The sequence below is a fragment of the Heterodontus francisci genome, chromosome 17, assembly GCF_036365525.1.
Source record: "Heterodontus francisci isolate sHetFra1 chromosome 17, sHetFra1.hap1, whole genome shotgun sequence".
NCBI lineage: Eukaryota > Metazoa > Chordata > Chondrichthyes > Heterodontiformes > Heterodontidae > Heterodontus > Heterodontus francisci.
The window spans coordinates 28,909,239-29,774,098 of record NC_090387.1 but is presented as its reverse complement, the minus strand read 5'-3'; the positions used below and the strand labels follow the sequence as shown (position 1 = coordinate 29,774,098).

Here is an 864,860-nt window from a genome sequence, read left to right as displayed (position 1 = left end):
CAGGAGTGGTTGGTCATAACAATATGACAAAATTAATATGCCTCATTCTTGGCAGTTGGGGGTCTGCATGACACTACACTGTCTCTAAATTGTCCGACTGCCTATTTGACATGCAGTACTGGATGAGCAGGAATTTCCTCCAACTAAACATTAGGAAGATGGAAGCCATTGTCTTCAGCTCCCACCACAAACTCAGTTTGCTAGCTTCCAACTCCATCCCTCTCCTGGCAACTGTCTGATACTGAACCAAACAGTTTGCCATCTTGGTGTCGTACTTGTCCTTGAGATGAGCTTCTGATCACATATTAGTGCCATCACTAAGATCACCTATTTTCACTCTGTAACATCACAGGCTCTGCCCTTGCTTCAGCTCATCTGCTGCTGAAACCCTCATCCATGCCATTTTTATCCCTGAACTTGACTATCCCAATGCACTTCTGGTTGGCCTCCCATCTTCCACCTTCTAAACTTGAGGTCATACTCTGCTGCCCATGTCCTAACCCACACCAGGTCACATTCTTTCATCATCCTGTGCTCGCTGACCTACATTGGCTCCTGGTGAAGCAACACCTTGATTTTAAAATTCTCATCCTTGTTTTCAAATCCCTTCATAGCCTCACCCCTCCCTATCTCTGTAACTGCCGACAGCCCTATGAGATGTCTGCACTCCGTCAATTCAGGCGCCTTGAGCATCGTCGACTTTAATTGTTTCACTGTTTGCAGCCATGCCTTCAGCTTCCAAATCCCTAAGCTCTGGAGTTCCCTTCCTAAACCGTTCTATGCATCTACCCCTCTTTCCTCCTTGAAGACGCTCCTTAAAGCCTACCTCTGACCAAGCTTTTGGTCATCTGCCCCAATATCTCCTTATCTGGCTCAGTGTCAAATTTTTTTGATAACGTTCTGTGAAGCACCTTAGGATGTTTTACTACGTTACAGGCATTATATAAATACAAGTTATTGTTGTTTAGTTGATAGCACCACTGACCAAAAGTTTGTTCAGATAAATAGGTTTTAAGGAGCATCTCAAATTAAGGGATTTTCCCCAAAAGGTCTAATGCTACGATTGGGAGGATTGGGAGGAGCGCAGTTTCTGGGTTCGGTAATGGCAGATTGCAAACTGTGTGTTCTAAGATTGAACTTCTGATCCCATATTCTTTTGATCACCCAAACCACCTACCTCTACCTTCATAACATTACCCCCTCTACCAGAGCTCATCTACTGCTGAAACCTTCATCAATATCTTTGTTACGTCTAGACTCAAGTTTGCCAATGCTTTTCCAACCACCTCTCATTTTCCACCGTCTGTAAAACCGAGCTTATCCAAAACTCTGCTGCCCATATCCTAATTTGAACCAAGCCCCGTTCACCCATCACCCTCGTGCTTGCTGATATACATTGGCTCCCGGTTAAGCAACGCCTCAATTTGAAAATCCCTCCAGAGCCTAACCCCTTCCTATCTCTGTAACCATCTCCAGCCCTACAACCTTCTGAGGTATCTACACTCCTATCATTCTGTCCTCTTGTACATCCCCGATTTTCAACACTCCACCATTGCCGGCCATGCCTTCGGCTGCCTAGGTCCTGAGCTCTGGAATTCCTTCCCTAAACTTCTCCGTTTCTCTACCTCTGTTTCCTCCTCTAAGACACTCCTTAAAAACCTACTTATTTGACCAAGCTTTTGGTCACTAGTCCTAATATTTCCTTCTGTGATTCAGTGTCAAACTTTGTTTGAAAACGCTCCAGTGAGGTAACATGGGATGCTTTAGTACAGCTAGTTGCAGTAAAGGGTACAATTTTAGATATCCCATTATATAAAAGGGATAGACAATGTAGTATACACCAGGATGATGCCATAGATGGTAAACTGTCAGTTTGAGGGTAAAACTTGAGATACTGGGACTACATACATTGCAGCACAGACGGCTAAGAGGAGATTTAATCAAGGTATTTTTAAAATTATGAAGGGTTTTGATAGCATAGTGCAAAACTATTTCCTGCAGTTGGGAAATCAGTGAGGAGGAATCATGGGCTGAATTTTTGCCATGGAGGCAGGAAACAGGAGCCAGGTTCCGTTTTGGGTGAGAAACCCACCTCCAGTGGAAAACTGATTAAAGTTCAGATTTTCACAGGGGTGGACCCTTAATTGATATGGAGACGGGTTTCTTGTCCACTTAGAGCCAATGAGGCTGGGGATGGAGGTGGGTCAGATGCAGTGTGAAACTCATTTAGATACCCCATCGCAGCCATCTGAGGCTGCTGGTTGTCCTGAGGGAAGAGATCTGCAGTTTGTGCTAAAGCCTTCCACTTCACCAGAAGGAAGCAAGATGTCACAGGGGAGCCAGAGGCCTGGCACCCAGGGCACCCTTGCTTCATTGATGCCAACTTGGATCTAATTCTGGAGACCGTGAGGGAGAGGGGGGAGGTCCTCTTCCCTGAGGATGGTAGGAGGAGGCCTCGTCATGCAGCAGGGGCACCTTTCTGTTGAACGTCATCTCTCTCCACCTCCTCTTCTTACGTCTCTCTCACCTCCTGCTGCTCCCCCAATGAGCTGTCTCCTTCCAGGATTGCACTGTCCTCAAGGTCCACACCACTCTGGAGTGCCATGTTATGCAGACCGCAGTAATCTACCACAATTCCCAAGACCCTTGCAGGAGGGAATGAGAGGGCACCACCCAACTGATCCAGGCACCAGAATTGCATCATCAGAAGCCTGATGGCCTACTCAATGGTTTTCCTGCTGACCAAGTGGCATTGGTTGTATCACCTCTGTACCTCTGTCTGGGGCTCCCTTACCGCGTTCAGTAGCCACCTCTTCAAGGGATTTCCCTTGTCCCCTAGGATCCATTCATGCATTTTAGGGGTTGGAGTGAAGATCGGAGGCAGCCCGGACTGGTGGAGGATGAAGGATTCATGTCAGCTGCCAGGAAAATAATGGCACACATGGAGGATGCTCTTGTTGTGGCAGTAGACCAGTTGGACGTTGAGGGAGTGGAAACTTTTCCTGTTGATGGCTCTCACTAGCCAGTCACTGGTTGCCATGATGGCCACATGGGTGCAATTGATGATGCCCTGTACCTGGGTGAATCGAAAGTTGGAGGCGAAACTCAATGCCCTCTGTCCCTGCGAGGCCACGTCTGTTGTTCAATGAATGTGTAGTCCAGCTCTGGCAAAAAGGCATCAGTGACCAGCGAGATGCAGTGGTGTTCAGCTGTTGAGATGCTACTAAGGTCCACAACTGTTTCTTTGAAGGAGCGAGAGCAAAGAAGTTCAAGACCACAGTAACTTTGGTGGCCACTGGCAGGGCATGGTGACCAGTGCAGCGAGGTGCGAGGTCTTTGGCAGCAAGGGCACAGATATCTGTGACCATCTGCCTGGATAGTCGCAATTTTCTATGGCACTGTTTCTTGGTCGTCTCCAGGGAACTCCATCTTCAGCAGTAGATCCTGTGTTGAGGGTTTGACCTCCGTTGCCTTCCTGATCTTCCTTCCTCTCCCGTGCCCTCCTGGTGCCTGGGATTCTGCCCCTCTTGCAAAGGGTGTTGCCCCGCATCGCCACTGGGCCAAAATCTGACAGTCATGTCCCCAGTGCCAGGTGGAGCCCTACTTCTGAGCAGCTGGCTGCCCAATTGTCCTTGGCAGCCTTGTCCCTGCTCTTCTCCCCTGTGATGCCAGTGGGGTGGCGACCCCATTCAAAGCCCGACTGTTGAATGCCCACTTTCCCTACTGGCTGCGCAACACCAAGGGCACCCCCGTACCAAGTGTCCAGTCCCCCTTTGCACTGCTGAACCTCTTATGGGACTGGGATGATGCCCTGGGGCAGCCATGACTGGCTCACCACTCTTTACCGTTCTGTCTTCAGCTGGTCAGTTTCTGAAGGCACGGGTTACCTGTCCCTTTTAAAAATTTTAAGTCACCCCTTGGCAGTCTCTTAAAGAGCCTTTTAACAGTTTTAATTGGTCTCAACTAGGAGAAGAGTGGGAATCCTGTCCCTCCCTCCCCGCCCTAGTGATTGCCAGCACAAGGATTGGTGCCTTGGAATTAACACGCTGCCTGGGACTGCTATTTTTGGGCTGCCTTCCCACACCCGCCCTTCCGTTCTTGACTTTGGGAGGCACCATTCCCTCTTCTAAGACAAAATTGGATAAATTGGAACCAGAAGAATAAACAGAGCTATGGCAAGAGTGCAGGGCAGTAGGATTAGTTTTGGATTGCTTTAACAAAGAACTGGCACGGAATGATGTGTCTCCAGACGTGATGCTGAATGGCCTTCTCTTAAGCTACAAACAGAATTATAGAATCGTAGTGTTATGGCCAGGTGAGGAGGGGGTCCCAGGCTCCCCTCTTGTCCTTCCTCTTATTTGACCACAACAGGGTTTATTCCTTTTTTTAAACAGTGGTACTGCTTACCACCTCAGTGAATCTTTTACCTTTAATGTGATCATGAAAGAACCAATTGGACAGGTTTTCTTGAGTTTAAACAAGAAAGAGGTGAGTTTATTATACTTAACAATCTAAAACCGATATACAAAAAATAATAAATTTATGCTACACATTCGCACGAGACTCACACACACAAATAGATTTCAGAGGGAAAAGTAGATTTTGTGGTTGGATTAGAGTCCAGAATAAATGGAAATTAACTACACAGTCTGTGACGTTGGATGATTTGGGGGTCTTCCGGCTGAAGTTATATTCTTGAAGTCCTTGGCTGGTCAAAGTGCACTTTGTGGCTGGCCTGCTTGGCTCAAGGCTTTCTTAGAGGCAGACTTGTAGGTGGCTCTCTTCCTCAGTCTCTGTCTGTAGAAATCTGTAGGTTTGGAGGGTCCACAGTCACAGACGGAGTTCAAACTTGTGTTATGTGGAGAGAGAGGGAGAGGGCACACAGCCTTTCTCCTGATGCACAGTCCGAGTTACTGCCCGTCTGTCTTTCAGCTTTCACAGAGATGGACAGACGGTCACATTACGGCCTCAGTAGATTCACTGGAATCTTCTAATGATATTCAAGGTTTGGAATTTGCTCCTCAGACCTCAGGATGCCAATGTTTACACTTGGAAGGGGTTTGCTCTTTCAAAGTCAAGATGTTAGGATTGCCTTGCATGTCGTGCTAATGAAGCAATCTTAGGTAATTCAATCACTGAGAGCAAGCCGTTGTTCTGGGTCCATGCTGTTCAGACCTCTGTCTCCAGGTGGGGCTTTGGAATGTGAAAAGGTGTTTCAGATGCAAATTGTGGTGGTCATCTTGGCTGCTAGCTTTTTAAAAGTTAACTGCAAGATTTTTTCCATTAAAAGTTTAATGTAAGTTTCCAACTGATGAATTAATCATCCCTCATTTGGGTCCTCAGTACCTAGCTCTATGGCAGCGAGGCCTGGACAACGTATGTCAGCCAAGAGCGACGTCTCAATTCATTCCATCTTCGCTGCCTCCGGAGAATACTTGGCATCAGGTGGCAGGACCGTATCTCCAACACAGAAGTCCTCGAGGCGGCCAACATCCCCAGCTTGTACACACTACTGAGTCAGCGGCGCTTGAGATGGCTTGGCCATGTGAGCCACATGGAAGATGGCAGGATCCCCAAAGACACATTGTACAGCGAGCTCGCCACTGGTATCAGACCCACCGGCCGTCCATGTCTCCGCTTTAAAGACGTCTGCAAACGCGACATGAAATCCTGTGACATTGAACACAAGTCGTGGGAGTCAGTTGCCAGCGTTCGCCAGAGCTGGCAGGCAGCCATAAAGACGGGGCTAAAATGTGGCGAGTCGAAGAGACTTAGTAGTTGGCAGGAAAAAAGACAGAGGCGCAAGGGGAGAGCCAACTGTGCAACAGCCCCGACAAACAAATTTCTCTGCAGCACCTGTGGAAGAGCCTGTCACTCTAGAATTGGCCTTTATAGCCACTCCAGGCGCTGCTTCACAAACTACTGACCACCTCCAGGCACGTATCCATTGTCTCTTGAGATAAGGAGGCCAAAGAAGAAGAATTTGGCATATCATGTTTTCTTGACAATAGAATGATACAGCACTGAAGGAAGCTAGTTGGCCTTTCCTGCCTTTGCCAACTCTTTGAAGGAGATGTCCAATTAATCCCACCAATGTTCCCTCTAAACTACACAGCCACGCTGCAAACTGGAAGTACCGACACAGGCCAAACTCAAGTCCGCATGTGCAGCTGTGCAAAAATATTTAAAGATCGCACGTATTTAAATTAATAGGTCGCGTACATGAAGAAAACTTAGAGGGGACGTTGAGTCTCACTCCCCAACTCTTTCCACATCGCCTGAAATTATTTTCCCTGGAAGTATTTATCGAATTCCCTTTTGAAGGTCACCACTGATTCTGCTTCCACCACCCTTTCAGGCAATGCATTTCAGATCATCATAACTCCCTGCACAAACACTTTTTCCTCATGTCGCCCCTGGTTCTTTTGCCAATTACCTTAAATCTGTGTCCTCTGGTTACTGACCCTTCTGCCAATGAAAACTTTCTTCTCATTCATCATATCATATTCATGATTTTGAACAGTTCTATCAAATCTCCCCTTAGCTTTCTCTGCTCTAATAAGTACAATTTCACCTTCTCGAGTCTCTCCACGTAAGTGAAATCCCACATCCCTGGTACTATACTATAGTATCTTCTCTGCACCTTCTCAGAGACCTTGACATCCTTCCTGAAGTGCGATGCCGAGAAAGGACAATACTTCAGCTGATGCCTAACCATTGTTTTATAAAGGTTTAGCATACCTTCCTTGCTTTTGTGCTCTATGCCTCTTTTTATAAAACCAAAGATCCGGAGTGCCATTTTAACAGCCTTTTCAACTTATCCTGTCACATTCAAAGATTTATGTACGTACACCCCCCAGGTCTCTCTGTTCCTGCATCTCCTTCAAAATTGTGCTATCTAGTTTATATTATCTCTCCTCATTCTCCCTACCAAAATGAATCACGTCACACTCCTCTGCATTAAATTTAATCTGCCATGTGTCTGCCCATTTCACTAGCTTTCCATGTCCTCCTGAAGTCTGTTACTATCCTCCTCACTGTTTACTACAGTTAAAAGTTTTATGTCATCTGCAAACTTTAAAATTATGCCTGCACACCCAAGTACAGGCCATTTATATATATCAAAAATAGCAGGGGTCCTAATGCCAAACCCTAGGGACACCACTGTATACTTCCCTCCTATCTGAAAAACAGTTGTTCACCACGACCCTCTGCTTTCTGTCCCTTAAACAAATTTTTATCCATGCAGCCACTGCACCTTTAATCCCGTGGACTTCAATTTTGATTAAAAGTCCATTATGTGATACTTTATCAAATGTCTTCTGAAAATCCATATACACAACATCATCCACACTACCCTCATCAACCCTTTCCATTTCTTCATCAAAGAACTCAATCAAGTTAACTTAGATATTCTAATAAAATCGAGAGTTCCGACTTAGAACATTGTAAGTGAGTGCAACCTAAGGCCTTAAAGAGATAGGACAGTTGAATAAAGCTCCATCTTTGCAGTAGGCACCTGTCATCAGAGCAATCACTTTATGTCTATTAAGAAAGGTCGATAAAGGTGGAAACACTTCCATTGTTATATAATATACTGTGTGTAAGAAAACCACACTGATTTATCATGAACAATGGCATAGGAGATCTGCTCTAAAAATGGTGCATATATTTCAGAAACCTTTGTACACAATACAGTAAAGGTCGAAAAAAAGATCTTTACTTCTAAAAGTTGCAAGTGGAATTCCCATTATTTCAAGCCATTTGGGTAAAATTATTTCCTTTATGCACACTTAGCACTCCATAAGTCATAGAGTCATACAGCACAGAAACAGGCCCTTTGGCCCATTGTGTCCATGCCGGCCATCAAACACCTATCTATTCTAATCCCATTTTCCAGCACTTGGCCCGTGGCCTTGTATGCTTTGGTGTTTCAAGTGCTCTTCTAAATACTTCTTAAATGTTGTGAGGGTTCCTGCCTCTACCACCTCTTCAGGCAGTGTGTTCCAGATTCCAACCACCCTCTGGGTGAAAAAATCTTCCTTAAAATCCCCTCTAAATCTCCTGCCCCTTACCTTAAATCTATGTCCCCTGGATATTGACACCTCCGTGAAGGGAAAATGTTTCTTCCTATCTACCCTATTTATGCCCCTCATAATTTTGTATACCTCAATTAGGTCCACCCTCAGCCTTCTCTGAACTAAGGAAAACAACCCTAGCCTATCCAGGCTCTCTTCATAGCTGAAATGGTCCAGCCCAGGCAACATCCTGGTGAATCTCCTCTGCACCCTCTGCAGTGCAATCACATCCTTCCTATAGTGTGGCAACCAGAACTGTACACAGTACTCCAGCTTATGGCCTAACTAACATTTTATACAGCTCCATCATAATGTCCCTGCTCTTATACTCTATGCCTCGGCTAATAAAGGCAAGTATCCCATATGCCTTCCTAACCACCTTATCTACCTGTGCTGCTGCCTTCAGTGATCTATGGTCAAGTACACCAAGGTCCCTCTGCCCCTCTGTACTTCCTAGAGGCCTACCATCCATTGTATATTCCCTTGCCTTGTTAGTCCTCCCAAAATACATCACCTCACACTTCTCAGGATTAAATTCCATTTGCCACGGCTCTGTCCATCCTACCAGCCCATCTATATCATTCTGTAATCTAAGGCTTTCCTCCTCACTATTTATGACACCACCAATTTTCGTGTCATCTGTGAATTTACTTGTCATACCTCCTCCATTCACGTTGAAATCATTAATGTACACTACAAACAGCAAGGGTCCCAGTACCGATCCCTGCGGTACACCACTGGTCACAGACTTCCAATCACAAAAACAACCTTTGACCGTCACCCTCTGCCTCCTGCCACTAAGCCAATTTTAGATTCAATTTGTCAAATTGCCCTGGTTTGCATGGGCTCTTACCTTCTTGACCAATCTCTCATGCAGGACCTTATCAAAAGCCTTACTGAAGTCCATGTAGACTACATCAACTGCTTTACCCTTATCTACACATCTAGTCACCTCCTCGAAAATTCAACCAAATTTGTTAGACATGATCTCCCCCTGACAAAGCCATGCTGACTATCCTTGATTAATCCCTGCCTCTCCAAGTGGAGATTAATCCTGTCCCTTAGAATTTTTTCCAATAGTTTCCCTACCACTGATGTTAGACTTACTGGCCTGTACTTACCTGGTTTATCCCTGCTACCCTTTTTGAATAATAGTACCACATTCGCTGTCCTCCAGTCCTCTGGCACCTCTCCTGTGGCCAGAGAGGTTCTGAAATTTGTGTCAGAGCTCTTACAGTCTCCTCCCTTGCCTACATAACAGCCTGGGATACATCTCATCTGGGCCTGGGATTGATCCAATTTTAAGCCTTCTAAAACTGCTAATACTTCCTCCCTTTCAATGCTAATTTGTTCAAGTATATCACAATTGCCCTCCCTGATCTCTACACCTACATTGTCCTTCTCCATAGTGAACACAGATGCAAAGTAATCATTTAAAACCTTCACCTATGTCCTCTGGCTCCACACACAGATTGCCACTTTGGTCTGTAATGGGCCAATATTCTTTCCCTGGTTATCCTCTTGCTCTTAATATACTTATAAAATACCTTGGGATTTTCCTTTATCTTGCATGCCAGTGTTTTTTCATGCCCCCCCCTTCGCTCTCCTAATGACTTTTTTAAGTACCCCCCCCCCCCCCACTACACTTTCTATACTCCTGTAGGGCCTCCATTATTTTCAGCCCTCTGAATCTGCCATAAGCCTCCTTTTTTTCCTTATTCAAACCTCTATATCCCTTTACATCCAGGGTTCCCTGGACTTCTTGGTCCTACCCTTCACCTTAACGGGAACATATTGGCGCTGTACGCTCACTATTTCCTTTTTGAATGACTCCCACTGGTCTGATGTAACTGCTCCCAGTCCACTTTGGCCAGATCCTGTTTTATCATATTGAAATCGGCCTTCCCCCAATTCGGTACCTTTATTTCCGGTCCCTCTATGTTTTTTTCCATAACCTTAAATCTTACAGAGTTCTGGTCACTATCACCGACATGCTCCCCCACTGACCGTTTTACCACTTGTTCAGCTTCATTCCCTAGGATTAGGTCCAGTACTGCTCCTTCTCTTGTTGGACTCTCTACGTGCTGGCTCAAAAAGCTCTCCTGGATGCACTTTAAGAATTCTGCCCCCTTTAAGCCTTTTGCACTAAGACTATCCCAGTTAATATAGGGGAAGTTGAAATCCCCTACTATTATTACCCTGTTATTTTTACACCTCTATGAGATTTGCCTGCATGTCTGCTCTTCTATCTCTCCCTGACTGTTTGGAGGCCTGTAGTACTCTCGCAGCAAAATGATGGCTCCCTTTTTGTTTGTAAGTTCCCCCCATATGGCCTCATTTGAGGAACCTTCTAAGATATCATCTCTCCTTACTGCAGTAATTGACTCCTTGATCAATAGTGCACCTCCACTTTTACACCTCCCCCCCACCCCCCCCACCGTCATGCCTGAAGATTCTATACCCTGGAATATTGAGCTGCCAGTCCTGCCCTTCCCTCAACCATGTCTCTGTGATAGTAATAATATCATATTCCCATCTATTAATCAACGTCATCAATTCATCTTCCTTACTTGTAAGACTCCTTGTGTTAAAATAGATGCAATCCAGGCTTGCATTATTTGCTTGTGCCTTAATAGGTCTATATTTGCTCTGTCTTCCAGACTGACTTAGTTTCTCTTCTATATTTGGCTGTGCATCACCCCCTACTGTACCTCCACTCTGTATCCCATCCCCCTGCCAAATTAGTTTAAACACCCCCCAACAGCACTAGCAAACCTCCCTGCAAGGATGTTGGTCTCGTTCTGGTTCAGGTGCAAACCATCCAACTTGTACAGGTCCCACCTTCGGCAGAAACAGACCCAGTGATTCAGGAAACTAAAGCCCTCCCTCCTGCACCATCTCTTCAGCCATGCATTCATCTGCTCTATCCTCCTATTCCTAGACTCATTAGCACATGGCACCAGGAGTAATCCAGAGATTACAACCTTTGAGGTCCTGCTTTTTAATCTGCTACCTAGCTCCCTAAATTCTTGTTGTAGGACCTCATCCCTTTTTCTACCTATGTCGTTGGTACCAATGTGAACCACGACCTCTGGCTGTTCAACCTCCCCCTTCAGAATGTCGTGCAGCTGCTCCGTGACATACTTGACCATAGCACCAGGGAGGCAACATACCATCCTGGCATCACGGTTGCGGCCACAGAAACACCTATCTGTACCCCTTACGATAGAATCCCCTATCACTATAGCTCTCCCATTCTTTTTCCTTCCCTCCTGTGCAGCTGAGCCACCTATGGTGCCACAGACTTGGCTCTTGCTGCATTCCCCTGAGAAGCTATCTCCCCCAATGGTATCCAAAGCAGAAAATCTGTTAGAGAGGGAGATAGACCCAGGGGACTCCTGCACTACCTGCCTAGTTCTTCTCCCCTGCCTGGCAGTCACCCATTCTCTTTCTGCCTGAGCAGTCCTTACCTGCAGTGTGACCACCTGCCTGTACATGCTATCCACAATGATCTCAGCCACATGGATGCTTTGCAGTGTCCCCAGCCGCTGCTCCAGATCCGAAACGCAGATTTCAAGTAGCTGCAGCTGGAGACACTTCCTGCACACGTGTTCGCCCTGGACAGTGGAAGTGTCCCTGACTTCCGACATTTCACAGGAGGAGCACTCCATGCTGCCGAGCTGCCCTGCCATGACTTACCATTAATTTACTCCCTTAAATAATCAAAAATTAGAGATTATTTACACTAGGGACCTTGATTTCCTAAAAAAACTACTTACTATTTAAAAAACTGTAGACCTTACCTTTCTCTTTATTTTAGTTACTAACCCAGTTATTTACTGATACTCCCTAACAGCAGTTACTCACCAACCAATCACCATGCAGCTTTCCTGTGACATCACTGTTCACTTTGTTTTCAAATTCCGGCGCACCTGGACTCCTCTCCGCTGCTGTACCGGAAGTAAGTGCTCTAGGCTGTGATCCTTGGGCTCTGTTCGCTCCTCGCTCCGTGTTCTTCCCGCAGGTCTGCTCCTCTTCACTGCTCTCCCAGAAGATCAACTATATAACTTTCTACAAGATTTGGCATATCATTTTCATAAATCAAAATTCTGTGGAGGGTATGTACCAGAATAACAAAGTACACAAAATAAAATGCACTACAGAAAGTAAAATAAATGGTATGCCTACAGTGGTAATAAAATGGAACCTTACAAGTTGCAGTTATTCACAATAAAGGATCGGAACACTAACTAAAACATTTTGTAAACTAGTGAAATGTATTATCATTCTTATTCAAGAAGTCTTGTAGATAAGAAGAACATGAGGCAGTTTCTTGCAATTATCTCAAAAGTGAACATCATGTAAGCTGCAAAACCAGAAGTTTGTTTATTTTGAAGGTTAAGAGCAGTCTGTAAAATCCTTACTGATGTATCATGGAATCAAACACATTGATTCCTGGAGCTGACCCTGGACTATGTGATAGTGACCGAGCTCGGGCCGTGTTGGATGTCATAGTGTTTGATCCTGGCTGTGTGATGTATGATACTGACTGACCCTGGGCCATGTGTACAAGGGTGTTGGAAGTGGAGTCAATCAATGATTTCAGAAGGAAATTGGATCGGATGGAGCAGGAGAGTGGGACTGACTGGATTGCTCTGTGGAAAGCTGGCATGGACTCGATGGGCTGAATGGCCTCTTTTTGTGCTGTAAATATCTCTATGATTCTATGACTGTAATTGCACTTTTAGTGTTACTTACAAAAGACTTAACAATTTTTAAAAATCAATATTTAATGTTATCCTGTCTACTTTCATAAATTATACAAAATGTTTTCTTTCTTACTTACCACTTGTGTTTATCTTCTTGATTATATTTCCTTTGATGAACTGCAGGGCTTGTGTTTGCTTTCCTGAAGGGTGCTCACACAGTATCGTTTTGGATAATTTGATACAAACTATCAGTTGTCTGGACTGCAAAGTTGTTTTCAGTTATTTAATCAGTCAAAACAAATTCCTCTTGAATAAAAATTCTGCAAGACCGGAAATAGCAAGAAAAAACATGAAACTAATGTATTCACATTACATTTCTTTTGTGCTAATTTAAGAAAAGTTAATTTTAATTATTTTTATTTATTTGTTTATTTTAATGGGTTAATGTCTTAATTGAAATATCAGGCAAAGGAATTTTATACAAATACATTGAAGTGGATGTGGAATTGCTTTATCTCTGCAAGTGATTGATAGAATTTTTTCTTTTGAGTGCAGCACAGAGAAACATCTGTATTGTTCGAAGTGCTGGAGGAAAAGTTGGACTCTGTAGCACCAATATATGAGGCCTAATTGTGGAAAATGGCATATGAAATGAGTGTCCACTTTCGAAGGGAAGTGTGCTGGGCACCATCTTGGTGAAGGGGGTTCCACATGCAAACCTAACGGCCGCCAGCAACTTGCAGAGCAGGCAGATTATGCTGTCAATCAGTGTGCAACACTGACTTTGATGCCATGCTGCCAGTTTTGAATGCCATGTTCCAGCCTATGCTATGTCTTAACCTTACTCAGCTGAACATGACGTTAAACAGCAGGATCTCCCACCAGCGCTACTTATATGTTAGTTGCAGGATTATTTCTTCTGACTCCTGGTGCAGTTGCATGTGTTTTCAGAGCTTTCCTGCACTTGCCTAAAGTTTGAATAGTCTACAGGGAGTGGTCGGGCTGGTGCTGAAGTGCTGTTCTGTTCATTTAAAAGCTTATGCTGAAACAAGTTGCTTCCAGACATGGGTGGCCTGGCGGGTCTTCCTCTTATAGTTGATCATGACTGGGAGAATGAATAGAGGCCACATAGATCAGGACAAGCTACTAGAAGAATGAGGAGAAGGAAGGGAGAAAGGCTCTCAGCAGGAGGCTATATCTGCCAAGGGTCTTTTGGGAGCAATTTTCTTACTTCAACTACAGCAAAAGCCAGTGCTTGAGATGTGGTTGCTTCACTAAAGTGGCTATAACTGAAATTTGCCAATTGCTGCAGCCGCAACTGCAACCTCAAAACAGGTAAAGGACAGCATTATAGCTTACATTTAAGACCATGTCAAATAGGGAGACAAATGTGATTTCACATCATTAGGGTAAAATCTGAGTTAAAAATGACTTCAGCTAGCTGTGTATCAGGAAGTACCCCATTGTTCTGTAACATTGATGACTATAAATGATTGTGTGCAATAAAATCTACTCATTGTATTTCAATGGGAAATGTTTAGCTTGAATGCATTTGCTTGGTTGCTTCAAGTCTTTGCTCAGAAACCAGTTAACCAATGCAAAAGGAAATTACAGTTCTTCAGGGAGACTGGTAGTTATCTTCAATATAGCACTGAAAGGTTGCTCTGTTTGATAGTGGTTTGGTATATGCTTCATAACTTTGCTGTGCAAATGGAAAAACACATGGGAGGAAGGGGGGAGAATTTTATGCTCTCCCCCATGTCGGGTTTGAAGGCTGGGACAGCATATAATCGGGCAGGATGGTGATGTGGGGGAAGAGCCCTGCCAACTTCCCACCTCCACCCATGAAGGGCCTTCCCGCCACACCTTCAATTGAGAACCTGCCCTTGCTGCCGACCTCACTACACCACCCCCAACCCCACAACCCCCACCCCGCGAAACCCCTCCTTCCCTGACTTACCTGTGGCTTGGGTCCAGGGCCTTGGGTGAGACCAGTATAGGCAGCAGCCTCTGGGGTGGCACTGCTCAGTTAAAGAGCTGCTAGCATCTAATTGACCAACAGCTCTCAGCAGGCGGGGCTTCCGCCACAGGGGTCCTTCATCCTGGGGAAGGCCCACCACTGTCCACTTAAGTGCCTAATTGGTACTTTATCCGGCCTTCCGCGGAGGACGTTTTTGCTGGTGGTTGAGACCCCTGTCGCCCAGAGAAAATCCCGGCCATAGAGCCACCATTGGGTGAGGAACTTCAGTAAGATGAGGGAGAGACACTGATGGCTTTGAGGATGGCAAAAATGAGAAGTCTCCCTCAGCAACCTGCATCTCTTTAACAGTAGCTCAAGGAACAGTGCTTCAGCTGAACAATTCCTGCTGTTCCCTGCACTAACATCTGCCACTGTCCTTCAACGATTCAATAACCAATATTGCCCAAAGTCCAACATTGATATTCATGTCACTTGACATTGCAAGGTCACCAGCTACTATAAGAACACTCTCCACACTCCAGATTTTAAAAAACGTCTTTCATCCTACTGGCTTATACACTTGCCTACCCACTAACTATCGCCCAGGTGTGACTTCGTAGTGCCTTTCTTAAATAATCTCTTAGCTATCTAGTGCTTCTACAGGACACTCCCCCAATGACTTCAGCATGGGAGGTGAAAGGCTTCTGTTACTCAAACAAGGGATCTTGAGGTGCTCATAGTTGCCCAACTCTAGGAACTTGGGCCTGAGAGGGCCTCGCAGCTGACTACGGTAACATGGCAGCTGCAAGGACTATCTGGTCCAGCTAGCTTTCAAGCACCAAGGCGGGCAATGTTGAGGTGGCAATGAGAATGCAAACATATCATACTGAGAGAGGGAAACACATTCCATTTCCATTGTCTTAATCCCCCTGATATAGGGCTGCGGCTCAGCACTCCAACTAATCTGTAGTAGGGTGGGTTATAGGAGATCTTTGATATGATTGAAGAATCTATCCATTAGGCCTCCAAATCTATCCAAGGCAGGGGAGATGGTGCAGTCCAGAGCCTGCATGATGACAATTTGATTCTTCAGAGATACTATTACTGGTGCCACAGACTCCTGCAAGGAAGGCCCAGCAATAGTAGCATCTATTGTTCTATGTTCTATGTCCACATGCTTTATGGTCACACATGTTGTTAGCTCCCTGGCAGGTTGTCCAATGTATTCACCTGGTGCACAGAAAATGCTGGTGCACAGAAAATAATTTATTTTTATGGACGAGCTCTGATTGTCTGTCTGTCTTTCTTTTTCAACAGAGATAGTACATCAGCTTGCCCTTTGGTATGCACTTCCTGCGGTTTCCACTCGAACATTCTCCTGCAAACGTATGCCCCATGTATCATCATGTGTAAGCCCCTCTAACTCATCATAACACCTTGACTGTCAGTTTCTATGCTGGTACTTGAAAGAGTAAGACTGATTTATGGGTAGATTAGCCGTCTCTGTCTATATGGTTACAGAACCAGAGTCATATGAAACACCTTAAAAAAGGGTAGAAGAACAAGGATAACTAATTGCAGTTGAGTGACAATGCAATGCAGCTCCAGACTCCATAATGTGCATGAGAGTCTGAGCTAAAGAGATAAGTCCAAAAAGAAAAGGAAGGTAAAATACCTAAATACCCTGCTGTATGTGGCCTCCAGCGTCATCATTTCCAACTGTGTGTGTCTTCATTCTGCCAATGATAGCGATGGTGACAATATTGTGGGACCACCTCCTATTCCAGATCTCTTGCTGCAGTTGTGTGCCAGTTTCTCCCACAAGAAAAGTGGAGTTGTGTTAGGTAGGGGTTTGTCATTGTGAGGGCAGCAACAGCTGTTGAGTGTATGCACGTGAGCAGAAAGAAGTGTACCTAAGTCTCCCATTCTGATAGGATGAGAGGCTTATTAAGCAGGAGTGGGAAGAATTGCTAGTGCTACAGCTGAAATCTGGTTTTACAGGGCTCTATATAACAGAATCTTACTGACATTTGTTAAATTACAGAAAGCTTGTTGTGAAAGGATAATGCTGGAGCCTATCTTTACTCAGTTTCACATTTATTGTACGGAGTGAAAAGATTACAAACATGTAGCTCCTCACTCACCCTCCACCAGTCTCAGTAAGAGTCTCCTTATAAGTGCTCAAGTAAGACCCCAGTTAACACCGCCCACCTGCATATAATTATACAATTAAGACACAATTAACAGATTCCCTTATTCTATTTTAAAAATACTTAGATTATTATGCTCAAACAACATTTCAAAATAAATTCCATATGAGGTACATTGTATTCCATTGTGAGACGCCCCTCCTCTAGCACCCTAACAATTTCTTTGTACCAGCATTTCTTTTTGTGAAATATTGAACAGCTGATGACTTGCATCTACCCATTTAAGTTTGGAGATCTCTTTTCTCTCCAGTATGGTCAATATGTAATATGTTTTCATTCACACTTTTTGTAGAGTGTACATTATCTCACAGAGAACAATTATCCAAATAACATTCGCTGAGTATCCTATCTTCAGTATGTCCCTTAAGAATTTCACCTAAAATATTTGACAAATAGAACCCCTTATCCACTGCTTCCACAAGACCTAGTGTTTCCACAGCTAAAGTGCTTTTAACAACCTTTTTTATTTTCTTAGCTTCCCAAGCTAAAGGACAACATTTCCCATTTTCACCAATCATAAATATGATGAAACCAACTGTACTTGAATACCCATCAGGAAGATTAGCATCTGAAGCATCACTAAAAATGACTAGCTTCATGTTCTTTGGGTCACCTAAGGATAGGAACATTTCTCCAGATTTAAATTTTTTATTTTTTTATTTGCCCTAAAAAAATTCTCAACTTTTGGATGTTTCATCATTGTACTTAGCTCCAGCACATCAAAACTAGCATCAGGTCTTGTCTGAGTGCACAACCAATTTAATTGACCAATCAAGCTTCATAATTGCTCAGTCTCTGCTTTAGATATATCATCTTTCTGCGATGACTTAGTGATTAACCGGGATGGGGGTAACAGTCTCTAAAGAGGATTGTTGATTTAAAGTTATTCTATATTTAGTCTGCTTAATCTCTAAATCAATATATCTAAGGGCCTGAGAAGTCTGCCTCCCAATCTTAAATTCTGTCCTAATTTTATTAGTTTTAGTTTTTTAGTTTTAGAGATACAGCACTGAAACAGGCCCTTCGGCCCACCGAGTCTGTGCCGACCATCAACCACCCATTTATACTAATCCTACACTAATCCCATATTCCTACCACATCCCCACCTGTCCCTATATTTTCCCTACCACCTACCTATACTAGGGGCAATTTCTAATGGCCAATTTACCTATCAACCTGCAAGTCTTTGGCATGTGGGAGGAAACCAGAGCACCCGGAGGAAACCCACGTAGACACAGGGAGAACTTGCAAACTCCACACAGGCAGTACCCGGAATTGAACCCGGGTCGCTGGAGCTGTGAGGCTGTGGTGCTAACCACTGCGCCACTGTGCCGCCCACATACTTCTCAAAATCCACAATACCACCCCATAAGAAATCATCAACATCATGAAGATACCTGAAATTTTCACTTTATGATACCAATAAAACATTGCAGGATCTGCTTTTAGTTGAGCACAACCAATTTTCAACAACACAGATCTCACCAAGGAATACCACAGCCTGGAAGCATGATTAAGACCATGGACGCATTTGTTCAGTTTCCATAGTTTTCCTTCTCCATATGCTGCCTTTTTAGGTGGTTTCAGAAACACCTCTCTGAAAAGTATAACCCTGCAGAAATGCTGCTTTTATGTCAGTAGATCTACACTCCCATTGTTATGACCAAGGCAGGAGGAGTGCACTGTTAATTCAGTCCTACTTCTCCACAGGTCACAACATATTATTTTAAACCTTCCCTCTTATCGATACGGTCAATCATATACGCTATTTTTCCCAGAATAGAACACACTAACCAGATTTCTTTACTGAACAACAAAATTAGCAGTTTATTACAAAACAAGTCTTAACTAGTAATGATGGAAAACATAAACACAGATTGAATTTTTAAGGTTCCAACGTTACATTTTTTTTTAAAGTCCCCTTTTTACCTCAACCAAATTTTAAAGTCCCTTTTTAGCTTAGCATCTCACACTCATGCACACACACATATAACCGAAAAAATAAAAAGGGATTTTTGGATCAGAGCTCTGTTACAGACAAAAAGCATTTGGGTTAACTACTTGCTCGTTTTTGAAGGAAACAGCAGATGAGATATGTTGTTCCAAACTAGCGTACAGTCTAACTTTCAAGTACATGTAAACAGGTCACTAAAATCTTCCAGAACAGTTCTTTTCAGGCAGCATTGAGAATTTTTTTAGCAGGCTTTCTTCAAATACAGAAAACAAGATGAATCGACACAATGGACTTCACAGGTTCTTTTCTTGGGAGTTTTTGGAAAGTGAGCTGGGTTGTGGTCTTCTGTCCTTCCTTAGAATTCTCTCCTCCTTCTGCAGCAGACTTGGCCTTTTATCTCCTTCCAGAAGGTAAAACCACACACATTGACCAACAACCAAAAAGCTTGTCAGTTTTCAGCCCATCCCAGATGCTCTGCTATTACTGGGCTTGGCCAATCAAAGGAATGCTTGTCACTTTTCTGCCCCTGTTACTAGGGTTTCTGTTTCAATCCTAACCCGAACCATGTGACAACTGGCAATACAGTTGCCAAATTAGTTCTTTCAGTGCCCTTTTGATTAAAAAACATTTATTCGGTTTAACCATAAATTTCTTTAAAAATATTTATCCAAAACCAGAATCACTTTCATAACACCATGAATATGTAGCCAAAAGAGCTAAAAAGATTTTCAAGATTACTTTTCCAGCTGTGGTATCACCCAGTCGCTCTTCAAAACCCTTCGCAACTAGCCTCGCTTTAGCCTTATAAATTCCATCGGGAAGGACTTTTTCAGTTCAAATCCATCTATGTGACAAAGCTGGCTGTCCCCTATCTGGTACCTCAGAATAAGTACCAAACTCTCCCACTCTCTAATTCCTTATGTTTTGCTTCTATTAGTTTATCCTCAAGTTTATTGGCAACCAGTAAAACTTCACGGTCATGAGGACTTCTGCTTCTAGTTCTATTCCAAGATTGCTCTCTAGCCTTCGTTTCATGGTTCAAACTGTGGCCTCTATTAGCACTATGTTGTCTTTCGGGGCTACTGTTATCTCCCCTGTGCACTATTAGAGGCTCTTTCTCCAGTACGGGATCGTTTCCTGACACAAGGGTAACTTCCAGACCCACTATTCGAACTTGCACTGCACTTTCTTACTCTCCACTCTTTCACCCCATTCTGCCAGTCCATGGACCTTGCTTATTGGCCATCATCTTAAACATTCAACCAATATTTAAACTTGCCAGTGGATTTTCTTAACGTCCCACAACTGTTGCATCCCTACATCTATTAGACCCCTGGGAATATATGTTACCCGAGTACCTACTTGGGACAATTGTCCTTTGGATGCAATAGCTCTTTCTTGAGCGTCATGATTGCTCACATTACTATCCAACCCTTGATCTACCTCATTCTGTTCCTCATGAACTTCATCACAAAACACATGATCATTTGAGGTACAAGGTGCCTCATTTCCCTCTATCAGCTGCTCAGATTCTGAGATTTTGTAATCAACCCCGATTAATCATGAGGAATGAACTTTAACAGTTTGATTTCCATGCTTGATAACTACTGTCTTACCATCATGACCTATTACCTTATCAGGACCCTTTCATTCCCTATGATCCTCTCTTTTATAATACACCAAATCTCCTGAATTAAATTCCACCTCAGATGGCCTTATACAATGCCTCAGAGCTCTCCAGATTTTCTCAGAGACCTCAGCCTTGACGAAAGCTCATCTCCCTGCATGTACAGCATTCAAATGTGCAGAGAAAAATTTAACTAATCATAGTACCTTCTAGAGCAGGACTGTCGCACAGTACAGAAGGCAATTTGGGATTCTGCCCATAGACCAATTGATAGGAACTATATGCCCCAACCATCTGAAGCAAATTCTTTGCATGAACCACCCATGCCGGGACTGTTGTCAACTTGCAGTTTGGTTGGTTAACTAAGATTTTATGCAGCATTTCATCAATCACTACATGATTCCTTTCACAGAGTCCATTGCTGAAAGGACTTTCAGCTGCAGTATTCATAACCAGAATGTTCATGTTTTCACATGTCTCTGAACTCATCATTGGAAAATTCTCCTCTATTATCAGTCAGAAACTTAGCTGGTGCCCCAGGTCCAGTCCCTAACCATTTCTTCATGATTTTATCTATAATCACCTTTTTGTCCTTGCTATTTATTATTGTAGAAAGACTAAATCTAGTTGTTAGGTCTGCAAAAAGGAAAATGAAAATATTCTTGTTTTTGTCCCATACCTTTAAATCTATGGCAACTACCTCATTAAAGTCACATGCCAATGATAGTCTTACAATAGGACGTGATAGCGTCCAATACGTTTTGCAGATTTCATTCATCTCTATTATCCTCGTATACTCTTCATCAATCACACTCGCATCCTTTAGCAGGGTTTTTAATCTTTGACAAGAAGGGTGAGCAAATTGTCTGTGTCACTTTAAGTTGCTTTTTATCTGATTCTTATCACCTGATGCCATTCATACTTCTTTAACACTGACTTGAAACACCAGGTTTTGTTGACAGGATACAATAGTGCCCTGACTGGGTAAACTGCAAATTCACTGGCTTTCCAAAAACAATTGCATTATCATGCTGCATATCAGGTTTCATTTGTGCCTTTTTCATTGAAGGTTTATTCAACATTAAAGGTATCTCACTGAAGACTACATCAGCACTGATAAAGTGGCCTACCCCAGCTATTTTACATGGAATTATTACTCTCTTCAGTGACTTCAATGTGTTGTCATCACCAAATCTAAAGCTGGTAGTACTTTTATACTCCTTAACCTTGCATCGATCCTCACTACTGAGTGAATGCAGATAACACTGGCTGGAATTTTACATCCGCCCTCTCCCCGCCACCCGCCCCACCCCTACTGCAATTTTACAAGGGGCGATGGCGGCAAGAAGTGGCCAGCCCGCCCAGGTCAATCAAGGCTCTTAAGAAGCCAATTCACTGCCACTTAAGGGATTCCTCCCACCACCGCTGGTATTTTACCAGCGGCGGGAAGGTGGCTGAGGCTGCCAACTAAAACCTGGTGGCCTCCTTGTGGGCTGGGGATGGGGGTGGCCTCCTGATCGGGCACCCTGTGCCCAACCACCCCCACTACACAACACTACCCCACAACTGACACCCCTTGCCTCGCCGGGGCCCGGCTGATTGTGGCCTTGCCGGGGACAGACACTTACCTTTTTTCCGGGGCCGGCATCCCTCTTGCTCCTTTCCATGGGTCCAGTCCCAGCAGTGGCCACCGCTCCCGGTGGCACTGCTGAGACTGAGACCTGCTGGCCTGCTGATTGGCCGGCAGCTCTTGGAGGTGGGACCTTCTGCCTCAGAGGGGCAAAGGTCCTGCCCAAGGCCGATTAAGACCCTGGGGAGTGTAAAATCCTGGCATAGCTCCCCAGGTCTGGCATAGGCGGGCCCGTCCCCGACTTTTTGGCCAGTGGGCTGGGCCTCCTGCCCAAGGTAAAATTCCGGCCATTGTAACCAAGCTGTTCCACATAGTGGTGATGTGCAAGCACTATCTAATACAGCACAGTTGAATGAATCTGCAACTAACAATTTCATCACAGGACTAAAACTCCTTGTGACTGGTACAATCCATTCAGATTCATCAGTACCTTCCTCTTCTGCTGCAGACTTCTGTGTCGTCTGTTATTAAGGACTCTGCCCCTCCACTTTGAGCAGTTCATTGCATAATGATGCTTTAAGTCACACCTGAAACTGTTTCTTGGGCATTCCTGGGATTCATTCACCTATAAGTGCTGTCCCAATTCTGTCTTCCATCTAATAGTCAGACCTGCTGAAGATGCTTTCATCCTCATTCCTCCTGTCTTTAACTCTTCCTTTGTATTTATGCCTGCATTTAGTATCTTGACCGTTTCGAAATCGAGTAAACACTGAGTCCTCCATTCTTTGTGTCACCGCAGAATGCCCTGTTTGTTCTACCAGGGCTGCAGGAAATTACTGGTTCCCCAGGAATTTCTTTAAGGCATTAGAAGTCTGATCTTACAATGAGTCTTTATCCAAGAACCAAACCCCAGTTAGGGCCAGGAGCCTGTCCATATGTGACACCCTAGCACAATCTAGTAAGTTAAATGCTAGCACTGAACCAGGGATCTCCAAATTGAATTTCCTCTATCTTCTATACTGTTAAAGTCCATGATTTATTTCTGCATTGAATAACCATCTGTTTTCCGAAATCTATCAAAGTCTGACCATGCCTCATACACATTCAATAGATCATCATTCTTGTAAATTTCATCCAAGAATTCTAATAGAAGATCCAAACCTTCATCAGTATCCAACTGACAAGCATCCAGTTCACAAAACACTTTACTTCTGATTTTACTTTTGGTAGGAAGTGACAATGCCAATGCCATATCTTGTTTCCTCGTTGGTTAGGACATAACGCGTGTCCACATATCCATTTAATTTGTCCACTGGTCATATGGTTCAGACTCAGAACATCGGATGGTAATCATACCCTGACAATTTAAACTTGCTTTCTGCCATACTTTCCTCAATAGACAGTGATATTTCAGTTTTCTACGTAAAAAAAAAACCTAGTTTGCAGCCTTTAGCTTTAGGCAACTATCCTCTACCATGTTACATTCCAGAAAGCTTGTTGTGGAAGGATAATACTCGAGCCTATCTTTACTCAGTTTCACATTTATTATACAGAGTAAAAGGATTACAAACATATAGCTCCTTATAAGTGCTCAAGTAAAACCCCAGTTAACACTTTCCACCTGCATATAATTAAACAATTGATAAACAATTAACAACATTGTTTATAGTCACCGGTCAGGACCAGTTTTGGGTCCCAATCCCACATGGGTCAGAAGTGCGTCAGAATCACAGGAGGTGGTCAATTAAGAAACCACCTCTGTGTTCGCTAACCAATTAAAGATGGTGGATGGGTTGCTGAGGATAGGGGCCCAATAGGAGGGCTCACAGTACTGGACAGCCAGCAGCCGCACCTGAAGATGGGCGCTGCTAAAGCAGGTAGGGGAGCACGAGAGCACCTCAAAAATGGAGGTGCTCTTTGACACCTGCTTAAATGCTAAAAACAAGCAAGGCTCACAACTCTTAGAGTCATCAGTGTGGAGGGGAAACTCCACAGGAAGGGTTACGGCCAATGTTGCAGCCTTTATATTCCTACAGCTCATTGAGAGGGCCAGTGAGAGGAGGCATCGATGGCCCCCCCGACCTGCCAGCAGTAGGCCACCTCCAAGGTGATGCCGGCCTCCAGACATAGCAGAGGGCCAGTCTGATGTCAGAAAGATTCCATCAGCATCTGAAACTTGCTCCTCAGTGAGGCCTTATTTGGCTACACATTGCCGCTGTATTGGTAACGATTGCCACTGTAAGCCAACCTTCAGCAAAAGCGCACGAAGGCGGGAATGCATCTTAGAGCCGGTCGGTCATGCACCTTTCCAAATTTCCCTTCCCCCACCGCCTCTGAAGTTGCCTCTGTGGGGCTGATAAGATTCCGCCATCGAGAACAAGAGAGATGTGAAAAAGACTCTCACCTCAACAATCCTGTTAAGGTCATTACATTTCTTCCTGCATAACAGCAAGCTCTTAGGGTATAGTTCCACTGGTGTCAGTCATAGTTGGGTCCAGAATTGCTATTTTTTTGCTGTAGTGGCTGGACAACTTGTAGGAGATTAAGGGGGCACTGCCACTGCCCTATTTGGATTCCTTTTTGTCATTCTATTTTGGCTAGAGGAAGTGGAGCAGTATCAGGTTAAAGATCAAATGAAACTGCAGCTTTGGGCAGAATACAGAGAAGGGAAGAGCTCACAGAAATCCTTAACCTGCCAACCAATTATATAGGCTCAGAATTATACACCTGCTTAAGTAGGTTGTGCTTCTCCAAGGAAGCTGGCACCTCCTGCAACAAGAGCTGCAACCCACTGTCGCAGAGGGGACTGCATTAGCCTTTGCAGTTAAGGTTACTAATGCCCCAACTTTGCCTCTGGGTCCTTTATGGTTGCACCAGGGGATATCAGCAAGATCAGTCAGTCTGCAGTTCAAGCTTGCATTAAGCAGGTGACTAATGCTAACAGTAACATATTCATCACATTTGGCAAGGACAGCTGGAAACAGTGGGATAGGGCTTTGTGGGGGGGGGGGGGGGGGGTGGGGGGGGGAGCGGTGGGGGGGAATGGTGGTGTAGCACATTTTGCAGGCTTCAGCCAAGTCCAGGCCTCATTGAGTGCACTGACATCACCCTGCTAGCTTCAAGTTGAGCTTGCTGCTTTCATGAATCGCAAGGGCTTCCATTCCATCCCCAGCTTTATGTAGACCACATATGACCTAATTGATTCCACAAGCATCCGCAGCAGTCCAACAATCAAAGTTGTCATATTGTTTGTGTAAGTCCAGAAATTGGAGGGCCAATTTTCGGTTGGGGCAGGAGTTGGGGTTGAAGTGAATGGTGAATCATATGACTTTGAGAATGTGAGGCCAATAAGATTTCAAACTCTTGCAACTCACTTGCATGCCCCAACCCTGACTTCTACCCAAGGCTGGCAGGAATGGCATCACCAGTGGTTGTGAGTCAAAATTGTTGAGGCTTGAAGCTGCCAATGTGAACCAGTGGAAATGGTCTCTGGCAAGATAAGTATGGATTGGGTGGCAGTGAGGGACAGCGGTGTGCGTGGAGTGAAATCTCAGCCCAAGGTATCTCTTGATATCTCCTGGTCCTGGATTCTTCTGTCCTAGCAGTTTAAGCTTGAGTACTTGGGCCCACAGTTAAAAAGACATATGCATTCTGATGACATCATTGGAACATGGCACTGCCATATAAATTTAGGCCCCTGCTCCCCGGCATATGTGGCCTGCTCATGCTCGATTACAAGCAAGTGAGAATGGTCTGTGGCAGGAATAAATTGGGAATGTGTCACAAAACCAAACATCTGAACACCCTGCCTGCTGTTATAGAAACCTCCAAGCCCATTAGTGCAGAAGACACTGAGACGAGGATGTCGTTGTGGAGAATGTTTATTGCTTGCACACAAAGCTTACTTCTTCACTCCTAACACCATCCAACTAGTGCTGGCTGGCTCTTTATATATATACATTTGAATACAATTAACTAATCAACACCCAACACCTGTTCACCCTATTGCCTTCAACTACAACAAGGTATTTAAACATCCATGAACAGAACTTTGTCTTTGCCTTTACCCATGACCTCCTTGTCTGTTATTCTCTGTGACACCCAGTCCTATCAACACCTTCCCATTTGTTCTCTTTGCCCCACCCCCACTTTATTTGCTTAAAACCTATTACATTTCTAACCTGTGCCAGTTCTGATGAAAGATCACTGATCTGAAACGTTAACTTTGCTTCTCTCTCCACAGATGCTGCCAGACTTGCTGAGTATTTCCAGCACTTTTTGGTTTTATTTCAGATTTTCAGCAAGTGCAGTATGTTGCTTTTATTTTAGTCCTCAAATGAGTTACACCATTATTTCCCCTTATATAAAATAGTGCCTCTGGTGGCCTATGGGAAGAATTACATGTGGTTTTCTGAATTTGGTGGTACACAGGAGTTGGCTCAGAAAATCTCCCAAAATAAATGCAGAGAGAGAACAGCTGGGAAGAGGGAAGAAGCAAGGGACTCTGCGACTTTTCTTTGTCTTTTAATTAATCTCCATTTTCAGTGAAAAGCTTCTGTAAATTATGCACTTGTTAGTTTGGAATTGCCTGTGGGACTCTGTCAATAGGGAATATGCACGCGCTTCACATAGGCAATTGGGTTTACTAAACTGAGTGAATATGCATTGGAGATGTTTTCAGATCCAATATGACAAAATAGGCAATTAGATTTGTTTTCCAACTTGATAGGCCTCTGGTTTACAAAGGAAAACAATGAATATGGTATTTATTTAACCATATTTAAAAATTAATACATTTCCTAGTTCTACTTTCCTAGTTTATGTTGTCGCTATGTGGAAGACAATATTATGCATAATATCCTGTGGGCTTTAATTCAATTTCAAATGAATGCAAATACAGGAGGTTCACTTTCTCTCTTGTGGAAATCATGGTGCTACAATGATATTAATATTTTTAATTAAAACATTTAATTAGCTTTCTTAATATTTTATAACATTTTCTAAAGCTAAGGTAACTTTTCCAAAATTAAACTTAATCAAAGAGCTTCCACACTGGTACACAGAGCCAAAATAACATTGTTTTCCACATTCCAGAATGTAATGACCTGGATGCAATTCTGTTTAAGTCGATTAGCATATGTAAAATATTTATAATAAAGTATTTGGAATTTGTCCAAAATCTCTTATTGGTTAAACATTTCATAATTGTTTGTCTGTTTCTTACTCATTGAAAAGATAGACACACTATTCTTAAATGGAAAGTTTTTCTGGAGCAGGCATGATGAGTATCATTTCAAATCATTGGTAGGGGATTATATTGCATCTGTTCCCCCATCCCCAGCGAGGAAGCTGAGAAAGCCAACTATGTCTAGTGAGGATAGCTACCTCTCCTTTATACTTTAGACTTGCAACCTCATACGAACTGGATTCAATGTAGACCACAGCAACGTGAACTCAGTACCATTCCCCAGGGTTCATATTTAGGGCTGACCCAATTGAGTTCATGCATGGGGAAGTGTTAAATTACCTGCCTGAGGCATGTACTGATTTTTTTTTAATTGGCAGAAACAATAGGAGATCACATCAGCCATTTAGACAGTTGAATACAAATTACCTGTTTTGTAGCCCAAACAACTGAAGAGTTAGAATTAGAATTAGAATTAGAACATTACAGCGCAGTACAGGCCCTTCGGCCCTCGATGTTGCGCCGACCTGTGAAACCATCTGACCTACACTATTCCATTTTCATCCATATGTCTATCCAGTGACCACTTAAATGCCCTTAAAGTTGGCGAGTCTACTACTGTTGCAGGCAGGGCGTTCCACGCCCCTACTACTCTCTGAGTAAAGAAGCTACCTCTGACATCTTTCCTATATCTATCACCCCTCAACTTAAAGCTATGTCCCCTCGTGTTTGCCATCACCATCCGAGGAAAAAGACTCTCACCATCCACCCTATCTAACCCTCTGATTATCTTATATGTCTCTATTAAGTCACCTCTCCTCCTCCTTCTCTCCAACGAAAACAACCTCAAGTCCCTCAGCCTTTCCTCGTAAGACCTTCCCTCCATACCAGGCAACATCCTAGTAAATCTCCTCTGCACCCTTTCCATAGCTTCCACATCCTTCCTATAATGCGGTGACCAGAACTGCACGCAATACTCCAGGTGCGGTCTCACCAGAGTTTTGTACAGCTGCAGCATGACCTCGTGGCTCCGAAACTCGATCCCCCTACTAATAAAAGCTAACACACCATATGCCTTCTTAACAACCCTATTAACCTGGGTAGCAACCTTCAGGGATTTATGCACCTGGACACCAAGATCTCTCTGTTCATCTACACTACCAAGAATCTTCCCATTAGCCCAGTACTCTGCATTCCTGTTACTCCTTCCAAAGTGAATCACCTCACACTTTTCCGCATTAAACTCCATTTGCCATCTCTCAGCCCAGCTCTGCAGCCTATCTATGTCCCTCTGTACCCTACAACATCCTTCGGCACTATCCACAACTCCACCGACCTTAGTGTCATTCGCAAATTTACTAACCCACCCTTCTACACCCTCTTCCAGGTCATTTATAAAAATGACAAACAGCAGTGGCCCCAAAACAGATCCTTGCGGTACACCACTAGTAACTAAACTCCAGGATGAACATTTGCCATCAATCACCACCCTCTGTCTTCTTTCAGCTAGCCAATTTCTGATCCAAAGCTCTAAATCACCTTCAACCCCATACTCCCGTATTTTCTGCAATAGCCTACCATGGGGAACCTTATCAAACGCCTTACTGAAATCCATATACACCACATCCACTGCTTTACCCTCATCCACCTGTTTGGTCACCTTCTCGAAAAACTCAATAATGTTTGTGAGGCACGACCTACCCATCACAAAACCGTGCTGACTATCGCTAATGAACTTATTCTTTTCAAGATGATTATAAATCCTGTCTCTTATAACCTTTTCCAACATTTTACCCACAACCGAAGTAAGACTCACAGGTCTATAATTACCAGGGCTGTCTCTACTCCCCTTCTTGAACAAGGGGACAACATTTGCTATCCTCCAGTCTTCCGGCACTATTCCTGTCGACAATGACGACATAAAGATCAAGGACAAAGGCTCTGCAATCTCCTCCCTGGCTTCCCAGAGAATCCTAGGATAAATCCCATCTGGCCCAGGGGACTTATCTATTTTCACACTTTCCAAAATTGCTAACACCTCCTCCTTGTGAACCTCAATCCCATCTAGCCTAGTAGTCTGAATCTCAGTATTCTCCTCGACAACATTTTCTTTCTCTACTGTAAATACTGACGCAAAATATTCATTTAACACTTCCCCTATCTCCTCTGATTCCACACACAACTTCCCACTACTATCCTTGATTGGCCCTAATCTAACTCTAGTCATTCTTTTATTCCTGATATACCTATAGAAAGCCTTAGGGTTTTCCCTGATCCTATCCACCAATGACTTCTCGTGTCCTCTCCTTGCTCTTCTTAGCTCTCCCTTTAGATCCTTCCTGGCTAGCTTGTAACTCTCAAGCGCCCTAACTGAGCCTTCACGTCTCATCCTAACATAAGCCTTCTTCTTCCTCTTGACAAGCGCTTCAACTTCTTTAGTAAACCACGGCTCCCTCGCTCGACAACTTCCTCCCTGCCTCACAGGTACATACCTTTCAAGGACACACAGTAGCTGCTCCTTGAATAAGCTCCACATTTCAATTGTTCCCATCCCCTGCAGTTTCCTTCCCCATCCTACGCATCCTAAATCTTGCCTAATCGCATCATAATTTCCTTTCCCCCAGCTATAATTTTTGCCCTGCAGTATATACCTGTCCCTGCCCATCGCTAAGGTAAACCTAACCGAATTGTGATCACTATCACCAAAGTGCTCACCTACATCTAAATCTAACACCTGGCCGGGTTCATTACCCAGTACCAAATCCAATGTGGCATCGCCCCTGGTTGGCCTGTCTACATACTGTGTCAGAAAACCCTCCTGCACACACTGGACAAAAACTGACCCATCTAAAGTACTCGAACTATAGTATTTCCAGTCGATATTTGGAAAGTTAAAGTCCCCCATAACAACTACCCTGTTACTCTCGCCCCTGTCGAGAATCATCTTCGCTATCCTTTCCTCTACATCTCTGGAACTATTTGGAGGTCTATAAAAGACTCCCAACAGGGTGATCTCACCTCTCCTGTTTCTGACCTCGGCCCATACTACTTCAGTAGACGAGTCCTCAAACGTCCTTTCTGTCGCTGTAATACTCTCCTTGATTAACAATGCCACACCCCCCCCTCTTTTACCATCTTCTCTGTTCTTACTGAAACATCTAAATCCCGGAAACTGCAACATCCATTCCTGCCCCTGCTCTACCCATGTCTCCGAAATGGCCACTACATCGAGATCCCAGGTACCAACCCATGCTGCAAGCTCACCCACCTTATTCCGGATGCTCCTGGCGTTGAAGTAGACACACTTTAAACCAGGTTCTTGCTTGCCAGTGCCCTCTTGCGTCCTTGTAACCTTATCCCTGACCTCACTACTCTCAACATCCTGTACACTGGCACTACATTTTAGGTTCCCATTCCCCTGCTGAATTAGTTTAAACCCCCCCGAAGAGCACTAGCAAATCTCCCCCCCCAGGATATTGGTACCCCTCTGGTTCAGGTGAAGACCATCCTGTTTGTAGAGGTCCCACCTACCCCAGAAAGAGCCCCAATTATCCAGGAAACCAAAACCCTCCCTCCTGCACCATCCCTGCAGCCACGTGTTCAACTCCTCTCTCTCCCTATTCCTCACTTCGCTATCACGTGGCACGGGCAACAACCCAGAGATAACAACTCTGTTTGTTCTCGCTCTAAGCTTCCACCCTAGCTCCCTGAATTTCTGTCTTAAATCCCCATCTCTCTTCCTACCTATGTCGTTGGTGCCTATGTGGACCACGACTTGGGGCTGCTCCCCCTCCCCCTTAAGGATCCCAAAAACACGATCCGAGACATCACGAACCCTGGCACCTGGGAGGCAACATACCAACCGTGAGTCTCTCTCGTTCCCACAGAACCTCCTATCTGTTCCCCTAACTATGGAGTCCCCAATGACTAATGCTCTGCTCCTCTTCCCCCTTCCCTTCTGAGCAACAGGGACAGACTCTGTGCCAGATACCTGTACCCCATTGCTTACCCCTGGTAAGTCGTCCCCCGCAACAGTATCCAAAACGGTATACCTGTTGTTGAGGGAAACGGCCACAGGGGATCCCTGCACTGCCTGCTGGTTCCCTCTCCTTCCCCTGACGGTAACCCATCTACCTACTTCTTTTACCTGAGGTGTGACTACCTCCCCATAACTCCTCTCAATAACCCCCTCCGCCTCCCGAATGATCCGAAGTTCATCCAGCTCCAGCTCCAGTTCCCTAACGCGGTTCTCGAGGAGCTGGAGTTGGGTGCACTTCCCGCAGATGCAGTCAGCAGGGACACTCTTGGCGACCCTTACCTCCCACATTCTGCAGGAGGAACATACAACTGCCTTAACTTCCATTCCCTCTATTCTAAATTCCCAACAAATCTACTGAAAAACCAAAAAAAATGTCAAAACTTGTTAGGTTAGCAATCCAACGGACTGAACTTCTTAAATAAAAAGCTTACCTTATCAACACAACAGAGTCCTTTTTTTTTGATCGTGAGAGTTCCGTTCAGCCCATTTTAAGATCTATTTTCCTTCTCTACTCCTGTCCCTGATTAGGTTGCATTCATGACCTAGTGGAGTGCGCAGGCAAATAATCTGCTTGGAGGTGGGAGGCTGGACCATTGCTAGTATGTCTCTTGAGTCAACCGCTAGGAGGTATGGAAAGCGGATTCAAGTGATTCATCCATTGATTTTCTATCTTTCCTTCTGGAAAAGTGCCTAAACTATGCTTTGTTCAACACTCCAGTGAATTAGCCAAGCCTAGAAGCTCATTGTACAGGAACCTGTTTCTTACCATTCCATAGCAAACTGTGATGGGAGTTTTCAACAACGAAATTAAATTGGACCAAATACTTCTGTATTTATAAGTGGTTGGTTAATGGGATTCAGCTGGAGATCCACAACTCCAGTCAGGCTTTGTCTTGACTCAACAAAAACGTGCATAACAATATGGAGAGCTTTAAATGTATGTGCGAGGGAATATCATGTCTTGCTCTAGGCTTTGCAACAGCTTGCCTGCATGCTGTCTTGGAATGCAGCTACAGAAACAATGTAGTTTTCCCATGTTTTTCCAGAAGTAAGACCCTAATTATGCACCACCAACTGTGCTACGCTGCTGTTTCAGGCTCTTGTCAATAGCAGGGCATGGCAGCATCTGAGTGCACCTGCCAGCAATGCTATATTTTCAGCCTATAAGCTAGAGTATTAGGTAATGAGACTGTTTTCACCCAAACTATCAGCTTCTGAATGTGATTTTTGTATATGATACAAAAAAACAGGCATTACTTTGGGTGCAGAACCCAATGATGTATTGTCAAATGTGCCTGGATCAACAACATTTGGAAATTTTTTAATACACAGTTTGTGTTGGTGGTCTGATAGGTTGGGATGAGAATCAAGTGTTACCGAAAACAAATACATGTTCGCAATAACAGTCATGTGTGTCTCATTACTGTAAGTTCTGTTTGTACATCACTATGGTTATTACAGAGAAATGAATAGCATGAATTTACTAAACATTTACTATACAAACCAAACCCCGACGGTTCATGAGCATGAGTCAAAGTATGGGCTGTTTAATTGGAATCATGCCTTAAAATGGATGTCTGAATTAATACTATCATTGGTTTTAGTCAAGCACTCATTTTCTATTTAGGTCACTGAATCTAGGCACCAAAAAGAAGGAAAATAATAAGGAAACAAAAATGACTTTCATAGAAGGAGAGTGAATTAAAAATACTGGTGGTACAGTAGGTTGAACACTTTAGGAGCTGAGATTCAATAGAGCCCATACTGATGAAATGAAAAGTGTCCTCACTCTGTTAGATATGGGGGTTACTACTTCAAATGTTTTTGTAATTCCTTCCCACCTTCTAGTGGGTGTATAACTATGAACACAATTTAGCATACTCAATCAGACAGCCCATGAGTTAGTTAGTTAGTAGAGGAAATCGAAACATTTTTTTTTAATGTAGTAGAGGATGCATTTTTTAGATCGGGGGTTAAAGCACACTGCTGGGAAAGAATAGGAAGCATTTACTCTGTTGGGCTGCTAATATGACAGATACAATGAGGCACAGGCAACTACCTGCAGACTATTGGTTTTATTGAAACAAAGGTTGAACAACTTTTACCCATCAGGGAGATTCTTGCTAGACAGTCTGGCTGATTATTGTCGTGCCTCATGCCATAATCATTGACTTTGTATTACGGAGAAGAGATGCGGGTCCTACCAATGGTAGAAGCGCACTCCACCAAGGAACCAGAAGAGATATCTGCACAACAGGCTGCAATTTACTTTAGTCCTTATATCATCCAATGCTCAACAGTCATTTGCACATATGCCCAATACCCTGAGAAAAAACAGGATCTCTGCTTTTGCCCTGGACTTTACTCAAGACCTGTGAATATCACTGCAGTTCTTCACAACAATCTTATTCTGCGCCATCTCAAATCAACTCTCACAACACATTATGGTACTAGTTATGCTAAGTTTTATCCATTCCTAGCAGTACCTATGTTCATTAGAACATAAGAAATAGGAACAGGAGTAGGCCATATGACCCCCACCACCACCACCATCTGCATGTTGGTAGATTGATCTTCCATACCACAGAGATTGAACAGCATGATATCAACTATGTTTATGCAGCTTTTTTGCAACTGGACCTTGCATCTTCAGTGCTATAACTCCAATTTTCCCAATCCAGCACTCGATTGTTGGGTTGTCCACTGTGTACTATTTTTCCACAGAGTCTGTTGTTGCAGATGCTTTTAATTGGCCACCATAGTGCTCATGATTGTGCCAATGAAGCTGCTGCTATAGGCATATAAATAGTAAAAGCATGGGAAAAGGAGGACTGAGGCCGATTAGGGACCAAAAAGGGGATTAACACATAGAGGCAGAGGGCATAGCTGAGGTATTAGATGAATAATTTGCATCTGTCTTTACCAAGGAAGAAGATGCAACCCAGGCAATGTTGAAAGTGGAGGTAAGTCAAACACTAAAGGGATTTAAAATTGATAAAGAGGAAGTATTAGTTAAGCTGTCCGTACTTAAAGTGGATAAGGCACCAGGACCAGATGAGATGCATCCAAGGATACTGAGGGAAGTGAGGGTGGCAATTGCAGAGGCACTGGCCATAATTTTTCAGTCTTCCTTAAACTTGGGAGTGGTGCCAGAGGACTGGAGAATTGCAAACGTTACACCCTTGTTCAAAAAATGGTGTAAAGATAAGCCCAGCAACTATGGGCAAGTCAGTTTAACTTCGATGGTGGGAAAACTTCTAGAAAAAATAATTTGGAACAAAATCAATAGCCATATGGACAAATGCGACTTAATTAAGGAAAGTCAGCATGGATTTCTTAAGGGAAAATCATGTTTTATTAACTTGCTGGAGTTTTTTGAGGAGGTAACAGAGAGGGTTGATGTGGGCAATGCTGTTGATGTGGTGTACATGGACTTTCAAAAGGCATTTGATACAGTGCCACACAACAGACTTGTTAGCAAACTTGTAGCTCATGGAATAAAAGGAACGGTAACAACATGGATACGAAATTGGCTGGGCGACAGGAAACAAAGAGTAGTGGTTAATGGATGTTTTTCGGGTTGGAGGAAGATTTGTAGTGGAGTTCCCTAGGGGGTCAGTGTTGGGACCCTTGCTTTTCCTGATATATATTAATAACCTAGACCTTGGCCTACAGGGCACAATTTCAAAGTTTGCAGATGATACGAAACTTGGAAGCATTGTGAACTGTTAGGAGGACAGTGTAGAACCTCAAAAGGACACAGACAAGTTGGTGGAATGAAATTCAATGCAGAGAAATGTGAAGTGATTCAATTTGGTAGGAAGAACATGGAGAGACAATATAAAATAAAGGTGTTACAACCAGGCGAGAAAGGGGTCTAGGGTACCCTCTCAGCCTTCACCTGGTCTTACCGTAACAGGGTTTTAATTTTAAACACATTGTGTTTTTAGTTCCCCATTGGTGAATCCTTGTTCACTACTTTCCAATTATAAGGCAAAGAAACCAGCACAAACAGGTTTTCTTAGGTTTAAAGAAGAAAGGTTGAAATTTATTAAACTTAAACTTAAACTCTAATTCGGTTAACGCCTACGGATACACGACGTGCCCACGCTAGCATGCATATGCAATACACACATGCAGACAGAGACAGAACAGAGCAGAAGAAATCAAGCGGAAATGTTTGAGACAATCTCTGAAGAGGGTTTGTCGAGCATATGATTGCATGTACACATTGGTGCATCTAGAGGTCAATCCATCTGACAAAAAAGCAATGCTCTTTACATAGCAGGTATCAGCAGCTTAGTATGATAATGTCTTTTCAAAGTCACAGAATTGTTACAATGCAGAAGGAGGCCATTCGACCCAACCTGTCCACACTGGCTCTCTGAAAGACCAATTCCCTCAGTTTCATTTCCCTGCCTTCTCCCCATAGCCCTGCACATTCTTCCTTTTCATATACCTGTCTAATTCCCCTTTGAATGCTTCAATTGAACCTGCCTCCACCACATTCTCAGGTAGCGCTTTCCAGACCTGAACCACTCGCTGCGTGAAAAAGTTTTTTCTCATGTCACTTTTGCTTCTTTTACCAAATACTTTAAACCTGTGCCCTCTCATTCTCAATCCTTTCATGGGTGGGTACAGTTTCTCTCTATCTACTCTGTCCAGACCCCTCATGGTTTTGAATACCTCTATCAAATCACCTCTGAGCCTTCTCTTCTCCAAGGAAAACAGTCCTAACTACTCCAATCTATCTTCATAACTGAAATTCCTCATCCCTGGAACCATTCTCGTGAAATTTTTCTGTACTGTCTCCAATGCCATCATGTCTTTCCTCAAGTGCGGCGCCCAGAACTAGACGCAATACTCCAGCTGAGGCCAAACTAGTGCCTTATACGAGTTCAACATAACTTCCTTGCTCTTGTACTCTATGCCCCGATTAATAAAGCCCAGGATACTGTGTGCTTTACTAACCACTCTCTCAATCTGTCCTGCCACCTTCAATGACTTATGCACATATAGACCTAGGTCCCTCTGCTCTTGCACACCCTTTAGAATTGTATCCTTTATTTTATATTGTCTCTCCATGTTCTTCCTACCAAAATGAATGACTTCACATTTCTCTGCATTGAACTTCATCTGCCACCTGTGTGCCCATTCCACCAACTTGTCTATGTCCTTTTGAAGTTCTACACTATCCTCCTCACACTTCACAAAGCTTCCAAGTTTCGTATCATCTGCAAACTTTGAAATTGTGCCCTGTACACCATTATTAATATATATCAGGAAAAACAAGGGTCCCAACACTGACCCCCTAGGGAACTCCACTACAAACCTTCCTCCAAACCGAAAAACATCTATTAACCACGACTCTTTGTTTCCTGTCGTCCAGCCAATTTCGTATCCATGTTGTTACCGTTCCTTTTATTCCATGAGCTATAAGTTTGCACAGAAGTCTGTTGTGTGGCACTGTATCAAATGCCTTTTGAAAGTCCATGTACACCACATCAACAGCATTGTCCTCATCAACATCTCTGTTACCTCCTCAAAAAACTCCAACAAGTTAGTTAAACATGATTTTGGTTAAGAAATCCATGCTAGCTTTCCTTAATTAACTCACATTTGTCCATGTGACTATTGATTTTGTTCCGAATTATTTTTTCTAGAAGTTTTCCCACCACCGAAGTTAAACCTGTCTGGCCTGTAGTTGCTGGGCTTATCTTTACACCCTTTTTTGAACAAGGGTGTAACATTTGCAATTCTCCAGTCCTCTTGAGGTGCCCTCTCATTCCCTTACCTATATCAGCAGCTCCCACCTTTGACGGTGGGGCTGCCGATCTTTCAGTGCCACAGGGGCTCCTATTGGCCCTCCAGCCTTGGGACTCCACCCTCTATCCTTAGTTGGGTGGGGATCCCTGAGCTGTCCACTTAATTGGCTGCCTCCTTGAAAATCACCCTCTGGGATCTGGTGCCAGCAATTATGGGTTCGCAACCCACATCCACTCGATGAGGGTATTGGGACATGGGAACTCTGCCCATGGAAACTGTGACATTTGGATTTGAAAGAGGAGAGGAAGAAATTAAGATTTGATTTCTCCCATTTGAAAGATACTTGTCAAAGGTTTTTGATTAGTTTCTGTTTCGATTAATTTTCATGATAGACAGGTTGTGTAATCTCTAAATTAAATTATCAGCACATTCTGTATTTTTACATAATTTCTTCACAGCAGAATTACTTGTTTTCTTATGAAGAGTGAAGAAATCTAGATGACCCAGTAGTCCAAGCAGTCAAGTACTGAATTTTTAACCAGAAATTCTGAATTGAATCTCAGCTTCAGAAATCATTCAAACTTTATAACCAGGCTTGAATGAGTTTCTCAAGTTCTCATTTTGCTCGATGAACTGTTTTACAATGGCAAAATGATCTAACTGAGGGAAAGAAAATTGGATGCACAGTCCTGCCTTGCCTGTCGTTTTACCTGATAGCAAAATGATATTGCTGACAGCAGACTTGATGAAAGTATGACGACGGATGACATCAAAGTGAGAATACGAAAAGTGGGAAATATACAAATGTAAAAGAATCTGTTTGAAAAATAATACAAAGCAGTATTTTCATTTTACTAATTTGTGGTAAAGTACTTGTAAAATTATAATTATCTGTACTTACCGTGCAAATGATGATATGTGATTTAGCATGTTTACCACTGTAAATTTACTTCAGTAGTAAATTAAGCTAAATAATTAGCATTAGATGGGAATATTTGAACTGAATAGCCTAACAACTGAAATGAACCACTTTCAATTTCTTAATAAAGTTATTTTATGCTTGCAAATGTTTAAAAAAATCCATGCTTGATCCTGTTCACAAATTATAATAATGTTATAAATCAATGTAGTTTCACATGTTGCCGAATATATTCGGCTAATTTGTTACTAAGTACTTCTCTTACAGAGGGGAAATCTTAAACCATTGCTTCAAGTGTTCCTTATCTCACACACAACTGTCGCACTAAAAGTCTTACAAATTGTTGGTTGGCTTGAGTTAGTCAGGTCTGCTACTCAGCAATCAATTTAAATGAGGATTTATTCTTTGAGGTAGTGCAAAGTGAGAGCTTGCACTAATTGAACCAGAACTGGGTCAAATGCTAAAATAACAATTCTATTTTGTGTTCAATGTATAGCTTCATTACTGCAGTCAAAGATTCCACCCATTTGAACCAATGAATGTGTTTCTTCTTTCTTTCTTCTCACCTCCATGCCTTCCAAAATGGGTTACTAGCTCAATATGAGAGGGAATTCCTTGCTCTAATTATTTACCTTTGTTCAACAATACAAGAGATAGTAAGAGGGGAAACATTTATTAGTAACGGTTCTTGACATCTTTATGCTGCACCTTTCATTTCAACAGTGTGGCAGCCTTTTTGGCATGTTATTGCAAAAGGCCCAATGTAAAGCTTCTGATGTAAATCAATGCAGGAGGGAACAAGAGCATCACCATGAGCTCACTTTGTAACTTGTTATTTGAAAAGAAAACAGTCAATTAAAGCATTAAATTACAGCAAGCAACTTTGAATTTCTACCAATTTTTGTCAACTGGAAGAAACTAATTTCAGTTAAATGTTAGAAAGGCAAAACCTGTGCATGTGTTTCAATAAATATTCATGAGACTGTGCCTTCCCTCATTCTATAGTGATGCAAGTAAACAGTGTACTCAGGACTCCCTGAAACACTGAAAAGCTGAAAGAAACACATCAGCCTACATCTAATATTATTATTTTAATATGGTAGTGGAATGCTGAAACATTTGGCTTCTCGGTATTTCTATACCAACTAAATATTAACACAGTAACTATCTACACAACAAGGCAATTGTTAGTAACCATTACAGTTGCACAGTGTGGAAAACAAATTCCCACATCACAGCAAGTAGCAAAATGTAACAAATGCAAAGCTCTCCATGATCACATCTTGAAGCTTGTCTCTGACGAACATCCTCAGTAGGGTGATTTTCCTTTCTATCCTTGTAAACTATCAAAGTGAGATTGCCAAATTTATTTCAATCAGAGTTTAGGGTGATGTAGCTTCGTATTAAACAAGTGATGGATCTGTCATTCCTTTGTCCAAGACAGTTGTACTGAAGATTAAATGAAAAACAGATCGTACTGTTATTCTGAAATAATTCATTGCAAAACTACTTTAGAAATTATTGGAAAATGACAGTGTTGAAGTACAAAAAAATGTTAAATTTTGCACTAATGTTATCATTTGAAGGTGGTGTATCTATCGCATGTGCTGTCATTTTTAAAGCCGCTGTGAGTAAGACTTCTTTGTAGTAATGAAAAAAGCACTGAATGATTACAAAGTGAATTTGTACTGGCATTATCACACATTTCAAACTGCAGTTACACTGATGTCATGCACTGTCATGATTCCTAAAATAGAAGGAAGAAAAATAGTTACAGAGGAAGAGGCAAAACAAATTCCAATTCTATTGCAGAATACACAACATTGGAATATTACATATGCCAAAACCTGTATATTCACCCTTCTATTTATTCCCCCTTCTGTATGTAAAAACGTAAGAAAGCTTAGAAGTGGAAGTGGAGGCCATTTTATATTTACTGCTACTGGAGATGGGGTGGTTCCCCTCTTGACCCCTATTTTCCACTGTATTTGACCACTTCCTTTCTTGCCATGAGTGTCACTTTGGCTCAGTAGTAGCACTCATGCCTCTGCAGTTCAAGGTCTACTGCAAGAGTTGACAGTGCGGTACTGAAAGGTTGTTGCATTGTTGGAGATGCTACCTTTTTCAGATAAGTTAATAAACCAAAGTTCTGTCTGACTGTTCAAGTGAGGTATGAAAGATCCACAGCATTTTTCAAAATCAGGAGTTTATCTTGGCCAACATTTATCCCTCAACCAACACCACTCTTCATTTATCTCATTGCTGTTTGTGGAGCATTGCTGTGCACAAATTAGTTCTTGCATTTGCCTACATAGCAATAGTGACTATACTTCAAAAGTAATTTATTGGCTGTAATGTTCTGAGGATGTGACAAGGTGTTATATAAGTACAAGTTCTTTCATAATCCATTCATTACGATTGTAAATGAAAACCAACATGAATGAGACACACATATGAGAGAGAGAAAATTTGGCTATATTTTGGTTGATTCCACAAAGAAACAGATTGGAAAATACACCAATGCACCACCTAAGTGTTAATGAGGAGCACAATGTCAGGGACACCTAAAAGTGCAAATACATAAGCCTAGAAATTGGATTATGATAAATCAGGGCACGATCTGGGTGCAACCAACAAACCAATTTTCCATAGTCCTGTTGATGGTCTCATTAGACAGCCAGAGGCAACTTGCCAGTCACAAGATGCAGCAAAACTGGTCGGCTAGAATGCTTGCCGTGGACTTGAGGTGAGTCCAAATTGAAGGGAAGCAATCAGGAGGGGGTGAATAGTGGCCAGCCTCAACTCTGGAGAAGCGGGTGATTTATTTAATTGCATCATATCGCATCTGTTGAAAATTATCCTGGAGTTAAAATCAGGCTGTAGGTCTTACCATTCTATGGTGAAGTATACCCAGCATGCAAAACTAACCTACCTTGATGTAGTGTATTGCATATTATCATGGTGGGTTTTATTTGGGTGGGATTTATTCACAAGATTGTTAGTAAATTCTAATTTGTATTTATTATTGATTTCTTACTTAAATTGGGAGTTTCATACTGCTTCAAATAGAAGGGTAACCTGAACAGTGTAATATAACATGTTATGGATTCCTTTCGCTATATGCATTGGAGCTCATAAATTATATCTATAAAAATAAATTAAACAAATATAAAAATACCATTAACTAAAATGCAAAAAGTTTAACTTCTTATATGTTATAACACATAAAGCTTAAAGATTGAATGATTTTAAAGGGTCACAGATACTGAGAATGCCATTGCAAACACTAAGACGAAAATAATCAAAATTTTTATGCCTTTTAAACCTGACCGGGCATTGTAAAAATAGATAAATTAGATTTCATAAATTATTCATGATCAAAAGTCAAAAGGGCATTTTAATAGGTTGGCTGAGATAAGGCAGATGTTGGAATCTGCAATATTTTAATTAGAAGATTCCAAATTAAATGATCATAAATAGTCATCAATACATATTTATCTTTATAAACAGACAGGTCAACAGACGAAGGGATAGATGCACTTCATCAGCGAATAGTAAAATTTAAAGATTAAAAAATAGCTTTGATGCATTTAAGCACAGTAAAAATAATGAAAAATATGGACCTTGTCTTTATTTGAACATTAAAGAAAGTATGGGCTTCCTGAACCTACAGTTTAATTAAGGACTAATAGCCCTTCGATAGAACAAATGTCAGCTTTTATTAAATGCAGCTATATTTTAATGTAGGTTTGATTGAAAGAAAAGAGCTTCTCATTACAATGGAAACTTTGAAGAGTTATACTATGTAAGATCAGACAGTTATATCTGCCAATCTTGCGACTTCTATCTACATTTCTAACTCAGGTGAAACTTTGGAAAAGGAACAGCCATCTGAATTTTCACTGCTATGATTAAAAGAGGGTTGCAACATCACTCACCAAACAGCCTAAGACAAATTACTTTGCAGCTTTATCAAGCTGGGGGGGGAAAAAACACCTGCTTGCAAGCCAAATCAGCTTAGATAGGCAGCATTACAAAGAGAACCTATCTTGAAAATGGATGGTAACCAAATATTAATGCTAACTCCATAAAAGATTGTTCATAGAGTTTGGCGTAGAAAAGTACCTTGCACATGCTGAATGGAAAAGACGTATAACTGGAAATGGAAGCAACTGGCTGCATGGAGAAGTATGTTATGGAATATGCTTGCACACCCTTTTCAACAGGACAGGACACTGGCTGTTTGGGAGATGGTGGCATAGTGGTAATGTCAGTGGACTAGTAATCTAGAGGCCCAGGCTAATGCCCCAGAGATGTGGGTTTAAATCCTACCAGAGCAGCTAGTGGAATTTAAATTCAATTAATTAATAAAAACCTGGAATTGAAAGCTAGTCTCAGTAATGGTGCCATGAAACTATCATCGATTGTCATAAAAACCCATCTGGTTCACTAATGTCCTTTAGGGAAGGAAAACTGCCGTCCTTACCTAGTCTGGATTACATGTGATTCCAGAGCCACAGCAATATGATTGACTCTTAACTGCCCTCTGAAATGGCCGAACAAGTCACTCACTCAGCTGTCAAGGGCGATTAGAGATGGGTAAAAAATGCTGGCCTTGCCAGTGACGGCCAAATCCCCCAAAGGATAAAAAGATGGACAGGATTTAATTAATTCATATGTTACACAGGCCGGAATTTTACGGTGGGTGGGTGGGAGCTGGCCTCCGATGTAAAAGTCGGTGGTGAACCCGCTTCCGCCTTGCCTGGGCATCCGTTCCGTATTTTATGGGTCCCCAGGTTTTAATTGTGCCGAGGCAGGACTTCTACCCACTTCAGGCAGGAGGTCCAGCCTCATGGAGCTGCCAGCCAATCAACGGGCCAGCAGCTCTTAGTCCCAGCAGTGCCTCCGGGAGCAGTGGCCACTGCTGGGACTACAGCCCAGCCGAAGATAGAAGAAGACGTGGAGCCGTGAGGAAAGGTAAGTTTCGGTTGCCTCGTCGGGGGTAATCGGTTTGGACCCCAGCAAGGCAAGGGTGGTCGGTTGGGGGGAAGGGGGGGTGTGTTGGGAGCTGGGGGTGGTTAGGGTCACGGGGACAACCCTCCATCGGCCACCTTGTGCCCAATGAGCAGGGCCCCCCTCCCCGGGCTGATTGGCAGCCACCTGTTTTCCCAGGTGGCTTTTCTCAGCTCCAGGACGCCCGCTTGCCACGTGTAAAATCCGCGTGGAGGCGGGCCTTGATTGGCCTGGGGTGGGTGGGCCGTTTTTCGCCCCGCCCACCCTACGTAAAAGGCGGAGGAGGGGGCAGAAGGTTAGAAAAACCTCCCGGAGCCTCCCACTCCATTTTACGCCACCCCCCACCCCTCCGCCACCATCCCGCTCTTTGGGGTGGCATAGAATTCTGGCCACTATTGCTAGAAATATCTCGCAGGTTGAAAATGTTTTTGTACATTTTAGTTAATCCACTTTATTTATACACAACAAAACTATTATATGAGTTGACATTTAGGAAGGTCAGGAAAAAAGGAAAAGGAGGTGGTGTTGCCCTGATAATGAGGGATGGGACCAATACATTAGTAAGGGAGGATCTCAGATCGGAAGAACAAAACGTGGAATCTGTTTGGGTGGAGCTGAGAAACAACAAGGGGCAGCAAACATTGGTAGGAGTTGTTTATAGACCACCAAACAGTAGTAGTAGTGTGGGGCAAGGTATTAATCAGGAGATTAGAGAAGCACGTAGCATGGGTAATACAGTAATCATGGGTGACTTCAATCTGAATATAGACTAGGTAAACCTAATAAGCACTAATGCTGTGGAGGACGAGTTTCTGGAGTGTGTTAGGGATGGTTTTCTAGAGCAGTATGTCGGGGAACTGACCAGAGAACAAGATATTTTAGATCTAGTATTAATTAGTGAGAAAGGGCTAATTAATAATTTTCTTGTAAAAGAACCTCTCGGGATGAGTGATCATAATATGATAGAATTTTACATTATGTTTGAAAGTGATGTAGTACAATCTGAAGCCAGGGTGTAAAATTTGAACAAAGAAAATTATGAAGATATGAGGGGCAAATTGGCTGAGGTGGATTGGGAAAATACATTAAAAAGTATGACGGTACACAGGCAATGGATAGTCTTTAAAGAAATATTACATAGTTTACAGTGACTATATATTCCTTCAAGGTGCAAAAACCCCAAAAGTAAAGGCAGTCAACTGTGGATAACAAAGGAAGTTAAGGATTGTATAAGATTAAAAGAAAAGGCCTATAAAGTTGCCAGAAATAGTAGTAAACCTGAGGATCGGGAGGATTTTAGAATACAGCAAAGGAGAAAGAAAAAACTGATAAAGAAATGGAGAATAGAATATGAATGTAAGTTAGCAAAAAACATAAAAATGGACTGTAAAAGCTTCTATAGCTACGTATAAAGGAAAAATTTGGCCAAGACAAATGTGGGTCCATTACAGGCAGAATCAGGAGAATTAAAAATGGGGAATAGAGAAATAGCAGTGAAGCTAAATTATTACTTTGTGGCTGTCTTCACTGAGGAAGATACAAGAAGTCTCCCAGAATTAGAGATCCAAGGGATTAGGGAGAATGAGGAATTGAAGGAAATTAGTATTAGTAAGAAGGTTGTACTGGAGAAATTAATGGGGCTGAAGGTTAATTAGTCCCCAGGCCCTGATATTCTATATCTCAGAGTGTTGGAAGAGGTAGCCATGGAGATAATGGATGCATTGGTGATCATCTTCCGAAATTCTATATATTCTGGAACGGGGGTTCCTGCAGATTGAAAGGTAGCAAATGTCACCTCATTATTTAAGAAGGGAGGAAGAGAGAACACATTATCCCTACATCAGTCGTTGGGAAAATGCTCGAATCTATTCCAAAGGATGTGATAAATGGGCACTTGGATAATAATGATCTGATTGGGCATAGTCCACATGGATTTATGAATGGAAAATCATGTTTGATGAACCTGTTGGAGTTTTTTGAGGATGTTACTAACAGAATTGATAAAGGGGAGTCAGTGGACATGGATTACTTGCATTTTCAGAAGGCTTTTGATAAAGTCCCCCACAGGAGGTTGGTTATAAAAATTAAAGCACATGGGATAGGATGTAATATACTGGCATGGATTAAGGATTGGTTAATAGACAGGAAGCAGAGAGTAGGAATAAATGGGTCATTCTCGCTTTGGCTGTGGGGTACCTCAGGGATCAGTGCTTGGGCCCTAGCAGTTCACAATATATATCAATGATTTGGATGGGGACCAAATCTAATATTTCCAAGTTCATGGATGACACGAAACTAGGTGGGAATGTATGTTGTGAGGAAGATGCAAAGCGGCTTCAAGGGGATTTGGAAAGATTTAGTGAGTGGGCAAAAACGTGGCAGATGGAATATAATGTGGAAAAATGTGACGTTATCCACTTTGGTAGGAGGAATAGATGTGCAGAGTATTTCTTAAATGGTAAGAGATTAGGAAGTGTAGCTGTCCAAAGGGACCTGGGTGTCCTTGTCCATAAGTCACTGAAAGTTAACATGCAGGTGCAGCAAGCATTAAGAAGGCTAATGGTATGTTAGCCTTTATTGCAAGAGGATTTGAGTACAGGAGTAGTGAAATATTGCTTCAATTGTATAGAACCTTGGTTAGACTGCACCTGGAATACTGTGTGCAGTTTTGATCCTCTTACCTTAGGAAGGATATTATTCCCATAAAGGCAGTGCAACAAAGGTTCACCAGACTTGTTCCCGGGATGGCAGGACTGTACTATGAAGAGATTGGGGAAACTGGGCCTGTTTTCTCTAGAGTTTCAAAGAATGAGAGGTGATCTCTTTGAAACCTACAAAATACTTAAAGGGAAAGACAGGATAGATGCAGGCAAGATGCTTCCCCTGGTTGGGGAGTCTAGAACCAGGGGACACAATTTCAAAATAAGGGCAATGCCACTTAGGACATAGATGAGGAGAAATTTCTTTACTCAGAGAGTTGTGAATCTTTGGAATTCTCTACCCCAGAGGGCTGTGGAAGCTCAGTCATTGAGGATGTTTAAAGCAGAGATTGACAGATTTCTAAATACCAATGAAATAAGGGGATATGGGGTTAGTGTGGGAAAAAGGCATTGAAGTGGATGATCAGCCATGATCGTATTGAATGGCGGGGCAGGCTCGATGGGCTGAACAGCCTACTCCTGTTCCTATGTTCCTATGATTTTAAGAAAGCAGTTATATCCATATCTAATGCAGTTATGATGCCAGCTTGAGAAATTATTGGGCTGATTTTATCCTCCCAATCCAGTGGGAATGCCTCCTCTCAGCCATAGTGGTCAGACTCCTTGGCACACTTTTCAATACCTTGCACGACTATCTGCATGAGGCCTGCAGTTTTCTTCATATATCTGGACCCTGGAAGTCTTCATCTCAGTGGTCCTCAGTAGAGCTTGGAGAGGGCCATGACCTCCTCCAAGGTCTGTTCTTCTGTAGGAACCTCTTGGTGTTGAGAATGTCCAAAGAGAGAGAGAGAGAAGGAGAAAAGTTAGAATGTCAGAGAGAAGCTCAATGTGATCAGGTAACAGTCTGAAGAATGCAGGTTGAAGTTGTTAAATTTGCTGTATCTATGTTGAGTTGAATGTCCTGATGCTCAAGATGCTGTCTTGGTTTGTAACGTCCAGGGCTTCCTGCTCTGTCTGTGTGAGGATGATGATTCTGGGGACTCCTCCATCCATTCTGTTCCTCTCCTTGCAGTCTTGTCCTGCAAAAAGAGAGGCCGAGACTAAGCGTGTGTTGAATAGTTGAGTGGAGATGTGTCGGGCCTGTGCATATAGTAGATGTGCTGAGAGCTGTAGAACAAGCAAGGTGGAATGAGGATGGAGAGGTGATGAATATAAAGGAAAGTGTGTGTGACGTGAAGTGAGTAAGAAGTGGTGGGAGCTGCTGGTAGTTGTTCAAATATTGGGACGTGAAAACAGAATGCTGCTTAGTGTGTGGTATGAGTAGAGGAAAGGAAGAGGTGACTATGTTTGGAATGATCAATGTCTTGGTGTCCCTTTACAATTGAAGATGAGATGGAGGAGAAATAATAGTTGAGAGTGGTGGGGGAGGGGTTGAGAGGTGTATTGTCAGGTAGCATTGGGAGAGGTGGAGAGATGAAGAGGTCTATTCACCTTTGCAGCTTTTGAAGTAATTGGACCTCATTCTACGTTGAACCCAGGTACTGAGGGTGATGCTGCTGACACTGAACCTTTCGGCCACCTCTGTCCAGGCCTGTTTGACAATGGCACTAGCAAACAATACTTCCTTTCTGGCCCTCACTCTCTCCACTAGGGCATATAGGGATACATTAGGTAAATTAGTAGCAACCTTTTGACTCATGGCTGCAGCCAGCAAGTCTTCCTGAGCTTCTTAACGAAAAATGCAAGTAGGGGTTGTAATGTAAGGGGGCTTGCCACCTAAATGCATGATACCTGCTCCAAGTTAAAACTGGTCCTAAAAATTCATTGCAAAAACATTAGATGCAAGGCATTCTTCTTTCATGGTAAAGGAAGAAAAGTAGGTGGTGAATTACTGATGAAACCACAGAGCATGCAACTTTGAATGTGTGATTTTTGAGAATATCCATTTGATAATGACAATGAAAAAATAGAAGCCAAACACACTGCACTTGCAACAGTGATCCCTTAATACTTTTCAAGCAGCTAATGAGTCACTTACCAATACAAATGTTAAAAAGTTTGTTAATCCAGCTGTGAAGTGTGAAATTTTTGGTGACAATAACTGAATGGCAATTGAAGAAAGCTAATTTAATGTTAAACCCCTGCAAATGCTGGGAAACTCATGAATGAAGAAAAATGTGGGAAGTATTGCAAACGTCACTGTCAAATTGAAACGTTCACTGTCAGAAAACCTAGCTGGTGATCCAGAAGAAACTGAATACCATATAGAAGAGCAGAAAGGTAGATTTTAGAAGCACAGGACATATATGGAAATTGTAACAGTAAGTGCTGGAAATACTCAGCAGGTCTGGCAGCATCTGTGGAGAGAGAAACAGAGTTAACGTTTCAGATCTGCAACCCTTCATCAGAACTGGCAAAAGTTAGAAATGTAACAGTCTTTTGAGCAAGTGAGGTGGGGAAGGGGGAAGAAGAATAAGAAGGAAGGACTGTGAAAGGACAAAGGGGAGAGAGGGTAAATGACAGATGTCATGGAACAGAATGCCAAATGGAGTGCTAAATAGTTGCAGCAAAAGACAAAGCATAAGTCCAGAGAAAGTGCTAATGGCAGAATAATGAACAGGTCTGTATGAAAGCAAAAACATGAAAAATAAGTTTAAGACGAGCACATGGTTTAAAAAATAAATAAATAACATTTTAAAAGAATATATTAAAAAATAAATAATAATGGGGCTCATGGCCAGAAATTATTGAACTCAATATTGAGTCCCAAAGGCTGTAGAAGTTCTTATATGGAAATGATGGTTGTTAAGTATTTATACAGTCTTCTCTTTGGCCTCCTTATCTCGAGAGACAATGGGTAAGCGCCTGGAGGTGGTCAGTGGTGTGTGGAGCAGCGCCTGGAGTGGCTGTAAAGGCTAATTCTAGAGTGACAGGCTCTTCCACAGGTGCTGCAGAAAAATTTGATTGTCGGGGCTGTTACACAGTTGGCTCTTCCCTTGCACCTCTGTCTTTTTTCCTGCCAACTGCTAAGTCTCTTCGACTCGCCACACTTTAGCCCCGCCTTTATGGGTGTCCACCAGCTCTGGCGAACGCTGGCAACTGACTCCCACAACTTGTGATCAATGTCACAGGATTTCATGTCGCGTTTGCAGACATCTTTAAAGCGGAGACATGGACGGCCGATGGGTCTGATACCAGTGGCAAGCTCGCTGTACAATGTGTCTTTGGGGATCCTGCCATCTTCCATGCAGCTCACATGGCCAAACCATCTCAAGCGCTGCTGACTCAGTAGTGTGTATAAGCTGGGGATGTTGGCCGCCTCGAGGACTTCTGTGTTGGAGATACGGTCCTGCCACCTGATGCCAAGTATTCTCCGGAGGCAGCGAAGATGGAATGAATTGAGACGTCGCTCTTGGCTGACATACGTTGTCCAGGCCTCGCTGCCAGAGAGCAAGGTACTGAGGACACAGGCTTGATACACTCGAATTTTGTGTTCCGTGTCAGTGCGCCATTTTCCCACACTCTCTTGGCCAGTCTGGACATAGCAGTGGAAGCCTTTCCCATGCGCTTGTTGATTTCTGCATCTAGAGACAGGTTACTGGTGATAGTTGAGCCTAGGTAGGTGAACTCTTGAACCACTTCCAGAGCGTGGTCGCCAATATTGATGGATGGAGCATTTCTGACGTCCTGCCCCATGATGTTTGTTTTCTTCAGGCTGATGATTAGGCCAAATTCATTGCAGGCAGCCGCAAACCTGTCGATGAGACTCTGCAGGCACTCTTCAGTGTGAGATGTTAAAGCAGCATCGTCAGCAAAGAGGAGTTCCCTGAGTACTTTGGACTTCGCTCTTAGATGGGCAAGGTTGAACAACCTGCCCCCTGATCTTGTGTGGAGGAAAATTCCTTCTTCCGAGGACTTGAACGCATGTGAAAGCAGTAGGGAGAAGAAAATCCCAAAAAGTGTGGGTGCGAGAACACAGCCCTGTTTCACGCCACTCAGGATAGGAAAGGGCTCTGATGAGGAGCCACCATGTTGAATTGTGCCTTTCATATTGTCATGGAATGAGGTGATGATACTTAGTAGCTTTGGTGGGCATCCAATCTTTTCTAGTAGTCTGAAGAGACCACATCTGCTGACGAGGTCAAAGGCTTTGGTGAGATCAATGAAAGCAATGTAGAGGGGCATCTGTTGTTCGCGGCATTTCTCCTGTATCTGACGAACGGAGAACAGCATGTCAACGGTCGATCTCTCTGCACGAAAGCCACACTGTGCCTCAGGGTAGACGCGCTCGGCCAGCTTCTGGAGCCTGTTTAGAGTGACTCGAGCAAAGACTTTCCCCACTATGCTGAGCAGGGAGATTCCACGGTAGTTGTTGCTGTCACCTCGGTCACATTTGTTTTTATAGAGGGTGATGATATTGGCATCGCGCATGTCCTGAGGTACTGCTCCCTCGTCCCAGCACAGGCATAGCAGTTCATGTAGTGCTGAGAGTATAGAAGGCGTGGCACTCTTGATTATTTCAGGGGTAATGCTGTCCTTCCCAGGGGCTTTTCCGCTGGCTAGAGAATCAATGGCATCACTGAGTTCCGATTTGGTTGGCTGTATGTCCAGCTCATCCATGACTGGTAGAGGCTGGGCTGCATTGAGGGCAGTCTCAGTGACAACATTCTCCCTGGAGTACAGTTCTCGGTAGTGCTCAACCCAGTGGTCCATTTGTTTGCGTTGGTCAGTGATTATGTCCCCTGATTTAGATTTAGATTTAGATTTAGATACAGTCTACTGACTTACAAATGTTAGCAAGGACTCACTGGCAGTTGAGGCGGTGAGAGACCTGGGTGCAGACTGAGTGCAGCGACCAAGGAGTTAAACGGTGGAGAGAGAGGCAGCCCAGAGTCTCGCTGGCATCTACAGCAGCAGTGGACTTTGGTGAAGACTGAGCACAGTGACCGAAGAGTTAAAGCGGGGGATAGAGCCTCCAGCCAAGTCACTGATAAAAGAAATACATCTGCAAGAATCTGTAGTGATGTCACAATGCAGGAAGGAGCTGATTGATGAGTAGCTGGTTAGTGCTTCGAGTGAATAGTCGAGAGAGTAAAGGGATGGCAGGGCACCTCAACCCCTTGGAATGCATATCCTGTGGGATGTGGGACATCCTGGATACTTCTTGTGGCCTGGATGACCGCATGTGTTGCCAGCTAAAGCAGCTCATGGTCTGGGTGTTGGAGCTTGAGTGGCGGCTGGAGTCAAAATTGTGCATCTGCGAGGCTGGGCGATTTGTGGATACCATATTTCTGGAGGTTGTCACCCTGCAGCTTAAAACTGTGTGCGCAGAAAGGGAATGGGTGACAGCCAGAAGGACAAGGAGGACCAGGCAGATAGGGCAGAGATCACCTGAATGCAAGACAGGGTACAGTTCTGGACATAGTTTTAAGGACTGAAGCTGGGCAGGTGGAAGGGGTATCAGTTGGGGGGCACTTTGGTGGAAGTAATCATAATTCAGTTAGATTTAGTGTAGTTATGGAAAAGGACAAAGATAGACCAGGAATAAAAGCTCTCAATTGGGGAAAACCTAATTTAACTAAGCTGAGATTTGATTTAGCTAAAGTGGACTGGAAACAGCTACTTGAAGGTAAATCAGTGCCAGATCAGTGGGAGGCATTCAAAGAAGAGCTAGTGAGGGTTCAGAATAAGTATGTAACTGAAAGAGAAAGGGTGGGACTAACAAGTCCAGAGCCCACTGGATGTCAAGGGGCTTAAAGGAGAGAATAAACTCAAAAAAGGAAGCTTATGACAGATACTGAGAGCTCAATACAGTAGAAAACCCAGAGGAGTGCAAAGAGTGTCGGGGTGAAATTCAAAAGGAAATTAGGAAAGCATAAAGAGGGCATGAAAAAGTATTGGCAAGTAAAATCAAGGAAAACCCAGGGATTTTTATAAATCTATAAAGAACAAGAGGATAACTAAAGAAAGAGTAGGGCCCATTAGGGACCATAAGGGTAACCTGTGTGTGGAGGCGGAGGACATTGGTATGGTTCTTCATGAATACTTTGCATCTGTTTCACAGAAGAGAGGGACAAAACAGTCATTGCAATCAGGAAGGAGGAATGCGAAACATTAGGTGAAATTAACATAGTGAGAGAGGTAGTATTAAGGGGTTTGACATCATTGAAAATGGATAAAACACCAGGCTTTTGAAAGGGTCCCACCTGGTAGACTGTTCACAAAAGTAATAGCCCATAGGATCCAAGGCAAAGTGGCAAGTTAGATCCAAAATTGCTCAGAAGTTGGAAGCAAAGGATAATGGTCAATGGGTATTTTTATAACTGGAAGGCTATTTCCAGTGCAGTTCCACAATGCTCAGTATGAGATCCCTTGATTTTTGTGGATATATCAATGATTTGGACTTGAATGTCGGGGTTGTGATTAAGAAGTTCATAGATGATACAAAAATTGACTGTGTGGTTGATAATGAAGAAGAAAGCCGTAGACTGCAGAAAGTTATCAATGGATTATTCAGTGGCAAATGGAGTTCAGTCCGGAGAAGTGTAGGGTATTGAATCTGGGGAAGACGAACAAAGCAGGGGAATACACAATAAATGGTAGGATATTGAGAAGTGTAGAGGAACAGAAGGACCTTGGAATGCATGTACACAGATACCTAGAGGTGGCTGGACAGGTAGATAAAGTGGCCAAGAAGGCATACTGGCATTATGCCTTTATTAGCCAAGGCATAGAATATAAGAGCTGGGAGGTTATGCTGGAACTGTATAAAATACCAATTAGGCCACAGCTGGAGTACTGCATGCAGTTCTGGTCACCACACTATAGGAAAGATGTTATTGCACTACAGAGGATTGGCTGGATTTTACAGACCCCCCTCGTCAGGTTTTGTGGCGGGGGTCACTGGAAAATGCCTCCAGGAGAGGACCGCCATGCACCTCGAGGCTGGGAGAGCCGGGCCCGATATTGCTGGCAGCGGCGAGGCCTTGTGGTGGTCCCCCTGCCACTTGGTGACGGGATTCCCATTTGCATATTTAAATAAATTAAAATTAATGAATTAATTATACTCACGCCACTGCCTTCCGTCCAGCTGCGATATTCCTGCCATTGGCCTGCACTCCCGCGCCTTCAGATCCTTGTCTGGGGAAACAAGGTGGAACACTTGTGGGGAGTGGGGAGGAGGTAAGTTTCTCAGTGTGGGAAGTGAGGGAACAGGGTCAAAGTAACATCATTGGTGTCGGGGATGGTGGGAAGGGCTTGAGGTTAAAGTTTATGCACTTTGAGGAAGGTGAAGGTCAGGTGGACAAAGTAAGTAGTTTGGGAGGGAGAGGACAAGTAATTAATTTTATTGTTATTGGTGGGGTGGGAGAGGGGCACAATAAACGTATTTAACTTTTTTTATTTACTGTAACTTTAAATATTTAAATTAAATGGTAGGGCTTAAAGCCCTTTAAAAATGGCATCAGCACCTGCACACAGGCAGCTGACCCCATTGGTGGGGACGGACAACCTGTCCGGGCTGTTTAAATGAGCCGCGCTTAGGATCGTGGCGACTCCGCGACGTGCAGCCATTCCCATTGTTTTTGCCCACTGCCAAAATTGGCGGGGGGCTTGTAAAATTCAGCCTAATACAGAGAAGATTTATGAGGATGTTGTCTGAACTGGAGAATTTTAGTTATGAGGAAAGATTGGATAAGCTAGGGTTGTTTTCTTTGGAACAGAGAGACTGATGGGAGAACAAAGAACAAAGAACAAAGAAAATTACAGCACAGGAACAGGCCCTTCGGCCCTCCAAGCCTACGCCGATCCAAATCCTCTAACTAAACCTGTCGCCTATTTTCTAAGGGTCTGTATCTCTTTACTTCCTGCCCATTCATGTATCTGTCTAGATACATCTTAAAAGACGCTATCGTGCCCGCGTCTACCACCTCCGCTGGCAATGCGTTCCATGCACCCACCACCCTCTGCGTAAAGAACTTTCCACGCATATCCCCCCTAAACTTTTCCCCTTTCACTTTGAACTCGTGTCCCCTTGTAATTGAATCCCCCACTCTGGGAAAAAGCTTCTTGCTATCCACCCTGTCTATACCTCTCATGATTTTGTACACCTCAATCAGGTCCCCCCTCAACCTCCGTCTTTCTAATGAAAATAATCCTAATCTACTCAACCTCTCTTCATAGCTAGCGCCCTCCATACCAGGCAACATCCTGGTGAACCTCCTCTGCACCCTCTCCAAAGCATCCACATCCTTTTGGTAATGTGGCGAACAGAACTGCACGCAGTATTCCAAATGTGGCCGAACCAAAGTCCTATACAACTGTAACATGACCTGCCAACTCTTGTACTCAATACCCCGTCCGATGAAGGAAAGCATGCCGTATGCCTTCTTGACCACTCTATTGACCTGCGTTGCCACCTTCAGGGAACAATGGACCTGAACACCCAAATCTCTCTGTACATCAATTTTCCCCAGGACTTTTCCATTTACTGTATAGTTCACTCTTGAATTGGATCTTCCAAAATGCATCACCTCGCATTTGCCCTGATTGAACTCCATCTGCCATTTCTCTGCCCAACTCTCCAGTCTATCTATATTCTGCTGTATTCTCTGACAGTCCCCTTCACTATCTGCTACTCCACCAATCTTAGTGTCGTCTGCAAACTTGCTAATCAGACCACCTATACTTTCCTCCAAATCATTTATGTATATCACAAACAACAGTGGTCCCAGCACGGATCCCTGTGGAACACCACTGGTCACACGTCTCCATTTTGAGAAACTCCCTTCCACTGCTACTCTCTGTCTCCTGTTGCCCAGCCAGTTCTTTATCCATCTAGCTAGTACACCTTGGACCCCATGCGCCTTCACTTTCTCCATCAGCCTACCATGGGGAACCTTATCAAACGCCTTACTGAAGTCCATGTATACGACATCTACAGCCCTTCCCTCATCAATCAACTTTGTCACTTCCTCAAAGAATTCTATTAAGTTGGTAAGACATGACCTTCCCTGCACAAAACCATGTTGCCTATCACTGATAAGCCCATTTTCTTCCAGATGGGAATAGATCCTATCCCTCAGTATCTTCTCCAGCTGCTTCCCTACCACTGACGTCAGGCTCACCGGTCTATAATTACCTGGATTATCCCTGCTACCCTTCTTAAACAAGGGGACAACATTAGCAATTCTCCAGTCCTCCGGGACCTCACCTGTGTTTAAGGATGTTGCAAAGATATCTGTTAAGGCCCCAACTATTTCCTCTCTCGCTTCCCTCAGTAACCTGGGATAGATCCCATCCGGACCTGGGGACTTGTCCACCTTAATGCCTTTTAGAATACCCAACACTTCCTCCCTCCTTATGCCAACTTGACCTAGAGTAATCAAACATCTGTCCCTAACCTCAACATCCGTCATGTCCCTCTCCTCGGTGAATACCGATGCAAAGTACTAATTTCGAATCTCACCCATTTTCTCTGACTCCACGCATAACTTTCCTCCTTTGTCCTTGAGTGGGCCAATCCTTTCTCTAGTTACCCTCTTGCTCCTTATATATGAATAAAAGGCTTTGGGATTTTCCTTAACCCTGTTTGCTAAAGATATTTCATGACCCCTTTTAGCCCTCTTAATTCCTCGTTTCAGATTGCGCCTACAATCCCGATATTCTTTCAAAGCTTCATCTTTCTTCAGCCACCGAGACCTTATGTATGCTTCCTTTTTCCTCTGAGCTAGTCTCACAATTTCACCTGTCATCCATGGTTCCCTAATCTTGCCATTTCGATCCCTCATTTTCACAGGAACATGTCTCTCCTGCACGCTAATCAACCTCTCTTTAAAAGACTCCCACATATCAAATGTGGATTTACCTTCAAACAGCTGCTCCCAATTTACATTCCCCAGCTCCTACCGAATTTTGGTATAGTTGGCTTTCCCCCAATTTAGCACTCTTCCTTTAGGACCACTCTCGTCTTTGTCCATGAGTATTCTAAAACTTACGGAATTGTGATCACTATTCCCAAAGTAGTCCCCTACTGAAACGTCAACCACCTGGCCCGGCTCATTCCCCAACACCAGGTCCAGTATGGCCCCTTCCCGAGTTGGAATATTTACATACTGCTCTAGAAAATCCTCCTGGATGCTCCTTACAAATTCTGCTCCATCTAGACCTCTAACACTAAGTGAATCCCAGTCAATGTTGGGAAAATTAAAATCTCCTATCACCACCACCCTGTTGCTCCTACAGCTTTCCATAATCTGTTCACATATTTGTACCTCTATCTCACGCTCGCTGTTGGGAGGCCTGAAGTACAGCCCCAACATTGTTACCGCACCCTTCCTATTTCTGAGTTCTGCCCATATTGCCTCACAGCTCGAGTCCTCCATAGTGCATTCCTTCAGCACAGCTGTGATATCCTCTTTGACCAGTAATGCAACTCCTCCACCCCTTTTTCCTCCCTCTCTACCCCTCCTGAAGCATCGGTATCCTGGGATATTTAGTTGCCAATCATGCCCTTCCCTTAACCAAGTCTCAGTAATAGCAATAACATCATACTCCCAGGTACTAATCCAAGCCCTAAGTTCATCTGCCTTACCTATTACACTTCTTGCATTAAAACAAATACACCTCAGACCACCAGTCCCTTTGCTTTCATCATCTGCTCCCTGCCTATTCTTTCCCTTAGTCATGCTGACTTCATTATCTAGTTCCTTACTGGCTTTAGTTACTACATCCTTACTCTCCACTGACCTCATTTGGTTCCCATCCCCCTGCCACATTAGTTTAAACCCTCCCCAACAGCGTTAGCAAAAGCACCCCCAAGGACATTGGTTCCAGTCCGGCCCAGGTGTAGACCGTCCAATTTGTAATAGTCCCACCTCCCCCAGAACCGGTCCCAATGTCCCAAAAATCTGAACCCCTCCCTCCTGCACCATCTCTCAAGCCACGCATTCATCCTGACTATTCTTTCATTTCTACTCTGACTATCACGTGGCACTGGTAGCAATCCTGAGATTACTACCTCTGAGGTCCTACTTTTTAACTTGGCTCCTAACTCCCTAAATTCTGCTTGTCGGACCTCATCCCGTTTTTTACCTATATCATTGGTGCCTATGTGCACAATGACAACTGGCTGTTCACCCTCCCCCTTCAGAATGTTCTGCAGCCGATCTGAGACATCCCTGACCCGTGCACCTGGGAGGCAACATACCATTCGGGAGTCTCGTTTTCGACCACAGAACCGCCTATCTACTCCCCTTACAATCGAATCCCCTATGACTATAGCCCTTCCACTCTTTTTCCCGCCCTTCTGAACAGCAGAGCCAGCCACGGTGCCATGAACCTGGCTACTGCTGCCTTCCCCTGGTGAGCCATCTCCCTCAACAGTATCCAAAACGGTATACCTGTTGTGGAGGGAGATGACCGCAGGGGACACCTGCGCTGCCTTCCTGCTCTTTCTCTGCCTTTTGGTCACCCATTCCCTTTCTCCCTCAGCAATCCTAATCTGCGGTGTGACCAATTCGCTAAACGTGCTATCCACGACCTCCTCAGCATCGCGGATGCTCCAAAGTGAGTCCATCCGTAGCTCGAGAGCCGTCATGCGGTCTAACAAGAGCTGCAGCTGGACACACTTCCTGCACGTGAAGGAGTCAGGGACATCTGCCATGTCCCTGAGCTCCCACATTGAGCAAGAGGAGCATGTCACGGGTCTGAGATCTCCTGCCATTTTTAATCTTAAACTTAAACGTAGTTAAATGAAAAAGGAACGAAAAGTTTTTAACCAATCACACTATAAATCAAAAAAGAGAAATAGAAAAAGCCTTACCTTATCTACACACCAGCGAGTCCTTTTTTTTTTGGTTAGAGGAGGAATGCGGGTGGGAGACACTACAGGTGTAGTGTCTCGGGTTCAGAAATGGCCCAAATATATAGGGTTTTACTTACCCAGCAGCCCCCTGGTCTCCGCCAAAAACAAAAGGAAATTAAGTTTACTTTAAACTGACCTTCCCAGCTGCTCACTCGCTCGCACTCTCTGCTCCCGAAAAAACTGCTGCAATGAAAGGCAAGTTATTTTAAACGGCCCAAATATATAGGGTTTTACTTACCCAGCAGCCCCCTGGTCTCCGCCGAAAACAAAAGGAAATTAAGTTTACTTTAAACTGACCTTCCAAGCTGCTCACTCGCTCACACTCTCTGCTCCCGAAAAAGTTGCTGCAATGAAAGGCAAGTTATTTTAAACGGCCCAAATATATAGGGTTTTACTTACCCAGCAGCCCCCTGGTCTCCGCCAAAAACAAAAGGAAATTAAGTTTACTTTAAACTGACCTTCCCAGCTGCTCACTCGCTTGCACTCTCTGCTCCCGAAAAAGCTGCTGCAATGAAAGGGAGACCGAATTGAAATGAATAAAATTATGAGGGGTCTAGATGGACTGGGATAGGAAGGCCCTATTCCCCTTGGTTGAGGGGTCCATAACCAGGGGGCATAGATTTAGGACAAGATGTAGGTGGTTTAGAGGGGATTCGTGGGGAAATTATTCACCCAGAGGGTGGTGGGGATCTGGAACTCACGGCCTGAAAAGGTGGCAGAGGCAGAAACCATCATAACACATAAAGTATTTGGATATGCACTTGAAGCACTGTAACCTACAAGGCTACAGAACAAGAGCTGGAAAGTGGGCTTAGGCTGAATGGCCCCTTGTCAGCCAGCATGGACACGATGGGCTGAATGGCCTCCTTTCTTGTAAATTTCTATGATTCATCTCGCTCTCCAACCGGTATTCAGTTCTGGATACCGGTGAGAGCGATGGTTCCTTTGGGGAGTGCAACCTAAGGCAGGTCCACAGCACCATGAGTGGCTGGACTGCACAGGGGATGGATGAAGAAAAGTGGAAGAGCAATAGCTGTAGGGGATTCAATAGTGAGGGGAACAGACAGGTGCTTCTGTGGCCGTTAACATGATTCTCGGATGGTTTGTAGCCTCCCAGGTGCCAGGGTCAAGGATGCCACTGATAGGCTATAGGACATTCTGGGGGGGTCGGGGAGGGGTGGATGAACAGTCAGAGGTCATGGTTCATATCGGCACCAATGAACTAGGCAGAAAGAGGGATGAGATCCTGCAGGCAGAAATGATCAAGCTAGGACAGAGGTTGAAAAGCAATTCCTTAAAGATGGTAATCTCTGGATTACTCCTGGTGCCAGGTGCTAGTGAGTACAGACATTGGAAGATAGAGCTGATGATTATATGGCTGGAGGGATGGTACAGGAGGGAGGGTTTTAGATGCCTGAGGCATTGGGACTGCTTTTGGGGGAGCTGAGACCTGTATAAGCCAGACAGGTTGCACTTCAACTGGGCTAGGACCAATAACCTCACAGGGGGTTTTGCTAGTGTTGTTGTGGAGGGTTTAAACTAGTTTAAATCAGGGGATGGGAACCTGAGAGTAGATTCAGAAGGGAGAAAAGAAAAGTTGGAAATGGAAAGCAGAAAATTAGTAAGCGTGCTTGGAAAACAGGGGCTAGAAAATAGACAACAAGGGAGTTTGGTAGTGCTGAATGGTATATACTGTAATGCAAGAAGTCTAGGGAAAAAGGTAGATAAGTTGAGAGCACAGATTGACATGTGGGAATATGATATTATAGCTATTACTGAGACATGGCTGAAATAAGGGCAGGAGTAGCCGCTCAGCATTCCTGGTTACAGGGTTTTCAGACAAGATAGGGAGGGGGCTAAAAAAGGTGTGGTGGCAATATTGATTAAAGAAACAATGGTCCATATGGGTTGAAAGGAAGAACGATAAAGGGGCAATCACACTACTGCGTGTAAATAGACCTCCAAACTGTCAGAGGGAGATAAAAGGACAAATATGTAGGCAAATCTCTGAGGTGCAAAAACAATAGGACAGTAATAGTGATGGATATTAACTGGGATAGAATTAGTGTGAAAGGCACAGAGGGAGCAGAGTTCTTAAAATGCATTTAGGATAACTTTTTTTAGCCAGTAGCAATCCCAACAAGAGAGGACAGTTCTGGATTTAGATTTAGGGAACGAAGCTGGGCAGGTGGAAGGAGTATCAGTCAGGGAGCACTTTGGTGGAAGTGATCAGAATTCAGCTAGATTTAGCAAAGCAATGGAAAAGGACAAAGATAGACCAGGAATAAAAGCTCTCAATTGGGGAAAACCTAATTTAACTAAGCTGAGATCTGATTTAGCTAAAGTGGACTGGAAACAGCTACTAGAAGGTAAATCAGTGCCAGGTCAGTGGGAGCCATTCAAGGAAGAGCTAGTGAGGGTTCAGAGCAAGTACGTAACTGAAAGAAAAAGGGTGGGACTAACAAATCCAGAGCCCACTGGATGTCAAGGGGCTTAAAGGAGAGAATAAACTCAAAAAGGGAAGCTTATGACAGATACTGAGAGCTCAATACAGCAAAAAACCCAGCGGAGTGTAAAAAGTGTAGGGGTGAAGTTAAAAAGGAAATTAGGAAAGCAAAGAGAGGGCATGAAAAAGTATTGGCAAGTAAAATCAAGGAAAACCCAGGGATTTTTATAAATCTCTAAAGAACAAGAGGATTACTTAAGAAAGAGTAGTGCATATTAGGGACCACAAGGGTAACCTGTGTGTGGAGGCGGAGGATATTGGTATGGTTCTTCGTGAATACTTTGTGTCTGTTTACACAAAAGAGAGGGACGGTACAGACATTGCAATGAGGGAGGTGGATGTGAAACATTAGATACAATTAATATTGTGAGAGAGGTAGTATTAAGAGATTTCAGATCTTTGAAAATCGATATATTCCCAGGCCCAAATGAAATGTATCCTAGGCTGTTAAGGGAAGCCAGAGAAGAAATAGTGGAGGCTCTGACCATCATTTTCCAATCCTCTCTGGCTACAGGTGTTGTGCCAGAGGACTGGAGGACAGCTAACATTGTACCATTGTTTAAAAAGGGAGAGAGGAGTAGACTGAGTAATTACAGGCAAATCAGCTGAACCTCCGTCGTGGGAAAAATATTGGAAAGAATTCTGTGGGACTGAAGAAATCTTCATTTAGAAAAACATGGATTAATCAGACAGTCAGCACAGGGGCAGATTGTGCCTGACTAACATGATTGAGTTATTTGAGGAGGTAACAAGGAGGGTCTATGTGGGTAGTGCACTTTATGTAGACAACATGGATTTTAGCAAGGCTTTTGATAAGGTCCCACCTGGCAAACCGATCACAAAAGTAAAAACCCATGGGATCCAAGGTAAAGTGGCAAATTAGATCCAAAATTGGCTCAGAGGTTGGAAGCAAAGGGTAATGATTGATGGGCGTTTTTGTGACTGGAAGGCTGATCCAGTGGGGTTCTGCATGTCTCAGCACTAGGTTTCTTGCATTTTGTGGTATATATCAATGATTTGGACTTTAATGTTGCGGTATGATTAAGAAGTTTGCAGACGATACAAAAATTGGTTGTGTGGTTGATAAAGAAGAAAGCTGTAGACTGCAGGAAGATATTAATGGACTAGTCAGGTCTGTGGAACAATGGAAAATGGAGTTCAATCTGGAGAAGTGTGAGGTAATGCATTTGGGAAAAGTGAACAAGGCAAGGGAATACACAACAAATGGTAGGATACTAAGAAGTGTAGAGGAACAGAGGGATGTTGGAGTGCATGTCCACAGATCTCTGAAGCTGGTTGGACAGGTAAATAAGGTGGTCAAGAAGGCCTACAGGATACTTGCTGTTATCAGCCAAGGCACAGAATATAGGAGCTGGAAAGTTATGCTGGAACAGTATAAAACACTAGTTAGGCCATAGCTGGAGTATAGCATGCAGTTCTGGTCACTGCACTATAGGAAAGATGTGATTGCACAAAGCAGAGTGTTGTGTCAGCTGTTTGTCAGTTGGTAGCACTCTTTGTCTCTGAGTTACAAGGTTCTGGCTTCAAGTCCTGCTCCAGGGCTTGAGCACAAAAATCAAGGCTCATACACCAGTGAAGTACTGAGGAAGTGCTGCACTGTCTGAAGTGCTGTCTTTCAGATGCGACCTTAAAGCAAGGCCCCATCTGCCTGCTTGGGCGGATGTAAAAAATGCCATGGCACTCTTTTGAAAAAGACCAGGAGAGTTATTCCAGTTCTCCTGGCCAATAATCGTAGATTATCTGGTCATTATCACATTGTTGTTGGAGTTTTATGTGTGCAAATTGGCTGCCGTGTTTCTGACATTACAACAGTAACTACACTGCAAAAGTACTTAATTGGATGTAAAGCACTTTAAGATGTCCGGTGGTTGTGAAACGTGCTGTATAAAGGCAAGTCTTTCTTCTTTTTATAGAGGAGATTTACGAGGATGTTGCCTGGACTGGAGAATTTTAGTTATGGGTAAAGATTGGATTGGCTAAGGTAGTTTTCTTTCTAACAGAGGCTGAGAGAAGACTTAGTTGAAGTGTGTGGTGTCTAGAAGGAGTAGATTGGAAGGCCCTATTCCCCTTGTTTGAAGGGCCTATAACCATATGGGCACAGATTTAGGAAAACAGGTAGGAGGTTTAGAGAGGATTCACGGGGATATTCTTCACCTAGGTGGTGGCAGGGATCTGGAACTCATTGCCTTAAAGGGTGGTAGAAGAGGGAACCTTCACAACATTTAAAAAGTGCTTGAATATGCACTTGAAGTGCTATAACCTACTATGCTATGGACAAAGAGCTGGAAAGTGGGCTTAGGCTGGATGGTCCCTTGTCGGCCAGTGTGGACACGATGGGCCGAATGGCCTCCTTTCATGCTGTAAATTTCTATAAATCTGTGCAGCAAGTAAGGTACTAGAACTGAAACGTTTTGCAAATTACATTATACACACCAAAATGATCAACAGGATAAACTGCAGGAAAGATTTCTCATATCCTAAATCGCTGTTTTTCAATTTCTACTTCTCCTGTACTCAAAGATAAAAGTACTGCATAACTGAGCAGTATGGTACTGGTAAAGGTGCCCCAGACATTAAGAGGGGACCCTATTCTGAAGGAGCATGTGCATTTGGGTATGGGTGAAGGCTTTAAAACTGGTGATCGCGTCAGAAAGCTGGGTCCAAGCCAGTGACATATGTGTTTAACTCGAGCTGATGAAGCTGCTTGCGTGCAACCCCTCGGGAGAGATGGGTTGCCTATTAACATATGTTAATCATTCAATTGGAATGATATTTCAACTCACATGCAAATTTAACGGCACATTCATGGGTTTCCCAGGCTTCCTGAAACTTGCCAATGAAAGCAAGGCGAGAACACAAAGGCAATTGAGGGGGTTGAATCAAACTCACGCAAATACTGAAATAAATTCTCAGTGCTCACACCTGCTTTCTTGCCCGATAGTGGGAAACAATTTGTTAATAGTATTTTTGCTGAGAGTTTACTATCTCCGCTTCGGAGGATTTCAGGGTCACAGCAGGATGGGTGGCGCTTTTGTTGCCTTAGATTGGACCTTGGATAAGGACATATATGAACAGAGCCAGTACCAGCAACAGCACCAGCAACAGCAACCTGTTCTTGAGAGACCTGTAGCTGGACAGCAGAAAGGGAAACACCGGAGAGGGGAGCAACAGAGAGAGGATCAGCAGCAAGGGAAGCAGCAAAGAGGGCAGTAACAGAAGGCAGGAGCAGAGGGTTGCCACTTGAAGGAGCACATCCATGACGCAGGATGTATAGGCAGAGACTGAGTTTTCTTGACATGTCTGAACAGCAGTGCTTCAGGAGGCTCAGATTGTTATATCAGGTGGCACCTGCTGGACCTGGTGGCCACGCAATATCAGTGGTTGTCAAAGGCACGACTGTCCTCAACCTTTTAGCCTCAGGATCCTTCCAGGGCTCTACTGCAGTCATCTCTGGGATCTTCCAGTTGGCAGCCCACAAATGCATAATACAGGAGACCGATGGATAATGTGAAATTCACCTGCGATGTATCCAGTTAGAATGAGCAGGTGCTTGGGTTTGTGTTGCTAGCTTCCCCCAGGTGCAGGGTGTCATTGACTGCAGACATGTGACAATCCAGACACTCCCAGATCAACCAGGAGTATTCATCAACCACAAGGGCTTCCAATCCATCAATTGCCACCTGCTTAGCAACCATGACAAGATATTTCTGCAGATGTGTGCAAGATTTCTGGGCAGCTGCCATAATGCTTTTGGCTTGAGGCAGTCCAAGTTCCCTGATGGTGTTTCAAACTGCAATCGCACCTAAGGGGTGGCTGCTAGGAGACAAGGGATGCTCAGTTCAAACTTGGCTGATGACATCTGTCAGAAACCTGACCAATGAAGCCAAACAGTGTTACAAAAAAGATGGTTGCGAGGACCTCAGCCTTATCTTTTGAACTCACAAGCTGGGTTCCACCCTCATTGATGATGGAATGTTCATGAAGTCACTTCCTCTCATTAGTTGTTTAGTTATCCACCACCATTCATGATGGCTGTGGCAGGATTGCAGAGCTTTGATCGGATCTATTTGTTGTAGGATTGCTTAGCTCTGTCTATAATATGCTGTTTCTGCTATTTAGCATGCATGTAGTCCTGTGCAGTAATTTCACGAGGTTATTCATTTTTAGGTATGGCTGGTGCTGCTCCTGGTTTGTTCTTCGACACTCCTCAGTGAACTGGGGTTGGAGTCTGGTTTGATGGTAATAGTAGACTGAGGGATATGCTAGGCCATATGCTTACAGATATTTAATTGTGTCACTAGGTCACTGGGAAATCCCTGCCTCTCCATCTCTGATGGCCAGAGGCGCCGAAATTCTAGTGATTTCTAGCACTGCCTCTTCTGAATTTGCTAGCTGTAGGATCTGTGGAGAACCACCTCATGTTCCCTTGCTCTCCCTTGTGTTCTGTGCTCGCTTCTGCAACATGGGAAAGCACAGACCTATGAGTGACTGCAATGGCATGTAGTGCAGTGTATTTGGTGACAATGACTCTCAGGGAGCAGCATTAAATTGCATAAAGATGAGGACGAATGGATGAATTGATGAGGATTTGAGGGAGCGCCTAGAAAGAAAAGGATGGGTATGGGTGCAAGGTAAGTGGGTGTGAGGAGTGACCTGATTGGAGTGACAGGGTGGGTTGATGCATACAGTAGGGTGTAGGTGAATGTGCAGCTGTACTTACCTTTCCTCACCTTGTTAAGTCATTAAAGCACTTACTGCACTGAATCCATGAGGTGGCACAATGCTCCTGCTGCTGACCTGCTCGGCCACCTTCTATTGTCAGAAGTAAGTTTAATCCTTCCATTGCTGGGTAAGAGTATCTCTCTCCAGCACTCACTGATCCCAGCAGCACATCAAGCGAGGTGTCCTTAAACTACAGCACAGTCTTTGCTCATCTGGAATCCATTTTGAGACCTTTTCTTCTTTTGCTACCAACTCCAACTTATCCAAATTCCATGTTTGGATTGGCCTTGTAAACCGTGGCGTGGAGTCAACTCCCCCTTGTCCCCTTTATTCCCTATACACAGTTGATCCTTGCCGTCACGTGGGACTGAAGTTCTCTTAATTCAGGCTCAGACTGAGTGTTTGGGATATCGGATTTCAAGGGAGCCACCCTCCAGCTTAATCCACAGCTACAGTTACTGACTTAGTACAAAGAGGAGGAGCTCAGTCCTTTCTTTAACTATCAGTTTACTTTATTCACCTTGTTGTACAATGTAAGAATAAGGCTTATACACTTAGTTAGACAAAAGCATACAACTCCCACTGAGTTATACCGTTAATAACAAAGCTAGCTAGAATTCATAAGCATACCCACTAGGTTCCTCTGACCTTTCCCTGACCTAGTAACAGAATACAAAGGATATTACCTGAAAAAGGGAGAGTTAACGCTGGCCAGGCGTTCCGTTCTCTCTCTCTCTTCTACGTCGTCGCCGCGTTGCTCAAGCAGGGTCTTCCGCTTCCACGATGGTTGATCTCCGGAGTTTTCGCTGGCTCTATGCCCAGAAAGCTCTATTCTTATCCTGTTGCTTATCTCTGCAAATCTGAGCTGTGTCTTTCCGGTTGGTTTAAGCTTGCTCACCTCGTTCACAGCTTCTCTTAATTGGCCCAGGCCCAAAGACCCCGGTATCACACCGTGTCCAAATAAGGCCCTTTTCCTGTGTCCTGTTCTTTGTCTTGTCCCATAAAGTAATTAGTTCAAACTGGTTTTCACCAGCACAGGCCAGTGTCCGAGCTCCAGGTTACTACAGGTCAAACAATCCCACAGTTTGTAACTGATTCAGTGTTTCTTACAGCCCCTGGCCAACATCTCCCCCCTCATGATCCAAAGATACTTATCTTAGGATCATGAGGGGGGAGATGTTGGCCAGGGGCTGTAAGAAACACTGAATCAGTTATAAACTGATACTTATCTTAGGATCATTAAGTTTCCCTTCTCCGTGAACCATTCCTGAGAATGTCATTGTCCCCCAATGAGTGTGCAATACTGTTACACATATAAAAAATACGTTATAAAACTTAATATATACAGTTGTTTCTTCCAGTTTTTGTTTATATTGATAACCATTCCTTCTGTTTCATTATAGTCCCATCATCCATTCTTCGCAAAAGTTCATTTTTCCACATTCTAAGCTGATATACATTGAATATAACAATTATTAGCACACATAGAATCACTATGACAGCAATATGTGATATAATTCTGACCCATGGATGTATTTAAACATTAGATCCCCAATTCCAAAACTTACTCCAAAACCCTGGGTCATGCAACAGTTCATTTGCCTTGTCGGCATGAGTTCTAATTGTTTTAGTGTGTTTATTCCATTGATGAATTATCTCTTTTGCCTCTTCTGCTATTTGTGCCCAATCTGCTGTCAGGTGTGAGATGGGTGGTAATTCGGTGGCAATATATTCCCGTACCTCTTGATCTGTATCAGTACGTTGGACCGTGAGATTTTCCTTTATCACTACCCCCTTTATTGGCTTAGGCAGTACTTGTCCACCAACAACCAAGTCCGAGGTAACATTGTGAATGGCTACATTGTGTCCCTCCAGAGGGCACTGTTTCCATCCCTTCTTGTAATTCATAGCAGCCGTGGCTATGTAATACATTTGCCCCACAAGGGCATATTGTAAGAAGGTCTGGTTATTAACAGGCAAAATGGACAATGAACAATTTTCATAGGTGCTGAGCCCGCAATTTGTAAGTTTCTGTCTCGTTGTCTCTTCCGGACAGGCCCAGTGGTTCCCCCCTTGATGACATTTTGACAAATCTACCCCTTTCTCAACACCATCCATTACAATGGCATGAGATGGTGGGTTACTTAACGATATCCAAATACCCTCCTGGTACTTGCCCACAATATGGACTCTCTTTAAAGGGTAGGCCAAATTACTCCCGTGTCAGAGAATGTGAAACGCTGCCCCAACATAATATCTTCCTCTATCCTCTTCACAGGTACCTAACACTCTATTAGTTAATGTCAAACATCTGTTCCCTTCGATATACCCAATGTTTTTCCCACGCACACCAACCCATCTACTCCCGCATAATACAAATTTAAATCTTCTTGCTGTCCTTTGTTGGTTCGAACTATCTTGATCTGTCGAGCAAAGTTGTTTCTGGCCACGGGATAGTCTTCCCGTGTCGACACTGCTTCAGGCGCGTTCATTCGTCGTGATAGCTCCAATGCGGATTCACCCATAGTCCCAAATATGGTCGATCCGATTGCAATGTATCACCCTCTTCATTGTGGGTTGGACCTGTAATATACAAGTGTAATTTCTGCTCTTATTTACAGTTTCTTTCTTAACCTATTTCAAGTCCAGTCTCTCCATACACTGAGCCAGACTGTCTATATCTTGTTCCCTATTTGTTACTGATTCTAACCGTCCATTTCTCCTAGCCCACTTACTTCCCCTGTTTTCTTTATTTTTCTTTCGTTTTTTCCCACGATTTCCCTCTGTATGTGGATGTACAACTTCAGGTTGTCTTTCAAACACTTCCGCTTGGATCCGCAGTTGATCCTGCTCTTGATCTCCCTGACCTTCGATCGGAACATCGGTAGCATCAAGCACCACATGCCAACTGTGATTATCTTGTTTTTCTCCAATTAACCTCAACTGATTAATGTGATACCAGCCACTCTTATCTGGTGCCGTCAATACTTTGTATACAGATGGACTAACTTTATCTACTATCTCATAGGGACCGGCGAACTTTGGACTCAAAAATGAGATGGGCTGGTATATTCTGATCATTACCCTTTGTCCGGGGCTCAAGTCTATCGGGCTGGCTTTCGCATCAAAATAAGCCTTACTTTGCTGTCTCTTCTTTCCATGTTGGTGAGCTGCCACGTAATTTGCTTCCCTCACTGTTTCTACTAATTGTTGTACCCATTTTTCTGATATAATACTGTCCACCTCGGGTTCGGACAAGTCCAAACCTACCAACTCCTCCATTCCTCTCATGTCCCTTCCCGTCATGAGTTTATAGGGAGTATAACCTGTTGATGAAGCTACGGTATTCCTGATTACCATCAACACATAGGGCAAAACAATCTGCCAGGTCGCCTTGTGCTGCTGTACCATTTTAGCTATCATGTTCTTCAATGTCCAATTCATCCTTTCCACAATTCCACTAGACTGTGGTCTATAGTGTATGTGGAATTTCTGTTTAACCCCAAAGAGGGTCATGACATTTTGCATTACTTGGGCTGATTCTATGCTTCGGGGTAAACCCCATCGAGTGAATACCCTTTCTAACAGAATGTTCGCGGTGATTTTGGCTGTATTTGTTCTGGTTGGGAAAGCTTCCACCCATTTGGTAAACGTATCTACTATTACTAGAATGTATTTAAACCCTCCTGGAGTGGGGGGTAAGGGTCCTACATAGTCTATCTATAAATTAGTCCAAGGCCCTTCTACTGGTCTAGTATGTCGGAGGGCCCCTTTCTTGACATTCCTATCGGGGTTGTGTTGTGCACAGATCAAACAATTCTTGACGTAGTGTTCCACGTCACCTTTCATTCCAGGCCACCAGCACACCTCCTTTATCCTTTCCAGGGTACTTTCTGTCCCTTTATGTCCCCATAAGTGATGGTACCAGTGGATTATTTGGTTTCGTCCCCCCTCTTGCACTACAAATTTTCCTTCACATAAAATCACTCCGTCCTGAATATATATCCCCTTGTACTCTTTGTATGTATCTGACTCTACTCCTTCTATCAGTTTTTTCAATTCTCCATCTTTCTTCTGCTCCTCTGTTAAATCCATTACCTTAACCTGTTTTCCTTTCTGTTCCCCAATGTCCTCAATCGGTGGCTGCCATTCCTGCCCACTAACAGCACCTTGTTTGGCTAGCTCATCCGCTTTCCTGTTCCCTTCCTGAGTAAGCTTTGAATGAGCTTTTACCTTCGTGATCCCATATCCTTTCCCCTGTGCTCCTTCAAAGATGTATCTTAATAATGGAGCAGATGGAAGGGGCTTCCCATCCGCTGAGACAAAACCCCTCGCCTCCCATAGGGCAAATGTTCCGTGAGGCTATTACAGACATACATGCTATCAGAATAAATAACTGATCCAGGCGGGAAGTATTCTGGGCGGCCAACCACATATGCGACGGCTGCTAATTCTGCTGCCTGCGTGCTCATGGTTTTAGGCAATTTTAAGGCTGCGCTAAATTTTTCCTGACCGTGTTAGTCTTCTACATATATCCCGCACCCAGTCTTCCTCTCGCCATCCTGTACTGATGAGGAACCATCCACAAAATTTTTAAAGTGGGGTTCTTCTTGTTCCTTTGCATCTTTACTTTCTGTCCCTGTTGCTTTCTCCAATCCACTCCTACCCCCTCCTTTTTGTTTTGATACAAATGGTCCCTTGGAATCATTTGCTATCATGACTTGACACTCATGTTTCTCTCCTTGATACACGAGGTTGTCTGCCAACATAGTGGTAGTTTTTACTCCTTTCATGCTTATGTTTCTTCCTTGCAACAATAGTGTCCACCTAGCAATTCGGTTCTGACTTACTGACCCGTCTTTGATCCTACCGTCTAATAGTAACTGTAAGGGAGTATGTTCTGTCAGTATTGTAAGTGGATTCAGTCCCACTGTGTAAGTAAAATACTGTACTGCCCAAAAAACTGCTAACAAATGTTTCTCGCATGTCATATACCCTTGCTCTACCGGTGAAAGCATACGCGAGGCATACGCTACTGGTCTCAATTTCCCATGTGCCTACTGTAACAGAACTGCTGAGAGGGTGGTGTATGTGGTAGCTACCTCCAATGAAAACGGCTCAGTTGGATTTGGGGTTTTCAGAGCAGGCGCAGCAGCTGGTGCTTGCTTTAAATCTGAAATGGCCTGTGTGTGTTCAGTTTTCCACTCCCACGCCACATTCTTTTTCAATAGCTCCATTAATGGGGCCGCTTTTGTAGCGAATCCATCAATGTGGTCCCTGCAATATTCCACCAAACCCAGGAAAGATCTCAACCCTTTTACATGCCTCGGGACAGGGAGTCTGCCAACTGCTACTACCCTTCGTTGGTCAATTTCTCTCTTTCCCGGTGTCAAGATCATTCCCAAGTAAGTAACCTTCTGTTTCATAACTTGCGCTTTTTTAGGGTTTACTTTTAGTCCCAATTCGTGTAACAATTGTAGTAATTCACTTAGTAATTGATAATGTTCCTGTTCCGTTTCAGTTTGTAGCAGTAAATCGTCTACATACTGCACCAGACATTCAGGCTTTGAGAACCTTTTTAACCCTTCCCTTAAACGTTGGTGAAATACAGACGGGGAATTATGAAATCCCTGTGGCAGGGCAGTCCATGTATATTGTTGTCCTTGAAAGGTAAACGCAAATTTATATTGGCATTCTTTCTCCAGTGGAATAGACCAAAAACCGTTACTTATATCTAAAACAGTGAACCACTGTGCATCCTCATTTTGTTTAACTACCGTCTCTGGGCTAGTTGCTACGGTAGGGGCCGTTAACGGGGTTACCTTATTTAATTCTCGATAGTCTATCATTAGTCACCAGCTACCGTCCGGTTTCCTCACCGGCCAAATAGGCGAGTTGTTAGTGGAGGCTACCGGTCTTAGTATCCCTTGTAGCAACAAACTCTGTATCACCTTTCCCACCTCCTCTTCTGCCTGTTTCGGAAAACCATACTGCTTCTGTGGTTTGGGGTCTGTGCCCTGTATACACACACTCCCGGTCATTTTCCCACAATCATGTTTATGTCGAGCAAATACTACTGAATTCCGTGAGATAATTTGTTGTACTTCACTATCGCTACTCATTTCTTCTGGTCTTGTCCACAGTTCCCCGAACGTGCATATCCTATCCTGGTATTCCCCCACCGGGACGGATGTGTGATCTATACTACCCATGCCCAAGGGCATTTGCCAAATCGAGCAATTAACAGGGTCAAAACAGAGTCCTGCTTTAGCCATGTAATCACACCCTAATATATGTTCTTGTTCTCTGGGTAACTCAATGAGAACCACTGAGTGTTCTATTGCTACATCCATTACACTAACTTCCAACGGTACACTCACATATCACACTTGTGAATGTCCTGTGAATCCACATAAAACAAGTTTACTTTGAATTTCCCAATCTACTTTACTAACATTGGTGGTGTTTACGGTGGTTTGGGATCCTCCAGTGTCCCAAAGGAACCTGACAGGGCGGCCTCCAAGCCTACCATTCACTAGGGGTCTCCCTGTGTTATCCCACCGCATGTCACACACCCATAACGGAAAGGCCTGCAACCGTCATTGTAGTTCAGGGTACAACCCCGAAGACGGTGCTATCTCTAGTATATCACATTGAGGATTTGACCTATTCGGTCCTTCCACGGGTAGGCTCTGGCGTTTGTTCTGGCCTTCTCCCCGGCCTACATTTTCTCGTCTCAGGTTTGGGCATTCTCTTTTGAAATGTCCCTCCTGGCCACAATTATAGCAGTGGGTCGGCCCACCCGGAATTCTCCCTGTTCCTAGGATGTATCCTCTCCCAATGCCTCTATCCCTTCCTCCTGTCTGAAAGGCTGGGTGGGGTGCCCCTTGTGCAGTTCCCCTCCCTTCATTTCTCCAGGTTATCGTTTGATCTTTGACAGGCATCGCCTTTCCCCCAGGGGCCTTGGAGAATTTTGTTGTTTCCTTCTCCCATGCTCTAACCATCCTCCTGAGTACCCAAGCCTCTGTGTGTGTGTCATCAGAGGGATCAAATTGATCTAGTGCCCTTCTTGACTCCTCAGTGCCATGCGACACCGGCGTTCTCAGCCATCGATTTCTAATCTCTGCCGTTGGATTTGCTCTATCTAGGTTCGCGCCATATACCCCTTGAAGCACCGCCCAGATGCGAGCTGCAAATGCGACAGGGTGTTCACCTTTTCTTTGATAACATTTCGTTAGCGCCTCCACTGGGTCCCCTCTATTAACACCCATGACATTTAATACTTGTTCTTTTAAATCCTCATTTGTGCCTCTACCGAGTTTTTGCTCCTCCGGTAGGGCGGAGTGTATGTGTGGGTGTAGGCACATTATAATTAATTTTCTTTCTTCAGCATCATCTAAGCTGTGTATTCCTCTCTGTTGACTGACCGCTTGGAACAGCTCCCTTGGATCATCCCCGGGTGCGCATGTCCCAATATCTTTCGCAATATCCCTCAATTGCTGTACCCCCATTGAAGTGGAATATGTCATACGCGGGCCAGCTGCCACCTGGCCATCTGCCCCTATCGCTGCCCTAGTAGTCACAAGGGGGGCCATGGGGACTGACGACTCCTTTGGCTCTGGCTCATATGCTGGCGGAGGATCCTCGAGTAGAGAGTCTCCATCATCATAAGCATATCTAACCGCTTCGTCTGCAAACTCATTCCAATCTATGCCCCCTTCACCATTCTCCTCATTTCCTTTAGGTGCAAAAGCACAGATTATACCTCTTTGCGTGGCTAACTGCTCTTGCAATCTCGCTATGTATTTTTGACACTTTGTGTGATCACCTGAATTACTTCTCTTTTCCTGAGCTGCTCTCTGAATCACATTCATGGCAGTTTTTAAATCACTACATTGCTTCTTCCATCCTTCCACCTCAGCTTTAGCTGCTTGGGCTTCTCCCTCTCGCCTACTTTTTTCCCTAACTAGTTTTTCACACTGTAACTGATATTGGTTCATATGCATCAAATCCTCACTTCTCTGTCCCTGCAAATCAGTTACTTTTTCACTAAGGCGGGCTGCCTCCTCACGGAGTTTTTTATTCTCTTCCTCTAGTCTTTTCTGCTCATTTTTAGCCTGCTGTTGGCATTCTATCCATTCCTCAAGTAAGCAGCTGATGGCTACTGACTTCTGTATCTTTTTACATTTCCTAGCTGACATTTTTGCCTGTGCAATCTTCCAAAGGGCTTCCCCTACAGGTTTTCCCTTATCACTAGTGTGACCAGCATACGCTCCGTATTGCAGCCACTTCGCTATTACGTATTTTTGGAGGAATCCTTTCCAATCAAAACAATCTGAGTCTGCACGGTTTGGAGATTCCCTTTGTTTTGTCATCTTATGTTAGTAGCTACAAATTAATCCCTAAGTTCCTGTTCTCTCTGTACTTTGCCAATTCGTTTCAGCTCGAGTCTCCCGCTGATTCAATGGAGAGATTTATCCTCGAGCCCACCCAGGGACGGCAATTATGTAAACCGTGGCACGGAGTCAACTCCCCCTTGTCCCCTTTATTCCCTATACACAGTTGATCCTTGCCATCATGTTCGACTGAAGTTCTCTTAATTCAGGCTCAGACTGAGTGTTTGGGATATCGGATTTCAAGGGAGCCACCCTCCAGCTTTATCCACAGCTACAGTTACTGGCTTAGTACAAAGAGGAGGAACTCAGTCCTTTCTTTAACTATCAATTTACTTTATTTACCTTGTTGTACAATGTAAGAATAAGGCTTATACACTTAGACAAAAGCATACAACTCCCACTGAGTTATACCGTTAATAACAAAACTAGCAAGAATTCATAAGCACACCCACTAGGTTCCTCTGACCTTTCCCTGACCTAGTAACAGAATACAAAGGATATTACCTGAAAAAGGGAGAGTTAACGCTGGCCAGGTGTTCCGTTCTCTCTCTCTCTTCTACGTCGTCGCCGCGTTGCTCACACAGGGTCTTCCGCTTCCACGATGGTTGATCTCCGGAGTTTTCGCTGGCTCTATGCCCAGAAAGCTCTATTCTTATCCTGTTGCTTATCTCTGCAAATCTGAGCTGTGTCTTTCCGGTTGGTTTCAGCTTGCTCACCTCGTTCACAGCTTCTCTTAATTGGCCCAGGCCCAAAGACCCCGGTATCACACCGTGTCCAAATAAGGCCCTTTTCCTGTGTCCTGTTCTTTGTCTTGTCCCATAAAGTAATTAGTTCAAACTGGTTTTCACCAGCACAGGCCAGTGTCCGAGCTCCAGGTTACTACAGGTCAAACAATCCCACAGTTTGTAACTGATTCTGTGTTTCTTACAGCCCCTGGCCAACAACCTTTTAAATACTGGAGTTGAAATTACATCATGTGGGTCAACATTGTGCTACCTGCTTTGCATTGGAGGCCAAACCTGGAAATAAAATGCCAATTATCTGGCTGTGTCAAAAAGTCACTGACAGACGTGCTGAACTTTCTTCCGGATTGCCCACGTGATATCCAACACCCTGCATTCACCCATCCACCCACAATGCATCTTTGAGTTAATATTGGGACCTAAGTAACTTATTTCAAATGTGGAAGCTTTAATGACTTAACCAGGTCAGGAAAGGTAAGTACAGCTGTACATTCACCTACACCCTACTGTGTGCAATAAAGACTCACTTGTTTGGGAATGAGGATTTAGAAAGTATTGATACTATGGAGACTGTATGGGGAGTGTAGAACTAGTGATAGGTAGCAAATTAATCAAATATTGTATAAGTTAGAGGATATGTTACATCAATGTTTCCATATGTGCAGATTGTACTCAAATGCAAAATAATAATGCATAATAACGTAAAGAAAGGTGCAGGACCTAAATGGATACTTATCTATTCGTGATACATTATCTGCTTTCTTCACAGATCAAGGAAAGCTGGATTACATCCATAATGTACTAATATCAAATGCAAGCAATACACCTGGTTTCTTTGGACGCCCCTCTGGCTAGCATCCAATAATGAGGCAGATGAAGCAGGAAGCTGCAAACATCCCTTCCTACATCATTTAAATCATTATACAAGGTCAGTATCTACCACAGGTACATCTAAGAAACCTCATGATATCCTAGCATAGTGTATGAGAGTAAAGACCTGATGGAACGAATCTCCTCCCATTTTCCTCCATGCTCTATCTGAAAATTGAACATTCCCCAGGAACTGCATTGATGAACATCTACCCTGTACACTATATTTTGGGCAAACAGAAACTTTACTAGTATGGATTTCTCAGGAACTTGGCTTAGAGATTCCTATGTGTGTGTGGGGGAGGGGGTGGGGGTTGGGGGTGGGGGGTGGGGGGGTGGTGGGGGGTGGGTGGGGGGGCGGCAGGGTTCCTAGAAGATCAGATAATTGGCTAACCAATAGGTAAATTTTACTTATGCTGGAACATCAGGACCTTAAAGACTCTGTTCAGGTCAAAGTTACTCAATACAAAATGTAATTTTATATTTTAAAAAGAAAACATTTCTTACAGCTATTTTTAATTTGCTATTTACATCCTCCCCCACAATTATCTGTGAGGTTGAAGAAGCAACCTCCCTCCTTTTTTTATTCATTCTTGGGATGTGGGCATCACTGGCAAGGCCAACATTTATTGCCCACCCTAATTACCCTTGAGAAGGTGTGGGTGAGCTGCCTTCTTGAACCTCTGCAGTCCATGTGGGGTAGGTACATCCACGGTGCTGTTAGGGATGGAGTTCCAGGATTTTGACCCAGTGACCATGAAGAAATGGCGATACAGTTCCAAGTCAGAATGTTGAGTGACTTAGAGGGAAACCTGCAGGTGGTGTTGTTCCCATGCGTCTGCTGCCCTTGTCCTTCTAGGTGGTAGAGGTCGTGAGTTTGGAAGTTTAAGGAGTCTTGCTGCACTGCTGCAGTGCATTTTGTAGATGGTACACACTGCTGCCACTATGTGCCAGTGGTGGGGGAGTGAATGCTTAAGGTGGTGGATGGGATGCCGATCAAGCACCTGCTTTGTCCTGGATAGTGTCAAGCTTCTTGAGTGTGGTTGGAGCTGCACTCATCCAGGCAAGTGGAGAGTATTCCATCACACTCCTGACTTGTGCCTTGTAGATGGTGGACAGGCTTTGGGGAGTCAGGAGGTGAGCTACTCGCCACAGAATTCCCATCCTTTGACCTGCTCTTGTAACCACAGTATTTATGTAGCTGGCACAGTTTAGTTTCTGGTCAATGCTAACCCACAGGATGTTGCTGGTGGGGGAATTCAGCAAAGGTAATGTCATTGAACGTCAAGGGGAGATGGTTAGATTCTCTCTTGTTGGGGGTGATCATTGCCTGGCACTTGAATAGTACTAATGTCACTTGCCACTTATCAACCAAAGCTTGAATGTTTATCAGATCTTGCTGCATGCGGGCAAGAACTGTGTCAGTATCTGAGGAGTTGTGAATGGTACTGAACATTGCAATCATCCGTGAACATCCTCACTTCTGACCTTATATTGGAGGGAAGGTCATTGATGAAGCAGATGAAGATGGTTGGGCCTCGGAGACTACCCTGAGGAAATTCTGCAGTGATGTTTTGGGACTGAGATGATTGGCCTCCAACAACCACAATCATCTTCCTTGTGCTGGGTTTGACTCCAACCAGTGAAGAGTTTTCCCCTGATTCTCATTGACTCCAGTTTTGCTAGGGCTCCTTGATGCCATACTCAGTCAAATGCTGCCTTGATGTCAAGGGCAGTCACTCTCACCTCACCTCTGGAATTCAGCTGTTTTGTTCAAGCTTGGACCAATACTGTAACAAGGTCTTGAACTAAGTGGCCTTGGCAGAACTCAAACTGAGCACTGGTGAGCAGCTTGTTGCTGAGTAAGTGCTAATTGATAGCACTGTCACCGACACCTTCCATCACTTTGCTGATGATTGAGAGTAGATTGATGGAATGGTAATTGGCCAGATTGGATTTGTCCTGCTTTTTAAGGATACCACATACCTGGGCAATTTTCCTTATAATCTGGTAAATGCCTGTGTTGTAACTGTACTGGAACAGCTTAGTTTAGAGTGCAGCCTGTACTGGAAGACAAGTCATCAGTACTAAAGCTGGGTTGTCATCAGGGGCCAAAGCCTTTGCTGTATCCAGCACCTTCAGCTGTTTCTTGTGTCACGACCAGCTGAGAAAGAGGTTTAGGGTTCCCTTTCAGCCTTCACCTGGTCTTACAGGGTTTAATTTTAGACACACTGTGTTTTCAGCTCCCTCTTGGTGAGTCCTTGTTCATCGCTTTCCAATTATAAGGCAAAGAAACCAGCACAAACAGGCTTTCTTAGGTTTAAAGAAGAAATTGAAATTTATTAAACTTAAACTCTAATTCAGTTGACACTAATGGATACAGGACGTGCCCACGCTAGCATGCATACATGATACACATGTGCAAATAGAGACAGAAAAGAGCAGAAGAAAAATAAAGTGGAAAGGTTTGAGGCAATACCTGAAGAACTTTTGTTATGGTTCTTCGAGCTCACTGCAGACTCCTTGATTGTAAGTAGATCTTGCTTTTCATTGGGGCTCAGTATTTTTCTTAAATTTTATTTGTTGTACAAGACGCTTCTCTCTTGGGATTCATGTGTCTTTAGTACATTCAGAGGCCTGTGAGAGAGAGATGGGAGCAGACAGGAGAGATCTTCTCAATCCAGGAGCAAACAGTCTTTTTTAGTTCAAACTGTTTGTACAATTCAGAAAAACCCAGGTTGCCAAGCAGGTTAGTCTTGTGACTAACTGGTCTGACCACGCCTTGGATTGTATCACCTTAGCAGTCTCTGGAATGCTCCTCTTATACACAATACCTGGTGATCAAGGTCCATTGTGGGTTGAATGTGTCAGGGAATGGTCCTTTGTCCTTCCAAGCACCATCTGTGAAAATGCAAATGTCTTTTCCAGCCACGGCTGATCTGTTTAACAAGTCCTTTCTTCACTCCAGCAACAGTTTAAAATCAATGTTCATGACAAAATTAATGTGTCTCATGCTTGGAATGACACCTCTAGCATGACACCTCCGCATCCTGTGGAATGAAATGCGATTTGAGAAAAGGCGCATTTCATTAAAAAGGTCGAGAGAAAATGTAGGATACAGAAAAAAAACATGCATTTCTCTCATTCATTCACAAATCCTAAAACTTATTAAAATCGCCCCTTTTTTGGCATGCCAATAAACATGTAGTTTTGTTTTAGGGAAGTTTCTCTTCTGTTTGCCCATTTCCATGGCTGCCTAGTGTCTTTGTTCCTTATAAGCTAATTTTTTTTCCCAGGAGAGTCAGTAGTGGGCGGATCTATCCTGATATTCTCCTTCAGTGCTTTGCTGAGCCATGCAAAGGCTTTTGACTTTAGGGGAATGGGTGGTTTTCTTTTTTCTGACTGTGGGGGAGGATTCTTTGCTACTCTCCCCTTTGTCCTAGAGGACACTCCTGCCTGCAGGTATTTGTGCAGACTCTACTGCACCCCCCCCTGTGGCAGTTCGACTAGGTGAGGCCTCACCCTCACAGTTTCTCTGCCTCTGGAGGTCTTTATTTGTCTCTGCAGGTTCCTGTAAATGTAGTTAGCAACTCTGGTGGGGTGCTTCCAGTGTCTGCATTTACATCGGAGGATGTGGGAGTCTAACCTTTCATATTTTTCGGGGTTGACTGATCAGACAGTAGGGGTTTTCATCCGGGATTCCTCCCGGACTTCCTTTAACCTGCCTTCTTGGTCACTTTTCCCCTTCCCTTTCTAAACCTTTGCCAGCCTTGTGTCTGCCTGTCCCCTTTTGTTCTTGGTGGGGGTCCCTTACAGTTCACCAGCCCCCTGCTAACACCGGTACAGGACTTAGGGGTGCAGGTTTCACTGTAGGTTGGGGTTTTCCCTCGACCTGGCACATGTGGCAACTCCTGCAGTACTCCACCACATCTTTGTGGAGTTTTGGCCAGTCAGACTGCTGTCTTATGCAGGCTTTGGTCTCTCGCATGTACAGCTGCTGTAGTCTCGTGAGTCCTTCTTAATATTTCTCTCCAGTACATCTGCGGCACTACTAACTGGTGAACTACTGTCCACTCCTCGCTCTCAGGTCTGTGAGGAGAACTCAATTTCCTCATCAGTACCTCATTCTTTAAATAGTAGCAATCAGCGGCTCCCTCTGCTTCACTTTCAGACTGGGCATCCTGTGCTAACTCTCGCAACACTGGGTCGGCTCGCTGAGCCTCACTGAGGGAAAATCCATTAAATACATTCCCTGGGTCTTCTAACTTTCCAAAGAAAGTCTCAGACAGGCAGACCTCATGGGCATCTGCCTGTAATGCCAATGCAGTCTCCTCTGGGGGAGCTGGTTTGATCATGGCCTGATTAACTACACATTCAAGGAAACTGCAGGGGTCCATCTCCTGCCACTGCCCTGTCTCTCTGACCTCCTGCTGTCTTCTTTTCAATACTGCGAAGGCTACCACCTTCACCCCCACCAGATCATTACCAAAGAGCAGGTCAACCCCGTCCACAGGCAAATTAGGGCAATCCCTATGGTCGTCGGTCCCGAAACTAGGTCACACTCTAGATGCACCTAGGTACAGATATACACTGCCCTCCAATACCATTCACCACCATTCTGGTGCTCACTGCACTCTCAGGGGAAAGGTCAGGCCTTTTCCCAGTAAAAGGGATCTAGTGGCCCCTGTGACCCTGAGAATTACTATGGGCTTGCTTGCCCCACTCGAGGGGTATGGGGTTATTCTCCCTTCAGACACAAAACCCTGATAACCTTCAGGAATCTTATTAAATTTTCCTGCACTTGCAGCGGTAAGCTTCCTGGGTCTCACTCTTACTGCAGTTAAAGTCATAGCTTGTTCTGCTGTGCTTTTCATCAGGTTCCCTGCTTCACTGACCGGGTGTGCCCTGATTAACCCTACCGGTTTTCAATTAAGTTTCCAGCAGTCAGCTTTTAAATGCCCTGCTTTGTTACAATAAAAGCACATAGGTTTCCAAGTCTCGCTCCTGCTCATAGCACCTTCCTTTTTGTCTAGAGGAGGACCCCTGTGTCTCCTGCTTTTCTTTCTCTCCCAGAACTGCTTGGGCTCCTGTCATCTTCCGTATTTTTGTATTTGTGGGGGTGAATAGGAATGGTTTTCTCCTGAGGAACCGACTTATAAATTAAAGCAAACTCATCAGCTAGAACGGCCACTTGCCAGGCTCTCTGAACCCGCTGCTCCTCTACATGAGTCTTTATGGAGAGTGAGAAAGAGTGTTTAAATTCCTCTAACAGAATTACTTCTCTGAGATTCTCACAGCTGAGCTGTACTTTAAGATCCCTCAGCCATTGGTCAAAAGCAAGCTGCTTATTTCTTTCAAATTCCAGATAAGTTTGATTAGCTTGCTTTTTGAGGGTTCTAAACTTTTGGTGATAGGCTTCAGGTACTAATGCATATGCCCTGAGGATAGCATTTTTTGTTTGTTCATAATTTGATGAACTCTCATCTGGCAACAGGGAATAAACCTCATGGGCTTTTCCAGTTAGCTTGCTTTGCTGTAGAAGAGGCCAGTTGGCCATTTTAGCTGCCTTGCCAGTTTCTCAAAGGATACAAAAACCTTCTACATCTTCCTCATTGAATTTTGGAATTAGTTTGGCTAGTTTTTACAATCTTGCACCAAGCCCTGAATTCCGCTCCGCCATATAGGCCAAACTTTCACTGGGGTTACTCTGTCGCCCCTTAGTTAACTCAAGTTACTTCAGCTCTCTTTCTTCACATTCCTTCCAGAATATTCTTTCTCTCTTCCTCTCCTCTCTTTCTCATTCCTTCTCCTGTCTTAATCTCTCTCTCTCTCCCCTTTTTCTTTCTCTTCACGTTACTTCTGGAAGGCTCTCTCTTTCTTCATCTCTTTTTCCTCAAATTCAAGTTTTGTCTGTTCCAATTGTATCTTTGCTAACACTACCCTGTTGGAGTCTGCTTCTAACCCTGTTTCTGCTTGTTCAGATTCAAGGGAAACGTTGTTGACCACTAGTCTTAGGAGTTCAGACTTCCTAGCCTTGCCACATACAGTGATCCCACACTACTCAGTCATTTTCCTCAACTTCTCCATAGACAGTGCCTTTAACTTATCCCAAGTTACTTCACCTTGGCTTGGAGAGCTATTAGCTTCAGTCGCAGACATGTTAGTATTTAAGCACACACAACCACAAGAAAACCTATATTAAAGTCTTGCTCTTTTTTGATTGGGAATAATTTGACTTCCCACTTCCAATTTCTCTCGTTTGTCTATGGGTCAATTCTGGATGCTAACACCCAAATTTATGTTAGGACCAGGTGAGAAAGAGGTCTAAGGTTCCCTCTCAGCCTTCAGCTGGTCTTACTGTAACAGGGCTTAATGGCCTGCTTCCCGACCTGAACCCGACGGGACCCAAAGACATGTGTCGGGTTCAACTCAGGTCGGGCCAATCTTCCGGGTCCGGCTTTCAGGCTCAGTTTGGGTCGGGCTGGGTCCGGGTCGGGTCGGGTCCAGGTTGGACACACAAAGCAGGTAAGTGTTAATCGTAAAAAACTTACCTGAGCTGGGAGTCCGGGACGTTAAGAAGGGAATCACTGAGTTTGCGCAGTGAGCGTCTCTATGATGTCATCACACTCATGCTGCAGCTTCTGGCAGCTTGGGAGTTGCAAGGTAAGTAAAGGGAACATTCTGGTGGTTGGGCCAGGCTCGGGTCGGGCTGGGTGTGGGTCGGGGTCAGGCTCGGGCTCAGGTCGGGTCGGGCGCAGGAAAAATTGGAGGGGCTCGGGCCGGGTCGGCCTCGGGTCCGATGTGGTCCTGTCGAATTTGGGTCGGGTTTTTTTTCCCAGACCTGAGCAGGCCTTTAACGGGGTTTAATTTTATACACACCGTTGGTTTACAGCACCCCCGTTGGTGAATCCTTTTTCACTGCTTTCCAATTATAAGGCAAAGAAACCAGCAGAACAGGTTTTCTTAGGTTTAAAGAAGAAAAGTGAAATTTTATTAAACTTAACATGTTGACGCCTACGGATATATACCATGCTCCACACTAGCATGTCAACACAATACACATATGCAAATAGAGACAGAAATGAGCAGAAGAAAAATAAAGTGGAAATATTTGAGGCAATATCTAAAGAGTTTTTGTTGCGGTCTTTGAGCTCACTGTAGAGCCCTTGATTGTAGATAGATCTTGCTTTTCATTGGGGCCCAGTATTCTTTTAAACCTTGTTCGCTGTCGGAGACTTTTCTCTCTTGGGGTTCAAGTTTCATCAATGGATTCAGAGGCTTGTGAGAGAGAGATGGGAGCAGATAGGAGAGATCTTCTCAATCCAGGAGCAAACAGTCTTTTTTATTCCAAACTGTTTGTACAATTCAGAAAAACCCAGGTTGCCAAGCAGGTTAGTCTTGTGACTAACTGGTCTGACCACGTCCTGGATTGTATCACCTTAGCAGTCTCTGGAATGCTTCTCTTACACACAATACCTGGTGATCAAGGTCCATTGTGGGTTGAATGTGTCAGAGAATGGTCCTTTGTCCTTCCAAGCACCATCTGTTAATGCGCAAATGTCTTTTCCAGCCACGGCTGATTTGTTTAACAAGTCCTTTCTTCATTCCAGTAATAGTTTAAAATAAACATTCATGACAAAATTAATGTGCCACATTCTTGGCAGGTGGGGACCTAGCATGACACTTGATAACACGCAAAGTGAATCAAAATGTCTGAACAAAGGCATCTATGATGGTGGGGACCTCAGGAGGAAGCTGAGATGGATCATCCGCTCCACACTTCTGGCTGAAGATGGTTGTAAGTGCTTCAGCTTCATCTTTTGTGCTGACATGTTGGGCTCCTCCGTCATTGAGGATGGGGAAGTTTAGTTGTTTAATTGTCCACCACCATTTAAGACTGGATCTGGCAGAACTGCAGAGTTTTGACCTGACGCATTGGTTGTGGGATCACTTGTCTCTGTCTATAGCAGGGATGTCGAACATACGGCCCGTGGGCCAGGATACGGCCTGCCAAAGGTTTCCATCTGACCCTCAAAGATGAAAAATCTTCCAATGTCCTCTTCTTTCCGACCGGCTTTTTAAAAAAAAATTACAATTTAGTTTCACAGCTGACAGGTGCTGATATCGGGAAAGCGGTTGCTGAACTTTGGACAAATCCGGGGTTTTCCGGCGGTTTCCGACTTCTTTTTAAAAGGTCACTGGAAAACCCCAAATCTGTCCGAAGTTGGGAAACTGTTGTTCCCGATATCAGCACCTGTCGGCTGTGCAACTGAATTGCAATTTTATTTTTAAAAAACTGACCAACCACTAAACTGCTATGCTGAGTGCTCCCACTCCCTGCAACTGTCGGGTGGGGGGTGGGGGGGGGGCGGCGGCAGGGAGAGAAAGTGGGGGGACAGGGAGAAAAAGAGGGGGGGACACAGAGCAACGACGACATGGGGGGAACAACACAGAGAGAGAAAGAGACACACACAGTGGGAGAGAGAGAGTGACAGACAGAGAGAGAGGCAGAGAGACAGACAGACAGAGAGAGGGAGGGAGAGTGGTCAAGATCACTCCCTACAACAAGTATGTGAGCAAACATTGGCTGTTTGTGCAAGCAAAAAAATGCCAGACATCTCACTAAATCAGTGTTCAACATAGTGATGAGAAAGTAAGTCAATAAATTAATATTCTCATTTAAAGCTTCTTCACAAAAATGCACATTTGTTGTTTTGATCAATATTAAGATAAATCTTTACTGCCTTTATCTTTCTGAAACTGTCTTACTGGCCCCCTATGTAAGAGAAAAATTATAATGTGGCCCCCCCATGCAAAAGGTTGGACAACCCTGGTCTATAGCATGCTGCTTACACTAGAGTTCCGGCAACCGACTGGAATATCGCAGTGGGACGGCCATCGCGACAAGATGAGTATTTATTCATTAATTTAAATAGATTTAAATATTTTAACGAAGTTCCAGTTGCCAAGCAGCAGGGAGGGCCATCACGAGGCCTCGTCACCACCGGTAAAATGGGGTTGGGCCTTCCCGGCGTTAAGGCCCGTGGTAGGCCTCTCCTGGAAGTATTTTTCTGGGGCCCCCTGCCACGACCCCCGAGAAGGCTGTTAAAAGAGCAGATAGCTTTATAATAGAGGAATAGAGTCGAAAAACAAGGAAGTTATGTTAAACCTTTATAAAACCCTGACAAGACCCCAGATGGAATACTGTGTTCAATTCTGGACCCCACACTTTAGGAAGGACATTAAAGCGTTAGAGAAGATGCAGAAGAGATTTACTGGAGTGATGCCAGAGATTAAGGACTTCAGTTGTGTGGAAAGACTGGAGAAGCTGGAGTTGTTCTTCTTAGAGCAAAGAAAGGAAAGAGATTTGGTAGAGGTATTCAAAATCATGAATGGTTTTGATAGAACAAATAGGGAGAAAATTTTGGTAACCAGACAACACAGATTTAAGATGATTGGTAAAAGAGCCAGGGGCAACAGGTCGGATCCTGTGCTCGTCCCGACGGCAGGTTCCGTTGTGCTGGGTGGGACTGGAGAATCGGAGTGGTAGAGGACGCCACGGAACCCACTCTGGGATTGCGGACCCGATTTTCCTAGCGGCGGGGAAGCTCCGTGGTGGCACCACCGCCACTCTGCAATGCGACCCTAGTTTAAATATGTTAAATACCTCTTTGCGTACATCTCAACATAATCCGCCGCGATCTTCCCACCCGTTCCCGATCTTGAGCTTGATGTGCGTCACTCACGCGCCTTCACTTTCCTGTCCATTAGAAGCTGGTGCCACCGAGGCAAGGAACAAGGCACTCCTGAATTATTTAATAATTGGTGGGGGGAAGGGGTCAACTCTGCATTGTATGTATGGATCGGGGGAGAAGGGGTCAACACTGCATTATTTTATGGATGGAGGGGATGGGGGCAACTCTGCATTTTGTTTGCAGGGCTGGCAGCCTTTTAGAAATGGTTTCAGCACCTGCTCCCACATCAGGTGACACTGTTCACAGAGTCGCCGATGCCACCCCTGCCACGTGATTGGGTGGGTCGGTCGGCATCAATATGTTAAGTGGCTTCCCACCGCGGAATCGCAGCAGTGCGGTTGCGTGGGTCACGTGCGGAGTGGCCGCCATTTTCCCCACCCGCCGCCGTTCCCGGTGGCCAGACAACAAGACCCGGCCCAGCTTGTGGCAGCACTTTATTACAGAGTGAGTTATTGTGGTCTGGAATGCACCACCTGAAAGAATGGTAGAAGCAGATTCAATAGTAACATTCAAAGAGAATTGGATAATTCTTGACAAGAAAAATAATTACAGGGCTATGGGGTAGAGCAGGGGCATGTGACTAATTGAATAGCTCTACTAAAGTGCTGTCATAGGCAAGATAGGCTGAATGGCCTCCTTCTGTGCTGTATCATTCTGTGATTCATGTACCAACATATTGCACTGTCCTTGAAATTAATCTTTTGATCAAGAAATGCATGCCTTTTTGTGGTTAAATATTTCAGTTATATTTAGAAATCAGCATTGCTTGAATTCCTGTTTAGCCTTTCATTGTTCTAAAATAAAAATGTCAATTAAAATGCTAAATAATGCACAATGCCATGTGAATTTTCTCTTTTCATCTTTTCAGAGAAGAGTAAGTGTCAAAAAGAAAGTTGTGGATGCCGATATATGTCTGTTAGACACTTCCAGCATAATTTCAAATGTCCAAATTTCATTCGTTCAAAATTAAAGCAACCATTTTCAGCATCATTTCAAATAACTGAAACCCTGACTTCCACACTCCTTGAAGTTTTTTGAAGCCCCTCTTTTTGCTCTGTAGCTTGATATCACAAATGTATTACCAAAAAAAAAACTGCTAAGTCAAAATGAAGACATGGAAAAAATAAGCTACTAAATTTAGATCAATATCAACTTTGGGAAAACTACTTTAGTTACTAAGTGGCACTTAGAGCCCCAAATTATTTCCTTTGGACCTTCTATGTCCTCTTTATCTTTAAATACTATTGTCATGAAAGAGTTCTCCACATGACAGTGAGTCAATAACAGCAGAAAGTCTTCTAACTGCACTGCCAATTGATCTGCCAAATCATAATAGTTGAGGAATCCTCCTTTTTAATAATAGCACTAAATGATGTAATGAGAAAAATAATAGCTCAAGGAACGATACTTGAAAAGGGAGGAAAATTCAAAAGACTACTGATTCTACTTCCGAATGACACAAAAGGTCCCATTCAATTTTTTTTACATTGATTTTTGTGCTCATTAATGTGAAGGTTGTTAACACTGAGGGGTAGAACACATGCTTGTTCCAGCCACTCAGTTCCACCTCTGTAGACAGTTGCTGAATAAAGCTCTCAACAATATGCTTCAGCTCAACCACAAAAGAGTGTTCCTATTGCTGCATTTCCATTCCATCTCTATGGCGTCTTTGAGTGAATGTACCAATTTAGGCCAACTAGTGCCATATTGTGGTTGCAGACTTCGACCAAAGGTTGTGCTTGTCCAATAGGAACTGTATTGAGACTGCCTAAATTAATTTCCTTAGGGACCAACAGCCAAAGAGATTTTGATCTTGAGCTAGTTTCAAATCAAATCACAAAGGCAGTATGCTAACCTACCACAAATGTTGCTCCAAGCTTTGATCTCCAAAAGTATCCCATCCTGTGCTCCATGGCATGGCATCTATTTTTCCAACCAAGATGCAATATTGATATTATGTTGGAGCTGGGTAAAGGAAAAGTGTTGATTCAAAAGTCGCCCCAAAGGTGATTGGGCAATCAAGCTCAATATGGCACTCATCACTCTGGCTGTCTTTTGTTAAAATTCCTAATTAATATAATGCATTTGTAAAGAAATACCTATCAATATCACTCTACTAACTTCCTATTCTTGAATGTTTGACCCTTAGAAATACACCATTGTATCTTTATGCAAACTGACACTTTAATGCAGTACAAAGGTAGTGTTGCATTGGTGGAAGTGCCATCTTTCAAGGAAAAAAATACAATATCCTTATACCAAGGTATGTTTGCCTCTTCAACTGCACATAACAGATCTCATGTCATTGTTTGAAGAAGATGGATATTCTCTTACTGCCTTGGCCAACATTCTTCTGTAAATCAACACCACCAAAAACATATAAACGGTTCATTCATCTCATTGCTGTTTGGATCTTGCTGCACAAATTGGCTGCCGTGCTTGCCTTAAAATAGAAGTGACTATATTTGAAAGATGATTCTTTGACTACAAAGTGTTTTTCAATGTCATAAAGATGAGAAAGATGCTATTTAATTACATTTATTTTTTTCTCATTTTAGTGCACTTAGAGGGCTGAATTTTCCGGGCCCCCTAAGGTGTGAATGGAGGCGGGGAGCCCCAAAAATACCGACATGGTGGCATGTCAGTTACAGGACGCTGTTCCTGGTGCTGGCAATATTCAGCAGGATGGGGGTGGGGTGGGGGGGGGGGGGGGTTGGTGGGGTGGCGGGGAGAACGGGACCGGGATTCCGTTCTCCTCCCAGTTGAGGGCTAATTAAATAAAAACAAAATACTGCAGATGCTGGAAATCTGAAATAAAAACAGAGAGTGCTGGAAATATTCATCAGGTCAGGCAGCATCTGTGGAGAGAGAAGCAGAGTTAACATTTCAGGTCTGTGACCTTTCACCAGAACACTAATTGAAGCTGTTTAAAAGCTCATTAAGAGCTTATCAAGGTTGGATGTCGAAATTTTTGAAGGGACGCACAGGTTAACGACACCTTCATAAACAGAGCAGCTGAAGGGAGGCGGGTAAAGAGTGGGGAGCCAGTCATGGCTGCCCCAGGGCATCACCGCGGCCCCATAAGAGGGTCAGCCGGGAAAAGGGGGACTTGGCACTTGGTAATGGGGTGCCCTTGGCGCCATGCACATGGCAGGGAGACTGAGTACTCAGTGCCTGGACATTGAACGGGGTCGGCACCTCCCCCCCCCCCCTCAGTATCATGGGGGCAGAGGAGCAGGGGGCAAGGCTGCCAAGTACATTTGCCCCCAGTGGGGGCACAACTGTCAGAGTTTGGGCCCTGTGACAATGAGGGAGTAACACCCTCCATGGGAAAGACAGAACCCCGAGCAGCAGGAGGGCATGGGAGAAGAAAAGGAGCAGGAAGGGAATGGAGACCTCAACACAGGAACTACTGCCGAAGACTGAGTTATCTGGAGATGACTGAGACCCAGTGCTGCAGGAGACTGCATCTCTCCAGGCAGATTTTTTTCCCCAAAAATATACTTTAATCATAAAAATCTGTAAAAATATATTACAAAACAGTTCCAAGTTGACATTCCAGAAAGTGCAAAAAAAATCAGTTTCCTTTGATACAAAATGTGAGTTGCCTCACAACCCTTGCCATTCCATTTTACATGCAATGTACATTTGCATTGTACAGCAAAACCATATTTTGGTGCATACAGCCTGAGGGATTTTACATGGGTTCCAGCCCCTCAGTTCACTATGGCAGGAGGACCTTACACAGTGGTCTTTCGCCATTGAGCCTTTGCAGCAGCTGCCCCAAGCTTTAGTGCATCCCACAGCACATAGTCCTGGACCTTGGAATGTGCCAGTCTGCAACACTCGTTCGTGGTCAATTCTTTGCTCTGGAAGACCAGCAATTTTTGGGCAGACCAAGGTGCATCCCTCACCGAGTTGATGGTCCCCCAGCAGCAGTTCATGGTTATCTCGGTGTGCGTTCCTGGGAACAGACCGTAGAGCACAGAGTCCTGTGTTACCGAGCTGCTCGGGATGAACCTCGACAAAAATCACTGCATCTCTTTCCACATCTGCTTTGCAAAGGCACATTCCAGAAGGAGGTGGGCAACAGTCTCTTCCCCACCACAGCCACCTCAAGAGCAGCGTGTGGAGGCAGTGAGATTCCGGGCTTGCAGGAAGGATGTGACGGGGAGGGTCCTTCTCACCACCAGCCTAGCTATGTCTTGGTGCTTGTTTGAAAGTTCAGGTGATGAGGCGTTCTGGGCAGATGGTCACAGACATCGGTGACCTTGTCGAAGAAGACCTCGTATGCCCTACCAGTAGCCTCAAAGTCACTGTGGCCTTGAACTTCTTCGTCTCTGGCTCCTTCTAAGGATCAGCTATGGAACTTGGCAGCATCGTGCAAGCGGCTGCACAACACTGCATCTCAAAGGTCACTGATGCCCCCTTTGCCAGGGGTGGACAATACATTAATTTCACCACAGACGCGGCCTCACAGGGACAGAGGGCACTGGGTATCACTGCCATCACTGGATTGTCCCATGTGCAGGGCATCATCAATTGCACCTATGTGGCCAGCAAGGCACCCAGTGAATGCCCACTCAGATTTATCAACAGGAAGGGATGTCACTCCCACAATATTCAGCTGGTCTGCGACCACAAAAGAGCTTCCTTCATGTGTGCACTTGCTTTCCTGGCAGCTGCCATGACTCTTTCATCCTCTGCCAGTCCAGGTTAGCACAGATCTTCACTCCAACCCCCAAAGTGCATGGATGGATCCAAGGGGACAAGAGAAATCCCTTGAAGGTATGGCTACTCACCTCTCCAAGGGAGCCCCAGACAGAAGTACAGAGGTGATACAACCAATGCCACCTGCTCAGTAGAACAACCATTGAGCAGGCCATCGAGCTTTTGAAGATGCAATTCCAGTGCCTGGACTGGTCGGGTGGTGCCCTCCAATACCCTCCTGCAAGGGTTTTGGTCATTGTCGTGGCCTGCTGCGTTCTCCATAACATAGCCCTCCAGAGAGGTGTGGATCTTGAGGACGGTGAGGCCCTAGAAGGAGACACTTCATCCAGGTATGAACAGGAGGTAAGAGAGGAGGAGGAATTGTAAACAGAGGGAGACGATGCTGAACAGAGAGATGCCCCTGCTGCATGATGAGGTAGCCTCCTCCTGCCATCCTCTGGGACCTCCCTCCTCTCTCTCATGGCTTCTGGCATTAGATACAGGTCAACATTGATGAAGCGAGGGGCAGCCTGCCCGTGTGCCAGGCCTCCGGCTCCCGTGACATCTCACTTCCCTCTGGTGCTGTGCAAGGCGTTGGCACAATTAGCAGATTTCTCCCTTAGGACAACCAGCAGCCTCAGTGATAGCTGCTGGGGGATCTAAATGAGTCCCACACTCAGGGCTGAATTTTATTCACCCGGCGCTGTGAAAAAAAGGCAGCACATATGTGCGATCTAGTGAGCGGTGGCTCATCTGCATACGTTGGGTGGTCCGCCCCCAATCACACAGCAGGGGCGGTGTCTGTGACGCCTGCAACGGTGTCAGCTACCTCTGCGCAGACAGGTCACCCATTCCCCCCCTCCCCGACACTATACATGCAGATTTGACCCCGCTCCCCTCCCCACTACACTAAAACTCCTAAGTTACCCCCTTCCCACCTCAGTAGTGCCAGCTTTCCCTGAACGGGAAAGTGAAAGCGCGTGAGTGCCGGCTACCGCTCGGAAGATCGCGGACAGTCGGCAAGATCGCAGTGAAGGGACTGTTAATTTATTTATGTCCTTTATTTAAATATTTAAAGTTGGGTGCCCTCGCTGAGCAGTGGAGGGCCCGCCATGAAGCCTCGCTGCCGCTGGATAGATCGGGCCCAGCATCCCGGCGTCGGGCTCCGTGGCAGGCTGCTGCCATTGCAAACCTCCGGTTCTCCCGCCACAGAGCCCAACATCAGGAGCTGAACAAAATTCAGCTCTTAATCTGACCTACCTCTGTACCCGCACCCACTGGTTCTAAGTGGACAGGAAATCGTCTCCATACCAATTAACGGCTTCACCATGCGAAACTCTTAACCTTAATCCATTTCTGACCCAACAACATACCCGGCTCCTGTGTCCCGCCTCCTTGGTGAAAATTCAGCCTGTACAATGTGTTTAATTAACAGGCATATTTTGCAAAAGGCACTCAGAGATAAAGTTGCAGTAAAGTGTTAGCCTGTAGTACTCCTTTAAGTTCGTTATGCTATTTTCAAAAAGTAAATTGCTCTCTGCTTTAACTTTTTTATAAGCCCTAAGCATCAAGAATACTTACATTTTATCAATTGCTCCAGTCAGATGCAATTGTTCCTAACTCCAATAAACTTAATGCTGTAATGCAAATCTCCATAAAAATAAGACGAGGATACATGTTGAAAAAGGATTGATTCAGCTTGGAGTTATTGTGGAATGCATCGCCTTAGATGTTTATTGGAAGAAAATACATTAAAATACACCCAGTTATCATCACTTCCTGCTTGTTGCCATGGTTTAGACTGGATATCTGCAGATAACAATAAAGAAAAGCACACACTCGATTACATTCAAGCTTTCATTTAGCTTCCTGCATTTCCTAGGAACCTGTTTCAAGGGGTAGGCAAAAAGCAGCAATTGATTTTAGTAGTAATCAACAAATCTGTAATTCTAATTGAAATTCACTTTATAAACAACATACCAAGAGAGAGTACTCAACAATTCCCTATCATTTTAAAGTGAATAATTATCAATAGCCATGATTATAATTTCTGTAAGAATGCTGGATATATAGTTTGGTAAATTTATCAATGTTGTGCTTAAAGAAATATGAAAATATATTCTGTAGTCTTTACTATATAGTTTGGCTAATTACATTTTTCTAATCCTCTAACGGTAATTTCCTTTTAATGTCATTTTTATAGCATAGCTGGTGTGCTGTGAGGACAGGCTGATTTGTTGATCATTATGACATTATACATTATGAAATTTTTCTTTATCAAGCATAAACTCAACAATTATTTAATTAGCCATTAATCAACTACACAAGTATTCCATTATTTTTAGTAATTTATGCTATTAAATGAAAAGGGGGCACCTGAATGTAATTTCCTACCAGTATTTTCAAGGACTTATATAAATCAAATCCAAATCCCACTGAGTATAAATTGTGTGTGACCTACATTTAGAGACATGGTAAAGAATCAACTCATTGTGTTTCTGATGTACTAGAAATTGTAGAATTTTGCTCTCACAACTTTTAGGAGCTTCCTATTTTTCTTATTTTTTCCACCAGAAAAATATATTTTACTTAATTTTGTCCCTTTCCCCCAAACTTAACCAACTGTGAAGCTTCAGACAATTTGTTCTGATGTCTTTGCCAATGTAGTTCTGTAACTGGCCACTTGGAGGTGTGTGAGATTGGCCTGAGGTGACTCACCTTCTCAAATTCCTTCCCTCCCTTAGCTTGACCACTGCTTCTCTCTATGGAAAGCTGAGATTGGGAACCTGCCACATGAGGGTTGCAACATCTTTGAATTTTGGCTTTGGGTTTTGCTTAGTATTTGATGCACAGTTTCATATTATGTGATCATTCATGCTGCCTCCTTGTTTTTTTCTCTGAAACTTCTTTACCTTTACCTATAACCATTGATGACTAATAAATCCAAGTAAATATTTTCTTCCCTTCAGTACTAGATTTTTGACACTGGCTTTTCAGGTTTCATTTTTCTGAACATTATTCTTTCTAGCTGTCTTCTGAATGTCGGTGTGTGTGCAAACGTTAGAAGTCAGAAGACTGAAGAAAGAGTTGGTGGGAAATTACAGGAAAGTGGATCCAAACTTCTGCACATTTTGCTTTAATGTATAAATGATTACACATTTATATTAGACGTTTTCTGCTGACATCACCTCAAAATTTGTGCGTAAATTACCAAAGTATATATCCGGATGGATTGCATCCACACATTTTAACCGAATCTAGGACAGTGCCAGGTGAACCCCATCTGCCAAGACTGAGGCACACATAATTTTGCTACATGAACATTAAAACTTGAAAAATCTCTGACTGGAAGGACATTTGCATAGTACCAGACAATGTGGAAACAATGGAAACAAAGGGAGCCAATCCCTGTTCCTCCAAAACACAGAAGTGGTCAGACCAGTTTTGGTCACATGGCTGACTGACTGTGACAGAGAAATTTGAACCCCAACCAAGGATGTTGAAGAGACTGTTCCATATAAGGAGCTAGTCACATGACTCACCTGCTGGGCACCTGAGGAGCTTTTTGAATTTGAACTCCCAAACAAAGGAGTTCTCAGGCAGAACGCCGTGTGCTCCTGGAACTGAAGCAAGAACATCACTACCTGCCTGTCTGTCTGTCGCTTATCTTTCAGAGAACTGAAGCCATTGAAGACACGTGAAACTCAAAGAGAGAAAGGTTTGCCACATGAACAAAGTTTTAAGAAGATTACTGGGCCCCAACAAAATGCAATACTATAACTTCAATCAAGGACTACAGCGAGCTCAAGAAACAGTAACAAGATATTGCCTCACACTGTTCGACTTATCTTTTCTGCCCCTATTTTGCATGTTTAAATCACGTGTGCATGCTAGTGTGAGCAAGGCGTATATCCATAGGCATGAACCGTATTAGAGTTAAGTTTAAGGTTTAATAAATTTCATCTTTCTGCTTTAAACCACAGAAAACCTGTTTTTGCTCATTCATTTGCCTTATAATTGGAAAGCTGTGAGCGGTCAATTTCAGTGTAAGTTACAAGTTAATCCCCTTTTGTTTCGGAGGACTAGGGGACTGCTGGGTAAGGGAAAACTATTTATTTGGGCAGTTTTAAAATCATTTTCTTTTTGCGAGGAGCAGCTTTGACAGAACGAGGTGCGGAGCGAACTTACAGCTGAGCGGTCAATTTCAGTGTAAGTTACAAGTTAATTCCCTTTTGTTTCGGAGGACCAGGGGACTGCTGGGTAAGGGAAAACTATTTATTTGGGCAGTGGCAGTACCCGAGACACTACACGTGTAGTGTCTCCCACCCACCCTCCTCCTCTAACCAAAAAAAAGGACTCTGGTGTGTTGATAAGGTAAGCTTTTTATTTAAAAAGTTCAGTCCGTCGGATTGCTAAGCGAACAAGTTTTGACTTTTATTTTGTTTGGTTTTTCAGTAGATTTGTTGGGAATCTAGAATAGTGGGAATGGAGGTAAAGGCAGTTGTATGTTCCTCCTGCAGAATGTGGGAGGTAGGGGTCGCCAAGAGTGTCCCTGCTGACTGCATCTGCGGGAAGTGCACCCAACTCCAGCTCCTCGCAGACCGCGTTAGGGAACTGGAGCTGGAGCTGGATGAACTTCGGATCATTCGGGAGGCGGAGGGGATTATTGACAGGAGTTATAGGGAGGCAGTCACACCTCAGGTAAAAGAAGTAGGTAGATGGGTTACCGTCAGGGGAAGGAGAGGGAACCAGCAGGCATTGCAGGGATCCCCTGTGGCCGTTTCCCTCAACAACAGGTATACCGTTTTGGATACTGTTGCGGGGGACGACTTACCAGGGGGAAGCAATGGGGTGCAGGTCTCTGGCACAGAGTCTGTCCCTGTTGCTCAGAAGGGAAAGGGGAAGAGGAGCAGAGCATTAGTCATTGGGGACTCCATAGTTAGGGGAACAGAGAGGAGGTTCTGTGGGAACGAGAGAGACTCACGGTTGGTGTGTTGCCTCCCAGGTGCCAGGGTACGTGATGTCTCTGATCGTGTTTTTTGGGATCCTTAAGGGGGAGGGGGAGCACCCCCAAGTCGTGGTCCACATAGGCACCAACGACATAGGTAGGAAGAGAGATGGGGATTTAAGGCAGAAATTCAGGGAGCTAGGGTGGAAGCTTAGAGCGAGAACAACCAGAGTTGTTATCTCTGGGTTGTTGCCCGTGCCACGTGCTAGCGAAGAGAGGAATAGGGAGAGAGAGGAGTTGAACACGTGGCTGCAGGGATGGTGTAGGAGGGAGAGTTGGTTTCCTGGATAATTGGGGCTCTTTCTGGGGTAGGTGGGACCTCTACAAACAGGATGGTCTTCACCTGAACCAGAGGGGTACCAATATCCTGGGGGGGAGATTTGTTAGTGCTCTTCGGGGGGGTTTAAACTAAATTAGCAGGGGAATGGGAACCTAAATTGTAGTTCCAGTGTACAGGCTGTTGAGAGTAGTGAGGTAGGGGATAAGGTTACAGGGACGCAAGAGGGCACTGGCAAGCAAGAACTTGATTGAAAGTGTGTCTACTTCAATGCCAGGAGCATCCGGAATAAGGTGGGTGAGCTTGCAGCATGGGTTGGTACCTGGGATCCTGATGTTGTGGCCACTTCGGAGACATGGGTAGAGCAGGGGCAGGAATGGATGTTGCAGGTTCCGGGATTTAGATGTTTCAGTAAGAACAGAGAAGAGGGTAAAAGAGTGGGGGGGTGTGGCATTGTTAATCAAGGAAAGTATTACAGCGACAGAAAGGACGTTTGAGGACTCGTCTACTGAGGTAGTATGGGCCGAGTTAGAAACAGGAGAGGAGAGGTCACCCTGTTGGGAGTTTTCTATAGACCTCCGAATAGTTCCAGAGATGTAGAGGAAAGGATAGCGAAGATGATTCTCGACAGGAGCGAGAGTAACAGGGTAGTGGTTATGGGGGACTTTAACTTTCCAAATATTGACTGGAAATACTATAGTTCGAGTACTTTAGATGGGTCTGTTTTTGTCCAGTGTGTGCAGGAGGGTTTTCTGACACAGTATGTGGACAGGCCAACCAGGGGCGATGCCACATTGGATTTGGTACTGGGTAATGAACCCGGCCAGGTGTTCGATTTAGATGTAGGTGAGCACTTTGGCGATAGTGATCACAATTCGGTTAGGTTTACCTTAGCGATGGGCAGGGACAGGTATATACCGCAGGGCAAGAATTATAGCTGGGGGAAAGGAAATTATGACGCGATTAGGCAAGATTTAGGATGTGTAGGATGGGGAAGGAAACTGCAGGGGATGGGCACAAACGAAATGTGGAGCTTATTCAAGGAGCAGCTAATGCGTGTCCTTGATAAGTATGTACCTGTCAGGCAGGGAGGAAGTTGTCGAGCGAGGGAGCCGTGGTTTACTCAAGAAGTTGAAGCGCTTGTCAAGAGGAAGAGGGCGGCTTATGTTAGGATGAGACGTGAAGGCTCAGTTAGGGCGCTTGAGAGTTACAAGCTAGCCAGGAAGGATCTAAAGGGAGGGCTAAGAAGAGCAAGGAGAGGACACGAGAAGTCATTGGCGGATAGGATCAAAGAAAACCCTAAGGCTTTCTATAGGTATATCAGGAATAAAAGAATAATAAGAGTTAGAACAGGGCCAATCAAGGATAGTAGTGGGAAGTTGTGTGTGGAATCAGAGGAGATAGGGGAAGCGTTAAATGAATATTTTTCGTCAGTATTTACAGCAGAGAAAGAAAATGTTGTCGAGGAGATTACTGAGATACAGCCTACTAGGCTAGATGGGATTGAGATTCACAAGGAGGAGGTGTTAGCAATTTTGGAAAGTGTGAAAATAGATAAGTCCCCTGGGCCAGATGGGATTTATCCTAGGATTCTCTGGGAAGCCAGGGAGGAGATTGCAGAGCCGTTGTTGTTGATCTTTATGTCGTCATTGTCGACAGGAGTAGTGCCGGAAGACTGGAGGATAGCAAATGTTGTCCCCTTGTTCAAGAAGGGGAGTAGAGACAGCCCTGGTAATTATAGACCTGTGAGCCTTACTTCGGTTGTGGGTAAAATGTTGGAAAAGGTTATAAGAGATAGGATTTATAATCATCTTGAAAAGAATAAGTTCATTAGCGATAGTCAGCACGGTTTTGTGAAGGGTAGGTCGTGCCTCACAAACCTTATTGAGTTTTTTGAGAAGGTGACCAAACAGATGGATGAGGGTAAAGCCGTGGATATGGTGTATATGGATTTCAGTAAGTCATTTGATAAGGTTCCCCACAGTAGGCTATTGCAGAAAATACGGAAGTATGGGGTTGAAGGTGATTTAGAGCTTTGGATCAGAAATTGGCTGGCTGAAAGAAGACAGAGGGTGGTGGTTGATGGCAAATGTTCATCCTGGAGTTTAGTTACTAGTGGTGTACCGCAAGGATCTGTTTTGGGGCCACTGCTGTTTGTCATTTTTATAAATGACCTGGATGAGGGTGTAGAAGGGTGGGTTAGTAAATTTGCGGATGACACGAAGGTCGGTGGAGTTGTGGATAGTGTCGAAGGGTGTTGTAGGGTACAGAGGGACATAGATAGGCTGCAGAGCTGGGCTGAGAGATGGCAAATGGAGTTTAATGCGGAGAAGTGTGAGGTGATTCACTTTGGAAGGAGTAACAGGAATGCAGAGTACTGGGCTAATGGGAAGATTCTTGGTAGTGTAGATGAACAGAGAGATCTTGGTGTCCAGGTACATAAATCCCTGAAGGTTGCTACCCAGGTTAATAGGGCTGTTAAGAAGGCTGTTAAGTGTTAGCTTTTATTAGTAGGGGGATCGAGTTTCGGAGCCACGAGGTCATGATGCAGCTGTACAAAACTCTGGTGAGGCCGCACCTTGAGTATTGCGTGCAGTTCTGGTCACCGCATTATAGGAAGGATGTGGAAGCTTTGGAAAGGGTGCAGAGGAGATTTACTAGGATGTTGCCTGGTATGGAGGGAAGGTCTTACGAGGAAAGGCTGAGGGACTTGGGGTTGTTTTCGTTAGAGAGAAGGAGGAGGAGAGGTGACTTAATAGAGACATACAAGATAATCAGAGGGTTAGATAGGGTGGATAGTGAGAGTCTTTTTCCTCGGATGATGATGGCAAACACGAGGGGACATAGCTTTAAGTTGAGGGGTGAAAGATATAGGACAGATGTCAGAGGTAGTTTCTTTACGCAGAGAGTTGTAGGGGCGTGGAACGCCCTGCCTGCAACAGTAGTAGACTCGCCAACTTTAAGGGCATTTAAGTGGTCATTGGATAGACATATGGATGAAAATGGAATAGTGTAGGTCAGATGGTTTCACAGGTCGGCGCAACATCGAGGGCCAAAGGGCCTGTACTGCGCTGTAATGTTCTAAAAAAAAAAGACAGCAAGAGACCCCTAGACACATTGCTCACCTGGTTGTAACAAAAGAGATAGCAGAGGCATTACTACCCAGATTTAATAATTTGTTAGAAAAAGGTGTAGTGCCATAGCTAATGTAATTCCTATATGTAAGAAGGGGGACAGAACATACCCAGGGAATTGTAGGCCAGTCAGCTTAGCATCGGTGGTAGGAAAAATAATGGCATCCCTACTAAAGGAGAGAATAGAAGAACATCTAGAAAAGAAAAATATAATAATAAATAATTAGCATGGATTTCAATAAGGGAAAATCTTGCTTGATCAACCTTATTGAATTTTTTGAGGAGGTAACAGAGAGAGTAGACAATGGTAATGCAGTAGATGTAATTTACCTGGATTTTCAAAAGGCCTTCGATAAGGTGCCCCATAATTGACTAATGAATAAGGTCAGAGAATGTGGAATTGGGGGACAAGTGGCAGAATGGATTGCTAGCTGGCTTCAAGACAGAAAGCAGAGTGTGGGAGTATACAGTAGTTATGGCAGAAGGTGGGAAATGGTGTTCCTCAAGGATCAGCGCTGGGACCACTGCTGCTTATATTTTACGTCAATCATTTGGACTTTGGAATCAAAATACAATTTCTAAATTTGCAAATGATACATACAGACTTGTGGGGGTTAGTCAAAACTGAGGCGGACTGCACCAAATTACGGGAGGACATGAGTAAACTTGCAGAACGGGTAAATAATGAGCAAATGAAGTTCAACGCAGATAAATGTGAGGTAGTACATAAAGGTAGAATGAATAGGGAGGACAGTTATTACTTGGAAGGTGCAAGTCTAGGTAGGGTAGAAAAACAAAGGGATCTCGGAGTACAACGGGGAGGTGGCGGCATAATGGTATTGTCACTGGACCAGAGACTCAGGGTATTGCTCTGGGGACATGGGTTTGACTCCCACCATAGCAGATGGTGGAATTTGAATTCAATTAATAAATCTGGAATTAAAAGCGAGACTAATGAAGACCATACAAACGATTGTCATAAAACCCATCTAATTCACTAATGTCGTTTAGGAAAGGAACTCTGCTGTCCTTACTGGTCTGGCCTCCAAATGACTCCAGACCCACAGCAATGTGATTGACTCTTAAATGCCCTCTTAAATGGCCTAGCAAGCCACTCAGTTATATCAATCCACTACAAAGTCAATAAGGAATGAAACCGGATGGGCCACCCAGCATCGACCTAGGCACCGACAATGGCAAACCTAGCCCTGTCGACCCTGCAAAGTCCTCCTTACTGACATCTAGGGGCGTGCGCCAAAGTTGGGAGAGCTGTCCCACAGACTAGCCAAGCAGTAGCCTGACATAGTCATACTCATGGAATCATACCTTACAGACAACAGGCTCAACTTTAAAGACTCCCTCCCCCCAATGTCGGGGGTCATGGCGCGGGGTGGCGGGGACTGGAAAATGCCTCTGGGAGAGGGCTACCTCGGACCCTGACGCCATAAGGGCCTGATTTTGCTGTATTTGATTCCAAAACAGCTATTTTGTTAATTATGAAACAGAAAAATAAGTATTTTCTAGAGGTTACATTAAAATAAATTAGCGCAAAATGAAATAATTTTGAAGAATCTATTTTTTCATTCTTTCATCGTGCCAAAAATAGTTTAAATAAAAAATAATTGTTCGGTAGGCCTGCAACAGCCATTCAGCATCTGTTTTGAAGGGCTTCAGCTCCTGCCGTCGCATTTGATTGAAAAACAGCAAGAATATCACAGACCTTGGGCCATTTTTATCATGCATTTACCCCTTGGACAAAAGCAGGTTCATGTTAAATGTTGAACAACAACGGCAAGTATCGTTCTAGATGTTTAATTTTTTAGGTTATTCAATAGAACATCTGTTAGAAAACCCTCACAGTCTAACACAATTAAATAAAATGCTTTGTTATATTTCCCTGCTTCATAACCATGGACTATAGGCTGCAATTTAAGAGGAGATCAAAGGTCATCCACAGGAACTATTTTTCATTCCATGACTGCTGATGACATTGCTCTCCATGACAAAAGGAGCCACTGTGGTAGGCAAAGGTTGGTTTGGAACTATATTCTAAAATTAAAAATATTTGCTTTGTGCATATACTAAAAATACATATATTCCACAGAAAAAGAAATGATTTGCTAACACAAATATTTTATCATCCTTTAGTACTTATTGAAACTTAGAGGACAAGAATGAATGCATAATATAATTTATATGTGAATGCAATGAATAATTTAGAAAAATAACTTTGCAATCGATCAGTATCCTCTTCTAAATAACAAAAAAAAAAAATCAAAATAGAGTTGTTGCAAAGGAATAACGGTTTATAGTTATTTTATAAAAATACTGTTCAGAGGAGCCTGTGGTCCACTGTTGTCTCCAAAACACCCACCCCAACCCCTGCTGACAAGAAAAAATTAACTGGAGCTGAATGAAAAAAGCCTAAGAGCTAAATCTGTACGCATTATATACTGTAATGGGTTGAAATCTGTTTCAAGGACTTGGGGTTCAGGTGACAAAGAAAAACTGCTTCAGCTTCATTCTCACAGCTTAAACATTATCTGAACCTCCAGCCATGCTACTGCTATCTAATGTGCTCTAGTCTATGTGTATTACACATAAATTAAACAAACAACTTTTGAAGATAAAACTACTGTGCTTTATTCAGTTATGGCAATTCAACTTTAACAAATTAATTCAAGATGTATATGACATTGGAATTTGGTGAGGTTTATAGATTCAAGGTTAGAACAAAAATGAAATAAAGCAGGATAGTAGTCTCCAGGGATTTCAAGTATGCCCCTCAGTTGTGCGCCAAGCAATATTATACTGGAACCTTGTTATATACAATAGGTTGAGATGGACAAAGCAGTTACTTATATAACTATACCTTCACAAGTTTTTAATCCTAATAACAAGCTTCCCTGTATATTTTGTACCAACTCCAGATAAGAATTACAATTTACTGTTAAAAAATATTTCTAGCACTGTCCACTTAATAATGAATTCAACAATTCAATCTAAACAATAACGGTACTGTGACTGAAGAGAAACTTTGCTGGGTAATTTTATCCTAACCCGCCTGGTGGGAAACTGATGGGATGGGATAGGCTGATTGTTTTACACCCTGCTCGATTTTACTTTCCAATAAGGTCAAGGGAAATATGGTACTATCTGTGGGTTAGATTTGGTAACAAATTGACAATATTTAGTGTGCTGAGCATTTAAAGATGAATAATCAAATAAGTTTTAGGTTTGAAAAAGTTTTATATTTGCATCGAGAATTCCATATGATAGAATAAAGATGTCGTTTGACATATTTTGATACTGTACAGTTGAAGACACTATGTTTTCCTCTGGAGTTTATCCTAAAAAGAATTAGAAGCTGCACCAAGTTATTATTTAGAGATCAGACTATTTTGGAGTGAGTGAAGGTTGAGGAACCCTTATCAAATATCAAAAGGATTTGTCATGCAGGCCCCCACCTGCCAAGCATGAGGCATATTAATTTCGCCACATGCACATTAAATTTCAAACTGTTGTTGAAGTGAAGAAAGGACTTGCTTTAAAAAATTGCAAGATCTTGGCTGGAAAAACATTTGTATATTAACAGACAGTGTTTGGAAGGACAAAGCAGCCATTCCCTGACACATTCAACCCACAATAGACCCTTGGCTGGAAAGACATTTGTATATTAACAGACAGTGCTTGGAAAGGACAAAGGACCATTCCCTGACACATTCAACCCACAGTGGCCTTTTGATCGCCAGACGTTGAAGGTGGGGGAGTTCGCATTCCAGGTTGACTGCTAAGATGGCCGAATACACAAACGGACATGGTCAAACCAGCTAGTCACATGTCTAACTGGCTGGGCAACCTGAGTTTTTTGAATTTATACAAACTGTTTGGGCAGAAGAAGTCTGTTTGCTCCTGGACTGAGAAGATCTCTTCTGGCTGGCTTGCCACAGCCTCTCCTGTCTGCCTGCTCCCATCTCTTTCTCACAAGCCTCCAAATCCACTGAAGACACATGAACCCCAAGAAAGAAAAGTCTCCTACAGCAAACAGGGTTCAAGAAGAATACTGGACCCCAACGAAAAGCAAGATCTACCTACAATCAAGGTTTCTACAGTGAGCTCAAAGAACCGTAACAACAACTCTTCAGATATTTCCTCAAACTTTTCCACTCTATTTTTCTTCTGCTTTTTTCTGTCTCTATTTGTATGTGTGTATCGCTTACGCATGCTCGCGGGGCACAACATGCATCCATAGGCATTAACCGAATTAGAGTTTAAGTTGAATTAATTTCAACTTTTCTTCCTGAAACCTAAGAAAGCTTGTTTGTGCTGGGTTTTTTCCCAAAAATATACTTTATTCATAAAAATCTGTAAAAAAAAACATTACAAAACAACACCAAGTTGACATTCCAGAGAGTGCAAAGGAAATCAGCTTTCTTCAATACAGGAGTTAGTTTATTTATTTAATTTAGAGATACAGCACTGAAACAGGCCCTTCGGCCCACCAAGTCTGTGCAGACCAAGAACCACCCATTTATACTAACCCTACAGTAATCCCATATTCCCCACCAACACTAGGGGCAACTTACAATGGCCAATTTACCTATCAACCTGCAAGCTTTTTGCGGTGGGAGGAAACCGGAGCACCTGGCGAAAACCCACACAGTCACAGGGAGAACTTGCAAACTCCACGCAGGCAGTACCCAGAATTGAACCCGGATCCCTGGAGTTGTGAGGCTGCGGTGCTAACCACTGCGCCACTGTGCCACCTCACAAACCTTGCCATTCCATTTTACATGCAATGTACATTTTACAGCAGACCCATATTTGGTGTATACAGCCCAAGGGGTTTCCCACGGGTCCAGCCCCTCAGTTCACTATGGCAGGAGGATGTTACACAGTTGTCTTTCTTCATTGAGTCTTTGCGGCCCCAAGCTTTAGTGCGTCCGTCAGTACGTAGTCCTGGACCTTGGAATGTGCCAGTCTGCAACACTCAGTCGTGGACAACTCTTTGCACTGGAAGACCAGCAAGTTTCGGGCAGACCAAAGTGTGTCTTTCACCGATTTGACGGTCCTCCAGCAGCAGTTGATGTTTATTTCGGTGTGTGTCCCTGGGAACAGCCCATAGAGCACAGACTCCTGTGTTACAGAGCTGTTTGGGATGAACCTCGTCAAAAACCACTGCATCTCTTTCCACACCTGCTTTGCAAAGGCACATTCCAGAAGGAGGTGGGCAACAGTCTCTTCCCTCTCACAGCCAACTCAGAGGCAGCATGCGGAGGGGGTGAGCTTCCGGGCAGGAAGAATCTGACGGGGAGGGCCTTCCCCACCACCATCCAAGCTATGTCTTGGTGCTTGTTTGAAAGTTCTGGTGATGAGGCATTCTGCCAAATGATTTTGGCAGTCTGCTTGGGGAACTATCCGAGAGGATCCACCATCTCCTTTTGCCATAGGGCCTTGAGGACATTCCGTGCAGACCACTGTCTGATGGATTGGTGGTCAAAGGTGTTTCTGTGCACAAACCTTTCCACAAAGGATAGGTGGTACAGCACGGTCCACCTGGATAGAGCATTCCACGGCAATCTGGCCAGACCCATCCTTTGTAACACTGGGGACAAATAGCACCTCAGCACGTAGTGACACTTGGTGTTTGCGTACTGGGGCTCTACGCACAGCTTGATATTGCTGCACACGAAGGTGGTCATCGGGATGAGGGCAACGTTGGGTACGTTTTTTCCGCCTTTATCCAAAGGTTTGAACATTGTGTCACTCCGGACACGGTCCATTTTGCATCTCCAGATAAAGTGGAAAATGGCTCGGGTGACCACCATGGCGCAGGAGTGGGGTATGGGCCAGACCTGCGCCACATATAGCAACAACGTGATCACCGCACACCTGATAACTAGGTTCTTACCCACAATGGAGAGAGAACACTGCTCCCACATGCTCAGTTTATGGTGTACCATGGCTACTCACTCCTTCCAGGTTTTGGTACACGCCCCAGCCCTTCCGAACCATATCCCTAGCACCTTCACGTAGTCTGACCTGATGGTAAAGGGGACAAGGGATCGGTCAGCCCAGTTCCCAAAGAACATGGCCCTGCTCTTGCAGCAATTTACTTTGGCTCTTGAGGCCAGTTCAAACTGGTCGCAGATGCTCATCAGTCTGCGAACGGACAGCAGATCCAAGCAGAAGACGATGCCATCGTCCATGTACAGGGAGGCTTTGACCTGAGTGCCTCCACTGCCTGGGATTGTCACTCCTCTAATGCCCGCATCCTTCCTAATGGACTCAACAAAAGGTTTGACACAGTAGACAAACAAAGCAGGGGAGAAAGGGCAACCCTGTCTGACTCCCGATTTGATTGGGAAACTTTCTTATTCCCACCCATTGACTGAGACTACGCTACTGATGTTTGTGTAGAGCAGTTTGATCCAATTGCAGATTCCCTCCCCAACCCCCATTTTGGAGAACACATCCATCATTTATGTGTACAATGTCCTGTCAAAAGCCTTCTCCTGGTCTTTGCCTGATAATTGAAAAGTAGTGAACAAGGATTCAGCAAAATGTCTATAAAAACACAGTGTGTTTAAAATTAAACCCTGTTACGGTAAGACCAGGTGAAGGCTGAGAGGGAACCCTGGACACCTTTCTCACCGGGTCGTAACAGATCTCATTTCGTAAAGGTTTTGCAAAAATAAAGTCTGGGATTTGCAATAATATGGAAATTTGGATAATAATAGTTGTGTTAATGATATTCAAATGAAGGTTGTAAGTGAATTTAAACAGACATGCTGCAGGAATACTGAGTCACAGGGAAGACAGGGCCTGCCAAAATAAGGCATTGAAGTGCTAAAAATCTTAATTTCTGAGATCACTAGTGTTACGACTAGGTGAGAAAGGTGTCCAGGGTTCCCTCTCAGCCTTCACCTGGTCTTACCGTAACAGGGTTTAAGTTTCAAACACACCAGTTCTGTAGAAGGGTCACTGACCTGAAACGTTAACTCTGCTTCTCTCTCCACAGATGCTGCCAGAACTGCTGAGTTTTTACAGCACTTTCTGTTTTTATTTCAGATTTCCAGCATCTGAAGTATTTTGCTTTTATGTTTGTAGCTCCCCCTTGGTGAAACCTTTTTCGCTGTAGGAGACTTTTCTCTCTTGGGGTTCATGTGTCTTCAGTGGATTTGGAGTTCCGTGAGAAAGAGATGGGAGCACCAGACAGGAGAGGTCTTCTTCAGTCCAGGAGCATTCTGCAGTCTCTCTATTCAAAAGCTCTTTGTGCATTTCAGGGAAACCAGGTTGCCAAGCAGGCTAGTCATGTGGCCAGCTGGTATGACCAGGTCTGTTTGTGGATTCAGCCATCCCAGCAGTCATCCTGAAATCTGAGCTCCCTGCTCAAAGTCCATTGTGGGTTAAATTGGATAAGGGAAGTAACCCCTTTGTCTCGCCAAGTACTGTCTGTTATTATGCAAATATCTTCCCAGCCTGGGGCCTGGTGAATTTTATAAACCAACTTCTTTCTTCACTTCAGCAACAGTTTTCAAATCAATGTTCATATGACAAAATTAATGTGCCTCATTCTTGGCAGGTAGTTGGGGGGTGGTGGTGGTGTGGGGTAGGGTGGGTGTGCATGACACATCCACACCCAGTGGAGTGAAATGTGATTCGAGAAAAGTGCATTTCATTAAACGTGACAGAAAAAAACATGCATTTCTCTCATACATTCCCATTCATTCATAAATCCTAAATTTATTACAGTCTGTCTTTTCTTAGTGACAATGCTGCTTTAATTACCCCATTTTTGGCATCCCAATAAACATGTGGTTTTTGGGGGAAGCTTTTTCAGTTTGCACATTCCCAGGACGCCTACGGTCTTTCTTCATGTTGAGGTCTGCAAAGTGGGTGGGAGTGGGGGGGGTTGGATTTAATTAGCCCTAAATTGGAATTATTTTTCTCAGGAGAGTCAGAAGTGGACGGGGGCTATCTTGAATGCTCCTTCAGTGCTTTGCTGAGTCATGCAAAGGCTTTTCACTTCAGGGGATGGGTAGTTTGCTTTTTTCTGACTGTGGGGGAGGATTCTTTGCTAATCTCCCCTTTGTCATCTGGGACACTCCTGCCTGCAGATATTTGTGCATGAGTCTACTGCATGCCCCTTTGGCACTTCGACTAGTTGAGGCATTACCCTCACAGTTTTTCTACCCCCTAGAGGACTTTCTTTGTCTCTGCAGGTTCCTGTAAATGCTGTTAGCAACTCTGGTGGTGTACCTCTAGTGTCTGCATTTACACAGGAGGATGTGCAGTCTAACTTTTCAAATTTCTTGGGGTTGGCTGACCGGACAGTAAGGGTTTTCATCCAGGATTCCTCCTGGGCTTCCTTTAACCTGCCCTCTTGGTTGCTTTTTCCCCTTCCCTTTCTAAACTTTTTTCAGCCTTGTGCCTGCCTGTCCCCTTTTGTTCTCGGCTGGGGTCCCTTACAGTTCACCAGCCCTCTGCTGGAGGGTCCTTCTAACACTGGTAGAGGACTTAGGGGTGCAGGTTTCACTGTAGGTTGGGGTTTTCCCTTAACCTGGCACATGTGAAAACTCCTGTAGTTCTCCACAACATCTTTGTGGAGTTTTGGCCAATCAAACTGCTGCCTTATGTGGGCTTTGGTCGTCTGTATACCAGCATGTACAGCCACTGTGGTCTTGTGGGCCCTTCTTAATATTTCTCTCCAGTACCTCTGTGGCACCACCAACTGGTGAACTACTGTCCAGTCCTTGCTCTCAGGTCTGTGAGGAGAACTCGATTTCCTCATCAGTACCTCAATCTTTAAATAGTAGCAATCAGGGACTCCCTCTGCTTCCCTTTCAGACTGGGCAGCCTCTGCTAACTCTTGCAATACTGGGTTGGCTCGCTGAGCCTCACCAAGGGAAAATCCATTTAATTCATTCCCTGGGTCTCCTAACTTTCCAAAGAAAGTCTCAGACAGACAGATCTCATGGTCATCTGCCTGCAGTGCCAATGCAGTTTCCTCTGGGGTAGCTGGTTTGATCATGATCCACGACACATTCAAGGAAACTGCAGGGGTCCATCTCCTGCCACTGCCCTGTCTCTCGGACCTCCTGCAGTCTTTCTTTCACTACTGGGGGGGGGCTACCACTTTTACCCCTGCCAGATCATTACGAAGGAGCAGGTCAGCCCGTCCACAGGCAAACTAGGGACAATCCCTACAGTCACCAGTCCCAAAACGTGGTCGACTCTAGGTGCACCCGGTGTACAGGTACAGGCAAACACTGCCCTCCAATACCATTCACCACCATTCAGGTGTTCACTGCATTCTCTGGGGGAAAGGTCAGGCCTTTTCCCAGTAAAAGCGATCTAGTGACCCCTGTGTCCCTGAGAATTATTATGGGCTTGCTTGCCCCACTCGAGGGGTATTGGGTTACTTTCCCTTCAAACACAAAACCTTGATAACCTTCAGGAATCCTATTAAATTTTCCTGCACTTGCAGCCATAAGCTTCCTGGGTCTCACTCTTACTGCAGTTAAAGCCACAGCTTGTTCTGCTCTGTTTTCCATCAGGTTCCCTGCTTCACTGAGCAGGTGTTCCCTGATTAATCCTACCGGTTTTCCCTTTAGTTTACAGCATTCAGCTTTTAAATGCCCTGCTTCAATACAATGAAAGCACACAGGTTTCTGGGTCTCACTCCAGCTCACAGCACCTTCCTTTTTCGCGAGAGGAGGGCCCTCTGTGTCTCCTGCTTTTCTTTCTCTCCCAGGACTGCTTGGGCTCCTATCACCTTCCCACCCTTTGTCCTTTTCAGATTTGTGGGGGTGATTAGGAAAGATTCTCCCCTGGGGAACCGACTTATAAATTAAAGCAAACTCATTGGCCAGAATGCAGCTTGCCGGGCTCTCTGAACCCACTGCTCCTCTACATGAGTCTTTATGTTGAGTGGGAGAGAGTGTTTAAATTCCTCTAACAGAATTACTTCTGTGAGATTCTCATAGTTGTGCTGTACTTTAAGAGCCCTCAGCCACTGGTCAAAAGCCAGCTGCTTACTTCTTTCAAAGTCCAGATAAGTTTGATTAGCTTGCTTCTTGAGGGTTCTAAACTTTTGGTGATAGGCTTCAGGTACTAATTCATATGCCCTGAGGATAGCATTTTTTGTTCATTCATAATTTGATGAACTCCCATCTGGCAACAGGGAATAAACCTCATGGGCTTTTCCAGTTAGCTTGCTTTGCAGTAAAAGAGGCCAGGTCTCAGTTGGCCATTTTAGCTGCCTTGCCAGTTTCTCAAAGGATACAAAAACCTTCTACATCTTCCTCATTGAAGTTTGGAATTAGTTTGGCTAGTTTTTACAATCTTGCACCCAGCCCTGAATTCCGCTCCTCCATATTGGCCACGCTTTCACTGGGGTTACTCTGTTGCCCCCTAGTTAACTCAAGCTGCTTCAGCTCTCTCTCTTCGCATTCCTTCCGGAATATTCTTTCTTTTTCTCTCTACTGTTCTTTCTCCTGTCTTTCTTTTTCTTCATGTTCCTCTGGAAGGCCCTCTCTTTCTCCATCTCCTGCCTCTCTCTTTCCTTGTCTTCTAATTCAAGTTTCCTTTGTTCCAATTGTATCTTTGCTAACAATAGCCTGTCAGAGTCTGCTTCTAACCCTGTTTCTGCTTCTTCAGATTCAAGGGAAAAATGGTTGGCCACTAGTCTTAGGAGTTCAGGCTTCCTAGCCTTGCCATGTACAGTGATCCCATACTACTCAGCCATTTTCCTCAACTCCTCCATAGAGAATGCTTTTAACTTATTCCAAGTTACTGCACCCTGGCTTGAGCAGCTACTAACTTCAATCGCAGACATGTTAGTATTCAATCACACACAACCACAAGAAAACCTGTACTGAAATCTTGCTCTTTTTTGATTTGGCTACCCACTTCCAATTTCTCTCATTTGTCTGTGGGTCAATTCTGGAGGCTAGCATCCAAATTTCTGTTATGACCAGATGAGAAAGGTATCTAGGGTTCCCTCTCAGTCTTCAGCTGGTCTTACCGTAACAGGGTTTAATTTTTTAACACACCGTGTTTGTACCTTCCCCTTGGTGAATCCTTGTTCACTGCTTTCCAATTATAAGGCAAAGAAACTAGCACAAACAGGTCTGCATGACGCTAGCCAGAGGGACAAATGTTTAGCCGTATATGCATTAGTATATGCCAGGGAGGCCACAGCATGTTTGCAACAAGATCTGGCAGGATTCAACTGCCATGGTCAACATGGTCTCCAGGGCTAAAAGGCCTGTAATAGACATCAGAACCTGTTGGATGACATCTTATAGTGCAGCACAGTAAAGAGTAGGTGGCACATTTAGAATTTGAAAAACTAGGGGAAACTACTTGGCAGAGAATTTCACTCCAGGCATAACGGAGTATGCCTGGAGTAAATCTGCTACTTTAGAACTGCTTTGTTACAGATTTGTTTTCAATAAAATGTAGCTGCCATTTATTTATAACGCTAATCCCAATCCTTTTGTTTTTATTACTGGTTTCAAAGAAGTTGGTTTTATCTAGTCCTCAATAGATACCCACTGATGGCTCTGTGGGTAAAGCACTGTGTGTTGTAGCACTGAATCATGTAGTGCAAGAAAGTACCAGGTTCAATCATCAGTCTATGCTGGGTTAGCTAACCTCAGTTGTGGTGGTGATGGAGTATTAGCTTTCAGAATCCCTGGACTGAGAAGAATCAGCCAAGGTTTACACCCCAGGTCACCATCAAGTGACTCCTTCTGAAAAGTAGATGTGCATCAAGAGCATCTCCCAAGCCAAGACATACACAACCCAGAAGTAAAAAGGCAGCAGGTACATGGAAAAACCCCCTCCAAGATCCCCTCTGAGTCACACACTATCCTGACTTGGGCATATATTGCTGTTTCTTCATCATCGCTGGGTCAAAATCCTGGAACTCCCTACCTAGCAGTACTGTGAGAGTACCTTCTCCATAGGGATGGCAGCAATTCATGAGGAAGAGTCAACACCACCTTCTCAAGAGCAACTAGAGATGGGCGATAAATGTTTGTCGTGCCAGCAATGCCCATATCTTGAGAGTGAATAATAAAAAGAAAAGTGAGGATAAGCCTGGGCATAGTTGTGATGCCCCGACAATGATTACTCACACCTAGGGAATGGCTTTTTGGTGGGAGCTACTGGATGACCCTCAGTGTCTATAAAAGTGTACCCCAGTGACAATTATCACCTTCTGTAGAAAATGGAAAATATTTTCCGCACAAAATCCTGCATTTGTTTACTTGCACTACAGAGTAATGTGGACGATCTAACACATAAATTATCACCCAGGAATACAACACACAGAGGCTCCATTGCCCCTTTCTATGTTACCCAAAGTGCCAGAAACACTAGAAATACCACAATATGACATAAAAATTGGCCGTGTTGTTGATAGTGAAGAGGATAGCCGTAGACTCCAGAATTATATCAATGGTTTGGTTGAGTGGGTGGAAAAGTGGCAAATGGAATTCAATCCAGAGAAGTGTGAGGTAATGCATTTGGGGAGGACAAATAAAGCAAGGGAATACACAATAAATGGGAGGATATTGAGAGGGGTAGAAGAAGTGAGAGACCTTGGAGTGCATGTTCACAGGTCCCTGAAGGTGGCAGGACGGGTAGATAGTGTGGTGAAGGAGGCATATGGAATGCTTTCCTTTATTGGCCGAGGTGTAGAATACAAAGCAGGGATGTGATGCTGGAACTGTATAAAATGCTGGTTAGGCCACAGCTGGAGTATTGCGTACAGTTCTGGTCACGACATTACAGAAAGGACATAATTGCTCTGGAGAGAGTACGGAGGAGATTTACAAGAATGTTTTCAGGGCTTGAAAGCAGCAACTATGAGGAAAGATTGGATAGGCTAGGGTCGTTTTCCTTACAACTGAGGAGATTGAGGGGTGACTTAATTGAGGTGTACAAAATTATGAGGGGCCTAAATAGAGTAGACAGGAAGGACCTGCTTCCCCTAGTGGAGAGGGCAATTAGCAGGGGGCACAGATTTAAGGTGATTGGTAGAAGGATTAGAGGGGACATGAGGAAAACTTTTTAACCAGAGGGTGGTGTGTGTCTGGAATTCACTGCCAGGAATGGTGGTGGAGGCAGAAACCCTCAATTCTTTTAAAAAGTACCAGGACATGCACCTGAAGTGCTGTAACCTGCGAGGCTATGGACCAGGTGCTGGAAGGTAGGATTAGATTGGGTGGCTAGTTTTTTCAGCCGGCACAGACACGACGGGCTGAATGGCCTCCTTCTGTGCTGTAATCTTTCTATGGTTCTATGGTTCTAATTACAGCCTTCTATATAGAATTAAAGTGACAAACAAAAGTTTTATTTTTGCAGCAGACAATGGCAAATCTCAGCAGATTGTTTTACACATGCACTTACATTGTGTCAGAGAAAAAAATATATTGGCTTTGTGATTTACTGCAAAAACAAGCCGTATTTGTGGCCATCACTCAAAGGTTTCATTTATTAAAGCTGCCAGGAGACTGGAGATGTCAGGCTTTAGTTGTAGGGATTCTGGGACTAGTACAAAAGTTATCCCATTGCCAGTAGTTAACTATCTCAGGTTTTGAGATGAATTTGCCTCAGGTTCTTTTCAAACCCTTGGGATACTTTTGCAACAGTTTCACTTCACTATCTCAGGTCAATATAACTGATGATAAATTTCAACAGATATTTTGGTTGTGTGTGTTTATATTGAGCTCTGGAGCTAAACATTCATATGAGCCCTGTGACTCTCTAGTAAATCACATTGTATTTAATGCTAAAATGACACCAGAAATTGAAGATTTAATTCCCTGTTGGAGTATTATTAAGTAGTTGGCTAGCTACCTCTATAGACAGGTAGGGGACAGCTTGCAAGATATAATGGCAAGTAATAAGGTGTCCTCTGCCTTCATAATGGTCCATTTCAAAAATGTGTTCAAGCAATACAATAAAAAATCTAGTTTTTAAGAAGCAATTTAAAACGACTAAAGATCATACTAAAGACAGTATGCGCTGAACATACTATTATTTAGATCAGAAACTTGTAAACACACCATTCATGAATAAAATGTATGTATAAAAATTCATCGAAGTGCAATTCACAGAAAATATTCAGAAATGTGGTTTGTATTCTCTGATCTACAAATGTTTCTCTTCCAAGTAAGGAACAAACTGAAATTTGGTTAAAAATGTGCTTCTATCAAGAATTTCTTGTTACGCTCTGGAGGTAACTGTAACAAAGATCGATGTCTCATGACATTAATCTCAGTGATTATTGAGAGCACACAAAGATCTCATAAATTTGTACTGGCTATCAGCAGGCAACCCAGATCTTTCCCATAGCTCATTCATGTGCTCACAAACTTGGCTCAGCAAGTGAAGGTTAAATCTACATAGTAGGGATGGAATACCAGTTGATGACATTCTCTCAGAAAGAGCTCCACAGGCAAGAGGAGGCAAGGCTATTTTGTACAGATTTTTTGATCAGCTCATGTGTCTCTTCACTGATGCTGGTCTGTTCATGATCCTCTAGAGGCTGACAATCTAGGCACATCTCTTAACTGCTGTAGGGTGTTCTATGCTCCTCCAGTCCACTGATTTTAATGCCTTTTGGATATACCAGTTCAAGAGCAATAAATGTATTTTCCTTATCTTGGCAAAAGTATAAAAATACTCAATTCCTGAGCAGATATAGGTGTCCTATAACACTGATGATGGCTACTTTGGCACTTAGGATCAACCTTTTCTTGAGGGTTCCCACATTCCTTCTACCGGTTCCAATTGTCTTCATCCCTTGGATAACTTGGATCAACTGCTGCATTAATGCTGTGCTAACGAAAGAATGATTAAAAGCTGTGAAAATATACCAAACAAATCCCATTTGAATAATCACAGATAGTTTGTCTTTGGAAATCCAAGTTCCACCCCAACTCTGGGGAAAAGGACTTTTTTTTTTGCCCTAATAATTGCTGAATGCCACAGAAAACTAATTGTTTAATTTTGGTTTTCATATATATTAGCATTATATGCTTTAAATTCAAGGCGTCTTGTGGAAGCCAATAGCCAGGCAGAGGTACTTGAGTACTATCCTACTCTCCCTGGAAAATGTTGGTAGATTGTGTCTCTTATGGCACCTGCACAGATGGTTGTGTGTTCTCATCTTTCCTCTTGTATCTGTTCTCTTTGCAATAATACATAGGGGGGTTAGTAAATGGATCTTGTAGGGGCCCACATAAATGAATTTACATTGCTTAACACTCCCATTAACTAATTCTTTGTAAATAGTGCAGGGAAGAATTTTTGCCCTTTAGTATCAGTCACTACCTAATTTTGGGAGTTTTTGGTGCTGTGGACCTTCAGTTGGAATTGCCCAAATTATTTACATAAGACTGTTCTAGCTTTAAGAAGGAAAAGACTTTCACTCCTTAAATCTAGTTTTGATTTCTATCCGAATTCTGCAGGTAAAAGGATTGAGTGCTCTCCATTGTGCTGAATATGGAAGTGGGGAGTTGTGGGGGTGCATTTTTATTACAGAGTTAGCATCAGTTCTGTTTCGTACTCTTGCAGTATAAAACTGAAGTTATGCTTGTAACCTGAAAGTTGAATCAGACTTCCTCTGATGCAAGATTTTAGTCTAAGTACACTTTGAGTTTAAAAGATTCTAAATATATACCACCTGACAGGGAACAAAGAGCACAAACAAGAAAGAGTAGGAAGCAAAAAAGGAGCTTTGGGGTGACAAAAGCATGGCTGAAGAGTAGCATCATAAGGAGGTTTTTGTAAGCTGGGAGGTTGGTGACAAAGCAGACATACTGACATGTAAAGATCCAGAAGATGGGGGAATAGTAGCTAAAGATGGAGCAGAGGCATCAGGGAAGAAAGGAGCATGATCAGTGTTGGAGGAGTTGCAGATGCATGCCCGGATATATGGCTAGAGAATTCACTGAATACTTGGTGAGATGAAGCAATAGAGTAATTTCAAGGTGAGTTTCACATATTAGAGTCAATTTTCTGGGCACATGGAGCCAGTCAGACTGGTGAAGATAGAGATAATGGGGGTATGAGTGTTACCCAGGACTGTGGCCAATTGGATAAGATTAACCTTTGGAGGGTGGAGATGACCCTCAGGGTAATAAAGATTTGGATAAGAGTTTCAGTTGCAGAGGGGACCAATAGCACTGGCGATGCCCATTATTATTGAGTTGAAAGAAAGCAGTCTTGGTGACTGACTGGGGAAAGACACCTTCAATTTGAGGTCAAGCAGTACACCAACGTTTGACACTAAAAGGCTTAGCCTGAGGTTGCACCCAAGTTGATTGGTAGAGCATAGCTCCTGAAACATGTACTTACTGACATTATTCCATGCCAGTCAGCAACAACTCTCAATGGTGGTAAATTGCTATTGGTTTACAATGTTTATGAATCAAAAATGAACCCAGGTATTATGCTCATTTTTAAAAACTGAGAAGTAGATGGGAGCTAAAGTTAGTGATACAATCTCATGCTTTTACTATCTTGCACAAGGTGCTCATTCCATACTTTTGCTGTTTATAATGGCATCTGAACTGCTTAGTTATGTTCCTCCCTCGCAACTCCCTCATTATTCCTCATGGTTGCCTTTAAGGACCTTTATCATTTTACCACAGATCATGTTTTTGCCAGAAAATGTTGATTTTATTAGGGTTCCACTATAATCTTTTATGCTTCAACCCTTTTCCCTACATAATCTGATGGAAAAATTTAACAGAACTATGCGAGTCAAAATTATTGACAGAAAAGACACAACCTCATTTGTTCAAACCTTTTTTAACCAAAATTTGAAACATTCACAAAAAATTGTGTGTTAGAAACAGATATAATGTTTTAAGTATGATTAGTTCATCTCGAGGGCACCTTGCATTCATTCTGAAAGGCCAGTAAATTACCTTTCAGCCTTTGAATTATTTCTGCAGATCCTATTACACAAGAAAAGAAGAAGCAGAACAAATTTTATGAATTCCTGTATCCAGCTGTCCAGGAATCTGCCGAAAAGTACAGGCAATAAAAGATGCATTTGTTTGCCATTCATCATGTTGTCATCCTCCGATGCAGATATTGGATAAATGATCTGCAATGGGGCAGCTGGCTGCTGATTACACACATTCACATATTCCCCAACAAAAAAAGGCAATTCTTCCCCTAAATCATCAACCACTGGATTTATTTTCATATCACATCCATCACTGTGACTGGCAGATTTTCAGCTACAGGAAGGATGCGTAAAGATCTATTAACAGTGGTTTCAGGCTGAAATAATCCATGCTACATCATTTTTAATGTCAATTATTGCAAAATATCTACATAGAAGAAAAGTGCAGAAATATAGCTGAATTGTGCAAGTGTATCTTGGTGTTAAACTGGGAATCCTGCAATGAATGCAACCAGTGAGTTATTAGTTAACATTAACCTTCAGCTATAAGGTTTTGGATTAATTTTGCTTTTTGATTCTTAGCCTGCATGTTTTATTCAAATATATGTTTCACCGCTTCAGTCTATAATCACCTTTGATTATATAGCTTCAAACAACAATATTATTTGATGTAAATCTGCTTATAGATAAAACCCAGGTTTCAATTCTATGCTCATTGTCTACAGGCTGGTGAATGAAATGAAGTGTCGAGGCTGTTTCCCACATTCATGAACCAAAGCACTGAAGTTTTGATTGCATCAGGCACTTTTTGTGAGTGCCCAGAGATTTACAGCAGAATGATTTGTGATACTGGTGGCTAATATTCCTCAAAAATGGAGCTGTGAGGCCTGTTAATCTGTTTGCTGTAAACAGGTACTTGTTATAATGATGTTTATCCTTTCAGAGGTCAAACTCCATAGACTTTAACACTTTCCGTGCCATAAGACGCTTTACATGCTGGTAAAAAAACAAGTCAATTTGACTCATTGCCAAGGAGGGGTTAATGGAGCTTCAGATAGAATGAAAGTTGAATTTAATGCTTAAAGGGTACTGCTTACACTGCAGAGAGAATGAAAAACTGGAACGGCCATGCACCATTTTCACTGAGCTGGATCACATGCTAATAGTATGAGTTTTTTTTTGATTCAACTGACTGCATTTTAAGACTCCGCCACCGACGTAGGTGGCGGATGTAAAAAATGCAGCCCACGCGCTCAGGGACCACATAGAGCCGCGCGATTTCAAACATGGCAGCTCATTTGCATGACCACGGTGCCCGCCCCCCGCGATGACGTGGAGGGGATGGGCGAGCCGCCACCGGCAACGGCATCCGGTGCCAATGCACAAGTGCCGGTGCCATTTTTAAAGGGCTTATAGCCCTAAATGTACATTTAAAATTTAAAGGGCCAGTTAATGGAAAGTTTTGGAAAAATGAATAAAATGACATTTCAATACATTCACCCACCACCCTCCCCCCCCCCCCACCGCCCACCACCACCGCCCAATGTCATATCACAACATTCCTGGCCTTCCCCCCCACCCCCCCCCCCCCAGAATTTCTATATTGAAAATCCGACCTCCCCCCACTCCCCATGTTCGGCACCTTTGTCCTTTACCCCTTCCAATCACCAACTGCACCCCCCCACCCCCCCGACCAATCTGGGGTATCCGAACACAGCTCCTCCGCTCCCGCACAGAGAAAATCAATTCCTCCCCTCTCCCCACAGGTGTCACACCATGTTTCCTCGCATGGGGCTTTGAAGGTGCGGCATTGTCAGCTGCCTGAATAAAGATTGGAACGTGGTGGCTGAATCCCTGTGGCCTGCATGGTAAGTAGGCATTAACATATTTTAATGCAGGTCCCGTTGGCGAGTGGCAGGGCAGCCACCACGAGGCCTCGCTGCCGCTGCTGAGATCAGTACGTGGCTTGCTGCCATCGGGGTCGGTGGCGTGCCTCCACTGTACCGATCTTCATTGCCCCCCCATCACTGTTCCTGGCGGCGGAGGGCCTTTAAAATCCATCACAATGTTTTGATGCAAATTGCTGCAAATCATATTAAATTCTTGGTAAATGAACAAAATCAAATGTTCCTTTTTAAGTGACTTATTAATTTTTATTACAGTGTCGTGAATTGACTATGAAAGAGTTCATGTGATAACTTGTTTCTCCTGTCGAAAACGATTGGGTGCTCTCTCACATATGGCAGATATACCGCTCTAAGCAGAGCATTGCTTAACTGCTCTTTTATGTTTTCATTATTTTCAATGAGAGCGCATTCCTGGCTGTGTCATGAGAATGGGTACTTTGCAACTCAGGTAGCAACTGTTTATGTACCTGTTTGGGGAAATCAATAATGGATTGCTGTGACTAGATATTTAGCATTGTCAAAGAATGTGTTGCAATAGAATCCTGGAGGGCACAATAGAGAGTGCCTCTGTTAAAGCAGAAAACTAGAAGCATGAGTTTGACATTTTTGTTAAAATTAGTCTTTTATGTACACATTATACTTTTATGACTACTTTTCCCATGACAAATAAATGGTAAAATATAAAACCTCTAAAGAATTTGTTATAATGTAATAATATCAATGTATATATTCACAAAATGCTCAGGAGAGCTAGTTCCTTCACATTTCTGTGTGCTTCCATATCTTTCAAGGAGGCACTCCCCTTGAAAGAGACAGCATTTTCTTTTGTTTGCCCTACAGAGACAGTTTTTCAAATCTAAAAACAAAGCAAATTTACAGAAGAATCCTTTTAATGCACTTATGCCTTTCTCAAAATCTTCCACATAGTCTCTACAAAAATTAAACAGATTAAATGATTCCACACACATCAGTAAATAAAGATGCCCTGACTATATTTACACTAATACCGTTATCATCCACTTTGATCATATTTTAAAATACCAAGAAATTTATGATGAAACTACAGCAAATGCACTTATTTGTGACAGCTGTTAAGATATCACAGCTCACGCAATGAAAATAATCCAACAATCTTAACAATAAGTATTTTACTGGCAATAACTAGCTGCATGATCAGCGTGACTAATCTCTAGGAGGAAATTCTGTCTGTATACAAGAATGAATCTGTCGAACTGGCTATTTCTTTTAATAAGCACTCAGAATTTCCCGGCAATCAACAGCAAATTATTTCTCGATAAACCTGCAGTATTGGCGTCACAATCATTAATCCTCGTGTGTGAATGTCATCATTCATCAAGGACACAGAGCATAGTGACAGTAAATGTGAGCACAAAAACTGACCATGACACAAAATAAAGCCTCTGTATAAAAATGAAACAGAATATATATTCTGAATAAAAACAGATACCAGGGAGCGCTTGCAGTGCCCTAATCCAATTTTAGGGTTCACAATTTGGAACAAGCTAGTCAAGCTTGGCTGTCTTTGCTTATGATGTCACCTGAATCCCTAGCTTAGAATCTTGCCTTGTAATTGTTCCCAAGTAATCATTATTCTCTATTTAAGCAAACCGAGTATACATTGTTTTCCGTGGTGTGCAAGATTATAACTAAACCTTTCTTGTCAGTCTTTCTCTTCAAAATATTATATTTTATTGCGGTTATTAATACAAAATTATGAATGACAAAAGTTATCATTGACATTTTAAATGGCAATTGCAATTACGTTAAAGAGTGATCCTCGTCAATAGCACCTTTAAAACATATTAATCATTCCCCAAAAAAATGCAGATTATGTAATGGGGAGCAGTGGGATGCAGCTATTCAGGAGTTAGTATACCTGACAATCTGAAGTAGTTGATTATAAAAAAAACAAGGACTCAAGGTGCTTGTCCACCTCTCCACCACTCTCCTCAGCCCCAAGTGTACCTCTCAGAATTGCTTGTCTGATATCAATCCGTGTATGAATTAAAATTCTCTTGAATGAACATTGGGAAGAGCAAAGTCAAATTGTTTTTGGCCCCTGTAATAAACTATGTCTTTGACTCCATCTGCTTCCCCAACCATTCACTCAAACTGACTGGGCTTTGCAAAACCTCGATGTCCTTCTTGACCCACAGCCAAGCTTCAAATTCCTCATCCTATCTGTCTGTAAACTGTTTACTCCCATCTCCAGAATATCCCCTGTCTCACTCCCTATATCACTCTCTCATCCATTACAAAATACATATTTTAAACCAATCTTTTCATCATCCCTCCTACTGCTCCCACCATGGCTTGGCATCCATTCCTTTACTCCTTTTATTTGATATATTTTGGTTTTTTTCCCCTTCCTTCTGTCTTGGAACATTTTCGACATGAAAGTTGCCGTACAAATCTCAGTTGTCGTTATCTTCATTGTACGTATGTTAACCGTAAGGGAGCACTAGTCAGATTGCACCTTGAGTACCATCTCCAATTTTGGTCCTGAGACATATGGGCAACATTCAAGCAATGCAAAGAAGACGTATGAGGCAAGCAGGATTGGGGAAACTTGTTTAATTTATTGAACCTATTCTTAATCTTTACTGGTGTTGATTTATTTAGTCTCTCTGGGTTTTCTTTGCTTTCAGACCTCTCTGCAACCTTTGACATGGCTGACTACACCTCTCGTCCATTGGGTAGCTCAGCAGATCTGGCAATGCTTGGTTTCACTCTTACTTATATGATCATAGCCAGACCTACCAATGTCTTCTCTTCCTGCCCCGTACTATCATTTTGGGAGTTCCCCAAGGATCCACCCATAACCGCTGCTCTTCCTAATATAGATGCTGCTGCTTGCTGGTAACATCCATAGACATTGGGTCAGTTTCCAAATTCATTTTATAGTTCATAAGTTCATATTGCATGAGCATGACAGCTGTCACTATGTCGAACACCGCTGCTAACATGTTAGTCACAGAGTCATAGTTATACAGCACAGAAACAGGCCCTTCGGCCCAATGCGTCTGTGCTGGCCATCAAGCACCTAACTATTCTAATCCCATTTTCCAGCACTTGGCCCGTAGCCTTGTATGCTATGGTATTTCAAGTGTTCATCTAAATACTTCTTAAATGTTGTGAGGGTTCCTGCCTCTACCACCTCTTCAGGCAATGTGTTCCTGATTCCAACCACCCTCAGGATTAAATTTTTTTCCTCAAATCCCCTCTAAACCTCCTGCACCTTACCTTAAAACTATGCCCCCTGGGTATTGACCCCTCCGCTAAGGGAAAATGTTTCTTCCTATCTAACCTATCAATGCCCTTCATAATTTTGTATAGCTTAATCATATTTCCCCTAAGCCTTCTCTGCTCTAAGGAAAACAACCCTAACCTTTTCAGTCTCTCTTCATAGCTGAAATGCTCCAGCCCAGGCAACATCCTGGTGAATCTCCTCTGCACCCTATCCAGTGCAATCACATCCTTCTTATAGTGTGGTGCCCAGAACTGTACACAGTACTCCAGCTGTGGCCTAACTAGCGTTTTATATAGCTCCATCATAACCTCCCTGCTCTTATATTCTATGCCTCGGCTAATAAATGCGTATCCCATATGCCTTCCTAACCACCTTATCTACCTGTGCTGCTGCCTTCTGTGATCTATGGACAAGTACACCAAGGTCCCTCTGACTCTCTGTACTTCCTAGGGTCCTACCATCCATTGTATATTCCCTTGCCTTGTTAGTCCTCCCAAAATGCATCGCCTCACACTTCTCAGGATTAAATTCCATTTGCTACAGCTCCGCCCATCTTACCAGCCCATCTATATCGTCCTGTAAGCTAAGGCTTTCCTCCTCACTATTTACGATACCACCAATTTTCGTGTCATCTGCAAACTTAAAGATCATACCTCCTATATTCACGTCTATCATTAATATACACTACAAGCAACAAGGGTCCCAGCACCGATCCCTGTGGTACACCACTGGTCACAGGCTTCCACTCGCAAAAAAAGCCCTCGACCATTACCCTCTGTCTCCTGCCACGAAGCCACTTTTGGATCCAATTTGCCAAATTGCCCTGGATCCCATGGGCTCTTACCTTCTTAACCAATCTCCCATGCGGGACATTATCAAAAGCCTTACTGAAGTCCATGTAGACTACATCAACTGCTTTACCCTCATCTACACATCTCATCACCGCCTCGAAAAATTCAATCAAGTCAGTTAGACACGATCTCCCCCTGACAAAGCCATGCTGACTATCCCTGATTAATCCCTGCCTCTCCAAGTGGAGATTAATCCTGTCCCTCAGAATTTTTTCCAATAGTTTCCCAACCACTGATGTTAGACCCACCGACCTGTAATTACCTGGTTTATCTCTACTACCCTTCTTGAATAATGGTACCACATTCGCTGTCCTCCAATCCTCTGGTACCTTTCCTGTGGCCAGCGAGGATTTGAAAATTTGCATCAGAGCCCCTGCAATCTTCTCCCTTGCCTCACATAGCAGCCTGGGATAAATCTCATCCGGGCCTGGGGATTTATCCACTTTTAAGCCCACTAAAACAGCTAATACTTCCTCCCTTTCAATGCTAATATGTTCAAGTATATCACAATCCCCCTCCCTGATCTCTATACCTACATTGTCCTACTCCATAGTGAACACAGATGAAAAGTAATCATTTAAAACCTCACCTATGTCCTCCGGCTCCACACACAGGTTGCCACTTTGGTCCCTAATAGGCCATGCTCTTTCACTGGTTATCCTCTTGCCCTTAATATACTTATAAAACGCCTTAGGAGTTTCCTTTATCTTGCCTGCCTGTGTTTTTTCATGTCCCCTCTTTGCTCTCCTAATTACTTTTTTAAGTACCCCCCTACACTTTCTATACTCCTCTAGTGCCTCCACTGTTTTCAGCCCTCTGAATCTGCCATAAACTTCCTTTTTTTCCTGATCCAATCCTCTATATCCCTTGACATCCAGGATTCCCTGGACTTGTTGGTCCTACCCTTCACCTTAATGGGTACATGTTGGCTCTGAACGCTCACTATTTCCTCTTTGAATGACTCCCACTGATCTGATGTCGACTTTCCTACAAGTGGCTGCTTCCAGTCCACTTTGGCCAGATCCGGTTATATCATCTTAAAATCGGCCTTCCCCAATTCAGTACCTTTATTTCCAGTCCATCTTTGTCCTTTTCCATAACTACCTTAAATCTTAAGAGTTATGGCTACTATCCCCGAAATGCTCCCCCACTGACACTTCTACCACTTGTCTGGCTTCATTCCCTAGGATTAGGTCCAGTACTGCCCCTTCTCTTGTAGGACTATCTACGTACTGGCTCAAAAATCTCTCCTGTATGCATTTTAAAAATTCTGCCCCCTTTAAGCCTTTTGCGCTAAGACTATCCCAGTTAATATTGGGGAAGTTGAAATCCCCTACTATTATTACCCTATTATTTTTACACCTCTCTGAGATCTGCCTACATATCTGCCCCTCTATCTCTCCCTGACTGTTTGGAGGCCTGTAGTACACCCCCAGCCAAGTGATTGCCCCCTTTTTGTTTTTAAGTTATACCCGTATGGCCTCATTTGAGGAATCTTCTAAGATATGATGGAGTTCGATCAGGGCAAATGCGAGGTGATGCATTTTGGAAGATCCAATTCAAGAGTGAACTACACAATAAATGGAAAAGTCCTGGGGAAAATTGATGTACAGAGAGATTTGGGTGTTCAGGTCCATTGTTCCCTGAAGGTGGCAACGCAGGTCAATAGAGTGGTCAAGAAGGCATACGGCATGCTTTCCTTCATCGGACGGGGTATTGAGTACAAGGGTTGGCAGGTCATGTTACAGTTGTATAAGACTTTGGTTCGGCCACATTTGGAATACTGCGTGCAGTTCTGGTCGCCACATTACCAAAAGGATGTAGATGCTTTGGAGAGGGTGCAGAGGAGGTTCACCAGGATGTTGCCTGGTATGGCGGGCGCTAGCTATGAAGAGAGGTTGAGTAGATTAGGATTATTTTCATTAGAAAGACGGAGGTTGAGGGGGGACCTGATTGAGGTGTACAAAATCATGAGAGGTATAGACAGGGTGGATAGCAAGAAGCTTTTTCCCAGAGTGGGGGATTCAATTACTAGGGGTCACGAGTTCAAAGTGAGAGGGGAAATGTTTAGGGGGAATATGCGTGGAAAGTTCTTTACGCAGAGGCTGGTGGGTGCCTGGAACACGTTGCCAGCGGAGGTGGTAGACGCGGGCACGATAGCGTCTTTTAAGATGTATCTAGACAGATACATGAATGGGCAGGAAGCAAAGAGATACAGACCCTTAGAAAATAGGCGACATGTTTAGATAGAGGATCTGGATCGGCGCAGGCTTGGAGGGCCGAAGGGCCTGTTCCTGTGCTGTAATTTTCTTTGTTCTTTTGTTCGATATTATCTCTCCTTCCTGCAGTAATTGACTCCTTGATCAACGGTGCAATACCACCTCTTTTACCTCCTCCCCTGTCATGCCTGAAGATTCTATACCCTGGAATATTGAGCTGCCAGTCCTGCCCCTCCCTCAACCATGTCTCTGTGATAGCAATAATATCATAATGCCATGTGCTAATCAATGCCCTCAATTCATCTGCCTTACTAGTAAGACTCCTTGCATTAAAATAGATGCAATCCAGGCTTGCATTTTTCACTTGTGCCTTAACAGGTCTATATTTGCTCTGCATTCCAGATTGACTTAGTTTCTCTTCTATACTTGACTGAGCATCACCCCCTACTGTAACTCCACTCTGTATCCCATCCCCCTGCCAAATTAGTTTAACCCTCCCCCCTCCCCCACCAACAGCCCTAGCAAAACTCCCAGCAAGGATGTTGGTCCCATTCCGGTTCAGGTGCAACTCGTCCAACTTGTACAGGTCCCACCTTTGTTAGAAACAGACCCAGTGATCCAGGAAACTAAAGCCCTCCCTCCTGCACCACCTCCTCAGCCACACATTCATCTGCTCTATCCTCCTATTCCTATACTCACTAGCATGTGGCACCAATTCTTGTTGCAGGACCTCATCCCTCTTTCTACCTATGTCGTTGGTACCAATGTGTACCACGACCTCTGACTGTTCACCCTCTCCCTTCAGAATGTTGTGCACATCTGCATCGCTGCCACCAAATTGTGTTATTGGCTCTTAACACAAACGTACCATACACTATAACAATGATTGGTAAACTAAACTAAGGGTTCTTTATTGAAGAATAACAGGATTCGAGGGAGGTCTTCAATACACATGCTACCTGCTGACTAATACAGCTCCAAATATTGTATCACATGTTAACTTGCATCACTTCCTGTGATGATGTATACTATACTAGTTACATATTTATTTATTTATTTAGAGATACACCACCAAGTCTGTGCCGACCAACAACCACCCATTTATACTAATCCTACATTTACCACATCCCCACCATTCTCATACCACCTACCTACACTCGGGGCAATTTACAATGGCCAATTTACCTATCAACCTGCAAATCTTTGGCTGTGGGAGGAAACCAGAGCACCCGGCAGAAACCCACACAGACACAGGGAGAACTTGCAAACTCCGCACAGGCAGTACCCAGAACTGAACCCGGGTCGCTGGAGCTGTGAGGCTGCGGTGCTAACCACTGCACCACTGTGCCACCCGTTTAGTAGTATGTAAATCAGTATTAAAGCAATTAAAGCAATATCACAGCATACAGGGCACAATTTTAAGATTTGCGGATGACACAAAACTTAGAAGTATTGTGAACTGTGAGGAGGATAGTGATAAACTTCAAGAGGACATAGACAGACTGGTGGAATGGGCGGACAAGAGGCAGATGAAACTTAATGCAGAAAAGTGTGAAGAGATTCATTTTGGTCGGACAAATGAGGAGAGGCAATATAAATTAGACCGTACAGTTCTAAAGGGGGTTCAGAAGCAAAGGGGCCTGGGGGTATATGTGCACAAATCATTGAAGGGTGCAGGGCAGGTTGAGAAAGTGGTCAATAAAGCATATGGGATCCTGTGCTTTATAAATAGGGGCATAGAGTACAAAAACAAGGAAGTTATGATATAAAACACTGGTTCAACTTCAACTGGAGTATTGTCTCCAGTTCTGGGCACCACACTTGAGGAAGGATGTTGTCATGGATTTGTATTATTTTTTCTCGTCGGATTAAAAAAACTGTGTGTGTGCCTTTAAGACTGTTAAAAAATCAGTGCACCTTTAAGGGAGGAGAACATTCTGGAGACACAGTTTACCACAGATGCATTTTTGGTTACCCTGAGCAACAGCAGGTCACATGGTATGACGTGTCCATTTTGACTGTGTGTGGAACTGGCAGAAACCAGTTTGAAGCAGTTGGTTCTGAGAGACTTGCCAGCAAGGAACTGAAGAAAAAAGGAGCTGTTTTATTCTCTCTCAAGAAAAATTCTACAAAGCTACAAGCTAAGTTAATTCCCTGTGTTTGGAATCATATTAATTATTCATCTCTGGGATAATACATAAATTGGGGTCTTGCGTCTGGCATCATATTAATTGCTGTCGCGTCTGGGATCATATTAATTGGAAATCGATTGTTGGGATCCAAATCTAACGCCAATTACATAAAATAAAAGGAACCAGGTTTCTTGTATAATAAGGTACAGTCTATATCATTATAATGGCATTAGTAGTGGCAGCAGAGTTTCTGGGAAAGGCGAATGTATCCCTCAGTGACTTGATAACTTTAACTAAGAATAAACTAAAAGAATTGGCAGCAAAATTGGGGATAGAATTGCAATCAGGTGCCAAAAAAAGCAGTGATAATTGACCTAATAGCCCAACATCTGGAATTAGCAGAAGAAGATGACGAGGAACAAGAAGGTAGTAAGTCAAAGAGTGATGCAATGGAATTGGCTAAAATTCAATTACAGTTGAGGCAACTGGAGCTTCAAAGGGAAACAGAAAAAGAAATAGCAATAAGAAAACTTGAGGCTGAAAAAGAATTAAGAAAACTTGAACTTGAAAAAGAGGAAAGGCAGAAAGAAAGGGAATTTAGGCTAAAAGAGATGGAACTAAGACAAAGGGGTGGTTTTGCCTCCAGGGAAAATTCAGGGCAGGAAGAAGCTGCATTTAGCTCAGGACCCAGCTCTTCCTAAGTTTGAGGAAAGGGACATAGAGGCATTTTTCATATCTTTTGAAAAAATAGCCAAAGAGATGAAACGGCCGAAGGAAAGCTGGACACTGCTTATGCAAAGCAGGTTGGTAGGCAGAGCTCATAAGGTTTATGCCATGTTTCCTGAATAGACTTCTGCAGGTTATGAGATGGCAAAAAAGACTACTCCCACTCCGTATGAGTTAGTCAGTGAAGCTTACCATCAAAGGTTTTGGAACTTACTGCGAATGGCTGGGCAGACATATGTAGAATTTGAGAGGGTGAAGCAAATTAATTTTGACCATTGGATATGGGCATTAAAGTTGGAAACCACATATGAGAACCTTTGGGAGTTGATTCTCTTGGAGGAATTGAAAACCTCCATTCCATCAGTAGTGAGAACTCATGTAGATAACCTGAAAGTCTTGAAAGTTAGGCAAGCAGTGGAAATTGCTGATGATTTCAAACTTGTGAATAAGCCAAAACCTTTTGTCCATCACCCCCATAAACCCGAGAAGGATAGAAAGTGGGAGAGTGAAAGGAAGATAAGTAGCGGGGACAAGAAGGAACAGCTGGGAACGCCCCAGGATCGTCTACTCAGGTCAGAAAGGAAGGTGCTGAGAGTAGAGATGAGGTTCGCAAGCCGAAGTGTTATCATTGCTACAAAATGGGTCATCTTCGGTCAGAATGCTGGAAATTGGGAGGTAAACCCATAGGACTTATTGGGGTACGTGAAGCTAGTGCGGAGGAAAAGACTCTGACTGAGAGTATAGCAGACCAGGCTATAGCTTTAACGGCAGTTGTAAAACCAGATCCAAAAACTAAAGAGAGTGTAGAGGTTAAGAATAAGATACCCGAAAGCTATAATGAATTTCTGTCAAAAGGGAAAGTAACTCCATATCCTGTAAGTGAGGCAGGAAAACCTATCATTATACTCAGGGATACAAGAGCAACCCAAACACGCTTGCTGGGGAAAGATATAACATTTCCACTAGAGAGTGCCTTGAATGCTAAACTTTTAGTTAATTGAATTGGCAGGGAGTATATAACCGTACCTTTATATAAAGTATGCTGAGAGAGTGACTTAATATCTGGGATAGTAACTGTAGGAATTATCCACGGTATACCAGTAAAGGGAATTGATCTACTCCTAGGAAATGATTTGGTTGGATCAAAAGTATCAGTTTCTCCTATAATTACAGAGGAACCAAGTGAAATTAAGGAAACAAAGCAATTACAGGAACAAGTTCCAGGGATATTTCCTGCGTGTGTAGTCATCCAAGCAATGGCTAAACAGGATCCGTTGTCGGAGGTAAAAGTGGCACCACAAACAGATAGCCAAGTATCTGAAACCTTATTTGGGGATTTAGATAATCCAAATGAGATGTTTAACAGATATTCTACCATTGCAGCACAGCAAGCTGATCCAGAGATATACCGAATGGCATAGATGGCTCTGACAGAAGTTGAGGCAAAAGGAGTTCCGGAAGGCTATTATATGGCAAATGGGATTTTGATGAGGAAATGGAGACCGCCTCATAGACCTGCGGACGAAGACTGGACAGTTGCTGAACAAATAGCGGTACTACCTAAATACCGCCAGGGATTATTAAGGTTAGCACAGGACATTCCTTTTGCAGCACATAGGGGAATTTTGAAGACCAAATCACGCATAAGCCAACATTATTACTGGCCAGGTCATACAAAGGATGTGAAACAATTTTGTAGGACATGCCGTACATGCCAAATGGTGGGAAAACGGCAACCTACTATAAAACCGGCACCACTAGTTCCATGCCAGTAACTGAGGAACCATTTAGCAGGGTATTGATAGACCGTGTAGGACCCTTGCCAAAAACAAAAGCGGGACATCAAATACGTACTTACCATCATGGATATGGCTTCTCGATTTCCAGAGGCCATTCCTTTGAGGACAATTACTACTAGAATAGTAGTAGAAAACATAACCCAATTCTTTATGAGATATGGATTACCACTTAAAGTTCAATCAGATCAAGGTTCTAATTTCATGTCGAAGATATTTCAAGATGTCATGGGCAGTTTGGGGATTAGACAGTTGAAATCTTCAGCATATCACCTACAGTCACAGAGAGCTTTAGAGAGATACCACAAAACTCTCAAAACAATGATTAGAACATACTGTCACGAATATTCGCATGACTGGGATAAAGAATGAGACTTTATTTTGTTTGCCACCAGAGACTCACCGAATGAGTCTACAGGCTTCAGTCCTTTTGAAGTGGTTTAAGGACATGAAGTAAGAGGCCCTTTAAAACTCATAAGAGACAGATTCTTAGAACAAAAGAATGAAACTTTGATACTGGACTATGTATCTGTGTTCTTGGAAAGGCTCACAAAAGCTTGCAGTATGCCTCAGGAACACCTTAAAGCATCCCAAACCAATATGAAAAGATAGATAGACAAGAATACAAAAGCCTGCGATTTTCAACCAGGGGATGAAGTATTGGTGTTGTTACTGTTACTGGGAGAACCATTAAAAGCACAGTTCGGTGGCCTATATAGAGTAATCAAGAGAGTGGGTAAGGTAGATTACTTGATTGACACCCCTGATCGCTGGAAGAAGAACTGGTTATGTCACATCAATATGTTAAAGCAATATTATCACAGGGAGGAGGATAAGCCAGTACAGATATGTTAGGTAATTGGGACTATTGAGAAGGAAAAGGATAGTGAGGATGAGGCAGAAGCAGGCCGATACAATTCTCAGATTGAACCTCCAACTATCAGATTAGCGAATACAGAATGGCTAGGAAAATTCGACAACATGATTTTGCACTTCGAGGCAAAATGTGAAGACCTAACCAGGCTTTTCACAAGCTTTAAAAGAATTTGTAGAGATAAGAAGGAATGTGCAATCTTAGTCACACATGATGTGGATATAGAGGGAACCATTCCTTTAAAACAACATCCTTACTGCTTTAAGCCTGGACAAACAGGTCCAAGTGAAAGCAGAGATCCAGTACATGCTGGAAAACAATTTGATTGAACCTAGTCAAAGTGGCTGGAGTTGATCAATAATTCTAGTACCTAAACCTGACAGGTCAACCAGGTTTTGTATAGACTATAGAAAAGCCAATGCGGTAACGAAGGCAGACTCCTACCTAATTCTGCGTTTCGAAGACTGTATCGACAGAGTGGGCAGTGCTAGGTTTCTTACCAAGATTGACTTGTTAAAGGGATACTGGCAAGTTCCTTTGACTCCTCGAGCCAAAGAGATATCAGCTTTTGTAACACCTGACGGTCTCTATCAGTGCCGGGTGATGCCATTTGGGCTAAAAACTGCTGCAGCCACTTTTCAAAGATTAATGAATCAGGTGGCAGCCAGTGTTCCCAACTGTGTAGTATATCTGGATGATGTACTCATATACAGTAACACTTGACAAGAACATTGAAACCAGCTAAGAATTATGTTTAAAAAGTTACAAGCCGTGGACTTAGTAATAAATCTGGCAAAAAACGAATTCGGAAAAGCAAGAGTAATTTACCTTGGACACATAGTTGGGCACGGGCAGGAATTGCCAAAAATGGCAAAGGTACAAGCTTTACTGGAGTTCCCTATCCCTAAATCTAAATGGGAAATAATGAGGTTTTCAGGGATATGTGGTTTTTGCAGGAAATTTGTATGGAATTTTAGTACTGTTATGACCAGGTGAGAAAGGTGTCTAGGGGTCCCTCTCAGCCTTCACCTGATCTTACCATCAGAGGGTTTTATTTTTAAACACACCGTGGATTTAGCTTACCCTTGGTGAATCCTTGTTCACTGCTTTCCAATTATAAGGCAAATAAACCAGCACAAACAGGATTTCTTAGGTTTAAAGAAGAAAAGTTGAAATTTATTAAAATTGAACTTAAACTCTAATTTGGTTGAAGCCTAGGGAGACATGAAACACCCACGCTAGCATGCAAACGCAATACACACATGCAAATAGAGACAGAAAAGAGAAGAAAAATAAAGTGGAAAAGTTTGAGGCAATATCTGACGAGTTTTTGTTATGGTTCTTCAAACTGTAGAGTCCTTGAGTGTCGGTAGTTCTTGCTTTTCATTGGAGCCCAGTATTCTTCTTAAACCTTGTAGGAGACTTTTCTCTCTTGGTGTTCATGTGTCTTCAGTGGATTCAGAGGCCTGTGAGAAAGAGATGGGAGCAGACAGGAGAGATCTTCTCAATCCAGAAGCAAACAGTCTTTTTTAGTTCAAACTGTCTGTACAATTCAGAAAAACCCAGGTTGCCAAGCAAGTTAGTCATGTGACTAACTGGTCTGACCATGTCTTGGATTGTATCACCTTAGCAGTCTCTGGAATGCTTCTCTTACACACAATACCTGGTGATCAAGGTCCATTGTGGTTTGAATGTGTCAGGGAATGGTCCTTTCTCCTTCCAAGCACCATCTGTTAATATGCAAATGTCTTTTCCAGCCACGACTGATCTGTTTAACAAGTCCTTTCTTCACTCCAGTCACAGTTTAAAATCAATCTACCTCATTCTTGGCAAGTGGGGCCTAGCATGACAGTACTGTGGCTGCTCCGTTAACCGATTTGCTACAAAAAAAGAAAAACAAAGTGGTATGGTCAGATGAATGCCAGGCAGCTTTTGAAAAGCTAAAGGCAATCTTAACTACTGAACCAGTGTTGGCTGCTCCAAATTTCGCTAAACCCTTTAAAATAGTGATCGATGCTAGCGACCTGGGGGGTTGGTGCAGTCCTATTGCAGGATGACGAATTGGGCATAGAGAAGCCAGTATGGTACTTTTCAAGAAAACTAACTTGCCATCAAAAAAAGTATTCCACTATAGAAAAAGAAACTTTAGGACTTTTGCTGGCTCTCAAGTATTTTGAGGTATACGTCCGACAAGACTATAAATAAATATTAATATACTCTGACCATAACCCATTAACGTTTAAAAACCAAAATGCTTGGATCTTTAGATGGAGTTTGTTGTTACAGCCTTATCATCTAAAAGTTGTACATATTTTGGGGAAAAATAATATTATTGCCGACGCTTTGCCACAGATTTAACTATGTTACTCATATAGATCTCGATGGTATAAAGAAAATGCTGTAAATTATTAGCAGAGTGAATGGTGCATGAATGCAAAGAAAAAGTTAGTGTTTTTCCAATTTTTTTTTTTGCACTGTATTGAAACGCATTTCCGGAATGGCATTTCATGCCACCAAGGGTGGCGGTGTCACAGACTTGTATTATTTTTTCTCCTCGGATGCCTTTAAGACTGTTAAAAAAAAAAAGTACACCTTTAAGGGAGGAGAACACAGTGTACTAGAGCTGCATTTTGGTTACCCTGAACAACAGCAGGTCACATGGTATGATGTGTCCATTTTGACCACGTGTGGAACTGGCAGAAACTGGTTTGAAGCAGTTGGTTCTGAGAGACTTGCCAATGAGGAACTGAAGTAAAAAGGAGTTGTTTTATTCTCTGAAGAAAAATTCTACAAAGCTACAAGCTAAGTTAATTCTCTGAGTAAGGAAGAAAAACTTTCTTTTTCAACAAATTATTTGTATTGCTGTGCTCATCATTGAAAGAACTGTTTAATGCTACTGCAGCTGAACTATTTGCCTATCAAGAACAGAGTATTTTCATCAAAACCAGATAAAGACTTCAAGTGAACTTTGATTATCTTCGCCTTAGAAGACCTCAATTCACCAGGAATGTAAAACACAAAGACTTTCTCATTTTTATTTATTCTGAACATACAGCTAATCTTAAAAACTCCCTTTTTTTAAAAACAATTAATTTTTTTTTTGAATGTATGTGCGTGAATGCAGGAGTTAGATTAAATTAAGAAGTTATAAGATCTTTAGACATGGGTTAATCTTAATAGTGTTTAAGATTTAGTTTTTTTAATAAATAGTTAATTTGCTGTTGTCTGAAGATACCTGGTTTGGTCGGTTTCATTCTGGGGATACTAGAGTGTTTTAATTTGGCTGTTTTCCTGGTTTTTTGGTAAAAATTAATAAATATGTTGCCACCTGTGGAGTCATGGGACTGAATTAACAGTGCATTGCTCCTGTCACGGTCATAACAATGTTAAGGCATTAGAAAGGGTGCAGAAAAGATTCATGAGAATGGTTCCGCGCCTGATAGGTTGGAGAAGCTGAATCTGTTCCTCTTGGAGAAGAGAAGATTAAGAGGCGATTTGATAGAGGTGTTCAAAATCATGATGGGTCTGGACAGAGTAGATAGGGAGAAACTGTTCCCATTGGTCGAAGGATGCAGAACCAGAGGATACCAATTTAAGGTGGTTGGCAAAAGAAGCAACAACGACATGAGGAAAAGCTTTTTTATGCAGCAAGTGGTTAGGATCTGGAATGCGCTGTCTGAGAGTGGAAGCAGATTCAATCAAGGCCTTCATAAGAGAACTGGATAATTATTTGAGGAGAAGCGTTTGCAGTGCTATGGGGAAGAGGCAGGGGAGTGGGATTAGGTGAGTTGCTCTTGCAGAGAGCCAGCATGGACACGAAGGGCCAAATGGCCTCCATCTGTGCTGTAATCATACAATGATTCTATGATTCTATATTCAAATCTGAACTCAATTTCTACCCCATATCTTCTGCATCACAAAGACTATGTTATGGAGAGGTGATAAGTGGTGTTGGTAACTTCCACTCCTCACTTCCCAACAGACTGCAATTGTGTTTTGTTAAAAATGGTGTGTTAGTTCCCTGAGTGTTTTAAAGTCAAGTAAACAGACAAATGGCAGGTTTTCTCATAGGTTTTTAAAAAAGAAAATTAAATTTATTTAAACAGCAAAAACCTGAATTTTGCAACTTTCACTCACTCACGCATTCACACACACATGCATGCACAAGATTAGATAGATAAAGAGAGAAAGGGTAGGATGCAATTTAAGTTCAAAGGGAGGTAAAAGTTCATGGTTCACAGAAAACCTTTTGTATCTTCTCGGGAGGAAAAGTATTTTCAAAGGTGCAGGCCTGGATATCTGTCGTCATGAACTTACTGAGATGTTGAAGATTTCTGGTGGTTAAAACTTCAGATTGGAGGTGGTGGTTACTTTAAGTTCTCTGCCACACTCAACTGCACACTCTACACTTTCTGTGGTTCTGAAGGTGACCACGGCATTCGACTTTGCTGACACAGGTTTTCCCAAGATCTGGAGTGAAATTGATGACACCCTGATTGCTTTGCAATCTCCCAAAGCACAGCTCCTCAGCTGTGTCAACTGGAAAGTTTTCCACTCCCTCAGCGTACAAATTGTGTTTGAAACATGTAAAGGATCCTATGCGTCAACACTGGATATGCTAAAAGCAATCACAAAACTGGGCTCTCCCTGACCTCCACAGGGAAGAAAATCAGCTAAATGGATAGCTTCTGGGTACAAAAGCTACCTCTGCTCCCATGGATAATGATCCCACTGAGTGGCCCAAAGAGCAACAAAGGAGCACAACAGTGAGCCACATGGTTCTGCAAGATTGGTCATCAAGAGGACCTTTGGGGTCTTAAAAGCATGTTTTCATTGCCTCGATAAATCAAGAGTAGCTCTGCAATATGCTGCAGATTATATTACACCATAGCTATATCCTACTGTGCCCTTCACAACTTTGCCATACAAAAAGAGCTGGACTTTGACATTGCTAGTGAGGGGCTCTTAGCTTCATTTAAGCCAGATCTACAAAGAGGAAAGTTTTACAATGGCCCGAAATCTGGGGCCTCCTCAATGACTGTAGCAAGGGGCATCAGAACACATCTCATCACTGAATTCTTTGCTAAGTATCAGTCTACCATTGAGTAGAGGTATGCAAAGGAAACTTGACGCGAGCCCGAATGCTGAACCTGGAAGTCCGACCCAACCCGAACCCGATACATGTCGTCGGGACCTGTCGGGGTCGGGTCGGGGGGCATGCCTTTATATCATCAGTACATGGGTAAAGCCCTGCTACCTAACCTGACACTGACGGGATGCGCCGGCATGTGTCAGGTCGGGCTTCCGGGTCCAGCATTCGGATTTGGGTCGGGTTTCCTTTGCACACCTCTACCATTGAGACCAAAGTCGTACCACCTTCTCCTCCACTTTTGAAGTCTATCTTCTGCTACCGCCCAAGACAAATTTGTAACTCGTTGTGTACAATCTGAAGCCAGTTCATAGCTTTGTAAGAAATGGCACCTGAGGATCTAAGAAGGCTAAATTTGATCGCCCCCGACAAAAGGCATATGGATCACAACGTGGGATTAACCTGCCATTGTTGATTCCAATGTAGGCTGCCTACTAATTAATATGATAGCATCATGCAGCCAGCGTTAATGGTGCATGACTCAGCAGTGGTCTCAAAACCACAAGAGGACAGTACCAGTTAAGGGAGCCTGCACTACTTACAGCCAGCTTCCACCTCATAAAGGGGAGACGCATTGTGGCTGCAGCAGGTGCTAAAAGTTGGTCAACAACTGATTCTGATCTGGGAATGGCAGAAGAATGGCACAACATGGCAGAGAGATTTTCTGATGCTGCACTGGAGGCCTGGATGAGAAGATACAGAGGAAGATAGATGGCAGCTATCCACAAAAGGCCAGGAGGACCTCCAGGCAAACACTCAGAAGGCAGTGGGCAAGATAACAGTGGAGGTCAATGCCGGGAGTCAAGCCCTGAGGATTTGGATGGAGTGTCACAAAGTACGATACCCTCACACAAATGGTCAAGGTCTGTGAATGCATTCGCAATTGCCATTTCCTATCAACTGCATCATAGTCTCAGGCACTGCTCAATGTACCACATCCCCATCATTCAGCTACCAATAATCTCTATCAAGCATGATTCATACGTAACATTCAAGGTTTTACCCTCACCATCATGCAATTCAGGCTGCTGCAAGCCTCACACCCAGATCTCACAGCTTGCCCACGCTGTCAGTTATTCAGCTATGACAGCCACATCAGCCAAACAGATTGCACCACATTCACTGACACACTGTCCTCTCTCTTGTAGGACAAGTTGGCACACAAGCCAACACAGCAAGTGCTAAACTGGCAGGATACAGTCACGCCTGCATTTCCTTACACCCATGGAGCAGCTCACCATTATTGGAGTGGCTATTGCTGAGGCTGTGATCATGCTGAAACAATAGAAGCTGATAGTTTCTTCAAACCTAATCCTACTTCTCACATCAAACTTCCCCCTCATCCCACAGTCTCCTCTGATTTATGAGCTGCAGATGGTGTAAGAGCATGAACCTTTTACATTCCCCCTCCACTCACCATAACCTTACCCTTATGTCTTTCTCCTTTCAGATACCCAAGAACTGCAACCTGGCCAGGCAGTGGTGGAAGAGCAATAGGCAGAAGAGCAAGATGACAGTGATGATGAAGGAACAGTGGGCTGGATTTTAAGGAGCCCTCGACATCAGGATCCGTGGCGGGGGGTTGTGGGGGTGGGGGGCGCCTGAAGGTGGCCCCAGATGAGGCCCGCCACGGACCTTGAAGCCAGGCAGGACAGGGCAGGGCCTGGCCCGATCCTCCTGGCGGGGCCACAATCTGAATATTTAAATCAATTAAAACAATTAATTTAAATAAACTTACATCACCTCCTTCAGTCCGGCGGCCGGCACTACCATGCCTTTGGATCCCCGTCTGGGGAAACGAGGTGCAACACGGTGCCGAGGTGGGGGGTAAGTTTATCTGTGCGGTGGGAATGGGGAACGGGGTCAAATTAACGTCATGGGTGTAGGGGATGGTGGGAAGAGTTGTAGTTTAAAGTTTGTGCAGTTTGGGGGTGGGGGAAAGTCAGATGGTAAAGGTAAGTGTTTTTGGGGGGGAAAGGGAAAATAATTAATTTAACTGTTGTTGGGGTGGGAGAGGGGCAAAAGAAATGAATTTTTATGTAATTAAATCTATCTTTAAATATTTAAATACGCTGGTAGGGCTAACAGCCCTTTAAAAAATGGTGCCTGTGCACAGGCAGCTGACGTCATTGTTGGGGACGGACAGCCTGCCCTCTCCACGTGATCCGGTTGGGGTGGGGGCGGCGTACTCTGGCTATTTAAATGAAGTGTAGTGGCTCTTTGGCGTGCATCCTTTGCAGTGTTTTTGATCTCACACTCCTCCCTCTTCTAGCAGCTTGCACTGTCTGTGTCGCCTCTGCTCTTTTGCCCAGTAAGGCTGTATTCCAAGGTGAATGCCTACTATTGCTCTTGCAGGGAGCTGGCACGAACACGACAGACCGAATGGTCTCCTTCTTTGTTGTAACCATTCTATGATACTGCACTCATGTCTGGGGGCAACTGGTTTGTGCAGAAGTCTTGAAATCAGGACCAATTCCTTCAGCATGTGCCACACCCTGTAGGCTTTAGCAACTTTAAAGAACTCTAGAAGTGGCCAAGCACTTGTACAATCATAGCAACAGCCTGTAGGAATCAATTAGTAACTAATCAGTAAGTAGCTGATGATAACTTCAAATAGCATTGGTAGGATAGCCTTCCTGCTGCTGAATGAGTGTTCAGCTGCATGTGATTAAGAGACGGCATTAGCTGGATTTCCAGCATCCACAGTATTTTGCTTTTATGCTTTTGTGAGAAATTAGTCTTCCCTCTCTAAGATCTAATGGGACAGGTGTATTCCAGTAATAAGTTGTCATCAACACTTTAAAAGGCCTGAACAAGTTAGCTTTGGACATCTTAGCGAGGGAAGCGAGTATGGGCTGGATTTTACCTTGAACTTCGGGACCTCAACATTGGGATCTAATGCGCATCCCAAGCTCGCATTTGCCAGCAGCAGGAACAACTCAGCGGTTTTATTGCAGGCGGCCTTCTATTTGGCTACCTGCAGGCCACCGTCCAATTATGGATGGCGGTGAGGGGGGCTCCTGATGCTGCTGGCCCAATCAGAGGGTTGGCAGCTCTGAAGCCTCAGCAGAGACCCTGGGAGAGGTGGGCATTTCTGAGGCAGGTCGGAGACATCAGGGGTGGCTCAAGATGGAGGCATCCTCATAGAGGTAAGTTTAATTAACATTCGGGATGGTCAATGGGGAAGGCTTGCCAATTGCAGGACAAACGCCTCGGGGGAGATTGTTGGGACTGAGGGGGCTGCCTTTCCTGCCCTTGGCCCCCTCTGTGGGGCATGGAGCCTCAGGCTCCAATGGCCAGCTGGGCAAAATGCCTTTAATAAGTCCTTTAATTATGCAAATCGACTGCCCGCTTATTGGAGTGGGAAGCTAATTTCTTTTGTATTCGCACTGGGAAACTTCCCCAGCAGTGGGACTGCATCGGGGAGCTGTCCTGATGCGCCTCCCTGCTATTTTATCAGCCCCTCCCCCCGGCCTCCATTCCTGCCACCTGGGAGAGGGGTGGGGGGTGGGGGGGGTGGTTGTGGGTGCTGGCAAAATTCTGCCCTATATGTTTATGGAGCTAGTAAGTTGAGTCTATTATTTTACATCACCGAGAAGCATAGAAAAATTGATTGCTCTCCTCATGAAAACTGGACACTGTTCATTCATGTAGTTCATAGAAAATAAAAAAAATTACTTTGAATTACCTTCCGTTTTTTCAACCTACCTAGGTAAAGAGGGGAAAACACATGTGGTAGTATGTACAGTATTCCCATAACTGGCATAGGACTGTTGTGATCCCTGGGTCAATTAACCAGATATTGAACATTAAAAGGTGCACTCCAGATTATAGAGGACAAAAAGCCCACTTTAAGGACTGATGTTGCTGAACTCAAGAGAATATCTAGCAAAAACCTAAAAGCTGCGACAACTGCATATGTTGTATTGAAAGGATATTTGCAGCAAGATGAGCAAACTATTCTAGTTTACAGTGCTGTCAGAATGCTCATTGCATTTTAAATAAGTTAACTAAAAAGAACAAGAATTAATGGGGGTGGGTTGTGATACTTTTTAATTACCATTCAGAGGGCTTAAATGCAAATCACAGGCTTAACTGATATTCCTCTCTTTCATCAGTTTTTGTTGGGTATTGGCTGCAACACAAGATGATGGACTGTTTCATCGGAGGGAAGAAGCAATCAGTAATGAGACTCACTCTACACAGCAAACCATTTCTTTTGTCAGCCAAAAGAGTGCCATTGAAAATGACTATGGGAAAATTAATGGCCTAGATTACCGTGTAATCTGCTCCCTCAAACAAGGCCAGCTTGGGACAGGACAACATCTCAAAATGGAGAAGCTCAAATCTTTTTTTAAATTTGGTTAATTTTGAATTACATCCAATGTCAATCATGATTAATTTTTTTCAGCTTTTTTTGCTTTTATTGATGGCTTAGCATTGATCTTGTTGTGCTTTATCGTTTCCTAACTTTAAAAGTGTTTGAGGAATACATAGGAGGATAACCAAAAAAATAACAATCATGGGCCTAGAGATTCATTGCCGCTGCAGTTATTTTACAGGTGTAAAATGGGTGCTGAAACGGAAAGGAACAGCTCATATTGAATCGCTGCCTCCATAGGCATCCAGGGTGTAGACTGGAACAATTCAGGAAGCTCAATACAGGGCAGGGTAACGTAGCAGTTATGTTACAGAACTAGTAATCCTGAGATGAGCTCAAATCCCACCACAGCAGCTGGCGGAACTTAAAATCAGTTAATTAAATAAATCTGGATAAAAGCTAATAATGTGGTTGACATTTAACTGCCCTCTGAAATGACCGAGCAAGCCACTCAGTTGCATCAAACCTTCATGAAAAATTATACTTAGAATAAAACCAGACAGACGACTCAGCATCAACCTAGCCAATGCACACAACACAAATGCACTCAGCCCAGTCAATCTGCAAAGTCCTTCTCACTAACATCTGAGGACTTGTGCCAAAATTGAGAGAGCTGTTCCACAGATTAGACAAGCAACAGCTTAACATAGTCATACTCACAAAGACATGCCTTTTAGGCAATGGGCGGAATCTTCTGTTCCCCCCACCGATGTCGGCTGCAGGCAAAGAGAAATGCAGCCCCCCTGCGCGGGGCACGGCTGCATGTCGCGGAGCCACCGCATTCTTCCGTGCGGTGGCTCATTATAATAGCCAGGGCGGGCCGCCTCCCTGATCACATGGAGGGGACGGGCTGTCTGTTCCCAGCAATGGCGCCTGTGCGCAGGTGCTGAAGTCATTTTTAAAGGGCTTTAAGCCCTATTGTTAAATTTAAATATTTAAAGCGCAAGTAAATAAAAAAAACATTTCTTCTGCCCCTCTCCCACCCCCCAATAACAATTTAATTAATTATTTGCCCTCTCCCCCCAAAGCACTTAACTTGTCCACCTGACCTTACCCCACCCAAACTGCCTAAACTTTAAACTATAACACTTCCCACTATCCCTTACACCAATGATGTAACTTTGGCTCCATTTCCCCCCACCCCCCCCCCCCATCGCACTGAGGAACTTACCTCCTCCCCCCTCCCCACCGGTGTGGCGCCTTGTTTCCCCAGACGGGGATCCGAAGGTGTGGGAGTGCTCACCACTGGGCCGAAGATCGGAGCAGTAACTCAGACTGTGACGTAAGTATCATTAATGCATTCATTGTAATTTATTTAAATATGCAAATGTGAATCCCGTCACCGATTGGCGGTGTGGGCCGCCACAAGGCCTCGCCACCGCCAGTAATATCGGGCTGGGCCCTCCCGGTGTCAGGGTGAGTGGCAGCCCTCTCTTGGATGCATCTTCAGGCCGACACCCCCCACCACCACGGACCCCGACGCCTGGGGGAGAACTAAATCCAGCCCAATGTCTAAGACTCCTCCATCACCATCCCTGGTTATGTCCTATCCCACCGGCACAGACCCACCAGATGTGGCAGCATATACAGTCGGGAGGGAGACAACATTGACCCATAACCTCATGAAGTCTCATGGCATCAGGTCAAACATGGGCAAGGCAAAACTAACTGCTTATTTCCACCTACTGCCCTCCTTCAGCTGATGAATCAGTACTCCTCCATGTTGGACATCACTTGGAAGAAGCAGCAATGGTGCAGAATCTTCTCTGGGTAGGACACTTCAATGTTCATCACGAGTGGCTCGGTTGACAAATCCTGAATGACATAGCTGCTAGACTGGGTCTCCACAGGTGGTGAGAGAACCAACAAGAGGGAAAAACCTACATGACCTCATCCTCACCAATCTGCCTGTCGCAGACGTACCTGTCCAGGACAGTTTTGCTAGGAATGACCACCGCACAGTCCTTGTGGAGACAAAGTCCTGTCTTCACACTGAGAACATCCTCCAGCATGTCATGTGGCACTACCACCATACAAAATGGGATACATTCAGAATAGATCTAGTAGCTCAAAACTGGACATTCATGAGATGCTATGGGCTATCGGCAGCAGAAGAATAGCATTCCACTGCAACCTGTAACCTCATGGTCCAGCATATCCCTCACTCTACTATTACTAAGCCAAGGGATCAATCCTGGTTCAATGAGGAGTGTGAGAGAGCATGCCAGGAGCAGCAGCAAGCATACATAAAAATGAGAACCAACCTGGTGATGTTACAAAACAGGACTACATGCATGCTAAACAGCAGAGGCAGCATGCAATAGACAGAGCTATTTGATCCCATAACCAACAGATCAGATCAAAGCTCTGCAGTCCTGACCCATCCAGCTGTGAAAGGTGGTGGACAATTAAACAACTGACCGGAGAATGAGGCTCCACGAATATCCCCATCTTCAATGATGGGGAGACCAGCATGTCAGTGCAAACAACAAAGCTGAAACATTTGCAACCTCCTACAGTCAGAAGTGCCGAGTGGATGATTCATCTCAGCCTCCTCCTGAGGTCCCCAGCAATACAGATGCCAGCTTTCAGCAAATTCGACTCGCTCCATGTGATATCAAGGAACAGCTGAAGACATTGGATACAGTAAAGGCCCTTACAATATTCTGGCTGTGGTACTGAAGACATTTGCTCTAGAACTAGCTGCACCCCTAGACAAACTGTTCCAGTTCCTGCTACAACACTGGTATCTACCTGACAATGTGGACAATTGCCCAGGGGTGTCCTCTGCACAAAAAGGACAATTCAATCCAGCCAATTACCGCCCCATGAGTCTACTCTCAATCATCATTGACAGAACTATCAAACAGCACTAGCACAGCAATAACCTGCTCACCGATGCTCGATTTTGGGTTCCGCAGGGCCACTTGGCTCCAGACCTCATTACAACATTGGTCCAAACATGGACAAAAGAGATGAATTCCAGAGGTGAGGTGAGGGTGCCCTTGATGTCAAATTAGCATTTGACTGAGTGTGGCATCAAGGAGCCCCAGCAAAACTGAAGTCAATGGGAATCAGTGGGAAAACTCTCCACTGGTTGGAGTCATACCTAGCACAAAGGAAGGTGCTTGTGGTTGTTGGAGGCCAATCATCTCAGGCCCAGGATATCACTGCAGAAATTCCTCACAGTATTGTCCGAGGCCCAACCATTTCAGCTGCTTCATCAATGACCTTCCCCCCATCATAAGGCCAGAAGTGGAGATGTTCGCTGATGATGGCACAGTGTTCAGGACCATTTGCAACTCCTCAGATACTGAAGCAGTCCATGATCACATGCAGCAAGACCTGGAGAACATTCAGACTTGGAATGATAAGTGGCAAGTAACATTCACGCCACACAAGTACCAGGCAATAACCATCTCCAACAAGAGAGAATCTAACCATCTCTCCTTGACATTCAATGGCATTACCATCGCTGAATCCCCCACTATCAACATCCTGGGGTCACCATCACCATCCTAACTTGGAACTATATCGCTGTTACTTCACTGTCACTGGGTCAAAAACCTGGAATGCTCTTTCTGACAGCACTGTGGATGTATCTATACCACATGGACTGTATCGGTTCAAGAAGGTGGCTCATCACCACCTTCTCAAGGGCAAGTAGAGATGTCAACAAATGCTGGCCTTGCCAGTGACAGGTCCAATGAATTAATTTTTAAAAAATCAACACAGGACTAAATGCATGCTAAACAGCTGAAGCAGCATGCTGTAGAATGAGCTAAGCAATCCTACAATCAACAGATCAGATAAAAATTCTACAATTCTGCCACATCCATTCAGGAAAGGTGGTGGACAATTAAACAAGAAACGGGTGGAGGAGGAGGCTCTGTGAACATCTCCATCTTCAATGATGGCAGAGCCAGCGTATGGTGCAAAAGACACGGCTGAAACATTTGCAACCATTTCCAGCCAGAAGTGCCGAGTGAATGATTCATCTTGGCCTCTGCCTGAGGTCTCGAGCATCACAGAAGCCAGGCTTAAAATAATTCAATTCACTCCTTGTGATATCAAGAAACAGTTGAATGCCTTGGATACAGCAACTGCTTTGGACCTTGACCAAATCCCAGCTGCAATGCTGAAGATTTGCATTCCAGAACAAGTCGCACTCCTAGCCAAGCTGTTCCAATATAGCTACAACACAGGTATCTACCCAAAAAAGTGGAAAATTGTCCAAGTATATCCTGTCCACAAAGGCCGGACACATCCTAGGGATAATGAAGTAGTCCGTGCCCACATGCAGCAAAACCTGGACAACTTTCAGGCTTGGGCTGATGAGTGCCAGCTAATATTCACACCACACGAGTGCCAGGCAATGACTATCTCTAACAAGAGAGTCTAACCACCTCCCCTGACTTTCAATGGCATTATCATCACTGAATCCCTGACAATTAATGTCCTGGGGGTCACCAATGACTAGAAACTTAATTGGATCAGCCATATAAATACTGTGGCTATGAGAGCAGGTCAGAGGCTGGGGATTCTTCAACGAGTAACTCACACCCTTACTTCCCAAAGGCTTTCCACCATCTACAAGGCACAAGTAAGGAATGTGATGGAATACACTCCATTTGCCTGGATGATTACAGCTCCAACAACACTCAAAATGCTGGATACCAGTCAGGACAAAGCAGCCCACTTAATTGGCACCTGATCCATCACCTTAAACATTCACTCCCTCCAACACCAGCTCACCATGGCTGCGGTGTATACTATCTACAAGATGCACTGCAGAAACTTGCCAAGGCTTTTTCGACAGCATCTCCCAAATCTGTGACTTCTACCATCTGGAAGGACAAAGACAGGAGGTGCATGGGAACCTGTTCCAAGTTGCACACCATCCTGACTTGGAAATATATTGTTATTCCTTATTGTCACTGTGTCAAAATCCTGGAACTCCCTACTGTTACAACTTCAGTGAGACCATTAATGTTAAAACATGAGATATGAACTCCCTAGACCAATTGAAAGAATTACACGACAAGATTTCATGTTTTGAGACTTTTACTATAACAACTAAACTAAAAATCAACATTATCCAAACAGTACTTTGTAAGTAGCTAATACACTAAATTACAGATTTCCCTTTAACCTATTAAAACACTTGAAATGCTCACACCACATTTATACGTTACACAGTGTCTTCTCAAAGTCAATGTCCTCCTCTCTCACTTCTTCTGAGCACTTTTGACCTGGACTTCCGTGAATAAGGTGATCTCTGATGATCCCGTTGGTCTTTTTTTCTCTGCAAACCTGAGCTTTCGAATTGGTTTCAAGTCTTAGCAACCTTTCACTGTATCAGTGTTCTGAGAGCAGATGTTTTCTCTCTTTCTCTTTGCATAGGCTGCCACTCCTGGTCTTTGTGTCTTCTGGTCTTCCTTACAGCCTCAGGCCTTCTGAAAGCCTGTTGAATTTATCCAGAATCAAAAGTCAATAGTCATTTGCCTTTTTCAATTGGCAGAGTTCCCAAGTTTAGCCACAGCAGAAGCACCCAGGCCTTCTTTTGTTTCCAGGTGTTAAAAAATTCAACTCAAGTTTGCACCTTCAGAGCCCCTGGCTCTCTTTTTGATCTGGAAGTCTGGGAGAGTGAAGCCCATTGTTTTTCAGGTGTTACAACCTTGCATTCTGCTTTCAAAAGGGTCTTTGATCTGGATTCCTTGTTTGCATGGTAACCAGGATCCCTGTCTAACCTCCAGGTAGAGTTGGTGTGAGGTCACATGACTCCTCCGAATCCTTCTTACACTACATTAAAAATCACAGTTTTTAAAAACATGATCATACTACAAAGTCCAGCGTTCATAACACAACTTAACAGCATTGCAGGTGTAACTTCACCATATGGACTACAGCAGTTCAGGAAGGTATTTAATCTGAAAGAATATTGGAGATGGGCAATAAATGCAGGCCTTGCCAGCATGCCCATACACTGGTTGGAGCACCCTTTTTTTTTTGGTTTCAATGGTTTATTTTAGGCTGGTTTCAAATTTTAGAAAAAGAATCCTAGGATTTTTCCTCCTGTGTGTTTTCGCTTGGCCTCTTCATGGTCCATGATGCCAGCTGAGGTTGTTAGAACGAGGTACCTTGGAGCACCCTTTTGTGAAATTGGTCTGCCCCAGCACCTGACTTGCCATATGATTAAACAGCAACTCTGCAGGCAACAAGAACCCTCCAGCGGAACTATTTATTGAGCTCCTCAACTACATAAATGTAAGTTGCTAATTGTCCTTTTAGGCTGCTGGTTAACTTCTGCAGTGGTCTTCTGAAACAACAGCCACACTGCCACCAGAAGCATCATCAAGCAGTCGGCACGTTCAAGCAGCACTTCCACTGCTTGGACCATTCATGAGAAGCTTTTCAGCACAGCCCTGACAGTGTATCAAGATTTGTGGTTATCTGCTGCATAATATCGCCATTATACAGGTTGAGCCCTTACCACCATTTGGGCAGTGTTGTGCACCAGAAGGAGGAAGAGGAGCAGGAACTGGAGGAGGAAGAAGAGCATTAGCAACATCACCAGTGTCCTTAACTGCCAGAGCTGTTAGACAGCAACTCATTCAACAGCTCTTTGTATGAACCATGCCTTCCATTTCCAATACATCAACAGTTCCACAATCCTTATCACTATCATCCTTAATATCACCATTGAATGTCTTCTTCCAGTCCAGTGTTATGGGTCTTGCTCTCACTTCACTACAAATATTAACACCAACACCAAATCCAGGAAAATTCAACAACTCAATTCTGTCTTGTCTAATATTTATAAAGAGTAATTAAGAATGACTCTTGTGCAATTCCTCAGTGCTTGTCTTGTGCACTTGTTAACCTATCGCAGGGTTCCTACAAATTGTATCCTAGGATTTACTGCTTGGCAGGTGGAAAGCTGCTGAACTTCCACTGAGGATACTTCAAATGGATATGGTGGCTGAGGAACTGCTATGGGCTTCGAGTACCCAGCTGCAGACTGTACCATCTTGACATGGCTAGCACTTACAGAGCAGGTGCTGGGGGAGCAGGTGTGCTGTCTTCCTGAGAAAAGATAGCAGGTGCATCTCCCATGGAGTCATGGACATTGTCTTCGAACTGTGCCTTAACATTCCTACAGCTCTGTATGAGAACAAAGTGCAGGAATGATGTGATGCTTTGAATGTCCCTGTCAACACTGGGCTCCCAGAGCCAAACTGGCAGCCATCTGAGCTTCCACTGCAGTGGTGTGAGCTGTCATAGAGCTGTCACCAAAGACTCCATCCTGGTGGTGCCACTGTTGTGTTTAACAAGCTAACTATTCATACATGATGGACAGAATGGTCTCCATGTTTTGCAAGAAGCCTGACCCAAGTTGGATCTAGCCTCCTCCAGGCTCTGAGCCACTGCACGCAAACTGTCTAGCCAGCTTCCAGTGTACCTAGCATTCCCTGATGTATGTCCATTAGCCTTTCTGATATATGCCCATTAGTCTTCTTGGGTATCCTGAGCTCTTGAAGTCTGCAGCTGAGTCCTCTGCAGCAGAGCTATAATGTGATCTCGTCCTCCAATGCTGCTGTCCTAGATCCTGCATACTTGTGCCAAGTGATTCACCATGTGAAGCCCCACCCTCTAACCTCGCCTCGAAAGTAGATGCAGTGCCAATCTCTTGGCTAGCGCTTGCTAGGGTCAGATGGAATGACACTGCACCTTCAAGAAAGCTAGCCTCCTCTTCTTGAAATTCCAGCATGGCTTTGGGATTTTAAGCATCTAAAATGAAAGAGAGATACCACTGTTAGCTTTTGGTGTGCAGGGACAGCTGTCATGCACACAAAAAGTGTGATGATATAAAAATTATTGACAACATCTGAAGACTTATAAAAACTGATACTGTCTTTTTAAAAATGGACCTTTCTTTTAAAAAGTGAACAATACTCCAGTATGGACACCGAAGAACAAGGCACTTGGCCTTTGTATATTCAAACTGTCCAACAAAGAGAAAGGAAAATTTTCAAAGCTAAGAGGTGTCAATTGTACCCATCCTACACCATCCTAAAATATTTCAGAATTGAATGGGTTCTTCTGAAACAAAGAAGCTGTGAACGAGCCACGTCCTGGGCCATTGTGCGATCACCATGGGGGAGAGACCAAAGCATCTCCTATCAGGAGGTGAGAAGTCATACAGCTTTACTTTAAAAAAGTAGCCTAGAAACAGGGACACTCAGAAAGCAGCACCCAAGAAATTTATTTCCAGCAAAGCAGAAGGCACATGCTCTGCTGTAGAATTCCGCATCTACACCATATAGCAATGAAGTAGGTGATCCACTGACTTCAACTGAACTTTCAACCAAGAGAGAAATCTACAATCACTTCAGGCCTGCAACAAGCAAGAACTTGATTTCCAAGAGAATTCAACAAGTTTACTGCGACATCACAGAAACTTAACCCCCCCTCCCACTTATAATTGCTTACCCCTTTTTCCTCTCTATCTATCTTTGCTCGTGCGTGTGTGTGTGAGAGCAAATACGTGAGTAGATGTAGTTGTGATAATTTCAGGATAAGGCGTATTGATCAATAAACAATTGATTTTCTGCTTTAAACCTACAAGAAAACCTATTGCTGTCTGTTTATTTGACAAATATAGTACCAATGGGTTGAAGAACAAAATACACTTGCTTCGGTCAGGTGGGGAGTTGAACAGTGGGAACCACCCACATCTCACCACACGGCTGTAACACAGCAAAAAAAAGTAGTGGCTGTTGAACATAAAGGGCTGAATTTTATTAGTGTGCCGCACATCGCGGTGGCGTGCTTTGAACTCGGCGCCCCCGCGATATTTCGTGCAGGGACTCATTTAAATGGAAGGGGCGGAGCAACCATCCACGATGACGTAGAGGGGGCGACCACTGCGTCTCCGGCAAGGGCGTCTGGCGCCACTGTGCAGGCGCTGGTGCCATTTTTAAAGGGCTGAAAGCCCTTAGGGGAAATTTTAATATTTAAAGTTATATTGTGCAGCATTATGTATAAAAAATTAAATAAATACTGGAGGCCCTTTCCCACCCTTCCCCTCCCAATGTTTGTTTCCGGGGCATTATCAGCAAAAGGAACTTTATTCCCAACCTGCATTTTCCGCCCCACCCTCTTAACATTTGCCTTTCAACCCCTTCCCACCATCCCCGCAGCCAATAAGATGTGTTATGCCCGCTGCCCCCCCCGCCACCCTGCCCTGATAATTTCACACCTCCCCCTCCCCACCAGAGTCTCGCCTCGGAATTCTGAATGGAGTTTTGAAGGTGCGCGAGTTGCGGCCGGCGCCCATAATATCTGCAGGTAGGTTCATCTGCATGTTTATTTATCTAATTTTAATATTTAAATGAAGGCCCTGCCGCCAAGCGGCAGTGGGGCCGCACCGAGGCCTCGCCGCCACTGGTAAAATGCGGCGGGGCCTTCTCAGCGTCGGGGGTTGTTGCGGGCCGCTCCCGCAGGTATTTTACGGCCCCCCACCCCCCCACCCCTTGCCACGACCCCCGACAAGGGGCCAATCGAATTCAGCCCAGAATGTCTAGGATGAGATTGAAATAATAAGGGTGAAATAAGATAAAGTGTGAAGAAACAATGCATGACATCTCCTCCAGTGTCACCATTTGTCACGTCCATGACTCTCTCCCTATTTGGGATGGCCAATATGTTTTCTTCCACCAGAGAGAGATTGTGCAGTGAGGTGCGGCTCCTGTCACAAGTAGTATGTGATCTTCGCCTGCAAGAATGAAAGATTTAAGTTAGTGACATTCCCGTGAGGTGTTTACAGAATATGCATGTCATGCAGAATAGTTCAAATGCAAAGTGTAAGATGTGAGGAATTGAGCTTTGCCGTAGTGGTGAGTATGTGAATATAAGGAGAAGAAAGTGGAGTGAAGTGTGATGCAGTGATTGTAGGAGAACGAAGGAAAATGGGATAGGCCATTCTCTGCAATCTCTTCCTATTGGCAGCAGGTGTGTTACCTGGAGGACTTTCTGCCTCCAGGGGGAAAAGGATTCCTCTCTTCCTGTCCACTGCCTGGACCAGAGCCTCTAATGCAACAACAGAGAACCTGGGTGACCTCTTCCAGCCATTACTTTCAATCTCGGATGTTTCCCTTTGTCTGCAGACAGAGTGTACCTCCCCTTTAAGAGGTGTTAGCTGGCTTTAAGTAGAGTTAGAGATGAACAATTTCATGTTCACTGTAATAGGCATGTAGCCAATGAATAATAATGGGTAGTGCTGGCTGCATGCCTGATTCATTATAAAGAACAAAACACGAATTTCATGTGGTCCCTGGCAGCATCCATTTGGGGGCAATTGGTTTTCTAGGCTCTGATGTTTTAGCTGAGTTCAATCGCAGAAATTGAGTGAATTGTAGCATTTCTTTGCAACAATTGGATAGATTGCTCAGTCCATGGAGGCAGGCAGCCAATTAAGATGTATAAGGCCCCAATTAGGGGCTCTACTGTGAGCTCGCTGGCATTTTGTTGCCAGCAGAGTGACTCGCGCCACCCCCCCCACCCCCCGCCAATCGACCCTCCAGCTGCGTACAGAGACTCCCAGCTCAATGGAGGCAGATGGAGGCTCCAAGCCCCAAAGAAGGGGCCACGGGCAGGAAAGGCTGCACTCGCAATCTAAACGATTCACTCAGAGGGGTTTCCCCTCCATACCAAAGAGCCTAATGGCTTCCCCCCTCATAACTTTTGTTTTAGATTCACGCCTGCCTTCATGTTGAGGCGCCATCATGGTCACCAACCTGTCTCAGCGTACTTCTCCCAATGGGGCTGCCGAGGCTTCAGAGCTGCCAGCCCTCTGATTGGGCCACAGCATCAGGAGCCTGGCCACTGTCCTTAATAGGATGGTGAGTGCGGAGGCGCCTCTGGGAAGATTTCTGAGTTGGTCTTGCTGCCAGCAGGTGTTGGTTTGGGACCCCCATTTGGTCCTGATGTCAGGGTTCAGAAACCAGCAATAAAATCCAGTCCTAAGTCTTACTATTCTAGTGGAGAATTGATATAATTTGTCACTCTATGTGCAAGTCTGTGCTTTTTTTCTTACCATCACCCTTTTATCCCCCTAATTTTTTCCCTTACACCACACCTCTTGAAGGCAGTGTGTGGTGCTAAGGAATGGCTCGCTGGTGCCAGAAGCCCGTCAGTATTTCACCTAGGTGGCCATTCTTCATATGTGACTCTGGTGCAGGAATGTTGGTTGATATTCCACTATGGGCTGTGCTTAAAGGAATAAATTAAATCAGTGCTAAAGGCTGAGGATTGTCAGTCTGATAACACTCACAAAAAAGTAGATTTTGCAGTCTTACAAACAATTGAGAAGGAGCTGGCCATTAAACACTTCTCAGAAACATTTTGCTTCAGGCACAAAACAAACATGTTATCAATAGGTGTCCATTGGGGAGTACAGTCAGATTTCAGCCTAAGATCATATAAAAACTGTAGAGGAGTTGGAGAAATAATGTATTTTGAAAATAAAACTTGCATATTATAAATTCAAGGACACAACTTTTTTCTTCTTGTTCATAGCTTTACAAATGGCCACTAATTTGAATGTAATGGCTTTAATTTGTACTGTAGAATGGATGCTAGCAGAGATACACTGAAAACTTTGAAGCCATTTTTTCTGCTGTGAATGGAAAGAAAGGAAATATCTTATGGAGAGACTTGAGCACAAAATCTAGGCTGACACTCCAGCACAGTACTGAGGGAGAACAACACTGTCAGAAGTGTGGCAAAGTGGCGCAGTGGTTAGCACCGCATCCTCACAGCTCCAGCGACCCGGGTTCAGTTCTGGGTACTGCCTGTGCGGAGTTTGCAAGTTCTCCCTGTGTCTGCGTGGGTTTCCGCCGGGTGCTCCGGTTTCCTCCCACCTCCAAAGACTTGCAGGTTGATAGGTAAATTGGCCATTGTAAATTGCCCCTAGTGTAGGTAGGTGGTAGGAGAATGGTGGGGATGTGGTAGAGAATATGGGGTTAATGTAGGATTAGTATAAATGGGTGGTTGTTGGTCAGCACAGACTCGGTGGGCCGAAGGGCCTGTTTCAGTGCTGTATCTCTAAATAAATAAAATAAAGGTGCCATCTTGCAGATGAGTTGTTAAACCGAAGCCCTGTCTGCTGATTTTCTGAATTAAAGCTATAGTTCATAGAACCATAGTATCATAGAAAGTTTAAGGCACAGAAAAAGGCCACTTGGCCCATCGTGTCTGTGCTAGCCAAAAAACGATCCACCTATTCTATTCCCACCTTCCAGCATTTGGTCCATAGCCCTGCAGATTATGGCGTTTGAGGTGCATATCCAGACCCCTTTTGAATGAGTTGAGGGTCTCTGCCTCAACTACCCTTTCAGGCAGTGAGTTCCAGACCATCACCATCCTCTGGGTGAAAAAGTTTTTCTTCATCTCCCCTTTTTTTTAACCAATCTCTTTAAATCCATGCCCCCTCGTCACTGACCTCTCTGCTAAGGCCCCTCAAAATTTTGTACATCTCAATCAGCTCTCCCTTCAGCCTTCTCTGTTCCAAGGAGAACAACCCCAGCCTATCCAATCTTACCTCATAGCTGCATTTTTCCAGTGCTGCCAACATTCTCGTAAATCTCCTCTGTACCCTCTCTCTATTGCAATTACATCCTTTCGGTAATGAGGTGACCAGAACTGCACTCAAGTACTCAAGTTGTGGCCTAACCAATGAGTTATACAGTTTCAGCATAACCTCCCTGCTCTTATATTCTATATCTCAGCTAATAAAGGAAAGGATTCCATATGCTTTCTTAACAACCTTATCGACGTGTTCTGATACCTTCGGGGATCTGTGCACATTGACTCCAAGGTCCCTTACTTCCTCTACATTTCTCAGTATTTTCCCATTAATCATGCATTCCTTTGCCTTGTTTAACCTTCCCAAATGCATCACCTCACACTTCTCCAAGTTGAATTCCATGTGTCACTTTTCTGCCCATCTGACCAGACCATCAGTATCTTCCTGCAGTCTACAGTTATCTTCCTCGCTATCTACCACATGGCCAATCTTTGTGTCGTCCACAAACTTTTTGATCATGTCCCCTACACTTATGTCCAAATCGTTAATATAAACCACAAAAAGCAGGAACACTGAGCCAATTTTGTATCCACCTTGCTGCATTTCCCTGGATCCCAAGGGATTTTATTTTTTAACCAGTCTGCCATGTGGGACCTTGTCAAAAGCCTTGCTAAAATCGTCCCCTTCTAATACCCTGTAAAAGGAGATTACATAGAATGACATAGAATACACAGTACACAAACAGGCCATTCAGTCCAACTAGTCTGTGCTGCTGCTTATACACCTCATGGATCTGCTCCCATTCCATCTACCTCGTTTCAGCCTTTCAGCAGACCTTTTTATTCCCTTTTCTCTCATGTTTTCATCCAGTTTCCTTTTGAAAGCATCTCAACTATTTGCCTCAACCACTTCTACATTCTACCTAATCTCTGAGTGAAGAAATCTCTCCTTATTTCCCTGTTGAATTTATTAGTAACTGTATTCATGGCCTCTAGATTTGGATTCACTCAAAAGTGGAAACATTCTTTCTATGTCTACACTGTCCATCCCATTGATAATTTTAAAAAGCTCTATCATGTTCCTGTGCAAACCTATTTGCATATTGCCAAACGTAAAATCTTCTATGAACTAATAATAGAACACAATCTTTTTTCTGCATTAAAAAAATTCTTTGATATACTTAAGGGTGGTAACCTAGTGCAGTTGTATCAATACAGCTAAAAATGGGTTTAATCGCAAAAAATAATCTTTAATTAGTGCCTTCTACACCATCTGTGAGTAACCTAATATTAAATTATTGAAAATGACTTTTAAAAACTATACATAGCCATTAGTTTCATTGGTGTGCACTAGGCAGTTACTCAGCAAATTAATTATTTTGTACTTAGCCTAAATAAAGCTTAATTTTGTTTAAGGGCCGCAAATGGATACAATTGACTAAAATGTGTCAATTCGAGCATGACTAGCTTTGTGGGCATAGCCAGCTTCCAGCACGATGTTTCTCAAACTAGTGTAAAAGATTTCCGAGACTTAATTTATGCCTCGATACAACTTGAAAATTTCTCAATCTTTTATGCTGATTTGGCCAAATTCAGTCAAATTGTGCTGGTAAAAGAGCATAAGGTCGTGGAAACTCCAGGCCCATAAGGGATTGGAGGAATCATGGCAAACATTTTTCTTTGTCTGTTTTTCAAGATTGTCACAGCTTCCTGAGTTGTGGTTTGCTTGTGGTTTAAAGTCATTACTCGAATACTGGAAAATTGTCATGTGGTGAGAGAAACCTTGCGCCTTTACGAATATAGCTCTTGCCAAACCTTTGATAAATAGTATTTCATTGTAGGTGGAGAATATATCATTACATATAGTTTTAACAAATGTTGTTGATTTATTTAGGTAAATTACAAATTGTAATAACAAAAATGCCCTCCACTGTACACAGCTAACAATATGTAGGCATGGATACGACAAAACATCTGAAGGTCGTGACACCAAAGGTTTCTGTCTGAGCACACATCAATGAATCAGAATATGACATGGCATATTTTTGTCTTATTCAACATTTCTTGGTTATTCATAGCAATACATTTTATCAAACTGTTAATTATTTATAGGTGTAGTATCACAGCTTTATTAAACATTAATTCACACAGAGTATTTAAAATGAACTCTTTCCAAGCATGTGAGACAAAGGAAATAAGAGACATAAATATTAAGCAAAATATGGAATAAGGGTAAAACGAGACAAAAATAAAGTACTAATCTGTTCAAGAAAATATATTCCCCTTTGAGATGTAATTCAAGAATGAGGCTCAATTAATGCAATTTCAAGTAACCTGAATTAGAATTCTGACAATGAGCTGCTTCATTTCAGTCTGTAGGATGCACAATTTGATTGATAAATAATGAAGTTCAGAAAAATAAAATTCTAAATGACAACATTCCTCTATTCCTTTACAGTTTTCTGCTTAGACATGTCTAATTTCAGTTAATCTAGTTCCTGCTTCAATAATAGTCCTGAAGAGACTCCAAACACAAGGAAGAAATAGTAATAATACAGAGCAGCACCTCTCTGTAATTCCATGTTACTGCAGTCTTTTATTCTCATGTGTCACATCCCTATGCATGTGACTTCAATCATGCTGTGCTTCTCCTGTCTATGTGCTGAAAATGAACAATCTGTCTGATATAGAATCAGATTATCCAAGCAGATTAAGTCAATTACTACAGCCATTGTGATGTCACAAAAGTTGCTGCATTGCCATTTAAATAGAATTAAAATTTCACTTTTAACTACAGCTAAATTCACTTCTGCAAGAACTGATGCACAAATTGCACCTTAATCCAGGTTCTATGAACATTCTTTAAATGAATTGTGTAGGAATCAGTTCAAGAAAGGTGCAACAGTAAAATGGGGAAGTGATTTGTGTGGAGGTGTGATGTGCTTCAGATTTTACAAAAATGCTGTTTGGAGATATGCCAGTTCACCAAGATTCAAGTTCTCACCATCAGATTTACCAACATCCTTTCCAAAAGGATGACAAAGTAATGCTTTGTACAATTGTCACTGATATAAAAACTAAGACTAGTATGTGATCGTTGGGTGATGTTGATTTATGTGCAAGGCAAATGCTTTGAGTGACATGTTAAAATCAGGTTCAGGATGCAGCTTTCAATGTAACAGTAACAAATCATAGAATTCTGACTTGACTTTCAATGTTTCAAAGTTGAAAGTAAAGCCATATAGACAAAACAGCTACTTCAGATTGATACAATCACAGTTTTAAAAAATTATTTCTATCATTTTTATGCATACACCTTCTTCCTCTGTTCATGTATAAATTTAAAAATATGTAAGTTATTATTCTGGTCCAAGGACATTATATATGAAATTATTTCACAGTCTATTGGAAATAAATAAAAACACCCAAATAAATGTTGGACATTTGTTTTGAATTCTAACAATGAGCTATGTTTTCCAGCCTATTATTTAAAACCCATTAGTTTACATGCATCATTATCTTCTGGCTTCAGTGAAATTTGCTTCCTCATTCTTGCCCAATCAGACCTAACTTTCTAACATGGCTGGACAGTATGGATTTAAAGAATCATGGCGAACAACTTACATCTCAACTATTGGCTCAGTTTAGAGCATTGTCGATTTTCAAGTGCTGTGTTGTGAATATATCTGGTTTGTGTGAGACCAAACTATGCATTTTGTCTGTTTTAAACATCTCTGGATGCTTTCCCTACCCCCAACCCACATATATTTAGTTTGGATGAGAAACCGAAAGTGACTGAAGCTTCATTTTTCTTTTTCAGTACTCTTCCCATCCCATTATTATTGTATTACTTTACTGTTCATAATAAAGCTATATAAATCAAATCCAAATACACAAAGCAAACCATTAAAATACCATTTAAGTTTAAATTCATACAGTTTTAAAACTGACAGTTATGTACATCTCGTTTAGTCTGAAACATGTCATAATGTAATATATATCTATGTTTGGGTGCATCAAGCATATGACAACTTCTCAGCATTATCTTCACTGAGGGATACCTTTTACAGCTCATATTTTCCTCGAAGTAAGTTTCCTACATATGTTGTGACTGTCATCACCTATCATATCGGCCAGAATTTTACGGGTCCATATTTTACGGGTCCCCAGGCTTTAATTGTTCTGAGGTGGGACTTCCACCGGCTTGAGGGAGGAAGTCCCACCTCATTGAGCTGCCGGCCAATCAGCAGGCTGGCAGCTCTTAGTCCCAGCAGCACCACCAGGAGCAGTGGCCACTGCTGGGACTGCGGCCCAACCGAAGATAGAAGATGACGTGGAGCCAGGAGGAAAGGTAAGTTTTGGTTGCCTCGCTGGGGGTAATCGGACGGGCCCCGGTGAGGAAAGGGTGGTCGGTTGGGGCGAAGGAGGCACGTTGGGTTCTGGGGGTGGTTGGGGTAGCGAGGGTGGCTCTCCATCGGGCACTCTGTGCCCGATTAGCAGAGCCCCCCCCCCCCACCCCCAGGTTGATCAGCAGCCATCTGGTTTTCCCAGGCAGCTTTTCCTGGCTCCAGGACGCCCGCTTGCAACGCGTAAAATCCGCGTGGAGGTGGGCAAGGCCCTAAAGTGGCTGTTAAGTGGCCACTTGAAGGCCTTGATTGGCCTGGGGTGGGCAGGCCTTCCCTCCACCACCCTACGTAAAGGGTGGTGGAGGTGGAAGCGGGTCAGGAAAGCCTCCTGGAGCCTCTTGTTCCATTTTACGCCAACCCCCGCCATCATCGCGCTCATTGGGGTGGCACAAAATTCCGGCCATCACTTTTTGTTTGGTAATAGGGTGAATTTCCAAATAGTTAGGGAAGTTGTGAAACATTACTTGAATTCTGAGAATGTCATGATATTAACTTGGGTCAAGACTTAATTTTCTTCAAGTGAAATTTATCCAAGTTAAATCTACCAGGTTGGCTGTGGACTTCCATGGTCAAGGGTGTTAAGAGAGGGCTCCTTTTTGATGTTCTACCATTGGGAATACCCTAGATTAGAGATGGCATGAGTCAAATAGAAATCTTTCTATCCTGCCCAATTCTAGGACACCTTCTAATCCTTCATTGAAGAACAACATTTAATTTTTGTCAATCATTACTTAATTATGGGTAATTTTGTAATTTCACTTATCCTAAATTGGCTTAGCTGTAGGAGACAGAGAGTGATGACAGATGGCTGTTTTAGTGACTGGAAGCCAGTGTCCAGTGGCGTATCACAGGGATCTGTGCTGGGTCCCCTATGGTTTGTCATTTATATAAATGACATAGATGACTATGTGGGGGGTAGGATCAGTAAGTTCGCGGATGACACAAAGATTGGCTGAGTGGTTAACAGTGAGGTGGAGTGTCTTGGGTTACAGGAAGATATAGACGGGATGGTCAAATGGGCAGAAAAGCGGCAGATGGAATTTAACCCTGAAAAGTGTGAGATGATACACTTTGGAAGGAGTAATATGACATGGAAGTATTCAATGAATGGCCTGACACTGGGAAGTTCCGAAGAACAAAGGGACCTTGGCGTGTTTGTCCATAGATCTCTGAAGGCAGAAGGGCAGGTTAATAGGGTGGTGAAAAAGGCATATGGGACACTTGCCTTTATCAATCGAGGCATAGATTACAAAAGCAGGGAGGTCATGTTGGAGTTGTACAGAACTTTGGTAAGACCACAGCTGGAGTACTGTGTGCAATTCTGGTCGCCACATTATAGGAAGGATGTGATTGCACTGGAGGGGATGCAGAGGCAATTCACCAGGATGTTGCCTGGGATGGAACATTTAAGCTATGAAGAGAGGTTGGATAGGCTTGGGTTGTTTTCACTGGAGCAGAGAAGACTGAGGGGTGACCTGATCGAGGTGTACAAGATTATGAGGGGCATGGACAGGGTGGATAGGGAGAAGCTGTTCCCCTTAGTTGAAGGGTCAGTTACGAGGGGTCACAAGTTTAAGGTGAGGGGCGGGAGGTTTAAGGGGGATTTGAGGAAGAACTTTTTTACCCAGTGGGTGGTGATGGTCTGGAATGCCCTGCCTGGGAGGGTGGTAGAGGCGGGTTGCCTAACATCCTTTAAAAAGTACCTGAATGAGCACCTGGCACATCATAACATTCAAGGCTATGGGCCAAGTGCTGGCAAATGGGATTAGGTAGACAGGTCAGGTGTCTTTCATGCATCGGGCAGACTCGATGGGCCGAAGGGCCTCTTCTGCACTGTATTATTCTGTGATTCTATGATTCTTAAGTCTTAGGAACTGGAGTAGGGAGAAGAAATTCTGCCAAAAATATGTTGTTTTCCTTAATAAAAACAGAAAATGCTGGAAATGCTTAGCTGGTCTGGCAACGTCTGTGGAAAGGGAAACAGCGTTAACATTTCAGGTTGGTGGCCTTTCGTTGGAACTGGGACACAGACCTGGAATGTTAACTCTGTTTCTCTCTCCATAGATGCTCCCAGACCCGCTCTGTATTTCCAGCATTTTATGTTTAATTTAAAATTTCCAGTATCTGGAGTATTTTGCTTTTGGTTTTCCTTATTTAGACTCATATAAGACAAGTCTTAGGCTAATCTATTGTGTCTTAAACATTATTTGAAGAAGACTGTGGGATTGAGGCCAATATTCCCTCTGAGCTGTGCGGCTGCACAGCAACCTGGAAGTTCCAGCACAAGCTGTGCGGAAGTCGGTCTCTTTAAATTACCATGCGTGTGTATCCGCATCCATGCAAAATAATTTAAAGGGCCCACACATTTAAATTAGTCGTGCACGACAAAAAAAATTAGAACATAAGTTGGTTGAGGCAATGTGTTGATGTTCAATGAGGTGTGAACCAGAGAAAAATTATGGCACAGAAGGAAGTCATTCAGACCGTCGTGTCTGTGCCGGTCGCAAAAACTAGCCGCCCAATCTAATCCCACCTTCCTGCACCTGGTCCATAACCTTGCAGGTTACAGCTCTTCAGGTGCATGTCCAGAAACCTTTTAAAAGAATTGAGGGTTTCTGCCTCCACCACCATTCCTGGCAGTAAATTCCAGACACCCACTGCCCTCTGGGTGAAAAAGTTTGTCCTCAGGTCCCCTCTAATCCTTCTACCAATCACCATAAATCTGTGTCCCCTAGTAACTGACCTCTCCACCAGGGAAAACAGGTCCTTCCTGTCCACTCTATCTAGGCCCCTCATAATTTTGTACACCTCAATTAAGTCACCCCTCAGCCTCCTCTGTTCTAAGGAAAACAATTCTAGCCTATCCAATCTTTCCTCGTAGCCGCAATTTTCAAGCCCTGGAAACATTCTTGTAAATCTCCTCCGTACTCTCTCCAGAGCAATTATGTCCTTTCTGTAATGTGGTGACCAGAACTGTACGCAATACTTCAGCTGTGGCCTAACCAGTGTTTTATACAGTTCCAGCATTACATCCCTGCTTTTGTATTCCATACCTCAGCCAATAAAGGAAAGCATTCCATATGCCTGCTTCACCACTCTATCTACCTGACCTGCCACCTTCAGGAACCTGTGGTCATGCACTCCAAGGTCTTCTTCTACCCCTCTCAATATCCTCCCATTTATTATGTATTCCCTCGCTTTATTTGCCCTCCCCAAATGCAATACCTCACACTTCTCTGGACTGAATTCCATTTGCCACTTTTCCACCCACTCAACCAAACCATTGATATCATTCTGGAGTCTACAGCTATCCTCTTTACTATCAACAATACGGCCAATTTTTGTGTCATCAGCAAATTTCCCAATCATGCCTCCCACATTTAAGTCCAAATCATTAATACATACCACAAACAGCAAGGGACCCAACACTGAGCCCTGTGGAACGCCACTGGAAACCGCTTTCCATTCACAAAAACATCCATCGACCACTACCCTTTGTTTCCTGTCAAAGAGCCAATTTTGGATCCAACCTGCCACATTCCCCTGTATTTCTTTTTACTGACCAGGCTGCCATGCGGGACCTTGTCAAATGCCTTATTAAAATCCATGTAGATCACATCCACTGCACTGCTCTCATCAATCCTCCTTGTTACTGCCTCAAAAAACTCAATTAAGTTATAAGACATGACTTTTCCCTAACAAATCCGTATTGACTATCCCTGATTAATACATGCCTTTCTAAGTGGTAGTTTATCTTGTCCCTCAGAATTGATTCTAACAATTTATCCACCACCGAGGTCAGACTGACCAGCCTATAATTATTTGGCTTATCTCTCGCACCCTTTTTAAACAATGGTACAATGTTTGCAGACCTCCAATCATCTGGTACCTCTCCTGTATATAATGAGGGTTTGAAGATGATCCTCAGCGCATCCGCTATTTCCTCCCTGGCTTCCTTTAACAAACTGGGATGCAATCCAACCGGCCCTGCTGATTTATCCACTTTCAAGGATGTCAGACCCTCTAGTACTCCCTCTCTCATTATGCTTATCATATCTAATATTTCACACTCCTTTTTAACCACAATGTCGGCATCAACCCTCTCCTTTGTGAAGACAGAGACAAAAAACTCATTAAGAACCCTGCCCACATCTTCTGCATCCACACATAAGTTCCCTTGTACATCTGTGATAGGCCCTACCCTTTCCTTAGTTATCCACTTGCTCTTAATGTACTGATAAAACATCTTCAGTTTTTCCTTGATTTTACCTGCCAATAATTTTTCATGTCTTCTCTTTGCTTTTCTAATTTCTTTTTTTACTTCACCCTATACTCCTCTAGGCTTTCTAATGTATTAAGATTTTTGTGATCGTCATAAGCTGTCTTTTTCTGTTTTAGCTTCTAGATAACCAGTGTGTTCTAGATTTGGCAGTACCACCTTTATCTTTGTGGGGACATGTCTACACTGTGCCTGCAGTAACTCGCTTTTGAATGTCTCCCACTGGTTTACCACTGATTTTCCTTCAAGTAGCTGTATCCAGTCCACTTTCGCCAGGTCACCTCAGTTTTCTAAAATTTGCCTTCCGCCAATTTAGAACTTTTACTCCTATTTTATCTTTGTCCTTTTCCATGATTATGCTAAAACTAACTGTATTATGGTCACTATCTCCAAAATGGTCACCCACTGTTAATTCATCCACTTGCCCAGCTTAATTACCGAAGACTAAATCTAGAATTGCGTCCCCTCTCATTGGGCTTGTTATGTGCTGGCTAAAAAAGTTCTCTTGAATGCAGTTCAAGAATTTTGTCCCCTCTGTGCCCTTCATACTGTTTGTATCCCAGTTGATATTGGGGTAGTTGAGATCCCCAACTATTATTGCCCTATAGTTTGCATTCATAAATTTGCCTACACATTTGTTCTTCTATCTCGCTTTCACAATTTGAGGGTCTACATTCCTAGTACTGTGGCTGTCCCTTTTTTATTTCTGAACTCCACCCATATGGCCACGTTTGATGACTCATTTAGCATATCATCCTTCCTCAAAGCTGTTATTGATTCCTTATTTAATAATGCTACACCCGCTCCTTTTGTATCCCCCTCTCTATCCCGCCTGAATACTCTATATCCAGGGATGCTGAGCTGTCATTTTTGCCCCTCTTTAAGCCAAGTTTACATTATAGCAATGATATTGTGTTGCCATATGTCTATCTGTGCCCTCAGCTCATCGGCTTTATTTACTATACTATGTGCAATGGAATAATTGAACACAGGTTTATGCCTGCAATATCCCAAATGCCACATGACAAATTTCCGATTGTGACTGAGCCAACAGACGTTGTTGTGACTGAAACATCCCCTCAGGCAGAAAGGGAAAGATCAGCGTGCAATTCATCCTGATTTGCCTTTTTTTGTCTATTTGGTGACAACTGGAGACAACCGTAGCAAGGGCAAATTTTGCTGCATTTGACCCTAATCATTACTGAGAGCAAAGAAAGACTCAGAGAAAGTATGACAAGGGTAATAAGTCACAGATTCCCATCGTGATGTATTCTCCAGTAATTCTGTTTTAACTAGTCAAGTTTTCCTTTGCATTTCACCTCCTGTGTATGAGGGACTAAGTTTCAGGCAATAATGCAGTCGGAGAAAGAGTTGCACAGGCTTAAGAAATGTGTAAGGGTCTGCTTCTGGCACTGTGGCTTTAATTCTTGGTGGCAAAATCAAAAACAGCATTGGGAAAGATCAGAGGGCAAGTTGTCTAAAAGCAAAATACTGCGGATGCTGGAAATAATAAATAAAAGAGAAACCGTTGGAAAAACTCAGCAGGCCTGGCAGCATCTGTGGAGAGAGAAACAAAGTTAACGTCTCAGGTCGATGACCTTTGATCAGAACTTCAGAGTAAGTTGTTTAACTGTCTTTCACAGAATCACAGAATTGTTACAGCACAGAAGGAGACCATTCAGTCCATCGTGTCTGCAACAGCTCTCTAAATGAGCAATTCACCTAATGCCATTCCCCAGAGTTCACCCCACAACCCTGCACATTCTTCCTTTTCAGATAAATGTCTAATTCCCTTTTGAATGTCTCGATTGAACCGCCTCTACTGCACTCTCAGGCAGTGCATTCCAGATCTTAAGCACTCGCTGCATGTAGAGGTTTATCCTCATGTCACTTTTGCTTCTTTTGCCAATCACTTTAAAGCTGTGCCCTTTCGTTCTTGATCCTTTCATGAGTGGGAATAGTCATTCCCTATCCACTCTGTCCAGACCCCTCACGATTTTGAATACCTCTGTCAAATTTCCTCTCAGCCTTCTCTTCTCTAAGGAAAACAGTCCCAGCTTCTCCAATCTGTCTTCAGACCTGAAGTTCCTCACCCCAGAACCATTCATGTGAATCTGTTCTGTAATCTCTCCAATGCCTTCACATCTTTCCTAAAGTGTGGCGCCCAGAACTGAATGCAATTCTCCAGCTGAGGCTGATCTAGTGTCTTATACAAGTGTTATGACTGATGTGGGAGGAGTGCACTGTCTTTTCTAGCTCCACATCTCCACAGGTCACAACATATATTTAAATGTTTACCCAGTTACCGATACGGTCAGTCATATACTCTACTATTTATCCCGGAATAAAATACACCAACCCAGGTTTCTTTAATAAACAACAAAATTATCAGTTTATTACAAAACAAGACTTATCCAGTAACGAAGCAAAGCATGAACACACAGATTGAAATATTGAAGTTCTCTTTTTACCTTAGCCTCACACACACACACACACAATGGTTAACTTAAAAAAAAGAAATTTTCTCTGCAAAGCTCTTTTACAAAAACAAAGCAAAAAAAGAATGCTTTGGCCAAATACTTGTTAATTCTTGAAGAAAATGGATGAGATATGTTGTGTCCCAAAATGGCATACAGTCTGGCACCAGAGTACACATAGACGGGTCACTGTGATCTTTTCTGCAGCAGTTCTTTTCAGGCAGCGCAAGAATTAATCTGGCAAGCTTTCCAGGAGCTGCTCAGGAGAAATGTGGCATTTCACAGAGACAAGAGGAAGCAGGCAAGCTGGGTGTTTCTTGGCAGGTTGATCTCCAACTGCTTTTAAACACAGTCCACACCACAAATGGACCAAAACAATATCTCAGAAATGAAACCAAACAGCAAGTCAGAACCTTCTCACTCTCATAAACCATGTCACTTCTCTGTAAACATCTTCCCCAAGTCACCAAGGTTTCTATTGTTTATTGAGCTTAAGGCATGTGACTTCCAATAAAGGTTGTTTTCAAACAAGACGTTGTGTCCTTCCGGTGACCTCTTTTAAAAAAGAAAGTTCAACATCTATGAACTTCAGTTCTCCAATAAATCCATCTCCAGAATTCCAAAACACAAATCCTCAAAAAAAAAAATTAAAACAATAGAGGCACCTTCATAACATCTCCATCCTTGGAGGAATGAAACACCACTTTTAAATGCATTTCATTACAAAGTATGGAAAAACAGAAGATGAAAAAAATATTCAAACACATTTACACACTCATTCTCATTCACTCTACCTGCAGCTAATACAGTTCTACTTTGTACCACCTTTGCACTCAGATAACTCAAAGAAGATTTAAATCCCAGACAAAGCATCCAACAATTACATTATGTTTCCCCGCAATGTGCTTTAAGTGATAAGGTTGCAATAGTAAACTCTATCGGAATAGTCTGGCATTCTGGTTTTTGAATTTTTCCACAAAAGCTGGGGGTATGATCAGTCTATACCAGTGTTTCTCATAGTTGTGGCGGACATATACTTCGGAATGTTTAAGAGCTAGTAATAAGCCAAGGGTTTCTTTTTCCGCTGTTGAGTATTTCTTTTGGTGTTGATTTAGCTTTTTGGAAAAGTATTCCACTGGCCTATTCTATTTCATCGTCTCGTAACAGGACTGCACTGACCCCCAGGTCACTAGCATCAATTGCTACCTTGAAGGACTTAGTGAAATTTGGGGCAGCTAACACTGGTTCATTAGTCAAAATGGTTTTCAGCCTCTCAAAAGATATTTGGCACTCTTCTAAACATACAACTTGCTTTTCTTTTTTTGGAGCAAATCTGTCAGTGGAGCAGCTATAGTACTAAAATTTAGTACAAACTTATGGTAGAAACCACACATACCAAAAAACCTCATGATTTATCGCTTATTCTTAGGGGTAGGGAACTCCACCAATGCTTGTACTTTTGCAGTTCTTGGCAACACTAGTCCTAGCCCTACTATATGCCCGAGGTAGGTTACTCTCACTTCTGCAAATTCACTTTTGGCAAGTTTATCAGTAAATCAGCCAATTGTAATTTTCTAAACAGAGCTTCTAGTTGTTCCTAGTGGTTCTTCCAAGTGTCACTGTATACCAGCACATCATCAAGTTGAACCACACAGTTAGGAACATTGGCTACCACTTGATTCATTCATCTCTGAAATGTGGCTGGGGCATTTTTTAGCCCGAATGGACTTGGCAAAGACCATCTGGTGTGACAAGGGTTGATATTTCTTTAGCTCGGGGTGTTAAAGAAACCTGCCAGTATCCCTTTAACAAATCCATTTTTGTAAGAAACGTGGCACTGCCCACTCTGTCGATACAGTCTTCCAAGTGAGGAATTGGGTAGGAGTCTGCCTTTGTTACTGCATTAACCTTTCTGTAGTCTATGCAGAATCTAGTTGGACCATCAGGTTTAGGCAATAACATTACTGGGGAACTCTAGTTGCTTTGACCGGGTTCAGTTAGGTGGTTTTCCAGCATGTATTGGATTTCTGGTTTTACCTGGGCCTGTTTTTTCTGGACTTAAGCGATAAGGATGCTGTTTTATAGGAAAGGATTCCCCTATATCCACATAATGTATGGCGAAGGTTGTACATCCTGGCTTGTCCCTACAGACTTCTTTAAATGCTGTGAGTAGCCTTGTTAGGTCTTCTTGTTGTTTTGCATCTAAATATGAAAACATAGTGTCCAATCACCCTAACAATTCAGTATTAGCTAACCGGAAAGTAGGAGGTGCAATTTGAAAATGGTCTAGGCCTCCTTCTGCCTCATCCTCACTATCCCTTTCATCCTTCACTGTCCATAATACCTGACATACCTGTGCTTTCTTACCCTTCTCCTGGCGATGCTATTGTTTCAACATATTGAAATGATACAGCCACTTCTTTTTCCGGTGATATGGGGTGTCAATCCCCTGGTTGAAATGCTCGGGTGTTAGCAAGCTTGTCTGCCCATATCTTCAGGATTGTTTGGAAAGTTTTCAGGTGTTCCTGAGCCAATCTGCAGGCTCTCATGAGCTCCTCCTAGAACACGGATACATAATCTAGTACAGAAGATTTGTCCCTCTGTTCTAAAAATCTTTCTTTAATTAGTTTTAGAGGAGTCTTATCTCATGTCCATAAACTAATTCAAAAGGACTAAAACCAATAGACTCATTAGGTGAATCCCTAGTGGCAAACAAAAGAAATTTAGCCCTTTATCCCAATCATGGGGATATTCATGACAGTATGCCCTGATCATTGTTTTGAGGACTAATGGGACCGTTCCAAAGTCCCTTGTGTCTGTGGGTGGTATGCTGAAGACTTTAACTGTGTTATACCCAAATTACCCATAACTTGCTGAAAAATTTTAGACATAAAATTGGAGCTTTGATCCAACTGAATCTCAAACAGTAATCCATAATCTAGTGAAAAATTGGGTTAACTTCTCTACCACTACCTTAGCAGAAATTGTTCTCAAGGCAATGGCCTCTTGGAACTGACTAGCCATATCCATGATATTGAGTATATATTGGTGTCCTGATTTTGTTTTCGGTAAAGGTTCTACACAGTCCACCAACACCCTACTAAATGGTTCCCCAAAAACTGGTATGGGAATTAGAGGTGCCGGTTTTATGGCAGATTGTGGTTTTCCCACAATCTGGCACGTATGGCACATTTTACAAAACTACCCCATGTCATTGGAAAGACCTGGCCAGTAAAAATATTGACCTATATGTGATTTGGTCTTCCGGTTCCCCACATGTCCCGCTATAGGAATTTCATGGGCTATCCTTAATATTTCTCGACGATACTTGGGCAGTACCACTATTTGGTGAACAACCGTCCAGTCTTCGTCTGCAGGTCTGTGAGGGGTCTCCACTTTCTCATCAGAATCCCATTTAATATAGTAGCCTTCTGGAAATTCCTTTGCCTCAGCTTCCGTTAGAGCCGATTGTGCCACTTTATTTAACTCTGGATCCACTTGCTGAGCCTTGATCAGGGAAGACTTGCTGAACATTTCCTTTGGATTATCCAATTCCCCAAAGAAAGTTTCAGATATTCTGTTATCTGTCTGTGGTGCCAATTGGACCTCTGACAATGGAACTTGTTTAGCCATTGCTTGGGTCTCTACACATGAAGGAAAAATTCCTGAAAACTTTTCCTGCAACTGTTTTGTCTCTTTGACTTCACTTGGTCTTTCCATGACTAGTGGTGAAGCTACTACCTTCGCTCCGGCCAAATCATTCCCCAGGAGTAGGTCAACTTTGTCTTTAGGCAAACTATGGACAACTCCTACAGTTATCATTCCAGACATTTGGTCACACTCCCCAGGTGCATCCGATACAAAGGTACGGGTATATACTCCCCGCCGATACCATTCACTAGAACCTGGCATTCAGTGCACTCTCTGGTGGAAAAGTTATGCCTTTCCCCAGCAAAAGAGTTTGGGTGTCTCCTATATCCCTAAGTATAACTTAGGTTTATATAATAATATAGGTTTACCTGCCTCACTTGAGGGATAAGGAGTTACTTTTCCTTTTGACAAGAATTCCCAATAACTCTCAGGTATTCTGTTCATGTCCCCTGCACTCACAGCTGCAGTCAGAGCTATAGCCTGATCTGGCATATTCTCGGTCAGGGCCCCTTTCTCTGCATTGGCCTTGTGCACCCCAATGAGTCCCATGGGTTTACCCCGCAACTTCCAGCATTCTATATGAAGGTGTCCCACCTTGTGACAATGATAACACTGAGGCTTTCAGACCTCACTTCCACCCTCAGCACCTTCCTTTCTGGGCTGAGGAGGCGATCCCGGTATGTTCCCAGCTGTCCCTTCTTGTCCCTGGCTACTTGCCTTCCTTTCAGCCTCCCAACTTCCATCTTTCTCAGGTTGGTGGGGGTGGTGGACAAAGGGTTTGGGCTTGTAAACAAGCTCGTAATCATCAGCAATCTCAACTGCCTGTCTGGCTGTTGAAACCTGCTGGTTCTCTACGTGGGTTCCTACCAACAGAGGGGTGAATTTTTAAATTCTTTCAGGAGAATTATTTCCCTAAGGGTCTCATATGTGGCCTCTACCTTCAGTGCCCATAGCAACGATCAAAGTTAATTTGCTTTACCCTCTCAAATTCTATATAGGTCTGCCCAGGCTGTCTCCGGAGCTGTCTCCTATTAGTAAAGCCCAGGATACTGTATGCTTTATTAACCACTCTCTCAACCTGTCCTGCCACCTTCAATGACTTATGCACATATACCTTCATGTCCCTTTGCTCCTACATCCTTTTTAGAGTTGTACCCTTTATGTTATATTGTCTCTCCATGTACTTAAAATGTACCAAAATGAATGACTTCACATTTCTCTGCATTAAACTTCATCTGCCACTTGTCTGCCCATTTCACAAACTTGTCTATGTCCTTTTGAAGTTCTACACTATCCTCCTCACAGTTCACAACTGTTCCAAGTTTCATATCATATGCAAATTTTGAAATTGTGTCCTGTACACCAAGGTCCAGGTCATTAATCTATATCAGGAAGAATAAGCGTCCCAATACTGACCCTTGGGGAACTCCATTACAAACCTTCCTCCAGCCTGAAGAACATCCATTAACCAGTACTCTGTTTTCTGTCACTCAGCCAATTTCGTATCCATGTTGCTACTGTCCCTTTTATTCCATGAGCGATAATTTTGCACGCAGGTCTGTTGCGTGGCACTGTATCAAATGCCTTTAGGAAGTCCATGTACAACACATCAACAGCATTGCTCTCATCAACCCTCTCTGTTACCTCTTCAATAGCTCCAGCAAATTAGTTAAACATGATTTTCCCTTAACAAATCTATGCTGGCTTTCCTTAATTAACCTGCATTTGTCCATGTGACTATTAATTTGGTCCCGAATTATTGTTTCTAGAAGTTTCCCCACCACCGACATTAAACAGACCAGCCTGTAGTTGCTGGGATTATCTTTACATCCCTTTTTGAACAAGGGTGTAACATTTGCGATTCTCCAGTCCTCTGGCACCACCCCTGAGTTTCAAGAAGACTGAAAAATTTTGGCCAGTGCCTCCTCAATTTCCACTCTCACTTCCTCAATATTCTTGGACGCATCTCATCCGGCCCTGGTACTTTATCAACTTTAAGTATAGACAGCCTATCTAATACCACCTCCTTATCAATTTTAAATCCTTCCAGTGTATTAATTATCTCCTCATTCACTGTAGCCTGGGTTGCATCTTCTTCCTTGGTAAAGACAGATGCAAAGTATTCATTTAATACCTCAGCTAGTCCCCCTGCCTCCATGTGTAAATCCCCCTTTTGGTCTCTAATTGGCCCTTTTACCACCCTTTTACAATTTATATACCTATAGAAGACTTTGGGATTCCCTTTTATGTTAGCTGCCAGTCTCTTTCTCATACTCTTTCTTTGCTTCTCTTATTTGCTTTTTCACTTCCCCTCTGAACCTTCTATTTTCAGCCTGGTTCTCCATTGTATTATCTACCTCACATCTGTCATAAGCACACATTTTCTTCTTCATCTTCATCTCTTTCTCTTTTATCATCCAGGAAGCTATGGATTTATTTGCCCTACCTTTCCCTTTTGAGGGAATATACCTTGACTGTGCCCGAACTAGCTCTTCCTTGAAGGTAGCCCATTGTTCAGCTATTTTTCCTTCTAACCTTTGATTCCAATTTATTCAGCCTAGAACCATTCCTACCCCATTGAAGTTGACTTTGCCCCAGTTAATTATTCTTACTCTAGATTGTTCGTTGTCCTTTTCCATAACCAACCTAAACCTTGTGGCACAATGATCACTGTCCCCGAAAGGTTCTCCTCTTGATCTTTGATCCACTTGGCCCACCTCATTCCCAAGAACCAGGTCCAGCAGTGCCTCCCCTCTCATTGGACTGGAAACATACTGCTGTAGAAAATATTCCTGAATACATTCTAGGAATTCATGCTGCTCTTTACATGACTACAATCCCAGTCTATATTTGGATAATTAAAGTCCCCCATTATAACTACTCTGTAATTCTTGCACCTCTCTGTAATTTCCTTGCAAATTTGTTCCTCTACATCCTTTCCACTAGTTGGTGCCTACACCGAGCAATATAATTACACCATTTTTGTTCCTTAACTCTAGCCAAATAGATACCGTCCTTGACCCTTCAGGGATACCCTCTCTCTCCAGCACTGCAATGCTGTCCGTAATCAATACTGCCACTCCTCCCACTTTTCTTCCTTTTCTATCTTTCTTGAACACCTTGTATCCAGGAATATTTAACACCCAGTCCTGCCCTTCTTTGAGCCAGTCTCTGTTATAGCCATAACATCATATTTCCATTGGCAATCTGTGCCTGTAACTCAGGAAATCTTATGAACAACACTCCATGCATTCACATACATGCACATTAACCCAGATTTAGACTTTATTACTATCTACCTTCCTCTGACCCCATCTATTAACTTACTATTCCCCATTGTAGTGCTTTCTATCTCTCCAAGTATTCTGTGCACCTTGGTATTCCTCTCTGATATTTGTTCCTGGTTCCCACACCCCTACCAAGTTAGTCTAAATTCTCCCCAATAGTACTAGCAAATCGCCCGGCAAGGAAATTTGTTGCAGCTCTGTTCAGGTGCAACCCGTTCAGCCTGTACAGGCCCCACCTTCTGCAGAACTAGTCTCAGTGTCCCAGGAATCTAAAGCTTTCCTTCCTGCACCATCTTTCCAGGCACGGATTCATCTGCATTATCCTCCTATTGCCACACTCATTTGCGCTTGAGTAATCCAGAGATTACTACTTTTGAGGTCCTGCATGCTAATTTCTTAACAATCTCACTAAACTCTTTCTGCAGGACCACATCCCTCTTCCTACCTAAGTTGCTGGTACCAATGTAGACCATGACTGCTGGTTGTTCACCCTCCCCATTCAGGATGCTCTCCAGCCACTCAGTGACATCCTTGACCTTGACACCAGGAAGGCAACACACCATTCTGGATTCATGTCTGTGGCCACCTGTCTGTTCCCTTGACTATTGAATCTCCAATCACTACCACTGTTCCAGTATTCTTTGTGTCCTCCTGTGAGCTGAGCCAGCCATGGTGCCATGGCCTTGCCTCTGGATGCATTCCCCAGATGAACCATCACTTACCTTAGTATGCAGAACTGAATACCATGTGGACACTGAGACACACTCGGGGGTCTCCTGCACTACCTGCCTGTTTCTTCTTGACAGTTTGGCGGTCACGCATTCCCTCTCTCCCTGCATACTCTTATGGTGCTTTGAACTGGAAAATAAAGTATCTAAAAAAGGGAGGGCAAAAAGTCTGCGAAGAAGACTTTTGTAGGCGAATGACACAATATTATTTAATCTCATCAATTCATAATTAACCTCCTGCCTCTGTCATATGAGTTGGTTTCCTCCCTACTTTAGCTGGTAATGAGGGCTGTGGGATATGTGACTTCCCAGAATAAAATGTTTTTATGCTTCAACCAAGAGGAAGGGGAAAGGGAAGTCAACAGGCAGTTGACAAGGCTAGATTGCATTAGATTGAGATATCCCACCAAGCACCCAGCAGAGAAGTAGCAAAACTCACTACATATTGTGAACAAATTCCAGTGTCAGAAACTACTATGACCAATCACAGCTGCAGGAGCAAACACCTTAACCACAGAGTAATTCAACATTAGTGTCACAGTTCACTGTCTCTATAAAATAATTGTAATTTGTTCACCCAAAAAGTGTGTTCAGTTTGTGAAGTAAACATATTAGGCAATGTCTGTCATTGTTATTAAGTTTTAAAATTTTGGCAACTGGAAATATATCTCTGCCCAAGGTTTTAAATTCAGTGATTATCGCCACACAAAAAAAAACACAGTTGGGACTATTCAATTTTTGCTAACAGCATCTGCACTTTCGAGTAGAAAATTTTGCTATTGAAAAATATCACACCAATTATAACACATAATTACCTTTGTTAAAAAAAAGCTCCTTATGTGTTTGGGAAGAGAGTAATGATGGTTCTTAGCTTGGATAATGCAGCCAGCCATTGGGAGAATTGCTGTCTTTGTATCAAAAGATGACTCTTGTTTCTCCTTCTATTCTGGCTCACCAGGAAACTCATCTCTATCACTCACAATCACACTCCTCTAATCACAAGACACAAAAAAACAAGACAGTCATTTATATAATGTATTTCCCTGCTGAGTGGAAAATGGTAGGTGGCTTTGTTCAGAAGTCGCTGGCTACTTCTGATGGTCTTATAACTGTGCTGTGCCTTTGTTTTCTCATCTTACAGTGTAATTCAGAACTATCAAAAATCAAATATGCACATACTTTTTACACCCATAAAGCTACTTACGAAGCTCAATGTAATGTTTCTCCACTTAAATTCTGAAGTTGAAATTGTGCACAAGTGGTTTCTACATTGCATCCCATGGATCATGCAAAATGATTCTTAAACAATAAAAATGCATAACTGTAGTTAGGTTATAACCACCCCCCACCTTCCACCCCTCACCCTTATCCATCATGTCTCCCTCATAGCATGCATAACTGGACAAATAACTGATTGAAGAAAAGAACTTACATTTATACAGAGCCTCAGAATGGCTTCAGAATGGCTGAAAGCAATGTGTAGCTGATACAGTACTTTTAAAGTGTAGTCATTGTTGTCGGGAATTGTGGCAACCAATTTGCGCATGTTGGGCAGTAGACACAGGTTTGTGATGATGGGACTGGAACCTGCAAGCACAATAATACGAAGACAATATTTTAACTGCGCATTATCAGATTCCTCAATGACATTATCATTTATTCATCCTCAAGTCCATTCCTTCTTCCTGAAGGTGCTGACTCTTACTCGGTTACAATTCTATAGATATTGGCAACTTTTGGCACCCTCACCAACATTACCATTCTTCATCCATGCGCCAACGTTGTCGTCAGTGTCTGTCCCTCGATTCGAGGATGACGTCTACCCAAGGTCACGAGTTTTGGTCATGGGTCTTCAGGTGGCTGAACAGGCCAATTCCCGACCTGCAGATCTTTGGGCACATGGGACAGGATGTCCCACAAGGTAGTGGGATCTGGAGTGCAGGATTTGCTTCCTTTTCTTCTGCTGCTCTGCCTATCATTAAGGCATTTAGAGTCAAAGCATGTTGCAGCTTGTCCTTTGTACTAATGTCCTTTAGGGGAGGAAATCTGCCCTCCTTACCTGGTCTGGCTTTCATGCAACTCCAGACCCACAACAATATGGTTGACTATTAACTGCTCTCTGAAATGGTTTAGCAGGCCATTCAGGTGTCAAGGGCAATTAGGGATTGGCAACAAATGCTGGCCTTGCCAGCAATGCCTACATCCCATGAAAGAATTTTTAAAAAGCTTTGTGGACAAGTTGTCACCATTTTAACGATTGGTAGCAAGATCCTCCCAGTTATCAATGTCAATGCTGCCACGCTTCAAAGAGAGCTTCTGAGTGTCTTTGAAGCATTTTCTTTGTCCTCCCCTGGAACGCTGGCCATTTGAAAGTTGAGAAAACAGGTCCTGGTGAGGGAGACAGTTTTCAGACATCCCGACACAGTGTCCAGTCCATCCAAGTTGGTTTTGCAGGAGTTTTGCCTACATGCTTGTGGAGATGGCTTCAAGAAAGACACTAGTGTTTGTTCGATGGTCCTCCCATTGAATCAGGAGGATGTTGCTAGAGAAACTTCCAAGCCTGTTTGTGAAGAAGATACTGAGACTAGGATGCTTTGATGGAGACCGTTTATTGCTTGCTGCAGAGCTTACTTCTCCACTCCTAACAACACCCAGCCAGTACTGGCTGCCTCTTCTTTATATATACATCTGAGTACAATGAACTAATCAACACCCAACACCTGTTCACCTATTACCTTCAACTACTAGATATTTAACATCCATCAACAGAACTTATTAGACACTAACAGATGCAACGGAGGCATTGCTGATGGAATTTCTCTAGTGCTCTTATGTGTCACAGATACACTATCCAGATCTCACTGCAGTGCAAGAGTGTGGTGGCAACAACTGCTCTGTACACTAGGACTTTTGTTGACTTGCAGAGGTCTTTGTTGTCAAACACTCGCTGCCATAGTTTGTCAAAGGGTGAGCTGGTGCTGAGCTGGTGTTGTATTTCCTTGTCAATGGTAGCCTTTTGAGAGAGGTGGCTGCAAAGCTATGGGAAGCGCTCAACATATTCCAAAGTCTCTCCTTCAACATATTAGGTTGACCAGGCATTGGTTGATGTATGAGTTTTGTTTTGGCAACATTCAAGGACAGGTCGAGTCTCGTGTATGCAGCTTGCAAATCTGGTGCAGAATGGGCAATGACACTGCAGTCATCCGCAAATTGTAGATCATCTATGTCTATGGTGGTCAGTTTAGTTTTGGCACGGAGGCGACTGTTAAAGAGTTTTCCATCTAGGTGGTATTTAATACTTACAACAGAGGGCAGCTAATCTTTCATGAGGTGAACAGTCACTGTCAGGTAGATTGTAAATGGTATGGGGGCTATCTCACAGTCTTGCTTGACCCCAGTCCGAATTTTGATGGTGATTGTTTCAGATCTCCCATTCAAGATAATTGCAGTCATATCATCATGGAGCAATTGCAGATTGTGATGAAGTTTTTTGGAGTTTCTTCCAAATCTTTGGAGCACAATCCACAGAGCCTCATGATTTACTGAGTCAAATGCTTTGGTCAGACGATGAACGCAATGAAGAGTTTCCTGGTGTTGTTCTCCATATTTTTCCTGGCTTTGTTGGGCAACAAAGACCATGTCAGAGGTTCCTCTGGACTGTCTAAAGCCACACTGTCTCTCCGAGAGGATTTCCTCAGCCACAGGAAGAAGGTGATTCAGGAGAATGTGTGTCACGATTTTCCCTGCTATGGACAAGAGGGAAATACTTCGATAGTTTCCACAGCATGATTTATCTCCCTTCTTGAAGATAGTTACAATTGTCGCATTCCTGAAGTCGGGGGTGGGGGATGGGGGGATTGGGGGAGTACTTTTTCATCCCAAATCCATATGATGAGTGCATGGAGTCTTGATGTGAGCAAAAGTCCATCAGCTTTGAAGCCCTCAACTGGAATATCATCGGGGCTGCAGTCTTTGTTGCTTTTCATCCATTTGATTGCTTGTTGCAGCTCTCCCATCAATGGTGGTTCACCCATGGATTCTATCACAGAGTACTGGGAGATAGCCTGAAGAGTATCAGCTGCCACTGTGGATTCATGGTTGAGGAGTTGTTGAAAATGTTGATGGATGGCATTGTCATCATCAAGAAGAAAGACACCATCCTGTGAGCGAAGGGGATTTTGTCCATTTGACCTTGGTCTACAGATGGCCCTGGTGGCTTCAAAAAAACCTTTGCATGTGATAGTGGTCAGCATATTGTTGAATCTCTCGGGCCTTCTCTTCCCACCACTTGTGTTTTATCTTACCGACTTGTCGCTGGATGTTGGAATGAGCTGTTGGAATGCTGCCTTCTTGACTCGCGACCTTGGGTTGTTCTGCCAGGCAATGAAGACTACTCGTTTTTGTTCCAGTAGGTCACATATTTCAGGACGTTTTCATCGAACCAGTCCTGGTGACGAACATGCCTGAACTCAATGGTCTGGACACAGGAGTCTAGTACAGATGACTTTATTTGTTCCCACTGTTCTGGATGCATAAAGATTTTCCAGACTGGTTGTGAGCTGCACTTGGAATTCCTCTCTTTGGTTGGGCTGCTTTAGGTCTGAGACATTGATCTTCTTCCTCTTGGACTTTTGGGTCTTGCAATGTCTTGGCGCTAGGTGGATGTTCATCACCGAACGAACAAGTCGATGATCTGTCCAGCAGGCATCAGTTCCCCGCATGGATCGAGTGGTACAAGCATCAATTAGATCTTTGACTCGAACAATGACACACTTCTGGCTTTGCCTAGGATGACTCCATGTGGTTTTGTATTTGTCCTTCTGGCAGACGAAACTGCTTGTTATAATGAGGCCATGCTGAGCAAACTTTGTCAGCAGGAGGACAGCATTTACATTGGCATACGAACATACGAATTAGGCACAGAAGGAGGTCACTCGGCTCCTCGAGCCAGCTCCGCCATTCAATAAGATCATGGCTGATCTGATGGTATCCTCAACTCCACATTCCTGCCTACTCCCAATAACCTTTCACCCCCTTGTTTATCAAGAACCTATCTGCCTCTGCCTTAAAAATATTTGAATACTCTGCTTCCACTGCCTTCTGAGGAAGAAAGTTCCAAAGACTCATGACCCTCTGAGAGAAAATATTTCTCCTCATCTTTGTCTTAAATGGAAAACACCTTATTTTTAAATAATGATCCCTAGTTCTAGATTCTCCCACAAGGGGAAACATCCTTTCCACATCTACCCTGTCAAGACCCCTCAGGATCTTATATGTTTCAATCAAGTCACCTCTTACTCTTCTAAACTCCAGAAGATACAAGCCTAGCCTGTCCAACCTTTCCTCATAAGACAACCTGTGCATTCCAGGTATTAGTCTAGCAAATAAAAACAAGAAATGCTGGAAATACTCAGTAGGTCTGGCAGCATCTGTGGAGAGAGAAGCAGAGTTAACGTTTCAGGTCAGTGATCCTTCATCTGAAGTGGCAGAGGCTAGAAATGTAATAGGCTTTAAGCAAGTTAAGCGGGGGTGGGGCAAGAGATAACAAAAGAGAAGGTGTTGATAGGACATGGTCATAGAGAATAACTGACCAGGAGGTCATGGAGCAAAGGCAAACGGTATGTTAATGATGTGGTGAAAGACAAAGCATTAGTACAGAGAGGGTGTTAATTGACAGAAAACTGAACAGCCAAGGCCCCAAGAACAAACACGAAAAAAACAGTGGGTAGGCACAGTCGGAACAAACTAAACAAACATTAGTCTAGCAAACCTTCTCTGAACCGATTCCAATGCATTTACATCCTTCCTTAAACAAGGAGACCAATGCTGTACACAGTACTCCAGATGTGGTCTCACCAATGTCCTGTATTTTTATTTTATTTATTATTTAGAGATACAGCACTGAAACAGGCCCTTCGGCCCACCGAGTCTGTGCCGACCAACAACCACCCATTTATACTAATCCTACATTAATCCCATATTACCTACCACATCCCCACCATTCTCTTGCCACCTACCTACACTAGGGACAATTTACAATGGTCAATTTACCTATCATCCTACAAGTCTTTGGCTGTGGGAGGAAACCGGAGCACCCGACGGAAACCCACACAGTCACAGGGAGAACCCAGAACTGAACCCAGGTCGCTGGAGCTGTAAGGCTGCAGTGCTAACCACTGTGCCGCCCTGTATAACTGAAGCATAATCTCCCTACTTTTGTATTCAATTCCCTTCGCAATACCACCCTGTTTTTCCCAATGGTTCCTCTCCTGAAATTGGAGTCACGATCAATCCTGGCATTAAAGTCTCCCAGAAGGATGACCTTCTCTTCTTTTGGGATGGGAGTGAGGACTTCATCAAGGTAAGAATAGAAATTTTCTTTAATATCTTCATTGGAGTCAAGGGTCAGGTAATAAGCGTGATGACGTTGGCATATTGATTACGGCTGAGCTGCAGGTGAAGTGTCATGAGTCTTTCTGGCACTTCTGGCACTCTCACCAACAATGCCATTCTTCATCTGTGAGCCTACACAATGAGTTTTGTTAGGCTATTTGACCTTGGGGAGCCATAGCAGCTGAGACCTTACCTGACATCCACAGATGTGCAATTCCAGCAGGACTCTCTTGAGAACAGCCACCAGTGGTGCCCTGCCTGATTTTATCCTTCCTTCATGCTGGGAGGCGAAGACTAATCATAGAATCTCAACTTTTGCCTTGGCTCAGATCAGCAAACAGCCCAAATCTGTGACCTTTCTTGTTGAATGGATCGGTGCAGGTGGCACATATATACATTGGTAAGGTGATTGACATTTTACTCACCACATTTTCTCACTTCCATTATCTGGCCTTTTATCGACTATTCCAATGTCCATGTGTCTCTGGACAGGTGCATGTGCATATCTATTACTGAGTTTGATGAGAATCATGAGTGACTGTCAACATATCCTTAGATCGTTATCAGAAGTAATCTCAGGTCAATACAGTTCCAAAACCCTCTAGTTCCCAATAATAATAATAACTGAACTGCTGAATTATTGTAGATATTTCTTTGTGGTAACTGCTGAAAAATGCAGTCTGTTTTGCGACCAATGTAGGCATTGCACATTTCAGCTCTGGCTGAAGTTTATACCTTACTGTCACATAATTCTATCCAGAATATTCTCTGCACAGTACTATTTTCCTTTCAGTAGTACGTGGGTGTTCCTTTAGGTTTGTCTTGACTTCAAGGCAATATATCTGAAGATGGAAGATTGGAACCAGATCGCTTCTCTACGGCAGATTCAGTGGTCCATTACCCAAACAAGGCAGGTTTGCAGTACTCCAAGGTGCTATTGATGAATAATTATTCAGCTTGACCCATCAAAGGGTCTTGGGGTAGATTTATCATTCTAGGCATCTTCTAAATAGGAGTGTGTCTGGTTTATAGCATTGTCAATGCTTTTCCTCACCATTCCAGGTTCAGCTGGGGTGAGGGAATGGCACTGAGTGAATTGCTCATTTAGCGAGCTGGTGCAGACATGATGGGCCGAATGGCCTCTTTCTGTGATGTAACAATTCTCTGATTCTGTGATGAGGATACTTGCTGCAGGCCAAAATGGGCCAGCTTCTTCAAGAGTTGACATGATGTGAGCCATAGCTCAGTGGTAGCACTCTATCCTTTGAGTCAGAAGGTCGTGGATTCACATTCCACTCCAGAGACTTGAGCACAAAATCTGAGGGATTAACAGGGTGCTCCACTGGCAGAGGTGCCATCTTTTGGGTAAAACGTAAATCACCTGTTCTTTCAGAAGGATGCAAAAGATCAGGTGACAATATTTGGAAGAAAAGCAGGATAATTCTCCCAGCTAATACTCATCACTCAATCAACATCACTAAAACAAATTATCTGGCAATTTTCCCACTATTTGTGGGACCTTGCTGTTTGCAAATTGTTGATATATTTCCTACGTTACGACAGTGACTAAAATGCAAAAGTACTTCATTGACTGTAAAGTGATTTAGGATGTCCTGAGGTCTTTCTTTCTGATTCTGGAAGGTGTTCCAGAAGTCTATGATCAGTGAAGTATAGATGCAACCCCATCTTCAATCAAGTCTTCTCTACTGCAGGCCAACTCTAAATGATCATTGATCAGTATTCCTTTCTCCTATTCAATTACAAAAGTGAGAACATGGCTGAGCTCCAGTTTCTATTTCACAATTAACTCTAACAGGAGTTGAGAGGACCAATTATTACAATATTGTGTGCATATGTATATTTGTATAGTTCTGAATCTGAATACAGCCATAATATGCTCTAAACTTCTGCTGGCCAAGTTTAGATAAGATTAAATTTCAGGTTCAGGGAGTTTCATAATCACAATGTCACTAGATTTTTGCTAATAACAAGGACCTTTTTGTAATGCTCCAAACCATTTAATCATGTTTGATCGTCTATGTTGGGCATCCAATTTATTAATTGTGGATGATTCATCAAAAGACATTTTAATTTTCTGCATGTAAGAATGAATGCACGTCCACCTACATGGGGCATTTTTGATTTTTTTTTAGTGATAAGCTGGGTGTCCAACAGGGGGAAACAATTATCATATTTTAGGGCTTCCCAGTTAAGAAACTGAGAAATCTACACCTACCCATAGGGCTTCTGTTTGCCTAATATGGAGTGCACATACTCTTCCTATTGGTACACATCCCATTACTGAAGTCAAGAAAACATAGTTCCAGGTTGGCAGAACCATGTTTTAAGGATCCCCAAAGATTTGTGAAGGAATTTAGAAAGAGGCATGCCCAACATATTGGACTGGAGAAAGCCCTTCCATTTTATACCTAAGAATTCAGAACTGTGAAAGAAAGCTACTTGGCCACAGCTTTAGCACACTAGATAATCTGCATTAGGGTTTTACTGTCATTGAAGAAAGACTAAAGAAAAGAAAGACTAAGCTCAGGTTACCATCCTTTAAGAACCTCAATTACGAATATGAATTAACAATTAGAACTGATGTTCCTTGTATTTTCCAATCGATAACTTTGAGGTTTCCTTTTGAGCTGTGCAAGGCCAGAATGCTGATTTCGGAAGCACTTCACTAGTATATCCTACTAATATGCAATTAGCTATTTTTCCATGCACACAGTTTTCATGTAAACATTAATTAATTATTTTTTATTTGTTCTTGGGATTTGAGCATCATTGGCAAGGCCAGCATTTGTTGCCCATCCCTAATTGCCCTTGAGAAGGTGGTGATGAACTGCCTCTTGAACTGCTGCAGTCCACGTAGTGTAGGCATACCCACAGTGCTGTTAGGGAGGGAATTCCAGGTTTTTGACCCAGCGACAGTGCAGGAATAGTGATATATTTCCAAGTCAGGCTGGTGTGTGGCTTGGAGGGGTGAACTTGCAGGTGGTCCTGCCCTTGTCCATCTAGGTCATAGAGATCACAGGTTTGGAAGGTGCTGTTGAAGGAGCTTTTGCGAGTTGCTGCAGTGCATCTTATAGATGGTACACACTGCTGCCACTGTGCACTGGTGGTGGAACGACGAGATGTTTAAGGTGGTAAATGGAGCGCTGATCAAGTGGGCTGCTTTGTCTTGGATAGTGTCGAGCATCATGAGTGTTGTTGGAGCTGCATTCATTCAGGCAAGTGGAGAGTATTCCATCACACTCCTGATTTGTGCTTTGTAGATGCTGGACAGGCTTTGGGGAGTCAGTAAGTGAGTTACTCACAGCAGAATTTCCAGCCTCTGACCTGCTCTTGTAGCCACAGTATTTATATGGCTGGCCCAGTTACGTTTCTGGTCAATGGTAACCCCCAGAATGTTGATGGTGGGGAATTCAGCGATGGTAGCACCATCGAACATCAAGGGGAGATTTTTAGATTCTCTCTTGGTGGAGATGGTCATTGTCTGGCACTTGATTGGTGCGAATGTTACAAAATATTATGTGAAATAAGCTTTCAGTTTAATGTCCATTTTGCTATTCATGAAGATAAGACAAATAGAACATGCATCAATTCATTCTATTTTATCAACAATTGTGAAAAAATACTACTTGTGTAAAATAAACATTGGTGCCGTTAACTTGACTGGAACAATCCCAATGTATTTTTGTTTTTTTGCCTGTAGTAAGTTGCAATTTGAGGAACAACAATGACAAAGAAATAAATGCCATTGCATATGCTTAAAATGTGAATGCTTACATTCACACAGTTGTAAACTCTGGCTGATTTCAATACTAAGGTCTAGATAATTTGTGAGCACTTATATAATTTCCATAAAGGCTCCTGGCTATTACTAATCCAGTACAAGATCAAAGGCAGAATGAGGTCATTTATAAGAAAACACAGGACAAAACAATGGAATAAATACAATTCTGTTTATATATAAATCAGAAAATTACTTAAGAGCATGCAGGATTGATCAAAACAGAAAAGTTGTGCAGAATGAATAGCAACTTGCTGTAAACTGTGCATTGCACAGAACGATAATAGGAACTGAACAATGTTCAGGAGATGTCTATGGATTAAAGAACTGAGGAACATCTCTGAGCTAAATAACTAAAAACTATGGGACAGTCATGAAAATATTAAGCGTTTTCAAAGAGTGTTGTATAGGTGTCGTTTTTCTATGATTTAAAATACAGCCTAAGTAAGAACCCAAAAATGATTAGCATTTAGATTGTCTGCTTCCTGAGATGCTGGTGTGCAGAGCAGGGCTGTGAGGATAACTGTGATGCACCTAGATTTGTTGTTTCAGAAACTTTAACTTGAGTATCAATGAGCTAGTGTGCTGTTCATCATAGACAATTTCACTTCAAAAGCACAGCAGAGCCTTATTCAACTAAACCCCTTGGGATAGAGACTATTCCAGATATGTGAATGTTTCAGATCTGTTGAGATCAGATAGTTTGGGGAGAAAAATCACAAAAACAATCCAAAATTGGAGAGGACAAAAGGAATTAAAATTCAAAGACACATGTGCATCAGCAAAATTTCAATAAACTCAATTCCAAACAAACACGCAATACCCATGAGTTATGAGTCTTTTACATTCATGAAAGAACTACCATGCACATTGAGTACTGATGAGCTTGTCATTGTATCCCAGTACTAAGACATGTCACATTTCGCTAAAAACTGCTTTAGATACCACACTTCATCTCATGAGCCCAAAAGCTGAACTTATTTTTAAAAAAGAGATGAATGTCTATTTTAACTTGACCCACCTAGCAGGAATGGACAGTAAGAGCCTCAAAATCAGAGTGCTGCACTTATCACCCTGCTCCTGCTTCAATCCCATCCGTCTCCATTTTGTACAGGGTTTACACAAGGGTGGCCCAGATGCCCATCTGATATAAATTGGAGCTTAATTAACGTATGTAAATTGAGGTCCTATGATGTCATTAGGACCCTGACCCCATTTTTGTGTGAAAGTGAAAATAGCACATCACACTAACTCCGCCCAGTACTGCAGGCATGAAACAACAACTTGGCCACATTTAAAGGGGCACTCACCTGTAAGTACCCAGAACATTGGCATGCATGTGGAATTGACCTGGTTGGATTTCTTCAGAAGTCTTTGCATTCATTAGTATTTTGCTTTCAGCCTTTCGCAAAGCCCAAGCTGCACATCATCCAAGTGGAAGCAATGGGAGGAGGGGGTGTATTGGGAACATGAGGAGCAACAACTGCAGCAGACGGGACCTCAAGAAGCTGCAGTTGTGCCTCTCAGGAGATCACACATAAGGAAAGCTGCTCGTAAACATCTTTACCAAGCCCATGGGGTCTATAGGCCCTACTTGCATCCAGTTTTCTGAGGAGCAATGAACCAGGTAGAAGCACTTCTACAGACCTGTGAAGTCTCTTACAAAATGACCTGCAACTCATTCTCCCAGCTGCCCCTGTATTGTCTATGGCAGTCAAAGTGACAACAGCCCTTAATTTCTTTGCCTCGGGCTTATTCCAGGCTACAGCTGGAGACATTAGTCACATAAGTCAGTCTTATGACCATTAAGCAGGTGACTGATGTCCTCTTTGCCAGGGCCATTACATTACATTCCCATGGATGCCAGCAGTCAGCAGGAAAGTGCAGTCTGTTATTACTGTATTATTATAGCCATGAGGGCACCTCCCAATCAGCCAGCAGCCTTCATGAATAGGAAAGGCTATCACTCCATCAATGTTCAGCTGGTGAGTGATCACCACCAACTCATACAGTTCTCTGTCTAGTTTCCTGGCGGCTGTCACAATGCCTTTGCATTGTGCCAATCCACCATCCTTATACTATTTGACTCTGTTCAGCATGTCAAAGGATGCTCCTAGAGGACAAGGAATTCTTCTTTGGAATTCTCTACCCCAGAGAGCTGTGGATGCTCAGTTGTTGAGCATATTCAAGTCAAAGATTGATGGACATTTGGATACTAACGGAATATAGGGATATGGAGATAGTGTGGGAAGGTATAGCTGAGGTGCAAGATCAACAATAACCTTATCGAATGGTAAAGCAGGCTCATGGGACCAAATAGCCTACTTCTGCTCCTATTTCTTACTTTCATGTGCTCAATCCTTTACACATATTGCCTGTGTTGCCTGTATATAGCCTACACATGCACAGAAGGGAGATATAACCAAATCCATGAGACCACTTGAGCCATCATAACTTTTCTGTCTGGAGAGGTCTGAGAGCTCTCTGCAAAACCGTCCACAGAAAGCATCGAAAACAGCTGGGGTTTGACACTTAAAATTAAATGGTTTACTTACCCCACACCTTTCTCACCCCGACCTGACCCAACCCAGTGAGCTCCTCTTTAAATACGCAGACTGGGCACCAATGCCACCATGAAGCCTGATCTGCTATTTTAACCTGAGGCCTGAGGAGGTAAACAGGAGTGGCTTCCAGCAAGGTAAGTGCCTTTACAAAAAAAATTAAATTTCCTTGCAGGAGTATTCCTCCGGGCTCCACAAGAAAACTTTGGACCTTCCAGTGGCCTCCTGTCGCCTGATTTTAACGACTGGGCAGCCGCTTCCCACCCAGCTCTTTTGGCCAGAAAGTCATCAAGCGCATGCTCATGTGACCTGGCTGTGAAAATCAGGACCATACATTCACATCCTCTTTTATTTTCTTTTTGAGTCATAGGGCTGAAAATTTCCAGCTCACCGCTGATCTCAGCGAACTTCAAAAATGGTGCGGCACACGTGCGAGATGTGTGCCGCACAGCCGCCATGCTATTTAGCGTGGCGACTCATTTAAATGGACAGGGCAGACCACCCACCCAGTAACATGGAGGGGCAGGCAGTCCGTCCCTGGCAACGGCGTCCAGCGCCACTGTGCTGGTGCCGGTGCCGTTTTTAAAGGGCTGAGAGCCCTTGCTGACAGTTTCAATTATTAAAGGTACAGTGCCTGTGACCCTATTAAAAATAATTGCAGAAATATTCCCAGCCCCTCTCCCACCCTCCCCCCCCCCCAATAGCATTACACATCATTCCTGGCCTCTGCCCCTCCACTCCGAAATACTTATCTGGAGTATATGACCCTTGCCCCCACCACCAAAGTTCAGAACCTTTTACCTTTACCCCTTCCCATCACCCCTTGACCAATCAGGTAAGTTTTTTCCCTCTCCCCCACTCACATCCTGAAAACGTACCTGCTCCCCCCCCTCCCAACCAGTGTTCCGCCTCGGATCTCCGAATGGAGGTCCGAAGGTGCAGGAGTTCTGGCAACCGGCCGGAATATCGCAGCGGGGTGGCCTTCGCATCGAGGTAAGTATTAAGTCATTTATTACATAAATTAAAATATTTTAATGAGGATCCCATTGCCAAGCGGCGGGTAGGGCTGCCACGAGGCCTCACTGCTGCCAGTAAAATGGGATGAGGCCTTCCCGGCGGCGAGGCCTATGGTGGGCCTCTTCTGGAGGTATTTTCTGGAGCTGGTGAGAGAATGGCAGTTAAGAAGACCATAATGAAGTTTGTGACCCAACCCAATCTACTCTACTGGGTACAAGTAATAGGTGACGGGGGTGGGCGGGAGACATGGAATCCAAAAGGGGGTTGATAAAAGTGAATGTGGAGTACAACAAAAATATAAAGATAATATAGCCTACTGTGATCACACAAAAATATATATTTGTAACCACCGACGGAACTTAAATTGAATAAGCTACCTTGGATGAGAAGAGGCCCTCTTTATGGCTCTCCATCTGCCGTTCTACTTGTGCTCGTGGCTTATGCAGAAGCAGCTGACAGATTTCAGGAAGTCTTCCTGCCAATCAGCCTTAACAAGTCTAGCAAACTTACTTTCAGATTGCCACTGGCTGAGCACGACCCACATGTTGCGAGCTCAGCAACACTAGCAGGGCACAAAATCAATATAACATCAGCTACATACACCGAAGATTTGTGCGTGCAGAGGATAATGGGCTTGTAGGGGAATCTGTTACTCAGTGGAACTCTTTTATATTGATCACCATTTGTAATGATCAGTTGCATATAATGATTAAAATCTGTTTCCAAAATGACAAATCTGATATCCTGTTACTTCAGCTTTTATAGTGATCAGTACAGTTCAGTTGTAGTGATTACTTTGGTTGTAGTCATCATCCTAGTGGCAATTCCCCACTATTGAAAACAATTGCCTTTGTTGCCTCAGTTAATTTATATGATACAGTTTATGAATGGGTGACAATATTCTTGATGGCTGCTAATAATTTTTAACAGGAAAGGGTCTTATGGGTGACTCAATATGGTCAACTTTACAAGTTGTGAGCCACGTACTTTGCTTGTAGTCAACGCATATTAGTAACAGGAGATTCACTTTGGATTCACATTGCAACCAAGGTTGTGGGTTCATTCCCCATATGGGCCAATCTTTCTTGCTACAATTGTACAGGATTTTGGTGAGATCACATCTGGAATACTGTGTGCAGTTTTGGTCTCCACATTTAAGAAATGATATACTTGCATTGGAGGTGGTGCTGCGAAGGTTCACTAAATTGGTCCCTGGGATGAGTAGGTTGTCCTATAATGAGAGGCTGAGTAAATTGGGCCTATACTCTCTGGAGTTTAGAAGAATGAGAGGCGATCTCATTGAAACATACAAGATTCTGAAGGGGCTGGAAAGGGTCCACACTGAGAGATTGTTTCCGCTGATTGGGGAATCTAAAACACAGGGACACAGTCTCAGGATAAGGGGGCAATCATTCAGTACTGAGATGAGGAGAAATTACTTCACTCAAAGGGTTGTGAATCTTTGGAATTCTCTATCCCAGAGGGTTCTGGATGCTCCATCATTGAATACATTTAAGGCTGAGATAGACAGATTTTTCAGGGAATCAGGGATATGGACAGCAGGCAGGAAAGTGGAGTTGAAGCCTCAGATCGCAGTGAATGGCGGAGCAGGCTTGATGGGCCATATGGTCTACTTCTGCTCCTATTTCTTGTGCTCTTGTGTTCTTGCAATTGAATTCACTCCAAATAGCAGCTGCAAAGTTGTCTACAGAAATCTTCTGGGCACATGTACATACAGGCTGATTTTGTTTTCCCACCACTGCATAAAAAATGGTGGCCGGCACGCACGGGCCGCGCGCCACCATGCTGCCGCAATCTTGAGCCTGCGGCTCATTAGAATATGCAGGGTGGCCATGCACCGCCCCCCCCCCCCCCCCATCACATGGTGGGGCTGCCTTGGCAACGCCATGAACAGCATCAACTGTCTCTGCGCAGGCTATGGCACCATTTTTAATACAAAGTTGCCCCCATCCCCCCCACAACTTCACTAAAAATAAATGTTTGCCCCATTCCCACCCCCACAATACTAAAATTGCTGAGTTGGCCACTTCGCCCCACAACTGCATTAAATGCAGAGTTTACCCCTTCCTCCGCAATTGCACAAAATGCAGAGTTCACCCCCTAAACTAAAATTGCAGAGTTCACCCTATTCCCTCCCACCCTCACTACACTTCAAATGATAAGTGCCCCAATTCCCCACCTCGGTGGCGCCAGCTTTCCCTGGACGGGAAAGTGAAGGCGCGTGAGTGCTGCCCGTCGCGCTGATGATTCAGAACTACAGGTAAGATCGCGGGTAACTCAATGTAATGTACGCAAACAGGTAATTTCAATATTTAAAGCATAGTCCCGCCGCAGAGCAGCAGAGGGCCCGCCACAGAGCTTCCCCGCCTCCGGGCAGATTGGGTCCAGCAATACCGGCGTTGAGTTCTGTGGCAGGCCGCTACTGCTCTGATCTTCCAGCCACCCACCCCCCCCCCACCAACCAGGGAGCCCGATGTCAGGTGATCAAAATCCAGCCCATAATTTCTGTTTTTCCATTCATATGTGCAAACAATTGGCCTACTTTTGTGCATACATGTCTCACCCGTGTTATTGCATAACAATAAATGTTTCCTCGGTGACCAGGTAGTTTATAAGTGTAAACTATTAGGCTCTTAGCTGGGAAAACCAAGTCTGAACTACAGTCTCAATTGCTATACTCAAATTTCTGAATCTGTTGGGCCAGTATCATTATATTATTTTTTGTAAATCAGTTCAGAGAATCTTAGAACAGCTTTTGAACACATGTACTCCAGACATCTCTCCTCATGGCTTCTGGTTGTGCTCTTTCTCTCCATAATGTTTTACCATTTTCTGTTGGATTGCCTGACAGGGGTGTGAAGACCGGCTGGAGAGGGCCCCTTTTCCATGCCACTGAAGTCTACCTGTTGCTGGGCTGTAAATGGATATGTCCACAGGCTGACTCTTCCCTTCTCTTCATTAAGGAGAATAGCATGGATGTAGGAATCTGTGAAGAACATGTAAAGACATAAAAATAAAGTTGGAAAAAAATTAAGTTGCACAGGGGTTATAGCTTTCACTTTTTGAGTGTGTGATATTGTAGACACTAAATCAGGCTAAGTGGATGATAATCACTCCACTCCCCAGATCAGATCTGTAACCCCTTCTCCAGTGTTCCATTTTATTTCATGATATCTGCCTGTTATTGATGTGAACTGTTAAAAACATTCCACAATCCCAATGTTAAATTACGAGTGGCTTTTATAACTGCTTGTACAAAGGTTATATTTGAAATACAGATCTTTTTAAGAAATCCTTGTTTTCTTATTTCATTAGCTGACCTGTAACACTGTTTCTAAAACTCTCCTGCAGCCATCACAGAAAAATTGTTAAAACCTTTTGTTCTGTTAAATTGATAACTCCTGTCCGACTACCTCTGTGTGCAGTTTCCGCCTTACATCTATAATTTACCCGCAATACACCTCACCAGTCAAGGCTGTCATTTTTTTCCACAGAAGAATATGAAATCCAGTTTCAGCTCACAGTGGGATCGACAACTGAATCCTATAGGAGTAAATTGGTATCAGAAGTCTTCAGATTTAAAATCTCCATATACCATTATTTTCATACTACATTATCTCCCTGTATCCTGGAGCCATCAGTTACCTGACCACCATTTAATTCACCCTGTCATGATGAAAGCCTGCTCAAAGAGAAACCTTCTTCATTTTATTCCTTACAGTAAATCTGCACAGACCATTTTTTCAAGAGCCTTATGCTAGGGTTTCATGGTTAAGGCAGATTGCAGTAGAGTGCAGTCAACAGATGATTGTGGAGGGATCTTTCTAGATTTTAAGAGGCAAATTAAAATACTATGTCTATCTTACATGAAAAAATAGCAAGTACAATTTCCTATCTCTAACTTACAATTATTTTGTAGCATGCCCTGTTTAAAAAAAAAAAAGATTTTTAGGAATTTGTTTTTATTGTTGACAATATTTTATTTGATCACTTATGCTAGTGGCTATGATACCCAATGATGATTCAAATATATTTTTAATTCCAATTCTTTGTCATTTGTTCCCTTCTTCTTCAGTTTGCCATGTGATGCACCATTTCTTAACTTCAGAAGTGAAAAAGTGACGTGCTCCCAGGTCTCAGTCTACCCTGTTTTGTGGCAGGTCACTAGGCGATGCACAAGAACAATGTGGGATAACCTAACCTCCAATTTTCCTTTCCTGTTGGCAAATGACCAGCTTCTCTTTGAAGTTTCCTGCCAGTCTATTAAGTACCAGAAACTGCCCACCAGGATTCACCAGTACATACCTGTATTTTATGTTATAGCATGGTATTACATAAATATGCTGCACAAATTAATTGAGGCACTTAACTACAAATATGTCTATATGGTTACAGATATGATCAAGTGCCTTGCTTCTGACATTCATCCCTGTGCTTGGAAACAATCAACTTGGGTACTACAAGTGAGTCAATGTTTTCTGATTGTGATGTTTGTTTTTAAACGTAAAAAAACTTAGCCCCTTTTCTAGAGACTCATGTCTCTTCATTGACATAAGGCCATTTGACTACCTGCACTTTATTTTTGGTGAGGGATGGAAGGAGAGGGAGGTTGAGGTAAGCAGTGTTGGGAGAGCTATCAAAGTAACTTTCCCCCTGCATTCTTAGTGGAATTAAATGCCTATACTTGAAAAATATTAAGTACCTCCTTAAGTAGCAAAATGTAAATTATGTTCCTACTTAGCAAAAAAACAGCATTCGGTTTATTTACCATTTTTACAATATACCAAATGAGAAAACAGCCACTGCTGGCAGAACATTCAGAATCAGAAACATTCTTCACTATGGAGCACTGCAAACTGAAGTGAAGGTACAAATTTCTTATTTCCCTATCAAAATATTCCATTGGATCGCTCATTGAAAAACCCTACATAGTTCCTCTGATACTGGAACAATTGCAATAGGATCTTGAAGGATAAATTGTAAGTCAAATAGGATTTTTACAGTCTTATGGGATCTACTAGGACTTTGCAAGATGCAAAAGATTTGACTTAATATTTTCCTATGTGCTGGTTCTGTCTGTGTGTAGACTATTGGGCCAGTCCACTGTAAGAACCATGTCTTAATAATATGAGAATGCATCATGTGTGCACAGGATTTGAGCAAAACATCAAAGGGATGGTGCTTATTTACCGGAAAACACATTTATTTGTGCTGATATTCAGGGCAAAACATAATTTACCCAGAGGAAATTTTTCAAATATTCAGTTTGGCCCAATATATTTTATTTAAATGGCTTTGTTAGTACATTAATAAAAGTCATATTTTTACCATCTTTTGAAACCAAAAACAGCTGTAATTTCCACTTAGAACATAAATTAGTAAATCAGCTGCCTCTTCTGAGTTAAAGAAAAGGAGAAAGAAGGTCTGTGTTTGGCACAGCTTTGATCTTTCCACCTTACTACAATGGTAAATCATAAAGTATCAGATCCAAATAGGAATCCTAAGCAAGGTGCACTTTACAATTGAAAATTACAGCTCATTATTTAGCCATTGCGTTTTCTGCTTTGAAAATAAAAAAGGAAGATGAAAGAAAGAAACGACTGAACAGATGTGACCACCGTATCTTCTCTGAGAGGAAAGTTAAAACATCCACCATCTATCTACTCTTCACCCATAAAATGCATTATTCTACAACATAACATACCTTCCCTTTTCTAGGTGCAATTTCCAGTTATTCACAAAAAGCCTGTGCTTCAACATGGGCTATATTGCTTTTTGTGGAATTAAGTGTTCAAATGCAATTACAGCATGTTTCTGATCCTAAGTATTCAGAAACCCCTTGTTCTTATTTGCAAACAAAATGGGACTTTTTAGTGGTTGTGATGTGTCTGCATGCAATTAACTATGGGCCAGCATTGCCTTATTTCTCTATGATGACTGGAATGACATTATGTGCCAGGACTTGTTTGCACTGTAATGACAAGTAACAGGGGACCCAGGTCTCCTAGGCAACCGTCTCAGCTCAATATATCATACCTCGTTACAGCAGTCAAGCGGGGGACATTTGGCCAAAAATTAATATATCAAAAAAAATTGTCCTGTATTTGTTATAGAGCACTGATAACCGACCAAAATGCTAGCATTCTTAATTTAACACAGAAGCTGGCTGGCAGTGTAAATTACTGCTCTGTGACCCAGGTTCCAGTGTGTCTGCATACCAGTGTTAGCCTGATTTAAGGACTAATAAAAACCACAATCGGAGCACTTTAATTTTGATATTTTTGTAGATTTGATAAATTTATATTTTCAGGTTGATGTTAAATAAGCCTGTTAAATAACCTCTTGTATGTTTTCTTTTAAGTTATTACAGTCTTTACTGCGTTCCTCAGAAGTGTTTTGCAACCAGAGGATAGGATTAGTTAGAAACTGTAGAAAAACCCAAATCTCAACACATAGCTTTCTTAAAGCATTTATTAAAACAATGTATAAATGAGGCAATAAGTAAAATTTAATGGCAATTATGAATTTAATAACTGTAAACATTTCTTGGAGATTTTGTTAAAGGGGAATATTGATTATATATAAACTACAGGTGAGAATCCCATGTGTCATCTGTATCCATCTTAGCATTGAACTTCAAATCATGCTAAACAAAGCACTCATTAAGAGAAACCAATACTAAACATTCACAGTCTAAAAGAAAACATTCTATTTGCCAGTTACTTTTCAGTATAATCCTTCATTGAGTTCACGTTATAATTAGCAGTCAATAACATGTTCATGAAATTAGTAGACTGTACTTGATTTATAGTTTGAAAGTTTAATTTATGTTGTGAATTGTAATAATAGCTTTTTATGGGTCTCAGCAAATGAAAAAGGTTTGATTTAACATCAAAGATCATTCAAAATGTGCAATATTTTCAAATTGAACAGAGTTATGTTACATGTGTCACATACATTGCTATATTGATACATATGGAGCAAGAAAAAACTGTGGGTTCACTGTTGCTTTATTTATATTGTATGCACGTCTCTAACAAAAGTTAACTAAAATTCTTTGTTTTCACTTCAAGAAATTCTTTACCTTGCTGAATACATTAGTACTGTTATAGCATAGGGACAAGAAACACTACAAAGTGAGATTCCAGGGTTAATGGTTGGATCTGGCAAATGTATCTGTTTTTAACCCGAAACCATATACAATATCTTGTCTACACTTAAGATTAATGTTCACACAGAGCTTAGGGATCACAAAGTCTGGATATTCTGGTTTCTTCTTTTATTACTGTCAATATAATAACAGTTTGGATTAGAAGTTTACCACAGAGAACCTGACATTTACAGCTTATGATTGTTTTTTGTAACTCATCAAGGACAATAACTAATTCTTACTTTTACACATCATTGGTATTTTCTTTTAAAATGGTAATTCTCAAAGAACTTGAGTAAACTGCCATTTCATGGGTCCTCTGCACTTTGAGCACACTGCTTATCCATCCCTTGTCTTCTTCCCATTCTTTTTCTGTCTTTTAAAAGATGAGTTTTATGTTAAAATCTCTGTTGTTTTAACATTTTGCTCCTCAATTTTGCTTTTGCCTATAATTCCTCCATATGTTCTCTATTAAATTGTATGGATTTTCCAGATAATATGAATTGCCTGTCTTCCATAAATTTTCTTATATTCCCTATAGGAACTGTGGAATACAACATATAAACATCAGCCGGTTAGGGAATTTTTCTATGTGAAGTATTTTTTTTCCCTTTGCTTTTAAGATGATTTTGACCTGGTGCAGATGTGCTCTTGGTCTACTGGGGTCTGAGACTGACAAAACCTAACCCACATATAGCTCCATTAGAACGTTAGAACAGTTTCTGCCGAAAGTTAAAAAGTACCTTTTATCATATTATAAAATGGAGCTCAAAGGTTGATGTTTTGGGACAACATTTATTTGACTTCTCTTGATATTTTTTCTCTCATTTGCATTGTACGATTCTTTAGGAGAAGGAATATTTTTTATTTGATTCTTTAAAATTTTACAGTGTGTAAAAAAGATGGGACCATTGAGCTATATTGAAATGTTTCCTTGAGGAAAAAAATCAGTTTTCCATTATGCATTTGGCTATAAAGGCTTCTTGAATTTCTATAACAGATTACTATCCATCATACAATAGTTAAATCTTCAATCATTCACTTTATCCTTTAAAAAGCTTTTAATTCAAGGTCATTCTGTTCGGCAATACATACCTGCAATGCTTTCCATTTTAACCAGTTTTATACAGTAAAAGTGTTGCACTGTCTTGTCTTTACAATGTGAGGGGAAATGTAGCAAGCAACAACAAAAACTCTCAAACAGAGTCACTTAGTCATTGGCAAGCACATGCAGGTGCCATCTATTGAGTGGAAAATATTCATGTCTAATCCACTTACTTTTTTAAGGTTAATCTTTAACACTAAATGCTGATACAAACTGAAAAGTAGCAGGTGCCATTGGTTGAATTACCTCTGTCATTTGTACAAAATATGTACTTTAAAAATAATTATAGATAAACAGCAGAGATTGTTGTGTTTGTGCTAGGAGGTCTAAAATATTAATTTCTAATATGTACTCCAGCCTTAAAGCTCTAACCAGTTATTAAATCACTCACTCTCCCATCCCCTGGGGTGGGGGGTCGGGGGAAGAAACAGGGAAAAAAGCATGGTCTGCCCTTTTTTTATCCATTTTACCAGGAGGTAGCACTATTTGCTTGAATGTACAAGAAATGGATACAGTGTCATAAGAAGCAGGGCTTGTTAGTTAACCTCATTTCTAGTTCAAGAGTCATGCATTTTTTTACGCTCTATCTAATGTAGAAAATCAGAATCCTGCTAGTGTTTTGATCAATCATCCCCTTCCGTTATTGCACAACAAAAACAACAACTTAAAATCCTTTAAAATTTGCATTGAAGTCTGCTCTGTATACATTTTCCAAATTAAAGAGATTTTACAAAGCCTTGGTGACTTATTCAAAATTAGTGGAAATGTGTTATTAATAAAATATGTAACTAAGTAAGAAAGCAGGAGTACTTCTTTAACAGCATTTTCAAAGGTTACATGACACTGCAGAATCTATATACAGCAGTTGCCTCTCACAACGTTTAAAAATGATTCCAGACTTTTCAAAAATCAAACCCATTTTTGACTCAGTATCGTCTGATAGTGGTGTCAAAAATTTAAACTGGGAGTAACTAGCATAACACAAAAATATAGCATATTCATTTATCTATAGAATTAAAATTCCCCTTCATTGATTTATTTTGCAGGAATATTTCTCATAAGCAAAAAAAAAACTGCTTATGGTTTGCTCCAATGGTCATTTTTTTGATCTGTGTTTGGAAGACCAGTCAGCCCCATTGCAGTTTCCTGTATATTTGAGAGTTAGGATTTAGCCTTTTGGGTAAGATAGCACATCATAAAATCTGATTGCTAAGTGCCCCTTTATTTGTAATGTTCTTTTCCACTAATTACTATTCTCTAATCTTTCCTCTGCATTTTTGTCTCTATTACCGATAACCATTTCTTAGATGACTCAACAAGAGATGCTCCGGAGTAGTGAAGGACTCTGTTTGGGCAGCTATCTTTCTCTGGTGAGGCAACTCAGTAATTCTGGAAAACTCACCCCCTAGGAGAAATCTCAAAACAAATATTATGTTAGACTTGGAATGTAACTCAGGTCTTCGAGTTCATATTACTATTATTGCTTGCTATCATAGGAAAAGAACCTTCCCGCACTTTGCCGTGAACAGTCATTTCAGCGAAGTCTGGTTTCAGTCTTTTTTTTAACTCATCTTTTGAGATCCTATGTACGAACACATGTGTTCTGATGAACCTGATAAAATAATGCCTGACGTGTGTACAATTCAGGTCTCCGATGATCCTAATTAATGGAGAATAAGTTGCTGTTTTTGGAGTTTTAAATGCCGTCAAATATATAAAAGGGTGAAAAGAACTTTTTGAGAATTTAACTACTGCACTAACAAAACCTAATCTTACCTGAATATGCTGAACTAAATAAATGTATAGAATAGTAGATTCTCAGTGTTACAAGGTTGTAACCTAATTGAGGGATTTAGATGACATCATAACCTGCGAGAGTGAAGCTCAAGTGGTTTATTAATGTCAGTTGAAACTCAAAAATTAGATTACTGCCTTTAACTCACTCCCTGGTACCTGCGATTTGATAAAATATATTTTATGTATGTTTTTTTAAACTTTCTTTTGTTTTTTTTGTGAGTTCCATGTGCAGAAACATTTCAGTATCTCGATGCAGTGCCAAATAATATTCACAGGAAGATATTAGATACCTCTGTGATGTAATTACTGCCAATTTACCACAAAGTAAGCTGCAGTCGATTGTGAGGAAATTCCACACACAGTAATGTATTATAAACAGGCACCTTACAGTAAACGTGTGCGGTTTATTAAAATCAGAAATGCAATTGTCTACCTAAAGGTCACCTATATATTATTGGCACTTGAAATCACTCTGCCACTGCAGATAGATTAGACAGTATATTTAATAACCAATGTGACAGACTTGAATACTTTTATCACTTGTTTCCTTCATTAATGATTTGAACTGTGCTGTTGTTCAGGTCTGCTGGGAAAAAGCATTCTTGTGATTTTGCGAGGGAGGAGAAAAACCTACATTCTATATCTTGGAAGTGAGCACTCATCTTTCCATCCTACACATTGGATAATTGGCAATAGAAACTAATTTTCTGCATATATTACATTCACAACAGTATAATTTTTCTACAATCGTTTATTCACCATACTTTTTTCACCCAATCTTATGTTTCAAAGTTGATAGGCTGTTTTGAATATGTTTGATAATGCATATTAGGTACAAGACATTATGAGAAACAACATTCTTCTCATTTTTGGAAAAGTGCAATTACCATACAGTAGCTGTTACAAAATACATTATCAACTTAGTTTTGCATAAACAAGCAATTTTTTGGGGGAGGTGATGACAAAGATCTTTATCTTTGCTGCCTCCTGGGTCCTCGGCGATTGCTCATAATGATGATTTTTGAACTTTTTTTTTATTCTTTCATGGATGTGGGCATCACTGGCTAGGTCAGCATTTATTGCTCATCCCTAATTGTCCTTGAGAAGTTGATGGTGAGCCGCCTTCGTGAACTGCTGCAGTCCATGTGGTGCAGGTACACCTACAGTGCCGTTTGGAAGGGAGTTACAGGTTTTTGACCCAGTGACAGTGAAGCAACAGCGATATAGTTCCAAGTCAGGATGGTGGGGAACTTGCAGTTGGTGGTGCTCCCATGTGTCTGCTGCCACTGTGCGCCGGTGGTGGAGGGAGTGAATGTTTAAGTTGGTGAATGGGCTGCTAATCAAACAGGCTGCTTTGTCCTGGATGATGTCAAGCTTCTTGAGTGTTGTTGGAGCTGCTCCCATCCAAGCAAGTGGATAATATTCCATCACACTCCTGACTTGTGCCTTGTAGATGGAGAGGTTTTGGGGAGTCAGGAGGTCAGTTACTCACCACAGAATAACCTTTTCTTGTAGGCACAATATTTATGTGGCTTGTACAGTTATGTTTCTGGTCAATGGTAACCCCCAGGATGCTGATGGTAGGGAATTCAGCGATGGTAATGCCATTGACTGTCAAGGGGAGATGGTTAGGCTCTTGGAGATATTTATTGCCTGGCACTTGTGTGGCACAAATGTTACTTGCCACTTATGAGCCCAAGCCTGAATGTTCTCCAGGTCTTGCTGCATGTGGACATGAGCTGCTTCAGCATCTGAGGAATTGCAAATAGTGCTGAACGTTGTGCAATCATCAGCGGATATCCCCACTTCTGACCTGATGATTGAAGGAAGGTCATTGATGAAGCAGCTGAAGATGGCTGGGCCTAGGACACTACCCTGAGGAACTCCTGCAGCGATGTCCTGGGTCTTAGATATTTTCCCTCCAACAACCACAACCATCATCCTTTGTACTCGGTATGACTCCAACCAGTGGAGAGTTTTCCCTCCGATTCCCATTGACTCCAATTTTGTCAATTTTGACTCCTTGATGCCACACTCAGTCAAATGCTGCCTTGATGTCAAGGGCAGTCACTCTCACCTCACATCTTGAATTCAGCTATTTTGTCCATATTTGAACCAAGACTGTAATTTGTCTACAATGGGAACCTCCGCCTTACACATATCTTTCTCATGCTAAAATCATCAACCATATTCTCAGACAAGTTGACAGCTTTTCTCCAGGTGAAGGCATATATAGTATGGTAACCATTGACGAATACTAAGGGCAGAATTATATCACACTTCCAGTAGCATTTAACAGTTTCAGGTTATTTTTATGCCAGGGACACAAGTATGCAGCATGAAGACATTGGAAGAATATTTCCTCTGGTTGTTATGTGTCAGTCAAACTGTAAGCAAAACAGGAAGTGTCCTTTTTGTTCTTTCTAACAAAAGGATAGAGGTACTCCAAAATAATTTGGCTAATAGTGTGCAGAGGTCTTCTCCAATATGCTTTCTTGCAGAGCACATCTTCATGTGTCATCACAACTGTTTTGGGTGGGATGGAGAGAATGAACTTGAAGGTACACTGGCCTCAGCAAGCATATTACTCTGCTCCTACTCTCAATCCAAGACATTTGTGGCATATGAAATCCAAAGAATAGAAGGAAAACAAAAGAAGATGCCATAAAATGTTTAAATAAGAGTTCAAACCTATCAATACATTGTGTTGCTCAGTTGCACTTGGTTCCAGTGTCTGCAATCGCCAACTCTCTACTGTTTTGAGATAATGAGGGTGATTTATAATTGTTGGCTTCCCTTTCCTTGCCTGAAAAATAGTGAAGCGGTAAAGGAAATTTGAGGGGAGGAAACATTGGCTCACCTCATTGACACTCAAGAACCACCTGATGTAATTTCCAGTTGGGCCTGTACATGGGTGAACAGCATTCCAGCTCATTTTGGGTGGGAGGCTATTTAAATATGGTGTGTGCAGGCCATGCATGCTTCACTCATTTGTACCACATGGTGAGTAGTCTAACCAGTGGTCCTTTAAAGAACCACAGGTGGTCGCTCAAGAAAAGGGAATTAAACCTCTTTTATCTTACTTTTGTGGGCTAGGAGAAGTAGGTGTACTGTTCCTGGCTCTGCAGAAATACTGCGGCCCCTGTCGGCCTGTGCATCCCTCTTCTCAGGAACCAATCTGTTGGGCAGAGCAGATACTGGTTTTGAGATTCCTTAGCTCATGACCCTGGCGGTCATGCCAAACTGTTGCCTTCCAGCATTGAGCTTCCTGACACTTGCAGATTAGTAGGAGGGTATCTCATTAATTTGGAGATGCAAGCATCAGTATGAGCATATCTCTGTCACTCATTTTTCCCATATCTATGGAAACTTGTCCTTCTGAGAGGATTGTCTGAACTTTGCCCCCAACCTGAACCACAATATCTTTAGCCTCCAAAGAAAGGAGGGCCAATTCGGACAAATGTTATTTTGTTTCTGAGATCATTGGTGGTGCAGGGTGCACGCTGCTTGCCTGGCCTGAATCACCCAGTATGTTTCACATACACCCTTTTGGAGGCCAATGTGCTTCCACTCATTTGTTGTGCAACTATGTTGGGTTTTGACAAGCGGGAACAGCCAGCTTAAGGAGTCCCTGCCTCTGGTGCAACCCTACAGGCCACCATTGCCTTGCAAGGGCTGGATGGAAATTCCAGCAGAATCCCTGAGGAATTTCAGGCCATAGAGTTTGCTAAAACTAACTTCCATTTACAAATGTAAATGCAGTAAATGTTATGTTCTGTTTAGCCCACCATGATAGATTTCATGCTCGAAGAGGAAGCCACGTGTTGAAAAGGCCAAGTGCTCCTTTAGTTTTATTTTGTCACCTACTACTTGTCACAAAGGACACTGCCATCATGAACATTCATCAGAGGACAACAATAATCCCTTGGAGGGAATTTTATTACATTTGCGGCACCGCACAACTGTGAAACACATTATGCAGAGGGATGTTAATGCTGGGAATAATATAGACTGCAGCAGTCCCCAAACCAAGGCAGCAATGGAGGCTGAAGAAGGTAATTGGGGTCAGGGTTTGCCAGGGCCAATCAGCCAGGCCCCTGTGAGAGGGTGGGGGCCAATCAGAAGGGCAGGCGCGACTCTTCCAGTGGGGGTGGCCCGTGCCACAGGGGTGGGGGGGGGCGGTGTGTTCCATGGGGCACAGGGTACCTAATCAGGAGGGACCCCCCCAACCCAGACCGCAAAAATCCCGCCAAGTTTTACTGGGTGGTCTCCCCAGGTGGCAAAGTGCCCATCGTCTGCTGGTAAAAATACTAGCAGTGGCAGGTGGGTGGCACGCACAGCAGCACCCCCCCCACTCCCATCCCACCAAATTTTAGACCCCTCCACCATCTCCCAGCCCGCTTCTGGGGGGGATGGGCGAGTTGGGTAAAATTCCGGCCATTAACTTAGTCAGTACTGTGTATTTCCAGCATCTTTTGTGAATGAGTAGGTATAGCATAGATTGGATTGAATTTTTTTTATCTATTCATTTGAGCGTCGCTAGCAATGTATTGCCCATCCCTAACCGCCCTTGAGAAGATGGTGGAAAGCTGCCTTCCTCAACCACTGCAATCCTTGTGGTACAAATATAGGTACATCCACAGTGCTGTTAAGTAAGGACTTCCAGAATTTTGACCCAGCAATAATAGAGCAATGGCAATATATTTCCAAGTCAGGATGCTAAGTGACTTGAAGGGAACTTTCAGATGGCAGTAGAGGCCTCAGGTTTAGGATATGCTGTTGAAAAAGCCTTGGTGAGTTGCTGCAGTGCATCTTGTAGATGATACACACTGCATCAATGGTGCACTGGTGTTGAAGGGAGTGCATGTTTAAGGTGTGGGATGGGGTGCTAATCAAGCAGACTGCATTGTTCTGAATGCTGTTGAGCTTTCTAAGTATTGTTAGCACTGCACGCATCCAAGAAAGTAGACAGAATTCTATTAGCTTGTGCCTTGGAGGTGGTGGCAAGTCTTTCTGGAATCAGGAAGTGAGTCACTCTCGGCAAAATCCTCAGTCTGTGGAGCTGAAATTAGTGGCCTTCAACAACCACAACCATCTTCCTTTGTGCTAGATATGAAGACAACCAATGGAGAGTTCTCCACCTGATTCCTACTAACTTCAATTTTAGTTGGATTCTTAAATGTCAAGGGCAGGAACTCTCACCTCACCTCTGGAATTCAGCTCTTTCACCTATGCTTGAACCAAGGCTATAATGAGGTCTGGAGCCGAGTGGTCCTGGCAGAGCCCAAACTGAGTATTGGTGAGCGAGCTATTGGTAAGTGTAGCTTGATAGCACTTTCAACTACCCCTTGCATCACTTTGCTGATGATCTGAGAGTAGGCTGATGGGGCATTAATTGGCCTGATTGAAGTTGTCCATATTTTTGTGGGCAAGATATACCGGGACAATTTTCCACTTTGTTCGGTAGGTGCCAGTGTTATAGCTGTACTGGAATAGTGGGCTAGAGATTTGACTAGTTCTGGAGCACAAGTCTTCAGCACTGCAGCCGGGATGTTGTCAGGCCCATAGCCTTTGCTGTATCCAGTGTGCTCAACCATTTCTTGATATCACGTGAAGTGAATCGAATTGGCTGAAGACTGGCTTCTGTGATGGTGGAGACCTCAGAAGTAGTACAAGATGGATCATCCACTTGGCACTTCTAGGTGAAGATGGTTGCAAGTGCTTCAGCCTTGTCTTTTGCACTCACGTGCTGGGCTCCACCCTCATTGAGGATGGGGATATTGATGGAGACTCCTCTTCTGGTTAGTTGTTTAATTGTCCACAACCATAAATAAAAACAATGTTTGTGAATCTAATTGTGGAGTGCACGACATCTGAAATACCTGAATGGCAGGGTTACAGTGATAAGTAACGAAGGATGTTAAATCAATGTCCATCTTCAGAGGATCTCATGAAGATTTCAAAATATTAAGGGAATCAAATAGGATAGATTGGGAGAAACTATTTCCGTTAGTTGGGGAGTCCAGGACTTATTCTAACCACTAGAGGCTGACCTTTCAGGAGTGAAATAAAGAAACACTTCCTCACCCAAAGAGTGGTAGATATTTGGAACTCTCTTCTGCAAATGGGAATTGATGCATGATCAATTGTTAATTTTAAATCTGAGATTGATAATTTTTTGGTAGCCAAAGGTATTCAGAGATATGGGGCAAAAGCAGGTATATGGAATTAGATCATAGATCAGCCATGATCTCATTGAATGACGTAACAGGTTCGAGGGGCTAAATGGTCTACTCCTGTTCCAATGGCTCTATGAATGGAAAAGGCTACATAACTAGAGAAAGAACACAAAGATAAGTCAATAATAAATAGCAATACCCAATATATAGAATATTCCCTTTTACAGAGATATGCAATAAAAATGTATAACACAAAGACATGTTAACAAGGAAGTGTTTCTTTATTTCACTCCTGAAAGGTCAGCCTCTAGTGGTTAGAATAAGTCCTGGACTCCCCAACTAACGGAAATAGTTTCTCCCAATCTATCCTATTTGATTCCCTTAATATTTTGAAATCTTCATGAGATCCTCTGAAGATGGACATTGATTTAACATCCTTCGTTACTTATCACTGTAACCCTGCCATTCAGGTATTTCAGATGTCGTGCACTCCGCAAGTAGATTCACAAACATTGTTTTTATTTATGGTTGTGGACAATTAAACAACTAACCAGAAGAGGAGTCTCCATCAATATCCCCATCCTCAATGAGGGTGGAGCCCAGCACGTGAGTGCAAAAGACAAGGCTGAAGCACTTGCAACCATCTTCACCTAGAAGTGCCAAGGAAGAGTGTATGCTGAAGATTACAAGCTTATGTAAATTACATTACATGCAACATAATTGCAAAAACAATATTTTGTATAAAAGAATTTCCATGAAGAAAGAACTCGCATTTATATCGTGGCTTTCATATCTTGAAGTTATCCCAAAGTACTTCACCATCATTAAATTTGTAGTCACTGTTGTTTTATAGGCAAACGCTGCAGCTAATCTGAGCACAGCAAGATCCCGATACAGCAATAAGATAAATGACTAGGTAATCTGTTTTGATGGTGCTGGGTGAGGTATAACCTCCCATGTTCTTCTTCAAATAGTGCCAATGAATTTTTGCATCAACTTGAAAAGACAGACAAGACTTCCAAAAGACTGCACCTCTGACAATGCAGAACTCCACCAATTGCATTGTAGGGTCAGTCGTTACGACCAGGGGAGGAAGGGGTCTCAGGCTCCCTTTATGCCCTTTCTCTGGTTTGACTGCAACACAGTGATTTAGCTTACCACCTCAGTGAGCACTTGCTCACTGTTCCTCTAATTATAATTGTAAATGAACCAGACAGGTTTTCCTGAGTTTAAACAAGAAAGATGTAAGTTTATTAACCTTATCACTCTAAACCAGTTAAAGTTACTAAAATACGCGACGCATCCATGCTCACATTCATACGAGAGGCACATACACACACAAATAGACACAGAGGGGAAAAAAAAGAGTTGGGAGGTTGAAGTAAAGTCTATAATCAATGGAATTCAAATACTGAGTTTCAGTGTCCTCAGTTGAAATTGAAGTCTTGAAGTCCTTGCTGGGCCATATGCACAATTCGGGCTTGCTTCTCTGGTTCGGGAAGGCAGGAGAGAGACTTTGTCCGCCCTCCTTGCTAATGACTGTCAGCATCTGTAGGTGTAGCTGAGGCAGATCAACCATGATCTTTTTGAATGGTGGAGCAGGTTCAAGGGGTCAAATGGCCTACTTCTTCTCCAATTTCTTCTATTCTTATGCTTCTCACTGCAGAGTCTGTCTATCCTTTCATACTTCCCTGTCAGGTGAAACAGCCAGCCCCCTCTGAACTGCACACATGGTGGCTACTCTCCACTCCTGCCTTGCATTTCAAATTATTTTGTGGATCCCCTGCAAAGTCCACAGACACTCAGTGGTCCACAGACCCTAGTTTGAGAACCACTGATCTGCTGTGTTGAGACTACCAAAACTCATATGAAATTGTTAGCGGGAGCAGAGTGAGGAATCTTTATTCCATCAGGTTTGGCTGAATTCAAAATTAGGTCTCAGAAGAAAAAAAGAGAATAGCCTGTTCATCTACTATACCACCAAGTCCACAATATGGGTGGATATTTATTGATTCTGAATTTTCCCTGTATGGAGCTGAGCCTAAGAGATGTTTTATTCTAGATGTATTTTCTTTGTTCTAACTTCACACATTATGGACACAGATAGGATTTTAGCAATTCACCCTGCCACCCAAGCTGAAAACATCGATCTATTGAATAATATCTTTTGAGACAATGTTTTTGCTTTGGAAGGTGTAAATATATTTGGACCTGGACTTTTTTTTATTCATTCATGGGATGTGGGCGTCACTGGCTATGCCAGCATTTATTGCCCATCCCTAATTGCCCTTGAGAAGGTGGTGGTGAGCTGCCTTCTTGAACCGCTGCAGTCCATTTGGGGTAGGTAGACCCACAGTGCTGTTAGGAAGGGAGTTCCAGGATTTTGACCCAGCGACAGTGAAGGAACGGCGATATAGTTCCAAGTCAGGCTGGTATGTGACTTGGAGGGGAACTTGCAGGTGGTGGTGTTCCCATGTATTTGCTGCCCTTGTCCTTCTAGTTGGTAGAGGTCGCGGGTTTGGAAGGTGCTGTCTAAGGATCCTTGGTGCATTGCTGCAGTGCATCTTGTAGATAGTACACACTGCTGCCACTGTGCGTCGGTGGTGCAGGAAGTGAATGTTTGTAGATGGGGTGCCAATCAAGCGGACTGCTTTGTCCTGGATGGTGTCGAGCTTCTTGAGTGTTGTTGGGGCTGCACCCATCCAGGCAAGTGGAGAGTATTCCATCACACTCCTGACTTGTGCCTTGTAGATGGTGGACAGGCTTTGGGGAGCCAGGAGGTGAGTTACTCGCCTCAGGATTAGTAGCCTCTGACCTGCTCTTGTAGCCACGGTATTTATATGGCTACTCCAGTTCAGTTTCTGGTCAATGGTAGCCCCTAGGATGTTGATAGTGGAGGGTTCAGCAATGGTAATGCCATTGAATGTCAAGGGGAGATGGTTAGATTCTCTCTTGTTGGAGATGGTCATTGCCTGGCACTTGTGTGGCGCGAATGTTACTTGCCACTTATCAGCCAAAGCCTGGATATTGTCCAGGTCATGCTGCATTTCTACACGGACTGCTTCAGTATCTGAGGAGTCACGAATGGTGATGAACATTGTGCAATCTTCAGCGAACAACCCCACTTCTAACCTTATGATTGAAGGAAGGTCATTGATGAAGCAGCTGAAGATGGTTGGGCCTAGGACACTACCCTGAGGAACTCCTGCAGTGATGTCCTGGAGCTCAGATGATTGACCTCCAACAACCACAACCATCTTCCTTTGCGCTAGGTATGACTCCAGCCAGTGGAGGGTTTTCCCCCTGATTCCTATTGACCTCAGTTTTGCTAGGGCTCCTTGATGCCATACCCGGTCAAATGCTGCCTTGATGTCAAGGGCAGTCACTCTCACCTCACCTCTTGAGTTCAGCTCTTTTGTCCATGTTTGAACCAAGGCTGTAATGAGGTCAGGAGCTGAGTGGCCCTGGCGGAACCCAAACTGAGCAGGTTATTGCTAAGCAAGTGCCGCTTGATGGCACTGTTGATGACACCTTCCATCACTTTACTGATGATTGAGTGTAGGCTGATGGGGCGGTAATTGGCCGGTTTGGACTTGTCCTGCTTTTTGTGTACAGGACATACCTGGGCAATTTTCCATATTACAGGGTAGATGCCAGTGTTGTAACTTATTTTTCTCGATAAAATTTCAAAAAAAAAAACTTCCATTAAACCCTTGCATTGTCTGGTAGAGATTACATGTAAAGGTTGGCTTCAGATGTTTATATTTAGCATCAGACCAGCACTTAGTAGAAATTATGAAATTTGAGAAATGCATTCAGAAGGGCATTAATGTTAGCTGTCTACATAATCGTTTGTGATGCTATTGTACAACTGTACATTTCTGCTTAGATATTGAAACCAAGAGCTTGAAAGCAAGCGTTGTATCTCCAAATGCAGTAACATTACACATTGTATAATTTAAGTAACATTGTGATTTTAATGCCCTTACAATCTTCCACTTCTTCCTAACATTGATGAAAAACAGTTTATGATATTTACATGTATTGTATCCATGATAACATGCATCTGAAATTTATACAAGATACAATAATTATAGGAAATATTATAGTGAAACCCACTTCGGTAAATTCCCAATAAATATTGTCAGGCAAACCCCGCTCCCCCCCCCCACCCCACCACCTGCCAAGATTGAGGCACACAGTGTTTCGCCACATGAACAAAAACTTAAAATTGCAAGCCCTGACTGGAAAGACATTTGCATAGTACCAGACAATGTTGATACAATGGGGACACAGCAGTTGCTTCCCCAATACTCAGAAGTGGTCAAACCAGTGTTAGTTATACGACTAACTGGATGTTGAAGAGAATTCTCCTCTCCTGTCTGCCTGCCTCCATCTCTTTCCCGCAGAACTGAGTCTTGTGAAGACACGTAAATTCAAAGAGAGAACAGTCTCCTATGTGAACAAGGTTTAAGATGAATACTGGGCCCCAATGAAACGCAAGACCATATCTTCAATCAAGGATAACAGCGAGTTCGAGAAACAGTAACAAGATGTTGCCTCAAACTGTTCCACTTATCTTTTCTTCTGCTCTTTTCTGTCCCTATTTGCATGTGTGTATCATGTGTGCATGCGTCGTATATCTGTAGGCGTTAACTGTATTAGAGTTTAAGTTTAAGGTTTAATAAATTTCATCTTTCTTCTTTAAACCACAGAAAGCCTGTTTGTGCTCATTTCTTTGCCTTATAATTGGAAACTGTGAACAAGGATTCACAAAAAGGGGAGTTCAAAACACAGTGTGTTTAAAATTAAACCTTGTTACAATATCTTTTGGGCCTCCTTATCTCGAGAGACAATGGATACGCGCCTGGAGGTGGTCAGTGGTTTGTGAAGCAGCGCCTGGAGTGGCTATAAAGGCCAATTCTGGAGTGACAGGCTCTTCCACAGGTGCTACAGAGAAATTTGTTTGTTGGGGCTGTTGCACAGTTGGCTCTCCCCTTGCGCCTCTGTCTTTTTTCCTGCCAACTACTAAGTCTCTTCGGCTCGCCACAATTTAGCCCTGTCTTTATGGCTGCCCGCCAGCTCTGGCGAATGCTGGCAACTGACTCCCACGACTTGTGATCAATGTCACACGATTTCATGTCGCGTTTGCAGACGTCTTTATAACGGAGACATGGACGGCCGGTGGGTCTGATACCAGTGGCGAGCTCGCTGTACAATGTGTCTTTGGGGATCCTGCCATCTTCCATGCGGCTCACGTGGCCAAGCCACGTCCCTATTCTGTCCCTATTTGCATGTGTGTATCATGTGTGCATGCGTCGTATATCTGTAGGCGTTAACTGTATTAGAGTTTAAGTTTAAGGTTTAATAAATTTCATCTTTCTTCTTTAAACCACAGAAAGCCTGTTTGTGCTCATTTCTTTGCCTTATAATTGGAAACTGTGAACAAGGATTCACAAAAAGGGGAGTTCAAAACACAGTGTGTTTAAAATTAAACCTTGTTACAATAAGACTAGGTAAAAGACCCCTAGATACCTTTTGTACTTGGTCGTTACAACATGCATTTCTGTTATGGAAAAAGAAACAGAAAATGATAAATTACAGCTAATTAAAAGTAACAGCATGCTAAAATCATGCATATTTTGGAAAAAAATTCCACTTCAATTATAGAATGGAACAGAAAATTTTCATCTAAACTGTACCAGCAATGTTTAATAAATAAAACCCAAGATGTGAAAAGAATTGTGAGAAACAATTTGTTTGTTGAGCAGAAGCAAAATGCTCACATGTAATTATTATTATCAAATGAGAATGTGAACTTCTGCCCAGCTTCATTCAGATTGAATGCTCTTGGCCCTTCAAGATAACTGGAGTAAGCATGTGCAGATGGATGAAAATTTGCATCTTTGATGGGTATGGCGGAGTCTGAGAGATGATTACCAGTAACTTGGTGCTTATTTTAAATATAGTTTTTGAATTTGCTGGTAGTCCAGTGACTACAGGGAGGATTTTATCTCCCTCTGCCCAGCAGAAACTGGCTGGATCAGTAGTCAAAATTGAATCCCTCTATTCACTGCTCCATTCCTCCCCCACAGCAGGATAAACACTGCTGTTTTGGCAGGTGGATGAGGCACCCACCTAACTCAGGCAGGAACCTCATTAATATAGGTTAATTGGGGGTTCTATGGCATATGATATGGGATTTTGCTGTACACAATGTAGTTGCCACATTTGCTTACATAATAACCATCACTGCACTTCACTGAAGTGCTTTAGGAGGGGTGATAAGGCATCTTTATGGTTTTGACCTCATCAATCTAATGTTATACAATGAGTTCAAACCAAAATGTTTAGTCTCCTGATTGCATAAATGATATACTTTGGAAAAAGGTTTTTAGATAATGAGGAACCAATGTTCCTTATGTAGTCACAGGTTGATAAGGAACAGCAGGAGCTGGAGGCTGAAAAATCTTACTCCCTTGAAAGAGGCAGGCATTTTCTGCTGGGGCCCCGAGTAATCCTAGTTAATTAGTAAAATTACTGTGCAAGAGGAAATCTCCAAGTGGTACCCAGATCTGCTTAATAACAAGAGGATAACTACAAAATGATTGCCCTGCTTTATCTATGGATTTGTGCCCTTGCCTTATAGGAAAGATGTGGACTGATCATAAACCATTGCTTAAAGCTATATGTACTTGATGAGCATATGGTCTCAGATACAAATGGAGCCGAGGGCAACACTCTGATTATTGACCAGCACCTGCTTGTGTGTACATTGGGAGCTGCTGGATGAACTTTGCCTGGGTAAAGATGCACTTTAAGGGATTTTGACTTTGGCTGTGGGACCCATCTACATTCCTCAGAAGCTGCATGGTGTTGAGCTGTAGAGCACCCTCAGGCTCCAAGTATAATTCTAAATAGCTTTCAAAATGTTTTCTGGACTATGCAATGCTGATTGAAATACGTCAGCCATGGAACATTGAAGGTCAGACAAACCCCTCTGTCAGTGATGCTTTCTCTCCCTTCTAAGGTTCAACAATTACATGACATCGGCATGGGGTTCAGACAGCAAAACAATTGATTGACTTGGTGCATCCTTCACTTTCTAATTGGAGTGTTTGACATTGCTGGGAGATTTCAGGCCACTGACCGCTACATTCTTTATCAAGAATATAGCTCTTAGCCGTCTTGGACAAGAAATTGGCCCTGTAATGAAAGTTGATTGCCAAGTAAGTGTGGTTGACGGCCTCTGTGCTATGAGTGATTAGGCCAAGGTGCGTAATACAAGAAGAACGTAGCTACAGAAGCCATGAAGTCTAGGACATGGCTTCTGTGACAACAAATGGAGTAGACTCCTTGGCAGTTGACACAGCTAATAATTTCCTTGCGTTTAAAGCTGAAGCCATAATCAAACCTATTTATCCACCAAGCAGCACTGTTAAAATAATTGCAAAAGGAAAGAGAGAAAACAAAGGCTGTTTAAATTGGTGCTTGAAGCTTCTTTGGAGCAATCCATAACTCCGAGATCGATTACGATGCAATGCATTGTAAGGCCAGGAGAGTCATTAGGAAGATGAAGTAGAATCATTGAATTTCATTCATCTGCAAGGGTGTGCAATTACAAAAATAAATCCTAGATTTCATTTTTTGTTGGCTAAAGTCTACTGTCGAGGGTAGCAAAGTGTTCCATACCATCTGCTGTGGACTCTGCCCTATGGGCTACTACTACCAACGAGAGATAAAAAATGCACCGAACCTCTCTATCTTGAAAGAGCAGTGAGGTAAAGTTGTCCACTATCATCCATCCTATTCACTGTCTTCAGCTATGATTTGTTGGATGCTATTGTAAAAAACAGACTTAGAATGTCTCTGCCAGGCATTTCTGAAAGTATTGTGATATTGTGATGCTGCTTTTCACAGATGATATTTATCTATTGGCAAATTCACCTGATGATCTAGTTTGCTCTATCCATCATCTTGAACAAGACACAAACCAGTGGATAATGATGGCTGGTGTACCCAAATACAATATTATGGTTTTGCACAGTCCAAGAGAAGATCTGGAAGCTACTGATTAGAGGACACTTGTGGGGGACTCGGTGCCATCAACTTTAGTCTAGCAAAACTCCTTCAAAATTTTGCTGACAAAGGATTTTTCTCATCAATGACAACAAGACCCCAATGTAGCTCAGTTTGTGGTGTGCAGAACAGTTTCCCTTCATCATTCAGAACTCTGAGGCATTCATGGCAGGGCTGCCCCTGGTCTATATTAGCTGTGAAGTGGCAAAAAAATAAATTAACTGTAAGGAGGGGGATTCCTACACAACTTGTCACTGAATCTCCACCACAACTAAAGTCAAATTATAGAGCTCAGGAAGAAATTCGGAAACTTGAAATAAAAACTACTGGAAGGCATTACCCGGAGGTTGGGTATGAGAAACTTAACTGGACTAGCCATATAACTGCTGTGGCTACTAGAGCAACCAGAGGCTGGGAATTCTGCAGCGAGTAACTCACCTCCTGACTCCGCAAAGCCTGTCCCATCATCTACGCGGCACAATTCAGGAGTGTGATGGAATAGTCTCCGCTTGCCTGAATGCGTACAGCTGCAACAACATTCAAGAAGCTCGACATCATCCAGGACAAAGCAGCCCGCTTGATTGGAACCCCATCCACCACTTTAAACATTCACTCCCTCCACCACTGGCACATGGTGGTTACAGTGCAAGTAGTTACATCTACAAGATGCACTGTAGAAACTTGCCATGGCTCTTTTTAAGCACCTTGGCAGCAGATGCATGGGAACACCACCATCTGCAAGTTCCCTTCCAAGCCTCATACCATCCTGACTTGGAACTATATTGTCATTCTTTTACTTTCGCTGGGTCAAAAACCTGAAACTCCCTTCCTCACAGTACTGTGGGTGTACCTACACTACAGGGACTGCAGCGGCTCAAGGAGGCAGCTCACCACCACCTTCTCAAGGGCAATTAGGGATGGGCAACAAATCTGGCCTTGCCAGCAATGCTCACATCCCATGAACAAATTAAAACAAAACACTCTGTAGTAGCAATAAAATAGGAAGACCATCACCTACAAATTACTATTGAGACTTGGACAAATTGTCAATCCTTCATTGTAGCCTGGAATTTCCTACCTAACACCAGGAGTGCATTACCACAAGGACTGCATCCATCGAAAAGGAAGACCCACTACTGCCTCCTCAGGGCAAGGATGGATGGGCAGCATATAGCCTTGACAACCTCATCCACATCCTGAACAAATTTTTTTTAAAATTGATTCAGGGTGCTGTGCCTACCATAATTGGGTTGCAAAGAATTAATCAGCTGTTGCTGCAGCTTTACAATTATAACTGATGGAATCAAGGTATGTGATACTCTGGCAACGCTCTCAAACATCTTATGGTGAGTCTGAATTAGGCATCTAAAACATCGCTTACCTGAAATGCTATAACCCGTCCTTTCTCTTTACAGGTACTAAATTACCAGCTGTATATTTTTAGCATTTTCTGTGTTTTTATATAGATTTTCAACATTTGTGGATTTCGCATTTTATCTTATAGTGAGATTTGCTCGAGCTCCTATATATGTTGATCATTTCGTAAAGGCTTAAACATAACTTTGTCAGTTATCTAACAACTAACTGGTGACCATCTTTTTGCAGGGTGGGGGAGAAGTAAGTGATCTGTTTGGGGTTGAGATTACTACAAGTGATATGCCTACTTGACAGAACGTCACAAGCAGACATAGCAATCTAATATCTGAGCATGGTAGGTCCACAGTACTCCAGAACACTTTTGATGAATGGTTTATGAATCAAACCTACTGCAGATATTACTGGCAGTTGGGATGCTTCCCATTTGGCCCCAGAAAGTCCTGCAAGCCAATGCCCTAACATGTTGCTTGGCCATTGTTGCATGAGCAACAGAACATTTACCAGCAATCTGTACTCTGAAAAGTTTTAGTTGGTTTTACACCAACAGTGCCCTTAGACATATTTGGGAACTTTGCCAACTTGTACCTTAGCTCTCCGAACTTGAGTAAGTGGGGAGTGTGCCCCTATTGGGTGAGAATATGAATTCTATAGTAGGGAAACAAAATATTTAAGAGCAGAATTTTCTCTCAGCCCAGTGGATGCAGGTTCCAGTGTGTGCAGGGTGGCAAAGTGCCTGAAATTGACATGGCTTAGCGACCCCGACGTGATCAGGCCGTCTTTCGGCTTTCCTGGGTGGTATTGAAAAAGAGCAGGGAACCCCCTTGAATCTGTTAGGTAAGTAATTAAGAAGTGGTTGAGGTTGTTATGAAGCCAATTATGAGGTGTTTTAACCCCGAATCCTGGATTTCCCAGCCACGGAACCTGTTTCCCGACCTGTCAGCAACTTTCCAGGGTCGCTGAGGGGAGTGATGTGAAAACTTTGATCAATTATATTGAAAAGTTCCAGCCATGACCATTGTTATGAAGACTGGTCTTTGTAACATGATTATGTTTTAAAAACTGTGATTTTTAAAAGTTTAAGATGGAGTCTGAGAAGTCAGGTGACCTCACATCTACTCTGCCTAAGGACAAGACAGAAATCTTGATTACCAGGACAACAGAGAACATAGATCAAAGAACTTTTTTTGAAAAACAGACTGCAGGGAGAACACATGAAGAACAATGGGTTTCACCCTCCCAGACTTTTGGATCGTAAACAAGGAGTCAGTGATTCTGAGGATGCAAATATACCAGGCAGTTGTTAACACCTGAAAACAATGGTAGGCCCCAGTGGCTCTGTGAAACCAGACTTCTGGACTTTGCATATTGGAAAAAGAAAATAAGCTATTGACATTTGATTACAGATCAATTTAACAGATTTTCTGAAGGCAGACAGACTGTACAGAAGACCAGCCTCAGAGCAGGCTGAATGGAAGGAAGACAACCAGCAGTGGTAGCCTCAAGAGAGAGAGAGGGAACTGCTCTCAGAGAATACTGATACAGTGAAAGGCTGTGAACCTGTTTTGAAAGTTGAAGCTTGCAGAGATGTTAAAGACCAGCAGGATCACCAGGAATTGCCTTATTCACCGACGTACAAGTTGAAAATGCTTGGAGAAGTGAGAAAAGAGGACATTGACTTTGAGAAAGGTCTGGGAGATCCAACCCATTGCAACTGGGAGGAGTGTGGGACTTTTAACCATAAAGATTTCAACATCAAAGAGGACTGCGCAACATATAAGTGTAGTGTGAAGTTTTCAAGTGTTTTAATAAGTAAAGAAAATACCTTTCTTTGTAATTTGAGGAAATCAGCTGCTTACAAAGTACTAAAATAACAGCAAAATACTGCGGATGCTGGAAATCTGAAATAAAAACAAGAAATGCTGGGAATACTCAGCAGGTCTGGCAGCAGAAGTGGAGAGAGAAGCAGAGTTAACGTTTCAGAGCAGAGTTAACGTTTCAGGTCAGTGACCCTTCTTCAGAACTAGTTCTGACGTGAAACGTTAACTCTGCTTCTCTCTCCACAGATGCTGCCAGACCTGCTGAGTATTTCCAGCATTTCTTGTGCTTACAAAGTACTATTTAGTTACTGGCAATTATTTTTAGTTTAGTTGTTATAATAAGTCTTAAAACTTGAAATCTTTTTGTGTAACTCTTTAAATTGGTCTGGGGGTTCATATCTTGCATTTTTAACGTTAACGGTCTCACTGAAATTGTAACACCATTGAGAGGCTGCTGTTCAAAGCACTTCCTCTCAGAGAGTGGTATCGCTGCTTGACAGGTGATTGCCAACTTCTTGGAGGGCACTTCACCTGTCCAGCACTTCACTCACCTTGAGCTGCACTTACCTGCTGCCAACCTTCAACAATGGCATGGGAGTAGCTTATGCAGCTCCACCTTCCACTTCTGCTGAGGGGCAACAGCAGAGCCCACACCACTGCAACTGCTCCAGCAGCAGCAGGAACCACACTAGCAGCAGCAGCACCATCTGCCTTCTCCTCAGCTGCATGCCCCTCCACAGGGCAGATGGGATGGACACTGAGATCCAGCTAGAAGGAGGAGAGACCCCCAACACAGGTTCGACAAGCAGAGGATCAGCTCTATCAACATGTCTGAGCACCAGTGCCTCAGCAGGCTCAGGCTTTCATGGCAGGTCACTGCTGATGTCTGCAGCCTCCTGGAACAAGACTTCCTTCTCAATGGAACAAGTGGGCACACATTGCCAATGGCCAACAAGGTGCTTGTCACTGGAAGGCCACTGCTCCTCCACCATCCCCCATCAAGGGTCTCTGCCTCTCACCAAGATGTGCTCTCTCTTCTGCAAGGTGAGAAAGCAGAGAATTGTGTGCGTTTGTAATGGTTTGCATGGAGAGGAGGGAAGAACACCATTTGTAGAGGGGTACTGTGAGGCATGGGTGCGAGCGCAATAGCCTGAGGCTGAGTGTGACTGTTGGCTGCTCAGATGGGGATGTGAGGTGCCTACAGAGAGAGGAATGAGTGAAGCTGGAAGGTGTGTTGGTCTGAGGGGTGCTGTGCAGGAGAATGCTGTGCAAGTCAGAGTGCGAGGCCCTGCGCCTGAAAGTGTTATGCCACTCACCTGTCATGCCCTCCTGAGGTCCTAGATCCTCATGGTGCATTGTCTTCAGGTGGAGACAGCACACTCCTGCTGCCGATTTCTTCATTTCTAATTAAAGGGATCCCAGCATGGGTTACAAGGTGTCACCAGCACTTGGATTTTTGAGGCTGCAGCAACCACAGAAATGGATAGATGATCAGGGAATGCTGCTCCCTGGGTCTCTCACTGTCACCTGGAGGCCCTGCTGGGGGTTCTGAGGGGCTGCAGTGAGGTGAGCTCTTTCAAGGGCAGGAGGAAGAGGACAGCATCTCAAACCAAGTAGGTCTGCATGGGAGAGGACAAGGAAGTCAGCAGCGGTGGGGGAGAGTCCCTCCAACCTGGAGACAATGCATTGACTATCCTGGACCTTGGTGGATGGGGTGTGGGAGAAAGGTGAATGGTAAAACAACACTTTCAGGTGCCAAGCCCCACACTCTGATTTTCCCAGCATTCTGCTCCACAACATTCCTTGGACAAACACATCTTGCAGTTCCACTCATTCTTCTCTCTCCAGGCACCTCCTCACATTCTCATCTGAACAGCCAACACGGACACTCATCCTATTACCCTCTTGCACCTATGCCTCACAGTTTCCCTTCCCTCCTAGCCACATGAGCCATTTCTAACACTCACAACTCTCTGTTTTCCCTCGTTGCAAGAGAAAAGAGCACACAACCTCGGGGAGAGGCAGAAGGTTCCTCAGTGACAGGCACCTGATGGGCACTAGCAATGCATGACCATTTGGCCCACTGGGAAGGAGGCTTTGTTCCAGGAGGCTGCAGACGTCAGCAACAACCTACTCACACATGTCGGGAGAACTGATCCTCTGCCTCTAGACACTGTGTTGAGGGTCTTGCCTCCTTCCAACTGGATCTCTGTGTCCATCCTTTCTGCCCTATGTGGCTAAAGAGAAGGCAGCTGGTGCTGCTTCTGGTGTTGCTGCTCCTTTTGTTCTTCATCAGAGGTGCAAGGTAGAATTGCATAAGCTGCTTCCATGCCAAAGTGAAGGAAGACAGCAGGGAGGTGCAGCTGAAGGTGAGTGAAGTACAAGACAGATGAACTGACCCAATAAGTTGGCGATTACTTGCCAAGTAGTGAAAGAACTCTCTCAGAAGAAGCAGTGTGAGAACCAGCCTCTCACCTGGCCATGACTGCAGTTCTTCAGTTTCACTGTTCAAAGGCTTCCCAGCCTGTCAGTTTCACTGTAAGAAGCATTTCCTGCGGTGCATTCACGTAGCTGACCCTGATAGCTCAGGAAATAGGTGTGCTGGCTGTTAAAGACAGAATGATCGGTTTAAGCAGCAGTTAATGACTTATTTGAATATTTTATTACTTACCTGACAGCTACATGGGGGCTCTCCACCCACTTGCAAACTCGCCTGGGTGAAACCCAGACGAGAGCAGGATGACATCGGGATCCCAACCCGACATCACTTAATCATAGGGCTGGATTTTGTGCTGGAGGCGGGGATCCTGGTGCCGAGCGTAAAGGCAGGGGGAACCCCGCCTCAGCCTTTTCATGCCCCACCGGAGGGAACCTCGGGTTTTTTTAAATCAAAGTTTCAGGAGGCGGGATCCCTGTCCCTTTAAAGATGGGGATCCCGCCTTCAAGAGATGCCAGCCAATCAGAGGGCAGGCAGCTCAACAGTATTGGCAGCGCCACCGGGAGCAGTGACCACTGTCGGTACTGCAGAGCCTCGGACCCAGGACCAGCGCTGGAACTCCAGACCAGAGGTAGGTGAGGCAGGATCGCTGGCACCAGTCTGGAAGGCCCCAGCGAGGAGGGGTGGAAGGGTGGTCGTGCAGTCCAGGGGGAGAAGGGTCCCGGAGGGTAAAGTTGTTCCCGGTGGAGGTCCTCCATAGGCCACAAATTGACCACGACAGAGGGCCCCCCCAAGGCCGCAAGGAGGGCGCCTCATTTTACAGCGTCTTACCCCGCACAGTGGAGGCCCCCCCCCCCCACCCACCGTCATCACTGGTGAGATCCCAGCGATGGCGGGTAGAGGCCCTTAATTGGTCGTTAATAGGCCACTTAAGGGCCTCAAATGATCTCTGGGCGGGAAAGCCATTATTGGCTTGATCACTGGGCGATGGGCCCTCCGCTCCACCGTCACCCCACCACCCATCGCGATACCCTGTGCCCCCCCCCGCCCACCTCAGGGGGCACCACAAACTCCCAGCCATAGAGTCTGTTACGGCACAGAAGGAGGCCTTTTGGCCGATAGAGTCCATGCCACGGAGCTATTCAGCCACTTCCCCGCTTGATCCCCGTGGCACTGCAAGTCTATTTCCTTCAAGTGGCCATCCAATTTCCATTTAAAGTCACTGATTGGCTCTGCTTCCACCACCTTTGTGGGCAGCGAGTTCCAGGTGTGACAGAAACATATGGAACATTGTTTGAATGCTTACTGGACATTGAACATAACTTGTTTTAAAAAGATCACAGAACAGTGGCTGCAAATTTGCATTCTAAAAGACACTAGCATGGAGAGACAATGGCAGTACTCCCTGATCCAATTAACCAGATGGGTTTTGTCAATAGTGATGATCAAAAGACATTGAGAGTCATTGTCTAAGAGCCAACATTCCATCGCCCCCACCCCTGAGAGTTCTGGTAAGCTTGGAGGAATCCACAAACATTGCAGGAGATGCTGTTTCAAACAGGGAGTTGGTCACATGACGAACCTGCTGGCCACCCTGGGGCTTTTTGAATTGTGCCTGACACAGAAAGGAAGAGATTGCAATTGAACTTCAAGAGAGCACTTCCTCTCTCTGTCGCTCTCTCTCACACACACAAAGTTCTAGGGACCCACGGAAGTAACTTAAGCCTCAAGACAGAAGGCCAGCGAAACAAATTTGAAAGTGTGCAATGGGCCCCAACGAGAACTGCAAGACTTAACTTCAATCAAAGACTTTACAATCAACCCAACACCAGTAACTGAACTCCAACTATTACTTCAAACCTTTCTCCTTTAATTCTTTCTCCTCCTCTGTCTCTATTTGTATGTGTGTTTATCGCATATGCATGCTAGTATGGACGCGTCGTGTATTGTTTAGTAGTTTTAACTGAATTAGAGTTTAAGGTAAATAAACTTACACCTTTCTTGTTTAAATCTGAGAAAACCTGTCTGGTTGATTTCTTTGCAATTACAATTAGAGAACAGTAAGCAAGGACTCACTAAGGGGAAGCTAAAAACACTGTATTTTAAAAGTTAAACCCTGTTACAGCCAAACCAGGAAAAGGCTGAGAGGGGAGTCCTAGACCCCTGCCTCACTTGGTCGTAACACCGGTCATTACCACCCACTGCATAAAAAAATTCTTCCTCATATTCCCCCTGCATCTTTTACCCAAAGCCTTCAATCTGTGTCTATTAATCCTTGTACTATTAGTTAATAGGAACTGTTTTTCCTTGTCTAACTTATCTAAGCCTGTCATAATCTTGTACACTTCTATTAAATATCCCCTCAATCTCCTTTGTTCTAAGGAAACTGTTGGGGGATTTAATTCCCCGCACGCACTCCAACCAGTCCCCTCTTACCTGTTAAGATTCTGCCATTTCACTCACAGAATCATATACAAAAAAAGTGTTTTTGTGTGTTTGTGGTAATTTATTTTACAATGTTTTATTGTGATCCTGAAAAAGTGATGGGGGGATGGGGGGGGGGGGGGGGGGGGGGTGGTGATGGAGAGACTAGAGCTCTCAGTGTTCACATTGCAAACAATTGCCCTATTATCACTGTATTCTGTGAGATACTATTCTCACAACGTGATTGTATCTGTGTTGATGGTTATCTCTAGCAAGATAAGGATTGGATTTTCAATACTGGATGCCATTTCCTGGGGCAACCATCGGTAAACTATGCTTAGCTTGGGTCAGGAATGCTTTCTAAAATGATAATTGTTCAGGATAGTCATCCAGAACTAAGAACATTTGAATTTGGGTCCGCTTGAGTTCTGGCAAGTCAGAGTTTGCTCAGGTGCGTAAACGACAGAAATTCTACTCTCAGAGATAGGCTTTTGGATTTTGGTCAGTTAAATGCAGATTATTTTCATGCTGGGTTATTTCAATTAAGTACCCACTATGTGTAATTAAACAGCTTATACAATTAACACCTTTAGACAACTAGGTTTGGGAATTCATTGCAGGTAGAAAATTGCATTCTATGCAAGGACATCATTGAGCTCAGTTGGCTGTTTTATGCTAACCCCTGAACAATAAGAAGAAAATGACATTGATATTTAGGAACATAGGACATAGGAACACAGGAACAGGAGTAGGCCATCCAGCCCATCGAACCTGCTCCGCCATTCAATACGATCATGGCTGATCATCCACATCAATGCCTTTTTCCCACACTATCCCCATATCCCTTTATGTCATTTAGAAATCTGTCACTCTCTACTTTAAACATACTCAATCACTGAGCTTCCACAGCCATCTGGGGTAGAGAATTCCAAAGATTCACAACCCTTTGAGTAAAGAAATTTCTCCTCATCTCGGTCCTAAGTGGCTTCCCCTCATTTTGAAATTGTGTCACCTGGTTCTAGACTCCCCAACCAGGGGAAACATCTTACTTGCATTTACCCCATCTATCCCTTTAAATATTTGGTAGGTTTCAATGAGATTACCTCTCATTCTTCAAAACGCTCGAGAATACAAGCCCAACTTCCACAATCTCTCTTCATAGAACAGTCCTGCCATCCCAGGAACAAGTCTGGTGAACCTTCTATAATATCCTTCCTAAGATAAGGGGACCAAAACTGCACACAGTACTCCAGTTGCAGTCTAACCAAGACTGTATACAATTGAAGCAAGACTTCACTACTCCTGTGCTCAAATCCTCTTGCGATAAAGGCTAACATACCATTAGCCTTCCTAATTACTTGCTGTACCTGCATGCTAGCTTTCAGTGACTTATTGACTAGGACACCCAGGTCCTTTTGTACATCGACACTTTCTAATATCTTACCATTTAAGAAATACTCTGCACATCTGTTCCTCCTACCAAAGTGGATAACCTTACATTTTTCCACATTATATTCCATCTGCTATGTTCTTGCCCACTCACTAAGTCTGTCCAAATCCCCTTGAAGCCACTTTGCATCTTCCTCACAACACACATTCCCACCTAGTTTTGTGTCATTACATTTTATAACATTTTATATTACATTTGGTCCCCACATCCAAGTCATTGATATAGATTGTGAACAGTTGGGGCCCAAGCACTGATCCTTGCGGTATCCCACTAGTCACGGCCTGCCAACGCGAGAATGACCCATTTATTCCTACTCTGTTTTCTGTCTGTTACCCAATCGTTAATCCATGCCAGTATATTACCTCATATCCCATGTGGTTTGATTTTGATAACCAACCTCCTGTGGGGAGGATTCATTTTAAAAAGCATTCCTGACCCAATGATTTAAAACATTTGGAGCAGTGCTCCTGGCAGAATCCTCAGAAGGTTAATTGATTGTTTCAGTGATACTGTTGAGTTTTATCAGACTTATTCTTAATTTTAAAAACAGTGAGCGCTGATGACCTGAGTAAGAAATGAACTTCCCGGTGTTTCTGAGCCTGACAGTAGAAGGAGCTCAATTAATATCGGAAAAGACACGATTATTCAGGTAAGATGTTTCAGTGGCTGCATAATTCAGTTGCACGTGCGAATTCATCTCCCTTGTATTGTTGTTCTCAGTAAACTCCTTGTTGTGTAATCACTTTTTATTTACACTTCCCCAACAGAGAGGGCAGCAAAGAGGCAGTATAACAGTATACAAATGCTGAGCTATCACAATACACTAGCCCAGCCAGTTCAATCCAATACACTACACTCCCTCTCCACTTAAAAAAAGTCTTATACAGTAAATGTAAAATGATACTTGAGCATAACTTCCCAGCATACAATAACAATACCCTGAAATTTAATAGGTTGGGCTGCATTCTTGTTTTTGTAACCACAACTAAAACAAATATGACCAATATTTCCAGAGTAATTTACATGTAAAAAGAAAGTTTTTCCTTAACACACTATGTCTTTAACAAAAATATAATTGTCTGGAAAAAGTAATGAAAATAACAACATATTTCTTCTTCCGTCCTACATACTTTCGATTAACCTATTTGGCTGCTTTCTCTTTCTGTCTGGGTATCTTCTTCCATTTCCATTCGCTTGACTCTGCTCTCCCAGCATATTAGACTATGTCAACCCTGAACTTTGACTTTGACTATCAACTCCACTTTATAATTGGGACTGTGAAATTGATTGATCAGTCTTAGTCAAACACCCTGACTCCCTTTGCTCTACTGGTGGATTCTGTGATTTCCCCTCCAAGCCACACACCATCCTGACTTGGAATTATATCGCCGTTCCTTCACTGTCGCTGGGTCAAAATCCTGGAACTCCCTTCCTAACACCACTGTGGGTGTACCTACCCCACATAGACTGCAACTGTTCAAGAAAGCAGCTCACCACCACCTTCTCAAGGGCAATTAGGGATGGGCAATAAATGCTGGCCTAGCCAGCAATGCCCACACCCATGAAGGAATAAAAAAAATGTGCTGTTCTTCCTGCTCTCTGACTGCGTACAACACTTGATTTTCCTGCTCGATAATATCAACTTCGATTTCCATATCTATCATGTGCGCATTCGAGGACTTGCAGGCGCCTGAACTAGCTTTAGGTCTACCACGACCATGATCTGGTGCATTGCTGTGACCTGGAGCTTTACAGCTACCTAGAACATTACTGTTCCCTCTACTCCTGCATGCTGTCTGGATATGATTGACTTTCCCACAGGCATAGCACTTTGACTGGAAATGGGGGCATTTAGATGGTTGGTGGCTACCATGGCAATGGTAGCATTTAAATCTCTGACTCTGAGTCTGTGAACTTGGCTGCTGTGGCCTGGTTCCTGCTGAAATCCAGTGGACCTCCCCTGCTGGCTCAGGAAAAGAACTTCCTTGCAATCTGCCACTATCTCTTCCTGCCATTTCCATGGCTGTGCCCTCATCGTAGGCCTCCTTCCACGTCAGCTTATTTCCTTTAACTCAAAAGCTTGGCCTGGATCTTACTGTTCTTGAGACATCCAACGAATGTGTCTCTAAGCTTGACTTCTAAGTTTGCGCCATAACCAGTGATGAGAGTTTCTTTAATTCAAGAATATAATCTGCAATTGACTCATTTGGCAACTGCTTCCTTTCATGGAATGCAACTTGGAGTGCAATTTCATTCTTGGTTGTGCCATAATATGAGCCCAGAATCTCATTAATTTCAGAATAGTCCAAAGTACTGGGGTCTTGCGGGCAACATTGGTTAAACACCACCTCAAAACCATCTGGCCTCACCATGGTGAGGAAAACATTCACTTTATCCTCATGCACTATTTTATTAGTTTGCAAGCCAAATGCATAACCTTCGTTCATAATTACCCCAGTCCTCTTTGTTAGGGTTGAATTCCCCCATTGTCCCAAAATATGTCTTGAGTGCCATTTTTTTCCAATTGCGTACCGTGCTGCAGACACAACTAGAGCCATCTTTCAAATTTCTCAAAATCGATTTTGGGAGTTCCAAAAAGTGTCACAATGTTCTTCAGACTGTAATCTCTTGAATGAATGTAAAAAAACAAATTCAATCCCATCCTTGTCACCATTTTTCTGTTGTGTATTCACTGAGTAAGTCTAAAATGAGGTCTTACTGTAAGCAGCCAATGTGGAACTTTTTATTTACAATAGAGAGGGCAGCAGAGAGGCAGTATAGCAGTGTACAAATGCTTAGCTATTACAGTTCACTCGCTCAGCCAATTCAATACAATACACTACACTTATGCTTCCCTGATGTCATCAACCTTCAGTAGTTAAATACAAATATTCTTTAAGTCAACAGGAATATACATAAAAACACTTAAAAGGATATTGAAATACATTAAAACTACATTGTTGGTGAAACTCTCACTGTTAGGTTGAATTAGTGGATTAACACCACTTAATTAAAGCCTGTTAGACTCATTTTATGAAAATTGAAAGCATAGACACTTTTGGTCATTCTTACAAAGCAATGACATTTATTAAAATGTGCCTTATATTGGAGTGGGACTTTGAGACCCTACAGCAAACCAGAATCATATTTGATCTAGGAGTCCTTGGCACGTAAAGGAATGTTTGATTCTTTAATATTGGCCGGGAATTTGCAGTTGTGATGAAAGGAAACCTGTTAGTGTTCGCTGTCATTACTTTGTGAAACTGACAGCAACCTCTGCTGTCTGCACGTATGCAGTTAAAGACAGAAATCCTACACAGGGTGCGCTGTTGAAGTCCTTGCAGATGGAAATCAATTAAAAATCACTGAATTGACGTGAACTGCCACTTTTTACACTATTTGATTCTCGCTGCTGACCACACAATCTGGGCCATTACAGTTGTGTCATTCCTCACTGTAATAAGTACATATGCTATGCACAAAAATGAGAATTTGTGAACTTACAGTTTGTATCAGCTGTAAAGGAAGACACCAAGTATTGTTTTCTATTACAGGTGATCTAAACAAGTATTTTCTCTATTACTCCTAATCTGTTCTAAATGGCACCAATGTACTTTATTACCAGCAACATTTTATGCAACAAAATGGATAACGGACTACTTCACTCAAAATCTCATTAACACATATTGCATGTGGTCACATTTTTTAAACAGCTATTTCAAATATGTTTTTCAAAATCAATTCATCTGAAACACAACAATCGACTATAAGGACTACTGCTAATGATATTTCATAGGCAACAATGATATGGTCATAGTTATAGCAGTTTTCTGTAAGGCTGGGCATTTGTTTGTGACAATGATAACTACAGTATTAAAACAGTATGACTTCTTTGTCTTTTGATTTGATTTTTTTTTTGATTTAGAGATACAGCACTGAAACAGGCCCTTCAGCCCGAGTCTGTGCCGACCAACAACCACCCATTTATACTAACCCTACACTAATCCCATATGCCGTACCACCTACCTACACTAGGGGCAATTTTATAACAGCCAATTTACCTATCACCTGCAAGTCTTTTGGCGGTGGGAGGAAACCGGAGCACCCGGAGGAAACCCACGCAGACACAGGGAGAACGTGCAAACTCCACACAGACAGTACCCAGAATTGAACCCGGGTCCCTGGAGCTGTGAGGCTGTGGTGCTAACCACTGCACCACTGTGCTGCCCTGAATAGCCTCCATGGTACAGTTAAAGATGCCTTTGTATAGACAAAGGCTGGAGTCGGTCACAACACTTGGCATCATCTGTTGTGCAGGTTGAAACCTGGGTAAAGGTTCTGGAAACACCAGTGGTGTCACTGACAATTTTTTTCTCAAACCTGGGAAGAAGGATAAATATGCTCCAGGTCATGACAAACAAGAACCCAGGTTTATAGCTTTATCGAGTTGAAACTCTTTCATTAGTGTGTTCTGGTGAAATCTTTATCTTGAAGATTGACATTTTACAGCTAAATAATCTGTTAACTGATGCTAACTGATCAACATTATTTTTGCATGGTTAATCGAAACTGACAGTAGACGTGGACTCTGGCTAAACTGGGGACTTTGGTTAATGGCTGTGCTAGCATTGTTAACTTATGAGAGTGACTGATCAGTTTCATTCATCTTCTATCCAGTTTCTACTAATTACAAACTATAAGTTACCTGAAGATATATACTGGTCTATTATAAATGAATGTTTTTAGATGGTCCACTCTATTAACTTAAATTTGGTCTGATCTGTAACAAAAATCCTTTTCCTCTTAAATATAAATTTAGTTTGGCAAAACTGAATTGATCTTATCAGAATTGGACTATGTTCAAATTTTTGCAGTAGTTCTGTTTTTGAAGGATAGGCCTTGACAGACCACAACTACTGTATATGCAGTGACACATGTTATACAACTGGGCTTTACAATTTAGTTTTCACTGCCAAAACCTAAAGAACAACGATATAAGAAAGATAAAGCAAATGGTTTTACTCTACAGTGCTTCAGTTGCCAAATTTATTCTATTCTGGTTAAGAAAGGATTTGGACAATCCTGGAGGATTATATTTATGTGGCACAGCCAGATCTGAAGCAAGAGGAACATATGAGTAAGCTGAACGCAGGCTCCTGTTTCAAACACCTGGTCTCCATTAATTTCACATCCCCATATCCATGCATCCTGTATCGGACTGGTATGTAAATTAAGCCACAGGCGCTTTAATCTTTATATCATTAAACCGGTAAAAGGTCAACATGGAGTTACAACACATTTTTTCTCTGAATTCTTAACAGCAGACTGACTCGAGTGGAAATAAAGGTCTGCCAGTATTTAAAAAGAGAACAATTATAGTATTAAGAACCCACTTTTCTCCTGGCCCTTTTCCCAGTGCTAAATGAAACTGTACCTTTGTGCCTCATGTTGAAGTTATTTATTCTCCTAAGCTTAGCTGATCAAAGGGACTGCTAAAACAAGAACAGATAGACAGAGCTAATAGGTACTGAAAAGGCATTAAAATCTCATTGTTGCCAAAACATATTCCCTATTCATTTGAAAAAAAAAATGAAGCATTCCTTACACATATTATCCTAATTATTCAGGGAAAAATGATCAGCTCTTGTGTGCGTAGCTAATGTATTTCTGTCAAGGTCTATTTCTCCTCAGTTTTTCTCAAAGTCTTTCTGATGTTCTTCATTTAGGAATAAATGAAAACAGAAGTTGTTGTGAAAACTATGAGAACTGCTATATGTTTCATGGTGTAAAAAAAACTTCTGCTGTCTGCCAAGTACAAAGCCCCAAAATTTAATTCCACTCCTCGGAGGCCTATAACTGGGTTTTGGATTAAAACCACCAAATCTACAGAGAACTTGCAGTAATATACAAACTCCCTAAAGTTCTGTCTAAAGGTCAACATGCTTCAGAGGCCAGAGTTCACAGGGGAGCAGATCCAAACCACTATATATAAAGAAGTAATGAACAAGAAGGTACACTGATCAAGTCCACTGATAATATTCTGATTTCAATGTGGATAGCAGAAATTTGGAGCTGCAAAGGTTCCTGCATTGCTTCTCTGGCACTAAATGCATCTGTGCATTTTTGTGTCAAAGAAACACAATTCTAACATGAATAACATCTGACTCGTGCTTGAGTCACCCAATACAACGCTAAATCTGAATAAATCCAATTTTGGATTGATTTTGATTTTTACTTCTTCTAAACACTAACATCATATTCACCTCCATTAAATGAAACATTACTCAAGATGCACAGGATAGTTTGGAATGAGATACACCTACTACTTACATCATCCATGCTTATCCTGAGCAGCCACCTATATCAGTCAAATGGTACTAATCATTTGCCATTATAATTGAATCCAATTACAAAGGCGCCGCTTATGATACATTAAGTGAGCCGGCTATTTCGGGCAATTAAATAAGGTTTCTGCTCCTTGTTACTGTTAACTATTTATCCGAGGAGCTCAGTGCCACGAAGCGCTGTCCACTTCTTTTATCTGTTTTTAATAACCCAGGAACAGCTGATTGAAGCTGCCAAAGTCTCCGCTTTCTCCCACTCCAGTGGTTGTTAATAGTACGAACTGCTGATGGATAATTCAGCTTGCTTCTATCAGCTGTTCGTTAAATATAGCTGATCTGTTGGCTTCCATTTAAGTAAATCATTATCCGATTTTGGATCTATTTATCATGTAATACAGTCACCACCACTTTTTGACTAGTCAAAGAGTCATATGATTTGATTGAAAATCTAGATCTTTGCTTCTTCAAAATCTTAGGCAGTAGCGAGTCTGATGGATTTCGTGTCCACTGCCAATTACAGGCAAATTGCATAAGCGTGAATGTGCCTGCTTTATTGGGTGGGGAATGTACAACACCTGAAAGTCAGGATTTGTTGTTATTCAATGGGTTTAAAGTGAGGAGTTGATGGAATAATCTCATTGTAACCCAAAAGATAATATGTTAACAGTTTGAACAAGTAAGTTAAAGTTTACATACAAAAATGAATTTCCCTTCTTCAAAGATTTAATTTCCATCCTGTTTTCCTCAGTGAGGGATATTGGAGAGTGGGCCATGGATATCTTTTCTAACCATGACGATTGCTGTGATTAGTTAGTGTAAATCATTACTCAAACCATCAACAATACTTATGAAGAATATCAGCCAGCATTGTTTTGGGCTTTCAGGTAACCATGTAGTAACTGCACTGCTGTTGGACCACCTGTTAATATATTTTTGATTCCAGCGAAGCTCACTTAAGGGCAATGGTGTTAGTATTGGTCATATCAAAGGCACCATTTTCATGGAAACATATTTGACCAACTGCATCTGTTTATTAAAAAATGAGAGGATGGAAGGAGTGAGGCCCCTTATAGTAATTTGATTTTTTTCCGCCACTTTGAACATTTGTGGTTGTCTCTGAATAAAGAGATGGAACACTGCCACTGCAGAAAATGTATGATTTAAAACGTATGGCTGGGTTTCACACTCATTGACACTGTAAATGTTACAAAACATTTTTCATTAATTTTTTTTTAATGTTTTTGCTCCAATTTTGTGTTCTCGATGTTTCTGCAGCCTGTCAGGAGCCACTTTCTTTTTGAAATACAATAACTTTTCAGGGTGTAAAAGTTTCCAGAACTTGACAACTAATTCAATATTCCCTGGTGGCACAAGAAATTCAAACACATCACACACATGTAATGACATTCAAGACATTGCATATTAACGATAATTGAATAATTCTGAAAAGATGTGCAAAATGTAAAAAACAAATGTATTACTATTGAAAAATAATCAATGCAAGTAAGTGTTCATGTTTTTTGTGAATTCATTTAAAACCTCATTTATTCGAACATTAGCAATTGTCATTTGTATTGTTATTTTGCTGATCTTAAAGGAGGTTGGTAAATCTTGAAGTATTGGAAATTTCTATTTGCAATGCATTTGCTCATATTCTAAAGCGCCTTTCTGAACTTTTTCAGTAAATTGTGATTTGCAGTATTGTTCCTGAAAAGAATACCGACAATTGTAGAAATTTATATTTTGGTAGATATTTTTGACGGTATGGCTTTCTTTATAATCAACAAAATCCCAGTTATAAGACTGACACTGGTTCTTTACAGCATATTTCTAGAATCTCTAAACATCTTTGGCATCAAATAAAAGACAATTCATCTAATATAAACTTATTTATGTACTGAAACCATTAGAATGGGAGACTGAAAGACTGAGTGAGTGAACAGTATGTAGATTTGTATATACAAATGGCTGTAATTAACTCTGATAACAGTTGTAACATCTCATTCTGATTCAAAAGGATTCAAAATAACAATTTACATTTGTCATCACTGACTTGTGCTACCATGCTGCTTATTGAGTTTTTTCAATTTTATATATTGTGATATTTCAAAAAAACTCTTACCAAAAATCTACAAGAGCTCTGTCTTTAAGGAATAAAGCTTTAAAATTAGGTTATTCAAATATTAGCATGAGAACACATCATATTTGTGTGAAATCCCTTTCTCCACTGTTTTATTGTGTGGTTTAAACTGTATAAAATATTTGCTAATTCTTCTAAGAGCCTAATTTAAAAAACAGGTTAAAACTTCTATTTTTTTTAAATGTAAGAACAATGTTAAAAGCAATCAAACTAGAAAAAAAATCTGCTTTTCACATTTACATGCACTGTGGCCATTTCTCTTTTATGTAAGTTAGAAAAGGAAGATTTTATTATTAGTAGCTTAGCAACAGGCAATAGGCTATTATTATATGGTTGGCATAGCAATGTGGAATGAACTACGATGACATCATGATCTTAGTAACCATATAGGCCTCACTAACAAAGCTTGTTTCCTTATTATTTTGTAATTAGAAGCCAAAGCACAATTTCTTTAAATGTGGTTTAAGCCTTTTTTTTAAACTTGAAGAAATCACTGGATTTTGTTTTCAGCATTATATAGCAGCAAGCTTAAGGACCTGAAATTGCTTGTTCATTCCAGCAGACTCCCACTGTAATTCTAGAGGAACTCTGGCAGAAAAGGGCTGCAAATTCTATTAGGACTTAGAAATGCCAGGACTTCATATGCTGGGAGAACCTGCTACCTCAGCTTCAAAGGGACTTAGAATAATTTTGGAGGTTGATTTTCCCATTGAGAAGGAGGCATACCAGTGTCCTTGAAGGGTGCAAGTAGGCCCCAGTGTTGGGGGGTGGGGGGGAGGTATATATTACTTACCTTGTCTTCAGTGGTTTCCAGGCCAAGGGAATGGTGGCTTGGAATCCTGAAGACAAGGTAAGTAATATATACCGACATTACAAAAGGGACTGAAAGGGGCACGATCATCTTTCGGTGGGGAGAGGAATCTGGACAACCTCACAATCCTGGAACAGCTGGAAGTCCTGGCATTTCCATCACTGGAGTGCATAAGATGAGGCCTTAGTGGCATCTGCATCTGCCGGTCCCTTTACCATTAGGTGCCCTTCCCCCGAGCAGGCATATTCAGCACACATTGGCCATGACCCTGACATAACTGTCAGGAATGTGCCCTTAGCATTTTCAGGACCTAACATTTCAATTAAGTATAAATTATTTTAGTGCTACACAAAATGCATGGTGGGATAGTTTAGATGTTTGGAATCCTAATCCAAAAATGGTAGTTTCAGCAATGTTAGGAATAGATCAGACCCCCCCAAAAAAATTACCTTTTCATTTAAGTGCTAAAGTAAATAAAAATTTGTTGTTCAGCACAGACTGTTTGCCAGGGTCTTCACATTAAATAACTAAAGTATTAGTGATTTTAATTATGAGATTTGAATCATTTTTCCTCTAACGAACTGCAACAGATCTTAACCATGCCATATGGCCTTTGGCTGTAAACAGCAGTCTTCCCAATGCAGTGGAATCAAATTATGACACCACTGAGAGGGCAGTAGTTTCCTGTACAGTTGTCCTTTGATGCCATTCCTCAAGGCTATGAACCAAATTCAGGTTTTCGACTGGTGCTAGTGCTTCATTCACCACTAGTGTCAAATCAGGTTTAATTAGCCTTGACCTGTGCCAATTTGTGATTGCACTGTTGTTTTTGGAACGGTACAAAACCACAAGAAAATTATATATGACAGCATTTCAAGCATATCTGAATTGCCTACAGCACTATTTTCAAAAGTACATGATGGAGTAAAGGCCTCAATGCATATAGATGAATAAAGGGAATTGAATTGAACCATAGAATGGTTACAGCACAGAAGGAGGCCATTCCACCCGTCATGTCCGTGCCGGCTCTCTGCAAGAACAACTCACCTAGTCCCACTGCCCTGCCTTTTCCTAGTAGCCCTACAAATATGTTTTCTTCAGCTAATTATCTGATTCCCTTTTGAAAACCACAATTGCATTTGCCTTCATCACACTCTCAGATAGTGCATTCCAGACTCAAACCACTCACTGCATAAAAATGTTTTTCCTTATGTTGCCGTGCTTCTTTTGCCAATCAACTTAAATTGGTGCCATCTGTTTCTTGATCTTTCCGCCAACGGGAACAGTTTCTCCCTATCTATTCTGTCCAGACTCCTCATGATTTTGAACACCTCTATCGAAACTCCTCTTAATCTTCTCTTCTCCACGGAGCTTTTCCAATCTATCCACGTAACTTCACTTCTGTTTGTATAGTTTAACTTCTTATATCAAAATATACAGAGTTACTCCATGTTTTGATTCTTAACCTTTGGAGACAGGACTCCATTCCATGTTGTACAAATATCTAGGGAGAGGGACCATAATTACACTTTTTTTATTCATTAGTGGGATGTGGGTGTCGCTGTCTAGGCCAGTATTTATTTCCCATCCCTAATTGCCCTTGAGAAGGTCATGGTGAGCTGCATTCTTGAACTGCTGCAGTCCTTGGGGTGCAGGCACACTCGCAGTTCTGTTTGGAATTGAGTTCCAGGATTTTGACCCAGCAACAGTGAAGAAACGGCAATATAGTTCCAAGTCAGGATGGTGTGTGGCTTGGAGGGGAACTTGCGGGTGGTAGTGTTGTGATGAAATATAGGTATAAAAGACTTAATTAGGTAGAATTTATATATAATTAATACATTATACCTTGGCCATGTGAGCTGCATGGAAGATGGCAGGATCCCCAAGGACACATTGTACAGCGAGCTCGTCACTGGTACCAGACCCACTGGCCGTCCATGTCTCCGCTTTAAAGACGTCTGCAAATGCGACATGAAGTCCTGTGACATTGATCACAAGTTGTGGGAGTCAGTTGCCAGCGATCGCCAGAGCTGGCGGGCAACCATAAAGGCGGGGCTAAAACGTGGCGAGTCAAAGAGACTTAGCAGCTGGCAGGAAAAAAGACAGAAGCGCAAGGAGAGCCAACTGTGTAACAGCCCCGACAACCAATTTTATCTGCAGCACCTGTGGAAGAGTCTGTCACTCTAGAATTGGCCTTTATAGCCACTCCAGGCGCTGCTGCACAAACCACTGACCACCTCCAGGCGCTTACCCATTGTCTCTCGAGGCAAGGAGGCCGAAGAAGAAGAAGAAGATACCTTTTAGAATTAAAGATTGAATAAATGGTCAGTTTTCAAGATTCACTAAAATTCCCTTTAAGGGCAGAGTTAAAAATCCACAAACATCCGTGTTACAATGGAATGTGTACCTGAAACGCCTTTTAAGTTAAATGAGACAGGCTATACATGGTCTGTATTGATGAATATAATCCTAATTAGTTGATAATGTTAATGATATAGGCAGACTGACTTAAGGAGATAGTACAAGGTACCATCAAAGAACTATCACAGATGATCAATTACAAAATGGAATGTTACCTACAAAAACAGGTACTGCACAAATTTAATTTAAAATCTTTTAAGTAGAAAACACATTTATAAAATTAAGTCTTAGCGTTACTATAAAACACTACAAATATTTTGACCAGATAAAAGCTCCCAACTTCATGAAAAGGGAATTCTCAGCAGATAATTAATTATGAATAAGTAGCTAATGATATTACCATCTATGGATAACGAAAGCAGGAAAAACCCGCACAGAAAGGTAACACCTACATTCCAAAAGGTGAGTTAATAGAATAGAAACAGTATAACCATGAGAATTTTGAATAGAAAAATCAGGGATATTGAAATTCCTCATCAATGCTTCTCAACCTATGGTAAGAACGGCTGGCTGCATGACAAGAGAATTCTGCTCTTAACCAAGAGTGTTTTGTCTTGTTAAGCTGGAGGCTTACTCAGGGAATTTAAGGTAACAGTTTACTTTGAATTTTGATGGATATTCTAAGATATTTTGCTGTAACATTGTCAAAGTTGAACTTTTGGATTCTATTTTAGAAATAAGATTAAGTTTTACATCTCTTGGTAATCTTTGATATTGTAGTATACTTATCCACTTAAAAGTGTATTGCATGTTAAATTCTTTCATAAATATATAAAAGTTAATACATCATCTCATGTAACATTCTGTATACAACTACAAGAACCCCCTCTCTGTGTCTCTTTAGGTGGAGAAATATGTATTTAAGAGAGTTTCCCAGATCCTTATAATATCTGGGATATTTATAACTTAGCCATAATTATTTAAAAATAGGCCATCCAAAAGATGGTAATATTCTCAGTTTGTCTTTCTTTGAGGGAAAACTAGTTCAATTCTTTGGACCCAAACAAGTGTCTATGAGAGTTTGTCTGGTTTGAACTTAATTAAAGGAGATTCATAGGGATGTACTCCTGATTTGGTTTAGTCCCTATAAGGGGTTAAAGTCATAAATCACTTCAGTGTTCCCATGCATCTGCTGCCTTTGTCCTTCTTGATGGTAGAGGTCACGGGTTTGGAAGATGCTGTCAAAGGAGCCTTGGTGAGTTGCTGCAGTGCATCTTGTAGATGGTACGCACTGCTGTCACTGTGCGTCAGTGGTGAAGGGAGTGAATGTTGAAGGTGGTGGAAGAGGTTCCAATCAAGCAGGCTGTTTTGTCCTGGATGGTGTTGAGCTACCAGCTGGGAAAAAGATTCAAAAAGTTAAAAGAGGTCCTGCCATTAAATTTGTTAGGACCTCTGGGAAACCAGTACTTCCTGGTTTCCCGGCCACTATACATACTCCCCCTCCTTCTGCCCACCTCCTAGAAAAGATTGGAGCCAATTTGTGCCAATGGGAAAACGTGTGAAATATGTACCCATAATTCTTGGTGAAAAAGGTGAAAATTATTTTGTGTTGAGTAACTCTATTTTAGTCAATTATGCTTGATACTCTGAAGTTACTGGTTATTAAAAATGTATTGCTCTTGAAAGCCAAAAGATTACAGCAGGGCCAATAGGTCTATTCCTTTATCTCTTAAAAAAACTTTGCATTTTAATTGAGTCAACACAGAATAGATACAAATTATACTTAATACTTTATTTTATAATTAATCAATTACAGAGAAACAAGATTACTTCCCAATTTAAATCCTGTGCAGCTGTAGCAGAAGACTTTATAAGGGATTATGTTCTTGTTACAATGTATAATATAGAACACCAAGAGCATTATTGTACACTAGAGGTCAGTCTTATAACCTAAAAGTAAAAAATGTTGGAATTGTTTCCAGGTATATTATATCTGGTAGCCGTTTTGCCACTAACATGCTGCTACTTACTTACGTACTTGTATCAGTTATCATAACCAGCCTAAAATCTTGTACAAAAATGTTAGTGCTGTGCTCTCAAGTTCTTTGATATAACTCTCAGAAAATTCTCTGCAAGTAAAAGTTTACCCAAAGGCAAAATAATATTCATGATGATAATACCTGAATTTACTGGTGTCTTTTAGAAGTATTAAGTTCCCCCCAAAAAACTATGCTACAAAACATCAAAGGTCAGAATGCAATGGTGTTGCTTCTCATCTATAGAACCACTGTTTCAAAGTCTTAGAAGATAGCAGTTCTCCAACTTGCTAACTGTAAATATGATGGCTTCACTTAGTTGGTTGCTAGCAGGACTCCTGGCTTTCTAATCTGGCAAATAGCTGAAGGGGGTATTGCTCACTTAAATTTAAACGAAACTGAAGCAACATACAGGTCAGCACAGGTACTGGTGACAGAAGAGCATTCTCGCCCCCTTTCCCTTGTGTGCCTTCCATTGAAGTAAAAATGATGTCTCGTGTTGAAATTAGAGATACAAAAGATAAAGCCTGCCTGTAGGTTTCTTTTAATTGTTACAAATCCTTTTCCCACCCTGTTTCTTCCCCCTTGTGATCACTTGCAAGTTCTTTCAGATAAAAGGACAGGTGAAAAGTTATATAGTCCTTCGTGACATTTGTTGCAAAGACTGCCTGACATCCTGTTGGTAGTTCAAATAAAATGATTTAAATCAGTTTATGGTGACTTACAACTTTTCTGGGGCAGAGCAGAAAATCTTTTCCCCCCAATATATTTCTAACACTATATTGTTTCCATCGTGCCAATTTTCAAAGAATATTTAGATAGAAACTATCCAACTTTCATAAACAGTGTAATGGTCATAATAAGATTTGTTTTGATGTTTAACAAATAAAGACATTTTAAAGTTTTTGCTTGTGTTGATTTGGTCTTTCAAACCTGGATATTCTGTGGATTTGCCAAGAGTGCGAAGAACAAATGGTACAAATATAATTTCAGTTGATTATGCTAATGATTTATCTTATTCATAAGAGCACAAACATTTGAGGAGCAATAGCAATTCAACTATTATGCCTGGCATACTGGTGCTTTAGACAGTCAGGATCCATATGAACAAATTTAATGAGACTTTAGTTTGTATAATTACTTCATTGCTTTAACAATCTGAATTGTTTTATTTTTGTTTTGTTAAAAAGAACAATATTATTTACTCTTAACTAGTCCTGAATTAGAAAAGGGCATTCATCCCATCCAGATTCCCCTTAAAATGCACCGTGTATAATGTACACTGTCATCAATCTTTCCCGATTTATTTTGCTTTGTGAGGAAAGTGATTAACAATAGGTTCCATGAAGAGAAATTCTGTGGAATATGTAGCCGACTCCAAAAGTCTATTATGCAAAGATTCCAAGATATAAATCTATCATTACAGTGGACAAATATACACCCCTGATTTTGAAGTTGCAACTCTCTATTTTGCTTCTGAAACATCAATTTTAATTTGGAAGTCTAAGCCTAGTAACTACTGTTGGCAATCATCGTGGACAAATGCTTAATGCACTTGTGTGACATTCCTTTGTTCGCTAGTTTATTGAAGCATTACCCATTTAAACTAAATGGGTTAACTCCTGCAGTAAAACAATAAACAGAGGAATGCCATAGGAACATATTAAGCATTTGTCTCCTGATATTGGAAACAGTAACTTTTGGGCTATAACGATATGCAACAGATTTTATAGCATTAATGCCAATTCCTTGGACTTAGTCCATGTTCTTCTTGCATTGCATACTCACATTTTGTTTGTCTTAATAAAGGCTATTTCAAATTGCAGAGACATTTTGAACACCAGTTCATAACCACTATGATCTTCTAAGTCCAGTCCATTTTGTAAACAGTGTTAATGCTATCTGCATCTATCATAGAATCATAGAGAGATACAGCACTGAAACAGGTCCTTCAGCCCACCGAGTCCGAGCCGACCATCAACCACCCATTTATATATACTAATCCTACATTAATCCCATTTCCCTCTCACATCCCCACCTGCCCTCAATTCTCCTACCACCTACCTACACTAGGGGCAATTTACAATGGCCAATTTACCTATCAACCCGCATGTCTTTGGCATGTGGGAGGAAACCAAAGCACCCGGAGGAAACCCACGCGGTCACAGGGAGAACTTGCAAACTCCACACAGGCAGTACCCAAAACCGAACCCGGGTCGCTGGAGCTGTGAGGCTGCAGTGCTAACCACTGCGCTGCCCCTTTGTTCGCTGTAAAGCACTTGGGGGTGCTCTGAGGTCATGAATAGTGTTATACAAATGCAAGTTCTTCTTTACATAAGCAGGATTAGTTCATGGTTTCAGTTCTTACCAACCTGAGCTCCTTCAGGTGGTGGAAGCCTACAGCCTGGCACTGGAGGAATAGGTGAGCCACATTCCTGACAGAAACGTGTAAAAGGATCTGATGGACGAGGAGCAAGGCAACAGGCACACCTAAAAAATTAAGTTACATAGGACACATGTAGGAACAAACATGTACCCTCCCCACTGCCAACGACCATCAACTAAGAAATCATAGCAAACTGAATATTCTACACAGTACAGGAGTCTGTTTCCAGTAGTGCTTTATGGATAACACAGGCCTATCTTCACTACCTTTCATTTATCCATGCTAAATACGAACTGCAAATAATAAGCTCGTTTGCAAAGCCTCTCCAGATCCTTTCATAATAATGACCTTTGCTAAGAAATGTTTTGGCAACCCATACAATTGATTTCATCAGAAGACATGAAATTCTGCTTAAAAAAGGTTTGTCTGCATTGTTCACACAAAGTGTGAAAGTAAAGGTAAGGAGAGTGAAGGAGGGAAGGAGGAGGATAGAGGGAGGAAGGAGATGAGGGAATCAGCCATGGTTCTCACTCCTGAGTTCCATCCAATGCCCCTTGCTGGGAGTGTATGTGTATGAATGTTGTGTGAAGAGTGCTTGGGCAAGGTTGCGATAGTCCCCCTTGTGAGATAGCCTGCCCACACTCAATGTCAAGGAATACCCTTTGTAAATGAGTGAGCAACCAGTGCCTGTGAAACAACATTCCAACCAAAAGGGTCAATGCCCAGAAGAGGCACGAGAAAATAGTCTGAGAAAATTGACAAAAAATATACTTTTTCCTTCAATTAACATCTATCTTCTTGTGATATCCTACCATCTTAATTGTGGGAACAGAATTGATCTGTGATGGCTCCTTCATGAGCACGGCAAGGAAGATTTTGTTTTCATATTCAGCCATACACTGATCCACTGTGACTAATCTGCTAGCTTAACCCTTAACTAGGGGCCTAACTTATTATCTAATCCTCTGCCAGCACAAACATTTGATATAAACTGGTTTATAAGCTCCACATTGAATTTTAAGTGGTGTAGTTAACTGCCTGGAGCCAAATGTGGACTGGTGCTGTCTTTGTCTTACCTGTCCATCTGCCTGGATTCATGGATTCACATACTTTTGCTCTCATTTAAATATTCTATGACTCTCTTGAATTCACTGCTATCATGGTACTAAAGTAAAAACAAAGTAATTGTGTATTTGGTCCCCTCTATTAGTCACTGAAACGGCATATGGTTTCTTTTCACATCTGGTTGCTTTATCTTGGCTGCACATTTTTAAAATTTGTGTATCTCCATTATCTGGTCCTCTTTATTACCAGGCTCCAGCAAATCAGTCAGTCATCTCTTTTTGTCTCCTTTCAATAATAACGAAATAAATGCACATACATATAAATAAAAGAAAAATAAGGATAAAACAAAAAAGAATAGATTTCTTTTAAAATGAGAGAATTGAAACTAATAACAAGAACCGAAATGAAAAAATCAAAGTCAAAAATAAACTAGATTAAAGAGAGAGATTGCATGTTAAGTAAAACCTAACAAATTGAACATGAGAAAAGATAACAAACAAAAATAATACATAATGCTGCCTCCACTCTCCATATTTATATATGACAAGTCTTGCATATGCATGCACTTCTTTCAAGTCACTTTCTGAAACACTGGGCTGAATTTTATGACGGCGTGCTATAAAAATTCAGCCCACTATCTTGTCAAGTCTATTTCTGCCATACCTTTTCTGCTATGATTAAACCTACCTATCCACTTTATTTACTTTTGATATAGTTCTCCAAGGTGGATAAGTGGTATTATTGCATACTTAATGCAGATATTCCTCAGTTACATCTACAAGATAGTGTTAGTGATACCTCTTGGAATTCTTAAAATCAGGCCACGTGTTTGGCGCTTCCTCCCTCTTCCCTCTGCGATTTTGGTGTCCAGTAATGGCAGGGTTGTTGGGTCACAGTGGAGAAAAGGCAGCAACTGGAGAGGGTGGGGGAGTCATAGAAAGGTAGGATTTGTTGACAGGGTTTCACCAGAACCTGTTGTTACGCCAATGTGTTTTGTTGAATGATAATTTTCTTTAATTCATTGACTGGAGTTCTGAATTTATATATTTTTTAAAAAGACAAGCTGACAACAAAGTCATCCTTTCAGGTTATGATGATAACCTAGTTAGCGATACTATATCCTATATTGCAAAGGACTGTGAGGAGAGACACAAAATTTCTGTGCATTTCCCAGCAAGAACCAAGGCCCAGGAAGTTTAAAGGAACTACCTGTTCTCTCAGCAAGAAGAAGAAATACTACTAACTGCTATGTTTGAATCACTGAGTGACTGTCGTGTGACAAGCCCATCCCCATCTGTGGTTTTAAGCTGGCATTTTCTCTACAGCAAAGGAGAAGCTTTTGGACTCTGACATGAGCAGACCCAAAGTGGGGGTTCCTCTCTCCCTCTCCATTCCAGATTGAAAGCTTTCAATTCCTGCCTGTTGACTAACCATCTTTGCATACTCTGGCTACAATCAGAAACCCCTTTTGGAGGAAATCATCTGCATCACTGTCTTCAAAGAGTGCTACTGAACCAGTCATCTATCTCTTCAAACTGAAAGCCTCTACCAAATTCAGCGACAAGCCAGCTGAATCACCAAATGCCACAGATTGTATATCTTTTTTATGGACTCTAACTCAACCAATTTACCTTTCCCCACTCTGTAACCCATTTGTGTATGAGTAAACCTCCAGAGAGTGTGAGTGTGTGTGTGTGTGTGAGAAAGTTGGCACGTTGTTCATTATTTTTAGTAGTTTGGTTTATCTGCAATAAAGTTAACCTCTTTCTTTGTACTCAAGAAAACCTGTCCAATTGGTTCTTGTTATGATCATAGCAAGAAAGTAATTAAACACCTACTGAATTGACCAGTGCATCCACTTTAAGAAATAATTAAACTTGTTGTGGTCAAACAAGGAGAGGGAAAAGAGGGAAGCCCTTCAACCCTCCTCACTTGACCGTAACACTGTATTATTAAATACTCAGCAGCATTTATTTTAAACAATATAGCTTCTTTATTTACTCCTGCAGAGACTATTTCAAAAAGATCTCACCGCACCCCCCTCCCACCCACCGCCACTGCAACCAGACTCAAAATCCTGATATCTGACTGAGACACAGCTTGGGTTCTGATCATGGCAAGGGGAAGGAAAACATAAGAACAGGAGTAGGCCATTCAGCCCATCGAGCCTGCCCTGCCAATCAATATGATCATAGCTGATAATCCACTTCAATGCCTTTTTCCCACACTATCCTCATATCCCCTTATGTCATTGGTATTTAGAAATCTGTAAATCTCTGGTTTAAACATACTCAATGACTGAGCTTCTACAGCCTTCTGGCGTAGAGAATTCCAAAAAAAATTCTCCTCATCTCTGTCCTAAGTGGTTTCCCTCTTACTTTGAAATTGTGCCCCCTGGTTCTAGACTCCCCAACCAGGGGAAACATCTTACCTGCATTTACCCTATCTATCTCTTAAAGTATTTTGTAGGTTTCAATGAGATCACCTCTCATTCTTCAAAACGCTAGAGAATACAGGCCCATTTTTCCCAATCTCTCTTCATAGGACAGTCCTGCCATCCCGGGAACAAGTCTGGTGAACCTTCGTTGCACTCTCTCTATGGCAATAATACCCTTCCTAAGGTAAGGGGACCAAAACTGCACACAGTACTCCAGGTGTGGTCTAACCAAAGTTCTATACAATTGAAGCAAGACTTCACTACTCCTGTACTCAAATCCTTTTGTGATAAAAGCTAACCTACCATTAGCCTTCTTAATTGCTTGCTGCACCTGCATGTTAGCTTTCAGTGACTTATTGACAAGGACACCCAGGTCCCTTTGTACATCTACACTTTCTAATCTCTTACTATTTAAGAAATACTCTGCACATCTATTCCTCCTACCCAAATGGATAACCTCACATTTTTCCACATTAGATTCCATTTGCCATGTTCTTTCCCACTCACTAGGTCTGTCCAAATCCCCTTGAAGCCGCTTTGCATCTTCCTCACAACACACCTTCCCACCTAGTTTTGTGTTGTCCGTAAACTTGTGTTTTTTTAAAAATTCATTTACAGGATGCGAGCATCACTGGCAAGGTCAGCATTTATTGCCCATCCCTAATTGCCTTTGAGAAGGTGGTGGCGGGCCGCCTTTTTGAATTGCTGCAGGACGTATGGCATAAATTGTAGGTGCACCCAAAGTACTGTTAGGTAGGGAGTTGCAGAATTTTGACCCAGTGATAATGAAGGAACGGTGATATATTGCCAGGTCAGGATGCTATCTGAATTGGAAAGGAAATTGAAGGTGGTGATGTTCCCATGCACCTGCTACCCTTGTCCTTCTAGGTGGTAGAGGTCACAGTTTTGGGAGGTGCTGTTGAAGAAACCTTGGCGAGTTGCTGCAGTGCATCTTGTAGATCATATACACTGCAGCCATGTTGCACCAGTGGCAGGGGTATTTGTTGAAAGGCTTGCCCTGCAGTGACATTTGTTATTTGAAATAAATATTAGCCACATTCTTAGCTCAAGAAACCCCTTTAAGAAATCACTGCTGCTTCAATCCCCTCCTAAGAACTTGGACTTTTTGTCTGCTCCCACCCTCCACACCTGCTTCTAGGAAATAAGCTGCCCTTGTTTTTTTGTCATATACATCCCACAACTCATTTGCTGATAATTTGCCATGCAAAAATATCCCTCCCAGTGCTCCCTCTCCTACAATGCAAGATTACCCAATGCTGTCATCTACCCTATCATTTCTCTCCCATTCGTACCAATCCCTGCTTCCCCTTTCTGAATGCTCCCAAATGCTGGGACACCCCTCCTACTGCTCTCCCATCCCATAACCCCTGTTCAGATTCTCAAAAAATCCCTTCCTCTAGCCCCAGTGACCCACGCACCCAAACCCTATAGCCTTCATCTGCATTCGGAGTTTCAGAAGGAGTACGATATAGATCTGAAAACATAGTTAAATTAATCTTTAACAGTAATCAAGGTTATGGATTCACAGTATGGCAAAGGTACATAGTACCATAATTTAATCGCCATAAACCTGTGGCCAACTATATCGTATGTTACATAACATAAAGCAGCATATCCTTCAACTCAATAAAGAAAATTCTGATATAGGCTTCATACCTGAAAAGTTAATTTTTATTTTCAAGCCTTTTAAGTTGCAGGTTAAAATTTTTTTTTAAATGAACAGGATCAATGCTCATTTTCATTTGTTAAAGGTATAGTACTCCAGAGAAGAAATAAGACTGGCACACAGTGGTACTTTATCCAGGATTTTATATATTTATCTCTTGATTGTTCTTTCATTTCCCTCAATCTATCTGTTTGTCACCATAGTTCCAGGCACTTCTTGCTGTCTTATCTGCTGTCCTGGATCTGTTCCTTCCATGATTCCCATTCCTTTTGTCTATGTCTGCCTCTGTCACACTCATGAAAGGCAGTTTACTGAATGCACACCATTGGAGGAGAGACTTGCCCACTATATTGGGAAAGGAAATCATGGGCATGATTCTGCATAATGTTCATCTATGAGGGGGAAAGATTCCACAGGGGTTCTCATGATCTCCTGCCACAACTTCAGTAGCAGTCTGCATATTTTTAGCCATTTGCAATATTCTTGGCAGGTTATGGTGAGGGTGGCGACTGGGAGAACACCTGTGGAAATTTCAGGTGATGGTCTTTTCACCCAATCTATTTTTCTGGAGCCCCCCAGAGTTGGTCTATTGCAGTCCAATTAGAATTTTAACATGGTCCCCATTTTGTTCAATTACGAACAGACCATGATTGCAGAACGCGTGTTACAAAGTAAAATGGCAGCTGCCAAGGTGGTCTGTAAAGAAGCCAACTGCATGTAAATCAGTGAAGCTAACAGATGTGCACCATGAGGATCCTTTTACCCAACATCATAAGAGCATGATGGGCCCCCATTTTTATTTTCAGCTGTTTTTTCTTTTTTTTTGTTTATTTTCTTTTCTTTCATCGTTCATTTTTTTTACCATATGCCTACCCACTGCTTTTTTGTTGTCATGTTTGTGCTTTTGGCCAGGTTGTTCCATTTTTCTGACAATTAACACCCTCTCTGCACTAACACTTTGTCTTTCACCACACCATTAACATACCGTTTGCCTTTGCTCCATGACCTTCTGGTCAGTTATTGTCTGTGACCTTGTCCTATCAACATCTTCTCTTTGGTTATCTCTTGCCCCACCCATGCTTTATTTGCTTAAAACTTATTACATTTCTAGCCCTCTGCCAGTTCTGATGAAGGGTCACTGACCTGAAACATTAACTCTGCTTCTCTCTCCACAGATGCTGCCAGACCTGCTGAGTATTTCCAGCATTTCTTGTTTTATTTCAGATTTCCAACATCTGCAGTATTTTGCTTTTATCATAAGAGCGTGTCCACTTCACATCTGCTTCATTGAAATGTCTGTGTTTTGGGCTTTGCGGGGGAGATATTCAGCTTAGGAGTTCAATGCAAAGAAATTAGTGACATGGAACACATAAGGAAGTAAGTACTTTATATGGAAAGCGCTTCCCTATTGATACCTTCTGCTCTAAGTATTTTGTTATGTCTCACCCAATTCCTCCTCTCCTACTTAATGCTTGACACGCATAAGTACTGTATTATTAGATCTGACATGTACAGTTTGGTTTGTTTAGCTGCCTCATGTATCTTTCACTCCTGAAAAAAACATGCTTATGCTAGCACATGCATGAGTGTAACACAGGATCTCACTTGCTCTACATGGGCATAAATGTACAAATTTGACTAAAATTCTTCCCAGACAAATGTGTATGCATGCACAGCAGTAACAGTGATCCTGTTTCAGAGAAGTATCCCCAAGTAAAACAGCCAAAATAAACAGGTTGTCAAGGTTGGAAAAGCTCTTTGCTAAAAACTCCAAACATGCAGCTGGTTTGTATTACCATTTTCATAAGGCAACAGTAATACAGTCAGCTGGATTGTAAACATGATAAAACAGCATACTCAGGATCGAATTATAATAATGGCTAAAATTCAGTTCTCAAAAGTTGTCTAAATAAACATAAAATATCAATCAAGTTAGCCCTTCCACTTCCTGCGTTACCTTACCAGAAATATTTCCAATTCGCCTCAATTGTATTAAAAACAACATTCAGATGTTATAGTCAGGGTGTGGTTCTGTGAGGAAATGTTAAGAATGTGTAATTATGGCTTATATTATATGGCAAGTAATAGAAACCTTATATGTTACAGTCTGCTACCAGAAGTGATGCTGGTTTGCTTCACGTGGAACATTTAGAAGAATGGATAGGTTCACGTTCCGCAATATACCGTATAACCTGATCAATATTTAATGCAACGACTAATGAGTAATGAGTATTAGAGCGGTGGAGGACGGGTCATTGAATGTTTTTAAGGCAGAGTTAGACAGATTCATGACAAACAAGACAGTCAAAAGGTATTGGGGGTAGGCAGGAGAGTGGAGTTGTGTCCACAAACAGATCAGCCATGATCCTATGGAATGGCAAAGCAGGCTCGACGCGCCAAATGGCCTACTCCTGCTCCTAGTTTGTATGTTCGGCTTATATTATAATTTACATCAACAGACAAGAACACAACCCCTATAAGTAAGGATCATTTCTTTGGCACCAGAAAAACTGTAAATGATGTGAATTTTTAACTTGCAAAAGATTACAAAAAAAAAGCTAAAGTGCGCTCCTCCTCACTTCACAATGTTATCCTGGCTAATGGTATATTTTTCCTACAATTTAAATATTTTTGCAAGCCACTCATCAGGGGAAACAAAGAAAAAGATAAAGTCCTCCATTTTTAACAGAAGCAACTAAATGAACAACCATTGATATGGAGACTGCATTATCTTTCATTTGTCGCATGTGCTGATTTGAATACAGATTTCTGCAATATGAAACTTCTATCAGCTACTGCTCCTGATTAATTCAGAGTAATTGAAGGTCATAACTTTCAATATGCAGAACTCAGCACAGAAATGGTCACAAATGTAAGCCAGAAAGCTCAGTTGATTCCACGATTGGCTCAGTATGTAAATTCATCAACTGCTGTGGTGCTAAGCTATACAGAGCATGGGGGTGAGGGGAGGGGGCACAGAAATAACAGGTTCAATCTCTGGTTTATGCTGAGTTCATTTATGAAAACTAGGGCGGTGGAGGGTGGAGTGGGGTTGGGGGAAGGGATAGGGGGTGCTTTAATAGACTTCAGTGTCTCTGGGTAAGAAGGAGGAAATCAATATTCTAATCATTATGTAGTGATGCCTGTTTAAATATGTATGGAAAAGCAAAATACTGCAAATGTTTGAAATCTGAAATGAAACAGAATATGCTGGAAATACTCAGCAGGACAGGCTGCATCCGTGGAGAGAGAAACAGAGTTAATGTTTCAGATTGATTAATCTTCGAACTGGAAAGTTAGAGATGTAACAGGTTTTAAGCAAGTACAGAAGCAGGGAAAGTGGAGGGTAGAAAGGAACAGAAGTGAGTCTGTGATAGGGTGGAAGGCAGGAGAGATTAACTGACAAAAGGGTTGGTGATTCATTAAGTAAAGAAACAAAAGATGGGTTCAGGGGAGGTGTAAATGGAAATAGCAGAATCATGACCAATAGCTGCTTTCCAAAAAAATAGGGGCAGAGGTTATGTGAAATTGTTGAACTCAATGTTGTGTCTGGAAGACTGTAAAGTGCCTAAATGCAACTTCCCCTTCCCTCTCCTTTCAGCATTCCAAAGGGACGGTTTCTTCCATGCCACTGTAGTCCACTCTTCAATCACGCCCAACAACCTCTTCCCTTCCCAAGTCACCTTCCCATGCAAATACAGGAGATACAACATCTACTCTTTTACCACCTCCTTTCCCAAGGTCCAGGGCCCCAAAAACTCCTTCAAGATGAAACAGCGATTTATTTGTAGTTCTTTGAATTAGGATACTGAATTTGCTGCTCATGATGCAGTCACCACTACAGTGGAGGGAGACAGTGGTGTAGTGGTAATGTCATTGAACTAGTAATCCAGAGACCCAGGCTAATGCCCTGGGGACACAGGTTCAAATCCCATCATGGCAGCTGGTGGAACTTAAATTTAATTACTGAATAAAAATCTGGAACTGAAAGCTAGTCTTAGTAATGGTGCCATGAAACTATCATGAATTGTCATAAAAACCAATCTGGTTCACTGATGTCCTTTAGGAAAGGAAATCTGCCATCCTTACCTGGTCAGGCCTGCATGTGACTCTCAGCAATGTGATTGACTCTTAACTGCCTTTTGAAATGGCCTAGCAAGCCACTCAGTTGTCAAGGGCAATTAGGGATGGGCAACAAATACTGGCCTTGCCATCGAGACCCACATTCCATGAAAGAATTAACAAAGAATTGGGGAGACCAATGTAAATTGGACGGCTGCTTTGCGGAACAGCTCCATTCAGTCTGTAAGCCTGACCTGCAGCTTCCAGTCACCTGTTATTTCCATTCCCCACTTCACTCCCATGCTGACCTCCACAGCCTCCTACACTGTTCCAATGAAGCTAAACAAAGCTCGAGAACAGCACTTCATCTTTCAATTAGGTACTTTACAGCCTTTCAAATTCAACATTGAGTTCAACAATTTCAGATTTTAACCAATGTCCTAATTTTTTTGAATGGCAGCTGTTCATTATAATTCCCATTTACACTTCATCTGGACCCATTACCATCTCTTTTTGTCTTATACCATCATCCATTTTGTCGTTTAATCTTTCCTGCCTTCCACCCGATCACAGACCTTCCCTTTTGTTCTTTCCTCCCCGCTCCCTTTCCCTGCCTCTGTACTTGCTTTAAACTTGTTACATCTTTATCTTTATCCAGTTCTGACAAAAGGCCATCAACCCATTATCTCTCTTTCTTTCTTCACAGATGCCACCAGACTTACTGACTATTTTCAGCATTTTCTGTTTACATGTCTGTGGACACTGGGAGAAAACAGAATTGGACATTAGATGTGACTTCCAATGGGTCAGGAACACTAGCAGTAAGTGTTCAGAAATTCTGCTCCATTCAGGGTGGGTTCAAGCTCCAGCTTAGGAAATGAGCACATAATTTAGGTTAATACTGCAGTACGATACTGAAGGAGTGCCCCTGTATCAAAGGTACTGTCTTTTGGATGAGATGTTAAACCGAGTCCTTGGCTGCCTTACCACATGGAGGTAAAAGATTCCATGGCACCAGTTGAAGAAAAGCGGGGGCTTTCTCTCAGTGTGCAGGTCAACACTTATCCCTCAACCACCAGCTCTGAAATCAAATGAACTCATTCATCTCATCACAGTTTGTGGGATTTTGTGTTTACAAAACATCACTCTAAAACAAGAGTGGCTGCACTTTAAAGCAATTAATTATGTGTAAAGTGATCTGGAACTTCTTGAGGATGCAAAATGCACTATATAAATGCATTTCTTCCTGACGAAATTTGAAATCAAATGAACTTCTTTGAAATGGTAGCAAATTGTGCCTTTTTGAGAGAAATATGCTGTCAGTGGAAAAGGCTGTGAAACTCTATAAAAATGACCACATGAGGTGGGTAATTGACCCACATGAGGCTTGTTTGTGTAGATTATGACCTTATGTGACTGGAAAATTTAGTGATTCAGAATTGAGGCTTGTTTGTAGGAATTTTTTTTCCTGTTTTAAAATCTCATCGACGTGATTTTTCATTAAGAGAACTGAACCATCTCAGAGTAAAATGTGAGGCCTTTCAGTTTGTGGTGCTTCAGTTTGATTTTTTTTTATCCATTTCTTTTTTTACTTGCACTAAATTGGGGTTTTATTGAAGCTTTCTATTTCTCTTCCTTTAAAAATAAGTAAAATCAAATTATAATCTGGTGCAAGAAAAATAATCTTCTATTATAAATAAAAAATAAATAAATATTGTTTCTCCTGTAATCTAATCTGTGCTCATTAATGCCATTTTCCTGAAGGTGTTGCCTTTGCTGCCATTGCTTGGTCAAATTTACTATTCCCAATCTCTCCCCTACTCTTTCTGATGCTGTTTCTCCTGAATTTACTGTTCCCATTGTGCCTAAGGTGACTGAGGGGAAGCTAGATAAGTACATGAGGGAGAAAGGAGTAGAAGGATATGATACTAGGATGAGATGAAATAAGGTGGGAGGAGGCTTGTGTGGAGTATAAATATTGGCGTAGACCTGTTGGGCTGAATGGCCTTTTCCTGTGCTGTAAATTCAATGTACTTCTATCCTTGCCTCCCTCATGCCTACATATGAAAGTAGAAAAGTCAACCTGTACTGCTACCACCATCACTTCCAGCATTGTTGCACCTCACCTCAGTAATTAAATGTTTTTATCTTACTGCAAAATGGTACAGTAATGACTGATTATGAACAGGAATGAAAGTGAGACCTTAATTGAAACATGAAACAAATGGCATGTGTCAGTGGACAGGACATCAAAGGTGACATTTCTTATATTGATGGAAGAAGCAGTGAGAATATAAATATTTTGTATTTTTCCTGTTTTCTTTCCCTGCTAACAAAAGAGGTAGGAAAGGTACCATTTCCTTGACCATTGACAAAATAACTAGTTCTTCACTGAATGGGCACCTGTCCCAAAAGGACGAATGGGTCACATTCTATGTGCAGTCCACTTGATACTCCATTGATTCTCAGGGATTTTCTTGGGCTTAAATGTTACCATTTCATAGTGATCAAGACAGCAGTTGCTGCCTTTGTACTTTGTTTGATCTGTCACAAATAACTTGATGGTAAGGTCGATTTCTGAAGACATTTATGTACACTTTGAAAGCCATGTTCTGCAATACTGCCCAATCCTTTACACAGATGCTCGATCAACCACCTTTTGGACAACCACAAAAAAGAAACCGATATTATGACTTCTGATCAATTTGGGCATTTTCATTCATCTTTTATTTTTAAAGTGTAATTCAAACAATTCCAAAATGAACACAAACGACCAGTTTAGTAAATACAGGATATTGCAAGTAAAAAGGAGATTGAATGCCACTTTTTAAAGTTGGAGCATCTGGTGGATTGCACAAAATAAAGGGAGATGAAGAGAAGTTGTGGGGCATGATTTATATCGCATAAGTCTGTGAACCCAATGGCTCAAAAGCAGCAGTTATGAGTGAGTTATGGCCACAGTACAACAATTCAGATCATACCTCCTAGCTCTGCATCATAATATTTTGTTTAAGCTAAACATTAGGCAAATAAGATCATAAAAGTTAGATTGAAGGTTTGATTTAAAATGGGACCTAAATTGATGCATTTACATTTTCTATCCTCTCCCCCCAGAGTTCTCTCTTATATGTGATGCCAACATATATGACTATTTCATGGAAATAGCATCTTATATTGCATAAAGCCATCTATTTTATGACAGTGAGATATGAATTTAGAAATAAAGGAGATAAAGAAGCAGAAACACTTACATTTATATATCACCTTTCATGACCTCAGGACATCCCAAAGCATTTTACAGCCAATGAAGTGTGTTTAAAGGGTAGTCACAGCTGTGGTACACCTTTAAGAAGGTGTTATGTTTCAGTCCACAACAGTGCAAGGGAAATTATCTAATGTACCATGTGACTTATTGGTGGGAGCCTGCAGAGATTAGACGTCCTGACCAGGCCTGTGTAAGATTGCTCCTAGTTGTACATCTACTTCTTCTTCTTCTTCTTTGGCCTCCTTGTTTCGGGAGACAATGGGTAAGCGCCTGGAGGTGGTCAGTGGTTTGTGGAGCAGCGCCTGGAGTGGCTATAAAGGCCAATACTAGAGTGACAGACTCTTCCACAGATGCTGCAGAAAAAATTGGTTGTTGGGGCTGTTACACAGTTGGCTCTCCCCTTGTGCTTCTGTCTTTTTTCCTGCCAACTGCTAAGTCTCTTCAACTCGCCACACTTTAGCCCCGCTTTTATGGCTGTCCGCCAGCTCTGGCGATCGCTGGCAACTGACTCCCACAACTTGTGATCAATGTCACAGGACTTCATGTCGCGTTTGCAGACGTCTTTAAAGCGGAGACATGGACGGCCAGTAGGTCTGATACCAGTGGCAAGCTCGCTGTACAATGTGTCCTTGGGGATACACCTACAGTAGAGTTATAAATAACGAACCTATGTTACATTTTAACTGATCTTTGGTTTTTGTGCATAGTCAACACGAAAGAAAAGCAAACAGAACAGTCACTGTTGTAATGTAGGAAATGCGGCAGCCAATTTGTACACAGCAAGTTCCCACAAACAGCAATGTGATAATGAATCTGCTTTTTTGTGATGCTGATTGAGGGATAAATATTAGCCAGGACACTAGGAATAACTCCCCTGCTCTTCTTCAAAATAATGCCATAGGATCTTTTACACCTACCTGAGAACACAAATGGAGCCTTGGTTTAACATCTCCTCTGAAAGATGGCACCTTTGACAGTACAGTGCCAGCATGGATTTTTGTGCTCATGTCTCTGGAGTGGGATATGAATTTATAACCTTCTGTTTCAGAGGTAAGAGTGTTACAAACTGAGCCACAGCTGACAATGTAAAATCAGTGAAAAGACTATTTATCAGTGAAATGACTATGCATCGTCCTATTGGACCATGGTTAAAGAAAGTGGCCAGCATTTTAGCATTGTCAGTGCAAATGGCTCTCCCCTCTACTGATTATCGACAAATATTTCTTTAAAACTTGTCCACCTTTCAGAAGAGGTTTGATTTTTAATCATCATTTCACAACTGCACTCAGACTTGCTTTTTAACATCAATGTACCTCACTGCTGCTGATATTTCAAATTGTTGGTGCCTGCAGATTGGCACTCAGTACAGAAAAGGATGCAGATTGCTGCTGATGTATGGAGCCACTTTCTGACAAAGCCCATAGATCATGTCAGCTGAGTGGATCTCAGAAAAGGCATAACGCAGCAGGTGTTGATGACGTTGAAAGGGGATAGGGTCATTAAAAGTTAAATTATCTCAGTTACCTTTTTCTTTTTTTTTTTTAAAAGGTGCTTGTAAATCTTCTCAAGCTTATGAAGAACAAAATAACAACTCATGAGATTAGTCATAGCCAAACCTCCCACAAATAAAAGCATCCCAATTGTACACATATTGTGGTGTATGATAATCACAGAAATTGTTCAGATCAGATTGATTGTTAATTGCAATTGTTATTAAACCTTTACCTCCCAGAACAAAAGTTCTATACAGGTAACAACAAATACTCTAAGGAACATTTTAAGGATTAATTCCACCCTCTGCTAACATAGTCATGTTTCAGTCACATTATTCGACATTCTCTTTAAGATATGTGCTCAAAGTAGGGACGCATGAGCCAATTCAGGAACTCTTGTGTGCAACAGATGCAAAGGACTAAGTCTGGTCATGATTCTTAACTTCTGTAAATTTGGTCTTACTTGAGTCATGTTAGTCAGCTATGGAAGCAAATGGTTACATCGACTGATCGCACCTGAACTGAGGGTATGAAATTCGTTTGTACATTGGAACTAGTATTAATATGTCGCAATTAATATTTAACAATAAAACATTAATGGTCTTTTGTCCATTCAGCCAGAAAAGTAATTTGGTTTAATGTACATTAATGCAGATCTGGCATTATATATATTTTTTGGCTTGTTCAGAACTTGTTAAGCTCCATTTGAAGACAAGCATAAACATTTGCTCACTCTTGACTTTCAGCCCACATTATATTAATGGTACTCACTATGATGTGTTGAAGAGAGTCAGCAGAGTTTCGGACATTCAATGGAACAATTCAACTTTTTCACACCACACAGCAGTAGGAAGACCTCAGGAATTCAAACTATACTGAATATTTTGGCTTCTATTTGGCAAAATCCAAACTTTCTTCAGCCCCCACCTCTATCTTTCATCACTGATGCTTATTTACCTTTTATTTATACATGCATGGAATGTGGGTGTTGCTGGCAAGACCAGCATTTATTGCCCATCCCTTGTTGCCCTTGAGAAAGTAGTGGTGAGCTGCCTTCTTGAATCACTGCAGTCCATGTGGTGAAGGTATTCTCATGATGCTGTTCGGTAGGGAACTCCAGAAATTTGACCCAGCGACAATAAAGAATTAGCACTAAAGGTCCAGTCAGGATGGTGTATGACTTGAAGATAGCTTGGAGCTGGTGGTGTTCCCATGCACCTGTGGCCCTTGTCCTTCTAGATGGCAAAGGTCACAGGTTTGGGAGATGCTGTTGAAGAAGCCTGACGAGTTGCTGCAGTGCATCTTGTAGATGGTACTCATTGAAGCTACGGTGTACTGGTGTTGGAGGAAGTGAATGTTAAAGGTGGTGGATGGGAAGCCAATCAAGCCAACTGCTTTGTGGTGAATAGTGTTCAGTGTTATAGCAGCCCATGTCATCCAGGCAAGTGGAGAGTTTTCCATCACACGCCTAACTGGTGTTTTGTAAGCAGTGTGAAGGATTTGGGGGGTGGGGAGGTAGGTGGCGAGTCACTCACTGCAGAATACCCAGACCCAGAGTGACCTGCTCTTGTAGACACAGTATTCATGTGGCTGGTCTATTTCAGTTTCCGGTCCATGGTGAACTCCAAGATGTTAGTAGCGAGGGATTCAACAATGGTAATGCCATTGACTGCTGAGGGGAGGTGGTTAAACTCTGTCTTGTTGGAAATAGTCATTGCCAGCACTTGTGTGGCATGACTGTTACTTGCCATTTATCAGTCCTGGATGTTGTCCAGGTGTTGTTACATGCAAGCACAGTCTGCTTCAGTATCTGAAAAGTTGCAAATCAAACTGAACACCGTACAATCATCAGCAAAAATCCCCACTTCTAACATAATGATGGAAGAAAGGTAAAGCAGCTGATGTTGATTGAGCCAAGGATATTGCACTGAGGAACTCCTGTAGAATATCCTGGGATTCAGATGATTGACCTCCAACAATCACAACCATCTTCCTTTGTGTTAGGTAGCCAGTAGAGAGTTTTCCCCCGACTCCCATTGACTTCAGTTTTACTTGAACTCCTCAGTGCCACACTCAGTCAAATGCTGCCCCAATGCCACCCTCACCTCACCTCTGCAATTCAGCTATTTTGTTTATGTTTGGAGCAAGACTATTTTGCGATATGGAGCCAAATGGTCTTCGTGGAACCCAAACCGAGCAGCCGTGATCAGATTATAAGTGGCATTTGATAGAACTGTGGACAATACTTTCCTTCACTTTACTGATGATTGAGAATTAGGCTGATGGGGTGGTAATTGGCCAGATTGGATTTGTCCTGCTTTTTGTGGAGAGGACATAACTGGAAAATGTTCTACTTTGGCAGGTAGATTCCAGTGTTGTAGCTTTACTGGAACAGTTTCGTGAGAGGAGCAGCTAGTTCTGGAGTATAAGTCTTCAGCTCTACAACAGAGATGTTTTCAGGGCCCACAGCCTTTCCTGTATCCAATGCACTCAGGTCAGTTCTTGATATCATGTGGGGGTGAATTGAATTGGCTGAGGACCAATATTTATGATGGTGGGGACCTCAGGAGGAGGCAGAGATGAATCATCCACACGCATTTCAGGTTGAAGACGGTTGTGAACTCTTCAGCCTTGTGTTTTGCAATCACATACTGGCCTCCCCCATCGTTGAGGATGACGATGTTTGTGGAGCCTCCTCCTCTCATTAATTAAATTGTCCACCAGCATTCATGACTAGATGTGGCAGGATAGCAGGACTTTGAGCTGATCCTTTGGTTGTGGGATAGCTTAGCTCTGTCTATTTAGCATGCAAGTAGTCCTGTGTTGTAGCTTCACCAGATGTGAAGTGACTCAACTTCTTCTTCTTCTTCCAATTCTGTAATACACTCCAGATGATTTGTCTTTGGGCTGATAACTGCTTCAAGTGGTGATGATACTGATTGCTGTGGTGAGGCTTGTTGCCAAGAGGGCCTCCTAGATTGCTTTTGCTGTGGTTCTGGCTATTTGTAACAAGAATTGAAGACTACATGATTTGTACATGTTGCTGTTACACAGACAATACATGACATATGTCATGATACAGCACATTCATTGGACAGGATTTTATCCTGCCCTTGGAGACAGGAACAAAGGCAGGGGGTAGGGTAGGGCACACAAAATGGCAAGGGGTGGTGTCGGGAGGCATGCCTAATTTTGTCCTGGCCCCTACCAATTTGTCCTCACCAAACACCACCCCCCCCCCCAACCACCCCCTCACCGGGGGCTGCCTGACTTGCCCTGGCACCCCCTGTTATGAATGCTGGACTTTATTACAAGATTATGTTTTAAAAACTGCAAATTTTTAAAAGTTTAAGATGGAATCTGAGAAGTCAGGTGACCTCACATTCACTCTACCTCAGGACAAGACAGAAATCTTGGGTACCAGGACAACAGCGAACACAGATCCAGGACATTTTATTTGAAAAACAGAGACTGCAGGGTTATAACACCTGAAGAACAATGGGTTTCACCCTTCCAGACTTTCAGATCATAAACAAGGAGTCAGTGATTCTGAGGATGCAAATGCAACACCTGAAAACAATGGAAGGCCCAGATGGCTCTGTGAAACCAGACTTCTGGACTTTGCATATTGGAAAGAAAGGAAGAGAGCTAGCAATGGCAGCCTCAAGGGAGACAGAGGGAACACCTGCTCTCAGAGAACACTGCTAAAGTGAAAGGCTGCGATGACTTGAGCCTGTTTTGAAAGTTGAGGTTTGCGTAGAAGTAAAAGCCCATCAGGGACCCCAAGAATTGCCTTATTCATGGATGTCCAGGTTGAAAGTGCACAGAAGAAGTGGGCGAAGAGGACATTCAGTTTGAGAAAGGTCTGGGAGATCCAACTCATTGCAACTGGGAGGAATGTGGGACTTTTAACTGCAAAGATCTTGCATCTAAAAGGACTGTGCAACCTATAAGTGTGGTGTTTGCTTTTCAAGTGTTTTAACAAGTAAAATTTGGTACATCAGTGACTTACGAAGTACTACCTAGTTAATGGGGATTTCTCTTAGCTTAATTGTTATAATAAATTTTAAAACGTGAAATCTTGTGTAGTTCCTTAAATTGGTCTGGGGGTTTATATCTCATATTTTAGCATTACTGGTCTCACTGAGGTCATTTCTTTTTCTTTTCTTCTTCTTTTGGGCCTCCTTATCTCGAGAGACAATGGATACGCGCCTGGAGGTGGTCAGTGGTTTGTGAAGCAGCGCCTGGAGTGGCTATAAAGGCCAATTCTGGAGTAACAGGCTCTTCCACAGGTGCTGCAGAGAAATTTGTTTGTTGGGGCTGTTGCACAGTTGGCTCTCCCCTTGCGCCTCTGTCTTTTTTCCTGCCAACTACTAAGTCTCTTCGACTCGCCACAATTTAGCCCTGTCTTTATGGCTGCCCGCCAGCTCTGGCGAATGCTGGCAACTGACTCCCACGACTTGTGATCAATGTCACACGATTTCATGTCGCGTTTGCAGACGTCTTTATAACGGAGACATGGACGGCCGGTGGGTCTGATACCAGTGGCGAGCTCGCTGTACAATGTGTCTTTGGGGATCCTGCCATCTTCCATGCGGCTCACATGGCCAAGCCATCTCAAGCGCCGCTGACTCAGTAGTGTGTATAAGCTGGGGATGTTGGCCGCTTCAAGGACTTCTGTGTTGGAGATATAGTCCTGCCACCTGATGCCAAGTATTCTCCGAAGGCAGCGAAGATGGAATGAATTGAGACGTCGCTCTTGGCTGGCATACGTTGTCCAGGCCTCGCTGCCGTAGAGCAAAGTGCTGAGGACACAGGCCTGATACACTCGGACTTTTGTGTTCCGTGTCAGTGCGCCATTTTCCCACACTCTCTTGGCCAGTCTGAACATAGCAGTGGAAGCCTTACCCATGCGCTTGTTGATTTCTGCATCTAGAGACAGGTTACTGGTGATAGTTGAGCCTAGGTAGGTGAACTCTTGAACCACTTCCAGAGCGTGGTCGCCAATATTGATGGATGGAGCATTTCTGACATCCTGCCCCATGATGTTCGTTTTCTTGAGGCTGATGGTTAGGCCAAATTCATTGCAGGCAGACGCAAACCTGCCGATGAGACTCTGCAGGCATTCTTCAGTGTGAGATGTTAAAGCAGCATCGTCAGCAAAGAGGAGTTCTCTGATGAGGACTTTCCGTACTTTGGACTTCGCTCTTAGACGGGCAAGGTTGAACAACCTGCCCCCTGATCTTGTGTGGAGGAAAATTCCTTCTTCAGAGGATTTGAACGCATGTGAAAGCAGCAGGGAGAAGAAAATCCCAAAAAGTGTGGGTGCGAGAACACAGCCCTGTTTCACACCACTCAGGATAGGAAAGGGCTCTGATGAGGAGCCACCATGTTGAATTGTGCCTTTCATATTGTCATGGAATGAGGTGATGATACTTAGTAGCTTTGGTGGACATCCGATCTTTTCTAGTAGTCTGAAGAGACCACGTCTGCTGACGAGGTCAAAGGCTTTGGTGAGATCAATGAAAGCAATGTAGAGGGGCATCTGTTGTTCACGGCATTTCTCCTGTATCTGACGAAGGGAGAACAGCATGTCAATAGTCGATCTCTCTGCACGAAAGCCACACTGTGCCTCAGGGTAGACGCGCTCGGCCAGCTTCTGGAGCCTGTTCAGAGCGACTCGAGCAAAGACTTTCCCCACTATGCTGAGCAGGGAGATTCCACGGTAGTTGTTACAGTCACCGCGGTCACCTTTGTTTTTATAGAGGGTGATGATGTTGGCATCGCGCATGTCCTGGGGTACTGCTCCCTCGTCCCAGCACAGGCATAGCAGTTCATGTAGTGCTGAGAGTATAGCAGGCTTGGCACTCTTGATTATTTCAGGGGTAATGCTGTCCTTCCCAGGGGCTTTTCCGCTGGCTAGGGAATCAATGGCATCACTGAGTTCCGATTTGGTTGGCTGTATGTCCAGCTCATCCATGACTGGTAGAGGCTGGGCTGCATTGAGGGCAGTCTCAGTGACAGCATTCTCCCTGGAGTACAGTTCTAGGTAGTGCTCAACCCAGCGGTCCATCTGTTTGCGTTGGTCAGTGATTATGTCCCCCGATTTAGATTTGAGGGGGGTGATCTTCTTGATGGTTGGCCCAAGAGCTCTCTTCATGCCATCATACATTCCTCTGATGTTTCCGGTGTCTGAGGCCAGCTGAATATGACTGCATAGGTGTTGCCAGTAGTCGTTTGCGCAACGCCTAGCTGTTACCTGCGTCCCGGGGTCTCCAACATCTTGTCCTCTGTGGACCTCCTGCAATACCAGCTGTGGCCACCATACCCAGTGGCACTGCTGGTACTGCAGAGCTGCCGGCCCTCTGATGAGCCAGTAACTCTGCAGGCGGGAGCTTATCTCTTAAAGGGACAGCATCCTCGACAGTGGGCAGTTAATTGGCTACCCGCCATGAAATTGCAATGGGGGCCCAAAACAGGGCCGAGGCAGGGTCTCCCCCGCCTTCCGGCTTGCTGCTGGGACCCCCATTGCTGGGATAAAATCCTGGCTATTGTTTCAAATCCATTGGAATAAAATTGCATAGATAAGGATTAGTGATTTCAGTTGTACAAACGAGGAGTGAGTTCCTCTACTAACACTTGTGTATCATCCGTTCTGTGTTTTGCCTTCCACCTGATGACCGCTAATACTTCCTTTTTGAAGACACTGAGGTATTTGGCCTGCAGTTACCCTTTGCCAATTTTGTTCAGGATTTGTGAGGAGAAAAATGTAAGTTGTATGACCAGATATTCTGCACGGAAAATTTTAGGTCGCAGCACAGATTCATGGCCTCATGCATAGCCTACTGTAAATTACCTTTCCTGAAGCATGCTTGAATAAATATTGGCATTGACTGTTTGCAATGTGTCTGCTGTAGGGGTGAATTATGATAGTCAGCTATCAGTCTTTCTGAATTGTATAATTCCAGGTTCGCCTGGCTTGATCTTTCTGTACGAGTTCTCAAACTGCCCTTTGCATTGCAATTGCAACAGGTTACTGAATGTTTTATGTTGAGCATCATATCAAATTTGCTCTACACCTGTAAATTATTTTGACTGGCATGAATGGCTACCTAACATATATTTGTGGCAGGCCGTATATCTTGGCACTTCTCTTCAAGTCAGACATTTGACTCCAGATATCTCTGCAGCTACTGTGGTACATGATCCTGTCCTTAAGGCCAGGGTAATGCTGGCTGTTTTGGCTTGATCCACTAATTCTACATGAGTGTCTTTCCATATCACACTGAGTAGTTCTCCTTGCCACTTTGCCGTTTAACTCTGACCTGCAAATTTTTATCTGTATATCAACATTTCTGCTATCTGTATTGCTCTTCCATTTCTCCAAGAAATTGTACATTGCACAGTTGTATTGGACCATCAAGTATTATACATCTTTGGTTACCTAATTATCAGGCAATATTCTTGCCAGTACATCTGGATTGACCACTCAATTGTGCATTACTTTGAGCACGCTCTAATGCACCCAACCTTCCACAGAGGGTGCTTTTGCATTCCTGCGCATGCACTAAAAGAAATGGCTAGAGCTGTACTCCAATTTAACAGATGGCCTGTGCTCTAAGAGGAACATAACCCTCTTGGACTTAGTTTACTCCATTCTGAAGGCCTAATCCAGATTTTGCAATTATCATAACACTTAAAATGTAGCATTTTCTAAATTGCACAGTGGGTTAAAAATTGTTTTTCATTAAAGTTGCCACTGGCTTCATATGGTTAGGCAAAGGAATATTTAAACTCCCTAATTGAAAAAAAATTGCTTTACAAAATGAACAATCAATTTCAAGGAGCAATACAATGTGCCATGGAACAGTAAGGTGAAGATTCATAACCATATCTGTCCGAACACCAATTTTCCAGTCACAGCTTTGCTATTATGCAAAGCAATAAGCAGGGTCCAGATACTTTTCCACTGGGGAAAGAGAGCAATCTGGAGGTAGGGTCCCCTTAACACACTTTGGACTTTCCCGTGATTCGGAATAGCAAATGATGCATGGAGACCATTAGAAAGGCCAATCAGAGAAAATATAATTTTTTTAATGTATTAGAAGCAATAATGTTTATCATTTAGAGAGCAAATCATTTATATTTTGAAATCTGAAATCAGCACTTGACCTTGAATGGCACTGTGTTATTAGTGTGTCATTTTTGATTGCTGTTGTGTAAAATTGTACAAAACCAAATAAGCTGAAAATTGCATTCTTGTGCTTCAAGGGTTGGGGGAGGCTACAAATCCAACATTAACTTCATTTGTTTTCAAACGAAGCAAACAAAAAATGATCTGCTTCAGTTTTTCTAGTCGAATCCTGCATTATATTGTTAATAAATAACATGACCACTCCACTTAAGGTTTCGTACAGTGACACCTCGTTTGTCCAACTTTAGCTAATAGACATACACATGATCCCAACACAACTTGAAGTCCCAATGGGCGAAATGTACACGACACGTGTGCATCTCATTGATAGTAAGTGTGGAGCAGCCTACCCAACAATCCTTAAAGGGACCACTGCAGGCTGCTAAAAAACTCAAAAAAATTTTAATGGTGGGGAAATGATGCTTCAGTTGTACAGAGCAGTGGCGAGAGCCCATCTTAAATACTGCATTTTCAATTTTGGGCACCAAACCTCAGCAAAGATAAATTGGCCTTAGGCAGGTACAGCACAGATTCACCAGAATGATGGTGAGACTGAAAGGGTTAAGAGGACAGCTGTAATAAACTTAGCTTTTATTCCCTTGAGTTTAGAAGGTAATTGGGGAGTTTATAATAATAAAGGAATTCAATAGTTACATAGGAGTAGCATAGCAAAAATGGCACAGAAACAGGCCATTCGGCTGAACCAGTCCATGCTGTCATTTATGCTCCCCTCAAGCCTTCTCCCATCTTTCCTCATCTAAATGCATCATAACCCGCTATTCCCTTCTCCCTCTTATGCTTGTCCAACGTCCCTTTAAATGCATCTACACTATTCGTTTCAACCACTCCCTGTGATAGCGAGTTTCACATTCTCACCACTCTTTGAGTAAAGAAGTTTCTTCTAAATTCCTTATTGGATTTCTTGGTGACTACCTTTTACTGATGGCCTCTAGTTATGCTCTTCCCCACAAGGGCAAACATTCTCTCCTTATCCACTCTGTCAAAACCTTTCATAACCTTAAAGACCTCTATTAGGTCACCCCTCAGCCTTTTTTCTGAGAGAAAAGAGACCCAGCCTGTCAATCCTTTATTGATATGTTTACACAAGCATATCAGGTATAATCCTTGTAAATCTTCTCTGCACCCTCTCTAGTGTCTCTACATCCCTTCTATAATACGGAGACCAGAATTGCAAGCAGTACCCTATGTGTGGTCTAACAAAGATTCAATACAGGTTCAGCATAACTTCCCTACTTTTCAATTCGATCCCTCTAGAAATAAAGCCTAGTGCTTGCTTTGCCTTTTTTATGGCCTTGCTAAACTGTGGCACAACTTTTAGTAATTGGTGTATTTATACTCCAAGATACCTTTGTTCCTCCAACCCACCTCGGCTAGTGCCTTCCAAGTAATATGTGACCTTCCTATTGCTCCTACCAAAATGTACTACCTCACATTTATCCATGTTGTTACAGTGATTCTCTCTCTGGTGGGGGAATCCAGAATGAGAGGACATAATCATAAAATTAGAGCGAGGCCATTCAGGAGTGAAATCAGGAAGCACTTTTTCAGGCAAAGCTCAGTGGATATCTCAAACTCTATCTGCCAAAAGGCTGTGGCTGCTCAATCAATTGAGATAGATAGATTTTTATTTGGGAAAGGCATTTGCATGGAGCCGAGATACAGATGAAACATAATTATGGAGAAATATGCTCAAGGGGCTGAATGGCCTAATCCTGTTCTTATGTTCTAATACTTTACGGCACAGTGCACTCAAAGTATGCCCCTGTGCTAACATCTGGGTAGTATTACTGAATAAATAGTATAAGGAAAGGTTTCCTCAGTATGCTATGTCTAGCATGTTCATTATAAACAGGATTCACAAAATTTGTTACATGTAATTTGCAGAGGAAAACTATTCCCAATAAATGCTGGTGGAAGTTCATAGCATATCAATAAGCTTATCAGCACTTTGTTGTGATCAGGTGAGGAGGGATCACAAGGCCTTGTCCTTCTCCTTGATTGACTGCAACAGGGTTTATTCCTTTTAAAATAGTGATGTGCTTATCACTTCAGTGAATGTTTTACCTTTGTTGTGATCACAAAAGCTGGCGGGCAGCCATAAAGACAGGGCTAAATTGTGGCGAGTCGAAGAGACTTAGTAGTTGGCAGGAAAAAAGACAGAGGCGCAAGGGGAGAGCCAAATGTGCAACAGCCCCAACAAACAAATTTCTCTGCAGCACCTGTGGAAGAGCCTGTCACTCCAGAATTGGCCTTTATAGCCACTCCAGGCGCTGCTTCACAAACCACTGACCACCTCCAGGCGCGTATCCATTGTCTCTCGAGATAAGGAGGCCCAAAAAGAAAAGATCACAAAAGAACCAATCCAAAAGGGTTTCTTGAATTTAACAAAAAAGAGGCAAGTTTATTGTACTTAAAAAAAACTAAACCCAATCTAAATAAAATAATAAAACTACACTACACTTTTACTCACAGATGCACACAAGACTCACTCACACACACACACAAATAGAGTACAGAGAGATAAGAATTTGTCTGGTTTGGATTAGAGTCCAGAACAAGTAAAAATTAATATACAGTCCGCAGGGTCGGGTAATTCTGTTGTCTTCCGGTTGAAGTTGTGATCTTGAAGTCTTTGGTTGGTAGAAGTGCACTTTGTGGCTGGCCCACTTAGTTCAGGGTTTTTCTTGGAGACAGAGTTGTTGGTGGTCTCTGTCTGTGGCAATGGTAGACTTGGGTGTTGCACAGTCGCAGACAGGTTTCAAACTTGCAATGTTATCTGGGGAGAGAGAGAGAGAGAGACAGTCCCATTGGGGTCTTGTCTGGTTAGCACTCAAAGCTTGTCTGCTTCAAAGTCTCAAGAGCTTGTCCTTTTGCAAAAGACTGCTAGTTATCTCCCTCGAGGCTTATTGTTTCAATGTTCAGCCCGGATGTATGACTCCACTGTTAATGTTCCAAGATGGCTTTGAATGTTTTGCCATTAGAAGCAAAATTCATGAGGCATTGTCCTGGATGCAACCTCATTAGACATGCATCTCCAAATTCGATATCCTGGAATCTGAGGTATTTCAATTCAAATTGTGGTGGCCATCTTAGCTGCCAGCTTTTTATAAAAAAGTTAACTGTAGGATCCCAGCTCCTTTTTTCAAAGTTTAATGTAGGTTTCCAACCGATGAATTAAAAATCTGCATTTGGTATAGCATGTTTTCTTGGCAGCTTCAACAATGAAGATGTAGGTACATTTTAGGTACATAGGACATATTGTGAATACATTTCATTTTCTTTGGTACTTAGACCACAGTTCAACATCAGGCCTTGAATTGCACACATTTCAAGAACCTATTATTACAGGAATCTTTTTCCATCAAGCAAAAAAGTTTACATACAGACCCAAATCAGGACAGATTAATTCACTCCTTCTGCTCTCAATGCTACATTTTTACTGCCAGAGACAACTGACAAATATTAAAACCACAAGATTTCTTCAAAGAGATGAGGCACTGATCTTAGAATAGATACTCCACAAAGAATAATTGGATACCAAATCATCTCTGATTGTACAGTACATCGATTTGTAAGGTTAACCTGAAAATATGATTTGCAACTTCTCAATTCAGAAGGAATAATGAACCAAAGGAAGCATGGAGCCATGAAAGGAAGATCACAGCCAAAAAAATCTGTTAGAAATTTGTGAAGGAATTATTTCATTGATGTTTGAAGAAAATGTGACTGATATTGGAATATTTTAACTTTCAGATGCATTTAACAAAGTCAGTTATGAAAACATTAAGAAGGAAGTCTAGATAGCAACTTGGACAGAAAATTAGCTCCACAACACAAAGAAGAAGGGAGCTGTGATTGGGAACAATTTAAATGAACAGTGGTGACAAGTGAAGATCAGTCCTTTGATTTCTCTTAGTCATAATATTTATTAACAATGTCAACTATTGTCAGCAGCATGTCTGAATTTGATGATTTTAAACTATGTGAGAAAGTGATATGTGCCAACGATGTGAATATGATACAAAAGGATTTCCAGAGACTGGGCATCTGAATTGAAAACTGCATTCAATATTGATGAATGTAATATATATGGATGTAAAAATAGGAGAAACCTAAGGAATCAAATGGAAAAAAATACCAATTCTTTTTCCTTGATGAATTCAGAAACCATGAATCTATTAAGTTATTCTTGATTAATATGGAATCGAAGGACACAATGTTGGCACTGAGGGAAGATTGAGGTCTGACAACCTTGGTGTTGTTTTTGACCCCGGGATGAGCTACCAACCATATATCCATGCCATCACTAAGATCGCCTATTTCAACCTTTGTAACGTCGCCCAACTCCACCCCTGCCTCACTTCATTTACTGCTGAAACCCTCATCCATGTCTTGATTATCTCTAGACTTGACTATTCCAAAACATCCTAGCTGGCCTCCCATCTTCCACCCTTCACAAACATAAGTTTATCCAAAACTGTGCCACCTATGCCCTAACTCACTCGCTAACCTATATTGGCTCCCGGTTAAGCAACACCTCGACGTTAAAATTCTCATTCTTGAATTCAAATTCCTCCACAGCCTCGCCCCTCCCTATCTCTGTAACCTCCTCCAGTCCTACAACCCTCTGAGATATCTGTGCTCTGCCAATTCTGACCTCTTGTACATCCTCGATTTTAATCACTCCACCATTGGCAGCCATGCCTTCAACTGTTGAAGCCCTAAGATCTGGAATTCCTTCCCTAAACCTCTCCGCCCTCCCTCCTCCTTTAAGCCACTGCTTAAAACTTTAAAAGATAACTTTTGGTCATCTGCTTGATATCCTCTACGTAACTAGGTGTCAAATTTTATTTGATAACATTCTTGTGAAGTGCTTTGGGACATTTTACTACATTAAAAGCACTATATAAATGCAAGCTTTTGTTGTTGTTGTTGAGAAACAGCAGTTAACCTGGAACACAGGAAAAAGACCTTTAATTAGAGTCTGCTGGGCTGGCGAGGTGTCTTTCCATTTTTCTCCAACACCAAGGTGAGGGTGTTGGTGCTGAGGAAATGTAACACTTTACAGTTGAGGCACCCAGTAATAGCTCTAAGCACTCCCACCTCAGACATAACACAGCCAAATGCAATGTAAAGCTCCATCTACTCTTCTCCAACAAGGCACTTCAGTCCTACCTCAGAAGCAGCCTCCTACTGCACCCTATGACATTTGTTCATTTCGTACAGTCATCATGCAGCTCCTCTGGATGCACTGTCAGATAGTGCTAGATAGGGACAGTTTTGTGTTGTGCCCCATGCTCAGTAGGAACTTTATTGAGACATTTCACATCAGACCCTAATAGACAGCTTTCTTCAGTCTGGGTTGGATTTGGATGCAGAGCACAGAGGTGAAAGGCCAGTATCTACCTCACTATGCCACCCAGTCCCCTCTGTCTTTTCTTGTTTTTATTCTTCCTATGTTCTAAAAGTAAGCAATTGCTAAGTTATATAAACAATTCAGCTTCGGCCAGTGCTGTTACCGGGTGTCAAAATTAGCAGAGACAGCCATGCAAAGTCACATCTGTGCAAGTGTAAAAGCTTACTAGTGATACCATTTTCAGTTGAGGTACTTGCCTCATTTATGGCAACGGTAATTGCAGCTCTGGTACTTCACACCAAAGAAAGGATTGTAATAAAGTTACAGTGAGAGTAATCTATCTAATAATCTCTTCTGCGCATATCATTTGGTGCTCTAAATGCACTAAACAAAAAGTCAAATAAGACCCAAACTCCATGTGAGAGCCAGTTTGATCCATGCAATTTTTGTGTATATTTTTTCGGGTGCTCATATTCTGTGAAGATAAGCTGCAGTACAGGCCAGTGATTTAGTGTGACCTTACACCCTTTCATCCTGTAGCCTGTACCGTTAATCATCTACAATAACTTATAACCACATAATAAAGCCTCAGCATGTGCCATTAGTCTTTTTGTACAAGATGAGACTATGATGAAGCATAATCTGAATGAAAGTACAGACTGTTATTTTTCAAATGAGCTGTCTGATTGGCAACTATCAAATAAAGTCTGCTGTTCTATTCAGAAATTCTTATTTACTACCCTACAGTACTCTGCTAAATCCACAGCACCCCATTTTTAATATTGAGAATGAAATCACAAGCTTCATAAAAATAATGAAGGAACTGGGGCTGGATTTTCATTTTGGGGTTGGGACCCTGAAGCCCAGATAATTTCCAGATCCAGATCTCGTGCCGCATGAATTGACGTGACGTTATCTTCAAATGTAATGATCTAACTGGGCTGGGGACAAGTGTGGTGCATAATCAGCGGCGCCAGGACCAGCATGGAGGTGGGAGGTGGGAAGCATCCAGACAAATGGCAGCCATGAAATAGGACCCGCTGTTGCCTTGCAGAATGGTGCAGGCAGCAGCTCAGAGGGTCAGTAACATTAGTGCAAACAAGTGGCCAAACGATGAACAGGAAGGCAGGTGAAGTGCTATGTTTCAATCACACTTTTTTTTTGATTTCTTTCTATAATTATCCATATCAAACAATGTCCAACAGCAATGCATTGCTCCCGCCAGCTAATCACTCGTGCACCAGAACATTCGCTCGTCCCACATTCCTCTTTGAAAATTCCCTTCTGGCCCTCCCCAGCCTGTTAACAAGCTCCTCAAGGAGCTTAACAGGCAGTTAATTGGAGACAAGCGGGTTTCCACCTCTGTCCTCTCTTTGAAAATCGCAGTCCATTCCAGAGGCGTCAAGATCCAGAGAGGCCTTCTGGGAACGCAATCTTCAATTCGTGCCCGCACCCAAAGCACTTTGAAAATCCAGTCCTTCATGTCTGTTGAATCTTTGAATTCTATAAAACCATCACAGGGCTTCTCATTTGAAGGTTGGCACGTCAACGCTTGGATAGTTTGCCTCCTTCATCAGCGTTGGATCTTTGTGATAGGTTGTTAAACTTTTTGACCTTGATTTTCTGTTTTGTTGTAATGTTAGCGGAGTTCTGTCCACTGCAATGACACACATTGACCCTGGACGATTTTCTGAAGTAGGTAGCAACTAAAGAAGAACAGCAGCAACTCATCAAGCTTACTTCAACAGCACCTTTCAGCCCATGACCTTTACCATTGAGAAGGTCAAGATCAGTAATATAACAGATACCTCATCACATACAAGTTCTTCTCCAAGTTATACATATCCTAACTTGGGCATATTTTGCTGCTCCATCATTGGGGCAGTATCCTGCAATTCCTTACCTTACAACATCATGACATGGGCTGAGGCAGTTCAAGGAGAAAGTATACCTTCTCAGGGTAACTAGGATGGGTAATAAATGTGGCCTTGCCAGTATTACCCACAACCCAAAAATAAACAAAACTATAATTGTGATTGAATGACTTCTGTGCACTCTGATCCAATTATCGCCTGCCCTCTTACCTGGCTTCACCTGAAGACTGCACTTGCTGTTGAGTTTTGAGTGCAACACCTTAGGTGATTGATTAGCATATCTGGTAACATTTTCTAAACAGACCTATTTTTACAATTACTATAAGAGTTCAGTACAATTTATGTTGGTCTGTTACATCTGTATAACATGCAAGTAATAAAAGTTTAAACAGAGTTCTCCCTCTCATTACCTTTCAGAGCAGTAACATTTGATGTACTTCTAATTATTGTTTTTATGCCATATACCCAGCTTTGTGTTCAGCTGCTATTACAAAGATCAAGTAGAGGCCAGGAGCAGCAAAAGAAAAGAGAATAATTGAACAGAGATGAGGAAGAGCTTTTATGTAACACAATACAATTTCTAATGATTTGCTACTCTGAAGTGAAGAGAGTGATCCGATAATAAAGAAAGAAACCTCTGTAAAGTAATTGTATCCAAGAAAAACAATTAGATGCAAGGCATATATTATTAGGAAAGATTTTGTGCCCAAAATACTCAATACCTCACAATTGTGGTGCTTCACAATTTCAGGTCACTGAGTTGTTGACCTTTGATGCACCATTGAGGCACTGAACAGAGTCGCTGACTCAGGGCAACAGCAGTAGAGATCTGTGAGGGGAATGTCCATTCACTCTTTCATTTGTGAGTGGTACAGGATCTGGACAGACAAGGGAAAATGACATTAAATTGGAGGAATCTCATATTGTCTAAAAACACAATTAGATATAAGACAAAAGAAAATGTACAAACCTATATGAAACAGAGATTAAATAATCTGTTATGAAAGTAGATAGGGTTTATTCAGAATTTCTAATTTCTGAATAAGAGATTAAAATGGTCAACTTGTTAGCATCACAATGAAGCAGCACATTGGTTGCTTGAATTTTCATCTGCAAATTCCCTTACTTGGGGTGGGTTCCATCTCATTGCTCAAGACGCACTATGTCAAAGCTGGGTGCTTTCTCACATGGTTAGTCACCATTCTCAATCTTGTAGCTCTATGGAACATTAGAGGGTGAAGTCAATTAATCATGAGGCATGTGTCTGTATCCTGAAGAGACCTAAAGAAAACAGGTAAGTATATAGTTAAAATGTTGAAATCTTTTCAATGGTCAATTCGTGCAATAAAGTGACTGTTGCTTGTTAACAAACATCAGTCACATAGCACAGTACATAAATGCTGCTTACCTGACACCAGGTTCACATTTCTTTTTACATTTCAATGAATTAACAGTTGGAAAAACTTGGAAGACTTTCTGTTGCTGACATGGAATTCAGCTATTTAAGCCTAGTGACATTTGACATTTAAACATTCTGATCTGCAGGTGGTATGATCTCTGAAATTCGTCCAGCGTCAACAGAGTACAGCCCTTTTATCAGATACTTGCCTCTACCTCGGGAGACTGGCTTACAAAGAGCACATCAAATTAAAAGCAGACGTGTTCATGTTACAAAGTGCCCATTATGCAGCAACTTTTCATTTTTGCAAATGAGAAAGAATGTAGCTTGCATAAGGCTCACATGAACATTTTGGTTAGGAACTATGCAACATTCTTCAACTTAACGAAAACAAAAAATGAAAATGGGGAAACAAACTTCTTTATAGCTTGAGTGCATTATAGTTGTACAACAGCACAAAGTTTTAACACTGTGGGATTGGACACATGCCTATTTTAGTCTTCTAAGTTCTAAGGGTCCTCACTTGTTCCACATTTGTCAAGCTCATTATCGACATTTTTTTAGGAATAGCCAGGCACCTGCTGTCAGTTTTGAAGTTCTTAGTCTCTATTCCATTGGGACTGAGGTTTCCTCCTTCAAATTTCTAACAGGACTATACAGTGCTGCAGCAGCACAAACACATGCACGAAGTCCTAGGGACCATAAACATAGCAGGACTGTTGTGATATGCTTCTGAATGAGGTGTACTTGCTTATGACAGGTTCATTGTCTTCACGGAAGCTACAGTATATCTTAATAATGTTAAATTTTGTTTGTTATTGATATCTGTACCAGAATAATGAAAGTGTAATGCATTCCTGCTTGAATCCTATACTTGTTTCACCTTGATTTTTGTTCTTTTAAAAGTTCTTTGAATCTTATTGCAATAATCAATACTTTCCTCATCTCTTGGGCATCAGTTTGTTGGTGAATGACACATAAAATTGACATGAACATAATTGGAAAAAAGATCTTTCGATTTTTACAAAACTGCAGAGCAGCTGTGAGTTGCAGATTTTTGCAGTCAACAGCCAGAGCTCTATAAAATCACTTCAGGTAACAAAATCTAGAAGGATCTGGAATGAGCCTAAGTAAAACATAACTGATTGGGATAGCTAAAAAAAAGCGCTATTTTAAAACATGCCAATTGTAACGTCACTACAGCTCCCACCCACTTTTGCACAGGCGCAATAGCTTTGCCATTTGGTGTCTTCCCAAGACTAAGACTTGCAACGGGAAAGACGCCAAATGGCATTTGTACTAGTAAATGAGTTAAAAATAAACGGAGCTTATCAGAAGTGATCTTCAAAGAGTTCCACTGTAATTAGGAACTATATTTGATTAGTGGTCAACCATGTGGGCATGACCAGGACCACAGACTCCAGTCTGACAGCAGCCTATAGTCCCAGTCACACCCAAATGATTGATGAACAGCTTGTCGGTAAACAACTACATCAGAATTTCCATTGTTGTAGCTCAGTAATTCAATTGAAATTAGGGCTATTGTAGGAAGTACTTTTGGGAAAAAAAATCTTTTACATGAGTGTCAGTGATGTTAAAGCGATCTTGTTCTCTTGGAAGGTAGTCTACCAAGTTAGTAATTGGACAACCAGACAATAACATCCCTGGCGCTGCCAGTGTCACTAAATAAAAATCACATCAAAGGCATACTGTAAGACTGAACACTGCAGAAACTAGCAACTCTGCGAGGTACAAAGTTTTTCAGCAGCTAACACGTTGCTGTTGAGCAAATGTGTATGACTGGTCTGATGTTGCCTATTCAAGAAACTGAGTCGGTCAGTACTGCCCCTACCCTCGTCTGGGTCTCCAGTAGTGGCTACAGCTGGTGACACAGCTCGGTGACAGCCTCCTTGATGAAGTGAAGGCACCTTACGCATTGCTCCTCAATGAGATTGAGGAAAAAGATGTGTGCCCTGAAGACCCACTGTGCATATGGCCTCCTGCGCCATGTCCTCTTCCTCCCTCTTATTCCAGAAGCTCCTGCTCTCCACTGACTTCTTAGCTCCTCCTCCAGCCACAAAGGCAAACTGACCAGACCACACTTGACTGGAATAAACTCATTCTAAAGCAGTCAAACGTTTGTTCCCAAAACTCAGAATTCACTTGAGGAATGCAGAAATAGTGAAAGAAAGGCAAAGTAGTTAACTAGTAGCCTGAGGGCAAGCTAGCAACTAACCTACTAACAGATATGGAAGGGATGAGTCCTGCAGTTTCCTTCCTTTCTGTTAGCCCAAATGGGGCTGGATTTTATGGGCCCGCCAGAAACGGAGTCAGAGGCGGGAAGGCCCATAGAATTACGACTGGAGGCCTCTCCCTGCTGCAACTGCGATTTAACTAGCGGCAGGGGTGCTTCCACCATGCAGGGAGGTCGCCCAGTAATACAACGGGCCTTAGGAGGAGGGTGCCTCCTCCGTGGGTAACCTGTGAAGGACCCCTGCTGGGAAAAACTCCACCTTCCTGGACGCCCCCTCCCCCTGCACTTCACGGCAACTCCTGCCGGGACTTTCTGAATTGGCCCTGGCGATCGCACCTCACCTACGTCTTCTCCAGGATTGCAGTGCTGGGCCTGGGTCCAAGACCTCTGCAGTACCGGCAGTGGCCACTGTTCCCGATGGCGCTGCTGATACTGTTGGCCCTGTGGTTGGCTGGTAGCTCTTGGAGGCGTGATCCCCATCTTTAAAGGGATGGGTATCCCGGGGCCCGGCACCTAAGTGCCAGAACAATGTAAGATCATGCCAGGGGGGCTCGGAAAGGCCATGGTGGGGTATCCCTTCCCTTTTTGGTGCCACAAAATAGGCACTGGAGACTAACTAATTTTACAAAAGGGTCCTACAACAAGTGTAAGGCCCTGATTTAAATATGTTAATAACATTTTTGAATGCCCTGGACACCCACCAGGTACTTGATCCAATATGGCCAACAGCACTCTTCTGGCATGAATGGAAATCCTACAGTACCCTTAGGTGCCATCTTCTCACCTGAAAAATGGAAGTGATGATATCCAATTACTAAACCAATAACTCCAATGTGGAAGTACCACCATACAGGCACAGTGGCCCAAAGGCTTCCTTTTCTGCTGAAGCTCCAATGATTCTATGATTTATACATACCAGCAAGTTTATTAAAATAATAAATAGCAACACAACTGAGTGAACAGCAACATACTAGGTATTACCTAGGTATATGTATTTTTCATCTTCTGCACAGGGACATTAAATGCAAGATTACAAAATACATTGAGCACCAGAGCAAATGGGAATATAAATGGAATTAAATAATGATGTGGAACCTGTGCCAAGAGCACAAAATGAAACAGATGCAAATAGTACAATGTCTGAAGGCAGGCCAGCTCACAGCAGCTTTTCTTTTTGCTAGGATTTGTGACCTAAAGGCAACAGAAATCCTGATGACAGAGCAGATGGGCTTCAAAGCTGAACGGAAATGGTTGTAGGTTCTCACACATCCAAGAGGTGGATCATCACAAGGTCACGAGAAGCAATGTGGTGCTGTTTGGGGGTGCGCAATTTGGGCTCTGGACCGAAGAACTTGTTTTGGTTAACAGAACCATTAATGTCCATTGCTGTGATGGCAGCCTGAGGGTAGTACGGGATGAAGCCTCAAGCCTGCAAAACAATAAAACAATTTATTTATTTCGAGAACACGGCTGAAGCTGTTTCAGATTGGAAAGTTGCAGAACAATTTATCAGATGAGTGCAAAGCCCAAATATGATTGACTGACAACTGTTAAGTGGTATACTTATGATTTTTGTGTTAGGAGCACATAGCATTATGGGTACCTGAAATGGCACTGTAATTATCTATAAGGGTACTTCATAGTAAGGGAAAAATGTTAGTGCTCCACTGGGGACATCTTGTGGGGAACAGTCATGCTGGTAGAGATTAATACATCTTGGTCCTGTATAATGATGTACCTAAAATGAAAAGGAAATTAAAAAAAAAATTGTTCCTGCAAATGTCACATCGTGTTATCATTAGAATGTAGTCCATTATCCCTGGAAGTAACTAAATGGTCTCAGTACGGTAATGGCAGAGTAGGTATTGACTGCAGCAAGTGGCTTCACAGTAATATTGTGCATAGAATGATTCAAGCAAACCAGAAAGGGCCAAGAATGTAATCAAAAAGCTTGCCAGGAGATTTCAGTGTGAGAAGCAGAAATGATTGTCATCTGTCGGGTTCAATTACTGGAAGGCATGACAAAGTAATAATCAGCGGCAACACAAAGCAGTACTATTCTCTGTATTACAAACAGAGGCTCTAAATATAACAAATATGTATGAACATTTGTAAAAAGTTATAACCTTCGAGTGCTTACACCTTGCATTTACAAAATCACAAAATATGGGAGAAGTATCAAGGGACCGGAGAGAGGCAAATATGATGCCAATTTATAAAAAGGGACAGAAAGATATCACAAGGAACTGCAGTCTTATGAGCTTGTCATCAATATGGAGAAAATAACAGAAAGCATAGAACCATAGAAAAAATATGGCACAAAAGGAGGCCATTCAGCTCATCGTGTCCGAGCCAGCCGAAAAAACTAGCCGCCCAAACTAATCCCACCTTCTAGCACCTGGTCCATAGCCCTGCAGGTTACAGCACTTCAGGTGCATGTCCAGGTACCTTTTAAAAGAATTGAGGGTCTCTGCCTCCACCACCATTCCTGGCAGCGAATTCCAGACACCCACCACTCTCTGGGTGAAAAAGTTTCTCCTCATGTCCCCTCTAATCCTTCTACCAATTACTTTAAATCTGTGTCCCCCTGGTAATTGACCTCCCCGCCAGGGGAATCAGGTCTTCCTGTCCACTCTATCTAGACCCCTCATAATTTTGTACACCTCAATTAAGTCACCCCTCAGCCTCCTCAGTTCCAGGGAAAACATCCCTAGCCTCTCCAATCTTTCTTCATAGCTGCAACATTCAAGCCCTGGCAACATTCTTGTAAATCTCCTCTGTACTCTCTCGAGAGCAATTATGTCCTTTCTGTAATGTGGTGACCAGAACTGTGAGCAAAACTCCAACTGTGGCCTAACCAGCATTTTATACAGTTCCAGCATCACATCCCTGCTTTTGTACTCTATACCTCGGCCAATAAAGGAAAGCAATCCATATGCTTTCTTTGCCACTGTATCTCCCTGTCCAGCCACCTTCAGGGACCTGTGGACATGCACTCCTAGGTCTCTCACTTTTACCCCTCAGTGGCGCAGTGGTTAGCACCGCAGCCTCACAGCTCCAGGGACCCGGGTTCGATTCCGGGTACTGCCTGTGTGGAGTTTGCAAGTTCTCCCTGTGTCTGCGTGGGTTTTCTCCGGGTGCTCCGGTTTCCTCCCACAAGCCAAAAGACTTGCAGGTTGATAGGTAAATTGGCCATTATGAATTGTCACTAGTATAGGTGGGTGGTAGGGAAATATAGGGACAGGTGGGGATGTTTGGTAGGAATATGGGATTAGTGTAGGATTAGTATAAATGGGTGGTTGATGTTCGGCACAGACTCGGTGGGCCGAACTGCCTGTTTCAGTGCTGTATCGCTAATCAATATCGTCCTGTTTATTGTGTATTCCCTTGCTTTATTTGCCCTCCCAAATGCAATATCTCACACTTCTCTGGATTGAATTCCATTTGCCACTTTTCCGCCCACTCAACCAAACCATTGATACCATTCTGGAGTCCACTGCTTTCCTCCTCACTATTAATTACACGTCCAATTTTGTGTCATCAGCAAATTTACCAATCATGCCTCCTACATTTAAGTCCAACTCATTAATATATACACAAAACAGCAAGGGGCCCAACACTGAGCCCTGTGGAATGCCACTGGAAACAGCTTTCCATTCACAAAAACATCTGTCGACTACTACCCTTTGTTTCCCGTCACTGAGCCAATTCTGGATCCAACCTGCCACCGTCCCCTGTATCCCATGGGCTTTCATTTTACTGACCAGGCTGCCATGTGGGACCTTGCCAAATGCCTTACTAAAATCCATGTAAACCACATCCACTGCACGACCCTCATCAATTTTCCTTGTTACTTCCTCAAAAAACTCAATTAAGTTAGTAGGACATGACCTGCCCCTAACAAATCCATGCTGATTATCCCTGATTAATCCGTGCCTTTCTAAGTGACAGTTTATCATATCCCTCAGAATTGATTCTAACAATTTACCCACCACCAAGGTTAGACTGACTGGCCTATAATTATTTGGCTTATCCTTCGCACCCTTTTTAAACAATGGTGCAATGTTTCAGTATCCTGAAGGAGAGTAGTGCAACACCAGGAGAAACATATGGGCTGACCTTGCCTTTAGGCAGCATGGACAGTAACAAATCGGGTGCCTGTTACACAAACTTTCCATACGGTGTGCAAAACAGTGTGCAGATTGCAAGCTGAATGTGGAGATTTTAAGTGTTGTTATCTTTATAAAAGTCTGGTCTGCAGTTTGCATTTAACTGGGATTTACCCTCCAGTTAAAGGAGGGTTAAAAAAGTAAAGTAGGGTTAAGAAAGTAAAGTAAGTTTCTTACAGTCTTAGGCAGGGATTAACAGGCTGTACTGCAGAGTAGCTGATTAGTTAAGTAGCTGACCAGTTGAATCTGGTTGCTGCAGTTTAAGCCTCAAAAGGTATAAATACAGAGGTCTGGGTGCAGCCTACAAACAGTATGCAGATTGCAAGCTGAGTGCGGAGATTCGAGTTTGGTGAGTGGTGAGTTACTTTTTTTACTTTGGGTTCTACATTTTTAACCCTCTAGTATTTGATTCTTGCTTCGGTGCAGTGGAAGGAACTGTTTGGTGAGAATCTGGTAAGCTACTCTACTTATAATAAATAGTCTCGAAAGTTCAGGTATGGAAAGTATCATGCAGACCCCCACCTGCCAAGCATGAGGCATATTAATTTCACCACATGGACATTACATTTCAAATTGTTGCTGGGAAGAAGAGAAGGCCTGCTACAAGGACTGCCAGACCTTGGCTGGAAAAAAATTTTACATACTAACAGACATTGAAGGCAGAGAAGCACATTCTATTCCCTGCTAAGATGATACAGTACACAGCCAAAATGTGGTCAGACCAGTTAGTCACATGACTAACCTGTTTGGCAACCTGTGGGTTTCTGAATTGTACAGTTTGAACTGAGAGCCTGCAGAAAGCAGAATGCTTCTGAAACATAGAAACATAGAAAATAGGAGGAGTAGACCATTCGGCCCTTCAAGCCTGCTCCACCATTCATTATGATCATGGCTGAACATCCAACTCAGTAACCTGTTCCTGCTTTCGCCCCATACCCTTTGATCCTTTTAGACCCAACAGCTACATTTAACTCCTTCTTGAAAACATACAATGTTTTGGCCTCAACTGCTTTCTGTGGTAGCGAATTCCACAGGTGCACCACTCTCTGGGTGAAGAAATTTCTCCTCATCTCTGTTCTGAAAGGCTTACCCCTTATCCTTAGACTATGACCACTGGTTCTGGACTCCCCCACCATTGGGAACATCCTTCCTGCATCTACCCTGTCAAGTCCTGCTAGAATTTTCCAGGTTTCTATGAGATCCCCCCTCACTCTTCTGAACTCCAGCGAATATAATCCTAACTGACTCAATCTCTCCTCATATGTCAGTCCTACCATCCCAGGAATCAGTCTGATAAACCTTTGCTGCACTCCCTCTATAGCAAGATCATCCTTCCTCAGATAAGGAGACCAAAACTGCACACAATATTCCAGGTGTGGCCTCACCAAGGCCCTGTATAATTGCAGCAAGACATTCCTGCTCCTGTACTCGAATCCTCTCGCTATGAAGGCCAACATACCATTTGCCTTTTTTACCGCCTGTTGCACCTGCATGCTTACCTTCAGCGACTTGTGTACGAGAACACCCAGGTCTCGCTGCATATTCCCCTCTCTCAGTTTATAGCTGTTCAGATAATAACCTGCCTTCCTGTTTTTGCTACCAAAGTGGATAACCTCACATTTATCCACATTATACTGCATCTGCCATGCATTTGCCCACTCACTCAACGTGTCCAAATCACCCTGAAGCCTCTCTGCATCCTCCTCACAACTCACCCTCCCACCCAGTTTTGTGTCATCTGCAAATTTGGAGATATTACATTTAGTTCCCTCATCTAAATCATTAATATATATTGTGAATAGCTGGGGTCCTAGCACCGATCCCTGCGGTACCCCACTAGTCACTGCCTGCCATTCGGAAAAAGACCCATTTATCCCTACTCTTTGTTTCCTGTCTGCCAACCAATCTTCTATCCATTGCAATACACTACCCACAATCCCGTGCGCTTTAATTTTACACGCTAATCTCTTATGTGGGACTTTGTCGAAAGCCTTTTGAAAGTCCGAATAAACCACATCCATGGGCTCCCCTTCAGCAACTCTACTAGTTACATCCTCGAAAAATTCTAGTAGATTTGTCAAGTATGATTTCCCTTTCATAAATCCATGCTGACTCTGTCCGATTCTACCACTGTTCTCTAAGTGCTCTGCTATAAAATCTTTGATAATGGACTGTAGAATTTTCCCCACTACCGACGTCAGGCTGACTGATCTATAATTCCCTGTTTTCTCTCTACCTCCCTTTTTAAATAGTGGGGTTACATTTGAACAATGGAAAGTATGAAGGAATGAGGGGTAAATTGGCTGAGATGGATTGGGAAAATACATTAAAAGGTATGACAGTACAGAGGCAATGGATAGTCTTTAAAGAAATATTACATAGTTTACAGCAACTATACATTCCTTCAAGGCACAAAAACCCCAAAAGTAAAGGCAGTCAACTGTGGATAACAAAGGAAGTTAAGGATTGTATAAGATTAAAAGAAAAGGCCTATAAAGTTGCCAGAAATAGTAGTAAACCTGAGGATTGGGAGGATTTTACAATATAGCAAAGGAGGACAAAGAAACTGATAAAGAAAGGGAGAATAGACTATGAATGCAAGCTAGCACAAAATATAAAAACGGACTGTAAAAGCTTCTACAAGTACGTAAAAAGCAAACGCTTGGCGAAGACAAATAAGGGTCCATTACAGGCAGAGTCAGGAGAATTTATAATGGGGAATAGAGAAATGGCAGAGATTCTAAATGATTACTTTGTGTCTGTCTTCACTGAGGAAGATACAAGAAATCTCCCAGAACATACGAATTAGGAGCAAGAGTAAGCCTTCGATAAGCTCGTGGCTGAACTGATTACTCCACATGTCCACCTACCCCCAATAACCTTCCACCCCCTTGCTCATCAAGAATCTATCTACCTCTAGCTTAAAAATATTCAAAGACTCTGCTTCCACTGCCTTTTGAGAAAGAGAATTCCAAAGACTCACGACCATCTGAGAGAAATAATTACTGTTCCCACTGGTGAAAGGATCGAGAACAAGAGGGCACAGATTTAAAGTATTTGGTAAGAGAAGCAAAAGTGACATGAGGAAAACTTTTTCACGCAACGAGTGGTTAAGGTCTGGAATGCGTTGCCTGAGAACGTGGTGGAGGCAGGTTCAATTGAAGCATTCTAAAGGGAATTAGACAGTTATATGAAAAGGAAGAATGTGCAGGGTTATGGGGGGAATAGGTGGGGGGATGGAACTGAGGGAATTGCTCTTTCGGAGAGCCAGTGCAGACTCGCTGGGCCAAATGGCCTCCTTCTGCACTGTAACGATTCTGTGATTCAATGAAGAGGAAGATTAGCCATGGTGCATAAAGGGAAGGCTAAGATCCATGGCTGCCCATTTTCTCACACTACCAAAATGCAAAATCAGCCCCATACAATGATAAAGCAGAGTTAACATGTTTAAAGGGGTAGATCTTGCTTTGCAACTCAACCAAGAATAATGAAATAAATTATTGGCAGTACAAAAATGTAGACTCCCTAGTAAAACTGACTAATGCATACAGCAAAATGCAACACAGTGTAATTAAAAATGAAGAAATATTTTTACCGTGGACTGAAACTGTAATATCTCTTTAAGAAGTCTGCTTGAGCAGTCCGGGTCCTGGGATTCCTATACTATGGATGAGATGCATGCTCTAAGCATAGCTTCATCAAAAATTGGAAGATTTAGCATTGGGATTGTTTAAAATAAACAACCATATCACATTTCATGTCTTCCTCAGATACAATATTTTAACCTGCAAAACTATGGGTATTGATGCATGAGGTGGGTTAAAACATTTAAAAAATGCGGGCTGTTAGAAACCTGACATGATCCCGCTGACTTCTGTACTTAACTGGAGCATATTTCGAGGCACATGGCAAACCCCTGTGGGATAGGCAAGTCAGCAATTATATGCACAGCAGCCATTGATTAACCATTTAACCCTGCATTAACAGCCAGTGTACAGATTTCCCGAGCTCTCTGAAACTCACCAGGTGACAGCATAGTGAGGATTGACAGGGATGTGAAAGTAACAGGATAGAAAGCCTTTAAATACTGAACTATGACAGCTGCTTCCATACCTGAGTGAAAGGATTTTGCTCACGGGGACTTGTTCTGAGAGAGTGCTTTCATTGCTTTGGAGATAACTTCCAATGCTTTGGAGATAATTTCTGATACCTTGGACTTTTTTGACTTTGATCTGCACCTCCCTGCTGTCAGTTGTCTCAGAAATATGGGAGCAGCTTGTGTAGCTCTACCTTGGACCTCCAATGGGAACAGTACCAGCAACATCAACATTCCAGGACATCGAATCGGAGACGCATGTCTAACAAGGTTGCATCCAGGACAATGCCTCATGAATTTCACTTCTAATGGCAAAAACATTCAAAGCCATCTTGGAACATTAACAATGGAGTCATACCTCCAGGAGGTGAACATTGAAACAATGAGACTCAAGAGAGAGGTTGAAAATACATAGACCCGGATATAATTAACTTGCAAACAAGAACACTGCACAATCACGTGACCCCTCCCCCCACCCCCCAACATCTGTGGAAAAACTAACAGTCTTTTGCAAAAGAACAAGCTCCTGAGACTTTAAAGCAGACAAGTTTTGAGTACTAACCAGACCAGACCCCAGTGGGGCTGTCTCTCTCTCTAGAACACATTGATAGTTTGAAACCTGTTTGTGACTGTGGAACGCCCAAGTCTACCACTGCTGCACACAGAGACCCTGGGCAGGAAAGCCACCTGCAACTCAGTCTCCAAGAAAAAACTAAACCAGGTGGGCCAGCCACAAAGTGCACTTCTACCAGCCAAAGACTTCAAGATCATAACTTCAGCTGGAAGACAACAGAATTACCTGATCCCACAGACTGTATATTAATTTTTATTGTTATGGACTCTAATTCAAACCAAACTATATTTCATCACTCTGTACTCTATTTGTGTGTGTGATTCTCGTGTGCGTGTGTGTGAAAGTGTAGCATAGTTTTATTATTTTATTTAGATCGGGTTTTATTAAAGTACAATAAGCTCACCTCTTTCTTGTCTAAAGTCAAGAAAACCTGTCCAATTGCTTCTTTTATGATCACAACAAAGGTAACTCACTGAAGTGATAAGCACATCTATGGTTTTATAAAGGAATAAACCCTGTTGCAGTCAAACAAGGAGAAGGACAAGAGGGGAGCCTTGTGACCCCTCCTCACCTGATCATAACATATCTAATTCCGTAATCAGATATCTGGGAGATACCCCATCTCCAGTGCCATGCACTCTGCCGCTCTGTTGATCTCCATCGCCTCTTCATCCGCAGCGGTCAAGGTGACTATTAGTGGAGGGTCACGCCTGGTTCCCTGCCTCTCCCTGGTGCTCTGTGCTCTCTTTTCCTGCAAGGAGGGAAAGGAGAGAGTTATGAGTATGAGAAATGGAATGTTTTGAAAGGATGGAAGGACAACACCTGTGGAGGGTGACTGTGAGGGATCAGTAAGAGATGTCAATAAGATGTGACTAAGTGTTAGTGTTGGCTGTGCAGATGGGAATGTGAGGAGATGCCTTGAGCAAGAGGAATGAGTGGAGCTGCATGGTGTCTTGGTTTGAGGAGCACTGTTTAGGTGGAGTCAGATTGAGGGGGTTGGCACTTGAATGTGGCATGTCACTAAACTTCTTGTGGCACTGTACCCATGGGAGAGACACCATACTCCTGCTGCTCACCTTCTGAGCCACTTCCAACCATGTCTGCTTAGTTTCAGAGGCAGGTCTCTTCCTCTTGTCTGCTGAGAAGTTTGGATATCTGTGGGCCCTTATAGCCTACAGGATGATCTCTAGGGATGTCTCAGGGAACCCAAAGGCAGCTTTCCCACGTTGCGACCCCATCATTGCACTTGCTTTCTCTGTCCAGACAGTTCTATAATGGATCCATTCTGATGCCTGCCTGGGACCCTTTAAATAGAGTGCCTTTCATTGTCAGTTGTGAGGCATCATCACACCCGCCTGCTCTGATTAGAAACCCGGAAGCGAGATGCTGATGCCTTGGCTGAGTTAAAAAGCCCAAGCAAAGCCTACTCCAGTAACTTATGGGTTCCCGATCTGCTGCCAGCCTGCCCTGCTATGAGTGGGTCTAAATGTTAAAATTCTGTCCAATGTTATAAGGACATACGAAATAAGCAGGAGTAAGCCCCTCAAGTCTGCTCTGCCTTCAATAAGATCATTGCTGATCTAATCTTGGCCTCAACTCCACTTTCCTGCCTGCTCGCCATAACCCTTGATTCCCATATAGTTCAAGAATCTGTCTATCTCAGCCTTGAATATATTCAATGACTCAGCCTCCAGAGCACTCCTGGGTAAAGAATTCCAAAGATTCATGATCCTCTGAGGGAAGAACTTCCTCCTCATCTCTGTCTTAAATGGGAGACCCCTTATTTGAAACTGTGCCCCCTAGCTCTAGATTCCCCCAATGAGAGGTAACATCCTTTCAGGTCTGGCTCCCTCAGAATCTTATATGTTTCAATAAGATCATCTCTTGTTCTTCTAAACTTCAATAAATATAGGCGTCACTTGCTCAACCTTTCCTCATGAGACAAACCCCTTCATCTCAGGAATCTACCTCGTGAACCTTCTCTGAACTGCTTCCAATGCAAGTATACCCCTCCTTAAATAAGGAGACCAAAACTGTGTACGCAGTACTCCATGTGTGGTCTCACCAATGCCCTGTACAGTTGTAGCAAGACTTCCCTATTTTTATACTCCATCCCTGCTTGCAATAAAGGCCAGAATTCCATTTATATTCCTAATTACTTGCATGATAACTTTTTTGTGTTTCAAGTACAAGGACACCCAGATCCCTCTGTACTGCAGCATTCAGTAATTTCTCTCCATTTAAATAATACTTTGATTTTCCATTCTTCGTAGCAAAGTGGATAACCACACATTTTCCCAAAATTTTTCCCACTCACTTAACCTATCTATATCCTGTTATGATCCACGTGGACCGCCAACAAATCAAAAGAATCGAATCCACCGACTGACCCTAATTTAGGAAACCAAAAAAACCAAACTGATAAGATTTCACTTTTTTAGATTTTACTTTAACATTCAAACTAAAACCAACATAAATTAAAAATTATGCATTAAATTAAACATTAAGCTAGACCCGGGAGAGAATAAATACAGCGCCAGGCTGGGGGCCTTCACTTACCTTCAGTAGAGGGCTGGAACCGCATCTGCGAGGGAGCAGCTAGACCTGGGAGAGAAGAAATACAGCACCAGGCTTGGGGCCTTCATTTGCCTTCGGGAGCTGAAAGGGCTGGAATTGGACCTGCGAAGGAGCAGTTAGACCAGGAAGAGAATAAATACAACACCAGGCTAGGGGTCTGCATGTACCTTCGGGAGCTGAGAGGGCTGGAATTGAACCTGCGAGAGAGCAGCTCTTCAGGAGTCAGCGTATGCTGACTGAGTTTCAAAACAAAATTCAAACATTGACATCACAGGAAAGCTGTAAGTTTAGTGAGTAACTGCTGTTAAGAGTCTCTGTAAATGGCTAGGTTAGTATACTACTATTAGGGTGCATGTGTAAATAGCTACAAATTTAAAAAAAAAATTAAAATTAAAAGTTATGTAACTACCTTATAATTAATTAAGGCATACAAGCAGAAGGGAAAAGCTGGTGAGTCTACTGTTCTGTTCTATTTTAAAGCAATAAGATTTATTACTAAGGTTATTATTACTATTGTTAACATTTTAGTATTGGTAGGGTATGTTAACAGTGATAAGGTAAGATAGTTTTAGTAAAGTTTAGTATTAGCAGTAGTAAGGCTGTTATTACTATTGGTAAGGTTTATTACTATTTGGTTAGGTTATTAGTATTGGTAGTAGCAGGGTTTATTAGTACCAGGATTTAGTTGTAGTACCAAGGTTACTATCTAATAGATAAAGGAATGGCAAGAATGCTCCAACTTCTGCAGTGCACATCCTGTGCTATGTGGGAACTCCAGGATGCTTCTTAGGTCCTGGATAACCATATGTGCAGGAAGTGTCATCAGTTGGAGCAGCTTGAGCTCCGGGTTTCGGAACTTGAGCAGTAGCTGACGTCACTGCAGTGCATTCGTGAGGTTGAGAGTTTTGTGGATAGCACATTTATATATGTGGTTACCCCGCAGCTTAAGAGCATGCAGGGAGAGAGGAAATGGTTGACCGCCAGACAGTTAAGAAGAAACAGGCAGATGGTGCAGAAGCCTCTGAGTGCGTCTCACTCTCCAACAGTTTTTCAGTACTGAATATTGAGGAAGGTGATGGTTCATCTGGAGTGTGCGGCCAGAGCCAAGGCACCATGGGTGGCTCAGCTGCACAGGGGAGCACAAGGAAGACTGGAAGAGCAATAGGGATAGGAGATTCGATAGTCAGGGGAACAGACAGGCGTTTCTGTGGCCGCAGACGTGAATCCAGGATGGTGTGTTGCCTCCCTGATGCCAGGGCCAAGGATGTCACTGAACTGCTGCTGAGCACCCTGAGGGGAGAAGGTGAACACCCAGCAGTCGTGTTCCACATTGGTACCAATGACATAGCTAGGGAGAGGGATGTGATCCTGAAGAAAGTGTTTAGTGAGTGAGGTAAGAAATTAGCAAGCAAGACCTCAAAAGTAGGAGTCTCTGGATTACACCCTGTGCTACACGCAAGCGACTCTAGGAACAGAAGGATAAGACAGATGAATGCGTGGCTGGAAAGTTGGTGCAGGAGGAAGGGCTTTAGATTCTTGGCACATTGGGACCAGCTCTGGGGGCGATGGGACCTGTACAGGCCGAATGGGTCGCACCTGAACAGAGCTGGGATTGAGTTTCTTGCAGGATGTTTTGCTAGTGGTGTTGGGAAGGATTTAAACTAGTTTGGCAGGGGGTTGGGGACCTGAAGGTAGACTCAGTAGGGACAAAATCAGAAATGAAAATGGAAGGCAGCAAATTAGTGGACAAGTCTGGAAGACAGAGGAAACAAAGATTAGAAAATAAAATAAAGAGTTTGGCAGTGCTCAAGGGTATCTACTTAAATGCAAGGAGTATAGCAAATAAAGGAGATGAGCTGAGGGCACAGATAGATACATGGCAGTATGATAGCATAGCTATTACAGAAACATGGATTAAGGAGGGACAGGAATGGCAGCTCAACATTCCTGGTTGCAGGGATTTCAGATGCAATAGGGAAGGGGATAGGAAAGGAGGGGGAATGACAATTTTGGTCAAAGAAACAATTACAGCCGTGGGGAAGAATGATATGTTGGAAGGTTCATCAAATGAGGCCATATGGATCGAGCTAAGGAACAAAAAATGGGCAATCACACTGCTGGGAGTGTACTATAGACCCCCAAACAGTCAGAGGGAGATAGAAGAGCGAATATGTAGGCAAATCTCTGACAGCTGCAAAAACAATAGGGCAATAATAGGATTTTAACTACCCCAATATTAACTGGGATAGTTTTAGTGTGAAAGGAATTGAGGGAGCAGATTTCTTGAGGTGCGTTGGTGTTAATTTTTCAAAATTGGCTGGATTCTGGAAAAGTTCAATCAGACTGGAAAGTAGCAAATATAACCCCTCTATTCAAGAAGCGGGGCAGGCAGAAAACAGGTAACTATCGGCCAGTTAGCTTGACATCTGTTGTGAGGAAGATGTTAGAATCAATCGTTAAGGAGGTTATAGCTGAGCACTTAGAAAAACTCAAGGTAATTGGGAATAGTTAGCATGGTTTTGTGAAAGGGAAGTCATGTTTAACCAATTTGTAAGAGTTCTTTGAAGGAGTGACATGTGCTGTGGATGGAGGGGAGCCTGTTGACGTACTGTACTTGGATTTCTAAAAGGCATTTGACAAGGTGCCACATGAAAGGTTATTGCACAAAGTAGGAGCTCATGGTATAGGGGGTAACATATTAGCATGTTTAGAAGATTGGCTGGCTGGCAGAAAACAAAGAGTATGCATAAATGGGTCCTTTTCTGATTGGCAGGATGTGACGAGTGGCGCCCCATAGGGGTCTGTGCTGAGGCCTCAACTTTTTACACTTTATATCAATGACTTAGATGAGGGGAGCGATGGCATGGTAGCTAAATTTTCAGATGACACAAAGGTAGGAAGGAAAGTATGTTGTGAAGAGGACATGAGGTTGCAGATAGACATAGGTTGAGTGAGTGGACAAAAATCTGGCAGATGGAGTAGAATGTGGGAAAATATGAAATTGTTCACTTTGGTAGGAAGAATAAAAAAGCAGAGTATGACTTAAACAGAGAAGGACTACAGAATTCTGAAATGCAGAGGGATCTAGGTGTTCTAGTGCATGAGTCACAAAAGATTAGTATGCAGGTACAGCAAATAATAAAGAAGGTTAATGGAATGCTATCCTTTATTACGAGAGGAATTGAAAATAAAAGTAAGGATGTTATGCTTCAGTTATACAGGGAATTGGTGAGACCACATCTTGAATACTGTGTGCCGTTTTGGTCTCCTTATTTAAGGAAGAATGTAAATGCATTGGAGGAGGTTCAGAGGAGGTTTAGCAGATTGATATCTGGAATGACTGGGTTGTCTTATGAGGAAAGGTTGGACAAACTGGGCTTGTTTTCACTGGAGTTTAGAAGAGTAAGGGGAGACTTGATTGAAGTTTACAAGATCCTGAACGGTCTTGACAAGGTGGATGTGGAGAGAATGTTTCCTCTTGTGGGTGAATCCAGAACTAGGTGGCAATGTTATAAAATTAGGGGTCGCCCTTTTAGGACAGAGATGAGGAGAATTTTTTTCTCTCAGAGGGTTGTGCGACTTTGGGACTCTCTGCCTCAGAAGGTGGTGGAGGCGGGGTCATTGAATATTTTTCAGGCGGTGGTAGATAGATTCTTGTTTGGCAAGGGAATCAAGGGTTACTGGGGGTAGATAGGAGTGTGGAATTTGAAACACAAACACATCAGCCATGAGCTTATTGAATGGCAGAGCAGGCTCGAGGGGCCGAATGGCCTACTTCTGCTCCTAATTCATATGTTCGTATGTATGTTCATTCAGGAGAACTTTTTTGGCAAGTATGTAGCAAGTCCAACAAGAGAGGGTGCAGTTTTAGTCTTAGTTTTAGGAAATGAAGCTGGGCAGGTGGAAGGAGTGGCAGTGGGAGAGCATTTTGGTGGTAGTGATCATAATTCAGTCCGTTTTAACATAAATATGAAAAAGGACAAGGATAGAACTGGAGTTAGAGTTCTCAGTTGGGGCAAAGCCAATTTCACTAAGCTGAGGAGTGATTTAGCCAAGTGGACTGGAAACAGCTACTTGAAGGTAAATCAGTGTCAAAGCAGTGGGAAGCATTCAAAGGGGAGATTCAAGGGGTTCGGAGGAAAAATGATCGCACAAAGAAAAAGGGTGGGATGGCCAAATTTAGAGCGCCATGGATGTCAAGCAGTTTACAGAGTAAGATAAGGCAGAAAAGGAAAGCTTATGTCTGACACAGAGAACTCAATACTGCAGATAGCCGAGAGGAGTATAGAAAGTGGGTGAAATCAAAAAGGAAATTAGGAAAGCTAAAGGAGGGCATAAAAGAATATTGGCAAGCAAAGTCAAGGTGAATCCAAAGATGTTTTATCAATACGTTAAGAGTAAGAGGATAACGAAGGAAAGAGCGGGGCCGATAAAAGACCAAAAGATAACCGATGTGTAGGGGTGGAAGATGTTGGTATGGTTCTTAATGAATACTTTGCGTCTGTCTTCACAAAAGAGGGGGACAATGCAGGTATTGCAGTTAAGGAAGAAGGGTGTGAAGTTTTGGATGTGATAAACATATGGAGAGAGGAAGTATTAATGAGATTAGCATCCTTGAAAGTTGATGAACACCAGGGCCAGATGAAATGTACCCCAGGCTGTTAAAAGAAGCAAGAGAGGAAATAGCAGAAGGTCTGTCCATCATTTTCGAGTCCTCACTGGATACAGGTCTGGTGCCGGAGGATTGGAGGACTGCTAATGTTGTACCGCTGTTTAAAAAGGGAGAGAGGAATAGACCGAATAATTACAGGCCAGTCAGTCTAACCTCAGTAGTGGGCAAATTATTGGAATCAATTCTGAGAGACAGGATAAACTGTCATTTAGAAGGGCACAGGATAGTCAGCATGGATTTGTTAAGGGAAGATCTTGTCTGACTAAGTTGATTGAATTTTTTGAAGAAGTAACAAGGAAGATCGATGAGGGTAGTGCATTTGATGTGGTCTACATGGATTTTAGCAAGGCTTTTGGCAAGGTCCCACATGGCAGACTGGTTAAAAAAAATAAAAGCCCATGGGATCCAGGGAAATGTATTAAGGTGGATATAAAATTGGCTCTGTGGTAGGAAACAAAGGGTAATTGTTGATGGTTGTTTTTGTGACTGGAGGGCTGTTTCCAGCGGCATTCTGTATGGCTCAGTACTGGGTCCCTTGCTTTTTGTGGTATTTATTAACAATTTAGATATAAATGTAGGGGGCACGATCAAGAGGTTTGCAAATGATACAAAGATTGGCTGTGTGGAAGATAGCAATGAGGATAGCTGTAGGCTACGGGAAGATATCGATGGATTGGTCAGGTGGGCAGGAAAGTGGCAAATGGAATTCAAACAGGAGAACTGTGAGGTGATGCATTTGGGGAGGTCAAACAAGAGAAAGAAATACACGATTAATGGGAAAATACTGAGAAGTGTAGAGGAAGTGAGGTACTTTGGAGTGAATGTCCACAGATCCTTGAAGGTAGCAGGACAGGTGGTTAAGAAAGCACATGGAATTTGTTTTTTTAATTCATTCATGGGATGTGGGCGTCGCAGGCCAGCATTTATTGCCCATCCCTAATTGCCCTTGAACGGAGTGGCTTGCTAGGCCATTTCGAGGGCATGTAAGAGTCAACCACATTGCTGTGGATCTGGAGTCACCTGTGGGCCAGACCAGGTAAGGACAGCAGATTTCCTTCCCTAAAGGACATTAGTTAACCAGATGGGTTTTTACAACAATCGACAATGGTTTCATGGCCATCATTAGACTAGCTTTTAATTCCAGATTTATTAATGGAATTCAAATGCCACCTTCTGCTGTGGTAGGATTCGAACCCATGTCCCCAGAGCAAAACCTGGGTCTCTGGGTTACTAGTCCAGTGACAATACCAGTATGCCACCACCTCCCCTTTCTTTTATTAGCCGACGTATAGAATATAATAGCAAGGAGGTTATGCTAGAACTGTATAAATCATTTGTTAGGCCACAACTTGAGTACTGTGTGCAGTTCTGATCACTTCATTACAGGAAGGATGTAATTGCACTAGAGAGGGTACAGAGGAGATTTACGAGGATGTCGCCGGGACTGAAAAAATGCAGCTATGAGGAAAGATTGGATAGGCTGGAGTTGTTCTCCCTGGAACAGTGAAGGCTGAGGGGAGATTTGATTGAAATGTACATAATTGTGAGGGGCCTAGACACAGTGGATGTGAAGGGCCTATTTATCTTAGCAGAGAGGTCTGTGACGAGGGGCCATAGATTTAAAGTGATTGGTAGAAAGATTAGAGGGGAGATGAGGAAAAAGTTTTTCACCCAGAGGGTGGTGGGGTCTGGAACTCACTGCCTGAAAGGGTAGTAGAAGCAGAAACCCTCAACTCATTTAAAAGGCGTCTGGACATGCAACTCATGTGCCGTAACCTGCAGGGCTATGGATGAAATGTTGAAAGGTGAGATTCGACTCGATGGCTTGTTTTTTGCCCGACACAGACACGATGGGCCAAGTGACCTCTTTCTGTACCATAAACTTTCTATGATTCTATTATTCTAAATATGAAGTAACAATTAAATCAACAACGATGTATATAGCTTAACGGTCACATGTTAATTAGCAGATGCAACTAAGGTTGTCCTTGCGGTCCGTTGAACAATTTTATCAGCAAAATGGCATTGAATGGTTCCACAGTACAAGATGATCAGGATCTTATTCTGGTAGATTTCAAAGTCTGATTCTCAAGGTTGCAGATATGGAAGTAACGATGTCCCGTCAAGAGCGAACGATGCAATCTTCCCTTTCATGGTTCGGTCTTGTTGCCCGTTGAACCACCTTGGCCCTCACACCACCATCCTAATGACGCGGCACCACAGACAACCAATGGTCAGCCCTCAGTCCAAGTTTCTTTTCCAGCAGCCAAACTGTTACTTTGTGGTCTGCTTCCACTCCAAGCAGAATCTCACAATTTTGAAAGCCTCCTTTTAAAAAAACACACCCAGCTCCTTTTGCTGGCCTAACCGTCTCTGGTGTTTTCTTGACAAATGAAACAAAAAAATTCCAGTCACATGCCCTTGATTAAAAAAAAGTTTGTTTTCAATGACAGGACTGTTGGTTTGTCTAACCTGGGTTTGCATTCCAACCTGGAAACCCCAGCCCAAAATCAGGGACCATCTCAAAAACACAAACACAGCTGTACAGAACTCAATTTCCACAAGAAGGCTTCATAATAATGCCTTTGCAGACTTTTTGTGTTCTCCTCACAACTTGCTTTCCCACCTATCTTTCTATTATCAGCAAATTTGGCTACAATACACTCAGTCCCTTCATCCAAGTCATTAATATAGATTGTAAATAGTTGAGTCCCCATTACTGCTCCCTGTGGCACCCCACTAGTTATAGTTTGACAACCTGAAAATGACCCATTTATCCCAATTCTTTTCTGTTAGTTAGCCAATCCTCTATCCATGCGAATATATTACACCCAACACCATGAGCTTTTACCATGTGCAGTAACCTTTTTTGCGGTACCTTATTGAATGCCTTTTGGAAATGCAAATACACTACATCTTTCTGTCTCCCTCCTTTCTTTAATAGGGGCATTCCAGTTGTGGTTTTCCAATCTGCTGGGACCTTTCCAAAATAGAGAGAATTTTGCAAGATTACAACCAATGCACCCACTATCTCTGCAGCCAGTTCTTTTCACGCCATAGGATGCAGGCTATTTGGTCCAGGGGACTTTGCAGCCTTTAGTCCCATTAGTTTGCTTAGTACTTTTTTCTCCAGTGATAATGATTGTTTTAAGTTTCTTCCTCCCTGCTTTTCTATTATTGCTTTTAGTGGCTTCTACCATGAAGACAGATACAAAACACTTGTTCAAAGTCTCTGCCATTTCTTTGTTTCCCATTATTACTTCCCTAGTCTCATCCTCCAAGGGACAAACCTTTACTTTAGCTACTCTCTTCTTTTTCATATATTTGTAGAAGTTCTTACTGTCTGTTTTTACATCTCTTGCTAGTTTTCTGTCAATCTATTTTCTGTTTTTCTAAGTCATCCTTTGCTGATTTCTAAAAGTTTCCCAATCTGCTGACCAACCATTAATCTTTGCAACATTATATGCCTTTTCTTTCAATTTGTTACCACCTTAAACTTCCTTAGTTAGCCATAGATAGTTCATCTTTCTGATAGGGTTTTTCCTTCTCAGTGGAATACAGTTTTGTTGAGAATTATGAAACATCTCCACAACTCCATGACACTGTTAATCTACTGTCTTACTTTTTAATTTATTTTCCCCATCCACTTTAGCCAACTCTGTCTTCATACCTTTGTAATTGCCTTTATTCAAATTTAAGAAATTAGTTTCAGACCCATATTTCTCAAACTGAATGTGAAATTCTATAATGTTATGATCAGTCTTCCCAAGAGGATCCTTTACTATGAGATCATTAATTAATCCTGTCTCATTAAACATTACCATATCAAAACTAGCCTGTTACCTGGTTGGTTCCACAATGTATTGTTATAAGAAATACATTCTATGAACTTGTCCTCAAGCTACCTTTGCCAATTTGACTTGTCCAATCTATAAGAAGAATAAAAAGTGGCCCACAATTATTGCAGTAACTTTCTTACATACCTCCAATATTTCTTGATTTATACTCTGTCTTGCAGTGTAGCTACTGTTCAGGGGTGGGGCTATAGGGTACTCCCACCAGTGACTTCTTTCCTTTGCTGTTTCCTACCTCCACCAAACTGATTCTACATCTTGATCTTCCGAACCAAGATCATTTCTCACTATTGTACTGATCCCATCCTTAATTAGCAGAGATACCCCACCCCCTTTTCCTTTCTGCCTATCCTTCCAAATGTCAAGTCCCCCAAATATTCAGTTCCCAGCCTTGGTCATCTTGCAACCATGTCTGCAATGTCCATCAGATCATACCCATTTATTTCTATTTGTGCCATCAACTCATTTATCTTATTGCAAATTCTGCATGCATTCAGATAAAGAGTCTTTAATTTTGTCTTTTTACTATTTCCCCTACTCTGACCTTAATTGCTGGTGCACTCTTATGTCTATATTCACTGCCCCTTTCTGTCACACTCTGGTTATCAATACCCATATCACTACCCTGCATTATTTCCTTGTCCATTCCCTTTAACTTTCTGAATTTCTCCTCACCTGAACCCTGCCCCATCCCCATCCCACTGTTTCGATTAAAGCCTTATTTACAGCCCTAGTTATTTGATTTGCCAGAACACTGGTCCCAGCACTGTTCAAGTGAAGACATCCCAACAGAACAGCTCCCTCTTTCCCCAATACTGGTGGCCAGTCTCCATGAATTGAAACCCATTTCTCCCACACCAATCTTTGAGTCACACATTCAACTCTCTGATCTTATTGTCCCTGTGCTAATTTACTCATGGCTCAGGTAGTAATCCAGAGGTTATTATCTTTGTCGTTCTGCTTTTTAATTTGGCCCCTAGCTGCTCAAACTCCCTCAGCAGAGCCTCTTTCTTAGTCCTACCTAGGTCATTGGTACCTATGTGGACCATGACAACTGGGGTGTGCAGCCAGAGTCTAGACCACAGCACCACGGCTAGCTCAGCTGCACAGGGGAGCAAGAGAAAGATTAGAAAAGCAATTGTGATAGGGGATTCTATCATTAGAGGAAGAGACAGGCAGTTTCTGTGCCCGCAGACGTGAATCCAGCATGGTATGTTGCCTCCCTGGTGCCAGAATCAAAGATGTCACGGAGCAGCTGCACAGCCATCTGAGGTGGGAGGGTGAGCAGCCATCAATCATGGTCCATTTTGGTACTAACAACATAGGTAGAAAGAGGGATGAGGTCCTGCAGGCAGAGTTTAGTGAGCTAGGAATGAAACTAGCAAGCAGGATCTCAAAGGTAGCAATCTCTGGATTGCTCACAGTACTACGCGTGAGTATAGAAATAGGAGAATAGAGCACATGAATGTGTGGCTGGAGAGATGTTGCAGGATGGAGGGCTTCAGATTCCTGGGACATTGAGATTGGTTCTGGGGGAGATGGGATCTGTACAAGACGGATGGGTTCCATCTGAATAGAGTCAGTACCAATGTCCTTTGCTAATTCTATTGGGGAGGGTATAAACTAACTTGGCAGTGGTGTGGGAACCAGGAGGTAAACTTAAAGAGGAAAACCAAGTTACACAGAGAATCAAGAGAGACAGACAGCACTAGAGTAGAAAATAGGAAGGCATTAGGTGGGGTTATTGTGCGGGGGAATGTAATAAGGGCTAAATTAGGTTTACTGTGCATGTACATGAATGCATGGAGTATTGTAAATAAGGTTGGTGAGCTGCAGGTGCAGATAGCCATGTGGAAATATGATGTTGTGCGATAATGGAAACCTGGCTCAAAAAAGGGCAGGACTGCATCCTAAATATTCCTGGATACAAGGAGTTCAGGAACAATAGGAAAGGATGAGTTGCAGCTATAGATTAAGGAGAACATTACTGTGCTGGAGAGAGAGGATATCCTCTAGGGATCAAGGACAGAATCTATTTAGTTAGAGCTAAGAAACAATAGCTGGGGACATTCTATAGGCCACCAACTAGTGGGAAGGACACAGAGGAAAACATTTTCAAGGAAATTACAGAGCATTGCAATAATTATGGAGTAGTTATAATGGGGGACTTTCATTATCCCAATATAGACTGGATAGTAATAGTGTAAAAGGCAGAGAGGGGCAAGAGTTTCCAAAGTGTGTTCAGGAGACTTTTCTACATCAGTGTGTTTCCAGTCCAACGAGAAAGGAGGCATTGCTGGATCTGGTTCTGGGGAATGAAGTGGGTCATGTGGATCAGTCGTCAGTAGGAGAGCATGTAGGGAAGTGATCATAGCATCATAAGATTTAGGTTAGCTACGGAAAAGGACAAGGAGCAATCCAGAGTAAAGGTAATTGATTTGGGGGAGGGCCGATTTCAATGGAACGAGAATGGATCTGGCCCAAGTAAACTGGAATCAAAGAGGAGATAGCTCAGGTACAGTCAAGGTACATTTCCATGAGGGGGAAAGGTAGAACAAACAGATCCAGAGCTCCCTGGATGACGATAGAGAGTAAGATGAAGCAGAAAAAGGGTGCATATGACAGATGTCAGGTGGATAATACAATTGAGAACCATGCTGAATATAGAAGGTTCAGAGGGCAAGTGAATAAACAAAAAAAGAGAAACAAAGAGAGTATCGGGCGGCACAGTGGCGCAGTCTCACAGCTCCAGCGACCTGGGTTCGGTTCTGGGTACTGCCTGTACAGAGTTTGCAAGTTCTCCCTGTAACCGCATGGGTTTCTGCTGGGTGCTCCGGTTTCCTCCCACAGCCAAAGACTTGCAGGCTGATGGGTAAATTGGCCATTGTAAATTGCCCCTAGTGCTGGTAGGTGGTAGGCGAATGGTGGGGATGTGGTAGGGAATATGGGATTAATATAGGATTAGTATAAATGGGTGGTTGTTGGTTGGCACAGACTTGGTGGGCCAAAGGGCCTATTTCAGTGCTGTATGACACTCTCTATGACGATGAGAAGGGACTTGTGGCTAACATGAAGGGGAATCTAAAAGTCTTCCATGGGTACATAAATAGTAAAAGGGTGGTAAAAGGAGGAGTGGAGCTGATTAGGGACCCAAAAGGAGATTTACTCATGAATGTAGAGGGCATGGCTGAGGTACTAACTGAGTATTTTGCATCTGTCCTTATCAAGGAAGAGATGCTGCCCAAGTCATGGTGGCACAGAAGGAAGCCATTCAGCCCATTGTGTCCATGCCAGAAATAAAGGTGGAAATTGCAGAGTCACTGGCCATAATCTTCCAATCCTCCTTTGATACAGAGGTGGTGCCAGAGGACTGGAGAATTGCAAATGTTACACCCTTGTTCAAAAAAGTATGCAAGGACAAGCCCAGCAACCACAGGCCAATCAGTTTAACCTCGGTGGCGGGAAAGCCTTTAGAAACGATAATTCTGGACAAAATTAATAGTCACTTGGACAAATGTGGATTAATTAAGGAAAGTCAGAATGGAATTGTTAAGGGCAAATCGTGTTTAACTAACTTGTTTGAGTATTTTGATGAGGTAACAGAAATAGTTGATGAAAGTAATGTGGTTGATGTGGTGTATGTAGACTTTCAAAAGGCATTTGATAAAGTGCCACATAACAGGCTTGTCAGCAAAGTTAGCGCCCATGGAATAACACAGACAGTAGCAGCATGGATACAAAATTGGCTGAGTGACAGGAAACAGAGAGTAATTGTGAACGGTTGTTTTACAGACTAAAGGAAGGTATATAGTGGAGTACCCGAGGGGTCAATGTTGGGACCCTTGCATTTCTTGATATATATTAATGACCTAGACTTGGGTGTACAGGGCACAATTTCAAAATTTGTGGATGACACAAAGCTTGGAAGTATTGTAAACTGTAGGGAGGATAGTGATAAAATTCAAGAGGACATAGACAGGGCAGCAAATAGTGGAGGAAATTTAATTCAAAAAAGTGTGAAGTGATTCATTTTTGTAGGAAGAATGAAGAGACGCAATATAAATTAAAAGGTACATTTCGAAAGGGCTGCAGGAGAAGGACCTGGGGGTATAAGTGCACAAATCATTGAAGGTTGTAGGGCAGGTTGAGAAAGCGGTTAATAAAACATATGGGATCCCTGGCTTTATAAACAGGGAAATAGAGTACAAAAATAAGGAAGTTATGATAAACCTGCATTAAACTCTGGTTCAGCCTCAACTGAAGTATTGTGTCCAGTTCTGGGCACCACACTTTAGGAAGGATGCTAAGGCATTAGAGAGGGTGCAGAAAAGATTCATGAGAATGGTTCCAGGGATGAGAAACTTCAATTATGTGAATTGGTAGGAGAAGCTGGGTCTGTTCTCCTTGGAGAAGAGAAGATTGAGAGGAGGTTTGATAGAGGTGTTCAAAATCATGATGGGTCTAGACAGAGTAGATAGGGAGAAACTGTTCCCATTGGCCAAAGGATCCAGAACCAGAGGACACTAATTTAAGGTGATTGGCAAAAGAAGCAACTGCGACATAAGAAAAAGCTTTTTATGCAGCCAGTGGTTAGGATCTGGACTGCACTATCTGAAAGTGTGGTGGAGGCAGTTTCAATCGAGGTCTTCAAAAGAGAATAGAATAATTATCTGAAGAGAAAAAATTTGCAGGGCTATGGGGAATGACAGACTGAATGGCCTCCTTCTGTGCTGGAACCATTCTATGATTCTAACTGGATCTTTTCCCTCCAACTCCAAAGTTACTCCCCAACCACTGGGGTAAGGCAACACAGCCTTCAGGACTCAGGCTGTCGGGTGCTGAGAACAGGATCTATCCCCCTAACTATACTGCCCCGTATCACTACTACACTCCGTTTCACTCCCCCAACTTGAATGGCCCCCTGCACCACAGTGCTGTCGTCAGTTTGCTCATACTCCCTGCAGTCCCTGCTCTCGTCCACACAGGCTGGAAGAACCTTGCACCTGTTGACAAGTGCAAGGGCTGAGGCTCCTCCAATGCTACATTTGGATCCCCATACCTGCCTCACTCTTGATCGCACCCTCCTGTCCCCGGCCATGGACCAAATCTGAAGTACTTAACCTAAGGGGTGTGACTGCTTTCTGGAACAAAGTATCCAGGTAACTTTTTGCTCCCTGACGCATCTGTGTTCGAAGCTTGGACTCCAGCTCATCAACACTGAGCCAAAGTTCCTCGAGCTGCAGGTACTTATTGCAGATGTCGTTGTTGTGGATCACACTGCTGTCCAATAGCTTCCACATGCTACAGCTCCAACATGTCACTTGCCCTGTCATCTCTATTGTATTTTATTAACCAGTTAGGTTTTCAAGTTTTGAAATATCACTCAATTGTCTATTTATAGTTGTTAATCTAGGTAATAACCTTGTTTATTCAATTAAGTTTTGTTATGCTTTATGTCGTTACCGTAACTTAGCTCACTCCTAATTTAACCCTATTCGTTTATTTTATTTTTCATAAATCAAACAGCGCCTCTTATCTCCACCTCACTGAATTCCCACACTCACCAAATTCCCTTGAACCCTGGTAAAATCTGCACTCAGGTGAAGCTGCTCTGTGCTCATACTATTATTAATTCAATTATGTTTTACTTAACCCAATTGAAATTTTTAATTTCCTGGCTCTTAGTTTAAACCAATGCCCTAGGTTAAAGGGAAAAAAAGAGAATTAAAATGTGAAATACTTACCAACCAATCACTTGTCTGCTTTCTTGTGATCTCACACTTTGATTTCTTCACTTTTTTTAAAATCTTGATTCAAAAGTGCATCCATTCCCACTGTTGCTCCTAACTAACTCGCTGTGAGCTTCAAGCCTCGGGCTATATTGGTGCACTCCATTGCCACTGGTTCCCTCACAGGTCTGTCTGTTCCTGCTGCTGCTCCCAAGTTTAGCTCTACAAGTTTATCTTGGACCACTTCTTCATCTCCTTGTTTCTCTCCAATCCTTCTGTTCTCCTCCAATCCCAAGGATTACCCAAGGAAAAAACACCTGCCAAGCTCCCTCACAAATTTAGTTTGATACAGTCAACTCCTGCTCTGCTGACCCTCCATTGATCACAACACCTCTGCTGTTGTCAACCTCCTAAACTCCTCCTTCGCCTCCATTTTTGATGCCCCCGTTACCAGAAAAATCAGTCACCGCCTGCTACCCCCGCCACCCCCTCAGTGCAATCCCGTCTGTGCTTCCTCAAGATAGGGGATGCAAACTCAAGCATACTCGGTGTTTCATTGGACTAGTCATCAAGCATTATTTTTGAGTCGAGCACATTAAGCATTATCGTGCCTCACATACCGCAAATAAAATCACTTGCTGCTCCAAGATCATCCTGAAGGATAAGATTTTCAAATGTAAGAAATAGGAGCAGGAATAGGCCATTTGGCCCTTCGAGTCTGCTCTGCCATTTAATAAGATCTTCTACCTCAACTCCACCTTCTCGCACTATCCCCATATCCCTTAATTCTTTTAGTATACCAACATCTATCAATCTCTGTCTTGAATATACTCAACGACTGAGCATCCACAGCTCTCTGGGGTAGAGAATACCAAAGATTTACAACCTCTGAGTGAAGAAATTTCTCCTCATCTCGGTTCATACCAGAAATGTTGGTGATCACAGGGCAGAGAGAGAGGAACTGAAAGAAATCAGTATTAGTAGAGAAATGGTGTTGGGGAAATTGATGGGATTGAAGGCTGATAAATCCCCAGGCCTGATGGTATGCATCCCAGAATACTTAAGGAAGTGGCCCTAGAAATAGTGGATGCATTGGTGGTCATCTTCCAAGATTCTATAGACTCTGGAACAGTTTCTACAGATTGGACGGTAGCTAGTGCAACCCCGCTATTTAAAAAGGGAGGTAGAGAGAAAGCAGGGAATTATAGACCAGTCAGCCTGACATCAGTAGTGGGAAAAATTCCAGAGTCCATTATCAAAGATTTTATAACAGAGCACTTAGAGAACAGTGGTAGAATCGGGCAGAGTCAGCATGGATTTACGAAAGGGAAATCATGCTCGACAAATCTACTAGAATTCTTCGAGGATTTAACTAATAGAGTTGATGAGGGGAAACCGTGGATGTGGTTTATTTGGACTTCCAGAAGGCTTTCGACAAAGTCCCACATAAGAGATTAGCATGTAAAATTAAAGCGCATGGGATTGGGGGTAGTGCATTGCAATGGATAGAAAATTGGTTGGCGGACAGGAAAGAAAGAGTAGGGATAAATGGGTCTTTTTCCGAATGGCAGGCAGTGACTAGTGGGGTACCGCAGGGATTGGTGCTAGGACCCCAGTTATTCACAATATACATTAATGATTTATTTATTTATTTTTTATTTACTTAGAGATACAGCACTGAAACAGGCCCTTCGGCCCACCGAATCTGTGCCGACCATCAACCACCCATTTTATACTAACCCTACACTAATCCCATATTCCTACCACATCCCCACCTGTCCCTATATTTTCCTACCACCTACCTATACTAGGGGCAATTTATAATGGCCAATATACCTACCAACCTGCAGGTCTTTAGATTGAGGGAACTAAATGTAATATCTCCAAATTTGCAGATGACACAAAACTGGGTGGGAGGGTGAGTTGTGAGGAGCATGCAGAGAGGCTTCAGGTGATTTGGACAAGTTGAGTGAGTGGGCTAATGCATGGCAGATACAGTATAATGTGGATAAATGTGAGGTTATCCACTTTGGTAGCAAACAGGAAGGCAGGTTATTATCTGAACGGCTACAAACTGTGAGAGGGGAATATGCAGTGAGACCTGGGTGTTCTCGTACACCAGTCACTGAAGGTAAGCATGCAGGTGCAACAGGCGGTATCAAGGGCAAATTGTATGTTGGCCTTCATAGCGAGAGGATTCGAGTACAGGAGCAGGGATGTCTTGCTGCAATTATACAGGGCCTTGGTGAGGCCACACCTGGAATATTGTGTGCAGTTTTGGTCTCCTTATCTCAGGAAGGATGTTCTTGCTATAGAGGGAGTGCAGCGAAGGTTTACCAGACCGATTCCTGGGATGGTGGGACTGACGTATGAGGAGAGAGTGTGTCAGTTCGGCCTATATTTGCTGGAGTTCAGAAGAGTGAGGGGGGATCTCATAGAAATCTATAAAATTCTAACAGGACTTGACAGGGTAGATGCAGGAAGGATGTTCCCGATGGTGGGGGAGTCCAGAACCAGGGGTCATAGTCTAAGGATACGGGGTAAACCTTTCAGGACTGAGGTGAGGAGAAATTTCTTCACCCAAAGAGTGGTGAGCCTGTGGAATTCGCTACCACAGAAAGCAGTTGAGGCCAAAACATTGTATGTTTTCAAGAAGGAGTTAGATATAGCTCTCGGTTCTAAAGAGATCATAGGGTATGGGGCAAAAGCGGGAACAGGCTACTGAGTTGGATGATCAGCCATGATTATAATGAATGGCGGAGCAGATGCGAAGGGCCGAATGGCCTACTCCTACTTTCTATGTTTCTAAATAGCCGACCTCTTATTCTGAGATGTGACCCCGTGATCTAGATTCCCCAGCCAGGGGAAACAGCCTCCCAGCATCTACTCTGTCAAGCCTTTTAAGAAGCTTATATGTTTCAATTGGATCACCTCTCATTCTTATAAACTCCAGGGAATATTGGCTTAGTCTACTCAATCTTCCCCCATAGAACAATCCCCTCATACCAGGAATCAGTCCAGTGTACATTTGTTGTAACTCCAGGTGTGGCCTAACCAATATCCGATATAATTGTAGTCAGATTTCTTTACGCTTATACTCCAATCTCTTTGCAACAAAAGCGAGCATACCATTTGCCTACTTAATTGCTTGCTGTACCTACATGTTAACTTTGTGATTCACATACTCATAATAAGACCAAGTAAGAACGATCCTAGGCAAGTTCTCTCCAGAGTTTCCTGCCTGCTTAATCCCTGATCCTTGTGGTTACTCTCAAACACCAAGTGCAAGGAGTTCATTTATTCTTTATTGTTTCTATGGTCAAAAACATCCCCGAGATTGCCTCCAGTGCTTCTTCTCTCTCAGTATACCCCTCAACCCCTCTAGTGCCCTTCCTAGGCCAGAATACTCACCATTTTGCATTTTCTAACACCTCCCCCACCCCCAGCCCTCCTTGAGGTTACAAGAGCCACGCTCTTGCCCCCTTGATTCCTCCCCCCACCCCCGCAATTCAACTTAATTCCTTGGTACTAACTGCCATCATTCTTTTCCTCAAGCAGAATCTGTATTGCTTTCAAAACTCTGGCTTGAAAAAAGCCAAATCTTGCCCCATCTATTCTCTCTAGTTACCAACACATTTTCTTAGATGGCAGCACCCTTCACATTTCAAATTGGACCCTTGCAACTGTAATCGGAATGCTACTCTATTTGGAATGAGCTTGGCCACTGTCACTAGTGCGATGGCAATGTTAGGAATTCCACCAACAAGAATGGAAATTAAGGAATACTCCCGTTGTAAGGGAATTTTAAGTATTATTGAAAAGCAAAGTTTGAATAAAGAAATAGGAGAATGGTTGGAACTGTAAAAGTAGTTATTGAAGAGGTTGGGTAGAAATCGTACCTAAAACAAGTGTAGTGACAGCCAATTTCAGGGACCACAGTCCTGTGCCCAAAGAATACCCGAAAGAAGTCCAACCTGATAATGGGTTGAGCCATCTTTCAGGTTTCCAAGGTGGCTGCTTAAAACAGTCATTAGGGCCCTTGCATATGTTAATGGGGGAGGGGGGGGGGGGTAACATCTGTTTTAGGGCATTCCTAGGAAATCAGGCTGCCTTAAGCAGAGTAAGTGATGGGCCACTCATGTTTTCCTCCTGTGAATATGGCCTAGCAGACAGTTTCACTAAAAAAGGTTGCAAATTTTTTACTTGGATGTGGAGCCAGGAGGAGCAGGAGCGTTGCTCCCTGTTGCATAACACTCCTAACTGCTGACCGACGATCACGCAACCCCCACCTCCCCATTATCATTGATTCTTTTCCCGGGACTTACCTGAGGACATCTGCTGGCAAGGCCAGCTGCCCAAAATAGATATGTTGGCATAGGCCAAGTTGCCTTTTAGAGGCATAATAGGTGCTGGCAGCTTGCCCAAATTATTGAAATTAGAATTAAGATCCAATTTCAGATGAGTCTCAGACTTCCTGGTTCGGGTGGCATCGGTTATGAAGCCGAAAACAGGCCATAACTGATTTCTAGCCCATGAAATGTAACTAGTATATTCAGGGGAACCATGGTAACTGTGCCATAAAGAACTTTCTTCCAAACACTGTTGTGCACAGAAGTTGAAACACAAATTTAACCATCACCTGCCAAACTAGGGTTAGTGAAGAATCCAGTTGGTCACAGGGATCCTCTGGGCTTTCTAATTAACATTGCAACACAAATTCTCTGTATGTTTTGGCACTCAGGAACCATTTGGATCAATTTCAAATATCTGCTTTGTCCACCATTGCTGCCTGCCTATGTTCAGTTGTTGCACCAACAAATAAATTTAAAAAAACTTCTTGAAGAATTATTCCATGCTTTTAGTCTGAAGAATACTGACACAGAAGTGTTACGATTGGAATGTACACATTGACAGAAATCAGCCATTTTTGAAGAAACTACAGCACATACATGTGGTGACACCATAAAAGAGTCATGTGGCCAATCCTACAAGTTACTTTCATAGCGATCTTTGAGAAATTAATGCATAGATCTCCTGTAGAATGGAAAAATCCCAAAAAGTTTCTAAAATTTTCAGGCTTTTTTAATAACATTTTTAATATATTGCAGCATTACTTGTGATTAGAATACCTCTCCACACAAAAAGGTGACTTGTTAATGAAGCTGATTCAACTTATTTCTGAACTTTCTTTGGGGTTTTTTCCACCGTTGTTTCTGGTAGGTCATTCCAGCTAAACTTCTCTCTGCATTAAAATACTTCTAATTTGTCCTGTCATTCTTCTGGTAAGGATATTAAATTGATGCCTTCCAGTCACCAATTCAACAACCAGTGAAAATAGTTGTTCCCTATTTACTGCATTAAAACCCTTCATATTTTTGAGTCCCCCAAACTGGAAGGAATCCGGCTTTAACAAGGGGTTATAAGGTTAAAATTAAAAGCAGAGTTCATCTGCCTGAAATGTTAGAAAAAATTCATAGGCGTGCCTGGACATGCATCTGGGGTGAAGGGCGTGCCTCATCCTATTCATAACGGCCTCATCGTGGACCATAAAGGCACCTTCTGATAAGAGGTACTCACATATAAAAGTCATGTAACGTCATCACACTGTAGGACATTGATAACACAGGTTTTTTAAGCAATCATGTAAACTACCACAGAGTAACAATTGTTAACAAGGTTTTCTGTGGATGGACCTAAATCACAGTAAACTGAATCCGGGAAATTGAGTTATAATCTTAAAACACAGTTAGGTGACTAGGAAACTGACCAGCATCTTCGAGCCTCTTGTTAGCTCTAGAGAAATTGACCAGAGTATGTGCACTCCCAGCTTCCTGCTGGCTCAGCCTTTCTTAGAAATTAAAAGGAGGTGGATCTTAATTAGAAATTAAGAGTTATACAGCCTTATTTGTTAAATAAGGGGGACTTGCAAAAGAGTTAACATCCCCATACGTAAAAAAATTACTTATGCAGCTTAGCAACATTATAAATAGTGGACCTACACAGTGGATCTTTAGATTCGTTGGAGTCTCTCCAGCATTTCTCACAGTCAAGGTACAGCTATTAGGATGCGGTAACAATAGTTCTCCCTTTAATTGGGATAAAGGTATCTTGCTGAACTCTGTAGCTTTCTACTTGGGGATTTAAGGTAAATGTTAATGGATATCTTAAATATTTTACTGTAACAATATTTAGATTTAAAAATTGGTTTATCTACTCGAAACAAGATTATACTTTCTTTTCCTACAACTATCAATGCGGCGATTGATTTTCCTACAAACTGTGAATTGCACGTTTGGTTCTTCAATTAACTTTTATATAATTTTGAAATTATATTGTCTCATATAGTCTTCTGTATCTCAAACTCAAGAACCCATCTCCATACACTTTTTGGTGGGGAGATACATTATTGAGGACCCTTAAAATATCCAGGTTGTTATAATCTGGCTAAAACTTGTTTAAAAGGCTCTCTGGAGGACAGTAATATTCTCGGCTGCTTCCTTTCCTTTGGTGGGAGTTAGATGATCTTTTCAGACCCATTCGAGTCTCTGTGAGATCTGTCTTTCTCAACCTTAAGTGAGAGTGATCATCTAAGGAGTACGGCTGATCCAGGATAGTCCCAAAACTGGACTAGGATTATAATCCACTTCAAGACTGCCCTTTGATGGGCTGGAATTTTACACCCCCCCCAAATTAATGTGCCAGTGGTGAGGTGGGGAGCGTAAAATTGAATGAGAGGGGGGCTGTTCCCGACCCTCTCCCACCCCCATTGCCAATTTTCATGGGGTGGTGGCGCCAAGAAACAGCCCGCCCACCCCAAGCCAATCAAGGATCTTCAGTGGCCCTTGGCTGGTGGGTGGCTGACTCCTCAAAAAGCCCGCCTGATGATAGCAGGCGGTCTTCTTGCGGGTTGGGGGCCGTCCTGATTGGGCACCTATGCTCGATGGAGGGTTACCCCCAAAAGCCCCAACCACTCCCAACGCATAACACTCCCTCTGCCCCCTAAATGACCCCCCTTGCCTTGTTGGGGCCTGACCAATTGTCCCCGGCGAGGCGCTAAAAATTCACCTTTTTCCAGGGCTATGCTTCATTTTCTTCCGATGGCTGAGTGCAGACCCAGCAGTGGCCACAGCTCCAATTAGGGCTGGGGGAGTATAAAATCCGATCTGGCTCCCCAGGACCAGTGGAGCTGGGTTCGCCCCTGACTTTTCGACCGGTGGACAAGGACCGCACCCCGCCCCCACCCCACTGAATGAAAAATTCCAGCCATGGTCTCTGTCCTTGTGAAAAGAGCTACAGTCTTTCCTCATAACTAGATCATCTTATCCTTGGTATAACCTGCGTACATCTCACTGTACCTTGGCTGTGGCTCAGTTGATAGCACTCTCACCTCTGAGTCAGTAGGCTATAGGGTCAAATTCCACTCCAAACTGTAGCACAATCAAGGCTGACACTCCAGTACAGTACTGAGGGAGTGTTGCACTTTCAGAGGTGCTGCCTTTCAGGATGTTAAACAGAGGCCCCTCCTGCCCTCTCAGGTGGACATACAAGAACCCATGGAACTATTTTGAAGAAGACCAGGGGAGTCATCCCTAGTGTAATGAAAACAAGAAATGCTGGAAATACTCAGCAGGTCTGGCAGCATCTGTGGAGAGAGAAGCAGAGTTAACGTTTCAGGTCAGTGACCCTTGTTTTTATTTCAGATTTCCAGCATCTGCAGTATTTTGCTTTCATTTTAGAGTCATCCCTGGTGTCCTGGTCAATATTTATCCCTTAATCAACATCACAAGTACAGATTATCTGGTCATTATCACAGGGCTGTGTGTGGGAGCTTGCTGTGAGAGAATTGGCTACACTTCATAAGTACTTTATTGGCTCTAAAGGAATTTGGGATGTCCTGTGGTCATGAAAGCTGCTAGATAAATACAAGTGTGATGAAAACCACACCTGCCAGAACGAGACATATTAATTTTGTTATATAGAACATTATTTTTGAACTAAAAACAAGAAATTCTGGAAATACTCAGCAGGTCTAGCAGCATCTGTGGAGAGAGAAGTAGCGTTAACGTTTCAGGTCAGTGACACTTCATCAGAACTGGCAGAGGCTAGAAATGTAATAGGTTTTAAGCAGGTAAAGCGGGGGTGGGGCAAGAGATATAAAAGAGGTGTTGATAGGACAAGGTCACAGAGAATAATTGACCAGAATGTCATGGAGCAAAGGCAAACGGTATGTTAATGGTGTGCTGAAAGACAAAGCATTAGTGGAGAGAGGGTGCTAATTAGCAGAAAACTGAACAGCTTGGCCCCACACAAACATGAAAAGAGGTGGGTAGGCACAGTAGAAACAAACTATAATAAAACAAACACATAAAAAATAAAAAAATAGCTAAAAATAAAAAGGGGGGCCTGCCACGCTCTGAAATTATTGAACTCAATGTTCAGTCCGGCAGGCTGTAGCATGCCTAATTGGTAAATGAGTGCTGTTCCTCGAGCTTGCGTTGATGTTCACTGGAACACTGCAGCATCTGAGGAGGATGAAGTATCTGTTTGCTAACAAAACAATACGCAATGCAGAAAATGTGAACAATGAAGATTATACACATGTTCCTTATAATCATTTACAAAGATAAAATCCATAGTGTCAATAGCTTAGAACACAACAAATGACGATGTTGAAAAAAACAGAATCACAATCAGAGGATAAAACTATCTTTTGAGTCATGGTTCCATTTTTTGTCACTGGTTTACAACCATTTTCTAGGGGATGCCCGTCCTGCTGCAACCAGTTTTAGATCAGGAAGTTTTTTTGTGTTGGTCTTCTGCATTCTTCTTGTCATGTAAAATATTATTTGTTTTCATGGCAATTTATAGCCAGGCAATTCAACACCCACGTTGATTTAAGAATTTGGCACCTGGGGCCTTTGATTCCTGCTTTACCTTCATTATTCTTTAATTCCAGTACACTTGGTGCTTTTATATCTTAGTGGGTTTTGTACACCATTTTGCTTTAGTTACTACCAGCAGAAGCTCTCAACAAAGATCAATTATTTCATTTCATGTTACCTTTTTAATTTGCACAGTTGCAGCTAGCATTCATAGAAAAAATAGGAGCAAGAGTAGGCCATTCGACCCTTTGAGCTGGCTCCGCCGTTCATTATGATCATGGCTGATCATCCAACTAGTAGCCTGTTTCCGCTTTCGCCCCATACCCTATAGAAACATAGAAAATAGGAGAAAGAGTAGGCCATTAGATATCATTATGACCAGGGGGGAAAAGGTGTCTAGGGGTCCCTTTTAACCTTCACTTTGTCTTATTATAACAGGATTTAATTTTAAACACACTGTGTTTTGAGCTCCCCCTTGGTGAATCCTTGTTCACCACTTTCCAATTATAAAACAAAGAAATTAGCACAAACAGGCTCCCTTAGGTTTAAAGAAGAAAAGTGAAATTTATTAAAACTTAAACTCTAATCCGGGTAACGTCTATGGATACACGCCACGCCGCATGCTAGAATGCATACGGGATATACACATTCAGTTAGAGAAAGAAAAGAGCAGAAGAAAAATAAAGTGGAGAGATTTGAGGCAATATCAGAAGAGTTTCTTGTTATTGTGCTTTGAGTTCCCTGTAGTCCTTTTGTAGGTAGTTCTTGCTTGTAAGTAATTCTTGCTTTTCATTGGGCCCAGTATTCTTCTTAAACCTTGTTCACTGTAGGAGACTTTTCTCTCTTGGGGTTCCTGTATCTTCAATGGATTTCAAAGCTGGTGAGAAAGAGATGAGCAGCAGGAGAGAGGTCTTTTCAGACCAGGAGCAAATAGCTTTCTGAGTTCAAGTTCCTCTGTGGCAAGTTCAAATTCAAAAATCTCCAACAGCCAGATATTCATGTGAATAAACTGGTCTGACCACGTCTTTTGTGTATTGGGGAAGCAGGGACTGGTTGCTTTGCTCCAATACCAGTATCTGCTAGTATGCAAAAAAGGTCTTTCCGGCGAGGGGCCTGGCAATTCCTTGTGATAGGCCCTCTTTTCTTCCCAGCAACAATTTTAAGTTTTAATGTTCATGTGGCGAAATTAATGTCTCATTCTTGGCAGGTGGGGGCCTGCATGACACCTCCACACCCAGGGGAGTGAAATGCGATTTGAAAAAAAAGACGCTTTTCATTAAAAGGTTTGAGAGAAATATAAGATACAGAAAGATAAACCGTGCATTTCCCTCATTCATTTCCATTCATTCATCAATCTTAAAGCCTATTAAAATTGTCCTTTATGGGTGCCAATGCTGCTTTAATTTTCCCTTTTATGGCATCCTAGTAGCCATGTGGTTCTTTGGGGAAGCTTTTCTTCAGTTTGCCCATTGCCATGACTGCCTAGGGTTTTGTTCCTGTTGAGGTCACTTTTTTTTCGAGAGAGAGTGTAAGTAGTGGGTGGGTCTATCCTGAACACAGTCAGTGCTTTGCTGAGTCATGCAAAGGCTTTTGCCTTCAGGGCATCAGGTTCCCTTTTCCTCTGACTGTGGGGGAGAATTCTTTGTTAATCTCCCCTTTGTTCTCTGGGACATTCCTACCTGCAGGTATGTGTGCAGATCTGATTGCACTCTCCTGTGGCACTTTGACGAGGTAAGGCATCACCCTCACGGTTTCTCTGCCTCCTAGAGATCTCTCTTTGTCTCTGCAGGTTCCTGTAAATGCTGTTAGCAACTCTGGTGGGGTGCTTCTAGAGTCTGCATTTACTTAGGAGGATGTGGGGTCTAATTTTTCAAATTCTTCAGGGTTGGTTGACTCGACAGTCGGGGGTTTTCATCCGGGATTCCTCCCTTCCTTTAACCTGCCCTCGTGGTCACTTTTTCCCCTTCTCTTTCTAAACTTTTGCCAGCCATGTGCCTGCCTGTCCCATTTTGTTCTCAGCAGGGGTCCCTTACAGTTCACAAGCCCTCGGCTGGAGGGTCCTCCGAACACTGTTACAGGACTTAGGGGTGCAGGTTTCACTGTAGGTTGGGGTTTCCCCTCAATCTGGCACATGTGGCGACTTGTGCAGTACTCCAACACATCTTTGTGGAGTTTTGGCCGGTCAAACTCCTGTCTTTTGGAGGCTTAGGTTTTTCGTATACCGGCATGTATAGCCACTGTAGTCTCATGGGCCCTTGTTAATATTTCTCCCCGGTACCTCTGCGACACCACTAACTAGTGAACTACTGTCCACTCCTTGCCCTCAGGTCTGTGAGGAGAACTCCATTTCCTCATCAGTACCTCATTCTTTAAATAGTAGCAATCAGGGACTCCCTCTGCTTCACTTTCAGACTGGGCAGCCTGTGCCAACTCTTGCAATACTGGGTCGGCTCGCTGAGCCTCACCTAGGGAAAATCCAGTTAATTTATTCCCTGGGTCTCCTAACTTTCCAAAGAAAGTCTTGGACAGGCAGACCTCATGATCATCTGTCTGCAGTGCAAATGCAATCTCCTCTGGGGGAGCTGGTTTGATCATGGCCTGATCCACTACACATTCAGGGAAACTGCAGGAGACCATCTCCTGCCACCGCCCTGTCTCTCTGACCTCCTGCAGTCTTTCTTTCACTACTGGGGGTGCCTACCACCTTCACCCCTGCCAGATCATTACCTCGGAGATCAACCCCGTCCACAGGCAAACTAGGGATAATCCCTACAGTCACCAGTTTCAAAACTAGGTCGCACTCCAGGTGCACCTGGTGTACAGGTACAGGCGTACACTGCCCTCCAATACCATTCACCACAATTTTGGTGTTCACTGCACTCTCTGGGGAAAATGTCAAGCCTTTTCCTATTAAAAGGGATCTAGTGGCCCTGTGTCCCTGAGAATCACTGTGGGCTTGCTTGCCCCACCTGAGGGGTATAGGGTTACTTTCCCTTCAGACACAAAACCCTGATAACTTTCAGGAATCCTATTAACTTTTCCTGCACAGACCGCAAGCTTCCTGGGTTGCACTCTTACTGCAGTTAGAGCCACAGCTTGTTCTGCTGGGTTTTCCATCAGGGTTCTGTCTTCACCGAGGGGATGTGTCCTGATTAACCCTATCAGTTTTCCCTTTAGTTTTCAGCAATCAGCTTTTAAATGCCCTGCCTTATTACAATGGAAGCACACAGGTCTCCAGGTCTCACTCGCTCACAGCACCTTCCTTTTTGGTTGGAAGAGGGCCCCCTGTGTCTCCTGCTTTCCTTTCTCTCCCAGGACTGCCTGGGCTCCTATCATCTTCCCACCTTTTGTCCTTTTCGGATTTGTGGGGGTGATTAGGAAAGGTCCTCCCCGGGAAACAGACATATAAATTAAAGCAAACTCATCAGCCAGAACGGCCGCTTGCCGGGCTCCCTGAACCTGCTGCTCCTCTACATGGGTCTTTATGGAAAGTCGGAGAGAGTTTTTAAATTTCTCGAACAGAATTACTTCTCTGAGAACCTCATAGCTGAGTTGTATTTTAAGAGCCCTCTGCCACTGTTCAAAAGCCAGCTGCTTACTTCTTTCAAAGTCCAGATATGTTTGATTAGCTTGCTTTTTGAGGGTTCTAAACTTTTGGCAGTTGGCTTCGGGTATTAATTCATATGTCCAGAGGATAGCATTTTTGGTCAGTTCATAACTTGATGAACTCTCATCTGGCAACAGGGAATAAACCTCATGGGTTTTTCCAGTTAGCTTGCTTTGAATTAAAAGAGGCCAGGTCTCAGCAGGCCATTTTAGCTGCCTTGCCAGTTTCTCAAAAGACACAAAAAACACTTCCACATCTTCCTCATTGAATTTTGGGATTAGTTAGGTGAGTTTTAGCAATTTTGCACCCAGCCCTGAATTATGCTCCTCCATACTGGCCATGCTTTCACTGGTGTTACTCTGTCGTTCCCTTCGAATTTTCCCCACTGCCAATTGAGGTCCTTAAGTGGGCAATTAATGCCCAATTAAAGGCCACATCCCACTGCACAGGGAGCACAACAAGCAAACCCATGTGGGTTGCTTGTTAGCTCCAGGAAAAAAGGGGTCCCTTGTTAAAAGGCACTTAGTGCCTGAACGAGGGACCCAGAATAAGAACATAAGAACACAAGAAATAGGAGCAGGATTAGGCCATTCAGCTGCTCAAGCCTGCCCCGCCATTCAATAAGATCATGGCTGATCTGTCCCAGGCCTCAACTCCTCTTTCGGGCCTGCTCTGCATAAGCCCTCAACACCCCGAGATTTCAAAAATCTATCTACCTCCTCCTTAAATACATTTAGTGATCCAGCCTCCACAACTCTCTGAGGTAGAGAATTCCAGAGATTCACCACCTTCTGAGAGAAGAAATTCCTTCGCATCTCAGTTTTAAATGTGTGACCCCTTATTCTGTAACTATATCCCCTAGTTTGAGATTCCCATACCAGTGGAAACATATTCTCAAATTCTACCCTGTCAAGTCCCCTTAGAATCTTATATGTTTCAATAAGATCACCTCTCATTCTTCTAAACTCCAATGAGTAAAGGCCTAACCTGTTTAGCCGTTCTTGATAAGACAACCCCTTCATCCCAGGAATCAGCCTAGTGAACCTTTTCTGAACTGCTTCCAATGCTAGTATATCCTTCCTTAAACACGAGGACCAAAACTGTACGCAGTACTCCAGGTGTGGCCTCACCAACACCCTGTACAGTTGTAACAAGACTTCCCTATTTTTAAACTCTAACCTCCTAGCAATAAAGGCCAAAATTCCATTTGCCTTCCTAATTACTTGTACACCTGCATGCTAACTTTTTGTGTTTCATGTATAAGAACACCCAGATCCCTCTAGTCTGCAGTATTTTGTAGTCTTTCTCCATCTGAATAATAATCTACCTTTTTATTCTTCCTACCAAAGTGGATGACCTCACACTTTCCCACATTGAACTCCATCTGCCAAGTTTTTGCCCACTTATTTAACCTATCTATATCCCTTTGCAGATTCTTTGTGTCCTCATCACAAAATGCCTAGTTTTTGTATCGTCTGCCAATTTGGATACACTACACTCTGTCCCTTCCTCCAAGTCATTAATATAGAGAGTAAATAGTTGAGACCCTAGGACCAATCCTTGTGACACCCCACTAGTTATGGCTTTCCAACCTGAAAAAGACCCATTAATCCCAACTCTCTGCCTCCTGTGTGTTAGCCAATCCTCAATCCATGCCAACACATTACCCCTGATACCCTGAGCTCTTTTGTACAATAACCTTTTATGTGGCACCTTATCGAAAGCCTTCTGAAAATCCAAATATACTACATCTACCAGTTCCCCTTCATCCATTCTGCTTGTTATATCCTCAAAGAACTCTTAACAAATTTGGCAAACATGATTTCCCCTTCATAAAACCATGTTGACTCTGTCTGCATTATGTTTTTCTAAATGTCCTGCTACTTCTTCCTTAATAATGGACTCTAGCATTTTCCAAATGACAGATGTTAAGCTAACTGGTCTATAGTTTCCTGCTTTCTGTCTGCCTCTTTCTTGAATAGGGCGTCACATTAGCAGTTTTCCAATCCGCTGGTACCCTACCGGAATCCAGTGAGTTTTGATACATTACAACCAATGCCTCCACTACCTCTGCAGCCGCTTCTTTTAAAATCCTTGGATGCAGACCATCGGGTCCTGGCAACTTGTCTGGCTTTAGTCCCAACAGTTTGTCAAGAACCTTTTCCCTCATGATAGAGATAGTTACAAGTTCCTCCCTCCCATTTACACTTTGCTCATCTAATGTCTTTGGGATGTTTATAGTGTCCTCTACCGTGAAGACCGATACAATATATTGGTTTGAATTATCTGCCATTTCCCTGTTATTAATTCCCCAATCTCATCCTCTAAGGGTCCTACACTTACTTTAGCTACTCTCTTTCTTTTTATATACCCGTAGAAGCTCTTACTGTTTGTTTTTATATTTCTTGTCAATTTACTCTCAATCAATTTTCTCCCTCTTTATTAGTTTTTTAGTCATCTGTTGCTGGTTCCTAAAAAAATTCCCAATCCTCTGGCCTCCCACTAACTTTTGCCGCTTTGTGCGCCTTTGTTTTTGATTTGATACTCTCCTTAACTTCCTTTGTTATCCACGGGTGGTTCATCGTTCTCATCAAGTCCTTCCTTCTGACTGGAATAAATGTTTGCTGAGTGTTATGAAATATCTGCTTAAAAGTCTGCCACTGCTCCTCTACTGACTTTCCCTTTAATCTATTTTCCCAGCCCGCTTTAGACAACTCTTTCTTCATACCTCTGTAATTGCCCTTGTTTAAGTTGAAGACACTGGTTTGAGACCCAAGTTGCTCACCCTCAAACTGAATTTGAAATTCTACCATGTTATGATCCCTTCCCCCTAGAGGATCCTGAAGTACGAGATTGCTTATTAATCCTATCTCCTTACACATTACCAAGTTTAAAATAGCCTGTTCCCGGCTAGGTTCTGCAACGTATTGTTCTAAGAAACAATCCCTGATGCACTCTCCAAATTCATCTTCCATTTTACCCTTGCCAATTTGATTTGCCTGGTCTATATGCAGATTAAAATCACCCATGATAATTGCGTGCCCTTCTTGCACACCTTCATTATTTCCTGATTAACATGGAAGGGGGGGCTCACTGAGAGTCACCCCCCTGCCCTTGCTGCCAACCTCTATACCCCCTCCCCTGTGACCCCCACCCCGTGAAACCCGTCCTGTCCTGACTTACCTGTGGCCTGGTTCCAGCTCCTCAGGTCATCGCTCTATTGGCAACAGCCACTGCCTCTGTAGTGGCACTGCTCAATTAAAGAGCTGCCAGCCTCTGATTGGCCGATAGCTCTCAGCAAGTGGGGCTTCCATTGCTGGGGTCCTTGATCCCATGGAAAGCATGCCACTGTCCACTTAAGTGCTTAATTGGCACTTGATCTGATGGGTCTTCCCCAGATGAGGTGATATGGAGCTCTCGCCGGTGTTTTTGCCAGTGGTTGAGATTCCCAGTGATTCCAAGGATGCACATATGCGTGGCAGCTGGAAACAATGGAAGGCCCAGGCGGCTCCGTGGACTTTGCATATTGATAAAGGACAATGAACTATTGACCTGTATTTCCAGAAAAATCTAACAGATTTTCTGAAGCAGACAGGCTGTACAGAAGACCAACGGTTGCAGCCTCAGAGCAGACCGTAAGAATGGAAACCAGATGTGGCAGCCTCAGAGCGGGTGGTGAGAAAGGAAGATGACCAGTGTTGGCAGCCTCAAGGGAGAGGGAATACCTGCTCTCAGAGAATACGGGTACAGTGAAAAGCTGCGAAGACTTGAACCTGTTTTGAAAGTTGAGATTGGTAGAGAAGTAAAAACCCAACAGGATCAACAGGAATCACCTTATTCATGAATATCCAGGTTGAAAGTGCTAGGAAAAGTGAGCAAAGAGGACACTGATTTTGAAAAGGTCTGGGAGATCCAAACCATTGCAACTGGGCGGAGTTTGGGATTTTTAAACACAAAGATTTTGCCATCAAAGAGGACTGTGTAACGTATAGGTGTGATGTGAGATTTTCAAGTATTTTAATAAGTAAAGAAAATACCTTTCTTTATAATTTGGTGTATCAGCTACTTACAAAGTGCTATTTAGTTAATGGGGATTTCTTTTAGCGTAGTTGTTATAAGTCTTAAAACATGAAATCTTGTTGTGCAATTCTTTAAATTGGTCTGGGGGTTCATATCTCATTTTTAATGTTAACAGTCTCACTGAGGTCGTAACACTAGTTATGTGAGGATTTTTCTTATCCCAACCTAATTGATTCATGCTATTCCCACTTAATTGCACAACCTGCTTCCACTCAAATACATCTATCTGCAAATATCACCTATTTACATTGGATTCTTCTTCTCAGATTGGTTCTTGTCTTTTAGGTTGGACATTTCATCCCAGCAAGCTCTCCCAACTTAACAAGCACCAGCCAAAGACAGATGCAGAACCTGACATTCTGCAATTTGAGATGCACCAATAAAATTAACTGGAAATTGAAGTTTTTCACTTTTTTAATGCTTTGTACTAAATATCACTTTTCTGACATTCTATTTAAAATAGATACCCATGTATATTAATTCCTTTGTAAGGGTAGATTGTTAAATTGCATAAACCATTTAAGTGCAAAGAAATCATTGAACCCAATACATGCAATTAAGGGGGAGGTTCTGTGATGGAATTCTACTGTCATTTTAAGATGTTTTCAGGTAATAATAACAGGTTACACTGGGCTATAGTTAGGAACCTACAAAAAAAAATCACCAAGTTCAACAGATGTTGTTAGAGATGAAAGCAGGGAACTGAATGTTGAAAGAGAAGTAGTCCTGGGTCAATGAAAAGATGATTTGAGCAGCTTTTGAACATAGACAGTGGAAATAACAGGTTTGGCATCTGGACTTCACAGACAATACTGTACAGGAATCAGTTTGAAGTTTTATCTATCCCACGAACGATTCTAAGTCATGAGAGACAAAGTCACAAGTAAATTAAGCAGACCAGCCTCACATAAGGAACAAATCATGCGCTTCCAACATGAACTCTTATTGAAGATGAGTTAGTTAAAATAACTTTTAAGTTTTACTTACAGTTTTCCATTTTGTTTGCAGGTTCGATGAAGGATAACACACGATGGCTTCCAATGATCTACAATATCTGCTAGATGTTTTTATGTGGGGTTGTCGTCCTGTATTATCAAGTATCTTTTAACAGATATAGCAGACTATATGTAAAAATATCTAAAAAGTTATATGAATGTGGAGACTGCCAAAGCAAATTGTGAGCAAAGTAAAAGCAAAAGAATGAGTATGAGGTTCTGAACTATGTGCAGCTGTGTGTTGTATAATCCAGCTTGAAACGTTACATACTTCCAGTGCATGGAGAATACGATTTTGCTTTCTTGACCCTTGCAGGCTGTTTTCATTGTAGACAGGTTTCCAAGTAAAAAATAGTTCTTGGCGAAAAATATTCTTTGAAGTACTTGAATTTTGCAACCCAGTAGCCAACCGGTGTAGTATGAAAAGTCTCTGTTATAGCAACATAAATGGCAGTCTGTAATAATGTCTATTTAGAAACCAGATACATACCAAGACTGAATTTAGGCAGGGATGTTCATTACTACTGTTGCAATTGTAAATGAGTAGGACATTGGGTAGGGAACAATTCAAATGTGAGCTACTCTGATTTACTGAATATTATTGATACATTTTGGCAAATGGTCATAAGCAGATTAAATAAAACCTAATGTAACACTGAATATAGGACCAAAGTAAACAAAGAAAGCAATATTAAAATAATGTACATCACAAAAATGGCAGGAAGATTCATATGAACAAAAAGCCTGAGCAAGCAAATTGTGTCTATCTCTTAGGAACTACATTGTCAAAAGATGGAATGCACAATAGGGGAAAGAATACCTCTGCTGGCATAAGAATTATGGAATCTGTTCACACCAGCTGAGAAAGACTTAAATGAGCACCTATTTTAGTTTTTTTTCCTTTATTAAAACCTTGATTTATGCACTGGTCTCAATTTGTGCCTAAATTACTACAATGTAAATAGCTCCATCCTTGTATTTTGCACAGCAATTGGGGCAGTGAGATGTAAAAACTACATGAACAGGCTGGACTGGTTGATAAAACTGCTGTGGAGGACTGACCATTCTGGTCCTGCCGGCCCACATTTTAACCACATGGTTATGAGTCGGCCACGGAACCCAACTGAGACAGATTGATATATGCAAATTGGTGATCTATGTGTAGCTCATCTACAATCACAGAAACAGTGTAATGCAGCTTGTGCAAACTATGCAGGTAGCCCTCACAATTTCCAGGCACTATAGCGTGTATTGGTTGAGATGGTGGCGAAGGAGCAGACATGTTACCCTCTCTTAAGTGCTGCTTCCATATAGTCACTGTCACAGATCTCCAGGAGAGCAGATTACAGAAAATGGACAACTCCTCGAAAACTCCTATCTACCCTTTCTGATAGGGGTATAGTCGCATAGCGATTATATTACTGGACTAGTAATCCTGAGGTCTGGACTAATCATCCAGAAACATGAGTTCAAATCCCAGCACAGCAACTGAGGAATTTAAATTCAATTGATTGAACAAAAAGCCAGTATTAGTAATGATGACCATGAAACTACTGGATTGCCAGAAAACCCATCTGGTTCATTAAAGTCCTTTAGGGAAGGAAATCTGCCATCCTTATCAACATTCTCTCGAAGATGCATGCATGTGTGGCAATCTTAAAGAGTCTATAGAACTATAGAATGCAGGAAACTGGCCGCGCACAGCAAAGGGAAATGAAAGTGAACATTGGTCCTTAACCAATTTGGCCGATATGTGACTCCAGACCCACAGCAATGTTGTTGATTCCTAACTGCTGTACGAAATAGCCTGGTGAACAACTCAAGTTGCATTCAAGAAGGCGACTCACCACTACTTTCTCAAGGGCAATTAGGGATGAGCAATAAATGCTGGCTTTGCCAGCAATGCCCACATCCCATGAACAAACGTTAAAAAAATGCTGAAGGATGTGATATAGGGTAGAGAATTGTTGAATGTGCTGGTGGAGGGTGTAAAAGTCCTGCTGTCAAGTGTTGTTGAGACAGATAGAGATCAAGAGCTGTACTCCCCCTGGCTGCTCTTGTGTGTTCATTGAAACTCATTTTATATTGGTCACAAATCCTAGTGGTGACATGCCTGATACTGACCCTCTCAGCCACCTCGCGCCAGGCCTGTTGGATAGTTGCCCTGGGGAGTCTCCTGTACATGCTGGTGAATAGTACTTTACTCCTGTCATAGCCCTGTGACTCATTAAAATGACAAGAATTCTGGTATTTTATTGGTATCCTCAAAAACTCTACAATATGTGCACAAAGTCTTTTGCATGACCTTTGACATCACATTCCTTCATGACTTGTGCAGTCACATCAGCTTCCACATTGGGCATTTTGAAGCTCACATTAAAAAGATGTGGCCATGACGGTCACTATTCCAAGATGAATTTAAAACAGGAAATAAATGGAGGTGAGGGATGAATGTACATTGCAACATATTAAACATTTTTCAGAAAATTGTAAACAATATGGAACATGAGTGCCAACTGGCATTTTTAAACATTTGCTGGAAATTATCTAAGCAGTGAAATGAGATGCTAATGCACGTGTTTGTGTGTGTATGTGTGCGTGCGTGGAGAGACAATCAAATTCCCATCAAATCCAGTTTCAAATACCACGGCTTGTACAAAGGCACAGCTGGGCACCTGCCTGAAATCAACCTGTGTTTATTTAGTACTCTGTGATAAATCCTCTGGAGTCTTAAATCAGAGTAAATCAATCAGCAAAACTTCTTGTTTTCTTAGCAGCCTCTGCTTTATTGTTTGATAAAGACAAATACCATAAAAAAGAGTCTCTGTAGTTTTCTTGTCCTGCCTGCAGACATCATTATATTTTAAGGTATTTTCCAACTTTCTAACCCTCGATTATTCCAACTGTCATATCTTAGATCACTGTTACAGGTGAATCCCAACTGCTCAAACCTTCAAGAGTGTCTATTCTTGCCTTGATATCTAGGTAATGGTTTGGAATTGCAATCATGATATTGAACAGAAAACTTTAGGTGCTGGACAAACTTAAGCCTTCATAAGCTCTCAATTCTGTCTTTTCAAGCAGCAGAACACATTAGACCTTGTTTAAATTTTACAATATCAATAAATTTATTAAACAAACAAGAATGAATGAATAATCTAGCAGATGATAGTTAAATATTTACAGTATAATGTCTTTCATCTAATTTGGTGAGTAGACATGAACAATAAAAAATTTGGCTCTAAAAGTTAAACTAATCCTTTATAAATAATATTTAAATACACACATATTACGTAGAAATTGCTAAGTGTGTTGCACATTTTCTAGGTCCAAAACAGGCACCAGAAAGACAAAAACTACAGCACAATGCTACATGCCGGAAGTGCCCCCAACACCATATTAGTTCTGGTGTTTGATAGGCGTCTGCCTGAAACAAACGGTATGCACCATTTAAATACGTTAAAAAGGAATCCTACATCTAAATAAGGAAATTAGCACTTTTGCCCTCTTATTGCAGCTTGTGCAGGTCTTTCCTGCCTTCCTGCCTGTGGCAGTGTTGGTCACCATGGTTCCAAACTTTTATGCCTCTGGGTCCTTCCAAACCACTTCTGATGATATCAGTAACATCAGTTTACTGTACTCTCCTCAGGCATACCAAACCCCAGCCTAGATCATGCTCACCTATAACCTTTGTCCTAGATGTCTACATTGATTTCATCCTCATTTATAAACACCTCCATGAGCTTGCTCCACCTATGTCTGCAAACTCATCCAACTCTTACATCCCAACTTGCATCCCAACTCTTCTGAATCTGAGCTATTGTGCATTCCATCATTGTCAGCTCCTTAAGCCACTATATACTGAATTTTGGAATGCTATACATTATCCCACCTTGTTATTTCTCTCATCAAAAGTTTTCATAAGCTGACTTTTTTGATCATGTTTTTAGCCACCTTCATTAACTCTTTTCCAAACTCCTGTTCAGTGTCCACTCCAGCTGTGAAATGCCTTGGGACAGAAGCCCAGGGAATTCAACATCCCCATTGAATGAATTGATTCTTTTTTTTTGTAATAAATTGGGCTAAATTCTCTCATCATCTGCTGAAAATTGACACGTGTTCAGTTCCAAGACAAGCTCCCCAAAAATAGTCACACCATTTACACACACTATGCTTACTGCCTGGTAGCTTGTGACAGTAATAGCTGAATTAGCAAAGGAAGCCTCAGTCAAAATTAAATGAGGCTTAAAGGAGAAGTTTATAATAACAGGATTATAGCGTGTAGAAGGAATGGTAAAATAAGATTAGTACTAAGGACATTAACAAAGAATTCATGGTTAGGGTGGTTGAGAGACACGAGAAAAAGAAAACAGCTTCTGTTGTTTTCAGCCTTGAAGCATTTTCCCAATTATTAGTTACCAAAAGGATTTTTTCTACTAATGTGAGAAGACATAGATCATGAGGAAGATCACAAGATTATCACAAATAGCATCATGTAAAGATACAAAAAATAGGGACAAACAACAGACAAAGCAGAAAATATTTAAGTAATGATACAAGTCTACAAGTCTGCAGTGAGAAAATGAGGGAAGTTAACCAGCTGTGCGGGTCAACATCATTCTTTTTTTCCAGTTGATTCAATTTTCAACTCATTACTACTAAACACATGAAAGTATGCAATCAACATCATCAAGTTTTGATTATATTTTATTTAAATCCTTGCCACAGATGCCATCAGCCATCACACACACTTGGTGGAATTTTCAACTGATCAGCCCTGCTGAAATAATGGGACCATTCGTGGGTGGGGAACCTGTTGGAATCTGCAGTAGGCTTCGATGAGGCTCTTTAACTGAGTCACAGCATTAGCATCCCGCCTCCGGGTTCCCCGGCCAATCAGAGACGGCGGGCGAGATGATGCACTGGATCTGTCAAAGGATGCCTTTCTAATTAACGGGACCCCGGCACAGGTCAGAATGGCTCAACTACACAGGGATTTTTGAGGCTGCAGCAACCACAGGAATGTAGAGGAGACCTCGGAACGCTACTCCCGGGTGTCTCACTCTTATCTGGGGTCCTGCTGCAGGATTTGAAGGTCTGAGGTAATTGTTCTCAAGAACAGGAGTAAAGGACCAGCTTTTCCAATCAAGCAGGTGTGGATGGAAGCAGCCGAGGACGTGAGCAGCAGAATTGTTGTCCCTCCAACCAGAAAACAGTGTACCAAGAGGATCCAATACCTCAGGAGGGCAGGAAAGATGAGTGGAAAAACACTTTCAGATGCCAAGTCCCACATTCTGACTTTCCCAGCATTCTCCTGCACAGTTCTCCTCAGAACAACACACTTTGTAGCTCCACTCTCTCTCATATCCCAATCTGAAAAGCCAACACTCACCCTCATCCTATTGTCCTCTCACAACCATGCCTTACAGTCACCCTCCACAAATGTTGTCCTTCCCTACTATCCACACAAGCAATTGTTAACATTTATAACTTTCTGCTTTCTCTCCTTCTAGGAAAAGAGAGCTCACAACCTTGGAAGGAGGCAGAGACCGGGGAGAAGGTTGTCTCTCCAGTGACAGGCACCTTGACGACCACTGACAATGTGTGCCCACCTGCTCCACTGGGCAGGTGGTCTTGATCCAGGAAGCTGCAGACGTCAACAACGACCTGCCATGAAAAACTGAGCCTCCTGAGGCACTAGCGCTCAGACATGTTGGGAGAGATGATCCTCTGCCTCTAGGCATGTTGGGGGTCTCGCCTCCTTTGAGCTGGATCTCAGTGTCCATCCCCTCCACCCTGTGGAACAGCATGTGGCTAAGGTGAAGGCAGCTGGTGTTGCTCCTGCACCTCTTGTTCATCATCAGGGGTGCAAGGTAGTGTTACCTAAGCTGCTTCTGTGCCTTGGTGAAGGCTGGCAGCAGGGAACTGCAGCTGAAGGTAAGTGAAGTGCAAGACAGCTGAATTGACTTCGATGAATTTGGCAATCCCCTATAAAGCAGTGAAAGTACTCTTTGAGAAGGAGTGCTGCAAATACCAGCCTTTCATCTGGCCATGGCTGCAGCTCTTCAGTTGCATTGTCCAAAGGCTTCCCAGCCTGTCAGTTTAACTAAAGAAGCTCTCCCCACTGTGCAGTCGCCTCTGTGACCCTGGTGTGTTGCTGACAGCTTGGGAAATAGGTCATAGGCTGTTAAAACCAGATGCTGAGTTAAAGAAACACTTAATTGCCTGTTTACATGACCTAATTACCTTGCCAACAGCTGCATGGGTTCCTCGCTTGCTTTGAAACCCACCTAGCAGAAAGCCGAAAGAGGGCCAGATGATGTCAGGATCCTGACCCGTCACTTTAAGAGGATTTAACTCCCCACACGCACCCAAACCCACCTCCCCCTGCCTGTCAAAAGTCTCCCTTCTATATTTACTCCACTACCTTCTTATTTCCAATTGTCTATCCAGGACACACCGAGTTTTGTTCAGGTATGGTTCAATTACAGCTAGTAGGCCTTCAGTACCATGCCAAAGTGTCTGTTCTTCACCTATCCAACCTCTCTTCATAGCTTAAATGTTCCATCCCAGGCAACATCCTGGTGAATCACCTCTGCACCCCCTCCAATGCAATCATATCCTTCCTATAATGTGGTGACCAGAATTGCACACAGTACTCCAGCTGTGGCCTTACCAAATTTCTGTACAACTCCAACATGACCTCCCTGCTTTTGTAATCTATGCCTCAATTGATAAAGGCAAGTGTCCCATATGCCTTTTTCACCACCCTATTAACCTGCCCTTCTGCCTTCAGAGATCTATGGACAAACACGCCAAGGTCCCTTTGTTCCTTGGAACTTCTCAGTGTCAGGCCATTCATTGAATACTTCTGTGTCACATTACTCCGTCCAAAGTGTATCACCTCACACTTTTCAGCGTTAAATTCCATCTGCCACTTTTATGCCCATTTGACCATCCCGTCTATACCTTCCTGTAACCTAAGACACTCCACCTCACTGTTAACCACTCGGCCAATCTTTGTGTCATCCGCGAACTTACTGATCCAACCCCCCACATAGTCATCTATGTCGTTTATATAAATGACAAACAATAGGGGACCCAGCACAGATCCCTGTGGTATGCCACTGGACACTGGCTTCCAGTCACTAAAACAGCCGTATGTCATCACTCTCTGTTTCCTACAGCCAAGCCAATTTTGAATCCACCTTATCAAGTTACCTTGTATCCCATGTGCATTTGCTTTCTTGATAAGTCTCCCATGTGGGACCTTGTCAAAGGCTTTGCTGAAATCCATGTAAGCTACATCAACTGCACTACCCTCATCTACACACCTGGTCACATGCTCAAAAAATTCAATCAAATTTGTTAGGCACGACCTCCCTCTGACAAAGTTATGCTGACTATTACTAATCAAATTTTGCCTCTCCAAGTGGTGATAGATTCTCTCCTTCAGAATTTTCTCCAATAGTTTCCCTACCACTGACATGAGACTCACTGGTCTGTAGTTCCCTGGCTTATCTCTACAACCTTTCTTAAATAGTGGGACCACATTAGCTGTTCTCCAGTCCTCTGGCACCTCCCCCGTGGCCAGAGAGGAATTAAAAATTTGGGTCAGAGCCCCTGCAATCTCCACCCTCGCCTCCCACAGCATCCTGGGACACAAATCATCCGGACCTGGAGATTTGTCCACTTTTAAGCCTTCCAAAACCTCGAATACCTTGTCACTCCCTGTGACAATTTGCTCAAGAACCTCACAGTCTCTCTCTCTAAGTTCCATATCTACATCCTCTTTCTCTTGGGTGAAGACAGATGTGAAGTATTCGTTCAACACCCTACCAATGTCCTCTGGCTCCACCCACAAATTTCCCCCTTGGTCCCTAATGGGTCCTACTCTTTCCCTGGTTATCCTCTTCCCATTGATATACTTATAGAATATCTTGGGATCTTCCCTACTTTTACCAGCCAGAGCTTTCTCATATCCCCTCTTTGCTCTCCTAATTGCTTTCTTAAGCTCCATCCGACACTTTCTGTACTCCACTAATGCTTCCGTTGATTTGCTCTCCTTGTATTTGCTAAAAGCCTCTCTTTTCCTTCTCATCGTACCCTGAATGTTTCTGGTCATCCATGGTTCTCTGGGCTCGTTGCTCCTACCTATTACCCTAGAGGGAACATGTTGGGCCTGTACCCTCCCCATTTCCTTTTTGAATGCCCCCCACTGCTCTTCTGTAGATTTCCCGACAAATAACTCTTTCCAGTCTACCTTAGCCAGATCCTGCCTTATTTTAGTAAAATTCGCTCTCCCCCATTCCAAAACCTTTTTTTGCAACTTTTCTATTTCTTTCTCCATAACAAGCTTAAATTGTACCATGTTGTGGTCGCTATCACCAAAATGCTCCCCCACCAACACATCAACCATCTGTCCGGCTTCATTCCCCAGAATTAGGTCCAGCACTGCAGCCTCCCTTGTTGGATCCTCTACATATTGAGCTAAAAAGTTCTCCTGTGTACATTTTAAGAACTCCACTCCATCTAAGCCCTTAACACGATGACTATCCCAATTAATGTTGGGAAAGTTGAAATCACCTAATATAATTACCCTATTATTTTTATACACCTCTGCAAATTGCGCACATATTTGCTCCTCAATTTCCCGCTGACTATCTGGGGGTCTATAATAAACACCTAGCAATGTGGCTGTCCCTTTTTTATTCCTAAACTCTACCCATTAAGCTTCATTTGATGTCCCCTCCAAGAAATCATCTCTCCTTACTGACTCCTTAACTAATATTGCAATGCCCCCTCCTCTTTTACCCCCTCCTCTGTCTCGCCTGAAGATTCTATATCCTGGGATATTGAGCTGCCAATCCTGCCCCTCCCTCAACCATGTCTCCGTGGTGACTACTATATCACAATTCCACGTGTCAATCATTGCCCTTAACTCATCCGTTTTACCTGCAATACTCCTGGCATTAAAGTAGAGGCCTTCCATCCTGGTCTTACTCCCTTGAAACTTACTTCCGCTGTATTCCCTCTGACTTGTTCGCTTTCCTGTGTTTAGCTGTGTCCCTATTCTGCTAGGAGTCTGCATCCCCTCCCCCTGCCAAATTAGATTAAACTCCTCCCAACAGCACAAGCAAACCCGCCAGCAAGGATGTTAGTCCCCCTCTGGTTCAGATGTAGACCGCCCCGCTTGTACAGGTCCCACCTTCCCCAGAAACGATCCCAGTGGTCCAGGAATCTAAAACTCTCCCTCCTGCACCAACTCTGAAACTACGCATTCATCTGTGCTATTCTCCTATTTCTATACTGACTGAATATTTTTCACTGTTTCCATGGAAATCATCATCTGAGGTTGTCCACATACTCAATCTCCTTAGTTACTTTCAAAAACCAAGAATTAGCCATTCACAATGCAGTGTTCTTCATGGGTATCCACAAATGATGCTTGCAGAGCACTGCACAATATTTTCTACTTTATCGCATATGCCAATGCAGGTAGAATTCCTGCACTTGTAAATTAAAGGGCTTTAGAGGATTAGAAGTGGCATAATCATAAAATTCACCCCCCCACTTACTAAAATGTTACCAAGCTCGGGATAAACAATACACTTGAATGAGCAACTGATGCCAGGGTACAACAGGTTGCCATTAATTAACCTTTTTAGAATTTGTAGTCCTTTTCAAAAAAGTGCTTGCATTATTCACCCAACTAAGCTGACTGTTATAGTTCAGAATGATCTCCAGCTACACTTCTATGAACGAGATTTTTTTTAAATTTCCAGTGAAGAGTTATAATTGGCATCTTGTTTAAAATGTGTGGTATCTATGATGATCCACACAGTGAACTTGAATTGCACTCAGGCCAGTTGTGGGAAAGGAATGGGGGGTGGAAATCAAAGGAAAAGTCAATCTTTGTTGCTTGTGTAGCCCTCCTGCTGACTGGTACCAAAGGACTATATTTTCATCATAAAAATATACTGAGGGAAATACCCACGTTCCTTCATTATTTATAGCCTACTCACAAAATCATGAGATGTGTACTCCCTGAGATTTTGTTGGTAGGAAACTAAAGAGCAGCCAATCCTGAAATACCCTAATAATTCTTTAGCACTTCTCAAACTGCTAACGAGCCACTTAATCGTGAGAAATGTGGAAACATTTGCTCACCCAGTCACAGAATGCACAATATTTCTGTTACATGGCTCAGTGACAATTTATCCATGAGGCCTTATATGTCGAACACAGCTTAGCATTAACGCCACATTTACAATTTTAGGAACATAGGAAATAGAAGCAACAATAGGCCATTCGGCCCCTCGAGCCTGCTCTGCCATTCAACTAGATTATGGCTGATCTTCTAACTCAACACCATTTCCCCACATTATCCCCATATCACTTGATATTGTTAATATCGAAAAATCTATCAATCTCTGTCTTGAATACACTCAGTGACAGAGCCTCCACAACATTCTGGGGTAGAGAATTCCAAAGATTGTGCATAAAGAAATTCCTCTTCATCTCAGTCCTAAAAGGCCTACCTCTTATTCTGAGACTGTGTCCCCTGGTTCTAGAACTTCCAGCCAAGGGAAACATCCTTCCTGCATCTACCCTGTCGAGCCCAGTAAGAATTTTGGTACGCATTAATGAGATCACCTCTCATTCTTCGAAACTCTGCAGAATATAGGCCCAGTCTCCTCAATCTGTCCTCATAGGACAATCCCACCAGCCCAGGAATCAGTCTGGTGAACCTTCGTTGCACTCCCTCTATGGCAAGTATATCCTTCCTTAGGTAAGGAGACCAAAACTGTACACAATACTCCAGGTGTGGTCTCACCAAGGCGCTATACAATTGTAGCAAGACTTTTTTACTCCTGCACTCAATCCTGTTGCAATAAAGGTCAACACACTATTTGCCTTCCAAATTGCTTGCTGCACCTGCATGTTAGCTTTCAGTGACTTATGAACAAGAACACCCAGGTCCCTTTGGACAGCAACACTTCCTAATCTCTCACCATTTAAGAAATACTCTGCATTTGTTTTTCCTACCAAAGTGGATAACTTCACATTTTTCCACATTATATTCCATTTGCCATGTTCTTGCCCACTTGCTTAGCCTTCCTAAATCCCCTTGAAGCCTCTTTGCACCCTCCTCACAACTTTTAGTCCCACCTAGTTTTGTGTCATCAGCAAGCTTGGAAATATTACATTTGGTCTCCACATCCAAATCATTGATATAAAATTTTAGAACAGGGGACACAACTGCCACCAGTTCAGTGACAACTGGATAATTTATGGGCACTGATAAGAAAACCAGGAACAAATGTATATGAATAACTGTGTTTTTGCTATTACTCTACTAATACTACCATATCCCAAAATGCACTGAAATCTTATCAATTGGTCATACAAAGATCTTTGCTGTGATTTAATAGAAATGAAAGTATAAATGTTTTTTTATCTATTAGGTATGATAATTCTTTTATGTATCAACATGATCAATTTAGCAATGCCTCCATCTGTCAACTATTGGTTGACATTGTAAATGCAATTGGATATTAGGCATATGGAGTAAAGCTTGTCAGAAAAACATTGTTAGGAATTAGACTGCTGCGATTAGGTGAGGATTTAAGAGATAATGGCCTAGAAATTTGGGCATGGCTGATACTGGGCCTCAGGCCTCATTATACTGGAGCCCGTGGGGCACTACAATCGGCAGGCAAAGAGGAGTGCAAGACCTAATGCAGCAGCAGCCCTCAGATAAGTGGATTCAGGGATTGGAGTTGGAGATCAGAGCCAAGGTCCCTCAGAGCTTGGAGTCTGGATTGTGCTGTGGGGGGCATGGAGCCAGGAATTGGGAGAGGAGGGCAGGAGTTGAGATTGGAGGCCAAAGAGTAGGATCGAGGATCTGGGATCCGGAGAGGAGGCTGAAGGTCAAGAATGGCAGTGATCGAGGAGAGGGCTGGGAGCAGTGGCAAACTTTCATTAAATGTGGGGTCAGGACGAGCACTCCTGCTCCTCCAGGCTCTATATTCAAGTAAATAAATGTGCATAATTTACCTTGTAGGATGCAGGTGATCCCTAGGTCTGTTTAGGCCCCTTATTTTCAGACACAAATGGCCTAAGGCCTGCCAATAGAGTGAGTGTTGCATTTTTGTCTGGAAATGAGTAGGCATTTCCTCCGCAGCATATTTGAGGCTTAGTTGGCCAGTTAGTACACCTAGAGGACAAATTTATAGGTCAATGACTTCCATCTGCTTCACATAGCAAAACCTGACACTGATACAACGATGCGATAAAGTTTGTTGAGGTGACGTGTTCAAACAGGAAGGTGTTATGAAGGTTTTTGAAGGAAAGGAAAGAAGTAGAAAGATGAAAGGGTTTAGGGAGAGAATTTTGGATGGTGGGGCCAAAAAGGCTACCATTGAAGGTGCAGCAGAATGAAAGGGGATGCAAGCATACCGAAGTTGGATGAATGAAGGATACAAGCTAGTGTATTAGATTGGACAAGCTTGCAGAGACAATAAGACCACTGAGGAATTTGTAAATGAGGACAACCATCTTTAATTCAACACATTAGGGTGAGGAGCCAATGGAGATTTATGAAGACAGGGCGATAGTTGAAGAGTATGTAATGCATGATTGGCCACGTGTAGACAAGGTGTTGTTATGTATGGTGGAATTTTGGAGACGAGGACAGCAGTAGAAAAGTTGAACCTGGATGTGGCAAAGATGTGGATAAAGGTTTATCAGATGTGGGTGTGAAGTACTTATTAATCTTTGTTATAGACAATGCATTTGATTGAGTTGAGAGATTGGATTTTCTGAAATGGGTGCAAACCTTGCTGGAAGTAAGATGAGCTCTTTTGACCATATTTTTCATGTTCAGCTTGTGATCATAATTATGTGTTGCTACAGATGTAGATTTGCATGCATGGAGTACACTGATGGTGAGAGAAGAAAATTGTATGTGGGTGAAATTTAAAGGGCTGCCAACAATTAATGGTAAAAGTCAGAATGGGGTTTAAGAAAGGCTAAAAGACATTACAAATTATCAGAAGCCTTTGTTGGAATGAAACTAAGGAACGGACTGGAAAGGAAATGAAAGGTAATGCAATGTGTTGGCAAGTGCAGTGCAATACCAAACTCTCAGTTTGATGGGCTGCTGAAGTGGAGCTGGTTCTGCGTAAGGTGACTATAAGGAATTTGACCCTATTTGCCACTTCATGTCACTACCCTCAAAGTCAGCATTACAATATGCTTCTAAAGAGGTGACAATGGGTTGAAGGGCACAGCTGGCTGGCTACAGTGGCTTTGAAGTGGGTGGCACATCTTTTCAACTGGCTGTCTGCTGACCCAGACCCCGCAGAGACAGCTTCCCATAGATGTTTCCTGATTGGTATGACAATTATACAGCACGTTTGAAGCAATGTGGTTGATTTTGCTTGTGCTGGGTCTCTAAAAGAGCTATCCACTTAGCTCCAGTCCCCTGTCCTTTCATTACACCCTTTAAAAATGTTCTTTTTCAAATATTTATCTGCTTCTCTTTCAAAGGCTTTATGGATTCTGTTTCCATCACCATTTCTGGTAGGACATTCTACGTCCTAACAATCTTCCTTGTACAAAAAAATTTCCCCTTGTATTCTTACCAAAATTAGAAATGGTTGGCAGCCCTACCTTCACAAGTAGACTGCACGAGCTGTTAATTACTCTGGTGTGCCCTTCTTTTACACAGTAACTCTTAAAGCATGAAATATATAACTGAGATGCATCCAGCTTAATAGTTAATCAGGCATTCACATATCATACCTGTGCAATCAGCTCTATTGTCACAGCGTACCTTGGGAATAGGAGTCTCCAAAGTGAGGTGTATCTCTTACTGACATTGTGGATGTGTGAAGAATACCTCTGCTAGAACCTGACTTGCCATTTGTTCTTCTCTTCTTAGTCCAAAGAATGGAGATAGAGGATTCCCATTGGTGCAAGAGGAAATAAAAACACAATTCAATTGGCACAAAGGCTCAAAATAAGCTGAACAGCAACAGAGATGGCTAGAATACTTACCTTACCCCTGGTGTCCTCCAGGGATCTTTCCTTGCCCGTCCTATTTCTCATCTATATGCTGCCCCTCAGCAACATCATCTGAAGAAGTGTCAGTTTCCACATATACGCTGACAACTCCCAGCTCTACTTCACCACCAACTCTCACAACCCCTTCACTGTCTCTAAATTGTCAGACTGTTTGTCTGACATCCAGTTCTGGATGAGCAGAAATTTCCTCCGACTAAATATTGGGAAGATTGAAGCCTTTGCCTTTGGTCCCCTCCACAGCATCTATTCCCAATTATCTGAGACCAAACCAGACTGTTCGCAGCCTTGGTGTCATATTTGACCCCGACATGAGCTTCCAACCACATATGCACATCATCACTAACATTGTTTATTTCCACCTCCATAACATCATCTGATTCTGTCTCAGGTCATCCGCTGCTGAAACCCTCATTCCTGTCTTCACTACCTCTGGACTTGATTATTCTAATGAACTCCTGGCTGGTCTCCCACATTCTACCCTCTGTAAACTTGAGGCCATCCAAAACATTGCTGCCCATGGCCTAACTCACACCAAGTCCTGTTTACCCATCTGTGCTCACTGAACTACATTGGCTCCCGGTTAAGCAACAGCTTGATTTAAAAATTCTCATCCTTGTTTTCAAATCTCTCCTTGGCCTCGCCCCCTCCTTATCTCTGTAATCTCTATCAGCCCTACAACCTTTCAAGATATTGGCGCTCCTTCAATTCTGGCCTCTTGAGCATCTCCGATTTTAATCACTCCACCAGTGACTTCAGTTGTTAAGGCCCTAAACTCTGGAATTCCCTCCCTAAACCTCTCTGCCTCCCTTCTTCTCTTTCCTCCATTATAATGCTTCTTAGAACCTATCTCTTTGACCAAGCTTTTGGTTATCAGCCCTAAAACTTTCTATGCAGCCTGCATTGAATTTTGTTTGATGACCCTCCTATGAAGTCACTTCGGACCTTTTACTAAGTTGAAGGCACTATATAAGTACAAGTTGCAGTTGTTGTTATATCACTATGGTGCTTACATGAACTTCCTTATACTACATAGCCATAGCAACCCTGAGAACCTACACAAAAAGGGATGAAATTGCACAAGAATGTTCCACCCACATTTTAACTGAAAATCTCAGCCCTTTACAAGTGGGCATTTCCCATCCTCAATATTCCTGCTGCTGGATCAAAATCCTGGAACTCCCTCCCTAACAGCACTGTAGATGGACTGCAGCACTTCAAGAAGGAAGCTCATCAATACCTTCTCAAGGGCAATTAGGGATGGACAACAAATGCTGGCCTTGCCAGTGATGCCCACACGCCATGAAATGAATTCAAAAAAAGAATGTACAAGATGCATAAATTGGATGAAGGTCTCGCACAATGGATCTCCACCTACTTTTCCAATCAGATTTGCTCAATTTGTGCCAATAAATCAGCTGAACTGCATTGGAAAATAACCCTGCAAAATGTGTTCAAACCTCATTGCAGTCGTGATTTCAACTGGACAGACAATGAACATGACAACAGCACTACAAATCATTTCACTTTCCTTTCTAAAATTAAGAAAACTATCCAGGCAATTATTGAATGCTGCAGAAACTTTGTCTGATGCAAATATTTACCTATGTCATTCTTTTTGATGGCTTTCGTGAAGTCTGAAATTTACTTCATCTTGGAGCCCTTGTTATAAAATGTTAAATATTTGAGCAAACTTGGCATTTTGGTGTGGGCGGGGAGAGGGGGATTGGGTGGGTGCACCATTTAATAATGATATACAAATATATAGAGACTGTACCTGGTCTGCATGCTGGAGCCACAGAATAATCTGGAACAAATTTGCAGGGCAGGGGTGAATGGGGAGTCAGATCTCTCTGTCATGCACTTATGGTGATATTTTACAACCTTTGCCCTCATTAAAATGGCTGATCTGGAGTAAAATACTCTCAATTTAACCATGCAACAATGAAACTCATGAGTTCACCATTAAGGTCTTAGCAAGCATACAGCAAACTTCTGACTTTTAAAAAAATAATATCCACTCATACAATTTAAGAGGGATAGGAATCCCCAAATCAGTGCTGGAAGCACTTTCGACTGACATTGCATCAAGTTCCATATTTTACTCACATCTATAATTTTATTAAAATTATCCGAGTCACTTGAAGCGGGATATCAGTTCACTGTGGGGATTGGTAATGATGTGAGATGCAAGAGAAACTGAGGTGAAACACTTTCCACAAAGGAAAAAAAAGACATTTTAAAAAGACAGTTACTGAGGAATTTCTTAGCAAGAAAATTCAAATCTGTCCTGCAAATACTTTGAGATATGAAATCTATAAGGCTGGACGACCTTGTACTCCCAGATTATTAACTGCCTTGCTTCTACCTGATAATCTGAGGGTATTAACTAATCTGTTACCCACAGATGATATGAAGGTGGATTCCCATAGTATGCACTTTGTGGAGTGGGGGGCGGGGTGGTGATGTCTGTCTTAAAGAATGACACATGTAGATTCTTGTGAGAGATTTTCATTCTAAATCACATCCTGCTTTTATTAATATTGGAGACTTAACTATGCAAGCATATAGATTACCTATTAAAATATCCCACAACGGTAAAGGACCTATTGTTCTACCTTATCAGGGTATGCAGCTTGGATCAGCAAATCAGCCGTGGCTCAATTTAAATCAGTCAAGCATCACACCAATGTCTTTCATGACTGGGCATTTCTAAACAGCATCCTATAACCATTCATTGCCTTGACAGCTTTCCCATCTGAGTATATGTTTATTATCCGTTTTCATCAGATGCATTTTACCTAAGACGTCTCCTACTTCTATTCTGGAAAATGCTTTATCGCTGAAATAATGCACCAACTCTTCTGGACAACTAATTCACTGCCTGGCATCAGGATATTTGCTTTCCTTTCACCATGGCACTTTTCAAACAACCCTAACCAGCTGAGCTCCCCTATCAGTCGACTGACCTTGCTCCTAGCTTACTGTTAAGACCAGTGTTACTTCCTTGTGGAATTCCAGGATGCAAATGCTGCAGAAATGCTGCCCAAATTGCACTAGCTATCACTACTCTTTTTAAGCCTTAGAACCTTTCCAATGCGATCTTAAGGCATCAGAACAGAAATTTTAAGAATGCATTTACATTGCAAAGTGATTACTTGATTAGTTGTGTAGAGGTTTCTGTTTCTCGCTGACAATAGACCGGCAGTGCTGCTCGTGAAAAAGACTCCAATATGATGTGGCGTGAGATTTCCTGGAAATGGTAATGGCACATCATTTTGGTTTGACACCATATAGAGTGTAAATCCAGTGTGGCATCAAACCTGGTGTATAATGTGCTCAGGGGTCCATGTTTGAAACAGCAGAGGTTCTTCCTTCTGTACTCTAAACCTCTCAATTTCTAACTTTTAGGAGACACCTCTCCATTTACATGTGTGTGCACAGAGCTTGCTCCTAAACAGATGGATTAAAGTTCCAGCCAGACAGGAGCCAACAGTGTAAACAGGATTCTGGCTGGCTAGAACCCAAAGTGCAGCTTCTGGTGTAAATGCACCCTAAAAGTTAGTTGAAGCCAGGTCTCACCAGAGTGGTTGTTTTCTGATGAAGAGCACTGATTACCACTTGTTCCTAGTGTATACGTCATGACCATGTTGCATTGTGGACTGTAGCTGATCTGTTTTATATCTTTAAATGCTAACTATCCATAAGAATACAATGTTCTATAAACTAAAAAATTCACTTCAAACAGCATTGAAACAATTTGGCAGCCTTACTGGATTTTGCTCCAAGATCTGCCAACAAATCACCCTACCATACCCTTCTCATTTCTGATGCATCTGTCCGATAACAGATTGACTTTCAGCCTTTACTGTACACAGCAATTTACAACATCAATAGTTAAACTCTACATTAAATTGTTTTGTAATCCAAACAAAATTGAAATGTTCTATATTCTGCATTTGAGGCTATCAGAGCAATGCAATTCAAGTGCTTAAAAACATGATGGCAAAACAATTACTTGAGGCCACACCTGTTTTAAAACAGGTACCTGAGTATGGCACATTCTGTGTTGAAATTGTGCTGCCCACCATATTGGTAAAGGCTCCAGTGCAGGCAACCAGGCCCTGATACAGGTGTTAGACCGTTTGTGCAAACAGGTAGCCTGACACCTGTTTGAGGCACCCTTCCTGAAAGTGGACTGCCTCATGCAGTCAGAGCCGGGCCTGCTGCATTCAGGATAATTATGTTTGCATATGACCTAATCAGCAGTCCTTAAAGGGACTGCTGGAGGCTGCCAACAAAAGGCCAGCTTTAAAAAATAGTTAAGAGCCAGGTGGAGCAGCAGTGGATTCAGTGAACTAATTCAGTCAGGTTTTTGGGGGGAACTTAACCGTAACCCGGAAGAAAATCATAGTCTGATCATTAAATAATTTTCAAATAGGAATACATTTAGTTGACCTCTTATATAATTTTACAAAGAAAGTAGAACACGAGGAAGTGGGAATATGCCTATGTTTAACTGCTTAAGATGCTGTTCTGTCTGTTTTATTTTAAGCACAGTGATACTTTTCAGGCTGTATTGTGCCATGAATTCTGAAAACTAGAGCTTCAGGAATGACTAAAAGGGTTGTGAGCCCCTTGTTGTATTTCAAATGTTAATATTTACAGGGCTTTGTTTCCTTTGGTAGTGTACTTTTTAATATGCTTGCATAAAATTTGTTTGTCCACTGTTTTAACAGTTGTTGACCCAATAATTGCAAAAAAAGATTCTTACACGAATGCAGTTGAGCATTATGCTATCAGAGAAAATTAAACTCCTTAATGTCTTAGAATTGTGGGTCTTTTAATAAAACAACTAATAGCACAAAAGATTTACACTTGTGTAATGATCAGGATGCATAATATGTTTTACTGCACCTCATTACAATACCATTATTATGGTGTTTAACTCTTTTGAACAAAGATTTTCATTATTAAGTAATTTTCTTTCCTGTAGATTGCTCATGAATATGGTTAATTCAATTACTGACTCCCCTCAACACAATGGCCAGCATATACACGCAGTATATATGTTGAGACTAAATAGCCTGAAGTACTGTGCTTGGCTCTCATTCTGTGATATGTAAATATGGTAATTAGTACCTGGATATAGTGGAGAAGAAATTCAACGTTTGGCCCCCCAGTTTGGCGTAAAATTGACGTAAAACCTCCAAATTGTACAGTCTCAATCTCCTGTGACAAAGTCCATCAGGATTGCTCCAGTCAAGATACAGGGTGGGGTGATTTTTAGTAGTCTTGCCTGGCAGCAGGGGCCTCATGAATATATTATTAAGGTCTGGTGTCTCGTTAAGACCCCTTTTGGGCCAAACTGAACTGAGAGCACACAGTGCTGGAAATGTTCATTCTTGAAACTGCCCACGATCCAGTAAGGAAGGAGGCTGCAGTAGCATTATTTAAAGCGATTGTCAGCTGCATTCATGCAAGTCTCTGCTAAGTCTTATTCGACTAATGGTGGATATTTTTGTCTGTGTTGGTAGCCCTAAGTTAAAATATTTGAAATAATGACTTTTTGAAGCTGAAGGATAATCCGTGCGTGGGAAATTCTTCCCAAACATATACTCTACCAATATGTGTGTGTTGCTCGGTCTGTCATTGCGGCTGAAGGATGAGGAGGAGGAAGGACAGCAAATCAGAGTGAAGAGCCCTATAATTATTGGGAGATAAGGGAAAGAGGAAATGACACAGGAGGCCTTACATCATGCATTTTTGCAGGATCAAAACATGTTACCTGCACTTAACTGAACAGCAGTGCATCCAATGGCTCCGCTTCACCAACAAAGCTGTGACAAGACTAACTGCAGCCCAGCAGCAGGTGACGACACTTCATTGCCTGTGGTTCCAGGGCATTCTGGCACTAAGACAGCAAGGAGAGTAAGCAGCTGTCGTCTGAAGAAAGGATAGCATCTGCCTCTCCCATGCAGCCAGGACCACTCTTATGGGGGCTGCACCTCAGCACTCCCACTGTTCTAGATGAAAACAGTGCAAAAGTGATATACTACTTTGAAAGATCCTATCCATGCTTTGAAAGCCAGATATGTTGGGACCTAGAGACAAATGGCAGCAGTCCGAGCTTACATCGAAGCTGTCACTAGAGGCTCGCAACCTGGCCCTGCTTCAGCATTCATTGAGCTGACCATGACTGACTGTATTGTTTCCATGTCCAGGGCAAAAACCCCCCTAACAAGTTGGAGCTGCACTCCACCATACTCTCTGACATCGTGTGCAGGCTTCCTGGCAGGCAGACCAATAGAGCGATGGGATCTTCTACCATAAGCTGAGCCCTGGAGGTCAGCATCTATGCCCTCTGCAGCAGTGCCAGGTTGCAAGCCCACCTTCTGGTAAGCTGGTTCCTCTTATCTGTGCTCCTGCACACTTGAGCTCAGTGAATCTCCCAGTGCAGATCTCGCTAACTGACCGACTCTGCAGGGCGTTGATTTCAGAGCTGGTGCTTGCATGATTAGAATGGAGTGATGATTGGGCTTAGGAGGGTTGTACTCCTTTTACTCTGCTGCATCTGGGCCCTTTACTTCTGATGGACCTGGAAAGGGAAGAGAGGGACAAGGGTTACATGTTAGTGGCAAGGGTTAGCATAGACAGATGAATGGCAGCTCATAGCAGCACCACTTTGTCCCGCAGAGTGTGTGAGGGACAGATTTCAGTGGAAAGGGAAGAAAAGGTTAAGATGGCCAAACGCCCTGTGGAGAGTATCCTGTAGTCACCCCAGTCTCCTCCTACCCACAACTGCCACACCTGCCTCTTTCAATGGGAACAGCATGTGCAAACTTGGTGGCCTTCCCACTGTCCAATGCCCTGCAAGAAGAACAAGTGTGTGTTAGTTTGTGGCTTGGAGAAAAGTTGCAAGGATGTGTTTATCGGGTTGGAACAGTGCTGATAGTGTGTGAAAGATGGTGGGGAAGTGAGGGGAATAATTGTGAGGACAGTAGCAAGTGAAGAGTGTGAAGTAGCAGCAGTGAAAGGTCCAGTCATATGTAAAACTGCCATTGGAGGAGAGTGATAGAAAGCAGGGTAGGGAAGGCTTGTGAGTGCTGGGGCTACAGGGCTAAAGTAACAGAAATGGGAGTTGGGTGCCTTACCTCAACAGCCCTGCTCATTAAACTTTTTCTGGCATTGCAGCCAGGTCCTGGGCACAATTCTTCTCACATTGACCTGCTTTGACATCTCTGTCGACTGATGCTGGGCAACTTGCCTTGACACCCTTCTGCCATCTTTAGGAATAGCTCCTTCCTTCTTCGCACCTCTTCAAACAGAACCTCCAGAGGAGCATCTGAGAATCAGGTTTGAATTGGGGTGGTCTTGCTGCACTTGTTCTACCTGCCATTTATACTGTACAGCAATGATTCCTTTCAGTAAAATCAAAGTGCACCTGCCCTTTAAGAGGTGCAGGCAGCCTTTGGTGTCACTGACAACAGATTTTTTTGCCCCCAGTTGGAGAGTTGTCAATAAAAAGGATAAGGAAATGACGGCAGGTTGCCAATCTAAATGCATTAATTTCATTGGGTCTCTCTCGCTGACATCAATGGGTAATACACCTATTTTCCACTTGTTTTTGGCACAAACTGAATTTTTCCCCCAGTGAGTCTCGTAAAACACTGTGCACTCTTGTCAAGTTTCATTTTATTACAATTTTGCCAACAAAAAATGCTCAATTGCAGTAGTCAAAGCTAATTTGAAATCCAGAGGAATCATTAGAACCTTAGGTCAGCATAGTATAAGAAACTATTTTCTAGTTGCTGTGTTTAACATTGCTATTATAGTACTGCTTTTATGGAACATGATTTTAAATGTGCAGCATGATAGCAGTAGTGTAACTAGGGAGTCAGACTGGCAATCTGACAGCATACCATAACCAAATGGTGTGAGATTTCTACTGGCTCAACTCACACTGCTTGGACTTTGCACCAGATGGAGCATCAGTCCAGCCTATTGCAAAACCATGCTCCATTGGACAGCCTGGGAACTTTATCAACTTGTTTTTGAATCACTTTAGTGTTCAGGGTCCACTCCATCGGCTGTGCTTTCTTGATGTTAGCATTTCATTGATTTGGACAGCGGACCAGTACACACAGTACTACTTTGCTGCTAAGTTCAACGCGATGTGTACTGAGCTAAAGCTAACTGTGCAATTCTGGTCTGCCAGCTGCACATCACATTTTACAGATACCGGTCTGAGATTGGAATCTATCATATTATTATCTTAAAAGTTACCCAGACTTTGTTTTTTTTAAATATTTGCCATGTGCATGTTATTAATGGTGAGGGAACAGAGTCTGTGCCAGACACCAATTTTGAGAATTTACATTCTGATTGAACTATTACATTAACTAGAAAATCTGTTTGCAAAATTGCACGAATACAAATATATGATCTGGCACTTTTTTGATATGTAACTTTATTGACTGTACAGTCCATTCTGGGAAAGATGTCCACAAATCAGACACATAAATCAATATTTCTCAGGAGATCTACTCATTAAAATTGCTAGTTTACCAACTTTGCCAGTACCTTCTGTCACTAGGTCATGATTCTCATTCAGCCCTGTTTGCCCTAGCTGCAATCCTTAAGCTAATAATGATCTCCACATGGTAAACACATGTTGCATTGCAACATATTATTACCACATGGAGATCAAAGAATTATTAGTATGACAAAAGAGGTCGGGTTTGGTGCCCACTGGTAAAAACTGAAATATTTCTGCATATTTTTGACTTGTGAAGATTGGAGCCGACGTTCACTATACTACCTTAATGATCACCATATGGTCAGAACAAGCAACTACGTTTGTAATGTCAGAGGCTTAGTAGCTCGCTTAGTATGTTAGTAGTCTGGGCAACTGTGAATGTAAAAGGGAGAATTGGTTTGTGCAAATCTAATGCTGCAGTTATAAAAATGGCATGTTGGATATTACTGTGGAGCTTTTGCAACACACTGATGTCAAGTGTGCCATGCAATGCTGCTAATTTTATTATGAAGTGAAAGGTGGCACCAGCAGCATGACTACCTAGAAGTGGAGACTTAATATTGATGCCACTGAGCACCAGCTTCACTTACAGCAGACTAGAATTTCAGCCCAAATTGCAATGTGCAGTGCACACTAACATGACATGGTTAATACATGTACACTCACACATGTATGAAACCTCTATGCCTGTGGTCTTCAGGCCTTCCTGCTAACAGGTGGAAGTGGACCATGTAACCTACCACCATCTGCTTGTAAATGGCATCAGTATCTCACCTCTATAGTAGTATTATGGCGAGGTTGGATATCTTAAGCTTTTTTCAATAGGATCAAGTATCATTTCTTAAATGAGCGAATAATATAACCAAACACATAAAGTTTTGCTCATACTGGGTTTTTTAATGTATCACAATGAGCAAGAAACATACTTGATGAAGTATTTTCAAAGGAGTATATTCAATTACCATCTACAATCAACTTAACTATGACAACAAGGTTTGTGACAAAATTTTTAAAGTTTGAAATCCACGTGGTTGTTAGTTTCCATGATTTTGGTACAGTTGAATTTTTTTTCATTATTGTTACAGTAACAAAAAAACTAACAAGACTACATTATAGAAAAACATCAAGAACATCATTTTTGGTTTAACTTGCTCTTTTTTGTACATTGCAAGGCTGGAGATACCTCTTTCACCTCAGGGTAATGTTTCCAAAGTTGCCCAAGATGTAAAAGTCAATGCTGTTCACAGTGGGCAGTTTCTCCACAAGAACGACAATAATCTTCTTTATTGTCCAAGAACTTAGATACATCAAGTATGCTGACTTGTGTTAATGCTTCTCTTGTCTTATTCTTTTTCCCCATGCCACAAAAAATGGACACTTTTAATGTGGCACCATTCTCATTGCTTAAAGCTTTGGCCACATTCATATATAGTTAAATAATTTTTTTTTCAAAAAACTGCTCAGTGCTTTTTTCCAGCTCCGTGTTTCAGTACTGGTGGTGCCTTTAGATGCAAATATGTCTTGTCCACTTTTCACCTGTACGTCTTGCTACGTTTAACTGTAAAACTTGGGGTAGCCTGACCCACACAATTATTAGTCTTTGTAAATGGTAGAGTACAAGTGCTACTGAACAGACTTTGGAAACAAAGGTCAGAGTTCCAAGAAAATACAAACCAGAAAATTGCACCTTAAGAGGCCATGTCATAGTATATAAAGATAAAAAACATAAAACAAACCAGTATTTAAAATATAATGCTAGTGTTAAAATGTTAACAGTTAATATGAGGAAAATTATATATGATACAGAAACATACTAACATACAAATTAACAGTTAAATGCCGAATATATCTCATAGAATCACATCAAAAAACAAAACAAAAACAAAAACTGTACAACCTTGGAATAAAATTTTTCATCTTGTGGGAGCTATTTTTTCTTAACCTCATTTAGAAAAGAATTTGAATTTTCCATTTTTGAACGTTATCAGATATCTTTATGTAAAATAGGCCTACTTTTAAATGTAATTTAAACTTCTGTCACCTCTGAAACTGAAGAGTTTTTATACTATCTGCATGTAATTATTACAAAAAATCATTTTTGCACTGTGCACAAGCCTGATTATGAATATGTACAACAGCTTATTGACTACTTCAAAACAATAAAAACAAAAACAAAATTAAAACAAAACATCAGTCCCTGCAACAAACTCCAAGTTGATAGTTTGGAATGAACTGGAGTTCTGCAATTTTCATTGGCTTTTGACATTTGTAAAAGCATCAGCCAAACTGAACCATGGAAAGGTGTATTCACAGTCTAAAAACGTTCCATTTGCAACAGAAAGATGAAAAAAGGAATATCAAAAAAGCAAGGGCTAAAACTGATTTATTGGTTTCCAGTAAAGCTTAGCAAAAAGCAAAGTATAAGCAAGCACCTATTGTGTGACTACAACATTTGCAGCAAAAAAAGATTTTTTTAAAAAAGTGTTCAGACCTTTTTAATGCTAGTAATGAATTTTTTGACATTAGTGTGACTACAGAGATGTACATAACACAAGTGCCCAAATAACAAAGACATTTTCGTAAAAGATCGCTATCGGATATTCTTGGTAGTAGCAGTGTCTTCTAACCACCACTGCACTTATTCCACAATACAAGGACAAACCTTTAAGTAAAAAGTTTTTTTGGTATTTTTATTTGTTTTGTCTTAAGCCACTCCTTTGCTTGCAGAAGAAGCAACGGCAGTGACCTGGATATTACCATTCCTTTTTTGTTAAATTTTTATTAAATCAGAAGAACAAATTCTCAAGTATAAAGATGCCTCTTTTCATCTTTATGCACCAATGGTGAAAGTGTATGTCTTTGGATTTTGTTAAAGCGCGAGAATTTTTTCTCTCATGACAAAGAAAAAAATAATAATTAATCTCCTCCCTCCCTCCCCCCCCCAAAAAAAGACCAGACTGCCGCCACACTACACAAAAACAAATGTCTGCTTCATAGGAAAAATTTCCACAGTATCTACAAAAGCAGAGAGGTAAGTGCACAAAGGTTACAGACACAGGTAAATAATCATTATGTTCCTTAAAGGTTCACAAAAAAATTGAAAAGGACCCTATCCACAAAAAATCTTTTAAATTTACTTTTTTTCTTCCTTCTATAAAACTAGAGCAAACCACCTTCAAAGAGGAAAGTGGGCAATAAGGAAGGTTTCAAGGTTGGAAGGGGAAGGTGGGAAAGGAAGGAATACGACAGAAAAGCATAGACCAGTAACTTGATTCAATCTACCCTATAGGAATGAACAAGACAACATCAAAATGAAGAGCTTTCTGTTGGACAATACAAAAGCTAATGTACACAAAGGTTTTCAATCTACCATACTGTTTAGGTCATTTCCAATGCAACAAACTACTCAACACCAAAATGTTCATATCTATCATAAATACAGAAAGTTAGTTTTTCTTTTAAATTCATTGTTATCTCAGCTACAAGTCCTCAACACTCTTGTGTTTTGGTGGCGATGGGAGTGCTTAATTATCCCTCAGATTATACAGCAGAAGAGCTATTCTTTGTAAATCCCCAGTAAGATGTGTTTAATATTTTAACTCTTTTGAATACTTTCTGCCCATTCAAAAAAAAAATCATTTTCTGGAACAAAAAAAATAAGAACAGAAAACAAACAAACAAAAGCAAAGTATGATTCTGAAAACAGAACAAGGTGTGAGCTATTGACCTGAGAATACAAGACATTACATTTTAGCTAGCCATTGGTATCCGAATGCTTACATAGCAAGAAATCTAAACTGTAAATGGTGGATTGTCATCCCATAAGGTACATGCTGACATCTGCTGTGCTATCAACTTAGGGCATGTTTGCACTGGGGAAATAAAGGGTTTCAGGTTCAAAGACCACTGTAATTAAATTGAGGCAGTTCATTGCTTTCTGGTTTCTGTCATTGCTCAGCTAACCATAGTACCTTCTAGCAACCAGTGTAACAGGTTTAGATGTTGCCAGCATATCAATATGAGACAACAATCCTGAAAGATTTTATTTTTTTGGTTAGAAGCTTTGGAATTGCAGTTAGTCTTTTTTGAAATTGGTTTGTTTTTTTTATTAATCATATTGTCCATCTTCAAGCTTACAATCTGAAGGTGTCCATTCCTACACTAGTCAGACTACTGTCTCTGCGGCAGCTGGGGTCATTTGGACCCTCCAGTGGGCAATCCAGGCCATCTGACTTCTGGCTGAGCTCACTGTCAGACTCATCTGAATAGCCGTCTGTTGGTATAGAGGTCTGAACCCCTGAGGTGCTGCATGAACTTGAGGTAACTGTTGAAGATGAGGAGAGAGAAGGTAAAGAAGAGGGCTTCCTGACTGAGGCTCGGGAAAGAATGTTAGGCCAAGATTTTATGGAGGCATGGGGGGACAGGCTGGAGGAGGGGCTGTCGTTAGAGTGAGTGGCAGACTGCGAGGTAGATGCGGTGTTAGGATCGGGGAAGCAGGCTGAGTGAGGTAATAAACTAGCGTGCTCTTTGGCGTATCTTGCTGCTCGTTTGATTGTTCTGTGTTTGTGCAAGGTTGACTCGAGATGTTGACTTAGAGCTTCACCCCCGCTCAGTGTAGTATCACAGGCCAGGCAGTGGTAGGTGCTGGTGGGGACACGAAGCACCGTCTCTTGCAGATTTATCACAGACTGACCGAAGAAACATATTGACTGCAGGTGGCTCGTGGCTGTCTCTTCATCAGTGAAGACCATCTGACACTTGCGACAGACCAACTTGTACTGCACCTTTGGAACAATGAACAGGTCAAGCGAGTCCGTACTTTTGCTTTCTGTTTGTTGCCGTTCTTCTGGTTTTGGACGGGATGTTTCTCTGGGAGCACTGGCTTGCTCTTCTGTTTTAGTAGATTCTTTGGCGGATTCTTTGTCTGGGGAAGCTGTCAGTTGTGGGGCGGGGACTTGGCTTGGTTTAGGCTGCTGCTTTGGCTGTTGCTGCTGTTGCTGCTGCTGCTGCTGCTGTAGCTGCTGCTGTAACTGTTGCTGTAACTGTTGCTGCTGCTGTTGCTGCTGCAACTGCCTCTGTTGCTGCTGGAGGGCATCTTGTAGACTTTGCTGATATTGCTGATATTGCTGCAGCAAAGAACCTGGTGACAGTCCCATCAGAGCTTGGGATAAAGCTGGGTTGTAGGGAAAGAGACCCTCCATCCCATACATTGGTTGTAGATATCCTCCTTGAAGGGCTCCAGGAATTTGTGGGGCATAATATGGAGAAAAGCCTGGCACAAAGTACGGCAAAAACTGGCTGGTGAGCAGGGCAGTCGGATCAGAAGCCAGTGCAGTTTGCAGAGCCTGAAGCTGGGCTGGATCTACCACATACTCCATGCCAGGAAGAGGTACTGATGTGCCAGCACTGTTGTCATTTTTCTCCTTGTTTGCTGTGGGTATAGGATCTGTTTTATCTTTTTCTTTTTCTTTTGCCCTCTCATTTTCTTTGCTTTTACGTTGTTCGGGTTGTTGTTGCTGGGTAGCTGATGCTGGACGTGGTGTTGTTGTGGTAGCCTGTGCTGGGGCCTGGGATGTCAATGAAGGAGGTTGCTTGCTTGACAGTCCAGTAGTAGGAAGGCCAGGGGAGGGTACAGTTGAACCAGGAATGCCCAAAAGATTAGGTTTAGGAGAAGTTAAAGCTAAAAACAAATACAAAGCAGAACAAACATAAACACTAACAGGCCCACAAGAGTACTGAGGAATATAAAAAGTGCTTGATTTTCAATTTATTATGTTTGCAGAATACTTTACAATTAATTATTTTTGTTTTTTCATCCGGTATGCCTTTCAGTAAGACTAGAATTTTACAAATGCAAGTGGGTCTTTCACTTTTGAGTCAATTTTCAGGCCACCAGCAAAATACAGTACTACAAGAAAGTTGTGCAAAGCCACCAAACAAAATTCTAGTGGCCAGTTTTTAATCTCAACATTGTTGCCTTTTGAAGCTTTCATAAGTAATTTATTGCAGTTCACCCTACACAGTGTATTTCCTTATACATCATCATCCAATGTACAATAGCACTTAATTTTCCCAATTTTTCAAACATTGTTTTCTTCCCAATCTTATTTTGTAACTTACTTCTTTCATTCCTCCACTAGTTCTGACTTGCAATTTATCACCATCTGGCTCAGATATGAACTGGGCCATCTCAGGCCTTTGCTGCTTTTGAAGCAGTGATTGGGTGCTGTGACTGAAGCACACCTTGACTTGCCCTCCAAATTGCATTATCCTAAACTCTAGCACAGCTATGCATCTAGTTTTTGCCCAGCAGCTTTCTTGGATATCTTACTGGTATCAAGAATTCACTGTGAAGAGACCTGCAGGGAGAGTGATTTACTACTTAATACACAGTACTACACAGCATTCAGTACCTCAAAGTAATGTTATGGCACCAGCTGGACACAAATTATTGTTACTATTAAACTCTAATTAAAATGGTATAATTGTTAGTGACATAAATTTGATAGTTGTGGTTCTAATCCCCTTTTGGAACATTTTAATTTAGGCTTAATTGGTAAATGCACAGTTTAGTGGAGCACTGGAGCAAACGGACCACGTGATAGGTTCAACCCCTGGTCTGTGCTGAGTTAGTTCAGCTCAAATGGCAGCAAATGGACCCATAACTGGCTTTGTTTCTTTTTGGTTTGGGAGAGGAAATTTAGCCAGAGCTCTGCTCCTCATCACTATCTAGTGACCATAGCTGCGGATCATAGGTAAGAACTGGATCCAACTGAGCTGCGATGACTGTCGTAATGGGGATTACTGTGCGACACTCACTTTGCAGCATCACATATGAAGCATGGGCAGTTGGGTGTGAGCATTAGAAAGCCAGCAATGTCAATGTGGAATTCCATCCTAGTCCCTCCACTGAGAGATAAAAATAGATGCAAAAATTTATACCATTACCATTTTATAAATTCATATTTTTAATTGGTTCAATGGTAAGAGAACAATTAAGATCACTGGAGAACTACTAATTTTGCATATTTTGCTGAGTTAATCATCAGAGTTTTCCAAGCAAGAAACAAGGAGATAAAAATGTGGGCTAGAAAGTGCACAACAGTGCAAAATAAAACCTAAGATACGTGGAATACGTATTAGCATCTCACTGTTAGAGCAAAACTGTGCCCACAATAGCTCAGTGCCAAGTTAACTTAGTTGGCATAAGGAATGCAATTTACCAATGCGGGGCATCTCCGCAAACCTGATGAGCAGTAAAATCCACTTAAATGCAATCTATTAAAAAAATGTCCATTTTGGTCATGTTGGGGAGAGAGCCTGTAGCTTAATAGTTATAAGGCTAGAGCACTGAAGTTCAATAAAGGGGCCTAGTTTCAAGTGGGTTCCTGGGCAGGAATGGTATAGTTTGATGGATGTGAATATCTTAACACTAACTGCTAATTCATCTCCGCTGTCTGTTTATGTGCAAGTAAAAGGCTTAAGTATTCAATTGTCACAATTAGTTCTCCTAGACATGCTATGATATTCTTATGGTCACGCTGGCATGATGAAATCCCTATAGTATACTCAAAATTAATTATGAAACTAATAACCATGTCCTTGGCTGCACCTGAAAAGAGGTTTGACTCTATCTCTTGACATACTGTGACTACACCTCTGCTGCTGCATTTGGAATAAGGCTTGTGAATCTCCACTACTTCAGCTTTTCTCCTCTCTTTTAAATGAGGTACTTTGAAGTGCTATTTCTGTTTACTTTGCACAATATTGAACACAAAGGGACACTAACAGAATAAAGTCATTCTTTTTCAGAATACACTCGAAAGATCTCTGTCTAACTTTAAAAAATTCTCACTCTTATTTCAGAACTTATGTAACTGTAGTTTATACAGTGCTGTAACTAAAGCAGCAACAGCCTCTATTAAATACAAGGACAGATTATACGTACAACTGAACATGACTTGTTAATGCAGTATTTTGTTGAATGCAATTTAGTATAACAATAAAATCTGATTCGATGTAATAGAAAAAAGGTGAGTAACATTATATCAAAGATTTTCTTCTTCACAAATTGTTCCATTTAACCATACTATACTGATATTTTTAATGTAGCTCCTGCAGCTGACATGATCCTGTTCCAAAGAAGTGTCAAGAACCCTGATATTATTAAATTAACAAACATGAATCTCTATTAAGTCCATACCTGATCCACTACAACATAAAATGAATCTATAGGGTAGATTAGCACTGACGTCACAATACCTAACAGCAAGTCAGCTGCTATCAAGTTACATGCTGGAGAGATTATTCCAACAACGTGGTAGCTACTTCAGGAGAATAACTGAATTGGCTTTGTTTTGTGGTTATTGTATATACATGCGTGGTAAAAGTGAAAAGTGGTAACATGCATGGGACACTTTCAATTTTGCATACAGTGGAAAAAGCACTGCCAGGTCAGGTATGGCTCATCCTGACAAAGTACCTCAACACCAATTTCAGAAGAGCATCTCCCAACACTTACTTTTCCATTCCCCACACTCTATTCTTGGGGCCTTCCAGAGCAAGATTGCAAAAATTTAATGTCAAACTTGTATCAATTTATTGCCATGGATTTATATCCCTGCAATTTGTATTAACCTTGTTGTTAGCAGCCTTCAGAGACAGGACACCTTCATCCTATCTGTCGGGCTGGATTTGACTCCAGGTGATACAAGTTAAATTTGTATAGTAGGCAAATATCAGATTGAAATCTACCAAGAAAGCTATGTTATGTAAACTTAAACCATTAATGCTACCCACCTGTGTTAGATGAAGTAAAGCCAGGTAAAGATGAAGGACTGCCCACACCTGGCAGTAATACAGGTGAAATCCCTGGCAATGTTGGGTAGGCAGTAGGAAGATTAAGAGCTTGTACTGGTGGATTATCAAACAAGCCCTGCTGCTGAAGTGTTTGCTGCTGTGTCGTCAAACCAAGAACCTCATTAGCTTTCTTAATACGGTCTAGTTCTTGTTGAGCCATTAGCCGACGGACAGTAGCTGGATCAATGTATTCAACTTCTTTATCCAGCTGACTCCCAATGGTCTCCTTCACTTTGGAGATATGTTGCTGAGAAAAGATATGGTCTCGTACAGACAGCCGGGCACTATACTTGATGCCACACAAAGTGCACTCTGTTTTGGGTCCTTCATAAGTAGTCTGATTGATACCAAAGTGTTTTGCCATATTCAGCTTGGATTTCTTCTCCTTAGCCCTAGCATTCTGGAACCACACTTGAACAACTCGTTTTGGCAGCCCTATTTCATTTCCCAAAACCTCACATTCCAACATGGTTGGCGTTCGGTAATCATTAAAGCAGGATTTCAGCAGCTTTAGTTGGAGATTTGTCATCTGAGTACGGAAGCGTTTTTGCCCCGGGCGTTCATTGTCTAAGTGCCTTGACAATGTGCTGCTTCCACCAGGGCAGGGTGAAGAGGGATCAGCAAGGCTTGATGTCTCACTGTAATCAATCATGCAATCATTTTCCAACTCCTTAGCATAATAACTAGGTGATGGGCTGACCAAGCCAGATGAACTCCTGTCTTCATTTTCATGTATTGATGATTGCACTATCTTCTGAAGACCCTCTGCTTGATAAAAGACGTGCTTTGAATCAGCTATTATTCCTGTTGCACTGTCATTGTCTGCATTTGCTTCATCTCCGGTTGTAGTGTCAGTAATAGCTGTGTTGACTGAGGAACAGTCATCATTATCAAGCCTAGTTTGGTCAAATCCCAAGTTCACTGAAGAAATTGTAGGACCATCAAATTCCTCAAGACCCTCTACTTTGATAGATGACGGACTAAGAAGAGCTTTGGGTGAGAATTCTCCACTTTTGTTCACTGGTGAAAGAGTAGCACACTGACTGTCACTATTTATTGATGAAAGCTGGGCAAAACCGGAGCAATCCATCGGATCTATCTTCAATAGGTTTCCTCCATCACTATCAGTTGACAAAACAGAAGACATGATCAGGCTGTACCCAGCACGTTTAGCTTCGTGCCAGTGGCGTGATCGGATGTGGGCTTCCAGTGCTGTCTTAGCTTTAAACAGGGCTCTGCAGAATGGACAGCGTCTGTGAGCTTGTGCAGGACCAACAGCTCTAAACTGTCCTTTTCTTTCCCTAGCACGAGTGTTCTGGAACCAAACTTGAACAACACGTTTTTTGAGGCCTACTTCATGTGCAATGTGGTCCAACATTTTCCGTGTTGGATTTGAATCAAGTAGGTATTTCTGATAGAGGATTTCTAATTGTTCTGGGGTGATAGTCGTCCTTAAACGCTTATCTCTCTGAGGTTCATCACCATTGTTTCCACTATCATTGTCTCCAGGACTAACACTTGCCTTTTCTTCCAGTTTTCTTTTTAATGTGTTCATAGCGGAATTTGGTGTGGAAGGTGAAGAAGCAGAGCTTGTTGGGATCTGAGGTAGAGTTCCAGAAAGTATCTGACTGGCTAGCAGAGGGTTAGTGGGATCAAAAAGCATGAAGGGCATCTCTATTGGACGATCTAAGAACTGAGGATGTACAAATTGGTTTTGTGCAGATAGAAAATGAAGCTGTTGATGCTCCTGCCAAAGGTCAAAGGTTGGAAATGCCAGTTTGCATTGGTCACACTGATAGTGAATCATCTGTGGAGGTAGGCTTCCAAGCTGTTGTGGCGTTGAAGTGTGAAGTGGATTTAAGGAAACGTGAGGAAGCTGAGATGGGCTAGGGATGGCTTGGGGTACAGAGCACTGCTGCTGTGATTGCGGAGGTGACGAGAGCTGTGGGGCCTTCTGCTGTGTTACCTGTGTTTTCTGATCTTGTTGCTGCTGCTGTGCCTCAAGTTTTGGTTGTAACAGCTTCTCTTGTGAATGCTGCTGCTGTGTATCAGGAGATTCAGGCTGCTTTGGTTTCTCATCAGATAACTCTGGGTTAGAGGGACCCTCCTCTTTCGCAGTTGAGGTGCGAGGCATATTTCCAGAAGTTACGTTTGCTGTTGCTGTTGAAGATGAACCACAGACAGCTGAGGTCATAGGAGTGCTATAAGATGAAGCAGAGGGTCCTGACATCTCAGATGCATCCATGGAGTCCTCTGTCTGACTGTCATATTGAATATCGTCATCTTCATCTTTATAGCACAGTTTTTTTTGGTGTTTAATGAGGTCAAAGATACGTTGAAATACCAAACTGCATTTTTTACACTGATAATTCAAATTACTTGTGCGAATGTAACGATCATTTGACAACTCACGACGTTCACCCTCCTTTCCTTCACCCTGATTCTCATAGTTTTTGCGCGCCTTCTGTCGTGCATTTTGAAACCAAACTACAATTACGCGAGTTGGAAGGTTCAGCAAATTGGAAAGTTGCTCAAATTCATCATCTTTTGGATAAGCATTGGCATCAAAGAAATCCTGCAAGACACGCAGCTGATAGTCAGTAAATCTTGTCCTAGTTGATCGATTGCTTCTGTAATACTCAGCCCTTGCAGGTTCTGGGGAGGGAGGCTTTGAATCTTCCTTAATATCTTCAAGTGATGTAACAGGAGGATTGTTGAAGTTGTATGGCGAGTCTTTGTTACGCTGACGTTCCTTAAACAATGTGTTTCGGAACCAGTGCTTTATTACCTTCTGTGGCAACCCTGACTTGTCAGACATTTCTTTGATTTGGTCCTCATTTGGTGAATTATTTATATCAAAGTACCCTCTGAGGATTTTGAGCTGTTCATCTGTGATGCGTGTCCGTGGCCGCTTGTTCTGCTGTTGCTGAAGCAGATTGGGGTTAAGCTGCTGTTGATAAAGCTGAGCCAGATCTGCAGGTTTCGGGTCCACTGGTGTTAGCTGGGAGGGGATTTGTGGTGGTAAAGACTGCAAAGGCATTGACTGCATCAGAAGAGGTGAAAAAATAGGCAAGTCCATTGGCATAGAGAGCTGAGAAATTGACACAGAGGGTTGAGAGGTTGAAATAGCAGGTGGTGTGTGAGGTGGGGCAGTAGAAGTAAGATTCTGAGCAGTAGATGCTTGAGGTGGTGCTGGTGGTGGAGGTGGGGGTGGTGGTGGAGGTGGGGGTGGGGGAGGGGGTTCAGGCGTTTGTGGTCTCAGGGGATATAGTTTATCATAGTTGTCTCTATACTGTTTGGCAAACTGCTCAAGCTCTTCAAATGGTAAGAACTGCTGATGCACATGCTCTTGATGGCTCTTTAGGATTAAAATATTAGAGAACAATTTGCCACATGTGTTACACTCCAATTTATCCACATTGTCACTTAAGCCATTCTTACTTTTCTTTTGAACTTTTTGTTTGTTTTCATTGTACTGAATGACAAGTTCAAACCCAAAATTCTCTAGCAAGGCTTTGGTGGCATTACCACGAGCATCAGACGGAATTCGAGGAGGAAGTAAGGAAGATTCAGTCCCACTATGTGCTGTTTGATCTTTCCTATCTTTGGATTTATGTGCTTCCATGGAAATTTCCTTTGACCTCAATCCTTCATCAGATTTCTCAGAATTTTCTTTCTCTTTATGCCCATCCTTGTCTTTTATAACTGCTTTTGGTTTCTTGTCCAGCTGTTGGCTTTGTTGAAGCAAAGTTGTATGTTGCTGTGTTAGAGAAGACTGCTGCCCTTGCTGCTGAATCAATTGGTGCTGCAGATTCTGAGTATGGGGTTTCACATCTTCAAGCAAAGTATTTGTCCCCGACATTGTTAATGTGGCACTACTTGCTGATATGTTGATTTCTGGGTTAAGTTGGAACTCTGTTCCAGGAATATAAAAAGGAAATAATAGTTGCTGTTGCTGGAGTTGCAGTAGAGCCTCAGTGGTCATGGGAAAATGCGGTAGTAAGGCTGGATTGAACAGCTGGGGCTGGAAGAGAGCAGCTTGCTGAAGTTCTTGTTGTAGCTGAGCCTGGGCCTGGGCCTGAGCCTGAGCCTGGGCCTGGGCCTGAGCCTGAACGTGGGCCAAGGTCTGCATCTGCTGCTGTTGCGTCTGTTGCCGGGATGTGATCATATCAGCTATTTTCCTCTTGCTGGCATCTTTCTGTTCCAAAGATGTGGCAATGCTGGTTGCAACAGAATTGCTAATTGTAGATGTTCCAATGGAATCGGCAGTGATCTGGCTTCCACTCATTAAACCTAAGCTAGAGGCAGCACTATATGTAACTCCACATCCACTGCCACCTACACCAACATCAGCATTCCCATTGCTATTGCCACTTGGGCTCGGACTAGATGTTGACAATCCTAAGGTAGCATTACTGTTACTAATGGTACCACCAGCACCTCCACTGCTACTAGCAGCTTCTAATTTTGCTGCTCGTGCTTTAGTCTGATGCAATACTGATCTCATATGGATCTCTAGGGTTGAGCTTTGGCTATAGGCCACATTGCATGTGTTACACTTAAAAGGCTTGTTATCTGGGCTACTTGTTGGCTCAGACTGACCGGTAGCAGATTCCTGAAGTGCCCTTTTCAGCTTGTGCAGGTGGGACACAGAATTATAATGGACAAGCAAGATGTTCTTTTGCGTAAATGACTCCTTACAAACTGTGCACTTATAGGGACGAGAGGGATCCAGGAATTTCTCCATTGTGAAATTAGGGCCTTTCCTAAATGGCAGAGCCCGTTTTGGCTCACAGCCAGAATCTTCTTGAACAGATCCAGAGTCACTTCCAACAGGGCTCTGTTTCTCATCCGAATCACTTTCTTCATCTTTATCCTCATCTGCACCCAGGGCTTGATCTTCACTAAGAGATGCATCACCCAATGTCATAACATCACCATTGACTGCAAGTCCACTATACAGTTGCTGGATGTCACTCTCACTCAGTTCCAGGTGGCTGGTCTCGAGGTGCTTTTTCAAGGCTTGAAAGGTACGAAAGCTGCGCTGGCACAAACTGCACATGGTGGCAGCTCTAATGACATGATACTGAGAGTGCAGTTGGAGTTTCTCAATGGTCTTGAAGGCTAGGCTACACTGATTACAGCGGTATTTGTAGACATGACGATCTGATACAGGTAGTTGGGGCCTTTTAGCATGAATCTCATTGAAATGGACCTGAAGTGCAGTGGAAGTCTTAAACAACTGGTTACATCCTTTCTTCCAGCACAGGAACCCAGCATCATCCTTCACTAAACTCTGGTCAACAGAAGACTTTGGTTCCATGCTACGCTCTGTACTTTCCGAAGGTACACTGCTCTTTTCTGGTTGATCTGATGTTTCTAATGAAAACAAATTTAATGAGAACTATCAGTGGGTAGAGTAAATTTTAATAAGTCCCACTTCTAATTTGCTTTTACTGCATAAGAGACTTATCGCCATATTGAACAAACTTTCAGATTAACAATACCATTTGTGCATTGTACCTCTGAATACCAAAATATAATAGGTTACCACTTTATTAAAGTACCTTAAATATTTTATAGTAATTTATCTTCAACGAGTTTGGAAACAGATCAAATTGATATAATTTACTGGAATATACTATTCTTATCCTTTTAACTAGGAAAAACCAATAACTAGGCCCATATACTTTAGGGAGGTAGTGATGTTTCTGCAACTTTGCATTCAGCTTCGCATACATCCGGTGTTATCAATATGCTGGTCTTCAATATCATACATTTCAGTATAAGACCATTTATAGTGCTTTGAAATTCAATTTATTTTGCTACTATGCTGGAATGCAGTGAAATGGCTATACAACCAGTTTTGAAGCAGAAATTGGGTTTTGAATTTGGCATTAGTGTTTTTGATGAGGCAATGCTCGGTGCATATAATATTAACTGTGAAAGTGAAACTGCTACTTTTGTTAGCATTCGAATCAACACCCAGTAGGATGAACATTTCGAAAACAGTGGTGACTCCATAATCTGACATTTGCCAAAGGTAGATATTGATGGAATAACAAGCCTGGATGAACACAAATCAGGCAGCCCTTATACTAAGAAATTTATAGAAATAACTATTTCATTTCCCACATTAAGGGATACAATTCCAATAAGTACCATTAATTCTACAAAATACTTTGATGTTCAAATTGCTAGCTGATCATCTCATTCACTTTGTATTGCCATTGAGATTGACTTCCTGTAGTTTGAATCCAATACAATTACAATAAAAGGTGCCATATGCCATCTTTGTAGTACAGGAAGTGTAGCAGAAATGAGAAAAATGACATATTCAATAGTGAAGGAGTTAAAACGGCACATTATAAAATGAATGTGTCCTAACTAGAATGAAGGTGTCAGAATAAAACTGAACTGGACTGTAAAATTGAGATAATGTTAAAATTCAAAGATGCTGGAATATTGAGGCTTAGAATACAAAATCATGTCTGTAAATTGGTATCGGTTGCTCACAGAAATCTTTCAGGACACAATCTGACCTTAAGGAAAGTACAGATTATGGGGTTCACACTGATAAACAGGTACAAGGCTCTACATTAACTTTCAGAGTATTGGCCAGTGGAGCAAGATGCCTTTTTAACTCATTTGCCCCAAAATCCCGAAATAATTGGCAATGGCAAGAACAAATACCTCTCTTTTTGAGGCACAAAGTCTAAAGCAGTACAAACTAACTTACTCATATGAAACACTCATTTAACTCTAAACATTGTGGGGCTAATTTTAACTTTTGATCTGGAGCGTAAAAAGAGTGATATTGGAGCAGATGACCATCATACACCCCGCATGATTTTGCTATCCTCTGACCAAGGTTTTGGGATACCTAACCAATAGTTGATTGGCTAAACACACAGATTCCACACAGCAATGATCCATCCAATACCTGGAAATTTTCATTTTGCAATGTTGCCCTAGAGGAATCCAAGAGTAGAGTATTTGTCAAGGTAAGTGTGATTCATAACAATCTAAGAAAGCCCCAAGGTGGAAGGAAAATAAATACTGAGATTTGCTCTTGGTTAACTTGTAATTGTTTTAGAAATTGATCTAAAGCAGGACTTCCAGAATTTAGCGTGCAGTATAATTATCAATTTTGGGTCATTTGCTTACATATTGCCTACTTATGCAAGTGATGGACACAGCTTGGCTGGTATGAGATGATACTTACTTGCCCAAGGCAAGTGAGCAACGGTTAATGTAGAGCCATGGGACATTAATAATATACAATTAAATCAATATGCAACATTTGGTCTCTTCTTTGACAATGCACAGTCATTACATTCTACAGCCTGATTTGTATGGAAACAATGACAGTACAAGCTGCAGATTGATATGTACTCAACAATGCATTTTGTAATGCAGCAATTTCCATATGGCTGCTATTAACCAACATACCTTGTAGTTTTGTGGTGTCTTCTGTATTGGAGCTTGTTGCAGTCTGCAAGACTGCATGGCTTTCTCTCTCTGGAACAGTTGTAGGGAGAAACATGTTGCTTGGCATCATCATCTCTGGCGTAGTTACCTACATAGAAGAATTTTAATAATTAGGAAGAAGCACCTAATTGGTTCAATGAGGCATCAACATTGTGAGCTCCGTACCTAACATTGTTTTGAAATAATGTGCCAAGAATACAAGTTTCTATGGAGAAAAATATTAGCAACAGACATAAAACAGACCTATACCGACAAAACTCATCAGTCCTATTTTTCTAAAATTCATACTTTGATTACTGACAACCTTTTATCGTGTATTCAAAGTCATGTGTCGTAGCCAATTAAAAGGACTAGTTAAGAGTGCCTATCTGACACTTCTAGAAACATTGCCATTAAATCAATCCTTCTAAAATATAACATACTTTAAAGTATAATAGGTAAGTTATAAACTAGGTAAGTTATAGATACCAAATTAGATACAACTTCCCCCTGACGTGACTATTTTGTTAAGCCAAATACAGGAACAGTTTTGAATTGCATTTTTTTTTAAATTGCAGTTAAATTTCTCAATGTTCAATTAAATTCCCTAAGGTTCGCTTTGTGGACTGACATTTCTCACACGTAGCTTTTCCCTCAGTGCTCTGGTTACTGCCCTTTTGAACGATCTTCTTTTGCTCCTTTTAAGCTTCTAACCTGGTGAACTATATACTCTTCCTCCTCCCTACATGGTTACTTTAATGAAATCAAGAAACATTAAAAATTCAGAACTTGATTCATTTCCCCACCCTTGTCTCACCCCAGGACCCAAAATAACTCTTTACAACCATGATGTCCCTTTAAGATCTTAATATGCTAATGAGCTGAGTACCAGGATGTAGTCATGTGACTCGGAGCCAACCACACACGCTGTAACTGGAACACCAAGAGGCAAGTCATGTAAATCAGTAGCTTTGTACTGTATAACAGTTTAGCTGTTTAATGAATCTGTTTTGAGATCTTCAATCAACTGAACTTCACACATCTCATTTATGTTGCATCAGACAACATAAAAACTTTCTCATTACATTCTTTACAACCATAAGTTTTTCCTTCCTTCTACAATTTATAGACCTTTAAAATTCAAACTTGGTTTCATACAAATGTTGATTTAGCATCTTCTTTACTAACCTTTTCCACCCTAGTGATGTCCTAATTTTTGGCATTTGGCCCTCCATTTAAGTTTTTAAGAATAAATTGTTATGTTTGACCAATAACTCTTGTGTTATGTAGGTAACGTAAAGGAACTGTTAAAGTTGGTAATAATATGTATTTAAAAATGGGCATTATGAGGATCTTGTATATTAAGGCCATCAGGGACAGTCCTCTTATTTACAATAGAAAATTTGCAGAACTATTAAAGCAACTATACTTAGTTTTACTTTATCCTAATTTGAACTCATTGCACCTTATAATGTTTCCTACATTACAACAGCAACTATACTTCAAAAGTACTACTTCATTGGCTGTAAAGCATTTTGGGACATCCTGCAGTTATGAAAGATGCTGTATAAATGCAAGTCTTTTTTAACTCCTTTGGAGTATTGCACTGAATGCTGAACTGATAGTTTTCATAGCAGAGCTGCTCTACAAACTGGCCATTGGAGATGCACTATTTTCACCAATCTATTGGCATTGATAAGTTTAGGTGCTCCACTCTGCTCAGCAACCAATGTGCCTTACTAATAACCATAGAAAGCAGCAGACAGGCTCACGATCAACTGATAAAATATATGGCAGATAGATTTGGGGCTAGACGCCACACCACAGGGCATTTAACAACTTCACTCATTGACAATACCCTTCACTCGCGTGTGACAATGGCACACGGGAGCTAATATCTCCTCAGCAACTTTGAATTTCTCAGGCAAACTATGTATTGGTTACTTTCAGTCAAATATCACTGACAAAGCTAATAACAGCATATACAATGTTATTGTGACAAAGAAGGATGGATCTATTGCATCAGCAATATTAACAGTTCTCAAGAATTTTGAGTGTCAAGATCCTAGCAACAATCCAATATATACCCATCATTTGTGCAAAAGTAAACCTCTTCAACACTTATTCACACATTAATAAAACACCAACTTCTGCAATCCAGAAATCACTAACCACACAAATTGGTAAACAGAGAGAAGGTAAGTTTTCTGGGCTAAATGGATGTGTAAGATAACCTCACTCGGAGCAACCATTAACAGATTCGTTGAATAATAATCGTCTTTCAAACTGCATTCCTGCAAGTGAAAACTAGTTAGAAAAATATTTGGATATTCGAATACAATACTGAAATTAGAATGTAAGCTTTAGTTGCCATGATGCAAAAAATGACTTTTGTACTAGAAAGGTGAAAGTCAATCATGTGTGAATGACAGCAAGAATAGACAAAAATTCATCAACTCTGTTATTACACAGAACCTATTTAATCATAATCAGTGATTAAGTTTAGAGAAAGCAGTGTGGCTGCACAGTGCTTGCCTTCACTTTCATTCAATTAACTGTTGAAAAATAATAATCAAGTTCTCTTGCTACTCTGCATTTTAATCAGAGGGCATGTTTTACAGTCATTAACCCTTTTGCAAAGTAATATCTAAAGACTGGACAGCCTTCTGTTAACAGAGATTGAAATGCTGAATGCATGGAAGTACAAACTAATGAAAACAGAAGATATATGTAAAAATAGAAGTGATGAAGTAAATTACTACTTTGTGTAATATTTGTTTTTCACATTTTCACACTAACTGCAGGCGGTGGGTGTCTGTAATACAGAGCAGATGTTTCAGTTTGGGAAATTCTGCATCAATAGCTATAAACTGGTGAGATCAGTGAAAGTGGTGAACGGCAGCCCCATCAGAATGGCAGTGGTCCAATGGTAGCAGGATTACTGCCCTCTCTCAGGATGCCAGCACATCTGCTTCTTTGCCACAAATCAGCCAAATACAGACCACTGCACCAGAAAGCCAGCTGAGCCAGACTGCCGCGCCAGAAACCCAAGTTCTGCAGTCTGCAGCTGAACCCCCATGGGTCGTTGGCCACAAGCATATGAAGGGCCTCCACATGTGCAACAGAAGCAAAGGAGTGGTGAAAGGGAAAGTTAATGCTGAGGGCTTTTTTTAGTCACTTTTCAAGGAAGGGGATTGAGGAGATCACTGGAAGCATTGCTCTATCAACTGCTACAATATGCTGTGCTGCCCTCATTCTTGTGCTTCTCCATTCCCTTTATCCAAATCTTCCTTGTCTGATGTTGCTTCTTTTTCTTGTTTTGTCTCCTGAAACTCCAACCCTCTTTGCATTGCCAGGTTGTCCAGATTGCTGAAAATTATAACGATGCAATCCACTTCGACTGGGGATCATATTGTAGACAGCCCTCGAGGTGATTAAGGCACCTAAACCCGAGCTTCAAAAGCCAATGGCATGCTTCTGGTAGTCCCATGACCCTGACTGTACCTGAGCTGTTCAGGTGTATTAGGGTTGTGGAGGGGTTTCATCAGTAATGTGTTTTGGGGGTAGCAGGTATCACTTGACCCTGGCAGCTATCTTCTGATTATCCTGGGTGGAAGGAAAGTCAGGGGATGGATGAGTGCCACTGGATTAAGGTATCATGCCAGATGCTAGTAAAACTGGCACATGCTTTCGTTGTCCTTCTGTGATGATCGGACATCAGTTGAACATTGAGGAGTGGAACGGGAAGTATTTCCTGTTCACAAAAGCTCATGGTTCATCTTCAGGTGCTCTGGTAGTTAAATGAGGGCAGTCTAATATGCCCAGGACACAAGGGAAGCCAGCCACTACTGCATCCCAGAGCTCTCTCAATCTGGGTGTTGGTGTCCATCAGGAAGATAAAGTACTGGTTTGCTTTGCAAGGAGGGCAATGGTGAGCTGATTAATGCATCTGTGCACTGCAGGCTGGGAGATCATAGAATTATATGCTGTTGCAGAAGGCCAGCGTGGTCTTGATAGGCCAAACAGCCTCCTTCAGAGCTGTAACCATTCTATGATTCTATGAAGTGCAACCTCTTCCTGTACCACTCATCAAAAGTATCCAAGGAACTAACTGTTGGCCTATAGACTCTGTGGCCTGGATAAAGCCTTCGAAGAACAGCTCCTCTCACCTGCAATGCTCTAACAGGCTCACCTAGTTGTTGAAGCTGCTGCTGCTTCTCTTCCTTCAACTGTTCAAAGAAATGAAGCAATAATAACATCCATGATAAGTAGTGAGTGCTTAATCAGGGCAAGCAAGGGAAAAATTAGAAAGATGCAAATGTCAAGCCCAGAACTGCCTTGAAAATCCACTAACCACAATAGCATAGAGATCCTAACACTTCAGGTGATTTCTCCTGTCTTCTCCTGTCCTCTTAGGGCAGCACAGTGGCGCAGTGGTTAGCACCGCAGCCTCACAGCTCCAATGACTCAGGTTAAATTCTGAGTACTGCCTGTGCGGAGTTTGCAAGTTCTCCCTGTGACTGCGTGGGTTTTCGCAGGGTGCTCCGGTTTCCTCCCACAGCCAAAGACTTGCAGGTTGATAGGTAAATTGGCCATTATAAATTGCCCCTAGTGTAGGTAGGTGGTAGGGAAATTGTGGGGATGTGGTAGGAATATGGGATTTAATGTAGGATTAGTATAAATGGGTGGTTGATGGTCGGCACAGACTCGGTGGGCTGAAGGGCCTGTTTCAGTGCTGTATCTCTAAATAAAAAAATAAATAAATGTACCTTCCAATCATCTCAGCCTGTTTTTGAAGTCCATCCCAGAAGGGTTTACTCAGTGGGTTTACTGTTGGGTGGGATTTCTGGCCCACGCAGTTAAAATTGCATCGAGACCTAAACTACAACATACGAACCCTTTTTGCATTTAGTAATGAGGCACTCGCTTGTTTCCAACAGATACATTTGCCACTAAGATCAACTCCCGACTTAAAATGAGATCAGGACTCAAACCATGAATGCTCCTGCCCAGAATGGCTCGGGTCCACAGTGACCAGGCATTTACCCTCTGAGCCACCAGTGTACATGCCAATATACATTTTTAAAAACACAACACCAAACCAGGCTCCAGATCTCAGTGTTGAATTCCAGAAATGAGGTGAGAGTTATTGTATTGGCATCAGGACAGTGGCACCAAGGAGCCCTACTGAAACTGAAGTCAATGGGGATTAGGGGGAAAATGCTCGACTGTCTGAAAACAGACCTGCCATGAAAGAAGATGTGATTGTTAAAAGGGCAACCATCTTAGCCTCAGAACATCCCGACAGGAGTTTCTCAAGGGCACAGCCTAGGCTCAACTATTAAATAAAAGCAAAATACTGCAGATGCTGGAAATCTGAAATAAAAACAAGAAATGCTGGAACCACTCAGCAGGTCTGGCAACATCTGTGGAAAGAGAAGCAGAGTTAACGTTTCGGGTCACTGACCCAAAACGTTAACTCTGCTTCTCTTTCCACAGATGCTGCCAGACTTGCTGAGTGGTTCCAGCATTTCTAGGCTCAACTATCTTTAGCTGCTTTAAGAATCACATTTCCCACATAAGGTTAGAAATGGGGCTGTTTGCTAACGATTGAGTATTCAACTCCATCCATAATTTCTCAGATAATAAAGCAGAAAATGCCTGCCACTGCAAGACCTGGACAACATCCAGGATTGGGCAGCTAAGTCACAAGTAACCTTCATGCCACCCAAGTGCCAGGCAATGATCATCTCCAACAAGAGAAATCCTAACCACCTCCCCTTGACTTTCAATGGCATTACCATTCAGAATCAGAGGAAAATCACCAGTGACCAGAAACTCAACTGGCTAATAGAACAGGTCAGAAGCTGGGCAGGTGTGGTGAATGCTTCACCTCCTGACTCCCAAAACCTTTCTACCACTTAAGAAGGCAGAAGTCAGGAATACAAGGGAATTTTCTCCACTTGCCAGGATAGGTACATTTGTAACAACACTCAAGAAATATAATGCCATTCAGGACAAAGCAGCCTGCTTGAATGGCGCCTATAACACTGGCCTAAGCAACCACTCACCTCCCTAACATTGGCATTAGATTTTTTTAGATTTAGAGATACAGCACTGAAACAGGCCCTTCGGCCCACCGAGTCTGTGCCGACCATTAACCACCCATTTATATTAATCCTACACTAATCCCATATTCCTACCACATCCTCACCTGTCCTATATTCCCCTACCACCTACCTATACTAGGGGCAATTTATAATGGCCAATTTACCTATCAACCTGCAAGGCTTTTTTTGGCATGTGGGAGGAAACCGGAGCACCCGGAGGAAACCCACGCAGACACAGGGAGAACTTGCAAACTCCACACAGGCAGTACCCAGAATTGAACCCGGGTTGCTGGAGCTGTGAGGCTGCAGTGCTAACCACTGCGCCACTGTGCTGCCCTAAATATTGTGGCTGCAGTGGTAATGTAGCTCTAGGGGAATCAAAGGATATGAGGATTTGGCAGGAAAGTAGATATGAGGTCAGGGATCAGCCATGATTTTATTGAATGGTGGAGCAGGCTCAAGGGGTCGGTTGTATGGCCTGTTCCTATTTCTTATGCTTTGTTCAATGTCTATTATCTGCAAGATGCACTCCTGCAACCCACCAATGCTTCTTTGGCAGTACCTCCCAAACCAGTCATCTCCACCACCGAGAAATGGAAAAAGGCAGCAAGCACACGTGAACACTGTCACCTGTAAATTTCCCCTCCAAGTCACACACCATCTTGATATGGACAGATATCGCTGCTCAGTATTGTTGCTGGGTCAAAATTCTGTAACTCCCTACTAAACAGCATTGTGGGAATACCTTCACAGTACGCACATCAGGGGTCGCAGAAGGCAGCCCACCACTGCCTTTTCAAAGGCAAGTTGAGATGGGCAATAAAGGCTGTCCTGCCAGCGATACCCACATCCCAAAACTAAATTCAAAAAGAAAATGTCTTCTATTGTTTGAGAAATTCAAAGGAACTCGGGTTGGGGAATTCTGAGAGTCTGCAGTGCTGGCAGCATACCTCACTTGCCAGCCACTGAACCTGGCAAATCGGAGTGCATAGCCTGCAGTTTGGTCGGAAAATAGCTGGCTATGTAAGCCCAAACTATCCATTTTTTACTGCCCAGTGGGCGAAGAGCACCACCAATAACACAGACTCATTATGTTATTCAAGAGATTTATATCTTTTAACCTGTATGAATTCAATTCAGTAATGAAACCTACGCAAGATTAGATTTGCATCATTTGTACTGAGAATTACTTTATTTTCGTTAATTATTACTGTATATATTGAAACAGAAGAGGATGCACATATTGCAGAGCCTCCTAGTCCGCTTTAAATGACTAGAATTGCTCCAACATCTGAAAGAATTTTATCAGAACAATACTGCAACTTTACAGGAAGACTGGAGTATTTATAAAGGCTGTAATTTTTTGAACTGCAATCTAGGTGGACCAACCTAACACAGGAAACTGTTCTTGTAAATCAATTCATGACAGGTTTATGTGCACTACTGGACTTAATGATCAATTAAATGATAAATAAAACAAACCCATACTGCAAATCCCACAATTGGCATCCAGTATACAATATCCTTATTCTGGAGAAAGGTTTGGACTGGAACAGGTTAAGCACTTTTTTCAAAGTATTCCTCCCACAGTCATTTCCATTTTGAAGTTGATTTACTTAAAAAAAAACTGCTTCTTTAGCTATCAGCTGGCAACTACCAGAAAATCCCAAGGTCACTTTTAATTTAGATGATTTAATTTGCAAACATAGTTCAAAATGGCTGTCATCTCACAGGGCTCCTGCTTAATGAAGCATGATCATCTTCATTACTTCATTTGAGCTAGACAGACAAAAGAACACCTTTATGCATAGCACATAAAGAAATAACATTTTCTCATTCAGATTTCAAAACTATTCTCTTCAGATGGACTGCCTTGTAAGTAAGGGATTATGCAATCATGAACAGACATACATACTTGTCTTTCAAAAGCTACATGAAGGTTGAGAAACTTAAAACAGACTGATGGCTAAACCCATCATTCTGTCAACCTCCCCTCAGTTTGGTGAAATAGTGCAGATACTTGAGATATTCAATCATAGCTGGAACTCGCATAATTTCTAAAGGTTTTACCTAATTAATTATCTTTTCAAGCAAGTTAACATCTACTCTGTACTCCTCTGTTGGAAAGGTGCGCACAGAGGGCTCTTCAAATGCTATCAGTGTGCTACCTAGGTAAACTGAGATGAAGCGTGCTTAAATAGTGCGGGAAGTGATCAGTGTCTGGCAAGTTCCCCTCTGCTTCTAAGTTGACTGCCGCAGATTATGGAGAGGCCCACATGATTTCAAGTCTAGGTCTCCAAGCTGAGATATCAATGCTGCTGAGCTACCACTTATTTAGTTTGCAATGTGATTAAAAATTCATAATCTAACAAAACAAAATCTGTTGCTCAATTGCTATTTTATTGACCCTATTATGACATCATAATATTCTGTTGAAGTTCCAGAAAATGTCACAGCTGAACTTCAACAAAAGTATTATGGATTGTGATGCACACTATCAGTTTTCAGCTGCTGATTCCCTCAGCAGGGACCAAGGTATTATTCTATCATGTTCCTCAAGGGTTGCCAATTGTGGAACTATTTTCTATTGTTGCTGTGTCACAATGACTTTATGGAATTACATGACACCAAATTACTCCACTTTTTCAGCTTTCAAACAAACCAGCAATAATTAACTTTGAAATCTGATGAACACTGTTACATACAATAAATAACTCTCTGGTTACCAGTTATCAGACTGCCTGCGGTGTATAAAATGTGTCACATTGTAGTTGACTTTATACTGCTGTACTACTACGCTTGTTCTACTGGCTCCCAGTGCAGCTGGCAGCAACATCAAATGAACTTGCCAGATTCACAAGGAAGAAGGCTGAGATGATCGATTCTTATTTACTAGGCCTTTCCTGCCATTGGTCTCCTATCTGTCACACTCACTTTGGGGTTGCTGCTAACTGCATAAGAGTCACGCATGTTGGAGGCCAGTGGTACTAACACAGCAGTACAAAAAAATTGGATTTTGCGCCCTGGCGTTCATATTTTACATTTGGAACTAAAATTTCAGCTGTACTTCAATTTTATGTACACATTGCATTACAGAGCTTGAGGGTCTATGTATTGCTTGATCCTTCCGGATGCTTCTGCAAGTATCCTGCAAGGATACAAGCATCCTGTATTACGTATGGCCTTAGGCTGAAAGGTGTATATACTTCATGAAGAAATACTTCAGCTTCAAGGCGCACCCCACTTGTGTTTCAGGGGTGAAAATAGTAATATATTTTGAAATTATTCTTTATTGAAGCCGAAATGTTTTGCACAAGAATGGAAACGTACAATATATATCATATCACAGAATCACAATCAGTAACGACTTAACATTCTCCAACTAAATGCATTATAATGAAAGGACTGTTCTCTTCATTTTTTATCATGTTGCTTTTTTAATATTGACACTGAAAATGTCTACAATGCATAATCTTCAGATTTATTGAGGGAGCAGCAACGCAGAGAGAAATAAGCTCCCAGAAGGTTTATATTATTTTCATAAAAACTGAAACATGCTAACCATGTCATATGTGGTTCAGGGATGTCATTTGAGGCCTTTGAGAGCTCATAGGCAGGCAAGTGGATTAAGTGTACTGCATACTTTCATTAAAGGGAGTTGCTGAAGACTCTAGTAATGCTGGGAGCTCAGCAGCAGAAGCAGGAAATAGTAACCATGACAACAACCACATTACAGGCTCTGAAAAACTGACTGCCAAATCATCAGCTAAGGTACTTTCTCCTCTATCTGACAAATACAATGCTACACCAAGCTGTAATGGTGAAATGTACTTTCTGAATTAAGCGGTCACTTACTGTGCTTCAGAACAGTAGGGTTTCCCTTTTATGAGCACAGAATCCTTTTATGCATTTATTTAGCATTTTCCTTTTAGTTCAAAGTACATGTTACACATATGCAACACCTTTTAAACTCTGTAATGCCATACTAATTACTAATCCAATTGCCTGCAGAAGCATGGACAAGATTTCTCATTATGTTGTCACTTTGTGTTAGTTCTTAAACTTCTCTACACAAGTAGTCTTAGAATGTCACAATATGATTATATACCTGAGCCTTTTGTTTACAAAAGCCACTCATTCTGTCCAAGATTCTTGCACTCGTCAGTCACTAATTGACATTTCCATTGTTGCAATAACACTTCACTGATTATTCCACAGTGGCTGCATGTAGCCCGATTAGAAATATAATGGATCACAGCAAAACAGTGGCTTTTTTCCCCCAATCGCTACAGTACTATATACCCTTCAAAAAAACAGCTAGTTGTGCAACTGCATTTTTAAAAAAGTTACTTAATGTTAACATATTTAGAGTCCTAAGAGCCAAATATCCAAGTTTCCACACATGCAGATCATCTTTTAGCTGGAGCATCATAAATGTGTGATTGCACAAAAGCTCCATCTTACACTGAGGTAACAAAATCAGTGACAATGAATATAAAGTAATTAACAGCAAATTTATGCTTCCTCAAATACAGACAAAATCAGATTATATTATTCTTTTGTTATCCTTCTATATTCAGTTTGACATTTCCCCTTAAAGTATTATGAAGTAAACTAGCTCAGCATTGGGTTAATGAAAGATGTGGGACTGCCAACATTTCTGGCCTACATTAGAAGCTCCATAGAGTTATTCATATTGAAGCTCTGACGTCCTCTCTTTATAGCTAATACTCAGATCTCTTCATTGTTAAGATGAAATTGACAGATACATTTGGACAGTCATAGTAATCTGAAATTGTCTCTTTTTGTTGCGATTTATAACTGACTGCAGTACTTTGCTTATCAAATTAACGTAGAGGTAAAATTAGCTGCCCAAGCCAATGAAGTGCAGACATAATATAGCACTGGTCAGGGGCACCTTTCATCTCCCTTTCTGCCCTGAATCTTCCTAATTCTATAGTTGAAATACAGTTTAATGGGAAATTGCATGTCTGAAACATTAGATATTTAATAATATGGGTGTTGCATTACTGCAAACTCTAGTTATTACAGATAATGGGAACATCTTCTCATTTTTACTGTGCAACACCAAAGACCAAAATGTATCTTGTAGTTTAGGTTTCTGCTGTTGCTATTAAAGCTTTATGTTTCAAAGATTTATTATTTCAATTTACTACACTAAATAGACATATTAATACAGCCTGATTATTGTTGCAGAAATACAACTCTCCAGAGAGGGGTAGGGAGGAAAAGAGAGTTTGAAGTCACATATAATTGGGGCCACGTATAATGGTCTGGACACTTACCGCCACGATGAGTTTTTCAACACAGTCAGGTGCCACACTGTGCAAGTGCGTCAGGTGTAACTGTAGGTGGATCTTGTTGTTCAGCATGTCCTGACAGAGAGGACAGCGCAACATGGGCTGCACGGAATGTTGGGATAACACATGCATCCTGATGCGATTTACATCAGTATTGCTATACTTGCAGTATGGACATTGATATATCTGCGGGAAAATGGAAGAAACTCTTTTAACTTTCTACAACACTATTACAAATACTTGCAAATAGCTTTGATGATGAAAGATACTTAATATCACAGTTTTTCCTCAAAATGTTTTATCTACTGCCCCGTCTTGTAATTTTAAATTTATGTACCTTCCCTTTTCTAACACCCTCACACCCCTGCCCCCGCCTCAGATTCATTCAACATATGAGTGTAGAGAGAGAGGGCAGATAAGCTGTTCCTTGGCTGCTATAAATTATGCTCATTTACAAGCTTCCAGGAGGAAAGAGAGAATTCCAGTAACAATCCTTCCAAAGATCCTTTTCTATGGGGAAACATTCAGTTTCTTTTGCATCTTACCACTCTATGGCACAATGTATTGGCACACCAATTGCTGCATCACCCACAATATGTGATTCTTTTTTAACTGCATCTTAATGTGTGCTGTAGTGCTTTCCCTTTATCTTACTGCAATTTATTCCCTTCGCTCCTGAAGGCACTTACTCATACTGGACCACAGTTCCAAGATAAGAGTATCCAACCTGTTAATTTCTCTCCCTTCCTAATTCTCTCATCTTACTTCTTTTCCTTCCCAGTTGATTTACTCTCGCTAACTGGGCAGTGGTTAAGCCTAAATTTCAGCCTAGCATTGACTGAGCTGTTCTGGCAAGCAGGAGACCAGAGCTCTGGCTTCTGAATACTGGGTTGATATCCAGCAGGTTGTTCGCATCCAATGGAGGTTAACTCTAGACTTGACTATTCCAACGCACTCCTGGCCAGCCTCCCACGTTCTACCCTCTGTAAACTTGAGGTCATCCAAAACAGTGGTTCCAGTGTCCTAACTTGCATCAAGTCCTGTTCACCCACCACCCCTATGCTGGCTGACCTACAATGGCACCTGGTTAAGAACACCTCGACTTTAAAATTCTCATATTTCTTTTCAAATCCCTCCATTGCCTCTCCCCTCCCTACTTCCATGATCTCCTCCAGTCCCACAACCCTGCGAGCTATCTGTGGTCCTCTAATTCTGGCCTTTTGAGCATCCCTCATTTTAACTGCGCCTTTAGTACAGAATTCCCTCCCTAAACTCTCTCTTCTCTTTTAAAATTCTCCTTAAAACTACCCCTTGGACCAAGTTTTTCGTTGTCTACCTAATATCTCTTTATGCGGTTTGGTGTCAAATTTTGTTTTATAATGCTCCCGTGAAGTGCCTTGGAACATTTTATCACTTTAAAGGTGCGATATAAATTTTTCTTGTTGTGGTGACCCTTCATTGCACCTGGCCTTTCCTCCTGGGCAAAAGGGAAGGTCTGTGATAGGGTGGAGGGCAGATTAAATGACAAAAGGTTTCATGGTACAAAGCCAAGGGTCATTTCAATTCTCCACCTTGCTCCCACCCAGATCTTTCTGTTCTTGGCCTGATACAACGTTCTAATAAAGCTCAATGCAAGCTCGAAGAACAGCACCTCATCTTTCAACTGGGCACTTTACAACCTTCTGCACTCAAGAGCGAGTTCAATAATTTAAAATCATAATCTCTGCCCCCAATTTTTCCTTTTTTGTTTGCTGGTTCATCTCCCCCCACCATTCCGCACCCCCCCTCCCTCCCGCCCCGCCCCCATTTCTTCCTTAATCCCTTTACTTTGTGCTCAGACGGCTGCTATCCTGCCATCTACACCTCATCCAGACGTTAACTCTGTTGTTCTCTCCACAGATGCCGACTGACCTGCTGAGTATTTCCAGCATTTTCTGTTTTTGTTTCAGATTTCAAGCATCCACAGTATTTTGCTTTTATGTGAGCAAAATGAATGGTCTACATCTGAAATACCAACCTATCTCCCTTTCCTCTCAGGTGCCAATGGAGCCACTACACACTTCCAACATCCTTCCTTCTCACTTCTAAGTTCCAGGATGCTCTTTTGAACTGAAAGAATGAACTCATCCTCTGGCTCACTTAAAAGCACCAGAAAGATGTAATGGATAACAGTGGATGTGACTTCAGATTCCTAAGGAAATACATCTTTTGTTCAGAAGATCAATAACTGAAGAGTGAACTGAAACTAGATAAGGTGTCTGGCCTTCTGAAAGGGGATGGTGAGGTAAATACAGACATAGCATAACTGGCAATTGCTACAGTTAAAATTGGAAGCATCATACACTGAACCTCCTCCTGAACTAAAGAATGTCTAAAATGCTACATAAAAAGACCAGGTATAATAGTTAGATGTGGTATAAAACATATACATGAACATTCTCTGGAGAAATAAATTAAAATAACTCAGACTAGATAGCTCACCCATTCTATGAAAGCAAAATGAACACTAGTGATTTGCCCCTCGATCCTAATGTGTGTCCTCGATATATACCTGCTCTGTACTTGTTTCTTCCAATGTCCGTGGCCTTTTTGAAGAAAGGGGGGACTCCATGCTTCCTGGTAGTGATGGTCGCTTTGTAGTTGCTGAGTCCTGTTGTTCTTTGTCTCCTATAGATGCTATAATCAAAGAGAGATTGTGAGTTGAGGCCTGAGCCAATCATTTTAATCATTATATGAGATCATATAAATCTCAACAATGTAATGAGAACATATCAAGCCAAAGTCTGTCAGCTTTGATAAATAGAGACACCATTTGAAGTCATAAGAGTTGGGTATGCTCGAAAAAAACTAAACATCTCATCATTAGGTGTGCCGAAATACTACGTAATTTTGATTGTCAGACTCATTTCTTTCAAACTAGGGTCAATTCCCTTAAAAGTAGATGTATTTTAACCCATTGAAATGGCATGCAATTGATACCAAACAATGGGGCATGTGCTGTGCCCAAACTGCATAATTACATGACGAATTGAATTTAAATTTGATTTATTTATAGAAGTCGAAATGCGACATGGCCAAAAACAGCAAAGTGCATATGTGCACATATACATATGTATTCCAGGAGGTTAGCTTCATATTACTTGAAGCTAATCATGAGACCTGTAAATTTCACATATTCATGACTTAATTCTTATTACAAATATATTTTTGAAGTATTCCCTTCCCATCCACAGAACACTGGGATTATTCAAATATGAGAGTTGATGACCAGGCCTAAACCTAACCCAGCTAATGATGATTCAGACAGCAGTAATATAATAGTTTACAATTGTAAAATTGTAATTAGTACGACTTTTGGAGTATAACTTCAAGGCGGAAAAATTAGTTTTCTCCCATTCCGGGCTTCAGGGATTCTGATGTGTGATTATCCTGCACCCGGTCCTACTATAGCATGCAGCATGTAAACTTCGTGCTGCTGAGCATCTACATGGTTTCAGTGTGCAGCCCGGTGCAAAACGTGCTGCTGACTAGATGCACGCTCAACAGGGGGCCCAGCAGCATACGTGTCTAGCTTGACGAACAGCTAGCCTGGACCTCTTATAGGCAGCCTGCTCTTCTTAAATGGGCGCTGCACTTGTGCAACAGGAGCTGCTGTAACTGTCTCTGAAAGTCTTGGTGGAAAGGAAAAGCACAGCAAATGGAGCAACAGGCAAGACAGAGTGTTCCCAGGCTTTCTGATGTAGTGCTGGAGGCATTAGAGATGGAGGTGGAAAGAAGGAAAGACTCCATTACTTCTGCAGGGCGTCAGGAGGTACTGAATTCACACCAAGAAGGGAATGGGAACAGGAAGCCAGGGAGGTCAATTCTCAGAGTATGGCCCCGAGGATCTGGCTGTAGTGCCAGAAAAGGTTCAAGGACCTCACACGGGTGGTCAAGGTCAGTGAATGCATCTCCTAAGCACTGCACCACCACCTCACACCTTCATCACCCACTCATCAGCAATCAGGATCATGTCCAACATTCAGATATGCCACCTCATCCTCACACCTGCAGCAATGCTGCCACCTCTTGCTGCTTCCATATACCTCCAGCTATTCAGCTATTGCAGGCACATCACCCAAACAAATTGCAAAACACTCACTGACATTCTTCCCTCCCTCTTGCAGGACACAGCGTGGCTCAAAACCGCAGGGAGCAGCAGAGAACCGGTGTGGGGAGGTGGGGGTGGGAGGGGGGGCGCTGCAGGCAGGTCTGTGTCACCTGAGCCCTATGGAGCACACAGTGCTCCGCATTATGGGGCCAGCTGTTATTGTTTGTTATTCCTTCATGGGACGTGAGCACTACCGGCAAAGCCAGCATTCGTTGCCCATCCCTAATTACCCTTGAGAAGTTTAATCTGGCCGAGAACCTTCTGAATGACAGTATCTTCCTGCCTGATGCCCCTTCTCAAATCCCAGCTCACCATCATTCTGTTATCTGACATGAAGTGAAAGCTGCAGATGGTGTGGCCATGGACCTCTTGCTTTCCATCCCACCCCACTTCACTCACCCAACCCTCCCCTTCTGCATTTCTGCTTTCAGGTACCAAAGAACTACTGCCTGGCCAGACACTGTACCAGACCTTTAATGAAGAAGCACCATCATTTGATCTGACAATCACAGCTACCAGCTCAGATACTCCCACTGCACAAACTTTACAGGGTAGTATAGGGTCAGGATCAGCATGTGGTGAGTCACCAGACATGAGGGGGCTGCAACGAGGCCAGGGGAAAGAATAGCTTGTGTGTCAGGTCACAGGAGGGTGATGTTGCAGATGAGTCCAGCTGGTGGGGACTCACGTGAGGACTTCGAGGGGCAGCCTACAGGAGAATGCTGATGAGCATGCACACTGAGATGCTTGTTGTATTGGTAAGCCCGATAGAGCCTCTTATAATTGTCAAGGAGCGTGGAAGAGTCCGGTTCCCGCTAGGCACAGGACTTTGCACCAAGCTTGGAGCCTATCCTTTCCAGCATGGATGTGGTGGCCAAATCCATCACAGCATCTGCGGACTCACCCATGATCAAGTGTCTAGTGGCCAATGTCTCAGCTTCGATTACAGCACAGGCGGAGCCCATCCAATGTCTCAGTACTGCAGTGGAAGCTCAGATTGAGTTCATGAGAGCCACGCTTGTTGCTTTCCATGCTCAGACTGCTGCCATCATGGCTATGGATGACAATGCTCAAAAGGTGCTTTCCAGGCTCTCACAGCACTCCAGCAATCTGTCCTCCAACATATTACTGAGACTGCGGAGGTGCCACCCCAGGGGAGTGGCAGTGGCTCCATGGAGCACCAACTTGCTGTCCTCTCTCAGGATGACAGCATTTGTGCTCCCACCACTGCTACTCCACCAAAGCCCCTGCTGTTGCTTCTCAGCCAGCCAGTGCAGACTGCTGCCACCCATTCAAAGGTGGTGCATTCCCAAGCTGGGCTCTCAAGGCCCAGAGCTATTTGAGATCATCAGCAGTCTCCCTCAGTCACAGTCAGCAGACTTCCACCAGCCATGCTGCAGCCATTTGGGGTAGCACTGCGACTGAGCACTAGGATAGGTAAAGGCACCTGTAAGACAGGCACTAAGGTAATGCACTAGGGTGAAAACGTATGTATTATTGGAAGTGTTCCAGGATGAAGTTAAGAATTTTTTTTTGTTAGGGGTTTTTATTTCAGGATGTTGACCAAGAGGAAGCTGTGATGGTCTATAGCAGATAGAATGAAAGGTGGGGAATTGTGGAGCAAATGTGATGTGAGGGGTACCGGAGTCTGAGTATCTATTCACAGACAGCCCGTCTGAAGCTAAGGGCTCCTGGATGCCTCCACCCTTCCTCCTGCTCTCGAGGTGGCCTCTGAAGGCCTGGTGGCAAGGGCTGCAGCTTCAAACTAGTAAGGTTATGGAGGATGCAGCTGATCACTATGAACTTAGAGGCATACTCCAGTGAGTACTGGCTATCCCCGAGCAGTTCAGGCAATGGAACCGCTACTTTGGCACGCCGATGGTTTACTCCATGGTGTTCCTGGTTGCTGCATGACCCTCATTATTGGCATGCTATCCTCTTGTGGTTGGGTGGTGGAGGAGGGGAGTCATTAGCCAGGTGCAGAGCAGATATCCCATGTCACCCACTGCCAGCCTCTGGTATGCATGGTGGGCCAAAGATGGTGGGTACAGTTGGCTGGTCCAGAATGAATGCGTCATGGCTGCTTCCAGGATAGCAGGCATTTATCAAGAGGATTTTCTGGGCATGGTTGCACAGCAGCTGGACATTAATAGAACAGTAGCCCTTGTAGTTATGGAACATCTCCCTATAAACATGTGGGTGTTGCAGAGGCACACGCATGCAGTCGATTGCACCTTGCATGATTGGGAATCCTGCCAGCCTGGCAAAGCTATGTGCCCTCTCCTCCTGCTTCTCTTTGCTGAGTGAGAAGATGAAGTCCCCTCTTCTTCTATACAGGATCTCTGTCACAGATGGACAGCGAACTATGAAATGTTGCTAATGTCACTTGTTCCTGCCTAGAAGGATCCACTGGTGTAGAAATTTAGGGCAGTAGCGCTATCCTTGCCCTGCTGTGAGGCTGCAGGTTGGGTTATAGGAGGTGGCATAGTTCAGCAACCACCTCCTCAGTGAAACACAGGCACCTCACACACTGAGGTGGAGGTAGAAGTGCTCCCTAGAACCCTTGATGATTTCCTCCAATTAAATATTGGGAAGAATCAAACCATTGTTTTTGGTCCCTGTTCCAAACTCAATTCCCTAGCTACCAACTCCATCCCCAACAGTCTGAGATTAAGTCTTTTCACAATCTTGGTGTTACATTTGACCCAGTGATAAGACTGCCTGTTTCTACCTCCGTAACATTGACTGACTTCGCCCCTGTCTTAGTTCAGCTGCTGCTAAAATCCTCATTCATGCCTTTATTACCTCTAGACGTGATTATTTCAACACATTCCTGGCTGGCTTCCCACATTCTGTAAACTTGAGGCCATCCAAAACGCTGCTGTCCGTGTCTTAACTCGCACCAAGTCCCGTTCCCCTATCACCCCTGTGCTTGCTGACCTACACTGGCTCCTGGTCAAGCAATGTTGATTTAAAAATTCTCATCCGTGTTTTCAAATCCCTTAATGGTGTTGCCCTTCCCTATCTCTGTAACCTCCCCACAGCCCTCCAGGATATCTGCCATCTCTAATTCTGGCCTATTGAGCATCCCTAATTTTAATCGTTGCATCATTGGTGGCCATGGCTTCAGCTGCCTAGGCCCTAAGCTCTGGAATACCCTCCTTACACCTCTCCCCTTCTTTACGACACTCCGTAAAATCTAACTCTTTGACCAAGCTTTTGGTCATCTGACCTAATATTTGCTTTTGTGGCTCAGTGTCATATAATATCATTATAATGCACCTGTGAAGTGCCTTGAGACGTTTTATTATGTGAAAAGCTCTATATAAATATAAATAGTTGTTGTTGTAGAATCTTCGATGGTGAGTCCTCCTCCTCCCTCCACGCACTGCTTCCCATCTCTGCTATGAAGCCGAATTTTGCATCCCGAACGTCTTCAGTATAACTGGTTTTCATTTACGCTGCAGACTACTTGCTTGTACATTATCTCAGCTCCTTTCCTCACTGACTAAACTGTACTATATATTGTTTATTCCCAACTCCAAGCAGTTTTTTTAAACAGGCATTTCTAAATATTTTGTTTATATATTGGTATTTAAATTAAGCCGAGCCCATGATAGATCAGATGGTTAGTGGTTCACAGAAAGAATAGGATGATGGGTTGAATAGCTATTTCTTGTTCCTGGCTTTATGTTCTTCCTATCACGGTCAGATTTGCTCAGATTCCTAAGATGGAAAATTTAATTGAAATATTAGTAAACACTGCAAATAATTTTGTTGTGAAAGTGCCTCATACTTTTTAATGCTTTTTGAGGACTCATGGTTGAAGATTGTGGAGATGGATTCTTTTGGGATTGAAGTGATTCCGTAGATGCTGGATTTTGTTTTTTTTTTAAAGAAAGGTCATTGGAAGGATTTGAACTTTCGGTTTTAAAAAAATTTGCTGGATGTCACATGTCTTCAGCTAAGTAAACAGCAGGTGCCTTCTGACTATGGGAGTTGTTCACAGAGAAGTGACATGTCAAGATTTATGGTGGTCAAGAGTGGGTTTCAATTTTGAAAACTGGTTTTTGAGTCAGTTGGAGGTCAGCCTGCTAAAAGAGACCAGTTCATCTTTTCTCTACGTCTTTGAGAAACCCTCGAGATTCACGTGTAAGAAATAGAGAAACTGAAGCAGCATTTCTCCTAAGAAGCTTCTGGAAGACTTCATCTCAACATCGACTGAACAAACTGCTTCTGAAAAGATCCCAGTGACCCATCTACGTGTACTTGGATGCCAGACTGTATGCCTTCTGGAATGTAACATATCTTATCCTTTTTCCTCAAAACTTAACAAGTACTTTGGACAAAGCAACTTTATTTTTCCTTTAACCAGTGCATGTGTGTATGTGTGTTGGGTATTTAGCCGGAAATATTTACTGTCATATTTCAAACTGTGTGTGGCTTTGCATCTTTATTGACTAATTAATACTTTTGCTGTTTATTAAGGTATGTCAGGTATGTACAGTTATGTCCTGTACACAAAAAGCAGGACAAGTCCAACCCGGCCAATTATTGCCCCATCAGCCTACTCTCAATCATCAGTAAAGTGATGGAAGGTGTCATCAACAGTGCCATCAAGCGGCACTTGCTCAGCAATAACCTGCTCAGTGACGCTCAGTTTGGGTTCCGCCAGGGCCACTCAGCTACTGACCTCTTTACGGCCTTGGTTCAAACATGGACAAAAGAGCTGAACTCAAGAGGTGAGGTGAAAGTGACATCCCTTGACATCAAGGCAGCATTTGACTGAGTATGGCATCAAGGAGCCCTAGCAAAACTGAGGTCAATGGGAATCAGGGGGAAAACCCTCCGTTGGTTGGAGTCATACCTAGCGCAAAGGAAGATGGTTGTGGTTGTTGGAGGTCAATCATCTGAGCTCCAGGTCATCACTGCAGGAGTTCCTCAGGGTAGTGTCCTCGGCCCAACCATCTTCAGCTGCTTCATCAATGACCTTCCTTCAATCATAAGGTCAGAAGTGGGGATGTTCGCTGATGATTGCACAATGTTCATCACCATTCGTGACTTCTCAGATACTGAAACAGTCTGTGTTGAAATGCAGCAAGACTTGGACAATATCCAGGCTTGGGCTGATAAGTGGCAAGTAACATTCACGCCACACAAGTACCAGGCAATGCCCATCTCCAACAAGAGAGAATCTAACCATCTCCCCTTGACATTCAATGGCATTACCATCGCTGAATCCCCCACTATCAACATCCTAGGGGCAGAAACTGAACTGAACCAGTCACATAAATGCTGTGGCTACAACAGCAGGTCAGAGGCTAGGAATCCTGCGCCAAGTAACTCACCTCCTGGCTCCCCAAAGCCTGTCCACCATCTACAAGGCACAAGTCAGGAGTGTGATGGAATAATCTCCACTTGCCTGGATGGGTGCAGCTCCAACAACACTCAAGAAGCTTGACACCATCCAGGACAAAGCAGCCTGCTTGATTGGCACCCCATCCACAAACATTCACTCCCTCCACCACTGACGCACAGTGGCAGCAGTGTGTACCATCTACAAGACGCACTGCAGCAATGCACCAAGGCTCCTTAGACAGCACCTTCCAAACCCGCGACCTCTACCAACTAGAAGGACAAGGGCAGCAAATGCATGGGAACCCCACCACCTGCAAGTTCCCCTCCAAGTCACACACCATCCTGACTAGGAACTATAAAGCCATTCCTTCACTGTCGCTGGATCAAAATCCTGGAACTCCCTTCCTAACAGCACTGTGGGTGCACCTACCCCACATGGACTGCAGCAGTTCAAGAAGGCAGCTCACCACCACCTTCTCAAGGGCAATTAGGGATGGGCAATAAATGCTGGCCTGGCCAGCGCAGCCCACATCCCATGAATGAATTTTAAAAAAAGGAAACCTGGTTGGTGGATTTTATTCTGAAATAAAAATAGAGTATATAATTGACCATATCGGTGACTGGGTACACATTTAAATATATGTTGTGACCTGCGGAGAAGTGGAACTTGAGAGAGACAGTGCACTCCTCCTGCCCTGGTCGTAACAGGACCCAAAAGGGATATCCCTAGAAGAAAACCTTTAAGCAGATAAAATGGACTCTTCTGATGGGTTTATGGGTAAATGCAACATTTGGTGTGAAACTAATCTGCATATATTAGGACAGTCCTAGGCTTAACCCCTGGTCTGGGCTAAGTTAGCTGATCCCAGAGGAAATGACAATGGAAGCACTACAATAATCAATGTCTGAATGCTGGAGAAATGAAGTAAACCAGGGATCCTACTCTTGACTGCTATCCAATGGAAAATGTCCTTATAATGGACATTGGGAGAGGACAAGACCAGACTTATGTCCCCAATGTTTGGCCAAGATCGGTTAACTCAGTGGTTATGAGGCCAAGGACATAAGAACATAAGAAATAGGATCAGGAGTAGGCTGTACGGCCCCTTGAGCATGCTCCACCATTCAATACGGTCATGGCTGATCCTCAGCCACAACTCCACTTTCCCGCCCACACTCCATACACCTTGATTCCCCGAAACACCAAAAATTTGTCTATTGCAGACTTAACTATATTCAACAATGGAGCATCCACAACCCTTTGGAGTAGAGAATTCCAAAGATTCACAACCCTTCGAGTGAAGAGATTTTACCTCATCTCAGTCCTAAATGATTGGCCCCTTATCCTGTGGCTGTGCCCCCGTGTTCTAGATTCCCCGACCAGTGGAAACAACCTGTCAGTGTCTACCCTGTCAAGCCATCTCAGAATCTTGTATAATAAAAGCAAAATACTGCAGATGCTGGAAATCTGAAATAAAAACAGTAAGTGCTGGGAATACTCAGCAGGTCTGTCAACATCTGTGGACACAGAAGTAGAGTTAACAGTTCAGGTCAATGACCTTTCATCAGAACTGGCAAAGGTTAGAAATGTAATAGATTTTAAGCAAATAAAGCAGGGGTGCAGGAAAAGAGAACAACAGGAAAGGTGTGTGATAGGACAGAGGGCCGGAGAGATTAACTGACAAGGAGGTCATGGGACAAAGGCAAAGAGAGTGTGCTAACAGTATGGTGAAAGACAAAGCAATAGTGCAAAGGGAGTGTTAATGACAGAATAATGAGCATCCCTAGCCAAAAGCACAAACATGAAAAAACCTATTACATTTCTAACCTTTGCCAATTCTGATGAAAGGTCACTGACCTGAAACGTCAACTCAGAATCTTGTATGTTTCAATGAGATCACCTCTCATTCTTCTAAACTATAGACACAAATTACTCAGTCTCTCAGCATAGCACAACCTTCTCATCCCAGGGGCCAATCGAGCGAACCTTTGCTGTATTGCCTCCAATGCAAGTAAATCCCTCCTTAGATATGGAGACCAAATGCGTACAAAGTACTCCAAGTGTAGTCTCAGCAAAGCCCTGTACAATTGCAGCAAGACTTTGTTATTCTTGTACTTCAATCCCCTTGCAATAAAGGCCAATGTGCCATTTGCCTTCCCAATTTCTTGCTGTACCTGCAATTCTCACTTTCTGTGTTCCTTGTCTCTCTGAACATCAACATTTACAAATCTCACAACTTATAAAAAAATATTCTGCTTTTTTATTCTTACTACCAAAGTGAATAACCTCACACTTTCCCACATTATGGTCCATCTACTACCTTGTTGCCCACTCACTTAGCCTCTCTTTGCAGCCTCTTTGTGTCCTCTTCACAGCTTACATTCCCACTTAGCTTTGTATTGTCAGCAAACCTAGATACATTACTCGCAGTCTCTTCATCCAAGTCATTAATATAGGTTGTAAATAGCTGAGGCCCCAGCACTGACCCATGTGGCACTCCACTAGTCACAGCCAACCAACGTGAAAATATCCCGTTTATCCCTACTCTCTGCTTCCTGCCCATTAACCAATCCTCTACGAATATATTACCCCAACTCCATGAGTCCTTATCTTGTACATGAACCTTTTGTGTGGCACCTTATCGAATGCCTTTTGGAAATCCAAGTATACTACAACTACTCTCCTATTCTACTTTTCCCTTTTTATCAACTTTTTGATGGCTTTTTGCTGGTTTCTAAAACATTTTCAATCCTCCCCAATACTATTTTTTGCCACATTATAATTCTTTTAATTTAATACTATCCTTAACTTACCTAGTAAGCCACAATGGCTCTTTCTTGCTGAGATTTTGTTTTTTTAATGGAATGTATTTTTTCTGAACATTTTGAATTGTTTCTTTAAATATTTCCCACTATTTATTTAGGTATTTGAACCTATTTCCTTTTGGTCTGTGTACTACACCAGGTAGGTCTTTCCCAATAGGTCACCAGGGGAGGTTGAGAAATTAATTTCTAACCTCTGATATTTTAATGCTTCATTCCTCTTAACTTCGTAGTAGAGATTAGATGACCAAATCCTGCACAATTCTTTGAATGTTATAGTTTTATGCATATATTAGATATAAAATGATTTAGATATTTCTCAATCTACTGCTCATGTTCATTGGCCTGAGCTCAACAATGTTTTTCTCCGAAAGAATATTTTATGTGCAGTTTTAACTGATAACACTTAAATAATTGAAAAGGAAAATTATATTTTTAGTTAAATATGTAAAATTACAGAATGTATCCCCTGTGACCAAATCTATAATTCTTTTGAATATCAGCTTGTTGCCACATAAGCCAACTAATAGATTTGCCCCCAAGTTTTACTGAGAGATAATTCCATGGAGATATGGTACTCAGAGAAGGCAATTTAAATTTTAATGCTACAAGGAGGTTTTGGAAAACCAGTTTGCTACTGATAAAATGGGACTATTTCCTAACTTCAGCACTAGTTCATTATATAATGAAAAAAAGGACTATGTCCTTGGGCTCAGCTAACTCTTTTTCCGAGTTCGGGCATAAGGGTTCTGTGGGTTTCTGAAAGGAGAATAAATAAGAAAGATCATTTTTACCGAGTGAAAGTGGTATTCTACTTGTAGGTAAATGACAGTATTAATTTATTCTTTCACATAAATCCTTCATTAATTTTTGATATATATCTTTTTGTGCACCTGAAGACTATTCTGATGATTAACTAGGCTGTAAAAGTACATATAAATCTAACATCAAAACAAGAAATCATTTCCGCTTACCACATCTAAATCATCTGAAGCCAAATAGTTGCCATTGCACAGTTACTTTACAATTTTGCAAACTAAAGTAAGTATAACTAAAATCACACTGAATTTATTTTAATCTACATTGCTGCACTAAAGTGTGCTCTGTTTTGTATTTGACACATCCTCACCAATATTCTACCTTCCTGTTTTGACATCCTGTTGAGGTACAGTTCCAACAGTACTTCACCCAATTGCCCATTACTCAAATGCTGGCTTTGACAACTAGGACCGAGAAGCTGCTTAACTAGGGCAGACAGCAAACCCATGTCGATTATACTTCCATGCAATGTTCATGCAGAGGTACTTCCAGCAGAGGTCCCTGGGTAGTAATGTAGAGTGGGAGCACTTAATGGCTTTCTGCTCTAAGGCCAATTGTAGCAGCATTACCAAAGTTCTAGATAAGATCAGATACCTCAGCTGAGACTGGAGATTGAAGTGGGGACATTTATGGCTTGTGCTGTGGAACCATTCGCTAGATAAACCGATGGAGTCATCTGGGAACAATATCTACCAATCTCAAAGGACAGTGTGTGTTGAGATAAAAAATTCTAATCAAGTAATTGCAGTCCTTATTCTTTTTCTTGGGACAATCACAGCAAATCAAATTCCTGCACAAGGAAAGTTCCTTAAAGAACAATATGGGAATACTGTACAAGAAAAAGAATGAGTCTCCATGGTATGCACAATATGCTGAAATTATAGCTGAATTACTATTTTCCAAAGATAATATTGTAACAAAATGGAACTGGAGTTCCTCTAATGTATTCTAATAATCTATTTGATAATTACAAATTACAATCTTGTCCACAAATGTGGCTATTTAAGAGGGAAAGTTATACAATAGTTCTCACTGTGACCCACTGTGATTTTACCATGACTATTGACATAAAACTATTTATTTATGACTCTCTCAGTAACAGACAGACCATGAAAAATATGAACAAGCTCCCTTATATAAACATATTTTTGAATGGTTTCCAAAGGTAGTATTATGAAGGGCAAATGTATTTTATGGAGAGTATTCTTAGAAATGTTGTATGTATATTTGCAGAACTTCAGCATCTGCAGTGTTCCGCTTTTTACAGCATATGCCAGTTTATGTTTCATTGAGTAGAACATATGGATGAGTTTAGTTAATATAATTTAGGATTCAATATTGTCTTTCATATTTATTGTTAAAACTTTTAATGTTTTTGACAGGGCCATTAAACTAACATTCCTCACACTATAAGCCTAGATTCAATTGCTGGTGATCTCATTCTAATTATCAGGTTGCATAAACCAATAAAAACTTTCATGATCAAATGGCACAAATCGAGCTCAGAAATGAATGTTTGAAACCTGCCTTGAAGCTCCTTAGAGCTTATTGTTCAAATACTGAGTTAACAATTTCTACAGCAAAACCAAAAAAGACTATTTTGAAAAGGGACTCAACATCTGATGGATTAGGTCATCTATTAAGTTTGGTTAATAATTAGTAAAAAATGGAAGTGCTGCTGTTCATAGGTACATGTAATCACACAAGGAGTAATCCCAAGTACTCTTACTTCTTTTAAGGAAATCTAATGAATGAAATTCATTTTTAAATGGACTGACTGGTTCAGATTACTCAGGTAAGTTTTGGAATACCATCTCTGAACTTTACTATGTGGCCTATGGAATTCTGCTAAGGAGACAAAACAGGATTTATACAGTTCTCGCCATATGTATTTGCATAAACCAATAAAAACTTTCATGATCAAATGGCACAAATCGAGCCATTTGTGAAAGTCATTTGTGAGATTTTGTTTATAGATTCTGTATAAAACCTCAACAGACAGAGAAGCTCCATCAACATTAACAGAACTCTCATACATTAAGATTGGTGGTTCAAATAAAAAGATGATAAAAATGGCAAATTAGTTTTAAAAATCTTTTCCAGTTGATTCAAACGCATGTTGATTCTCAGAAATGATTTAGATCCCCAGTCACATGTTAATCTGCTTCTGTTCCTCTGTTCCTTTGACCACTGCAGAGATTTATTGGTCAGCCTTACTCCTGCTGCTATATGGCCAGGTCAGCTGTACAGTAAAAGTCACACCAACTAACAGATTGCTTTGACCTTAGTATAATATGTTTTATTGGCCTTTTTCACATCTAGGAGTCCGTATAAGAGTATAAAAATATTTACATCAGGAAATAGCCTTTAAAACCAAATATTCTGCTTCTCAACTTTTCCTTAGAAAAAACGAACTGACCAAAATTGTGAAGTACTTGAATACAGTTAATAGGTACAAATCACTTAAATACTATGACTCTGGTCAGGGTTGTTATTTGCTATGCTCTGAATGAATGATGCATAGACTGTTACATAATATGTTTGCTTCCCCCACCCCCCATCCCAACCACCAGACTACATTTCACACATTAATTTCCCTCACTGTTAATTGTCATCTACACAACTGGTCTATGCTGTTTCATACATTCACACAGACATAATTTAGACTCAGCAACTCTGATGTTAAGTACATATAAAATAATTAGAGATATATTATATGGTGATGTCTGTGGCATATGTTAACATATTCCTTTGTCCCAATTAGCAGATTGTAAATGGCATGTTTAACACCCTGTCTTACAGCAACACAGCCCACACAATGCAAATGGAAAGAAGCTGGCAGTTGTCCAAGAGTGCCAACGGCATCATCAACAAATTATGGGCCCAGAAAGCTCTGTTATGTGCTAAGTACGAGGGTGCAATGCAAACACAGCTGCTTTATATTGTGCAACAGGCGCACTAGACCAGTCAGTATATGGACTACTGAAAAACAAACCAAAAAAAGTCTATGTAACATGATAAAAACAATTTTGTCTATTTTTATATTACATTTGCATGTAGTACATACGACAATTTAACTATAAAATAGAAGTGTACTACACATAAAACAGAAGCACATACAGTTATAGTTTTAACACCTTTTTTATCTCCTTCTGGGCTGGCCAAAACAAAACAAGCTGCAAGATCAACAGCCCTCTAAATAGTTTTGCATTCCTGTGACTGGGGCAATTGAATTATTAGGAATAAGAATACTGAACTGACCACAAATATGCAAGACTCTTCAATAATATAGAACTGTCAAATCAATCAGTTTTGAATGAATCTACGGCTTCAGAATTGGTTAAATGGTCAGTAAAGTGGTTTGATGTATACTGCAAATGGCAACCAGTCTGGTCTGCTGGAGCCATATTCTGCGGGAAAAAAAACCTAGACTGAAAAACATTAATTGAAGGGAGAAAAATATCTATTAAAGTCATGCATTCAATGACAGGGCCTCATAAACATAGCTTAGATCACACAAAGTAGTTCCTGAATAACTGTTGAGGGTATAATGAGCCCTGTGGCACTAGATGAAAAATGTAACATAGATACAATGGTTAATTTGGCAGTAAAAAAAATATGAATATGAAAAAGAACATTCTCTAACTTACTTAATAATTTAACTGCTGTCAAGGAAACTGCAGGATATGTAGATAGACTGGTCAGAAAAATGTTCAATGCTTCTCACAAACAAAAATTTTGTTTTAGTTTGTTATATGTACTGTGCTTTTTAGGTTTTAATAATTAATTATCAGTTTTCTTGTCAGGGGACCTCACAGACATACTAACCAAGGAAATATGTAAAACATTCTCAGGGCTGCAACGCCCAGGTATATGATAAACATGTATGAGCAAAATGTACATGCAGATTTAGTTACATCTCCCAATCACCTAAACCCAGGAATTCAGGAGTAAAACAGTTATAGAAAACACAGTAACTGCCTACTTCATTGAGATTCTTGTTGAATTTAGTAAAATATGAATCCCTGAATCCAAACTTAATGGTATTTGTAACCATGTATTTCAGAGTCAATCTAGTTAAAGGTTGAATTTACTTATTTTCAGCTAGTCCTGCCCTTTTACCAGCAGCCACTTTCAGAAGAAGGTCCTATTTATCAAAACCATTAATTGGCAGCCAGCAGAGGGGATGGCTCCAAGTCAGGTGACCTGGAGGATTTAGATATGGTTTTCATTTTATCCTGAACAACATATTAAAACATGAAAGAGAAAGTGCCTGAAAATGCAACAGACATATTTTATTTCCTATCCACAGTGAATTCAACACTTCAAACTGATACAAACATAATCATTGCTGCTTTTGCTTTAATCTACAGGAGCACCTGTAGACGTAGACTGTATGCAGCAAGTCATTCCTAAACAAGCCTTAATGACTCTTTGGACTTCTTGTCTGGCCACAGAACTGTATCTTTTCTGAAAAAGATTGGTGACACAGCCACACCCTAATCTTTAAAATTCCACTGGTGGCATTTTCTTCACCACAATTCCTCCATCATGGCACTGTCTACTATTTCAGCTGTGTGGCAATACTGGGGTTGCCATGTCTGGTTGAAAACATTCCTGGATGTTAGATCACACGTCATGATCCTGTAACACCTGCAAATGTTGCTGCATTTATCTTATGAAGGTTGGATCCTTGGTAGTTAAGCCTCTTTGCTCACTGTTTTGCATCAGCAGCTGTCGTGCCAGAAGTTCTGAGAACCAGGTGACCACCTGTGAGCAGACAAAGAAAGTACACAGGGGCAAACTACAAGAGCAAAATGGGAGGTGCAAACTCTACTTTTCTCCTGAATTGCTAGCAGCAGTGACTGGGAAATTAATCTTCCATTCCTTGAGACACCCAGCCAGTCTGCAAGGGGTGGCAGCCTGATCTTTACCTATGTCTTGAAGAGAAGGAACATGAGCTAGGATTCGTGCTCCTGATCAATAATGAGATCTACTCAAAAACACAGAGGGGGCATTAGCCATTGTTCCTGCTTCAGATCAATAAGCAGTGACCCTGGGAATTAGAGAGGAAAAAGCAGCCATGGTTCCTACTCCTGATTATTGACCTGAGATGGGAGATAGAGAACACCAATGAGGGTTCCTGCTCCTGATCACTGTTTAGTGAGCCCTGCTGGAAACTGTCAATGGATGTTAGGTGAGGACAGCAACAGGGTCATCAATGTGAATAGCCTGGTGAGGCTCACACATGGTTAATGAGCATCTGGTTAAGATAAAATGGGATGTGGGGTGGGGGGAGCAAAGAATCAGGTTGGGAAGAAATAGAGGAGAAATAAAGAGAAGGATATGGAGGGGAAAGAAGTAGAAAATGTTGTGAGGGTGAAGGAAGGAAAGTTAAGCCAAGGGAATGGAAAATACAAGGGAAAGAGGAGACATCAAGGGGGAGAATAAAGGACCAGATTCTAAGTGTTACAACCAAGGCGGGAGAAAAGCACTGTTAATTCAGTCCCACTTCTCCATGGGTCACAGAATATCAATAAATTCTCCCAACTACTGAAGATTAGACAATTAGACTCCATTTTTCTCCCAGAATACAGTACACCAATCTGGTTTCTTTAAACAACAATATTAACTACTTAACCACTAATGAGATAAATCTATATATGAATAGCTCCTTATTTCCCTAGCCCTCGTGCACACACACATACATAAAAAAAAACGGTTAACCAGGGGAAAAAAGGTGTCTGGTTTACAGCTGTTTCATATGAATAAAAGGAATAAAATAATTCAGTTTGTCATGTTCTGGTAGGAAGTTCTTCAGTTGGGTGAGGTGTCCCAGAGTCGAACAGTCGGATGTCAAAATCTCTCCAGGCAAGGTTGATGAACAGTTTGGCATTCAAGGCAATTCAATTACAGCAGGCATCACATAGGCCATTGAGCAGGGGTGTAGCAACAGGTCTGCTGCTTATGGCTTACAGCAGCAGACACATTGTACAGCGAGCTCGCCACTGGTATCAGACCCACCGGCCGTCCATGTCTCCGCTCTAAAGACGTCTGCAAACGCGACATGAAATCCTGTGACATTGATCACGTCGTGGGAGTCAGTCGCCAGCGTTCGCCAGAGCTGGCAGGCAGCCATAAAGACGGGGCTAAAATGTGGCGAGTCGAAGAGACTTAGTAGTTGGCAGGAAAAAAGACAGAGGTGCAAGGGGAGAGCCAACTGTGCAACAGCCCCGACAAACACATTTCTCTGCAGCAGCTGTGGAAGAGCCTGTCACTCTAGAATTGGCCTTTATAGCCACTCCAGGCGCTGCTTCACAAACCACTGACCACCTCCAGGCGCGTATCCATTGTCTCTCGAGATAAGGAGGCCCAAAAGAAGATTAACAGTAGAAGCTTTCTTCAGGTTCCAGGATTTCCCAAAACACAGAAGGCAACAGCAACTCCATTGGATGCAGGACTTCTTCAGAGACAGGAAACAATAGGAATCTGCCACCTTTCAAATTCTGGATTTCTTTTCAAGAACTGCAGGTTTCCTTTACAGAGAGAGGCCTTTTCTGGGTCTTCCACTTTATCTCTAGGCAGGTCAGAAACTGAATTTCAAAATGCCTGCTCTTTGTCCAACTCACTGGTTTTTAACATAGGTCCAAAGTGAAAGTATACCTTCCAGAGCCGATCACATGACCAGACACAGTGTCTCCCCTGTCATTCAAAGTGTTGTTCTGAGGAGGTCAAAAAAAAACCTGACTGGCTTCCTTGAAACAGCTTGTTTTCCTATTTTTGTATACAAAGTCAACATCCAAAATTTCAGCTATTTGCAGGTGTCCATGTCCACTCAAAATCCTTTTCTGTTTTTTTTTAAAAACACATAGAATTCGAAGATTTTAGGACAAAAATAAAACCTCTTGTAACACAAAGGAAAGGATGGGAAAAGGGGAGAGGAACCGGAGAGTGAAGAAGGGAAGCCAAAAGGTGGGGGAGGAATTTACAGGAGAGAAACCAGAGGTGAGTGGAACTTTGATTCTCCCAGTAACTAATTGTAACTCACTGAAATTGTACCGATTACTAATGGTAACACTCAGATTTCCCCTCATTACCAACAAAAATACAGGAACATGATAAAAGTATATAAAATAATGGAAAGAAGGGCTGAATTGTGCACTTATTAATTGATTATTTCAGTTTGTCAAATTGGGAAGGACCAGTGGTCATGCACTTAAATTACACAACAGCAGCAATAGGTTGGATGTTAGGTAGTTCCGCTTTTCCCAGAGTGCAATGAACTGTGTGAATATGTTGCCAGCTTGTGCAGTGTGTGTAAGCTGAACCAGTTTTTAGTTAGGGGAGGGATTGTATCTTACAAGAAGTTTGTGATTTACCAGTTCATCTAAGTATGGCCCATGTGAACCCCTGGACTGGTTTTGATTGCCTGAGAGGATTTACCAGATACCACCCGCACCCACCCACCCTTTCTGCCACTGGGTTTCTTTCTCTCCCAGGAGATTAAATGGAAGTTGGGCATAGGAAGTGCCTAGTCATGATGCTTCAGTGTGGGACAAGGCTTGATGGATCAACTGATTTTTCCTGCCCATCATTTTTGCATGTTCATAACTCACTTGAAAAAGGGTCATCTGCCAGGAGTTAGATTGAATTGGGGCTATTGGAGGGAGTTGGGCCAAGCCAAAGCTGTAAGCAAGAGCCAAGCCGGACCAGGGCTGCAAAGTGGCAGTTCGGCAGGGCCACCCTTAATTATATATTATATTAATGGGATCAAGGGATACGGGGAGAAAGCGGGAAGAGGTTACTGAGTTTGGATGATCAGCCATGATCGTATTGAATGGTGCAGCAGGCTCGAAGGGCCAAATGGCCTACTCCTGCTCCTATTTTGCTATGTTTCTATGTTGTTCAAGTTTTCTAAGAGGTCCTGTGTGTCCGATCTTTAAAGTGGGCTCCACAAAGTATTCCTAAGAGCACAAGTTGTATGCAGTCCATTGTGTTTACATTTATACCATTTATGTGTGAACTTAATTGTTAGAGAAATGTGAAACAAAAATTATTACAGGTGCATTGTGATTGACCTGTTTTCTGTTGTACTTATTTTCAAACTCATGTTGAAGAGAACTAGGGAAAGACAGACTGGGATCACCTCCATTTATACTGATAGCTGTTAAACACAATCAAAAACAGACCAACTCTTTTGAGCAAAAGAGGAAAATATATCCAGTGGCATCGGACAAAAATTGTAACTACAATTTCATGAACAGCTGCAGCCCTGAAAGCATAAAACATCTGAAACATCGGTTTTGATATTGATAAATACTAATGAATTTGCATAATTTTCAAGAAAGGCTAATAAATAAAAACTGGACTAAAAAGGGCTTCAGATATTAGCTTGTCTGGTGCACACTTTTGAAAGGTTTTGCCTCGCGATTGAATGGTATTCATCAACTTTTTCTATTATAAACCCCTATGCCCAAATTTAGAATGGAAAACATCCATGAAAACTCATCACTTTGATAGCACAATTTAGCCACTGGGTTCTCCCAATTTTCTGAATCCATTCTTAAACTTTTTTTTCCATCTGCTGACTTCTTTCTTCTGTAACTGAAATTTCTACAGTCCAAAATAAGAGTTTAACTAAAATACAAAATTCAAAATCTGGCACATTTCACAATAACATGATTAAATGTATTCATTGAATTGTCTTGCGTGTCTTATAGTGCCTCCATGAAATCTCTCTCATAAGCCGCGGCTTGAAATTGATATTTTTGCTCAGAGTTATGGTGCGGTAACTTAAATTTGGCTTGTGCAGGCTGAGTTTATGCAGTGTATCTAATTTCCCAGGATGTAGCATTCTAATCAGCCGATACTGAGCAGTATTTTTCTTTAGTTTCTAGCAGTTTCAGCTCAAATGTTTTTCAAAATTATTTGAAGAAAAGTGAGGAGACATTACCGAAATAAAATTCAGGGAACTATTTTTTTTAAAAAGCTGTGCCTGTCTGCCAGCATGAGAGGAAGAAAAAATGTTCTGATCGCACACTTGTAGCCTCTGTTCTGTTCTCTATGCATTCAGAATGTGACAGAGATGGACAGGCAGCAAGACATTGGGGTTAGAGGTAGAGAAGTGAGAGGATGAAAGGACATATCTTTTTTCATGCAAGTTTAGTTTTACTTTGAAAAAAGGAATAGCTCAATTTTGAAATCAGCTATTTATGGGCGGCACAGTGGCGCAGTGGTTAGCACCGCAGCCTCACAGCTCCAGGGACCCGGGTTCGATTCTGGGTACTGCCTGTGTGGAGTTTGCAAGTTCTCCATGTGTCTGCGTGGGTTTTCTCCGGGTGCTCCGGTTTCCTCCCACATGCCAAAGACTTGCAGGTTGATAGGTTAATTGGCCATTATAAATTGCCCCTAGTATAGGTAGGTGGTAGGGAACTATATAGGGACAGGTGGGGATGTGATAGGAATATGGGATTAGTGTAGGATTAGTATGGATGGGTGGTTGATGGTCGGCACAGACTCGGTGGGCCGAAGGGCCTGTTTCAGTGCTGTATCTCTAAACTAATTACCTCACCTGTGTTTAGGTTGACATTTGGAAAAGGCCAATTCTATGGTTTACACCTGAGAGACAAAGATTATAATTTTAAACAGGTATGAGATGGAGAGAGAGGGGGACAGAAAGACACAAATAAAACAACAGAAAAGCAGTTTCTTTCCTCATTCTAGTGATTTTTTTCAAGAAAATTCAATCTTCACAATAAACAAAGCCACTTTGTTGGAAACAGGTCATAATGGAGGGGGCAAGGGAAACTGATTGAGGGTTAGAAGGCCTCTGACTTCTTACCACTTGCCCTCACAGAGAAATTGGTGGGTGAATGGATGGAGGGTGATAAGTCAGATAAAGCAAAACAAGAGGTGGTGAGGATAGATGGGGTGAGCAGGTAATTCAAAATGGAAGACGCAAGGGTAATGATGGGAGTGCTAGTGTGGTAGGAAGGGGAATAGGCAGTGGGAAGGTGAGGGAGGAAAGAAAACAATGGGATGTGGGGGGAAGCTCAAGTGATTAGAAGAGAGAATGGGAAGGAAGTTGCTGACCACTATATTTTCCCCACAACCCCCAGCACAAGTATAGCTTGCAGCCTTTGGTTGTTCCTTAGACCACTACACCATGCCAGATCATCCAACACCTCCGACCAAAAAGGGACCAGAAAAGAGACGATAAAAAGACAGAACTAAAAATAGTTGAGAGTAACAGAAGAGACAGACAGAACCAGAGGAGACAGAGAAACAGCAACATGACAAAACTATATTCCCTGACTTTCCATGTATAGATCGACAAGTATATATTAAAAATCTTGCATCAGCATGCACTCCCTGTTAACCTTTCCCATTATAAATTTATTTGTGCACATTTACAATGGGAACTGCCTATGTAAACTTGTCAGTGTAATTACACCCATCCAATGAATTGCCACCATTGGTAGGAGAATTAATTGCAGCATGACGCCTTTACAAAGGCAGTTTCCATTGTAAATGTAATGGAAACAGGAACATAATGGAAATATAAAAATAAAGACAGAATTTATTACTTGAAAATGGTGACTAAATTACACATTGGTTCAATTATCCTTAGCCTGTAACCCTGCTACACCTGGAGATTACATTAGGTGTCCTCCCTGCGGGCAACGCTATGTGCAATTGACTGGTGTATTACATGTACATCTCATGCACTGTCTTGGTCATGGTGAGTCACAGGACATGGCAGTGCCTAACAGTAGGGGTGTTATCAGCAGAGAATGATGAGGAAAACGTGACAGGGGAAGTGTTATTCTAAGTAAGTGTCACTGACAGGAAATGCACACTATATGACGCTTAATATAATAAACATTAACATATTTTTACAAGCCTGCAGGATAGCCAAAATATTACAGCCTGCATGTAAATAATTATGGTGAAGATTCAAGATGATCTGATTGTATATGGCATGTTGCTCTGGTTGGTATGAAATTAGAACAGGGCAGAATGCTGAAGCAGTAACTGACAAGAGTTCAATAGATCACTAAAGTGAACTAACCATTTTTGCCAATTTTATGTTTCTGTTTGTTCCAATCAGATAGAGTACAGCTGGCAGCCATGACATATATCGGCTTGGAAATCAAAACTACTTATGAATTCAGTTCAAATAATGAGAAAATACTCATGATGAAGGAACTAACTTTAAACTGAAACAATACATTCCCCTTCATCAGCAATCTCTGAAAACAATTAATTGATCACAGTGTGTTAAATGTAGCTTTCAAATTATTAAAACATTAAAATAAACCTTAAAAAAAAACCAAAAGCAACAACTTAAATCTCTGTAAGAAAAATCAAGCTATCACTTTTTCAGAGCCTCTTTTCTTGAAGAGGACACTGGCCTATATATAACCTCTCTACATGGGTAACCCTGACTACTGCTCACACCTGGGTTAGGCCATGAGAAGCCCATTATTGTAAAATGACCCGGAGGGACCTGGAGGGATAAGGGCGGTAAAAATGTACCCAACGTGGCCCTCATCCTGATGACCACCTTCGTGTGCGGCTGCATCAAGCTGAGACCTCCAGTACGCAAACTCCAAGTGTCACTACGTGCTGAGGTTCTATCTGTCCCCGTGTTGCGAAGGATGGGCCTGGTCACATTGCCGCGGAATGCTCCATGCAGTCGGACTGTGCCGTACCACCTATCCTTCGTGGAGCAGTTTCTGCGGGAAAACACCTTTGACCACCGATCCATCAGGCAGTGGTCTGCACGGAATGTCCTCAAGGCCCTACGGGAAAAGGAAACGGTGGATCCTGTCGGATGGTTCCCCGAGCAGACCGTCAAAGTCATTTGGCGGAATGCCTCATCACCAGAACTTTCAAACAAGCACCAAGATGTAGCTTGGCTGGTGGTGAGAAGGGCCCTCCCCGTCAGATCCTTCATGCACACCCGAAGTCTCGCCCCCTCCGCACAATGCCCCCGCGCTGGCTGTGGTGGGGAAGAGACGGTCGCCCACCTCCTCCTGGAATGTGTCTTTGCAAAGCAGGTGTGGAAAGAGATGCAGTGGTTTTTGTCGAGGTTCATCCCAAGCAGCTCTGTAACACAGGAGTCTGTGCTCTACGGGCTCTTCCCAGGGACGCACACCGAGGCAAACATCCACTGCTGCTGGAGGACTATCAATTCAGTGAAAGACGCCCTTTGGTCTGCTCGAAACTTGCTGGTCTTTCAGCGCAAAGAGTTGTCCACCACCGAATGTTGCAGACTGGCACATTCCAAGGTCCAGGACTACGTGCTGAGGGACGCACTAAAGCTTGGGGCAGCCGCAGCAAAGGCTCAATGGGGAAAGACCACAATGTAAGGTCCCCCCACCAAGCTGAACTGAGGGGCTGGATCCATGGGAAACCCCTCGAACTGTATCGGGAACATTTTGTGTGCTGTAAATGTAAAAATGTATATGGCATGACAATGAAATGGAAGGGTTGTGAAGCAACTCATGATTGTATAGAAGGACACTGATCACCTTTGCACTGTTTGTATTTTTTGACTTGATGCTGTTTGAAACTGTTTGGGAATGTAATTTTTACAGATTTTTATGAATAAAGTATATTTTGGAAATAAATAAAAAAATTATTGTAAAATGACTGGGACAATTGAAATGGCATTTTTTCCCTTCTCTGAAAACCCGCTTTTGCTTAACAATAATTATCCATTCTCACCTAATAAAAATAATGTATGACATCTGGATATTTCAAATGATGGAGAGGGCCCAGATTGAACATGTGTTGAGACATTCATACATCAGAAGCCTCTGAATTTTACTCTGCCAGGAAAATAAATGTCATCATCTAAATACTACTGTATATCTTGGACCTACTTCAGACTCTGAATCCACAAACACAATGCAATCTTTCACGAATATCCTTTCAAATCTCTTTTTTTGGTTCCTTGAGTGATTGTCATTTGAGTGAATAAATAATAAATGATAGTAGAGGCCTGAGTACCAGATGTGGCTGGAACAGGTCAAACAGGACAACAGTTCTGGCAGAAATTTAGTGTCAAGGAAACATATGCTGCTGGAATGCGGCTGTGAGTAAAACCGTCCATCTCCACTAAAGTGCTACCGATCCTTCGAGTCCTACACTGAAGAGTAGACTCAGAGATACTGGCCAGTATTTTACCAGCCCATTGGAGACAGGCTGAGAGGTGGGAGGGGGTAGTAAAGTGGACGTGGAAGGTGTCGAGAGGGAAGCCCGATATCTTTCCGGGTTATTTCCAAAGGCAGGAATGGCAATGGCTCAATCGTCCACCGACTGCAGGCAGGTGGCCAATTAATCCAATTAATTAGCCGATTAACAGGCATTTTACCATGACACTGGGATTTTGCTGGCATCGGAATGGCATCCCACTGAGTAGGGAGACTGCCAGGTACATCGAGGCGGCCTCAGAGAAGTTTCCCAGGAGTGGTCTTCCTTCCTGGAGGCTCCATGTGCCATGGAGGGGCCCCCCGTGGCAATGGCCGCCCCTGTGGCTCTGAAGCCGCTGCTGGAGTGTTCACTCCTCTGGTCCCCGGGGCCTACCTGCCTGGCCACGGCACATTAAAAAATTTCTTACAAGCCCTTTGACGGTGCCTCAACATGGAAGTGCCCTCTCCTTCTCCCTGCAGCCTCAGCAGCTGCCACCTATGTCGGTGGCGCTGCTGAACCACAGAGCTGCTGGCCCTCTGATTGGGCTGGCAGCTTGGAGAGGCAAGCCACCGTCCTTGACTGGATTACAATCACGGCCTCTTAATTGGCCGTCGCCAGTCAAATCTCCTCTGCGATCCCACCGTTCGCCTGCATGGGCTTGGGACAACCATTTGGTCCTGGCGGCAGGAACCACGGCACGCTAGTAAAATTCCCACCACTGTGTTTAAATTTAAGTTTATACTTTAATTTAACACATCCATGCTTGTTGCTGGCTAAGGTGCTCACTTCACCCCCGAGTGCATTTTTTTTAAAGTCCTGATTTAGGTGAATTTCCCAAACCCGCTGGCCAAGGATAACATATGTGCCTCTTGTAGTGGATCATAGGTATGTGTGTTTGCCTTTAATGTGCATCTCCTACCTCCAGACACAGCAAGGTCAGCACTGAAATTGAGGAAGAGTTGACAATCCTGCTTGCCTGCCAAACTGAAAGTTAGTTAATGGCAGCAATGGAAAAACCTTTAAGGCCAAGAGACCATACCTTTTTCCCACTGGCTTACTGAACTTATATTTCAAACCGCTAAATCAAACTAACGGATTGTTTTTTAAAGGAGTATTTATCAATCACTGTCCAGCACCTTTAATTTACCCTGTGGAACACTGTGATGTCATTGCTTTCTTGTGCAGGTTTACAATGAGAGCACAAATAGGTGTTCCTTCCACTTAACTTTCATGACTCTTTACTGTTAGCAGAAATCTCAAAAACCAGGAGTAGGCATCAAGTGTGTCAGATACCTTTGCCAAATGTAAATTAATTTTGAATGAGTTTTGCTGGTAAACATATTTCTTTTCAAATGTACATGCATATACCTCTGGCCAGATAATTTAACTCCTGAAACTGGCATAAGGATGGGTACATTCGCAAGACATCTGAATGAGTCTGGCTACTTTGCCTATTTTGTAATAAACCCCAAAGGGATTATCAGCTGCTTTGCATTATTTGACTAAAGCGTGCAGACTTCTTCCTGCGTGTTACAACAATCACACCAAATCAAGTACTCCTACTTAAAGTACTCCATAGGTCAGTGGACTGGCTATCACACCCTTCACATTGTGCCTGAAATAGATCTCATTTGTCTATTTTATTGCTGAGACAGCAAGGATTGAACCTGACACTTCAGAAAGCCATTTTGTCGCTGGTGCCTAGATCACAAAGAGTTAAATTTAGGCTGATTAAATGACATTGCTTTTGCTAGTAGAAGGAGGTTAGAAAGCCAGGTTAACCACATCTGACCTCTTGCACAGCTCCAGACATTAAAGTGTCAGTCTCAATCAAACATCAGGCGTCAAAAATGATTACATCGCAGGCCCGACATTACCCACACGTACAATAATCTGCTGTAGCACCATACATTATACCAAAGCCACACAGGAAACCTACCCAGAACACTACACCACAGGAGTGTGTGTGTGTGGATCGGGGTTGGGTGGGGGGGGGGGGGGGACATTTTTCTCTCTTTTGCATCTACATCAGTCAGCTAAAGTACTTTTGACAGGCACATCACATAAACTTCCATCTCCCAGTGAAAAAAAATCTAAGAGCCAATTAGGTAATTATTAATTCATGCCATTTTCCGTAAGTCCCGTGTTTTCAGCATCATGTGTCTATAATACAATACCGTAAACTAATAAACTTTTGCGGCTATAAATTTGCCTGTCTTTCTCTCACTTATTAATAATAAAAATTCACAGCCGTGCAACACTTTAACCTTTTAATCACTGACTGCTGTTATCAGTGTGGAGATGCCAGATATAATCTATTTGTTTATGGCTTTCAGTAACAATTTTTATCTAATAATAGTTCAAGTTATTTTCAGTAATGACAAAAAGAAATGATGCACTTGGTTGCCCAAGGAAAACAGCTTGGGTGATGACAGAGAAAGATTACCACAAGACTGAAATTGGGTGTGTCTGGCTTGTATTGGCTCTCACCTCATACCTCTACAGCGGCAGCTTAATGACTAGCAATGGATCGTGACTGACTATGGGATATGATTTTTGCCAGCTCCATGATAGATGACATCTTTGTTTGGGGAAAAGGGAGGAAAAAGACCACTGACATCCTTAGTTCCTCCTGTTCAAACAACTTCTGCAGAGAGCTCTGTAGGGTTACCTGCATATAACCTGTTTCATTATACAGTGCACCTGCCTATACCACTTAAATGTGCTTCTGTTTAATTGGGTACTCTTGTGGATTAAGTGCTTATGTAGTGAGTATTATAAATGAAGCTGGTAATGTTATCAGATGTTACTTGATGCAGTTGCTTGGGTGACTGCTATTATGCAGATAAAACCATTCCCGCATTCTATTTCAGGATATGGGAAAATTGAAAGCTAGAAGAGATATGACCAAACACTATCTTTTAAAATAAAAATACTGTAAAACTATCCTGATGGTCTAGGGTGAAATAAAATGGACAAAGGAACCCTTGGATAAACTGGTCTATTTACTTAGGATCTGCAAACAGTAACACTGATGCTCCAGATTACAGGAGAAGTATGCGAAGCAAACAGATTTTAGTTTGAAGTGAGAGAAACACAAAATAGTTAATAGAAAGGAGGGAAAATAACCTGCACACAAGAATGGAGATCATATTCAGATATTGATTAAAATATCAGTGCTTCATGGCATAACAGGAATACCTGGGAGGTGGTGGTATAGTGGTAATGTCACTGGACTAGTAATCCAGCACCTAGACCAATGCTCTAGGGACATAGGTTCGAATCCACCATAGCAGATGGTGAAATTTAAATTCAATTAATAAAATCTGGAATTAAAAAGCTACCCTAATATTGATTGTTGTAAAAACCCATCTGGTTCAGTAATGTCCTTTAGGGAAGGAAATCTGCCATCCTTACCTGGTCTGGCCTACATGTGACTCCAGACCCAGAGCAATGTGGTTGACTCTTAAAATGCCCTCGGAAATGGCCTAGCAAGCCACTTTGTTCAAGGGCAATTAGGGATGGCCCTAGCCAGAGATGCCCACAAACTAATAAAAAAAAGAAGCAAATGGGTCATGAAAGGGTTAATGAAACAGAACACCAAAATTGCTACAAGTTGGGGTGTGCAGCACAGTCCTTTTAAACATAATGGTTCGATTCCGGGTACTGCCTGTGTGGAGTTTGCAAGTTCTCCCTGTGTCTGCGTGGGTTTTCTCCGGGTGCTCCGGTTTCCTCCCACAAGCCAAAAGACTTGCAGGTTGATAGGTAAATTGGCCATTATAAATTGTCACTAGTATAGGTAGGTGGTAGGGAAATATAGGGACAGGTGGGGATGTTTGGTAGGAATATGGGATTAGTGTAGGATTAGTATAAATGGGTGGTTGATGTTCGGCACAGACTCGGTGGGCCGAAGGGCCTGTTTCAGTGCTGTATCTCTGATCTGATAATGTAATAAAAACAGATGCATGGTTTTAAGTACACTTCTATATGGAAAATCCATCGCCTGTGTATTTACCTTAAGTTCTAATTAAACTTAACGAAGTCGAAACCGAGGTACTTCAATATGCTTAGGTACAGCATCTTGGCTTAAACAGAGACTTGACTTGCAACACATCGAGGTAAGGGAAATTCTGACAACAATGCTGAAGGTACATTCAGAAGGAGTATTTTTACAGGATGAACTGCATGTCTAACAATATTAGGATCCCCTGTGCTTCATCAATAGTTGCAAGCATTACAAATTTAATTTTGGTAAATAATTCGTCGGCGTTGTTTATATTTCTCCTTTTTTTACCATTAAGGCTTCTCTGCTTTACTCACTTGATTGACATAAATTGGAACAGACTGTAAATTCCTTGATGACTTTCAGAATTAGTGTTGATGGCATGCTCATCAACAGAACTATCTAAACTTTAGAATAAACTGGAAATAGGCTCATTTTTTAAAAAAGTTGAATTTTAAGTCACAATATCTTGATTAGTGAGATTATAATGTGAAACATGAAAATCCTGCCATCAAAACTGATTCAGAATGCCAGATTTGACCAATAAAAGGGATATCTGATAAGTAAAGGCTTGCTTTGGTTAGGTTGCTTTCTGAGGCATTGCCAGCCCCATTGAAAAAACTGGGAGGGGGCTGGGAATTCTGGCCCTGGTGCTGCATTAAACTGTAAAAAGCCAGGGTTTCACAGAAAAACGTCAGTCAGGTACACTTATTAAGATATAATGCATTCTTGGATTAAATTGTCTGAAGTGTCTAAAGTTTATTATTTATCCAGAATAGAAATATTGCAGCTCATTATTTCATCCTACAATGCTCCAGGCATTCTACATCACTTACAAAGACAGCAGACCTTTCATTGGGGTACAGCAATGATGTTAAAAACTCAAACAAACTAACGCTTATGACATTTTCCTTTATGATTCTCAGCTTCTCAAAAGATTTTAGATATCATCAATTAGGTTAATTTTTGCTGTTGCAATCGGCTTCTATCTTTATTTATGGCTCCGTGGCAAAACTACCTTTGAGTGATTTAATTGAATGTGAAGGCTGTGGTATATTAGACAGCTTTAATACTCATTAGTTCTGATTTTGCAGTCTAGGTAGGTCATCAAACAGGCACCAATGAATAAAATTCAAAAATCATACCTACATTGCATCTCCTTGCATGTGTCTCAGCCTTACCACTAACTTGTCAATTTATATTTATTTTGAAAGACGACAGCGGGGATGTTTTCAAGAGATAGGTTGGTGTCTCAGTAGCTGCAACACAAGGGGGTCCTGACTTTTAACAAAGGGACCCAAATTCAGCGTCCACTCTCAGCTGGTGTTCGCACTAAGGGCTTTTTCCTGCTGGTCTTGGCCATATCATCATGGAGTGGAAGGAAAAAACTGACCAGTGAAAAAGGCTATGTGGTGGCCCCTTCACTCACTGCACATGTACGCCTCCTGGCTGGTTGACAAAGGGGCACAATTGAAGGCGATTCATGGCATCTTTGGAGATATTCACGGATTTGATAGTTCTGCTCTCCTAATCCAAAATGTGGAGGAACAGAAGGAGGGGAAGAGGGAAATGAGTTTAAAAATGCTACTGTGCAATTCACAATAGCTTGCTGCTACATTTCTGTGTTCCACAGTGGGCTTCTATGTTGGAAACAGCTGTTTAGCTTAACATAATATTTACTAGGATACTGACATGGATTTAATGATGCCGTTGGCTAGTAAGACATTGGTCATTCTTGTACATTCTTAGTGCCATCACAACTGACTACAAAATTAAAAATCAATTGGGACTTGCGAACTTTTGAAAATAAATTATTGCCATTCTATAGATCTGATGATTAAAGTGTTTGAGACAAAAGTCAGTTAAAGCCACAGTAAGGGAGCTGTCTAGTTCAAATTCTATTTTATTAGAATTATTTAAATAAATAATGCAATATATATTACACTTTGAAAGTCAGTTCTTTTTGTGTCCACAAATACATAAATCATACTCCCGAGTGTCTCACACTAAAGATTAATAAAATAAATACAAACATTCTCAAGCAGTTTGTATAAGATATTAGACTAATGATTCCAACATCTTTCTTTTCAATGCTTGCCTGACAGTGAGTACAAGATCCTTTATTACTTCCTTCCTCAGGTGATTTAAATAAAATCATAAAATCATCTGGTTAAAACTCTGGACAGATTAACATAAAAAAAACTTTTTCCCCACCCTTTATTGTTCACCTTTACATTCTCTTTGCCCTTTCAGCTGTTTGTCCAGCCAGCTCATTGTATCACAGATGTATTCTGCACATCAAGCACTCAGAGAAGGAAAAAATACTGCTGTTCAAGTAAAGATGCGCATGACCTATTTTTTCAATTTCAGTAATTAGGGAGGCATGGGGCCTGAAGGAATTATTCATGAATGCGGGAGCACTGCTGTATACATTTATGTTAAACATGTCAAAGCCTATTGAAATCATGCCTGCCAGCACTATACACCATAAACACACTTCCATGACAACTTTTCTTTGCTTGCAGTCCATTAATACTATCTTTAATAGCTATTGCTCCCTTCCTCTCTCCCCAACTCAAATCAGAAACGGTCCATTTCACTAATCGCACGACGTTAGGTGAGCAACTCCAACCTTTAGGCCAAAGTTTCATAAATATTTTATTTTTAGTACAGGAACTTGTGGAGGAGGATAAGGCATAGAAATGATTAGACACTTTCAGAGTCAGTTTATTCTAAGAAACTCTCTTATTAGCAAGATAATCAATGGGTTTGACAGTGTTACTTCCTATTCATATTCTCCTTCATTTTTTCATTTCATTCACTCTCTTATTTTTCATAGTCTTCCATGGAACTGATACTAGCTTCTTTACAACTCTGACCACAATGATAGCAGTTTAATGATATTTTTATTTATTATAGTATAGGGCCTCTCTGTAATTTTGCTCCTCCAGCATTATACCTCCTCATTCACTAAGTGAGAGGGTGTATAAGCAACCTGCTTTCAAAGGGGAGTAACAGTGTTGATGGTCGTTGCCTGTCTATTTTGTCTCTTATACCACTATGTGCCAAGCTAATATCAAGAATACATTGGGTGGAGGAATTCTTGCCATATTTTATGATTCTTTGCAAGGCATTGGTGAATTGTAGTTCTCCATGGGTTAAGTTCTACTAGCCAGGAAAGACATCAACTTCATTTTCACATCTGCTAACATACAACACCAGTCAAAAGTTATTCAGTTGACGGTAATTCATATTAGTACACCTTAAATTAATTTTAAGGAACAGGTTGCTTCAACACTTGATAATAGAAGCTTCTATAGCAGAGATTAAGCACTAAATCCATGAGCCTCGAAAAATACATCTGCACTTGTTAAGCATCGGGTCACCCAGCTAGTTGGAATATCAAAGGAAAACAAAAATATAAGTTCAAATTTACCAGTAGCTTCAGAGAAAAAAAAACTATCCTTTTGGCCTTATGTCAGTGTAGTTACTCTGTAAATGTAGTAGCAGTGTCTAAAGATGAGCTGTCTGGTGCTTTATAGGCCAGTAACCCACAATACAGAACTAAAGCTGTATACCTATGTTCAGTATTAAATTTAAACACATATTTTTAGGTTTTTTATTGATATGAAACCACAAAGAAAGACATTTATATAACTTGCTGCTGATTTTCAGCTTATTCAGGGCTTATATGATTTATATTTAGAAACTAGTAGAGTAGTCGCAACCTCCATTGTTGAGCAAATCTTAAATCATCGGCATGGAGATATGGTACATATCCCAACGGCTCTCAAATATATTTGAAATGAAACATGGCATCGGAAGCTGTCCATTCTGGTTCCATTGTACTCATTTTTGTTTTCGCCTCTATATAGTTGATGGGCTTTTTTTTGATATTCGTTCAAGGGATGTGGGCGACACTGGCAAAGCCAGCATTTATTGCCCATCCCTAACTGCCCTTGAGAAACTGAGTGGCTTGCTAGGCCATTTCAGAGGGCATGTAAGAATCAACCACATTGCTGTGGGTCTGGAGTCACATGTAGGCCAGACCAGGTAAGGACAGCAGATTTCCTTCCCTAAAGGACGTTAGTGAACGAGATTGGTTTTTACAACAATGAACAATGGTTTCATGGTCACCATTGGACTATCTTTTTAATTCCAGATTTTTAAAAAAATTGAATTCAAATTTCACCATCTTTCGTGGTGGGATTCAAACCCATGTCCCCAGGGCTTTAGGCTGGATTACTCAGGATTACTAGTCTAGTGACATTACCACTATGCCACCGCCTCCCTGAACAGCCTTTGTTTCTCCACCACCCTCCTTTCAAAGCAAGTAAAGCCACATTCCAGCATAGAGAGATTTAAGACATTTCCATTCCATTGCATATTTCATTATTCGCAAAATTACATGAAGTAAGTCTGGATCCATCCTAATTTTACATGGTTTTGTCTCTTAAAGATGAAAATCATGATTTTAACTCAAGCAAGTGTGCTGCAGGTGACCTTTGACTGAAAAGTATGAACCTGTAACAGCCTGGATATTTAACACCTATATGTAGAGGAGATGTAGTGATATTGGTGGTGACAAAATAATGCAAAATTATAATTAAATCACTCTTCCAGTATCAGAAAAAGGAGAAGAATTATGCATCACTGGTCGCATGACATGAAACACCAGCGAAGGTTTCATTACAGCTGCTGATAAGCACTTTTCATCCTCTCATGTGCACTGCTAACAGCTTTGGAACACCAATATAGTGGATGCTTGTGGACTAAGCGATCTTAGTGGACTTCAGGACATTGTAACCACTCCTAAGGGTATAAGTACCTTAACCAGTATAATAGCAAAATAAGGTGGTGAATTACAACCTTGGAATGGAGATCATGTTGTCACTGGGATCTTTGTTTTATTACAGCCTTGTAAGGCACTCCAACCTAGCCATTATTGCACATGTTATGGATCATACACCTGCATGCACACATACATTTACATACACTGTAAATTCTTTCCCCCACCCTGTTAAACTGTAACGTTATTACAAATTGGCCACTTTATATGAATTATTAATAATACAGCCCTAAATAAAAATGCCTTATATTACAGATTGTGGTATACGAAGTAGCCTCACACTGACAGGCTACTGTAAATATTATTTCACAGTACTGCAGAATATATGCACTTACATGCACTATTATTCATGAAAAGAGATGAAGAAATCATGTGAAAAATAAGGCACAAGAGTAAATTCAGCACTCAAAGGGTTAAAAATGCAACATCTTTAATAATATATACGGATCTCTGTTAAAAGATTATTTGGAGAAAATTGAGTTGAAGGGAAAAGCCAAAGTCTAACCCTTTTGTGGCTCATTTTGTAGAAAATAACATGCAGGTGAAAAGACCATCTACGGGTTGATGTTGTTAAGTTTTATAATTCTTACTAATCTTTAAATGCCCACAAAACTTCATAAATCATTTCATTAAAGTAATGCATCATTTTAATAAGGTTTTATTCATTTTTATGGTCTGATAAAGCAATTTTCATCTAAAAGAATTACTGTGCAATCACAAAGCATTTTGTGTGAAAAACTAGTTATTATGGAAATTGCGTTATCAGAGAATAATTTTGCGTATAGCAAAGTGAGGCCAGACACAAGTGGAAATTTAATAGAAGCGTGATGCCGAAGTAAGCAACCATATTATGGAGAATGCTAGGCTAATATTTTAGACCAATTTCAGAAGAATTATTTTTAAATTGATTGGCAATATTAATGGAAACTGCCTTTACATGAAATCCTAAACTCCTTCCATTATGTTCCTTCGATTTGTAGCCATTCTTTTTAAATACAGATTTTTTTTTTATACTGAGATCACTACAGATTGCATTGACTATGCAATTACAGCATTTAAATAGAGTAATAGTTTCTCTGCACCCTTTTCAAATATGATGAATATTTAAATGTTTCATGAATAACTGATCGTTTCAATTAATGGGGTTGTTTTCCATACTTTTTGATATCACTGTGCCTATCTGTCATTGTTATGCTATGATTGGTCCAGATGCCTTTTCAGGTGATATGATGTCACAGTAAGTCCCTGAGGGTGATTATTTCCACCCATCAAAATAGAAGCAATTATAAAGTACACATGGATTTGCATTTAGAGCTGAAGATTTTTGAGCTTAAATGAGTTCCAGTGTCCAGTTTTACTTGTGGGGGAAGGTAGGGAGGGGAGTTTCTTTGAGTACTTAAATGTTTTTGCTCCCAGTATTTTATTAAGAATTATGTGCTGAAATAACTGTCTCTATCCGCAGTATAATGCTAATGGAAGTTGCAGTATGTCTGTCTGGGGCTTTACACATCTGGGCTCATGGGATAAGCGTACAGGTTACGACTTCATCTACATCATACAAAGAACTAAAATACAACTTAAGAGTAAAATGTCACATTGTCACCTGGCAGCCTAACAGGTAACTTGCACATGATAAAGAATAGCCTGACACGAGCTATAAGACTGGATTCAGACTGCCCAATGCGTTCAAACAGTTTTGGATCCAAGTTCCCTGAAGTTCTCAAGTGCAGACCTATGTTATTTCAGCCAAGTGCATGCCCACTTATGTCTCAGTTTGCTTCGACTTAACATGCCTACTTTCAGAATCCCACGAGATCAAATTTGAGATGTTTGAATAGACACAATTCAATCCAAACAGCTTCACATCACTTATATATGCTTATGATTTCGGCTTACTTTTGAACCTCTTTCTACCATGTAAGAAACTGCTACGTACAGAGCAAACAAAATAAATAACAAAACATTCTTACATGGCTGTCACATGAGTTTCTACATGGTCATGCTTCTGTACTGACATCATTTGGAGACATGGAACCACTTCCTCTGAAATATTCTCAACAATCTCTCCCTGGACAAGGTAGCAAAACATTTAGGTTGAGTAATAAGCATCATATATTGTTCTACCTGTTTCTTTGCTGGGTTCCTTCTCACCCCCACTGTCTTTGTCTTTGGTAGAATCTTCTGCCTCCTGGATGGACTCATTCGGACCCTCCACATCTTCGTTAGTTTCTTCTGAAGGAAGAGAAAAGTGTTTTTAGAAGCATGCTTCCAAGTGGGCAATCTAAAGACGATAGAGAGCTAGACAATACGCAGAATGGAAATGTCTCAATATGCTACATGGGGTTCCATTCTGAAATGCTGCAACAGTACCTGGGGCAGCCCTACAGAGTGCCTAACTTATTTGTATCTGAACCAGTCAACTTACATTAAAATGTGTACATTGTCACTGATATTTTATGAATGAGATACTGGAATAGTTACATTTAAGTTTACTGTAGAAAGTCACAGAACGCTTGGGGGAAGGGGATGGTTTGAAAAATGGCCAAATTAAGCTAAATACCACAAGGTTTTGAAATGGGAGGCACACGACACCAAGATACAATTGTTCGGTTGGTCTACTCATTTCCACATCTGACCTATAGGTGTCACCCTAAGCAAGCAGACGTTCAAAGTCAACCTGTTTCCCCAGAATACCACCATCCTTCCCCAACCCCCAACCTGTACACATGGTAATAATATACCTCACCATGATGTCTGGATACCAGGCTTAATACAAAAAAACCCAAACTGCTTTAAAAAGAGAATGCTTTCTGCATGCACTGTTTCGGACCACATCAATTAATCAAATTAAAATCTCAGTTTAAGTGTAGGATTCCAATAGGCAGTCCCTGTGGCGACTTGGACATTTACCTCCTGATGGAATCCATCATATAAAAGATATTTTACCACCTCTTATCCTGCTGTGCTACATTGATTTTTAATAAGACTTTCCTTACTGATGTAACATTCTACCTTCAGCCAGCTTTTTTTAAAAGCAATTTTTAAAAGCAAGTTTTTTTTCAACAAAGATCAAAGGAAGCAAAAAAATAAATCAGGTTTGGAGAGAAAGCTAAGGTACCTCACATACCGATATCATCAAAAGCTAATACTGTATGAAGTAACTCAGGAAGGTCAAAGGTCAGTTTGGCATCCACATTTCATCTTTAGCTCAGGCCTGTAAAATATCTATGCATCAGCCCCAAATGGGATATTATTCCTGGAGGCCTGAGTCCCCTTCAGTCAGTCTGTTTTCATTACACTGTGGCCACAATAGCTAAGCTCGCTTTGCAAAGAGAAAGAAAACATTAATTGCTTATTAAAAAGCTTTTCTCCACTTATGGATTTTAACTGCTTCATAACTGTGCCTTCCAAGTAAGGGTAATCTCCTGCCACTTTAAAAAAAAAACTTTTTTATAACAAAAGGCTTTGTGGTTATTGAAGTGACACTCCTTGCGCCTTTTTATTGTAATAAAATGAGAAACGACATGCACGACTGGCAGGAGTGCGCTCACAGACAATGAGTGCCGGCTTCCATGCTGTGATTCTTTCATGCATAGTCCAGGTTTTTTTTGGATCGTGTGCACCTCTCCTTTTCCACACATCTCCCGACTGCTGCAACACATCTACATTTTTTTCGCAAACACTGTGCTTTCTGTTTGAATGTATTCTGCAGCCCTAGCAACACTCTCTTTAACAATACAGTAACTCAAAACAGTAGTCTGCAGGATTGGGGCCTAGTAAATAAATCTGTAAAAGTCGAGCCTGAAAGAGAAAGTTACTTAAAGAAAATACAAGCTTTAAAAAAAAAACAAATGCTGGCTTTTAATGTATCAAGCAGAAGGAATATACTCCACAGGTCTGGAACTCTTTTTTACATTTTTTTTTTCAGGGTGCATCTTTCTCGATAGATCCTGGTATGTGTTTCAGTTCAAAATAAGAATCCCAGACATGCCTCTCCTTACATCATTACTAAGTCTGACCTTAGACTGACCCCTGGAGCTGTTAGACTAATCTAAATGTGAATGAGCACTTTGTGCCAATGCTGTGAAGGGGCCGAATCCAGCAAACAGCAAAACTTTACACATCAACTTAATCACAAACAGCAGTGACTGGGGGCCCCAGAACAATGACAATCCTCCACTTCCCAAAGAATGAACAGTTTCTTCAATGCTTTAATGTAAGTCCTTATTAAGGACAATATGCAAAGTCAGGTCGGGTCAGGTCAGGTCAGGTTAGCTGATTGAGATTTTTGCTCATTAAGTTCTCCAGCTGTTCAGTGAGAAAAGAAAGTAAGTATTCTTGAGGTTTCTTGGTATTACTTCTGAAGAACTTAGCAGCTGCAACAACCCCAGCACAGATGATCTAACCTGTATAAACATGATCAGATTGTTTCATCAGAGAAGCCATACAGTGACTGTAGATGACCCAACATTGTTTCAATAAAAACACTTTCTCTCTCTGCTGGTATTTCACACTGCAGCTTTTCATTGCCTCTTCCATCAGTTTTATGTACGTGCTAGTGGGTCTGCAGAACAAGGCTAGCTGGAGACTAGAATGCAATGAGCATTACATTATACACAGGGGGCTCAGTGGTCTGAAAAGTACATCACATGGGGTGAAGTATGGGGGGCACTTTATGAAGCAATATATTATTGGTGCTCGAAAGTGGGGAGTTGTGGCATGGATTCATGAGTGCTTTACACAAGAAATTCTCTGTAAATTAAAATGAGAGTATGAGGAAGTTCTATGAATTCACAACTTCTTTTCTGAGAAGCTTATTGGGTTAAAAGAAATAAATCAATAGACATTAGGGGCTGAATTTTACGAGAGTGCCGCAGTTCGCGGCATGCATCCCGCGCAGATGTGCTGTCCAAGTCCCCGCGGCACAGTGGCGCAGTGGCTAGCACCGCAGCCTCACAGCTCCAGCGACCTGGGTTCAATTCTGGGTACTGCCTGTGTGGAGTTTGCAAGTTCTCCCTGTGTCTGCGTGGGTTTTCACCGGGTGCTCTGGTTTCCTCCCACAGCCAAAGACTTGCAGGTTGATAGGTAAATTGGCCATTATAAATTGCCCCTAGTATAGGTAGGTGGTAGGGAAATATAGGGACAGGTGGGGATGTGGTAGGGATATAGGATTAGTATAAATGGGTGGTTGATGGTCTGCACAGACTCGGTGGGCCGAAGGGCCTGTTTCAGTGCTGTATCTCTAAATAAATAAATTACGCGCAGGGGCTCATTTAAATAGAGGGGGCGGAGTGGCCGCCCCTGATGACATAAGAGGGTGTCTGGCGCCACCGGTACAATTTTAATATTTAAACTGGTAGCATTGTGAAATTTTATGAAATAAAAATTTTTGTGATGGAGGCCCTTCCCCAACCTCCCCAATGGTCATTTTCACAGCACCTGCGGCGTTGAGGGGCCGGTAAAATTCAGCCCTAGATGTGGGAAAATTTGAAACTCTATTTGATCTAAAAATCAGATATGTTGAAAAAAAGGTCTGAATTTGGGCCTGAGTTGAAACATGTGTTACGATTGAGGTGGGAGGAGTGCACTGTTTTTCTCCAGATCCACTTCTCCACACGTCACAGCATATATTTAAATGTTTACCAAGTTATTGATACGGCCAATTTTTATTTCAGAATAAAATCCACCAACCAGGTTTCTTTAATAAACAACAAAATTATCAATTTATTATAAAACAAGGTGTATTCAGGAAAGATGCAAAGCATTAACACACAGATTGAAATATAACAGTTCCCTTCTAACATATACAGGGAGGGACGGAAGATGGAGTAACAGTAACCTCAACTTGCTCTTACACAAGAACTATCGATCTGGTTCACTTTGGGAAATACCCACCATCTCAGATGCTGTGCAGAATAGCAATAAAATGTAAATAGCTTAGAAAACACAAAATTAAAATTGAAACATAACTAATCACAACTCAATATATCAATGACAATATAAGTAGGAATTATTAAAGGCCTATAAATTGGTGCTGAAAAGCTGAAATTCAAAAAGGTGACCGCGATCAAATGGCCTCTGGTTTTAATTACATTACACTAGGTTCAAACTCAAACAGCGTGAGTAAGTCTTCTGGTGAGTTTCACGCCATGACTTTAGCATGCTTGATGGCCTCTAGGGTTATGCTGCCACTTTTGCACTGATGTACACACAAACCTAGCTTTTACTGATGCAATTGCACCTTTAGTCTCATCATACACAGCATGCCTTAAAAGCAACAGAAAAGAGGGCCAGCTTTCAAATAGTTAGTTCAAAAGTCTTCTTGATGCTACATCAGACTAGACATTAGGTTTTCACCTCCACAACATGGGTTCGAATCCAGCCCAGATGAATGGGGTGAATATCTTCTCTGGCTGCAAAAGTGCTACGTGAATTGGGTTTGGACAGCCTCAATTCAGTTCCTAGTGCAAATGGGTCCCAAGAACAAACTGTCCCCAATACAGTTCTAATTAACAATCTCACTCGGAGAGGCTGCAAATGGTGTGGGATGTGGAATAAATGACACAAAGGTGCAGCAGAGTGATCTCTTCTGAGGTTTGGGATGAGGCATGTTATTGAAGCAAAGTATTAGATTTAATCTCCATCTGGTTCTGTTACACCTGACCTAAAAGTTCTTGATGCTACCAACATGTGCCCAAAATGGGAATAGTACCGTTTCCCCAGCCCCAACATTCCACAGCGCTAAATCATTTTGAAAATATTTTAATCATGTTACAAACTAAATTGTTGAAAGGAATCCAAAACATCACAAAAAAAATCTATTTAAACATATTGGCCCAATTTTAACTCTGCTCAAGTGGGTAGGTTTTGAATGAGTTAAAATCTCCATGATCAGATTTTTTTGTACCTTTGGTCACCCTTTTGTGTCAGATATTGAATGGAGAATCACAATAAGATTTTAATGGCAGTTACAAACAGCAAATGATCTGAATGTTGGGGGTGGGGGGGGGGGTGGGTGGTGGTGTGGATGGGAGGAACTAGAGGACAAAAAGTAAAAGAGGGAGAAGCAGTAAAATTAAGTGACTGGAAACTGTTGGTTATTTTGTGAGGAATGTGGTGAAAGTAGAGCATCTGAATACACAGATGAAAATGCTCAAATGTTGACAGTCATCTTCTTTTCCACCAACATTTCTAAGTGTTCTAATTTTATCACTGTGTTGACTAATCCTCCTACCATTAATTCACACAGAGTACATGCTTTATTCACAGTGCCTTACTGTTTTTCTTAGTCAGATCATTTTCAGCTGACTTAATCAGACATGTTGGAAAGTCTCAAAGAACAAAAATAAGACACTTGAGTGTTTGCATACAAAATGAAATGTTGTCAAAACACCCAAACCAAATAACCTGATGAGAGGCAACCTTCACGAGTATCACATAAATGGGAAATGTCTTCCATTTTGTTTTAATATCAAGATATTTAATTCATTTGGGATGCTGTTGACTTCGGTTGAATTCATGTTCCACTGGTTACGAACTTTGCAAATGACTTTGTGAATAATACAGGTCTGCCAGCGAATTCCAGAAAGGAATGAGTTAGTTGACTACAATTCAGAAATTGTGAGGATCAAGTTAAATGAGTCATTTTCCAGCAAGTCCCTGTGAATGGGAAATAAAAACAAAAAAAGCTGGAAATGCACAGCAAGTAGATGAACCAGTCTTTTCTCTTTCAGAGGCTCCTGCATTTCCAGATTTTGCTATTTCAGATTTCCGGCACTTTTAGTTTATATTTCTCCACTGAGAAATACGGCGAATCTGAAAGCTTTCACCAGGACTGAAAGAAGTACAAAACCGAAAAGGAAGATGGCATCAATTGGAGTTCAAATTTCCTCTTTTTAACAAGATTTTTTCATCCATGTGGAATGCAAGCTGGACGAGAGAATAAACAAAACTTATGCAAATGAATTGAAGTCTTCAAACCTGTGTTGAAAGGAAAAATATAAAACTGCCTCAAAAGACAAGAGTAAATTTTAAACACATCAATGCAATGGGCAGACATGGAGTGGTTTCCAGCACAGAGGGAAAGAAAATGGAAATATGAGTCACCCCTGGCTCCTCTCACAGGCCTCTGTGTGGCCAGTTGCAGAGGACGAGGAGAACATCACTTGTCTGCCTTTCACCACAGGCTGATGAGTGCATGATGCATGAGAAGGGGGAATAAAGGTGACAATAAAAGAGGGGACCGCTTGCTCAAAAAATAATACACAAGAGTATGGCAGCTCTCTTTCGCTTAACGAAACTTTCAAGGAAAATGATGGATGAAGGTTGAATTTTACGCTGTGCAAAGGGATGCTGGGATTACTTTTGAGGAAATTTTGTGAATGTTTATTTTAGAATAACACTGAGGTGCATCCCACAGAAGGCAGGGCTCATAATTTGCCTGTCATTTTAATTCTCCACCTTGCACCCATTCTGACCTTTCTGTCCTCAGTCTCCTGCAGTGTTGCAATGAAACTCAACGTCAGCTCAAGGAACAGTACCTCATCTTTGGTTTCAGCACTTTACAGCCTTCTAGACTCAACATCGAGTTCAACAATTTCAGATCATAACCTCTGCCCCCACTTTGTTTCCTTTCTTTGCTGATTTTTGTCTCTCTCTTTTCCCCCCTTTTTTTTGCTTTCAGATAGAAGTTGGTCATGATTCTGCCATTAGACACATCTTTTGTTTCTTTAATAGTGCCATTACCACTCCCTTTGGCCTTGCACCATGAACCCTTTGTCATTAAATCCCTCTTACCTTCCTCCCAATCACAGATCTTCCCCTTTGTTTTTTTTTCCCACCCTCTCCCCTTTCACTTGTTTAAATCCTACCACATATCTACTTTTTCCCAGTTCTGATGAAAGGTCATCGAACTGAAACGTTAACTTTGTTTCTCCCTCCACAGATGCTGCCAGACCTGCTGAGTATTTCCAGCAGCTTCTGTTTTTCTATCAACATTTGAGGACAAGTTGGAACCAACAGCAAAAACCTATGGATACATGGTTTGCATAAAATAGACCTTAAAAAAAAAACCGTATCACTGTGACACTGGCTGAACTGGCCAGGATGTACATTTACAGCCACGCAGATGCACTTCGCAAAGTTGATAGTTTATTTCGACCAGGACTGCAAGGTGGCTATTTCATATCTCCTCCTGCGGGCTATTTTCTACACAATACGCGTGAAACACTAGCCAACAGCTGACATCACTCAGCTGCTTGAAGTGTGCTTAGATCTGAGGGCATTAATGCTGTCATGAACTGCAATCAAATCATGTTGAAATATTCACTAGTGGATTGGAAAATGCAATGGTACAGATATGGCAAGAAAGGTGTTGTGGGGAGGGGGGGTGGGGGGCGGGGTGGAGGACGGGGTAAACATACACCTATTTTCCATTATGATGGAAATAACAGCCCATTCTGAATATGTATAACCCAGTAAACATATTGATTTTTCATTTGGAATAAAAATCAACAACCTGAAACTGTCAGATCCCTTTGTTAATAGCTCATCCCCTGTAGATGCAGTCCACCACAAACAGATTTTAATTGCAAAGCAAGCACTCTCTGAACAACTAACAAAAAGGACAAGCTGTCCTAGAGACCTCTGTTTTCTAAATTCCCTTTATTAAAAAAAAAAATTAACCTTCATTACGAATGCAAGAGAGGCCCAGAATTTGCTGGAGCAGGGCATCGCGCTGTGTACCCTGTTTTCATTTCTGTTTCCTCACCGTCCAGCTTGAAAAACTTTTGCACCACAGACTGCTGGAAGTGTGAGCTGATAATGGCACGTTGAGGTCAACAGGGCATCGGTGAATGAAGGGACCAACAGCCTATGTCCTTAACTAATGAAATTTAAGGATTGAGAGGGAAATGGGGTGAATTAAGAGTCAAACAGGATACAGAAAGAGGAAAACCAAGGGAAATAAAAACAGGACTGAGATTTCGTTAAGTACCAGTCCAACATTCTACAGCAAGTTTAATTCACTTTAACAGTGCAAATGCAGCAAGCAGCAATTTCAGGGTCAGCTCTGGTTTCTTAAGGCCAACAGCGGAGCGGTGCAGATCGCCCAGCAATTTGCGGCAATTCCCAACTCATCTCTTCCTCACCACAAATCGCTTGATGATTTACATACTGTAACAACAGTGTGCGCACTGAACTTGTTATTAGTTTCCCAGCACATTCTGGCCCATTATTCAGTATTTTTAAACATGATATCTGTTTTGTTGGTCTATATGACAATTGCTTAATGTTGCAGTGTCCCAAGGATGATGAAATTCTGAGTATATTCATTATAAAATAATAACTGAATATTCTATTGTCACAAAGAGACACATTAGTCCAGACATTTGCTGTGATGTGTTTGGCATGATGGGGAGGAAATTCTTGAGTCTCGGTTAGAATTAGAGTCCTATTTATTAATCACCGCAACATCCATGAGGATTTGTCACCTCAGCGGAACAAGGGATTGAAAGCTCCATTTGAAGGCTCTTCTGATGGCCGAGTATATAAAGCCATGTACTAGTACAGGACTAAGGTATTCAGGTCGGAAGGTTAGTGGTTCAATTTTCAACCTGTGCTGAATCAGCCGAAGTTAACCAAGGTAGCATTTGGTGAGTTACACTTTGCCTCAGCACTCCCAAACTAGGAAAGGGAATAAAATGGCTAGGATTATCATTCTTGACAGCTATCTTGTGACCTCCCTCGTTTAGCTATGAATTCCTCTATAGTCAGAGAGCTCACTGACACTCGCAAGTCACGTTTGGACACTTGGGGAGGAATTTTCCCTCTGGCCTTCTGAACCCCACCATCAGACTCAAATGGTGGTCAGAAGCCCACACTAGGCTGCATTTTGTGCCCATGGCGGGGCTCCCAGCACCAGGCTGAAAAGGTGGGAGGAAACCTGCCTCGGCCAGCTGAAGCCCCTTCATGATTCCATGCCTCTGCGTCAATTAACAGCCCGGCAGCAGGATTCCCGTCCCTTTAAAGGCAGGGATCCTGCCTCCAAGAGCTGGTCGGCCAATCACAGGGCCAGCAGCTCAGTTGCATCGGCAGCACCACCGGGAGCAGTGGCGACTGCTGGTACTGCAGAGGCCTTGGACTCAGGCCCAATGCTGGAGACATGGACCCAAGGTAAGTGATGCAGGGTCGCCGGGGCCAATCTGGAAGGCCCTGGCAATGGTGGGGAGTGGTACAGGGTTTGCTGGTGAGTGCCCTCCATGGGCCACAGACTGCCCATGGAGGAGGCCCCCACCCCAAGACCGCAGGGAGGTTGACTTGTTTTACTGGGTGACCTCCCCATGTGGCAGAGGCCTCCCTGCCACTAGCTTTAAGCCAGCAGCGTGGGGGGGGGGGGGGGGGGGGGGGGAGGGAGGAAGAGGCCCTTACATGGCTGTTAATAGGCCTCTTAAGGGCCTCAACTGGCCTCTGGGCAGAAAGGTCGCCGTTAGCCTTACTCTGAAAAAACTGTGTTGGGATGGGGAAGCGACGGGCCCCCCCCACTTCTGAACCTGCCTGGGGGTGGGGGCCCATATAATTCAGGCCATAATATGGCAAACAGTCACTCAGTGTGATTAATGACTGGCAGGTGGACTCCCGAAGCTGGAGGGCCAATCAGAGGCCTTCGAGCTTGAAAGCAGCAGCAGGCTGCAATGGAAGATAAGTAAGGGGGAGAGTGCTACAAAAATGGAGGTGACCTCTGTCCAACGTTTGTAAAGTTTAAATTAAAAATGGCTTTTGCAGCCACGCCACCACCATGGGTGGTGCGGTGGGGGGAGACACAGACCTCTCTATGGGGCAGTTTGCAGCTACTGCAGCACCCAGGCAGGCAGTGCCTCCAAGCCTGCATGAAGTGCTGGCCCCTGGTCTGCCACTGGGACACCTTCTCCAAAAGTTGTGGTTTGGAGTCTCGCTGCACAGGAATGCAGATGTGGAAACCAATGCACCCGATTCGTGATCTTCCATTTTCTCATCATGTTAATTTTACTGATGAGAAACTTGTGTGTTGCATACTAACCTCAGCAGCTGATTCTCTGACACATTCTCCCATCACAGCCTCACAAAATGTAACCTACTGTATACTACCAGCATCAATGCAACAGTGACGAGATTCTGATTATGCAGCTCAGTCTAGTCATGTATTGTCATTCACAGTGAACCAATGCTTCTGCTCTGTTTGTTATTTCTCACTATTCTATTCTCCTTTCACTATTTCTTTGTATTGATTATTCAATGATGTTAGGCATTGAGGTTTGCACTTGAGAATGTGTTACGAGAAGGTGAAGATTAATAACTCTGGAGTATAGATTAAATATATGATGGCTGTATGTAGAGCCTTGCCAAAGTGAAGACAGATTCACACATAAGGACAATTGTGACAAACCAGCTCATATATTACTGAGTCTACTTTTGATAGAAACACACATAAGGATATTTCCTCTGTTGGCGAATTGTGTGAATTCTTCATACTCATTTTTATGATTTTGCAACAATTAGTGAGAAAAAGGACCTGGAAGCATATTATTGTTACTTCACCACAGATTTAAAATATGTCTTAATTCTTATATTTCTTAGTACTTGTGAACTGGTTTGTCAAATGCAATGCTGCTAACATGGCCCTGCTCCCCTATTGCAGTTGAGAACCGAGCAGCAAGACGGCATCAAATTATCCACAATCAGATCTTAGCATTCAAACAGGACACAATTTCACGAAAACTTGTTATAATTTCTAAGAAAGCTTGAAGAGCTGCAGCATTTAACAAACCTAATAGCGAAACACATTTTAATTTAATGGCATAAAATGTTTGAAGTAACTGAACAAGCGAAGAGCTGTCGTCACCATGGTGACACTTTTTGTACAGAGAGGAATATTCAGGGCAACAGCATGATACTGTCATTATATCACTGATTATGTTCGATGGGACAATTTAATAGTTTTAAAATAAAAATATTTCCACTCAAACATCCAACGAACTGAAGGCAAGTTGGGGCTGCAGCAGATATAATTTCTACTGCAGCAGGAACTCTCCTGGGATGCTAACGTGGTATTTTCAGAACCAGCTGCTTGAGTACCTGAGCACACTCTAAGCTTACCAATTGCCCCTTTAAAAGGGTATATGAAAGGTCAGATCATTTACTGCCCTGTGCAGTCACAGTAAATCATTGCTCACGAGCAGATAAAACAAAAATCTTTCAGTCCCCAACGGGTTAAATTACCATTTTTCTTTCACACTTTGGTATTTGCGCTATGCACATTTTCCTCATGTTGTTCTGACAGTGCTTCTCTAAGCTCCAGTCAAACTGTTAATGTGTGGTATATGGTGAGCAAATAGAAAAATGAAAAAAGCTTAAGAAAATTAAAATAACTCTAAAGTTACAGTCCTACCTCCCAAGTATAATTTTTCCAGAGCAGAGCTGGTGATCTTTATGACAGAATTTTGTCTAATAATAAACTAAGATACTACATATCTTTCCATTCTGAGACAAATGTGTTTTTTGTGACTTACTGAATACAAGGTATCAAAGCTTTGATAATTTCTTCGTCAGGTTATGATCCTTGGGACACTTCCAGGGAAATCAGCAAAATGGAAATGAAGTTAAGCTACAGAGCACAATTACCATACTTTTTACTACTTTAAGTTACTGCTCTTTCATTTTCCTCCTCAGTCATGGCAGGGTCTATTCTGTGGACTTGTGAAACAGGTGCTGTTAACACCGCTCCTTCCTCAATCACCAGGAGACATGCTTCAGTGATGCAGAGGGTAACACATTCCTCTCCCAACTGGGACACTCTGTCCTCAAGACAAATTCTAGAGAGCGGCCATAGATCGTGGTACTTCGGTCTTCTTCCTAGGAACAAGCCCAGTAATCTAGTACTGCAGTTTTAAGTCTCTGTAAGGAAAGGTGTCAATTTGCCAGTCTCTGCACTTCACCACAGCAATGTTATCCTCCAGAGATTATAATCCATTTCTCCTGTCCCTCTGTCTCTCCCCCCCCACAAAAAATAACATTTTAAATTGTGGGGATTGTTAACTCCCTCAGACTTCCCTTTATTGTACAATCTATAAAATTTTAAAACCCAATCTGGCTCACACCTAACCACTACTTCTTGACTTATCTTGCCTTGTTTCCTAAGTAGTTTAAAGTCGCTTTTGTTTATTTGCCTTGCGAGTGCCACTGGCTCCCAACATGTGGCAACATGTAGCTGATAAAAATCTTAAATTAGACCCTAAATTAACCCTAGATTAGTGGCTAAGAAGATGTACTTCTTACTGATTCTTCCCAAATCTGTTAAATTTACTTTTAGGTTGATACTGGCTCCATGAGACATGCATATTGGAAACCAGCAGCACCCATGGGACATAAAACCAAAACGCACTTACTATTGTACTTCAATATCTGGTTCTTGTGCCCTGCCTCAGTACAGTAATCTCCATGTATTACTCTCCTGTTTGTACATTGCCTTCAAGCAATATAAGCTCTGTAGCCACATAGTGTGATGTGGAGAACACATGGGACCAGCTCCCCACATCAACTTCACTGAAACAGTTACCTCAATCAGACAAAATCTCCACAGATGCAGAATTCCCTGGGCCTGCAATGAGTTTGTGGGTTCCCCAATCTTGGCCTATTTACTCTTAAGGAGAACAGCTGACTGGGGAAGAACTTGTTATCTGTACCTTATGGCACAGAAATAGACAGTATCCCTAGGGGCAATACCAGAAATAGGCAGTATCCTAGGGGCTAAAAAGAGCGAGGAAATTAAGGTTATTGATATCAGTCGAGAAAAAATATTGGAGAAACTTGAGGGACTAAAATCTGACAAGTCCCCGGGACCAGATGGCCTACATCCTAGGGTTCCAAAAGAGATAGCTGCAGAGGTAGTGGATGCGCTGGCTATGATTTTCCAGAACTCCTTAGATTCAGGAATGGTCCCGTCAGATTGAAAGTTGGCAAATGTTACGCCGCTTTTCAATAAAGGAGGTAGAGAGAAAACAAGGAACTGCAGGCCAGTTAGCCTATCATCAGTCATTGGGATGATGCTGGAAACTATTATTAAAGAAGTCTTAACATTATGCTCGGAAAAGCATAGTATGATTAGAACAAGTCAGCATGGTTTCACTAAAGGGAGATCCTGTTTGACAAATTTATTAGAGTTTTCTGAGGATGCAACTAGTAGGATAGATAAAGGGAAACCAGTAGATGTAGTGTACCTTGATTTTCAAAATGCATTCAGTATGGTGCCACATAAAAGATTAATAGGCAAGATAAGGGCTCATGGTGTTGGAGCTAATATATTAGAGTGGATAGAGGATTGGTTAACAGACAGGAAGCAGAGAGTGGGCATAAATGGGGCATTTTCATTTTGGCAGGCAATGAACAGTGGCGTACCGCAAGGATCAGTGCTGGAACCTCAGCTATTTACACTCTATATTAATGACTTGGATGAAGAGACAGAGAGTAATGTATCTAAGTTTGCTGATGATACAAAGCTTGGTGGAAAGGTAAACTGTGGGGAGGACATGGAGAGGCTGCAAAGAGATATAGACAGATTAAGTGAGTGGGCAACAAGATGGCAAATGGAGTGTAATGTAGGGAAGTGTGAAGCTGTTCACTTAGGTCCTAAAAATTGAAAAGCAGAATATTTTTTTGAAAGGTGTGAAACTGGTAGGTGCTGATGTTCGGAGGAGACTTGGGGGTACTCAAACAAGGAACGCACAAAGTTAACATGCAGGTGCAGCAGGCTATTAGGAAGGCAAATGACATGTTGGCCTTTATTGTAAGGGGATTGGAGTTCAGGAATAAAGAAGTATCATTAAAATTGTACAGGGCTTTGGTGAGACCGCACTGGAATACTGTGTGCAGTTTTGGTCTCCACATTTAAGAAAGGATATACTTGCACTGGAGGCAGTGCAGCGAAGATTTACTAAATTGGTCCCTGGGATGTGGGGGTTGTCCTATGATGAGAGACTGAGTAAAATGGGCCTATATTCTCTGGGGTTTAGAAGAATGAGAGGCGACCTAATTGAGACATACAAAATTCTGAAAGGGCTTGATAGGGGAGAAGCTGAACAATTGTTCCCACTGGTCAGGGAATCTACAACACGGGGACACAGTCTCAGGATAAGGGGTCAATCATTCAGGAATGAGATGAGGAAAAATTACTTCACTCAAAGGGTTGTGAATCTTTGGCATTCTCTACCCCAGAGGGTTATGGATGCTCCATCATTGTATACATTTAAGGCTGGGATAGATAGATTTTTGGTCTCGCAGGGAATCAAAGGATATGGGGAGCGGGCGGGAAAGTGAAATTGAAGCCCAAGATCAGCCATGATCGTATTGAACGGCAGAGCAGGCTCGATGGGCCATATGGTCTACTTCTGCTCCTATTTCTTGTATTCTTGCACTCGTCAGTGATTGTTTCTCCTCCCCTCATGCTTCCATACCTGCATGCAGGAAGACCTGAACAACATTCAGACTGGGGCTGATAAGTGGTAAGTAACATTCACATCACCCAAATGCCAAGTAATGACAATCTTCAACAAGAGAAAGTCTAACCAACTCCACTCAATCTTCAACAGAATTACCATCATCGAACCCCCACCATCAACATCTGGTCACCACTGACCAGAAACTTAAATACTGTGGCTACAAGAGCAGGTTGGAGGTTGGACATTGTATGGTAAGTAACACACCTCCGGACTCCCCAAATCCTTTCCACCAGGGTTGTCCAACCTTTTCGCGTGGGGGACCACATTACAAGTTTTGTCTTATATAGGTCGGAGAGACAATTTCAGAAAGATAAAGGCATTAAAAATTTATCTTACTATTATTCAAAACAACAAATGTACAGTTTTGTGAAGAAGCTTTCAATGAGAAGATTAATTTATTGACTTACTTTCTCTTCACTATGTTGGACACTGATTTAGCGAGATACCTGGAATTTTTTGCTTACACAAGCTGTCAATGTTTGCCCGCACACTCGAAGTAGCAATGCAGAGTATTCCAGATAGATGTCATCCGTCAGGAGTGATCTTGATCACTCTCCTTCTCTCTCTCTCTGTGTCTCTCCCCCACCCCCGTGTCCCTCCCCTGTGTTGTTCTCCCCCACTCTGCCATCCTAGCTCTGTGTCCCCCATTTGTCCCCCCTTTTCTCTATCTGTCCCCTTTTTCCCTTTCTCTCCCACTCTCCGTCCCCACCTCTCTCTCTCTCTGTTCCTCCCCCATCTCTCTCTCTCTGCTCCCCCCTCCCTCCCTCTCACCCTCTTCCCCCGCTCTCTCTCTCTCTTTCCCCCCCCTCTCTCTCTTCCCCCTCTCTCTCTCGCTCTCTCTTCCTCCCCCCCCTCTCTCTCTCCCACCCACTCTCTGTCCCCCCCCCCCTCCCCGACAGTTGCAGAGAGCTGGAACACTCAGTTTTGTGGTTGGTCAGTTTTTTTTTAAAAGACTGTTTTTAAAAGTCTGTTTCACAGCCAAAAGGTCTGACTTCAGGAATAGCCTTTTCCCAACTTCAGACAGATTTGTGGATTTCCGGGGGGCTTTTAAAAAAAAAATGCCGGAATCCGCTGGAAACCCCAAAATCTGTCCGAAGTTGGGAAACGGCTGTTCCCGATGTCAGACCTGTCAGCAGTGAAAGTGACGTGTGATCTTTTTTTGAAGCCAGTCTGAAAAAGGGGAATTTCTCATCTCCAGTCTCGGACTCCTGGTGAGGTTGAGGAATGGCCCAGTACAGTTTTCATCCATGAACAAGATAGAAACGTTTTGCAGGCCGGATCCTGGCCCGCGGGCCGTATGTTGGACAACCCTGCTTTACACCATCTTTAAGTCGCAGATCCGAAGTGTGCCTGGATGAGTGTAACTTCAACAACACTCAAGAAGCTCGACACCATCTGGGACAAAGCAGTCTGTTTGATTTTCACCCCATCAAGCATTTATTCCATCCACCACCGGCGCACTGTGGCTGCAGTGTGTACCATCTACAAGATGCACTGTAGCAATTTGCCAAGGCTTCTTCAACAGCACCTGCCAAACCCATGACCTCTACCCCTAGAATGTCAAGGGCAACAGGTACATTGGAGCACAACCACCTGCAAGTTCCCCTCCAAGTCACACACTTTCCTGACTAGGAAGTATATCGCCATTCCTTCATTGTTGCTGGGCCCAAAATCATAGAACTCCCAACCTAACAGCACTGTCAGTGTACCTACATGGACTGCAGTGGCTCAAGGTGGTAGTTTACACCACTTCTCAAGGACAATTAGGGATGTGCAATAAATGCTGGCCATGCCACTGAAGCTCATATCCCATGAACGAATTAAAAAAAATTTGCCTCTTCACTTAGTATTCTCAAATTTTTTTTTTTAAATCTTAACTGAACGATTCTTTCGGGACTTAAAGTTAAACCCCTTTATGCCAAAATAAGAAAGTGCTTTCACACGGAGAATGAGAAACAAAATGTTGTCAGACTGGATGATACTGCGAGGTCCTCTTTTTTTTATGTATCACACCTCATACGACAAATGTGTATCAATTAGATGAGAACAGCAAACGGGTTTCTACATAGAATAATCCAGGATGAAGTAGCTGTAAAACAGTTTAATAAAACAGTAATACATTCGAAGAAAATAAGCAGATTCCAGACAATGGGCTACAAGGAGGTAACAACTGAATGAGGGAGAAAGGGCAGTAACAAAGAAAAGAGAATGAGCAAGAGCAGAAAGCTTAACGCAAAGTTCAGGGCTATTTACAAGCTAAAGGATGGCCAGGACAGGTTCGTTCACACCTACATTAGATGTAAAAAATTTAAGCAGGTTTGTATGTTAAATTCAGGTTTTTTTTCTCAAGATACTTTTAACCCAGACATTAAATTGGGTTCTACTGTGGTATACACAGGCTAATTTATGTCAGAATTACTAAGTAGCTCAATTTTTAAAAATTTGAGTAAAATAATCAAGTTTCACTATACTACAAATGGTTCTTCTTTAATTTTAATCATTTGAATAATTATTTATTCATGATGTTGTCCATTTTTTCATATACAGTGTATATGGATATACACTTCAAGCCATTTATATGCAAATCTTATCTGAGGAAATTCCTGAGATAAGCACATTTTCACCAAGTCCTAATTTGTTCCAGGGAGCCTGTATATCCAGCCTTGTTATATGTAAACCTAATCTGGATATAAGCAATTTATTTTGAAAATCTGTGCCCTGCTGCATATGAAAGGTTTCCAGTTCAATGTACGTTCTATATTAATTGGCCACAAATAGCAAAGGAAGCCAATTTATTATGTGGACTCCTCAGCGCACCAAGAAACTCTTTCGACAAGCTGTTCTGCCCCCTCCCCCACACTGTGCAGTAGGACTGTGCATTTGGATGCATTCAGACTTGCGATATTGAAGGTGCAACATTCAGAATCTTAAATCCAAATAATGAGGTCAGTGCACGAGTGAGGAGACTGCTTTCAATAGACCAGAATAGGACCGTGAGGGATTGGATACAAATTTCCCACCCACCCTGCAAGATCGGATGTATATTCCATTCTAAGCAAAGGACCACCAGGGATTGTACATGATATGTACATTCTTTTCTGACCCCCAAGCAGACCAAAGAGGACTGAAAGCCTAGCTGCCCGAGTAGTCCAACATAAGTGAGCCACTGCATACTGCTCTCTCACTTGACTGCCAGGGACTGGATGAATAGAAACCCCAAATATAAAACAGCAACAAACACTATAGATAAAGGGGAGAAAAAGAGGATGCACACACACAAAAATACTAACAGTAGTCACTACTCCAGATCCTGATGCCCATCAAATTGAGTGTATAAAAATATTTGTTGACTTAGAAGATGGCAGGGCTCATATGCATTTCCCTGCCCATGCACAGCCAGTTGCCTAAAGCAAATCCCATTGGGAAACTTTAAATTTATTTAAAATAATCAACTTTGGCAGTACCCCTACCTTATATTATGTTATAATGAATGACTCATCGAACTATTTTGCAGGGTTTACCTTTAATCTTTGTAATTCCCAAGCAGGAGTCTGATCTCAGTGTGTTTAACATTGTGGCCAATTACAAATGTTAACATTTGATCCACTTTTATTTCCCTTAATATGATAAAAGCACCATGTTTTCAACCAACAAAAACAACCTTGGATACATTATGAAATTTAGTATGTGCTATTAAAATACCACTCATGCAACCTTTATTATTTTGAAAAAAGGAAAATAATTTGCATCAGTCTTCACCATGGAAGATACAAGTAACATCCCAGAACTAGCTGTAAATCAGGAAATGAAAGGAAGGGAGGAACTCAAGAAAATTACAATCACTCGGGAAGTGGTACAGAGCAAAATGGTTGGAACTGCAGCTGACAAGTCCCCGGGTCCTGATGGACTTCATCCTAGGGTCTTAAAAGAAGTGGCTAGTGAGATAGTTGATGTGTTGGTTTTAATTTTCCAAAATTCCCTAGATTCGGGGAAGGTTCCATTAGATTGGGAAATAGCCAATCTAACTCCTTTATTCAAAAAGGGAGGGAGACAGAAATCAGGAAACTACAGGCCAGTTAGCATAACATCTGTCAAAGGGAAAATGTTAGAAGCTATTATTAAAGTCGTCATAGCAGGACACTTAGAAAAATTCAAGATAATCAGGCAGAGTCAACATGGTTTTGTGAAAGGGAAATCATGTTTAACCAATTTATTGGAGTTCTTTGAAGAAGTAATATGTGCTGTGGATAAAGGGGAACCGGTGGATGTACTGTACTTAGATTTCCAGAAGGCATTTGATAAGGTGCCACATCAAAGGTTATTGCGGAAAATTAAAGCTCATGGTGTAGGGGGTAACATTTTGACATGGATAGATGATTGGCTAGCTAACAGGAAACAGACAGTCAGTATAAATGGGTCATTTTCTGGTTGGCAAGATGTAACGAGTGTTATGCCACAGGGATTAGTGCTGGGGCATCAACTTTTTACAATTTATTTAAATAAATTACATGAAGGGACCGAAGGGATGGTTGCTAAATTTGCTGATGACACAAAGATAGGGTAGGAATGTAACTTGTGAAGAGGACATAAGGGATATAGATAGGGTAAGTGAGTGAGCAAGTTCTGGCAAATGGAGTATAATGTGTGAAAATGTGACATTGCCCATTTTGGCAGGAAGAATAAAAAAGAAGCATATTATCTAAATAGTGAAAGATTGCAGAGCTCTGAGATGCAGAGGGATCTGGGTGTCCTAGTGCATGAATCGCAAAAGGTTAGTATGCAGATACAGCAAGTAATTAGGAAAGCTAATAGAATGTTATCATTTATTGCGAGGGGAATTGAATACAAAAGTAGGGACGTTATGCTTCAGCTATACAGGGCATTGGCGAGACCACATCTGGAGTACTGTGTACAGTATTTAAGGAAGGATTTAAATGCATTGGAAGTAGTTCAGAGAAAGTTTACTAGACTAATACCTGGAATGGGCAGGTTGTCTTATGAGGAAAGGATAGACAGGCTGGGCTATATCCGCTGGAGTTTAGAAGAGTAAGAGGTGACTTGATTAAAACATAAAAGATCCTGAGGGGTCTTGACAGGGTGGATGTGGAAATAATGTTTACTCTTGTGGGAGAATCTAGAACTAGGGGTCACTATTTAAAAATAAAGGGTCGCCCATTTAAGACAGAGATGAGGAGAAATATTTTCTCAGAGGGTCTTGAGTATTTGGAATTCTCTTCCTCAAAAGGTGGTGTAAGTAGAGTCTTTGAATATTTTTAAGGCAGAGGTAGATAGATACTTGATAAGCAAGGGGGTGAAAGGTTATTGGGGGTAGGCGGGAATGTGGAGCTGAGGTTACAATCAGATCAGCCATGATCTTATTGAATGGCGGAGCAGACTCGAGGGGCTGAGTGGCAAACTCCTGCTCTTAATTCTCATGTTCATATAATTGTGCCTCATTTTCCAAACAAAATAACCAGAAGCATATTTCTCTTAATTTTTAAACTTGTTGCTTAAGCAACAATTATTATTGCTGAATACACTTAACTTATTCAAGTGGCCAATAAAATGTACAGCATGCAGCATAGAGTAAACAATCTTCTAAGCATAATTGTTAGATTAATTAGCTGTTACCTGGTATGCTGTACCCTAAAAAAGTCAAATATGGCTATCTTTACATAGCATACATGTATTTTGTTTCTCTTTTTTCCCCCAGTTCCATTTAAGTTAACTGATGTGTTTACTGTCTAGAATGGCTGAATACATTCCGGGTCACAGTGCAAAAACAAGACTGGCTAATTGCATTCTGCACTTCACTTCTGCAAAGCTTCCATCTCCTACAATAACAGCATGCCTGAAGTGGTAGGAATATTCATCAAGCAGAAAAGGCACAGACACCTCCTTGTTATGATTCTGTAAGACCAAACGCTGCTGCCCCAAGGTCATTTGTAAACCTCAGCCATAACTAACAGCAAAACAAGTAAGTGACATGGCTCCTCTTTTCGTATTAAAATTACACATCAACACACAGAGAAAAAAATTTGATTTCCTAAAACACTGAGAAGGGCTATTCGTAACATGGATGCAGGTCAATGGCCCGGATGGAAAGTAGCTTAGTAGATTACAAAATCAAAACTAGGCTGAACGGTAATTCATGTTATTTTTCAGCTCAGTAATACACGTGGTCATGGCACAAATACAAGCATATTCTATTTGTGTAAATGTGACAAAAACCATGTGCACCTGATATTTTCACACTTCAGTGTCACCATGACTTCAAGAAATCTAATTAAAATAATTCCACGGGTCAAAGTCTTTGTTTTGTGAATCAATATGGAAGAGGAGCTGAAAGTTGATCAAACTTCAGATGTGGCAAATTAACATCACATCCTGTTTGTGATAGTGAAGTCAGACAGTGCTTTCATTTGTGATTTAAAAAAAAAACTGTGTAAACTCAAATTATTAAAAAATATTTGCGAATGTTAGTTTTTTAAAAAAAAAGCTTTTTAAAATCAGAATTTAAACAGGTGGTACTGGACACCTCTCACTCAATTATGAAGTAGAAATGTAATTAAGGGATTCAAATAAGACCATGAATTGTAAGAAGGAACCCCTTAAAAGTCTTGCAAATCACTGACAGTTAACTATTGTTGTTCATAACATATATGGCGTGACTTTTCCTTCATTTATTACTTACAGTTGAAGTACCACAATTCATTTTCTGTGTGAAGAATTAACATAGGACAAAGAATGCCATAGATTTTATAACTTAGGCTTTGAAGGTATATCAGATTTATGAAGCAGGACTTGAAATATTAGCAGACTATTTTTTTTATACTAAATTACAGGAGTACTCACTGCCTGTATATATTGTATTGTTTATTACTTTAATTTTGATATTTAGCTCAAATCTATTTTAAAAGGCATATCGATTAATACCTATTTATGTTATTTTATGTGGAATTTGCCATTTTTCCTGGTCTGTGAAAAATCTACCAGGCATTGTAGAGAAGGTAAAATAACTTAAGCCCAGTGTCTAACAGGAAATTGAGTGGCGTAATGAGCCAACATGTTTAAATCTGTCTTGCTTCAGAGGGGTGGATGGATCTGAGTAATTGCATTTCCACTCTCTTCCCCCACCACTCCCCCCCACCACTACTGATAATCATTTCAGCAGAGGAAGAATTCGAGCTTCCTCTATTCAACAAAGACTTCCCTGGAAAAAAAATAATTTGAACTGACTGCAATTTCAGTCCTTCGCCTGCTGCATTTATCTATCCCAGCGAGGTCGCTGATGTCAAGTGCAAGCTCTTCAATTCTTACAATTTTCCTGTTCATGACGTTCATTTGCCTCAATCACACAATTTGATGTAGCCATTGTGTGAACAATTAAATATATACATCACTTATGTAGTTTGTTTTTTTAAAAAAGGGAATTGTGCTGGACTGTACAAATGTGCTTAACATTATATTTTTATTTATTTTTATTTAGAGATACAGCACTGAAACAGGCCCTTCGGCCCTTAGTGTCTGTGCCGACCATCAACCACCCATTTATACTAATCCTACATTAATCACATATTCCTACCACATCTCCACCTTCCCTCAATTCCCCTCCCACCTACCTACACTAGGGGCAATTTACAATGGCCAATTTACCTATCAACCTGCAAGTCTTTGGCTGTGGGAGGAAACCGAAGCACCCGACGAAAACCCACGCAGTCACAGGGAGAACTTTCAAACTCCTCACAGGCAGTACCCAGAACTGAACCCAGGTCGCTGGAGCTGTGAGGCTGCGGTGCTAACCACTGCGCCACTGTGCCGACCGCTATTTTGCAGCAGGAAAGCTTCAACCCAGCACAATTTTCCATTGAAAGCTCCCCTTATCCTTAAAATTTTTATATAGATTTATTAGAATTCTAACTGTCCAAAACCTCCCTTCCATTGTTTGTGGTAGACATGGAACATTGTCAGTTCCCATTGCTGTGCTACTTTTAACACAAAAGACAACATTATAACTGTACAAATCTGCAGCATCCCTTTTCCAATTGTCAAACTGTCAACTTCAAGTCAGCTTTATATATTTGAAATCAAACGAACTGTGGAACTTCGATGAATTCAAATATAAGGGATCATAACCAAATGGGTGGCTGCAATAAAATCCAACTGATTTGCCAAAAAGTCTTTCAGAAGCAGCAAAGCTGGGGGAAATAGTATGAAATTAATGGGAGTGGCATTTATTCTGCTATAGATTTTTGAATGGATTAGAAATGTTTACAAATTGAACAGTAGAGGAAAATTCCTGTTTCAGAGGCAAAGAAGGATTTTCTAACAGAAAGCTTGCAGTTAGAAGAAAATTTTCACGAAAATCAGCTTATTCCAATGTTTTTGTCTTATCCAAAATAGCTGCTCAGTAGAGAAACGTATCTAAGATGCTGCACTCTGAGAATTATTCTGACTTTGTCCAAAACAAAAATGTAAATGGAGACAAATGAATGGAAATTGAAAATTAAATATATTTTGTTGGTTTCTAGTACATTAGAATTTGTACAAGAAAACTCTGCAACTAGGATTGTGTGTTGCAAAGTCCTGTGACTTTGTAGCCCATCACCAGCTCCAGGGAAGCATCGGTGGTTTCAAACCAAAATTTGACGTTTCTCAGTTGGGTTGTCTCTCTGAAGCCAAAGTCCAATCCCACAGAAACATGAAAAAGAATTGGCTTCATCATAAAGGCCTGCTCGGGTCTGCAAATGAAACCCCACCCGAGCCCGACAAAAGTACATCCGACCCGAGCCCGACCCGGCCCGAGTCTTTTCATTTTTTCCCGCGCCCTACCCAACCCGACCACCGGAATGTTCAGTTAACCTAGTTTCCATTTTTCACTTTTTAAACTTGTGCAGGCAAGCAACAAAAACTGTAACTGGACTTGAAAGGTTGTTTAAAAAGTACATTAAGATTGAAGCCACGTACCAGAGGTGGTGATAGAGTGTGTCCGACCCAACCCAACCCGATCCCAGCCCGAATGCCGAACCCGGAAGAGCGACCCGACCCGAACCCAACACGTCATCGGGTCCCGTCAGCTTCAGGTCGGGTAACCATGCTCTACTTCATCACCCCTGCTACTTTTAAAAGGACATTTGTTTAAAGGCCATACAGTCATCTCATTTTGGCCCTTTTGCTCCTTCAAAATCGTTTCAAGATTATGTTCATTTTTGTGTAATGAACAAAAATAATGAAATCACTTTAACAATTATTTACAGCACAAAATAATTGAACTGGATGGAATTTCACAGAATACCTTTTTGCAATGGTAAAATAAACAAAATATCTAATTATTTGACTGTTGTAACAAGGAAACTAAAACGTGCACAAGTTAGGATGGTTGATTGTTCCAGTATATAAAAGATGGAATTTTGTTTCAGTGCAATAAAGTGAAATTGCAAGATGTCTGTGAAACAAGTTTAACTGTTGCTTCAATAACCCACTACTTCTGTGTCCTTTTTTAAACAGAACCAGGAGTTTTGTGCCACCTGTGATAAGAATTTATTTCCTTCAATTAGGTGCACTTGTCCCCAGTCCCAGTTCATCAGCTCAGCACAGCAAAGTCAATGAAAGCGCCTGTAATGAAGTAATCAGATGCATCCTGGCTTCCTAGTTTACTCTGGCCACCACAGTAATAACACTTTGTACGTAACTGAAAGAACGGTGCTGCTCATGTGCCACACTACTGAGTGGCAAACAACTCAAGGAGCAGTGCTGAGGTTACAGGTAAACCAGGAAGAAATCAAAGCGAGATCAGCTGCAAAAGGAAAGGAGCAGCATTGGAAGTTGAGTCTGAGCAACAGGAATAGTGACAGCAGTGGTGAAAATATTTGTTTCAGACATCAGTTTTTAAAAATCATGTCAGGTTGCACTGTGAACAGTAAAATGTTGTGGGACAATAGTTGTTCAAAATAAAATCACATTTGATTTTCCCATCTTTTTTCATTAAAAAAAAGATGCAACTGCCCTTTCGAGACTGGATTATAGTGCCATCATCCATTACTCCTATGTTAATTATGGGTAACAGCCCCAGTATAAAAATGCAGTGACACTGCTGACAACTTTCGCAATCGATCCTAATTCCAAAAATATAACTACCTGATGACAAACACTATCTCCTGGGGTCAGTTATTCAAATGGGGTTATCAGCAGTCAGATTACTGCCCATTAATCCAGATCTGAGGAGCTGATACCAGCCAAGGTGTGTCCAAAGACCACACTTTTCTATTCAGGGTCAAAGGTGAAACATTTTGTATCTCTTCCGGGGCAGTGGTAGTGGACATTCTACAGTGCTGTAAAGTGATTTCGGCAACATATCAATGCTAAATATAGATACAATATAACTACAGCTTAACTGTTGATACTTTGAGATTTGGCAAAGTCTTACCCCATTTCAGCTTCACATCTTTATAAATTTAAAGGTGTAGAAAATACACAGGCTTTGGCCAACCAAGAAACTTTTAATGTCAGTCAAGAATCAAAGGTGTTGTCTCTTTACTAAAAATACCTTTGTATTTTTAAGGATAGATGCCAAAATTCTGCCTTCTCCAAATTTGAAAGCGTTAGAGTGAAAATCATTCTTCAATTTTGCCAGGTGGCATGACTCTCACAAAAAATGTTATGTACAATAGAATAGTCTGGTTCCGAGCATCAAACATTATTTGGCAGCTGTGCCAGTTACTGGGCTGAATGTACTGCCACCTTTTAAAAAATTGTTTATGGCATAAAGTTGAATGTTTTGTTGCTCGTTTCAACTTCTGCAGTTTTGTTGCAAGGAGATCCTCAGTCAGTTGTACTGAGTAAAAAAAAAATGTTGCCCTTCAGATTGGTTAGTGATGTGAAGTGTCAGCTACTTGCACCGTTCATAGTGCTTTGAAAGTTGATGAAAGTCTTGGATAAAAGTACCTTTTATCTTTCAAACCGGACCAATATCTTTGCTTCTATCCTGTTTTACTTAGCTTTATTTTTCTGTTGGACGTGAGCAACACTGAATTTAAGATCCCCTCTGTGTAAAAACAAATCAAACTCTGATAACTCCTCAGACTTCTATCAGACAGAACAAGCCACCAAACATCTGGTTGGAAAACAGCAGATGTTGACATTTGAGCATGTCATTCATAAATGTTTTCAAGTTAAAAAAAAAACTAAATTGCAAACAACAGATATGGGACAAATGAACTTGTTTTTGTCTTGATTAGCCGAGTAGAACTCTTGCCCTTAAACCAAAAAGTTGTGGGTTCAATTCCATTATTGGGACTTGAACCCATCATTGAGACTGACACCCCAGTGGAATAGCAAAGAGTGCTGCAGCATCGGAAGTACCATCCTTTGGATAAGACATTAAACCAAGACGGGTCTGTCTGTTCAGGTGAACATAAAAAAAAAATCTAAAGGAACCAAGAAAGATCAGGCAGTCCTGCAAACGTCCTGACTAACATTCGTCAGTCATCCAATACCACCAAAAATAATTCAAACCAATTTGTACTGTATATCACATTGATATTTGTGTGATCTTGTTAGGCACAAAATTGCTTGCATGTTGGCCTACATTGCAGTTATTGTACTGCAAAGGATGCTATGTAACGCTACGATTTTCCTTAACCTTTAAAGGATGTCTTAATTCTAAATAGTATATTAAATTCTAGACAAAAATTATACATTTTATCACAAGAACTTTTTGCGACAACTGCCACTTGGACTTCACGTAAATGGATGAATTGTCGCTGTCATCCCTGTTCCAAGTAGACTATTTTTATCACCACCTTTTATTGGGCCAGTGCTCCCAATCTCTTGCCATAAGCTTGGTCGGTGATTGGCAGAGTGTTTGGAGAAATGGCGTAAATGGCTGAAAGGAGACATCTACATTTTTGTCTGAGGGTTTCACAGATCACATGATAAAAGATTGGGAGAAACCCTGCTGAGATTCAGAGTACTGTTTTCTCATTTTACAGGGTGCTCTCATCAAGAAGTTCTGCCTGTAAAGATTTGTTGATCCCAGTAGCTGTCCATTCAGGAAACATTACCTTGGCTCATGCACTTAAAAAAAATTAAACATTAGGTCAAGTATCTAGTGAGGATCAGTAAGATGGAATTACAAAATCAAGCAATGTTAACAAAAGCAAAACTGGTGCAAATAGCTTCCAACATGCAATACTATCAACAAATATTTTATCAGCATTCATGAATGTGATCCCCTCTCCTACCATGATTGAATAGCCTTGCTAATATGTATTTTGGCACTAGCACCGCATGATACCGCTTAGCCAAATAGAATACCCATTTCATGAAATGATATGGACATTGTAGTAAAAATAAAATCCTGCCTATATTATCTGTTTGAAACACGTACAACAAACTAAAAGTTTTGTCTAATCTAGAGAGGGCTTCTTTCATTCCACAAGTCAGAATCATTAAAGGTCCTAGTTCACACATTTTCACGTTTCACTCAAAGTTTCAAGTTAATACGTCAATTTTCCATTGCACTACAAACAAAACTTCCCTCTGCAGGTTCTGAGCAACAATGGTACTTAACTGCTCTGAGTCATTAACCTTTAGTGCAGTGTGGTGTAATGTGATGTACTACACTGAAGTCTACTGAAGGGCCCTATTGATCCAGCTGGTCTTTTCCACATAGTTTGTGCCTTCAAAGTTGTTTATGATCAATATGCAAATGACTCACTGCATTGATCCAATATTAATTTTCAATTAGGAAATCCACAGGGGTCTTGAGGGTCAATATCTAACAATTCAAAGAAAAATCTTGAGCAGGTGTAGGCATCGACATTCTCCACCACTGAACAGCTCACTTATTTCACATTTATTCTCTCATTTCCTTTTTATTCTGTCATGTACACTTCAGCACAAAGGGGCTTTATTTGCTTACACAGACATCGTTGATACTGGTGGAATATACAGCAGTACTGTGCAGAGTTGTCAGTCCCATAGATATTCAGAAACTACTGGCTTATAAACAGCAATGCTATCCAAATTAAACACTTTGGCTAGCAATCTGCTTGAAAAGCTCTGGCATTAAACGTCTTAACACGATACTCTGAAATCTCTGAGCAACTTTCAGTGTTAACTAGTACATGTTCTACTAAGCCTAATTGGTTTATGGATAACATTAATTGCCGTGTTGCTCATTAATGGATGAAATCTTTATTGGCTTCATTGATCAGTGTGACTTGTTACCCATCTTCCTAACCAATGGTGGATATAACAAGATCATTTATTGGCATATCAATTAATGTAATCAATTCCTAGCTAGCAGATGCCATTCGCTGTAAGGCTTGTTTAAACATACAAGACAAAGGTGGAGGGATACTGGTTTCAAATGATATTACACACACCTTTTAACTCTTGCCTGTGTTTCAAATTTTGACTCTTTTCATTGGTCTTTGTAGTCTAAAATCTTCCAAGTATCCAAATAAATTTCAAGGCATTTTATGTGGAAAAAAGCTCATTATAACATTCTCGCTATGATGGTCAGTTTTATTTAAAAACTCAACAGCTGTTGCAGGAATATTTGAAGAATTTTGACACAGCCACTTAAAAAGTGCCAGTGTATACAAAAAAGGAAAGCAGTCTTCGCAAAAGCTAACAGAAAGTATGATAAAAAAACTTCAAATGCATGCATTATTATATGTTACAAATATTGACTGCACTGGAGGAGTAGTAGCTGTAAATTATTGACCCAAAGTCACACCTATAACCTGAGGGACAGCAGTTTGTTTTACAGTTAATGTTAGTTTAATTATTGGTTGAGATTTATTTCAAAACTGTTAAAATATTTCCACTTGTTATGCACACGCTGCACATTATGATATCTGTGAGCACCAATCTCTGTTCGATGGTTTGCCAAAGGCTTTTACCACAACCAGTGCTTGCCCACGTCAATTAGTGGGTAATAGTGAAAACTAGTACACATGAAGGAAAGTTAGAAGCCTCAAAGCACAGTCCAATAGGATTAGGGAATTATTGAATTATCATCCATGTTTCCACATTTATTTTTATTTTTTAATTATGTGTCATCTCGATATCAGTAAAGTTGTTTTAAACTATCTATCCCAGTTACACTCTCTGCCTGTTTAAAAGTGAATAGATTAACACAAAATGAGCTGTCCAAACATTTACTAATACGGAAGCAAAATACTGGGGATTCTGGAAATCTGAAATAAAAACAGAAAATGCGAGAAATGCTCAGCAGGTCTGGCAGCATCTGTGGAGAGAGAAACAGAGTTAACGTTTCAGGTTGATGACCTTTCATTAGAACTGGGAAAAATTAGAGATGTAATAGGTTTTAAGGAAGTGAAAGGGGGAGGGGGGAAAGAACAAAAGGGGATGTCTGTGATAGGGTGGAGGGCAGGTGAGATTAAATGACAAGAAGGTTCACGGTTTAAGGCCAAAGAGAGAGGTAATGGGACAGTAAAGAAGCAAAAGATGTGTCTAGAGGAAGTGTGAATGGCAGAATCATGAGCAACTGCCATCCAAAAGAAAAAAAGGGAGCAAAAAGTGAAATTAAAATTCTTTTTGCCACCCTGCCCCTTTCACTTGCTTAAAACCTATTACATCTCTAACTTTTCCCAGTTCTGATGAAAGGTCATAAACCTGAAACGTTAACTTTTTCTCTCTCTCTCCACAGAAGCTGCCTGACCTCCTGAGTATTTCCAGCATTTTTATCACTCTATCAAACATTTACTAAACCTTTCTGCACACCTGCTAATATTCGGGGAAAAAAACTCCATTGGAAGATAATGAACAAACTACGACACCAATATCTTCATTTTACTTGAGTCAGGGGAAAGAAACCCTGAACTTTCTCAGATATGCTCACTCTAACAGACACTTAGTGGCAAACTATAGATTAATAAAGCAGTCCACTTAAAACTCTCACTGCACCAGAATATATTATTTTACATTAAGTGTTATGTGAAATTACAGCACTTTCTCACCCATTTCTTTTGAAGGTGCTGGGACACATGTGGTGGCACTCCACAGAACCTATTAAAATAACATTTTGCCTTTGTGAGCCTGAATGACTGGTAAGGGCTATTGGACTATGCGCACCTAAGCCCCACACTAAGCTAACAGCAGAGGTGACTGGATAATGATCAGGAAATATTTTCCCTCCTGGTGTTACTAAAGCAGTGTATAGTATCTCATTTGTCACTTGGGCTGAACACAAAGGCCGGGATTTTATGAATATCGCGGAGTTTCCAACAGCAGAACTAGTGGCATTTCCACTTCCGCCCTTTTTCCTGTTTCGCACGCAATTTTACATGCAAATTAAAGGTGCGGTGACAGGCACAGCAGACACATGCAAGCATGCAGTGGGGACGGACTTTCATAGGTGTGACCTGCTGTCACTCTCAGAAGCACCATGAGCCACATGTCTATAAATCTTTCTGTATTGCAAGCCTCAAGGATCAGCAGCCTTCACAATTATCTGTTGATCGCAGCCACAGAAAATTCTTAAAGTTTTTTGAACGTACTTTTGCTTACATTTCAGTTTTCATCCCAGCACCATGCCCACAGCCACCCCGCCCCCCCCACCCACCCCCACCCCGCATAATTTTTTTTGGGCACCTGATCACCCCCATGCCTTCTCCGCTATCGTCTGAGAAGATTTGCCCTTGCTGGTGCTGAGCCTGCAGCCAAACAAGATTCCGATGTTGGCCTTCCTTGTGCCAACGAGTTCAAGACTTGAAACCACTGACCTCAGACACAATTGCCCAAAGCCGACAGGTATACACCATGTTTAAACAAACGTGAATTGGGTGGCACAGCAATACAGTTAACAACTAACTTAACGTTAGTAAGATTTAATTTGAACTAAGTGTAGGGTAGTGCCTATTCATGGTATGGAAATGAATGCAAAGCTACAACCTGCCACCGTGTGGAGAAACTCCGGACCGCCGCTGACTTAATTGTGATTTTAAAAAACCCGCCCTCGGAAATCCAAAAAAAAAATCACCCCGCACACCATGAAAGCTGTTCTTGCAGGGCCCATAAAATTTCCCCCAATGTTACTTTGCAAAAAATTAAACTTGCATTCTTGACAATGGCACACAAGTTTACCTTTCCAAAACTAACTTTCCTTGTCCAGTCTCTGAAGCCATTGGGCAGGAGTAACTGACATGGTGTATGATGGGAACATTCAGCATTTCATCATTTAGCCTCCACATGTCAAACATTAAACACATGGAGGAACATCAGAAAAGTCACTAGGCTCTTATGTAAACATCTATCTTTATCATTGAACATTCCTGGAATTCTGAATGCACAAAATGGATACTTTCTTTGCACCATTTGCTGCTTGGATATTGAAATAATAATTTTAAAAAATGAAAACTAAACCAATCCCACCCACTCTGCTTCTTATATACACTTATCCCCTCAGAAACATTTCTTTCATAATCAGTGGGGCATTTTTCAAAGATTTGTGTACTGCACAGTCTTCTTTTTTCAAAATATCTTTAAAAGGTATCTAAGGTTACAGCAGGCTTTTAACAACCTACTGAAGTTCAGAATTAATTAAAAGGATTTTATAATATTACAATTCAGTGGCATTTCTCAGGGACCAAAGTACCTGACTGAATAAAGTAGTTTTATTTTGAAGCACCTTCTCAGTGTTACATTACATGCCAACAAATAGGATATTGTATCTTTAGAAATTACAGAATTAATATCAATGTAAACTGTAAAATTATAAATTATTGTGAAAAAGACAGAAAAACAGTGATGCAGAAACACACACCACAGCAACAGCATTTGTTTGGGAGAATGAACATTTCAAAAAGCTGTCACTTCTCATGTATAACACCAACTTCCTTAAGGTTCAACGACACGGAGGCAAATCACTAATAGCTAAGGACAACCAACTGCCGACACATGACCCCACACGTGCCTGACAAGTGGCACAAAACCAAAGAAGGTGAGATAACTGTGAGTGAAACAACAGCTCCCTCTCAACTACTCTGCCTCTCATGTGCCGATTAGAGACACAGCACCAGCAACATGCTCAGCGATAATATTCCATTTCCTTTCTACCATCCCATCCCCAAAACCTCTAAATTATGGACGAAGTCCTACATACTCTCTAAATGGTTACTTGACATTAAGTTGTGTGTTACAATGCAGTTCTACACAATAGCAATGCAGTACTAATGCATACATTATCAAGCCTCCCCTGCTAATGTGCATACTTGCTGAACGGGAGCTGTTTTATTTTCCTCAGTAATCTTGCAGAACATGAATTAGGAATTGCAAGGATAAGATACTCAGATCTACAGGAATACCAGAATAAGAGCTTTACCTGAACTTAAATTCCACTACAATGTTCTTTATTTAACTTTATGATGACCCATGCCTCAAGTGGTGACGCTGCAGCTGCTAGTTTGTGACGTGTTCCTGAAGTTTAAAACTTTATTTTAGCATTAGCATTTAAGGACTAGGGTGTTCAGACATTGCATATTAATACTGAATGAATTATGGTTCATTCCGATAGTTCAGTATTTGTCAAAATAAAATATCAAATATCAAAAGGCAATACCTGCAATGAACAGAGATACCATCTTTTAGCAAATGCTGGACCAGAGCATGAGCTACTTCAAGCAATTTCAGCATTGCACACTCGTGGTAAGCCACACTAGTTTCCGGAGGTAACAGTAAATTAAATTAGGAAAAAAAAACTCCTAGGAATTAAAACACTGAAGGATGTTAATGGAGACAAAGATGCAATTACATTTATCTGAGTGCCACTTTTGAATGGCTATGGCAAACTTCTAAAATATTTAATATTGTGCTGAAGGTATGATGTAATTGCACATAAGGTAGAAGCAAACCAATCACAAAGACGGTCTGATACAGTTCTGATATTGTACTCAAATCATTTCTAATAGGAACTGCATGAAGGGCAACAATCCCTGCTCAGTGAACAGATTGCTGGATTGTCAGAACTCAGCATCTTGCAAATTAAAGACTAAACACTTAAAATTTAAAGGGCCATGTTTGGTAAGTCTAACAATTGTCAATGATTCCTACGGCTACCTTTTCTTTAAAGCAGTAAAAAGCTATGTTTTATGCATTTAGATTGGGAGAAATTGCAGACTTTAATTCACTCTAAAAGTAACACTTATGAACCATTTTGCCATTTTCACTCACCTCATGGAATAATGCAAGGCGGCTTTATAACAAATGCTACATAATTAAAAAGCTAGTGCTGATCAGCTACGTGGTTCCCAAAATTGGTTCTGACAGCTCAGTACGAAGCTGAATTTAATAATTCAAAACAATCTTATATGCTCTGTTACCTTGCCCAAGTGGCTAGTTTTCATATGTGAACATAGACAATGAGGATCAGCAGGCTATTTGACAGTGGAAGGCTTCATTGTCGAGCTCAATCCTTTTTTCACGCTACGTCCACTCACATGCACTTCCCAGTGGGGGACTTAACACCCTGGTCAGGAGTGAGAACTCTGGTGGACTTTTCTCTCACTAGGCAGAGGCACCAAAGTACTGGTCTGACCATCACCATGGCTGTAACAAGATAACCCAGCACAAACTGAGCATCAAAACTGGGACTTTCTTGCATTAAAGGACTTAGAACACCAGGCAGTGGATTTCCCTGCTAATTTATTGGGAAGCTTCTTTGTTTAATTATTTTCCTTGTGTTACTTTAGTTTCTGAAATAGCTGATCAATAGTTAGTTGCTTGTGAAGTTCTAAAAGGGATATGAGATTTGCTGGAGCAGGGAGATCACAGTAACGAATTGTGCAACGTCATCATTTCCTACGGTGTCAGTGACCATTGCAGTAAATCAAGTCAGCATAGCTTTAAAAAAAGGGATCATGAGGTTCTACCTGTAGTCATAGATTGATTACTTGGAGCATAATAACAGGTGGACTCATACTTATTGCAAGCTGACTAGCTGATATTTTCAGATTTGTTAATCAGTTATTAATAGATACTTATTAAAACCTATAAAGATTGATTTGTATTATGTCCCATTTTTGAGAAGTGAGGATGGTTGGAGAGTTCTCACAGTAGAGTTTTCCACAGGAGTACAAACTTTTTTTTGGAATAAATCGATCACAAATTACAGAGGTGTCTGTGTTTCTTTTCCTTTTTTGGTCATTCTTTCTCGTGCTTGTTTTTTTCTATTCTTAATTTTGTCATCTCCTAGAATTATAAACAGGTTCCAATTTCAAAGTTAAAAGAAATGGTTGTTTGCTTGAGCTGCTGCAGTCAGAATCCTGGGAGTTTATTATCCATTTTGTCACTCCTTTCGTTTCTGAACATTTTTTTTCCAGCAGAAAAGAATTGTTTACAGTGACAGTTACAGCCACTGGCAAAAAATTTACTGCCCATAAAAATCTTTTAATTCGATTCCGAGTGATAAGAAATGTGACTTTTTATCTCTGTCACATGTCAGAGGGTTCGATGCCACCAGTTATGTCACAATGGATTTCTGTTTATAAATTTGGGACAGACTATTAAACCAGTCAGTTTCTTTTCCATAGCTCACAAAGATCAAGGGGGGAAAAAAACTGTAAAGTGAAGGAAATGCATAAGTTATGAAGTAAACCAGATAGAAAATACAGACGAGTTGCCTGTTCTGTAATGAAAAGCTGATGCTGAATCTGAGTATGCTGTAGAGCCTTTAATAAACTAAATATTTAGCTTCAGTAGCACAAAGGTAAGGGTTAGTATTGTTTGATGCTGTGTGATACTTTTATTTAGAATCACCTGCTGGTGCTGGCATGCATCAGAAAGGAGTTGAACAGAACAGAAATTCAGATAGTGTGCTGCTTGGAAAGTTTGTTTTGTGTTATGTTATGCCACCATATGCCGACAGGCTAACATGGCCCATCACAACTTCAGACAGCTGCCTGGCCCGATTGGAGAATGTACAATCCCACATTTTCTGATATTTCCAATTTAGTTCCATTGATTAAGAGTTGGGTTCTGTTGTTTAGCAAGAATCACACTCCAGTCATAGCAAACAACTGGTTAAAATAAGTTTCATTTATTAGAGCTCCAGGACATCGCTGTAGGAGTTCCTCAGGGTACTGTCCTCGGCCCAAACATCTTAACTGCTTCATCAAAGACCTTCCTTCAATCATAAGGTCAAAAGTGGGGATGTTCGCTGATAATTGCACAATGTTCAGCACCATCCGTGACTCCTCAGATACTGAAGCAGCAAGACCTGGACAATATCCAGGGTTGGACTGATAAGTGGCAAGTAACATTTGCATCACACAAGTGCCAGGCAATGACCATCTCCAACAAGAGAGAATGTAACCATTTCCCCTTGACGCTCAATGGCATTACCATCACTGAATCCTCCACTATCAACATCCTGGGGGTTACCATTGGCCATAAACTGAACTGGAGTTGCCATTTAAATACTGTGGCTACAAGAGCAGGTCAGAGGCTAGGAATCCTGCACCAATAACTCACCTCCTGACTCCCCAAAGCCTATACATCATCTACAAGGCACAAGTCAGGAGCGTAATGGAATACTCCCCACTTGCCTGGATGGGAGCAGCTCCAACAACACTCAAGATGCTCGACACCATCCAGGACAAAGAAGCCCACTTGATTGGCACCCATTTTACAAACAGTCACTCCCTCCCCCACGGACGCACATGGCAGCAGTGTGTACCATCTACAAGATGCAATGTAGCAATGCACCAAGGCTCCTTAGACAGCACCTTCCAAACCTGTGACCTCTACCACCTAGAAGGACAAGGGCAGCAGATGCATGTTCCTCTCCAAGTCACACACTACCCTGACTTGGAACTATATCGCCGTTCCTTCAGTGTCGCTGGATCAAAATCCTGGAACTCCCTTCCCAACAGCACTGTTGGTGCACCTACCCCACATGGACTGCAACGGTTCAAGAAGGCAGCTCACCACCACCTTCTCAAGGGCAATTAGGGATGGACAATAAATGCTGGCCTAGCCAGCGACGTCCACATCCCAGGAACGAATTAAAAAAGGGAATGATATAGAAATGCTTGAAAAGCACTTGGTAGCGTCAAACGGAGTTATTGCTATTCAAATTGTATTTTAAATAGCTTTGAGCTACCTAAGTGCATCAAACAAAAAGGGATTCATCCCTTTAAATATGACTAAGTGATATGGTCTCCACTGAGGCCCTGTTATCAGCATGGGTTGCAATTTAACTCTGTTTTATGAACTAGCTGTTAGTTTGATTCAAGTCAGATCAAATCATCAGCCAGGGACTACCAAACCAGAAGTGTTGACCTTCATGCTCCAAGTACAGTTTATCATAGATTTACTAGCCTACTGAAAGGGGCTGAACACAGAGGACCAGACTCCTGAAACATTAATCCACACCACTTCGCCTGTCAATACCAAAATGGATGTGAGGTTAATGAATTTAAAAGAGCCAGAGATATTACACATGGAGTAGAATGAACTGTGTGAACTCATTTTTATATTTCAACACCAACGACAAGTGTCTTCCATTAGGTCACCAGACCATTGAAACATCCAGTTACATGGATTGCAGAAACTAAGAAGTGTGCATTTTTATCTTAAAGGAACGGTTTCCTGGATTTTTTGGTTCATCTAAATGTCAATTTTTATAGCTATCTAAACCAAACCTACACAGTATTATCTATTACTTATCTCAGCTTTGACTTGCGTACTTCTTGTCCCCGAATTGCATTTTCTTGCAAACCGCTTGAGCATTCTACCTTCTCAAACTGTGAATGCATCTCCATGCACTAGTACTTCAAAATAAAATGCTTCCTCCATTTTAATTTCTGTAACTATTTTAGTTTTGTTTGCCAGGTTCTTATACTGCTACCACATACCAGGCATACTTCCTCCCTCAGCTGGAAGGACCAGATGACCTAGATGCAGCACGTGTCAATGGAAGCTCATGCCAAATTAAAAGGAAGTGAGCATCTATGGCACTGGGCTGGTCCTCTGTCAGCCCTCTTTCAACCAAGCTGCAGAACCCTAAATGCTTTAGCCCAATGGTAACACCAAAGTATCACATTTTATATTTTTCTTCTACTTTTATCTTTAACTCTCTCCTTATGCATTGTGGCAATGCCTACAGGAGATCTGACCCTGGATGATAGCAGATGTATTGAGTATGTGCCTTGATTTTACTTGATCTCCAATTTTTCCCCCTGTCTGTGGAGAATCACCTAACCTTTGACCTGCACCTTTGTACAAAGCCATAGGTCAGATTACAAACTCAGCAGGTGGTGAGTCAGCCTCAGTCACCATTACACCCCTCCGTGGCACGTACTTGGGCACCATTACTCCTCCTCGCTATATCTGTTCTTACAAATATTGTGGCAGCAAAAGTCACAAATGTCACATCCATCAATGGACCAATGCTGGACCATTACCTGAAAGCTTGGCCAATAGTTTGTAATAATTGCTTTGTTCATACTGTTTGATAACCCCCAGAGATGTTGGTTAATTAGATCTTTTTTAATGAAAAAAGTGAAAACATCTGCAAAGATAATCTTATGTGCATTGGACTGATCAACAATATTATACAGAACAGAAGCACCTGTCTTGTTTCAGGGTTCACTACGATGTAGCAGTCATGTGGAATTGATCAACTGACTGAACCAATCCCTGAACGTTCCAGTTTCTTAACTGGGATGAGTAGGTAGAAGCCAAGTTTCTTGGTTAGACATCGGTGTCAGCATGATCTCATTGTTTTTACTGCAGGGAAATCTTGGACAAAAATTGTCTGCTTTCATTTTCAGATGTTAAAAAAGCTGCTGGCTTCAGGAATGCATCAGCAGAGAAAAGCAGGAAGGCTGACTTCACACACATACTTTGTGCGATTTGAAGTTCTATTTTGTACTATATGAACTCAGAGTATACTTGCTGGGCTATATTTTATCCTTTCCAAATTTGGAAATTCCTTTTTGGATTACATTATCTCACCCAAATAACCATTCTTCATGTGTAAGTCTACACAGTAAGTGCTAGCAGACTGTTCAGCCGTGCATCACAATGGAGCCTGACATCCACCTGGCAGCCACCCATTTACTTTCTATTGCATGGTGATCAGAAGTGGAAACCCTGGCTCAGTTTCCCCCCCTCTAACCCAGAGGCACTGAGGCCAATTATACTTTCCCTATTACCATGAGCTGCTCCAGCACAAATTGGTAACTGAACCTACAAACATCTCGTGCATTTGCTCAGTTATTAAAACTCCAACATAGAGTCTATATGTAGGGGAGAAAATTCTTAAAAAACAACTTTTTAGTTACAGATACTTTGAACTGTTCGAGTAGCAGATCAGCCGTGAATCAGTGGTACAACTTTTGACTCTGAGTCAGCAGGTTGTGGGTTCAAGTCAACTTCGGAGACTTGAGTACATATCCAGGCTGACATTTCAGTGCATTCTTGACGGGGTGCTGCACAGTTTCAGCTACCATCTTCAGGATGAGACATCAAATCAAGGCCCTGTCTGCCTTCTCACATGGATGTAAAAGATCCCAAGCCACTACTAGAAGAGGAGCAGGTGAGTTCTACTGGTTTCCTGGCCAACATTTATCCCTCAACCAATACAGATGATGATCTGGCCATTTATTTTTGTGCTGTTTGTGGGATCTCACTATTTGCAAATTGGCTGCCACTTTTCCTACATTGCAACAGTGATTACCTTTCAAAAGCACTTCAAATGCTTTGGGACATGCTGAGGTCATAAAAGGCACTACAGATAAATTCTTTCTTATTCATTGGGATGCATCACTTTGCTGAATACTGCAACTTGTTAACATAATGAGAGATAACCATTATAGCATACCTAGCAAACTCCTGAGTATCAATGGCATTTCCCAAATAAACTAAGTACAGCCTTAACATTGTTGACTCAAGAATGCATTCGGGACAACAGGTCAAAACAAGAGTAAAATGGGTAAAGGAATTATGTCATCAAATGGATCGCAATGAAATCCATACCAAAATAGGGACTAGCAATCACGGTGTCGATGGTACAATGCAGATTGGTCCTCTGCAGAGTTTATTCATCTGCAGAATATTTCCAGTCCCACCCAGGAGACACTGATGGCTGGACCAGGAGGAAGGCCGTACAAGAGGGCACCAGATCAGTGGGCCGATGCGTGAGCGCGATAGCGGGAACGCAATACGAACCTATGAGCTATAAAATGAACTTATGCAATAAACCCAAAACAGACACTTTTCCTGTAAAACAAAATGGAGTTAAGAGGTCAGGCAACTTGTTCTTTCCTGCCAATACACATGAAACTGCAAGACCCTGAGCTAATTTTCACAACTGAACAAGTCTTGATGAAGTCATTAAACTACAAACGATCTTTCTGCACATATCTTTGAGAAGTCATCAAGATGCAAACGGCCCTTTCTATTTGCATCTCTCCAACTAATATAACAATATTGTGGCAGACCTTTTGACTCCAAGCTTAAATGCCAGAGAATGGGTGTGAAAATCTCTACTTTATCAAGATGGTATATGATTGACTGACACCCAAATTCCACTGTCTGCCAATGGCCGAACCATCAGAACCTATTTATGATTTCAATGGAAAAGAAACTCTGGTCACATAACAGAAACAAGGCTCCTGATAAGTAGTTTTAATAAAGGGATATTCAGGGCAAAGACAGAGAAAGAAACATTGTTGCCTTCGAAAAGACCCTGCTGAACACCAGTAGCTTCTAAGCTACCTGTAGGCAGAGACTGGAGTTGGCCTTGAACTCTCCACCTGAGAAATCATACCAGGGTTGCACCACGGAACTTTGACTGGAAAATAACAAGAGAAATCTGCAACATTGCATGCTTCCTCCTAAACCTCCCAAGTTTTTTCTTCAGTGACCAAGAAAAACGATTACACCTACATCATTTCAAGGGAAAAGCAAGTGTAAAAGAGAACTCAAATTCATAAGATCTAAATGCATGTTACTTTATAATCTCAATCTTTTTTTGAATGTGTGTGAGAGTGGGTGTAGTTGCGTATATTTTGGGTGTTGTACAATAAGCATATATCTTTTTTGAAAACTTAGGAGAAAACCTGTCATTTGTCTGTTCTTGACAATTACAGCACTCAGGAATTTTTTTAAAAGTCATTTTAAAGTCAGTCATCTCTCACCAGTCATCTCTGCAATACGGCTGAAACTGGCAAGGGCTACTCGCTCAGCAGCAGTTGGTAGACAATCTACATATTTAAGGGCCCACTTAGGGGCAGATTGGGGGTGCCGCTGAGATTTTCCTGGCGGTGGACAGGCCCACTGGGGAGGCCAAAGCCCAGCAGGTGCCTGGAGGTGGCTTGCCAGGGGGACCACGAAGCCTTGTTTAGATTCTGCACCACCCACCACTGGAGGCGCAGGGATCAGCAGGCCACACCTGGCAGCCGTGGCCACAGTTTATTTTGAAAAAGTAGAAACCGCTTCAGCGAGCAACTCAAGATGGAGGCATCCTGCAGTGACAGCGCCCATCTCTGCCAGCGGGCCTGCCATCCTTCCAAGGCTGCAGGCCTTCTGATTGGGCCGACATCATGAATGGCGGGTTCGGAGGTAGCCAATTGGGAGGCCGCCTCCCATAAGATCACATTGGTGGGTGCACTGCCAACAAGGAAGGGATCTGGACCCGGAAATGGTCCCAACCCGCAATTATTTTTAAAGGGGATAAGATCCCGTCCTATGTTGGCATGCCACCCAGACGTTGGTGCAATTAATAGGCATTAGAGGTTAAAGTACCTTTACAAATTGGATTTAAAGTCAGTTCATTTAGCCAATATTACATTTAGATCAAAAAAGACAAACTCGGTCTAATGGGAATAGTAAGAATGCATCATGTAACCTTAAATATTCTTCTTTTGGGCCTCCTTATCTCGAGAAACAATGGATACGCGCCTGGAGGTGGTCAGTGGTTTGTGAAGCAGCGCCTGGAGTGGCTATAAAGGCCAATTCTGGAGTGACAGGCTCTTCCACAGGTGCTGCAGAGAAATTTGTTTGTCGGGGCTGTTGCACAGTTGGCTCTCCCCTTGCGCCTCTGTCTTTTTTCCTGCAAACTACTAAGTCTCTTCGACTCGCCACAAATTAGCCCTGTCTTTATGGCTGCCCGCCAGCTCTGGCGAATGCTGGCAACTGACTCCCACGACTTGTGATCAATGTCACACGATTTCATGTCGCGTTTGCAGACGTCTTTATAGCGGAGACATGGACGGCCGGTGGGTCTGATACCAGTGGCGAGCTCGCTGTACAATGTGTCTTTGGGGATCCTGCCATCTTCCATGCGGCTCACATGGCCAAGCCATCTCAAGCGCCGCTGACTCAGTAGTGTGTATAAGCTGGGGGTGTACCATACCATCTAGTAATTGTTTATGCCCCCAACAGCACATTGTAGAAAAGTTATCACTGATGCTAATAACCCCTATGTATGCCTGTCTCCTCCTTGGCTGTTACCCGATGAGTGCAGAAATAACTGGATATTATAACCAGAGTGAGGAATTGTGTTTCTTTAACAGCTGGATGAATTACCCACTTATCACATTTGATAGCCTATCAAATGTGGGGTTCAGTGAAGCAAGAGTGAAGTTAGCAAATGTTTTTTCATGGCAGATGTACTTCTAAGGGTTAGTAGCACTTCCCATGTGGGGGGAAAAAAGCTTCTTTTAATAAACACTTTAAAGGGGACAAGTGCCAATTCATTTTTGATTCTGATGGCAACTTTTACTATATGGCTGTTCCTGTCATAAATTTATGATTTGAAAAAAAAACTTCTGTTCAGGCAATTTGGCCCTTCACACTGGGATACTGCAGAAGCTTGTACCCACTTAACAAGAAAGCCAAAGTTGCCACCTGAAAGGCTGCCATCTGAAATAAAGGAAGAGAATGGGATTGAAACTGCACATAATTATTGCTCCATGGTAAGTTCCAGATGCTGCAGGTCAAATTTATAAAAGCTGCCATTTATGAGTTGAGGGTTGTGTTGGTTGGAACTTATGGCACTGTTACGACCAGGTGAGAAAGGGGTCTCGGGTTCCCTCTCAGCCTTCACTTGGTCCTTACCGTAACAGGTCTTAATTTTTAAAGCACCATGTTTATAGCTCCCCCTTGGTGCACCCTTGTTCACCGCTTTCCAATTATAAGGCAAAGAAACAAGCACAAACAGGCTTCCATAGGTTTAAAGAAGAAAAGTTGAAATTTATTAAACTTGAACTGAAACTCTAATTTAGTTGACACCTAGGGATACACAATGCGCCAATGTGAGCATGCATATGCAATACACATGCAAATAGAGACAGAAAATAGAAGAAAAAATAAAGTGGAAAAGTTTGAGGCACTATCTGAAGAGTTGTTGTTACGGTTCTTTGAGCTCACGGTAGAGTCCTTGATTGTAGGTAGATCTTGCTTTTTGTTGGGGCCCAGTATTCTTCTTAAACCTTGTTCGCTGTAGGAGACTGTTCTTTCTTGGGGTCCATGTGTCTTCAGTGGATTCAGAGGCTTGTGAGAAAGAGATGGAAGCAGACAGGAGAGATCTTCTCAGTCCAGGAGCAAGCAGTCTTTTGGAGTTCAAACTCTGTGTGGCCAGTTCAAAAGAAAACCCTGGAACAGCCAGTTAGTCATGTGACCAGCTGGTCTAACCAGTCCTGGCTCTTGTGGATTGTATCCTCCTTAGCAGGCCCTGGAATGCGCTTCCTCACCTTCGATGTCTGCTGGTATGTAACTATTTTTTTCCAGCCATGGCTGATCTGTTTGCCAAGTTATTTCCTCGCTCCAACAACAGGTAAAAATCAATCTTCCTAACAAAATTAATGTGTCTCATTCGTGGCAGGTGGGGGTCTAGCATGACAGTACTCTCCCCAGAAGAGAATTGTCTGAAACAACAACCTGCATTTATATAGCACCTTTTAGGTAGTAAAACCTAACAAGGTGCTTCCCAGGAGCATTACTGAGCAAATTTTGACACTGAGCCATGCAAGGCGATAAAGCTTGGTCAAAAAGATAAGTCTGAAGGAGTGTCTTAAAAGTGGAGAGGTACTCGCAGAGGCTTAGGAAGGGAACCCCAGAGCCTATAGCCGATGGTGAAGCGATTAAAATTGGGTTAGTGCAAGAGGCTGGAATCGGATGAGTGCAGAGATAGAGAGGGATGAGGCCACGGAGGGATTTGTAAACAAGGATGAGAATATTAAAACAGAGATGTTGCCAGACTGGAAGCCAATGTTGGCCAGCAGGAATAGGGGTGATGGGTGAACTGGATTTGCCACAAGTTAAGATATGAGTCACAGAGTTCTGAATGAGTTTGTTTATGGAGAGTGGAAGATGGGAGGCCAGCAGAAGAGCATTGGAACAGTCAAGACTAGAGGTAACAAAGGCACGGATGAGCGTTTCAGCAGCAGGGGATCTGAGGCCAGGGTAGAGATGGGTTACGTAGGTGGAAGTAGGCAGGTGATAACGTGTGGCAGGGGATCGTTGCTTTCTGTAAAACTCACACGACATTGAAGATGATGAGGGAAAGTGGCAGATTCCTGTAGCAAAAATCTTCCTGAAGTAGTTGAATGAGACATGCTGCTTAATGAAGATTTCACCATTCTACATGCAAGAATACTGCTTTTGGACAATCAGATTAGGAACAATGCACACAACATGAATTGGGCAGGATTTGGTGAGCTTTGCTGCTTGTGATTTTCCATCCCCCACCTGCCAATTCTGGCTGGCAATTGCATTTTCGTTGACAGGAATTTCTATCCTATCGCCTTTGAAAATGAAAGCTATCAGTTTCAGTCAGAAAGATGCTTACACAGTAAAAATAGTGAGATGACATTGATAGTGGTATTAACATTAGTCCTACTATCACACTGTGGTAACTCTGTATATCGATTGGTAATTTATGCGAAATCTCATATTTGGTTTGAATTTTATTCTGGAGTGGTAGGTATTGGGGGACACAGGGGGAGGATGACAACAGTGAAGAATGAGAAAGAAGGGAAAATGGAAACTGTTGTAATGGCCTTTTGCACGAAACTTTGAACTAGGTAAAGCAAATCAATGGTGTGGTAATCTTCGACTCTTCCCCACCCATCAGTCCACAGTTAGATTTAGCAGGCCAAATCATTGTGAATATTATGTAAATACTATTGTCAGGCAGAACCGGGCAAATGGGCAACAGAAAATTACAAGAAACAGAGCTCACTGGTTCCTGCCCACATTTTTCTTTAAATTCTTACAAAAAATGCCCATAGGTGCAATTGACCATTGCCCATATAATTAACTCAGGCTAATAATCCTTCTGTCAAGGACAGTTAGACCTGGAGTGGGGTAGAACTTGTCAGCATTCAGTAACAGGACTGGGGAAACCAACTATTTCAGTGAATTCCACCACTGCGTACAAATTGCCTTCATCTCCTTAAACTTTTATTATAGATCAATGTTGCAATTTAAGATTTATTGATTTGCGCTCACATCATAAGCACAATATTTTTAAAAATCGGAAACTAATTCTGCTTTTTTAATACTTTCCACTAGCATACGTTAATTTCTTTGATTTTTTAAAATTATTAATTTGATGCACAATCCAACCCTCTTCGCACAACTAAACACTCTTCGCATTGATGCCTTTGACTGTTTAACATTATCATGGTTTATTAGCATTGGTGAAAAGCATTCGGGCATTCTTATAAAACAAAGCAGTAGTTAAAAATAATCATTTGTATACAGCAGGGACCTAGCACTAACATGAGGGTCCTACTGGCAATTTTATTTGCAGGATTTGTCCCTGGAGCACAGCATAAGTAGGCTAAGCAATTAAGAATTTCATGCTGATTGCCTGCAGCATGTTTTCCTATGCTATAAAGATAATAGCATGGACGACTGAGCCCTCTTTTTTTCCTGTATTCCTATTGGTGTTGTGCTGGATATCTAAAGCCTGTTTGCGCTTTATTAAAGTCGCACTCAATTTTAAACGTATAATGAAATTTGCTGCTCCTGCAGTGTCACCCCTGTCACCTCAAAAGAAACGCAAACGTGCCTTGGTGATTTCCTCTGCCAACACTGTCAGAGCTCTTGCACTCACAGCAAAATGAAAAGAGGAAAAAATGATCTTCAGAAATAGCCTGCTTTGGGTGAAAACCTAATGGCTCCCAGTATTAACCAGCAGGTGAGGAATTCTAGATGGCGATGGGGGATTAAATAATAAGAATGTTTTTAGCATTGCACTTGTCCAGAATTCTCCTCTTGATCAACTTACACACATTCACACAAAAAAATTCAGCAAAGCTTCTCTATTTCACTGCATTTAAATTGCAGTCACATCACCTCAGAGAGTGAGTGATAATTGTGGCTGGCCAGTAAATTACAACAGCCTCCACATCAATTATAACCATCACGTCTAGCAATGAAGAAAATGAGATCTCGTGACAAATTTCATGAGCCTTGCTACCCAGAAGCTTTCTTAACATTCCACAGATAGCAATTCTTTATCGGTGAGAGGTAATGGGAAGGTACAGGGGGCGAGATGAAGAAAGCAACACGACGACAGTCATTTAATTAAAGGAGGGGGAAACATTTGTAATTTATTTTCAGCGACAGGAATGCTGAAATTAGAAGCATGTTGAATACTTCTTTTAAGAAAAAAACAGATGATATTAAGCATTGTTCTAAAATATTAAGCAGCAGTTTGACTTATTACCCTGCAAATAATATCAAAGGAGCAGAGATTAAAATTGGAGAGAATTGAGGAAAGCAGAATAAGTGTTTGGCGCTTTTTTTTTTGAAGAAAAAAGCACACTAAATTATAATATGAGGGCTATTTTGCAAAACTCAAATCCAACACAGGCAGAAATTTAAAGTATAAATGCCATCTGATGAACAGTCAACTCAGTCAGAACTCCTTTATTAGAAACATATGTACATACAAAGTTGACAGGCAGGACAAGACCAGCAGGTCCATCAAGCCTGCCCTGCACCTCATGATGATTGGAGCATCATGATTAAACACTTCCCTGCCAACAACCATGCAATCTCCTGGGAGAGGCAAAAAGAGGGAAAAGAGAGAAATATACTCTGGAAAATTCCTAGGTGAACAAGTCCAGTCCAGGAGATCTGTTAGAAAAGCAAAATACTGCAGATGCTGGAAATCGGAAACAAAAACAGAGAGTGCTGGAAATACTCAGTAGATCAGGCAGCATCTATACAGAGAGAAACAGAGTTAATGTTTCAGGTTGATGACCCTTCATCAGAACTCTGCTTCTATCTCCACAGATGCTGCCAGACCTGCTGAGTATTTCAAGCATTTTCTGTTTTTATTCCAGGAGATCTGTTGTTCCATTTATATATTCCTGGTCACTGACCTCTGTTTTAGTGAATATCCTTTATAGCAAGCTCAACAATGTGAAGACTTCCATGCTGAAGTATATATTTAGGTAGACTATTACTTGTTAATAATAATGGTGTAGGAATGAGTATTGTGAACTCCAGGTTTGGTGTTGCAGGCAGTGTTAGCAACACCAAGTCTGGAGTCCTTACCGCTCATTCCTACCTTAGATCAACAAGAGCTAATACACCTGTGTACAAACACAAAATAGATTGGATTAAATTTTGCTACCTAGAAAAGAGTTTGTAGAGTATAGTTTGTTTAACTACTACGTTGGTTCCAGTTTTTCCAATTATTGAATAAAAAAGAGCAAATTAGGCAACTACAAGATGACACAAATAAGATCCAACAACAAACAGTCATGTTCTTCTGGAGGGCAAGCAGATGGCAGTGTGTGAAAAACTCAAAAAGCCACAGGGTGAGAGGTTAGCATTATTTGAGATAAAAACAGGAAATGCTGGAATCACTCAGCAGGTCTGGCAGCATCTGTGGAAAGAGAAGCAGAGTTAACGTTTCGGGTCAGTGACCCTTCATCGGACCCTTCCGATGAAGGGTCACTGACCCGAAACGTTAACTCTGCTTCTCTTTCCACAGATGCTGCCAGACCTGCTGAGTGATTCCAGAATTTCTTGTTTTTATTTCAGATTTCCAGCATCCGCAGTATTTTGCTTTTATTTTAGCATTATTTGAGCCCGTTTTGCGTGTGCTAGGATGCCATTAGAGCTCCAAAATGGTATACGCAGCATGTGCACACACCTTTGGGGCAAATCATGCTGGACACCATGTTGATAAGGGTGGTAATGAACATGCACAGTGAACAGCCGCTGGAAATATGCAAAGCAGGCAGATAATGATGACAATCAGCTGACTTGATGCTATTTGGGAGCTCAAAACAGCAGCTAACACCCTCTCAACCATGCACAGCCGAACACACATTGATAAAAACATAGGAAATAGGAGCAGGAGTATGCCATGCGGCACCAACATTTAATAAGTTCATGGCTGATCTTTGACCTCAATTCCACTTTCCCAACCAATCCCCTTATCCCTCGATTCCTTTAGAGTCCAAAAATCGATCTCAGCCTTAAATATACTCAACAACTGAACATCCACAACCCTCTGGGGTAGAGAATTCCAAAGATTCATAACACTTTGACTGAAAAACATTCTCATCTTAGACCTAAATGGCTGAGCCTTTATTCTGAGATGACACCCCTAGTCCTAGACTCTCTATCCAGGAGAAACAGCCTCTCAGTATCTACCCTGTCATGTCCTCTCAGAATCCTGTACGCTTCAATGAGATGACCTCTCATTCTTCTAAACTCCAGAGAGTATAGGCCTAGTCTACTCAATCTTTCCTCTATGGACAACCCTCTCACCCCAGGAATCAATTTAGTGAACCTTTGGTGCAGCCACTCTAAGGCAAATATATCCTTCTATTGGTATGGAGACCAAAACTGTCCAGGTATGGTCTCACCAAAGGCCTGTACAATTGCAGCAAGACTGCCTTATTCTATTACTCCAACCACCTTGCAATAAGAGCCAATATTCCATTTGCCTTCCTAATTGCTTGTTGTATCTGCATGCCAACTTTCTGTGTATCTTGTATAAGGACACCAAATCCTTTAAAAGAAAATTAGTTTTTTCTATTCTTCCCACCAAAGTGAATAACCTCACATTTCCCCACATTATACTCCGTCGTCGGCCTCCTTCTATCTACGTGAGATAATGGACATTCAGCAAATCCATTGGTGATGGGATAGTTTCACATGGTGCACATTTGCTGATGGTTAAAGAGACCAATCCATGAGAGGCAGGTCTGCCACAAGTGCCACATATAAGGTGGTTATCAGGTGTCATCAAGATGCGCTATTTTCAGCTGTCAAGCTGCTGTAGTCACTGATTGTCAAGGTGTCACACACCGGCCCACAGATAATATCGCCATTTCACTGTTGTTGGCTCTCGTCTCCCATGTGTGAAAATCGATGTTTAGGGCCTTCATGTCACGTTTGCAAGCATCCACGAAGCATCCATCTGATCTTCTAGCTCCCCGTACAGAATATCCTCGGAAATGCGTCTGTCTTCCATCCTGGCCCGAGCCAGTAAAGTCGCCTCCACTTGATGACAGCTAGCATACTTGGGACATTATGCTCCATCTTCTACCTTATTGACTACTCAATTAACCTATCTATATCCCTTTGCAGACTCTGTCCTCCTCACAGTTTACTTTCCCACCGCACTTTGAATCATCAGCAAACGAGGACACATTACACTCAACCCCTTCATCTAAGTCTTTAATATAGATTGTAAATAGCTGAGGCTCCAGCACCAATTTTTGTGGAACTCCACTAATAACAGCCTGCCAAACCGTAAATGACTTGTTAATTCCTATCCTCTGTTTTCTGTCCTTGAACCAATATGCTAATATCTTACCCCAAATCCCATGAACACTTATTTTGTGCAACAACCTTTTCTGTGGCACCTTGCTGAATGGATTTTGAAAATTCAAACACATTACATCCACTGGTTCCCCTTTAACTACTCTGCTGGTTACATCCTCAAAAATCTCTAATAGATTTATCAAACATGATTTTCCTTTCATAAAACTGTATTGACTCTGCCTCATCATATTATGATACTCTATGTGCCCTGTTACCACTTCCTTAATAATGGATTTCAGCATTTGCCCAATGACTGATGTCAGGATAACTACAAGTAGTTCCCTACTTTCTTCCCTCCTTTACTGAATAGCGAAGACAGACACAAAATATTTGTTTCAATGACTTTGCCAGTTTATTGCCCATTATAAATTCTTCTGTCCCAGCCTCTATGGAACCCATGATTTCTTTCACTATTCTCTTTTTGCATTTTTGTAGAAGCTCTTAATCTGTTTTTCTATTTCTTGCGAGTTTACACTCACCAACTACTGACAGGTTACTTGCTGGTTAATTTTTTTTATGAATTCATGGAATATGGGCATTGCTGACAAGGCCAGCATTCATTGCCCATCCCCAAGTGTCCTTGAGAAGTTGGCGGTGAGTGTGATATTCCAGAAAGCCAGATGGTGAAGAATGGAACTTGAGCCAATCTTTACACTCTTTTATAAGTATTTATTCATATCGATACTGATTATAAACATGCACCTCCAAACCCAACACCATACTTTCAGTCTGTTCCTATTTGTAGGAGCACATGTGAATTCCCAGTTAATACCCACCACCTGCATACAATCAAGCACAATTAACAGTGAGCTGCCTTCTTGAACTGCTGCAGTTTGTCTGGTGAAGATGCTCCCATGGTGCTGTTAGGGAGGGAGTTCCAGGATTTTGGCACAATGGCAATAAAGGAATGGCGAGATATTTCCTCGTTAGGATAGCGTGTGACTTGGCAGGGAATTTGGAAGTGGTAGCATTCCCAGACGCCTGCTGCCTTTGTCCTTCTAGGTGGTAAAAGTGGTGGGTTTGGCAAGTTGCTGCAATGCATTTTGCAAATGGTACACACTGCAGCCACAGTGCTGGAGGTGGAGCAATCAAGTGGGCTACTTTGTCCTTAATGAGCTTCTTGAGTGTTGTTGGAGTTGCACTCACCCAGGCAAGTGAAGAGTATTCCATCACACTCCTGACTTGTGCCTTATAGATGGTGGAAAGGCTTTGGGAAGCCAGGAGATGAGTCAGTTACTGCAGATTACCCAGACTCTGACCTGCTCTTGTAGCCACAGTATTTATATTGCTGGTCCAGTAAAGCTTCTCATCCATGGTGACTCCCAGGATGTTGATGATGGGAGATTCGACAATGGTAACGCCATTGAATGTCTTGTTGGAAATGGTCATTGCCTGGCATTTGTATGCTGCGAATGCCACTTGCCACTTATCAGCCCTAGCCTAAATGTTGTCTAGGTCTTGCTGCATGTGGCACAGACTGCTTCATTACCTGATGAGTTGCGAATGGAACTGAACACAGTGCCATCATCAGTAAATCTCACCACTTCTGACCTTATGATCGAGGGAAGGCCATTAATGAAACAGTTGTAGATGGTCGGGCCTAAGGACACTGCCCTGAGGGATTCCTGCAGTGATGTCCTGAGGCCGACATGATTGGCCTCCAACAACCACAACCATCTTCCTTGTACTAGGTGTGACTCCAGCCAGTAGAGAGCTTTCCCTCCAATTACCACTGATATCAATTTTACTCCTTGACGTCAATTTTATTTTTCATTCATTCATGCGATATGGATGCCACTTCCAAGGGCAGCATTTATTGCCCAATCCTAATTGCCTTTGAGAAGGTCATGGCGAGCCACCTTCTTGAACTGCTGCAGTATGATGTAGGTACACCGAAAGTGCTGTTAGACCTTTCGTCGTGGTTTTGATGCAACTGTGTGGCTTTCTACACCATTTCAGAGGGTGATTAAGAGTCAACCACATTCCTATTGGTCTGGAGTCACATACAGGCCAAACCGGGTAAGGACGGCAGATGTCCTTCCCTAAAGGACATTAGTGAATGGGTTTTTGTGACAATGCTCTGCAGAGCCTTTGTTCAAGCTATGAAATTACTAGTCCAGTAACCACTATGCGACCATTCTCTATGCTGCCTTGATGTCAATGACAGTCACTAACTTCATCACTGGATTTCGTTTCTTCTGTCCATGTTTGGACCAAGGCCCTCATGAGGTCTGGGGCCGAGTGGTGCTGGTGGAACCCAAACTGAGTATCGATGAGCAGTTTATTGGTCAGTAAGAGCCACTTGATAGCAATGTCGATAACCCCTTCAATCACTTTGCCGATGATTTGAGAGTAGGCTGATAGGGCAGTAATTGGCCAGATTGACTTTGCCCTGCATTTTTGTGGACAGGACATACATGGGCAATTTTCCACTTTGTTGGGTAGATGCTAGTGTTGTAGCAGTACTGGAATAGCTTGGTTAGAGGCACAGCAAGTTCTGCAGCACAAGTCTTTAGCACTACAGCCAGGATGTTGTTCGAACCAATAGCTTTTGCTGTATCCATGGAGAAATGGCGGAACGCACTTGATACAGCAAAGACTCTTTTGGCTTTCTTCGGGCTGTTACTTTGATTCTACAACTATTTGGTGCTTTCTATAGTTGTTTGAAGTTGAAATATTCTACAGGGAGTAGTGTACCGGGTGCAGAAGAACTTCTTGCTGACTTCAAGGCATCTGCACAAACGAGTTGCTCCCAGAGATGGGTGTCCTACTAGGAATTCCCCTTGGAATAGAGCTTGAATACTCTCCTTTTGCCTGGATGGGTGCAGCTCCATAACGCTCAAGAAGCTCAACACCTTTCAAGGCAAAGCAGCCCGCTTGATTGGCACCACATCCACCACCTTAAACGTTCACTCCCTGCACCACCGACACACAGTGGCAGCAGTGTGTACCATATGTAAGATACACTGCAGCAACTCGCCAACATTCCTTCGACCCACGACCTCTACCACCCTAGAGGATAAGGGCAGTTTCTTCAAGGTTGGGCATGCAACTTTACTAGAATTGCAGACTTCTCCATGATGCAGTGTTCCATTGACTGCATGCACATTGTTTTGCGGGTGCTGCATGTCAACTCTCCCCTATACCGGAAGAGAAAGGGATTCCACCCCCTTGCTCCTCCTAGACCAAGGTTGTCTAACCTACAGCCCGCGGGCCAAGAACCGGCCCGCCAAAGGCTTCCATCCGGCCCGCGGATGTATTTCAGAGATGAAAAATTTTCAATTGTCGTCTTCTTTCAGACCGGCCTTTTCATAAAATCGCGAGTCAGTTTCACAGCTGACAGGTCCTGACATTGAAAATCACGGTTTCTGAACTTCGGACAGACTTGGGGTTTTCCAGTGGGGCCCGAGAGAGAAAGAGGGGGGACAGAGAGAGAAGAGGGGAGAGAAACAGAGAGAGGGGAGACACAGTCAGCAAGAATGACACGGTGGGGTGGGGGGGGGGGCGGGGGGGGGGGGGAGGGGGAGCGGGGAACAACACAGAGTGGAAAAAGAGAAAGAGAGACAGAGAGGGGGAGAGAGAGAGTGATCAAGATCACTCCAGACAGATGGACATCTATCCAGAATACTCCGCATCTCTACAAGAAGTGTGCGGGCAGACATCGACTACTTACGCAAGCAGAAAATGCCAGGTATCCCACTAAATCAGTGTCCAACATCATGATGAGAAAGTAAGTCAATAAATTAATCTTCTCAATTAAAGCTTCTTCACAAAAATGCACATTTGCTGTTTTGATTAATAGTAAGATACATTTTTAATGCCTTTATCTTTCTGAAACTGTCTCATTGGCCCTGCATATAAGACAAAAATTGTAATATGCCCCCCCACACACCGTGCAAAAAGGTTGGACAACCCCGCCCTAGACCATTGGTAGCGCACCAATGCAGCTCAATTTCCAGTATCCTGGCATCAGTCATGATGCCTTTTCTGTGACAGTCTGCTGCACCTGCTGCATTCGAACCACCATGACAAATCAAAGTGCAATCTGTTCATGACATGGCAATGACTGCAGTGTGCAACCAAGACACACTACACAGCATGCATTCAGTAAAAGCCATACTGCCATATGAAATGTGACGGAGCAAACAACTGGCATGCTAAAACAACACTTCTGCTGCCTGGACCACTCTGGAGGAGCCCTACCATACTCAGCAGAGAGGGTGTGAAGATTCATTGTGATCTGTGCATCACATCACCATCATGAGGGAACAGCCCTTGCCACCATTTATACAATGAGCAACTGAGGAGCAGGAGCCTGAGGTGGAGGAGGAGGAAGGGAGGAGGTAACTTAGACAGTCCTTTTCTGGTTGGGCTGTCCATGAAGAACTCAACTGACCGCAACACCCAATAAACACAACCCCAAATCCCCAGTCACCAACAGTCCCACATCTTATCTTCCCTGTTACTGACCATCACAGCATCTCCTTGGCCACAATGCTACAATAAAAGCCACAACAAACACATTCCAAACCAAAGTTACAAATCAATCCATGCCATATTGCATACAAATGTCAATTAATCACAATTGTGCATTCCCTTAGTGCCTGTCTTGTGCTCCTACACAGTGCTACCCCAGTGTCTGCAGCATGGCTAGTGGAAGGCTGATGACTTTCAGTGCGGAGACTGCAGCTGGCCTTGGAGGATGACCTTGAAGGCCTGGCTGCAGACTGCACCATCTCAGCATAAGCAGCAGAAGTCTGGGCTGGCTGGTTGGCAGGGTGAAAGGAGAAATGCTGTCTTTCTGTGAGAGGGTAGCAGATCCATGGAGCCACTACCCTGGTGGAGGGGTGGGGGGGGGGGCGGGGGAAGGGGCGAGAGCATCTCAGCAATCCTAGTAATCTGCTGGAGGACAGATTGCTGGACTGCTCTGATGCCCTGCAAGCACTTTGCACAGTGTAATCCACAGCTACAAAGGCAGCATTCTGAGCTTCCACTGCAGCACCCAGACACTGGGTGGTTGCTGCTTGACCTGCAATGGAAATTGCGACATGATCCATCAGATGCTGTATCATGGTTGGGTCCACAACTGAGCAAATGGAGTTGGCCACTTCCATGCTGGTAAGGATGGGCTCCAAGCTCCATACACCGTAATCCACTGCCATGATGGCAACATTCTGAGCTTAGGTGGCATGTGCCAAATTGGTGTCGGACTCCTCCACGTTCCTGCACATTGACCACAGGGTTTCTGGCAGGTTTCCCAATGCACCAAGCATTATGTTGTGCAAAGTCATCAGCACTCTGCTACTGAAGTCCTCAACTGAGTGTGACCCTGCCCTCTGGCGAGCTGACAACTGCACTATCCCTTACCCCGGCCCTGGCTGCAGGCCACTTGTACTCAGTGTCTCACCATTTGCAGATCTCACCTTTATGCTATCATATAAATTATGTGCAGTGTCAGTATCTGTGAGTGTGAAATCGAGTGACAGTGAGTCTTCATCACCACTGTCATCTTGTTGTTCCTCCACTCCTGGCCAGGTGGCACCTCTTGGGGATCTGAAAGGAGAAAGCCACAAGTGTAAGGTTTCTGGTGAGGGGAGGGGGAAGTAAGAGGTGCATGGTTACACCATTTGCAACGTGGGCTGAGGAGAGGATGGGATGCGAGGAGGAGGATTTGGTATGAGCATACTGTCACCTTTGAGAGCTTCAATCCCATCCCTAGCCACGGCCTCAGCAATGGCCGGCCCAATAATGATCTGCACCGTCTCCTTCACGGGGGTTAGGACATGCAGGCACACCTGTCGCCCTTTGATTAGCTTCAGCTGTCTCTGGTTGTGCGCCACTACATCTTGCAAGAGAGAGAGAAGTCTGTCAGCGACTGCTGTGTAATGTGCTTGGGTGACATGGCTGTTATGGTTGAATAGCTGACAGTGCATACAACCTGTGAGATGCGGGTGTGAGACCTGTAGCAGCTGTAAGTGTACAAGGGTGCAGTGGAGCATGTGAATGTCAAGTATGACTCCTAATTGGTAGAGTATGTTGGTAGGTTTGTGATGGGGGTATGGTGAATTGAACAGTGTCTGAGGTTAATGATGCAGTTGGTAGGATATGACATTTGAAGATTCAGTCACTGACCCTGACCACTAGTGAGAGGTTATTGAAATACTTCTAGCATTGCATCCAGGTCCTCGGGCTTGACTCCTGGCATTGACCTCCATGGCTATCTGGTCCCACTGCCTTCAGTGTCCTGGCCCCTGCGGATACAGGGCAGCTGTCCTACTTCCCACCTCCTACACCAAGGCCTGCAGTTCTGTGTCCAAAAACCTCAGAGCCTGCTCTCTCCCATGTTGTGCCATTTCTCACTGTTTCCCAGGTCATAGTCACTTCCTACACAACTGTCAACACCTGCCCCAACCACAATGGGGGAAAGCGGGAATAGGTTACTGTGTTGGATGATCAGCCATGATCATAATGAATGGCGGAGCAGGTTCGAAGAGCCGAATGGCCTACTCCTGCTCCTATTTTCTATGTTTCTAATGCACCTTTCCTTTAACAGCTGCAGGCTAACTTTAAGTGTACTAGCCACTCATGATATTGACCCTCTGCTGATGCATCCGGCCAATCAACAGCATGGTTAGTGTTGGCTAGACATTGAGACGAGCAGGCAGCATGAACTTGGCATGCTACCTGCATGACAATCAAGGGGCACGGGTTAACTGCACATTGTGATCCTCACGCCCATTTCTGGCTGCTATCAAATTTAGCCCACATTATATTTTGGTTAAAGTGGCACTGAAATGATACTTTGTGATAACAGTATGAACATATTTACTTTAAATGGGTTAAAGCCTTTAATAAATTGATGGAGAGACATTTGATACGCATGTGTTAATTTATTTATTATTAGCATTAAATAATGCAATTTCAACTCTGCTGTGTTGCTGTGCATAGATTAATAATTTTGGGGGGGGAGCAGGGAAGGAAAAGAAAGTTAAGAATGAATACTATTTTAAGTGTAATACATAAATGGATGCAATTAAGTAGTTATCAAAGACTAACCAGGGTTACAAAGAAAGAAAAAAATCCACAAAATGCTACAATGGTGTGGAGACAATATTTGGGAGAAGCTTATTAAGGGCTACACAGATAAAATCTGCACGAGTGAAAAGCTTATGTTAAAACACAATGAAAAATTCAGAGGGGAAATTAAAAGAAAAACCAAGAGATAAAAAGGAGTGAAGCATGTCAGGACTACAAAAATAAAATTAGGTGATAAAAGGGAGTGACCCAGAGATCCAAAACTCCAGAGAACTATGCATTGTTGAATATAAATATGTCTTATGTTTTATGCTTTCCTGCACTTCCCCCACCCCCCCAAGACCTCCTGTTCTCACCCCTCCCTCATATGATGATGACAATCAAGTCTCTGGCTGACACTACAACCTGTTTGCCCGTAATAAGTACACTGAGCTGTATTATTACAGGATCTTCTACGGCTAGTTATTCCTTTCAAGACTAGCAAGTTCACCCCTGGGGAAACCCCAATGCAATTAACAGGCAAGACTTCAATTCAACAATCTGGTTTATTAACTTCCAGTCTACCCAACCACATACATTCTTTCATAAAAGGATTAAAAATATTATTGACCATTGGTTTCAACTCTTATGCAGGTCCATATATGAAATGGAGATTGCTTTTTAATTAGGTTGTCATGTGGACAGGTTAATTTAATCAAAGCTATGTTCATGACCAATGAACTGAAAGGATTTAGTTGCCTCAGCGACCAAGCAGTTAGTTGGTCAGTCATCCCCCTCTATTTGAACAGAGTGGTTTCCTATTTCGCCAAGTGCTGCAGTGATGTCACAGAGATCAGTGAAAGATTGGGTACGGGGGAACAGTTGGAGGGCTGTGAAGCTATGTTTATTTTCAAACTCACTTGGTCAGTGTCCTTTCTATATGTACAGAATCAGCAGGACAATTCACTCTTAAAAATGGATACTTGTGGTTGGGGCCATACAACTAAATAATTTAGTTCTGAAGAGCTTATAAGCATTTTAATCTTCAGCCCCTGAGAGGGCCTTGTGCACACCCTAGCGGAATAGCTGTTAACTACTCTGCACTTAATTGTCAGATCAGGGTGGGAGTCCCTGATGGGACACTGCAGGCACCAGTGACCTGCCCTTGCTATCCTCTCAATTTGTGACAGTATCTATAGCTTCAGGCATAGAAACATAGAAAATAGGAGCAGGAGTAGGCCATTCAGCCCTTCGGGCCTGCTCCACCATTCAAAAAAGATCATGGCTGATGGTCTAATTCAGTACCCTGTTCCCACTTTGTCCCCATATTCCTTGATCCCTTTGGCATTAAGAAATATATCTATCTCCTTCTTGAATATATTTAATGACTTCGCGTCCGCTGCCTTCTGCAGTAGAGAATTCCACAGGTTCACCACCCTCCGAATGAAGAAATTTCTCCTCATCTTGGTTCTAATTGGCATACCCCGTATCCTGAGACTATGACCCCTGGTTCTGGACTCCCCAGCCATCAGGAACATCCTCCCTGCATCTAGCCTGTCTAGTCCTGTTAGAATTTTATAGGTTTCTATGAGATCTCCTTTCATTCTTCTAAACTGTAGTGAATATAGGCGAGTCAACTCAATCTCTCCTCATGCGTCAATCCTGCCATCCCAGGAAACAGCCTAGTAAATCTTCTTTGCACTCCCTCCATGGCAAGAACATCCTTCCTCAGATAAGGAGACCAAAACTACACACAATACTTCAGATGTGGTCTCACCATAGCCCTGTATAACTACAGTAAGACATCCTTGCTCCTGTACTCAAATCCTCTTGCAGTGAAGGCCAACCTACCATTCGCCTTCCTAACTGCTTGCTGCATCTGAATGCTTGCTTTCAGCGACTGGTGTACAAGGACACCCAGGTCTCATTGCACCTCCCCCTTTCCCAATCTATCACCATTCAGATAATAATCTGCCTTTCTGTTTTTACAACCAAAGTGGATAACCTCACATTTATCCATCATACTTTATCTGCCATGCATTTGCCCACATCACATTGGAGCCTCTTTGCATCCTCCTCACAGCTCACAGTAACCTCCCCCCCCCCCCCCCCACAGTTTTGTGTCGTCGGCAAACTTGGAAATGTTACATTTAGTTCCCTCACTTATGGTCTGCTCTGTTGCATTTCTGCCAATGGATTTTTTCTGGCAGCATGAATGTGGATTACATATTAAGCTTGAATGAGCAGTAGGTATTAAATGGCAATGTGTTTGAGGTAATAAAGCAGGAAAGAGATTAGAGGATTTTGGTACATATGTCAGTAAAACCATTGGTGTAATGTTTGCAGGTTTGGATTGGACAACTAGTTTAAGGATGTGATGTTATACTGGCCCTGGTGAGGCTGCATTTGGAGTACTGTATTTAGTTAAGGTCCTGTATAACACGAAAAGTGCAGAATTATTGGAGAATACTAGAGGAGTGCTACAAGGTAGTTTCCTGAATTTAGAGGCTGAGTTATGAAGAAAAACTGTCTAATCTGGTAGTTCATTCTCAGGAGAAAAGGATGTTGATTGGAGACTTGACAGAGCTCTTTAAGATTTTCACAGGCACAAGAATGGAGGCCCAGGAAAACACAGTTTAAAGTTAATAGTGCCAAAAGAAATTATGAAATGTGGGCAACATGTTTGGTTTTAACGTGCTGGAATTGTGTAACTGATTACCAGAGGGGGTAGTAGGTTAGAAAACAATGGCAGGTTCTTAAAAAAGGAATCCATTAATTCCTGCTAGGAAAAGGGATACAAGGCTATTAGCTGGAGGATCGCATTAAGGAAACCGAAAATTTTGGATTAGGCAGTAAATTTGAATTAAGCAATCGTTATTTAACAGTAGACTGCATGTTCCTAATAAAAATTGGCACCAATTAAAATGTCACTTTATGGGAACTGCTGCATGAAAACACAGTTTTGGACTAAAAACAAATCCCAAATAATCAAATTCTGTCCTGTGTTTCTATTTAGTGGAGAATACCCCAGATTATGCGATTAACTAGGTTAACAGACAAGATCACTGTCATCACTGAGGAAGCAGAGCCGGAATGCAGACCCAGTCCACTGGCCAGATGTGGACTATTAAAATATTTTTTTTCTTCTGTAAACTGCGGAAAACTGTCCAGACGAGGAGCAAGAGGAGCAAGAGGCGCAGTGTTGGAACGAAACCCATGTCACACACTTCCTCAGGTCTGTTGACAGTGGTGATATGAATCGTTTTGCTGCTGCTTGGAGCACGAGCTGCTTATTTGTTTTCCCTATTTTTAGCAAGTTCTGCCGTGAAAGCTGCACAGGTCAGAGCCTTGATTAAAACTCCTTTTCCAAAAAGCTTTAATCAGGAAGCAGCACCCGGGGGGAGGGAATAAAGGGGACTGGTTTAAACTTTCAGCTGTTGTTTGATGGCCGAGTCAGCTGATGGCTGTGTCGATTGCAAGCCACTGACATCGTTGTTCAATACCGGCATGGTGAAGATCAGCAATGCACAGCACAGGTTAGTACTGAGCATCACAGAAAATTCAAAATGACATTTCTTGTTTTAAAGTTGTTAGTTTCCTTTGTATTGGCCTACTTGGGCTGGATTTCAAACGCTTCAAAATAAAATACACAAATTTATATTGCATTCTTTTTAAATTATGCTCAATTCATTTGGCAGGGTGAATAAAGCATATTAACCTCCCAAAATTCCATGGCAATTTGGAATTCTTTGCCTTCAATGTTATGACTAGCATGTGTGCTTTTAGACATTGTACAATATTTAAGTACGGTTATAGTAAATTAAACAGTACCCAGTATTGAAAACCCTCTTCCAGTGATGCACTGATGTTATTAAAAAAACAAAAAATTTGCACCTAACGAAGTTACCAAATGCAAATCAGTATAAGTGTGCTGCTTGGCAAGGACCTGGGCCACTCGAGCTTTATGTCTCATGCTAACTGTTCAAGGATTCACCCAAAACAAAACAGCCCTCTGTCCATCAATGCGCACATGGGCTGGATTTTATGGTACCAGCCGGGTTCACGGCGCCTGGCTGAAAAGACAGGTGGAACCCCCATCCCTGCCTTTCAGAACACCCCCCACCCTCCCGGGGCGCAATCTTGCATTGTTCCAGCACTTAAGTGCCTACGCCGGGATTCCCGTCCCTTTAAAGTTGGGGATCCTGCCTCCAAGAGCTGCCAGCCAATCACAGAGCTGGTAGTTCAGCAGCATTGGCAGCGTCACTGGGAGTGGTGGCCACTACCAGTACTGCAGAGGCCTTGGACCCAGAACCCTTGCTCAAAATCCAGAACTCGTGTAAGTGAGGCGGGGTCACCGGGGCCAGTCCGAAGGGCCCTGGCGAGAGTGTGGGAGGGTCGGCATTAAGTGCAGGGGTGAAGCAGGTCCAGGAAGGTGGGGTTTTTCCTGGCCCACGGAGAAGGCACCCTCCAAGCCTACAGGGAGGGTGCCTTATAATACTGGGCAACCTCCCCACGTGGCCAATGCACCCCCCACCGCTGGTAAAAGCCCAGAGGTTGGGGAGGGGAGTGGGCAGGGAGAAGAAGCACTTAAGTGGCCATAAATGGACCACTTAAGGTACTCAATTGGCCTGTAGGTGGAAAGGTCTTCGTCAGCCTATCGCACCCCCCACAAAATTGCTTGCCGAAGGATGCTCTGTCTCCTGTCGCAATTCTGTGGGCCGCCCTGCCTCCCCCAAGTGGCCCATAAAATACAGCCCATAGAGTTAAAGCAGTATGTAAACAACAGAAACCACTGAGAGATTTCAAGAACATAATCTAATCAGGGTTGAGAGATTGGTTGTAAATTGCTCGAACTTCATTCTTGTGGTTTTTGATGTCATCTGAACCCCTCGTTTACATTACAGCCTCATAATCACTCCCAGATACCCACTATTTTCTGTTTAATTTGAGTGTTAATGGCAATATTTCTAATCTAAACCAGCAGGTCAAAAACACAATGCCATCAGAAGCAGAAAAATGTTAATTCACTTGCCAGCAGTGACATAAAATAGGTCAGACGAGTGGAAAAATAACAATCAATGTCAGTTAGGCAGCATTCTTTCTAAAATTTACAGAGAACACCTTAAATTTAAGATTTTAACCTCGAGGCATAATCTGATGGGGTGCATAACTACAGTGGATGAACCTTCTGCTCAGCATAAAAATGTTAGCAAAGGAAGATGCATTGGATGCATTTCTTTCTTCACTTTTTACTCTGGAAAGAATGGTGAAAATGTAGACGAGGTGATGCCTGACATGGACGTGCATACTGTGCAAGGTTATCTTTGCATTGAGTCATCTAGATTGCTGACTGTAATAACAGCCAAGTATAACAACGGAGCTCAATTTAAAGGGACTGCTTAAAAAATTAGAAAGGGTATTTCACAATGCTTGCTTGCACATATTAAACATTGTATAGCAGTCCATCAATGTAACATTCTCTGATACATCATGACTTCTAGTATGCAGTGCCTTGCTTGTTGCTCCCTCTGGAGTAGAGAAACCACATAAAACCTACTCTCATGGACTACTTACGTGTCACTTACATTAGAGTAAACATTGATGCTTTTGTAATGTAATATTTCTAGGATACTCAGCTACTATTCATATTATCAACTGCTAACATTGAAATATTTTGATTAAAAACTTTGCGATTAAAAGTGCACATTGAAAATGCACAGATTTGTCAACATCTGGGAAAAAGATAAATTAATGTGTCAGGTGCAGCCCTTCCTCTGAATTCGGTGTTTTTATGAGTGTTTCACTTGAAAGGTTAACGTGTTCTGTTTCTTTCAGATGCTGACCAACCTTATGTGTATTTCCAGCTTTAATTTCAGTCTTACAGCTTCTCTTTAAGAGCCGCTGGCATGGCATCTCAAAAACTCAAGCACAAGTTGCCAGTGATTTGCTAACCAAAACTACACCTCCCGTTGCAGCTTTGAGACTCTCTGCAATGGCTGTTCAGGGGCCTCTTTTTTTTTGAAAGAGAAGTCTGAATCCCCTTTGAGATACTTTATGCAGACAAAATGGTGGGTGTACCCAATTGTACTGCATCCAATACAAATATGTAAGTGTTAAAAATTTAGCCAATCATGATGCACGTCGAGCCATTTAACCAGTATAAATTTTGAGAGACTCATTAATTCAACCTTGAAGTGTACTTTCGTTTTCAGCAATGCCCCCAAAGACAATATCAAGAAGCAAATGTTTACCAACCTGTCTCTGACACCTTCTACAAGGACAGTTACTAGACTTTTGCAGAGGCAGGACAGTCACTCAACCGGACACAATGTCACGAAGCATGGAGATATGTAACTGAATCATCACTGTGTCCAATGCTTAGAAATTCTGCTGGTCAATTTAAAAAAGTTTATGACTTCAACTATAGCACAATGTTTCGGCAAGAATATGAATGTGAAGTACTACCACAGGACATATACAGATAGAAACAAATGTGTATGGCACATATATGCAAAACAAGTGTAGTGAAACAAAGCCACATTAACAAGGATGTAGTAATGAAAAAAAGTGTCAATTCAGAGAAAAAAAACTCTCTGGAGGTCATTGACAGCTTAACATACTTTGGATCAACAATCACCAGAAATCAGTCCCGTGATGCCAAAATCAGCACCAGGATTGCCAAGACCCCAGCTGTCATGTCAAAGTTGAGAAGGTGAGTGTGGACCAGCAGCAAACTAACCGAAAATACAAAGCTCTGCGTATACCAGGCTTGTGTCCTCAGCACCCTCCTATACAGTAGTGATACATGGACAACTTTTGCAAGCCAAGAAAAGCAGCTGAACAGCTTCCACCTTGCTGCCTCCGATGGATATTTGGCATCTTCTGGCAGGACACAGTGCTCAATATGGAAGTACACCAGTGTGCAGGGATCCCCAGCATATTTGCCCATTTGAGGCAGCAGCAACTCCGTCGGCTGGGTCATGTGAGCCAAACTGATAACAGTCGCATCCCCAAAGACATGCTCTATGGCGAGCTTGTTATTGGCACGAGACCAACAGGTCGCCCACATCACGATACAAGGATGTCTGCAAGCGAGATGTTGACTGGATCGGAGTCAATGCATGGGAAGTCCTTCCTGCTAACCGGAGCACCTGGAGACAAACAGTCAAGAAGGCTGTGGAAAAAGTAGAGGACAAAAAGAAACGACCAGATGGTGGGAGAGAGAGTCTGGTGGAAGGAAAATAAAATCAGTCAATCTCGGGCCAATTTTATGCATCTGTGCCAACTGTGGAAGGGATTGCACTCACAAATCAGCCTCTACAGCCACAACAGATGATGTTCGATTCAGAAGCGACATACATCCCGGGCGCAGTCCATCGTCTCCTGAGATGGATGGATACCAGGGATTTAACAAGGATGTGGTAATGAAAAAAAGTATCAATTCAGAGGGAAAAAAAACAAATTCTTGGAAATTCCTTTCCAACTCCTGAAGATGATTAAAATGAGCTCCAGGAGACCATGGTGACCATAAGGCAAATGACCCAACATCCCACCTATCTTTTGTAGTCAGTAATATCAGCCTCAGGCAGCAACTCACCCAGTTCTTTTTTTTTTAAAGAGATACAGCACTGAAACAGGCCCTTCAGCCCACCGAGTCTGTGCCGACCAACAACCACCCATTTATACTAACCCAACAGTAATCCCATATTCCCTATCACCTCCCTACACTAGGGGCAATTCACAATGGCCAATTTACCTATCACCTGCAAGTCTTTTGGATGTGGGAGGAAACCGGAGCACCTGGCGAAAACCCACGCAGACACAGGGAGAACTTGCAAACTCTGCACAGGCACAGAATCGAACTCGGGTCCCTGGAGCTGTGAGGCTGCGGTGCTAACCACTGCGCCACTGTTCTCTTCTGAACATTTGCATCAAATATGTGCTCACTCTGTGAGCTGTTCCGGACGCTGATGACCCTCTGCAAAAAGAAAACCTTCCCGACATCTAACCTAGATCTATGCTTATAGAACATGTACACCTGCCTCTGGTTTTCTTTAACCTATCGAATTCAAAATAGTCTTTGCAATAGGGAGAGTCAAATACTTACATTATTTTAAATATCTCAATCAAATCTCCCCCAAGTCTATGTTTTTCTACAGTTAAAAGCCCAATTCTCTATGCCTATGATAATTAAGATCTTTTAAACTAGGTATCATTTTAGTGGCCTTCTTTTAAACCTTTTCCAGGACCTCGATATCACCCACCATATATCCAAAGAAGTGGCACAAGTATATCCTCAAGAATCTCTCCCAAACACACAATGTTTCTTACACCATTTCCTTAAATGGGAACTATCAAATTAGAGCGATTGGTCCTAAATTATTCGTTGTTTCATGCTGTGGAGTTGTGTTGAGTAAAAACTGGACAAGGACTGTATAATATCAGTCCTTTCAGGACAGCCAGCACAACAATGGAAGCAGAGGAAAATAAATTGCATCCTGGGTGAATCATTTGGTAACACAATGACTTAATCTGCTGGAATGTCAATATCTGATTGGGTTCACATGAGGTAGATGCTTCTCATAGTATGCTCAAAGGGGTGTTGCTTTAGGTTAATCAATATCAGCAGTAAATTCTTCCACTTACTTTGAGAGACTCCAGTATCAACCCATTTAGAGACCCTCACAGAAATGTTAAGTGGCTTGCTGTCTGAAGGACAACAGTGCTGATTCTGATGACTTCATACTGTTTCCAAAATTTGTGATACCATAATTTTGCCTGAATAATGAGCACTAGTATTTGACTTAAACCCTGTTTATAATCTTGGCCCCATCTCCATAAAGCTGTCTTTCTTTCATTCACAGAAAAACCATTGGGCATTGTCCACACAGTTGCATCAATTGGTTTTGTTGCTGCTAACAGTGGATACTTCAGAAGATGGCGGCAAGTGAAAGTAAATGACAATTGGAATAAGTAACTTGCAACTCTATATTAGGAGCTCAATGTACCACTTCTAGGACTCTAAGACTTGCTTGTTAACTGTTGCAAAATGCAGCCCACTCGAGCTACCAAATATATATCTTAAATATAAAATAACTGATCATTTTCATTGATACTTGCTGCTATGATACTCAGTTACAACTAGATTGTAGTGATAAGTAACAAGCTGCAATGCTCAAATTATGTAGTTGAATGTCTATAACACAAATGCCATATTTGAATAGATAATTGTTTATCCTATGCAAGCTTTCACTTTATGCATTAAAATGTTTATATCTTACTGTCTGGCACAAGCCCTCAACATTATCCAGCAATTTCAAGTATGACATCAACTGTGACAAAAATTCCTTTCCAATAGTTGCCTAGCAACACTCCGCCCAATTCCTTCCTTCTAGGTGAGCCAGACTTTCTTTTCTCCTTCCCCCACACATTACCTTCCTTCAAGTATACAATTTGAAAAATTACACTAGCTTCTCAACTCAGAGGCCCTCATCAAACACAGAAAATCAATTTGTTTCAGTGGACAACCCTTCTCTTTGTTGGATATTGATAGCTGTAATGTTAAATGATGAAACACAAAAATAAACTTCGGAAAAAATACAACTTTCCAGCAAAGTCAAAGCTCTGAAGAGTTGGTTGGTTCTGTCTGCATTCTGATTGAGAACGAGGAAAACATTTTTACAGAATGATCAGTAAGAAACAGTAGCTAACTTTAGCATGTCTAGTCTTGTTGGATAATTTGTAGTGACACGATCTCTCTAACTGCAGTGCAATTGCAGTAAGCATATTTACTATAATAAGTATTTAAAAACACTTTTCTTGACTTCCTTCAAAGCTGTGATTCAACGCAGTCAACGACCATCTATTGGCAATTAAATCTACTTGACATCTACAATAGAGTAACAACATGCTGGATTTCAGACTGGATAGTATGGTTATTAAGCAGGTTAACCAAAAGTTTCTAAAAAGAAAATCCGAACTAAAGTTGCAGTTTTAAAAATAGAAATCCACTTTTCCCTTTGCTTATCTCTCTCATAATGTCGAGACATTAGTTATGAAAGTTGTCAATTAATTTCTACCACCAATAAAGCACTCAACAAGCTCATGCCCTGATCTCAAACTATCTCTGCATTTGGGTTTAGACTTGACAAAAGATGGCAACAATATTTCTGGAAAGACTGCTAGTCATTTTTGTTATCTTTCATGGAATGCATCATCCATGAAAGTTAATGATGTAAGGACTCACTGATAGAAAGAAAGACCTTTTGATTTAAGAAGTCATTTTTTTTTACTCTGCTGTTATGTCAATGTGTGGCCTTGTGTACTCAGGTGCTTCACTCAATACTTCAGTTTCTGACAAGACTCAAAAACAGTTTTCAAAAACAGGAGGTTAATAAGAGAACAAGTCCCCATCAAGCAGCTGAGTCTAATTCAACTGACACTGATGAGAATCAATGTTCCTTCAAATGCATTACTTGGCAGAAACAGAATTTTGTCCCCAAACCCAGCCAGTGAAAATGATGCCCTTCAAACATTAGTGAGAGGTGAAAATAAAGAGAGACCAAATTCCAGTTTATTCTTTTTCATAGAGCAAATGGATTCTGTGCACTTTATACATTAATCAATCAATAACATGGACAGTGCATCAGGAACAAGGCAAAGTTATGAATGACCTTTTAAACAAAAGGACACTCTAATGCTCATAAGACTGCTCATAGCTTGGCAACTTTCTGGCTTTTATTCACATGATTAACCCTCGGAGGCATACAGGCCTTGTTGCTGTCTTAAATAAAATGACAAACTTATCAGTTATTTGTGCTATTTGAAAACTATCAATAAGGACCATTCCATAGGATTGCTCATATTCTGATTTGTGTTATTTTAACAATTAAGATATTATTGCAGGTTTACAAAACCACTGCTATGACAGTTAAGAGTAAAACTGGTACAATATGCTCATTTTCAGAACCATGTGAATGAAGCATAACCCTGTTGCAAATCTCAAACCTTCATCCCAGCAATTCACTGACCCTATGCCATGGCCTCCACTGATATTTAACCCCAATCCCCTCAGTGGTGAGATTAGTAAATCAGGATAAAGACTGTGCACAGACCTTACACTCCATTAAACACAGGTCAGCCAGATTTACTGCATTTCTATTCTGATGTAGCTCACTTCATCCCTGGACAGTGCCACTGGCCTGAAACAGCTGCTTATGATGACTGTCCTAAAGCCTCATCTGAGTTGATGCCCAATTCTTAATCAATCTGGGGAACATCACAATCTCAAATCTACCCTAGGCTGAGACTGGTGAAACATATCACTCATGGGACTATTAACAGCCATGGATGACAGGTACTCTCCAAACTTTGCAGGTAATTTGCACGATGAAAATTCATGCAAACATCTGGCAGTTTAGGGACTCAAAATTTTCATTTTATTGACTTAAGTAAAAATAGACAATTTTTCACAAAATTGCAACCTTTGAAAATATGCATGAAGATGTTGCATTGTTTATGCAGAGTTGATTACTATGCTGCAGAACACAAGGGTATAACAAAGCAAATAAAATCAATAATAGAGACTAATATAGAATATAGTGTAAAAAATCATTTAACTGCAGAAATGTCATCAGCTAAGTGAATAAAATAATTAAAACAGCATAGAATATAGTGTAAAAAGCCTTTTAATAGATCTGAATTTTCTTAAAAGCCCCTTAGCAAAGAGATTGGAAATGGTGCAAATAGATGACCCTGGGAGATTGATGCAAATCACTGTCTTCAGTCGCATGAAAGCTAATGAAAGTGGGCCAATGTAATGAGATTCAAAGCCTCTCATGTTATCCTTATGAAGGTGGACAAAAAAAAATTGTGTAGAGCTATTAGAGGAATATTTGAAAACATCTCCTTTCTGGAGAATAACTGATGGACTTTCACTAAGTCATGACATTCAGTGTCCTTCACCTCTGGTGAGCCAGGTATAAATCAGCATTGTGAAAACTGAAGGAAAATGTCAAAAGATGCAAGGGTAAATTCAGCAAGTCTCTTCTGGCATGGAGCCTTCCTAGGCATGATCACAGTCTGGAGATAAGGTTGTAATACGAAGGCCCAATGCTGTAATTTCTGCTTCCATCTAGCAAACCTCCACACCAGAAGTAGAGTCTCACTGAATGTGTTCAATATTGTTACTTTACGGATATAGTTGCTCATGGATCTGTATTTCTTTATCGGAAAAGACAACCAAAAAAGCCCAACATACTTGAATATTAAATCAAAAAATATCGGGTGGCACAAAGGGTGAATTTGGGATCTAGGCTCAAATCCAGCCCAAACAGATGGGATGAAAATGTTCAATGTAAAATGAGTTTGGGAAGTCTGCATTCAATTCCTAGTGCATGAGGCCCCAAAGCACAAAACAACCCCTAATTTGGCACTAGTTTCTAATCTCACTGAGAAAGGCCACAGAATGGGATACTGAAAAATTGTCACACTGGTGCATAAGGGTTTATTCTTCTAAGGCTGGGCTGAGGGATTTGCCAGAGCAGAGTGAAAGAACCTTTACTCAGTATCCAACCTGGGAGTTCTTGACACATACACTGGATACTGATATGGAAAATGTTCCTTTCCTCAGCAGTATTGTCCCTCACATTGATGAACAAATCTGCATGCAAATCAAAAATCTTAAGTTAAATGATTCTCAGTAACAGGTTGCTAAATTGAATACAGCTTCCAAATAGATATTAAATAATTTACTAAACAAAAATTTATATAGTGCTTTTACTATAAACTCAAGACATATTACAAAGGGAAAGGAATAGATTAAAGAAATGGATGCTGCCTCTTGAGGCAAAGATTAGGAGGGAGGACTGAAAGCTTGGTTGAGAAGATGGACTTTGCTAGGGTTTTTAAAGGTTAAGGGAGAAGTAGGTGGTTGAAGGTTCTGGGCCTGCTGATGTTAAAGGTAGCATGTAAATGGTGAGGAGGGGGGGACCCCAAGGACTCTGAAGACGATGGTGCAAAGATAAAAAGTGAAGCCATTGCAGGAGATGTATTGCTGCATTCAAATAGGTGGGAGTGGAGCCATACAAACATAGTTCCACAAGCTAGTTAATACAGGAAAAGCAATAGAGGAGGGTGGCATGCCCATCTTCATCAAACACTGACAAGAGATGAGGTGGAACACTGCAGTTTGGTCACAGTCAAGGAGGATTTCTGTCTTGACTTTAGCCAGGGCAGTCAAAACTGCAAGAACAGCAGAAGACAGACTGGAGATATTTGAACAGAGATACGAACAGAGCTATAATTCGGACACATCTGATGTTGTTAGAAAGAAAAGGGAGGGTTTAGAGCTGTGGCTGTAGTTGGAGAAGACAAATGAGCTGATTGGGTTTTTGAAGGGAGCAGTACAGTGCCTGAGGAGAGGGGGCAAATATCAGCCAGCATAGGAGGTAGTTAAATGGGGAGGACATCAAGGGAGCAGGTGATGGAGTTGTGGATAAAATGGGTTTGAGACTGGGTTAGGGGAAAGAGTTGGAGCAGGATGCAGCAGAAGCAGCTTCATGGTTAATCTCAAACCTTAGAGTCAAAGATGTACTATCTAAAAATAGATACAAGGAAAATGGAATTAGAGAAAGAGCAGAAAATAGGACTAGGTAAAATGCAGTCAAGAAGAGTGGAATGGCCTCCTTCTGTTCTTAATTTCTATGTAACTGTGCTAATAAAATCATCAAACTCTCAAAAAATGGGGAATGAAAAAGAAATGGGAACCCTTCTGTTATTATGTGATTAACCACATGTTCCTGTGTTCTAATAACCAAAAAAAAAGAAGTTTTTTGTTAAATTATCCTGCATTCTCCAAATAGAATCACAGTTATGGCTAGAACATGGCTAAAGGGCACTGTTGTTCTTCAGTGATGTGTGGCTACATGCCAGAGGCAGTGGCATAGTGGTAATGTCACTGGAGTAGTAATCCAGAGGCCTAGGCTAATGCTCTTGGGACATAGGTTCATATTCCATCATAGCAGATGGTGAAATTTGAGAGGTGGTGGCGTAGTGGTAATGTCACTGGACAAGTAATCCAGAGGCCCTTGGGGACATGGGTTTGAATCCCACCATGGCAGATGGTGAAATTTGAATTCAATTAATTAAAAAAAAAATCAGGAATTAAAAGCTAGTCTAATGGTGACCATGAAACCATTGTCGATTGTTGTAAAAACCCATCTGGTTCACTAATGTTCTTTAGGGAAGGAAATCTACCATCCTTACCTGGTCTGGCCTACATGTGACTCCAGACCCACAGCAATGTGGTTGACTCTTAAATGCCCTCTGAAATTGCCTAGCAAGCCACTCAGTTCAAGGGCAATTAGGGATAGGCAATAAATGTGGCCACCCACATCACATGAATGAATAAAAAAAAAGTTTAGAGTTACAAGTTTTTTTTAGAAAAACATCTATGAAAACAAATTCTTATCTATTCGCCACATGGGTTAAGTAGTTGATTTGTCTCAATGATGGACTTGAGTTTCCAACACTAGACAATTCTATGTTTCATCTCAGCTTTGATGCTCCAGGCAGTGGGAATGTCAATGGGAATGCACAAGAGGCAGGAGGTTGATGTAAGTTTCCAAATAAAAGAAGGATGCCCAGTTCTGTTGTCATACAAAACCTTAAGAGCATCCAAAAATAATTATTGGGGCAGGAGATGGCGGGTAGAGACAAAAGTGAAAGCTTAGCCTGAGAGATCAGTATATTGGTGCATCAAGGCAGTGTGCCAAGGAATCGTGTGACATGGCCTTGCACCAGAGCAAAGGTGAAGCACTTCCCTCATACAGATGAAGCAAAGAATTAGTAATGGCTTTGTGGTTGCTTATACAAGCAATATCACTTACCAGCTGAGGAATGGTGCATGGCATGAATGGGGTGGACGGATGGGGAAGGGACAGGGGAAGACTTTTTTTTTTAAAAAAGATTATGCGAGGTTGGAACCAATTTCTAATTGTACTAACCTTCCTCCTGCTATTGTAACAACATTTTATTAGTTGCCCAAATTACACAATGGGTGACCATTGCCCCATTACCATTTAATCCTTTGTTTCAAAAATCTAAACTGTGAAGAGCAATTTTTTTTTTAAAGAAAAATACAAAAAAATCCCATTGTATTTGCATTAGATTACTAATTGCTTGCATCCAAGCAACCAAAATACTCCCGTCTAAGGTAACCCATATAATAGTGATAGTAATTAGCAAACCCAGTTATACCTATTTAGAGGTGTTCAAGGGGGGAAAATGAAAGAGAGATTGCACAACATGTGTATTAACACCTTGCATTTTAAATCTCGATTTCCCAAACAAAATGCCTGGCAATAGTTTTCTTTTACTCAAATCAACCACTAAATATACAAACACTCCATAATATTTCTCATCTCTTAGCTTTCAGTCATGCAGCCTTCTGCCTGTTATTTCTGCAACCCTGCTGCCCGTAACCAAACAGCCGCTGCAGTATCACAACTTTGCACAATTGTTATGACTTAATAGGATTTATTAAAAAAAAGGAAAGGGCTTTCGACAAATCAGGGATGGAGACAATAGAAAGGGGCAGAGATTGGTGAAGCGAGTGCAGATAGACAGCATTTTCCTCCTGGCTGACTTAGGAAGTGAAGTGTGAAGACTGAGTGGAACGGACAGGCTCTGCACTGTGATAACTGAAAGGAAAGAATCAGGTTAAGAGTAGAAATTAATGCTATTATGTGCTCACAATGGAAGCTGCCAAATGACTGTGACCAAGAGGAAGAAAAAGAAAACAAGATGGCGTTTCTTATCCATTAAGAACGGTCTCAGACTTTCTTTTTAACAAATGCAACTACCAACATGTTTATGGCAGCGAAAGAATTTCTGCGGTTTGGCTGGAAGAGAATTACGATTCTATTTTGGGACCAACCCCCAAACTATAGATATCTGCAGTGATTCTCAGATTCACTGAACTAGCAGTTTCACCTATACAAAATAGGATTTTTTTAGCAAAATAATCTTCTAACATGATGTTATTGTAACTGAGAAAATAAACTCTATTTCACAATGTCTACATTTTCTTGAAAAAAAAACAATTTCATTGATTCCTAGTCTATTATCAGCAGCTACTGAAAAACAATTTTAAAAAATATATCTTTCAGAGGTTCTTCCGATCTTGTTGCCGGAGCATCAAACACTCTCTTCTGGAATGGGGTAAGGGATTTTTAAGGCGGATCATAGGAAGAGCACCTAGCAGAAATGAACTAACATCTCTGTTGAAACTATTTGACAGTCCCGACAACAAAGAGTTGATTTGAATATTTGAATGGTTTACCGGTGGCATTCAGCCATTTTAACACCTGAGCTGAGCAGTAACAGCAGAACACTGTGGGGGAAGGAAGCATTTGACCCCACAGTGCAAGCTGGACATAGATTGCATTACTTGAATCCTCACCACTACAGCTGGAGTTCTATCTCAATCAGGTCAAGAGTCCAGAAGAAAACAAAAATAAGCTTTACACCACACAGAGCACTGTGAAAATCTGCCTTTTGTTTATGCTCATTGTCACATCAGCTCTAAAACCAAAACAAAAAAATAAACAGATGTGAACCACTGTCATCACACCTATTAATAAAAATATGAAGATATAATTATAGATCATGATCGCATGTAACTATGCACATCAGAAAATGAAGCATTGGGTGATGCCAAGCCATACCATTGAAAAATAGGCACTGCATGTCTGATAACACTCTACAGAACTTAAAATACTACTAAAATGCACAAAACTGCTGAGCTACAACATTGTAAAATTAAAAGATTTGCTTTCCATATGTTGAATATTCCATTCAACTGCATGAAGTATCAACAAATACAGGCAATACGTGTGGTATTTAGCAAGTTTTAATAAAATGTAATTGAACTGGCAATATCATGATTGAATCCTGCAATTATGTTTTTGAAACCTCTTTGAATATGAAAAGGCCTTTCCAGCTTTCAAAATGAATGTCCTTCCATCACAGGCAAGCTGTAAAAACACACAGCTGTGAGATCTGATTGGTCAACAACATAAACAGGTATTAGATAAATAATTGGAGTCCGCAACCATTTCTTAATTAGCAACATTCACTTTTCAAAAAAATAAATAAATCGGGTTGTCTCTTTCTTAGCATTAGTATAGAAAAGAAACTGCAGTTTTCAAAAGGTGAGTGCAACACTGGTGAAATTCTGCAACATGCCTGAAATAAAGAAGCATTGAGACAGCTTCCTTTATTATTCTGAAATTATCAGTTACATTGCATCAGGTTTTTTTTTGTGTAGTGGGTGTGAGATTACTTGATTAAAGATTCATGGAATCATATTTTTCGTTGTTGCTAGGCTGCCTTATCAGTCAGCTACTTATTTATTTATTGTGAAATCAGGGTCAGTGGTGGCTGATGAGAAAAAAAAGGAAATTTGTGCATCATCTGACCTCATTGGTGCCAGAAGTTATAGCTGGAGGTGCAGTAACTGCTCTCTGCTTTCAGAAATCAAAAAATAAATTAGAAAGAAAAACACAGAAAATGATATGCACCAGGAACCAGTTCATGCAACTGCAGCTGATTTCTGAGCAAGGGAATTATTTTTATATGATCTTTTATTATATTTTTTAAAAATGGGGGAGAAGAAACAAAACAAAGATACCATTCAAAAAGCTGCAAAAATATAAACCCAGGTCTCAAATACCCACAGGCAACCTTTATTGTAGTGTAAAATGAAGGAAATATAAAAGCGACCCAGCACAGCTTACTTCCATCATTTCTGAAAGGTCACTGGGAGACAGCAGCGACCTTGAGCTTGCACCTTTGCCTGATTAGTGACTCAGTGGAGTGTGCCAATCTCTGGGGTCAGATAGAGAGAAATGAAAAATGGCCTGATATAACCTTATTTTTATTCTAAGGCTTCATCACACAACTGCTAAGAAGCTGGGATGTACATTGTCAGATATTTTGTGCTCCTTCAGGGCGGTTTGTCATGATTCTTGGTAGGTGTGCATATTCAAATAATGCAATATGATTACACAGACAAAAAAATATGCCACCTCCTGACTTTAATCAATAATTGCAGGGACCCAAATATTATCTTCACGCTGCCCTCAGTATTATCCCAACTGTCAGGAACGTTTCTGCTGCAAGTGCAAGAAAGGAAGGAAGCTGATTCAAATTATTTTTTAAGAAGAAGAAAAAAATGGGCCAATATTTATTTTGTAGCGCACCTTTCTGATTTTTTTCGTTGATTTCTGAAGAATTTGTTTTCAAAAAAAGTTCAGTGGTGAAAATGAACATGCATGGAATGAAATTCAAACGTGGAACGTGCTTCTTTTCCCTTAGATTGCAAAAACAGACGTGAAAAATATTGAGAAGACAATTTACAGAATATTGGAACATACTACATTTACAAAATATTATCTGCATCACTACCCTTCCTAGTAAAGATATTTAAAATCCCTAATGGCCACTAAGTATCACATTGCTCTTAAAGGGGCCTCTTTTTATTAGCCCTATAATTTCTCTTACAATGCAATAGTAAACTGCCATTATACATTATTTTACAGTTAGCGATTATCATGCATGAGATGTGCACATCAGTCACTTGATATACCATTTTCCAATCAGGAGCAAATGTGAGGAATATTTCAGTAAATCTGCAATTTTTAAAATCCTGATGGTGCCACCGACCTACACATCTTCCTTGAGACTCTCAGTTTTATCAATCTGGTTTTGGAGGTTTTTTAAATTCATTAATAGGATGTGGGTGTCACTGGCTAGGCCTGCATTTATTGCCCATCTCTAATTGCCCTGGAGAAGGTGGTGGTGAGCTGCCTTCTTGAACCAGTGCAGTCCTTGGGGTGTAGGTACATCAACAGTGCTGTTAGGAAGGGAGTTCCAGGATTTTGACCCGGTGACGGTGTTTGGAGATTCTTTCTCTTTATCAATGGAGGACCCTCAATCAATCAGCGATATAATTCCAAGTCAGGATGGTGTGTGGCTTGGAGGGGAACTTGCAGGTGGTGATGTTCCCATGCATCTGCTGCCTTGGTCCTTCTGCATGGTAGAGGTCCCAGGTTTGGAAGGTGCTGCCAAAGGAGATTTGGTAAGTTGCTGCAGTGCATCTTGTAGATGGTACACACAGTTGCCACTGTGCGTCAGTGGTGGATGCAGTCAATATTGAAGGTGGTGTACGGGGTGACAATCAAGTGGGCTGCTTTGTCCTGCATGGTGTCGAGCTTCTTGAGTGTTGTTGGAGCTGCACCTATCCAGGCAAGTGGAGAGTATTCCATCACATCCTGACTTGTGCCTCGTAGATGGTGGATATGCATTAGGAAAGTCAGGAAGTAAGTTACACCCTGCAGAATTCCTAGCCTCTGACCTGCTCTTGTAGCCACAGTATTTATGTGGTTGGTCCAGTTTAGTTTCTGGTCAATGGTATGCCCCCAGGATGTTGATAATGGGGGATTCAGTGATGGTAATGCCATTGAATATCAAGAGGAGATGGCTAGATTCTCTCTTATTGGACATGCTCATTGCTTGGCACTTGTGTGGCACAAATGTTACTTGCCACTTGCCAGCCCAACCCTGGATGTTGTCCAGGTCTTGCAGCATCTGGACACGGGTTGCTTCAGTATCTGAGGAGTTGCGAATGGTGCTGAACATTGTGCAATCATCAGCGAACATCCTCACTTCTGACCTTATGATGGAGGGAAGGTCAATTGATGAAGCAGCTGAAGATGGTTGGGCCTAGGACACTACCCTGAGGAACTATGCAGTGATGTCCTGGGGCTGAGATGATTGACCTCCAACAACCACAACTATCTTCCTTTGTGCTAGGTACGACTCCAACCAGCGGAGAGTTTTCCCCCTCATAACAAATCCTGAAGCCACCAATTCTTTGATCAACTCTGGGTGCAATTCATACTGCAGGTCAACTTAAAGTTACTTAAGGCACAGTCAAGGTAGCAAATGTTGGAGTCAATCAAAATATTTCAGACTCTGAGGCAAATGAAATGATACAGGACTGTGAAAGACCATTTTGTCAAATCGGTCACTGTCAGATAGACCCACACCTGGTTTACCTCAACATGGCTGGTAAATTGTTGGGGATATCCATTTCCCAAATCAGGATACCAACAATTTGTCAGGTATCAGTGCATTGGGCTTCCTTTTTTTCTCTCTCAAAGTCTTTTAGATTCTTCGGTTATTTCTCCAGGATCTAACTCTCATGTCTCAGAGGATTCAGCATTCCCTCCCACTTTTCAATATGCTGTGTTGCTTCCTCATTTGTTTAGACTAGTATTTCAAATGCTTTAGGTTAAACCTTTCCTTTCTTGAAATCCCCTTCTCTGTCTCATTTCAGTAAAGGTCCTATTGTTTGGAAAGTCTCTCCTTATCAATGGAAGACCCTCAATCAATCAATCAGATTAGGAATCTTCACATTTCCAGTTGGTACCTACTATTGGTTGAAAGCATCATTGTTTTGCAGCTGCTTTCTTCCTCATCTCCTGTTTCACCTCCTTCATGCTTGATGTCACTTCTGCCTGCCCTGGGCTATCAATGAATTCTGTCCCTCTAAGAGGAGCTTGAGTTTGGGATCTGATTGGGACCAGAGTTCTATTTTATGTATCTGAACTACCTTAGTATACTATAACAAAGGAGGTATGAAGTGTCGTGAAATTCTCCATCTCAAAGTCTCGTTCTCCCACTTTATTAAACTTCTGTCAGATTCTAATGGTTTCCAAAAGTTTATTTGTGATATATATATATATATATATAAAAAGTCTGTGCATTTTTTCTTGTGGGGAAGGGAGTTTGTCCCAGAGCAATTGACACTAAAAACAAAGAACGCCGCTTATCTTCCCAAGTCTCCTACAGTTACTTTTTCTACTTGATGTGCAACGTTTTGATGTATCAATGTACATTGCCTCTTTTGTTGTCTTGCTTATAAATGTTACTTGTACTGCTTTTGAACATTCCTACTGTAGTATTTTCCATCTGTGATGATCAGGTCCTCCGTTACGAGTAAGAAATGATACACTCAGCTTTCATATTTTTCACATGTACATTTGCAAACTGAGTCTTCATGTGATTGTGTACACATATCTCATGTAGGGTACTATCCAATTTAAGGTCACATAGGTTGCAAAAAAATGGTATTTGCATTTTCGCTAGTTCAATGTTGAATTTCTTCACAGAGTAGACACAAATGATCAGTAAGCGTTCCTACTTTAGTTATTCAGTTCCTATCAAAGAGTGTTAAAATAATGTTCAAATATATTTCATGGTTCTCCTTCACTACCGTATCTCATACTTCTTAATTCAAACATTCTGGTGCTGACATAAGGACTGAAATACTAGGGAAAACGTCACCATTGATGTCAGCTTTTAAAAAACATCCCCATGTTCTCATAACATCTATTTTGAGAGCATCTTCAATATTAGCAAAAGCCTGGAATATCCTAGGCCATTTCCCAATAGGGACTACATCCACTGAACTCACTCCAGGAGTATGCACTGTCAGGCATGTGCAATGTCATCAACATGAAGATACTCATATTTAGCATTTAATTGGAAAAGTGTCACGATCACATTTTTTGGAACTCCACTTCCAGGAAATTTAAAAAACTGCACTGTTGGAATACATAATCTGGTCGAAACAGAACTTTAAGCCTCAAAGGTGCTGGAAGTGAACAAATGAAAACAGAATTCTTTAAGCTGAACCATGCTTCCTTTTATCCAAAAGCTACACTCTGTGAGCAGCACAAGCAATATAAATCTAAGCACTTCAAACCTTGGAATGTCCTGAATTGTCAGAAACAAATAGCAGCTCGGCCTTTCCTTGGCAAATCTCAGATTCCAAGCATCTGGTTAAACACAATGAAATCCCGGTCACTTGAAGCAGAAAAGCAAAGTGTGTTTGTCCTCAATTATCTTCCAGTTTTGAAAACAAAATCAGACAGTCATCCAAACTCCGACTAATCTTCCCAATTTTTTTTTGACATTTTTACACCCTGCTCATGTTGAAAAATGTAATGGTCCTAGAAAATGCAAGTTCATCCATCACTAAAGTGACATTCAAAGTTAAACATAACAGCTTATGTTTTGTTTAAAGGAAGCATAAAACATCTGCTGCAGATTGTGGACAAGCGACTGACAGTGGAATGGATAGAACTAGTTTAATTGCTTTTTTTTTTATTAACAAAGAGTGCATTGTATTGTGTGTATGGCCCAAGCGTAGGAGTGGAAAGGGATGCACCCATGTGGGTATAAGCAAGCTGATCTCACGTGCTCTCTATGCTGCAGGTGTAAAATCAGACCGAAGGTGCTGGGAGACAGAAGTGAAAGCTTAATTGTTGATTGAAGCTAAGATTTTGGCCCTGATAAACGAAGTGGGAAGAGATTAAGAAGGGACCTTTGACACCAGAAAAGTCAGGCTGGTCCAGCAGAATGCAAGATTTATTACAAAAATATATTTATAAGATGACAAATAGCATGTCTCACTCACCTTTGATAACACTTCTCAAAAGAGCCAGTATATATTGTTAAATGCTTTCAGAGAGTGTATTTTAAAGCTGCAATTCCCCTTTTTTTTAAAAAAAGCAGAAATACCTACAAAATAAATGGCTTGGGAAAGTAAATTTTTGAAATCAAAAATTATTACATTTTATTCATGTAAACAGGGAACAACTAACTGATGGACTGCTGGTGCCCATCAAAATCATGTGTGATTGTGTCTGAGCGCTATGTGGTCGATAAAATCTAAATCACACTGATTCATCAGAATAGCCCAGACTTCAATAGTCACAATAAGTGGACTGACCATGTCTAATGATCAAAATAAAACACAATTAATGTTTTTTGTTTTGGGGTTCAATTCTTATATCCATCTCAGAGGATGCCCATGCAGCTTGGGTTTGAATCCATGTAAGACAAATAGGATGGACGTCTCCTCAGTGCTCCAAGTGAAATTAATTGAGGTAACCTCTACCTATATCCTGGTAGACACCAACATTAAACATAAAACTGCCCATACGTTTAATTAATCAACCAAAAGGTAATATAACGGCATGGATTAAGGATTGATTCACAGGCAGAAAGCAGACAGAAGGAATAAGTGGGTCATTCTTGCGTTGGCAGGCTGTAACTAGTGGGGTACCACAGGGATCAGTGCTTGGGCCCCAGCTGTTCGCAATATATGTCAATGATTTGGATGTGGGGACCAAATGTAGTATTTCCAAGTACGCCAATGACACAAAACTATGTGGGGAATGTGTGTTGTAAGGAAGATGCAAAGCAGTTTCAAGGGGATTTGGACAGATTTAGCGAGTGGGCAAGAACGTGGCAGATGGAATATAATATGGAAAAATGAGAGGTTATCCATTTTGGTAGGAGGAACAGATGTGCAGAGTATTTCTTAAATGGTAAGAGATTAGAAAGTGTAGACATACAAAGGGACCTGGGTGTCCTTGTCAATAAGTCATTGAAATCTAACATGCAGGTGCAGCAAGCATTAAGAAGGCTAATGGTATGTTAGCCTTTATCACAAAAGGATTTGAGTACAGGAGTAGGGAAGTCTTGCTTCAATTGTATAGAACCTTGGTTAGACATCACCTGGAGTACTGTGTGCACTTTTGATCCCCTTACCTTAGGAAGGATATTACTGACATTGAGGGAGTGCAACCTAGGTTCACCAGATGTTCCCGGGATAGTGGGACTGTCCTATAAAGAGAGTGGGGAAACTGGGCCTGTATTCTCTAGAGTTTCGAAGAATGAGAGGTGATCTCATTGAAACCGACAAAATACTTAAAGGGATAGACAGGATAGATGCAGCTCAGATGTTTCCCCCAGTCGGGGAGTCTAGAACCAGGGGACACAAGTTCAAAATAAGGGGGAAGCCACTTAAGACATAGATGGGGAGAAATTTCTTTACTCAGAGGGTTGTGAATCTTTGGAATTTTCTTCTCCAGAGCTCAGTCACTGAGTATGTTTAAAGCAGAGATTGGCAGATTTCTAAATACCAATGACAGAAAGGGATATGAGAATAGCGTGGGAAAAAGGCATTGAAGTGGATGATCAGTCATGATCGTATTGAATGGTGGGGCAGGCTCTATGGGCTGAATGGCCTAACCCTGCACCTATGTTCCGAAAATGCTCATGAAGAATGGCCACAAGAATGGTTGATATGGAATGGCATGCCAGGAAAGTAAAGGGTGCCTTTCTCAACTTGTGTTCAAGAGGGTAATTTTATGCAGATTCGAAGTTCGGTTTCCCAAATGGATCAGCTGGTTAAGGGACTGCACAGCTGAGTTGCAAGGGACAATATTGGGCAGGGCCCCTAAATGGTGCAGGGATCGTGATGCGGTATTTCGTTGCGAATATTGCATCTGATGCAGGTAGCACACAAACTTTGCGCTGCCCGCTCATTTAAATGATTGTAGCATGCAGCCGGCGCTTAGCATGCTGCTGATTGGCTGCACGCCTGAGCAGGGAGTGCAAAATCTTGACAGGCTAGCACAAGTTAAGCTAACCTGCGCTACTTAAAGGCAGACTGTACTTCTTAAAGGAGAGGTACATTGTAGCTGGAACAGATGCTGGAAGTCGTTCTAAAAGTGATTTTGATGTGAGGAACACTTAATAATGGCCAAGAGATTGTGTGGCACAGCACCAAAGGTGCAGGAGGCAGAGAGGAGGAAAGATACAATCTATCCACAGGGGCCAGAAGGCCCTACAGCCAAACTTTGTGAAGCAGATAGCCATGGCGGTCAATGTCCTGAGAATCTGGATGCAGTGCCACAAAAAGTTCAATGGTCTCACACAAGTGGTCAAGGTCTGTGAAAGCATTTTCAAATGCCATATCCTACCAACTGCACCATTAGCTTCTCACATTGCTCAGTGCACCACACTCTCATCACTCACCTACCAATAATCTTTGTCTATCAAGACTCATACCTCACATTCATAGCTCACTTCACCCTCACACATGTAGCACCGCTGCAAGCTTCACACCCACATCTCACAGCTTTCACACACAGTCAGCTCTTCAAACACAAAAGCCAGATCACCCAAACACATCACATCACACTCACCGACATACCTCCAACTCTCTTGCAGGACAAGGCAGCACTCAACTGGAGAGAGCAGCAGCTAACCGTCAGGGGACAGGCGCGGCTGCAGGTCCTTACTGCAATGGAGGAGATGCTGGTCACCATAGCTGAGGCCACGGTCAGCAGCATCCTCATATCTAATCCTCCTTCTCATATCCCCTCATCCCACAATCTCTTCTGATTTACAACTTGCAGATGGTTTAAGCATGCACCTCTTGCTTTCCCCCCTTCCCCTCACCAAAATGCTATCCTTGTGCCTTTCTCCTTTCAGATACCCAAGAACTACAAACTGACCAGGTAGTAGTGGAAGACAAAGAGGTAGAAGAGCAGGAAGACAGTATTGAAGAAGAAACAGTATCACTCGCTCTCACTCACAGCTCTGATACTGACAGTGCGTGTATTTTAGAGGATAGATTAAAGGCGGGATCTGCATGACGTGAGACACCAGACATGAGGGGGTTGCACCAGGGTAGGACAGCTGCCAGTTCACCGGAAGGTGAGATCACAAATGAATTCTGCAACAGAGGAGTCAGATGAGGAATTTCGTAGGATGGCCTAGGGAAGATGGCTCATGGCTAGAAAGCCTGCGGTCGATGTCAAGGAGCATGGAGGAGATCGGCATTAACTTGGCACAGGACATTGCACAGAGCTTGAAGCCTATCCTTTCCAATATGGAAGTGGCGACCAACTCCATTAGCACACTTTTGAACGCAACCACGATGCAGCATCAGATTTGCGATGTCTCAACTTCTATTACAGCACATGCAGAACCCATCCAATGTCTAAATGCTGCAGTGGGAGCTCAGACTGCTGCCATCATGGCTGCGGATAACAGAGTGCAAACGGGCTTGCAGGGTGTCTCAGCAATATGGCCTCCAACAGATTACCAGGACTGATGAGGGGCCATCCCGGTGGAGTAGCAGTGGCACTGTGGAGCATGAACCTGCTGTCCTCTCTCAGGATGACAGCAGTCAGCCCCCACCACTGCCACTCCATCAGTGCCCTTGCTGTTGCCTGTAAGAGAGCCAGCCCAGAGTATAGCTGCCCATGCTGAGATGGTGTAGTCTGAGGCCAGACCTTCTAGCCCCAGAGCTGCTTGAGGTCGTCCTGCAAGGCCATCAGCAGTCTCCCCCACTGAAAGTCAACAGCTTTCCACCAGCCATGCTGAAGCCACTGGAGTAACACTGCGTAGGAGCACTAGGACAGGCAGAGGCACATGAAAGACAGGCACTAATACAAAAGAAAACTACTGTGGATGCTGGAAATCTGAAATAAAAACAGAAAAAGCTAGAAATTCTCAGCAGTCCAGGCAGCATCTATATGAAGAGAGAAACAGAGTTAGCATTTCAGTTCGATGACCTTTGATCAGAACTGGGTAGAGTTAGAAAGGTAATAGGTTTTAAGCAAGTGAAAGGGTGCAGAGTGGGAAAAGAACAAAAGGGAAGGTCCGTGCTATGGTGGGAGACAGGAGAGATTAAATCACAGTAGAGTCAGTTGTGCAGGGCCAAAGGGGGTGTCTAGAGGACATGAATGCGAGAATGATGAACAGCTGCCGTTCGAAAGCAAAAAAGGGAAAAACACGACTAAAACTGAAACCTGTAAAGAGAAAGTAAACAAAACTGGAGCAGAGATTATGTTCTGAAATGGTTGAACTCAATGTTGAGTCTGGAAGGCTGTAGAGTGCATAATTGAAAGATGAAGTTCTGTTCCTCGAGCTTACATTGTTCTTCATTGGAACACTGCAGGAAGCCTCGGATAGAGATGCCAGCATGAGAGAAAGGTGGAGAATTAAACTGACAGGGAGATACCTGCGAACTTTACAGAGGTGTTCCACAAAGCAGTCACCCAATCTGCATTTGATCTCCCCAGTGTAGAGGAGACTCCATTGTGAGCAGCGAATACAGTATACTAAATTGAAAGTACAACAAGTAAATCGTTGGTTCACCTGGAAGGTGTGTTTGGAGCCTTGGGTGGTGAAGAGAGAGAAGATAAAAGGACAGGTGTTGCATCCCCTGTGCTTGCATGGAAGGTGCCATTGGAAGGGGAGGGGGTGATTGAAGAGCGAATCAGGGTGTCGTGGAGCAAATGGTTCATGCGGAATCCTGAACGGGGAGGGGAGGGGAAGATGTGTTTAGTGGTTGAATCATGCTGGAGGTGGTGGAAATGGCAGAGGATGATCTGTTGAATACAGTGGCTAGTGTGGGGTGGAAGTGAGGACAAGTGGAACTCCATCATGGTTATGGGAGGGAGGGGAAGGGGTGAGAGCAGAAGTGTGTGAAATGGGACAGACACAAAGGGAAGGTACACAGGTGAGTTTTTTATTCTTTCATGGGACGTTGCCCTTATCGACCGCCCTTGACAACTGAGTGGCTTGCTAGGCCATTTCAGAGGGCAGTTAAGAGTCAACTACATTGCTGTGGGTCTGAAGTCACATGTAGGCCAGACTAGGTAAGGACGGCAAATTTCCTTCCCTGAAGGACATTAGTGAACCAGATGGGTTATTGCAACAATCGCTAATAGTTTCATGGCACCATTACTGAGACTAGCTTTCAATTCCAGATTTTTTTTCCAGATAGTGGGATTTGAACCCATATCCCCAGTGCATTAGCCTGAGCCTCTGATTACTAGTTCAGTGATAGTACCACAATGCCACCATCTCCCCAAAACATTTGTATGCAATATGGCATGGTTTTGACTTATAAATTTGGTTTGAAATGTTTATGTTGTGGTGCCTTTTATTTTAATGTTGTGGCCAAGAGGATGCTGTGATGGTTAGTGACAGAGGGGAGGTAAGGAGTGGGACTGTTGGTGAATGGGGAATTAGGTTGCTTTTACTGGTATCGCAGTGAGACATGTGATTCATGGACAGCTCGGCCAGAAAAGGGGTGGTGTTGGTTTCCTCCTCCCTTCCTCTACTTATTCCTCAGCTGCTCACCGTATAGCTGGTAGCAAGCCTGTTTCCTGATGGTGAGGTTGTGCTGCATGCAGCAGATCTCCACGAATCTTGACACATGCTCTGATGAGTACTACACAGCTTTTCCAAACCGGTCCAGGCAGCAGAAGCATTTGCCCAGTCCCACGGAGTTGAGTTAGGAAGTGGGACCAGGAGCAAAATCTGAAGAGTGCATTGGGTTGGTGACCCAACCCGGTCCCACCTCAGCGCGATCTTGCCGGAGGTGGGGTGAGTGCAGTAGAGGCTACCTACCCAGTAGCAGGTAGCCAATTAGGCGAATTATTGGGCCAACTGGGGCAGAGATGTCATTGCTGCTGGGATCTTCCTGACGGCAGCCAGGCCCCCCACTGAGCCTAGAGCCCGGCTGATAATTTGAATGCCTCCATTTTGAGGTGCCCTCACGGTCATCTGGCTGTGTCAGCAGTGACCATCTCTCCTAGAGGGGGTGGCAGCCAGACATTGCTGTGAGCCCTCCCATTTCACTGGTTCACCCGCCATTCTTAATTTGACAGAGCTCCCAGAGGCGGCTTCTTAATTGACCACTTCCGGAAAGATCACGAACGACATCCCGCCACGGCCATTTCCAGGTTCCCGACCTGGAATGGCAGCTGATATTGGGATCGTGATCCAACTGCCAAGATTCCACCCACAGTTTCAGCACACCAATGGTCTGCTCTATCACATTTTGTCTGACAGCATGGTTTCCACTGCACGTATGCTACCCATGTATGCATGGGTTGCGCATCAGAGTAATCAGGCATGTTGTCAAAGGATAGTCATGGTCACTAGGTAGCAACCCTCTGGTTAGTTGTGGTGGCTCAAATGCAGATGCCATGGTGGACTGCTGCAGAATGAAGGCATCATGATCGCTGCCAGGATACTGGTTATTGACCTGCATGATTTGCTGCCTATGGTCACACATCAGCTGGATGTCAAGGGAGTGGAATCTTTCAGTTGCTGGATATCTCAGAATTGTCCACAAAGCAACATGTATACAGTAAATGGCACCCTGCACCATTGTGAAGTCTGCAATCCACACGAAGCAGCGTGCTTGCTCCACCTGCTTCTCTCTGGCAAGAGTGAATGAAGTGTATTCAGCTTTCTTGACTTACAGAGTCTCAGTGACCTCCCTTATACAACGTTTGTTGGCAAACTGGGAGATATTGCAAATATCTCCAGCTCCAGCCTGGAAGGAGCCAGACACAAATGTTCATGGCCACAGTTACCTTCACAGCCACTGGCAATGCTGTCCTCACCCTGCTCTGGGGTTGCAGTTGTGGCAGATTTCAATGAGGAGGTCTTTAGTGAAGTGGAGAAATCTGACACATTGTTCATCACTGAGGCTCAGGTCGGAGAACTGCTCACTGAACACCCTGAGTGGGTAAGCTCCCCCGTCTTTGAACGGCTTGTCCTGTTCTGTGTCACCTCTGCTCATTCCCAGTCTCAGGATAAGGGGTCAAGCATTTAGGAGTGAGATGCGAACTTTCTTCAGTCAGTGAGTTGCGAATCTTTGGAATTGTCTACCCCAGATGTTCCATTGTTCAGTATATTCAAGACTGAGATCGACAGATTTTTGATCTCTCGGAATCAAGGGATATAGGCAGCGGGGCGGGAAAGTGGATTTGAGGTAGAAGATCAGCCATGATCGTTCTGAAGGGCAGAGCAGGCTTGAGGGACCAAATGATCTACTCCTGCTCCTATTTCTTATGTTCTTATTTTCCCCATCATGTAGTCCAAGATGGATGCATACTACTGCAACCATATCTGGGAGCAAATGGTTTGTGCAGAATCATTGAAGTCTGGACAAAGACCGTCAGCATGTGCTATAATCTTCCTGTAGATGTTAGCAACATTACAAAACAGCAAATACCCTGGTCTGATAAGCTCTCCTACTGAATCACAGCAACAGCAGTGAAAATCAATCAGCAACTAACCTGAAAGTAGTTCACGATCCCTTTAAATAGTTCTAGTGTGGGACCTATCTGCTACTGAATGTGTGTTCAGCTGTGTGAGCTTAAGAGAGGGTGTTAGCTGAAGCATTGAACTCCAAAATGACAATGCTGCCATCACAGCGTAACACGCTGATTGGCATCACAATCTGCCTACTCTGCATACCTTCAGCAGCCACTCCCTGTGCATGTACTAACGCCCTCACCAGAATGGCATCCGGTGCTTTTCGCATCAGAAATGGACGCGTGCTGTGGGTACAATTTTGGAGCCAAAGTAAGACTCAGTGCCGAAAAACCAGGTGCTAAAGAATTGAATTGCATGGCCGCAGAGACCAGCATGTTCCTAGTTTGCTCCTTTGTTTTTTGCGCTAAACATGGTGTTGGCATACAAGTTGCAGCAGGGAAATAAACTTGCGTCCCTTGAGCCATACAACACCAAAAAGGGCCATTTGGCCCAAACAGTCCATGCTGGTGTTTACCCTCCATACAACAAATTATTTCTCATCACACTTACCCATCCTTTGTTCCTTCATCCACCTTTCCAATCTAATCTTGAATGCTGACATCGTTTTTACCTCAACTACTAGCCCTGGAAGTGAGAAGTTTCTCTTGCTGTCTGTTCTAAATCTCTTACATTTAATCTTATATTTAGTCCCCTTGCTCTGGACTGTTCAACTGCTGGAAACAGTCTGCTTCAATCTGCCAAACACTATTATATGGCCACATAATCTGCATTATGCAAATAAAAAGACCCAATTTTTCCTCTTGCTTCATATTTATATATCTCCATACCTGATAGCATTCTCGTGAATCTGCTTATGGGCTGAAACAGGTGCCATTATTTTGTGGCACAGCATACAGGTGCATTGGTATACAGTGGCGCAGTGGTTAGCACTACAGCCTCACAGCTCCAGCGACCCAGGTTTGGTTCTGGGTACTGCCTGTGCGGAGTTTGCAAGTTCGTTTCCTCCCACAGCCAAAGACTTGCAGGCTGATAGGTAAATTGGCCATTGTAAATTGCCCCTAGTGTAGGTATGTGGTAGGAGAATGGTGGGGATGTGGTAGGGAATATAGGATAAATGTAGGATTAGTATAAGTGGATGGCTGTTGGTTGGCACAGACTCAGTGGGCCGAAGGGCCTGTTTCAGTGCTGTACCTCTCTATGACTCTAAGGCTGCTTTACATGGTAACTGGTTGACAAACAAGCTCTTGCCCCAATGGTTGAGTTGGTAAATGCACTGAGCAATGTGAAAGCCAACCTTACAGAGCAGGATAGTCTCATGTTTGATCCTAGTCTGTGCTGAGTTTAGCTGATTTCAACTGAAGTGGCAGTAGGGTCACTAGAATTGGCTTCAATACCCCAGGCCAAGGTGCAGGAAAATCAGCCAATGTTCCTGTTGAAAATGCCTTAGGATAGACATAAACAGGCTTGATTGAGATGCCCTCTAATGGTCAACTGACCTTCTGGTAGTTACAGAGTAACAGCCAGCTCAGTGGGAATAAGGACAGCCAGTGGATCTGGAACTGCATATCCCAGCAAGAGTCAAGTGCAGGAAAGGGCAGAGAGAAAACTAGAGAGGTAAAATAAAAAATAAATTGTTAACAAACTGGAAAATAATTACCTTTAAGTGAGCCCTTTACGATTCAGACAAAGACACTGATCAGGCATCTCAGAAGGTTAATCATAATCAAAGTATTAAAATGCTATTTTTCAGACATTTTCCATGATATTTCTCAGTCAGACTGTTGCATTCCACAGTAAAGAGTCTCAGTACTAAAACAGTGAAATCAAATGATCATGGGTTTGAAATCTGTGGTGATATCTGTATGTTGTGCAATTTACTTTGACACGGAATCCAATTGGAGTTTATTTAAAGAGAATACTTCATAATATTGGTAAATGTGTATGCAAAGCACTGTGCTGAAATGATTGTGCACATAAGACTGTATTAGAGTAATTTGTGCTAAATAAACGGAGATATAGCTTGTTCTCAACCTTGTGACCTCCATCATTCGACTAATATCAAGTCAAGTATCATTGACTCCATCTGGGAGCCCAGACAACAGGAATGAAAACACAATAGCTGCACGAACAGTGAAGTGCAATGATCTGTTCATGATAACAAAAAAATGTTCAAATATATTTACCATTAAAAGAACTCTATTTTTGCCCACTTTGACCACATTTTCCTCAAAAATAAAAACCTGCACCTTGTGGTATATTAGCTAAATACACAATATGCTGCAACTAATCTATTACAATTATTGCACATGCCTTTCTATGATTTTGTCTCCTACATACCTCCCTCACTCCCCACCAAAATTGGTGGCACAGCCTTAATCTATCATCTTGCCTCTATGCTTCGGAACTCTCTTCACCTTGTAACTTCCCTTCCTGTCTTTAAGAGCATTTTCAAAAGCTATCTTTTTGACCGTGTTTCCTGACATCTCTGATAACTCTGCTATTGTTGCTTGCAGTAGTTTTCTCCTTTGTTTAGTGCCAGGGACTACTGCTGTTATTGTCAGGCCCAGCTACGATTTGGATGATTCAGCTCTTAAGAAGGTTTAGATTCCTTGTCTGTTTTGTCTTAAACTAAAATGACAGAGGTCAATGAGAACAGAGGCCAGAGAACACATTGGATGTGAATAAATTGCAGAACATGCACTTAATATAGCTGTAGATAAAAGAACCCCGAACAGATCCCTGATAAGAAATGGTCCAAAACAGATATTCATTGACATTTGATGAGGATCTGGAATTCACTGCCTGAATGGATGATGGAAGCAGATTCAATAGTAACTCTCAAAAGAGAGGTGGGTATATACTTAAAAAGTAAGAATCTACAGGATTTGAGGGGAAGAACAGAGTTGTGGGACAAATTGGATAGATCTTCCAAAGACTGGCATAGGTATGATGGGTCAAATGACCCCCTTTCATGCTGTATGATTCTATGATATATGACAACCATTTAGACACAGATAATCAACATTCTGGGGCCACTTTCAGTGTGCATGCATTCATGGAACAAAGTCAATTTAGATCAGGCTCCTCCCCTAATCGGCACTCCTGATTGCCTACCCGCTGTAGCTCTTGTTATGATTATGAAAAGGAAACTCCCACCCAGAGTACACAGCACTGTCATCACAGCAGGAGAAGCGGCAGATAGAAGCTTTATAGTCTTCCTTCAGGGTAAAGAAGAACAGCAGTTTTGGGAGTCAGAGAGAGGAAGAGGGCAAAAACTGTGCATTGGGGGGAGGGAGGGACAAGGGGAAGCCAAGTAAAGCACTTGGGAGGGAGGGAGGGAAGGGAAAAAAGTCAGAAGCAGCAACTGGGATGGGGGTGGTGGGTGGTGGTGAGGTTGTGGTGTGAAAAAGAACTCTCCCTACAACGTTTTTTTGTGGCTTGGGCAGAAAGCGAGAAAAGGAATCGATAGAGATATATAAGTAGTTTAGGTGGCACTTCAGAAAGGGAAGTCAAGTACATTGCTTGGGGGAGCCAGCAGCAGAGCTGTTGCAGATGAAGAAGTTAATAGTCTCATTTTGAGGGGGAAGCTGGAAGCGGGATTTATGGGGAGGAAGAAGCTGGGAACAGCATTGATGGGGGGGAGGGGGAATGAAAAGCTGGGGTTATTTTTTTTTTAAAAGAAAATATATCTTTTTTTTTCTCCTGCCACTGGGAGAAAGAAGTTTTAAAATATAATGGAAAAATTAATTAATTCCCAAAAATGGTGACAGAAGAATAGTTCTCAAAATTGAGCAAATGTGCCTGTTTACATATTTTAAAATGCAATGTTCAATGTAGATTCACATCAAATATCAGAACTCAAAATATTCCGTGTGACATGCTCCCAGAGCCATCACATTGTACCCTCCCACCCCCTAGAATATAAACCACATTGCACCTGTGTCCCGTTTCAGACATTCATGTACTTAAGAGTACAGGTTGGATATAACTACAATTAAGTTACAAACCCTGTTGTTCATTATATTACTATATTTCACATGAATGTCTTTTATTCAGGTCTGTTTTCAAGTTGTCAACCTTTTTGGCCTGCAACAAAGTCATTTGTGGCAGGCCTGAGGAGCCTGCAGCAGTGTAACCTGCTTCTGGGGTAGTCAGTGTTTTTTTTAATACATAAAGGGTGTTTAAAAATTGCAGCAAAGGAATATATTTCCCTGACATCCATTATACTACCTTCAAAGCATTTAACATTTAAATCTACCTCTCCATACACCATAGCAACGGTTTGTGCCAGGAATGCAAGGCATTTGCATTACTACAGGACAGATGATAGGGAATATGTTCTAACCCATACTCCCATCATTTGCACTTAATTTCACTATGCTTGTCCTTTTAAGTGATATTACCATATTGCTCATGATGTGTATTTTGCCCAATACAGAGAAACAGCCATCAGAATATAAGGGAGACATTTTAAACTTGTTACTACGCTACCAATCTACAGATTCCCATAAAAAGGTATTAAAAATATAAACAGATAGAATATAAAAGCACAGAAGGAAATTCTATCTACAACGAGATGCATAAAATGATTCATAACACTCGAACTGAGACTAAACTGAGATCTGCACTCCGACTGACCAGACACAAGCATCACAATGGATGCAAACCTAGAATTCAGAGCTGGTGCTCTGGTCTCCACTCACCAGGCCTGTGGTACTGAGAGATTTATGACACATAGTAGATAGTCCACATATATCCGGAAGGGATATAGGCAACAGTGAGGGTGGTATTTTGTAATGTCTCGATGCCGGTATCCAGAATTAACTTTGTAAAAATATTGTTAAGCCATTTTGGCGAAACACTGTGCATCCCACAATGAATAAAATATTTACCATTTATACCAGATATCAACAGTTCAAGTGTATAAAATGAACAGCATTAGTTGCGTCATAATTGGCTGATTTTGTGTCACTCCTATCTTCAAATTTGTACCGGATAAAATAAAATTAGGAGCGCCTGTAATTTGCAGCTGTTAAACACAATCAGAAATAGAATTTTTACAAATTTTAAACAGGAAGAAAGAGTGGGTAAATGGAGTTAAGGTACAGGTAAGCCATAAGTTAGAATACCAGAAGATGCTCGAGGGGCTAAATGCCTTTCTCCTGTTCCTATGTTCCTGCTTAAGTAACAAGAGGAAAATACACGTCTCAGAATGATCTTTACTCTATAACAGGAAAAGCCCATGGAAATATATCTACTACAATTTTGTTGGCAACATTTTAATTGTACTTCAGTAATTTTGTTGCAGGGTGGCACTACCACTGTGCTAAATGGGACAAATTTCGAACAGATCTCGCAACTCAAAACTGGGCATCCATGAGGTGCTGTGGGCCATCAGCAGCAGCAGAATTGTATTCAACAACAATCTGTAACCTCATGGCCCGGCATATCCCCCACTCTACCATTACCATCAAGCCAGGGGACCAACCGTCGTTCAATGAGTGTAGGAGGGCATGCCAGGAGCAGCACCAGGAATACCTAAAAATGAGGTGTCAACCTCGTGAAGCTACAACACAGGACTACTTGCATGCCAAACAGTGGAAGCAGCATGTGATAGACTTGTGCCATGAAAACCCCACTTGCCAAGAAAGAGGCATATGAATTTCTTCATATGAAACATTAATTTTAAACTGTTGCGGCACTGAAAAGATGACTTGTTTAAAGAGATCACAACAATGGCTGGAAACATTTGTATTCTAAGAGACAGTTGCCTGGAGAAGACAATGGAACTGCTCCCTGATCCAATTAACCCAAATGGATTTTGATCACCAGACATCGAATGTGTAAAAAGCCAGCATTCCATCCCCCCCCCACCCCACCTCCACTGAGGGTGGCTGCTAAAATGGAGAATCCACAAAAACGCAGGAGAGTTTGTTAAAAAAAAAGCTGTTCACATGACTAACCTGCTGGCCCAGGTTTGGCTTTGAATTGTGTTCAGAGAACAGTTTGTCAGACTGCAATTTGAAGACAAAAGAGAAAGAGGGTCTCTCCCTGGCTTTCTCTCTCTCTCTCTCATGAATTTCCAGATCCACTGAAGCCACTTATATCTCAAGAGAGAAGACTCCTATATTGAACAAGTTTGAAAGCATGCAGTGGGCCCCAACGAAACGGCAAGATTTAACTGCAATCAAAGACACTACATCGAACTCAAAAGACAGTAAATGAACTCCAGCTGTTGCTTCAAACTTTTGCCTTTATTCTTTCTCCTTTTCTGTCTCCATCTGCATGTGTGTTCATCGCGTATGCATGCTAGCATGGTTGTGGCGCGTATTCGTTGTAGTTTTAATCGAATTAGAGTTTTAAGGTGAATCAACTTATACCTTTGATTTAGAGACACAGCACTGAAACAGGCCCTTCAGCCCACCGAGTCTGTGCCGACCATTAACCACCCAGTTATACTAATCCTACACTAATCCCATATTCCTACCACATCCTCACTTATCCCTATATTCCCCTACCACCTACCTATACTAGTGACAATTTATAATGGCCAATTCACCTATCAACCTGCAAGTCTTTTGGCTGTGGGAGGAAACCGGAGCACCCGGAGGAAACCCACGCAGACACAGGGAGAACTTGCAAACTCCACACAGGCAGTACCCAGAATTGAACCCGGGTCGCTGGAGCTGTGAGGCTGCGGTGCTAACCTTTCTTGTTGAAATCTAAGAAAACCTAGCTGGTTGATTTCTTTGCCATTACAATTGGAGAGCAGTGAACAAAGATTCACTGAGGGGAAGCGAAAACCATGGTGTTTTAAAAATTAAACCCTGTTACGGTCAAACCAGGAAAAGGCTGAGAGGGATCCCCTAGACCCCTTTCTCTCCTGGTAATAACTCATGGCTAAGCGATCCCACAACCAACGGATCAGATCTAAAATCTGCAGTTCTGCCACATCCAGTCATGAATGATGGTGAACAATTAAACAACTAACAGGAGGAGGCGGCTCCACAAATATCCCCATCATCAATGATGCGGGAGCCCAGCACATTAGTGTAAAAGACAAGTCTGAAGCATTTGCATCCATCTTCAGCCAGAAGTGCAGCGTGGATGATCCATCTCGACCTCCTACTCAGGTCCCCAGGATCACAGACGCCAATCCGATTCATTCCAAGCGATATCAAGAAACGGCTGAAGGCACTGGATACTGCAAAGGCTTTGAGCCCTGACAACATTCTGGCAAAAGTACTGAAGACTTGTTTAGTTTAGTTTAGAGAAACAGCACTGAAACAGGCCCTTCGGCCCACCAAGTCTGTACCGACCATCAACCACCCATTTATACTAATCCTACACTAATTCCATATTCCTACCACATCCCCACCTGTCCCTATATTTCCCTACCACCTACCTATACTAGGAGCAATTGCTAATGGCCAATTTACCTATCAACCTGCAAGTCTTTTGGCATGTGGGAGGAAACCGGAGCGCCCGGAGGAAACCCACGCAGACACAGGGAGAACTTGCAAACTCCACACAGGCAGTACCTAGAATTGAACCCGGGTCGCTGGAGCTGTGAGGATGCGTTGCTAACCACTGTGCCACCACATGTGCTCCAGAACTAGCTGCACCCTGAGCCAAGTTGTTCCAGTACAGTTACAACACTGGCATCTACCCGGCAATGTGGAAAATTGCTCAGGTATGTCCTGTCCACAAAAAGCAGGACAAATCAAAGGAGGACAAATCCAACCGGGCCATTTATCACCCCAATCAGTCTACTCTCAATCATCAGCAAAGTGATGGAAGGGATTGTCGACAGTGCTATGAAGCGGCACTTACTTCGCAATAACCTGCTCACTGGCGCTCAGATTGGGTTCGGCCAGGGCCTCTCAGCTCCTGACCTCATTACAGCCTTTGTCCAATCATGAACCCCAGAGGTAAGGTGAGAGTGACTGCCCTTGACATCAAGGCAGCATTTGATTGAGTATCGCATCAAGGAACCCTAGCAAAACTGAAGTCAATGGGAATCGGGGGAAACTCTCCGCTGGTTGGAGTCAGACTTAGCACAAAGGAAGACGGTTGTGGTTGTTGGAGGTCAATCATCTCAGTACCAGGACATTATTGCTGGTGTTCCTCAGGGTAGTGTCCTAGGCCCAACCATCTTCAGCTGCTTCATCAATGACCTTCCCTATTATCATAAGGACAGAAGTGGGGATGTTCACTGATGATTTCCCAATGTTCAGCACCATTCACGACTCCTCACGTAATGAAGCAGCCTGTGTCCAGATGCAGAAAGAGCCGGACAACATCCAGGGTTGGGCTGATAAGTGGCAAGTAACATTTGCACCATACAAGTGCCAGGCAATGACCATCTCAAACAAGAGAGAATCTAACCATCTCTCCTTGATGCTCAATGGCATTACCATTGCTGAATCCTCCACGATCAACATCCTGGGGGTTACCATTGACCAGAAACTGAACTGGACCCAACGCATAAATACTGTGGCTACAAGAGCAGGTTAGAGGCTAGGAATCCTGCGGTGAGTAACTCACCTCCTGACTCCCCAATGCCTGTCCACCATCTACAAGGCACAAGTCAGGAGTGTGATGGAATACTCTCTACTTGACTGGATGAGTGCAGCTCCAACAACACTCAAGAAGCTCAACACCAGGAGCTTCCAGGACAAAGCAGCCTGTTTGATAGGCACTCCATCCACCACCTTCAACATTCATTCCCTTCATCACCGATGCACAGTGGCAACAGTGTATATCATCTACAAGATGCACAGCAGCAACTCACCAAGGCTCCTCTGACAGCACCTTCCAAACCAGTGACCTTTACCCTCTGGAAGGACAAGGGCAGCAGATGCATGGGAACACCAACACCTGCACGTCCCCCTCCAAGCCACACACCATCCTGACTTGGAACTAAAGCCACTTATATCTCAAGAGAGAAGACTCCTATATTGAACAAGTTTGAAAGCATGCAGTGGGCCCCAACGAAACGGCAAGATTTAACTGCAATCAAAGACACTACATTGAACTCACTGTCACTGGGTCAAAATCCTGGCACTCCCCTCCTAACAGCACTGTGGGTGTACCTACACCCCAAGGACCGCAGTGGTTTAAGAATGCAGCTCACCACCCCCTTCTCAAGGGCAATTAGGGATGGGCAATAAATGCTGGCCTGGCAGGCGATGCCCACATCCCATGAATGAAAAAAAAAGCGCCAAATACACAGCTTTGGATGGAATGCTACAGTTCTGTGGAAAATCATGAAGGACCAATTGAGTAGGGCATGTCAAAGCAAAATGCAAGCGAGTGCCACATTTCAGTGTGGTGAGGGTGCCTGTCTATAACTTGGTAGTGACAGTCAAACTTCTGAGGGTGTGGGTGGGGTCAAAAACAAAGGAGTTTATTTGCTATGGCTGCTGTACACCACATAGCATCTTCCCTGCGTTGGACATCCACCGTATGGGCGAGAATCTGAGTTCTCTCACATGCACAAAAAAGAAAGACAAATAGAGCCAATTTTCTTTTAAGAGCCCTTTGGCCTCCATTATCTATTTAGAAATACTTTTGTGCTAATGATATTGGAGACTAAACAACAAGGGATCCAAAAAACAACTTTAAAAATGACTAAAGTAATGGTTTATGCTTTCAATTAAATACATTCATCTCTGACAAAATAAGGTCTGCTCTTATAAAACATCTATTCATTAAATTCTTTGGATATTTGGGAGATACTTTTGCATAAGTCAACTGGTTTCACAAGAAAAATAAGGCTTTAAAGGTTACCAAATTGAAGTTTTAGGATTTTAATTAACAACATTTGTGGTTGATGACAAATGCTTAACAACACACGACTATCTATTCCTCAGATTCTTGCCACATTCTGGAATGACATGAGGTCAGTCTGAACTACTGCTGCAAAAAAAACCAAACAATTTCCTTCTGAACAGACGTGCTAGATTAAAAAGGATTCATCTGGGCCACAGTTGTTTTTAATTTCAGGAGGAAAGCAGAATGACAAAATTTAAAAGATATTAAAAGTTAATTTCTTTTCTTTTAAAGTCCTCCAGGCAAAGATTTATAAATGGTCCCAAAGTACTGTATTGCGGTTCTTACATAATTTCAAAATAAAATTACTCAGCTGTCCGTGAAGGTATGTAACAAGAAATGATCAGAAACCCAAGAAAACTGACCCCCACCTTCATATTTATAATTTCTTAAAAGCACCAGATCTTTCCATCAACACTAAGCCCTACAGTGCCTTATTTCCAGTCAAAGCATTTTCCTCCCAACGTTTAAAGCTACATTTATTTTCAACTGAACAAGTGCAATGTCAATTCTACTTCAATTTCAAACAGATATGAAATGGGTAATTCAGATAAGTTTCAAATACAAAGAATATGTAATTAATTCAAACCAATACTTATAAAAGTAACCTTGAAGGAGTTCATAGACAACAAGGTGGTTATGAAACAAGCGTACATTTCCGATCGAGTGCTTTTAAGAAATTATTTAACTGTGCTTATTTTTTTAGAGTCATAGAGTTATAAAAGGACAAAAAGGCCATTTGGCTCATCATGTCCACACTGGCCATCAAGCACCTATCTATTCTAATCCCATTTTCTAGCACTTGGCCCATTGCCTTGTATGCTATGGCATTTCAAGTGCTCATCTAAATACTGCTTAAATGTTGAGGGGTCCTGCCTCTACCATCCCTTCAGGCAGTGTGTTCCAGATTCCAACCACCCTCTGGGTGAAAATTTTTTTTTTCTCAAATCCCCTCTAAACCTCCTGCCCCTTAACCTTACATCCAGGCCCCCTGGTTATTGACCCCTCTGTTAAGGGAAAAAGTTTCTTCCTATCTACCCTATCTATGCCCCTCATAATTTTGTATACCTCAATCAGGTCCCCTCTCAGCCTTCTTGCTCTAAGGAAATCAACCCTAGCCTTTTCAGTCTCTCTTCATAGCTGAAATGCTCCAGCCCAGGCAACATCCTGGTGAATCCCCTCTGCACCCTCTCCCGTGCAATCACATCCTTTCTAAAGTGTGGCGACCAGAACTGTACATAGTGCTCCAGCTGTGGCCTAACTGACGTTTTATACAGCTCCATCATAACTTCCCTGCTCTTATATTCTATGCCTCGGCTAATAAAGGCAAGTATCCCATATGCCTTCCTAATCACCTTATCTACCTGTGCTGCTGCCTTCAGTGATCTATGGACAAGTACACCAAGGTCCCTCTAACCCTCTGTACTTCCTAGGGTCCTGCCATCCATTGTATGTTCCCTTGCCTTGTTCGTCCTCCCAAAATGCATCATCTCACACTTCCCAGGATTAAATTCCATTTGTCACTGCTCTGCCCATCTTACCAGCCCATCTATATCGTCCTGTAATCGAAGGCTTTCCCCCTCATTATTTACGACACCACCAATTTTCGTGTCATCTGTGAACTTACTGATCATACCTCCTATATTCACGTCTAAATCATTAATGTACACTACAAACATCAAGGGTCCCAGCACCAATTCCTGCGGTACACCACTGGTCACAGGCTTCCAATTGCAAAAGGAACCCTCAACCATCACCCTCTGCCTCCTGCCACTAAGCCAATTTTGGATCCAATTTGCCAACTTGCCCTGGATCCCATGGGGATCTTCTTAACCAATCACCCATGCGGGACCTTATCAAAAGCCTTAATGAAATCCATGCAGACTACATCAACTGCTTTACCTTCATCTACACATTTAGTCACCTCCTCGAAAAACTCAATCAAGTTTGATAGACATGATCTCCCCCTGACAAAGCCTTGATTAATCCCTGCCTCTCCAAGTGGAGATTAATCCTGTGCATCAGAACTTTTTCCAATAATTTCCCTACCACTGCTGTTAGACTCACCAGCCTGTAGTTACCTGGTTTACCTGTCGTTACCCTGTTCCCCTTCTTGAATAATTGCATCACATTGGCTGTCCTCCAGTCCTCTAGCACCTCTCCTGTGGCCAGAGAGGATTGGAAATTTGTGTCAGAGCCCCTGCTATTTCCTCCCTTGCCTCACATAACAGCCTGGGATACATCTCATCTGGGCCTGGGGATTTATTCACTTTTAAGCCCGCTAAAACAGCTAATACCTCCTCCCTTTCAATGCTCATTTGTTTGAGTATATCACAATCCCCCTCACCGATCTCTACACCTACATTGTCTTTCTCCATCGTGAACACAGATGAAAAGTAATCATTTAAAACCTCACCTATGTCCTCCGGCTCCACACACAGATTGCCACTTTGGTCCCCAATGGGCCCTACTCTTTCCTGGTTATCCTCTTGCCCTGAATATACTTCTAAAACGCCTTGCGACTTTCCTTTATCTTGCCCGCCAGTGTTTTTCATGCCCCCTCTTCGCTCTCCTAATTACTTTTTCAAGTATCCCCCTACACTTTCGATACTCCTCTAGGACCTCCGCTGTTTTATGCGCTCTGAATCTGCCATAAGCCTCCTTTTTTTTCTGATCCAATCCTCTATATCCCTTGACATCCAGGGTTCCCTGGACTTGTTGGTCCTACCCTTCACCTTTACGGGAACATGTTGGCCCTGAACTCTCACTATTTCCTTTTTGAATGACTCCCACTGGTCTGATGTAGACTTTCCTACAAGTAGCTGCTCCCAGTCCACTTTGGCCTGATACTGTTATATCATATTGAAATCGACCTTCCCCCAATTCAGTACCTTTATTTCCGGTCCAACTTTGTCCTTTTCATAACTACCGTAAATCTTAGAGTTATTATCACTACCCCCGAAATGCTCTCCCACTGACATTTCTACCACTTGTCTGGCTTCATTCCCTCGGATTAGGTCCAGTACTGCCCCTTCTCTTATAGGACTTTCTACATGCTGGCTCAAAAAGCTCTCCTGTATGTTAAGAATTCCACCCCCTTTGAGCCTTTTGCATTAAGACTATTCCAATTAATATTGGGGAAGTTGAAATCCCCTGTTATTACCCTATTATTTTTGAAATTATTGTGAAAGTTAAGCTTGTGACTCCTGTATGTGTGTGTGGAAATGGATCAGAGTGTATCTGTAGGTTTGAAGGGCTGATCAACTCATAACCTGCATGTATGAGGTAGATGGGACAAGCCAGTAACTGTGTAAATCTTCATACTATGGTTCATTAATGCCCTTCAGGGAAGAGACCAGCCACCCCTACCCAGTCTGACATCAAGGCAATTAGAGATGGGCAATAAATATTGTCTTACCAGCGTCGCACACATCCTAAAAATAAATAAAAGCAAAATGTGCACACATTATAGTTCAGTATAATGACATCTACTGCTTTTATATTACCTACAGGGGGTGCCAATGGCTACTGACGCACAGGGATTGCTCAAACAATGGCAAACAATGTAAACCTGCTGGATATGCTAAGTCCAGCTACTGGAAAGATCAGATTTAGTGGATCCAGCAAGTGGTTGCCAGCAGTTGCACAAGATTCCCATCTTGGTTAATTCCAGTGTTAACATCTCACAAGATTGGTATAGAGCAGCCATTGGAGGTAGCTGTTGCAGCTGTGGGTGGGAGGAAGACACCAGTTGGTTTGTTGTTTGCACCACTGAAAAAGGAAGCGGGGGCAATTTGTTTGGGCAACTGATATCATTTGATATTAAATTCCATGATTTCTGTTTGACAAGTTTTATTACAGGTTTGGGAAAGCAGGATTACAACTTAACGTTAATACTGTCAGATTTTCTTTGTGGCTACTCACTGTGATACGATGCTTTGAAATAAGGGTTTACAAAGTATGGTTTGGCAGTCTCAGTGATGCTCACTGCTCGCCCTATGAAAAGCTGGAGCAGAATACCTTGATCTGCTGGTGGACAGTGTTCAGCAGTATAGCAGTGATCTCTGATTCTGTGACCTGACTGCAACAACAGTGCACTGCATAACATTCACACGAGACTTTTAATGTTATAGATTGCAATGATTCCAATTTTTTTTTTAAACAGATCAAAAAGGAAAGAGAAGAAAAATGACCAAATGAAATATGAAGAAATATATACCACAGCAAGAACGACAAATCAAAATCGAATGCTTTTGTGGAAATTCAAAGGGGAATGGTAGTTTCTATTCAGGCCTAAACAAAGGGCTAACAATGATCACAGTGCAACTTGTATTTTAATTCAGCAAAAAAAAAGATCAGTGATTCAGAAATTAATTTCCTGCAAATTTGTACTGAAATGCTTAGCTTTAATATGGGTGCAAAGAAAACATTTAGCTTCACCCCAATAGCATCAAAACTAGACACTATCACTGTTTCACTGGTGTTTCAGTTATAGAAGTAGCTGTTTCTAATTCTTAGGAGATGTCTGTCTGCCTTTTTTTGTGCACGAAAGTCTATGTATTATGAAAAGTAGACAATGCTGCCTTCTCTCCTGCCAGCTCAATGTCTTCCAGGCAGACTGGGATTTCCTAAACAGATACCAAAGACGTTACGTTTCACTGATCAAGCACAGCAGCTGTCAGGGAGGGGTAGACTGCAATTCAAAACTTCCAGTAATCCAAAATACTTATCATTATAAGCCCTTTCAAACTAGCAGCAATCTCATTACTTAGCACTTGGGTCAGTAACTAGAACTAGAAAAGATAGCAACTGAAACAATAGTTAAAATGAATTGGGCAGTATATAACTGGCTTCTAACAAAAACAAAGCATACCAGTAAAAGCCCACCATGTTATTTAGCAGAGAGGACGTAAACATTGAACTGTGAATTGAACAGTAAATAAAATAAGAATACAAAACACAAACACATTCAACATTATTCTAGGCCTGCAGCAACACAGTGGGCTGAACTTTTTTGTTGAAGGGGCCAAAAGCATGAGGCAACACCGCTTCAGCCGACAGTGGACCCTGGGGTGACATATTGCCACTGGTGGCCAATTAAGAGACTGCCGCGGGGCCACTGTGCAATTAAGGATGGTGGCCATTTCCCCAAGAGCTGCCAGCCCAATCAGAGGTATAGCAGGTTGGCACCCTCAGCGCCATTGCTAGCGGTGGCCAGTGCTGAAGAGGTAGCCCCAGGGAAAGGGTGTCCTCAAAGACAAGTGAGTTGGCCAGGAAGGCAGACTCCAGCAATCAGATGGGGAGGTAGGGGTCAGGGTGCACCGACTGCGTGGTTGCCACTGAGAGGTCCCTTCGTGGGCCTTGGAATACCCAGAAAAGAGTGCACCTCCATCCTGGAATCCACTGGGATGCCGCTAAGATTTAACTGGCGGTCTCCCCATGCGGCAGTGGGTCCTCCTGACACGGGCAAAATGCCCACGGAGACGGAAAGTGGCCCTTAATTGGCTGCCAGGCAGGCAGTTGTGCTGGCACATTTCGCATCCCTGGCAATATGACATGGCAGTGGGAAGACGTCCGGCTCCTGTCCCGACGCCATCCCCCGCCATATTGCCCTCCAGTCTCCCAGTCTATTTCCAACGGGCTGGGGAAAAATCAGCCCAGTGACTGCTGCAATACCAGTAACAGCAACATCATTGTTTGCTGCTCCAAAACATTGCCCTTGCACACTGTCAGTAAATTTTATTGCATTGAACTGTAAAAAAAAAATTTATATTCATGGTCTTTTGTTATTTTCCCCCTTTCTAGCATCTTAAGATATGCCCATATATTCCCAACTGAGAGAGCGAATCAAATGAGATAGGATATATCCACAATGTCTTTTTCAGATTAGTTAGAAAAGTGTGACCTTATCTAGAACCTGAATCTGTCAACCAAGTACCTCACCGCTACTGCTTCATGCCCAATCCAAAGGTAGTAATCTGCTGATTCGAAAGATCTCTATTGAGAAAACTAAGGCTCAGATGTGAATATAGGCTTTGGGTTTTGGCACAGTAGCGTTGCAAGAATCACATGCACAGTTTTTTGGAAAGTTCTCATTCTAATGAGGCTTGTTTGTTATAGGTCTCCAGGCTAAATAAAATTTCACAATCATACCTTAACACACCTGCAAAGACCATTAGAGAGAGAGTACCATCAAAAAGGCCTCTTTGCAAATATAATTTTTTTTGATTGATCACATAACATGCTCAGTCAGGGCTCCTACTCAGGACAGCACTGCTACATTTATGTTACATTTTTTGACTTACATGTTTCAGACTACTCTTGTAAATGAGCTCCTAGCTCCTAATGTCTCAAAGAGACACTTTCAACCTAAGATATCCAGGCAAATTTCTAATGTGTTCAGGGAACAAACCTAGAACCCTTTGTTTTATTTCAGTAGCTGCTTTTATCAGTTATCTTCAGAAGGTGGCAGAATAATACTACGCTAGACTTTGATATACGTTTTAATTGCCAAACAAACTTATTAAACAGTAAAAGAGCAAGTAAACAGTAGTGGTCATATATACATATATTTTATATATATATGTGTGTGAGTGTTTACGCAGTAGTTGTTAAACAATGCTATCCCACAGTGTAGCAGAAAATATAACAAGTTCATAACTGTTGTGCCAAACTGTGATGCAAGTAATATTTTTATGTCGTGATTTTTTACTCTTATCTCACTGTTTATAGAAACACACACTTCAAGGGATGCAGGATTATGATCTGAGAAAAGGATAGATTGAAACTGCCTTCAAAAAAGGGATTGGCACAAGGAAGTTTCTATTACTGTTAAATTTAAAATAAGCTGCCAAAGATGTACTTGAACAAATCCCAAAGGATGTTTGTATTTGAATTGAGCAGCTTGGCCCTTACCTTGAATGAACGCTCCTGGAAACTAGTAAGGAAAGCATGGAAGAGAGTTTCTGCAGCAGATATGCTGAGGCAGGGGGTAGACAGGTGATGTCATGGAGATGGAAGTAGACAGTCTTTGTGTTGGAGAGGATATAGGGATGCAATCTCAGCTCAGGGTCATGCAGGACACCTCACTGAGGTTGCGAAAAATCTGGTTCAGCCTGAATCAATGCACAGGGAGGAGGATGGAACATTCTTTTGAGTGAGTTGTTAAACTAAGGCCTCATTGCCCCCTCAGGTGAACGCAAAAGATCCCATGGGACTAATTCCAAGAGAAACAGGGAAGCTCTCCCTGGCCAAGAATTTGCTCTCAACCAACATCACTGAAACAGATTATCTGTTCATTATCATTCCTACATTACAACAGTGACAACACTTCAAATGTACTTAGTTGGCTGTAAAGTGCTTTGGGTCGCCCTTTTGATGGTGAGAGAGCAGAGTTAATGGTGGAGCCAAAGACAATGGCTTTTGCCTCCCCAATATTTAACTGAAGGAAAACAAGGCTTGTTCAGGATTGGATGTTGGGTAAGTTGACTAACAGGACAGAGGCAGTGGAGGAGTCAAGAGAGGTGATGTTGAGGTCGAGCGGATGTGATCAGTGTACATGTGGAACCCAACTTCACGACTTTGGATGATGTTACTGAATGGCAGCATATAGATGAAAAACAGAGGTGGACAGACCTTGGGGATCTCTAGAGGTAATGGTGAGGAATGCTGAAGAGAATCCACTGTTGGGGATTCTATGGCTGAGAATTGATCCAGGCGAGGGTAGTTCACTCACCAAGACAATGGAGGAGAGGTGTTGGAAAAAGGCTGCAGAAGCGTTTTTGAAGGCAAGGATAAACCCTGCAACTGCAGCTTAACCTCGGTGGTGGGAAACCTTTTGGAAATGATAATTGAGGACAAACTTAACAGTCACTTGGACAAGTACAGATTAATTAAGGAAAGCCAACACGGATTTGTGAAAGGCAAATCGTGCTTAACTAACTTTATTGAGTTTTTGATGAGGTAACAGAGGGTTGATGAGGGTAATGTGCTTACTGTGGTATATATGGACTTCCAAAAGGAATCTGATGAAGTGCGGCATAACAGGCTTGAAAGCAAAGTTGAAGCCCGTGGAATAAAAGGGAAAGTAACAGCATGGACACAAAGTTGGCTGAGTGACAGGAAACAGAGAGTAGTGATGAACAGTTATTTTTCGGACTGGAGGAAGGGAGATAGTGGGGTTCCCCAGGAGTCGATACTAGAACCACTGCTTTTCTTGATGTATATTAATGACCTAGACTTGGGTGTACAGGGTACAATTTCAAAATTTGCAGATGATACAAAATATTGTGAACTGTGAGGAGGATAGTGATAAACTTCAAATAGGACACAGACAGGCTGGTGGAATGGGCGGACACATGGCAGATGAGGTTTAATGCAGAGAACTGTGAAGTGATACATTTTGGTAGGAAGAATGAAAAAAGGCTATATAAAATAAAGAGCATAATTTTAAATGGGGTGCAGGAGCAGAGGGACCTAGGGTACATGTGCACAAATTGTTGAAGGTGGCAAGACAGCTTGAGAAAGTGGTTTAAAAGGCATATGGGATCCTGGCTTTATAAATAGAGGTACAGAGTACAAATCAAGGAACTTATGATGAACCTTTATGAAACATTGGTTTGACCTCAACTGGAGAACAGAGCTCAATTTTATGGGCCCCCCCAGACGGATTCAGATGGGGGAGCCCATAGAATTGCGACGGGAGGTGGGGGGTGAAGGGCCCGTTGCAACGCAATTTTGTTGGGAGCAGGATAGGCCTAAGACACCCTTCCCGTGGAGGCCACTTAAGGACCTCTTCCTGCTGCCACTGGGATTTAACCAGTGATGCGGGGGGGCCTCTGCAATGTGGTGAGGTCGCCTAGTAAAAGAAGGCGACTACCCTGTGGGATTTGGAGGTGTGGGGGGGACCTTCCCCCATGGTCAATCTGTAGCCGATGGAAAGCCCCCACCGGGAAACCTAGCAACTCCCTGAACCACCCTCTCCCTTCCTCCATGGTCCATCTGTGGTCCATGGAGAGCCCCTCGACAGGAAAACCTGCATCTCCCTGAACCACCCTCCCCCACGCTCTACTATTCCTCTCTTGCTGGGGCCTGTCGGCAGTCTAGGCCTGGGTCCAAGGCCACTTGCAGTACAGGTGGTGGCGCCCGCTTGCAGTGGTGCTGCGATACTGTTGAGCTGCCGGTCCACTGACTGGCTGGTAGCTTTTGGAGGCAGGATCTCTGTCTTTAAAGGAACAGGGATCCCAGCGCCGTAGAATCACTCCAGCGGGGCTCCAGATGGCCGAGAAAGGATGCCCCGCCTATTTGACCCAGTGCCGGGAGCCCTGCCGTGGGCACAAAATTCAGCCTGCTGGTCCAATTCAGGGCACCACACTTCAGGAAGGATATGAATGCTTTGGAGTGAGTGCAGAAAAGATTTATGAGAATGGTTCCCAGGATAAGGGATTGCAGTAACATGCATAGATTGGAGAAATTGGGATTGTTCTCCAACAATCTCTACGGGAGAAGGTTGAATGAATTGATAGAAGTGTTCAAAATCATGAGGAGTCTGGACAGAGTAGACAGGCAACATTCTGGCAATAGTACTGAAGACTTGTGCTCCAGAACTAACTGAGCCCATAGTCAGTACAGCTACAACACTAGCATCTACCCGTCAATGTGGAAAATTTCCTAGGTATGTGCTGTCCACAAAAAGCGGGACAGATCCAACCCAGCCAATTATTGCCCTACTCTCATCATCAAAGTGATTGAAGGGGTCGTCTACAGTGTTATCAAGCGGCACTTGCTTAGCAATAACCTGCTCACTGACGTTCAGTTTGGGCTCTGCCTGGACCGCTCAGCTCTTGACCTCATTACAGCTTTGGTCCAAACATGGACAAAACAGCTGAACTCCAGAGCGAGGTGAGAGTGACTACCATTGACATCAAGGCAGCATTTGACAGAGAATGGCATCAAGGAGCCCAAACAAAACTGGAGTCAATTGTAAACAGGGGGAAAACTCTCCACAGGTTGGAGTCATACCTGACACAAAGAAAGATGGTTGTAGTTGTTGGCAGTCAATCATCGTAACCCCAGGACATCATTGCAGGAGTTCCTCAGGGTAGTGTCCTGGGCCCAACCATCTTCAGTTGCTTCGTCAATGACCTTCCCTCCATCATAAGGTCAGAAGTGGGGATGTTCACTGATGATTGTACAATGCTCAGCACCATTCACGACTCCTCAGATACGCAAGCAACCCATGTCCAGAAGCAGCAAGACCTGGACAACATCCAGGCTTGGGCTGATAAGTAGCAAGTAACATTCGCGCCACACAAGTGCCAGGCAATGAGCATCTCAAACAAGAGAGAATCTAACCATCTCCCCTTGACGTTTAATAGCATTACCATCGCTGAATCACCCATGATCAACATCCTGGGGGATTACCATTGATTAGAAACTGAACTGGAGCAGCCACATAAATGCTGTGGCTACAAGAGCAGGTCAGAGGCTGGGAATTCAGTGGCAAGTAACTCACCGCTTGTCTCCCCAATGCCTGTCTACCATCGACAAGGCACAAGTCAGGAGTGTGATGGAATACTCTCCACTTCCGAGATGGGTGCAGGTCCAACAACACTCAAGAAGCTCAACACCATCCAGGACAAGCAGCCCGCTTGATTGGCACCCCATCCACCACCTTCAACATTTATTCCCTCCACCACCAACGCACAATGGCAGCAGTGTGTACCATTGACAAGATGCACTGCAGCAACTCACCAAGAATTCTTCGACAGCACCTTCCAAACCAGTGACTTCTCCAACCTAGAAGGACAAGGGCAGCAGATGCATGGGAACACCAACACCTGCAAGTTCCCCTCCAAGCCACACACCATCCTGACTTGGAACTATATCGCCGTTCCTTCACTGGCACTGGGTCAAAATCCTGGAACTCCCTTCCTAACAGCACTGTGGGTGTACCTGCACCCCAAGGACTGCAACGGTTCAAGAAGGCGGCTCACCACTATCTTCTCAAGGGCAATTAGGGATGGGCAATAAATCCTGGCCTAGACAGTGACGTCCACATCCCACGAATGAATAATAAAAAAGAGAAAAACTGTTCCCAGAGAACACCAATTTAAGGTGATTGGCAAAAGAACCAACGGCAACATGAGGAAAAACCTTTTTATGCAGTGAGTGGTCAGGATCTGGAATGCACTGCCTGAGAGTGTGGTGGAGGCAGATTTAACTGTGGCTTTCTAAAGGGAATTGGATAAGCACCTGAGAAGAAAACATTTGCAGAGCTATGGGGAAACAGCGGAGGAGTGGGACTTGCTGAGTTGCTCTTGTAGTGAGCTGGCACGGATACAATAGGCTGAATGGCCTCCTTCTGAGCTAGAACCATTCCTTCTATGGTTATATGATTCGTGTGGCCCTGGATCCATTTCCTGACAGCGGTGACCTGGCAGGGAAGCCACCAATACTCTCCTGCTGAGGTTTCAGGTTCATATTACAGTCAGGCTTCAATCATGTCATTGGTGCCTGATCTGCATATTTGAAGAACATTATCTTCACAACTGTTGTTAAACCTAGAATGTTTTAGTGATGAAAGTAAGATAAAATACTGCAGGTACTGGAAATAAAACAATAACTGCAATCGCTGGGAACAGTTTGTCAGGCAGCACCTGTTAAGTGTGGGGGAAAAAGTTAATGTTTCAGGTATAACCCTTCATTTGAACCAATTCGACTTAGTGTTGCCAGAATTTTCTGCTTTTGTTTCTTTTTTTTTGTTACTGGTTTCATGGCATGTGGGTAATGCTAGCAAGGCTAGCATTTATTGCCCATCCCCAATTGCCCTCGAGAAGGCAGCGGTGAACTGTCTTCTTGAACTGCTACAGTCCATCTGGTGTAGGTACACCCACAGTGCTGTTAGGGAGCGAGTTCCAGGATTTTGAACCAGCGACATAGATCCAAGTCAGGATGGTGTGTGGCTTCGAAGGGAACTTGCAGTTGGTGGTGTTCCCACGTGTCTGCTGCCCTTGTACTTCTGGGTGGAAGAGGTCACTGGTTTGGAAAATGCTGTCGAAGGGTCCTTGGTGAATTATAGCAGTGCATCTTGTATATTTTTTTTTAGATTAGAGATACAGCACTGAAACAGGCCCTTCGGCCCACCGAGTCTGTGCCGAACATCAACCACCCATTTATACTAATCCTACACTAATCCCATATTCCTATCAAACATCCCCACCTGTCCCTATAATGCCCTACCACCTACCTATACTAGTGACAATTTATAATGGCCAATTTACCTATCAACCTGCAAGTCTTTTGACTTGTGGGAGGAAACCGGAGCACCCGGAGAAAACCCACGCAGACACAGGGAGAACTTGCAAACTCCACACAGGCAGTACCCGGAATCGAACCCGGGTCGCTGGAGCTGTGAGGCTGCGGTGCTAACCACTGCGCCACTGTGCCGCTGTGCAGCAGTATATGGTACATACTGCTGCCACCATGCATCTGTGGTAGAGGGAGTGATAGTTTAAGGTGGCGGATGGGATGCTGATCAAGTGGGCTGCTTTGTCCTGGATGGTGTTGAGCTTCCTGAGTGTTGTTGGAGCTGCATTCATCCAGGCAAGTGTGAGTATTCCATCACACTCCTAACTTGTGCCTTGTAGATGGTGGACAGGCTTTGGGGAGTCAAGAGGTGGGTTACTCACTGCAGAATTCCCAGCCTCTGACCTGCTCTGGTAGCCACAGTATTTATGTGGCTGCCCCAGTTCAGTATCTGGTCAATGGTAACCCCCAGGATGTTGACAGTTGGGGATTCAGTAATAGTAGTGCCGTTGAATGTCAATGGTAGATGGTTAGATTCTCTCTTTGTTGGAGATGGTCTTTGCCTGGTACTTGTCTGGCGTGAATGTTTGTTAATTATATTAGGATGTTCTCTCAGCCAGTTCTCCCAATGATGTCATTAGCGCTTAAACAATGGAAGTACAGAAAAGAACAAAAGGATAGTCAAATTCCTAAAAATAATCTGATGAGTTTGAATTTTAAAAAGAGGTAGAGACTTTAAATCACTCTCAATGCAATAGGAAGGCACACTGTTGCACTACATTAGTCTGACAATGTTAGCACAAGACCTCTTAACATCTGAAAGGTCCAATGTGGAGCACAATGTACAGTATTTGACCAAAATGCATGTCATGCATTTTTCACGGTCAGAGAGTCATAAAGAGATACAGCACTGAAACAGGCCCTTCGGCCCACCGAGTCTGTGCCGACCATCAACCACCCATTTATACTAATCCTACATTAATCCCATATTCCCTACCACATCCCCACCTTCCCTCAATTCTCCTACCACCTACCTACACTAGGGGCAATTTACAATGGCCAATTTACCTATCAACCTGCAAGTCTTTGGCTGTGGGAGGAAACCGGAGCACCCGGCGGAAACCCACGCAGTCACAGGGAGAACTTGCAAACTCTGCACAGGCAGTACCCAGAATTGAACCCAGGTCCCTGGAGCTGAGAGGCTGCAATGCTAACCACTGCGCCAGTGTTCAATTTAACTGCCAAGTTAACACGTGAAATACGGCACAAGGCAGTGGCTATATGCAGAACACTGGAATTTGAACGCACAACTGCAAAAAAGGGCTTAAACCTCACTCCAAGATTAGAGCACTTAATCTAGGCTGGCAATACAGTGCAGTACTTGAGGTCTTATTGAATCATGCAAGATTCTGACAGGGTAGACACTGAGATTGTTTGCCCTGGCTGGGGAATCGAGAATTATTTAGGACTGAGATGAGGAAAAATGTCTTTACTCTGAAGGTTGTGAATCTTTGGAATTCTCTACCCCAGAAGGTTGTAAATGCTCCATCATTGACTATATTCAAGGCTGAGATAGATAGATTTTTGGTTTCTCATGGAATCTCACGGAGTAACGTCACAATCAAGAGTGAGAGCAGGGAAACAGAGATCCGCCAGGGTGAGTATACAGGTAAGCTTTTAATTTAATTTAAATCAAACATAGCGTCAAACATCATAGGCAAGCAGGTATGTGATTGGTCTGGGAAGAAGCTACCTGTTTGGTGAGTATCTGGTAAGTGATTAAGGTCCATTCTAATCCTAATGTTCAAAATAGTAAAGGAACTAGTGCTAAGCTTAATAAAATATATTTAAAAAAATAAAATAAAGTAAATAATTGAATAAAATAATTAAGTAGTTAATTAAAACACATTAAGGTGGCAGGACAGGTGATGGGTCACAGCTGCAGCATGTAGGTCTCCTGGATGCCAGTGCAATCCAGAGCAAACACGTCTGCAGTAAGTGTTTGTGGCTCGAAGAGCTTCGGCTCAGAGTCATTGAACTGCAGACACTGCGACACATCAGGGAGGGGGTAAGTTACTTGGACATTTTGTAACAGGAGGTGCTCACACCCCCGAGGATCGGGCCTTCTGATTTGGTCAGTGGTCAGGGACAGCAGAATGTGGCTGCAGCTGAGGCAGGTAAGGGGACCCAGAGGGCAGGAGTCTCAGTCTTTGCAATTGTCCAACATGTCTGAGGTTCTTTCAGCTGGATGAGAGTGGGGCCTGCAGGGTGGATGAGTAACCTGACCATGGCACCATGGTACAGGAGGCCATTCAAGTGGAGGGAGAAAAAAGGAATGTAGTGGTAGTAGGGGACAGTATGATGAGGAGGATTGACACTGTGCTCTGCAGCAAAGAACGAGAGTCCAGACAGCTGTGTGGCCTGCACAGTGCCGGGGTCGGGACATCTGCTCAGGGCCAGAGAGGAACCGACAGTGGGAGGGGGAGGATAGAGTCGTCATGGTCCATGTCAGTGCCAACGCCATAGGCAGGACAAGGAAAAAAGTTCTGCATATTCAGTATGAGGAACTAGGCGCAAAATTAAGCAGAGCGTCAAAGGAATAATCTCAGGATTATTACCTGAGCCACATGCAAAATGGCACAGGGCAAATAAGATTAGACAAATTAGTGCGTGACTCAAAGACTGGTGTGGTAGAAGTGGGTTCCGATTCGTGGGACACTGGCACCAGTACTGGGGAAAGTGGTGGCAGTACTGTTGGGATGGTCTACACCTGAACCGTGCTGGGGCTGGTGTTCCAGCGAGCCGCATAACTAGGGAAGTAGAGAGGGTTTTAAACAGAATAATGGGGGTAAGGGATCAAATTTGGGAAGATATAGTAAATCAAGGAGTAGAGACAAGGCAAGAGAGAAAGTTATTAATATGGGAAATGTTAGACTGACAGGAAAGGACAGAGCGTACAAATCTAAGAGGAAATCAACAGATAAGGCTAGAGGTTACAAAAATAACAAAAGGATAAAACTAAAGGCTCTGTATCTGAATGCACGTAGCATTTGAAACAAAACAGGTGAACTGAGAATGCAAATACAATTAAATCAGTATGATCTGATAGCCATTGCAGAGACATGGCTGCAGGACAACATAGATTGGGAGCTGAATATTGAAGGGTACATGGCAGTTAAAAAGGACAGGAAGCTAGGAAAAGGTGGAGGGTAGCTCTGTTAATTAATTATGGTATTAGGTCAACCCTCTCTATTGCGCTAAGCTCAGGAGACCAGGATGTAGAAGCAGTTTGGGTAGAGATGAGAAATCTTAAAGGCAAGAAGTCACTTGTGGGAGTGGTACAGGTCACCTAAATTAACCACACTGTAGGACGGGGTATAAAGAAAGAAATAATGGCAGCTTGTCAGAAACAATAGCGATGATTATGGGGGATTTTAACCTACATATAGACTGGAAAAATCAGATGGGCAGAGGTAGCCTAGATGAGGATTACATAGAATGTTTTCAGGAAAATTTCTTGGAACAATACGTTCTGGAGCCAACCAGAGAGCAGGCTATACCAGAGCTGGTATTGTGCAACGAGATAGGATTAATTAATGACCTCATAGTTAAGACACCCCGAGGTAGCAGCAATCATAATATGATTGAATTTTACATTCAGTTTGAGGGAGTGAAGAGTGGGTCCAAGGCTAGTATTTTAAACTTAAATAAGGGAAATTATGAGGGCATGAAAGCAGAGCTAGCTAAAGTGAACTGGCAAATCAGATTAAGGGATAGGTTAATAGAGATGCTGTGGCAGACATTTAAGGGGATATTTCAGAATACACAGAATAGATAAATTTCAATGAGAAAGAAAAATTCCAAGGGTGGGACCCACCATCCGTGGTTAACTAAAACAATTAAAGATAGTATCAAACTTAATGTAAAAGCATATAATTGCGCAAAGATGGGAGACAGGTCAGAATATTGGACAGAATATAAAAAACAGCAAAGAATGACCAAAAGTTTGATAAGGAAGGTAAAATTAGAGTACAAGAGAAAGCTAGCTAGAAATATAAAGACAGATAGTAAGAGTTTCTGTAGGTATTAAAGAAAAGAGTTAACAAAGTGAGTGTTGGTCCTATAGAAAGTGAGTCTGGGAAATTAATAATGGATAATAAGGAGATGGCAGATGAATTGAACAGATATTTTGCATCGGTCTTCACTATTGAGGATATAAGTAACATCCCAGTATTAGCTGTAAGTCAGGAAATGGAAGGGAGGGAGGAACTGAAGAGAATTATAATCACCAGGGAAGTGGTACTGAACAAATTGTCGGAGCTGTGGGCTGACAAGTCCCCAGGTCCTGATGGACTTCATCCTAGGGTCTTAAAAGAAGTGGCTAGTGAGATAGTTGACGCATTAGTTTTAATTTTCCAAAATTCCTGAGATTCGGGGAAGGTTCCATTAGATTGGAAAATAGCGAATGTAAGTCCCTTATTCAAAAAGGGAGGAAGACAGAAAGCAGGAAAGTACAGGCCAGTGAGCTTAACATGTGTCTTAGGGAAAATGTTAGAAGCTATTATTAAGGGCATTTAGAAAAATTCAAGGTAATCAGGCAGAGTCAACATGGTTTTGTGAAAGGGAAATCATGTTTAACCAATTTATTGGAGCTCTTTGAAGAATAACATGTGCTTTGGATGTGGGAAAGTATGAAAGTGTCCACTTTGGCAGGAAGAATTAAAAGGAAGCATCTTATCTAAATGGTGAGAGATTGCAGAGCTCTGAGATGCAGAGGGATTTGGGTGTCCTAGTGCATGAATCGCAAAAGGTTAGTATGCAGGTACAGCACATAATTAGGAAAGCTAATAGAATGTTATCGTTTATCGCGAGGGGAATTGAATACATAAGTAGAAAGGTTATGCTTCAGCTATGCAGGGCATTGGTGAGACCACATCTGGAGTACTGTGTACAGTACTGGTCTCCTTAGTTAGGGAGGATGTAAATGTGTTGGAGGGACGAGAGAGAAGGTTTACTAAACTAATACCTGGAATGGGCGGGCTGTCTTACGAGGAAAGATTGGACAGGCTAGGCTTGTATCTGCTGAAATTTAGAAGAGTAAGAGGCGACTTGATCGAAACATAAAAGATCCTGAGGTTCTTGACAGGGTGGATGTGGAAAGAATGTTTCCCCTTGTGTGAGAATCTAGAATTAGGGGTCACTGTTTAAAAATAAGGGGTCGCCCATTTAAGACAGAGATGAGGAGAAATTTTGTTTTCTCAGAGGGTCGTGAGTCTTTGGAATTCTCTTCCTCAAAAGGTAGTGGAAGCAGAGTCTTTGAATATTTTTAAGGCAGAGGTCGATAGATTCTTGATAAGTAAGGGGGTGGAAGGTTATCAGGAGTAGGTGTAAATGTGCAGTAATCAGTTTAAGCATGAATTTGAATGGCGGAGCAGGCTCGAAGGGCCGAGTGGCCTAATCCTGCTCCTAATTTGTATGTTCGTATGTATCAAGGGATACGGGATCGGGTGGGAAAGTGGAGTTGAGGCAAAAGATCAGCCATGATTGTTTTGAATGGCAGAGCAGGCTCGAGGGACCATATGGTCTACACCTGCTCCTATTTCTTATGCTCTTAACCTGTCTGCCTGTTCCGCTGGTTCATTTGGAGGTCAAAGATCTTGGGGCACTATTTGAAGAACAGTGTGTTCCCCTGATATTCTGGCCAGCATTCTTCCCTCGACTAACTCCTTTAAAATCAAATTAATTAGCCATTCAATACATTGCTGCTTGCTGCTAGTGGGATCTTTCACACATAAAATGGTTGCTGCCTTTGCCACATAACAAGAGTCATGGCATTTCGACTCAAAGCAATGTACCTGTGAAGTGGTTTGAGATATTGCTAAGATGTGATAAGACATTTTTGTATACATGTCTTTTTTCTTTCCAACAGCACCTGAAGTTCTGTTTGAAGACACTATATGAAGCATTTATTTACCATCAGGATACTGGTACTGAGTACAGTGCATCCAAATCAAGCAGCACAAGATCAAATTTGCATTACCTTTTTCCCAATGGTTTTAAAAGTAATGAATTCAAAGGTGTGCATATGTCAGGGTTTCTTTTTAATCATGCCACTGCATCTCATTCCCACTAACTGGCATGAAATTCCACCCAATATCCACAAACAGTTTCCCATTTCCGACTGCTTAAATATATAGTGTGGAAATTGGATTGGCTTCCCAGGAAAAAATAATCCCCAAAGTGCCATTTTTAATCAGTGCTACAGGTCATGGAGTTTGGTTATCAGTGTAGTACTCACCAACTCCCCCCTCCCTGCCACCCAAAAATCTTTCCTTCATAAGAAAAGTTGGGTGGCACTCACCCACTGCAATTTGATTCATTTTTATTATTACAGTGCACCTGCTGTATCACATATTTATCGTATGAGATCTACTCTCATTTTGAACAACATAAGTTGAAATTATGTTGTTATTTTGAACAACATAAGCTGAAATTAAAACAACAAAAAGTTCTGAACTGAAAACATTAAAAAGAGCTTTCTCTGCTTAACATTTCCAAAAAGTTGTTCTATTTTTTAAAAAAAATTACAGGCCAATTGAAAAAGATGATTACTCAGCACTCACGGAAGATAACATCAATTTTAATGAAATAATTTAAGATACAACTCAAAAATTATGTATTGTCTAATTTAAAAGACAACTTGCAGACCAATGGTAAAGTAGCACATTTTAAAGTAATTAAATGCAAAAGCGTGCTTTTAACAGGTTAATATTTCTTTGGGAAATTCATTTATCTGCTATCATGGCTCCCTTGATATTTCAGTTGACGGCATCGGAATGGGTATTCGGAATAGTGAGGATGAACATGGAAAGACATATGGATAAGAATTCTCAGCTGACACCATTTTCCGACCTTCTTCCTGTCCCAACAAAGAACTCTTTGAGGAATCTTGGCTTTGTTTTCAAACCATTCAAAGGCCTCTCATTCCTGACATTCAGAGCTGCAACAATGACTTTATGTGTTAGACAAAGATGGCTGCCAAAGTTTTTGCAAAGATTAGCATAAAGTGTTGAAATGATACATCCACCATGAAGTTGTTAAAAAACTGAATTTTTAATAAAAACTCAAAAGGCAAAAAAAAATTATATCCCCAAAAAAGAATTATAAAAAAAAAGAAAATATTCCTCTTAAAAACTGAAAGTACACTGAAAAAAAAAGAAACATCAGCAGTTTTCTAGCTTCAGAAAGCAAATGAAACCTCATTCAAACCTTCAGAGGTCTGTGGCAACATTTCTATAAAGACATAGAATATTGTGCCAAACTCCAGATTTTTTTTGAAGGATTAAACAGAGTATTAAGACAGATGACACTCTGAGATGTAAAACTTTTCTTGAATTTTATGTTACAATACTCAGTCTGAAAGGCTTAAGTAAAATCATTACTTAAGTTGCTGGCATATGTTTGAAGTCCTAATATAGGAATAAAGGGCCCATGTCAGATAAAAAGGGCTCTTTAAAAAAGTTAATTCCTTTCATTCCATTTACTTTTCCATTATCCATTTGGCCCAGAAATAGGCTTCACACTCAGGCATATACATAGACACAGGAGCATCATTCTGTAAACTGCTGGCAGCACTTTATAAAAAGAGAAGATAAAACAAACAAAAATATATATTTATTATTGTCTATCAGGATGAAAATCTGATACCTGGTTCAGCTGTGCTTAGCTTTTTGGGTTGAGGAGGAAAAAAAGAATGCTGCTCATCACATTTCCAACTTTGATTATTCCACTAATACATAATTTATATAAAAATAAAGATAGCATACAAATTAAAACGTTATATATAAATTTCAATGAGTGCAACCCTCCTGCTACCTATCATTTTGCACACAAGTGGGTTAAGCACGACTAAGCTGTGTGCATCTCCCCACCTACATCCCAAACCCATCTCTCAGGCAACATCTGGTACATGACTGCATCCTTCATTCTAGCTGACAGTTCAACAAACAGGGAAGGAGGCAACAGCTAACTACAGCAGAGAACAGCTCCCTCAATATTCAATACAGGGAAAGAAACACGTTAAAGCAGAAATCTCAACTCTTTAAACTGACATGAAACGTTCAATTCTTTTAAAATGCTGTGGGGCGGCGCAGTGGTTAGCACCGCAGCCTCACAGCTCCAGCGACCCGGGTTCAATTCTGGGTACTGCCTGTGTGGAGTTTGCAAGTTCTCCCTGTGTCTGCGTGGGTTTCCTCCAGGTGCTCCGGTTTCCTCCCACATGGCAAAGACTTGCAGGTTGATAGGTTAATTGGCCATTATAAATTGCCCCGAGTATAGGTAGGTGGGAGGGAAATATAGGGACAGGTGGGGATGTGGTAGGAATATGGGATTAGTGTAGGATTAGTATAAAGGGGTGGTTGATGGTCGGCACAGACTCGGTGGGCCGAAGGGCCTGTTTCAGTGCTGTATCTCTAAACTAAACTTTTAATTCTTCTTTGCTTTACAGGTCAATATTTAAATGCATGAGAGATGGAAAGATTTTTTTTGCTGATTTAACTATATTTCAGCAAAAAAACTATCCATATTCCAGATCTGTATTAAATACAGAAGCAATGGTGGTGGAAGTGGGAGGTGGGAAGATTCTAATATCCCCTGCCCGGCATAAACTGGACAAGAGGCAGTTAAAATGGAGCAGTGGACTTACCCATCGGTTTGTCACCCAATCTGGTTGACAGCACTTTTAATACATTGGTGGCAAGGGCAATCACCCAAAGCCAATGTTGCCTTTCTTTAAATATGCAGATCAGCTCCAATTACATCAATGAGACCTCATTGCAATATTGGCCTAAGACTTGAGAGGGGAAACAATGCTGGGTTTCTCACCAGGCTAAAGCTGTCGCGAAGCGGATCCAGGGCTAGAAGTGAACCAGAAAGCTAAGTTTTTTGGGGGGACTAGGGGAAGCGGGAGTGTTCCTCAGAGTCCCACAAGGAAACCTGGGGCCTCCACTGCGTCCCCATGACTACAGTTCCCATCAGACCCCCTTTCCTGACTACTGACCTTAGTGCCTCAAATCCATCCCTCTGGTCCTGATGGTGGCCTCCAGCTGCTAATTTTAATGGTCTAGCAGTCACTTCCAGAAGACTTCCGGGCTGTTTTTAAAATTGGTAACTTGGCCAGGACAATGCTGATGACATCTGGCTGCTAAAATCAGCTAGGCCTTCCCGCTGCTGCTTTCAGATAGGCTGAATGCTTGCTAGGCCCAGTTTCCACCAGAACTTACAATCGCCCCAAGTATATATTTTATTTTTGGTGGAAAGATAATCACATTATCAACAAACCTTTTCCATAATAATAGGGAGGAAATTAGACATTTAAAAGATAAAACTGGTTGAGTGACTGATGAAGGGAAACTAGCTGAATTGAGTCACAGAATTGTTAAAAGTGCAGAAGGAGAACACTTGGCCCATCATGTCTAAATGAGCAATACACCAAATGCCATTTCCCTCTCCTTCTCCCCGTAACCCTGCACATTCTTCCTTTTCAGATAACTGTCTAATCCCCTTTTGAATGTCTCAATTCAACCCGCCTCCACCACACTTTCTGGCAGTGCATTCCAGACCTTAACTACTTGCTGCGTGAAACAGATTGCCTCATGCCACTTTTGCTTCTTTTGCCAATCACTTAAAGTCTGTGCCCTCCCGTTCTCGATCCTTTCACGAGTGGGAGCAGTTTTTCCGGATCCACTCTGTCCAGACCCCTTATGATTTTGAATACCTCTATCAAATCTCCTCTCAGCCATCTCTTCTCCAAGGAAAATAATCCCAACTTCTCCAATCTGGCTTAATACCTGAAATTCCTCATCCCTGGAACCATTCTGAAAGTATAATTTCTGGAAGTGTTCACTGGGAGGGAACCTGCTTATTTAACATTCAGTTACCAAGGTACAATGAACGCCACAGATATTATTTTGAGGACGCACTTGATAAGCTAAAAAGGACTGAACACCAACAAGTTTTGAGCCAGATAGAATAAACCAGAGAGTGTGCTGAATGAGACTATAGAGGACTATGCAGGGCACTGGAAGATTCAGCGGGTCTGGTGAGGTTTTGCAGCATTGGGAACAAGTAAATGTGGAAAATCAGACCCAGGTGACAACAGACCCCTTAGCTTTACATCAATTCTGAGAAAGATATTGGAATCAACGTGAGCAGGTTAGAGGGGTACGTGTGTTGTAACATCTTTCTGACAGTCAGCATAATTTTCAAAGGAGGTGGCCCCACTCCTCAATTTCTTCGAAGATTTTGCAAATAAAAGAGTCAGTGAAATTCCTACAGATCATTCGGACTTGAAGGCCTTTTGAAAAGATTCCACATGAATGGATACTAATTAAATAGAAAATCCACTGGAATGAAGGGTAGAATGTATTATTAGATAAGGAATTAATTGGATAGGAAACGGAGAGCTGTGGAAAGGAATAAAATTCAATTTTACCAAATCTCACCCTCCCCAGTAGCAATCCTTGGTTACTGGGGACACATACAAGAAAATGGCAGGTTTGCTTCCCACGGTTTTTGGCACATTCTGGGCTGAATCCTGTTGTCCCCCCACTGGGAGTGGTGGCGGCCAAAATAAAAATAGCAGCCAGCACCCGTAGACTGCGCACTGCCGTGCCGCCGAGATCCGGCGTCCGGCAGCTCATGAACATATGCAAGGCGGCCACCCCCCGCTCACCGCTAATCACATAGCAGGGCGTCAATGGCGTCACCCGAGACGGGGGCAGGAGCTGGCACCATTTTTAAAAGGTTGACAGTCCTGCAGACAGTTCCAAAGTTACAGAGTTCACCCCTTCCACCCCTCCGCTGTGCAAAACGTGCAGAGTTCACCCCTTCCACTGCCATTCCTTGCTGACAGAGCAATGCAGAGTTCACCCCTACCTCCCCTATTGCCGATACATGATTAATGGATGCAGAGTTCCAAGCCCCCCCTCATTTCTGGCTATTTAAATTTAATGCAAATGTCCAAGCTCACCGCAGAATCAAATAAGAGCAGGCGATTACCTACCAACCTTTGCAGGCACCAAGGACTCTCGCCTCAGTGGCGCCAGCTTTTCAAGGACAGGAATGTGAAAGCACGTGAGTGTTGCACGTTGAGCTGAAGATTGGAAACAGCTGATAAGATCGCGTGAATTCCATTAAAATGAATGCAAACATGTAATTTCAATATTTAAAGCATGGTCCCACCACGGAGCTTCCTCAATGCCGGGAAGATCGGGCCCGGCAATCCTTGTGTCGGGCTCCGTGGCGGGCCACAGCTGCTCTGATCTCCCGCCCCCCTCCCCCCTCCCCCCACCCTCAACGCCCCCCCCCCCACCCACCCTCACTGCTCCCCCCCCCGCCCCCCCCCCCCCCCAACTCCCAAAGAACCAGACGTCGGGCCGGGAATAAAATCCAGCCCTCTGGATGGATTCCCCAATATGTGTGCCCAGCATATGAAGAGATGTGAAGGGTGTGCAATTTTGTAAAGTGTCAGACTGGAAGGAGTAACACAAGTGTCAGTGTTTGAGCCTTTCTTGTTTTTTTTTATCTAGATAAATTATCTGGATGCCAAAAGTATGTGTAAACTTGTTAAATTTGCAGACGACACTAAAATAGTAGAGGAAAGAGGATTTAGATCTCCCATGCTATTGGGCAGACAAATAACAACTTACATTTATATAGTGCATTTAATGTAGTAAAACATCCCAAGGCGCTTAACAAGAGCGATACCAATAAAGAAAAGATGCACAGAAGGAGACATTAAGAAAGAGAACCAAAATCTGGATCAAAGTGATAGGTTTTGAACATCTTAAAAGAGGAGAAAGAGGTAGAGAAGCTTAGGGAGGAACTTTCAGAGCTTAGGGCCAAGGCAAGTGAAAGGACGACCACCAATGATGGAGCAATTAAAATTGGGAATGTGCAAGAGGTAGGAGAGCGCAGCGATCTTGAAGGCTTGTAGAGCTGGAGGAGGCTACAGAAATTGGGATGGGGTGAGATCATGGAGGAATTTGAAAACAAGGATGAGGATTTTAAAATTGAGGGGTTGTCAGACTTAAGCAGGTGAAGATCCACAAGCACAGGGGTGATGGGTGAACAAAATTTGGAGCGAGTTAAGATATGAGCAGCAGAGTTTTGGATGAGCCCAAGGTTATGCAGGATAGAAGATGGCAAATTAATTGTAATACAGACAAATGATAAGCATTGCATACTGGAAGAAAAATATGCAACAATTGGAATGCAACAAAGAGTGCATAAATAGACAGGAAGACTTTGACAGTGGCCTGGATTAATTTCATAACAATGTGACGAATCAAACAGAATACTGGGACACAGAATGAAATATAAACCTAAAGGCTATGGTAAAGATTTATAAAGCACTGGACCACTTGTAATACCAGTTGCCACATTTCAAAAGGGAAATACATGCATCAGAAAGGGTGCAAAGAAGAAGCATCCTAAGGATACGGGAACGAGCAATGAGGAAAGATTCGAGAATCTTAAGCTTTACATTCTGGAGACAAAGTTAACGGGGATCTCACTGAGGTTTATGAATTGCTAAATGGTGTGAATGAGGTGAACCAGAACATTACTCTGAGGTCACAGGGAACAGATATTTAAACTAGTGAAAAATAAATTTAACGCCAATTTAAACAAAATGTTTACTCAAAGATTGATAAACATTAAGAATTAATTACCAGTTCAGATAAAGAAGAAACAAGGAACTTGGATTTAGACAGTACCTTTCATGACTACAGGATATCCCAAAGCATTTCACTGCCAAAGCACTTTTGAAGTGTAGTCACTGTTGCAACATAGGGAGACCTGCAGCCAATTTGCCAACAGCAAATTAGATAAAGCACCTAGTAAAGTAATCTTTTTTAATGATATTGGTTGAGGGAAAATTGCTTTCCACAACACCAGGAGAACTGCCCTGTTTACCTTTGATAGTGCCTTTTACATTGTTTCCTTCATTACAACAGTGACTACACTTCAATCGTACTGGATTGTCGTGAAAGGCACTAGATAATGGCAATTCTTTCTTTTCTCTTTCTATATGAGAACACAGACAGGATTTCATTTTAACATCTCATTCAAAAGGTAGTGGGATCAAAAACATTTGGGAAGTTCAAGATGCAGTTGGGTACCAGGTGGGGTAAGTTGAAATAACACAGGGAACAACTCAGTGGAATGAAAGGCCTTTTCTTGTCTTTGACATTTTCTTATGACATGCTCTAATCCAACTTGCCCACAAAGTGATCTTTTGAGTTTTCAAAACTGACATGCATTTCATGGAGAAAAGTAAAGGTGGCTGCGGATTGGATGAAGTGCTCAAAGAGGAAGAGCACATCAAATTTCTGCACATTTACATTTTTAAGCCATCATACGTGTTCCCAACATGTTTATTGCCAAGCAAGAGCAAAGACCCAAATCTGAATGGTTCTATATCGACAATTTAGGTTTCAAAGGAACCTGGTTCCTTAAAAATGACAGCATAGAAATATTCTCATCAACGTATCTGGAGCCAATGTACCAAAGGCATAAATTAAACTTTTTTAGAACATTCATTTTATTGTTCATTACTGTGCCTATGTATTAGGATCTGTTGCTATTTTTGCTTCACAATTCAGCCTGCAAAAGATCTATTCAATTCAGATTATTAACCAATTTTTTTCCATTCTGAAGGTGCTGACTTGCGCTGGGGTATGATTTCACAGTTGCCAACGGCTCACAATTAGGCAACTTTTATGTGCAACCTTAGGTGGTGAGTGGCAGTAGATTTCACTTTGACAGTGGGAAGTATTACAGCCTCACAAGTGCAACTTTAACTAGGGGTCACTGGATGTCAATCAGAAGCAGGAAACCTGGCAGAACTTTTCCCCCTTTGCATAGGGACACCAGGGTGGACTGCAGTGATTTTTTCACTGCCTTGGCTGTATTTAAGTGACTCAGTACCAACTGCAGTCTGAATCTTGGAATTTCCTGGTTTGAATGGGTAATGAATTTAGGCACTATGGCATCAGGGAGTCCTGCAGACTAAAAACAATTTGAATGCACACCAACATCAAGGACCTAATGATAAGTGGATGATTAACAACGGATTTTTTTGTTATTTGTCACAACTGTTTGCATCATATCAAAACAACAACATATGGTGCTTTTAAGGTAAAAAAAAACCCTAGCCAAGAAAGGAGAGAAGGGTGATCAAAAGCTTGCTTGAAGAGATTGATTTGATAAAGATTTTAAGGCAAGAGAAAGGTGGAGAAATGAAGGGGTTTAGACAGGGAATTTCAGGTAAGTAAAGGCTCTTCCACCAATCACCAAATATTGAGAGCACCAAACCATTCCTCAACAACTCAGGATGACTGCTAAAGCACTCATGTTCCTGAAAAACAGTGCTTTTAGTGACCTACAAATGTAGACCCATAGAAACTCCTATGTTTTGCAAGGAAAGCAATCTGCGTACAGGAAGGAAAATATAAAAATGTGTTCAGCTGCTGAGAAGACAAAGAAATCTAATTGTTGTCAAGCTATTCTAAAGTCATCTGACTGGGTGAACAGTTCCAAATTACACAGTTTAAAGAACTGTAACATGTTCTGAGAACTTAAGCTGTTCTTGTTTTCACCTTCTCGGAGACTATGTTCAGTGTAATCGTAATAAAGAAACCGTGACAGATTTCAACACCAAGAGGATTGATAATAACACTCAGTTTCATTCCCTCTTCAGGCAAAATAGGGGGCTAAAGTGCACCACAACTCCCACTTAAATTGTACCTCAACTGTTAAGAATAGAGTTTGGGCAACGAGTTATTTATCATACTTCACAAGCAGGAACAATGTAATACAAACCAATGACTATAGCTCGCCATATGGCTCAGTGGATAAAAACACCTTGTGCAGTGGTATGCAGCAACACACATTATGAATTTCCATTTTCAATCCATGATCGGATTATTATCTGAACTCAGGTGGAATTGGTTGTGAGGGTGAGGAGGGTGGTGGTGGAGGTTATGTATGCTCCCCACAGTCATATCGTGTGCTGATGTTCATTGTCTAGGCCCACATGTATGAAGAATGACAAGTCGGACGAGGTGCTGAAGGATTGTTGCTACCTGACCTGTGCAAACATACCCCTGTGTGAGCAGCTTTTTCAACAGAAAAAAGGAAAACAAAGATTGAAGAGCGGGTAACTAAGTTGAAATTTGTGCCAACATCTTTCAAGTTCCTTTCACTTCTGGTAACAAAGTCAAGGATGATATTGCTGTTGCCAAGACAGCTCAGTCTTTAATGTACTACTCATAAAAATCCTGTAAGGATAAAGTCTTTTTTTGAACAATGCTGTATCTCGTGCTTTACTACTCAGATCAAATGCCATATTTAACCAAAGCTCAGCGGGTAAATCACATCAATTAAGAAGTGACAATGTTAGTCTCTGTATCATTAAAAGAATAACACAAACAGAAGCAATTCATACTTGGCTCAGTTGTACTAAGCCACAAGTCTCTCTTGCCCAAAGTTTTACCTGTGCACAGCGACATTAGCAGATGCTTGATAGATACTGGTTACATGTCTGGCTAAGTAGCAGATACTCTCAATGATCATCACAAAGCCCTGGGGAGGCAAGTGGACACAAATCTGTTCCAGACTTTGAATTTAGAATTTTTCTATGGGAACCAAACACTAATTCCAGGAATTGTCAGCTGGGAACTCCTCAGCAGGAGCTGAGAGTAGGAACAGTGCTAGAACTGGCTTTTAATTTTTACCGCACAGCAAAACAAAAACAGTACTTTTAAGGCCTGGTTTGAGTGGGAGTTAAATTTAGTTTTGCCAACAGACGACGTACAGGAGCTGCTGTAATAAGGGTAACTGGCTCTCAGGCTTGTTCTCTATTTGAACGTTGTACTTACTGTATGTGCTGTGGGGTGAGGAGAAATATTTCAACAGTAATCATTTTCATACGCTCTGTACTTTGAGAGCACAGTGATTTACAAAAGGCACTTACCTTCATTTTGGAAATGCAGTGTCTTGGCTCTCTCTCATGATATTGTTCAGAATATGCTTCTTGAATCTAGTGCACAGGAGGGAGGTCTCTGCTAACACACTCAAAACAAACTTAAGTACTTCCAACAACTATTCTTAATTCATGTCCGCATTAACTGATAGCCACAGCAAATGGCTGCCTGTCAGGTCCACTGTCATTTACAATTTGTCACGAGGGTGAAAAATTTCCAATATGTTCTTTATAAATTGATTTAGGATTTTGCGAGAGCTAGTGCACAAAAAAATCTTTCATGGGCCTAGTTTTAAAATTAAATTCCTCATGGCTCTCAGCAAATAGCATGTGTAATTCTAAAATGGAGTACATAAGCTGTTAAATTAACAGTTTTGAATGCTTTATAACAGGAATTTGTATAATTCATCATTTACCAATTTAATACTACCTGGATGAATTAGCAAGAATACATGGCCACGAACCAAAATTTCTGAGAACGTGATTTTGTTTCCAGGCCATTCATTTTGGAGAAAAACAAGTACACTCTTGTTTTTCATTAAAAGAAGAATCTGTTCCTTTAGTGCTTTACTCTTTGGTGAACTGATTCCTGCAATTTGTTAGATATAGAAACAGCGGCTTTTTGGCAAAACTTTAGCAAAAGCAGTATAGTTAATGAGAGGTAGGCATGGAAGCACAATATTACAGAAATGACAGCTAACTGTTAAATATGGAATGAATGGATGCATGCAGGTGTACGCTGCTGTGTCGGTGTTATTCACTAAACTTTACCAATCAGCAGAGATATAATTTGGAGAGGTCTGAATTATTAGGACATCAGCATCCCATTACTGACCTAAAAACAGCATAAATGACACACAGCATTGTTTCTAAACTACATTTTCTTCTTTAAAACTCACAAAAGGGCAATGTGAGAAACCCCTTAAGCACCATTGTGCTTCTATCAATAGGGCACGCTGTTCTATATTAACTTTCCAACTCCTTTGTCGGCACCTACTCATTTGATATGCAATGATGTTCTTACATTGTTGAATGGAGTCTCCCTCTTGAGTTTGCACTGTCAGAACATCATGCTTCAACTGTCTGTGTAGCAATCACCTCAACATTAATCTGTTCAGCATGAATTTCTATTCAGATGTCAGCAGGAGACATATCTGGCAGGAATCAGTTCAGGTGGTCACAGATAGATGGTCCAAGAGCAAGATTCCTGGGTCACTATAGCTGCAACAACTGGCCAACCATAACATCTACCCAATTTTCAGACTTTCCAAATGTTCTAGGCCCACTTTCAGGTCAGGTTTTGCAAAACAACTCCAATCTTTAAAATAATAGGTGGCTTGTGAAGTCAACTCTACTCAACAGCTATAGAGTCAACCCTCGCATCCTGCAACCTGTTGTGAGTGTTCCTCCTGGCTGGGAAAAATCACATGCATCCACTATAGGGGATCATCATTTCCTTCATTGACTACTTTGGGTGTCATTTTTTTTTAATTTGTTCATGGGACGTGGCCATCACTGGCTAGGCCAGCATCTTTTGCCCATCCCTAATTGTCCTTCATCTATCGTGAAGTCTTAACCTTGACGTCCCCAAAATATATTTAAATAGATCTATAAATTCATTTTGTAGTGCTCTCTCAAATAACCAGAGATGGGTACAACTGAAGAGTTGGTCCTAACAGCTGGTGGCCTCAGAAGTTTATGCTGCTTTCTGCTAACTTCAGTGTTGAGCATTATTTTAAAGTCTGTGACATGACAAAGGCTTCATCAGTCGTTGACTTCTAAATGCCCTTTGAAGTAGTCACTACTAATCAAGAAGATCCAACCCCATCTTGTTTCAGGCCACTGGGGATGGGCAATAAATGCCAGTCTTGCCAACAATGCCCACATTGAGAATGAACAAAAAACACAAGCCTTTAAAAAGGTGAGCCTGAATACATATTAAATAGAGTATGTTGCTTCCTCCAAACCAAAATTTGCACCATTATGCGTGTTTTGAATCCGATAGCAAGACATAGGACTAAAAGTTATCGTTTAATTATGTTTAAAGCATCAAGAACCATGGGATGGGCAGAATGCTCTTTTCCATATACTCCAAAAGATGGAAAATACCATATTGCTAGATTGTTACTTCCAGTCACTAAACCAGATCTATTTACAAACAAGGGAATTACATAGAAATAGAAAGATACAGCAAAATGCTGATAGTTCAAATACTTAGAAAACAATAAAGATTGAATCAGTCCACAGGGGCTAAATATCTTCTTTACAATGTCATTCTTACACAGTCTAATAATCCTTTCTGATATAACGATACTTAGGTTGTCTGGAACATGGTGTGCAAAGTGGAGATTATCCAATTTGGTGGATCCCTGCCATTAAGTTGGCTGAGCTGGCTTTGCGTTATGAATTTACTGGGCAAACCTCAATCCAATCATTTTGGAGCTCCTCACTAGATAACAACCTGTGAGGAGGATCAGACATGGGGGAAGGTGGTAAGGGTGCGGGTGGGTGAGGGAGGGAGGGGTAAGTGGGAAGGTGTTGGTGGGTGGTGGTGGAGAATGATTGTTGCTAGGCACCAGATCCACCAACTCCAGCCCTCTCCCTGGCTACTGTCTGAGGCTGAAACAGACTGCTTGCAACCATATATTCACTCCATCACCAAGGCCACTTACTTCCACCTCCATAACATTGACTGTCTCTGCCCCTGCCTCAGCTCATCTGCTACTGAAACCCTTATCCATGCTTTTGTTATCGCCAGACATGAGTACCCTCAGGAAACTTACGCACACTCAAAACCCTGCTGCTGGTATCCTAACTTGCACTAATTCCTGTTCACCAATTATCCATGTGCACACTGACCTACACTGGCTCCCAGTTCAGCAACACTTCAGTTTTAAAATTCTCATCCTTGTTTTCAAATCCCTCCATGACCTCGCTCCTCCCGATCTCTAACTCCCTCTAGTCCTACAATCTCTATTCTCCAATACTGGCCTTCTGCACATTTCCAACTGGCAGCTGTGTCTTCAGCTGCCTAGGTCCCAAGCTCTGGAATTCCTCTAAACCTCTGCAGCTCTCTCTTCCTTTAATTCATTCCCTAAACCCCATCTCTTTGACAAGCTTCTGCTCACCTATCCTAATATCGCCTGTGTGACTTGGTTTCAGATATTATTTGATGATGCTTTTAAAAAAAAAATTCATTCATGGGATGTGGCCATCGATGGCAAGGTCAACATTTATTGCCCATCCTTATCTGCCCTTGACAAGGTGGTGGTGATCTGCCTTCTTAAACTGCTGCAGTCCATGTGGTGCAGGTACACAGACATGCTGTTCGGAAGGGAGTTCCAGAATTTTGATGCAGCAATATAGTTCCAAGTCAGGATGGTGTGCGGCTTGGAGGGGAACTTGCAGATGGTGGTGTTCCACCTGCTGCCCTTGTTATTCTAGGTGTTAGAGGTCCTGTAAAGCACCTTGGGATGTTTTACTATGTTAAAGATGCTATGTAAATGCAAGGAAAGACGACTTCCATTTTAAGTCGTCATTTCTAAAACACCTTTAATCCCATGTATCTGAAGTCAAATAAAGATAAATATGTGAAGGAAGGCTGCTTGAGAAAGGTACCAGAAAGCAGCTAGCATTGTGGAACTGTGCTCCAGCAAGGAATCAGTGCCTTAAAAGGAGGATGATTGGAAAGAAGAAAATTAGTGCAAGAAACCACCCCAACAACCCCAAGAATATTTCCTTAATGCCATTAAAATTAATCTTAATATTGGCCACTATCAACATCATTTTTATATTGCAATAGGCAAGATTCGATATAATTTTGACGCCAAATAACTAATTCAACCACAATTTCTTAGCATATTTAAGTATAAGCTTATTAAGTTACAGAAAGAGTTAAAATACTGAAGAAGCAATTGAGGAATGTTTTAAAACAGCACACAAGATTGTGTGCACATTCAAACTGTGCACACTCAAAACCTTTCTGCTAATTTCTGAACCTGTCCAAAGAAATTACTTTGGTGCTGACCCATAAATCCAGGCCATCTTTGTTTTAACAAGCAAGAGACCTTTGGCTGCTTTATGGCACAGTCCCAACCACAAGGAGTCTCGAGTTCTAACTGAAATCATAATCATTATGAAGAAGGAAATTAAATATATCAGTTGAGAATATTTTCATAGCTGAAACCTTCTGAGGCCCATTCCAGGCCCACTCTGCTAACAGTGCTTACTAATGTTTTTGCCCTCTGATGGGGTTTGTTTCATTATCAAATTAATCAAATCAAGATGCCCAGGGAATGTGAGTCAGTACTTCCTGTACATTAGGCTGAAAGTTCTTGTGCATAGACTTTCTTGTGCACAGTTATTTAAAAAGGTAATATCTGACCTGTGGTAAAATATTTTTAAAACACCAAAAAAAAAAGTGCATAAAATATTATTAAAGAGAAGACATATGAACAATTGCATACCCATTATAGTGTTTCAGGAAAGAATTTAATGTATAGTATTAATGCACCCATAGTAACAACTGTCTCTAAATATTGCCATTTTAATTTTTGTCTGTACGGAACTACTTTTGGGCCAGGATATCCAAAGACACGAGTCCATGGTGGAGAAAATTATAAACAAGAGGAAAAACTGCTTATAAGATAATAAAAGCGATCAACTAAAATGCATCAACTCTAAAGGTGTAAAATAGAGGTGTCGATTTTTAAAATTCATTTTCAGAGGCTGATATTACCCTTTCAGCATGTGTGTTAGCAATAGAAAGACTCACAGTTGTTCACTGAAATACACTGCCTCAGATCAGTTTCAGATTGGTATTAATTATTCTGCTAATGGCTTTTTTCACCCACAGTACATTGTGTACCTAGTTTTTAAAATTCTAAGACCGGAAAATTAGAGAACTGACTTCTGCTGATCAGAGATTTCTTCTGAAGAATGCACCTTAATATCACATGATGACACACTCGTAGTTACTGATTCAAATCATCTGTGACTCATCTCAAGAAACCAATTTCATTTGACGAATGTTCACACAAAAACTACCAGATTTCTAAATTTGCAAAGATTAATAATCTGATCTTTGCTTCAGACATGCGTTGATTTTGCTCACCCTTACTGTCAGTGTATGCCAGTTCGCCGAGCACAAACATGAGGGAAAAAGCAACAGAAGCCTGTCAAACTAAGCCTCCACCCCTTCAATGCTGCACCAGGATTTCTGGGTTGGGGTATGTTGGGGCGTGAGGTGAGGGGCAGAGTTTGGCCAGCACCTGCAGTTGGCGAATGTCAGTTAGAGGCATGTAGAATAGTGACGATGAAACATTCCTAGCCCCAAACTCTTGCCAACTGGAAAGTCTGTAGGCACCCTGGTGGAAGGCCAAAGTGCAGAGGCAAGCATTTCATACATACTTTTAAATGCCCCATTAAGTATCAGTATTACAGGAATCTCTAGGTTGTCAATCTCCATCCTCAGCCTGTAGGTTCTGATCTCTGAGGCCTAACATACCCTGGCAGTGGGCAACCTGGGATATGTCCTGCCAGAGGTATGGGCTGAATGGCCTTCTTCTGTGTCGTGACTCTATGACTCTAGGTGCTCCTGAGTCACATTAATGGTCTGGGACAGGAAATCCTGATGTTCTTGGGCCTAGATAGGAGCGGAAAAATCCAAAGAAGATTGTTTTTATACTAAGGTATGACATCTACAGACAAGTCCTGGATGGCACAGTGGGTTAGCCATGAGCCTTCAGGGGCCTGCTGCAAATCCAACCCAGGCTTACAAAACGCACTATTTGCTTCCAGTGAGGATCCTTTGTGTGCAGCCACAATCCACATCTTCAGGTAAAATGGGCCTACAGCCCAAAACGGTCCCTCATTGAGCAGCAATTGGAAATGTCACTCAGATAGGTCTAAGAAACTTGGGGCTGGATTTTACCTTAGGCGGACAGGAATTCACCACTGACGTTAAAGTCGGTGGCGAACCCGCTTCCGCCTAGCCTGGGGATCCGTCCCACATTTTACAGGTCCCTGGGCTTTAATTGTCCCAAGGCGGGACTCCCACTTGAGGGAGGAGGTCCCACCTCAGTGAGCTGCTGGCCAATCAGCGGGCCTGCAGCTCTTAGCCCCAGCAGCACCACCGGGAGCGGTGGCCATTGCTTGACTGCAGCCCAGTCGACCAGACGGATCCAGGAGTGAAGGTAAGTTGGGCTTGCCTCACCAGGCAGATCGTTCTTTCCTTGGTGAGGCTGGAGTGGTCATTTCTGGGGAGGAGGGCGTCTTTGGTCCTGGGGGTGGGTTGGGAGGTGTGGGTGGCCCTCAATAGGGCACCTGTGCCCAACTGCCATGCACCCCCCCCACCCCCAGGGCACGGAAAGGCAGGCAGCTATCGCTGGGCGACCTTTCACATCCCCAGCTCACCCGCTTGCCATGGGTAAAATGCCACTTAAGGGCCTTGATTAGCCTCGGGTGGGTGGGTCGTCCCCTCCACCCCCGCCCGACCGCCGCAATGCCGACTGGAGGCGGAAGTGGGGCGGGTAGGCCTCCCGGAGCCTCCCACTCAATTTTACGCCGCTCCCACGCCACCAACCGACCTGCTGGAGCTGTAGAAAATTCAGCCCTTGTTGTGGGAAATGGGAGAAAAATACCAACTGGTAGCAAGCAGAGAACGTCATTGAGATTGTCCGAACTACACTGCTGGGACAGTCAAAGGAGCGTTACTGTGCATACAGCTGACTTGAAGTATCTGGTGTTGGCACTGGGTGACAAATTGAAAGTGGACCAATCGTGCACTATAAGATTCCTCACCTTGATGAGCATCAAAAGCTAACAACTCATCTAGGAGACGGAGGGAAAATGCAATTCAGCACCACCTGGAATGTGAACTAACAAATGGTTTGAGTAACACAGACAAAGATAAATGCAGGTTGAATTGTCCCAGTCTTCTGACCAAAGGAGCTCAACACAAATGGGAGCAGAGGAGCAAATTAATTGACATGTATGGAAATTTATCATCTCAGCTACAAAACTGGATCCTTAGCAATGACTAATATTAATACATATGACATTTAGCCATGACCATCAAACTTTATATAGTATCCTACCAGATGTTGATGTAATCGTCGTGTTTGAAAAATCTGACACTTCAACATTGTCTATTGTTTAATAAGTAAAAAGATATTTACATTTATATAACGCCTTCACATTTAAGCTCCAAGTAGTTCACACAATGACTCATTCTTGAAGTGCAGTGACTTGTAATGTAGGTTTGTATATGCCAACAATTTTACTGAAATGTCAACTTTTCCAGAATCTCTGCAAATTCTTCCAAGAGCCATTTCCAACCGGAATACCAATCCGACTAACATTAACCAGATCATCTGCTTGACTTTCATTATTAATATTGCACTATGACAGCAGTAGAAGTGATGCAAAATACAATCAAATAAACAGTTTCAGGTGGACGTAAAAGATCCCATGCCACTATTTGAAGAGCAGCAGGGAAGTTTTCCAGTGCCCTGGCCAACATTCATCTAAAAAAAAACATCAAATAAAACAGAATACCTGTCTATTTATCTCACTGCTATTTGTAGGTCCTCGTTATGTGCAAATTAGCTGCCACATTTGCCTGCATTACAACAGTAACTACACATGAAAAAGTGCTTTGGGGCAGCTTGAGAATTGAAAGGTTCCAAATAAATCTAAGGTCCTTCTTCCGATCTCACAGAAATAGTGCAGGACAACCAACACTCTCAGGTTTATATCTGTCACAAGGCTCAAAAAAAACCACGGCTCACACTTCTAAGGCAGTCAGTCACTTTTTAGATCTACTATTCATATTGTTTTAAAAATATCGCTGTTCCCTAATGAGCAATAGCCTAACCCTTTTTGACTTGTGGTGAGGTCATCTGCTAAATCCAACTCGCTTATAAGACTGGATTGCTATGTACTGCAACTTGGAACCAGAACTGTCATATCATAGTTTCCCCACAGAGGGTAATAAATTTTAAAAGGTGACTGAAAATTTCTGCCCAAAGATCACCTTATCTGTGCTGCAGTATTCTTATCAAATCAGGTGAAGTGCCAAGACCAACACACAGATTCAATGGGAATAAAAATTGAGCATGGTTTAAAAGGGGCTTCTTATTCACAATCAGCCCATTTAGCTCTACTGGCATTGACCAAATTCACTTTTCGAGCCAATACTAGTTGCCCATAAAGTAATAGTAAGGATATCTTCACCGGAAGATCAGCGGCATTGTTTAGGGAGGTAAAGTTGAGCTGCAGCTGATTAACCATCACTAAAGATCGGGTTGTTCATTCAGTTACTTTATCTTTCGGATCAATTCACATTTACTCATCAAAAAACTGTTTGATGCAGAATCCTCCTGTTCTTGGGTTTTTGTTCTGACTTGACACCTAAGAGTGAAGCACCTTATGTGGGGCTGGAGTCACATATAGGTCAGACTGGGGTAGCAGGTTTCCTTCCTTAAAGGACTTTAGTGAACCAGCTGGATTTTACAACAACCTGGTAGCTTGCATGATCATAATTTCTGGTGCCAGCTCCAAGTGGATCACAAGCTGAAAGCTTTGAGTTCGATGAATGGTACCAGCCCTCAAATGATCAGATTTATTGAATGCAGTTTTATAATTTGGCATGGTGGGACCTTATAACTTCTATTTTGCTTGCCCAATACTATAGCCCTAGGCTACTGTCAGGAAATTATCTGTAGGGTCATTTAAATAAATATTGCATTGCCTGCTTGTCCAGGCTTTCGAGACAATTCAATTATTTCCAGCCTTGAGCTTTATAATTACACCAGTTTTGTCCTTACATTTTTATCCTGTTTTCTCTTCGACTACACCCATTTGAAATGAATGCGGCCCAAATGCAGTCAATTGAGACAGGCAAGTCAGCAATTTTACCATGAGAAGTAACTTTTGTGCCACAAGTCTATTGGCACTTATGGCTCCTTCTGTAGGTGGTGAGGAGTGTGGGGGAAAGAAGACAATGGTCCACGGTTAAAGTCATGAAGTCATGCAATTATTGGGAAAATACTTACTTGCATTTTTTAAAATTTAAAAAGCACCTTTGTAGTTGAGCATATTGCATGAGTGAAAAAAAGTTGCTAGTACAGTTCTTTGTTTCCAACTGTCTGGGATTCCCCCTCAACCAAAAAAACTCATTATACATGAAGGTCATGGCCATGTTTAAATGGGATCAGTGACTGCTTTACAACGACTACAGGTCTATCCTTTTGCATACAGTGGACATTTAGTTCATTATGCCTCAATGTGTCACTGCCACTATTATTGCCATTGATGCCAGTAGCTGCAAAAGGTAAGACAAGAAAAATAGAATGACACTCAAGGTCCTTTCGATTTTGGTCCAGTTAAGTGGGAAATATCAAATAGTTCAACATGTTTGGCTTTGTAAGCAGATTTGTTTTAAAAAGATGGGACAATTACATCAAGATTAGTTCCTATTTTAATGTATGCTTCATGAAAGAAATCAAATTTACCATAGTTTTTAAATTGATTTATTCCCTTCAGAATCCACATCAAACATATTCCACTATCTGAAGTATTTTGATGAATTAACTCGTGTCAAGAAACAATTTTCTAAAATGAGTTTATTAACCTCCAGACTTCGGCAGGTCAAGGAAAAAGGATTCGACTAGCTTTGAAAGAGTCATGTTAGAAACCAATGGGTACTTACCAGTCTCAGCAGCAGGACACTTGCGAATGGTGAAGATTTGCCCAAGGTCATCATCCTCCTCTGGCAAACCCTTCTGCAGCCGCTGTAATTTGCGCAGGCTCTCACTGCGTTGGTGTTTCATGGAGCGTACGTGCTGAATCAGGTTAAGTTTCGCCTTGGTAGAGTAGTTACACAGTGAACAATGGTAGTAACATGCCTCAGCCTCCACCGTGCTGTCATGTTGCTGCAAGTGCTAAAAAAAAAAATCAAAAAAAAATCAATGTTTAACACCACTGATATAACACTGCTATTTAACTATGTTTTCACAATTGCGTTTTCCTTCTTTTTGTACTAAAATATTTAGCGATACTGGCCATGTCTATCTTCAGTTTACTCCTGTAGGAGAGACACTGAGGTAGGAGAGACACTGAGGTGGGAGAGACAACAGAAATTATCCGTCTGATCCACTTTAGCCCACAAAGGGGTTCTGCTCAGGCTATTACTGTACTGACCAAACATGCTATAACATTTTATGTTTCCTATAGGCAAGTATAAGCTGCCAATTCATAGAATCATAGAATGGTTACAGAACAGCGGCACAGTGGTTAGCACCACAGCGGCACAGTGGTTAGTACCGCAGCCTCACAGCTCCAGCGACCCGGGTTCAGTTCTGGGTACTGCCTGTGTGGAGTGTGCAAGTTCTCCCTGTGTCTGCGTGGGTTTCCGCCGGGTGTTCCGGTTTCCTCCCACAACCAAAGACTTGCAGGTTGATAAGTAAATTGGCCATTGTAAATTACCCCTAGTGTAGGTAGGTGGTAGGAGAATGGTGGGGATGTGGTAAAGAATATGGGGTTAATGTAGGATTAGTATAGATGGGTGGTTGTTGGTCGGCACAGACCCGGTGGGCCGAAGGGCCTGTTTCGGTGCTGCATCTCTAAAAAAAATAAAATAAATAAATAAATAATAAAAAAACAGGGACAACCCATTCAGCCAGTCTAGTCCGTGCCAGCGCTCTGCAAGAGCAATTTAGCGAGTCCCACTCCCCGGTCCCTTCCCTTTAGCTCTGCAATTATTTTCCTTTCAGGTGCTTATCCAATTCCCTTTTGAAAGCCACAAATTAATCTGCTTCCAACTCCTTTCCATTTGAGGTCGAAGCAGTGTTTTATAAAGGTTCGTCATAACTTCCTTGCTTTTGTACTCTATGCCTCTATTTATAGAGCTCAGGATCCTGTATGCCTTTTTAACCATCTTTGCAGACTGCCCTGCCTCTCTCAAAGATTGTGTTTCTCTGTTCCTGCACCTCCTTTAGAATTGTACCCTTTAGTTTACATTGCCTCTCCTTGCTCTTCCTAGCAAAACGTGTCACTTCACACTTCTCTGCATTAAACCTCATCTGCCACTTGTCTGCCATTCCATCAGCCTGAATATATCCTCTTGAAGTCTATCACTATCCTCCTCACAGTTTGCGATACTTCCAAGATTTGTACCATCTGCAAATTTTGAAACTGTGCCCTGTACACCTAAATCATTAATATAGATCAAGGTAAGCATCGGTCTAAGTATTGTCATGCAGGCCCCCACCTGCCAAAACTGAGGCACACATTATTTCGCCACATGAACATTAAAACTTAAAATTGTGGCTGGGAAGAAAAGAGGGCCCATCACAAAGAATTACTAAGCCCCTGACTGGAAGGATATTTGCATGCTAGCAGACAGTGTTGGAACAAGGGACCCAGTCCTTGTGTCTCCAATACACATAAGTGGTCACATGACTAACTGACTTGGAGTTTTTTTGAATTTGAACTTGCTGAGAGAAAGAACTCAGAAAGTTGTTTACTCCTGGACTGGAAAAGACCTTTCTCCTGTCTGCTCTCATCTCATTCTCACCAGCTTAGGAAACCAATGAAGACAGGTAAACTCAGAGAGAAAAGTCTCCTATGTGAACAAGGTTTAAGAAGAATACTAGGCCCCAAAACAAAGTAAGAGTTGTCTTCAATCAAAGACTCTAAGGCGAGCAGGAAACACAGAAACAGTAGCAAGAAACTCCCTTCAAAGACTGCCTCAAACCTCTCTACTTTATTTTTCTTCTGCTCTCTTCTGTCCCTATTTGCATGTGTGTATCGCGTGTGCATGCTAGCGTGGGCGTGTCATATATCTGTAGGCATTAACCGAATTAGAGTTTAAGTTTAAGGTTTAATAAATTTCACTTTTCTTCTTTAAACCTCAGAAAACCTGGTGTGCTCATTTCTTTGCCTTATAATTGGAAAGTGGTGAAGAAGGATTCACCAAAGGGGAGCTCAAAACAGTGTGTTTAAAATTAAGCCCCGTTACAATAAGACCAGGTGAAGACAGTAAAAGATCCCTGGACACATTTCTCACCTGGTCATAACAGTACCAACCCCTGGAAAACCCCACTGTATACCTTCCTCCAGTCCGAAAACGAATGTTCACCACTACTCTGTTTCCTATCACTCAGCCAACTTCACATAAAAACAAGGAGCCACCCACAAGCATTTGCTTATTTTCTCTTCCAGTGATGGTGCATGTCATCCCACAATTCTGATGCTGAAGCATCTGTTCTTGGCTCCAGTGTCCCTCCTGAAACAGTGTGCATCAACAGCCACAGAGATTGCCATAGGGTGGAGCTTCCTAGTCTCCCAACAGATGAAGTTAACGTGAACACATAACTGGGTGGACAGTGGTGGGGAGGGGAAGAACAAGTTAGAAACACTGGAAAACCTCATGGTTGTAAGCGAGCAGAGGGCTAATGTTGTGAACCTGCTTTGCCAGCCAGCATTGCGAATCAGAAACTTGGAAGCATAGTACCTGGGATTTTCCAATCATTCATTTTAATGCTCAAAAAAGTTCCCCATTTTTCAGTACCACCCTCTGTTCTGACAGATCCTCTATATATTCTAGCCAGTGATTCTGCTATGGGTCCTTGAGTTCCCCAACAGCATGAGGATGAGTTAGAGCTCACTCAGTCATGAGTGAAATCAGGAAACATTTTTTCACACAAAGTGGGTGGTGGCAATCTAGAACTCTCTCCCGCAAAATGTTGCAGACCCTGAAGTCAATTGAAATTTTCAAGACTGAGATTGATAGATTTTTGTTAGGTAAGCATATCAAGGAATATGGAGAAAAGGTAGGTGAAAAGAGTTGAGGTATACATCAGCCATGATCTAATTAAATGGCAGGACAGGTTCAAGGGGCTGAGTGGTCCACTCTTGCTACATAGCCCTTGCAACCCAGGTGCTTTATTTACTTTGATCATGTTCAAGCATCCAGCCACTGACTCAGTAGGAATGTTCATTGTTTTTACACCCCTCAATTTCATTTTTCTGCAACATCCACATTGCATTGGCCCCTAACTAGTCCTGTTCCGAGTAAATATTGAACTAAAAAATATATTAAATTTTTCAGCTATGTCCACTTTACTCATCTCGACACCTGTGGCTGAAGCCAGTATTTTATCCCTCATTTCCCCCCATACACTTGAAAATTTTGTCAACTGCCTTAATTTCCTAAACAATTCTAAATTTGTATGCTTGGTTAGCTTTCAACAGTTCTCTTGCACTCTGAGATTTCCCTTTTTTGGCCTTGACTGTCTTCTGTCACTGTATTTGTTGTGTGTTATATTTTGTAGCGTAGCTGGGGCATTCTGGAAAAAGTCTCAGACTCAGGATAAGGTCAACTAAGAACACTATTATTTACATAATACTATATACACTCTCATCAAACCTCCTAAGCTAGCATCCTTCGTGCAGTTATCTCTTCTTCACCCAAGCCTAATCTCATGTGACTGTTACATCATCACTCTGACAGTGGGAGGGGTTGCTCTCACTGTCTTCGCATTTATCCTCACCATTGTTATGGTCAAGTGAGGAGAGGTCGAAGGGCTTCCCTCCTTTCCCTCTCCTTGTTTGACCACATCAGGTTTAATTCTTCCTTAAAGTGGACATACTGGCCAATTCAGTAGGTTTGATTACTGACTTGCTATGACCATGACAAGAACCAATCGGACAGGTTTTCTTGAGTCTAACAAAGAAAGAGGTTAACTTTATTGTACCTAAACCAAACTAATAAAAATAATAAACAATGTGCCAACTTTCACTCACACACAGACACAAATAGGTTCGCGAGTGGGGAAAGGTAGATTGGTTGAGTTAGAGTCCATAGGAAAAAGGGATATACAGTCTGTGGGATTTGGTGATTCAGCTGACAGAGACACCCCTACTCTGACACGTGTCAGAGTCCAGTTGTTTCTCCTCTCTCTACCGCAGAAAGAAACAAGCTTAAAACAACAGATGGGGAGGGGCTTATCACTTGACAGTCACTCAGTCATTCAAATATAGCAGTTAGCAGTATTGCTCTCTTGCTAAAAAGAACAGGTAGTTCCTTTAAACTTCCTGGATCTTGGTTCTTGCTGGGGCATGAGCAGACATTTTGTTTCCCTCCTCACAAGCATTCAAGTGTAGGATACAGTGTTGCAAATCAGGTAGCCACCTTAAGCTGCCAGCAAAGTTATCCTTTTAGCTGGTCTTTTAAAAATGTCTTAAAAAAAATAATAAATTCAGTGGATTAAAGAAAATCATTCAACAAAGCACACTGGCAAACCCTGGTCCACTCCTCCATCACCCCCGACACCACGTCCCTTTTCCACGGCACCTTCCCATGCAATGGCAGGAGGTGTAATAGCTTCCCCTTTTACCTCCTCTCATCCAAGGCCCCAAACACTCCTTCCAGGTGAAGCAGCGATTTACTTTTACTTCTTTCAACTTAGTATACTGTATTCATTGATCACAGTGCAGTCACCTCTACATCGGGGAGACCAAATGCAGACTGGGTGATCACTTTGCAGAACACCTCCACTCAGTCCGCAAGCATGATCCCGAGCTTTCGGTTGCTTGCCATTTTAATTCACCACCTTGTTCTCATGCCCAAATTTCTGTCCTCGGCATGCTGCAGTATTCCAGTGAACATCAACGCAAGCTTGGATTAGGCACTCTACAGCCTTCTGGACTCGATATTGAGTTCAATAATTTCAGACCATGAGTCCCATTATTCCTTTTTTTATATATATATTTTCTTCTTTTTCATTAACTTATTTTTAAAATCATGTCTTAAACTTGTTTTTATGTTTTTGCTTTCATACAGAACTGTTCATTATTCTGCCATTAGCACTCTCTCTGGACTCATGCTTTGCATTTCGCTGCAACTATTTAGCATTCCATTTGCATTCTGTTGCATGATATCTCTGTCATTTAGTCTCTCCCTCCTCCATTCTATTAAACTTTCCTTCTTGTTCTTCTACCCCCTCCTCCCTTTCACTTGTTCAAAGACTGTTACATTTCTAACTTTTGTCAATTCTGTTGAAGAGTCACAGACCTGAAATATTAACTCTGTTTCTCTCTCCACAGATGCTGACAGACCTGCTCAGTATTTTCAGCACTTTCTGTTCCCATTTTGGTGTAACAACATCCTTATACGACAGTATTGAAGTGTTATTGCTTTATCCCCAAAATCTTCCATCATTGTGCCTGTTCACCAGATTGGCCTTCTCCCCCATGCTCCCCACCCTCCAACAATTCTGAACAAATACATACTATCTTTTAAGCCTGTTTTATTTAGCTACCACACTGACACCTTTTCAGCCCTGCCCCTTTCTCCTCTACCTGCATGAGCATCCTTCTAAAATATGCCATCCCTAAGTTTAATAGTCTAATGCTACTGTTACTCTTGACTTTCCGTTTCCTTACCCTGAACCTTAAGACCCTATTTACCTGCTTCACCCCTCCCCTCTCCTCAATTGATATAATGGCTGGAATTTTACGCCACCCCGACGAACAGGATGGCGGTGGTGGGGAGGGGTGGTGGCGTAAAATGGAGCAGGAAGTACTAGGAGACCTGACCCGCTCCCGCCTCCACCTCCACTTTACGTAGGGTGGCAGCAGCGAAAACAGCCTGCCCACCCTAGGGCAATCAAGGCCCTTAAGTGGCCAGTTAACAGCCACTTGAGGGCCTTCGCCCACTTCCACGCGGATTTTACTTGTGGCAACCGGGTGTCCTGGAGCTGGGAGAAGTCGCCTAACTAAACCAGGCAGCTCTTGAACATCCTGTGGGGTGCCCTCATTTTCGGACACCCTGTGCCCGATGGAGCGCCACCCCCACTACCTCATCCACCCTCAACACGGCCCCCCTGCCCCCAATCAACCGCCCTTGCCACATGGGGGCCCGACCGATTACCCCTGGTGAGGCAACCAAAACTTAGCTGCCTTCCCAGCTCCCAGGCATCTTCGCTTCACGTTGGGCTGCAGTCCCAGCAGTGGCCACTGCTCCCAGTGATACTGCTGGGATTAAGAGCTGCCAGCCTGCTGATTGGCCAGCAGCTCTATTAGGCCAGTCTTCCTCCCTCAAGCGGGTGGAAGTCCCGCCTCACACCAACTGAAGCCCAGGGACCCGCAAAATACGGGTCGGATCCCCAGGCGAGGCGGAAGTGGGTCCGCCACTGACTAAAACGTCGGTGGCCAGCTCCCATCTGCCTACCGTAAAATTTGGCCAACGTCCGGATTGTTCAGCAGCATTAGGCCAATTTCTGGCCCCTTTCCAGAGGAGTTTAATTCATGTAGCAGTCTTTTATCACATCCAGAAATTCGTGAGTTCTAGCATGCCCATCCTTCATTCGATGTCTAGGTAGTTACAATCCCCATTAACAAAACATTGCCATTGCTGGAAGCTTTTCTTAATTCCCTGTGAAATATCTGATCATGTAGGGTGTTTGGTCTGGCAGTCTGCAACAAATTCCCATCAGTAGCTTTCCCTTGTTTCCCTCATTTAATGGTATCCCAAGTGACTCAGTCTCCCCGAGGCCTCTTTGATGTTCTGCCTTTCCCAGACTTTTACATTCTCCTTTATTTATCCTCCAACTCTACGCATACATCTATCGCTTCTAAACAATTTATACTCATCTAGTGTCATGTCACGCTTGTGCTCCTTCTTCTACCGTTAGATTGATAACATTTATGTGTAACCCCTCCCATCACTCACCCTTTCCCCATTTGTATTTTTTTCAAAGCTAATTCTTGGGATGCAGGCTCTGCTGGAAAGTCTGGAATTTACTGCCCATCTTCAGATATAATTGAGTGGCTCATTTGGCCATTTCAGGGGACAGTTATAAGTCATCCATATTGGTGTGGTACTGGAGTCACCTATAGGCCCGAGGGGATAAGAATGGCAGGTTCCCTTCCTTTAAAGGACATTAGTGAACCAACTGGGTTTTTATGATGATCTGACAGCTTCGTGGTCACTTTTACTGATACCAGCTTTTTATTCCCAGGTTTTTTAAAAAAAACTGATTTCAAGTTCTCAAACTGCCATGGTGAGACCTTAACAAGCCTTCTCTGAATTACTAGCCTAGTAATATAATCATTCTGCTATCATTCCCAATCCCTCACTGTTTATTATTGCTGATTCATGTTAATTCAGCATTCCCTTCCTGTACTGCACCTTATATCTGATTTTCTTGCCTATTTAAACATAAATGGCTATCTTGTATCTCTGAGAAGCCTTTTTTCTCTATCTTACTAGTTTAAATGCCCCTGAATGAGTCAGACTATCTTTTGAGTGTATCTCAGTCCCTCTTCTGTTAATGTGAAATACATCCAGTCAGTAAAGATCTCTCCTTACCAAGATGACACTCCAGTTCCCTAAACCTTGCTCTCTATACCACATCCTTAGCCACATATTGATGAATTCTATTCTAGTCTGCCTTATGGCTCTTTGCATATGGCTTTGGTAGTTTTGGGCATTGGTCCCTTCCTTAAGCTTGTTCCTGAAATTATTTTGAAGGACTGCAGGATTTGCAACTTTGATTCCTTCTCTATCTAAGCCACAGTTTACAGGGAAGACCTGAATAGAAGCCACTGTATTGCAGATTACAGTGGAATTTTGGGTGGGATGAGGAGGTTAGGAAAGGACTCTCCAGACAATCGCCATTATTTTCAGAACAACTAGGCAAAGAGGACACTGACAGTGATGTGCAAGCAAAAGGATCAAGGGAAGAACTGGTTTTGAAAGGTACTTATCCTAAGATGAAACCGGAAGCAATACAGAGACAGTTCTACCATCACCTGTTAATTGTCAACCAACAAAAATCCACTTGAGTTATTTACCACAAACCACAACTTTTTCCGTACAACACTAATTCAAAGACTCTCCAGTCATGCAATTTGCAAGATGTAAATTCCAATCTAGGACACATGACAGTTTTGACGCAAGTCAATCCTTTGAATACGGAGTTTATTCATATACAATCCCTGGGAACTGTATGTACTAGACAACATGCTACACAAATCAACAAGGAACTTAATTTGGATTAACTGAAAATAAACTCTCTGCAGTCTTCAACGCTGGAAGCATCTTTACAAAAATATGAAAGCTTCTACAGATTCTACCAAGAAGCAACATTTTACACTGCAATGTCCAAAAAATACAGTAAATTTTTAAAACGAAACACAGAACATTGTACCACAACAGTCCACCCTCTAGTTTCGTATCTCAAATTCTTCCAGATTTCATTCAAATATTTTCTAAAATTTGGTGGCGCTACATATTTCAAACAACAGCTATATTCAAAATTTATAAAAAGAATGACTGGCATTTATTTACTACCTTATTATGCCACAATGAATTTCTTTGAAATACATCGATTGTTGTTAGGTAAACCAACATGTAAAGACAGTAAAGGGGCCAAGATAGAAAATTATTAAGCATTAAAAAAGGTCTTTTCAAGGTAATTTCTCTGCCTTTCATTCAGGCCTCTGCACAGCTGCATTTTGACTAACAGCAACAGGCTAATGAATAGTCCACTTCACTAGTTGGAATGATTTACTGGTAATTGGTAAGCTAGGAGTTGAAAAAAAATGGAAGAGTCACTGTCCTGACAAAGACCAGTTATTTGTAGAAACAAAGTCTTGGGGGACAAGTCTAACTAATACACAAGAGTATCAGGCTTCCTTGTGGAGCTGAAGAAACATGTTGGGGTTGAACAGATCGATCAACAGACCATTGGTAAACAACAGGGCTGTGGTTTACAGTAGAGGACACGCGGATTATGAAACAGGAGAAGATTTGAGTGATAACTTTTATTTATTTTGAAGAACACTATTTGACAACACTGTGGACCAGACATAGTATTCATAGCCCAAAATTATACATTAGAAATTACATTCCGTGCATCACATGATACTGTCATTCGATGGCAAGATAGTACACTGAATTTTAGTTCATTCTGTAGATTTTCAGTCACTCACAGCTGGCTAACAAGCCTTAATATTTTATAATAAGCTTCTCAATGTACTGCAAGCTTTAAAGAATTAAGTATTTCAAGGGCAGCACTTAATTTTATTGCAATTCTCTTTAAAGGGTTAGTTTAAGAATGTCTTCTTTGATCTTACTCATCTATACTTGTGTTCATTAGCCATTACCCAGTGCAGCATCTCGTAAACATAGCGGTTACAGCTTGTTCAAGCCTAAGACAGGCTTCAGGCACAGTATCCCCTTGAGCTGTACACAATGTTCATACCAGCATTGGGAAAAAAAACTAAATTTGTTTGATCTATTTGTTGAGGGGGGGGGGGGGGATTTATTAAGCCTTTTTCATCTGGAGTCTAATGTGTAATTGATGCAAGATCTGGGTTCAGAAATTACCCTGAAAGGATGCTCAAAGGAATTCTTTTATATCTATTCTGATTGGTTATATATGTAAATGTCCTGCATAAGGTATGCCATTGCAGAAATGCTTCACATCCACTTCCCCCTTAATGTATATGTGCTTATTATGAAAAAAGGCATGCCACCATAAGAGTGGAATCAAGTCAAAGATAGATATTTTTGTAGGTGGTGAAATTTGCCTATTATTTGATGGCTGGGGCACATGATACATGTGAAGATTCACAAAATTGGCCAACGGATACCCTTAAGACATCTGCAGCAATGTAAAACTTCAAGACTGCCCTGTTGTACTATAAACATTAAAAAACTATTTTTTTCTGCAGTCTAGGCTTCCTAATACAGAGTTTTTTCTACTTTATCAACAAGTCAAATCACACCGCATGAATATTTTTACAGCAAGCCTTTTTTAACAACTAATTCGCTTCTTCTGTGTGCAAAAACACAAATATATAAAAACACAAGAAAGATTAAAATATCATTAACAAACTTGAGGTCATAATGCTTCCTCTCTTCAAACGAACTTAATTATTATACCAGTCCCCACTAAATCCCTAATGCAATAGGAATACATTCTTTCTTTATGATTTCCTTAACTGATGTTGCTTTCTTCCTCCAACATCAAATACACTAACAGGGCTGGGTTTAAATCTGCAGTCACAGTTCTCTTGGATGAGGACACAGGCTGATCAATTCACTTTCTCATTTTACAGACACAGACACTACCTAACCTGGATTTCAAGCCAATGGATTTTTGAGCTTTTTCTTACTGTGTTTCATATATTAATAGCACTGGCAAGAAGATAGCATGAGCACTATGGAACCAAAGTTTAGTGTTGGCCAGTCATTTTTACCATGCCAAGAATGCAAATTTGGGTGATGCTTTGCTTCTAAATGTTGCTGTAATATGCCAGGTAAATAGGCATTTTTAAAACCATTTTTTCAATCATTTTTTATTTTATCTATATAGTGTACTTTTGTACCAATGCAGCAAAAGCACATTGCTCTGATGTAACGTCTTCTCGACCAGAATATACATAAAATATACAAGACCTTGGGGCTTTTCAGACATCTAGTGGGATTCACACCCTAGCAAAGGTTACTTCTGCATGTTATTCAAGTAAAATTTTAATTTGAAGATAGCAAATGTAATTTGTTTGTACGTGCCCCCCACTTCACTAATTATAATGTAATCATAAGGGATCAAAATGTATTAAATTAAACTCAGTGCAAGTGCTTTCCTTAACCGTCTGAGTACTGACACCTCATTTCCGCACTCAAGCATCCAGTGCAGTAAGGCAACCATTTTTAAATGTATCCACAGAAGGCCAACCTTCAATTAACTTTAATTTCTGATCTAATTACTTTTCTTCTCATTCCTGCTTTAATATTTTTACATTTTGAAAACGACCTTCCATCAGTAATGGGTTTGTTGGAATATAAGCACACTGCTCACAGGCAGATTGTCTAAAATAGTCAGTTAAAGATGGACTTTATTTATATTAAGAAAGAAAGATCAAAGACTTACATTTATATCATGCCTTCTATGGCTTCAGGATCTCCCAAAGCACTTTACAGGCAATGAAGTATTTTTGAAGTATGCTCACTGTTATAAACATCAATGTGAAAATGATGAGATAATCTGGGGGGCTTTTAGGTGTTGGTTGAGGGATTAATATTAGATAGGAGCATCCCTGCTATTCTTCAAAATAGTGGCCTAGGAACATCTATGTCTACCTGAGATGGCAAATGGGGCCTTGGTTTAATGCCTCATCTGAAAGATGGCACCTCTGACAGTGCAGCACTCCTTCAGCACTGCACTGGAATGTCAGCTACGGTGCTCAAGTCCCCAGGGTGGGACTTGAACCCACAACGTTCTCATTTAGAGGCGTTAGTGCTTGCAATTGAGCCACAGCTGACACTTAAGATAATATGCCTTTTAGAAGTTATTGCAGTTGTAAGGTCTTGGAGGTACAGTGCGCTGAAAATAAGTTGTTCACCTTTGAGACTTTGGTTGAATTGCTTTGAATCCAGCAAAGACAAAAGAGGGACAGTTTTCTTCTCTCCAAGGGCTTTTAATGTTACAAATGAAGTAATAATGGCAGTGTCAACTCATATAACATAAGCTCACCAATCAACACTGCCCCAGATGATACTAATTAATACAAATTCAGCCATTTCACTCTGAAAGGCTACAAGTATAGAACGAGTGATGAAAAGTATACTCTGTACACTCCAGTGTTGCCAGGGTTGGTCTTCAGAGGCTGGTGTTGATCGGGCTGAAATTCCTATGGGTGTGCTCTGCAGGTGCCATTATTGTGGTGCAAAACCCATGGGCATTCAAAGCAAAGGCTATTTACGCAGTCCTAAATTGTGCGGACAGCGTCATTAGCATATTCAGGGCAGGCTCACTGCATCCACAAAGGCATATCTGTAGTGTCTATCCTGACCAAATGTTGGGAGTGTATCCCATGTCACTCTGATATAGCAGGTGCAACGAGGAATGGCCTCACAGACACAGAGAGGCCCCAGCTATGCAGCTCCCAAACAAACTATTGGGCCACATCTGCAAAGTAATCAATCTCCACCAGGAGGTGTGGCATCCTGACTAGGTTCTAACAAAATCTAGCTCCACTGGAACTATCAGAAGGGGTAGTGGGTCTAATTTCCCAGGAATATCAGAGTGTGCCCAGCCACATCCCTTCGTATAGGGGAGTTTAACGGTACATCTGTTCCCGCCCCCACTGGAATTTTCTAGTCTCCCTTCTATGGGACAGAATTCCAGCAGATTAATGTGTGCTCAATATAAGGGTGGAATTACCATGGCCAATATTAATATCAACGGTGATCCAATAACTGCCAAACCTCATTTATGCTGGGGTTGGAGGAGGAGAAATGCCTACTTAGTGGGTTTTTTGGGAAACACTGGTTTTTCACTGTTGTTTACAATTTATATCAGGCAGAAACACAATTTTTTATGTTAAGACTTTTATTAATTATTGAATAATAACTCGTTGATTGTTTAAGCATGTTACCATCAACTGTGCAATGTTAATGCCACATCTGGGGCGAGAGTGTTTTATTGTATACAAACTCCAATCCCTCAGGTTAGAGGAGGAACCCAAATTGTCAGGATTGGAAAGAGATCATTATCATCAGGCTATCATATGAATAGGTCAAAAGCAAAATACTGCAGATGCTGGAAATCTGAAACAAAAACAGAAAATGCTGGAAATATTCAGGTCAGACAGCATCTGTGGACAGAAAATCCAGAGTTAACAGTTCAGGTCTGTGACCTTTCATCAGAGCCTTTCATTCAGGTCACAGACTTGAAACGTTAACTATATGAATAGGTCAATGCGATAACTTTAATAAGCCTGTGTAGAAAAGCAATGATCATAGTTGGATGAGAAAAGTGGCTCTGTAAGCCAGGTGATATTTATTTTAAATGCAGTTACTACCAGTGTATATAAACAGCGCGTTGACTTCTTTTTAAACAAGGCTGTTATGAGAACATGGAAGATTAGAGCTGGAACTGGTCTCTGTACTGAAAACTGGCAGTCTTAAGTGCAACCAACAAACTTGAAGCTCACAAAGCATTGATTTTGCTGAATGTGGTAACACTAGAATCTTTCAAACAGAAAGCTCCTTGAATCTGCCCAAACACATTAATTGTGCTTTTTTCCAAAGTTCTCTTTAACTCCGAGGGAATGTTTCAGCTTAAAATATTACTAACCATTCTCACTAATGAATTTTCAGTAGTTACTCAACTCAAGCAAATTTCTTGTCCCACCTTTTTTTTTGCAGTTTACGAGATGGTTTTCTAGAAAATTATGTTGAGGAACCAACTAGAGAATGAGCTATTTTAGATCTTGCATTGTGCAATGAGAAAGGGCTGATTAATAATCTCATTGTTAAGGAGCCTTTAGTGAAGAATGACCATAATATGATAGAATTTTACATTAAGTTTGAAAGTGATGTAGTCCAATCCAAAACTAGGGTCTTAAACCTAAACAAAGGAAACTACGAATGTTTGAGGGGTAAGTTGGTTGTGGTAGATTGGGAAACTACATTAAAAGTTTTGACGACAGACAGGCAATGGCTAGTATTTAAAGAATTAATACATGGTTTACAACAAATTTACATTCCTTTGAGGCACAAAAAAAGCAGAAAAAATGATCCAACCATGGCTAACAAGTTAAAGATTGTATCAGATCAAAGGAAGAGACTTATAAAGCTGCCAAAAAAGTAGTAAGCCTGAGTTACTGGGAGCATTTTAGAATTCAGGAAAGGAGGATCAAGAAACTGAAAAAAAGAGAAAATTGAATATGAAAGTATACTAGCAAGAAACGTAAAAATGGACTATAAAAGCTACTATAGGTATGTAAAAAGGAAAAGATTAGCAAAGGCAAATGTGGGCCCATTACAAGCAGAGACAGGGGAATTTATAATGGGGAATAAGGAAACGGCAGAGAAACTAAACAAATACTTTGTGCCTGTCTTCATGGAGGAAGATACAAAAAACCTCCCAGAAATACTAAAGAACCAGGGACCAGCAAGAATGAGGAACTGAAATTAGTATTAGTAAAAAAGTAGTATTGGACAAATTAATAGGACTGAAAGTTGATAAATCCTCTGGACCCCTGATGATCTACATCCAGGGTGTTGAAAGAGGTGGCTGTAGAGATAGTGGATGCATTGATTATCTTCCAAAATTATATCGATTCTGGAGTGGTTCCTGAAGATTGGAAGGATAGCAAATGTAACCTCACTATTTAAGAAAGGATGGAGAGAAAAAACAGGGAACAACAGACCAGTTAGTCTGACATAGGTAGTAGGGAAAATGCTAGAATCTATCATAATAGATGTGATAACTGGAAACTTAGAAAATAATGATAAGATTGGGCAGAGTCAACATGGATTTATGAAAGGGAAATCACATTTGACAAACCTGTTGGGAGTTTTTTGAGGATGTAACTAGCAGAATAGATAAGGGGGAAACCAATGGATGTGGTGTATTAGGATTTTTTTTTTTAGAATTAGAGATACAGCACTGAAACAGGCCCTTCGGCCCACCGAGTCTGTACCGACCATTAACCACCCATTTATACTAATCCTACACTAATTCCATATTCCTACCACATCCTCACCTGTCCCTATATTCCCCTACCACCTACCTATACTAGGGGCCATTTATAATGGCCAATTTACCTATCAACCTGCAAGTCTTCTGGCTGTGGGAGGAAACCGGAGCACCCGGAGGAAACCCACGCAGACACAGGGAGAACTTGCAAACTCCACACAGGCAGTACCCAGAATTGAACCCGGGTCGCTGGAGCTGTGAGGCTGCGGTGCTAACCACTGCGCCACTGAAGGCTTTCAATAAGGTCCCACACAAGAGGTTAGTAAACAAAATTAGAGCACATGGGATTGGGGGCAATATACTGGCATGGATTGAGAATTGGTTAACAGACAGAAACACAGAGTAGGGTTATTCTCAGGTTGGCAGGCTGTGTCTAGTGGGGTACCACAAGGATCAGCGCTTTGGCCCTAGCTATTTACAAATTAATGATTTGGTTGTGGGGACCAGAAGTAATATTTCCAAGTTTGATGACACAAAACTAGGTGGCAATGTGAGTTGTGAGGAGGATGCAAAGAGGTTTCAAGGGGATTTAGATAGACTAAGTGAGTGGGAAAGAATATGGTAGATGGAATATAACGTGAAAACATGTGAAGGTATCCATTTTGGTAGGAAAAAACAGAAATGCAGAGTATTTCTTAAATGGTGAGAAATTGGGAAGTGTTGATGTCTAAAGGGACCTGGGTGTCCTTGTTCATAAGTCACTGAAAGCTAACATGCAAGTGCAGCAAGCAATTAAGAAGGCAAATGGTATGTTGGCCTTTATTGCAAGAGAATTTGAGTACGGGAGTAAAGATGTTTTGTTGCAATTGTATAGGCCCTTGGTGAGACCACACCTGGAGTATTGTGTACAGTTTCAGTCTCCCTATCTAAGGAAGGATATACTTGCCATAGAGGGAGTGCAACGAAGGTTCACCAGACTGATCCCTGGGATGGCAGGATTGTCCTCTGGGGAGAGATTAAGGAGATTGGGCCTGTATTCTCTAGAGTTTTGAAGAATGAGAGGTGCTCTAATTGAAGCATACAAATTTCTTACAGGGCTTGACAGGGTTGATGTATCCCCTGGCTGGGGAGTCTAGAACCAGGGGACAGTCTCAGAATAAGAGGTAAGCCTTTTGGGACTGAGATGAGGAGGAATTTCTTCACTCAGAGTGGTGAATCTTTGGAATTCTCTACCCCAGAGGGATGTGGAAGCTCATTCATTGAGTATGTTCAAGACAGGGATTGATAGGTTTGTAGATATTAAAGATATCAACGGATATGGGGATAGTGCGGGAAAATGGCACTGGCGTACTAGATCAGCCAAGATCTACAAAAATGGCGGAGCTGGCTCGAGGGGCCGAATGGCCTACTCCTGCTCCTATTTCCTATGTTCCTTTTCAGATACACCAACTCTCCACAAGTTATCCTTCATAATCTCAAAGAGAATATTGCAAACCCGATTCACTAAAAGTTATATACCAAGCTTGGTATAAAATACAATATTGATAAATCATCACCAATAAAGCATGTTCGTATCAGGACATAACCTCTCCATTTTGATGTTTTGTCAAGTGATCAACAGAAGGGTGAAACAAGGTTTGGCTCATTTTGCCCTTCAGCCTGGAGTTTGAAAGTTAGTTTTTAATCTTCCAGTGGATCCATGTTCATTTTTATGCCCACCAAATCTTTCCTATCCTTCCATACAAGGATTCCCTGAATGGATCTTTTGATTGTCATTTCCTGAGAGCTTTTTTAAACTATTTATGTTGGCCTACTATTTTGGTAAGTATTTGATTGTTTTGAGAGTTCAAGGAATGTGTGGCAGCAGCATTTACAATCAAATGCAGTGACCAAAATATCATAACCCAAAATTAAAATGATCTGCAAGTCCACTGGTTTTGAATTTTTTTAGTGTACAGCTTACTTTTGGTGTGCATGTTGGGGTAACAAATATATTTATATGCAAGTTTGCAACCCTTGTAATTTAGCGACCTTGCAGTTGAACCAGTCTAACACTGCTCACAAGCTTCATCTACATCAACAATCCATTCTGGAAAAAGCATTTGCAACCACCTTCAGCTCGAAGTGCTGAGTGGATGATCCATCTCAGCCTCCTCCTGTGATCCCAAGCATCACAGATGCCAGTTTTCAGGCAATTTGATTCACTCCACATGATTATCAAGAAACGGCTGAATACACTGGATACTGCAAAAGCTATGGCTCCTGACAACATCCCGGCAGTAGCACTGAGAACTTGTGCTCCAGAACTAGCCATGCCCCTAGCCAAGCTGTTCCTGTACAGCTACAACACTGGTATCCATCTGACAATGTGGAAAATTGCCCAGTTATGTCCTGTCCACAAAAAGGAGGGCAAATCCATTCTGGCCAATTATTGCTCCATCAGTCGACTCTCAATCATCAGCAAATTGATGGAAGGTGTCATTGACAGTGCTATCGAGCAGCATTTACACAGCAATAACCTGCTCACAGATGCTCAGTTTGTGTTGTGCCAGGGCCACACAGCTCCTGACCTCATTACAGCTTTATTCTAAACACAGACAAAAGAGCTGAATTCAAGCGATGAGGTGAGTGTGATTGCACTTGACATCAAGGCCGCATTTGACCAAGTGTGTGGCATCAAGAAGCCCGAGCAAAACTGGAGTCAATGGGAATCAGGGGGCAAACTCTCCACTGGTTGAAGTCATACCTAGAGCAAAGGAAGATGGTTCTGATTGTTGGAGGCCAATCATCTCAGCCCCAGGACATCACTGCAGGAGTTCCCAAGGTCAATCTGTTTTTCCCGCTCACGTTTTTTGAAGAGTGTACATTATCCCACAAGGAACAATTATCTACATAACATTAAATGGGTATTTTATTTTCAGTATGCCCCTTGTACAGAATCTCACCTAAAATATTTGACAAATAGAACTCCATATCCACTGGCTCCACAAGAATCTCTGTTTCTGCAGCTAAAGTACTTTTAACAACCCTTTTTATTTTCTTAGCTTCCCAAGCTATAGGACACTATTTTCCATTTTCATCCATCAAAAATATTATGAAACCAACTGCTCCTGAATACCAATCAGCAAGATTAGCATGTGAAGCATCTCTAAAAATGACCAGTTTCATATTCTTTGGGCCACCTAAGGATGGGAACTTAAGGATGCATTTCTCCAGATTTAATTTTTTAAAATGTTTTATTTGCCCTTAAAACATTCTGAATATTTGGGTGTTTCATCGTGGTGCTTAGTTCCAACATATCAAAACTAACATCGGGTCTAGTCTGAGTATGAGTGCACAACCAGTTTAATTGACCAATCAAGCATCTCAATTGCTCTGTCTCTTCTTTAGATATATTACCATCTTTCTGTGATGACCTAGCATGAGTAACACTCTCTAAAGAGGATTGTTGATTTAAAGTTATTCCAGACCTACTCTGCTAAATATCTAAACCAATATATTTAAAAGCTCCACAAGCCTGACTCTTAAATTCTAACCCTATTAATAATATATTTCTCAAATTCTGCAGTACCACCCCATAAGAAATCATGGTGCATCTTGAAGATGCCTGAACATTTCCCTTTATGATACCAAAAAAACATCTGCTTTTAGTTGAACACAACCAATTTTCAGTAAAATAGATATCACCCAGAAATACCACACCCCAGAGGCATCATTAAAACCATAGACGCATTTGTTCAGTTTCCATAGCTTTCCTTCTGCATCTGCTGCCTCTTTAGGTGGTTTGAGAAACATTTCTCTCTGAAAAGTATCACCCTGCAGAAACGCGGTTTTTATGTCGATTGATCTACACTGCCATGAATGTGGCAGAAAGAGCTGAAAAGATTTTCAAGATTACTTTTCCAGCAGTGGGAGTGTCCATTCTAACATCTGTTACACCCAGTCGCTCTTCAAAACCCTGAGCAGCTAGCCTCACTTTGGCCTCATAAGTCCCATCTGCAAGGACGTTTTCAGGACAAATCCATCTATATGACAAGGCTGGCTCTCCCGACCAGTACCGCAGAATAAACACCAAATTCTCTAACTCCTTTTGTTTTGCCTCTCATTAGTTTATCCTCAGGTTTATTGGCAGCCACCAAAACCTTATAGTCATGAGGACTCCTGCTTCTAATTCTATTGTGTGATTGTTCTTCATTTCATTGTGTAATCTGTTCAAACTACGGTCTCTATTAGCACATTGATGTTTTTTGGGACTACATTGGAAGATGTCTCTCTCGCACGATTGGAGGCTCTTTCTCCAGTACATGATAATTTCCTGACACAACAGTCACTTCCAGAGACACTATTAAAACCTGCACTGCGCTTTCTTATTCTCCACTCTTTCACCCCATTCTGCAAGTCCATAGACCTTGCTTCATCCTGAACATTCAACCAATACTTAAACTTCCCTGTAGATTTTCCTGCACGTCCCACAATTGTCGCATCCCTCCATTTACCAGACCTCTCTGGAATAAACGTCACTCGAGTGCCTACTCAAGGAAAATGGCCTTTGGATGCGATAGCTCTGTCCTATGTGCCGTGATGACTCACTTTAAAACTATCCAACCCTTGATCTAGTGTATTCTGTCCCTCAGGATCTTCATCACAAAACACATGAGCATTTGTGGTACAAGGTACCTCGTTTCCTTCTATCAGCTGCTCAGATTCTGAGATTTTGCAATCAATCCCAATTAATCATGAGGAATGAAGCTTAACAGTTTGATTTCCATGTTTGATAACTACTGTCTTACCACCATGATCTATTACGCTTTACCAAGGCCTTTCCATTCCCTATGACCCTCCCTTTTATAATACATCAAATCTCCTGAATTAAATTCCGTCTCCAATGGCCTTATACGATGCCTTAGAGCTCTCCAAGACCTTAGCCTTGATGAAAATCCATACCCCTGCATGCAAAGCATTCAAATATGCAGAAAAATTGAATTAAATAATACCTTCTAGAGCAGGAGGACAGTCACACAGTACAGAAGGCAATTTGGCATTTCACCCACAGACCGATTGATAACGACTATACCCTCCAACCATCTGAAGTAAATTTGTTGAATGAATCACCCATGCCAGGGTGGTAGTCAACTTGCAGTTTGGTTGGTCAGCTAAAATTTTATGCGGCATTTCAGCGATCACTGCGTGATTCTTTTCACAGAGCCCGTTGCTGAAAGGACTTTCAGCTGCGGTATTCATGACCATAATGTTCATGTTCTCACATGTCTCTGAACTCGTCATTGGAAAATTCCCCTCCATTATCAGTCAGAAACTTAGCTGGTGCCCCAAGTTCAGTCCCTATCCATTTCTCCACGGCTTTATCAATAATCACCCTTTTGTCCTTGCTATGTATTATTGTAGAAAGACTAAATCTGGGTGCCAGGTCTCTCAAATGTCAAATATTTGAATGCTTTGCATGCAGGGGTATGGATTTTCATCAAGGCTAAGGTCTTGGAGAGCTCTAAGGCATCGTATAAGGCCATCGGAGACGGAATTTAATTCAGGAGATTTGATGTATTATAAAAGGGAGGGTCATAGGGAATGGAAAGGCCTTGGTAAAGTAATAGATCATGGTGGTACGACAGTAGTTATCAAACATGGAAATCAAATTTCAAATATCTCTGTCTTTGTTCCATCCCTTTAAATCCATGGCAACTACCTCGTTAAAGTCACATGCCAATTGAAGTCTTACAATAGGATGTGATGGCGTCCTCTGATAATTTTTCTTTTTACAGCTTTCACACTTCTCACTAATCTCATCAATTATCCTCATATACTCTTCATCAATCACACCTGCATCTTTCAGCAGGATTTTTCATCTTTGACAAGAAGGGTGAGCAAATTGTGTAACTTTGAGACAATTTGCTTTTTTGCTCTCTGATTCTTATCACCTGATGACATTAATACTTCTTTGACACTCTGACTAAAAAAATCAGTTTTTGTTAAGGGATACAATAATGCCCTCACTGGGTATACCACAAATCTACAGACTTTCCAAAAACAATTGCCTGATTATGATCCATATCAAATTTCATTTATGCTTCTTCATAGAAGCTTTACTCAATAGTAAAGGTATCTCACTAGAGGCTACATCACTACTGATAAAGTAGCTTACATGGAATTACAACTCTCTATAGTGACTTCAATGTGTTGTCATCACCAAACCTAAAGGAAATTGTACTTTTATACTCCTTAACCTTGTATCGATCCTCAATACTGAATGAATCCAGATAACATTTTAACCAATCTGCTCCACATACTGTCAACGCGCAAACACTATCTAACACAGCACAGTTGAATGAATCAATGACTAACACATTCATCATAGGACTAAAACTCATTATGATGACTACAATTCAATCAGATTCATCATTATCTTCCTTTTCTGCCTCAAATCCTCTCTGTCATTTCGAAGACCCTGCTTCTCCGCTTTGGGCAGTTCAGTGCATAATGATACTTCGAGGCAAACCTGAAGCACCTACTAACTGTTCCTTGAGCATTCCTGGGATTTATTCGCCTGTTATTGTTGTTCCAATTCTGTCTTCTGCTGCAATTGTCAGACCTGCTGAAGGTGCTTTCAACCTCATTTCTCCTGTCTTTAACTCTTCCATTGTACTTATGCCTGCGTCCCGTATCTGGACCATTTCGAAATCCGGTAACCATTGAGTCCTCTATTCTTTGTGTCACTGTAGAATGCTCCATTTGTTCTAACAAAGCTGCAGGAAATGACTGTTTACCCAGGATTTTTGTAAGGCAGCAGAAATCTGATCCAACAGGGAGTCTTTTTCCAAAAATTGAACCCCAGTTAGAACCAGGAGCCTGTCCATATATGACACCTTAGCACAAATCTAGCAATTTAAATGCTAGTACTGAACCAGGGATCTCCAAATTGAATTTCCTCAATCTTTTATACAGTCTGTTGAAGTCCATGATATATTCCTCCATTTAATAACCATCTGTTTTCCATAATCTATCAAAGCCTGACCACGCTTCATAGGCATTTAAGAGATCATCTTTCTTGTAAATCTCATCCAAGAATTCTAACAGAAGATCCAAATCTTCATCAGTGTCCAAGTGATGAGCATCCAATTCACAAAATACTTGACTTCAGATTTTACTTTTGGTAGGAAGTGACAATGCTAAGGCCATACCTTGTTTCTTCTTTGATAGGGGTGTAATCTGTGTCCACATATCCACTTCATTCTTCCGTTGGTCATATGGTTCAGACTCAGAACATTGGAGGGTAACCATACCCTGACAATTTACACTTGCTTTCTGCCATTTTCCACAATAGCCACTGGGAGTTCAGTTTTCTATGTGTTTTTTTTTCTTAGTTTCCAACCTTCATCATTAGGTGCCCATTCTCTGCTACTATGTTATATTCTAGAAAGTTTGTTGTTGAAGGATTAGGCTGGAGTCATTCTTTATTCAATCTTGCATTTATTTTACAAAGTAAAAAGATTACAAACATGCAGCTCCTCACTCAAACGTTCACCCAGTTTCAGTAAGTGTTTCATTATATATACTCAAATAAGACCTCAATGAACACGCCACACCTGCATATGATTAAACACAATTAACATTGGGTAGAGTTGATTTTGAGATGCAGCACTGTATCCAGTTAACTCAGCACCCATCTACTTTGCACTTCGTCTACTTCCCTGCTCCACACCATTGAATACATTCAGTTCAACTATTGTGGCAGCGTTATTTGTGTAAGTTAGGATTTACAGATATAGTCATGGGTGCAATATATCAAGTTGTGGCTATTTTCTAATTCTGAAATATTAATGCACCACACACTGGGAAATGTCACAAATTGCGAAATTCTACAGTGCAATGCCAGCAGGTTTAATAATTTACCATTTTTTTTCTCACAAAGCAAAAATACACATTTAACAGAAATGAAGGATGAGAAAAAGATTTTTTTTTGTAATTCTATATATTTAACTAAATTATATGTTGTTTTCAGGTATTGATGTAAAGTGATTATTTTGTCACCAAAGATTTTCCAAAATTCTATTAATGTAATTTTATCACCTTACTTTGAAAGCTAAGTGTTACCGGAAGAGTGAAAATTGGACATTAGTAATGTAATTCCACACATTTTCAACTGCTTTTGCTATTACATTTTGGAAAATAACAGGAAAATATATGAGGAAAGGAAGAAGAATAAAAGCAGTCTGTATTCTTTTCAACTGGAACTTTTGCATATCCTTTTTTGTTAGAGATTTTTCTACTTTTTCCTACCTCAATCATGCTAATGTGGAAAGGTATTAAATGGAGGCCAGTTGATTTTCCATAGGAAAGAGGAAACTATGCTGAGCCAAATAATTCTCATGCTGTTTGTGGTACCGAAGTTTCAAATGGTATTAGCGATGCTAAATGGTATTACGAGCAATTTTTGCAAATGGTGATAGGCACAAATCATTCCTGTGCCCTGACACTCTGATTTTTTGCACTCATGGATGACCATGAGTAACTGTCATATCTGCTCCACAGCAACAATTAACTTCTATTTTGAGTTTCAAAATTTTTTTAAAATCCTTTTTTGGTTGGCAATTTAGAGCAGATTTCTGGTAAACACTGCTACATACAGTAATACTGGTACATAAAATAGGAGAGTTGGTTATACGGAATTGTGATACATTTGTCATATCTGGAAACTTGAGCTTTAATGTTACACAGTATGAACATTACTGTACGAATCCTTAACATATCTGTATAAAATTCCTTTAGCCATTAATTTAAAGGTGGCATTAGCTTGCCAATAATGAGCTATTGCCTTCGTTAAAATAACCCAAAATGGTACAAACACTACCAATAAAAAAAACAAGATGTTAAGCAGTCATTTGTGCATACTTGCATTCAAGTTTAATTGTTTAATTTTGTTCTAGATGTATCTTTCTGCTTCTGATAAGATTATTCATACTTGTGAACTGTATTGGACATCTATTAGTAGGGCAGCACAATCACTATATTTAAATTTCAGATGAAGCAGCATAAAGGTGCAGATGTCTTGCAAAGACTCCTAAAAAGTCATTCTGTTAACACAATCAAGATTCCTGAGAGATATTTCCACATAGATTGCTTTACATGCTGAGGCTTCTCATCTAAACTGGACAACAGTTATAAAATGCACAATTTAGATTCACTTTCCTGTGGTGATACCCTCGCCAAATAATTCACTTTTATGTCAGATTTTTAAAAAATTGAAGGGGGGTGGGCAGGAAATCACCATAAAGAATTGCCAACTTGGGGGAAAAACAGAAATCAATTAAAAACTTATCTGTGTAATATGTTTTGTGAATCTTTTATGCAGAAAAGTATTACACTGCGACTTTCATTTTGTTGTTATTTGCTCAGGGAACGCCAAACAATTGCATATATAAATTCATAAACCGCAGATCCACCCTAGAATTAACCCTCAAGCGTGTATGTATGTGCTGATGGTTTCATCACAATATTCAGTGTAGCACTGCAGTATGCTCTCCTGTAGTCTGTGGGGGTCTGTGAATCCCCTCTGTTGGCAATGCTCTCATATTTATTACTAAATTATGTTGCGGAGCTCCAGTGATAACCTGCAATCTATAAGCTCACACCCCTTGCGAGGGGATATAAAGAATTGCTCGGCTTTCACCTTAGACTGTCCCCAACTGTACATGTTCAACCAACCATTCATTCAGGCGAGATATTTAGACTGATCGTCTGACGTTTGAAACAGAGCCAAATGCTAATAAGACTAATCCATTAGAAATGAACCATTAAAACTTCTGTCTATAGGTCAAGTGGCTGCATTGTTAAACCACAGAGTGCTGTAGTGCACGGTTATCTGACAGATCTAATATTTTATTCCCCATTGTACTGTCAGTGCCATGCAAAACTGGAGTCTGAACTGTGTCAAAAGGTACCACTGAATCACATGCTGGTCTTTGAGAAAATGTGAAATAAAACTCGAGTGTTTTCTCTAGGGCTAAATATTGTCAATGGTTTTTTATGGTGATAGATTGTTGCATCCACACTGACAACATATTCAGTAATGACTCAATGATCTGACCGCATTTGTTGAAGGCTGGTTCCAAAGGAACAGCTTGGCTGCCACAAAAGGAAGCTGAGTTTAGGCAGAAATAATAAAAAAACGATACTGATTTATCAACAACAGCAGATTAATCATAGATTAACAGGGTTAACTTCTGAGACTTTATGCTGAAGGGAAGCAGCAGTGCAACTGTTGCACAGTATACCAAAATGCTCCCGAGATGGATCTTTTTCTGTCAATTTACTTTCTTTAGTTAGTTGGCTAACATGCCGTATTTGTACAAGTCACTAAAATAAGCCATTACAATAGATGACTTTTGAGTCACTTAAAATTGTAGAATTTTTCCAACTTGCATCTGAAACTATAGCAACCCAGTCTTTATAAAATTTATGCTGATAATGCAATCCACTAAATTAACATACTGTACTCTCAAAGCATTCTTTCTCATCAGGGTGCATTTAGTATGCCCAGGATCCTTTACTGATTTCAACGAGTCCCATACTGACATCTTTTACAATATTGGTTTGTATTTAGAAGATCAGACTGTATTATGTATACAGCGATGCAGCCACACTGAAAGCATGCATCACTTTTAATGATCAGTACAGCCATGTCATGTCTGCTATTTTAATTAAGCTCCCTTTTCCCACATGTTAAAAAGCTAGCATGATGCTCTACTCCCTTGCCAAATAAAACAAAAAGTATTTTCACCCAGAGATTTTTTTAAACTGAGAGCCAATTTAATTGTAATTTCTACCATTTTTTTCATCTAGATGTCAATTGCTAACACTCTTGTCTCTGGGACAAAGGGTTGTGGATTCAAGCCCAACTCCAGGAACTTGAGCATGAAATCCATGTTGACATTTCAGTGCAGCATTGAGGGAGTGCTGCACTATTGGAGATACAGTCTTTCAGATGGCAGGCTAAACCAAGCCCCTATCTGCCTTCTCAAATGGACATTAAAGATCCCATTGCATATTTGTAGAGGAGGTGAGTTCTCCCTGGTGCTCTGACCGATATTTATACCTTGACCAACACTTAAGTCAGATAGTCTGGTCATTTATCTTATTGCTGTTTGTGGGACCTTGCACGCATAAATTGGTTGCCGCGCTTTCTGCCTTACAACAGTGGCGACATTTCAAAAAGTACTTCTTCGGCTATAAAGCACACTGGGACATCCTGAGATCATGAAAAGTGTGCTATAAATGCAAGCTGCTTCTTTATATGACATCAGCTATAGTTTGTTCCATTGCAAGCATTGGAACATACAAACTATAATATATTTACAGTTTGATTAACTGTGATATTTTACTCAGGTGGAACAGCTGGGTATGGAAGGGAACTCAGTTTCAGTTAGTGAAATAATTGGCTTGGGTTGATAGGGCAGAGAGGGGTCAGACTGGACAACAGGGAATGAGCAGGATGAGATCTCAGGAGCAGACACATTCAGAGTGGCTGGGCAGGAAGTGGGTGGGGGATGCAGGGTGAGGTAAGGGGAGATTTGGGCCAGGCAGAGTGCAGGGGCTGAGTAAGCTAGGACCTGAAGTAGTAAAAATAATTCTTAAAAATAGCAAGTTAAAGAATTCTTAAGTATTCTTGTGCAGATCTAATTTTAGTATGGTTATAATGTTCTAAAATTGGGATCCAATTGTACTGTGGCACGACAGTGAGAATTGACCAATTAGCTATGTTACAGGTTCATATTATTAGAAACACACACAAGACGTACAATATGATAGACATTATGACACAAAATGTGTTAATGGTAATAGACATGCAGAGACTGAACAAGATGATCCCAATTTTCCAATTCAAATCTCAACAAAATCAAGAGGATACATGATTTCCTTCATCTTCAATTCTAGAGACAATCCTCGAAAGGAATACGACCAGGCACACCACAAATGCTGGGGTTTAGCCTTCAAAATGTAGACTTCAAAATGGATGCCAATTACACTGTCACATAATGATGTTATCAAGACAAGAGCCCATGTACAGCTCCATACATTGTGCTGAAAATAAATTAAAAGCTTATCCAAGGTTCTTTGGAATAAACTGGCTATCATTTCTTAAAAGCAGCAGAGTTAACTTTGGAGAAATTTGAGATGTGAGATTTTAATTGTGAGCTGTATACTTGCCCAAGAGTTATAATGGAGATTTTCACGATCAGGATGGATCATAAAAGTCAGAAGTTTCACTAGGGTAGGATGCTATTCAGCTCACTGTGCCATTAGTGGCTCTACATCAGAGCTGACAGGCTGGATTTGTGGTGCCAGGGGGCTCCCGGCACCAGGCTGAAAAGGCGAGGGGAACCTCACCGTCGCCTTTCGAGCACCCCACCCTCCAGTGCAATCTTGCGTTATTCCATCACTTAACTGACCGGCACCAGTTCTCCATCTCTTTAAAGATGGGGATCCCGCCTGCAAGAGCTGCTGACCAATCACAGGGTCGGCAGCCCAGCAGTATCGGCAGCAACAATGGGAGTGGTGGCCACTGCCGGTACTGCAGCGGCCTTGGACCCAGGCCCAGCACCGGAGACCCAGACCTCAGGTGAGTGAGGCGAGATCACCAGAACCAGCCCAGAATGTTCTGGAGAGGGGTGGGGATGGGGGAGGATGGGCATGTAGTGCGGGAGGGGGGTCCAGGGACTTCAAGGTTTTCAAGTGGGACACATTGCCCACAGAGGAGGGAACTCCACCCCCACAAGCCCGCAGGGAGAGGGCCTTATATTACTGGGCAACCTCCCCCATGGCAGAAGCCCCCTACAATGCTGGTTAAATCCCAGAAGGGGGGGTTGGGGGCAGGAGGCCCTTAAGTTACTGTTAAATATCCACTTAAGAACCTCAATTGGCCTGTGGACGGGAAGCCCATCATCGGCCTATCCATCCCTGACAAAATCGCTTGGGGATGGAGAGGCGACGGGCCCTCCGCCACAATTCTATGGGCTCCCTGCATCCAACCCTGTCTCGGGGGTCCCATAAAATGCAGCCTCATAAATCTAATCCCACTTCCCAGTTTTTTCCCCTATAACTTTTTAAAGTTTTCTTCCAGTGTTTGTCTACATTCGTCTTGAATGTTGTGATGGACCCAACTTGAATAGCCACTTCTGGTAACACATTCCATACTCTAATAACCCTTTGTGTAAAAATAAATTCTTCTAACCTGCCCCAGTACACCTCTAATACTAAATCTAAATTATCACCTCTTTGTTGCTGATTCACTGCTGAATAAAGTGAGACAAATTACGTGCTGCAATTCTTGTCAGGAGATTACAATCATGGGGGAGGTGGGCAGGACTCCCAACTCCCATCATTTGTGGCAGAATTGTTGACCTCCTTAAAAGCCAAGTTGCACTGTCACTTAATGAGGTGTTTCACAAGACACCTCTGTAGGCAGTAAACAGAGCTGGAGTAGATCAATGTGATTGGTAATCTGATAATTCCATTGCTTCAGTGACCAAGTTTACCAGGTAACGCTCAAACAAATTTTAAAAGGTGCAAAAATGGAAAAGTTCAATCTGCACTGTAAACCTGGTTAATGGCCCAAACTTCACACATTTAGCAAGTTTCACAAAGCAAGTCACTGACCTCATCTCCTCTGGTGATCTTCCCTCTGCAGCTTCCGACCTCATCTCCTCTGGAGATCTGCCCTCTACAGCTTCCAACCTCATAATCCCGCAACCCCGGACAGCTCGCTTCTACCTCCTTCCTAAAATCCACAAACAGGACTATCCTTGCAGACCCATTGTTTCAGCCTGTTCCTGCCCCACTGAACTTATTTCTTTGTATCTTGACTATCTTTTTTCCCCTGGTCCAGTCTCTTCCCACCTACACCAATGACTCTTCTGACGCCCTACATCATTTTGACAATTTCCAGTTTCCTGGCCCCAACCGCCTCCTCTTCACTATGGACGTCCAATCGCTCTACACCTCTAACCCCCACCAGGACTGTTTGAGGGCTCTCTGTTACTTCCTTGAACAGAGGCCCAACCAGTCCCCATCCACCATCATCCTCCTCCACCTGGCTGAACTTGTTCTCACATTGAATGACTTATCCTTCAACTCCACTCATTTCCTTCAAGTAAAAGGTGTTGCTATGGGTACCCGCATGGGTCCTAGTTATGCCTGTCTTTTTGTGGGATATGTCGAACATTCCTTGTTCCAGTCCTACACAGGACCCCTCCCCCATCTCTTTTTCTGGTACATTGATGACTGTATCGGTGCCGTTTCCTGCTCCCGTCCAAAACTGGAAAACTTTATCAACTTTGCTTCCAATTTCCACCCTTCTCTCACCTTTACATGGTCCATCTCTCGACACTTCCCTGCCCTTCCTTGACTTCTTTGTCTCCATCTCTGGGGATCGGCTGTCTCCTCATATTTATAAGCCCATCAACTCCCATAGCTACCTTGACTACACTGCTTCACACCCTGCCACCTGCAAGGACTTCATTCCATTCTCCCAGCTTCTCCGTCTCCGACACATCTGCTCTGATGATGCAACCTTCTACAACAGTGCTTCTGATATGTCTTCCTTTTTCCTCAACCGAGGACTCCCCCCCACCCCCCAGCCCACTGTGGTTGACAGGGCCCTCAACCGTGTCCGGCCCATTTCCCGCACCTCCACCCTCACCCCTTCCCCTCCCTCCCAGAACCGTGACAGGGATCCCCTTGCCCTCACTTTCCACCAGCCTCCACATTCAAAGGATCATCGTCCGCCATTTCCAGCATGATGCCACTACCAAAGGCATCTTCCCACCCCTTCCCCTCCTCAGTCAGCATTCCGAAGGGATCATTCCCTCCCGGACACCAAAGAACAAAGAACAGTACAGCACAGGAACAGGCCATTCGGCCCTCCAAGCCTGCGCCGATCTTGATGCCTGACTAAACTAAAACCTTCTGCACTTCCGGGGTCCGTATCCCTCTATTCCCATCCTATTCATGAATTTGTCAAGATGCCTCTTAAACGTCTCTATGGTACCTGCTTCCACCACCTCCCCCGGCAACAAGTTCCAGGCACTCACCACCCTCTGTGTAAAGAACTTGCCTCGCACATCCCCTCTAAACTTTGCCCCTCTCACCTTAAACCTATGTACCCTAGTAACTGACTCTTTCACCCTGGGAAAAAGCTTCTGACTATCCACTTTTTCCATGCCGCTTATAACTTTGTAAACCTCATCATGTCGCCCCTCCACCTCCGTCGTTCCAGTGAAAACAATGCGAGTTTATCCAACCTCTCCTCATAGCTAATGCCCTTCAGACCATGCAACATCCTGGTAAACCTCTTCTGTACCCTCTCCAAAGCCTCCACGTCCTTCTGGTAGTGTGGCGACCAGAATTGCACGCAATATTTCAAGTGTGGCCTAACTAAAGTTCTGTACAGCTGCAGCATGACGTGCCTATTTTTATACTCAATGTCCCGACCGATGAAGGCAAGCATGCCGTATGCCTTCTTGACTACCTTATCCACCTGCGTTGCCACTTTCAGTGACCTGTGGACCTGTACGCCCAGATCTCTCTACCTGTCAATACTCCTAAGGGTTCTGCCATTTACTGTATACTTCCCACCTGCATTAGACCTTCCAAAATGCATTACCTCACATTTGTCCGAATTAAACTCCATCTGCCATTTTTCCGCCCAAGTCTCCAACCGATCTATATCCTGCTGTAACCTCTGACAATCCTCATCACTGTCCGCAACTCCACCAACCTTTGTGTCGTCCGCAAACTTACTAATCAGACCAGCTACATTTTCCTCCAAATCATTTATATATACTACAAACAGCAAAGGTCCCAGCACTGATCCCTGAGGAACACCACTAGTCACATCCCTCCATTCAGAAAAGCACCCTTCCACTGCTACCCTCTGTCTTCTATGACCGAGCCAGTTCTGTATCCATCTTGCCAGCTCCCCTCTGATCCCATGTGACTTCACCTTTTGTATCAGTCTGCCATGAGGAACCTTGTCGAAGGCTTTACTGAAGTCTATATAGATAACATCCACTGCCCTTCCTTCATCAATCATCTTTGTCACTTCCTCAAAAAACTCAATCAAATTAGTGAGACACGACCTCCCCTTCACAAAACCATGCTGGTCCACTCCTCCATTACCCCTAATACCTCATCCCCTTCCCAGGGAACTTTCCCATGCAATTGCAGGAGGTGTAATACCCGCCCTTTTACCTCCTCTCTCCTCACTATCCAAGGCCCCAAACACTCCTTTCAGGTGAAGCAGCAATTTACTTGTACTTCTTTAAGTTTAATATACTGTATTCGCTGCTTACAGTGTAGTCTCCTCTACATTGGGGAGACCAAACGCAGACTGGGTGACCGCTTTGTGGACCACCTCCGCTCAGTCCGAAAACATGACCCTGAGCTTCCGGTTGCTTGCCCTTTCAACACTCCCACCTGCTCTCATGCCCACATCTCTTCCAATGAACATCAACGCAAGCTCAAGGAACAGCAGCATCTCATTTACCAATTCGGCACGCTACAGCCTGCCAGACTGAACATTGAGTTCAATAATTTCAGAGCATGATGGGCCCCCTTTTTTATTTTTCGCTTTTTAAAAATTTGTTTATTTTACTTTAGTTTGTTTGATCATTTTTTTTTAACCATGTGCCTGCCCGGTGTTTTTTTTTCATGTTTGTGCTTTGGGCCAGGGCTGTTCATTTTTCTGTCAATTAACACTCTCTCTGTACCAACGCTTTGTTTTTCACCACACCATTAACATACCATCTGCCTTTGCTCTATGACCTTCTTATCAGTTATTCTCTGTGGCCGTGTCCTATGAACACCTTCCCTTTTGTTATCTCTTGCCCCACCCCCACTTTATTTGCTTAAAATCTATTATATTTCTAACCTTTGCCAGTTCTGATGAAGGGTCACTGACCTGAAACGTTAACTCTGCTTCTCTCTCCACAGATGCTGCCAGACCTGCTGAGTATTTCCAGCATTTCTTGTTTTTAAGCCAAGAAAGGAATTTAGCCTGCATGACAATCCCCAATATAAGAACAATACCCTTTTATCATATGCACAACAAATATACAAATGAAAATGGAATGACATCTTATAAAGGGGTAACAATTTAATAAAGTGGCAAAAAACACCTCAGTACTTCAAAGTGATAAAAAAAACATTGATTTTTTTAATTGGGATAGTGTTCAGATCAATAAGCTTCAAACTGTGAAGATAACTGCGAGGTTAATTCTCTCCACACCACCACACGCCCCCACCCCACCCACCGCTTTCTCCTCCAAAACCAAGCAAATCTTCTCTCCCAGGTGCCTCCAACTATAAATTCCATGCATCACCTTTGCTCACTCAACCCAGCACTGCACAGCAGGAGCAAAATGTGCAGTCAGTTTTATTTCCATATGGACAGGGGTCAAGCAGGTAGCTTCCACCGGTTTGCCGAATGCTTCAACAGGTCCCACTGTTCATCTCGGGCCTCAGGAAATTCCACAGAGGTTGCAGGTGTGAAAGAACAATGCGATGGACTGAGCCAAAACATGAAGGACTTTTACGGACTATTCTAAATGAAGCATTACTGACTGCCCATTTCAACATGAGTTTTTCATTAAGGACCTGAATTCCTTATTTGCAAAGTTAAACTGATTTATCTTTACAGACTTCTAAAAGTCTGAAATAAAAAGAGGAAGCAGCGATCTGCTGCCAGACTCCTGCAGCGCTCCAGTGGTCACAGTTTAATGGCACATATGGTTCCATACAGCAGCGTAGACACTGTAGTGCACAACACAAAGCATTTTTCTTCTCGTTTTCCATGCCCCAGTTATACTGCACTAAACTGTAAATAATGGAGCCCTTTTTGACAGTGGTGCAATCAAGAAGCTGTGTGGTCATACTGCTCTCAAATCAGGCAAAACAGAGCTCTGCTCGTTCATTTTAAAATACGCACAGCCCCGCTGATGGCCCACTGTTTGCTAGTGAAATTTCTATTCGCTAAAAGCAATGAGTCAGTCAGCTCTTCTTTAATGTTAAAAACATAAAAGCAAGCTCGCTGAATACAACTTAAACTTGATGCTTCCATTTTAAGAAGTTATGTGTGTAACAGCAGCAACTACAACCCAATTTGTGTGCAGCATGAAGACTGCAAAGCTACCAGTTCCAGGTAATATCTCTACCTCACATTCTGAATTTTGAGATATTGTCATACCATTATAAAGTACATTTGCTATTGGCTTGGTACAAAAGATCATGCCTCATGATGGCAGACCTGCAGTATCGCTGGGACATTATCCTGTCTATCTCTGATAAGATTAAATCCTTATCTTATAGTGTGGAATTCTGGTGGCAGATAGCAGCAGCAGCCTTATGCTACCTGAGCCAAATGGCTACTTTCCACATGAATCTGCACCTAGAGTATTGACAAGTTATTTGACTCTGGGCACCATAGTGGCCAATTGTGTCCTTAACTATTGTACACATACTCCTACCAGGCTTGAAGCGGAAGCTTTAGCTTCCCCACACCCTTTCCTCAGATAGTGTCACTGAGTTGAACTGTACACCCCAACTCTGGGTGAAACTCGTCAGCTCAACAGTTAGCTGGGATCAAACTTGGGAGGTTCCTGGTCAAGGAGATTCTCCACTCCACTTAAGTTATGATGGGACTGTTTGATGCAAAAATAAGAGGGTGAAATTGAAGCCTCATTAGACACCCAGCAGATCTTCATATATTTTACTTGGCAGTTAATAGGCAGGATTTTTATTATGATGAATTGTGGTAAGTTTGTAATTTAACGTGTGTGTGTCAGAAGCTATGAAATATATACTGGTGGTGTCTACTTAAAGGTTCTGTCCCCTGTGAAAGATCCTGTGTTGCTGTGATGGTCACAATCCAGACATCCCTGCAGTCTACCTTGAAGGGAGTTGGTTAGAGGGCACTGTAATGCCAAGCAGTAGGTGCAGGAATAGAGGAAACAAGTCTAGGCTTGAAGAATGATAGTAGGAAATAGGAGGATGGTGCTGGTTTGACGGTGTACCCCTTTTAATTTTATTCCAGATGGCAGGGAGTAGGTCACGATTGAAGGTAGGGGTGGGGGCCAGAATTCCTACTTGTGGTAGGAAACAGTTGCTTGTGGTTCAGCAGAGGGCCATGCAAATGTTTTCAACAGTTGTCAAGGAGGCTTGCAGTTGTCCTCATCTGCCTCAGTAAGTCAAATTTTTTTAAAAAGGAGAAAGTGCTGGAAATACTCAGGAGGTCTGGCAGCATCTGTGGAGAAAGAAACAGAATTAATGTTTCAGGTCGATGACCTTTCATCAGACTGATGAGTATTTCCAGAACTTTCTGTTTTTGTTTCAGGTTTCCAGCATCTGCAGTATTTTGCTTTATTTATACAAAAAGGAAGGGAGGGCAGTTGTCACATTACTAAACAGTGCCTGCATCAATTGATGTAAAATACGAACAGCATTCTGCAACAACTCCTGCAAAACCAAAGAAAGACCTATGTTTACAATATCAGCCTATCCCTTAAGACAAATAGTGGTAAAATAAAAGCTGAGGGACCAGAATGCCAGTTGTATTGCAGACAATTTGCCCTGAGTGGCACCTCGTGGTATTAGAGGAAATATGGGTACAAAGACAGACATTCACTTGCCTGTGATTCATATTGCTGCACCCTCTTCAGGTGCAGACGCCAGAAAAGCAATTGAAGAAGTTTCATTGCAGTGGCTAATCCGTAACAAAATGGTGGCAGCAGCAGCAATAAAAAGTTATATTTATGCTGAATATATAGAAAAAAAGACCCACATGTTTCACAAAGGCAAAAAGGAAATAAAATGGACACGGAGCCAAAGAATAAGACTAAGGTGGAAAAATTGAATTAGGCCCAATATCAGGTGGGTGGATTGCGATGCATGATTATCCTACTTCATGCTGCCTGCTTATCTAAACGGTTCCAGCATGCACCCCAGCGCAAAACGCGCAGCTGACTGGCTGCGTGCTCAGCAAGGGGTCCAGGATCATGCATGACTAGACTAATGCACAGCTACACTGGACCTCTTAAAAAGGTAGCCTGCCCCTCAAAAGCGGAGCTGCGCTCAAGCTATAGAAGTTGTTGTAACTGTCTCTGGAAAGCTTAGCTGGAAGGAAAAGCACAGCAAATGGAACAACAGGCAAGAGAGACAGCTCCCACATTTTCGGATGCAGTGCTAGAGGCATTAGTGATGGAGGTGGAAAAGAGGAGATGCCATGTCACAAGTCAGGAATGTGATGGAATACTCTCCACTTGCTTGGACAGCTCCAACAACACTCAAGAAGCTCAATACCATCCAGAACAAAGCAGCCCGCTTGATTGGCACCCCATCCACAAACATTCACTCCCTCTACCACCGACGCACAGTGGCAGCAGTGTGTACCATCTACAAGATACACTGCAGCAACGCACCAAGCCTCTTTAGACAACACCTTCCAAACCCACGACCTCTACCAACTAGAAGGACAAGGGCAGCAGATGCATGGAGACACCACCTGCAAGTTCCCCTCCAAGCCACACACCTTCCTGACTTGGAACTATATCACCATTCCTTCACTGTCGCTGGGTCAAAATCCTGGAACACCCTTCCTAACAGCACTGTGGGTGTACATACCCCACATGGACACCAGGAGTTCAAGAAGGTGGCTCACCACCACCTTCTCAAGGACAATTAGGGATGGGCAATAAGTACTGGCCTAGCCAGCAATGCCCACATCCCATGAATGAATTTTTAAAAAATGTATCCGCAGAGGGCCAGGAAGCCCTCATGGTGTACCGAGAAGGGAATGAGAGCAGGTGACCAGGGAGGTCAACTCCCACAGTCTGTCCCCGAGAACTTGGCTGCATTGCTGGAAGAAATTCAATGACCTCACATAGGTGGTCAGGGTCAGGAAATTCATCATCAAATGACATCTACAACCACCAACCTCTCATGCTGCTCAATATACCACAACCCCCATCACTCAGCAATCTCTCGCAATCACGACTCATGCCTACCATTCAGATATTCCATGCTACCCTCACACACCTATCAATGCTGGCAGTCTCACACCCAGCTCTTACAGCTATTCACCTTTGGCAGGCACATCACCCAACACATTGCAACACACTCACTGACATTCTTCCCTCTCTCTTGCAGGACAAGGTGGCCCATAACCACAGGGAGCAGCAGCACAATGACGGGGGGACAGACACACCTGCATCGGCTGAGCCCTTTGGAGATCATGCTCAGCGTCATGGGACTGGCTGTGATTGAGGCCTTTGCATCCGGTATTGCCGAGAACATTCAGGATGACGGTATGTTCCTGCTTTACACATCTTCTCAAATCCCATCTCACTCTCATCTTGCTGTCTGGCATGAAGTGCATGGCGCAGATGGTATAACCATGGACCTCTTGCTTTCCATCCCATCCTACTTCCCTCACCTTCTACATTTCTGCTTTCAGATACCTAAGGACTGCCGCTTGTCAAAGCAGTTCATCGTGAATGGTGAGAACTACGCCAGAATTCTGATGAAGAAGCACTGTCATTAGATCTGATAATTGCAGCCACCAGCTCAGCTACATCAGAGGGTAGCATAGAGTTGGAATCAGCACTTGTTGAGTCACCCGGCACGAGTGAGCTGCAGCCAGGCCAGGGAAAGGATAGTTTATCTGCCAGCGCATCGGAGGGTGAGGTCACAGTCGACTTCTGTTGCACAGGACTCAGATGGGGACTTTGATGGAGCGACATACCTGAGAATGTTGATGGGCATGCCCACCAAGATGCTTGGTCCATTGGCAGGCCTGCCAGACAGCCTGCTGTCACCGTCAAGGAACATGGAGGAATCTGTGGCGCAGTGGTTAGCACTGCAGCCTCACAGCTACAGAGACCCGGGTTCAGTTCTGGGTACTGCCTGTGTGGAGTTTGCAAGTTCTCCCTGTGACTGCGTGGGTTTCCGCCAGGTGCTCTGGTTTCCTCCCACAGCCAAAGACTTGCAGGTTGATAGGTAAATTGGCCATTGTAAATTGCCCCTCGTGTACGTAGGTGGTAGGAGAATTGAGGGAAGGTGGGAATATGGTAGGGAATATGGGATTAATGTAGGATTAGTATAAATGGGTGGTTGATGGTCAGCACAGACTTGGTGGGCTGAAGGGCCTGTTTCAGTGCTGTATCTCTCTATGACTCTATAACTTGGAACGAGGCTTTGTGCAGAGCTTGGAAGTGGTGACCAACTTCATCACAGCACTTGCAGACCCAGCTGCAATGCAGAGTTTGATGGCCGATGTCTCAGATTCCATTTTAGACAAGGCAGAAGCCACACAATGTCTGAATGCGGCAGTGGAAGCTCAGACTGAGGTCATGAGATCCATGTTGCCATGCAAGCCTTGCTTGGTGCAGGCTCAGACTACTGCTGTTATGGTTGAAGATACCAGTGCTCAAAAGGACATGCAGGCGCTCATTACAGTCCAGCAATCTGTCTCCAATAGATTACGAGGATTTCTGAGTTGCCGCTCCAGGGGAGTGCTAGTGACTTCATGGTGCACAAATCTGCTGCCCTCTCTCAGGATGACAGCATTCATGTTCCCACCACTGACACTCCACCAGCACCCTTGCTGTTGCCTCTCAACCAGCCAGCCAAGATTGTGCAGTCTGAAGCCAGACCCAGAAGGCCCAGATCTGCTTGAGGTCATCCTGCGAGGCCATCTGCTGTCTCCCCTAGTGAAAGTCAGCAGCCTCCCACCAGCCATGCTGCAGCCACTGCGGTAGCACTGTGTAGGAGCACTAGGCCAGGCAAAGGCACTTTCAAGATAGGCACTAAGGGAATGCACAAGTGCGAATAGTTCAGCTGTGTATGTATTATTGGAAGCCTTGTTGGATAAAATTTTCTGGAATTTTTTTGTTGTTGTCTTTTATTTCATTCAGGTGCAGTGATGGTACAGAGCAAATGGACTGAAAGGTGGGGAATTGTGGAGCAACTGGAATATGGCCCGTATCTCAGGGGAACCAGAATCTCAGTATCTACTCACTGACAGCTGGTCTGGAGGAAAGGGGTCCCCAGATACCTTCTCTGTGCCTCCTCATCCTCCTCTCGAGGTGATCTCCGAAGGTTGTGCCTCATGATAGTAAGGTTGTGGAGGATATAGGAGACAACCAAAAACTTTAAGACACACTCCCAAGTGGTCCAGGCAGCAGAACCATTATTTCAGGATGTTACTGTTTTGCTGCACAACATTCCTGATTGCTGCAGAGCTCTCATTATAGGTGGACTGTTTATGCATGGTCGGATGGTGGAAAGGAGTTGTGAGTAAACTTGTCGAGGGCAATTAAGGATGGGCAATAAATGCTGGCCTAGCCAGCAACGCCCATAACCCATGAACGAACGAATAAAAAAAAAGTCAGCTGTAAGGCAGGTATCCCTCGTCACCAAGCTGCCAGCCATTGATTCTTTGCCATGTCTCAAAGATAGCGGATACGGCTGACTGTCGCAGGATGAATGTGTCATGGCTGCTACCAGGATAGCAGGCATTGACCAAGATCTTCTGGATATGGTCATACATCAGGTTGATGCTGATAGAGTGGAAGCCCTTGTAGTTACGGAACATTTCCCCCGTTAAACTGTGAGTCCCCCAGAGCCACGTCCATGCAGTCGATTCCACCCTGCACCATCAGAAATACCGCCAATTTGGCAAAGCTACTTGCTCTCTCCTTCTGCTTCTCTCTGGACAGTGAGAAGAAAATGAAGTTCCCTCTCCTTCTATACAGGGCCTCCTTCACCTTCCTGATGCAAGGGCGGGCGGCACATTGTGAGATGTCACTAATGTCGCCTGCTCCCACCTGGAAGACGTAGGAATTTAGGGCGGCAGAAACCTTGATGGCTACTGGCAGCACTGATAAAACCACTGATACTACAGGTCCGGTTGTAGAAGGTGGCACAGTTCAGTCACCACCTCCAGGTGCATCACACCATCATCATTAGAGGATGTTTGACATCATGATCCATCCACTCTGCATCCTTCTGGCGCATGCACAGCACACCCGGGCTAGCAGCCTATCAGTCAGGGCGCACCGCACCACAAGTGGCTGGAAGCGACCCAGTCAACATTTTTTGCAGTTTCAAACTTCCATGGAGCCGGCACCAGTGATGCTACCGAGTCCAATATTGTGGCCCGAGAGGTCATAAGGTCATAAGAACTAGGAGCAGGAATAGGCAATTCAGCCCTTCGAGCCTGCTCCGCCATTCAACACGATCATGGCTGATCTCATCTTGGCATCAACTCCACTTTCCTGCCCATTCTCCATAACCCTTCAACCCTTTATTAATTAAAAATCTATCTCCTCCTTAAATTTATTCAATGTCCCGGCATCCACCATGCTCTGGGGTAGTGCATTCCACAGACTCACGACCCTATGAGAGGTGACCAAAATCTTGGTCAAAGACATTGGTTGAAAGGGGGCTCATAACGGGAAGGAGGCAGGTCAACAGTCAGAAGGGAATTCCAGAGCACAGGATTTAGGGGGCTGAAGGCACGGTTTTCAATGGTGGGGCAACGGAGAGGGAGCTATACAAAGGGCTGGGGCCTGCGGAATGAAGAGTGTGGTGCCTTTCCAGGGAGGGAGCAAGGGTATTGGGGGGGGGTTATAAGGAAGTTAGACAGATAGGATGAGATAAAGTCCTGAAAGGATTTAAGCAAGAGGATAAAAACTTACATATGAGGCAATTGGGAGTCAATGTAGCTCAGCAAGGAATTGGTGAAGGGTAGAATATGGGCATTAAAGTTTTAGATGACCATAGATTTAGAGAGGCTGGAAGATGCGAGTTTTGCATGGACTGCACTGGAGTAGTCCAGTCTGGAAGTAACAAAGGCAGGGATGAGATTACGGTGTTTTGGGGAGGGGAGCAAAAACAATGACTTTGGTCTTCCAAAATATTTAACTGCAGGAAACTGTGGCTTATCCAAGAATGGGTGCTAGACAAACAGTCTGACAGCATAGAGGCAGTGGAATGGTAAATGGAATCCATTCACTGTTAATGTGATCCTGCCCCTCTCCACATTCTTAAACCCTCCTTTATATATTTTTAATATCACGAAGCCCAGTTAGTTGTTTTATGCTTTGTTATTTTTCACCAAACACCACAGAGGTTCCTAAATGCCTAAGAACTTCACTGATAGGGTTAGCTGAAGTAGGACGGGAGGAGGATCACGTAGTGCTTAAAAACTGGCATAAACCAGTTGGGCCAAATGGCCTGTTCGCATGGTAATTCTACATTTGATTTGCATGAAGGCAATTCCTCATGGTCAGTTTAACTCAGTCCTCCCTTAGTAGATTGGGTCAGTCTAACTCAAACAGCGGAAGGGCAGTGCACTGATTAAAAAGCAAAATACTTTAGATGCAGGAAATCTGAAACAAAAACAGAAAATGCTGGAAATACTTAGCAAGTCAGGCAGCATCTGTGGCGAGAGAAACAGAGTTAACGTTTCAAGTTGATGACCTTTTGTTAGAACTAGAAAAAGTTAGTGATATATAACAGGCTTTAAGCAAGTACAGAGACAGGGATGTAGGGTGGAGGGGGACGAAGATAGGGGAGAACAAAAGGCAAGGTCGGTTATAGGGTGGAAGGCAGAAGACATTAACTAACAAAAGGGATGATGATGCAAGGCAAAAGGAACTGGTAATGAGACAAGTAAAGAAACAAAAGATGAATGTAGAGGTATAAAAGGGAATAGCAGACACATTAGCAACAGCTGTTGTCCAAAAAATGGGGGCACAAGTTATGATCTTAAATAAAAACAAGAAATGCTGGAAATACCCAGCAGGTCTGGCAGCATCTGTGGAGAGAGGCGCAGAGTTAACGTTTCAGGACAGTGACCCTTCATCAGAACTGGTCACTGACCTGAAACGTTAACTCTGCTTTTTTCTCTCCACAGATGCTGCCAGGCCTGCTGAATATTTCCAGCATTTCTTGGTTTTATTTCAGATTTCCAGCATCGGCAGTATTTTGCTTTTATGATCTTAAATGGTTGAACTCAATGTAGAGGAGATCAAATTGTGAGCAGCAAGTACAGTTGACTAAATTGAAAGTAGTACAAGTAAATCACTGTTTCACCTGGAAGGAGAGTTTCGGGCCCTAGACAGTTAGATGGGAGGAGGTGTTGTATCTCCTGTACTTTCACATGAAGGTGCCGTCAGAGAAGACGGGGTGTTGGGAGTAATTGTGGAGTGGACCAGGGTGGTGTGGAGTGAACAGTCCTCTTGGAATGCTGAAAGGGGAGGGGATGGGAAGATGTGTTTGCTGGTGGCAGAAAGGGCAAAGGATGATTCATTGAATGTGGAGGTTAGTGGATTGGAAGGTGAGGACACGGGGGCCCTATCATGGTACTAGGGGAAGGGGTGAGGGCAGAAGAGCAGGAAATGACATGGACACAATCGTGGGCCCTGTTAACCAGGGTGGAGAGGAATCCTCAGTTGAGGAAAAGATCATGATCTCTGCCCCATTTTTTTGGACAACAGCTGTTGGTGATGATTCTTCTATTCCCATTTAGAGCTTCACTAAACCCACCTTTTTGTTTCTTTATTTGTCCCATTACCACCTCCTTTTGCCTTGTACTATCATTCCTTTTGTCATTTAATCCCTTTTATTCTTTCCTCCTCACACCAGCCACCTTCCCTGCCTCTGTACTTGCTTAAAACCTATTACATCTCTTAACTTTTTCCAGTTTTGAAAAGAAGTCATCAACCTGAAACATTGGACTGAATTTCCTCGGCCCACTATGGTGGGCTTGAAGGCCAGGGAGCCGGGAAAATAGGGGGGAGCCGCGTCGGGTGGCTCCACGATGGATTCTCAACACTGGGGTGGAATGGGTATCAATCAGCTTTCTGCTACATGGAGGTGGACAACCAATTATGCTGGTTAAAGCACCAATTAGCAGTGATTTTGCAGCCTCCCTGGCAATTTGCTGCCACTGCAGCAGCCCCCTGCCACTTGCAGAAGCTGCCATCTCAATGAAGCCCTACCATGCCCCATTGACGGAGTCATGAGCATGAAAGACCGCAATCTCAATCGAGCCCGAATCAGCAAAGGGCTTTCCCCTCCATCCTGATGGATCTGCAGGGCTAGATCTTGTTTTATTTCTTCACTGCTCTGCAAGCCAGCGAGGGCGTCTCCATGTTGAGACACCCTCACTGCCTCTGACCTGCTTCAGCAGCGCCCACGTCTCCGGGTAAGGCTACCAAGGCTCCAGAACTGCTGGCCCTCTGATTGGGCCTGCAACATTGCGAGCCTGCCCTCCTTAATAGGATGGTGAATGCGGAGGCAGCCAATTAGGAGGCTGTCTCTTGGAAGACTGCTGAGTCAATCTCGTTGCCAGTAAGTGCAGACTCAGGACCTTCATTTGGTGCTGAGGGGTCAGGGTCCTGATACCTGTGGGAAAATCCAGCTCATTAACTGTTTTCTCTCCACAGATGCTGCTGACTTGCTGAGTATTTCCAGCATTTTCTGGTTTTATTTTAGTGCACTGATTAAATGTAGATTATGACTAGTTATGAGATGTTTATAGCACACATTATGGAATGGACATTTGTTTATTTGTATTGTAATGCAAGAAGGAACAGCCATGCATTTCCAATTGGACAACGAAGAAGTTGGGAACCAAAACACGCAAAAGGAACCCATCTCCATAAATTAAGCAAATAAATACTATTTACTATTTCGTACAATAGCAGGACAATAGCAATACTTCCCTACATTCTTAAGGTTGCATTTAATTTTTGACAGCACAGAGCAAAAATGCAAAGGAAAATGCTTCAATTTGCACAGGATCATTCTGGTACAGGACCAATGAAGTGTTGGGAACCCTGAATTAATGGAATAGAAATCTCTGAGACTAGTTCTCATATTCCTGAAAAGTTAACTCTGTTTCTTTCCCCACAGATGCTGCCAGACCTGCTGACTATTTCAAGCACTTTCTGTTTTTATTCTCTGAGACTAGTACCTTATATCAGCATTTTTGATAGTCATTACTAAAAGTACTGACAACAGGATGTACTGCTTGATTGTTTAATAATGTGCTATCAACCATCTTCTCCAATCTGTTGCCAAACTGCTTAAAGGATGACCACATTGTTTAAAATCATAGATTTTTTAATATAATGAGTGATTAATGACTGCTTTCATTCAAAAAATGCCAACAGCAAATGTGTGTTCTATTGTGAAAAAGTATTTTTGTGCAATCCTTTTGTTTTAGACATCATGAGGCAGAACTGAAATCAGCAAATGCTATTCATGTAAAGGCAATGGCTTCAAACGCCCCTGTTCGTTACAAAGAACGGGTAACAATAGAGATCTTTCAAAGTTTTTTTTCTGTTTGAAGTGCTTAAATGCATTCCAAATAGTGCACATTGAGTAGCTCTATACAATTATGCTTCTTTCCTGCTGTCTCATTGCCATTAGATATTGAATCCTTGGGATTACCTATTAGTAATGGGTATGCAATTTTATTGCTCATTTTGCACTCAACAGACAAACAAAATCTTTAAATTACTAGATTTCATCATCTGCAAAGATGATCCCATACACAGAAACATCAATATTATATAGTTGCAGACCGTTCAGCAGTGAGAAGTTAAAAACTTTAGCCAGGGTCACTAAAACCTCCACATTCCTGCTCTTTAAAAATGTGATGATAGAGAAGGTTCTGGAAAATGTTCAAAAAGCAGTAAAAACGTCAAGAGAAGAAAGTAGAACCAAACAGAAGAGTTCACAACTTAAAGGAGCCTTTTTTTAAAAAAAGCTGCAACACTGGGGTAAATCTCGGGTCATGTTTTGGGACATTCCCTAAGACAGTGTCGTTTACAGTTTAGTTCGGTTTCTCAATTTGTCTTCTGTGCCTGGGCCAGTTATGGATTGTGGAAATTGGATCACACTTAGTGAGCTGCAGTAGCATCAGGTATACATACACAAAACATGCAAAGGAAAATTGCCCAATACTTTCATTGTTTTTAAAATGTACTCATGCCCAGGAAGAGGATCTAAGTTGCTAATCTAGGAACAGGAGTAAGCCCCTCAAGTCTGTTCCACCATTCAATGTGATCATGGCCGATCTGCAACCTTACTCCACATAGGCTATTATTATACAGTTGTGGGCCATTCAGCAGGGTGACTAAAATCTCCACATCCCTTCTCCTCTAGAAAATATGATAGAGAAGGTTATGGAAAATGTTCAAAAAGCATTAAAATGTCAAGAGAAGAACATTGACCCAAATTGAATCTGGATTAAAAAAACCAGACTGCAAATGTGAAAGTGAACAAAGTTTCTACATGTGACACAACGGCCGGAATTTTTCGAGGCGGATCAGGCCCCCGATCCCGCTCCGCGTCGTCTGGCCGCCGGCATCACAAGCTGATCAGCTAATCAGCGGGCCCGCAGCGTAACTCTGAAAAGAAATTGCGCGGGCGGGAACTTCAGCATCATTGAGGGCGGGGCCACATACGCGGAAGGCTGATTGTAAGCCCTACATAATGGATTACTGATTTGAAGCAGAGCACTGAGTTCCCCATTTGATGTAAAGGAAGATACAACTGTTAAGGTCTGGAGATTTCAAAGGCTCCATTCATTGAAACCAAGAAAGACTGGGAGACATAAATATTGCTGTTACAGGTGATGGAGGCCAGAAGCAATCGCATAGCCCCCCGAATTTCTGACGATTTACTGCAGGTCCTCCTCCAGGCCGTTGAGGAGAGTTCTATTCAGTTCAGATGGGAGAAGGAGACCCTCCGAAGTGACCAAGAGGGCCTGGCTGGAGGTTACAGAGGAGGTCAGCAGCCAAGGCGTTGTGAGGCGTACATGGATGCCGTGCCGCAAGCGCCTCAATGACCTGCTTCGCTCTGCCTGGGTAAGAGGCATTCCTCATTCATCTAATCTGTTATGTGCTAAGGGAGGTTTTTTGTGTACCCATGATGCAATGTGGAAGCCCTGTATGATCAATGCCTGGCTGCTGCCTTGAAATGGGATGCATGATGGGCAAGTCTGAGATGAACGCTGATGCTGTGGTGTTAAAGTTGCGCCCAACACTGTCACAGCAGTGAAATGCAGCACCAACCTTTTGGGTGACAGCGTCATATGCCATCGACTATGTATAAAATAAGTATCTTGGTTTATTCAGGAAAAGAGGGCACACAATGCCCGGGAGAGGTCACGTATTGGTGGTGGTGTAGCCACCCAGGCATTCCTCACCAGAATGGAGGAGGATGCCTTAACTGTAGCAGGGGAGGAAGGAGGATGCGCTGTGGCATATGGCGAGGCCGGTGGAACTGGCCATGAGAGTGAATGTTCCAGAATGTGGTGTAACACTTCATTATGGGGGCGGGGAGGTGGTGAGGCTGCGCTACTGTGCCAATGATTTGGTGAATGTCAAATGCACTGCCCTCAATTGTAACATCACCCAGATGTAACCATGCTGGAGGCACAAACTTGTGCTTAACTCTGGATTGATGATGAAACTGATCACAATGCTTTTCCCAACAGGTGAAACCCAGCATGTGCCAGGAAGCGTTACCGTTGCACGACCATCCACCTCTGAGGTGGAGGAGGGCGCCTCAGAGGGTGCACCGGCACATCATCGCGACACACCAAGTACCACAGCAGATACTGACACTTCGGTTGGGATGACTGTGTCTGGGGAATCAATGTCACATACTGGTGTGAGCACAGCACAGTTGCCGGGCCAGACACCAGAGGCAGAATCGGCCAATGCCTCACACACTCGGAGGAGAGTGGGATGCCAGGCCAGTGCAGAGCCGTAAGCTGTTGACGCGCCTCTGAGATCATCCTTTCATCGGGCGATGTTGCAGGTGCAGAATGCGGTCCATGGAAATCTGGCGGAGTTGCCTGAGACGTTGCGCACTATGACTCACACTCTGGAGACATCCATCCGGAGTATGAGTTCAGCAAACTCACAGGCATTTGAATGTCTGGCTTCCTCCATTGTTAGACTGGTTGCTGCAGTGGAGGGACCAGTTCTTCATGCAATTCGGGACCTCAGAGTGACTGTTGCCTCCTTGGACCAGAGCATCAGAGAGCATAATCTGATGCGACTGCGCCAGGTTAAGGACCCTCAGCGCTCTGATGCCACCATTGAGGACCACCAGAACCTCATGAGGGCACAGGGGCAGCAGATCGCATATGGGAGCTCCTCTCATGGCGCTTCTGATGCATCCTGCAGCTCCTTGCTCCCTCTGCCAGGGACATGTGAACCGCTAAATCCCGGGGTGTTAGAGGGTGCTCATGATATTTATCAAGAGAACCCTGAGATGCCAGGGCCCTCACGGCCGCGAGCATGCAGAGGACGTCCGCCCAAGTCATCAAATGCAGGGCAGCAACAAGATCAGCCACCTGCCTCTGGTAAGTCTGGTGGCGAGGGATCATGCACACGAATGAGCACGCGTAAACGGATTAAGAAAACACTTTAATTTCACTACTGGTGCTCTGGGTGACTTGAAGTACATTTATTTGATTTGTAAAACAATAGTGTTTGATTAAATTGGAGATTTTATCATTGGACATGTCATTCCTGAAGTCAGATATTACATAGTTAGTCAACTCAAGTTGTCTCAAATGTGAGGCCACACACTTGGGTCGCGTCCCTCATGATGTGATGGATTGGTTATTCGCTTTGTCTCACCCCCTAAAGGTTAGAGATTTTGCACTGTTAGATCCTCACAATGATTAATGTCATAAAGCAGATTGAAATGTGTGAAGATTTATATTATTTCAACTGAAACGTGTTCCTATTAGAGATTCCCTTGTTTCTCTAGCACTTAGAGCCAAGTTACATTCAGCTTCCTCTCCCTCCATGATCATCATTACACTGATGCCCATCTTCCACTTCAGAAACGTCGTCATCATCTGATGACACATCGCGCTGACATTGTTCGTCCTCTAGGGCATCTCCATGTTCAGTCACCAGGTTATGCAAGGCACAGCAGACGACAATGATTCTGGAAAGTCTCGATGGTGCGTACTGCAGTGATCCACCAGAGCGGTCAAGACACCTAAATCTCATCTTTAGGAGGCCTATAGTTTGCTCGATTGTCACTCTGGTGGCCGCATGGCTCCCGTTGTATCGTTCCTCCTCCTCACCCCTTGGGTTCCTCACTGGTGTCATGAGCCATGTCTTCAGAGGATAACCCCTGTCGCCAAGTATCCATCCCTCCATTCTGTGTGGAGGACTGAAAATTGCAGGCACCTGTGAGTTGTAGAGAATGAAAGAATCATGACAACTAGCAGGGTAACGTGCACACACCTGGATGATTCGCTTCCGATGATCACAGAGGAGCTGAATATTCATTGAATGGAATCCCTTGCGGTTCATGAATGCCCCCGACTGTCCTGCTGGTGCTCTAAGGGCCACATGAGTACAGTCTATCATGCCCTGTACCACTGGGAAGCCAGATATAATTCTGAAGCCTCTGGCTCTCTCAGCCTGACTGGTGTTGTCCTCTTGAACGTGATGAAATGGTCAGCACTTTAAAACAATGTATCAGTCACAACCTTTATGCAATGGTGCACTGTTGATTGTGAGACACCACACAAGTCTGCAGCTGAGGCTTGGAACGAGTCAGACGCATAGAAGTTAAGAGCTATTGTAACCTTTAGAGCGACTGGCATTGGATGGCCACTGAGACAGTTTGATGCAACATCCACTGCCAGCATCTCACAAAGAGATGTGACAGTCTCCCGTGACAGCCGCTGTCTTCTTCTGCACTGGCGTTCTGACAGCTGCAGGTAGTTCAGACGCGTTCGGTATGCCCTTACTACTGGGTAGGTACGTCTCCTGACATTTGGCTGCTCCGGAGCAACTCTGCAAACTACTCTCCCTCCAACAGCAGGAGGATGCACTGGTGCAGCTTGCTGTATGTTCCCCTGACCATTTGTACTTCTGTCACTCATTGAATCACTGTCCTCCTCATTTGATGATCCACCTCCAGAGTGAGCAATTCCCATTGTTGAACAGCGGAACAAATTCTTTGACCACAGGTAATAGCTTCCAGCTTTTGTTACTGGCTCACTTCAGGTACTTCCTTCAGGCAATAATATTACATGGGTCCCTATCAGCAGTGCATAACACTCAGATTAAACCTTCTGCATAACTTGCAAATTACACCCCTTGTTAGGACACACAAATAACATCAGCATGAATAAAGTTCAATAAATTCATTTTACCTCCAACCAATGCCTGCCGCCCTTTTGAACCTGTCGGGTTCCCGACACGCCCCACGACCCGATTAACGGCCGTAAAATCAGATACGTAGCGTAAAATCTGTCAGTTGGATTCTGAATTACCTTAAGTACTTCTCAACTGATGTTCGTCTGGCGGTGAGCGCAAACTCGATTGCGCCCGACTTCCCACGCTGGTTAAATTGCGTCAGCGCATAATGACGCCGGGGACCCGGCCCGATGTCTTCGCACGCTATTTTTCCCTCCGCATAACCCTGACGGGACCCGATTCTTAACTGTAAAATTCTGGCCAACCTGTCTGCAAGTGCTGTTCCCAGCTTCCAGCAACTAAAAATCCTAACTAAGTCTCATAGAAAGCCAATAAAACCTTAAAATTAATTAACTGTCAAATTAGTGTTCAAGAATAGCAGGTTTGTAACTCATTAGTTCCCAGTTCATTTTCTAAAGTAACCCAACAGACATCATGAGGAAATCACTTGCGACATTTGGTTCAAATCCAAAAAATTTTTAATTTATTTCTCGAAACTGAAGATAACTCAAAGCATCACCACTTCAAAAAGGAACTCAGATGCTCAAAGTAGTACGATAATAGTCTCTTTAAAAGCTGTTGATTATTTTCAAATTTTGAAGTGACAAATTAGCGTTCCAGAACAGATAGAGAAAAGCAGAAGATAAATCCCACCTCTCTGGGTCCTATGCTTTAACCCATGCGTTGGAATTAAAAACAAACTGTTCTGACCAGGTGAGAAAGAGGTCTAGGGGTTCCCTCTCAGCCTTTCCCTGGTTTAACTGTAATAGGGTTCAATTTTTAAAACACCATGTTTTTAGCTCCCCCTCAGTGAATCCTTGTTCACTGTTCTCCAATTGTAAGGCAAAGAAATCAACCAGCCAGGTTTTCTTGCATTTAAACAAGAAAGGTAGAAGTTTATTAACCTTAAAACTTTAATTCAGTTAAAATGACTACGAATACACGACGCAACCACTCTAGCGTGCATACGCGATAAACACACACAGAAATAAGAGACAGAAAAGTAGAAAGAATAAAGGGGAAAAGTTTGAAGCAATAGCTGGGGTTTATTTACTGTCCTTTGAGTTTGATGTAGATTGCAGATAACTCTTGCCATTTCATTGAGGTCCAGTGCACGCTTTCAAACTTGTTTCGATGTAGGAGTCTTCTCTCGTGAGGTTTAAGTGACTTCAGTGGATCTGGCAATTTGTGAGAGACAGAGAGCCAGGCAGGAGAGAGACTCTTACTTCAAGTTTAGTTGCAGTCTGACCCAAAATGTTCTGTGAGCAGTTCAAAACCAAACCTGGGCCAGCAGGTTGGTCATGTGACTAGTTGTTTTTTTTTTAACAAACTCCCCTGTGTTTTTGTGGATTCCTTTCATCTTAGTAGACACCCTCAGTGGGGGGCGGGAAATGTCTGGTGATCAAAATCCATTTGGCTTAATTGGATCAGGGAGTCATTCTATTGTCTCTCCAGGCAACTGTCTCTTAGTATGCAAATACTTCCAGCCACTGCTGATCTCTTTAAACAATTCATCTCTTCAGTCCAGCAACAGTTTAAAATTAATGTTTCATATCATGAAATTAATATGCCTCATTCTTGGCAGGTGGGGTCTTCATGACAATAATTGTTTGGCAAATGTTCTTCGAACTCTTAACACTCCATAAAGTATTCTTCATTTTGAAGTGTTTTCAACAACTAAAATGAAAACTTTTAAATGAGCTGCTATTTTGTTTTACTCAAGAGATTTATTTAAATGAGGAATAGGTTTAACACATTGTTTCATTCCTTTATCAAGGTGGTACCACAGTTAATCTGGTAGTTACTCTACTCTGGAGTGAAGTATATAGTACATCCAGCTCACTAACTCATCCTTCCAGACACAGCCCTATGACAGTCACAAGTAGCCTCTTCTGACATCAGACAGAGACTTAACTCTCCCCTACATCTCCTCAGGAAAAAATGGGTGACTGGATGGTGCTTTTAATTTGCCACACGGGTATCCTTGATCGAGATGCAATTGGATTTCAAAGATGCAGCAATGGAAGTGCTTGGCTGTAATTCTTCGACTGGAATCACCAAGTTCGACAGTGGCAAGGTATCGCCATTTAATAAATGTTAGAGTACTCTATGTTCACAAGTCATATGAATGCAATGGGTATGGGTTAAAAGCTGAAGAGGAAAGTGTGTTTTTTCCAATGTCACAATTCACAAAAACAGCTTTGATCTCCACTTATTTATTCATTTGTGTTTAAATGAATAATCCCAAGTTACCACCTGTGTTTATAACGTTTCTGTTTGATGTCACTTAGCAGGGCCACACTATGCCAATTTATACCATGTGCTAAATTCCAGTTACACACTGCCATCTGCCATTCTCTCACACCATCCACTCTGCCTTGAATCTGGTCACCACACAAAGTTGCAATTGATCAGTATTCTGTTAAAAGAAATCCAGACATAGCCCTCACTGTATCCAAAAAGTTTGGATTTTTATAAATAATATTTTTCAGAATATGTTGATAATTGCTATCTTAAAGAAAAGAAACCCTGTCAACAAACAGAAGTTGGCATTATATAAGACATAACAGATCATGCCCTCAATTACATATAGCATTCAGTTCAATTACCTTCTTCTCCAGTTTTCTTTTTAAAGTGCATTATGCAATTCTTTTTCTTTGGGGAAGGCGAAAGAACCAAAAATCTGTGGGCCACTTTTGGGGAAGCAACTAAATTCATAGACATTTGGTTTGATAGAAAAAATCTGATAACTTTTAGTGGATGAAGTTTTTTAAGATTCATGTCACAGGATCAATGACAAAATAGCTAGCTGCATTAAAATTGGTTTGGCAAGAGAAAACAGGATGTGATGATAAATGGAACGAAGGTCTAGGAGGAAGATGTTGTTGACTGAAGTTTTCTAGCAGTCATTCAGCTCAACTGTTCTCAGCATTCATAAATAATATGGAGCAAGGTGCTTTTACTAAAATTATAAAATTGGCTGAACACAAGAAACTAATTTGGTCAGGTGATGAATATAAGCAACTTCAAAAGCACGCAAAGGGATCTAAACAATTAAGCAAATAGGCTAAAGAATGGTGGATGGATTTTAATGTAGATATATAAATGTAAGGTAATGCACACTGCAACAGGAAACATATGCCAAGTATACCAAACGAAAGGATGTCCATTAACAAAAGGTGGAAAACGAAAAGCACTTGGGTGTGATTATTGATGATTCACTGAAAGTTTCCAGTCAATAGAAAGCTGTTACCAACAAGGTAATCAAGTATTGGTATACATCTCAAGGGCATTTGATTACAAGCCCAAACAAGTTAATTTAACTTTGTACAGATCATTGGTTAGTTCAGATCTGCAATACTGTGTCCAATTTTTAGTACCCTGCCTTCAAAGAACATTTCTGTACTGATGTTCGTTTGGAGAAAGTTGATACAAATTATTTCAGAACTTTGTGGTTGTTACCAAGAAAGACCCACAGAACTGAATTTGTTTCTATTAGAGAAAAGAGATTGAAAGTGCACACAGTCTGAATCTTGAAAATGCTGCAAGGCATGGATCACATAAATATAAGCCAATTATTTGATTTGGACTATGAGCATAGAACAAGAATGCACACGTACAAATTTTACAAACTTCAAACTATACCGGAGATGGAAAGCATTTTCTCCCCACAGAATGGGTGATATGATCTTTCATCAAAAGCTGTTAATGCCAATTAGCTCCTTAAAAAAATATTGGATGGAACATGTGGTTTGAAGGCTACAGGCTTTGTATGGACAGAGGTTCTCAAATCCTCACTGAAACAGGAGTTCCTTTGTTTCACAAGTGACATTTTCATGATCGAACTTCCTTTATTACTTGGACCATGAAAATGTTACCTGTGGAAAGTAACTGGCCAAATGTAGAGGTTAAAGCAAGCAAGTCCAGTAGGCAGGCCGGGCAGGGGGAGGACAGGGAGCGTGGAAGGTCTGGTAGGCTAAACTGCATTTACTTTAATGCAAGACGTCTTAAAGGTAAGGCAGATGAACTCAGAGCATGGATCAGTACATGGGATTGTGATATTATAGCTATTACGGAAACGTGGTTGAGGGATGGGCAGGACTGGCAGCTCAACGTTCCGGGGTACCATTGCTTCCAGCGTGACAGAGGTGGAGGTAAGAGAGGAGGGGAAGTTGCACTATTGATTAGAGAGGACATCACGGCAGTACTTGGAGAGGATATCCCAGGGGGAACGTCCAGCGAGGCCATATGGGTCGGACATAGAAATAAGAAAGGGGTGATCGCTTTGATGGGATTATACTATAGGCCCCCCAATAGTCAGAGGGAATTGGAGCAGCATATATGTAGGGAAATCACAGGTAGGTGTAGGAATTATAGGGTTGTAATAGTAGGTGATTTTAACTTGCCTAATATTGACTGGGACTGCCTTAGTGCTAAGGGATCAGATGGGCAAGAATTTGTTAAGTGTGTCCAAGATAGTTTTCTGAAGCAGTATGTGGATGGCCCTACAAGAGAAGGGACTACACTCGACCTCCTCTTAGGAAATGAGGCTGGGCAGGTGGTTGATGTGTCAGTGGGGGAGCACTTTGGGACCTTAACTCTATTAGCTTCAAGATAGTTATGGAAAAGGATAGGACTGGTCCTCAGGTTGAAGACCTAAAATGGGGGAAGGCTAATTTCGATGGCATCAGACAGGAACTCTCAAAAGTTGAATGGGAGAGGCTGTTTACAGGTAAAGGGACGTCTGGCAAGTGGGAGGCTTTTAAAAGTGAGATAGGAAGAGCTCAGGGCCGGCATGTTCCTGTTAGATAGAAGGGCAAGGCTGGCGAGTTTAGGGAATCTTGGTTGACGAAGGATATTGAGGGTCTGGTCAGGACAAAGAAGGAGGCATATGTCAGGTATAGGCAGCTGGGATCAAGCGAGTCCCTTGAGGAGTATAGGGGATGTAGGAGTACACTGAAGAAGGAAATTAGGAGGGTGAAAAGGGGCCATGAGATTTCCCTGGCAGATAAGATAAAGGAGAATCCTAAAATATTCTATAAGTATATTGAGAGTAAAAGGGTCGCTCGGGAGAGAATAGGTCCCCTTAAGGATCAGTGTGGTAATCTATGTGTGGAGCCACAGGAAATGGGTGAGGTCTTAAATGAATACTTCTCGTCTGTATTTACCATGGAGAAGGTCATGGAAGCTAGTGAGTTCAAGGGAGGGAATAGCGATATCCTGGAGCATATCAACATTACAAAGTAGGAGGTGTTGGAGGTTTTGAAGCGCATTAAGGTGGATAAATCCCCAGGGCCTGACCAGGTGTATCCTAGGATGCTATGGGAGGCAAGGGAGGAGATTGCTGGGTCCCTGGCAGAGATCTTTGTATCATCGTTAGCCACGGGTGAGGTACTGGGAGACTGGAGGATAACTAATGTTGTGCCTTTATTTAATAAGGGCAGCAGGGATAAGCCAGGGAACTACAGGCCGGTGAGCCTTACATCAGTGGTGGGATAGTTATTGGAAGGGATTCTGAGAGACAGGATTTATATACATTTGGAAAGGCATGGTCTGATTAGGGATAGTCAGCATGGCTTTGTGCATGGGAAATCATGTCTCACGAATTTGATTGAGTTTTTTGAGGAGGTGACCAAGAGGATTGACGAGGGCAGGGCGATGGACATTGTCTACATGGACTTTAGCAAGGCCTTTGACAAGGTCCCGCATGGTAGGCTGGTCCAGAAGGTTCGAACACATGGGATCCAGGGTGAGCTAGCCAATTGGATACAAAATTGGCTTGGTGATAGGAGTCAGAGGGTGGTAGTGGAGGGTTGTTTTTCAGATTGGAGGCCGGTGACCAGTGGTGTGCCGCACGGATCGGTGCTGGGCCCTTTGATGTTTGTCATATATATTAATGACTTGGATGTGAATGCACGGGGCATGATTAGTAAGTTTGCAGATGACACCAAAATTGGTGGTATAGTGGACAGTGAAGAAGGTTGTGCAAGGTTACAACAGGATATAGATCAACTGGGAAAGTGGGCAAGGGATTGGCAAATGGAATGTAACATGGAATGACAAGTGCGAAGTGATGCATTTTGGGAAGTAAAACTGGGGCAGGACATATACAGTGAATGGCAGGGCCCTGGGGAGTGTTGTTGAGCAGAGACACCTTGGGGTGCAAGTACATAGTTCCCTGAAAGTGGCAACACAGGTAGACAGGGTGGTGAAGAAGGCGTATGGCATGCTTGCTTTCATCGGCCGAGGCACTGAGTACAAGAGTTGAGACGTCATGTTACAGTTGTTAGGCCACATTTGGAGTAGTTTGTGCAGTTCTGGTCGCCGCACTACAGGAAATATGTGATTAAGCTAGAGAGGGTGCAGAAAAGATTCATAAGGATGTTGCCTGGTTTGGAGGGCTTGAGTTATAAAGAGAGATTGGATAGGCTGGGTCTGTTTTCCCTGGGGCGAAGGAGGCTGAGAGGGGACATGATAGAAGTATAGAGTCTGTTTCCCATGGTAGGGGTGACTAAAACTAGAGGGCATAGATTTAAGGTGAGAGGGAGGAGGTTTAAAGGGGATCAAAAGGGGTAAATTTTTCACACAAGGAATAGTGGGTATCTGGAATGAGCTTCCAGAGGAGGTGGTGGAGGCAGGAACAGTAGCAACATTTAAGAGGCATCTGGACAGGTATTTGAATGAGCAAGGCATAGAGGGATATGGAATTAATGCAGGCAGGTGGGATTAATATAGATAGGCATTATGGTCGGCATGGACAGGGTGGGCCAACGGGTCTGTTTCTCTGCTGTCCGACTCTATGACTGCATAACAGAGGTAAATTTAGAGTGATATTCTAAAGTATTCTAATGACTAACTTTGGAGAATATAAAGAAATATTACAAAAATTCCTGCAAGAGATTAAATAAATTTAGTGAAGTCCATGGTAGATCAGATTATATATATATGGTTTGTCGAACGAACAGGTTTCTCATGCTTGTGTGACACTCCATCTGATGTTTTTACACCAGGTTGTTCCTGGTTGTTGTCGACCTTTCTTTAAATATGCAGATCAAACTCCAATGGCACTGTCAGAGCCTGACAGCTATTTTGACTAGTGGCCTGAACACGAATGTGGATGTGTTTTTTTTGCCAGGTTAACCCAGTGGGAAAGACGGACCTTAGCACAGCAGAGGCCCAAAAGGAGCAGAGGTCCCACAAGAAAAGTTTGGGTCTCTTCTGTTCCGAACTTCCTCTCTTCCTGATGACAAGATCCTCCTGAAATGTCCAACTCACGAGGCTGGGGATCACAATGGTGGCCTCCTGCCAGTTGACATTCTATCTTGTGAGACCGAACAAGCAGCCCTGAAACAGATTGCTGCTGGCTGTTCCAGGTCGAGCAGAGGTGCTTGTCCTTTCTCCCAGGACCAACTGGTGGGCTGTGCAGCATCCGAGCTGCCCCAGCCTGGAGACATTAGCTATAGCCAAATGCTTGTTTTGAACGCTCTGCTTGCCGGTGAAATTTAAAATGAGGCCTGAATTCAAAATGGCTCAGACTTCTTTACCCACGTAACGGGTGGGCAGTCAGTGAACTCTACAGGTCCGCCACCCTAATATGAAAATTTTGCCTATGATCCACTGTCATCTCGAGCAACATTGCATTGCTCGGTACCCACTTTTACAGAGGAAAATGTAGCCCAATGTCTTCCAAATGAAAGCTACTCATACTGAGGCAAAGATCATTCTTTTCCATAATTATTTTAATGAGTACTTCTGAATTAAAAAAGAACTGTGGGATATGCAGCTGAACTGCGCTTCAAAAAAAAAGTCACTCAGATGGTTGCCTGCTTGCTAGTGAAAAGTCATAAAAGGGATAACAGCCCCTTTTATCTTTGAACATCATCTTCATTGAAATACTTAGCTTCTATGTCCATTATTCAGAGGGATGACAAAAGAAATTAATGCACTTGCCTTTCACAGGTATACATACACGTACAGTGGTTAAATACAACAGCCACAGAAAGTGCAGAAACCCGTGCGCTTACACTAATGAGCTCAGCCCAATACACAGTCCTACATATTTCAGTGGTTTCCTCACAGATCCCTCTGTGTAGTCTTCTGAACCCTGTGCAGCTGTGTTGTGCAGATGTCCAGCTGCTAGCATTACTTTCTCTTACCATATGAGCAGCGACACATTGCTTTCCTTCCACTTGCAGGCTGACTTCGTCATGGATGGGCTTCCCAATAAAAGCGATCCCTGGTGGGGCACATTATAAGAAGTGCTTGATCACAACTGTAGTTTGCATAATACACCCTGAATGGGATCATTTCTCACTGGGAAAGCTTTCCGACACGAAGTCACAATAGAGAGAGGAAAAAAAAATGTTTAGCTTTGAAAATGTCAAAATAGGAAGAATATCAAAATAGCACAAAAAAAATTGCTGCTTTACAGCGGAAGTTGTAAGTCGGATTTAGGAACATACGAACAGGAGTTGATCATTTCGCCTCTCGAGCCTGTTCTGCCATTCAATGAGATCACGGCTGATCTGTGACCTAACTCCATATACCTTTGCCCCAGATTCCTTAATACCTTTGGTTAACAAAAATCTATCAAACTCAGATTTAAAATTAACAAGTGACCTAGCATCTATTGTTACTTGAGGAAGAGTGTTCCAAACTTCTACCACCCTTTGCACGGAGAAGCATTTCCTAATTTCACTCCTGAAAGGCCAGGCTCTCATTTTAGACTATGTCCCCAGACAGGGAAAATAGTTTCTCTCTATCGACCCTATCTAACTTTTAAGGGGTGATTTGATCACTTTCTAAATTTCAGGGAATACAAACCTCATTTGTGTAACTTCTCCTCATAATATAATTCACAGAGTCCAGGTCATCATTCCAGTAAATCTACACTGTCGTCTCTCTAAGGCCAATATACCCTTTCCTAAAGTGTGGTGCCCAGGACTGCTTACAGTACTCCAGGTGTGGTCTATCCAGGGATTTGTATAGTGGCAGTATAACTCGTACTCTCTTTATATTCTAGTCCTCTAGAATAGAAGGGCCAGCATTCCATTAACATTTCTTGATTATTTTCTGTACCTGTCCATGACATTTTAATGATCTATTTACACAGACTCCCAAGTCTCCTTACAATTTTTCTAGCTTTTCATCATTTACAAAGTTCTCTGTTCTATCGGTTTTAGGTCCAAAATGGATACCTCCTAGTTGCCTACATTGAAATCTATTTGCCACAGTGTTGCCCATTCACTTAATCGATTAATATCTCTTTGTAATTTTATGCTTCCATCTACACTACTTACTATCATGCTTATCTTTGTGTCATCATAAAACTTGGATATGTGCTTCTCTATCCCATCATCTAAGCCATGAATACGTACGGTGAATAGTTGAGACCCCAATCAGATCCTTGCAGGACACCACTGGTCACATGCTGCCAACTAAAGTATCTCCCCATTATTCCTCCTCTGTCTCCTGCTGCTCAACCAATTTCCTAACCAGGTCCATAATTTGCCTTCAATTCTGAGAGCTTCAACTTTAGCTAACAGTATCTTTTCTTATCTTATTTTTATCAAATGCCATCTGGAAGTCCATATGAATACCATCCACGGACAATCTCCTGTTCGCTACTTAAGTTGCCTCTTCAAAAAATTCAATCAGGTTTTTCAGGCATGACCTACTCTTTACAGATCTATGCTGGCTCTATCTGATCAGCTGAAGACTTTCAAGGTACTCAGTCACTTTATCCTAAACTATAGACTCTAATAATTTACTGACAACATGCTCGGCTAAGTGGTCTATAATGGACTGGTTTCCCTCTCACCTTTCTGAAGTAATAGAGTGACATGAAAACATTTTCTATCTAAAAGAAAGGTTCCTGAATTGAGAGAACTTTGGAAGTCCCTTACAAGTTTTCTTTCCATATTCCCTTTGTATCTGTTTTGTCACCTTTTGTTGTTCTTTGTATCTCTCCCAGTTGCCAGAATCTGTGCTTTTTTTTTTGCATTCTTAAATGCTTTTCTTTTCATTTTATGTTGTCTCTTACCTTTTTTGTTTTCCATGGTTGTTTTTTGGCAAATAGAGCCCTTGCCCCTTAGGGGTATAAACTTTTTCTGTATTACATTCTTTTTTGAACACCTCCCACGGATCATCTGTTGTTTTACCCACTAACAGGTCTGCCCAGTTTACTGTGGACAAGCTCTGTCTCATTGTACTGAGGTCAGCCTTACATAAATCTAGAATGTTCGTAGCTCTTTCGCATATCTCCCTTTCAAACACGATATTGAACTCGATCATCTGATGATGGCTATTGGATAAATGTTTAGAGAGGTGGCTGCAGGATGGCATAGATTGGGACCTGAATATTGAAGGGGATATGACATTTAGGAAGGACGGGAAGCTAGGAAAAGGTGGGGGGGGGGGGGGAGGTGGGTCTGTTAATTAACGATGGTATTAGTACAATAGAGGAGGTTGACCTAAGTTCAGCCAACCAGGATGTAGAAGCGGTTTGGGTTGAGGTGAGAAATGATAAAGGCAAGAAGTCACTTGTGGGAGTGGTGCACAGGTCCCCTCACAGTAACCACACGGTAGGACAGGGTACAAAGGAAGGAATAATGGGTGCTTTTCAGAAAGGTATGGCGATAATCATTTAAGACAGAGATAAGAAGAAATCTTTTCTCTCAGAGGTTGAGAGTCTTTGGAACACTCTTCCTCAAAAGACAGTGGAAGCAGAGTCTTTAAATATTTTTAAGGCAGAGGTAGATAGATTCTTGATAAGCAAGGGGGTGGAAGGTTATTGGGGGTAGGCGGGAATGTGGAGTTGAGGTTACAATCAGATCAGCCATGATCTTATTAAATGGTGGAGCAGGCTCGAGGGGCCAAGTGGCCTACTCCTGCTCCTAATTCGTATGTTCGTATGTTTACACACTGTTAGGCTGTTAACTAAATCGGACTCATTACCAAATCTAACACTATCTAGATGCTTGAGAGATTTTTCACTGCCCAGCAAAACAATGCTGAGGGCTCTTTTGAAACCAACAGTTCTTTGTTCCATCATAAACTGCTCAAGGTGGTGCATTCCAGCAAAAATCTTCCCAAGTAACAAACGTGGCTCAATGCTAGAAAGTAATCAGAAGTAATCCACATAGGGTAGTGGCTCTGCATCTCATCTTTAGAAGTATGCATCTTTACTAATGCCAGATTTTAGATATTTTGTTATCTTAGCCCTATTGGTATAATATAGGACATCTTCTAAACAGGTTGATCTGGGGCAAGTGCTCTAGTGTGTTGTGCTGTAAGAGGCCAAGAACTTCTCAAAAGGGAGCATGGGCTTGGGGGTGGGGGAAAAGCACAGAAAGAAAAGCAGAATGAGGGAGAGCAACTATACAGCACCATCATGCATGGCCTTCTAGCTTACTGAGAAATTGCACAGGTAGGGCCTAATAGCAGTACTTTGTCCACACACCCAGGCAAAGAATGGGATGTGAGATGCAAATAGGAAAGCAGAAAAAGAACTCGATTAATGGCTTCAACATTCATAAACTGAAAGATACTGTTTGCAATGTTTGAGATCAAACATTAAATGCATTCATATGACACTCTGACCTCTATTTTAACTGAAACATTCATTTTGTTCAAAATGGCCTCTACTAAAATTGCAGAAAGAGGACATGTTAAGTATTTGCACCCTAATATTGCAAACAATAAATGTCACTTCTTTGTGCACTTAAGTATAAACTCCAGATAAGGTTAAAATTATAGAGGAAGATCAGTTATACAAACAGCATAGCGTATTTGGGATATTTCCTTCTCATATGTCCAATCATGTTTCTCAATTGTGTGACATGCTACAAATGAACATAGGAAGACATTATTTTAAAGACTTAATAAAGTAACAAAAACAAATGAACATACTCTAATGCCAGTTCAGTGCCACCAGACATATTTAATAAGCTGGTTCATATCATGTTGCTGTGTGTTGAGTGCCATAAGACATAGTTTTAGATTTGGCTCATACAATATTGGTGGCACCATAGGACCTGCAAGAAGATCAGGTGCTCATACTAGTTATAGGCATTCAAAAGCTATTGACAAGAGGTTGGGGGGGTGGGTGCGGTGAGAAATCCTGGCAATATTTTTTGTGCAAAGGTTAGGCTATAGTCTTTCCCTGGAACCTGAGGCATGCTAACCTGAGCAGCGCCCATCCTTCCTTCCCGATGATGTTAAAAGGACATAATAGGTGATGCCATGGCACAGAGGTTGAGTATCTCTGTTCAAAGGCAGTTTGTTGCACCATTCAGACCCATAGTAATTTTTAAATAATGGGAGAGCAATATGACCACAGAAACAAGGGTGCCCGGGAGCAATCACTTTTGTAAGCTGCGTTATTAAGCAAAACATTTTTAAGCTAATGTCAAAATGACAAGATGAAGAGTGTCTAGACTGTCTTAGTAACTCGACTGGAACAGATGGCAAATGAAAAGCAGAATTTTGTGATCTGCCTAGTGAGACCGGGCTTTACCCTGACCTTATTTATACCTGTGTATTGGTCACACCCATGAGACGGATTGCCCTTTTCTTCATGCTGCTGTTATATTCACAGTCAGAGAAGTAGGAAGAACAAAATTCGAAAGGGAACTGGCATGGAATTGTCCCTGTATTCAAGGTAGTTTACTTGGTGCAAAGGGCACTTGTGTTCCCTCAACCCTCCCTCACGTGCAAGGCAAGGGGCAAAAAATGAAATCCTGATATGAAGGCATATTAGCTCCCCTATGCGTGTCAGCCCACACTTACTCCATTTCTAGCTCCTTGCTGCTCTGCAGCTACCATGATATTGTAACTTTACAGTTTTACAAAGGTGTATTTATCATATTCGATCTCCCGTTTTATTTTTAAATGAGATAGAAAGCAATTTTTTCTTAAGAAGTGAGTAAGCACTGGTTGATTGTGATTCAGACAATAAGCTCGAGCACAATCCATCAGCTTCACTGCATCTGAGAGCACAGACTGCGATCTCTGCCAAGAACTACTTCTGTTTCAAATTACTATCACTGTAGAACAACACATTCAGATGCTGCGACGCAGCTAGCTTAGTCGGAGCCCTGCTGAAACATTAGCGTCCTTCCTGTCAACTCACTGTGCTTCACAACGTCTGCCAAACAAGCAGCTGTCAACCCACCGATTCAAAGCTGTGGCAATGCAGCCTGCTGATTCTGTTCCGATACACTGCAAGTATTCATGAAGACAGAAACTCACCAACAGTACATAAGTACATTCAAAATCTATTCATCTATGGTTTTGCCAGGTAGCTTTTAAAAAGCACATAGACATTGTTCAACAAAGTTAACTCTTTTCAGAGTATATTCGGTATGCAGTCACTTGACTGAAGGGATCAGAATTCAGAAAACGAACTCTGGATTTTTCTTCTTGAAAAGTAATTGCAGTTGTTTTAAAAAAATCACTTCATTATGAAGGTCTAGCAATTGTCTACAAATAGGACTCATGTAATTCAAACAATGTAGATACTGATTCATCTTTTATCTTAAATTAAAAAAAAATAAAGGTATCAGCAGCCTGCCTTTTGACCCAAACACTGTTTTCGACAATAACCCATATTGTCCCATACTGACTCACATCACAGTTCTTGCAGCTTATTGCTGGCTTCCTATTAGAAGACAGAGATTATCCTCTGTTGGAACCTTACATCGACACCACAGCAATCTGCCAGCATCAACAAATTGGTGGCACCTTTTTTCTTGGAGTCAAAAAGCTGTGAGTTCAAACTGCAATCCAGGACTTTACAGTGCAATACTGAGGAAGTGCTGTATTGTCAGAGTTGCTATCCCACAGATGAGATGTTGAACGACTACTTGATATAAAACCTCGAGACATCTTCTAGTTGTGTAGGTGCTGTGTTTGACTTAAAGAAGTGCTTTCCGGCCAACAGGAAAGTTGGAGAAAGCACAAATTATAACAATTTGTAGAACTACCCAAGCTGGTAACAACAGTGATCTTGTTATCCACTGGGTGCCACCTTTACACAGAAGTTTCCTTTCTGAAGGTGACATTCTTCAACTCTAGAAAGATTGCCAATACTTTAAATCATAATGATGAGTGGGCTGTTTGTTTACATCAAGAGCTTCCACCACTCACAACTGAAATTTCTGTTGACCACGCTCTTTCAAAACATATCCACTGGTATAGGTTTGGCATTTGCAACCTGATGTTACAGTCCTCAAGGGGTTAATTCCATTCTACTCAGCTTCCTGTTGCTAGGCTGAAACAGTATTTACTGATGGATAGCCAGTTCCATTCTGAAACTCTCCATCATGCTCTATTGTCTTGCTGCCTTGTGCCTCTACATCATTTAATGAGATTAGCTTTTCTACATGCCTCTGCTGGTCAGCAAGGCCTGAGAAAGCAACCCACATCAAACAAAGTACTTCTGCAAACAGTAAAATTAATAAAGAAGATATTACCTGCGCAAAAAAAAATCAGTCGCCACTATGAATAGATTACCAGCATTGCCAACAGAGCCAAGTGAAAACCTTCGATAAACAGAATAGCTATTTAACTGAATACTAATTAAAGCCAATCTAAGCTATCATTATTCAACAACCAGGTTTTTAAACTTTCTTACCACGTGAATGCTCCATGTTAAGTAAATATCTGAATCTTTTGATTCCAGCTTTGTTTCTGAGAGTGGTGAGTTTGCAACAAGGCTGCATCATGTATCCCTTAGACTTCCAACTATGATGATGTACTTAAGTGAAGGCAACCGTTTCAAATAGTTTACCTTTTCAAACAGAATCACAAGTATGGCAGAAATTTGATTTGATCATATACGCCATCATTTAAATATAACTTCCTGTTCACCAGTTCTGCAACAACCAATTCATTCTGTAAACAAAGAGTTTGTTGATTATTGAAATGAGTAATCAAATATTCTGATACAATAATCCATCACAACCCACAGCGCTGGTTCCTGGTAATATGTTGATGCTATTTTAAATGAGTCTCAGCTCATTCAGCAAACTGGGTTTTTGAAGCCAAGACACAGCTCATTTACCTAGCTAATAAATAAAGGTCTAAAAATACATGTGTTCTTTAGGACCTTACAAGGCTTGATCAGGTGGGACAGGTTAAGGACAGATGGATCCAAGTGAAGTTTAAGCCAACTTTGCAACATTCTGGCGTGGCTTCAACTAAGAGGGGCACAAAGACTGATTAGGGACTAAAATGGAGATCTACTGGTGGAGGCAGAAAGCATGGCTGAGGTACTAAATTAATAGTTTGCATGAGTGTTTACCAAGGAATATGACTTTGCCAAAGCTATGGCAACAAGCAGAATGCCAGGATACTGGGTGAGATAACAAAAAGGAGGTACTAGAAAGGGCGAAGGGGGCGGGGTGGGGGAAGAGATTGGAAGGGTTGTGAGGGGAGGAGATCAGGGTCTTCATGGAGATCCGAAGGGTTGGTGGCAGGGGTGGGGGGTTTGTCTGATCACAGGGGGTTGGTGAAGCAGGTGTATTGGATCCAGCAGGTTAAGCGGAAAGGTACTTAACTCATGGATCCAGCATTTCTTACTTCCCTTTACTGCTGGATTTCTCGAGGCCTGGAAAGCTCAGCCAACCAGCTTTAAATGTAAAATGGTGGTTAAATATGAGGCACACAGCCTCATTAATATTTAAATTGCAAACCCACCTCCTGTGAATAGGTTGGAGGTCAGCACCCTGTCCTGCCTCTGTTGAAACTTGAAGGGGTGGATTGGGGTCAGGATTCAAATTTTTTTTAACATCCCACCCAACCAAAACCCACCTGTTTTTGGGGTTTAAAATTCCCCCAATGGTGCAAGATGGACTTCATATTGCACCATTGCACTTTCGTAACAATTTCCATTTCATATACTCTGTTTCTGAGTCAACATGAATAAGATTTAGTTTCTTCTCTATTTTTAACTAAAATGACAGTCACAAAAACAGGGGGACAAGTCACACACATTTATGATTCATAAAACAGGCTGCAGAATGTAGGACATAAACTCATCTGACAAATACATTCAAACAGTGCAAATTGACTCAGGTAAAATGTAGCTAAACCATACAGACATCGACTGCCTCAGATTCAACAGAGAAAGAGAGGAGAGAAAATTGCTACTCAATAAAAATAAACACACTTTGGTGAAAGCAAACGCGCATGCATTTTTCGTTCCGAGGTGGGAAACTGGAGCATCACAAAATGTTTCTGCCAGAAGAAAATAACCTGAAGCAAAAGATTTGGTTTTACAAGTCCCAAAGTTTTATATGCTGAATGTACTGAATGTACATTCTGACAGACTGACCATGAGCTTTTTTGTTTAAAAATCACCTTCTTAAGATGGCTTGCACCATCTTCTGTGAGAGTGTCAGAGTACTGTCCGCACCATATTACTTTTTTTTTTAAATGACACTTGGTCATAAGCTAGTGGTTCTAATCAAGAATATAAATTGGTTTCTAACTACATTTTTATCTTTGTCTGGCATTTGGATTCAGCCTGAAATTAATACAAGCCACCATCAAAAGTCCAAAGCCTTGATCATTTTCATCGCTCATCTACTTCAAAGATAAGAGCGGCTGAATCCCTTCAATTTGAGTTTTCTCGGCCAGATTTCAGAACTATCAAAAAAAATTCTTTTTTTATTGTCTTTTCATTTAAAATAATATATATAAATCTCATTATTGCCTTTAGTTCTGAGGGACTCAAAGCTATGTCACAGAATAAGAAACTTTAATATCTCAACTTAATGAGACTTTCAGCATTACTTTGAATTCAGGTCATAATTAGGTAGCACCATTACAAAATTTGTATTTTGGCACATGCATATTTTATACTCTAAAACTTTAATAAATGCTTTAAACTGCAGTTATACTTGCATAATTGATCTTAAAGGTGTAGATTGTTACAATACATTCTGCTATATGAAATTCACCTATGGTACATTTAGCTTACTTTTCTCTTTCTCAAGGCATAATGTGGACTGCATATCAACTCCCAACAAGGAATGGGCTAATGGGCTCCTCCCAGGCCTCTGGCCATGTTGCTCTGGAAGTGATAGCCAGGCCAGTGGTCAGGCAAAACCTAACACTTTCTCCAATTCACCCTCACCTCATCCACATCCCCTTCTTCCAGCATAGCCCTCAATCCTGACAGCCTACTTGAGATTGCTCTCATTTACTGACATAATTCAGGAAACCAGAATGTTATTTAAAGATCATAAAAACTGTTCATCTTTAAACTTATTGCATGAACAATACATGGACATCATTCAGAGGCTGCAAGTTACAGGAATGTTTTTTTGTCATAAAACTAAAAATATGCACATGCAGCCTGGTCTGATGGCTCAGTTTGTAAATGTACACCCAGTGTTGTGTGAGCCATACAGATTATCAAGGGTCTGGTTTGGGCCTTGTCTGTACTGAGTTAGTTCTTCTCAATGGGGCAACAGAATTGGCCTCCAGACCCCTTAGTTTGCAAGGGAAAAAGATAATCCAGATTCTTATTCTTGATCACTATATTGTGAAGTGTGCATGTGCGAATGTAAGTTGGCGACTGGGTTAGATAGTCAGATTTTTGGGCTGTCGGAATCAAGGGACAAGGAGATTGGGTGGAAAAATAGAGTTGAAGCAGAAGATCAGCAAGGATCGTATTGATTGGTGTAGCAGGCTCAAGGGGCCGTATGGTTTACTCCTACTGCTATTTCTTATGTTAGGCTTAATTGTAATACCTTCCACATTTGAAGAGCATGTTGATATTTACTACCTTCGTGCATACATGAAGAATGGCTAGGTAGCAGAGACAGCTGGTGCCAGTGCAACCAGTCCCCAACATGAGATTGCACCTGCAGTAAAGGTAGGGAGAAAAATGTTGACAAAAATGTATAAATGGGTTGCAATGCCTGCATGCACTCCTGATAAGCAGTTTGGGAGTTTTGTGTAAATCAACCCAATATGGTTAAATTCATCACAGTCTACTGCAGGTTCTAAACCTGATTACTGTATTTATATTAATTAAGAATACCATGCTGCAGCTTTGCAGTGTTGTATTTGGTTTAGATCATTTGGATGTGTCCATGGTGACTTCGCAGAATGGCGATTATTCAACAACCTGTGTTCATGTGTTTTGACAGAGCATGGTCCATGATTGAGGTGTAGCATCCTACACCACACACAATATTCCCAAATATTAATCCTGCAGTTTCGTTATTTAATAATGCATAAATTACATATCCCACTAGTGCAGGGCATAATATTTCTATTCACACCTTACGGCAGCTGCAACACACTACAATATTCCTTACGCACACAGGCAGTAGCTCAGAAAGCTACCTGCTAAAACTAAAATGTTTCCCCAGTGCCATCCTATATGAAATTCTTTGTTGCAGAGGTCAGCCTCAGGTATGTACACTCATCACTGGTCTCTGTTTTTTGCAGTCTGGTATCCAACCAATCACACAATGGAGAGGGTGCAGAGAAGATTCACCAGGATGTTGCTTGCGCTGGAGCATTTCAGTTATGAAGAGAGACTGGATAGGCTAGGGTTGTTTTCCTTGGACTGGAGAAGGCTGAGGGGGGGACCTGATTGAGGTATACAAAATATGAGGGGCATTGATAGGATAGATAGGAAGAAACTTTTTCCCTTAGCGGAGAGGTCAATAACCAGGGGGGCATAGATTTAAGGTAAGGGGCAGGAGGTTTAGAGGGGAGTTGAGGAAAACATTTTTCACCCAGAGGGTGGTTGAAATCTGGAACACACTGCCTGAAGGGGTGGTAGAGGCAGGAACCCTCACCACATTTAAGAAGTAGTTAGATGAGCACTTGAAACACCATAACATTCAAGACTACGGGCCAAGTGCGGGGAAGTGGGATTAGTTTTGATGGGTGCTTGATGGTCGGCACAGGCATGTTGGACCGAAGGGCCTGTTTCTGTGCTGTAAAACTCTATAACTCTATGACAACAATTCAGGAATTCAGGTAAAACAGTAGAGGTCAGTCACATGACTGCACAATTGCAAATATATTAAAATTCAGCTAAACTGTAAGAACATGAACACTTGCAACAAATAGCACAAGGAAGAAATAGGCAGATTTCCTCAGTTCCTAGCCACAGCTTATAGAACCATAGCAGTTTCAGCAATAGAATGATACCATTCAGCCCATCATGTCTGTGCTGGCTTTTAGCTTCCAAAACGAATCTCGTTACCTTATGATATCCCAATAGTCCCGTAACTTCCCCATCCTCAAAATGTATGCATTTCCCACTTCAAACAAATAAGAGCCTCAACGACTCGCTGCGACAAAGCATTCAGGGCCCTAACAAGTCTCTGAGTAGAGACATTTCTTTTACCTCCTTGTCTTACTCTCCTGGGTCAGGTGAACACTATATGACTTTGTTACAAATGTACGGGAACAATGCAAATAGAACAGACCAGTTTGCAGTCAGCCACCAGAGCAAGACTGTTGTTCCAGCTTGAGACATCTGACCTAAGACAGCCACCCACCTGCACTGGGAACGCATTGAGAATGCCAGTCATTTGGCATGGATATACTATCTGAACTAAATGGCACTAATATTGCTGTTACAGGGATAGGAAGTGCTTTGTTGATATTTCTGCTAAAGAGGGAGGAAGTATGCAACCACGACTTGTACTGGAGCTCAAACCTGAGCTGAGCAAACTTTATATTAGATAATGTATCAATTATCGAATATCTTCCTTAGCAATACAACCCTGTAATGTAACCAATACATAATTGTAAAAGGATCAATAGCTGCAATCATTTTGACCATGTTAATTGTAAATAAAATTGCAATAACATGTCAACCTCATTTCCTTTCTCTCAGCATCATCCTAACAGACGTCCATGCCAGGTTCCCATTATGTGCTCGGAACTTTATAGGTTCTCAATCAGACCTGATCAATGTGTAGAGATAATGCATGGAGTAAGTAAGACTCTTTCAAAATGCAACTTTAAAATCAATGGAGGGGACAACATAATGAGTGGTGTCCAAAGCCCAGAGGAAACCATACGCTGTGCTGTTTGCGATTATATTTTATCATGGGCTGATAAACAGATCACTTTTAATGAGTACACAGCATATGCACGTTACTCAGGTCTTACAGCTTCCCAGGAGAGCAAAGGTATATTAGTGCTGTCAACATCTTGAGTGGGTCAGCAATTCTACAGGTGCAAAGCACTTAAACCTTAAAATAAAGCAAACCCCACCTCCCCACCCCAACAACTTTAAAGACAAAGCAATCATCAACATATTACATCAGGAAAAGCAAAGAAGTGGCCAAATATATCTATCCTTGGCCATATTTCATCTAGATCCATGGTCTTCAATGTCTACCTATGTGGGAGGATCCCCTGCAAATGTTTTATTCTGGAAAACCTTGTATTGAAATACTTGCAGGGTCCCTCACCCTTCTAAACTCTAAGACAGTGCCATTTGCTCCAAAAAAAAACCTGACATTGCTGCCAAAAACAGAATTTATTACTAACAGAGAAATGGAAGTAAAATGCTAATAAGACAACAGATACAGAACTTGAAGATTGTCTAGGATCAGGGATCCCGGTTTGAAAGAATCAATGATCAATTTAAGAAATGTTTCAAGGTGATATTTTCCATTGATTGAGAGGTGCTTTTTTCAAAAATAACTTTGGACAGGCTCCTACAAACATAACATAAGAACTAGGAGCAGGAGTAGGCAATTCAGCCCCTCGAACCTGCTCCGCCATTCAATACGATCATGGCTGATCTCATCTCAGCCTCAACTCCACTTTTCTGCCCGTTCTCCATAATCCTTCAACCCATTACTAATTAAAAATCTGTCTATCTCCTCCTTAAATTTACTTAATGTCCCGACATCCACTGCACTCTGGGATAGTGAATTCCACAGACTCATGACCCTTTGAGAGAAGTAATTTCTCCTCATCACGGTTTTAAATCTGCTACCTCTTATCCTAAAACTATGACCTCTCGTTCTAGATTGCCCCACCAGAGGAAACATCCTCTCTACATCTACTTTGTCAATCCCCTTAATCATCTCATATACCTCAATTATATCTCCTCCCATTCTTTTAAACTCTAGAGAGTAAAGGCCTAAACTGCTCAATCTCTCTTCATAAGACAAACCCCTCATCTCTGGAATCAATCTAGTGAACCTCCTCTGAACTGCCTCCAATGCAACTACAACCCTCCTCAAGTAAGGGGACCAAAACTGTACGCAATACACCAGCTGCGGTCTCACTAATGCCTTGTACAGTTGCAGCAACACTTCCCTACTTTTATACTCTTATTCCTTTAGCAATAAATGCCAAAATTCCCATTGGCCTTCCTTATTACCTGCTGCACCTGCATACTAGTTTTCTGCGATTCATGCACGAGGACACCCAGATCCCTCTGAAGTTTCTCTCCATTTAGATAATAATTTGCGTTTCTATTCTTCCGACCAAAGTGGATAACCTCACACTTATCCACGTTAAACTCCATCTGCCAAATTTTGGCCCATTCACTTAACCTATCCATATCCATTTGTAAATTTCTTATTTCTTTATTGCAACTTACTATCCCACCTATTTTAGTGTCATCTGCAAATTTGGCTATAGTACCTTCTATCCCTGTATCCAAGTCATTAATACAGATTTAAATAGTAAACATTCTCTTAAATGTTCACTTCCTTAGTGATTTGCAGGCTTTTAAAATCCACACTTGTCGTCATCTGACCTTTCTCATCTCTGACTCTCTTCAGCCATAGTTGTGCCTTGCACGAGGAGTCTTTCACCTAGCTTTCTCTATAATAAAGATCTTCTGCTATCAAGATGATGATTTTTCAAGAATGGAGGTAGAGAGAAAACAGGGAATTACAGGCCAGTTAGCCTAACATCGTCGTTGGGAAGATGTTGGAAACTATTATTAAAGAAGTCTTAATATTGCCCTTGGAAAAGCATAGTATGATTAGAACAAGTCAGCATGGTTTTACTAAAGGGAGATCCTGTTTGACAAATTTATTAGAGTTTTTTGAGGATGTAATTCGTAGGTTAGATAAAGGGGAACCAGTAGACACAGTATACCTGGATTTTCAAAAGACATTCGATAAGGTGCCACATAAAAGATTAATAGGCAAGATAAGGGTTCATGGCATTGGGAGTAATGTATTAGCGTGGATAGAGGATTGGGCAACAGACAGGAAGCAGAGAGTGGGCATAAATGGGACATTTTCAAGTTGGCAGGCAGTGAACAGTGGGGTGCCGCAAGGATCCGTGCTGGGGCCTCAGCTATTTACACTCTATATTAATGACTTGGATGAAGAGACAGAGAATAATGTATCTAAGTTTGCTGATGATACAAAGCTCGGTGGAAAGGTAAGCTGCGGGGAGGACATGGAGAGGCTGCAAAGAGATGTCGACTGGTTAAGTGGCAAATGGAGTGTAATGTAGGGAAGTGTGATGTTGTTTACTTTGTCATAAAAATAGAAAAGCAGAATATTTTTTGAAAGGTATGAAACTGTTAAGTGTTGATGTTCAGAGAGACTTGCGGGTACTCGTACAAGGAATGCACAAAGTTAACATGCAGGTGCAGCAGGCTATTAGGAAGGCAAAGAGCATGTTGGCCTTTATTGCAAGGGGATTGGAGTACAGGAATAAAGAGGTCTTACTAAAATTGTACAGGGCTTTGGTGAGACCGCACTGGAATACTGTGTACAGTTTTGGTCTCCACATTTAAGAAAGCATATACTTGCACTGGAGGCAGTGCAGCGAAGATTTACTAAATTGGTCCCTGGGATGACGGGGTTGTCCTATGATGAGAGACTGAGTAAAATGGGCCTATATTCTCTGGAGTTTAGAAGAATGAGAGGCGACCTAATTGAGACATCCAAAATTCTGAAAGGGCTCGACAGGGTAGAAGCTGAACAATTGTTCCCACTGGTCAGGGAATCTACAACATGGGGACACAGTCTCAGGATAAGGGGTCAATCATTCAGGAATGAGATGAGGAGAAACTACTTCACTCAAAGGGTTGTGTATCTTTGGAATCCTCTACCCCAGAGGGTTTTGGATGCTCCATCATTGAATACATTTAAGGCTGGATAGATAGATTTTTGGTCTCGCAGGGAATCAAGGGATATTGGGAGCGGCAGGAAAATGGAATTGAAGCCCAAAATCAGCCATGATTGTACTGAATGGCAGAGCAGGCTCGATGAGCCATACTTCTGCACCTATTTCTAGTGTTCTTGTATGACGACACATTGCTTGGCTAAAATAAATTATGAAACTACCATATCAACAGGGGAGGTCCATTTGGTTAAATTAAAGGATATCAAAAAACTGTTTATTTTTCCAATGATTCTACAAAGAGCAGTTTTGCCCTGCACACTGATGAGTTTGAGGATTTTCAAGTAACTTCCGACAGCAGAACATACTGTGACATCACAACCTGGTGGCTAAAACTCCTAGCAATCTCTCCATACTATGTGATCACTACAATCACAAAACTGAAAACACTTGTCTTTTTTTCTAATTGTGTAAATGAAATTGACAAATTCAATGTCAAGAATTAGATGTTGAAGGAATGTTTTGAGTGTAAAGTGGGAGTCATGTGGAGTCTGGAGTTTCCCTTTAAGGTGGCTGGTGGTCAAAAGTAGTCCTGTGACAGTGACTGCACCCGCAAAACGATGTCTGTATAGTCACCATGTTGTATTCAGTTTTAATTGCCAATTGCCATTTTAAGGTATCTATTTGCCACCTGGCCACTGTATTTTTATCCATTACTCTCTAATGAGCATAAAAATGTAAATGAAAAGAAAACTGGACCTATTTAGATAAAGACAATTGTGGACTCGAGACCTGGGGCAATCGCACCCATTAGTCAGTCACAGACACAGTGATGTGTAACAGACATTTACAAAGACAGGGCTGTGATGCTGTCCAGCTGAGACCAATCGTGCTGTAAGTTTAGGCGGGGGGGGGGGGGAGGTTGGTGAATAAAATTCATAAAGGGTCAGACTGTGCTGAAAGCGCCTCGGTTTTCTCACACTTTCCCTTTAATTCCTAGCAATGAGATAGCTAGACAATATCACTTATAAAGAATCCATTTGGCCAATCTTATGTCAAGTTCAGAGATGTGAAACATAACCACCCCCCAATTACGGTGCAATTTGAGTATGTGGCTCACAATGACATTATTTATGGTGAGAAAAAAATGGAGATAACTACAGATCAAGTTACTATACACACTTCATACATTTTAACATAGGACCATGATGTACATCTTTGTTGTGAATCTGCACAAACTATGTTGGAAAAGTATTAAGATGACTCCTAATAGATTCGAGCTATTGTTTAATTTTTCAGGTAGGCTGCTAAACAAAAAGCAGTTGGAAAATCTTACAGTAATTTGGCAACTACTAAAAAGTGGAAAATTGCAAAAGGTTGTGTTAAATTTGTGCCACCATTGCCCATACAAAACGTGAGAAAAATAACTTGAATTTCTGGATTGGGAAAGCTTTGGCCACATTTTTAAAGTGTTTTATATTTACAGTACAAATAAATATTTTAAATTGATTATTGAAAGGTCTTTCTTACTAAAAGTTATATTTGAAACATGGGGTTCAAATAGGTGAACGTGGACAACACAAAGTGGGCTGGTAGGGAATTGGCAGACCACTTTACACTATCTTTGGCCTCCTTACCTCGAGAGACAATGGATAAGCGCCTGGAGGTGGTCAGTATTCCATTTCTTTCCTATGGACTTTAATGGAAGAATATTGGTTGAAGTGTAAGGTTGGCTGTTGAGTCGCCATCAGCCTGTTTTGCACTACTGCTGTTGACCAATTTCACCCCATAATCTAATAAGGTGTGTGTGCGTGTGTGTGTAAAAAAAAAAATCCTTCAGCATACAGTAAGATGCAGAGGCCTGGAGTCGATTTCTTAATGTACTGATCTGCCACTCTGTACAACTGCCTCCTGTCAATCACAGGACAAGGCGCTTTTGCTGGATTGTGGACGTCCGTGATGTTTCTCAACAAGATCTCATTCTTCAGAACAGAAGAGTAAATCAACTAAACCGATCAATTTTGAAACAAAGTTTTTGCAGACTATCACACTTTCATGATAAACTTAACAGTAACAGTTATTTGTAGTGCATGCCAGCTGGTTCAATGAAATAGATAATGTTCTCTTTCAGGGAAAAAGATGAGATGCATTTCCTCCCTTCACACCTAAGCCACCAAACAGAAACACAGTCACCCCCTGTAACAAACAAACAGGGCCAGGATCATCTACTAAAATGGTCAAAGAGGAAAGCAGTTTCTAGCCTCTGTCCACGACCAAACAGGGCCATCTCCCCCTGGAATAAGGAAATCTGTTACTTAGCTGAGAATATAAATTTAGATTGTGTTGCTGTAAATGCTCCTAAAGGAGGTTCAACTTTTCTATGTTATGATCAAAATAAGGCTCTCGAGTACTTTGACCTTGTTCTTAGTAAACCATTGAGGTGTACGAATACAGCACTGCCCATTTCTTAAAAAAGGTAAATGACACCCAGCCCGATAGTCTGTCATGTCTGCCATTTGTCATACAAATGAGTCACTGGGACAATTGTTTGCACTGACTGCTGGGATTGGCATTAATGACAGATGTGGGCTACACTGTCAAAACTGAACTGGCTATTATAACTGCACACTCCTAATGATTAATAAGGTGCATTGAAATTAAAGTCAGCACAAGCAACATTAGAAGAATGTCATTTGTCAATGACAATAAGTTTTAAATTTTGGTCCTGAGAAAAACGGTTGCTTGGCTCCGACAAACCACACAGTATAACTTGTTAAAATAATCAAAAAAGGGGAGAGTGGATGAGAAGACCCATCAGCAAGATGCATGGCTGTTCCTCATCTCTGCGCAGTCTCCATTTGGTAAAAATAAATCCTGACCAGTATTAAATATAAAAATTGTTTCAAATTTATATCTATATATCTGTACTTGGATATATATACCCACATGCACATGCATTTTAAACAATATTGAGCATGGAAATAAATCCATCTGTTCTATTTTTACTTATTCTGAGCATATTTCAATTACAAATACAACTAATCAACCATTTGCCAAGTTCCGAACAGTTCCAATATAATTTTCATAAAAATGTAAAATATATAAGGGTTTTATAAATTCAGAATCTTTACACAGATTTGGAGCACTGCTCCACAGATGCTGAACATTTCTGCCAACGTATGCCCTATGTGATGTCCTGGCTCTCCAACGTCACAGGAAACCAAGTCATTTACTCATGGGCACCTGGGCAAAATGAAATCAAAGCTTGCAAATTGATGGAGGTTTACTTGTTCTTTGTTGTAAGTTCCAACAAGGGATAGTTATCTCCAAGTAACCATGGACAAGTCTACTCTCTCTCTCTCACACATACTCACACATATGTCTGATATTTCAAAATGGCAAACTGTCGAGCACACTCAAGAAAAGTAGTAAATTATGGCTTTTAAGAAGTGGCTGTTTACACATTCGCAGAGCAACAGCCACTCAAAGAACTTGCACATGTCCCTGCACTGATTTCACAGTAGGTACTGCTCTCTGACCTCTTTTGAACAGATAATGTATGAGCAAAAAACTGACTGTAGGAGAATAAAAACACACAATAAGTGATTAATCTGAATATACCAGACTCAATTTGGAACGAAAGTCTCCTAATAATCATTATTTGGTACCATGAGTACAAAGTATTTTTGAAGAGGAGTGGAATGACTGAATCAAGCTGCCTACTGGAAATACCAGAATAACATCCCCTATAACCCAACAATTACTGTCGAAAATTGATGCACTTGGAAAACGTTTTAACAGAATGAAAACAATTCAATATGGTATTGTATTAAACATGGACTCTGAAGTCAGTCCAAACAGGATGTACACAACATAGGGACTATAAACCAAAAAAGGTTTAAAAGAAAGACCTGTGATGTGCTGCTGTAAAGTTGGGATTTAAAACCAGTGTTCAGAGGTTTGGAAATAAAAGTGGTCATTAGCAAATTAAAATAACCTCTTTAAGCATCTTACAAAATCTCCTGAAGTTTGAAGAAAGGCTTCAGAAAATTATATATTTGTTTCTAAGGCTGTTGTGGAATGAAATTTCCAATTGCAGCAGATTGATTTGTCCCCAGTATCTACAATGATAAAACTTGCAGAGTACATGAAAAAGGTAGTGAGCAGAAGATCTTGCAAGTTGTCAGAGCACCCACATAAACACCTGCTGTCGGCATTATACCTGTAGTTACGGATTAATTTTTCTGGAGCTCTGCCATTCAGGCATCTCAATCACTTTTGGAAAGCTCAGAGGGAGTGTGTGTGTTCTGAGCGTTTATTCCTGTCTCCTTTTTGTCAGCTTTGATCTGTGCTGTCTCGGGCTCCCGAGAGCCGAGCTGTGGCCTTATCATTTGAAAACATAGGTAAGCCTTGCTGCCCAGCAACACACGCTGATTGACAGCTGACACCGCCCTAGCTGTGCCTGGAGAGGAAATATGAGGGGAGGGAGGGAGTCATATGTCAGGGCACAGGATTGCAAATAAGCTCCTTAGACATGAAGTGTTCCTTTCTCTTAGGTTTACAAAATTCTGTATTTAAGAAAGGATTTGAAAATAAAATTGACATTATGCCAGAACCCATAATTTGATGCTGAATAAAAATATCCTTATATTTGTAACGTTCAAGTTATTTTCAACTAGATCAAAAATTCTACATGAAAAATTATGGCCTTAATCAAACTCTACTTTTGTGAAGAAATGTACTATTACAAGAAAACAACATCTTCAAATTACTGATTCACTCCGAAGGAAAAATATTATGGATTTAGCATGGGATGTAACAACTTTACAGGACTACTCGCCACAAAATCTTAATATTACTCCTTTAATGGCCATCTCATTAAGGAGCCTGATCAGCTTCCTTTGCCAAAGTAAATATTTAGCAGGATCTCAAATTGAGAGCTTTAATTTTATCACCATGCCAACAGTGGAGTGTAAAGCCCTTGCAGAGAACCCATTCTCAAAATGCAAATATGAGAGATTAAAACACAGTTAATATCAAATAAATAAAGGCAATTTGCATACTGCATTAATTGTACTGTCAGTGTATTTTTGCAGGGATTAATCCTGTGATATTTTCAACTCTTAGGCACAATACCTGGAAACAAATCTTGAAGTTGATAATTCTTAATATTTAATTTGCCTTTTATTGCCTTTTAATTGGTTTCACTTTAATGGTAGGTCATTAAAAGGCATATATTTTTATAAACAAGTTTATCCATGAAAATGCCACAAAATCATGAAAATATATACTTTTTGAAACTAGATTTGTCATTTTTAATTAGCTTTTCCCGGTATGCAGTTTAATATTGGTTGGAAAGAAAAATATACTAATACATATAAGCTGTTATTCGATTAATGCATACGCAACATTCTTTTGGTTTTTCTCATTCGTAGACAACCAAACTGATCAATGTAACAGTCATATTAATATAGTTATGCTTACTGCTCAGATGCCACACCTTGTGCAAGTCAAACAACTACTGGGTCTGAAGTGGATGGCATGACAAGGTATTAAAAATATAGAAGGGACCAGCTTCTTGATGTGTAAAACTGCACGATGACTAGTGTCAGCCCAGTGTGAAGGGGCGAAGTGGGTGGGATGAAGCTAAGCTCTTGCACCTATCCAGTCACTTGCCCAGTGGAGCATTTATGGATTTATTTAATGCTGCAGTTGTACAGGTAAGGAAACTGGTCCCTTTCTCATACCTCCATGTCTCTGATAAAAATCAGTCTGTAACAGAGCACTGATAAAATGTGTAATAGTGCCTAGGTTGGCATGGGGTGGTTGGGGCGGGGTGGGTGGGGGGGGGGGGGGGGTGGGGAAGGAGGAGGGAATCACAATTAACAGAAAGAGAAAGAAGTTTCCTCTGTAATTAACAAGCTGCCATCTAAATCACAGGGAAGTGCAGCTTTGATACATAAGATTTTTGAGAATGCACTTTTGTTTGTGGTGGTTAATCAAAGACAATAAAAGGTCTCCTTCTGTTTCTCGTTAAAAGAATTTCCCCCCCACCCCGGGGTGACTTGACTGTATTTTTTTCCCCCAGCTTCTCTCAATCTCTCGGAAGAAGCAAACAGCTCACCATCTTCAAATAGCTCAATGCAGATTGGTGAATGTAGCCACGGACCACTTTGGAGGGCACTTTTTTCATGAAAAAATATTAATTCTTCCTGTGGTCTATATTTTGATAAAGCAAAAGCACACTGCAGTTAATTCCTAGAACATGCCAGCACCAGTATCTCAATATGTAATACTTATTTATTAATATATTCAGAGAAATAAACTGACTACTAGGAAATACCACATGGATACTTTTGTATGTATTGGAGCACATCTTATCAAAAGTATGATAAATCAGGCAGAATTCTGCTTCTAACCTTCGCAGATGTGTATTGACCACATATTGTAGTGTTCTAGGAAAAACTGATAGCACAACCTTGCATTCGAAAAGCCACATCCTTGTAAACACATTTACCATTGTCAGCAAGCTTCTCTTTATTGTACAAATGTTACCGAGTCCTGAGGAGAATTGCCCCAAGGATTACTACGACACTAATCAAATGGGTATTTGTATCTTACTAGGTCTGAAATTGATCAAAACGATCAATTGCAGATCAGTTCTACAAGGCCTCATTAGCTTTGTGCAAACATAGTTAACAAGTGCTTTTCAACCAGTTCCAGAGTCCAGACGGAAATCATTCAATTGAGCTAACTTCCCCGATATTGAAAAGAAGTTGCACATTGAGACAGTTTAAAAATAGGGAAATAAATGTAACTGTTCTCAATTTTTGTTAACAACTATCAGCCCAGTCAGATTATTTTGATACATTTAGACAAAGTGTGTGCATTAATCAGTGCATTATACTGCATTTCTCAGGTACTGGATTATCTAAACTAATTAAGAATTAGAGCCTTATTGGATGCCCAACTAAAGAATTTGCAATGGGTGCATAATTCTAAGTGCAAATACCCAATATAGTCAACCTTTCTGAATTCCTTTGACTTTTCCGCATCAGCTTGCTGGCGTAGAGTGGAAAACAGGAACTTTTATGAATCACCAAATCATCAGAGCATCACTGACCCTACAGACCATCAATCTGGATTCAATTGAGTTTGTCGTAGTTGGGAGCTTCTCAACCACTTTCGAACTGGACTACGCCTCAAATTTTCACCTATGGGGCCTATGTGATGGCAACATATGTCTTTGCAGACAAATACAAGTCATGCCCCACATCTTGAATCATGCCCGCAAACTGAATTGCCTGGTGATCCATGGCTGTTGCATGCTGGTCATGACAATGCTCTATAATGACTGAAATTATATGTTGAGTCTACATATGTTAAATAATAATTTAATCTAAAGAGCCTCTGTATCTCACGTCTTTCCCTGTGTCTTAATCTTTTGATGAACCTTGTGGCCTTTGTTCTGCATTGTCCCCATGGCTTAAATGTTGTCTTTCACATTTTGTTTTCAGCTTTGGCCACCATTTCTCGGGATACAGTATAATCTGGGTCTTCTTCTTCTTTGGCCTCCTTGTCTCAAGAGACAATGGGTAAGCGCCTGGAGGTGGTCAGTGGTTTGTGGAGCAGCGCCTGGAGTGGCTATAAAGGCCAATACTAGAGTGACAGGCTCTTCCACAGGTGCTGCAGAAGAAATGGTTTGTCGGGGCTGTTACACAGTTGGCTCTCCCCTTGCGCTTCTGTCTTTTTTCCTGCCAACTGCTAAGTCTCTTCGACTCGCCACACTTTAGCCCCGCCTTTATGGCTGCCATAATCTGGGTACTCTACAGTTTTGACATGACATCTTCTGATTTATACCGACCTAATCTAGCAATACAATTCAGCATTCTGTTCAATGTTTATTGCTGCTCCAAAGCAATTTGACAGGTTAAGTGCCGTATCTACTATCAGATACCTTTCAACTTCCTCTTCAGCATTTTTTTTTACACCATCCATTCTATACTTAAATACCCAGTTTCCTCCCAATGTCTTGCACTTCTCGGTAATGAATTTCATCTGTCACTGATTTGCCCATTATCTTTGTATTTTCCTTTCTGCTTCAACAATGTGACTGCCCTCCAGTTTAGTAACACATGCAAATGTGATCAACTTGCATTGGGTTTCCAAATCCAATATAGATTAACAACAGCAGGCACAATCCATTCAGTCCTTCCCCAGTCCTACTACCATTCGAACAAAGCCCCACTGCCTACTTTCCTTCAGGCAATTCCTTACCGAATTCAATATTTCACCTTGAATTCTCACTGTTTTTCGTCTCAGGCGCAGTATCTTGTCGGGAACTTTACTGAATGGCTTGAAACGCTGTCCTTTAACCTTTGGGACTTAGGGTTCCTCTATTTGTTGACTGTAAGGGTCTTTTGTGAAACTATTTTAGTGGCATTTTCTAGTGGGGACCAGTGTTGTATTCCTCAACTAAAATGAGGAGGAAAATTAAAATTATTGCATTTTTGTCAACAAGACTAAAATTAAGAATAAGATCTTTATGTTGATTAAAATGAGTAAGATTTAAAATAAACAAAACTAAAAAAAAAATACTTCCATGACTAAAGCATTTGCAGCAAATATCTACCCCGCCAACTACACAATTGTCTCATGAGCTTGTTTGTGAGGGGAACAGAAGCACTATGTGGCTACAGTAAGGGCTGCTCTTCTGAAGCTGGGGTTCAAACATTTTTAGTTTGGGGGGAGGCAAAGTTAAGGGAATGTTATTCAGTAACAGCCATGTTACAGCCGATCTGGGAGTGCCTGGTACAGATACTCGATACAAAAGGTGAAAAATGTTTCACACTCTTTCATGTCTGGTGTTATCAAGTCATGATTAAGTACAGATTCTAATAATATTATATTACCATTGTACCGATAAGCTAATGCTTACTTTTACTTTTAAAGATAAGCACTTTGTGCAAAGTATTTTCAGAGTTTTCCAGGTTATCTTCAGTCACTGAGCGTTATAGAGTCAGAATGGCACAGAAGGAGGCCATTCAGCCCATCTAGTCCATGTTGGTTCTCTGCGGAGCAATCCAATCAGTCCCATTCCCAGCTCTAACCCCGTAGCCCTGTAAGTTTATTTCCCTCACGGGCCCATCCAATTTCCTTTTGAAATCAATCATCTTTGCTCCCACCACCCACGTAGCCAGCGAGTTCCAGGTCATAGTGGGTGGTAATGACCTGGAACTCGCTGCCCACAAGGGTGGTGGAAGCGGAGACAATCATGGACTTGGATGGCCAGCTGAGGGAAATAAACAGGGGATTGAGGGGATTGAGCCATGGGGTGGGACTGACTGCATAGCTCTGTGGAGAGCTGGCATGGACTTAATGGGCCAAATGGCCTCCTTCCATGCCATAAATGACTCTATTACCACTTGCTGTGTAAAAAAAAAAGCTCTTCCTCACATGCCCCCAGAATTTCTTGCCCAAAACTTTAAAATCTGCGTTCCCTAGCCCTTGTACCATCAGCTAACGTGAATAGCTTTTCTTTGTCTACCCTATCTAAACCTGTCATAATCTTGTACACCCCCATCAAATGTCACCTCAATCTCCTTTTCTCCAAGGAGAACAACCCCAGCTTCTCCAACCTAACCATGCAATCCCTAGATCCTTAATTCTGGTAAATCTCCTCTGAAATTTTACTCTGTATTCACATATCCAAGTCATTTATGTATATCTAAAAAAAGCAGTGGTCCTAGCACAAACCCTGAGGAACACTGCTGCCTACCATCCACCAGTCTGAAAAATAACCATTTACCATGACTCTACTGCCTGATCTGCTCAGTATTTCCAGCATTTTCTGTTTCTGTTTCATGCACTGTATTTTGCTTTTGATTTACCACATTTCGCTGTTTTCTGTCCTGAAGCCAACTTTTTTATCCATGCTGACACTGACCCTCCGGACCTGGGGCTGAGTTTTCGCCAGAGGCGGGAAACAGCAGCCTGGTCTGCTTTTGGGTCAGAAATCCGCCTCTGGTGAGAAACTGATTAAAGTTTAGATTTTCACAGGGGGTGATCCCTTATTTTAGACAGAGATGGGTTTTCTGTCCACTTAGAGCCTTTGGGTGGGAATGTGGAGGGTCAGATAAAGTGTGGGACTCATTTAGACTCCCACAGCAGCATCACTGAGGCTGCTGGTGGTCCTGAGGGAGAGATCTGTGGTTTGTGTCAAAGTCTTCCACTGCACCAGAGGGAACAGAGATATCACAGGGGAGCCGGAGGCCTGGCACCCAGGGCAGGGCAGCCCTTCACTTCATCGGTTCCGAGCTGGATCTAATGCTGGAGGCCGTGAGGGAGAAGAGGGAGGTCCTCTTCCCAAAGGGTGGCAGGAGGAGGCCACCTCGTCATGCAGCAGGAGCACCTCTCTGTTCAGCGTCATCTGCCTCCACCTTCAATTCCTCCTGCTTTCTTACCACCTGCTCCTTCCCCAATGAGCTGTCTCCTTCCAAGGCCTCACCATCTTCAAAATCCCTGGAGGGCCAGGTTATGGAGAGTGCAGCAGACCACCACAATGTCCGAGCCCCTTGCAGAATGGTATTGGAGGGCACCACCCAACTGGTCCATTCACCGGAATGGCATTTTCAGAAGCCTGATGGCCTGCTCAATGGTTACCCTACTGAGCAGGTGGCATTGGTTGTATTGCTCTCTGCCTCTGTCTGGGATTCCCGCAGAGGGGTCATTAAGGGATTTCCCTTGTCCCTTAGGATCGGTCCATGCATTTTTGAGGCTGGAATGAAGCTCTGAGGCAGTCTAGACTGGCAGAGGATGAAGGAATCATAACAGTTGCCAGAAAAGTGAGTGCACACATGGAAGGACCAGTTGGATGTTGAGGGAGTGGAAGCCTTCCTGTTTATGGATCTCACTGGGTACATTGATGACCACATGGGTTCAATCCATGATACCCTGCACTTGGGGGAATCCAACAATGGAGGTGAAACCCAATGCCCCCTGTGAGGCCATGTCTGTCGTTAAATGAATTTGATGTCCAGCTCTGGCAAAGACGGCTCAGTGACCAGCGAGATGCAGAGGTGTGCAGCCGTTTTTGAGATCCATTAAGGTCCGCAGCTGATCCCTGAAAGGAACCAGAAGTGAAGTTGCTCAAGGCCACAGAGGCTTTGACAGCCATTGGCAGAGCATGGCGACCAGTATTGAGAGGTGTGAGGTCTTTGGCAATGTGGGAACACGTGACTGTGGCCATCTGCCTGGAGCGTTACAGTCTCCTGCGACACATGTTCTTGGCCATCTCCATGTAGCTCTATCTTCAGCGATTGATCCTATGTTGAGGCTTTGGCCTCCATTACCTTCCTGTCCCTCTTTCCTCTCCATGCCCTCCTGTTGTCCATGGCTCTGCCTTTCCAGTGAAGGGTGCTGCCCTTCATTACCAATGGGCACAAAATCTGACAATCATGCTCCCACTGCCTGCTGGAGCCTTCCTTCTGGGCAGGTGGCTGCCCAATTGTCCTTGGCAGCCTTGCCCCCTGCTCTTCTGCCCCCACGACGCCATGGCAAACCCGCTCAAAGCCCGGGCGCTGAGTTTCCACTTTCCCTTCCAGCTGTGCATCACCAAGGGCACCCCCTTACGAAGGATTCAGTCCCCCTTTGCCCTGCTGACCCTCTTATGGGGTTGGTTGATGCCTGGGGCAGCCATGATTGGTTCGCCACTCTTTACATCTGCCTTTAGCTGGTCATTTTCTGAAGGTGCAGGTAAGCTGTCCACCCCTTTAAGAATTAAAGGGTCAACCTCTGACTAGCTCTTAATGAGCTTCTAAACTGTGTTAATTCGCCTCAAATCGAGAGAGAGCAGGATCTCTGTCCTGCCCTGCCCTGGTGATTACTGCCGGCGCTGGGAATAGCACCTTAAAATTGACACGTCGCCTGCACCTTCATTCCTAACTTCAGGGGGCCATGAAAATGAAGCCACTGATGCCTGAAATCCTCTAATAATCATGATATTACAAGGAGGCACTGAGAATGTGCCAGTGCAATGGCCAGCATTTCAACCATTAAAAAAATTGCATTCTCTCTGAAGTTTGAACAGTTTCTTTCACCTGGGGCTGGATTTTTTTTTTGTGGGTTTCAATCCTGCCGTCAGGAGGAAATGCAGGTTGGGAACCCACATGTGCTGGTGCCGGGAGCCAGAGGGCGATTTTGGTGGAGGTAGCCAATTAAGTGGCTGCATTCAGGAACCCTGTCCATTTAAGGACCGAAGGTGGGCTCCCAAGGCTGGAGGGCCAATAGGAGGCCCTCCAGCACTGAAAGATTTTAAAATCAAAGACACCACAGCTGCCTGGCCATCATTGCGGAGAGGCAACCTCTCCACTGGACGGCCAGTGGCCACAGCAATGGCTCTATGGCTCTGTCAGGTTGGCGGGCTGGGGTGCGGTTTCCTAGTTAGATGGAGCACCCTACCGCTGCCCCAGTTGAGATCAACACAGACCAACGATTGAACCTGGCATCTTCCTGGTCTATAAGATTCAGCTATGCACTGCATCAAGCAACTGAACCATTGGGAGAACTCCAAGACCCAATTTAGGGTGCTGGCTCCATGTTGCTCTCTGGTACAGATTCGCCCACCGAATCACTGGTCACATTAAAAAGATTAATAAACTTTAAAAACCATTTGGAACCTTTTAATGTTTTATTCACACGGTCTGTAGAATACTAGTATATAAAAATACCTATGATTTTAAGGGAGGCATTAATGTATTTAAAATTAACAAGTTAACACCTATATTAAAATAGTAGCTGAAGGAATTTCCAAGGATGCACAGTCCGACTACTTTCCGACAATGTAACCCTGAATATGTATTAGAACAAAGCCACCATTTCCTTTATTTAAAACTACAAAGTTAAGTGGACTGGGCATCAGCACTCCGGCGTACAATGCTTAAAAAAGGCATGTTACCTACTGCTGAATGCCATGTTAAAGCATATTTGCCCTTGAGCTGGACATGATTAATAAATCAAAGTATTTTAAAAAGGAAAAGAAATATATGTACAAACCACGTATAAGCTTGCATTTTTAAAAAAAACTAAAACAAAGAAAAATGACATATCCTTATACCAGCATTGTTGCCAGGCATAGTTATTTGGATGTGTACATAATAATATAGGAACTCCACCAAAAGCCCTGGGGGCTTTACTGCATGTACAATAACCACAAACCTTTTGAGTGACTCATGTATTTACAAACCAAGACAAGTTGAAATCAAAGGAAATACCACACAACATAATTTGCATCAACATGTCAGAGCCATAACAATTATGAGCTAGGCCACAACAGGTGGAACCATGTATCCTTCCAACACGTACCCTGCAATGTTCCGACACTTAGATCACTTTGAGTGGCTTCCGTTATTGTAAAATAATTAAAGGGTAGCCCATTATGACAGATCACTGATGGAGCAGAACTGCTTCAACAAGTTTTATTTGTTTGGATCAGACAGCCAAACAGGTAAACATAGAAGCAAAGGTGCACTGCTCCAGGCTTAGACCGAATAGCCATGGGAGATGCTTCATCAACATTTTAATCTTTTCACCCCTTTGCTCACTTCACTGTCTGGGGACAATACATTTCACACTTTGAGAAAGCAGCTGAAAAGTATGTATTTTCATAGGCTTCCCACTGCCACTACTGATGGTATCATACTTCTGCTAGTTAGTCCACCTTTGCAAGTGTGGGAGCATGTCTGTAACCCAGTCACAAAATAGTACAAAAACAGTGGAGGATATCAAAATAATTGATGGACTTGACATGTTGCATGCTGTTTGTGCATTGCTTAAGATGACAAGTGTGCAATCAACGAGTTGGCAGGGTAGCTCAAGCAACAACAGCTACCTGCATTTATTTAGCAGCTTAAATGTAGTAAATCATCCCAAGGCGCTTCAAGGTGGTGTAATCAGGCAAAAACTGGCACTGAGCCAGAGAAGAAAACATTAAGGCAGGTAACCAGAAGCTTAGTCAAAGGAATAGGTTTTAAGGAGCATCTTAAAGGAGGAGAGACTTACAGTTTACAAGTGTCATCTGAATGCTCAGTGTACATTAATGTTTACAATTCTTTTTGGACTATTAGCTGTCTTTTATTTAGCAAAAAAAAGTTGATTCCTCATCATTGTGACATATTTGGTGTGTTGGTATGATGCTGCTTTTTGTGGTTGCAATTGGTGCTATAGGACAGAAGGCATTACCGTTACATAATCCATGTCCTGAAGGTGCATTAAGTCAACTGATCAAACTTTCAGCACTGCAGAGTTAGCTTCACAACAGATTGCCAGAAAAAAATTAGCTTGTCAATATTATTATGTAGTAATGGACACAAAACACTCTGGGTACTAGATTAATACTGGAATCACAGCCATGGGACTGCGAGATGCCAGCATCTGTAACCCAGAGGTGCTGTTTTGCTGGGTTTCGCAACATCATTGATGCTCTCAACCATACTATAAAACAGCAACTTTTTTCCAGCCAAAACTGCAGAGTACAACAGGGAGTCAAGAGGGGGTACTGTAAAAATTACATGGAAAATCTTAAATCAGAAAAACAAATCATTTCAATAACTTAATTCTAATAGGGCACTGATTGCAGCAAACCTTCCAGTGATTTTGCTGTCTTTGTGAATTTCTATCTGCTCATCTACAGAACGTACTGCCAGTTAGACTTTTACTGCAGGGTTATGATGTCATCACAGTCCCTCAGTAGCCCTATTTGGGAGTTTAAGACATGCTCCCACTTATACAGAAATGTACACAGATACATATGTGTGTGGGATTGGCAATGTAATTTTTGTCAGTTGGCTGCAAGAGTAGGGAAATATCCTTTTACATTTAGGCCAGAATTTCCAGTCAAAATGACAGTGAGGCTAATGGCATCATCGTTACTTATGTGTAAATCCTGCAGCAAATTCAGGCGAGGGGCAGATGCAAGGTTAAATAAATATCAAAAAGCTGCTGTCCGTGTTGCGCAACTCTGCTGTTTGCTTCGCAAAAGCAGCATCTAGTGGTCTGCCTCACTGCTGCACTGAGCTGTGTGAAGTTGTAGCTGGGCAGCAGATACAGCCAAAACTCGCCACAGAAAGTTAAGTCTTCATTTCAAGTACAAGCCCCCTTTTGACGACATGATAAGTTAATTGCTGCCAATTAACCTCACTGGCACTGAAATTTAACTATTACAAGGGTGGAGTCTCATTCCTTCAAGTTTTAATAGATGTTCAAAATGCCAAATCTACATTTTTTTAAAAAAACATTACTTTTCCTTTCTGACTCATTTTTTCCCTCAAACTAATCTTTCTTTCCCTCTCCTTATTCCTCTTTCCGTACCTGATTTGACGTTGAATTCACCCACTCTAACTTATACTTCCTTCTCAGTCCTTGCACTGTTTATTTCTCACTCCTTCAATTCAATTGGTGAAGGAGATGCACAATTGCTTGCCCTGTTCACTAAGATCCCAGATGCCCTGTTTCCCTCGCTGCATCAACATAATATGTAAAAATTCAAAAAAAAATTATATGTGCAAGGGCATTTCTAACTAACGGCAGATGCCATTAGCTGCCTTGCTGCAGAAAATTAAGGTTTATTGTTTTAACAAGGTGCCTAAAATCATTATACAAGAATATATATGGAAAATCTACCTATTTATAAAAACACACTACTCTATATCTTAAACTTCCTTGTCTTATGTGCTGAATGAGCTGATCTGGAGGCCAATGTAACATTGGGACATTATAATTGCCTTTAGTACCTAGAGATTAATGAAGCGGGAGGTCGGGAGTTGGATGGTGGGCAGTGATGGGGAGGAAAATCAGGCAAAATTCCCAATACTTATATCTATGCAGTGACTGATGCTGGAAAGTGTACGTATGTGAATGTCAGGTCAGGACAGATCAGATCTTATTGTCGTGTCATAACCCAATATGTGAATACCATGTATAGGTTCACACATGGAAGAACAATGTAAGCTATTTAGAGAATGGCCAGCTGTCATGGAACTGTACCCCAGCATATTTTTTGAGAAGAGATGGGGAGAGGAGAGAAGAGAAAATAGCAAAAACGGTTAACTCTGTTTCTCTCACAGATGCTGCCAGACCTGCTGAGTATTTCCAGTACTTTCTGTTTTTATATTAGAACAAAAGAAGGGATTCTTGAAAGCAAAATTTCCTCCTACCCGATCTGCCTCTCATACCCATTCAGCATTCTATACAAACTGAATCAGACCAGATTTTTAAATTCTGATTTATTAATGCTTACAGATTTTATACAGTGTTTACTGTACCCAAGTTAATATTAAATATAGTAATTTCTGCTTAAGGTGCCAGTAGAGGCTGAGTTTGTAGCACAGCCAGCTGAGTATATGTCCCAAACTTCCTAACTGCTGCTTCATTACTTGGAACACATTAAACAACTGTGCATTGGGAGTAGAAAATGAGACTGTTAAACCAACCTGATATAATTCTCATCAACAAAGGAAAAGAGCACGGATCAATTAAGCCTCCACAGTGTAGCAATGAAGCATATCTGAGGCTGTGAGACTTAAAGAAATTGACTGTAGAAGACACTCTTGGTCTATCAGTACAGGAGAATCAGCTTTAAATACAATCCAAACATGTGTATGTCTGTGTGTGTGACAGAAGGTGGGGGCAGGTGTGTATGGTGGGTGGAGGGGGGAGGGGAGGGGCGTGAGTGAGTAGGAGCACAGAAGAGAAGACAGAAAAATGTATCTCTTTGATGGCATCAAGGCCCAAAATGTGAAGGACATTTGACAGCCTTTACGGTTAAACCTAGTGAATGTAAGGTCAGAAAACAAGGACAGCTGCTATAAAAATATTAACACTAATGGTTTTCCACAAGATCTGTATTGGTTATATATACTCTTACTGTATTAACTAAATTCAGTCAATATTGTACACGCCATTGCTACATAAATTGCAACAGCTCACCTTGAGATTTTCCAATTAATAAAAGTAACCCACTGCCTGGGCAATGTACTGCCATACAGTCTATGTGAACAGGCAGTTAATCAAATGACTAATAGATCACCTTGAGTAAATGTGTTCAATAAAATGTTACTCACAGTGTATAATAATGCACTCCTGAAAGTAAAGTAAGTGTATCAGGAACACATCTGGAAATATTTCACAGCAGAAATGCTGATTTCCTGTGTGTGAATCTCCTGAGTAAATACCTTCAATAAAACATTAGCCCCATGTTCATCATAACAATAGCTCCCTGTAGTAAACGGAGTTCACCAGAAATGCTTCCGGGTTTAAAAAAAATGGTTCTGCTGTAATTTTCTTCTGTGTTAATTATACAGCATTTGCTCACAACACCTATAAATATAAATATACTAAATGTGTTTTTAAAAACAGCACTGCACATGCAACAATGTGAAATGTCTAAGCTGTCTTCTGAGCTTGTCTAAGGGCTCCTCTGCAATAATAGCACTGGCACATTACTCTGTATGACTTGTTTTTTTTTAAAGCACCCCCACCCAACCCTAATCCCTACACAATGTCTGTAAGTAGTTTTGTTCACAGGAGATCTGAGCTTTGTTTTTAAATATTCTGATCTATTTAAAGAAGAGATTTTTTTTATTATTCTCATTAATTTTGTCCCTTCCCTTTTGAAGGCGTTTCAGTAGATTTTCAACTTGCTGCCCTGGGTGTAAACCCAGCTTTTTCGATCAGCCGCTGTTATATAAATCATCTGATTTCCACCATCTGGTTCACACAGCCAGTTTCACACCCGGACGGCAAATTGCAAATCTATCTCAATAACTCCTTGTCGGGTTATGGTTTCACAAGGGGATTGGGCGGGGGTGGTTGTTGGTTTGCATCCCTGAGAAGTCCAACTCTGACCTGTAACCCTGATGACTGCAACCACATACTTCCTGCAAAAGTCAGTGGGCATCTGTCAAGTGCAGCTAAAAGACTTTTCCCCACTCTAACCCAGAGGCACTAAGGAGAATGGCACTGATCTTACTTCCACCCAAACTGAGATAAGCTAATTCCACACAAGGCAGAGAGCTTCCAGGTTTGGATGGCTCACCTCTTCACTAGGTCTTTGGGGTAGTCTGTCATCACAATTTCTGTTTAACTGCTATAAATTGTAAAATATCTCATTTGGGACCCTCTAAAGGTTGCTGATGGTGAGGCCAATGAACAGATTTCAGAAATGTATCCTTTCCACTATACAGTAACATTTACTTAGGTTCATCTTTCTACAATTCAGATAGTTGAATTCATACACATTACACATTCACACAATAAGTAATCACTTAAGGCTACTCTCTTGAATCTGATTTTGGGATTGTGCTGGACCATGACATTCAGTTAACATTTCTTCCTGCTTACACTTTTATGTTGCTGTGTTTGAGAGAATTTAGTTGGTCCACTAATTCTAAACTGAAAACTGATCAGACCTCTTGGTTTTCAGAAGAAATCCTAATCTGAAGCTCCAACATTTTATTAGGTTGATCGGTACAGACATTCATTAAAGGGGCTTTCAGAATAGCCCAAAGTGACACTCCAGGGAATTTGGGCTCCTGAAAATTTCTCTTCAGGGAATTATTTGTATGTATAAACTCATGTATGTATCAACTGAACTCCATTTTACCAATGGATAAGATGTCTGAATGATAAAACGCTCACATCAAAGAAACAAATTTCGATTCCAAAAAAGAGAGTTGTCTTACTAAAGATGATCTTAAAAAGAACTCCATTTATCAATCTAATAACAAAATATCATCTTCAAAATATTTCTTTGGATAGTAGGTTATCAATCACAAAGTGCCACATGATAAATTACTGGGCTGAGTGTGACTCGAGGGGTCCATGCTTGAACTGTTATATTGTGACCTAGTCCAGAATTCCAGATGTCACTCGGGGTTGGCCAACTTTCAGCATCGTCATAGAGGGCAATTAATCTCTCTGAAAGAAAATGTCAGAAATCCAGCTGAGGATTGCAGGACCCTCCACATTGTTCAAACCTGTAAATTAAACCACAAACTTCATTCAACAGAAAGCACTGGGCCCATTCATCATCATAAAACAATGTTTAAATCCTCCATCTTTCAAGGTGCTGCTGATCTGAATCAGGAGCACAACAAATGAACAAAACACTGACGTCCATCAAGATCACAGTGGAATTGGGGGAGGGGGGGTGGAACTACCTGTTTGACTTATTTCTGAGTCTATTATCTATGTACCATAAAATATATTAATGGAAGAGAAACAGAATTCGTAAGCTGGAAATAATCTTTCAAAATGCTAGAGATGTTATAAACAATTCAACCAAGCCAAAATCATTGTTTCAGGTATTTGCGACAATTGCAGTGCTTCATATGAGATCTAAGAGTCACGAACAGAACCTTCAGTTACCTCTCACTCGTTCAGATCTCAAGATTATTTGTGGATGTCTGATGCTGCTGAGAATTATTTGGACGGATATAAATCAACGAACATGAGTTACACAGGTTTTGTATTTCCAGAAGCCCAACTCAGTGGAGTCTCCTCGTAATTCAAACAAAATTCAGTCCTGAAATGAATAGGCATTTGAAGTACAACCACTTTTAGACATCATGCGATGCAGCGTGGAATCAAAACAAGTTTGGATAAATCTGGTGGAAAACACACACCGGAGGTCGAGAGGAAAAGGTGTTTTCTTTCACGGAGGGCAGCGGAAGCTGAAAGGTGTATTCATGTCAACCAGGAGTAAATGTGGTGATTGTGATCAGTTGCAAGCTAACACTGCAACAGAAATCATGGAAATTATTCCAGAAATCTACATTACATCCTCGCCTCCGACAAGCTGAACCCATGTTTTATCATTAGTGTCTGGCCTGAGGAGGAATTCCACAAAAAATTTCATAGATCTCAGGTGACATTAAAACTTTGGAGATGAAGCACAATGAGAATGCGCAGCAGTCAGCAGTGCTACCCTGACTTTAATTTCATGAATGAAGAGTCCTTAGAAGTGTTGGGGCTACTCATGGTTTCACTGTCCAGCTCTTCACAATTCTACTAACTGTGAAGTATCAATAGAATAGACTGCAGCACCACAGCTTCTAACATTGCACATGTTTCTCAGCCCCCTCACTAATTAAGAAAATAACAGGCATGCTGGCATTTCACCTGCCAGATATTTTGTTATCTTCCCAGTGAACATCACCGCTGTTGCTATTTTTGGGAAGTTCTAACATTGCCATAGTTGCAGGGCTAGAGAGGTGCATCAATGTAAGAAACACACAGCAAACTGGTCTCGTGTTTTATCAACTTTTAAACTAAAATAAAATTGTTTAGGCTCCCTTGATGGTGCAGCAGTTTTGCCCAATTGAGTATTTGAGTTGTATAGGTTTGAAAGTCCCATTGTTGATGTCTGTTCTGTAGTGAGTTAGCTTATTTCTGTTGGATTTGCAGTAACATGGGTATCGGATGAAGACAGGTTTGGGTTCAACGTCCCTACTGTCAAAAAAGCTGCTGATGCTCATTGCCAAGGCTCACAGATGAATAATGGTCACTTGGCCCAGGTACTGTAGATACCAGGTGTCCACGGAGACATATGGTGAGAATAGAAATACAAGCTTAGCTAAAACACTTCTTTAACCATCATGTGTTGTTGCAACCTCAAAAAGGGAGGGAGACAGAAAGCAGGAAACTACAGGCCAGTTAGCTTAACATGTGTCTTAGGGAAACTGTTAGAAGCTATTGCTAAAGACGTTATAGCTGGACACGTAGGAAAATTCAAGGTAATCAGGCAGAGTCAATATAGTTTTGTGAAAGGGAAATCATGTTTAACCAATTTATTGGAGTTCTTTGAAGAATAACATTTGCTGTGGATAAAAGGGAACCGGTGGATGTATTGTACTTAGATTTCCAGAAGGCATTTGATAAGGTGCCACATCAAAGGTTACTGTGGAAAATAAAAGCTCATGGTGTAGGGGGTAACATATTGGCATGGATAGCAGATTGGCTTGCTAACAGGAAACAGATAGCAAGCATAAATGGGTCATTTTCCGGTTGGCAAGATGTAACAAGTGGTGTGCCACAGGGATCAGTGCTAATCAACTTTTTACAATTTATATAAATGACTTGGATGGAGGGACCTAAGGTATGGTTGCTAAATTTGCTGATGACACAAAGATAGGTCGGAAAGTAACTTGTGAAGAGGACCTAAGAAGGCTACAAAGGGATATAGATAGGTTAAGTGAGTGGGCAAAGATCTGGCAAATTAAGTATAATGGGAAAATGTGAAATTGCCCATTTTGGCAGGAAGATTAAAAAAGCATATTATCTAAATAGTGAGGGATTGCAGAGCTCGGAGATGCAGAGGGATCTGGGTGTCCTAGAGCATGAATCACAAAAGGTTAGTATGCAGGTTCAACAAGTAATGAGGAAAGCTAATATAATGTTATCGTTTATTGCAAGGGGAATTGAATACAAAAGTAGAGAGGTTATGCTTCAGTTATACAGGGCATTGTACTGTGTACAGTATTGGCCTCCTTATTTAAGGAAGGATGTAAATGCGTTGGACGCAGTACAGAGAAGGTTTACTAGACTAATATCTGGAATGGGTGGGTTGTCTTATGAGGAAAGATTGGACAGGCTAGGCTTGTATCCACTGGAGTTTAGAAGAGTAAGAGGCAACTTGATTGAAACATACAAGATCCTGAGGGGTCTTGACAGGCTGGATGTGGAAAGGATGTTTCCCTTTGTGGGAGAATCTAGAACTAGGGGTCACTATTTAAAAATTAGGGATCGCCCATTTAAGACAGAGATGAGGAGGAACTTTTTCTCTCAGAAGGTCGTGAGTTTTGGAACTCGCTTCCTCAAAAGGCAGGAGAAGCAGTGTCCTTAATTTTTTTTTAAGGCAGAGGACGATAGATTCTTGATAAGCAAGGGGGTGAAAGGTTATCGGGAATAGGCGGGAATGTGGAGTCAATGTTACAATCAGATCAGCCATGATCTTATTGAATGGCGGAGCAGGCTCGAGGGGCCAAGTGGCCTACTCCTGCTCCTAAATTGTACGTTCATATGTTCGTAAACACAATGTTATAGGGCTCGACATTAACCCTCCCACAATGGGTGGGAAAGGGTCGGTTAAAAATGTCACAATGCAGAATGCCTTCCAACACCGCGTGTACGCGCCTATTGCCGTTTTTACAGCACCAGGTTTCATGTTGCACGAATGCCATATCTTATTTAAATTAGGCCCCTACAGTTCAACTGGGAGCCTGATTTAAATCCAACCAATGCCGTGTGGGTTTCCCAGGACTCAGACTTGGGAAACACCTCAGCAAAAGGTAGCTACTGCTGACTCAAGAAGGTAAGCATTTTTTTTAACAACACTCCTTGTGGGCTATAAGGAGAAGCAGCAGGAGTGCTCCCCACCCCTCAGGAAGCCTTGGGCCTTCCCTCAGTCAATCATAGCCTCTGTCTCCACCCTGCCATAACAGCCAATTTCCCCCCCAGCACCCCCAGTCCTGATCTCTCACTCCTTCCTGAATGACGGGGACCACCAGCCTCCGGCTGGGGCCTCCTGCCACAGGCTTTGCCACTCATAAGGCAGCCAACCTGTTAATTTGGCCAGCTGCTGAGCAGGAAATAGAAGAAAAAATTAAAATTGCATCTAGCCATTAAATTGATCATCTGTTCATATTGAAGGAGGAGGAAACTGCACAGGCACATGGTAAAGACCATTACATCACCAAATTACATCACCATCCACCCACTGATCAATGGCCATTTCTAGTTTTGGTAAGATTGGACATAACCATCAGATTTTCTTTGGTAACTGAGAAACCATCATTTCATTTGCTATTTACATGTTTCCAGTTGTGGGAAACATTACCACATGTACTGAACTTTAGAAAAAATTGAAGACTGCATAATCTGATATCTCAGGTCAAATGAGTGAAAACATTTCTTTCCCCAACTGTAAAATCAGCAGCTTTCCTACTGGTGAATGAAAGCAACAATGTGAAGACAAGTTACTGCAGCAAGGTTCCTAACCAATAATTCAGGGCTATTATTTCCAAAAAATACAATAAAGGGCTATTTTATTTTTTTGTCCTGTTTTTATTAAGTGAGGAAAGAGCACATATTACCCAGCATACTCATTCTTAACTAATGCGCTTTGACCTAACCTCTGAATGCTATCAGTTTCCGATATAACATCTCTATTAGGTTGTAAAATAAGTAAATATACTCCTAATGACCCAAGTGCTTAATGATGCTATTGAGCAAATCAATTCTCTCATTCCCTTTGTCAGTCGCAATCTCTCCTGCCCAGATTTAGCCCTTATCTAATTCTAACACTGAGGTAGCACATTTGTAACTTTGTAAGCCTGGAACTTAATACACAAGCCTTTATTTGAGGCACAATTTCATAGCACGGTTAAGTTAAAAAAAAGTAATGTGATAGCTTTGAAGAATCTTGTCCAAAAATACTGACTCCTTTTTATAAATAACCCAGTTCTGATTGTCTTTCATCACGTTGCTTCTGTAGAATTCAGGTCCCTTAGCATTAATCTGCTAGTAACTAAATTTAGAAACATTAAAAACAAATTCACAGGGATGTAATAATTGACCAGTGTACCCAGCTTTTGATTCAGTTATATAACTGGATTTTTCATCTCCCTCTCTCCTCTCCTGAAGAGGATGGATGGAATTCTCCTTCTTTAATTCTGCCTGAAATCTAGTCACATCACAGTGGAGAAGAACTACCTTGAACGTGACGTTCATCCCTCATTCTTTGCTGCCAGTCACATTAAGACTTTGTGTGTGTGTGTCTGTCTGTGGTGGGTGGGTACACCACAGAAGATTTCCCTCCTGTTTGCATGACTTAACACTGCTTCCCAGGGCCGCCATGCAAAAAGTGACCACAGGCTTCAGGAAGCAATGGCAATGACCTTTAGGTCATTCCATGGAGGGAAAGGGCCTTCTAGTTGGCACCTCTCCCTCTAATCAGGCCCCCAGTGCTTATTTGCTAAGGGCCCTCTTCTTGGCTGAGGCCTTCAGAAGGGCAGCTGGTTTGATCTTTGGGATGCTTCTCTCCCTTTATGATCCTTCACCAGTTGTTGTGGTGCCTCAGCCATGTCCCCGCAGCAGCACCACTAACATTAATATTCTTCTATAGCGGCGACATGAGTCCTGCTGTCGGCCTGCTGTGCATCTTTAACAAGCCCTAGTCCAGGGAACTGAGATGGAGTTGGAGTGGAGATCCTGCCCTACTGGTACTCCATTCCAAAGAGGACAATCCTGGCTATTCTGGGGTAAAGTTTGATTGGCAACTGCTGCTCACTAGTAACTCGGGCAAATTCTCATTCTTCATCTACGAGACTAGACAGCACAGGCCAAGCTCTTATATGACTGGGAGGAGTATCACAGTGCAGTGCAAACCTATTCTCACCTGAAAGTCCACCTAAATTAGCTCATTATATAACGATCAGAAACAGGAACTTCGGTTGAATTCTCTTCCTCTTCCGAACCAAGAGGCAGTGAAGCCAATCGTAGTGTCCCTTTTACTGCCTTGGAAGATACCAACCAACATTGCACAGAAAGTCTATTGAATATAGAACCTTTCAGGCGTGTATGGTTCAGTTCTGCACATGGTCACACACAAACACCAAGTCATTGGAAGAGCTGACACAATTTTGCTCAAGGGCACATATCGTCCTGTTTTTAATAGTGGAGGATACAAAATCCAGTTCTTAAAACACTGAATGGGAGATTGACATCTTTGACAAATCTTGTGCCAGTCTAATATTTCCCAAGCAAATAAAGTTACCTTTTAAAAATGTATTCTTAGGATATAGGTGAAAACTGACTAAATATTGAGCATTTCTAGTTTACCTGTAGGTAATCTCAATCTCAATGGTGTCACATGTAAGCCACACTGGTTGGCATGGCAATTCCCTCCATAAAGGACTTTATTGAGCCCGTTGAGTTTTTATGACAATCTGGCAGCTTCCATTGTTATTTTTTGGTGCCAATCTACAAATTTATTGAGTTGAATTTCAAAACTTACTAAATTCAAGACCTCCAAGTTTCTGGTGCAGTACCATCAATAATAGAACACCATTTAGCCATGCCACAAGCTATGCTGCAAGGGTACCATCAAAGCAGAAAAGGCCTTGACTGTAGCACATATAGCTCTCATGCCCTGCAAAAATTATTGGGAGATACCACTCCAACATGTTTTCAAGTACTCAAGTCAAATGTCATTTGAGACACAGCACTTAAGCAAGTATGTGGAAGGCAGTCAAGCATATAACTCCAGGATATCACATATGTACCACAGTTTGGCAACTGAAGAAGACATTAAAATTTTAACTCTGGTGACTCTTTAGTTAACAAATTTAAAATTGCATTACATCCACACCATGCTACGAATAGGTCTTCATTTGGACCTGATGATGCAATTAATAGTTGACTAATGTCTATTGCATACTAGTAGTACATTTTTTAAAAATCACTTTTTACATTTTTGCCCCCTCTTTGGTTTCTTCATACCATTTACAAATGCCCAGCAGAGGGGGTGAGCAGGTGGGAATCCCATTTCCATACTGTTGCCAATGCTCCACTGACGTGAGATATTAGAGCCGCCCAGGTTTTCTCCACTTCCTATTCCCCTCCCTCTGTCAGCATCCAAGCTGAAATCAGCAGCTCAATGCATAGGAATTCACCAACAGGAGCCAGTATCATACCACTCTGGCTGTATAAGGTATATAACCCACATAATCAAGCAGGAATAGATTAAGCGTAGAGCAAACCCTCTCCATAATGCTGTCATAGAAAAAGCATGCAACAAGAGACAACTTAAAAGGCCATGTCATGTATGGATCTTAAGAGTAAGCTGGGTCATACTGGCATGCAAAAGGGGGGGTGGGCGGTTAGCTCAGTTGGCTAGACGACTAGAGTGTGATGCAGAAAGACGCCAACAGCGTGGGTTCAATGCCCATACCGGCTGTGGTAGCTCATGGAGGCCTGCCTCCTCACCTTACCCCACGCTTGAGGAGTGGTGACCCTCAAGCTATACATCACCAACTGTCTCTCTCTAATGGCAAGAGATGCCAATGGTCCCTTCGGGACTATGACTAGAGCAACTGGCATGCAAACACTTAACATATTTATGCAAAATTCTTTTCCAATATTTTAATGATGTTAATCTGCTTATTTTACAACTAAAAGTACAGTAAGTGTTGATATGTTAAAATTAGTAAGGGAGCAATAAATAATGCATTTCCATCATAGGCAGTAGGATATTAGGGTATATTACAGTGAGAACAACTATACCAAATACTGTAGAGACTGACACCATTAGTGGGGAATGGTCCATATATCCCATAAATCTGCTCCCAATGCTATGCTATAGAAAATGACTTATTTATGTAAGTAAACATCATTTTGCCCTCTCTAACCTTTCTCCAGCCAAGGCTGAAATCCCTCGCTTATTATGACCTTTTAATGATCAGCAAACCATACAGTTGACCTCTTCCTGTGAGCAATAGCCTCCCTTTTTATTAATAAAGTGCATGAAAAATGTAATCTGCAGTCTGTATTGAAATACAGTCTGGCGCAGCAATTAAGCAGGCAAGGGGCCGAGGGAGCATCCTCATTAACAGCAGAGCAGGGTCATCAGTCTACAGCACCTATCAGGCAACTGGACCACAGGCTCTCATCAGTCTTACAAAAGCACCTCTGCACTTGGCAGAATTAATGTAGGTATGAATGCTTTAATCACGGAACCAAGCATTTCATTATTAACTTTGGTGGGGGAGGGCGGGGGGTAAGTGTGGCAGAAAAGAAAGAGAATCCTTTGTCAAGATAACTAAAAAATAAAACCATTAGTCACACTAACATTTTTAAGCTGCAAGCTTTTTAAATGTAAAAACAGCAAAAACTGATGTCTTTTGTCAGTACTGTTAGGGCATCAGGGCTTTGGTTGTAAAGAGTCAAAGCAGGAAGGTGGCAGGATGCTACACCATCACTGCATTCTTAAAATAAAACTTTCCGAGCGACCTGTGCTCTGGGATCATTAGGTGCACTTGATAAATTATGCCATGTTTCTGCTAATGAGGTCTTCAGTTCATTGTTGGATACCAGTAGCCTCTCCCAATTATACAAACTGTCTCAACTACACAAGCTATGAGCACAGAAACTATTGCATAGATCTGTGGTGGGTTGGGGGAGGAGAGGGATGCCTATTGCTTCTGTGCCTTGACAATGCAATTCTTTGAATAATCAGAAAATGGTTTATGATGAACATTCTCAATTAAGTCGGGAAAATTTGGCCGGGTTATGCTGCAGATTAATTGATGGCTTCCATCTCTAAGAGAAGCTTGGCTTTTCTTTTCATGCATAAATAACTACAAATATTTGCTAATGAATGTAATTTCATTAACAATGCATAATGTCACTGCAGAAGTCAAGAATTTGGTGAGAGTAGGCAAGTCTGATAAATATCTTCAGACAAAAAGCAAGCCCATAATGGATTCTGGTGGCAGGTTTTATACTGCTCAATCACCTGCTTTGCACCAGCAGAATGTCTGCAGACATTTTAGTTAAGTAACATACTAAATATCTTCCGCCATATGTTGAGCGTGTGGATTTGTCAAGTTCAGTTATTAAGCTGCGGACAATCACACATTCCAATATTAAAACACAAATAAGAAGCATTATTTTCTCGCGAGAGCGAGTAAGGGAAGAATGAAAATTTGTAGTACTTTGGTGTTATTCCATATTCGTAAAATAAAAGCCTTGTGCATAGTCCCCTGGGTAAACTAGGCTACCTGTCAAATGTCAGGTTTGCCCAGTTACCTTTGATGAGCTGTTAGTTAGCACATCTAATTGCACCAACAAAGCTCAGCTGATTTGCAATTCATCATTAACTTTAAGCCTCTTTTCCCAATATTAAAAGTGAACAGTGAGTCTGGGGAGGACCTCTCAACACTCTTCCACTAATCCCAGAGCTATTTTGCCTCTGCCTCATCACCTTATTTCATTAATATGCCAAAAAGCTTTAGGTGGAGAATCAGAACAGCAATATTTTTCCCCAATAGCACATTTAAAGTGCACAACACATAGGAATATATACGCACACACAAATGGATAGACACACATGAACTCAATCCAAATATGTGTGGGGTGGGTGCAAACTATGTACCTTTCATTAAATTATAGGCGGGATTGAGTAGCCATGGACTGAAAGCCTTGTCAGTGAGAAATAATTACTCCAAATGTGTCCTTTAACCTTTTTACTGCAAGAACTCAACAATACATTGCTGCATTTTAATCAAAACAGATCGGCCAGTTCACTGAAAACAGGCCCTGGGTGCTTTAGATATGCAAAGGGCAAAAGCCCAGACTTATACACAGCAGAACCATTTCTCATGAGGCAAAGCTGCATTTCATTTCAAATCCTGATGTTTGTTTTAATGTCACAATCTAATTTGTCATTGCATTGATCAATATTTTCTTGGTATTAAACTGCTGGAAAATAACAGCCTTGCTGTTTTAGTTCCTCCAAACAAGACATTTACATTTTAATCTTATGGATTTTTGGAAATAACTTCATCAGTTCATTTGATGTGTGAACCTATGAAACGAGTTTAATAAAAGGTAACATTCAAAACCATTTTTACTACAGAGAGGACACAAAGGTAAATATTGTTTTTTTCTAATTAGCTGGTCAGTGCTCTATCAATAAAAATGCTAGTCCAACCCTTGCCCTCACCCAGCTATCAAATCCTTCCACAGGTAATGAAATCTCAGGCTCATTTTGTTTGTTTTATTGAAAAAGAGGACAGTGCATCTACATTGAAGCTTACCATTGCTGTTCCTGCAAACCGCCAGATTTAAAACAACGGAACACTTTTATTCATTTCCTCGAGTCTCCTGGACAAAGTTTCAATTAAGTTTATGGGGGGGGGGGGGAGGGGAAAGAAAATCAGCATGCAATCTGCAATATAATTTTTATAAAAATCTTAAGCTGTGAAATCCCAATAAGGCCTGAAAATAGGCACAGGGATTGCAATGTGTGATTAACCCATGCCTGTTGCAATCAGCACACAAATTTCATGCCGCCTGCTCATTTACATGATTGCAGCATACAGAAAGCGCTAAGCGTGCTGTTGAGTAGCTGGGCAGGGGGTGCAAAATCATGACAGACTAGCAAGTGTTTAAGCTAGCCTGCACTACATAAAACCAGCCCGCACCACTTAAAGCAGAAGTGCACTTTGACCGGAACAGGTGCTGGAACTCTTTGTGGAAGAGATCCTGAGCAGAAAAAAGAGCCACTGGCGCAACAGGTAGAGACCATGCTCCCAGATTCTCTGTTGCAGCACTGAAGGCCTCTGTGCAGTTGGTGGCCAGGAGAAGAGAGACCTTCTATCCACTGGGAACCAGAAGGTCTTTCACGCAGGAACGGTGAAGGTAGTGGGAGCAGACAGCTGTCACGGTGAAAGCCAGCAGTCTAGCCTAAAGACTGGACGCAATACCGCAAGAAGTTTGATGGACTCCCGTGTGTGGCCAAGGCCAGTGAATGCAGCTTCAAATGCCATATCCCACCAATCGCCCCACTAGCTTGACACACTGCTCAATGCAGCCCCCTCACTCACCTATCAACAATCTCTATCAATCATGGCTCATAACCTAACATTCATAACTTCACCTCACATTCACACACTTAGCATTGCTGCAAGCCTCCCACCCACTTCTCACATCTTGCACATAGTGCCAGCTATTCAACCATTACAGTCACATCACCCAAACACATTGTATTGTACTCAATGATACAGTTCGCTTTCTCTTGCAGGACAAGGTGATGCATAACCAGAGACGGCTGGAGCTAATCAGCAGGGGACAAGAATGGTTGCATGTCCTTACCCCATGGAGGAGACAGTGCTCTCTATCAATGGAGTGACCATGACAGAGCCTGTGGTCAGTGTCAGGACTGAAACAATTGAAGATGACAGTATATTCATACCTAATCCTCCTTCTCACATCCCACTTCTTCCTCATTCCACAATCTCTTCTGATTGCCAAGCTGCAGATGGACTAAGCACGCAACTTTTTGTTTCCTCCCATTCCTATCACCACAACCTTACTCTATGCCTTTCTCCTTTCAGATGCCCAAAAACTGCCACCTGACCAGATAGTGGTAGAAAAGGAAGAGGTGAAGAGCAGGAAGACGGTGATGAAGAATCACCGTCACTCACTCTCACAGTTACAGCCATCAGCTCAGATACTGACAGTGCACTTACTTTACAGGGTAGCTTACAGGCAGGATCCGAACGTGATGAGATATCAGGCATGAGTGGTCTGCAGCCAGGGCACAGGGAAAGGGTATTGCAAGGGACAGTTCGCTGGACGGTGAGGTTGCACACAAGTTCTCCTTCAGAGGACTCAGATGACAACTCTGATGGGGCAGCCTAGAGAAAAAGGCTGATGGGTATGCAGAGAAATGTTTGGTGCATTGGCAGCCCTGCCAAAAAGCCTGCTGTCACTGTCAAGGAGCATGGAGGAGTCCAGCACCACCCTGGCACTGAGTTTTTAACCCGTCTTTTCCAGCATGGAAGTGGTGGCAAACTCCAGGAGATCATTTATGGATTTAACCATCATGCAGCGTCTGATGGCCAATGTCTCAGCTTCCAATGCAGCACAAGTAGAAACCACCCAATGTCTAGGTGCTGCATTGATAGCTCAGAATGAAGTCATGCAAGCTCAACTTGCTGTCTCGAATGCTCAGACTGCTGCCATCACAGCTGCGTTTACCAGTGTTCAAAGGGGCTTGCAGGGTCTCACAACAGTCCAGCATCTGTCCTCCAACACATTGCTAGAATTGCTGAGGCGTCGCCCTAGAGGAGTAACAGTGGCACCATGGCGCACGAACCTGCTGTCCTCTCTCAAGATGACAGCATTTGTCTGCTCACCACTGCCAGTCTGCCAGTGCCCTTATTGTTGCCCATCAGCCAGCCAGGCCAGACTGCTGCCACCCATGCTGAGGTGGTGCAGTCCGACGCCAGGTCTTCTAGGGCCAGAGCTCTGCGAGATCATCTTGCAAGGCCATCTCCAATCTCCCCCATTGAAAGACAGCAGCCTTCCACCAAACATGCTGCAGCCACTGGTGTAGCATTGCATAGTAGCACTAGGACAGGCAAAGGCAGCCTCAAGACAGGCAATAAGGGGGTGCAAAATGATGTTTAGTTGACTTTTTAAAAAACAGAATATTGGATGATTTGATTGATAAAGTTGGCTTGGAATATTAGTTTGGTGGCAACTTTTATTTCAGCATAGCAGGCAAGATGGTGCTCTGACCATCACGGACAGCGAGAAGGTAAATCGTGGGACTTCTGTTGAATGGAGGAATTGGGGATGTGTTCACTGATAACAACGGTCGGATGAGCCTATCACAAACAGCCCAGCCAGAAAGGGGCTGTGTTGGTTGCCTTCTTCCTCCCTCCTGCTCCTCCTTCCCTGCACTTCCACACCACACCAGTCCATCAGTTGCTTGCCGTATAGGAGGTAGCAAGGCTGCACCCTCAGGATGCTGTTTTGGAGGATACAACAGACCACAACAAATCATGAAATGCTCTGGAGAGTACTGCAAGGCTCCTCCAGAGTGGTCCAGGCAGCACAAGTGTTGTTTAAGTATCCCAACGGTCTGCTCAATGGCATTTTGTGTGGCAGCGTGGGTCTCGTTGCTCACATGTCCGTGGGTTGTACGCCAGAGTCATGAGCCAGGTGGTCAGCAGATAACCTTTGTCACCTACTGGTCTCTCATGGCACCTCAAATGCTGATGGTCCAGCAAAGTGACGCAGAATAAAAGCATTATAACTGCTGCCAGGATAGCACGCATTGACCTGCATGATGCACTTACTATGGTTGCACACCAGCAGAACATGGAAGGAGTGGAACCCTTGGCGATTACAGTACATCTCTGAATTTACGTGCAATGCCCACAAAACGACATATATGCAGTCAATGACAAACTGCACCATGGGGAAACCTGCTATCCTGGCGAAACCGCATGCTCACTCCACCTGCTTCTGTCTGAAAAGAAAAGAATGCAATGTAATCCCCTCTCCTTGCATGCAGAACTTATACAACAGTGGATAATGAACTGCAAGATGTTGGAGATGTCATCTACTCTAGCCTGGAAGGAGCTCAACCCAAAGGTGGTCAAGGCCACCATCACCTTTACAGCTATGGCAATGCTGCCCTTGCCCTGCTTTGAGGCTGCAGGTTAGCCTGCAACATGTGGCTGATTTCAGTGGGCACCTCTTCACTGAAATGGAGATGACACACATTGTCCCTCACTGAGGTTGAAATAGGAGAATTGCTCCCTGGGTGGATATGGCCTCCTGCTGACAGCCCTGTAGGTAGGAACTACAGCACCCATGACTGTGAGCAAGTGATATGAGCAGAACCTTTGCAGTAAGAACCAAGGCCTTCACCATGTGCCACATTACTCCCTGTAGACCTCACCAACTTTAACTTGCAGTACAAATCTCCAAACACTCCTACTAACTCAGCAAGAGCCAGTAGAAATCGATCAGCAACTAATCTGAAAGTAGTTGATGATCTCTTTAAATAGTGATGGTGGAGGTGGGGGAAGGGGGAATACTTCCTGCTGCTGAATGCATGTTCAGCTGTGAGGTTAAAAGAGGGTGTTAGTTGGAGCGCTGAGGTGGAAAATGGCACCATTAAAGTCAAATCAGCATTACATACTGACTTGATGTTACGGTCTGCCTACTCTGCATACTTCCAGTGCACACTCCCAGCACCCGCACTAATGACCTACCCAAAATGGTGTCTGGCAGAAATGCCATTTTGGACCTGAAACAGCACCCATGGTGCCAAAAATACAGGTGCTATTCAACTGAATTTTGTGGCCTTAATTTTTAATATATTGAGTTTTTCCTTCAGAGGCAAATATAAAGATTACAGTTCATTTCCTCTGAAGTAGTCATCCTCTGACACAATTTATTTGAAATTCCTTAATCATTATGACAAGAATCGACGAATAAAAGAGAAGGATCTGACTGGTGACAGTGTTGAAGTACAACCCATTAAGGCCCCAGAAAAGGAATACTGTCTCTTTAAATATCTCTTCCTTTAAATATACTTTAGGGCATGACAAAGATTTCCTCATTTCCTTTTAAGAGTGCTTCACTGAACAGTGCAGTTCAGAGATCGATGCAGTGATTGGCAGCTAATGTTTTTTCCCTGTTATGTCTCAGTAAATTCAGTCTGACAGCTGTTCTTACTGATCAAAAATGGCAAAGGTTGTTTGATTTTTGTATATAAAAAGCTGTAAACAGCACTGAAGAGATGTCTTAATTGTGTTTAACGACTTAAAAAGACAATGCCAAGCAGATGAAATTTTAAACTTTGATTGCCCTAAATTTAACATTGTTCCCAAAGAAGGCCTTAGAAAGCAGACAATGTGTTTACAAAGCCTTCCACATACTCCAGCTTTGATGGAATCCTGACAGAAATAAAGTCTAGTTCTTCTGATGCGCACAAACTGTTGTCAGGTCCCAATTCTACTCTTGCGTTCTGTTTAGCATATAAAATGTTATTTGCAACATGGTGTCCCACCTGATCTATTCCATGTGGAATGGGTTACTCCACAGCAAGCTGTTTGACATTGATTAGTTAGATAAGGGGCTGGTGTATAAGCAATGACGCTGTGGGTTAGTTATTCTGGTCAGCCTTCCACAAAGGATTAGGAAGAGAATCAAATGATGTTCCATGCAATAAGAACAAAGTTATGGCAACAACTACAATATAGCCTGAAGTCGTTAACATCAGGGTTATAAAGCTAGAATGAAAAGAATTCATTCTTGTGGAGCAAGTGATTGATTTTGCCAGCATTACCGATAGGAGCCAAAAGCCCAGCAAAAGGAAGGGATTGCAAAGATGCTTTGAGAGCAACTTTTGGCTTCTCAGATGAAATAATGCAGTGTAATTTTTATGGAGTTCTAAGTTACACAGTTGGAGGAGATGAACAAAGATACCTCAAGGGTGGCAAATATTTGCATGTAGATGTGCAGAGATGGAAGGAGGAGGAATCTACTGGTCAGATTAAACAAACATGCTGGTCGCCTTCAATTCTAAAGTATTTGTTGGCATCCAACAAAGATTATCTGACAGTGACATGCAACATTGTGCTCTCGCAGATAGTGGGGGATGCAGGGAGCAGGGAGGGGGTGGGGGTACACTTTTCTTTCACTTTGGGACATGGGTTCCACTCAAACCCAAAATGGTATGATGCAAGTTCCTACTGCCTACTGTAAAGGCACTTAATAAAATAGGTTTTAATACTCTGAACCCTGTAAGCCTGCTGCTCAAAGCTCTCTATAATCTGGTATAAACCATCATTGAAATGTTAACGTCATCTATGAAGGCACAAGAGATGCCAGATATGGGAAATAGAAATGTCACACTGGTGCAGCATCAGGGGCTCCTTTAATGATGGGGCTAAACCCTATTGTTGTAACAGAGTTTTAAACTATAGGTAACTATGCAGTATCCAACCTGGGAATGTTTGATGTTGGCAGTGGATGCCAAAAATGGAAAAGTATCCCATTCCCTAGCACTGACATCCCTCACTTTAATTAGCGTTATTTTCCCCTTGTGTGCGTCTCGGGAGAGACCAAGGCTAAGGGAGTAAACCCTAACAGAAAATCCGCAGCAGAACCCCGAAGGCAGTCATGTGTCATCTTTGGCATGTTTCCAGCAGTTCCTGCAGCCATACCAGTGCCAAATGTCGTGCTCTGCACTCCTTTGGACCACACTAGGAAGGCCGAGAAGGGGGTTTTGACGCTTGGGCAACTCACAACCCCCATACATTCCGCCCAGGCATGCGCCATGGAGAGGTCACAGTTACGGGTTATAAGTCCAGCTCAATTGGCATAGAGATTGGGCGACACGGGTTGCCTTTGTTGGTGGGAGAGGTCATCACATCTCACTGGACAGCTACCGCCTGCCTCAAACCGGACAGCCCCCGGTCAGAAAGGTTCTGTCCCGCCACAGTCCACCAGCTTCAATGGGTGCTTGGAGCTCAGGGTCATTGCCTGGCAAGTGGACTGTAACACCACACAAAACAGCATGACAAAAAAGAAAAGAAGGTACCAGCCTTTGTTTTGCAAGCTGCAATGTCAGAACGAGATGTCCTGTCGGAAGACCGCCATCATTAACAACGAGCTCAGTAGACTCAATGTGGACATTCCAGCACTTCAGGAGACACGCCTCCCTGCGAGCAAATCTCTAGGAGAGCAAGACTACACCTTCTACTGGCAGGGTAGGGATCCTGAAGAACCAAGACAGCATGGAGTGGGCTTCGCCATCAGAAACTCTTGTTCAGCATGATAGAGCCACCTTCAAATGGCTCAGAACGCATACTGTCCATCCGACTGCTTACCGCCTCTGGTCCAGTACACCTACTCAGCATCTATGCTCCAACACTCTGCTCTCCACCTGAAGTTAAAGACCAGTTCTACGAGGACCTCCATAATATCAATAGTAGCATTCCTAATACCGAGCATTTGTTCCTGCTGGGGGACTTTAACGCCTGGGTTGGGGCCGATCATGACTCATGGCCTCCCTACCTTGGGCACTATGGCATTGGAAGGATGAATGAGAATGGACAGAGACTGCTGGAGTTGTGTACCTAATACAACCTCTGCATCACCAACTCGTTCTTTCATACTAAACCCTGTCACCAGGTTTCATGGAGACACCCAAGATCACGTCGTTGGCACAAGCTGGACCTCATCCTCACAAGGCGAGGATGTGTCCAAATCACACGCAGCTTCCACAGTGCAGACTGCGACACCGACCACTCCCTGGAGTGCAGCAAAGTTAGACTCAAACCAAAGAAGCTACATCACTCCAAGCAGAAGGGCCGCCCACGCATCAACACTAACAGAATTTCTTATCCACAGCTGTTACATAAGTTTCTAAATTCACTTGAAAAAACTCTTCAAAACACTCCTGCAGTGGATGCAGAGACGAAGTGGGCCCACATCAGGGACGCCATCTATGACTCAGCAATGACCACCTTTGGCAAATATGAGAAGCAGAATGCAGACTGATTTCAATCTCACTTTGAAGAGCTGGAACCTGTCATAGCCACTAAGCGCACTGCACTGTTGAACTACAAGAAAGCCCCCAGCGAGTTAACATCCGTAGCATTTAAAGTAGCCAGAAGCGCTGCACAAAGAATAGCCAAGCGCTGTGCAAATGACTACTGGCAACATCTATGCAGTCATATTCAGCTGGCCTCCGATACCGGAAACATCAGAGGAATGTATGATGGCATTAAGAGAGCGTTTGGGCCAACCATCAAGAAGATCGCCCCCGTCAAGTCTAAATCAGGGGAAACGATCACTGACCAACGCAAGCAAATGGACCACTGGGTGGAGCACTACCTAGAACTGTACTCCAGGGAAAATGCTGTCACTGATACCGCCCTCAATGCAGCACAGTCTCTGCCAGCCATGGATGATTTGGACGAACAGCCAACAAAATTGGAACTCAGTGATGCCATTGATTCTCTAGCCAGTGGAAAAGCCCCTAGAAAGGACGGCATTACCCCTGAAATAATCAAGAGTGCCAAGCCTGCTATACTCTCAGCACTCCCATGAACTGCTTTGCCTGTGCTGGGATGAGGAAGCAGTACCACAGGACATGAGCAATGCCAATATCATCACCCTCTATAAGAACAGGGTGACCACGGTGACTGCAACAACTACCGCGGAATCTCCCTGCTCAGCATAGTGGGGAAAGTCTTTGCTCGTGTCGTTTTAAACAGACTCCAAAACCTGGCTGAGCTTGCCTACCCTGAGGCACAGTGAGGCTTTCGAGCAGAGAGATCCACCACTGACATGCTGTTCTCTCTTCGCCAGTTACAGGAGAAATGCCGTGAACAACAGATGCCCCTCTACGTTGCTTTCATTGATCTCAGCAAAGCCTTTGACCTCGTCTTCAGACTACTAGCAAAGATTGGATGTCCACCAAAGCTACTAAGTAACATCACCTCATTCCAAGACAATATGAAAGGCACAATTCAGCATAGCGGTGCTTCATCAGACCCCTTTCCTATCCTGAATGGCGTGAAACAGGGCTGTGTTCTCGCAGCTACACTGTTTGGGATCTTCTTCTCACTGCTGATCTCACATGCGTTCAAGTCTTCGGAAGAAGGAATTTTCCTCCACACAAGATCAGATGGTAGGTTGTTCAACCTTGCTTGTCTTAGAGCGAAGACCAAAGTACGGAAAGTCCTCATCAGGGAACTCCTCTTTGCTGATGATGCTATATTAACATCCCACACAGAAGAGTGTCTGCAGAGACTCAGCGACAGGATTGCGGCTGCCTGCAATGAATTTGACCTAACCATCAGCCTCAAGAAAACGAACACCATGAGACAGGACGTCAGAAATGCTCCATCCATCAATATTATCAATACCACGCTCTGGAAGTGGTTCAAGAGTTCACCTACCTAGGCTCAACTATCACCAGTAACCTGTCGCTTGATGCAGAAATCAACAAGCACATGGGAAAGGTGTCCGCTGCTATGTCCAGACTGGCCAAGAGGGTGTGGAAAAAGGGGGCACTGACACGGAACACAAAAGTCCGAGTGTTTCAAGCCTGTGTCCTCAGTACCTTGCTCTACGGCAGCGAGGCCTGGACAACGTATGGCAGCCTCAACTCATTCCATCTTTGCTGCCTCCGGAGAACCCTTGGCATCAGGTGGCAAGACCGTATCTCCAACGCAGAAGTCCTCGAGGCGGCCAACATCCCCAGCATATACACCCTACTGAGCCAGCGGCGCTTGAGATGGCTTGGCCATGTGAGCCGCATGGAAGATGGCAGGATCCTCAAGGACACCTTGTACAGCGAGCTCGTCACTGGTATCAGACCCACCGGTCGTCCATGTCTCCGCTTTAAAGACGTCTGCAAACGTGACACGAAGTCCTGTGACACTGACCACAAGTCGTGGGAGTCAGTTGCCAGTGATCGCCAGAGCTCGCGGACAGCCATAAAGGCGGGGTTAAAGAGTGGCAAGTCGAAGAGATTTAGCAGTTGGCAGGAAAAAAGACAGAAGCGCAAGGAAAGAGCCAACTGTGTAAGAGCCCCGACAACTAATTTTATCTGCAGCGCCTGTGGAAGAGTCTGTCACTCTAGAATTGGCCTTTATGGCCACTCCAGGCGCTGCTCCACAAACCACTGACCACCTCTAGGCGCTTACCCATTGTCTCTCCAGACAAGGAGGCTAAAGAAGAAGATATTCCCCAAACTTCTGCCTTGTCATTTGTTGGAACTCTCTGTTGCCATAACTTCAATTTAAAATATCGGTTAAACTTTTAATAATGTGACAAAGCATATTTGCTCTATTGATTTTACAAATTATCTTAGGTACTGCTATTCTTACTTTTCATCAAAAAGTCAGACTAGTCATTATATGTTTAATCATAAGTGAAGGAATGATTTCAACATTAGTCACTTCTGTAATGATATGTTTTGAAATTCTAGGTGCTGACAGTAACATAGCCACTCACAAACACCCTCAGATTTCAGTGCTAAAAGTGGCAACAAAAGGTGAATCTGGCTTTCAAATAGGAGCAGTCCCAGCCATTAATATTTGTATCATTGCCGAACAAAGCACACATCTGTGACTCTCACAACTTTCTGTTAGCATACTATATTTGTGTGTATAATATATATATATATATATATATATATATATATATTCAACTCTATTTAAAAGGATCACTAATCAGTGAACATTTGTGCTAAGTAAACAGAAACGTTCCCACTCTAAACACAATTGTTTTGGAAATTACACAGAAAAACTTAATAATATTGATTGCAAATTCCTGACGAGTGAGTAAAAGACAGGAAGCAGCCAGATTAAACATGCGGGATCTTTTTGGGTTAGAAATTCTCTTTCAAAATCTTTTTTTATTCTGGTCTTCTCTGAAATCAGCCCCTAGATCAAGCACATGCACACACATGCATATTTGAAGGCGGCTACTTGAACTCCATAAAGGCTGCAGTAAAAAAATTCCCTTCTAAAATAAAAAAAGGAACTTACTAATCATTCGATTTCTGATGTTACCATATTCTAAATATTACTGGTAAGCAGATTTTTTAGAACATATATTAGCAAAGTACATCATAAAGAACAGGTTTGTTTTTGAAAATAGTCTTAACTTCAACCTCATATTTTTTCAAATGTCTACTGCATCAGTGGAAGTGGATCAGCTGCAACGTTTGTTGTTAAGTGCCGCTTTTTTTCCACCTACAAAGCTCTCAGATGCAAATACAGGGGCTCACTCACTAATTCCACCTCCAAGTATATTTTACATCAGTGGACAGCAAATTATACAGAAAGGCAATTAATTAATCACTCAAACCAGATTCTGAGTGTTTAAAAAAAGCATTTAAACACAGTAAACAAACATTGGACAAGGCACTGTATGAAAAGGTGGAGTGGCTCAAGCATTTCAGGATTTCATCTTTGACTGCACTTTCTCTGTCCATGGGGACCAATCATCTCCTGCCCTAAGTCCCTTAAAGCCCTTGGCTTGTGAGCACATCCCTCATAGAGATGGGGCAGACTCTTCACTTGGAGCTGGTACACGGTTTTCTTTTAAATGTTCTTTTAACAAGCATCCGATTGAACCCTCAAAGGTCCACTAGTACCTCTTAAGCACCAGGTCAGGAAGAGAGTGACATTTTTAGGATTCAAAAATGTTTTCCTATTTTCAATTCTGGTCTGATTTAAAGAGATAGTGTACATGATTTGGTCTGCCCTAGCTATTAGTCCAAAGCTTTTTTTAAAAAAAAAATCCTGCTTCATATCATTAATAGCTTAAAGATTGCACCAGAAAAAAAGAAATCAACGTAAAAAAATCTTCCAATGTAACAGCAAAGGTTGCTATTTAAATTGTGTTTCAAAATCTGGGTATTGTCTTGCCTGAAATGTACATACACATGGCACTGGATGCTTTAGTGGCCAGAGCTGGGATGTTCTTGATTTAAAAAGATACCAATATCTATTAAAAAATCACCTGTCACCTCGACATTAGTACTACAGCTGGCCCTGCCCCCATCTTCCACACGTAAATTTTGCTCATTATACAATCTGACTAAATCGTTGTCAGAGGCCATCTCTATAACCACGGAGGGAAGAACAGGGGTTTGACTTTAGATGCGGCCAAAAAAATGGGACTAAGGGCAGTCGAAAATAGAGCAACTGCTCTGTATCTTGAAATGCCCTCTCTTTTGTTTGCTGAACTCACTTAGGTCTGTGAGGGAAAGGGAGAGGCAGAAAGGAAAAGCAAATGATCGTTTAAATGCATTGTGGACTGGGAGGTGGAATATTTCCACCCACAACGATGGGTGTACCGCCTAAAATGTAATACAATGTAGTGCAGTAACTCCTCTTTAATGCATGCCAGAAATTAAAGTACAACAAATGAAGGGCATTATAGGAACAGTGTTTTAAAATGCACCAAGCACACCTTTAACACAATGCCCCCAAAATAGGAATTATCCCATGCCTTACATATCCCTGGACAGTGAACTCCTTTCACCTTCTATTTCTTGTGATATTCCTCCTCTGCCTACCTACTCACCACCACCCACACTCACCCACCCCGCCCCACCCTGCTCTAAGGAGCTGTCCACCACCCAAGCCTGTTATTAACAGCCCCATTAACAAATAGCATTACCAGTATCCTGGAACTTGTGCGAATATGTCTAGCCTCTCAGAGAACCATCTTCTGCCCCCTAGACCTCCATCAATGCACAGAGATTTGTAAAACAAAAACCCCTTGTACTACTAAGCATGGGAAAATGGTGCTGATTTCTCATTGCCATCTCCTCTCAGCAGTCTTTGATAGCAATATTCAGAATCAGATATACAGTGTAGTCAATTTCACATCAGGAAAAACTATGTTAGTGAGTATTTGTTGAAGATCAAAAAATACTTCTTAAACTTCATTGACACACACTGTACCAATTTGTATTAACATCTTTCTGTCAATTCTGCTTGTTCATATCTGCAGAGTTCCATATTCTACTCGACACAGTTTTAACAATATAAAACAAGTTTCAGCCAAACTATACAGCACAGCACAGAAACAAGCACAAATGAGATAAAGGGACCCCATAGGGCCTTGATATCTCTGAGTTTATACAGCAAGTAACTAAGCCAGACAAAGCAGAAAGCTCCACAGTCTAGTTGCAACCAGAATGGCATTAAGGGCAACGTAATTGACCTTAGCACCTTTGGTTTGGGAAGGGAAAACATTGGCCAGAAGAGGAACAAACAGACTGTAACACATTTGAAAAAGCTGCACCCTTTAAATGTGGTCGAAGTAGTCTTTACAATATGGATGGTATTCCTTTAATCCAATGGAAGTGTCAACATTATTTTTACATCTGACTGCAGTGCTTGCTATACAGTAACCTGCTGCTTCTATAAAATGCATATGTGCGAAACCGCTGAAGTGAGAGTTGTTTGACCTCTTTCAAGCATCTGTGTCTGTGAAAAAGAGTGGAATTCACAAACCCCCTTCTGTTTACCTGCAATTTTAATGACCTCCTCTCTTAAATCAAATCACATGGTTCCTATAAAGGTACTGTATTCATTTAAAAAAAATTTAAAGAATATTTCTTGATGAGAAAACAAGGTGTGAAGGATATTTTCCAGAGCAACAATGAAAAACAGATGACAATCTTTCTACCACAGGAGAGCTTTATTACAAAAGGATGTAATCTTCAAACACTTTTTGGCTGCTTAGGAACGAAAATGGAGAAAACATGAGCACACAATGGTAGGTGATTTATAGACTGCAGGCATGCAGAGTGAAAGCAGCCAACAATTAGGCAAAAAATTGTTATTAATACATGAGAAAGGTCTAAAGCATTGCGAGGACACACAAAGTCCAGACCAAGAAAAAAAGGAAAGAAATTAATCAACGTGAAAATATTTGGAATTGTGTAAGACTCGTTGGATGAAGATGGAAATACGCAGTACCGAAATATTTTATTGCTAATCCTTTCAGGTTTTTCAAATACGTATTTCCCCATTTCCACCCTTTTTTCAGGTGCTATAACACTCTTTTCATCTTCCCTCCCCAGTCTTTCCTAAGTAACATGATGGAAATCTGTAATAAACGAACAAAAGATATGGCTCTGTCAGAAGGTTAAAGGGGAGACAAGAGGTCTTTCTCAGCGGTGAAATATCATTCCAATCCTCAACTGCATGTGTGATATTCTATTTCTTTTACATCTGTGACTTTTCACTGTTATCCTGTTGCTAAAAAAAATTGGGGACACATTGAGAGATTAATGGGCAGATCACATTCCATACAGCTGTTATGCACATGAAGTGCAGCAAGCAACCAGTGTTATAACACTATCCTCCATTGACCAATAGTGAGAGGGCGAGAGTGCATAATTTGCAGGATACAATGGCTTTTTCTTGCACAGTGAAATTGATTTCAAAGAAAGAACACACAAAGCTTCATTCCCCTACTGCCTTTCCTGCCAGTTGGAAGAAAAATCATTGTTTTTCTTTTAAATCATGGAGCTTGTTTAAGACACTTAACTCAAAGAAAAACAGGATGCATTCTAAAAAGAATGTCCTTGCAAAATGGTTTTGATCTACAAAGTACTACTTCTACTAATTCTGTGGGATTACTATTCCCTGTTCTCTCTTTCTAATTCTGAGGGGTTGCAATTGTAACCTTTTCTTCTTTCCTTGTCACCGTCTTCCTTTACCATTCCCCCAATTTTGTTCCATCTCCCCCGAAGGCACTGGCTTGTGCTCAGGTGCTGTTTCAAAGGTGCTGGGAGCCAATAACTACTTTGCCTTATTCTTGATGCATGTGCCGTGACAGTGTGTGTAGACAGGTTACTGAATATAGAAGGTATCATAGCTGAGGCTAAACCTATATTCATCCAATGTAGACAGACATACTTTCCAGGAAAGGTCAGTGGATAGTAAACAGGGACAATACATGCATCAATTACTGCTATTCCTGCACTGTCATTTACTGACTATTACTGCTGTCACATTCTCAGAGTCACAGAGACATTTATGGCACAGAAGGAGGCCATTTGGCCCATCGAATCCATGCCAGCTCTCCACGGAGCTATTCTATCAGTCCCATTCCCCCACTCAATCCCCACAGCCCTGCAAGTCTATTTCCTTCAAGTGGCCATCCAATTTTCTTTTGAAGTCATTGATTGTCTCTGCTTCCACCGGCCTTGTGGGCAGCAAGTTCCAGGTCATTACCACCTGCAGCATAAAAAAGTTCTGCCTCATATTGCCCTTGCATCTCTTGCCCAAAAACTTCAATCTGTGTCCCACTCAGGAATCATTTTCGATCTACTGTGTTTTTTTTAAAAAGGTGGATGAGTGGGAGGAGTAGGAAACACAAACATCCAAACTACTCAAGGCTCGTTTATTTATATTGTGGAACATTTCCTTTCTCCTCTATTTTTTCCCCTTACACTTACTCTTTTTCAAGGGTCCTGTTACACCTCATGCAATTGGACGTTCTTCACATCAGCCTTGACAATAAGTGACAATGTACTTACCACCAAGCGAGCGCACAAAAGCCAAACCTGAATGAGATACACTTTTAATTTTTAAACAAAATCCTCACTTAAGATGTAGGTTGCTCAAAACTATAAGACACACAGACTGACAGACAGCAGCAGTTTAATACAGTGACCTTTCAGGCTTCACTGAAAAGTAAGTGGCATTTTATTTATTTCCACTATGATGAAGTAACACTACATATGCTGTGAAAACCTTGCTTAAAGACAGCGAATTAATGACAGAATTTGAAAGCTCTGTAAGTAAAGGCTGAAGGTTCAATAATCACCTTCATCACAACAATGCCATCAATAGTTAACACCCATTTACGTGCTAACCACACAAAACAGCACACCAGAAGTAAAATTTTAAAAAGCCTACAAATGACATCAAATGGGCTGGCATTAAATCAAACCAGCAGGATCTCAAACAGTCAGGCTTCTTCATGTTTTCTTTACTTCAAACGCTAATGATCAGCCCTTTACCTTGAGGCTCAAGACCTAAGTAAACTAGTTGTGAACAAATTAGGAGATTATAAAATTAAATTCTCTCCATATTGCAAACAAATAATATGCTTCGAAGAGTTGTACAGTTATGTCATGGCAGAATTTAGTGAAATTTATAAAAGGGTCACAGTGATTCTTTTTGTTATTTTATATTCTTTTGGAAAACTATGTAATTTAGTGAAAGGATTCTTTTAATTTATTCTTCTGAAGCGGTTTTAAATCTTAAAGGCTTCTCTTAAAATAGGATAATGTCATTAAATTTTAGATTCTCTAAATGCTCCAGGCTACATTTCGAGGAGTTTCATTTTTTGCAAATTGCAATTGTAATGTTTGGAAGTGATTTTCTTTTTCACACACACATGGAGTGAAACTGTGAATGAATGCTTTATACTCATGCTTAGGATTGTGATACAGATAGCAAACAGTAAGGATCTTCCACCTGGTGCATTAAAATCTTCCACAGATAAGGAAAACAAAACATTCAGAATGTGGAGACTATTGCTGTTCAGATGCAATGATTGCTTCTATCGCAGGCAGGACCTGCATCTGTCTTTTAAACTTGAATTCAATTTTAGATAACCCTTTAGCAAAGAGCTTCTCCTGAATAAGCACTAGCCTGTTACTGTTACACTTTATGGTTTATGTACATCTACTGCACTAAGTGCTATATTTTAGCTGCTAGAATTGTGCTTTTCAATTACCTGAAGAGATCTAGGATAAAATTAATACGTTGAATAAAAATAAAACATAGAACTGACATGGAGCTGCACGGTGGAACTTTAATTCAACAATGCTGATTGTCATAAACCACCAACAACCAAACTCAAGTGGTTTATGAACTCCCAGGTTGCATTATTGAGTTAAACTTTATTCATTATGATATAAAAGAGTTTTCCATTTAATAACAAACTTTGCATTTAGTTTTTCTTATTGTAATGTTGTGGACATTCAAAACACATTAGACAGTACACCTTACAAATGATACAGTAACAAAACGTGAAGGCACAAGCCAAATGACTGGTACGGCAGTGTTATCAGGATCTTTTGACGGTAGATCACCAGAAAATAGAATAGTTAGTAGGAAGACAACATAATCTTTTATAGAAGAAAGTCAGTCAATATTCTTGCTTCATTGTGCTAAACATTGGAGGTAAATTTGGCCTTCAGCCAGATTTACCTCTACCTCCTACATCACATATCTGGGTTCCTCAGATTCTATGGTGTGGAACTTAAGCTGGGGCTGGTACACATTAAACCTTAAACCAGTCCACTCAATTCTATAAAGACACCCTACAACTTTGTAACGATCATATGCCAATCATGTGCCCAATATCTTACATTTTCTTCAGTCAAAAGACTCATAACGCACCCTCACTGGAGTCACATCACAAAGCTCAGAGGTAGTTTGAAAAAATGCTACGTTGTCAGGAGTTTATAGTCACGTGAAAAAAAAATTATCTTAGCCTCAAGCCTTGCTCTTGCCTTGACATCATCAGGACACACTATTATTGCCTTCGCTCCATAGCAGTCATGTATTTACAAATGCTTACAAAAAGAGGAGATACCAGGACATTAAACAGAAAAAAAGCATGTTCTCTTGTGGCAGTTGCATCATTGTTTGAACACACTATATATAGAACATCCCCATATGCTATATTATTACATTAGCCCTGAGTTGATTGGTGGAGATGCATCTTATCTGCTGAAATCTGGGAAAATCCCCCCAAAAAGTATAAGCACCTCATCACCTCCCCCCTTCCAAGTCCAAATGATATTCTGATAAAACTGGGAACGCACAAGAGGCTGCACTCCCTACGTAATGGCACTTTGGAAGTAATCTTCACCACATGGGCTGCAGGGGTTCAAGGCAGTGGCTCACCATCACCTTCTCAAGGGCAATTAGGGTTGGGCAATAAATGCTGGCTTGGTCAGTGACACCCACATCCCATGAATGAATATATAAAAAATACACCCTTGAGCTACCTTTAAAGTACCATATACATGCCACAGAATAATGTCTCGACACCAATCTCCAGATCTGTGTTGACATGTAATGATACTGACAGACCACTAAGCTGCTCTCTCTCTCCTCTTTCACAGCTCAGGTTCCAAAGAGACTAAACAATACCGACAATAAGAACTAGACGGACAAATCATTAATTTATGGGAGGAGTGCATCAGCTCGCTAATTAAAGTATATTCTCAACAAAGTTCCAATTATTAGTCAATGACCTCATCCTCAGGCTACTATTGTGTTTGTGTGAAGGTGTCACTTGCAAGGATGCTTCAAACACCGTCATTGCATTAACAAAACACACAGCTCATTTCTGCTTTACTATAATATTTTCCTATTAGATTATGACAAAGCACTTACATCAAAACTGTTGGCTGCTGTTTCTCAGATTTTAATTAACATTTTTATATAGTGGCAAAACTTAACAAAGAAGTTGCCCAATTAAATACTCTTTCTTCTTTCAGCATCAATTTTATTTTTAAAAAGCCGAAGCTTTCAAGTTAAAATGTGGCTAAATTTTTTTTTCTGCAGGGTCAGGGGAGATTTGTCAATAGAAAAACTATATTATGGGAGGTTGGAACCAAGTATAAAATGCTCTCAGCAAATTCTTGTTTGATTAGAATTCAGTACTGTTTAAACAAAATATGAAGAAAAACAACAGTTTGTGGAAGTTATCAGAAGCTAGGTATTGAGAAGGGACAAGATGCATATTTAATTTTTGACAGGTCTATCAATGCATTGCAGTCTATTTATTATAAAACATATGACAAAAAGTAACAGCTACTTTTTTTAGTAACTTGGAGCTGCTGATATTATGAAGCGAAGACTTCTTCTTCTGCAAACATTAAGCCCTTTGAACAAATACATTTTTTGGCATTTGACAATCAGGAATCTAACTTGTGGAAAAGTTTCACCTGTCCAGACCCAGATGAATCTACTATTTGCCAATAAACCAGTCCACTTCCACCTTCAAAATTTAGCACAGTGACAAAGCCTTAACATGAAGGTGCCGCCACAACAAAGGATTGCTCCCAATTAAAACCTTTGGATTGTGAGCATCTTACAGTTTATGATGATATTAGGCAGGACTGTCCACTTGCAGCTGGGGTATGTTGCAACAACCAACTTTGAAGAAAGACATAATTTGACAACGCTTTTTAATAGAATAAAGCACCAATTCTTCCATTGCCCACATTTAGCACTGCTACTGTAACATTGCCCAAAAGCTTTCTACTCCACCTTATGAGACCAACAAGATTTACTCAGTTGCAGTCCACCATCCAGTTCCAGATCAGAGGAAGAAACAAACAGTTATGTTTAATAATGGTATTGCCACTACTGAACTGACACTGACTCTATGTACAGCACTCACATACAGCACTGTGTTCCTATTGGTGAGAGTCAGCTCTGCCATCTTTTGCCTAATCCAAAAGCAAAAGCGAGACTGGCAGGACAGGAGTGGCTTGAGTTTTACTTGGTGATTATGAAAATGAAATGAAAACCTCGCCAGCTGATGCCTCCAATGTCATAAGTTAAAGAAGTGGAGAAGGAAAATCGGAATTCTGTTTTAGTTTCAAAATTTCCTGCCAGTTGGATTTCATAGTCAGAAATTGGCTGGATTGTAATCCTGGTATGGGTTTGGCAGTGAAGCACATCATCTCAGGAGTGGGGCAAAGTGCATCTTTCTCAGTAGATGGCATCTATGCTATACTATCATCTTTCTTTCACTGGCAAAATGTGCACAGAATTTTATCTGGCAACATGACAAAGGACCATTGGAACAGCAAACAAGATCATCACCATAGACTGTACTTTAATGCACACAGTTTTACATTGCCATACTTTCATTAGCATGGTAGCATCTGTTGGTTGGTGAATCTCTGCTTTATCCTATCAATCATTGCTGGTAACAAAATGGATTTAGTTTGTCTATGAAAATTTGTATGATTAAAACATAATCACTGACTGGTAAATACTAAAAAAGTCTAAAAAGCCCAAAGAGTCCAAGATAAAATTTCTAACCTTTAATTCCAAAGAATGCCCCCTAGTTTTACTAGAAATATATCAAGTTATCTTTGTATCTATTCATGTAGAAAGGAAAAAAAAATTAAGCTTCATCAAGAACTAGTTTAAGCTATCCCAATGGCACAGTGGGCAAAGTTATTGAAATCAGAAAAATTGCAGATTGGATTCCTGGTCTGTGGTAAGTTTGCTGCACTCATGAGCATTACCCAACGACCCCTGCTGAAAACCATACATATGGACAATGGTCAAGGCTGTGCGGAGTTTGCAAGTTCTCCCTGTGTCTGCGTGGGTTTTCTCCGGGTGCTCCGGTTTCCTCCCACAGCCAAAAGACTAGTTGGTAGGTAAATTGGCCATTATAAATTGCCCCTAGTATAGGTAGGTGGTAGGGAAATATAGGGACAGGTGGGGATGTGGTAGGAATATGGGATTAGTGTAGGATTAGTATAAAATGGGTGGTTGATGGTCGGCACAGACACGGTGGGCCGAAGGGCCTGTTTCAGTGCTGTATCTCTAAACTAAACTAAACCTAGCTGTGACACCTCTTACAAGTGTAAGAGCCTGTTGACACTGTCTAGGTCCACATGAGAAGAATGGTCACTTTACTGCAGATTGCTGGAACTCTACCTTGTACAGAGTGTCAGTAAGGAAGGAAAGGAAAGAGAATTACATCAACTGTCTTACTCCCAACTTCCCCCAAGGATCAACAGCCTGCATCCTGAATTGATTATTCTGTTTGTATGACAAGAGTGCTTAAAAGGACTTCAGCTTTTAATTTAGAACTATAAAATAAATTCAACTGCCCCTTTCCTTCTCCAAGAGAAGTAGAAAGCCTCTCAAGTGTCTCTACACTCTCTGGTGCCAACCACAATGAAAATTAATTCATTCCCATCTTAACCACTGGAAAAAACCTATGGAGTGAAGGTGCAATTCATGAATTCCAAGCAACAGGGTCCAGAACAGAATCTAGAATTATATTCTTTGTGTCTTTATTGGGTGCTGTGCCGTTAATTAATGCTACATTTTACCTGTGCTGTTTGCCTTCAAAGCTCTATTTTAACTCCATCAACATATGTTACACAAACTACCCCAATGTTCCTATAATACTTTGAGCATTTCAAAAAAAAATTAAGCTTCAGAGATAATGCCACAGTTGTATTGCCACAATATTTAACACAAAGAAGCAAATCAGGAGCTCGGGAGGAAGCATTTCCATTCACAAAACACATGCAATAGTGAAAGAATACTTTCCATCAGCTTTATTGACAGGTTCTTAATATTACTGCTACTGTAGTAAACTAACCCTAAATAGATCTTCAATGAACTCTTTTTTTATGATTTTGAATTCACATTAATAGTTCTCAAATAAAGATGAGAGTTTGTCCTTCATAGTCAAAGATGACCCTCACATCAACTAGAATTCATTCAAAGATAATACTGTATTGGTTACACAGGACTTGGCTTCTCATAATCAAAGTCCTACAAAACTTGCAAAGGCTTTGAGTTAGTTAGTTAGTTAGTTAGAAATACAGCACTGAAACAGGCCCTTCAGCCCACCGAGTCTGTGCCGACCATCAACCACCCATTTATACACTAATTCCACATTCCTACCACATCCCCACCTGTCCCTATATTTCCCTACCACCTACCTATACTAGGGGCAATTTATAATGGTCAATTTACCTATCAACCTGCAAGTCTTTTGGCATGTGGGAGGAAACCGGAGCACCCGGAGGAAACCCACGCAGACACAGGGAGAACTTACAAACTCCACACAGGCAGTACCCAGAATTGAACCCGGGTCGCTGGAGCTGTGAGGCTGCGGTGCTAACCACTGCGCCACTGTGCGTCTTGAATGCTTGTCCTACGTTTTATTCCAAGGACATGAATTACAACTGAACTATGCCAGAAACATAACGTGCAATGCATATTATTTTTTAAATAAAGCAAAATGGCATTTCGCAACCTGTGGCCCCCAGCTCATCCATGAACCTCGACAACAAGGCTAGTGGAACGCCAAGATGTTAAGGGGAAAAAAAAATCATTTTAAAATCTGTATTCGTTCCATGTATTTATAGTGAAGCCTGGATTAGGGTCAGGTCAGTCAGAGTGAGCCTTGTATACAAAAGAGTGAGAAGCATTGGCCTAATGGCCCTAATCTGCAAGGTGTTAAAGCGGAATGTGGTTGAAAGTTTACATTGAAACCCCTAAGGAACAGAATATCACAGCACTGATGGAGACTTACTGATGCTCTTTCACATGTGTGAGAGCCATTATAATGGCTGCTACTGCATGAAGTTTTTATTTTTGATAGTCTTCAATGTAATCTTTGTGGTCCATAAGGGTTACACTGTGATTGTGGCCAACAGGCCCTGAAGTATGCATGATGGACACATAAGTAACCATTGCTATTCTATTCTACTGCCACACTGTCAAAGTTTAATTCTGCCAGCAGCTTGCTGGGTTAAGTATTTTGAATGAGAACAGCTGTAATATTGATATACTGTACTTAATTCATTGAAATTTCCTAATGGTGAAAAATTCCTGATCTGAGCCTGTTATTCATTTAATCAATAAGCTTAGTGTAGGCTTGGGGCCTCACACAAACCTGTCAGGTCACATTCATTCCTTTGATGTAAAAAAAAAGCAATTATTACATTCCTGGTGATGAGCTGTACCTGCATGCTGCACAACAGAACACTGCTTGTATCGACACCCTTTTTGCTGTGCATAGCCCTCTCTGAGAAAAAAAACATGCGATATTTCTACCCAAATATAAATATATCCTCCCTTTGGAGCAGGCTGCTACTTCTGAGCAGATCCTTAAGTGCAGGCCCGATTTCCCTTACCCGGAGTTTTGTTGCCAATGCACACTCATTTGATCATCTCTGTATTTGTAAAGCCTCCTAGACACTCAGCAGAAAATATGTAGCATACAAACACATTGTTGCTTGTGCAACATAGGATGGAAAGATTTAAAAATATATCTATCTAGGGTCCCTTTCTGTAGTTTATTAATTCATCTATGACTCTATCAGGTCACAGAAGGGGCTTTGGACAGAATGCCAGTATGTTTATAAATGTAGTTAACTCTCTCATTAACCCTTTTTTCTTAATTATAAGGTGGGAGACTTGACAAAGTTATAAATAAGTTCACCAATAACAAGAGCAGTCTTTCAATTCAACTGTTAGGTATACAAACAATTTCAGTGACAAAGGCCGGGATTTTATGCTGGCGATGGGGTACTGACGGTTGGAAAAAGCGATGCCGAGAAAGCCGTGTCACCTCTTCGGTGGGAGGCCTTCCGAATCTAGTGCCAATTAGGCACTTAAATGGACAGAGGCGGGCCTTCCATGGGATCAAGGACCCTGGCAAAGGAAGTCACGCTCTTTCACTGAGCAGCGTCATCATGAAGGCGGCGGCTGCTGCCAGTTAGCACCTACCCGAGGCCCAGGAGTGGTGCTGCACCCAGGCCACAGGTAGGTCAGGGCATCAGGGGGTCTCGCGGGTGGGGGTTGTGGTGGGGAGGGGTGGTGTAAGGAGTTGGTAGCAAGGGCAGGGCGGGTGGATCTCAGTAGGCCCCCCTTCCTGATGCCGGGTCCCTTGCTAAGCCACTTTTAACAAAGGACCCCCTCCACCCCACCCCACCCCGGAGCCGGTAAGCAACCTGCACGGGTTTTTCATGCCATGCTTCCCATGTGGCGACAGGGCCGCCCACCGCATGGCTAATTGTGGCAGCGGCAGGAGGATGCCCTTAATTGGGCATTAATTACCCAATTAAGGACCTCAATTGGCAGTGGAGCGGGAAGGCCGTTCACTGACCCCAGACCTAATTTTGGCAGAGGCGGGAAGGTGGCAGGGTCCCCCCGCCACCATCCCACATGATTTTATGCTCTTCCCTGCCTCCACACCTGCTGTAGGGGAGTGGATAACATTACCCCCCAAAATATTCCGTAATCTGCATGAGGCATCCAAAATTAAGCTAATGCAAAACACTGGACACCAACCAGCTATTAGAGAATTTTTACCCAGGATTTATAGAGAAAGGGTGGGGGGGGGTTGTATTGCTGGGTTATAGTAATGCATTAATAGTTTTCCTTGTCTCAAAATTCAGCAACACTGTCTTCAGCCTAAGTGAATTCCACTTAGAAAGAAATCTCTAAGGGTTAAAAAGGTAATAGAATTATAAGATTTATACCATTTTGATTCACTGTGCCAAAGAATGTATAAATAAATTAGAAGCAACCCTCCTTAAAAATGTCTAGCCATTTGTTGTATATGTATAAACACTTACACAGCACTCTAAAAGGCAACTTTTAAAAAGTAGCTTTTTTGAAAAAAAAAGTACCATTTAGGCTACACTAACTCTACTGCTCAACAGTTCAAACTGAACTGGTTACGATTATGAATAAACAGAATAAGCCAACTTCAGCAAATGCAGACAGCAGGAAAAGGGAGAGGGAGTACATTAGAGATTTCATCTGTGATAGGACCTACGCTCGCACTCACTCTGTAACTGGCATCTGGAGCGGATTTGCTACAACAGACATTGAAGAACTAGATTACATCCAGTTAACTGAGCTCTAAACTGATTATGCATGTGCCAAACTAATGGATTACATTTGCAAGAGGAAAAATAACATCCAATCAATCTCAATTACTGCAGACCACACCAGCCCAGATAAACTTGAAAGTATCCAGCAACTACCCACAACTGCACCTCCCATCCCCGCCAATAGTTCTACATATAGGGCTTGGAATATTAAGTCAGAAATAAAAGTAGTTGAGGGAGAAATACCATCACTGTGTTGCAGCAAGCAGTAAAAAAACTGTAACTCTTCCTGTGGGCTATTTAACACAATATTCACCGACGATATAAAAAAACACTGCCCTCTACAAGTTTGTGGATTGGCTCTATCTTTTTAATATGTTAAATAATAAGTCTGTGTTATAATTGTGACGTAAAACTGTGATATTTTGCACACTGGGATGGGTGGGGTGGGGGTGAAAGTCATCTTCGCTTGAAACTCCTAGTTGAATTTCATCCCCAGCAAGTCGGGATCAAGTGCAGTTTTCAGGAATGCTGGGATTACAGGACAAGGGATAATTGGACAAGGCCATGCAGATACATTGTGTCGTCATTTTAAACTCGTACATTTTATCCATATATTTATATTCCGTTAAAAATTCCTTCTGTCCACATTTATAATGGGAACTACCTCTGTAAACTTGTCAGGCAGTAATTCCTGACATCTGGCAGTCGTGATGCAGCAATGCTTCTACTGGCAGGAGGGTGTAATTACAGTGTTATAAATTTACAGAGACACTGAATAGCAGAAGAAATTGACATAAAATGCATGTAAATACAAGATTTTTGATATTATAAATGTCAATTTATTTGTGCTTTTACAGAAGGAACTGTTTATACAAGGTTGCCTAAACATTGGCTTAATGGAACCTAAAGTTATCCTAAAATTGATATTTTTGTTTTAAAAAACAATGACTTTTGGAATAATAGAGCATAGAAATCCCAATCAGAGGCCCTGCGTTCAACCCCCAGCTTTGACTTTTATGAGACTTGCTTTTCTCTCAATCGGTGAAGATCAGCAAGTTCCAGCAAGCAACCGGGAGAAGCACTTTATGCTTGCAGAATGTACTGTCTGCAGGAGAGAGGAGTAGCCTTGGAGAATTCCATATTCTAGACTGTCCCACCATCCTACAGAATGGAAGATGTATGCTGGAAGAAGGGAGGAGCAAAGATCTAAACAGGGAAATTATAACATTTAAACAGTTGAGCATCAAGAATGTTGATACATTTAGCAATATGTTGCTTATTGATGCATCAATAGAGTGCTTGGTTTAACTTATAAATCAAAATATGTAATAGTTTGTGACAAAATAAAAGTTCAGGAGTAGATCAGCAATAAACACTGAAGTGACCTGCATTAGGATATACACTGCTGTAAGAAGCTTTTGCAGCTTTGTTTTAAATACACAAACGCACACAAAAAATGGGGAAAGGAAGGGAATACACGCTTGCCACAGTTTGGGGATGGGGGAAGAGTACTAGCATATGTGTACTGACCTGTACTAGGAGAAGGGCACAGTATGAGAAGATGGGAGAACTGAGATGAACAACTGTTATCTGGGAGCTTTTTGCATCAGCATGGTGCCAGTACTGGAGTAAAATATCAATAATATCTACTGAAAGAACTATTTTACACCTCATACTAAAACAAATCCCTCAACGTCCTTTTCTTTTAACATCCCAAACTTTAAATTGTGTCTGCTAATTCGCAAATTCTGTCACCAACAGAAAAATCCAAGTTTTCCGGACCTGTAAAAAAACTGAAAGTCCTCACTCATCTTCCTCTTCTCCAGAGAGTGAAGTTCCAGGGTAGATAACATTTACTCGTTACTCAGCACTCGAGGAATCAGCTTCATAGCCCTCCTCTGGACTTCAACCAATAATTCTATATCTCGCCTGCACGAAGGTGACCAAAACTGAACACCTACTCCAGATGTGGCCTCAACTGACACCAGATACACCACCTTGTATTTATAACTCACATCCCTAACTGCAAGTTCCAATATTTTATTTGCTTTCCTCTTCATCCTCAAACGTGGTACCAACAGTTTTAATGAGCAACCCATTAATACTCCCATTAATTCTTTTATTTTCTGCTACTTCTTGGTCTATTTAATATGTACTCTGCATACTTTCTTCCTCCGTGTAATCGCATGACTTCATATTTATCTTATGAATGAAACATTAAACCAAGGCCCTGTCTGCCGATTCATCTGGATGTAAAAGAGCCCATGGCACTATTTAAAGAACAAGTTGTGCTGGCCAACATTTCTCCCTCAACTAACACCACTAAAAGCAGACCGAACCGGTCATTTACCTTGTTGCTGGTTTGTGACCTTATTGCGCACAAAGTGGCTACTGTGCTTGCCTACAAAACAACACTTTAGAAGTACTTCATTGGCTGTGAAGTGCTTTCAGATATCCTGATATGAAAGATGCGAGATTAATGTAAATTTTTCATTACACTATTTTCTACAATAGCCATCCCGATGACCTGAGTGTTACTACTGATTAATGTTGAGCATATACTTTTGTGCTGTGGGCCCATAACCACTGAGAATTTGGGTTAGACTGCCTAAACTCTGTTTGGACCTTTGCTGAGCCAGAGAGAGCCAGCTATGCTGATGCCTTAAGACTGGCTGGACTCAAACCCAGGTTCCCAGAGGTGTGAAAGGACAAGACTCTACTCTGACACACTGGGCTAGATTTTACGTTGGGCAGATGGAAGCCAGCCGCCAAAGTAAAAATCGGTGGCGAACCCATTTCCGCCTAATCTGCGGATCCTTCCCGTATTTTACAGGTCCCTAGGCTTTAATTGTTCTGAGGCGGGACTTTCACCCGCTTGAGGGAGGAAGTCCCGCCTCATTGAGCTGCTGGCCAATCATCGGGCCGACAGCTCTTAGTCCCAGCAGCACCATTGGGAGCGGTGGCCACTGCTGGGACTGCAGCCCAGCCGAGGACATGGAGCCAGGAGTGCAGGTAAGTTTGGGTTGCCACGCCGGGGGTAATCGGTCGGGCCTTGGGAAGGCAAGACGGTCATTTGTGGGGGAGGGGGCGTCTTGGGTCCTGGGGGTAGTTGGGGAAGTGGGGGCGGCCCTCAGTCAGGCAAACTGTGCCCGTTTGTCAGGGCACACCACCGGGGCGCTGAGAGGCCGCCTGCTTTCACTGGGCGGCCTTTCCTGGTTCCAGGCCGCCCGCTTGCCACGGGTAAAATCCCCGTGGAGGTGAGCGAAGGCCCTTAAGTTAATTGGCAACTTAAGGGCCTTGATTGGCCTGGGGCGGGTGGCCCGTTTTTCGCACTCCCCCACCCCCCGTAACTTATTTACGCAGCAAGAGATAATGACATAGAACTCGCTGCCCACGAGGCTGGTGGAGGCAAAGACAATGAATGATTTCAAAAGGAAATTGGATGGTCACTGAAGGGAAATAAACTTACAGGGCTTCAGGGATAGAGTGTGGGAATCAGACTGATTGGATTGCTCTATAGGGAGCCAGCATGGACTCGACAGGCCAAATGGCCTCCTTCTGTGCCATAATAATTTTATGACTCTACAAATGTATTGGAAGTTTGTCAATGTTCTTCGTACCTATGAAAATCCCATTTGAAGGCTAAACTGAGCATTGACAAAGTCGTCATTTACACAAAGTCGATGAAAAATAAGGACTTGTGGATAAACATTGAATGGTTCACATCAAACATTCTAGTGCTCAGACTCCACAATTCATGTATACAATGGTACTTATGGATTCTGGAACAAGGTGATACTCCTACATTGGCTGCCAGATTATATGCAACTAAAACGCAACTATACTACAAATGTGAACATGACAGGTGAATGAATAATTCATGTTAGGTGAACTAAGTGCACTCCATTTGACAGTTAAGAAAGCACTGATGCCTTTATGCAAGGGGACCACTGGTTGGAATTTTTTGAGCCCTTTGGGGATGGGGTGGGAGGCGGGGGGTCTGGAAAAAAGGCACAGGAAGGCATTGGGGTGTGCCTGATGTCTTCCCGCCACCATACCATTTTGCCAGTGGCAGAATGGTTGACATCTAGGACGCCCCCTGCGGGCCAATTGAGACACCTAAGTGGCCAATTAAGAGCCACTACCCGCCGCTAAGGACATATTGCCAGTGTCCTTAGGGGAGACTGTCAGGTGAAACATGGTTGCCTCCCAGGGGGTTCAGGTAGGGGTGGGGGGGCTCTTCTTTATGGGTGCTCTATGGCCCTTGGAGGGGTCGCCGGGTGGCACTGGCCGACCTCGCAACAACAGCGCCACAGGCATTCAGCCAACTCCCACCACCTCCCCGATTGCTGGGGCCTGCCTGCCCAGCCCTAGTGTCCCTCAACCTCGCTTATCTGTTTTCGAGGGCGCCTGGCTATTGATGCGCCCTCTCCCTGGTGTTGTTGCCTCAGCAATGGCTAGCGGTGGTGCTGCTGAGCTGCCGACCCTCTGGGCTGGCAGCTCTTGGGGGTGGACAGCAGCCCCAGCGGAAGCCCTTTAATTGGCCACCTCTGGCAACATGCAGTCCCGGGTCCTGCTGTTGGCCGAAGCAGGGTTGTATCCTGCTTTCGGCCCCAACGGCAGGACTTCTGCTGCCTCAATAAAATTCAACCCATTGTTTCCACAGGAGAAGTTTCTGTTCTCACCCATTCTTGATTATTTTAAAATGCCTTATTTCCAGCATTAAGTAGCCAACAAATTATTAAATCTGGTCAAATTTAACAATGGCTATGGTGAAAATATAAATATAAATAAGCTCTAATGAAAGGTCATTTACTTGAAATTTTAACCGTTTCTATGTCTGCAGATGGTGCTAGATCTGCTGAGTATTTCCAGCATGTTCTGTTGTAATTTTCGATTTTCAGGATCCACAATATTTTGCTATATATAAAATCTTATGTCTTCATAAACTTCCTGCCACCTTATGCTGCAACACGACCATTAGTGGGAGGGTGCAATTACAGCATGACAAGTTCACACAGACAATTTTCATTATAAATGTGGACATAGTAATTTATAATGGAAGTATGAAAATTAGGGCACAATGTTTGACTTGAAAATGGGAACCAAATTATGCTTGTGTTTCCTGGTCCAAATGTCCCTCCGGCTTCTAACCGTGACTGAAGGGTCAAGAAAAGTATTAACGAAATAGAAATTTCCTCAGGACTTGTCTAAAATGTTTCACTTTTAATGCTCCCTTTATGAAAGGAAGAATTTACTGTACTGGACCAGTCTTTTCCTCATCCATCAATAATTTCTCCCTAAAACATTAAATTGCATTATTAAGTGTGCTGCTGGAAGTCCGTATTTAGCTCTTGAATTCTCACAAGCAGCCCATTTCAAGCAAGATAAATAATAGAGCTATGTTGTGTGGTTCTTCCTCGACACACTATGCACAGAAACTGTTCCCAAAAACACAGGCTGCTCTGTGATCCTATCTTTTATTTTAAATGCAACAGCTTTACTGGCAAGAAAGCTGCACTAAAAAAAATTGTCCCAAAGCTACTGCCAAGTTGGGTTAACTACAAGTCTGTGCCTGACATTGAGTGGAAGGTAAGTGGAATAAGGCTGGTAGATTTATGGCCATTTGTACCTGATTGTTCATACTAAAGCCATTATGGAATGATTAGAGAAAAAGGTGAAGCTTTAAGTCCAGTGAAAATCAATACAACTGTCTACAGCAATTCAGCTGCCTGAGTCGAGTACCATTAACTGGATCTTTATCCCGTCTTAGGTTACAGGGAGCTGGGTACAGGCTTGCTGCATGCCTACCTGAACAGTTCACTGAAATCAGGACGTTAAGCTATTTTTCTCCACTTTCATAAATGATGATTTTTGCATTTAAATCTTGCTACTGACTATAAATTGCACCCAATATCATTAAAATTGAATGAAAACTGTTGAAAACTACATCTTAATGTTTGCCAGCAATTCCCACTGTTCCCTCTTTCTCCCCTTCAATGTATCATCACTTTATATCTACAGCAGAACTCTACAATACTGTGGTATTGTAATATTGACATCCTCTAATACCAATACCAAAAGCAAACCGGAAGTCACGTTAAATATCCTCAAATTGTAATCATAAATATACAAAGCTGCCATTTTGGTTTTGTCCTATGTTTCAAATCTCATTCATACATTTTATTTAAACACCATCACATTTTTGGACTTCTGTGTTTGAAGGTTTTAAAAGTCAATTTTGCTTTATTTGTGCCGTACACATGGACAATTTTCATTTTAGCAGTAAATTACTATTCATGAGGGAAAGGAAGTTAGGAAGGAGGGAACAAATAAGGTCTCCAAATCAAGTCTTTTCCATCCATTCTCACATTCCCTGCCTCTTTCCTTTTTAAGGGAAATAATTAGCAACTTGAATAATAGCACAGGTCAATACTGGCACAAAAATCAAACATGCAGCAAGTCAACATCCATCCATTCATGTTTCTTAACCCTTTGAAGTTCTATAAAAATACACAGCCTTTCACACAGCATGGTCAAGGATGTTTGTTGGTCCATTTCTAGTGACGCGTGCTGTAAAGTAGAAATAGAGCAACTGCTCCTGCAGATGAGTGAAAACCATTTCTTAATTCATACCATGTGTGATCTTGAAAGAAGCTAAAAACAAACAATTTAAACCTCTGGGATTTTGAGTAGGGCCCTGCTCCTTTTGGTCAAAAAGCTGTCTCAGACCTCAAAGACAGAGGTATTTCTGAGAACTCTGACCGTACATTTGCCAGAAGGATAGTCTCCAAATATGTAGTGCTGCATATTTATATAGCCAGCAACAAAAATAAATTGAACATTAGTTATCTTAGCTGAAAGTTCCAACAACTAAAACCTTTATTTCTCAAGTTCTAAAAGCTGTAACTGCAGGATTCTAATTTCGAGATAAAATCAAAAATGGAACAGAATCTGCTGCAAAATCCTCACCAGAAAACCCTCCCCAATATTTTATAATTCACTTATCAGTAATAGCTACATCAAACCCATTCATCAATCACAACTCCACATGAGGGACATTCAAATAATACATCAGATTTTATGGTAAGTATAGGAACTAGATATTTTTCTGTAAGGAAGAGAAACGAATCTTGGTTAATGGCATCAGATCAATTTTACACTGTGCTCACAGGCCAAGTTGACAGACCTCATTTTTTAAAAGTTAAAAGTATTAACATGTTGATTTCAAATACAAAAACATAAACACCTAATGCACAGAGACCCGCTTATGAGGAGGCACATTTGTCGTGGTGAAGCTTTTTCCAGTTTCAATAATAAACATTCAAGTTCAACAGTAGTATATAATGATAATGATGGTGATGATGGCCAAACCATTTTTATTCTTCCCAATAAATTGTCCTAGTCTCCATACCACACTCATTTATCTGCCTTCATAAAACAGTCTTGCTTTGTTCTATACATTTCTTTCTCATAAACATAGAAAATAGGAGCAGGAGTAGGCCATTTGGCCCTTCGAGCCTGCTCCGCCATTCATTATGATCATGGCTGATCATCCAAATCAGTAGCTTGTTCCGCTTTCACCCCATACCCTTTGATCCCTTCAGACCCAAGAGCTATATCGAACTCCTTTTTGAAAACATGCAATGTTTTGGCCTCAACTGCTTTCTGTGGTAGCGAATTCCACAGACTCACCACTCTCTGGGTGAAGAAATTTCTCATCTCAGTCCTGAAAGGTTTACCCCATATCCTTAGACTATGGACACTTTCTCAAAGTGAAAAAGAACGAGAGAAAGAGACAAGAAAGAGAGTGAGCGAGGAAGAGAGAAAATACAGAGGGGAGAAGGGAAGGGTGGAGCGAGGGGCAAAGGGAGAGACGGGAAAGGGACAGAGAAGGAGGAGAGGCAGCAGAGATTGAGGGAATGATCCAGACAGGGTATAACAACAGGTAGGTATCACAGTGCGAGGGAGAGTTGCACAACATAATTTCCACGGTGTTTACTGTAAATTTAACACTGCAAGGAGAACAGCAACAGGGAGTATCTCTATTTTAAGTGGGCAAAATGGAACTTGAGGAAGGGCATGGGGGTGTCAGGCACTGATGCATATCAGCCCAAAGGAAGGTGGTGAAGTGCAGGTACATTTCACAAAATGTAATCTTGGTTATGAGTGTCATTAACAAGGCTGACACTTATTATCCATCCCTTGTTGCCCTGAATTCTTTGCAGCTATTTGATACATCTGAGTGGGTTGCAAGGCCACTTTAGAGGGCAGTTAAGAGTCAACCACATTGGAGTAACTGGAGTCATATATAAGCCAGACTGTGTAAGGATGGCAGGTTTCATTTCCTAAAGAACATTAGTGAACCATTTGGGTTCTTACAACCCGACAACTTCATGGTCAATTTTACTAAAGCCAATTTCATTTTTGCAGATTTTTAGATTTTATTTTGAACAGAATTCAAATTCTCAATTATCACGGCAAGATAAGAACTCACATTCTCTGGATTATTCGAAATTTGTGGAAGGCTAAAAGAATCAGTCAGTCAGGGGAGTAGGCAAGGAACATAGAGAATGGAGTGATATGGATCAGGAGGAGAGGATCAACAGTGTGGAACAAGTAGATTATGACAATGAACAAGAAATTGGAGATATGCAGCACAATAAGTGCAAGGGAGCACTCTTGCTTGTACCAAAGATTTCAAAGGGCAGGGGGAAATGCACACAATGTAATGTAGCAGATGGCAGAGATTCTGAAGTATGCAGCAGGTGAAATGACTGGTTGACAGTGAAAGAAGCAAGAACTATTTACGGGGTGTAACATTGGGCTAGGCAAATAGGTGCTGGAGTTCCTGGTGATACTGTTCCACATAAAAACCTGGATTCAGAAACACAATATATATTGGTCAAGTTTACAGCTGATAATCAACTGGTGGGAGGAGGAGGTGAGGGCGCGGTATGTAGTCCTGTCTGATATAACAGCCAGGAAATTGCACAAAGGAACTTAGTTGCAAATGGGCAGGACTATGGTAGATAAAATTCAATAAAGATAAATATAAGGTCTTACACATTGTAGGAATAAATGTGGGGCATATTAATGAATATTGAACTAGCTAGGGAAGTGGATGAAAGAGATCATGGATTGATAGACTCAACAATGATCACGTCAAGTCAACGCAGAGCTGCAATCAACAAACCAAGTAGGATTTGGAACTGTACTGTCAAATTAGTAGTCTATGGCTGGAATTTTACGCTGGGCAGACGGGAGCCGGACTCCGACGTAAATGTCGGCGCCGATCCCGCTCCCGCCCAGCCTGGGGATCCGTCCCATATTTTATGGATCCCCATGCTTTCATTGGCGTGAGGCGGGATGTCCACCCGCTTGAGGGAGGAGGTCCCGCCTCAGTGAGCTGCCGGCCAATCAGCGGGCCGGGAGCAGTGGCCACTCCTGAGACTGCAGCCCAGCCGACCGAGAAGGACGCAATGGAACTGGGACAGAAGGTAAGTTCGGCAGCCTCACCAGGGGAATCGGTCGTGCCCTGGTGAGGCTAGGGTGGCCGTTTGGGGGGAGGGGGGGGGGGGGGGTGTCTTGGATCCCGGGATTGGGTTGGGAGGTGGGGCGGCCCTCAATCGGGCACCCTGTGCCCGATTGCATCCCCCGGGTGCGGAAAGGCCGGCAGCTATAGCTGGACGGCCTTTCTCGGCCCCGGCACACCCGCTTGCCACGGGTAAAATACCTGTAGAGGCGGGCGAGAGCCCTTAAGTGGCCGTTAAGTGGCCACTTAAGGGTCTTGATTGGCCTTGGGCGGGCGGGCCGCTTCTCACCCCCCATCCGCACCCCCCGCCGGAGCTCCGTGAACTTGGTCGGAGGCGGAATCGGGGCGGTTAGGCCTCCCGGAGCCTGCCGTTCAATTTTACGCCACCCCCACGCCACCATCCGACCCGCTGGAGCAGCGTAAAATTCCGGCCTATGTATTTGAAGCTATCAATCTACAGCTGCGATCAGGCTGCACCTTTTGTATTCAGTCCTGGTCACCAAGAGAAGCGTCCAAGCCCTGGAAGTGGTGCAGAGAAGGGTCAAAGGGCAGATCTTGATGCCAAAGACCTAAGTTAAGGAAAACTTAGGTTCTTCAGCCTAAAAAGGAGGCGAATAGGAGGGAATCTTATGGAAATATATGACACTAAGTGGAACACAAAAAGCTAAATTTTGACTGCAGAACTAGTGGACATGGGAACATGGGAGACAAAGAAGTTCCCAGTTGATATAAGGAAACACCTCTTCTTAGAAGTGTTGGTACCAGGAATAATGGAGATAAAAACTTATGTCATTCAAGAGGCAGTTAGATGTGTGAAGGAAGATTATAGTTTTCTATGAAAGAATAAACTAGGTGGGCCAAATGGCCTCTGTGACCTATACTTATCGTTATGATTGAAGGAGTGCATTGAGAGAGGCAAGAAGCATGTGGATTGGACTGGGGTTGTATAATTAATAGGAGAGAGAGAAGTATCAGTGGCTCACCACCACCTTCTCAACGGCAATTAAGGATGGGCAATAAATTCTGGCTTTGCCAGCGATGCCCACAGCCCATGAACAAATGCAAAAAATAAGTGAAAAAGGAGGAATAGAAGCATAAAGTGAGTGGGAGACGAAAGTGTTGAGTTCATAGTAATGTCTTATTTTTACTTAACAAATTTGATCCTGACATTTATGTATGGTTTTCTACAGATCCCAGGTGATGCTGTAATGGGAGGCAAAATCTGTACCCCAGGTTTTAATTAATTGGCTAAAATGGATGATGGTATTGATTATTGAGTCAGGCAGATAAGATGGGCAATCAGTCCTGTGAAACCTGTTGAGCGATTACCTGAAGGGCCGATCTTCAGAAAGCTTGATGTTGAACCCTGATTAAATAGGTAGACTTTTCTTTTTAAAAAAAAGAAAAATAATTTGCTCATGACACCCCCTATACTTCCATTAAATGCAGAATCCTCAAGTCGCCTAATAGTCTCATTGCATCATTTGAATTCACAGCAGTAAAATCAAGCTTTTTTTTGTAACCTAAACCAAAATATACCTAACTTTAGCAATATTATTGCCTCATCTAAGCCCATTTTTTCTAGGACTATTGCGTTCACCAATTGTACAGCAAACTTTCATTCAAAACCATAGATCTTAACTGCCACATTTTTGGATAACAGAAACAATATATAAACATTCTAGTTGTCACTGCATGTTTCCAGGGAAGGCTAACTTCAAAGCTAAAAATGACCATCATAGAACTACCCTCCAATCCCAGATATTTGTTTTGGGGTTACAATATGAGAAGGAATTAATGATTGCTGTCCAGTGCAATTACAGAAAGTCTGCATTGGAAAGATGTTGCTTTCCTTACCTTATATAGTTTTAAGCTGGCCTCATGCCTTGAGTTGACAGTGTGAAGTCGCAGCTTCTCAATGCTGTTGGTGTAGTAGTCGCATGCATTGCATTTCAAGTGCACCGGGTTCCCAATCGCCACGCATTTCAGTCGCCACTCGTTGGCCTTGCCCCCTTCCTTGATGTGTGCTACGAGCTGGTATTTTTGCACGTGCTTATCTGTCTTACAGTGCAACTGGAAGTTGGCCTTCAGCTGGGTGTTGTAGCGGCAGAGCTTACACTGGTAAGAGTCACCAATGACTGCTTTCCACTCCTCCTCGGGCAGGTGGCGCTCAATGTTCATGTGCAGACTGAGTGTCTCCAGGTTGTCTGTCGTGAATCGGTTGCAGACCGCACACTGAAAAAGCTTCAAAGAAGGGTCATTCGTGGTTGTGAACGTTTCGCCAAGGTTCATGAGTTCTTCTGACACCAGCTGCCCGCCTCCCAGTCGCATGTCAAGAGGAATCTCACCACCAACTGCACAAAACCACAAATAGAAAGGAAAAATGAAATGGTTAGTAACAGCTCCAGAAAGGATGAAAAGTGATGCTCATATGCTGTAAGATGTTAACCTGATAACAAACCCGTTGATCTGATAGTCTGAATTCCTCTTCTAAAACTAACATTGACAATACTGCATCTGTAAATGAGGTCAAATCTACCCACTAATATCGGGGGCTAATATCTGCAACGTGGAAGTGCTTTATGCAAATGGAATGGCAAATCTGCTGCAATGTTCAATTGGTAAATATGATAGTGACAGATGTATATTCATTTGATTTGTTGATGGTGAGCTGTGCATAAGAGTCTGCTTTAGGCTCATGTCCCTGAATACAAGACTAGATGGTCAAAACTCATTTTACTTGTTATCAGTTATTAGCCTTCAGGGACAGTGATTCCTATCAGCTAATGCCAGATTAGATTTAAACTTTAGCCTCTACAGGTTTCAAAACTGAACACGCAATGTGCACGTAGCAATTGGAAACATGGTCAAAATATGGCCGATCAAGCTCAAAATTACTTGCATTTGTGTTTGTGTCAGCAATTTTAGTAGTAACACCATTTTAGAGTGCAGCTTAAAAATATATATATATTCATTATTCATTTTAATTACTGTCATCACTCAGGTATATTGATGACAGTGACCATTTTGATGTCAGCTTAAAAAAGGGGTTGCTGACAGTAACAAACCCGTCCTGGAATCTAACACTTTTACATTTATCTGGGCTCCATAAACAGTTCAAGTCAAAAGCAATCCAAACAAATAATTCTTTAGCACATCACCACAGGCACTTTTAATACCAAGCGTTTCTCTACATATTCTCCATTTTGTGGAGAATTGCAAGATTTCCCAATGTACTGCTGATGATTAGGCCTAAATAAAATGCTGCAAGTACACTCTAGGCCAATCAGCATCTGGAAGAGGAATGATAGGTCCACACTTTTATTAACGGCTCTTTTAATGAATTTCTAACTGATGATCTCATTGCAAAACATTAAACTGTTTTTTCTCTATTCGGTTACTGACAGAGCCATTGAGTGTTTCTAGCATTTTGTTTTTATTTCAGACCTTCTTCATTGGCAATTTTGGATTTTATCTTTAAATGAAATGTTGTAAATGCAAAATGAGGGCTTTTTTGGCCAACACAATGTGCAGAATGGTAACTTAATACTGGTTCTTGTCTGTTTGGCAATAACATTCCTAATGATTTCAGCTGCAAGGTGAAAAATAGGTAGCTCAGGAAAAAGGGAGCCAAGTTAAAAAAATATGCTCAATATACAAAGCAGTTTTAAATAGCTGTGGTGAAACTTGTGTTATGTTTCAGCAACAGCAGAGAGGTAGAGCTAATTATCCCATTACTGCGTCAATACATCCATTTAACAGAGTTGTGTCAGTGCCAATGCGATGGGTGATCTCATCAGTGGAAGGTGAAAACCTCTGCGCTGTACAGATCTGTCTAATGCCTCTTACTACACAATCTTTAATACATCATTGACCAGACAAAACCAAGAGCTGACCTTGTCCAACTTACAGTAAATTAATAACAACAAGCTCTTTATTTATAGCATAAAAGCACTAGAACTGTGAATGGCATGTCCTAATTTTGTAAAATTCAGTTCTGAGGAAGAATTAACTTTAAATCCAGCATACAGTTTATACTCTATTAAATAAAAGATATCCGTATTATGTGCTCCCTCCCTGCCCCCACATTGTTCAGGTTTTCGTTCCCCCAGAAATGAACTTCGACTACCATGCAATGCTCCATCTAGTGGTCTGGCTGAGAACTGGGTGAACCCATCCAATGAGAGCAAGTGTAATTTTGAATAACTATCTCAGTTAGGATTCAGATTCCTAATGAAACCATTGGACCACTTGGACCAGCAGAATTCTGTCAAACCTAGCAACATAAACATAAACAGCCAGAGAAATTATCTTCTCTAGAGGATTTTTTTTTTTTTTTAAATTAGGTAGCAAAAAAGGTCCAATGCCATCAGAACTTCTAGTTTCCAAGGTTAACTGAAGGAAGCAGTCAGTTTGAATCAAAGGCAGTAGGCAGCAGGCAAACAGAAAGTGTCCTGTCACTAGGTCTCCACCAATTTTGTTCTTCAGCTGACTGCTTGAAAGAGTAACAGAAGTCAAAGGACAAGGGGTGATTTTTCCCTCAACTTTCTAACTTGGGAAGCAACTGGTCTCTAGACAGCTTGAGTAAGTTCAGGAACTAATTGTAGAACTATCATAGGTAGAAATCCACTTTCTAGCCCTGCATGGCACAGTGCCATCATGTCTCTTCTAAAGGTTGCACTAGTACTGCTATGCAAACTAATGTGTACTCTGCCACCATAACCTTTGGGTGTTCCAAGTCAACATTATGAAGATGGCAATAGGCAAGACTTCTCCAAGCTGCCCCATATGCGTTTTTCACAACACTGGTTTCAGGACCTACTGCCTTTAAAATTGAATCATGCTGGCTTTCTACATATTAATCAGTGCACATTAAAATTTATTTAAATCTAAACTTAGCCTAGTACTTATGCTAAGAGAAGATTTTGGCTCTCTAAGTATATTTTATGAGAGCTGTGATGGTTCTGTCATCACAAATTGAGTCTTGATTTTGGCCATCTCCATTAATGTTGAAGAAATTCAATAAAAAGAGTAATTTCATGTATTGTTGGCTCTGCATTTATCTGCTGATTAAAATGTGCATACACTTGCTATTTGGTTGCTCTTTCCTTCAGCTTTCAGCCAAATTAGTTAATGTATTTGTGTATGTGACAGACATTTAATATATATCTATAATACATTTTGTAGCAGGTAACACAGTGGGACCTAGATTAAACTCTTTCCCCAACCCTTCCAGATCTCATTTCACTACCTTGCTGTAGGCACATGCAAGAGAATTGATGGGAGTCATAACAGAACAACCAGCTCAAAACAGCAATGGCAAAGGCTTCGGAACAGATTTCCCAATCATCACATAGTTACATTGAGTCTACAGGCCTTTCAATCCAACTGGTCTATGCCGGTATTTATGCTCCAAGTGAGTCTCCTCCTCCCACCTCTCTTCATCTAACCCTATCAGCATAGTCTTCTATTTCTTCTCCCTCATGTGCTTATCTAGCTTCTCTTAAATGCATCAATGCTATTTGGTTCAACTATTCTTTATAGTCATGAGTTCTACATTCTTACCACACTTTGGGTAATGAAGCTTCTCCCTGAATTCCCTATTGGACATACTTGGTACTATCTCATATTTATGATCTCTAGTTCTGGTCTCTCCCACAGATGGAAACATAGCTATGTCTACCCTTTCAATAATCTTAAAGACCTCTATCAGGCCACCCTCCGTCTTTTCTCTTCTAACCTTTCTTGACAGATATATCCTCAGTTCTAGTACCATCCTTGTGAATTTTTTTTGCACCTTCTCCAATGCTCTATATTCCTTTTATAATATGGAGACCAGAACTGGACATACTACTCAAACTGTGGTCTAACCAAGTTTCCATACAAGTTTAACATAACTTTATTGTTTTGCAATTCTATCCATCTGGAAATGAACCCTAGTGCTTGGTTTGCTTTTTTAAAGGCCTTGCTAACCTGCATCTCTACTTTTAGTGATTTACATACCTGTGCCCTGGATCCCTCTGATCCTTGACCACATTTATTCTTTTATGCAAGAAATGGCTGCCTCATTCTTCTGACCAAATTGCACCACCTCACACTCCATGGCCATAGTTGGCACATTACCTCAAGAATAAAATCTAACTATGAGCACAGGGCAAAAAAAAGTACAGAACAACTGTATCATCACACACTAAATTTACAGCCATTTTGAGCTTTAAACCTGAGACTTGAATTCTCTTCTCCAGTCAACATATTCAATCAGCAGAACAAAAGCAGTGAAGAGTTTTCAGTAGTTATTGGATTAAAGTGTTCAATGAACAATGAAATTATGTACTTTTATAGCTAAAGTCTGTCTGAAAGCATCTTCAATATGAATTTGACCAAAAAATGTGAACTCTGCAGTATTTATGTTAAATTGAAAACACTGAAATTGCAAAAATACAAGCAACCCGACATGCAAATGATTACTAAAACTAAGCAATATCCTTTGAAGGACACACACACATGAATAAACCAAGGTAGGATGCTGCAACTTTCCATGACAGAATAAGAAAAAACACTGGAAAGGAAGCAGAAGAGAGACTAAACACAGGCAGAGATTCATTTGCTGGCATATTTTACTAGAGAAGTATTTATAAAATGACAGGTTGTCTAGAAATCTAAAAAATTCACCGTATTTCCAAACATTCCAGACACTCTAATATTATACGTTTGTGAAAAGTATACAATTTCTATCTGTATTGGTTTGATTCATTTGGTTTATATAAAAGTCTCAAAATTTGTTTTAGTTTGCCTGATTCAAACACTATTATAGTAACAATGAACGATTTGTATGCGAGAGGAAGAGGCAGTTTGAGGTACATGCTACAAATATCAACATAATGTGGATCTTTGAACCTAACTTTCCAATCGTTTCCTTCATCTCCGATCGATAATTGTCAACATATAAGAGAAGGCACAAATGGAGTCTGAGGTTTGAAACATTTGTTCATGTTTTGGTGCCTCCAGTGACTCATAGGCCACAAAGCTAAGAATAGGCTTTGATTTTTATTATTACAGATATGGGAAGGGAGAACAAAGCAAGAATTCCTGCAGCCATTATGTGCAGTGGCATCAAAGAAGCATCAAGAAAGAAAGGCACAGTGGTGCAGTGGTTAGCACCACAGCCTCACAGCTCCAGCGACCCGGGTTCAATTCTGGGTACTGCCTGTGTGGAGTTTGCAAGTTCGCCCTGTGTCTGCGTGGGTTTCCTCCGGGTGCTCCGGTTTCCTCCCACATGCCAAAGACTTGCAGGTTGATAGGTAAATTGGCCATTATAAATTACCCCTAGTATAGTTAGGTGGTAGGGAAATATAGGGACAGGTGGGGATGTGGTAGGAATATGGAATTAGTGTAGGATTAGTATAAATGGGTGGTTGATGGTCGGCACAGACTCGGTGGGCTGAAGGGCCTGTTTCAGTGCTGTATCTCTAAACTAATTAACTAAGTTAAAATTTGGCTATACACAACAACCAGAACAATTTTTCCCCAATGATTATTAAGAGATATAAAGAAAGCTCTCTGAGGCATCTAATGGACATTGTTGGTAAATTGTGTGGATTTCCCCACTAAGCAGCTCTCTGGTCAAGAGCCTTAGCTTTAACATATATATTTTCTCTCCAGGTCGTATGTGATCAAGAGCTGTTGTTTTACTATTTTTAATATCATGAGATATGTTCTCAATTTTCAGAGAACGATTTTCAGTCCATATATGGACAGAACAGGATATGCTTACCATTTGAAATCTTAATAGCCATTTTTCTTTCGCCTGCTCATTGGAAACAATTGGTAAATAATGTTCCCATAGTAATTAAAAGCAAAATACTGCGGATGCTGGAAATCTGAAATAAAAACAAGAAATGCTGGAAATACTCAGCAGGTCTGGCAGCATCTGTGGAGAGAGAAGCACAGTTAACGTTTCAGGTCAATGAAGAAGGGCCACTGACCTGAAACGTTAACTCTGCTTCTCTCTCCACAGATGCTGCCAGACCTGCTGAGTATTTCCAGCATTTCTTGTTTTTATTCCCTTAGTAATTACCTTGTCACCAATAAACAGGAGAACCAAATTAACCTTGCAGTCACAGAGATGACAAGAGAACAAATCCTTTTTATTATTTTATGAGCCATTATGACCACCTCCAGGCGTTTACCCATTGTCTCTCGAGACAAGGCGGCCAAAGACAATGATTCATCCATTCCTCACTTTTATTCTTACTTTCTAACTTACTCTGAGTTAAACTGAAGTCTAATTATTTTTGGTGTACTGACTTTGTGACTTGGGTTATTTGGTCAAGTTTGGCCATAAGGTAATTATCATACCAAATAAAGCTCTAACATTTATAGCCACTCTTCACATTCCTCTCTTTGTAGCCTTCTAACGTGGGATTCTGATTGACTGTGAAGGGAAATAACTTCATGGACATTGCCAATGATACTCTCTGTCGAGGTGTCGAAGAGGTGCTGAAATGTAACTTATGAAATTAGCAGTTTTTTTTCTTCCCCCACCACCATTGATTAAGCAACTCATTTTTGTTTGAATTAGTGGAGATTACTTTATTACATTTGCAGTTTGCTTCTAGCCAATAAGGCCATTTAGAGTAGTGACAGTGTGAGCTTCATGCACCATAGTGATTCTCAGGGTAAGTGTTTCATCCAAACTGAAAACAGGTTATAAATTTCTAAATAGACCACATGGAGTGCATTGTAAAGGGTGTGCAATGTGCTTTGAGATATCCACATTATGCACTGACATGCATCAGTAAGAAGAAAAAAAATGTTTTAAATGAAAGCTGCCCTGTCAAGTGAACAGGGTAACAATGACAAAACAACATGGAAGCAGGGATAGTGCAGTGAGTTAGACACTGACATTTAGCTTTGGGAGCTGAATTGAAATCTAGCTCAGACTGATGAGATGGAAGTCTCGCATGTCTGCTGGCTGCGAGGGGACTGCATAAAATAAGTTGAGGCAGTTTCAGTGTCGTCCCTAGCAAGCCCACAGCACAAAAAGAACCCTAATTTGGCAATAATTACTAATTTCACTCAGGTCAACTACAAAATGTTTGTTGTGAGAAATAGTAAGGGTACCAAGATTGGGATTGAGGCATGCTGGTGGGTCATAGTTTTCATCTAACTGTGCTTATACATGGCCTGAAGTGCTCCATTCCTCTGTGCTGACATTCCTCACCTTTGTGAGTAAAAAATTCACAACAACAAAAAAAGTCACAAAGCAAGAGGTGGTGTTGACAAATTCAGAAATTCTGAAACAGACAGGATTATCCTGTACTATTCTGATTACAGTATAAGCTTAACATTGGCGACCCCAGTGACCCATCTGATTAAGGAATTGGATACATGAACAAAGTCTAAATTTGCCAAGATTTTACATGCTAACCACAGAAGTGCAAGAGATGATAGTAAAACTTGCTGCTTCTGAAAGTTTGACAATTGTAGGCACAACACAGCCTTGGAGATTGCTTCAGGATAAGTTCCAATGAACTGGGAATGACATTTTATAAAGGGCTTACTGGTATTACGCATCTTAGAATCTAAGTATTCTAACTCATTTGAAAATTAAACAGATGGTAAAAATTAGTTACAACGATCAATTTTTAATTGTGAAGCTGCACCAGTTAAACAAGCCTGTGCAAAAACATATTGGCACTTATCAAGCAAAGTACTGCAGGTGTCTACAATACAATATAATTAACTCTTTGCATTCTAGCCAATAACAATTATTGCAGCAATTCAGAAAACCATTGAAAAAGTTCCCAACAATTTCTAACATTATTTTGACAAAACAAGTATGAAGCAATAAATCACAGTACACAGTTAGGATTTAAATATCACACAGGCATTAAACTGTTTAAAATAAAGAATAAGTTCTACATGGAAACAATATAAATACATATAATTATAAAGTCAGAACCTTTCAGCTATTAGCACAATTATAATTTTGGGTATTTATCTTGTGAACATCTATATTACTGCATAATTTTACATTATTTCTAATTAAACTAAAGGCCACCTGAGCCCAATTTTGCAACCTCTTCTAGCTTTCTTTCCCCCTACTTTGGCAATCTGCCACCATTGCCACAGGGGACCTGGAAAACCCAACAAGCAGTGTTGGTCCTATTACCAAGTGGTGCTATTACGAAGAGGTTCTTTCTAATAACATTACTGAAAAAAAATAACAGACTCCAGATCCCACTACATGAGTTCAGTGACAGATGTCATAGGATTCAACACAATGTGATAAAATATGCTAGGGCACTCTGATCTTTTTTAATCACTTTGCAGGAGATTACATTTAATATATTATAATGTGCTCTGGCAGAAATCCAAGTCCAATACTCTTACAAGAACATGTTACTGTTAATAATGCAAGAATATGGAAAAATAATTTCCGAGAGCTACTGTATCAACCGACAAAATTCTGACAGCATCAGAAGGGAAAACCAAAAAAAAACTGCAGTAAAAATTGGAAAGATGCATCATTCTAAGTATATTCTGATGGGGTTGGGGGGAAGGGGGCTGAGATGGAGAAGGGATGGGACTGAGGCTTACAATAATTATTTGGGTTGAATTATATCCCCATTAAATTTAGGAACTTTCCTTTTTGATGAAACCCGGTCCAAAGTCTAACCTCTATCATCAGACCAGCACCACTATAGATTGCTTCATAATTGCATTATTCTCCTGTGAAAAGAATCCAGTTCATGGGTGCATTTATTTTCTGTTCTCTATTAAATACAACATTAATGCTGTAGTCAACAATGGACAAACGTTAATTGTGTCTTGGTTAAAGTTTTTAAAAAATAACCAACAAACAGGAACTCAAATGACAAGACTGCGGCATAGAGCCAGTTTGTAAGACAAGTTTCTCCTGGAATTTATCTTTTGGCAAACAAAATGACTGATTGTTGGGATAATGGCAATTAATGGTTGAGCGTATTATTCAAAACTAAACATTCCAATCCTAACTTGATTAGAATGAAGGCGGTAGCAAAATGTATAGTGTAAGATATAGCTAGAAAAAGATTGCTCAGGCAAACACAACTATAATTAAAAACTTGGAAACATTCAAGCACCCCACAGAAATTTTTTTTAATGCTTGTGGAAAAATGTGAAAGCTTTCTACAACTAATCTCCAACTCAATATTAAACTACAATACTTTTCTCTCTGCACCATTTATTAGGACTCCATATTATATAGTGATTGTGCTGCAATGTTTGAGCTACGCAGCCATCAGACATTCAATTTGAGACCTTGAGTTTAAATCCTAGCCTCAATGTGCTTTACTGGTACTCAGCCAAACTATTTGATGGTACATAGAACTATCTAGTAACATAAAAACATATAAAATAGGTGCAGGAGTAGGCCATTCGGCCCTTCGAGCCTGCACCGCCAATCAATACGAGATCGTCCAAACTCAGTACCCTGTTCCTGCTTTCTCCCCGTATTCCTAGATTCCTTTAGCCCTAAAAACTATATCTAACTTTTTCTTGAATCTATTTAATGATTTGGTCTCAACTGCTTTCTGTGGTAGAGAATTCCACAGGCTCACCACTCTCTGGGTGAAGAAATCCCTTCTCATCTCAGTCCTAAATGGCTTACCACTTATCCTTAGATTGTGAGTCCTTGTCTTGGACTCCCCCACCATCGGGAACATCCTTCCTGCATCTAGTCTGTCCAGTCCTGTTAGAATTTTGTAGGTTTATATGAGATACCCTCTCATTCTTCTAAACTCTAGCAAATATAAGCCTAATCGACCCAATCTCGCTTCATACGTCATCCTGCTATCACAAGAATCAATCTGGTGAACCTTCGCTGCACTCCCTCCATAGCAAGAACATCCTTCCTCAGATAAGGAGACCAAAACTGCACACAATACCCAGATGTCGTTTCGTTAAGGCCTTGTATAATTGCAGCAAGACATACTTGCTCCTGTACTCGAATCCTCTCGCTATGAAGGCTAACATACCATTCTTAACTGCCTGCTGCACCTGCATGCTTACTTTCACACGGACACCCAGATCTTGCTGCACCTCCCCTTTCACAATCTATCGCTGTTCAGATAATAATATGCCTTTCTGTTTTTGCCACTAAAGTGGATAACCTCACATTTATCCACATTATACTGCATCTGCCATGTAGTTGCCCACTCACTCAACCTGTCCAAATCACACTGAAGCTTCTCTGCATCCTCCTCACAGCTCACACTCGCACCCAGCTTTGTGTCATCTGCAAACTTGGATACATTACATTTAATTCCCTCATCTATATCATTAATATCTAGTAGCACAAAGCACTCCATCCTGGGTGAGTTGATAGGAACAATTTGTCAGGGTAATGTTTGAGCTTAAACTGCCTTGCCTCCAGTTTGCTGTGGCATTGATAGCAGCATGGAGGTCCAGCTCTTTTGGTCCTCCTTGCTGTTATGTACTCCTATCCAGCAAGAAATACCAGTGTAATGACTCGATGGGTACAGACCTAAACTCCAGAGACCCATGGCATATCAGAGCAGGGGAGGTCTCCTAGTGTCCTGGCCAACATTTATCCCTCAACAACCACGTAAAACAGATTATGAGGTAATTATTTGATTATTGCTGAAAGAAGAGACATGCTGTTGAAGTTTTTCATCTTGCACACATCAAGACAGACGCAAGAATGCCAAATTTCAAAGGGAGCAACAGGATATACTGCACGAGAAAAGGGTGCTGACTGGTTAGCAAGTCAACACAGATTGTTCGAAGCGTTGCCATGGAGAATGCATCATGGAACTAATTTCCCCCAATGCTTTTGTTGAATTCAAAAAAGCGCAAAGCCTGGACATGTACCTTGTACCTACAGAGGACAGGTCCTTGCATATGTAGCTTCTAGCAACTCTAAGTGAGCCACATTGCAAGCCTGACTGATAATCTTAAATTGGTTGTTAGTGTAATTCTTAGCACACTCGGGATTGTTCAGCAAGTGCTGTCCAAATGCGGAATCACATCTAATTTTTTTTTTATTCGTTCATGGGCATCGCAGGCTAGGCCAGCATTTATTGCCAATCCTTAATTGCCCTCAAGAAGGTGGTAGTGAGCTCGCTTTTTGAACTGCTGCAGTCCATGTGGGGTAGATACACCCACAGTGTTGTTAGGAAAGGAGTTCCAGGATTTTGACCTAGCAACAGAAAAGGAACGGCAATATAGTTCCAAGTCAGGATGGTGCGTGGCTTGGAGGGGAACTTACAGGTGGTGGTGTTCCCATGCATCTGCTGCCCTTATCCTTCCAGGTGGTTGAGGTCGCAGGTTTGGAAGGTGCTATCTAAGGAGCCTTGATGTGTTGCTGCAGTGCATCTTATAGATGGTACACACTGCTGCTACTGTGCGCCGGTGTGGAGGGAATGAATGTTTGTGGATGGGGTGCCAATCAAGCGGATGCTTTGTCCTGGATGGTGTCGAGCTTCTTGAGTAGTGTTGAAGCTGCACCCATCCAGGCAAGTGGAGAGTATTCCATCACATTACTGACTTGTGCCTTGTAGATGGTGGTCAGGCTTTGGTGAGTCAGGTGGTGAGTTACTCGCCGCAGGATTCCTAGCCTCTGATCTGCTCTTGTAGCCATGGTATTTAAATGGCTACTCCAGTTCAGTTTCTCGTCAATGGTAACCCCCGGGATGTTGATAATGGGGGATTCAGAGCTCATTATGCCATTGATTGTCAAGGGGAAATGGTTAGATTCTCTCTTGTTTGAGATGGGCATAGCCTGGCATTTGTGTGGTGCAAATGTTACTTGCCACTTATCCGCCCAAGCCTAGATATTGTCCAGGTCTTGCTGCATTTCTACACGGACTGCTTCAGTATCTGAGGAGTCGCGAATGGTGCTGAACATTGTGCAATCATCAGCGAACATCCCCAATTCTGACCTTATGATGGAGGGAAGGTCATTGATGAAGCAGCTGAAGATGGTTGGGCCCAGGACACTACCCTGAGGAACTCCTGTAGTGATGTCCTGGAGCTGAGATGATTGAACAACAATCACAACCATCTTCCTTTGCATTAGGTACGACTCAACCAGTGGAGAGTCTTCCCCCTGATTCCCATTGACTCCAGTTTTGCTAGGGCTCCTTGATGCCATACTCGATCAAAGGCTGTCTTGATATCAAGGGCAGTTACTCTAACCTCACCTCGAGTTCAGTCTTTTGTCCATGTTTGAACCAAGGCTGTAATGAGGTCAGGAGCTGCGTGGTCATGGTGGAACCCAAACTGAGTGTCACCGAGCAGGTTATTGCTAAGCAAGTGCGAGTTATGACACCTTCCATCACTTTACTGATGATTGAGAGTAGACTGATGGGGCAGCAATTGGCCGGGTTGGATTTGTCATGCTTTTTGTGTATAGGACATACCTGGACAATTTTCCACATTGCCGGGTAGATGCCAGTGTTGTAGCTGTACTGGAACAGCTTGGCTAGGGGCGTGGCAAGTTCTGGAGAACAGGTCTTCAGATGCCAGACTACTGTCAGGGCCCATAGCCTTTGCAGTATCCAGTGCCTTCAGTCGTTTCTTGATATCACACGGAGTGTATCAAATTGGCTGAAGACTGGCATCTGTAGAGATATTTAGTGTGTGAATGTTTGTTGCAGTTAATATTTTTAAAAGCTGCAAATAGTATTCCTCCATTATAAACATATTGACTAAAAATTACTGGTTTGAATGATATTTATATGAGCAATGAATGCTTATTTTTCTTGAAGATGGTTGAAGTCAGTACTTAACCACAAACTCTTAGATTTGGGCAATATTGTGAGACAAAAACCACACCTGCCAAAAAATTAGACATATTAATTTCATCATATGGAACATTATTTTTGAACTGTTACTGGACTTGAACTAACTTGTTTAAAAATACCACAACAGTGGCTGAAAACATGGCTGCACATTTGCATTCTAAAAGACAGTTGCCTGAAGAAGACAATGGGAGTGCCTCCCCGATTCAATTAGCCAGATGGATTTTGATCAAGAGACATTGAATGTATAAGAGTCAGGATTCCACCATCCCACACGCCCCCCCATCCCCACCCCACTGGGGGACTTCACAAATCTCGCAGGAGAGGTTGTTCCAAATAAGGAGCTAGTCACATGACTAACCTGCTGGTCAACCTGGGGGTTGATTGAATTGTGCCACACAAAAATGAACAGACTGCAATTTGAAGACAAAAGAGAAGGAAGGTCTCTCCCTGTCTCTCTCTCAAGCAAAGTTCCAGGGACCTACAGAAGTAATTTAAGCCTCAAGACAGAAGACCAGCGAAACAGGTTTGAATGTGTGCACTGGGCCCCAACGAGAACTGCAAGACTTAACTTCAATCAAAGACCTTACATCAAACCCAAAGCCAGTAACTTAACTCCATCTATTACTTAAAACCTTTCCACTTCTTTCTCCTCCTGAGTCTATTTGCGTGTGTGTTTATTGAGTATGCATGCAAGCGTGGTCATATCGCGTATCTTCAGTAGTTTTAACTGAATTAGAGTTTTAAAGTTTATAAACATACACCTTTCTTGTTTAAACGTGAGAAAACCTGTCTGGTTAATTTCTTTGCCATTACATTGCAAGCAGAGAGCAAGGATTCACTGAGGGGAAGCTAAAAACAGTATTGTAAAAATTAAACCCTGTTATGGCCAAACCAGGAAGAGGCTGAGAGGGAGCCATAGACCCCTGCCTCACCTGGTCGTAACAATTGGCAAGGCTACATTTATTACCCATTCCTATTTGCCCTGCTGTTGGTGGTGGGCCCCTCAACTGCATGGCTTGCTTTGCCAATTCAAAAGGCATTCAAAGGGAGCCACATCCAGGTCAGACGGTCGGAATGGCAGATTCCCTTCCCCGAGATTTAATTTTACAAACAACCTAAAAAAAAGCGATATAGAGCTATTCCAAAAACTGTAATGAAAATAACTAACAGATTTGTAATGAGTTCACCCCAGATACTCATGACTTGCACAATTCTGGATAATAACATTCTAAACTCTGTGGGGGGGGCGGGAAGAAACCTTGGCTCCAATTCTTAAGGGGGACATGCATTGAACATTTTTCTTCTCATTATTATTAAAGATACTTATACATGATACAAGGATTTGGATATCATACACTATTATTCAGCTTCTTATTGTCATGATATTTAGGATTTTGAGGCTCTAGTACTGTTCAAAACAAGGCAAGAATGATTCCTAAACTTTGATATCTTAACTTACCAGGATAGACTTAGGAAATTAATGTTATTTGTTTTGGAGGAACATGGGCTATGGAGGCCATTCAGTTCAGTTTAAAAGAAAATGGCCGGATGCAGTAGATTTTGGAGAAGATATTCAAAATGATTATGATAATAGGACTCATTGATAAAATACATGGGCAAAATAAAACCCATTAGATGCAAGGACATATACCTTCTCTCAAATTGCCTCTCAACAGGCTACCAGCACTTGGGGTAAATAAAGATACCCAGCAATTCTTTAAGAAATTTGTAAACTTCCTTTATGAAAAGGATACAAACATTACAAGGAGGACAGAGGTATGTGTTAAGTAAGATTGTGCATTAATGTATGGAGAGCTATGCCCCACTGGAACTTAGGACTTGGGGAGGAATTACCTGGAGCTTCTCCTGGCATAGAGGGCAGGGTTTTTCCTTTTTTTTGCCTAATGTTACGCCAATGTGCTTTGTTGAATGATAATTTTCTTTAATCCACTGACTGGAGATTAAAATTTATATATTTTTTAAAGACATTTTTAAAAGACCAGCTAAAATGATGACTTTGCTGGCAGCCTAAGGTGGCTACCTGATATGCAACACTGTATCCTACAAGGCAACGCTTATGATGAGGGAGACGAAATGTCTGTTCATGCCCCGGCAAGAACCAAGACCCAGGAAGTTTGCAGGAACTACCTTTTCCTTTTGGCAAGAAAGAAATACTACAAACTGTTATGTTTGAATAACTGACTGGCTGTCATGTGACAAGGCCCTCCCCATCTGTGGTTTTAAGCTTATGTCTTTCTGCAGCAAAGAGAGGAGAAACAACTGGACACTGACATGTGCAGACCCGAATAGGGGTCTCTCTCTCTCTATTCCAGCTTGAAAGTTTTCAAATCCTGCCTGTTGACTGACCACCTTTGTATACTCCGGCTACAATCGGAAACCCCATTGAAGGAAATCATCTGCATCGCTGTCACCAAGGGACCCACCGAACCAGTCACCTACCTCTTTAAACTAAAAGCCTCAGGACCACCAAATTCAGCTAGAAGCCAGCCAAATCACCAAACGCCACAGACTCTATACCCCTTTTTTCTATGGGCTCTTAACTCAACCAATTTACCTTTCCCCAACTCTGGAACCTACTTGTGTGTAAACCTTCTGTGTGTGTGAGTAAAAGTTGGCGTGTTGTTCATTATTTTTAGTAGTTTGGTTTAGGTACAATAAAGTTAACCACTTTCTTTGTTAACACAAGAAAACCTGTCCGATTGGTTCTTGTTATGATCATTGTAAGTAAGTAATCAAACACCTACTGAATTGGCCAGTATGTCTACTTTAAGAAAGAATTAAACCTATTGTGGTCAAACAAGGGGGGGAAACAGAGAAGCCCTTTGACCCCTCCTCACCTGACCGTAACAATTCCTATAGAGCTAATATTATTAAAGGTTAGGAAGCTTGTGCATTGAGATCATACTGTGAATGGAGCAGGCATTGGCAGACCTTAAAGTCTTTTCACGTCCTTTTTTCTGATAGCCTTACTTACCTTCCATATGAACATTTTACAGAATCACTGTTAATACTAACCCTTCTCACCCATTCAGAAATGTTGGGGAATACCAAAGGGAAGTGATACACCATCTATATTTTTCAAATATGCTTAAAGGTCTTGTTGATCCTTCTAAGTCAGAATTTTGAGCTTGATGTTCAAATGAAACTGCCATTACCCAATCTGCAATAGCATCGGGCTTGGTTAGACCAAGGCCTGCTAACTGATGTGTGTAGTTTCACCCAAGAAAAGCCTTCGAATGACATCAATTACACTGCCTTATTCCATAAATTATTCAAATTCAAATGATCTAGCATTGTAAAACTGGATTAGGTCCTGCAGATCAGGTTCTGGTCAGACTGTTAGAGTTAGGATTGTTTGCTCAAGGCCAGAATCTAACCAGGACACTGTTACACAAAAGAGCCTTAATAGAACCACTACTACTTTTCATAATGCATTAATAATATTCCATTACTAATTTACTCTATATTTTATAATACTTATGTCAATGATACTGTTAACGGCTAGTTTGCAACTTCCTCTCTCTCCCTTTGCTGGTTATTGGGGGACTTTCCTTATCAAGTGAAGCCCATTATTTTTAAAAATTAAGGAATATGCAGCGTCATTCAGTCTCATAACAAAATCAAAATTTCACATCGAAATTAATGGGCAACTTGTTGGTAATGGTGAAACAGCCAAATACACTGGAGACATCCTGGATGAAAATCTCAGTTAAACTATAAAAATTGGTCCAACATTCTTGTTAATTCAATTGTGTTCAATCTTACTTTAAAAGATGATCAACTTTTTTTTTAATACCCTCGTTACTGTTCACATTATGTATTGTCTATGTGGGGATAAGTACACCAGGCTGATTTACAGTTAACAGTTAAACTGTATAACAGAGGTCATCATATCCCTATATAATGTAGACCACAATTTATATCAGTGCTATTTATTCAAAGACTATAAAACCTAGTCTTTTTATGAGAAGTTTAACATTGCACATTCAGTTTTAATTTTTTTTTACATATGAATGCTATCATTGACATGCTTCAGGGTAGTTATCACAAAAAAACTTTTGAATCCGACCCAATTCAAGGACAAATGATTATCAGGCTGCTATCAGACTGAGCGGTCATTTCCCAGTGCAAGGCCCCACTAGAATCAACCTTTTTATGAGCTTATAATATGTGAACATGTACAATAGATTGCATGGCATTTTGTAACCTGAAATATATGCATTTCCATACATATTGCACAATAGTTAAGAACCTTGTGAAAAATATCAGAAATAATAAAGTTACTATTTATTACCTAGTGCAGGTGCAAGTGCTGATACTGGATTTGACGGGTCTAGTTGGAATCCACCCAGCATAAACTGTGTGTCAGTTGCATTTTCCAGCTTCAGGCCAGGGAGGTTCATATTCTGGGCCAGGTAGTACTGGTAAAGCTCAGCTTCTGCAGGTGCCAGGTTACTGAGTCCTAAGTGTCTGTTGTGCTGAATCTGGTTCATGTTCTGCTGGAGCAGCATCATGTTGTGCATGTGCTTCTCGCTGGTCATATGAATGCGCAGGTTCCTGGCTACATTCGTCTCGTAGTCGCACACCTCGCACCGCCAAGTGGGTTTGGTTTTTGGTTTGGTGGGCGAGGAGGCCCCGCAGGTGCTCATACTGGCAGCCGCGGCTGCAGCAGCGGCTGCGGCCACCACAGCTGTTCCAGCAGTGTGGCTAAAAACTTGGTCGCCCCCGCCATTCTGTAGGTTCTGCATGTTATTGAGATGCTTGTCGGACTGCATATGAATACTGAGATTGCCTTTGGTTGTAGTGGAATAGTTACACACCTCACATCGGAAAGGCTTGTAACCACATGTATAGCTCTCGCCCCGGGCCAACCGAGGGTGAGGTTGCCCAGATTTGCAATACGCACATGAGCCACCGGATTCTGGGTGCTTTTCCTTCATGTGGGCCTCCAGCGTCTGCTGGTACTTGTAGTGCCAGTTACACTTTGGACACTTCAAGGTCTTGCATGAGTTCCGAGAATGCATCATGGTCATGTGCCCACCAAGGGAGCGGGAGGAGCCCAGGACCGTGTCGCACTTCGGACACTCAACGCTGCTTCCGGATGAGCATTCCCCACCCCCCAGGTCGCAGGGAGTGCTGGCATGCTGGTGATGGGAGGTATAGTTTCCTTCCTCGCCATCGACAGGTTCATTTGGTTCAGGAGCTGTGGCACTGTCTTTATTGGCACTTTCATCTACAAAGTCCATCCTATTATTCTCAGTATTACCGACACTGCTGTCGCCGCTTGCACTGTCGTTTGATAAGCTCACTGCATTCCTCCCGTTTGCACCATCGAAAACAACAAAGGAAGAAGTAGAAGAAAAAGAGGTGCCCCTTGGAGAAGGGTTTAGCACATTAGGCATTAAAGGAGATTTAGAAATGCTTTGGTTTGAGAGAGCGAGTTCCTTGCTGCTACATGCATCACCCTCAGGGTCTTCCTGGGGCTCATCATCATCCTCATCCGACTCGTTTGGGAACAGTTCTTTGCACTCCTCATCTTCCTCTGCTTGTTCAGCAGAGTCCGCCTTTTCTATGAGGCTACTGTCAGCGCTAAACTCTCCACTGGCTTTTCTCTTCTCAATTTCCATCCCCAAATCCTTGCTCTCTGACATTTTGGTCGGCCCAGAAGCAAGGTGGCCCAGAGGGACTGAGGTAATTGGGGTCTTTAGGGCTGAGCTCGTCAACCCTCCAAGGTTCAACAGAGCACTTTGTGCCAGAGGGATTGAATGAGGCTGCTCAGCTGCACTCGTGTTACCTTCAGAGTCTTTTAATAAAGCCAAACCGGCCTGGACAGCCTCATCACCATCAACATGGATTCCACTAAAAGTACCGTAGAAGTTCTGACCAGGGCCAATGAGGTTAGCTGTGGAAACTAAAGAGTGTTGAAAGTTTTTGTTTTTTGGTTCCAGAAAGCTTATAAGAGGTTCCTTGTCTTTGCCTATCCCTTGGATGATAGCAGACACGTTCTTATTACTTAAGAGCTTGTGCTCCTCTTCACTAAGGGTCATTCGGTGGTCATGCACAGCATGCGTTACAAATGACCTCACATATCCAAAAGACAACTTGCACAAAAAACACATTAAAATCGGCTTTCGTTTGCCATAGAGCACGAAACTGTCAAACTTAGACAAGTCCACATTGTTAGGGACATCTTTGGATACACAAGAGTTTTTGGCAGAGCCATCACTGTTCAGGTAATCCTTGTTGCTTTTGTGTCGCACATCAAAAACACGGAAAGTGTGCAAGACAGGACTGATGCCCGTCAGTGCTGAGGTATTTGGGAATGTCTGGTCAGAGCCAAACCACTTCCCAAAAGATGAGGCTATGTGAAAAGTGTTGATGATCTGTGGGTAGACGGAGACGGATGCTGCGGAGGTGGACTCCCCTTGCTTGTTCCCAGCGTTGGACATAGAGTTCATGAACAATGCTGGGAGAACACTGCTGCCACTGGGCCCTCCAGACTGGATACTTTGCATTAGCTGGTTCACATTCTCTACGATGTAGGCAGAGCCATCTGCCTGATAGACGATCTCCCCGGTCAGGTTCTCCACATCACTTTCCTCTGCCTCGCTCATTTCACTGTCACTTTCCTCCTGGAGGAGCTGAGGGTGGGAGTTCGGGCAATGGTGTTCCATGTACTTTTGTAAACTTGAGAATGAGGATGAGCACTCGTTGCAACTGACCTCCTTCGTGGACAATGAGCTGTGTGAAACAACAGCTGCTGCAGCAGTCTCTGAGCTGCACTCGTCAAAGGATGCCCTTAGGTTCTCACATGGGATGCAGTTCTCTTGTGCAGACTCCATTGAACCAGCTTTATCAGAGATCTGGGGGTTGGATTCAGTCCATTCCTGATGCTGGGAGGTGCTGCACCCATCCTCTTGCCCAGTGATGGTAGGGGAGTCACAGGTTTCCATAGTGACGGCTACATGAGCGTTTCATTGCATCCAGTCCGGCAGGGGCCTAAAAATCAAAACAAAATAGTAAATAAATAAGTGCATTGCAGATAGAAATAAACTCTTACATCTGATATATTGTTACAAATACTTTAGGATAGATTGGTCCAGACAGTAATATATTTCTTCTACATTTTACAGAGAACTAAGTATCTACAAGATTAACATTCCATCTAATTCTCAAGCCTGAATTACTGTTAGCAATATAAGTGGACAAAGGCACAACTCATTAGTATGAAATTTCTCTGCCCACTATTTTAGCAGGGGTGTTAGCTCATTTCAAATAACTCGGTTAATGCTGGAGTTAGAACAGCTGACAGAGGAATGTCCTACAAACGTGTTAAATGCTGAGCCACTAACGTCGCCAATGATTTCTAAGCAAATTGCATTAAAATGATGGCGAAAGAAAAAGGTAAATATCCGTTTCATCAGCTCTTAAAGTACATCCAAAGATCAAGAGAAACTCAACATGCAGAACGTGGCTAAAATTGTGCACATACAGCATAAAGGTCAACCTCCAAGAAGAATTTATTATGACAGCAGATCTTGGTACCGGGGGAAGGGAGGAGCAGGCGTGCAGGGAGGAAGATACCTCGCGCATTGCAATCAGCTGTTTAATGTACATTTTACACCTCAATTTGTGCATCTGGTGGTGTATCACAGGTTAAAACATTTTTACTCAGAATGGTTGACAACAGTCATTTGTTGTGATTTCATCAAGCTTGGGGCATCTTTGGATGCGCAAGATTTTTTTGTTAACTTGTATGCAACATTTGAGAAACAAAGTATGCAAGGCAGGGCAAAATGGTTTTTAAACATGGTCCAAAAGGAAAAACTGACCAACAAAACGGAATGTATGTTTATAGATACTAGGGCAACACTAGAAAGGTGAATGGCAATTGCAAGAAAAGGAGAACTGCTTTTAAGATTCTATTAACAGTTTTCTCAGTAATCCCAGAATACAGCACAGAAACAGAAGTGCTTTTCTAAGTGGAGACAAATCTTGTAATTTTGCTTCAGTGTAATTGTGTATGTTACAAACATTACTGATTGGCAATGGGTTGGTACTGTTGGACCCTTCTCCACCAACTGAAATGACAGCGTGATGAACTAGTGAAGCAAACATTTACTTAACCCAGGTTCAATCAATATACTTTATTCACAATATTTCCACTCTGAAAACCAATGCAGCAGCAAACTGGCTGAAGGCTAGACAAATCTGTGGCATTCTGTGCACATCGCTCATCAAAATGAGATTATTTTTTTAAAAAGACAACAAAAAGCAAATATCTCTAATGCAATTACCAATTTTTTTTTTTTACAGTCTAAAGTGGATTGTCTGTAGTTCTACCTTGCAACAGGACTGGAACAGTAATACTGTTTGCCCACAGTGCTTTACTTTGACTGACGTCTGCTCAGCTACAAGTGCCTAAACTGTCACTAATTATAAATGAGATTTATAGTGCATGCATTCAATGCCACGTATGACTTTGCAGCTTTGTGATAGAAGGTGAATATTCCACCCTATCATTTAAATAATGCTGCAGAAGATTTCAAAAGCATCAGCAATTTTTTTTTACTGATGGAGGAAAATAACATTAACCCCTTTTAACTCTAAACAAGGAATGAACATACTTGTGTCTATATAGCACCGTTTATGTCTTTAAGATGTCCCAAAGCATTTGACAGTAAATGAATTACACTTGAAACACTGTTTTGTATACAAACACGTCAGCCAAAATGTATGCAGAGAGATCTCAATGAGATAAGAGACAAGGTAATCTATTTTTGGTAGTGTTGGTTGTAAGATAACTTTTGGTGAGGAGACCGAGAGAACGTTCCTCCTCTTGAGCAGTGCCATGGGATCTGTTACATGCATCCAAACAGGCAAAGATACTTGGGTTTAAAATCTTATTCAAACGATGGCACCTTCCACGATGTGCTCCAGTCCTGGAGTGGAGCTTGAAACTATGAATCATAGAATAGTACAACACAGGAGGCTGCCATTGGGCACATTGAGTCTGTGCTGAGCAATCTTGTTAGTCCCACTTCCGTGCTCATTCCACATATCACTGCAATTTTTTCTGCTTCAAGTATTTACCTCATTTCCTTCTGAAGCCTACTATTGAATCTGTATCCACCACCCTATCCGGCAGTGCATTCCAAATCTTAACCACTCGTTGTGTAAGAAAGTTTTTCCTCATGTCGGCTGGTTCTTTTACCAATCACATTTAATCTGTGCTTTTTGGTTATCGAGCTTTCAACCGTTAAAAAGATCCCTTTATTTACTCTATGATTTTAAACACCTCCAAGTTTTGTGTCTTCCGCAAATTTCAAAATTGTGCCGCTTTCTCCCAAGTCCAAGTCATTAATGTATATCAAAAAAGGCAGTGGTCCTAGTACTGAACCCTGCAGAACTCCATCATATACATCTCTCGAATCCAAAACACAGCCATTCACCACAACTCTGTTTTCTATCCCTTAGCCAATTTTGTATCCATGCTGCTACTGCCCTTTTATCCCATGAGCTTCAATTTTGCCAACAAGTCTAATATGTGGTACTTTATCAAGTGCCTTTTGAAAGTCCATATAGACATCAATTGCACTCCCCTCATCCCTCTGCCTATTACCTCATCAAAAAACTCAAACCAGTTAGTCAAACACAATTTGCCCTCATATCTCATGCTGGCTCTCTGTTTTAGTCCATGCTTGCCCACGTGGTTGTTAATTCTCACACGGATTTCTTAAAGCTTTCCCATCACCAATATTAAACTGTAATCGTCAGGTTTATCATTCCCATTTGCATTTGCAATCCTCCAGTCTTTTGACCCCATCCTTGTTCCTAAGGGGAACTGGAAGATCAAGGCTGCACCTCCATAATTTCTATCCTAACTTCCCTCAGCAACCTAGGATGCATCCCATCCAGACCAGATGACTTAAGGCTGCCAGCCTTTCTAAATATCTCTGTTTAATCTATGTTTATCCCATACAGTATCTTGGAAACCACCCTGTTTACTGTAGCTTTGGCAAAGACTTCTTCCATGGTAAGCACCAGTGCACTTTTGTGTTGCAGAGGCAATTCTGAGTCCCCAGCAACACAGATGCCAGTCTTCAGCCAATTCGACTCACTTCACTTGATATCAAGAAATGGCTCAAGGCACAGGATACAGCCAAGGCTATGGGCCCTGACAACATCCCAGCTGTGGTGCAAAAGAATTGTGCTCCAGAACTAGCCATGCCCTTAGTCAAGCTGTTCAAATGTACGGCTACAATACTGACATTTACCCAACCATGTGGAAAATTGCCCAGATGTATCCTGTCCACAAAAAGCAGGATAACTCCAATCTGGCTATTACCTCCCCATCGGTCTACTCTCGATCATAAGCAAAGTTATGAAAGGTGTCGTTGCCAGTACTGACAGCACCGACTCACCAATAACCTGCACACTGAAGCTCAGTTTGGGTTTCACCAGGGTCACTCTGCTCCAGACCACATTACAGCCTTGATCCAAACATGAACAAAACAGCTGAATGCCAGAGGTGAGGTGAGAATGACTGTCCTTGACATCAAGGCAGCATCTGACTGAATGCGGCATCAAGGAGCCTTAACAAAACTAAAGCAGTCTGTGCCCGCATGCAGACTGGACAAGATTTAGCCTTGCCACTTATCAGCCCAAGTAAAATTCGCCCCACACAAGTGCCAAGCAATGACCATCTCCAACAAGAGAGAATCTAACCATCTCTCCTTGACATTTAACAGCATTACCATCACTGAAACCCTTACTATCAACATGCTGGGGGTCACCAATGACTAGAAGCTTAACTGTATCAGCCATATAAATATTGTGGCTAGAAGAGCCGGTCAGAGGCTGGCAATTCTGTGGTAAGTAACTCACCTCCTGACTCCCCAAAGCCTGCACCAGCTACAAGGCACAAGTTAGGAGTGTGATGGAGTACTCTCTACTTGCCTGGACGAGTGCAGCTCCAACAACATGCAGAACGACACCATCCAGGATAAAGCAGCCCACTTAATCAGCACCCCATCCATCACCTTAAACATTCAACTCCCTCCACCACAGAAGCAGTGTACACAATCTAGCCGATGCACTGCAGCAACTTGCCAAGGCTCCTTCGACAGCACCTTCCAAATCCACAACCTCGACTCCGTAGAAGAACAAAAGCAACAGAGATGCATGGGAACACCATCACCTGCAAGTTCCCCTCCAAGTTTCACACTATCCTACTTGGAAATATATCACTGCTGCTTCACTGTTACTGGGTCAAAATCCTGGAACTCCCTCCCTAACAGCACTGTGGGTCTACCTACACCACATGGAGTGCAGCAATTCAAGAAGGCCTTCAATCCAGAGATTTAGAATCTAGTTCTGAGATACCTTGGCACTTATACTTCCTGTAAATTCACTACCATTATCTCAAGGGCAATTAGGGATGGGCAACAAATGCTGGCCTTGCCAGCGACGCTCACATCCTACGAATGAATAAAAAAGTGCTACTACTGAGCAAAGCCAACACTTCAAAATAAAGTAGATTCTAAGGGTGGGGTTCTCAGACAGAAGAGCTGGATTGATCACTAAACGATTGTGAATCAACTGCAGGGAGCACGTAATGTGGGAAAAGTGTTTCTTTTATAAGTGACACAATCAGTATACACATACATACATACATACATACATACATACATATATATATATATATATATATACACACACACATTATACACACACATGGCTTTTGCTGGTTCAAATTATTACAGTAGTCCAATTCTGGACACAATTTTTCAAGAGTTCAGGAAAAAAGGTTGGTGCTATTTTAGTCTATTAAGTCCAATAAAAGGTCATCTTCCCACCAGATACTGCACACATATTCAATAAACAGAGTTTACAGGTAGAGTAAGTGCCAAGGTATCACAGAATTAGATTTCACATCTCTGGATTGAAGGCCCCTGGACAAAAGAATTTCCTTAAATCTTCCCCAAGGATTGCACATGGCCAGGAGGAATTGAAATCGAAGCTCAGGATTAGAAGCCTGGTTTCTCACATCTGGCATTTATATTCATAGTTCAAGGTGTTCCAATCGTTGAGAAGCTGGAAACCCACACAAACTGCCATAAGCAGAGGTGACGTTATTCCAAAGTTTGGACTTATCAACTTTCATGAATTGATTATAAAATCAATGTAAATGTCAATATTTTTGAAATGTCCATTCCCTCAGTCCAAAGAAAAATATTGTACAGTCTGCTTGAAAGTGACTCAAATTCTTGTCCAAATTCAAGTCTCACCAATATAATGGAGCAGGCACAATCACATAATATAATGAATTATTAAAGCACATCCTTCTCATTAAGTGTGAAACTGCTACATTAAATATTTCTCTTTCTAATACACTACATGCTAACTACATTTTAATGTGCCCCTGATGTTCACCAACAGTGACCCAAAAGGCTTTAAAGCTTTTTTCTTGCTACCACTCCGGTCATATGAGAGTTAATAACCTTATTGAATAATCAATGCCATAAATGCCTCTCAATTTACAGGAAAACGTGGTCTGCTAGGACAGCTATTGATAAACTGGCATGTTTTTGAGCCTGCACTGGGAGCCAGTTTACTGAAACTGAATATGGCACTTCTGCGGCAAAGACAGCATGGAATTTTGCAAGGGTTTACAATTCATTCTCATCACCCTTTCCTTTTCACTGTTACTGTTTCAATTGGCAAAAATGTAACATTTACATTGACTGCTCCCCCAGTGAAGGGAATTTTTGTTTTTAAATAGTTTTAAAAATCATTCTTCCCCCATTTCTCCTCTTGTGAAGACATCGACTCCAGTTGGGATATGGTTCTATATGTGCTGGGCCTGCCTTCAGTAGCTCATTGGAACACCCATTCTTTATGCATAATGCTGATGGTGAGTTTTCATAGGCTATTGAACGTGGAAAGCATCACGATCGAGACAGAATCTGTGTTCAGTCAACATTCACACTTCTAACGGGCATCACTGGGCAATGAGCAGAAGCAGAAATCCTGGATGATTCCCTTCCATAACCCATAGCACTTGAATCCAAATTTAATGGCTTTTTTGTCACCTTACTTAAAATCAGCTAAACCAGCACAAACCTGGGATCTCCTGAGCTGTACAGTTTATCTACTCACTGGCTTAACCAACTGAGCGATTGGGGGAGTTTTGAAACAGGTTTAAATCTCAAAAAATATTGTAGGGAAACACTTTTCAACATCAGTGCAAGCAACTTATAAGTTTTGCGGCCAATAACATGTCTGAGAAAGGCCTTCAACAAAAATTTTCAATGTGCTCAGTTTTATTTTAAAAGGATAAAATAAAATATAAAGCCTTCAACTCCACGAACAAAAGATTTATTGCCATACAGCTACTGGATAGAAGTAACACTAATTCAGTTTTTTTTAAAAACTTCAATGTCTCTTGCTGGAGGCTATAAACTGCTTCAGTTCTTTCGTGAAATGTTAGTCAATGGAACTTTTAACAAATTGCCCACCCTCTCAGCCTTACCTTCCAATTTCTCACTGCTGTATTCTTAAGATAGCACCACAAAGCCTTCTTTTGCATTGACCGTTGGGAACAGCACTGGAATCATGCTGCTGGAGGATAAAATTCATGCAGCAGTATGAATTTTATGCAGCCCAAAGCACTTTTCCAACAAGCATCACTAAAAAGGCTCTTACTCAAACTCTGCATCTCTGACTTGTCTGATAGATATTTCACTTTGGTTTTCATCGCAATCTTTATTTGTTCACTGAATTCCACGGTCCTTTAAAAAAACCTTCGTGTACACCTTTCCCCCAGGTTTTTGCAGACTTTCCGGTCACTAAATTCTCTCAACATGACCCAATGTTGTTGCGGCTCTACAGCTCTGGACTGGGTTTTCGAGCGAAGAAAGAGAGGAAAGGAATAAACACAAGTTAGGCGAACTCTCGATAAATCAACTCGCCCTTCTTCAGGCTGAACAATGTGCCATTTTCAGAATACCAGACACTGAGAACTCAAGAGAAAATCAAGGAGGATGGAGCATCTTGCCCAATAACTTTGCAGCAGCAGCCATCAATGTGCTAACATTCTTCATTCAAACTACTGCTGTATCCTGTCTGAATGGGTTTCAGTTCCAGTATGGAATTGTTACACAGCAGTGAAAAGGTAAGTGACTTCAGTATGAACCCCATCAGGAAACACATCTACAGCATTCTTTGATTAAAGTTCAATGAGAGCACAAATGGGCTGCTGCACAACATCCTGAGCCATGTGACAACTTTCACACTGCACATGAGCTCTCTCAATGGGAAAAAATGAGGAAGGCACAAATGGCATAAGTGGAAGAAATGTTTGAAAATACAATCTACTTCAACAATGGGATCTAAAAAGACACAACCTAAAAACTTTTACTAAAGAGCACACATTTTGAAAAGATTACTGCCTGCTCTACGTTACCAGAAATTTCTGGTAGATCACAGCTGACTTAGTACAGCAAGGAAGAAAGCCCGATGGTCTGCTCTATCTCAGAGCAGTCCAGCAGGTAGTTATCTATTAACATACACTTGCCCCACCCAGGAGGCACCTTGTTCAAATATCTGCATATGTTTACATTGAAGGGCTTAACAGCAGGACCTACCAAAATGTAAAATGTTAAAACAAAGTCAAGTTCTAAAATGTGTCCATGCTATTTGTTTGAGAAGACTAATGCTGCATGTTGACAGATCCAGAGGACAAGAAGATGACAGTAATGAATGGAGACTGATGAGGAATGTAAATCAAAATTATCACGTGATACAATCATTCTGTCATCCCAGCATGATGTCCAGCTTTCATCAACTATAGTTTATTCTAATTATCTTCCTCCATAACACTGAGTCCCCAGTGAGGGAGCACCGTTCTGTAAATGGCTACTCAAGGACATGAGCTCTTGCTACCTTGATTTCCACTCACCAACTATTCCAGCTGACTGCATGTGTAAGCAGATGAGGATGACTGAATTGCAATGTGTGGCAGCATGAGGAGAACCACTAGCCATTCACTTAGTTCAAACCCTTTGGCACTCCAAGTATATTCCAGTTATTCCAACCTTTCAATGGGACAGATTTGAAGATTCAAGTAGAATACTTTTTGATGATATAAACTCTCATTTCTAAAATTCAGGGCATCTGTTTGCTTTCATCAGCATCAACAGCTTACGTGGACGGGACTTTTCTAAGGGAACTGGAAGGGGTCACTTCCCATACTGAACGAAATCATAGAATTTCCCCCTCATCTTCTAAAAGGAAAAGCATAATTTACAACCAAATTTCCAGGCAAGATTCATCTGCTTTAACACAACAGGCAATGGAAAGGCCAACTGATGATTCTCAGGACTTATGCTAACAGCCTTCGTAATTATGCTTTTCTTTGCCCAGTTTCAGAGGTTCTGCTGTTCAAACTGTGTGCTGTGGGTTGTTTACAATGCGCTGATGTAATGCTGATTTGGCAGCTGACCTGTATGCTAACCACTGTATCTTAATAATGTAAGTTGCACTGACAGTTACAAATTTTGACTCATTTTCTTAAAGCTGCAGCAAACCTTCTGCAAAGTTCAACTTCTCCACTTAAAAGAAAAAGCTTTAAGCTAATTATGTCTATAAATAATAATGGGTTATCTTGATGATTCACTGAAGTAAAATTTAAATACTTCTGTACACAGGACTAGGTCAGGTGCCTGTACACAGGAAAAAGCACATTTTTGTGCTGATTTCAATCTGGGTCCAAACTTCAGTCCTACCATTGTCAAGTGCTTGCTTTGTTCAAACTCTCAATAACACAAGTAGCATCCTCAAAGGCATTTCTAAGCCAATACATTTCCAGATCTTTTACATTTTAAAAAGTCAGTGGTGTGAAATTCTTCTTTTTATGAAAAGCTGGAGCTTCATAATGAATGATCCATTAACAAAAATCCTACGAGCTGACAATACAACTTTCACAAAGGAAAACTCTCAATTTACATTTTAAAAAGGAATTTCATGAGAATAGCACAAATTGAGACATTTTCTACAGTTTAATAAATTACACTAATTGCACTATATAATACGCAGCATAAGAGTTTTTTTTAAATACTTCACTGCTAAAAATTGATGCGTGTTTTGATATGAAGATGTGAAGGACATTCAAAGACAAAATGCTTTATAAAGATGAGGACACAAAAATGGCAAAGAAGTTTCCTGTAGTTAATACATAAAAGGGCCTTCAAAATGTTTGTGTATATGTGCGTGTGCGTGCGTGTGAGAGAGAGCGCGAGCACGTGCACTTAAAGTCAGAACTTTCCTGGATTGTGTGCCTTACACTTTTGTGATGTCATGCTGTAAGGGAATTCCAAAGTAAAGATTCCTCTGGTCAATATGTGTAGTGACATTGCAAATGCGTTTGTGAAGAGTTCCTCTATTTGGCATCTCCAGCAGATGCGTGTTAACATTCTAAAAGGATGCATTTACAATTTCACTGCACAAGGTGACCACTGAAGTTCTTACTCATCCTAGTTCGACAACCTCGGGTGTAATTTTATGCTCTCCACCGCAGTGGATTTGGAGGCGGGGAGAACATAAAATCGTGTGGGGTGGTGGCGAATGGTCGCCTCATGGGATGCATGGCACGAAAGACCATGTGGGCTGCATCCTGGCTGTGGCGAGGTGAGGGCCTCAATCAAAGGCACTTAGTACCTGAACAACGGACCCTGTATCAGTGGGTGGTTGTGGGGGGGCGGGGGGTGGCTCGCTGAGGGCCATTCCTCTGCCCTTGCTGCCGAACCCCCCACCCCGTGACACCTCGCCCGTCCTACCTTAAGCCTGGTTCCAGCACTGCTCCTCAGTGTCTGGTCGCTGCAGCTACAGCAGCATCCACTGTTTCCACAGTGGTGCCACAGCTCTGATTGGCCGGCAGCTCTGCAAGAGCTTCTATTGACGGGGTCCTAAATCTTACAGTCAAGTTAAGTGCCTAATTGGCGCGAAGTGCAGCGGGCCTTCCATACAAGAGGCGATGCGAGATCTCGGCGTCGGTTTCGCCCGAGGTCGAAACCCCCTCCCCACCCCTAGCAGAAAATTCCACCCAGAGGGTCTGTAGCTGGTCTGGGTTTAAAGGGAGAGAGACTGGTTTCTTCCCCCAACTCCACTATCAACCAAGGAGAAAAAAATTCAAACTGTCAATGTGTGTATAAACATTGTACAAAGTCAAATTTTGAAATCATTTTATTCCCTGGTGTATGTGGGATGAGGAGGAAGGGGGAAGAGTGTAGCAATACTCCCAGGCATGCTCAAGAGGCTTTCTGAGCTCACAATGTGCACTGATATTTTGCAGTGCCATTCAAGTTGGGAACATCCGAATTGGGGAAGGGTTCTGAATAAAAACTCTGAGCCCATCTGAATACTTACTTACATGTTTATTGGCCAAGAATCTGCTAGAAAGCTGTTTTTAAACAATGAGTAATTTTGTAACTCTAGCTGCTCAACTGTACAGCCAGGAACTGTTTCTCAGAAGCTAAACACTCCTAGTACACGGAGAGACCTTCCTTTCTGTGACACTGGGAATCAGTAATTTAGGACGTTTTGATTCTAAAGTGGAATCAAACAAATTGTAGAACTAAGGCTGCCATGATCAGCTGCTTAAGCAACTCCATTAAATTTAGGCAACCGCACATCTCCTGCACTGTCAGTCAGAACAGCTGCGCCGCTCTTTAACTAAGAATTTATTTAACAAACAGAGTTGTTCACATTACCACCAGGAGTAATTCCATTCACTCGGGGTATTCAACCAAGGTCTGCTACATTTCCACAACTATAAACCGGAAACATATCCAACTGTGCAGATACAACACAATAACAAAATGCTGTGGATGCTGCTGAAAGATCATCGTCCTGAAACATTAACTCTGCTTCTCTCTCCATATATGCTGCTTGACCTGCTGCGTACTCGCAGTATTTTGTGTTTTTCTGCAAATGTAAATGTCGGCCAGCATGATGACATCTCACTTCCAGCTGCGTTAGCCAGAGAAACCCAGTGGAAGTGAAAGAGCAACGATACCAGGCATCCACATTTGATAACAATATCATTAGTATAAAAGCCATAGCCAGAGGGTTAATTGCTCTCAGCAGTAAATACACAACAAGATTAAACTGCAATGAACTGGTCCAGAGTCTGATCGACCAAATCTTGGTAGTTGGTCTGCTTCTTGTTTGTGGACGAACTGCTTACCATAAGACTGCTGGATACTTTCACTAATCTGGATTTTCAATCACTTGAATTATCGATGCTGTGACTCAATAATACCATTACGTAGACATTACGGGCGGGATTTCAATTCCAGGGTCGGAACTTCAATGTCACGATGATTTCTGTGTCCCGACCCCACGTGCACATGCTGCAATTTAATGTGCAGATTACTTAATTGGCCCAGAATCACATTTGCCACCCAATTAGCAGCGGCAGACGTGGGAAGGAGGTGGGACACAGACAACAGCGGGCCCGGTTTGAAGGGTGAGCAGCTGCCATTCGTCCAAGAAATTGAAGGGAGGGCCTGCGCAGATGACAGTGGATAGGGAGGGCCCTGTGCCAGGGCAATCCCCGTTTTTCTGATGCCTCACTGGGGCTGGTAACTGGGTGCTGAAACATCCTGTTCCCTGCCAGTGGCAACAGAAAGCCTGCAAGACTCACCAAGAGGGCATGGCTGGAGGTGGCTAACCAGGTCAGCAGAAGAGGAATGGTGAGGAGGAACGGGGTGCAGTGCAGGAAACTTTCAATGGCCTTCTCAGGTCTGGAAAGGTGAATCCAAAGAAAGACCTTGATGGCAAGCCTCCTGGTCAGTTCACCAGAATGCAAAAGAAAGGGGCATCCTGAGGGCACATTGAGTTCCACTACCATTGGAGAGATGTGTGTTCAGCAGCCTTGATTACCCATAAGCATAGGTTTGAACCCTAGCATTGTTGGACAGAATGCTGGAGTGCAGAGTGCAACAAAATTTGCGAATGGAAAGCTGCCAGTGGTGAGGGAGAGAGATGTTGTGCCATTGGCATTTTTCTTCACCTTGCAGGCCAAAAGGGAGTTTAACAGCAGGGAGAACAAGAGGGCACACTTGGATGGCGGGGTGCCCCAGCTCACGGTGCTGACACACTTTGAGGACCTGGCCCTTGTTGTGGCCAGAATGTCAAGCCACAGGGACAATGGGGACAGAGAAATGGGAATCTGACGTAGACAGGGTGAAAACATCAACATTTGCAGGTTCAGGGGATGCATGGTAATGCTCCCTGTGCAATGAGCTGTCAATGCATAAGCAGTCATCTTATTGTTTTAAGCAGCAGCGGCATCTGTTGACTTTCCCGATCTCTCCTCACCATTTTCTCTTATGTCTCCCACAGAGCCAGCTGCAGAGGGGCAGGAGTCCACATTATGACAATTTCCTGAGGAGTCAGGCGGAAAACACTTTGGTGCCTGCACCCTCACATCTTACAAGTGCACCCTCCACCAGCAGAGATACTCACACCTTGGTAGGTCCTTGCACATTATTACAGACAGTGGCACAGGGTGAAGTACACATCACATCAGAGCTGGAGCATATGCGGGAGGCAGGATCAGCTGTGGTCAGTCCCCCTCAAGGATGAAGGACAGGTGCAGCCCTGATCAGCAGGATGGAGATGCAGAGCCTCAAGAATCACAAAACAGGTGACTCTACCTGGAGAACGAGCGTGAGATGTGCGACATGTCGGAGTTACTTCAGGTACTGAGGAGTCATGAAATGAGAATGGAGGAGTCCATTCATCTCACGTGCTCCACAATGACTCAGTGCTTTGAGCGTGTGAGCTCCTCCATTGAGAGCGTGGCCAATTTGTTTTACAGAGCCAATACAGCATCACTCAGAGTGGATGCAGGAACAGCACACTGACCTGCACAAAATGCATGCCAGACTCAGCAAAGTTGGCCAGTCAGTGGCACATATGGCACAGAGACTTGGGGTAGATGCCAGCTGTGCCCCAGCTGGTGGTCTCCCCCAGCGATCAAGGGTGCCATGAAAAGGCTGAGGAGGCAACAGATGGTGATTAGGCTGCCAACCCTGAAGAGGCCCCATCATCATCAGCCGCCCCCATATCCCCTCTGTCAGACAAAGCAACTGTAGAGTCACACCCTATGAAAGAGGTTGCCCCCAGAGTGATGCCAGTGCTGCAGCATTTGGAGGTGCCCCCCCGCCCCCAACCCCGGCACCTTCATGCCGAGGCCGACTGCAAGCAGTCTGCCTCCACCTCATCCACAGTCTCATTGGAGTGGCCATTGGCAGAGTCCACCATGCCAGTAACGTCACTTTGTGGGTCACTTGGGTGTTTCTCACGTAAATAATAGAGAAATGTTAAGCGATAAAGCACTGGGAAAGTTGTTGCACTAAGGCTGACTTGTGAATTTCCATTTCATGTTGGCAAAATGGACAATGGGAAGTGAGGGTTGGCAGAGTGATGGAATGTGCTGGTGTAGATTGTGTAAGCTGGCAGCTCGGGAGCTTTCCTGCTCCTCCTTATTTACCCCTTTGCCCCTGTTGTGCAAGGATCTGCCTCAGCTTCAGCAGTTGATGCTCCTCATTGCTGGTCAAAGCAAGCTTGGAGATACTTGATCCCGTTTCCTCTAATGGCCTTCCTTTGTTGCCAATGGAACGTGGAGACTTCATGAACGCACCCCACCCCCGCCCCATAATGAACCCATGAGATCTGTTAGAAGGAGCCGTTTACCCCTTCCCCAAACCCAGCCCCCAGCCCCCCCCCCCCCCCCCAAATGCCCTGGTCAACAGTGCAGAGATAGGAAAGGTAATTCTTCACACTGAGCACGTCTGGTTGCCTATGAATTAACACCTTCCCTGAACCTTCCCTCTTCAATGCTGCCTCTTGCTTCTGTCCCACCGTTACAGCTCACTCCCGTGTCACTACCTCCTCCTCCCTGTCATGGTTCTGACAGAGCATCGAATCCACACTTTTGGAAGAAAAATCCTAAACTGGCCCCTTAAACTGACAAGCTCGTTAATAGGGTTAAGTGGCAATTTGCACAAAGTGTTGCCTCTTCTGGCTTCCGCTGCTACCTTTGAAACTCGGAGCATGCCGGTTTCACGTCAGGGAACTGGCACACTGACCTGAGGGGCTGGTTTAAGTAACCACCCGCCCCCTTTGCCATCCTCACGAACAAATAAAAATCCCACCCTATGTCACTGCAGTCCAACTGACATGAAACATGCACTGTGTGAGACCTCGTACTGAGTTTGTGATTAAATAACCCGTTTGAAATTGATCAGGTATGAAAATGCAAATCATCCAGTCCTGGCCTCACTACAAAAGGGGCACAAATGTGAGTAACAGTAGAGAGTTCTGATTGGATCAGAGTCATTACAACGTGTCTGGACTCAGTTAAACAAATTCTGTCTTGGACCATTTCATTGCTCCAAATCACAACTGTTGCTGCAAAATGAAATATACATCAACTTATATGATCTAATGGCAACAATGAAGTCAAGAAATGAAAATATCAGGAGTCTCACCAGCTAGTGACCTTGATTTGATATTTTTAGCTAAGAATTTATAGTAATTCATGCCATGATACCCATAGTAGACATTTAACACTTTCTCTGATATAAGGTACAAGATCTATATTCAGCTAGTTTGAATGTATCAGAACATTTAAATGATGCGCATTATGTCAAAGCAAATGTACAGTCTACTCACTGAAGATGGCACTTTTGGTTGTACAGTAAAAGGCATAACACCAGATGTCACTGAAAAGCTTTTCAAGTTGATTAAGAGACTCTTAGCCCCAGGCACACCTATTGCTCCTTGGTACAGTGCTCTCAAAATGGCAGCAGCATCTCTACAGCTAATGCCATTCGCAGTTTATAGATTAAGAGATTGACAATGATCAATGTTACACTATAGACTATATAGGTGATCTGCTAACATGGAGAAACATATGTAATTGGTGACCACGTCCAGTGCCCACTTTTCATACTAGTCTTCTAAGCCTCATTAAAGCTAGCATCAGAACTGCAAAATTCTCCTTTCTGTCCTCCCTCAAATGTAGTCCCAGCATTTCTAACTTATTACTGTTCAGTTAATGCCCTTTTTTTGGATGCAGCACTTGATTCCTTCACATATAAGGAAGGCTTGTCCCCCATCACATGTTGTCTTCTATTTGAAAATTGAAATCTTTCGAACTGTTTGCACTAGTCTAATTTTTTACATCTCAGTGAATCTTTCAGAGTATATAGAGATTCTTCCCCCGCTGAGAATGAAGGCAGGGTTTGATGCTCCTGAGAGCACTTTTTTAACAAAAACATAAAACATTTACATCCCCGCATGCAATACCCTGCTAAGATTTCCAGGAATACGCAGAAATAGAAAGGATGAATCGCTTCTAACTATACTCTGTCCTACTCATGCAGTGATGGCACAATGGTTTATTTTAAGAAATTAACAGCAGCCCATTAAAATTCTCCATTCTCAGTGTGTATTATTTTCCCCCAGGGGTAACTTTATAGAAGAATTTCCTAAGCTGCTTCGCACTCAGGCATTTGCTTGAAAACCCTCTCTTGCCTTTCAGTCAATACAGGAAAGCAGAGTCAATTCTTACTTAAGGAGGCAAAAGTCAACCTGCTGGTCGATCATTTGTACGTCTGTGAACATGGATTCCCGTAAAATCAATGATCTTCAGTTATTGCTATCAGTCTGTTTTTAAAATAGACTGGAAACTGTTTAAGTTCATACATGCAGTCAGTGTGCCCAGGGCAACATCACTCACTTATCTTCTATCCATCCATTCCTCCAGCTATTACAGTCTGCAAGCTCTTACTCAGACAGAGCATGAATCCTTAATTTTAAGATTATACTAAATTTATTTCACAGGACGACAAACAATTTGATTTGTGAGGGTATCTGATTGTCAAAGGTCGCACTTTCAACATCATGCCTGTTGGTAAGTGGGACATTCTCAGTGCACCCTCCCCCTTCCCCCCCCCCCCCACCCACAAGTTATTTAAGGAAAGTATGGAAGCTGTATAATCAAATACACTATGATTCAATCAGCCCCTTTTTCCAGTTACTGAACATTTTCACAAATTAGATCAAGCATTTTAGGGGAGAAATGAGGTTCAAATCTACATACGCCTGATAATTAAACTGAAAATGCTGAATTTTCTCGGAGGGAACACTGCTTAACCTTTTGTGAGCTGCTATAGCAATTTTGCCCCAACATATTCAAAAAAATTGTGCGCTTTACACATCTGAAACTGCAACTATAGGGAGCTTAAACATCTCTGAGACCAGCCACAAGGATGTACTGGGAACACCTTTTGTTGTTGCACATTCAGCAGAAAAATAGGTTTTAATTTTAAAAGATTTGAGCACAAGATCCAAAGATTACAAAAGGTAGAATAAGTATTTTTCACAGATATACTCTCTTCCAGAGGCTTACAACAGAGGGAATGCTGAATTAAAAGTCAACTGCCTTTTTAATAATGTACCTTTAATCTCAATTGACTAATAAAGCAACTGCAGTATCCTTTCCTGTCATCACATTATGCCTCAATGATTTTAAATTTGCATTCTAAACAGCTCAAATATTAGCACATGTAGAAACAAGTTCACTGTATGGTTTGGACACTAAGGCTAACAGTACTGTTTTAAAGACAGTGAAAAATATAATACAGTGCAACAAAAAACCCTTGTAAGATAGACACTGCCACCACTGCTCATATTAATGATCTGTTCCTGTCACATAATTTAAAGGTTTGGACTCCAAGCAGACAAAGCAAGCTCTGTGGGATTGTGTGTCCCACTGGCAATAACATGGCGGTGTCATGTAGGCCTAGACAGCTCCTCCTGAGTAAAAACATGCATAGGTTATGACTTCTAAACCCTTCCCTTCAGCAGAATATCTTCCTTCGTTGCCCCCGGCTAATTCAAATGCTAATAGACTATTGCAAAACAATCTCTCAGATGCATCTAATTTCAAGAGAGGAGGAAGCTCCCCGTGCTAAGCCCAGAACGGTGCCCGTCAGCCAACGGCATTTCAAAGTGACTCGTAGCATACAGCCTAAAGGAGGTGGTGCCTCCATTTCCTGCGAATTAAATATTAACAGCTTTAGTGTGTAATTTTAATCATTAATTAGCACTGAGCTAATTATGTACGTGACTCACATGAATGCAATAAATGTTGCTGGTGATAAACCAACGTTGAAGAAGGCATGAAATTGTAACTGCACTCCAATTAGTTGGGAGATGAAAACAGCCCCTGTGCAGTTTACGGGTAGACTAACAGAATGGCCCTTTCAGGCTCTCCGCATATTCCCCCCCGTTCAGACAATATCAAAGTGCAGCCAATTCAAACAAGCATAAGTTAAAGGATGAAGAACAAAACCCTATAATGGCAGGTGAGAAAACACAAGGGAACCAGAGATTCATGCTCAACGACCTTAGTTGCCGTGGTCTCTCACCTCATGCAAACAGCTTTCTGCTGCTCAGGGTGTGGCTCTAAATCATTTTCTTTTGGATTTGTGGGGAGGTGGACAATTCATATATTTTAATATCACATTGCACTCAATCACAAGTGTCCTTTGCCTATAAAAGCAGTAATTCGAGGGAGAGGCCTCTTGACATTTATTATTTTCGGTTATATGCTTCTGGATTGTGATTTTGTAACCTTTTTAGAATATTACAAAAGTCTCAATCATTGGAAAGAATTTCTCTGATATTTTTGACAGTGGCCTTCATTGCTTTCTCAGGCAGTCACTGAGAGCTGCACGAGTAAAATGGGGTAGGGCACCTCAGGCGAACCTTTAGAGAAAGGTGGTAGTATTTTTTCCATTTCCAAGAACAATCATAAGGCTTTGCTCTATATTGTCTTTCTCTGAACTGAATAATTAGATCTGCTGCTGTTGTTACAATGAATCCAGTACAGATTCAGGGGCTGGTTCGCAATGCTGCAGAATCTGCTTTAGTTATTTCAGCTAAAAAACAAAGCAGTCACGAATCAAACGCAGATTTCAAGCACCATTTTCTGATCCTTCATTCGAATGCTCAGACTCAGTTTCTTTCGGTGAACTTGAAAAAATTGGCTCCAGCATCTGGACAGTATTAAAAAAAGTCATCTTAAAAAGTCATCAAGTGTAGCAACTAAATGTGAATAGATAGGGAACAGCAACTTCAGGAATGTTCAGATCTTTGGAACCGGCTCCAATTGCACTGATTCAGATTCAAAAAGGGCTTCTGAGCCCGAACCTTTAGCTGAGTGGCTGCCTAACTCAGGTGTGATTTCTTACAAATCACTGTGATTGGAAATTTGACTATTGAAGGCAAGTACATGGCCTTGGGAAGTTTTACACTTTATATCTAACAAACTCAGTCCCCGAGATCCCTGAGGTCTCCTGTGAACCTGAAATTGGTCCAACCTCAAATTCCGTTCAGTTTAATGCATGAATATTTGACCCACTTCAATCGCACACAGATCAGATCAACAGCCCATATTCATATTGTGCTTTTTATATAAAAATGGATGTCACATACTAACAGGAGAAATGACAGAAAGAATCAACTAACGGATTTTATGATGGTGAAATGAAGGCGGGCAGAGTGGAGGGGTTTAGGAAAAAGTAATACCCTTAAGGCAGCACCATGTTGGGATGCTCTGATGTACTATCTGCATGATGGTATAACACTGGCTTGCAACTGTAATTTACAATTTTAGCATCAGCACAATGGACCCATGCACACGAGAGGCTAGGTACAATGTGGGTGACCAGTCTCAGGCACCAACTCTCACCTGGAGGAACTTGAAAGCAGGTCATGTGCCTAACCTCTCACCACAGCAACTCTGTGTTGAGCAGGGAATTGCATTGAGGCAGAAGAGGAAATAATACATTAAAAAAAATGCTAGTGTTAGCAGCTAAACTGCAAATCAGAGTCAGATTCTGATGCAAGCCTATTGGATTGCAGGGTTTTTCATGGAAACTGACTAGGGACTGCAGGCAATGCTCACTTAAACCACAGCCACGTTTTCTTTAAATATAAACTTCCTTAGTCTAAAGTGGAAGTGAAATATGCTAAGTTTGTCATATTTAGCTGTTTGGTGCAAACACACTACCGTATGTCTGGGACTTTCATTTGAAAACCTCAATGCCTCTATATTATAGATGATCATCAGTTGTCCTGTTCATTTGGCAAAAGGGTGCCAGTGTTGGCAGCATGTCAACACAAACAAGCTTTGCTTTGCACATACTGATTAAAAAGACCAGGCGCTTTCGACACTAATGAGTTTATTAGCATAAACAGCTTCACAAGCAGCAGGAAGCCAGCAAACTTCTAGTCTAAACAAAGTAGGAGTGACAATTGAAGCTGCTCGTAAGTACAGTGAGAAAAGCAGCTCATCACAACTCAACTTTCTCCGCAGACAGGCTTTTCACTCCTCCAAACACCAGAGAATACCCAGAAATAGAGACTGAAGTCTGCTGCTGCTGCATCTGGCATTTCGTAATCACTACTTTTAATCTGGAAAAGTGACACTGTTCAACTGATCTGACAATACGTTGATGCTTAGGCCTGGTGCTGCTTAGGGCTCACCCATCAGTCAATGCTGATATGTAATTAGGCCTTATAATATATACAAACAGTAGGTGACTACAAGGGGGCCCAGTGTCAGGAGATTGATTAATGTTGCTAAACACAAAGGCTTCCATTCACACTGTACCTTTTCCCAGTTCAACAATTAAAAGGCATGGTTCTTTTTACTGATGGGTTGAAAGAATGCCAAGTGGAATTTTCACTATAATTTGCCAATGAATCATTCCCAAAGTTCCTGCACTGTGCAGGGAAGGGAAGAGCAAAAATGTGAAGTGTAGACATACGGAATAAACCTGTTCCAAAAATGGAAAATGAGAACAGAGTGTTTTACTTTTGCGGGGGGGAACGAGTGAGTGGAAATGAAGTCTGAAGGACTGCTGGCTTCAGGGACTTTGAACATGAAAAAAAATGAAAGCTCCCAAGATGAAAAGGTCACTTAAAAAGGGAAAAAGAGAAAACAGGGATGAATACTGTGGAGCATGACAGTGAATTGAATGCACTCAATTAAGTTCATTTGAGATAGCTGCCATTTTTTCGCTGAAGTGGGACTCAACTAATGTGCACTTCAAATGCTAGAATTAAAAAAGTAATTGAAGTGCATTTTAAAAAGCTATTTCTGTGCTCAAATTGGTCAGATGAATAGGGCTAACATTACTGTCTTTTCAGTGGCACGGCACAGGTTTCCTTGGACACTCAAATACATATAATGGCCTTGTTAGGGTCTAAACGAATAGTATTCTGGCAAACAAAAAAAAGACAGCTCACAAATACTGGCAGCAATATGAAGCTCTGACTGTCACTGTGCTTCTGTGAAGTAGGCTGCATATTCTTTCAAATTGTAATAGCAATCATGGAAGAAGGGCAAGGACAGAGCAATGAAAGCAAAGCTCAACCACCCTAAACCCTCCCACCTCCCCTTTATTCAATTCTGTCCCCAGGTTCCATTAGTGATGTGTACATTATATCCTACATTGTTCTATTCAACACAAAAAAAACTCAGTTCATATTCTGATCTGCTTTGGCTCCATCTCCAGGGTATGAAGACCATATTCTAATTCATTACATCACCCAATTCCACTTCTAGTACAAAAACAAAACACTGTGGTGCAAAGGAATAATTAAATTTTACTTATGTTTCAAACGAAGCACAAGGAACAGCGCCTCATCTTTTGATTCGGCACTTTACAGCCTTCCGGACTCAACATCGCGTTCAACAATTGCAGATCACAATCCATTTTTTGGGATAGCAGTTGTTGGTACTGATTCTGCCTTTTGTTCCCATTTTCAGCTCCACTAGAACCATTTTTTGTTTCTTTCCTTGTTCCATTACCACTCCCTTTTGCCTTGCACCATCATCCCTTTTGTTATTTAATTCTTCCTGCCTTCCACCCTATAACAGATCTCCCTTTTGTTCTTTCCTTCATTCCCCCTCCCCTTCCCTGCCTCTGTACTTAGTTAAAACCTACCAAATCTCTAACTTTTTCCAGGTCTGATGCAAGGTTGTCAATCTGAAACACAAAGCCTGTTTTTCCATAAATGCTGCCTGCCCTGCTGAGTATTTCCAGCACTTTCCACTGTTATATAACTGATAAACAGATGAGAAAGGAATAGGATATATTGATAGGGTTAGATGAAGGAGACTTGCGTGGAGCATAAACCAGCTTCCTGTTTCTGTGTTGTTCATTCTATGTAATTCTATGTAACTGTAGCTTGCCGAGTTTCTGCAGTTGTGTATTTGAAAATATTGAGTCTGCAGAGCTACATGTGACTTATCGATAAATTGAAAAGGATGAAGTACAAAAAATCTCTATTTCAAAGTTGCTGGGGACACACGCCTTCGTTCTGGATGGTTTTAGATTAGAGATTAGAGATACAGCACTGAAACAGGCCCTTCGGCCCACCGAGTCTGTGCCGAACATCAACCACCCATTTATACTAATCCTACACTAATCCCATATTCCTACCAAACATCCCCACCTGTCCCTATATTTCCCTACCACCTAGCTATACTAGTGACAATTTATAATGGCCAATTTACCTATCAACCTGCAAGTCTTTTGGCTTGTGGGAGGAAACCGGAGCACCCGGAGAAAACCCACACAGACACAGGGAGAACTTGCAAACTCCACACAGGCAGTAGCCGGAATCGAACCCGGGTCCCTGGAGCTGTGAGGCTGCGGTGCTAACCACTGTGCCACTGTGTTTCTTCTGGTACAATGCATAGTGCAAAGGAATAATTACATTTCACTTATATTTCAAACTAAAATTTTCTTTCCTCAAGTTTTGAAGGGTCTCAGCCAAAACATTATTTTTTCTTTCAGATATTCACTAAGCAAACTGTGCAGTACCAGAACTTTCTGCTTTTTAAAAAAATTTATCATCAATGTTTTTCATCAATTTCCTTTCTGCTTTCCGATAGTTCCATGACTCATCTCAAAGTTCCTTAAAAAAAATGCTAATTTTTCAAATATTCCAAAACCACAAGTTGCAGCTTCTGTAACTTGCCGAGTGCCTCTGCTTTCCTCAGTGGGTAAAGTGAAGAATGAGAATCAAACATTAGTTTTCATGTCATTATTCACAGTAAAATTTGAATAATATGGATGCATGACATTTTGAAAACTTTACAGATGTGGAACCTCACAGCCACAAATATTATACAACATACACAGACAAGTAAGCAGTTTGTGCATTTCTTAAAATTTGATAGCTGTTTGATTGAATCCCTCTAATTACTGTGAACCAGAGATCTTTATCATAGTGATTTAGCTTTAGTTTAGCAATGACACCATTTTGGAAGCAACCAAGTGTAGACAGTCACCATTTGGGAATTTGGTGTTTAAGAAACTGGAAAGTTCTTGGATATGTGAAACTGAAGGTTTGAGATGATCTCTGCACAGCTGTGACAGAAAACCACATCTGAAAAATGTGACTGTTTTCCTGTTTCAGTAAGGTGTGCTTCAACACAGTGACTGTGCATTACTGTACTTTCATTCTGCCAAAGCCCACTGTAACACTGCAAAAGTACCTCCAAGTAATGTTATCGTATTATTGGGGTGTTGTATTCACGAAAAAGCATTTGGCAAACTTTCTTTTGTTAGGGAAGAGAGAAGGACCAGAATGTCATGCATCATTCATGAGATAATGCAAAGTATCATACTTCAGTGAAATTTACAGCATTATTTACAAATGCAAGTGGCAGCACTCTTTCATTAGTATTCTAGTACGATGCACCGTATTTATGTGTAGGAGCATCTCACTTCAATGTTAATATTTTAAACACCTTAGTTTTAAGTTAATTGCACTGAAGCAGCTTAAAGCAAAATTAATGTTTGTCATAAAATACCTGATTTTAACTTTACTGTTACATAATGCTATACAGTCCTATTAGCATCCACTAAAATAAAGCTCAAGGTTACTCAAACCACATGGCACTTTTGTTCACGTGACATGATTCAATCGCAGCACCAAACTAAAACAATCTAAATCTTACCCTGATTGAAAGAATAACAGACTTAAATGTTGTACAGGGATGTTACATCTCAGGATTTGATGATGTCAACAGCTTTGCATTTACCATTTAAATCATTAAAATGAACTCCTTGATGTGTTACTCTCCTGTAAAGCACTTTGGCCGATGAGTTATCTTGCATGAAGCACATTATAGTAAAATTATTGAATGAAGCACATTATTGTGGCATTAGTGCTAATTAATCCACATTAGTACTACATTTGTTGCTTTTAAATTAGTTAACACTTTTGCTTTTTGAGTGGCGACTTTATTGCACTCTGCTACCCGTATCCTAACTCGTGTCAAGTCCAATTCACCAATCACCCATCTGCTCGCCGACCTACATTGGCTCCAGGTCCATCACCGCCTTAAATTGAAAATTCTTATCCTTGTGCTCAAATTCCTCTGTGGCCTCACCCCTCCCTCTGTAACCCATCCAGTTTTACAACCCTCTGAGAACTCTGTATTTCCCCAATTCTGGCCTCTTGTGCATCCCCCAACTTCCTTCCTTTCGGGGAGAAGCTTTCTCTAGAACAGCTGCCTGCATCAGAAATCACAGTAGTGTTAAAACTGAATACATTGTGATGCAAAATAAAACGTGACATAAAACAGATAATATTTAAAAGCAAAGTGTGGTCAAAAGAAGTGGAAGAAATAAAATGTGTGTTACCACTAGCAGTGAAATGGTTAAGTCACATTACAAACTTACTGGAACCTCCACTAGGGAAACACTCAGACTCTGTCTAGTCACAATGAGCAGCTGATGAACTAAAGCAATTTAATTTTCATTGATCAGAAATGTAGATCACTGGCTTGTAATGATGGGAAATTCCATTAAAAAGCCACATACACTGCTTGTATGCAAGCATTTTGAATTCTTAATGCTGTTCTGAAATGTGTGAAATAAGTTTCAAAGTGGTAAGGTTTTTAAATGAAAAATCAACATTATTTATGGATAATGAAGAAGTTAAACCAAAGTGATTTAAAACATTGTCCCCCACCCCAGCAAATTCTAGAGTTAGATTTTTTTCGTTTTATTTGGATCACGCAAAAGACAGCCTCCATTCATCTGTTGCGAGATCTTTACCAAAAACATGTATTTAATATTCTAAATCACTGACATAATGTCTGACCAATCAGCATGAGGGGTCTTTCTCTAATTGTTGGGAGATGTATGGAACATGTACATTGGGCTGCAACATGGCGTCTGTCTCAGCCAACCAAGAGGAATCATGTGGTTGGCTTGCAGCCACCATTTCATCTCTGGGTAATGACTGAGCTAAGGCGTCACTAAATCCTTTGCGGTTAGTTCTATTGTCAATAAGCTGTAATGCACAAAATTCATATTTTCTCAATAAAGGACAACCTGTTCATTTTTGTGCTTTATATTTTTTAAAAGCAACATTTACCAAAAAAAAAGGTTGTACCAACAGTTGGAAGTTTAAACTATTCTGTTTAAAGTGTAGTCTCAAGATCTCCTCTTGCACAAAGCTACTCATCTAATGCTTCACAAATCTACTGTGTGGGAGTGTCTCGACATTACATTCTCCAAATGCAGCCAAGTACCTCTAGCTGTCACTATAAATATAAAGCAATAGATACACAAAGCAGTAATGCATCTTAGGGTTCAGGTGATAATGCAACTACAGGAGCAATCCTCCAACAGCTCATGAACACAGTCTATGATGTGCTAGCCTCTAGAAAATTTGAGTGTTGCGGAAGAAAACCTGACCTTATACTGGAAGGGAATGTGACTGAAAAGTGCAACAATATATAGCAACTGACGGGAAGAACCAACTGCATTATGGAGTCATAGAATATTGGTTGATAACTTCATAACGAAAACAGCATTAGACTAAACTCACACAAGGAGATATTTATCTTCCCAATATTTCTGGCTTACAATGACATGGAATACTCACCCAGTATGGGCATTAAGTACTCTCAGGGAAAAAAAAGATAGGAAAGTTAGATATAGAATAAAATACGAGAAGGGTTATTATGAGACTGCGCTGCCTGAGAGGATCTGTAGCCACCAGCAGATTATAATGGAAATTTGGACCCAGAGTCATAAAGTTTCAGGTTTTTTTTATTCTTTCACGGGATGTGGGCATCGCTGGCTAGGCCAGCATACATTGCCCATCCCTAATTGCCCTTGAGAAGGTGGTGGTGAGCCGTCGCCTTGAACTGCTGCAGTCCACAATGCTGTTAGGAAGGGAATTCCATGATTTTGACCCAGTGACAGTGAAGGAACAGCGATATAGTTCCAAGTCTGGATGGTGTGTGTCTTGGAGGGGAACTTGCAGGTGATGGTGTTCCCATGCACCTGCTGTCCTTGTCCTTCCAGGTGGTAGAGGTCATGGGTTTGGAAGGTGCTGTCAAAGATGCCTTGGTGAGTTGCTGCAGTGCATCTTATATTTTTTTTTTATTCATTCATGGGATGTGGGCGTCGCTGGCCAGGCCAGCATTTATTGCCCATCCCTAATTGCCCTTGAGAAGGTGGTGGTGAGCTGCCTTCTTGAACTGCTGCAGTCCATGTGGGGTAGATACACCCACAGTGCTGTTAGGAAGGGAGTTCCAGGATTTTGACCCAGCAACAGTGAAGGAATGGCGATATAGTTCCAAGTCAGGATGGTGTGTGTCTTGGAGAGGAACTTGTAGGTGGTGGTGTTCCCATGCATTTGCTGCCCTTGTCCTTCTAGTTGGTAGAGGTCATGGGTTTGGAAGGTGCTGTCTAAGGAGCCTTGGTGCGTTGCTGCAGTGCATCTTGTAGATGGTACACACTGCTGCCACTGTGCGTCAGTGGTGGAGGGAGTGAATGTTTGTGGATGGGGTGCCAATCAAGTGGGCTTCTTTGTCCTGGATGGTGTTGAACTTCTTGAGTGTTGTTGGAGCTGCACCCATCCAGGCAATTAGAGAGCATTGCATCACACTCCTGGCCTTGTAGAGGGTGGATAAGCTTTGGGGAGTCAGGAGGTGAGTTACTCGCTGCAGGATTCCTAGCCTCTGACCTGCTCTTGTAGCCATGGTATTTATATGGCTACTCCAGTTCAATTTCTAGTCAATAGTCGCCCCTCGGATGTTGATAGTGGGGGATTCAGCGATGGCAATGCCATTGAATGTCAAGGGGAGATGGTTAGATTCTCTCTTGTTGGAGATGGTCATTGCCTGGCACTTGTGTGGCGCGAATGTCCAAGTCTTGCTGCAATTCTACACGCAATGCTTCAATATCTGAAGGGTTGCGAATGATGCTGAACATTGTGCAATCATAGGAACATAGGAGCAGGAGGAGGCCATTCAGCCCATCGTGCCTGCTCCGCCATTCAATACGATCATGGGCTGATCATCTACCTCAATGCTTTTTTCCCACAATATCGTCATATTCCCTTATGATTGAAGGAAGGTCATTGATGAAGCAGCTGAAGATGGTTGGGCCGAGGACACTACCCTGAGGAACTCCTGCAGTGATGTCCTGGAGCTGAGATGCTTGAACTCTAACAACCACAACCATCTTCCTTTGCACTAGGTATGACTCCAACCAGCAGAGAGTTTTCCCCCGATTCCCATTGACTCCAGTTTTGCTAGGGCTCCTTGATGCCACACTCAGTCAAATGCTGCCTTGATGTCAAGGGCCGTCACTCTCACCTCACCTCGAGTTCAGCTTTTTTGTCCATGTTTGAACCAAGGCTGTAATGAGGTCAGGAGCTGAGTGGCCCTGGCGGAACCCAAACTGAGCGTCACTGAGCAGGTTATTGCTAAGCAAGTGCTGCTTGATGGCACTGTTGATGACACCTTCCATCACTTTACTGATGATTGAGAGTAGGCTGATGGGGCGGTAATTGGCCGGGTTGGACTTGTCCTGCTTTTTGTGTACAGGACATACCTGGGCAATTTTCCACATTGCAGAGTAGATGCCAGTGTTGTAGCTGTACTGGAACAGCTTGGCTACGGGCGCGGCAAGTTCTGGAGCACAGGTCTTCAGTACTATTGTGGAATACTGTCAGGGCCCACAGCCTTTGCAGTATCCAGTGCCTTCAGTAGTTTCTTGATATCACGTGGAGTGAATCGAATTGGCTGAATTCTGGCATCTGTGATGCTGGGGACTTCAGGAGGAGGTCAAGATGGATCATCAACTCGGCAGTTCTGCCAGAAGATTGCTGCAAATGCTTCAGCCTTATCTTTCGCACTGATGTGCTGCGCTCCCCCATCATTGAGGATGGGGATATTTGTGGAGCCACCTCCTCCAGTTAGTTGTTTAATTGTCCACCACCATTCACGGCTGGATGTTTTATTTATTTATTTTTTTATTTAGAGATACAGCACTGAAACAGGCCCTTCAGCCCACCGAGTCTGTGCCGACCATCAACCACCCATTTATACTAATCCTACATTAATCCCATATTCCTACCACATCCCCACCTGCCCTCAATTCCCCTACCACCTACCTATATTAGGGGCAATTTATAATGGCCAATTTACCTATCAACCTGCAAGTCTTTGGCTGTGGGAGGAAACTGGAGCACCCGGTTAAAACCCACGCGGTCACAGGGAGAACTTGCAAACTCCGCACAGGCAGTAAGCAGAATTGAATGCGGGTCGCTGGAGCTGTGAGGTTGCGGTGCTCGCCACTGTGCCGCAGGACTGCAGAGCTTAGATCTGATATGTTGGTTATGGGATCGCTTAGCTCTGTCCATCGCATGCTGCTTACGCAGTTTGGCACGCAGATAGCCCAGTGTTGTAGCTTCACCAGGTTGACACCTCATTTTGAGGTATGCCTGGTGCTGCTCCTGGCATGCCCTCCTGCATTCTTCATTGAACCAGGGTTGGTCTCCTGGCTTGATGGTAATGGTAGAGAGGGGGATATGCCAGGCCATGAGGTTACAGATTGTGGTTGAGTCCATGTTTGACCTGATGCCATGAGACCTCATGGGGTCTGGAGTCGATGTTGAGGACTCCCAGGGCAACTCCCTCCCGACTGTATACCACTGTGCCCCCACCTTTGGTGGGTCTGTCCTGCAGGTGGGACAGGGCATACCCAGGGATGGTGATGGCAGTGTCTGGGACGTTGTCAGGTATGATTCCCTGAGTATGACTATGTCAGGCTGTTGCTTGACTAGTCTGTGGGACAGCTCTCCCAACTGTGACACAAGCCCCCAGATGTTAGCAAGGAGGACTTTGCAGGATCGACAGGCCTGGGTTTGCCATAGTCGTTTCCGGTGTCTAGGTCAATGCCGGGTGGTCCGTCCAGTTTCATTCCTCTTTATTGACTTCAGAGCAGTTAAATACAACTGAGTGGCTTGCTAGGCCATTTCTGAGGGCATGTAAGAGTCAACCACATTGCTGTGGGTCTGGAGTCACGTGTAGACCAGACCACGTAAGGACAGCAGATTTCCTTTCCTCAAGGACATTAGTGAACCAGATGGGTTTTTACAACAATCGACAATGGTTTCATGGACATCATTAGACTAGCTTTTTAGTTCCAGATGTATTAACTGAATTCAAATTCCACCTTCTGCTGTGGTGGAATTTGAACCCATGTCACCAGAGCAATACCATGGGTCTCTGGGTTACTAGTCCAGTGACAATACCATTACGCCACCACCTCCCCATGGTACACACTGTTGCCACTGTGCGTCCATGGTGGGGGGGAGTGAATGTTGAGGATGGTGGATGGGGTGCCAATCAAGTGGGCTGCTTTGTCCTGGATGGTGTTGAGCTTCTTGTGTTGTTGGAGCTGCACCCATCCAGGCAAGTGGAGAGTATTCCATCACATTCCAGGATTGTGACTTGTAGATGATGGACTGGCATTGGGGAGACAGGAGGTGAGTTACTCGTCGCAGAATTCCCAGCCTCTGACCTGATCTTGTAGTCACAGCATTTATGTGGTTGGTTCAGTTCAGTTTCTGGTCAATGGTAACCCCGAGGATGTTGATGGTGGGGGATTCAGTGATGGTAATGCCATTGAACATCAAGGGGAGATGGTACGATTCTCTCTTGATTGAGATGGTCATTGCCTGGCACTTGTGTGGCGTGAATGTTACTTGCCACTTATTAGCCCAAGCCTGGATATTGTCCAGGTCTGTCTGCATCCGGACAAGGTCTGCTTGCGCATCTGAGAATTTGGTTCAATTGGTAAGGTTCTTCCCTCAGAATCAGAACGGTGTGGTTTGAAGTTCCACGCCAGGAATTTTCAAATTGGCCCTCCTTGGGATAAGATATAGACTGAGACCCTGCCTGCCTGTTTGGGTAAATGTTAAGGATCCCAAAAGCAGATCAATCATTTGAGAGGGAGAAAGACCGCACGAGAGAGAGACAGACAGACAGTTACAACCTCAGGACATCCCAAGATACATTCGAGCCAATTAAATACTTTTGAAGTTTCGTCATTGTTGTACGATAGGAAACATGACAACCAGTTTGCATACAACAAGATCCCACAAAGTCCTGTGATAATGACCAGATAATCTGTTATTTTAGCAATGTTGGTTGAGGAATAAAAATTGGCCAAGACACCAGGGAGAGCTCCACTGCTCCTCTTCAAAATAGCATCATGGGATCCTTTACCTAAGAACCACAGACGCCGGCCAAAAAAACTAGCCACGCAATCTAATCCCACCTTCCGGCACCTGGTCCATAGCCTTGCAGGTTACAGCACTTCAGGTGCATGTCCAGGTACCTTTTAAAAGAATTGAAAGTTTCTGTCTACATCACTGTTCCTGGCAGTGAATTCCAGACCCACCCCACCCCCGCCCCCCCCACCCCACCCCCCCCCCCCCCCCCCACCCCACCCCCCCCCCCCCCCCCACCCCCCCAACTCTGGGTGAAAATGTTTTTCCTCATGTCCCCTCTAATCCTTCTACCAATCACCTTAAATCTGTGCCCCCTGAGGCAGCAGTTGGGGCTTCAGTTTAACATCTCATCCAAAAAATGGCACCTCCAACAGTGCAGCGCTCCAACAATACTACACTGGAACGGCAGCCTAGATTTTGAACTCTCAACCTGCTTTTGCCCCTCTCTCTCTCTTTTCCATTGCTGGCAAAACCCTAATCCATTTTTGTATCACTTCAAAACTGAACTTCCCTAAAGCTGCTTCACAAATTACAATTCATTTGCAATGGTGTAAAGTGCATTGGTAAATGCTATATAGTATAAATGGTATAAGCTGTTGTTGTCCCATTGTGCTGTATATGATTTTTTAAAAGTTGATTGTTGACTTTAATTTGAACAAAGCATCTTTAAAAACTTCACTTCTTTGGCCACAAGTAGTAAACAGCCAAAATCTGACAAATGTTACCCAACAATTTTGGGAAGACCAGGTTAGAAGTATTGAGTGCTGCTTTGTTCAGTGAAATAACCCTTGCAATACAGAATTTGGGACATTCAAAACAGCATCTCAACAAATCTGCATATTTATCTTCATATAACACTTTGTAATGCTTGCAGCTCTGCAGTAAAAAGCTGCTATCTTTCCTTAGTAGTTCTGTAAAATCAAATTGCTTGGTGACAACTTGAACCCATTCCAGAGAATTATGCAAACACTGCTAAAACAGCAGAAGTATGAGAAAACCAATATGGAGTGGACTGCATGGAGAAAATGGATTTACCTCATAACTGAAAAGCACTAGCTCCAGTATCGCAGCTTATTGTTCCTGAAATTTGGGAAGAAGAAGAGTTCTTTCTGACTCAACATGGGAAGAAAGCATGAAACAAATATCCTCGTTACGGCAGCATGTCACACCTTGTTAAACAATGCAAAAAATGAACACTTGCAACCAACTGAATCTCCATTCGAAATCAAATAGCCTGGTCACTACACAATATATCCCCTCCTCCACCAACCCCCCAATTCCCAACATAAAAGTCACACTGACTACACGCTTCATTGAAAAATTCCTGCAAAAGTGATTAGGGAGAGGCATGATCTCACCAAGTTTGGAAGATAATGTGAAGATGAATACCGTGTTTACTGCTGTGTTAAGTCACTAGAAAGTAAGGGTGGTGAATGGAAGAGAAAGAGGCTAAAACCACTCTTTTGTTTCTTGAGCTGCAGGTTCTCTCAGGCTTTGTTTTACCACAATGAGCTCCTGAAAACTAATTTTACAAAACCTTTTGAAGAGAGAGTGGTTACTTAATCTTCTTGATCGTAGAAGCAAAGCTATGACAGTGGAGGAGACGGCTGGCATGGCATCTTCACATTCCACTTTGACCTTTGCACTTAAAAAATTCAAACAGGATTTATTTTCTGTGGGGTTTTAAACTCTAAGATTCACTAACAAGAGCATCTAAAATAGTAGCTGTCACATGAACTTAATAAATTTGAAAATACTTTAACTGAAAATCTATTAAAGAGGAGAACAGATTACCTTTCGTCTGACCTACTTTGGTTGCATTTGTCACCCACCAGAATCAAAACTAACAGATATTAACTGTGCTCCATAAATTTCTGCATTTTCAAATGGCACAATAATATTCACCATCATAGTTTTTGTTTTGAATAGTAATGTAGCTCTATTTTACAGTTATTCCAATTCGTAGCACTGGAAATGTCCGAAATTAGACAGAAGTTTCAAGAAATACATCGCATGTAATTTTATGCTCTCCCCCGTGGCAGGTTTGGAGTGGGGAGGGCGGGAAAAGAGCATAAAATCAGCGGGGGGTGGGGGTGGTGGTGACCCTGCCTCCATCCCGCCTCTGCCATAATTTGATCTGGGGCAGGAAGGCCTGTGAACTGCTTTCCCGCCCTGCCACCAATTGAGGCCCTGAACTGGGTAATTAACCCCCAGTTAATGAACTTTTCCCGCCACAGCCACAATTTTGAAACACGACATGAAGAATCGTGCTGGCTGCTTCCCGGCTCCAGGAGGTGGGGAAGGTGGGGAGGGGGGCAGTGTCCCTCATTCAAAATACTTAGTGCTTGAATGAGGGATCCGGAATCGGGGAGGGGGCCCAGTGAGGGCCACCTCAGCCCTTGCTGCCGACCCTCTGCGCCCATACCCACCCACCCACCCCCCCACCCCCGCCAGCCTTCCCAGCGACACCCCTCCTGCCCTGACCTACATTAAGCCTGGTTCCAGCGCACTCCTCGGTGTCTGCTCGCTGCAGCTACAGCAGCAGCCACCGCCACCTCCTAAATCCTATGGAAGGCCCGCCGCTGTCCAGTTAAGTGTCTGATTGGCACAAAATTCGGCGGGCTTTCTGTAGAAGAGCGGACGCAGGGATCTGGGCATCGGTTTACCCGATGTCGAGACCACCGCCGCTAGCATAAAATTCCTCCGACTGTGTGAAAAGAAATAAAAACAGTGTAGACAGGGACAGCAAGACCCATTCATCTTTTTCAGCCAAAGTTAACAACCGTGGTTACCCTGAGTCCTACACACCAGGTTGGATGTAAATTATTGTTTCATTCATTCCTCCGCAGTTAGAATAGAAGCCACAGAATTCGTGGCAAATTGTCAGCTCTGGTAGTGCAAGGGCAGAATCTGCAACTGCCCTTGCCCCTAGGCTAGAACCCCATCGCAAAATCCACGAACAGGGTAATTGGTACCTAAAGGGAGCACCATCTGCATCTACATCAATCCATGCTGGTTGTGAGTTGAAGCCCCCCTGCAGAACTTAAGCACATAATTTAGCGGAGGGATCAATAATCAGTACAGTAATGAGTGCTGTATTATGGGTGCGGAGTGGCGTGGAAGACGTGTCATCTTTCAGGTGGAACATTAAACCAAGGCCCCAACTGCCTGCTCAATTGGGCTATTTGAGGAAAAGAAGGGAGCTATTATAGGAAATAGGAGCAGTAGGCCATTCAGCCCATCGAGCTTGTTCCGCCATTCAAACAGATCATGGCTGATCATCTACCTCAACGCCACTTTCCCCACTATCCCCATATTCCTTGATGTCATTAGTATTCAGAAATCTTCCGATTTCTGTCTTGAACATGCTCAATGATTGAGCTTCCACAGCCATTTGGGGTAGAGAATTCCACAGATTCACCACCGTGAATAAAGAAATTCCTCCTCATCTCAGTCTTAAATGGCCTGCCTCTTATTCTGAGACTGTGTCCCCTTTGTTCTGGACTCACCAGCCAGAGGAAACATCCTATCCACATCTACCTTGTCACGCCCTGTAAGAATTTTGTAGGTTTCAATGAGATCATCATTCTTTGAAACTCTAGAGATTACAAGCCCAGTTTCTGCTATCTCGCCATCCCAGGGATTAGTCTGGTGAACCTCCATTGCACTCCCTCTATGCAAGTATATCCTTCCTTAGATACGGAGACCAAAACTGTACACAATACTCCAAGTGCAGTCTCACCAAGGCTTTATGAAGCAATACATCATTACGCCTGTACTCAAATCCCTTTGCAATGAAGGCCAACATATCATTTGCCTTCTTAATTGCTTGCTGCACCTGCATTCTCCTTACAGCTGAGAAGGCTGAGGGGAGATATGATTGAGGTATACAGAACTATAAGGGGCATTGCTAGGTTAGATAGGAAGAAACTTTTTCCCTTAGCGGAGGGGTCAATAACCAGGGAGCATAAATTTAAGGTAAGGGGCAGGAGGTTTAGAGGGGATTTGAGGAAAAAGATTTTCACCCAAAGGGTGGTTGGAATTTGGAACACACTGCCCGAAGAGGTGGTAGAGGCAGGAACCCTGACAACACTTAAGAAGTATTTAGATGAACACATGAAACGTCATAGCATACAAGGCGACAGGACAAGCGCTGGAAAATGGGTTAGAATAGTTAGGTGCTTGATGGCCAGCATAGACATGATAAGCCAAAGGGCCTGTTTCTGTGCTGTATGACTCGCTTTTCGTGACTCATGAACAAGGACACCCAGGTCTCTTTGGACATCAACACTTCCCTACCTCTCACCATTTAAGAAATACTCTGCCTTTCTGTTTTTTCTACCAAAGTGAATCACTTCACACTTATTCACATTATATTCCATTTGCCTTGTCCTTGCCCATTCACTTAGCCTGTCTAAATCCCCTTCAAGCCTCCTTGCATCCTCCTCAAATTTACATTCCCTCCTAGTTTTGAGTCATCTGCAAATTTGGAAATCTTACAATTGGTCCCCATATCCAAGTCATTTATATAGATTGTAAACAGCTGTGGTCCAAGCACTGATCCTTGCAGTACCCCACTAGTAACAGCCTGCCATCCTGAGAATGACCCATTTATTCCTACTCTCTGCTTTCTGTCTGACAACCAATTCTCAATCCATTGCAGTATATTACCCCCAATCCCATGCGCTCTATTTTCTTTACTAACCTCCTGTGTGGGACCTTATCAAAAGCCTCTGAAAATACAAATACACAACATCCACTGGTTCTCCTTTATCTATGCTACAAGTAACATCCTCAAAAAACTCCAACAGGTTTGTCAAAAAATATTCCCCTTTCACAAATCCATGTTGACTCTGCCTAATCATATTATTTTCCAAGTGTCCAGTTATCTCATACTTTACAATAGATTCTAACATTTTCCCTATAACTGACATCAAATTAACAGGTCTGTAGCTCTCTGTTTTCTCTCCTGCTCCCTTCTTAAATAGTGGGGTTACATTTACAACTTTCCAGTCTGCAGGAACACTTCCAGAATCTATCGAAATGTTAAAAGATAACCAGCAATGGATCCACTATATCTACAGTCAACTCCTTCAATACTCTGGGATGTAACTCATCTGGTCCAGGGCATTTATCAATTCTCAATCCAATTAATTTTTCGAGTAATACCTCGTTATTGATATTAATTATTTTCAATTTCTCATTTTTACAAGTCGCTTGGTTCCCTCGTATTTCTGGGAGATTTTCTGCATCTTCCTCTGTGAAAACAGACACAAAGTAATTGTTCAGTCTCTCCGCCATTTCCTCACTCTCCACCACAAACTCTCCTGTCTCCGCTAGCAATGGACTAACATTCGTCCTTGCTAATCATTTCCTTTTCACATACCTAAAGAAGCTTTTACAGTCCACCTTTATGTTTGTAGCTAGCTTACATTCATATTCCCTTTTCCCTTTCTTTATCAGTTTCTTGGTCCTCCTTTGTCGGACTCTAAATTGCTCCCAATCCTCAGGCTTACCACTTTTTCTGGCAACCTTATAAGCCACTTCTTTTGACCTAATGCAATCCTTAACTTAAATAAAAACAGAAAGTGCTGGAAATACTCAGTAAGTCAGGCAGCATCTGAGGAGAGAGAAGCAAAGTTAACGTTTCAGGTCTGTGACCTTTCACCAGAATCCCTAACTGCTTTTGTTAGCCACAGCTGATTCACCTTTCCTGTTAGATTTTTGTGTCTCAGAGGAATGTAGACTTGTTGTAAACCATGTAATACTTCTTGAAATACTAGCCATTGCCTGTCTACTGTCAAATCTTTTAATGTATTTTCCCAATCCACCATAGCCAACTTGCCCTTCATAGTTTCCTTTGCTCAAATTATCCTGGTGTCCTGGTCAACACACCACTCCATCAACACCTCAAAAATTGAATAATTGATAATTACCTAATTTCTGTTTATAGGACCTTGTAGTGCACAGTTGTTATCTAAAAAGCAGTGACTACTTCAAAAGTAATTAATTTGCTGTGAAATGCTTTGAAACATTCTGAAAATGGGAAAGATGCGATATAAATGTATGTTCTTCCTTCTCTTGTAAGACAGTGTTCCAGAGCTACTCCACCTAAGGCCTGAAGGGCTAAAGAAAAAAATGTTAACTTTTTTGCTGCCTTTGACTCCAGAAAAAAATAAGCCATTTTGCCTCAAGACAAAGTCGTCAATTTCTTCCAAGATCAAAGTCGAGCTTTTGGCCTCAAAGGGACTTGTACCAGCTCTTACCTGCATGAGTACCACTGAAACCTTTTAAGGGTTTTAAGTGCAGAACTTCCAGGGTAGCTAAGGAACTCCTTCTCCCTGCCCCTCCTATCCCCTCCTATGCCCACTTGACAATGGTCACAGGTGGAGTAAATGCTCTCCATGCCTTGATGTAATTTAAAAAGCGATTAAAATGGGGTGAAATCTCAGTGTAACTGGGTTCTGCCACAAATTTCTCCAGGACAGAAATCAGAGTTTCCATTCTTTTCAGTCCTAGATCTTGATATCAGAGTCTCTTTACCACGTATCTTTCCCTTTGGTGAGAGGGTTACTGAAATCCAAGCTTCAATCATCAGTAGTGACCATTGAGAAAAATAAATCGATCACTGTGACTTGTAAAATACTCCTTTTTATACAAGTGCCCAGCTTTCTAAATTGCAAGTAGTCACCTTGAAACAAAAACAAGAAACAAAATCAAAGTTTCCTTCTGCTTGCTTTTCAAACATTTTTGCAAGTCTGGCAGCATCTGTCGAGAGAGCAACAGTATTAACATTTCAGGTCTATGACTTTTTATCAGAACTGATCACCAGTTCTGATGAAAGGTCATTGACCTGAAACATTAACTCTGCTTCTCTCTCCACAGATGCTGCCAGAACTAGTGAGTATTTCCAGCATTTTCTGTTTTTATTTCAGATTTCCAGCATCTGCAGTATTTTGTTCTGGAATATTTTTACAGTCAGTGTAACAGAAATGTGAATTGGGATCCTGGGTTATTTACTGAAGCACATGGTAAGCTGCTGAATCTCAGTCAGAGCTCTTTGTGGGATATAGTGGGACTGACAGCACAGTGACAATGAACATGGTTAAGTTCCATTGCCTCAGCTGGAGCTGTCAATAGGAGACACAGAATATAGGCAAAAGGCTTCTCCGAGGAACTGAGGAAGAGGAAATGATGAAATAAGGAAAACACACCTAGTAGTCAAGTATTGTTCACGTGCATTTCCAGCATTCAGCTGCAAGGCCACATCAATGCGTATTTTCATCTAGAGACAAAAGTCACAGATAACCACTGGGAAACTGAGACCAATAACAAAAGGAATGGACTGAGAAATGTTGAAGTCTGGGATATTTTTATCAGGTAAGATCTTGTGTAACACAATTGCAACAGGATAGAGTAAAAATTCCTATCAGCAAATTTTACACAACAGCACTTAATAATCTGCTCATACCACATTCCGGTATGTGCTGTATTTATGCAGGTATTAACATAAATGGATTAACACCTGCATAAAAACTGCATACACAAAAAGCAATGCATACACATTAAGCACTCATATGTAAAATTTGTTCTGAATTTCTAATCGAGCATCTACTAATAAACAACTTAATATGTCTACAGCAGCTACAGAAATAGCCTCAAAATTATTAACCAATAGCAAAAATATTCCTTTTGCAGCAACTTTGGTAAGTAAATTGAGCCCTTTAAAGATCAGTTTTACAATAATCCTTCATGCTTTGTATTCACCTTATGAGCCGATCTTCACATTCCACGTCGATTACAGCCATCAACTGGCATGCATTCTATATCTAAAAAAAGTTAAAAACTGTCATTAAGTAAATTTAAGAGTTCAGTTGTAAAAAGATATTCTTATATAAACTAATGCCTCGTGTCTGCTCATCTGGCAGAAGATAAGTACCTTCCTCCTAAATTGGCAGTGGATGAGTTTTAGAAATTTGTTGCAACACCTGCAAAATATAAATCATCAGTGTTGTGGCTGGCAAGTCAGGAATTGAGTGAAGCATCACTCGAGAAAATTCAGTACACATGAAGTACAGCATTTTACTAAACCGCAGCATACCAGGCCTGACCCGAAGATTTTTCCCTTCTATCTCTTCTCTTCAGACTTCCCGCAATGTGTCTTGCAGATGTTGCCATTAATTCATGAGTCCAACTCCTGGAGGAGTTATTGAAAAGCTGAGCACGAAGCACAATTATGTACAGACAAACCCACAAAGACACACAAATACAACAGTTTGTGTGTACGCCGACAAACACACAGTCATTTAGCTTACCCACAAACATGATTAAAGGTTTACAGCTTAGCACGCATTTAGCAGAAAATAATAATGGCAACAAATTTGATAATGAAAGGGTTGCCTTGTACGGTGGGTAGAGAACAAGTAAAGGCTCTGGGACAGCATAAGACTCAAACAGGGCAATAATAACCCCCTCAGCCAATTCCCATCAACTCCTCACACGTACACAGCCATCCTTGGACAATCTAAGCCACCAAATGTCTCCGTGGACAACAGTAATGCTCTTTCCTGACTGACCTACCAGGAGGATCACTCAACCATGGGAATCCTTGCCTTGCCAGCCAACTCTTGTGGTATTCAGCTAGTATCAGGAGTCCAACAATCCAGTCTTGCAGCTGATGAGCCAACGGGCAGTAAATATTTTTTTTAAAAGAACAAATCCTGTTCATACTTCCAATTCAACAAGAATTCGAATATTTATTTCAATCTATTTTTTCCAAGATGTATACTAATCATTTTTTCTTGTAACATCAATTGACTGTGTAAGGACCTGTGGAGTTACTCTTTCATCTAAAATATTGGGAGCTGACAAGGGCAATAAACACAGGGAAAGATGTAGTTTTCCTGCCCTCTGGCTCTTCTATTGTTTCCAATAGGAGAACAAAATATAGGTCTAATTATAAACCGCAGTAAAAATCCACTGCAGTTAAAACTCCTGACTTCAGCACCCAAGCAGCTGTTCTTAAATACCTAGCTATTTTTAGTTAATAGATATATTTTTTCTTAAGCTAAATGTAGCCCTGGAATAACAAAGAGTCAATTCAGTTTGGAGGTTGTTTTAAATAAAAATAAAACTTCAGAAGCTGTAAAAGCAAAATTTTTTTAAACCAATTAAGCAAACTAATTTTGTGCAATATCCCCTGACAGTATAAAAGAACTTTGCAAATTGCTTCTTTATATCAATAATAAACCCAAAGATCACTTCACTTATTGCCTTATTTCATCATTTAAAAAAAAGTAAATCTTATTCAGTTACACTCAACATTTACACGAGTTGCTCTGACTGTAGGTAAAGTGAAAGGGTAGGAGAATGGGAGAAGATCTTCTCAGTCCTGTGAGTTCTTCAAATTGCATAATAGGGGTTCGTCTCTCTCACAACTGCAGAAAACTTCTGAGAATACATACAGCCTTAAGGCTTTCGCTATTTATAAACCATAACATAGCAGGAAATGCTGGGATATCAAATGTGATGGCCCCCTGCTTTGTTTAGAGAGTGCCCAATAATAGGAACCTTTTAATCTGGGTGGTTTTACCTGCTGCATATTCATTTCAAGGATTTTTCTCTCTCTTTACTACTCTATACATATGGTTCAACCATGATGATGAGCAAAATTATTTCCTTTTATATTGATTTCCATTATACATATGCGACTGGCTCCTGATGTGTAAGTCTTGCCCAACTGATAGCAACCCCAAAGTGAACCTGCTGAATTTGTTGAAGACCAAGAAAAAAAACTGATCACCCTGCCTCAACAAATCCAGCAAGCTTACTTTGGGTTGCTGCCCCAAGACTTGCATTCCGGGAGCCAATGGCACCCACACTGCAAAAAAAAAACAACCAGCTGCTGCCCTGCACTTTAGAAGTGCAGCCGGATGCAGAAACAAGATTCTACCTCCACTGGCTGCACTCCCGTCAGTAAGAAAGCTGAGGTTTGCGGACTTTTAGAATTATAATTCGATAAAGCTCACAGGTTAAGTAGTGGTTCCAGTGAAATAAAACCTGAGGAGTTGGTCCTTTGTCCCTGCACACTGTGGAGCAAAATTTCAGGCAAGACTGCTATCCACTCTATGGAAGTGGTTGGAGTCCCTAAACATTTTCATACTCGGGCCTGACTTAAAAATAAACAGCAAGCTCTTGGTGCTAAGTGAGTGCTGATAGGTAATTCAACAATTGAAGGGAGCAGGAAATTCAGAGTCTCTTCTGTGGAACCAAGCGAGATGCAGTAAGTAAAAGGTGATTACGGGGATGGGAAGTGGAGTGGTGCTCAAGGGAAGAGTTGATTTTTGTGGGGCCAGAAACTTTTATCCTTAAATACGCCCATCCATACATCATAATTACACCAGGGTGCTATCAACATCACATGGGCTGTTGAGGTGCCCGCATGCTTTTGGTGGCACCTGGGTTATTCATTTCAAGGTCCATGCCAACATGGCAGCAGCAGAGAAGTGCCACATTACATTTAAAAAAGAAATCGTAATACCACCTTGTTCCAACCTGCAAAAGGTAAAACTCAACCCCGAGTCTCCACGTTACACAGTAGAACCCAAATACAAACATCCAATGCTAAGGATTAATAGTGAAACTGTGGTACATGGCCATCACTCTCCAGAAACAGGATCCCAGAATGAGCCAAAACTATCCCTGTGAGGTCTCCACAGTTCTCCCATTACTATGAAAAGGTCCTTGCAATAAAATAATCAATGTTGCCAATGCAAGTTCATGGGAATAAAGCTCAGAGAGATGTTGAAGCACTGCAAACAAGTTATGCACAGATTAAAGCAGATTTTAGTCACAATTAGCCAGCCTAATTATTGGCACAAAGAGAAAAGTGAGAATAACGTGGGTTCTAATTTAAAGCATTATTCCTCTCAATTTCTACCCAGCGCCTCCAAACTCTTCACCTCCTGAACTCTCAATGCTATAGTATAATTTCACAGTCCCCAGCAACTTTCCCAAACCCCGCATCACACTCAAGTGATATGCTTCATCAGTGAGCCTGATGGAGATCATAGCCCAGCCCAAATCTGTCTTCACCCAACATCTACACGTGCAGATTTCAGCAAGGGGGGAGGGGGGGGAATCACCTGATTCGGGTGGGAATCCTAGCCAATTTTTTTATCTGTCCTTAGTTCAGTAACATTGAGACCAATTGTAGTGGCCCGACATGAGATCAGCAATCACAGCACAGAACTGCGATCAAACCATGAATCTTCATAGTGGTGATGCTTTCAGCAGAGAAACCTTTACAAGGAATCATTATGTAATGAGCCACAATTCAATAAGCCAGTCACTTTCTTCAGTAACTATTACTGCAGGTTAGTGGGGTTTCGATTACATCAGCCATTTAAAGGGAGCTGTGAATACTGTCAGGTAACGGGTGTGACAAGAAGATAACAAAGTAGATGAGTATTGGGAGATTACATGTGAACTGTGATAACGGAATGGGCTGATTAAGAAACGTAACCATCAGATAGAAAGTACATGGGAAAAGGGAGAAATTTGGGACCTACAAATAATGGGGATGTTTTTCACCTCATTACCCATCTCTTGATGTGCACTGAAAAAGGGAGGTAGCAACCCAAAAATAGAGCAGTTGCGTGCCTGTCCAATTTACCACTGCTTTTAGGTACAATCTGATTTTTGGGTGGACTTGAATCCTGTTGGCCAGAGCTCTAACCTGAATCTGTAGGGAGTCTCATCAACATAATGCAAAAAGTGATCAGGTGATGCCATTTAGACCCGCAACACCATTTCCTGTTTGCACTGCCTGACTACTGCCAGTTCCCACATCCACCAACATGAAGTCAGTCGTGGTCATTTGGAGAGATCTTTAAAGAAATTCTCTGCAGTGCTCAGATAAAGCACTTTGCAGCCATTTTCTATCAGCAGATGTGGATATTTTAGTCCTAAAGGATTTCAAAATATTTGTACTGGTTGCTTCTGAACTCATGTTGCAGGCTGCTCCAAAGTCTTGCTTCACTCTGTGCCACACAAAAAATGCATCTCCCCTTCAAGTTGCTGCCAACAGCCCCAGAGAACCAGCCGCATTGTCTGATTTCCCACCCCCAAACAGGTGAGCTACCTGTGGAGTGTGCGCTTCACACTGGCAGCCCACATATTTATGAGGGGTAATCCAGGGGAGAAGGGAGGAATATTGTACAAGTCCCATCCTGATTCCACTGCCAGCTGCTGTGCTCACCCTAGCCATTTGCTGCTCCCACACAAAAACTGCCTCCAAAGTGCCAAGCAGGGAGAAGATAAAATCTTAAAAACTGAGGTGGTCCACAAGATGCCATAAACTTCTGCCTATCCATTGAATATCTATTTCAAAACTATGCTCTTGTGCCTTAGCAAAGCTTCCTGACCCACAACTGGGCAGAAACTTCATGTGTAAATCTTTATTTCATATCAATTGCCAAGACTCACCAACTTCGATCATTGAAACAGATAGCCTCAGCAGCACACTAGACGAATACTTGGAGTAAAGAGGATTACAACCAACCATCCTCAGTGGTAAAACTGCAAGTAAAATCAAGGCCGCACATGCACTTTTCATTTTGCTTGCTGACTTGCAGCCCACTTATCCAATTCCCTTGGCTAGAATTCCTGTTTTACCTTTTTTCTCTTTCTGTCTCTGACTTTCCACAATGTCCCTTCCAATGCTAAACACCTGTCTTTGAGCTGCGAACTGATGATCAGTTCTCAAGGTCTCCACCAATACACCCACTACTGGGAGGCACACAAGAGGAGCCTGGAATGATTCATCTGTGATTTTTCTTTTCACCTAATCATAATTACAAGCATTCGCTCTGTAAAATTGTGCATTAAGATCACAATGCTTTCCCCTCTAACCAGCATTAATTTTGTTCCACTTTTGTCACATTAGACTTTTTCTTTATTTTAAAAGAGCTTCATTTTTAATTTCCAATTGTCTCTTTCAGCTTCAATTGACCTAATTAGGGGGTCTCCTATCCAAACATTCTAAACCATTGGTACCTTTTATTCGTCTACTGGTGTCCATTGCACAACTGGTCAACTTTGAGGATACTTGCAGTGGGCTACTTATGTACTGCTTCTCCTCCCCCTCCTTCCCACCCTCAAAATCTAATGCCGTCAGCACTCTGTACTTAGCTGCTCCAAAACAGAGGCAGGCAAGCATCAATAGCACAGCTCTATGATCTACATCTACCTTGGTTGGGAGACAGGCCCTCCATTCCTATGCTGTCTGTCGAGCTGCACTAGTTGAGCCATTTTACAGGGGATTTATAATGTACCACAATCTTGAGGAGATTTTTCTCTCAGTTTAAAGAAGAGCATGTGTTCTGTAGAACAGACAAAAAATACAATGCACTCAAACAATGAGAAACAAATAGCAGCCAGCATATAAATCAAAAAGGTGAATATATATATATATATATATATATATATATATATATATATATATATATATATAACTAAAGCTGGTCTAATTAACTTTCTCAGAAGACTCGAAAAGTACAATCTCAGCACTTAGCGCTTTCCACTGCTGCCTGAGGGCATCACAACTGCTCCTATGCAATTACCAAGTCTCGCAACCTCATAATGCTACAGAGTTTATTAAAGGTTGTATTGAAAGCAGCTTTACAAAAACAGCTGCCTAACTCCAGAAATGATGTTATGTTACTGAGTTCATAAGCATACTGGCTGATTTCTTTTAAAGTATCTTTCAATCATCTTTGTGGTCTGAAGCCTTCCCATCAGCCACCCTTGCCTTGGCAGCTGAACATGACTTGCCATCACAAGAGGTTACTTAGGAAGGGAATCTATCTTGACCTTTGCTGACATGGTGAAACGTTCCCATGTAAACTGAGATAGGGCAATAAGGAGTCTAATTAGCTGCAGGCCAGTAATTGCAGCTCAAAATTGCACTGGCCAAATAATGCGAGGATTACCATTGGGACCTTGAAGGGTTTTAACTCATGGTCTAAGAAAATGCTGACAAAAAAATACTCAGCTACTTTTACTTCATCAACTTGCTATATGTAAATCAAGAAGTTTTGTACTCCAGACTGATAAAATCAGCAACCCAACATTCAAGCTTTTGCTCTGTATATATCTGTATCCAGGGAGACTATAATATGTCTTGTGGTCCTAGAGGCAACACCTGTTTGCTTCAGTGTGACTATTATTACTTTTAATTAGCAGCTTCCAACAAATCAGCACTTTGTGTGTGTGTTGATTCTCTCAGTGACACCTAAGAACTAAGCAATAGTTCTAACTATGTGGAAAACTGCTTCTACCTTTCAGAGAAAAAAAACTCCACTCTGCCAATGACTTACTGAGTTAATTTAGTAAGGAGCAGAGCCCCACAGACCACAAAGGTCTGAGGTTTGCTCACCTGGACTATGCTGAGGTGGCTGGCTTCAGCCAGAGTTATACAATAACATATGAAATAGGAGGAGCAGTAGCCATACAGCCCTTCGATCTTCTCCCTCAATTCCATCTTTCCGTACTATCCCAAATTACCTCGATTCCCTTAGTATCCCAAAATCTATTGATCTCTATCTTCAATATAATCATCAACTGAGTATCCACAGTTCTCTGGGATACATAATTCCAAAGATTCACAACTCTGAAGAAATTTCTCTTCATCTCAATCCTAACTGGCCAACCCCTTATCTTGAGACTGTGAGCTCACTAGTTCTAGAGTCCCCAGCCAGGGCAAACATCCTCATTTTCAAGTCCTTTAAGGATTTTATATGGTTCAATGTGATCACCTCTCATTCTTGTAAACTCTAGAGAATATAGTAATACAAGGGCAAAATACTGTGGATGTTGGAAATCTGAAATAAAAGCAGAAAATGCTGGAAATACTCAGCAGGACAGGCAGCATCTATGGAGAGAGAAACAGAGTTAACGTTTCAGGTTATTAGGTTATTGATTTGAAGCATTAACTCGGTTTCTCACTCTGCAGATGCTGCCTGACCTGCTGAGTATTTTCAGCATTTACTGTTTTTATTCTGGAGAATATAGCCCTTGTCTACTCAATCTTTTCTCATAGGACAATCCCCTCAACCCAGGGAATCAGTCTTGCAAACCTATGGTGCACTCCAACTAAGGCAAGTATGTCCTTCCTTAGACAAGAGGATGAAAACTGTACACAGTACTCCAGGTATGGTGTCACCAAAGCCCTGTATAATTAGAGTAAGACTTCTTTATTATTATACTCTAGTACTTTTGTAATAAAGGTTAACATAAAATTTGCTTTCCTAACTGCTTGCTGTACCTGCATGTTAACCTCCTATGATTTCTTGCAGTTGGACATTAGGATTCCACATTGCCACACATTAAGGAGCAAGAAAAATAAATTTCAGCAGGAGTCCCATTCCTTATTCTTGCTGAAGTGGTTATCTGTAGATATCAGGGAAAGCCAGGATGAGGCTCAGTTGTGATGCCCTTCATGGTCAAATAACCTGCTGATGCTCAGTGCCAAGGTTCACACATGACTAATGTCCACTTCAGCAGAATAATGGAAGGCAGTCCCCATGGAACTATACCCTGGCATAGAAGGCAAATGTCTTCAGCAGGAGAAAATTGTTAGAATAAAGCTAAAAAGTCAAGACTTGTTAGTGTAATCACTCCACTTCATCCTTTCACACACTGAAGACTTTCCTCCTTTTAGCCCCCCAAAAAAAACAAAGTTGGGAAGAAAAAAATCTGGAGAGATGATAACCATGTCATCATAGCAAAAACTGCTCACCTAATCCATTAGAGTCGTCCTGGCCCTGCAATGAAAGATGTTACATGATTGGACTGTGAAAAAAGTTAAGCATTTTTATCTACTTTTAACTTGGTAGTGACTATTTTAAGTCGGTCACATAACACAAGTTAAAAACTAGCTACATTCAGAATCACGTCCCCAGCCTAATTACACACAATGTTGTGGTGGTTCGGTTTTTGAGCAGCCACCGAGCGCTGAACCAAGCCATACAATTCAAACACAAACTGTATGATTTCTTCAGTTATGTTATGACTTTAGCTCCTTTTGAACTTAGAAGATAGTTCTTCAAAACTATGACAGCATACCAACATTTTGGAGGTATCAAGTTATCTTGGACTGTTGAAACCAGAAAATTAATCTCGAACTTCAAAGAAATCAGTAGGACCGCTTAGCTCCTGTGGCTCATAATATTATAAGAAAATAAAAACGACACATATATAAAAGTTAATTATAAAATGTTTTGTATATAGACTGCAAACTATTTTTTTTGTTATTTTGAGCATTTATCCTATTCTAACATCAACTGCTGCATGAGGAGAGCAAGAGCAGTGGTGGCCTATTTGCCACTTCAGGATACCTTCCCCATAGGACAGCAGGTCAGAAGGTGGCAGCCACAATCAATGCCATATGCAATGTCCACATGAACTAGGACCTGAAATGGAAGGAAATGCTACAAGTTAAAGAAACTAGCAAGGTATGGCTACCCAGCAGTCTCATTTACCAGGTACATGGTTCATATATACAGTGCACAAAGTATCATCAGGCAACCTAGCACATTTATAATTCAATCTTTCATGGTTGAGCATGCATACCCAAAAGACACATGTGACAGCTACAAATTATAAGTGGAAGTCATAGGCCACACACACCTTCATAACATCCTGGATGAATGGTCATTTAATGACACTCAGGAAGGCCTCCAGATTTGCATGTATCTTTGCAGATACACCTCTCCAAACTACTATATGTCAATAATATAAAAGCAAAATACTGCGGATGCTGGAAATCTGAAATAAAAACAAGAAATGCTGGAAATACTCAGCAGGTCTGGCAGCATCTGTGGAGAGAGAAGCAGAGTTAACGTTTCAGGTCAGAACTGTTCTGAAGAAGGGTCATTGACCTGAAACGTTAGCTCTACTATATGTCAAGGCTACTTACCTGCTCACAGTCCAAGAAAGCACAAAATAGAACAGAACAGATGTGAACTGGAATAGGGAACAGGAAATTACAAGCGCTAGACTTCCTTGGGAGCAGAATACTCTGGATAGCCTTGCTTATAAAAACTTCTGAAGGAATAAGTAAAGTTAATGTCAAAGCTATGGACTAGTGCCATTCAGGTCTTATGTGTTTCTCTCCCTCTTGCTCACTGTCACAATTTTGTATTTCATGCAACAACATCTCGCACCTTCCAACCAAGCTTGTATTTTACTCAGTTACTGTTTTAAAATATAAGCTTGGTTGGAAGACGAATGAAGAACATAATTAGAACATTGGTCACTTTCTGTCATTGTAGACCTGGATGACGAGCCTTCCATCAATCCACTAATTTGCATCACCATCTTCTCAGGACAACTACAGATGGGTATAAATACTGGCCTTGCCAGTGATGCTCACATTGTGAGAATAATCTTTTTTTTTCCAGGAGTACAAGAAAACGCACATCAGGGGCTATTACAATGTGGTTAACTCTTACATGCCCTCTGAAATGGCCTAGCAAGCCACTCAGTTGTATCTAACGCTACGAAGTCAATAAAAAGGAATGAAACCGGACGGACCACCCGGCATTGACCTAGGCACCGGAAACGACAACGGCAAACCCAGCCCTGTCGACCCTGCAAAGTCCTCCTTACTAACATCTGGGGGCTTGTGTCAGAGTTGGGAGAGCTGTCCCACAGACTAGGCAAGCAACAGCCTGACATAGTCATACTCACGGAATCATACCTTACAGACAATGTCCCAGACACTGCCATCACCATCCCTGGGTATGTCCTGTCCCACCGGCAGGACAGACCCACCAGAGGTGGTGGCACAGTGGTATACAGTAGGAAGGGAGTTGCCCTGGGAGTCCTCAACATCGACTGCGGACCCCATGAAGTCTCATGGCATCAGGTCAAACATGGGCAAGGTAACCTCCTACTGATTACCACCTACCGCCCTCCCTCAGCTGATGACTCAGTACTCCTCCATGTTGAACACCAATCAGAGGAAGCACTGAGGGTGGCAAGGGCACAAAATGTACTTTGGGTGGGGGACTTCAATGTCCATCACCAAGATTGGCTCGGTAGCGCCACTACTGACCGAGCTGGCCGAGTCAGTGGCGCAGTGGTTAGCACTGCAGCCTCACAGCTCCAGGGACCCGGGTTCAATTCTGGGTACTGCCTGTGCGGAGTTTGCAAATTCTCCCCGTGATCGCGTGGGTTTTCGCCGGGTGCTCCAGTTTCCTCCCACAGCCAAAGACTTGCAGGTGATAGCTAAATTGGCCATTGTAAATTGTCCCTAGTGTAGGTAGGTGGTAGGGAATATGGGATTACTGTAGGGTTAGTATAAATGGGTGGTTGTTGGTCGGCACAGACTCGGTGGGCCGAAGGGCCTGTTTCAGTGCTGTATCTCTAAATAAATAAAAAATAAAATATCTGCTTGACTGGTCTGCGACAGGTGATGGGGGAACCAATATGAGGGAAAAACATACTTGACCTCGTCCTCACCAATCTGCCTGCTGCAGATGCTTCTGTCCATGACTGTATTGGTAGGAGTGACCACCGCACAGTCCTTGTGGAGACAAAGTCCAGCCTTCACATTGAGGATACCGTCCATCGTGTTGTGTGGCACTATCACCGTGCTAAATGGGATAGATTTCGAACAGATCGAGCAATGCAAAACTGGGCATTCATGAGGTGCTGTGGGCCATCAGCAGCAGCAGAATTGTACTCAACCACAATCTGTAACCTCATGGCCCGGCATATCCCCCACTCTACCATTACCATCAAGCCAGGAGACCAACCCTGGTTCAATGAAGAGTGCAGGAGGGCATGCCAGGAGCAGCACCAGGTATATCTCAAAATGAGGTGTCAACCTGGTGAAGTTACAACACAGGACTATCTGCGTGCCGAACTGCGTAAGCAGCATGCGATAGACAAAGCTAAACGATCCCATAACCAACGGATCAGATCTAAGCTCTGCAGTGCTGCCACATCCAGCCATGAATGACGGTGGACAATTAAACAACTAACTGGAGGAGGTAGCTGCACAAATATCCCCAACCTCAATGTTGGGTAGCCCAGCACATCAGTGCGAAAGATAAGGCTGAAACATTTGCAGCAATCTTCAGCCAGAAGTGCCGAGTTGATGATCCATCTCGGCCTCCTCCTGAAATCCCCTGCATCACAGATGCCAGACTTCAGCCAATACGATTCACTCTGCGTGATATCAAGAAACAACTGAAGGCACTGGATACTGCAAAAGCTATGGGCTCTGACAATATTCCGGCAATAGTACTGAAGATCTGTGCTCCAGAACTTGCCTCGCCCCTAACCAAGCCTAGCCTAGTACAGCTACAACACTGGCATCTACTCTGCAATGTGGAAAATTGCCCAGGTATGTCTTGTACACAAAAAGCAGGACAAGTCCAACCCGACCAATTACCGCCCCATCAGCCTACTCTCAATCATCAGTAAAGTGATGGAAGGTGTCATCAACAGTGCTATCAAGCGGCACTTGCTTAGCAATAACCTGCTCAGTTTGGGTTCCACCAGGGCCACTCAGCTCCTGACCTCAGTACAGCCTTGGTTCAAACATGGACAAAAGAGCTGAACTCAAGAGGTGAGGTGAGAGTGACTGCCCTTGACATCAAAGCAGCATTTGACCGGGTATGGCAACAAGGAGCCCTAGCAAAACTGAGGTCAATGGGAATCAGGGGGAAAACCCTCCGCTGGTTGGAGTCATACCTAGTGCAAAGGAAGATGGTTGTGGTTGTTGGAGGTCAATCATCTGAGCTCCAGGACATCACTGCAGGAGTTACTCAGGGTAGTGTCCTAGGCCCAACCATCTTCAGCTGCTTCATCAATTACCTTCCTTCAATCAGAAGGTCAGAAGTGGGGATGTTCACTGATGATTGCACAATGTTCAGCACCATTCATGACTCCTCAGATACTGAAGCAGTCCATGTAGAAATGCAGCAAGACCTGGACAATATCCAGGCTTGGGCTGATAAGTGGCAAGTAACATTCACGCCACACAAGTACCAGGCAATGACCATCTCCAACAAGAGAGAATCTAACCATCTCCCCTTGACATTCAACATCATTACCATCGCTGAATTCCCCCACTATCAACATCCTAGGGGCTACCATTGACCAGAATCTGAACTGGAGTAGCCATATAAATGCCATGGCGACAAGAGCAGGTCAGAGGCTAGGAATCCTGAGGCGAGTAACTCACCTCCTGACTCCCCAAAGCCTGTCTACCATCTACAAGGCACAAGTCAGGAATGTGATGGAATACTCTCCACTTGCCTGGATGGGTGCAGCTCCAACAACACTTAAGAAGCTCAACACCATCCAGGACAAAGCAGCCCGCTTGACTGGCACCCCATCCACGAACATTCACTCCCTCCACCACCGACGCACAGCGGTAGCAGTGTGTACCATATATAAGATGCACTGCAGCAACGCACCAAGGCTCCTTAGACTGCACCTTCCAAGCCCGTGACCTCTACCAACTAGAAGGACAAGGGCAGCAAATACATGGGAACATCACCACCTGCAAGTTCCCCTCCAAGTCACACACCATCCTGACTTGGAACTATATCGCCGTTCCTTCACTGTCGCTGGGTCAAAATCCTGGAACTCCCTTCCTAACAGCACCGTGGGTATACCTACCCCACATGGACTGCAGCAGTTCAAGAAGGCAGCTCACCACCACCTTCTCAAGGGCAATTAGGGATGGGCAATAAATGCTGGCCTGGCCAGTGGCGCCCACAACCCATGAATGAATTTAAAAAAAAATTACTAAGGTGATGGAATAGGGAAAAAAAATGTCAGATGCAATGCAATGTCAGAAACTGTGTTGGTGCATTTTGGTTACAAATAGTATTATATTTTGAATGGGCAAAGGTTATGCAATGTGGAAGAACAGAGGGATTTAGGGAGGTGGGAGAGTGGGAGTCAGGTTGACAAGACATTAAAAGTAACACCTCAAGTGCATTTGGCCATAAAAAATTGAATGGAACACTAAGTTTTATAGCAAGGGGTATGTGCCATAGCTCAGTTGGTAGCACTCTTGCCTCTTAGTCAGACGGTTATGGGTTCAAGTCCCACTCCAAAGACCTGAGCACAAATCAGCTCTCTCAGGTGAACATCAAAGATTGTATGGCACTATTCTGAAGAAGAGCAAAGGAGTTATCTGCGTTGTCCTGGCCAATATTTATCCTTCAATTAACATCACTGAAAAGCCGATCATCACACTGCTGTTGATGGGAGCTTGCTCTGCACAAATTGGCTGCCGTGTTTCCTACGTTACAGCAGTAACTACATTTCAAAAGTAGTTCATTGGCTGAAAAGTATTTTGGGACGTCCTGAGGTCGTGAAAGACACTACAGAAATGCATTTCTTTTTAAAATATATATTCGAGATATAGTGGGGAATCTATACAAAACTTTAGTAAGATCTCAGCTGAACCAGTTTTGGGCTCCATGCTATACAGATAATGTTGAAGCAATGGAGATGGTGCAGCACAGATTCATTAGCATGCTGCCTGGCAAAAGGAAATACAAAAGGAAGACAAGAACCATTAGGGCTGTTTTGAATCACAGGGGAATATAGGGACCAGGCAACAGGGTGGAAACATGGGATTAGGTCTACTGCTTGTGTGGATGATAAACATCAACATAGACTGTAGAGGTCAAAAAGCCTGTTGCTCTATTGTAATTTCTATGTAATTCTGTGAAGTTCATGAGCTGCAAGAGGTTGACTTAAGGAGCCACAGATCACAGAACAGACAGAGAAAATAACAGTGTTCCTGCCTGTACTCTGAGCTATACGTTGCACAATCCAGCTGTGTGGTGACCTCGGACAGTCCTATCATATTCCTGTTACTTGTCAGTAGGAAAGATGAAATTGCTTGCCATAGTATTGATGAAACCATTTGTTGTTTTTTGCATTTTTGGGCATCAAGGTGGCCTACCATACAGATGATGCTTATGCAACACAGGAAGGAGGCATAAACAGAAAAAAAAGCAGAACATGCTGTTAATCATGCCTGCCAAAGACAATACCAAATCCTATCACAAGTCACTGACATTCAATAATTATACTTGGTGAGTCACTTCTACATCCAGCACAGCACCTAGAAATCCTGGACCCATGTCTCATCTTATTCCCAATCACCAATCATCCAAAAACCAACATTACTAAAAGAGATTATCTGCCCATTTATATCATTGCTGTTTTTCTGACTTAGCTGTACGCAGATTGACTCCTGTGTTTCCCTAGAACAGAGAACGCACTTTAAATCTGGTGTAAACACTGGGAAACAGCATGGCTATCTAATGACATCACATCCACTTCATCGACATATTACAATTGAAACAGGTGTTTGCACACTTCTTGCTGTGCAGAGGAAGCTGAGACCACTAAGTCCCAATGACACCCATTTATCAGAAAACTCATACTTCAGAGTTGAAATTCATTCCTGATTTATCAACAGAATCAGCAAATGTTCTTAAAAGCAAAATACTGCAGATGCTGGCAATCTGAAACAAAAACAAGAAATACTGGAATCACTCAGCAGGTCTGGCAGCATCTGTGGAAAGAGAAGCAGAGTTAACGTTTCGGGTCAGTGACCCTTCTTCGGAACTGAAGGGTCACTGACCCGAAACGTTAACTCTGCTTCTCTTTCCACAGATGCTGCCAGACCTGCTGAGTGATTCCAGTATTTCTTGTTTTTGTTGCAGCAAATGTTCTTGTCATATTAAACATGAAAGAATGGACTCAATTTAATTATTATGCTGAGTAAAATAAAAGGAGCAACAAACCTATCTTTTTAACTGCAGAGGTAGATCTTAGTTTAGAAGCAGTAAAATGCATGTCTATACAACAACATTCCTGGCCAACAATTATCCCTCAACCAACACCACTCAAACACATTATCTAGTCATTTATCTCACTGCTGCTGGTGGAGCTTTGTAAGCACAAATTGGCTCCACATTTCCCTACAGCAGTGACTACACTTCAAAGGTAATTCATTGGCTGTAAAGCGCTCTGGTACGTCCTGAGGTTGTGAAAGGTGCTATGTAAATGCAAGTTCTTTCTCTTAATATTATGGCCTTAAGCATAATAATAAACATACACTATATTTCATACATTATATGCAATCCCCAACACTCCAACCTTTAGCCCTCCATTTGCCACAACATTTCTGTAGCTCCTGATCTGCTCAACCACATCCACACTGCCACCTTTGGTGCCCTAGTCCCCATTAAAACTATTACTCTCTCTCATCCTGGCCATTCCCTCGGTATGACCTTCACCTCCAGTCCCTTAGGGATGGAGACTTGAAAGGATACAGTGGACAACTGGTTTAGCCATCAACCACCAGATCTGGTCCATTGATCCTATTCCCACTAAACTGCTGACCACCCAACCTCCCTTCCTGGTCCCCATGTTAGCCAATATAGTTAATGGGTCTCTCTCTTCAGGTGTTGTCCCTCTCTCCTTCAAATCTGCCATCAGCACTCCACTCCTCAAAAAAACAACCTTTGACCCCACCATCCTTGTAAACTATCTCATCTCCAACCTCCCTTTCCTCTCAAAAGTCCTTGAACGTATTGTTGCCTCCAAAATCTGTGCCCATCTTTGAATTCCTGCAATCAGGTTTCCACCCCGCCACAGTACTGAACAGCTCTCAGCAAAGTCACAAATGACATCCTCTGTGACTGTGACAAAGATAAACTTTCTCTCCTCATCCTTCTCAACCCGTATGCAGCCTTAAACATGGTTGACTACACCATCCTCCTCCAACGCCTCCCCACTATTGTCCATCTGGGTAGGACTGCTCTCACCTGGTTCAATTCTCATCTATCTAATCGTAGGTAGAGTATCACTTGCAATGGCTTCTCCTCCTGCTCCCACACAGTTACCTCTGGTGCCCCCAAGGATCTATCCTTGGCCCCCTCCTACTTCTTATCTACATGCTGCCCCTCAACATCATCCAAAAGCACAGCATTAGTTTTTACGTGTACACAGATGACACCCAGCTCTACCTCACCACCACCACCTCTCTCATCTCCTTCACTGTTGCTAAATTATCAGACTGCTTATCCGCCATCCAATACTGGATGAGCAAACATTTTGTCCAATTAAACATTAGAAAGACTGAAGCCATTGTTTTCAGTCCCCACTCCAAATTCCTTTCCTTAGCTACTGACTCCATCCATCTCCCTAGCAACAGTCTGAGATTAAACCAGCCTGTTTGCAACTGTGGTGTCACATTTTACCCCAAGAAGAGCTTCCGACCTCATATCTGCGCCATCACCAAGATCATCTATTTCCACCTCTATATCATCGCCTGGCTTCACCTGTCTACTGCTGAAACCCTCATTCATGTCTTTGTTACCTCTAGCTTTGACTATGCCAATGCCTTCCTGGCTGATGTCTCATATTCTACCCCCTGTAAACTCAAGGTCATCCAAACCTTGCTGCCCATGTCTTAACTCGCACCAAGCCCCGCTCACCTATAACTCCTGTGCTCGCTGACCTCCAATGGCTCCCAGTAAAGCAATGCCTTGATTTTAAAATTCTCATCCTTGTTTTCAAATTCCTAGCCCCACCCGATCTCTGTAACCTCCTCCATCCCCACAACCCTCCAAGACATCTGCGTTCATCTAATTCTAGCCTCTTGAATACCCCCAATTTTAATCGCTCGACCACTGGCGGTTGCGCCTTCAGTTGCCTAGGGTAGGCCCTAAGTTGTGGAATTCCCTCTCTCCGTCTCTCTATCTTGCTTTCCTGCTTTAAGACCCTCCTTAAAACCTCCCTCTTTGACCAAACTTTTGATCATCTGTCCTCATATCCCAGTTTCCTGTGTGTCCATCATCCTTCGAGGACAGAAGGATGCCAACCAGGCTTGGTGTCATATTTTCTTTTATAATACTCCTGTGAAGTGTCTTGGGATGTCTTATTATGTTAAAGGCGCTATATAAATGTAATTTGTTGTTGTATTATCAATCTCAGTAAATCTGGGTTCCTGTTCCTAATTTTATGCCACAATTGCATCTAAAAAGTGTACATGTATGGTTATGATTGAGCTTGATTGATACCCCCGACAACTAATCATCCTGCCAGCCCTCAATATCCAGACTCACAGATCAATGTCCATTGGGGAAATAACTAAATGTGTGTTGATACCTACAGAACCTAAAAGAGTCACTTTTTTCAGGAGAGGAGAGAGAAAACAAAAACAGCAGGGGCTCATACAAAAGTAAGCAGAGTTTAACTGGCAGTATTTATTGCTGCAGTCAAACAATTTTAAGTTAACAGGGTAAATGGTCAAAATTACAAACACCTTGCACTGAATTAAGTAAAGAATTTGTGCAACATGTTCTAGGACGACATCTAGAAATTGATTCTAGGTCAGTAAACAGAGGCAGCCACACAGCCTCAAGCAGTACCATCGTCTGATCTTCCAATTTCTAGTCAAATGTATAAGTGTTTTTCTCTCCTCTAGTTCAATGCCAATGTCAAAATCTGGCTCTGCGGCAATCTAGCATACTTTCCAGTGTTCCCACATTGTGATGGCAAAAATACTCCAAGCTTGAATCAAGAAAAGCTAGTGTGTTTATTTTGCTCAATCTGAGCATGTGTCTGTGCACATGAGGGGAGGGAGGGTGGAGAAAGACAGACAACTCAAAGAGCTGCTTTTGATTTGTGCTGACTCCTTTCACAAATATTGCAACACAGTTGGAAAACTTTAGAGCAGATCTCATATTTTTTCCTATTACATTTTAACCTCATCGTGCCAACATATTGACATGGATTTTCTCCACGAAGTGGCTCCCAGGTTGTACAGCTTGCATTTTAACGGAACTAATGTGAGAAAATAATTCTAGATTTCTCCAATGCCCCTGGCAATGATTCCACTCCATAGGCATCCATTGGAACCTTTTGCCAATTAACAGTTCTTTCTGGCTAAGTATCTTAGTTTTGCCTTGTCCTGTAACTGATCTCCCAAATACTCAACTAATCCAAGTGAATCCAGGGGTGAAGCTCTCTGCCACATTTGCACTGACCAAAGCCACCAATCACCTACCCAGTGCAGCTTGAACTGCGGAAATAGTTTTGTATCAAAAATACTCTTTTTGTTCCTTATTATGTGCATAGGATTCAGAGTACATGCTATGCAGAGTAGACTACTTGAAAATCCTCCTTCATTTGTGGCTATCATTTCAACAGACTTGTTAATCAATGTTACTGTCTTGGGATAATCCAAAGTGAGTTTCTAACAAATAAATTCCTAACATCTCCCTTTGTTCTGTAGGTGATGATCTTAAACTTCTGCCCTCTCGTCACCAATCACTGGGAGTAGTTTTTACTGATTTACTTATCAAAACCTTTCAATTCCAAACACAAAATTCTAAGTCTCTACTCGTTCTAAAAAGTTACATCTTTTACTGTATCTGTGAGTTGTGATGAGGATGCAGAGAGGCTTCAGGGTGATTTGGACAAGTTGAATGAGTGGACTAATGAAAGACAGATGCAGTATAATATGGATAAATGTGAGGTTATCCACTTTGGTAGCAAAAACAGGAAGGCAGACTATTATCTGAACAGCTATAAACTGAGAGAGGGGAGTAAGCAGCAAGACCTGGGTGTTCTCGTACACCAGTCGCTGAAGGTAAGCCTGCAGGTGCAACAGGTGGTAAAAAAGGCAAATGGTATGTTGGCCTACATAGTGACAGGAGTCAAGTACAGGAGCAGGGATGTCTTGCTGCAGTTATACAGGGCCTTGATGAGGCCACACCTGGAATATTGTGTGCAGTTTTGGTCTCCTTAACTGAGGAAGGGTGTTCTTGCTATAGAGGGAGTGCAGCGAAGGTTTACCAGACTGATTCCTGGGATGGCGGGTCTAACAAATGAGGAGAGATTGAGTCGGTTGGGATTATATTCGCTGGAGTTCAGAAGAGTGAAGGGGGATCTCATAGAAACCTATAAGATTCTAACAGGACTTGACAGGGTAGGTGCAGAAAGGATGTTCCCGATGGTGGGGGAGTCCAGAATCAGGGGTCATAGTCTAAGGATACGGGGTAAACCTTTCAGGACTGAAATGAGGAGAAATTTCTTCACCCAGAGAGTGGTGAGCCTGTGGAATTCACTACCACAGAAAGCAGTTGAGGCCAAAACATTGTATGTTTTCAAGAAGGAGTTAGATATAGCTCTTGGGTCTAAAGGGATTAAAGGGTATGGGGCGAAAGGGGAACAGGTTACTGAGTTGGATGATCAGCCATGATCAGAATGAATGGCGGAGCAGGCTCGAAGGGCCGAATGGCCTACTCCTGCTCCTATTCTCTATGTTTCTATGTCTTTTCCTTCTGCTTCCTCTGAAAATGCATCACCTCACATTTCTGCCTGTTAAGTTTAATCTGGCCATAAATGCCCAACATATGAACCAATTTATGCCCCCAACACAGTTAACCAAGTACATTATGTTTGTGTTGTCCTATTCATAAAACAAAAGTGCTACCAATTGAGCCATGCTGACCCCCAAGCTGCTGCTCGAGTGCTTATTACATTGCCAAAACCTTTAGTTACTACAGGATTGAACAAGGCCACCTCTCAGAGAACCCAAGAGTTCCCAGCTACCTTATCTCACATAGGATTAAATCAGCTTATGAGCTTCTTTCCTGCTGAAGCAAACAGTGCATGGACAGCTGGTAAAGCATTCTCACAATCTGTCAATCTTCGTGGTCAAAGATAGAAGACATACAAACAGTTAACAAGGAGCCAGCCCACCATGGCAATGGCATTAAGCAATTGATAAAATAAAAATAGACAGTATCTGATCTTCTCTGGGTGGTAACTACAAACCACATCTGTTCCTGTTGGTGTTTGAATTATTAAAACCTTACTGTAAACCATTTACTAAATGGACTATTGTATCTTGTATAAATATCTACAGAAAACACACATACCATGGCTGCTTCATGGTTAGAAATGGTTACTATTTCTATTTAATCCGCGTTGCATAAAAATATTGAAGGGGCAGAATTTATCTTTGCCGAAATGGAAAATTAAAAACGTTTCCAATAGTTTCAAGGTAAAACGTATCACCTGGTGCAGATTTAATCCATATGGACCAGAGGATCCCAGGTTCAATTCATGCACTTAGCAGAGCTCAGTCAAGGCATCTGTTGGGGTTCTACATTTGGCAAAAAATTACACCCACCCTCCACCCATGGTCCTGTTCGCAATTGCTATCAAGTGATCACCGTTAGAAAGCACATGTGTAGGCATCATGTTCTGTTGTAATGTCTCTCCATTGTCAGTTAGCATGCCAAGGCTCAATGCTTAGGCTCATACATAAAGAATGACTGATTGGCTGAGGTGAGGCCTGGCAATGCTATCAGAACTGTGTCACAAAAAAAGTCAATGTCTTCAGGAAGTATGGGAGGGGAGAGAGTGGATGGTATTAATGCAATAGCTTAGATGCTGATTTTTCCTCTAATATGTAGGTTCAAATCCTGCTCATGCTGATGGTATGAAAGTCTGGCTGTAAAAGGTCCTTTACAAGGCATACATCTACAACACAAAGTGTTCCTGGAATAAGCACCAATTGATGATCTCAATCAAAAGTCAAAAGAATGACTGGTATGGGAATTGGGGAAAATGGTCACATTGTGCAATCAGGAGTTACTCTTTTGTGATTGGGCCTGAAATATTTTGGAAGAGGAGGGGGAAGCTTACTTCTGTATCTGGTTAAGCTACACTTGACCTGGAAATGCTTGATGTTGACATGAGTGCAATAAATGAGAGAAATTCCATTCTCTAACTTGATGAGCACAAAACAAATAAAAAAGCAGGGCCTCTTTCTTTGTTGAGTGTCAAGTCCATTCATTGAAAGTGGACTTTGTAGGAATAATTTTCTGACCTTTTCTCTGCCAGTGTAAAGTGTCATCTAGCGCTCGTGCACACCAGTAGTTTAGGCACATGAGGTGCACAATTTCCCAACCATTACTTCAAATGACTGGAAAATCATGCACAGTGCATGTTCAAACTTTTAATATGCACAACTGATGGATGAGGCTCCCTGCCAACAGCACAAGGTCAGAAAATGGCCTCTTAACGGCCAGTAGCATTATCTCTTGGATTGAAAGATTGAAAACTAAAAAGAATTATGTGATTTGTTTTGATTTTTAATGAGATTCATCACATTAAGTTCAAGGTTTGTCTGGATAAAAGGTTAAACGATGAAGACAGTCTGTTGTAGACTCATTTTTAAATGTATTCAGACACTAAACAAACATCGAAAGAATGAATTTGCAGTTAATTCTTGGCTCAGCAATCACTGCTTAAAAATAATTTTTACAATTGATAAAACGTCCTATGCTGGATACAATACTTCACTTCCAGCCTGGGAATTCTTCCAACAGCCTTAGGATACTCCTTGTTTTAACAACCCGAGGTAAGCATAGGCTGTGATCCAACAGGTGGAGACGCCACCACAGCTCGTGTGGACAGGTTAAAAAAAAGGCTCTGCTCTAATCTTGTTCAATTTACACCGTAAGTAAACTAAACCAAAATGAGTCTTTAGGTTACAAAAGGTTTGTGTGTTCATGAAACAGCCAAGGCAGAAAATCAATGCTTTAGGAATACAGCAAAATCTGGTGCTGTGGGTGAAGCTTACAGGAGTTCACGATGAACCCAGCCTTTGGCATATCAAGGTGATGTCACCAGTGTTATCACTTGTACAAATCATCAACAAATGCCACTTGCGTAGATCTGCATGGAAGCCGATTTTATCAGAGATAACATTACATGAAAAACATGCAGATTTAGAGCCATCCAAAAAGCTGAATCCGAGATGTGAAGCAATCTTCTGAGAGATTATTTTAACCCTTAAAGTAGCAGTCACAAAATTTGTCGTGCTAACCACATCCAATTCTTGTTTATTTAGCAGGCCAAGGATCAAAAAGTCTCCAGAGTACAAGGAGTTTCCATAACATGACTAATATAGGTTAATGAGGATCTTCTTCTTCTTTAGCCTCCTTGTCTCGAGAGACAATGGGTGAGCGCCTGGAGGTGGTCAGTGGTTTGTGAAGCAGCACCTGGAGTGGCTGTAAAGGCCAATTCTAGAGTGACAGACTCTTCCACAGGTCCTGCAGATAAAAATGGTTGTCGGGGCTGTTACATAGTTGGCTCTCCCCTTGCGTTTCTGTCTTTTTTCCTGCCAACAGCTAAGTCTCTTCGACTCGCCACTCTTTAGCCCCGCCTTTCTGGCTGTCTGCCAGCTCTGGCAATCACTGGCAACTGATTCCCACGACTTGTGGTCAATGTCACAGGACTTCATGTCACGTTTGCAAACGTCTTTAAAGCAGAGACATGGATGGCCGGTGGGTCTGATACCAGTGACGAGCTAGCTGTACAACGTGTCCTTGGGGATCCTGCCATCTTCCATGCGGCTCACATGGCCAAGCCATCTCAAGTGCTGCTGGCTCAGTTGGGTGTATATGCTGGGGATGTTGGCCGCCTTATTAATTGGTTAATGAGGATGCTGCACACGTTTTGTTATAACTGTTTTGAAGGAGGTAGAACAAGGAGCCTTAATACAATCTAAAAAAAGGCAACGTAATTTTTAAGCAGCAATTTATCTATTTTCCCATGCCTTTATACTTCGGGTACAGTGATGGCAAACTGAACCATTCATAACTCTGACTGTTAAAAAGTCAATCAGCAAATTCATCCAGGTGGAATTCAAATGCACTGAACTCTTCTTTGTTCTGCAGGAGACCACCAGTTAAAAGCTGCCCGTCACTTGCTCTGCACAAGTGACTCAACAGGTTTTACTGCAGTTCTCTGCCCCCGGAATGGATCTGAACTTTGAAGAAACAAAATTACACTACTTTCACAAAATTACAAAAATATTTAGTAGAAACAGTACATAGCTCATAGAAACAGCAAATCTCTAACAAAAGAAATCGTATTTTAGAGACAGTTTTAAACTATCCCAAAATCACTGTAAAAATTAGTAAAGTTCTTCTAAATGTCCTCACCATTTGATAGAAATTGTCTGGCACTGTCACTGTTCAACTGTTCTAGTAAGCAAACTCATTGGGATACATGTTTAAAAAAATACATAATTTAATAAAACTTGTTTGAATGACATGTTAAAGGCTCTTTAGAGTTAATGCTATTAATAATCATTTTTAAAGTTATATTTTAATTCTCTCTAGCCAACTGCAGCCACAAAATAGGCCAATTGAGGTGAACGAGCAGGCAAGCTGATCCCAGGCCTCAGGCACTACTGGTTAAGCAAACAACTGTTACGAATTGAGATTTGCACATTATTTGATTCCCTCCCACCTTCTCCCTTGGAGGAAGCACCCCACTCTATTGAGCAATCCCTGCTGCTTGCTGCTACTAATATGGTTGGGCTGAGATCAGGAACTTGTCTTGTGAGGAAATTCTGTTAAATTACTACTCTCACACCGCAGCACACAGAGAATCACTGCAACACAGTACTGCATTTTCTTTAAAAAAAAATATTAGAACCACCAACAGTTACACACAAACATAGACCCAGAAAATATATCACAGTTCTTCTTTGAACTAGCCCCAGATGAAATCTATCTAAAAATAACAAAAAAGGCAAATAAAATTAATTCTTTTATTATGATGAATTTTTCCTTTTTATCCAGCAAGATACAGAATCTGTGGAGACAAAAGCCGGCAGCTACATTTCCTGAGACCCATGCGAATGATTGGAGGATCAAGTTGAAGGGCTATAGTAAACCCGTGTGAGATCGTCTGTATAAACTACATCTAAATCCTTTGAAGCCCACTGAGTCAGCTTTGTGGCCTCTAACCAGTTTGTCCCAGGGGGCCTAATTCTGATCTGCGAGCTGCCTGCCCTAACACACTCATCTCAGGTGACCAGGTTTCCTGCATTTTTTTCCGGCCTTGTCTCTTAAAAGCCATTCATTACAGGGATCCTATTCCACGCACACCGAAGAAAATATTGTCTTGTATCGTCTTAATGGGGAATAATTATAAGGTACATATTCACGATAGGGTACACCAGAGGCAAGAAAAAAAAACACAGGGCAAGGAACAAAAGAGACCCATAATTATCAGCCTATTTTTCCCAATATAATAGATAGAGGTATTTGGTTACATGCGAGGATTAAAAGTCACCATCTATCTTTAGTCTTATTGTTATACTATATTGTTCAGGTGTTGCATTGGCTTCAGTTACATACAAAAGCCCTTCCCCAACAGAAATAAACAAAATGGGAAACTGAAAGTTAAGGACTTAGGACTGAATCTTGTGGTTAACACCTTCACTTAATGCTGGTTTTATCACCTGTCCCATTGAAAATTTGTACGACAGGATCTCAGCGGCTAACATTTTATCCAAATATTTCTATAACTACTGTATTACACTGTGCAAAAGATCACAATTGTTACTTCATGCAAGACTATTTGCAGCTGAAGCAGAAAAGAATAGCAATTCCCAGTCAAACCAAGTTGGAGTATGCTTCCACACAGACAGCTCTCTCCACACTTGTGTTGAGATTTCTGGGCCTTTGTTCTATCACATCTCTACCGGGTGCAGTTCTGGTTCAGGCTGTTAAAAAACCCATAAAACCTTTCATCGTTTCTCACATTAATAGAATTTCAGTAAGTCCAACAGCCATTTGGAAAGAAAGTAGGTTACTGAAAAGTGATTGTACTCGCTTCGTTTAGTTTAGAGATACAGCACTGAAACAGGCCCTTCGGCCCACCATCAACCACCCATATATACTAATACTACACTAATCCCATATTCCTACCACATCCCCACCTGTCTCTATATGTCCCTACCACCTACCTATACTAGGGGCAATTTATAATGGCCAATTTACCTACCAACCTGCAAGTCTTTTGGCTTGTGGGAGGAAACCGGAGCACCCGGCGAAAACCCACACGGTCACAGGGAGAACTTGCAAACTCCACACAGGCAGTACCCAGAATTGAACCCGGGTCGCTGCAGCTGTGAGGCTGCAGTGCTAACCACTGTGCCGCCCTGTTTAAAATTTGACAATCTTGTATCCCAATACATCAGTATCTTCACATGGCACATGAAATAATGGCTAATAAATACTGGCTAAAGGATACAACACAGCAGCCAGTTCAAACATAAACATCCAGTCTGCAATGGAATCCAAACAGTGACTTGAGAAGTGAAGTCTGTATTAACTGGGAAAACATTTTGTTGGCAAAATAAAAGGAAGCTTCAGACGAAGAATGGGAGGCGAGTAAGAACGAAAACATGTCATGAGACTAACACCAGTAAAGGTGACGGAATGTGGAATCATGGTTAGTACTTTGATGCTCATTGAGGTGAGATACTTGGCATCACCCTACGGTAGGTAAGGTGCGGGTGAGAAGGAATCAAAAATCAGCCATCTCACTTTCCTGGCTTTGACTGAACCTGGAACTCTAGTGAGACTGAATCTATTTGTCTGCTGGCCAACACAGATTGGACAGAATTCAACTTCAAATGATGGCAAAGTGAATTAAAATGGTCCAAGTTCACCAGCATGAGAACAATGTCACTGTATAACAAAACGTTACCAAGGCAAGCACAAAGGGTGTGCCCTATTTTAAATTGAACATTTATGCATAACATAAAACCTTCAACTGAAAGTCAAGTGATGGCATAAACTGAAGGGGTGCACACAATACTAAAATCTGGAAAAAGAACCACCAAAGCTGATCCCACTCGACACAAAATCCTTTAGCAGTACTCACAATCTAGCAAGGAGCTACTCTTAAAAGCTCCAGGGACACAAAGAACTTGAAAATGATTAAATATGTTTGAAACACTGAAACATAATGCTTGCTTCAGTAAACAATAGGCTACACAATAGCAGCTTGCATATATATTTCTATAGTCTTTAGCATATTCAACTTCCTAAGGAACTTAATAGAGAAGGAGCAGACATATTGTACTGTTATGTTGTTAATTAGAAACTTACTGGTAATTTAATAAAGTTCTCATTACCATTTTGCACACCCACTGCTGAATGCAAGTTCAGTAAAGCCATTCATCTCACTGTTTTACATAGTACGTGAAGGCACTTCTGCCACATCTCACTTTGCATCACTCGTGAACCTCACAAACTGCTTTTGTTATTTTATTCCACCAGCCCAAAGATAGATGAACAAAAGTTGAACTTATGGTCTTACACCAACCAGGTTACTATCATGACTCAGTAGTAGGCCATTCCCAGGTACTAAGCTGATAAGGCCATTCAGCTTCCTCTTAGAATCCCTAGTAGTAGTTGTGAAGGACACATCAGCTGCCTGGCCCTACATTTCAGGCCTCAACAATAATGCTGCAAAAATGTATTTGTCTGTAAAAGCTCCAGAACAGTTTCTTAAACTGATATGGCTCACACCTTCAAGAAGATAGTTTCCAAAGTCAGCCCATATTTACCGGTTCTGTTTATCACTTTGTAAAAGAATCCAGATGCAAAGAGACTCAGGGGACACAGATAGCTCTTTGAACACCATTCAATTAAATATCATGGGTCAATTATATCAGCTTCCACATAGAATATTTTCCAACAAGGGGCATTTCCTACATGCACTTGACCCAACACTTAACTGCAACAGTTCCATTCCTCCTTGGCATCCTTCCATCTATGAAGGATGATGGACGTGCAGCAAATAATCCATTTAGATGGCCTGTCTTCATATGGTGCACCTTTGCGGATAGCTGTGGAGGCCAATCCTTGAGAGGCAGGTTCTGCCACAAGTGCCACACGTGAAGCTGCCAAGTGACATTTTAGGTTCTTGTTTTCAGCACTGGCACCTGTTGTCAAGCTGCTGTTGCCACTGGTTGTGGTGGTGGTGCATGCCAGTCCACTGGTGGTGTCACCATGTGCCTTCATGTCACACTTGCAGGCATCCTTGAAGCAGAGCTTTGGGCGTCCCACTGGTCGTCTGGCCCCAACCACCTCACCATACAGAAGGTCCCTGGGTATGCGACCGTCTTCCATCCTATAGAGACGTGCCCGATCCACTGAACCCCCCTCTGTTTGATTAGTGCTAACACACTTAGGAGCTCTGCCTCTGCGAGGACTGCTGCATTTGTGACTTTGTCCTGCCAAGATATACCCATAATGCGCCACAAACAGCGAAGATGGCAATTGTTCAGTTTCTTTTCCTGCTAACTAAGTCACTCATGTTTCACAGTCATACAGCAAGGTGCTGAGAACGGAGGCCTTATAAACTTTTAGCTTGAACTTAAGGGACCATCAACTAATACAAGCTGACATTTACATTAAGACATGAAAATCTCCTTTACTTGTGTTTTTGCTATCTTCACGGAATATGGCCATCACTGGCAAGGCCAGCATTTATTGCCCATCCCTAATTGTCCTGGAGAAAAGTGTGGTGAGCTTCCTTCTTGAACTGCTGCAGTCTGAATTATGAAGGTACTCCCACAATGCTGTTAAGTAAAGAGTTCCAGAACTTTGGCTCAGCGACAGTGAAGGAACGGCGATATATTTCCAAGTCAGGCTGGTCTATGATTTGAAGGGAAACTTCCAGGTGGTGGTGTTCCCATGCATCTACTGCACTTGTCCCTCTAGGTGGTAGAGGCTGTGGGTTTGAGGTGCTAATGAAGAAGCCAAAGCGAATTGCATCATGTGGATCGTACACACTTCTGACATGTTACACCAGTGATGGGGGAAGTAAATATTTAAGGTGGTGGATCGGATGCAAATCAACTGGGTTGCTTTGGCCTGAATAGTATTTAGTTTCTTGAGTGTGACTTGAGCTGCACTCATCCATGCAAGTATTCCAGGACACTCCTCTTTTGTGCCTTGTAGGCTTTGGGGAGTCAACAAATGAAATGTGCAGCCTCTTATAGCTACAGCATTTATGCACTTGATCCAAAGAAGTTTCTGGCTAATGGTGACCCCCAAGATGTTGATGGTGGGGGTAGGGAGTGGGGAGGTGCTGTTGTCAATGATAATGCCACTTAATGTCAATAGGCGGTGGTTAAACTCTCCCTTGTTGCAGATGGTCATTGCCGAGCACTTGTGTGGCACAAATGCTACTTGCCACTTAATCAGCCCAAGCCTTATTGTTGTCCAGGTCTTGCTGCATGTCAGCATGGACTGCTTCATTGTCTGAGGAGTTACAAATGGAATTGAACACTATGCAATCAGCAAACTTCACAACTTCTGACAGAGCAAAGATCATTGATGAAGCAGCTGAAGACTGTTGGGCCTGGGACACTACCCTGAGGAACTCCTGCAGTGCAGTTCTGGAGCTGAGATGATTGGTCTTCAACAACAACAACCATCTTCCTTTGTGCATACTATGACTCCAACCAGTGGAGAATTTTCATCTGATTTTCACTGACTTCAATTTTACTAGGCTCCTTTATGTCACACTCAGTCAAATTCAGCTCTTTTCTCCATGTTTGGACCAAGGCTGCAATGAGTGGAGCAGAGTGGTCCTTGCAGAACACAAATTGAGCATTGATGAGCAGGCTAATGGTGAGTAAGTGCCACTTGATAGCACTGTCGATGACCTCTTCCATCACTTTGCTGATGACTGAGAGTAGGTGAGGCAGTATTGGCCAGATTGGATTTGTCCTGCTTTTTGTGGCTGGACATACTTGGACAATCTTCCACATTGTCAGGTAGATGCCAGTGTTGTACCTATAATGGAACAGCTTGGTTAGGGGCACATCTAGTTCTGGAGCACAAGTCTTCAGCACTGCAGCTACAATGTTATCACAGCCCATAGCTTTCGCTGCATGCAGTGTGCTCAGCTGTTACTTTAGATTACGTGGACTAAGTCAAATTGGTTCAAGATGGCTTATATGAAAGTGGGAACCTTAGGAGAGGAAGCCATAATGGATTATCCACTCGGCACTCCTGGCTGAAAGATGACTGCAAATACTTCAGCCTTGTACTGGGCTCCGCCATCATTGAGGATGGGGATGCTCAAGAAGTGTCCATGTTTTTCTTAAATAAACCGGCATTCTGGTCAACATTCACTCTCCCTGTGCGTGAAGACGACTTTATTCTGTTCATGGGTATATCCTTTCCTTAGTTAAAAATACACAGGTACACTATTTAAAATACACAATGAATATGCACCAGTAATTTACAATGGCTATGGATGGCGCAAATTTTGAAGGTCGTAGGTCATGGTGTCATACACACCAACGGATCATTACAGTTATGTGTTTTATTTTTAAATAGAGGCAAATCCACAAAACATATTTTCTAAAATAAAGTATGAATGACGGGACATCCAGAAACTGCAAATTAAAGGCACTGAAAATGAGCGCCAAACTCAAGCACTGCAATTATGTATAAAGGGTTAGGTGGGTGCATCATTGTAATTTTGGGATTTGGAGTGGGTGAGTGAAGAGTAAGAGAAAGAAGAATGTGTGGCCTGTGCATGTATGCCAGAGTTTAATGCAGAAGCCAAAGGCTTTACATTGATCACTGTTTATGGAAATTATGTTACTGCGAGGGCTTAGTTTCCAATTTATAGAAAAGGACAAGTTTTATTACCTGAATGAACAAGATGTCCAAAACAACAAGTGACACTCATCAGAAGTGGGTTAGAAAAAGTATTTACAACCTGAACAAATTTAGTACCTCACTAGGTACTCAATGTATATAAATGTGTAAGCTTAAATAAGTAAACTACTATAAAATATCTAAGACAATGTTACTTATAATAATATGGGAATATACCAAAGCCAATCAAGCTTCTTCATGAGATTCCCACAGTGGGTAACATATTACTATAAAAGTAATGCTGTTCTTGAATGCAAAAGCTAGTTGGGTTGACAGGAATAGGGGTATTAGTCATTGTGATCTCCTGGAGTATGTTTGATCAGCCACGGAGGTCGGAGTGAAATTTCCTAGGGGTTTTTTTGTTAAATTTTCCAATGTTTTTCTGTTATTTTGTTACTTCTTGCAGGACATTATGTGTGGAGTGAGTGAGTGAGAAAAAGAGAAGAGAACACAGGGTGAGAGCAGGTTGCACCTTACGCTTTGGGACAGGCTTGATGAACCAGTTTTTTTAAAAATCTTGCCCTCTTTTTCTTGTGCACATAATTAAGACGTCCCTCATAACCAAATCAAAAGGGTTGATTATGCTTACAAAATACAACTATGCATGAAGGGCAATACGATTAACATTCTTGTGAGGGTTAAGTGCACCACTCTATAGGGATAATGGCTTATCCTGGGTACCAACACATAGAACAATTTCTACTCTGGTTGAAAAATGCCCATCACCAAATTTCTGAAACAAAAAGGCCACGGACGACTTCTACTATTTGCCATATTTTTGTATCTAATGTTACATCACAAGTTAATGCTTGGCAGCACAACTTATGATATGTCATTGTTTTAGGGAGTTCAGATTTACTTGCTGCTGGCATAGATACTGAACTGTTCCTTCTGCAAACTTGAAATATCATTTAGAAAAAGACAAATCACTAACTGGGCAAGAGCTAAATGGAAAATGATAAATAATGCTGGACTTTGGAAGTGTCAAAGTATCTGGTGTACAATTTGCACAAACCATATACCGAAGTCAAGTAACTCATTCAGAACACAAATTGAAGAGTCTGATCCGATGTTATCTGGGAATTTATTTCTGTACCCAATAATTTGGTAACAGTTTCTGTGCCTAACGCCAGGTAAATACCCTTGTGACTTCACAATCGGCCATGTAATTAAATAAAGCTTACTAGACAAATGATTATATTTGTTATCACCTTTGTACACTGAGTGATTGAAATGACAGGTGTATTTAGTGCAGGGTCTTTTAGGCAATGAGAATAAAGTTACTTAACAAAAATAATGAATCAAAGTCAAGTGATGCATCACCTCTGTGTACAAAGGATTGGTAGACATACGCATCTCACTGTGTATGGTAAATTAACGTAAAATGGCACATGGAGAAATGTTAGTATATCCGAATGTTTTTCAAAAAACATTCATTAAAATCAATTTAGGAACTAACTTTTCTTTAAGTTACTGCTCAAGTATAAAGGAACAAAAAATAGTGCTGCTTTTGAAGAAAGAATTTAAGGAAAATGGGCTTTGCTTTTATGCTGCAATGGTAGAGTGTTACCTAATGGGTTAACCAACAGTACCACACAGGCTCCTTGTTAAAATGACCTTTATTAATTCAGAAGCTCTCATTAATCCACAAAATGTTTAACTGATACCTGTATGATTTCTACTGTATATAGGACTTATTAAGCCAACATACTTGTTCAATATACTTCAATAAATGTGGTCAGATTGTAAATCATCATTGTGCTTACATTTTAATGAGCAATGAATATTAATGAATTACAGTTATCCCACACCTATAAAGCAACTTTTTAAGACTACTCCAGAAGTTGCACCATCTCCTCTGGGTTCCCATTACAAATCAAGGTTTTACAAGAAACTAGAACAACAGGTAACATCAGAATGAAACGTAGAAGTTAAATAAATAAATGGCTTTGAACACAGCAAGCCCACCTTAAGGTTCTGGTTACATGTTCAACTACTTAGTAGGTTATGGTCTGGTTTCCCTGAGTTGCCTATCAAGCTGTCAGAATGAGATGGGCCCCAGGCTTACAACATTTGCTAGCGTGAGCTGAGCAATCACCTGAATGGAAGTGGCACTCCGCCTATCCTTTGTTTGCCCTCGGCCCACTTCCCTTTGCCAATGTTTGCTGCACCTGAGTACTTGTAACCTGTACCACAGCCTAAAATAGGATTTGGCATGGGGCCTACATTAGTACAGCGCACAGCTCAGGAAGTTTTTTCTTATACCTTTGTACAGAAATAACTATCAGGAATGTCAGAAACCCTTCAGATGTATTAAAAATATGTTTCCCACAGCTCAGCAAAACCACAGCCATTCCTAATAATGTTACAGGCCATGATTGTTTTGTGTCACAATGTAAAACTATTGTTCCACACACACTCCCCACCACCGCCATTATGTACCGGTAAGGCAACTTGCTTCTTTTAAGATACACAGCTGATCATTACGCTTCAAGCTGATCACAAATGTTTGAAGCCTGGGGCAACGCCGCACCTTTGAACGATTATCAATACACACAGCATCAAAGGCAGATGGACAGATATATGCAATAACATTAAAACAGAACAGAGTTGCCATTCTTCTTGGAATGACAAAATGATGGTTACTCACTTGGGAATTAGTTTATATAATCTGAATTCATCAGCCTTTCCAGCTGGAGAAAAAGGAAGACATACTACGATACTTGGCACCACATTGCAAGAAAGACAACAACAAGCACAAACTGGCTACTGAATGCGCTCAATTTGGCAGCAAGTCATAATATATGAATACACTTCTGTGTGGTAGAAAAATTAAATGTAGTGCATTTATGAATATTTGGTTTTCCAACTACAGTACAGGTTGTGGCTTATAAGAAGTCAAGTTCCTACAAAATATATACCTTTATTCTTCAATACTGTAACAATACACAAGATGTTTGGGGATAATAATATAATGTAAAAATCCATCAAAAAAATTAAATATCAGTTTAAGTTATGAATGTGGGTGATAAATGCTCTTTCACAGGTTAAAAAAAGACCATCTTTTTCCACTGAAAAACAAACTTCCTGTGTAAATACAGAGGTTGGTTTAAGGAAATCATATGAGGGAAACTGTGGCCAACCTCCCTGCAATTCCTAGTTGAAAGAATTTTAAATCCCATATGGTGAATGAAAAGAAGAACTTTCAGGGCCACTTGGGTTGTAGGAGGGTGAACTGAAAGTTTTTCTGAGGGTTGACCACATCAGCAATGGTTGTTTCGTGGACCAGTGAAATTATGTTCACTCTGACCCCAGTTTCACTTCCTTATTTCTTTGCTTTCCTCTTCCGTTGTGCCAGAAACCAGAAATACAGGCCTGTAAATTTAATCAATCATTCACAAGAAAACTGTTGTGATTTTAAAATGTATTTTCTCTCTTCTTAAAGGATGTGCTAATGCAACTTTCAACCAAGGGAAGAGAAAATCAGGAGAATGTGCAAAGCTAACAAAAGAACCAGACATATCCAGTTAGTGAAAAAATGGGTCCTTATAAATTTGCTTTTGTGATATACCATACAGCAGGTGAAGGTATTTAATGGGATATAACACTGTTCCTTGAACTATCGAAGTTCAGAACTGTTAGAGTTAAAGGGCACATTTTGAACTCCTTCATAGTACAGTCAACCCAGTACTCCCAGATGTGAACTCATCCACACAATCAATATGTGATGCTAACATCTGTCTACTTTGTTTACCAACCTTCTCAAACCACGTGAAATATCATCTTTCCTTCTCTCAAACAACATCTTCAATTCTGCCTAAGTGTTTCTCCTGACGATCACACATGCAAGAGGTACCCACTATTCTTCTGGCCTGCATGTCTGTCACTTGGAATCTTCCCATTTGTACACAAAGTAGTACACGCAGAAATAAAGAAAGCTATACAGATGACATTTTAGCCTAATTTTTTACAATAATACAGGCAGGGAAGTACCTTGCCGGTCACCAACGTATCAATGGCCACACATCTGCAATTATCTGCTACGCAATGGTGGCCAGTGAGGTATCTTGCCACTGTATATACTCTAAATATTTGCTGTTTAATTAACCTCAGCTGACATTCTTCTTTTTTCAGGACCATGCTTTACAGATGCTCCCATTCTACAGCATACAAGTACACTATTATCTCTGCTAAAGTCACTTTCCTGTTAAACTGCTTATCGACAAGAATAGTTCAGTTAATCGTTAATTATCACTTCATTTCCAATAAATCTAGAGGATTGCTCACTGTACCCTTTGTGTCAAAAAGGGCATGTGCAACAGGTGATCAGTATACAGTATGACCTATCTGTATTCCTCCTTTGGAATGGACTTCATGCAGACTTTATCAAGGTACCTTGTTACATGCTCTGGCCTATTTTTTTTTTGTTTACAGTTGGCAGGGGTGGTCTTCCCCAGGAGGTCTTTGTAACAGGTTTTATTATACAAATTAGAGCTTTGATAAAGCCAACTCCCTTTTGCCAAATAAAAGTTGACCTTACCAAAGTTTTGATGTGATCTAGGGCAAAAGTGCATTAAAGTAAAGCAATTAGATCCAGGATTAGATCTTCCTATAGTTGATCCACAGTGGATGCCACGGAAGCATACAGATAGAATGCTGGTTTCAGAAGTCTGATCCACCTGGTTTAAACCTCTCGTTGAAAAAAGTTCCTCAGGTTGGGAGAGCTGGAAGCCAACTGCTTTTTAATGGTCTGCTGTACCAGCACTTCTCTGACCAAATATCATTTAAAACTTGCAATCTTATTTCAAACTCTTTACAACTGATATGTTCAAAACAAAGGTGTGCTTGATCACTGAATGCTCAAACTTCAGAAAGTTCCAGTTTTTAACTCCATGTTACACAATTATTATTTCAAGCAAAAAATTAGAACCCAGAATTGAGAGAGTGCGGAAACGCATAAGCGTAGCCTAACAAAGTTAAATGCAATATAGCACATTGCATGCAGGTCTTTACATAAAATATGCAGGTGTATGATGGGATTAGACTGGGTGGATCGTTTTTTAGCCAGCACAGACACGATGGGCCAAGTGGCCTCTTTCTGGGCCGTAAACTTTCTATGATTCTATGATGAATAGTCATGACTCGTTGACTAGTCTATGACTAGTAATGAAAAGCTAAACTGAATCAAGCTTTTCTGTGAATAAGGTTTCAGAAGGGGTGTTACCCCACAATTGGTATGCAATTGCTGCTACGTAACGTTCTGTACATACACTGTCTAATCACCATAATAGCCTTTGTCAGATTAGGAAAGAAATAATTTTTTCCAAACGAGCTACCATCTTCCTATCTGCTTCAAGAGATTCTGAACATGTAAAACATCTTGAGACGCAAGACTCGACAAAAATAATTATGTGATGCATAAGGCAGGGAAACAGTAAAGGTATTGCCTTAAGTTACACCCTTGCACCGTCTAATCAAAAAGCCAATCTCCCTCTGTCCCCTCACTCTAAGACAACATCACAGCAAGCAAACTGATCTGGAAGATAGAGAAACAGTGGGGAATCCGTTCTGGGAACTGATTTCACCCGTGAATTTCCTGTCTGGCCCAGATCAGAAAGATCAAAGACTTACACAAAATAATAAGACAACCCTTCATGAGTCTTACTGCTATAAGAATTAAACTGGGTTTTACTTCACTTTCATAATATTTAACGTCAAGAGTGATGAAAAGTGGCCCTGGTGGATTAAGATGAGACTCTTAGAAGCATCACAACTCACTATTGTAATGCTTGCATTTCAAACAACAGTCAATCAATCTTCAGTCTGCTAGTTTAGCAGTCCACATACACAGAGTACTACAGTAGAAAATTTAAAACAATGTAAACATTTATCTAGACTACTGGACTATGCTATTTGTTACTCCAAAGATGTTTGTTGTTCCAGGCGCAGGTTACTTAATTGTGATCCCTCAGGACATTAGCGCTGGAGTAGGGAGGTTTGGGGAGAAAGCAAAACCTGCCACATCAAGGGCTAAGTAGACAAAATGCATATTCATGTTTTGGATAATTTTCTTAATCTGTAATTAATACAAAAGCATATTTGCATTATAAATCAGAAACAGTGGGGCATAGGATTGGTTTGGATGACAAGACTGTTCATCTATACCTGGGATCAAACTTTCAGCTTTTTAGCATCAGATAAGTGAACAGGTTTGCCAGGAGAAAGTACTACAAAGCAGTGTTTTAAAAAATATATGTTACTTGAAGAATGAAAGGGGCCTTGCTGTGTTGGCACAAGGTATTTTGGTTTGTATGAAACTTGAACTTTGCTGTTGTTGATATGTTTCTAATTTACCAACCATCTTTTGGAATTCTGCAAACTGAAGGCACATGTTATTTAATTGCTGTTCAGCTTTAAGGTCCAGCATTTGAAGACAAATTACAAAAGCTAGTTGATAAACAAGTAATTGAGAGTTTCCCTGTAAAACAGTTGTGTGTTTACAGATCAGCATAGTGCAGAAACTAGTTGGTAAACTAAAAGGACAGATTCTGAGAACTGCAGATGTTACCAAATGTGACTTTCCATACAAAATGCTGGTCAGCAAACAGTCATTATCATTTTTATGAAAATTAGACTGGTGCAGAGCTGGAAATCACAGTCTGACTCTATGCAATCTTTTTACTAAATATTAAAATGAATTTCAAGGGGACTGTTTGGCTGCACAGAAAGAATGGCTCAGAGAGGGGTTAGGAGACAATAGACCCTAGTGTCACAAGTAGTACTTCATTAATTCAGAGGATGCTACTATCTGTTATGTGGTTCCTATCTAATCTTTTCAAAATCATCAGCAATATTATCAGCTTCCCTAGGGGAGGGGGAGGTTCCCACTCGCCTCTTTAGCCAGTGTGTTAATAGTGAATAGTAATCACGGATACTGGTTAACTAAACTCTATATCCACTGATCCTCTGCAAAATCATCACACACAGCACATAGTTCAGTACAGCTGATTCCATATATGCTTCATTTTTTTTTCCTTTAGATTTTTATGTCTCAGAAAAGGCACATGAAGCTGTGGAAAAAATAAGTAAATTAATCAGCAGCAAATTCAATCGACCTGAATTAAATAGTAACTTGCATTTCCCTACAGATTTAATACCCTAGTGACCTTGGGAGATATGACAGGGAGAGTGACAAGAAACACAATCCGAGAAAGAGCACCACCAGCTCAGACCTTCCCCACCCATCTACTGGCATTTGACTCTTGTGGCATCCATTGAGACGTGGGAGCAGGTCACTCAGCTGCTCATTCAGTGGGAAGATGAAAGAGAAAAAAAAAGCAAAATGTGCATGGAATTAAAAGCTGTAACTTTGCTAAATTACCAAACCAGAAATTAGCAGCAACAGCACTTCAGGTGTTGAAAATCTGAAATAGAAACATAAAATGGTGGAAATAACACAGCAGTTCTGTCAAATTTTAAGTAGAAAAGATAAACTATTGTTTCAGGTGAAGACTGTGTTGTTGAAGGGTTTCTGCCTGAAATCAGAACCCATCCCCTTCTGCAAATGTTGACAAATTGTGGTGTATTTCAATCACCTTCTGTTTGTATTTAATATAAATACGACAATTATCAACTGGGTTACTATGAAGGTAACTTTTATATAGCCTTACATGGAAAAGCCAGCTGGAGTGAAAAAAATGCCCTTCCCTAAATGCCATTAGTGTCATTCTGCATCAAATGGGCCTAAATCACTGGAGTTCATTTGATCCAAACTGTCAGTATCCAAATTACTATTGGCTTCTCAATAAGAATCTGCAATGTACAAAGTGTTTACTGGTGCTGCACTGGTTTTTTGTCTACTCAACAGCACATTATTGACATCACAATAATGCAGTAATCCAACACAACTAATGCTAACTCCTTTTTCTTCTGGAGCACTTACATCTCTTCTTGAGTAGGCCATTTTTTCCATGACAATTTACTATTAAAAGACTGAAGGTTATTTCCCCTCTCCCATGGTCAACTGGCAGCTTTAATTGTTAATTTATCTTCATTTTTATTGGTAAAAAAAATCAATACTATAAAATATAGCCCAAGAGTTCAGTACTTTTAATATCTTAATTAAACGTGCTCAGACATTTGCAATGAATTTAAAAAAAGGCTGAAGAGAATTGCATCCTTTACATGTTGCCATCAAGTGAGCAGAACTCAGCGACTGACACATGAACACCATAATTGTATGTAACAAGAAATAGAGTTGTGTTTTGTCTTTAGTTCAAGTCCTTACATAATTCTGTAAAAAAGTTAGATAGTGTTGCAGGGGAGAGAACTCAGATTCCCATACCAAATCTGGTCAGAGTGTAACTAGTGCAGGCGAGCTGGGAAACAAGGCAGAATCTGCAAAAGACAGTCATTTCTTTTACCCTAAGGAGCACCAAAGTACAAGAGAAAAATAACTGTGGGATTAACACTTTGATTTTTTTTTAAGTGTCTCATGTTCACTTTCGACTGAATGCAGAGAAGGCTTTACATTTATTCTTCAAATACTGTGATAAATTAACAAGACCAAAGAGCGCAATACATTGGTCTGACTTCAGAAACTCTTTGTGGTTGCGCAAAAAGGTCATCTTGGTCAGATTTTTGCATACTAGATGCATGTATTTGTTTTCACATTATTCCAAGACCTGGTATCATTCACACCCTGTATAAAGCCAGCACAGGGCCTTCTCTGTGCTCCCTGACAGATACTAATGGCTGCTGGCCTCTGAGCCTGTAACCAAACTGCCTGCTCTGCATTCCTGACATTAATGAAGACTTTTACTGAGGCCTGTACCTCTGCTATGTAAACAAATGGCTCAAAACTCATCCTGTAATGTTACTTCAACACAATACTGTCAAGACGTAAACACCTTTCATAATGGTCATATAACAGGGGCACATTCACATAACAAAATATAGGAGGCTACTATAACATATGCCCATCAAAACCATCCCACAGCACAGTAATTAAAGCAGGTTTTCAGGGTCATTTCATCATGGGTTACTTTAACAATATTCTTTTCAAATATTTATAAACTAGACTACTGCTCATCAATGCATAGCCTGAAAATAGTTACACAATTTCAAACCTGTTGCTGCGCAATAATTAGTTAAGAAATTTCAATAAGGCCTCTTACTTTAATAATACAAGTGTGCAACCATTTTATTCAGCAAATCTTTTTCAAGGTAGCAATGTACAAGCAGAAGATACTGCTACATTCCCATATTTGCTGCATTGTAAATAAAATATCTTTCCTTTTTGGGTAGTGATAGGGGTATAAATACATGAAAGGACACGTATTACAAGCAGTAGAATTATCCTGTTCATTGATTTTAGCTCTGGGGTATTACAGAGAGCACTTGATTTATCTAGAGATTTTTCCAAAGCTTATTCCCGACTTTTAAACCTAAATGAGACTTTAAAGGCTTATCCGCAGAAGAATCTATTAAATACAGCAACATTTGAACCTTTAGTGTGAGCATTTAAAGATACCATCTTCTTTTGTGATCTAACGGCACATTAACATTACTGCTTCCACTTTGACTGGACAGAACCACTGTATACATATACACACTAAAATCGAACTTAGCCCATTCTCCCATTCCATTAATTCCACAGTTTGTCACCAGAAAGATATTCCTTGCAGCAGGCTGTGTCTGCTAAATGGGTACAAGTATGCCAATGCCACTTTCATGCAAAACAAAAACTCATCAGCAGTGTAGATCAAATCTGTCCCTTCACGACTGCAATCTTATCTCTGCAAAGCAGTAACAGATAGTAACCTTAGAACTCATTATAAACTGGAAGGATCACCAGTATTTATTGGTAATATTTTTGACCTGAATTTCACAGTAATACTATGGAACGTTCACTACAGAAAACACAAATAGTTCCTCTTCTCGACCTCCTCACTTTCATTCCCAAGATCCTATTGATATCTAAAATGACATTGCAGTACATCAAACACAAGTACTGATCCACATTCAGAATTGGAATGGTAATGGTTGGCATGCAGGCAGATCTTCAGATCAATATGGTTATTCTTAATCTTGCCCTGTTCAGTACTGTTGGTTGTGTGTGCACATTGTTTAAAAAATATATGCATTTATTTGTGAAGAAAAGTTTTGTCATGTACTTCAAAGTAGCCAGTCATGACATTCTGATACTTATACCATGCATTCTGCATTGTTTCCAGATAAAAATAGTGTAAGTATCCTGGGTATCATGCTTACATCATAGCCAACCTTTTCCTATCCTTTAACAGTGTCCCACTATCATCATTCTTTCCACCCCACCACAAACACCGTACCCTCGCCTCCGATTCATTCTTCCACCCCTTCCACTCTCTAGGGTTGAAACCAACTGCTTACAATATTGCCATTCTATAAGACCCCAGGCTGAGTGTCTGTCCCTGCATCCTTTCCATCACAAAAGTTGCCTATTTCCACCTCTGTAACGTCACCCGTCTCCATCCCTGCATCAGCTCATCTGCAGCAGAAATTCATCCGTGCGTTTGTCACATCCAGACTCGACTATCTGAATGTTCTTCTGGCTGGCCTCCTATCCTCCATTCTCCATAAACTTCAGCTCAACCAAAACTCTACTGCTGAGATTGTAACTCGTACCAAATCTCACTTAGCTATCACCTACGTGCTTGCTGACCTAAATTGGCAACCAGTCTCTCAATACCTCCAGTTTAAAATTCTCATCTTCATGTTCAAATCACTTCATGGTCTTGAGCCTCATTGTGTCTAAGCCCCTTTAGTCTACAACCCTGTGAAAACATTGCTTTCTTCCAACTTTGAATTTTCCATTAACTTTAAACACATAATTGGTAGACATGCTTTCATCCGCCTAAACCTGATGTTCTGGAATTCCCTCCCTGGACCTCTCCTCCTTTCTTCCATAAAACCACCTCTGACCAAACTTCTTGTATCTCCTAATATCATCTTCTTTGGCTCAGTGTCAATTTGTGTCCAAATAACTTTCTGTCAAGCGCCTTGGGGTGCTTTCCTACTAAATACATATGAATGTGCTTTTTGTTAAAAGAAATGCCATAGAATTATTCTACAAGCTTTTATATTATCAATACAATATTGGTTCTAGTGGTTCGTGATCCAGATAATGGTAACCAGAGAATGACAGGACATACAAACTCAAGAGTTCACCAGCCAATATGGTCAGAGTAGGGGAAAATGGCCTTAAACTAACAGAGAGGTAGGAGGGTGCAGGTGAGGGGAGATTTAGAAATCCAAAGATAAAAGTTGAGGCAATAGAAAAGTATATCGATGTGAGTAAAGACAAGCTAAGTGGGTCAGGAAGGGACAGAGACTTAATGGTAATAGTGCATCTGAGAGCAAGGTCCATGCAGGGAATAAAATTGAAGTCACTTTATCTGAATGTGCAGAGCATCTGCAATAAGATAGATGAACCATTGGCACAAATAAAGATAAATGGTTATGATCCAATCACAATTACAGGGACATGGGCCGGAATATTACGGTGAGCGCACGGGAGCCGGCCTCTGACGTAAAAGTCGTGCCAAACCCGCTTCCGCCTTGCCTGGGGATCCATTGCATATTTTACATGTCCCTAGGCTTTAATTGTTCTGAGGCAGGACTTTAACCCTCTTAAGGGAGGACGTCCCGCCTCATTAATCTGCCAGCCAATCAGCAGGCCGGCAGCTCATAGTCCCAGCAGCGCCACCAGGATCGATGGCCACTGGTGGGACTGCAGCCCAGCTGAAGGTAGAGGAAGACGTGGAGCCGGGAGGAAAGGTAAGTTTTGGTTGCTTCGCTGGGGGTAATTGGTCGGTCCCGGCAAGGCAAGGGTGGTCGGTGCCCGATGAGCAGGCCCCCCCCCCCCCCCCCAGGACGATCAGCAGCCACCTGGTTTTTCCAGGCGGCTTTTCCCAGTTGCAGGACGCCCGCTAGCCACACGTAAAATCCGCATGGAGGTGACCATTAAGTGGCCACTTAAGGGCTTTGTTTGGCCTGGGGCAGGCGGGCCGTTTTCTGGCGGGAAAGCCTCCCGGAGCCTCCCGCTCCATTTTACGCCACCCCCCCACCACCGCCACCAACCTGCTCATTGGGGTGGTGTAAAACTCCAGTCATGGTTACAAAGTGAAATACATATTCCAGGATACACAATATTTCAAAAAGACAAGCAGAATGAAAAAGGAGGGGAAGCCCTGATAATAAAGGATAACATGAGGACATTCATGAGAAAGGATCTCGGCTTCGAAAATCAGGAAGTAGAATCAGTATGGATGGAGATTAGGAATAGCAAGAGTCAGAAAACACTGATGGGAGTAGTTTATAGGCCCCCTAACAGTAGTTATACCGTTGGACAGAGCATTAAACAAGAAATTATTGGAGCTTGTAACAAAGGCGATGTAACAGTTGTGGGGGCCTTTAATCTTAATACAGTCTGGACCAATCAAATTGGCAAAGGTGGTCTGGAAGATGAGTTTGTAGAATGCTTTTGTGACAGTTTCCTGGAGCAAAATGTTGTGGAACCAACTAGGGATAAAGCTATTTTAGATCGAGTATTGTGCAATGAGGCAAGGTTACTTAGTAATGTCATTGTAAAAAATCCACTGGCAAATTAGTGATCATAATACAATTAAATTGCACATGAAGTTTGAAAATGACATACATCACTCACAAACAAGACTCTTAAACTTAAACAAAGCCAATTACGTAGGTATGAGGAGACAGCTCGCTGAGGTTGATGGGGTAAATAGACTGAAAGTTATGGCAATAAATAAACAGTGGAAAACATTTAAAGAAACAATTCAAAATGTTCAACCAAAACACATCCCATTGAAACACAAAAGCTCAGCAAGAAAGCTCCAACCATGGCTTACTAAGGAGGTTAAGGATAGCATTAGATTAAAAGAAGAGGCTTATAATGTTGCAAAATATCGTAATAAGTCTGAGGATGAGGAGTGCTTTATAACAAATAAAGGGCCACCAAAAAGTTGATACAAAAGGGAATAATAGAATGAGAGTAAACTAGCCAGGAATATAAAAAGAGCTTTTACAAGTATATGAAAAGGAAGAAGGCATCTAAAGTAAATGTTGCTCCCTGGCACATCCTTTAGGCTGGGAATTTCAGATTTGGTCCTTGGTCATGGATAGGAGGGTGTGACTGCGAGTGAGGCAGGTATGGGGATCCAGAGGGTAGCAATGGGGGAGCCTCAATCCCTGCAATTATCCAACAAGTTTGAGGTTCTTTCAGCTTGTGTGAACAAGAGCAGTGAACAGTATCTATCCCCCTCACTATACTGTCCCCTATTACAGCTGCCTTCCTTTTTACTTCCCCCACTTGAACGGGTGCCTGCACCACTCTGCCGTGGCCAGTTTGCTCATCCACCCTGCAGTCCCAGGCATCGGGAAACCTGGCAGAAAGAGAGAGGCAGGAGCTACTGGCTCCACAAGGTAAATACCTTTCTCAGGAATCCTTGTAGGTCAACAGAAGCACGAGCATTACCCTCAAGGAGGCCTTCAGCTTTCCCCCCTATGCCAATTGCCAGCCCTCATCTCCCCATGCCCCCCAGTTGCTGATTTCTTCCTCCCACATCCTGAGTGCCTCACACCTTCCTTAGCGCAGGCTCTCTCCCCCAACCCCACTCCCCACACAAGCGTGGGCTCTCTCCCTCCCCGTGATAAAATGTGCTTGAGGTACAGCAGTTAAGTTCAGCCACATATCGGGCTCGTAAATAATAGGGCCAGTATTTCCTGCTTCCCTGATAACTTCCGGCTGTTACCTTGGCACATCTTTTGATTTTTATACCAATTCTAATATTTCTGCTTTGCCAAAACTCACTTTGTACTTAAGCCCCTCATTCAGGTTCTCAAAAAAACTGCGATCATTTTCCAAAATACTTTTAACACAAAGTTTGTGATGGACATAGCAAGTGGGAGATACATACATGACCAGGTAATAAACTGGACATCAAAAAATGTACTGCCCAATGCCTTCCACAGTTAACAGTGGAGGCTTATAAACATGCATAAAGCTGTATTTTTATTGAGCCACACAGGTACTGGTCAGTAAACGCCTGCATAATTCTGTTTTTTATTACCAAACAACACAAGAATCAGGAAACCTCACATCCTTGCCTTCTGTGCACTGACTGCCTGACTCATCTTGCCACACAAGGAACACAAGCAAGTTCAATGATCTTGCTAATTGCACACTGCGCACAAAACCTTGTGAATATATTTGCTATCTTAGAAAGATGACACTTTGCAGGATGAAATTTTTAGTATTAATATGATTTAGATTAGATTAGATTAGAGATACAGCACTGAAACAGGCCCTTCGGCCCACCGAGTCTGTGCCGACCATCAACCACCCATTTATACTAATCCTACACTCATCCCATATTCCTACCAAACATCCCCACCTGTCCCGATATTTCCCTACCACATACCTATACTAGTGACAATTTATAATGGTCAATTTGCCTACCAACCTGCAAGTCTTTTGGCTTGTGGGAGGAAACCGGAGCACCCGAGAAAACCCATGCAGACACAGGGAGAACTTGCAAACTCCACACAGGCAGTACCCAGAATCGAACCTGGGTCCCTGGAGCTGTGAGGCTGCAGTGCTAACCAGTGCGCCACTGTGCCGCGCAGTATATCTCAAGGAAAGCTTATTCTCCCTCCCAGCATTTGGAAAAATGTCACTTCAACAGGTGACAAAATGATAACATTAAAAACAGGTCACTTAAAATAAAAGGTTCTTGAAAATTATACCACAGAATACATCCCTCAATATCTGCTCTGGATATTAGTAACACAATTAAAACCAACATGCTTATGCATTTGTTAAGACTACAGTAGAGTGTCTGGAATAGACTAAAAGCAAATGATCTATCTTGCTTTGCAGCAATGTCCCAGTTCTGCGCTTGCTCTTCTAGTTGCTTTTCAAATGTTCCTCGTGACAGCAGTCTTGCAAGAATAAGTAGATTCTGAAGATTTCTTAGATTTACAAGATTTCTTTTCACCCACACAGAAGGGCTAGCAAGTAATTTAAAAGGCCCATGGGTATTGCTTTGAAAAGTGGAAGGTCAGCTGCTGATTTAAAGGCCTGATGTTACCATAATTTTACCAGGAAAGTGTTGAAAGGCCCATTGTTGTCAGAATTTTGACTTGGGAAGGTCTGATACCAATTCAAATGGCCTGGTGGAAAAACAGTTTCAAATGAGAAAATTCAGATTTTTCTGAAGAGGGAACCCTACTGTCATTTCAGCAGATGCTTCAATAACCAAAGGAGTGTGGGGGGGAGGGGATATCAGAAACTTAGATTAAAATTTAATCATCTGTCATCACCTGTATCGCTGAGACCCTGGAGATTAGTACATTCTTAGCTATCTGGTATTTTATATATTTTTAGTTTTGCTAATTGTTCAGATTAAATTTCAAAACACTCCACTCTAAAATGTGAATCCAAGGCCCATGACTTACAGAAGAGTACTGCCACCTTCTGTACCAATAAAAGTAAAGATTAGTGTCAGATGACCCACAGAAGAGTTTCGCAAGGTTAACATTTTATAATAGATACAAGATTATTTGCTACATAATATATACTCTTGAAAGGTAAAGCAGGTACCATTGATAGACAAGTAACAGAATAAATGAAGTATCAAACTAATGAATACTATAACCTGTTTAAAAAAACTCTCAGAATGTTGACTTTTACAGAATTCAGCATTGTCCAACCTGCAATGTTTAGTAAGCAAAATGCTGCGAAAATAAGTTGTCTGTGAAGTTTTCATCATCCTTGCGTCTTGGGCCACACATTCTTTACTCCAATTGAAGAGACAAGTGGCTGACCATGGACGTGTGTGGGCTTGAATACTATGGTTTAGGTGGAATGTTTGCCAATTCTTCCCCTGGCGAAGTGTCTCAATTCTGCATGGTCCTATGTTGAGTAGACTGGTATTAACCTGGAGCAGGCAAGCCTGGTCCAACTGACTGTGGTCCTTATGGCCTATGGACTCCAATGATTGAACTGAATTTGGACTCCAATGACCTAACTAGTCTGCCATCTAAGTAAGGTACAGTTAGGAGCTATAAGCCCAGCACAGAAATCAGGACTTGATCATCTGTCTTGTCACCAGCCTGTTCTACTTCCATTTCACAGGCTGTTAGTGGAGATGGTTGGGCATTTCAATTAATCATTTTTACAACATTTCATTTCAAAAGTATGACTTTGGCATCAAAATCTTAAAAATACAACAGAAATTACCAGATTTAGATTAGCAGCTTCTCTAATATATACATCCAACTTTAGGTGACAGGCATTATACACACAACTTCCAAGTCAGTGCCATAAATTGAACGTCTTGTTCATTTTTGTCTGACTGGAGTAATCCCTCCAATTCTTTCAGTCTAATTTACCTCCACTCAGGTATTTACACACTGAGGATGTGGAGATAAGCTTTATGATAATACCTGATTAAAATAACACCTATTGCAGGTAATCAATACGCAATATTCTGATCATGTGCCAAAAGCTGCACTCTTTATTGATGGCCAGTTACCAATTTATCAGAAATCTGGAAGTCGTAAATGACAAAGTCACATTTGAAAAGAAAAAGTTAAACTTTAGACCTGATCAATACCAGTCATGTAATAAATCACATTACAACACACACAATGAGTGCCAGTAATCCAGCTGCAGGAAAGTAACCCCGATCAAAAAGTTATGAATAGCAGAGATGTGATTGGCTACAGTCTTCTGGTTCTTATATAGATACCTGATAGATTAACAAGTGAAGGGAGCATATAATTATTTAGCATAGTCTAGCATACACATGCTTTGTTTTTCCATACCCCACCAATGATTCTAGTCCAGGAATGATATCATCTGTAACATGCACAAAATCAGCATTTATAACCAAAAACAACCTGCAACCATGGCTGCTTGTGAAATGCTGCAGATATGGTAAGATCATTGAGTCAAAAGGCCTATCCATACAAGATACTGAATAATTGGAATTTTATCCTTGTCGAACAGGAAGCAAGCAGAAGGATGCTGTTTCAGTAATAGCACTATACAAATCTCTTCACCTCTCCCCTCCAAGACGCTCTTTAAAACCTACTAATTTGACCAAGCTTTTAACCACTCATCATAATATCTACTTCTTTGGATCAGTGTTAAGTTTTGTCTGATTACAGTCCAGTGAAGTGACTTGGGGCATTTTCCTCCATTCAAGATGCTCTATGTTGTTGTAATACAGTAATCCTCAGCTACTCCATATGCAGCAATACAATGCAGCTTCTGTGCTCTTCCATTATCCTGTGATATACTGCAGTCTATCCATTCCCATGATACCTTCTCACAAAGTGCAGCATATCTGCGGCTCTGCTATAGCTGAGGAAGGCTATTCAGCCCATAATCCATGCATCCAGAATAACCCAAAATTCCCTCGCCATAGCATCCAATTGATTCTTGATTTTAGGGTTTTCAGCTCTACTAGTCTATCCAGGAGTCTGTGTGTGGAAAATAACATCCAGATATCAGTCATAAATTTGTCTTTTCCATAAGAACCTGTGGCCCCTGTGATTTAATTTAAAGGAACTGTTTACAATGCCCTTCATTTACTGTCTTGCATATCGTTATAAGATCACCAAGTAGATTTTAACTTCTGTGCAGGACCTGTCCAGCGGAGAGCACCTGCCGACCACTTGTTACAAAGACAAAGAGGCCCGAACCATTTTGAGGTCTGGACCTCATTTAAATGGTACTGGTGAAATGTAGGCACCAAATGCATGCCCTGATGCAACTCAACCCTTCAGGCCTGAGAAATGTTATGTCTCTTACTCTGAAACAGCACACTGGTTAACTCCATAGATCCTATAGTGAGTGGAAGCTGGGGCCAGCAGTGCCCTGCATTAGTTTTAAAACAAACACAATGTTGAAATAGCACTGGAACTGTTTTTGGAGCGCTGTTTAGTCAGTCCAATGTCAGGATACATGGGCAGAGTGTGCACAGCACACAACCACTTATAGGTCCCTTAAAATTGCATTTGGGACCCAACAACCTCACAGGACTCCTATTTGCAAACTCAAGCGGCCTGCAATCCAAAAACCAGCAGGTGCTCTGGTTGTCTAAGGGAAAAGCCCCCGTCAAAATGACAGCAGGCAAAACTTCAGCTTTACTGGGGCTGTAAAACTAATGACCCTATTTTAAGGCCATCACCACTTTGTTAACATTAATTTTGACCAATTCAAAAATCATCCCACACCTCTCAGACACTTCATTTCAAAACCCAAGACTTTTCAGTCCTTCATAGAGTCACAGAATGGTTACAGAACAGAATGAGACCATTCAGCCCATCATGTCCTTACCAGCCCTCTGCGACAGCAACTCAGTCAGTCCTTTTCACTGTAGCCCTGCAAATCTTTTCTCTTCAGATAATCATTCAATTCATTTTTGAAAGCCACGATTGAACCTGCTTCCACCACACTCAGGCAGTGCATTCCAGATCCTAACCACATGCCGCATAAAAAATGTTTAGCACCAGGTCACCACTGGTTCTTTTACCAAACACTTTAAATCGGTGTCCTCTGGCTGTTGAGCCTTCCGCCAATGGAAACCGTTTCTCCCATCTACTCTGTCCAGACTCCTCATGATTTTGAACACCTCCATCAACTCACCTCTCAACCTTCTCTTCTCTCGGGAGAACAGTCCCAGCTTCACCAATCTATCCATGTAACTGAAGTCTCTTATTCCTGGAACCATTCTCACAAATCTTTTCTGCACCCTTTCCAAATCCTTCACATCCTTCTTAAAGTGCAGTGCCCAGAATTGCACACAATACTCCAGTTGAGGTCAAACCAGTGTTTAGAAAGGTTCACCATAACTTCCTCGCTTTTGCACTCTATGCCTGTATTTATAAAGGCACAGGATCCTGGGTGCCTTCTGAACCACATTCTTAACCTTTAAAGATTTGTGCACATATAACCCCAGGTCCCTCTGTTCCTGCACTCTCTTTAGACTTGTGCCCTTTATTGTATATTGCCTTTCCTCATTCTTCCTACCAATATGTATCACTTCACAGTTCTCTACTTTCAATTTTATCTGCCATGTGCGTGCCCACCCATTCTGCCAACCTATGTCCTCTTTAAATCCTCCTCACGTTTCACAGTACTTGCAAGTTTGGTGTCAATCACAAATTGTGAAGTTGTGCCCTGAACGCTCAAGTCAAGGTCACTAATAGAAGTCAAGAAAGCAGTGGTCCTAGTTCCAACCCTTGGGGAACCCCACTATGTACCATCCTCCAGTCCAAAAAAACAACCGTTCACTACTCTCTACTGTCACTCAGCCAACTTTGTATCCATGTTGTCACTTTCCCTTTTATTCCAACTTTGCAGACAAGCCTGTTATGAGGCACTTCATCAAATGCCTTTTGGAAGTCCATGTACACGACATCAACCGCATTACTGTCATCAACTCTATTACCTCACCAAAAAACTCAATCAAATTAGTTAAAACACAACTTGTCCTTCACAAATCTATGCTGGCTTTCCTTAATTAATCCACATTTGTTCAAATGACTATTAATTTTGTCCCAAATTATCGTTCCTAAAAGTTTTCCCACCACTGAAGTTAAACTGACTGGCCTATAGTTGCTGGGCTTATCCTTACACTCTTTTTTGAACAAGGGTGCGACAAATGCAATTCTCCTGTCCTCAGGCACCACCTGTACCCAAGGAGGATTGGAAGATTATGGCCAGCACTTCTGGAATTTCCACGCTTACTTCCTTCAGTATCCTTGGATGCATCTGATCTGGTCTTGGTGACTTATCAACTTTAAGCACAGCCAATCTTTCTAATACCTCGTCTTTCTCAATTTTTAGCCCATCCAGTATCTCAATTACCTCCTCTTTCACTATGATTTTGGCAGCAACTTCTTCCTTGGTAAAGACAGGTGCAAAGCAATCATTTAGTACCTCAGTCATATCCTCTGCCTCCATGTATAAATATGCTTTTGGGCCCTAATCAGCCCTACTCCTCCTTTTACTATTCATATGCCAGGGGAAGACTTTTGGATTCCCTTTTATGTTGGCTGCCAGTCACTTCTCATACTCTCTCTTTGGTGCTTCTATTTGTTTTTCACTTCCCCTCTGAACTTTCTATATTCAGCCAGGTTCTTATTGTTATTATTAACTTGACATCTGTCATATGCACCCTTTTTTCTGCTTCATCTTACTCTCTAACTCTTATCATCCATCTGTTTTTTTTTTGTCCTACCTGTCTCCCTCGTGGGAGTGAAAGTTCGAGTGTACTCGAACTATCTCCTCTTTAAAGGCAGCCCATTATTCAGTTGCAGTTTTGCCCACCAATCTTTGATTCCAATTTACCTGGGACAGGTTTGTTATCACCCCATTGAAATTGGCCCTTCCCCAATTAATTATTTTTACTCTTGATTGGTCCTTGTTCTTTTCCATAGCAAAGCTAAACCTTGATACTATGATCATTGTTCCCTAAATCTTCCCCTACTGACACTTGGTCCACTTGTCCCACCTCATTCCCCAGAACCAGATTCAGTGATATCTTCTTGCACATTGGACCAGAAATGTACTGATCTAGAAAATTCTCTGGAACGCACCATAGAAACTCTTCCCCCTATCTGTCCTTTATACTATTACTGTCCCAGTCTATATTAGGATAATTAAAGTCCCCATAAACTACTCCATAGTTTTTGCAAATTTGTTCCTCAATATCTTTCCCACTAGTTGGCGGCCTGTAGAATACCCCCAGTAATGTAATGGTATCTATCTTGTTTCTTCGCTCTAACCAAATAGATTCTGTCCATTGAGCCCTCTGGGCCATCCTCTCTCTCCACACAATAATGTTATCCTAAATCAATACTGCCAACCCTCCTCCTTTCTTTCCTTCCCTATCTTTCCTGAACACCTCATATCCAGGAATATTTAGTACCCAATCCTGCCCTTTATTGAACCAGGTCACCATTATTGCCACATCATATTCCCACGTGCCTAGTGCTAACAGTCTCTCCCAATTCTTTGTGCACTTTGTTTTTCCTCTCTAACGTTACTTCCTGCTTATCAAGTGGCACTTGCTTAGCAATAACCTGCTCACTGACGCTCAGTTTGGTTTCCGCCAGGGTCACTCAGCTCCAGACCTCATTACAGCCTTGGTTCAAACATGGACAAAAGAGCTGAACTCATAAGGTGAGGGGAGAGTGACTGCCCTCGACATCAAGGCAGCATTTGACCATGTATGGCATCAAGGAGCCCTAGAAAACCTGAATCAATGGGAATCAGGGGGAAACTCTCCGCTGGTTGGAGTCATACCTAGCGCAAAGGAAGATGGTAGTTGGAGGCCAATCATCTGAGCTCCAGGACATCACTGCAGGAGTTCCTCAGGGTAGTGTCCTCGGCCCAACCATCTTCAGCTGCTTCATCAATGACCTTCCTTCAATCATGTCAGAAGTGGGGATGTTCGCTGATGATTGCACAATGTTTAGCACCATTCGTAACACCTCAGATACTGAAGTCTGTGCAGAAATGCAGCAAGACCTAGACAAAATCCACAAGCTTGGGCTGATAAGTGGCGAGTAACGTTCGCGCCACACAAGTGCCAGGCAATAACCATCTTCCCTTGACAGTTATATACCAGTCAAATGGGTTAACCATCTAATTTGCTGTGTGTGGCCTTTACAGCATGCAAATTGACTGCCATGTTTGTCGACAAAAAACAGTGACTATATTTCAAAAGTAACTCATTTACTGTGAACTCTTTGGACTGCCACAGGAACTAAAAGTGCTAAATAAATGCAAGTCGCCTTAAATTGGGGAAACCAAACACAGATGCGGTGATCACTTTACAGTGTACCTCCGTTCGATCTGCAAGCGCAACCATGAGCTACCTGTGGCCTGCCACTTTGTCCACCTCTCAGCCCACTCTAGTTTCTCTGACATTGGCATCATATGCAAGCTTCAAGAACATTCTCTCATTTTTTCTCAATGTCCTACAATCCTTCTGGTGTGAACAGTTCCAGACTATAGGACTATTGGGGGCGGCACAGTGGCGCAGTGGTTAGCACCGCAGCCTCACAGCTCCAGCGACCCGGGTTCAATTCTGGGTACTGCCTGTGTGGAGTTTGCAAGTTCTCCCTGTGTCTGCGTGGGTTTCCTCCGGGTGCTCCGGTTTCCTCCCACAGCCAAAAGACTTGCAGGTTGATAGGTAAATTGGCCATTATAAATTGTCCCTAGTATAGGTAGGTGGTAGGGGAATATATAGGGACAGATGAGGATGTGGTAGGAATATGGGATTAGTGTAGGATTAGTATAAATGGGTGGTTAATGGTCGGCACAGACTCGGTGGGCCGAAGGGCCTGTTTCAGTGCTGTATCTCTAAATCTAAATCTAAAAATTTAAATCTATAGCTTTTCATTTTCAAAATTGTTTAAATTTCATACTTGACTCCAGGTTATCCACCTCTCTTGTATCTGCATTCCCTCACATTTCCTGGGGCTGCTACTTTCTTCACTATTTACACACCCTTTGTTTCTTTAATGGCTTAGTGCTTCTGCCTTTGACTTGACTGATATCATTTACTTCTAATTCCTGTGTTTTTATTACATTTTTCTTCTCTATTGTATTAATGATTCCCTCCTTAAAGACACTCCTTAAAAGCTACCTCTTTGGCTAAGGTTTTGGCCATTTGCCCCAATATCATAGTAAGTGGCTCGGTGTCAAATTTTAGAGTCATAGAGTTATACAGCAAAGAAACAGGCCCTTTGGCCCATCGTGTCCGTGCTGGCCATCAAGCACCTATCTATTCTAATCCCATTTTCCAGCACTTGGCCCAAAGCCTTGTATGCTATGGCATTTCAAGTGCTCATCTAAATACTTCTTAAATGTTGTGAGGGTTCCTGCCTCTATCACCCCTTCAGGCAGTGTGTTCCAGATTCCAACCACCCTCTGGGTGAATATTTCTTTCCTCAAATCACCTCTAAACCTCCTGCTCCTTACCTTAAATCTATGCCACCTGGTTACTGGCACCTCTGCTAAGGGAAAAAGTTTCATCCTATCTATGCCCCTCATAATTTTATGTACCTCAATCAGGTCTCCCCTCAGCCTTCTCTGCTCTAAGGCAAATAACCCTAGCCTATCCAGTCTCTCTTCATAGCTGAAATGCTCCAGCCCAGGCAACATCCTGGTGAATCTCCTCCGCACCCTCTCCGGTACAATCACATCCTTCCAATAATGTGGCGACCAGAACTGTACACAATACTCCAGCTGTGGCTAACTAGCATTTTATACAACTCCATCATAACCTCCCTGCTCTTATATTCTATGCCTCGGCTAATAAAGGCAAGTATCCCATATGCCTTCCTAACCTCCTTATCTACCTGTGCTGCTGCCTTCAGCAATCTATGGACAAGTAACGTTTCATAATGTTTTGTTACATTAAAGGTGCTATATAAATACAAGTTGCTGTTGTACTATGTCTGCCCACTTCTTATTTCTGAGTAAAGGACTCATACCTGAACTGCAAACTTGCCTGTTCTCTCTGCAGATGCGGATTGACTTGTTGCATTTTCCCAGGATTTTCAGTTTTTGTTTAAGTTCTTTATTTTTTCCTTGTCATCTGAACCCTGACTGGTAGCAGCCCTGTAACATGCTCCTAAATATTCCTTATTATTCTCTATGTCTTGTTCCAACCTGGCACCCCCATTACACTGCTGATCAATAATAATATCATTACCTGGTTACAACAGTGATGTAAAGCCATGGATATGCCATGCACATATTAGAGGATGCCTAGATGCTCTGTAGAGTACAATTACAAACAGACTGGGAAAGGAGCATGTCCACCAGTTTTAAACAGGTAAAATTTCCACTTCATGAATGAATAATGGTCTTTACTTCCCAGACAGGTAGAAAAAAGATATTCAAAAAAATTAGTATGTTTACATTTAGGAAAAAGAAAGACTCGCATTTATATCATGCCTTTCACAACCTCAGGATTTCTCAAAGCGCTTCACAGCTAATTAATTACTTTTGAAGTGTAGTCACTGTTGTAATGTCGGAAATGTAGCAGCCAATTTGTGCACAGAAAGCTCCCAAAAGCAGCAATTAAAGAAATGGCCAGGTCACCTGTTTTAGATATTGGTTGGGAGATAGATGATGTCCAGGACACCAGGAGAGCTTCCCTGCTCTTCTTCGAAGGTGTCGATCAATCTCTTACATCCACTTGAGAGGGCAGATGATACCTCGGTTTAATGCATCATCCAGAAGACACAACCTCGAAGAGTCAAGTAGTCCCTCAGCACTGCACAGAAGCCCCAGCCGAGACTATGCGCTCAAGACTCTGGGGTAGAGCTGAAACCCAAGACTTTCTGACTCAGAGGTGAGAGTGCTACCATTGAGCTATGGCTAACACCTAATGTAATACCACAGTACTGCAGAATATAATTTGAAACACCAGGATAGGTGTGTTTCTATACAGGAGAACTAAGAACTTTACCAAAATTTCCTAAAGGAAAGGTGCTAGAGTTTGGAGCTCCAATTATGTCTTAATGTCTAAAGTACTAATTAAAATTGTATGTTTTTATTCTAAATCTATCTACCCTCTTGTTTTAAAATGTATCATTTAAAAAAGGCTAAGTGCTGATTACCCTACTTCAAAAATGATTACTTTAATATTTAAGTCCTGATTTGAAGCTTACATTTTCTTGGATTCACATCTAAGTCAAGACTTCAACTCTGAATGTACTAGTGTCAGAAATAAATTTTTAAAAAAGCATAGGAAGGATTTACAATAAAAAATAATGATCCTGTAGCTGCAGGCACGGAGTACAATGTAGAGAATAGTGTTTCAACTTGTTCCTCACATCAGCAATTTGTACTTAAAAAGTGGGCAAGGCTCCAAACACCTTGACGTGGGAGGGAGAGGGGGCAGGAAAAGAAATTAAATCTGACAGAATAGAAGTTACTCAGAATGTGATGAGACTAGAAGATGTCTCACATGGAAAACATGACTGGAAACACAAAGTATTTATGTTAGAAATACCTAAGAGAAAACGATAAGAAAGCTAGGTAAAGAAAGGTATATCATGTCTCTCAGAAATGACTCAAAGCAGTTCATATACAATGAATTACTTTGAAGTCCAATGACTGTTACATAGTCAAACATTAAAACAAATAAATTGCACAATTAAGCACATAAAGAATTGCTTATATTCCATACACTAATGGAAAAATGCACTTTGACAAATGTAACCTTAATATTTTAACAGTTATTTAACTGCAAATTGCCCCTGGTAGTTGTAAGATAATAAAGCAGTACCTGATCTTGTACTACAGAACACTTCTAGAATCCAGGCCTTGGACATAAGGCCCAGTTTGTTTCCTCCCAGGCATCTTATATTTACCATGGATAAGATCTCTAAAAACAAACGTTTTGGTAAGCACCTAATTTTGATGAAAAACACTGCCATTTTTCCAGCTGAAAAAATGGCATGTTGTTGGAGGTGAAGTATCCTGTATCTACATAAAAGTAAATAGAAAACTAAAACAACAAGGATGGCACATCAGAATCCATTCCCTTTAAACATGATGATATTGGTTTCTAGACCTGTCAATGAAGGGCATAATTTGGTCACATGAGGAACTGAAGTGTCAAATGTCAGTAAATACAATTGTACATTTATTAACAGTAGGTTACAGCCCACAAATTCCAGCAAATCACATTTGTGCTTTTCCCAAGCAGATATTCACCAGCAGATCCTCCCCTTATATTGACTTTAAAAAACTCAGGTTATTGCATTCCAGGCTTTCCCCCTGCTGCAACAAAAACAACATACATTTATAAAGCACCTATAATTTAATAAAATATCCTAAGGCTCTTCATACAAGCATTATCAAATAAAATATTTGACACCTAGTCACGTAAGGAGATATTTGGGCAGATGAGCAAAAGTTTGGTCAAACAGCGAGGTTTTAAGGAGCGTCTTAAAGGAGGAGAGAGCGGAAGAGGGGCTTAGGGAGGGAATTCAAGAACTCAAAGCCTTGGCAGTTGAAGACATGGTCGCCAATGGTGAGTGATTAAAATGAGGAAAGCACAAGAGGCCAGAATGGAAAAATGCACATATCTCGGAAGGACTGCAGGGTTGGAGGAGATTACAGAGATAGGGAGGGGCGAGATCATGGAAGAATTTCAAAACAAGGATGAGAATTTTAAAATTGAGGTGTTGTTTAAGCAGGAGCCAATGTCGGTCAGCAAGCACAGGGTTGATAGGTGAACAAGACCCGGTGCAAGTTAAGACATTGACAGCAGAGTTTTGGTTGACCTCAAGTTTACAAAGGTTAGAACGTAGGAGACTGGCCAGGAGTATTTTTTTATTTAGTATTTATTTATTTAGAGATACAGCACTGAAACAGGCCCTTCGGCCCACCGAGCCTGTGCCGACCAACAACCACCCATTTATACGAACCCTAGAGTAATCTCATGTTCCCTATCACCTCCCTACACCAGGGGCAATTTACAACAGCCAATTTACCTATCACCTGCAAGTCATTGGATGTGGGAGGAAACTGGAGCACCCAGCGAAAACCCACGCAGACACAGGGAGAACTTGCAAACTCCGCACAGGCAGTACCCAGAATCCAACCCGTGTCCCTGGAGCTGTGAAGCTGCGGTGCTAACCACTGCGCCACTGTGCCACCCATGTTGGAATAGTCAAGTCTAGGGATCTAGGGATAACAAAGGCACAGAAAAGGATTTCAGCAGCACAGCTGATCAGCTGACACAGCAGTGCAGGCAGGTGAGGTTACAATGGTAGAAATAGGCAGACTTTGTGATGGTGCAGATGAGTGATGGAAGTTCATCTCAGGCTCAGATATGACACCAAGGTTGTACACAGTCTATTTCAGCCTCAGACAGTTGCAAGGGAGAGGGATGTAGTCAAGGGCTAGGGAACGGATTCTCTGCTGGGGACCAAAGACAATGGTTTCATTCTTCCCAATACTTAGGTGGAGGAAATTTCTGTATGTTACAATATGTTTAGGATAACAACAGAAAGTGCTGGAAATACCCAGTAGATCTGGCAGCATCTGTGGAGAGAGAAACAGAGTTAACGTTTCAGGTTGGTAGCCCTTTGGCAGATATTCTACACGTTTGAGCCGAGGCAGTTGGGCAGGCAAGGGAGAGAAAGCCTAATCCTGCCCTCATCTAATATCCATTTATGCACACTTTCATGCAGCAATAACTGGATAGCTTTGAGGAGTAGGAATCCTGGTCAATATTTTTTTCCTCTCTTCAGCTCAAGAGCATGAAATTAAATGTAGTGCCCCCACTGCCACCCCAACTGAGGCTAGCTAACTCTGCACAGACCAAGGATCAATCCTGGGACTTTCCTGGTCGAGATGATTCAGGCTCCATCCAATACCATACTGTGTACTTACACTCTGAACAATCGAGGGAGCAGGGGTGAGAGTATTCAAAAAGAACTCTGTATTTGTCAAAACTGGGCAAGAATACAATATTGTCTCTGTCTATCTGCTTCTCTTCCACACACCTGTACAGTACAATAAGCTGAAGATATTGCATTCAATCGTTACATCTCTGGCAATGCCATCTGGCTCCTTCCAATGTCTCCAAAATTCTATTTCTATTCACCAGTGCAAACATCAGGATGAAGAGGCTCGAACGGTAGGCTGCTCCACAGACTTCGGGCTCTAAACCATAAAGCTGCTAGGCCAAATAAACAGGATAGATAGAAGCAATCTCCCTAAAGAATTTGAATGTTGAGTGTAGATTATGGATTCATGGCACACCATAAACTTGGTTTGGTTGATGCAAAAAACAAAGAACAGTACAGCACAGGAACAGGCCATTCGGCCCTCCAAGCCTGCGCCGATCTTGATGCCTGCCTAAACTAAAACCTTCTGCACTTCCGGCGACAGTATCCCTCTATTCCCATCCTATTCATGTATTTGTCAAGATGCCTCTTAAACGTCACTATCGTACCTGCTTCCACCACCTCCCCCGGCAGCAAGTTCCAGGCACTCACCACCCTCTGTGTAAAGAACTTGCCTCGCACATCCCCTCTAAACTTTGCCCCTCTCACCTGAAACCTATGTCCCCTAGTAACTGACTCTTCCACCCTGGGAAAAAGCTTCTGACTATCCACTCTGTCCATGCCGCTCATAACTTTGTAAACCTCCATCATGTCGCCCCTCCACCTCCGTCGTTCCAGTGAAAACAATGCGAGTTTATCCAACCTCTCCTCATAGCTAATGCCCTCCAGACCAGGCAACATCCTGGTAAACCTCTTCTGTACCCTCTCCAAAGCCTCCACGTCCTTCTGGTACTGTGGCAACCAGAATTGCACGCAATATTCTAAGTGTGGCCTAACTAAAGTTCTGTCCAGCTGCAGCATGACTTGTCAATTTTTATACTCTATGCCCCGATTGATGAAGGCAAGCATGCCGTATGCCTTCTTGACTACCTTATCCACCTGCGTTGCCACTTTCAGTGACCTGTGGACCTGTACGCCCAGATCTCTCTGCCTGTCAATACTCCTAAGGGTTCTGCCATTTACTGTATACCTCCCACCTGTATTAGACCTACCAAAATGCATTACCTCACATTTGTCCGGATTAAACTCCATCTGCCATTTCTCCGCCCAAGTCTCCAACCGATCTATATCCTGCTGTATCCTCTGACAATCCTCAACACTATCCGCAACTCCACCAACCTTTGTGTCGTCCGCAAACTTACTAATCAGACCAGCTACATTTTCCTCCAAATCATTTATATATACTACAAACAGCAAAGGTTCCAGCACTGATCCCTGCGGAACACCACTAGTCACAGCCCTCCATTCAGAAAAGCACCCTTCCACTGCTACCCTCTGTCTTCTATGACTGAGCCAGTTCTGTATCCATCTTGCCAGCTCACCTCTGATCCCATGTGACTTCACCTTTTGTACCAGTCTGCCATGAGGGACCTTGTCAAAGGCTTTACTAAAGTCCATATAGATAACATCCACTGCTCTTCCTTCATCAATCATCTTTGTCACTTCCTCAAAAAACTCAATCAAATTAGTGAGACATGACATCCCCTTCACAAAACCATGCTGCATCTCGCTAATAAGTTTGTTTGTTTCCAAATGGGAGTAAATCCTGTCCCAAAGAATCCTCTCTAATAATTTCCCTACCACTGACGTAAGGCTCACCGGCCTATAATTTCCTGGATTATCCTTGCTACCCTTCTTAAACAAAGGAACAACATTGGCTATTCTCCAGTCCTCTGGGACCTCACCTGTAGCCAATGAGGATGCAAAGATTTCTGTCAAGGCCCCAGCAATTTCTTCCCTTGCCTCCCTCAGTATTTTGGGGTAGATCCCATCAGGCCCTGGGGACTTATCTACCTGAATGCTTTGCAAGACACCCAATACCTCCTCCTTTTTGATAATGAGATGACTGAGACTATCTACACTCCCTTCCCTAGGCTCATCATCCACCAAGTCCTTCTCTTTGGTAAATACTGATGCAAAGTACTCATTTAGTACCTCACCCATTTCCTCTGTCTCCACACATAGATTCCCTTCTCTATCCTTGAGTGGGCCAACCCTTTCCCTAGTTACCCTCTTGCTCTTTAAATACGTATAAAAAGCCTTCGGATTTTCCTTAATCCTGTTTGCCAATGACTTTTCATGACCCCTTTTAGCCCTCCTGACTCCTTGCTTAAGTTCCTTTCTACTGTTATATATTCCTCAAGGGATTCGTCTGCTCCTAGCCTTCCCGCCCTTACGAATGCTTCCTTTTTCTTTTTGACTAGGCTCACAATATCCCGCGTTATCCAAGGTTCCCGAAACTTGCCAAACTTATCCTTCTTCCTCACAGGAACATGCTGGTCCTGGATTCTAATCAACTGACGTTTGAAAGACTCCCACATGTCAGATGTTGATTTACCCTCAAACAGCCACCCCCAATCTAAATTCTTCAGTTGCTGCCTAATTTTGTTATAATTAGCCTTCCCCCAATTTAGCACGTTCACCTGAGGACTACTCTTATCCTTATCCACAAGTACCTTAAAACTTACGGAATTATGGTCACTGTTCCCGAAATGGTCCCCTACTGAAACTTCGACCACCTGGCCGGGCTCATTCCCCAATACCAGGTCCAGTACAGCCCCATCCCTAGTTGGACTATCTACATATTGTTTCAAGAAGCCCTCCTGGATGCTCCTTACAAATTCTGCCCCATCCAAGCCGCTAGCACTAAGTGAGTCCCAATCAATATAGGGGAAGTTAAAATCACCCACCACTACAACCCTGTTACCTTTACATCTTTCCAAAATCTGTCTCCATATCTGCTCCTCTACCTCCCGCTGGCTGTTGGGAGGCCTGTAGTAAACCCCCAACATCGTGACTGCATCCTTCCTATTTCTGAGCTTCACCCATATTGCCTCACTGCACAACCCCTCCGAGGTGTCCTCCCGCAGTACGGCTGTGATATTCTCCTTAACAAATAATGCAACACACCCACCCCTTTTACATCCCCCTCTATCCCACCTGAAGCTTCTAAATCTTGGAACATTTAGCTGCCAATCCTGTCCTTCCCTCAACCAAGTCTCTGTAATAGCAACAACATCATAGTTCCAAGTACTAATCCAAGCTCTAAGTTCATCTGCCTTACCTGTTATACTTCTCGCATTGAAACTAATGCACTTCAGACCACCAGTCCCGCTGTGCTCCACAACATCTCCCTGCCTGCTCTTCCTCTCAGTCTTACGGGCCCTATTTACTAGTTCCCCCTCATTTATTTCACTTGCTGTCCTACTGCTCTGGTTCCCACCCCCCTGCCACACTAGTTTAAACCCTCCCGAGTGACGCTAGCAAACCTCGCCAGCCAGGATATTTGTGCCCCACCAGTTTAGATGCAACCCGTCCTTCTTGTACAGGTCCCACCTGTCCCTGAAGAGATCCCAATGATCCAGATATCTGAAACCCTCCCTTCTACACCAGCTGTTCAGCCATGTGTTTAGCTGCACTATCTTCCTATTTCTAGCCTCACTGGCACGTGGCACAGGGAGTAATCCCGAGATTACAACCCTGGAGGTCCTGTCTTTTAACTTTCTACCTAACTCCCTGAACTCCCCCTGCAGGACCTCATCACTCTTCCTGCCTATGTCATTGGTACCGATGTGTACCACAACCTCTGGCTGTTCACCCTCCCCCTTCAGAATGCCCCCTGTCCGTTCAGAGACATCCTTGACCCTGGCACCAGGGAGGCAACATACCATCCTGGAGTCTCTTTCGCATCCACAGAAGTGCCTATCTGTGCCCCTGACTATAGAGTCCCCTATAAGTATTGCTCTTCTGCGCTTTGTCCCTCCCTGCTGAACAACAGTGCCAGCCATGGTGCCACTGCTCTGGCTGCTGCTGTTTTCCCCTGATAGGCCATCCCCCCCAACAGTATCCAAAACGGACACAAACGGACACGCAATTGGACACATTCCTGGAGAGGTCAACAGTTCATCTTCCGACTAAAAAACACACGGATGTGTATGCAACTTCTTTTTCCCTTTTATATAGTAGTGGCTCACATGGTATTTCCTAAAACAGAATTCATTTTAAATTGACTGCAGACAACTGAAATCCATGTGACTGCTGGGACATGAAGAAGAGGACCAAGACTGTAGGGAAGAGGCCACCAGGTGGCTGTGGGTTGCCAACCATCATGAGAAAGGGTTCATGGCACAGATGACCGTGCAGGGGCTGGTAGTGATTGTTCACCAACAGATCCATGAGCTGCCCGCTCAGTTAAGCAATAAAGTTATAGAGGCAAAACTATTATAATGTCCAGCATCACCTGGTAATCGGCAAGGTATAGAGAAATGGTAGCAATGGCTGCATAAAATACACATTTTTAAATAAGTTAATTATTTCAATTATCTGCTTCTTTTAAGTACTGTATGGCAATCAAGGACAAGGTTGTTGCTGTTCAGATCTTATGCTGATATCAAAAAGTCAGTTTCCATAACTGGACCGAGTCTCCCACGAACTGAAACATATGCTGTTATATGTGAATGGGACAGCATGTCACAACCTCATCACAAAACTTCTGGATGAAACATCATTCCATGATGTCGCTAGTGCAATTTCTAATTGGCTCATGGAGTTCAGATCTCCAGTCAGAACTAACGATATGAGCAAAGTGCAGGGTGATTTATTTAATGGGATATTTTCACGTTACAATCATACTTTTAAAATCGGCTCTCACTTTGTGAGGTGGTGTCTTAATGTCCAAGTATTAACCTTCCTGAAAACATCTCCCTCCAATGGTTCTGTAATCATGGAATTTGAATTTGTCTGCTCCACATTCTGTCTGTCAGTCTGCATATATTAACATTCCACTTAAGAAGCACCAGCCACCAACCCCTTTGCTTTTGAATTAATTTCTGAACAAAGCCACAGACATAAACAAAAGAAAACTCATCCAAGGCAGCCATCCCTTATTAAATATGCCAATAGACCTGGCCAATTATGTGTGTTGGTCAACAATGGCATTTCCATAGAGATTACGGCTGGCTTGAGCCTCTCACTTAAAAGGAAACACATAAAATTCCAGATTCTTCCACAAAGGACACTGTTCCAAATCTGAAGACCTCTACCTATGAATAATCACTGATAATTCTGTGCAGATTCTTGACAATTAAACTGGCAATGCTGCATTTTCAGCTGCTGTATGGCATGCCCTGAGCAGGACCTTTTTCATGATTATATTTGTTTGTTGCAGATAGAATTATTACTGTATTCAGCATGTGAGTGACTTTATGCCAAGTATGTGCTTACCTTTTTAACATGCCTGTTATTTGCAGAATTTGTAAGCATCTATTAGCTGTATTGTGCAGGTAGTTTCTCTCTCTCTGTGGTAAACCTAATGCAAATTGTTCAGTATAGATTTTAGATGACCTACTGCACAGTATAAAACACTGTTATAAAGTGAGATAAATTGCACCTGTTACTGATCACTGGAGGGTTTGATGAAATTCTATAGCTACACAGTATGTGTGTTTTCACAAGAAATAAACCGTGCTGCATTCGCATTATATATTGGCAATTACAGCTGGCTCTGCCCATAGCCAGTCTCGTTAACTGCTTCTAAAATTTCTATTAGACGGACATATTTGTAACCTTGTAGACCTGTGGACTAGAATAGATTGTGTGTGGAAATTGAGATCCTTTTAAATTATGATTTTGTTCTGATCAATCTGATCACTGAAGCTATTTACAAAAAAAAAGTTAATAGGGCCCCGTATAGATTATATAGAGTCTCTAGTAGTGAGGGAGTTAGAAATAATATACATTTTTGAACAGCCGCCTACTGATTGGGAGGGAAGGATCTACTACAGTGAGCGCATACAGTTACACGATAACCAGAATATGTAATCCCATCCTCAATATTTGAAAATACCATTTCCATTAGCAACCCAAATATAGTTCAGTAGATTCCATTTTATACGCTTTAGTGTCTGCACAATGCTAGCGGTAAACTGAACAGCTGGACAGAGATTAGTTGCCATTGTTTTTCAAAGATCTGCAACACACTACACCGAGACTTATAAATTAAATACTTTGGACTTTCAGAGAAGTCCGGAATGCTTTAATAAGTAATGCTGACAATTTGATATCTAACAGCTCAAGTTAAATCATTTTTCTTTAAAATAATTCAATGTTGTAATACAAACATACATGCAGAGTGTGGTAAGGTGGGGAACATACACAGTTCTAGTTGAAAGAAAACCTGAGAGAAAGAATTAACATTTGTACAGGGTAAAAGGGAATAATTGAAGCCAGCACATGTCAAGGCCAAAATCTAACCAGCATGTGACAAAAGCACATGCAATGTTGGTAAACTTATTCCGGCCATTTTAAGCAATACGGATCATTTTAATCTCCATAGATACAACAGCCTACTTAAGCAGAATGTAATGATTAATCACTGCTTTGATAACCATGGCATGAACTGGTGACCACAACAGTGAAAAAAGGATGCACTTAGTATTCTCCTGGGCTGCGTTACCCAGACACGGAGCACACAATTCACAAACATACTGCACAGACTCTCAAACCCACAAAAATGGGTTCAAATTGAGAAATATACACTGCTCAATTCATTATTTGCACAATATCTACTTTCAGTAGGTGACATGGGTTACAATTTAGCACTATAAAAAGGCAATTTCAATCGAAATGGTGTTGGGAGTCCGAGTTCAGTAGGATTACTACAATCTTAATTAGTTTAATTTAACCAACTTCACAAAATGGCTGACCAAAGCAAAACAAAATACTCTGGGTGTTGGAGTTTTTCTCCCCCAACCCCCCTAAATGCAGCAAAACCTGTTCTTCTGGTCACCTTGACTGACTACCAAGTATCATGAGCAATCATTCTTTTCTTTATGATCAACAGCTTCTCAATTTAATTAAATTGAATCTTTACCTTGATTGTGTAGACTGGCAAAATTTATAGGGTAGTAATAACAAGCAAATTACACCACCCGTAAACGCAGTCATGATTAAAGTTTAATAGAACCATTGTTGCACAGTTTATGATCAAAAAATATTGTCACCTGGAATGCATAGTCACTTGCCTTAAGAAACTACTATGCTTTAGTACTCAACAGGACTGACTTCTGGATTCTACAGATTCTGATTTACTTGTATTTATAAACAATCCTACAGGGCGAGCAAGGGCATAATTTTGTTAGTCTGAAGAAACACAGCATGTACTTTTAGAGTTATTCAATTGATACGTGTTGCCTTTGAATGAATTAAGGAATTTGTTCTCGCCCTTGTTCCCAAAGTGCTTCTGTTTTTTTATTAATTAATAAATTAATTTTTTGAGAATTCATAGTCAAACTGAAGAAATGTTGGACCAGTTTATTTTTTCAAGAGGACACTGAAAGAACGTGTTACTGGTTGTCACATGACTCAAGTTAAAAATAGAACAGAAACCCTGGTAACTGGAGAAAGATGTGTGGAGAGCAGTGACAGGTTAGAAGGTTGACTTTCTGTTTCTGGCTTCACCTTTGAACTGTTTGGAGTTGGGAATTAACTATTTAAAAGGGGTTGGAGTTTTAAAAAAAAATAAAACTGAAGGACAGAACTCCCTGCTCAGCCCAGTCTGTTCCATCTCTTTAAAAAGCCTGCAGAAAAGAGAACTTCAAAGCAGAGAAGAGAATTCCCAAGGAGAGAAGACCACAACCCAGCTCAGCTTTCCAGCATCTCTGAAAGACCCCACGAAGTCCACTGTGTTAACTCATATGTCTCCTGTCTTTGAAGGAAAGCCTGCTAAATTAATTCTCAACGCCGCCTGAAAAGAGCTGTTCTAAAAGATCCCAGTGACACATTTTTTTGATTCATTCATGGGATGTGGACATCGCTGGCCAGGCCAGCATTTATTGCCCATTCCTAATTGCCCTCGAGAAGGTGGTGATGAGCTGCCTTCTTGAACTGCTGCAGTCCATTTGGGGTAGGTATACCCACAGTGCTGTTAGGAAGGAAGTTCCAGGATTTTGACCCAGCGACATTGAAGGAACAGCGATAATGTTCCAAGTCAGGATGGTGTGTGACTTGGAGGGGAACTTGCAGGTGGTGGTGTTCCCATGCATTTGCTGCCCTTGTCCTTCTAGTTGGTAGAGGTCGCGGGTTTGGAAGGTGCTGTCTAAGGAGCCTTGGTGCATTGCTGCACTGCATCTTGTAGATGGTACACACGGCTGCCACTGTGTTTCAGTGGTGGATGTTTGTAGATGGGGTGCCAATCAAGCGGGCTGCTTTGTCCTGGATGGTGTCAAACTTCTTGAGTGTTGTTGGAACTGCACCCATCCAGGCAAGTGGAGAGTATTCCATCACACTCCTGACTTGTGCCTTGGAGATGGTGGACAGGCTTTGGGGAGTCAGGAGGTGAGTTACTCGCTTCAGGATTTCTAGCCTCTGACCTGCTCTTGTAGCCACGGTATTTATATGGCTACTCCAGTTCAGTTTCTGGTCAATGGCAGCCCCTAGGATATTGATAGTGGGGGATTCAGCGATGGTAATGCCATTGAATGTCAAGGGCAGATGGTTAGATTCTCTCTTGTTGGAGATGGTCATTGCCTGACACTTGTGTGGCGCGAATGTTACTTGCCACTTATCAGCCCAAGTGTGGATATTGTCCAGGTCTTGCTGCATTTCTACACGGACTGCTTCAGTATCTAAGGAGTCATGAATGGTGCTGAACATTGTGCAATCATCAGCGAACATCCCCACTTCTGACCTTATGACTGAAGGAAGGTCATTGATGAAGCAGCTGAAGATGGTTGGGCCTAGGACACTACCCTGAGGAACACCTGCAGTGATGTCCTGGAGCTCAGATGATTGACCTCCAACAACCACAACCATCTTCCTTTGCGCTAGGTATGACTCCAGCCAGCGGAGGGTTTTCCCCAGATTCCCATTGACTCCAGTTTTGCTAGGGCTCCTTGATGCCACACTCGGTCAAATGCTGCCTTGATGTCAAGGGCAGTCACTCTCACCTCACCTCGAGTTCAGCTGTCCATGTTTGAACCAAGGCTGTAATGAGGTCAGGAGCTGAGTGGCCCTGGCGGAACCCAAACTGAGCATCACTGAGCAGGTTATTGCTAAGCAGGTGTCGCTTGATGGCACTGTTGATGACACCTTCCATCACTTTACTGATGATTGAGAGTAGGCTGATGGGGCGGTAATTGGCCGGATTGGACTTGTCCTGCTTTTTGTGTACAAGACATACCTGGGCAATTTTCCACATTGCAGGGTAGATGCCAGTGTTGTAGCTGTACAGGAACAGCTTGGTTAGGGGCGCAGCAAGTTCTGGAGCACAGGTCTTCAGTACTATTGCCAGAATATTGTCAGGCCCCATAGCTTTTGCAGTATCCAGTGCCTTCAGACGTTTCTTGATATCACGCGGAGTGAATCGAATCGACTGGTCTGGCATCTGTGATGCTGGGGACTTCAGGAGGAGGCCGAGATGGATCATCAACTCGGCACTTCTGGCTGAAGGTTGTTGCAAATGCTTCAGCCTTATCTTTCGCACTGATGTGCTGGGCTCCATCATTGAGGATGGGGATATTTGTGGAGCCACCTCCTCCAGTTAGTTGTTTAATTGTCCACCACCATTCATGGCTGGATGTGGCAGCACTGCAGAGCTTAGATCTGATCCGCTGGTTATGGGATCGCTTAGCTCTGTCTATCGTATGCTGCTTACGCAGTCTGACACGCAGATAGTCCTGTGTTGTAGCTTCACCAGGTTGACACCTCATTTTGAGGTATGCCTGGTGCTGCTCCTGGCATGCCCTCCTACACTCTTCATTGAACCAGGGTTGGTCTCCTGGCTTGATGGTAATGGTAGAGTGGGGGATATGCCAGGCCATGAGGTTACAGATTGTGGTTGAATACAATTCTGCTGCTGCTGATGGCCCACTGCGCCTCATGGATGCCCAGTTTTGCATTGCTAGATCTGTTTGAAATCTATGTGCACTCGGAGGCCAGACTGTTTGCCACTTTTGGAATACAACATATCTCATCTGCTGTTTTCTTTAAGAATGAGCAAGTGTTTTTTTTTGTCTGTAACAGAGCTCTAAACAAAAATCCCTTTTATTTTTCCGGTTAACCAGCACATGTGTGTGCGTGTGAGTGTGAGGGGCTTTCAAAAAAAGAAACTTTAAAATTTCAATCTGTGTGTTTTTGCTTTACTTCATTACTGGTTAGGACTTGTTTCATAATAAACTGATAATTTTGTTGCTCATTAAAGAAACCTAGTTAGTGTGTTTTATTCTGGGAAAAATAGAGTACGTGATTGACCATATCAGTAAGTGGGAAAATTTAAATATATGTTGTGACCTGTGGAGAAGTGGAACTAGAATAAACAGTGCACTCCTCCCGCCTCGGTCGTAACACCCTTCAAACTTACGTAAAGTGCTGTTTAAAATTCATGGCAATAGTCAATGTAAATAACAGCAGGATGCACATTATTGCCATAAAATGTAGCATCACTCAAATGTTATTTAATTTCAGTTTCAGCTGATAACATATTTATACAGTATGTCCAACCTTCTTTGTTGAGCCCATTAACAATAATTACACCTTTCTCAGTGTTGTTAGTAAAGCTGGGTAGTGCAGTATAAAAATCTGTTGAGCAGGACGGGAACGAAAAATTTCTTTTGACTTTCAAATATCCATTTAAAATAGTGACACTACATTTTGTTTCTATCTAAAATAGCTGGATGCAGGTGTCAAACATCCAACAGTCTCAGTGATAAAGAAGGTGAGGTGAGAGCGACTGCCCTCGACAACAAGGCAGCATTTGACCAAGTTTGGCATCTAGGAGCCCGAGCAAAACTGGAGTCAATGGGAATCGGTGGGGGGGGGGGCAAAATTCTCCGCTGGTTGGAGTCATACCTAGCGCAAAGTAAAATAGTTGTGGTTGTTGGAGATCAATTATCTGAGCTCCAGGACATCACTGCAAGAGTTCCTCAGGGCAGTGTCCTAGGCCCAACCATCTTCAGCTGCTTCAATGACCTTCCCGCCATCATAAGGTCAGAAATGGAGATGTTTGCTGATGATTGCACAATGGTCAGCACCATTCGCAACTTCTCAGATACTGAAGAAGCCCATGTCCATTTGCAGCAAGACCTGGACAACATTCAGGCTTGGGCTGACAAGCAGCAAGTAACATTTGCATCACACAAGTGGCGGGCAATGAGCATCTCAAACAAATGAAAATCCAACCATCTCCCCTTGACGTTCAATGGCATTACCATTACTGAATTCCCCACTATCAACATCCTGGGGCTTACCATTGACCAGAAACTGAACTAGACCAGCCACAACCTGTGGCTGCAAGAACAAGTCAGAGGCTGGGAATTCTGCAGCAAGTAACACACCTCCTGTCTCCCCAATGTCTGTCCACTATCTACATGGCACAAGTCAGGAGTGTGCTGGAATATTCTCCATTTGCCTGGATGGGTGCAGCTCCAACAACACAAGAAGCTCGACACCATCCAGGACAAAGCAGCCCACTTGATTGGCATCCCATCCACCACTTTCAACATTCACTCACTCCACCACCGATGCACCGTGGCAGCAGTGTGCATCATCGACAAGATGTACTGCAGAAACACACCAAGGTTCCTTCGACAGCACCTTCCAAACCCGCGACCTCTACCACCTAGAAGGACAAGGGCAGCTGATGCATGGGAAGACCAAGGGGCAGGAGGTTTACAGGGGATTTGAGGAAAAAAAATTTCACCCAGAGGGTGGATGGAATCTGGAACACACTGCCTGAAGGGGTGGTAAAGGCAGGAACCCTCACAACATTTAAGAGGTATTTGGATGAGCACGTGAAATGCCATAGCATACAAGGCTACAGGCCAAGTGCTGGAAAATGGGATTAGAATAGATAGGTGCTTAATGGCCGGCACAGACACGATGGGCTGAAGGGCCTCTTCCTGTGCTGTATAACTCTATGACTCTATCTATGACTCTATGACCACCAACTGCAAGCTCCCCTCCAAGCCACACAACATCCTGACTTGGAACTATATCGCTGTTCCTTCACTGTTGCTGGTCAAAATCCTGGAACTCCCTTGGGTGTACCTGCACTTCAAAGACTGCAGCAGTTCAAGAAGGCAGCTCACCATCACCCTCAAAGGCAATTAGGAATGGGTAATAAATGCTGACCTAGCCAGCGAAGACCACATCCCAGAAACGAATAAAAAAAAAACACGAGCATAGAAAGGGAGAAGGCCAGTCAGATCATCCAGCCTGTTCTTTCCACAGACCACACACAATAAATCAAGTAAAACTTACATCTGATTCTATGTTGCAGGCCAGTTGCCTTCCTTGATTTGACACTTTGCGATCACAGTAGCTCAGAATCCATTATGTTACCCAAAGCATTTAGATTATGTCCAACTGTACTTACCCATATAGCTCTCCATTCCTTTCCTAAACAGATACTCATCTAATGCTCGCTTAAATCTGTTAATCAGCATATTAGCTGTGAATCTGTTCCACACATCTGCGACATTGGGGAGAAATAAAATTCTTTGAAATTGCCAGTCTTGCTTGATGTTTGTTAATGTTAAATGCTCTCTAGCTCGGTGTTAACGTGGATAGCACGTATAGAGAGGTGGTCACACCACAGGCTCAGACCCCACAGGCAGTAAGGGAATGGGTGACCAGGCAGAGCAAGAGGACTAGGCAGGCAGTGCAGGAATCTCCTGTGGCTATTCCACTGCAAAACAGATATACTGCTTTGGATACTGTTGGGAGGAATGGCCTCTCAGGGGAAAGCAGCAACAGCCCAATTCGTTGCACCACGGTTGGCTCTGCTGCACAGGGGAGGAGTAAAAATTGTGGGAATGCAATAGTTATAGGGGATTCAATTGTAAGGGGAATAGATAGGCGTTTCTGTGGCCGCAAAAGAGACTCCAGGATGGTATGTTGCCTCCCTGGTGCTAGGGTCAAGGATGTCTCAGAGCGGTTACGGGACATTCTGAAGGGGGAGGGTGAACAGCCAGTGGTCGTGGTACATATTGGTACAAACGACATAGGTTAAAAAAAAAATGCAGTCCTAAAAGCAGAATATAGGGAGTTAAGAAGTAAGTTGAAAAGTAGGACCTCAAAGGTAGTGATCTCAGGATTACTACCAGTGCCACGTGCTAGTTAGAGTAGAAATAGCAGAATATATCGGATGAATACATGGCTGAAGAGATGGTGTGAGGGGAGGGTTTTAGAGTCCTGGGACATTAGGACCGGTTCTGGGGGAGGTGTGACCAGTACAAACTGGACAGGTTACATATGGGCAGGACCGGAACTGATGTCCTAGGGGGAGTATTTGCTAGAGTGGTTGGGGAAGGTTTAAACTAAAATGGCAGGGGGATGGAAACTTTTGCAAGGAGTCAGAGGAGGGGGCATCAGAGACAAGAACAAAAGACAGTAAGGGGAATAAGAAGTGATAGGCAGAGAAATCAAGGGCCAGAATCAAATAGGGCCACAGTGAAAAATAGTGGGAAGGGGCCAACTAATGTTAAAAAGACAAGCCTTAAGGCTTTGTGCCTTAACGCGTGGAGCATTCGCAATAAAGTGGATGAATTAATCATGCAAATAGATGTAAACGGGTATGATATAGTCGGGATTACGGAGACATGGCTGCAAGGTGACCAGGGATGGGAAATGAACATCCAGGGGTATTCAGTAGTTAGGAAGGACAGACAAAAAGCAAAATGCGGTGGAGCTGCATTGCTGGTTAAAGAGGAATAGTGAGGAAAGATATTAGCTCTGAATGTGGAATCTGTATGGGTAGAACTGAGAAACACTAAGGGGCAAAAAATGTTAGTGGGGGTTGTATATAGACCCCCAAACTGTAGTGGTGATGTTGGGAATGGCATTAAACAGGAAATTAGAGATGCATGCGATAAAGGAACATCTGTAATTACGGGGACGTCAATCTGCATATAGATTGGGCAAATCAAATTAGTCACAATACTGTAGAGGAGGAATTCATGGAGTGTATGGTTTTCTGGACCAATACGTTGATGAACCAACTAGAGAACAGGCCATCCTAGACTAGGTATTGTGTAATGAGAGAGGAATAATTGACAATCTAGTTGTGCGAGACTCCTTGGGGATGAGCGACCATAATATGATAGAATTCTTCATCAAGATGGTGATGACATAGTTGATTCCGAGACTACGGTTCTGAAACTTAGTAAAGGAAATTACGAAGGTATGAGGCACGAGTTGGCTATGATGGATTGGGAAATGTTACTTAAAGGGATGATGGTGGAAAGGCAATGGCAAACATTCAAAGAGCGCATGAATGAACTGTAACAATTGTTTATTCCTGTCTGGCACAAAAGTAAAATGGGAAAGGTAGCCAAACCATGGCTTACAAGGGAAATTAGAGATAGCATTAGATCCAAGGAAGAGGCATATAAATTCGCCAGAATAAACAACAGACCTGAGGATTGGGAGCAGTTTAGAATTCAGCAAAGAAGGACCAAGGGACTGATTAAGAAGGGGAAAATGGAGTACAGGAGCAAGCTTGCGGGGAACATAAAAACTGACTGTAAAAGTTTCTATAGTTATGTGAAGAGAAAAAAATTAGTGAAGACAAATGTAGGTCCCTTACAGTCAGAAACGGGGGAATTTATTATGGGGAACAAAGAAATAGCTGACCAACTAAATGCATACTTTGGTTCTGTCTTCACAAAGGAGGACACAAATATAATACCAGAAATGTTGGGGAACACAGGGTTTAGTGAGAGAGAAGAACTGAAGGAAATTAGTATTAGAAGAGAAATGGTGTTGGGGAAATCGATGGGATTGAAGGCCGATAAATCCCCAGGCCTGATGGTATGCATCCCAGAGTACTTAAGGAAGTGGCCCAAGAAATAGTGGATGCATTGGTGGTCATCTTCCAAGATTCTGTAGACTCTGGAACAGTTCCTACAGATGGAGGGTAGCTAGTGTAACCCCACTATTTAAAAAGGGAGGTAGAGAGAAAGCAGAGAATTATAGACCAGTCAGCCTGACATCGGTAGTGGGGAAAATTCGAGAGTCTATTATCAAAGATTTTATAGCACAGCACTTGAAGAACAGTGGTAGAATCGGACAGAGTCAGAATGGATTTACGAAAGGGAAATCATGCTTGACAAATCTACTAGAATTCTTTGAGGATGTAACTAGTAGAGTTGATGAGGGGGAGCCAGTTGATGTGGTTTATTTGGACTTTCAGAAGGCTTTCGACAAAGTCCCACATAAGAGATTAGCGGTTAAAATTAAAGTGCATGGAATTGGGGGTAGTGTACTGTGATGGATAGAAAATTGGTTGGCAGACAGGAAACAAAGAGCAGGGATAAATGGGTCTTTTTCCGAATGGCAGGCAGTGACTAGTGGGGTACCACCGGGATCGGTGCAAGGACCCCAGCTATTCACAATATATAATAATGATTTAGATGAGGGAACTAAAAGTAATATCTCCAAATTTGCAGATGACACAAAACTGGGTGGGAGGGTGAGTTGTGAGGAGGATGCAGAGAGGCTTCAGATGATTTGGACAAGTTGAGCAAGTGGCTAATGCATGGCAGATGCAGTATAATGTGGATAAATGTGAGGTTATCCAGTTTGGTAGCAAAAACAGGAAGGCAGATTATCTGGATAGCTATAAACTGAGAGAGGGAAATATGCAGTGAGACCTGGGTGTTCTCGTACACCAGTCACTGAAGGTAAGCATACAGGTCCAACAGGTGGTAAAAAAGGCAAATGGTATGTTGGCCTTCATGGCGAGAGGATTCGAGTACAGGAGCAGGGATGTCTTGCTGCAATTATACAGGGCCTTGGTGAGGCGACACCTGGAATATTGTGTGCAGTTTTGGTCTCCTTAACTGAGGAAGGATGTTCTTGCTATAGAGGGAGTGCAGCGAAGGTTTACCAGACTGACTCCTGTAATGGCAGGACTGACATATGAGGAGAGATTGAGTCAGTTAGGATTATATTCGCTGGAGTTCAGAAGAGTGAGGGGGGATCTCATAGAAACCTATAAAATTCTAACAGGACTTGACAGGGTAGATGCAGGAAGGATGTTCCCGATGGTGGGGGAGTCCAGAACCTGGGGTCACAGTTTAAGGATACGAGGTAAGCCTTTCAGGATTGAGTTAGGAGAAATTTCTTCACCCAGAGTGTGCTGAACCTGTGGAATTCTCTACCACAGAAAGCAGTTGAGGTCAAAACATTGTATGTTTTCAAGGAGGAGTTAGATATAGCTCTTGGGTTTAAAGGGATCAAAGGATATGCGGCAAAAGCAGGAACAGGCTAGAGTTGGATGATCAGCCATGATCTTAAAGAATGGCAGAGCAGACTCGAAGGGCCGAATGGCCTACTCCTGCTCCTATTTTCTATGTTTCTATGTAATTAAACAAGCTGGGTCCATCTACATCATTAATTCTTCTCAGCATTTAAAAGAAAACTGGGTCTCGCCTATTCTTCATCTTTTCACTAATGAAAAGATATTCAGTCGACCTCTCTCCAGATCCTGGAGCTCCAACTCCTGTTGAAGTTAGATGGGCAAATACAATGTTATCTAGGTTTGTCAAGAGACCTTAAGGCTGACAGAGATGCTAATAGGATTTCTGAATGTAAAGATGCCAGAATACATAAGGTCCATTGGCTCACCTGTTTCTATATCTTTCTGTTTGCAATTGCAAACGGTTCTTGAAAAAGTTCTTCTCCGTCAGCACAGCCATCTTGTCCGTACTACCACCTCTCATAAAACCCACTTGACTTCCATACCACAAACCTGAAGCACTTTTAAATAATGACTGTTCCAAATTATAACCATGTTCTTAAGGTTTGAGGCGGGAAGGAGGGTGGAGGGGAGGTGGTGGTGGAGACACCAAATGCCATGATGCAATGTGGGAATAAACATATGTGTTGTTGTGTCCACTCTACTTTGCAAACTAAGCTTCCACTGGCAACTACCGTGTAACAGAAGCTCCAGAAATAGAGAGGCAGCAACTAAAACACTCACTAAGTAGATGTCATCATTCTAAGTAGTCAGCAGCTTGCTAGTTAAAGAAGTTTTATCCTGGCAAAAGGATAAACATATACACTTGGACTATACACTTGGACAAGAAAGTGTTAAAAAATCTAATAATGGACTATGACAATCCACTTTAAGGATCTCTAGCTTGACTGCTTCTCCCAACAGATTCCACAGCAGACACTCAGGCCACTGAACTTGCAGTCACTGAACAATGAGATGGTTAAAGTTTGCCTCTATCAGTTTCAATAAATACACAATGTAATACAAGGCCTTCCCAGCAAGCACAGTCAATATTTGGCAAACAGAATGCTTGCAACAGCGCTGGACCATACTGTGATGAAGTTCTGAGTAAGGTGAGGTCTTCTCACAATACAAAGGCAAGAGCCAGATCCAGTGCCACTTGATTTTAAAACACTTCTGACACCTCAGAATTTTTGACTAACTTCTGTTTCAATTTTTTTTTGTGTACTATTTGTGGCTACAAAGTGATTTCAATTGAGAGCTGAATGTCATTGACGTTATTGGAAAAAAGACACCAGCTTGCTGCCAGAAACATAGCCCAGAAAACAAATCACCACTTTCCTGGTACGTTCACATTGTGATTCTTACAACAACTGCTGAAGGTGGCTTTAAATAATCATCAGCCTGGTGATATGGCTTAGATACTATTTCACTTCCTGTCTGCAGATAGAAATAGGCACTTCTACAGTTGGCGCAATTCAGTTTACCCTATTCAATACTGAGATTCCCCTCAGAATTGCCCTCTTTAATTTTCACATGTCTCTTCTTCCAGAATGGTGATGTTAGAGTGGCTAATCCCCATTAAGTACTTCATGCTCATCATTTTTGTTACAAAACATATCCATATTGGCAATGTATGTGAAATATGCAATGCATTATTTAGCAAGTGAATGCTGGGTGATACTAGCAGGAAAATATAGTACAGGTCTCCAGGGATTGTACTCAAGCTGTACAATGCATTGGTCAGGCTCCACTTGGAACATTGTGTTCCATTCTGCTCACTTCGTCACAATAAATATATATATATATGCATCAGAAAGACAAATTCCAAAGGTAAAGGGGATGAGCTACGAGGAAAGATTAGAGTAACTCAAGCTATATATTGTTTATAAAGAAGGTAATTAAAAGGGATTGAGACAGAACTAAGGTATATAAAATGTTAACTAGCTTTGATTAGGAAAAAAACAGATTACTTTAAATGAAGCCTGAAAAGTAAGACCAAAGAATATGAAGTTAAATAGTGAAAAGTAAGTTTAAAGTAGATACATTTGGAAAAACTGTTGTAATCAAAAGGTGATAAATGCTAAGAATAATGTGCCAGGCAGAATAGTGGAGGCAAGAATGTGAAGATCTTCAAAATACAGCTGGATACAATCACGAGAATGTGGAGGTACTCCGAGGATGAGCTTTGATAGGTTGAATAGCTTTTTCCTTACTCTTGATTTTCATTATTTACAGGTCAAGACTTCCTCCACTACAAGTTCATTTCCTTCCTGTCATTATTTGGTTTTATAATGTTTGACTGGCGTTCACTACCACAACAACCAGTGGTTATAGCAGCTTGACAACAGGCACCAACGCCAAAAACAACTCCTCACATGGTCACTTAGCAGCTTCATGTGTGGCACTTGTGGTAGAACCTGCCTCTCAAGGATTGGCCTTCACAACCATCTGCAAAGGAGCACCAAGAGAAGACACCCACCTAAATGGGCTGTTTGCTGCATATCCATCATCTTTCATAGATGGAAGGATGCCAACAAAATACTGTTTGACTTTATGCTGGTGTGGGTAAAGTTTCCTGGAGATTTTTCCCACTGTTTTCTTGGAAACCAGCTTCAATCCCTACCAGTACGATAAATTAAGTCAATCCCACATGATTCTGATAAGGAATTTGCAGGCTTGCAATAAAACAAACTATTCTGCAAGTTCTCTGGAAATAACATACTTGAAAAGAATAGCAACTCTGTTACATCACAATGGAAGTTTATAGCAAGCCTGTAGACGAATCACAAACTTTTACAAATCTAGCCATATATTAGTGCAGTTTTTATTTTTGAATGGGCTACATGCTTTTATTTCCTCATTTTTCTTATCTCCTCCTGGTCTTCCCCAGCCATACACTACTCAAACTCCTCAGTCAGTGTTGTAGGGAAAGACATGGCCTATTCTCAGCACCTCCACACAGTGATGCATCTGATCAGGAGCTTTATATACACAGAGGAAATTGAAACTGCAACCGCCACTGAGTTGTGCTCTCTTGCAGCATGTTTAAAATCTTGGCATTAGCACAGTACCCCTTTACTGGATACGATTTCTAGCCTCTATTACACCCCCCCCCCCCCCCCCCCCCAACAAAAACAAACTGAAGTTAAACACGTGACAAAGTAGAAACTATCTGACTTACAGTTCAGTTCGGCTTACTCTGACCATTTTACAATTACAATCCATTTTATCTTAATTACCTTTAAACCACGCCAAAATAAGCTGGTTAGAGACACAGATCAGTGCACAGTTGGCTTCTAATACATAAATAAAACTGAAGCATTTTTTTGAAAAAACCCCTATTTTAACTTAAAATGTCAGCATTATGCTCCACCTTCTCAGTTGTTATTGAAGTAAAAGTATTTGAAATATACATAGTCAAATAGAAAGCTGCAGATGTGTTTTTATTTTAAAAAAAGATTGGTAACAGTCCAGCACATTTAGCTTTCAACAAATAGCAGAAATTGCTGACCAGATAGATAAATCAGATGTGGAAATACAGCACAAATAATGCCCTGAACTGCCCTGGAATATCAAGGACAAACACAGGTCAAATTGATACTTCACTAAAGTTAGATATGTTTTAGAATCCGAATCTGGATTTTGTCTCTTTAAATCCTCAGCTGCCTGAAGTTGAACATAAAACTAGGCCCGTTTTACTCTGCAGCTTGAGTCAATAGTATCTGCTGAAGGCAGCCAGTAGACACTTGTGAGACTGACATTTGCACTTTGTGAACTCCTTCCCCTAACCCTTCCTTTCAGAAAACTGCTTTGACTTCCAATGAAAACCTACTTCTCATTATGTTAAATAGATGCTAACCCTGTCCTCCAGAGAAAAAAAGGCCGCTGCAGATGTTTAAAGCCCTCTCAGCCCATCCTCAGTAGAACAATTACATCAATTTGCATTCCAGTTGAAGCTGGATTAGTAGTGGAATGCCTTTTCCAACTCTGTGCGGGTGAAAAAAAAGAGTGGGGGGTGAAAGAGATTTTCTTTTTCTACTTCATTCCTAAATCTGAGACGCTACACTTTCATGAAACAATTGCCTATTGGAAACAATTTTCCAGTGCACTAAATACTTATCAAAGTTAAAAGGGAAAACATTTCTAAAAAGCTAAGTGGACGTCAGGATCATAGTGCATTACCAAAGGAGCGACTCCTGTTGCTTTGATCCTTTCTGTTGCTACAGAAACAGACTCCGCTCCTTTTTTAGTTAATCAAAACCAAATTATTTAGGAATGCGGCAAGACAGGTTGGAGTCTCGGACTTCTTATGTCTTCACAGATTTGGAAAAAAAAACGTATGGGAGAGAAAAAAAGAACAAAAATGAAACAAAGACTGTCGACTGGACATGAAATGATGAGAAAAAGGAATTGAAAACATATTTGCTAAATTTAACCATCTAACTGTCCAAATAATATATAACTAGAAAAAAAGGAGCAGGACTGAACAGTTGTGTTGCTCTATTTAAACAGTACCCTATTGCATGGCCTTCATACTAAAGGCCACATTTGAATATCATAAAGTCAAACTCCTACAAAACTTATGTCTACTTCTGAGAACTCAGCTGTTTCTGATAGTTCAGTGTAGTCAAATCCTATGAAAGCTGCACTGGAAGAACCTCCCTGACCGGAAGTAAATTGGACATATATGTATATATTTTTATTGTGCACACACACACACAGCCACAAGTATTAATGTCATAGCAAGCATAGCTGAACAATCAATGTAAATATAATAAAACAGGTAAAGTAAAAACTTTTGATGCTGGAGCTTCAACTCATTCAACTTCCTTTTTCCTAAAATAATAGATCAATGACATATAGTTTGTTGCTAAATAGAGAAGAATTGCTGCACTCACTTGTTTTTTGCTATTGCACACCTGAGGGCTATGAAAGCCTCCCAAGTTAGGGAGAAATGATGGGGATGATGGGGTTCCACTCTTCAAAGCTCTATGATTCTATACACCCAGACAATCTTTAATCTGACCCTTAGCAGACACTTCAAGGAATAAAAGGTCCTAACTTAGGAAATCCTGCTGATTATCAGCATCGCTTTGAGCTAAGATCTGCTGCTATGTTGTAAATATGCAAAACCTCTTGTGCTATACGAATGGATAGGTTTTCCATTGGACGAGACAACTCAAAAGACCAACCTTTATACTTTAACAATATTAGCCTAAATATTAGTCTAAAATTCTATATAGACCTTTTTTGGTTCATGATATTAACTTGACCTTCTACACTTCTCAATACATGTTTGCTTGCTTTATCAGGGATAAAGGAGTTGGCTCAGAGAGAAATGGTTCCTGTATGCACAGCAGCTAAACCACCTCCAACCATGCTCCCACTTACATTTTGCTATACAGTAATTCAATTTTTTAAACAAATTAAAATGGCTCAACAAAATAAAATTTAAAAAAAGTAAAAGTCAGAGCTGATACACATATTGCAACTCTTTCCTGCTAAAACAGTACAGTTAAAATTGACAACTTCCTGATCCTCAAAACGAGATACTTATTGTTTAAAGAAAGGATTTCAACAAACTGACACCTCCATTTTGCAGGATTTGCGAGGATCCTCACAAGCTATGTGATGGTTTCTAGGTCATACTTAACCTAATTTCTCAGCAGATCTTAGTTGAATACATTTATTATTTTTACCACTGGGCCTCAGACAGCAATACTTGGCTTTAGCATAGGGTTCAGTGCTCGTTTGAGACAACAATATCTTCAAGTTAGATTTGTTAACGCTAACACTGTAAACATGGTTACAGACAAATGAACACAACTCATTGGAGTAGAACACCAACGAGGTGCTCATATTGATGTGTGACTCTTAATTCTTATTAGAACAATTCCTGTCAGTTGGACGCTAAATGAAAAGGTGTACACTTCTAAGTTATATATATCATAAAGCTTTCTTTAAATTTCCAATTTATTACCAAGGACTGAAAGTACTTGGCATGAAGATGCCCTGTTCACCTATCAGGGCACTACTGTACGTGCAATCAAATAACTTTTACATGACAAAAAAAAATCAGCTTGAAAACATGCCTCAGGACTGGTGGTACAAACATAAATGCTTTATTTTGGCGACTCTCTGTTGTTTCTAACACAGTTCAAGCTTTATTTCGAATGCAGCCCTGCAACAGGAATGGGAGCAGCAGCTATTGCACTATGACACAAAGAGTAGTGAATGAGTTAACAGACATGCGTGTAAGCAGGCAATCTGACGAGGTATAAAATGGGTAGTTTGACACCACAGCACGGGAAAATAGTGTCGTGGCCCAACCAAAGTGGCGTTGATATGAAATGAGACAGCATAGAATCGGTCACATGGAATTAGACTAAGGAGGAGTTTTGTTCGCACACTGTAAGCAGGAGGGAATGTGTAAATGGGACCCACAGCGACAGGCTGTCCTGTGGACTAGTGCTATCCCAACACGTTTCTATTAGATGATATGCCATCATTTTAAAATTCATATCATTTCATAGATTAGAAGCACGTCACATGCACTATACACAAAATGTACACAAAGTCAACAAACAGAAGACCCAACAATGTAATAAAATCTTATATTTTGTTAACCTGCCACACCGCACCCTTGCCCACCCCCACAACCCTCCTCCTAGGGGGAGCACATTAGGTAAAAATAAAAGGGCTTTTCTTCCTCACTTGCAAACTGTTCTCCACTATTTATCCAGCTCTAGTCTGAAGGGCAAGGCTTCACCTGCCGATGGGATCCACTGAGACCTTGTCAGTGCCACTCTGCAATTGGCTGGCTCAATTCAGAAACTATGTCACAGAATGTCAAGTATTCCTTCAACATGGAATCATTTTTCCATCAACTGCACGTTTTGCAGCATTGATGAGGATAAACAAAATATTATAAAGAACTGAAACAAAAGAACACCTTGAGGTTAAGGACTGACACATGAGAAATGGGATGGGACTTAGATTTATCTTGGTGAAACTGTTAGATAACTGATTTACTAAAGGGGAGAATAGTAATTGCCTTAAGGTATAGCAAATGGCATTCAGCTTACACTGGCATTTTCATTTTCTATCCATTGACAGGTAGAAGATACAGAGAATGTAAATATGACACCAAGCAAATTGTAAATTGATAACCCTCTTTTATACCCTCCTTGAAATACTTCTACAACTTAAGTCAGAGGAGTCTGCAGCATTTATCCTCAAAAAAATCACGTTACAGATATACTTTTAATGTAGCCACATATTACTAAACTACTGAACACCAGGAGAAGGTCGATATAGCAAAGTATATATGGATTATCAGTTGTACATAAGGTGTGCGATCAATCCGAGTTGGTTAGGGGCTGCCCGTGCATGTGCAAAGCAATGAGGGACTCACATTTGTGGAATTCATCCCCTTCCTGCCCATTATTTTGTATATATGCAAGCTACTGTTTCCCCTTATTTTCCAATGTGTGAAATGGCTGATGTCAATTCAGCCAGATGTACTGGTTTAGGAGGCTGTCAGTTACAGCTGCAACAGTGGTACCAGAACAATAACTGGATGGTGGTGTTGGCACCAGAGAGCAATGGTCAGGCTGTGGAGGGGGCAAGATACAAAATTTGAAGAGATATAATCAAAGCCCATTCTATAAACCTGCTATTTATCAGACATTGGGTATTTCACCAATTGCAGTTTGTAACAACAACCACAGAAAACTGTTTCAGGAAGTCCAGCCACTGTCACTCAGAAAGTTCGCTCTGGTTCGATTTTTACGTTCTGGGTGGCTTTTTGTACTGGCAAAGGAAAACTTTTTTTTTTTAAATGTTAGTTTACTCCAAATTTGGCCCAAATACTAATAATCTCCAAAGACATCTAACAAGTTATTCTTCTCAATGTAAAACATAAGATGGCACAAACTGAAAAGTCCAAGCACAATGTTATGATGGAAAATACATGTATAGAGATAGGAAAATATGTAAAAGTACACATATAAAAACACACACATATGTTGCAGAGGCTTCTTCAGAGCTAACAAATCAAACTAGGATTGTTAACTGGTGACAGGCATTAAACTATAAAGCATTTAAGTTTAAGTGGTGTATGCTGAAGGGAAACTTGATTACATTCAAATGTCTAGCCGACGTCAATGGTAGCAGCATTAAGCAAAACACCCATGTTTGTCCCTTAACTGGTCAGAAACTCTACAAGGTTTCCCACAGTCCAGCTACATACTGTATCTGCCACCATCACCAATGTAATTAATGACAAATAAGCTATTTGTTTACTTTTTTTAAAACCTTCACTGGGGACATTTGTTGCTCAAGTCTACATTACACTTTCACAATGTACAAGCAATCAGACACCAGCTGGTGGAATACTGCATGGCCACAGTGCCAACTCAAAGAAAGAAAAAGCAACATGCGATTCCACTTAAGAGAAGTGCAAACTTTATAAACCGGACTCTTTACTCAGATTACAACCCACTTCTCAAAAACAAAAAGGGAAAGAAACTACATCAACCAATGAGCAGAAACCTTGGTACTGTTGAACTAGGAAGATGCCCACTGCTTAACAGAACTGGCCACTTTGTAGCTTGAAACTATTATACAGACACGTCTGTTAAAATCCTGGAGAATGCCAGGGGCTCCTTCCTTCAAAAAAGGAAAAATCTAAACACCACGCACTTTTATTTTTAAACAAGAGTCGCAGAACTCACCACTTTTTCATTCCTGTGTGCATCATTACCCAAACATTTAGAACTTCTGATCATTTCAGAATCCCACTTTCCTCCCCACCCTTTTCTCAGTGCAGTCTCACACAAGGGTTGACTATTTTACAGCATTTTTTAAGAATCTAAATCCCAAATGCTTTGAGTCTTGCAGCCTATCAGATAAAATGCCAAAATTTAAAATACAGGCAACTGAAAAGTGTCAGTGCAACAAATAAGTTTCCAACCTATCAAAACACAACTTAAAATTCTATACTGGAATCACCCAGTGCAGAGATGACAATTTTAAAATCTGAACAAAATGTATCCAGGAATAGTGTGGGAGGAACTAGCCCTACTTGTATCTGAGGTACAAATATGCTCAGCTCAGTAACTTGGCAACATAACAATAGCCTAATGTAATTAAACCAGCTATCAGTTGTTAACATTTGCATATAAGTACATGCACAAATCACTGTAAAACAAGCCACAGCAAGTCAGTCTATTAGCATACGCAAATGCACCCCGCATGGCCCTGTAGGTAGGTCACAGCATCGCTCAGTTTGAGTGAGTGAGCCGACATGCTTCATGCAGGGTCAAAGCTCCATCTGTCAGGAACTTGAAATACAAATATTAATGTTCTACCTGGAAACTGGCGGAGGCCACGACTGGCTCCATACAGAGAATGAAAAAGATTTTCTTCCTCTAGTCATGTGACATCATGCTTGAAATAAAAAAGGGACAATCTGAAGGCCAATATGCCAAACCACAATACCCACTCCTGCTCACACTGGCCGTCTGCAAAAGTATTGGTGCTGCAACAAGGGAGAGGCAGATTCACATTGCCACCGATAACAGGATGGCTTTGAGGGGGAATGCTTGAGGAGTTTTTATTTTATACTTTACATCACTGATATCAGACTTCCTCCAAAGATGAGTTACTTTGGTGGTTTGTGGATGCCCCCATCCCCAAGGGAGTTAAAATAAATCTTTACTTTGCATTGGGAAATGATAAGAAAATGCTACAAAACAGCCCTCAAAATACTGCACCAAAATTGACAATAATACATAATTTGTTTTTCTTCTTTGGCCTCCTTATCTCGAGAGACAATGGGTAAGCGCCTGGAGGTGGTCAGTGGTGTGTGGAGCAGCGCCTGGAGCGGCTATAAAGGCCAATTCTAGAGTGACAGGCTCTTCCACAGGTGCTGCAGAGAAATTTGTTTGTCGGGGCTGTTACACAGTTGGCTCTCCCCTTGCGCCTCTGTCTTTTTTCCTGCCAACTGCTAAGTCTCTTCAACTCGCCACACTTTTGCCCCGCCTTTATGGCTGCCCGCCAGCTCTGGCAAACGCTGGCAACTGACTCCCACGACATAATATGCAGTGGTAAATAAGGACGACAAATTAATTTAGCAAAGTACAGCCTTCTCTGGACAGCTACGGGAAAGAGGCCTGAAGAATCTGCAGTCGAGTATGCCAATTTTAATTAAGATGCATGCTTGCATCCATAATTCACCCATACAGCGAGTTTCCAATCTTGTGTGGAAATCAGTAAGAGAAACTGAGGCAGTTTCACAGAGAGTGGGGAATTTACTCTATCCTTTAGATAAAGTTGGTGAACAAGTCACCCGAATGCAACTGTCTGTCTACTGGTTGCAAAGCAGCAATAACAGAGGCCACCCAGCAGGCTAGCTGCCTGCTGGTCCATCTCACTAGTGGGAGCATAAAATGGAGGGCACAGAAAATAATTATCAACTTAAAAGTATATATTTTATGTGTGGGATTACAAATCTTTATGATGTTTCTTGTACCTGTTGAGTCATTCACTACACGATGACCATAGTATAATTTTTTTTTCTTTCTTGTTGGTCAAATGTTTTTTTCTTCATTATAAAGAAAAACATATTTATCTAATTGATTGCTTTCTACTTTAGTTGTTTATCAAACCTCTCTCCATATTCAGCTTTCTTCCAAAATCAGTCTACAAAAGTGCCATTCTATCCAAAAAAAACCTACTCAAATCATATTCCACCAATAAAATGGCCATGGTACAGCCACCTGTTAATTTCTTGCTTCTCTACAACACACTGCTAAACAGAGAAATAAAAACAAAATCACAGACTTACCCACAGACATAATTTAAATTTATTCACAAGAAAAAATAAAGCTCCACTATGTTAACTGTACATTAATTGGGTGTTTAATTGGGTTCAGGTAGTGGGCATTAACTGGGGATTCACTTGTGCTCACATATATAAGAGTAGACTTTTGTTGTTGGGTTTGGAGGTGCATGCTTGCAATGTGTCTTTCCGCAAATAAAAACTTATAAGCGTGTAAAGATTAGGCTCCAGTGCTATCCTTCACCAACCGGCTAACTGGAATAGAACACACTGGACCTCTGACCATCCTGACAATAAGTTTACTACTTTCCCTTTCTTACACACTACATCATTCTCACCCAGTCAGCAGACTCCATGCACTCAGAAGCCTGCTGTAAATAAGCAAAACGTACATGCAGAGGAGTCCATTGCTGATGCAAACTTCCAGGAACCACTGCATAGCTGGATCTGCAATCTGTGCACAAAGGAACAAGTCTGTTGAGTAGATGGAGGGGGAAGGAAGAGAGTGGGGAAAAAATCTACTCCTGGGATAATGGTGGAAAATCACTGACTCTGCTGGGAGCAAGAGAAATAGTTTCCACCAAGATTAGAAGGCCCATAGATCCAACTCACCATAATACCACCTGAAATCCACAAAAAAAAAGTTTTTATTCATTAGTCACACTGTGTCATAAAATGCACAGGTACACAATGCTATTCTATACCTGGCTTAGTTGCATCTTCATGTCACAATTGATCCTCTGAGTGAACTCTAATCTTAAAGCTACACACTATTTTTACCTTAACTGTGAGGGAACCAAGTTACTGATTAAGGATAATTAGATTTTTCAAATACATAATTGCTGTTACCAGCAGTCCATCGTTCTTTGGGTTTCTAACTGATCCAAAAAGTTGCACTTCTGGGTTCAATTGCTTGAGAGAGCAAATGAGAAAGGTGGGGGAAGGAGGGGGCCGGCGGGGGGGGGGGGGGGGGGGGGAACAGACAGAAAAAGTTGGGGATGGAGGGAGAGAGAGAAAAAAGGTGAGGGAAGGGAGAGAGAGAAAAAAAGGCAGTGGAGGGAGGGAAAGAGAGAAAAGGGAGAGAGGGGAATAAAAGCAGGGGAGGGAAAAAAGTGCAAACAGTTTCCAAAGGGTAACTGTATCACTTCTGACTTCCATAATATACCTAGAAACGCAGAGCAAAAAAGACAGCACTGTGGCTACAACAGGATAATACACACCAAACTAAAATTTCAGGTTTATAGGTACCCAAGGGCATAATGTTATGATAGATACCTCCCTAATTAGCTATGCATCATAACCATTTCAAAGTCAGACAGTAGATCATATAAAGGCCCAGTGTTTTGCATATGGTCAGTGCTAAGATGGACAGGCCTTGATGATAGCTTCTTTTAATGTGGTGCATTACAAGGACATTAAAGCTGTTTTAATATTGGTGCTGCATTAATTGGGATTTTAGGAGGCTGGCATCATGAGCAGCATCCTGAGTTTTTTGCTGCTAAATCCAACTCCTTTATCCTGATTACAGATTCTGGGTTCAGTTTTTTTTTTAAACGGGTCTATGAATCTACAGGCCAGAATAGCTGAGCTGAATTCCTGGAATCTCAATAAAAAGTGCCAATATAAAAACAACATTACAGATGAGCTAAAATTCAGTATTAATAACTCAACATCGTATCCAGGGATTAAGAATACAAATTGAAATTGTCACTGTTAAAATACCACCAGTGGTACGTAACTACTGATTTTAATTCTCATTATGTCAGTGTTAATTTGTAAGTGTTGGAAATATCACAGTGACACATGCCAGTCCACTTCAAGCACTCATCATGTTTTATGCATTAGCATTTTATTATTTCTTTTACAAACAGAAGAGTGACAAAAGATTACAATCTCCATGTTTATGTTTCATCGTCCTCATTTACCTAAGCTATGTTATTTGCTTCTCTACTTTTTCAACTCCTGAATCCCATCCACACCCCAGCAATTCAGATATCGAGGCAATAGGTAGAAGACTGATACTAAGGGTGCTACCAATACCAGACACGAGGAAACAGACCACAGCAGCCTGGGATGATCATCCTCTAGCTTTTCCTCCCTATACGGAGTAGTTGGCTCTGCTCACAGCCTACCCAAAACAGCACAGCTGAGATATGGAATTCACCAAGTGGAGAAACATGGTTAGCAGCTGAATAATCTGTCCCTTTGCACCAAAATGCTTTGAAGCAACAATGTGTTGCACCACCAGGCAGTTCCTTATATATGACATTCCTATTTTGGGTCATTTTTTTTTTAAATGGGAGAAAAACTTGTCTATACCAACTTTCATTTGAGATCTTTGAATATATCAATGCACCGCAGCTCAATGCCTGTGTCTGAAAGCAGAAGTAGTGAGAATTGGGCTAAGGAAGCATAATCAAAGCCAGGGAGAAAAAAGAACTGGAGTCTATAATGATGCAGCAAACTGGCCACATGAACACTAAAGCCACTTTAAATGCTGAAAAAAATGTCCAAAGTGTTGTCACAGGTCAGTCAGAAACTACATGGGTCCTTTGAGACTATGATGAATATTTCTGTACCAAGGTCTAAAGTAAGAACAGATTTGAGTGTTTATTTGGAAAATACCGAGTCTTGGGAAAGTAGGCTTGTTCCATTATCTGCAAGGGCTTCACAGCAGCTAGTACTAAACTGACAGGAGTCATTTTTGCAGCTGCACAACAGAAAGCAGTTTGTGCAGCTTTTGAAAACCACAGGATAAATTTGGTATGTAAAAAGTTAATGCAGAATCTTACAACTTTTATTTCAAAGTCTCATTCGTACAAAACAATCATACCAGCTACAATTAACATTAGGGGAGCTTTGTTATAACTAAGACAAATATGGCATATACATTCCCCAAAGTGCTGGTCAAGTTACTTCACTTTTCTCTATATGGCAATTATATTTGTAAATGCAAATCTAGCTGAAAATGAGCCTTGTTTGAACTGGTCTCTGTTCTCAGCCAGTACCTGGTTTGTTTTAGGTGTACATGTACAGTTCAAAACCTGTTTAGCATAGCTCTTCCCCCATACTAGCTCAGTTAAACTCATGATCGATATTCTAGCAGAATGCCTGCTCTGAATCTGAGCAGACGTAAGCTTTACATGAACCATGGGCCGCTTCAGTCTATGCTTGTTCCCACCCATTCTTGGCCTACATTACTCAATCTTTCCCAGCACATTTCAAACAAAAATGGACTGCAGACAAGGCTTTAGTAATTTCAGCTCTTTATCTTCTACTGTTTAGTTTCTGTTTAGGAACTGACATGGAAAGGAGGCAATGAGTGACTTCACTCATCAACAAAAAGATTAGTACTACACTGCTTACCTTCTTCCCAGCTGCATACTATGTATCATTAAGTTAAACTATTCCTATTGACTTAGTTTGGCAATATATTCATTAATTATCGCATACTCATACCGCCTTTCACAGATTTTTCTATTTGCAAGAATGAGTACATTGTGTTGTGAAGGATTTAAATTTGATAAATGGATGGGAAGACCAAATAGAGAACATAATTCCATGTCCCCTACAGCAATGACCATAGCTACAATACCAAACACAATTATTGTACCCGGCTTCGAAGCTTATGCAAATTTACACAAACATACATAATGTGCCAGCATGCATTTCATTCAAAGCCCTGTGTTAAACAATGTTCAAGCGAAGGTTAATCTGAATCATTCTGCCTTGCTGCTCAATTCGGCTTGCCGTGCAAAGCCTGACATCTACAGTTCTGTCTGGCATCGTCAAGGGCTGCATCATTTCCCACATAGCCATTGAGCAAGCTTTCTCTTTGCAGCACAGGTACCTGAATACACTCGCGGCCCTTTTTTCCTGGCCTTGGCAATTCATTTTAGCCGTCAACTCAATCAATCTACAACCCAACACAGGACAAGTTGCTTCTTTTATCTAAGTACAGTGGAACTCCATTTTCCTAGACTGAATGGGAGATGGCCAAGAAAGTACAAATAATCAGGAATTCTGATCAATGGGAGCGCCCCTTCTATTTCCTATAATATTAATGTTCGGTACGTAGTTGATGGAGTCGGATTTTCATTTACTGCAAAGTTGAGATAATAGGGAATTTACTGCGTTAAATTTCCTTGGCAGGGTGAAATCAAAATATATTTTATAGCACTGTGCAACAGCGATAAAAAAATAGGAACAGCTTTTTGTTCTGAACAAATTTAAAATGCCAACTTGCTGCATTTTCTAATGAAAGAGAAATATGCACGGTATAGCCAATTTAAAATACTTTTAAGCAGCAAATGCAAAAATATCACATTTGCAGCCCCACAGATGCCTCGGGCACATTTTAAATTATATTACAATACTGAACATCTACTATAAAAAAATGTGCCAATAGCATATGCTTAAATATAGTCTAGGTTTTGCCAAAAGTAATTAAACCAAGCTGTTTCCGCAAAGATTTAATATTGACAGTTGCCGCACAGGTACACACAACATAAAACATCCCATCAATGAGCCACTTAAGACTGTTTTCACTTGGTGTCTTTCTCTTTTTTGGTGGGAGAAGGCATCAAGCAAAGAATGACTGGCTCAATTCTGTCAAAAGACAAACAGCCTCTGAAGGCATTAAGGGTTAGCATAGGTTTCTGACACCACAGCGCTTTTCAAATAACAAATAGTAAGGAGCCCCTCCCCACACACACACACACACACACACACACACACACACACAAGCCTTGCCTATTTAGAATAACAATTTCTTGGTAAACACTATTGTTCTCAATGATTGTAGACAATCTGTTTCTCTACTATTGTACCTAATGCTGCGAACAGATGAAAACCTCACTTACAGTAGCCTTTAATTCGTGAGGGGCTCCAATTATCATCTAAAGGCATAAATTAGAGGAGTAAAATGGTTACATCTCAGTACTGACAACACAGGTCAATTGATGAAAAAAGCAAAACATTTCCCTTCCTTTTCCAGTGGCTGCTCAACTGAGGTTGTCCACATATTTGCAAGTGAATTGCCCTACTGTTGATGAGTTTAGAGGTTTAACGACACCAGCCTTTGGTGCATTTTAAAAAAAAAGAGACCTGAAGACAAATTAACATACAACAATACATACACTGAATGGCCACTGATCTAATCGGCCAGTGCATACCCTAACACTAAATCACAGCCTTCGGAGACACCTAAATAACAAATGGAAACTATCAAGCTTGGAAAAGAACAGATCCTGTTCAGTTACAATTTGTCAATCATTTGTGCATATGAAAATGAATATAATTTATTTTAACAGCAAGTGCCAACACAACTGCAAAACACTGTGTCCTAATGAAACAGCATTAACAGCAACTTGTAGTCTTTAATTTTTAATGTCATTTACTTTCAGGTTACACAATGAGAGCAAAACTGAAAATGGACTGTATATTTAGTTTGGATGGGAATGCATAATTTAATTCTGCGTTTTGGTATTGTTTATTAAGAATATTACCTGTATACATTTCCATCCCGTTTATCATGTAAATTGATATACTGTACGGATCACTTACATTGGCTTGGAGATGCTTGTGAACAAACTGCACTTAAGAAGCATTTGAGTCCAATTTCTAAATATTGTAGCTCCAATTAAAAACGCAAACAAAAATTCTACCGTGCTGCATTGTCTGGGCCGACGACTCTCAATCTGGGACCTTCACTTTAAGTATTACAGGGTTAAGTACACGCACCAACTGGGCTGATTTAAAAATAGGTCTGGCTAGGTATCTGCAACAGACCTGAATGCGGGCGTGTGTGAAGAAGCAGCAAGACGCAGACACACACACAAATGCACCGCAATTAAAGTACAGCATTACAGTTTGAAAAATATAAATAAATAATTGCTGATCACTACCCTGACACCTCCCCTTTGTGCCCCCCACCAACCCCCTCCTCCAAGCTTCCCTCCCCTCCCCTGTCGTTAACTGGAATAACTGGTCCGGTGTGCGGTGGCTTTGCACAGTCAAAACGCAGTGAAATCGGATCCTCGGCGGTGACCATGTTCTGCCGGAACTTCCGAGCGATGTGTCTCTGCAGGCAAACACCTGGCGGCAGCTCGGGAGGCGGGAGGCAGCGTGATCGGGTCCTGACCCTGCTCGGCGCATCCTCGCTCCCCTTCGCCGCCATGCACGCACCTCTCGTCCGCGTACGAACTCGGGCTGACCCGGCCAGGAGGGTAGGGGGAGGGAGGGAGGGGGGGATGCTGGGGGGTCAGATCCTGTCCCGATCTCCAGCTCAAATCATTCAAATATAACATTGTTTTTCCACAAGAATCCGACCTCGGGATCTACACGATTTACAATCGCGTCGAAAATTTGATATATATTTTTTTAAAAGACAAAATATGAGGGAATCTCGTCGGATCTTTCAACTGAATAAACTTTGCGTTCTCCATTGATTTTTTTGTGTACTAAAGTAATAAAAAATCGCCTTCGATCTGATACCAGATGCAATGAAATGGTGTGTTCGCAGTACAAATGATCTCAATGACTGACTGATGTGTCCTCGTTCCCTATTGAGCCTCGATTATCTGTCCATCTCATCTCGCATCTCCCCTCCACTTCACTTCTGCTCTGCTATTACTCCACTCGATTTGTTTTATTTCTCTCTCTACCTTTCTCCGTCTCAGTTTCTTCAGCGAGTCCACCGTTTTTGTTTTGTTGTCGCCCCGACCACTTTCCTCCCCTCTCGCTCTCTGATGAAATCTGCCCCATGTCCCAGTCTCCCTGATGGGAGTCAATCCCATCCTTTTTATTTCTCTGCCTTATCTCGTCCCAATCTGGGCTCGCTTCTCTCCTGTCCTTCCTCCTCTCCCTGCCTGGGACTGCCAGTATCTTCCTCCTCACTGGTCTGCTTTCCCCTTCATTCTCCCTTGTTTTCATCTTCTCCATTTCGTCTATCGCCCTTTGCCCTTCCTTCCTCCCTGCGTTTCATCTTGCCGTTTTCACTCTCTCCTCCATCCTTCTCCCATCTTTACCTTCCACTCCCGATTCCTTTCCTCTGAGCCCTGTCCCTCTCCATCTCTTTCCTTTTCTCCTGTTCGCCCTATTTCACCGTCTCCCCTCTTCTTTCGCTCTGATCCTCTTATCTCTTCCTTGCCCTTTCTGTCACTCTCACTGAGCAATTTTCCCTTTACTTCTTTCTTTCATTCGCTCCATCTCTCTTCCTTCCCTGTCTACCTCCGGGATTTCTCATCCGATCTGAGTGCAGCTCGCTGACTCTCTGGCTCTTTTTAAACACATTCTCCAAAACCGATCGATCACATGTGACTCTGAGAATCCGAAAATAAAGTCAACACGGGATCAAGGCTTTCCTACATTCAGCTTCCCCCCTCCCCTCAACATCCCAGGAACTGAGAAAGAATGAAAACAAAAACCCGAAAAAGAATATAAAAAATACAGAGAGAGAAAAAAAACCTCTTAACCCCGCCGTCTTACGATCCCGGGACTCGAGGAGGAGGAGGAGAGAGAAAAAAAAACAAAATGAAGAACTTGGAAATCCAACCTCTTTTAGCCTACCGCATCCCAACTAACACATCCAGGGAGAGAGAGAGACCAAACGGGACGGAGAAAGAAAGCCCCGAGCCCGGCCACAGAAGCAAAGCGAAATCCCCCTCGCTCCCTTTCCCTCGGAGAAAGACGGACCCTCACGCCGAGCTCCAAGCTTCATCTCCCGGCTACGACCCCAGGCAGCTGCCGGCACTTTCAGCCCTCACTCCCGCGCTCGCATCGTGGCGTCTCCAACAGCCCAGCTCTCATCCTCTCAATCACCACTAAATAGATAGCTATTTACTTCAACAGACCGCTTGCAACCCTAAAACATTGCATTAAAAAAATGACCATAGGGGGGTCGAGACTATGTTGACGGCTGGTCAAGATCAGGTTGGTGCGGATGTAAACATACAGGTAAAAATAATAATAAACTTCAGTATTGAAAGTTCTGCTCGGATGCGGTTGTATTTATCATGACCATTTGCAAATAATAATAAAAAAAGTACAAGTGGGGGGGGGGGGGAGCTTCAGGCTGGCGGAGGAAGAGAGAGAGAAAGAGAGGGGCGCTGGCGATTGACTATAATTAACACATCCACAAAGAAGCAAAGCAAAGTGGCAAGAGAGAGAAAAAAAGTTGAAACTTACGATTTTCCACCGTCTGCTGTTTGTAAAAAGAGAATGGTGTAATCCAGATCAGCTCGTAAAGATCCCATACAGAGAGTCCTCAGGGCCCGGCGACACTCGCATTAGGACAGGCAGGACATTCCAGGAGCAAAAATTTCAGCGATCGCGGTGGAAAAGAGGGCGAAACTCGCAATGAAAAAAGTCGATGGATCTTTATTCTGCTAATTAGTTTCCGTGCAAAAATGGCTGTGATTAATTCAGTGCGCATGTGCTTCATTACGAAGGCACGACGGGAAGGGCTAATTAGCGACCTCGGATCAATATTCAAGTGACGCTTTTCGGAGTCAGCCACAAAGTCAGGAATATAGAGATATATATTTATAAAATGAAAAATACTGACTGCTACACAAATGCAAGCAAGGAGAGGAGGGGGCAGAGGAAATAAAGAATCTACTGTATATGTATAATAATAAGGCGATCTGCTTAAATCTCCAACCCCTCTACATAGATTCATTAATTCCAGTCTTGATTAACAGGGGTCCCTGCTCGCTCTTCCCAAGTCGTCGTGGCTTTTTTTTTTCTTTTACCCCTGCAAATATTAAGCGATCGTTTTATGGACGGATGATCTTTAATTTCTTCATCCTCTTTTTTTTGTAAAACAAGTATTGTTTTAATTGCATTATCTGCAAAACAATAATAGCACGCGAGCACTCCTGGAAGATTATAATTTTAGGGGTTTTTTGCCACAATGTTGCAAACGCGAAGCTATGATGTTCTGCGGTCTTTAGCAGGAAAATACTACTATCCAATATTTTGGAAGTCATTTATTTTTTGACAATTAGTAGATTTCCCAAGACTAAGCTTTTTAAAACTGTTTTTATAAAAACACAGAAGTTACATGACTTCTGGATTGATTATTAAACTCTATTTTCTTAAAATTCTCAGAACTTTACGTTTGATGCATGGAACTGAGAAACACACTTAGGAAACTTGCGCTCGGGAAGGTAAATTCCTTTCCCTGTTTCGCGATTTCCAATACAATATTTCATTTCACAAGAACCCACCTAAGATTCTCAAGCAATATTTTCGTCTTTTTCTAAATAAATTAATACAAATTTCTCATCAGGTTTTAAAAGACTAATTTCACTGTTTTTGCTGCTGTGTATTACTGAGAATCCACATCACTTTCCAAAACGTTTTTTTTTGCTTATTGACTTTTCATTGTAGGCAACATTTACATTGTCAAAACAGATAATTTTGTAAAATAGGTCCAAATACAATTCAAACTGAAATGATAGAATATTTTGGATTGCATATGTTTCTCCAACTTTCCCGCTGTCCGCATTGTCTTGAGAGAGTTGATCATTTGAGGGGAGAAATAATAGGAAAAATCCACTGCAAGGAGCACATTTCAGAAATAAATAGATCAGACAAATTTACTGGAAACAGAGAGAAGGAAATCTGGGGAAAGCACACTTGCTTGTCCGGGTTATCGTCGGAGTTTTCCTATTGCTCCAGTCGCTTGAATTGGAATTGAAAGTCTTTTAGTCACTGTATTGAGCGGATGTAACGGAATTTGCTACGATCGATCGGCGATCTTTCGAACAGTTTTCATGCTTGTTTGGAAGTTAATAAAATGAAATAAACCAACTACACAAATAAAAGCCAAGAGTTTGAACACAATGTCGAATACCACCTGAATAGCCTATATCAACAATTATCAACACTGCTCTGAAATTTATATAAACCGCTGGATCAATAGCAATCATATTTACATTAAATATATAGTTTCCTACGTGTTTTCAAATAAAAGGCAGGCAGCAAGCTATTGCGGCTCAAACCCTGGAGAATATACTTTGCATTTCATTTTTTGCTATTTCTGCACATATTTCTCCCAAATCAGCCCTGATAAGTTACTGATGTCTTTTTTTCAGCGCTTACACCGAATTAAAAAGCAGAAAATCTAATGCTGTGCACGTTCTTCTCGATCCTTTGACAGAAATACGCATTGAGAAGGGAATGTTTTCTTATGTGACCTATTTACAGTGTATTATTATCCACGGGAATATTCGGAGCTTGTCCTAATCAAGCTATATAGGGCAGGAAGATCAGCCTTAAATATGTTAAAATAACCAATTGTTATTTTCCAGCAAGGTTCCCATTCCTGTTTTTATACATCTATACGTTGAGTACATTTCCAAGTGTGTATAATATGCTTTGATGAATAAAACATGAATTGCTAAGAAAGAGGTTGTGTATAGGCAAAAAAAAAAATCAGATATTTGGGAGATTGCAAGTTGCTCTTAAAGCGACATGGTGCTAGTTTCTCTGGGCAATCCAGTGCTGGGATTTCAGGACACCGCGGAGCTTGTTTGGGATAGATCAGCGGGGCCTGGGGTCTCTCTGTTGTTTTTTTCTGGATGAAATGATAGTGGAGATGAATGAATGAAGGATGGGTTGACGGTAGTTGTGTCTGGCTGGGGTTTTGCAGGTGCAATGGCAGCGCCCTCTGATGTTCAACACTGACCGCCCTAAGCACTTCTCATCTCTCCTTCCCAACCTCCTCCACACCCCCAGCTGTAAATACGTACATGCAGCAAACAACAAATCTAACATCTTCTCATAAATACGCCTGACTAGCTGAGCTATTACACGGGCTTAGATTGGAACGGGGGTTGGGGGAAGGGGCGGGAGAAGAGATACATTTGATTAGCGAAAAGGCACATCAAAATAGAAAAGAAAATCTTCTGTGTCGAAATTATTTGCAAGATATTTTCCGTTAAAACGACAGCTAAAGTCCTAATCATTGTTTCATTTGTGTGTTTGTACTTATACATCCTCAAACGTTTAGATCGACAAATGTTTCTGCAACTTTCTAAAAATTCGTTTGAAAAAGAAATGCGCTTTGAAATTATATTTAAGAAAATTCACGATGCGATGTTAAAACTATTTAACTATTAAACTATTCTACTTTTTGAAACTAAGTTAAAATTCTTGCGCTGTGCAGACTCTTTACCTGCCGCAATACGGAATTCAATCCATTCAGTTTGCGTTTAAGGGAGATATGCTTAATTAATCATTAATCTTGTTTTTAGTAATTAGTATAAACTTAGGTTTATTATGTAAGTGTATGTTTTTGATCAAATAAACGAATATTTAAGTGCAAACGGAGCAATTGCGTTATGTATGTCGCAGCAGCCATTAAACAGTTTGCTGAAGTTTAAGTGCCCTCTTAACAGTTTCAGGAATTTGACATTGGTGTTCTAAATTAGATACATCGAATACTAAGGCTGGAAATTCTTGTTTGCATTTTACACACTGAGGTGTGGGAGCCAAGTGTTACCGAAAGGGTATTTGTAAATTGCAAATGCTCCGTTATGTTTTTTTGTGTGCAAGAGGAAAGCTGGGGACAATAATAAATATTTGTGAGATAATCTAAAAAAAAAAGTCGACTGAGATTTTTTTTTTCTCCCAAACTGATTGTTTTAGGCTTTGATGTCTGCTGAACAATTTTGGCAATAAGATTACAGTGGAAATAAATCGGCAGTGTAGAGCGCTGATTCCCATTAACAACATGATGTATGAAGCACATTTTAGCATTTCTGTCAAAAACGACTCTTCATCCCTCAAATGAAAAAGGATACATCTTATAAAACGTTTACCTCGAAATAATTTATGCAAATCAAATTTAACAATTTTATCATGGAAAAAGCACGCGTTTCTGGCTTTTGCCAAAAAAAGGTACCAGACGAAAATAAAACTTTGATGGATTACAAAGTACTGTATTTATTTCTCACTTTTAACACGCAAAATGCACTCTCCTAAGCAACTAATGCACAAAAATCGTCTTTATTACAAGTCATACATTTATATTTCCATTCCAGAGACAATGTGTACTTTTTAGGGTTTAAGAAACAAATCCACACCCGGGTCTAATTACAAGCAAAAGTATCTTAACAGCTTTCAACAAATACTAAGATTTCTACGAATACATACTAATTATATAATTCTATTCGGTTTAAAATACTAGTTCATTGCTGGGCAGTAAAACGCGTGTCCATTCCTGGTTTATATATCTTTTTAATATGAATGCAATCGACTGAACTATTTCAATGGGTTTGACCTGCAATGTAACGGTTTTTATTAGGAGTGGACAGTGGAACTCCGACAAATATAACGGAGATTTGATTCGCTACAGGTCCCGAAGGTTGCTCGGAGTTTCCTTAGTGATGCAAATGCATCGCAGTTTAAAGTCTTGCCATACAGTACTTACAGTCTGATATTTGTTTTAGGAAGGGCGAATGTTGAAAAGCAAAACTGACTAACAGTGTAATAGATGATAGGGAATAGCTGTTCAGTCGAAAGGATTAGCCATTTTAAAATAAAGGACAGGTATTTGGCTCAGACTCAACTCCCAGGGACACAGACAGAGGCAGCGCTTTATACACGAGAAACAGACAGCCGTGCACACGGGCGCAGACAGATACATACAGAGACATACATACTGAGAGACCTTACAGAACCATGTGATTCATATACTGAAACCCCTGCATCCAATTCACATAGATTTCTCTATATGTATAGCTACATACACGTACGTACACAGTATACTGTACCATAGCTACATACACGTCTGTACCGTATAAGTTACGAACTGATATAACCATGCAGCATAATTTATTAATGAATGCAATATATGTCCCCAATAACCTTTAATAGTTTTATTGTTTTTTAAGCTGATGTTACCGACTGTAATATCAAAAAATCCAGCCTTTTCCTATTTTTCCTGTTGACATTGGGATGCAAACGCAAATGTAGAGATCCTTCGGCAGTGCCTTGAAACTGTTCCCTAAATACAGTATTCCTGTTATTGTAGACAGGTCATCAGCCACAAGTTCCCAATAGAGTACAGCGTAAAACTTTTATTTGGGTACATTGTATCTCCTTCAGGCTTGAAACTTTGTGATGCAAGTTTAACATACAATTTGTTGTACTGCTAATTTTAATGCAGTCTACATTAATTATTAACAATGTTGCACTATTATTTCTCGATTAGACATTACCAAATTAGTTTGAAACTCTTGCAATGTTCCCAATTCGCATTGTGGAAGCTTTTCTATTTGATTACTGGTTTGAAAAGCTAGAAGAAAACGTCGTAAATAGGAATTGCCTATTATTTGCAGATATATTTCAATATTGTGCAGTTATCAATTTTTATGTGCAACGTACGATTACTTTTATAAACCTTTAGTTTCGATGTATTATGTTTTAGAAACCGATGTGTTACAGCCAAACTAATTTTCTCATATATATATATATATATACATCTTATACTCAGATAAAAACACACCATTCAAGGCATTTATTGATCAAATATAATGATGCACAATTGCACATATTTAGTATTAAACATTAAATGCAAAATTCATAAATCGACAATGCATTTAATATCAAAAAATCGTTTATCGTTTGCATTTCTAAGCAATATCAGGCTACATTGATCTATTATCCTACGGATTATTCTTATTTATTAAAATCAAATGTAAACATTCAACCTTGTTTTTTTTTCCCCAACCCGCACTACAATATGTGGAACTAAAAAGATAATTTCGAACTAAGCGAGTGCAATTTAAGTTTTGAATGCAAAATATTTGATTAAAAGATAATTGGCAACGGTTTACATCTTGCAGTTTGCAAAGCACTGACTGGAGTTTGCTGACCTGTTGCCCTAAAGGTCTATGGCGTCGGTGGTTTCACTGCAGCGACTGAGGGCTCAGAACTGGGAATTTCCCCTCGCATCGACCTTCCAGCCAACCACCAGCTCACCTGAGTACATCACGTGATCTCCCAGGACTAGGGCATTGTGACGTCTCCCACTGACAGGTGACGCGTTCGATTGGAAAGGTTGTCAAAGGTGCTGTTCGCAAAGGTGTATGGGAGTTGTAGTTCAGCACGCTGCCTTAGTCATATCTGACTTGATAGCATTTGGTCCTGAACAAACTACAGCCTGCAGAGGACAAGGCTTGGCCAGAGAGATGCACGTTTCCATCTGTATCTAATCTCCATCTAGAAATAAATATTTGCAATGGATTATTTGCACTTTGTTTCACTTTCTTTCACATTGACAGTTCATTCACCGCTCATTCATTGACGTTTCTTTGCAGTTCTTGTTTTATCACCTGAACATATTCCCATATTTTGTCGTTTGCAACACTGGGGTTTTGCTACCACAGTGCGGAGCGTTAAGTTTCATTCAACTACCTCGGTTTATACGTTCAAGACATTCTATCGATGAAAATGTAACATTAAGCACTGAATATTTAACCGAGGATAAATTATTAATAAAGCTAATTAAAAATACAGTTCGCAATGTCAGAAAGTACGGGATAATTCCGCGCATGCAATTCTGAAAAGGCATTTTCCTAAAATAAGCAAATTATTGCCAAGTCCTAATTTGATCCTGACTTATTGACATAGCCATTTCTGCGATTGTGGAAATAGCTTCAAGCGGAGTTTTGTACACCTGTTATATATTGCACGGAGCAGCATCTCATTGCTCTCGAAGATTTTGAAACTAAGTACGAGTAATTCTTCCAGCTGATTAACTACAAATAGTATCCTCTTGATTGTGTACCACAATGTCACGTTACGAAATATAGTATGCCCCTGACCCTTCAACTGAAATGCTGAACTTGATTTATGGAACAGTCAACATGTTAGAGAACAGTTTTCACCATGACTTGCTAATTGGCATCAAAACGCAACAGTTATCAGTGACTGACATCTAAAGGCTTTGAAAACAAAGAATATTGCAGACTGAATTCACAATGGACAAGGCACCTGATTCCCGCTTAGAAATATGTTCAGTTATTATGCGACTCCTCCCTACATAGTTGTACCGTGGAAAAAGAAGTTTACATTTACAATTTATAGGTATATAACAATTGCCATCCATAGGTGTAATTAAACAGACATTATTTTCACGCTTTTATTCCTCACGTACAGAAGTGACTCTGCTCTCAGTTTGATCTTGACTGTGGTCCCTTAATTTGGACTGTAGCTGCATTTGTGTAACAATAAAAAATGCATCCTGCTTGTGGGGGTGGGGGGGGGGGGGGCGGAGGTGGAGAAGGGTTTTGTTTAATCATTCAAAAATAGTTCTGGCACTGAATTCAGACTCTGCCTCATTTTTCTGTTGCCTAACTTGAATTACTGGATAATTCAACTCTGGTGCTAAAATTAAGTGATCAGGAATAGCGTACAACTGGCTGTTGTCTGTTACTGTTTAAAATTAAGATTTGTACTTTTTGTTGGAATTTATTAAATCACACTAGCAAGTGTTACAGTCAAGGCATAACATCCAATTGATGGGATTAGTACATATTGTTCCTGTGTTGAATTAATATCAACCAGAATTGACCTGTCAATATTGGAGAATGCACCACAATCACATGGCCCTGATTGTGTTTTATGAGTGGTTTATCATATAATATAACCTGTTTGGGCTTTATATGTTATACTCTACTAAAAGTAATGTCAGCTTGGCTCTGAATAAGAAAGTCATAGGTTTAGACTCTCTTCAGTATTTGCACATATAATCCAAAATGAATCCAATGCAGTACTAAGGGAACACTTCATTGTCACAGGTGACATCTTTTGGATCACCTGCTTAGATGGACGTAGAAGATCCCAGGGTACTATTTGAAGAGCAGGGGAGCTCTCCTGGTATCCTGGCCAACATTTATTCCTCAATCAACATCATGAAAAAACAGAACATACTGGCAATACTCAACTGGTCTGGCAGCATCTATGGAGAGGGAGAAACAGAGTTCATTGTTTCAGGTCCATTAAATTTGTTTCTCTCTCCATAGATGCTGTCAGACTTGCTGAATATTTCCAGCATTTTCTGATTTTATTTCCGATTTCCAGCATCTGCAGTACTTTTTTTCTGTATCATGAAAAAAAACAAATTTACTGGATGTTTATTTCGTTACTCTATGTGGGACCTTGCTGTGTGCAAATTGAATGCAACATTTGTATGAAAAACAACACTGACTGCACTTCAAAAGTAATCCATTGTATTGAAAGAACTTTGGGACATTTTAAGGACATGAAAGGCACTACATAAATGCTCATTTTTTCTTGAGTTTTGGAAAAAAGAACTTGCATTTATATAGCAGCCTTCATGACCTCCAGGCACCATAAAATGCTTCACAGCCAATGATGTAACATAAATAAAAACAAAAATTTTTGGAAACTCTCAGCAGGTCAGACTGGATCTGTGGAGAGAACAGACATGTTAATGTTTCAGGTGTGTGGATCCATTGTCAAGACTAGAGGATCTTACTAATGAGCAGTTTTAATAAGGAACAGGACAAATAGAAACTGGAGGGCAAAACACTAAAGTACTGTTTGAACTGTTGCAACTGTTGTATGTCTGCAAAACTATGCAGGGGTAGAAGTTCTGTGGGGGTTCTCCAAATCTCCCACATAACTTTGGAAGAAGGTTGGCTTTTGCTCTTTCACTGGGGTTTCCAAAAATCTCTCACTGGGAGATTGGCGTGTCCCTGCAGAAATTACTTTTAGAAAAGGATCCATTTAAGAAACCTAATTGCATACTTTTTCTAAAAGATCATACAACACCTACCTGAATAGGTATTTACATTCTGAAGTATTATTTAAAAATGGGTCCTGTCTTCATCAAAAACTGCTTGGCAAATAGTTCAATTCTTTACAAGGTCACAGCATGATAACTTAAACTGCATCAAAATGGATCATCCTGCCACTTGTGAAAGGTGCTATTTGTGATAAAAATGATAAATGGAATTACCATCCAACACAAAAGCCAAACACAATTTCATGAAGCTACTGCCCCTTTAAATTGATTAAAATTATACATACCATAAATGAACAGGTGTGCTATTAACAAAGTTATCACTTAATAGTAAACTGATGTGTTAAAGGTGCTGTTTTGTATCTCCACCTATTAAATTACAATGGGTAAGCCCATTGTTCTGTAAACTTTAATACAGTTTGTGATTTTTAAATTTTATGTACATATGGAACATTCTCTTCTTCTTTGGCCTCCTTATCTCGAGAGACAATGGATAAGCGCCTGGAGGTGGTCAGTGGTTTGTGAAGCAGCACCTGGAGTGGCTATAAAGGCCAATTCTAGAGTGACAGGCTCTTCCACAGGTGCTGCAGAGAAATTTGTTTGTCGGGGCTGTTACACAGTTGGCTCTCCCCTTGCGCCTCTGTCTTTTTTCCTGCCAACTACTAAGTCTCTTTGACTCGCCACACTTTAGCCCCGTCTTTATGGCTGCCCGCCAGCTCTGGCGAACGCTGGCAACTGACTCCCACGACTTGTGATCAATGTCACAGGACTTCATGTCGCGTTTGCAGACGTCTTTAAAGCGGAGACATGGACGGCCGGTGGGTCTGATACCAGTGGCGAGCTCGCTGTACAATGTGTCTTTGGGGATCCTGCCATCTTCCATGCGGCTCACATGGCCAAGCCATCTCAAGCGCCGCTGACTCAGCAGTGTGTATAAGCTGGGGATGTTGGCCGCCTCGAGGGCTTCTGTGTTGGAGATATGGTCCTGCCACCTGATGCCAAGTATTCTCCGGAGGCAGCGAAGATGGAATGAATTGAGACGTCGCTCTTGGCTGACATACGTTGTCCAGGCCTCGCTGCCATAGAGCAAGGTACTGAGGACACAGGCCTGATACACTCGGACTTTTGTGTTCCGTGTCAGTGGGCCATTTTCCCACACTCTCTTGGCCAGTCTGGACATAGCAGTGGAAGCTTTTCCCATGCGCTTGTTGATTTCTGCATCGAGAGACAGGTTACTGGTGATAGTTGAGCCTAGGTAGGTGAACTCTTGAACCACTTCCAGAGTGTGGTCACCAATATTGATGGATGGAGCATTTCTGACGTCCTGCCCCATGATGTTCGTTTTCTTGAGGCTGATGGTTAGGCCAAATTCATTGCAGACAGCCGCAAACCTGCCGATGAGACTCTGCAGGCACTCTTCAGTGTGAGATGTTAAAGCAGCATCGTCAGCAAAGAAGAGTTCCCTGATGAGGACTTTCCGTACTTTGGACTTCGCTCTTAGATGGGCAAGGTTGAACAACCTGCCCCCTGATCTTGTGTGGAGGAAAATTCCTTCTTCAGAGGACTTGAACGCATGTGAAAGCAGCAGGGAGAAGAAAATCCCAAAAAGTGTGGGTGCGAGAACACAGCCCTGTTTCACGCCACTCAGGATAGGAAAGGACTCTGATGAGGAGCCACCATGTTGAATTGTGCCTTTCATATTGTCATGGAATGAGGTGATGATACTTAGTAGCTTTGGTGGGCATCCAATCTTTTCTAGTAGTCTGAAGAGACCACGTCTGCTGACGAGGTCAAAGGCTTTGGTGAGATCAATGAAAGCAATGTAGAGGGGCATCTGTTGTTCACGGCATTTCTCCTGTATCTGACGAAGGGAGAACAGCATGTCAACGGTCGATCTCTCTGCACGAAAGCCACACTGTGCCTCAGGGTAGACGTGCTCGACCAGCTTCTGGAGCCTGTTTAGAGCGACTTGAGCAAAGACTTTCCCCACTATGCTGAGCAGGGAGATTCCACGGTAGTTGTTGCTGTCACCACAGTCACCTTTGTTTTTATAGAGGGTGATGATATTGGCATCGCGCATGTCCTGGGGTACTGCTCCCTCGTCCCAGCACAGGCATAGCAGTTCATGTAGTGCTGAGAGTATAACAGGCTTGGCACTCTTGATTATTTCAGGGGTAATGCTGTCCTTCCCAGGGGCTTTTCCGCTGGCTAGAGAATCAATGGCATCACTGAGTTCCGATTTGGTTGGCTGTATGTCCAGCTCATCCATGACTGGTAGAGGCTAGGCTGCATTGAGGGCAGTCTCAGTGACAACATTCTCCCTGGAGTACAGTTCTAGGTAGTAAATAGCTTAAAATGTACTTTTACATAAAAAAGCTTCAAGCTTAATATTAACCCCAGTCATTTTTATTCTGCTAAACTACCATGAATACTATTAATGTTAGCCTTTCCAATAAGACAACGAGTCTCCAGTTTCTAGGCATCCTTAGCAGTTTTCAGCCAGTGGCGTGCATTTTCCCACAGGAAAGCAGCTGCTGCTGGCTGTATAAAAAGCCTGGACTGGAAAGGGTCTATTAATATAATGGTATGCAGTTCTGTGTGTTAACAATCGGATCTACACGTCAAGATGAAAAGCAATTTCAGTGATAGTACTTTCGCTTACCAGTTTTGAAATTGTTTTTTCACAATGATACAGAAATAAGATTTTTAGCATGCAAAACCACAGACCATTATAGCATTAGAAGCTTTTCACTCAAGACTCTGCAGGATCCTTAGAGGCTGCGAACTGCCTTTCAGTTTTGCCAGTATGGTTCACTGAGAAAAAAAAAAATCCTTTAGGTAGACTGATAACAGCTGTAGGCCACCCACCAGTATGATTCTCCAGAGATTCCTTTTTTAGGTGAAACCATCAGGGATACACTCCCACTGAACCAGTCTCTGGAAATAGTCAACAATAATCTGGAATAGTTTGGCAGGGATTCAGTGACGATTACCGAATGTTTGTTTAAATCCTTCTGTTTTCTTCGTTCAGAATAATGTTTGAGGTTTCAGCCTGTATTCTGGAACACAGCAGAGGACAGGGCTGCCAGCTTTCCAGAGCCTTATTAGGAATACAAATTAGGTCATATTCCAATCCAGTGCAGTACTTAAATAGGATCTCACTCCAGGACATCTTTCATACTTTGCCTGGCTTGGTAGGGTTACAATAGCATCAAAATCAAAATGCCAACATAACACAGCAAAACATATTTATTATACAGCTTACATCATAATCATCTGATCAAGATTCAAAACAAAATACAAACACTCCCAATAATTTGGTCACAATTGCTCCCACTTTATGTGAACCAATCCACTCTGTGTCACTGGTTTTCAACAAGTGTAACACCACAATTAATCTGTTTTTAAACTTTTATGCTGTATTATTTTCCTTTTTCAATTCTTCCCTCCAAAAATGTGCGTCTCACATTTTGATAATCTTCCCAGACAAAACCGCAAGACAGTTTGACTCATCACCACAAGCATCATCACTCTTGGTTCAGGTGCTGAGAGGTACCGTAGTGGTATGAAAAGTCTCCTTCCATCTTTCTGGGTTGGCAAATTAGTTCTGCCCAGTGGTGCATGTTGATGATTCAACCAAATCTTGCAGTTTGTTATTCACTGGAATGTCTTAAGGGACTAGAATTAGGATTTTTAGCCCGGTCTCTGGTTCTATTGCACAATGTGTCAATACAGTTCACCATTGGGTGCCCCCTAAATCAACAACACCTTGCATTTATATAGAACCTTTAACATTGGAAAACATCCCAAGCCAAATTGCAAAGGCAAATGTGTAGATAACATGCAAATCATAACTCATTGAGCTGTCAATGATCTTGTGACTAATACACAGCAAAAATGTGAATACTCTAGCATCTGAAGACTCAGACCTGAGTTTATCCATTTCTTTATCCATTTGGCAACCTATCCACACTTCTTTCCTTTTAACTTTGTTGTTTCCTTATCATGCACATTTTAAAACATTTTCTTTCATTGTGTTTTTTATTTCAAACTCAATTATTTTGTGTCAGCCTTAGCTCAGAGGGGATGCTCTCACCTCTCCATCAGAGGGGTGTTTGTGGGTTCAAGTCCCACTTCAGACACTTAGTCACATAATCTAGGTTGCCATTTCAGTGCAATACTGGTGGAATGCTGTACCGTTCGAGATGCTGTCCTTCAGATAAGATGCTCAACCAAGGCCCAATCTGCCCACTCAGGTGGCTGTAAAAGATCCTATGGAACTATTTAAAGATCAGCGGCGTTCTTCTGGTGGCAATGCCAACGTTATTCTTTCAACCACCACCACCAAAATCAGGTCATTTATCTCATTGCCATTTATGAGACTTTACTCTACATGAATTACTGTTGCATTGGTTGTAAAGTACTTCATTAGTTGTGAAGTACTTTGCGATGTTCTGAGGTTTTGAAAGGCTCTATAGAAATACAAATTCTTTCCTTCTATTCTTATTGGAAAAGGGCAACTTGAGTTGGGGAAGGGGGAACATGAATAAGGTATTGTATGACAGTTTCTAGAATCATGGAAGAAATTAGTGTGATGGATATGGGGAAGTTTTCTTCATGCAGAACCAGGAGAATTGGCCCTAGGGACATGATTACAAGGTAAAGAGTCTGAAAGCGCAATATAACTAAATTCAAAATTGGTATTATGAGAGTGAAAAGAGAGGGTTGGAGAAAATAGGTGTGACTAAGTAGAGATCATGGCAACTTTTAAGGGAAGAAGAAACAATTGAAGTCAAGGAAGATTATAGGGCTTTGAGAAGAGAGCAGGGAAGTGGGGTTAGTTTTGGATTACTCTGGCTAAGAACCATCAAAGATACAATAGGTGAAATGGTTTTAGAATTTTAGAATAAGACCATTCAGCTTGTCGTATCCATGCTGGCTCTCTGCAAGAGCAATTTAGCTCATCCCACTGTCCTGCCCTTTGCCTGTAGCTCTGCAGATTTTTTCTCTTCATGTACTTATCCAATTCCCTTTTGAAAGCCATGATTGAATACGTTTCCACCAGACTCTCACGCAGTGCATTCCAGATCCTAACCACTCACTGCATAAAAAAGTTTTCCTCATGATGCTGTTGGTTCTATTGCCAATCACCTTAAATCAGTATCCTCTGGTTCTCGACCCTTCTGCCAAAGGGAAAAAATTCTTTCCATCTATTCTGTCAAGGCCCCTCATGATTTTGAACATGTCTTTCATATCCCCTCTTAATCTTCTCTTTTCTAAGGAAAACCCCAGCTTCTTCAGTCTATCCACTTAACTGAGTCTCTCATCTCAGGAACTACTCTTGTAAATCTTTTCTGCACCCTCTCTAAAGTCTTCACATCCCTCCTAAAGTGAGGTGCCCAGAATTGGACACAATATTTCAGTTGAGGCTGAACCAGTGTTTTATAAGGGTTCATCATAACCTCCTTGTTTTTGTATTCTATGCCTCTATTTATAAAGCTTAGGATCCCATATGCCTTTTTAACCAATTTCTCAACCTGCCCTGCCACCTTCAATGATTTGTACACAAATACTCCCAGGCGTCTCTGTTCCTGTACCCTCTCCAGAATTGTACCCTTTATCTTGTATTGCCTCTCCTCAATATTCCCACCAAAATGTATCACTTCACACTTCTCTGCATTAAATTTCATCTACCTTGTGTCCACCCATTCCACCAGCCTCTCTATGTCCTCTTGAAATCTATCACTATCCTCTTGCATTTCACAATATTTAAAGTTTTGTGTCATCTGCAAATTTTGAGATTGTGTCCTGTACACCTAAGTCCAGGTCATTAATATATATAAAGAAAAGCAGGGGTGCTAACACCAACCCGTGGGGAACCCCACTGCATACCTTCCTCCAGTCCGAAAAACAACTGTTCACCACCACTCTGTTTCCTATCACTCAGCCAACTTCATATCCATGCTGCCACTGTCCCTTTCATTCCTTGGGCTTCAATTCGGCTGCTAAGCCTGTTATGTGGCACTTCATCAAATGCTTTTTGGAAGTCCATGTATACCACATCAACCGCATTACCCTCATCAACCCTCTCTGTTCCCTTATCAAAAACTCAATACAGTTAGTTAAACATGATTTGCCTTTGACAAATCCATGCTGGCTTTCCTTAATTAATCCACACTTATCCAAGTGACTGTTAATTTTATCCTGGATTATTGTTTCTAAAAGCCTACCCACCATCACAGTTAAACTGACTGGCCTGTAGTTTCTGGATTTATTCTGACACCCCTTTTTGAACAAGTGTGTAACAATTGCAATTCTCCAGTCCTCTGGCACCACTGCCCCCTCCCACCACCACCACCACCACCCCCCCTTCACCCTGCGTCTAAGGAGGATTGGAAGATTATGGCCAGGGCATCTGCAATTTCCACCATTACTTTTCTCAGCATCCTCAGACGTATTCCATCTGGTCCTGATGACTTATCAACTTGGAGTACAGTCAGCCTTTCTAATGCCTCCTCTTTATCAATTTTTCACCCATTCAGTATCTCAATTAACTCCTCTTTTACTTTGGCAGAACCTTCTTCCTTGGCAAAAATAGCTGCAAAGTATCATTTAGTACCTCAGCCATACCATCTGCCTCCATGTGTAGATTCCCTGTTTGGTTCCCAATCAGCCCCAGCCCCTCCTCTTACTGCAGTTTTACTATTCATATGCCTGTAGAAGACTTTTGGATTCTCTTTTATATTAGTTGCCAGTCTCTTCTCTTCTCTCTCCTTACCCCCCTTATTTCTTTTTCACTTTGTATTTCTTTGTAAATTTCTATAGTAACTTGCTGAGTTACTACTTACCATTTTGAGCTATTAATTAACCGATTAGACTGCCACCTAGCGCAATGAATGAAGATTCAATTAAAGTACTCAGAAAACGAATTGCATTTTTTGTTTGTAAGTTATTCTCTTCTTTATTCTGATCTCGTTGCACACCAGACCATCTGTTATTGAGACTATGGGCAAGTGAGCGACTTACTCTCAGACCTCTAAAAATACTGCTGCAATCTATATCCTGGGAGCAAGAGCAGCCATGGAATGATTCACCCTTTAATTTTCCATGTGAGTGTGCAGCACCATTTTAACACTTTATTACAATGATGAGGGTGAGATGAAGAATTCAGTGGTGGGAGCAGGTGTGGGGGGGGGGGGGGGGGTGGGTAGGGGTGTGGGGGGGGGGAGGGAGAGGCTGTGTGTGAATGGGGTGGAAATGTTTTTCATAATACCACGATGCTATACATTGGTTCTCCAATACAGCATGCCCAGAGACAGGGTCTTAATTCTTGATTTTAAATGGAGTGGAATGTGCCAAGGAAGGAGTCAGATGGAAATATTTTGCCTGGGTTGTCTGATGTTCAGACAATGAAATAAGTTGAATAGACTGAACAGACTTTTCATACTTAAATCATTTTAACTCTTCATTCATCTTCAAGTATCAGCTTGGCTGACTTGCTCGAACTCTCACCTCTGGATGAAAAAGTTATGGGTTCAATGCCCACAACTACAGACTTAACCACACAATCTAGCCTGATAATTCAGTCCAGTTTTGGTGATGTGTTTCATTGTTAGAAGTGTTGTCTTTCAGATGAGACATTAAACTGATGCCTCAAATACCTGCCCAGACGAACATAAAAATCCCATGGTACTATATTAAAAACAGAGCAAGAGTTCATTATTTTACTTCCCACCATTCCTCCCTCAAAAACATTATGAACACACTCTGAAACCTTGCTGTATGCAAAGTGGCTGTCATGTTAGTTCAGATAACAACAATGTCTGTACTTCAATAGTAATCCAATACTTGCAAATTGCTTTGGGGTGTTTTGAGATGTAATAAGGTACTATATAAATGTAAATGTATGTTTTCCTAAGTTCTTTTAATACTATAATTTAAAGAAAATCATCCATACAGCTGGCAAAGAATGTACAGCGTCTTGTATTAAGATAACTTTTAAAAAATTCATTCTTGGATATGGGCCTCACTGGTAAGGCCCGCAAATTGTGTTTAACTAACTTGCTTGATTTATTTGATAAGGTAACAGAGAAGATTGATGAGGTTAATGCGGATGATGTGCTGTACATGGATTTCCAAAGGGCATTTGATAAAGTGCCACAAAACAGGCTTGTCAGCAAGGTTAGAGCCCATGGATTAACAGGACAACAGCAGCATGAATATGAAGTTGGCCGAATGACAGGATGAGAGCAGCAGTGAATGGTTGTTTATTGAATGGAGGAAGGTATATAGTGGGGATCCCCATGGGTTGGTGTTAGGACCCCTGCTTTTCTTGCTATATATTAATGACCTAGACATGATTGTACAGGGCATAATTTCAAAATTTGCAGTTGACACAAAACTTGGAAGTAATGTGAATTGTGAGAAGGATAGTGATAAACGTCAAGAGGACATAGCCAGGCTGGTGGAATGGGCAGAAAAATGGCAGATGACATTTAATGCAGAGAAGTGTGAAGTGATTCATTTTGGTATGAAGAACGAGGAGCGGCAATATAAAATAAAGGATACAATTCTGAAGGGGGTGCAGGAGCAGAGGGACTTGGTGGTATATGTGCACAATCATGGAAGGTGGCAGGGCAGGTTGAAAAAAGCAGTTAATAAAGCATATGGGATCCTATGCTTTATAAATGGGGTTATATTGTGAGGAACCTGTATAAAATACTGGTTTGGCCTCATCTGGGGTATTGTGTCCAAATCTGGGCACCCACACTTTAGGAAGGATGTGAAGGCATTAAAGAGGGTGCAGAAAAGATTCATGAGAATGGTTCCAGGGATGAGGAATTTCAGTTATGTGGATAAATTGTAGAATTTGGGCCTGTACTTGGGGAACAGAAGATTAAGAGGAGATTTGATAGAGGTGTTCAAAATCATGAGGAGTCTGAACAGAATAGATAGGGAGAAACTGTTCTCATTGGCGGAAAGGTCAAGAACCAGAGGACACTGATTTAAGGTGATTGGCAAAAGAAACGATGGTGACATGAGGAAAAACCTTTTTTTATGCAGAGAGTGGTTAGGATCTGGAATGCACTGCCCGAGAGTGTGATAGAGGCAGATTCAATTGAGGCCTTCAAAAGAGAATTGGATAATTATCTGGAGAAAAAATTGCAGGGCTATAGGGAAAAGGCGGTGGGGGGGACTAGGTGTGTTGCTGTTGCAGAATGCTGGCACAGACACAACGGGCTGGATGGCCTCCTTCTGTGCTGCAACTATTCTATGATTTATTGTCCATCCCTTGTTGCTCTTTGGAAAGTGGCAGTCAGCCTTCTTCTTGAACTGTTTTAGTTCATAGAATCATAGAAAGTTTAAGGCACAGAAAGAGGCCACTTGGCCCATCGTGTCTGTGCCAGCCGAAAAACGATCCACCTATTCTAATCCCACCTTCCAGCATTTGGTCCGTAGCCCTGCAGATTACGGCACTTGAGGTGTATATCCAGACTCCTTTTGAATGAGTTGGGGGTTCTGCCTCAACTACCCTTTCAGGCAGTGAGTTCCAGACCCCACCACCCTCTGGGTGAAAAAAATTTTCCTCATCTCCCCTCTAATTTTTCTACCAATTACTTTAAATCTATGCCCCCTCATTGCTGACCTCTTTGCTAAGGTGAATAGACTCTTCACCTCCACTCTAGCTAGGCCCCTCAAAATTTTGTACATTTCAATCAGATCTCCCCTCAGCCTTCTCTGTTCCAAAAAGAACAACCCCAGCCTATCCAATCTTTCCTCATAGCTGCATTTTTCCATTCCTGGCATCATCCTCATAAATCTCCTCTGTACTCTCTCTAGTGCAATTACATCCATGTGGTAAAGGTCCTCCCACAATGCTGCAAGGTAGTGAGTTCCATGGTTTTGACCCAGAGATAGTGAAGGACCATATCTGGCCAAGCCAGGATGGTGTGCGACTTGGAGGGGTACTTGGATGTGATGGTGTTCCTATGCACCAGTTGCCCATGTCCTTCTAGGATGGTGGAGGTCATGGGTGTGGGAGGTGCTGCCAAAGAAACCTGGTTTAGTTGATGCGGTGCATCCTGTAATAGCACACACTGCAGCCAGTTCTGATGAAAGGTCACAAACCTGAAACATTAACTCTGTTTCTCTCTCTACAGATGCTGTCAGACCTGCTGAGTATTTCCAGCACCTTCTGTTTTTGTTTCAGATGTCTAGTGTCCGCAGTAATTTGCTTTCATTAAAGTGAGAAGTTAAGATAATTTCTTTTAATGGAATGCCCTAACAGAACCAAGTGGTGGAAGCAGAATCCATAATAGTTTTTCAAAGGGAAATGGAGAAATATTTACACATTTTAAAAAATGGTATGGGAAAAGGTTAAAATGAATTTTTAAAGCTTGCATTTATATAGCACCTTACACAAACTCAAGACATTCCAAAGCACTTTACAGGCAATGAAGTACTTTTGAAATATAGTCATAGTTATAACATAGGATTGTAGAAATATCAGGTGTAAGGGGTTGGGACTGAGATTAAGTGGATAGCTCTTTCATATTACCAATACAGGTCTGAGACTGAATGATGTCCCACTAACAGGTCTACTGTGGCAGGTGGAAGGGAAGGAAACCTCTCAGTGGTAGGTAAACTTATTTTTTTCTTTTGATAATTTTCTGATTTTTTTCTGCAGTAGCTTGGAAATTTGATGATTAGGCGGGAAGGCGGACAAAATTACAATGGGGAAGGTTTCCTCTCTTTGCTATTTGTAGTGAGACTGTATTCAGGAGTTATAAAGAACATGTTTATGATTTTACTCCAAATAGGGAACAGAGGAAGCCTTCCTCCCAAGAAACAATTACTGATACTTAGCAACCTCTGTCACACATCACTACCCTCTTGAATATTCAATATCTAATATTGAATATGTGACTAAAATCATCAGCTACTGTACTGGTGGCTAAATTTTCATCATCTTATGATCAATCCTATTGGTGCCTAAGAACCATTTCCTCCCACCCATCTTCAGTTTAAAATATTTCCTTGGTGTTTGGTTAAAATCTTTGCTTCAAATTCTGCTTTTGGCCTCAACTTGACCCTCTCCTCCTCAATTGTTCCACTTGATTCTTACCAAGATAGGAGGTATCCTGCAGCGGGGCTTTACAGTATGTGAGTGCTAGACTGGTGACATCCTTGCTTGCTTGCTTTTTATTTTAAACACACCCCATGAGCACCTGAACAGCACCAATGAGACATTTCAATTTCCCTTCAGCAGCTGTCATTATGGCCTCACTGAATAAGATTGTCAATTTAATGTTAATCAGTGTAAAACAGTGGGCCATTGTGCTATATTCCTATTTCCACCAGAAATTGGGTTGAGGCCACCCATTCCCATTTCATATCAGCCGACTGCACTCTTTGGAGAAAGAAGAGATTTATTCCCTCAGTCTGGGGTGGATCTAAATCCAGCTTCCAGGGGTTGAAGGACAATGCTCAAACTCACTGTACTGCTCAGCTGCATCCCACAACAATTATTTACATTTATATATCTTTAAAGTAGTAAAACATCCCAATGTGCTTCACAGGGGTGTTATCAAACAACATTTTTACTCTGAGCCACATAAGGAGGTATTAGTATAATAGACAAAAGCTTGGTCGAGGAGGTATGTTTTAAGTGTCTTAAAGGAGGAGAGGTGTAGAGATTCAGGAAGGGAATTCCAAAGCTTAGGGCCGAGGCAGCTGAAAGCACGGCTGCCAATGGTGGAACAATGGAAATTGGATATGCTCAAAAGTTAGTTAGGTAAAATAATAGTTCTCAAAGCTTCTAGTTTGCTTCTTTCTGAATTTTTCCTTTCCCTACTCTCATATAGCACTCGCTCCTCATCGTGGGTGCTGTTTTTGCTTCACAGCTTTGGATGGATGAACAATTAGAGGAAGATGAGCAGCAGCAGCTTGAAGAACCAGGACAGGCAGCAGCTGAGCCTCCTGGAACACAGCAGCGGAGGGGGCTGCTCCTTACTAGGTATTTCTGAGGAGCAATATATGAGGAGGCTGCACTTCAGCAGGCAACCTGTTGCAGCAGGACTTACTTCCCGCTGGACTGAGGGTTGTGGGGGTAGGGGTGGGAGGGCAGCATGCTTTGCCAATGGCTATCAAAGTCATCACCACCCCTAATTTTCTCACCACAGGCTCCTGCTACAGGGAGCATTACCTGCAAATTCCAGTCTGCAGTGCATTGCTGCAGGTCATTAATTCCCTCCTTGCCAGTGCAAGCCAGTACAATACTTTCTTGATGGATGTCAGTGGTCAGAATGAAAGAGCTCTGAGATTTTCAGCAGTGGCTGGCTTGCCTTGTGATCAGGACATAATAGAATGCACTCATGTAGCTGTCAAGGTGCCAAAGGATGAGCCAGCAGCTTATGTTAACAGGAAAGGTTTCTACTCCATTACTGTTGAACTGGTGAGTGATCACCGCAGAGGGATAACACAAATTTCTATCAATTTTGGTGACAGTTGTCACTCCACCTTCATTCTGTGACACTCTCCCAACTTTTCCACCCATCCAGGAACACCAAAGGGTAGCTGCTAGCAGACAGGGAATACTCCAAACACACGTAGCTGATTATATCAACATGAGCAACACAGGTATAATGAGACCACCAGGAACATAATAGAGCATATTATTAGGATCGATGCTTCGATTGCTCTAGGGCACCCTACAATTTGCCCCAGATAAGGTGAGTTGCATCATTGCAGCTTGATGCATTCTGTACAACCTGGCAATGCAAAGAGGCTCTGGAGCTAGAGAAACACAGCAACAAGAAGAGCCATCACCAGAATTGGATGAAGGTGAGGGAGAACCACAAAAAGGGCCAGCAAAATGCATTTCAGCTAGGCAGTCCAGGGAATGGCCAATAGAGCAGCACTTTTGGTGACTTCTTCAATCCTTTTACCTAAAAAGTCAGAAAAAGACCGCAGCATTAACAAACCTCATACCTCTTCATCACTCACTAGATTCTCCATTGAAGAACATTGAAACCATTAAGCCTCGATGTCAATGGCTTTCTAACAATGCAGACTAAGAAGCTGTAATGAGAGGAAATTACAGACCAAAGTTGCAAACATAATGAAGGTGGTTCATTTTAATTCCAAACACAATATCATAGTAAATATTTTGTGTCACACAAGCAATGAACCCATAGGGCTTTTCAAAAAAAAAAATTTCGTAACTCTACTACTCCTACAAAGTGATCGCCAGTGGAAGGCTGCTGTTGCTCATGTGGGGACCCTTGAGATACCTGTGGCCAGCCAATTCTGGGAGCCCGAGGCTCTGTGGGCTTGACTGCAGATTGCAGAAGATCAGCATCTGCTGGAGGAGTATGAACCAGCTGGCGTCCTGGCATGTGGATGATATTGGTGGAGGGAATGCTGAGGGATCAGATGTCCTGACAATCTGATAGGGGCCAACACTTGCTGCACCTATTGTGCTACTGTCACACCCACAGGGCTGGGGCTCAACACTTCCACTGATCTGTGGGTGAGTAAAGTGAAGATGATGAGTGGTGCCTTGAAAGTACCTATCTATTTGCTCCATCAATCTGTCCAAGGTGGATGTCTGCCTCTCCAAGGTGGAGCACAGAGTCTCCAAAGCAGCCATTTGAGCTTCCACTAAAGCTGTGAACATTGACTCCTCTTCTGAAGGCCTCACTGCAGCATCCCTGGAGGTGGGCACACTCTCCAGGTTAACTGTAGAGTGCTGATGCCATGCAAGATGACACTATATATAGTCTGGAAGTGGATTCTTCCATACTTTAAACCAGGGTGATGAAACCCCTTCCAATATCTGATATAACAACTTGTGTGAACCAAGCAGCTTTCTTCTCAAAGCTGGGCCCCTGAAGTCCATCACATCTCTGTCCTGCTCAGCAGAGCTGGAAGAGGAAATTGCTGTACAGTGATCTGTCTCTGCCACCAGTAGCTTCTACTGCTCACTTGTATTGAGTGTTTCACTATATACAGACCCCTCTACCTTACTATCTAACTCGTCTGGGTGTCAATCTCTGTGCTGGTGTTTGGCAGTGATGGACCGTGTGATGGTGCCCTCTCAGAAAGATTCTTCTCCTCTAAGGTGTTTTCTTCAGGGGGCTCTAGCTATCGGGAATGAACTACAAGAAATGGAAAATGCACCGGAGTTAGCATGGCACTGAAGGACCTGACACTAGCTTGTGACTAGTATCATTATGCAGCTTGATGTAGTCAAGCAGCATAATTGTGTGTTTCTCAGAGCTATACAAAAGGGTGCAAATAATCGTCAGAAATCCTGTAAACAGAAGCCTCTGGCTTCAAAATGCCCAATCCGAACAGCTCTTGTCTTCTGTAGCACCTCCAACAGCCCCATTAGGTTGGTGGGTTCTGTGAACATTTACACCTGTTGTGAGGGCCCAACTTACTCTTACTGTTCTCTCTATTGTTGTCCTCTGTCTTGTCCTGCAGAGAGAGAGAAGGTGAGAATTTGTGAGTGTCTTGTACAAAGAAGAGTGCATATGTGGGGAGCTGCTGCTTGTTGTGCAGTTGCTGGAAGGGGAAAGAAGCAATCAGGATGGTAGGGTATCGAATTGAAAGCAGGTGTGTGCAGTGTGAAGTTACGAATGAGCCATGAGAGAGGTTGGTGACTGTGCAAAGCCTAGGAAGCTTGAAGAGAGTGGTGGGTGCAGTGAAGGGAGCAAGGAAGAGGTGAAAGTGTGTATTTGTAATGTGATTGAGAAGCCTTATAGCCTTCTGGGAGGTGGTCAAGGATCTGATGAAGGAAAGGGGATTGTTGAGAGTTAGGGGAAGGAGAAAGAACGGTTAAAATGTGTTGTTGAGAGAGTTAGAGAAATTAAGAGGAATACTCACCTTTGCAACTCTTGTGAGGTTATTGAAATCCTTCCTGCAGTGGATCCAGGTCCTGAGGGCAATGAATCTTCAGTTGGTAACTTTAGCAATCTCTCTCCATGCCTGGTGAACTTGGTTTTTGGGGATCTTCCTACAGTGTCTGGGAAGAGGAGTTCCTTCCTCTCCCTGACCAATTCTAGCAGAACCTCTAGGGAGTTCTCAGAGAACCTGGAAGCTTACCTGAGCAGCAAGTTGCCTCAGTTTCTAGCTGCACCGCTACGACAGTGAAATCTCACAGTTAAGAACACAACTTTGCTTTAAGAGGTGCATTCCCACTTTAATTAGGCCTCAGGCTGACCTTCCAGAAATTGCTCCAGAAGTGGGCAGATTTCCTGGTGGGTCAGCAAACCAGGTGAGAAACCCATCAGTGAAATTATAATGAGGCACATGACATAAAATCTTCTGGGTCCATTTTTGGCTGCAGTGTGTACAATTTGAATAGTCACCCACTGAAAACTGGCTGGGAGTTAAAATTGAGGCTTTCCTTTTTCCTTTCCATCCTTTACTTGGGTCCGAACTAAAAATATATCAATGACAGGCACTTCATCACAATAACATTGGCAAAAGTTGTTGGATATTTTATTATACACACACACAGGAATTTCCTATCTGTCTGGTTGATGGTTGTGCTGAGCCAACAACACACACATTGGCCAGGCAGTACAAAGGGATGTCTGAATCTATTAGTTGGTTTGGTGTAAGATAATTCCAATAATAAACATGAAGGTGTTCAGGTATCTACAATATTAGTTCTTCAACAGCCTTTTTGTCACTTAGTATAGCATGGTGCAGAAGCAACCCTGAAGAGATAAAATCATCACTTTTTCCGTCTTGAATGCTTAACTGAATCCGTAACACAGTAATAGCAAACAGCAAACTGATAAATAATATATATGCAGTTAATGAATTGCTAGTCCTGTCTGACTAGATGTTATTGCAGCCTTGTAATTCATAATTAGATTTGCTCTCCAATATTTGAAGCTACTCACTATAGAAACAAATTTTGGATTAGCTGATTGATAAGTCCCCATTTACAGAAAGAACTAAGACATATTTCAGTCAGCATCACCCAGACAATATTATTCTATTGCCTGTGATATGAAAGTACTTTCATTTTTTAATATTTTGTGAGGACTCATGTTTTAAAATTGTGCAAATAGATTCCTTTGGAGGACTGAAGTGATTCCATAGATGCTGGACTTGTTTTTTTTTTAAGAAAAAGGTCACTGGAAGGACTTTGGAACTTGATGTCACATGTCTTAACCTAAATAAACAACAAGAGCCTTGGTGACTAGGGTGGAGTTGTTTACAGAGAAGTGGCATGTCAAGATTTATGGTAGTCAAGAGTTGTTTTCGTTTTGGATTGTTTTGAGTCAGTAGGATTGTAGCCTGCTGAGAGAAGCACCCAGTTCATCCTTTCTTCACCTCTGTGAGAAACCCTGAGAATCCAGTGTGAGATAACTGAAACCCCTGATGTCGCATTTCTCCTGGAAAGCCTGCCAGACTAACCCTCAATGTCGCCTGAAGAGAACTGCTCCAAAAAGATCCCAGTGACAGCTATCTACATGTATTTGGGATGCCAGAAAAGGGGCAACTGATATTAATTCATATCTTATCCTTTTCCTTCAAGAATTAACAAGTATTTGGCCAAGGGATTTTTTTGTCTTTTTTTGTAAAGAGATCTCTGCAGAGATAACCTCTATTTTTTCTTTAACGCGTGTGCGTGCGTGCGTGCGTGCGTGCATGCGTGCGTGTATGCTGGGCTAATTTTAAAAGGGAACTTTCACATTTCAATGTGTGTGTGAATGCTTTGCATCTTTACTGAATAAGTCTTGTTTTATAATAAATTAATAATTTTGTTGTTTATTAAAGAAACCTGTTCGATGAATTTTATTCTGAAATAAAAATAGAGTATATAATTGGCTGCATTAGTAACTGGGTAAACATTTAAACATATGGTGTGACTGGTGGAGAAGTGGAACTAGAGAAAGAAAGTGCACTCCTCCCGACTCAGTCGTAACATATAATTGGGGGCTCTGTGCGGAATAACCCAAAGCCGATGACGTGCAATTGTAAGTGGGGTAATAACAATTGAAAAGCGGAAAAGGAAAACACCAGGTTTCTTGTGCATTAAAGTAAAGCTTACACTACCGGAATGGCTCTGTCAGTTGCTACGACCTTTCTGGGGTTGGAGGACTTATCCCTGAGTTATTTGAAAAACTTAACCAAGGCTAGGCTGAAGGAATTGGCACAAAAGTTGGAGTTCAAGTTAATACCAGGGGCTAAGAAAGCAGACTTAATTGAAATAATAGCACAGCATTTGAAACTGGAAGAAGGAAAAGGTGATGATAATTCAGTTGAATTAGCTAGAATTCAGTTGCAGATGAAGCAGCTTGAACAGAAAGGAGAATTGTCAATGAAGAAACTTGAACTTGAAAGAGAAGCACTTCAAAGAGAAGAAAAGGAAAAAGACGGCATTTCAAAGAGAAAGAGAAGAGAGGCAGGAGAGAGAAAATGAGAGCAAGAAAGGGTATTTGAATTTAAAAAGCCGGAACTAAAACAAAAGGGTGGCCTTGCTCCAGTGAAAATTCTGGTGAGGAAATACATGACTCCAGCCCAGGATCCAGTGAAGAGCTGTTTAAATTTGTGCAAGCCCTCCCTAAGTTTGAGGAAATGGACGTAGAGACATTTTTCATTTCTCTTGAAAAGATGGCCAAACAGATGAAGTGGCCAAAGGAAAGCTGGACACTACTCATGCAAGGCAGGTTGATGGGAAGAGCTCATGAAGATTATGCAATGCTTTCTGAGGAGGCTTCTGCAGATTTTGAGATGGCATAAAAGGCTATTCTCGCTGCTTATGAGTTAGTCCCTGAAGCTTACAGGCAAAAATTCCGGAACCTCTGGAAACAGCCTGGACATCCTTAAAAAGAATTTGAGAGGATAAAGCAAACTAATTTTGATCATTGGATGCAGGCACTAAAGGTAGAGGCCACATATGAGACCCTGAGGGAAATAATTCTCCTGGAAGAATTTAAAAATCCACTCCCTCCATTAGTAAGAAGGTTTCAACAGCCAGACATGCAGCTGAGATTGCTGATGATTACAAGTTTGTTTACAAACCCTTTTTCCGTCACCCCCACAAACCAAGAAGGATAGAAGGTGGGAGGGTGAAAGGAAGACAAGTGGCTGGGGACAAGAAGGGATCGCTGGGAATGCCCCGGGATCTCCTCCTCAGCTCAGTGAGGAAGATGTTCAGGGTGGAAGTGAGGTCTGAAAGCCTAAGTGTTTCCATTGCCGCAAGGTGGGACACCTTTGAGCAGAATGCTAGAAGTCGCGGGGTAAACCCATGGGACTTACTGGGGTACACAAGGCCAATGCAGAGGAAGGGCCCGAACTGAGAGTATGACAGAGCAAGCTGTAGCTCTGACTGCAGCTGTAAGGCCAAGTACAAAAATCACTGAGAGTGTGGGGGATATGAACAGAATACCTGAGAGTTATAGGGAATTCTTGTCAAAAGGAAAAGAAACTCCCTATCCCTCAAATGAGGCAGGTAAACCTATAGTTATACTTAGGGATACAGGAGCCACCCAAACTCTTTTGCTGGGGAAGGCATAACTTTTTCACCAGAGAGCACATTAAATGCCAAGGTTTAGTGAATGCTATCAGCAGGGAGTATATACCTCTACCTTTATATCAGGAGCACCTGGAGTGTGACCTAATGTCTGGAACAGTAACTGTAGGAGTTGTCCATAGTTTGCCTGTAGGCGGAGTTGACCTACTCCTGGGGAATGATTTGGCCAGAGCGAAGGTAGTAGCTTGTCCAGTAGTCACGGAAAGATGAAGTGAAGTCAAAGAGACAGCAGTTGCAGGAAAAGGGTTCAGGAATTTTTTCTTCATGGCTCAACAAGTTCCACCACAGACAGATAGCCAAATATCGGAAACTTCCTTTGGGGATTTGGATAATCCGAAGGAAATGTTCAGTAAGTCTTCTTTGATCAAGGCTCAGCAAGCCGATCTAGAGTTAAGTAAAGTGACACAATCGACTTTAACTGAAGTGGAAGAGAAAGGAGTTCCGGAAGGCTACTATATTAAAAATGGGATCCTGAGGAGGAAGTGGAGACCTCTTCACAGACCTGCGGACGAAGAATGGACGGTTGTTCACCAGATAGCGGTACCGCCCAAGTATTGCCGGGAAATATTAAGGATAGCCCATGCAATTCCCAGGGCGGGACATGTGGTGATCCTGAAGACCCCATCACATATAAGTGCACATTTTTACTGGCCATGTCTTTGCAAGGATATGGTGCAGTTTTGTAAATAATATATTAAAATAATTATAATAAAATATCATATATATCATATATTGGCCTGCTTCTTTGCTGTGCACTTGATGTAACATCTACCATGAAGGAGTCAATATTTAATGTGGTGATTCACTATCAGTATAACTTAAATTTGTGGGGTTGGAGTGGGGGAAGGGGAAGATACTTAACAGTTTCCCACCTCACATTGTTTTTTTTTTATTTAGAGATACAGCACTGAAACAGGCCCTTCGGCCCACCGAGTCTGTGCCGACCATCAACCACCCATTTACACTAATCCTACACGAATTCCATATTCCTACCACATCCCCACCTGTCCCTATATTTTCCTACCACCTATCTATACTAGGGGCAATTTATAATGGCCAATTTACCTATCAACCTGCAACTCTTTGGCATGTGGGAGGAAACCGGAGCACCCGGAGAAAACCCACGCAGACACAGGGAGAACTTGCAAACTCGACACAGGCAGTACCCAGAATTGAACCCGGGTCGCTGGAGCTGTGAGGCTGCAGTGCTAACCACTGCGCCACTGTGCCGCATCATTGTGATGATGAACTCTTGCCACAAACTAAATTAAAAAATGTAACTTTAACTTACAAAAGTATAATGAATAGACTGGAAAAGTCAGGGTTGTTCTCCTTTGACCAGAGAAGAGTAAGAAGAGATTTGATAGATGTGTTTAAAATCATGAATGGTTTAGATAAGGTAAATAAAGAGAAACTATTTCCAATGGCTGAAGGGTCGATAACCAGAGGGCACAGATTTAAGGTGATTAGCAAAGAACTGGAGGTGACATGAGGGAAATTCCTTTTGCGCAATCAAGGTTTGGATTTGAAATGCACTGCCCGATAGGGTCGTGGATATAGATTCAATAGTAGCTTTCAAAAGGGAATTGGATAAATACTTGAACAGAAAAAATTACAGGAATCTGGGGCAAGAGCAGGGAGTGGGACTAACCGGATTGCTCTTTGAAAGAGCGTGTGCAGACTCGATGGTCTGAATGCCCTCCTTCTGTGCTGTACTATTCTATGATTCTATTCTATTCTATGTGCCATACGTGCCATATTGTGGGAAAACTGCAACCTTCCATAAAACCGGCACCTCTAATTCCCATACCAGTTTTTGGGGAACCATTTAGCAGGGTGATGCTATATTGTGTAGGACCTTTACCAAAAACAAAAGTGGGACATGAATATATACTCACTATCATGGATATGGCTACTTGGTTTGCAGAGGCCATTCCCTTGAGAACAATTTCTGCTAAGGTAGTGGTAGAAAGGTTAACTCAGTTCTTCACTAGATATGGATTACCGATTGCGATCCAGTCAGATAAAGGTTCCAAATTTGTGTCTAAACTTTTTCAGGAAATTATGAGTAATCTGGGTATAACACAGTTAAAGTCTTCAGCCTACCATGCACAGACACAAGGGGCTTTAGAACTGTACCATCAGATCCTCAAAATGATGATTGGGGCATATTGTCCTGAATATCCCCATGATCGGGAGAAAAGGCTGGAATTTCTTTTGTTTTCCATGAGGGATTCACTAATGAGTCAACCGTTTTAGTCCTTTTGAATTAGTTTATGGACAGGAGGTAAGAGTCCTCTAAAAATAATCAAAGAAAGGTTTTTAGAACAGAGGGACAAATCTTCCGTTTTAGGTTATGTATCCATGTTCTGGGAGTGGCTCATGAGAGCCTGCAAAGTGGCTCAGGAATGCCTGAAAGCTTCCCAAACAACCATGAAGAAATGGGCAGACAAGCATGCCAAGACTCGAACATTTCAGCCAGTGAATGAGGGGTTAGTCTTACTGCCTTTACAGGGTGAACCACTGAAAGCATGGTTCAGTTGACCATATAGAGTAGTCATAAGGATTGATAAAGTAAATTATTTGGTTGACACCCCAGATTGCCGGAAAAAGGACCGGCTGTATCACATCAATATGTTGAAACAATATCATTGCCGGGAAGAGGATAAGCAAGCACAGGTATGTCAGGTATTAGGGACAGTGAAGGATGAAAGGGATAGTGAGGATGAGACAGAAGGAGGCCTAGACAATTCTCAAATTGAACCTCTTAATATCCGGTTATCTAATACTGAATTGTTAGGGAGATTAGACACTATGCTTTCATATTTAGATGCAGAACAATGAGAAGACCTAACAAGGCTACTCACAGCATTTAAAGGAGTCTGTAGGGACAAACCAGGATGTACAACCTTAGCTAGACATGATGTGGATGTAGGAGAATTCTCTCCTATAAAACAGCATCCTTATCGCTTAGGTCCAGAGAAACAAGCCCAGGTGAAAACAGAAATCCAATACATGTTGGAAAACTGCCTAATTGGACCCAGTCAAAGCAGATGGAGTTCCCCCACCATGTTAGTGCCTAAGCCTGATGGTTCAACAAGATTTTGCCTAGACTACAGAAAGGTTAATGCAGTAACGAAGGCAAACTCTTACCCAATTCCTCGCCTGGAAGACTATTGAGCTTTGGCAGTGCCATGTTTCTTACCAAAATTGATTTGTTAAAGGGACATTGGCAGGTTCTTTTAACACCCTGAGCTAATGAAATATCAGCCTTTGTCACACCAGACAGTCTTTTTCAATGCCAAGTGATGCCATTCGGGCTAAAAAAATGCCCCAGCAACTTTCCAGAGACTAATGAACCAAGTGGTAGCCAGTGTTCCTAACTGAGTTCTTTACCTTGATGATGTGCTGGTAATACAGTGACACTTGGAAGGACCATTTGGAAGAACTAGAATCTCTATTTAGAAAATTACAGTCAGCTGATTTGATGATAAACCTTGCCAAAAGTGAATTTGCAAAAGCACAGGTAACCTACCTAGGCATATAGTAGGGCAAGGACAAGTGTTGCCAAGAACAGCAAAAGTACAAGCATTGATGGAGATCCCTGCCCCAAGACTAAATGGGAAATCATGAGGTTTTTGGGGATGTGTGGTTTCTACCGCAAGTTTGTACCAAATTTCGGCACTATAGCTGCTCCACTGACAGATTTACCACAAAATAGCCAAGGTAGTGTAGTCAGGAGACTGCCAAGCATCTTTTGAGAGGCTGAAAGCCATTTTGATCAATGAACCTGTTTTGGCTACTCCAAATTTCACTAAGCCCTTCAAGTTGCCAATTGATGCTAGTAAGGGGGGGGGGGGGGGTGGCGGGGTGGGGGGGGGGGGGTGCGGCAGTCGTTGCAGTCCTGTTACAAGATGATGAATCGGGCATAGAAAGGCCAGTGGGATACTTTTCCAAAAAGCTAAATCGACACCAAAAGAGATACTCAACAGTGGAAAAAGAAACCCTGGGCTTACTACTAGCTCTTAAACATTTTGAGGTATATGTCTGCCACAACTAGAGAGACTGGTATATACTGATCATAACCTCCCCTAGCCTTTGTGGAAAAATTCAAAAACAGAATGCAAGACTATTTTGATTGAGTTTACTATTGCAGCCCTATCACTTAAAGATTATCCACATTGTAGGGAAAAATGTAATTGCTGATGCTTTGTCTAGAATTTAACATTGCTTTGAGCTATCTGAGTACAAAGATGGTACAAAACAGAACTGTATTAGTTATAGTTAAAGAGTGAATGAGAATGAGTGTATAAATGTGTTTTAATTTTTTTCATCTTTTGTCCCACACTTTGTAATGAAATGCATTTAAAAATGGTGTTTCTTTCCTCCAAGGATGGAGGTGTTCTGAAAGTACTTCCATTTTTTTATATTTTGTGAGGACTTGTGTTTTAAAATTGTGGAAATGGATTCCTTTGGAGGATTGAAGTGATTCCATAGATGCTGGACTTTGGGACTTCAGCTGTCTGTTTAAAAACAACCCTGACTGGATGTCACATGTCTTAAGTTAAGTAAACAACGGGAACCTTGGTGACAAGGGGGAGTTGTTTACAGAGAAGTGACATGTCAAGATTTATGGTGGTCAAGAGTTGGTTTCATTTTGGATTGTTTTGAGTCAGTTGGATTGCATTCTGCTGAGAGAAGCACTCAGCTCATCCTTCCTCTTTGAGAAACCCTGAGAATCCAGTGTGGGATAACTGAAACCTGCTGCCGCATTTCTCCTGGAAAGCCTGCCAGACTAATCCTCGACATCGCCTGAAGAGAACGCTCCAAAAAGATCCCAGTGACAGTTGTCTATGCGTATTTGGGACGTCAGAAAAGGGGCAACTGATATCATTCCATATCTTATCCTGTTCTTCAAGAATTGACAAGCATTTGGCCAAGGTTTTTTTTGTCTTTTTTGTAAAGAGATCTCTGCAGAGAAAACCTGAATTTTTTCTTTAACTGGTGTGTTTTATGTGTATGTGTGTTGGGCTAATTTTAGAAGGGAATTTTCATCATTCAATGTGTGTGTAGATGATTTGCATCTTTGCTGAATAAGTCTTGTTTTATAATAAATTAACAATGTTGTTGTTTATTAAAGAAACCTGTTTGGTGAATTTTATTCTGAAATAAAAAAGAGTATTAATAATTGTCCGTATCGGTAACTGGGTAAAAATTTAAATACATATTGTGACCTGTGGAAAAGTGGAACGAGAAAAGACAGCGCCCTCCTCCAGCCTTAGTCATAACACTTGGAATCCCTATGTCTTATAATAGCAGGTTGTTTCAAGCTCATGTTCCCAGCAGACTTTAGCAGACGTCTATCACTTCAGCGATAAGTGCAGTTTTTTAATACTTGTCTGTTTTCACGCTCACTGAAGTTGGGAATACAACAATCACTTTGTAACTAACTGCAGCATCAAAGAGTCATAATTTAGGTGCAACATGAGGTCGGTGAAATGGAGAGCTCCTCCCACACTGCTCCCATAAACATGTCTGGATGCCAACATCAAATGATATTCTAACAAAATATACATGAACTAATTAGCAGCCAGCAAGATTTACATTTCAAATATGGTTGCTAGGTAATAGCTAGCACAATGCTTTATATCACCATCCTATCACCTGTGCAAGCACATTGTACATATGACTTTAACATACCAGCATTTGTTGACAATAATTAGCTGGTGCAATGTGTGATAAATCTGAAGACAGTTTTTGGTGCTCAGGGTCCACAGCTCACACATAGGTGCAGTACTGAGGGAGTGCTAAACTGTTGGAGGTGCTGTCTTTCAGATGAGAATTTTTTAAATTGAATATAATGGGCCTATATTCTCTGAAGTTTCGTAAAATGAAAGGTAATCTTATTGTAACTTATAAAATTTTTGGAGGGCTTGGCATGGTTCAAGAAGGCAGCTCACCACCACATTCTCAAGGGCAATTAGGGATGGGCAACAAATGCTGGTCTTGCTAGTGATGCCCACATCCCATGAATGAATTAAAAAAATTGAAGACAAATTTTTTCACTGAGAGGGCTGTGACTCTTTGGAATACTCTACTCCAGAGGGGTCTGGCTGCTCAGTTGTTGAGTCTATTCAAGACTGAGATCAATAGATTTTTGGACACGAAGGAATTTGAGGGATATGGGGATAGGGCAGGAAAGGGGAGTTAATCTATAAGATCTTCCGTGATATTGAATGATGAAGCAGGCTCGAGGGGCTGTATGGGCTACTACTGCTCCTATTTCTTATATTCTATCAGCTAGTGGAGAATGGAATGATACCATCCAACTTGTTTTACTGAGCAACTGAGTCATATTCAGAGAGAGGAATCTTTCTTTCCACCAGTTTGGCTGAGATTTGCTCAAAGAGAATCAGACTGGACTCTTCGGAATAGAGGTCACACAACAATCCTCAATCCTTGACAATATGATGGGTTTCAGTGAAGCTGGCAGGCCATGGTTGATATGCCCTCAGAACTCTCTCTTCTCTGTGTTTAAATTGAGAAACAGTGTGTTGATTACTGTAAACTGAATGATTGAAATATTAATTTCCACTGAACGTGGGTTACCCAGGGTTGTTAAACCTTTATATATGAGAATGCATTGGTTTCCTGTTGAAAAGAGAAGGTATCAAAAGCTGGTCACCTCAAATCTAAAAAGTCTGTGCAAACAGGTCCTTGTTTCCTAAACAAGCTTCACTTCAGCCTGGATCATAGTTTCACTTCATTGTGGCTATTTATATTGGCTTACAGTAAGAAAAAACAACAACGCATTTCACTGCACTTCTCGTTTCCTTCAGCCGCACCCCACAATCAACTGAGAGCGAGGTCTGTGGTTTAATTGCTGGCCTACGCTGAGATAGCTGATCTCAGACAAAGAAACAGTTAGGGTCATACAATTAACCTTAGAGCCCCTTTGGTCTCTGGAGGGGATAGGATTAGTGAGGTGTCCTGCACAAATCATGATCCAATGACCCGACCTAGAGAACCTTTTTTTTAAAAAAAAAGCTTGTCTTTGGGAGTTGGGGGAACAGGTTAAAGCCACCTTTATTGTCCATCTCTAGTTACACTAAGGAAATGGTGGTGTGCCTGCTTTTCAAACTACTGCAGTCCTTATGGTGAAGGTATTTCCACAATGGTGTTAAGTCAAGTGTTCCAGGACCTGACCCAGGGATGATGACAGAACAACAATATATGTCCAAGTCAGGATGGTATGTGACTTGGAAGTGAACTTGAAGGTGATGGTGTTCCCACAACATTGCTGCTTTTGTGCTTCTTGGTGGTAGAGGTCATGGGGAGTGAGGAGCTTGTCAAAGTAACCTTGGTGAGTTGCTGCAGTGCATTCCATAGCATTCTGTATATAATGGCCATCACGTTCCAAAGGCAGAGGGGGTGGATATTGAGTCAGTAGTAGGGCACCAAGCAAGTGAACTGATCTATCCTGCATGGTGTCAAGCTTCTTAATCCCACCCAGGTCAATGGTAAATATTCTATCATCCCTGGAAATTATGGAGAGGCTTTGAGGGGTCAGCAGGTGAGCCACTTATCACAGATTACCAGGTCTCTGTCCTGCTTTTGTAGCCATCGTGTTGATATGGATGATTTTTTTAATTCTTTCATGGGATGTGGGCATCGCTGGCCAGGCCAGCATTTATTGCCCATCTCTAATTGCCCTTGAGAATGTGGTGGTGAGCTGCCTTCTTGAACTACTGCAGTCCATGTGGGGTAGGTACACCCATAGTGCTAGTGGTTAGATACAACTGAGTGGCTTGCTAGGCTATTTCAGAGGGCATGTAAGAGTCAACCACATTGCTATGGGTCTGGAGTCACATGTATGCCAAACCAGCTAAGGATGGCAGAGTTTCTTCCCTAAAGGACATTAGTGAACCAGATGGGTTTTTACAACAATCGACAATGGCTTCACGACCATCATTAGACTAGCTTTTAATTCCAGATTTATTAATTGAATTCAAATTCCACCTTCTGCTGTGGTGGGATTTGAACCCATGTCCCCAGAGCAATACACTGGGTCTCTGGGTTACTAGTCCAGTGACAGTACCACTACGCCACCGCCTCCCCATATGGATGATCCAGTTCAGTTTTGTTCACTGGTGACTCCCATGATACTGATGGTGGTGCCCATGGAAGTAATAGTCAAGTTGCTGGGCTTTCTCTTAAGAATGAGCATGTCCCTTGAGCCTGTTCCACCATTCAATCAGATCATGGCTGATCTGTACCTCAACTCCAATTACCTGCCTTTGATTCATTACCTAATAAAACTCTGTCTACTCAGTCTTGAAAATTTCACTTGACCCAGCATCTATAGCCTTTTAGGGGAGAGAATTTCAGATTTCCACCACTTTGTGTGAAAAGTGCTTCTTGATTTCACTCCTGAATGGCCGAGTTCTAATTTTGAGATTATGTCCTTTTGTTCTGGGTTCCCCCACCAGAGGAAATGGTTTCTCTGTATCTACTCTATCAAATCCCTTTATCATTTTAAATACTTCAATGAGATCAGCCCTCAACTTTTCAAACTCACTGGAATAGAAGCCAGGTTTACGTGACCTGTCCTCGTAATTCAACCTTTCATGTCCTGCTATAATTTTGGTGAATGTGCGCTGTACCCACTCCAAGGCCAATATATCCATCCTGAGGTTCAGTACGTGAAACTGAACACAATACTCTAGATGGGGTCTGACCAACGCTCTGCACAAATGAAGTGGAACTTCTTCCCCTTTGTATTCTAGTCCCAGCCCCATTTTGATAAAGGCCATCATTCCATATGCCGTTTTGATTACATATTTATGTATGCACTAACTGTAGTGATTTGTGTAACCTAAATTCCTTTGCTTCTTCACAGTTCCCAGCATTTGTCATTAAGAAAATATTCCAATTTATCTTTCTTGGATCCAAAGTGGATGACCTCACACTTCCTCACATTGAACTCAATCTGCCACAGTTTTACACATGCACTTAATGCTACTGTTGCTCTTGACACTTCCTTCTACACTCCACTTTGACCCAGGGTTCAAATGTTTCCTTTTTTTTGATGATCAAGGAGTGAGGGATGTGCCAGGCCAAGCGATAACAGATTGTAGTGGGATACAATTTTGCTGTTGCTGATAGCACTCATGGATGGCCAGTTCTGGCATACTAAGATCCCTCCTTGGACAAGGCGGGAGGAGGCCTTCACTGTGGAGATGACACTTTGTCTTTACAGTCAATGCTATCATGGACAAGTGTGTGTCTGTGACAGGTAGATTAGTGTGGATGAGGTTTAGTAGATTATCTCCTCATGTTGGTTCCCTCATCACCTAATGCAGGTCCAGTCTAGCAGCTATATCCTTCAGGACTCAGCTAGCTTGGTCAGTGGTATTACGACTGAATCACATGGTGGTGCACACACTGAGGGCTGGATTTTATGCAAGTAGCAGGAGTCCCAACAGTGGGCCACAAACTCAAGGGGAACACCACCTCAGCCCTTTGGAGGACACCGCCCCCCACAACACCCCGGCTGTACTTAACAGTGCTCGGGCAATTAACAGCCCGGTACCAGGATCCCCGTTCTTTTAAGTTCCAAGCCCACACAGAGGCCGTCTTGAGTTACTGGGTGGCCTCCTCATATGGTGGAGGCACCCCCCCCGCTGCAGATAAAATGCCAGCGGCAGCAGCGGGAAGAGGCCCTTACATTGCCATTAATTGGCCACTTAAGGGCCTCAATTGGCCTCTGGGCAGGAAGGCTGTCCTCGGCCTTCCCCGCCCTGGACTAAATTTAAAGGCGTCAAAAAGGTGAAGGGCACTTCACTCCCCAACTTCCCACACAATTTTATGCCCCACCCCCCGCCTCCATTCCTGTCCCTGGGAGTCCATAAAATTCAGCCCTGAATTCTCTCACATCAGAGAACATTCTGAGCTGAATTTAATGGGTCCCCTAGAAACAGGTTCGGAGGTTGGGCGGTGGGGTGGGGGGACCCATAGAAATGTAGCAGGAAGCGGGGCGGTGGAACAATCACCTTCCCGTCACACCAGAATTTAGTCGGAGGAGGGATAGGCCCACGACAGCCATCCCACCCAGAAGCCTATTACTGGCCAATTAAGGGGCTCTTCCTGCTGCTGCTGAGGGGCAGGCCTCCTCCACATGGGAGGTCGCCCAGTAAAACGAGGCGACTTCCCTGTGGGCAATCTGTGGCCCCCGGAGGGCCCCCACCGGGAAACACTCCACCTACGTGAACCCCCCTCCCCTTGCACTGAATGCCCACCACAACCCCCCCCCACCCCACCCTCAACTTCGTCACGGCCTTCCAGTCTGGCCCCGGCGATCGCCTCACTTATCTTGGGTCCAGGCTCCAGTGCTGGGCCTGGGTTGAAGGCCCAGTGCAGTACCAGCAGTGGCCACTGCTCCCAATGGCACTGTGGATATTACTTAGCTGCTGGCCTTTTGATTGGCTGGCAGCTCCTGGGGGGCGGGGGGGAATCCCCATCCTTAAAGGGACACGTGCCTGAGCGCCATTAAATTGCGCTGGGGGGGTGCGGGACTCTGAAAGGCCGAGGCAGGGCTCCTCCCGCCTTTTTGGCCCGGCACCGGGAACTCTGCCGGTGCAACAAATCCAGCCATTGGTGTGCTTACCGCCCTCAGAGTTTCTCTAAGTGATGCTCAATATGGAGGTGTGCTGATTCAACCGTTGAGTTCGGGGATTGATGATAATCAGCAAGAGGTTTCCTTGACCTTGGTTGACCGAAAGCCATGAGACTTCATGGGGTCCAGAGTCAATGTTGAGGACTCTCAGGGCCCTTCCCCTCTGACTGCACCAACCTATGCTCCAACTTATCCTCCTGGTAGGACAGGACAAATTCATTGATGATGATGGAGGAGTCTGCGGCGTTAGCTGATGGATATGAATCCATGAGTACAATGATGTCAAGGGTGTTGCTTAAGCAGTCTGTGAGATAGCTCTCCCAACTTGGGCACTAGCCCCCAAATGTTAGTGAGGAGGATTTTGCAGGGTTAATCTAATTGAGATTGTCTTTGTCTTATCCAGTTGTGATCATTGCTGATAGGACCGTTTGACTTTTTATCTTCATATTCAACTTCAGCATGAGTGAAGGTCCCATGATGACAGGATTGGTTTTGCCCTATAATCAAATAGCCAGCTAACAATCACTATATTTAAACTCACACATGAAGAAAGCTGCTTGGGCCAAGATGCCCGAAAAACAGTTAATGCCTTAAGGGAGGAAGGGAAGAAAAATTTAAAGAAGAGCAAAATAATTCAATCAGTAAACAGTCAACATCTTTTGGATTTTAGCCAAAAAGTTTTCATGAACCTTGCAGAATTGTAGATTTTTAAAGAAGGTATTTGATCTGTTCCTGTGCAAAGTTCATGGATTTATGGTTCAGACTGAATACTAATCTGGCATTTTAAGTGATTTAATTTTTATATGCCTTCTCCTCTTCTTTGGGTCTCCTATGCCACAGAGCAGTCTCCAAAAAGAGGGCAACCAGACCAAGTAATTCCAGTCCTGTGCCAACTCCATTGCGTAATTGAATGCTGAGTACCACAGGTTGATAAACCTTTAGATTTCCCTCTTATGCAGAAGTGCTGTGCCTGCATTTGGCACCTCTTCAAACAGCCCAGCTGAGATTGGGAATGCATGGTGTAAGGAACATTGTGTGGCACAGCGTGTTAGTACACCAACACATGGTGCCATCAGGGCAGCGCCCTGCCTGAAAATTAATATTAAAACATGCCATTTAACAAATATCTCATTTCAAATGCAACATTTCAGGGACCAGCTGGTTGTTAGTGATGATCAGAGTTCTCCGCTGCATGTTTTGCTGGTACAGTTCTCCAATCTGCCAAACACAGAGACGGCAAGCAGGGACAGGGAATAGACATTAGGACCATTCCTGAGCAAAATCTTCAGGCACAGAGTTCATTAAATACCATAGAGATGAAAACTTTTTTAAAACAGGGGTGTTTTGATTATAATATATAGTCTGTGACATATTTTATTAAACTTTAAAAACAGAAGCTGTGCCTGACATCCTCTGCAATTTTAATGTGCACCACATTGGCTGTGATTCTGAGTTCAGATCCGATGCTTATGCATGGCAAACGTATGTATTGGAGAAGGAATTCATGGTAACTGACTGCAGGTCACACATTTTCAGGCTGAGTTGTACACAGGCACTTTAGCTTCTGCTCTAAAAATTGCTGTTGACCAAAACTTATCATTTAAACTTTTAATAAAATACATAATAAAAAATGTACACATTGTAAACAAACAAATACATTCTTGGGTGATTAAATAAGAAATAAGCCTCTATGATGTACAGCAGAAGAAAGTCTAAGAAGAAGATACCTGGGAGTGATTACAAAGTAGTAATTTAATCGTGGGGTTCAGATGACAGTTATAAACCACTTGAGCTTCACTCCTACAATTTATGATATCATTTGAACCCCTCCATTAGTTTACAGCCTTGTAATTACTCCCGGCTATCCTTATTCTCCATTCAGCCTGACTACATTCTGTCTGATTAACCCTTTCTTTCCCTGGTCTATCCTAACAACAATTTATAATGAAGATTTATTTTGCATCTTTTCTGACCAATGTCTGAAGTTAATTCTGGACTACTTCACTCTAATTTGTTGCATGGAAACTAATTCCAGTTAGGCATGAAAACACACTAACTCTACAGAAAGTAGAAAGCTGCAGAAACATAAATCAATTTCATCACGCAGAAACCTTTTCAAGCCCCAATATAGGTAAATATGTAGGCCTATTAAGAGTGTTAAAATTCAAAAGGCCTAATTGTAACTCAACTGCTTTTTGTTCCTGTGTTGGGAAGGTTGAGTTATACCCTAATCTGTGGAGGGTGGGGTGTGTTCGCAGTCTGGTGACACACTTAGAGCTCTGCACCACACCACAATCTGAAAGACCTCGATTTAGATCCCAATGTCAACTGGCAATTTTCATCTGGGTATTAAGACACAGCAAGGGGTGGGGAGGGCTGATCAAAGTGCTCAACAATGGGAAATAACGTAAACCAGTTGAGATTCCACTTCAGGACTGCCTACCCGGTGTTCACGTAGCAACATTCGGAGACGCTGTGTTCATATGTAGGTTCACCTCCCTGTCACCTCAGCCAGGTTTCAGGCTGCCTGGCACTGGGAAAAATGATTAAATAACAAATAAGGTTCTTTTTAAATGCACTAATCAGAACTTGCATGCCATGTGACAACAGATTAGTACCTGAGCAGAAGATATATTGTCTAATTCCAACCTTAGAGCTAGTTATGGCAACATTTGTAGGCTCAGTCACTGCGTCTTATTTTCTAGTGAAGCAAAAATGCTAATTATAGGGTAGAGTTCTGAATACCATTACAGACTGGCCACAGGCTTGTTTTACACATCTCACGTTGTTAAGTAAGCCATAACCAATATATTTTATAGGGTTGTGTTTTACTTAAATGCTGCACACATCAGAAACTAGTCGATACATGATCAATTCACTCAATATTTATGAAGGAAAAAAATCCCAAGGGATAAGCCACGTTACTGAAGTGAGAATTCCTGACTCTTACCTGATGTTGTCTTCTAGCAGTGGGAGAGAGAACTGTGTCCCATCCCCTTTTAACTGACTCTTTTGATAAGAAAAGTGAAAAGGTCCAGACTTCAAAGAGTGGAGGTCAAACGTGCGTGGAGAAGCAGGATGGGCCTTGTGCTGGCTTCTCTTTAGTTCCTTTCTATCCTTTCAGCAAACACTCTGTGTTTTGTACTTTGGTCTGGGGAATACCACCAGTTCACAGGCAGCGGCTGTATGTAAGCAGTAAAGGGGATCAAAATCCTCCAGTTTAGCAGTTGCTTTCAAACTTCTTCAGCTTGAAGCAAGATATTCATACCCTTGAATAAGAACAAGAGAAGAGAATGATCAACTTCTGGTTTTATCCAATTCAGATATAAACAAATATCAATTCACACTTGAGCATTAATATTTTAACATGTCATTGGCAAGCACAAACAGAAAATATACAGCCGCATCAACACTGTTATTTTGTATTTAGTATTTGTGTGAACTTGTGTTCTTCTCTCTTATTTTTTTTCCACAAATTGACATAGCCCCTGACCTCTGTGCTGGCCTTCGCCAAACAGGAGAGTGGGTGGAGAGGCCACAGTTATCTTAGTGGATTTTAGCACCAGTGACACATTCGGAGTAAGCAGGGGAAAAAAACCTGCCTCCAAGGGGTGAGCTGGGGCAAGTGGTACAGTCGGTCCCCAGAGTGGCACATTGTACTACCGGCATGGAGCAAAACTGAAAGGGTTTCTTGTGCTTAATGGGGATTAACCTCCTCCAGAACATCAACCAGAATTTACAGAATGGGAAGACAGGCACTTCAACGCATTCCTGCTGTGCCTCTCCAGCTTGCTAAACCCTTGAAAATAAAAGTCGCAGTTAGCTTATTTTCCATTGTTTGAAGCACATTGTGCTGAAGCCATTCGAATGATATTTACAAAAGTTCCCATAGTGCCTTTGCCTTCAAACATACGCTTCAATATGTTATCTTTGACAAGAAACTGCAAAGCCAAATTAGAAATGTAAATGAAACTGTACATCACAGTATTATTTTTATTTATTTTCATTTATATACAGAGCAAGAGGTAATACACTTCAATGATGGATTTCACAGGTGGCCCCTTGGATAATAAAATATTTACGCCCAACATTAAAATTTGTTTCATCTAATGCTGTTGATTTCTTGTTGTGATTATTCAGAGTTTTGACAGAGCTGCATTTCTGCAGTTGCACACACTGCTGCAATCAGAAAGTGAAAGAGATTATGCAGTGAAGATCTAATCACATTACACCCATTACTAAATGTCTATTACAACGGTGTATGCTATATATTACTGCACTACATCAGCAAGGATAAAGCCAACCCAAAATGTTGGAAACGTGCAGTCTCACAATGCAACAATTTTAACAGCATGACTTAAAGATTACTAAACAACCTTCATTCCTCACAAAATATTGGCAGATGTACTGCATTCCTAACTATTTCCTACAATGCAGGAATCATATTCTCCAACTAACATCAGGTTTATTGCCTTATTCTTTTCCATTTATAAATTCTGATGATGTACCCACTTGTGCCATTATGGATTCCTATTAAAAGCACAAAAATATTCCCACAATAAATGAGGTCCTGATCTCAAGCTGGGCTCTGTAGGGAAGTTGCCGAGTGAAAACAAAGCTTCGCCCCAGAGGGAAAGATAAATATCTGATAGCAGGCTGACCCAGGCTGGGCTGTGCTTTGCACCTTAAAATGGCTGGCTCAAGAACAACAATAGAGAGACTTGGATGCAGGTGACCAGCCTGCCTTCTTAGGGGGAGCAAAATATTGAAAAGAAATCAAAATAAAAACTAAAGTATGGAGAGATTCATTTGTGTTCTGAAATCAATTCATAACTAAAATTCAGAAATAAAAGCTAGAGTCATGGGAGAATGGAAGAGATATAGAACAGTTTGCTGAACCTCTGTCGGCCAGTTTACACTATCTCCTAAAGTCAAAATTACTCCAGGAGCCCTGATGCTTCTGTTCTCATTCCTATTATTTTTGTCTTTTTCTCTGGCAACACCTGCAACAAAGAGGGCAGGACAGGGCAGGGAACCAGATGCTAGCTTTCTGCCAACAGCTGTTACAAGTGCACATCACAATGCACAATCGTGATTCAGAAATGAGTCTCCATCTTGAGAGACATCTGACTTCCTCCCAATGATGTGGATAAAACCTGCAAGGCAGAGTAAGAGACTGAATTGTATGATGTGCCAATGTACTCTGTCACCAATCCTGCTAACTTCAACTAGTGTGCATCATATCAACAAATCAAAATACACCAGAAAGTTTTAGTTTCTTATTCCCAGCCAGAGCAGAATGCTTTAATTATTAAAAACTCTGTTCCCCAAAAACTCACTTTGCTTTGCCTTGTGGGAGCACTTAAATAAAAAAAACACTAGTTCAAATCAGACTGTTTAAATCACTGAAGAATTATTGAAAAAAAACTGGCAACTATTTTTAAAACAGTTCATGCATAATTGGTGTTAAATATTGAAATATTGAAGAAACTGACATATGGCTGAAATATAATGGAAAGTTGTAGAATGGATCTGATTTTTATTACTTTGCAGTACAGACTAACCTCAATAAAATGTAATATCGTGCACTCTTATCCCACAAATGGGAATGTATCCTTTAGGTTGACCAACGTATTCAAGTTGTGATCAAGTTTAAAAGGGTCATTGAGATATTTTATCAAAACAAGTTGACCAGTTCGAAGGAACAATAGGGTTAATTTTCATATGGAGCACACATGGACTTGTGCGCAAAAATCAAGGCTGACACTCCAGTAGACAGCTGAGGGAATGCCACTTCTCAGATGAGACGTTAGAGCTCTCAGGACCTCAGTTTGTCACTAAAAGATCCCATGACCCTATTTCAAAGAAGAGCAGGGGAGTTATCTTCAGTGTCCCTCAATTAACATCAGAAAAACAGAGCATCTGATCATTGTCATATTGCTGTTTGTGGGAGCTTGCTGTGTGGAAATTGGCTGCCACATTTCCTATTTTACCACAGTGACTAAACTTCAAAAGTACCTCATTGGCTGGAAAGCATTTTGGGACATCCTGTGGTCATGAAAGATGCTATAAAAATGCAAGTTTTTCTTTTTTTCATGGGCAGGAGGTGGATGGAGCAAATGAACTCATTGACTGATAGCACCTGTGAGAGGCCTGAATCATTTTCATGAAGAGGCCTCATTTCAATGGATTTCATGAGATATCAGGCAGCTTAACAATCAAGAGGGGGAAGACATGGGTCGAGAAACTCAGCCGGAGCTGAGACAGAAATAAGCATGCAAATGGAGGGGCGGGGCACTGAGTGGCTGCCAACAGTTGGGAATATTGTCAAAGGGCCAGAATCCCCGGCTCCAGCAAAGCAATGGCAAAAGTTGTTTTTGGGAGTAGTTGCCAGCAGTTCCTTGCTTTAATATTTTAAGAAGGTTCCAGCCCATTTCGGGTGGGAGCTGAGGTTGCCGACCCTCCAGGATTTCCCTGGGGTCCCAGGAATTAAAGACCAATCTCCAGGATGCTGCTGCAAGCATCCCAGGAGAAATATCATAGCTGCAAATAAAAATGGTGTTTTAAAAATATTCTTTGAACACTTTTGTTGCAGAAATATTGGACATGGGACAAAAGGCTGTTTGACTGACAGTCACAAATCATCTAATTGGGAAATTAAGTATCTATTCACTTTCTGATTGGTGTAGGAAGGTAGTGCATCATATAAACAGACTTGTTGGGCAACCAATAGCAAGAGACTGGGGGCGTGGCAGTTAGAAGCAGGATGTCATGTGGTGAAACATCCATGAATATGACAAACTTGAGTTGGCAACACTGTGAGAGCATTGGTTAGCCGTTTTGAGGCATGCTTAAAAATTACAATTGGAGGGCTTTGGGCAATCAGTGCTTGACAGTTAATTATCATTTGCCTACTGTGTGCAGTTCTGGTCGCCACATTACCAAAAGGATGTAGATGCTTTGGAGAGGGTGCAGAGGAGGTTCACCAGGATGTTGCCTGGTATGGAGGGTGCTAGCTATGAAGAGAGGTTGAGTAGATTAGGATTATTTTCATTAGAAAGGCGGAGGTTGAGGGGGGACCTGATTGAGGTGTACAAAATTATGAGAGGTATAGACAGGGTGGATAGCAAGAAGCTTTTTCCCAGAGTGGGGGATTCAAATACTAGGGGTCACGAGTTCAAAGTGAGAGGGGAAAAGTTTAGGGGGGATATGCGTGGAAAGTTCTTTACGCAGAGGGTGGTGGGTGCCTGGAACGCATTGCCAGCGGAGGTGGTAGATGCGAACACGATAGCGTCTTTTAAGATGTATCTAGACAGATACATGAATGGGCAGGAAGCAAAGAGATACAGACCCTTAGAAAATAGGCGACATGTTTAGGTAGAGGATCTGGATCGGCGCAGGCTTGGAGGGCCGAAGGGCCTGTTCCTGTGCTGTAATTTTCTTTGTTCTTTGTTTTTTTTACTGTCCCAATTTCAGCATGAACAGAATAATGGGCAGAGAAAAATTGCTCCTATATCTTCATGTACTGAACAACAGAATGATCAGAGTTGTATGTTCTTCTGGTGCAGAGTATTTAAAGTGTTAGCAGCTTATTTATTAGTTCAAATTTTATATTAGCCTTATAACTTGTGCTGTTCACAAGCCAAACTTCAGCTCAATGACAGCATTTCCATCAATTTCAGAATAAAGAGGTTTTTGATAGAGTGTCTTCCATGAAGGTCTGCACTGATCTGTGCAATGACAAATACTGTTAAGCTGAATTCATATGAGTATCCCAAAAGATTTGTTAAACAGGCAGATGTCCAGTCACCAAAATAAGGAGGCCGATGACAGTCTCTGATCCACAACTGTTTTATTAGCAATTCATAGTTCAGTCCAGATACCTGTGCCCACTCTTCCCTCATGGACTAACTCTGTCCAGAAGTAACTCCCCAGGTGGGCAAAAACGCAGCCCTTAAATGCAAAACTATAATGAGCATCACCTGCTCTCTAATAACACTGAAATGAGCCCTGTTTAATTAAAGGGACCAGCATTTTCAATATTGTCAAGATTGAGATGGCATTCTGAAAGAGTCTCATACTTCAAGGCTTTAGTACTCTATATAGTCTCCTGGGCTATTGGGGGTGGGATCCTTCTGTTTGGGGTGGAGTTTGGGTAGCGTGGGATTTATTTCCACCTCTCTATAGCTACCTCTGTCGTGACTCATTTACCTTATGAAAGTGCTTCCATTATTAATATTTTTTGAGGGCTCGTGTTCAAAAGATTGTGAAAATTGATTTATTTGAAAGACTGAGGAGATGCCTGGAAATTTTTTTTTAAGGGTTACTGGAAGGACACTTTGGATTTTTTTTTTAAAAACACTTACTGGAAGAGACAATGAAGTGCTAAAATAAACATAAGGCACCTTGCTGGCTATTGGAGTTGTTTATAGAGAAGTCACATGTCTAGGTTTATGGTGGTCAGGAGTTTTGGCTTTTTGATTTGGCTTGGACTGTTTGAATGCTCAGTTGGTGTGTAGCATGCTGAGCGAGAAGCCACCCAACTCATCCTTTTCCACCTCTTTTGGAAAATCTTCTGAAAATCAAGTGTTATAGCTGAAATGACTGATGCAGTAATTCTCCCGAAAAGCCTTCAGGACTACTCTTCAATGTCTCCTGAACAGAACTGCTCCAGAAATATCCCAGTGACAGCCGTCTACATGTACCCAGATGCCAGACCAAAGGCCACCTGGAACATTCCATATCTTATGCTTTTGTTCAAGAATTGACAATATCTTGACCAAAGTATTTTTATTTAAAGTTGACCTCTGCAGAGCCAGTTTTTTCATTTTCCTTCAACTGGTTTATATGTGTATGCATGTGTGTTCGATTACTTTAGAAGGGTATATATTTATAATTCCATATTTCAGAAGGGTACATATTTATACTTTCATATTTCAAAAGGTGTGTGAATAAGCTTTGCATCTTTATTGAATAGGTCAATAATTTTGTTGTTTATTAAAGAAACCTGGTTGGTGGATTATTTTTATTCTGAAACTAATATAGATAAAATATATAATTGGCCATATCAATAACTGGGTAAAACATTTAAACATATGTTGTGACCAGTGGAGTAATGAAACTTGAGAAAGACAGTGCATTCCTACAACCTCAGTCATAACGACCTAGGTTGGGGCACTTCGCACCATCAAGAGAAAGCCTGCTAATATCAGGACAGAGAATCCTGGTGGTGCTGGAGCAGGGATGTCACTGCAGCACCAGAAAATCCAGAGCAGGTTTAAGGTAGGGCAGAAACACCCTAAAGATTAGAGAAGATTTTCCACTAAAGGCCAAGGCCAGGGCCTTCAAAAGGCAAGTGTTGGGAATGGAATGCAAAGAGGGGGCTCGATTGTGGAGGGACTTCAGAGCCGTCACTGTGCTCAGGGCCAGCAACCACTTACACTATGCCCTCCTGTGACGTAGCGGTAACACAGGCGGATGCAAGCAAATTCTGCTTGGAATCCACTAGCATTTGTATGCAGTGGGGGTGGGGGTAGAGGTGGGACGGGGGCAGGGAGAAAAATTCCTCTTGGCGCACTGAGATGGCCGTAGGCCTCACTGACTAATTCCACCCTTTTTTGTCACGATCAGCCTGATTTTGGGTGGGAACAGGAAGGAAAATACAGTCCATAATGTAACTCTTGTATTGATGGGCAGCCAAAACCACTTTGCAGTAGCACAAAAGTGGCGGCATGAAAGCAGCCTTAGTCACCACCATGACAGGAATGAGCGAAGCCTTTCATGGACTAAATCTTCTCAGAAATAACAATCATCATCATCTCTAATCCCCAAAATAAATGAGTGCCCTGATTAAACTTTTCCAGTTCTACAGCCGGGAGACATAAATGTCTCAGAACTTCCAGCACATTACTAAGACTTTACTTTCACTAACCTCACTGTGCCTCTTCTTCAGTGACTGCCAAGTCAAAGGTTGGGCCATCAGTTGATTGGCATTAAGTGTCTTTTAAAGGGGTAAAAATGTGTTTCTAAGCAGCAGAGCAGCCCTGTTTTGACATTTTAATCTAATTGGCCTCCACCCCCACCCAGCCCAACCACTTTACTCTCCTGACTTCAGTGCAGCAACATCTCAATCTGTTCATGTCAGCATTTGTATTCCATGAATGGTTTCAGATGCTTTCCTTCAATATATTTAAATTCAGTGAATTTGTAGAAGTAATTCATATGTGGTCTGCTGAATGTTCACTATGGCTCATGCCTAAGATTGTTATAGTCCTGCTGTTATGGGACAGTTTATCAGTGAAAACAATTTATAATGTACACAAGCTTTTTAATATAAAAGTATCTTTTATTGGGCATCACATGCAACTGGTAAAAGTTCATTACACAGCTGATAAAGCACCTTGCCTGATAAGCAGATCCATGTAGAAAAGTTCCTGAAATACGTATGATGCAACATGTACAATTCTAACTGTTGAAAAGAATATTCCGACTGCATTTTACTGACTGCAATGATATTCACAGCAAAGATACATTATGGCACTGCAGATACAGTGTTAAGGTTCTACTGGAGCTGTCTTTTAGTCAAAGCAATTGCGCTTGTTTGATGCCCATGTATGGCACATGACTGCTTTACTTGATATTGAAAATCTGGGACTACACCTTATGAGAATTATTTTTAATTATTTCCCATCAAGAAAATACTATTCTGGGGGTGGGGCTGGGAAACAAATCTGATGTATAGAAAGTTAATACATGATACACGGATCAGCGTACAACTATCTCTGTGAAAGAATATAAGCTAGAGCAGTTTTAGTCTTCCATTAAATGCTGTTTCTAATAGACCATTCCCTTCAGTTTAGCTCTTTGACTCTCTAATTGTTATACCAGCCGGCCAGGAGAAAATTGTTTGAAATTCAAAGTAAGTTTTTTATTTTATTAACCTCACTCTTTGTGGCAAATTTCATTGATGTAGGTGAAAACATTACAGCTAATATTAATCTCAGTTGAACACTGTGCTCACGCCACGGAATACGTACACACACAAACAGGAAAGCTTAAAACCTTCTTCTTGATTTATCTTAACCTTTTCAAACTTCTCAAGTTTCTGCACTTGAACCCAGTCGAAGGGGTTTCGACATGCAATACTCAACGTTGAAGTAGGGATTGAAACACTTTCATAT

At 42.1% G+C, this 864,860-nt stretch overlaps 1 protein-coding gene and 1 long non-coding RNA gene across 6 annotated transcripts; both read right to left on the bottom strand.

Moving 5' to 3' along the window:
• Nucleotides 1–267,066: 267,066 nt before the first annotated feature.
• LOC137379168 (uncharacterized) lies at nt 267,067–277,815 on the bottom strand. Of its 2 annotated transcripts, none has more exons than XR_010976752.1 (3): nt 277,728–277,815; nt 275,555–275,734; nt 267,067–267,573 (listed from the first exon to the last, which is right to left on the bottom strand). It is a non-coding gene; the product is annotated as an uncharacterized lncRNA (long non-coding RNA). The 2 variants fall into 2 exon arrangements; XR_010976753.1 differs by lacking the exon at nt 277,728–277,815 and adding an exon at nt 277,543–277,716.
• Nucleotides 277,816–332,893: 55,078 nt separating this feature from the next.
• Nucleotides 332,894–816,206, bottom strand: zfhx3b (zinc finger homeobox 3b). Of its 4 annotated transcripts, XM_068049197.1 has the most exons (11): nt 815,854–816,206; nt 723,057–723,118; nt 682,879–685,583; nt 665,611–666,107; nt 530,258–530,489; nt 397,093–397,200; nt 362,318–362,442; nt 359,752–359,952; nt 348,318–348,444; nt 340,806–346,244; nt 332,894–337,686 (listed from the first exon to the last, which is right to left on the bottom strand). In XM_068049197.1, exons 3-11 carry the CDS (start codon nt 685,535–685,537, stop codon nt 336,140–336,142), a joined length of 10,935 nt encoding a protein of 3,644 aa, XP_067905298.1. In that variant the 5' UTR covers nt 685,538–685,583; nt 723,057–723,118; nt 815,854–816,206; the 3' UTR covers nt 332,894–336,139. The 4 variants fall into 4 exon arrangements, with proteins under 4 accessions (XP_067905298.1, XP_067905297.1, XP_067905300.1 ...); XM_068049196.1 differs by lacking the exon at nt 723,057–723,118; XM_068049199.1 differs by lacking the exons at nt 723,057–723,118; nt 815,854–816,206 and adding an exon at nt 814,332–814,904.
• Nucleotides 816,207–864,860: the final 48,654 nt, after the last annotated feature.

What these genes read in the sequence shown, in the direction of transcription:
- zfhx3b (XM_068049197.1), bottom strand. Translation starts at nt 685,537, where the DNA reads ATGGAAACCTGTGACTCCCCTACCATCACTGGGCAAGAGGATGGGTGC. An exon ending in AGCACTTGCACCTGCACTAG is followed by an intron (nt 666,108 to 682,878) that starts GTAATAAATAGT and finishes GGTTTTGTGCAG; the next exon opens with TTGGTGGTGAGATTCCTCTT. An exon ending in TTGAAAAACTCATCGTGGCG is followed by an intron (nt 348,445 to 359,751) that starts GTAAGTGTCCAG and finishes TCTTCTATGTAG; the next exon opens with GTAACTACGCCAGAGATGAT.